Genomic DNA, 1,105,299 nt, shown 5'->3' with positions numbered 1-1,105,299 from the left:
TACTTCCAGCAGGATAATGCTCCATGTCACAAAGCTCAGATCATCTCCACCTGCTTTCTAGAACATGACAATGAGTTCACTGGACTCCAGTGGCCTCCACAGTCACCAGATCTCAGTCCAGTAGAGCAGCTTTGGGATGTGGTGGAACGGGAGATTCTCATCATGGATGCAGCCGACAAACCTGCAGAAACTGTGTGATGCTGGCATGTCAAAATGGAGCAAAACCTCTGAGGAATGTTTCCAACACCTCGTTCAATCTGTGACACCAAGAATAAAGGCTTATCTGAAGGTAAAAGGGGTCCAACTCAATACTAGAAGGTGGACCTGATAAAGTGGCAGGTGGGTGTGTAGAAAAAAGAAAAAAAATTTGCACATCAGATCTAATTAATGTGTATTCAGTCACAGAGGCTTCTAGTCTGGAGGTGAGTAGATGATGAACAGTATGTTTTCAGTCAGCTGGAAGAAGGAAGATTGCATGATTTTTCCTCATGACATTTTTTCATGGAGGTGTTTGCATCATTTTTTTTATATTTAAAAAAAACCTTAGTGAATAACATAAAGAGACTTTTACTCCATACAGCTTGATGGTGGAAATTTATTTGTCACGCTGTGGGGGGAAAAACCAGCAGGTGAAAGATGAAAGTGAATACTCATCAACTCCAGCATGGGAACATTGCATTGGAACTCAATTTGTCAGCCATTGCGGTCCTCGATATGCAGCAGGATGTCATATTAGGCACAGACATCATTTTATTTATTGTACTTTGGGGTTCTGAAAGGTTCCAGCAACGTCTTGCATGAATAAATTAACGTCAGGGAAAAGGCCAGCTGCCACTTTGTCTTTGACTTCGTGGTGTCTCTTGTGGTCGTCTTGATACCTTCCTTGTCAATACTTCACCTGCCTGAATCCTACACTGAGAATTAAAGTAGGAGTTCAGCAGCTTTAGATGACATTTAAATCAGAGGGTAAATCTACAAAGCTCCCAGGAGAGGGACATGATAAGCTGCCTTGCCTTTGATGTTCTCTGTTTTCCTTCACAGCCTTTAAATGGATCAGGTTTGTTCTGTTATTTTCAAGGACACATGCTAACATCAATGTTCTAAACTCATAGTTTGTAATAACAGCTACTGAGGAGAGATGCTTCCTGTAGTGTGCACAGCTTTTAACTCATGAAACATTGCTAGCTGTGGTTATGTGTGTGTGATGTGGTGTTACTCTCTACATAGCATCACTTTAATTACTTCATTTGTACGGTATCGTAGATGGGCCAACAGAATTTAAATCACTTTTAAAATTGCAACACCACTGTCTTACTTTGTTATGCAGCATTTGCTCACTGGATATTTTTTCTTTTTCAGACCATTTTCTGTAAACCCTAGATATGGTTGTGTGTGAAAATTCTAGGAGATCAACAGTTTCTGAAATATTCAGAACAACAACATTAAAACAGATAAAAAACAAACAAAAGACAATAAAAAAACAAACATGAAATTAATATTCAGCAATAAAAAGGCCAAAACTCAGTCTGGTTTAATTTCTAGAGAGTAAAAATGAGTCTTAAAACGAGATTTAAAAATGACCCTGGTTGGTGGGTTCTTAATATGGAGGGGGAGGCTGTTCCACAGTTTGGGGGTGACAACAGAAAAAGTTCTGTCCCTCTTAGTTTCAGGCTGGACCTCCAGGACAACAAGGAGCAACTGGTCAGAAGATCTCATTGATCTAGAGGGAGCATGTGGAGTTAATAGATCAAAGCAATAAGAGGGGGCCAACCTGTTTAAAGACTTAAAATTAAATAATAAAATCTTAACCCAGTGGTTCTCAAACTTTTTCTGTGCCCTTTGGAGGAATAAACATTCCCAGGTCCCGCCCTTATATACACAGCGCAAGGGGACCAGGTATGTATGTATGTTTATATATATATATATATATATATATATATATATATATATATATATATATATATATAAATAAAACTATATATACTATATACTATATAACTTGTAACTATGTAACTTACTATACTCATAACATCACAGACGTGAGGGAGATGTAAAACACATTTACTGTTAAACCAAGAGCAAGATATCTGCCCTGTTTCTTCCCAGTTGCCTGTTTCTCTAGATCTCTCTTTCTATACTCCCTTCAGTGCGTTCAGTAAACCCTGATCACTGTTCCGCAGGTCTTCTTCTTCTTTATATTTTTTGGCGGATTGGCAAAAACAAATTGGTGCATGATTGCCACCAAGTGGTCTGGATTGTGGACCAGAATGTTTCCAGTAGCTTAAATTGTCATAACATTAGTTTGTCTGCTACAGTTTCCCAATTCCATGCATCCCCCTGTCATGTTGCCTGCCACCCGAGTCAATGGTTCCGGATGTCCTGTGGGTGGGACAGGGCACATAAATATGTATTTTACTCTATTTTCCAAGTACCTCCACAAGTTACACCATTGGAAAACTAGTATTCTTGAGATTTTAATAATTTATACCAGGGATCACCAACTCTGGACCTCTTGAGTCAGTGTTCTGCAGGTTTTCACTGCATCCCTGCGGCAACACACCTGGTTCAAATGAAATAGTTCACCAACAGCTTGTTGTCAAGGTCTGTGCCAGCCTCTTAACGACCCATTATCTGAGTCAAAATGTGCTGTAGCATGGAGATAATGAAAACCTGCAAGACACTAGCTCAAGAGGTTCGGAGTTGGGGATCCCTAATTTATACCATTCCAGGTTACAATCACAGCTGTAGATTCACTTATTTCTGACCAGTCTAAATGGAATTTAACTTTGAAGCTATACTGTACTCAAGTATCAGATGATACTGCATCAAGAAAGGTCCTGTTACATCAGCAAGACTCCAGTAAAAGTAATCATTTGAAATAGTTGGTCCACAACAAGTCCTTTATCCATAAAGCCTGTTTTTGGCAACAATTGAAGGATTTTAATAAATCAATCCTAAACGAACAGGGAGTTATATAGGGGATGATAAAAGGGCTCAATGTTTAGAAAAATCAACCAAAAAAGCTGAAGATAATGTCTCTTATCTTTCGGTTTAAGGATATCATATAGGAGGTGTTTTATAAATAAAAGAACTGAACCTGACCGTGTTGACAGCTGCAGATCTACGACCACCTTCACATAATTTCAGACTCATAATTACCACTTGTAAATCTGGTTTGTGTCAACATCCAAGTTTTAATCACGACCAGGAAAATCACGTTTTTCTGAAGGCTTCTATAAATCTGACAAGGCTCTAAAATAGACATGCAAAATATGGCCTTAAAAATGATTAAATTCTGCCACGTACTTCCAGAATGCTGTTGCGTAAGCTGTATTTTTAATTTTTACACATGGCTACACGATAAACAGACTTTCTCTGCGTTATAACTCTGCTTATCTCACACTCCTGCTGTTTAGGAGCCATTAATGATGCTTGCTGGGTAGAAGCTGTTTGTCTCTTTGTTGATTAGTTTGTGACTGTTGCAGGTTTTAAAACAGCAGCTCCAAGCAACATGGAGTTAGTGGGTTGGCAGGCTTGTTTATGGCTGCTCAGATGCCTTCTCTGTGTGTGCTCCTAAAACTCATGTATGCTTGATATGTGTAGTTAATTATAGAACAAATTTTCTGTTTTTAAAGCTTAAATAAGTTTTGGTGTTTTTGTCTGATTCAACAAAGGGTGGGTCAGCTGTAGCTGGTGCACTGTTCACAGCATATAGTTACCACATTTTCCATTTTCAAAGTTAGGATGATGGGATGACCAACCGTTGAAAATAAAGCACAGATTGGGTAACTGGGGTCGATCAATCACTGGAAGCAGTAAAACCCTTATGCCATGCTTTGTTACGTTGTCTGGCTACCAATTTAAATTTCAGTAGGCGATTTATACAAACTTCTATTGACATCCTAATATCTCACTAATTCACTTGGTTGTCTGAATATAATGTTTATTTTTGGGAAACCGCAGGTTATAATGAAGCCTGACAACTTAACCATTAACTTTTGGGACTAAATCTCCAAAATGTTTATGTTTTGTTCCACATAGTAAAGTCCTCACACTTGGGTTATGAATAATTGGTGTGAATGCAGGCCTCCATCCATCCATCCATTTTCTGCTGGAGTCGGGTCGCGGGGGCAGCTGCCTAAGCAAGAAACCCAGGCTTCCCTCTCCCCGGCCATATTCACCAGCTCATCCGGAGGGATCCCGAGGCGTTCCCAGGCCAGCCGAGAGATGTAGTCCGTCCAGTGTGTCCTAGGTCTTCCCCGGGGCCTCTTTCCGGTGGGATGTGCCTGGAACACCTCACCAGGTAGGCGTCCAGGAGGCATCCTAACCAGATGCCTTAGCCACCTCATCTGGCTCCTCTCAATGTGGAGGAGCCCCTTCTGGATCACCAAGCTTCTCACCCTATCTCTAAGGGAGAGCCTGGCCACCCTGCGAAGAAAACTCATTTTGGCCGCTTGTATTCGCGATCTCGTTCTTTCGGTCACTACCCACAGCTTGTGACCATAGGTGAGGGTAGGAACATAGATTGACCGGTAAATTGAGAGCTTTGCCTTTTGGCTCAGCTCCTTCTTCACCACCACATACCGATGCAGAGTCCGCATCACTGCAGACGCCACACTGATCCGCCTGTCGATCTCCCGATCTGTTAGGACTTGTTCATATCCCCCACTCAACTATCTGCTGGTGGTACATCCCATGCAGAGGCTTGTCCTCCCATGATCCTTCCTCCATTTCATTCTCCTCCAGGTTCCATTGCCTGAGGCATTCACTCAGTGCTTCATCTCTTGGGGCCATCTTCCCGATGTATTCATGGAGCTTGGATATTATATCTTGGATAGTGGTCCTGATGCTCACTAGTCCTTGGGCTCTGGACACTGAATTTGGGGTGGGACCCTCCATGCATGGTGAACAACTTCTGTGTTTTAACATATGTGGTCTGAACTTCCTCCTTTGGCCAGCTTATTACCCCAGCAGGGTATTTGATCACTGGTAGGACATAGCTGTTAACTGGCTTTGAGTTTTAAGGGTTAAAAAAAGATCCTATTCTCTGTCAATTATATTTATAATTTATGAGCAATTACCAGTAACAGCATATGTAGAATAATTTGGTACACAAATTTGGCTGGGGTCATTTATCCTGAATGTAAATTACCATAAATATTCAGGAACATGGTGTTTTGGGATTTATCAAACAGCTCATGCTTATTAATTTGCATACAACTGGCCTGCACATGTCTGATAAATACAGATTTTTTTATACTTACACACATTTTCAATCCTGAAAACGTCAGGAAAACAAAAGAGAGGAGGCTAAAAACAAAGATGAAGCCCTTTTCACACAAAATATCAGCCAAAACCAAAAAAAGGAGTGTCATGTGTTTCCCATTGGCATACTTGGCCCTTGATGGTTGTGTTGACATTTCCAGGGCCCAGGTGGTTGCAGGTCGTGAGACCGACGGACTGGGACCAGGCAGCTTTATTTGATCATGTAGGCAGTTTGATTACAGACACTTTGATAAACAAGTAGGCAACAATTGAAGCAGAAAATTTTCCCCTTGACAGTCTGAGTCTCTCCTCTTTGTCCCCTCACACACACACGCTCACTTGCCATCTAGTAACGCCCTCACAGCGTTTCTGATAGAAGGCATTGTGCCGTGACTGCACCATAATAATAACCTCATCCACCTTTGCCTGCCTGCCAGAGGACCATCTGTGGTGTAGATTAAGTGGAACTCAATGAAAGTTCTCCCAAACACTTTTTAAATCAAGAAAATTGTTTTACAACAACACAGGAGTGCTGAATTGCATTGAATATTTATCTTAATTTCTTTCTCATGACTTTGCATTTATTTCCAGCTTGTCAAACACTGAAGCTTCTTCAGCCTTGTTTCTGTTCATGAAACCTGGTGTTGAATCTCTTGGTAATTTATTTTCTAGTAATTGTAGTAAAACTATAAAATGTCTCTAATTGAAAGTATTGTTGACTTATTTATCAAGCTACAATAAATAAAACGTACTTGGTAAATTTACTCAAGAGGGTTAAAAGCATGCATATAAGAATAATAATATAGAAGTTTGATTAAACTCTACAGGGAAATTCTGTCCATTGCGTGAAGCTTAATACGTTTTACTTGTAAACATAACAGCAGAACTCATAAATAAGTAGAAGTTGTGCTGCTCAGACTAGAGGATACTGATAATACTCAAGACGTAACTTTTTCCACTTTAATAAACAAGATAAGTAGCAGTGAGCTTCTGGTGTCAGCTGTCAGCACTGACTGTGTTGTGATTCACTTTGTGAGTAAGTGTAAACTCACAAGGTCAGACAGTAATTGACCTGCCAGGGACTCGCTGTCTTTGATTTAAGACCCCCTGATATGCAGCACATATTCCTCTGCTGGGATACAAAGGAGAAAATAAATAATGCTACTTCTACTGGAAAAAAAGAAACAACTCGAAGAAATATCTAAACAATATACACAACAATAACAAACATCCACTCTGCAAGAGGAACATTTGTGGCCAAACAAAAAATTAACAGAATGCACTGTATAAATGTGACAGTAAAAACATTATTATGCATGTCATGCAACACAGCTTGGTTGCCATTACAAATCATGCACACGTGCCTGTATGTAAAGCTGTTTTGTAAAGGAAAGCTTTATACCTGATAGTGATAGTATCATCCAAGAACACTATAGTATACATATTTATACATATATATATATATATATATATATATATATATATATATATATATATATATATATATATATATATATATATATATATATATATATCTTCCTTTGGCCAGCTTATGGCCTCAATGGACGAAGTGCTTGGTGAACGTCTCAGGCAGTGGAAAACAGATCATGTGGTGATGGAGGAACCATCATGGGAGGAAAAGCCCCTCCATGGGATGTACCACCCACAGATAACTGAAGTGGCTGATATGGAGAAATACTACGAATGGCTAGAAAGGGCTGGACTGAAAGACAGCACAGAGGCACTGACCATAGCTGCACAGGAGCAGGCCTTGAGCACCAGAACAATAGAGGCCCAGATCTACCATACAAGACAAGACCCCCGGTGTAGACTGTGCAAAGAGGCCTCTGAGACAATCCAGCACCTCACTGCAGGGTGTAAGATGCTGGCAGGGAAAGCTTACATGGAGCGTCATAACCAAGTGGCTGGTATAGTGTACAGGAACATCTGTGTGGAGTACAGACTGGAAGCCCCGAAGTCAAGGTGGGAAACACCTCCGAAGGTGGTAGAGAATAACCAAGCGGACTTCGGACTTCCAGATCCAGCCCGACAAAATGGTAATAGCAAACCAGCCGGACATTGTGGTGATGGACAAAGAGCAGAGGAAAGCCGTCGTGGTTGACATCGCAATACCAAGCGATTGCAACATCAGGAAAAAGGAACATGAGAAACTGGAGAAAAACCAAGGCCTGAAAGAAGAACTTGAGAAGGCCTGGAAAGTGAAGGCAACAGTGGTGCCCTTGGTCATCGGAGCACTTGCTGCAGTAACCCCCAAACTGGAAGAGTGGCTACAGCAGATCCCAGGACAAACCTCAGACATCTCAGTCAAGAAGAGCGCAGTCCTAGGAACAGTTAAGATACTGCGCAGAACCCTCAAGCTCCCAGGCCTCTGGTAGAGGACCCGAGCTTGGGTGGATGAGAGACCGCCCACGGAGGTCAAGGGGACAATTTATATATATATATATATATATATATATATATCAAGGGGTTCAGCAATTTGAGTAGGCTGCACAAGTAGAGTACCTGCACCATTCACACACACAGAAAATACCAACACATTAAGACACACAAGCAGACACACACACATCTTTCATGTATTTTCCAGTCACGGAGATGGACCAGACGGTGGAGGTTGGCAGTGCTGTTGATGTTTGTGTGTGTGTTTTGGCCCCCGTCTGAAGTCCATGCAGGCCCTGCAGGCGATGGGAACTCTGCCCTACCACAGGCCTGTCTGGATGTTTGTAGATGTGTTACATGGACATCACACACACACACACACACACACACACACACACACACACACACACACACACACACACACACACACACACACACACACACACATTAAAGCTCCAGAAAATCAATACACACACCAAATCTTAAACAAAAAGACAATACCACTTTAAAGAAAAGCTTGGTTTTAATTTTTAAAGTAAATTTTTACACCCAACAGCAGATTGGTGGTAACGGCAGATTTCAGTCTGTTTTTATTACTACTTAATTTATTTTTGGGCCTTAAACTTAAGCACCAACTCCACAACTTGTTACCAGTAGATTATGCTGTGGTGATTTGTGCTGTGTTACAATTATGTGATGGTTGCACCATCAAAGCAAAGAGCTTGTGCTAACCTCACAACAAGGATCTCAAACTCTGGTCCTCCAGGTCCCATTCCTGTAGGTTTTAAATGTGTCCTGCTTCAACACACCTGATTTAAATGCAATGAATCCAACAGTTTGTTGGCAAGTTCTCAATCACCCATTAATTAGAGTCAGGTGTGCTGAAGAAGGGAAATTTCTAAAAGCTGCATGACAGTGGTCTTTAAGGACTGGAGTTTGAAATCCCTGCCTTGCTATATCGTGTGGAGACGTTGTGGTCATGTATATCTACCAGACCAGTACTGAGGATTTCAGTCTAGTTGGGATGTACCGACAGCTGAAGTGGATATGAACAAGTCCTACCACTGGCTAGAGAGAGCTGGACAGAAAAGAATACATGGAACACCATAAATGGCTGCCTACACATTCACAATGGGTTGTAGAAATAATGCATCTTAATTTAGAGAAGATAGGACACATCCTACAAGGATCCACCCAGAAACTCAGTGTTACATGGCAGCCAGAGTTTTGTAAAAATGTGTCAGAATTTGAACACGCCACCACCTTTTTTTCTCTTTTTCCTCTTTATTTGTTTATTCATTCAATTTTTATTTTATTTTATCTTTTTTCTCTCTCTCCTCAACGGAGCCTCATTTATCAAACTGCATAGCAAAGCAAACTACAGGTAGCGTCTGCTGCGCAAAAAGGGAAATGCTGAGCACATCAACTTGCGCACACACATCCTACACCTGTTTCCATTTATAAATCAGAATCAACTCTAAAGCGGGTGCAGGTTAGGGAACGCCTTCCCAAGCCCACATGGTGGCTATAAATGGTCAGGTGGACGCCTGCAATACATATTTATCGCACATGATGGCTCGGGAGGGAAAAAGAGGGGAAAAGTGGACTTTTTCGGGGTGTGAGACAGAGATCCTGATGGACCACGCTGACAAACGTAAAAATGTTTAATTGGTGGGCACAACATGGGCATTACTTGTGTCAGAAAGGTAGAATAGTAGCAGCAGGTGGCAGATGCTGCCATCACAGTGTCAGAAGGGAAGACATGCCAGAGGTGTCGGAACATGTGGCTGGATATTTCAGTCAGTAGGACCAGGGCTGTTTCAAGGAATTTGGAGGCCCCACACACACACGTGTCTTACCAATCTAAGCACTACAGGAACCACTACAGGAACACTGTTTAAGTAAACTCAAACTTTATATCAATTTTATGTCAGTGCAAATGCTGCTTATATATATGGCATATACTGCACTGCATACTGAATGTTTGCATTTGAGCAAAAAAAAAAAAAAAAAAGAAACCATCACCATCAAACTTCAAACATCGACCTAACAAAAGTGCAATCTGCAAGTAATAATAATATGAAATAATAGTAACTATAGTATAAAAATATTAAGAAAAAATGTCAAAATATAAATATACTTTAAAAGAGTACTTTACACACACACACATATAAAATTAACCTTTAAGCTCATCATGTGCAAAATAACTAAAACTATTGTTTGCGAGCCTTGGCTTCAGCAAATGCAACCACAATGTCCTCCATGTCCAAAGATCGGTGAATATCTCTCTCAAATGACACAAGTGTCAATTCTGTGAGCCTGTCTTGGCTCATGGTGTTTTTATCCGATTCAAAACTGAAAAGCTCTTTTCACCTGAGGCCACTGACACAGGGAGAGACGAGTAGATGCAATGCAATGCTTAAATTACTGTACAGATCCTTAGGCTTCTCACTGTGTATGTAATTAAGCATGTCAAATGGGCAGGTGGCCACATGGTCTGGAAAAGTGTGGATAGGTGAATTGATTTCAAGCTCCAAGTCATCAATGTCATGGAGGGTTTGTTCTAGTTTCTTGCATCGCTCATGAAGTTTCCCATTCTTTATTGTCAGCTTTATGTTATCCTTTGAGGAGAGAAAGTCATACCAGTCATAAACACCCTTTAATCTTGAAAACCTGGCATCCAGGCTTCTGAGGGCTGTGTCAACCAAGGGCAGAAAAAAGTTTCTTCTGAAAGTCTCTTGTGGAGTAGGCCGAGTGTCCTCTGTACCTTCGTACAGAAACTGTCTTTTACTTTTACGCTGCCTTTTCTCAGGAAGGGTCATTTCCACATTCAGATTTTCTGCAATGTCTGATGCATCAGTTTGGCAGGAAGCCAGCCCGTTTTCCTGAAGTCTTCAAGGTACTCTTTTACTCCTTGTGTTTCTGCTTTAAATGTTTCCATGGAAACATTTGGACTTTGTAGCAGCTTGCTGACATGATTAATCCACCTCTTAATCTACCTCTTGTGTGTTTCATTAGCGTTTCTTCACTTCTAGACCTCCAGCCTCCAGTCTGCGTCCCGGTCTGAATGACCAAAGCTACTTTTCGCACTGACTGGTCCATGCTGGCAGCTGACTGTCCACCTTATTTAGCTGGATGGATTTTACAACATGTATGTTTTTTTTCACAATGACAGAACAATCTGTACGCATGTAAGTTTGGATGTTCACTTATCACTAAAACAAAACAAACAAAAAAAAAAAACACAATAAAAAGAAAAAAATAGAATCACTGCACATGAATTCCGCTGCAGGGATTTACACAGCACTGCAAAACTGGGTTAAAGGAGAAAAGGTCTGCACCCTCTTCAACTTAACAGCTAAATATTTTAACAGAGCATAACCTAACTTCATTAAAATAGCTTTGTTTAGTCATGCTGCTGCCTTTGTTTGGTCCACATCTCTTATAATCAGAAAACCCAGTGGCTTCTAGCCACAGTACTGGGCTCCATCTGGACCATGCGACTGTCCAAACAACAATCCATTTATCCTGCTCAGGAGCAGTGTCCCCGGGTGTCCCAGCAGCACGGCGGTACCTGACATCGAGCCATGCTAGTGCTACGACATATGGTCTGAAAACGATGAGGCTCAGCGGTTTGGAGCTGCAGCGGTGGCAGCAGTCGTGCAGTATTAATCAGCTGTGCATTTAGTGATGCTGCAGATCCTCAGAGCATGACAAACAGGACACACAGCTATGAGGAAATGCTCCACACAGGTGGAACACAGTGATAGAGAGGTGTGATTGACCCCACAAGAACCAGCAGGTGTTTTAATACAAACCTCCACAGGGCGGGAGCTTTGATGAGATCACACAACACACACATATAATGTTCATCAATAAAAGGAAACCAAAAGAGCGGCAGGTGGTTGGTGTCACAGTCCACCACCTGAGTCACTGCTGAGACCAGATGTTTCCTGCAGCAAGTGGGGGTCTTTAAGTATGTGTGTGTTTGTATGGGAGTGTGAGAGACAGCAGGAACTCCTCTCAGCTAGAAATAATCTTTTTATTAACATCCCCATGAGGTGTGGAAGTGTGAGTGCTCCTCCTCCCCTTATGGTAGGAGGTGTTTCATTACTGATAACTGGCCGAAACGCCACCAAGAAGCCAGAAAAAAACCCGATAACTTTGAGAGAAGCATCGCCAGCCTAATTTCCAAGAGCAGAAAAAATGACGTGGTCATGCAGCTCAAAGAGATGGAGGCTAAAGCTCCTTCACAAAAACAAAACTACAGGTGAGCTTAGATAGTCCCTGTCAAAAACTTACAAATGTTTCCAGACTTTTGCCTTGAATTGTGGAAGGGGAATAGTTTCCATAGTTTTCCAAGTACAATGTGAAATCTAAATTCATTGGCCACTTTATCAGGTCCACTTGTTCAGCTGCTTGTTGACCTTCTGTTGTTTTAAGTTAGAAGTGAGAATGAAAGACTGAACTTGAAACAGAGAATCAATTATAATGTTTCTTGGAATTAAATCAGTTACACTTGACCTTAAATCTGTCACACATGAGCTGCTGATCTCCTGTGATATACATAGTTTCCGTCAACCCAGTGAATAAATGCTCATAAATCCGTTGTTGACAGTCTACTGTTGTGCATATGTAGTCAATCTCAAGTTCAGCTTTTAGGTTAGTGATAATTTTAGGGCATCCGTTATTTAACCGCTCCTACACCTGCCTTCTTGAGGGTGCATGTCTGCCAGGCTGGAAACCAGTCACTAGTCTTTTGAAGAATGGTGTTTCAACCTTACTCAGAGGCTGTAAATCTCCAGTAATGTAGGCCATTATTAATCTGCCTGTTACTGGGAAGCCATACCCCTGAAGGCTGCAGTGTGATCTGGGTCGTTTGGGACTGTTGGCAGGAGTCTTAACTTTTCCTAATGACTTTTTTTATTGTTGAGGACTTGCAGATATCCTCTCAAACTGGATGGATGCTTCAACTCCACATGTCTCTTCAAATTAGAAGTTGATGAGACTAAAGTTCTAACTTGCTTTTTAAGTGCAGGCGGACGTAACTTGCATAGAAATGTTAGATTTTTACTGTTGGAATCTTATGTAGACAATACATAATATTCCCGTAAGTAATCATAAGCACACAAAGCATGTGTGCAGCCTCTCTCCTTTCACCTCCACTTGCCATTTCAGAGCAGGACTGCACCAGTCTTGTTTGTTATGCTAGAGTGCGCAATGCATGGTGGGTAACAGTGTGAAGTCGGTGTAGCGCAGGTGGAAAAAGTAGGCAGAGACTGTTACAGGACCTCACATAATCTCCATCAAGCTCCGTATATGTTGTGTTTAGTTTAACATTCACAGAAAAACGAATATGTTCATTTGAGTGTGTTCATGCACAACACTGTTGTTAACACAAATATCTAATCAGCCAATCACATGGCAGTAACTAAACACATTAATCGTGTAGACATGTTGAAGATAACATGATGAACATCAGAATGAGGAAGAAAAAGGATTTAAATGACTTTGAATGTGCAGAGAACGGTCTGAAGAAGAGAAAATATCCAGCGAGCAGCAGTTATCTGGACCAGAATATTTTGTTGATGTCAGAGGAGAATGGGCAGACTGGTTGGAGATGATAGAAAGGCAACAGGAAGTCAGATCAGCACTGGTTCCAACCAAAGTCTGCAGAATATCATCTCTGAACACAACACGTCCAACCTTGAAGCAGATGGGCTACAGCAGCAGAAGACCACACCAGGTTCCTCCTGTCGGCTAAGAACAGGAAACTGAGGCTACAATTCACACACACTCACCAACACTGGACAATAGAAGATGGAGAAACGTTGCTGGTCTGATGAGTCTCCATTTCAGCTCCACATTCAGATGCTAGGCTCAGATTTTGGTGGAAACATCATGAAAACATGGATCCATCCTGCCTTGGATCAACACTCCAGGCTGCTGGGGGTTTAATGGTATTGGGATATTTCTTGGCCCAACTTTGGGTCCCTTAGTACCAACACTTCCTGGTTAAACCACCGCAGCCTACCTGAGTATTGTTGCTCACCATTTCCATCCCTTTATGACCACAGTGTACCATCTTCTGATGACTACTTCAAATTTACTTCCAATATCTTGATTTTAAGCAAGGTTTTCTCATTATAAATTAAGTATAAGTGTTTTTGCGGCAGCATTTAAAGTCAGGAGCCTCCTAAGTAAGCAACTGTTCACACAAAATATATCACTGGCTGTTTGCTTTTACCCTCCGCCTGTGGACCACCTGTGGGAGGGGTCATAGGGGTCGGGTGTAGTGCAGAGACCCTGGCGGTCTTATCCTCGGCTGCAGAAGCTAGCTCTGAGGACATGGGACGTCACCTCTCTGATGGGAAAGGAGCCTGTGCTTGTGTGTGAGGTTGAGCGGTTCCAGCAAGATATAGCTGGACTCACCTAGACGCACAGCTTGGGCTCTGGAACCAGTGTCCTCAAGAAGGGCTGGACCCTCTTCCATTCTGGAGTTGCTCAGGTGAGAGGTGTCAAGCAGGAGTGGGTAAACTCATTGCCCCCTGACTTTGTGTTTGTATGTTGGGATTTATCCCAGTAGACAAGACGGTAGCCTCCCTCCGCCTTCGTTTAGGCATCAGAGCAGCAGTTTTTACAGGAGTTTTGTGAAAAAACAGATGCCCAATGGAAGGTTTCAGTAATGTGGGGTTGCCTGTATGTAGTTGAGTCTGGCTGTGTTGAAGGAATCCCTTTCAGGCATCAGGGCCTCAACGAAGGGTTGTGGCCTTTTCCTGGGGTGGTCCCTTGCTGGTTCCCCGAAGGCTGCTGGCCCACCCCATGGTGAAGTCAGATCCCTCTTCTGCTGCGTGACTCCCCACAGACACCATTATTATGCTGTTTTTGATACGTATGAGAATCCACTCATTTTAGTGGTAAATGTCAGATTGATGGAAATATTTATGGTCTGGAAAGGATGAACCTGGATCTTGCACTACAGTATGGTCTTGAGTTGACTTTACTGACATGACTCCTTTTATTCAGAATAGTTCAAATGTCTGTATATTTGGTTTATCTTGTGCAACATTTGTTCTTTCAGCCTCATCTTTTAAGCCCATGAGGCCTTAATTTATTTATTTTTTTTGCAGTTATATAAAAACTAAATACATATAGGAGAAAGATTCCAGGAAAAGAACAACATAAACAAAAAGACTGGAATGAAATAAAATGCAATTACATTTTATCAAATATTATTATTATTATTATTATTATTATTATTAATAATAATAATAATAATAATAATAATAATAATAATAATAATAATAATAATAATTCTCCAGATCATTCACTTCCTCCTAAATGAATTTAAACTAATTACTTTCTATAAATCCTGACTTGATTTTTAATTTGGATTTGTTCAACTATTAGTGACTCTTCTCAGTCACATATTTAAAATTTCTCCAGAAGTTTCCTGGGAGAATAATTAAATATTTATCTGGATTTAAATGGCAAGCAAACCTTATTTTTAGAGCATATTCTAAAACAACAAGACATTTGAAGTAAAAGGTCAAGGGAAATATAAAGAAACTCAGCTGTAGTAAAGAAAGGCTCATTTCATGTCACTCAGACCATCTTCAGATGTAGGAAAAGATCTGTTTGCATTCTTCAGGTTACAGTGGGCCCATGACAGGCAGTGATATTCCAAAACCTAGCAAACTCAGATTTGAATGCTTAAAGCTAAACTTCATTGTTTTGGTCTAAACATAATTTTAAAATGTGTCTGGAAACAGAACTAGGACACGTTATGAAGTGTGTGTAAAACATGATTTGCAAACTATGTAGACTAATTTGTGTATAACTTTGAGTAGTTTTATGTCTAACACATAGTCTATAAACCGTGTAAACCACCACTCTGTTAAGAGTCTCAAAACTCCTCAAGTACTTACAAACTAGTCTGTGTGTAAATGCAGTTTTGTCTGTGTGTACCAGGCGAGTCGTGGTCTTTAATGACTTGTATGGGTATAAGCTTTTTGAACACAAATAAGGTTTTTACATCTTTGTAATTTGTGCATGTGTAATAGTTTCTTTTGTGTGTAATTTCTAGACACTTGTGTATGAATTTGAATACACATTTGCAAGTACCCACGGTTGCACACGAACTTGTTCACACAGTTGGCTAATTATGTATTACACACACATAATGATACTGAGTTGATTTTCTCTCCATACACAGCTCTTAATCTCTTTTCATTAACCCAGAAAGTACCAAACCTAAGATGGCTTAAAATGTCATCACTCCTAACATTTCTGCTATATCTCTGATGGATTTCTTCTTTTTTTCCAGTCTAAGCATGGTCTGTTTCACATCTAGTGAGAGCTCCGTTGACTCCATGATGTGTGTTCACAGAAATAGCTTCCAAATGCAGATGTCACATCTGGAATCAGTTCCAGAACTTTTACCTTCTTGATTGATTGGGAACAGCCCACGATGCCAATGAAACAACTTTAGAGTTAAGTTTCCAATTACTTTTGGTAATTTGAAAAACAGGCAGCTACATATTAAAGAGCTGTTAGTGTTAGGGCCAGGGAGGAAGACATGCTGAACCCAGAAAGGAGGAGGCAGCAGATCGGTAAAGGAATAACAATGTTTATTTGAGGAACCAAGAATCCAGGGTTAACAAAAAATTCTAAGGCAGAGGTTGTGGCAGTGCAGCAGAAGCCAACACAGACTTAGAGAGAATATACCAGTCTGGAAATGGGATCCATCTGAAAAATGGACATTCACAAAAAACAGGAACATTAAAATGGATTTGTTCACAGTGATAGACAGCAGAAAGGGTTTCTTGATGAAAGTCTTGCAGTGTTAATGCTGCCTTTTAAATCTGCATTTGCTTGTATGTTTTAATTGCCTTGCATGCCAGTTGGAGCATCATTTGTGGACATCTTAAAAAAATTAATGGAACAAATTTTCAAGATTTAATATAAAATATCCTTCAAACCAGCAGAAGAAGCACAGCACATATTCCCTTCAGTTTCTTTTTTTTTTAACTCAACCTGCAGCTTGATTTAATTTAGAATAAAGAACAAACGTGTGTGTTTCGTACGAAAGACATAGGCACGTTTGTGTGTCTGGAGGTCATTGTTCCATCATACACATCATCAATTTAATTAATTTAGCCACCGTGGCAAAAAAGGTCTAATCTAAACAAGGTGAAATGGGAGATTTAAGGACACGCACGCAATAATCTGAGGGACAACCGATGAGTGTGTGTTTCCTCAAGACAGTCACTCATATTTGATGCTACTTTCCCATCTGTGATAACAAAAGGAGCAAAACGATGGCTCTGACTGGCCATCAGAGGGTAACAAATCCTCCATGGTCAAACAACAGAACTAAAGCAACACTTTGCTATTGAGGTCATTAAGTTATTCACCAGAGAACATCCAGCTGACTACGTCACATGTACGACAAGCATCAAAATAAATAAAAAGGCCCACATAGAAATTAAACACCCCATGGGAAGAGGACAGTTTCTTGGGTTAATTTCCTTCATACTGCAGCATTTCTACACACTCCATCTATGTCTGTGTTGGAAGAAGTCAATCTCTCCCAGGCCGGCTCTGTAATCGATAGGCAGCCTGATATTACTGTGGGCCGGTGGTGAGTTATTCCTCCACACCGAAGCAGGAGGCTGATGGAGGAGGGAGCGCGTCGCAGGTGGCTTGAGGATGAATCTGAGCACTGGAGCGTTGGCTCTGGATTAAATCTCAGGAGGCAAAGACTGAATGATATTATGAGAGATACATGTGTGGGACAATGTGTGAGTCAACCTGAGCTTCAGGGCCGATATAACACTGTTTAGAGGTTAAGGATAATCTTTTTCTTTTTTATCTCTAGCCATCAAACTGTACCAGGAGTGAAGGGTCCCACAGCAGATGGGCCGACCTAACGAACTCCTGATGTAAGATCCAAAGATCTCTGAGTGAGACTGTGATAATGTGTCAATGAAAAACTATCCAACCATGTCCAGCACAAGGTCTAAAGCCAAATTATAATAAGTTCAAGTCTAAACCAGACTGATGAAAGAAAATGTTAAAAGACTTTTAATAAAAAAAACGATAAAAAATGTATCAAATCATTGCAGATGTATTAAAAGAAATCAGTTCTCGGATCAAGTAGATTCTTTGCAACAGACTCCTTGTTCTTATCAAACTTAACCTCAGGGTCGAACATGGTTCCCAAGTAATTGTCTGAAATTTGCTGCCATGTGATTGGCTGGTTAGATATTTGTGATGGCGACTTTATGTAAGAAACTTTAAAAATGAGTGTTGTTGCCACATCTTCACACCTCTGCCTGGTTCTGTGTTGTACATCTTGTCAGGCTGAGATAAGCCTTCTGTCTTCCCCTCAGTGGTCCTCCTCTGCTTTGGAGGAGGCATTAGTCCCTAAATCACTGGAGCTTTTTGTCAGACACAAACGATCTTGTTCTCCCCTGTAAAGAAGCAGCTGGCAGCAGAGAGGGAGGACGGATATGCTGCAAACCACAGACACCAGATTAAGCTGAGGATTAGCTATTGATCCTTCATGCAAACACTTTCTTCTTCTGCCTGAGTTTAAGCTCTGCTGCCAGCTTGGTTTCACACCTGCATCTTTCAAGAAGGAAGTCTAAACAGAAAAAGGAAAAAGAGGGTCTGATTTGTTAATGAATCTGTACCAGCAGCAGCAGGGACCCAGCTCAAGGAGCTGATAAGAGGGAAAGGCTGTAATTGAAATTGACCAATCAGCCTTTCTCTAAGTTAAAAAAGATGCTGTTGTGGAGAAGCAGCATGTTGACCTGCCGCTTGACTGCAATTAGCCCTGGAGGGAGATGGACATCTGCATTCCTCCAGCATGCATTCATTTAGTGTCTGTGGACGGTTTCATTTTCACATGCATGTACAGCATCAGTTACATGCTGGAAAACAAAAACCAAAGCAACAGTTTATTTCTATCAGGCTCCACATATTTTATACCTTTCCTTTGAGAAACGTGTTTGAGAGTGTAACGTATTAAAGACACATTAAAGGAAGTAAACCCTTTCTCTCTTTCTTTCCTCTCGTCCTCTTGGGTTTCTTTAATGACTCTGCCATGATGCATTTTTAAAACATCCACTGTGTTGATATCCAGTTGCTAGCATGTGACATGGTGTGCAAAGCAAAGCCTGTAACATGTAGTGTGATGCTCCGGCTTGCTGGGCAGCGATGGTTCTAGAAATGTCCATAATAAATGTCATTGTGCCATATTTTTAAAAACATATTTTTAAAGTTAGAATGTTATATATCCCTACTCTAAAGCCCTGATTAAAGTCTTAAACAATAGTAATAGTGGTTTTAGGACAAAAATAAGGCTTTTATGAGACCACTAAGTAAAAATTAGCCACCAACACTAAATCAGGCTAAAACGAAGGTGCTAGAGATACAAATTGCAGATCTGTAAGTGCAAGCTTATTCATGCCCCATCTAATCTCAACTCACCTTTATTTGTAAATCACTTTAACACAACAAGAACTGAAACAAAGTGCTGAACGCAAAAAGTAAAATAATTTTAAAACAACTAAAGCTAAAGTGCTGTAGGGATACAAAAAACATTTAAAAGCCATCAAATAAATTTGATAACATCCTAAAACTATGTAAGATAAATAGTAAAATAATAGTAAAAATAAAAAAAAACTAAACAAGATCAAATTTATAAAAATGAAAAGTAATATTTAAAATAATAATAATAAAATCAACTCTCATGCTGGGTCAAAGGCCAAAAAAGAAAGAAAGAAAAAAAACAAAGGTTTTTAAGTAGAGATTTGTAAAATCTAATTATTCATCTAACTATAAAACTTTCCTGCAGAAATATTTTTCTTTGTTCAATCGACCAACTATAAAGTTGAGATTAACGATGTTGATCCGGAGCTTCTTTACTGGCCTGATGTTCAGGCAGCTGCCAGCTCATTGCAAACTTTTCCTGTCAGAACCGACTTTCTAACAGTTTTTCTTCTGCTGTGTGAACTGATGATCTAAGAACCAACAGATGTGTAGAAATTTCTCCCTTACCAGTACAAACCTTTCTCAGATTTGTATTAAGCTTCAGTGGCTTTTACTAAGCTGGTCAAACTCAATTTTGATGTTTCTTTTTTTTTCCTTTTTTTTCTTTTTTCTTTTTTTGCAGTTTGCAGATTAAAGGAAAAAAAAAAGAAAGGCTTTTCTTTACCTGTCATTTTAATCCTTGATGTCAAAGCTTGTAGAGTTGAACTCAAGCTGAGGGAGTAGATGCTTTGAATAAAACATCGACTCAACAAGCAGCTGGACCTGCACGACATGTATACACAACACCTTGCTCCCTAAAAGTGAGAATTTATGGTGGATCTTTTCCTTTTTACATCCCCCCTGACACTTTCATTACAAAGTAAAATATAAGGGAAATTGAACGTTTCCCTCTTCTGGGGATCAGGTAGTCGAATGTTGGCAGAGGCTGAGATGAGCGAGACGGGCAAGCTTTTCAATAACAAGGTCCAACTCAACGCCTGACTAATCCTGACATATGACAGACGGCCGTTCAGAAAAGAAGGATGCCTGAGGTTCTCGCTGGAGTCCCCAGAGGGAGGAGGAGGAGGAGGAGGAGGAGGAGGAGGGTCAGCACTCAGATTCTGGATGGCATGAGGCCTCCAGGCTGAGTGGTCCATGTGAATTTAAATTGAGGCTGAAAGGATTAGGAATGAGCTAAGATTTTCTTAGCTGAGGCTCCTCATCACTCAAACTTCCAGTTCAACTGATGCACAGCTTTTCAAGTTTGTGTTTTTGTACAAAAGCCAACATGTAAAATCTGCAATATGTACAGAAAATATTTTATTTTAAGAAAAATTGATATAGCATGAATGCTTTCCCCCCTTCTCTAGACATTGTGCTTTAGTGCCAGTCAAGAGAAAATGTGTATGAGGGACAGCAAAAGGCCATGGGCCCACTGTAAATTTAAGGATCTATAACTGCAAAGATGCTACAGCTCCTGTGTCACAATGAGAAGTTAAAGAGGAAAGAACCCAAATGTAGGACTCACAGGATGCAGGTGGGAAATATAAAGTCTTTAATTTCTTACAAAAGGTGCTGCTAGTTGGCCAAACTGACTTTCCTCCGCAGAACGGCTGGACTGTTCCTTAGAGATGGGGTGAGAACTTTGATCATCCAGGAGGAGCTCAGAGGAGAACTGTTGCTTCTCCACATTCAGAGGAGCCAGATGAGGTGGCTCAGGTATCTGGTTAGGATAGATGGAAAAAGTGGCCAGGGGGAGGGAATCTGTGCTGCCCTGCTCAGGCTGCAGCCCCCGTGACCCAACCTTGGATAAGCAGAAAAGAATGAATTGGATGGAGCAGAGCGAGCCCAAAGCATTAGCAAGCTAAGTGGCCGCTTGGGGCCCCCAAGCCATCAGGGAGCCCCCAGATGAACTTGAAATGTCAAAATATCTTGATTAAAAAAAAAAAATCTTTGAATAACTCAAACAAAAATGGTTATACACATAAAAACTGAATTTTATACAGTTTTCGTTATGCTTTATGCCTGATTAATACTGGTTGAGTCATTTCCTGTAGCAGGTTGTCATGCAGTGGCACGCACCACAGAGGGCTTGGCAGTCTCTAAGGTTCACTAAAGAGTCAAAGACAGATCTGCTACGGTTTTAAGCTACTTTGTAGTGGAAAATAGCATATTTTATAATAATATTATGGGCTTAATATAAAGCCACACATATTTTGCAGCTGTAAATGAATGTCAGCAAAAAACTTCAGATGTCGTAAATCAAATTTTTAATCACCCTGTAAAAAAAATCTGCCTGAGAAATTGAAGTTTGTGAATGTGTCGAAAAGAATTTGCATGGTTGTAAAATGATTTGTAATTGTAAAGAAAAGTAGAAATTCTTCTGCAAACAGCTGAAAATCTGAGAGCAAGACTCTAAAGTTACAGATGCAGTCTTTACACCTGTGTCTGATTGGATGATGACAAATTACACTGTCCAATCAGAGAGCAGATGTCTTGCTGTCCAGGAAGCAGATAAATCCTGAAGACTGGGAGCGACTTCCTCTGTGACTAAATGAATGTGATGACGTTTATCACATTACAAAATTAACAAAATTGAATTTGGTAAAATGTAAATGTAATTGAGGCAAAATATTGTTGATTATTTTTCTCATAAATTTCATGTTATTCATAATGTTTTCCAACAGGATAGTCCATTAGACATAATGTACTTCCTTGCGGCAAAACAAAGGGAAAATGGGAAGTTTTCATTATTTCTAGATTATCATCTTGTTATTTTACAGGTTCTGCCTGATTAGCATCAAGATGCACTGAATGCGGCTCCTGAACTAAGATAAGTCTGATATTCTTGATTTAGAAATTAAGAAAGAGGATTTAATCACTTTCTACCAAATTCTGGGTTTTTGCTTCCTCATAAGATAAAGCATCAGCTGTAAGTTAAGAGCTCTTGTTAGAATTAGAAATCTGAAGGTTCCCAGACTGAATTTTCTTTTTGCTATTCTCTTGTAAACTATGAGTGGGTGTAATTATAAACCTTGTAGGCTGCAGATGGATATTCTTACTTCTCTCTTGGGCATAAGTGGGTTCTGGTACTAAAACCAAAAAATGCTACACCCCTGTTTGTTTTTTCTTGTTAACCCTGCCAGTATTTTGATCCCAGCACTTTGTTTGCTTGCCTATTTATAACCTCGAACCTGCATGTTGAAGCCCTATAATTCTTGGTGTCACATTATCCACAAAGAGTATCAAAATGAAAATGTAACGGTGCGAGTTATTTCTCACACACACTGGAACAGCTAAGGATGTTTTCCCAACATTTTTATTCCAAACATACAGTCTGTGTGGTCTATTTACGCCCGGCAACAGAGCCATACTGCCGTTAACGGTCACAAATACTCTCCAAAGACATGTGCAGGCTGGAACCTGACATCTGGCTGGTTGTGGCTGTTCATGGCCTCAGCAGTTGACTGCAGATGTTGAGGGTGAGCTGATTAACGATGACCCACAGCTGTTTAAATCAGACCAACCTGGAACCGATCCCTGAAACATTGCCCCACCTTTCTGTCCTGCAGCTGAGCTAAACCCACATCCCCACAGAACCATTTCCCACATCTAGAAAAAAGGAAAGCTTTTCTCCCTTAAACTCCAAGCCTAAAATACATGTAGAAGCTGAACCCTTTTAACCCCAGTCAGCATGCAGACATGATGTTTTCAGGACAGCCTTGGTTGAGGCTCAATCAATAGATATAGCAGCATAAAGGCCAACCAGAAAAAGAAAACATGTTACATGGGCCCAGTCTGCTATTTTCTGATGATACTTGTGATATATCTTCAATTTACTGGAATTTACTTTGATTTAAATGAACGTATTTCCTGCAAAAGATGTCAAAGAAAACAAGTTCATGGTGACATGCAGCTGAGCATGATCAAACTCATAACAAACTTTGGCTGGGGAGGATTTTAATACAAAGTCTGTCAGGGCTCACATCTTTCAAGGGTGTATTTTCTGCATTTATTTTGTGTGCAATAAACACTTCAGACTATTTATATTTATATTGTTTATTTAAACATAAATGTCTCCAAGGTTAAATCAGCTCCTATTTGAATCTCTTTTATCAATCATCTTTAGGCTTGGTTAAGCAGCACCATGCAAGTATTGTTTTTAATTTATTCTACCCATTTATTTAATGTTTTGCTGCTGTTTTTCAGTCATATTTATTGCTGTCTTAGAGATTGTTAAGTGTATTTATACTTGTGCAGCCTGTGGTAGTTTTAAATGTGTTGTAGAAACAAACTTTCTGTAGTGTTGGAGATAAAGATTATTTCTGTTGTGACTGCTGTTTGTTGAGTTTTTGTCTCTGCAGAGGCAGAAAGTGAGATCAGAAGGATAATATATCCACCCCAGAGTTGGAGCTGTCCGTCACTTTGCCTGTCTCCCGCTCTGCCGAGCAGCAGCCATCAGTCACGTCTGCCTCGGCTGTAAAGGCTGACTTTCTGCGTGCACCACTGGGGGACTGCAGATTTACAACTTTAGCCTTTCTCTCCAAACTTTTTCTCTTTACCACTCACACAAATCAGTGAAGTAAAGTAAAAACAAGCATTGATGGTGTGGAAGCTGATCTTGCAGGAAGAACGGATTAAAACCTCTTTGCAACCAGATCAAAGTTCTGTTCTGGATTATAGCTGCTTGGACTACAGACAAACCAGCAGATCCAGCAGGGAAAGATGGTTTGACTTGGTCAGCCACATTTATTTGCTCAACACTGAGATAAAAAAAATAATTTATTATACAAACTGGTGAGGCAAAGGTGCAGTTTTATACTGAATCCCATTTCTACCCCTTTCCCTGTTTTACACGTTCACATTAGGGGAAGGCCTATCTCAATTATCTTTTGGATGAAGGGGAAGGGGAAAACTTGTGGGCCACGCAACTGAAACAATATGGCATCTTTGTTTTTTTTTTTGTTTGTTTTTTTGTCGTCATTTTGTGGCCATTCGGTTGTCATAGATACCCGCTGTGTTGCAGTGTAGCAATTAATGACGACTTCTGATGATGTATGACAGTAAAGTAGGGGTATCTCATTTCCTACGGGAATGTTTTCACCCCTTACCACTTCGTTAAGGGGTGAGGGATAGGAAAAGGAAGGGGAAGGGTAAAAAGAGAAATGAGCCTTAGTCCTGATATCTCACTTTGTGTACTGTCAGCTCTTTTAACCTTTCATGCAAAGTGTCAGTGGAGACCTGTTTAACCCATATTTAATACATATAGTTTCTGAGGCCTTTTGCTTCACTTTATTGTAAAAATGTGGCTTAAAACCCTGTTGTGTTCAACCTGATATCTTCTGCCCCCCTGGTGGACACCTTTTACACTACAATAATTTAGACTTATACTAAAATGATTTTTGTTAATTTCTCTTTTTTTTCCATTTTGTTAAAGGGCCAAATAAAGACTAATTAAAAAAATATAAATTTTCTCCCCATTTTAGTCAAGCATCCAAATGCAGGCACTGGAAATAAACCTCTAGGAAAATGCCCTCTAGGTTGATGATTTTCACATAATCCGTCCGTGTGCCGTTGACGTGTGGGCAGGATAGCTGGCATTTTTGGCTTTCAGTGTCAGATTGTGCATCACCATCTGTGTGGCTTGCAGTACAAAACACACCATCAACTTCTCTGTTTACATGGAAACAGCAGACATAGCCAAAAATGTGCTGGTATCTGTTTTTATATGAATAAACAGTTATTGATGACTGTGACACCAGAATAAAATGAGATTGTTTAACATGAATGTGATTGAGGGATATTTCATTCATACATTGGGAAATCAAGAACATACTCAGAGTTTTTTTTTTCTCCAGATTATACTCATTTTATTTAAAACCTTGTTTTTATTTTATATGTTTATTACTGAACTGTATGTTGATGCTGGACCTGGTTGGGGGAAAATATGAAGCTGGAGAATGAGGAAGAGAAATGACATAAAAATAAAATGGAAAACAACTTACAGCCTCTATAAGAAAAAGTGGAGAACCATCAGGAGCACCTACAGGAAAACAAGCTGAGAGAAACATTAACAACACCTAAACACTTTAAAAAGCTCATTTGGACTGTAGTTAATCTAAAGCATATTTTTCTTTTTTACACAAATTCCCCTTAATTCATTTGTTGGTTAAAAAAACTTACTTTTGTTTATTCAATTAAACTTCATTCACTTAAAATCATTTATTAAGTTTAAGCTCAACAGTCAGACTTAATTAAATAATTTAGTTTCTTTCTGATAAAGAATCAGACTCAGTTTAGTGGAAAATTAACTAGACGTGTGGAGCTTCGAGTGGGAGAAAATATCTGTTTATAAGATTTATACACTTTGCAGCATTTTTATTTTATTATTTGTGTATTTGCAGAAAAAAACATGGTGTTTTTAAAGGTCACTATGACTATCCAAGAAAAATAAAGGCAATTTAATTACTTTTAAATTAGACTGCCTTAGAGGGTATTTTTATTGAGATTCTTTACTAAAAAAGCCTAAATGATAAAAATTAAATGATGAATTCAAGAAAAAAAAAAAAAAAAAAATCAAGTTAAACTAAATTTAGTCAACCAGAATTAGCAGGTGTGACAGATTAGCTTAGTTTTATTTAGGTTGAGCCAGTGTTTGGGTTCTTTAGTGCACCAGCAACAAGAATATTAGATTAGATTCAACTTTATTGTCATTACACATGTACATGTACAGAGTAACTAAATGCAGTTTGGTGCAAATTTACAGTATTACAGAGCATATAGATACAGGTATGTCGGGAAATACTATGATATATGGAATGAATTGCTATAGATAAACTATAAATATACTCTACAGCTTGTGTTATAGAGATTAAGCTGCAGTAGACAAGTTAAATATATGGATATGAATGATATAGACATGATTTACAGATATGAGGAGATATAACCATACTAAAGGATTAAAATACTGTGGACATACAGTGAGAAGGAATAGTACACTTAGAGGGTGGGTAGAGAGGTGACATGTGTTGAATGATGAGCAGGGGCAGGGGGGTAAGTGGGGACAGAGTTCACTAAGAAAACAGCTCTGGGGAAAAAGCTTTTCATCAGTCTGGTGTTTTCTTGTTCAGAGCTTACTGAAGCGCCTGCCCGAGTCCTTGATGATGATGTGAGCTTGGCGTAAGCAGCATTTTCTCCTAATGTCCTCGGTGGCTGGAAGCGTAGTCTGTGCTGCATGGAGCAGTTTTCACCAGTATCATGTGATCTGTGACAGAACTGTTTCTGTACCTGTGTTACACAGCTGGTCAGGACATATCTGTTGCTATTGGTGATTAAACCTGCAGGACAATACAGCCGTTGTACAGCAGCTAGCAGAGGAAGTCCCCAGCCAGAGACCCCACAGCCATGGAGCACGAGCCTTAGAGAGCCTGGGATGCTGGCTCTGCTAGTCCTGCAGCTACCAACCACCCAATAATTATCTGAGTGCTCAATGCAGGAAATCACATGCCCATAAAACATGAATTACAATCTGCTTTGAGAGTTTTTGAGAGCTAGGTAAGTACAAGCCCCCTAGTTACACTGATTCATAATGATTTATTTTCACTTCAAATAGTAGAGCCTCCCACTTGGAGAATAATAAAAAAAAGAACTAGAAATATATTTGTTATTTGGATTACGCCTGGCAAGAAAAGATAATGAAAACACTAAAAATGATTTGAAGTCATTTTGGAGGAACCCTGTTGTGAATGGCTGCCAGACACAGATACACGAAGTTTTAGATGAAGGAGGGGAAGCATGAAGTGGAGGTTCAGCCAAGGGTATAATAAGCTGCAGGTCAGAACGCAGCCACAGCACTTTACCGGAGGGAAATCAGGAAAACGCAGGGATGAGCTGCTGTGTTACTGAGAACACACACACACACACACACACACACACACACACACACACACACACACACACACACACACACACACACACACACACACACACACACACACACACACACACACACACACACAGAGTCCTGTTGTTGTTTACCAACTGTTGGAAACACAGATAACAGCTGATTTTCTGTTTATGTTCAAACCCCTTGAATAAAAACTGTATAGGTGAAAATGGCATTACAGCCCATTTACAGGTTTTTATATAAAATATACTTTTAAGTGCTTATCAGGTTAATTTTTTAATACTATCACATACAGAAACGTCTCTTTCCACATGAACACAGAACCCGCCTCCTTTTTTAATTTTTCCCAGAGTCAAAATTTAAGTAAAGACATTAAACCCTGATGCCTGGTGTCTACGATTTTTTATTTTATTTCTTTTACTATTTGCTATTATTATTTTATTGTTATTTTTTAATTTACTGTTTATTGTAGTTTATATTATTCCAGTCTTTTTCTTGTCAGTAGTGTTTGTCCTGATTTTTTTTCTTGTATTTGTTTTCCTTTTATATAACTGTAAATAGATTCAGGCATTAAGGGGTTCATATAAAAAAAGGCTTATCTGGATTAAGTTAACTCTGAAACATTACAGGGAGGAGTTGCAAAATTCAAACGTCATAATTACAGCTTAATTATACCTCTAACCAGGACCAGCTTTTCACAGCCAAGCAGCTTACTGGGAACATCTGTCACATCACCATGCTTCCACTAAGCTCCTGTCTGAGGGAACTGGATTAAACTGGACTTTATCTTATCAAAATGAGAAACAATAGCTCATTTTCAGCTGGTGTTTTTAATTAACCTGCCTTCCCAAATATGATATAATATCCCAGATGTTCTCAGAGATCAGAGTATTTTTATTTTCTTTTTGTGGATGCCCACCTCAGGTGTTTTTTATACATTTATTTTTGTAATATACTCATAAGGGAATTAAACCAACCTCCAAATCTCCAAGATGGAACATCTGATCCTTCTTAGTTTGTAAAACACAGGCGGACCTTTGCCCTGAGACACTCCAGGTCATGAGCTGTGGACAAGAAGATTAGGAGTCCTGCAGAATTCAGACTGCAGCCGCTTGGTTGATTAATCCCACCACAATGCTGAGAAACAACACAATTGTTAATGCATCTGTAGCAACATGTCACACACACCACTGTCAGCAATCTATCCTGAGAACATTTGCATAAATGTCATTTACTGCCCAAAATAAAGCCCAACGCCTCATCGCCACCCCAACCTTCCCTCATCCAGACGTGTAATTGGGAAAAACACAAGCAGGTGAAATCTGCTGAGCGTGGAATTGATTCGCAGGTCATTTTAACTGCAAACTGCTGCTCTTTATTTTGAGCGTGTCAGAGCCCAACAAGGTGATACACTGAATTAAATCCAGGTATGAGAGGCTGCAGCAGGAAACGCCTCCAGTCCAGTGGTGACATTCTTAGTGATGCCTTGGCTGTCTGTATCTTCATGTTGTATTGTTATATTTACAATTTAAATCATCCTTGATGTGGAAGTATACTCTATGCCATGAATCTGTTATCATCTTAATCTTGAAATATCCATTCTAATCTATCCAACCAGGGACAAACTGGGCCCAAAAAATCTGCCCTGGCATTTTGGCCCAGACTGGCCCATATACAATCATGAACACCATTTAAATGTGAAAATCACCTGTGATGAACATTAGAGCAGCATTTATACTACTTTGTGTTTAAAGGGAGAAATGAAATAGAACAGACATGAGAAACAAGGGGTGAAAACTGTTTAGAAACAGTGTCTCTGTGTCGGCTGCTGCTTTTTCTCTTCTGTGTTAACTCAACAAGATTCTACTAAAGATTGAATGGAGATTGTTTTTCCTTAACATAATGAAGCAGCCAGGTTCAGAATATTGTCTCTTCATCAAAGAATCCAAACAGCTGCATCAGTATAACACATGGACAAAAAGTGTGGAAGTCATTTTAATGCATATGGTAATTTATGTAAAGCACTTTGAATTGTCCTGTATATGAAATGTGCTATACAAATAAACTGTCTTGCCTTGCCTAATCATATTAACTCATATAATAATCACAAGTGTAATCATTCTTTTATTCATATAATACATTTATTCATTTATTCCCCTTAATTACATTTCATAATGTGTGTTTTCCTTATATAGAACATTGAAGTTATTATTCTCCTGTTGGGTTATGATGCAGGCTTGTGTGAGGTCAGGCTGACCACTTTTCTTATAGACTCTTGATATGGGAAAAGTTGAGACTGGTGGGCACCTGCTGGATAGAAACAGTTGTTTAGAAATAACAGCCTATTTGGGTGAGACAGTAGGAGAGCGGCGCCTTCTAGTCTCCCTTCTCTTTTTATCAGTTTAGAGACTGGTCTTCAGCTAAAGTCGGGTTGAATAAAACTGTTTTCGAAGATGCAGCAAGTCATAGTATTCTGCTGGCTTTTTGGAGTCAGGATGACTGCTCTCGACTTGCAAGTAATGCCTGTACTTCTCTTGTAATAAACTTTCAAATACTTTTACTCACACCAGACTCTTGGTAATTTTTCTACAACAAAAGTAAATAAACAATCTGTGTTTTATTTCTGTATATTGTGGATAAACACCTACACAGAAGCTGCCTTTAACATATTCCCACTATTAGCCCACAAAAATAACAGATAAGCTAATAAAGAAAATCAGAAAGCTGCTGACTCACTGCTAATGAAAGATGGTTAAACTTTATAATGGTAATAAATTGTAAACAGGTAGCATCTTCACAGCTAACAGCCTGCATGTTCACCACTTTCAACCAAACAGTTCACCGATAACTGTTAGCATGATTGCTGCTGACAGCTAACGTGTTCACTGCTAACAGATGTAGCTGTCTCCGAATGTTCAAAGCTTCGGGGACCCCCTGTTCTCTTTTGGGGGTCTTTTTGGGGCTCTTTGGGGAACCCCAGTTCACTGCTAACTGGCTTGTATGGATCAGACTTACTGGGTTTAATGGGTTTCTGTATTCAGAACAGACAAAAGCAGTGCAGCTTCTACCACCACCATCATCATCATCATCTACAGCAGCTGATGAAGGTTTTGTTGAGACAAGCGTCAATTATTTTTGGACACTTAGCAGCTTCTTCTACAGTTTCTCTACACCTCTTCTCTGTTTCCCAGTGGTAGCCGGGTCACCAGTCTATTGAGTTTCATGTCAGTTAGACCAATAAAAAAACACAAACACATTGGCTCACTGGGAAAATGCTCGGTGACCAGTCTGTCCCTGTATTCAACTGTTGAGTTTTAATGTCTGCAGACTTTAAGCTCCAATTTCAATCCTTCCCTTGTCCTACCCTTCCATTATTCAGAGCAGTGGTTCCCAACCTTTTTTCCTCAGGGACCCTCATGCATATACTAAAAAGCCATGGACCCCCGGCCCTACCCTGTGCTGAAACAATGTTTGGTTTTATGCTTTCAAAAGTGAGATTCTGGCTGAGTCCTGTCCTTCAATAAATCCAAAGCTGAATTAAAAACATATCGCCTTACTTTTTTTTTCTCATACAATGACAATGTGTGGATATTCATCACAAAGGCTCTGAATGTTCAAAGCCTTGGGGACCCCCTGGGCTCTTTGGGGGACCCCAGGTTGGGAACCAGGGATTTAGAGGTTAAATGTCCCTTTTCTTTTATGAGTCAAGGAGCAGTGGTCATTTAGCCCTCCAAATGGCCTCCAAAGCCTAGTTGCAGGTCTAGCTGACCCCTTGTGGAGTAAATTTTAAACAAGCATATTTGATAAAGAAATTTAAGTATATGGTATAAAACATGGTCTACCTGTGCAGTGGTACCGACTTGGTAAAACTCCCAGTTTTCTTTTACTTTGAATAAAACTGTTATTTAGTTTGCAATGCAAACCACATTTTAAGAAGTAGTTCCTTAACATGTTCATGTTTTCATGTTGACAGCAGCATCTGTCATTGTTCATGTAATTTAATTTAATATGTCTTTACTTCAGTTGTGTTCTGAGACATTTGAGCCTCTGAAAAATGGACTAAAACCCAGGAGAACTGTGGCCATTTGATGCTTCCTTTAATTTCACCTGACAGTCAGGTAGATATCTATGTTCGTTGAGCAGCTGCCATCTTTAGAATCTTTTTTTTCTTCGTGCTTTAACTGAACCATTACCATTAGAGCCTGAAAAAGAACTAACATGTAGCCTTTAAATTAAGCAGAAACATGTTAAATATACCAGTCCAGATTTTCCTTTAGAAACTCCACAAAATCATGATCATTTGCTGTAAAAATGGCTGCATTTCTTCAAGGCTTCTTCCCACTTGTTTTCTAGCTGCTGATACAAGAGCACACATTTGAGATATTACACACCATGTTCTTCATAGCAGAACTAAAAACAACAGCTCATGCATCATTTAATAAAAAAAAATAAATAAAAAAAAGTCCAAACTTTATTAATACTACATTTTTGAAGGATGAATAATTGATAAACTACAAAATTTACTTAACCTAACTGGTGAACCACAGATGTCTGGAAAGATGTTCCTGTTGTCCTCTTAAAATGACCTGTCAATCGACTAAGGTGGCAACTGGGGTGTCCAGTCAGATTTCAGAGGTGGCCAGTCCCACCCAGGTCACCCCTCTAGCTCTGCCCCTGTTCATATGTGATTGGTCTGTGTTTAATTTTATGATTATAAAGGAACTCAAATCAGCTCACCTGTAACCTTTAAAGCACTCATCTATCCATTATCTATATCGCTTTGTCCAATGAAGGGTTGTGAGGAAGCTGAAGCCTAACCCAGCATTTAGCAGGTGAAAGGCAGGGTGCACCCTGTACAGGTCAGCGGCCTATCACAGGGCCAACTCAGAGAGACAAATAACCATTCACACTCACTCCTAGGGAGAATTTAGATTGATTAATGCATAATATGCATATCTTTGGATGGTGGGAGAACGGTACAGGAGAAAACCCATACATACACGGGTAGAACATGCAAGCTCCACACAGAAAGGCCAGTGTTCGAACCTCGAAGTTCGAAGGCTTGAACCAGCAACCATCTTGCTGTGAGGCTGCGGTGCTAGCATAAATGGTGAATGGTCTGTACTTATATAGCGCTTTCATCCAAAGCGCGTAACATTCATCCATAACACAAGGCATGCAAGGCACTCAACCACGATCCATCAGGACACCTCAACATGAGCTTGACTGGCCAGGATCAAACAGGCGACCCTTGAGCTACAGGATGATCAATCTACCCACTGAGCCATGCCGCCCCTGCTAGCAACACACCACCGTGCAACCCCTTTAGAGCACCCTGAACTGCTACAAAAATAGACATACATATAAAATTAGCCAGATTTTTAGGAGAATTATGATGCTGAAGTGTTTGTTTTGGTCAAATACGGCATCCACTTTGTTCAGAAGCCAGTTGGTTTTATTCAGGGTCACTTTGAGCTGCACATGATGCCCAAACATCACTTTCTCACAGCAAACAACAACCTGTTTCCTGCACACACCTGCTTCCTCAGCATGGGGTCCAGATGTTGATCATCCCTGCTGGTGGTGTTAATTTCAACTAAAGCATCTGGATAATTCCCATGAGCCACGTTCACCTCTGTGCACACCTTCAAACCTGTAATCAAAAATTTAAGCAGCAGGAGCTTCTGATGGCTCTTGTAGCTCATTTCATGAATCGCTGGACCTCTTTAATGCAGAAATAATGGAAGAGGAAAATCTGTCAACAGTCTGTAAAAATGACTCTTGTACACATCAAATTTTTCAAATGGAGTGGCAAAGTAGTGGCATGAGGTCGAGGCATGGTGGCATCAGACAAGAATATTTAGCTTTACTCCTCTGAGAAAAGAAAGACAATACTTAGGCTTAAAAAAATTCCTCAAAATAAGTACAGAAAAGCAATTAAATAACAGTACAGGACGGTAATCAGACATCTCTTTTAGAAAACCTCTGCACCCTGTTTCTTAATTCTGAGGACAACTAGGTTGTTCAGATGATTGACTTTGCTTTTCATATATATCTAGATATTATTGAGTAACAAATAGAATTGTCTAATACAGTTTCACAGTGTATATTATACAATATACATTATATTTAACATACACTGGCTATCTTCTTCCACATCTGACCATGAGACATTTCTCACGGCCAGAGCTGTCTATTGTCTGACACACATGTTTGTTTTGGCGTTGTTTACCCACAATGCCCTTGGCTTTGTAGTCTGCTTCCTGTTTTTGGTTTACTGGAAGCTAATCTGGAGCAACAATTGAGGGCAGACCAGATTTCGCCTCTTTGATCTACATCTGTTATGGATAATGCCGCCCTGCCACTACCGTCCTCTGCTGTTCTTGTTCTGACAGCAGTTTTTGGCTTCATTGGTGCCTTGCTCGCCCTGTTCTCCCTCTCCATCCAAAGCTGTGCTGATGGCTCAACAGGAACCATCACCTCATCAAACTTTACAGCTTAAAGCCCAGTTTTCTCCAGCCACTCCTCGTCCGTCTGATAACAGCTCTCCATGTGGTATTGAGCCACTCCTGTTGCTTGAGTTTTAATTCTTTTGAACCAAAATTTAATTATAATCTCTTGTCCTCAGATCCTGGTGCGTGAACCATCCTTTTGTCTTTCTGAAGACTTCATTCAGACTTCCTTTACACAGTCATGATAGCCTCACTCTTTATTTGTTCAACCACATCTCCCCAAACTTACTGGTATTTCCCGAGCAAACAAAGCCCCCCACAGAAGTTTAAGTACTTTCACATGCTAGCTTTTAATAGGGAGGTGCTGGCTGACTTTCATGCCCAGTCATTGTGTTTGTAATGTGCACGCCACAGACAGCACTTATGCTTATTCGAGTTCTTTTTCAAAGAGTTTTGCATTCCTTAACTTTGTGTTACCAATTAGCAGCAAATAAATAAATAAATAAATAAATAAAATAAAATAAAATAAAAAAATCAATATTTTGGTACTTGTACATTGATTTGTTGGGACGGCAGTGGCTCAGGCGGTAGAGCGAGTCGTCCAATGACAGGAAGGTCAAAGGTTCAATTTCCATCCCCCCAGTCATCTGTCATTGTGTCCTTGGGCAAGACACTTCACCCTCCTTGCCTCCAGTGTTGGTATCGCTGGTGTATGAATGGTCGGAGAGGCCGTAGGCACAGATTGGCTGCCATGTTTCCGTCAGTCTGCAGCTTGTGTGGCAGCTGTGGCCACACAAGCAGCTTACCATCAAAATGTATGAGTGAGGAGTGAATGAATAATGGATACAATGTAAAGCGCTTTGAGTGCCTTGAAAAAGCGCTAATCCTTTATTATTTAAAATCATCCACACCTGGATGCAGGAAGTCACATCTATTGAGAAAGAACGATATAAAAGATAAAACATGGTTTTTGTTTTTTCTTTAATGTTCTCATGTACCCCCGGAGTGTCGGCAAGTACTCCAATTGGTAGATGCACCCCGATTTTAGAGACATTGCTCAAAAACAGGAAGGGTAGTCCACCCCCCCCATAGCTCTGCCCCTGCTCGTACATGCTCAGCTCAAAAAGTAGACGTGATTGCTTCTGGACCTTTAAATGTCAGACTATGGCTGATGGAAAAGTAAAAGAAAAAGTGTTTTTCTCACAAACAGCTGCAGTAAAATGCTGTTATTGGTCCTCAGTTAGTCTTGTCCTCCAGCCAATGTGGTATTAGCATTACTGCTGAATTAAGATTAGGCTCATTTAAGACAACGCAAGTTGTGTTATGTAATGTCCCTGAAGGATCATCACAGTCCAGAGAACACTCTGAGCAACAGTCTGAACACTTCACTTTTCCACAACACTTGTAGGAAAATTCAAGGGAAAGCTTTGAATGATTTAAACATGGAGAGACTTTCATGTTGTCATGCCAACAGTGTTAAAGAGCTGTGGCACAGTTATTATTTAGCTTCTGAAATAACAGTGATGCGTGGATCAATATTGGCTCCAGATGTCCAATGTAAAATATGTATTTTACTCAGTCTTCCAAGTACCTACAAATGGAAATATTGGAAAGTTAGGAGAATTATGTATACCATTCCAGGCTACAATCACTACTGTAGATGCAGTAAACATTTATTTCAGTCACAATTATTAAAATATGTGCCACATACAGGGATCGAATTACGGGGGAGCTAAGGAGAACTCGGCTCCCTGGAAAAGCAGAGGAGCGTCCATAAAGACATTTAGCTGAAACTAGGAGAAGCCCTGAGACTGTCTACTTTCAGATTACATTTCATTTTTCCATAAGATTCCTGATGTTTTGTTATCTTATTTAAGAATAAATTAATTTGTTGGCATTGTGTGTTTAATAATTTAATTAATGTAGTGAAATAAAGCCTCCAAATGATGATCCGTTGGGCTTCCTTCAGGACCATGGACAGCAGCATTGTTTGTTTTGTGCTGTGTCCATCCATACAACAACCACCTGATATGCTTCTTTTTGTGGTTGTTAAAAGAACTTTCCGTCCCTGTTTCTGTTTAAACAAGCAGTAAAGAGCAGTAGCAGAAGGTTTTTGGCAGTAACCCTGTTTTTGACTGTGTTACGTGCATACATGAAAATAAGGCTCCTCCAAAAGTCCTGGTGTAATTCGAGGAAGAGTCCAGTAAAGGTAGTCTAGTAAAATAGTTGGTACACAACAACTCTTTTATTCATAAGAACAATTTTTAGGCAAAAACTGATTTTAAGGGGTTAAGTAAAGACTGATTACAGTAAAAGCATGATGTATATATCCTGTCAAAGAGATAAGATTATTACATTTAATGCAGATGTTTTATTAATTAAGGGATAAACATCCTTGAACAGTCTGGTTGGGATGGGGTCTAAAATGTTGAAGGTTTGTATAAAGCTGTTATTCTGGTTAACTCAGAGAGCTGTACATGACAGAAAAGGTCCAATCACTTATTAGGTTTGACAGACATGTCTAAAGTAGATGAAACATTATCAATACTAGGACGGATAACATGGATTTTCTTTCTAATAGAAACAATTTGTTTATGAAGAAACTCATGAAGTCATCACAGCTTAGAGTTAAATAAATAAATGCAAGAGAATATAACTGAAATTTAATTATAAGTGTACAATCATATGGCAAGTGCATGGTGTATATAAAATGCAAATACGTTTTCTGGGTATTTTTCACATTTATAGTGCAGTTAATAAACTGTAGTTCTAATGAGTTCAAGCTGAAACAGGACTGTCCTCAGCAAGTTTGTCCAGAACCTGTGAAACTAAAACAGAACTTGTAAAAGGTGAAGTTTAGTGTTTTTGGTGTTTACAATCTTGATTTCAGAGTAGAAGATGAGCTTGGAGAGGTGTGTGTATAACAGGGGTGTGTTGATGTTGTTGTTGCACCTTGGGGCGTATTGCGTTGCCTGCTGCTGCAGAGAGCTGTGTTAACTTGGACGTCGTGATCCACTTGCTGGTAGAATAATTTAATTCAGACTGCAAACAAAGCTGGGGCAAACCCACAGATGGTCCCATGCATCCAATGGGAAATCTTGTCAGGGGCATCTATCCAACACAGTGCAGGTGTGCAGTTGAAGCCAGGAAAGAGACTGCTCTATTCAGTGCTCTACTTCAGGAGCTCTAAAGAAAAGTATTTATATGGTGATGTGAAAAGCAAAAATATGTAAATACTTATGAATGAAAAAGGTTTTATTAAGTTAAATTTATGGGTTGCATGTTTGATTAACTAATTCTGAATATTACCAATAACATCAAATGATTTATGTGCTGTTGAAGCCAATCGCTTAAATGCATCTTGAAGCAAGATTAATTCTATCCTCTGTTTCCAGAAAGGGGTAGAAATTGTAAAAGTATCTGAAGGTACAGGAAAGTAAATTGTGTGAAAAAAACATAAGCACAATAAATTAAATACTAGTGGTTACAAAGGTGGGCTTGGGTCTGGAGAACCTGGGTTCAAATCCCCGGGCTGGTAACTAAGGTAAAAACCACTGTGGGTCCCTGAACAAGGCCCTCAACCCCTAACTGCTGCCCAGGTGCAGGAATCTGGCAGCCCACTGCTCCTAGGATGGGTTAAATGCAGAGAAAGAATTTCCCCACTGTGGGACTGATAAAGGATGATTATTATTAGATTTAGGATTTTCAGAAAGCTTTTTGTTAATGATGTGCTGGTCTTTTATTTTTGATCACATTGTATGAAACCTTGTTCAAAACTCTTAGAAAGCCTACATTTTGCCATACATAAATATGGATAAAAGTTGCATTTTTATTTATTTAACCTTCATTATATAGGCAGTACTTTTGAGACTCATTTACAAGAGAGACCTGTCTGTCTGGACAGAAAAAAATACATTTAGTTTCACTTACAAACAATTCTAAGTTCATTTAAAAGGCAAAAACAAATAAATGAAAAACACCGAAAACAAGAACAATTCAAAGATGCTTTCTCCAGTCTGATTTATTCAGTGGTGACAAATCAAACATTTAGGAACATGAGACCAAATCTGAAAAGTGCCAGAACTTCAAGTTTAAACTGAATGAATACATTAAACATCAAAATCCACAACAAGTGTGTTTTATTGAGAACATTTATAAATTGTGTATTGGAAGCGGACCAGCATTGATCCAGAGGGTTCAATGTGCTCTGAAAGTAAGATTTCTCAAATGAAACAACAGTATGAACGTTTTTTGATCTGTTGTTACTCTAATGAAATAATGAGACTGAGTGAACATTAATATTATAAGTGTTCAGTCTGTAAACTGCAGATAAATTCAACAGTAGTATCACGCATTTACCAACACACTAATTTCTGTTCTGTTTATTGACACCCAAGGTGCTTTGTCAATCTGAATCAGAGTGAGCTACAACACAAACACACACACACACACACACACAAACTGTAGATTGTATTGATCTGAAGGTGGGAGTCATAAAATGAGCAGTGATGGATCGGAGTAGTGGGTGGCTCGGCCTTGTCACTGGTGATTTTCATGCCTGGAAATGTGGATTCCCCATTGGCTGATCACAAAGAAGTCCATTATTTTTTATGTTGCTGGAGAGCTTTTGACTCTGAACAAAATGAGATGAGTACCTTGTCTGTTTAATCTTTGTCTTAATCTGACTTATTGGTTTTAAAATTTATTATTTTCCCTTTAGGGTCGTGTGATGAAAATGTTATCTCTCATATACATATATTAAAAAATTAAGTACATTATTAGTCTCAAACAGAACCTTCAGTCATTCTCACACACAAGTAAAAGTTATTAGACCTCTGATTTATTGTTATTAAGTGTTGTTGTATAGGCAATAGCTATTTTAGCCTCAAACATTAATGAGAATGCCCTCCCATAAAAAATGACCCTATAGGTTGTTTGTGAAAGCAGCTTTCCATGACCCCATATAGCTGTTTTATAGTGACATTGAAAATATGGCAGCTGCAAAGATATAAGTCAGGTAACGTATAGCGGTCCTCAGGTGGGATGTTGCTGTGGATGGATGGGCTGATGATCTTTCAAGTTCCACCACTGGTTATCTTCCATTTTAACAACAGAGCTGGTACCTTTCCAACAGTGGTACTAAGTACTAATATAAAGAAAAATACTGAAAGTACGATGACTTCTTGATAGATTACCAAATGTGAAATCACAAGCAGAGTTTTAGTGGCAGAGCTGCTGCTGAAGGAGCTCATTTCAGCTCATTTATATATAGATTTAAACAGAGAGATTTGAATTAAATTAAGGTCTCACCCTGACTGTGTTAAGTGCCCTGACGATGACTTATTAAATGGACCAGAATACTGAATTAATCAAAGTGAAATGACCTGTTTTCAGAGTAGAAAAAACTGTTAATTGTCATATATTTTTAGTAGGAGATAACACTGTTTGACATATGATGGTAACTTAAAATTGTACAAGAAGTTTTTAAAGAACAAAGAAATAATTTTCTACCTAAAGCTCCAAAGAAGTTAGGATGCTGTGTAAACGTAAATAAAATCAGATTGCAATGATTTACAAATCTCATCAACATTTATTTTTTTACCAGTAGAACATAAACAACAAATAAGATTGTAAAACTGAGACATTTGACCATTTCCTGGAAAATCTGAGCTGATTGTGAATCTGAGGGCAACAACATGTCTGTAAAATTTCTTCTCTTGGCCTTTGACCCAGCATGAGAGTTTATTTTTAATATTTAATATAATATAATATTATATATATATATATACACACACACACACAAATACACAAATACAGATTAAAGCTCCATCATGGAAAGAAGAAGCCAGATGTGAACGGGCTCCAGAAACAGCACTGTCTTCTCTGGATCAAAAAGCTAATTTAAAATGGTCTGAGGCAAAGTGGAAACCTGGATGAAAATATGAAATACTGTAGCTTTTGGAAAGCATGGACAGCGTGTCCTGCAGACTAAAGAGGAGAGAGGGAATCCAGCTTGTTATCAGTGGACAGGTGAAAAGCCTGCATCTCTGATGGGATGGGGCTGCATTAGTGCCAAAGGCATAGGCAGATTCCACATCTGTGAAGCTCCATCAAAGCTGAAAAGTACATGGAGGTTTTAGAGCAACATCTGCTCCCACCCAAATGATGTCTCTTTCAGGGAGGGTCTTGCAGATTTCAGCAGGATAATGCTGAACCACATCCTGCATCCATCACAAAAGCATGGCTTCACAGGAGAAGAATCCAGCTGCTGAACTGTCCTACCTGCAGAACAGACCTATTTTCAAATAGCAGGTAGAATCCTGCATCAGACCAGAATGGGACAACATTCCTCTCCTAAAACTCCAGCAACTGTTCTCCTCACTTCCCAGATATTTACAGACATTTGTTAGAAGAAGAGGAGATGCTACACCATACTGAACATCACTTTAAAAAATGTTTACCAAGATAAAAGTTTACATTTACTATTTGTTCAAATGAATAGGCCCCATCCCTCCCCTATCAGGCTACCCCGCCCCAACCCACGCAGTCCTGAATTATTAGTTTTTTTATTCAATTTATTTATTCATGATTTTGAAAACATTGACTCTATTACTGATAATTATTATGTATTTGTTATATTTATTGTCAAACTGGATATCATCGATTTTAAGACTTCTCATAAAATGTTACAACTTTTTCCAGATTATTTTAGAGCTTTTATTTCTCAGAAGATAAACGACATCCTTGTTGATTATCAGTGAAGGGCAGTAAAGGTGGAGGTGAGATTAGAACAAGTCTTGTGATGGTGATGACGCACATGAGCCGCACAGAGAGAGAGAGATGCTCCTAAAAATCACGTCCTCTCACTGGGCGTCCTGCTCTCTGTCGTTGAGCATCTCCCGTCTTGTCTCTTGGTCTGGACGGTGTCAGATGTGACGCTAAAGTAGATGGAAGAATATTTTTGTAATCTAAGTGTTTTTTCTGACGTCCAGACCACCTGTCACGTCCCTCCGCTCTGAGGACTAACAAGCAGGGCGAGGAGAAAACAAGCAAAGGAGACGCGCGTAAATCTTCTGTGCGTCTTCGACGGACCATGCATCCCCTCACCTTCCTCCTCCTCCTCCTCTGACTGCCTCTCTGTTTCTTGGATGAACTTTCTGGCCGTCTTTGGGGACGCAGTCGCTCGCTCCGAGATCATGAAAACAACACGGAAATGTCGCGCGCTGCTGTCGGTGGCTCTGAACCTTTTGGCTCTGTTCTTCTCCACCACTGCCTTCATCACGACGTACTGGTGCGAGGGCACCCAGCGCGTCCCCAAGCCTAACTGCAGCAAGCAGCGGCGCCACAACTGCATCGACTACGGCGTCAACGAGACGGATCAGAGTAAAGTGCACTACAGCTGGGAGACAGGGGACGACCGCTTCCTCTTTCGCCGGTTCCACACTGGCATCTGGTACTCCTGCGAGGAGAACATCCACGAAGCAGGTGGGTACGACAGTCCAGGAGACGGGGCGTGAAATGTAAAAGGATCAGCTGGATTAAGACAGTGAACATCACATAAAGTTGTTTTAGAAAATGAAAATCACACCTTTTAATTTTGAATAGTTGCACATCTTATTTCTCCAAAGTTTAGCTTTGCTCATGCTTGAGAGCACTTACTATTTAGTCCACACGCTCCTCTAAAAACTGACAGATTAGTCGTGTTTTTACGCACGTAAGACCAAAAAAGAAGACGAAGAAACTGCATTATTACTGTACGTGTCTCAGTCAAAATTTTCTTCTTGTTTATTTTTTAATGTGCCTTCTCAGTACATTCAGACTTGATGGGTTATGTCTAACTCATTTAATCAGAATAAATTGACTAAATTAAGACATAAAGCCCCAAGCCATTTTGATCCGCATGTTTTTTTTTTTGTTTTTTTTTAACCATTTTTTTTCCAGTCATGCACATATTATATTTCCAGGAAAGCTCCAATTGTCAGATTATGAGGCTAAAATTATGTAAAATGAATTTATCAATAGATTTAGCAGCATAATTGAAGTCATTATATCTAAAATTTTAATTTTTGTTTTCTCAATAAAATTTCGTGAAGTAATTTAGTTTTATAACATTTAAGCTTTTTCCCCTAAAGCAGCACTACTAAACTTTTGCAGATTTTCGTACTTTGACGCCTCCTAACGACAGCTAATTCAGCATTCGTCTTACATTCTGTTACTTCTCTAACCCCATTCCAGTCAGTAAAAGTTATTAACTCTTATCTTATCCCTTGCTCTATCACTTTCACTCTTATTCTTATCTTCTCATAATGTCCTCTTGCATGTCTCTGCAAACAGCCAGGATGTTGATAGCCAGTTGCTAGCATGTGACACGTTGCAGTGAAGCAAAATGTAGCTGTAGCTTCATGTCCCAGGCTGAGGAAAATGGAGGGAATTGTAGTTTCTCAGGCTCAGGATGCTGCAGGGCAACGACGGCTCCAGGAATGTACATAATGAAGGTCAGTGTGCCATCAAAATGAGCCACAAACCGAGTTTTAAGGTTGTAAACTTATGTAGTGTTGCTTTAAGATCACAGGTGAGCTTAAAAATAAGTGGCTTGTGTGGTAATTGACACAACTGGGAAGAATCACTAACAGTATGTTAAGGTTCGCATATTATTCTGTCATCCTGGGAATCGGTTTCCTGAACTCAAAAAAATGGAAAATCTTTGTTTTGTTGTAGCTTTTTAAACATTATTAGCAATTTATTTAGAAAAAAAATTGTTCTTATTTGAAAAGAATGAGATAATTGGAGCACTATCTCAACAGAATGAAGCTAAAATATTGTTCAAGCATCTCCTGGCTTCTGTAAACCCATGTGTGTGTTGGTTATATAATCTGCCTGATAAACAGACTTTACCCCCTAATATTCAAAATGAGGAAACACATCGCTCTTTGGAAGGTTTAAATTCTCATCAGCAGTGAAATAGCAGTGTTGAGTAGATAAGATTGTAAAGCAGGGGTGTCCAAAGTCGGTCCTCGAGGGCCGCTGTCCTGCAGGTTTTCAATGTTTCCTGCTTCAACACACCTGACTCAAATTAAATAGATACAACAGCCAATTCAGTTTTGCACAAATACTCATTAATTTGAGTCAGGTGGTTTTGGAGCAGGGACACATCGAAATCCTGCAGAATTGTGGTCCTCGAGGACCTGAGCTTGACAGCCCTGCTGTAAAGTCTTCACTTTATTGTGCTAAAAATGCAGTGAGTAAGACAGTGACGCTCATGGTTTGTCTGTCCAAGGTCCTGGCTCACAATACGGCCTCTCTGTGAATTCCACGGGAAAATGAACAATCTTCAGCATACTTGAGGAAAATTCTGAAAAAGTAAATAAAGACAGCATGTCTATGATATGTGTGAGAAACCACACATATCATAGAACACAGAGATTCCTTCATTTAAATGCTGCCGCCAGAGTATTTGGCCAGTTTACAAGCTACAGTTCAACACATTTAAATGTTAATATTTTAATAAAAAAGAAAAGTGCTTTCATCCTGTGCAGTTTTTTGACAAAAAAGTTCTGGCTTTTATTTATTTATTTATTTTTACCAATTTCTTTAATTTATTTGCTTATATTTACTCATATTTATTTTAATTTATTTGTTATATATTAAATGTTGTATTAAATGTATTAATTGTTAATTTATTTACTATTTAATTATATTTTATCTTACTCTAGTTTTCTTTTTTTTTTCTTTATTTTGTTTTTATATAATTGTAAATTATTTCAGGCATTGAAGGGTTAATGCAATGCTTAATGGGGAGGTTCAGCATGTGATTTATTTAAAGTAAATTGAGATTTAATGTGCTGTATCCTCATGCAGATAATTACATTAAGTAATATTTGTTCCCATGTTTAATGCGCTGGTGTGTTCTTCAGTTAAATCATGGAGCTGTGAATTTCACTTGAATTTTCATTTAGCATTAAATAGGGGAAGATAAATTAAGAGAAAGGGCAGGAACAGCTGTTGCAAAGAGGAGAATCTTTCATGTATGTGTGCAGTTTTGTGCTGCAGTGAGGACACCTGTAGGATGTCATTATTAATTAGCTGCTTCAGGTTATGTTTTCTTTCTCTGCATAATTGTACTGGAAAGATTTTGGTGCCATGTTCTCTGAAGCAATGGTGGGTCCACCTCTAAAATGGCCCACCCCTAAAACCTGACGGGCCGGCCAGGTGCCACGCTGCAATAAAAAGTTCATTCTAACAAATGTTTAGTGTAAAATTACCTTTACATGGGTAAACTTCAGATGTCCAAGAGCAAGTGAATGCAACATGTAAAGTACTTCTAAGTATTTACATTAACATAACAATGTTTTAGATCAGAGGTTCCCAACCTGGGGTACCTGATCCCCCCAAGGGGTCCTCTAATGAGCACAGGGGGTCCCCAAGGCTTTGACTATTTGGAGCCAGAGTGATTTAAATTAAGACCATGTCCACACAGAAACAAGTAAAGGTGTATTAGTTTTGTTTTTATTTTAATCTTTTATTTTGTTATTATTATTTGGCTGTTTAATTAATTTCAGGAACCCAAAAATACTAAGTTTTGAAAACCAGGTCCCAAAGCTAATAAATGATGGTCATATATATGTTTAAAAAAACAAATTTAAACATTTATTCTTTGTTAAAAATAAATGATTAAGCAACTTTAGGCTATGAATTTCATCACAAATAGACCTTCTTTGATCAAAAGAAGTACTGATGAAGAAATCCTGAACATGATGGAAACATTCTATCTCCCATCATCAGAAAACACCAGTTTGTTCCAGCTTTGTGTTAAATTTATGTTCACGCTGTGAGAAATAACTCAGGTTATTTATGCGTTTGTACAAACATCCTTTTTTTTCTGGATTCAGTGTCAGTATTCTGTGTTCATCATGCCATCACATTGACATATAGCTGATATTGGGCAAGATCTTGTGTAAATTTCACCCAAATTCAGCCCAGTTTATTTTGTTTGTTGGAAGCTTTGGGTGTCAGGATATCCCCATATTTTGACCTCCTTCGTCTCTGCTGGTGTTCTTGTCTGTTTGAGCGATGGTGAACTTCACAGGAAGCAGAAATTATGGCAGAATTTCTACTTAAAGTTTTATTGAGCAGATTTCCCAGAAATGGAAAAAAAAATTAATTATTTGATGGTGGCTGTGTGGACCGTGATAAAACAAGTGTATTATTATTTACTTGTTTACATGTCCGGGTGGAATCCTTGTGCATGATGCATGACTCCTGCCTCATTACTGCTTGCCCGCTGGATGTTCTGGGCGATCACACCATGATAAATTTAATGTTAGAACATGTGTTTACTGTTCGAGCTTTGATGATGTAATTGAATTTATGAATCAAAGGTTTGGCTTCAGTTTCCTAACAATCTAATGCGGCTGCAGTAAAACCAGCTCATTTGGGACGTGCAGCCTTTTAATTCTATGACATGACCACAGATAAAGTCCTACTTTATGGTCCTCATATATTAGATCATTCATGGTTTGCTGTATTTTTAAGAAAGCAAACAAGTGATTGTAAAAACTGTCATTATTTACTATCTTTTATTAAAGTAATGAATCAACTGGGCTTATTTTTTAAGGGGTACCTCCCTGAAAACTGCCATTGACTGACAATGATTAAAAAAGTTTGTGTAGTGAAGTAGTAAAGATGCACTGAAATGTTTGGTTTCTGGATAATAAATAGTTTTTTATGTTTTTATCTGATTTTATTTTTATTTATTAGTCTATTATGATGCTTATATTTTATTACCTTTATTATCAATTTTCTGTTCTGAGAAACGAAATTTTATCCTAATGTGTATGTAAACGCACAGTAAAATGAAAAATTCTAAATCATGCAGCGAGGAGGCGGTGTGTGAATGAAGTGCACATAGCATTGTCATGCTTCATTTCATTTTATCATAGCAGAGATCTTTTAGAAAAAAGCATTAAGGCCATCGGCTTGTCGTAGGTGTGAAGTTCATTATGTGGTTCAATGTTGTGACTAGTTTTGACTAGTGGCCTTGAAAAAGAAACTTTTTAATAATCCCAAGTTTCATTATGTCCAGATAATAACAAAAAAACTTCAAGGAGTTTCCATGTGGCCTTGGAGTTGTTAAATACATGCTGAATGAATTTGTGGATGTTTGTTCAGGCGAGTTGGAGCTCTTGTGGTTAAATTTCAGCTCAGTTATTTGGCATCATGATGCTGGTTTCGGGTTAAAAAGAAGTGAAATGACCAAGTACAAGGCAACACTTTGAGAGATAAAGAGCTCAGCTCAGCCTTGTATCTTCATTATAGTCCAGACTGGAGGATATGGAAGGTTTTAACGTCAGTTTTAATAAACCTTTAACAGTATTTATGACTCACACTTTTCATTCCTTCATTTTTCTTCTTTTCTGACTTAAATCTCCTCTTTATATCAGTTCTCCTTTAGAGAGCAATAAAATCTCATTTTTATATCAGATCAGATCTGAAGCTCCTTGTAGGAATGGAAGAAAAGATGATGGGGATGAAGAGCAAGCAGCCTTCAGTATGCAACATCCCTCATCCTTTACTTTTTCTACAACAGGAAATGACCAATCAATAATAAACTGATCAGATTTTTTCCTAAACCTGCTTGATTTTTAACAATATATTTATTTATTATTTGTTGAACAAGGCATCGGGTTGGACGGATCATTTCTGAGCTGTCACGTCGTCCGTCTTGATATTTACTGCGGTGAAGTGAACTTGCTGGTGTGGCAGCTTTGTTTACAACCTGTAATTCATCATTGTCTGGTTTAATCTGTGTGTTCTGCCTCAACCTGTTTCTCAACAACGTCCCTCAGAAAATACAAGGTGTTACGAGGCAGGAAACAACAGACATTTAGAACAAAAGAAACCCTGTAAAATACAGCAGGTTTGGTTTTGATAGATGTTTGCTTTAATAACAACTGCCCAGTTCACAGTGGTGGTTCTGGCTCAGAACCAGTTCTGTTTGGACTGAATCCAGCTGTGAAAAACTGGTGGACAGCAGCACCAATTTGCTAGTTCAGAGTAGTAACGTGATACCACTGATATTCCTTCCAGTCCAATACGAGGAAATATTCAAGCCAGTATCGGCAATACTATCCAGTACTTGTTCCAAAACGTGTTTGGAAGAAGCAGTCTGCTCTGATTATTACATTTTATAGAATATTATGTGACTCAAACTCAAATTACCAGTAAGATACACAATAATTACATAAATGCCACAATAATTGCATGTTTGTCAACACCTACATGTTAAAATATTCAGTTAACCGTGAGTCTAAACAAATGAGAATCATCAATGCTATTTATCCCACCTATGGAATATTTGTCAGCCGTATTTTATTCTTTAAAACCCCACAATGGCTGTTTTATTCCCGGTACTGACACCAGCCTCTGATGTGTCCATACCGACTGAATCTAGGCCTGTTGATTTGATGCGAGCTGATCTCAGGGACACATATCACTCCAAGCTGAATTCATACAGATATTTATTAACATCTACTCATAAGCATATTAAATACTGCACAAATGAACAAAACAGGAAGTCTTGGTTTTAAGAACGAGTTGTTTAAACATCAGCAGAAAAACCTACAGCTGGCAAACAGATGAAACTTTCCCAAAATTCTGCATCTGTGCTATGCAGCTGCACATTTCCTCCCTCTTTACCTAAAAGTACCTGGATAGCGCCTGATAGTACCTGAAAGTACCTGCCTGCAGCATCAAAGGACTCCAGGGGTGTCATCCTAGCCGCCCCTGTCTATCTCCTCTCCTCTTCTCCATCATGTCCTGGTCTGATTGATTCTCAGGTGTTTAAGGAGGTTTGTGATGTTGCTATTAAACTTCTCTGTCTTCCCAAACTCATCGTACAGCACCAACACTGTTAAGCTCCACATGTAACTGGGCTTCGGACTGGAGTGCTGAGCAAGCTGTGCTGCTGTGCATGTCTATGACAGGCGGAAGAAAAAGTAGTTCCTACCAACTTGGTATCATTTAGACAAGGTCCTGACAGTTCATTGACTTCCCACTGTATTCCAGTTAGTGATAAACTACATATTTACTCTAAATTACTTAAATACTTTGATATAAAAATCGAAAAAAAGCTGTATTGGATGTATCAATATTTCGGTGTTTCCTGTGGTATTTATACTTTTACAAAAAGAATCGGAATACTTTTACACCTGCTGTTCGTCGGCTTTCAAGTTTTTGTATCAAAGTTTTACCAAAATGAACATTATCGTGTACAGATCAGACGGGAGCTCCACATGTTCCTTCCTTTAAATATTAATTGCTCTTGCTTAAAGCTTCCCGTTCATCAGAAAAATAAGCGAATGCTGTAAAGCGGTTATTTATTAATCTGCTTCTTTTGGCGGTTAAATTTGTGGGGTTGGTGCGAAGGTCCAGAAGGTTGAATTAAAGGAGCTCAGCAGATGATTCAGCATCCCTGCTCATTCAGTCCTCTGAGAACTGTGTGGGATTTCAGAAATCAAAAAGAGAATAAGGTACTCCAGCCTCTTCTGCAAGTGTCCCAGTATCATCATCATCATCAAATTTTACTGCTTCTGCAGATCAGTCTGCTCCATATGAAAACACGTCGGTGTCTCTCTGAGATTTAAAGCATTAATTAAACATCTTGATGTGGAGAAATCTGATTACGTCTGTTCAGGTCAGTCCTGACCTCACAGATCTCTCTGTGAATGAATGTAATTATTCATCCAGCTGCTGTCACATCTGCACTGAGAGAGGCCACCACGGCAGCTAAATACAGTCCTGCTGTCCTGACCATGATGGTGAAGCTTACTTACTTCATTACATCATTACAATCTGGCCCGACGGTGAAGAGACGCGTAAGGAGCTCAGCTTGATAGTATTTTAACAGCAGTAATCAGAAAAGGGTCTGTTGATCCAAGAAGAGGCTTAAATTTGCAAAGAGGTAACACTGCAAAACCGGTCCATCTAACCAAGTCTTACAGTCTTATATTCAGCCAAACAGTTTATGATCTTGTTTTGGGAATCAAAAACTCAGCAAGAGCAGAAAGTGTGAGATTATTAATCATGTTTTGAGATTATATGTCTTCTATTTCTTACTTCAGTGGAGCTGAATAACAAACAGGCCATAAATAATCTTTTGTCTCAAAGTGAGAAAAATAACACTGAAAACAGGCATAACAGGCTGGTTTTGAAAGTTTTTTCACTTAATAAAGGACTTCAAACGAATGTTTCACAAATTGTTTCAAGATGTTTCTCACTTGTCTGAAGTCTAAATAATTTTTCTTGTGTCATTTTTTACTGCATGGACAGATAATTTCACTAATTATAATCTGAATCTTCTCAATTTAAGTGATTTTTTTACTTATTAAAAGAGCTCATTTTTTGCAGAGTTGAGGTTTGTGTCTTTCAGCCAGTTTAATCTTTTGCTGTCTTTAAAGTTTAAAAGGTGACATTTGTGTTTTTTTATTGTTCAGTTTTGCAAAATGAATGTCAAGCTCCATCTGAAGCAGCTCTGTCTGCTGCAGCTCTGTCTGCTGCAGCTCTGTCTGCTGCAGCTCTGTCTGCTGCATGGACGCATGCATCTACAGTTGGTTTTAGTGAAAAGAGAAAATTCATTGATCAAAAGTAAGATATGTCTAATGCAACTGCAGCTCACAAAAGTATTGGTCATTTAAAGATAAATTGTGCACACACATAATGGCATAAATGTGCATATGCATTACTTCTGATTCAAATTTAAATTCTGTGTGCTTGGATGGATCTCTTTATGAACCTGTGTGCAGAACCAGGTTTCCACCTTAGCCATGAATGGCTGCAGGACCTCCCCTACCTAGTCATATGCATGACATCATTGCAGCATAAATAAATACATGCGACAATGAAAGCTAAAGTTAAAATAAAGAAATGAATCCGAGAAGATTGATTTGGTTCCCTCAGTCCTGGAATCATAAACACAACAGATACTGCAAATATGGAAAAAACATAATATCTTAAATATTACTGTTTGGTTAAGTCAGAACTCACCGACCACCTCATCAGCTCCACCTGTTCACCTGCATGTTAACTCAAATGTCTAATCAGCCTATGGCAGCAACTCAACACATGTAGACGTGGTGAAACAACTTGCTGAAGTTCAAACTGAGCATCAAAATGAGGAAGAAAAGGGATTTAAGTGGCTGTGTGGTCAGAGGCATCACAACACCTCCCGTTGGTGTTCATGGTGGCACGTGATGTTCATCATATGATGCTATAGAACAGGGGTGCCCAAGTCCAGTCCTCGAGATCTACTATCCTAGAACTTTTAGATGCAACCCTTCTCCAATATACCTGAATCAAATGGCTCAGTTTCCTCACCCACATGTCATTAAGCTCTGCAGATGAGCCATTCATTTGATTCAGGTGTGTTGGGGAAGGGTTGCATCTGAGGACTGGACTTGGGAACCCCTTATAGAATATAAAACATGATAGGGTGCACATTAGAGAAGAGTATTTTACAGAAATTCCTGCTATGACCAAGCTCCCTGACAGTGACTGGTTTACACTAAATTTGTTTTTGATTCCACTTCATGTCAGAATGAATGTGCTATTAAATGTGTATGCATGTGTGTGTTGGGTGCACATTCAACACATTCCTTCTATAGATGGTGTAAGCAGAGATTTTGTTTGTATCCGTGGATTCTGCATCTGGCCCTGAGCTTTGATTAGAACATGAGCAATGATAAAAAAACATCTGTCTCGCTCTGCAGCAGGATCCAAGAATTACATCCAAACAGCCACAAATGCAGGTAGGTTTTATGTTGGGTAGGTTAATAAATGAGTCAGTGAAACATTCTGCAGGGACTGAATTTAATACTTGATCAACTCCATCTATTTTTGTTGTTTTTATTTTTTTTATTATTTTGATTGTTGATTATATTTTTATTTTTTGCTTAAAGTGAGATGTTGACTGATTTATTTATTTTGTGGATTATTATTTTATTGGTTTCTTGGACTCATATTACTTTATTGTTATATTATCTTGTTTTTTTTTGTGTTTTTTTTAGTTTGTTTGTTTTTACTTTATTTTTGTTCCTGACCTTTATTTTAATTTATTTATTTATTATTGTGCAGCACTTAGGTCAGCATTGTTGTTGTTTTGAAAGTTCTTTATAAAACAAAAAAAGTGGTATGTCATGGTACAAACTAGTTTGGTTCTGCATTTTATTTTATTTTATTTTTTAATGCTTCAGTGCCCTCTAGAATTTTTATAACTTAATGATCTTGCAAGTTTTTATTTGCTTGTATTGTTTCCTCACAAATATTCCTGGGATTTAAAAAAAATAATAACTATTATCCCACAAATGCAGTAGTATTTCCTCAGTTCTTCGCCCAATGATACTTTGAATGTTCAGAATACAACCCTAGTTGTTGTGGAAGAGGGTGGGATTGGTTGTTTTGTGCTTTGCTTTGTAAAGTGTTGTTCAGTTTTATATGAAAAGTCAACAACGTCTGATTAATTGAAAAATGAACAAAGCAGCCAAGTTCACCTGCAGCATCATGGCGGAGGAAAACTATATTTTGTTGATGGCCTCTTTTGTTTGTGCCGACGTTGATGGCCAACTGTAGTTATAGCATTTTTCATATTTTCAGCTAAAGATTTGCAGTAACACAAATGATGTTGATATATTTCTGGGATAAAGAACTTCACACTAACACATTTGCTGCTGTCTAAAGTGAACTTTTCCTATTAACTGAATAATTCAGACTGAGGCTCAGAGGGAAGATGTTTTAGCTGTTTAACGAAACCATTTATATTCATCAGAGTTGCAATTAACCCCCAAATGACATCGGATCACTGATTAAACACACTGCAGAGCTGTGGGACTGTAATGATGGTGGAAAGTGGGGGGTATGACTTCAGACTAAAAACACAAAAAAAGACATTTGAAACCACCTGAAGTCTGAAATGAATCAGTTTGATTCCAACTGGACAGACTGGAAATGTGATAACTGGGATTCCTCTTTTTTATTTTTAATATGATGAAGATTTCAGAGCCGTGTTGTGTTGCTGTGTCCATAGTAAGGTGTAAGCATGACTACTGATTGCGCTGTAAGTCCTGTTGGGTCGCAGATGAGCCCCCTCGCTCTTTAATTACATTTTAAATTCATGTCCTAATCAGGTGGTGAGCTGCTCCCCTTTTGTCTGTTGCACACTTTCACTGCAGCGCACCAAATTGCATTAGTTTTCCTTCAGTTGCTCTTCTTAACCTCAGAAATTATGATGGTAACGATCACAGAGTGGTTCCTCTTCTGTCAGCTACTTCTGCTGAGTTTATACCTGGAGCAACTTTCTGCTGCAGAAAGCAAGCCATGTTGGTTAAATGTGGATTATCTGCACACAGATGAGACCTACCTTGTGAATGGGGAGCCATCTTTTAATTCATTTAGGTCCAGACAACTGCTGATCACTGGATATTTTCTCTTTTTTGGACCATTCTCTGTAAACCCTGAAGATGGTTGTGTGTGAAAATCCCAGTAGATCAGCAGTTTCTTGGTGATTAGGCTCAGAATTTGGTAGAAGCATCATGAAAACATAGACCCATCCTGACTTGGATCAACGCTTCAGGCTGCTGGTGGTGGAATGGTGTGGGGGATATTTTCTTGGCCCACTTTGGGTCCCTTATGTCCTGGTCTGTATCAGATGGTAGGTTGGGTATCAGATAGCGATCGATGCATCATATCATAATAACAACTCAGAAACAAAAGAGGAGAATGGTGGACATCTAGCAGGCTGTGTTCTTATTTCTTGGCACCTGGCTTTAAACAACAAAAAATAAACTTTGTTCTTATTGCCAAGTCACACAGGAAGTGGTGATTCTTTCTACCAATCAATGGACTGCAGTGTGTCAAGCTGCACCCTTTAGAGTTGGATCGGTAAGACTGGGACCCCAACGGACAGGTCTCAAAAGGGTAGGACAGGCAGATCCGTTCACTGAACTCCAACGGCCTCCACAATCACCAGATCTCAGCCCTGTAGAGCAGCTGATCTGGTCATAGATGTGGTGAAACAGGGGATTCTCATCATGGAACTGTGTGTCACTATCATGTCAATTTGGAGCAAAACCTCTGAGTAAGGTTTCTAACACCTTGTTTAATCTATCACACCATGATTTAAGACAGATCTGCAGAAAAAGTGGTTCAACCCGGTGCTAGAAGCTCTATACTCTGGGGGCGGCATGGCTCAGCCAGGTAGAGCTGTCGTCTCGTAACCCGAGGGTTGCCGGTTCGATCCTCGGCCAAGTCGAGTTCATGTCGAGGTGTCCTTGGGCAAGACACCAAACCCCTAATTGCTGCTGATAGGTTGTGGTTGAGCGCCTTGCATGGCAGCTTCCGCCATCTGTGTGTGTGTAAATGGGTGAATGAGAAGTATGATGTAAAGCGCTTTGGGTATTGTTCCAGGTACAGTAAAGCATTTAGAAGGTGGATGTTGTTAGTTGGAGCTTCATAAATCAGGCAATATGGCGTACTTTTTATTCTTTGGCTTTCAGCCCAGTATGAGACTGTCCCTGTTTTAGTGTGCAGTGGTTTGTTTTACTTATTGGTTTTATTTGTTTATATTTGTTCTTTTAAAGTTTTAAAACCGTTTTTAAAACAATGAACTATTATTTTATTATATTTTATGATATTATTTATTTCCTGGTTGATTTTTGTACTTTATGTGTTGCTTTGTCCATTTATGTACAGCACTTTGTTTCAGCTGTGGTTGTTTTAAAGGGCTATATAAATAAAGTTGAGTTGAGTTTTGCTAACACAAACATAAGGCACTCTAAGCTGACATCTTGTCAAACTCAATATTTTTCTTCTTTCGGTATAAAAAACAGTCACGCTCTGTTATTTCAAAATAAAAGCGCTGTCTTTGCAGTCCTGCAGGTTTTGGTTGTTTCCCTGCTCCAACACACCTGATTCAAATTAAATGGCTCTCCCCAACAGCTTGTTGGCAAATGCATCCCAAGCATGCTGACCTGTTAATCTGATTCAGGTGTATTTGAGCAGGGAACATCCAAAACCTGCAGGACTGCAGCCCTCTAGGACTGGCTTTGGACACCCCTGCTGTATTTGAACATATGCTGTGTTCAGGTTATTAAACTCACTTTAAATACTGACTCGTTCTCCTAGAAATATCCGTGTTTTAAACTCCCTCAGTGCAAAACTTTATATGTAACTAGATGCAGTTTGGTTAAAAAGTCAGAAAATCTGTAAAACTTCTTTGTTTTTGTTTTCTCCAAGTAGTGTTTATCATTTCTTTTTCAGTCTTTAAATCGTCCCTCAGTGTCTGAGGCAAACAGAGTGTGTCTTCATCTGTTGTGTGTGGTGGTGGGTGTGGGGTTCAGTTAGCATGGTGGTGCGAGGGCGTTGATTCAGGCTGGTTATGGATGGTCCTGCCTGCTGTCCGTGACACCACAGAGGCTGAGTTATGGCTCATGTTGCAGCTGCTGATCTGTGACCCGCCGGGTCCCACTGAGCTCTGATGAACTCTCTGCAGCTGGAGCAGGCTGGAAAGAAATCCAATGAAGCAGAGAGGATGCTACTCTATTTCAAAATTTCCTGCATGAGCATCTGCTGGTACCACAGGAGGAAAATACTATTAGATCCCCACTTTTGTTACAGGTGTGACTATACGATTAAGTTTAATACTACTTGTGCAACTTATGTGAATACGTAAAAGTATTATAGTGGGGGAGGACTGACATTATTTCAAGAAGTGATTTCTTAAAAACAGTGAGAGCAAAAGCATTAATCACTCCTTTGACTCTGAGGAATTTTCAATAAGAAATATTCCCAAAGCATGATTCTGTCACCACCGTGCATGGCTCTGGGGATGATGATCTCAGGGTAATGAGTTTGTGCCTCACACAGTATTTTCCTCAATCTCCAAAAACTTTAGTGTTTTTCACTGTTAATCTATGACAGTGTAGTTTTTGTACTATTCCAGGTTATGAGGTCAGATTACTGGATAAATGTTAATACTGAGTGATAACATTTCTGATGGTCTCAAGCAGGTATGTTGTCTTCATTATCATGAGAAAAAAAACAAATTGTTTTAAATACAGTAAAATCATCCATTTGGTTACAACCCTGATTCCAAGCAAGCTGCTTAAAGGTTTTAGAGCAGCATCTGCTCTCATCCAGATAATGAGTTTTCAGGGAAGGTTTTTGCATATTCCTGGTGGACGACCAGGACGTCCAGCAGCTGGTCTCAGTTCTCTGACTGTTACATAGTGATACACATGGGACTTGCCACAATATTCACATACAATGTTTTAGTTCTACAAACATGGACAGTGATTTTTTAATTATTTTAATTTATGTGGCTTTTTACTAATTTTAGCTATTCTATAATAACTATGAATTAATACTATGTCATTTTTATATATCTATTTTATTAAATCATGTGTATTGAAGTGGTTTATTTGCAAATATACCATCTTAACCCATGCATATATTAGAAAACAACCTTTAAATAGGTGTCCACTGTAGTGGACACTACGCATGAAAGGGTTAAATCCATGCAGTCAGTGCAAGAAATTGTATTCATGGATATTATTTGAGTAAATTTTTCCTCTGAAAATACTGAAATTTTGTTTCTGCCATTTTGAGCTGCTAAAAGTTCAGTCCCGGATCCATATTTATAGCATATTGTTTGGCTTTACAAGCTAAACTGAAACATTTTTGAGCCTCTGGCATTGTGTGTTGTTAGTAAAGACCCATTTATGCGTCCATTTCTAACGTTCCCGCCCTCATGCATGCGTTCTTTACATTAGCATGGTTGTTACCCAATACATCCACCAGTGGGCAGTGTAGAGTTCAGCTCTGAGTTCTGATGTATGTTTCAGACAACAGCAAGCATGGAGATGGTGGAGGAGAACATGATTATGATCAGTCTCAGAAAGAGACATAAAAAGAGCAGTCAGTAGACGATGGCTGATGTGAAGCCATCAAATACGAGCAGCTTCTTCTTTTTTTTTTCCTGTTAGGGGTCACATGTCAGCGCCATGGTTTCTGGTGGTACTCTGTTTATCAGTGTGGGCCTAAACAATGATTAAATAATGATTAGTACTGAATTAACATCAGAGGGACGTTCTGGAGTCACCATGTCTTTGTTTACAAGTCTGACACCTTATTAGCTGATAACATTATAATGTTCTAACACTCCTATCGTTTTCTGTGCTTTCATTTTCATCCACACATCCTTCTCTCATCACCTCCTTCCCTGCTGTTGCACCTCTCCCATCCCCGTCCTCCCTTCTCTTCATTCCCAGCTCATTTCACCTTGCTCTCTGTACCTTTTCTTTCCTCCATCCCTCTCTCCTCTCCATGTCCCCCCCTCTGTCCTTTGTCCTCTCAGGTGAGAAGTGTCGGAGCTTCATTGATCTGGCCCCAGCGTCGGAGAGAGGTGAGTAATGATGGTCATTAGGCATTGCCGCCACTCCCTGCCGCTCCCACCTGTTCATAGAGCCGAGGGAAATCCACGGAGAAACACACAAACACGCACACACCTCCCTTCTGGGCTCCCTCAGCGTTTGTCAGGAGTTCTCAGATGAGCGAGCCTGCAGAGAACAAAATGGGATTTTTTGATTGGGTTCACATAAAGCTGGATTTTTTAATACATCTCATCTAACGGGTTCACTTCAAGAGTGTGTTCATGCTCCTGCGACAGAGTTGACATGAAGAATTACCAAAAAACTGTTTTCCTCTCAAAGTGAGTGCGACACAAGTCATGAGCTTGAGGTTTGACTGGAGGCTTTTTTTAACGTCCATAAAACACAGGACATGGTTAATGACTAAACTATTTTCCTTTCAGCCAGCAGGAAATATTTCTGGGACACTTTTCAGATCAGATGGTTTAAAAATTAACCTTAATCGTTTTAACCTTCTTCTGGATTTTTATAGAGATATGCATGTTTTTTCATTTGATGTTGTGTGCAGAAGTTGATTGGCTTTTTGTTGATTTCTAACCAGGTCGGAGCAGCAGATGTTACAGTATGTTCAGATTACAGGGGCAGAGCTAGAGGGGTGACCAGGGTGGCACTGGCCACCTCTGAAATCTGGCTGGACACTCCAGGTGCCACCTCAGGTGATAGACAGGTCACTAGTGGAAGACAGAAATATCTATACCAGACCTGCATAGATCACCAGTATCATTACAATAGTTTGAAGTCAATTTCAGTTTTCTAATTAGTTATCCTTTTGAAATATTGACATTTGACTGCTTGTTTCTAGAAGAGATTTTGTCCACAAGCAAGTGCAACTACTGTTGTGTGAGGCTATTAACCTGATCTTAGCATGAAGCTACGTAGCAGTGCTAAATCCAGTTATAGCGGAAGTATCAGGATCAAACTAAAATAGAGAGCAAAGAGTCTAAAGTCCACACTGTAACACAGAAAAAAAATCCCTCACTTGCATCCCCTCAGGTCACTTATGTTTAATAGATAAAAACATAATCAGACATGAATTGTACTTTTTTTTTTTATTGAAATCCAGCAATTGTTTAATTGAACCATTTAAAGACCATAATTTAACAGAATCATCACATCAAAATTATTTTATTAGTTATTTATCCACCTTTTAAGCTTCAGGTGTAATTTGAGGATGAATTGATGGATAATTGAGGATAATTTTCAGAAAGATAAAAATCTTTAAAGGTTAAAGTTAAAGGTAAGCAGAATTATTTTATATTATAAAGGTTTTTGTTTTATCAACAACTACATATCACATTAATCAACTTTACTGCAAAGATGAAAGGCTTTAAACTTTCTTTGTTTTTATTCTAGTTTTATAGTTGTTTTTTTTAGAATTTATTATTTCTATATTTATTAGTATTATTGTTATTGTTATAATTATCATTAGTCTAATAATTTCCATTTAATATTTAATCTAAATTTGATTATTGTTTAGTTTCAGAAACAAAATCACAGCAGCAGAAATTGTATTATTGTATTATATATATATATATATATATATATATATATATATATATATATATATATATATATATATATATATATATATATATATATATATAATTTATTTATTTATTTATTTATTTTTTATATTTATGAAAAGACAGCACTGATCATGGCTGCACAGGAGCAGGCCTTGAGCACCAGAACAATAGAGGCCCAGATCTACCATACAAGACAAGACCCCAGGTGTAGACTGTGCAAAGAGGCCTCTGAGACAATCCAACACATAACTGCAGGGTGTAAGATGCTGGCAGGCAAAGCTTACAAGGAGCGTCATAACCAAGTGGCTGGTATAGTGTACAGGAACATGCGGAGTACAGACTGGAAGCCCCGAGGTCAAGGTGGGAGACACCTCTGAAGGTGGTAGAGAATAACCGAGCTAAGATCCTGTGGGACTTCCAGATCCAGACCGACAAAAAGGTAATGGCAAACCAGCCGGACATTGTGGTGATGGACAAACAGCAGAGGAAAGTCGTTGTGGTTGACATCACAATACCAAGTGGTTGCAACATCAGAAAAAAGGAACAGGGGAATCTGGAGAAATACCAAGGCCTGAAAGAAGAACTTCAACAGTGGTGCCCTTGGTCATCAGAGCACTCGGAGCAGTAACCCCCAAACTGGAAGAGTGGCTACAGCAGATCTCAGGACAAACCTCAGACATCTCGGTCCAGAAGAGCGCAGTCCTAGGAACAGTTAAGATACTGCGCAGAACCCTCAAGCTCCCAGGCCTCTGGTAGAGGACCCGAGCTTGGATGGATTAGAGACCGCCCACGGAGGGCGAGGGGACAATTTATATATATATATATCTATATATATATATAGATATATATATATAAAAACACAATTTATAATATATTTATTCTTCAGTGAGTGGCTGTGTATTGTATAGTGGTTTATTTATACCATATATATATATATATATATATATATATGGTATATTTGCAAATAATATATATAATATATAAGGTCACTGGTCTCAATTTTGGCTTTACAGATGACAAAAGGTTGGTAAAATTGTGATTTTAAACTGAACAAAATCAAACATTTCCATTATTATCAGTGAAAGAACGAAGCCTGTAAAACACAGAAGAGCATTGTTTCTGTGCATATTATGGATTTACTGAAAATAAAACGACTTTTTAAAGGGTGAATCTACAAACAGCTGACTGATGTGTTTCTATCAAACCTGCAATGAGATGAAGTCCAGAGTCTCAACTATAAACTGCGAAAGTTAAATCTCCAAATACAAAAGAAACTCTGTTGTTATATTGATGGAAGAGGAAATCAAGGCAAGATGACGTGTCCTCATTGATATGAAACAAGCTCAGTTTTTTCTGCTGCGTTGTCAGTTTTGATTTATGGAAGTTGTTGCAGCTTGTAGCTCTGATAAGATGAGGTTTAAGTTTTATGTTCACATCTAAATTTAATGCATTTTTCTAACCAAAACCATTATATATGTGTTACATATACATATATATATATGTATATATATATATATATATATATATATATATATGGGGTCACTTTGCCATGGGATTCAATAGGGAAGTGACCCCAAACTTTTGAACCGTAGTGTATATATATTGTTTTTTGTTTTGTTAAATCCAAATGCAAATTCACCGTCTGATACAGAGCAGAGAGTTAATAATAAAAGTTCTCTGTTTTACTTGTTAATGCCGTCTGGAGGTGGGATAGCAGAGATGATAAATGATAGGATCTACAGAGCAGGTCGACCTTTTCGTCTCACACAAGGATGGAATATGTTAATTTACTGTCATCCGGGCCTGACAGGCTGGATGCTGTGTTTTATAAACACACAACTGATCTTGAGTCAGATCCAAAGCCCAATCTTTAAGGAGCTCTAAGAAAAAAAGCATTTGGATTTCAACCAGAAAGTCTCTTTAACCCTTTCAAGCCTGAAGCAGGAACACAGAGTTTTCCTGCAGCAAAACATCAACTTTAGATGATCACTGTCCACAAAACATCGTCCATCCTGCCTTCAATCAACACTTCAAGCTGCTGGTGGTGTAATAATGTGGGGAATATTTTCTTGGCCCACTTTGGGTCCCTTAGTACCAACATTTCCTGGTTTAACCACCACAGCCTACCTGAGTATTGTTGCTGACCATGTCCATCCCTTTATGACCACAGTGAAGCATCTTCTGATGCTACTTCCAGCAGGATAATGCACCATGTCACAAAGCTCAGATCGTCTCCACCTGCTTTCTAGAACATGACAATGAGTTCACTGGGCTCCAACGGCCTCCACAGTCACCAGATCTCAGTCCAGTAGAGTAGCTTTGGGATGTGGTGGAACGGGAGATTCTCATCATGGATGTGCGGCCAAGTATTTGGTATTTGGATGAATCATTGGTGGCAACCACAAAATTATTTCCCCAGTTAATAAGATTCTTTTTTATTAGGCCCAGTGGAAAATTATTTAAATGAATGAATGAAAGAATAATCTGCTGAGCAATGAGCTTCCCTGTGGGTCTGAATCTAATAAAACCTCCATTATTGACATGGAAAGGGTTTAAGAAACCCTGAAAAATGGTGTCAACCTCGTATCACACACAGAAACTGCAGACTTCACGCACCGCTGACAAACCCACACTGTAATTAAAGATGTAATTATACCCATTTGTGATGAGACTCGGTCTGATGAGCTGCTTCCCTCCTGTTATCAGTTGTGTGCCGACAGTCGCTCACTACACGTTTCATTTACCGTCTGCTGATACATATTCAGGAAGGCAGAAACAAGGGAGACAATTATTTTTGGCCAGTATTGCTGCATTGTGAACTTCCCTCACAGCCCTGGAAATTGTCTGGAAATAAAGCTTCAGAGAAGGAGTGAGAGGAGCTAGAGACGTGAAGCGTGCAACCTGCAGGGCTCTAGTTTCAGATCTGGAGATGTTTCTTTCATTTCAAGCTGAAATTGTTTGATTTAATAAGTTCCTTTCATAACCGTGTTGAATTAAATATGACAGATTGTATATATGAACAGGAAATGGTAGACCTAAAGATGAAGACACATTTGAACATAGCTTTGTTCTTGTGGTTTGCTCTGGTTTTGTGTTCCTGCTGCAGATTTACATTCACACTGTCACTAAAAGAATCAACAGCAGCCCAGCGTGAAGTGGGATGTGCTGCCTCAGCAGACTTTCTACTGAACCTATTTCTCCAACATTTCACCCACAGCGTGATTTTTTTCCACCCTCTCTGAAGCGTCGCATCACACTGAGAGCGTTTCAGACACTCAAGTCGCAGTCATTCGAACAGTTTACAGTTCATTTCCATTTATTTGTCCTCTCTGATGGAATCTGAGCTGCAGTCCTGTACAGGAGTTATAATAAGTAGACACAAGTGGCTGCAACTGGTTTATTTGATTACTTTTCCCCAAATTTCACAGTGAAAGCGGAAAAACAAAATATAGGGAAAAACCATGTCTTTTTAACATAAAAATAACATGCACGGCTTATAGAACGACCTTTTACCAAATTAAAATATAGACAAAATAAACAATTACCTCGCTGACTACATGTACTTGCAAGGGAAAACATCTGAGTCCTCAGAAAATGTCCAAATCTGAGCCACTCTGCAGCATCTCTTCTAGACCATCACAGGTGACAACAGGTCGATCAGATCTTTTGAGATCTGGGTTCTGAGGAGGACCTGTTTCCACTGATCTTCAGTCCAGTTCTTGTGTCATGTGACATACCTCAGCCCTTTTTCCCTGTTACCTTTCCTTAACAATAGCTTCTTTACAGCCACATTTCCATGGAGACCGTTTCTGATGAGGCTTCGGCCAACAGTAGATGGATCAGCTGAAGGTCCAGATGCATCTCTCAGGTCCTGGTTCAGGTCTTTGCTGGACTTCAGATCCTGTTCATCTGCTGTAAATTGTTTTTAGTCCTAATTCTTCTTCTTTTGTCCTCCATGTGCCCAGTTTCTGCCACCATGCTGAGATATGGGATGTAACGATTGTAGATTTCCTTAAGACCATTGTAAGAGAAATATTCTGTAATAATTTCCAAACACTAGAAAAAATCACATGAACACTTGAAAGGTTAAATACCTTAAAAGGTGTTAAAGTTTTATTTCTTTATATGTTTTTATGCCAAAATTACAAAATAATATAACAAAGTAAAGTAGCCACCAATCTCCTCTGCTGTGTGCAGAATAAATAAATCCTACATGATACTGTGATTTCTCTCAGAGAAAACAGATGAAAAGGCTACAGGACCTCTACCTGGACTGGGAGGCTTCTTTCTGGAAACTACATTATAAAAATGCTTTTGAACATTTCTTTAGAAAGCAGGGAAAACATCTAGTTTGCTTTGACTTTCAGGAGTTTGACACATAAATAATGCTGGAACAGTGGAAATAAAGAAACTAGACTACAAAAGGCATCAATTGTTAAAACAGTGAATATTCATCAAAAAGAAGCATTTCTATGAGGCAACGTTCAGTGATGCTGCTGCATGTGTCATGTTGCTACAAGTCTGACACGAGCCGCACATAATTACAAAATCACAAATTACACGATAAGACAGTAGCAGTAAGCGTCTGAAAGGAGTTTCCTCCTCAGGACTTTGGACTCTCCCTTAGAGATAGGATGATAAGCTTGATCATCCAGGAGGAGATCAGAGTAAAACTGCTGCTCCTCCACATCCAGAGCAGCCAGGTCAGGTGGCTCGAACATCTGGTTGAGATGGTGAGGTATTCCGGGAATGTCCTACTGGGAAGAGACCCCAGGGAAGACCCAGGACACGCTGGAGGCACTATGTCTTTCAGCTGGTCTGGAAACACCTTGGAATCCCCCTGGACGAGATGGAAGAAGCAACCAAGAAGAAGAATGCTGTGGTTTTCCTGCTTAGGCAGCTGCCCCTATGACCCGACCCTGGATAAGCAGAGGAAAATGGATGGAGGATAAAATTTCATTTCAATGTTAAACTAACATCAGTTATTGAACATTTACCTATACATTAGCAAATAAAGCTAAAGGATGTCCTGCAAATGTTAGATGTTTTTTCCTCTTTTATGTCCTGTTCTGCAGGCTGATGAGCCATCCTCCACACCAACACCTCTCAAACCAATAACAACAAACGATGTGTCTATGCAATGGACTGCTGGTAACAAAGAGCCTGAAGATCCAGTTTAAAGCAGCTTCTCTGCTCGCTTTTATGCATCAACACAACTCTGGATCATCCCTCGAGTTAGGAGCCTTTTTAACACCTTAATCATTCATTAGTCGGATTTAAGTGGCTTTATAAAAAACATTTCTCAGAAAATGATCAGGTATTATGGGCCTGGACTGAAACTGAGTAAAAAAAGCAACCAAAAGTCCAAAGAAAGACTCAGACTATCAGAAAGTCTGCAGAACTATTTATCAAGATCACACTGTGTGAAAGCTGAATCAATACTTTTCAGCATCGTATTTTCTGCATTTTCTTGTAGATTTTCTACATTTAATCATTTCCATGGCAGATATGTTGCAGCCTGGAGGACAAACTGAGGTTTCTCTCGCTGCTGCTCCATCGAGCTTCATGGAGGTGGTGTGAAATGAAATGAATGAGCAGCAGTCGCCTACTAATGTGGCACACACAACTATAAATATGCAGCAAACACACCAGCTGAAGTTAGACTTCATCAGCAAGAAGCAACGTTGGAATGAGGCTAACGACAGCTCAGAGCTGGAGGCAAAAAGTCTCCCTCATAAAACAAGAAGATGGATGTTAATGACGACTGCATGCTGATAAGCCATGAGAAGTTTTTAGCTTCAACAATCTGCAGTAAACCTCTAAAAAGATGTTAAATTTGCCTCAGGATGCAACATCTGTAATTTAGTAGTCATTTCAAAAAGTCTGTTATCAACTTCTGTGTTTTTTGCAAAACACTGAATCTGTAAAAAATGTGGTTGTCTCGCCTGGAGAGACGTGCGACACCAAACTGGTGATGAACATTGGCAGCTCAGGGATCCCATAGCTTCTCTAGCTCTGAAATCTCAGCCTGTGGATCATCCTTCTACCTCATCTGCATCACCAGCAGATAATCCAGTTTAATTGTTCATTTAGAGCTGCTGCTGATGCCAATGCACGTGGAGAAGATGTGAGTTCTGGTAGATGGTCGGTCCTGAGGGAAGCTTCTGCTACACATGCTCCAGAGTTGTAAGACATGCTCATCATCCTGTTTAATGTCTCTCAGCTTTGATGGGATTTCTTCTCTCTGTGTACAACCGGAGGGCTCAGCAGTAAAGAGCAGGGTGTCATATCAAACATCCTCCCTTCATCCTGCGGCCTGTTTAGAAACAAATATCTCACCTGGTGTTGAGATCTAAGCATCACAACCCGCCTGCAGAGATGTATCATCCTCAAAAGATCCATAAACCTTTCATCAGTAGTTTGTGGGTTACTAGACACCAGATAGATGAGAGAACATGAAAAACTGGAAGAATTAAATGTGTCTGCCCTCACGTGAGACAAAAATACAGTCGGTGTGTTGGATCTGGATGTTGCAGGAGTGAAAGTCAAGACAGGCATTTCATCCCTGAAAGCATTTATGAAAAAAAGAAGTGTTTTTCAGCACTTTGCTAAATGTAAAAAAAATTTATGAAAAAAAACAAAAACAAAACAGAAGGACATAAATATAAAATATTTATTCATATATATATACATATTATATATAGTATTATTATTTTATTTAATTCAATCATTATTGAATAAATATTTTAATATATTTTTGGAAATATCTTAGTTTAAATTTAGTTGTTAGTAAAACTCATCTTAAATAAGACCGACAGACTTTGGAGTGCAACAGGTTGAATAAATGAATGAACTTAAGTTGAAAAAATGTAAATGAGTTCATGAAAACTGGTGGTGGTTTCCCACAACTGGTCACTTCTATTTACAACAAATTCATTGTTTGCTACTTTGCACTTTTACTTTAAGATTTTAGTACTAGTTGAAATTATGCAATACTCATGTAAAAGTTTCTCTTGTTTAGTTTTCTTTTAGCTTCTTGTTTCTCTTTGTTACGGCAAATAACACGTTATTTAGGAAAAATTAAATAAAACATGTCACCCTTGATGATCTCTACCTCCAAATCTCCTCATATGAGGAAACCAGTTTGCAGCAAAAACAGGTGTAAAAAACTTTTCTGGTTTCATATCAGCAATAATTCACCTTCCACCACAGTTTCAGCCTATAGACGACATGTTCTAGATGTAAAAAATACAGTTTACCTGTTCACTGAAAGATTTAGAAATAATGTGGCTTCAGTTGCTACAAAATGTTGGCGCTAGACTCTAAAATTAGCTTCATTTCACTGGCTTGGCTTCCTGTTGCTTTTACAATTTATTTTAAAATAATGAATTCATTTTTAAGCCTCTAAATGTCTGGTTGAAGTCTGCAAAGTGGTTTAGAATATTTTTGCTTTCCTTTTTGTTGCTGTTTTCAATGTGCTTTATAAATAAAGTTGTGTGTATGTTGGTAGTGTCATACAACTGTTCTCCAGTTCCTGGTCATCCCTGTTTAAAACCAGTTATCCTGGCAGCTGCTGCAGTGGAACAGAGGTTGGTGGTCTTAACTACGTCCACCTCAACTTCCTGCTGCAAAGCAACAGCTATTTACACATCATCATTTTAAGGAAGCTGGACTAGAAATCACCATGTGTGTTGAAAAAGTGTCTCTTTCTATTTGTGTGGATTTTATCACATCAAGTATCATCTACAACCTCATGAACTTCTAGCAAGCTAAAATTGATCAAGTTCATAAAAACTCTACAAATTTAATTTCACTAAATTGTACAAGTCACTCAATTCAAAAACATTTTTTTTTACAAAAATATGCACATATTTTTTTAAGCAAAACCAACTTTTTTGCACGCAATTTGCCATTAAAACAGCTATTTTTAAAAAAGTGTTGCATCAGGGTTTTTCTTCTGCTAAAATGATAGGAATGATAATTGATTACTCTAGCATAGGACTTTGACAGAACAAAATGTTGACATATGTTTGGGACCAAGAACATTCCTAATAATAATATTATTACTATCACAGGAAAATTTGAAGGGGAGAAAGAATCGTCGTCGGGGTAATTCAACTTTTTCATCACATTTAAAGTGGGTTAAGACAAACTTTAAACATTTATAGAGAAAATACACATTCATTAATATTCTTATTTCAATAGTAGAGAGTAGACCTTGATATTATTTTATTCATGTGTAAACACAATATTGATGTCTCAATATTAAAGTAGCACAACTTTGATGAAAATTTTTTGCACTTTGGCGCCTCCTAACGAAGACTAACTCAGCCTCCATCTTCATCCTGTCTCTTCTTTGAGCCCTCTACAGTCAGTAAAAGTCATTCTGATGTTGACTCTTATCTTATCTGTCACATTCTCTCTCTTTTATATAAAACAGTTTAAATATTGACCAAATATGTTTCCATGCTAGGTTATTTGACCCGTTGTAAAGAATTCTAGATGCACATTGATGGAAAATTTATCACATTTTTCCTGGCAAAAATGAAAAAGATGTGACTCATCAGCTGTTTCTGGTCTAAATCAGGTTTCATGATTTTCACCATCCGATGGCTCACAAATCCTTTTACCTTGATGAGTTATCTCATCTGGAGCTAACCCAGGACTCTCTCTGTTGTCTGGGTAAAAACATCTTCACCACACAGAACTTTAATCATGGAGTCTGGTTAAAGGACTTCACAGGCAGGAATTAAACAGACGTCAGAGCCAATGAGGACTTTATTTTCTATCTCAGCAAAAGCAGTGTAGAGCAGGAAATCCAAACAATAGCTCAAAAAACAAAACTGGAGGAGTAAGACTGAAGGAGGATGATTACAAATGATGAGCAGGTGTAGCAACCAGTAGCTAAAGAGCAGGTGACCAGGTGAAAAACAAGGACAATGTCTAAGGCCGTGTTTACACAACAACATTTCCATGCAAAATCAAAATTTTCTCTTTGTATTTGCATTCACACAACAGCGGAGTGGAAACTACCTCCATGCAGACTGAAAAATCAAATAAGAAACTTTGCAATGACACGCCCATCATGTGCATGACATCCTCATCAGACCTGAAGACATAACTACTGCTTATATAGAGATGTGTTGGTTAACTAGCTTATGTAATGGCAAAAATGTTGCACAAAAAAAGCAGGTTTTGCTTTATCAGACCAAAAGAAGTTTAAAAGCTTCAGCAGCACAAACAGAACATGGAGGACCACCATTGCTGTTGTTGTCGTAACGTTTGCGGGTGTAAACAGGGCCCGAGTACGTGAATAGAAGATGATGTGACAGAAGTCGTCACCAAAAAACTGTAGTTCATGTTCACATGGACAGGATTCAGCTTGCGTTTTAAGAAAATTTAACTGTTACTGTGGAAAGGAGAGGCCAAAACATTTGCATTTTACTGTCTCAGCGTCTTGTGTAAACCAGGCCTCAGCGATATAAAGGGTCCACCTATACCCTAGACCCCAGTGGGTTAAATTTGGCAAGACTAACAGAAGCAAAGAGGACGGAGCATAAAAGCATGAAACTGAAAAACAAAATACAAACACCTTTTGGATTTTCAGACAAGAAAATGCTCAAATGAAACAAAGTGTGGAAGTGGTAACTGCAGCAAACCATCTGCTACACTACAGTATAATACTGAGCAGACAGACGTACGTCCGTGCATCTCAAGCTATTGTTGTTAAAGATGACATCCAGTCCAGTGGAATTTTCCTCCATGTTTTGCTTCATGTGCTGCTTGCTCCTTACTGTAAAGTAAAGAGGATAAATCTGTGTAACTGCGTGTGGTGTTTGCAGGAGTGCTGTGGTTGTCGGTGGTGTCAGAGGTCTTGTACATCCTGCTGCTGGTGGTCGGATTCAGCCTCATGTGTCTGGAGCTTTTCCACTCCAGTAACGTCATCGACGGGCTGAAACTCAACGCCTTCGCCGCCGTCTTCACCGTGCTGTCCGGTAAGAAGAAAACAAATGTGAGACACTTTAAAAAATGATTGAATGATGACACGGGTCACATGAGCAGTGTGACCCAGAGTTATCAGGACAGGCTGAAGTAGATTTGTGTAGAAGAACATCTAGGGTGAAGGGTCATCGCTGGATACCCTCGCAGCTTCTATGCCAGGAACTTTTCCTCCACAGTCGTGTTAAACCTCTTACACAAGAATGTAGCTTGTCCCCTCCCAGGACCTCTCTGAGGACAACAACACATTTTACAGGCTATATGCAGCTGTTTTTATCCGTCATGATAGGGCTGGCTGATACTGCAGATTTTGGTATCAATCCAGTTCAAGTATCGCCGATACCGATACTGATACCGATGCCAATACCAAAACTGATGCTGATACTGATACCAATACCGATACTTTTTGCTTGAAATTTCACAATTGTTTAATGATTTTGCGTTTAATTATTGATCACTGTTAATATCATCATCAAACACAGTACAAAGATTTTGGTCAAATAAAATATTTTTATTAACAAACTGAACGGTAGAATGTTTATGTTTGTAGAAAATATAAAATGATATAAAATAATGTAACAAAATAATAAAATAACTCAGTTATTCCCATATCAAAGTCAAAAGTGCATATTAGTTAAACAAAAGCAAAACCTACTATTGGTTTGTTTCATTCACATTCTTTGGCTTTTTGCCCCCAAAGCACTCTGTAAGAGAAATATTGATCTCATGATGCTGGTATCGATTGATACCAATTGCCTTGGTATCAATAATATCCATATTTGAATTAATTTTCTCAGCCCTACATCATGCTTACAAGTCACAGATCTAATCTGTATCACACTTATAAAAGATAAAAAATCCAGATCTACATTATTTATGAGGAAGATTTTAATTAGGTTTCAGAAAATCCAAATGTGGCCCTAAAGCACCTGCAGTAAGTAAATAAGCAATTATTAATGTGGGCAGATAAATGAAAACAAATCTGTAAAATGAGCAAATACCACAAAGATTAAACAATAAGGATGAAATTAGAGGAACAAAATTACATAAAATACAGGATTTCATTGAACATTATCTGCAGAACTTACTAATAATTATAACTGTGTTTATTTTTTGCTTACACTGAGGCCCTCTAGGAAGCAGGAAACCTGCAAAAAATCCTTCGAGATCTTCTTTATATGCACATGCTGTAAGACTAAGCTGTAAAATTGTGTCTCAGTCCATTTCTACTCAACATAACTAAACTTCCGGCAAAAATCTAAAACCATCCTTCATTTCTTTAATACTGCTGGAAACAGATGTGGAAATTTATTGAAACATGTAAAAATGAATGGAAGTACAGTATGTAAGATGAACAATAGATGAACTTAGTGCACTTGCTGGCATGTGACCCAGCTACACACACACAAACACAAACACACACACACACACAGAGAGAGAGAGAGAGAGAGAGAGAGAGAGAGAGAGAGAGAGAGACGTTTTCCAAGAAGTCTGTGTCATTATGCAGTCAAGGTTGAAGAGAACTGATGCTCGCTTTATGGAGAATTGTAAATCTTGTAAGTCTGAGTTTTATTTTGAGGCACAAAGCTACACTTCCCACACACCCACACACACACACACACACACACACACTTATTTCCTGTTACACAGTATGTCAACTTATGCCCACTGTGGCTTATGATTAATCATAATTTCATGACTGCCTCTGTTCCTTTCTCTAATTGATTGGATGTCTGATAACCACCACATTAAATTAATTGATACTGTCTAATTATGATAATTACATATGTTCTGATTTATTACTGATAAGACATTGAGCTGCAGCTCAGACGAGGAATGATTTACTGCTGCTTGTTTTCAATAATTATTCTGACAGAGACTCAGTCCAGAAAAGAAAAGAAAAACTGGTTTGTCAGGAATTTTGTCCTGGGTGAAAACGTACGACTGTTTTTCCTAATGTTGCCCTGCTGGATATCAGAGAGGCTTCAGATACAGATATATATATATATATATATGTATGTGTGTATATATATATATATATACATACATACATACATACATACTGATTTAATAAAATAGATATATAAATATGACACAATATTAATTCATAGTTATTATAGAATAGCTAAAATGAATAAAAAGCCACATTATTTTAAAAAATTACCTGTACCTGGTCTTTTAATTGTTTGATTTAATTGTCTTAACTGTTTGATGGTCGTAGAAATGGTTTTACTGAGCTGTTAGCTGAGATTCTGGACTTTCTTTGGATACCACACGTTTATACTTTCATTTACAGACCTGATGTTACACCTGTAAAACGAGATGTTAACCCCTTAACTCCTGGTAGCGTAGGGTGCAGGCACAAAAGGTTAGGCTAAACAGTCAAGCTAAGAATGAAAAGTTAAAAAACTTATAGGCCAGAAATCTAGATAATGAATCACAAAAGGTGCATGGATGGAAGTTATTGTGCATATTGTGAATATTTCTCTCTCCTCACCATCTAGAAGCTGTGAGATTTTAATCCTGCTTTCTGTCTGATGCTGATATTCATCAGATATTGTTCTTCCTGTGTTTAGAAGGAAGCAGCTTCACAGCTTTCAATTAATCCTGCAGCCTTTTTACTTTTTAGTTAGTAAATCCTGAAAATTTCATCCCTCTTTGTCATAAATATTTGATTTTATTACATTAATATTTAAGATAAGATTTACAAGAAATATTTTAACTGCTTCTGTGTAAAGAAAAAAACTGCTTAAAGCTGTTTATTTGTTTAGTGGTTGTAAACAAAAGTCACTGCATATTCATTATATAACTATACTTTTAAAGGAAAAGGATATTTTGCGCATTACAATAAGATTAATCATGATTAATTACAATAATTTCCTGCAATTTATTGTTATTAAAAATTTTTTATTGTTGCCCAACACTAATATGCTTCACATATTTGTAGAACTTGTAAGGTTGTTTTTTCTTTAGACTGAACAACACAGCAAACTTGTACATTACATCCCTGTAAAGTGATGTAGTAATGTAATGTGTGTGTGTGTGTGTATATATATATACAACACAGGTTTAGCTGTGTTGTATATATATGTGTTTAGTCCACACAAACTCCATCATTAGAAGTTCTACTTGGTTGTAAAGGTGACTAATCAGATTTGATTAATCAACCATGAATAACATAACACCAGTTGGCTTTTCAATAAAGAGGAAAAATAATCCACCAAAGACATTTTGCGCTAAGTTAATATTCTGCATCTGCCTGCATGAACATGGGTGTATTTTCGGGATGATGATAATCTCCCTAGTTGATGGTGTGTGTGTGTGCTTGTGTTGCAGGTCTTTTAGGTATGGTGGCCCACATGATGTACACTCAGGTGTTTCAGATCACAGTCAGTCTGGGTCCTGAAGACTGGAGGCCTCACAGCTGGGACTACGGTTGGTCCTTCTGGTCAGTCCACACACACACTCAACTTCTTTTGGTTCACCCTAGACATGAGTTATTCCCTAACTCCCTAACCCTGAAAGCCTGATCTAATCTCGCCTTAATTTAAACTTTGACCATAAAGCCAAGTTTTTAACCCTCTGAAGTCACTGGACACATAAATGTATCACCAAATCAGGACACAGTAATTTTATACTTGTGCTTTGGTATCGAATTATGTTAACATTCCCTCATGGTTGTTGAGGAATTCTGCTCTACTCTTCATTCCATTCCACCTCTCTCTCTCTCTCTCTCTCTCTCTCTCTCTCTCTCTCTCTCTCTCTCTCTCTCTCTCTCTCTCTCTCTCTCTCTCTCTCTCTCTCTCTCTCAAAAAATAAAAAAAAAAGGTTTTACAAACTCTAACTGTAAAAAGATAAGGCTAAAGCCGAGGTTTCTTTTTGCCAGTCCTGTGCCTCCCTGTTTGCAAAATTACCCAGAATATCTGTAACCTCCTTCCTACTCCAGCCTGAACCTTCTCAATTCGTCTAGGGGTATGACTGTGCTCCACAGTCATATGGAGTCCCGCAGGAATCCATTTTGGGCCCAATTCAGTTTTCCTTCTATCTGCTCCCCTGGGCTCAATTCTCAGGAGACATGGCATCGCCTTTCATTGTTATGCAGATGACTCCCACATCTATCTTCCACTTAAAAGAAGGTTGGGCTTTCTGTGAACTCTCTGCAAACATGTTTGATGGACATTAAATCTTTGATGGCACTAAACTTTTTTTTCATTTTGATGATTCCAAAACTGAGGTGATGGTGTTTGGACCCAGATCCTCCTGTAGATCTAGATAATTTGAAATCATTTTGCAAGCCAGCGATTGTAAACCTAAGTTTTAAAATGGGTTCTGAACTAAAGCTTGAAAGCCAGATTCCTTCAGTTGTTAGATCCAGTTTCTTTCACCTGAGGCAGCTGCGGCCAAAATTAAGCACCTTCTGGCATGACAGCAATTTGAAACAGTAATCCACACCGTTGTAACCACTCTTCTGGATTACTGCAATGCACTTTATTTTGGGGGAAATCAGTCCTTTATTTCTCGACTGCAGCCTGTACAAAATGCAGCTGGACATCTTTAACTGGCACACACAAGTATGAGCACATCACCCCGGTTTTATCTTCATTTCACTGGCTACCCGTGTACTTCAGGATCCACTTCACATTGCTTTTATGTGGTTTTAAGTGTTTGAATGGTGTTGCTCTGTTGTACTTCTTTGAGCTCCTCTGTCCCCATACACCTTCTCAGGCTCTCAGATCAGCTGACCAACTCCGCCTGAGTATGCCCAGGACTAGCCGGAAGCTCAGAGGGGACTGGGCCTTTGAATGAGATGCCTTTATCTACAGAAAGGCCTCTGCTATATCTGTTTTCAAATCTCTTCTTAAAACCCATCTATTTATTTTGGCCTTCAGCACAGATTGATAGGTTGACATTTTGATCTGATTTTAGTTTGATCTGATTTCACTTTGATCTGATTTTAGCTTCTGTTTCTTCTCCCAGATGGTAGCAAGGAGAAGATGTGGTGGGAGGGGAGAATTATTAAAGAGAGATTTATTAAAATTAATCACGTATTAATCACCAGCGCTGTTAAATGTCAGGTGATCAGTGTGCAGAAGCTTCAAATGTCATATTTTAAAACCATCTTTCATGGGAGCCTTTACAGAACCTGCAGGAGGAAACCTGCTTAACAAAGGCGGCTGATATCTGCTATCGTGGTTATGGCTTTGGTTTGCAATAGTTTTGTGACATATCTGGGATATCGTGTATGTTTGTTTTAGAAATAAAATAACTGAATGGATATTCTACTGGAGAGGTGATTCCTGGAGTTGTACCATAGAGAGATTCATCTTCTGGTCTCCTCTACTTTGTGTTTCCCTCTCTAACCAGCATGGCGTGGGGTTCCTTCACCTGCTGCATGGCCGCTTCTGTTACCACCCTCAACTCCTACACCAAGACGGTGATCGAGTTCAAACACAAACGGAAGCTGTTCGAGCAGGGCCTACGCGAGGAGCAGAGCTACCTGGACCAGGAAGCTTTCCACTACTTCCGGGACCATTCCCTCCAGTCCATCTCCAGCACCGTGGAGGTCTATCCCGGCCACAGCGCTGCCAGACCAGGACTTGTGGTTGGAGGTCCTGGTCTGGGACCAGGTCCTGGTCCTGGTCTCGGACGTGGGAAGATGAGAGCTACATCAGCCTCCATAGACCTGAGGGAAAACACAGACTCTCTGGGGGAAGAGCAGTGCTAAGTAGTGGAGGTGCCGTCACATTAGGTGGACTGAACGTTCTGGATGAAATCTCCAACACTGAAAGCACAGAAGTCATATTTTCTATTTAAAGAAAATAATTTACAGACTTCATCAGATGAGGAGGAGACATAAAACCTGACAAACGCAGTCCTATATGTTCTCTAAAATGTAAAAAACAGATGAGGTGATGGAGCTTGTGGGTGGAAAGTAGAATTTCTCCAGCATATTTCAAGGTGATTTTGTGTAGTATGTTAAGATTAATATATTATTGCTGCTTTGAAATACAAAAGCAAAGTTTGTATAACTCATCGGTGTCCCGTGGACAGTTTTATTATTGGATATCAATAACTGCTAAGTAGCTGAACAGAAACATATATTAAATATTAATTTCTTAAACCCAACAACTGCAAACGTGCAACTGTTGTCACATATTTGTTTTCTGTAAAAACCACAGAGGCCAATCCCTCTTAGAAAGCGCTGCTTTGATTGGTCTGCTCCTATGACCCTTGCAGATGACATACACTCACTGGATGGAAACTCAGGACATGTCCCCAAATACAGGATGAGTCATTAAAACATATTACTGTCCACTTTATCTGCTTCACCTGTTCATCTGCTTGTTAACACAAATATCTAATCAGCCAATCACATGGCAGCAACTCAACACATTTAATCATGTGATGTGGTGAAGCTGATTTGTTTACGTTCAAACTGAGCATCAGAATGACGAAGAAAGGGGATTTAATCATCTCTAGGGTTTACAGAGAATGGTCTGAAGAAAAGAAAATATCCAGTGAGCAGCAGTTGTCTGGACCAGGATGTCTGGCTGATGTCAGACGTCAGAGGAGAATGGGCAGACTGGTTGGAGATGATTGAAAGACAACAGGAAGTCAAAAAGCACCAGTAGAGACCAGGGCTGCTGAATTTGTAGGTTGTTAACAACACAAAAAACTTTGCGTTCTGCATATTAGCTTGTTGTTGCTGTATTTTGTAAAGTTGGTATAAGAAACAATTGGAAATACGCGATGATGAGACCCATATAAAATATCATTAGCCTCAAAGCACAACTGAGTCAATAAACCCCACGTGGTTCACGTGTGAATCACACGTTTTATAAATCTCAGTGATTAAATGCATCTAGTTGCAGTTATGAACTGCTTTTTTTCCTGGAAAACATTAGGCTTGTGGAAAATATGATTAACTTTACAAGTCTTCTAGCCTTATTTGCTGGTGATTAAAAACGTTAATGTAGATTATTGCTTATAGACGATGACTTTAGAGGTAAAAACAAAATAAGAAAGCACATTACTTTGTCATTTCGGACTAGTAAAAAAGTATATAAGTAATCAGAGATGTTTCACTCCATGATATGTGTATGAATCATTTAAGAGGTTTTTCGCTTTGGTTAAAATCTCTTTATCTGAGTAATGCTGAGTATTACTTTTTGTTTATGCTGGTGCTGCAAAGGTTTTAATAGCCTTTACCTGCCGAAAGTAGAACTGATTGCCTCTGACCTTTTTTCTACTCGTTTCTGTCAGAAAGACCTCACGCAGACAGATCAGAGTTAACAAGGATTTTAATGCAGGAGTTGGTCTCAAACAGGAAGCTTACGGAATAAGGCAAAGAGGATGAAAACATTGGAGTCCTGAAAACAGCCAGGTGAGTTGGAGCCAGGAAGGGGGGCGATAGATGGTCCAGTAATGCTGAAACAAGGTCCGACGAGGTGTGAGAGTGGAGCCGGAGTTTATAAAGCCTGGTGGTTAGATTGATTACAGGTGTAAATGATTAGTACTCTGGAGATTGACTGGGGTGATGATCAACAATCTTCATAATTGACGAAGCAATCCATGAAAGAAATCAGCTTCACTGATGATTCTACGGTCATGTTTCAGGCTTCTGCCAGAAATAAACTAGGTGTGTAATTCTAATGGAGCCACAAGCTACTTCTGGGATGGTTCTGAAAAGCTATATGGGATCACAAGCATTGTCTGGACCAGCCCCGGTGACGAGCCAATACACAACACTGGAATATAATCCAGGGATTTCACATGTAAACATGCAACCCTTTTTTGAAGTTCAGGATTCAACCATCAAATGTAGCCTAGTCTGTCCGAGTCTTGTGTGTTTGGGCTTGACAGAAACTAAATATGGGTTAGAGCAGTTGTTCCCTGGACTCCCCAGGCAGCCTCCCAAAGAGCACAGGGGGTCCCCATGGCTTTGACTTTTCAGAGCTAGTGTGATATAAGTTAAAGACATGTCTGAGACATACCACAGTGCAGATGATTTATCTTTATATTAAAAGAAAAACAGAGTAAGGTTAAATGTTGATAATTACCTTAAAGAAAAGGAAATGATTCAGTCAGAATGCATCATTTATGATGAGAAGCAGCTAATAAAAGCATAAAGCCAAGCATGGTTTAAACACAGGGCGAGCAAGGGGTCCACGGCTTTTTGGTAGTTGCGTGAAGGGGGTCCTTAGGGAAAATAATTTGGGAACCACTGGGTTAGAGCATTACATTTTTTGGTGATACTACCAACTTCTAACCCTCTATTCCTTCATGTTGCTCTCAGGCAACACGCACATGTTTGGCCTGGAACATAAAAAAGCATCCTATTAAATGATCCAATACTTTAAAAAAGAGGCAAGACCATAGGGAACCACTAACAATGCTTTAATGTGCCAATTGGCTTACGCAAACTACTGAAAATAAGTTTTGGCTAACTTTTTTTAAAGGAAACAGCTTTGCAAATTTGCTCCACAAAAGGGTCTAAAACATGATTTCCTGCCATTTTCTGTCTGAGAAAAAATTATATTCACATTACAAGGGGAATAAATCTTTATTTTTGAGAGTTTAATGCAAGTTATTTGCTAATTATAAAATGAAAACTTGTTAAAGTACAACTGTTTCCCTGGGGTAATCACATACTATTATGGATAATTGCATAATTGCCTTAGGACATGTTGCTGTCCTTGGGGACCACTGCCCTGCGTGTTTTAGTTCTTTTCAACTCAAGCTCACCTGATGCAAATGAATTTGACTGCTAATCAAGCAGTCATTTAAGTCAGGTGTGTTAAAGTACATACACCTCTAAAACATGCAGGACAGGGGGTCCCCGAGGACCAAGATTGAGAAACACTGAACCAGGGTGGAATCAACATGGCTGCATTAATGGTGGTATGGTGCATTTAGGTACACAAAGTGTTTAAAAGCAGATTATTCAACATCATAAATTTGATGTTGGTGCAGTAATGTCAAGTTCAGGATATTACTATGTTCCCCATTGACCAGGTAATAGTAACTCTAGAAGTCTGCTATTCTGAACTACAATTCTGTCTTATTTATTCATACTTTCCACACTTTTTCTTCCATTTACAAAATAAATTCAGCCACATTCTCTCATTTAAGAAGGAAGAGGGTAGAAAAAACTGTTTTATGGAGCAGCAACATCACAAATGAAGGCAACACATGTCAGGAAAGATCGTTAAAATTAAGCAATGATGATCAAACTCTGGAATTTGATCCCAGTTTCTGGCTTGGTGAATGGTTGTGATCTTAGTTTTGATATGTAGTTCATGTAAAGTTAGAAAAATTTGACTCTTCTAGACATTCACCATAATCTGTTTTCCACAATGGTCCAACGTTGCCTCCAGACAAAATGAGAAATAAACCCTTTAAAGATGCATCACGTAACTTTTGGACTTTATCTAAAATAAAGTGTACCTTATTGTAAAGTGTTGCCATTTTATGAAATAGTCATGGAACAACCCTTGAATTACATTTAAGATGTCAGAAGCAACACATCTGGAGGTTGGGGGGGCCGGAAGAAGAAGGAGCTACTCCGGTTTCGATCAGTGATGTTTTATACTTTAAACTTTTTCCTGAAATCTTATTTTGGGACACAGCAGCCATTTCTATGTATTTTTACTCCATGTTTTGCTGCCATTTTACACCATGCTGACTGAAAATGATCAATATTAGTTTGTAGTTTAACCTCAGTGTGTGGATGGACTGTTTATACAGTGCTAGTGACAGACGAGAGCAGTGACAGTAAAAAACAGCTGTTATGTTTGTGCCCTAAAACAAAATAAGGAACCTAAAACTCACAAGTGGACACAGTAGCTATAAAGAAATAATCTTACCATAACAAACAACAACAAATTTGAAATAATCACAACTAACAGTTGTGTCCATAAAATTTAAAAAAGTGGCACCTATATACAAGATATATCCATCCTCTTGGATGCTGACAGTGTGAGGACAGTGTGTGTATTATGTAATGTGCTGTGATTGAACAGCAGGGATTAAATTGGCTGAGAATCACTGTGGTAACGGGGAGTGTTTGGGGTCAACGTTAATCCAAACCAAGCTGGAAAGCCTTGTGCTGCCTGGCTGTAAACTGGTGGTTGGTGATGGATAATGACTCCTCTGTACACTGATGTAAACATGCTGGTGACAACTCATCATTCTGAATGTATTTAGTTACGTTTATTTATCTATGTACAGCACTTCCTGTTTCCAGACTGTTTCAGCTCAGGAATTCTCTAGTTCAGCTCTCTAAACACACTACACACACAACTACACTTTATTATTTAAGATAAACAACTCTATTAATTTTTAAAAGAACAATTTTTGTATTGTTTTTGTTTTGTACTATTTCAGAGTGACAATTAACAAAAAAAAGAGACACTCAATAAGATCCTTTTGGGGGTTCAGTGAATACAACGAATGATGCATTCACTGACCGCTGGGAATGAATATTTTTAGAAGTTTAACTTGAAAAAAAAAACAAAGAAAATTATTTGGGTGAAATATATAAATGCTGAAGGTTTTATTATTATTATTATGATTATTAAAGCTGCTTACCATGTACACAGAGAACATTCCATGTATGGTTCTTGATCTGGTAAGTAAGTCTATAATGTCAGAGCATTTACACTAATTTCTTTTTTCTTTTCATGAAATTAAAATGACTGACAAGTTTTATTTTCAGCAGCAAATAAAAAAATACAGTTAAATTATTTCCCCACTTTGCAAAAAAGAAATTAAATAATTGTGAAATTCCAAATTTCAACTTATGAGTAAATTTGAATGCAACACAAGAGCTGCATAGATCCACCAAGCCACCATTGAGTGAATTCATACTCTTGTTGCCGGTGTTGATGTTTTTCTAAATTTGTCTTCCTATCAGTGCTCCTTATGATTCTCTGCTTTGTTTTCTTACAGAAGCCATAGGATATTTTCTTTATTATTATTTTGCAGATTTAGCAGCTGATTGGCTGTTTTTTCTGCTTTGGTTGTGCAGTAGTTGCCATTTTTTTTTACTTTTTGTGTCTTTGGTCCCTTCTCTCTTCTCCTCACGCTCCAAATTCCTATTTTCCCCTGTTAGGTCCAGCATTAAAGATGCATTACGTAACTTTCCAATCTTAAAACTCCTTGTTCCGGACTCGTTTAGTTGCACAGTGACATCTGTTTTGTGTATTTTGGGAGCTATCGCTGCCCAGCAGAATCCCAAGGCTGAGGAACCAAACTACCCAGCCTTTTCTTCGCCGTGTGACGTTGCAGCTGAGATCCCGCTTTATGTAGCCCCTCACATGCTAACAAGCAGATATTGACACACCAGCCATTTTGAACATGCACCCTAGATGATTCATCAAAGAAATGCAAGAAGACTGTTGGAATGAGGAGAGGAAAAGAAAGAGAGAAAGGGACAGAGCAAGAGATAAGACAAGAGTCAAGATAAGACTGCTTACAATGCAGGTAGGATGTAAGATAGATGCCGAATTAGCCGTTAATAGGGGGGGGTGTCAATGAGAAAAGTTCTGTAGTGTGTCTTTAACATGCAACTCAGCAATAACTCAAATGAAGAGCTCCATTTCCTAAGTAAGTCTGCTCAACACAACACAATAGCTAGATAATCATTGTAGCAAATCTTTCTTTTGCATCTGTAAATAGCACACATTCAGTGCATTTGATGCTATTAAAAATAAGATTATATAGTTTGCAGTAACATACTGTTTTCAGTTGCATAACAAAAGGAACTATGACTTCGGCAATATTTGCAAAAACAAACATTACGAGTAAACGCCAACCTTAGTTTGTCAGTCAGCAAGCGACTGAGCCAGTCTGATACTGTGTTCCCTATATGTTATTCTGACTAATTTCAGACAAATTATTTATTTATAGGAGCAAATAAGAGTAATGTGAGGGCCATATTAATCATAGTAATATGTAAATTGGACCATGAATCATGGAAACCAAATCCTGCTTTTCCCTGAACATTTTAAAGATCTTTGAAAATGAAATTGAAGCAAACTCCTTAGTGACCTGCTCTTCTGCCCTTCCCCTCCCAAATCCCTCTACTGTGTCAACTTGACTCCCTTTGATCTGTAATATCTGCAAAGAGAGACATGATGAATCGACTCCATGAGCCATAACCTAGCCTAAAAGCCTAAAAGATATGAAGAAAGAGAAGATTAGCTGTGCAATTACTGTGCACGACCTGATGTAGTAAAGCATGCAGAGAATGTTTAACCTTCTCCACCATCTTGTGCAGAGCTACATGAAGACACCCAGTGATAAAGGAGCTACAGCAACTGGTAAAGGTAGTGTTTGCTATTAATGTCAAAAAAGTTTTCAAAAGTTACCTGTACACATTCTACAATCTAAATTCTTTGCATCCACATCTTCATGTGCCACAAAATCCTATTTCTAAAATAAGCCATAAAATGTGATTTATACTGTAGAGCAGTGATTTTCAAACATTTTGAGCCACGACCCCGAAGATAAGATGCATTGGTGTTTGCGACCCCCACCCCTACGCAATAACTTAGTGATTAATTGTGTAATGTATCAAATGGGTCAACTTGCTGCCATCCTCTAAATATAAAGCTAGAAAACTGTCAGAATCGTCATAAATAAGGAGGGTAAAGTGGTTTTTGGTGGTTCACCCTGACAAGGCACCTATAGACGTGGACAAAATTGTTGGTACCCTTCGGTTAATGAAAATAATAAATCACAATGGTGACAGAAATAACTTGAATCTGACAAAATTAATAAATAAACACACCATGTAACCAAACAGCACGGTGACTACCTGTAGCCTATATATAGGCCCACTGACTGATTACAAGACTGTAGACACCTGTGATGCTAATTAGAGGACACACCTTGGACTAACACGTGCCTTTGGTCACATTATTTTCAGTCTTTTCTAGGGGTACCATCATTTTTGTCCAGGCCTGTTTCGTGAGTTTTTTTTTTTAATAATTCTGTTGAAGCATGGTTGAAAAGCAATGTCTGATTTTCATTGGTTAAATTTCATAGAATTTTTATTTATTATTACTTTTGTCAGATTCAAGTTATTTCTGTGACCATTGTAAGTTTTTCTTTCATTACCTGAAGTGTACCAACAATTTTGTCCATGTCTGTACATGCCCAAAATCAGCTCCTTCCGCAAAGATAATGTCAAATTCAGATTTTAATTTTGGTATGTGTGCTAACTTTGTTGGTTGTGTTGAAAAAAAAAGAAAAAAAATTAATGTGCTAAATTGAATGATTTATCTCTTCAGCCCTGGTAAAAATAAATAAATGTATTTAGTAAATGTAGACTTTTTTTTTTTTTTTCAAAATTATCTGGTAACTCCCTGAAATAATCTTGTGTCCCCCATGGGGGTCCCAACCCCCAGTTTGAAAACCACTGGTGTAGAAGACTTAATAGTTGATAGGGCAGCTACGTAGCTTCTAATGCCATTTGGCCATGACCTGGATGCAGCAGTGTCTTGTGATCATGTGGCATGACGCTCACAGAGCTGGCTGGCTTGTCCAGGTGAGCCCAGACGCAGTTTAGCAGGTAGAGGACAACGTCCTCAGCTCCAAGCTGGGGCTAGTAGGCCAACTAAAGTGGATCCATGACTGGATCATGTGTCTCACAAGGGTCTTCATGATGTGACATCAGGGCCAGGGGTCTGTAGTTTTTAGGGTCTCTGGATCGTGATGTCTTTGGCACGAGGCATGACGCCCTCCACATCATGGGGACCCTCTGCTGTGATCTGTGATTCTTAAAGAGTCAGAAGCTAAAATGGAACTTTTCAATCGAACAGTGAGAAGAGTATAGTTCGTGCAACATACATTACATGAAAAAAAAAAGTATTTTTTGAATATTAAACCATGGAAACGCTCTTATAGACACCCAAAGAAAAAATTGTGAAACTGTGAAGGAACTTGAGATGGACTCTCTAATTTGTTTCATGACCACTTCTCATACCTTTGAAAGGCTGCTACAGGGAATATGTTTACTTTTCTCTTAGCTCTAATCTGAACTCCACAGATTTCTGAGAAAAATTAACTGTTTTCAGCAGCTAAATTGTTTTCCTTTCATAGCCTAAATTTCACCCAGATTCTACAAGAAAAATCTACTGAAGGAAGCAAGGATTTAGTGATTTACATACAGACATTTTGAGACATTTTTGAAGTAATAAAATTAATCTGTACAGCTTTAGATGTAATGAACATTTGCATGTAAAGATAAAAACTTTCATTTCACTTCAAGGCACCTCCACAAGTGATGTATGAGGCTGCATATGAAGCGTCTAAATGATGACATAAACCTCTTGGTTGGTACAGAATGAGGTACAACACATTCCCAGTCCTTGGAGAATACATTAGATGCATATTTGTGTGCTGTTTCTGGGCCTAATGGAGCTTGATAACAGTAATGCTTCATCTCAAGGTGGGCCGGCATTTTTCAGTCAGTACAAACAAGCTGACTATATGACCTTCCCTTTTAATGACTGCACAGTTTGAATAGGAACTGTAATGCGCTGAGGTGGGATATACATCAACAGATGCTGCTTCCAGTCTACCTGGCATTACTAACAAATAAATTGGTGACAGAAGGTCTTCAGCAGAGGGAAGAGGATGATTTTTGTCTTTTCAATCAGAAGGGGGTGTTTATAATAAAACAATTTATTTCCAATGAGACATCCCCCCCATTTGATGTCCTTTTTTCCTCATGAACTAAGCCTCCTAAGCTTGGACTCATCTTTTCTCTGGGGCCCCTACAGAATGATCCGTGCATGGTTGTTCTCATTTGCAGTGACAGTTTGAATGTTGTGTTTTCCATGTGAGACTTCTCGGTTTTAAAGTTCAGATCAGGTCATGCAGACTTCCCTTCCTGTGACCAAAGACACCAACATCTCTTCTTTGTACTTTGTGATTAACAGTGTCCTCCAGGGGATTTTTACAATAAAGGAAAATGTGGTGTTTTTCACTTATCCAGGCATTAAAGTTCAAGACTAAATATAAGCAGACAGGGTTTTATTTTTGTTTTACATGATTTATATGGATACACATTTAACCATTACAACCCCGACTCCAAACAAACTGGGGTGATGTGTAAAACAGTAAATAGAAGCAGAATGTAATCATTTATAAACATCATCAATCCATTTTTTTAAAGTAGAAGATAAATAACACATCAGTTGTCAGAACTGAGACATTTCACCACTTCATAGAAAATATGAGCTGATAGTGAATCTGATGGCAGCAACGAGTCTATAAAAAGTAGTTCCAGGGTGATGTTCAGCACGGTGCAAAAAGTAGTTCCAGGGTGATGTTCAGCATGGTGTAAAAAGTAGTTCCAGGGTGATGTTCAGCATAGTGTAGCATCTCCTCTTCTTCTAACAACTGTCTAGAAAAACATCAGGGAAGTGAGGAGACCAGTTGATGGAGCTTCAGGAGAAGAATGTTGTCCCATTCTGGTCTGATGCAGGATTCTAGCTGCTCTACAGTCCTGGACCTTGGTTGCTGGATTTCTGCTTCCATGATGCTTCAGATGTTTTGTATTGGTGAAAGGTCTAGACTGAAATCTGCAAGGCCTTCCCTGAAAGAGACGTTGTCTGGGTGGAGCAGATGTTGCTCTAAAACCTCTGTGTATTTTTCAGCATTGATGGAGCGTCACAGATGTGGAAGCTGCCCACACTGTAGGCACTAATGCAGCCCCATCCCATCAGAGATGCAGCTTTTCACCTGTCCACTGATAACAAGCTTATGAAAGGTTATCTTCTCATACACACACACACATATGTCTATATCTACATTGTTAATTGTGTATCTACATATTGGTAAATACAGGGGTGAAGGAGCTGAACCAGGATGAGATGTTAGAGATGAAAGTGGATTGTAAGAGTCATGTGCAGTGGAGATAAAAGCTCTGAAATATTTTGTTCAACACCCCTCTGAGCAACTGTTTGCTCAGACACGACGTCTTTGCAGCATAAGCCTAGACCAGCTGTCAAAGCCAGAAACACGAAAATAAAAAAATCAAGATTTCTGTTATTCAGCAGTAAAAATGTTTCACTGCCTCTCTGTACGTACAGTGAAGATGCTTGATCAAACACCCCAGAGAGAACACAGCAGCTCTGAGATGCTCTGTGAATCCTAAAGGATGCTCTCAGAGTTTTTACAGGGCTGCTCTTCGTGCTTATCAAGTATAACACATCCAATGGGGTACCTAACTTTTATTAAGGAGGAGACAGTTGTATATAAACCCAGAGACCTGCACAAGAGGTCATCACAGCCCCAAGAGACAGATCAGTAAATGTGATTGGTGTTGTGTCAGCAGACATGTGTTCACATCACAGCTCTGGTTTGATATTCTGTGTGTCGATCTTAAAGATGAGCATGACTTATTCCCCAAACATTATACTGAACGTCACACAAACAACTAAAGCTGGACAATGCAGAGCACACAGGGGGTGCTTGCATGCTTAACAGGGCTATTACTTAAGGGTTGCATCAGGAAGTAGCCCTTTCATGCTCTAAGTATTGTACTATTTAACCAGAGACAAGAAAAAAGGCTCATAAAGAAAAAATAATAGAGAAAGCAACTGCTTTAGATGCGACTAAATTGTAGTAAAAAGTAAATAGAGCCTCTCAAAAGATGGTAGAGGAAGTATTTTGATGCTGCAGTTATTTTATTAACCTAAAAAAACTAAATGAATGACAGACTGAGTCTCTGCAAAGTTTTTTCAGCTGTCTGCAAACATCGGAGATAACAGAGGGAATCCCTTTGCACCATAAGATATCACAATATCTCTGGCTGTACTCTAAAATTCCTAAAATATATATATGTTTAAGAAATTTGAGTTAACCAGAAAAGTTTGAGTTTGTAGAACTTAAATTAACTCCATAAATTTGTGTATGTTGTAAATACACTAGGTTGTGGAAGAAACTTGATAAGATCAAATCTGTGTCAGTTAGAGGAAATGCTTCACATGATGAGTTCAAGTTCAGCTCACTGGGATGAGAATCAGCGCCTCTCAATCTGAGAAAAATATGTGGATCTTTAGAAATACCCCTCCTTCCCCCAGCCCATTCCACATGTTCTGATTCATTTAATTTCTTCTAAAAGCTGCCATATGCTCTGCAGCATGTGCACCTCCTCATCCGTGGCATCTCTAGAGCCGACTATGAGCAGGTCTGTTCCCGACCGTCAATCCTCCTGAGGCGCTCTGTGAAATGTCAGGCAGACATCAGGGATATCACTTCCCACTGACCATAATACTCCCTCAGAGCTCGGCCTCTCATACGAGCAGTGACAAAGTGCAGCAAACAGAGCGAGCAACAGCTGGTGGACAGAAATTACGATGATCTGTTTCCACCGCTGCAGAAACTGCTGGGCCGAGACGACGGACAGCATCACATCAGAGCTGCTGGAGGGGATGAAGCATTTAGCTGCAGACAGTCAGAGAAAAGCTTCATTAAAGCTTTTTCCTCATGATCACACACACTCTGCAATATGACACAAACACAAGACCACGAATGAGCTTTTACTGACATCTTATGGAAAGTTTCATCACTACGCTGATTGATTTGAAAAGTGTCGGTGTTGTGGAATTTTTAGTTATCAAAGATCACACACTAAGTGAGAATCGAACAAAGTATTATTTATTAAGAGCTGATCAGCAATGAGAGTCCCACAGTCAAAGAAGTTTGTCTGCGTGAGTCTGGGGAGATACAAGTGAGCTTAGTTAATATACCAGGCATGAGCTGATAACATCACAGTAGGAGGTCATTGTTTTAAATTCCTCACATAGCTGTTAACAAATGTTACGGAGTGAAGGGTGCAAAGGAGGAAGCTCACTAAACTCTCAACATCTGTTGAGGGGATGAGAGAGGGGGGAAGGTGTGAGAAGGAGTTCTTATCTAAATACACAGACATACAAAGTGTAACCTACAAACTATAAGGGTATATGAATAAATTTTCCATTACAATCCACCCCTTTGATTAAAATGCAACATATTAATCACACATAAAGAGGTTAAATTTTCCAAAGAGATTGATAGATCTTCCACAGTCCATGCTAGTTCCCCAACCCCCCACCAGGGCAAAGCCATCATAAATCCTTTCATCTGTGGAGAGAAGATACCGCGTTTAACACGATGGGGGTGATGAAAGGGTTCAGGAAAAGGCCGCAATGTTTAAACACAACAACTCCTAAGTCTCACTCTGTAGAAAGAGAACAGTCAGGGAATAATCACAAGAATTTAAGGTGAACGAGTCAGAGCGTTTGGGGCAAGGTGAGGATATACATGAGACAGGAATAATACGCTGACAATCTAGAGTGTGTCCTAAAAAGAATAGTGCATCTGTCCCATTTCGCTGAAAACAAAGAGGTGGAGAAGAATATGGATTTGTACGATCCCTTAAGCGGAAGACAGTTCTGGATGAAACACAAGTGGAGTTTGTGTTGTTGGAAAACTCAGCTGGCCTCCTCCAGGAGAGGGGAAGGCGCTGGTGTGGCCAAGTAATGTTCCTAGGGTGTAATCTATTACCCATGATCAGAGTCCACAAAGTGGTATTCAAAGGGACTGGATATGGAATAAAAACTGATTGAGTGGGTGTGGCATGCGGCACCAGTCCACAAACATAGCAACTGTCATTTGTCAATTTATGAGCAGACATATTGGCAACTTGCCACCAAAGATTTTCAGTGTGATCATGATGCTGGAGGATGTGGTCATCTCGGCGGTGTCTCCTGAAGTAGGGTGTTTCTGTCCCCTGCAGTCGTCTGGCGGGTTGGGACGAAGCTGGGGTGCGTTGTGTTGGGTGAGGTCCGGTTGGATCCAGGTACCAGAGGAGGGAGGTGACAAGGATGAAGAGGATGACGCACGACCATCCCCTCACGGCAGTCTGGGTGTACTTCATGTTGTCACGTGGAGAATGGACTATCTCACACGGGGCTGACCTCAGGGATTATTCTGCCCTGTGGTTGAGAGGTCAGCTGGAGCTGGGGTACCCTGAAACCTTCTACAGTGGGACACGTGAATCCACGTGGACCTTTTAGCGACCTTCACGGCTGTATGAGTGACCAACAGGACCTGGAATGGACCCAGCCACCTTTCAAAACGCCAGTGCTTTCTTCTCGTCTCCCGGACCAAGATCCAGTCTCCCGGAACCAAGGAGTGGAGCAGATCTGATGCTGGTGTGGCAGGGCCTTCCTTACTCACACTGTGTACCTGTGAAAGAACTTTCTGTTCGAAAGGAATCAGAGATGTTATTGAGAATACCACCTCCCTTTTGTCACATGGTCCACCCCATGTGACAACCTAGCAAACCAAGGGAAGAATGATAAGAAAGGCAGGGTTGTCCATCAGTAGTGCGCACAATACCTGCAGAACCAGAGGTGCATGGTGGAATAGTCAATCTACCAAAAAACTGATATACTTTCCATCTTTGTTAATATGTCACATTATCCCAGATAAGAGTGAAATTGTACACAAAACATGAAATTGTACACAAAACATTAAAATTCTTGTATGCTTGAATACTGAAGTTGCCTGTTCCGGCATCCCCCTGTAAAAACAATCCTCATCAGCATAAGCACATGTGTACATGGTGATAATTTTCACTCCACCTGTAAAAGTTTATCCCAAAATGTCATGAGGGTCAAAATCATTTGTGATTTCAAAATGCACATACACATATTTTACAAAAAGAGATGTAGAGTAGACGTCTCCTCCTCCTGTAAACAGATTATCAGACCTGCTTTTCAATGACAATAAATGTGTGTAACTGTTAATGGCAGCAGAATTAACAGCGTTATAAAACAGCAATCAGCCTTCTGTGGAAACAATCCTGGATAAGAACCTGCTGGAAGAAAAGTTCATTCAATATCAGTCCATCAGTGGTTTGTCGTCAGGTCAGAGTCAGAAAACTTTGTCAAAGTCACGTCAGTTGTTCTGCGCAGAAAGGCCAAATCAGAGCAGGTCAATTTTCCTGCATTCATGAGGATCCTTAAAGTTCATTTTGAAATTGTTTGGAAAACATTAATTGTTTTGGAGATTTTTATTATTAATGCTTCCAACTCCAAGATGATATGGACGTAAACCCAATTAAAATTCTTTTAATGATGTGTCCATCATCAGCCAAATTTGCTCGAGCAGCGCTTTCCTCTTTTAGTCTTTTACAAAACCCTTTTTTTCATTATTATTATTTGTATAAGAGAATCAGTTTAAAATATCCATGGATATCAGACCAATATGAAACAAGTTTTAATTTTCTTCTGGTATCTCTGGTCATCTTATAGTGCATTTTCCTGTTTTAATGCAGAGCTAACAATGACCTAAAAGTAATTTTATCTGCCTCAACATTTGTTGTTTTAGTTTTTTAAGGTTTTCTTTGTTCTACTAAAAGTAATTTGCATACAGTTACATCTGATAACAGTTAATAGAGGAGCTCCTTAACGTAATTTAATTCATACATCAGCATTTTCTTTAGGTCTTAGGAAATTCCCTCTAAGCAATTTATTTATTGATTCATCTGTTTTCAGACAGATTTCAGATTTTTAGTTTGCTTGACTGAAAAATAAATCTATTATGTTTTCAGTTTGTATCTTTAAAACTGTTTCAGATTCAATTCTTGTTTAATATGGATTATAGATACCGTACCAAGAGTACTAAAACCCTAATCTAAGCCATTTGTGAAAGACAAAATAAAATAATTAGGACCCAGAGACACATGAACGGTTTTGGTGCAATTCACGCACACACTTAAGGTTTTCAGGAAATCAGGGGACTTGCAGTTTGCATCATCACACAGAACCAAGCAGGGAAACTGCCATTCAGTATTACAGAAATGTACATAAGGATCAGTATGTTGACATTTCCACCTCTGGCAGGAAGGTTTTACTCACTCTCACTACTTCAGCTGTAGTAATGAGAGAGATACCATCTTATCTGATCTTGGGTCAACGGTTAGACGGTAATCTGGAGAAAATATAACTTCATGTGTCAGTGAGTAACAATTAGAATGCATCTGAAGGGATAAAATAAACAAAACATTATTTTCATCCCGTTTTACTCATTTTCTTCTCCTCTATAAATGAGCCGATCAGTGTTGGATAACTGAGGAAAGGTTGTTGCCACCAGCTTGCTAAGCATGTTCTGTTCTTTCTAAATCATGAAAACAAACAAGACAGGGTTAGTAGCTCATCATTTCATGTTATGTGATGTCAGTAGCAAGCAAGTACTTCGTTGCAGTGAGCGTGCGTGTATTTGTGTATGTAAAGGTGTCTCTAGTTCCAGCTGTGAACTAGTCTTTTGTGTGTGAAATGTCTAGACGTGAAGCTTCTTCTGTTTACTCTTTAACACTTTCTTTCCATAAACGATGTAATCTGCTTAACTTCAATAAAGATTTTGAATTAAATCATTAATTATTTGTGGTAAGAAATCAGAACAATCTCACCATCATTGTGTTAACTGGTCACATGACTGCTTCCATCCCCGAGTCAGCTCTGCCATGGATCAGTCAGATGGCAAACTGCCTTTTCATTTTTATGACCAATGACCCTTCTCACCACATGGATGTTCTCTCTCTGGTCAGTAGAACCGGATGGTTTTCCAACCTCGGGTCTTCAGCACCCACCTCTCGGTTCGCCCCTCAAAGTCCAGCGGCCACGCCACCTCGGAGCTGGACTACAGAGCTCACAGTCAGTTTCTTGTCCCAGTTCAGTCTTCTTGTCCTCTGAACAAAACGCATGATCAGGAGCGTTGTGGAGGATGGTGTCCTACCATCCAAAAACAGATGTTTACGCGTCCATCAAACATCTGGTTTCAGTCTCTTTGAAACTAGAAGCAGAGGAATTCTGGTGGTAAATGTTGGATATCAGATGTCTTTGTTTCTTCTCTTGAATCTTGTAGAACATCGGGTGGTGTTGGTAGATATGGGCATCCGTATCAGTTCGTGGGACATGGTGGTGATAGAAATTTTATATATATATATATACATATATATATAATCAGTGGGTCTCTGCTGACTTTTATCCCGGTGGAAGAACTGAGTCGGGTCAGGGATGCAGCCTGTGAGCTTCAGGAGAGGGTGTCTCCGACGGAGACGGAGGAAGGAGGAAAAGAAGAAAAAGAAAATAGGGTCAATATTTATTCTACAGAGATTATGCATGTGTCTGAGGAAAGTTGCAAGTGTTTCCTCTCAGAGATTTGACAAAGCTAAAAATAAATCTTCAGTGTGTGTATCTAATTTCCTTTAAGGTAAAAATTGTTTATGTTTGACAAGGTTTTAAAAGAACACACAAATTAAGTAGAAAGAACACAATAAAATTAAAGCATTGTGATGAAGGTGTCCATAAGAAAGGACTGAAAGTCTTATAAAAATATTTTATAAATGCAAATACAAGTCAGCTGAGACTCAAAAACTATGGTTTTTCAAACAACCAGCTTTTACAACCCGAAAGTGTCCTTGTGTGTATTAAGTATTCTGGAGCAGAGCAAAACATTTCCTCAGCCTGATCAGATCATTTTTTCATTATCTGGATCTTTTCCAGATGTAATTTTAGCATCTCCTTCTAATTTAGTTTTTACTGTAAAAAGTACCCATTTTATTTCTTCATGAGATTTCTCAATCCTACTTAAACTGTTAGACAGAGCTTCATTATTACCGGCAACGTGTCCTCTCTGTCTGCTGCTTCGGAATGTGGGGTAAATCTCCACACACACACACACACACACACACACACACACACACACACACACACACACACACACACACACACACACACACACACACACACTCTTTGACTCTTTTTGTTATCTTCTTCTTATTTGGTTTCATCATTCTTCCCTTTTATGCTTCAGCAATACACTTATTTTATTTAATATATATATTTATTTCTTCTTCAGTTATTTTATGAGGTGCACCTATTTGACATTTTCATATATTTATTTTATTACTTATATATATCCTTAAATATTATTGTTTGGTCCTTTTATTTATTTATTTTTTTTTCTTTGTTACATATTGGGGGTCCCATTTACTCTCCTTCCCCGTCACAGCTGTGTTTCCCATTATGCAGCTAGGACGTCTCCTGCTGGATTTTCTCTCTGTTTTCGGGTTGTCCAAACCCAGGCACAAAAATTACTAAAACGCCTCTTATTACCACTGAAGTTTTCACTCCAGTGCCGGACTAACTCTACCCTACCGCAGTAGAATAGTGACCTACCTTGCCTCACAAGATAGTGGGACCCTGCGAAAAGGAGCAGTAAATGGGAGTCCGATATGAAAACTTCTCACCGTGTGTGATTCTGGATGCTGCTCCACATGCAGACTTCGTTCTGGATATCAGTGGTGCCTGAACGGAGTCCCTCCACCGTCCCCTGTCGGTTAAGGCTGACCCAGGGGCTGAAGTATCCTTCAGGATGCGCAATCACGGGTTCTGGTCCTCCGGTCAGTCACTCAAGATATCCTGCCGACAACGTCAAGAATTGTTGTGGAATTTTTAGTTATCAAAGATCACACACTAAGTGAGAATCGAACAAAGTATTATTTATTAAGAGCTGATCAGCAATGAGAGTCCCACAGTCAAAGAAGTTTGTCTGCGTGAGTCTGGGGAGATACAAGTGAGCTTAGTTAATATACCAGGCATGAGCTGATAACATCACAGTAGGAGGTCATTGTTTTAAATTCCTCACATAGCTGTTAACAAATGTTACGGAGTGAAGGGTGCAAAGGAGGAAGCTCACTAAACTCTCAACATCTGTTGAGGGGATGAGAGAGGGGGGAAGGTGTGAGAAGGAGTTCTTATCTAAATACACAGACATACAAAGTGTAACCTACAAACTATAAGGGTATATGAATAAATTTTCCATTACATCGGCCAGTTTTAATTCATGAGACAGGAAATTAAGCATGCAAGTTCAGGGATTTAATTAAAGTTTAAGATAGGATGATGCTGAGAATGAAGTAGACCTCATTTGTTATGATGACTATGATTGTACTTGGTCTATTTTCTGACCTTTAAGGTGACTCCATGCCTGTCTTGTTGTTATCTAACCTCAGTAACCATATCTTTTGTTGTAGATGTGTTAATTTGAAGGTTGAACTTCTCACACCACTGTACAAAGTCATCAACAACTGGACCATGACTGGTTTGTTCCTCTTTAAAAAAAACTGAGAGTAACAGAGTCATCTGCGTACTTAATGATGGCCTTGTTCTCATCTGCTCTGACACATAAAGAGTGAGTAATGAAACATGCTTGTGGAGAGGAGGGGAACACAGAACCCTGTTTATTCTCACTTTTTGTGACCTGTCAGTTAAAAAGTCTCAAACCAGCCCACCAGATTTTTGCTGAATTCAAATCAACGCGTACAATATAATTATGTTAATTATATATAATGGTATCAAACAAAATTATTAACTCAATCTGATCACAAACTGTTGCAAAAGATTCAGCGTAAAGCCAAGCTTTTATTTTCTAAAGAGTAAAATTTTAAGCCTAAACTTAAAAGCAGAGATGAAGTCTGCACTGACTGGAATCTGGTTCCACAAGAGAGGGGTCTGATAGCTGAAGGCTCTGGCTCCCCGTCTAGGTGTTTTTTTTTTTTAGGTATTACTGGAAAAGTTGAGTTATACAATCAGGAAGCCCAATGAGAGAAGCCAGGACTGAGGAAACATGGTCAAAACTCTGGATCAATTGGAAGCTGTTTAAAGCAGCAGGACAACCCACCAACCAAAAATTACAATAATCTGGAATAAGTCTGGAAATTCAGGAGTTCATTTCTCTGCATCACTGTGAGACTAAATCTTCCTGATCTTTACAATATTGCAGAAAGCAGTTCAATTTTTAGGAACTTGTTTGTATGTGAGTTAAAGGACGCTGATTAAAAACAACACCAACGTTTTTTCAGTTGTAGTCGAGGTCAAAGAGAGACCATCCACACAAACTAAACGACTTCATCTGTTTGTGAGATGTTCGGTTCCAAGTACAGCAATCTCAGTTTCATCTGAGTGTAATGACAGGAAGTTGTGGTCATTCAGTTCTTTATGTTATTAAAAGATTTTGATGAGCTTGCTGCTCTCATACACACACCATGATGCACACACCATTACATACACACAAGTTTTAAGTCCCAAGTGTTATTATTTTTCTTGGTATATATATATATAAACACTGTTAACATTTCGTATCTCAAGCTATTTCAAAAGGAATTACCCATGTTTAAGAGCTGAAAGCATGTGTCTGCTATGATATATTATTGTAGGTGTCTTCAGTATAACCAAATTAGCAAAAGTCAACAGGCCTCCTCTTATCCTATTATGGGCTTTCTCCCCTGGACATTTGGAATTTGAATTTCTGCACAGGCTTCACTTCATGCTGCTTTAAGCAAACTGGGGCCTAATTAAAACATTAAAACACACTCAGATATTTCATTTTGACCAGAAAATCATCATTTTATTGATAAAAAGTAAAAAAATATCCATCAATTCAGGGTTGTTTCACACTTACTAAAAACTATAAGAAAAACTTTTTCTGTGCCATCACACCCCTGTAAACATATCAAGGGGCAATATGGAGTTCAGTATCTTGCCCAATAACACTTCAATACATAGGCAAAGTAAGGATTTAACCACCTCCAGCTCAGAATCGGTTGCAAGTCATTTTTTCCAAGAAAAAAAAGAAAAAAAAGACCTAATGTTTCCCATCTGCTGCTTTTATTTTCTTTTTTTAAAAAACCCCGACATCCATATGTGAGGCCAACTTCATCCTGGTAGGATCTGAGGCTGATTACAGACTAAGGTGTTCAAGCATAGCATCAAAAGCATAGAGAAATACAAAATGATAAAGAAATGTATCACACATCGCGCTTTTATTTGTATTTTTTGGTAAAAAAAAAATATATATATATGGACATATTTACACACACACATATAGTATGTGTGTATATGTGTGTTTGGATGTGTGTAGTGTGTGCATGGCAGACATTTTAACAGTTAGTCCTCCAACCAGGACAGATCAGCTCCTTCACCACCAAAGGATTTTTTTCTCACCCTGTTGTCAATAAGGAGCTCCTCATTTACTTCCAGGTCCCTCATTGCTCGGAAAAAGATTACATGCTGTGGTCCTTCGGGAAACTGCATTAGGCAGTTTACAGGCCTTATGTTTGGGTGCCGTTTGGAGTGATTGATTAATCTCCCAAAAGTCTCCCTGTCGGGGTGGCACGAGCACGGGGCGTCATGGGCGTCGACACATAGCTCCTCAGAGCCAGCCTTGAAGAAGAAGGAGAAACTCATCCGGTCGCTTCTTCCAGCCATCCTCATTCTCCCCTCTTCACCAGTGATGAGCTCTCCATGATAATCACAGATGATGGAGTTCCTTGGGAAGCTTTTGGTAGTTACCACTCCTGTGGGTCAGAGGGGAGAACATCAGTTAGTTTTCTTTGTTTTTCTACATCGCTTCAACATAACTGGCTGGATTTTAAGATTGATTGTGGCATAAAAACAGAAGTGAAGGAGTTTTATGTTGCCAGAATAAAACATTGTTACCTTTCCCCTCGCCAGCCCTCGCCAGATGTTTCCACTTCTGTGTGTGAACCATCTTCATTAGCGCCCGGCTCGACTCCACCTCCTCTTTCTCCGGTGGACTCCACTTGGACATGATGGCCTGAGCTGTTGGGCAGTTTGAAAGCCACTGCTCTTTTTGGATGATTTTTTCGATTTTGGGGACAGTAGGGGGGCGCCTGGACCATTTTGCTGTGAAAAAGATCATATGCAAATTAAATAGGATTAATAATCTTTTAAAAAGTGTAGCTAATGATCATCACATACTGTATATAAATGACTTCACTGCACCTACCCAGAAGATGTTTCTCCCTCATCTTGAACTGCAGAGTTCTCCACCTGTCATACATAGCCCTGTCTCCTCTGAAGCCAGCTGCAGTTCTTTGGAATTTTTTGGGTGGCTTCCCATCCAGGGTGACCGGGAACGTCTCTTGAAACTGGTCAAAACTCTCTTCTTCTGGGGCCTCTCTTACTCTTTTTGATGCAGGACGACGCTGGTCATGTCCTGATTCATTAGAACTACAGAAAGAGGAGACTTTAGTGAAAAACTGAACACAAAGCAGATGGTGGAGACTGTAAATGTTTCACCTTACTTACTTTTGTGTTAAGAGGTGCATCAAGTTGGCAGTGTTCACTATGTTTTCTGGCTCTTGCATCCAGTAGTGGTCTCGTGGTCTAGTGATTGCAACCTTGTCCAGATAATGTGCCAATCCGGTCTTCTGCTCATCTGTCAGAACGCTGTTGCCTTGTTTTTCAACAGCCCGACAGATTTCCTGGCTGGTGATGTTTTTTAACTTGTAGCTGCAATGGAAGGGAAATTGAAATGTCTTCAGTTCATCTCATAAACTTTATACATCCTAAGCAAGGAAGAAATGCATTTAGATTCATAAACTCACTGTTCATGCAGACGTCGGAGGTCATTGGTGGCGCTATGAATCGGTCTGCCATTTCTCGCTATAAACAGCTGGTCATACCCATCAGCGTCTTCATCCACCCCGTCTCTAAAGCAGTTTGGTCGTACTGAAATGTAGTACTGGTTAATTATCTGTAGAGACGAGAATTTGAAGAAATGCTTGAAAAGGGAGGAATTGCAGGCATGGGCCATATATGGACAGTGATGTTCAAATCAAGTCAAATTTTATTTATAGAGCACTTTTCATGCACAAAGCAACAAAGTGCTGGACATATTAAAGACTAAATTTAAAAGCCTTTACACAGACCTCCCATCCCTAGCTACTGTCTCTGAACTGGATGAAAGTATAAAAATAATGATAGAAAGAAAAGATCTGGTCGACACTGCTGTGAGGAAACAGGATCTGAGGGATCCAGTCACACCGGAAGCCAGCCCATCCATGACCACAAAGGATGCCACCACAGGAACGTCCCAGGTGCGTCCTGCACCCAGACAAGGGCAGTCACCATGGCAACACCCCGCAGACGGGGTACACACAGCTACCGGTGTGAAGGATCCAGTTTAACAGTAAAAACAACATTAAATAAACCTAGAAACGGTAAGAACTGATCAGAGCCCCAAGAATAAAAATATAGATAAAGGAATTCAGGAAAATAATAAAATAAAATCATTTACTGTAATTTATTTGGGTAAACTGGAAAAATATATGACTAAATAAGTAAAAATATAAACAATAACAAATACAATTTAGCTATAAGCTGAGCTAAACAGGAAAGGCCTTTAATGTTACTTACAGCAGCTTCTTCTTGTGTCAGGGCAAACGAGGCCATCTGCCTGTTGGCTGTTCTGTTGTGCGACTTTACAGACACGACAACCCGTCCATTGCAGTCCTGCTTCTGCAGCCATTCTGTGACCTGAGAAACAACCATGAACACATTAACAGTCTGAACAAAGTGAATTCTTTTAAGATGTCCGTGGCATGCTGAGGAAAATTTGGCCTGGAGAAGCACTTACTGTCAGTCCATCCACTGCTCCAGGCCTCTGGAAATGACCCAGGAGGAGGATGGCTTCACAGTAATAGCGGTACAGGGTGTTTTGTTCTTCTGTAACCGGTTCATGTTTGAGAAGTTGCCCATAAATTTCAAGAACATCCTTCTTGGCCTCTCTGAGGACTTTCTGGCAGCTGTGTACCGTTGTCTTCGGACGAAACAAGTATTCATGCCTGGAAAGATAAGACACAGCAGAACAACAGTGAGAAGGAGAGGCTGAATTATTTTTAGAACTTTTAAAACAGCAGACAGAAAAGAAAGGATTGAGGATTTTATAAGCTCACCTTTTACTGCAGAGGTCTCTGCTGTGTGACTTTGAAATCGGTTTTCTAAGAACACTCAGAAACTCCAGGTAGTAAAAGCACCGGTTGACTAAGCTTAAATCAGACGACCCGTGCTCCAGCTTCAGGAATTTGATGAACTTAATCATGCTTTTGATGTAGTTGATCCTGGTGGCTGCAGACTGTCCCACTCTCTTCAGTGCATCAAAGTAGCCCCCCAGCATTGTGGTGTTCTGGAGGAAGTCAAAGTTGACCTCATTTCCAGTTGGTTGCATGTACCTCAGCATTCTAGACACATTGTCAACCTGAAAAAATACAGCAATTAAAAAACAAACAGGTTAGTGACTGAGTGACACCTCCATACATATTCTAATCATCATCAGAATCAGTTTTATTGTCAAGTAGGTTCACACGTACAATTGTTATGGTGCCAACAAGAGCAGATATATATACAAAAAACAAAGGGGGAAAAAACACTAAATGTGAAAGAACAGTAATAAAGTAAGAAAAAAATAAAAAGAAAAGCTGTGCAAGTGAGTGCATTATGCAATGTAAAGCTGAACTGAGGGTGTGCGACATTCAGATTGTGGTCCAATTAGGGTGGTGTTGTCCGCAAACTTCAGGAGCTTGACAGATTGATGACTGGAGGTGCAGCTGGATCCTTGCATAGGTTCCTGGGGAGTCTAGATGCTGCAAGATGAAATGGAGGGCCATGTTCATGGCATCGTCCACAGACCTGTTGGCTCTGTAGGCGAACTGCAGTGAGTCTAGGAGAGAATTTGTGATGTGGGAGAGCACAAGGCGCTCAAATGACTTCATTACCACGGAGGTCAAGGCAAGGTTTGTAGTCATTAAGTCCTGTGGTCCTTGGCTTTTTGGGGACGGGGATGATGGTGGAGTTTTTTAAGCAGGCTGGCATTTGGCATGTCTCCAGTGAGGTTTTGAAGATGTCAGTAAACACCAGAGACAGCTGATCAGCACAGTACTTCAGGGTGGAGGGAGAGGCCACGTCAGGTCCGGCTGCTTTGCTGGGGTTCTGCCTCTCTCCAGGGTGGAGAGAGCAGTCACTGTAGTGGAGGAGGAGGGGACCTACAGGGTGGGCAGTTTTGGGGGGACCCCGGCCCCTGATGTGGAGGGGGAAGTGGAGATGGAGGAGTGGGTGTAGTGGGAAATGTCATGGGGGATGGTGTCAGGACTGTCCCCTCTCCCTTTGTCTCCAAAGCAACAACGAGTCATCCAGGTCGTTGGCCATGCGCAAGTCGTTAGTAGAGAGGGAGGCTTTAGGCTTGTAGTTGGTAATATGCCTGAATCCATTAACATGCAGATGCAGAAATCAGTCTGGCCTGCAGGAAAGAAAATAATTAAACATAGACTCCTACCTCCTGCTGGCAGTTTGGGATCTGGAGCACAGAAACCAAATGATTCTTGAACTGCTGCAGCACTGATGCCTCAGGAGGAAACTTTGCATACAGGTTTTCTTCCTGCATCCGGATCCTCAAAGGCGTGGAGAAATGGAGATTTGACCTGAGAAAGCACAGAGAAATTTAGTTCATACATGCACACATAGTAGACTACTTATTCAGTCCTGTCTGTGTGGAAGTTGATGGACTTACTGTTGCCGGGTGGGGTTACTGGAACTGCCTTCCTCAGCTTCAGAGGCTTGAGTTGGACTGCCTACTGCAGAGGGGGGTGGGGCAGCAGAAGTTGATGGCTGCTCAGCTCTAGCTACCGCTGTCTTCTCCATTTCTGCAAGGTCAGTGTCTGTGGGGCAGTTGAGGACAAAAAAAACCTTTTTCTTCAGCTCTCTTACAAGTGCCCGCCTGGAAGGACCATGATGACACCATAGGAACATTTGATTGTAGTCCCAGGTCCTCCCCTCACGAGTCCAGGTCTTGGTGGACTTCTTGGCCTTCTGTAACTCCTGCTTCCGCTCCTCTGGTGTGTTGGTCTTCATGCAGACCCTGGAGAGGTGGGCAGTAAGGACCTCGGATGGTTTAAAGCACTTGAGGCAGTGAAGCACACGGCGGTCACAGTTCCTGTTACAAAGAGAAGAAGCACATTGTTCATGTACAGATAACTACACTGCTGTTTTCCAGAGGCATATGGCTATAAAATGTGTTTAACAATAAAATATGGGAAATAAAAGCAGTGAAAAAGCTTGTTCTGACTTACTTGTCTTGAGCCATGGCAAAAAGTCTTGAGGAGAGAAAAAGCAAAGTGAGGTAAAAAATCCAGCAATGTCCTCTTTGTCTCCCAGGAAACAATTTCCAAAGGAGGGAAAATCAGACCATTTTATGCAGAAGTCTGCCACTGTGATGTACCTGGGTAACGCCCCAACCATCAGATGCCCAATCAGACAAGTGGGCCATCTAGAGGTCATTGTCTCAGGGCAGAGCAGCAATCTGTGGGTAATCAGTGGGTGTGTCTGCCCTAAGTCAAGACTGAATGTGCATTTTAAAAGATTTTGTTTAGTTGTGCAGAATTTAAAGGTAATTTTGCTACTGAAATATATTTATATAAAAGATGCTTCAGTTTTATTTGGGTGATAAAATAATCAGTCATCCGCAGCAGAAACTATCATTTATTCTGTTAAGATTTCAGATTTGAAATGTTTCTGATGAAAAGTTTCTCACCATGTTGAGTTAATCTGAGGGAATTGGTTAATACAGGAAGCATTTACATGCTGGATGTGAAAAGGTTTGTTTTAACAGCAGCATCAGGCCAGATGTTGATCACTTTTTAGTATTTTATTCCTACATTCATTTTTGGAGACAGAAATTAGAGAGTCATGTTTGTACAGAATGGGGGGTTCTGCTTGGTGTGTATATATGTATACATGTGTGACTGTGTGAAAGATTTTAATGAATGTTTTTATTGTTATGTAATTGTTATGTAATTCAACTATGTAAAGGCTTGTATTATTTTTATATGCATAACATGTGGCATGAGAAGTGCTTTATAAATAAAGTTTGGTTTGACTTGATTTAACCATGCTTTTGAACTAAATTTATACTTTTTATTTTCTTTAATGTCAGTGTCTTGCCTGTGTGTTTTTGAAAAGGAGCTTGATGTACTATTTTCATCTCAGGCAGTGATTCACCTCATTCACCTGGTTTGGCATGAAAATATATATTTATATGTGAATATATTTATCTTAAGATGTGCACTTAGAACTAAAATCACACTCACTAGACATTATTGGAATTTAAGAAAATGCAATAAAGTAAAAATTTGAAAAGTAAACACAGAAATTGTAACTAAGGTAATGTTGTAAAATCTGGAAACACATTGAGTCTTCTTTGTATCAAAAACCTGTTTTTCAACACAGTTCCTATTGAGATGCACGTAGATTATTCTCCCCCATTAGAAGGGCCATCTAGAGGTCTTTGTCTCAGAGCAGAGAAAACATCTCTGTGGTGGGGGTGTCTAACTCAAGATTGAATGTCCGTTTTCATTGACTTTTTTAGTTGTATAGAATTTAAAGTTAATTTTGCTACTGATATATACTTCAGACTAAACAGGTCTAAAACACACTTGCAAGACATGCTGTGGTGCATCATATATGATGCTCTATCTCCCATGAACAGTGATTCTGACAATAGGTTTGCAATGGTTTTGCCTTTGCAATGAAATGTTGAGGTGTTGAATCATAAAACTTTGAACTAACTTTTAAATCCCGTAGACGGAACATTACGGTTACAGTGAGTAGGACATTAAAACTATAAATATAGTTCAGACCTTGTGGGGCAGTATCCAGTTTATTCAGTTCACACAACAGAACAGACTATGAGGAAATTAAAGCTTGTGTTTGGACTTTTTAATTCCTTATTTATATGATTATAATGATTTATAATCATAATATATGTTTTAAAAGAACAACAGGTTATATGTTCCCTGCTTTATATGAGCTGTTTAACCATTTCTTTTTCCATCTCACAGTCTGAATTTTCTTGTGGTTTCACTGTCCTGCTTCTGCAGACCTTCATCTTCGGCTTAAAGGCGGCAGACACCAGTTCCTTCTGGATCCTCTGCTGTCTCTGCCTCCCCAGCAGCGCCAAGATCTCCTTCCTCTGGTCGGCCATGGCCTTGTACCGCTGTCTCTCTTCTTGTCGCTGCCGGGGAGCGAAGACATCCGGCAGCTCCGGGGCGGAGGGTCTGGGACCGGGGGGAGCCGAGGCCGTGCTGCTGCTGCGCTGAGGCCGGAACACTTGCAGCCTCTGGCGGATATCTGCCGACATCAGCCTGGACTCAAGCGGTGGAAGCAGGGACAGGGAGCTCCACAGCTGCCTGGCATGGGAAACATCTTCCGGAGAGGAGCCGTCAAACACAGTGAAAAGTTGATCAAACTCCGCTTCCTCGGGAGCGTCCGTCTGCAGCGACATTTTTTTAACCAGCGTCTTTACAGTTTACAGTTGTTACCAAGGAAACAAGAGACCATCGAGCAGCGACGTCAGGAGCGTGATGACGTTTATTTCTAACGGATAAACGATCAGCTTCCCTCCACTTTATTTCCAAATGAAAAGTTAGAAAAACACGTTTGACATATCAGCATGTTTAGTCTCACCAACGTCTGTAAAATGTGATATTTAGTTAAACCACAGACCTTCTAAAAGCATTGAATTGCTGACACCAAAACATATCCCGACTGGTACCAATAATCCCCCAATTAAAGATAAACTTTTCTGATGTGTTGCTGTTCATTTAGAATAGCAGTAGCAATACTGAATATACTTTAAGCTTAAATAGCTAACATACTTTTGTCATGTTCCAAAACTATCAAGGCAATGACAAAATACTGAATTTGTAGTTTGTTCTATCTGAATATAGAAGTTAGAATTTTATTTTTGTCTGCAAATCCAATATGGTTGGCCTTTGCATAAAATGGTGGTAACTGCAGTTGATTAATAGATGTGTCTTGTTGTATGCATTAGAAAAAATAGTCCAATCCATCAGAGAACATGTTGCTAGTGTTAGTAAGCACAAAATAAATCATAATGTGTAGTTGTTTGCTTCTGTTGCTAATAACAGCTAGCCGGGTTTAGAGCAAATCCTTTTGGTTTTCGGACTTTAAACATAGTATTGAGGTTGTCACTGATGTGAAACATGCAGCAGACATGGGTTTACATAGATTCATAAAATCTAGATACACATTATCTTTTGATTGTTAATGTTTTTATTAAACTTTGGGCCAAAATTTGACCTCCTTACATAACTCATTACATAACTACATAGCAAAACTGCATAAGTTTTCAACCTTAAAACTCTGTGGTTTTGACTCATTTTAATGGCACACTGACATTCTTTATACACATTCTTGGAGTCATTGTTGCCCTGCAGCATCCCAAGGCTAAGAAATCACATTTTTCAACATTTTTCCTTTCAGCCCAGGGAATCTCGTGACAGCTGTGTTTTGCTTTACAGCATTAAATCACATGCCAGCAACTGGAAATCAACATATGAATGAATGAATGAATGAATGAAATGAAATGAATGAATGAATGAATGAATGAAAAATACTTTATTAATCCCAAAGGGAAATTCAATATTGTAGTAGTAGTAATTTTTTAGTAAAACAATCACATTAATTAATTAAGGGCTTTGTTCTTCAGCCTGATAGCTGCTGGAAGGAAGGATCTTCTGTATCTCTCTGTCTTGCATCGGACTTGAACAAGCCTCCCACTGAACACACTCTGTTGTTTCGTCACGGCGTTGTGTAGAGGGTGTGAAGGATCTTCCATTATCTTCGTCAGCTTGTACAGAATTCTTTTTTTGATGATCAACTCCAGCGGCTCCAGAGTTACTCCAAGCACAGAACCGGCTTTCTTGATCAGTTTGTTAATTCTTTTCAAGTCTCTGGTTCTGATGCCGCTGCCCCAGCAGATTGCTGCAAAGCTGATTGCACTTTCAACAACAGACCTGTAGAACATTTGCAACATTTTGGTGCAGACATTAAAAGATCTCAGCTTCCTTAAGAAGTAGAGTCTGCTCTGACCTTTCTTGTAAATGTACTCAGTGTTGCTTTTCCACTCAAGTCTGTTGTCCAGCTGAACTCCAAGGTACTTGTATTCCTCCACCACCTCCACCTCCTCTCCCATGATGGAAACACTTCTATGTGTGTTCTTGTTCCTCCTGAAGTCAACAATCATCTCCTTTGTTTTCTTGGTATTCAAGATGAGATGATTGTCACCGCACCATTTCACAAACTGACCAACCAGTTCTCTGTACTCTGCTTCTTGTCCATCACTGATACACCCAACAACTGCTGAGTCATCAGAGTATTTCTGCAGATGACAGAACTCAGAGTTGTATGAGTGTCTATGTGGGTAATCCAGCAAAGAAATGCAAGAGGTCATTATTGGAGCAACAGAGGAAAAGAAAGACAGAGCAAGAGATCAACATTAGACTAACTAACTGACTGGAGAGGGCTCAGAAAAGAGACAGGATGTAAGATAGATGCTGAATTAACCGTTGTAGGGGGCATTAAAGTGAGAACATCTGCCAAGTTCACTGGTGCACCTTGAAGATTAAAGTAAGATATTTGTGATAAGCTTACAACCATGTTTATGTAAGTCAACAGCATCTTTCTAAACAGCCATGCATAGCACCAGAAGTGGCTTTATTTGTGTCTCAAGTTGTGTGGATGAAGTCACTGAATGCTGTTCTCCACTAAAGTTTGATTAGCCTGTAAACATTTTATCAACAAACCAACCAAGTGGTTCGGGATAACTGGAGGAACTCATACAGGCTAAAAGAATTAATAAATGTTAGTAATAGATTTGGGCCCACACATAGTTGCCTTTTTAGTAGATCTACCTCAAAAGAGTTAATTTAATTACAAATATATTGAGCATGATACCCAAGTTTTTATTAAAACTGGTTAAGAATGAAATTAGTTTAAAATAAATGTGAAATTCTATGAAATTCCAGCATTATTAGGCTCGTTTTGTATTTATATCAAACATTTAACTGATATCCAGTGAAGGCTGAAGTGTGTATAAACTAGTAGTTTTTGTGTTACATAAACATTTCATTGCGCCTGCTGCAATGACAATAAAGTTTAATTCATTCACATCGGGGCAATTTAACCTTCAAAAAAGTTCTTTTTTCCTTATAATCAGTACAGGCTATGAGAGATCTCAAATAAATTTTTAATATAACTGTGTGCATATTAGTATATTTAATCAAATCATATTCTATTAGCAACACAATAATTTGACCATATTCACATATTTTCAACCCTTATTATGCACTGAATAGCAAATCCATTATTATTTCTACTATTAGTATATGCATGTGACATCAGACTATAATGTATTTTGATAATCCAGATGTTGGATACTGAGCTGATTTTAACTCTTGATGGGCTGTTGAATATACAAAGACTTTACATATTTTATATTTATGTGTAGCTTAAATTTTCTTTTTGAGCTAAAACATGTTGTACTGAAATTAATTAGAATAAGAAGGTAGTTTGCTCTGAGAACAGAGCTCGTCATTTGAAGCCAGACTAACGCAACCTCAACCATTTCAACCTCATCTGATTGGCTGGATGTAAATGTGCTGCTAGCTTTGGAAAGGAGGCGGGTTGTGCATGCTGCTCCACCCCAGGTGTTCCAGCTGGTTTAAATAGTGTGGAGGACGAAGGGCATCATCATCATAATCATCATCATCACCTTTGCTTCATACACCTTACATGATATTTTCACTTCCCTGGAGTTCAGCCGGCACCCTGAGTGGTGAGTATGAACACTTTTATTTCCAGCTGAAATCCAGCTACTTTAATAGAAATAAACAGGTTGTTATAGCTGCTTCATGCAGATAATTCAACTTAAATTACCTGCTTGAGTAATTAAAAAGTCTACTTATGTTCTTTAAATAACTATACATGCTGGAAAAAATATATATTTCTGGTATTCCTGCTAAATTAAAAAAAAATGTACCCATTATTTGAGTGTAATTAGAATTAACACATTGTTGCTTCGACCTGAATCCCTGATGGTACTGAACGCTGCATTTGCATATTGATCTGTGCCCATGTACCTGCTCCATGTGCCTACAGCCACAGATGGATGTGTCCCGTGACATGTCACCATTTTGGTGTAAACGGTAAGCTTGGCTGGACACATAAGCTGCTGCACCTTATAAGGTGATGTCCCAGCTAAGTCCTTAGCATCTCTCTTTGGGCTACCAAGCTACCAGGAGCACAGGGTTAGCCAAACATGGGCATCCCAGCATGGCAGCTTACCTGTTTGATTATAGGAGTTATCTGTGTGCTGCTTTTCATGTTTTATTGCCTGCTGTTCAATAAGAGGTCAATGCAGCCTTGTGACCCACAGGAAGAGCCACAGACCAGGATAAGTGAGTAAGTAGCTCGATGCAAAGTGAGGTAAATGTGCCCAGGTTGTTATCAGCAGTAACGATAGGGACAGTTCGCTTAAACTAAATGTAAATTATCTGTGTAGCATTTGGCAGCAGTTTGAGTCACAGAATGAGGAAGGTGGGTGGAGAAAGCATGAGCTGATGTGTCTGTTTTATTGATGCTCGTGAGGATATAATGTGACTGTTGAAACATCCGCACAGTTAGTTCAACAGGTTTTACCAAGCTGTTAGAAGTCGGGTGTTCACCATCAGGTTGATGTCTTGTATAGTCTTGCTCTTTACAAACAAAATTGTTATGGTGTTCAGATCAAAGCTTGCTGGTGGAAGTGTTAAAGTATATGATTCTACAGTCCAGAAGATGTTTGCACATGCTAGGAAACAGCAAACCTAACATATAGCATACCAAAATGATGGGGAAAAACTCAGCTAAAAGACTACCAAGCAATGGCATCCAAATCTAACACAGTTAAAACCCCAAGCAATTATATGGGAACAAAAAACATGAGAACAGCACGGTCCACTTTAAAGCTTCCTCTACTTTCCTTTAAGGATGATGTAACCATTTAAATTTACTACTGTGTTTAAAGTTAATTTACTCTGACATAGTAACACATATCTTGATTCAGACACTTCTGTAGTAATCTCATGTCGAGAGAGCTAGAGACCAGATTATAGAAGATATACTTCATTTATTTTGGTATGTCTTTTCAGACAGGAGACAGATTATAATTGCCTTGTGAAGGACCATATGTGAGGGTTAATCATAAAAAAATGCACAAATGCATCTGATATCTAGTCTGCAAACGTCCAACATTATGAGAAATTCAGTTTTATTTATTTATTTTATGGTAGCTTCCAAATTCACTTAAAATTATGTGTTGACCCATCACATAATGTTAAAATGGTTCCACTCCAAAGAAGGGTGTTAGTTTGAATACTTACATGAATCAATGGGATTTATTTATCACTGATTGCAAGTTATAAATACACAAAACTAGAAGCTTGAAGACATAAGTTTAATATTTTTATGCACAAAAGGCATGTTCTAATTGACTTTTTATGTCTGGCATCCTGTGTATGATATCCACAGACTAGAATCCAAACCGTGGTCAGCGGTCAGTTCAACCTCCACTGCTGCTCAACAGGAAGACGCAGTTGCCAACAACGACTCAAACACCAGCTCGCTTACTTCAGAACCACCTGAGATCCCACCTTCTGATCCAACTGACAGCCCTGATACTTCCAACATGGCTGACCAGGCTGCTGATGAGAGCAAGTACCTCTTCCTGGAAAATGACTTCCGCAACAGCGGGGTCGCCCAAGCCGACTGGGCGGCCAAGAAGATGGTATGGGTGTCATCAGAAAGGGAGGGCTTTGAGCCGGCCAGCATCACGGAGGAGAAGGGCGACCAGGTACTGATGATGTCACTAAATAAAGACAACTCAGGTTGCCAATGTAACTGTTTGTAGTTTTAATTAATAACTAAAAAATATCGCTTGTGATGTGTTTATTATATAATCTGTCAACTGGTTTAAAATCTAATTTGGGTGAAACTGATGTGTAAACATAAACAAGTACTTATATAGCAGTTTTCCTCTCTTTAGAGCCTCTCACAACTTCTGGTCATTAAAATCTCCAGAATATGATAATTTTCATCTTAAAGTCAACTCTTACAGAAAAAACACACCTGGAGCGTGTGTGTTCCCCATGTGCAAACATGTGGTCAACATGTGAAAACATTTGTAGCATATGTGGATCACATGTGAAGCACATTTGCATGCACATGCACTTCATATTTGGTCCACGTGTACAAACATATGGCTTTGGAACATTTTCTTGTGATCCACATGTTCAAACATGTGAAGCCCATGTGGATCACACCTGAAGAATATTTGCATGTACGTGTGCTTTCACATATGCAAACATGTGGATTTGGAACATGTTTTCAAATACACGTGCAAATGTGAAGCACATGTGGACCACATGTGGTTTAGGAACATTTTCTTGAGAAGAACATGTAAAGAACATGTCATCCATATGTGAGCTACATGTGATTTTTCTGTAATGGAAGTGACACTGCACAGAGCTGTAGGATGTGAACCAACATTGAACCGGTTGGAATTTCTCTTGCTGCTCTGCTGCAGGTGCTGGTGGAGCTCTCCAACGGTCAGAAGGTGACGGTGAACAAAGACGACGTCCAGAAAATGAACCCGCCCAAGTTCAGCAAAGTGGAAGACATGGCCGCCCTCACTTTCCTCAACGAAGCTTCAGTCCTGCACAACCTGCGTGAGAGATACTTCTCCAGCCTGATCTATGTGAGAAATATCCCTCATTTCAGCTTAGAAAGACATTTAAATTATATATTTTTTTCTGTAAACGGTAGCTCTTCCCCAATCCAACCAGAAGATATTTGGTCTTAGCTTACTGAATTGATATGAAACAGTGAGGTGAGACAGGAAAGAGAATCTGAGAGGCTAAATGAAACATCGCAGACAAAGTCTGAAAGGCAAATGCATTCAAACAGAAAGAGACAACCAGCTGCAAATCAACACAAAACAGTGTGTTTGGAGAAAAAAAAATAGCTAGACATTGAAATCTGTGTACACTTTAAGGTCTAACATAAAGAAAACTACATAAGCTAAAATCAGTGCATGACTAAACATCAGGATCTTTATAAACTCCGGAGGGCGAGATGGAGAAAACATTCAGGTGGAAAAGGCTTCTGATGAGACTGTGCTCTTCATATAGACTCAAGATGTTCTAGAAGGATCAACAGCTTATGGTTTAATTAGTCAGACTTAGAAAGTCAAATAAGGAGCTGGATGTAGAAATTGTAATCCATGTTTATGCATCTATTTTGACAGAAGGTGCAGAAATAACAACTTCAGCGTTATGTACATGTAAACTGTCTTTTTCTATGGTTCATTTAGGGCGATATGTATCCCAAACGTTGTGCTAGCACCTATCGAACAAAGCAGGTATTGAATCAAAGTTGGCTTCCCTGTCAGGATCCGTTCCAGCTCCACCCCATTCATGCAGGAAAGAAGTAAAATATCATTCCCGACGTACTGTGCTTGTACCATGGAACTACTACAGAAATACCAAAAATTATTTCTATTTCTTACTGGTTTAAAAGTTTACATTTCATAAACTCATAAAAAAAGATAAACATTTTGTTTTTTATTTTTTTATACATTATTTTTCTGTCATTGACTTTTGATTTTGTTACATGCTGCACCTTTAACCTTCTTCATCACACATATAAAATGAGTTTCCTGTTGGTCCTGGATCCTGGAAACTCATGGAGTTTAGAGATAATGTAAAGTAATGTCAGTTTCTTCATTTCCCAGACGTACTCAGGTCTGTTCTGCGTGGTGGTGAACCCCTACAAGATGCTGCCCATCTACTCGGAAAAGATCATTGAGATGTACAAGGGCAAGAAACGCCACGAGGTGCCGCCACACATCTACTCCATCACGGACAACGCCTACAGGAACATGTTACAGGGTAACTCAGCTTAAATAAACTCCAACACATAATATTTAGCCTGCTTTGGAGAAATACTGTATGTCACACTGTGTAGATCTACTTATTATAAACATGACAGACTTCAACATGCATGGTTATGCATCACACTCAGGTCCAAAAGCAACAGCTATTTTTCAACTATGATGATGAGGTATTAGTCACATCCATGTCTTCTTTACTAGGAAGTCTGCAGGTCATGAAACTGAGTTGTGGACAGATCAATAACTGCTTCATCAAATATAGAAAACACATGAATATTTTATGTATCAGACAGTATTACTTAGAGAAAACTAACAAAGACCACCAAAGTGATAAGACAAAACTTTAACTGATAAAGCAAATTTGCATTTCCATCTTCTACCTGCCTCTGAATTTGTTCGTACATTCATGTCTGGATAAAGTCGTCGGCCACTTTATTAGCTCCACCTGTTTAACTGCTTGTAACGCAAATATCTACGACCAACAATCACGCCACGTTCAAAGTCACTTAAATCCCCTTTATTCCTCATCCTGATGCTCAGTTTGAACTTCAGAAAGTCGTCTTCACCATGTCTTCATGACTACATGCTGCCATGTGATTGGCTGGTTAGACACTTGCATTAACAAGCAGCTGAACAGGTGGACCTGGTTGGAGTGCAGACCAGACAGTTTCTTTTATCTGTAGTTTGTCAAACAACGTTAGTCAGATTTTGTAGTTTTCCTGTCCTGAAACCACTAAGTCCCTCAAACATTTAAATCTGCTATTTAAACTCTTGGTGTTGATATATTGGTGCCTCAAATACAGGCGTGATCTGAAAGAATATCCTTTAATATCCTGTCACAGAGGTGTAAACATACTAATTCCAGCAAGATAATGCACCATGTCACAAAGCTCAGATCATCTCCAACTGCTTTCTAGAACATGACAATGAGTTCACTGGACCCCAACGGTTTCCACAGTCACCAGACCTCAGTCCAGTAAAGCAGCTTTGGGATGTGGTGGAACGGGAGATTCTCATCATGGATGCAGCCGACAAACCTGCAGCAAGTGTGCGATGCTGTCATGTCAATATGGAGCAAAACCTCTGCAGAATGTTTCCAACACCTTGTTCAATCTATGACACCAAGAATTAAGGCAGTTATGAAGGTGTACGGGGTCTGACCTGCTACTAGAAGATGGATCTGATTAATGAAGAAACAGTGAGTCAAACCCAGCTGCAGCTGTTTATCATATAAATCCTCCAGATGAGATGATTGGTGGGCGTGAGAAGCCCTGACCAAAGCCTCAGAGCGTGCCGTCTGGTACGTAGACGGTGACCTCTGAGCACCTCTGTTCTTTCCACTCAGCCTCAGAATGACCTTACATGGAGCCATGAGACCAGATTACAGCTACAGAGCTCAGCATCCACCTGCTAATTTTAGACCATCAGAGCAGTGGAGGCTAATCTTAGAGATGTTTGCTCTTGTGCCACCTCACACATAAACATCTCTCATTATTCTCTCTCCACAGACCGTGAGGATCAGTCTATTCTCTGCACGTGAGTCAAAACATACAAGTCCTTAACTTTTTCCATCACATTCCTCAGAGCATTTCAGCATGAATCGTCACTAAAGAGAGGCAGTGCACAAGAGATAGCACTTAAAATGAAACATTTTATCCATAAATCATCAGATTATAAAGAAAACATGCACTGACATATATGCTGTGTCACACAGAGGAGAGTCTGGAGCAGGGAAGACAGAAAACACCAAGAAGGTGATTCAGTACCTGGCGGTCGTCGCATCTTCACACAAGGGAAAGAAGGACATCAACCCTGTGAGTAGAGAAGCTTTTTGGAGAGGTGTGAAAGATTGAGGCTTCAAGCCAGAGAGTTGTATGAAAAATAAATTATTTCCTCTTTAAATTCTAAAGTTTACCATATAATAATAAAAAAAGGTAAATCCATCTTCAGATGAGCAACAAGACATCCCATTGAAGTTATTTAATGAAGTCCAGTCTATGGTTCAACAGCTTCTAGAAGCACCTTCACAGCAATAACCCTTTCATGCATGCATTAATAGAAAAAAGTGTCACATTTTACTTCTACAGACACGTGCAATGATTCTTTTTTGTTTTTAAATATATTTACTTTGTATTTATTTAAATGTATTTTATAAAATATTTGTTAAATATATTATCATAATTGTATAATATACTTTATAAAAATGATCACTGTATTTTCTTTTTTCTGTTTATCACTGAGGCAAACTTAATTCAAATTTAGCAATGAGACATCTCTGAGAAAACACAGCAGACAATCATCAAGAGCACCTGTGCGAAGAAAAACTGCAAAGAATTTGATGAGCAGTTAACTGAGGCTGGATCAGAAGTGCTGGAGTTAGAAACATCTAAAACATGCAGCGTAGGGACTGAGAAACACTGCTGTAGAGGAGCTACCACTGATGATGATCAATGAGTCACGTTCATTCTAGTAGCAGGATCTGGCTGCTACCTCCTTAATACCTCAGGAAGTAGTAGAAGAACTGTTTCTACTTTTGGCTCATCTGATGAAAACCTTTGAGCTGAAGTGTGGTTTCTTTCTTCCATGGTATTTGAAGCATGATCTTATAACAAAGTTAATGAAATTTTAAGAATTGTTGTGTCATGAAATAGTCAGAAAACCTGTGAATAGATAGAAAATAATAATTCTGCTGAACACGACAGGACTCAGTTGCTGCAGCTGGGGCCAAGGTGAGGACAGATTGTAGTTAGTGCTTCTGCTGCTGCTCAGGCTTTTGTTTTATTCATATCAATCTGAATAAAGATTAATAGTTCAAAACAAACATTTTATAGAAAATGCTGCCCTTGTATTTTTCCTATCTTCCAACAAATCCTCTGTAACACTGATTGAGAGTTACAGCTGCTCCTATTCAGCTCATTTCCTCCAGCGGTGAACTATCTGCTGTCTGTTTAGTCAGGATTTATAGCTGCTTGACCCCTGAACTCTGCTGCTCTGATGCATCGCAAGCTGTCAGATGGGGAGGCAATTTTATGGAAAATGTAAATGGACTGTCTTTTTCTGGGGAAGAAAGAAAAAAGAACCTGCAGAATCTGATGGAAAGCATTAAATTCTAATGATTTATAAGCTGTTTGTCTGCCTTATTCTCCTTCCAGCAGCAGTCAGGATCTCTGGCCTATGTGAGTACAAACCCCATGCAGACACATTTATACATTATTTTTAAACAGCTGCAGTTGTATGTATGTAATCTGTGTAGAGGTAGACACATAAACTAGTCTTGGGCTGCAGGGAGAGCTGGAAAAGCAGCTGCTGCAGGCTAATCCCATCTTGGAGGCCTTCGGCAACGCTAAGACCATCAAGAATGATAACTCCTCGCGGTTTGTAAGTGTTTTCATCCAATAAATGAAAGAAATCCAGCAGCGATGCTGAAGTTTCCACAGTGAGGTTTCATACAGCTGCTGTCATCCACAGGGAAAGTTCATCAAACTCAACTTTGACGTGACCGGCTTTCTTGTCGGAGCAACTATCGACACCTGTATCCTTTTCTTTTGTCCATTTTGAACAACATAAGGCACAATCAGAAATAACAAATCACCTGGTTTTCAGCTTAACTTCTTCCTGCCCTGATCAGACCTGCTGGAGAAGTCGCGCTGCATTCGTCAGGCCAACACTGAGAGAGCCTTTCACATCTTCTACTACATGGTGGCAGGAGCCAAAGACAAGATGAGGGGTGAGAAAATCTGGGAAAACTTACTTCTTTCTAAAGCGTCATCTAAGAATTAGCCTATTTACAGCTGTTTTCTAACAAGCTGACAGGAGACGGTCAGCTGACAGTTTCCTCAGGTCTTCATGAAATGCCTGAGACATGTTTGTTTTTCTAATACTTGTATTTTTTTTTTTTTTTTCAGGGAAGTGAAAAACAAATAGGCAACAGCTGACAGGACAGTGTAGAGAAAAAGAATAAATAATAATAATTTAAAATAAAAATAGTAATAATTAAAAATTCATTAATGTAATAAAACTTTTCACAACAAAACAGCAAAAGTAAGACATGATTTCTGATTCTGGCTGCTAGCTCCAGAGTTTCTGTCCTACAGTGATGAGACAGACATCTTTGGAATCAGCAGAGTCTCTGATTTCATATGACACCTTGTTTGTGTGGTTTGCTTGAAGCGGTGAAATTATCAGAAGCTCTACAGTGAACAGTGCTGTTCTCACGTTTTTCTTACATTCCCATATAATTGCTTCGGGTTTGAACTGTGTTTGGTTTGGATGCCAATGCTTGGTAGAGTCTTTTAGCTGAGCTTCTCCCCATCATGTTGCTATGCTACATGTTAGCATTGCTACTTCCTGCTGTCTACAAAGATCTTCGGGATCTCGTGCTTCCCCTGTACAGGTGGGTCTCATGAAGATGAGGTTAAAGTAAAAGTAAAAGCCCTGTGTGAGAGAAACACGAGGAAGAGATGTGAGGATGCTGAAGCAGAAATAATCAGTCAAAGATGGAAGATGGGAACTGATTTCCTGGTCACAGATGAGAGAAATCTAGTTCTCTGATGATGACTCTGCATTGTAGAGGAGCTGCTGCTGGAGGACTTCGGCAGTTATCGTTTCCTGATCGCGGGTCATGTTGAAATTCCCGGCCAGGAGGACGACGAGCTGTTTGAAGAGACTCTGGAGGCCATGGAGATCATGGGCTTCACCGAGGAGGAGAGATTAGGTACAGAGATCCTTTCAAATCCTGCTGAATTCCTTCACTTATCGCTTTATTAAGCCTTCAGTGTTTAGTGAGAACACATGTAGAAACTTTTCATCTTCAAACCTCTCCTTGGCTGCTCTTGTTCTCTGCAGGGATGTTGAAGGTGGTGTCCACTGTGCTCCAGCTGGGCAACATCAAGTTTGAGAAGGAGAGGAACAGTGAGCAGGCCACCATGCCCGACAACACCGGTAAACCATTCAGAAAAAAACACCTCCACAAGCTCTGTAAATTTATATCATACCTTCTCTGACATGTATCACAAATGCATCACAGCGGCCCAGAAGGTGTGCCACTTGCAGGGCATCAATGTGACCGACTTCACCCGAGCTATCCTCACGCCCAGGATCAAAGTGGGGAGGGAGGTGGTGCAGAAGGCTCAGACCAAGCAGCAGGTACTGGAAAACTAAGCAAACATCAATGAAGAAACACAGAAATCAAACAATATTCCTTTAATATTCCTTCACCATCTTCAGGTTGACTTTGCAGTGGAGGCTCTGGCTAAGGCCATGTACGAGCGTCTGTTTCTCTGGATCCTAGCCAGAGTCAACAAAACTCTGGACAAGAGTAAGAGACAGTCTGCATCCTTCCTGGGCATCCTGGACATCGCTGGCTTTGAGATTTTTGAGGTGAATTCTTCGTGACCGACGTGCGTTTTTGTTCAGTTATATTCCCATCGTTTTTGGCTCATCAACCTCTCGTTTCCAGGACAACTCGTTTGAGCAGCTCTGCATCAACTACACCAACGAGCGTCTGCAGCAGCTCTTCAACCACACCATGTTCATAATGGAGCAGGAGGAGTACAAGAGGGAGGGCATCGAGTGGAACTTCATCGACTTCGGCCTCGATCTGCAGCCCTGCATCGAGCTCATCGAGAGGCCGGTCAGCACAACCGCAAACACATGATGTGTTTCAATTGTTGCATGCACATCCTCGTAAAGAATCCCTCAGTGTTGTTCAGATGTGCATTTTTATGGCCAAAAATAATTAAGCTTTAAGTTTTTGTATCCTACTACTGCAGTTAGTAATCACCTATAAACTATTTGGTGCAACATTCTCCCAAGAAAAATAAATAAATTTTTATTTAAAAATATATTTGAATTAAAGTAAATTACATTTAGTTTATAAATAAAGTCAATTAAATGTAATTTAAGTTCATTTAAAACTTCTCACCCTAATTCAAAACAAACTTTAACAGTAAATCCGTACAGTGATAACTTTCCAGCAATGATCTTCTGTATTCTTCGATGCCCTGCAGAACAACCCTCCAGGCATCCTGGCCCTTCTGGATGAGGAGTGCTGGTTCCCCAAAGCCACCGACATGTCGTTCGTAGACAAGCTGCTGAACACCCACACAGGTCACGTGAAGTTCTCCAAACCAAAACAGCACAAAGACAAACTGATGTTCTCTGTGTTGCACTACGCCGGAAAGGTGAGGATCACTGGAAGCTTCAGGAAACTGACAACAATCTCAGTAACTGAAACACTGGTGTAAATACCAGCTGGAGAAGCAAATAAGGATTTATCCGCCTCTGATAATAGTCCTGAATAAAAAATTCCTTTCTGTTTGAGTAACACTTGTTAGTGACGGCATTGTCCAGCTGTTCTAAACCAGAACAACATAATTCTTCTATTTCCAGGTGGATTATAATGCAGCCAGCTGGCTGACGAAGAACATGGATCCTCTGAATGATAATGTTACGGCTCTGCTCAACAACTCCTCCAGCAACTTTATCCAGGACCTTTGGAAAGACGGTGTGTTCTTCACAACACACTTAAACACACATTAAATGTAAATCCATGGTTATAAGATATATAAATCTTTACTTTCAGTGGATCGAGTTGTGGGTTTGGATACAATCACCAAAATGTCTGAGAGCTCTGTGCCGAGCTCCACCAAGTCCAAAAAAGGCATGTTTCGCACGGTGGGTCAGCTGTACAAAGAGTCTCTGGGTAAACTGATGACCACGCTGCACAACACGCAGCCCAACTTCGTCCGCTGCATCATTCCCAACCACGAGAAGAGGGTGAGAGGTGGTCTTTATCTGCATCTGTCTGCAGGCTGGTGTCACAGTTGGTCTGTACATTCAGTTTGTTGCTGCTCTGCTGCAGGCTGGTAAGATGGACTCCCACCTGGTGCTGGAGCAGCTCAGGTGTAACGGGGTGCTGGAGGGCATTCGGATCTGCAGGCAGGGATTTCCAAACCGCATCGTGTTCCAAGAGTTCAGGCAGAGGTGAGGAGGATCATTGTTTAAGTTCAGAGGCATCAGTGATGAACAAAAGAAAACCAGGACAAGGAGCAGTTTTCACTTGAACAGGAAATAAATTTAACATTATACACAAGGGGAAAACTAGTAAACAAAAAAAATAAAGATGCAGTTGATTCAGAAATCAAGCAAAGACTAAACCAACACCCAGAGACCGTGGCAAAAACTACCACAGTTTCTAAACAGAATCTGCGACAAAGCCCACTCTGCTTTTCCAGTTTCCTCCAGTATCTCTGAGATGGTAAAGAGCTACTCCAGTGTCTGTGGCTATGAAGAAAGCTTCATTGTTCCTCATAAAATCTGAGGTTAGGTACTGAGATGAATTCTCCTCTTCGGTACCCACGGAGGCTGAGAAATGTGAAACTTTGGGACCTTCTTGTAAAGTCTGACAGTAATATCGTTCACAGCACTGTGATATAAAAACTGTATTTTAACATTTTTATAACCCCTAGTTTAGAGTAAGGCAAGACAAATTTATTTGTTTAGCACATTTCATTTATAAAACAACCCAATGTGCTGATGTCATCAGCAAAACTGTGATCATATTTTTGGTTTGTTTCCATGATAGGACCTAGTGGGAGCATGCTGAAGAATAGGAGGTCCAACATGGAGCCTTGGCAATTGCACACGAAATATTTGATTATATCTATAGTTACCATCTAATACAAAGTAATGTTATGCTCTCCTTTCTGGTCTATCCAAGAAAACCATAGCATCCCCTACAGCTCCTACAGATAGAGTTCTGACCGGGACCAGGAGGAGAGAACACATTACTCCAATTTTAAAGTCTCTGCACTATCTTCCTGTTTGTTTTTTGATTGATATTTGGTAAGAACCAAAATTTAGAGTGAGAGGGCTTATAGCCACCATGGTCCTATGGAAGAGCGTTCCTGAATACCTGATGGAAGCAAAGTCTTGGATTTTTTAATTCAGACTGAAAACTCACCTTTTCAGCTTAAGTTGATTTACCCTGTTATGCATTTTAATGCCCATAAATAATAAAAAAATAAAGAATTAAGTTTTTGTAGTCCTACTCCTGTTATTAGTAATGCCCTATCAATTTTATTTAATTTCTTTTTATTTATTTTCTGATGTGATTTATGCAATTTTTTTATTCACTATCTTTTGTTCTGCTTCTATCAACTTTATTTTGAATGTTTTATTTTTTTACTTTATTGAACTTACTAATTTACTTTATTTTACTTATTCCTTGTACTTATTTTTATGGTTTGGTTTTGATGTTCATTTTTAGGTCTCTGTTTTTTCTAAAGATAGTCCTTCCTTGTGTGTGTGGGTGGGTCAGGCTGACTTGACACAGAAACCTTTTTGTTTTATTTTTATTTTTGTACAGCACTAAGCAGCAAAATATATAAAAAGTGCTGTATAAATAAAGATTGATGTATCAGTTTGATTGAGTTCCTGACTTTCAAGTAGGATTCAAACTCATTCAGAACTGGGCCCATTCAATTTCCCTGTTGGTCTAATAGATCTAGCAGAAGTGCAGTGGATGTTTGTTTGAATTTAAAGGAAAGTGATGGAGGCTGATGTTTTGTTTGCAGGTACGAGATCCTGGCTGCCAACGCCATCCCTAAAGGCTTCATGGACGGGAAACAAGCATGCTGTCTGATGGTGAGCACGATGAAAATATGCACTTCAATTCTTATCAGACTCAACTAACAACAACAACAAACTCCTTCTCTTGTCTTCAGGTGAAGCATCTGGATCTGGACCCCAACCTGTATCGCATCGGTCAGAGTAAGATGTTCTTCAGGACGGGAGTTTTGGCTCAGCTAGAGGAAGAGCGAGACCTCAAAATGACGGTTGTCATCATCTCCTTCCAGGCTCAAGCGCGAGGCTTCCTGAGCCGCAAGTAAGACAGACACATCAGAGGAGGTTCATCTTGGATCCTCTAGCCGGCTTAAGAAGACTTACATTTCATTCTCCTTCTTATTTATCAGGGCTTTCAGTAAACGTCAGCAGCAGCTGAGTGCCATGAAGGTCATCCAAAGGAACTGCGCATGTTATCTCAAACTAAAGAACTGGCAGTGGTGGAGGCTTTTCACTAAGGTTATACAAAGCTTACTCTTACCTGCGGCTGCTTTCACCTTTCTTTACTCTAAAATTAAGCTTGTTTTTTTTTTCTTTTTTTTGATGGGGTTCAGGTAAAGCCACTACTGCAGGTGACCAGACAAGAAGAGGAAATGGGTCAGAAGGAAGAGGAGCTAAAGGCGGCCAAAGAGGTGGCGGTCAAGGCTGAGGCCCAACTGAAGGACATCACTCAGAAACACACACAGGTAAAACAAAAAAAAAATTCACATCTATTCACATTTTATTCAACAACCAGAGTGAACAGGATCATGAGAGACTCTCATCATCCTAACAACGGTCTGTTTGCCGGTGCCTAAGACTCATTAAGGCGAACACAGAGAGACTCAGGAGGAGCTGTGAACTCTACCCTGTAGTGACACTGGCCAGTGTCTTTTTAAGTTTACTACCGTGTTGTGGTTTTTGTGCTAGTGGTAAATGGGTGCGCACAGCCTCAGATGCATGTACGACTGCATTTCACTGCCATGTACATCTGACAAATAAACAACCTGAAACATCTTTTTACATTAAAAAGCAAACCATTGGAGGGATGATGGGCTTTTGTTTGCAGCTGATTGAGGAGCGGGCCCAGCTAGAGTCAAAGCTGCAGGCGGAGACGGAGCTGTACACTGAGGCAGAGGAGATGAGGGTGCGTCTGGAGGCCAAGAAGCAGGAGCTGGAGGAGGTTCTGCATGAGATGGAAGCCCGGCTGGAGGAAGAGGAGGAGCGGAGCATCTCCCTGCAGCAGGAGAAGAAGGACATGGAGCAGCAACTACAGGTCTTACTCATTTTTATTTATCTAGTACAATTATTTCTAATGTTTATTTTCCAGGAAAAACTTTAGAATTTATTGTTTAGTGAAATAATTTTTTTAAAAAAGAAAAATTATACAACAAATAATGGTTTAGAGCCAAATTTTCCCTCATCATTTCATTAATCTGCATCATCTGCAACCCTGAACATTTTCTGTTCAGGATTTTTATGAATCCTGAAAACTGGTGAAAAACTGTTATAATAAAGAAGCTACACATATAACACGTTTCCCTAAAGATCCCTGACTTTGTTTTACTAGGACTTTACATATTTGTATTTCATTCAGCTGATGGAGGCCCACATCGCAGTAGAGGAGGACGCTCGACAGAAGCTGCAGCTGGAGAAAGCTGCTGTGGAGGGGAAGGTGAAGAAACTGGACGAGAACATCCTGTTCATGGAAGACCAGAACAACAAACTGCAGAAGGTATCAAATGCGCAGCGTTGTCGACTGCTGTGGCAGAAGACTTTATGAACTTGTGCTTTCATGTCTTCATTTTCAGGAGCGAAAGCTTCTGGAGGAGCGGATGGCTGACATGAGCTCAAACCTGGCCGAGGAGGAGGAGAAGTCCAAGAATCTGACAAAGCTAAAGAGCAAACATGAGTCCATGATCTCCGACCTGGAAGGTCAGTACTTTAAATCATGTCTTTTGTAGCAATTTAATGAGATGATCTTTTTCTGAATTTTAAAATCTACTAGTTGAATCAGAAATTCAACATAAAGATGTAGCACAGACTCCTGTTAATACAGAAAGCAGATGCACAGAAGGTGTTTTTGAGAAAGAGTAGTATGACAATATTCACATAAACCCTCTATAAAAACTGAATGTCACCCTGCATGTTCAGTTCGTTTGAAGAAGGAGGAGAAGGTTCGCCAGGACATGGAGAAGGCGAAGAGGAAGGTGGAGGCGGAAGTGGCTGACCTACAGGAGCAGCATGCTGACCTGCAGGCACAACTAGCCGAGCTCAGAGCTCAGCTAGCTGCAAAGGAAGAGGAACTCCAGGCCACGCAAGCCCGGTGAGAGGGAATTTACTGCAAGTTGTAATCAGAAAGATAATGTTTATCCTCCAACCATATGTCTAGGGTCAGAACTAGAAGAAAGGAATTCCAGTCTTAATCTTATTCTTCCCAACAAACCTTTTCCGTGACCACACACTGTCTGTTACATGATCGCTGTTTTAAATCATGTTATTTTAGTATAACATGCATGCATGTTATGATGTTATGCTGAAAAAAAAAAAAAAACCCCGTATGTGAACTTAATAGAATTATGGAAATAATTTCCACCTAAATGAAATCCTTTAATTTAATTTGAAAGAATTAAGTTGAGTAAATTAATGTAAATATTCTGGGTCAACTTTATGTATTTGGGTTACTGCTAGTAAATTAGCTTGGTTAGTCCAACCACCGTATCCCCCTACCATATACCCTTCAGTCCTGAATGAACACTTTACTATGCACTTAACCAGGAGCAATATGATATATTGTGTGCAAAACAGGCCAGTGGCCAATCAGACTTCATCTCCTCTGCATTGCGTTTGCTATAGGTTTGTTGTTGTAGTACTCTATTTTTTATTTGAGTTTATACATAGGTCTTTTTATATTGTTAACTACTTATTGGGCTAAATCTGGGACCTTGAAATCTCTCCAATGACATTCTGACATGATTCAGGAGAATGTTCTGTTACTAATGTTAGTCTTAACCTCATCATTTTCTGTGGTTGCTATTAAATTCAGGTTCTCTGTGGTGTCGCACAAGCAATTTTGGGGCCTTTTCTGTTTCGTTTATATCTGCTCCATCTTTAGTATAATTTAACCTCTGTTAATGATGTCTCTTATCACTGCTATGCTAAAGATATTCGGTTGTATATTTCTTTTAAAGTCCATGATGATTTTAAGATTCACATCTTTCTCAGGTGCTTGGAAAATTTCAGCCATCCAGCTAGGTCTGGTCTGCTAGGCCACCCAGGAGCTTGATTTGAGTTTATCATTTCTTCTTTCTGATTTTTGTCTTGATAGGTGCTCTACAAATAAAAATTTGCTTACTTATGTTCACCTAACAAGTTAATATTTTGAGTGCAGTTTGGAGGAGGAGAGCAGTCAGCGAGGGGCAGCGGTGAAGAAGGTTCGGGAGTTGGAGGCGCTGATCTCGGAGCTGCAGGAGGATTTGGAAGCAGAGAGGTTGGCGAGGGGGAAGGTTGAGGCAGCTCGACGGGACCTCGGGGAGGAGCTTAACGCTCTGCGGACCGAGCTGGAAGATAGTCTGGACACCACTGCTGCCCAGCAGGAACTACGGTTTGTGAGAGACGACATATTCCATGTTTATGCCATTTAATTAACCTTTTTTTATGTATGATTGTCTTTGTTCTTAGCTGCCAACTTTAGAGCCAGTCTACAGAAAAAAGGCAGACATTAAATGGCACAAAGTTCCTTTCCAAGACTAAACTATAAAGAAGAGTGTCATCTGCATAAAAGTTTACGTGACTGCAAATGCTGTTGGCAGGGCAAAGCGAGAGCAAGAGGTGGCCATGTTGAAGAAAGCTATGGAAGATGAGGGCCGGAGCCATGAGACCCAAATCCAGGACCTGAGACAGAAACATAACCAGGCTGTGGAGGAGCTCACTGAGCAGCTGGAGCAGGCCAAGAGAGTCAGCTCACTTTCCATTTTCAGTGTAGTGGACTCTAAAATCTTAAATATTCATCTTTTTCACTCATTCAGCACCATCTCTCTCCATCCAGGTGAGGGCTGGTCTGGAGAAAGCCAAACAAGCTCTGGAAAAGGAGTCAGCAGATTTGAGTGCTGACCTGAGATCTCTTGCTAGTGCCAAACAGGATGTGGAACACAAGAAGAAGAAGGTAGAAGGTCAACTGAACGACCTAAATTCACGTTTTAATGAGAGCGAGAGGCAGAGGAACGAACTCGGGGAGCGAGTCTCCAAGATGAATGTGAGTCTTTAAAGTATGTCAGCACTGCATCTACTCACCAGCTACTTTATCAGGTCCACCTTGTAATACAGGGTTGGATCCCCTTTTTTCCTCCAGAACTGCCTCAATTCTTGCTGTTAGATTTAACAAGGTGTTGGAAACATTCCTCAGAGATTTTGCTCCATATTGACATGGCAGCATCACACAGTTGCTGCAGATTTGTCAGCTACACATCTATGATGAAAATCTCCTTCTCACTGGATATTTTCTCCTCTTTAGACCATCCTCTGTAAATCCTAGAGATGGCTGTGTGTAAAAATCCTAGTAAATACTCAGACTAAAAACCATACCACATTTAAAGGCACTACAATTCTTTTTTCTCCTCATTTCAATGCTCAGTTTGAACCTCATTAGGCCATCTCGACCATCTCTATATGACTAAACGTACTGAATTGCTGCCATGTGAATGGCTGATTAGATATTTGTGATAACAAGCAATTTAACAGATATATCTAATAAAATGGTTAATAAATATAGATTCCACCTGTGACAGTACAAACAAATAATACACTGTTTAAAACCAATAATTCTGCTTTGATCCAACTTCTTCATAATTAAACCTGAACATTTTCAATGTATGAGTAAGGAACTGTGAAGAAAAAGAGATGAGTTCCACCATCATGGATGGCCTACCAGTACCAGATGATGCTGAAAGGAATGTAGTGGTCCAGAAGTTATGATTTTAACACATCTAAAAAGGATATTCTGACATGGAAAGCAGGCTACTGGATTATAAATTGTCAAGTGGAACAATTCTCTTCTTCCCTTCCAGGTGGAACTGGATAGTGTGACAGGTCTGCTGAACGAAGCCGAGGGAAAGAACATCAAACTGAGTAAAGACTTTTCCAGTCTGTCCTCTCAACTTCAGGACACACAGGTGAGGGTCCACCCAAAGACACACCACTGCTAAATACTCTCATTTATCCATGGACAAAATTAAATTACCAGCTCTTTACTCGCTTAGGAGCTGCTGTCTGAGGAGACACGTCAGAAACTGAATCTGTCTGGACGTCTGCGTCAGATGGAAGAGGAGAGGAACAGTCTGATGGAACAGCTGGAGGAGGAGACGGAGGCCAAACGGGCCGTGGAGAGGCAGGTCTCCAGCCTCAACATGCAGGTTGGTAACTCAGACATGAGAAGACATGTAGAGTGTATAAAAACCTCTTGATGTTGTCGTTGTCCACCCTCTGTCAGCTGTCTGACCACAAGAAGAAGCTGGATGAGCTGTCGGGGACGGTGGAGTTGCTGGAGGAGGGGAAGAGGCGTCTGCAGCGTGAGCTGGAGGAGGCTAACAGCGAGTACGAGGAGAAGGCCTCAGCTTACGACAAGCTGGAGAAGAGCCGAAGCCGTCTGCAGCAGGAGCTGGAGGACATCCTGGTGGACCTGGACAGCCAACGGCAGCTCGTCTCCAACCTGGAAAAGAAGCAGAAAAAGTTTGATCAGGTCTGGACAAATCTGGCGGTCAAAGAGGAGATTAGAGAGAGATTCATGTTATTGATCATCTAGATTTGGTTGTAATCTTCTAAAGTGGTCTTCATCAAATGTTCCGCAGCTTTCTGAAGTTTTTATTTTAGCTGCTTTTTTTCACTCAGCCCAGTCCTTAAGCTATTTAACACCAGTCAGTCTATGGTTAAACTCTCTCCTGTGGTCATCATCTGCAGGTAGTGACCTTAAGATTGCGATCAGAAATACAAGCAGCTGAAATAAGCTTCCTCATTAAAGTAGAGCTACTACTCCTCTACATGGAGAGAATCCCACTGAGGTGGTTTGGGCATCAGTTCAAGATACCTTCTGGATGCCTCCTTGGGGAAGGTGTTTCCAGGACTCCTTGGCTTAGAAATGCCTTGGGGAAATGGAGTAGGTGACTAGACAGAAATGGTACATGGTCTGTATTATATAGTGCTTTTATCCAAAGCACTTTACATATACGTCACATTCACGCACTGATGGCGGAAGCTGAGTGTCTTGCTCAGGTACAACTCAACATGAGCTTGCCGAGCCAGGATCAAAACTGGCAACCCTTGAGCTACAGGATGACCACTCTACCCACTGAGCCATGCCGATCCAGTCTGAGATAATAGATGGATGACTGTCACTTAACTCTGACTATGAATCATTCAGGAGGAAAAAAGGCTCCTGAAGGCAGAAACATCCAAAGAAGGGCTTTGGAAAGTTCTTCAAGGATCCTGGAGAACTATTCCTGGAGACTACCTAAAGAAAGGTTCAAACTGTGTTGGAGAATAAAGCTGCTCAAATCAAATTTTCACTTTCAAGCTCCTTAGAACTGTGTTTTTGGCGTATGTGCTCTATTTACACTTATATTTGCACATTTCAATTAACAGCCGAGGCTCTTTTTTGTTTGTCTGGAAGACTATCATGCAGTGAAAGTAGATATTAACTTTAGATAAAGAAGAAAGTTTAAATGACAAGAGAGGAATGATAAAATTATCTTCAAGCCTTCATCTCTGATCTCCTTTCTTGCGGTCATCAGATGCTGGCAGAGGAACGAGGTGTGTCCTCTAAGTTTGCAGAGGAGCGGGATCGAGCAGAGGCAGAGGCGAGGGAGAAGGAGACGAAGGTGTTAGCTCTGACCCGAGCGCTGGAGGAGATCCAGGTATCTCGGGAGGAGGCAGAGAAGACCATGAAGGTGCTCCGAGCTGAGATGGAGGATCTCATCAGCTCCAAAGATGACGTAGGAAAGAATGTAAGCAACAGCATCTGAAAAATGAATGCAACCTTCTGAGATGAGCATTTTAGAGATAGCTGGATGTATTTTCTGATTATTGATCAGGTCCATGACCTGGAGAAGGCAAAACGTAGCCTGGAGGCCATCGTAGAGGAGATGAGGACACAGATGGAGGAGCTGGAGGATGAGCTGCAGGTTGCTGAGGATGCCAAGCTGCGTCTGGAGGTCAACAGTCAGGCTCTCAAAGTGCAGCATGAGCGGGAGCTGCAGGGGCGTGAGGAGCTGGGAGAGGAGAAGAGGAAGCAGCTCCTGAGACAGGTGGAGTCTGATCACACTTTCTGTCATGTCAGCTTCTTCTTAACAGCAATACAACCTGTTAAATGTAGCTAAAATGAAGAATATATATATAAGAGAAAATTAGATGAGCACAAGGTTTCAAAGGAGTTTTAAATGCACTAACCCACATTTGGTTACAATCTGAGTTTTCAGGTGGATTGTGGTTTCTTCCTCAGGTGCGTGAGCTGGAGGCAGAGCTAGAGGAGGAGAGGAAGCAGCGAAGTCAGGCATCAGCCGGGAAGAAGAAGCTGGAGGGGGAGCTAAAGGACATGGAGGACCAGCTGGAGACCAGCAGCAGGGGGCGCGATGAGGCGCTCAAGCAGCTTCGCAAAATCCAGGTATGAACACACGGTTACTGTTTTTTTTTGTTTATGTTTACAAAGAAGAGACATTTTTTAAATGTCTTCACAGGGGCAGATGAAGGAGCTTCAGAGGGACTTGGAGGACTCTCGTGCAGCCCAGAAGGAGGTCCTCGCCTCAGCCAGGGAGTCTGAGCGTAGATCCAAGACCATGGAGGCAGAAATCCTCCAGCTGCATGAGGTGATGCTTTTCCCAAAGAAATACTTTCAAGATGCATCTGTTTTCTGGAGCTTAAGACAGTTTACTGCCCACAAACCCCACCAATAACTCCAGATAATGGGGAAGAATTTTACTACAAGCAGCACTGAGTTTTACTTCAACGGGAGCTCCTTGAAACGATTTTGTTTCAGATAAAAAGATCCGTTCTTTAGATGTTTCTCACCTTCCTGATGTTATCACTCCTTCATCTGTCCAGATGTTGGCAGCAGCTGAGAGAGCTCGGAAGCAGGTGGAGACGGAGAGGGACGAGCTGTCCGAGGAGCTGGCCAGTAACTCTTCAGGAAGGTGGGTTTTATCGGGTTTCAGTATGTAAAGTTTAGGTGATGAGCTTGAGTTCCAGTGGACACGTTGCTTCCTGCGGATTCAGTGAATTGTAAATATTATCCATCAAGAACCAGCAGCATTCAAAAGTTTAATGGTTGCTCTTTAGATTAACAGTCCAATACATGTTTTCATCAGATGGTACCTGTAGAAAACAGAAAGCAGAATTAACAGAAAATGATTGAATTCAATTATTGAGATAATGAATCTTACAGGATGAAAACAAGACTTGTGGCTCTGTAATCTGAGTTTCTTTATTTCTCGATCCTCCTCTTCAGGTCACTGCTGTCTGATGAAAAGCGTCGTGTGGAGACGAAGATCAGCCAGCTGGAGGAGGAGCTGGAGGAGGAGCAGGCCAACGTGGAGAGCCTGAACGAGCGGCTGAGGAAGAGCCAGCAGCTGGTAGGTTCAACCTGATGTTGAACTTCATTTCCAACCAGCGAAGCAGCAGGAGCCTCCTTCCTCATATTCTGGTCCTTTTATATTTTATTGTTTCTAATAACAGTATTTGTGCAGCAAAAAACACGAAACTGCCCCCATCTTGAGCTCAGCATCATCCAAAACTGACTCACAATCATCAAAAGGTCAATCTGATCTTGCATTTTTGGGGTCCTGAGGGGGACATGGTACCAGAGTTTCTGTTGTGAAATGACCTGTGACCACGTCCCTAATGCACGTTTGAGCTTGTTTAAAGTTTGTATTGGACTCGTCCCACCACCACAGAGAGAGGGATGACCAGATGAGTTTGAATACCATTTCTCTCATCATTATTGTAAATGTATTGTTGTATTGACTTTAAATAAAGTAAATAAACTTACTTTTTACATTTTCTATTTTAACACATTTTACAATACATCGGGGGATTAATAAAATACTTGTAATTTAATTTAATATAAAAGCAAATATTGTATATTTTCCAAATATCTTGCACTAACTTTTTCTTTTCTTGTTCTGTCTTGTCTGTGGTGGTGAAGGTGGAGCAGCTGGGAGCAGAGCTGGCAGCAGAGAGATCTTCCTCTCAGAGCAGGGAGGGATCCAGGCAGCAGCTGGAGAGACAAAACCGAGAGCTGAAGGCCAAACTGCAGGAGTTGGAGGGCCAGGGCCGCTCCAAGCTCAAGTCCACCATCGCTGCTCTGGAGGCCAAACTCAGAGAGGTGGAGGAGCAGCTGGAGGTGGAGAGCAGGTAACCTTTAATTCCAGCTCTGACAAACAGAAAAGAAAAGAAAAAAAAACCCTGATACCAAACTGCACTGTGTGGCTTACAGAGAGCGGCAGGCCAACGCCAAGAATCTGCGTCAGAAGGAGAAGAAGCTGAAGGATCTGAGCATCCAGCTGGAGGACGAGAGGAAGCAGGCGCAGCAGTTCAAAGACCAGGTGACGGATAAAGATGGAGGACAGGAGGCACCCACCAAATCAAAAACAATGTTTTACTTTCTGATTCTGTCTGTTCAAGGCGGAGAAGAGCAATGTGAGGGTGAAGCAGCTGAAGCACCAGCTGGAGGAGGTGGAGGAGGAGGCGCAGCGAGCGGCCGCCGCCCGAAGGAAACTCCAGAGGGAGCTGGACGAGGCGACGGAGGCCAACGACACCCTCAACAGAGACGTGTCTTCACTCAGGAGCAAACTGAGGTAACAAAAGTCCAGTCAAGCTAACAGTTTTACTGGTCCCAGTTAAGCTCTGAATCATAGGTTTCATGTGTAAGTTCACAGATTTATGGGAACATTATTTACATGGAGACTAAACATGAGACTGTGGCTATACCAGTGAAATAACAGTTTAATAACTATAAAGACGGGCAAATCCTCATTTTTTCCTTTGTTTTAGTGCGAAGAAAAACAAGTACACACTCAAGATGTTAACATTTAATTAATTATCCCTTCAGAAAACATTAACCTAATATATACATACATACATATATACATACATACATACATACATACATACATATATACATACATACATACATACATATATATATATATATATATATATATATATATACATATATATACAAAATAAATCTAATCCAGCTTTTAGCCTTCACACTTAAACCTGCACATTTTTAGCTTCTGCGTAAGAAGGAAAAGAGAAAAGTTGTGATGTTATTTTTCATTTTTTTCCTTTCATGTCCTGCTTCACCTGTTTTCAGACACACCTGATGTGTCCTCAGAGCTTCCTCCTCTTCCTCAGCCGGGGTTTTATTTCTTTAAAATTTCAGGGGCTTTAACTTTTTCTGATTTAATCTTGCTTGGCAGCAAACCCTCCTCTTCCTCTACTTCCCTCTCTTCCTCCTGATGTGTGGGGTTTTCCTCAGGCGTGGCGGCGGGGAGGTGGCGTTCAGCAGTCCCCGGAGCGGCGGCGGCGGCAGCAGCGTCATGAGCTCAGTAATGGGAGGCAGCGTCAGCCGGAGGATCAGGGAGAACTCCATAGAGCTGCAGGATGACGAGCCTTCCTCCCCATCTCCTCCTGCCCACACCTCCCATCTGGAGGAGGAGGAGTACACCTACCCACCTGAAGAGTAGACTGACCGCACACTTTGTTCCAAACATACTCATTTATACACTTTTAATTCCTAATATTCAGACTATACTTCTGTTTTTGTCTGTCAATAAATTCAATAATTATTCTAAACAAACAGATAAGAATCACATAAAAACAAATAATTGTGATTTTATTTATTTAACTTATAACTTCAAAGCTTTTCTGACATGAAAATGATGCTTCCAGCTTCTTAAATGTGAGATTTTTTCTTTGGAAAATTATACTGAAACGCTCAGTTATTTAAGATAAATCAAGATTTACCAGTCAATCAGTAATAAATGATTTAAAGTCTTCTGCTGCAGCTTCACGTTTTTGCATTTATTGACTCGTGTTTTGTCTTGAGTATTCACCTTTCTCTCAAATTACTTGGATTTGTTTAGTTTAAGTAAATCCTAGTGAGTTATAAAGTTGGAAATGTTTCAGGTTTCTTCTTTTTTTATTAACTCTGCTTCCATAAATCCCAGATTTCAGTTTTCAATGGACAGGTTCATGCTGCATTCATGTCAGCTGGGAAAACAGAAGTTTGACTGGTATAATAAATACCTGGATGATCTAGTTCTAGCATTTAAAGCTACAATGCAGCAGCTTACACAGTGAAACCAAACTTCTTAATCTAATAAAACATTTGATGAAACACATTCTGACTTACAAGCCTGTTTGTTCCTTTAAATGAATTGATTACATCTACAAACCAGTTAATGAACATAATCAGCCTGTAATCAGATTGTCTCTCCCTGCTTATCCCAGTGCAGGGTCACTGGGGGCTATCCCAGCTGCTACGAGGTGAGATGCATGGTAAATCTGGACTAGTTATTCCTAAGCATCAAGTTTTCTGAATTACAGTGAACGCAACCCCATCACATATGCACACCTAGAAGAACTAGTGCTAGACGGCTACATTTTCCAGAATATGTCAGACTTGACTCCAAAAAGTCCAGTCATATTTAAATTATTTTAAAAATTAAAACAATTTTAACTCTGTGTTCATTCAAACTTCAATCCCATGATGCTAAATAAATCCAAAAACTAATAAATCTTAAGATTTTGTAGATTCCTGTGCGATTTATTTGAATCAGACATCAAACATCAGACATTTTCAGGTGTGTTAAAATCAGTGTGTTTCTGTGTGAGTCACAGAGCTGAGTCCAGTTTCCCTGTTGATGTTCTACCATCATCTCCTAATGTGGAACATCTGCACATGCTCAGTGACGTCTGTTTAGTTTGACATTAAATCCACTGCGATGCAAATAATTAAATTCTACTGGTTTCCACTTTGTCTCTTATAAATGTAGCTTTTAAAGGTGGTTGGGAGATTATTTTAAATCAACAAGACATATTTGTGTCTTATACAGTTTTGTATACAGTCTCGAGCCACTCCTCGTCTTCTTAAATATTTCCAGGAAAACAAAACATATCTGCAGTGATTAATTGAGACATGTACAAACAAACTGGAATACGGGAAGAGTTCTTTAGGATCCTTGAAGGATTTTCCAAAGTTCTTCTTTTGATATTTCTGCAAAGAAACTTTGAGCAGAGTGGCTCAAAGCTTGTGCACAGTGATGTACGTTGTCGCTTAGATTTAGTTTCTAAAGGTACACTGTGTAAGAATTACTGACATCTAGTGGTACAGATGTGAATAGCGCAGTAGTGAATTTACGGTGGCCATCAATGCATCAATGGCCAAAATACTTTCAAAGATATTTTCATCTGTGAGTGGATCCAGCAGCCTCAGATGCAGCAATGACTGCACTTCAGGAAACTACCTCAGCTTTGTGTACATGTCTACTGTCTTCTTCTGTGGTCCTTTTAAGGTGGTATTTATCTTGGTTCACTAGCTCCTGTCAAAGCCAGTGCTGCAGTTTTTTTAAGCTTCACAGACAGTTTGTCCATTCAGAGACTAAGGCACCATTTTTACTACGGTAAAAATGGTGCCACAAATATAGCAGCTGCCATGTATGTGGACCCACGACAAGTAGATATAAATGGCTCATTCTCAGAGAATAAAAATAAAACAGTTATTTTAGTAAAGTGATTACAGACTAACAGAAACACAGTTCTTAAAGATATATTACATATTTCTGTCATCTGATTTTGTCACATGCTGCAACTTTTAACATATTTGCAGAACTTTCTTTCTGAAAAATATTTAAATCCACATCTTTATCCCAGAGTTGCATCTCCTTCAATCTAGTGTATGAAACAGAAGACAAATGATCAACAAACATATAAACTACTGAAACAGCAACATGTGATGATACTTAACATTTCAGCTCATCAACCTTGTGATAAATGTAGTTAAATGAGTTCTTGTGTTCAGCATTTATTTATTATTCAGATATGTATCAACTGTGCGACCTGAACATAAAAGAGAGTCATTCCCACCAACTCGGCAAAGGCAGCTGCATGGGTATGCTTTCAGTACGTGTGTGAGTTTTTCTTTTCATAAAAAAAAAAATCAGTCAGACTTTGTGTGAAAGTTTTATTGCTTTTTGAGAAGCATGAAAAGCAGCACTGCAAGTAAAAACAAGACAGAAAGGGTCTCCAGCGCTACATAGTCGTGAAAAAAATACCTCACAGAGCCTCATTTTCCACCTTTGCTTCCACGCTGACACACATAAATCCTACCTTCAGGTGTACCAATCTATGTTAGTGACCCTACACTACAAGTTAACCTACCACACGCTTTTTAACATAAAACACAAGCAGCCTTCACTGAAGTATTCACATCTCCTATTTCACTCCTGGAAAGACAGAAGTAGAGCTCTGCAGATGATTTATCTCAAACATGCAAAGACTAAAAGATCCTTAACGTCACATCAGAAGAAATCACTGGACAGAGCAGAAACCATCCTGACAACTTTCCTACTCCTCCTCAGAGTTTTGGTCTGACGCTGAGCTTCATCCTCTGTGAAGTGATCAGACTACGCTGGCAGTTCTGGTGTAAAAGAAAAAACAAACAAACCTTTATGGAAAGAGACATTATCCAAAATTATGAAACAGTTATCCTCTAGGAGTAAAACATCCACAACTAATTTTACCACTAATAATAACAAAGCAAGTCATCCAAGTCTTTTCTACTCATTTGTTCTTTGCATGTTTCGCTCAACCTGACGTTAACAGGTTTTCTGACACAAGCTGAATCCTCTGAATATGGATACTAGCTGTAGTCATATAAATCGTCTTCATGTTATTTGGATGCGCTTGTCTGCATTTTCTTAAAAGAAAAAGAAAAGTCTGTAAGTGCTTCAGATCACAAGCTAAATGGACGGATGTAGTAGAACAGAAGTGTCAAACGTGCGGCCGCCACGGGGTCCAGTTTGCATGAATTTTAAAAAATAAAATAAAAGGCATTAACAGAAATATTTCAAAATAAAACTACAATTCCTAATTTGTCCACAAGGTTGCATTTTTATGTTAAATACACAACTCAGAAAAAGTTAGAGATATTCAGCTATTTATACGATGTCAGAATAAACCTAAAATGTACTACAAGCTTTACGGTTAACTTAATACCAACATATTTATTGCACAATGTTTTCTGTTAAGTTCACCTAAAAGCTAAATATCCCCAAGTTCATGTGAGTAGTGTAGAAAACATTTCCGAGGCAGAGGGATAACTCGTTCAATATCTTGTATCTTATTTAGTAGAAGTGACTTCAGTTTGTGTGAGGAGGTGAGTCCGTTCAGATAACTACACACACGTTGGTGAGTTAATCAGAATGTGAAATACTGGATTTTTAGTGTCAGACACCCATGACAAAATAAATGTGTTTTGATTTTGTACATCTATGATGGTCTGTAGGTTGTGTCTATGTGTAAATGATTAACTGAGGGAAAATATTGTTGAAATAAAATCTGAGGTTGTCCGTAATGACTTGTTGAACTATAGCTCATTAAATGTAAACATCCTCATAACGTACTTGTACTTTGCACTAAAACAAAGCTGTTATTATGCTGTTATTTTCCTGGTCCGACTCCACTTGAGATCAGATTGTGCTGAGTGTGGCCACTGAACTATAACGAGTTTGACCCCCTTGTTGTATAGAGCTGGTTATTAATAGTTTGCCTTGTGATCTACCACAGCTTGGCCTAAAGCATGTCCTGATAACTTATCATCGTGTCATATTTGCTAAGCTCTCTTCAAAAAGCTGTTTAATTCTATATCAACAAACCTGCTAGCTTGCCACGCAAGTAAGACAGTGAAGGCACCACACACATAAGCGAGTCAAAGTTGGGTCTTCAGCTCCCTGCCTGATATCCTGCACAGTCAGACATCTGAATACATTGTGTTCAAAACTGTGTTCATTTAAAGAAAAACAAGTCTCTTGTAAAAATGTGACTTTAACTTGGATCAGAATCAACAAAACATGAGGGCATCCTCTATGACAATTTCACCTCAAACTAATAAAAAAATGTTAGATGTGGGCTAAAATTCAGGGATTTACAAGGAGCTTAAAACACAGAGCTTCCTGTGAGACGTCTGTTGATAAGGTACACAAACAAAACAGGAACAGAATAAAAGTCTGCAGGGATGGTGTGAAATTCCCTCCTTGTTCCAACAAAAACACTTGACTCATGGTTATAAAAACATGAAGGCAGCTTTTCATGGTGCAGATCCCCTGATGGCCACTAGGTGTTGCAAGATTCTTCTAAATCTTCTCGTATAAATGCATCACTTTTGAGATTAAGCAGTATTTAAGTATTTAATTAAAACTTATAGGCTCATAAATGAGCCCCAGCTCCAACACCATCATTTCTTTAAGAACAGTAGTTTTCAGCAAGCAGAAAATCCTAATTCCACATTTCAATTCATCCCTTCAGTAAAGTACAGGTGTCAACATGTAGGCAAAGACCTGCTCCTCTGCAGTAAACGCTTTAGAAACGAGCTCATCTGTACAAATCTAAATACATGTAAACATTCATTTAATCTTTCTCTGGGCTACAACATGTGCTCACTAATGTCATCTACAATTATTTCCACTATCTAAAAACAGAGGCACTTTCCTGTTTGTTTCATCTGTAACATTTTATACCTTTTTTCAATAAAAGCACCTGTGCGTGTGTGTTTGCCATCAGATGACAGTGTATTACAAGGAAAAGACAAACTGGGTGAAATATTATACAAAGACATTCTCCAAAGTGGATAAAAGTGCCCTTCCAGTGTTCAGTCCTCAGACGCCTCCCATGGTGTGTTCAGAGAATAGTAAAGCAAATATTTACATATTTTAAAGGTGCAGGATTGACTAAGTAAGTAGTATTTTAACACCACAGGAGAAAATCCTTCTGCAGCTAACAAACACACAGATAAAAGACAACCATCAGCTTTAAGAAGGCAAGATGTTCTGCAACAGGTGGCACAGTGTCGACTAAATACTGCTTCAACAGCACAGACTCTTATAGACTGGATATATGGTCAGGTTACGTTCGGGGAGGGAATAGAATACCTGTATATAGTTATAATGTCTAGTCTTCTTAATCCAAAGAAAATATTTAAGAACTTCACTTCAACGTGGTTATCGTGGTCAAAATGACAACTATAAACGATGGAATTGCACTTATATAGCTAATTAATGCTTAAAGATGACCATCTGCTAGAAACTGTTATAAATCCTGTTTGTGTTGCGTTAAAAACAAGCTCGTATTGCAAACAACGACTACAGCTGGAGCAGGTTTTATAAATCAATACAATTATTTCAAAACGCTGCAATCTGTGGATATGCAGAATGAGCTAGAAGTAGCTTTGGACACTGCAGGAAATGACATTTTCAGTGTTAAAATAAAGTAGTCTTAGGAAAAGCCAACTGGTTCTACAGCGGGAACAAACTCAAGTCACCCAAGTTTGTTGAAGTTTGTCAGACAGAAGTAAAAAAAAAAAAAAAGAGTCACATGAAATTTGTTCCAGTGTGCCTGGGAGCAAAGGGTGTTCAGAGAAAGCATTTGTGTCATTTTAAACTTTTCTTTTTAGGGCACTGACTTTCACTCATATAAAGTCCTTAAATGTTGCTTTTAGGACATCCTCAGTTTAAGTAGCCTAAATACAAGACATAATTTCATGTATCCTACAGCTAATTCCAACATCAAAACAAATCTTTCTTTAAGTTTCTCCCAGACACACTGACCCAATTTACACTTAGTCATGTGTCGGGTCAAATGGGAATCTGAAGAACAATGTGGAACTGCATCCACTCAGCATTCCAGACCCAAATCATCCCAGAAAGTGGAATTTTTGGTCTGTTGCAGCTGGCAGATCATAAGTTTGACTCATTCAAGTGTGTTTGTTTATAGCAAAACACAACCTGCATTCAGCTGGATCAGTTCTGTGATCCATCATCCGAGGAAGTTAACGTGGCTAAAAGTAAAATAAATGTGTATAAAATCTAGACTTAAAAATGATCAGACTTTGCAAAACACAACCTGCATTCTGGTGCTCGAGCTTTCTAAAAACATTCATCAGGATGAGATTCATTTTAGCGTTAGCTCCCTGCATCTGTTTTCATAGACTTGCTTTGCGTTTGGTATGAACACACCGTTTGAAGGACAGAGACAAAAAGTGCTAACATGCAATCAGGAGAGGAGGTGTTGATGCAGCCTGAGTCCAGTAAGTTCATTAAAGCCAAGTGCAAGTGCTGAAAAGAAGTCCAGTTAATAAACAAAAACTTAAACATCCCAAGTATCCATGGCAACGCACCCATACATTTCATCTCTGCAGCTTCATATTAGTGTGTCCGTCGTGTCCTGTGTCCTGAAGAGGCAGGGATACCTGTATGAGGTGTGGCACATGGTACCGTTACATTTGAGACATCCAGGCTGGACGGAGAGGAAGGGCTGAGCAGCTCAGAAGAGGGTTCGGGATAGTTTTAGTTTCACAACAGCAGCTTGGATCCTGCACCAAAGTCTAACCTCTTGACCAGACTGTAAAACACACAGGAACATTTGCCATTAGGGTGAAAAATCTTTAACACCATCTGAACATGAAAGCTGCACTGAGCCCCTCACCCCTTGTTGCAGAGACCATTCGAAGGATGGTTCTCTGAGGAGCTGTTCTGGCCCGGGGCCGCCCCCTGTCCACCTCGGCGACCAACCGTCTGCTCGTGGACATACTCCCGACAGGACGCTAGCTTGGACTCCAGGCTCTGCAGAGAGTTATACACAGACCCCGACAATATATCACATTCACACACCACATATTACCCTGCTGTGAAGAGTTGCAGCAAATACAGTTTTTATTTCTCGGCAAAAGGCAGCTGCATGGGTACGCTTTCAGTACCGTGTGTTTATCTTTGTGTTAGAAAGACAATGCAAAAAACTAAACACAACACAGCTGAGCCTGATTTGACTGCAAACCACAGAACTGACCATATGGACCACATCAACGTTCCAGATAAACAGCATTTATATCAAGATATGACATTTATGGAGTCACATAATGCTCAAGAAAACTCAAAAGGTATCACACACAAAGATATCACAAAGTCTGAGGTATAAATAAAAACACTCAAGCACTAGAGAAGTATTCTGTTTGCAGTTCAACAAACAGGAGTGAGTACGACCAGAAGCCCCCTGAAGCATCACATGATGACAAACCATCAGTTCACAAAAAATGATCTAAAAGTGCTCAGTTCTTACCCCGACTTTCCTCAGCAGCTCTCCCACGATGTTTAAAGCAGAGATCCTCGCCGACGTGGTGAGAGGAGTCGCTGAAAGGCTTTCACCTGAAAGAAACAAAACAATGACGATATGCAGCTCAAAATAACTACAAACCGTACAACAGCAGTTTTCCTAGAAGAAGACCCAACTTCTTCTTTACTTTCAGTAACTAATCACGCCTGCATCCCTCTACCCGTACGTCCAAACTTTACACAAGTACCTAAATAAATACATTAACATAACCATATGGTAAATATCTTCTAGAAATAATAAAAAATTGTTGTCTTGATGGTTTTATCCAGAGATGGTGGCTGATTTTCACACAAAAGACTGAAAACCTTAAACGAGCCGACATTAAGGTTTTGTGAAAGGTTTCATAGTCTATCTGTATCACATGGGTTGGGTTCAAATATGATTCCAACACAGCAATGCATCTTACAGAGTTTTCTGTACTTAATTTTCATTAAAATTCTATAAAATTAAATGTATTCTTAAATAAATTAAATAAGATTGAATTCTATAGCATTTTTCACAGATACAATAAAGTGCTTTACAATAAAATCCATAAAAACATAAAAAACATAAAAACAGGGCATTAAATATTAAAAACAAATAAAATATATATAAAAGAATACAAGTCAGCAATACTGCCTTGACCATAAGCAATTTTAAATAATAAATAAGAGTAAATTAAGTTTAACTACTTTTCCATTCATTTTTAATAAACTATGACACCTTCAATGTGTACAAATTCTTAAAAAAGTGTGCTTTCATCCATGTTTTTAAATCAGAAACCCAACTCCACTCTCAAGAGTATAATTTATTTCCAAGTTCAACACTGACTGACATTTCTGAGATGGCTCATCTAGAAGCTAACTAAGAAAAAACACACCAGCCATTAAAGTTCTTTTTGTTTTTTGTTTCTGCATTTTCAGAATATCCAGTTAAAAAAAAAACTGCTGTAGAGGCGACCTCCCACCGATAAGCCCTACCTGCTCTGACTGGTCAGATCCACTGGCCTGAACAGGCTCCGCCCACAAATCAAAATCAGTTCTATTATAATGAATTTCACCGGATGCAAAACTATTAATGCAGAATGATTCACCCACACTTTCACATTTCATTTAACAGCAAATTATAAACAAACAAAAAAATAGTAAGAGGATTATAATTAATTTAATCAAAATTTAAGTTTAATTATTTTAATTAAAACCTGATATTTGCAAATAAAGTGTCATATTTTAATTTTTATTACAAAACAATGAAACTTTTTAGCTCCGTCTGCAATCTTTCTCTCACAAAGCACTAAAATAAATTCATATATATCTTTCCAATGAGTTTAACCACAACGCAAAGTTAATATTTCAGAGATTTCACTGAGTAATCATTAATGAAAGGTTTCAAGGCATTTTGGTGGTGTAGGGACAAAGATCAACTGACCTCTGCTGACGGAGGGAGATGGGGTGGTGAAGACCTCTGATGAGGCTGGAGGTCTTGACGGTGTGGCAGGAGATGAAGATGTGGTCTTGTCCTCTGTTCTTTTGTCTGGAGGGGTGAGAGGCGGTGTGGGCAACGCAGCCGAGGAGGATGATGATGAAGGCTCTTTGGCTGCACTGCTAAGGGAAGGCTTCCTGTCTTGTACCTGCTGTTTCTGCTGCACAGCAAGCTCTTGCCTCAGGTCTGTGTCACACACAGAAAAATAAAGACATAAAAGAAGATGCAAAGTAATAAGTCATGAAGCATGAAGACAGGAGATTAAACTGAGCTTCTGTTTTCTTTATTAAATCATTTTCCATTTATTTTAAAAGCTGTAAAAATCCATGAATCCTTCAGGAGCTTTATGAATAGGAACAGATTCCAGCTGTGCTCAGATTGTCCAGCAGCTCACAACTTTACACATATGTACATATTTACAACCAGATTAGAAACTGAAATGAATGGAATAAGTATAGTCGTCAATTAAATATCTTCAAATCAGGAACCTGTCAGTTTCTCCAAACAAACAAACAAACACACACACACACACACACACACACACACACACACACACACACACACACACACACACACACACTCTCTCTCTCTTTCTTAGGGAGAATTTAGTGTGACCAATTAACCTAACATGCATGTCTTTGGACGGTGGGAGGAAGCCAAGGGGAGCTTTATGGGTATGAGGCTCCTCTTGATAATCTGATTGGTAGTATAAAACATAACATACAACATCTAAACATGAGTTTAAAAAAAGCAGCTTACCAATACCAAAGCAAATATTTACAACAGAGTTCAATTTCTACTGACTCTACTGAGTCCAGTGAAGTGTTTGAGCAGTACACTGGTCTGTGCACAAACTCGGCAGTACAATGAGTTCTCAGAGCAGGTAAGCCATTTTCTCCCAAAACCATCTTTAGTTTGATAGATACCATCCCTTGTGTGGGGGGTTGTAGAGGTGGTAAGAAAAAAAAAACATTTAGAGGCTGGACATGCATAAAAACGAAAACCCTCATCTTCATATGGCTGTATCCCTGGCTCAGTTTCTCCTGTGCTAGACCTTGCCTTTACCTGGGCTTCCTGTACTGCTTTATCTGCATGAACAGAACATCATCAATAACAAAGATGAGCAATAACTCATTAACTCTGGAAAGAAAACAGATATCTAATTGAGAAACCCACTGACAGAACTGCAGGAGTGGACTGGCTGACTGTTTCTGAATGGAGTTGGAACAACAACATATGACATCTTAATTTAATTCTATGCAGCTTATTATCAACACAGCCCTGCACACCCCACCTGTACCTGGCACTTTTTTTTTTTTTTTTTTTGTGGTTCCTGCTCCTCTGTTCTCCACCTCCTCCTTCTGCTGATCCTTTTACATCTCCTTTTCCTGACCCTCCTCATCAATCACTTCCTCCTCACTCCTATAACTGACACTGGTCTTGTCAGCTAACAATAACAGCAACAATGATAACGTTATAGCACTTTTGAAAAGAATTCACAGTGTTAGCACACAAATACAATATAAAAATCAAACTAAGATGTTTTTAAGGAGCTTAGCTATCCGTCGCTTAACGCAGAAGATGGAGCAATACCACCAGGTAAGACCGCATGGTAACACCTGCAAAGTTGATGGATCTGAATGATATCAGGTAACTGATCTGCTGTAACTTGTTCTGCTACATTACATTCAAACACTGGTTTTTCTTGGCTTTTGAATTTATTCGTGATCAATAAACTGCTTAGTTTAGTTAGAAGAGGCAGAGAGACATGCCAGAAAGAAGAATAGCTCGCAACTCATTTTTTCGACTAAGAGAGTGGGAACTGGTTCATTTTAATCTGTACAAACAACTTCTAGCTCACTCTTGAAATAATAAGTTCATTATATTTTTCAACTTGTTGAACAAAAGTATCACAGGGTGAGTTTTCAGCCTTCTTTGATGGAGCAGTTTTGGAAAAGGTCATGCTGAGTTTTACCTCTGGCTTCGTCCTTCAGCCTCTGAACGGACTCCAAGAGATTCTCCTTTTCATCCAGCTCGCTTTCAAGGAAAGCGTTCCTCTCTATGACCTGGTTCATTCTCTGCTCAAAGTCCTCCAGCGACATGATGGTTGCTCTGAAAGACACCAGGAGATGTCATTACTTTACCTCTTAAGCCCTGGTCATATTATAAGAAAAAGCATCTAAAAAGATACACCCAAAGTAAATGAAACTGCCCCTCAATAATAATGTTGGTATTCATGTGCTTGGTATCTCAGGACATCTAAGGATTTTAGAGAATATATTCCCACGATCAAAAACGTTGCATCTGTTATAATGCCTGAGTTAGTTGCAATAAAACAGAGGAAAAATGTGATTGTTTTTTTTTTTGTATAACACCATGCCAACAATGACTGCACGCACACAGATACCATCAATCACCTTTGTTTGCACTAAAATACACCTTTGGTCTTGTTTTGTGAACATTAGAGTCTAAAATATCTAGGGTATCTCAGCAATAGTTGGAAATATGTATATATGTGCATGCCTATTATATATATATATATATATATATATATATATATATATATATATATATATATATATACTTGTCTTGGACACTCGGGTGAAGAGAGCTCAGCAGGCTAAGCAGAGCGCAGCTTCGGCGGTCCCTAGGGCAAAACCCTGGCATGGGAGGAGTTTGGAGAGACCATGGAGAAAGACTTCCGGACGGCCTTGAGGAGATTTTGGTCCACCATCCGGCGGCTCAGGACGGGAAAGCAGTGCTCCATCAACACTGTGTACAGTGGGGATGGGGGGCTGCTGACTTCAACTTGGAACGTTGTGAGGCGGTGGAAGGAATACTTCGAAGACCTTCTCAATCCCACCAACACGTCTTCTGATGAGGAAGCAGAGTCTGGGGTAGCTGGTGCTGGCTCTCCTATCTCTGGGGCTGAGGTCGCTGAGGTGGTTAAAAAGCTCCACCCCCCGGTGGCAGGGCCCCAGGGGTGGATGAGGTCTGCCCAGAGTTCCTTAAGGCTCTGGATGCTGTAGGGCTGTCTTGGCTGACACGCCTCTGCAGCATCGCGTGGACATCGGGGACAGTTCCCCTGGACTGGCAGACTGGGGTGATGGTCCCTCTCTTCAAAAAGGGGGAACGGAGGGTGTGCTCCAAATACAGGGGGATCACACTCCTCAGCCTCCCCGGTAAGGTCTATTCAGGGGTGCTGGATAGGAGGGTATGTCGGATAGTCGAACCTCGGATTGAGGAGGAGCAGTGTGGTTTTCATCCCCGTCGTTGAACAGTGGACCAGCTCTACACCCTCTTCAGGGTCTTGGAGGGGACATGGGAGTTTGCCCAACCAATCTACATGCGCTTTGTGGACCGAAGCAACAAGATCGCGAGTACAAGGGGCCGAAATGAGTTTTCTCCGCAGAATGGCCGGGCTCTGTGACGTAGCATACCGGAAGCAAAAGTTGTTAAGTGTAGTTTCTCAGCCTCAGAACACTGTAGGGCAACGACGGCTCCGGGAATGTACATAATGAATGTCAGTGTGCCATCAAAATCAGTCAGAAACATATTTTTTTTAAGGTCAGAAAGTTACATAGTTCTACTTTAAGAGTGACTATATTGATTGATTTAAATTTTATTTAAATCTTTTTTCACATCCCAGATTCTCTGATGAGTTAAAAGCCATTTCAAACATTTATATGCATGTGTGCCTTCTGACCTCTTGGCCCTCTCCAGGTCATCGTTGGCCTGCTCCAGCTCCCTGATGTACTTGTGAAGCTGGTCTCTGATGGCTGTGGTTTCAGCCAGGTCTCCCTCTAAGCTGGAGATTTGCCGGCAGGCCTCAGAGTGCTGTGTCTCGTACTTGTCCTAGCAGAAAGCAGAAGAAATCAGGAAAAACTGACGATGTGAACAAAGCAAAGACAGAATATTGAGGCTGGAAAAAACTAATATTAATACTCCACATTATCCAAGGAAGAAAAGCTCAAAGCATAGATCCTGAACAGCTGAAAATTTCCTGTAACAAATCATAGTCAAAGCAATAAAAAAATAATAGAAAAGTCAGCTGATGATGTTAAAAACATCTTTTCAGAATCAATATCCTGTGGTGCGCCAACAAAAAGAAAAAAATTAAACATCAAAAGAGGTAATTGGTAAAGAAAAGAAAAACCAGTCTACCACTGCACTGAGTCAAGCCACAGCATGTTTAACTATTAAGTTTCTTCATGCCTCACAGACATTCCTGCCAGATAAAAACCCATTCACTGCTCTGATAACATCGCAACTTCTGGCCTCATTTTCTGACTCTGAATTTCAACCTCAGGCATGAAAAGTTTTCTTCCAAGCACATCCAAAAACTAAATAGCAGATTTAATAAAAAAAGTGTCAAGGTTACTAGACATTCTTGTGTAGTAAACTGGTTCAAGACTGAAAATTAAAAATTGATTCTTTAGCTCAAGTATCCCTCAAGAATTATGAAACAAACATTTTGTTAGGCCTTATTTATTTAAATTTAGTTTAATAAAAGGGCTCCTTTGTGTCAAATCTGTTTAAAATAATGTAATTCATTAAAAACTCAAACTATAAGCTCTAAATGGACCATAAAAATTAAATCAACTCTTCAAAGCTTAACACAAACTGTAATTATAATTATTATAAAATGCAGAATTTAGAGCAAGACTGATGTTTTTACTACAGGACTGAACCATAAGGTTTCTACATTTTAAAAGGGTCCTTCCCACAGCTGTGAAATGAAATACACACATTAGTACCTTTATTAGGAGCACCTGTTTAGCTGCTTGTTAAACAAATATCTAACCAGCCAATCACATGGCAGCAACTCGGTGCATTTAGTCATGTAAGAATGGTGAAGATGGCTTGATGAAGTTCAAACTGAGCATCAGAATGAGGAAGAAAGAGGATTTAAGTGGCTTTGAATGTGACATGTTTGTTGGTCTGAGTATTTACTGGGATTTTCACACACAACCGTCTCTGTAAACCCTGGTTATGTTACCACATAAGGCTGGAAGTAAGTACTTGTATCATTCAGACTAGGTTTTGTTTTTAAAAAGTTGTATTTTTACTCAACAGTGACTGATCCATTAGCATATACTGATGGTGCGTTTAGTTAACATGATAAATATTTGAGTTACATGTTGCCAGCTGCAGAGGGATTTGGTGGATTCTCACACATTGGTGAGGACGATGGCATTTACGTCACACAAGCCTCATAGCACAAAACAGGCTTTAAATTGGCTGGTCTGTGCAGAACTTCAGACCTCAGCAGAAATACAGAAAACCGTGATCTGAAGGGACTTTTTTGATCGTTAAAAAAGTCCCTCAGACTTTGAGTATCATTAACTTTTGGAACAAAATTCTCTGTACTTTAGACTTAACATAATAAAAATTAAATGTATTATTTGCAGTATTATACTGGTTGATGCTGTAGGTTTTGCTTATTATTGTGAAAGGATTTATCGCATTAGGGGCTTGTTTTATTTTACTGCTGCTGCTTTCTTTACCATCAAACCGTATAGGTTTGTATAGGTAGATTTTTGTCTGTGCACCTCTGTTAGCTACTTGTTTCTGTGGTGTACTTATGATGCCTAATAAATGGGAGTAAATATTATTAAAACTTCTTAATTACAAAGATTAATACAAAGAGTTTCTTTGTATTAATCATTAAAGTTTGTTTATACTTAAAAAGGAGAAACTATACCAAATTTTTCTGCAGTATGATCCATTTTCTCTTGAAAATTTATTAAAAATGCATAACATGTAGGTTACAAAATGTGGACCTTGTGCATCCTGCACATATGACATGATGATCTCAGTCCCAGCCTGTACAGCCTGGCACTAGAAGCACTGCACCAAGTACAAACAAGGCAACCGATTCTTTTCACACTTTATTACCCTTTGTGAGTGTTTTTAAATATACTGTCAGCAGCTATTTTTCAGAATGATAGTGCATCCCTGCTATGCTCCGAACCTGGAGGAAAAACTAGTTTAAAATAAGAATGAGGACAACTGTGACTGAAATGGGTCTTATGTGAAGCACTGCCATCTCCTCCAGACACACAGTGAGAGCAGGAGTCATCAGCTGCCTTTTTCTGGCCTGAATCAATCCTCTGTGCAAGTGGCTGTGCATGTTTAGATAAGAGCGCCATAAAAACCCATGCACTTCAGGCAAACTAGAGCCACAAAACTCAACTTATCAGCCAACAAATATGGAAATTCCCACTTAAGTCAAATTTACTCAGTGGGTCAGTTGGTTATATGCATATTAAAACAACTTTGTAGCCTTGAACATCCTTGATACACCAGTTTAATGCTTAAATGTAGGTGGTAAAATCATGATGATGCAGTTTTACTACAGATGCAGGTTTGTTCAGCCACTGACTCACTACATCCAACTGTGTATATTTTCAAATTTCTCCCTCTTAAACGAAGTTTGATCAGTCAGGTAAATTGTCATGTTTTTTGTCTTTCATGCTAGCTTGGAGAGATGATATGTGGATCGTCCACGAAGAGATCATTTTCTCTCTACCTTGTAGTTTTCCAGCTCCATACGAAGACGGTTATTGGCAGCAAGCAGCTCACGATTTCGTGCCTCACACTGTTTCAGCTCCGTCTCCAGCTCAACCTCATAGTCCCGACTCATCTGCTGGAACTCCTGCAGCTCTTCTTGAGCTTCCTCAGCACTAAACACACAAGAAAATGTTGGAATACAACGTACATGTTTAAATCATTCTAATAATCAATTTGACATATTCTGAAGGATTTTGTAGGGTTACACAGCACAGTAGAAAAATCCTGAGGTGTAGCATTTTAAATATAGTATATCAAGCAGCTAGTCTCCAAGTATTCAGAAAATCCTGGAATACTATAGCTCAAAACCACTTTAAAAGATTACAAGCAAGTCTGGCTGCATGGGAGGAAAACACAAAGGAATGACGGACTGCTCAACAGATCTGTTTGTACAAGCAACATGACCGGAATGGTTTCCCATGCAATCACCACAACACTTGGATGTCATGGGTTAAACAGAAAAGTATAAACATAACAGAAATCGCCAAAAGGTTTGGAGTTTTGCAGAAGAGCTGTATCCACCCCTGCCCCAAGATTAAGGATTGGCAGATTATATATTTCTATTGCATAGGACTTATTTTTTTAGTGGCACAAGATTTTTAAACAGTTTCAAGTAATGTAATCATGGAGGGTGTGAAGTTACTATTGTTTTGTTACAGGTCAACAACAAAGCTGATTAAAGTGAGTAGGATGGGAACAATGAAAATGAAAAAAGCAGTACAAACATTTCAGGTATGTTAAAACAAGATAATGAGGGACCCACATCTGTTGGTGCCTGGCAGCCTCATCCTTCCAGTACTCCAGCTCTTCCTCCAGAGACCCAAACTGTGGTGGCTCCTGATCCCCCATCTCCAGCCCAGACCCGGTTTCACACCAACGATTTGCTAGTTTACAGAAAAATCATTATTAATATATAATATTATATTATATAACATTATTATATTATTAATATCAGATAAATATTTGTGATTGTAAAATGTGATCTTCCAGATTTTGTTCCTCTCGGTAGAGCTTGTTTAGCTAAAAATATATACATGAATGAGTCTAAAATTACAGAAATACATGTTTTAAATATTAAACTTGAATTTTAGTTAAATCCAAAAGGTGTGGTAAAAGTAAATAATGTAATAAAGGAGTTCACATAGAAATTTGAGTCTCTGGTCAAAGCAAGCTCAAGCCCAAAGAAAAAAACGGAACCTACAAAGGACTAAAAGATAACGGAAAGTCACACAGTCTCTTGTTTATCGTAACACCTGCTTTTATAAACATTACAAAAAGTAAATATCAACAACGAAACTTATAAAAAGACAGAAAAAGTAAATTAGACTATTACAACAAAGTTAACTCTAGCTAGCTCGGCTAACGGAGTCTAGCGTTAACCATTTAAATCCCAGCTGAGATAAACATTTCACTGCCACAAATTAAACTCAACGGTTGACTTCTTTCTAGTTACCAAATCTGCCTTTTCCTGAATCTTCTTCACGCGCTGTTGCTGATAAATTGTGAGTTTGTCGGTTAAGTTTAAGTTCAGACCGATCAAATATAACTATTAGAAGACTTGCCTTGAGTTAGAAACCACAAAGTTACTCGCCGCTTTGGGGAGACGTCGAACAATACATGTTGCCATTCATATTGTCCAATCCAATCCACCAATCACAAGTTAGACGACGTCCTCTTAGCCTCTCACTATTGGATAATAATCTGTCAATCAAAAAAAGTAGGCGAGCTAAAATCGTTGTCCAATCAAAGTTTTGATATCAGTGGTCGAGGGGTTTCTGCATTAATCCGCACAGTCCAGACGTTTTGATGGATTACCGCAGGGTGGTGCTGCCTTCCCGTACTGTGGGAAACAACACTTTCATAGTTGGGTTAAAACAGTAGAAATTCACTACGTGTGCAATACTGTGACTTTTAATTGTCAGTAGGTTGGTATATTCAAAGAGAACATAAACCTATCCAAAGAAATTTCAACTATTTAAAATGGAAGTAATAGGAAAATTGGATGCTATTCCAGTAGTGTTTAATTTGAAATAATACAAAGATAAACATATCAAATATTTAAACTGATAAGTTTTGATTATACGAACATATACAAAATATAACAACCAGGTTAATTATCAATAACATGCTTCTTCACCACTGCCACTTTGTCTATGTAAGAATATCTACTGGACAGTAATTTTGTTAATGTAAAGCAAAACAAAACAAAATATAAATTTTATATATTTTTTAGTTTATTTATCAGGGACAATGCCAAGAGACATATAGGGCATATTGAACCACTGATGTTTTGCATATAGAGTATATAACATTGGATAACACTTCAATAGATAACACTTTTTTTAAAAGTCAGTTCATTAGTGAATTTAAACATGAAAATAAAACAGCGTTATGGAAATAAAAACAAATAAACAAATCAAGAAACACTGCTGCCTTCTTCTTACAGATGCACTGAGGTGATGTGGAAACTGTCCTATTGGCAGCCTAATCCCAACAATTGGTTTGGAACACACTGATGGGTTGAAGAAGAGGTTGATCATCTAGTTTTTTTTACAAATATAAAGTTCAAAAGTCAGCATCACGGGACTGTATTAGCATGAGATACTTGCACATTATTGGAATAATGGAGTTGCCAATCATGCACAATATTAAGTGCATTGTTTATCATGTCCTACAAGGGTGTGAAATCAAATTTTCAGGCTGCAATTAAATCAACCAAGTCACTTTCTAGCACTATATGTTAACAGAAAATGAACAACATCATTATCCTTACTATCTGTTATCAGACTCAAATACAGTCGAGTTTGCTCAGACCCCTCCTCCTGATCTTCTTCTACTCTCTAACATGATGTGTGCAGTTATGTTTCTGACTGTTAGAGAAGGACGGTGTGTTAAAAGCCACCTGACAACATCCCAAACTATGATTGGACCCTTTAACTTCCGGATGGTGGGGTCAGAGGTGAAACTGTGTCAGCTCTGTGTCCTTTTTAGAGGGATTAAACTGGCCTAACTGATCCCAGTTAATCCACATGTACCATCACTGCACATGCAGACTCCAATCCACTCTGTCCTTGCTTCATATCTGGGCTACATGTTTTCAGTAAGTCTTGTTACATCTGCACAGACAGCAGATTTAAGACAAGAGTCTGTGAATTTCACTAATGTTGGGGGGAATTTGGTTAACGGGATTTTTCTTTGGTTTTTGAAAAATGCTTAGTGAAAATATATCTTTTTAAAAAAGTTGTACATACTTTTGTGTAGGGTACAGAGCTGGTGTTAGTGAGTGGTTAGCCTAGCTTAGCATAAAGCAGGGATAATCAGTTAGCCAGATTCTGTCCATGTTTACCACTCAGGAGTATAAATCCCATGTTATGATCAAATCAAACAGAAATGCCTGGCACTGATGTGCAGACGATCAGTTAGCAAGCCAAAAAAGAGGAGATCACTGACCAGGTTAGCTTCTGTTTGCAAGACATGCCATATCACAGCAGTATGTTTACAGACACAGGTTGGACAGCACTTTGTGTATAACTTATCAGACAAAAAATAAATGAACAATAAACATGAATAAGTATGTTATTAACTAATATATTACTGCAGATTTCCCTATGTACAAGCACAAAGTGGCCATATTAGATTTTAAGGTCGGGTTGCTGTAGCTCCCCCTACTATCTGGGATAGAAAATTGACTGACCTGTAAGTTATACTACAGTTGACATTTTCTACCACAGCCTCTTTCCAGATCAAAAAAACAAACAAACAAACAAACAAACAAAAAAAACAAAAAAAAACAAATGGAGTTTGCAGATTTAGCTATCCTGCCAGACAGGGTCGGTGAGTCCTTTTTTCATATAAGTCTGAAAATCAGTAGCCAGATGTGTTTCCTTTACTTATGAAATAATGTGCTTTAAAACAGCCATGATTTGGAAAGAACTTAGTTACCTTAAGAAAAACTTTTTCATAGGCTAAATTTATGCTTTAGTGTCTGAATATTGACAAGTCATTTACCACACACCCAAGATAAGTGAATCTGGTCCTCAAGGTCCTCTGTCCTGGAGGTTTTAGATATTTCCCTGCTCCAGCACACCTGATTTAATTCAAATGGATCTCTAGGAGCTTTTTGTCCAGTTCTGCACCAGCCTGTTAAAGAGCCATTAACCTGAATCAGGTGTGTTGAAGTAGAAAACATTTAAGCCTCCAGGACAGCAGACCTGCTGATCCCTGACCTACGTCACCTTCCCCTTAGGCTGATGTGTACCCTCTTAAAAATTAAACAACACAATGCAATCATGCAGACCATAAAAACATGGTACATGAAAATCAGAATACACTTTATTGGATAGTATGTTAATGCACACAAAGAATTAGGCTCCAACCACAAATGTTTACACAGCACAGTGTTTTACACAGATATGATACCTAAATGGAACGTTATTTAAAGCGATGTATTGTGAAATTTTGTATTAAATACATCTAACGACTGTTTTTGTGGCCATCGTTTGGCATTGTAATCTGGCTGTAGCATACATTCAAATCAAACTTGAAAACTTAAACATTTACAATTTTCCAGTCCCTACCTCTCTGCTGTGCTTCAGTTCTGCTTCCAAAGCCCATCCCAGCAGCAGAAAAGACTGTAACCATGGTAACTGTGCAAGTAACAATGACTGATCCTAATTAAAGACTCCTGGCTTTGGTAGCTCTAACTGAGTGCGGTCCAAGGCACGTTAGAAGCACAACAATGAACCAATATCTGATTACAAAACAGAATTTATGGAATTGATAGACTGTAGGAACATGGGCAAAGGTGAGTTATTTTAGTCTGAGCCAAAGTGGTGCTTCAACAGTCACTACAATGGCTTTAGTTTGGCTAGTACAGCACTGAGCAGTTAAAAACAAGAAAGGGATTGACACCAAAAATTATATAGCTTATTCCAGACAGTCATGGATTCCAGCTGGTAAAACCTTTAGTATAGTGACAAATGGTTGGCATTAACATTTCATTATACGCCTTCAGTGGGTCAAAATTTAAACTCATCCAGATATCAAAAACCCTAGTAACTAACTAACCCATCACACAGTTGCTGTAGGTTTGTCGGCTGCATCCATGATGAGAATCTCTCATTCCACCACATCCCAAAGCTGCTCTATTGCTTTGAGATCTGGTGACTGTGGAGGCCAATGGAGTCCAGTGAACTCATCGTCATGTTCTAGAAAGCAGTTGGAGATGATCTGAGCTTTGTGACATGGTGCATTATCCTGCTGGAAGTAGCATCAGAAGATGCTCCACTGTGGTCATAAAAGGATGGACATGGTCAGCAAAAGTACTCAGGTAGGCTGTGGTGGTTAAGCCAGGTCACACTGGTACTAAGGGACCCAAAGTGGGCCAAGAAAATATCCCCCACACCATTACACCACCAGCAGCCTGAAGTGTTGATCCAAGGCAGGATGGATCCATGTTTTCATGATGTTTCCACCAAATTCAGAGCCTAGCATCTGAATGTGGAGCTGAAATGGAGACTCATCAGACCAACAACGTTTCTCCATCTTCTATTGTCCAGTGTTGGTGAGTGTGTGTGAATTGTAGCCTCAGTTTCTTGTTCTTAGCTGACAGGAGGAACCCGGTGTGGTCTTCTGCTGCTGTAGCCCATCTGCTTCAAGGCTGGACGTGTTGTGTGTTCAGAGATGATATTCTGCATATCTTGGTTGGAACCAGTGCTGATCTGACTTCCTGTTTCCTTTCTATCATCACCAGCCAGTCTGCCCATTCTCCTCTGACCTCTGACATCAACAAGACATTCTGGTCCAGACAGCTGCTGCTCACTGGATATTTTCTCTTCTTCAGACCATTCTCAGTAAACCCTAGAGATGGTTGTGTGTGAAAATCCCAGTAAATACTCAGACCAACAACCATGCCACATTCAGAGTCACTTAAATCTCCTTTCTTCTTCATTTTGATGCTAAGTTTGAACTTCAAATTGTCTTCACCATGTCTACATGACTACATGCCCTGAGTTGCTGCCATGTGATTGGCTGATTAGATATTTGTGTTAATCAGTTGAACAGGTGAAGCTTATAAAGTGAACAGAATCTCACTGTGCTGATGTATCGTCACATTGAGACAACATGGCAGTGAATGCTCCTTAGTTACATGATGCCAACTTAATCTGCTAGAGGAGATTCAACACCTCAACGGTCTTAAAATCTCATTGTTAATGGCTTAACTCAGACACAATTTCCCCATCAAATCTCATTCTAGTTGTGGTCATGACATAATCCAATTCACTTAACAGAAGAGGAGACCAGTTTATTCATTTCAGGTTTACCATCTGGCCCCTTTTTCACAAGGTGTTCACATCACAAAAATATTTCTTATAACATCAAAGACTCTGAGCCACAGCAGAGGTTTTTCACCATTTGTTGTAAAGCAGTTATAACATTATAATATACTTTCATACATCATTTTGAAAAATGTTAACATTTATTGAATTTTTTTGTGCACATAAACAGGATTTCTAAGATGTTTTCAGGTAACATTTATCTTCAAAATGGCTTAGTTCAAATGAAATCCAGTATTACTGTATGTACAACACGGCCATAGGTTTTCAGCAAAGCTCTCTTTCATCAATAAGATGTGCTAAATCTCCACAAGAGTGAGTCCGGCTGAGGTGAGTAATGCATAACACAATAAGGTATCTGGGCTGATGGCAACCAATCAGATGGTTCAAGTAAGAGAACAGGGTGAAGATACTGCAGCTTCACATTTCTAGGAGATACAACACAAGTAGGTACACTGATACTGTAATGACAAAACACGACTTTCTGTGAATGGGAGAGCTGAGTACTCTATCTGCAATACAGAAAATGAGTTTTTCTTATGGGATTTTTGCAAGTTAGACAGAGGTAGTTCACTGATGTATAACCACAGTTAGAAGGCAGATTAGACATAGACATCATACTTATATCTGCAAATAACTAGAGTGTGCACATCTGTTTTATTTCTGTAAATATTTTATACCTTAGATCTTTTATTTATTATTTATTTCTATACTGCTCTCTCTGCACTGACACTGGGGATGGCTTAATCTCGTTGTACATGTGTATAATGACAATAAAAGGCATTCTATTCTATTCTAGACCAGAAGCAGGGAGTAAAACCTCCTCAGTCCCCCAGCTGAAGCTCAGTTATTGTATCACTGTTTTTCAACCTACACATATACAATTAAAAACGGTATATTTGTGTTTACAGGTGGGTGATTTGGGCTTTTCGGGAGCTAATAATGCCCCTGCTTCTAGTCTTTTCTCTGCTGGCTGTTTTTTGTGTGAAGTGCATTAACAGTGAAAAGTTTCACTCTTCATTTAACTCTTAAGAGATCCTTAAATAAATGTACACATTTTATCCTAATTTTAAAAAATGTCACCCTATCAAAAATGGGTGTAAAAATATTGTACATTAATATGTTGTTTCACTTTCAATAAGTCAGTGTTTTAAGACAACTTCATTTTGAAATATGCAAACAAAGTAAAACTTATAATTTGTAGTTTGTAATCCTTTAAAGGCCAGTTTGTTTACAATACACCAGTTTTTCATTATGAAAAAACTAAAATAGTTACCATAAAATATAAAAAGTTGGTATTAATATTGATTTTCAAGCAGTTATTTTTGATAGTGTCAGTGTTTTTTTTTTAAAGAGATTCACACATTTAATCCTAAGAACAAAAAAAAGCCAGCTTTGCAAAAAAATATTATATATATTATATTTTGCAGTTTAAATTAGTCAGTCTTTTAAAACAACTTCAGCATGAAATACACATATCAAATCATTATCATTATTTGTAGTTTTTAGTGCTTTAAAGGCCAGTTTGTTCACAAAATTCTTTTGTTTTTTTGGAAAAATCCTATAAAATGCTATGCATGCTTTGAAATATGAAAAATGTGGCATAATCTGATGTAAAGGATAAAAATAAAAAAAGAAGGGTAGTTGTCCAAAATTAAATCTTAACATAAACAAATGCATGTGTTTATATTAAGATAAATATGGCATCAAAAATTGCATTTATAATGGTTTTCAATTGCATATTTTTTGTACTTAGGATTGAATATGTTAGTTTCTGTGTGTCTTGGGCAGTTTAGGTTAATTCAAAGAACTGACATTAAAATTATAAGATCATCTAAAAATGAACATGCTATGGGAAATTTCAGCTATTTTTAAACAACAGAGCCAGAATGGCATGGAAATAAAAATGGTACAAAATGTTCCCAGGATCTCTTCAGGGTTAAAGGTAAATTACTGTAAATCATTAACTGAGTACATTTTAAAACATTTTAGTGATCTTCCTTCATCAAGCATCATCATAGCAGGCTGCATCCTCAGACACTTTCTTCTGTGACAAAGTGTTTTGAAGATGATTGAAAATCCGATGTTGACCACCATGACCCTGCTTGAGTTTCTGCTTCTTTTAGCACCACCATCAGGGATGTTTTTAAACTTCCTATATGGGGATACCTGATACATATGCAGACCACATTTATAATTCATTTTGGATGCTGACTGTAAAATATCAGCCTGATCTGCCAATGTGAACTTTATTTAAAACTACACACACACATTCAGAGAGAGAGAGAGAGAGCGAGAGAGAGAAAGAAAATAATATTTTATATTGATTACTGCAAAGGACCATCACCAGTCAGCCAAACACTGCAAACTCACAGACATGTTGGTGGGGGCGGACTTGTCACCAAGAAAAGGCACAACCGGTGTAAAGCAGACATATCCAGACCTTAATTCTGGTCCCAGGAGCACCCTGGACTCAGATTAAACCAACCAATGCCTCCAACCAGCCACAGGCCTCCATCACAGCTGAACCACCATCAATTGTAGCTGAAAAGTTTGAGAGTTTGAAGTCAACATCATCTGTGTTTCACTGCAGCTGTAAACAACATGTCAAGCTTTGAAAAGTCAATAATCTCTTAATAGTCACTCACTGGTAACGGATGATGTGTAGCAGCTTTGTTTTCAGGCCAAAATATCAATTTTACAAAACAGATGTTGAACTTTTCTTCCAGCTGCTTGCTCAGATGTAGATATTTTATCTGCTGCACTGATGAGGGCTTAGTGAAGACTGTATTTTCTTTGTGACTTTCTTACTGTTTTCCTAAAACACACTGGTTTGTCATAACATTTACTTATTTGCTAATTTCTTTGGTCTTTTTAGCTGCCTGTCATCAAGTGTATTTGAAACCACGTCTGCTGTGGTTGTGTCAGCACATAAATGGGTACTCCAACAGTTTATAACAGCTTCAAAGACTTTCATGTAAAAAAATTGTCAGTCTCCCTGCTGATTAAACACCCACATTTTTCACATTTCACATTTTCATTGTGGTCTCAGCCTTTGAAATTTACATCAAACAGCTGTGTGCGCATGTGACAGATAAAAACTCCTTGTCCAGTCTTCAGTTTGTGAATGCTGGTTTAGCAAAAGTAAAATGTCTGTTTTTGTTTCCTAATACCAAATCTCAAAAGGCCTAAATGACAAAAGTTGCTTTCTTTTGCCTGCCTTTAGTTCTCCCTCTGAATCTTTTGCCTCTTTCGGGCCAGCCGGGCCTCACGCATCTCCTCCAGAGTTTTACGGGGGTCCATAACAAACGCCAGAGCCACGGTGGCGGTTCCGTCGCCGCTTTGCCGTGAGAAGCACAGGAAGGTGGCCCAGAGGAAGGCGCAGCAGCCCATGAAGGCTGTTCGCATGTGCAACGGCATCAGGACGAAGTTAAGAAACTGCAGAGAGGAAGCGAAGAAGCAGACTGAATTTTTCATGGATCATTATGTGACCCTGTGCAGGCTTTAGCATCTAGAGCTCAAAGGTGCATTTATGAACACGGCCATGACAGAAGTCAATCTTTTCTTAGTTTAGCTCCTTGTTTTCTTTTTTTTTCTCATGTCATAATATGTACTATACCATAACAACTTTATTTAATTCAATTCAGTTCAGCTTTATTTGTATAGTATCAACTTTATTTAGAAAGCACTTTAAAACAACCACAGCTGCAAATAACTAAAATACTAAAAATGATATGAAACCATGAAACATATAAAACAGGTAAAAACATAAAATGGATAAAAACATCACACATGTATAAACATGACATAAGAACAACTAAAATAGTACATAATAAGACCAATTAAATAATTTATATATGTATTTGGCAAATGCCCTATTAAAGTACAACCTGGAGTCAACCTGACAGTAAATGTCCTTTAACATGAACCACATGAAGTGCTTTTTTTTTTTTTAATGAATATATCTGATATCAATGACAATGCCGTGATTTAAAAAATTTAATTACAATTCTGGATTGCTTATAGTTATTTCTTTTATCTGACCAAACTACCACTGAGCTAGTGTCATTCCACAGTAAATGCAATGGGAGTTAATACAGAAAAAGCAAAGTGTTTATAGGTTTTTACTTTTTCAAAGTTAGAGTTTCCATGACATTTAGATGTTTCAGTGGTTTTGCTTTGTGCACCAGCTTCTGCTACAAAAATGTGAAATAAAGAGTACTTTTTTAGACATTTAGAACTGCATCTTAATTTTGAAAGTTTTCTGGAAGAAAGATGTAAAAAGGTTTGACTCATCCTGCACACTCAGGTGTAACTTTGTGTTTACAGTGCATGTATTTCAGGTGGTAGTACAGCTGATGTTGAATGGTAGCTAAATATTCTATTTTATTTTAAATTATTTTATTATATCTACTTTTACAATTGAATATGTATTTTTCTTTTTTGTCTGGAAACTGGACATTTGCAGAAGCATGTAGTACTCTGCAAGTGATTTCATGGAAACCTTTCAATGAGCTTTGTTTTGGCAGACTGTAACAGACAGTTTCTCATACTACATATGAAAAAATAATAGCAGAAAATAATATTTACCTGCATGAATGGCCAGTACATCAGTCCAGTCTGGAAATAAAAACAAGACAAGCGTTTTTAAAAACAGAAAACAAATATCAAAATATGCAGATGTATTTCCCTCAAATGAAATAAAAAAAGACAATTATTTAAATGTATTTAAAGTGTTAGGTGTACTACAACAATAAGTTTAGTTTAACTTTAAAGAAAAGGGGCAACATCATATACAACATTTCATAAATTTCATGTTTTCATCTAATTTGCTTTTAACAACCTGGCACCAAAGCTGGGTTTAGTGAGTTTTGGATTTGCTGATACTCTTAGGATGATTGATGGTGTAGTGCAGTGTATCAGCATTTTTTGGTCAACCTTGAACATGCCCTCTTCAAATTCAAGCTCAGGTCTGCCCACATTTCTAGGAAATTACTTGTCATATTAGGTCTTTTCATATGTGAACCAAACATGCCACAGTTCTCTTAAATACAGCTAATAACACATGTTTTGGTCAGAAATTGATAAGAAATCCACTTCTCCAGGTACCATACACAACTTTTTGAGTAACTTGTGTTCCTTGATTGAACTTTCTGGGACATTTAACATTTAGACAAAATAAAGGGAGAGGGGTCTTGATGGAAAAGTACAGAGATTCAATACAACGACAAATTAATCCATTAAAAGTCCTACATTTACACCTTAAAGTGTTTAGCGTTGTGCAAATCACTTTTAATGTGATAAAATTCTGATTATTTGTGATTCAGTCCTCGTTTAGTAGCTAGTTGGTGATAAACTCAACAGAGAACATATTCATGAAAACAGAAATGTCCAGCTTACCAATATTTAATATATTAAATATTTTAAAATATTCTAAAAGATTTAAATATATAAATGCAAATTAATAATTAATGAGCAGCGTATAACTAGTAATGTTGGATTCATTAACGACCAGGCACATTAGGATTTCACCGCCTACACGACCTGGAACTCATTGACATTTTTATCCTCTGGCTGCAGTCACGACTCAATTACCCGCGTGTACCCGTGCGCGGCCCAATGCGCAAAAGCGGCACACAGCACAATCTAGGTTAATCTGGCTGAGAGCTGGCAGCGGCAGCTACCGGAAGGGAAGGTGACTCTCCCTCACTGGACGTTGAAGCCTTACCCTCCAGGTGTTAAAGAACTTCTCCCTCCAGTCTTCAAATATGTCCTCCTTCCCCTCCAAGAAGCTCACCCCTGCAGGACAGAGAGAGAGTTGAAGGAAATGACCTTCTGTGCGCCATTACGCACAAGGTCAAAATGACTCATCACCTTGGTTTACGTGACGTTTGACTGAGACAAGCTTGACAGGATTGTCCACTTCAAGGTCTTGTTAATTTTAGCCCCCGTTACACACCACTTCATGAATAGAGTTTCTTTCTTTGTCTCTCCTCTGGTGAGTTTAATGTATAGTTATATGACAAAACAATTACTTAAGTCTCCGACTTGAAGTTTCTGCCAGTTTAAAAAGAGAAAAAGACAGAATAGGTCTAAGCTCCATCCCATGACTTTTAAACTCATAGGTATTAGGTATCATGATCACCTGCTGGATGAATGGTTGGTCCTTGTACAAAAGTACACTACATCTAAGCGTGTTTGCAAATGTTAATAAATAAGAACTCAGTGTCTTTACTTTAAATTAAATGGATATTCTCAGATAATACAGTCTTACCTGTATAGAAGACACTGGTGGCCAACGGAGACGCGAAGCTTTGGTCCAGGAGCAGTTTGCGGAAAACCATCCCGGCGGACTTCCCAGGGAAACGTCTCTCCAGGGCGCGTAACCAAAAGTAATTAAAGTTTCCATGAAAACTGATTGCCACAATGGCAACATTGCGAGTGTGTTTCCAGTCCATGCGTTCTTTCTGAGCGATGAGCTGGTGGACAAAGTCACCGCCGGCAAATAAGCAGCCGTACAGAGTGACATTGGCCAACCAAGGGAACCGCTTGGCGGCTTCTTTAAGCACAGCTCTCCTCATTTTTTGGCACCAATGTAGAGAAAAGTGATGGTTACGAGATGGTTTGTCCTATATGGCTTCAATTCAGCAAACAAGACGCAAGCATAGCGGCAAAGTTCATCTGGCATGGCCTTGGTGTCACCCGGCTGGTTGACAGGACGCAATCCATCTGTGCGCGGTAATCAGGGAGGGATTATTGTCTACGTTTCCACCGGAAGCAGGAATATCATTCATTATTAGAGCTCAAAAGACTGAAGAGAGAAATCAAACTCCGCCAAAAAGTCTTAATAAAGAAAATAACCGCTATATCTGGGCTCTGCGTAAAAGCTGTCATGGCTACACTTTAGCCTATATGAAAGTATTGCGTCCTAGAGATGCGTAAATACCCACAGGCCTATATAATAACAATAAAAAAAAGCTTCTATTTAAAAAAAAGTCTCTTCAGGAACAAAGAAAAAAAAATCCAGATAATTTCAGCTCTGACGCGACTGGGGCTTGAGGTGAATCAGACGCATGTGCTGAAACAAATCCCGCAGATCAAGCGCTAATCTGACGGATTGTTCCGGTCTCCTCAAATGTGCATCACCGTCCCTGACATCATCAGCAGCAGTAGCTACACAAGAGTAGTAATGCGCGTTTACAGTCCACGCGCTGCTGGATCACTGGCACAAACCTGCGTATCCTGTCGATTTTGCTTCAGGTTGTTTTATTAGACTGATTTTTAAAAATAACAATAAAAATAAAGTATAAAATAATACAAACTAAATAAAACGAAGTAAATAATAATAATAATAAAAACTCTTAAGAAAATTATGTCGGTCGAAAGAATAAACACTGTTGTTTGAAAGAGCTGTACTACTTTGGTGATCCTCAAGAAAAACGTGCGTTTTGACGTTTATTCGATAAGATCAAAAATAAGTTATTGGAATGTTTAACTGTATTGATTGGATGGATAAAAAGAGCAAGAAATTGATAAGCAAATAAATAAATAACTGAATGAGAGAAGTCTGACTTTTACTGTCTTCTGCAAAAATGTCCTATGCATTCACCATGCACCACAAGAGGACGCCTTCTTTCCACATAAATGCTACTTTTCCAAATAGGGAAGGAGTTACTGTTCTTATTCTCACTGTCATTAGAGATGTTGATAAACTTGAAAACTTGGCATATCTCTGCATGGTGTGCAATGTGTCCTTAAAACATTTCAGTAAACTGCTGTTTCACTCAAAAGACTGAAGGAGATGGATTTAAATATAATTTTCATTATGAGGCAGACTGAATATGTTCTGTATTTCAGTGGATCTGCAATTTTTTGGATTTCTATAAATATCTTTGAACTGTAAATGTTGGTAATGTCTTTCTGTTGCAACTCCTGACATCTGGAAATGTTCATCTGCTCATGTAAAATCTGTAAAAGCTAAAATCTGTTAGATCTAAAAAAAAACAAAAAAAAACAATGAAAGCACTGTGCAGAAGTTTTGAGCCTCTTTATATTTTACTTCCAAGCAGCTGGACATTTTTTTTAATCTTATAAAATGGTCTTGATCAGTGGTTCTTCTGGTAATTCCTTGGACATACAGAAGGTCCTATATGGGATTTCCTAGTATATTAGAGAAAATATTAGTTAATTATGTGTACTCTGTAAAGTGACAGGTGGATATTTCAATACTAAGGCAGCTCAGCAAAATTGTCATTGTCTCCTGTCCATATCGGTCCATATCGGTCCACATCTGTCCTTGTCCTTGCTGGGACTGTTGTATTAAGTCTTTTGATGAGACTAGGATAGAGAACAGCTCTGGGCTGATGACTGATAGCTGTGTGTGAATGTTAGTCTATATAGAATATTTTGCATTTGTGATTACTTAGCCTATGTGTGCGTGCGCGCGTGCATGCATATGTGTGTATGCATGTGTGTGTGTATGTGTGTGTGTGTGTGTGTGTGTGTGTGTGTGCATGCATGTGAGCATAATGTGCAGTATGTGAATTAAGGCGACCTGGGTGAGCGTCTCAGCCTGACTTTTTGTCCCAGTCCGGCCCTGTTTAAGGCTTTTTGTTACCAGCAGCCTGTCACAAAGCTTGTTGAGAATTTGTTCCCATTTAGATAAGACAAATTATCTCAGTATGGTGTGCAGTGTGTCCTTAAACATGGGAGGAAACTGGACAAGTTGAGGACAAAAGAAGAAGAGTTAGGACTAAATTCTGTCTACAGCAGATGACCAGGATCTGAAAGTGATGTCATGAAGAAATAGGAACAAATCCAGCAAAGACCTGAACCAGGACCTGAGAGTTGTATCTGGACTGTAAACTGATCCATCTACTGTTGGTTGAATCCTCATCAGAAATAGTCTCCATGTAAACATGGCTGTTAGGAAGCCATTCTTAAGGAAAGGAAACAGGGAGAAAAGGCTGAGGTATGTCGCATGACACTAGAACTGGACTAAAGATCAGTGGCTACAGGTCTGATGGAGGGATGGATCCTCCCCAGAACCTGTACCTCAAACACCATTGAAGCACTGTGGGAAGCTGATTTTGCCCATTTGTCCTATTTAATTTAATTTAATCTTATTTTATTTTACATACCACTTGTTTTAATTCAGGTCGTGGGGAAGCTGGAGACTCTCCCAGCAATCAGCTGGCGAGAAGCAGGTACATCCTGGACAGGTTGTAAGTCAATAGGGCCAACACAGAGAGACAAACAACCATTCAGGCTCTTTGGAGGAAGCCAGAGTACCTGGAGAGAACTCATGCATACATGGGAAGAACATGCAAACTCCACATAGAAAGGCCACAATTCCGCTCCCAGCTGAGGCTCGAACCAACAACCTTCTTGCTGTGAAGCCGCAGTGCTAACCACCACACTAACATGTATTAAATCAAAAATTTAATTTTTTTAAATTGATTCAACTTTAATAATTTTATTTCATGTACCTTAAGTAATTTAATTTAGTTTTATCAATTTAATGCCAATTTTACTTTACTTTATTTTATTTTATTTTATTTTATTTTATTTTATTTTATTTTATTTTATTTTATTTTATGATTTATTGCAGTAGCTAAAGCTGTGAAACATTTACTAACATTGTGCCAATAGCTGGGCTTTAATTTGAATCTACATGTTAAAACCAAATTCTTAAAAGGGTTAGGATGTTTTGTAAAATGTAAATAAAAAATACTCAACTTAACCGTACTGCAACATTAGCTCTCTTTTTCTAAAAAGAAAGTTAAAGTTAAAGTTAAAGTTAGCGACATTAAACAAAAAATGAAAAAAGAAAAAGAAAGAATCTAGTCCAAATTTAGCTATTTGTCAGCCCATTTCATCATCTCACCCTCACTTAGAGGGAACTTGAAGGGGACGTTTTGTGTGGGGAGGGCAAAAAAGAGCATATCTTAATTTAATTGGTTGATTGTAACGTCACTCGGAACAATGTAGTCTGTGATTGGCTGCTGTCCTTAAAGCCTCGGAAGTGTCATTTTAGGACTTGAGCAAAACTTCGGCATATTTTGAGAGGTGGTTCGGCGGCTGGAGTCATAACTTTCGGACGACATGGCCATCAGAAAGCACTAAAACAGTTAAGTTTTTAAACCTCTACTCGTAAAACGGTAGTCTTTCTGTTTATTGGACAACAGTAGCTGTTTTCTGCCATAGTTAGTTAATGGTGTTGTGCTTGATCTCTCAAGCATGATCCGAGTTTCATTGTTTTGTTTTACCACAACTTGCTAACTCCAGCTTTCTTCCTGTCTTGTATTCTGAGAAGTTGGCGACAAACTTGTGGGAAATGTGGCTATAACGTCGGTATTACAAAACCCGACTCTTGAAATTGAAAGCTCTTTCAATCGCATGCATCAGATACTTTTTAATAGCTCGTCTGTTACTCTCATTACCTTCTAGCGTAGCGACCATTGCCAACTATTTATGGGTCAAACGGTCTTTGTTGAAAAACGTCAATTTAATCATATTTTACAATGAGGCACAAGGACTTGGTGACAGTACGACGAACTTTTAAAAAAGGAGTTTTCTAACGGGAATCAAGGAAGTTCTCAGTTAAATTGATATTATCAAGGGTGTAGCCAAATACCTGGCTTTTTCTAACAGACTAGCAAGAAAATATGACAAGTTACACCACATAAACTATGTAATTATGCATTTTATATGCTATGGATTTATTCTAGAAGATTTGCTTGCAGTAATGGTGGTGGTAAGGGGGTTAACTTTTTAAATGACTGCAAAATACGGAAGTTGTGAGCGAGTTAAGACATGTCTGATGTCTCCTGCTGTCTTGTTTCATCAGTGGTATGCTCTAATAATAATTGTGTTTGCCTTTCATAACTTTCCTGTTAGTCAGAGCATGTTTACGACGACGAATTTAAACTGAATTATTGAACACAATGGAGCATTCAAGGGCTTAATTACAAATAATTTAAGTGCAATGTGCTTTTCTTTTGTTTCAGACTAGTTTGACAGCTGAAACAGCTTATGTAGGAGCTCCCAGCTGATATAACAACACGAAACGATGAAAAAACAAGGACACACAAAAGCACTTTCTGTGGGACTGTGGGAATAAAATACTTAGGTTTTCGCTTCACACGAAGCTCCTGTGAGCCTTTTTCCTTCATGCAGGGCTGGCTTGTAACACATTTGTGGAAGCACATATTTTTCTGACACTGTAAACAGTCTGACAGACCTGTGAAAGCAGCAGCGACCCGTCCCTCCTTGCAGGTTGACCTAAATACTCAGTTTTTGGCAGCACATTTACACCAGAAGAAAGGCAAATGCACAACGATTTAGCCATTTGTTTCCAACCACACACATAAACATACACAGGAGATTTTGTGTTTTATGACAAGTGTGACTTTAACCTGGCAAAGAGCACAGTGATTGCTTTCAGACTTTTGTGGCTTTTGGGAAAGAAGAGGATTACAAACTACAGGATTAAACTCACAGGAAGAGGGTCAGCATGTTGTTCAGAGGATGTAAAATCTCGTTGTGGTTAGATGTTAGAAGCTGCTGTTCTGGAGGCATTTAGTTAGGAGAAAGAAAGGAGTGTAAGAGCCTCGAGGTGGGTGTTTATGTCAAAGTGACTGAATAAGTGCATGCCTGCATAACTGTGCAGCCCTACATTTGCATTCACGTGTGTATAAATACATATACTGGGGTTTATAATGGTTGTGTGTTTTGTGTCTGACCTAATCAGAATGTTATGGGACAATTAATGTAGATTTATTCAAGGACTTTTTGATGAGATGAATTTATAAAGCATGCTAAAACATTTGTTGATAAGTGATTTCTTGTTTTCAATCCCTCTTGAGTGAATTTGATTTTATCTAGTTGGGCTTTTACTCACTTTCTCTTTAAAGTACCCTAAGATGTCTGTCAGTTAGTACTTTATAACTCAATTAAAACCAATAGTAGTAAACAGTAAGGGCTTGAACCAGTAACTATTTTGAGAATGGAGAAAAGAGTAAAATTTTAGATGTAGCACAATGTGGAGATTTAAAATGATTATTAACTTGAATTTTGTTAAATGACATGGTCATGTTGATGGAAGGTAAAAGGAGAAAGTTTATAGCATGCGGAGTGAGAAATCTGCATTAAGAGCTAGCACATGGAAGCTTATTTTACTTTAAAGGTGATGGATGGAAAACCTCTGTCAGCAGATGCTGCCAACCAAAAACCATCAAACAAGTGATGCAAAATCTTTCCAACTCAGAAAAATTACAAACTAATCTTCAACTTTTGTTGCCAAGGATTTCCTCCTGCATTCAGTCTTAGAACCAGGACTGTGCGCTAAGAGACAACTTCCCATCTCAAAGATATTTTACTGACACCTTGATCCAACAAGCCAAAACCAAAGTCATGGAAAGATCTCAGAAAGCAGGTGTGACGCTGCCTCACCGTCTTATGTCCCTGGAACTGCAAACTGTATTACAGGTGATTGGCAGATCGCTTCTCATGTGATCCAAACTGAGCTTTAGAAGGATGATGGTTGTAATTCTGTTTCAGTTGTTTACTTATGTATTCATTCACTACAAAGAAGCTAGTACAGGCATGCTTTTTCAAAAGTCTGCTAGTAAATTTACCACAAACTGTAAAAGAAAAAAAAAGCCTTGAAAGTCTCACGGTGAGAAAAAAAAAAGTCCTGTGCAGACAGCACGTGCATGCACAGTCACAGGAGTAAATGCATCAGATTAGCACCATTTTGTTTGTTTATAATTTGCATATCATATGATTGCAATATTAAACCATGATATTTGCATTTTGCATTTTTTCCTACGGGTGAAAGAGACTGGTCGGGAAGAGGCACTGACACAGTTGCAGATTTAACAGAGTCCTTTCAGAGGATTTGGCTGCTGGTTCTAGTTGAGGATTTGGATTTTCTGTGGAGCAGAGGTTTTGCTCTGACTTGCACGTAGCATGGATGAACTTGCTATGGTTTTAATGTTTTAGATGCCAAATTTGCTATGCAGTTATGTAAGGTTCAGAAAACATGATGCCTTTCAGTGAGTTCCTCTTCAGATGCTCTAAAGGAAGTGTGGGCGACCACAGCGTCTCATGCACCTGCTTTATTAGAGTGAGACCAGAAACATCAAGATGTTAATAAAGATAAATACTTAGCAGTTTTTACTACCAGTCAATCATTTAAGCGGTCATAATGTAATTAAGTTTCTAGCCTGAAGTTGTTGACCTGAACTCTGATGAAAAGACAGATGAAACTGAGGGTGAAGTTGGGAAGTTTCTGATGTTCTTTTACAGGAAGACGTTTAGAGGAAACTCATCTTCGGTTTCACTCTGTCTACAGAGGTTTTTTTCTCATCAGTATTTCAGGCTATCAACTTAAAATACCATCGGTCTCTGCCGTATGATGTTTGGTAATGCTTGCTTTCAAATACTCTCTCTTGGAGATGCTGTTCCAGAGTATACACTGAGTCAGAAAACTCTCCTAAACATTTCAAACTAGGATCATGAAGTTGGATGTGAGACTGCGGTGACATTATGGCCGATGGAGCTGTTGTTGACTTTGACTTTGTTCCACAATTTATCTTTTTCCTGTAAAGTTGGTGGCTTTGACATTAACGCGCAGCCAAAATAACCAAATGCAGTCAGCAGTGGCATTCTCTTAGTGACCTTTGATACAGAAATATAAGACCACAGGACATTTTCACTGAACTGACTATATTAACTGATCACCAGTGTTTTTTTTACTAGATTTTTTTGCTACTGAAGTCGTGTTTTTGTCTGTCTGGTAGGTTTCTGGAAGTGGTTTTCTTGTTGCCACATATCCTGAATCATTTAAAATGCTCTGCAGGTTAAATTTGTCATTTTATTATGGATGGAGGCTGCTGATTTTTTAGATTTTGCCTGTTTTTAGGGTTGCAGTTTGTTAATGTTAAAATCTCCAAGTAAAGGGAAAACGTTGCTACATGTATGGAATGATCAGGTAAAGCTTCCTCATCTATGTTACAAAAACCAGAGCCAATGCTGTGGTTGCTGGATTTACACACAGACTAATTCCTGTTGGGAAAAAACAATCTCTGACTTAAAAAAAAAAAAAAATCTCCTCCATGTTGGTTCTGGTATCAACATTTTCCACTGTAGCAAGTTATTTGTGTTTACATGACAACATTGCAGCTGTTTTGTCCTTGTACCTGGGAGAAACCCCTAAATATGAAACTGGTTCTGCAGGCTATGACACCTGATGCCTGATAATTACATGCTCTGATCTTTCACGGTGTCTGGTTTGTGGTCACTCTGCCCCTTTGGTGTGTGTTTTATAAATATTCTTCTGTGCTGTGTCGTGTGTCAGGAGGCGGGAGGATGTCTGTGGAGGTGGATTTGTTGCTGCAGGAGGCGAAGGAAAGCATAGAGGCAGCCCAGAACTACCGCAGTGAACTCCAGCAGCGGCTGCATGGCCTCAACCAGGCCCGCAAACAGGTACTGCAGCCTTCTCACCTCTCTACAGGTTCACAGAGGCATCACTTTGTGTCTTTGTGTGTTTAAGCACATCCCTTCATTCAAATGAACTCCAGCAGGTCTAGCCAATGTGAACTCAAAGGAATCCCAGGAGACTGTTTCTGCTATCTCTTCCTTCCCCCTGCTGTCTAGATTTACGTGTCCAGCTGCTCACAGTAAACAATGCTGCTATTTCCTGTTTCTATGGAGCAACAAGCAATCCTTAGAGGAGGAATGGAAGAAAGAAGGATCCGCCAGATTTTAGTCCTTCCAAAAAAATGTCACACTGGCTGGGTAGTGGACTGAACTGATGGGAGACTCAAGTTAAGCATATTTATTCTCTTAAATTTAGGATTTTGTGTGGAGCTTCAAGCCTGGATCAACATGCTAAAGATTATTGAATGTCAAGCTCATTCATACATTTAGTCATACAAGTCATCAGCTACAACAGCAAGGATTCCTGTGGCAGATGGCCTGACCCCCCCACAGAGTCCTGATCTCAGCATATATGAGTCCAAGCGGTTTGGAACAACCTGCAGGCAAATTACCAAGAAAAACTCTGATTGAAAACATGTTGCTTAGTGTTTGGTGTTTAGATGGTCGCCAGCTGCTTGTAACACAAATATCTAACCAGCCAAACACATGGCAGCATCTAGTCATGTAGACATGGTGAAGGCAACTTGATGAAGTTGAAACTGAGCATCGGAATGAGGGAGAAAGAGGATTTAAGTGACTTTGAATGTGGTATGGTTGTTGGTCTGAGTATTTACTGGGATTTTCACACACAACCATCTCTAGGGTTTACAGAGAATGGTCTGAAGAGGAGAAAATAACCAGCAGACATATGGTAAATTAACTGTACTTATATAGTGTCACGTTGACTACTCAGAGTGCTTTACACTACATGTAACATTCACCCATTCACACACACATTCATACCCTGATAGATACATCGACAAGCAAAGTGAGGTTCAGTGTCTTGCTCAAGGACACTTCAGCATGGAGTCAGGGAAGCCTGGAATCGAACCACTGACTTTCTGTTCGGTGGACAACTGCTCTTCCTCCTGCAGATGGGCTACAGCAGCAGAAAACCACACCGGATGCCTCCTGTCAGCTAAGAACAGGAAGCTGAGGCTACAATTCACACACACGCACCAACACTGGACAATAGAAGATGGAGAAACGTTGTTGGTCTGATGAGTCTCCATTTCAGCTCCACATTCAGATGCTAGGCTCAGATTTTGGTGGAGACATCATGAAAACATGGAGCCATCCTGATTTGGATCAAAACTTCAGACTGCTGGTGGTGGTGTAATGGGGGGGGGGGGGGGGGGGGGGGGGGGTTGGGGGTTTCTTGGACCACTTTGGGTCCCTTAGTACCAACGTTTCCTGGTTTAACCACCACAGCCTACCTGAGTATTGTTGCTGACCATGTCCATCCCTTTATGACCACAGTGTAGCATCTTCTGATGCTACTTCCAGCAGGATAATGCTTCATGTCACAAAGCTCAGATCATCTCCACATGCTTTCTAGAACATGACGATGAGTTCACTGGACTCTATTGGCCTCCACAGTCACCAGATCTCAATCCAGTAGAGCAGCTTTGGGATGTGGTGGAATGAGAGATTCTCATCATGGATGCAGCCGACAAACCTGCAGCAACTGTGTGATGCTGTCATGTCAATGTGGAGCAAAATTTCAGAGGAATGTTTCCAACACCTTGTTCAATCTATGAGGCCAAGAATGAAGGCAGTTCTGGAGGAAAAAGGGGGTCCCACCAGTACTAGAAGGTGGACCTGATAAAGTGTCCAGTGAGAGTATTTCTGTCTGAATTGATTCTGGACAGGTTTTAAATTGTCTCCTCAGTCCTGCTTTTCGTGAGTCATGGTGTTGCTCCTGCATTTCCAGCCTGAAGCCTGTTGCTTCTGTCGGGTACACTCGAGTTGGCAAAGACCAGGTCTCTGTGCAGGCTGCAACTACACCTTCTAAGAAGCACCTCCAGATGTGGTTTAACTTGTATTAACATGCTCTTTTCATTTCTGAGACAAACTATCAGCAGATCTCGTTGACACCAGTTCATGTCACTGAGACTGCCTCCACCCAGTACCAGCTGTTCCATCGTACATTATCTTGGATCGAGACATGGTCTGGTTTTTCTTCCCATGACCCCCCACCCCTCCCTCGTTCCCACAGAAAGGATGGCTCACTACCAGATAATGGGAGTCCAGGAAGCTTTACACACAAACACACACACAGTGAGAATAAGAAAGGAGACAGCAGAAATCCCAGACAATGCTATCACTGCAGCATCTCGCCCTCGCAACAGAGGGAGTCCAAACATTTAGGAAAACCACTTCTCGGATCACCTCCTCCCTTACCACACCACTTGCTTGGTCATATTTTTAGTCCTAGTTATTATTTCACAAAACCAAAAATATTGATCATTGCTCGTCTGTGTTGTGCTGATAACCTACAGGAAGTGATGTGTGGCCTCCCCTGTGGAAAATCTGCACACACTCCCACAGAGATGAGTGTGTGCCCTGGAAAAAGCATGGCGTGTTTCCATTCTCACAGTCACGGTGTCCCTGCTTTATCAGTGCTGCAGCTGTCAATCAGCCTTCCACTTCCTATCTGTTTGTCTATGTACTGACAAATCCTTGGGCCTGTGTGTGTGTGTGTGTGTGTGTGTGTGTGTGTGTGTGTGTGTGTGTGTGTGTGTGTGCATGCGTGTGTGCGTGTGTTTTAAAAAGAGGAACTGAAACATGACCTTTACCACAGATGACTAACTAGCGAGCTTCCTGACTTGACATCAACTGGTGGAAGTTAGTGTAAGCTGGTGGTAATAAGATGACAGAAAGCATCAGCATCATCGTCGTCATTAGTCAGCTTCAGCTTGTTTATAGACATTATGCACCTGACGTAACCGTGGTTCTACTGTTTCCATCCACACTCACTAATAACATATGTAATAACATGTCTAACAACACGCTAGAGAGAAACATGCTTACCACGATGAGGAGGGAGGAGTCGTTACGATGCAGAAACGCTAATAACTTACAAACTGCAGAACAACCAAGTTCACATTTACATGTTTTGTATCTTTTTCTAATATAGATAGATAGATAGATAGATAGATAGATAGATAGATAGATAGATAGATAGATAGATAGATAGATAGATAGATAGATAGATAGATAGATAGATAGATAATAATAACCCCGTCCTCTTCCTCTGTTCCGCAGGTTCGGGGCAGCTCGGGTCAGGCCCGTGAGGCCCTCCGGAGGCACTTTGCAGAGCTGCAGGTGGCGTCCACTCGGTTGCTGACAGAGCGACTGGCCAGCCTCCTGGCTGAGGTGGACACGATCGAGGCCGACAGCATCAAGCCTCTGGATGACTGTCAGAGCCTCATCGAGCATGGCGTGGGCCAGGCCGACGAGCTGCTGAGAGAGGGTGCAGAATTTTCTCTTTTTTCCAGGGAGAACACAAATATTTTATTTGGCTTAAAACAGAGAGAAATAGTTGTAATCTGTCTGCAGGAGAAGCAGCTCTGCGATGTGGTCTTGGAGAGAAGGAGGACCAGCTGGGAAGTTTTACAAAGAAGGCCATGCACATCCAGCTGGACAGGTAGGACAGACGCATGACGCCTCACTGTAAAAGATGCTGCAGGAGGCTTCTTCAATTTTTATTTTTTTAATTCATGAAAACATATTGTACAAAAAAAATGAGAAATAAAGTTGTACATGAACAAACAAGGTGATACAATGTCATACAAATAAGACCGATGTGTGGACAAGGTCGATGTAACTAGATGTCCAGATGTAAATATATCATATTGATTAATTATTATTATTTTTCCCCTACTGTACACATACAGAATTACTGTCTTTGACTGTTTGTATACTTAACAAATTTCCCTGTCAACATTGTATTATTTACTTACTTGGGAAAATTTTAATAAAATATTCTTGAGAATAATTATAATTCCAAACAACAATAACAAATATACAGGGTGTAACTAAGTAAGGAAGAAAGAAAGGGATGAAAAAGGTAAATAAATTGGATAATTAATTTTATGATATCTACAAATATATAATCACTATTCTAGTTGCTATAATAATGGCAATAATAATAATAATACTATATGAATGAGTGGGAAAAATAAGTAAATAAGAAAGGCAAGTTTGTTTGTACAGCATATTTTATATACAAGACAATTAAAAGTGCTTTACATAAAACATTAAAAGCATTATAGATTATGCAAAGAAAGCATTAAAAGTAGTAAAAGGAAGCAACAACTAGAAAAATCACAATATAATATAATCACAATATACAGATGGTGAAATATTGCTTCCTTTAATGTTAACGCTGTGTTTTCCAGCCTGCCAGAGGTTCCAGCGCTGGTGGACGTGCCGTGTGTTTCGGCCCAGCTGGATGACTCCCTGCTGGGTCTGCTCAGGGACCGGGTGTCCCGCCATGGCTCCGTCTCCTCCCACCCGCCTGTACAGATAGAAGAGCTGCAGGAGAGACCGGGTGGCATCCTGGTCCGCTGGTGCAAGGTCAGCAGGAGATCCAAGAACCCTTAACAGTCCCAGGAGTTTAATTTCCTCCAGAATCCTCAAGAAAATTAATCAAACTTGTCTCATGTTCCTTCTGAATGTTAAAAATAGAGACGTTATTGGTTCGTCCTGATAATTCTCACCATGCAAGACCAAATGCCTTTTAAACCCTGGTGGGAATGCAGGAGGTGATGCTCTGTAGCTGTTTTTGTATGAATGAAAGACTTAAATCAACCTTTGCCTCAGGTGGATGAGGACTTCGCAGCATCAGATTACCGGCTGCAGTACCGGCGGTCCGGCAGCGGGGGGAGCCAGTATGAGGACACATACATCGGTCGGGACTGCGAGTTTTTGGTTCTCCATCTGGACCCCCACACTGATTATCTGTTCAGAGTCTGCGCCCGCGGGGAGGGTCGCACCGAGTGGAGCCCCTGGAGCATCCCTCAGACGGGATACACCACGTTGGCCCCACATGGTCAGTAAAGACGTCTCATAACCGGGTCAGCCCCAGCCTTAATGGGGCTTGGGCCCAACGATCATGTCATGCATTGTAAATTCTTTTGGGTAGTTTGTAGGTGGCTTCCATCATATTGGTGTCATTTTTACTGTGGTCTTCAACCTTAAAGGGGCATCAGATTCAGAAAATGCTTAAGCATTAATTTTCACTTTAAAGTGCTGCGTGATGTCTGCATGTGGCGTACTGAAACATCAGCAGACACATTTAACGTAAACAAGTTATCCGGTTTTGCTCTTAAAATTAGGAACTGTGGTACAAAAGAGGTCAAAACATGTACTATTGTACTAGCACATACCTTAAATCTGTAGCCCACTTGTCCTTGGCTTCTTACATTAGTGAACGTCAAAGATTCTACAACACTTCTACTGCACAAATAATAGCTGCTAAATGACTGTACTGTAACCAGTAGTCCAAACGGGGACAAATCATGATCCAGCTGCAGGATGTGCTGCAACAATCTGACCTTCTGCTTCTAACATCTCAGTGTCAGATACCACAGGACGGCATCAGAGGCCTCGCAGAGTTGGAGCCGTTTTAGTTGTAGGAGGCCCGCAGCTACATTTCTTCATGTTTGTTTTCTGATCTCCAGAGTGGCGTTCAGGAACCGAAGGTTACATCCTGAGCAGCAGGAAAAACATCGCCCTGCGCAATGACTCCTCCCAAACTCCCTGCCCCGTCCTCTACTCCAACGCCCCCACCTACTTCTGCGGCCAGACGCTGACCTTCAAGTAAGCACACACACCTTTACAAATGTGTCCTGTATTTTTAAGATCTGCAGTGTAACCACCGTTATATGTGTGTAGGATCTCTGCAGCTGGTCAGATGGATCGGCGGGACAGTCTGGGCGTGTGCATCGACAGTAAGGTGGGGGAGGAGTCCCTTCAGAGGGACCAGGCTGTCTGCATTTCTACCAATGGTACAAAGACGCAGGATAATTGCAGTAATCAGCAGAGAATATGCAGAAATCTGACTGTCCGGCTTCTCCTTTCAGGTGCTGTTTTTGTCAATGGTAAAGAGATGACCAACCAGCTGCCCGCTGTCACCGTTGGCTCCGCTGTGACCTTTGACATGGAGGTGGTGAGCCTGTTCCCCATCAGCAACAACAACCTGAGCGAGGGGGGCAACTTCAAGCTCAGGGTGACCATCGGTTCCGGGAACCGAGAGGTGGTGTTTGATTGGCTGGTGGACCAGGCGGTGGACTGCCTCTACTTCGGCTGCTCCTTCGTTCACTCCGGCTGGAAAGTTCTTGTGTTTTAGAGGAACGGATCGTCCGTTCAGCACTGTTATCACGTCTCTCATCCAAGGGGCTTTCAGGGTGGCTGCAAAGTCTGGAAAACAAAGAAAAAAAATAGCCATTTCTGCCCGCACCATCATCATCATCACGAGGATGGATCTATCTGATTAGGAAACCTCACCAGAGATTACCACACCAGTAAATGTGAAGAACCATTTCTCCTCTATCCTGTTACATGTCATCAGAAAATCAACAACATAGAACTTTTCAGTATCTGCAGCTTTATGACCTCTGAGCCAAAAACAGCTGATTCTGTTCAGATAAAAACATGTTGCCCGGAGGAAGTTACAGCAAATAGTTTAGCAGTTTTAATGAGCATGTGCAGCGATTCAGTTCTACTAATCTAAGAAATGGACCTTTTACATGCACCGAAGTTACGGGGCTGCATCACTTAACATCGGCTTATCTGAGATCTGAGACCCTAGAGATGGTGGATTGCTGAGATCAGCTGATAGAAGTAGTCCTATTGCTGCCACAGTTGTGGAAAGGGGTCAACAGGTTTTTCTTAACAAAACCGGCTAAAAATGCTCATCAGTAAAGTATCACCTGTTTTTTAGTGGAAATTAGATTTATCCTGGTTGGTCTGCAGTCTGTGATCCAACTCTTCATCAGTCTTAAGCGAGAAGACGTTTGTGTTTGTTACGCCCTCTTTGTTTTAGTTCAACTCCTGGGCCTTCATACGAGTTGGTCATTGTTTACAGCTTTATAGTTTTTGTTAGAAGAGGAAGAAAAAAGCTGAACGTGTAGGTCTTCAGTTTTTTTTAATCTCAGAGAATGATCACTGTGAAATTCATACCTTCCTTTTGGTTTTTCTTTGCTTCTTAAATGTAACTGAAAAAAGGCGTTTAAAAGGGACAGTTAGATAACAGTGTTTTCTGCTCTGAGGCAGTTGAGACAAACTTTTTCTTCAGATCAGAAGGAGGCGCTTTGAGGCAGTTTGGAGGTAAATGTGAAGATCTAATATGAAAGAAATGCTTGTTTTTCTCCATAAATGTTTATTTTCGCTGTCAGAAAGGCTTCAGCTTCTCTCTTCAGTCAGTGAAAACAGCTCGTCTGGTTCAGAGGAACAAACTTTGAGTTGTTTTTTGTCATTTTTTTAATTTGTGTTTTAACCAGGTTTCGCATATTTCATCATCTCAACATAAAACCAGTGTTTATTTATTTGAATTCGGGTTAGATGAGATGCTGGCTGCAGGCTGAAAGGAAGGATAAATCCAGCTTTAAACCTGAATGCACCACGGCCTCATCAGAGTATGTGTGGACTGAGGTTTGTAGCAGAATCTATAAAGCTGATTATTTCTGGCAATGAGGGTGAGCTTTGTTCTGGTTGAACTGTCATTAAAGCATCGTACTGTAGCTGACAATCCTGACAGTTTTTACATCATCTGACATGTTGAATGTTGAATGACGGCCATTTTCAGTCCAGTGCTCTCACCCTGACTCCTCATTGTCTCATTAGTTTGTTGTGACAGGATTGTATTTACATGGGAGACATTTCTTACCAGCATTGAACATTTAGATTTAAAAGCAAACAGGTGTCATTTCAAGTTTTGATGCGCAGCGTAGGAGCTGCCTCTGTTCAACCAGCAGGGGGCGCTGCAGCAATGAAAAAGTCATTTTAAGCCTTTTTTCCCCATTTTTGAGGACACAAAACTCCATCTGCTGCCTCATTACTGCTATTCTTTTGGTGTCAGAGCCTTAAATTCTGTTCCTGGATGAACATCGAGTCAAGAATGCAACAAATAATAAAACATTGTCCTCATGGGACGAAGTGTCTCTTAGTGTGTTTTCATGACATGCAGATGTTAAATTTGCAAACCTGAACAGAGGAAACATATCAGCAGATCCTGCACATAGTTGGCTGATGGTGAAAATATAGGAAGGCTTCAGTGTTGGAAGATCTACAGAATTCATTCAGCACCACTGACTTGTGTTTGGGCCAGATCCAGCTGCCCAGCATTGTAATTTAATAGCAGAGGTTTTCTTGTTTGCTCACCTGGGATGTCATTTCAGTGGAGGACGGTTTGGGCCTGGATCTGGTCTAGTTGATGGTACAAACTCCCACTGAAGCTGAACCTGCTGGTGAAGCCTCAGCAACGCATTTGTGTTCACTGTTGGCATCTTTCACATTTTGTTCAATAAAAAGTTGTGTTTTGATCCACTGAGAAAAAATGTTTCCTGCAGTTTTTTACTCTGGTAACGTTTAGCTGAACTTTCTGCACAAAACAAATAGAAACTTTAAAAAAAAAAAAAAAAAAAAATAAAGAAATTTGTGTTTGGTGGATTATTTCTTAGCATCTTGACAATAAATCTTATTTGGTTAAAAAATCTGTTTATTTTCCCTTTAAACTGTCATATTTGTGAGGAAAAAGCATTTTTGGGATAAGCAGCAGAACATGTGTGTTAAATCAATGAAAAGCTTCCCAAACCTTCTCTGTCAAACAACTGATTCTGCTTGTTTGGTGTCGTTTATTAGACTGGATGACTTAAGGCTGAAGAAACAAGACATGTTGGCAACTTAACTATTTTTCCATCGAACAAACAGAAGCCCCGGTAACCTGTGGATGACCCATGAACAGCTACAACAGCCTGGTACCTCCTCCACAAATTCTGGAGGTAGTCTATGATAAAGCCTACATGTATGGGTACAACCAGTGGTACTGGGAGAGAGGGTTAAACAGTATTATTTAGTATAGTCTATCTGCCAGTAGTTGATTAAGTATTTAGTACAGCAGTATAGGTTTTATGAACTTACGGAGGAAATTAATTTTATTCCACTTCAAATTTAGCTGAAAATGGCTTTTACTACTATCCATGAGGGACTTTGGCAATGAATTACTGAAAAACTACACCGTAAAAGTAATTCATGGTATTTGTGCAGGTCGTTGATGAAGTACTAGGTCCAAGAATACAACTATTATGAGCTACCTATGAAAGATACGGATTTTATTCCAGTTTAAAATGAGATGAAAATCCTTGTCATTACTATTCAGAAGGGACTAATTTAAAAACCAAACAGTAAAATTGCTATATTGTATTTGTACAAGTAGTATAGGGAGTACTAAATCCAGGAATACACATGTCTTGACATACCTATGGGAAAAAAAGGGTTTTTATTAAACTTTAAAAGTTAGATATAAATGGTTGTTATTGGTATCTATAAGGGACTTTGTCATTAAACATCTGGAAAACTACACAGTAGAAGTGTTTCATATTGTCCACGTCTTGGGCTACAAATGGAATAAACTGGTTTTATTTATTTTTAATATCACTAACTTTCAATAACAAAAATGCACTACATTTAGGTTTACCGAGGCTTTAACATCGTCCCTGCAGAACTTTGAACGGGCTCGTTGTTCTTTTGGTTTATAAACCTACATTTACTGTTAAAATAAGCCCATTAATTCTGCCCAAATCTGTGAGACTGAGTGAGGGGATCAAAAGTTTTCCAGAAAGTTTTCCAGAACCGTGTCTTTGCTTTTACCACAAAGTTGAGAGTAATCGCGCATTGGAAAAGTGAATTGCCCCACGTTTAAACTTGCTACCTCCCGTATCTGCCTCTCCACACCAAACCTTGCGGCTGTGTTTGCAGAGATGCAGGCTGAAGATGTCCTGAACAGGACCCACCGTGACCAGCACTTTGCTTTAGAAAGACTCACGCGAGGTTAGGGACCAGGAAGCATCTTGGGAAGAGATGGCATAGACGGCCGACCCGTTCCTGCTTGTTTTTATTTTGGCACTTGAAAAAGTTTAACATTTACTACTGATGACGATTTGTTATGCTGTTGTCATGATTTATATTTTGTGGGTGTTGCATCATGGGGGCCTTCCAGCCACCTTGCTGAGGAACCCATTGATGGGGTCTTCAATTGTGACGGAGGACGACCTGAACCGAGAAGGTTCTGGCAGAAAAGAGACTTTAGATAAATCCAATTTTGTTCATGCCAACTAAAACAGGCTATCCCTACCATCAACTTTGACATCGTCTTCTATTTGCAACAACTATTCTCCTTCCATTTGCTTTTATTTTAAAGAATCTGTCTGTAATTTTTTTTTGTGTGTGTGGTTAACCACTAACTGTACATCTGTACATGTGCTTTGTAAAGCTGAAATAAATGGACAACGTTCCTTGCAATATCACAAAACTGATCCTTTTTAATAGAAACCATTTTGACTCAACAGTAAATATGGTCAAGCTGGTTTTTACATCACTGAAATTAAATCCTGTATTCTTGACATTGCTCCCCCTGACTTGTGCAAAATGCTGCTGGTCTTGTGAATAAAGGAAAAATAAAATAAAAAATCCACATGTGGACTTCTGTAGCCCCCAGACATCACGTTTCCTGTCAGGAGGAGCTTCGTGCGGAGAAAAACTAAAAATCTGTAAGGCAGCATCAGCATCCGGACTCTATGATTTTGGTGTTGCTGTTGGTAAAAGTTCAGATCGCCTGGAGATTCTGGGTCATGACATGAAACAGCCAAAATCCAAAGCTGAAGTTTCCACCTGCTGCAGCCTCTTATGTACAGAGCAGAAGGGAAGAAACACAGAGAAAACAGGCAGCACCTTGTTGAATGTCCGGTTCATGTTTTCAAACATGCAGCATGTGGAAGAGTTGATCAGAAAAATGCAGGTTAGCCAAATCCTGAAAGATTCAGCTCATAAGCAGACATTCGTCACACTGACCTGGAACCAGCACCTGGATGAAAGGTGGTCCAGAGGAAAGAGTGAGGGTGGCTCCGTTAGAAACACCTGCAGTTCAACGTCAGTCTCACAAATCAAAACATTTTGAAGAGGGGCAGTAGAGTCGAGGTCTTTCTGTTTTTGAGGAATAAACATGTCAAGCACCAATAGTTATAACAGAAACCGTACTGGTTGTTTGTGGACACGATGCAGAGTCACAAACGGTTAAAAAACCAGGAAAAGGTCAGGTAGTCGATACAGGTTCAGCTGAAGAACAAGGGGCCTGTTCTACAGAGCAGGTTCAGCACATCCAGGGTTAGCTTCAGTTCTCTGGTGATCGAGTTGCTGGTGAAGGGTTTTTAACTGGATGTGGGTACAGCGTCAGCACCAGAAGACAAAATACATTCAGGGATCAGGAGCTGAGGCTTCTCTCGCAAGAAAACCTTTTTTTCCTTTTATAATGTCAGACGTTTTAGATGCTTTTTCCACTAAATAAAGACTAAACATGAAAACAAATTCATTTGTGTCTGAGTTCATCTTCTGTGACAACCAGGTGGAAATATTTAGAAAAAGTAAAATATGTTAACACTTCAAGATTTTAATTATTGTTAAAGCATTTTATAAACTGGATGTCTCAGAAAATCAACATACAGGCTTGTTTTGAGATATTTTGTCTTGAAGCTGCATGAAGTCTTTACATGAAAAAAAGCACTTTAATTCCAAATTTTAAAGAAAATGTTTTTCATGACGATGCCAGAACACCAGGACTTGCGCCCAGCATGTTGTCATGGCGATACAACTCAACTGAAAGTTAGAAACCTAAACCTGCTCCATAGCACCGACCCCGGACTGGTCACCTGTGACAGGTAAACACTGGAAAGCTTCAGAGGAGCTGAGCTGTCTGTGCTTCGCTGAGGAAGACTATCCTGTGGGTGAAAAACTAACAATGAAGGCTTGAGTGTTTGAGCCCAGAACAAAGGTAGCATCAGATGGAGCACCATGTGGATTAATCCGCAGCAGAAAATAGACCCAACCCCCCCGACAAAGCACAATTTCACCTGTTTTAACAACATTTAAAAACAGTTTCCAGAAAGAACCGAGCAACATGGAGCTGGTTTTGGTCCTTTATGGGACGTCTGCCTTTGTTCCTGATAGACTTGTACAACTGAAACAAAAGAAAGCAGCACCTTTGAATTCAGAGCTAGAACCCTGACACATCTACATAATCAGGTTAAAAAAGATGATCCAGAGCTTCAAGTTTCAACTTTACCAGGTTACGAAAACAGAAAACAAAAAAGGTCATCTGATGTGACATTTGAAAACATCCCTGCAGTGAGTCGTGTGTGTGTTTCACACTGTTTTTTTCTCTTCAGATTTTAAGACCTCTCGTCCAGTTTGGGGATCTTTGTGATTTGATGATTGAAAAAGTCACTTTAGAACTGAGTCAAAGAGTTTCTGCTTGGAGTTTAGTTTCTCCGTCTCGGCTTCATTCTGCTGGTTTCTGCTCTCCGGGCAGCTGCTGCTGGTCTCGTCGGCGCAGGCTTTAAACTCAGATATATCAGGATCGGGATCTGGGTCCAACTCCGGCTGGGACTCCACAGCTGTCTCCCAGTCCTCCTCCTCTTCTTCTTCTTCCTCCTCCATATCGTCCTCCTCGTGGTGGTGTTTGTCAATGCGAGCAGCCTGGCTCTGGAGGAGGCGGAGCCGGGCCATGGCCTGGTCGATGGTCAGGGTGCTGATCAGGTTGAAGTCGTGCATGCTGATCAGATGCAGCAAGAAGTTGCGACACAGGCTGCGTTTGACGATGAGGGGGCCATGGTGGTTGGCGAACAGCAGGCAGGCCTCGTTCATCTGGTTGTCAGCGATGAAACTGGACAGGAGAAAGAGGAGTTAACGTGTTAGCTTAGTAAAAACACTTCATCAGTCCAGGAAATTCTTCTTAATCTGGTTTGATTCATTATTTTTACACTAAACCGAAGTTTTGAGCTGTATAGTGTGACAGAAACATATGGAGTGAAATTAGTCTCATAATATATTCTAATGGGCATTATTATGATTTATAAATGTGCAAAACAAACTGCACCGTTGGGTAGCTGAATACCAAGTAATTTGCAAGTATTACAGAAAAATGTATGTCACACTAACACACACACACTTCACAGCTCCACCAATACATGCTGTGTTTAAATGCTGCCGGAAAGCTGGGTCATATGGATTGTAGTGTCATTTTGTTCCATGGTTTTTGGAGAGGGAAAGACATTTTTGTGGAGACAGAATAGAAAGATTCACCCCTTCAACACAGGTGCAGAGATGAATGATATAATAAATCGTTTTCAATGATATATGGACAAAATAACAAAAGTATTGGGAAAACTAAACATTACACTCCAAGTGGGATGTGTCTCTCATCAAAGTCTGTCCTCAGATGGAAAGTCTAGATGTTATAGGTGAAGCAAATTTATTTATATAGCACATTTTATACATAAGGCAGCCCATGTGCTTCCATCTAAGGACGAATTCGCACTGTTTGCTCTGCTGGTCCATTTCCACAGATAGTAGGACTTGCTTTGAGCAGGGTGAACGCTCATTCGCACTCTGCTGTGGACCAAATAAGGTGAACTGGTCCACATTAAAAACCAGTCTTAGTTCACTTGGTGCGGTTTGGTTGCAGTGTGAAAGCAAACGGCCCATCCAGTGAACCATGCTGGTTAGTCCGCTGCCTCTCCTGCTGCTCATAGAGGACAGATTCTGGTTTGAACACTAAAGTAAAAACAGAAACCAGACTTAATAAATCTGTTGTTCATACATTGTTTACTTGTGTTGAACGAGCCGTTTCATTCCTGGCCAATCAATGAACTGCTTTGCTGTTTCAAAGCGATGGCTTTGGGGAATATTGTCCCAAAGCCAGCAGTTATTGTGACTGTGCAACGTCGTCCAGGTGGTTTGATCCGCTTCACTTCCGATCAGTGTGAGAGCAAACCAAACCTAATGAAAGGAAAGGAAATTTCCCAGCATTCCTAGCACTACTGAACGAAGATACTGGAATCTCCTGGTGTAAATGCACCAGGGCTGAGTGATAGCCAGCTTTTAAATCAAAATGCAATTAGCAAAGCAAGATTAATTTTCACATTACACGGTACCTGATCCAGGTTTTACATCTGCAGCGTCCACGGTTTGAGACATCTATTCTTTTCAGTTGATTAAGAATTAAAAAAAAAAAAAAAAAAAAAAAAAAAAAAAAAAAAAAGAAGGATTTCTGTGGGATTTTCAGCTGGATGAAAACACGTCTGACATGCCTGTGCTTCCTGCATGTGCACGGACGTGTCTGTGTGTGTGCACATTGGGGTGATGTGCAGTACAGAAATCATGTAGAGAGAGATTAGGAGCTGTGGTGTAAATCAGATAAATAGCATCAGACTGTTTAGCCGCTCATATTTCAGCTTCACGTCCTTGTTAGAATATAAAGCAGTTCATGTGCTAATCCTCCATCTCATATAGAAAATAATTTTCTGCATGAACACCGAATTAAAGCTGGAAGTTCAAAGATTAAATCACAGTATTTGTCAGATAAAATGCAATTAGATTTTTCCCCTACCATTTAGGCCTAGAATGCTCCCTGATTCAAAATCAAGAATGATAGTCTTCCTCACCTTGAAATAACTGGAGGGAAATTATGCTAAATTCCAGACGACCCAGCTTTCCACAAGTGCTTTAACATGCATGATAGTCACATCTGTGAGGTTGAGGGTAGGAATCTGTCAGCAGAATCTTAGTGTTTGTGCCATCTACAATGTATGTATGTGTAAAGTTATTATGCATATGTATGTGGTTCCAATGTGCATTTTTATTAGCTTCATAGCATAATCAAATAAGTGATATTTCAAGGTTTTATAGGCAATGATGCACAGTCCAGCAGCAATATTGGGTGAGTACTTAGACAGATATCACATTTTAGCCTAAATATGACTTAGACAATTATGCTATGAGACCAACAATTTGCAAGAATCCAAAGTTTCTCATTAACTATGTAAAACATGTTTGTATTTTTTATGAGACAAATTTCCCTGCATAGAAACTGGAATCACAGGTGTGTTTCCATGGTTCCTCCTGAGTACTGACCCGTGTTTCATGACATGGAGGTTCCACAGCTTCATGATCTCCTTCTCCCCCTCGTTGACGTCGGTGAACTCCTCGATTTGCTGCAGTGAGAACAGATTAGTGAGACTCCACCCAGGTTCAAACTCTATTTAGACTGGACGCTTTCCGGATGCAGCGTCAGCATCCGGGACACAAGACTTTTTTTCCCTTTTAATTCAAATTCTGATGAACATGAGAGCAAAGTTTTACCCTCTGAAATAATTTACGGTCGCGTTTAAAGGATCTATACCCCAGAACTCCACCAGATGCAGGTTTTAAGTCTCATCTTGTGAATTTGAACTCTTTTCCAAGCGGCTTTACATAAAATCTGGAGCATTTCAGAAGAAATGTTGGGATCTAATTATTGTCTTTATCCTGCCCGGCTGCTCTTCTCTGAGCAGTTTTTTGCAGCTTCTGTCAATCATACGCTTAGTTTTTGCTTCTGAAACGCTCCGTGGCACATCTTCCGCAATCACGAGCGGAACTCGGTGGCCTAAACATGACGTGGCTCTAAGGGTGGAGTCCAGGGGTAAACCTGACGCCAACAGACCAGCAGCAGAAACGTCCACGCTGACATCTGTTATTCTGACCTCATTCTTGTCACAGCAATCTGGAAATGTTAGAACATGGACAACAAAAACAAAACTGTTCACAGGAGTAGAAAGCAGGTACAGGTCTTTTGTTTTCTCAGAAACTCTGACAGAGTTGTGGTTTTTCTGTTACAGCCAATAAGAATTTCTGAAAATCTCTGAGTTGTAAAAATAAAGACAGAGGGGTGAAAAACATCCCTTAACCTGAGATCAAACATAGAAGGAACAGCTTCAATCAGATCAACAACCTTAAACAACCTTAAACCCAAGCAAACCGAGTATAGAGAATGCACCAACGTCACAACATGGAGAACTGTGGGACTGATTCGTTATGTTGGGGGAACCGATGTTCTGGTCTTATTCATCTTTGTCTTATTCATAATTTCTGACTAGTGTTTCATCCTTTCTCTGAATCGTGTCCTCTGCTGCCGCAGCAGCTCTAAAAAAAGATATTAGCCAACAGATTTTCATCCTCCGTTTCAAGCACGGAGGCAATGCAGTGATAAACACGTCCCAGAGAACAGGGGACCCATGCAGGAACTTTTCCAGCTGATGTGCTTCTGGCTGAGCCTGGGTTGGATATAAAGAACAGTTTGGGCTTCATGTGAGCAGAAGTAAAGATGGCCGCATTTACAAGATGTCAGCTAGATGACCGGAGTCATGAGAGAACAGGTGAGGTGGTACACCTGAGGATTTATGGCTACAAGATTTTGCATTAAAAGCTACCGTCCTGGATGAAACTCCCACGTACACACTAGAACATCACTTTCCTCTGCTAAGTTTGTTCCCCAGTGTTATTCTGTCACACATTCATGACTGGTTACATCACATCCAATAAAGTTTATAATAAATAAATATACTCCACATAATTATGCTTGCTTTCATATTTTCACTCATTCTTTAGCCTAAAAAATTTGTATTAAATTATTTAATCCTGTATATTTACACATCTGTCTTTTCCTTTTATAAATCCCAGATTATATTTATTTTATGAGAGATGAATCTACAGATGAACAGATTACATGTTTGATTTCAGAATCTAAATATCAGAAGTATTTAATTAACATATAACTGACGAGTGTGATTGTGTTTTCTATCAGGTTGTAAACAGCTGCATGAACATTTAATGATCCATAGTTTATAAATTCATGGCAGGTGTAGGAACTTCGACCGAACACCAGGTAAACACCTACGTCTGAGACTGAAACAGGTGGAAACATCTGAATCTGAACTTCATTCATTGTTTAGCAAATTTTAACAATCTAACTTATAAACGAGAGTTTCTGCATCATAACCACTCGTCCCTTTTCCTGTCAGCTGATTGTGGTAAGAACATTTCTCTCTAGCAAGTTTTCAACAAAGTTTACTGCTGAGAAACCTGAAAGTGTGGATGGAAACAGAAGCCGGGTTTTATCAAGATGGCGGACAAAGTGATATCACGTGCACACTGTCTATACGGAGCAGCTCTCTGCAGTTTAGACAAACCTTTATGAAACGGAAACTGCCATCAACGTTTACTCCAGGAAACGTGCAGACACGCAGCAGAATCAAACAAAGAACAGCGATACTTGTAGCTGCAGCGAAATCACAGGCGATGCAGCTCCTGTGGATCTAATCATCCTCTGGGTCTCCATGACGACCGTCCCTGTGTTTGTTCGGCAGTAACTCACCTTCACCGTCTTTTCTTTGAGCCAGTCGGGGTCCCGCTCGTCCTCGCTGTCCACCTCCATCTCCTGAGGCCTCAGCGGCACGCAGCTGTCGCTGTGGAAGTAAAGCCGGTTGTGTCCGCTGATGTACGTCCTCTGATGCTGCTCCCGATCGCCGTCCTCCAACTCCAGAAACTCGGACAGACTTGGCTTCATCCTCTTGGGCCTGAACAGAGAGGATGGTAGGTGAATCCTGAGCTCGGTGATGTTTGCATGAATCCGAAGTAAAAGGGGGATGTCAGCGGTACCTGCAGACCAGGATGTGGGTGACTGCGGTCCTCTTGACCGGGCCATTCCTGCTGAAGGCGAAGCCCGGTTGGCTGTGGATGTCCTGCGGGTTTCCTGCATATGAGCCATCGTAACACTCGTTGATGGAGACCTCAATCTTCGCTCCTTTGGGATGGGGCTGCAGCAGAGACCACAGAGACATGAATAAATCATTTTAAACCCAACTTTTTATGGAGCGCAGCTAAAACCAGAACCATAACATAGTGCAGCACTAAAATATGCTGATAAAAACATGAAATGTTTTCTTTTCATCCTTCAGAATTTATTACATATTTTTACCAAAACTGCTTCATGTGAACAACACATTTAATTCTGATAATGATTTAAAACAGAGATTCACACCATTAGTGGGAGGAGCCATCTGGCATCACAAAGCAAACATCATATGGTGGACCAGGCATGAAAGTTCCTTTTACTTATGTTTTAAAAGATATCAAGTCTTTTTAATATGATATATTCATAACCAAAGACACAATTAACTCTTAAAACGCCACTACAGCGCCTGCATGATCCCTATTCCAGCTGAGGGCCATGAGACCCTCCAGTGAGAGTTGGAGATCATGGTCTGATGAAGCCAACAGAACCACATCATCTGCAAAGACCCAATCCTGAGGCCACCAAACCAGATCCCCTCAATACTTCGGTTGGTCCCAGAAATCCTGTCCATAAAAGCTATGAACAGAATCGATGACAAAGGGCAGCCTTGGCGGAGTCCAACCCTCACTGGAAACGAATCAACTTACTTAATTTTAACATAAACATTAAAAAATAAATAAAGTTCAGACTGCACACACATAATTCGTCAATCCTGCCATCTGATATTTTCAGCACACTCGCACCAACTCACCACGTAGCTGAAGATGAAGCGGGAGTGGGACAGTTTGAGGTGTTTGAGCAGACTGTACAGCTTCCTGCAGTTGAGCGTACACCAGGGGCAGTGGAGGTCGTCTCTGGCTTCGGTCTGCTGCCGCGTGTTGTTGTTGTACTGGAACTAAAGAGGCAAGAGCGAGGCCATGTTTTCACGTTTCGACCAGCTCCCGAGACAGCAACACAGTGCTGGATCGCAGGCAAGACTCACCTGGTAGAAGATTCGTAGCTTCTGTCGAGGCTCCGCTAAGATGTGTTCTCGTCTGGTTTGAACATCTGCACTGATGGATTCTTTAACAGCTGAAGGTTGGAGGAGAAACGGCGTAAATCAGCTGAACTTTCACCGACGGGTGGATCACAGCCACACACACCGCTTGTTTGCCTCACCTGGTGTGTGCGTGGCTCTCAAGTTGCTGGGTCTAGTGTCCTGGTTGGTCTCGGAGTTGCGGGTGGCCAGAGGTTTGGCCACGGGAGCAGTGGAGCGATCAGAGGGGTCGCTGGTCCAGCGCAGGTTGAACTGCAGGGTCGGACCCTGAGAAAAACTCTCGAACGGAGGTAAGCGCTGTAAACACAGAGCAGCTGGTTTTACTGCACTTTAATTTCAGTTCTTATCAATTCATGGAGCTTAAATGTGTTAAAAAAAAACATTTTTGCTCTGTGCGAACACATACATAAAATTATGTATCTCTCACCTATCACATTGGGGAAATAAAATAAAATAGTTAAATAATAAAGGTTCAATCAATCAAAGTTTATTTTCTATAGCACCTTACAACACTCAACTGACCAAGGTGCTGAACATCATAAAACACATACACATTAAAATAAAGTATATATATAACAGAAAGTGGTAAAAGCACAAATCTGATTAAAACTAATAGATAACACAGAAAGTACTAAAAGTACAAAACACATTCAGCAAAATACTACAAGCCAAAGGCCTTTTTAATAAATAGGTGTTAAGTTGGCCGTGAACAGAGGCAGATCAGTGTGGGTGCGTAGTTCGTGGGGAAGAGTATTCCAAAATGTTGGACATGCCACTGAAAAGGACTGATCCCCCCATTGCTTGCATCTCTAACAGATGTTGACCAGCAAAGCGTAAAGCTCTGCTGGGCTGGTGGATTTTTAACAGTTCTGATAAATAATGAGGTGTAAAGCCATCCAGTGCATTAAAAAGAAACAGCAACAACTTATACTGTATCCTGACCTGAACCGCTAACAGGATAGAAGTGATATGTTCGTGCTGGTTATGTTTGTTTCTTTTTCCTCCAAGTTTTCTTTCTGGTTAGCGAGCACTACTCTGTTTATTACAGCCACGCAGAACGTACTCTTTACCAACACCCATCAGCCATAAAACACACTTTAATCATCACAAACTGGGTGATGTGTTTTGTTGTTGTGCAGTATTTTCCTGTGATGATGAGTCACATTGTTTACTAAATAAGATACAGATGAAGCAGGTTGAAAACAGTTGAAAAAACTCAAAAGTTGTTCTTCATCACAAATGATGTTTCAGTAATCAGAGATGTAAGAAGTAACCCGGTCCACTCACCTTTCCGTCCAGGATGGTTTCCCACGTCGCCCTCTTCTTATTGACGGGACACTCCTCCATCTCTTGCATGGACACCTCATACTCCCCATCCAACAGCTGCAGACGTCTGCACACAAGCACACAGCAACCTTTTCTCACCTCCTGCTTCTGCTGCACAAGCACTGCAACACGTTTATCTTCTGTGATAGAAAGTATCAGGTGGTGTGAGCGAGTTTCACCTATTTTTATCAAAGACAGTCATCTGAGCCACAAACGTGGTTTCTCCCTCCTCCCTGAGAGAGACGCTCCTCCTCTTCCTGTTCACGGCTTCCTCTGAAAAATCTGAAACAGAATGACAAGCACCTCTTCATCACCACACTGCAGCACACAGCTAAACGTCCTAGTGGCTCTCATTAGGCTGTCAAATGATTAAAAACATAATGTAATGTACTTCTACATGTTGTTCAGCATAATCTCTACCAAGTTCTAGATCATAACGCAGAATTCATCCAGCATCATCTCACCAACCATCTACACATCATCACATGGTGATAATATCTGTCATAAAACCATTGATAAATGAAGTTAAACAGCTGAAACTGATAAAACTGATGATCTGGCTAAAAACCCAAAGGTCTCGGGTCTCGTGCCCTCTTCTCCTGGCCAGTATTGAGCTTGTTATGCTATGTAAGTTAAACAAATTAAATAAATTAAATTAAATTTAAATACTGTGCATCAAGAGATTATCCAATCAGAGGAGTCTGCAGACACTGTCCTGCATCCAAAGTCTCAAACATGATAATCATGTGTGTGTTTAGCATCTTCATCTTACATTGTCCATGTATCACCAAAACACCAAAAGCTATAAACTATGACAGATGTTCAAAAATTCAGACTTTGAGGCATAACTTCGATTATAAATTTAACGTGCATAAACTGTTTTGTGTTGTCCCAACGTGCTTCATTAAATAACACCAGTAACCTCTATGGTGAGGGCAGTGATGTTATTTCAGAGTTAGATGAGGATAAGAACCCGAGACAAGCCGTCACGAGGAGCCGACGCTCTCTGCTCACCTCTGTTGTGGTGATTCTCTCCGTTGGCCAGGCCATTCATCTGTGCTCGGGGGTATCCAGGTCTCCATACTCTGAAGAGTAAGGAGTAAGACTTGACCATGTGAGAGTTGCTGGGCTCAAACTCGCTGCTGGGAATCAGGAGGGAAGGAAGGGAGCCGGGTTTGGCCTGGACCCCGGAACTCATGTCCGGGTTCAGAGGAACCTGCTTCTTTCCTGTAGGGATCTGCTTCACCGGACAGCTGACGTCCTACATAGGACAAGAAATCTCTGTTACAACTGGAAATTACACTGCTTTGACCCCTAAAACTCCAAGCCTGCTTTTGCTTAATGCATGTAGAAGCTGAAGCTTTTAATCCAGTCAGCATGCAGACAATGTTTTGAGGACAGCCTCAGCTGTCAGATTATGAGGCTAAAATGATGTAAAATTAATGTTTCAATAGAAATAGCAGCATAAAGGCCGACCAGGACAAGAAAACAGAATTTATTACCAACAGAACTTTGTAGAAATAACACACAGATCAACAGTGACCAAGCCTTTTCTCATCTGCATCATTCTCTCAAGTCTTGGCTTTCAGGAGAAAAAATATTGGAACAATAATAAATATTGAAACATTGAACATTGGAAACATGGAACTCAGCTGCTTTTTGGCGCCACCGTACATCAGAAACGTCTTCTTGGCTTTATTCCAGTCATATAGGAGCATTATTTTTCTTCTTTTCAGACAAACACAGAACTTTCTGCTCACTGGTTGATCTTCGGCTGCTCCTTATTGGACATTACCGTCAATCTAAGCTCTCTGATTGGTGGAAAGTTCCAACCTCCCGGATGGGATATTAATGCCTGGGAAAATTCAGTAGATCACCTAAAGGGTAACTATCCCTCACAATTCACCCCACAGAGTTACACACTACCTGAAACACTGTTGGCAATATAAGTGACAGTGTCAGGGCCACCGGCAATGTAGCGGAGTTTTAAAGGTTAATGGATGAAAGTCTCATTTTCTCATTGGTGACAATGACACACACCTTCCTCTTCTTGTGGCAGACTTTGACCAGGAGGACCTCCAGAGATACAGAGTTCTGCTCATTCTCATCCTGCGAAGGTTTTACTGAAAAAGGAAAGAGGAAAGACTCTGTAAGTCACAACAAAAAAAGACTGATAGAGGTTTCCATGTCTGACGAATGCCCACTCTGAGTGGAACAAACCTACCAGCTTTATGAAAGAAGCCGGTGAAGGTGAGCTGCAGATTAGAGGTCAAACTAGGGAAGAAGAAAAACAGGAGAGCTTTAAAGTGGTTCCTTTCAATCTGGACCAGTGTGAGGTTAGCTCTGAGCATTTACCTGTGAGTCTCCTGCTCTCCTCTCATCCTTTCCACTTTAAACAGCAGATTGTCCACTTTGGAGCTTTTCCTGTCCATGCACACAAACAGCAGCAGTTAGAAATCACACAGGAGAACATTGTACAGGCAGAAGACTGATCACCATGCAGGAAACATGTCCACAAATTCACTTTTTCTGGAGACAAATTCCTTCACCAACAACCTCAGCACGGGCTTTTCCCAAACAGATCAACTGGATCATTCAAGTTCTTATATCTCCCTCAAAGTCAAGAACGTTTTAAACATTTTCTTGGAGAATACTTGAGATTTTCCAGCAGCTTCTGATGGTGATACTAGTGGATGGAATCCAACTACTGGTGGATGCAGGTGAGTAAATACTGCTGATCTGAGCTGCTGACATTCTGGTATATTATATTTTAAATTGTAATTTTTTTATTATTTTCTTGAATTAAACATCTGTTTTAACATATAAACCTGATATTATATATTAGAGCTTCGATTTAAGGTTAATCAGCCATCAAAAGGTTGGACTTGTTTGTGTTTGGCTGGTTAAATAGTTGCTCCTAAAGGTCAATCACTTGTTTTAATGTGCATTTCTCTACAAAAGACTTGAAACACTCATTTCTTTACAAATTTCCACGAAAACAGGAAATGGGTGCAGCAATTTAGTGAAATGTGTATAAACATGAAAGGAAATACATCACATGACAAAAACTGAATTTTTATTTTTTAATTCTAAGAAGCTTGCGTGTCCGTATTCGGTTTATTTCATCTCTCAGGTTCTGATTCAGCTCTTCGTTCCACTTTCTTTTCTTTATTTAAATATCTTTTTATTTGCATGTTTTAATTAGGTGATTTCATTGGAAAGCCATGTTATATGTATGTGACTAGAGATTTTATTGTTTGTTTGTAATGATCTCTATCGAGGATCTGTCTGGAAAATAAGCTTCCCATTCAGGGCAATAAATACATGACTGACTCTGACCCAAAACAACGATACGATCAATAACAGGGCGCTCCAGCCTCCTACAAATCTTTTCAGACATCAGCAGCACACACTTTCAGCTCATTAAATGTCATTTACACACTGAACACAGGCAGGCAGAGAAGAAAGGTCGTCCTTCATGACTACTCAGACTCGTCAATCAATGCACATCCTAAAAAGTCCACATGGATCCAGTGAGTTTGAACTGAGTGCCAAATTTAGATCAAGTCTTACATATTTCCATGCAAGAACAAAATCAATCTTTCCAGTTTATCTTCATCCCAGTACTCCAGTGTCTTGGAAGATCAATATTTGATATTTACTTTTTCTTGCAGCAGACAACAGTTTTAACATCAGCAACAATCTGCTTTAATGGTTTCAATGGTTTTGGAATTAAATGTCTTATGCAGCCCTTTCCTAATAACATCACTTTCTGACCCTGTTCATCAGCTGCAGATGTTTTTTTTTGTCCTGATTCTTCTTTTGTCTTTATGTTTTAAGGATGTGAGAAGTGCTGTGTTTTTATCCAACACATGAATCACCTTGTTGCTGCTAAAATCCTATTTTCTGTCTGTCAAAATGTGTTTTCTTTGCCGTTCGTCAAAGATGAAAGTAAAGAAATGGCTGACTGCTGCTAACAAATAGCCTAAAAATCCAATGTTAAAGTTGTTTTTTTCTCGAATGATTCATAATTTAGTGTTAAACATAAACCAGATTTCTCTGAAAATGTTAAGGAACAAGAACTGGATGGAAAATAATGGGGGGAAAAAAGCTGCCAACACTATTGATCAAAACCACTTTAAAAGATTAAAGCAAAGTCTGGCTGCTTGGAAGAGAAGTCTAGAGGAATCAGTACTGGATTAAGACTTTTGCATTGCAATGCAAATACCTGCAAAAGGCACTAAACAGTTTTACATTTGCTGGAAGCAACTTGCACATGAAGTTATTTGAAACTAAGGGGCAGCAGCTGAGAAATATGATTAAAAGAGGCAGCAATGTAATCAGTATCAGGTATTAGGTGAGCAGATGCAGCACATTTTCATTTTCCCTTCATGTGTCTGCTGAACGGACATCGGTACTCAGAGTATTTAGTTTAATTGGCGAAGCTGTCAGCTACCAACATGTGTTACATTTTGTGTTCTGAACTGAAATGAAAAAGAAAACGGCACACCTGGCTCTAATTGTTAGGTCTTGTGGTGCACCCGTTAGTCAAAAATCTAGTGGCCTCACATAAAAATCTGTCCAACGTAAACCTGTGCAGAAGTCTAACAAGCTAAAGTAACTGGAAACATCTGCAAGGCTCGGAAAACCACTTTAAACCGCTTTATACAGTCTGGCTGAATAAATGAATGCTTTCTTCGTGTTGGAGACTGAAGAGTGAGACTTTAACTTTATCTGCAGCACAATGCAATCTGAAATATGTAAAGGACATCAGGATATAAATGGGCTGTGGAAATAATTGATAGAAGCATTTTCAAAGAAGCAATATGGGGAAAATTAGCTTAGAATAGAGCTTTAGATAGAGACTGACAATTTGATAGGACAGCGGGCACACTAACAAGTTCACCTTGCACAAATACTAGTTTCTGACTGAATAACAGCAGAACATTAATATTTAATCTGTCCTGTAAAATCCACAACCGTTCTGTCTCTGCAGTTTGTTAATCCATGCTTTGTGGACAGGTAATAACTGTGGCCTGTGCAGAGCTTGTTCATTGCAAATCACAATCTGTGCCACATGTGACTGAAGCATGCACCAGTGCAGCAGAAACTGAAACTGATCTGAGCAACAGAATACGAGTCCATAACCTCTGGTTCAGTTCAGAAATACACAATTTCACGCTACGGGCTCCAAAAGACTGATAAGTGCATGTAAAAAAAAAACTAAATGGAAAAAGCTGCTTTAATTAAAAGAAAAAAAAAAGTATTTTCAATTCCTTTTGATATAACCAAAGTTAAAGCATCTGAAAATAAAGAATTCAATAAAAATGTTTTCTAAATCAGTGGCTTAATATGATCTTTAACTTGTGACAATGAACACGTGTGCCCAAGCTTAACAGCAACTTTAACATCTCAGATTCATTTCTTTTGTTTTGCACTTTCCTGTGTCAGATTTCTTTCCAACTGCAGCTGTCAACACAACATGTTGTCACTGGATATCTTTAAGTTTTGGCACCAAAACAATAATCATTTCAATACCTTAACTATGCCGCTGAAAGGAAGCTGCCCGAGACACTAATAATTATTCAAAAATCAACCTGCATCTATGTTGTTCAGCTGTAGCAATCAATACTGTCCTTTTCATCTATGCAGGGCATGCTTTTTGAACATAATAAATAACATATACTACAGTTCTGTATATTAACACATCCCTTCAGTGCAAGCTGAACCACAAGCAGCCACACGTGTATCTGTAGGATCTTTATTCTTTTGTGCGGCATCTGTATGCAAAGCAGCCCAACTGAAAAACGCTTCCCTATCTCAGCTGTAACTGATCTAACTGGCCCCCCACCTATGGCAGCCATCATGTCTGTCTACTTTCACTCACGATAACAGTTGACCTGCTTTCTAAGAGGTAAACTATGCAACATCAGGTTTTAATCAAGCAAGTTTAAAACAAAATGAAGGAAAAACAAGCCCAAAAGGTTGAATGAAAGCATGTGCTAAAGGAAAACCACTTCATCATTTATTAGCAAAACTGCGTTTACCTTTTAATGTTATTCCTTGAGTTTCTGTGGGACATGTATGTGAGCGTCCTGTGCAAGAATATAGGCTGAAATGTAACAAGAAGAGAAAAAGAAACACTGTTTAAATCTCATGTCAACTAGTCAACTAAATTAATTATGTGACTAAGAAAAGCAACACTCACAGCAATTAAGTTTCTTGTGCGGAGGAACCGGTATATTTGTGTTGGCTCTGGAAATAAATAGTTATTAAATCAGATTTAAATAAAAATCTGGAAGCTTAAACATCAAACCACCAAAACATAATCAATGACCAAGCTAAAGAACAAACAGTTGCAACTTTAATAATCAAGAACATGTTGTATTCGCTGCTTCTTACTGATTCTCCCCCAGGGGATAATTAGGTTTCTGGAACTTGTCTAAAGATGCATGAAGGCATAATTTTGTATTCTGGCAACTTTAGTTTCCCCCAATTTTTGGACAATAAAACGCACCTATTAAAAACAGGGAAAACGATCAGTGTTTGAGAGACAAACACCTGGGAAGCCGTAGCAGACATATTTTAAATCCTAAAATGCCCGTCTGCTTCTATTTTGTTATACCGCTTTGCTTGAAACAACCTGGCAGCTTGCAGATACAAATTATATGACAAGAATTTTTAACTACTATAGTGCTGCAGCGCATGAAATTAATAGTATATGCGGACTAAATGTGGCTTAAAATCCAAATATAGTTTTGACTTAACTTGTGGATGACAGTCCAAACTACTTACAGCTGCAAACTGATCTGTACTACTCATCTCTTCATTCACATGGCCATAGTCAAACTTCCTCTGATCATAAAAGTAAACCCGGACACTCATAAATTAGAAATGCAACTTGATAACAGTAGGGACTCACTCTCGAAGGCCTGCAGGAACAGCTCATGGTCGGCTTGAATAAGTTGCATGTTGGTCTTCTTGGATGCAGCCATCACGACGGAGGACGGTTGGTACAGCCCGTTGGCTTTTCCTCCAGAACCAAAACCTACCTGGTGGCCTCCAACTGAAGTGCTTTGCTTATGTGGAGCCATTGCCAAAACTACAATGACCAAATATATTTCTCCACAACCTAATATGAGGTGCGTTTTTTAAAAAGGAAGAAGAAATTCACCTCTCTTTCCCTTTGTCAAAACAAAAGGGTAGCGTTGGTGGAAAACCACCCGCTTACGAGAAACACAGCTGGCTCCTCATTTTAAATAATAGAATAACTATGATCTTTTATGTTCTACATCAGTAAAGCATCAGTCCAGTGTTTCAGTTTAGAAGCCAGTTTAACAGTTAAACATCGGAGAACAAGCTGGAAATGTGCGAAACAAGAAAACAGCCTCCGGCAAACTGACGCGGAATGCTAGCTAGCTGGCTAACTTCCTTAGCCAGCTAACCCGGGCTAACTGGTTAGCATCGTCCAGACCCTTGATTTTGCCAACTAAAAACCTGAAAGCCGCTACTATACGACAAATCTTTAAACATGACAACAATACACCCTCGGCAATTTTGGTGCAATTATTAACCAAAATTCACACTTCTCCTCGCCTTGCGCCTGTTAGTAAACGGGGATAAAGACAGTAGAAAGCAACACAACACAAAGCATATCCGCTCATATTTTTCTCAATAAATTCTAATGAAGGAATAAACATCTTTAATACACCTTGAACTAGATTTTTGTCTCATAAATACGCAAGTGTGACTATTATAAATGAAGTTAGATTGGAGAACACACCACGTTATTGACATTATCTGTAAAAAGATGGAAGAAAGCTTAATCATACACCTTAAGTTTGAAGGATAATTTCGCCCAACTTCCGCTCTATTCACCCTGACCTCACTACTTGGAAATTATTCGTTCTGGGCTGCAGGATGACTCGGATTGAAAGATCCCGCCTTCTAACTGCTCTAACCAATCATCGTGCTGACTGTTGACGGTCTGAGCTGTTATTGGTTGCCTCATGACTTGGAGGCAGACGGACACACGTTTGCCGCCTGCTGCATCGCGAACATATTCTCCTTCGATTCAACGAGTTTAACGAAGTACCCAGTAGTCCAATGGCATTATTATTAATGCCAATATTAAATGGAACCAGAAATGTATTTATAATTTCAAAGATACCAAACTCTAATATTGTTTTAATTTAAAATGATTCAAACAAGCAGTTAATCTAAAATAAAAAAGTTGTTGTGAATAATCAGTAATTCGTAGATTATTACTGATAAAGAGTACAGCCACTGATTAGTAGTTAATATATCAAATAATTACTTTTCATGAAAAATCAATTTATGATATACACTGCTACAGAAACAATCTAACTAAAATACACCAAACAAGACTTCTGACAATCAGACATCTTGTTTTATGCAGAATAAGCTGTGACATTTGCAGAGATTTGGCTAGTTTTTCGTGGACACAACCCGTATAATCAACTCTGCTGCTCATTTCACACTATCCTTACAAACGTGGCTCCATTTCCAAGGAGAAGAGGCAGGCTTTCCAATGGTTTTATATTTAATGCCAAGAATCTACCAAACAATAATTTACTTTAAATTGTGCGAAGGTTATATTGAACAGGCTGTCATGAATTCAATATAGAATAAATATGTGTGGTTGCCCTGAGATGTGAGTCAACTGAAGCAATACAATACCAAACAATATTTTAAAAAAATTAGCAGGATATTTAATAAAATACTAACCTTAAAGATGTTATTTCTTTGTCAAACATCTTTTCAGGTTTTTCTGAAATGTTGCATTTATGCTAGTTTCAATTTATCATCTGGTCTGCTAACTTGTAATTTATCACTTTAATCAGCACACCATGCTCCTAAATCACAGACTAAATATCAGATTTCTATCCTAAATTGCACTGCTTAAATATGGAGACATAAATACAACATCTTTATGGAAAAAAAGAGGTCAATTATAGGGCCATAATTTTCTCAGATGTAGCTGGGAATGAGAGCATGATTACTAAACCACTGACCCAAAAACATAATGAGGACTAAAATTAGGCCTGCAAGCGCACACTGACTTAGACACTGCTGATGTATTTTCACTGAGCCAGAATATTTAGCAGTGTCCCAAAAAAGCTCCGGCACTGCTGCAATTTGCAGACTTGACTTGAATGGTGCAGCCATTAACCGTTTACAGTTCACCTTATCGTCTGTAATGTTGTGACTAGTATATTTGCTCTTATCTCTTTTTGTTTGATAGTTGATAGTTAGAGCCGATGTCTGAGACAGGAAGCTTGAAAAGCTTAATTCACAGCCACATATTCTTGTACAATTCCAATCAAATGACCCAAAGTATATTTAAAATTTTAAAGTTTTGTGGCATCTCCATCCCATTAAAACCTACTAAACCTTCATACTATTTTATCCTGTTTATGTGTGAAGTTTAATTTCCAAAGAAAAGCATTGATGGGATTTCTATTCAGAAAAGTACAATTAATTATTTATGTTTGTTTTCAAGTCTAAGATCCCTTAAATATTCATTTAGAAACTTTATTTAGACAATAGAAGAATTTAATACTACAGAAGACCATTTTAACCTGGAAATAAAGTTAAAATCCTGATGTCATCTCTCTAAATTCTGACTTTTTGTTTCTAAATTCTGACAAAAAGGCCGGTTTTAACAATTTTGTCCTAAAAAAAAAAAGGAAAAAGAAAAGGGCAAAGATGAGAAGAATATTATTAGAGGAGACACTTTCTAGAAACATTGCTGCAATCCACACCTCTATGATGGGCAAAGGAGCAATTATACATGGAAATGCTCGAAACAGTTGACCAGAAAGGCATTTATGAAATGAAACATTAGGGCATCTGCAAATCCAAATCAGTTTAAATAAGTGAGCAGCCTAATTAACTTAAAATTCCCACTTAGTATCTCAAAAATCCTTTTTCTTTAAAGTACAATAGGACAGCGCAATCATTTCCATATCAAATAAGTCTCTTATTTAATCACTTCCTCTGCTTCATCTGTCCACACTCACTGTCAAGATTGTCAAAATTGATGACTGTTTTTGAACAGTCGTTCAAAGCAAAGTACGATTGTAAATGTGAACGACAGTCTCCAAGAGACAACCTGCAATGGAACAACATCCTGTGGGTGCTTGGCTTTAGATGGAGAGGTCCTGGTCGGTCGACGAACTTCTAGTGATTTCTCCATAATATGTACGTCAGGAGCAGGATGAAGCCAACCGTCAGGGCTGCAATCAGAAACTGATGGATAAAAAGGACTTTCTCAACAGTGTGGATCCTCTCCTCCATGGCACTGGTGTAGTAGTACTCATACACCCAAGTCCCAAAGCTCCACAAGGACTTACCAGCATCCACCAGGGACGTGGTGGAGTAGGGGAAGAGGTTCATCTGCAGATCACAAAGGCTCTGTAAGTGATTTAAAGAAAAACATTAAACTAATATTTCAACTTGTTTTTAACCCTTTAACAGCCATTGATAAAGCAAATTTCTCAGAGATAACAATGAATTTTATTGAGAATGTGTGGAAATAAACCTGCCCGAGCCATGGGCATGTTATCCCACCACTGTTTCAAATTTAGATTATTTCACTATTGTTACTTCATTAACTGTCATCTCAACCATTTGTTATAAAAAAACACTGTTTCTTATTATTTTTGTCAAAAAGAAAAGATAAAAAAATCCACTTTTCTCTTGCTTTTTTCCTCAGTGTGAGCTTTAAAGGGGTGAGTCTGGTAATTCCTGGAAAGCAACGAAAAACCATCAGTGACTTATTCTGAACTTGGGGGCGTGCACTAACACAGCATCCAATGAAAATTCAAAGTTTTAGAGGAGCTTACGAAGGGTGGGCGGAGCCTGACCTGCAGTTGACCAATCAGACAACGCTGGGCTTTTTTGGGAGGAATGCTTCTGATTTTGCTGGAATATCATAAATATTATATTTTCTACCGACTAATTCAACCAATACTAAATCGTGGAACTTTACACAAGAAGTGCTCTTTATAAGCGCCTAAAATAAAGCATAAGTTCAAACAAAATGAAAGAAATACAATGAACTCATTACTGACATTGAAAGAAATGAGTTGTTGGAAGCTGCTAACAATTTTCCAGATGACCTGGGAGAGAAAGTTTAAGAATACAGTCTGAGAATGATTCAGGCCTGTTTCTGAAGTCACGTAAAACATCCACTGATCTTATTGAAACAAGAAGTAATTAAATTGTGGATAAAATATTAAATTGATACAAATCAGTTATTTTTTGTGGCCCATTGAGGACAAGAGGCTCACTTACACAGACATGTTTTCTTTCTTTTCTTTTTTTTTTTTTAATTTTTATAAAAGTTTTGGAAAGTGTGTTTATGTTTGACACAAATTGTGTTTGGGGAGTCACAGAAAACACTCTGCTATCAAAACAAAACAAGTGAATAAATGGACATATACAATACATAGTCCAAACTAAACAAGCCCCAGTTACAGCTGCCTGTCATACTCAGTTGATGAAACATTGTTTTAGAGTCAAGCTTTATCAAGTTGTTTTCATTACTGAAAAATATGTCTATAAAATTGTCCATCAAATAAAATGTCTAGAGATTAAAGTCATGTTTTCAGCTACATTTTATTAACAGTTTCAAATACTTAGTTTACTGTCGAGTGTGAACAAATGTTATAAATTTAAACATCAGAGGCACATTAAATAACCTGTAAAACATGCTGGAGGTCAAGACCTTGTTGTCTGTGATCAAAAGCATTTTTGAAAAGATGTGAATCTTAAAACCTTGATGTTTAGAAACTAGATGTGAAAAAACACAGTGGTGGATTATAAGCAACATGATAATGTTGTAATGCAGACCTTAAAAACCTTGAAAAACCTGCCTGACTTGAGAGGCTCAAAGTTATAGAAAGGCAAAGCCCCATTTTTGCCTCATCGGCAAAACCAGTTTGAGCCATCCATACATTACAGGAAGTAGCAGGAAGCTGTTTTGACTGACTTTAAAGGTGGAGACGACACTCTGAATCTATGGTGTTGTTTCTCTAGATTTTTTGTCTGTATTTGAGCTCCAGAGAGATCAAGGTTTGAGCTTAAATAAGAAGCAAACACTGCAGAGGAGAAACAAGCAGCTAAATTCAGACTTACAGTTTGTTTAGTATAGAAGAAAACGTCTCTCCACCTGCCAGACTGCCACGCAGGTGAGCTGTTTCCTGGACTGAATCGGAGCTCCACCTGTGATGGAGGCAGGGCAGGTGGGAGGACAGAAGCATTTTCATTCATCTCTTTAACAGTTTACAGCCTCACTGGAACATGACTGACATGTTTTACCACGAGTTCACTCCGAAGTGTCAGATTTTTCTCATCACTCTTGTCCTTTTGACTTCTGGCTGCAGAAATTCTTTCATTGCCACTTATTGATAATTTGATGGTGTTTATTTGATGTTGTGGTTTAAAAATATCTTCTTCTGTTAAGTGTGATGTTGTTGATGTTTGTCGCTTATACAAATACATTTTAACACTGCTTTGAAGGCTGTTTCCTTTGTCTCAGTGAGCCACAAACATAAAAGTCTGAGCCCACAGGCTGATTATCAGTGATGGTGGAGCATGTCAGCTTACTTTGTTATCAGAAAGCAGACTAACTCATCCTAGTGTTGGACAATGACTAAAGTGGTCTAAAACTCGCAATTTAATTTCTATTATTTCTTTTAAAGTTTGTTTGCTTCCTGCACCCCGCTGCAATGCTTTTAATGTTTTATGTAAAGCAGTTTGAATTGTCTTGTACATGAAATGTGCTATTGTGGAAGAAATTATGCTGCTTATGCTTATATACTCATATAGTAATCACACTTGTAATCATTTCCTTTATTCATTTATTGTTAATAATCCATTTATATTACATTCACATATTGGGTGTTCCTATTTTCACATTGATTGCTTGTTCTCTTATTTCATTTTAGTACAGGCTGGTACATCTTGGGGTAGATTGCACCCCCTTTGAGATAGCATGGGTTGTTTATGATCCCAGCCTGCACCAGTTCTTAGATTAACGCTTCTCCTCTGAGGAACTGGGGGAGAGATGGCTCTGATTAGTCTCCTGTCCTGAGCTTATCAGCTCTGGGGCTGACCTTCACAGGAAACAGAGAAGCATAAAAACTTGTCTTTACTTTTTTCATCAGAGTCCTCTACTGACTTCACGTGAGTCAGACGACTGCTCTCATACTTGCATGTAATCCTGTCTTAAAATTTATTCTGCCTTAACAAATTTTGTTATACTTTTACTCACTCCAGATTCTTGGTAATTTTTCTACAATAGCTATACAAATTAATTTGCCTTGCATTGCAATGCTCAATGCTATGGTTTTCTTTTTCTGTTCAATAAACCTTATTTTATACAAAACTTTATGTAATTGGAGGCTAAAAAAAAAGCTGGATGTCAAATTAATATCATGATTATTATCCGGCACATTTTATAATAATTGTGTCTCACTGCTTCTATTTTGTTTCATTGATTGATGTGGTATGATTTACTAAATTCATCTACAGTCTAAAATATGAGCAGCACAATACCTGAGAAGTGAAGAGTGGGGCCTGTGCTCATATCGTATTTAATTAAAACATTTCACTGTATCTTTTTTTAAAGGTACAGTGTGTAAGAATTACTGACATCTAGTGGTAAAGATGGGTATAGCTCAGTTGTGAATGTACGGTGGCTCTCAGTGGCCAGAATTCTTCCAGATGTAAACATGTTTTCATGTGAGCGGATCCAGTGGCCTCAGATGCAGCGATGACTGCACTACAGGAAACTACTTCTTCTACGTCTTCTTCTATGGTGTGATGTATCTAGGATCAGGTGATGTGGAAAAATGTCCCTCATGTGTTACTTATCCCAAACTATGGTGGCTGAGAGGCAATAAACTTAAAATTTACATTAAGAAATTCATATACATATATATATATATATATATATATATATATATGCAAACTAATTCAGTCTTTATAAAAGACGTTTGGAAATTTGAAAATAAAATTTACATTTTAGGAAACAAATTTTTCAAAATATTAAAAAGAATGCAGAGACAAATCTAGAAGTGACAAAACACAAATATATATTCCGAAACAAATAAATAAAAGATTGCTCGTAAGGGAAAGGGATTGTCTTTAATACTGGAAGTGATGCAGCAATGACCTCATCCTGTAGTTCAAACAAATGATTTGTAGTTCAGTTACAGGCAGGAAGTCAGCAGCGGTTCTTGCACAGAATGTGTTTCATGAAGTTGTTGATGACTCCACAAAAAGGACAAAACATTGTTCTGTTTTTATTCAGCAACCTCCCCTCCACCAGTTACATAATTATCAAGTTTGATAGTCAGTTTGATTAGTCATACAAACTGGCTTTTCGACTAATTTAACCAGGTTAAAAGGGTCAGTTATCTCTTAATTTTTTTCCCTTTCTCTTTTATTGTCCCAGTGAATATTAAAATCACTCATTATGATTATTACCTCTTTACTAGGACTGCAAGACTTCAAAAGTAACTTCAACTTATCATAAAATTCACAGCTGAGGCTCTTTGATAGATGCAAATAACCTTGAAGCTCACTTTCATCTGAAGTTCTATATTCACTCCCACACATTCAAGTGCAATTTATTCCGGTTATATAATCTGTGAACATTTAAGATCGCCTCTTCCATCCCGCCCATATCTATGTGAGCCTCAGGTGAAGAACTCACCAACCAGGTTTCTGTAAATCCAATAACATCACTGGATTTTTTTCAACAAATGGTGCATTTGTTCTCTAGCTCAGTGGGAAGGTTGCTTTAGATGACATATCAGCCTGGACAGAAGGACAGATGGATGGATGGAACAGGTTATTATCTTGACTCCTGTTGACTTTTTGTAATCTGGCGTCATTTCAAATTATTCTTGAGTATTTTTATAATTCATTTTAATTATTTTTTATTGATTTATTCACTCGTGTTTTTACTAAAAACTCCACAAAGTCATATGTGTGGTAATTCTATGAAAACGACTTCCTGCTGTCAGACTGTGATGAAAAAAGGAAGAACTTTGTAATGTGGATGAAACACAAATTACTCTTTAATCATGTCAGAGAACAGAAGTAAAAGTCAGCAAAAATGAAGCTTTAACTTCAACAGTTATTAGTCAAACATATTCCCTTATTATTTCTGTAACAGTAGTGGTTCGGCAGAGTTAAACAGACAGTCCTGCACACAGTTCACTGGTTTTCACAGTTTAACCTGCAGGGAAGATGATGAACTAATGAAATTAGACCAACTTTAAACACAGACAGGAGAAGAGTTGGGGAAAAAAACTCTAATAAACACATTTTCTTCTTTTACACAAAACATCAGAGGACATTAAATAAATACATGAACCCGCGATCCTTCTCAGCATGAAGCATTAACATAAAACACAAAGAGATGATTAGTTGTCAGTGTTTGAGGTGTTTGTGCTTGTTAAACAGGCGTCTTTAAAACCTTCTTCATTGATCAGCTGATGTCAGACGGGAAGCTTAAAGATTAATTCCAGTCTGACCACAGCCACACATTCCCGCCCAACACAATCCACACTCACATGACCTAAAGAACATGTTAAATTTTAAAGTTCTGTGGCATCTCCATCCCTTTAAAACCTACTAAACCTTTATACCATTTTATCCTGTTCATATGTGAAGTTTAATTTCTGAAAGAAAGCATCGATGGGAATCCCAATCAGAGGAGCACAATTAATTATTCAGGTTTGTTTTCATGTCCAATAACCCCTAAAAATTCATTTTAGAAACTTTATTCAGATAATAGAAGAACTTAATACTACAGAAGACAATTTAAACCATTAAAACAAAAGGGAAAAATCCTAATGTAATATTTCTAATTTCTGATGAAAGGACCTGTTTTAACAATTCTCTCCTAAAAAACAAGAGAAAAGAAAAAAAGAGCAAAGATGAGTAGGACCAGAAGAACACGATGTGAGGAGACACTTCCTAGGAAAACAGCAGCAATCCACACCTCTTTGATGGGGAGACGAGCGATTACATACATATTCCTACTTGAAATGTTTTAGCAGGTGTGTGTTTTATGCTACTTTTGGTGTAAAATGGTGTAAGCCTGCATTTGGAGATGAAATAACCTGTTCTTCCATTATCAATGTAAAAATAGGCTTAAACTGTAACCCTAATTTATATTGGACTTTTTGGGTGATAAGTCAGTTATAATGGTGATACAAGTCAGCAGACACAGAGACATAAATGAGTTCTAGAAAAAAAAAAGATGATTAAATTGTTAGCATGAGAGAAAACTGACCTGGTAATAATTCTAATGTCTTGATATTTTAAAACATAAGTTAGTAATGAGCAGAGATGTACTTGCCGACGTTTTCTGCTTTTCAGAAAAACTCATCACACTTCCTCTCCTCCACCTGTCTAGATGTTAGAATTAATGGCATTGTTTCTGAACCGTCGTTCAAGTGTAGCAAAGCATTTAAAGTGCGAACAACGTGAACGGTTTAACAATGAAAACACAGCAACACACAGACAAAGCGCTCACTAGCCAAAGACAAGTTTTCAGGGATTCCATGTCCTCATGGTAAGGGTGGCCGCTGGTGATCCTGACTTCATCTGGTGCATCCCAATTGATGTTGTAGCATGAGGGACAATATCAGGAAGCTTCTCTGGAGTGCAAGAGACAACCTACAATGAAACAGCATCCTGTGGGTGTTTGGCCTTGGATGGAGGGGTCCAGTGAACTTTCAGTGTTTTCTCCAGAGTATGTAGGTCAGGAGCAGGAGGAGGCCAGCAGACAGTCCTGCAATCACAAACTGATGGATGGAGAGGACATTCTCCAGAGTGTGGATCCTCTCCTCCATAGCACTGGTGTGGAAGTAGTCATAGATGCCAGCCCCGATGCTCCACAAGGCCCACACAGCATCAACCACCAGAGGCATGATGAAGAGGGGAGGGAGGATCAGCTGTAGAAGATTTCAAGACAAACATCAGACTCATATTTCAACATGTTTTTAAGGTATTTTAAATGCTCTTTTAGAGGTTGTTCATTCCTGAAAAGCAATAAAAAGTGTTGATGACACATTCTGAACTTGGGGGCATGCACTTCCACGTTATAGTTTTAGAGGAGCTAAAGCAGGAGTGGAAGACAGAGCTTGATCAGGCCACTGAAGGTGACCAAGCAGTCCAAACTGGGCTTTTTGGGAGGAATATATATATATAAACATACAAATAGATGTATATCTTTATAGAAATGTTTGTATATATGAATTTTCATGAAATATTAACATGTGTTTGTTTTGTATATTAAGTGATAATTAGAATATCAAATAACATAAATAAAATAATGGGTAAAAACATGCAAATGTGCAAGTGAGGCAAAATATTGTTTAAACCTATGTTTCTCAAAGAAATTTTTGATAATTTATAATGTTTTTTAAAAGGATAGTTCATTAAATGTAAACATATTGATAATTAATTTCTTTGTACTATAACAAAATGTAAATTTTGGAGTTTTGTGTGAGTTTAGCACTCCTGATCAACAGCATGAGCTTGCTTTTGGACATGGATTGATTCAATCCTTAATTCAGTACATGGCCCAAACAGGACTTCTAATTATCGAGGTTTTGTTGTGTTTGATTAGGAACAACCTTTCAGGAATTAGCGGTAGAATTGGGTGCATCTTATCACACACTGTTTCAGCTTGTTATGTTTTCAAGAATTAATATGGAGAAAGCTGAAAAACTTTGGACTCCAAAGCGAATGACAATCTTACCTACCAGTCTAAAAAGTCTAACATGCTGAGCATTTATGCCACTTTTGAACTCCAGGCGTGACAACGTTAGATACTGTCTGTGACTACAGTGACTACATTATCCAGTAATGATTAGCATTAGCTACACGCTACACAAGCGGAACCCAATTGTATTGAAAGCTACTAACAGTGTAAAACATGCAGTTGCTTGAGCACAAAAACCAAATATGAAAATACATTAAATCGGGCGCGTTGTTAATAAACTTAATAACAGAAACCTCTGGCTAACCTCTGGCTAACAGGATTCAATTAGCTAGCTCTGATTTTCATGGAACGTCAAAACTTACAGCACGAGACACTTATGACATCAACAAGGACCGGGCAGTCCCTGCACCATCCCAAAATTGTACACTTCCCTATCACATCTTCAAATTACATTTACAGCTTTATGTCTCTGGGAAAGATTGAAATTCAATCTGCTGTGAACCATCTACTTCCGGGTGTTTCTCCATCAACGTTCCCCTCTCAACAGAGGAACGGATGGAAAACTTAGCATTTGAACATTGTTGCTAATTATCCATATTTTAGGCCATAAAATATTCCTCACGGTCATTTATTTTCAGTAATGACATCGGTGGAGAAATTCGGCTGCCCAAATTATTTTTGTCAAGATGGTTTTAATTTCATTGGTGTTATATCCGATCGTTTCCGACGTATGTACTTATGCCAAGAGTAAAACATGTTGAACTTCTTCTAAAGTTATCAGAATTTTGATATAGTATTGACATAGCAGGTGTCATTTAATTCTATTGCCCTTAAAATAGCTGGTACATGCCTTAACATGGGTTGGCCCATCTCACCGGGCACTGCAGAGAAAGAGAAAACAGGACATATTTACAGAAGAATTTTTAAATGTACTTCCCGGTGGAGATCAGACCAAATATGAAGACTGTTGTATGCATGCATAACATGTAAACACCATATATTCCTACAGGTCATGCCTTCATCTAAAAACAACATGTTGTGACATTGCCCGCGTTATCAGGCGCGGTGGCCAAGTGGTAAGGCGTCGGTCTCGTAAACCGAAGATCGCGGGTTCGAACCCCGTCCGTGCCTACAAATTGTGAAACGTACCTTTTTGTGTATCCAGACAAGTGTATTTGTATGGCACTGTTCAGCGACAGGGTGATTCAAATTAACGTTTTCTTGGCAGTTTCACCTATTTTTGAATATCAGATATTTAAACTCCATTTGTCATTTTTGAAGCCCACTTATGAATTCTATATTAATTTCCCCTTGAAAGGTAAAATCCTTGCACGTATTTTCTTGATGGGGCTTTTCATCCTCTGCAATTCTAATGTGCTGCTCAGTTTATTATTATTATTACAACTGTGGGTGCAGCGTGGCTGACTCACTAGCTTTGGACCTCAGGCTTCTTTGCACTCAACACACGCACGTCGGTACGGAAGCGTCCAGCTGCCACAGCCATGAAAAAAAATATCGAAGCAGTTTCTCGTTAAAACGAGATAGATTCTCGTTATAACGAGATATAAATCACGTTTTAACGAGATGTATTTATCTCGTTATAACGAGAATCTTTCTCGTTATAACGAGATAAGTTAAAAATGTATTTATCTCGTTATAACGTGATAAGTTTATTATAAGAACATAGCCTGTACTGTATGCAGATGTTGTTACGACCTATATTGGAGCAAAATACATTTCATGGAAAATATACTCATCAAGCAGAAACTTTTCAGTTCTTTTTGACAATGATTAATTGTTCTACTCTGGTTTATTGCTGTACAGAAATGTGGGACAGTTATGAGAAACACGTAGGTCACCTGCCTGCGCACAGTGAGACGGTGCGTGTGTGTGTCTGAATTGCCACAGAGCAGGCTTCCCCAACTTGGGACCTCTTGAGCCAGTGTCCTGCAGGTTTTCAGTATGTCCATACTGCAGCACACCTGACTCAAATAATGGGTCGTTAACAGGCTGGTGCAGACCTTATTCTTGCACACAAGACCGTTATAAGCAACACGGTGCGTCACCTGCCTGCACGCAGTGAGACGGTGCGTGCATGTGTCTGAGTGACAATAGGGTGTGCGCGCTGCTTTCAGTTAATAATATGTTGTCTCCTGACAATAAAAATGAAAATTATAAAGGCTTTATGCACCGCTGGGACTGGGAGAAATAAGTTGCCGACATAAAGACGTGGTCCTGTCTACTTAAAGGGTGCAACGTCAACAAGTCTCCTCCAAGCTTCATCAAATCTCTCCAATGAAGTAAAACTTAATCCCATGTAGTAAATTAGGAATTTCTCTGGAAATAATAAACCACACTGAAAACCTTCAGGACACTGGCTCAAGAGGTCCCAGGTTGGGGATGCCTGCTCTGTGGCAATTCAGACACACACAGGCACGCACCGTCTCACTGTGCGCAGGCAGGTGACCTACGTGTTTCTCATAACTGTCCCACATTTCTGTACAACAATAAACCAGAGTAGAACAATTAATCATTGTCACAAAGAACTGAAAAGTTTCTGCTTGATGAGTATATTTTCCATGAAATGTATTTTGCTCCAATATAGGTCGTAACAACATCTGCATACAGTACAGGCTGTGTTCTTATAATAAACTTATCACGTTATAACGAGATAAATACATTTTTAACTTATCTCGTTATAACGAGAAAGATTCTCGTTATAACGAGATAAATACATCTAGTTAAAACGTGATTTATATCTCGTTATAACGAGAATCTATCTCGTTATAACGAGAAACTTCTTCGATATTTTTTTCATGGCTGTGGCAGCTGGACGCTTCCGTACGTCGGAAAGCAAAGTCTTGAAGTCAAGTTCTTCGTTTTACCGTTTAATATCAAAATAAACTTGAACATATACATAAAAAAGGACTGAAATCTAGACTTTCTGTTAAACTAACTGAAATGCGGTATAGGTCAAAAGACTATGTTGCTTCAAGGTCCAGTGACTTCTTATCTACCTTTCTTGGCTGATTCTTTTTTCTTTTTTACTTCAGTCTAGCAGCCAATCAAAATCCACTAATAAAAGAAGATCATTTCAACTGCAACACAGAACTATAGAATAACTAGGATTAAGTCCTAATCATAAAAAAATGGCCTCAGCAACAACATTACAAATTCATGTATAAAAACTCCACTTATGAAAGAATGTCTTACTTATTTCACAGAATATTTTGTTAAAAAGTACACACCAGCTCTCTGATTGGAGAATGGAGAAGTCCACAAAAAGAAGCTAAATTAAAATGTGTTTTTTTATTTTTATTTGATTGTATTTTTTTATTTTATTTTACAGGCCCATTCACCTGCTTCCCAGCTCAGTCTTGCTGGAGCAGACATGCACATATTTATCCATGACTCAGAGATGGCACAGAGGATGAAAGAATGGTTGAAAAACATATTTTATCTGATCAAACCAGCAGAATATGAAGTTCCTCACTCAACATAACGTTCAGAAACATTAAATCAGGCTGGATATTTTACTGTTCTGCTGAGAAACTCCTGCTCTCAACAGCAGATTGGAACCTGTATAAACTTTTTTTTACACATAAAACAAACAGAAGCATTTGTTTATCTTTGAATTACCAGAAGTCCTGGATGTTGGAGACCTTGACTCTATGAAAGAAGTTCATTTCTGTGTTTAGAGTTCAAGTACAGAGAAGTTAACAGCTCAACTCATACAATTTATCAATGTACATCCATTTTTATTAAGAAAGAAAGAAAAGGAACTGTAAGTCTTTCTCACTTTGTAGTGTTCCCATTCCTTCTTCCAATAATTAAAAGATATTCTGACAGTGGGGACAGCAGGTGATGAGGAGATTCAGGTGTTATTTTGTCCCATTCTTCCTGCAAACGCGTCTTCATATATTCTAAAGATTGGGGTTGTGCATGTGGTCGGATCAGGGTTCTGTGATGGTAATGATACAGAAAAGTTCACCGAGCTTTAACAGCAACATCTTTTCCAGGGACATACATGAAGTTTCCATCAGGATGATTCAGCAAAAACCTGCTACATTACAGTGGCATGGCTGCGGAAGAAGAGGGAACGGGTACTGGCCTGCCTGCAGTCCTGACCTGAAACAACCATGAACCTGTTACGTGTTGGCAGAGGTGGGGACCCAAATGTAGGTATAATCAGGCAGGAGGCAGAATTGGTGCAGGTAAAAGGGTTTATTCATTTGGACACGTCCTTTTACTTGATGCAGGTTTTGGGGTTTTTGAGTCATCACTAGTAACGATCTTAAATTGAACATGACAAAAACCAGAACTAAACCAAAATCATAACTAAATAAATTACAAACACGATCACGACAGAACTTAAAAACACAAACACAGCCCATGATCATGACACAACCTGTTGTTTGCAAACTTTAAGACAGGTTTACAGGAAGAACAGGAATAAATAACACCTGAAACTCTCCATCATTCTGTTTTCTCAGTGTCAGAAACAATAAAGAACTTTACTGTCAAAGTCTTTTTGTCTTTCTTTTTATGTATTACAGAACAAAATAATAAAAATAAATGTAGTGTTGAGTTGATCTGTGAGCTTCAGTTTGCACTCTGGACACAGATATAATCTGTTTAGAGTTCTGCAACCTTACGGGAAATCAGGTTATGTATCGATTATTAAAGAAAAACACATGCTTCTGTTTGCTTTACGTGTTAAAATGGATTATAAATGTTCCCTCCTGTCATTGAGAGCAGGAGTTTCTCAACAGAACAGTAAGTATCCAGCTTCACTTTACTTTTATATCCTCATTTAATGTTTCTAAACATTAAGAAAAATAGAAAATAGAAATAAAATCTGCTTCTGAAAATCTTGAGTGAGGAACTTCTTTTTCTGCAGGTTGGATCAGATAAAATGAGACGTTTAGCCATCCTTTTATCCATCATCTCTGTGGCATGGACAGGTAAGTGCATGTCTGTTCATACATAACAGTAAACATTTCATTTTTTATTTCTGTTTTTAATTTAAAGGCAGTGACAATGACTGAAAACGTGAATGCCGTTTAAACAGGTTACATTAAATATAATTTATCTCTCTTTAAGTTTTCATTTATTTTTTGTTTCTGGAAAAACACTAAAAGTTCTGTTGCTTTAAACCAAATAATACAATGTTGGCTTAAAGCAACTGAAGGGAACAGATTGTGGGAATATTACTTTTTTGTTGTTCTTTAGAGCATCTAGGTGTCTGAAGTCACTATAAGCTGAAAACAAAACTGCTGAAATGTGCATCTTCGTGTTCATCTTCGTCAAGGCTGGAGAGCTGCCTCAGTCACATCCCAAACCAGGAATTATTTTACTTTCAGGAACCACAAAAATGAACTGAAGTTTTTGTACATTTCATGACTGAATCTTGTTGTCCCTCCGTAGATCCTCAGGGAACCCTCGGGAAGACCTTGATTTTCCCCGTAGAGACAGATACCAGTTATGCGGAGCTGACCCCTCGGAAACCAATGAACCTACTCGCGTTCACTCTGTGCATGCGTGTGGCCACAGAGCTCCCCGAAAATCGAGAGATCAGCTTGTTTACATATCGTACTCAAGATCATGATGAGCTGAATTTGTGGCAGGAAAGTGACGGCAGGTAGAACACACAAAGCTCCATAATCCATTCAACGTTTAAGCTTTAGTGCATTTATTTAGATGGATGTCTGTGTGTTTTAGATTGTCTCTCTACCTCAGGAGTTCTAAAGACGGTGTTTTCTTCCGAGTCCCTGTTCTGGGTGCCCTGCAGACCCACCTGTGTGTCACCTGGGAATCCATTTCAGGCGCAACGGCACTCTTCATGGACGGCAGGAAAAGTCTGACCAAAATCTACAGGAAGAACCACCAGGTGGCTGGTGGAGGCCGAGTTATCCTCGGGCAGGATGCAGACAGCTTCCTTGGAAAGTTTGACTCAAGTCAGAGTTTTGTTGGGGCGATCACTGATGTCAATATGTGGGATTCTGTTCTGTCAGACAGCACAATCAAAGATGTCTCCTCTGGGATTATTTCCCAAACAGGAAGCATCTTTGACTGGGACACAGAAAGCCCTACAGTCAACGGGAATGTCAAGATTGTCCAGTTTCAGCAGTAGCTGGAAGGTTCTCAGTCAATGGAAGATCTCCATCCTGCTGTATGACCTACATGAAGTTTAGGAGTGATCAATGATCCCACAGCAGCAATCAAAACTGAAAATATCAAATATCAATGCACTTTCCATCTGTAAGATGTCCGTAACCCTTAAGTCCTGTTAAAAGAAAGTTGTGTTGTGACTGATATGTAATTTGAAATTTAAACCTCAATAAAATGATGACGTTTAAGATCTTTTTTATGACTTTCAATGAAAGGTTTGTTTTTATTTATATTGAATGAATCACCAAAAAAGAAACCAGGAAACAAACACCAAGTTCATATTCTAAACTTCATTTTGATTATCATTGATTTTGTGGGACTATTACTTTTTTTAAATGTCAGAATGAACAATAAAGTTATGCCGGTACTGTTAGCTACAAGCTTTGTACCATAGACTTCCTTTATGATGACATTTTTTTTACCCCTACTTTAAATTAACATGAAAAAATGGCCTGTAATTTGTCGTTTCTTTACAAGAAACCTAGTAAAACTTCATAAAAAATAAAGTCAATCACAAAATTTCCCCTTCTTAGAGGACGCCCCACTGGCCTCTGTAGTGACCTTTTACGACAAACTGGCATCCTTTTATCATGGCTTTTTTTTTGTTGTTTTTAATAAATATAATTTTGAGGTGTAGTTGGTGATGGCCTCTTTTAGTCTGGATGGTGGAAGTAAAAAACATTTTCAAGGAGTGTTTCTGTGTGTTATAAAATTGCAAACATTCAAATCTGCATTAAACTCATAGAAAAGCCTTAATATCATTATGTTTTCATTCCTTGGCTATGGCAGGAGAAAATCAGGATTTTCATTTTTTACATTGCTGTTGAAGGTAAGGCTCCAAATTTGTCACGTAAATTGACGCTTGATTTGTGCATTTCATCTGGTTAAATATTATGGCTGCTATTGCTCCTATTAAGGTGAAGGTTGTCTCTGGAAGGAAAAAGTCTCCATGGAGAAATTCCACACTGGTAAAGCCTGGAAAAAGAGAGTGTCGGAAAGCCTAGCGCAGATGGAGAAAAACAAATCTACAGGTTCATTATGACATGTATAAAGAGAAACTTCACTCTTACAATTTACAACTGAGGAATGCAAGAAAGTCCTATTTCTCTGACATTATTAGCAAAAACTATCATGATGCTCAGGTCTTATTCGCTATTGTTGACAGGTTAACAAACCCTCCTGTATCAGTAGCACCTGAACTTTATTCCACCAAGGCTGCAATGACTTTGCCAAAGTTTTCATGGAAATTTTGAATACAGACGATAGAAAAATGTCAGTCTTAGTCTTATTGGACCTCAGTGCTGCATTTGATACAGCTGACCACAATATATTACTGAAACGACTGGAGAACTGGGTGGGCCTCTCTGGCACTACGCTACACTGGTTTAAATCCTATTTAGAGAATTGAAAGTACTTTGTGTTAATATGTAATTTTACATCTGAGCAGACAAAAATTACATGTGGAGTCCCCCAAGGTTCCATCCTGGGGCCTCTTCTGTTTAACATCTACATGCTCCCACTGGCACAGATCATAAAGAAAAACAAAATTAGTTACCATAGCTACGCAGATGACACACAGATATATATTACAATGTCACCAGGAGATCGAGGTGATGGTCTTTGGCACGAAAGAGAAACGATTAAAGGTCACTACAGAGCTTCAGTCTATACACCTAAAAACCACCAACCAGGCTAGAAATCTGGGTGTACTGATGGACTCAGACCTTAACTTTGAGAAACACATTAAGGGAGTCACAAAATCAGCCTACTGTCACCTTAAGAATATATCAAGGGTAAAAGTTCTGATGTCTCAGCAGGACCTGGAAAAACTAGTCCATGCTTCCATCTTTAGTCAGCTTAATTATTGTAACAGTGTTTTTACAGGTTCTACCTAAAAAAAATCAATTAGACACCTGCAGCTTATCCAGTACTCTGCTGCTAGAGTCCTCACTAAGACCAAGAAAGTGGACCACATCAGTCCAGCTCTGAGGTCTTTACAGTGGCTGCCTGTTCGTCAGAGAATATATTTTTAAGTTCTTCTGCTGGTCTATAAAGCCCTGAATGGTTTAGGACCAAAATACATCAGTGACCTCTTGACCCTGTATGAACCTTCCAGAAGCCTCAGGTCATCTGGTTCCAGTTTCTTATCGGTTCCCAGAGTCAGAACCAGCCATGGAGAAGCTGCATTCAGCTTCTATGCTCCACCTGTCTGGAACAAACTCCCAGAAAGCCTCAGATCAGCTGAAACACTCAGTTTATTTAAATCAAGGTTAAAGACCCACCTGTTCTCTGCTGCATTTTACTAGTTTTGATTTAGAAGTCAAAATCTACATCTGGTTCTTTTAAGCTGGAATCATGTTTTAATATTGTCTTTCCTCACACTGGAACTTAATTTCTTTCATTTTATCTATTTTATTTTAGCATCTTCCATTTCCATTTGTTTGCATTTTTTTAATCTTTGTTTTTTAATGCTCTTTTATTACTTTCTGCACCCTGCTGTAATGTTTTATGGAAAGCACTTTGAATTGTCTTGTATATGAAATGTGCTATACAAATAAATTTGCCTTGCCTTGCCTTGACAATGGTATAACAAATGAAAATTGTTATAATATACTGGAGTGGCATTATATAAACTTCTGCTTTAACCCACTCATTTTGAACTAGTGTGTTTTTATTTTATTTTTTTATCTCTTTTTGTTTTTATATTTTGACATTATGTTAAAAAAAAACTTTCTCAATCAATCAAGTACACAAATAACTGGAAACAACATGTGAAAGAAAAAGAAAAAGGGGGATAAATAAAGAGCGACTTTAGCGCCCTCTGCTGGTCATATGTGCAGCTGTTTGTTATACGTGATTTGACAGGCGTTAGGACCCAGAGGAGGACACCTTCAGCCAGTGGCTGTCATGGCGGACCAAAACAAGACGGACACCGAAACGAAGTTCTACAGTGAAATACTGAGGTTCGTCTCGGCTTTTATTTGCAATTATCAGATATTAAACTAAAAGGGTTGACAAAATTTATGTAGTATTTTTTCCCTGTGTCGTTGTTTCTCACGTGTTGTCAGCTGTTGGAACTCTCGGACTGTTTCCTTGTGCACATGGTAGAGACACAGTTTCATTTAACGCTGTCAGCTAAGTTCACTTACATTAAAACACAATTTAAATTGCCATTAAAACGCACTTGATCAGATTTGTAGCCATTGCTGCGATTATTTCCAGAGGAGATATTGTCACAGAAATAGTATGTTTATATGTTTTGACAGTATAGTCGTCTGTAGTAAATTTCGGCTCTCTGTAGTGTGTGTTGGAGGTGTACTGCTGAATGAGAACTTTCTCTGTAAGGTTAATTTCTCACGACCGATATCACTGACTGTTATTAAATGAATTAAAATTGGTCTGAGCAGGGTACCATAGCAGTGATTCATGATCTCATGACTCCAAATATACAAAGTGTGGGTTATTATTGTTGATACATGATTATTTGCCGCAAAAGCAATGGACAGATTAAGTAAAAGGGAAGCAATCTTCTAATTTTCTCTATTGATAATCAGACATCTGAATCAAATGTACATTATTGATCCCAAAAATTGCAGTGTTACAGCAACATTATAAAATAAAAACGAATGAGAGAAACATTTTATTTTAACATTATATAATGCAAAAATACTATATATATATATGTGTGTATATATATATATATATATAGAGAGAGAGAGAGAGAGAGAGCACACTTAACAACTATCTTGGTTAAAGAAAAGAAAGAAATCTTGCTAAAAATTGATATAATAATGATGATAATGAAACACACTCACTGTCCACTTTATCAGGTCCACCTTCTAGTACCTGGTTGGACCTCTTTTTCTTCCAGATCTGCCTTTATTCCTGGTGTCATAGATTAAACAAGGTGTTGGAAACATTCCTCAGATGTTTTGCTCCTTACTGACATGACAGTATCACACAGTTGCTGCAGGTTTGTCAGCTGCATCCATGATGAGAATTTCCCGTTCCACCACATCCCAAAGCTGCTCTACTGGACTGAGATCTGGTGACTGTGGAGTCCAGTGAACTCATTGTCATGTTCTAGAAATCAGCTGTGTATATGTACCAGCTCTAATCATCTGACCTGAGTGTTTCTTTTCTTTGAACCTGCAGCCCATGTGAGCTGTTTGCTGCTCGCTCCAGGAGTCATAAAATCCCCGTCAGAGGACAGAAGGACTTCTACCCCAACGATTCGGAGGAGCAAAGATGGCGGCTGCAGCAGAGCCTGGATGAACACTGGAGCCTCATATCAGAGGAGAGAGTGGAGAGGCTGTGAGTTGATGCAGCGTCCATCAGTCATCCCATAACCACTGATATTAACTGATGTGTAACCTGTCCCATTCCTTATATATTTGTCCTCAGTGATGCATTTAAGAGCTTTGAGCAGCTGAAGTGTTCAACAAAGACAAAGCAATGGCAAAGATAAATCCTGTACAAATAGCATTGGGGTTAAAGTTTCTGTTTGACCTTGCTGGCTGTCCTTGAATGCAACATCAGGGAATGTATTATAACACGATCATATCCTAACTTAAGTAAGGAAGTGACGTATTCATTGTGATTCTCAAGCTGTTTTATTTCTTGAAAATGGGTAGAAATGTAAATACGTTTCCATGACTGCAGCAGTCAGGTTTTGTTTCCAGACATGAGATGGATGCTGTCTGGTTTTATGTCATTGCAGAGGAAACCTTGTTAAAGCCACGTGGATTCCAAGTGACCAGATTGTGGAGCTTCAGTCTCCAGCTGTGAGTTCTGTCCTTTCTACCAGTCTGACTTGGCCTGTGCGATATCAGAAAAATGTGACCTTCAGCCTTTTTCTCTTGAAAATCCAATAAAATGAGACAATAATGCTGATAATAAAATGACAGAAAAACACAGGAATAGATTTTATTTTAAAATATATCTTAAAGAAATGTATTTAAATGTACATCCTGCAGTGTGACGTGATTCAGAAATGATTTTATGCAGATTTGGAGGCAGCTTAAAACATAGTCTCATTTCACCCTTTGCCTCGTCCACTTTGTTCTATCCCTCAATTTTCTAAATCCAAATTGTCCAGGTTTTTGATAGAGCTACCAGGCTCAATGAATCGGGGTGAAGTCTAAGCAGAATGTAATTAGATAATTTTACACACTCACTGAACACATCACTCATATTCAACAAAACAGGTTAAACCACATAAACTAAAGTCACTGACCTCTATGCTAACTTTTATAAACTTTATAAACTAAACTAATACCTGTAATTCAGCTTCAGAGGGCTTAGAATTAGGAAAAAAGGGCGGCATTAAAAAATATGGTGTTACATAGAAGCTGCGAAGGAAATCGTACATGAACATTAATGCTTCACTGTGAACAAGTCTGAGCTATAAGCCAGGTTTCCATTAACTAGCAAAGCTAATCTTCAGGGAACTGACAAAAAGCTGCAAAAATCTAAATCTGACAGGTCCCCTTTATTGGTTTAATGTCAAGGTTGTGTGTCACCACAGGGTGGCAGTATAGGCCAAATGCAACTGGAAACTAACATAAGGAGGAACATAAAACTGTGGTGGACATCTATCGCTAATGGTTTGGATATTTTGGTATCCTTCCCGGTTTTTGCCTCTGAAAATGCAAAAAAAATGTGTTTCAACCTGAACCCGTTGGTGGAAATGGAGCTGAATATCCAAAGTGACATTCAGAGGGTGAAAAACCAGGAAATGCTTTTGCATTGTGGGAAAAAAAATCCCAGGAATTTGTCTCAACAAACTCTAGAGCCGATAAAAAGCTTTATCAGCCTCTAGTGTTTATTCAGAACATTTCGAAAGGATTTTATATTACAGGATGCATCATAGAATTAAATCAGAAAAAATATAATAAAAATGCAATTTAGTGTAACAGTGAAATAAGACTAACAAGAAAAAGTTAACATTAAATCAAAAGTACTGTAAAGAAGAAATCTGTGGATAAAAATTAATAAAATATAATCAACCTCAGTTTAAAAATGGCTGCAAAGTTAAAACAATTTTTTCTTTGACTTTTTATTATGAGATATTTAGCATATTATTAGCCTGTAGTGTATAAGTCTGCCACCTCTTTTATTTCTTTTTAAAGGGAAAGTTTTGGCAGACGATGGGCTTTTCTGCAAACAACAAGCAGTACCTGCTGCCTGAGGAGGCGCTCTACCTGATGGAGTGTGTGAGTGACAGATAGGATGCAGTTTACCAACAAAAAGCACTTCATTATTTCTATTTATTCAGTTCTATTTAATTTAACATGTTAAATGTCATTATTAACAGGTAATATTGTGAGCTGGTGATGTCGCTGACTGAATGCTTATATGTGAACAGGGAAACCTGCAGGTGTTTTATCAGGACCTTCCACTTTCCATCCAGGACGGGTACGAGAGGTTTCTGTCTTCAGACACTGTGAGGCTGCAGCAATACCAGGTGCAGTTACTATTAATCTAACAATGCATTTTTTAAAGTCTTAATGCAACAAATAACCAGTCTAAACACTGTATTTTTATTTAAATTTATTTATTTTTTTATCTCAAAGGTGTTTGGGCATCTGAAGAGGCTCGGCTACGTGGTGCACAGATTTGATCCCAGGTAACAGAACCTTATTCAGTCCATTAAAAAAACCAATGTTGTAGTTATCTGTTTCACAGTATGTGGAAGTTAACAAAGAAAAGAAACAACAAGAAACAGGTTAGAAAAATAAGTAATTGTGCCAAAAGGGCATAGGAAATTGTATAAAATAAAGTAAAATATAATAAGTTTAATACACTAAACACTAACAATAACAACAGCGCTACATAATAGAAAATAAAATAAAGTATTATATAATATAATACAGTACAATGTTCCATGTTATGCTGAGCAGTGTTAGTGTCCCATTCAGACAGGACAGCATCCTTCTGTCTGCTCTTCAGTCTGAGCAACAACAGCTTGAATTAAGTTTATTTATTAATCTTTTCCATAAGCAGGACTCCACAATAACTTTCCACACTTTTAGCACTGATGCTCCAAACTGATCGTTTCAACGATGCTTTACCAAACTCAACGAGGTTTTGGAGTTAGACTTCCTGCAGGACACTGAAAGCATCAGCAAACAAACCCTTGATGCAGGCTGGGAACAGCCATCTGTGGTGGGCTTCTGAAAATAAATCATTGTCTTTGATTGCAATACATGATTAAAAAACAAATTCAAACACTCTTTGGGTCATTTATGGATCTGGGCAGCCGCCCAAAGGAAAGTGTGGAGACCAGCACTGACTTCTGTTGACTGGTCCATTAACTCGGGACAGGGAGGCAGCCTGCACAGCAACAAGACTGTGATACCAAATCAGCTAAATGGAATTAAAGGGAACAGTAGTCTGGTTAATTTTCCTGCTTTTACACGTCAGAAACAATCATCCTACGATTCAGAGATGATCCTGTTAAGACGGTTCTTCTGCTGCGGAGGTCCAGGTTCTAGCTGAACATGTGTGTTGTGTTTGGCTTCTTCTAGTTCAGAGGCATCGTCTTATGAGAAACAGCTGAACCTGACTTGGTCACGTGACAGAGGAAGACAGCTGAAGAGGAAGCGCAGTGCCAGCCCCACGCCAACATGCAGGTAAACGAAGGCTCTGCACTATTATGAGGTTTGATTTAAGCATCTGGCATGAAGGACTGGACAAGATACATCGTAGAAAACGAGTTGTAACTGAACTTCTCCATCTGCAGTCGCACTGAAACACAAGAAGAACCCACAACTGAGAAAATGGAGGTGGATAGCTGCAGCCGTAAAGATGAGGGGGGGTCGCACCTGGCGCCTCCTGCAGAGACTCCCGAGAACCAGACTGCCCCTGTTAGTTCTGCAGATGAAGGTGGTGGCAGGACCTGGTGGATGACGGATGTTTCCGGACCAGACTCAGACAGAAGTTCAGCTCATGTCTCCGCTTCGAGTTCCTCACGCTGGGACTTCAGTGCCATCCCTTTCCCGGATCTGGGCTCCAGGGAGTGCAGCCGGAGCTGCCTGGCCCCTCCAGACCCTTCGCTGCTACCTGGAGATCTGAGCGTGGGGGTCTGTAATGCCGCCTCCTGGATGCAGAAGATAAACCTGCGCAAGATCATCATGTCTGCAAAGGAGAAGAGGAGGGAAGAGGACAAACGTAGGCGGCGGTGGGACGTGAACAAGGACAAGGAGGTTTGTAGGGTCTGAAAACATAAAAACACATCATGTGAAAACATTGTTCGCATCCTGAGCTGCTTTCAGGTTCGACGGTGCAGAAACTGGGCGGAGTATCAGGAGCTCCTGGCGAGGCGGCAGGAAAAGCGTCAGGGCCGACCTGCTCACTTGTGGAAGAGGGAAGTTGCACCTTTACATGACCCGACACAGCCAAGCTCCACCGGTGAGTTCCTGGAGGATCTGAGTTTGAAGATGAAGCCACCTGAAAGTCGTCTAACAGAGATGTCTGTTTTATTCCAGCTGAGCTGCTGGATAAAATCAGAGTGATGAAGTCTACAGATCTGCTGGAGGGAGCATCCGGGTACGACTTGATACTGTTATGAAACAAACTTATTTCCTATATTTCCTGGCAGTAGATGAGTGGAGGGAAAGAGATTATAGTGATACATTCCAGTATTTAAAGTCCAGATGGTTTCCTACAGCTGAGAAGTCTGCTGAAACGCTCACTTTAAATAAATCACTGTGTGGAAAAGATCTGAAAATAAAGGCTTCATTCACTAAAACTATTTTGTAAATATGTGCCATAAACACATGAATCCAGTGTTAGCAGGAATAAAGAGAGGAGGAGTTTGGTCCAGGTTGTGTTAAACTGGGTGTGACCTTGGTCATGTTAACATTCAGTTTTAACACGTTCAGCTCTGATGTCTCAGGCTCCATTTGGAAATGTTCCAGGACACATTTGTCCACATTTGGTTAGTAGTTGGACATAAATATGTCCTGGACCACATTGAGGGACTAATGTGACCTGATGTGACTCCACACATGAAGCAGAGTTTCCACCAGGATTGCGCTCCAGGTTTCAGGAAGAGGACATTCTGTGGAAAAGCAGCATCAAAATTAGACACAGCTTCTCCTCATCTGTAGAAATTTAAGGCAACGCTAATTCTTTTGCATAGCGCGTTTCATGTACAAGACAATTCAAAGTGCTTTACATAAAACATTAAAAGCATTACAGCAGAAAGCAATAACAAGAAAAAACAGTATAAAAAAAACTGTATAATTTACAAATTTTTATCTTTTATCCAGCTGAACTAGACCAGAGTGCCCAACCCTGGTCCTCCCGCTATCCCGCAGGTCTTAGATGGCTCCCTGCTGCAACACACCTGATTCAAATTAAACGGCTCTATGACAAGCTCTGCTAATGAGCCATTAATTTGAATCAGGTGTGTTGCAGCAGGGAGACATCTAAGATCTGCAGGATAGTGGGCCTTGAGGACCAGGGATGGGAACTTCTGAACTAGACCTTTCACTCTGGAAAAAGACAAGAAAATATGAGCAGGAGACTTTTAGAAAAGTTGCCTTTAATTAATGTAATTATTGTAAATATTGTGTATGTATTTGCTTGTCTGTGTGTAATGTACAGGAGCTTATAGCCAGCTGTTAACCGAGGTGTGATCACAAATCATTATAATTTTACAGTGTGAACACACCTGCTATAAGTTGTCCACTCGTGATCGTAACACTCAGGGTGGATGTTAATACCAGATACGAACTGGCCATTAAATTGCATTTCACCTTCATGTAACCAGCTAAAGTGCAGCTGCAAGTTGTGTTTTTGGGTCAAATTGACCCATTTTAGCTTTTAAGAATCTAAAAATAATGACACACACATGCATGAACACTCACTCTCCCTATCCTGTTGCCTCCATCTAACCCATTCATCTTCTTCCTCTTCTCTCTCACCAACTAACTGCATCTCCACTACATCCATAAAGAGACCAGCCTGGTAGCTCCAACCTCCATCCTGCTACAGATATTTTTGCAAAACGGCGGCAAAGGACGTCAAAAGTTTGGGCCAAATTCACAATAAACTTACAAAATAAATTAAATACATGTGAGATTTGTAAAGTGGACCTTGTGTACCACGGAAGAACGTCTGCAATGCTCAAACATTTAAAGAGGAGGCACGTCGGACTTACGTAACCTCATGCAAGATTTAAAAGCTTAAAGTGAAATAAGAGCCATTTAATAATTATGAGATACATAATCCGATTAGTCGACTAGTCGTTTTAATCGTCGATCACTAATCATTAGTTGCAGCCCTAGTTCGTGCCAGGTTCTTGTTATCATGTAGTGTGTGTTATAATGCCAAACATGACCTGGTGCTGAGTCTCTGTTCATTGTAATTAGAGGCCATCGGCTCTGAGTCACCTGTGAATGAAGATGAATCAGTTGGGATTGTTGTCACTGTACCATCTTTCATATGCAAACCCACAAAGCCTCAGCTCTGTTCCTGTACACCAGGCGTGATGAGTTATGCTTTGATGGAGAGAGAACATCATTCAGGAAAACCTCATGTCCTTTGTCTACTCAGGTTAAACGGTTCAGAGGAGTGGAGGATTTGTTTTAATGTTTACCAGCCCGATTCGGTGGCTGACTTCAAGAAAAGCAAGCCGGGCAAACCGTACTCTCGCATGTGTGTGTGCAGGTAAGTAAACTCCGCCTGTGCTTGTTTACTCAGGATCAGCTTGCAGGAAAACAGCGTATGAGATGAAACAGGCTTTTATTCCTGTTCTGATAGGCAGCGATAAGATGATTTACTATCTTTGATTCGTTTATTGAGAACTGAGGTGATGTGAAACCCTTTCTGTTTTCTATCAGCTTCGATGGTCCCGTGCCCGACCTACGAGCCATCAAGTTGCTGGCTTTCCAGAGCGGAGACATCCCTGTCGTCTTTGCCGTCGTCGACCACGGAGACATTTCCTTTTACACCTTTAAAGGCTTCCAGCTGCCTACAGATGTGTACCCCTGACCCTGATGTATCCAGGAGTTTTAAGTCTGTCTTTTTTTCCTGGGCAAAAACTGTAAAGTTCTTTATGTGCTAACTTGATTTATATGAGGAGCAGGAGTTTTAATGCCAAAGCTCTGGCCTACGGGTTTAATCTGTCGGAAGATGAATTTTTTTACACTTTCACCAATGTGCTTCAAGGAAATATGCCAATATGTTATCATCTTTTGGAAAAAAAAGCTGTGTTAACAGCTTTATTATTTTTTGGAATAAATTGTGGGAAACAGGGGTTGCTGCTGCCTCTCTTGTTGCTAACAATGTCTGATAGAATAAAAGAATTTAAAATGAATCTCATCATCATCGTTTGGTACCTCTGGACACCATACCCCAGAAACGAGAGGATCTTGTCCATGTATCTGCCTCAAAACAGATTAAAACTATTTAATTCTGTTGTGATTCTGGATGGTATTTTAATGTGAAATCCGGTGTGTTTGTGATCTGTTCTACATTTTGAGGGAAGTTAATCCAAAGAAAAAGGAAGGACATGGAAAAGAAGTGGTGGCCGGAGCCTAATGTGGCTCCATTGAGCAGATCAATCAGCTTTTCTGAAAGGGGGAGTCGGGCTCCTAAGATTAAATTTACTTCGGTTCAGCTTTATTTGTACAGTAGTATACAGCAAAGTCATCTTAAGGCACTTTTAAAAATAGTCCAATTCTGTTAATTGCATTTTAGTTATCCAATTAAAACAATTATGATCCAGATTAGTCTAAAATAACTTCACATAAACCATTAAAACAATTGTCTAGCTGGGGAAACAGGGTTGCATAAAATCTTCGCTTTGATTCAATCCTCCATCCTGAGCTGTGAGAGGAGACTGGAGAGGAAAAGCTCCCTTTTAGAGATGCACTACGTAACTTTCCGACCTTTAAACTCTATGTTCTGGACTCGTTTGATGGCACAGTGACATCTATTATGTGCATTTCTGGAGTCGTCGCTGCATCATCCTAAGGCTGAGAAACCACGTCATATCTTTTTCTGCCGGGATGTTGCAGCTGAATATTACGTTGCTACATGCTAGCAAGCGGATATCAACACACTGGCCTTTCTGAATCCAATGACAAAAACAGAATTAAAATAGAAAATTAGAAAATTTTAACAAAAAATAAATCAATAAAAGTATTTGGAAAAAAATTAAACAAAAATGACTGAAAGATAAATAATAAGAATAACTGACGGTTAATAAAGCCAAGCAACACTTAAAAACAGTTTAAAATGAGTTACTTCTAGTAGTAGTTATAAATAAAAACTAACAAAAAGCAAAGTTTAAGCACAAAGGATCAGTGAATCAGATCAGAGGGAGAAAAAAAAATGTCTTTGCTTTGTCTCCAACACAGAAGATTTTAATGTTCTCCATCCGAGCCGGTTCCACCAGAACAGAACCTGCAAGCTGAAAGTTCTGTTTATTTGCTGTGGACGATTTTGGGAGTTTAGTAAGATCACAGTCTTTTTACCTGTAATGAATTTTTCTTTTTACTTTTTTTTTTATTTTGTCCCTAAAACTCACAACCAGAAAAATGTTTCTATCTGACAAATAAACTGTCTTTTTCCTGCTTACTGTTGAGCACAGGTGATGTAAACACACATAAAACCTCGCCTCTGCCACCTTCTGTTACACTGAAATATTGACGTTTGTGCCGCAGCTGCCGGTTGGCAATAGAAACCTTTAGATGATTTGTGACATGTCATTTGGCCACAGAGCTCAGGAACAAAGAGCAGCTGCTTTAAACTTTGGCAGAGCAATTTCGAAGATCAATCACCGTCTCATTGTTGCTTTGTAAATGTAAGCAGCTCTATGGTTTAAAAGGGATTACTCAGATTGAGCTGAAGGCAAACAGTCATGGCAGCTCTGAGGGCTCTCTTTTTTCTTGCTTTATTTGGTGAGTTAATATATTAAACTTTGATGATTACATGTAATGTGATGTTGAAAGTTAAAGTTAAGATCTTTCAGGTTTGTGACGTGAGTTTCTGACTCTCTTCTGTGCAGGTGTTTGCAGCAGTCAGATGTCAGAATGCTCATACTACGGTCTACTGGAATACCTAAACCTGACAGCATCAAATAAAGTTTTGGAAATCATGCGACCAGTAACAAACTGGACCAGAACCACTTCAGTCCAGATGGACGTGTTTGTGTATGGCATTTTAGATGTGGTAAGTGTCTTTTTTTAGAATTTGTGTAGATGGTTGAGCTTTCCCAGGGAGCTGCAATGTGATGGCTGATAAGATGCCAGTTTTAAATGGGATCTTTGGGCTCTTTGTTACCAGCAGCCTGTCATAAAGGTGACTGTCATTATTGCACCTTGCAAAGGTGTTGATCCACCCTCATTTCTTTATTTCCTTCTACATAGACTTTATTATCTTTTAAAGAGGTCTTGAGCAATAGTTTTCCAGTTTTCTTAAGTTCTTTCAAAGTTTGTCTCTGGAAATTGTTTTTTTCTTCACTTATCTTCAGAGGAATGTGGGGTTTCTTTTGTATGTGTCTGACCTGTGAATCATGCATGCATTAAAAAAGGTTCATTCCTTCCTAACTGAAGGAATGAACCAGTGAAAGATACATCTGGACCCTCAGATGATCCATCTACTGTTGGCCAAATCTTCATCAGAAATGGTCTCCATGGAAACGTGGCTGTCAAGAAGCCATAAGGGAAACGGGGGAGAAAAGGCTGAGGTATGTTACATGACACAAGACCTGGACTGAAGATCAGTGGCAACAGGTCTGATGGAAGGATGGATCCTCCCCAGAACCAGGACCTCAACATTATTGAAGAAGTGGGATCATCTGGACAGAGAACCAAACAAAAGGCAGAAACATCCAAAGAAGAGCTTTGGAAAGTCCTTCAAGGATCCTGGAGAACTATTCCTGGAGGCTAGTTAAAGAAATGTTCAAAATGTGTTGAAGAATAAAGCTGACTTTCACAGCTGGTAGAAATTTACACACATTTCCACTTTTTATGCACATTAATCACTGCATCTATTTAATATTTTCCTGACAATATAAAAAGATATGCAGGTTGAATTAGGATGATTGCACTGAAATGCACCTTTAACTCAACATGCATAGTGTCCTTTAAAAAAAGTCATTCTTTTTTATTTAATTTTGATTGCATTTTAATGCGTAGGGCCCACTATAGTGGACACCTATTTAAAGGCTGTTTTCTAGTATATGCATGAGTTATATAACATATTTATATTATATAAATGTGACAACATATTATTATATATTTTTATTGAATAGAGAAAAATAAATTAAATAAAAAGTCAAATGTAAAAAAAAAAGAAAAGTGGCACTATACATGTCTGTAGAAGTAAAATATTGTTTGTGAAAAAACATGATGCTGTTTATTAATTTATGAATCAGAGGGTTAAATATAAAGGTTTCCTGAAGTTTAATAATTTCATGTACAATAATTTTTGACCACATTGCTGCTTATTATCTGCAGGATGAAAAGTCTCAAACTGTCACAAGTCACACTTGGATGGAAACGGTAGGACTCTCGATGCAGACTGAACTCCTCCCAACGATCATTTTAAATTTTTATTTCATCATACACGAACCTCTGCAGCATCTTTAACTTGAAAGACATTCACGAGACTGTTTTTGATTTTTATGACCCTTTTCTCTGGTCAGCACTGGACGAATGAGTTCCTGACGTGGAATCCCTTGGACTTCTGTGGGATAGACAGGGTGACTGTTCCGAGATCCATGGTCTGGATCCCAGATATAATCATCGAAGAGGAGTATGTATACACCTGCAACGTGTGTGTGTGTGGTTTTAAAAGTGAAAGTCATTGATGAGATTAAAAAATTTATCTTCCAGTGCCGCAGAATCCCCAATATTTATCATAAAATTGTTGCTCTCTATCTTCCCTAAAAACGCTGTGAAGTGCTGCTGGTGGGCAAAATTTATTAGCATTCCGCAGTGTGATTTTCACATTCAGGTTATCAACACCCTTTCAAGGATTGGTAAAACTTAAAAAAGGGAGGGACTCTTTAGGTGTGCAAGACACAAACAACATGTATTAAACACCCCAGTTCCCTGCATTTAATGAACACTACCAATTAGTTCAGCCCAGTGAATGCATCCCCATTTACTGTCTCCAAAAATTTATTAAAACACAGCTAGTCAGCTTCAGTCTGCTCTGCTACCTGAACATTTACAACACGCCTCATCTGCAGCCGGCAGAAACCACACAACACCAATATGCTCTGCTCATAGAGCAGTTCTTCTGGAGTTTTGCTGGGTCCATGTGGACAGAACGTCCCTGTAATAAAAAGTAGAGAATACAACTAAACTTGTCATCATGTGGACATGACCTGAGTTTCTACAAGATGGTAAATTTATCATCTAGAGCAGGGGTATTCAACAAAAATTGAAATAGGTCCATATATATCTATATATATATCTATCTATGTATATATAGACACACACACACACACACACACACACACACACACACACACACACACACACACACACACACACACACACACACACACACACACACACACACACAGTATCTCACACAAGTGAATACACCCCTCACATTTTTACAAATATTTTAGTAAATCTTTTCAACACTATAGAAATGACATACAGAATATCAAAGTTTAGTTTCCATAGTTTGATATTCTGTTTAACAAAGTTTAATTTATATAGTGTTTTCACAAGAGATACTGTATGTAGATAGATAGATAGATAGATAGATAGATAGATAGATAGATAGATAGATAGATAGATAGATAGATAGATAGATAGATAGATAGGCTTTTTAAACAACTTTACATTAGTTTTGTTTACAAATGAAAACTCAGTTGTTGTTCTGTTGCATGACCACAAATGGCCTCACATTTGAGTCTAGAATACTTTGGTACACAGAGGAGTTCATGGTCCACTCAATAACTGCAAAACAAAGCCCAGATCATTAAACCTCCACCACCGTGCTTTACAGCTGATATGAGGTGTTTTTGCTGATATGCTGAGTTTTGGTGTTTTGTACATTCTGACCAAACATGTCCACTTTGGTCTGGTCTGTCTAATGGACATTATTCCAGATGTCTTGTGGCTCAGCTGCAGCTTTGCCAACTTAAGCCAATTGTTAATTGTTGTTTTTAGAGAGAAGTGGTTTTCTCCTGCAACCCTTCAAAATAAGATGTACCTTTCAGTCTTTTTCTAATTGTCCTGTTATAAACTTTTAACATTAATAATGAAGAGTCTGAGATGTAGCTCTTGTTTTCTGCAGGTCTATTATTAACAGACTAAATGTTCTTTTTCATGTGCTTCCTCTGTTTCCCTCAGTTCCTCTGATAGCGGGTGTGTTCAGAAGGATCCAGTGGTCCTCTTAGAACCGAATGGTGCGATGCACACGTCTGCACGCCAGCGCCTGACCTACACCTGTCAGCTCAACCTCACATTGTTCCCCTTTGATATGCAACGATGCAACATCACATTTAGATCCTTGAGCTCTGACGGTAAACAATAGCTGGTTGAGAGCAGCTGCTCATTCTGTTTTTCGCATCTAATGAGAGGAAATGATCTAACAACTGTCAACTTTTTATTAAACAGTGAGATCCATCAGACTAGGAACAGTCAATAATGACACAATCCTTACAAGAATCTCTGAGTGGTTCATGATTACTCAAGGAGAGTGGAGACTGATAAAAATGGAAACTGTTATTGATGATATACTTATTGGAGAGACATATTGGAGCAAAGTTTTGTTCATTGTAGGTAAATATTAATGAGGAAAGCTCTTACCCTGTTACTCCAAGTCTGTTAGTTTCTAATTTCACTCTTGTTACAGGTCACGTTGGAGAGGAAGCCTATGCTTTATGTTATCATTCTGATTGTGCCGCTGTTCTACTTACTGGTCCTGGATTTGGCTTCCTTCTTCATCTCTGAGGACAGTGGTGAAAAAATGGGCTTCAAAGTGACAATTCTCTTGTCCATCTCTGTCTTACTGCTGATTCTTAAGGACATTTTGCCCTCCACTGAAGACAACTTGCCAATGATTGGTATGCAGTCACACAAGATATTTTTACTATTATGGAGCTGGGCATCAGTGGTTACACTGATCAATAATGCCTCTGTACCTTTACTGTAGCCCAATTCTGCGCTTCAGTCTTCACCATGGTGTGGCTCAGCGTCCTCGAAGCCATGCTGATGAGCTTCCTAACTGATCTTGATAATTATTGTGGTAAGAAGGCTCAAAGCTCTGTAGCTATACAACTGGATATTCAACTGGAAGTCAAATGTCATAAAGGTATGTTTTTTTTATGGAAAAACATAAATATAGAAATGAAAAGGTATCAGAATTTATGCATTTTCTTATTACTTTAATAGTATTTTAATTATTGATTGATTTCTAGATACAAATAGAAACCAGTGAAAGTAAAGAGCAGCTTAAAATTTCCAATGAGCTTAATAACAGTTATTTGCTTTGTAGAGATATAGCACTGTTTCAATATTTTTAACACATATGGTCTTTAAAACGCTGCACACATGTCTTCATACATGCCATTCTCTGTACTTAACCAAATTTATCACTTCAAAACTCCCACACAAGGGCGGAGCTAGAGGGGTGATCTGAAATCTGATTGGACACCCCAGGTGCCGCCTCAGGTGATTGAGAGGTCACTAGAAGAGAGGGACAGAAGGGTCTTTCCAGATCTGTATAGATCACCAGTATCACCACACCAGTTAGAATTAAATTTTAAAGTAGTTTCCTAGTTAGTCATCCTTTAAAAACATTCTAACTTCTAGAAGAGATTTTGTCTCTGTGTAAATTCAACTACAAATGTTATGTCAGGCTATTAACCTGATGTTAGCATGACTACAAAACAATGCCAATCTAGTCATATGCTAGTACCAGATTAGTTTTAAAGTAAAGTGGGGAAACCGTGTCATATTTAGTTTTCAGTGAGTATATTTAGAGGCTTAGAGATAAAAGAATGAAGAGAAAGGGACACAGACGGACCCCAGCCTCATATCAGCAGCCTGACAGCTCCCAATGTGGAGCTAGCTACACAAAGATCCAGGCTACCACCACCACTAGACTGTAAACCAGAACTGATCCCACTACTACCACATCAGGATCCACATATTACACCCAAAACAACCAACTTACCTTTCTATGGGCCTTCGTAAAATTCTTAATGTAAAGATGTTTTATTTCCCATGTCTTATGTGAAATGAACACGACACTTTCCTTTCTTAGCATATGCCCCCATACTAAGAATACTATATGTATACTTTACTACCTACTCCCCCCAGATAAAGTCTGGCTCACCCCCTGGTCACCATATATATAAGTCTAGCTCGGCCACTGCTCCCACAGAGAGAAATATGAATGAGGTCAGAGACTGTAGAAAACAACAGGATTTTTCTAGGATTTCACCTTAAAATGTTGTTGGATCTCACAGTGCAGAATTCTCCTCTCATTTCCCACCAGAGAAAATATGCTTTCCACCAGATCAGCTCAGTGACCACGACCTGCTGAAACTAATCCTTGAAGAAGTGAAAGCAGCACAACAGGAAGTTGGAAGTCACAAGAAAGATGAGAGAGAGCCCGGATGCTACAGAAAACTGGCTAAAATCATTAACTATGTGTTCTTTGCTAGTTATTTTGTGACTGTGTTAGCATGCATAGTGTTCATGTGTACCAACTGGATTGAAAATGAGTCTTGACATGTGTTTTATAATCTGGATGTTATGTTTTATGTGTATGGAGTCAGTTTGTTTCAATATAATATCTTCTGATCTTCTGATAAATACCAAAAGAAGCTGATTTTGTGTATGTAGGTGCTGTGGGTGAAGCAAATCCACCAAAAACCACTTTATTATCCTTTTTAAGAAGATTGTTAATGTTTTCAAGCCTTACATTAAAGTGTCGATGTTATCACATTAGTATTGATTGATATCAATATCAGTGTTGGTATGTTGGCACACTATCAATATTTGGATTGATCTGCTAAAAACCGCTGGTCATTACCACCGCTTAATAGATGTACATGTACAGAAAACAAAATAAATTTAATCTCCTTGAATATTTTTTATCTCATATTAAATGTGACTTCTAGAGTTCTACCCTTTAAAGATAGATTTTGTTTAACTTAAATAATAAAAACCAATAAAGAAATGCAAACTGTTGCACGGAAGTTAAAAAAGAAAAGTGTCTTTTTATTACAGTAAAAAGGAAAAAAGAAATTGCAAAGAAACATCCCTTTCTTGCTTTTCTTAGATGCAACATGATGTTTTTAAGGTTCAGGTCTTTGGTGTAACAGCATTTTGTCAAGTAGGACTTGCATTCGTGCATATTTATCTAAAGTTGTGTGTGAATAAAAAATGTGTAGATTTCTGTCTGTGTAAATCACACACACATTGTTGATTTTGTATTTTGTCTGTGGGAATATCATTTAAAAAGTTCAAACTTTGAAAAATTACAAATAAAAAAATTAATTTATGACTGTCTTCTTCATGGACTCATGAACTAACGGCTGTGAAGCAACTGAGATCTCTCTATTTCTTGTTTCTTGTATCTTTGTGAAGCACTTTGTGATTTTTATCTTGATCAGTGCTCTATAAATACAATTTTACATACTTTTCAAACAAAGCTGGTGCTGCAGTTTTAAAGCTCAGAGGATTCTCTCTTAATACAGAGTTGTTTGTCCATTCAGAGACACTCTAGTAAAAATAATGGAAAAGATATAGCAGCTGCCATGTATGTGGACCCACTGTAAGTATATATAAATGATTCTTTCCAAGAGAATAAAAACATGACAGATATTTTAGCAAAGTGATTAGAGACCAATGGAAACAGGTTTTAATGATAGATTATTTTCTTCTGTCATTAATAGATTTTTATTTTATTACATGCTGCACCTTTGAGGCCAAAAACACAAAGCAAGATATGTTGTGAACTTAGGCTAGAAAAACTGGTTAACAACTGGTTAAGAAGGCCAGCTCTGTCCTGGGATGCCCCCTCGATCCGGTGGAGGTGGTGATGGAGAGGAGAATGATGGTTAAGCTTTCGTCTCTGATGGAGAAAACGTCCCACCCCATGCAGGACTTTTTAACAACACTGAGCAGCTCCTTCAGTGACAGGCTGCTTCACCTGCGGTGTGTGAAGGAGAAATACAGCAGGTCCTTCCTTCCTGCTGCTGTCGAACTCAACAGTTTGCACTGTACAGCCACAACAAAAACTAATAACGCACACAGATGTGTAATATCATTACTGTGCAAAAATGTAAATTCATCAAGTATATATGCTTTTATATAGACTTCTATATAGATTTTTATATAGACTTTTTATATAGTTTTTGTTCTGTACAGGTTTTCGTTCTTATCTCTATAATGCTGTTTTTTCCCACTGGTTTTACACTATCACTTTTGCTGCAGTAACACTGAAATTTCCCCACCGTGGGACAAATAAAGGATTATCTTATCTTATCTTATCTTATCTTATCTTATCTTATCTTGTCTTATCTTATCTTATCTTATCTTATCTTGTCTTATCTTATCTTATCTTATCTTATCTTATCTTATCTTATCTTATCTTATCTTGTCTTATCTTATCTTATCTTATCTTATCTTATCTTATCTTATCTTATCTTGTCTTATCTTATCTTATCTTGTCTTATCTTATCTTATCTTATCTTATCTTGTCTTATCTTATCTTATCTTATCTTATCTTATCTTATCTTATCTTATCTTATCTTATCTTATCTTATCTTATCTTATTTTAACTTAGAAATAAGATGGAAACAAAAGAAAAAGAAAAAAGAACAAACTTTGTTCTTATGAACTTTTTTTTTTTTTACAAGACACAAAGCACACTGCTCTCTTTTCTCTTTATATTCATCAGTGTTTCTTTAAATAATTTGTCCTTTTATGTGGTAATGATGATGAAAAATGAGCGTCTTTATATCGTAGTCCTGAAACAGCAGCCCAGCTCAGAATGACTCTTTAGATGATTTGAATGAATATTGAAAACATGTCAGCTGTGGTGTTGGTTTTAATGTCAAATATCAACATAGATTCAATAATGATGGCTAACGATGTGTCATTGTTGGTAATTATATTTTCCTTTCTGGGAATTTTGCAATGAGATGTTGACTTATTGCTGCAGCTGCAGGTCAACAATAGAAATGTGCAGGTGACAGGTGTTGTTAGCATTTACCAGATGAACATATGAACAAAGAGCAGTGTCTTGACACGTTGGCGGTGTGATATAAGAGATCAGTTGATGACTTTTGTCTTGCTGTGATTGTGCAAACAGCTCTGTGGTTTAAAAGGGATAACTCAACTTGAGATAAAGCCAAACAACCATGGCAACTCTCAGGACTCTGGCTTTTCTTGCTTTATTTGGTAAGTTTCTAAATGATCTAACCTTTTAATAGAGATTAAGAAAGGTGGCAAATTTTTAAAGGTTTGTTGTTTGACTTCAGGTGTTTCCAGCAGTCAGATGTCAGACTGCTCATACTCTGGTTTACTGAACTACTTAAACCTGACGGCCTCAAATAAAGTTCTGGAAATCATGCGACCAGTGAAAAACTGGAGCGACAGCACGGTTGTAAAGCTTGACATGGTGCTGCTCGGTATTTTAGGTGTGGTGAGTATCCTTGTAGCTGGATTGCTTTCATGGATGTTTTCATATGAGTTTCTGATATCAAACATGGGTTTTAAACTCATGAATTATATCAATTTACACCTGAGCAATAAAGTATATTCTGCATATTATACAGTAAATAATAGAAAAATAGTTAATAAAATCCCACTAATGCTACTGCTTTGTATATTGTATATTTTGCTCCAGCAATTTCTTTTTATCAAATTCCCTATATATATATATATATATATATATATATATATATATATATATATATATCATATAAATCAAAGAATCTTTGAAATGGCTTATTTAAGTCATAAAATAATAGATGAGTTAATAGATTTCTAAAATAATAAATAAAATAAAATAAAAAACTCTATTTTTTTTTTTTTTTAATTTCTTATCTGCAGAGATATTTAATTGGTCTACTGACTTCTGGTTAATTTTAAATATGTAATGACTTTTTATATACATATACTTTTTGGACTTTATAGTAACTGTTAATTTGTCTTTAATCTGTTGATTGATTTGTTATTTTTTGTTAAAAAAGAAATGTGAATGTATATATATATATATATATATGTGTGTGTGTCTGTGTGTGTGTGTGTGTGTTTGTGTATTAATACATGCACTGCAATATAAATTCCCTGCTTGTCAAAAGTTTAAGAATGCTCCAGTGTTTTCAGTTTAAAGAAAATTTAAACAAATCTAAGTCACACAAAAAAATATTAGAAACAAGTCAAGAAATCATGGAATCCATGTATAAATCTAAACTTCTGATACCATCAAAATAGCCACATTTGGCAGATATCAGCACACTCGTGGTGTTTTCCCAACGGAAACTAAAATGTTCTTGTGAGCTGCCTCATCATTAAAGCTGATTGTCAGAAACTTGTCCTCTGACCCTGTTGTGGCTTTAGGTCTACCAGTCCTCTTTCTCCCAGATTCTGGGAGGATTTTGATGCTGTAGGAGAATACTCACTGACACTCACTCCACCATTTCTCTGTAGAAAAGACCCACACTAGGGATTATGAAGGTCTGTTTCTCTTCCAGTACTATTCATCTTGCTATTATACACACTACTTTCTGCAGTACTATTAAAATAAAGCACCTGTGGGGATGGTGTGTTCCAACACTACTTTAGTTCAGACAGAAGAGTTGTAAGTATTCAAGAAAAGTTCGGACACTACAGATCCTAATTTGAAAATACTTAAGAATACCTACTTTTTGAAGACTATATATATCAAATATAAATATAAATATAAATATAAATATAAATATAAATATAAATATAAATATAAATATAAATATAAATATAAATATAAAGAAGTAATTAATTGCAGTAGGTATGGAAATTCTTTTGACCAATAGATGTAAATTGTAAATTTCCCACCTTGGAAAAACTGAATGCATGAATACCACCAGATGTATTTTACTTGAGAAAACTAGCTTTTTGTTGTTGTTGTTGTTGTTGTAAATAATAATGTTTACTACAATGATGCTCATTGTCTCCAGGATGAGAAGCTTCAAACTGTCTCCAATCAGATCTGGATCCAGATGGTAAACTCTGGCTTTAGGTTTACACTCGTGTTTCTTTTAATCTTTCACATTCATCTCCCTGTGTGTAAAGACCTTATAAATCCGTCTGTTTCTTTTCCCAGTATTGGACAAATGAATTCCTTACATGGAATTCTTCAGAGTTTTGTGGAATTGACACGCTGACCCTTCCGAGATCGATGGTCTGGATTCCAGATATAACCATCCAAGAAGAGTTAGTACCGTTCATTGAAACTGCAGTTTGTGGGTGTTACTTTAAGTTAACCTGGACCACTGAGCCATGATCGGTTCTACAGTAATGTTTTGGTTTCATAACATATGTCATATGTTGTTAACAGCTCAAAAACGTATTTTAGAGTGTACAACACCTTTAAAGTGGAATTATGTGACTTTCTGACCTAAAAAAGATGAGATCGTACTGATGGCACACTGACATTCATTAGTTATATTCCTGGAGCTGTTGTTGGGCTGCACACGGGCGTCGCACCCGTGGGGGATGTGAGTGTTTTGACACCCACACTTTTAAATCATTGGTGCTCTGCAGATGTTGGATGGGCAGATTTACCTTTTAGGAGTCATGAATGAGGTGAAGATTAACTTATGAACAGGCTCTGAAATCCAAATCAGAGCAAGACCCATTACTACCAGGTGACTGACAGGTAATAGAAAGGATATATATACAGGGACGGATATAAAAATGTTTTGATGAGGGGGCCAGGCAGGGGCACTGACCAGGAAAAGGGTAGCAAAAATGGGAATATTTACTTAAGGTCTAGATTTTAGTAAATAATTAGCTGCTTATTGGAACTTAAGGGGTCATCAAATGTTAAATTTAGAAAAAACATTCAACATTTTTCAGTGTTGATGTAGAACAATGCATTACATGCTGCATTTACTGACACTTGGAACATCGGAAGTTTACCTAAGTGAAGGTTAGTTTACACTTAGTATTTGTTAGCAATTCATTACCACCAGCCATGCCTTTCTATGCAGATACACAGCCCTCTGATGGTGTAATTGGTATTTTTCTCATCTATCATAAGCCACAGGTATGGTTCAGAAACAACCTTGCTGCACCCCTGGTCCTACAGAAACCACACCTCAGAACTGTTTTTTCTAGGATGGTGCATAACTTTACAGCAGCATCTTGCTTTAAAGGCCCACATCCTATGCTAGCCACTGGATATTAACACACTGGTCATTTTTTTAACACATATCTGGCTGATTTATCACAGAAACCCAAGTGGACATTATTGGAGGTAGAGAGGAAAAGAAAAAGAAAGGGATAGAGCAATTAATGAAAAAAGAGTCAAGATAACACTGACTTTTACTGGCTGGAGAGATTTCAGTGAAGAGACAGGATACAAACCAATTGCTAATTTAGCCGAAGATAGGGGGTGTGTCACTGAGAAAAGCTGCAAAAGTTTTGTAGTGCATCTTTACAACAAACCCAACAGACTTTTACAAAATATGGCAGCTTGCAGTATTTATAGAAACTATAAAAACAATGTTTGTTATCAATTAACCTCAGAAAAATAGAAACATCTGTCTCTCTTTAAAAACTAAGATACACATTCACACTGATGCGTTGACAGAAAGTGACTTAATGTTACATATTTTATCCCCTTTGCTCTGTGGTTCCTTCAGTGTGTCTGACACAGCGAGTGTTCAGGAGGACCCACTTCTCAGTTTGGATGCTGACGGCTCGCTGTTTGCTCAGGTACGCCAGCGGCTGTCCTACACCTGCCAGCTCGACCTCTCCATGTTTCCTTTCGATGTGCAACACTGCAGCATCACATTTTCATCCATGAGCTCGGATGGTAAATATGACTTTATTAACATCAAAATTGGGGTATATTTTTCATTATCCAGAAAGGTCTCAGTTTAACGATGGTTTATTATCTGTGTAGGGAGGATGATCACACTGGCAGCAGCCTACAATGACACAATCCTAACCTCCATTTCTGTGAAGTATTTAAAAACACAGGGTGAATGGAAACTCACAAACTTGAAAGTCGCCATATTTAATCAGAGCAATGAAAACACTTTTAGAAGCAAACTTTCATACACGGTAGGTAAAATAATGAGAAAAGTTCTCTCCCTGTTCTCCAGGTCTGTTGGTGTGTAATGCTGCTATCCTTACAGGTCACGCTGGAGAGGAAGCCGTTTCTTTACTTGATCAACTTAATCGTGCCGCTGTGTTTTTTACTGTTCCTGGATTTGACCTCCTTTTTCATCGATGAGGCCAGGGGTGAAAAGCTGGGCTTCAAAGTGACAATACTTCTGTCCATCTCCGTCTTACTGCTGATTCTTCAGGACATGTTGCCCTCCACTGAAGAAAACCTACCAATGATTGGTGAGCAGCCACACAGGCCTCAGGCCTTTTTACCTCACACTAACCACATCAGTATCGTCTCTGACTTTTCATTGTAGCACGATATGTTGTTGGAGTCTTTACAATGATGTGGATGAGCATCCTGGAGACCATGCTGGTGGGCTTCATAATAGATCTTGATGCTTGTTGCGGAAAACAGGCTCCAAGCTCTGTAGAGGTGGAGGTGGATGTTCAGCTGGAAGGTGCGTATATGACCAAGTCACTAATATAAAATATAAAAACCTGTCAAACAATTAAAATTTTTAATCTGATTAATAATAAAATAGCTGTGGATTAATTGCAATTAATCACATTTAAAATATAAACACCTATCTTGAGGTAAAAATCTGAATTTGGTATTATCTCAGCAAAAGAAGTTGATTTTAGGCATGTAGGTGCCTTGTCACAGCGGTGAACCAAATCATCAAAAATCATTTTATCCCACTTATTTGTGGGGATTCTGATAGTTTTCAATTCTTACATTAAATATTGATGTTGTAGCACCAGTAGCGATAGATATCAATACCAACATTGGTGTTAAAATGGTCAATGTTTGGACCAATCCACACACTACTAGCTAGCTGTCTGCCGAAAGCTGGGTGTTCAACCTGAAATTGCAGCCTCACCAAACGCATGCTTGACCTTGAGACAGAGGTGCTTCGGTGAAAAAATATCTACTTTCTGTTTTGTTTGCAAATGATAGAATTTTTATTGATTCGTTGGATTGGCTCATTTGACCAAATAATACTTTTATAGATGCCTGTTACTCTGGAAATATTTCCTAATATGTCCTATTCAATGGACAATAAAATGTCTTCTAACAGTTACCTCCAGGTTAAAACGGGGGGATTTCCAAACGGTTGGGATGATGTTTAGAACATTTTAATCTGTAATTGTTTTGTATTATGGAATCAGCATGAATTATTCCAGTTGTCCCTGTTCAGTTTAGTTTCCATAGTTTGAAATTCACTACAGATAGAAAAACAAAAACTTGTTTTCGGATAGGAAAACAAAAACATGTCTCTTTATTTCAAACCCAGAGCCTGCTGGAGATGAGGACAAAGACCAGGTTAAACCAGAGAAGGATCAGCCTGGTGAGCGCTTCCTGTTAAAACGAATCTTAGAAAAAGTGAAGGCAGTTCGAAAGCAAGCTGCACGTCAGAGTGAAGACAAGAGAAAGCCTGGATGCTACAGACGTTTGGCTAAAATCATTGACACCTTGTTTTTTGTCTTATATTTTTTTGCTGTTGCTGTTTTTGTCCTTTCTATTGTAACATTGTGGACTAAAAGGCAGAATTAATTATAAGCTGCGTGCATTATTACTTTCTAATTATCTTAATCACTTTATAGTACAAATAGAAAACTGCTTGATGTTCGGGTAAAGTTTTGTCCTCATATCAAATCTTTGTTAATTAAAAATGAATGTTTTGTAAATGTACACATATTAAGAAGTTTGTATGCACTATTTATCTGGTGGTCAGTGGTGTAATTAACCAGACAGCCAGGGCTAACCTTGATCTCCTAATTAAAACTAATTATCATAATAAAGATACACTGTTCTAGTAAATATTAATAATTAAAGCCTATATTTAGCGGCTGGATTTGGGACTTGTAGGCGACTTCAATATTTATGGAGTGATATTCTTGCAGCTGAGGTAACAAACCTGATTCTTTAAAATCCTACATTTTTGGCCTAAAATGACTTTTCATGGATAACAAATTTGTTGCAAACCAACTATTTTACTGGACTGCTTTTACTGGACCCTTGCTGATGTAGCAGGACCAGTTTGTTCCAGTATCATCTGCTACTGGAGTACAGTACGACCTCAAAGATAAATTCCATTTACAGCTAGCCTGAAATGAGCGTTTACTGAATCTACAGTTATGATTGCAGCCTGGAATGATATACAACCTAAAAAGCTTTGCGCTTCAATGATGTATGACATGTATATGTACTTAGAAGCAAGACTGAGTAAAATACATGTTTATTCTATTCTATTCTACAGTCATTTGCTTTAATCCAAAGCGACTTACATTTGAGAGTAAGAACAACACAAGCAAGTTTGTCATGTCCTGCCCACAGAATGTCTGGTACCATCAGGTTAATGCACACTTACAGCCTATTACACTGATGGTGTTAGGAAGAACCAGCTATAGAACAAATTTCATCTTGACTGCAACTTGTTCTTGAATGAATGAAATTTTGTTTTATTTTACTCTCAGAGAAATTATAATGTTGGGACACGATCTTCAGTATCTTGATATTTATTTCAAGAGATGAAATGCTTTGAAAATTATGAAAAGGTTAAACTAAAACCATTACTTTTATTAGTTTATTTAAATGAAGTGAACATTAGAGGACAAAACAAACACTGACTTTGTTCAACATTTGTTGGTAATAGTGCTCCCAAATGTTCATGAGTATTCATATAAATATTTTCATTAATGACACAAATTCGTAAAAAGTTCTTACGTAGGATTTGGAACAAATTTGTTCGTTAGATTAGTTGGTGAATGAGGCCCAGTATTTTAAAATACACAGTTTTCATCATGCTTTGTAGATTGCTGAACCTCTGTGCAGCTTTTATCTCTGAGAGACTCTGCATCTCCAAGGTGGTTGTTTTATACCTGCTGCTTTACTTCTCCAGCCTCTTGTTGTTCCAGCTTTTTAAAGAAAGTTACTGTCATCAGATTCATGATACCCTAAAGTCTTTTTTAAGTTCTTTTGTAGCTTAGATATTGACTTTTAAGATTTGCACATTGCATTCATTCATTTTTTGGAACTGGAGCTTCTATCATATAAATGCAAACCAATTAAACCTGTAGCTGTTTGAATCATGCTGTTTCAGATATGCTTCCACCCAATCATTATTATAACATTGTATTTCTCTTTCCTGTGTGCTTTATGAACATGACATCTGTTAAGTCTTGTTCCCTTTCTGTGCTAGCACTCGGTTTCCACAGAGTATCAGATTACTTGTAGTGGTGTTTTTCAAATATTATGAACCATACACTCCTGCGAACTAAGTCAAACCATTAAAACCACAAATTATAACTTTACTTTTGGTCTATAAATAAGGAAACGTTTTATTAGTCACTATTAATTTACAGGTAAAACTCAGCACATATACCATGCACATACATTTCATGCTCTAATCTTTGTTTACCATTTATTTATTTAAAATAAACTAAAATAATGAAGACTTCATAAGGTTATAACAGGTTTTTTGCATGCATTTAATAAAACTAATATCAAAGTCAGAGCTGCTGCTCACACCAGATGCATCATGCAAGTCCCACGCAGTGCACCAGAAAAATCAGGCTAGTGACTAATAATAATCACAGCATATTTATAGTTAAAAATAAAAAGTGTGATGAAGTGTTGTTGGTAACTTATTAATAAGATGGTGCAGGTTGCTGAGGAAAGACAGAAAAAAGCTCCACTAACAGCTGGAACATCAGCTCTTTACTTTGTTCTATTTCTACTCAAAAAGAAAACAAGAACAGAACCGCCCCCTTTTCTTCCAGCCAATCACAGAGCTTAAATGAGTTGCAATTTCTGAGTTTCTGATACGTTCAGTGACACCCTGTAAATGTCAAAATGGTTCTGGTTTATCATGGAGATGTTAAATTTTATTTATATATTATTTAATATTTGGTAGCATTGTTAATTTAAAAGTAGTTTTATTATTTTATTAAGATTTTACTCTCATTTTATTTCTCAATCAGGTCGTCATTGTATCTCTGTTAGCTAGCTCTAGCTGTGTTCCAAAGTCCCTTCACTAATTTCAGAATTAAGCTTTTATGTGTACTGACAGGCCTGTAATTTTAGCTGATTTTAGTGATGAATATTAAAATGAAAAGAATCTACTATTTATCTAGAAAATAAAACCCTAACATCACAGGATAAATAATTATATTTTGAAACAGCTACTAGACTAAAAAAAAAATATATAGGTTTAATGTGACTTAAAGGGACATTTCTGTCCAAGAAAAGAAATAAGTGACATAAAGTAACCAAAGTGCCATGTAAAGGGCTAAAATATTTAACATTCTTTGACTGGTAGTTTTCCAAGAAATTTACAATGAAAAAAAGCTGAAAAAATACGAATCAGTAGTTTACAGAAGTTCTTTGGAAGTGGAGATTTTTTCTTAATGACTTAATGAGAGAGTGGTGAATTTTACTGACTCCCGAGGGTCGAAAGTGAGACGTTACTTTAGAAATAAGACATCTGCATTGGCAGATAAGGAAAACTTTGTAAGAGAGAATGTAAATACAGAGCAGTTGGCTTTGGGCACCCAACTGGCTCGCAGCGGTCCTGACCTAAGTCATATTTTGTTAATAAAAACCAAATTGCTGTCAGATTTAAGAGCGTGTGCTGGCAGATCATACATTCATCTAATAATCTATAAACCATGTGCACGCAAGGCCTGCATCCATGTCACAAAACTACAGATTTGAAAAGTCACAACACTTAATAAATATAACACAAAAAAGACAATATCAAGGATTTTAGCCACTTTTTTGTAGCTTGTAGCTTTTCTCTTTTCTTTGTCCCCACTTTTAGCCTTCTGTGGACAGGTCTTCCCGTTGTCCAGGACTCCTTTCATCTTGTCACCAGGCTGATCCACATGAAGGTCACCGTTCTCTGGTTTTACCTGGCCTTCTCCAGCAGGTTCTGCATGTAAAACAGGGAGAAGCATTAAAATACAGTGAAGTTGTTCTCAGTTGAATCTCTACCAAACTGCAGATAAATTAGAGCCAATTAATGGAGACCAATCCAGAACTAAACAGGCGGTTTTAAATAGTCAGAAACACAACGTCCCATTGTGACTGTTGACTTCCAGCTCAATGTCCTCTTCAGCATCTGTAGACTGGCTCTTCTGTCCACAAGAACCATCAAGATTAGCTATGAAGCCTATCAACATGGTCTCAAGGACGCTTATCCAAACCAGGGTGAAGACTGAAAGACAGTAGATTGCTAGAAAAGAAAAGAAAGTGCAGAGACATTTCTAGTCAGTGTGGTGTTACTAGAAACACAGACTTAAATCTCTGGTCTTTCGTTTGTGTGGCTGCACACCCATTATTGGCATATTTTCTTCAGTGGAGGGCAAAATGTCCTTCAGAATCAGCAGTAAGACGAAGATGGACAGAAGTATTGTCACTTTGAAGCCCAGCCTTTCACCTCTGGCCTCACTGATGAAGAAGGAGGCCAAATCCAGGATCAGTAAAAACAGCAGAGGCATGATTAAGTTGATCACGTATAGAAACGGCTTCCTTTGCAGCATGACCTGTGAAAACAGTCAGATTCATCAGAAACAAACAAACAAGCAAACAAACAAAAATATTTCTTTACAAATGCTTCCATACCGTGTAAACGAGTTTGCTGCTCGATGAATTGTTTATGCAAACAGTGAATGTGGTAACTTTCGTGTTTATGAGTTTCCATTCTCCCTGCCTCCTAATGAACTCCTCAAACTGCATCGGAAAGGTGTCATTTTTTACTTTTATTACTTTGAGATCTTTCTCTGTGCATACAAAAAAAAAAAGTAATTGTTAACATGTATTAGTCTTAAGATATTTGGGACATTAAAATAAACATAAAACTGAATAAGAGCCAGGTGAGATATTTTATGGAGTTTACCATTGAAGCTCATGGATGAAAACGTGATGTTGCATTGTTGCAGATCGAAAGGGAATCTGAAGAGGTCCAGCTGACAGCTGTAGGACAGTTGCTGTTGTTCATTGACATGCACCCAACCGTTGGGATCCAAACTGGCATATGGACTCTCTTGAACAGATGCCCTATCAGAGATACTGAAGGAAACAAAAAAAAAAAAAAAAAAAAAAAAATTCAAAAATTCAGTAAAATTGCGTGCAAACTAGTTTAGATCGCTCCTGTGAGAAGAATTACCAGACCATACTTAGAAAACAATAAAAACACACATGATTTGTTCCTTGCCACGGATTAAAATCAGATCACCTCAGATGACCAACAGCACGTGACATATTACAGCACGTAAATTCCACAGATTCTTAACCACAATGGCACAGTGGCAGTGTGTGAAAATTAAGCCCACCCGGGTAAACAGTAGCAACCAGGTGCTAGGGCTTAACACAATGCCAAGGAGGAAAGACATCAGCAACGATCTTAGACAAGCAACTTTAGCTGCCCATCAGTCTGGGAGGGTTATAAGGTCTTTTCCAAACTATCTGGAGTCCATCATTCTACAGAGAGAAAGTTTGTGGACAGACCAAGATCAGACCGTGCGATGCTCCAACAGACAGAATCAGCTTTAATTGCCAGGTAGGTAAACACATAAAAGTAATAGTTTGCCAACAGATGTTATCACTCTAGTAGAAAGTAGTGCGATCAGTAAGAATAATAAAATAAGTAAACAGTAATGCATAAAAAATTGGTATCTACTGTATACAGAGCTATATGTAGAGCAGAGGGGGATGTCTCCTAAAGTCCTGGTAGAAAGTACAAACTACAAAAAATCATAGAGCTTCATCTTAGACATCTTAGACAACATGGCTGGTTGGCAAAGCTGCATCTGAACAAACCACAAGACTTCTGGAATGTTCTTTAGACAGACCAGAACAAAGTGGAGATGTTTGGTCAGAATGTACAAAACACCAAGCACAAACACCTCATACCAACTGCAAAGCACGGCGGTGGAAGGATGATGATGGGTTTGTTTTCCAGCTTTGCAGCTATTGTGTGGACCATGAACTCCTCTGTATACCAAAGTATTCTAGAGTCAAATAAGAGTCTGGCTGTCTGGCAGCTTGGCCCAAATGGGGTGATGCAGCAGGACAGGAGTCGGGTTTGAAACTCTGTGGTGGGACCTTCAGAGAGCTGAGCGTAAATAAAAACGACAAACTCTACAAACTGAAGCACCTTCAGCAGGAAAAGTGAAATGAAATAATGTCATCCAGAAAACCGCGGCTTCAACTTAAACTGTTAAAGGAGCTTCTAAATGCTGCTGAATCATGGGGTGGACACAGTTTCTCTTAAACTGATTCAACATTTTGTCTTATTTTTTGGTGAATTAATACAGTGTCAGTGTCACATGTTGTTTGTTAATTTTAATTCTAAGACCTGGTAGGACAAGATGATATTTTATTCTGGCTTTGTACCAAATATCATTGAACTGAGAGAAGATTAGCAGTTAAGGTATGCACACACACACACACACACATGCTTGTACAACGTGCAGTTTTAAAGAATAACACTTACTCCTCCTCGATGGTTATATCTGGGATCCAGAGCATCGATCTGGGAACGGTCAGCTCATCTATCCCACAAAACTGAGAGGAATTCCATTTCAGGAATTCATTTTCCCAAATCTGCAAAAAGATGAAGGTTGGATTTTAAAATGTTGACACAAGCAGATGAAGATGAAACCAACCATGACTCAGGCTTACCATGTGGATGGACACGAGCAAGGAGACAGTTTGAGACTTCTCATTCTGCAGATAATCAGCAGTAATGTGTTAATATTTGACAGCATTTATAACAAAAACAACTTGCTCACTTTAAAGGGTGACTTCAGTGTGGTAAATGTTTAGATTTTTGCCTTTAATAAAATAGAGATGAACAGATTTTAATGTTAAGGCTCATGGCATTGCGACATTAGGATGTCTTTCCAGTATAACTTAACCATTATCTGAACATGTTTTGCTGGAAAATTAGTCAAACTGGTGATAAACACACATTGTTTACAAAAATATTAGCAAAAAAAAAAAACAAACAAATTAACCCAAAACAAAAGAAAACAAACAAACAAACAAACAAAAACAAAATTACAAAGAAAGTCACAAAATCTATGACCATCAGAATCTGTGACTATATGGACGAGTGAAGTCTTGAAAACACTTTTATTGAAGTCTGAGTTCATGCTAATGCCGGTACAGTAAAGTAACATATTCTGATAGCTATCAGAAATGTGTTTTCAATAAAAATGTTCAAGACTTTGCTCGCGTTCTAAGACGTGCATGCAGAGAAATGTAGATTTTGGTTTAACACCTGTTGTGTTTAAGTAAACTTGTAAATGTGTTTAACTGGATGTAAATTTGTATCGCAAAATGTAAAATTTTTTTACTGGATGTAATGTTGTTTTGCACTTCCCGGCCACCATATATATATATGTATATATATATATATATATATATATATATATATATATATATGATATAGCTATAGCTATGTAATTGCTATATAATATTGCTCTCGCTGTCATCTTTGCAGTTACGCTTAATGTTTGTCCACATAGCGTATATTATGTTTATTTTTGAAAGGCGGTACAAGCTTTGTATAAAGGGTAATTTTATTTCTGTAATATGGGTTTCGTTTGCATTGGCTTATTTAAACAGATGCAGTAACGATATTTCGCCAGTAGGCGGCGCACAGCGACTGTGAGTTACTTGTTTGCCACCGATTTTATCATCAGCAGAGAGAGAGATTGGTGGAGCACAGACCACGTCTGCTGTGCTGTCATTTATCTTTTGTTTTCCGGGCGAGAAACTCCTCTAAAACCATTTGAAGTCATTTTTGCTTTGTTTTACCTACTGCAGTAAGATCTAAGAAAGTAAACTTACTGCAGATCCTGAGTTCTGGGTTTAATCAGGCTGCATGATTTAGTTGATTTGGGTTTATGAATATAATTGTGTGAAAAGTCGGGAAAGTTAGAAAGATATTCACAGATTCGGTTTTTCCGGATTAATAACTCATCAACGGAACATTGCTTCTACAAAACCGACACAACACCGCAATCACAGCAACGTAGACTTCAAGCTACAGTCGTATTTTCATCAAAACGAGCCGTCCTCCGAGCTGGGACGTGCATTGGGCTCTATGCAGAGCCTGCTGGTGCTTGACTGGGCAGGGACCGTCTGCAAACACCGAAAAAATATAAAAGGCAAATATTCAATAACTACAATATGACATGTTGTTGTGCTACCAAACTTACAGTACTAATAAACCATGTCATACACACTACAGCTCTTACTTTAGTAACATATGCTTACATGTATTTTTAAGAATTTCTTTCATAATTTAAATAAGTAATAAATGGACAATAACTACAATATGACATGTTGTAGTGCCACCAAACAGTGCTAATAAACCATCTCATACTGATCACACTACAGCTCTTACTTTGGTAAAATATAAACTGAAATTCTTAATGATATTATATTCTATATTGATTCTATATTGAGCTTCATATCAAAAGTTACAATCTTACAGGCATATAAAATCAAGCCCAAAATTATTCATACTTCTGGCAAATTCCGATTTAAACTTACTTTTATTCAACCAGCAACTTTTTTTTTTTTTTTTTTGATTGGAAATGACAGAAGCATCTCCCAGAAGATTATAAGATGATATCCAAGAGGCATCATTGTGGAAAAAAAAAATTCTCAGCTTTTATTTACATTTATACAAAAAGTGGCATGTCCAAAACTATTCATACCCTTTGCAATGCAGTCTTCGGGAAAATCCAAAGTTCTAGACCATTCCAAATATTCCAAGCTGTTCTAAAGCGTCCATGATTCATTGGGAACAGCTGTTTTAATTAACTCAACAGGTGAAAAACAGCAGCAGTTGGTTTGTAGACAGTCATGGTTAAGACAGAGGAGCTCACTGAGCACCATCGGCTGCTCACAAATCAGGAAAGTGCTATAAGGTCATATCTAAATGCTTTCAAGTTCCAGTGGCACTTCCAGTTCACACTGTGGGAAATCTCAGAGGATGTGGTCGGAAGCCAAAAGTGATACCTGTGCTGGCCAGGAGGATAGTGAAGGAGGTGTAAAAGAATCCAAGGATCACCACCAAGGCCATCCTGGTGAATCTGGGCTCTGCTGGTGTCAACATCTCAAGGCAGACAGCCCAACAGACACTGCACACTGCTGGGTTCCATGCACGCACACCAAGGAGGACGCCACTTCTCCAGATAAGGCACACAAAAGCCCGCTTGGCCTTTGCGAATGCTCATCTGGACAAAGAAGAAGACTTCTGGTCTTCTGTTTTACGGTCAGATGAAACAAAAATGGAATTGTTTGGCCACAATGATGTGTCCTTCATTTGGCGTCAAAAAGGAGCAGCCTTCAACCCTAAGAACACCGTCCCCACTGTCAAACAGGGCAGTGGGAACATGATGCTTTGGGGGTGTTTTTCAGCCAACGGACCAGAGAACCTAATCACAGTAAATGTTACCATGAAAAAAGAGAAATATGTCCAGATTCTCAACAACAGTCTGCAGAGAAATTTGGCCTTAGGCATCAGTGGACATTTCAGCACGACAATGACCCAAAACACACAGCAAAAGTGGTGAAGAAATGGTTAGTGGACAAAAACATTAATGTTTTGCAGCGGCCCAGCCAGAGTCCTGACTTAAATCCAATTAAAAAATCTGTGGAGGGAGCTAAAGATCATGGGGATGGCAAGAAGACCCTCCAACCTGAAAGAGTTGGAGCTCATTGTTAAAGATGACTAGGCAAAAATACCAGTGGAGACATGTGGAAAGCTAGTCATTAATTTAAAAAAAAGCGTTTGCTGTAATAGCCAATAAAGGCTTTTCTATTGATTATTGAGAAAGGTATGAATAATTTTGGACATGTCACTTTTTGTTCAAATTTAAATAAAAACTGAAAAATATTTTTTTTCCACAATGATGCCTCTTGTAAATCATCTTGCTGAATTAGCTCAAACAGCTGTTCCCAATGAACTACTGTAATTAAGATGCTTGACTGTCTTTGCCTGTAAGATTGTAACTTTTGATATGAAGATCAATATAGAATCAATCCATCCATCCATTATCTGCCTCTAGTCCGGAGTCGGGTCGCGGGGAGCAGCCGCCTACTCAGGGAAACCCAGACTTTCCTCTCGCCGGCCACATTCACCAGCTCATCCAGGGGGATCCCAGGAGTTCCCAGGCCAGCCGAGAGATGTAGTCTGTCCAGCGTGTCCTGGGTCTTTTAAAGTGCAGTAGTAGTAAAAACATTTAGTAAATGATGGCATTACGACAAAGAAATGAAGCTGGTTTGTAAGCCAGTGTTGTTATTTTTCCCATGATTGTGCACATTATAATATGGCTACAAAGACAAAGACATGAGCAGTGAGACACTGGACTGTGTCAACAGTTGATTTTGAGGGAGAGTGGAAGAACACAGACCACGTCTCCCATGCTATCATTTCTCCTTTGTTTTCCAACTTTATCTGCTGTCAACAGGTTGTGGACTCCGGTACCTGTTACATCTGCCTCATCCTAACGGCCTATCTTCATTACTGATTAGATATGCAGGTATATGTTCTAAAAGTTTCCATTAACATGCATGCTAATTACTCATGGGATTCAGTGGAGTCTTTTTCATCCAAAGGAGCTATTTTGTCAGTATTTTAAATGTTCAAATCTCTCTTTCGACTGATGCATCATCATAAAACCTGAGCAAGACATGCAGAAACCAGACAGACCCAGGTAGAAGAGTTAATCAGCTGTTATGACTGATTGTTATCTAAATAAGCATCTGTGATCAGAGTAAAGCAGTTTGCAAAATACATGTAACTCTTTCATTCAGGTGTCATTTGATGGTATAGCATCATGTCTGCTAGGGTTTAATGCATTAGTTTTTATTAATTTATCACCACAATATAATGTTTAATTGACGGGGAAAGTCTAGATTAATATACATGTGATATTTTTTTATTCTTTGTTGTATGATATTTGGCAAATATTTTCCTTTTCCTGTTTTTTTTCTTTAGGTGGACCTTCTGTGTTACACTTTGGCCCAACAATGAGTGAAAGTGGCACCTAAAAGCAGCGGCGGCATGAACCCACAACAACGTCCTGCAAGAGCTTGAAGGTAAATGTTAAAGCTTTCAGCTGAAATGAAAAATATCCTTTCAGAAGCTTGCACAAGAATTTGGAGAAAGACCAGCTAGTGAAAGACGCACTTCCTGGACTTGGGTACAGATGTCAGCGTGCTGTGGAAAAACACTCCTATGTTATCTTTTATAGATTATTTTTAAAAGTACATGTCATGGTACAGTTTGTCCTTAAAGAATGTTACTTTTTGATCTAAATGTTTCACAGCGAGGCTCTGAAGCATATTAATGCCTATGATGTACAGCTAAGGCAGGTTTATCTGTAGGCCACATTTCATTTACAAGACAAGTCAAAGTGCTTTACATGAAACATTAAAATCATTAGAACAGTATGCAAAATAAACATTAAGAATAGGAGAGTTGCAAAGAGAGAAATAAATAAAAAACCACACCCAGTCTGGTCCTCCAGTGTTTAACTGTCTCCCCTTTTGGGCCTTCTACTGTTTTATCAACATGTTTGCAGTTAGTGTTCCCCTTCTGATGAACGGTCTGAACTAGGCGGGACGAAAACCACACTGCACCTCCTCAATCCAATGGACCCTCCTCTCCAGCACCTCTGAACAGACCTTACCAGAAAGGCTGAGGAGTGTGATCCCCCTGTAGTTGGAGCACAACCTCAGATCCCCCTTTTTGAAGAGGGGGACCACCACCCCAGCTTGCCAGTCCTGGGGAACTGTCCCCAATGGCCCCGCAATGCTGCAGAGGTGTGTCAGCCAAGACAGCCTTACAGCATCCAGAGCTTTAAGGAATAACTAATAAAAACGTAATCAACACACAGAGTATGATGAAGGGACTTACCACATCCAGGATGCTGTACACCATCATTTCCACCTGGACAAGTGTGGTTGTGGCCCAGTGTTTAACTGGTCGCATGATTTGTAGAAGTTCATTTGATGCCGTCAGGTTCAAGTGGTTCAGTAGAGTGCTGCATGAGCAGTCTGACGTTTGACTGCTGGAAACACCTGCAAGAAATGATTTAGGTCTTTATGCTGAAGCAAAACACACAGTTGAAATCAAATTACATGTAATTAAAGTTTAGAGCAGTAATTCACCAATTAAAGCAAAAAAAGTAAAAACCCTCAGAGCTGTCATGACTGCCTTGAGCTCAATCTGACTCAACCTTTTTAAGCTTTAGAGTTGTTTGCACAAACAGCCATATGAAAGAGCAAATCAGGCATTGATAGGTTCACTTAATTAGACTGTCAAAGTGTAAAGAAGCTGCTCTTTGTTCCTGTGGTCTGGTTGTTTTGTCCATGCCTTCTGTTGGAAAGTGATATAAAACAAATCATCTGGGCATTTGTATTGTCCACCTGCAGCTGCAGCAAAAAGTCAACATATTAGTGAGACGTAAAGTGGAGACGTTTGCAGTGGACAAACTCAGCTTATGTCACCTGCGGTCGGTGAAACCAAACCCACGACTGTGAAGTTGTAATTTGAGAATACATACAAAAATGTAGAAATGAACAGACAACAGGTCTGTCAGAGGGATGTACAGCTGACAAACAATACTTTCATGCTTATTGCTTATTGCTGCATTTCAATACGTTTTGGTTTATTTCCCTTGAATTAGATATGAAGGCTTTTAGCATTTCTTTGTTTATACACATGAACGCACATACATTCAGATATCCTAATCATCAATCAGAAGTCTCAGGAATGCCTTAAAAAAAAAAAAAAACAATATTAAAGGTTAAACCTTCCCATCATGTCTACGCAACATGTAGACATGACAAATGTAAATGTATGAGGAAAGATTTTTATTTCTTCCTTTGCTTTTTTGAGTGCAAAATGCATTTAATACAACACACACACACACACACACACACACATATTTATACATTATATTTATATGTGTGTGTGTGTGTGTGTATGTGTATATATATATATATATATATATATATATATATATATATATATATATATATACATACATACACATGGAAGCAGTTTTGAAAAGTAATTGGTACAAATCAAAAACAACTGGAGCATGATTTAATGATTAATTAGGTTAAGGAAGGCAAGGCAAATTTAGCACAGGTCCTGTACAAGACCATTCAAAGTGCTTTACATAAAATACAGTTAACTAGAAACAGGTCAGTAACATGACTGGCCATAAGAGGAGCACTTCAGAGAGGCAGAGTCTCACCATTCAAACTGGGTCTAAAAATTGTGGAGCAATTTCAGAAAAGTCTTCAACCTAAAATTGTCAAGGCTTTTAAAATCTCACCATCAACAGTGTATAACACACAAAAAAATATCTGAGAATCGGGAGGAATACCTGTGTGCGTCGGACAAAACTTTCCCATCACATCTGTGAAGTGAACAGAGCTCTTACGCTGAAGGCAGTAACCGGAAATGTAATAGATGTACAGGAAGTCGTGGTCATGCGGAAGCTAGTCAGCTGGTTTTTAGTTTACTAGTGAGCTGAGTGTCAGTCAGAACCTTACTAGCCCACAGGAATGTTTTGTCATTTTCCCTTTCTTCCGGCTCTCTGACTACCAAACAGCCCATGCTGGCTGAAGGAAACTGGCTGCGGACTTTCGGCTAGCACCCTGGTTCTGATCCAACTGACAGCTTGAAACATCTTGCTAGCCTAGCACCTACTTTAGCAAGAGGACAGGGGAGAATAAGGTGAGAAGTGTTTACTTATGTGTCCACAAAGGCACTTTTGTCACAAACTGCAGGAAAACCAGACGAACAGATGTCTTTTATCAGTTTATAAGGAAACGTCACAACAAGCGTTATTTTGCTGTCATGCAGTTATGCTAGTCCGACGTACTGAAGTTCGTTGCTAGCAAGGAAATTAATCTGTGAAAGTAACAGTAAAGATAACTAAAAACACCCACAAAAAACAACAACACATCACTCTTTCAAAAGTTAAGGATATTTACCAATCGGGTGAATTTAAAGGTAAATATAAAATGTTGATGCTGGTGTTGTATCATGAATTTAGTACATTTAAGTAGCAGGGTAGTGGTAGTTCTTCCTCTCAAACAATTAATTGAACCAAAGGCTAACAACAGTGGTTATACCACAACATAAAATGTCAACGTCTCAATAGTTTTCTATGTTTAGATGTGAACAGAATGATGAAGAGGAAGGTTTAATACAAGCTGTCATTGAACCAGAACATTTACTGGTCATCTTGTTAGTGAACGGCACATGGTGGAATAATCACTTACACATTGAACATTTGTGCATTAAAGGTTTAGAAAAAGTCGAATTAAGTTAGCCTGTAATGGTTTTTGTACGTTTTAGGTACATTCTGATAAATTACAAAAGGTGAATAATTCTTACTTTTTGTGAGTAGTTTGCACTGAAAACGGAGCCATCTGCTGTTGTGCAAAACAGCTAACATACAATCCCAAATATCTCAATATATATAATAAATAATGTAACAATTCGATACAGGAATAGGTTTAAGTAACAAAGGTGTAAAAATAACTTATAATGAGCTATAATGAAAAGAAAAGGAATGAACTTAATAAATTATACTTTATTAATCCCATAGGGAAATTGGAAATAATATATAGACGCAATAAGTTAAATTGTTAAGCCCTTTCCATATAGCAAATGACCTTTGGCCCACATTCTGACCCTCATTGACATCACAGATGAAGTTTGACTGAGGCTTCTGAAATCCAGCTCCATCTTTAGGCCACATCCAGCCTGCACAAAACCTGACAGGGCCACTGCTGAGCTATAACTGTCAGAAGTGGCCCAAAAATGTATATAACCTGGAATATTTATTGAAGTCTTGATTGTTTATGTTTGCAGGTACATGCATATAATTGCACTCAAAGTAACTTTGGAAAAATTAACAGAATAAATACTGTTTTTTTTCTCCTGATGTAGTCTAGCATCTTTTGTTTTTCTTTTTTTTTATGATGCTTTCAAGACATGGTGCCTGACTGCTTCTGCCTCTTCATGTTGATGCTAATGTTATTTATTTATAAGCTCAAGACCCACATTAAGGCTTGCCAAGATTATTGTGGCTTGCTTAGGTGACACCTCTTCTTGGTATCGTTGCCATTTCTTGGTCTACAGTCTCTGGCACCAGACTATTGATAACAGAAATTAGTATACATAAGTTATGGTCTTAATAAAGTAAATAAAAAGTATAATTTTACTGTCTTGCTTTTTTTTCAGCTGAGGATTGCCATCACCAACCATGGCAGGTGGTATTACGGACACTGGAGAACCATACTCCCCATTTGTGAGTATCATGCTGAGGACTGGTTTAATAAAATCTATGTTAGGTTATTTAAGATCAGGCACTTGTTTAACTTTCTCATATTTAGAAAAGCTCTGTTAAAAATTCTGCTTAGCATCAAATTCTTGAATATACGTCTGAATTCAAAGTCCACCTGATAGGAGTTGCATACATCCCACATGTTTACGTTCAGACTCTTTAATCTTTCTTGCCACTTGTATTGAATGAAATACCAACTTTGGGCCAACATATAACATAACTTATGTTGATATATTACCAAGCGAGCAAAGTTGTTGTAATGAAAGCGCAGTGACAGATGAAGAGGAAGCTGAACATCCTCTTTTAATTTTCTGCACACGCCAGACCTCTGTGGTCTGGACTTTTGACAGCTCACCCAGTACATCTGTGTTTCTGCTTGCCTCAGCATGAGACTTGTTTCTGCAGGTCAGATGTTTTTTTCCAGGAAGTGAGAGCTTTGAATGATTAAAGCACTCTGCTACCTGATAGTGAAGTCCTACCTGAATTACTCCAGCTCTTCTTTGACACTTTGGTGTTTTACCCACCTGGTAGTTTGATCTTTATCGGGCAGAGTGCAGGAGAGAAACCAATATATTTCAGCCTGAGATTTTACACCTAATAAAGGCTACCTGAGGCAAATAATTCATATACAAAGAAAGATACTGGTTCATTAAGTAGCCATTAAAGCAGCACAATTAAAAGGTGGAGGAAAAGAGGATGAAGTATGAAAGAGGTCGTGTTTCTACCATTGTTTCCTCTCTAGGTGGGGCTGGTGTACATGTTTAACCTGATCGTGGGAACGGGAGCTCTAACGATGCCCAAAGCTTTCGCCACGGCCGGTTGGGTGGTCAGCTTATCGCTCCTCACCTTTTTGGGATTTATGAGGTGAGTTTAAAGTTTTCCTGATACTCTGTCATCACCACTTTCCTTGCTTGTTCTCACCGGTCTGATTTGTTTGAAAGACATTTTCTTTCTTTTTATAGTTTTTATTCCCTTTCATCATCTTTGTTTATGCAGGATGTTTGCTCTCCGCAGAACATATTATTTAGTTTTAATTGCATATGCAAGGCCACTGATGTTTTCAAGTATTTATTTTTTCTGGGTAATTTAACCCCTGCCCCCCAAATGAGGCTAGGTTCACACTGCTCAATTCGGATTTTTTTTGTGAAATCCGATTTTTTTGAGAGTCCGTTCACATTTCCAATTAAATGCGACTTGTATGTGATCTCCTGTATGAACCTTATGCGCACCAAAAGTGTCCCGTATGCGTAGAAGACATGATGACGTGACAGTGAGCGTGCGTGTGACGTCTTTGTGTTTGCGGAAGTAAATATGGACGGTAACAGCGGAGCTTATGTTGCAATATTTAATTTATTATCCAACCGTAGCCAGCACATTTTCGATGGCATCATTTTAAGGAGGAGATTACAAAGAAGAGAGCCAGCAACGTCTGTACAGAGAAACGTGTGGGTAAGGAGTCGCAGTCAGGAGTGGTGAGAGATTGATGTGAGCGCCTTTACAGATAAGTGTTTATAAACAATGATGTGTATGACGTGTAGGCCGGATTAATGCGACCTGGCTGTTCAGACTGAAGTCGCATGGCAAAAGATCAGATACGTATCGGATTTAGGACCACATATCCAAGTGGCCTGGGCCGCATTTGAAAAAATCGGATCTGTGTCGTTCAGACTGTCATGAAAAGAGAAGATACATGTCGTATAGGGGCCAAAAAATCGGATTTGGGTCACTTCAGCCTGCAGTGTGAACCTAGCCTAAGAGACTTTAAGCATTCATTAACCCTTTAAGTACTATAGTAATAAATGACAATGCATTTTGTGTCCCTGGCAGCGCAGCAGGGTTAATTTAAGGAGCAGCTGAAAATCATTTAGTTTTCACCTTGTTTATGAAAAAATAATTTAGTTAAGGATTGTGAAAAGGGGATTAAGTAAAAAAATGCAGTTCATCCAGCAGTTGAAGTGTAAAATGCAAAATTTCCAATGTATAAAACATGCTGTTTTGTCTTGGCTGAAATGCTGATGGAAATGATCCTTTATCTTCATCAACATGTGTTTCATCTTGACATCAGTGACTCTACAAAAGACTCATTAACCTGTCGCCCTCCTCCCATCAGCTACATGACCACCACCTTTGTGATCGAGGCGATGGCAGCGGCCAACGCTCAGCTGCGCTGGAAGAGAAGAGAGCAGGAGGAGGTGAGATCATAAACTCTTAGTGCTACTCTGAGTAAATATCTTTAACAGCATGTTGGTCAGATGGACGGTTCTCCTTCTGCTGTGTAAATGTGTCATACCAACAAAATATAGAGGTAAATGAAACACTGACTTTACCCTGCAGGCTGAAAAATGGAATAAGTGTTGGTATAAATATATTTCCATTTATTAGCTTTTAGGAGAAAGGAGCCCAGTGCATCATGGGATGTTTGCCAGCAGCTTTGGCAGATAGCAGCAGAACTAAAGGGGAGGATAAGGGTCGAAAGGCCAGACCTAACACTGAGTGCGTTTCATGAGAATCAAAATCAGAAATCTGGAAAACACGCTGTCTTTGTACTGACTGAAATGCTGATGGAAATGATCCTTTATCTTCATCCACACGTGCTTCTTCTTGAAACACATATTGATGTTGCACTTCTGAAAAATGATATTCTAAAAATATGTGTCTACATTACAGAGTTCATTATCAGATTTATTTCAAAGAAAGTGTGTGTGTGTGGTGGTGTCACCTACTGTTATTTTTAAAACTTTGTTTTTGTTGAACATGGCGGCACCAACTTTACTGCCACTACTTGTCCCAATGTGGGGTCTAATACGCCTGCAAGATAGACTGTGTGGGAATTGCAGTAGGTTTTGGGAATGTTATGCAGATAAAAGACTGTGGCTCTAGACTAAGGACAGATCCTGATACAAAATAACTCAAAGGATCCTCACATTAGTACCAGAAGCCAAGTTGATACCATCCAGAGTACTTCCATACCTACACACTGACTTCCTGAGGTGTTCAGGTCCAAAGACAACAACCTCAGTCTGTCTGAATTTAGAAGGAGAAAATTCTAAATCATCCAGGTCTGTGTGTCTTTAAGACATTTTTGTAATCTGTTTATCTGAGTGTCATCTACATCAACAATGATCCCAAGGCAGCTCTAACTGTTTTCCATTCAACCTCTGAAAATCAAATTCTGCCTCATTCTTAACAAGAAACACTTTACAGTTAATTATTCTTAACACGAATGGCTCCAATAGATCATTTCCCTAAACATTTATAAAACATGTTGGAAGTGCATTTACTATTAATTAAAACTGTTATTGTCCCCCCTTATTCCTTGTGTGTTCTATCCTCTGCCCTCTGCATTCTTGCCGATGTAAATTTCCCCCATTGAGGGATCAGTAGTAAGTCTTATCTTACCTCTATCTTATTTTTCTTAGAAATTGTAATTTAAAGTGGGACCATGTAACTTTCTGGCTTTAAAAATAACGTGTTTCTGACTCGTTTTGGTGCCACACTGACATTTAATATGCACTTTCCTGGAGTCCTTGTGACCCTGCAGCCTCATGAGGCTGAGAAACGGCACTTGACAGAACACTGCGCCTCTTTGCAGCAACATTTTGCTTTATGGCGCTGCATCACATGCTAGCAAATGGATATCAACACACTGGCTGCTGTGAATGCTCACCATGGCTGATTCAGCAAAGAAGGTGGCCCTCATTGTCCAGGTGGTGTTTAATTACTATTCCCATGGTTACCTCACTGGACAATTTCAGTTTTGATCGCGCTTCAATGAAAACTACTTTCTTTTTGCTCAGGCTTTGTGCTTTTTCTCCTTTGTGATGCAGCAATGGCGGCTGCGGATTGATACTCCTGTGTCCCACAAATCACTCGGTGATAGCCATATTTATCAAAATGTGGCACACACAAGCATTTCTTTATAAAAACTCCTGGTTGGCCTTCCACTTCACTGGCGTTTATCACCTCATATATATCTCTTCATTAACATTTGGACTTTGTTGTGAGAAAACAGTCAGCTTTTATTTCTAACCCAGTGAAAATCATTTGACTGTAAACTCTTCAAGTTTTAAAGGCTAAAAAAAAACCCTCTTTTAATAAAAAGATATATTTTTTATATTTGAAAGGCCATTGTTATTTTATTATCCAATCCTAATGTGCTTTTTTGCCTCCTGTCTATAAAAAAAAACATCAGTCTGAATGAAGTTGTCCGTATAGTTTTATGTGATTTTCAGGTTAAAGAGTTAGGTCTTAAATCTTTTTTATTTTGACTATGAAAAAGACTTTGCACACTCCAAATGGCTCACCCTTTGCTCTTTCCCCCCCCCTCTGGGTCCAGAAGCCATCTTAATCCTCCTGGGTTTGAAAACTTATGATGCTGTGGATAAATGCCTGGCTCTCACCGAGCCTCAAACACTCCACCTTGATTCATGGCTGCTTCCTCCCACGTAATGAAAAACAATAGGGGGATAATAGGAAGTGTTTGCTGCTGAATGCTCTTTTTTTCTATGAGCTTGAGTGAAACCTATTAACAGCAGTATAGACTTTTTCCTTTGACAGTGAGGCATTATTGGAAATGGTTCTGTATATTTGTATTAGTCAAAATCAGGAGTTATAAAACAATCCATCTGCATTTCTGTCTGTTGGGATTGTTTAAAACTTGTTAAAATGGCATATCTGTGTTGGCTGAAGTCTCCAGTCAGACATTTATTTATCTTAAATGTCCAGAAACGCTGCATCTCCAGCAAAATAATATTCTGATTAAATGAGGTGATGAAGTTTAACTGTTAGGAGTTTAGAAACCCTAATAAATGGATAAATGTAAACATGAGGCTACAAGCAGTCATAATTTGCTAAATTATGATGTTTGAAGCATGCCATGATTTTGTATCTTAAACTGGATTGCTGTGTTGTACAGTATATAAAACTCTGTACTTGGATCAGTGGTTCCCATCATGATATTTTAAAAGTGCATTCACACCAGCTCTCATTATTCCAAGTGGAATATGCAGTTTTTAGTCTCTAGATTTCAATATATCACTAACACTGGACCTTAACTCTCAAAAACGAAGCGGCGTGGCTCAGTAAGGTAGAGCGGTTGTCTTGTGACCTGAGGGTTGCCGGTTTGATCCTTGGCCAAGTTGAGTTCATGTCGAGGTGTCTTTGGGCAAGACACCGAACCCCTAATTGCTCCTGATAGGTCGTGGTTGAGCGCCTTGCATGGCAGCTTCCTCCATCAGTGTGTGAATGTGTGTGTGAATGGGTGAATGTGATGTATGATGTAAAGTGCATTGGGTATCATCCCAGGTACAGTAAAGCGCTATATAAATACGGACCATTTACCATTATATAATTGAAAATGGTTTTCTAGAACTTAAATAACCTCCTGAAACCTGAGTGTTCTTTAAAAACAGCGAACAGAACTGTCACCATCCACTAAATACGGTACGTCTACCTGTGTAATGAGACTTTGAATCTGAAATAAAAACCACAGGAAAGGACAGACTTTCAGCTTTTTTTTGTGAATTAATCATTTGACTTTTTTTTTGTTTTTTAACAATATGTTTCTGTGTTTTGAAACAAAATGAGACCAAACAGATTCTTGTATATGACACGTCTGGTCTGAACAGGTTTAGATGCCCTGTAGTTCAAATAAGTTTCCAGTTGGACTGTTTTCAGCTCTCAGACCAGGGTGAGGAGCACGGTCAAGAGCAAAAAGCCTGGAAAGGAGCTGTAAAGCACTTATATGAAAATGCATCAGCTGACTGATCTCAGTTTTCCCTAAAAGTACTACTTAATTTTTCCTTTCACTCGGAAACCTTCAAATAAACCTGTAGTTAGAGGAAATGATAGGAACCAAGACACTTAGAAAAGAAAGAATTGACCCATTCCCCATAAAAAGCCACCAGATATGTTTTTACCAGAAGTTATTTAGCTGTATATTAAATGTTTAACAGTTCCAAAATGGTATTGTCAGATGTCCTCTGTTGTCATGTCTCTCATCCAGTTAAGATCAGTTTATGTTGAAATTTCCATAACAACATGATTGCTTTTAAAGTCAAAGTCATGCTGTGAAATGCTGACACGTCCTAGTTGCGACATCATCTGACCTGCATGGTGCTGAGGTTAAACATTCACATGCTGCAGACTTTTCTTTGACTTTGAGTTTCACTGAGTGTTTACTGTCATCTGATTCTCTCCCATGTTAGTCTCTTATTCTGCCAGGATGCTCCTGTCTGTCGCAGAGTCATTACCGTCTGTCACTCCTCATCACTCCTGCATTAATTCAGATGATGACGCTCACAAAGTTGACCATCATTGGCTGTTAATTGTCATTAATCTGCAGACTGGGCTTGTGTATGGTGTGAATTGTCAGCTCTTCTATCCTCCAAAGTGCTCCCCAGCTGTTGCCTGTAATATCCAGATGTTGTCTCATACAGAGCAAATAAACGCTGTGATAATAGCTTGTTAACTGACTGTGGTTGATGTGGAGAAATGAAGAGAACTGGAACCTTAAACAGAGCTCCAATCCCTTCTCTCGTCCTCCACAGACTGATGACAGCGACTCTACCTCTGAGTATTCAGACGATGATGTTGTGGGTCGTGGACGATCAGAACCAGAAACAAAGCCCATCTTGTCTGTTCGTGAGTATCACTGTCTGATCACTGCTGGGGAGGTCTTTTTGATGCAGGCTTTGTTGACTTTTGAGTCACCTCTAATGTGGATTTAATGCACAAAAACAGCATCATGTTACTTATTTATTTCTGCCAGATCAAAGATATACTTACCTGTGTATCTACATCTAAACTACATATAAAGTCCTGTACACCTGTGTGTGCATGTAATTATCCACATAGTCATGTCAAAGCAGGGTCATAGATAAAATCCTGAAGATACAGACAGATCTAGATCTCTGTTGGATGATTTTTGGCTTAAGTGTATGTGAATTTCATAACAACAAGGTCTCCAACTTATTCAGAATAATATTTATTTATTATCTTTATTTTACCAAGGAGTCCCTTAAGACTACAGTCTCTTTTTCGAGAGACACCGGCCAGAAAGGCACGCGACAGCAGTCAACTCACACAAAGAAATAAAACAATAAAACAGAAGCAAAACACATAAAATAATATTAGGAGAAGCATTTGCAGACTTCAGTTACATTAATTCTTAATAAAGTTTTGAATTGAAATAAGTTTCTGAGCTTAACCCTTAAACCTCTGCTAGATCTCTGGCACCCCAAGTGTTATCGCATCTAAGTCTGTGGAGTAAATTGTGATGGCTAGCTTACCCTTTAGGTGATCTATGGAAGTTTTTAAGGCATTTATATCTCGTCTATGACGTTTACAATCAGCCACAAAATGTGGTGTTTATTCAGAGACTCTATTTTGTAAATCCACAATATGAGATGTGGAGAAATTAGGAAAACTAGAACCTTAAACAGAGCTTTAAACTCTACCATCCTCCACAGACTGATAACATGATAACACCATTAATTATCACATTTTTATTATAAGATCAATGTCACTACTATGTTGCTAAGAGACCTTTATTTAAACCTGAAAATGATAATAAAGCTACTTCCTGTACTATTTTCCACCAATCAGAGAGCTTAGATTGATGATAATGTCCAATCAGGAGCAGCCAAAGATAAATCAGTGAGCAGAAAGTTCTATGTGTGTCTGAAAAGAAGAAAAATAATGCTCCTCTGTGGCTGGAATGAAGCCAAGGAGACGTTTTTGGTGCAGGGTGGCGCCAAAAAGCAGCTGAGTTGGTTTAGTGAGGATAGCAGGTAAATAGTAGCAGGAATAACTGGAAATGAGGAAAAAGTGTAAATATGTAAATAGCTTTCCTAAAGATTCCTTAAAAATACTAGTTGTTTAATTTGAAACAAGCCAAAAAAGTGTATTCATTTAATTCTGAGCACTCTCTGCCTGCTGTTTACTGCTTCTTTCTGTTCCCACAGAGCGGTTGGGTCACGTTGATCACTTTGACATCGTGGAGCGCGTTGAGATGGGCCAAATGGCCTCCATGTTCTTCAACAAAGGTAATGTTCTTCTTGCCTGGAGCTTCTGCTCTCACTGCACTTTATTCAGTGAACTGCAGACACCATCATCATTAGCCATGTTTAACATTTATGGAGGAGTTGGAAGGTTGTGTGGGATAATTCATCAAAGATTTTTCTGTTCAGTCCTCATTTACAAAGGAAGGCTCCTGGCGGTTTAATTGGATGTAATTATATATGGATAAATTGCCTTTGGTTATAATTACCTATTTGATTCTCTGTCAAGGCGGCTCATTCCTCTGCTGAGCATGTGTGAGGGTGGGGGAATCACCTGTACTTTGTGGCACATACTTGAATGATTTAGGAGCTAATGAGGCTTCTGTTAACTATTGATGGTCACCTGAAGGCAGAATCACCTTGAACTGACAAGAGAAAGTCCTTCAGCTTTTGCCACTTGTCATTCATATTAGTCAGTTGTCTCCTCGCCTCCTCCCTCACCATATCTACTTGCAGTAATCCAGCTGGGTCTTTTTAAGCACATGCATGTGATCCAACAGGCTACGGCGTCCCTGTTTTTTATAGGAAGAAAGGAAAAAATAAGAAAAGAAAGCGACATACATCATTGATGCTGTCGTGTCCTTCAGCTTTTCAACAGTAGGTGGAGCACTTGGCACACACACAGTAACACACATCAACCCTCCTGATATTCACACCCACACGTGTGAAAGCGCTCATGCATGCCGTCATGCAGCTCGGTGCTGTTAAAGCTGCAGTGTGCTCCCATCCATCCAGTTTGTTGTCACTCACCTGATTGCCTGCCTGTTAAAGGTTCTCAAAAAAAAAAATCTTCTCATGACCTTTCCCACCATGACACACGGACCGTGTGCAGGTGAGACACGTGGTGGTATCGATTGGTAATAAGGAAAGGAGTTGTCTCTCTTCTTTTCTGCCTCCTCGTGTGGTAAGAAGGCTGCCCAGAGACCCTAATCAGAAATGAATTAGAAAAGCACGAGTCCCAGCACATGCTGAGCCAGGAGAGGAGGACCGCAGATTTTTAGTCTACCTGACCTGCCGTCCATTATCTCTGTGTCTGAGCTTTCTTTTTGGATACAGATATAACAGGTAGAGCAGGTTTATTTGTCTTATTTATAAGATACTTAAGGTTTATACAGTGTTTATAAAAAAGCAAACAATCACTGTTAGATTTTGTTTCAGATCTTTTTGCTGCAGGCAAAGTGTAAAGAAATCACAAGCCTCCTCTGTCTCCAAGCTTTTGTTATTAAAGGTTTTGATTACAAGAAACAGAAAATGGTATAAATGCTACAAAGTACAACTAGATATCTACCTTGTTTGATATTTTAAAGGAAATGTAAGTGTTGATTAAAAACACTCACGACTCTTGGATTTTTACCATGATCATGAGACTTGAGAGTAAGAGAGATTGGATGGTGAATAGAGCAGGTTAAATCACCTGAAGAACTTTGTATGGAGTAGCTTTAATAAAGAGTGATGTGTCTGCACGGCGGCTGTTGTACAGATAGCCGGATGATTGGAGAAAAAGTGTTAATGGTGTGTGATCCTCTGTTACAGACCAGCTGTGAAACATGAACACACCACAACTGAAACAGAAGTAGTAGGAACATTACAGCTGTTCAGTATAGGACTGAACTTGGAATTAATCAAATGCTCATTCTTTCATGGGGTGAAAGGATAACTGCTCGACACTGTGCAAGTGTTTGATGGTAATATAGAATAGTTAGGGACTACAAACAAGGTGTTACAGGCTGTTTTGGAGTCCAGTCCAAAATGTATCTAATGGGTTCCTTTATTAATGGGAAGAGCATGAGATCCGTGCAGTACAGAAGATGATTCAACACACTAGAAAGCAGCAATTCTAACATGCCAACATGTAGCATAGCAAAATGACGGGGAGAAGCTCAGCTAAAAGACTCTACCACTGCCAATTCTGCCAATTTCTTCATTTCAAGCAAACCACACAAACAAGGAGTCACACGAAATCAAAGACTCTGCTGAATACAAAGATGTCTGTCTCATCACTGTGGGACAGAAACTCTGGAAGCTAGCAGCCAGAGTCAGAAATCATGTCTTAGTTTTGCTGTTTTGTGGTGAAAAGTTTGATTCCAGCTCTAAAAACGCTGCTAATGTGTTCTTCTATGACTCTGCCTTTGTTTGAAATTAATCATGAAGGTCCTCCTGGTTTCCATGGAGATAAAGGAGGTTTTATAGTGAAGTATTCACTCTTCCTATCATAGACTGTCTTGGGCTTCACTTCTTTCTGGATCCTCATGATGTTTCTCAGGTGAATGTGGGGGCTATTCCTGGATTCTCCTGACTCCGACCATTGATAGAGGTGTCATCATCATCATCATCATCATCGACCGATGGCTTCCTGAGATATTTACAGATATTTATCTTTTTTTCTTTTTCTTTTTTTATTGTCTCCTATTTCTTTAGGAAGTCTTGATGATTGTCAGCTTAGTAAAAGCCGTAGGAAATTCTCTGTGGTGTTTCTGTACAGGTGTAGCAGTTGGTTGTGTGGATTGAAGGGTTGTTGCTTTCTATCTACTGTGTCTTTGTCTCCTTTCTTTTTTTTTTTCAACTTTCCTTCTTACTTCCTTTCACTATTATCATTTTTTTCTGTCCCCTGCTGTCAGGTCCAGCAAGATTACATAAATTCCATAAATCAAAATAAATAAATAAGAATTAAAAATAAAAAAAACATCAGATTATCGAGAGGAGCCTTAAACCCATAAAGCTCCCCTTGCCAAAGCAAATTTGTTCAGCACAACACAGCAGCCAGACCATCATTCTGCTGCTACCATGCTGGACAGGACAAGTTAAAAAAAATGTATAAAAACTTAAAAGTCATCAGATTTATTGTTAATGAGAACACTGTTGCTATATATTACTGTTTACTATGAATTTTCTGGCTCTGCCTCCTTATCCATGCCTAATGCGTGGATATGTCTGTATTATAAAGGATTAATGAGAGAGAAGAGAGAATTGAGTCTGAACTGATCAGCGTATTCAGCTCCTTCGTGTGTGTGTGTGTGTGTTTTTATACACATGAAGGAAGGGTAATTAAGAATGAATGAAAACAGATTAATCCCTGTTAAAGTTACAGAACATTACCAGCATCTCCCCATTATTCAAAGATAATAAACCTTAGGCGTTATTGAACACAGTCTCTTTGTCCAGCAGCTTTGCAGACAATTAAAAGGCATCTCTCTGCTGTTGAAGAGACACTCTTGGAGGACATTTGACTTCCTCTTAGGCTGAAATTGACGTGGCAGCAGCAGCAGTGGTAAGGGAAGCTTGGAAGGAGGCCATGGATATCGTATCAGCCTGACCTGCAGCCGCTGACAGGAATGTTGATGGGGGGGGGCTGGTTTATCTGCACCACTGTGGAAAGTGTTGCTATAACCTTCACATTGATGATTTGAAAGTTGATTAGAAGACGACTTTGGCTAAAGTCACAAAGGGAGACTAACAGAGTGCTGTCCTTGCATCAGCATCTTGTCTCTGCTTTTCTTACCTTTGCTATATGATGTCCTGGGTAACAGAGCCTCTGTGCAAACAGCAGGATTGTTTCTTCAGCATGAGCCTTCCTTCTCCTGAAGTGTGCAGGACCATGGTCATGAATACTAATTTACTCTGTTGTAACACAAGCCTCTTTGTTTAATGAGAGCCAAACATGGACACATCCATTTTTATTACTTGACTGACTTTTGCTTAAATGCCATACTTGAACATTGAGAGCAGTGACAAGATGAAAATCCTCAGTGCCTGAGAGACGTTGAAGATAAACAGTCATGTTTACTTTTGTTTGCGTCCTGATCATTTTCCATAAACCACTGCTACAACAGCTCCTTTAACCAGCAATGTTAAAGATGCTCTACATGTTATAATGGCTGACCGTGATCAGCTGGACAGATCAGCACTCAGCGTAATCCCAGGGAAGCATGTTGTTTCACGAAGGGTTCATTTGTTTCTCAAAGTGAAACAAAGCTCTGCTGGAGCTCAGAATTAGCTCTGCATGCTGCAGTGATGTAGAAAATGAATATGAACATAAAAGCCTTTATTCTTCTTTGAAATAGTCACTTCAGATAAATTAACATCATCAGAAAAATAAATATAATTAGATGTGTAATTGTTCTATGAAACGATTAAATATCCTTTAAACCAGAAGCACAAATCACCCCTATTTGCAGCAGTAACCTCTGTCCATCAGTCTCTGATATTAACTTGTTACAATGGTTCAATCCTGATGTTTTCTTGCATGTGGGATTCAAACCCAGGCTTTGACTTTAGCATGGCTTGCCCCTCAGTCTTGCTGGGATTGTTATTTGTGGTGGAAATAATTTGCCAATAATTTACTTGATGAGAAGTATCCACTCATGAGTTTATTAACAATCTTATGCATAAGGAGAGTCGCCGCACAGTCACAGGATGCAAACTCTGGCTAACAAAGATGTATTAAACATATTTATCCAGAGCACAGAGAAGACAAACAATGTTACACACAGGAGGGGAGAAACTGTGGTGTTGCTTTAAGGACATCTTTTTTATTTAATTTAATTTAATTTAATTTAATTTATTTTAATTTTATTTCAGTGCTACTTTTGCTTGCTTTTCTTGTCAAATTCTTCAAAAGAGACTGAGATATGCCAAGTTTTCATCCAACAGCTCTTTGGGAATCACCTTGTTGCTGCTAAAATACTATTTTCTGTCAAACTGTCTGACCTTTGCTGTTTTTCAGAGATGCAATGAAAGAAATGGGAACAAATGATGTCTTAGTGACAGCCTAAAGCTCAAATTTAAAATTGGTTATTTGCTAAGTTGTCTGCTTTGTATCTACACAACATTTGTTTATCCCATCAGTTAGTTTCTTTTTAATACACTGGACTGAAAATTAGTCAAAAAAGAAGCCAATGTCTGTGGCTGCTTGGCAGTAAAATATAAAGAAGAGATCTAAATGAAAAACCCCAAACTGAGTCCCTTTGCTAAGGAAAATAAAGTCACTTAACGAAAAAAAAACTGGCCCCTATTTTCTGCCTTTATGCTTGTGGTAATCTGTAAATTTGCTCTGATGTTTGTGGACATGTTCTATTGCCAGTGCAAATGTTTAATTACTACGCCTTTATTATCAGTCAGCGTTTCAAGGACGAGTTTACTTGTTGACATGTTTTAGTATCAGTTTCCACAGGGCTTCGCTTACTGTGGTTGTACACGGTATTGAATCCCTGACATCTACATCCCATCAGCACATGTGTAAGCATGGTCTGCAGCTCCTCCCGGACAGGCTGTCTTGTCTGCTGTCAGTTAGAGGTGCTTCTCACAGCTACGTGAAATGCCAAGCTCCTTCACAAAGACCTGTTTTGCAGTGTTTTTGCCTGTGGCTATGGGTAATTGGGAGATATTAGTTCCAGTGCTGGACGGGCCTGCATCTCTGTGGTCATGCAGGGCTCTCGCCATGCTATCGCTTACTGACAGTCGGAGAAGAGTAAAATGTGTCCCGCTCCTATCTGCAGTTGAACAACAGTGTGTTTGTGCAGCAATAAGAGAAAAAAGAGGGAGAATAAATAAATGAATGTGATGCTCCAGTTTGAACTGTTATAAAATGACTTACCCTGTACAAATGAAAATGATGCTTCACCTGTAAAATGTACACAACAGAATCTTTATGAAAGGTTTTAATGTTCAGTTGTAACTTATTTAAATATCTCTGGTCAATATTTAACCAGCCAATCACATGGCAGCATTTAGTCACGTAAACATGGTGAAGGCGACTTGCTGAAGTTCAAACTGAACATCAGAATGAGGAAGAAAAGGATTTAAATTACTTTGAATGTAGCATGGTTGTTGGTCTGAGTATTTACTGGGATTTTCACACAGAACCATCTCTAGGGTTTACTGAGACTGGTCGGAAGAAGAGAAAATATCCAGTGAGCAGCAGCTGTCTGGACCAGAATATTTTGTTGATGTCAGAGGTCAGAGGAGAATGGGCAGACTGGTTGGAGATGATAGAAAGGAAACAGGAAGTCAGATCAGCACTGGTTCCAACCAAGGTCTGCAGAATATCATCTCTGAACACACAACACGTCCAGCCTTGAAGCAGATGGGCTACAGCAGCAGAAGACCACACCGGGTGCCTCCTGTCAGCTAAGAACAGGAAGAACTGGACAATAGAAGATGGAGAAATGTTGTTGGTCTAATGAGTCTCCATTTCAGCTCCACATTCAGATGCTAGGCACAATTTGGTGGAAACATCATGAAAACATGGATCCATCCTGCCTTGGATCAACGCTTCAAGCTGCTGCTGGTGTAATGGTGTGGGGGATATTTTCTTGACCCACTTTGGGCCCCTTAGTACCAGTGTGACCTGGCTTAACCACCACAGCCTACCTGAGTACTTTTGCTGACCATGTCCATCCTTTTATGACCACAGTGGAGCATCTTCTGATGCTACTTCCAGCAGGATAATGCACCATGTTACAAAGCTCAGATCATCTCCACCTCCTTTCTAGAACATGACAGTGAGTTCACTGGACTCCAACGGCCTCCACAGTCACCAGATCTCAATCCAATAGAGCAGCTTTGGGATGTGGGGGAACGGGAGATTCAGGAAGAAACAAACTGTCAGCATCTGTTTTAAATCCGGATGAATGGTTGTTTATTATGCAGCTGCTTCCCTATGTTTCCAACTTCTATCACAGCTTGTTCTAATGTCATTATTGGCACCCTTAGGCCATGATTTGTAAAGAAAAAAAAACACAGTGTGGCCAGAAAAGCTTTAAATCTGTCACATTTTATTTCTCTTTAATGGACTCTATGCTCTAATTTCTTTGGCAGTAATGAATAATCCGGGCGGTCCGGTTGGACAGTTGAACCCCCGTCTGAGAATCCTATAGGATGATGGATGTGTAGGTCTCTGTGTTGATGTATCTGCTGGTTGAAGCTCTCAATCTTGGCTTGGCAGAGGAAACAGGGCCGGGGGTTAAGAGATGTGGAGAGTAAAGGCTGACGGGAAGATTCTCCCTCATGGAGTGATTAGTTTATTCATTAATGCCATTAATATTTCTCATTACAGCAGAAGATGTGCCTGTGGTGTGCAGGCGGCTGTCCCAGAAAACGGATGGAGGGCTGTAATGAGAGCTGCATAGATCAGGGTGCATTTTAATATAGATGCTGGAGTTTGACACTCTTGGTCCATCAGCGATATATTATGATAAAGTGTTGGGATGGCAGCTAAAAATGAAAAATGTGTTTGTCACTTATTGATCTCATGTTACTTTATGAATCTGCTTGTCACGCATCACCGAATCCTTCATGTCTTAATTGTGTTTGTCTTTCAGTTGGAGTCAATATGTTCTACATCTGCATCATCGTCTATCTCTATGGAGACCTGGCCATCTACGCTGCAGCTGTCCCGATATCACTGATGGAAGTTGCCTGGTAGGATCAAAGCATTGTTTGCTTTACTGTGAAATAAAATGTATATACATGGAGAAATGTTCAGAACCAGCGCTGCTCTCCTCATAGGCTCCTCTGTCCTCACATTTTGGTCTTTTTGTGACCTGCTGAACTCGGGATTAAGACAATAAAGCCATGCTGACAGGGGCCTTGAGGCCCTCTCACCTCTCACTGCTGCTCTTGGAGTCTGAATCGTGTTTACTTGCTTCCAGACAGGTTTTTATTGCAAGTCTGTTTACCAGGCTGGCTGAAAAATTTTATTTCGTTTTGGACTTATCCCTGCAGAGTCAAAATGACAGAAATGATTTTAACCCCCTCTGGTGTTGTTTTGGTGAGGTGATTTCTGACGCTTCAAGTTTTTGACTTTTATATTCTTGATAGTCTCCAGCAGCTTGAAAAGGTTTTCAAGGAACTAAAATATAATATTTGTTTTGAACTGCTCCAGGTTTATCCAATTTATCTGATCAGTTTTAAGTGGGATCTGGGGGAAACAGTTTTGGTTTATCTCTGAATAAGTTAATAGCTACACATAATAACCAGTATGAAAATGAAAAAAAGATATTGAACTAATAGTGGGCGGCATGGCTCAGTGGGTAGAGTGGTCGTCCTGCAGCCCTGCAGATAAAGCGCTATATAAATCTAATCTATTATTATTATTATTATTATTATTATTAACCCCCCCTTTTATCACCTTTCCTTATCATTCGCTTGACGCGGGACACGTCCCGCTACGTATTAGCATGTAGCTAGCATCACAATGGGTTTATTTTTAATCCATCCTCTTCAACGAGTTGATGGAAGCTCACCTTCCAGGTAAGACAGAAGAGAAACTGCTGGAATTATCCAGTGACAGGACATGGAAAACTTTTGTCCCTCCCTCTGTCAGAGTATCTTAAACTCAGTGCGAAGGCCTCTCTGAGCCGTTGTTTTCCATTTTGACTGCAACGAAAAATAAACACAGTGCTTGGTTACAAGTGTAGGATCTGAGAGTTTTTGTCACCCATCAGTAGATAAAACAGACTCACCCTTCCCACTGATTGAGTCATTGGTGTGAGTAATCAGTCTTTGATAAAGGTTATAGTGCAAATATATTGACAAGGCTTAATGAATAACTGTTCTTTTTATTTTGCTCACTTTTTGTCATTAATTTGCCAAAGGGCTAATAATGCCTTGATCTTAAAGTTGAATCACTGCAGTAAGCTTTACAATGTTCTTATTTCAGGGGTGCCCAAGTCCGGTCCTTGAGCTCTACCATCCTGCAACTTTTAGATGCAACTGTTCTCCAACACACCTGAATCAAATGACTGGCTCGTTACCAGGCCTCTGCAGCGCTGAATAACATGCAGATGACATTTGATTCAAACGTGTTGGAGAAGGGTTGCATCTAAAAGTTGCAGGATGGTAGATCTCGAGGACCGTCTTATTTTTTCCAGAACTGCAACTGATCATTTTCCTGAAAGTTTTAAAATCTGTATCACTAATTTGGATATATTTTAGTCTGGAAACATAAAAAAGCAAGACAGTAACTTGAAATGAAAAGCAAACACTCCTAAAGCGTTGAGCAGATGGGAAAACTGAAGGGATTCGCCCACAAAACAGTCGCTCCGCTTCATCGTTCCAGCCAGCCAGTCTTTATCTGGATAATTCTGGAAAAGTCTGCTAGCTAAAATGGTGCAATCCTGGTGACAATGCGACTTAATGACTGACATTATCGGAGACACAGAGGCGTGAAATAAAAATAACTTAATGCCAAAATAATGATGTGCAAAGCTGTACATGTTAACATATTTTTATAATTTTTTTTCTTTCGTTGTTTTTATTATCAGACAATTTTACTAAGGACCTATGTACTTGATTTTGAGTGTTAGATAGTTATAAAATGTCCTAAATGCCCAGTAAAGTTAGAGACTGGGATTTTATATCACCAGGATTTTGACTGAATCAGATTCCCACCAAATATTTCCTCAGTGCAACAGAATAAATGAAAACATGATTATGAGTTTAAACCATACTGAGGAGCAGCTCAGGAATTTAATATTAAAGCATTTCACTGCATCCAGGCATGCCAAAAATATCTCACCATGTTTTTATTTTGTTGTGCATCATGAATTGATTCATTGTTGAGAATAACTCATGAGAAAAGTGGTCAATTTATTGTGGCCGTTTAGGGAAAATCTTTCATTTTTTGAGTTTCTTTCACCTTCCTGCTTCACTGAATTAATAAGAATAAATAGAGGTGATACTGAAGATGCAAAATGAGTCAGGATAAACTCTAAATGAGCTTGTCTGGAGGCACTGCAGGTTGAATCTGTCTTATCGCATTAAGCTCTCGTCCACTTTGGTCCCGACATTGCTCAACTTCCAGCGAGAATAAGTGTGAAATTTAACTGAAGCATCAAAGCTGTTTATTTCACCTGAAGGTGCAAACAGCCACTTCCTACCAGTCTGCTGCAAGCTTGGTCTGCTGTGCTACGATATTGGTGTTAATGATGCTTTTAGCATCTGTAGCTGATTTATTGTTTTTATTGATTTCACCTTACAGCAGAGCTGTAATTGGCATCAGATATGATTGAGGTTTAACATCACACTTTGTTTCTGTTTACGTGTTTGCAGTGGAAACCACTCCTGCAGTGCTGGAGGTGTGAAGTACAACGATACAGACCCCTGCTGGGGCTCTGTTACGAGGAAGGATGCATATAGGATTTTCCTAGTAAGTCATGATTCCTTTTTCCAAACTTTGTACACTTTGTAATGAAAAGCCATGAAGTGGAACTTGGCCTAGACTCGAGTTGAAAAGGCCAGCCTCTGGTGGGTTAATATGCCTGTTTCACACAGCTGTTGCTGATCAATGGATTGGCCAAAGATGAACAGAAACAAGCTGTTCTTCCTTCTGCGAGAGAAACAAATACATTTTCAGAAACATGTTTTTGGAAATGAGAGCAGCGTTTTCAGTACTGCCTCAGGACATTCAGCCTCAGGCAGAGATGTTAAAAACAAACCATTCAGTCCTTCATCGTCTGCACACTCCTGGCTTCAGTCATGAATGAGTCATAGATACATTTCTCTGCAGCTCTTAGATCTTTGTGGTTGTGTAGCAGCTGTTGACCTCTGTGGGCAGTGAATCCAGCGCTGGTCTCACCTAAAAAAAAAAAAAAAATCCATGTTTGGGACATTTATGCTGCTGCACTTGTCGATTTAACTGGCTTCCATGTCATAAAACCACAATTAGTGTTTATTTTAAAATACTTATATCATGGTATTTGTTATGTTTGTTTGTGTTTTGTTTTTTTTTTGTTTTTTTTGGGTCAGTTGCATTCAGATAAAACGTGCTTACTATTCTGGGGAAAGGCCATATATATGGTGGTCGTAGTGCTCTACAAGCTTTTAGAAGGACCCCATCTAGAGGAGACAAAAACATATCTTTGTATTTATATAAGGACAGTCATAATCATGACATTGTAGCTCTTAATTTTTCTTTATTTATTTGTCATACAATTACAATTAGCAGTTTAGTTGTTTTCTGTTCACTTACTGCAGTTTAACCTTCTAAAACCAGCGATCCTTTAACTGGGAGACCTTTACTCCAACTCCACTTAATTTACATCCTGCTGTCTTTCCAGTTTCAGTAAATTGAGCAGGAAGGTAAATAAGTGGATTTTTGTGCCCTCATCCATTGACCACCTCAGAGTTATTGGACTCTAATGTTGCATTTGGGTGAGAGCCAAATTGTGCCACATCACCTCTCCAGTGCTGGATTGAGAACTCAGTCCACGAGACTGATGCCATTAGATGCTCATTATAATGCAGTGGATCAGAAGTTAGAAGCTCAACATCTCAGTATAAACAATTCAAGGAACTAACTCTTCATTTTTCAGTATTAGCAAAAGAGGATGCTAAATGAGAGCTAAAGTTTAAGGGATTATATAAGCTATACAAAATGCATATAATAACTTTGGAAGCCCTAAATGAGTCATATTTGGTTGTATGTTGTGTGTTTCTGGTCCATAACCGGTTGTTTTTTTTTTTAAGTTCCTTCACTAAACATGTTGAATTATATCAGAACATCATAAGTACAGTGTCACAATGGTGCCTCACACTCATGATCTACATGCACAGTTAATAATAAAACGGCTCCTTCTCGTCTTTAACTCGAACGTCTGCAGCCCACATGGAAGTTTTTCGTGTCCTTGAAATCATCAATGAGCCAGACTCTTATTTCCACTCGAGCTTTAACTTTGAACAGCGACAGTGATAGATGTGCTGATCTTCTGTGTAATTTCTAAGCCTCCCTCCTCTCTGCTGTATCTTACTCGTCCTTGCTTATAGTTAATAGAATTAGCAAAAAAAAAAAAGAAAAGGCCATAAATGAAATGTTCTCTCCTTTATCTCCCGTGGGATAACATCCCCCCCGTAGTGTGTGTGAAAATTTAAATAATGCTGATTTGTAATCTTCAGTTTGTTTACACTTGCAGTTTCACAGGCTAATTTTCAGCCTGTTTTTAATGCAGAAATTTTTAAACAAGCATGTACTGCTGTCTTTAAAGCTTTTCAAACAGCCTATTTCTTTTATGCTTGACCTGAATTCATGTCTGACGGGAAGCTGTGGTGATGTTTTGTGACCAAGTGAAGCACAAACTTCAGTTGATTGATGGACTGATTGAAGACATTTCTTGTTTTATATGAATTTTATATCTGATGGAGGTTTATTTTTACCCCCAGCTGACGTTTTGTTTAACTAAAATAACCATTTATAAACTCCTGTTAGCGTGCTGTACAGAGGCTACGCGTCATCTTTGCTCGTCCTCTGTGTGTGTGTGTGTGTGTGTGTGTGCGCGTTTTACAGAGTCATATCTGACCTAAAGACATTTTGCACACCATAATGATTACGTTAAATAATTGAACAGCTCTCATCAGCTGTTCTCTACTGTGAAACTGTCAAAACCTGCCCAGCCCTGCATCCACCAGGTCTCTGTGTAACTGTGCTGCAGGGTTTCAAGGTGCCCTTTTTCCAGAGTTGAACAAAGTGTTTTAAAAAGGGTTTCTTTGGGACCAACCGTTTCATTCAGGTCCTCCAGAGGAGCAGAGTTGAGGATGAGTCATCTGAGGAAGCCATGCTCAAAATTGTTGGCTAAAAGACAAACTTTTATGATATATTAATCTGACCTTTCTCTACCAGGAGACAGATCTTCTTGCAGCTCTGTTGAGAAAACTAATTCCCTCCTCACTTCAGTGACTCCTCGGAGTGATTTATGAATTAGTATAAGATAGATATTCAGTAACACTGACATTGTCACAAACACCATCAAATGACATGTTGAAGTATCAAAGCATCAAGTGAAATGAGTCCTTTATCTTTATAATTAATGTTGCACTAATTTACATTAATTTCAAAGTTGCATTGACATTCTTGCTCTGAAGTTTTTGTGGTCTTGGCTAAAACATAAAGCAACTGTATAATCCTGCAATCGAGAAAGAAGTTTAAATTTGATAACTTCTGGGTAGCGTTTAGCTCAACTGGTTGAAAGGCCTGACCCCAGGTACCGAGACTACAGCTCCTCGCTGCAGCTGGTTCAGGTTCGAGTCTCGGCCTGGTGTCCTTTGCTGTAGGTCATTCCCTGCTGCCCCTGACCCCCTTTGCTGGCCAGCTATTCTTAAAGGCCACTAGAGCTAAAAAAAAACAAAAAAAAAAAACCTTTTAATAAAAAAAAACAAAAAAAAAACAACTTGATAACTTTGAGAAAAATGTGGACTTCAAAAATTTGAACAAAAACAACCTGCATGCTGTGCTTCACCCTCCAAAACCTTTCCTGCAGAGGAGGCTGCTGTGCGCATGCAGATTCGTAACCATGACAACTCTAAGGCTAAAAATATACTTGCTTTTAATTGCATGTCCATGTGTTTATGATGGGTGCCTTCTGTATTTTTTTGTTTGAAGCATTTCTGGGCGTCCTCAGAACTTAACGCTATGTGTTCGAGTAACTGTTAGGGGGACAACGTTGGGACCAATATGACTGAACGTAGGGTAACGTGGTCGACAGCAGTAAAAATGATGGAAAGTTTTGAAAACAAGACACAGGAGGCTTGATTTAAGTTGTCTGTTGTTGGCATATTTATCGTGATGTTACGTCCTACAAATTCAGCAACTCTTGTCTGGTCTGAGTTTGCTAATGCGGCTCCTATACATATCCTCTAGTAACAATCAAAGTAATGGATCAATTTTACTTGTAAAGGAGCCATTTGCATATGAGAACATGAAGTAAACAGCAAGTTTAACCAAAACAGGTCCACGAGTGCCAGCTCCAGAGGTGTTTTTGGTCAGTGTTCTTGTTCCGAGCCTCTCAAGCCTGGAACACATTACTTGTTAAAATACGCAACTACTCGCAATTCCTTAACAAAAACAACTGAAATTATTGTGGTTAGAAAATCCACAGGATCCACAAGATCACGAAATCACAGATTTCCTGTCTGCCCCTATCTGAACTGCTGAAATTGATGCATTCTGGGTGCGTGCTCCCTTAAAATTTAGCGGAGAGCCGCGACAATGTGCTTCTGGGATGCTTTCCAACAGGTGCTGCGGTACACCTGTTGGAAAGCAAACCATTGACTAAAACGGCTGCGAATAGCAGCAAAGGCAGCGGCGCAGCCGCAATGTACCACGCACACATCCAGTGGAAGTCAGGGGTTACAAATGTTGCTCCTTCATTTGCTTTAGTTTGCTTTCACACTGCACTTCACTCAAAATGCCTGGACGATGTCACAAAGTTATAAAAGCTGCTTTATTTGGGGGCCAAGAAGAGAAAAAGGAGGTTGAAGAAAAATATGTATTTATTTAGCACATTTTAAAACAAATGGTTGCCTGTTTGCTACACATATGCAATTTAATTGTTGAGACACAGAGACATTCTGAAAGACATTAAAGGAAAAAATACACTAATTTATCTGAAATATACCAAAGAAATCTAAAAACTACAAAATACACTAAAGAACATTTAAAGGCTAAAATACAATAAAACAAGTAAAACATTAAATTTATTAGAATAAATTAACAGATTAGGACAGGCTACCATAGAGCAAAAAGAAAGATAGAAAACAGTAAAATAAATTAAAAGGCTAAAAACCATAAAAAAACATAGACACACAACTCTCATTCTGTGCTAAAAGCCAAGGAGTAAAAGTGTCTTTTAAATGTTTCCAGAGTGGGGTCTGGTTTGATCTGGGAGTGCAGCTCATCCCACAATTTGGGTCCCAGTACTGAAAAGGCTAGATCACCTCTGGTTTTCAGTCTGGATTTTGGAAGAACTAAGCGGCGCTCATCAGCAGACCTCAGTGCCACAGATGGAGTGTATAGTTCAAGCAGGTCTGATAAGTTGGTTCCAGTCCGTTTTGACTAATAAAAACACACGTTAAAATCTTAAAATGAATTCTAATATTGACAGGCAGCCAGTGTAGTGAAGCCGAGACGTGGGTGATGTATTTATTCTTTTTAGTGCCAATTAAAAGCCGAGCAGCCGCATGTTGGACTAACTATAGATGAGCCAGGGTCATGACCAGCCATCCTACCACACTATGCTTCAACCCAGCAGTTGTCTCTCGAAATACTCATACGTTAGATCACATTTAAGATCAGATGATTATGATCAGAGGACATTTGAAGCATTTGCACGTAGTTAATAGAATAGACTAGAATAGCACTTTATTGCTGCAAACAATGAAATGTGGTTTAGTAGCTCTGTACAGTGATAGTGGTAAAGATATACGTACCTAACATATCAATAAGATGTAGAAACTTTCACCTTTAAAGTAATAATATAAAATAATAGAAGTAAGAGTTTGTATAGGAAAAGTAAATAACAAACAACAATAGAAGTAAATAAGGCAGTAAGGCAATAAGCGGTAAGATAAATGTAAATTCAGCAGTGTCTGTTTACTGAGCCGTTAACTATGAAATTTACATTACTCAATGGTTTTTTGGGGGGAAGAACCAACACAGAATGAAGACAAGAAGTACGTCATGTAAGGTGTAAATGCCACTGATTTACTGGATCTGACATGTTCATTAAAAACGTCCTGAACAAGTTACTTTTGACTTGTTCAGTGAACCCGAAGCATCACATGTTTCTTTCTAAATGAGCTTCTGAAGCCACGTAAATCCCTGGCCTTTGGACAAGGATGTTTTTAATGAAACCCATGTGCTTCTTTCCAAAGTGACCTCCAGTGAGTCTGGGTTAAATCCTTGATGGAGCTTTCTTGATTACCACCTCACTGTCCTTTCTCCAGGGCCACACTAGGCCACCCTGTGAGGAAAGGGGACTGCGTGTTGGTGTTTGTAGGATCAGAAATGGTGATGCAAGAGATGTTTGCTGCAGCCAAAACATTTTTACAGTTGAAAAGATGACGAGAGATCAGAGACGAGTGATTATGGTGCTGCTTTAATCCCTGTGTGGGTGATTGGTGCTGCAATAGGCAGTGAGACAGGAGGGATTCATAATGGACTGAGTCCAGACTTCCAGACTAAGTCCAGAAGCCTTTACACACCTTCCTTTCTCTCTCCAGCTTCGCTTGACAGTTGTTTTCATTATCAAGTAATGTGTTGATTTTTAGTCGAATTAATTTTTTACCTTTATTTTATTATAATTTAAAGCAACCAGAAGAAGCTTCTGGAGTCTTGAACTATTTAGAGAAACAATCAAGAAGCTTGCAATTATTTTTTCATCAGAAAAAAATCATCTATATAACATAAACGGCTCAAACTCTGAATGGAAGATTAGAATAGTTGGTGATTAGTTTTCTCTTAACAAGACTATGTAATTTATAGACTGCTCTCCAAGGCATTTTAATCCTCAATAACAGTCGTACACTCAGGAGTTTATTCAGCTGTGGGCTGTCCGCATGGACACGCCGTTCTCAGACTTTTATGAGTCTCTTGAACAGTTTTGGCAGGTTTCCCCCAGATGGAACGTCTGCAGCACTCAGGGTGCTTTTTTAACACCGGACAACAGATTGTGGGATATTTTTAGGTATGAGAACAGCTGTCCCCGTACACATGACGAGACTTTTACCAGCAGCACTACGACTATGAGGCAGGATGAGAATAATGTGAAGTTGGTCAATGAGTTCAGATTATATTTGAGCTCTGACGCAGTTGTAATCCTCTGTTAATAACCCCAGCAGGTTAGTATTTAATCTGTTGTTTTTAGTCTGTTTAACTGTGGGATCACTTATCATTTGTAAAACTGAAAAACTAGGATAGCCATGATCTTATGCTGCACTGTTAAAACATTCTTCTACAACAACTGTTAGGGATTGTTTTAACCTTTTCTTGACTGCAGTCCCCTGTACATGAGGCAGCATGAGATCCGTGCAGTGCAGACCATCTTTTCACACACCAGGAAGCAGCAGTGTTAACAAGTAGCATTTCAAAATAACAGGGAAAAACTCAGCTAAAAGACTCTACCAAGCATTGGCATCCAAACCAAACACCGTTGACACGCCAAGCAATTATATGGAAATGTAAGAAAAGCATGAGAACAACACTGTCCACTTACGAGCACACAAACAAGGAGCCATATAAAATCAGAGACTCTGCTGATTACAAAGATGTCTCATCACCGTGGGACAGAAACTCTGGGAGCTAGCAGCCAGAATCAGAAATCCTGTTTTGTGGCGTAAAGTTTGATTCCAGCTCTAAAAACTCTGCTAATGTGTTCTCCTATGACTCTGCCTTTGTTTGAAATGAATCATGAAGGTCCTGCTAGTTTCCATGGAGATGAAGGAGGTTTTATAGTGAAGAATTCACTCTTCCTATCATAGACTATCTTGGGCTTCACGTCTTTTCTGGATCTTTATGGTGTTTCTAAGGTGAATATGGGGGCTATCCCCGGATTGTTCTGACTCTGACCATGGTGTCCATCGTCATCGGTTGATGGCTTCCAGGGATAATTACCTCCATAACACCTCAATGAAAACACCTGGAAGCTGCTCAAGTGCCCTTTTTTTTTTACCAGCTATTGTAGCACAGTTCCTCATCAGACATTGCTCCTTCCTAGATAAACTGAGCTGAAAATTTCACTAAAAGTAATGTGTTTTTTCTTTTAGGAGGAGATAACCTTTTACATATTCTACTGTGTTCCAGGTGAATTTACTCTGACACAGTAACACTAATCTTGAAGTAATCAAGAATCTTGTAGTAATCTCACACATCTCATCTTTCTGTCGAGACCAAGATTATACATACAGCTCTGGTAGTTGTGAAGACATACTTCATTTTTTGGGGGTATATCATTTCAGAAGGCAGAAAAAATAGGCTTTGCCAAAAAGAGGTTAATATGTTTTAAAAAATGAGCCTCCAGTTCATGTTTCAAAATCAATTTTTTATACAAAACTCAAAAAACAAAACCCATCAACATACTCTCAGTCACGTGATGCCAGCAGAAAGAAAAAACAAGCTATAAATGTCAATACAAGCTTGTCTCTGTGTCTTTTTATAGGTTAAGACTCAATATTTGCTTACAGGCATCAGCGTTTCTTTTAGGTACCACACCTGGGGCATATCTTCCATCACTGGTCAGTCACATAAACTGATTGTCAGTCTTGACAACGATTCCCAGCCCTGCAGAGAATTGGGTTGCATGTATAGTGTCAGACAAGTTAAATTAGCTTAAATCTGCTTGTGATCTCTGTCTCTTTTTGTCACACTCAGTTTGACTCAGCTTTTTCAGGCCACATGCCCCCACAGAGTCATGTTCATATAGTTTTAGACACAGATAGACAGGCTAATTACTCCATGATAATAATGCCTGAAATCCTTCTAGTTAATATTTCATCAGGTCAAATTTTTGACTTAATTAGTACTGACTTCACACATCAGCATTGACGAGTCATGTCAGCTATTGACATGTCCTGACAGACATTTTCCTCATTTGAAGTCCTGGAAGCTCATAACACAATTGATTTACTGGAATTTGTTCTGCAACTGGCTGGTTTTCATGTTATTCACTGAAATGGACTTAGAGGGCATCTCCTCCCCATATCCAGGATGTCTAGGGGGTCTCAGAAGGGAAAGTGCTTGGTGTTGAAGCATGGCCTTGATTGGGAAGATTAAGCAGCCATAAAACAGTTGGTTTCTTTCTGGGTTTTTGTTCAGCTTCAGCATAGTTTCCAGAGACCTCAATTAAACTTTTCTGTCCTTGATTGTCCCCTGCTGTGTCCCCTGGTGGGTCCATTCCACTCCACTGGGCAGCCAGTACAATTTAAATGTCTGATATATTGTTCTCCCTTGTATGTGAGAAGTGAAGGAAAAATCAATGCAGCCAATCAGCTGAAAAGCAGTTTTTTGCTTACGCTGCATTGTTCACTGCTTATCTTCATGCAAATATTTCAATTACACTGTTTCTATTAGGCCTGTTGGAATAAAGTAAATTCAGAGCGCAAAGTGCAGCAAAGTTGTTCCCGGTCCCCTGAAAGTTCAGAAAATGACTCACCCTGCCACTTCCCTCAATATAGGACTGATTGATTAATTAACTGACTAATAAAGATTTATTCCAGCAGGAGTTTCACTGATCTTGATGGTCCTTGAGGCCTCTTAGCATCTCTCAACTGTAATGTAGTGTTTAGGCCTGTTAAGTCAGAAGTACGCCTGTGGGACATACATGATTATAGTGAATCAGAACAGGTTGCATGTTGCAATAAAAACCATGTAAACTTCAGTTATGTGCCTACTTGTTAAAGTAATCAAAGTGCTTTGCCTCATTAACATTGCTAACTTTTAGATTTAAGAGGTAGTTGGAGCTCTGCAGGAATATGAAGCACAAAAGAGAGAAAAAATAGGTTTAATCATCAACTTACAATCAAACATGCCACAAAACACCAGCAGTGAGGTTGTGAGCAAGCTCAGAGTTTACTCTGATTACTTTTTTTTGGATGTATATGTAAAGTTAAACACACCAGGAGGCTGTTAAGCTTAAGATTAATACACTGAAAATTGCCATCACCTGTAGGGATGTCACAAGGATAGATTTTCTTGGTACAATTATATCAGTGAAATAACCAGAATACAATGATTCATTTTAAGTTTTAGTTATTTTTATATTTTGATAAAAATATAAAATTAATAGCAACAAAGTCAGCATGAATCTCCTCTGCTGTGTGCAGAATAAATCAATCCTACATATCAAGTGGGAATTTCTCTCAGAAAAAACAGATGAAAAGGTTACAGGACCTCTACCTGGTCCTGGGAGGCTTCTTCAGGAAAAACATCTGGCTAGCTTCGACCTCCAGCTGTCCTTTAGCAGAATAGCTGCTGTTTGACACAGATCATACTAACAGTGGAAATAAAGAAACAAGAGCACACATCTGGAACTAAATTCAGTTTATTTTACAGACCATTAAACACGGACGAATAAAAGGCTTTAACCTCACGCTGAGTTGATTGTTTGAACAGCGAAACTATGTCAAAAAAGTCTGAGAATTTTCCGAAGTCCAAACCTGAGTCGTACTTAATTAGAAAAATGCAGATAATGACATGGTAACATTTTATTTTAATGTTATGGGGGATAAAATTAACGCCTTTTAGTTAATGTGCATTTACCTTTGTCGTGCAAAGCTGGTGCTTATCCTGCAGGTGGTGAAACATCAGATGCTTTGCAGGCTGGTGGGCCGTCCTCCACAATGACATGTTGGTCATTTGTTTTTTCTGAAATCAAAGAAATGTGACGATGACTCGATCCACATTTGCTTAGCGTAAAGTTTCTTTCTGACATAGCTCTGTGTCCACCAAAAAACCGACCAATCAGAGGATAAAGAGGTGAAGATAGGTGGTATTACAGGTCCTTTACATGTCACCATAAATCCTAAATAAAAATCTATGATCCCAAATATTCAATTCCAGAAGTGGGTGGTTTGGGCAACATTTACATTTTAGCATCTGCATCACAGTGTTGTGAAGCCAAAGTGGGAAAAAAGATTGTTGTTTCTTACCCGATTTGTTTGCATTTGTTTTTAATTTAATCTCAGTTTGTTTTTTTGTTTTTTTTTGTTTTTTTTTTTTGTTCACTCTGAATATTATCTTTGTTTAACAAAATACAGCAGATGGATGAATAATAGACAAACAATAACCTTATTTTTGTACATGTGTATATAATAAATAATAAATTATATTATTTATTAAATGATTATATCAGTATATATGAGTGATTACCATATGCAGCAAAATTACTTCCACACATGACAGAAATCTTACTGCAGGTGCAGTAAAACTAGCAAGTACTGATGAATAATTTCAGAGGTTGATCTCAAACATCTGAAATCAGGTGTTGGAAATGACAAGAGGGGGTTAGGGTCAGTCTTATAATCCCCACTTTTCCTCATCTTGAGGTTTGCTGGTTTCTCAGGCTTCAGTCATTTCAATAAGATGGGCTTCAGTGAGCCATGGAGCGATACTTAGAAGCACCATGAACTCATCATCCTGCTGACCTGCCACACATGACTGAAGCAGTCTTGTTTTATTTGTACAGTAAGGAGGTGTATTATGTAGTGAAATGACAGAAGCCATCCCATTCAGGGTTGGAACAATTGGTAGAATGAGGTGCAGATGGTTTAATGGAGATTATCACAGCAGGAGGAGGAGTTTGAGCTACAATCCACAGGGGTGGGGGGGAGTCCACACAGCAGCAGGAAGTGGTGTCAGAGCAGCAGATCAGGACGGGGGAGGAGGCGCATTGATGATGCTGTTGGAGACTTTAGATGAGCAAGCAGTTGTCAAGGAGATACAGAGGTCACGGACAAATAAGTGATGGATTTCCATTATTTAGGCAATTTTGTTGTAGCCTGATAAACTGAATGATTCATTGTGGGGTCTTGTTTTTACCAGATAGCATGCACTGTACACTCATGCATCATGTTTTCATTATACTGCATGAAGGGCATCGTATGGGTATGTATGGTCCTCAGAAGATTTGCTTCCGCGATTGTTTCTTAACTTTAAATTCCAGGTTGTTGTTGCAACAATGATAACAAGAAACCTCAATGCTTACATACTGTAAGTTGTTTTGGGATTAAAATGTCAGCACTTATAGAAAGTGAGTTCAGTTACCCTACTGATGTGCACTTCTCAGATCAGAAAAGGGATATACTGTAAAATACTGTGCAAAAGTGTTTATGCAATTATAATCTGCTTTTTAAGGAACCAGATTTTTCTTGTTAATCTTTTAAAGTGGTCTTGAGCAATACTTCTCCAGCTTCTGAAAGTGTTTCGAAGATGTTAGCTGACCATTTTTAGGTGAGTGAATTTTTTTTTCTTTTGGACTTTTAAAGCTGGGCTTCTAAGTTTTGGCAGATTTTCTCAGTTTGGTGGTCACTAATGAAGATTAATTCCATTAACACCTGTCTTGCATCCTGTCTCTACTCCGAGCTCTCTCCAGCCAGTAAAAGTCAGTCTGATTTAGACTCTTGTCCTATTTCTTGCTTTGTCACTTTTTGTGTCTTAAAGCAAAACAAAGCTGTCATGTGATGCTGTGGGCTTGAAAAAACAATAGTAAAGTGTGGTTTCTCAGCCACAGGATGCTGCAGGGCAACAATGGCTCCAGGAAAGCGCACAATGAATGCCAGTGTGCCATCAAAATGAGTCGGAAGCACCAACTTTTAAGGCCAACTTTTGTTGTGTTACTTTAAGTCACATAAAAGCCCATTTATGGTCTAAGACCCTTCCTTCCATCTCCTGTGTCCTTTACGTCTGTAATTTGCCTGGTGCATCAAACAGAGCAGTACTACAGGAAATTGTGGAGGCAGCATTGAGCTTTTTTTTCAAAAGTTTTATTGAAAGGGACCGTGCACAGTAAAACAATGAACTCAGATTAGAGTTTAATGTCCATCTGCAGTCCCTGTGGCAGATAGAAGAGAAATTATGAGAGTTATAAGACAAAATAAATAAAAAAAAAAGCCCAAAAAAAAATCTTAATAAAAAAAATGATTAAAAACAGATACATAAAACACATTATAATATATAATTGTGTCCAGAAAGCTCATTCCAAACAAGACAGTATATACAGTGCCATGGTGCAAGTAAATGAAAAATCCATAAAAACATGTACCACCCCACTTTGCAAAGATGCTAAAGAGGAAATGAAGCATTATTTAAGATACATTAAAGTATTCAGTGCTGACATGACTGATTTCTTAAAAATCCATGTTTTTTGTTTATCTGGAGAAAATTCCTTAGTTTTTCCTGGTGGTAAAGTCTGTAGGAAGGTCGTTCCATTCCTGCATAGCTTTATAAGAAAATGCAGTTTTACATTTAGGAATGCTACAGCGCCATCTAGAGGTAGTTCTTGTTGCTCAGTTCATTTTTGCAAAGCTAACGTGCACAAACACTTTAAGGGGTGGTATAGCTGTCAGTATAGCTGATGTGTGACCAGCAAAAGAGAAGAGGAAACCGTGATGTATTAAATGACCACACAGACCACCACTGTTTGTGTGTCTTTCTGAGAATGAACAGTATGGTGGTCTCCTCCACCTTCACCATGTTTGCTAGTCTCTAAAATTGATGTCAAAACTCAGAGGTGAACTCTATAAACCAGGTTTTAGTCAACACATAACAGACAACTTAGCAAAGAACTGACCTTAAATTGGATGTTTTGGTTTTTATTTACTAGCAGTTTGTCACAAAGACAGAATTTGTTTAGCTGCTTCCATGAAAAGTACCAACAAGTTTGACAGAAAATTTCATTTTTGTAGCAATAATTCCCAAATTGGTTCCTAAAGATCTTGAATATTTCTGGATGGTGTGCATTGTATTTTGAGGAAACATTGGATGAATTTGAGGAAAACAAAAGAAGTGTACGGCCTAAAAATCTATCTACTGCAGATGAACATAAACTTAAAGCGATGTCCTTTGAAAGCATCTCTGGTAAGATTAAGAGTAAGATTAAATAAATGCATTTAATTTCTTCTTTATCAAGGAACATGGAACAAGGGAAGGGCAGAGAAGTTGTCTACGAGCTGAGTGAGAGTAGAAAAAAAACTGGTTATTTGGTACAAGGGCATTTCGGAGAGACATAACGGTCTTATTCACAGAAGGAAAATGAATGTGATTTCCATGAAAAAAACAGTTCATGGCCACATATAAAATGGAGACGGGGTAATAATAGCTCTCTACATTGGGACCTGATTCAACCTTGAGCTTGTTACACATCCTAATGTGTGTTTGTGGGTTTGTACGTTGTAGATTGCTGCTCGGGCAGCTGTTCACCTCTGTGTATTTCTAAATTGATTAGGTTGTTAAGTCACAGTGCTCTGTGCTAACTCTGTAGGGAAGATTTGCTTAAGTGCTGTCCACTGACCTATTACACCCCTTTCCTCAATAAAATACCCGATCTTGGTCTTTTTCAATTCCGTGTTGACATGTTATATCCTTTGTGGAATTCTTTACCCATTCTTATCATTAGCTTAATTTTTGGAGAAAAATGCCTTTTGCCATCTCAAAATCTTGGAAGTTGGGTGGAGTGTAGTCGTGTTATTAGACCATGAGCAAATTATTTCTCATTTCCTTCCTCAAATGTGTCCCAAACCTGTCATAAATCTTTACAGTGTGCTGTTGCTTGTCATTTTTAACCTGATGGGTGTGTAATGGGTTCTTTTCTGAGGAGCAGGGTTGCTTATTATAGGTTTTAATTAGGCATTTATCTTGGACACAGCAGCTTGTACAAAGTCCTGAATTCTGCAGCAAATGGATGGTGATCCACCTGGACTTTGACCAGGTCAGGTAGCCCAGTTGTTTTCTCTTTTTTTATGTTAATACATCACAGCTGTGCTGATGTGACAACCATCTCTAGGGTTTACAGAGAATGGTCTGAAGAAGAGAAAATATCCAGTGAGCAGCAGTTGTCTGGACCAGAATATCTTGTTGATGTCAGAGGTCTGAGGAGAATGGGCAGACTGGTTGGAGATGATGGAAAGGAAACATGAAGTTGAATAAGCACTGGTTCCAACCAAGGTCTGCAAAAAAGCATCTCTGAACACACAACACGTCTAACCTTGAAGCAGATGGGCTACAGCAGCAGAAGACCACACCGGGTGTCTCCTGTCAGCTAAGAACAGGAAACTGAGGCTACAAGTAAGAAAAGCTAATTAGAAAACTAACTGCCTTTCTTATTTTTTTCATTTTTCTAATTATCTTTGTTTAATTTTAATTTAAAGTTTGTCTAAAAGATTCCAGTCGAGTGTGACCTTATTACAGAAGATGATGAACTCTGTTGAAAGACCTTTTTGTTGTTATTAAAGTTATGGAAGTGGAACATCCTAATCACCTTCTAAATCACTCTGCAGATGACCAATGTGTGATTAACTTTTACACATGAGTTCTGCTGCAAACAGTCCAGCCAGCCCATTAACTGTGGATGCATATGGCAACAGTCCTGGGTTTGACAGTGATGAGATCTGTGTGATTTAGTGTTGCTGCAGAGAAATAAAGGTTTCTCTGCAGCATATTTTCTCCTCAGGTTGGCTCTGTGGTCCACAGTTGAATGCCACAAAGTTAATCTTCCCAGGCTCTTTGTGGTTGATGTACAAAATTCTGGTCACATTACACTTTCTGCACGGTGGTTGCAGCTGGAATGAAACTGCAAATCTGTATTTAGCATTTTCATTCACAGTTCAGATTATCTTATTGAACCAGTTGCAGTCATGTATTCTCCACCTCTCTTCTCTTTCTAAAACATCTTAGTAATCATATGATAGTAGTGATGATAGTGATTCTTTGCTCACTGAAAAAGTCAAACCATCTGTAATATTTTTCCACTATTTGCCCGACCTGTCACATGACTGTATACACGAATGCTATATGTTAACGTTATCGTGTTAACACATTAATAATCGAGGCTACAGCGGGTCTTACCTAAGGACCCAACTGGAAGGTGTTAAAAATCATCCCATGTGGGATTTGAACTCAGGTCTCCCACATGGGAGAAGTGTGCCCTGCCATCTGCCATCAATTTAACATTGTGGAGTGTTTTGGCCATTTGCTAGCATAAACATCCCTCAATATTTTTAATTGGTGACCTTGGGAACAGGGATGACATAGTTGAAAGTGTAGCTGTTAAGTCTTGGCTACAGAGGCCACGTTGAACAAAGGTTAAGGGGTTGCATGAAGATTCAGTGCAGAAGAAGATTTTTCTCATTTAACCTACTTTTCTGTTTCTATTTCTTTTCAAATACATCAGCCCAACCAGAACAGGTTTCTTACTACACACGCTCTGTTATCAATCCCAGTCAATGATGGAGCAATCTGCACTAATTTAGCCACAACCAACTCGACTGAATCAAGTACAGTGATTTCATTTAAATGCTTCTCTTTCTAGATATTGTACATTGATGTGAAATCTACCACATGCACATATAGAACAAGTCCAGCCTTTGAAATAAATTTCATATGACCCCGTTATTATCCACAGACTGCTTCACTGGGCTCCGCAAGCCCACTTGAGTTATGGTTTTTACACTTTATATGTTTATGTGTGTGTGTGTCTGTGTGTGTGTGTGTGTGTTGTATTGTAGCAGGGAAGTAAGAGTGTTTGTTAAAGTTGAATTTATGCAACTAAATGGTGACCCAAAAATCCAGAGTGGGGTGAGAGCAGCATGCAGAGCTAACAGAGATGGTCTCAGAAGAGATGGAGAGCCTTCTGCTGCCAGCAGATAAGCGCTCTGTCATATTCACACTATACGATTTCCCATTAAACACAAACGTGCACATAGACACTGAGAATGTAACATGACATCAACCCTGGATCTATCAGTGTTTAATCACATTAAAAATGAGATTTTCTGCCTTAGAAAAGTGAGTTTAGACACAGTTTCCATCTTTAGCTTTTAACATTGAGTCCCTCTTTTGAAGAGAAAAGTGGCAGAAGCAGCCAATTTCCTAAAAAAATCCTTTGTGCTGCTTTGATTTCCCTACAGTGCAACTTCAGGCCAGACTTCCCAAAATATCATCCAAGTTTTCAGTCACATATAGTGCTGTTCTTTATATAGTTCTTTAAAAACAGGAAATAAGTAGTTATTTTCTGGAAAATGCTAACTTAATCTTATTGGACCACTTAATGGAAATACAGTGTATGAAGCAAAAATAGTTAATAATCAACATGGCAACAATGGAGGAGATCATGAAAATGTCTGGTTTGTTTGAGAAAATGTTTGGTCTGTTTGGCCACTAAATACATCCTGGTGGCTTCTGCTTCTTCTTTGTTTGTTTTGCCAGTTGCTTATTTGTTATACTGCTCAGTGCTGCCCCCACAGTTTACAGTGCTGCTACTCCATTTGCTCTGTTTGAAAACAAATCCACAAGGGCCCAAAAAACGGACCAAATTAGACTTAAATGATGGACAAAATGAATTGTGTCCGTCTTTTGTGGAGAGCGTAAATGGGGCTCAAGAAAGGTTTCTGTCATTTCTTTAACTAGTCTTTAGGAATAGTTCTCCAGGATCCTTGAAGGGCTTTCGAAAGCTCTTCTTTGGATGTTTCTGCCTTTTATTAAGATTATCCGACACTGCTTCAATAATGTTGAGGTCCAGGTTTTGGGGAGGATCCATCCCTCCATTAGACCTGTTTCCACTGATCTTCAGTCCAGTTCTGGTGTCATATGAGATACCTCAGCCTTTTCTCCCTGTTTCCTTACCTTATGAATGGCTTCTTGACAACCACGTTTCCATGGAGACCATTTCTGTTGAGGCCTCGGTCAACAGTAGAAGATCCAGATGCATCTCTTAGGTCCTGGTTGAGGTCTTTGCTGGGTTTGTTTCTATTTCCTCAGGACATCACTTTCAGATCATGTTCATCTGATGTAGATATTTTTTTTTTAGTCCTGACTCTTTGTTTTCTTCTAATTCCTCAAATGTTTCTTCAAAACAGCTCATAGCTCGTTGGGAATCACCTTGCTATTGTTATTATAATGAACAACTTACTAAAATACTTTACTGTTTATCAGAACAATGATCTTTGTATCAGGCTGCTGGTAACAAACAGCCTAAAGATTTAATTTAAAATTATTGTATTCTAAGTTGTCTGTTATTTGCTGACACAACGCTGAATCATTACTTGAGTTAAGAGCTTTTTTTGAAGCTTCAGAAAATTGTAGATTACATTCCTCTGAAAAAGGCCAGGCCATTTTGAAAGAAGAAAAATCAGAAGGAAGATACAAAGAAATGAGGACTAGATCAAAACTTTTTTGCACTTCTGTACATCAGCTCTTTGAATTCTGCTGCTCCGTTGATCTTTTTTCATTGCAGATCAATCATATGCGGAAAGCGACGTTATTCTTCTGCCACGTCTTGAATTATGACGAGTCTCGTCGTGTTATTCATCCATTTTCTTATTTATGTTAATTGTATCTGCTGCACAGAGAAGTTTTCTGGTGAGTAATGATGCTGAGAGCAGACATTCTTTCATACTGACAAACATTTAGTCCCAGGATGGTTTTAAGTGCAGAGTGTTGCCTTCAGGGCTCCGTCTCTGCTCCCTTCTTTATTTCCTTCCTCTCCTCACTACACCACCACCTCTACAATCACATTCAGAGCGTCTTTGTATTACTTCCTTCCCCCTCCCAGTTGCTGGTGTGTGCTCAGTGAATCAGTTGACTTGTTATTGCTATCATAAGGGTTTGTACATATCTCCTGGGCTTTTATGGCCTATTTTTATGCCATTTCTATTCCATACCACCATGGTTGGGTTAGTCTAAGGTCTTTCATCATACATGTCAAATTCAAGGCAATGAATTGTCCCATGATGGCTCATATTCCTCTGCACTCTGTGCTTTCACCATCATTCAGTTACACATTGTTTTATTTCGTTTGGTATCATTATGATGAAATATTGTCTGCGAATATAAATCTATTTTTAGACTCTAATTCCTGTCATGCATTGGTGCGCTCTGAGCTATTTAAATGTATATTGATCCGATTCAACCAAAGTAACATGACTCATTCCCTCTGAATGAAAGCAATGGTGTAATTTCAGTCAAACAGTCAGAAGGTTGGAAGGAAAAAAACAAGTCAGATTTCTTTACTCTGTGCTTTACACTTTCAAGGTCTCAACTGAAGGTCTTAATTAAAGTTAAATGATGCATGGACTTGTAGAGGTCTTAAATGATTGCGGTTTTGCAGCTGTTCTCAGTAGAGAAGCAGCAGAGATTTATTTCAGTTAGCTGTCTGTCTCTGTTCTGATTATTGCTGCTGTTTTATAACAAAAATGTTTTTAGAAGGGCATTTTTATCAAGTTTCATTTAATAGACTTTTTTTTTTTGCTATCAATTGTGGGTATGATGAAGAGATGGCAGATTCATTTAACAGCTGATGATGTGAATGCAGTTTTAACAACATATTTATTTATTAGGGATGTCAAATAAAGTTTCTAATTTGAATAATTACAGGATAGCTGTGGCTTAATTACGATTAATCACATTCCAGCGCGTAAAACACCTAGCATGCGGTCTGCTGAAAGCTAGGTGTTAAACCTGAAACTGCAGCCTTAACAAAAGCAAGCTCGGTGTTGAGATAGAGGTGCTTCGGTTAAACTAAATCTCCTTTTTGCTTTGTCTGCAAACAACAGTCTTTTTATTGATTCTCCTCTCTCTTTTTTTATTTTATTTCCTAACTTCTATCTTGTCGATTGGGTTTTTGGATTTCTTCTGTCCCGCTCTGGTCACAATCAGGCATGACGTGGATGACATAACCCCTTCTTGTTGTTTTTTTGGCAGTGGCCACGCAGCGATCTGGTCCATTACCGCTGCCAGCTGGTAAGGGGTGTGGGCCAGAATGTCAAATGGCGACTGAGTGGTTAACTGTGTGATATATCAAATGTGTCATCCTGAGACCATCCTCCAATGTAAGGCTTGAAAACCATCAGAATCTTCATAAATAAGGAAGTTGAAGTGGTTTTTGGTAGATTTGGTTTTCAGCTGTGGCAAAACACCTACATGCCCAAAATCAGCTTCTCTCACCGAGACAGTGCCAAACTCAGATTTTTAATAAAGCATGAGCAATATAATATAACATAGCACACGTTAATTCCACAAATGAATCTCCTTGCCTTAACACGTTACTTTTGATGCCTCTATTATTTATTAAGTTTTGTCCAGCATCATGACAGCAGGAAGGTGTTCTGGCTGCCTTGTGCTGAAAAATTAGCTTTGCCAAGGGGAACTTAATGGAGGATTTAAGGTTCTCCTTCATACTTGATCATGTTCTTTATTTTGGAAATTTAATGCTGCACCTGACAAGGGGAAACAAGAGAAAGAGAAATGTCAGGAGAAGAAAAAGGAGATGAACACAAAAGGCTTAGGGCCTCTGTAAGAAAACTAAGCAGACAATCATCTGGAGCACCTATAAGATGTCGGATAGAAAAACATCATTAGTAACAACATGAATAACAGCACCAATGATATTACAAAACCATTACTGTATTCATTGTTTTTTTTGTTTTTGTTTTGTTTTTTTTGTATATTTTGTTTAGAATTAAATGTTTAGCACTAGCACATACCACACACTATAGCATTTTTTAGCCTAAGCTAATGTGCGGTAGCTTTCAGTTCCATCATATACATGAAGATCAGATTAAAAAACAGATTAAAGTAAAATAAATACATAGAAATGTTACACTATTCAAGGCAATACAAGCACAGCAGTGTGTTAAAATACAGTGTAGTGAAAATTATCATTTGTCAGTACATTTTTTACTTTACTGATCAAAATATGTTTTTTTTTTTCCACCTCAAGACAGAAACCTCCACATGGGAGAGTAGAAAATTATTCTCTTTTCTTTTGGATTTAACTCTTTCCATAAAGGTTTCATCATGCACAGCTTTAAAATGCACCATATACTGCATGTGTAAATGTTTTAGAGGAAACCAGTCGAAGTAAGCACCTGCTGGACAAACTCTTCCGAACCAACATGAACTTTGCGGCATCACATTTCTCTGATTTCTCTTTGCAGTATTTACTTTAAGGTGTCAGCAATTTTTGTTATAGCAGTGTTAACAGGATTTAGAGTCTCAATTCAGTGATTGTAATTCATTACATCAGTTTTAATGGGATTTGAGGTGGCTTGAATTGTTTTCCTTTCTAACAGCGTTATTAAAGATGCTCTATAAATTAAAATAGGTGCCATTTTCATTTTTCATGAATCTGATAACTTAGTGGTCCACATTAATTATGTAAGAGTAAATCAGCGGTGACTAATGTGAGTAGCATTTTCAGTTAGGAGTCTGTTTAGAATAAAGATTAGCATCACATACAAATGGTCTGGCAGCTTGGGACTGGTGGGATTGGGAATCATAATCCCTTCTTCTTCGTGTGATTGTGGGCTGGATTATTAGATTTCAGGCTGGACCACCATGAACCCACCAGGGTACTCTGGGTATTTTACCTTTAACCCTCTTTACATCTGATGTAACACCAGCCAAAATAATTGACTAAGCAAATTTCATTACTATCATGACTCTCCTGGGTATATTTTCAGCCACTGTGACTTTCACTTGATTTCAGCCATGTGTGCCAGGAGGATCTGGCTGACCCTACCAAAGGGAGCAGTTCTATTTGTTGATTAATTACTTAAATGGGGGTGAACGGTCAGAGGTTGCCTTCGCCCAACTGTTATGGATGAAAAGGCAACATAACTCGCTGCCTAGGAGAAACACACACATGGTGATTACAAAGACCGTTGAAATGGCTGGTGATGCAATCTAAAACCAGTTAAATGCCTTTAGATAGTTTCTGCTCTCTCTGAACTCCACAAATCCAAAACACTTTGGAGGTGATTGACAGCTGTAGTCTGCTTTGCCAGTTGGTGGCGGGTTTTCACTATTACTGAGATCATTCACCATATCTAAGCCCTGTTAATCTCTTACTTCTAAATTATAACTTTGTTCCAGGGATATTTTACTTTTAAAAGTTTTCTCCTTTATAAAAAAGAGCCGGGGAGGGAAGATGATGAAATTTAAATGGCCCATGTCATGTGGTCCTTTACATCCAGGCCACAAAGACTCTCAACTTTTAACTTATTCTTTTTTCTTTTTTTTGGGGGGGGGGGTTACATGGCTAGTTGTTTTTTAAGTGGACATTTACTGTAGATGCTGCCAATATATCCACTCTGAATAATCCTTCTGGAAGTAAAACAGATGGGTAACGGAACACTGATTGCCATGTAAAGTAGTGGGAATGTTTTAGTTGAGAGCAGGGAGACAGGAGGTTAGTTAACTCTGAATCTATAAAACACGGTATCTATTGAACCTAGACATGATTTAAGCATGGCTTCTACGTTTTTAAAACTCCATTTCTGAACTGAGACTGTTTTTCCACATTTTGCTGCCCCCTACGGAAGGCTAGTTGGGCATGCTGCTTGCATCCTGTCTTATCTCTGAGCCCTTCCCAGCCAGTAAAAGTCAGTCCGATGTTGACTCTTGTCTGTGTATGTTGATATCCAGTTGCTGGTGTGTAATGTGTTTGTTGATATCCAGCTGCTGGTGTGTAATGTGTGTGTTTATATCCAGTTGCTGGCATGTGATGTGTGTGTTGATATCCAGTTGCTGGTGTGTAATGTGCGTGTTGATATCCAGTTGCTGGTGTGTAATGTGTGTGTTGATATCCAGTTGCTGGTGCGTGATGTGTGTGTTGATATCCAGTTGCTGGTGTGTAATGTGCATGTTGATATCCAGTTGCTGGTGTGTAATGTGCATGTTGATATCCAGTTGCTGGTGTGTAATGTGCATGTTGATATCCAGTTGCTGGTGTGTAATGGGTGTGTTGATGTCCAGTTTATAGATCAAAATTTATTTCATTACTTATTAAAATGTAATTTTTTGCTAAAATTTAGTCAAGAAGCTTAAATATAACGAGGTTGGGGCAATGTACTCATTGCGTTTGTGTTAATTGCTCATGAATTAAACAGCTAATTTCAGTGAAAGGTAAAGACATTTTAATGCTTTTTATTGGCTAACAGATTTATTTCTATGAGTTCAGCATCACTAAATTGGGCTAAGATAGTATTAGGCCAGTTTTTTGATCCGTTTTTTTTCCCACCATTTATTGCTGCTTTTATGGTCTGGACATCAGAATAATTTATTATAAAATGGCTTCAAAGTGCTGACATTTGCATTTAAATTTCAATGTGCCTAATTCACACTACACCAACTGTTAAAATGAGAAAATTCAATGTATATTTTTAAGCAAGAATAGTTTTTATCCCCAGTATTTGCTGATACATCATCAGTCTGCAACCTACCAAAAGAGATGTAAGAGGACAAATCTCAGCGTTGGTATCCTTCATTGCCTTGGTCACCTTTGCAGTTTCTCATCTCAGACTTGCCTTTATTGCCTTTCACTGAAGTGTGTGATTGCAGCCAGCCAGGTAGCTGAAAGTGTTGTCTCAGGCCTGAAGAGGAGAAATGGGCGATTTTTAAGAACGTCTTTGTTGTCAAATGTGAAACGCTCATAGTTTATGAGTGTGCTGCTGTTCAGGAGCAAAAACCCATCAGGAAGCTTAGGAGGAGGTAAGGGAGGTGGGGAGGGCGCCTCAACCAAATGGATTCATGCCACTTTTCTCCTGACAGCATTTGTTTTTCTTTATTGCCAAATTTATTAAACTGAGCATGAAACATAAGCAATTTCTGTGCAGAGGAGGCAAAAAAAAATCAAGAGTTGGATGAAATTGCTAAAGCAGCTTAAACAAAGTATTAAATGAATAAATGCATTGGATCGCTGTGTCATTCAATTTGTCTTCATCATGAATTTCTAGTTATATTCATCTCCTGTGTGGCAGTTTGGTTTTTGTCGTTGACACAGCCAAAATGTTTCCAACTCAGCCCGCGGACGTATCCTGAAACAAAGGCTGTTATAATTTCTGCTGTTTTTCAAACAGACATCATCAAGCATCAAACTAAATCTAAGTCTGAGTGACTTACATCAATGTCCATCATCATTTTATATCCGGCACATCAAGTATGTGTTGAAACGTTTTCCACATGGTGGAGTCTGAATTGAAAAACAGAGCTGGTCGTGTAACAGCCACCCTGTAAAAATTCCCAGCGCAGCTCTACACGGAGTGGATCTAAAAGAGGATGTGTTAGTATTCCTCTGTTTATCTGCAGAGACTGTGTTCACACCCCCGGAGCTGCCAAATACTGCATTTATATTAATCCCAAGACTGCAGGCGACACTTCTGAACCTCTTGTCAACCTTTGTGAAGCAAGAAAAGACAAGAAAATAAGATTATCTGATGCTGCACATGGGAGCAGCCAGAGGTTGGAAGTTACAGATGTTCCTGCAGACAGTACCAGTGAAGTAGTTACAGCCAAAACTGGATTTGTGCTCGGTAAGAATATAAATGATCTAGAACAGCAAAGAGGAGCTGCTGCAGCTGAATTTATAAATTTATTGATTAAATTGTCATTTTTAAAAGTAATTTAACTCCAGCTGAAGTTTCTTACAGGCTGAGAATAACAAATTGTGTTTTTATTATCAGATAAGTTCATGCCTGCTTTGTTTCAGCTATTGTGAATTATCACAGCAGCAGAAAAAGATAAACTTTCTGTGGTGATAATGGAGTTAGTTTCTGTCTGGCTTTACACTTGTTTATTTATCCCCCCCATCACCCCCCATTGCTCATTTAATTTTTATCATAAAGATTACCTATGTTTGCAAAATAAACCTTAAATTCCATCTACCTACTGTTAAGCCTACTGTTAATATTACTTCCAAGCAGCTGCTGCTGGACCTGAAACACCATCTGATAAGAATGAAAGAAAAAGTACTTGATGAAAAAATATTTCAAAAAACAAGATTGTAAAGATGTAAAGATTAATAAACCTTTTTTTTTGTACAAAATAAATACTCTGTAGATGCAAAGTCAAGCAAAACAAAGTAAAAACGCAAATATATTTTACATTTGACATTATTTTTGTAAAATTCCAGTTAAAAAACAACCTGTAATACCTGCTGTCACAAAGTTGCATCAAACCACATCTGGTCTTTATTTTATTTTTTTATATGTAGTTGTTCTATTTAATGTATTTATTTGCTTTTATTCACTCCTATTCATGTATTTATTTCTATATTATTAATTTATTAATCTTTATTTATTATTATTAATCCATTTAATATGAAACAGTACTTTATTTTACTTCAGTCTTTATCTTTTGATTATTTGTGTATTTACAGATTTTTATTTTTTTTTTTTAACCAGTAATTTTTTTTCGTGTAATTTTACTGTAAATAAATTCAGGAATTAAGAGCTTAAAATGATCTTTATCCTGATATATACATTTACAGTGTGTGTATATATATATATATATATATATATATATATATATATATATATATATATATATATATATATATTTAAAGTATATATATATATATATTTAAAGTATATATATATATATATATAGAAAGAGAGAGAGATGTGCTGTACCTCAGTAGGGCGGCTGTAGCTGAGGAGAAAGAGCAGTTGTTTTCCATCCAGAAGGTAGGTTGGTGGATCGATTCCAGGCTTCCCTAAATACATGCCCAAGTGTCCTTGGGCAACACATTGAACATTTTGAACATTGCCTCTCAATGTCAATTGGGTATGAGTGTGTGTGTGTGAATGAGTGACTGTGACATGCAGTGTAAACCACTTTGATGATCAAGCTGACTAGAAAAGTGCTGTATAAGTACAAATGCATTTACCATGTGCGAACAGATGAGGAAAATCACCATGAAGAGTCTAGAACAGGGGGGTCCATCTCCAGTCCTCGGGGGCTGCAGCCAGATTGAGAAGACCCAGATCTGCTGTAAAAGCTGAAACAGAATATGTATAGCCTATATTGTACCTGTGCTGAATGGTGAAATCCTCCCTCACTGTGCTTATTCAACAATGTTAGAATAAACTGAATAGTATTTTAAATTAATTTCAAGTGTGTTTGCAAAAAAAAAAAAAAAAAAAAAAAAACGCTTTCCACAAAAGCTGCTGCAACATTTGGGCATTTTAAGTCACAGCAATCACACAAACACACAACAAAGTCCTGGAGGGACTGAGAACTTATGCCTAACAAGCTGCCAGACTGAACAGAAACCAAGACCAGGAAAACTGTTGAGATCTCAGTTTCACTCTGCGTAATCATTGATGATAATTGATAATAAACTGTGCAGTTTAAGCTGCCAGTTAATGTGAGCTGCATGAACATGCAGAAACAAAAAGTCCCGATTAGAACGTTTCAATTTTCTGCTGTTAATCTTAGTGAATTGGTTTAAAACAGACATAAAATACAAATATTTGCCTGTATATCAGTTGAAATTAGACACAAAAACACTTGAGATTAATTGAGATGTTTCCAAGAAAGAAAACTGGTGAGTATCATCCGCTCCGTGTAGTTTCTGAATCACTGTCGCAGCCACATTAATTTTAATGTTTTTTCCAAAGTGAAATGTGACTTCATGCTGTAACTGGAGTGACCCCACTGGTCTCTGTAGGTCCATGCCAGCTCTGCAGGTCTGAGTCACCAGACAACACATGGCATCTGATCTCTCTTCACACCCACTCACACACTCTCCCTCTCAAACTCATTCTCTGTATCTTCATCTTGATCTGATTCGTACCAAAGTCATGAACTCCTTTTAAAGCCTCTCTTCCTGCTGCAGGAGCACACACGTCTTCCTCTACCCACTTTATGTCCTCATTGTCCAGTTAATGGACTGTCTTGGTGGACTTACATGACGGAGCTCATTTAACTACAACATTAGTGCCAGCCATTTTCCTTCACATGCAAGGCTTTAGAAATGGAAAATAAGAATGATGTTTAGTTGTAGAAAATAATGGTCATTATGAGATGTTTTGGAGGTGAATTTACTGAAGAAAATGCATGAAAAGGCATTTTTGGGTTGAAACAGTGGACATCCCGTTTGATTAGTGTTACACTTCATTAACCAGCTTTCATTAGTGCTTCCTGAAGCACTATTATTTTCAGAATAGTATTTTTTTTTTTGTATAAAGCTCACTAATTTGACCTAATTATGTGATGACGTCCATTTGTGTAAGACTGTAGAGAGAAAAGAACATGACCAGACATAACAGTTATTTTCTTATGATGCTTTCTTTGTTGAGACACTGAAGTGTAGTCTTCTACCTTGGAATAATTTATGGTGAATATGGTGTTTTTAATGGGCTTTGTCTTTATTCTTTACCTGCTGATAGATTTGGATACTTGTTAAATCTCTTTTTTGATTTCAGAAGTGATCTTATTTACCTGATTTTGATGGGATATTTGTTCAATGTCTCACATGCAAGTGGGATCAAGTAGATCACATGTTTTGTCCCAACTGCCTCAGAAGTTTCCAAGTCCTAAACTTTTAATTATGCTTCCTAAACAAGTGATATTAATCTTTTTTTCTTTGTTTAATCTCATTCTTACAACAATGAAATATACTGAATTAAGCAGTGAAGCAGCTGACATTTGGCATATTTCGTGAACTTTAAGGGTTGTATTTGTATATTAACAGAATAAATTAATAAAACCATGCAGGACTTTGTTTTTGTGTCATACTAAATGTCAACACGGTTATTGGTACAGCGGAATAAACTCTAAAGAAAGGATTACATGTGAGTTTTAACTAATAAACATGCAAAGCCTCTTATAACTAATAATGCAGGTCCTTAGTTTGTGTCATTCGGAGTGAAACCAAGTAAAAACAAGAGACATGCTCACAATCTGCCTCACTGGTAACGAGTTTTTCATGAAGCATGACAAATAAAACTGACATCAATCTAGACGTAGGAGCAGGTTGATGTTGTGTTTTAAATCATAAAGTCATCTTTAGACAGAAGGCAGAGGTGCTTGACAGCAGCTGACCACTCACACATACAGGGCTGAAATACTGCTGTCTGTCTGCCAGATGCCATTAATTTCACTTCCTTCTTCAGACACATCTCTCTTCATAATGGTTCATTCATTACCTGCAATGGCTGCTGCAGATTTATGCTTTGGTTCTGCTTGAGCTTAGGCTGCGCTTTGCCAAGAGGACAGCTGGTAATATTTTAAAATATAGAAACATGAGCATCATCGACTTCACACGGCTGAATTAAAGGCTGTTGTGTTTTTTTCACCCCTTTTCTAAACCACATGTAGGCCAGATGTCCATTTGTACACATTTTAGACACCAGCTTTAGCTTAGCATCATTGTTAAACACTTGGTCTGGTTTAGCAGTTGGTGATATTTAGTCATAATAATTCCAGTAACTTCAATCCTCAAAAGATTCACAAATTTAATGGTGTTATTTATTTAACTGGAAATTGGTTCAGCTGTTCATTCAACTCCTGTTTGGAGTACAGTAGAGGAGGTGTTTCCTGCTTTGGCCTCTTGGCCTGTCGCACCTCTGCCAGCGCTATCAGGTCAGCTACAAGGTCATCAGCTGGGAGCCGCCATTCACAGACGTTTCGCCTCCTCACCAAGTATATCTCCCAGGAGGGAGGCGAGTGGCACATTGGGGATGTCCCCCCTGCCTTCAGCGTTGACCCACACCAGCTAATGTCTCCTCTTCGTAGTTGCCAGTAGTTTCTTTTATCCACTTCTCTCCCAGTGCCTTTGGGCTTCCTCAGTCTTGACCCTCCCACTCTTGCCCCTTGCAGCAGCTGGACTAATAACTGGCCCATGAAACTCCAGCAAAGAACCTCCACAGAGTAAAAACCTGGCTTCAAAGTTAAGCTCTTGGCACTCCACTGCCAGCTGGGGGTACTTATAAAATTCATGGGCCGCTGCCATACCCTCCTCCCAAAGGATGATTACCTCTATTAGCAGGACCCTCTTCTCCACCATGGACCACATGACGATATCTGACCAAAGAGCTTTTACCAATTGTTGGATGCTGTCAGTCCATGGTTTGCTGCTTTAATTCGTCTCTCGGAGATCTCAGCCAGCTTTGACAGGACTTGATCATGTCATGACCTACAGCTCCCCGGGTCAGTGCCTCTTTAATCCTTACAATATGCTGGAGGCTTGCCTTGGGCCTCCCACAGAGGAGACAGCCTACCTCCCCACAATGCCACTGGGCATGGAACGTGGCACGCCAGTCAGAGGCTGAGCCTGGATTGCCACGTCCTCCAAATGTTTGTCCTGGCTTGAAGACGCACTACAGAACTTTTTCAGATTTTCTCAGTGACATCCCCTATCGACGGCTGTTTCAGCATCCATCTTGTATCTTACCTGTACTGTGAGATCTCTCCAGCGTGTAAAAGACAGTCTTCTTTTTCCTTGTCTTATCTTGAGCTCTGTGCCTTTATCTGTTTCTTTTCCTCTTTTTCTCTGATATTGTCCTCCTGGGTTTCTTTGCTGAGCACTCTGCAAAAAGCACAGCCTCACGCATCTTCCAGAAAAAGAAAAGGTTGCATAGTGTGGTTTCTCAGCCTCGGGACGCTGCTGGGCAGCGATGGCTCCAGAAATGAACATAATACATGTCCCTGTGTCATCAAACAATTGAGGAACACAGAGCTCGAGATTTAAAAAGTTCTGTCTTTAATTTTACATATTTCTTTTTACGAGATTTTGTTTCTTTTCTAATTCTTGCTTTAGTTTCAGTGATTTTGTGTTAAACCACTCACTCCAGCAATACCAGTGATGCTTAGTTAAAGCCTAGTTAAGCTGTTGGTTACAGAAGTGGATACCAAACTTTTTCAGACAAGACCCCCAAGATAACGTACCTTGGTGAGCTCCCTCGTCCACGACGACTGAGTGGTTAATACTGTGACATATCAAAAGGGTCATCCTCTAAATTTAAGGCTTGGAAAATATCAGAAACATAGTTAATAAGGAGGATAAAGTGGTTTTTGGTGTGAAAAGGCACCAAAATCTTGTCTCACGAGAAAATGCCAAATTGGGTTTTTAATATGGCATGAGTAATTTTGTCGTTAATGCATTGTGTTAATTATTAACCCTTAAAAACCCTAAACTGATTTTAACAAAGTGCTAAAATAGCGATTCTTTTCTATTTTAAACATATTCCAGACTCAGGGGAGGTGACTCTGAGCTGTATAGTTTGTGATGAACTCCTGTAGTTTACGTCTCCTCTCTGCTGTCTTTTACATGTCAGACTGAGCTGAAGTCTTATTCTTTCTCCTCCCAGAAGAAGTGTGTGTGTATATATGAGTATGTATGTCCTTGTTTAAAGCCTGCAGGCTGCTCTCCAGAAGAAAATGGCACACAAGTGACTGCCTCTTGGATCACATGCCACTCAAACTGAGTGTCAGAGAACAGGGATGGTGGGAAGAAATGAGTAAAGTTTCCAGGTGTGGAGGAGAAGGAGTGAAGGGAACTAATGGGGTTGGAGCTACAGAAGCTGAGCCGCTGCCTCTGATTGCAACTCTTGATAAAGAAAGTATCTGATGGGCCATCAGGGCTGCAGTCTGGAAAGATTTGAAATTTCTGTACTATAGATTGGTCTACCTCTTGATCTCTTCAGCTGTATCTGAGAAGTGCTGAGGAGAATCTGACAGAGCTCTGGGAAGGACGGCTAATGTTTAATGGCTCAGAGTCTTTGTTCAAGGTAGAAAAACAAAAGAAAGAGAAACACCTGTCACGTTTAAGAAAAATAAGTTGTATTTACAATTTTTTTTTCCCCTCATTTAAGTGTTTAAGTGTTAACGGAAGTCACGTGAAACCCCAAAATTCAACTTGGCAAATCTCCATCAGCTTGAATTAAAACATACCCTGCAATGTGAGTTATCTTGAAGGTAATATGACATATATCAGTGTATATCCATCCCAGTAAATCAAACATAGTCAGTGTTTATTTCTACCATTAACAGCAGCATCAATGGTGGGTGACATGCTGCCCACCTGTCAGGTCTCATCAGTTGATAGTGAGACAAGTTTCTCACTTTAAGTCTGTTTTTTCCTGACTGTGACTTCGACTTCTGTCATCTTCCTCCAAGTTTAGAAAGTTATTTTTGGCCAATTTTTCTTTTTATAGTTTTGAAGATGTTTTAAAATGCTATTTTTTCCCTCCTTGCAGAGTGGCTTCACTCTTCTGTTGGGACCGTTCACCTTCTTTAACGCCCAGAAGACCAAATATCTTCAGATTCTCACATCATTCATGCGGTGGATCGGTAAGCAGAGACCTCAATATTTCCTAGCAAATTATTTAGATTTAGTCTTTGCAGCTGGCTTCACTTTCTTTGAGCCTTTCTTCCACCTCCTTTCCTACCCACTCACATTTCCATCTTATCACTCTCCCTGCCTCTGCCTTATGGCTGCTGTGGTCAGGTCCGTCCATCATGGTTTGGTCCTGCTCTGTGTCTTTGATTCCCATCTCCTCTCATTCCTCAGCTTGACAGCGCTGACAGCCTGTCCCAAGCTTGATTGGACCGTCACTCACACGACGTCGGGTGAAAATAAACCACCCGTCCTGGACCTGCTGTTAAAATCACAACACCGCTGAATCATGGCACCCCCGCCACCCCTGCACAGCCGCATGCCGGCTGGAATAAACATCACACAAACGCAGCAGCATCCATTCACTGTCCACTATCCGGCTGCTTCAGCTGCACCTTTCACTCTGACTGTAATTGCTCCGTGGTGTCACTTTACAGCGTGCTCCTTACAGCCCAGACTAATGATTCAAAATGGCCTCAGTGGGAGCTTTGTTTCTTCATGCTTGTGCAAAAACACCAGGAAATACTCCTTAAATTATCTGGCTTCTTGCACATAAACTGTTAATTGCTGCATATTTTATTTAATGAGTTTCTCTAAGAGAATGCTAATTATTGTGTTTAAACTATAGATGTCATAATTAACACATTATGCAGGGAGATTAATTTGTGGATTTCACACATAAATTTTTTAAACTCATTAAGCCTCTGCAGTCGATGGACACGCTAGCATGTTAAAATCCGATATCCGGTTTAAGATGATGTAGGAGCAAGACGCATTAGCAAAGAGAATTCTGTTTTGTCTTCATAACCCACAAAATCTGACATTATTGTCTTATTTCAGTCTTATTGACCTTCAGTCTGCTAACATGTTGTTCAAACAACTTTCCCTGAATTTTGACCAAACCACATTCATTTCTGTCTCATCAGGTTCAATTTAGCTTTTTTTCCCCAATACAAAGTGGGATTATTATCAGTATATGTCTGTCCTGCTCCCACATTATAGATAACTGCTTTTGTGAGCACAGTGTAATCATAATCAGAAATAATGCAAGGCATTAGAAAATTACACTTGATTTGTAATATTCAACATCATCCTTTAAAATAGGGACTGAAAAGAGCATCACTTGGGACGATAGTGCCCATTTATCATTTTTTAGACATCTTGGTCGAGTTCTAAAAAGGACGTTCTGGCCTACTTAGTCAATTAGACCATTTATCTTGACCAATGGCCTCGGTCCTTTTCTGTCTCTGGTTTTTCATGTTTGTTTTCAGTGGAGAGAACCAAACACACATTTCTAAGCCTGTGGAGACGAGTTGAGTTATAGATGGTTGAAGTGTTTAGAGCTTTTTCTTAAAGGCAACACACTGTATTACCCTATTAACACTGAGCCCCTTTTCAGAACCACTGCATTAAATTGCAAGGAGGACCTCGTCATTAATGGCATTAAAGGTGTGTTGTGATGATTACTGAAACTTTGGAGGATGTGTGGCCAATTATAGTTTAGTTGAATGCACATGCAGGAGTTATCTGACCTCCACCTGTATTATCTGGGTGTCTTAAGGCCCATTTATGCTTCCTTTACGTTTGTAATAAGGTACATCTGTTTCAAACATCATTGCCCTCATACTTCCATCCACTTGGCAGGGTTGTTAGGCAATACATCCACCAGAGGGCAGTGCAGAGTTCAGTGCTCACCTCTGAGGTTGGGCGTCAGTTTTAGTTGACCGTGAACATGGTGATGGTGGAGGAGATCACGATAATGCATATTTTCAGTAAGAGGAGACGGACGACATGCTTCATGTCCGTTTTTTGCGTAGAGCATAAATGGGCCTGAAGTCCAGTTTTGAGAGCCTCAGTTCTGTACAGTTTTTTTCGGACTACTGATGATCACGTCTTTATCTCCTCAGTCATACAGTACCCTACAAATATTAGGCCTAGTCTCCTCATGCACAGCCCAAGTTATTCCCAGGCCACACACATGACCATGCCTTCCCTTCTGGACAGTTACTTATCAGCCCTGTGGTTGCACCTGTAGTCCTCTACGTAGCCTTGAGTGAGGACGCTGTGTGCTGGATGTCAGGGGTAGCGGCTGGTTGGTGCATTTCAGCTCTGCTTCCTGTGCTTATTGTCGGCCTTGTCACAGTTGTTGCCTCTCAGCTGTTGTCACCTGCTCACTTGCTACTGTGCTGCCTGTTACATGCTATCAATGCTTTTAGCCTAAATTAGTGTGACAGCATTTTCTTCCTTTTTTAAAAAGCAGTCTTCCTTATTTGTGTGCTAAAATAAAATGTTAGGCATCAGAGCTCAGCCAAATATGTTTAGACACTGTAGACTAAAACCAGAATCAATTCATTTTGTTTAGTTCATGATGTAAACTATATGTTGTGCATTACTGCTTTAGTTTTTAATCTTTATTATCGGTTACTTTGACAGTTCACTCTGACAGCACCGAAAGAGTAAAGTTCTTCCTTTAAAACTATCATATCTGCAATATCATAGATAGAAATAATTATTTACATTCATCTTCAGTTCTATAAGTAGATTTTTGGTCACAAATCAGAAGTAAATTTGAATTAATAGTGTGGCGTCTCATATTTATGTTGATTAATTATGAAAGATTAATTATATTTCAACCTGTAACAGTCAGCCTCTTCACTTCTCACCTACTGCCCACTGTTATCACAGAACATTATATAATGATTGAAAAACTGCAAACCCCCAAAAACTCAAGCAGCAGCTTTCCTGGATTAATTGTAGTTGTAGTGATTTTTAGAGAGGTCTGAAAAACTTCATTACAATAGTCAAGGCTACTGAAAACTGGTGATGATGAAGTTTCTCTAAATCATGCTGAGCCATCAGTCCTCTTCTTCTAGATATGTTCTTCAGCTGGTAAAAGGCTGATTTGGGTCCTGCTTTAATATGGCTGTTAAAATTTAGGTCAGAGTCCAAAATTAAACAAAAGATTTCTGGTTTCTGGTCAGCAGACTGTCTGTAAAATAAAACCCCAATTTTTGGGATGTCAATTGGAACATCCAAAGGCACAGCACAGATGTACCTTTTTTTTTTAAATTTAATTTAATTTCATTTTATTTTCACACGAACGGCTTGCTGTAGCAGCCGAGCCAGTAGCAGTACGCCTGCTCTGTTTATCTTTTTGCCACCCATGAATGTCGCACGTGCAATCACGTGATCAGTGACGAAAGCAATTTAATGAACACTTAAAATTTAAAAAGACTAATGCCTTAGGATTTTTGCAAGTCTGTATCTATGAAACATAAACAGTGACTTTTGCTTTTCTCTACACAGAAACCAAAGTTAAGTTTCAGTGATCCATGAGTCTCACCATCCATCTAATGTGCTTAGGTTCCTATAACATATCATAAATGGATAAGAAATTGCCCTCAGGGATTTTCACAGCTGCTTGGTGCCATTTTCGATGTAAGGGAGGGGGCTGTTGTTTATGAAGGTTGGGGGGACTCTGGTGGCTTGTTGAGTGGGGAGTTGGGTTTGTCCACAGCAGGCAGCTCACAGGGGACAGTGAAATATGAGCCAGTCTTAATGAGCTGCACAGCAGAACCACAGTTCAGAGGTCCTAAAAAATGACATAAAAAACACAGTTATTCAGGCTTTCTGTGATGCTCCTGTTATCAGCCGAGGACTAAAGCATCACGCTCTGTGTGTTAAGGTGCTGCCCCCGCCTGCTGTTCTGGCCTAGACGTGATTAGGGGAATGTTTGGTGGTAGAGCACCATCATTTACACTCGTGACTACTAACTGAGCTTTTAATTATAGTCGTGACCTCTAGTATTTGTTTACCATAGAGTTTTTCCTGATTGCTTGGCTGGAGACATTTGATCTGAGGAATTGGAGCTTGTTTCAGTGAGAGGGAAAAAAATTAAGACTACTTAGAAGATGGAGGATTTATCTTAACCAAAGCCAGTTTCTGAACAGGCCAGTGATAACCCAACAGCTGTAACTGCTGCAATGGGAAAGGAGAATTTGACTACTCATCTCATCAAGATGCCCAACCTAGCAACCCACTGAAGCTACTGACTCTGCTTGGCTTTAGTACAGAATATAACTCTAATGATGTGTGCATGTATTCTCTGATTAAGTTAACTTAGAGTGAGTTGGTTTTGCAGATTTTAGATTAAATTTAATGATGGGGGCAATGATGGAAAATTATATTTAGTGTATATTTAGTATTTTGATAAGGCCAAGGGAGTACAGTGAACTCGTCATGTTCAAGAAAGCAGTTGGAGATGGTTTGAGCTTTCTGACATGGTGCAGAAATGTTTTATATCTGATTGGGGAGTGGTTCCCAAACTTTTTCTGCAGGGCCCCAGTGATGTCAAGACCCTACCCCCTACACTTAAAACGAAACTAATGAAGAAATGCATTGTGAAATAGTTTTGTTTGGCAGAGAAAAAGTCTGGTGTCTTTACTTTATTGGCAACTACCTCAGTTAAAACCATCTCAGTGGCGAATGGAAGTTTTAATTCCTCGGCTATAGATGAAGCTTTTTAGAGGGGAAACTCTGCACACTATTTAAGATGAGTTGAGCATTTGATAAGACAGATGCAGCTTTGGTGAATCAACTCTATTTACAACAGTTGAGTAGCTGATTTCTAAAGCAATCAACAGGCGTTTCTTCGTGTTCAGGATGAGAAGTTTCCAAGTGACTTCATAATGTCAGATGATAGTATTTTGAGGCATTCGACATACTGTAGTCTCCTCATTATCCACGATTGTTCTGGTCTGATCCAGGACAAGATGCTGTATGTCACGTCACATTTTCTTGTTGTTTTTTTTTTCTCTTCTTTTTATTCTTGGGTCGTTGAAATTTCTGTTGTTGATTCATTATTGTTTTCTATTGGTACTTTAACAATTTTTGTACTATCAGTGCAAAAGCTATACATTTTATTTAGTCTAGATGCCCCCCACTTTGGAATCCACTGGGTTACTGTGCATATTTACAGATTTGTGGCTCTGTAGTTATTGACGTTTTCATTAAACTGATGTCACGCAGATTTGCTGGCTCATCCGTGTGAACCTGAGCTGCACTGTAGACTGTTTAACAGTTCCCTCACTGCTCCGTGTTGTGTTCACTGACAGGCCTGTCTGAGATTACAGAGCTTGTTACGAAGCATTGCAGTCACTTATCACCGGTTCGCCCAGCAAACAACAGCAGCCTGCTGCTAGCTCTGGTCCTGATAGCTTTGAAGTGATAGAGCTTGAACACAGTAAGGAATCCAAAAGTCCTGATGAGAACAGACGCTGCTAATTACCACTGAGATTTTCCAAGAGTGCTCAAGGAGTGACTCTTAATTAATGAAGAGTTGATTGCTGTGCTCTTAAACCACTGGGGTGAGTCTAAATTAGCAAACCTGATTAGATAACATAGCAGTAGCACCACCAGAACTTTACGTTGCATTAGAGTAAAACCTGTTTTTGTAGAGTGTAAACTGCTGTCACAGCAGAGTGTCTCCTCTAAACATTAAAACACAGCTGAGAAGTCCTTGACCTTTTCAATATCCTCAACAAATTGCTCAGCTTTAAGCATCCAAGCCATTGTCAGTTTGGAACGAGACCTTCCATCTTACAGTTATGTGTGCTCTGTAGCACGAGATTGATCACCTTTCACCTTCTGCCATTTTCTGAGAATTAATTGAGTCCAGGATTCCCATCACTTCTAAGATAGTGGTTAAGAGTCTTTCTCTTGAGGCAGTCAATGACTCCTCTGAGCATTCAGAGCGCCTAGCAGCCTTGGTTTAGCTGCTACTGCTTTGTTTTCTACAGGAGACAATACGGCAATAAGAGCCTCCTACGGGGGTCGTAAAGTTGAAGCATCCCTCACAAGGTCATTGCCATTCCTACGCTGTTAATATAAATCACAGGCTGCGAGACGGACAGCCACTAGTTATGTTGATGTGATATGTGGCTGTTTGACACCTCTTCAATTTACTCACTTCCTATTGTGGCATGTCAAGTGCAGAAGAGTCGTGGCGGGTTCTGTGAAAGCACATCTAATCACCATATCTTGACAGGTATCTGCAGAGGTAAATGCATCGTTCTGTCTGAATGAATGAGTTTGCGGAGGGTCTGTGGATGACTTGAAGCGTTGTGAGAAGAGCTTTTATCAGGATGTCAGCAGCCTGTTTTAAGGTTTTTCTTTTTCTTACTGCTGATGACTGAAGACCATAAAGTAAGCCAGAGGGGTTAATTCCTTAAAGAATAACCTCCTTTAATTAGAACCTCCTTGGAAAATAGAGGGAAAAGTGGATATTTGTAAAAAGTACTTTTAGAATTCCAAAAAAGTTGAGAGGTTGTGTCTATAAAAATGAAATGCAGTGATTAGAGAATGTCATCAAACAAAATTTTATTTCTGTTAGAACATAAACATATCAGATGTTAAAACTGAGACATTTTACTATTTCATGGAAAATATGAGCTGATAGTGAATCTGATGGCAGCAACACGTCTATAAAAAGTTGGAACAGGAGCAACAAAAGGCTGGACAAGTACCTGGTACAAATCTAAAACAACTGTAGGAACATTTGACAACTAATTAGGTTAACTGGCATCAGGTCAGGAGCATGACTGAGTATAAAAGGAGCATTTCAGAGAGGCAGAGTCTCAGATGGACAGGTGGTCATCTGAGACCAACTAAATCTAAAAATTGTTAAATAACTTTAAAAAAATGTTCCTCAACGTTCCTCAAATTGTGAAGACTGTAGATCCCATCATCTACAGTGTATAATATCATCAGAAGATTCAGAGAATTGGGAGGAATCTCTGTGCTCATGGGACAAACTGTATGCTGGTGATCTTGGGGCCCTCAGGCAGCACTGCGTTAAAACCAGACATGATTCTCTACTGGAAATCACTGCATGGACTTGGAAACACTTTCAGAAATCACTGTCTCTGAACAAAGTTCACTATAGGTGCATTTCCATTACCGCTAGAGTTGTGCGAAAGCTAAATATCGCAATAAAAAAGCAGTAATGGAAACACCTACATTTCGAAAAAAAACTCTAAAATATTGCTAGAAAGTTTTTACGCTCTCATGAGGTGGCTTTTCAGACGTGGCGATCTAGAAGTATATCGCAAAAGTGTAATGGAAACACTTTCCTCACATTTATGCTTCACCGGATGTGACGTAGTGGGTCACGTGACCAGTTCATTTCAAATAGAGATGGCGCAATCTGAGTAGATGCAGGAGGAGACGGAAATCTTTTTACAAATAATTAAGAAAAATATATAATCGTCATCCCTGATAGCAAACAGCGGCGAAATGCAAGACTTTTACAAAGATTTAGAAATCTCTATCCTCCTCAAAGTGGAGTCTCGCGGGACAAGATTTTACGAGAATAACGGCTAAAGTGCTAAACGCCATTCAATGGAAACACCTGCAAATCGCAACTGCACTTTATGGAAATCTTAGAAATATCGCTTTTATTTTGCGAGATACTGTAATGGAAATGCAGCTTATGAAATCCACAGATGCAGTTTAAAGTTCTGTCATGCAAAGAAGAAGCCATACGTGAACACAAGCTAGAAACAGAAGTAGAATCCCCCATCAGACCAGAATGGGACAACATCCCTATCCTAAAACTCCTGCTCTCCTCACTTTCTAGACGTTTACAGACAGTTGTTAAAAGAAGAGGTGATGCTACACGATGCTAAACATCACCCTGGAACTACCCAGTGGCTATTCCAGTGGCTATTAGGAAAAAGGCAGGATGGTAATTAAACCTATATGCCACAATGGGGAGATTGCAAGTGGAGTTCAGGCTGGACTGAGCTCCATTTTCATGGCAAACTATTTACATGTTCTTGTGAGATAAAAGTAGTTTTATGTTTAATTTCTAAGCTGACTAAAAACTTACTTTTGCAACTTATTCAGGGTTTTTTTAAACTGCATCTTAAAGATCTTTTAGACTGATAGACCAGTTTTGAGTCTTTCATTGAAGGATATTACTTTTAGCAGGGGTGTCCAGCCACAATCCTGCAGGTTTTTGATGTGTCTCTGCTTCAGAACCACCTGACTCAAATTGATGAGTCATTGTGCAAAACTCAATAGGTTGTTGGATCTGTTTAATTTGAATCAGGTGTGTTGAAACAGGAAACATTAGAAAATCTGCAGGACAGCGGCCCTTGAGGACCGACTTTGGACACCCCTGACTTTCAGCCTTTAAAGAAGCAGAAGTGAACTAAATTTTCACATTAAGGCGCCTCCTAGCGATGGCTAATTCAGCATCTATCTCGCATTATGTGTCTTCTCTGAACTCTCTTCAGCCAGTAAAAGTCAGTCTAGTGTTGACTCTTGTCTCTATCTGTCCCTTTCTCTTTCTTTTCCTCAGTGAGGAACATACATGTCAAAATGACCAGTGTGTTGATATCCAGTTGCAAGCATGATGCATCGCCATAAAGAAAAACGCTGATGTAAAGGGCTAACTTTGAATAAAAAAAAAAGAAGTGTGGTTTCCCTGCCTTTGAACAACAACAACAGATCCAGGAATATGCATAATGAATGTCAGTGTGGCATCAAAACGAGTCAGAAGCACAGATGTTTAAGACCAGAAGGTTCCAGATGTGTTGCTTTGACTTGCTGTTGCAGAGTCTGACCAATTGCAATAATTAAGAGTCAAATTAGAAGCTAAACACTCATTTTCAGCTTCACATCAATCCTCTTGTTATCTTGGGGGAACAAACCTTGTTATTGCTTTGATAAACAGTTATAGTAGGCGGTCATCTGAAGAAAACAAAACACGAGTTATCTAGATTTAATTTATTTATTTATTTATTTTTTATTTTTTTAACCTGTCTTGTCCAGCATCGTTGCAAACAGAATGATTGTCTGGCTGCTGTCTGGTGCTGGGCAATTTTACTCTATCAAGCAGGGATTTATACTACATGTATAAAGTCCCTCTTGATGACATGAAAAACTTTATTAAATCAGACTCTTAATGCTGGACTCGACCGGAGGGGACAGAGAGAGAGAGAGATAGAAAAGAAAGTAGAGAGAAGAGGGAGGGGAGAGAGAGGGACAGAAAGGGTGTGGGGAGTGCGGGTGGGGACTTAAAACATTATACAGAAAACCATGTAATCCATACTACTTGCAACATATATAGCTAAGATCATCCTGACCAGTAGGTCATTACACAACTAGTTGATAATAGTAACAATAATAATAATCACAATAATAGTAATAATAATAATAGTAGTAGTAATAATAATAAGAGTAAGAGTAATAATAATAATAATAAGAACAGAAGTAATAAAAAAAAAAAGAAAAAAAATATGATAATAGATATAAGTGAAACTGCTGTATTCAAGAACACGCGCAGAGAAACCTGTGTGGATATGCTGGAGAACTCGGCCACACGGCGACGCAAAGACTGTGTGGAGACGTTCAGGGAGGAGTGACCATGCAGAGTGATCATGCAGATGCCACCTCACCTGAACAGAGGCCAGAGTCAGGCCAGCGGTCCCGAGACCCAGGCCACCAGCCCCCCCGCAGGCAACAGATCCCGACCGGTCCACAGAGACGACCACTCGCCCGCCCAGGAAGGCAGCAGCAGGAGACCCCAGCAGGATTAATTCTTTTTGTTAAGCATTGAACCACCTTTCCCGTGTCTGTAAGCACTGAAATCTGTTGCCGTAGTGTTAGCATGTTTGCAGGGGTTTAAATGATTTACAGGACATTGCATTGTGATTTATTCACCTTTTCCACATCGTCCTGGCTTTCTGGAAACATAATAAAACATAATGTCAGGTTAATATGTGCTGACGTCAACATGATTTGTGCTAATCACCGAGTGATAGATTTGAATACTGTTAGCTCACTCCGGAGGCCTGAGGTCACATTTAATTTTCTGTTCTCTGGTCATGCAGAGCAGTGAAGGTGATGGAAACTGATCAGGTTTTAGTAGGATTGAAGAGCTTTTTGCCTCCAAAATGGATACAAATTTTTTGAGTTGGAAGCTTAAAATAGATTTTGCAGCTTGTTTGGATTCTGCATATTACTTATTTATTAATCAGCCCTACTATCCTTTGGCTCTGCCTCGTTGCAGCATCTTAATCTTGGGCAGACTTACACAAAGGTGCCTTGGGTAATGTATTAGCACCCAGCTACCCTGAGGTACCCTTAATTAGAAGCCCCATGCTACTTCCCTTCCTGTGCAGCCTGCAAGTGATGGTGAGGAGGAGGACGAGAAAAGTTTCCTTCCTTATATCCTGCATCTCGTACAAGCTCTCTGAGGTCACCTCTCGTAGACAGTAAGGTGTGAGGAAACAGCAGGAGCAGGCAGATGGGATGTGGTGATGAGTCTTTCACACATTACAGATGTTTCGGGATGAAATTTACCCAAATACTGACAACATTCCCAGCTTAGCAGACCAGAGGCCACTGGTTTATGACACAGATATACTGGTACAATGAGAGAACCTATTCAGACGTGTCCTCGCCCTTGAAAGCTGGTCTGTTGCCCATCAATCCAACCTGTCTGTGTAAGGGGGTTAACGTTTAAATTGGGAGTAACAGAGCTTTCCCCACAGGCTAAGACTGCATTGGATTGAAGCCAAAGATGCATTAAATATTGAACACTGATGCAACAGGTTTTACGGAATCTGGCGACTCTGGTGAGTGTAGACATTTTCTCTGCATGGAGCTTCCAGATCAGTATATTCACATTTAGTTAAAGGTAAAAAAAAATGAATAAATAAATAAAATAAAGAAAATATATATATATATATATATATATACACACACACACACACACACACACACACATATATATATATATATATATATATATATATATATAATGTTTGTCTTTTATTATCTACAAATTACTCTTCTTTCTCCTCTTGTCTTTGGCTCTGTTGCTGTTCGCTGTCACTCCATTTTCAGCTCGGTAGTTTGTTTTCATACATTGCTGCTTTCACACTGAAACAACAGTGTTGTGACCCCGGCTCGGGCAGGGCATGCTCAGGTAATATAAAATCAAACAGTGAAGTTCAGCCAAAGTTAAATGGATTTAACTCTTAGAAACCCAAAAAGTTTTTGTCTGCTGCCACTGTAGGTGCCTGTTTGAATGCAGTCTGAAGCCCTTCAGTGCTGTAAAAACACGATAATCACAGCAAGAAGGCTCAGAAATGTCATTTATGCAATATGATACAGTTAAAATTAGATAAATCAAATAAAGAATTTCTTTGATCATTTACTGTACAAAAATAAAAGTATTTTCTCCGGTGTTGTATCCATGTTGGCAAAGATGATCATGAAGCATAGCAGCATCTGTGCAAATCTTTTAAATGGAATAATATAATTTTGAGTCACATTTTAAAACTTTTGATTCTTTGTTCCAAAAGAAACACTTCACACATGTTCACAGACCCTCAGAAAACGTAACATTAGCTATTATTTTAGTTATTTTTTCCCTGTTTTTGTGGTGTCTGGCTTTGCTAAGTATTGCATTGCATCAAAAATCAGCTCGATATATGGTGCAAGTTTAGCTATTACAAGTGAGCCTTCAAAACATGTTGGTGTTTGGATTCAGTTTATGGAAGATGCATATATGGAAAAAAGCAGAAACACAAGGTTTAGTTAGTAATTTAAATTAACCTGAAATATACTATGCATTTTATCGGCATGGCCTAATTTAGAAAACTAAAGATCCCAGAAAGAAAACAAACCTGTTAAACTGGTACTGATACCTAATTTATTTATTTATTATTTTTTTTACTTTACAAAAACCAAAGGAAAACCAGACGCGAGCAGCTCATCAAGTAAACAATGATGCATTTATGAGTGGTGGGCTTCTGGGGCACAGGTCCAGACAGTCAGGGTGGGAGACATGTTTAGAGGGAGATGTGATGGGTTGGATAGGATCTAAACAAAGGCACAGATCCAGGACAGAGACAGGAACAAAGGAGTTCAGTCCCCAGAGCCATAACTCCAAGAAGACAAATGTTTTCTTTTTTCTCTATTTTTGGTATCAGACTAGTCTGTCGGCAGCATATCTTTCCACCAAACTTTAAATTGCTGTATTTTCCAGACTATAAGTGGCTTCGGAGTATAAGACGCATCTGTCATAAAATGCATCATGAAGATTTAAAAGATTTATAAATAAATAACAAGGAAAAGTAAAAGAACATTTATAGGGCTGTCAACAGATTAAATTTTTAATCTGATTAATCACAGCTTACAAATTAATTAATCATAATTAATCATGATTAATCACCATTTACGACTGTGCCTGAAATCGGCCGTTTTTACTATATTTTATTAACAGAAAGAACAAACCAGTGCTCACTTAGATTTTTTTTTCTTTTTTTTTAAATAGATTATCACTTTAGTTGTAATAATCGGTTCATTACATAAAATCAAATCATAAAATTACAAAAAAATTAAAAAAATACCCTGATTTCTATCTCTGAACCTGTTCATAATTTCTCTCACAACCTTGCTTCCTTTTGCTGTTTTACTCTCACTAGATACAGAATCTGAACCTGATCTATCTCCATAGATGTGTGTCTTATAGCTAGTTCATTTTATAACTGTTTCACTAGCAAACCTCTTAATACTGAAAAGTTATATAAAATAAAGGCAAACCATATATAACTGACATATGGCTGTTATCAACATTTGTCATTTTTCAGCTTCACATAGTGACATGAAACTGAGAAGTTTAGCTTACTATTGCTAGCGCATCTAAAAACAATACTTTTGTGTAAATATGTGCCAGTGTGAACCATGAACCGCTACTTTCCTCCTTCTCAGCTGCAAGAGAGACGGTACTAGAAACAGGTGATCACTGACAGCCGTCATGATTCACAACCGGTGAAGGACGGGTCGAGGAGAAAGCTGCCATGCTGTGCTCAGACAATCAGAGCAGTGATGTTTGTGCTAACTAACATAACGGATGCTGCACATGGGCTAAAAATTTAAGTGCAATTAATTTAATAAATGAACACAATTAATTTAATAAATTTCTTACCGCTGTTAACATGTTAGTTTTGACAGTCTTAATATAGATATATACAAAACCATTTTTTTATGTTTTCAGGGCAGCCTCCATGCATCAGAAACGTCTTCTTGGCTTTATTCCAGCCATAGAGGAGCATTATTTTTCTTCGTTTCAGACACACATAGAACTTTCTGCTCAATGGTTGAAACTTTCGTAGATCATCTAAAGTGCATAGTAGTGATGGTGATCTTCTTTCTGATGAAAATGTGGTAAATAATGGTGTTTTCATGGATCATCATCAGTTTCATGGGGTGAATTGAGGTTAGACTTTACAGAACTGCAAAATAAACCCTCAGAGAGTTGAAGCAACAGAAAGTTTTTCTCAGTGCACACAGTCTCCAGACTCGGTGAAATATCCTCTCCTGGTTGTTAGAGGCTGGTGTAATTATTGACGATCATTGTTTCTTTTGGAAACTAATTTCCTTCTCCGGACATTTCTTAAGCGCACTGTAGCTAATCAATAAAGGTTAATTGAAACTTGAAGTTGCTGCTTTGCAGCTTCTGAGCATGCAGCTGCACCTCCCTTCCTACTTTAAAATATTTCTCAACGGCAGCAGGGATCTCATGGAGGTGTTACACATCAGTGTGTGGTAGCTTGTGATTGGGGCGGCACTTCCTAAATGTCACTTTGTGTTTAAAGGACCTCTTGTGATGAAAGCCGAGGAGCTGGCTGCCGGCCATCCCGAGGCTGTAACTAACTCCCGGTGTCACAGGCTCAATGTGTGAGTTGAAGAGAGATGGCCCATAACAGCCCTCCATGCCGCGCTCAGGAGTCTCGTTTAGACACGCTCACGCTGGTTTCCAGAGATTCACCTCCTGAAATCAATTGGAGGTGAAGAGCAGGAGGTGTGCTTCTCTTCCTTCACCTCATTTATACCGGGCCATGGCATGTTTTTTTTATTTATTTACACCACATGTTTCTGGGACAAACAGCTGGAAGAAAGCTCTTCACAGTGGGAATAAACTTTACCCACCACATGAGCTTGTCTACCTGCCATTAAAGACAAGTACAACATGAGTGTAGACAAAATCAGCAAATCTGGAGGCAAAGCAGAGCATTTTATTTAAAATACCATTGGTGGGGAAAAATTAAGCTTGAGCTGCTTTTCTGAAGTAAAAAGCTTCTTCCATCTCTTGATGGAGGGCTCCTTGAATACAAATAACGTGAGATTTTTTCCCCTTTTTTTATCCTCTTGGCTGTTCTTTCTTTGACTTCTCAAAAGCAACAAATAGCACATCAATTCCTGTCTGATTAGTACTGGAAAACTGCCACAATCAAGACTTGTAGTTTGTTTAGACGTGTAAAAAGGACATTAATCAGTAGCAGAGGTGGTTGGATAGAGGACCGGCAGGATAAATAGATCGTTTCAGGGTTTGGCCGTCAAACCAACTCATTATTTCACCACAAATAAGCTCGGCCTTGTTGACCTGCACACAACTTCAGCAGGAATAAAATGAAGTGGAATTTCATAAACCCAAAGATCATTGGAACGTTTGACTTCGTTTATATCATGGTTGCAAAATCCTGCAGTCATGTGGGAAATTCCTGTAAAGGAAAAACCACTTTATTTATTTAAAAGGGCTCATTTTCTCATGAAAGTGATTATTGGAACATTTTAATATGAAGACCAGCTTTTGACAAGCAGCTTATTTAAGAAGCGGAAATTACATCTTTTTAAGGAATTTTGTTTATAAAGCATAAAATTAATGACTTGTCTTCAGTTTTACATGAATAACTCTCTAACTCAGTTTTTTTAATGGAAGTTTATTAAAAAGTTTACTGAGTTTCTGGATCACGTTCACATTTGTCTTCTTCTTTGCGTGATAGAGCTTGGTCATGGAGCATGAGCTTCCAGTATCTTTGGCCTTGTCCCAGGCACACAGAGATTCCCCCAGATTCTCTGAATGTTTTGATGATAATATATGCTGAACCTGGTGGGATCTTCAGAGTCTTCACAATTGACATTTAAGAACCTTTTTTTTTTTTTTAAATGGTTGACAATTTTTAGATCCAGTTTGTCTCAGACTGGTGAACCTCTTTCCATCTGAGAGACTCTGCCTCTCTGAAATGCTCCTTTTATACCCAGTCGTGTTACTGGCCAGATGAAATGTCTCAGTTTCATCATCTCATATGTTTTTTTGTTCTACTGGTAATAAAAATATGGCTTGATGAGATTTGGAAATCATTGGTTCCTATTTTTTGTTTACATTTTACACAATGTCCCAGCCTCTTTTGAACAGTGATAATAAATCCAACTTTTGTCTGTAAAACTGTCTGTAACTTGATAAATATTCCCCGAGTGGATTTAGTAATTATGATTTCTCCATTATTTAGATGAATCTTTCAGTTGGAAAAAGTGTGGAAATAAATTCTGAATAATATGTCTCAATTTTAGGCCTTTTACAAATTAAATGTTAAAGCACTGAATTGATTTATGGGTTTGTCTTCTTTTCTACAGCTATTACACATTTTATACAGCTTGTGATTAAGTATTTATGACTTAAAAGTGTTGAGAAGTAACTTGTAATTACCAGTTGTGGCCACAGTAGGCACTGCTCAGCAACTGTCTAAAGCTTCAGTTTAAAACATCTTTAAGAATAAATACTGTTTTCAAAACCCCATACTACAAGCTAAGCATACTAAGTAGTTTGTAGTTGGTAGTGCATGCTATGTTCATCGCTAGCATGAGGTTTGCTGTAATTAGCAGATTATTTTGCAGCTTTGTACAGTAAATAATAGCCTAACTGAAAATATTTAAATACTAAAAATGTGCATCTTTACGCAACCTTAGTTACCACACAGAGAGGTGAAGCCTGGCTGAAGATGTAGAAGAGAAAGAGTGACTGGGGGTCGAATAGAAACCTGAATTGCCACTGTGCCACAAAGCATTATTGGATAGAGCATGCATGCTGGAGAAGTTTTATACCTGGGTACATCTGTGTACTTTTTGCATACTTTATACCAGGGATCACCAAACAAGACCTTATGAGCCAGTGTCCTGCAGGTTTTCATTACACCTGACTCAAGTAATGGGTCCTTAAGAGGCCGGGGGAGACCTTGACAATAAGCTGTTGGAGAACTATTTCATTTGAAGCAGGTGTGTTGCAGCAGGGTGAAAACCTGCAGGACCCTGGCTCAACAGGTCAGGAGTTGGTGATCCTGCTCTATATGAAGGATTATAAACTTTGGGGCTGTGGCCCATGGTTGGGCCTCAAGCGCCACACAGAGGGCCACAAAAAACGTTCATATTTGCAGCAAAGACTGCGGGACCGCATAAGTAATCAGTTAAAGACATGAAAGGTATTACTGTTATTGATAAAAGGTTAGTTGTAATAAACTTAATCTTTTTTAAATATTGACTGGTAAAGATTTTCTATGAGATTTATAAATAAGCTTTAAATTATGTTCATAATTTTTGTTTATTTCCTCCTTTCTCTCTTTTCTAGCGTTCACCATGATGATCATCTTGGCTCTAATCCGCATCGGTAAAGGCACTGGCGAAGGCCACCCCCCCATCGCCAGCTTCTCCGGGGTCCCCAACCTGTTCGGGGTGTGCGTGTACTCTTTCATGTGCCAGCACTCCCTGCCCTCGCTGGTGACGCCCATCTCTGACAAGAAACGCATGGGCACCCTGGTGTTTGCCGACTACATCCTGATCCTGGGCTTCTACTTGCTGCTGTCGTTCACCGCCATCTTCTGCTTCGACAGCTCGCTGCTGTACGACATGTACACCCTGAACTTCACTGACAACTGCAACGTGCTGGACATTCCCGTGCTGCGCTACTTCCTGGGCTTGTTCCCCGTTTTCACCATCAGCACCAACTTCCCCATTATCGCAGTGACGCTTCGCAACAACTGGAAGACGCTGTTCCACCGGGACGGAGGCACCTACCCATGGGTGGTGGACCGGGTCATATTCCCCCTTATAACCCTGGTGCCCCCAGTCGTGGTGGCTTTCTGTACCCACAACCTGGAGTCCCTGGTGGGCATTACAGGGTCTTACGCCGGCACAGGGATCCAGTACATCGTGCCGGCCTTCCTTGTATATTTCGCCAGGCGCCATCTTGAGCCTGTGATGGGCAGAGACGTCGTCAACAAGCACCAGTCGCCCTTCCGTCACGCCTTCTGGGTGTGGTTTGTTCTGGTGTGGGCGGCCTCCTGCCTCATGTTCGTCACGGCCAACATCATCCTGACTGACACCAAGACATGAGGACTCCTTTTATAAAAGCTCCCGTACACGAGGCCTTACTCCCAGCTGGTTGGACTGTGTGCCTTTTTAATCAAACTTTTACATGTAATTAAGAGTAATTTATCACATTTGTTGAAAGGGACCAAATGTTTTATGTTTTACTATGAAGGCTGTGGCAGTGCATGACCGTAATGAAAGGGAATTTATCAAAACCTTTGGGCAGCAAACAGCTGGAAGTTAAAACATTGCTGGAAAGTTGCAATGATTTATACCATAATTTAAACCCTGCTACCTCTAACATGCCTGACCTTGTTTTACGTGCGTAGTATCAGTGGATTACAGATTAGAACATTTATTTTCTCATTTCCAACGTTGAAAAGCTCATTCCCCAAACTACAGGATCTGCTGCATCTTAACAGAAAAATATTCTGAAACAACTATATAAAAGCAGAGCAGAGGCATGAAAAACAGCCTGTCACACACAGACTCGTGTTCTGTTGTGAAACTGCTTCACAGCTCGGTAATGAGATTGGAGGAGAAGCCGGCATCGGGAGAAAAATGAACGCAGAGGAAGATGATTCTTTCACAGCTGACGTGGATCCATCCCTCAGCGATGTCCTCGTGAACGGTGAAGCTGACACAGATCTGCACGGCGTGTCCATGTCTTCTTCTTCTTCTTTTTCAGCCTGACAGGACATATGTGATCTACAGGCCGCTAGTTTCCAACTTCACAGATGCATGGCAACCTCTCCGACCTCATTACCGCCCTTACATCTTTATCTGTAATCAATAACATCATCTCTTTGTGATTTTCATAACCGGTTCATTAAGTATCATGCAGATACTTGTGGAAGGCATCTCAGCTAAAGAACAAAACGTCTCCTTGTCTGGCTGCTGTATGCAGTAATCTGTCTGGTGTCTGGATTAATACACAGCAACACTTTATGGTGAGAAAATGCTGCTGATGAGATTTTTAGGATTTTTTCTGATCATTTATGAGCATTTGGAAGAAAGTTCACTTTAACTTGACTGGGCAGATGACTCAGAGAGACAGATATCTGTAAATGCTGACAGAGGAAATAAAATTTTTTATTTTTATTTAAATGTATTTCAATATTGAAATACTGAAACACAATATTTGAATGTTGATATTTTAATATATATTGATATTTAGATCCAAGTTAATAAGCCTCACGCTGTGATTCCCAGTTAGTCGTTACGGTTTTGTCATGAATTCAGTTTCCTATCAAACTTCACCTTCAACAATTGTTTAAATATGGTTTTAATTATAAATATTAACTATTACCATAAGGCACAAACATTGTGACTGTATTTTAGTGTCAGTTATCTTTCCTTCACACTCATTGGTTATTATTGTTTACATCTGTAATCAGGCTGCTTGGTTTTAAAAGTTAGATGAATAGGAGAAGGTTTCCAGAGTTGGTTTTGTGTAGAAACTATTCAGAGGCACAAAATATTTTAATGACAAGTTTAACATGGCAATAACAGCAAAGAAAAGCTGCTTCAGTTTGCAGCTGAAAGGCTCAGATTGATACAAACATCTGGGAGATGTTTGTGTTTATAGCTCTGTTGGCTTGTACTTCTCAGTAACTGAGTTAGCTGTGCAGGGAGTCTTGATCTGCTTCCAAAAGATGTCATTTTTAACATGTTAGGACTCACAGGCTCTCACATAAAGAAGACATGAGACATGTTAGGGATGCTTGGTCAGACAGCAGGTCGATTCACTTCCATCTTCTACCCAGAGATGATGTGGTGGTGTTTGACAGGCTGAAGTCATGCTAGTCAAGCTGTACATTTTAAATACGTCGAAACACAACTACTGCAGCGTTTTGAATCTTGTTTACTGCAACTACTTAAAGCTCTGTTTCTGACTGTTTTGGTCTTACGCTGACATTCATTATGTGATGTGCAGTTGTAGTTGCCCAGCAACGTCCTGAGGCTGAAAAACCAGCCTGGAGCATCATGATACAGTTGAGTTTTGCTTTACAACGCATCACACGCTAGCAACTGGATATCAACACACCAGCCGTTTAGAACGCTCACCGTGGCTGATTTGGCAAAGAAATCCTAGAGGACATTAACGAAGGAAGAGAGAAAAAGAAAGAGAAAAAGGGACAGAGGAAAAGAAAGACAGGAATCATAATGAGACTGACTTTTACTGGCTACGATGTTTTTAAACCAGACCACAATCTTTTCAAACCTTAACAGGTGATTTTGTTGCTGTGATTTAACCAAGAAGCATGAATATAATGATAAGACTGGGACACTTATTGTTTTTATGTTAATAGCTCATAAAGGTAAATAGACAAATCAATGACATCAGACTCGCCAGCCAGTAAAAGTCACTCTCATGTTGACTCTGTTATCTTTTGCTCTCCTTTCTCTTTTTCTGATAATTTCCTTTAACATTTTTTGCTGAATTAGCCACAGCTAGCATGTTGATAGCCAGTTGCTAGCATGTGACATGATGTAAAGCAAAAGTCAGCTGTACAATAATGCAGTTGTTTCAGCCTCCAGGAATGTACATAATAAATGTCAGTGTGACATCAAAACAAGTCAGAAACATACTTTTAAGGTCAGAAATTTGCATTTTACTATTATAAAAATAATTTGTTAGCATTATGTTTTTATGATCCAACTCTTGCTCCAGTTTTCTCACAGCAGCTGCCTCTGATTTCATTCTCATGGCAATTTCAGAGTTTGAATCATGTTTAGACTTCTTTTACCTTTCCTTTTCTTTAATGGCTTCATAATCTGTCTTCTCACTTCTTATAATGAAAATATCTCTGCCTATTAATGTTTAGCCCACCACTGATGACGAAGTCCTCTGTGTTTTTGTTAAAACGTGACCGTTTATGATCAGAAACCCAGTTCTTTCAGAGATGTCTGACTTCCTGCTGCTGTTATGTCACCCAATGTGAATAATATACAGACGTGGAGGTGGCACTCCGGTGTTTGCTCAATTAAAATGCGCGCTAGTTCAGTGGTTTGTGATTCAGTGTGAACGGCTGCGCGGCCTTTTCATCAACTGCTGTAATGCAGTCTAAATTGAAAGCTAATGTGCTGTGACTCCAGTGTTTTTAATGCGCTGCAGCTGGAAGTTTTCTGCCCCGACAATGCGGCTTGGCTGTGACTCGGAGGACAGGCTGCAGATGTGGAGGTGAATCTGATGGCGGTGACGATGAAAACAAGGGATAGGGAAATGCAGGGATAGTTTGTGATGGTACAGAAGATTGTCAGCTGGTTTTTTTGGGTGGAATTGGCCCAGCTGTCTTCCATCAGTGTGTGAGCTCTTGTTGTAAGCCATCTACCGCGTTTCCATGAATCATTTTCTTTAAAGACAAACATAAAAACCTTGAGTTAGTGATTATAATGTTACATATCTGAGTTGTGCCTTTTTTCTGGATCTTTGAATTTTACCCTTAACTCATCAATTCGGCTGATTCATTCATGTTTTAAGAAGCCGCTTCTCACATTTGGTGTGTGTGCTCTCTGTTTCATGTTTTTGACATCTTTGTGGCGCCAAAACCTCACTTTGTCATCTTTATTTTTCTTTTATTTTCCTATTTTTTTATTCTATGTTCTTTTTGTTGTGAGTTTTCCTTATTGTAATTTTCTTTGTTGCTTTTTTTTTTAATCTGTTTCAGGTGTTTGGCTGTGATTCCTTATTTTATATGGATGTTTACTGCTTTAATGGATGTTTTTTTTAATTAAAAGCTTTATGCCCATCAAACTCAATAATCTTCTGGGGAATTTTTTTGTTTAACCTCCTGCACTGGCCTCATTTGTGAGACACAACCACCTTAAAAAACTTAACTCATCAAAGTTTTGACAAAAGTTGCAGGTAAATGTTGATTCTTGACTTTACTTTTAAAGTAGCAGCACTTTGACAACAAAACCAAATCATAAAAACATTTTAAACATAAAGTTTAAAGATAAAACAACTTTTTTTCAAAATATAAAACAAGAAAAAAGGGTATTTATTTAAATTCTGATTTATTTTCATGGTACCAAAGTCATCTCAGATTGTTTTAATAGACAGTCCAGTACAAATATCCCTTTCAGTCTAGTTCAATGAATTATAGTGCAACTAAATCAAGTTAGTTATAGGATCCCATGTACCCATGTAAACAACGTAGGAGACGGGTTAACGTGTCCGTCCCTCTGCGTCCTCTGTGTCAAGCATAAATGAGCCTTTAGGCTGAGAATATATTAAATGTATATAATCTCGAATTTGTCTATTAAAGTGGCTCCATTGTGACATAATTGTTTGCATCCTTGCTTGTGTCTACCCTTTTTACCACCAGGGGTAACAACTCACCTGAATCACAAAGTGACTTAGCCCACAGATCACCAACTCCACACCTCTGGGCCACTGTCCTGCAGGTTTTAGATGTTTCCCTGCTTCAGGGAAACGGCACGTGGTTCAAATAAAATGGTTCTCGAACAGCTTGCTCTGCACAAGCCTGTTAAAGATCCATTAATTAGAGTCAAGTCTGAAGCAGGTAAACATGTAGTGTTTATCTTCTCCAACAAACCTGAATTTGACAGCATGCTGCTAAGGAAAGACATTTAATGTGCATCAGATGTGTTGGATCAGGAAACATCTAAAACTTGCAGGACTGCAGCCCTCCAGAGCTTGATCATTGCTCTAAAGTCTAAAAACAAGAGAAAACAGCATCTTATGAAACAATAATTAAAAGATTCTAAAAAAAAAAGTATGCATTGAGATTGTTCTTTTCTTTCTTTTTAGTTTAAAATGTTTTCAGTTTAGTTATTTTTGTTTTATTTATTAGCTTTTATTAAATAAAACTTTTATGGTTTTGTTGTTTGTTCATCAAGGCCACTGTACTCAGTCTTCTAATGAAACACATCAGTTTTATTGAGCAACAGCCACAAAAGAAGCAAACAGACATGTGACAGCATGAAAAAGGTTTAAATTAATAAAAGTGAAATTAAAGTAAATGAATATTTAGTATTTACCTGCTGGTTCAATGCAAGATGTATTAAAAAAAAGATAAAATAGAATTAAGCATTGGTGCCTGTACCTTCTGTTTTCTCTGTCTCTTGCTGTAATTCCTTTCAGACTTTATAATCATCAGGGTTTTTTTTGTCTTTGCTAAATGCTGCAAAATAAACATCTTTAACCTCCTGAAAATAAAACTCTGGCATTTTCCAAACAAATCCACCTGTTTTCCTGCAGCCGGTAGAGTCAGACTTTCTGCGACTGACTGCCTGAATCAGTGTGACTTTGTTGTTTCTTTAGTCGTTTTACATGCTGGTATTCAGCCATACTTTGACACAGTTTCACACACGTTTGGCTGCCGCTAGTTTTATCTGCTCTGCAGGTAATTGGCATCTTTTTCTTTTTTTTTTTTTTTACACTCCTGTTCACCTCAATCTTCCCCAAAGTACCTCGCTAGGTTTTTTTTATTTATACATGAGATTGCTGTTTTATTATCAAACCAAACCTCCCCCTCTGAATTTCAATTTCAACAGAGCTGCTGCAGCGTAATTTAATTTACCTTCTGCCCTTTTATGTATGAGGGGCGTGTTCACATGTTTAGGGCCGAAGCTTTAATTGCAAACTTGGCACGGCTTAATTTATTCATCGACTGTTTAATTGCTGTGTTTGTGTTGTTCTGTGTCCCGGAAGAAGGAATAAATATTTGATCACCTGAGGCGAAAATGCTGAATATATTTTCCATTTTGGAGCCATCGTCAACAGCCCTAAAAACTAATCAATTATCTGGAATCTGCTCCTATTAACAGTTAAATAAAACAGATTTTTATGCTCCTACGATGTGTTTCACAACTTTTTCTTAAGTCTCAAGTCAATTATTGTTTCTTTATATTTTGCCTTCAAGTAGCCAAACTCTTGAAATCTTTTAAGGTGGTCTTGATCAACATTTTCCAGTTTTCTGAAGGTCTTTCAGTGTTTTTCTTTGACATTTTTCTACTATTTTCTACAGTGAACTAATGCATGTTTACAGTATGCACATGTTTTAATGGAATAAATAATTTAAACGTGCAGAATTGTCCAACTTTCTAAAAACAGCAATAGAAGAAACAAGAATTTGTCATATAAACGAACACAGCTGTGTGTGCGTAGCTAATGCCGTTTTTTTTATTTCTGTTAATAATCTAAGCTCTTTATCAATCACAAGCAAATTTCTTTATATGACTTAGCAATCAGTTCTGCTTTGGTCCCATCATGTCTTCCACTAGCAGTGTGGAAGATGTGTGCGGGATTCCAATAGGCATGTTTACAGGAATAATTATTACTTCAAAAGGGATTTAAATCAGAACTTGTAACACAACTAGGATCAACAGGTCTGATGGAGGGATGGATCCACCTCAGAACTTGGACCTCAACGTTATTTAAGCAGTGTGGGATCATCTGGACAGAGAATGGAACAAAAAACATCCAAAGAAGAACTTTGGAAAGTCCTTCAAGGATCCTGGAACTATTCCTGGAGACTAGGTAAATAAATGGCAGAAAGCTTCTCTAAGAGGATTTAGACTGATAGAATAAAGATGTTCAGACCAAATCTTCACTTTTAGTTGTTTTTTGTCTCAGTATAGAAACAAGAAGTGTCTGAAAACTTCTTCACACTAATGTAAAGAAAGACAAACAGCTTCATCGAGTTTCACTCCAAAGGTTGTCCTTTTCAGGACTTGGTGACCATCTGCAGTCATGACTATCCTTTGTGGCCTACAGCTTTATTACCAGATTTATTTACTCTGGCCAGTTCAGGTGCTTCTCTGAGACCCTCTCACCCCCACAGGTGAGTCCGGGCGGTGGAGTGATTAAGACTCCATCAAGCTGCCTTATTAAGTGTCAGCAGCAGCAGACGGGACATTGTGTCCGCTGCAGGACCGACTCACACAAACAAAGTGTCCTGTTTCGGGACTGTCATTAACAGGTCACCCGTTGCCTCTGTATGCGGTCATGCCATCAGCCTCCATGGCCGAAAGCTCCGCTTCACCTTGCCTCACTAATGGGAGTCATCTCGGACAGCTGTAAACACAGTCCTGACAAGATAAGACATGACTGCATTACAGCAGAACCACGGCTTGTTTACAGACTGTTTATGTTATAATCACCGGATGAAAAGAGGCATTAAAAAGTAGAAATCCTCCTCATCTCCCAGGTCTCTTTGTTTCCACAGCATTCATATTTAACATTACCAGCCTGAGGTTTTCAGTGCATTTGGAAGTCATTAGCAGCCAGGTGTCTCATCTGTGATGACAGATGGTTTTCCTTTAATTCCAGACAGATGCTTCTCGTTTTTAACGACCTCTTTTTTTCCTCTTTCTCATGCCTCGCTGCTGTGAGGTTCATTAGCACCAACAGGGCTTAGCAGAAGTCCTGGGGAGAGATTAGGGTCATAGTAGTTCAGGGACGGTAGCCAAACTCCGGACTGAGCTGCTCTGAGAGGCTGATCCTCAGGCAGGACAGGGAGGACAGTCGGCCTGGTCCCAGAGGAGACAAACTTCTGGAAAATGTTCTCTACTGTTTGAGCAGCAGCTTCCAGAATGACACTGGAAGTTTCTTACTGGACAGAAAAGAGGTGAGCATGTAATGACATTGAAGTATGTTTTCCGCATCTTTTAAGCTTATTGAACATTAAATATTAGAAAACTTGATCTTTTACTTCATCTAATGCAGGGGTCACCATCTCCAGACTTCTTGGGCCTCATTAAAAGCATTTCCTCTTGATTAAATAACTTTTAGAATTAAACCATTTTGTTGGACTAACTTAAATAATATGGATTAACTACATCTCAAAAACATAACGTGTTATTGTAAAATTAGTTGCATCAACTCGAAGTTGGACCAGGTTTAGAGCATTAGTTGTAAAAACAATTACAAATTAAATTGGACCAAAACATTTCACAACTGGACCAACTAAGATGAAATAGACTGAATTAAGTGGCAGCAAATAAACTGAATTACAATAAATGAAGTTGGTTTAAATTAAGTATGTTAAGCTGTAGAAATGTTCATTCAAACATCAAACTGCAGTCACAAAATGTTAGAGAAAAGCAGCAATGGGGGTCATTCAGACACGATACCCACCCCATCCACACCCAGACTCACTGTTTTTATTTATTACCAATATTTATCCCTTATTACTCCATTGACTTATTTCTTGCTCTCACGTTTATATATATGTGTTAATAACTGTTCTACGTGTCTTTAAGGGGGTAAATAAAGTTGTTTGGTTTTAATTAAATAGATCCAGACGTGTTTAGTTGGTATCTGATTATTGGAAAACAGCACGCATGTCTGCAGCACACAAAGCTTCTTGGTTGCTGAGTTTCTGGTATAAAAACCAAATTAGAAACATGTCAAATTTACCTGTTATGGTGTATAATTATATAGTTATTCTTTCTTCCATCTGTGGGAATATCTGCTCTCACATAAGCTCCAGATTCTTCTTATTCTGATCTGATTTTCTCTAATTCTCTGTTCTCTGATGTGTTAGCAGGATAGTTGAATATTCTGCCGGTGTCGTGTCTGGGACGAGTGTCAGTGCATGATTTATAACCATTCCTCCCAGCATGCAGATGAACACTAACATGATATTTACATTCAGAAGGCACACGATCAATCCACCGGCCGTTCATCACTCAGCACTCTCTGCTGCAGCAGATCCAACTTCTTTTAAATTTTATTTTCTTATCCTTACTTGTTACTTATTCCATCAGAAAACTTTCATCAGACTTTCTTTTACATCTGACTGTTTCACTGCCACACCATGGTCTGAAAGCTGCTTTAGAGGCTTTTCCTCCCTGAGGGAAACACTAATCCCGGCCTCCTTGTACTTTTTGACAGAACAGCTTTCTGATAGGACGTTTTGTTAAAATAATTTAAATAAAAAACTTTAGCTTCAGTTTCTGTCTCCAAAACCCCATGTCGATCTAATCCTAATCCACTCAGTGTTGTATCGCTTGGCCCTCGGGGATCATGTGTGCTCACATACTGAATGGGAAAAAACAAACGTCCAGCACTGCAGCGAGCATGCTCCAAAGCCTGCGTTAGAGAAATGAAGATAAATGTTTCTCCTGGGCTGAGCAAAGTTACGACTTCTATTAAAGCAACAAAAGGGCATAAAGTTTGTTGATTCTCTGCAGGATGCACGTCTGCAGCTCAGCGCTCTGTTTTTGCAACACGTGGACCACAGTCAGCTGACAGCTTCACCGAAGATCAGCCTGACCTTCTGTACCAGGACTAAACACACTGTGTGACACCTGTACGGTTAACAGACCTCAGTCTATGATGCCTCCTGTAGAGCAGTTACAGATCTTTCATTCTGCATCATTCACCGTAGGATGCATTAAAAATGATCTTACAGCGAGGTAACAACGACCACCTGAATGATTCAGCAGCCTATAGAACCACGTTTAGCAGCGTTAAGTTGAAGTCATCGTTTTCTGGATGACGTTATCAGTCTCTCTCATGGTTGTGGAGGAATTTTGCTCCACTCTTTTTTCCAACGTTACTTCAGTTTGTTGAGGTTTGCAGCTCCCAGAACGTCCCCCTTAAGTCTGGACTTTGGCTGGATCATGTCAACATCCTGATTCTTTTCTGTTTCAGTCATTTTGTTGTAGATCTGCTGCTGTGTTTGGGATCATTGTCCAGTTGCATTAGACAGTTTCAGCCTCACATTTGTCTCTAGAACACTTTGGTATGCAGACAAGTTCATGGTCCACCTAATGACTGCAGAACAAACCCAGGTCATCATCCCTCCACCACCGTGCTGGACAGTTGGTATGATGTGTTTGTGCTGCTATGTTGTGGTTTTTTTTTTTTTTTTTTTGACCAAACATGTCTGCTTTGTTCCTAAGTCTCAGAACCTCAGTGCTTTCTGGCTGACCAGCCTAGATTAACTAGAACCAAAGAGGGAGGATGGAAGTGAACATCTTGGAGATTTGGTCCTAAAAGTTGATGGGTAAGTCGTCTGGCACCATTATAACCTACAGTTTTAAAAAAATAAACATTCAGATGTTTGAGCGAATTTCATGAGATTGACACAAGCCTATATAAATCTACTGAAATTTAAATCGGTTGCCAGGCAACATCACAACGCAGCAACATCCACATTTTATTCTTAGCTAATGATGATCTAAATGAGTTGATCTAAACTTTATTTTATTGTCACCACCGTCTTCATCAGTGGAGACCAGGCAGGGGAGGTGGTACTTGGTCGTCCTCTTCTTCTGTGGTGGCTGGAAGGATGTAATGTTTTCTGTTGCAGTGTTCATTCTTCCTTTCCTGAAGCTGATTGATCATTTGGTCTGAAGTTTGTTTCTTTTTTATTTAAGACTTTATTGAAACACAGTGCAACACAGCACTTGGTCTGTTTTTTCTTTTTTTTTTTTTTTAACTTTATCTTTACTTTAACTTTACGTGCAGATGGCGTTGTTTCGCAATTGAGGAACACAATGTTTTGGTGCCCATTGAGAACCAACTTTTCAGTTTCCAAACCAATTTCTTTTTCAGTGTTAATGTGACGGCTGGTTGCAGCATTAGGTTTGGTGAACCAGCCCTGTACCAGTGTGGAAGTCCTATTAGAGCCCTGCAGAACCTGAAACAATCATCACACGTTACGGTAAGAGTTACTGGATGGAGAAGATCATTTAGGAGTTGACTGAAGAGGAAAGGTCACACTCTCAAAAGGTTTGTTTTTGCAAGAGTAAAATTTTAAAGGTTCGGTCGTTTTTGATATGAGACCTGATTTTGGTCCAGAGCATCATCAATCCTGGAAGTCCATGGCTTTGGCCACATCTCCAAGGTGGAATAAAATAACAAAGCTCCTTTTACATTAACAATATTACCAAACACTGAATAAATTTAAAAAATATATTAAATTTACCCCCATAATTAAAAATTAAACCTGTGTGTAAGCTTGGGAAGATTATAAGGGAAGAAACTTCTCCTGAGGTCTTTATACTGTAGAACTAAAGTTGATGCAAAATCTCAGATATTTGGTAGTAAATTCAGATGTTAAGGGGTTAAAGACAAAGTAGCAAACTGTTGAAGGTTAGAAGTAAGAAATAAGACTGAAAAGGTGAGGAGATCGTGAGAAAACAGAATTCCTGTCAGAAAGTGACGCATGCAGCCGACTGTTTGTCTAGAGGACGACCCCCTGCCATCGCGATGGACAGAAAATGCCAGCAGCAGGAGTGTTTGCTCTTCCTGATCCTCTAACATAGAGGCCCGGGTGATTTCTGGGTACACACCAGCAGACAGAAGCTCTGCAAACAGGGTTGCTGGACCAGTAGGACCTGCACACAAACCGTGTATTTATACTGGTGTTTACTGGACTGCTGGAGCTGTGGTCTGTTTTTCATTATCGCATGGTTAATGTGAACTAGACACATGATCTGAAGGTATGTACACCTTCTTATCTTATTGTTATACAGAAGGATTTAGTAAAACTGCGGATCCGTGCAGTGTCTGCATTGGTCTGTCGTGGTGAAGAAGGAGCTGAGCCAAAAGGCAAAGCTCTTGATTTACCGGTCGATCTACGTTCCTACCCTCACCTATGGTCACGAGCTGTGGGTAGTGACCGAAAGAACGAGACTGCGAGTACAAGCGGCCGAAATGAGTTTTCTCCGCAGGGTGGCCGGGCTCTCCCTTAGAGATAGGGTGAGAAGCTCGGTGATCCGGGAGGGGCTCAGAGTAGAGCCGCTGCTCCTCCACATCCAGAGGAGCCAGATGAGGTGCATCTGGTCAGGATGACCCCTGGACGCCTCCCTGGTGAGGTGTTCCAGGCACGTCCCACCGGAAAGAGGCCCCGGGGAAGACCCAGGACAAGCTGGACAGACTACATCTCTCGGCTGGCCTGGGAACGCCTCGGGATCCTTCTGGATGAGCTGGTGAATGTGGCCGGGGAGAGGGAAGTCTGGGTTTCTTGCTTAGGCAGCTGCCCCCACGACCCAACTCCGGATAAGGGGAAGAAAATGGATGGATGGATTTTTAAAATGTATTTATTTATTTTTAGAGCAGGTAATGTTTACGCTTTGGTTGTATCTGTCTGTGCAAGGCAGGGGTGCAAAATAGCAATATTTTCTAAATGCTATGTGAACTTACAAAAAACCCTGCTATAAAAGAAATTATTATAAAAGATTATTTTAAATAATAATAGATAAATAATATAAAATATTAAGTTAAAATAATGCAGTTGGCATCAGAAAAAAAATACTCAAAGAAAAACAAAAATACATAAATAGTACAGGGGTCTGGATGAGTTTACTCATGTGACCGCTCAGAGAGGCTTGAAACCTGATTTAGACACTTTAATTCAACCTGGTCACCAGCACACACACAGAGGCTGCTGTGTGTCTTGTACACACTGTAAGATGATCCTGTTTGCAAGCTTCTTTTGTAAAAGAAGGCTCCATTTTCCAGGTGTATCAGTAGGATGAGGTGAAGGTTGTGAGGTGTGAAGCAGGCTGTGATTCGGATCTGAGCCATCAGACTTTGTTTCATCCCTCTGAGCTGTCTGAAGCCTCCTCATCCATCACCAGCGGATGCTGCGATTTGTGTGTTAGTGTGCACGCCTGCCTCCCCCTGTTACATCCCTAGAAATGCCTCTTACACACACACACACACACATGTGGATGAAAGTAGAAAATTTCTCCAGAAACAAAGAATCCAATTTATTTAAACTGGATTCAGTTGACTTCATACATAAAACCTCCTTCAACTTTGTGTTAGTCCAGCAGCACCAACTTCAAAGCACAACACACAAAAACCCCAACAAAGCAGAAAATGAGGTTTACTCCAACATGATTTAACCCTTAAAACCCCACAAGTCCTTTTTATTATTTCTGGTCCACCTGTTTTTTCTTTTGATTGTTTTTACATGAATATACATGTAGAATCTGAGGCTTTTAATCCCAGTCAGCATGCATGGACTGAACTTGCTTTGTTGTGTTTGTCCCTCTGGAAAAAAAAAACAGCTAACAGAATTCCTGAAATACCTCAGAAAACGTAGCTCAGCTCCATGATTGTTTTAGAAAATACAGCCATAAAACCAACAGCACATCCTTCACCTCATCATTAATGTTGCCATGATAAAAAGATGTGCATCCCTTCATGTACGGACAGTTTATTTATATGCTGATATTTACTGTTTTCCTATTTTTATATAAATACTGAAGTAATCGGAATGCAGTTAATGTTCAGTATGAGTTCATAATTACTGCTCATCACTCATAAAATACCAGAAGTCCAGGTTTGTTTCAGTCATTAAGTGCATCATGAATCAGCTTGTTAAAATTCTCATCCACGTCTCGGCCCGTTCACCTGGGTGAAATCTGTGGCACACCTGTGGGAAACCTGTGGGCAGGTTAACAAGGTTAATTATTTAATATTTAACGGCCCTCCTGAGGGCAGCAGAGGGGACTGCTAATCATCATTCACAATGTCCTGCTCGTAATGAGCGGGCAGAAAGTCCTGTGGCGGCAGAGAGGGCGAACGGCTCAGCGCGGACAGCTTCACAAATGAATTTTCTGACCTCCTAAAATTTTCTTTATTAAGTCAAATGTCTGTTTTCATTATGCAAAACTGTAATAATATATGACAGTTTATAGAATTTAATGAAACAAGATGCTTATAATGACATTTTCACTTTAAAACAGGAAAACCAACTTCTGCATGTGGATGGTGGAGGAGTTTATCATTCATCTGGTCCCGGGTGAAGCTACAAAACTGGTTAAAACTGAGTGTATGCACAAAGATAGACATGTAGATTCAGGGTTTTCTTCTCCAGAATATTAGGAGGGCTGCATTTGTACATATCCACTTTATAGATCTGAGTCATCAACTTTGTGTGTATATATGCATGTTTGTGTGTGCAACCGTATAAAAGACTGACTTTTTTTTTAATGTAGTCTCTTTTGATGTGGGCAAAGGCTCATTTTGTTTTTAATATGCTTAAATTGATTTTTCATGTAAAGCACTTTGTGTTGCCCCAGCATGAAAAGTGATTTATAAATAAAGTTTGATTTGATTTGATTTTATCATCAGGAACATGATGCAGATAAAGAATAACACATAGAAGTACATTACGTGCACTTTACAGACATAATCAATTCAAGCTAATTCACTGTGATCCTATTAAAACAAATCTACATTAGTCCAAATTATAATGACTGTCTTCATAAAAGCCAGTTCCTAAAAGTAATAGCCTAGCTAAGGAAACCAATTGCACTGAATCTTGACTGATTCAATCCCCTATCCTGTGTTGCATGGGGCGACAATGGAAAGGAAAGTGTGTTACAACAGGGAAACTTCTAAATCCTGCAGGACAACAGCCCTCGAGGACCAGGATAACGGATCCCTGTGTTATAGTGTCCAGTGCTTCTCTCAACTGCCTTGAATGTTTTCTCTATTAAATCCACACGTGCCACTTATGTTAAGTGACTGGTTCATTTGCATGTCTGCATTTATAACAGACGTAGTTATGGATCTGTGCTTTATGGTTTTAGTATAATACTGTATTTTATTCTGGGTGTCTGATGTTCATGCTGTTGTTTCTCTGTGGTGTAAAAAGTAATTTCCATCTTTTCAGCCGCTGTATAATTGCAGCCTCTTCTGTACATTTAAGGTCAGAGGTACCTGTGCTTCAACCGGGAGGACCAGCCCTCTGAGGATTAAGTGACAAAGTGAGGATTGATGTGGTTGGACAGCAGAGCATGGAGAGGGTCGCAGAGTCACCTCCACACTCCTCATTAGGACTCGCCATCAGAATGCAAAACGGTGGAAGTGACAGCAGCTTAAGCCCTGCAGAGCGATGATGCTGAAACAGCCGCAGTGGGACGGGTGGTGGGTTTGACATGAGGCCACTGTGGTCAATGCAAAACCTCAGCGTCCCACACCGACTTTCACTGCAGTGTCATTTACAGCAGCTGCTTACGCTGTACAACATCATGCTGTGCCTCAGTTTATGACAGTTTGCACATGATGCCACCTCATCACGTGTGATCTTTATATAACAGAGGTGACATCTCTGCTGGCATGTGGTAAATTGGATAGTAAATCCCATCTTTATTGATAAGTGAGGCTGTACTTTTTGACTATGAGACAAGATGTGCTGGCTAATTTAGTCCTTACAAGTTCTGTTGATTCATATTCATACAGCATGTCTTTATATAATCCTACATACAGTACAGTATTGCACAAACGTGAGTACACCCTTCACATTTCAGCAACATTTTTATTCTATCTCCTCAAAGGACAATCCTCTGGGCATGAAAGTTGGATATAACTTACGAATACTTTCAACCCCGCAGGTCTGGAGACATACTTGGCCACTCCATCACCCTCATCTTCAGCTTCATCAGCAGGGAAGTTGTCATCTTGCTGTGTTTGGGGTCAACAGTGTTAGAGAACTTTCATGTATATACTTTCTATATTCTGTATTTTATATTTACACCATGATGGACAAAAGCCAAGCACAGTTTCGATTCTCTGTGTATCTTGTATGTACAGCAGAACTGACAATAAAGCTGATCTGACTCTGAATCTCTGATGATGCCCCTTTTCCAAAAGGAGAGGATCAGATTCTGTTTCAGAACATCACAGTACATGTTGGAAGTAATGTTTCCCTCCGTGAAACCCATTTCCACAATGCTGGGAGCTCTCATGCAACTCCAGACCACGATGCTACCACTACAAAGCATAACTCATCCTCACCAGTGAGCCACACATGCTGATCATAATCTGAGCCAAACCGGTAAAAATAAGCCTGATCAGATTAGATGACATGGTTCTAGTGATTCATGGTCTTGAACTGGTGATCTTGAGCAAACTGTTTGCAGGCTTTCTTGTGATCCAGCTTCAGAAGAGGCTTCCTTCTGGGACGACCAACATGATGCCCCATGCTGCGTCTGGTCTAATCACTGACACTAACTTCCTGCTTCTTCATCCTCTGCAGCAATGCAGGCAGCCCTCAGGGGTCTGTTTTTTAAGTCAACTTCTGGATGCAATGCAGAGTACGAGGATTCGGCTTCTTTAGTCAACCCTGGAGAGGCCGGTTCTGACTAGAACCTTGGCTACTGTGCTGTAGCTCAGTTTGAGGCTTTTAACAATCTTATAAACTAGGCCATCTTTGTGGAGAGACATTATTCTATTTATAGAGATCTTTGTCATGAGGTGTCCTGGTGAACATCCAATGTTTACTATGAGAGAATTACTGTATACCCAAAGCACTAAATTTACCAGCTGTAATCCACTATAAACATGTTCAAATGCTCCAATCAAGCAGGTAAAAACTTAAACATGACAAATAAAACTGCTAGCACTAGGGGTGTACTCGTATTGACTGATAATTATACAAAAAAAAGTGTATTATACCTGGTAAACTTTTGTACCATCTGAAGGCACAACAGAAAAAGAGGCTGGAGAGACACTGAGGGAATTGAGTTCTAAGGACAGGCAAGGTTAACGAAACTCAGGTAAAAAGAATCAGGTATTGATGAGAGGAGGCAAAAACACAGGAGACACAGAATGAATGAAGCTCATTTAGAATGAAAGGAAAGAAAGTAAAGGGATTTAGAATAAAGTAGATATTGACAGGAAAACACGGGAGACAAGGAAGACAGTTAAACACTAAAGGTTCCTCTGTTTTCTGTCATGATTGTTGAGATTGATTTAGCCTGTGAGCTGAATCAATCTCAACACATCTTCAATTACCCCTAAAACAAGGGAAATTTAAGTGCTTGAGACTGTCTGTGATCTAAAGAAATTTTACAGGCATTTATATTCCATCCAGGAGGTTACAATCCAGCCAAAAAATGTAGTTTATTCAGAGACTCTTTATTTAGAGACACTTTATTCAGAGACATCCAGAATGAGTGATCCATGATAACACCATTATTTATCACAATTTCATCAAAAACATAACACTACTATACTGCTCTATTTAGACCTGGAAGTTATGTAGTTTCCATCTATTGAAAACAGAGAAAAGCTTTTCTGAGGTACTGATGTGAGTCTGTAGCCTAGGAAAAGTCAACCACAAGCTTCAGAATTCACCTCTGCAGAGGGATTTTAAATAACACCATTAATTTTAACTGCTGCTTAATTTTAAGGTTGAATTATTGTCTTTTTTCTCATTAGCTGAGATAAAATACAGATTAAAACTATTCTAGCTGTAGATGACGAACCTCCTTCAGCAGATAATCAATCAGCAGCTACTTGTGCAGATGATTTTATTATGCTTGAATTCATGTTTTAAGGTTTGTATGCGTTGGCAAAGATGCTAAAGAAAATTTTCTCACTTTTACTCAACATCCAAGGTCTAGTGATTGGTGCTTACACTGTTTGCTGTGGGACAGGTTTGTGGGTTACTACAAGATGGATCTGCCACATAAAGAGCAGTTCCTGAACACAGGCTGGTTCAGTGCAGGCATATCGACCACATCTGCACTTATTCCAGGACAGCTGTCTTCGACTGAAAGACAAAAACAAAGAGTTCATTAAGGGGGAGCTTGTCAGAGTTTCTGTTACTCTCAGCTGTTACTCTCAGACCCAAAATTTTGTTTGTTAACTTCATTAATAAAAAAGAAAAGAACTGATAACCAAAGTAGCCGCTCATAGTCACTGTGGTCTAAGTTATGATACATATGCTGATTTTTTTCAATTCTTCAAAATAATCAATCTGAGAATATTTTCACAGGAGATTTGCAAGGTCATGCATGTTGTCAGTTTACGCATTAACAACCATTGACAAAGAAGGCTGCATGGAAGGAAAAGGTCACCGACTGACTTCTAACCTGATGTCACTGGTAATGATGTCACATTTACATAATTCAGCCTAAGCTGTGACTGAGCTTGTGTTCAGATGAATATCCCCACTGTATACTGTTTTTGGTCTACTGAATTTGTGTTAAAAGAAAAAAAAAGTTCAGTGAAGTTCATAGTTTCATAGTTATAATTTGTTTTCTTCTTAAGACTATTGCAAGCATATTTTGTGAATCATATTCTGTCAATCTTACACTGTAGCTGTGACTGTGTGTGGTATAGTGGTATATTGTCAGGAGATACATAACTCATTTTTCTAATGGGAAAGCTGAATATGTTTATAATATAAACATATAATTTATATAATATAAATTTGATTCTACCAAAATTCTGGTCTCTCATTCCTGATTTAAAGTCTGAGATTATTTTTATCCAACAATTTGTGATTTCCTCCACTTAATCTAGTTATTTAGATCTACATCCATATTGACTTTCAGTGAGTAATTTATTTTTCTATGAATTTGTCCAGTCAGTTATTGAAAAGTTTCTGCACAGTTTTTTAGCTATAATAATAGTAATTAAGTAATAGTAATAGTAATTTGCATATTTAAACACACTGTCAGAAATCCTGCAATACAAAAAATGATAGTCTTAATGTGATTAATGAACCAGGAAAGTTTCAATGTGATAGCTGTTAGTTATAAATTTGACCCTATTTACATTTGTGCAATTAATAAACTGTGAATGTCTCTGATGAAGCGCATCTGGATTTCGATGCATGTTGCTGGTGTCACCATGGTGATACCTAATGTGATTAATTTTATATGGACATATATATTTATATGTGTACATATATATATGGCTGTTATTTAAAATTGTGTGTATGATTGACTATTCACTGAAAGAACTTTGTGCAGCGACAATCCAAACCAGATTCTGGTTCTGATTCCAGTATGTTCTGATGAACTTAATGCATTAACTCTTATGCACCTGTCAGCCAGTAGCAGCATTGCATCACACAACAAAATGGGGCGGAGTCAAAAGTGTTGATGTCATCACATGTTGCCAGAAAGAATAATGGTGACATCATCAAAACCATTTAGAATTCTCCATGCCTTTGATGTGTAAATATATCTGCCTGTAAGAACATTCCATTTTCAGTTTGTCTAAAACCCCAAGCAAGCAAATTGTTTTAGGACCTTATTCAATTCACTGATTACATACTTTTGGAACAATGCTTTTTCCCGAAGAACATAAAGAAATGCTTATTTTCCTTATAAGCTCAAATCTGCTCCATGCAGTTCTACAGAAAGCTAATGTAAGTATACCTACTGCCACTATGGAAAAAGTGACATGGTCTCTTCATAATAGGGTTTGGGAACACCTGGAAGACAGTTATTTCCGGATTGATTTTAGTATCACAGGCGATGTGGAAACAAGTTTGCTTAGGATTCTGATGAGGGAATTCAACGGTAAACTAGATAGATTATTACTGATGATGGTATCACAGAATCCCGCTGACGAAAGGCTTTTCAAAAGCTTTGAGATTTTTCTAAATATGTCATGGCTGGAAAGACGCAGGGATAGATTTTGGAGCGTCTGTAAAGGAAACTGGCACTGGGCAGTCTTGGCTGCAGTGGGGACATATTGTTTGTTTCAAATTGACAAAACATTGGAATCAACCTTGCTCATCCTGCCAGAATACGTTTAAGATAAAAAATTCGATCAGACGGATGGAGTTTGTCCAACGAAGAAAAAAAAAAGGTATTTACTAGACAGTTACAAAGCCTTTGCATGCAGCTTTTGGTGAAGCTAACGCTGTAAAATTAACAAGGTGACTTTACTTTAAAAACAAAGATATGTAAAGTCATTGCCTCAAAAAAAAAGTTTTGCTTACTTGAATAGCTGAACACAATTACCTGGACTGATTTAGTCACTGTTCGGTGTGGAAGTAGGACCCAGCTGGAGGAGATGGATGAAGGCACAGACCTTTTGCCAAGCCATAGGGTCACTCTTCTGAGAAAAAACCCAAAAGGCCCAACAGTCCACAAACCCCATGCCAAAACTTTTATGTGTAAGTCAAGCTAATATCACAATCTATTAGAATTTAGAATTAGATTCTAAATTAATTCTAATTCTAATTAGAATTCTCTAATGGCAGCAATCCAAGTTATCCAAAATCTGGATTAGCTTTTAGTGTATTTAACATCTACCATGATGTGAGGAAACGGTAGCATGAAACAAACCAAAAGAATAAACAGACACACTGGACTAAGGGAAAACCTACGAAGAAAACAGAAAGATAAAGGAATGATGATGGTCTGGCACGGAACAGAAGAAACCAATGGATAGTTATACACAGAGAAGGAAGTAACAGGAAGTAAAGAGAACATACAAGGTGTGTGGACTCTATAAAACAAGGCACGAAACCAAAACACAAGTCAAAAGACATAAGGAACAGAACTCAGACTGTAGCCAAACCCATAAACCATGACAGATTTGAGTTTGTAGAATTAAATCAACTTGATCAATCTTAGTATGCTGCAAGTACACAGTTATGGAAAAACTTGATGTGAATTCCACATAGATTAAAAAAGACAAAATCTATGTTTTATTTTCAAACAGTATTAATCACACAATAATTCTGAACTGTTTGTGCTTTGCTATATAAAAGACCTTTAAGGTTTAATTAATTACTGAACACATTAACGCACACTGTAAAACATTCAATGACATCCATAGTAAAAATAATCAAATAATTGTTAAACTGTCAGTATTTTTAAATGCCATAACAGTGCTTTCTGGCACTTGCCAGGCCACTTTTGTAAATAAGAATTTGTTTTATAATGTTTGCCTTGTAAAATAAAGTTTAAATAAATAGACTTTGTTAAAAAAAATAATAAAATAAAATAAAATATGTGACAATATTGCATTCAGGAAGACAGCATACAGCCATCCAAAGCAGAGAAAGTAAAAATTTTGTGTCAACATGTTGTTGAATATTAAAATACTAATTTAAGTTTTCTTTTACACAGGCAGGATGGCCAATCCCCCTCTGCAAACAAATTTTTCCACTTTGTTAACATTTTATAAAACCATTAATTAATCTGTGTGGCCATCTCTACCAATCATTCCAGTAACATGACTAGTGGTGGTGATGGAACCACAGGTCTATATCACGTAACTATAAACTATAGAGAGAACTATAAATCTCACACCTGCTACGTGTTTGTAAAATTATATATGATGTGTTAGCGGTAGCAGAATGTATATGTACAGGGGTTCAGGAATTCAAATAACTTACCACTTCTTCCGGGTACAGATCTGGGTCAGGTTAAAATTGTAAAATTGAGCCAATCATTAAGGATTTCCCATGCCTTAGTGTTTGGTTGATTCTTCCAACATAGTTTACAGACCAAAGAGTGCTCTGGTTATATTGTGTTAGAAATGAATACGCAACAATCTTGAGAACATAAAACACACACCACCTCTTTCAGCTAAAAGAAAATCAAAAGCTGCTCTGTTTTGATATGTCATCAACAATGTAGCAGCCAATTGTTCGTGTAGACCAGTAATTACGTCTTCAGACATGTTAAGTCTCTGGACATTAAAGTGAAAATAATTAATTCTGTCCACATTCTTGATGCCTGTCGCCTCACTTCTTGTGCTTATATCTCTGCTGGGATGCTAGGTAAGATGTGAGGAGAGGATTCGAGGATGTCCAAACAGGGATTAGAGGCTTGTCCTAAGCAGGTCTCTGAAAACAGATTGGTGGAAAGAATGGGCATTTTTCTTTGACATTTAGCCTCTAGTGAATCCTCTTTGTAAAATGGTGACCTGAATGAAGGAGGAGGATAAATCAAAGCCTAGATGATGGTGGAAAGTGGTGGCAGAGATCTGTAATGAGGTATCAGGAAGAGGTGGACATGGGGTGGAGGCAGGCTGCATGCTAATTAGCCTGGATGGCAAGAACAAAAGATAATTTAAAGAACAAAGAGTGGCTTAAAGCAGCAGGAAAAAAGACCATTTGACCGCCTCAATGATGACAGAATTAAGATAAATGTGAGTTTGACGGCATGGGAAGACTGAAGTAGCAAAGCGTAGCTGGGTGACAGCTCGAACAACATGATGATGGTAGACGTCAGGAAACTGACCTGCTTTATTTAATTTAAGCTAGAAAATAAGAGAAAAAAAGATTTCTTGAGAGACTGTGGTATACTTGCACCAAGTTATTGATGACAAAACACCAAACATCTCACAGAAACCTCTCCAGAAATATTGTTTTTAGCTTTATCTGTATCTGCTAGCTACAGTTATTTTTTTAGGCTTTTGTCTGATTTTGAAGGAGAAGCTAACAGGAAGACAAAATGCACAAAACCTTTATGTCTTCATCCTTAATCATCAGAGGTAAACATTTTGTCCATCATCTATACCAAATATTTCCTTTCAAGCTCCTTAGAACTGAATCAAGTCTGTTTTAGCTTTCTGTGCTGTGTCTCTGTTTGTTTGCAGATGTTGCGTTCAATTGCTGCACCTTTTTCCTGTTTTTTCCTTGCAGTGTACATAGAAATCTGGGTTACTTTTGAACTGTTAAACTCACAACTTTGTTATAAAATAGTGGAGTTTTATTGAGATGAAGTAAGAGGGCATGCTTGTAATGTAGCAGAGCATCACAGGAGACCAGCTTCTGTTTGTCTGCATGATGTTCACAGTGTCTGAAAAGCATGTTCTTTCTCCCTCTTCTTTCCATCCAGACCTTTTCGCTTAACCCACAAATGTGTTCATGATGAGTTGAATCAAACCTCCTGGATGGCTACGAGCTGGCAGAGAGCCACACTTAATTCACGCACACACTGACCCATGGAGGCCCTTATCATTAGCTCAGGCATTATGTGTGGACCTGAACTGGCCATCTGAGCAGGTGGCTGCAGAGACGGAGGCCTGCTGTCCGTTTGATGAATCCTTGAACTCCCCCTCCGCTGCAGGGACGACAGCTCTGTGGATTGAGCCACTACACCTCAGAAAAGGTGGACAAAATACCAGAAACAGCACGTAACAAAAGATGAGCAAACTTTTATCAAGACAAACTTCCAAAGTTGATAACATGACTATGTCACAAAATGTGTGGCAGGTTCATCTGAGCAACGTATCTTCAGATGTGACTTGGCCAGTGGAAAACGTTTAGTAGACTTCCAGCATGAGCACAGTCACGTCAAAGAAGTGCAGGAAGGTTCTCAGTGCATCATGGGACATCCACTTAGGCGTAGCTAAAGGGATGGCTGAGGGTCACCAAGCCAGCACCGATGAAAAGTTTAATCAAAAAGGAAATGTTGAAGCTTAATCTTAAAGGCTAAGAGGGTGTCTGCTTTCTGAACCCAAACTGGGATCTGGTTCCACAGAGAGGGCTCTGATAACTGAGAACTCGTTGAATCTATTATACAGAAATACAGGCATCAAGAAAAAAGCTAAGTATATGGTTTCAGAAAGTGTCATTACAGTTTTGATGGATGAACTGGATCCATTTCAATGGGATAAACTGGGTTGCTGTTATTAACTGTGTAAATCTTATGAAGGGGGGTGGGGACTGTTTACTGAGGTCACGGGTGGGAGCAGATTAGCTTGATGGAAGTACAAAATAATGCAGTAATACACCGAGGCTGCCAAGTCTAATCTGCAGAGTACTTATATACAGAGCTGATCCATCAATAGTCTGATATAAAGACTTTTTTAAACTATGCAGAATATTTTGGAAATGTTGGATAAAATCTTGTTTCTGTGATTTCATGTAAAACTGAATGAAGGAGGATTTCTCTTTACAATCACTTCATAGATGATAAAGTTCATCCATATATATGTGCTTATTGTTAATGGCTATTTGTTATTATTTTATTATAAAGTAATAAAAAGTAGCTGATTTTTGTAAACAAGAAACTAACCATTTAATTTTTTAAAAACTGTGATGCACAAAAATTTCACACATTCAAAACTCAGTTTGTAGCTGACAAGGTAAAAATATATAAGGTACAATTATAGCACACATTAGCAATGAATTTGATTTAGGGATAACTTTAGAAAGACATTTCAGATATTTGGTTACAGTTCAGCTGTAAGAATATAATTAATTCATAAATGTGCATCTCATGTAGAATATGTTGTTTTAATACTGACCAATCTATTTTTCCACATGAGACGTGTAGTTGCAAGTCCAATCAATTCTGCAAGGGACAAGCATATTCTGTAAAAAAAAAATTCTTTTGTTTCACCTGTTTTAATTGATTTTTCTATCACAGGATGATACTGCTTCAAAAGACTAAAGAAATAAGCAGAGACAGGTGATTTAGTTCCAATGTTCTTCAATGCTCATGCTCTGTCATCATAGTTTACTGCAAAGTAAATCTCATTCTTTTGAGGGTGTTTTAGCCAAAATCTTTGAATAAAAAGTGAAATTTTTCATTTCAACAAGCAGACCCATAAGAGGAGGATGGCAGAGAGGAAACCTCTGGTTCTGCTGATTCAAAGAGGTCTCCAAGGTGGATATGGCTTTTATACCCAATCCTGGCACCCTCACCGGACCCCTGTTCATCCATTTATTTGGAGAATCTTCTCAAATTCATGACTCTTAAAATAAATTAAAATTACTTTTGGAAGGAAAACATTTATATACAGTGTCCAGAAACCCTTACATTTGTTTCAATGAACTAATTTTTACGGAAAAAGCTGAACTCTTTTATTGTCTTTTTTCTTTTTTCTTTTGGTTTTATGATCTCTCTGTTAAGGACAGGAATATTGTATGGATTTGTTCAAAGATAATTGAAGTCAGACAGAAAGATTTGAGTTCACTCTGGGAGTTTAGGTTAAAAAGAAAGCAACCCTGTCACACATTATGGCTGATGATTTTGTGATGCTTCTGGTTACCGATACCATGCTGCCTTGTGTAAAACAAACCAGGTCTTTAATTTCTTCAGCCATCAGGCTGCTGAATTCTGACAGCAGACTTTTTCTTTAACTGAGATTTTAGCCTGGACTTTCTTTTTTTTTCACATCTTTACACATCTTTATAGTTATTTGAACCTTTATTTAACAGACCCAAGTCATGAGAAAGGCTTTCATCCTTACCTCTTTACAGACAAACTTGTATTTAGAAAATAGACACACATCTGAACTCAGCAGCACAGTAAAGGTTGGTATAGAGACAGAGAGAGAAAAATAAACATACAGTTATTAAAATGTTATTTTTGATCTGCTGTTGCAACTAAAAATAAGTTCTACGTCACTCAAAATTCACTATAGAGCAGCAATCACACTTATTGGTGATGAAGTCTCCTATTTTATTAATACAACAAAAAGAAAATATATATTATATGTGATATAACAACTTTGTAAGATTATGCGGTTGTACATAAAAACAGAAAACAATCATGCCATTCAGAAAATTCCTCAAATTTCAGTTTCAGTTCAGATCTGCTCATCTCAGTACCAATTTTCCAGGCACTAGGATTTTTTTGTGATCAGGTGCCCTGACATCTGGGTCAGAAAGCAACCAATCTGTTCTAACAACAGGCTACAGGTCCGGCCAGAACGCAGGGCCAGGACCCCTCTGAGGAGCAGATTGGAGGCCATGATGGAGCCTGGTTCCAGTTGCACATTATCTAAGACCCACAGATAAGTCAGGGTCCCTCAGTGGCGTCAATGGGAGCTGAGCTGTCAGGAAAAGATGGTGGACCACATGTGAGGGTTGGGGATGTCAGGACAGCAGGAGACCAAACCAAATGCAACCAAAACAGAAGCAGACGCAACTGGCTTAATGATTATGTCATTTTTGTTGTCTTTTGTGGAATTTGTTAACATAAAACTCCTGATGGATGCTACAACTGCAGGGAGATCATGTTTGTTTCTCCTGATGACAAAAACATTTGAGTCTTATGCAAATAGAAGCAGGATGTTCTTTATTTTATTATTTATAACAGCTACCTGACTCACCTTGCACCAATCAGGGATGCGTGATATCTCAAACTAAGAAGTATGTCCCTGAAAAATGAACGTGTCCATAATCAGGTAATTGGATTCTTTCTGGGACCTCACAAAACTAATCGAGATCCAGTCCGGCTTCCTACGTGGAATAGGCTTCAGGGATTACCATCGAGATGAGAGTCTGATGAAATATTTCAGCAGGATTTGTTTTTGGGAGAAAAATCAGCCTCAGAAATAAACAGTAGGGCTGGTAGAATATTATTTCCACTAAGCAATTGTAGAGGTGGAAGAAAAAAAAATCAGGCAAACAGCAAACCAGAAGAAAAAAGAAGAATTCAGTTGAGGAAAAGTCAGCGCTGAGTCCACGCAATGCATATTTAACAGGAATATATAGGATTGTTTTTGTTTTTTTAATTCAAATAAAGATTAATTTACTTCATTTCAAACTATTATGATTTATTAGAAGTACTGAAAAGTTAAATGCACCCAACTTTAGAATTTCTAAAGCATTGGAAAGGAGTAGAATAACAAATCCAGATTAATGCTTTTGGCTGGAATCAATATGAAATATCTAGATACATGACTGTCTTTTTTGGTCTCAGATTTATTGGGGTTGGAGTTTGTGTCTCTATTTTAGCTGTTATGTTCCTCCAGGTGCATCATCTGTGGGTAGTTTACCTTCAGATGGTGTTTTACGTGTATGTTTGGATGATGATTAATAGCACAAGTATTTTTCTTTCTTGCTGTGAGGGGTAGCATCGATCTTCAGACCTCCACATCATGACAGACGCTGCTGCATGTCCACAATCTACCAATGTAGCCTGAATGTTCAGCATGACAGAAAGATTTGTTTAAATTCATCACAATCATTTGCTGTTATTAGATGGTTTCACACCTTCTGCCAAAGAATGCAAAATAAGTGCAGTGCATGTAACAGACATGAAGGCTGAGCGTGAAATCTGTTAGCATTAAAGCTAGCATGTGGAAGTACTTCAGCTTCTATGGGTGGCTTTTCTTTCTTGCTAAGTTCAGTTTTTTGGGGGGAGGTGTCAACACAAACTCAGTTTTCTTCAAGTCAGCTAAATTTAGGAAGCGGACTATGATGTAAAAGGCATGTGTGTAGGACGATAGGTGGGATAAATGGACGTGGACAGCACTCTATCATTCCAGTCCCATTTAAATATCGTCCCTCGTTCAGCTTGCTTCCACCTACGTCACATCTCCAGTCTACGTCCATCTCTCAAACCCAGTAGTCTTGTTATTCTGGTCCACTCCCTGGTTACGTTCCGTCTTGATTATTGCTTCTTATTGGTTTCCTTGACATTTCCCTCAGTAAGCAGCAACTGGTTCAAAACTCTGCCGCCTGTATTATTTCCAGAAGCCCTCCTTCTGTTATATTGGACCTGTCCTGCAGCAACTCCACTGGCTTCTAGTTAAATTCTGTATCATCTATAAAAATCTTACTTCTCACACCCTTCTGTAGCTCACTGAGCTCCTCCACATTAACATGCCCAGTCGTACTCTCAGACCTGCTGGCTTGTCCACCATGGGGTCTACAGCCTTCAGCCACAAATCCTATCTCAAAACCCACTTTTTTAGACAATCATGTTCCCTTTAGTTCCTTTTATTGCTTGGGTTTAGACTGTTTTTTAATCTTATTTTGCACAGTGACCTTGAGTGTCCTGAAAGGTGCCTATAAATACAATATATTATTATTGTTATTTTTATTAAAAGTTCTGATAGAAATATGTTCAAACAAAGACCACAAGGATCTGATGCAGCTCCGCATTCCACTCTGATGGAAACAGAAGTTGTCCTGCATTAACCAATAGATCATGTGGAAAACCATGTTACATGTTTCCTCTGAGATAGTAGTTGTAGTCAAGTGGCCACACAGGATAAAAAAGATGCATCAATAATAGTTTAATAATTACATCGCGATCATCTGAATCGTGATCAAATTGAATCATGACCTCCCTAAAGATTCCCACCCCTACCCTCTAATAATACAGCTGGTGATACCACACAACCTTGTTTTTTCAATAATGGAGAAATCAGGGTGGTGATTAGATAAAGCATTATTTCAGAGGAAAGATGAGGAACACGTGGAGAAGGGAGATGACAGAAGACAAGACCAATTTAAAGAGCGGAGATCAGACTGATTGGTTGGAAAACAAGCAGGAAGACCTTTGGATCAGAGCTGTGAGGGCAGAAGTCAGAACAAAGTGAATTTGATAGCGTGGAAAAAGTGACACAGTGTGTCTGGATACAGAGTCCAAACGGCAGATAATGAGGGCAGATTGGTGGTTGCATTTCTTCTTTACTGAACTTACAAGTTTCAGTAAGGACATGTCTGACATGGCTTTTTGGGTATTTAAAAGATGGATTCAGATCAGCCTCGCTACTGGATGGAAACCTGACTACTATGTCTGAATAATCCCACAAAAAACATGTCCTGTAAACAATTACAAGTGAAGGATAAAGTTTAATTTTTTATAGTTCAGATTTATCTGCAAGCACGAAGAAATGATCTTTTCCTCCTACAGCTGCACCACAGTCACAGCTGGAAGAAAAATGGAACAAATTACTGTTGGAATAGTGTCAATATTTAATATTTACTTACGTAGTATGTCATATTTATCATATTAAGCTGCAGCTTCTATATCACATAACAACTATGTCTAAAACCCAGCTTCTTTAAGCCTGACCCTGCATATTTATTAGGTATTACTCACTGTTTTGCATTAAGTATGTACTGTAAGAAATGTATGTGTACATGCAAAAAGTTTAAGACCATATGGCTTTATCTCTGCCGTCACCCTTTTATCATTCACTCTCTAATCTCCAATCTCATTTGCCATCTGGATCAGGCATTGAGGCAGGAGACCTGCTGTTCACCAGCACCTCTCCACACTGTGAAGCTGGTGATGATGTTTGCCATCAGCTCAATGAGTCAAATTACTAAACCATCATTCTGTCCGATGGGAAAACAGAAAAATAGAAAAGAAAGATGTAATTTAATGTTATTTCCTGTAAAAGGGTTTATATATTAGGCTCCCTCTGCTGGGTCTGGTCTGTTTTAAAATAAAAATGTATAATAAAACCCCTCCTGAGAGCCCCTCCTGATCATCTTAATGTTTCTCTCATGGAGATGGCTCTGTGACCTTGTGGCATTGATGAGTATTTATTCCCCATTAAAGTGGCATACTATTAATTATGCTGCGGTTACATCAATTAACATTAAAAGGCAGTGAATCAGGCCCATTTAGAAACACAATTGGTTTAATGACCTCTGATGTTTCTCCTCCTTCACGACGCAGCTGATCACCTCAGCAGAAATCCTCGTACTTTCCATTTTATTGCATTCAAATCAGTGTGTATCTAACACACGTAGCAACAGGAAGATGACAGCCAAACACACCCTGTGGCTGCTTTTGTCCTACATCCTCCTGAGCCTCAGAGACGTCCACGTAACAGCTCAATATCTAAATTTTCAGGACATCTGAGTGCTGAATAAATTTCCTCACACTATAAATTTTCCCAGATGCTGAGAGTCACTTTGAGGATAAGGTTGAGGGTTGTAATCGGGTGTCACAGGGGTGAAAGTATGGCTGGGAATAAGAAGAACATGGGGCAGAAGAAGGAAAAAGAGTCATTAAAAAGCCACATTTTTCTGGATTAAAGCTCAGAATAGCAGTTTTTTTGTGTGTGTGTCTGTGCATTGTATTTAAAGAATCTTTAGTATATTTTTACTTTTAAGACAAGGAAAGTCACCCTTAAGAAGTTCTGACTTGCTATTAAAGCTCAGGATTATACAGGCAGATCAAACTGAAATATCAATACATTTAATATAAAGTTTAGGATGTAATGCATGAATGTAATAACATCCTAAAATGTGTCCCTAGATGGCAGCAGCTGTATGTCTGATTGTACTGTTTTATTATTTTTTAAATAAAGTTGACTTTTTTTTCTGGTGTGGTGGTAGAGCGGGTCGTCCAATGATCAGAAGGTTGGCAGTTCGAATCCCACTTCCCCAGGCAATCTGTTGTGTTTTTTAAGGAAGAAACCATCCTCCTTGCCTCCAGTGGTGGTCGGAGAGGCAAATTAGCTCCCACGTTTCCAACTGAATAATGGATACACTGTAAATAAATTTAATCCATTATTATTTATTATAGGGCTGCACGGCGGTGTGGTGGTTAGCACCGCAGTCTCACAGCAAGAAGGTCGCCGGTTCGAGCCTTGACTGGGGGGAGGTTTGAGCCTGGGGGGTGGTGGCCTTTTCTGTGTGGAGTTTGCATGTTCTCCCGTGTTCTCCCACCATCCAAAGACATGCATGATAGGTTAATTGGTTATTCTAAATTCTCCCTAGGAGAGAGTGTGTGTGTGAATGGTTGTTTGTCTATCTGTGTTGGCCCTGCGACAGACTGGTGACCTGTCCATGGTGTACCCTGCCTCTCACCTGTTAAAATGCTGGGATAGGCTCCAGCTCACCCGCGAATAAGCAGTCAAGATAATGAATGATTATTTAATATAATCCACTGGTTCGGTGGCCTTCCTGGTCTACTGGTTTCTCCACGTACATTGGACTCTTATGGACTGTATATGGCAATGGAAAAGTTATTTACCAGTTGGATCAACTGATTAAGGTCTCCAAAACAAAATTAATGAGTGAGGAAAAGGAAAAGCTAAGAGGATCCAGGGTAGAGAGAAAAGAGGAGGAAATTCAGACTACCCGAGACTAACAAGGACACAGAATGAATACAAAGAATGCCATATTATATGTTTGAGACATGGCTGCAGTAACATATTCCTGTCTAATAAGTTTATCTGCTGCTTTAAAACTCTACAAGAAGATTGTGATGATAAAGTTAGTGGAAAGCTAAAAGGAGGAGGTCTGCAATGGTTTTCAGCTTGTCATGGTGAATGAAAAGTTTTGCACAAGGTACATCAAACTGTTAGCAGAGAGGTTGTTTGTCCATATTATCTTTCAAGTATCAAGACAGAGGTTCTGCTTCTGTTTTGGGAACTGATCTGGAGCTGAGTCCATAGAAGAAGGCTGCAGAAGCTGCTGAACATAATGGACATAATGGACTATTCTTCACAACCTCTACAACAAAGTGTATTCAGTCAAGGCTTCTTCAAGCAGCTGCAAGAGAGAAAAACACACATCATTCCTGCTATCAGCCATCACCCTCTAGAACAGAATGATTGATAATTATTTCCAAAGAAACCTAAAAAATGACAACAACAACATAATAATAATAATGATAATAATAATAATAATAATAATAATAATAATAATAAGAAGAAGAAGAAGAACTTTATTTAAATAGCACTAAACGAATGTGACAAAGTGCTTAACACAACATCAATAAAATAAAATACCTTAAAACACAACAATATAATAAAATTGAAGAACAGCCAATATAATCAGTAGTATCAGATGAAATTACAACAGGCTCTCAGATAAGTTTGTTTTAAGCAGAGATTTAAAAGAGGACATGGACTCTGCAGACCTAATCTTTTCAGGTGTCTCATTTCAGATTTTAGGACAGTTTATTTAGTGAATGATATTTATTTAGTGGGTCATTCCTGAGCAGAATATGTTTTGGATTCTCAGATCCAAACTATTGTCTCTGTCTTTACTAAAACAGCTGATGTCCACTGAAAAATGTGAACATCAGCTGATCGGTGTCATCCAACTCTGAAGTCGTCTAGTTTTGACCTTCAAAACCTCATATCAGTCACACACCTCCTCTCACGTTTAATCCAGCATTGCATGTCTTTGGCGATAGCTGGTGCAAGGGCAATGGAAGTGCTTTAATGGGGTCCTCCTTTCCTCCTCCATTTCATTTTCCATGTCTGTGAGAGAGACACGTGAAAGAAGGACAGGCCGGATCATTACTGAGAGCCATTTCCTCTCTGGTAATGAGACACGGCCAAGGTTAAGCTAAAAAAAAAAACAAAAAAAAAAACAAGAGAGAAAGTCTGTTTTTCATTCATTCTTCACTTCTTCAGAGTCCATTTTTAAGAAAACAGCGGAGGCTGTATTTGTATGCACGCTGAGGAGCCTGTGAGTAATCAAGGTAAAATCAATACAAGCTTAATGTCCCTCGAAGAAACTCCAATGTCAACATGTTTGTACATTTTTAAACCCCCCTCACCACCATCGCTTCCTCCACCTTTGTTAAAGGAATGATTTTACAGAATCTATCAATCAGTGAAGCAAAGAGACCGAGCGGCATGAGACACCTCCTCTGTCTGCAAAATGATGACAAGGGCAGTTTTGACATAAAAGTCAAAGTCAAACAAAACAAACATGGCCGGCCTTATGCCTGGTCACCCATAATAAATCAGAGCTTGAATGTGACTGAGAACCACTTGAACCTTTGAATTAGGAAGCACAGATGGGCTTGTCATCCACAGCTACTCAGTGACTGGTGACTGTAGGAGGAGGACTGTGTTTGTTTGTGAACGTATCTCTGTTTGGTCTGCAAGTTTATGCAAAAAGACTCCAAATTTGTTGTAGAGTTGATGCATGGGTACATTTGGTTTGGTTCAAGATCTCTTATTAAAAGTGGGATATAATAAATTATGTTCGCCCTTATTTACTAAGATCCCTAATAAAGAGCGCAAAACTGCATGCACATGTAGATTGCACGAGTTGTTTGTTTATGATTTAAGGATGATCAATTAAGAATGTTGTTGCAATTGATAACAGGTGCAAACATCCGTATTCAGATGAGGATTTAGCATGCATTATGGATTCTCTATAGAGAGTTTAGAAGCACAGCAGGAAGGCCACAAACACAGAATGAGATTTGACCTGATGAAGATACAGATATTAGTGGACGAGGCAAATAAACATATTGCTGAGTTCCAGCAAAGAAATGTAAACATTTCCAGAATGACTACAATATGTAGGAGAATTTGCTAAACAGTAAATGCAGTTGGCAAAACCACAAGAACACCAGAACAGGTTAAGAGGAGGTGACAAGATATAAGACGAAGTTCCAAAACAAATTGCTTTTAATAAAATCGGGGTGGGGGCCGGCACAGGAGATGCCTTTAACCTCTGGGGCAGCTAACTTACTGGGAGGAGCTGATTACAGAGCAAGGTATGTGACAATACAATAGTTTTTATTGATGAATTTAAACTTTCAGCCCAAGACATATTGATCAAATAAACACGACTACTGTGGCACCTTTTATGAAGCAAACTGTGCTCGCTCTGAGCACTAATGAGGGCGCATTGCAGCACATATTCTGCAGCTGGTCAGTGCTGTATCTGGGCTGACAATGGTCATGAACGCCCTTAAGAGAGGGATCAAAGATGGAGAACGGGCAGTGGTGAAGGTTCTCAATGCAACAGCGCAGCAGCAACAGCCCATCCTGCGTAACATAGCATTCAACACAGCAACGTGTTTAAATAATCTTTACCTCTGGCATTCCAAAAACATTTACACGATCAGAAAAGATGTGGTCTCCGTCGGCTTTGGGGTGTATAGCCTCCTCCTTGCACCAATAACTTCAGCCATTTCTGCGTAAAGTTGTGCCAGTTAATACCTACCTTTCAAATGTGCCAAATATAGATGCAAAATTACGCAGTGCAACCAGTTTCATGTTTGGTAAATCACATTGCGTTTGCCATGTTGATATATTTGCATCTGCTCTTCCATCCTATTTTATGTGTTCCAGTAGAAACACCCATATTGCATAATCATCAAGTTCAAACACACTAAATTGATTACGTGCATTATTTTGTCCATTTAACACACGCAAGGTGCAGCATGTTATTGCATGAGCTATCAAGTTTGCACATGTTTTTACACATGCAAACCTTTAGTAGATCAGGCCCTATGTGTACTTTTATTTAACTAACTTTTAACATTATGCTCATGTAGACATCCAGCTCCATTGTGGATGCAATTACTCACACACATGCCTATTTACAATGCCTGCTACCAAAAGGTTCCACTAGAGAGCACCAAACAACCTAAGAACTTACAGAACTTACAGACGTTAATTAATGAAATAAGGTGTATCCCACTTTAGGGTCTGCACAGTTTGGAGTGTACAGACTATGTAGGCTACGGAGTGTCCTACGTAGTCTGCTCATTCCGAAGTCCATTTAACGTTCGTGAAATGGTACAGCCTACCTAGCCAACAAGATTTTCCCATAGCAGCGATTCAACGTAAAACGTTGAATCACTTAAACCTCTGAAATTACAAGGTTTGCATATCATATGACCCTTTACTGAACGTTAACACCAACCAGGTAAAATGTAAAAAAAAATAAAATAAAAATGTCTGACACTCTGTTGTTTTCCAGCCGGTACAACCGTACTCTTCTGAACTTGGTTGCTTTGAATCTTCGAAGTGTGTAGACCCTGAATTGGGACACACTATACCTTATTACAGCAAGCTGATCTCCCTAGCAACACAAAAAAAAAAAAACAGAAAAGCAGCTGGTTGTTTGGTTTCTCTGTATCGGTTGTACAGTTTCAGTCAGCTGTGTCTTGTCTTCTTTTTTCTCTATTTACTCTTTCCTCACACTCCAAATTCCCTTGTTTCCTGTTGCCAAGTACAGAATTAGCATGTAATTTAGCACAAAACCAAATAAAGGACTATACTCAATTATCAAGAAAAGCCTTCCATCCAAAAAGCTTAATTTGCTTTACTTCCATTAAGATTCTCTTACCAAAGCAAGTCTGTTCGGCACAGCAGCCAGACCATGATTCTGCCGGGCATGATGCTAAGGAAAAAGAAGCTCTTAAACCCAATCAAGCAAGCATTAGTAATAAATAAAAATAAATAAACCAGAAAAAGCTCAAATGGATTAAAAATTTGCAAACAAAAGCAACTTAAGAACCAAACCTGACATCAGTTCTGGAGAGAAAAAAGTTTACTAGAAGAAAATACAAGCCAGAACATGTTGTGCAGGTAAACAAATGGCCCAGAGGTGCTGTTGTTCAGGCTTAATAACACCAGCTGGTGGGTTTTAGTGGCTAAAGAGTCCCAGCCGTCAACTAAAAGGACAGGCGAGAGACACTCATAGAGAGGAGGGAAAAACTATAAGAGGAGGGTGGTGAGCCAAAAACCAAACATTAATTCACCTCCCCATAGCCTACTGTAACAGGTATAACAGCTGGGTTTCAATCAAGAGGCAAGGGTTTCAATCTTGGTCCTCTGGGACACCGCCCTGCATGTTTTAGAGGTGTCCATGCTTTAACACACTGGTCTCAAATAAATGGCTCGTTTGCAGGCTTGCATAGAACTTGATGAGCAGTTTAATTAATCTGCATCAGGTGTGCTGCAGTTGGAAAGAACTAAAACATGCATCACTGGTCCCTGAGAACTAAGATTGAGAAACACTGACCTAGACTATTTAATTTCTTTTTCTTTGTCTATCTGTTCTTCTTGCTGGTCCATATCAACCAGTGGTTTGTTTTTTAATTAATGTGTCGCTGGTCATTCTGGATTCTTGTTGATTCAACATGTACTTGAATGTTTTTCAGACCAGTGTGTGTGACTTCCTGGTCATACACTTTAAATTTGTTAATATTTTAATTCAAACGCTCTTCTGGTCTTTCAAATAACCCGAATCAATTCAAGTGTCTGTCTTCTTACCCTACAAACCCTGCATGTTGAACTAGATACTTTACCTTTAAAAGCACTATCACTTACATAATCTCAGGAACGGTAGTGTGTAACTCTGTGGGGTATATTGCTATGGATTACTTACCCTTTAGGTGATCTATGGAAATTTTCCAGGCATTTATTTTCCATCCAGGAGGTTTACAATCCAGCCACAAAATGAAGTGTTTATTCAGAGACTCTTTGTGGTATTTATCACATTTTCATCATAAAGAGATCACTATCACTACTAGGTTGCTAAGAGACCTCTATTTAGACCTGGACATGATGATGAAGCCACTTCCTGTTAAACTCTCCACCAATCAGAGAGCTTAGATTGACTGTAATGTCCAATCAGGAGCAGCCAAAGATCAACCAGTGAGCAGAAAGTTCTATGCGTTTGTGAAAAGAAGAAAAATAATGCTCCTCTATGGCAGGAATAAAGTCAAGAAGACGTTTCTGATGTACGGTGGTGCCAAAAAAACAGCTGAGCTGGAGTTTGTTTAGTGAGGATAGCAGGTAAATAGTAGCAGGAATAACTGGAAATGAGGAAAAAGTGGAAGCATGTAAATAGTTTCTGTTGTGTTTGTTTTCATGTCTATATTTTTTCTCCTGAAAGCCAAAACTTGAGAAAATGATGTGCAGATGAAAAAGGTCTTGGTCACTGTTGATCTGTGTGTTATTTCTACAAAGTTCTGATAGTAATAAATTCTGCTTTGCTTTTTTTCTTCTTTTTTTGTTCTGGTTGGCCTTTATGCTGCTATATCTATTATTACAGTCTCATAATCTGACAACTGAGGCTGTCCTGAAAACGTATTTGACATATCTGACATATTTAAGTATCTCTTTTGGAAGTCCAGACCAGCTTCTATTTATTCAAATACAGCTTTTCTTCCCTTTTTAACCCTTCAGTCGACATTTCATGTACGCCCTGGCTGTCAGCTGAAATACCTCCACCCATTTTAAGTTTGAGATCAAGCTGCTAGACTGCAAACGCTGCAACCACACGTGTGATTTTCTTTCTGTCACTTTGAACACTGCAAAAACAATGAGCTGTCTCAGTCTGGCTAAAAACATTTAATTGAGAAGATTCAGACAATAATCAAGCGAAATTATCTGTCCATGCAGGAAGATAATTACACTTGGTAAAATTTCCTGAAAAAATATGTAGACTTTAGACAAGAGAGAAACATGTTGCAAAACATTCATTTCAAGTCCCTGATTAAGAGAAAAAAATCCCCAAAACCAGTCTGTTATTGTTTGTTTCCAATTCCTCATTTAACAATTGCCATTAATGGCCATTTTTTAAAGCTCTGCTTCGACCTGAATATGATAGTTATACTTGGTTAGATAAACAGGTAAAGGTGTGTGTTTGTTAAAGAAAGGAAGTTCATGCTCAACAAATCTTTTCCAGATAAAGTGTAAAGAGAAATCAACAGCAGCTGTTTCTCCTCGTTTTAATCAGCTGCTGTGCATCAACATCATAAACTACCTGCAACATCTCAAAACCATCTCAAGGCCAGGAAATGTACTTACAGTATTAGTGTCATAAAGAATCTTCTCAGCTCCCTCTTCTTCCCGACAGCACCATCCATCAGAGCAGGTTGATCCATGAATTGTTTTTTTTTCTTTATAGTTAATGAGCTGGTGTCTGGGAACAAGTAATCGACTCATCCTGATACTCTCCTATGGATTTCACCATCACAGACATTATAGATGGTTGACTCCCGATCATTTTTGTCATTGATTTTTCCTCACAAGGCCAAATGTGGCCCAGTCAGGACTCAGGGGAAATGATCAATTAAATCTGTGATGATGCATGCAGCTAACACGAGGATACACTCTGCAAAACATGTAAAGCTCCTTCAGATAGTTTCAGGTGCTTTACATTTAAATGGCATTTCAAGTTGAGACACAGAAAAGGCAATTTAAGGGTTGAGAAAGGCTGGATTTGAATAAACTTATTGAAATAACTGGAGGTGGGCAGAATCAAAGACATGCCAACCAAAGACTGGAAGAAATGAATCAGACAGGAGGATCCATCAAAGAGAACAGACTGATGGGGATGAAATGAGATGAAGAACGAGTGAACATGCATCTGTGGAGTCTTTGGAAAGTTGCTGATTGGTGAACTGTCCTTGAGTAGGACATTAAAACTATCTATCTATCTATCTATCTATCTATCTATCTATCTATCTATCTATCTATCTATCTATCTATCTATCTATCTATCGATCTATCTATCTATCTATCTATCTATCTATCTATCTATCTATCTATCTATCTATCTATCTATCTATCTATCGATCGATCGATCGATCGATCGATCGATGTCTAAGCTTCTATTAATTTAAAATGTGCATGTTGTACCTTCTTTGGAACCGGTAGATGGGAACGGAGCATAAGTGGGATCTCATTTCTTGAGGTTGGCCAAACAATCCAAAGATATCCTGGGTGTGTTGAACCTGCTTCCTAGTACAAACAGCTTAGATTACATATTCGATTACAATATCTCATAAAGTAACAAGACATGGGCGAAAACAATCAGGAGAATCAGAATAGAGGGAACAGGAGAGAAACAGAAAGGAAAACATCAGTAAACACAAAAACATAAGATTTTAACAGAAATGAGAATACTACATATAAAAACATGGCAATAAAAATAGTGATTATCTACATATTTTACAGTGAGCTAAATTAAGCATTAAAAATATATATTTTGCATATTGGACACACATATTGTATTTACACATATATTGATGAGTTTAATTTAATGCCATAGTGTCTGATTCTGTTATTTCAATTGCAAAAACATCTATTTAATGTCATTGTATGTGGCCATAACAAGAACTCATGACTTACAGCCCAAAACAGAGCTTTTCCTTCTTTTTTCTTTTTAATTGTAACTATCCAAAGTCAATGCATGAAAGAAACTTGAGCTGAATCTGTAAACTGTTATAAGAGGACAAGCATTAACATAACAGCATGATTTATTTTTGAAGACTGAGGCATTAGTGTTTTTGTGACTTCTGGCTGAATTATTTTGCTGCTTAAAGGGTGTTTTTCATTTATTTACAGCCTCATTTTGAAGCAATATGTAAATAAAGTAACTTTTTTTTATCTTTATGGTTCATTTTGCTGTGAAAACATGAATAAATAAGCACATTAGCAGAAGGGCAAACCTTAATCATCTCTCCAGCAAATGGAAAGAATACAAGGACATTTTACTACGACAACTTTGTGTTCAACAAAAGGTACGGCCATATAAGAGCAGCCAAGCACACACAGGAAATACATCTGAAAAGCAGCGACAGCACAAAGAGAAGTTTAAGAGACACCCACACAGCACAGATGAGGACAGCAATAGTTTGTAAGAGAGGGAGGTGAGGAGTTGTCGTTTACAGCCACTCTTCTCTGAAGTGGAAATTTCCCAGGAGGAAATCAGCAAGGAAGCAGAAACCATTTATGTGCTTAGTCCTCCCTATTGCAAAGAAATTATCCCGTACAAGCCCCCGCATCTTTGGGAGCTGAGCTACCATGACCTTCAGCACGCTCCACCTGTAAAGACTTTCAATTTCCCCATGTTGTGAGAGACAGAAAACTGGAGCGAGCGCGAGCATCTGGGAACAGCCTGCACTGACATATCCACGGTGTTCAGGTTAAAAAAACAAGCTGACACAGGTGAGAGAAGCATCACTGGTGACAGGACATCTGTGGGTAGGAGGCTCTTTGTTTCCTTTACACAAACTCCAACTAATGAAGCCAAAAAGTACAAATTGAAAAATGTTTTTACAAATCTGTTTCTTCTGCCCTCTGCCCTCTGCCCTCTGCCTCGGTATGGCTGCCTCTGGGCTCTTGGGGCTTGGGGCCCTTTGCTTTGGCTGCCCTGGATGGCCGGAGCCCCGTGACCATGGGGGGCTCTGTCTGGAGCCTTTCTCTGCCACCCTCAGGATGTGTCCGGGGTAGTCTTAGTGGTGGGGTGGCTTGGGGTCGTGCTCTGGGATTGCCACTGACCTCCCGGGTCTCTGGACCGCCCTGGTCTGCCTCTGGCCTCTGTGGAGGCGTTGACATATCTGCATGATCACACTCATCTCTGCTCAATCCTGACTCCTCATACTCTGCTTGCTGACACAGTCACTGAGCTGTCCAGTGGATTTATACATAAGCTATGTTTGTTTAGGGTTCTTTATTTCTTTAGGTATTTATTTATTTATTTATTTTATTTTAGGTTGTTGTGATAGATCTTGCTGTTGTTGTCTTTGCTATTTTTAGGAACTCCTGATGATCAGCTTAGTTTTCTTGTAAAAGCTGTAAGAAATTTTCTGTTATGTTTCTGTACAGGTGTAGCAGCTGGTTGTCTGGAGTTAGGTTGGATTGGAAGTCGTTGCTTCTTTCCACTGTATCTTTGACTCTACTTTTTTTCCACTTTCCTTTTTACTTCTCTCCATTTCTGTCCTTTTTTTCCTGTCTTTTCTTTCTTCTGTTCCCTCTGGTCAGGTCCAGCGAGATTACACAAATTTCATAATACTAAATAAATAAGACAAAACAATATATTTATACAAATAAATAAACAAGAGATTATAAAGGGGAACCGTAAACCCATAAAGCTCTTCTCAAAGCAAATTTGTTCCACATAACACCAGTAAAAAAAAAAAAAAAAAAGTTAACCCTCAGTCTAAACAAATGAGAAGGATTGATGTCATTGTCTGTCTATCATATTAAATATATTTCATCTGTATTTTAATTTTTAAAACCCCACAATGGCTGTTTTACTTATTTAATGACACCAGCCTTGCAGCATCTTTACCGACTGAATCTAGGCCTGTTGAATTAATGTGAGCTGATCTCAGGGACACGTCACTCCAAGATGAACTCATACACATATTTATTGCAGCATTTTATTATTTCATAACCACATTTAATGCTGTACATAACAATGGAATGGTGTTTAGAACAAGGGGAAATCCTGTTGTTTGAAAATCAACATAAAAACCTAAACTTAGCAGACAGCTGAAAATCACTTCCCCAAAATGTAGCATCAGTGGTCCACAGCTCTACATTTACTTCCTATGAATAGTGGTTAGTATCCACCTGCAGTATCAAAGGACTCCAAGAGTGATGTGCCTCGCCCTTGCAGCGCCTGTCCCACTAATTTCCTCCTCTTCCTCATCCTAATTTAATTATATACTGTGTTATGATTGACTCTCAGATGTTTAAGGAGGTTTGTGGTGTTGCTACGACACCTCTGTGTCCTCCCACACACATCATACATCACGCTATTGCTGTTCGGCTCCACACGTGATGCTACGGACTGAGTGAGTGAGAGTTGTGCTGCTGCACCGCTACGCTGAGCCATTTCACATATGACCCTGGCAGGCGGAAGAAAAAGTAGTTCCTGCCAACTGGGTATAATTTAGAGAAGATCCTGGTATTCTAGTTACTTTCCAAGGTATTCCAGTTCGTGATAGATTGCATTTTTACCACAAATCAATGAAATATTGATTTTTTTAACATGAAAATCGATTCTAAAGCATGATCTGTTATTTCTATTTCTTATTTAGTGTGCTAAGCAGAGAGACTCTTCAAAATTTTGTTGCAGGTTCACTATGAGATCTATAAAGAGAGACTGAGGATTTATAATCTGGACTTGGGAAGACCATCATTCTTGTCTGACATCATTGCTAAGAACAGCAATAATGCTTGTGCCTTGTTTGTTACTGTTGACCGACTTTGCCCTATCCTCTTTCTCTTTACTGACTAAATTCAGAAAATCAGGCAGTCAGTGAGCGTTTCCAAGCCAGGAACAGGACGTGTTGTCACTCAGAAGAGACATAAACACCTTTTTTCCAATCAGTTTTAGCAAAGCAGTTTTTCAGGCTTCAACAAGGACAAAAATACATATTTACCAAAAATGTTGAATGTGCAGGTATTTTAATTTTGGGTAGTATTTATTGTAATGTGTGTGAACATGTATTCATCTGTCAAAACTTTGACTGAATCTGCAGCGATGTGTTTGGTGAACTCTGCGCCACAGTGATGATCTGATAGAAGGAGGCACCGCAGTCAGTGTTCCCATTTACCTCTCAGACCGGTCAACGCTTAGATAAGGCAAACAGACAGCTCAATGAGGGAAACAATAAGATCTCAAATAACAATTTCCCTCAGCAGAACGAGAAGGTGGAGGCTGAAAGACCCGTCAGCCCCTAGAATCTGAGAAGTCCTTTTTTTTATCAGGGAACAGAGGAGCTGCCGTTCAATCTCCATCTTGTGAGGCTGACACTTTAATAGATTTTAGGTGTGTGTGTGTGTGTTTGTGTGCTCCGTAACAACATCAGCTGAGTGTGTTGTGACTCTTTGGCCTCAGCTGCTGCACCTCCGGTCCCACAGGTCTTTCTCTGCACACAAATTTGTTCCTTCTTTGCTCGCCCTCTTGACTCTTTTCCACTCAGATTTTATTTAGTATTTATTTCTTGCAGAGAATGTGGAAACATCTCAAAGTCACCAGAGACAAGGTCAAGAGTTTTCTTACATCACATCCCAGCCCCTGAGAACTCTTTAAAAAATATGTAATGCTCAGGAAGCAGCCAGACTCCCTGCTGCTTCGTCATCCTTCCTCTCCTTTAAGGGACATTTAGTGCTTTTATTCTTGTTGCTGCATTATGTTCAAATAAACTGTCAAATCAAATCTAATTATTCTTTGTAAAGAATCATTGCATGGAAATACTTGGCGGAAAACAGGCTTTCTAATGTTTGTGAAAAAATAAGTTGTGCCATCTGAGACCTACATCAAAATGATGCTCATGATGTTAATCCAGTTAATTTCTCAACAACAAAGCGACTCTCTGGATCATTTGAAAAGTAAACTTTCTATTTTGCTTAATCAAATGCATGCAACAACTTCAAGTGCTCAGGATGAAAGAAAACTAATTAAATAACAATTGTAAGGAGGTTTAATTCACTCACATTCATTGGTGGTGCAATGAAATAGAACAATACTTCACTCTCCATGCACGACTGAGTCATGCTCAATAAACCTCATTATCATGTCAATACAAAAGCTAAATTATGGAAATCAAACAGCCCTTCATCTAATTTCCACACAAGGAAACTTGATTATTTTGCACAATGTGCCAGAAGAGGGAAACAACCTTTCAGAGTCCTTTTCATTAGACTCAGAGCTGCTGACTTTTGCTTTTAGATGTTGACTAGTGAGGAAATCTTCCATGTACAGCTTTGTTCTTGCGTTTTTACAACCTATGGCTGCACCTATAGCCACACAACTTAAGTTTAAGCTATCTAATTGTCTTTGATTAGCAAGGTTGAATTTCACTACTTCTATTTGTAAGTGTGCACACTTAAGGCCAATTTATGCTCAATTCAAAAGACAGCTACCCATCCATCAGCTACGCAGATGGACTGAAACTTTCTTCTGTCCGGTTACTTGCGTCGGTAATTTGGTCCATTTTTAGAGAGCTTAGCTATCTGTCGCTTGAAGCAGAAGGTGGAGCAATACCACTGGAAATCATGGGGGCAGTGCAGAGGAGAATAGCTGACATTCGCGACCAGTGAAAGAAACAAACCAGAGAAAAAGAAGAGGAACAGGAAGAAAACAAAAAAGCAGAAGACTAGGACAACTGTAGAAATTGCACAAGGATATGCGAGTGTTTTAGGATGGATGGTTGGATGGTTGGAAACAACTTCATACTGGTCCATTACCACCGCCAAACGGTGTCTGAAACTGAGATCAGATCATGGGAATGAACTCTGAACTCAGCACTGCCCCCTAGTGGAGGAATTGACGTTTGAAATGGACGTTGCTATTTACCTACATTAGGGAGCATAAATGGGCCTTTAGTCGTCTTTTCTAAATTCAGCTTTGTTCAGTTTTTCTGATCTGCTGTTAACCTTTTTACTGGTGTTGGGGAGCCATTTTAAAGGTGGGGGAGAAAGTATGCTGGCAAGCAGCCACATCTACAGTAAATTCTCAAGTCTGTGCCAAAGACAGCCCCATCAAGGGGAAAATCATTAGCTAATTTTCTTTAAATGTTAGATATGAGTAATTTATTTACTTAGATTTTTCTTAAAGTACACATTTGTTTGAGTGATTGTTAAAGTAATTATTAAGTTTTGCTTCTTCTTTTGTTAGTTTACTTGTTATTTGTTTCCCTTTGTGTGTTTGAGAGTGGTTTGATGAGTATTTCAATTTTCCTTTGTTTCCTGTTTTGTTCAGCAGATAGATTTAAGTTATTTTGCTGAAGACACATAACAGTACTTTTGCAGATTCTCTCAGAGTTATGCCCCCTATTGACGTCTAAATCAACGTCCATTTTGCATCCTACTTTCTGATGAGGCTTCAGCCAGGAGTAGATGGATCAGCTGAAGGTCCAGATGCAGCTCTCAGGTCCTGGTTCAGGTCTTTCCTTGATTTCAGATCCTGTTCATCTGCTGTAGATAGTTTTTAGTCCTGACTCTTCTTTTGTCGTCCACGTGTCCAGTTTCTGCCTCCATGCTAAGATATGCCAAGTTTCCAGCTAAAAGCCTGTTTTCTGTCAAACTGTCTGATCATTGCTGGTTTTCAGAGATGCAGCTAAAGAAATGGGAAGAAATGATGTGTCTTTATGACAGACTGCTGGTAACAAAGAGCCTGTTTAAAGTTTTTTCTTTGCTAAATTATCTGATATGTGTCGACACAACACTGGTGCATCCATTGAGCTAAATCACTCCATCATCACTCCATCAGACCAGTTACCACTGATTTTTAGTCCATAAAAACCATTTTAGGTAAAAATTGCAGGATTTTAAGGGTTAACTGAGGTAAGTTATAAAAAGACATAATCTAAGAAAGTAAAAAAATTAAGTGAAAACTCAAACTCATTCTGTAGATGCGGACAGAAAGTACAGACTCAGCCTCATAAACAAGGACCTGGAATGATCTTAAATGCAGCAGCGTTGCACTTGTACAGACAGGTGTTTGTTGATAAATGTTCATCACATTAAATATGGTCATTTACTCTAATGACTTGACTTCTTGTTCCTCTGCTCTGCCTCTATGACTCTTTGATGAGATTGTGTTTTCTTCTGTTTTGCTGCAGATGCTTTATTTGCTATTCATCAGTGTCCAAGATTGGAGAAACTTTTCTCTTTTCTGAACAGCTGCCAGCATCACACCATCTGTCTCCACCTGTCCAGTACTGAAGGAGGATCTGCTTAAGAATTTAATATCTGCAGCTCACCGGCAGGAAAACAAGAGAGGATGCAAACCAAGAAGGCAATGGTACATATATGTCTTCCTCATATGATGTGATTATTTGTAAGTATCTCATCTTTAGTTTAATTTTAATTTTTTAATTGCCACTAGGGTCATGAAATCTGTTCAGCGAGCTGGTGTGGGGTTGAATAAACAGGAAGATGATGCTTGAGAAAGAGTTTACCTTGATACATATTTCTTTGAGCAGCTGTTGTAAGCCACTGAAGTTTGTGCCCTGCTGAGCATCTGCCACTGCAAATTGATTACCCTGGGGGAGGCCAGACTCTGCCCCCTCCCCTCCTCACACTAACCACAGCTGCTGCTTTGATTAAAGCCTTTCGCTGTTTTCCCTCGCAAAAGTCCACCTGTAAAGCACAAGCAACATTCTCTGAAGAGGACAGACAAGGTGTGATCGGAGGCGATGAAAAGCCACAACATGAGCGAAATGAGAATTACTCATCACAGCTGGTGGGTTGAGTCTGCAAGCTATATTAATTTAAACAGAGTTTAATGAGTGAAATAAAACTTTTTATCATCACATGTGAGCATGCTTGCTAAGTTTTGACACTTTTTCTTTGTGTTTCTTCAGGATTTAGTGTTCTGTAATTATACTGATCTTTCAGTTAGGGATGTTACGATTTTCTTGGTATGATTACACCCCAGGAAATAATTAGAATTTTACGATTATCATGATTATTATGCTTCAATTAACCTCAACCTGTTGACCCTCTTCTCTTGGCTACCAAACAGAATAATCTCAGTTTTGTCTTCATTTAATTGTAGAAAATTCTCCTTCATCCAGGTGTTAATTTGCTCCAGACACTGACTCAATAAGTCTATTGGACTGCAGTCATCTGGTGACAGAGACACATAAAGTTGTGTATCATCTGCATAACTTTAATAATTAATGCTAAAGTTCTGTAATATTTGACCCAAAGGGAGCAAATACAAGTAGAACAGAAGAGGTCCAAGGACTGACCCCTGGGGGACTCCATAAGTCATGGCCACTCTCTCAGATTCATAGCTGCCGATCGTAACAAAATAACTCTGGCCTTCTAAATAGGACCTGAACCAGTTAAGGACCGATACAGAAAGTCCAACCCAGTTTTCCAGCCTGTGCAACAGGATTCTGTGATCTATAGTATCAAACGCAGCACTGCGATCCAGCAAAACCAGGAATGATACTTGACCAGAATCAGTATTCAACCTAATGTCATTTAACACTTTGACCAGAGCTGTTTCAGTGCTGTGATGAGGTCGGAAGCCGGACTGAAATTTATCAAGATTTCCACTTTCATTTAAAAAGTCATTAAGCTGGTGAAATACAACTTTCTCAGTAATCTTGGAAATAAAAGAGAGGTTAGAGACAGGTCTACAGTTGTTCATTATAGAGGCGTCTAGAGTCCTTTTCTTTAGGAGTGGCTTAATGTTGTTGAAGCACAACAACAAAACTAAAAACTCCAAAAGAAAACTAAAGACAAAACAAACAAAGAGAAAGCAGAAAACTGCTGAAGCCAAATAGAAAAACCAGTGTTTAAACTTTAGCCATGAGGTAGCCCTGTGCACTTTAAAGGCACGCTGGAGGAAATGATGCAAACAAAACAGAAAGGGTGAAGCTCTGAGCTCCACACGATCTGAAGTTTGCTAAAGAGGTAAACTCTATTTTTATTGCCATTTCTGTACACATGATAGAAAAAGCTTTCTGTTATATGGACATGTAAAATGTAGCATTTGCCAACAATTTAAACCAACGTTCACAGATTTGCAGGTGGAAGAGTTTCCATGAGAATAGCAGTTCAACCATAAAGCAGGCCCTCTGTTTTCTGGTGACGGTTCTTCATCTATGAAGTTTTCTGCAGAGCTGAAGAGAAAATAAAGTTCCACAGGAAATGAGTCTGTTGTTTATCCAACCTTCACAAAATTACATCTTCATGGACCAATGAGACGAACTTCAATATCTGTCTCAGCCTCCAACACCTAATTACTCCAGTCACGTTGATCGGAAACAAGCTGTGACCTTTAGGTATATGACATTTCTGGAATCCAGCATCAATCTTATTGACTCATAGAGTCCAGCTTCATTTTTTAACTTTCCTCTGGGAGTAAAAGTAACTTGTCTGATTCCTGATTTGCGCAGATATGCAGCTGCTTCCTGCTCTTTATACAAAACCAAATTAAATCTGCTCACGTAAATTATGATCTACACCATCTACCCAGGAACAGCTTTAGGATTTATAATAACCCAGGAGAAGTTCAGGTATGCAATAAAATTACCTTTATTTGTACCATCTTCACCTTCATTATTGCCACACAAGCAGTTTGTCTGACATATTTCCTTCTCGATGGTATCTCACTTGTGTTTGCAGATACTATAAACCAGGGCTGGTTCAACTAAGTGGCTGCTTGGGCCCCCCCTGCCATCAAGGGGGAAAAAAGCTGCAGTCTGTTCCACTGAATCTTCTCACCAGTTGTTCTTTTTAAACTACTTATGATGATACTCACCTCAAACCAAGTGGTGACAGGAGATGCAACACCTTGGTCTTCATTTAGCTTTTCTTGACCTGTTTGGTTTCCATCTCAAGGCCCATTTATGCTCCCATACATATGTAGCTGCAGCTTTCTCAGGCTCTTTACCACTTCTCACAGCTCAGCTTCTTCTTCAAAACAAAGTCCAACACTGAGTCACTGACAAAAATTACAAAGAAGTGACAAGGAAGTGTAAAACTGTAGGGTTGACGAGTGTCTGAAAAGGTGAGTAACTTAACATCATTGGAGCTATTTGTATTACTTGAATATAGTAATGAACACATTTTTCAGGGTTAGACTGATTTGGCTGATATGCATTGGTGCATTACCCATTTTAATTTAATCTCCTCTTTCTAAATAAGTCCATTTACTGCTCCTGAACTGGTTCACAAACTATTTTGATGTCAAATGCTTTTGATAGATGTCTCTAATTAAAGGTATCTCTAATCTCTCAAATCTGTCTCAGGCTGTAAATAGATGACAAGAGGATAAATAATCTAGAGATTGATGATTATGCCAGCCAGTTAACAAACTGAGCTACTCTGTATTTTCAGAGCAAATACAAGAGTGTCAGAACTCAAGATCTTGCTAATAACTTTTCTAGACAGGGCTAACATCAGATCTATTTCTTAAAACAGGGTGCACCAACTTCATCAATAATAGAGAAAATTTTCACTAATAATTAGCTGGAGTTAACTGGTTCCCACTACAACAAGTGATGTTGCTTTACACATATCCATTTCAACCATGGACTCAGAGCGCCAGAGGCGGTTTTTCCTATTGGCAAAGTGGGCAAGTACCCAGGATGCAATCTGTATAAGGGCGCATGACCTACAGGGGGAGGACAAATAAGTTAAAAAAAAAAAAAAAAACTCCAGATCTCAAAAGTGCAATTAATCTAATTACACCACAAATTGATTCCAAATAAAGTGTATTTTACTCATAAAGGTTTAGTTATTATTTTAGTCAATTATGTTAAATATGAAATAAATATATAAAATAATGCCCACCCAGGTGAATTAATTTACACAACATTGTCTTGACTTTAATTGAAAGGTGTTGGAGGTTGTTTTTATTCTTGAGCTGAGTAAAAAAAAAATACACAGACAACAGATGGACAATTATAAGGCTGAAGACTCAATCAACTAATCAGCTCAGAAAAAGAAGGAAGGAAAGAGGAAAGGGGGAAACGATCTCAAGATAAGATTGCCATGCATGTAATAAAATTACCTGACGTGAGTTCATATTTTTTAGCCTCTTGCTACGTTGCTACTGATTCTTAGAACAGTTGTTTTCAGTTTTCTGAACTGTTTTAAGACATCGTATCTTTTAATTAATTTCACCCATTTAGTTTCTCTTTGTGACATAAAGAGCTCAGCTCACATATCAGTCCAGATATTTGATACACTGATGTTTTGTAATCTATATACATAACTTTCTGAATAATTCGTAGTGTTGTTCTGTTAACTGTAGTGTTCACTGTTGTGTTGGGAATTCTTAGAATTTAGTAAAATATGCATGATAGCATTTTATTTCAGTTAGGTAACTGATGCATGTTCAGTGTGACTAACAAATTGTATTTTAATATAACTTTGAAAGCACTTCTGAATTATTTTGGAGCTCCTTCTGCCACCAACCAGAATAAGGGGTCCTTCATCTGGACCATTCATCTGTTTGCGGGCAAAATGGAGAATGCACATGCACATTTATGCAACAGTTTTTCTTGTGTGAGGCTCGTGGGGGTGCTTTTGCCCAGGGCGCAAAACTAGCCATTAAGCCTAACATCTATTCAAGAAAGTCAGCTGGAGCACAAGGGGTCAGGGAGTGAAACCGGTTGTATTTCTGGTGATTTTCCTTTAAAAAGAAAGAGAGAGAGAGAGAGAGAGAGAGAGAGAGAGAGAGAGAGAAAACAATGCAGACGCAATTCCTCAAGAGGCTGTAATGGAGTAAAGGTCAGAGGAAACAACTCCTACACTGAAAAACTTTAACCATGAAGACTCAACACTCTCCAGCTATGTGATGATTTATGAAGGAAAATTAATTCAGTCTTTGCACATTTCTCTAAATGAAGAGAAGAACTTTGATTATAGCTACAGCTTTTCCAAAGGAAGTGACATTATTATTGCACCACAGAGAAGATTCATCATAAGCCTGACAAGAACTAATAATAGACTTTAATAATTATTTATATTGGTGATTAAATGCAGTTAAATAACTTTCAGTGTAAGAGGTTTGCAATCAATCAGAGCAGTGCAGTCAGAGGTGGAGGAGATTTGAAAAGACATTATATAATAACTGTGAAGAATAAATACAGAAGCATTAATAACCTGAAGTAAAGGACATGACTCAGTGTATAATGACACAAGTAAGAGAAAGAATTAAAGATTTATAAACTTCACTCCCAGAAAAGTCAGAAAGTTTCTAAAATGCAACAAAACCTTAAATCTGACATTTTTTTTAAATTAGTTTGAACCTTTATTTATCAGACACAAGCCCAAGGAAGTTGCTTTTAGTGTCATTAGTGAACAACATAAAGAGAATGTTAACTAATATCTGAAGCAACAACACATTTATCAAATAAAGGTTAGAGACAAAGAGAAACAGAGAGGTTTACATCAACTGTGTTTTCAGTATATTAATTAGTGACAGGTTAGGGTGTCAGGGTTTGGTATAAAAGAACAACCCACCAAAGAATTAGTCTTTCCCAGCAAGTATAGGTCATGACATTTTGTGTCAAAATTTAAAAAATAGGCTATTTCTCAATGACAGTAATAAACTTAGTTGTTTCAGGATCTATTGAGAAGATTATGTGAAAAATATTCAGGGAGTCTGAGGAAATCTCAGCTTGTAAAAGCGAAAGACAAAACTGCTGTTAGATGTTTGGGACCTTCGAGAAATATTTATGATACCATGATCAGTGGGTAGAGTGGTCGTCTTGTATCCTTAGGGCTGCCGGTTCGATCCTTGGTCTGTCGAGCTCATGTTGAGGTGTCCCTGAGCAAGGCACCAAACCCCAAATTGCTCCAGATGGGTCGTGGTTGAGCGCCTTGCATGGCTGCTTCTTCCATCAGTGTGTGAATGTGATGTATAATGTAAAACGCTTTGTGTATCATTCCAGGTACAGTAAAGCGCTATATAAATTCAGACCATTTACCATTTACCAAAGTAAAGTAGAAAAAAGGAAGAGGAGACAAAGATACAGTAGATAAAGGCAACAACCTTCAGTCCAACTTAACACCAGACAACCAACTGCTACACCTGTACAGAAACACAACAGAGAATTTCCCACAGCTTTTACAGGTAAACTACGCTGACAGTCATTAGGAGCTCTTAAAAACTTAACTAAAACAACAACAAGAAGATGTATAATGACAACAACGTTTTTTGTGTGAATCAAAGACACACACACCAAAAAAACAAAAAAAAAAGTATCTCTTAATGTATAAACCCACTGGACAACTCGGTGACTGTGTCATCTGCATGCAGAGTATGAGGAGTGAGAAGAGATGAATGTGATCGTGTAAATGAGACCACGTCTCCGCAGAGGCTAGAGGCAGACTAGGGCAGCTCAGAAACCTAAGTTATCAGCAGCAATCCTGGAGCATGAACCCAAGCCACTCCACCACGAAGACGACCCTGGAACCACCCCGAGGGTGGCAGAGATCCCCTCGCAGCCATGGGGCACAAGCCTCGGCAGGCCAAGATCGGCAGTGGCCGAGTGGCCAGAACAAAGGGCCCAGAGCCCCAAGAGCCCAAAGGCAGCCACCCCCCAAGGCAGAGGGCCCTTACCATGCCCAGGAGGACCAGGCCCCCACAGACAGCCACCCAGCATGGGCCAGAACCCACCACAATATTCCAGCTGCACACCCCGGGAACCAGGGCACCATCATTTAATTTTCTACATTTGTGTAGTAATCCTGACCACCTCATCTGACTCACCTCATAATACAACCTGAAGTCAATTTTATTAAGTAAATTAAGATATAAAAGATAAATACATAATAAATTATCCTCCTGCCTTTAAAATGTTCGTTGTTTAAATAAAAAAAAATCAACCTAAAGTGGAAAAATTGGGATAATACTTTCATTAACGTTAATGTCTTCTATGTTATTTTCACATTTACCAAATTTTGCTGACCCTCTGGTGGACTGTTTTTGGCCCCTGGGCCATATGTTTGACATCCCTCTTCTTTGTGGTTTGTCCATATAACCTCACATTCCTGTAAAACTAAGCTACACCAGCAGCCTATGTAATGTTGTCACTCTTTCCTCCTCCTGTGGGATTTTCCAGCGTGTTCCCTCCATTGTGTTTCACTTCCACTGATGGGTTTCCTACAGCAAAACTTCAAACGTAAAGACCCCTGAAGGCATTACAATAACATGCCCAAGCCTCCTCGACTGGCTCCTTTTTAAGAGAAAGTATCTTGACTCTGAGCTCCCGCTGGGTGTCTGTCTGAGCTTATCTCCATGTGTGAGCCTATGCATCCTGCAGAAAAAAACTCACTGTGCATGCTGAAAACTCACAATCTTCTTCCGGTTTTAGCTCATGACCATAACGACTGACCTGTGCATGAAAAGCTTTTCTCATAACAATAAGCCTGTAGCAGAAGCAAATAGGCAAGAAAAATACTGGATATTGCTAGCTTTAACGCTAAATAACGATGTAAAATCATCAAACTAAAATGTATTTTTCACCATGAAAGCCAATATGGGAGAACTCAGTTAGCAAGTACTGTAGTTTTTCTGTAACACCGCCTCTTGCTGACCTTTAAAGAACTTGAACTGAGATGAAGTCTTCCTTACTTTACTCATGCAGTGAAATCACTAAATTTATGTTCATGTTCATGTCCACATCTGTCTTATAAAATGTTTTAAACTTTAACTAAAAACTAAAAGTCATCTGATGCCAGCTCCACCCATGAAGAGCTGCAAAACCTGGGCTGACTTTGTAATGAGAATATGTGTTAAAACTTCATAACAACAGATGTCCTTGTGCTTTTGAACTGTCGCTGGGTGCATCTGTGCAGGGACGATACTGTGGAAGATTTACTTTCTATGTTCGAGTTGTTCTCACGCAGTCTGTCCTTATATCGGGTCAAGTGACGAGATTGTTCTCATCAATGTGTATAAATGCATCTGCAGAGGAAGCCTTTGCTTCTGTAGATGATGTGTTTATCTGCAGATGTTTGACATCAGTGTAAAGAATAAAGTGTATAAAATGCTATTACCATTTAATGTTTTAATTCATTTCATGTTGTAGTACAAAATGATGTAGAACAGGGGTGTTCAAAGTCGGTCCTCGAGGGCCGCTGTCCTGCAGGTTTTCAGTGTTTCCTGCTTCAACACACCTGATTCAAATTAAATTGATCCAACAGCCTATTAAGTTTTGCACAATGACTTAGTAATTTGAGTCAGGTGGCTTTGGAGCAGGGACACATTGAAAACCTGCAGGATTGTGGCCCTCGAGGACCAGAACTGGACACCCCTGATGTAGAATGATGATGGTTACTGAAATATCTTAACGCCATTTTCCTTGTTATATGACCCAAGTCCCTGGCAAAAATATGCTAAGAGTCATTGCTAAAATCTTATTATTTAAAGGTGTATTTTCAAGTTCATTGTAAATATTAAATTACTTTTGCATTAATTGGATATTTAATTTGGAGCAAGTTGAGTCTTTTAACTTGACATTCCCTTAAATTGAGTCTATGTGATTCAGTATTTATTTGAAAAAACGAAAACATTTTTGTAAATCTGACTTATGGGGTTAGTTCAAACAACTTGGGGGTATAAAACTAATTGTCTCTTGATGGTACAACTTCACTTGTTACGTTTTAGCATTTGCAAAAACTAAAGTGGTTTAGAAGAACGGGTTTCCATGCAAATTTCTAGTAAACTCAACTAATCCAGGATTCCAGTGTGAGCTGGTTTTATTCCAGTCTAATAACACTACGTGGAAGAACAGATGTCTATATTATGGAGTTTACCATTGTTTAGGATTGCTGGATGTTCAGACTTCATAACATAAATTTGAACTTCAACACTAAATGTGCAAAAACAGATGTTTGTCTTTGTTTCGGTATGATAAGGTATATATCTACCAAAGCAGCTCAAATGTATATGCATGCAATGATATTATCACATATGTCGTACTGCTCTATCATCTGGGGCCAGGGCTCAAAATCTGTCATGAAGCCTTTAATGTCATTATATAAGCAAACTCTAAAAGTATTTGATCAGAAACCAGCAAAGTGGCATTATTGCCAAATTCTTAAAAAATACCACTTACTGAGTTTTGAAAATTTTCTTAATTTTTCTTTCGTGAAAACAATATTTAAGTGTATGAATGGTCTTGCCCCTGCACACAGCTGCAACTGGCCGCCTCAACAATAGAGGCATGGAACACAGCCCATTTGGACTCAATGGGAGTTGAAACTTTTTCTGACAGAGGACTCTGCCAGACGTTTCCAGCAGACCCTCACAACACGCTTGGGTCTGCCAGGCCTGACCGGCATCCTCCCCCACCATCTGAGCTGATTCACCACCAGGTGGTGATCAGTTGACAGCCCTGCCCCTCTCTTCACCCGAGTGTCCAAGAGTAGCGGCCACAAGTCCGACGATACGACTACAAAGTCAATCATCGAACTGCGGCCTAGAGTGTCCTGGTACCAAGTGGACATGTGGACACTCTTGTGCCTGAACAGGATGTTCGTTATGGACAATCCATCCGCTGGCACCCGCTCTGTAATTTTAGAGGGCAGGCTTTACTAGCTGGGGGGGGCAGCATCTACTACCAGGGTTATTGGTTATTTCCCTTCATGAGGTCACAAAAGGAAAGATGTCAGACTCGACTGTTTGAGCACACATTCACTAAAAAGTGGAGCAAGCCAGTGAGAGGAGACAGAATTTTCTCATTTTTGGGCTTCATACACAGGCTATGAGGACATTTGACTGTTAGAAAACATTTAGAAAGTCAATTTAGCACAATATGAGACCTTTAAAACAATGTAAATGCCAGTAAACAACCCACTACAATAAAACTAATCTTCAAATAAAACTCAAAAATTCAAATGAATTAACCTAGTCTCCTATTAAATTTCTTATCCAACACATTAATAACTATCAAAATCAAATGATTAATAGTAAAAAAAGACTATATATTTATTATTTTGTTCCCTCATGGAACATAAAATCAGCTCACAACCTAATTTCTTCATTGACAGTCACTCTTTTATGCAGCTCTGTCTGATTTAATCAATAAACATTTTATTATTTCGTGCCATGCGATTTAATTTTTGTTTTATTTTCTCAGAAACCGCTCACCTTCCCTGTGACCAAAAGCTACAGCAGCGTGACATGAATTATGAGGCTCTGTGAGATGAGACGGAGCTGATGGCCAGCTCCATTTCACTCCTCAGAAAACATGGACAGACAAATAACATAAAATCGATCCAGTGTAATTCCTGGAATGAGAGAGTCTTGGAGCAGAAGTAGTAAAGCCACAGCAGCAGCAGGAGGTGGAGAAATTATTTCTTGGATGAATGTATGAAAAATAAATTCAACGGGCAAAGTAACTGGGAGTAAAGTCTCAGTCCTCTTGTGAAAGCACATTTTTTGCTGCTTTATGTGATACAGTAAACAAGACAGCTGAGAGGAAGGGGAGAAATGGACGTTATATCAGCTGGAAATGAGTCTCTGAGCCCCAAAGACTCGTTTTAGTTTTATTCTTGACTCTGTGAACTTTCCAGAAGGTTTATACCCCATTTGTCTCTGTGTGTGTGTGTTTAGTCCTTTTTTCAGATTTAAACACTCAGACTTCTTTCTCACCACCAGAGGACTCCTTTTATTTATTTCTTTTTTATTGCAGGTCTCACTGAAATATGAAAAGTCAGAAGAATCAATGGTTGCTGATAAATCAACTTTTTCTCTACTTAGATTTGCAGTGATAGTGGAGAAACGGACTTTTAACACAATGACAAGCTGCACCAGGCAGGTTGAGATGCAGGACGTTTTGATTGTAAGAAATAATCGATCAAATTTGCAATAAGCCAGCTGTGATCTGCAATCAGTCATGTTGACACTGATGTCACACATCAGTTTCTTGTTCCTGTTTGCTGAATAATTAGGATGCAAAATCCCTGAAATCTGACCTCAGCAGTTTCTTCAATAAACTTGAAGAAACAGCCTCTGAAATTATGTTTCAGTTCACTTCTAAACTTGCAGAACATATCTGTCCACTACATGTAAAATCAACATGTTTTTAATTATTGTAAATATTAAAGCAACACTACATAATTTATGACCTTTAAAGTGTTTGACTCATTTTGATGCTAATCAGACACTTATTTTGTACATGCCTGGAGCTGCTGTTGCCCTGCAGCATCCCGAGGATGAGTAAGTTCACTTCACAACAGTTTTTTCCCAACCTGGAGCATCACGTGACACCTATATTTTGCTTTACAACGCCGGATCACACGCCAGCAGCTAGATATCAAAACACCCGCAGTTTTAAATGGATACATGTACAGATCTATGTTGTCACACTTAACTTTTATGGTATCAACGTAGTGCTTCAGATGAGCATCTAAACTTTGAAAAAACTTGGACATCTTATATTCTCCTGGCAAAGCATTAGCCAGATTGGTTTGTAAATTGGAGGTTTGTGAGCCAACCAGCCAACCAGGCTAAGTGTTGGACTAGCTAGACTGCAGAGCCACTAAGCAAAGCTCAACAAGCCTTAAACACATCAAATATGCAGAGTGCAATCACATACATTATGGTAATGTCCACCCTGAAGTCAGCAGCTCCCTCTGCAAAGATCTTCATCATGTATTGACCCCTCAGGGCCACCGACCTGCAGGATGAATTATTATTAACACACAGGGCTAAAATGCACTGTGCATTATTGACATACATGCACGGAGGAAGGATTTGTGGAAGCTAAAGTCTGACACTGTGGCTTAATGAGATTTTGTCATTAACGATGATCATCAATCTCAAATCCAATCTAAGAGGCAGTGATGAAATAATAATAACAATAAAAAGCACCAACAGAGATAACAGCCTTAGCAATAAGATCTGGAAATATATCAAGCTGCTAATATTGATGAGTCTGGCCACATTTAACATTTATACAAGGTTGATTTTTTTCATAATCAAAGCTGTAAAACCTCACACCCCTTCCAGCAAACCATGAGCTGGCCCAAAATGAGTGGAGAAACTCCCAATCTCCAGCAAGGGTACAGGGTTAACAAACAGATCCATCATTACAGCCAAAACAATCTTCTGCTTCCTACACAATTAGAGCCAAAGCTCCCAGCGGAGCCTCGACAGAACAGAGCTGCCGTCTGTCTGCTCCCTGCTCCATCCCGGATGACAAATACCGGCTCGCAGTGGTTTCTTCCTGCTGCTTTCTGCTGCCAGACAGCCTCCAAACAACGGTCAGTGTCTCCAGAACTAAGCAGCTGCAAATAAAAGACCCCTAAACACATGAAACGAGAACACAATACATCAAGATAACCAGATGTTCTGAGACACATGTGGGTCGACTCGAAAGTACTTCCAACTTCGAAAAGTAAAGTCTTCAACAGAGCTAAGATAGATAGATAGATAGATAGATAGATAGATAGATAGATAGATAGATAGATAGATAGATAGATAGATAGATAGATAGATAGATAGATAGATAGATAGATAGATAGTCGTCCTTTCAGGTCCTGCATTTTTATATACAGATTCTTCCGCTGTGATCACCTCCAAAAGCTGCTGCAGTTCCTCACCTGAACAAAAAACATTTGTGCCATCTGCAAACAACACAAACTTTAATATATTGAAAATATAATATATTCAAAACTTTGCAAATGTAATGTGTATGACAGAGTATTAGGGCCACATAAAGAAAAATAATGAAGTCGTAATTTACTGGGAAAAACTTGTAGTTGTACCATTTCCAACCATTTCCCCCTCCAAAAAAGCTGATTTCCTCCAAGTCCACCTACATCTTTCTGCAGGATAGATTCGTTTTCTTGCAGATTCTTTTCAAAGTCCTGATACTAAAGATAATGTGGTGCTAACCCTAACCCTTAAAAAATTATGACTTCTAATAAAGTTACGACTTTATTGTCATAATATGATGACGTTATTCTGGATGTCCCCTTAATACTCTGTCATTCAAAAGGGAATAATATACACAATAAACATTTTTGGATCTAAAACTGAACCTTGAGGTTCCTACATGTAATATTAATGAGTCTAGAATTGTGCTTGTACAAACTGTTGCCTCTTAGAGTAAATAGCTCTTTACCAGTCCAAAACAAAACCTCAGCAGCCATATTTCTCCATTTTTCTAATCAATATATCATGATTAGCAGAGGCAAATGCTTTTTTCAGGTCTGAAAAGCACATTCCAAGTTATTCACACATTCACTTATTTTTTTTCTATTTAAAGCTTCAATTCAAGTCCAGACTCAGCAGTGACACATTTTTTCTTTGTTTCTTGAGTTAAGGTTGTAAGAATATAGAAAACAAAGGCAGTATATGTGAGGATGTCAGAAGCCCCGCCTCCTCTGTCGCTACAGTAACTAATACTCACGCTAACTCCAGTTTCACAGCATGTGCTTAACAGACACAGAGCATGACAGCCAAAGAGCCCTTGATTTATTGTCACATTCAGTTTGTAGGACCAGTCTAAGCCAAGCGGCTTGTCTGGAAGAGATGGCACTTAACAGGGGGGTTAGTCCTCAGAGGCTGAGCATGGGCAACTTGGTCAGGGCATCGTCCATGCGTGAAGTTCTTGCAAGAGAATGGATGAGGAACGCAAACAAGACGAGCAATAATGTGCTCATCCATAACATGCTGTGCAAATATCACATAATTACTGCACACATCGGGGTCTGGACATAGATTAACATTGATCATTACAACACAAAGCTGCCTGTCTGAACCAGCTGATGATACCAATCAGAGTCTTAATGAATCCCACCAGTAGCTAGTTGCTGCAAAGTGATTACATTCCCACAGCATTAAAGGCCAAATCTGTGAGAAATCTGTCCTGCAGATGCTCTGTGTTCCTGCATATCAGATTTACATGCAATAAATGAGCTGCCTGCAGGTTGTCTGAAGGGGACCTTGCAGGTACAGCAGTTCTGTTTCAATCTGAAAACAACAGTTAAGCTTTTTCTTCACTCTGCTGGTTTTTTTAGCGTGCCCTTTAGCTAAAAGCAAATGAAAAGTAGTTAGGATTTTTTTTAAATGACTTTGGTCACTTAGTGGAGCGATGAGCCATTAAAAGCAACCCCAACTACTTTCCTCTTCCAGCTATCTGTGGAACAAGTCGGTGGATTTACAGCCTGTAGTGGGTGAGAATCTGATGATCTGTTTTATTATTCAGCTCAGAGGCAGATCAGGGAGGATGGAGCCTGAAACAAAAGGGATTTAATGTGTGGAGAGAGATGAGTTGGCAAGAGTGAATTATACAGTATGAGCACATCACAAGGACGACGAGCTCAACATTAATACTGTACAGATTCAAAAATGGAAATCATTTTAATTACATGCCAGGACAAAAAAAAAAAAAAAATATTTTGTATTATTCTGGAAGTCTGCAAACCACAAGTATGTATATATATATATATGTGTACTTATATATATATATATATATATATATAAGTACCAGTGATTCACCATTTGATGGAAAATAATATAAGTTGATGGTGAATCTGATGACAGCAACATGTCTGTAAAAAGTAGTTCCAGGGTGATGTTCAGCATGGTGTAAAAAGTAGTTCCAGGGTGATGTTCAGCATGGTGTAAAAAGTAGTTCCAGGGTGATGTTTAGCATGGTGTAGCATCTCCTCTTCTTCTAACAACTGTCTGGAAACGTTTAGGAAGTGTGGAGACCAGTTGCTGGAGTTTTAGGAGAGGAATGTTGTCCCATTCTGGTCTGATGCAGGATTCTAGCTGCTCTACAGTCCTGGACCTTGGTTGCTGGATTTCTGCTTCCATGATGCTTCAGATGTTATGCATTGGTAAAGGTCTGGACTGCAGGCAGGCCAGTTCAGCAGCTGGATTCTTCTCCTTGAAGCCATGCTGTTGTGATGGATGCAGGAAAAGGTTTAGCATTGTCTTGCTGAAACCTGCAAGGCCTTCCCTGAAAGAGACGTTGTCTGAATGGGATGTCGCTCTAAAACAGGGGTGCCCAAGTCCAGTCCTCAAGATCTACTATCCTGCAACTTTCAGATGCAACCCTTCCCCAACACACCTGAATCAAATGACTGACTCGGTACCAGGTCTGCAGAGTTGAATGACATGTGGGTGAGGGAACTGAGCCATCTGATTAAGGCGTATTGACGAAAGTTCCAAAAGTTCCAGGATAGTGTCCATGCTTTCCAGAAACTAGTTCACATTTTCATTCAGGTTTCCACTTTGCCTCAGACCATTTTAAATTAGCTTTGGTCCAGAGAAGACGGCGCTGTTCTGGATCCTGTTCACATCTGGCTTCTTCTTTGCATGACAGCACTTTAACCTGCATTTGTGGATTTCGGGATGAACTGTGTTGTCAGACAGTTGTTTTTGGAAGTCTTCCTGAGTCAGTGCAGTGGTTTCCAGTAGAGAATCATGTCTGCTTTTAATGTAGTGCTGCCTGAGGACCCCAAAACCACCAGCATACAGTTCTATCCCACAGAGAGTCCTTCCAGTTTCTCTGAATCTTTTGATATTATACATTGTAGATGATGGGATCATAAAAATCTTCTAAATTTTTTGTTGAGGAACATTTTTATGAAATTGTTCCACAACTTTTAGACCCAGTTTGTCTCAGACTGGTGAACCTCTGTCCATCTTTCCATCTGAGAGACTCTGCCTCCCTGAAATGCTCCTTTTTATATCTAGTCATGTTACTGACCTGTTTCCAGTTAACTTAATGTGTTTTTCAAATGGTCTGCTAGTTGTTTTTATTTTGTAAAACCAATTACTTTTCCAGCCTCTTGTTGCCCCTGTTCCAACTTTTTACAGATGTGTTGCTGCCATCAGATTCACTATCAGATCATATTTAAATGATAAAATGTCTCAATTTCATCATCTGATATGTTGTTTATGTTGGGGAAAAAATGTGGGTTGATGAGATGTGTAAATCATTGCATTCCATTTTTAATATTTATACAGTGTCCCAACTTTTCTATTTAAATTGATGCATAAAATATTTTTTGTTTACCTCAAACTCTTCTGTCATTGCTAAAAACAGCAAAGCTTTTGTGAGTTTAATTATTACTAATATATGTGTGCATAGAAATGATTTTAGGGATTACTTTCAGACAGAGTACACTGCAATATATAGAACCCACTTGGGTGTCATGTTCACATTACTGCTGATCAAAGCTGAAGCCAATAACAATGTCTGCAGAGTTATCTGACTCAGGACTGAATGCCAATAGTACAATTTATGATAGAAGTGAGTGTTGGTGGGGTGTTTGTCCAGAGGGAAAGGTTCTGTACCAATGCTTTGTCAGGAGCATGTGGGGTTTTGACAGGCTGTATTTTAGCCCAAAGCAAGAAGCAAGTAGTTTTGGTGCCGAACTGTCTGAACACAAGATGCACCAGAGAGTCTGACAGCAGATATGAAGTTCTGGCAAATTATTGCTCCAACTTCTTAATACAGTATGGACTGCATAACTTTTAAATAAGCCACAAACAGATTCTTATTTCGGAACATTTTGTCTCCACATGAAATATGTCATGGCAGGTCATGCTTCAAGTCATTTACACAAGAAGAGTAGAGTCTGTATGTAAAACTTATCATAAGCTGAGTTCAGTAGTCGTTCCTCTTCATCTTGACTATTTAGGGCAGAAAATAACTGGTATTTGTGTTGCAGGTGTGTTAAAGTATTTCTTTATATTTCACCAAAAATCCACCTTGTATGTCTATGTACACATTGTTCTATATTCCTTTTGTTTTTCCCTTTAAAGCACTTATTTTATTGGGGAGCCTTTATTTTCTTACCACAGTCCCTGTTTCCTTTTGTGATGTCACATCCTGTTCGCGCTCTGCTCCTAAGTTTGCTAGCAGCCCCACTGAGCAGTGATGGTGTGAGGAAACCCCATGAATGTGTCGAGGCTTTCTGGCCAATTGTTTCGGCAAAAGTTTAATTACTCAAAGTGCCGTTTAACAGCTCATTTGGGAATACTGCCACCTGCTGGTTATTTAATGTACAGCAGACTTGTGATATTACATGTGGGTAAAAACCATGTGCTGCACGGCAGCAGCTTTAGGAAGCCAAAGTCATTTGGAGCCAGCAGTTAGTGGCCATTTGTGGTATTGCATTATCAGACACCTAGGCATTGGTTTATTCTTTCAGTTTCTTCTTCTTGTTTCCATTTTTATATGCAGTCTATGTCTCACAAATTCAAAATAATTCACATTAGGAAGTTGTGAATTAAAAGATCCTGAAGTCCGTATACTCATGGAGATGATCTAGATGAGGTGGCTTGGGCATCTGGGATGGCCAGGATGCCTCCTGGATACCACCCAGGACGCAGTGGAAGGAGCAGTTTTAAAGTGCTTTATAAATAAAGTTGCTGTGGTATGGTATGGTTATGGATGGAATGGTATGGTTATGGTATGGTATGGTATGGTATGGTATGGTATGGTATGGAATGGTATGGTATGGTATGGTATGGTATGGTTATGGAATGGAATTGTATGATATGGTTATGGTAATGGGATGGAATGGTATGGTATGGCATGGTTATGGCATGGTATGGTATGGTATGGTTATGGTATGGAATGGTATGGTTATGGTATGGAATGGTATGGTTATGGTATGGTATGGAATGGTATGGTATGGTATGGTTATGGTATGGTATGGTATGGTATGGAATGGTATGGTATGGAATGGTATGGTATGGCATGGTTATGGTATGGTATGGTATGGTTATGGTATGGAATGGTATGGTATGGAATGGTATGGTTATGGTATGGTATGGTTATGGTATGGTATGGTATGGTATGGTAGTTTGTTTTTACCCTTCTTCCTAAAATTTTCAATAATTCCTCAAATCAACACAGGCATCTTGTAAAGCCCTTTAAAATAGTTATATGAGTGTTTCCACAGTGGAGCAGACCTCACTGTCAAGTGTCTTGTTTAATCTGATCGTGGGACAATAGATCAAGGCTAATATGAAAAACCAACTCATTGTTTTTACTTCGGATTTAGTCATTAACTATGAAAAAACTTTTGTTATTTCCTGTTTGGTTTAGGCACAAAATGCTAAATTGTATTCTTTTTTCAAACGTGACCTCATGGCACCACCTTACTGGATACTTTGGATGCATGTAAAAAAAACACACAACAAAAAATTATTGTCATTTTCTGGTTGGGTGATTATACCTCTAATGGATTATTTCTGAGCACAAATGCATATGTGAAGGAAAATAATGCCAATACACAGTTTTAACCTTGCTTACACATAAACACAACAGTTATGTTATTTCTGATTAGAGACTTCAGACTGTTTGTGTTAGGTTTACTTTGTTGGGACTGTTTACACTCCAAATGGAAGCAGACAGTGATGGTAAATGTTCCCACACTTCTCTGCCAACTATCACACCTTTGAGTGCCACTCTAACTCTTTTAATTGGCAAGAAAAGACAGCATCCAATACCAATTAGGAGTCAGCGTGCCCAAAAGGGAGTTAAGAAAGCTCAGGCTGAATCCAGAGGACATTCAACCTGCGGCTGATCTGCAGCGTTCTCACGGCCATGAGACAAAAAGACTGTTGCACATGCCAAGAAGCATTAGCAGAGATTTAACCACAGCGTTTCCAGATTCTCTCACAGGGGAGACCAGAGCGCTGGTCGCCCACGATAGAAACAAGGCAGACGGTCGCAGCCAGAAGAGAAGGACAAGTGTAAATCTCAGGACACTTTCAGAAGCAGGAACAACACTCAGGAGGACAAATGTTGTGTCATGTCTCCGTAAATACCAGCTATAAAACAACCATATCTTGGGGTCCTTGGAGAGCTTTCAGCCCATTACTGTGACAACAGGGGCAACACTGTTTATCAAATGGACAAACTTGTGGATTGCGGTGCTTTAGTAAGCTTTCTGGATGGAATATTAAAGTGATATTTCACTTTATTTTACTTTCAGCACACGATCCAGCATCATATTCCTGCAGGAGATGGAGTTCATGTCATCCTGTCACTGAATAACACAAAGACAGGGCCTGATTTGGGAGCAGATACAACCTAAAGTGAAAACTGTGAAATAAATGACTTAAATGAGTGTTACATTTCAACATTGCAGTTCAATTTCCAAGACTAGAGCTCTATTCTAAAATTTTAAAAGGTGCAGCTTTGCTTTATGCAGCGATAAAGCCAAGATTCAGCCTATAAATGGGATTCATGGTCCTGCGTAGTCCTTCATCTGCCGCTCTGAAAGTGCTTGACAGGTGGAGAGGTGACTCAATGCATCATGTTACAACAATATCAATAAACAGATGAATAAATCAAACTGACTGCTGGCTGAACTCCAAACTCTGACACACAACTTAACGTATGTCAAGCTTTGGATTTCTCTGGAGATGATAAAGCCATGGATGTAGTAAGAAAGCTGGACAAGGCTCTGTCAGTCAGCTTCTTTCACAGGTACAGGTGGTCAAAACAGAGCAGCCTTAATGACAAGCCATTTCTGTTGGAGCAAAGTGGAGGCCCAGAATGGCATTAATGGAGCACAGCCACAGAGAGATGATGCTGGGACAAGATGGGTGAGATGAGAAGCAAGACACCTGGAGACTAATTAAAAATGACATCTGAAGCCTGCTAACAATTTGTACCCTACACACACATGCTTTGGCAGGACTGACCTAGACCAAGGGCAAGATCGAGGTAAGAAAGAAGAAGCTCACTGAAGTGTGGAAGAGAAGAATTAATCAGAGCTGTGATATTGCTGGAATCTGGATAACCTGATGTTCAACAGGGAATAAATACAGCTGTTTAAATGATTAATCATTTAATTAGTTTAAAGAAAAAACAACCAAACTTCAAAACCAAATATTTAATCATCTGTGGTTTGTGGTCTCAGATAACAAATCATACTGTTAAGGCCCATTTATGCTGCCTTACATAGGTAAATAGTGACGTCTGTTTCAAACATTGTCATACGTCGTCGTCCTCATACCTCCATGCGTCTTTTTTGTTGCCATGGTTGCCAAGTCAAGTCCTTCACTAGTGGGTAGTGCAAAATTCAGTGTTCACTCCCACAACCCGACGTCAGTTTCAGACACCGTTTGGCAGCAGTAATGTGCCGGTATGAAGCTGTTTCCAACTACCCAACATGCCCTAAACACGTGCATATCCTTTCTTCAACAGCATGCACAATTTCTACAGTTGTTGTGTTAGTCTTCATTCTTCTTCTGCTTTTTTGATTACTTCCTGGTCCTCTTCTTCTTCTCTGGTTTGTTGCTTTCGCTGGTCGTAACTCAGCTATTCTGCTCAGCACTGCCCCCGCGATTTCCGGTGGTATTGCTCCATTTTCTGCATCAAGCTATGGATAGCTGAGCTCCATGAAAACTGACCTAATTACGCTCATAACTGACGCAGAAGACAGTCGAAGCTGTCCGTCTGTCTGCATCTTTTGCATCAAGCATAAATGGCCATTTAGTGGCTCAGCCTCATATGCTTATGGTAGCATGCTATTGCCAGAAAACATACAGATGCTAGCACAGTTAGGACTGAACGAATGCCCTTATTTCTATCTGCTGTCACATTGTTAAGGAGCTGCTAACAAGAAACACCGAGAACTTCACATAAACCACCAACAGACGTTTGTTATTGTATTTGCAACCAGACATTTCAAGGTAATTTTGGCATCTATACAAAAACACCAGAAGTTTGAAACAGTAATATCATTATAAATGTTTTAGTCACAGTCACAAAATGATCTGAACAAATGATCTAATTGCCAAGGCCGTCAGTATTAACATGCTCGATAGCTCCTAGCCAATTATCACGTCTTACTGGGATTTTGTGTCTTTTTGGTACCTTGAAGAAAATCTCTTGTTGTCTGTGAAACAACTATGTTTATGGCAGCCAGCCACACACAATGTTTGGGCATATTTAAAGGAAACTCTACAGAAAAAAAAAACTACTGAAAAATACTGAATATCTAATGGTGTTAGGCTTTGGGAACCTTTTGTTTTCACCAGCAAAAGACTCGGATGTCACAAAGTTCACAAATGGTACCAGAAGTTTGCACCTGCCCTGCACCTGTAAAGAATCCTTTAAAAAATGTCTTTATCAAAGCGATGATCTGGATCACCCCCAAAATCTAATCACTTGTTCCTCATTCCATTTAGGAGATTTCCTGAAAATTTAATAAAAATCCATCTATAACTTTTTGAGTTATGTTGCTAACAGACAGACAAACCAACAGCACCAAAAGGATATCTCCTGCCTTGGCGGAGGTAATAATTAGAACAAATATTTTGCATGCTGACAGGTTTTTTCCTTTTTTTAATACAAAAATCTACATCTGCAGGTCAGTATCTTGACATGCAGAATCTTAGATATCTTAGATATCACTATAGTTTTCTTTCTTTCTCCATTCTTTATCCACTTCTGCTTTCCTTTTTGCTTCTTTTGTGTCCTCCTTTTTCTGTCCCCTCCGGTCAGGTCCAGCAAGATTACATAGATTTCATAATTTAAAGTAAATAAATTAATAAATGGATCAGATTATCAAGAGGAGCCTTATAAAGCTTCCCTTGGTAAAGCAAATTTGTTCAGCACAACACAGCAGCCTGACCATTATTCTGCTGCTACCATGCTGGGAAGTTAAAAAAAAAAAAAAAAAGAAAAGTTCTACTGACTGAGCAATTTGAGTGTTCAACTGCAGTTCAGTTCTGGAGGAAATTACCTCAATTATACATAATCATACTGCAAATCTTCTCCCAAGGATTGAAATGCTGTGTAAAATGTAAATAAACACTTATGATAATGATTTAAAATGTTAAATCCCTCATTATATTCAAAATTATTACAAATTTTAAATGTATTAACTGAGAAATATTTACTTTTAGACAGTAATCTCATCTATTATTTACTTAATAAAGTCACAGTTTTAATCAAGGGTCTAAGCCACTAAAGTGACATTAATGGGGAGAAACACTTAACTGAGCGATACCTTCCTCCCATGTACATCATGAAGGAGTGATTCCTGTTCCTAAAACACAAACCAGAGAACAAACAAGCCAAAGTGTGGCTCCACATGTGCTCTGCTGGCCACAGTGCAGGAAGCAGCAGAAGAGGACGAGACAGGAGGGACAGATGGCTTTATGGCGTGTCATCAGTTCATTTGAACTGCAGCCTGAATCCAAAATGATGCTCCTGTAAAATTTCAAAGAAGTAGCAACAGCTTGAACATAGAAGCTGTGAGAAAATCCATGAAACATGAGTTTAATTGGGAGCAAAAACATGCAAATCCTCTATAGCATCAAAGGCAATTTCAGCTACTACAAACCTGAGTTGCTTTAAACATTGTGGAGAAAGTTGTTTACTGTTTACTGTTGCCTCTGTCATAGCAGCAATCTGTGATATCGCTATACCTTAAAGCTTAATAAGGTCCATTTTTACTCATTTAACCAGCTCAAACTTTGTGATGAATAAATGAAGGCAAAGAATAAGTCGTGACCATCCTCTGCTGTCCTTGTCAGAGCTGTGATTAAGACTGTTAATCAATTCATGCCCTGTCAGCAGGGCAGATGTGACCCGAGGCCGTGGATTTGCAGAATGGAGGAGATCGGTCACCAGACGACTGCTGGAAACTCAAAATTTGTGTGATTGATACAGTTACAGATCATCTTAATCTGCCCCGAGAACAGAAAGACACTGGATAAGCTGCGTGATCTCAAGGATCTTCTCAGCTCATTCAAGCATGCAGGAAAGCTCATGCATAAATCCAACCTTAATACACAAAATACACACCAACAGAATGTGAGTGGGACAACATGACAGAGTTTGATGATGCTGCTGAGTAAACAGCGGCAGTTAGGGTGCACAAACATGTAGTGAAGAAAAATTATCAATGATTCACAGTAAGGAATGAAAATGAGGAAGAATGCACGATGGGTTTGTGCATAAATCACACTGAGGCATGAAAAGATATGCAAACTAAACTCCAAGAAAGTTGAAACACTGTGCAAAATGTGAATAAAAATGGAGAGTAATTATTTGCTAATCTCATAAACCAATTTTTAACTCAAATCAGAACGCAGAATACATGCTCAGAATACATGTTCCTGCCATCAATTTGATGGGGCAACAAAAGGTAGGAAAAGAAAATGATACTAAAAAGGAACAGATGGAGGAGCATGTTGCAACTAATAAGGTTTTTAACAACAGGTCGGCTGCATGAAAAGGCATAAAAAGAGCACCTTAGAGAGGCAAAGTTTCTTGCAGTAAAGATGGGAAGAGGTTCAACAATTAGGTAAATACAGCAACAACATATTTGAGTCATAGCGATGTTCATTCTTCATTCTTCATTCTAAATTTTCAAAGAATTTAAGTATTCAATCATCTACCAGAATATAATACAATCAAATGATTCACAGAATTGGGAGAAATCTCTGTGTACAATAACATCCCACCAATACAAGTCTGTTAAAAATAAATGTAAGCATGACAAACATACAACAAAATTAGAAATAAGGTAAGTTATTAACTGTGCCTTGGGCCTGTGTCAGATGTCTGTGCCCAAAATTCAACATCTTTTAACCAGAGTGAGCTCATTCAGCCATGAGATAAAAGTCTGTGGACGCCTGGTGGAATGGCACAAAATCAGTGTTGCATGCCTATGCAGTGTTGGCAACTCAGCAGCTTTGTTATCAGACCTCTATTGCAACTTTAAAAAAAAAAAAAAAGAGCAATTAGCGACAAATGTAGTGACTTTTCCTTGTGTAATTGGAGACTTTTGGAGACTGACATGAAATTTCTCTGCTGCTGCAGGCCCTGTTCTGCTTCCAAAAGAGCTCATGAGAGGCTCAGCTACAGTCCCAGCTCACAGCTGCAGTCATATCTGGAGACTGTTTTTTTTTTTCTTTTAGATCAGAAAATGTTGCACCCAGGCTTACCATCAGATATTTATGCCTATTAAAGAAGAATGTGGACAAAAACATAAAAAGTTAAAATTACTAAATATTGCCAGAAGAAAAATATAAACATATTTAGGGTGTCTTTTCTTCCCACTTTGCTTCTCCCACGACATTATTACATTATTCCCCTGTAGTGCAGTGTCTATTTCAATATACCAGGTTGATTATGCAAATTAGATGATGTCATTTAGTGATGACAGTGTGAGAGCCTTTGGAGATGGATTTTATCCTGTTGGGAAACAGGACCTTTGCCGATCTAGGATCTCTTTAGGATATTGGTTGTTTACACCGAAGTTCGTTCCCTTCAGTTCGTGGCCCTGGTTCCTTACCTGCTCCCTTTGTTTGAAGCTGAAGAACTTGGCTACGATGGGTGTTGTCTGCTGGCCCTGGGTTTCCTCCCACCTAGACGATGGACTCTGTGAAACGAGATGTTTTTCATAGTTTCCTCTGGAAGCTTCAGGTGAGTTTGGATGAAGTTTTTTACCGTGGTCTCGGGGTCCTCCTCCGTCTACTGAGATCCCTGCAAACACCAGATTCTCTCTCATGCGCCGCACCTGCAGATCAACCTCTGCTCCTTTCATCAGAGTCAGGTCAACCCCTCTGTGAGGGATCTTACCGACTCTCTGAGGCTGGCGTTCTCTGCAGCCAGAGTTTCCACCTGCTTCTGGCTGAATTCCAGTGATTAATGTGAAGCCTGGAACTCTTTGTGGAGAATTTCTACCAGATTCAAACGCACATAAAAACTACTAAGTTTCTTATCTATAGAGATCAGAACATCCACTGAGTCGTTCCCCAGTGGTGAAATAGCTCCAGGTGAATCCTTGTTTTGCTGTCTCTTGGACTTGGATGAGCTAGATAGGGTTGATGTCTGTTTTGGCTTCCCCATGACGTATCTGTCATAGCACCGATCTATAAAATCTGTCAGGCTGGCCAGATCCTCCCCGCTGTGCTCCAGAGTGTACCAAGAATATTTTAATTAGAGTGGTGAAAATACAAATTAATGAATGTTTGAGTGTGCCAGGTTTAAATTTGCCGTCTCACTGGAACCGGCCACTTAGAGCAGCTGATTTAGAGCATCAGCGTCACTTACCTGCCTCCAGGTTCCAGCCCTTCTCAAGGACACTGGTCCTAGGGCCCAAGCCATGCATCGAGGAGAGTCCAACTATATCTAACCAGAACCGCTCAACCTCGCGCACCAGCTCAGGCTCCAGAGAGGTGATGTTCCACATCCCTAGAGCTAGCTTCTCCAGCCCAGGATCATACCGCCAGGGTCCCCGCCTTCGGCCGCCACCCAGCTCACACTGCACCCGACCCCAATAGCCCATCCTGCAGGTAGTGAGCCCACAGGAGAAAAGAGATATTAAAGATATTTTCTTTTAAATCTGCATTAGAAATCATAATTTGTGCTTTTATTTTGTTGATCCGAAGCCAGTAAAGTTGTGCAGATGCCACGAAAAAGCTCCACCATTGACTTAACATTGACCTGATTTCCGTGATCCCTGCATGTAGTTTTGAACAAACAAACGTCCTGCAAACACGTAAATAAGTGTTGAGGCCTCGTGGTTATTTCACGTATTTCTGGGAGATCAGGTTGTTCAGTGATGGGGGAATATGTGACGCAGAGCTAGCCTGACCAAGCGTCTACAAATGACGAGTAAAGAGTAAGAACGTGTTGTCCCAGTTTCTTAGGTATTTGAAGCTGCAGGTGAACCTCTCCATCAGGATCCTCCTGAAGCTGCAGGTGTGCATGAAGCAGATCACAGAGAAACATTTGCAGTGGGCTCAGAAATACATAAAGACTCATTTTCTAAGAGTTTTCTTCACTGATATCTGCCATGCTACTCTGGATGGTCCAGATGGATGGAGTTCTGGATGGTTGGTGGGTGGACACCATATCCCATAGAGGCTGCCACGTCAGCAGGTGGAGTGGTGTTCTGGGCTGGAATAATAATAATGGGGAGTGAGACAGTAGACAGTGAGACAGTAAGTTGAGTCACTGATGAACCTGTCCAGTGTCTAATGGAGCATTTCCTGCTGTGGTATAAATGGCAAATGGTCTGTACATATATAGCGATTTTATATAAAATTATATAGATTTTATCCAAAGCACTTCACATTAACATCATATTCACCCATTGATGGTGGAAGCTGCCATGCGAGGTGCTCAACCACGACCCATCAGGAGCAATAACGGGTATGGTGCCTTGCTCAGAGACACCTCGACATGAGGTTGACAGGCTGGGATCGAACCGACAACCCTTGGGTTACAGGTCGACCTCTCTACCCATGAGCCATGCTGCCCTATAAAAGGATGAAGCGTTCCTTCTGCACTATATCAATGTTTCATCCAATGATGCAGGAACACCTCAGGATTTTAGGCTGCTATAAAACTCACAGTGGGACCACCATCATCCCCTGACCTCAACCCATACTGAGAACCAGTGGAGCATCATTAAAAGGAAGATCTATGATGGGAGTAACAGCTGAGAGTAACAGAAACACTGACAAGCTCCCCCTTAATGAACTCTTTGTTTTTGTCTTTCAGTCGAAGACAGCTGTCCTGGAATAAGTGCAGATGTGGTCGATATGCCTGCACTGAACCAGCCTGTGTTCAGGAACTGCTCTTTATGTGGCAGATCCATCTCGTAGTAACCCACAAACCTGTCCCACAGCAAACAGTGTAAGCACCAATCACTAGACCTTGGATGTTGAGTAAAAGTGAGAAAATTTTCTTTAGCATCTTTGCCAACGCATACAAACCTTAAAACATGAATTCAAGCATAATAAAATCATCTGCACAAGTAGCTGCTGATTGACTTTCTGCTGACGGAGGTTCGTCATCTAGTTTTAATCTGTATTTTATGTCAACTAATGAGAAAAAAGACAATAATTCAACCTTAAAATTAAGCAGCAGTTAAATTAATGGTGTTATTTAAAATCCCTCTGCAGAGGTGAATTCTGAAGCTTGTGGTTGACTTTTCCTAGGCTACAGACTCACGTCAGTACCTCAGAAAAGCTTTTCTCTGTTTTCAATATGCTGAGGGAATCAAGAGTGAAATCATATTCATAAACTTACATCCTCCCCCGACACCAGATATGATCTCGTCCAGTATTTATGCTGTAAAATTGAGAAATGAATAATCTCACACGGCTTGTCTTTGTATCCACACCTTCTGTGAATTCATACATTTTAAAAAGGGTTGAAGAAGAATGAATGTGTCACATTACAGAGAGCACAGATCACAGATCAGTCATTAATTACCGACTGAAATTAATGGAGACTGGTCTGGTCAGTGAGCACAGTGAAAGAGTTCATATATTTGCCCGTGGAGATTTACTTTAATTCAGCCAAGAGTCAGTTCTCACACTTATTACATGCTCATAGCTTTAATCTCTCTTTGTCCAATTAGAAGTTTCTATGTGATAATAAGCTGCAGTGAAAAGTGTTCATCAGACGGGGAAATAAGTGAGAAGATTGCGGATGCATCAGGCTAAAATTAAGTTATGCAGAGGTTTAAAGCCACACAAGCTTTTAAGAAAAGTTACATAGGAACATGAATATCTACTGTAATTGCATGGTCCTTAAGAATATCCATGTTGCCCAGGGGTGTTGAAGTCATGTTAGTTCAGGGGTCACATACAACACAATTTGATAACAAGTGGGCTTGACCAGAAAAACAATAGCAAAATAACCAATAAATAATTAAAACTACAAATTTATCTCTTTGTTTTAGTGAAAAAAGTACAAGTGTGTTATGATAATGCACAACATCGTGAAGACAGTGTCTTTAGTTTGCTCCTTTTCATGTTTTTACATCCAGCAAGTCCACAGACATTGGGACTGGGGTCCCCCGGGTCCCAACGTCCCAAGGGGTATCGCAAGGAGCACAGGGGATCCCTGAGGCTTTGAACATTAGAGCCATTGTGATTAATGTCCACAAACTGTCCCTATTTTAAGGAAAAAAAGTAAGGCTGTATGTTGTTTATTTAACTTTGGCTTTATTAAAGGACAGGACTCAACCAGAAGTAATAATATATGGTGAGAATCTCACTTTTGAAAGCCTAAAATCAGCATGGTTTCAGCACATGATGGAGCAGGGGGTCCATGGCATTTTTTATGCTCAAAGGGGGTCCCCAAGGAAAAAAGGTTGGGAACCACTGCTCTAAATGGTTTTGGTTCCAAATATATATCTGATCTGCTGATGCCATATGAGCTACAGAGACTTCTAAGATCTCTTAGGTCCAGTTTGCTTTTTATCCTTAGAGTTCAAACTAAACGTAGTTTTTCAGGTTTCCTGATATCTGGAACAAAATAGCAGGAAACCCGAAGTCTGATCCAAACCTTACTGTGTTATTCTAGTTTCAGATTTATCAAAGAGTGCACACGCACGTCCTACACCTGTTTCTGTTCATAAATTAGAATCAACTCTAAAGCGGGCGCACGTGAGGGAACTCCTTCCCACGCCCCCATGGTAGCTATATATGGTCAGGTGGATGTCTGTAATACATATTCATCACATCTTTTGCATGATAGCTTGGGAGGGAAAAAAAGGGAAGAAATTGCTTTTTTTTCAGGGTGTGAGACAGAGATTCTGATGGACCACACGGACAAACGTAAAAATGTTTATTTGGTGGGCACGGCGTGGGCATTACTTGTGTCAGAAAGGCAGAATAGTGGTAGCAGGGGGCAGATGCTGCCATCACAGTGTCAGAATAAAAGACATGCCAGAGGAGTCGGAACACACGGCTGGATATCTCAGTCGGTAGAGCTTCCGTCTCCCGTGCGGGAGACCGAAGTTCGGTTGCCTGAGTGGTGAATCGCTTTGGAGAAAAGCGTCTACTAAATGACAGTACTGATGCTAGTGATTTAGTCATTTGTTTTATTTTATAAAATAAATATGTACAGATACATCTGAGATTAGAAGCAGTTTATTTAGTGTTAAATAATATTTCTTTCTAGTTGCTGGGTGCGCCAGCTGGGTGGGCGGTGCTGAAGGACACAATCACCGCTATTAACCAGGTGGTCAAGGAGTTGTGGGAAATAAAGACCATCTGGACAGAAATTAGGACAAAAATAAAAAAAATAATAAATTAAAAAACATTCTGACATGCTGGCAGCAGACTGTCCACCTTATTTGGCTGCATGTTATTTATAACATGTAAGATTTGTTTCACAAAGACAGAACATATTTTAGTGGTTGAGGTTCTTATTAATATCATCTCCCTTTTCCCTGAAAATCCTGTTCTTGTTTTTTTTTTTGTTTGTTGGTTTGTTTGTTTTCTTTTTCCCCCCGAGCATGCACTCTTAGGAGAATTATTCTCACATGTGTATCATTACTCATTTCTGCCAACAGCTTTAATATCTTACATGTAGTGTAAAAGATAATAGTGGATTGTGCAGAAATGTCTCACATTTCATTCCATTTCCTTGATTTTATTCTTTGTCGTTGGTGTCACCAACGACAAAGTGGTCCAACCTGGTCCTAGCAAGGTGGACCTGATAAAGTGGCTGGTGAGTGTAGTTTATAGTAGTGGGAAATTTAAACTCACAGCTCACTCCCTATACAACATTACTACTCATAAGCGAGGGTCCCCATGAACCTGATTTATGTTATTTATTAAAGCAGCTTACGCTGAGCCTCTAATGTAGTATGAGGAATCAATTATTGTATTTTCCAGTGTGGTGTAAAGAGTCCCAGAGAGCTCCAAATAAAATTATGATGTTTAAATAGGTTTAATTTCCCCAGCAGTCTGCAGCTGAGTAACAGTACAACCGTTGTGTGTTTGTGGATATTTTGGACATTGGACAGCAAATTGCTGTTCATATTTTATCTGCATGTGCAGAATCATTTATCATCTGCACGCAATCAGCCAGACCTCCCATCAATTCTGTAGGTCTTAGAGAGCAGAGCAGAATACATAACTACCTCACCATTACGCCCCTGTTTGTGTGTCTGAGCCAACCTATAACACAGGCCAAGGGATGAGGAGCAGAGATAAGAGTTTTAAAACATGAACTACAAACATTACTGCAGTCACAGCTCCAGAAAATGACTTTCTCTATCATGTGATGGTACATAAGAGCAAATACATGTCCTTTAAAATGTGTTGACATGGCAGGGATGATTAACCAAGCACTACAAGCAGTAATGTTACTACAAAATAGATGATTGTGGAGACAGGAGGCAGTTGTGAGCTTTTTCTGTTGCTCTATTACTCTGTGGTGACACCAAATCAAAATAAGTTGTAATGGTTAGAAAAAGATCGAAATTATCCACATTTCCTCAGTTGAGAACAGGTCAGGACTGCAGGCAGGTCAATCCAATAGCCGTAACCTCTTCTTCCTCAGCCATGCTGTGGGCAGAATGTGGTTTTGAATTGTCCTGTTGAAAACTGGTTTTGAAGGCAGCATATTTTGCTGTAAAATTTGAACTTTAATGCATTCATGCTGCCATTACAGAGGTGGTAATGAGCTTTACAGAGGGTGCTGATCCAATGCCATCACTGAACTGGTCTTTTAGACTTGTTAATGACAAAAGTCTGGATGATTCTTTTTGTCCTTGCTCCATTTCTTCCAACAAAGACCTGCAATACTGATTAGTCTGACCACAGCCCCAGTTTCCAGTGGCAGAAGATGAGCAGGACTTTATCAGGGGGGTTATATAAGAAAGTAAACGATTGTGTTCTTCTCCCTGATTAGGGCGACATGAAAATAAAATCATATTTACATTAATAATCTAATCATTAATCTATACATTAAGTAATAGTAGCTGCAGCTAGTACAACTGAATAAAATGTCATCATATTTGCTCACACAAATATGGTGACAGTGAGGTGAGTGTGAGCAGCTTTTGACATGTTTAACTTTGGTCCTTTCCTTTCTTAACCACCAACTTTGACATTAAAATAATAATTAATGTTATATTTTACATTCTGAAATTATATATAGTCTCTGTGTAAAACTCTGAGAAGAAGAAATTGTATATTTAATATCTAAAACACAATTCAGCATCTGTGGTTTTAGTGGCTCGGATTCAAATTGCAGGGATCACTTTTTCCTAAGTAGCCTTTCAGATATCTGTGTCCAAACCATGACGTTTTCCAACGAACTCAAATAATTAAATTAAATTAAATTAAATTAAATTAAATTAATTTTTGCCACAAGTTTTTCCATCTGGCTGCAGCGAGCACGGATTCAGCACGAGCGCCGCTGCGTGCATCTGGAGGTCGGTGCAGCTCAATTTGCTGCTTCGGTGTGTCAGGATTCACCTGCAATGCTTCTCACAGAAGTTACTTTTGAGGATAAAGGTAAGTTTTTCCTCATGTTTTTTGTAATGCATATGTGAAAATAACTGCCTTGCGGCCCGGAAAAACTGTTGTTTGAATAAATGCATTAATTGGTAAACAAACAGCGACGTATGCGACTAGCTGGCTAACGGCTAGGTTAGCTAAAATATGTCCGTACAGAATATGATTCATTTTCTGTACCAATAATTACCTGAAAGGACGTTTTTTTCTTGCCTATTACATCTGAATGGCTTTTGCTTTATGTAGGGAGAACAGAATGTATATTTCTGTAGTTTTAATGATTTGATGAGTTGGCATTTATTTATTATTTGCCGCAGCTTAACGTGATACACCTGTCGGGTAATAAGGCCACGCCACAAATTGTTGAGACTGTGACAACAAGTAATTAAGCTTAAATAAGATCAATAGCACGAGTGTTTTGGTGTTTACAAAACCAGTAGCTGTCCAAAATTTATTTTACTGTATTTTTTTTTTTTTTTTACCAAAATGCAAAAAGTATCATTTGCAAGTGAAACAGAACTTTTCTTAGTAAAATTTATAATAAGGTTTTATGTGGCATGTTTGAGGCTGTTCTTTAACAAAGTATGGACATTTTAAAAAGTTTCCAATTATATGTACAGTATGCTAATACTAATCATGGTGTGACAAAGCTTTGTGAAATGTGTCGAGTCTATTTAGTTAATTCCTTCGAAAGGTTGACTACATGAAGCCCAACTCAGGGTTCCTGCTGCATGTAAATACGGTTAAATAAAAGCCGCCATGCCTTTTAGAAAGGTTATTTTTTTAGAATATGTTACAAATATAAATTATATTGAATGAATGGATCCATATAACGTAAAGTCTATTTGCTAACATTTTTGAGGCTGCAAGAACAAGAAAAAAGTTTATGGTCCGTTCAAATTCATCCTCCACTAAACGCTCTGTGCGCGACGGCGGCGCGGATTACAGCAGGAGTCTGTGGGTGTGTCTCAAACCGCGCACTTACATGAGTGCACTGGAAGGTAGTGCGTAGTGCGCACTAAGCACTACCTTCTGTAGTGCACACTATCGTGAGTTAGTCCTGATCCAAATTGTGCACTAATGTTTTGCACTTACCGGTAGTGACGTACCAGCTTAGCAGCGCCGCTCTGTTAATATACTTTTTTTTTCTTCCAAAATCACGTTAACATACGTGTTTGCATGTCATCATACTTTTATGCTATTAAATGCCTTTTAAAAGGCCTCGTTAGTGAAACAAAGAACCGTGGCCTCCACTGTATTAATCTATCTCAGTTGATAATAGAAACCATCAGCACACGTTCATGTGTCTTTGCATGTCTTCCCCATACTTGTTAGTATAAAGTGCAATTTAAAACACTAAAAAACAGCTTTTAAATAAACAAAGATATCTTAACTGAATTAAAGTATGTTACATTATACATTTGTTTTCATTGGTGTTTACACCGATACCGTTCATGTCTGCAACAGAAAACTGATTATACTAGAAATCATCATTTAAAATATGAAATACAGTAATGAAGACGCTAAAACAGGGATGCAGAAAACATTTTATTTAAACTTTTTATTAAAACATTTCTCTCTTGCCGCTTCCTCTTCTCCACAGCAGCGTCCTGGCCCGCAGGTGGTAAATGCCTCAGTGCCACTGCTGGCTCGGTAGTTTGATGCCACATTGACCTATGGTGAACACAGAATGACAGGTTATATAAAAGCAAACATTATTATGTACTTTATGGGTACTTCGCAGATGCTTATCTAAAGTGATGTACAATCAGCTACGGCTTCGTCAGCGGTACCATCGAAACGGACCGGTTCTCTAACCAGCGGTGTTTCCTAATCAGTTTTCAGATCAAGGACCATTTCGTTTACGCCAGAGACCCCGCAGTGCTTAATCTGGAGGTTCAACAATCATGAATAAACATACAGAACCTATAGCATTAATCTTTTTTAACACTTATAGCCCATCTACATCCGCGAAATCGACTATAAAACTGCTAACATTTACGTTGCTAACTCTACTGCAGCCAACAACAAATGATCAGATCCATAACTGTCATCAGGGATAGAAGAGATAAGAAGCCTGCTGCAGTTTATATTAGAATTATGATCAAATATCTTCATACTTACAACAGTAGAAAACAGCCTCCACCTGCATCGGTACCGCTGAGTCGGTGGCTGCCAGCTCTGAAAAACTGGTTGAAAGTCCCTCCCCTTCCGCTACGTCAGCAAGATGGCGTCCATTTAGTGCGTGTAGTGTCCATCGTTTCGCACTAGATTTTTGGCCGAGTTTAGGGCAGCATCCGGGTACTTTCAGTGCACTTAGTTTTTACTGAAATTTCTGTGTCAGCGCACTAAGCACTTAAATGTAGTGTTCGAAGTATAGAAGTGTGCGCTTTGGGACACACCCTGTGTCTTTATGGGCATTCATGTTTAACCCGTTAAGGCTCAACCCATGACAGCATGGTAAGAAAAGCCTATTTTTAAAAATATGAGGTCTTTATTTGGCCCTTTAACAAAATGTAACAAAAAAAATTTACTTTTTTTTGGGTGGGGGAGGTCTACCATTTATTACCATGTGAAACATTAAAATATTATAATATGGTTTTCTGCCTCTGGGTATCTATTAGGGGACAGACAAGTATCAGATTGTGTTCAACAGGATTTGAGCAAAGTTTATACCATAAATTGAAGCAAAACGTCTCAGAAACTGTGTGTGACAAATATGTCACGTCGGGCTCTTATGGTTTAATGTGAAACTTCTGCGCGTGTCTTTTGTCAGCCCCTCGATCAGCTGTTAATTAAAAAAGACTCATAATGAGACATTATAATTTTCAAAGTTTGGAAAATTAATGGAAATTAACTTGAAATTTACCAAATTTAAGTTCATGCACTTAACAGGGAACTTAAATATAGTTAAGGAAAATATATTGTAGCATAATCTTGGCTAAACAACCAGATTTAAAGCAAGCACAGTTGAATATCTATGCCATTCAATCACATGCACACTGCTTAGTGCAGGGTTTTTTGAAGCCACGCCCCCTACATGCACTGTGCATTCGTCCATCACATGAACAGGTGATTTGTTCCACCCTGGAGTACTGAGGCCACACTTGAGCTTGCAACTACATAAAGTCAACTAGGTTTTCATAATATTATGGGGTAAATTTGTTTTATACATCAATTGTAAAATATTTTAAAGAAAACCCCAGTTGTTAGGTAGATGTCTGTTCATGCTGTTGCATTAGTGTTTATAAAAGCTTTATTTTCTTATTTTACAGAAAAATGTCACGTTTGCCATCCGGTGTGTGGAGGCATTTCACACAAACTAATGTTGAGGGAAAGTCTTTGTATGTGTGTAAATATTGTGCAAAGACATGCGTAAAGAATGCTACAAAAATGCAGCAGCATATTAAGTGCCAAAAATTGCCTGAAGACTCAAAACATATATTTCCAAAATCCCCCTGCTTAATATCCCATGGAATATTTCTGAAAATTTATCGATATTTATATATATGTATGTGTATATATAACATAAACTCAGGCTTGGGTTAAACCAGAAAGCAGGCAGCTGTTTATATCAAACTCGGGGCTTATTGTTTTGGTATGTTGAACAGGACACATGGAGCATTTTGAAGAATAATCCAGGTGGTACGTTCTGCTGGTGCCTGTCGCTCGTCTTGGGAAAACTACAACAAACTAGACCTTGTGTTTTATGTTTGTGTTTGTCATTTTCGTTTCTATTACTTTTCAGGAAGTGCAGTACTTGTATGTCTTGTTTTGGCCAGTTTTTATTAATAATGTTGATTTGTGCAGACATCACTACATTCTGCTGTAGTTTGTAAAAGTTTTAGGGGCTTGTTGGTTTTGCTTCCATTTAACTTTATATTGTCTGAGAGTTTTATTTCCTTTTTGCTGACTGGATCCCTCTCTAATGTTGTATGTTGCTTTATTGATATAATCTTCAGTATCTTTACATGATCATGTTTTAATACAGAAGTGTGACTGTTGATGTGTTTTCTGTCCTTGCAGCTTGGAACGGTGTCTTAGTTCCTGAACATCACGTCTTTGGAAAGGTAAGTGTCCTCTGCTAATGCTGAGAGGCTTATTGTTTGTCTTAGCTGAAAAGCTGATCACATTTACTCAAAACTGTAAAAACGACTTGAATTTTGTGTGAGAATTCTACATGCCATATGAAATGTTTCTCTTTTGTTTTTTCTCTTATGTTTCTGTTTTAAATTAATATCTAGAGAGCTTTTTTTTATGTTGTCATAGTTCTTTCACGCTGCTGATCTTTGCTTTGATCAGATAAATTGAGGACATACTGAGTTGCATTAGTTATGGGTATCAGGGCTGGACTATTAATCTAATTGTAATCTCAATTACGATTTGGGTTTTCATAGGGCTGGGTATCGTTAAAAAATGTTCAATACTGGTACCAATACTGATACCTTCACTTCAATACCAGTTCCTTAACAATACTTTTTTCAATATCAACTTTATAAAATCAGTTTTAACTAAATGAAAATGATATTACACATTATTAACAAATGTTTTAGTTTTAGCTTCCACTCGAAGCAGCTTTCTAACATAAATGTAATTAACATCCTTTTCAGTGCATAAGAATAATTAGAAACAACATAACAGTAAACGATAAATGAGCTCTTTAAACAGCCGACCCCATAGAAAACCACATTTAAACAAGCTAATATCAGTTACTGTCATTTATTTGTTAGCTTTTGTTTTAGCTAGCTACGTAGCCATAAACTAAAGCTAAAACAGTACAGTTAACGTTATATGGATCTCGTTTTACGTCACCGCGGTTGACCGAGTTTTGCTGGATGTAAACTTACCTGTTGAAATCCCAGACACAGTGCCGTCGACAGTACATTCGGATGAAACGGGTGCAGGTTTTGATGGAGGCCACTCGGGCTCGGCAACATCCACACGCAGGCTTGAATGCTGAGAGGACGACGGATGCAGATCACTCTTCTTGCAGCCAAACACGGAGCAACTTTCTGCTCTGAAATTGATTCCATGCACGTTCAGATGCTTCATCAAATTGGTCGCGTTGCCGGACTTAGTAACAATATTCTTTTTGCAAATATTGCACTGTGTACTATTGGCATCAATCTTGCTAAAATGGAGCCACACTTTCGACCTCTGAGGCATTTTTTAGCTGCTTTGAGGACACGTTGTGGCTCACAACACAGGTTCTCGCGCACCCTGTTTGTGGGCGTAACCACATAATCATTTTTCCTGCAAGCCTCAACCACGTGTAACGTTACAGCCAATCACCAGCAACATTATCAGCTCTTGATATTGCGTGATTAACTCTTACGGCACTGAAACTTGGCACCGGAAGACAAGTCATGTTTTGATACTGGATAGTATCGAAGCATTTTGGTCGGTGCCATAAGAGAACCAAAGTTCGGTACCCAGCCCTAGGTTTTCAACAATCATAAAAATGAAATGATCCATTTTTTTTGCTCCTTCGCAGTTTATTCTTGTGCTGTTTTTAGTTGCAAATCGAGTGTCACTGGCATTGTAGCGCTCTGCTGCTGCAGACTTTTCCTACAGCTCCAACTGCTTTGGTTTAATTTAACTGAAGAGTTGCCAACACCTCAAGTTAGACTGAAGAGTTGTGACTAAATAATCCACCAGCTCCCAGAAACACTAAGAGATAACAAACGTTATAAACAAACATAACTTTTTTTCTCGCCAAAGACCAGTGCTCAGTTAACACTGAACAACCCAGGATTTAAGAAACTCATCAACACTTTGGAGAGATGGTACCACTTGCCATCTCGTCACCATTTTAGTGGAGTGTCTCTCCCTGCCCTGCATGATGAGTGTGGTGAGGGTGTTGTGAATGACGTGGCTACAGTTCAATTACGCCACTGCTACTGGCCTGTGTTCAAGCCGCACCATAGAGCCGCATATTAATCTCACGCTACATTTAGTTGACGTGGATTTCAACGTGAAAAGAAAATGTCTCCAGACTCATTCTTTCCAGATCACACCAGGCAGAACATAGCTGCTAGTCTGAGAAAAAACAAAAGCTACGTGGGACCTGGAGGAAAGGAACTAGTCTGTGTTACCACAGACAAAATGGCTACCCAGCTAAATGGCTATATATATATATATATATATATATATATATAATATTAAAATGTATAATGAACAATTTTGGTAAATAATTGAGATCTTAGTTTAAATAAATAAATAATTTTTGCCATATTCGAGCAGCTTTCATGAGTAGTTTTGGTTTTGTGTTGTTTGCGTTCAGGTTTAAAGAGAACTGGGTGTTTTTATTGCTTGGAAGCATTAACAACTGTTTCCTGGTCATGCTAACAGGTATTTTGTGAGTTTGTTTTGGTTTGGCATATAGGATTTTGGTTTATTTGGTAAGTGAGAATGTGTTTGAAAAAATGTTTGGTTTTATTTGTCAGAAGTTTTTCTTGTGGCTAAGCTACAGCCAATTTTTTTTTCTTGCTTGGTATTCACCACTTTTACTGCAATAATTGTGTGCAGTTGATTTGTACAGTGATTGGATACAAATGCTGACTATGATGTTTATTTCTATGGGTTAAATTTGTTTAATCTTTTTTTTTGGGCTTCCTGGAAAATCAAAGATGCTAAGTCTTTAGACGTTGATTTGTTCCATTAGTATTTGCAGATTAATATTGATCAGATCATAACAGACATGATTCATACAGCTTCTCACCAGGTGGACTGGTTTGTTTGGATTTATACTGTTTAGTTTCAGTATAAAACTTTCCCTGAGATAAGTTTGGAGATAATTTGTTAAAACACAATGTCAGAAAATGGACATTATCATTCTGGAAGTGTAACGTGTTCTTATGGTGATTTATGTGAGCTGACACCGTAAAATGATTGATAGGTTGTCTATATAATGGAACACAAGTGGAGAAAAATATTCATGAATTATTCTACGTTAGAGCATGTAGATGAAGAGGACTAAGGGGTGATTCCAAAAGGCCCTTCAGATGGCCTTTTTCTTTATTAAAGGGTAGTGTAACAATGGAAATACACATCATACTTTATATGCGTTTCCCGTTTTTAAAAGTGCAATGAGATTACATTAATGATCAGAAAGTCTCAGAGCAATGGTTCACCCAAAGTCGGGGACTTTGAAAAAATTGCGGAAGACATCAGTGCTTTGATCACAAAATACTCTGAATAATTTAGTCAGTTGACATGGTAGGTACGGAAATGACTTCAGGGGAAAAAATAGTATTAAGTTGTAATCAGAATGAGAGGCTACAGTATATTGTCTCCCAGAATTCTTTCACAAACCAACACAGCATTAAAAATCCTTTAAATAACAACAGGTTAAATTCTTATGTATTAAATACTTATCATTTCCTTTTTTTATTATTTTTTTTAAGTAGTATTATAAGTTTGGCTTACAAAGTCCCAGCAGTAATTTGCTTTTGAGTGTCTTCTTCTTAAAATTTTGCTGGCCAGAATGTTATTGCACTGATAATTAAGAGTAAACACTCTCAAATACACTATTGGTGTAAAGTAAAATTTTTGCTTTGACCAGAGGCTGAGGGGAGAGCCTCCAGGCATTCCCCTCCTCACAGGGGCTCAGTCAGTGAAGTAAAGAGATTCAGACCTCAGACTCCAGGCTGGATACCCTGCCCCAGGGCTTTGGCACATAGGGACTGTTGACTCTTCGTGCAACCAACACCTGCCTCCGCTCTCTGCCCCCAGAAAGCAGGTTGTCCCTCTTTCCTAAACCATCATAAGCTCCAAACACACTGTTGTTGTAAACCACCGGCCTGTCACTCATACGAGGCAGCATTGCTGCATTATCTGGGCAGTGGCTGGTACAGGGAAACAGGTGGCACATGTCCTTTGAACCATTATAGAACTGGGATGGTCCTTGTGCCAGTGGCCCCACGTACACTGGTAAGTCTGTGTATGAGTTCAGGTAGGTGGAGTAATGTCTGTGCACCACTGTTGAGGAGGAGCGACGCAGGGCAGCAGCATTCTGCAGGATTGCCTCTCTGTAAGAGGGCAGCCGGGTGGACTCGGAGTATTTGAGCTTTTGCTTATAGGGATAGGAACCCATATGAGCTGGGTCCAAGTAGGCAGGCTCAGCCGCCATGGGGTAGCAGGTTAGGTTGTGCCCCAGACTGCCGTACAGCTTGTGAGGCTTTGGGTTGGGTCCCACCACCCGCGGAAACAGGTCAGGCATGTCTGCTCGGGTGGAGGGAGCTGTGGATGTGGAGGGCTTTGTCTCATCTACTTGATGGATTCTATCGTTGCCCCATGTGGCTTTGAGGAATGAGGCGCGACGGTTTAGTTTGTCCTTTCCCAGTAGTGGGATGTCATCCATTTCCGGCTCCAGGTAGGGCTTCATACAGGAGTTGCAGCTGGCGCTACCACCAGGGTAGTGTCCTGCAGTGCAGGCCACGGCAGCTGCATCAGGGCCGTGGTTGTTCAGGAGGTGGTTGGCCCTCAACTCAGCAAAGCAAGATCGAGGTTCATCGTAGTCACTTCTCACTCTGGGGTCTGCGGCATCAAACACGTAGCTGAAGGACCTCCTTCTCCGACTGACACAGTCAGGAGGGTAGCTGAACTTTCTCCTTAGGGGTCCTTTGTGCTCCACGTAGATGTCAGGTACCTGGAACTCCCTGTAAGGTACAAACGGGGATGAAGAGTGCCTGGCCGGGTTCTCCACGTAGAGCCTGCTGCTTGGGTGTGGATTTGAAGAACCAGAGGGTGTAGGGTCCCTGATGGCAATGTGTGGGCTGCTCAGGCTGGAGATGGGCAGAGTTCTCTCCAGCAGCTGCTGGCTGCTGCGGGTGGGCAGTGTGTATCGGAGTGGTGTGGGCCGGGTTACCACTCTGGGCTTTTCCAGGAGGGGTTGTGTAGAAGTGTCCCCATAATGAACTGGAAACGTAGGTGTAATGGCCCTCTGAGGGTACGGTGAGTGGTTGTCTGTGATGCTTGAGATGTAGGGCAGACGGCCATGGGTCATGTCTGTGGTTGTAACTCTGGGTGGCAGGCCAGCTCGCACATTGTCAGCTCCACGTCTACTCCAGTTCTCGATTGTTTTGGTGGCACTGTCAAGAGAGTTATCCACTCTGGCAGAGGACACCATGTCCTTGGCTGTCTTCAGCATCTTAAGCATATTGGCTTGTGAATAGTTGGTAGTGATGTCTGGACTTTGCATGCTTCCATTGCGGTCAGTTTGCTCTACTCCATTAAAGCAGCTGTAGATGCCCTGCAAAGAGATTGAAAAGTAGAGTCATAATCTATATGCTTCATCAGATACCAGAATTAACCAGCAATCTACTTAACGCTCAAAAATTACATTAATGTTTTGTAGCAGGGGTTTGGTAAATTCACATTCAGTTCTTACTTTACAAGCAAATGCGGTGAAAGCAGTCCTACAGAAATCAGCTTTTGTAGCGAGAGATGCTCTTCTGTCTCCGTGATGAAACTGCTGTTTTCACACAGCATGTAAAAAACCTCAGGCATATAAATGTGAGTTGCTGATCTTGCACATAACATATTATTTTCTCTATTTTTTACCCCCGCCAGCTTTATTTTACTTTCAAATTGTGAATGGCTTTGGAATGCGTAATCTCATCTTTTACCACTCTTGATGCAGAGATGGTTTTTAATGGAGCAATTTAAATTCAGTTTCTCAGGCATCATGACCATCACGTCATTTCAGGAAATATCCATGAAGTCGTTTGATTGCTGTAAGCTCATTTTATTTTATTTTTCTTGTTGCCTTGACCTATTGTAGCTGTCTTGTGATTTAACTGAATACATTTCCAGTCCTCAAAGGGAGCTTTACTACTACCCACACTGCTGCACTTACAGTTTAAATATTGCATTAAGTCCAGAAACTGTATATTGCAGTAAATAAACCCCTTTCATTTTTGAGGATTACTTACTCTACTGATAGCCAGGAGGAAGTCCAGTCGCTCTGATTTTCTGACTGAATGTCGAAGTTTCCAATAGAGTAGATGTTCCCAGGCAAAAACCAGCAGACTCAGGCCCATAGCAACAAGCAGCATGTAGAAAACTCCTGCCATGTTGTCGATGTCCAACTTGCTGCTCATGACCTCTTTCTTTTCGTTACGGCAGATGCCTGTTAGCCAGACAGTCTGTAGCTTTTGTGTGTCACCTAGGAGCAAGACAGAATAGAGATTTAAGCCCTATTTGTGTTGTATTAGTTTAATCTGGTCTTTGAGCAAGTAATAGAAAATCTTTCAATCAGTAAAGAGATTCATTTGGAGAGGATGCTGAAATTCTCTGAAATAACAGGTGCATCTCACTATGTCAGCTCTTCTGCTGTTGACTTTGAAAATTAAAAATCTTGTTCAAGCAGCAGTTTCGAGCCCTGTTATTAATTGTTGTGTTTAAAAAAAATAAATTAACATGCAAGACATACATGACAAGATGGGGTTTAAGTGACAAAGAAAAGGAACAAAACACAACATAGTGGAGCAAGATTCAAGTGTAAAGTGTGTGATGTGATGAGTGTGTCTAAATACAACTCATCCAGGAGGTGAAATACATAGATACATGAATAAATTATAATAATAGTGATTTAACAACAATTATCCCAATGATAATGCTTGAGTCTGCCCAAAACCTACCAGTTTTATTTTTAATGTTTAGTACGTATCAGCTCACGTATTTGTTCCACTACTCCTGTTTACGACTTAAAGGCACATTGTGTTAGAATTACTGATGTCAAGTGATAAAGATGCACATGGCAGTTGCTTCAAATGCCAAGCACACCTATGAATGTACGGTGGCTGTCAGTGGCCAAAATCCTTCCAGACATGTGAGTGGATTAAGTGGCCTCAGGTGTAGCAATGACTGCCCTACAGTCTTCTACTGACGTCTTCTGTGGTTCTTTTAAGGTGTTACTTATCCAAACTGTGCTCTGGCACAGACAAAGCCGGTACTGCAGTTTTAAACCTTCAGACACAAAATTGTTTGTCCATTCAGAGACAACATAGTAAAAATGATGGTACAAATATGGCAGCAGCCATCTATGGGGACCCATGAGAAGGGCCATTCTAAGAGAATAAAACACAAGTTATTTAAGCAACGTGATTACATACAAATAGAAACGTAGTTTTTAATAAAATTAAATCTTTCTGTCCTTTACCTTTGATTATTTTGTTACATGCCTCACCTTTAAATCAGTCATTTGTTGCATGATGTGCAATGAATGAGCATCATCAGTGACTTGTCTTCGGTTGCTTATTTTTGTTTTTGTCTGAACACGACATTACAAAAATAAATGGTACTCATTCTAAATCACATGACTTTCCTAGGGTCTAAGTAATGTGATAGCATTGTGTACGTCGTGATAATATTAATGTGCATTATTATCCCTCTTACCAACTATTGCATATTCTGCCAAAGGTGAGCAGGCTTTGTCATAAGGAGCTTAGTTTACCAGAATAATCTCTTCAGACTTGGGTGTTATTGACATGCCTTTATAGCAGATAGATGCTGCTATAATAATGTTTTCTAATCAATATTTACATCAGTTTCTGGTTGCTTTCTTTTTATGGGTCTGGTGGCTTTTATTGTGTCATAATACTACAATATATGTGTCATTTTCATTCCTGTTGTCATTGGTATTCAAGTGGATGGAAACACTTCAAATACTTTACCATCAGCCAGGAACTGCAGCAGGGCCAGGTCGATGGGTCGTTTCCAGCGTGAATCCTTCTGTAGGGCGATACCATAACCAGTAGTAGCAAACACTTTCCCACTGCCAATAGTCACTAGCTTGCAGCCTTCATCTTTGCCAGCCATGTAATTCAGCACAGCAGCATCATAGATAAAAGCATCCAGTTTCCTAGCAGGGCAAAGAAAGGAGTCTTTGTCAAATCACAGAACTGTTTCACTTGGCTTTTTGCTTCCACTGTGTGTGTGCACATACTGTATATGACTCTTGGCAGGCACGTACCCTGTTTTGAGGCTGTTAAGGGCATCCTCTACTCCCTTCTGGTTGTATTTGACCATGTGGGAGTGCATCTCGGGGTAGTTACTCCTTATGTTGCGCTCTGTGCTGCCATTTGGGACTGTACCAAAGCGGAACGGAGGATACTGCTCCTGTGGCTTTTGAAACTGTTGAGAGAGATGGAAGAAGAGTTACAGTAACAATCGTGATCTGTTATTGACATTCTGCTCATGTAACTGAATAAAAACCACCCTCCATCATTTAGATAAAAAATATTAGTGTGATAAGCCATGATGTATGTGCACATGATGAAATTCACTTTGCGTTGTTACCCTAATGATTTGTGATTTCACTACAGGACTCTTCTGTCATTTAGAAGTGCCATAGAAGCTGAAAGGCACAGATTAAAAGCTTTCAGACACTACTACAGTGACATGAACCATGTCAGCATTTGGTTTTTAGCCAGAGCTCAAATGAAAGCTATCCCGCAGGCTTCTTGTTCTGGTTTTTTAAACATCATACTCCACAAACATATATATTAAGCTGGTGTCCAGGACATAATGCCAAGAGCAATCCAAACTTTCTTTCATCCTTTTTTTTTTTTTTTTGCTTTTGGCAGTACTGTATGCATTTAATTATCTTCACGGAACTGAAGCAAGATGGGTGAGAATACAGTAACTAGATTTTTTTCATTTCCTAATGCAAAAACTTCAAATACATAAGGGACAATGTAAGCTCAAGTGTAAAAAGAACATGAGAAAGGAAAGCTCGAACCTCTACAGAACCAGAACGGGATCCTTACAGGGAAATGTCAGTGTTTCTCTTGGATAGAGAAAAACTTGAGGTCACTTTACTGGACAAACTGCAATGCTGTGATGCAGAATGATATTGAGTAACAGTAAAAATGCTCTTGTTTCTTTTACGACATTATAGAGCTGGTGTAATGAAAAGATCATTTAAAAATGACTTTTCTAGGATCATAATGAGCAGCAAACAGTTTGCTCTTGTCCTCAAATACCTCTTTTACTCCCTTCAGTTGCCTCAGAGCAAAGACTACATATCTTTTTTTCTACTAATAGTTTAACATGGCTTTCCTCATCAAATATGCCTATGTAACACATCCGCGGGGCAGGACAAATATGCATAAGATAATACCAGGATATTACATTCAGCATCTGCCCAGTTAATCCCTTGTATAAAATGTCATATACTTTCCACTGACATCCTATTCCAGAGTCTTTGTAATTCATTTTCACTATATGTTTTTAAAGCATAGTGTTAAGTCGAGGCAATGACTTTGCCATTTGTGAATTATTTGTAACTCTGCCACATATTGTTTACAAACCCAGAATAGTCCCAGAATGCTTTGTGTTTTCCTAAGCTGTACATTCAACAGGACACCGCACACAGCACCGTTAGTGATGAGGGTCTGCACCTTTTTGTCACTCAGTCCAGAGACTGTGTCGATGTATTGCTCCTGGATCATGAAGGCAGCCAGGTTTGCTGTGTAGGAAGCCAGGAAGATGACGGCAAAGAAAGCCCAGACTAGGACCATGATCTTACTGGTGGTGCCCTTTGGATTCTCTATGGGGACGGAGTTGTTGAAGACAATTCCCCACAGCAACCATACAGACTTCCCAATGGTGAAAGTGGGACCTCCTGGATCTAAAATGAATGAGGCCAAGAGTTGACAAGGCAGAGTTAGTATTTACATGGTCAACAATGTGGGATGGTTTACTTATTTATTTTTTTATTTCATTTTTTCGGTCAGGTGCCTCTAATCAAATTCTGCAGCAGGAAACTATTTTGATGATCTATAAGAATTTATTCCAGCATCAGGCCATTAATAAAAACGCACGACAGAATATTTGGAGATCAGTCTCCCCTTTTGTCAGCGAATTCTGCATCCATTTTTCTTTCTACCCGTACTGTAAGACCTCTCCAGCCAGTAAAAAACAGTCTTATCTTTACTATAGTCTAATCTCTTTCTCTGTCCCAAATTCCCTTTCTTTTAGTTTTCTTTTCCAATATTGTCTTCTTGCATGTCTTTGCTGAATCAGCCACGGTACGCGTTCAAAATGGCTGGTGCGTTTATATCCACGTGCTAGTGTATGAGGGGCCGTTTGAGACATTATTCAGAATTACCCTCTCACAGACACGAGAAATTTAAGTCATTCACACATTATACTGAAACCTCTCATATATTATACTGAAATCCTTCACACATTATAGTAAAACCTCACAATTTTTTTTCTGTAACAAATATTCACTTTGTTTTTTATTTTTAGTTCAAAATAAAATGTAAGAAAAAAAGAGTCAGGAGTGCAGAGCTTTAAGGTTGGAAAAGTGCGTAGTGCATCTTTAATTATATATTTTTTTAATTATTTTTTTTAGCCAGCAGTCAGAAACCTACTAATTTTACTAAGTTACTATTAAATTATTAAATATTTACTAATTTTATCTTCAAGGGCATTAAATAATTAATCAAATACTCAGTTATGATAGTGGATAAAATAGATTTTTGGCTTAAAAAAAATCACAAACCAATTTTTTATTACAACAAATGCTGAGTAAATATTTGTCAATAAATGAATGATTAATACCGGTTTTATTAATTCTGCCTCTTTATTTTGTTTATATCTGATATTTTCTTGCAGCTTGGATAAGTCAAATGTTTCTTCCATGTGCCTATCCCATATATTTTTTCAGTGTTGTGTATTGCTCATAGTTCCTGCAGTTTTTTCTTTTATTTCCCCCCTTTATCAGTCAGAGCTACTGGATATTTGGCACTGAAATTTGATTAGCTGGCAGGTTACCCATTTTGTCTATGTAATTTTTTTAAATAAAAATTGGAACATCTTCGGTTTGCTTTTTCCAATAAAGATCCTCAAACTAAAATCAAACTGCTGTGCAGAATACATCATGAAAGACAATAACAGACAATTACGGTAAAACAGCCGCCTGTCTGTCAGATTACTTGGTTCAGATAATACTCAGTTACATTCTAAAATCCAATTCAAGAGCATGTCCTTTTTTGACATTGTTCTAACTATTATATATGATAAAATATTGCACAAAATGACATTTAACAAAGATCGATAGGCAAGCCACGATCTTGCCCATTTGCTTCCTTCTTTGAAGGATTTTACAGACCACATGGCTCTGAAATGAAACCGCACTATCTCAGTTTAACAGCTATTGATCCAATATGTGACCAGTGTAAATGGGCTTGGATACCACATGCTCTCTAAAGTCCCCTAAAGATTGTGGTGTAAGAGGTACAGTATTGCACCTGCCTGTAAGTTTAACTCTGCAGGTATTTCAATTAATTTGATTTAAGTGCCTTTGTCAGCATGATAACACAATATCATGCAAACATAGTAATTATGTGCATATTAAAACCTAAAAAGAAATAATATATTAAGATTTTTAATGTTTATTTTAAGGTTGTAAGTGTATATCAAATTTTTGCTTGGGTAGCTTTGTACTTTATTTTATTATTTTATTTATATTCCAGTAACGCGTGTCCGTCCAGTGAATAACAGGTGTGCAGGCGGCTTTTCTTAGGTGACATGGTGTAATATAAATATTCATGTTTTTTATTTTAAACCTTGACAAACAAATTAAAAAGTTTACTTTAATTTGATTTAAACATTTGTTATGAACAAGAATACAGTATTGAGCATAACATTAGTTAGGCATGTCAAGTAGTCAGTTAAACCCACGTGTCACTAAAGCTCCGTGTTGGCTTACCTTTGGCACTGACCAGGCTGCGGTTATACCCAACGGGACTGCAGTATTCAAAGACAAAGACGGTGATGGCCACGACGGTCAGACACATGACGAACATCATCACCCAGACTGCTGGACTGTAAGGTTCTGCAGGGAGAGGGAGCACAATGTAAAATTGATTATAAAACACATTTGTATGAATTGTATTGATGAATACAAATTTAGCCTCTATTCTAACGAAAAGAGTGATAGGAAGAATTACTGAGGAGGGATATCTAACAAAAGGGAACCTTCAGAAACTGAATGAACCGCTGCACCGAGATGCTATCTCGGTGTGTCATTGAGCCACAAGGCCATCCCTTTGCACCGATAAGTTTTATGTTAAACTGAAGCAAAATGCATTCAGTAGACATTCTCACCTAAAAACGCAGATGGGGAAACAGTCCCGTTACTTCTCGCCACCATCACACTGATCCCAGTCTCCACAAATGGCACAGAAAAGTCAATAATCTCTGAACGCTCCTCATTGATGGTCAGTGAGCCGATGGCCATGTCTGCCCGTTTGTAGAACACCTGTGGAGGAAGGAAGTCAGAAGTTGGTTGTTGGATAAACGTTTGACCTTTTAAGATGATTTATCAGTGAAGTAAACGTACTCGACCTCTTTTCTTGGTGGTGATACACTTAAGAATGTTATATTTCCTCTTTATCCCAGAGCATAATGTTTTCAAGTGTTTTTTTTTGTTTGTTTGTTTTGTTTTTTCCATGTGTACGCCTGTGGTTCCCATTCCCCCACAGTATCTCCATATCTTAAAAAAGCCTAAAGGGAATTTAATTTAGAGAAATAATGTGAAAATTAGTAAAAATAAAAACATCTTCATCTTCCTTCCTACTTTGCAGAATTTCTGCAAATTCTATGTATATTAAAGTGTTCGTCATCTGAAACAACACATGCAGTGATGTTGATGTTTTTAAATGTAGTGAGTTCCTGTGACCCACAGGTGACAATTTGAGTGGGTCCCTGTGAAATGCAGTGGGTCACCAATTTAAAAAATGTATTTTCTATTTCTTCTGTTTTTTAAATTGTAGTGTTAAACTCCTGTGATGATGGTGTGGTATGACATGGTTATAATTAACAGACATATTCTTGTATATATATATATATGAAACTGAAGAAATAAAATTCCAAATCTGAAAAGGTCACATGCAAACAACAAACACCACTTTTCTTTATTATTATTAACACAGATCAAACACACCATATACCAATCTTACTGTCACTCTTCCTGTAACTGATGCCAGTGCTTTTTTTTATTATTGACATAAACTAATCAAACAGGCACCATAAACAACAACAAATTAGAATTCAACAATATGTACATCTATTAAGTTAAATATGTCATTTTATTGTATTCTACGCCACTCGTCTCCCCTGCTCCACCGGACTCTCCTGCTTTCTCTACCTCACCTGTGTCACACTGTTCTTCACCTGACTCTTGGCCTACTCCTGCCTGTCGCTCAGTTCGGATTTGAAGATGTCGTTTTTTTATCAGGAGCTGGTCTAATGTGGTCTAGATTCCCAAGGATTCAGTGGAATCGCCCCTTTACACATATGGCAAATCCCTGCGTTATTTACACGTGTTGACAACATTTTAGAGAAGTTCATTGTTGATGGGCAGAAACCGACCAATCAGAAGATAAGACACGTCACACGTCAGCCACAGTCTCCACCTCTGGAGTCTCAAAACTCCAGCAGTTGAGCGAGTGAGGACTGTTTAACCGAGCGTGCAGAGACAGAATTGAGAATTGATCGCCGTTGTGAGGACATCGGTCCACATATGTGCTCACAGTGTATTAATGGGCTCTCACCAGGGTGATTCTCAGCTTGCAAATACTGTGTTTTTCTCTTGCAATGCAGAAATGCCTCCTAATTTACTCATATCACCTATCATGTATCACTCACTCGTGTTTACCGTGCACATGCGCACTATTACGACATTTTGACGTTCATGTGAAACGACTTAATTCTTGGTATTTTGAAGGCGTGGCGCTAACAGTATAGCCGTGGCAGCTGAGTCAATGTAGGTGAAACGCTGAAATTCCTTTTGCTAGTTACTGTGATTTTAAATACTAGTTGTTTTTGCAGAGCACTGCCACATTTGCTCAGTACAGTTTCACTCTTGATATGGTCCGTAAATGTGTGCAAATCATGCAGTATAATTTACATTTATAACATCTGGGAAAAAATAAAATCTAAAGGCATGGCAGCTTTAATTTTGATGTTCCGATGCGCCATGTGTATTAACCCTGTATATTACACAAAACCCTGTAATGTTTGTTTTTTTGGAGCTTTTTGGAGTGAGTGAAAGTGACAGGTTAAGTATATGATCTATTAATTGATGGAAAATTTCAGTATTTAAATTATTCTCAGTTCTCAGTTAATCAAATAATTGCATAGGAAGAGTTTCCCACTCTGGACCCTTAGTGGAATATATCTCCTTGTACTATTTAACGAAGTGCATGTAATATTTGATGCAGTTTCTGAGATGTACTTTATGGTTAAACATTTGCTCAAAACCCTGTTAATAATTGTCTTCTGCCCCCTGGTGGGTGCCATTTGCACCACAGTAACAAAACTCATTTGCAAGCACATATATACAAATTAGTTTCTTTTTTCTTTTTTTAACGTTTTGTTAAAGGGCCAGGTGAAGACTTAATATAATTTTTTCCCGCCCATCATTTCTTGAGGTAGGCAGTAAGGGTTAAATGAAGCAACAAAGTAAATAATTTGCAACAAGAATTTTTTGTAATCAAGTTAAGTAAGTTACCTTCTTAGTTCTACACACAAATTTGTATGATTTGCTTGCTGTTTCGTTGAATATATGATAATTAAGATTTAAAAATAATTACACTGAAAAATTGGAGGCCATATTTCCAAGTTGCTTACACTTTAAATATTTAGTCACATGATTCATATCTCAAAAGAGGCGGTGTTATTTTTACTTGTGCTTGAACATCTTAGACTACCACAGTAAGTTTAAGCTCCACTGGGACTGGTTTTGAGCCTTCTCTGCCTTAACACACTCCTCTCTGTCATGCTGATGGAAAGCCTGTGGATTTACAGTCCAGACACCCTGCCTCATACAAGCCATTAGCGCTCCTACGGAAGCTGATGCCTCATTGAGCACAATGGCCTTGCTGTTTTTGAAAAGGAGTGTGTGGAGTGGAGGCCAGCTAATGTTGTTTCCCTCACCTCTGCAGGAGGAGGGCCAGCTAAAGGCAATCTGACTGTAGATTATTCACACTTTGTCCCCCTTCGTGTACATCCGTCACTCCTTTACACAACACCGCAACCTTGGTATTCGTTTGTTTACTCATTCATGGGGAAGCATCTTTTATCTTTATTTCTTCATTTTTACAAAGAGGCTTGTATTCTTATTTCAGTAATCGTTATTATGTACAGAGCCATTTAATTTGTATCACAGGGAAAGATCTGGTTTGTTGAGCATTGCAACCGTGTCATTAAATTGAATGAGAATAAAAACACTCCATATATTTTAGTTTTTTTTTCAGTTTGCTTCCATTTTTTTGTAATTAATATTATGCTACTTCTTTAGTTTCTGTTTTGAACCTTTTTTCTCTTTTAATGAGACAAAAGTTTAGAGGCTGGACCACAGTTTGTTACGATAGAACAGAAATGTTGGTGAACAGCTATAAAAGGTAAACTACGATCAAATTATGCTACGTCAGTTTTATTGGTGGGATGGAGGGTAAATAAGTGAAGCCTGGTTATTATTGGATATTTAAACCACAGATTTTCCCACATACGCTCTCTGCCTGTCAGCTGGTGGGAGTATGCTCACGTGCGTGTGCACATGTGGTTAAACTGGGAGGATGCAGCAAGGCTAAATAAAACAAAGTTTTTGCACTGCTAGCAAAAGTACCAATGGGAAAATGATGATAAATCAAGGACAGACATTGCAACTACCAAAATAGACAAGAAAATATGAGGTATGTTTTGCCCTAGACTTGACCAGGTTGTGGTCAAGTAATAGAAATGGTCAATGGGGGGTAAGGAAGAGAGAGACCACAGTGTGCTGTATGTCTCAAAGTATCAGCATCTCACAGTATAAAACCAAAGAAGTTACAACACCACTTGGGGAATTCTCATCCTGAACACAAAGAAAAGCATATTGATTACTTTGGAAATAAACTACTCAACTGGCGTATATAGCAGAGTTGTTTTTATTAAAGCTGCATCCGACTCATCAAAGTCTCTCCTGAAGTAGAATGCAGAGTTTCCTGGTTTAAAATGCCTCTTGGAATTGGCAATTCCTTCTGCCACTAATGTGGTTTTAGCTATAGTTAATGAAGAAGCAGCCAATAAGCTAAAGACTATTTCATGTGACATTTCTTTGTATGTTACTTTGTGAATATCAGGGTGCATGTGGTAGTGGGATCAGGGGGGCTTGACATTACTGTTGTCGATGAAAAGTTGGGCCCTGCAGAGGAAGTTTGGGAACTAGTGTTGTAGAGTCACAAAGGACGTGCTGTCATTTAAATAAGGTAAATAATGTCAGGCTGATAAGTTTTTAAATACTGGTGCTAAGCATGGATGAAGAAACAATAGAATAGATGTACTCCACCAGCTAATGGAGATAAAAATAAATACAAATATAATTAAATAATTGCACAATTGCACCAAAACCACTGTAAAGAGCTGATTTATTTTGAATATCTTCTACACAAGCTACTGGAGCTATTGTTTTAACGCTTGATCCGTTTATTGGATAGCAGCTGTTCCTTCACAATCTTTTAGAACAGTGATCCCCAACCCTGGTCCTCAGTGCCCACTATCCTGCAAGCATTAGATGTTTCCCTGCTGCAACACACCTGATTCAAATTAAATGGATCTCTGCGCAAGTCTTGCTATTGAGGTATTTATCAGGTGTGTTGAGGCAAGGAAAACATCAAAACTCTGCAGGATCTTGAGGACCGGAGTTGGGGATCTGGCATTTTCTCTCAGCGTCTTCCGCAGATGGATTAAAGTGTTGCTGGGAAACCTGCTGAAATACCATCAGTGCATCCTGTCCCTACAAATTTGCTGCTGTTGTGCTTCACAAGCGTTTCCTGTTTGAAGTTGGAGGTCAGGTTGGTAAACTAGGTTTCTGGCAATGCTGCACCACAACAAGAGCAGTGGATAAAATAACACAACGTTCCTTTATTCCTTAAATCACAGCCACACACACTGCATGAGTCTGTCCTGCTGGAAAGTGTCTTGATCCTCATAATTTTGAAACAAAAGGGTCTAAATTATCTTTGAAGTCTTTAAAATGAAATGTGAACATCGCGTTGCCTCTAAGTGCTTTCAGACTCTGTAGTCCTGGTCTCTAACATATCTCTGAATGCAGTAGAAAATTTAAAGAAGTGTCCTTTAAAATTTCAGATTTGTGGGATTATCAGTAGGAAGAGTGCATAATCACTTGTGTGTATTGAGCGCTGGGCGTACAGATACTGAAGTAGTTGTAATGGAGATGAATTAGGCCTGGTACACACATAACGATTTTTGGGCTGTTTATGTCCCGATTCTGCCTCTTCCCGACCTCGCACGGCAAACGCCCGATCATCGTGAGATTTCCCTGTCCAATCATTATTTGGTCTGTGGTGTGTTATGAGCCAATTTGTCCCGATAATCCGCTCCGAAACGGGTTGTGGCCGACAATTGGGAATATTGAACATGTTCTATATTACAGAGCTGATTTCTGAGGAACGCAGACGACTCGTGCATTGTGACTGTGTGGATGGTGAAGTAGTACGGAATGTAGCCAATCAGAAACAAGGAATTAAAGTCCATGTGCATGCCATCTCCAGTCTGTTATTTTTATCATTTCTGGCTTTTTCTGTTAACAATAGTCCCAAGACCACCACCATTCCCTCATCCTATATATCCTCTTCCAGGCTGGGTGTTTCTTCTTCTTCTTTGTTTTTTGCCGGTTGTTGCTATGGTTCTTCTTCTACGTTCTGACGTTTGTTCGGCTCGGAGGACTAGATTGTAGATGAGTTGCTAGACAGCATCGTAATGTCTGTGTTGTTCTGCGATTAGATTTTCGGAGCACACCACACACAGTACAATCAAAACTGATTTTTTTATCTTCATGTGTGAGGTCTCGACCAGACAAAAAATCTCATAGGATTGAAAAAAATCATTGTGTGTACCAGGCCTTAAACAGTCGGATTCCTGACCAAAATGATAAGCTGCAGTGATAACAGAGAACTGATGTTTCATGATCTTGACGGTAAAGCTGCCATGTCAGACTTGCTACTACATACCTCTCCAATCATTCCATTCCAAATTCCTCTGACCAGTTTTCCGTGCTTGCCGTTGGTCACCAGGTAGAGGTCATAGGAGAACTTTATGGTGCGGGACAGTTTCTTCAGGATGTCTATGCAGAAGCCTTTACAGCACAGTTTGGTGTACGGCTCAGTGTGACCTACAATCCTGAAATATAAACAGAGGAAAATAGAAGGTAGAAATTTTTTACATCTGCTCTGCATCAGGTGGCTTTTTTACATTGTACTGCAGATTTCTGTTAATTTAAAGTTCTCATAATTATCATAAAACCAAATGTAAATTAAAGAACTTGGTATGAAGTGAGACCAGAGGGACCAGCTGCGTCTTTGACATCAAAGCTGGGGGTGTGACATCAGAAAACAGGAGGGTTATAGGAGGGAGACATGGAGCTACTCCCCAGGCTTGTGTATTATGTCACAGTCCCAACAGATGGACAGACAGCTGGGTCCACCAAAACAAATCACAAACAATGATATAAGGAAGTGAAACTTTTTGCTGGATTATCTTGATTGGATGACAGCAACTTAACTATAAACAACAGTTTCTAAACAGTCATAGAGCTTCATATTTACACAAAATTGTGGGTACTGGACACAATTTCACATTATCCCAAAAAATTAAGTACATTTAATGCAGGACATTTCTAGACACATTTACAGCATTATTATTTCATAATGTTCATCTAACAAGAATTATTGAATGATCACAAGTACATTCTCAGTTCAGTCAAACAAAAGTAAATTTTGACTCAATCTGTCCTCTTCCACAAGGAAGATATTCACCATTAAATTTACTGTCAAAATGAACAACTATCTATAGTACGTCAGGTGTGGGCTGATGAGGTAAGGGACCTAGTGAGGCATGGGGTACAGTGCAGAGAGCTCTAATGACAGATCACCCCTAACCTCCTCCAAACCCTCAGTCTAATGGACACTGCACCCACACATCACGGACAAGGAGTCAACGAGACAAACAGGCAAGGCAGCAAGTAAGCAGAGCAGAACCACAACAAACAGAAAATAACACTTTAGAGGAAAATTAGGCTGCTACTGCAGACCGTAAGTAAACACAATGGCCCCAACATCCCCTGTCTCACCAGCTGCCAGGTTCAAGGCCATGCTACAACTCTGCTGCCAGTTGCATCAAAATGGATGTTTTGGGTATAATGCCAAATGTGTCTGTGGGAAGATGTCTGTATGTTTTTCTTGGGAAAACTGATAAATAAACCATGAAATCACAATTTAAACCAGTGGTTCCCAACTTATTTTCCTTGAGGACCCCCTTCATGCAACTTCCAAAAAGCTGTGGAGCCCCCGCCTGCCTTGTGTTGCAAACCTTGCTTGATTTTATGGTTTCATTAGCTGCTTCTCAGCTTCTCTTCTTAAATTATGCATTCTGGCTGAATCATCTCCTAAAACCAAAGTTAAGGTAATTGTCATCATATAAAGTCGTTTTATGAACTGTAACCCCAGCTTCTATGAGTATAGGTTTCGCCCTTTAAGGCTATTGCTAGTATTGCTAGTACTGAAAACTTTTAGTCCACGCCCACCTACTGGTGGGCCTCACCTCGGCCTCGAGTATAAATTGAGATGAGACCGGAGAAGCACATTTTTCACTCTAATAAAACAGTGGCTCAGAGAGACACTGGAGACATCTCGCAGATAAAAGCGAATAAACGAGCACGATGAAGACCATGAAGCTGGGTAACTAATTTCGTCCACTGTCATTCCTCCATTCAAAGCTGTGGAGGATGAAATCCCTCTGGTGGAGGATTGAGACCTTCTGGAGGATCCGATCCAGAGGAAACATAAGCCTGGAACATGCCTTCACACAGCCAGTGTGACAGGCGCTGGGCAGACAGGCTCACCCTGAGAGCTTTTCTGTAGTGTACAAACAGACTCTGAGAGCGATGAAATGCAGCCACGTAGCAAGACAGTGCGCACACTGCGCAGAGCAAATGAAAACATGCATCCTCCTCTGACCTGTGGGTAGGAGGATAAAATCCATCCAGTGTGATCACCCTGGATCTGAAAGAACTGGCGATATCTTTTAGGTTCCTGGGTTGGCACTGCTGAGCTGCCATCTCCTTGAATGCTAACACAGTAAGGAGCCACAGAGAGAGCTGATTGTCTGACTCTCTTGCAGATGTCAGAGCCAGCAGCAGTCTTCATGGAGAGAAACTTTAGTGGAACCCGATTTCAAGGCTCAATGTGTTCCAGAAGAGACTGCAGATGATGTCCAAACATCCGGCTCCTTCCTGAACTCCTTTTGAACAGGGGAGGACAGGTGCAGCCAGATGTTTCTGTGGATGAGGTACTGCCACGCTGCAATACGGCCATAGCCACCATGGTTGCTGCACACAAATTCAAAATAGCGCTGGCGGCGTCAGTGACATCTTCAGCGTGATCAGAGAGGAGGGCGGGCTGTGAAGAGCAATGTTGTTTGCTTGGAAGGCACACTGTTGTGAACAGAAGCCATCAGCTGGCCCTCAGATAAGGGGGGGCAGGGCTGTTGTCCGACTTGTCTTGCAGCCTTAACTCTGAAGACTGTGAACAGGCTGATGGTATGGGCTCGGCGAAACCTTCCACCTTGGTGATAAGAGTGTACATGGAAATAGGCGCCCTCAGCTTCCCGGGTTTGGCTACTGCTCCAGACTAGTAGGCTGTGATGGCCGGAAAACGGGGCCAGATGGTCACGCCAGACAGAGTGTTCCAAGTGCCATGTCATCCAGGGAGGGAGGAGCCTGCACAGGCGGAACAGCCAGATTTTTGAAGGCTGCAACTTCTGGATGATGTCAGGCAGCTCACACAGCAGCTCGCCTATAGCCAGGAGAGAGGTTGCTCCGGGGGTGGAAAATCTGGGTGTATTGGGGTGTTCACCTGACATGATGCCTGGCTCGGTCAGTCGGGAGCAGGCCTGGAGTCTTGAAAACCACAGAGAAGGACAGGGTTATCCGATCTCACGCCTAGCAAAAAAAAAGTCTTTGACTTTGTCCACCATGTAGTCCTCAGGGGCGGGAAAATGTCCCCTGTTGCAGTAGAAAAGTCCTCGGCTGTTAAGGTGAAGAGCTTCACTCAGCGCTGCTTCTCCTCCAGAGTGAGCAGCTCACAGAACAGACAGGTGGCCTGAAAAGTCAGGACCAACTGGACGCGCCGCTGGCTGAGACAGCCTTCACATTTATCATACAGGGCGAAGCTGAGGGTGTAGCCAGTCCGGGAGACCATGAACCCGCTGGACATTTTCTTCAATCTTGCTGGATGTAGTGACTAGTCTTCCAGGTGCTGTGCAGGCTGAAGACAAATGGGAGCCAATTGTCCAGTATCGTCTCAATTTATATTAGAGGCCGAGGTGGGGCACACCCAGTAGGTGGACGTGGACTAGTTTTCAGTGCTGCACATGCACACGAAAACAATAAAAAAAAAAAAAAAAAATATGGCCAAGCCTATACAAAATAGAACCTAATTTTTTACCTTTCAAAAAAAGGACAAATAAGGATCTGCACTGTGGCATATCTCAGAAATGTTTCATTAATGTGATGATGCAGGAAAAATCAAGGTTACAAGGAGAGACGTGAACTACTCCACTACCATGGCTCCACCAGCTCACTGACTTCACTGAAAGTGTAACTTCGCCCCTACTTTTTGCACGACTCTACCCACTACCAAATTTTACTTATTACAACTTATCTTATTGTTATTATTGTTATATTTATTGCATTTTATTTGCCTCTATTTTGCTTTGTACCTGTATATATTGTGTCTTGTGCTTGTCCTGCTTTACTGTTGGTGTTGTATTGCTACTGGTACCCAAATTTCCCTGAGGGCTCTCCGAAGGGATTAATAAAGTATTTCTATTCTATTCTATTCTATTTTGAAAAAGGGTTGGGGTTTGAGGGGTGGGGTGATCAGGGGGTGGAGAGTGGGATGGTTGGAAATACGTAGGCAGAATGAGTGACAGACAACAGCTCATTGCCCACTAGCAAGATGGAAAGATACAGATTCACAAAGCACCTACGCCACAGAGCGATCTTTGAGGTGGAAGACTTTCCCCTCCAGAATCTCCTCAGCTACAAAAGAACAAGGTAGTCCTGACCCGTATCCGTCTGAGTCGTTAGCGCTGGCCTACAGCAATAGCTCCGGCAGGCTCTGGCAAGCTGTGGCGACTCAGTCTGGTGTTACTTTCACATCCCTCAAAAGCACAAATCGTTCAAATTGCAGAAATTTTTTTTCAAAGGTTCTGCGAAAGAAGTCTGAAACTAGCAAATCTACACCATATAAATTCACATTCGTACATGTGCATTGTGGGCATGACCTCCATTCATTCTCTTTGGGACCTGGCTATTAAAATTAGGGTTTTCGGTTGCCTCCGTCCCAAATGAGCTTCTCTTGCCAAGATAATGTCAAGTTCAGATGTTTTCATTCACCAGTGTGGATTACATTCACCTACAAAGTCTTTTGCAGTGTATTACCACTCACATTAAGAACTAATGCTAAGACCACGGCACCCATTTTAGCAGCTAATGCTAACGGGCGCTGTCACATTCAACAACAGAAAGTAATGTCACTACGCACGTAGTTTAAATTAAATTCGTGGTGGTCATTTGAAGTCATATTTCCTCCAGAACAGGTTTACACTTCGTCCTTTCATCAAACAGTAAAAAGTCTGGTTTTTTTTATCTGATTTACATGACAGCATGTCACAGCTGCTCATTGTTTCCGGTGCAGGTGATGCACTGTTAAATCAAATTTGTTGGATTTCTTAGATTAATTTTTTTTCTGCGCAAGTTTAAATAAATAAAATTGGAAACTATTTATTAAACTGCTTTCCAACTGATTGGACCAGAAACATTTAAAAAAATAAATTTAAGGTGTATAGAAATGATTATAAGAAAAAATAAGAGGAACAATCATTTTTTATTCTATATTTCTGCCTTCAGTTACTAAATTGTTTTTGAATGCTTTAAGTTTAAACGCACTAATGCCAGATTACAGTCCAAGCACAGACTTTTAATACTTTCATATCAATACTTTTGGCATCATTGAATTTTCTTTATCCCTTCAAATTTTGCCACATCATTAGCGCCCACCAGTGCTATCGTTTATATTGTCAACAAGTTCCCAGGAACAGTAGTGTGTAACCCTGTGGGATAAACTCTGTGGGATAAATTGTGATCAGTAGCTTTCCCTTTAGGTGATTTATGGAAGTAGTGATCAATGACAAGATGATAATCACATTTACATAGTATGTTGCAAAGAGACCTCTATTTTGACCCAAAAATGGTAATGAAGCCACTTCTTGAAAAAATTTCCACCAAATTTAAATTGAGGGTAATGTCCAGTCAGGAGCAGCCAAATATCACAAAGTGAGCAGAAAGTTATATGCATGTTCCTCCATGGCTAGAATAAAGATGTTATTTTGGCCACATAACCTGACAACTAAAGCTGTCCTGAAAAACAAAATATTTGTTGACTGTGAAAAGGGTTGAGGTTCTACATGCATTTATTTATTTATAAATATATTAAAAAGGAAGACCAATAATAGCCAACAATAGTGAAAATTGCATGAAGTTTTAGTGTTTAACGCACTGCACTGACATCATGAATAAACTGTCCTGCATGGTTTTGGTGCAGAGTCTAAACCTGTCGGGCCCTTTAGGTCTGAGCTGAACAAGTAGTTGAAATTATTGGCCAATTACAGCATTTATGCAAATGTATGCTTTTCTTAAGTTTTTAGTCTTGGAAGGAGAAACATCGGCCTCTATGTATAATGTCTTTAATGAAGACAGGAGATGCCTCGGGGCCCTAAGGCCTGCCAGGTACAGGCCCTGAAGGTTTGGTTGTATTTTGCCAGCTACATGGATTGGGACTACCCTATCAAACTGTATTGACCTTCTTTTGATGTCTGAGGTTTGACAGACACTAGTTGGTGTTTGCCTGGAAAGCACCGCACCACTACACCCTCTTCTGTATCTGCAGGATGACATCTTATGACATCATTTAAAGTTAAGAGTCATATCTGAGGTTGATCAGTAAAGTTTTTAGATGCTGCGTGTCTTTATTTTTGTTCTGAGGCTGCTGGGCGCTCATCCACTGCTGCACTCAGTCTCAGCTTTGATTAAATCAGCTTATGATCTGACACTCATTCAAAACTGCTAATGTATGATGACATTATCTTCTCAGGTCACTGCCACCCTTCACCAAGGAATTACTTTTGAATTAATCTTCTCTAGAGTCCTGTGTGGGAAAATCAGCTTGTAGCTTCTCAGACAGCTTCATATATATATATATATATATATATATAGGTGGGGACTGTGTGGAGAGAGTGGCGGACTTCCCCTTCCTGGGGGTCCACATTGTTGAGGACCTGACTTGTGAGCACCTCTGAGCTGCTGACAAAAGGCACAGCAGAGACTGCACTTCCTGTGGGTATTAAGGAAGAAAAAATTTTACAGATAATGCTGGCATCCTTCTATCAGTGCTCCACTGAGAGCATCCTAATGTATTTGTGTGTGGTACAGCAGCTGCACAGTAGCTCAGAGGGAAAGTGCTCCAGAGGTTCATCAAAACGGCTCAGAAGATCGCCGGCTGCCCTCTCCAAACACTAGAAAAACTACACAGTTACCATAGCCTTAAAAAAACACAGACTATCATTAAGGACAACTCACACACTGGACACTCTGTTTGAACTGTCTCTGGGTTTCTGCTTATGCTGCTTTTTTGTTGCTTTTACTACTTTATGTGTACGTTTTATACTAATTTAATATATGAAGTATCTGATTGGATGGCACTTTGGTGGAAGAACTTGCTATAGGTTCTGATATATATATGTTCAACCCAAGCCCCCTAGGATCTGATGCAGCTCCATGTTTTACTGTTATGTGGTGGAAACATAAGTTGAATGCATTGCTTGAATCGTTGCTGCAATAACCAATAGATGAACGGGTTTTCTTCTTTGCTGTGTCTTGTTTTCTTCAGTAATTCTTGATGCAGTGCTGCCTCTGACGAGGAGGGGAATACATTATTTAAAAGGTCCAATTATTTTGAGTAGTGCAGCGTAAACACAAATTTGGTCCATAAGAATGTTGTAACCCCAACTGAACTGAGTTCCCAACCTTACTGGGTCTAGTAGGCTATCCTCGTGCAAATGCACCCTTACTGCTGCAAGACTGAGGAGTAGGACTAGTCCCAGTCCCCACAACTGGGACTGGGACACAGAAAGGGGACTCTTTTATCAGGGATTAGGGGACCTTTAAGTAGGATTGGAGAATATCAGATTTCTTTCTATCACTGATAAGAAACAGATTCTAACTTCATCTGTTTAAGTTATTGAAAACTGCACAAGGTTACAGGACCTTCTTTAATTTTTACTCTGATCTATGAATTTAATGTGTCAGTAGACAAAGAGCTTTTTCTATATATAAACGGGGGTCTAGAGTAGGACTGGGTGATATATTGGATATAAACTATGTATCTCAAAAAGTTTTACGTAGGATATATGAAATGTCTATGTTGCAAACTGACTCGGTAGCGTTTAAAGCGTTTACATGGGATTGTCTTTGTAGCGCTCAGAAGCTCACCGCATGCGACACGGCTTCTCTTACAGTAATTACACTCACTTAATTACAAGTTAACATGAGAATAAAATAAATAAAACCAGGGTGTTTAATTTTTATAATAAAATAACAAAATATAAAAAAAAATAAAGACTATCAGTTTTTGGCGTATCGCCCAGCCCTAGTCTAGATGAACTCCTAACATTTAAATTAGGTTTGGCTGCACCAGAAATGCTGTGAAATGCGTCATAGCATTAATTTTCTGTTGGGTTATTAGCCTCTGCAGAACTTCTGGGGGAGACAAATAAAAAAGGAGCATGATTAATTTTATTTTACACAGCCTCTGATCCAGATCTCACAGCTCCACAGTTTTTCAAATCCACACGCTTCAGCCATGATTCCTGTCATCTTTATTGTGCTACAGTCATTTAATCATCATGTGACAGCTACACTCAGCTGTGAAGTCACGCTGCATTTTCAAACCTCATGGTAATCTAATTTTGAAATGACAAAAACCGCAGAGGACAAAACCGTCCTAATTCTGAAATGTCCTGAAGTGAATAAAGACAGTTTTACTGAGTGGAGTCGCTCTAAATATTCTTAAAGTTCAGATCTCAGATAAAGTGAGGTTAATAAAACCTACAAAGAATACTGGATCGATTTTATGCCGTAATATGACGCAGGAATGACTGCAGTGACGGTAGACTCAGCTTGTTCTGCTGCTTCTTCGTGATGGACATGACTTTCAGCTTTTAAAGCTGTAGGTATCAATATTGGCTCAGATCAGTGCACTTTTACCTATTGTAATGAGTATTTCTTAAGACTTCTCACGGGTTAATGATAAATAAAGATTATCTATACATGCATTGTTAGTCTAACAGCTTTTAAAGATCTATCACAACCCAGCGCTCTACCCTTCATTGACCCTGTCATTCTCTCTGTATGCTTCATACTTGAATTTTTGTGCAGCGGTGTGAGAATTTTCCGTTATCTGACAATTAGAATTATTGTCTTTCTTTACCTAGTGGAAGAATTGGTGCGATGAGCGATTAAAGCACTACAGTGCGTCATAACACCAAAGGCATGTATCTTCATCTTCTGTTGCTTCACCTCGTTAAAGCCATTACCAGTAATAGATAATGGCCAGCACTTCTTTCCCCCTCTAATGAACACCTATATCAGTCTCTAGGTGTTCAGGATTGATGACATAGCCTAATCGTCCCATCTAATTGATACCCCTGCATGCAGCACATATATTTCCCTGAGTGGGTCACAGGGTGATCCCTGGGATATTGCACTCTGGCCAAGCAGCCTAATGAGTATCTCACCTCAATGAGTGATAAGAAGCCATGCATGTGCAAATGGCTGGGGAAGAGCCTCTTAATCTCACACCTAATGGCACTCTCAAGTTAGATACAAAATCAATTAAGCCGGGCATGTTAACAAGTCAAAGAGCTTGAGGCACTGTACAGTGATCGAAGGGATTGTAAATGAATTTGATGATTGAATTCTTGACACAATTTGGAAAGAAAAGAGAATACTGACCCAGATCAAGTGGATAGACTGTAGAAAATATCTACAACCTTTTTATTGTTAAACACTGAAGTAAAACAACAGACTGTAGAATTTAAAAGCTTGGTTGATTTTGGCAAACATGTCTGTACAGCATGCATTGATTCAATTTAAGAGTAGAGTTTCGTTTAATAAACTTTAATTAAATTGTGTTCAAGGCTGATACAACTATTGGATTAGCTTTCCCCAGGGACCATAGAGAATAAGTCTAAAATAAAAAATACTAGATATTTTATTAGCTCCTCTGTGTTTCTGTGCTCCTGTTAGCAACATAAAATAATACACAAGACAATTTTCTCAACAGGTGTAACTAAATTAATCTCAGATATGTAAGCTTTATGTCAGGGATAAAATACTAAAAGGCAAAGATGGATGTAGGTTAATTTGTGCACAATGGTAATGTGTGTATTCAGGTAGTGTGACATTGCTCTACAATGCTTGCTTTATCAACTCTTACGTGATCTGAACCATTACTGATTTAAGTTACTGTGTCAAACATTAAGAAGTATCTGAGAGAAAATGGAATATTTAATTTAAATCATTTCTGTGAAATTAAATATGTTTTCTGTTCCGTCAGTGTGAACCTTTTAGTGGTACTTCTACAGGGGAGAAAAAATGATTAAAGCCATGTAATTATCTGATTAAAAGGAATGTAGAAGAAGAGTACTGTTCAAAAAGAAAGAAAGAGAAGAAAAATGTGGAGGAACCAGTGGTTGTGGAAGCTGCTTTTTTTTAAAAAAGTATAAGATTGCACAGTTTGAGAAATGGAGGATCATACTGCCATACTATCTAATAGAAAAACAGGCAGCAGTGTTTGAATCGACCCTAGAAAAGGACTAAATACATAAAGTGAAAAAGCAAATCAAAGATGGGCAAAGGGGGTAAAGAACAATAAATACTGGTGTGGCTTTTCCTAATTAGAAGTGATTGATTAATAGGAGAAATCTTTGGAGTTAGGTGTAGGGGGTTAGGGTTGTGGTTGTTAGGGGTTAGGATTGTGGTTGGGGGGGTTAGGGTTGTGGTTGTTAGGGGTTAGGGTTGTGGTTGGGGGGGGCTAGGGTTGTGGTTGTTAGGGGTTAGGGTTGTGGTTGGGGGGGTTAGGGTTGTGGGTTGGGGGGGTTAGGGTTGTAAGGGTTGGTGGTGGATGATGTGAGATTACAGCTGTGTTTACCTTAACCTCTAAATGTCAGTAATTTTTACATAGTTATCAGGCCTCTGGATCTGACAAGTCAGAGAAAGCTGAACTTTTAGAGAGATGTTTGGACTCCCTATTGTAGGCTACAGATGATCCGTACAGAAGCCGATTTAACACAAGATGTTATTCTTATCTTTACAGCCTTTGAGCATTAATCTTACGCCTTCTCTGTCACAAAAAATATTCATTCAGTTAGAATCTGTTGTACTTTAGCCATTTTTGCTTTAGTTAACTTACACCTCTGTCTTGTTGGACTGTCGTCTGCACGGTACGGTGTTGCTAACACATGTACCAGTGACGGGGTCCACTGATTCCACAATGACGAAGGGCCTCTCCTCCAGCGTGGCCACCGTCAGATGCCTGTAGTCTGATACTGGCTCCAGGTAGGAGCCAAACCGTGGCCACACAGGGTATCTCATCTGCAGGATCCCCATCTCATAGGTCCCCACCTGAAGGAGTGAAGAGAGGAGGGGTCACTTAACATGAGGCAGTGAAAAATCTCTGCACCAAACACCAGATGGCTTACATGATGCTCATTTGTTACAGCAGTAGCTCACAGATAAGCAAAGACTCCTGTAAAAAAACCGCATACATCGACAGCAGAGGATTATAGAAACCTGTTCAGAATTCTATCTGTCTGTCTGTCTGCAAAAAAAAACATACATGAACCTATTAAGGACACACCAGCATATATAATCCCAATGTTTTCCTCAGTTCTCTAGCTGTATCTCTGACATGTTTTCAAGTTTGAGTGTGTTGATCCAGAGCTGCAAGCAGAATTTTAGTTTGCAGACTGTGAAAAGGAAATTGATTTTTGGCCATGAGGGATGTACAGAGTGTAATCATACATCTTAATGCAATAAAAGCAATCCCACCCCTTTCTATATTACCAGTAAGCTAAATTTTAATTAGGTGTTGTGTGGAAATGAGCATTCGTCTGCAACCTGAATACATAATCAAGATCTGGAATTAAACATTTCAAGCGTACTTATTTAAAGGCGCTGTGACATGTTCAGTCCCACGATCCATGGCTGCTAATTCCTCTGCTAATTAGGCTCAGAAATAAATGGAAGAAGGCTACAGAGGGCCGATTGGACCTTATCCACTGAAAACACTGATATATCCCACTGATTGATAACATTGCTCAGCTTCTTTTTCTCTTATAAATGTAATTCCTGCTGTTAGTTTGCTTAAGATACTTGACCTTGTACAAGCAATGACCTTTTAACATTTCTGTGAGAGTATAAGAGCTGTTTGACCACATACCAACAAAAAGGTTCAAAAGGAGATGCTCTCATAACAAAACACATACTTCAGATGTTGTATAATTAATGTGCTCATGAGCATACTTTGCAAAACCAGGCCTTCTAATTAGTATAAATAATGTTTGAATATGTTTGGACAATATTAAATTGAGGTAGGCTAGAATCTCAACTTTTATTTTTTATGTGATTATGTTTATTATCACAGTTTGTGGCATGATTTTTTTGCAAGAACTCCTTTCAGTAAAAGCTTTTAATATAGTGGCTTTTTTTGTCATATGCATTTTAAAGACCATTTTAACCTGAAATGAAGCAGAAAGACTCTACTCCGAGGATGTAAGCATAAACATCTTGGAGACTAGTAGGGCTGGGTTAAAGAAAATCAGTCAATCGATTTTTATACGATTCAAATTAAATAAATCCAACCTGGATTCATAAAACTTGGAGATAAATTTCTTTTAAAAATGTCCTCATTTCTGGTAATGTGACCCTACTCTCGACCAACTTACTGAGATCTTAGCTTATATGCACAACTAGTTTCCTGCGTTGTCTCCATCCAAAATTGGCTTCTCTTGCTGAGATAATGTCAAGTTCAGATGTTTTCATTCACCAGTGTAGATTACATTCACCTATAAAGTCTTTTGCAGCGTATTACCACTCACATTAGCAACTAACGCTAAGACCGCGGCACTCATATTAGCAGCTAATGCTAATGGACACTGTCACATTTAACAACAGGAAGTGATGTCATATATATTGATTGGAACAAAATCTGTAAAATCCACCTGTCTCAATTGTAAATTTTGATCTAAATGAGTGTGATCGGATCCGATTGGTGTGTGTACACAAAGTTTCACTCCTTTCAGACTTTTAATGTAAATACTTAAATTCATGTAAAATGGTTAATTTTTGGTAGATTTACCAAAGAAAAATATTGACAACCTTTGAAAGAACCTCTGCTATGCTATTTCAGTGTAAGGCGGTCCTTCTCTCCTGCTCTGCTTCCCTACAGTTTGCAGAAGAAGCAAAACAAATATCATTAAACGCTTCTGCTACAGGTTCGACTCTGCCTGTGCCCTCCCGCCACGTCCACCCAGCAGCTATTCCACTTCTGCTGCTGTTCCCTGTCCTGCTCCACCCAGCAGCTTTTCCAGACAGAGCAGGCTCTTTTTTTCACAAAGCTTAAATCCTTTATAGTCTACAGCGAAATGCTGTACCCCTTCAGCCAGTTGTTGTCAGTGCTGTATTTTTTGCTGTTGCGTGCTGGGGGAACTGCATGGCGGCCAGGGAGGGGAAACAGCTCGGCAAACTAGTCGAGAAGTGTGTTAGTGATGGGAAAGGAGGCAGACTCTGTTGGAGAACTTGTGGAGAAGTGCATCAGGAGCAAGACGCAGGCCATCCTCAGGAACAGTAGCCACCGCCTACCGCCTCCACTCAGGAATGAGAGGCTGTTTATCCTGGCTGCTACAAGACTCCACAATAGATTGTGTCAATGTGCTCTTCATTACTATTAATAGTAATAAACAATGTATGCTGCTGGACTCCTTAATTTTCCCCAATGGGAATTAATAAAGTATTTCTATCACAATTTGTTTTTCAAACTTGAAGTCAAATCGGATGTATTGAACAGTGATTGATGTTTCTCCATCTGACTCTTTTCCAACTTGCACCCATTGCTGGCTTGACTGAGGCGTCCCTGTACAGAACGACTGGTTACTTGAATTATGACCCAATTACTTTCATTGCTGTTTTTACTATATGTGTGAGTCTTGATTTAGACTGAACTGTTAATGTGGCAAACCATGCAGTCATACCGTATCTGGTGATGTTACCAAGAACAACATTATAGAAAAGCATGATCTCACCAACAGCCTCAGTAAGAAATGCAGCAGTTGAGCTGGTCTGCAGCACACATAACTAACATGGGCAATCCAGCACAGGGTGTAGTGGTATTCACTTTATCACTGTTAACTTGGAAAACTTAATTTTTGGATATTAAAAGCATTACACGTGTAAGGACCACATCGTAGTCACATGGAGTATTACTATTACCATCTTTTTTATATATATTGCTGTACCATAGCCACAAATCTGGCTCTGCCAAAGGACAGCTCAGTGGTTAACATGGTTATTTTTAAAATAATCTCTTTCACATTTTAAGTGTATGAAAAAAAAAAAACTTTTTTATTATAAATCAACTTTTTCATGATATTCGAATTTTATCACTAACACCTGTATATCTGTGTCCATTGAGGAACACCTTAAAAATGTTCAAGTGCAAGATTTCTTTTTATTTATTTTTTTCTTTTTATTTATTGTTTGCCATCACCCCTGTATATGTTTGACAATAGAAAATGTTCACATTTGTTTTGCTCTTGAAAAAACCAGTAACTCTGTATTAGCTCACACTTGCATAAGAACAGCTTCTTTTTTTCTATCATGTATATGAAAACATTTACTCCTTTTATTTTACCTTTGGAAGAAAGGTAGTTGCTGCTGCTGTGAGCTGATCAATATTTAAACAACAGACTTTCTAGTTCACTTGACTCTACTTCTGTAAATGTCAATAACTTCCAGGAGAGATAAAAAATAATAAAAATAAAAAAAGCCTCAGTCTGGACAAAATGTTATTCCTCCCACATAATCTCTGCTGTTTATGCAGGAAGGGGGCAATCCTTTTTCATCACAGCAGTCAGCACAGCTTTTCACAGTGAAATGAAAAAAAAGAACATGTGGGGGTGGGGTGCAAATATCTGTTCTCTCTGGACTTTGCAGTTAGTCCACTCTTCTGCTCGTCATATTGATTACTGCTGCTCTTTAACTCTGGCTCCACTCATGGGCATTTCTTCAGGTCAATTAGAATTTTAGATGGCATGACAATATTCTGAGAAGAGAAAACATTTCCCTGTAGCAGCTCAGGCTGAAGTGTTGATTATTCGTTCAACCTGGGAAATGAGTAAAACGCTTCTGTTTCAGGCAGGATGAAGTTCCCATTCCATTTTTTTCTGTCCAGTTCCAATACCTGGGGTTTAGGCATCTGTGTTATTTTATTAAAACATCTAATAAATTTATAATTTAAATAGATTATATCTATTAAAGACTTTGATGTATGATATTGTTGTTACTACCATTCAATGGCATAGTAAAGGTTAAATTTTAAAATATGAATTAACACATGAAAACAATAATTGCCTCTTTTACTTTAATTAACTTTGTAAATTATTGAGTAGATAAACTCAAGTCAAAGAATTTCTATTAAAACATGTTTAGGAATTGGACTTAAAGTGAAAGTTTTCCACACCTAACAGGTACTGGTCATCCAGGACATCCATTCATTTTATATACTTGCTGGAGCCAGCAATCAGCAGGCGAGAGGCTGGGTACTAGCTGCGCGGTGCTAACCACCACACCACGATGGCTTTCAGTTTTTAAAGTATTTGCCAGTGTTTGTTTTTGCTGCAGTTCGTTGTGTGTGTGTTTTTTTTAAGGTCAGCATTTAACAATTTACTACTCACAAAATATTTCCACAATTCTGGGTTCTTATAAATTAGAGGACATGGAGATTTTATTACCTAAATTTCAAACTACTTGTAAGCATTTTTGTGTCCGTATGTGGATGAAATATTGGAACACAAGCAAGGCCCAAATATCTGTAGATTTAAACTGCTCTATAAACGTATGATTTAGTTACAGCATGAGGATGGACCTGTCCTTTATAGTTTGGTGTTGTCATTTCTTACCTTAGTATGTAATTATTCAGTGTAAATAATGGCAGGATCGACTACTACTACTACTTCTGATGCTTTTTTTGGTATCAGCCCAAATGTACATACTTCAAAAAGTAGAGTTAGAGATTAGTTGGTGACCACAAAACGTGATCATGGACTGAGTACTCAACATCTGTACATCTGTACAATGGAACATACAGTGCCTGCAGTGGGGGTATATGTTACATATAATTTATTGTGAAAATAAAATTAGATTTCCTTTCCGCTATTCGCAAATCCATTTTCTGCAAGGAGACTGTAATTTCAGAGTTTGTGTGCATCACAGATGTACAGCAGTATAGTAGCAGCCTTTCAGTGCCTTACAGTATATCACCCAGACAGATAACAGCAGAGTCAGGACCACTTCTTGTCCTTCTCTGGGGCCTTTTTTTTCTGCCGCTTCACTCTTTTGTCATGGTCCTTCTCCATCCTTATAGACGAGTTTGACTTTTGGTTGTTGGAAAGTTGCCAATTATAGCAGCTGCATGTGATAAGAGCTTTGTAGTGATATAGGTTTAATAAAAGTCAGGCATGTAATGGAAATATATTCCTGCTTATATAGTGACAGACATCTGGTTGCACAGAACTTACACATGAACCTAAAAGACTGGCTGCGTTGGAACATGTACAATGAGAAAGCTGGTTAAAAGGCAATCCAGAGGTGGAATTGATTTTCAGCCTGCAGAGAAAATAGGCTGGACAGAAATTTAAGCACAGAAAATGGATTAACCTACACTTCTTGGCTTAGTGAAATGAACACCACATTGTTCTCTAAAGGAGTAAGAGAGGAAGATTTTTTTTCTCCTATCATAAAAAGTTTATGTAAAAGTCAGGATGGAGGAAGTCAGGAATGCAGGATTCTGCAAGGATGCGTAAACCTCCAGCTGTAGTTATAAGACCCTCTGAGTGCAGTAATTTATATTTTTGAATGATAGAATATCAACCCTTGAGCTTAAGTCTATTAGTATTAAAATAAGTGAAACTTTTAAATAACAACTTATCTAGTTTATGTTGCTTTCAGTGATTTGCTTGAGTTTGAAAGAGCCGAGTTAAAAAAAAACAACAATATGAATAAAATTAATCCAATATAGATTCATAAAACTTGGAGATCGATTAAAAATCGATTTCTTCTTTGCTTTTTTCTTTTCTTTCTTTTTTCATAATCTCAGAAAAATACAAATATTACATGAAATAAAAAAAGGTTCGGTTTGAACCCCTTTTGCGTGAATTATGATGGAATACGTTCATAACTGTGACAAGGCATCTATTTACCCAAAATCAGCTTCTCTCCCTGAGATAATGATAAATTTGGATTTTTTTTATTCACTATTGGATTACATTCCCCTGTAAACTATTTAGCAGCATATTACCGCTTACATTAGCAGCTAACACTAAGATTGTGGGTTCCACCATGCTCAGTAGGCATTGAATATTATGGAAATAACAGGAAGTGACATCAAGCACGGACGTGCTCCGAAATAATCTGATGATGGGCTGGTAAACATAGACAACCATCTCTGGAATATGGTATTTCAGAAGTGCACGTAGACGTGTCGTATCAGATTATTACAGTAATCTGATTACTCCCAGATATCTGATTTTGATGGTCATGTATACGGGCTGTTTTATTTATAGAAATGGTTATCTGAGAATGTCTTTAATATGCAAGAAAAGTTTGCGTTACATAAATATCTGTAAAAAAAATCGATAGTGAATCAGATTTAATCTAAACACCTACTGTTTGTTTGCAGGAAAAACCAAATTCCTTCAACTTGAAAGTCCAGCAGTGGGACAGTAAACAGTGGAGTTGAAAAGTGGAGTTGAGATTGTTTAGGTTGATGTTTTTTCCTTCCTCTGAAACCTGTTGCTATTAGCTATTTTAGTTAGCTGTTTATTTAGTTAGTTTTAAAGCAGCATCTGTAATGCTGATGTAACACAAATTGTTGAATTTTTGCAGTATCGTCCTGAAAAACCACCATATTTTTACCATTTAACCATTTATTATTCAGTTAATCTTTTATAGAAGTATAAAATCAATGAGTTATTGTACAGTATTTATCATCGATGGCCTTTACCGACCAGGATACAGAGGATTTCAGGTGTCAATAAGTAAACATATAGTATTTTTTAATTTGATTATACTTTGTTAGTATGTTTTTTTTTTTACTTTGATACTGACAATATTGAGAATGTTGATAGTCTAAGCAAAAGTATTGTTCACCAAAGAAAAACGTAATTTCTTAGCCTATCCTTGGTGGAGGTTCTGTATTGATTCATACACAGAAAGGCTTCCATTTCCTTTTCACAGACAAATAGTTTGTTTGCTTGTTTCTCATTAGCTTGTGGTCTTGGTAACATATTGGAAGTTAATAGAAAGTACCACAGCACCTGAGTTCATCACTATAACATAATTAGCTTCAAAATGCCTGCGGCTGTTCTCTTTGAGAGGGCTGTTAAACAAAGTTCCTGCTATTGGACTGTGGTAGAAAGTGAAAATCTTCCACTCTGACCGTGTTCACATCTCATTCTCTACTTGCTTGAAACGATTCTATGAGGCAAGTCAACCTGTTTTCTCCTTTCACGAGCTCAGTTACTGCTTGTTCATTTAGTAATGATCACAGAAAAAAAAGTAATTCTGCAAAGAAAATGTTGTGTGAAATGAGATATTCACTGTAAAGATCAGTTAATGAAGACCTTACCTTGTCCCACTGTCTCTCTCTGTCCAGAGTGATAATTATCATGGCCGGATTCACCAGGTAGCCATTACTGTTGAAGGAGAAGTCATTGTGCTCCCATGTTACATTCAGCATGTGCCTGAAGAGAAACAAAAGTCAAAGTGGAGGCGATGAGTGGCTTGAACACAAGTCCACATTAATCAAAAACTGTAGTGGGAATGTCCCACGGCAGAAAGTGACTATGCTGAAGTGAGTAAGCTGCAACGTGACGTACAAAATGTCTCTTAAAACGTTTGAAGTGGAGTGAACCCCAGTTATTGAGATATGATGATTTGCACCAATTTCATAATATGACTGCGAAACAAAAAGATAAAATAATTATGAAGAGATAACATAGATGTAGCAGCTGTTCCTGTGACAAGTTTTGTTTTCTTTGGATTCTTAATGACGACTTTCCGAACATTTTTAATCATTTTACATTCTGCTTTGTGTTCTGGACCACGGCCGTCCAGCGACAGATGGATGATTCGGTCTAGCTTTTTTCTGCTGTTGCTGTTCACACAAGCGCATCACTATAAAATGTTTTCAGATCGATGATCGACTGACTTTCCTAGTGTTTTTTTTTTGTTATATTTTGTATGTTCTTTTCTACGTTTTTTTTGTCTTTTGCTTCTTGTACTATGTGTGAAATCTTCTTTTGTAAACTGAGTATTTGTTATAGTGAGTCAGAGAATGTTCTTCACTGCCCATCATGTGCATATAAACCTGGTATAAAATATTTCTATTTATACCATAGTTTAGGTGAATACTCGATTCTGATTGGCTGTAGGGCGTTCATTAAAAAGTGATAATGGACACCTATAAAAGAAGTTCCGGTCAAATAGACTTATTGTTGTAAATTATTGCGCTGACTAAATAGTAGTTGGTAACCGTGGCAACGGAAACTTGCCAGGCTGGAGATGCGCCAGCAGCCTGCAGGCTTATTGGGCTCCTTCAGTCCAGGAGAGACGATAATGGAGCAACATTTTGTCATCCTGCAACCTCCCAACCAGCAGTGGTCAGGGTCCACAAACGTTAAATCTCCGTCCTTCAAACGCCACTATGGACATGCCAGTATCTTTATGAAATGTCGCGATCAACGGCAATGTTGCATTTAATCTTAAATAGGCCGTCGCCTGTCTTTCTTTCTTGATTACCTTACTTACATACTTGATACAGAGTGAATGGTGGATAATATTATAAAAGGTTTAGGATAGACTTACTTGCTTGATACATAGTGAATGGTTGATAATATTATGAAAACGATTTAGGATAGACTTACTTGCTGGATACACATTTAATGATCAGAGTAAATGGTGGATAATATTTCTTACAATAAAAACGATTTAGGAAACTATCTGTGGACTTTCACTGTTTGAAACAAAATGTTGCATCATCCTCTGAACACACACAAACTGTAAGAGCTGCACCCGCCCTCTGAAATGATTCTTTATGTCACGTAACATAATGTTAAGCGATCATCTCCCTTTCCTCCACTGATCAGGTCTAATACAACAGCTGCTGCCGACCCAGCTGCAGGTTCTGTGTCAGAGCCGGTTACCTTGGCAACGCATCACAATGAGAGATATTAAATAGTCCACTCAGCTGCTTCTTGTGAAAATCTTACAAGTTTAACAGTAAAAAAACAAGTGAGTAAGTGACCGAGGTATAAGCGGAATAATGCCTGACTAGGTGTCCATTATCAGAAATTAATGGACGACGTGGAGGCAACCGCCCTCCACCACGTCGTCCATTAATTTATGATGATGGACACCTCGTCGGCATGACTCCTTATGTAATTTAATGACATGCTACATTTGGCTCTTTTTGGTATATTGGGAATACAAAGCTCTGCTGGAAAAATACAAGCTTTTTATTTGACATATTTGTATATAGCATCTTTATTTCTATTCTACCATTTCTTTATTTATATTTGCAATCTGTTTAGTTAAGTTCCAAAACAATGTATTAAATATGCCTGTGGTTTTAATACAACAGTATTTTGTTAAATACTGAATTTAAGACCAGTTTGTAAAGTTAGTAAAGTAAAGAAATAATTATGAGAGGGCATACTTTTGCCCTTTTTTGTTATCTGTTGTTGCATCTTGTTGGCATGTAGTGATACATATTGATTTTAGGTCCAGGTTGTGTGGCAAGAAAATGGGAAAAATGTCCAGGATGGGTCAATAATGATGCAAGACCTTCTTTATGAATCCCAGTTATTGTGTGTGGGGAAATCATCAAACATTCTCTATGTGTTTGTCTTAAGGCATCATGACAGCTGCCTGACTGGGTAGGAAACTGCTGTTTGATCAGTCGCATTCTCAGTTACATTAGGCTTGTGGCGCTTCGCTCTCACCTCGGTCGCCTCTCCAGCAGAGGTGATGAAATCCTGGTGGGAGGAGAATAGCCCTCAGCCTGGTCTGTGTGAAAAGCCTATTTAATCTGGTGGTGTACGATAATCTCATTAACAGGTGAGCTGACTCATTTTCCAAAGCCTGTTTGCTCACTTGATAAATTCTTTTCACAAATCTGAGAACAGAGGAGGCTGCTCACGTTTGATCTGTCTGCAGAGAGGAGATCTGACTATAAAGCTAATTGAAAGGGCTTTGTTCCGTCTCGCTGACCTTCACGTAAATGCTGCTACTCAGATTGTGCCTACTGGGTTCAGCACGTCTAAATAAAAGGGTTTGTACTGTATCAAAGCTTGAGATTATGTTCACCTTTTCCTTTCTATATGGACATTTGGCTTTACAAAAGTAAAAATTGTGTCCCTGAAGGCCCTGCTGGCTCTGAAGTAAAAATGATTTCCAACGTCTAAAAGAGAGATGTTTCGTAATGTGGGACAGGTTTGTGATGATGCCTTCGGTACCTTCGGTTTACTCCTGACACTCTCCTAATCTCCTTGAATAACCTTGCCACATGTGAGTCAAAGCAAGTAGCAACGACTTTTTTTCTTCCTTTTTTTCTTTTTATTTGTTGTGCTAAACAAAACATTTTTCCCACAGAACATGATTTGCTGTTTTCCACTGCACAGATGGCATCAGATTGCTCTTTTGGGTACAGTTTAACTGATGAGAAACCACACCCTTATCCTTATCTGTCGCCACTAACACGCTACCCCTCCCAACTAAATTACCCCACAATCTCCAGGAGATACGGTGCTGAGGACATAGATGGCAGCGGGGCAGAGGACGCTTTAAAATGAGCTCCATGGCAACGAACAGATGGGAAGTCAGAGATAATTCTGTGACTTTTGACCAGTTCTTTGTCCGGTCTAGCAGATGTTAAGTCGAAATCATTACAGCCTTAACTTGATGTCAAAATTGAGATAAAATCTTCGTTGAGCTCAGATGTGCTGATTTCATCTCTGAGGAGCAATGGCAGAGAACAGTATGGGTGGAAAAGTAAAAGTAAATACAGCTTTTAATAGTTGGTTTAATTATTAAAGTTGGAAATAAATACATGAATAAATTATTATATACGAGTATTTAAAAAAAAAAAAACTATTTCATTTGACTTAAACGTATCCATGTTTTCCAGCATTTATTTATTTATTTATCTGTTAGACTCTTCCGTCAAACCTGGTGGGCAGCGTTAATGCTGAGCATTAGCCATGGCTTTAATTACTTTTAATTGTGAATTTGATCAAGTTTTCATGCATTAATTTGGTATTAAAGTGATTAATTATAAAAGTGAATCATTATGGATGCATTTTTTCTACTATTACTTAATGATACATTGATGTAGTTATTGAATAATTTATTCATTTAATGCATTTATTTCCAATGTTAATAACTTAAAGACACATTTAATTGATTATTCCAAGCTGTATTTATGTATTGTGTCACTTCCCTCCCTCCATATAACAAGGCTGGTCCATACAGACAAATTAAACCATATATCTATATAACTGGAGACTGACTATTAACATGATGTATTTTGGCATTTCAGACAGTGTTTTAGTATAATTGCTATAATGTATTATGTAATGCTGAGTATTTGCTCTCAGCCTGCTTGTTAACATCTGTTGTTCCTTTTTAAGCTGTTTACATTTTTCTTTGTTCCATCACAAAACAAGGGAATGAAATCTGACTTTTGTAGTTTAGAATGCAAAATACTAGAGATGTTTTTACCTTTTCAGTCCGGTTATATTTAAAAGTGATTCTGTTTATTTATTTTGTGTTATGTTGATTAACTTGAACCATTTAAGCCAGTTGTATATGGAGGCCGTGACTAAAAAGAGGAAATATTTGTGGGTGTATCAGTGCAGTTTAGCTGTTAGACCTAAAGGTGTCCTGTTGTTGTTCCAGCTCAGCTTCAGGAACAGCTGGTGCTTTTTCTGGTGCATTTCTGCTCAGAGGGGTTCAGTTAATAACAAACACACTGTAGTGTCCTCAGAGCTTTTCATATGATGATCTCAATTAGGTCAGCTGATGCCAAGTGGGAAAAACTTCCACTCTTAATCGTCGCATTAATAAACACTGCACTGTGCAGCTGAGAGGACATTGGGTTCATTATATGCAACATGCAGTCTGCAGAATCGCCACCTAATCGTGGTAGTGGATTTTGAGCCCCTTTATGTTCCTGATGGCTGTGTTGTCAGGGGTATTGGTCCCTGGTAGGTTCTGCCAAGGCAAACTGGTCTCAGTGAAGGGGTCAGACAAGGAGCGATCTATAGACCTTGATAAAAACAGCTCCAGAGTGTAAAGAACACCTTGCACAAAAGACGGAAACCAGGATAACGCTTTTGATTTACTGGTCTATCTATATTTCAGCATTTAGCTATGGTCACTAGATCTGGCAAGTGACCAAAAGAAAGAGATCGGGGATACAAGCAGCTGAAATGAGCTTCCTTCACCCTGAGAGATCGGGTGAGGAGCTCATACATCCTGAGGGAGCTTGGCCTAGAGACACTGCTCTTCGGTATGGAAAGGAATCAGCTCAGGTGGTTCGGGCATCTGATTAGGATGCCTCCTGGTTGCCTTCTCACTGAGGTTTGCAGTCCTACTGGAAGGAGACCCCAGGGCAAGCCCAGGACTTGCTGGAGGGGTTGTATATATCCTCTGTGGCCTGGGAATGCCTAAGGATCCCCCCAGAGGAGCTAGAGAAATATATTTTAGCTTATATTTATTGCTGTCTTATTATTGCATTTATACTGTAATAATGTTCAGTGTGTGAACTTTGGTGAGTTTTCTGAGCTATTAAAGACATCAGTGTTTATCTTTAATAACAGATCATGAAGGATTGCATGGTGAAAACGTGTACATGAATAAAATAAAATGTTGAAACATTAACATTGAAGCTAATTAGAGAAATTAGCTTATTTTCAAAATGTGAATAAATCCATTTAACAAGTGACATAAATGTTAGAGGGTAATAGAAGCATGTGACCAGCTCACCTGAACAGAGTATCATTATTAGCTGAAGGCTTGACAGGGTTAAGACAGTCACTCTGGCCCTCAGGAACGAAGCCTCTTTGTTTCCGAAAGCTCTGTACTCCTTTCACCACAATGGCCACCCCATCTCGTACCCTCTTCCTCAGGCTCATTCGCCACCGGTCAGTGATGATGCTGATGAGCCCTACAGGAAAGCTGTCAGGTGGAGGGATATCTGGGTTTCCCACAGCCAGGCTGGGGATAATCCAGATGTAGCCCGGCCCCAAAAGTCCAGCTTCAGCTGCCATAGAAAACAGGTACTGGGCCTCTTCATGGGAGCAGTAGACCAACAGCACCTGGGCGTCGATCTGCTGGAGCAGCCTCCGTGCTCGTATATCGTTGGTGCTGTCGGCAGACATGTCAAAGGTCAGCACATCCTGCAGATCCCACATGAAGTAGCTGGTGTCGGTGAAAGACTTGATGTAATCCACGTAGGTTTCATAACCTGGGTACAGGCTGGTAATGACCACAAAGCTGTCCCAGTTGTACTCCTCCATCACCTTGAACATGCCGTTGATCTGCTGCTCGATGGAGGAGCCCAGCTGGAGGAAGTTGGAGCCCTCACCCTGAAAGAAGTGGAAAACATGACATGATCATGAAGACTCAGGCATGTTTTTAAGAAATTGTATCACAGTTTGCTTCTGATAAGAAGGAAATTAAATATATAATAAAGAAGGAGATTTCTGGGGGACCCTTGAAGTAATAAGAATAGAATAGAAATACTTTATTAATCCCTTTGGAGAGTCCTCAGGGAAATTTGGGTAAGATAAGACCACAGATACACATAATTTGTACGCTGAGAGGTGAGTTGCCCAACCAGACGTTTGTGGTGCCGCTTTGACAGAAGCTAACCAGCTCAGCTTTTTTTTTTTTTTTTTTGCTCCTCCAGGAGATGCAGACTCATTCATCACTTAAACCCACATGTCTTACGTTTGCCGTGCAAACACTCATCCATACTTGCAAATTCAGAGGAATAGCACTATCACCATGGCCAGAGTCTTCTCTGCGTTTCCTGTCTTTTCTGAAAATGCACTGACCTTGAGAGGGACAAAGAAGGCTCTTCTGTTAAGTGAATTACCAAAAGATATAGAGAGGAGAGAAACTGTACTTACAGACACTCTTGGTGGGCTGATAGGTTTTATTCTTAAAGGTTTAAGGATTTAATCAAAACTATCCTGAAGTGTTTTGAGACGAGTGTGTCTCAGGCTGCTTTTTTAAATAAGATGCAGGGACACATTGGTTTAATGTTAATATGATTTATTGTTGAACATCTTTTAAGCTGCCACCTATAACATTTTAACATCAATGAGTCACTCTGCACTTATAAATTACATTTTGTATTAAAAAAAAAAGTTTTGAACTTTTTGTTTGGAAAGAAAACTCTTTTTTTTTTACACAAAAATTCACTGGAACACATTAAAATCTTTCCTTTTTAACATGTTGAGCTCTGGAGAGTGTAGTTATAGCCGAAGTTCGTTTCAGGACTTCGAGGGACTTTGACGAGGGGGTGGGAATGTTTAGCCACATCATGATTTGATTACAATTCAGATGGCTGCAAGGTGATTATAAAACGATTAATGATGCATCTTTTTTCTCTACGTGACTACCTGACTACTACTACTTTGAGTGGAAATATTGAACAATTTCTCAAATGTGTTCTGTTGAGTTGGTTTGTGCATTTACATCTTTTACTGCACTTTCTGAGCACATGCACTAGGATTCAGGACAGAAGGGCTGCTGTGAATATAGACCATACATCCTGAGGGGGCTTGGCCTAGAGAGACTACACCCATAGAAGCTGAAGTACTTCCACACACTAGCTTTGAATGCAGAGGTCAATGCAGTTTTTCCACATAATTACTGTTTGCTGTTTGGTTTGTGACCAAAACTATTTGGCTTGGGGAAAAGATCACAATCTGGGTTCAGATACACCTTTTGACATCGCTTCCTCCCTTTTTTTCTTTAATTTTTTTCTTTAATATACATTTTTTGCCTGTGGAATAAGTTAAAAAAAACAAAGTTAACATTTTTAAATGTAAATTAAAATAAATGACTAAGACCAGCAGCTGGAACAATTATCTTATTTCAGAGATGAAATTGTTTCAGATTTACAACAGCAACATTACTGCTCTCAAAAACACTTAACTCTGTCTGTCTACTGTGGAAATGTGGCTTTGGACTATAGTGTAATCTTATATAAAAGCCCTGAGAGGCTGATAGGCTGGTGGGCCCCCGCCTGACCCTCTTTCCCTCTGGGGAGAAGCCACTCCATCCCGAACATGGATCCCTAAGAGCTCCGAAAATGAAGGGGTCAGGTGTCCTGAGACTGCATGAAGGTCTGTGATCTCATTCATTCTTTCCCCTGTTGTCCTTGAGAGAAGTTCAGCGGTCTTGTGATGTATGAGCGTCTCACAGTTTCAGACGTTAAGGCTAAATCCACCGACTCTGCGTCTCTGACTGCTCCGCGCTCACACCCATGAAAACATTTTCTTTTTCTGTTCCCTTGCTTCATTCGTCACTGCTCTTCTCTTCAGACCTGTCCCCAAACAGCTACCGAGCTCTGTAAAACATACATCTCTGATGCAGGATGCATTTTATTTATTGAATAAAGAGCTGACCAGTAATATAACAAAACTAATCTAAAAGAAGGATTACTCTTCATTTTTAATTCATTAAATCAAAACCAAAAACTCATGTATTTCCCTTAAAAGCCTCTTCTTTAATGTCGCTGATTACAATGAGCATAAATGGCATTCAGATATCAACAGCTCCAGTAGGAGTTGGTTCTGCTCAGTGTAAGAACCTGCAGCGGGCTGAGATGGATTAGGCTGCACTGGAGGCTGGCTGGGAGCATACATCCTCTCTGGTTGCAGGGATCTTATGCAGGTCAGTCACGGAGGAGCTTTGCGAGATGATATAAATCTACTCATTTTCCCCTTCGCCTCACTGTCCCTCAGCAAATCTGTTGGTGTTATTGCTTCAATATTGTACGTGCAGCAGCCTGTTCATGTATAGGCAGTGTTGGACAATCGGCTAAGGTGGCCAGGTGTCGGTGAAGGGTGTTTATGTTTATGGATTTTTATAATTTGGTCTTGGTTTCTTTATGCTGTCAGATTACAGTGCTCTGAAAACCACAAATTCAACAGCTCAATTAGCAGAGCATAGACTGATAGCCCAGTCCAAATGAGCCTGGGGCTTTACTACAGACTCGGCTGCAGCTCAAAGCCTGAAGTCACGATTGCCTTGTCAGTGTGCAGAGCATGTAAAGAGCCGGCCAAGCCGTGTGCTTGGAGGGAAGGAAATTAAGCCAGCAATCATTTACACAAAATGCAAATTTAATTCTCCTCTGGTTGTGATCGCCAAGAGGCAAATGCAGATTTAAGAGTTCAGTGGGCCTGCAATGAAAATGTTTGTATACATTACAGGAGGACAATGTTTGGAAGACTGGACTAAAAAGTGTTTCTTTCCTCTTCTCTCTCAGAGAAATCTGTTAGGTTTGCTGAACTGAAAGCTGAAACACTGGTGAAAATTTTATGATGTTATATATTGTGAGACACTTGTACATTAGCATCACTGGATGAGGTGCAACACACATTTAACCACAGAAGATATTAAATGACATTAAAATGACTCCTCCTGCGTTTTAAATTCCACAGCAATTCTACAAACTGTGTGTGGTTTTATGCTTCCTACCACTAAAGATCACCTTCAGCAGTGTCCACAGATATCTGAAGCTTGTTTGACAAATTAGATGAGGTGCAAGCTCCAGCTGGCTGGCTCTGTGGAGTTGGCTTCAATGAATAATAATAAGCATTATAACCAGAGGTGCCAAGTATAAGAGAACTTGACTGGACAGTTATTCTCGTACTTAAAACTTGTGTATTTGGCCTGTAATCAGAGAGGACCTGCTGTTTGTACACGCTTCAATTTAACAAGCTGCCTTTACTTTAAAAAAAGTTTTTTTTCCTAAAATAAAATAAAGTTGCTGGTATAATTGCACGAAAATGACAGTAATAACCATAAAAATGCAGTTTTATGTTATCAGTTGTTGATATGACTTAAAAAGTAAAGACATAAAAGTTACCAAGCAGTAACTTGAGAGTAGTCACATAATACTAATGTACTTTAATTATAATGTATTTAAAAACATTCATTTTCATCAACAGGTAAACTGTATTTTTATATCTTTCACTCATACTCTGGTGATAGCTGAATTAGTACGAGGTCAACATGTTGATCGAAACATGTTTTCCTGTTTGTTTTGTTGAGGAATATTTTTCTTGAACGTGGTGCTTTAAAGGTGGAGATCATCAAAGATGACATGAGATGCATTCTTGCTTTTTATTTCTCCTAAATGAACTAGTTTGACGTAATAAAATATAACAGTAAGAAACAAGAAATAGAAAACTAAATTTCAGATACTTCTAGATATTTTAGTTTTTATGATTGTAAAATAGCCTTTTTTAATTTTTTTACCTCCTAATTTATTCCTTAGTTTTTTATTTGTCATGTAAAATATTGATCAACTAAGTAAAAAAAATGACTTAACACTTTTTTAAAAAGTTCAAAAGTTACTAAGCTCCCAAACTAAAAGTGAAAAAAGTGATGAATTGCCTCTAATTTATTTTCTTTAACTAGAAAAGGACAGCATCGTGTACAGGTGTAGCAGTTGGTTGTCTGGTGTTAGGTTGGATTGAAAGGTCGTTGCCTCCATCTTTGTTTCCTCTTCCTTTTTTCCACTTTCCTTTTCCACTGATACTGTCCTTTTTTTTCTCTTTCCCCTCTGGTCAGGTCCAGAAAGATGACATAAATCCCATAGTACCAAATAAACAAGATAAAACAATTTATTTAAACAAATAAAGAAATAAAGAGATTATCAAGAGGAGTCTTATACCCATAAAGCTCAAGAAATAGACAGCATTGTGCATATCTCCTCCGCAAAACATCCAACACCAATTCCATGTCGTTTATGTTGATTCAACTTAATTCTTTTAATTTATTCAACTCTTTCTTCTCCAAAGCACATAGTACCAATTTAATATAAGTGTTTACTACCAACTAGAATAAAATTGAGTTATTTAAGCCAAAAAATAAAAAAAATATTTTTACAATAACTAAAAAAAAGGCAAACATTTAAACTTGAAAGACGGTAAAATGAAATCCCTGCTGGTTAATAAACTATCTCATACATATTCTGATAACTCAGACCTCTGGATACTATATTCATTCAGCACTGAATATTCCTCAGTGTTTATTATCAACGTCTATTGTCTCTAAAAAGATTACAGCTAGTTAATAAAAAGCTTGAGTGTCTGAATGCTGAGATGACGTTCACCAACTCTTATCTGTCTACAGCCGCAGAAACATCTCGCTTATCTTTAACCTCCTAAAACATTCAACACTTTGTCTCAAAGTTGAGCTGAAATCCTCAAGCTGCTGAATGTATAGAAGCATCGCTCGTTCAGTTTGAACAAATTTAGTTTGAGTTTAGGTGATTTCTTTTGGAAAAGGAAGTGGAAATGTGTGTTTTCAGTGAGGGAAATAAGCACTGAAGATCTGGAACAATATGTCATGTATGGGTCTTCTGATCACGTGACTTATCTGCAGCTCTGTCTCTCTATGAAGAAGGGCTTCTGGCCACAGCTCTTTGCTGCGACATATGTCTGCCTCCGCCACGCAGCAGGACGTGCCCTGGCAATGGCTTCCTGTGCTGCTGACGTCACACCGATCCTGCACAGTGACCAGGGACACACACAACTTCCTGGAGGTTTGCCACTACTAATAAAATACAGACTGTAAACTGTATAGATTCAAATAGATGGAGCTGCTTGCAGTCTTTTTTTCTTGTTTCTTTATTACATTATGATAAAGGAGCCTGTTAGAACATATTTATAGTGATCAATATTTAGATTAAGTTATCATTTTTGTGATACTTTCAGAAACTTGACATATGTAAGTATTTTTCAAACTCAGTATTTGAAGTTTTTTGCCTTCGTGCATGACTGGGTTTTAACCGCATTTTCTTGATTGAACAAAGAATTACGTCAGGAGATTGGCAAAGAACATAATCTATTGTCATGAGGGCAGAAAAAAACATGCTTTTGTCCATAGTAGAGCTGGGTGATATGGCCTACGTTATTTCTTTCCATTTTGAGCTATTTTCAGCGTACGGGACTGATTTAACAAACGATGGTGGCGGAGTAATTCCTTTGCGTCTGTTTTTTTTTTTTTTTTTTTCTTCTGTGCTGATGGAGATGTAGCCATGCAGTTTGAGACATTCTTTGTGTAGTAGAGGATGGCATTTCAAGTAGCAAAAAACATTTGTGGTACTCCTTTTGTAGTAGTTTTGCAACATATTTAGCAGAAAACCACAAAAATGTTCCTTCCTCTCTGATTGATTATTGTAATCGTATCTGAACACATGCATTTTTGTCCTTTCTCAATAAACTTAGATTTGGCATATCATTAGGGGAGTGGTAGCCTAGTGGTTACAGAGGTGGGCTTGGATCTAGAGGAGTGCCAACAGAGGTAAACCAATGTAGGTCCCTTGAGCAAGACCTTTGATCCCCAGCTGCTCCCCAGACACAGAAACACCACCACAGCCCACTGTTCTCTAGTGCAGTGGTTCCCAACCTGGGGTCCGGGACCCCCCCCAGGAAAGACCCCCAAAGAACACAGAAGGTCCCTGAGGCTTTGAACATTAGAGCCATTGGTACAGTCAGTTAGGTGAGTTTACTGCTTGAGTTTCTGTCTTGGTTTCGGGTTATTGTTTACATTGCTGGTGTGGGGCTCTGTCGTTAGCACCTTCTCTCTTCAACCAGTTGAGGCCGTGACGCGGGTCACACCCACTGTGTACTGCTCAGGGCAAAGCAGATAGAGGCGGTGATTTTGAGGAAAATCCCGTATAAAAGAGAGAATTTGTTTAACTTCAGCAGAACAAGCACTGATTTCAGTCAGGGTTGGTACAGTCAGTTAGGTGAGTTTACTGCTTGAGTTTCTGTCTTGGTTTCGGGTTATTGTTTACATTGCTGGTGTGGGGCTCTGTCGTTAGCACCTTCTCTCTTCAACCAGTTGAGGCCGTGACGCGGGTCACACCCACTGTGTACTGCTCAGGGCAAAGCAGATAGAGGCGGTGATTTTGAGGAAAATCCCGTATAAAAGAGAGAATTTGTTTAACTTCAGCAGAACAAGCACTGATTTCAGTCAGGGTTGGTACAGTCAGTTAGGTGAGTTTACTGCTTGAGTTTCTGTCTTGGTTTCGGGTTATTGTTTACATTGCTGGTGTGGGGCTCTGTCGTTAGCACCTTCTCTCTTCAACCAGTTGAGGCCGTGACGCGGGTCACACCCACTGTGTACTGCTCAGGGCAAAGCAGATAGAGGCGGTTTCAGCCGGTTGCAGTCAAGCAAAGTGTGCTCAGCTGTGTCAGCTCCAGGTACTTTTCCACACATGGTGCGCTGAAGCGTCAGCGAGGCGTCAGCCTTTGTGTCAGCCCACGTCGGGTTAAGACCACAAAGGGTAAAGACCTGCGAGTCTACCTGCGCGAGTCCACCGAGCAAAGGCACGAGCTTAAACCTCCTCACAACTATATTAACGCACAATGTGCTTCAAACCCATCCCTGTCAGATATGGGTACAGACCAAGACGTGTCACCCATAGACACTGCAATCCGCAAAACCTGTCCTTTCCAATGGCATGCACATCAGTCACACCCTCTGTTACCTTTGGTCTCTGGAACTGTCAGTCCGCAGTTAACAAAACAGAATTTATCAGTTCATTGATAAATCTCTCTGACATTCAGGTCCTAGCCCTGACTGAAACCTGGATCCGTCCAGAAAACACAGCTACACCAGCTGCCCTTTCTGTCAATGCAGAATTTAGCCAAACACCTCGCTCAGCTGGACGAGGAGGTGGAAGGGGCATTCTTATTTCTAAAAAGTGGAACTTAACTTCTGTCCGTCCTATGGCTAACTGCTCATCACTTGAGTATCACTCAGTAAAGGTCTCTACACCCATCACTGCATACATTCTGGTCATTTACCGCCCTCCGGGTGGCAGTATAGCTGAGTTTGTCTCTGAAATGGACATGATTCTCTCTGACATTCCTGATGATGGCACACCACTAATTGTCATGGGAGACATGAACATTCACATTGACAAACCACAGGCAACTGACTTTCTGGCTCTTATCTACTCTTTCAATCTCAAACTGGTACAGACTCCTCCAACACACAAAGCTGGCAATACTCTTGACTTGGTGCTGACCAGAAACTGCTCCACAGCCGACCTGTCTGTCACCCCGCTGCACCTCTCTGACCACTTCCTGGTTAAATTCTCTGTCTTCCTTCCTCATGTCAATCAAGCGGCTCCAAAAATGGTGTCCTACCGCAGAAACTTGAGATCCCTCAGACCTACACAGCTGTCTGATGAGGTTTACTCTACCCTCCCTTCCCACTCAGACTTCTCCTTACTGTCTGTGAATGAGGCTACAGAAACACTCTGCTCCTCTCTCGCCTCCTCTCTGGACAAACTCTGTCCTCTGGTGTCAAAACCAGCCAGACAAAACCCTCCCAGTCCATGGCTCACAGAGGCTCTAAGGGATCACAGAGCCGGACTCAGGGCGGCTGAAAGAAAGTGGCGCAAATCAAAAGAGCACACTGACTTGTCTGAGTACCAGCAAAAACTCGTAACTTTCACATCCAGCCTAAAGGCGGCCAAGATAGCCTTTTATCAGAACAAGATCCGCAATGCTCCCAACTCACGACAACTGTTCATGGCGTTTAACTCTCTTCTATCTCCACCACCTGCTCAGCCTCCCACTGTGCTGACTGCAGAAATGTTTGCTTCCTACTTCACTGAAAAGGTTGCCACCATCAGTAACCAATTCACTGAGCCTGACCAACTCAGCCTTACCAAACCAGCTACTGGTGCCTCACTATGCTCCTTCCGCTCTCTAAATGAGGACGAAGTCTCTAAACTTCTAGTCAGCTCAAAACCCACAACCTGTCCTCTTGATCCTGTTCCCTCTGACATCCTGCAAAGCATTTTACCTACAGTCAAATCTGCAGTAACTCATATTATCAACTTCTCTCTTAAATCTGGTGTCTTTCCTTCTGCCTTCAAGCAAGCTCGGGTTACCCCACTGCTGAAGAAACCCACACTCAACCCAGCCCAGGTTGAAAACTACCGGCCGGTCTCACTGCTTCCATTCATGTCTAAATTACTAGAGCGTGCCGTCTTCAGTCAGGTCTCACAGTTCCTCCAAGACAGCAACCTGTTAGATCCATATCAATCTGGATATAGGCAAGGTCACTCTACTGAAACTGCTCTCCTGTCAGTTACTGATTCCCTACGGCTTGCCAGATCCACTGGTCAATCCTCAGTCCTTATACTGCTGGACCTGTCGGCTGCCTTTGACACTGTCAACCATCATATACTGTTCTCCAAACTCTTAGAGCTTGGCATCTCAGGATCCGTCCTCTCGTGGTTTACATCCTACCTCACAGGGAGATCATTCAAAGTATCTTGGCGAGGGGGCGTGTCCAGATCACATGGGCTGACAACAGGGGTGCCTCAGGGCTCGGTGCTCGGCCCTCTTCTCTTTTCCCTATACACCTCCTCACTCGGTGCAGTCATTAGCTCTCATGGTTTCTCCTACCACTGCTATGCAGATGACACTCAGCTTTTCCTTTCTTTCCCACCTGATGACACAACCGTCTCAATGCGAATATCAGCATGCCTTGCTGATATCTCTGCATGGATGAAGGACCGCCACCTTCAGCTAAATCTGTCCAAGACTGAGCTTATTGTCTTCCCAGCCAGTCCTTCTTTACCACCACAGATAAGTGTGCAGCTAGACTCAATCACACTAGTCCCTACATCTTTTACCAGGAATCTTGGTGTCATGGTAGACAACCAGCTGACCTTTAAGGATCATGTTGCCTCGGTTTCCCGGTCTTGCCGATTTGCTCTCTACAACATCAGAAGGATCAGACCCTACCTGACTGAACACACGACCCAGCTCCTGGTCCAGGCTCTGGTCATTTCACGCATTGACTACTGCAACTCCTTACTGGCTGGCCTGCCTGCATGCTCAGTTAAACCTCTGCAGATGATTCAGAACGCAGCAGCACGTCTGGTCTTCAACCAGCCCAAAAGAGCTCATGTCACTCCACTGCTAATTGCTCTTCACTGGCTTCCAGTTGCAGCACGCATCAAATTCAAAGCTCTGCTTCTGGCTTACAAAACAATAACCCAAACGGCTCCGGGCTACCTTCACTCCTTAATCCAGAGCTACACTCCCTCTCGAAACTTACGCTCTACCAGCGAAAGACGCCTAGTGCTCCCACCACAACGTGGCGCAAAATCAGTAGCTAGACTCTTCTCCTCTGTTGTTCCCCGGTGGTGGAACGATCTACCAAACTCCGTCCGATCCGCAGAGTCCGTATCCACTTTTAAGACCAAGCTAAAGACTCAGTTGTTTAAGGAGCATTTCCACATTTAGCTTAACTAAATGAGTCAGAAAGATTTGTCCAGCTTTTTGGCTCAACCAAGTACTGAAGAAGCTGTGTGCACTTATGCCCAAGATGATATTGTGTGATGAAATCATGCACTTATGCCCAAGTTGATATTATGTGATGAAATCATGCACTTATGACCTAGTTGATATTGTGTGATGAAATCGTGATCCTGTATTAAAAAAGAAAAAAAAAAAAAAAAAAAAAAACAATTATATGCACTGCACTAGCACTACATGACAGCACCTGGGTCCAACTGGACTCAAAAGCGGTCTGACTATCACTTAATTATGACGTCCCATCTTGTTTGAATTCATGCTTGTGTTGTTCTTCCTCTCAAATGTAAGTCTCTTTGGATAAAAGCGTCTGCTAAATGACTGTAGAATAGAATAGAATAGAATTGTAATTAATGTCCACAAAAAAAGTAAGGCTGTATGTTGTTCATTTAACTTTAGCTTTATCAAAGGACAGGACTCAACCAGAATACATTATATATGATGAGAATCTCACTTTTGAAAGCCTAAAACTAGCATGGTTCCAGCACAGGGTGGAACAAGGGGTCCATGGCATTTTAGTATATGCATGAAAGGGGTCCCCCGAGGAAAAAAAAGGTAGGGAACCACTGCTCTAGTGTATCTAGAGACAAAGCCAGATTTCTCAATCAAGCATCATCAACTAAAATGATAAAAAAAACTATCATTAAGATCATGCCTAAATACGCTCTGTAAACAAATGCAGGCTCATGCACTCGCTGCTGCATCTTGTATGACTGTAAGATGGCCTTCCCTGAACTAGAGAACAAAGTTGCACTTATTGATGCTTATTGCAGAGGCAATAAAAGTAGGAAAATGACCTACTTTAATGTCTTTTAAATGCTCCTCACTCAGTTGGGGAAAATTCCTTGAACTGGAAATGAGCTTCAAACGCTTTACAACTGGAATTTTTTTTCCTCTGTGTTGTTTTTATTATAATAACATTTAAAATAGTCTTTTTAATGGCAAATGTTTTTGTACCATGTTGACCAGGACTCGGTGAATGGAAAGGTCGTGTAAAAATGATGACATAAGATCACATTTGTGTAATTAATATGAAGCTACACTGTATAAACATCCTTTGACTCACTGTCAACGCCTGCCCGCTGGCTGCTTTATATGCCTGATCTGAACTTTGTCTTCCTCAGTCGACACGACTTACCCAATATACTGCTTTTAAAATCCAGGACGTGGAGACAAGTGAGTTCAAACAGCAGAGAAGGCAGACGGAGACAAAAGGAGCTGCTCTAGTTTTTGAGAAGAGCCTTAGGCTCTTGTTCTTACAAAGACAATCAGGGTTTTGTTCGTGTCTGGCTTAGATTTTGTTCACTTATGGAGGATGTGATCTGTCTCACAAGAAAGGATGCCTCATAGGATGCTTTGAATTTCAGGTCATGACATTGAACTCAATGCATAATAATAAGAGGAAGCGATTCCACTACACCTGTTCATCAATTATAAAACTACAATAACTCCTGCTTCTGTTTATTACTTTAGAAGTGGAGTGAGTGTATTTTTTGAGAAAATATAGATTTTTATGACCAGAAAACCAGTTTAAGCATCCCCACCTGTTTAAATGTGCCAGAGTTTGTGTCAAAGAAGAAGGTTTAAAGACACTAAACCCTATTATCTGAACCAAATGCTCAGTTTCCTGAATCCACAGGTTGAATCAGTCACTCATTTGACAAAACCATAATTTATGTAATTAATTGCGTTAAAAGTTTTAACACAATTAATGCATGGGCGGCATGACAGGCCCCATACATCTGGAAAAGACACTGCACTGTACAGAAAATGCGTTTTTTATCCATCTCATCAGTTTTATCAGTTTCTCCAACACTGTTGGCTGTTTAACTTCAGTCGTCAGTTCTGGTGGTTTTATGATAGAACTTATCACCATGGAGACGGTTGGTGAGATGATGATATATGAGGTGTGTCCCACTTCAGGGTCTGCACACTTAGAAGTGCGGATTTGTCGGCTACATAAGTAATCGTGGTGCGCCAAGCATTGTCCCAATTTGAAGGAGCCTCTAAATCCACCCTACAAATCCGCACTGCGTTTGGCCTCTAACGAAGGCGGCTGGTGATGCATCCTTCATGGACTCTTTTCTCCCAGAATTCATTGCACACAAGATGGTGACAATCAGCAACTGAGCTCAGAAGAGTACGCTTTTTTTTTCTTCTTTTTTTAAACTACACTTAAGTAGAAATGTGACAAAATCAAGAACATTATAAACATGTTTGTGAAATGGTGACATTAAAATTCTGTAATATTTGATATTTGTGGATTTTTGAGGGGATAATGAAGTGTCTACTGGCTGGAAAACAGCAGAGCCTCACAGTTATTTTTTACAGCGCTTTTTTTTTTTTTGTAAGGTGTGATTAATCTGATTAATAATTTTAATAATTTGACAGTTCTAGTATATATATATATATATATATATATATGTATATATATATATATATATATATGTGTATATATCTTGTTCATCTTAAACCAACATGTAGCATTTGGCCTGAATAAACATTTAAAGATCAGTTGTTCTAGTTCAGCCATTTTGGCTTAATACTATATGACCATTTTAGCATCTATTTTCTTTGATAAAACTAAAAGAGATAATATGTGTGCTCTGATGCTAATCAAGAACGTGAGATGCCCCATGGACAGAAATCGGTTTATCACCTAATTTTATGCTGTCACTTTTGGAGAGATCAAACTGTGATTTCAGTGATGTGTTTAGCTCCATCGCCTGTGGATGTACCCCTGACAGAGACTCATAAATCAATCAACAGGCAGCTTCCCTGATTATGAGGAGAGTCCGGTAAAAAACAGATTTGTGTGGTACGCTGAAGAGTAAAACTTTTCATACATCTCAATTTTGTATTAGATTCTGCAGTAAATCTGTTGCTATTTATATCCAATAAGCAGGTTTTACCATTTCATGTCTGATGTCAAAACTGAATATTACTGTCATAAAATCATGAATAAAGTGAATATTGTGTGGATCTTGATGGTTGTTTGGCAGTCCCTGAAGTTGGTCAGTCAGTACTGTACATTAGGTCTTGTAACTGATATCTCCATATTTATAGGCTTTATCATGATACACATTATATATCTTTGTTTTGAAATGTCCTCTAAAACAGTGTGTAAATGTTAAAATCAACATTATCCTGCATAAAAAGATGGTAGTAGGATTTATGTAAACCCTGTTCAAAGGAAAAAATCACAATGCAGTTATTACTGGTGCTGTTTTTTAAAAATTTCAATTCGGCATTATCTCGACATGGACATGTAGGTGCTTTGTCACAGCAGTGAACCGAATCCAACAAAGAAAAACACTTTATTTCCTTAAGGTTGGTTCACACATAAGGATTTTTAAAAATCAATCAGGCATTTAACAGTGTTAATCATACTGTGTGTGGTGTGCGGCAATAATTCAGCACAGAACAACAAACATAACGTTGCTGTCCCTCAACCGATCTAGTGTCTAGTCTTCCTGGCCGCACACCTCGCAAAATCAAACGTAATCTAAAACAAATGAAAAAGAAGAAACATAGCAACAACTGGAAAAACGAAGAAGAAGAAACATAGCAACAACTGGAAAAACGAAGAAGAAGAAACATAGCAACAACCGGAAAAACGAAGAAGAAGAAACATAGCAACAACCGGAAAAACGAAGAAGAAGAAACATAGCAACAACTGGAAAAACGAAGAAGAAGAAACATAGCAACAACCGGAAAAACGAAGAAGAAGAAACATAGCAACAACTGGAAAAACGAAGAAGAAGAAACATAGCAACAACCGGAAAAACAAAGAAGAAACATAGCAACAACTGGAAAAACGAAGAAGAAGAAACATAGCAACAACCGGAAAAACGAAGAAGAAGAAACATAGCAACAACCGGAAAAACGAAGAAGAAGAAACATAGCAACAAACGGAAAAACAAAGAAGAAACATAGCAACAACCGGAAAACACAAAACCCACCGTGGAAGAGGATATATTCAGGACGAGGGAATGATGGTGGTTTTGGGACTGTTGTTAACAGAAAAATCCAGGACTGAAAAAAGCAACAGACTGGAGACGGCGTGAACAAGGACTTTATATCTTTCCTTGCTCCCCAGTCAGCTCGCTCTCTGATTGGCTACAGTCTTTTCCACGTCACAATCCAGAGAGTCGCAACTCAGGAGTTGTCGGCTTTCCTCACTCGTGAAGATTTTTGGTCGTAAATATTAAACATGTTCAATACTTCTGATTGTCGGCCATGACTCGTTTTAGAGCCGATTGTCGGGACAAATTCGCTCTGAACAGACCACAGATCAAATGATAATTTTATAGGAAAACAGATAACCGCCCCAGATAATCGAGCGGTTGCCATCTTTGGTCGGGAAGGGGCAAAATCGGGAACAAAAAAAACAGCCCTTTAATCTTTATGTGTGCACCTAGCTTAAGCCACTTTTGCCCATTCCCAACCAAACCAGCTGTTTTTATCCTGTGCTGGTGTGGAATCAGAGGAGACATGAGCTGCTGTGTAGCGTGGCATTTAAAATACCTGTCTGATACTTCCCTTACACCATCTCCACAGTTTACCATGAGTAACAGAGTTATACCTGATGTAAATGTATCTGCCCGTCCTGCAGTAAAATACAGGCTTTTTTTCAAGCTGAAATGCTGCTCAGTCTGAATCTAAGCTGTAGTGTGGTGGAGACTAGGCTGCTTTAGGACACAGGGTTTTAAGAAGTTATCACATTTTTCTGTGGTGCTTGTCAGTCAGAGGGCTGGGACCTCAGTGGGTTGGAGAAGATTACGACTGGTTTCCAACAGGGACCATCCATATTAATAATGCATGCCCTTAGTGTTCTGAAAGGCAGCTTTAAAGCCTTCACAAAGCAACACATATTATAATGTCAACTTCTTTCACTGGCTAACTGCAGACGAAGATGAGTTATTTATTTTGAAATTTGCCAGCATATTTCTTACACTGTGTTTATTATTCAATTTGTTAATATGGATTTGCTTGCTTTGTCCTGAAGTTAGATTTGTTAGTGTGCAGTTTAGCAGCAGGAGGCGTTAACAACTGACTTATGTCTTGTTCATTACCCTGGAGAAACATTGCTGATGGCAAGATCACGCCGCATCTTCTCTAAAATGGCTGCAGCTGACAGGGGAGATATCTACCTAATGAAAATTGCCTTGATCTTACTGGTGTGTCATTGTTACTCACAAAGTAGAAAATGCCTCAAGACTTGATGCTGAAAGATGTTAGACTATAAAGGTTAATTTAATTCTAATCCATTATACATAGATTTAATTGGAGTTTTTGCCATGTCTGATCCTTTTTTGACATTATTACGTTGGATTAACAAAAACTATTTAGTTTGTTTTTTTAGGATTCTTTGTTGTGCTCTTTAGGCTTTTCTTCAAATCTCTTATCTGAATTTTCTGCACTTAAAGGTTCATTTCAGCAGTTTTTCCATAAAACATTTGTTCCTTTAGCTGCTGGTTATGATCTGGAGCAGTGTTTTAAAGACAAATTTATTTGTAAGGCACATTTTATATACAATACGATTCAAAGTGTTTTACATAAAACATTACAGCAGGGTTCAGAAAGCAATACATACATAAAGTACAAAAAAACAATCTGATGTGAACTCGATCAAGCATTTTAATAAGTGTACGCATTGATATATTTATATATATATATATATATTTAGATAGTAGAAAAGTTTATCTGAAACCTGAATTATATTATTTCAAACTGCTCCACTAAACAGTGTTTATTCACATCATCAGGACATGTCAGAAATTTACATTTTTCTGTCCTCTGTGTTTTTTGTTATTAATGAAAAATAACTAGTGATGAGGTTTAGAGATCCAACTTGACAACTTGAGAATTATCCTCATCCCAAATAACACCTGGAAGGGTCGCTACATATGTTTTTTTATTTTTTAAAGAGTCGCTCTAAGGGTCTGAATACCTGCTGAATACAAGTTGTTTCTAACTCACTGTTGCTAAGTTGGCAACAGTTGGTTTGAAGTCAACATAAAGCCCAGCCCTACTCATCACTGCTTTTCTCTACCTTTATTTATTTATTTATTTTGTGTTTACTTACTCAGCAGAGTTCACCTGTGCTGCATGGGTTGAGGCGCAGTTAAATTACTTCATCACGCCGGAAATATATGATTGTGTGACATCATGATACAACATTTTCTGCCAATGTTAAAACAGCTATACGATCAATACGATATCCTACCTGTGACATGATTCAACAGTGCTGATATTAAGATGGCATCCCCGTTTTCATTATGTATGAAACTCACTGTCTAAACAAACTAGTTATAATGTAGGAAACACAATTTCACCCTTGAGTGTCTGCATGTCAACACAAGGATGAGGATGCATTACTTTCCTGCATGTTGTTTCCCCGTCTTTCCTTTGAGTGTTTATCTAGGTGTCTGTCTGACCCTTAAAAGCGATAAACCTGGGGGAAAACACTAAAAATGCGATGGTTGTTAAAGATCCAGACGTGTGGATTAATTGTTAAAAACAGATTAACTATTGTTCCTCAGACTACTTTAAATAATAGATTTTTTATGATCTGATTTATGCAGTCATGGTGCTGTTGATTCCTTAATTTGTTGTTTGGGTGGGCCTGTCACACTTAATATTCATGAATACTTTGACATAATTGTGATCACGTCTGCATAATCATCACAGTCACCTTATTACACTTGTGTGGGGAGAGGAAAGTGGGGGAAATGAACATCAGCGTAATATTACCACATTTTTTGTTTGACAAAGCTGACTGAGTGTTTGCGCCTTTGGATGTGTTTTTATCTTTGTGCAGTTTTTATTAGAAAACCTAAAAGGCAAAAAGAGATATAAAGATATGTTTTTAATGATAAATTGCTGTTCATTTCTTCAGGGAAATTTTACTTTTTAAATCATTAGAAGGGTATCAGCTAAATCATTAGTTATTAACCAAAGTCCTGTGTTTGAGGTGCTCCAAGGGATCTGTCCTTATCTTGCTTTAAACTCCCGATATCAGCTTATTTTCACATGATCATACTTTATTTGGTATAATATTTTATGTCAATTGGACTTTTATTTTTTAATTTTTCACACCTTTCACACCAGTCTGTGAAAATTTCTTCTTGTAATTTCATGTCTCTGTTTGATAAATACTTATGAAAATTAGAAACATAGTGTATAGAATTTAATATACCACTATTATTATTAATCGTTGACAGTTATTGTCTTCACTTTTTCAACTTAGAATAATTTCTAGCTCCTCAAACTGTTTGTTTTAACATGTGATGTTATCCTCTGACATCCAGCTCTGCAACAGTAAACACTGAAATGTCACCAGAGGAAAAGCCATTTTGAAAGGATTATAGTCTGTCTGTGGCCGGGGCCTTTGCGGAGTGTATTCGTGACCTGTAGATGGATCATTACTGCTAAACCGTTCAGCTTTAACCTAAATGGAGTTTAACTGTTTGTTTCACAGCATATGCCACAAGACAGTTCTGATTTTGAAATCCACAAAATACAGGAAGTCTTGCAATAAAACCTGATTTACGGTTGCTTTTAGGATTAAAATTGAGCTTTTTAAGTTTTATATTTGACTTTTAAGTTCCTAGTTTATTTTATTGCTTTATTTCTTATGCATTCCAGAACAATTAGCCTCTTTCAATGGTCCAATATAATTAACAGCATTCAGAGACGTTCAAGTCCTTTTTTATAAGTCCAAATTAAGTCTCAAGTTTTTGACCTCAAGTCCAATTCAAGTCACACGTCACTTAGTTTTAAGAGTAATCTGCCATTCGGCGCCTGCCATCTGGTCTGCTTAGAAGACTGCATTATAATATTCAAGGAATTTAAAATCCTAACTCACCCTTTATCTACCAGCATTTTGTAACAGCACTGATCTTTAGCTTAAACTGACCAATACTTTGTCCCTCTCTGGACAATTTCTTTGTTTTACTAAATTCAGAAAAACTGTAGATTAACATGGAAATGTATTCAGATTTGTAAATATTCTCTTAACATACCTTCTCCAAGACTTTTTAATGTGTACAAAAATCCATCTGTCAAATTGTCTGAACTCATAGCATTTATTTTCCTGAAAGTTTTTAATACCCAAACGTTAGAACAGTGCTGTAGCAACAGATGTGTTCACTGGAGATGCAGTTGTTGTGATTGATTGTGTGTGCGCCTGTGTTTGTGTGATGTCAGTGTCACAGCAAAAAAAACAAAACAAAAAAAAAACATTCAAAATATTGTTTTACAAGTCTCAAGTCACGAGTCCTAGTCAAGTCTCAAGTTACTGGAAAAGAGACTTAAGTGTGACTCAAGTCCAAGTCCCAGACTCCAGTCACCAACTCTGGCAGCATTGCTGTACATGTTGGCCTCTTATTATTTAAACCTTAAAACTCCACTCGCTTGCTGGCTCTCCAGAGCACTATTTATAACTTACGTATGTATGTACAATTTCTATAGAAAACACCATTGGCGAGCTAGCGGTTGTATGCTGGCTAAAAGAATTTAAAAAACTTTGTCTATCAACAAATGTTCACCTCAACAATATCTTCTATGTTCAATTAAAAATTGACTAGTATGATTACAAGCAAATGTTTTCTGGCCAGAAAGGAGAACATGAAAAACATCTTAACTGTCATATTCTTGATTTTTCGGCAATGGAACAATAAAATTCAATAATGTAGTGGAAAATAACATCATGATATTAACATTTGTTAATATCAGGACATTCGGATTGATTTCTGAAACAATTAGAAATAAAGAGGGAGTTCAAAATTATCTGACTGCTTGTATTCATTGATGAAGAAAGTCGTAATGTGCACTAAAGAAATTTGAGAATGCAACACAGAATATATATATAGATATATAGAATCAAAGTAAATCATTGATTAGATAATCGTAATGGAATCATGAGACCAGTGAAGATGCAGGGCCTTATTAAATAGTAGCATAAATAACTAAATGAGGAAAAAGTGTAAATATGTAAATAGTTTCTGTTGTCTTTGTTTCATTGTGTTTACTTTTCTCTTGAAAGCCAAGACTTGAGAGAATTATATGCAGATGCGAAAAGGCTTGGTCACTGTTGATCTCTGTGTTATTTCTACTAGTAATAAATTCTGTTTTCTTCTTCAGGTCGGCCTTTATGCTGCTATATCTATTGATTCATTCATTTTACATCATTATAACCTCATAATCTGACAACTGAGACTGTCCTGAAAAAACGGTGTCTGGATGTGGACTGGGATTAAAAGGCCGTTTCAACAGGCATTTGTATGTATAATTAATCGTGATTAATCACATGAATGTCCTGAGTTAACTCGCGGCTAATCTCATATTAATTGCCGATTTTTCATCTGTTACTAAATGTACCATAACAGGATATCTATCATGTTTTAATACTCCTGCAAGCTGTTTTGTACCTGCAGTTGTAGAATAGGGTGCTTTGGTTGCATGGTATGTTTACTTATTTGAGGTTGAATGACTTCATATACATACAGACATGCTACCAATAGACTCACCTTCATTTTAAAACAAACATATGAACATGAGTAAATATCCTGCAGTGCTCTATCACAGTTTCCAACTTCTTTAGTTTATCCAAACCAGGTTGCTGCATGTCCACAGCAACTGGTATTTAAGAAGCAACGCACTTTGGTGGTAACTTAATTTACATCAAGTAGATAAAAAGACAAGTAGTTTTGTCCAGAGAGCCATCTTGCAGAAGTTTAAAGCTAAACTGTCCATGCGTGCATGTGTTAATTGCATGTAAAAAAAAAAAAAAGGAATTTGTGTTAACATGTCATAAATGTGTTAACTTTGACAGCCTACTTTGTACATGTACAAAAATAAAAAAATGGGCCAAAAATAACAAGAAATAAGAAATAATAAGAAATGGCTTTGAGTTTTAAGGTGCAAGAGCCTACAAAAACAAAAATCATTATTTTTAGAAGAATTATGGTGCAGATCATTTAACTTTTACATTTCCAAATGTAAAGTTTGAAACCTAGAGGACAAAGTTATTACCTTGCATGCTCTCAGCTATGAGCATTATGGGTAAATCTGACTAAAACCTCCTTAAAACTGCCCACAACTTACCTTATATGGCAGGACGACCGCCGAACCTCCACTGATGCCCACTATCGGCACGGCTGTCTGAGTGGAAATGAAGTCCAGAATCTGCGCCACAGCCTCGGAACCCACGTTGTCCTCAAAAACTACGCCATGGACACGGTTTGTGGAGAGGGTATCACAGATTCGGGTCAGCAGGGCCCGTGGGTTGGTGTTGTTGACCAGCACAGTGATGGGGTTCACTTCCAGAGGCAGGTCCATGAAGTTTTCCCGGCTCAGACGCCCCTTAATCTCCGTCTGGTAGGCTGGGCCGCTGAACACCACCGCCACGTTCACAGAGGGCGTGGGAAACCCAAAGGGCCGACCCGGACAGAAGGGGATGGTACAAAACAGCAGCAGCAGCGGCAGCCACCACGGGGAGTCGCTCCAGCGGCCTAGACGAACGCCCATCTCAGTCTACTGCCTGGAGGAGGGGTCAGAGAGGAGGGAAGTGTCAATGGAAAGGGTTGACATGTTAGATAGGAGGTCCAGCTCATGTCTTCTACTGAAATGTTGTGATACCACTCTGTAATCCCTGCTGGCTGGCCAAGCAGCCTTTTGCTTGGCGTTTTGGTTAAATGACCTTTAAGCTTCAACTCTGCTCAGTGTGCCGATCTGCATGTCATAGCTAAGGCAGTCTAAGAGCCCATTAACGGAGCCCAGAGTGGTATTTTTAGTGTGTCCGCGTGCAACGTGGGGCCATGGCCAGGCTGTTGCGTCTTAGGGCGGCAGCTGCCACCCTGCTGTTGTACTTTGCGATCCAACCCAACAGATGGTGTCCAGTGTTTAATGCAACAAATGGAGAACAAGAGGATTTAAAATTTCTCTCTCGTGACATTACTTCTGATGCTGTTACTTAATTTTGTCAGCAGTCCAAGGCACTCAGACACAATCTGCAGAGGGTCTTTATGCATGCTTTGCACTACGCCAACTGATTGACATCTATTGTGTTGCTGTTAGGAAAACTTTGTTCTTCTTGATATACAACAAACATTTTACACTTTATCTTTTCAGGATTTAGTTTCAGTCAGTAGGCTACATATTGACCATACTATATTAATTACTAAGAAAAATATCTTGCTTTGACCCTCTTGACGCTAATGGAAGACCTCCGTGGTGTCAGACCCTGTAATGTTAGTTTACTGTTCAGATTGTAGCCAGACAGCAGTTTGTGTTGAGCCTGTCAGACACACTTAGTCTCTTTGTCAAATCTGTCAGAGCAGTGTTCATGGCCCTGAGGGAGTGCTGCACACTGGTCCCCTGTCACAGAGATCTGATCCACCATGTGATGGAATCCCAAAGGGGTGAATATATTGTAATCCCTTGGTAATCCCTGCCAGGCGTCATGGCCTGAAGCTTGATTGTAGTGTATAAACTTATCAAGAGATTTGGGTGCTGCATAAGTGTAGCTGTCTGGTGTGGATCCATGTTCTCCTTCATGTGTGAACCTGAGCTTTGAATTCCTTCTGGAAAACATTGCAGGCAGGCAGGGTTGACTGGTGCGTCTCCAGAATACTTAATGATGCATTGTTTTTCTAGTCATGTCATAGCCTGGAATGCAAGTAACGGACATCAAACATGCTGGAGGCTGTTCAGGCTCTACCATGCCCTTATATCTTTATTTTTATTTACATTTGTGAGTCTCCATCATTTGAAGGGATGTGTTTTAGGTGCAACAGAAGTGACATAGTTTAGGTTTAAAAGCTCAGCCTTTCCATGTGTTTTTCTACACAACTTAACATCTGAGGCAGATACAAGAAATTTAAATTAAACTGTGTGAGTTGAAAAATGTTAAGTTTAAAGCACTAGGATGCAAGTTAGTTTCTCTTAAAGTTAGTTTTTAGAGTTAGAAGTGAAATTAATATGGAGCAAAAGATAATTAAGCTGCAATTATGGCCCTTTTTATTCAAGCCAAGCAATTTGGCCAACAATGAATTTTGCTGTGCTCTGGAGAAAAGAAATACATAGATGTAATTAATTTAATCACGCCCATCTCAAATACTATCACCAAATACTCGTATCTTGTTAAATAGCAATGCAGCTATTCAGTACATAAAAACAGGCCTGAAATCAACCACTAGTTTATTTTTATTTTTTATTTTTAATAAAAGATATTTTGGTATTTACTTTCATGTAAAACATACTGACCTATGAAATCTGTTTTACACTTTACTGGCATTTTAAAAAACAGAAAACAACAGCAGAAAAAAAACCAAAACAAAACCTTTTCACGTAGTCTGCACAAACGCCACTCTTCTGGTTGACTACACTCTGCACAGCGTGGCAGCCTCCTCCTCGCCCTCCCTCCCCTGTTGTGAATCATGACGGCTGTCGGTGATCAGCTGATCTGTTTTTCCGTCGCTAGTACCGTCTCTCTTTGCGTTTGTTTATCGTTATTCTTAGAAAAAGGAAACCAGCAGTCCATGGTTCACACTGGCACATATTTACCCAAAAGTATTATTGTTGGATGCGCTAGCATTAGTAAGCAACATTTATTAGTCTCTTGTCTCAGATCCATGTCATCGTCATGGAAACATGGGGATGTCTTCACTAAATCATTGATGCTCTGCAGATGTTGGAGACACAGGTTTGATCATTTAGAGGCCATTACTGTAGTGAGAGAAATTATAAACATGTTCTGAGATACAAATCAGGGGAGCTCTCCTCTCTAATAAAGTAGCTGGCAGGTGGCAGAGAGATTTATTCTTTAGATATGCAGGGGCGGGTCAAGAAAAGTTTAGATGGAGGCAAGGCAGGGGCACTGACCAGAAAAAACGATGACGGGCTGAATGGATAGCTGCTTCAAACGACATAACTGCAAACTATATTTATTTATTTTAAAATGAAGGCAATGCATTAATAAAATGCAGCAAACTTCAGTGGTTTAACGCTATTACGCCTCTCTCATTTAGAAACCTCGCCTCTTTCATTTGTTTAACTCTTGAACAGTTATTTTTGCTCATTCAATAACAAGTAAAAAACTTTCATGTGTAACTAATCTAAATCTGTCATCAGGACATCTCGTTATCTGCATCTGCTTTTTTCTTACTCATCTGCTGCGTTCATACTGCAGGCTGAAGCGACACAGATCCGATTTTTTTAAATGTGACCCAGGCCACTTGGATAAGTTGTCCTAAATCCGATACGTATCGGATCTTTTGGCATGTAACTTCAGCTTGAACGGCCAGGTCGCATTAATCTTACCTACACTATCACATAATTTTCCCACCACTCCTGGCTGTGACTCCGTACCCACACATTTCTCTGTACAGACGTTGCTGCCTCTGCCCACAAAATGCCATGGCCACAAATCTGACTCATCTTTTATAATCTCTTCCTTAAAACGATGCCTTTGAAAATATGCTGGTTGGGCGGTTGGACAATAACTTTAAAATTGTTACCTTCCGCAAACACGAAGACGTGACACGCACACTCACTGTCACGTTGTCGTCTCTTCTACGCATGTGGGACACTTTTGGTACGCATAAAGTTCATACAGGAGATCACATACTAGTCACATTTAATTGGAAATGTAAACGGATTTAAATTGAGCATTATGCCGTCTGCAGTCTGAACGTAGCCGTCTTTGACATGAAGAGGAAATACTTTGTTTGGGCCACTTTCCACAGCTGAAGGTCTGATACCCATCCTGCCACAAAATATTTCTAAGCCTCTAATCTGACTTGCAGGCTTTTAATCTTGTCTCTGTGAAGTGTGACTGTCGCTTGGCTAGGTAGTTGTAAATGTCAAGGTAAGGTGATTTGGGTAGCAATATCTGTCAGTTGTTTTTTTTTTACCAGGAATTTGGAAAATCATGGAACAATAAAAGGACTATTTTTTTTAAATATTGCTGCCTGACCTGACCACATAAATGCTGAACTGATTTGGAAAGTGTTGAGTCCGCTAGCGCCATCCCTGATGAGAAACTGTTAGTAGTCACTGTAGCAGAGCGGGTCCCAGCCAGCTTTTTGCCGCCCAATGTGGCGGCATAAACGAACAGCATGACGTCACTGAGAATGTTCCATATATATAGTTTCTCGTATCTTCTCCAGGACAGCCTCCAGCTGTGAGTCTAAATGAGGCTGTTCTCTCTTTGTCAGCGATTGTATTCTGAGCCTGATGCTTCATCACATACGGATGCTTCATTTTCATTATATCTCGGGCTGCATTGCGTTGAATTTCCTCAACTTTTTTGGATAACTTTGGTGTTTTTGTCGGCCTCTTAGCCACTGCTGAACTTCTGGAGGAGACTTGAGCCCCGTCAGTTCAGGTGACGTCACACGGACGAGGGGACGGAGAGTTTAAAATTCATTCAGCTCTCATCTAATCTTTTCACTTAACCCAGGCTCTGTAAAAAAAACTTTTAAATTGCTGGAGACAACAGATTACACAAATATGAGCAAATTCTACCAGATTCCATGTTTTGGATGGATCAGTGAATCGATAGGACTGCTTGGATTTTTGCTGTACCTAGCTTACGGTTCAGATGCCTTTTAAATGTTATTGTGGTTTTGTTTCATGTCTCCTGAATAAACGTGCCCACATTCATCAGTTGGTAAAAGTGGGAACCTCATTCTTTATTATGAGAGTAAACTATTTTCCACAGGAAGAAAAGTGACATTTTCCTCATTTCATTTAACATGAGATGTTATGTTCTTATTCAAGAACGTGAACTAGCAATGCTCGGGGAAATAAAATGGCAGCATCTAGTCCAAGCCTACTAATTCTAACGTTGTATGTATTATACTGTAGTCAGTGATTTAATTTTTGTCTTCCATAAACTTATTTACATTACCCTGTATCTAGGCTCATTCCTGCTTTTATGTCTGCCCCCTGAGCTCACTCCTCTCTTTGTACTAAATCCTCAATTGATTTGAAATTGAATCTCAACCTCCGAAGTTGAGATTAAATTAAATTTTGTGTTGTTTAAAGATTCTTGGCCCTACAGAGAATGAATCATCGGGAACTTTGAAAAAGGTTTTGTGGTAAAGATTCATTTAAATATTAAGGTAAGGAAAGCATAGAGATCTCCTCTGGCTTTTTTTGTCCCCCATGTCATTCGATGTTCAGACATGGACAACGTGGTGATTGAAGCTTCATGGTGCATCTGAATTCCAGGTTGGCTTTACAGATTTGCAGATCAGTCAGTTTAGTAAACCGCCCTGACTCGGCTCTGTCGTTTGTCCTTGAAAAAAGTCCTCCAGAAACATCTGTTTACATCGGCCGGACACTTCACTCTAACGTTGGGAGTCAGCCATCACTTTTTACATCTGTTGGTTTTAATGTTTTTATACAGGTGCATCCTCCTGCATTGTCTGGCTCTGAAACCTTTTACTCATACTGTAATCTGAGCAGGAGACACGCTGCTAGTGTCAGGACGCTGCCACAAACTGTTCAGAGTGAGTCACTGTGTACCTGATGACGCAGGAGCAGGAAACAATTACTCCCTGCTTTGCTACTTACATATAGACCTGCATTTTCATTAAGCTTCTTTTGGAAGTACGCCTTTATTACATGATTATGCAGTTACGCTCATTTCAGGACTTCCTAAACAAAATAACAAAGCTTTCTTTGTTTTCTCTTTCTTAAAGATAAATTTACTTCATGCCTGACATAAAAAGAAAAAAAAGTCAACCTGATATGTTTGAGCCTCCAATTAAAAACAAGCTTTTAATTAACTCCTGGAATAAGCTGTTTATCAATAATTAAACAGTCATGTAGGAAGAGTCTTCCTGTGGTCACAGAAAAGATTTTAGTCTCTTTCAGAAGCTCAAATTGCTGGTTTAGACTAATCAATAAAAAACTAAAAAACAAACCTCACTAAGAACCGTCCACTGATTTTGTTTTACTGGTGTGTCGTCAACTTCAATGAAGAAATGTGTGGCTGTGTTATCAGAAGTTTAAATGGTACCTTTTAAGGAATCATTTATTGAAACTGATCGACTGGTCTTTTTTTTTTTAAGGGAACATAAGCATTGGGCTCAGAAGTGAAGGAATGATGAGTCCACACTGCCTTTTTCCAGAGTAGGGACATCAGGATTATATATTTTCTTGATATGATCACTGTAGGAGAAATAATCATGACATAACAATTGTCACGATTATTTTGTGAGCACTAAATGGGTACAATCACATGAACAACCAAGAAGTCTGATTTGTACTAAATCCCCTTTACATTTTAAACAATAAATAAATTCAACGTATTAACTGTGGAATTCTCTCAGAAAAGAAATGGGAACGCTACAGGACCTCTACCTGGACTTGGGAGGCTTCTTTCTGGAAACCACATTATATATATATAAATATAAACTATATTATATTATTATTGAACATTTCTTCTTAACCTGAGAAGAGTATTTAGAAACACAAGACAAACATGTGGCTAGCTTTGACTTCCAGCTGTCCTTTAGTAGAATAGCTGCTGTTTGACACAACAGTGGAAATAAAGAAACACCACCAGAAAAAAGCAATAAAAAAAAGGCCTTTCCAGTTTTCTCATCCATAATGTAACATTAAGCAAACGCTGCTGAACTTGACATGTTGCGCTGTAAGCCCAACTTGAGTTGTACACAATTATAAAATTGCAGTTTTAATGTAACTTTAATTAAAGATTGATGTCATTTAACCAAATTATGGAGCATACCCGTCACTTGGTTGTATACAGCTGGTGGCTTTTTTCTGCAGCTTTTTTTATGTCATGCTTTACAGACCGGTGAGCCATCCCCAACACCATGCCATTACTTTTCTGTAATAAAATCACATGGGTAACTTATTCTGTTTGTTTGTAGGGAATAACTGAAATATTCCCCCACTCTAACACATCTCTTCTGCAACTGACATAGAATAAAAACAAAGCAACACAAATGCTAACATGCAGATATTTTATCATTTTGTTTTTGTTCCAAGTTGTGCTGATCTGCTGATATGTTTCAGACATAATCTTTCAATTTAATTTAATTTGAATGAGATGGGTTGGAGCAGGGAGACATCAAAAACCTACAGGACTGTGGTCCTCAAGGATCGGCGTAGGGCACCCCTGGTTGGCCCAGTGCCACCCAGGGTGATATTGGGCTGTAAATTTTTTATATTGAGAAAAATTTAATCAACCCTGGACAGAAATGAATTATGTGACGTCATAGGGTGATATTGGGCTGTAAATTTTTTATATTTAGGAAAATGCTAACGCTTCCTGTTTGTTCCATGTGACAAAAATTAAACCCCCAAAGTGAAGGCGATGAAGCAGAGTAGAACAAAAAAGAGAGCAATCAAAGCATGAAACGAGGACAGACCTTGTAGAAAACCTCCAGCACACACAAACTCACTTCACTCTCCTTCACACAGATCTTTGCTTAATATCACATATCACAGATAAATGTAGACATCTTCAGAAAGTAAAGCCGCTGGGTCTGCTCTCCTTGTAGGAAAGGGAAATATTGTGTGGTATTTCCTCAGAATGTAATATAGGAGTCCCTGAGCACATAAACCGGGAACAGGCCATTTCCACTGATATTCAAGTGTTGCAAGGCACGAAGATGAACCATTTCTGCACCTCGCTGCACCTGCTCAGCTGGATTAAGACTCTTTATACTCTGTTTATTGAGGAGCCCCAAAAAAGGGAAAACATTAAATTAAATCAAGAATTTCTTTTAGATTGATAAACAGTGTTATTTAAATAATGACAATGAAATAATAAATGAAATAATAAATTAAAGTGACATTGTGGGGCTACTCCAAATGTATCACAAAAATAATAATAAAACTAATAAATAGATGAAACTGATGCTGGCATGTCAGAAGTAGAAAATAGTCCAGTAAAGTGGAGGATTTTTCCTGAACAGAATTTACTGTAAACTAAATGCATATTAACATGATTTATTGTTAATGTTTAGGAGCTGGAGATTAACAAAATCTGTCACCACTAAGAGGGACAGGACTGAGGAAGTTACCTCTAGATGCACCAGCCTACTGATAAACAATAATCTGAGAAGCAGCTGCAGACCTTGTTCTCTGCGCGGTTAGTTAGTCTTTGACTAACAAGCATTTAAGATGAGCTTATCCCCCTCTAGTGGGTGACACGTGGTGGGAGCGATCCATTTCCACAATAAGCTTACAGTGAAATAAAACAGAAGGAAGATGGAGTGAGAAAGGCTGTGCAGCTTTATTATATATTATTTCCTCATCTTGTTTTTTATTTTTCCACCTGACATCTGGACATTTTGATAAGTTGGAGAGGAATAATCCTGAACAAGTATCGGGCTGGATAAATTATAAATGGTTGATAAGGTGAATTGAATTGTCTGCATGCATTGACATGATGAAAATATGAACTTATCTGATGGTAAATGTTGTATGCATTATGATTTCTCACCTTGGCTATTCTTCATACTAAAATTTACCTCTACTCTTGCTTTGATGTATGTAGTTACAATAAGTTAACTTTGATAATCATCTTCTTGTTTCTAAGCTATTTATTAGCTGTCATATCAATAGTTGCTGCTGAAGCAGCCATATTTTACTGCTGTACAAATTCAAACATATCTTCATCTATTCTGATTTTCCAGAATTGATCTTATGAGCTGTGAAGCCACATGATAACACAACGACCATCCATCAATAAGTTGCTGCTGAGGCATCAGCCCCTCCATGTGATCCCTGCCGCTTATTAATGCACAGCTGCAGCGGTGAATACATCTGGTTCAGAGGTGTGGTCTTAAACCACTGCTTTTATATTCTGGGCATGACACCTGTGCTGCAGCTCTTCCACAGGGTGCACCTGTCCCGTCCCCTACCACATGATCAATACACTCATCCATAGATCTGCAGCCGGCTGCATCTGAGGCTGATGTGCTGACAAACTTGTCCTCTGTGTCCTGCTAAGGGCTTCTTCCAGGACATCAGTTCAGTTCACTGTTATCCTGAAATCCATGACCTTTATGTGAATTATACACAGCTGATGTTATTTTTTATATCTATACCTACAGACAGTAAGTTTACTTACTGCTCTGGAATTAAAATGGGCTAGTTTGCACTCACTGCTCACAAGTATGATCAGAAGCTGTCTTATTTAAACACTGTTAATTAAATTAGAGCTTTCTGGTTGTCCTTTCCTCAACAAAGCACATTTGTGGAAATAATGTACGTAAACAATAAGAATGTTTGGAATTACACACCTACACAGTATATGTGTGTGTAATTGAAAATCTAGATTTAAATATAAAAGAAATCTTTGAAATAGTTAGCCTGTATTAAATATGAATATTGAACATCTGTTCCTACAGGACTGTGCAAAATGTAAACAACAAAGAGGGTTCCCTGTATGTAAATATAAAGCTGCTGATTTAATGTTGTCAGCAGTCACTGATTTAATGTTTGCAACGTTATCTGATGAATTCACCCGTGACATCATCGTGTTTGCATGTTTCTGAGAAGGTTCATTTACATGAATGACAGCTGCAGCTTTAACGTAAACATTTATGCCAAAAGTAGCACATTTGAATAGCTTGTTAGTTTGCAAAATTGTTTGTGACTTTTTAAGACTCTAAGGTTAGGTTCACACTGCAGGCTGAAGTGACCCAAATCCGATTTTTTTGCCCCTGATCTTTTCATAACAGTCTGAACGACACAGATCCAATTGGATCCAACTTGGATATGTGGTCGTAATGCGACTTCAGTCTAAACGACCAGGTCGCATTAATCTGACCTACACGTCATACACGACATTATTTATAAACTGTTATCTGTAAAGGCCTCACATCGTTCTCCCACCACTCCTGACTGCGACTCCTTACCCACACATTTCTCTGTACAGACGTTACTGCCACTGCTCCACAAAATGGCCAAAAATGTGGCTCTCTTCTTTTGTAATCTCCTCTCTAAAATGATGCTGTTGAAAATGTGCTGGCTACGGACAATAACTTTAAAATTACAACATATGCTCCGCTGTTACCGCAAACACGAAGACGTAACACACACGCTCTCTTTCACGTCGTCGTGTCTTGTACGCATGTGGGACACTTTTGGCGCGCATAAGTTTCATACAGGAGATCACATACAAGTTGCATTTAATTGGAAATGTGAACGTACTCTCAAAAAAATTGGATTTCACAAAAAAATCTGAATTGAGCATTATTCCCTGCAGTGTGAACCTAGCCTAACATGTCCAAACAGGTGCTGGGTGGTCTTCTGTAATTTTACCAAGTCAGAAACTGTCTTTGATAAAAGTAGCTTCATCTACATGGAGAAATTTTTTTTTCTATGGGAAAGAAATTAATCTTATCAGAGATTCCAGCTCACATGTTTGAATGGATGCTAGTAAAAATAATCTGATCAGTTGAGTTTAATTGGATAGATTTATGCACAATTCCTACTAGTTCAGAAGGGTTTTCTTTTATTTTGAATCTTTTGAACGTGAAATGCTCAATAATCCTCAACTCTTTCAGTTTCTAACAAAAACGTTGACTCCACAAATGTCCCATTTTGTTTTTTCGTGTCTTGCCTGAAACTCATTACGTCATTTATCCCCCTCAACATCCACCACAGAAACGATAGGAATGAGTGTAAACATGGTTATTATTATTCCTGCTGATCTGATCAGAAAAACATGTTAATATGACGCATTTTTATTCCGATTGGAAGTTCGATTGGAAATGCTCCATGTAAACGCAGCTCATGACAGACAAACAACAGGACTACAGAGAATACTGTGATCACTCTGTGGTGCTGTCTCTGGACACACCTCATTGATCTGCTGTATACATCCTGTAATCAGGTCATCTGAGCTGGAGACAGATTTAATTTATTTTAAACCTGTCTCCAGTTCAGATGGAGAAATGCTAGTGTTTCTCTGGAAGACATATTTGTCGACGTCCCACATGTTACTCATAATTTGACCTATACTATTGTAAAGTGTGAGGATTAATTTCCCACCTGGTCATGTCTTTTGTTTCTGCTTTCACCTGTATTGATGGGATTAACTAGGCTCTGATTGTACAATAAAGCCATGTTAATCTCCTTTAATACACAGCTATTTAACTAAGCTACAGATTAATCATCACAGATAAATTAATTATTTTAGAGGACAAAAGAAAACGTGCATAAATATTAAACTGGTGAAGTTAACAGTTGTTCAAGTTATACATTTACGTGTTTATGTGATTCCTGAGAAGTATCTTGTGATCTTTCTCTGATAAACTCAAGAATTTCTGAAGCTGAAATCCCAAATAAAAAGTATTTTTGAGTCTCTTAACTCCTCATAAAGTAAACAATCATTTAGCAAATGTTGAATCTGACTGTGTCCTCTGGACCTGAGCCCGATCATCACCAGACATAAAACTGCATCTCTGTCATCCGCCTGCTCATTGGCCGTTTGTTCAGAATTCAGGCAGGCTGAAACTACATCAGATTTAGCTTTAATTCTCAGAATTTCTTATTCAGTCTTACATATAATTCAGTCCAGAGTCGGAGCCTTTATCCCATGTTGTGCACTTCAGAGCTGACTTGTCTCAAAGATATTATATTGATTAAGTAATCCCCGCGATCCACGGCAAGACCAAACCTGAACTGTGACAATCGGTTTCAGATTTTGGCAGCTGAAGCTGAAGCAGTGGGACTGCTTTGACTAAAAAGGATCTTCTGAAACCAAACCTCAGAAGATTTTACAATCAGCACCTGCATTCATACCATGAAGTACCAGAACCACTCAAGTTTTCTTCATTCCCATCACATGCTGACATTCTGTACTTCAGTCCCCAAAAACACTGTTGAAGCTATACTCATGCCATTATCTGATCATAAAGTCTCTGGTTTTGTGTTTATCATCTTTTTTCCTGCCCTCAGGTGCAATTAATGAAATAAACTCAGTGTGTCTGGCTTCATTTAAATAATAAAAGTAGAACGTCACTTCAACTGCTTCAGTGCAGTTTAAGTCAGAGATCAGTCGACTCCCTAAAGAAATAAGTCAGTAAATTAAAGACAAACGGTTTACAAAAGAAGAAAAAATAAGTTTTTATTTGGAGATAAATTACCCTATTTCCTAAGGCAGGTGGTCTGCAGAGGCTGCAACAACAGTGACAAATGCTGGATGAAGGAGAAAATAACATGAGAACAAAGATGAGCAGCCAATCTGAGGCACATTATAAACCCTGTGATGAAAACATTGCGTAATGTTGCTGGGTTGATGTTCGATATAGTATGCTGTGCCAACATATGCTAAATGGTCACATCAAACCTCACATGAAGAGGCATCTAAGGGCTCAGAGGCAGACCATCCAACACCCTGGCACATCAGCTAAACTGTATCAGAGCTAAATCTGTGTTTTTTGGGCTCAAGGTCAGGATTCAGGACTGTAAGTTCCTGCAGCGACTGATTCTTCAACAGCTGGGTGGAGTCTCCCTTTCGGCCGTCTGTTGATTTACTGCTCTGGTCTTTATGGAGCAGTTCTCTGTAAGATAGCCGTGTGATAAATGGTAGCCCGCCCTAGGAAACAGAATCTGACTGGGTCTGTGTCTTCTGGTGAGGGGGAACCAACGTGAAACCACTATGGAGGCTTTGCAGTCCAAAGCAACAGTGATTTATTCGTCTCTGCTGACCCCTGAAGACAGAGTCACGTCAAGCAGATTCACTCAGCGATATTAGGTTCTGTCAGACCCTTTACCTTCATTTCTGCCGTTGGCAGTGTAGACATATTTAAGACAGGGACGCCTCTACCTCAACTATACATGTCAGATGATTGATCTGTTGTTGGATGAAAACCTGTCCAGGTGGAATCTCTAAATCCAATGTGAGCTTAACACTGAGTAAGGGTAGCATGGGAGGTGTAAAATAGGAGCTAGAAGGGAAAGAGGTCTTAATTTTTTTCTTACATTTTTCCATGCTGCAGGAAGAATCAATCAAAGGGCGTTCAGACTTTATGTTGTGTCTCTGTGCATTAAGGGATTTAAATATTCAGAAAGGGAGTGGAGCTGAATTGAGCAGCTGGATTTTCCAAGTCTATAGTATCAGAGGGGCCATGATCAGCAGGTTTTAAATGCCACGGCAGATGGAAAGCTATATAGTTGTGCTTTATTACAATTCTGTCTTTCAAATCCCATCAAGAGCTGAAGCAAAGCTTCCTCACCAACATACGTAGGTGACCCATGTTCATGTTACAGAGGTTGAGTCTTTTCTTCGGTTTTACATTAAGACAAAAAGACTTAGTAGATTAACGCAGTTTAAACAAGTGTAAAAACAAATGTAAATAAAAACAAGGCACATTCCATATGCGTGCTTATCTTTGGACAGATGTTTTGTACATTGTGAGCGTGACACTCCATCCCTTCGCTTGCTTTGTCAGCTTGTCGTGAAGTGAAATTAAACAGATTGTCTCTGCAAGTGTTTGGAGGGTAATAATCTTTGCAAGGCTGAAGATTACAATGGTGTTGCAGATGTAATCCATTTTGCTGTAACACATGTGTGGGTGTTTACCTGAGGCTTAGGGCCTTGGCATGATTCTCTGATATTAATATTCCTACTTTGACCCTGGGGCCTGACCTGAATGTAAACCCATGATGGCAGGTGACACCCGGAACAGCAAAGGAGTGTTCGGCGAGCCCTCCTCTCAGCCTCGTGCATGTTCGTATGTAGATCAGGGATCAGTGTAAGACCCTGGTTAAGCTGAAACCGTGGCTACCGGTGCAGAACCAGAACACCCCATCCACCCCCGCCACCAATCCAGCTGTCACTATCCTGCTGTCGCAGATGACTTCAGTGGTTGCACACACACACAGCTAACTTCCAACACACACACACACTCGCATACACATGCTCTAATCCACATATGAGCATACCACTTTGTCCATAATCTGTCCTCTGTGTGTTTGTGTGTGAGGTCTTTTACTTTAAATTGCACCGAAAAGTGTTTTCTCCCATTACTTTTTCCAGATGTGTTAAAAGCAGTAGTGAATACGATCAAACCATCAAAGTCTCACAACGTGCAAATCACATCCTCAGAAAATGAATTACTAATAAATATAACTGGGAAGATGGTACAGATTTTATGAGCAAAGGTGTTGACACCAGTTTGAACCAGTTTAGATTATTTTATGGTTTAAATTGGAAAATGAAGCTTTGGTTTAATTTAAGTTTGATGATAGCTCAAAATAATCCACAAACAGTTAGTTTTAACAGGACTTGTAGAGCAGAAACTCAGTCCAGTTAAAGAACATATTTAGGGATGGTTTTAATTTTTCAGATATACTTTTTTCATTATGAATTTGAAATTCATTAGACTAGGACGGTGTGAAGGAAGATGCACAGATAAATAAGTTACTGTAACTATTCTGCACTTTTTCCATACATAGTCCATTTCTAAGAAAGGTGTTCCTATTATGAACTTAAAAACAAGTTTATTTTTAATTAAAATAAACAGTGAAAAATCCAGAGTTTTTTGAAGGATTGTCCCATGTTACAGTATTTGTATGCAAACCTCAGGCTACCCAGCACCTCTTATACATCAAGTCATTTTGCAGTAATTCTTTAATCTGGGACTTCTTACATCCCTAAAGTGTTCCTCTTATGTGAAGCACTTTAAATAAAAGTGTTTACTAAATTATTAAATGTCACTGTGAATGTAAAAATATTGTATTCTGAGTTTCTGGATGAATTAATCTATTTGTCAGTAAGCAATAGATTTTTTATTGTCTTTTTCAGTCATACTGAAATATATTTAAATATGTATAAAAACTATGTATAAATCCCCTGTACAAAAATTATATATAATGGGTTGGACCCCTTTTTCCCTCCAGGTCTGCCTTAATTGTTTGTGTGATAGATTTAACAAGGCATTGGAAACCTTCCTCAGAGGTTTTGCTCCATGTTGACATGACAACATCACACAGTTGCTGCAGGTTTGTCGGCTGCATCCATGATGAGAATCTCCCGTTCCACCACATCCCAAAGCTGCTCTACTGGACTAAGATCTGGTGTCTGTGGAGACCGTTGGAGTCCAGTGAACTCTTTATGTTCAAGCAAAAGCAGTTGGAGATGATCTGAGCTTTGTGACATGAAGCATTATCCTGCTGGAAGTAGCATCAGAAGATGCTACACTGTGGTCATAAAGGGATGGACATATATCCCCCCACACCATTACACCAGCAGCAGCCTGAAGCATTGATCTAAGGCAGGATGGATCCATGTTTTCATGATATTTCCACCAAAATCTGAGCCTAGCATCTGAATATGGAGCTGAAATGGAGACTCATCAGACCAGCAACGTTTCTCCATCTTCTATTGTCCAGTGTTGGCGAGTGTGTGTGAATTGTAGCCTCAGTTTCCTGTTCTTAGCTGACAGGAGGAACCCGGTGTGGTCTTCTGCTGCTGTAGCCCATCTGCTTTAAGGCTGGACGTGTTGTATGTTCAGAGATGATATTCGGCAGACCTTGGTTGAAACCAGTGCTGATTTGACTTGCTGTTACCTTTCTATCATCTCCAGTCTGCCCATTCTCCTCTGGTCCAGACAACTGCTGCTTACTAGATATTTTCTCTTCTTCAGACCATTCTCTGTAAACCCTAGAGATGGTTGTGTGTAAAAATCTCAGTAAATACTCAGACCAATAACCATGCCACGTTCAAAGTCACTAAAATCCCCTTTCTTGCTCATTCTGATGCTCAGTTTGAACTTCAGCAAGTCGTCTTCACCATGTCTACATGAGTGAAAAGCGAACAAATAATGGTAATACATGACAGGGAGGAACTGATTATTTCAGTGTTGACTACAAAACTTTTCACCATAGTAAGCTTTAATTTGAGACAAACATCTGTTTGGAAAAGCATCACTAGAGGAAAAACAGAACCATAAGGAGTAAAATCACTGCTGAGTTTTGTGTTAGTCGCTGAATAAGTGTTGCTCTAAGAAATGAGAGCACATCATAAACATTTTTGGCTTTTAGTTTCTCTGGAGACAGTGTATTGATTTTTGCAGGAATAAACAATGTCCAGAAAAGTGACAGCCGTTCCTCATGTTTTTTTTTTCTGTGGAGCTGCTTTATGTGACTTTCTAGAAGCAGTGTGCTGCTACATGTTGTGCCTTTCTTCTACAGCATCTTTCTGGCTCAGCTGAGTATTTTGGCTGCGTTTGTGAGGTGGTGATGGAGTGTGACAAGGGGAAAAGGGAGTGAAAGTAGACGTGTGACAAAGAAAACTAAAATAAACCAAAACTATGTCATGATCACAAGTTGCCTCTTGTCACCTGGACTGCTCGAACAGTGTGTGTCACTTTTTATTAGCCTGCAGCAGAGAATTCAGCCTGATTTCTTTCTCCTTGTGTTTGGACTCTGTCACTTTCCATGCTTTGCCTCTAGGTATCACTGTCATCATCCTTTGCTGAGATGCTTCCCACCGCTCAGGGCTAATTGTGAAAAATTAAGCAGCACACATGCGACGGTGAATAGACAACGATTAAGCTAATCGATTTCCTGTGCTACAAATTGCATAATGCAACCACCCATTTCACACGTGCACAAGCGCTCAGGCTGGTGTCGTTATCCACAAAAGGTAGAGGAATGACAGCACCCTCACGTCCCACCCCCTTTTCCCAGCCTACAGCGTGTCAGTTTTCCTTCTCAACAGGAGCAGGACGGCAGACGAGGAGCTGCAGCATGAATTTAAATGGGCCCCGAGTGTCTGTTGTGTCTGAGAGAGCAGCTGTAAACTTGCAGAGAAAAAGCTACGATGTCTAAAATTCCTCCCCCATATGTCTAAAATCTCAAACACCAGTCTGAGAAGTGGTGTTATCTGGAACAGAAGGGTGAACTGTCTGGCCTCGATAAAACGGTGAGAAATGAATCATGTGGTAACGCAACTGATCACCTGATTCTGAGTGAAATTTACTACTCATCTCTCGTGACCTTGGGTAGATTGCTCTGATAGCCTGCAACTGTCCCTCCCCCTGCTGTAAACGTTTCACTGTCCTGGATGCTCCTATTCGTCCATCAGCACAGTATCTGTATGAAGCTGTGGTTTAACAAGTCTGATCATTTGTTTGTATTTTCCTTTTTCAGTCTTGACTGAATACAGTCACATAAACACACCTCCCTGTTCCCTCCTCCTTGTGATGAGGGACGTCTGCATCTCTGAGCCTTTACGTTCAAAGTGACCCAAAAACTGGAGACTGCAACATCATGTTCCTAAAAGATTTCAAAGATAATTAAACAAAGGAAATGCATCTTTTGTGGGAGTCCTTATTTCTTTTATTATAACTGGCTGTGTGAAACCCACTAACATGCCCTCCAGATTATTCAGCATGTTTTGAAGTACAGGTTGGAACTATAAATCCTCAAAATCCTCATCTTTAGGATGGATGTCATGATTCACAGCTTACATCCATGTGTTACCACTTGTGTTGCTTTGTTTTGCAGAAGAGGTGTGCAAACAGATTAAGTCATCCTTGTGGGATCTATTTATTTTTAGTTTTTGGTTTAAAAACATGACTGAGGTATTTCTGGAGAACGGCTCTTAGACTATAAAGCATGACATCACAAAGTTTCAGTGAAACTGAAATTGTTTAATCCTCTGCAGGATAAACACCAGATTTGTAGACATGGGAATATTTAGACATCACGATTTGATTAAAGTACGATTCAGATAGCTGTGATGTGATTATAAAATGATTATTGATGCATCTTTTTACCATGTCTGACTACTGCTACTGCGACAAACAATGAAGAAAAAACTTGCTCATCTATTGGTTAATGCAGGAAAACTTCTGTTTCCACCACATCAGAGTGAAACATCAGATCCCAGCGGTCTTGGGTTGATCATATTTCTATCAGAACTTTTACTGCGTTCTTCCATGTCTGATCGAGAGCCATTTCTCCCGGCTATCATCCTACACACGTATGTTTTAGTTGTGTTTACCCAAAATGTCCTTTGTATTGTAGTCCATTTTATGTATTTGGTTCACTTGGAGTCAACCGAGACCTACATTTATAGGTGACTGGAGTTTGCCTCCCTGATCTGCATCTCAGTTTGTTTGCGCATTCACATGTCCCCACATAAACTGGACTGTCTGACTAAACGAAATGAGTATTCTAATCAGGATTGGTGTGAATACAGCAATAGAAGCTGAAGTACTTTAACACACTAGCTTTTAAAGATGAACTACTTAACTTTTGCCATTTTCTCAGTCCCCCCTATCGACAGCCAATTCGACATCCATCTTGCATCCTACCTGCACTGTGAGCTTTCTCCCAAGAGTAGAAAAAGGTCTTATGTTGACTCTTGTCTTATTTTGTTCTATCTCTTTCTTTTGTTGCCTCTCTTCTTCTGAAAATGTCTCCTAACATTTCTTTTCTGAATAAGCCATGGTGCGCGTTCAAAACAGCCAGTTTGTCTACATCTATTTGCTAACGTGTGACGCATGAGCAAATTCAGCTGCAACAAAAGGTTGCATAGTGTGTTTTCTCAGCATTATTATCAGCTGTTATGTGCACACCAGGTGCTGCACATCTGCATTATCAGAATGCCTCTGACGGTCCTTGTACATTCAGGCAGTTCTTCCTTTTTTTAATTATTTCCAGTTGAAATAAAAAATAAATTAAAAAAATACTCATTTTCCCTTTTTTGTCTTCTAATCACAATTTTGCAAAGTAAACCCTGCGGGAAACTCCGCTAAAAGCTTCGAGGGAGTGCCGAGAGGCAGAGGCTGGGACAGACGGTAGCTCACCTCGTATCGGACCGTCAACTTGATCCCAAAATCCAAATAAATAGCATGAATAGCTTGACTGCTGAGGCTCGTCGTCCACACTTAAAGGCTGAATAATTAGGATTTTTACCTTAAAAAGTATTTAAAATGTTCTCATTTGCTGTGAGGAATAAAAGGAAGCTTCCCTATAAACAATCTGTCTCCTACATCAACAATGTCTTTGTCAAGTTTTTCTCCTTCAAAATAAGAGTTCCATGCTGGAATAACTTGGGTGCACTGTGTTTCTCTTTCCAACTTCCTGGTTCCTTAACCAATCATATGCGACCTCCACGGTTGCCTAACAACAACAAGGCAGCGTTTGGTATTTTATGTCAGAAAAAGAGCAGCAGCGTGCAGGTATGGAAGCTAGTAAAAGAAACGGACCAGAAATAGTTTCAGAAAAACCTAAAAAGCCTCGGCATCCTGCTAAAAAAGCAAACGACCAATAACGGAATAAAACGAGGATCAATATTAGAGAATCTTTTGAAAGGTGGAGAAGTCTGAGCTGGCAAAGTTACTCCTCGACAGGGAAGCACCGGAATTTTGCTTAAATTAACCGAAAAGTTTATCTTGATTTACAAAGATTTTAGTCTAATTTATTTCTTGGCACTCATTAAATTTGTGTGACTGTATGGATGTATTAGTGGAGTAAACTGGTGGCCTGTTAGTTTACAACAACAAATTTAATGATGTTTGGGCCAAGTGAATACTGTGTTTGTCCTTAAAAACTTATCAAATTACTATCGAATTAATTAAGTGAGAGTAAGGGAAAACTGCCGCTGCATGGCATTTGTTTACATTCTATGCTAACGTAAATTAGCGTGTAAAATTAGCGCTAGCATTGCAAAGCATAGCAACTTACTGTGTGTAAGTAAGTAAGTAAGTAAAGTTTATTTCTAGAGCACCTTTCACAGACAATGAACATCACAAGGTGCTTTACATCAATACAAATAAATTAAACACAACAAGTAATAAAATACAAATAAAATACGTTAAAATAAAAAGCAAAATACATTAAGATCTGAAAGACATAATAAGCATAACACAGCCCTCGCACGTCAATTATTAAAAGCCTGAGAAAACAGGTGAGTTTTAAGTTTACTCTTAAAAACATCTATAGAGTCGAGGGAACGCAGGGACGGCGGGAGGTCATTCCATAGCCTCGGCGCAAAGGCCTGGAAGGAGCGGTCACCCCGGGACTTATAGTGAGTACGAGGGATCATTAGAAGATTTTGGTCCGAAGACCTCAACTTCCGAGAGGGAGTGTAGGGACAAAATAAGTCTCTAATATAGGAAGGAGCCTGGCCATGTAGGGCTCTAAAAGTCAGCACCATGATTTTAAAAGCAAAACGAACGGAGACTGGAAGCCAGTGAAGAGACTTTAAAATTGGGGTAATATGTGCCCATCTGTTCGTGCGAGTCAGGAGCCTGGCTGCAGAATTTTGGACGTGCTGCAGACGGGACAATTCCTTTTTATTTAGGCAAGTAAATAGGCTGTTGCAGTAGTCCAAACGAGACGATACAAATGCATGAATTACCAATTCAAGGTCCTTATTTGAAACAACAGTGAAACAACTTACTGTGTGTGTGAATCATTTTCGCTCGACATCATGATGTTTGCTGGCACTATGTTCACCGTCCTTCATAGACTATATAAAAGAACCGTCCTCTCACAAACCGGCAACCTACGCGAAACTCTCCGAGGGGGAGGAGGGAAGAATGTTCTTTGTGTTTTTCTCTTTCGACTGCAGTTCTGATTTGAAACACTAGGTGTCATTGCTACTTATTTTGCCTTTACTATCAATATTAAAACTTCAAAACTTATCTTTTTGGATCAGTTTTGACAGATTCAGTCACTGCACTGCTGTTATGTCGTAGAAAATTTCCTAGTGCATGCAAGTAACATGCACAGTATGTTAGTACCTGTACTGTCATTCACATTCATTGTGCCAGTTACAACACTATGTTCAAATATGACACGATATTCAAACACTTTGTGAATGCAGCATATGATGACAGTAAAACACATGACTCAAATTAATGTAACAATTACATGAGGGTAAATTTCTGCCAAAGATGCACTTCCCATGAGTCTTTGCAGTTCTGCGCTGCCCCAAGTGACCACTGTAATTGCTGTTTTTGCCCACTAGGGGGCTACAGCTTTTATGGAATAAGGTGAATGTTTAGTAAAGTGTGATGGGCTTTTACTGCTGTTATATACTGATATTATATGGCTTGTTTATAGAATATATTTATATGATTTTATACTCTGTATTTCTTTGTAGAGTAACGCTTTCTTGCTCTTGATGCTGTTTTTGTTTGAACACCGAAGACCATGCTGGAAAAGTCTTATACTTAAGCATGCTATCCTTTGCAATGTCTATTATACTTTGATTCCAGAAATCAATCAATCAATCAATCAATCAATCAATCAATCAATCAATCAATCAATCAATCAATCAATCAAAACAGCACTTTGGTCTTGAGTTGCTTTTGCAGTGTCTGGCATACAGATTCAGACCCATCATGATGTAAAGTAATGCAGTGTTCTGTGATAGTTTTTCAGAAGACAAAAGTATCTCCACATGATAACTGATCCCCAGGATATTCGTGTGATTACTGAATTACTTAAACACTGTTTTACCCCTGTACACGGAGCAGAGGGAACGTCCGGGTCAAGCTGCTGCCTCAAATGAAAAATCCAAAACTCGATCTGAGCACCTGTTATCTGTTTGTTCCATTTTTGATTTGTACACACACACACACACACACAAAAAAAAAGCATAACTGTTTATCTAAGAAAATCCCTAAGTTACATCCCTGATCTTGAGTCTGTTGATTTAATCATTATTCTACGATTTTCATCACCACGTAGTGTTACCCTGACCTATTCCAAACAACAAGCTTATGTCACATCCCTTTTGGTGCAGTTGTTGTATAAAGTTATAAACTAGCAAACATGGATGCATTAGCAATGAATCATCTGTTGAAGACAATGAAAGCACGTTTTACTGACACACTGTACAGTTTCAATGCTCAAATCTGTACACCAGTGGATAAAAACACTCCCTCAGCCTGTTAGCGTCTCCCAAAGCATTGGTTCCCAACCTCTTAACCTGAGGACCCCCTTCATGCAACTACAAAAAGCCGTGGACCCCCCCACCTGCCCCGTGTTAAAACCATGCTTGGTTTTATGTTTTAATTAGCTGCTTCTCACCATAAATAAAATATTCTGGCTGATTCCTTTTCTTTCATAAAGCCAAAGTGAAGGTGATCATCAACATATAACCTTACCTTTTTGTTCTTTTAAAAGAAGGATTAATTATCTGAACTGTGGTACTTCTCAGATTTGTCTCATTAATGAAATGGTGCAGTGTTTTCAGGCTCCTAAAACACTGGTTCCATGTGAATAAACAACCAAAAAAAAACCTAAACCAGTAAACCTCAACTTTGTGTCTCTGTGTGGACAGCCTTAATTTAAATCACACTGGGTCTGAACAGTCAAAGTCTCCGTGATCCCGTGGCTATTTAGGGGGAGTCCAGGTTGGAAACCACGGTCGTAAATCATAATCAGGTTTTCAGTCGTTAATTTGCAACGTTTTTCTGACAGATCGTTTTCAGCAAGAACAAACTTTCAACAGCAGCAACAACATAGACTACCGATGAAGATGAGCAGTCCTGCCACCTGCAGGAACCCTTCCTGTGATGTTTCAGCTGGTGAAAAGATGAATAATCCTACCTGATAACCTCACGTTATTGCTCTTCTAATTAAGCCAGACATTTGCAGATTGCATGGTATTTGTTTTAAATGATCTGTGTAGAAAACCGGATAAGATCAGCCTTCAAACTGAGGACATTTTGTCCTGTCCTCACTTTGTCATTGCATAAATTAAGCCAGTCAGGCTCTCTATGTCTATGATCACAAACTGGTGTCATCACAGAACAAGTTTGGGGAAAAAATGTCTAATCACTGAATGTATCACTTATTGATTAGCCTCCCCTTCAGTCTGACAGCAAGTCCATCATAGCTGTTACTGTGTATTACTGTGTGTGAGATTACATTTTTTTTTATTGTGTTGCACTCTTTCTCTGCATCACAGACACATATATGCATGTACATATGGATGTTCAAATTACACTCTCACACATGCATCCAATTACTGAACCCGGGACATGGTTGGCATAACATAATGAAGAGCCATTTTTCACCTGCCTAACTGGTGCCGCACTGCTCACTGTCTCACCATACACTCCCATTTATTTCATAGTAAAATAAGTGGAAGGACACCTCGTTTGTCTTAAACATCTACTTGTGGAGTGAGAATAAATATAAAGAAGGGATATTTTGACACTGATTGAGAATTTCTGTTTGACAGGTCCAAATATATCCAAATATATATATATATATATATATTTAAAAGCTTTATAGTTGTGATTATCTGGCTAAACACAACTGGGGAGGCCAGAGAAGTGTCGGGACTCCTCCTGTATTTCAGCTACTCAAACACACAAACCTTTACCTTTCTCTGATATGTGACCTTGCTGTCAAAAAACCGAATATAAAATTAGTTTAGTCATAACAGTTCTGGGATAAAGAGTCAATAGTTTGCTCAGTTTGGAATCCATCCATTAGTTTTTTATGTGGATGAATTTCTCCCCGTTTTCAGCTTCTTATCACCTTCCTGAGATAAAAAATGACATTGATAAGCAGCTGAAAAACATCTAGATTTAGATGATCTACTGGTTGTATTTTGATAAAAAACGTCTTTGTCCTGCGTTAGTCTTTAATTTGTTCACTTTTTTTTCTTTTACACATCAGTGATGACATTTAGAGCATTCCTGTACTCTCAGAAGTGAGTTTCCTATTTGCTGCTCTGTATTCATGGAGCCAAACTGTCAGTAATCACAGGAACCTCTTTTTTTTCCCCCCCTGCCGTCTTGAAAAGTCACTCTTGGGTGGCAGTTTCCATTTCCCCTGCAGCCAGCGTCTCTGGTCCGGCGAGCAGGTATCAAAGCCCTCCTCGGCTGTTTACAATGACGCATCGATCCACTCTGTTTAATCTTCCCAGCAGCCGGGTGAGTTAGAGCAACAGTTAAAGCCAGCACACGCATCTACAACAAGCATAAAAGCCCAGCCCAGCGTGCCATCTGATCGCCCTGACAAGGACTCTGTCGGATCCTCTACGCTCTGATTATTCCTCTTTTGAAAGTGAGAGGAAAAAGGGACACTACTTTAAATAGCTAGCACAAAAATACCACACTTGGTTTTTGAAATAAAAATGTTCGATTGTACTCTACTATCACAAAAACTCTCATAAATGACAGACGGAAGCAGCACAAAGTGGGAGATGAAGGTGATCGTTTACCTGTGTTGGCAATCCACATCCAGCCCTGGCTCGTCACCACTCATCCCGTGTCTACAGCTTCAGCTCTCCTTTTCCAGTTTTTCTCTTTTTTTCTTCTTCCTCTCCTTTCTCTTCCCTCTTTTTTCCTCCCCTTTGGCCCTTCTTCTCTTCCTTTCCCTCCCCCCGTCCTCCTTCCTATCCCTGCACTTGTTTGAGTCTATTTCAGTAGCAGCAACAGTGGAGCCCGCTGTGACGGTGGCATGGTTTCCAGCACTTTGGCAGAAGGTCACATTATCACTCGCTGGTAAAAATGGGAGGAGGGGGGAAGAGGAGGGAAGGAATGATGGAGGTGAGCAGGTGCCAGAGGAGGAGGAGAAAGAGGAGGAACAAGACAAATTAACAAATGGTGGCTGTCCACAGTTGCACTTGTGCTCTTTGCTGTTGGTTCCAGGTTGAGGCAGCTTCCTCAGAAGACGTCCCAGAATGCTTTGAGGATGTTTTCACAACTGTGAGAAAAGCAGTTTCTCTTTAAAAGTCTTCACGTTTTGAGGGACGAGGTAATTCCTTTCTTCTGGAGAGTAAGACTTGAGGAAAAACTTGGAAAACTTAAATATTAACACAAGTCCCCAAGTGTCATTTCATCAGTCTCGTCCTTGATAGTCCCCGTCCAGTTCATGTCCACAAATTCTGCAGAATGACCCTTGTCGTTGTCTCCCAGCCTTCCTCCTTTGCCCCCCTCTGGTGCGAGCAGCGCTCTTGAAGCCACTCCATCAAAATGAGGTTGTGAGAAATGATCCGGCTGCCCAGGACGAGGCCGTCAGCGGCCAGCGACAGATGGCCGGAGCAGGGATGCACATCTGAGTCAGCTGCTGGAGTTTGGAAATTCTTGGATCTTCTTCCCGGCCTCCCATTAAACACACCTTGTTTTTTTCTTCTTCTTTTTTCCTCTCTCTTCCTACCTGCACCCCTCCTTCCAGGGTCCCTCTGGCTGCATTTGCCGGCTGTAATCCCGACTCCTACATTCCATGTTACAGGAAGGGCTTGTGAGCTCTAATCATTATGTAGTAAGGATTTATCCTCCCACACTCCCTCCCCTCCTCTATTCACCTCCCTCCACCCCTCCCGTTTATTTCCCTCTCCCTGTCGTCGGAGCACCGGCTGTCCTACAACTCTTCACGTATCACATCCCGGTTTCAACCTTCACAGTCTCGTGCATCATGTCTGTATTTTTCATGTTTATAGTTTCTTCCATTCGTGGTCTGCCTCGTCTTTCAAACCGCATCTCACGTCTCAACAGGTTTGTCCTTGAAAAATTCTCTGGGACAGTCAGTCAGGGATCACCTTGTCCTTCCTGCCTTTGTGTTTAAGTCATAAAGCACCAGTTTTTAATTTTCTGTATTTTATAAATGTCTTAAACAAGATTAAGATGTTTTCTGGTTCAGTTAAGTTTATTAATCTATTATAAAATGACACTGCTGTGTTGCCATGACGGGGTTTATCCACCAGAGAGCACTAACATGATTACCTGCACGGTGTGTATGTCGACACCCTAACATATCAGTGGAGAACCGTGGGCTATAATCTGCTGCACCAGCCTTCCCTCATCTGGTGTTTTCCAACAGATTTTGGAACCTGGCTGCAGGGATTAGTTTCCATTCAGCCACAAGAGCATTAGTGAGTTCCAGCACTGATCTTGGATAAAAGGTCTAGCTTAAAGTTTGCATTTACATCCATCCTAAATATGTCTGAGGTCAGAGCTTTATTCGGGCCTGTCCTGGTCTCCACACTAAACTGCAAAATCCATTGTTTTCCATGTGGGGATGCATGGTCGCACAGAAATTTAACTGTTGGAATGAAGCATGAGAGTCACAGTATTGGACCAGGTCTAAAACAGAATATCTGAAAACAAACAAAAAAGAAACTTTTTATTTAGTGCTTTTAAACATCATTAAACAGTCTTTAAATCCGAAGCTCTGTACACACTGTAAGGTGGGTTATTCTATTCTATTCTGTTCTATTCTATTCTATTCTAGGTTACAAAACAATTAGTCAAGGCATAAGTTACCAACTTACATGCAGTGGCTTCTGCAAAATTTGTTGATATATAAACTGATTTTGCAGCATGTTAAGTCTTGTAACAGCTGGTGAATGATGGAAATAATTCAGATTATCATGATTATTATGCATTCGTTTCACATCATTATTAATATGTAAAATTATATGAACACTCCTTTTAGGATTTTAACTTTGATCTATTTATATTTTTCGATGCTAGCTAAACAAATGAATAGAAACCAAGTGAAGTAACAGAGAAGTCCCATTCCAACTAAAGCCTCTCTGCTGTGTTAACCTCTGGCTGGGCTTGTGTGGCTTCTTTCTATAAACCAAACTTATTAAAATGTACTTGATCATTTTATTTTGAATCTCAGCAAAGAATATAGAAAGACAGGACAAACATCTAGCTAGCTTTGACTTCCAGCTGTCATTTGAAACAATAATAGTGTAACAGTGAGAATTAATAAAATACCATATTATCTTAAATATGGTTTCCACTGCAGACCATTGCACACCAACGACTAATAAATTGGGTTTCATCAGCAACCAGCCATCAAAAAGTTTGAACGTATTTTGTTGTTTTGCATCCAGATAATGTAACTTTATTTATGTTGGCAGATCTTCATGTCTGACTCAAACCCCCCAACCTCACCTTACGGGGGCTCCAAACTGAAAATTAGGTTTGTGTGTGGGTTTTTATGAGGCTGTGATGTGACTAAATAAAAGCTGAGGTATGAAAATATGGTGCAACTTTTCCAGTACAAAGTGGTCCGGGACCCATTCAAATACAAACAAATTGGTTTAATTGATCTCACTCTTGGTTTAATTTGTATTCAAGAACTAAATCATGTCACATGCATGTGATCTTGTATCTGCACATACAACAGGATGCCCAATAGGCTAATAATTTATGGAATAAAATCAGGTTCCTATAATAAACACAAAATCTACTAAATATTAGATTTGACTACAAAACTCCATCATTTTTCCCAGTTGTTTCCCGGATGTTTGGTTGGTAGTTCCTAGCTGCTTTTGTGTTGAGCTTCAGAGATGGTTAGCATTAGCTAACACTCCATATATACCTCTTTGCTCTACCTTGTTACCTCCATTTACATAACCATACTTAATGAATTGGATTGGTCTTGCCTTTTAGGAGGGGTTTGGGATTTTTTTTTCTCTTTATTTTGTCGTTTTAAATACTTCTTCATAGCTTTCACTACAGGCTAGCGGCTAGCTGTCTGCTTAGTGGAGTTTGCTGAAGAACTGGTGGAAGCTGCATTTCATCTGAACTTCTCATCGATTATGGTGATCTCGCTCTTGTCCTCAATTGTTAGGTTACGCAGTTCCACGGCCCACAGGTGCAAAACAAAGTTTTTTGCAGCCCTCTAGGTGGCGCTCAAGTCCCAAGCATGGGCTGCGGCTCCACGGTTAAGGATCACTGGTATAAATTATAGTTATTCATCCAGAATGGTAATTTCTTCTACAGCCATTTCACTGCTGCTAAATTTGACTACTGCTTTGACTGACCTTGACCATCCAGCCAGCATTTTCCCTCAGTGTTTTTGTGAGTCCTGCAGGATGTGTAACCCAGAAATCTTTGAAAGGTCAGGCCAGTATTGAGGACAGAGACAAATCTGAGTTTAACAGTGCAGACTGGTTGCAGGTAACTCAAACTCACCACATATTCACAAACTCAAGCTACTTTAGTGCCACTTTATTTGGGTCAGGACATGGACCACTCCCACACACACACACACACACACACACACACACCCCTCCTCCACCATGAGTTCAAACAGAAGAAAAAGCCTAACCAGACATGTTGAATTTACTATTCGTTGTTTATTAATGTTTTATTATTTCTGCATCCACTCATTTTTTTCTCTTAATGGATGATTTTCAGAAAGCTCAAAAGCATTTTGGGTGCACCTATTACTCACTTGCAGGCTACGTGTGCTTATTTTAGCTTAACAAAGCTAACTGCAAGTTGTAGCAGCACACAGAAGCCAGTATTCTTTACTTTTTCCCCTGTGGGTGAATCCCTTGAAAAATGAACCCTTTCTCCCGGGCAGGAGGACATCAGTGGGATTTTATGAGCCTGTCAGGACAGCACTGAGAGATGTGGCATAGAGGCCATATTTGTTTCTCTTTGGCTGCTGGTGGAGGATGTGGCTCATGACCCTGTCAGCTGCTGGACAATAAATGTTCACCAATCCTCCGCTTGATATCAACAATTTGTAGAGTTACCTTTCCGTATTCAATTGGTGATCGATTAGGTGAATGCATGTTGTTGAAATGCAAAGAGTAACAGTGTTTTGGTTTGTGTTGGGAGGATTGTTCATGTTTGTCCTGTTTGAAGAACTGAAAAGAGCTGAACTACCTGCAAATAATGGTTGTTAAAATAATCAGTGCTCGGATACAAACTGTTCTTAGAGTTTATTGTCTTAAGAGATATTCATCTGCAGCTGTATCAAAGTGGCAATGTTATCTTGGTGACAGAGCTCCTCCTTGCAAGATAATGATCCACACTGATCTGGAGTCAACAAAACTAACGAACTTAGCAATATTATTATTCTTGTAAAAGTTCAGATTCTGACCATTTTTTATACACTGTGGCACATTTCTGCAAGTTATTAATTGAACACATGAGAAAGGGTACAATTTAATTTAAACTGTAAGCACATGACATGAAACACTAAACAGGAGTAAATGAATAACTTGAGTCAAAATGCACCTCAACAAAATATATATTATTGCATCTTAAAAGCATTACAGGTAAATGATTTGGTAAAGAACAAGACGGCTAAACCTCCAGAAATATGTCACTGTTTTTATTTTAAAAGAAGTAAGTCACATTAAAGGATTTTTTTTTTAAGTGTTTACTATGGTAATGTCGACTAGTTTCTTTCCACCAGGTCCCCATAGCTATTGTTTGTCTCAGACCAGCAGCTATGTTCTGTATGGTGTGATCTGGAAAAAAATAGTCTGGAGACATTTCGTTTTCACGTTGAAATCCGCGTCAATAAAATGTAGCGCGACATTTCTATACGGCTCTGGTGCGGCTTTACCACAGGTCCGTAGCGGTGGTGAAACATCGGACTGCCACCACATCTTTCACAACATCCTCACTACACTCATCATACAGGGAAGAAAGAGACAGTCCACTAAAACGGTGGTGAGTTGGCAGTGATGCCGTTTGTCCAAAGTGTTGATGAGTTTCTTAAATCCCGGATTGTTCACTGTGTTAATTTAGAAAAAAGTTCTGTTTAAAACGTTTGTCTCTCTGTGACTCTGGGAGCTGGTGGATTATTTAGTTGCGACTCACAAAAATTGAACATTTTTCTATTTTTTTGTGTTGCGTTGCAAGCCCCCGTGTGCACGAACGCAACATTTTACATGCACGACTGTCGCCTGTCGCTTGGCTGGAGGAGGGCAGCGATTTTCGCTTCCTCGCGCAAGTTTACATAGAAAATTATGGAGAAGGAGCGACTCCGCCTCCAGTGTGTCCAGGTGTCTGCAACTCGTTCTGATTGAAACTAATGTGGTCAGGGCTGTGGGAGGAGTCTGCAGCAAAGCGCTGCAATGACAGCTGCGCTCGATTTGAAAACAGCACAAATCGAAGGACAAAAAATAATCGGACCATTTCATTTTTATGATCGTTGAAAACCCAGATCGTAATTCCGATTAAAATTCAATTAATTGCCCAGCCCTACTGTCCTGCACACTTTCTATGTTTCCCTGCTTCAACAAACTTGACTGAAATTAATGGTGATGCCTATGATTAAAGCAGCAGCATAGAAAATTAAAGCTCCCCACAAATAAAGTTTAAAGGTAATTTTTTTTTAATGAAAACCCAAGGAACGGAGTAGCAAGATAACTGGACTTCGTTTCTTGGTTTTTGAAGATGTTTCACTACTACTGTGGAAGACTTCGTGAATCCTAACCAGCTGGTGTTTCAGCTTTTGAAGTGTTGAAGTCATGTGTGCCACTGACTGACATCACCATCATGTATGTTGTTTACATCAACGCAAGCTGCCCGACCAGACATGTTTTAGTCACATGATCTGAGGTGGGTATGGTAAGCGCTACCTGAGACCACCTACTCTGGCTGACGTTGTTTTTCCTATGTAACAGAGATGGCTTCCTCAACTCCAAAAATGTATACAATGATATCCACAACAGTGTGGGTTATCTTGAAGGTTTGGTTCTCCTAGCGTTTTTAGTTTCCATGAAAATAGAGGTCTGTACACTCCTCGCAGCACTGGACAGCACTCAGTTTGTGCTGTTTGGTCCTTTGGGTGAAGCAGCTTCAGTATGAGGCTGCTGTCAGGTTTGAAGTACACTGGGATGTTATGTTTGGGGAATGTTTTAGACACTTCTGCCACACATGGAATGATAATATATTTGTGCCAGTTTTTTTCTGCTCTGTGGTTTGACAGAGGCCCAGTTTGTGTCGGCAGGTTTGACGTGATTTCATGATGTTTGCACTTTTCTTTTTCCTTCGCCCCAGTCGCTTCATTCTTAGCTGATGCTGTAGAGTGCTGATGGCACCCAGTTTGTTTCAGCATGTTCGAGCGAGTCAAAGAGCAGCTGTTGGTCTGTATTTACAATGGTAGGTGTAAATTTGAGTGCAAGCAATCCTTGCTTTAATTATATTTGTTTGGTTTAAAGAAACCACACACAGATTGTGAGTGCAGTTACTACACTTTTGAAGAGATTTTCAGAGGGGAAACAACCCCATAGTCCTGTCCTTTAGGCTTTATCCATGAGTCACCTTGTTATGATTGTTTATTGCTAGGGATGTCACCTGACATAACTAATTAATAGGTTTCTCAAATTGTGCCAAAATCTAAATAAACATGCAGCCCTTTAAATGTATTCAGATGTCCTCCTTGTTGTCATGTATACATCATGGCTCCAGATCCATCATAAGATCCAGAAACAATGACAGGCCACTTTTTTGCGTATACATCCAGTTATCTTAACAGAGATGCCAGTTTTATTAGTTTCAGCACAGTGACTATGGCTGATGTCAATGCTTGTGTGTGACATCTCGGCTACCTTCTTTGGGCATGTATCAAGTCAGGAGCTGAGTCGGCATAATTGTTGTCATGGAGTAAAATCTCTTCTTTGTGCAAAGTCAGCTTATTTATTTGTCTGTTTTTCAGATTATTTGCTGTTGTGATTATGTTTTTAGAATCGCTCTGCTTACTTGTTTCTACCAGTTTTGTAGCAACATTGCAAACATAACGCTTTTGTTGGGTATGCATTAAGCTAATCCGGTACTAGATAGCCCCGTGCTACATCCATCTGTACAATTTGTGGTCTGAAGCAGTTACAGGTCTTTGGGATGATGTTTAAAGTTTCATCACATTCAAATGGGTTTTTGAACAAAAGAGTAAATACCCCTGCAAAAAGACCCGGCCTTCCTTTGTACACAAAGATGACAATTTTTCTATCACGTTTTTAAGTTGGCTTTAAGTTACACAGTGTGCTCATTAAGTATTGAGAATCTACGTTGTTTTTTAGCCAATTAGCAAGTACATAAAAGTGCTTCCACTTGGATAAAAAAAAAGGTTACCTTTTTATTAAGGTTTTTGACAAAATAGGTTTAAGAACTTAAACTTAATATTGCATGCCTGTACCAAAATAATTAGGGACTGGTATAATGTAAACCAAAGTTTCATTATACTTTTCTTTTTCTACAATTATACATGAAAGTTTTGTTTATATCAACTAATTTGTGAAAAAGTATTTTTTTTCTACCATATACACAGACTCCGTATCTCTGCGATTTGCAGCATGACCTCATCTGAGATCCCTTTCCTTTGGGCACCTGTCTCATCATAGGAGATCGACTGTGAAAATCACAGGTTTACAAAGTCTGTCCTCATGGGGCGCTGTCCTGCAGGTTTTGGATGTTACTTGCTTTATCACACGTGAATCAGATTAATGGGTCGATATGATGGGCAGCACTTGACAACAAGCTGTTGAAGAAAGCCATTTAATTTGAATCAAGTGTGTTTCTGTAGTGCAACATCTAAAACCCGCAGCACTGCGGCCCTCGAGGACTGGAGCTGGTCACCCCTGGTGAAAATGGTTAGTCTGATGTTGGTTGTCCCTTCACAAGACTTTGTTGGTCTGCTGCTGTCTTCTGCATCCTGTAAAGAGCGACCCACACTATGGTTGAGTGCACGGCCACAAACAACAACTCGGCTGATCATAATCTGTTTCTGCTCACTTGACTGCAGTTACTTCATGCAAGCCTGTGATTGAGCTTTTGTGCCAAAAGCTTTGAAAGAAACAGGAATGGGTGTAGAATTGGGTAGGGATGGGAGGGACATGTCCCTACCAATGTCCAACAAGTTCTGAGTTGTTCTGCCATTTTCTGTCACACAAACAGCTGAGACATCAGTGCCATACTACTCTCTATCTGCAACAAGTGATCGCTGCTTTAAGTCCCGGCTTATAACCCAAAGTCTGTTATGATTGGAATGCTTATTCCTCCAAAGGGGGACACCATAGAAGAAGTCTGAGAACCACTCAGCCAGTTCTAGCTAGTTCCAGAGAGCAGCACTGGTTGTGTTTTCTTTAGAATTGCAGGAGCAAAGAAAAGAAAAGGTGGACATCAGGAGTTATTTTAGGGTCAATGCAAAAGTTTACGTTACAAAGAAAACTTTGATTTCAGCTGCTACTGAGTTACTGATTATGGTGATAGTACATACAAAGCCAAAATATTGTTTCCTTTTTATTTTTATAGGTGATGGCCACAAAGCAGCTGGGTGGTTCAGAGAGAAGAGATGCTGAGCCAGGTGTAGAGACAGGTGAGTTTTAGTACTGAGTTCTGACTTGGTCTATACAGGTAATTGAAATTCAGTTTTTTACCCTATCATTATTACCAAACTCTGCTACTCCCTATGATCCTTCCACCTAATTAGTATCTTGAGTTCTGTTTTAATGCTTTAAGTTTTAACGTTTTAGCACCCAGAAATAAAATTAAATAATAATAATAATAATAATAATATCAGGATGGTGTCTTTAACAGGTAGCCCACCCATTACGGCTTCATTACATTCTTAATTTTTACTGTAGAGAAATAAATAATCTGTAGTTTGTGAAGCCTTGTGTCACATTACTTTCTGGATTGTAGAAAGTTTTAGAAAAATATTTGCAAAGATTTCTTGTCAGAGTATTGGTAGTGTTTGTGTAAAGGAAGTATTTATGTTTTCTGAATTGGCAGGTTTTGGTGGTATTTGAGAGAATGAATGAAATTGTTCTCTTCACTTTAGTGGCGCAAACATAAATTTGACAAAGAAAGTCCTAAGTATCATTAGACAGTTAGACATTAGAGTCCTTCATTTGAACCCAGTTCAAACTCTTATCTGAACAAAATGTCTGTGACATTCAGCACACTGTTGCTGCTGGCTGGTGTTCACATGAAGCTATAAGACTTAAGCGGAGCAGGTGGGCTGAGTGAGGAGGATGTAACACATGTCAGGGTGGCGACCGAGGCATGTGCTCTCCCCTCTGTGCCCTGACCTTCCAGCTTCATCTGACAACATCGCAGAGAAGCACATCTGATGCAAAATAGTGTCACAGACAAAAATCCAGATGTTGTCTCAGCCGCTGCTGTGGCTCACACTCCATGTACTCGATTCACGCCGTCCTCTTGTCTGTTTGGTGTTGCTTAGAGCTGCTTTTAGAGATCAAGAGTTTCTGTGACATAGATGGAGAAAAACAGCAAGGTAGGAAGCTAAACCTGGCGGTTGTTTATCCCAAGAGGGAGGCCAAATTTATCCAACTCGTCTCCAAGTATTGACCACTGCCATCTCAGCTTACACTCTGAAACCTCTGTTTCTCTATTACAAACTGAGGCTCTCTACGCCTCCTATTTCTTAGTTCAGCCCTTCTGCTTCTCCTAAGACACAAGTTGTAACTAGATTTGTTGATGAATTCACATTTATTTATAACATACAGTTGTTATTTTTAGACATGACACCGCCCAGGGGATATGCAAAGTCAGCTAAAAGCTCTTTGGGAATCAACTTATTGCTACAAACTGTGCTATATTTGGTGTTTATCAGAGATGCAACTAAAAAAACAAAAACAAAACATTCCTTAGAACATGGTCAGGTACAATGACTGGACTGAAAATGAGTGACAGAGCAGCAAAAATCCAACGTTAATTTAAAGCAAAATGTGAACAAATATGATGAATAGTTCAAAATTTTGAACAGCACTGTATCTTAAGCTAGGTGGTGGTGAAGTCCTTGCCTATATTACCTCTCAAGGTGGAGAAAACTCGGGGTGGGCCGTCCTGTTTCTGATCAGTGAACTATTTCACCTTTTAACTGCTGGAACCAGACAAGAATTGATGATTCACTTTTGAAAAAGACAAAATCTTAACCCTTGTGACATGATTTAAATCACTTCATGTGGCTATTACTAAGAATTTGCCTTTTACTGTCTACATTTATACAGCCCTTTTCAAGCAGATTTCTCAACAGAGCAAATACAACACAAAGACAAATCAAATCGAAATGAATATGATACAATAAAAAAATAGAACACACAAATAAATATAATTATGAACTATAAAAAAATGATCATAAGAACGTGTTGGTAATATTAGTAAAATATTAATATATAAATTATAAATACATTCTCTTGGTTAATATGAGTTTTAAGCTTAGTCCTAAAGACAAAAGGATGTCAGTGTTTCACACTAAGATTAAGACATCATCCACACTGCAGGCCTTAATGCCATTCCAATTTTTCCAGAAAGCTGACTTTGTGTGTGTGTGGTTGTTAAACGATATTTTGATTTGACCTTAATCGCACTGCAGTATGAGCTGTACACGACCCATGCGTAGAGGAAGATGTGACATCATGCTGTGTTCACTGAAGTAAATACGGATGATACATACATTGGTGTATTAATCTGGAAGTTCTTGCGCAGTTGGAGGTGACGAATTTATGACCAACTGATAAGGAAAACAAGGAGACTGAGAAAAAATAGGGAACAAATCTTAGTAGTTGTGGTTGCTACTTCTGTACCTCTGTCATTACAGAGTTGGAACCCGTCACAGATTTCTGACTTGTCCCATGTGTCTCACTTCAGTAATGTAAAAGTCAGATGAATTGCGACATGACTGTTCAGACTGAGGTTGCCTTTAAAAAGATGGGATACGTATCTGATTAGTACCACATGTGAAAGGGACCTGCGTCAAATTTAGAAAAAATCAGATTTTTGCTGTTGAAATAAAACTGGTTGTCACTAGCGTAAAATTGTAATGGATTCTTGAGGATGTTACCCAGAGGAAGCATGGATGGAGTAAAGAGAATTAGTCCAAGACCAGGGGCCTCATTTATAAAGCTGGCGTAGGAACAAAAACCGGCGAACACCAATCATAGTCAACTTTTGGGATTTCTAAAAAACAAACTTGACAGGAAAACGTTCCTACCTCCACGGCAACTCTGACCCTCCCGTACGCACAAAATCCAGAAAAACAGAAAACAGCGACACCAACGGTCCAGAATAAAATCAAGGAAATGATGTGAAATGTGAGACATTTGTCCACAATCCACTATTACCTTTCACACCACATGTTAGATATTAAAGCTGTTTGCAGAAATGAATAAAGACGCACATTCGACATTAATTCCCCTAAGAGAGCAAGCTCAGGAAAAAACAAACAAAAAAAAGGGTTTACAAGAAAAAGATGATAAATAATAAGAACCTCACCCACTAAAATATGTTCTGTCATTGTGAAACAAAACGTACATGTTAAAAAATCCATCCAGCTAAATATGGTGTACAGTGCTGCCAGCATGTAGCGGTCAGTGTTTAAAGTAAGCTGTGGTCCTTCATTCCAGCAGAGTGCGACGCAGACTGGAGGCTGGAGGTCAACGAGAGATGCAACGCTTAAGAAACACTTCCGGTCTTTATTTCCCGCAACTCCTTCACCATCTTGTTAAAAGCTGTGATTGGGTCCTTCAGCACCGCCCACCCAGCTGGAGCACCCAGCAACTAGAAAGAAATTTTATTTAACACTAAATTAACTGCAACCAATCTCAGATGCATCTGTACATATTTATTTTATAAATTAACACAAATTACTAAATTACCGGCATCAGTACTGTCATTTAGCAGACGCTTTTCTACGAAGCAATTCAACCCTGTGGGATTTGAACTTTGGTCTCCCACATGGGAGATACCGATACCTCTGACACGGCGTTGACACCTGCTGCCACTATTCTGTCTTTCTGACACAAGTAATGCCCACGCCGTGCCCACCAATTAAACATTTTTATGTTTGTCAACGTGGCCCATCAGGATCTCAGTCTCTTTCCTCTTTTCCCCTCCTGAGCCCTCATGGAAATGATTTGGGTTTGATAAATGAGGCCCCAGAACCTCGAGGAACACCAAAATTAAATTAACTGTAGAGGATACGTTGTTTGCATGTATACTAAGTTAACACATGACCATGACGTTCCTTTCAAAGCTTAGTTAGGTTTAGCCTCTGTGGCTCTGTGAATTGGCTCTGTGTTGTTATTTAGATCTTCAGAGCAGTTTTTATCAGAATTGGCATCTGTCCCCGTCACTCCTCTGCTGTGATGAGATTCTGAGAGTCCACTCAGCAGCCAGCAGCATTTCGGTTGTGGCCTCCAAGCCTGGACACAAACTGTTCAGCCATTAAGCATCTGTGCTTTCTGGGAACTCATGCCAAACCTGTTGCCTGATGGATGGTTTGGTCTCTGTAAACAACTCAACATCACCGCTCAGACCACTGAACCATTTTCTTTGTTTACTGCCTTATGCAGCTTACAATCAGGAAAACAGAATGATGAAGTAAACACTGCTGAGCGCTTACATTTTTGTTACCATATACAGCAGATTAACTTGTCTTTCTACAGACAATGAGTACAGAGTGGATGTTTCATTGCCTTGGAGTCTGTTATTGATAAACTTCTCTAGTACATGTCCTGACAGCAGACCCATGTTAGTTTGGTTCTGTAACTCACAGATTTACAGCACCCAAGGGAACGATGTTTGCAACCCAATCCATTGAGCTGAAGCATCCTGTTGGCAATAAGGCTCCTGGTCTCATGCAGACATTTGTTTCTTATAGCGTGGCCCAGAACCAAGACCAGTTTAGTACTTGTTCCAGATACACGTGCCCCATAGTGACAAGAAAAGAGCAAAGCGGGGCTGAAATACTTAATTTACAATAGCATGAAGTACATCAACAGCAGATAGGAATGTAAAGAAGAGATGTTAGCATGCCATCAGAATGAGTTGTTGTAAACTTCTTTAGTGTTGCTTTAATGCGTTCAGTTTCAAACATATACTAATAATGACCACATGGGGCATCAGGAAAATAGGAAACTTTTGTTGTGATCCTTGCTTCATTTTTAATGTTTCTCATAAAAGTTAGCAGCCACAGTCTAGAAAGAAAGAGAGAGAGAGAGAGAAAGAAAGAAAGAAAGAAAGAAAGAAAGAAAGAAAGAACTTTGTCTATCTCAAATCATGACACATTCTTTTTTAACAGGTTCAAGAAAGCATGAAAATGCATCAATTTCATTCTTTCTGTGCATTCTTGCAGGGGTTATTAGTAATTCCTTTTTTTTAAAGCCTCACTACAATATCATAATTTCCCTCGGGATTAATATGGGCCATTCTACAGAATTCGTGCAAAGTCCAGAGTTGGAAACATATTTTAAAAAGATGTTTTTTTCCAAAAACCTCGTCCATATATATATTGCACCATATTTCTATGGTACATATCTAGTAAAGGTGCAGTCCAATTTCATATATTAATGTCTGTCTGTTCTTGAAATGTTTTTCCACTCCTGAAAGGTGTCACTACCGTAACATAGAAACACACTGCAATAAGAAATCATTACATTAATCTGTTAATATTGTGTGTCCATACATCCTCTAAAGAATATTTTTAGAAATTTTTCATGAAGGGTTTTACAACTAAATAAATTAAAACTATTTTTTAAACAAATTTTGAAGTTTATTTTCTAAGACTTCATTAAAATTTAAATGCAATCTTTTTTGTAAAATAAATTACACTGATCATAGAGATCTCAGAGTAAATTAGTTGTTAAATTGAAGTTACATTTAACCAGCAGTTATCATAAAATGTTATTTAATGACTCAGTTATTATTTTATTTTACAAAACATTCAGCGTTACGGTAGTGACTGCACTGTTTTGGTCATGATTACAGCATTATGTTTGCAAGGTTGCATTATTTCCCCTCAACCTTATTGCTTAATTTTAACTCATAACCAGCTTTTCAATGTGAATTTTACAAACACAAATGTTTCTAATCAATAAAATGAGGTTATTTACTATTGAAGAGTCATTTATTTTACATTACTTCAACCTCGTAGCGCATCTACTGCAACATGACAGTAAAACAACTAAAACAAATATGACTATGTCTTGGCTAGGTTTAAGGTTTTGTGTTGGGCAGTTTTCTGATCGATGAACTTTAGATGTGGGTTGTCTGTAGTCTTGTTGATCACTCTGTGGGAGCTGCCTAGTGTTATGAAAAAGAAGGGTCTTTCTGATATGCACAGGAACTGCTTCCTTACTTCCTTCTGAGTTTTTGATCTTGGGGAACATTTTGACTTCTCTCGATTCATACACAATCTATAGCACCGTTTTCTATATTTTTCTTTTTTCAGTTCAAGTTCTTTAATCTTCAGCTCAAGGGTCTTTATTTTTCTGTGGGCACGCATTACCGAATGTCTTTTATTAATCTCATAGGAAGTGCGTGGAGTAACAATCTCACTAGAAATGTGTGGAAGTTGAGGAGGTGTGGGTGAAGACATGGCAGAAGGCGTGGCAGAGGGTGTGGGAGGTGGCGTGGAAGTTGTGCACAATCTCTCCATCTCTCTTTGACTTTTCACCAATACCCTGTGATGCTGCTGTCGTTTTCGCCATGATCATCTGACCTTCCTTTGCTCCCTGTCAGATAAATCACTGATAGATTTGACTTTTACTTCTTCCTTTTCTTTCTTGTTTCGTTCTCTTCCCTTCTTTTAATATTCTTCGTACTTCTCTGGGTCTTCCCTCAATCTTTTTCTGTATTCTCCCACCCTCTCTGCTCCACTCTTTTTATGTTCTTTTGGCATTACTGCTTGCTTTCTCCCAGCTTAGCTGTATAACGTGAAATATAAGTCAGCATTATCATCATGTTTATCATATTAAACATTATGTAGCACTTTTAAGAATGAAATGTGTTTTACAAATCAAATATATTATTAATATTATTGTTTTGAGGAGTATATTGTAATAACAATGATCAAATATTGCCTTAATTATGTGGAACATTACAAGTTGTCACTACCGTAATGATTATGTCACAACCGTAACGTTACAATTTGTTACGGTTGTGACTGTTACGGTTGTGACATTTTTAGCTAATTCCTAGCATAACTCAAACATGCTAACAAGTAAATGGCTAGCAACAGATGTTTTGAACAGTTGTACACAAAACAAAAATTAACTTTTTGGTTTGAGCCCTCAAAAGTGTAATTATTTGCAGATAATATGTGTACGGTTGTGACAGTTATTAATGTAACATACTGATATTCAGACTTTGGAAAACATTTACTTAAAAATGATGAGAGGTAATCACTCACTATGCAACCATGAGGGACAGGGATGCAGTGTGACTTCCTGGTCAGAATTTCAGGTGTCTGACTAACACTAGGCTCCACCCATGAAGCAAAATGACTCGTGTTACGGTTGTGACATAAAAGTGTGGGACACCATTTTTTAAAGCATGCTTTTGTCATTTTAAAAAAATTTCAAAATGAATCTAAATATTTTACATTCTGTTTAAAATAAACCAAACATATGTTTTAAAATACACCATTGGAAAAAATTACAAAATTCTTTTAAGTATTATTTTCATGAGTTGAAATTTAGGGCTTAGAGATTGGGACAACTATTTCCCAATAGAAAGTACCTAGGAAGGTAGCATTAATGATGATTTTCTATATATTTGGCTTAATTATTATTGAGTTACAGTCTTGTGTTTAACTAGATAATACCATAATCTTAGTAAATGTTGAAGGTCTGAATTTTTAATTGTTTTGTTAAATAGTTTTTTTTATGTGGGACAGCAATTTGCACAAATTTGGTAGAATGGCCCATATAATATTTTTCATTTCATTGAATTTAATGTCATTATTTGGCATGGTAATAGAAATGAAAGAAATGGGAGGAACGAAACAAAAAAATGGTGTTAAGTGGGATGGTTACAAAACAAAATTAAAATGGTAAAAAATAAATAAGTAAAAGCAACGATAATAACGAGAAAAAAGAATTAATTGGTTAAAAAAACAAATATTAATAGTTTCAATTATTAATTTCATCAAAGCCAGCCAATGTATTAAACTGAAAAATAACAAATTTTTTGATGTCGTGTTTCTGTTCCGCTTCCATATAACTGATGGAGTTATTTTATTTATTTACTTTTAATTCTTGGACAGTCTGAAAAAATAATGTGGGTTTAGTTTTGATTGTAGTGTTTAATTACAATTTAATGTTGAGATCATTTTATCTTCCAGTCTTATCAGAAACCAACACCTACACTGATGGGCTGAAATTTAATCTACCACACTGACACCGATGGTCTAACCTGTTAGATTATGGGGTCCTCATCTTTGCCGTCATGTTCTGAAAACTGCACACTATTAGGTATTTGGTTTTTGGCTGTAATTTCTGCAAAGTTGTGAATAAATTAAATCCTTTTGAATATTTGGCATGAACTGTTTACATTATCACAGCACAGCGTGAACCACGTCTTTGACTACACATCATTTTTCATAGATTCAAAATATATATGAGAAAGAAAATACAGAGATTATAATGTGAAGTAAGATTTTTAAAATGATTGAAGAAAATAATCAAAAAGCAACTTAAAATTACCTTGTACAACTTTTTTAGTCTCTGGTTTTAAAACGCTGTGATTAAGATCTTATTCTGTATTCATTCTTTAAAGTCACCACCTCTGAAAAGTCTGCTTCATGCAAATAGTGTGAGGGCTTGAGGTACTTTACTCCAGTTAAATGTCATGGCAGCTTATCAGAGTTAAGTTCTTATTTTTAGGTTTGTCACAGAGCAGCATCTTCTTCTCCTTTTCTTTCCTTTCTCCTCCTATGCTCTTTGACAGACTCGGAGGGCTGATTCTCTGCAGGTGAGCATGACTTGTTAGCACCAGCCCCGAGCTTTCACACACATGCAGCGGCTGAGAAGTGCTTCCTCAGCACCCGTCCACACAGCTGCTGTCATCACCAGTGTGACAGCGCCCTCTAAAGGCTCTTTAAAAGCATCATCCAACACTTCCTGGTTTTGATTTTGCCTCCAAAGCCTTAAAATTAGTCCTGGGAAAAAGAAAAGAGAAATTATAAAGGGTAAAAGAACCTGAAAGGTGTCATCAGTTTTTTCACTTGTTTCTGTGCTCTACATTCACTGCAACCACCTGCATGCCTCTCTTTTGGCTTTAGTTCCACAAGAGCAGCCCTGCCAACCCGTCATATAATCCACAGGGTGAATAAAAATGGATTTGGCTGGAGCAGATGCACAGTAAGCTGCCTTAAACCAAACAGGCAGGACTGTCCACAGCACAGATTCTCTCATGTACATCCTCCTTTTTTCATTGCTTTTCCTTCTGATTACAGCGTAGCTTTACATACAGTTTCACCTCATAAAACTTCATCTGAGAACAAACAAAAACACAAATCCAGATTTAATGGAACAGGATGAAATTTTTACTGAAGAAAAGCAGAATATCTACATGAGCTGGTCATGGTGAGTGAGCGTTTCCTGGCACAATTTTTTCTCCTCCCTCCGTCTCCAGAGGCCTCACACGACAGACGGGTCACAGCGAAGCCACATTTTAAATCCGGTGTGCAGATGGACACCAGTAGTAGTTCTAAATCCTGAGCGCCTTGGCATCATGCAAACGCAGAGCGCTGAGAGAGCAGCGTTCCACCGATACATCATCAGGTCCGTGCTGCACTATGAATCACATGTGGGCTCGTAGGGACATTTTAACGTCATCAGTCAAGATGTTTGAGGATGGAAGGAGCTTTTCTCAGATCAAGTTTTACCACCTTTTTTCCACAGTATTGAATTATCAAGATTTTTTCAAATTTGACTTAAATCTGGAATATTCTGTCAAATTCTTGCCATTTAGTCATTTTGTTGCTTTTAGTTGTAATTTTTGCTTCTAATATGTTGTATTTTTAAATTCAGCCTCTTTATCATTTTGGTGGTTTGGCAAACAATGGTTATTTTCATGATTTTACAGATTATCTTTGTGGTTGAGTGTTTATTTTGCATCATTTTTGGGGACATAAGTTGTATTTCTGAACTCAGAGAAGGGCCTCCCTGGATGTGTGGAGTTAGGATATGGACAAAAGTTTTTTAACTTACATCTCCATATTTGTAGGTGTAACAACAAGTACAGGTACAAATAAAATATACAGTACATGTATTTATTAATTCTGCAAGTCTGAAAATACAAGTAAATATTACAAGTCATAAAATATGAATACATTTAATAATTTTCAAAATACAAGTTAGTTTTTTTTTATTTTTTATTTTTTATCTATTGCATGCAAGGATTAAGGTTAAAAGCAATCAGGCCTGACTCAGCAGGAACCTGCTCTGCAGAGACAGGCATACAACACATTTTCAAAGACAGTACTGTCTCACATGATATCTTGGAGGGAGAAAGCAGCGTTTGGAGAAGACTGTGGGACCACATCAGTCATCACAGCTGTGACTGTCTGCCCAGTAGTTCTTGTGAGTGGTTTGAAACAGTCCTGGTGATGTCATAGTCCTGATGTGATGTGGAATGTTGTTCCAGGCTTTGGTCAAAACATAAAAAAACATCTTTGTCCACAACACTCTTTCCTAAAGAATGGCAGTGACTGAAATCTGTTTGTTATTGATGTGGTTGAAATCAGATCTGAGGTTAAGTCTTGGCACTAAGGCGGCTAACCTTGGAGATGGGCATCTGTGGAGCAGGTGGAAATACAATTTAGTCCCGTGACTCAGTACAGAGCTCTGAAAGGTTAGTGCTTTGGACAGTGACAGAGCTATAATCTGATTAGGTTCCTACTTACTTCTCAATGAGCACGTCTCTATTTTCTCTTTTGTCAGTTTGTCAGACTGATGAGAAATAAAGTTTCTTTTGTTTTTTTTTTTTAACCTTGAGATGTTTTACATACATCTGTTGTCTTCCTCAGAAGGGTCACAGACAGAGCTATGGTGAGTAAACCAGGTAGCCTGTGTTGGATCTTATACACTCTGTTTTAGCCTTGCTACTGGCTCACGGATTTCATTGGTTGCGATTGTCCAAACAGGTAAACAATATGACAAAGTAGAGAGAATTATTGCATGCAAATACTTCTTAGAAATTAACAAACAGATGTGACCTAATTTTACTATAGACAAATAATTTTTAGTAAATTTTTTGGGTAATGTTTTGTACATGCTCACTATATGTGAGATGAGAATCCAGCGTGAATTCCAGTTACTGTATGCATTTACAATGGAGAGGTTTTGGTTTGCAATAGAAATAAGATTTGATATGACTAGCTCTCTCCTTGTAGAGTGGAAAAACATGCATTCGGTTTTTTGTCTTTTTTAAGTTGATTGTTAAATGATTATTTTGCAGGCACCCGTGTAAGGACTGCAGATCTTCACTGAGTTTATGATTAATTATGTCAGTATTTGGATCAGATACAAAAATAACAGTGTCATCTGCGTAAAATGAGTTTTACAAGTACAAAGAATTGTCCCACATTTTACATAACTCCTCAAGAGCAGATACAACACAGAGAGCTGACCAAGGTCAGCACTACTGTCATAGCTTTCTAAAGGTAAGTCAGTTTATGGATAAATACTGGCCTTGATTAGGGCTGCACAATTTATTGAAAATTTACCTTAGTTGCCACATAAGCTATCACAATATACATATTGCATTAACTGCCTAAACTGATAAATAGTTATGTGACGCTGTTCCAAACGCTGCTGTGCATTCATGCTCTGTGTGCGTCAGTGGCGGATCAAATGGATTCTTCCTGGGGGACTCCTCCATGTATATATTGATCACTGTGCCAATACAGGCGTGGACGAATCCAGCAGCTGATTTTTCTGTTGCCCCATCTTGCATCGCCCCCGCTACCATTATTCCTAATTACCAAATATCTGCCGACATGGACAGCAACACGAACATCTGGACTGACGACGTTAGAAAGTGGTTCAGTTACTGATAAGTGCATCTTATCTGGTGATCTTAGATGAGAAAACATCAAAGCGCCATCAAGTTTTATTTATCACAGATCATATTATCGTGACAACTGTTAACAGTGTTGTGTCATGTCACATGATTTCCAGATGTTGTGTAGCCCTAAGCTTGATCAGACAGTCTTAGCGGCACGTTTTCACTCAAAATAAAGTTTGGTTGTGGACATGGAGAATCTACTCTCCTCTCTTCGGGATTCGTTAGGGATTAGAGAAATCTGTTTGGCCAAATGTTTTTGTTCTGTTTACTTGTTTATTGCATAATTAATTCATACTTATAGATTCAGTTTCATATCTTTACTGCTTACAGTTTTAGAAAAGGAGATACAAGTTACAAAACTGGAGATATAAGTCAGAAACTTATTTCTCTATCCAGCTCCAAATCCTGGCACCTTGTACAATTTTCCATCCATGAATACTACCAGCACATTAAAAAATGTCAAGTAGTTTTGGTACTCTGCTGGCTTTCAAATGGACATATTGGTGTGTGGAGGACAGAGAGGGTTCAATCAAGACTAAATGATAAAAGGACATAGAGACCAAATATTCCTCTATCTACATGTACATGTACTCTGGTTTTCTTCCTTGTCTACATCTTTCTCTTCAGCTAATTTTTTCAGAGCTTTTTTGCTAAAACTTTGCAAAAGTATCGCTAATCCCCTGGGCCTGTAATTCCTTTGGCCATAACAGATTGAGTTAATTTGGGATGAGGGCAAAATAAATTGAACCCAGCAGGAAGCAAGTCTCAGAAAGCTTGGTTCTCTTTTTAGCCTCCTAATGAATACAGCCAAGAAAAGAACCACAAGGAGCGATGCCATGTTGTCCATCCCTTTCTTTTCTGGCAACCCTGCCCAGTCACATGCAGTGTTCTTCTGTGGTGGCTGGGGTAAAAACAAGAGGCCCAGGTGGCATTTGACATCCACATATTTTGGGATATCCCACATACTGGTGATAGACTAGCTGTAAAGTCTTTGGCATGATATATTCAAGCAGGCTGTGCTAAACTAAATATTGTTTTTACTGAGCATTTATTTAACATTCAGTACACGTACACTAAAATAAAAAAGAAAATAATGGACTAAGCGGCATTGGTGATTGTTTGGTTTCCCCTGCCGTTGGTCTATCATTACTGCAGAGTTACACATTAGCAGTTAGGGTGACCAGAACATAAATGGGGTTGCAATGGTTGCCAGTTTTTATTAAGAAGATAATTATTTTAGTAGAATTCAACATTCTTTGCTCATTTCTAACAGCAAGCACTTTTTACTTCTTTTTGAGAAGTCATTTTTAAAAATTATCTTTTTAACAGTTGTCTCTAGCCCTTAAAGGACTACGATCAGATCATTTTAGCCTTTCAAAGCACCTTAACAAGAAAAGTAGGTAATCTAGAGCACTACTGTCAACTTCACTTGAAAGAGAACATGTTAAACTCTTTGATACAGTAAATATTTTCTTTTTAGAGAGGAAAAGTGGGATGAGATGATCAGGTGCTGCATTTCTTTCCATATAAGCATAATTTTGTCACGTAAAAAAAACATACTCATCTATTTTATTTCAATTTGGATTTAATAATAATAAGAAAGCTTAGTTAGTCCCTCAGCGGGGAAATTGCTTTGTTGCAACAGTGCAGGTGCAGTAAGCAGAAACACACAGGTGATTTAAAAAAAGAACACACACAATAAGTAATATGTGTAGTATATGCTCTGACAGGGTGAGTATGTACAGTATATAAATATGTACATAAACATGTATATAAATATGTAAAGAGAGGAAGGACCTGCGGTATCTTCTTCACACAGTGAGGATGGATCAGTCTGTCCCTGAAGCTGCTCTGCAGAGCAGACAGGACGTCCTGCAGGGGGTGGGACTCATGGTCCAGCATGGATGTCAGTTTTGCCCTTTTGTCCAGAGAACAGCCCAGGACAGAGCTGATGCTGAAAATGCACCACCATCTTCTTGGTTTTCCCCACATTGATCAGGAGTTGGATTTGCGGACACCAGTCTAAAGTTCTGCATCAGTCCTCAGTACTCGTCGTCATCCTCAGTGATCAGTCCAACAATCACAAAGTCATATGAGAACTTCTGCAGAACGCAGCTGTCTGTGTTGTGTCTGAAGTCTGCAGTGTAGAGGGTGAAAAGAAATGGGGTCGCATCTGTCCTCTGAGGGACACCTACGCTGCAGGTCAGACACAGTCTCTGGCTCTCACAAACTGGGGCTGGTTTGTGAGATGGTGCAGAGTCCACTGTGCCAGATGAAGGTCCACCCCAGCCCTGTGGAGTGCTTTGATGGCAGAAAGAGCCAGAGGCGTGAAGGGCTGTGAGGGATAGTCCAGGTATCAAGGTCTTTGAATGCAGCTGCCTGGAGGGAGGAATGGGCGCTTGATCAAACCTATTAAAATGCAGATTCAGATCATTGATCCAATCAGGTCCCCCTCAGCCTGTGGGTGGGGCATTTTGAAGCCTGAAATAATTTTCAGGCTTCTCCACACCCCTCTAATGTTCTGCTGCTGCAGCTGCTCCTCCATCTTCCTCTTGTAATCAGCCTTCCCCTCTCTGATCTTCTCAGCTCTCTCTGTTCAGTCCTCAGCTCCTCCAAGTTCCCTGATCTGAAAGCGTCTTCTTCTCCTTCAGAAGAATCAAGGGAAATCCACGGCTTGTTGTTAGTGAAATGATTTCTCTGTTTTTTTTAACCCAATATGTTAATGAAGTAGGTTAAAATGAGGAAAAATTCTCATGCCAAACATGGATATGGTAAACATTTTTTATGTGGTATAAAAGTTTCACGACCAAAATAGGCTCAGAACCCTGAGGACTGTAGTGACTCATCAAAGCAGAGCCTTCTAAGAGCTGGTTAGTTTATCCACTGGGACAGAGTCCTCCCATCATTGTCACGGCAACTGCCTGTTTCAGCACCTGTTTTATGTTATTTTAACCACAGCCACTTTGTCGTCTTCATAGATCACAATTTCTCTCGTTTTAACTGCACCTATCTATAAACACACTCAGCATGTGTTTGTAGATGCTGCAGACCGACGGTTTGTGCAGGTGAATGCCCTTTGCAGAGCCAATCAGTGGCCTTCTGACAACTTCCTCAGTCTGAGACGCAGCGTTTATGCTGCTGAAATACACCGACTCATTCTAGACAAGACACAGTCTGTGGGTGTGCAGGAACTGCCTCTTTCCAAGCGTCATCTGGAGTTTTTGAGTAAGCAAATGAGTAAATTAGCTGTTTTTGTAAACAGATGCCTTGAATGCATTACTCTCTTAAGAGAAATATTAACGGAGTAATTCTGATGGTGATAAACTTAAAAGGGAATCATTCATTTTTTTATCTATTTTATATAGTATATTAGATATTTTGGGAACCTGAAACCTTTGTATTGAAGCGTAGGAATTTCAGTGTATTTTTGTGGCCTTTTTAACATTGCATTGCCATTGCATTTAAGAAAAGTGAGTAGTCAATAGTTATTTCTGCAGAACTTAAAAAAAACCTTCTAACTGAAGACTGTATTTCTTCAGTCTTCCTCCTCGCTTCACTCGGTTCTCAGGATTTTCTCTCTGCTGTCGTCAATTAGCTGCCAAAAGAATGGGTTTTTTAACACCCGTCTTCCAGATCACCCCATGCTCTAGCTGACCTTGCATTACCCTCAGGGTTGCAGGTCATCAGCAGTGTGCTCTCCTAATCCCACAAATTGTAGCTGGTGCTACTTTCTGCCAAGCCAAGCACTTTTGTTTCCATTTATAGCCGCCTCTTTTCAGGGTCCTTATCATTATAAGAAGGGAGGTGAGTTACCTCTCAGCTGAATTGCTAATGACAGCACCTTCGCATGGTTGTAATGGGTATTAAACCACAATGATATTAAGCGCACACACAGTGGAGAGAGAGCAGTATCTTGTCAGTGCATGCTGAGTTGCAGCACCTGGTGAAGGATGAAGAACACAACTTACCTGAATGTAGTTTGATTTGCAAACAAATGTGATCAAACAGTGTCCGAGACACCCTTTACTGTCATAAGTATTCATGTTTTGTTTTTGGTTTTTTTTCACCTTCTAAATTAAAAATCAACTGCCACCATAAAATCTTTTATTTCCTCTCTACTGGCTTTGAAGTTTTAGTTTGAAGATCTAAGGTCAGCCTCTGGATAAAAATGCTCGGTTATATTAGAACAGCTTGTTCTACGATGAAACAAGGTTATTTTTATATGATTCTCCACAAATGGGAAAAATCATAAGAAATATTCTTGATATTTCATCTTGGCCCATTAACCACGTTGCACAGGAATGTTTGTAGGAACCAACCAATCAAACGGGCTGGTGAAAAAGTTAATGTAGTCCTGGTTGCCACAAATTTCATAATACAATTCTTGAAAAGACATTAAAAATGAGTGTGGTTCAGCCATAAAAAAATAGATGTGTAAATCCATTTTTTTTTTATTGTAGACATCACACAGCTGACAAATATGCATACAAAATACAATAAAGGTATTATAAAAAAAATAGCTTTATGCTCAGATTTTAAGTTAGAGTTGAACAAAAAAGTAAATAATTAAAAAAAAAATTAGCTCCTGTAATAGTAGCTGTGTGCATAAAATATCTGACAGAAACGGAAACCAATTTCCAAAAGTTTGCATATTGGGACATGAGGATCAGGAAATTAATGCAAACAAAAGAGCTTGTAGTGTCCAGAGAAGGTGAAAGATGAGTGGAAACAAAGAAGATTCATCTCTCGTCAGCAAGTTTCTTCACTAAACGCTCAAACAAGCTTAAAAAAAACATCAAGTAAGACTAAAAAGAAAAAAACTGTCATATTGATGTTATTTTAGTCTAATTTATCAGTTTGAATCAGCCTTGACTAATGCAAGCCCCTAAAATGTACAGATCAATTGTATTAACACATAAGTGCTGCTGTAACAGCAAATTCTAAGAATTACTCCCCATACGCTGCTGATGGGACCCTGCAAAATGTTTTCCATTCCACAGCTCATCATCCTGCATAATGTATAACTTCAACCTTTAGGTAATGGTCCTACAGTTACAACTCTATCACTCCTGGCACACATTTATCCTCCTGCTCGGTGTACACTTGCACATAATTTTAGTTTTAAGAGGATGTATTATTATACAGCAGGAACGTTAGTTTGCTGGTCTTGAATTTACCCTGGTCAACTCTGTGATGTTTAGTCGTTTGTCTCCCTCGTCTGGTCAGACAGTTTAACTGCAGCTTGTAAAGATCGATCACTTAGTTTGACAGAATGCACATTCAAGCTAAATGCTGCATGAATAAGTGATGAGCTTTAAATATGAAGTTATGTGAGGATAAATTTAACGCTGTGGTGTGTTGGATGATTGATGCTCTGTGAAGAGCTTTCAGTGTGCAACCTTTTTTTTAATCCTTTCTCTGTAGCTGCTTTCTTAAATGACAAATAAGATCACCACTGTTTTATAGAGTAGCCCCTGTTCCACTCAGCACTTGAGTCCAAAGTAAAATTTCTGAGTGTTTAAATGAAGTTGGCTGCAGATGGCTCTTAGTTGGGCTGAGTACTGCAGTGTTTGCAGCAGATGGTGGAGTGCTGAGCTGATGGATGCACTGTCGAAAACTCCAGACAAGAAACCTGCTGCTCCCCCTCTGTCTAAGAAATTCAGAGTGGCTGAGGAGGATGAGTTTCTGTAGTTCTCAAACATCCAGACAATTCACATGGAGCACGCTGAAAAACGCTGTTAGGAGATTTATTAGAGCCATAATGTGGTTTGTATTCTACCCCGTTGATACTTGTAAAAAGTCTGCAGAGGACTGGAAATTTAATACTTTTTATAGGGACGTTAAATTAGTGAGATAATGTGCAGAAATAACTAAAAGCAACTTTTATGTTTGAGTAACATTTCATTAAAGCGTCTTCAGTTCAATTCAGATTTATTTGTGAAGCACTAATTCACAAAAACGTCATCTCAGGGCACTTTATGAACAAATCAGTTTGAGCAAATTCATTGTGATCCAATCAGTATTCGTACAAACCAATTCACAATAAATAATAGCCTAGCTAGGGAAAACCAGTCAGATAAGAGGTCTGAATAATTGGTCAGAAACTCTGAGTAAGGTCCAGATGGATGATACACTAGTGCTGGCAGAAGTGGCTTCTCTAATTTCCATTTTGGATGAGAGAGACTTAAAGCATTGAAAGGAATGAAAACTAATCTTAGGTCTAGAACTGATCAATAGCCCTGATTGGAAGATAGTTACCACACCTCCCCCTTGACCTGTAGTTCTATGAACATGGAAATTTTAGCAATTAGATGGAGTAGATTCATTAATACCAACATGATCCTCCTGCTGCAGCCACGATGATGATCACCATTCAGGTCATTGACTAACAGATGAGAGCGATCTGATATTCAGTAAACCACATTTAATGATTTTATTTTTATGTTCTGTTAAATTAATTGTTTTGATTTTATCAGGTTTTCATGATTAACCCCACATGTTGTTTCTTTCCTCATTCTGGGTGCTGGGGGCCAGCCACAGTCAGTATGAGGTTTTGGGAGGCTTTAGAGAAGCTTTTAAGACGGCAACTCTGCCTCCTGGTCTCAGCCCAGAGTTGTCAGTGGTTTAGATGTATAATAAAATTGTCCATATTCCAGAAAGGAGAGCTGCTCCATGTCCATCCCTTTATGACCTCAGTGTAGCATCTTCTGATGCTACTTCCAGCAGGATAATGCACCATGTCACAAAGCTCAGATCATCTCCACCTGCTTTTTAGAACATGACAATGAGTTCATTTAGCTGTAAATCTATACTGAATCGGATTTAATCAAAATCAAATTGAAATAGACTGTTGTGAATCAAATCGATTCTGGAAATTAGTGATGATATCCTGCCCTATTTGGGATACTAGCAAGGTGTTCCTAATTAAGTGGCCAGTCAGTTTATAATGATGTTTCTTGTCTGCACTATCTAACTGCTGACGTTGGTTGTTCGCCACAGTTTGTTTGACAGTCATCGTACAAAGAGAGTGAATCCATGAGTTTCCACCAGAGTTCATTTCATTTGTTTGGAAGCAGAGAAAAAAAAGCTTACAGTGCTAATACTTTTCACATGCTGTATTAAAATTATATATCTTACAATTAACACAAAAATGATTTACATGAGTCTACATGTAAGCAATAAGAAGGTAAAATAAGTTGTTAAGGTGTAACCGTTATCACATCGAAATAAGAAAAAGTCAATTCTGGGTCTGTTCCATAGACGACAACGAGAGTTTCATCAGATGATAAAATCTAAGGGATTATCACAGTGATCTGATGGAAATACTGGAACCACAAATTAAAAGCACCACCAGTCCATGATCCAGTTTACACAGTATTCTTTGCATATTTATATTGCTGTCAAAGAGTGCTTGATGCTGGGAACTGAAGTTAGTCAGTTTATCTGGAGCCGTTTGGAAGGATGGAGACACAACTACATCACTATCAACTAAGCCTTTGTTTCCACTTCTGAATATTAGGTATAAATTATTCTGGATCCGCTGCCATCATCATGTAAACACTTCACAGCAGATCATAAATAATCTCATCACATACACTCCTCAGCTCCTGTAGCTTGTGCTCTGCTACATCCCACTTTCTTCAAGTAATGTAAGATATACCCAGGTTACCCACAATGCCACATTCTCAAAGGTAAAGTATATATCCATTAACCCTTAAAACCCCAAGCCATGTTTTACTGTATTTGTTCTGACAATTTTTGATGTTTTATTGTATTTTTTTCCTCACATGCAGACATGTTGTTTTCAAGACAGCCTCAGTTGTCAGATTATGAGGTTAAAATTAATCTATCAATAGATATAGCAGCATTAAAGCCAACCAAAACAGATTATTATTTTTCTACTTTTCAGACAGACATTTAACTTTCTGCTCACTTCTTGATCTTTGGCTGCTCCTGATTGGACATTACTCTAAATTTAAACTCTCTGATTGGTGGAAAGTTTGATGGGAAGTTGCTTTACTATTATTTCCGTACAAAAATAGCTTTCTTATGAAGACAATGTGACGAAGTTATCATGGATCATTGGGGATTTACCACACAGAGTCTCTGAATAAACACTACATTTTGTGTCTGGATTGTAAACTTCCTGGGCGGGAAATAAATGTCTGGAAAACTTGTGTAGATCACCTGAAGAGTAAGTTATCCATCACAATTTACCCCACAGATTTACACCCTACTGTTTTAAGAGTTAAAAAATTAATGTAGGTGAAATTTTGACAGATGACAAAAATTACACAAAGTAATCTGTGTACATTTAGAAGTGCATATATCTGCATGAATATATTTACATTTAAAACATGACCACAAACCAGATCAAGGAAAAATGACCCTCTGTATTGTACAAAAACACAAGTGCTGCCCTTCTTTATGTTGGCATTTACTGAATTACACAGCATTTAGGGACACATAATATTTGATTTTGCATCTGCATACTTACACAGTCACAAAAAGAAAGAAAAACAAAACAACCAGTTATCTGACTCCCTGTTGTAATGTCATTTGAGATAATTATTGTTATATAAATACTGGAATAAAGACAAGTGATCTGTTTTACAAGCTGTTATTGACTCAGCCGTCGTTCTGCTCATGAATAACCTTTGCTAATTGCTTTTGCCACAAACTTACACAAGTAATCCTGTACCTACAAAATTGATAGCGCCTACAAATATTTAGGCCATGTATTTCTTTGACACCAACAGACTCCCCGTTTTGTCAGCCGCTCTGTGTTCCCCTCTGCTAGATGTGCCGTGACTTGATATATTGGGTCTTTTAGCTCCTGCTTTGGCTCAAATCCAAGGCCCATTTGTACAGATGGGGTTTTACGTGGGCCATTTTAGCAAAGCACCCTCCCCATAAAGCCAAAGTGTCTCATCACTTCATAATTGTGTGATTATGGTCAATTGCTGTGGTTGGGGTGACAGATTCTATTTGAGCCCAGCAGATGCTTTTATCATATTTTAGATCCTCATTTGACCTTAATCAAGTGTTGCATGTATGAATGAAACGGGGGAGATAATACTTCAGGGATAAGGTGGATCAGGTGTCAGAGCGGGGCCGGTGCAACGGAGGAGACACTGAGGCTGTGAGGAACGATGAAACACTTGAGTTAACACAAACAAGCGGTGGGCGAAGGTGACAGCTGGTACTGCTGAATGGATTATACTACTGCTGAGGCCTCTGTAGTTATGTGGAAGACTGATGAAGGATGCCACCATGTGGGAGACAGAATACACTGCATTTACAGCATTGGAGTTAGTCAAGTATAACCATTTGCACGCATATAAACAACAATAATGTCATGGAAATTCAAATAAAAGGCAGAAATTGATGTTACCTCAAGCTAATATTTGCTAACATATAATTTGAGTTTTTACTTTGGATAGTAAAGTACTTGGAGACGGCATTTACTAATTTTTTTTATTTATTATTTCTGCTTCTGGCACATAAAAGAAATGAAACGTGGTACATTTTCATGGATGAAAGCATCGATTTATTTCATGTTTGTGGTAAAATAGTTGTTCTTTCACCCTAGCAGCACCATACCAGTAGTACAACAATTATACTATAGTTATGATTAAGTTTTCTTGGACTTGAGTAACAGTTAAAAATCTTTCTGTTCATCTGTTACTCCGAACACTCCCTGGGATTTACCCAGATGTGATGTGTCCTAGTGTGTGGAGCAAGTAAACTTGGTCAGAAGTGGTTTTTCTCAAAGTTCTTGCTCACTGGCTTTGACCGTAGAGAAACCACTTGCAGAGGCTCGCAGTCTAATTCCTCTTCCTCCATGTCTGGTCCTGCTGCAGCGGTGCGTCTCATGTAATCAGGAGAGGGCGGGTTTATTAAAATAAAGAGCCGTTTTCTGTCTGGAACCTAAGAAAAAAAGAACCAACATTTGTCTTTGTCCATGAAAATCCATGCAAATGGGCCAGATAATTGAGATTTTTGGACAGGAAACTGCTGCCAAAATACAGTGAGAAACGTAGTTATTTATTTTTTTTTTAATAAATGCGGTTTTATCCTGGTGGATATGTTTTGAGGCAAGACAGCAAAGGTACGACATTTTATGACTGTTTTACAAACATGAATAAAATGGGCCTTCTTTTTCCTCTGTTTCACAAATCTTGGTCGTAGCGAGATGAAACTTACAGGTTGTAGAATCTGTGAGATGTGAGCTTTTAGTAGAGGAGTCGTTTGTTCGTGTTCATGCGTTGGGTGGACACAGGGAACCATAATTTGTGTTTATATACTTTTTTTAGACTTTGTGTACCTGGTCTTTTGTTTGTTGTCTTAACTGTGTTTGGTGGTCATAGAAATAATTTTACTGAGCTGGTAGCTGAGATTCTGGACTTTCTGTGAATACCACACATGTTTATAGTTTCATTTACAGACCTGACGTTACACCTGTAAAACGAGATGTTAACCCCTTAACTCCCGGTAGTGGAGGCTGCAGGTGCAGAGGTTCAGCTAAACAGTCAAGCTAAGAAAGAAAGTTTAGAGAATTTATAGGTCAGAAATGTGGATAATGAAGCAGTAAAGGTGCATGGATGGAAGTTATTGTTCATATTGTGAATATTTCTCTCTCCTCACCATCTAGAAGCTTAGAAAAGCTAAGGTGTCCAAATTGAAAATGTACATTAATATAAATTTTTAGGGGTTATAATCGACAGTAAATTATCATGGAAAATGTCAGATAATAAAACCCTAAATCTCCAAAAGTCATAAATAAAGTAAAACTATATGTTGATGCTCCTTGGCCTCCCATACTTCACATAGTGGTTGGGTTTCTAGAACCCACTCATAATCTGTTTATTCAGTCTAAACTTTTAAAAATCAGTGATCTTGTAAAGTATCATACATTAATGATTCTATTTAAACCCAGTAATATTCAAAATATTTTCACATTTTGAAAATGTGAATGTGAGGATTTCACATTACTTCAGTTTTCAAGCACTCGCGTTTTTGTGTGTCTGCATGTAGATTGAAATATTGGAACATCCTGGATATCCAACACAAGCAGTGCCAAATTTTCTAAACTGCTATATAAACGTATGATTTGGTCACATAAAGGTCGACTTGTTCTTTACTGTTAGTGGTATAGTCATTTCTTGCCTTGTTGGTATGTAGTTATCATTTAATGTAAAAAAAAATGTTGACTGCAACCCTTTGTTAACATTACAGTGAATGTAAGTGAACTTGATTCTATTTTTCACACATTTTGGTTAAGGCCATCATTTCTATTTTTTTTTTTTTACATATATTTTAGAAAATAATATAAATACTGTTGAATAAGTTAACTGTCATCTGGTGAAGGTTGAGCTCTTGGGAAAGACGTGTGAGTATTTGAAACTATTATGTTATTGATGAGATAAGGGGTGGGATTAAGTAGGTTTTCTTCTTTCCACTCCATTTCGAGCATTAAGGATTTTTTCTTTTTAAAATTGTGCTTGCATTTATTCTATTGTGTGAAATTGGATTGTCAGATGCTGTTGTATGGGGGTTATTTGTGCTCAGAATAAAAGTCAAAGCTAGTTTTATCTAATCACAACCCACCCAACAGATTGATCTGAAGACCTGCGAAGAGTTTTGCACGGACTTCAAGACAATCTGGCACCTAGTCTGCCACCTCACTCAAACTCGGACCCTCTGACAAGGACAGATCCCCTCTCATAGATTGCTATGAACCTGATTGGTGGTAGTGAATTAGTCTTCCTTAATTAGTCATTGATCAGCCCATCAAATTTGTTTTTTTTAGGAAATCATTTCTTCATTCTCTTGAATATTAACATGCTTAAACTAATTCATGCTTAATTTTTCCCACACTATATTGCCAAAAGTATTCACTCTCATCCAAATAATTGAAATCAGGTTTTTCAATCATTTCCATGGCAACAGGTGTATAAGAATCAATCCCTGAGGCATGCAGACTGTTTCTACAAATGTGTGAAGGAATGGGTCACTCTCAGGAGTTCACTGAATTCCAGCATGGTGCTGTGATAGGATGCCACCTGTGCAACAAGTTAGGTCGAGAAATTTCTTCACTCCTAAATATTCCACAGTCAACGGTCAATGGTATCATAACAAAGTGGAAGCGATTGGGAACAACAGCAACTCAGCCATGAAGTGGCTGTTAAAAGACTGAGCCGGGTCAGCAGATGCTGAGGTGCATAGCGCACAAAGGTCAGCAAGTTTCTGTAGAGTTGAAACTTCATGTGGCCTTCAGAACTGTGCAAAAACAGCCAAAAGCAATGCAAAACATTAAGTGCAGTAGTGTAGAGAACTTCCGCCACTGGACTCTGGATCAGTGGAGATGCTTCTCTGGAGTAACCAATCGCGTTTCATCATCCGGTGATCTGATGGATGAGTCTGGGTATGGCGGTTGCCAGGAGAACGGTACTTGTCTGACTGAATTGTGCCAAGTGTAAAGTTTGGTGAAGGGGGGGTTGTGGTTTGAGGTTGTTTTTCAGAAGCTAGGCTTGGCCCCTTAGTTCCAGTGAAAGGAACGCTGAATGCTTCAGCATACCAAGAGCTTTTAGACAATTCCATGCTCTGAACTTTTTGGAAACGGTTTGGGAATGAACCTTTTCTGTTCCAACATGACTGTGCACCACTGCAAAAAACAAGGTCCATAAAGACTTGGACGAACGAGTTTAGCTTGGATGAACTTAATTGGCCTGTACAAGTCCTGACCTCAACTCAATAGAACACCTTTGGGATGAGATAGAGCGGAGGCTGAGAGCCCGGCCTTCTCGTCCAACATCAGTGTCTGACCTCAAAAACGCACTTCTGGAGGAATGATCAAAAATTCCTATAAACACACTCCTAAACCTTGTGGAAAGCCTTCCCAGAAGAGTTGAAGCTGTTATAGCTGCAAAGGGTGGGCCAATGTCATAACGTTAATGTCATTGAACTTATTTGATTAAGAATGGGACGTCTGTTAAGTTCAAGGCAGGTGAGCCAACACTTTTGGTTGGATATAATGTATATCGTCACACCTCGTCACAATATAAACTTTGGTTGAACATCATATTTACATAATTTTTTTTTTATGCTTTAAAGGTTTAGATTTTATCTTGGTAGTTTGTAGAATAGTTAAATAGATAAATAACGCTGTAACTGGTCATTGTCTGTGCTTTCCGTGTGTTTCTAAGGTCAGTTCAAATAAGAACTCTATAGGTAGCGTTGTGAGACTGAATAATTTAATGACACATATAAATGTTTCCCTCTAAGGGGGATGCCCTGAGTTCTTATTCTGCTATAAGTGTTAACGCTACCCAATCCCTCCCTCTTTATGGATGTGAGGGACACAGAGTCTCACACAGAAAGTAATTGTTCAAAAGGTTGCTGCATTTTTCACCATCTGTCTTTTCTGCAAAGAAAAAGTGCTGAAAAGTTCTAAGAAAAGTTGCAAAGCCTGGTTGGCAGCAGAAGCCAGTTTGTGTTGATCCCGTGTGTTTGCATTTAGCAGAAAGGGGCTGATTTAATGTGTATGAGGATAGGGCAGCTGAATTAAATGGCTCCAAAGTCATAAATTCCACCACACTGGACTGTAAAAAACAAAAATATGACAGCGATTTTGTGGCCTGTCCAAGTGTTTTAACAACATTGATCAGCCAACAGTAACTAATATTTCATAGTAGACTTTTTTCCCTTTTTTTGACTAATTTTAGAATATTACATCGTTGTATAAGTAGTCACAGTCAAATAAAATATCTTAGTGAAATAAGTCATTTAAATCTGTTCTCAGAAGTTTACTAGATTTCAAAATATTTACATTGTCACTCCTCCGTAAGCGTTAAACCCACATGACAAATCCCAGTTTTAGCTTTGAAATGTCAGCATCGTGTTCATATTAATACAACCAACAGATTTTGAATCTGTCGATTGAATTATTTGCCTGATCGCCACAGTTTTTCAGCTGTGGTGAAAATAAACATAATCTGCCATTATCAAGACAAACAGGGATATTATCATCATGCACACACCAGACACAACCTGTTCACCCTGCTGCTGTCTGGCAACTGATGCACAAGTATCAACTGATTTACCACCTGAGATCAGATCAGCCTCTCTCCACAGAATGTGGGGAAAGATTTAATATTTATAGATATATTTAACCTTTTTTTAACAAGTGGAAGACATTTAAAATTTGGTTGTTTTGAGCGTATAAAAGCACCAACATTTCAAAAGGAAAACATGACCTACTACAGCCATTCACATACCTTATTGTGCAAATGTTGATGTGGCGTCGCAGGAACATAAATAACATTTTCAGGATTTTCAATTTCTCCTTGTTTGTTTTAGTTCAAAGGATTAAGCAAAGTCAACAATGATAGAGAGACACTGATCTTTTCAGGTATTTACATTTACAGTCTTCAGCTTCTTCTTCCCCATGAAGGTGTGCATTTACATTTTTCCTCTCACAGACTTAAGTCTTGGAGTTTGTCTTTCTCTGGTTAGGTAAATGGCGGCCTCGACGACAGACAGGGGCTCTCCATCTTGTAGCCCCACGGCGGGAGGGTGGGGGGGGGTTGCATAAGACAAATGAGTTGGTGAGAGTAGCCCCGCCCCTTTTCCACCTGGCTTATCTTGTGCAGCGTCGCAGTCCGGTTGTGCCGTGGGATTTGTAGCGTTACGACCGGTCCCAGTCGACCATGAGCACTCCGCAAACCATCAGTCACCACAAAACAGCACTGAGACTCCGCAGCTGAAGTAGACAAGTTTATTAATGATAATAATGAGGATGATGAGGATGATAATATTAATAATTAGTCATAATTATAATAACGTTAATGTCATAATAAATAGAACTCTTCATCTGAAGCACGTAAAGAGAAGCATACAGAAAGAGAAAAAACAAAAACACAAAGTTTAGAGTACAGAGCCAGAGGAGGGGGCAGGGACTTCTAGAGACATTTTTTTTTAACCTTTCAATATATCCATTTAATTTTTTAACATTTTTAAACTTTATTTAACTGGAACATTTACAAAAAGGAGAAAGAGATAGATTTTAAAAAATCCTTATAAATAAATTTTGTCATTATTAGAACAAAATACAAGATTTTGGGGAGCCAGAGGATGTTTTTTTTTTTTTTTTTTTTCTTTCTTCTTCTTTTCCCCCCTGAAAGGACAGCTTGGGGAGAGGAAGGGAGAGGTAATTAGAGGTGAGGGTTATTATGTACAGAACACCAGGAATACAAAAGGGGCCAGTCGACTCACATACTAGAAGGCCGGGGGATGGGGGAGTTGGTAGTAGGAGGGTGTTATATGGGTTATATTGAAAGCGGGGAAGGGCGTTTTTTTTGGGGGGGGGGGGGGGGGGGGGATATCCTGCTAGTGTCACAGCTCAAGCAGTTGTGCTCAGGAAGATCAGGACCAGTTCATTATACTGAAGGCATCTGTAGGGAGGAAGGGAGGGTCACTGTAACCCCGCCCCCCGCTCCATCCCACTGCTACGGTGCAGGCTGGAGTTTTAGACGGACCATTTCTTTTTCTTAAAGGCAGAACTCCTCCGGATGCAGCGAGCAGAGACAAACAACCACAGTCAAAACAAAAAAAAAAAAAACAGTGTTTTCTTACTCCATACATGACCACTGCTGCCGGTGCAGCTAACCGACACTAGTAACATCTAACTACAATTAGAACATTTAAAATGTATTTAGTATTTTTATATTAACAGTGGATAGAAAGACAGAAAACTCTAAGGCAATAAAATTTTATCTTTTTGATTTTTTTTTTCCCCTCGGTATTTAACTACAGCTCTCATGAGGCTTTGGGAGCTAAGCAGTATAAAAGGGGGCAGCCGTGTTCATGGAAGCTGCAGTTTAGTGAAAAAATATGACAAAATACCTTCATGCAATAAAAGCTATAGAACAGGAGCTAACCCGTAAGCAGGATGGGACTCTTCATTTACCACACATGTCAAAAAGCGCTCTGTTTTCTCTCTATTTTCACTTTTTTTCTGTTTCTAGGAAAACACCAGCACTTTATAGTTAGCTGTGAAGCTGCATACACATTTAAAACAAGTATAATAGAGGAAACATACTTGTCGTACATGTTTAGTATCAAACATCGTTGTTTCAACTGTGATCTGCAGATGAAAATGAGCTTCAGGCAAACATCAGTACAATACTTAAAATGGCAACATTGCACACAGCCCCTATTACTATTCCTACTACCACAACAATAAATAACACTAGAAACAATGAAAAACCGACTCTTCATTCGAACACTCATCTGAAATTGTTGCTATTGTATGTGCATCTAAATTGATAATAGTAATAATTTATCGACCTCTGACGTCCAGTTTAAAATTAAACAAACCAAGAAACTTTGCATAAACTAAAACAGAGGCAGCCTGATGTGACATTAATTTCTGCATCACTGTCCCATTGGAAATGCTACGTATTGACCCTTTGACATTAAACACAATAAAAAATTGAGCAGAGATGCAGCTCAAATCCCACGAACAGATCAAAACCAAACATAGCCGTGAACAAAGCGTTGTGTGTTTATCCAAAGCCAGATGCTTTTTATACCACTGAGCTTCGCTCTCGTCTGAAAACTATTAAAAATGCATCAGTGTGCCACACTGCTGCAGGTGGTGACATGTTCACGCTGTTACAAATCCTCACAGGAGCACCTTATGTGGATTCATCCGCTAAAAAATAGTCCCAGGAAATGCACTTTAGCTTGAGTAATGCGTATTAAGTTTTTAAAAATGTGTATTTACTTATATCAAGAGAAACAATCAGGGTAACTAAGTTGGAATATTAAGAGACAAACACACACTTTTTTTTTGGTTTTGTCTTTTCTTGAGATTTGTTGACAAAATTAAAACACATAATAACAATACCAGCTTTATCCTGTCAGATTAAATCTGTTAATAGCTAAGTAGAATAAGTAGATAAGTTTTTTTTTTTTGTTTTGTTTTGTTTTTTGTTTTTTTTTTCTCCCAAAAAATGTGCCTATCACACATGACATCAAGTGTTTCTGTTGCAAAATGCATAGATATTTCTGTGGACAAACTCCATCCATGTGACAACTTTTAAAGTCCATAAAAAATAAAGACAAAGAAGAAAAAGAGAAGAACTGTGGCTCTTTATCTCTGCCTCCCTGGAAGTTCTCGTCAGGCTAAAACTCCAACCTGCTCGTGAGTTGTTTCTGACCCACCACGAGTCTGTACGACCGCAAGTAGGCCAGAAGAATCATGTGACTCTCAGAAACAAACCTACAGGTATGAAGATGCTAAATCTGCATATGGTAGCTGCATGGGAGAACAAATGACCGACTTTACCCCAATTAGACTTCACAACAGTTAGTTGCCATGATATAGATACTCTATAATATATGAGAAGCTGTCTACAGATGAACAGAGGTCGCATGGGTAGGAGCCCTGATTCAGAACAAGATTTTTTTTTCTTTTAACCTGAAATAAGATGAAGTTAATCAAGAAGTGTGAGTTGGAATTACTGTACAGGATATTAACAGTACATATTGTAGTTTTTACAGGAAGTCAGGAGCTTAACCTTTTCTTATCCTCTTGGAATAACTCACACAGACCACTACTAACAAGTAGTGTACCCTGAACTGTCAAACAAAGTTGTGCTTCACCCAAACCTGCTCGCCTCTGATTTATAGAGGAAAAAACATAAAAAAAATTTTGAAAAAAGAAAGCGGAAAAGTTTCTTCTCAGGGCCAGCAGGTTATATCCAATATGCAATAAAGCCACCCGCCCACCAGGGTCAGCATGAGAAGCAGTGGACTCGTAAACTGCAAGAGGAGCTTCATCAACTCGTTATATCAGCCGAAGAGCGAGCTCTTCCTTAGCAGCGTTGAGCGAGTAAAATCTGGGTCACGTCAATACACATCCGGGCTCCGCCATCATCACAGAGTCCTGCTGTCTCCTGATCAAAGAGCACTGAGACTGTGTGTTCAAATCATACTTTGGTTCAAGTAAGAAAGAAAAAAATCAATATTCATCAACTTCTTTTTTTTTTTTGTATCCAACACCCACAAACACCTTATGCTAATTAGCAAGTCTTTGCAGCTCCGATGGAGGGCTAGAATTACTGTAGATGTAATCTTTCTCTTTAGGATGTGATGGTTTGCTCTGGACAGGGACGACAATGTTTAGGATCGTGTCTGTAATCCTGCAAGTGAGTATCTGTGTAGTACGTGTTGTGGTAAAGGTGGGTTTGGGGAGGGGAAGGGGGCGGGGATCAGTTCACACTATCACCGTCACACTTTCAATCATATAACACATGATCACATGTTACAGTAAATATCAGGGACATATTTAGTTGGAGGCGGTTATGATATCTATGCGTGGGGGGCCAGAGGCTTTCCTGCCACCCCCTCTATTCCCTGACATCACCACAGCCCATATAATAGATATGTATATATATTTATATACAGGAAAAGAATACATACTTATTGGACACCCTAGACATTAAAGTACATTCAAAAACTGAACCAACATTCTTGATTAAACACGTTTACAGTGACTCTCCTGATGTAAAGAATTAAGGTTCTGCTTCCACAAAAGTAAAACATTTTTTCCTGTTCAAAAGTTTTTAGTGCTGAAAAAAAGGAAAAAGAAAACACACAAATTTTTCTCAGAATACATTTGGAAAAAAAAGTCACATATTTCAGCCCTCGTTCCTTGATACCATTGGATGGGCACTACTGTATTTCTAGAATGTTTTATCTAGCGACATAGTCTGTATGCCTCAGGCTTGTGTTTTGGTTATGCACCTGCTGATGTAGTACAATGGGATTATTTGATTATAATTCAATTTGTTACATGGACGTTGATGAGTTATTCTCGTCAGATGGAAACGTGCATCCTTGGTAGTTTTACGCACCTTTTTATCGTGTTGATCGTCCATCGGTGCAGAGTGACACAAAGGCTTGGGCTCGGAGTCTGGCAGGTGAGTAAAGTCGGCGACTTTAGCGCCTTTTTTTTTTTTTTTTTTTTTTTTTTTTCCTTTTTCTAAATAGTCCTTTAGTCAGTGACCTCTGCTGGGGCGTGGAGAGGGGCAGACTGGGAGGCTCGGCTTTTTACCGTCTCACCGTCCCGCTGTGGCTCAACCCCCCCAAACTCCCCAACGCTGTAAACCATTTATGCTGCCCATTGGGGAGGGTGGGGATGCCCAATGGTGCTGCCAGGAGGAAGTGACATCACGACAGTATCCACGGGGGACGCTGCTAACAGTAGGCGCAGCAGGCCAGTGACGTCGCAACGAGGAGGGAGGCTGCGTCGTCACCGGCCCGGAAAGGAAGGAAAGTAGTGAAGGAAGGAGGTTGGAAGGAAGAAGGCGGAGCAGTGAGACCAGGAAGCTGACCTTTGACTCCACCCACAGGAAGTACAGCGTAGAAAGTGCTTCTGCCTGGATGCCGAGCTCTCCCTGCCACCTTTCTGTTTGTTCTTGCTTTTACTTTTCTTTTTTTGTTTGTTTTTACATGACCTCGGCGACAGAGCAGTGTGCCATAGAGAGAGGAGGGGGGTCGGGTCCTCCCTCCTCCTTCCTGCATACCACAGAATCAGCATCAAGGGCCAACTGTTCATCTCCCTTACCAAAAAACATAAAAACAGATTTGTACATATATACTGCTTTATACACACTTTTTGTTTTTGTTTGTTTTTTTTTTTCAACATTGTAAATCACAAAAGTATAGAAAAATAAAATGTTTTATAATAACGGGACACTTCTTTCTTTCTGTCTTTTTCTACCCGGCAAAAAGGTGGTCCCTGGTGGAAACTGGCTCACTCCATCTGTCAAGTTTGTGGCTGGTTTGACACCGCTGCCGCGGCGCCACTTTGTACGCCTCCCGTCTTCCCTCGCCAGCCTCAGTAGAGGGACTCCTTCTCGTCTTCTTCTTGTGTTATTTTCTTAAAGCTAGTTCTCCTCTCTTCGTTGTTTTCATGTGTGATGTCCATCAATACTGAGTACAGCTCTTCATTTTGTATTTACTGGAAACAGGGGAGAGAAGTGGGGAGACTGGTAAGTATGCAGAATGTTATGTTTATTTCTGATAGGTAGACATAGATGTGCTTTAAAAAGTCATGTGGAGAGAAGTTTATTTCTTTTTTGAATAAGTTTCTACTGTTGAGGAACTTCTAAAATATAGGCTAGAAATAGTTCTTTGAAAAACAAAAGATACATGTAAACATATGGAATAATGTATGCAATAAACACAGATTTACTTTAAAGTCCCCCATCCCTGCATTTTCCCCTCATATATGCAAACGGTTCAGTGAAAGGTTAGAGTCATAACACCCGAACAGAAACATTTTAACCTCAACTGCAAAAACTTTGGAAGCTGTAAGACAACAGCTTCGTTCGGTTTTCATCTCGCTCTTGTAATGTGGCATAAAAGAAGGCTGAGCAGAGGCCTTACGCCTGCCAAAACCGGCGCTGCTGCTCTCCCCAGAATAAAGATCAGAGCGAGCTGTAATCATATAACTGGAGTTCGGCTCTTTGGCAGAGTGAAAAGTCTCTGCGTAATGGGGCCGGATGGAAGCAGGGGAGAGTGGGTGTGGTGCGAGGGTGTTTGGGGGGAGGGGGGCAGGCAACGGAGCGTCCCAGGACCCTCGTCATGACAGACGCTCGCTAATTCGAAGCGATCTTCAGCAGCTCTGTGGAGCTTCTGATGAAAAAATAACGAAATGAAAGAAGATGAGGCTTTAATTTGGAAATGGCTTTGTAGTTCATTACTCCACCCCCTCCAACTTCCAACCCAGAGAGACAAACAGTCAAACAAGTGGTGCACTCAATCAGCATCCACCCTGCCTCCTCCTCCCTCCATCCATCTCTTCTTATAGAGGAACTGGCCTAAGCTTTTCACAACCTCTATCTATTCTCAGATTTACTGTGTGCTCGCCAGGGACCTGCCATACAAAAATATCCACATGCAGTCTTACAGCTTAGCAGGGAGGGAGCACAATAACGCTGGAGCTACATATAGTCCTCGCTGACAAGCAGCCTAGAACTGGAAGGACTGTGGACACAAATATTAATCACCCACAGACATGAAGGATTCAGGAGAGGGTTAGTTCGGGTGTTAGATAGAGCCTGTGCTTTTTTGTGAAGTCTACTTAAACCTGGCAGTTCTGAGCCATCCAGATAGTTTCAGATGTGTTTTCCCAGATTTCAAGATGCATTTCTGAGATATGTTCAGCCACCCTGTGACATTATCTCAGACAGTGATCCCTCAGCTTCAGCATTAATAATCTCTAATATTAATTAAAGCATGATTTGCAGTAGACTGTGCTACTGTTATGGCTCCTAACTCAATCTGAAAACAATTCTTGTTACACGGCTGCATGCATCATTGTCATTGGTTCCCTTAGATAGGTGATTTTTTTCATGAATTAATAATTGGACTAATGTGGATCACATAATGGATTTCTTTTAAATGGACTATAATTGAACTACAATTAATTTGATTTATTCTTAAAAATACATTAAAGTAAAACTTGTGTGTGCTGTACAAAAAAGCTGAATTTTGTCATACTTTATCCATGCATGTTTACTATTACTGTCAAAGGATGAATTGTAGTTTATCCTCATCAGTTTTAGTTTTGCTATTTGTAAAATTTTTACTCAAATGGCCCAAAAATTATCCACCCAGACATCTTGACTCTTTAATAAGAAATTGTGTATCCGCACAGAATGTTCGAATACGTCCGACTACATTTATGTTATCATTATGACCCCTTAAGACCTGACTAAAAAACTGTTGACAGAAAACTATATTTTTAAAAGTCTGAAGTTTTTATTTGGCAATTTAGCAAAATGTGAAAAGCAAAAAGCAAAGATAATTTGCATATACGTGCGAATTATTACTGTGTGATATGTCAGAATTGTAGTTAAGCGTATCCACCAGGGGGCAGAAGACGAGTATCAGATTGTATACAACAGGGTTCTTACCATAAAGGAATTCAAAAGGTCTTTATAAAATATAACACAGCAGACATCAAGGGGTTAATGTCAAATAAGACTGATTTTAACATGCGACAAGTATTTACTTGTATACATGAAGTTCAATTTTAAACCCAGCAAATAGTACAATTGTGCAAACTACTGACCCCTTACCTTTTTTTTTTTTTTTTAATTTATTATTTTAAAGTGGATTAAAAATGGACACTTACAATAGGAATTACAGCGTGATATTTCGGTTGTGGTGAAACACATACAGCGTATGCTAGATAACATGCTGCAGTGCTGGCCTTAGGAAACCCACTTCCTTGTTAACTTCGTGGTAATGACGTTGAGCAGAGCTACAGCAGAGAGAAAGATGCTGCTAATTCAGATAAAAAGGGCCGCAGTCCTGCAGGTTTTCAATGTATCTCTGCTCCAACACACCTGACTCAAATTAAATGGATCCAACAGCCTGTGAAATTCTGCACAACGACTCATTGATTTGAGTCTGGTGTGTTGGAGCAGGGAGACATTGAAAACCTCTAGTCTTAGAAGTGAAGGCAAAGGTGTAGTTGATGCAAAGTGTCAAGGTTATTTTTCTAGACTTCCTCATCACTGGAGAAATGGTCCAAACAGTACAAGTAATCAGGTTGGAGCCAGCCTGGGAGCTGTAATTTGTGGAAGATTACTGTACTTAGTCATCATCTAGTAACTAGAAAGTAACAGTTATTTCATTAGAGGATGATGTGTTTTTCTGAATGTCATCAGGAAAAGTGTTGGTGGAAGAATTCAGGATGAGAAGAAGATCCGCTCTGATTTGTGTTAGCAAACAAAGCTCTGGTGGTTGCAACTGTCACCAGATCAAAGATGTAATTAAACATATTCTGGCTTTAATGGCAAAAAGTTGCACAACAGCAATTTAGCAATGTTTCATTATTGTCCGATTTGACAGTACAATTTTTTATTTATTTTTTACAAGTTTTCAATGTTTTTAATTCTGCAGTTAAAAACCCAAAGACACTAAAGCAGACTTTGAAATACTAAAGCTTATCTGTTGAAAAAGCGGCAAAAATTAAACACAATATATATGTTTAAGCAAATTAAGCCAGTTATATTGTCCATATTTACCCACATATGTCTAAAAGTACGAGTTTTCTAAGGTTCTTTTTCTCTTGTGTTGATCTCTGCATTTATCTGTGTGGCCAGACACCAGCAGGAATAAGAGAGAATCTTTTTTTCTTTCTTATTTCCTCAGAAACAAATAACGCACATACACGAAGGGGGAAAAAAGAGACAGGAGAGGAAAAAAAAAAAGGGGGAGGGGGTTATAAAATCAGATTTTGCAACATGATCCATGTGTGAAGGCAGACATGATGTTCTTATAACTGCTTTATTCTGACACTCAGAAAACAATCAGGTTACTTATATGTCACATACTGACAACAAAAATATTTCAAGAATAAGGAAAAAGGCTTATAATAGTATACTTTTACCTATGAAATGAACCCAAAAGAAAATTACTTTACACCTTTCAGACAATATATTTTCATAGAAATTACATAGAATTCAAGAACAAGTTCAGCTGAATTGAAAATACACAGATGACCCCACTTCATATAGGAATACATATAAAACAGTTACTCAGAGAATCGTGATATAGTTTGTGTGTATATACATTTAAATGTATTTACAAGTGCTGTTACTTTTTTGCTTGGTTTTCTTTTGTACAAATATTTTAGGTGGATTAATAAATTCACCTGCCAGCTTATCAGGGCTTAGTGAATACTTGTAAATATAAATGATGCATAAAGAGTATTTTCTTCTCATATGTAAACATATCTCAATACTACTATTTATAAGTGTAAACAGATGGATCAAATTGAGGACTGGTTGCATATTAAGCTGGTTATGAGATACAACAAAGCCAGAAAAAAAACCTAAAAATTTAAAAGTGTTAGTACTATAAATTCACATTTGAGTTACTGTAAGCGTAATAAAATGCATCAGACCTCTACAGTACAGACTGCTAGTTAGTAATATATCTTTAACATTTAAGCCTTGATAAGCTGACACTGAAACAGTTAAACAATGCTAATTTGAACTTTTTCTGTAAACTGTTGACAAACCCGTGCAGACTGTTAGGAGTAATTCCTGATGACAATACTCAAACTTGTCCCAGTAATAACATGACAATAGAAAAAAGGAAAAGAAAAAACAGCTTAATGATGTAAAAGAAAGTCTTTCTAGTGGTGAGATGTTTGTTTGGGGAACTTCAATTCACAAACAGATCTCCATTTTCTCTTAATTGCATTGCATATGCTAATGCCTTAGCATTCAGTGTAATTACCAAAAGCAAATTAGTGTCTCACCACACTCGGATGACCGTAATGGATTAAAATGTCCATTTCAGCTGTATGAATCACAAATCATTTGGATGAACTATTATTAAAGCTGTAATCGATTTGCAGGGAAAAAAAATACAAGTTTTATGTGAAGAAAATATCTAAACTAATTATTTAAATGGATTTTAAACCATTAATGTGTCAAATTTTACAGCTTCTATCAGAATTCATGGACTCATTCTGTGATGTGGCTCCATCAAAGTACCAGTTTCACACCAAAAAATCTCAACATGGATTCTGAATTAATATGTCCAGAAAATCCTTAAACATTCCTGAAGCTTTTTCTTAATAATTTGATGTTATACCGTCTTAATATTTAAACACCAGTTAATAATTGATTTTAGATTTTTACTTGGTGATATATTATGTGGTCATTCAGATTAACTCATGAATGCTTGATAGATAACACAAATGACTTCCTTCTTTGATGAATTTGGCTGTATTTGATAGTTTATGGTCATGATGAATTTTTCTCCTCCACATAATCTTAATTTTCTTTTATGACAACTTTGCTGCCTCTCTGGTCATCAGATATGGACATGACACATTGTTCTGGCCCTAAGCTCACAATTAATTACATAAAGAGTAGATCTAATATCTGCAGCTGATCAGTGACTAACTTATCATTAGATGGCCCAGTATCACATTAAAATCTGACATATCTACGTTAATCCATGCAGCATCTTAACATTAAATGCTGTTAAATTTAGCCCGGTCATTTCCATAGCACCAGAAGATTAAAAACACAGCTAGATGTATCTGATCTCAAACCACCATCTTATGTTATTTTGCACATGCATAGCATCCCTTAAACTTCTACAAAAAGCTCTGGATGGGCTTCATGAACACAAACATCCACAACAATTTACTTCTAATTTTTTATTTTTATTTTTTTATACCAGATTAACCAATTAGCTACCTCTGGTACATTTTAGCATTTCATTCTGCTCCCTGCCCAAAACAACTGCGGAATATTTCCAGTTGTGAAAATGCATCCTAAGTGGACGCTCATGCATAATTTTCCAGTTGCTACCTGATGTTTAGCTTTGCTACCTAAAAGCAACCAAATCATGAATAAAAGTGAACAGCTTAGGAAGTAATGTTGTAATTAAAGAGGTTTTATATTATAATGGAAGCACAAAGTGACTGAAAACGAAGTAAGACTTGACTAAAAGCACGATTCTACGGGACAGAAGATCAGTCTGCTAGTCGAAGGTCCTGGGACTTTTCATCACGAGTTGCATAATTCTGAGGTTATGGGTTCTTTGAGTAATTATGTGAGATGAACGCTGGACTATATAAGCTTTATTGTGCTGTGGACTAATGTAGCGGCGTCCATATTTATTTTTCCACTGGTACTTCTCTTTTCATGAGGTTAAAGTTTTGATATTGCAATGTTATTACCAGGACTTGGAGTGAAGTCATGCAAAACTGTTAGCTTACTGCAAACTACAGTATGTTAGCAAACTGCATTCCCTTCCCTCCTTCCTCTGTCACACAGTCAAACATTCAGATGCATATTTATATATCTATTTTTATATATATATTTGTATGTATATAGCACATAGGCACACACATTCAGATCAAAAAATGAAAATCTATTTCATTCCAGTCTAGCTAACTACTGGTGGTCACTAACTGAACACCCACACATTTACTCTGCTGCAGAGTTTATATGAGAAACTCTCCTGTTCGCAAATGATAAAAATAATATTCAAAATTGTTTTTTCTTATAAAAACTCCAAATGGTGCGGAGCATACATACTAGCATAGAAAAGGAAGAACAATGTTTTGTTTTTTATCCCCCCAACCCTCACTCCCCCATAGAGTTTATCTTTGACTAATAAGATAGCGGGTTATCTTTTTTTTTTCTTTTGATATACAACATTACTCTATCATTTTTAACATCTTGACTAAACATAACTAGCCATATATGAGTTTTTTTTTATAAATATGTTACACTTCAGAAAGTATTGAAAAGCCAAAAACAAATAAAGTGCAACAAACAGTTTTTTTCTTTTTTTTTTTTTTCTTTTCGAGACCACAAACACTTCTGTGAGTACATGTAAATTAAATATTATTGGCAATAGCTTTGAGTTTCCATAGCTGCACTGAAATCTTGACAGCTAACAGTAGCTACACAGAGATTTTCTTTAAAATCCACCTCACGTAGCACAAATAGAAGCCAATGCGGTGACTGTATGTCGGCTAAGAGGCGAGCACTTGCTCTCTATACACACCTACACTGCGTCTCCTAACGCCTGGGTGCTTTTATATAATCCTGAACTTCAGTCTGTATACAGTGTAAAATGTGTTATACAGTATATGTCGTATGTGTGTGCCCATATATATATATATATATGTATATATATATATATATAATACAGCAATTTTAGTAAAGAACAACAGTACAGTCTTATTTTATCATCCTCTCTTGGGTCGCCACTTAAACAAAATTCATAAATCAGCTCTTCTTGGAGCTGAAAGAGGACAAACCTGCTGGTTGTTAGAAATAAAACTGTCCTGCCTGCTGAGAAGTGAGTAGCACTGTATCCTAGTTTCTGAAGTTCAGTTAGTTTATCCTGAGGTAAAACATCTTGTGCAATGCTTAAAGAAAACATACCAGTGACTTATAGGAGAGCCTTCTGCTGAGTTCATCCATCTCACTTGTGTGTGTGTTTGGCGTTAAAGGACACCGTGTGCAGATTATCTGCCACCGTGTATTAGTGAGAATAAGCGACCATGTCTTCTGCAAATTCAGTTCGTATGCGACTATTCTGAACTCAACCAGGCTGTTTTGGGCAAACTGCACAATACCAAATCCCTGCATACTGTAATGCTAATGTGATTAACCAGTTTACTCATTTAGTCAGTGAAGTGTGAAAAGAAATAGTTGAGTATGCTTATCATGAGGTCCCAGAGTCAAAGGTGATGTCTTCAGAATGCTTGATTTGTTCTAGTGTAAATCCAAAAACCAGAGAGGTTCAAGGCAGAATAAATAATAACAGGCAGCAAAAAGCAGCAAAGTCTTTACTTTCTAAGCTGGAAGCAGCCTGTCGATCGACTAATGTAATTGCACTAATCCATTACAACAGTCTTGTAATAAATCTTATTTATGGGCCGCAGTCTCTGCTGAATTTCAGTCTTTAATAGTTTCCCCTTATTGTTTAATAGGAATCTCATTCTGCTCCCCCACACTTCCTTACCATGAACTTAATGTGTACCACAGAACTAATCTTACAATGATAATCTTCTCTTTTCCTTACATTAGGGAATTCTTTGTTCTATTTTAGACCTAAAACTATTCAAAACACTTGTATAATGTCTAATGTGGTTGTGGGGGAGACTTAAAAAGCACAAGAACTTATTTCTTCAGGTTTTTTTTTGTTTTTTTTTTATTAGCTTAGAGAAAAGGCATTTACCAATAAGATGAAATAAAAGACCAACAACCCTTAGAGCAGTTTAAGGCAGCTTAAAGCGCATGCTTCATTTGGTTTGTGTTCACTTCCAATTGGTCTTATAAAATATTAAAAATACCACTGAGCATGAGATGAGACGTGAACCCAGGCTGCCAGTGGGAAAAGCAAATGCTCATCCACGATATTTACCTTTGGCTGTACTTATACGATGATACATTTCCCCCCAAAACAAAACCAGCACTGCAGAATAGTTGCAGTACGCAGTGATTTGCAGGAGACTGGGTCACCATGTGAGCATTGTGAGTTCAAAACAGAATTCTGCCTTCATGACCCTTTACTCTGCATGCTGTCATACAACATTGTACTGCTTGTAAGGCTCCACTTCAAGTGCACAACAGTAGGACACTCTCAACGTTAGAAAAACAAAGGAAAAGAAAAGAAAAAGCAGTCAGAGCAGAGCTGTCTTTGAGCTAAGAATTACCAGGCATGTTAGTCAGCATTAAGACTCGTACGTCTTTATTTCTACACGTTACATGGAAGATAAAGGTTAGAAAAGTACTTAAATGGGATGTTGATTAGCATCAACCTGTTTCCTGCTTGTTTGGTGTTTATGAACCGTAGAAATGTCTCAGTATATTCTTAGTCAGATGACAGCAGCTGCGTACACACACCTCTGAGCATGCATCATGCGTGCTGCAGTAGGCTCACATTGTTTATGGTGACACAGCACCCATATACAGCAATCAAGATAATGCACATGTGCATAAAACTTTCCAAAAGAAAACCAGAAGCACAAAATGAATACAAAACAAGAGCAGACCAATGATGACATCAAAGAGGTTGTTGTAGTAATATCTGCTTGAGAGGGTGTCAGGGGAGGGGCTCAGCATGTGGACCTGGAAGCTTTTTGTTTGATTTAGCTCTCCACCAAGGACCGGGTGTTCGCTTGTTTTGTGTTTGTCTATTTTTATTTATTTATTTTTTTTAAGATAGTTGTTTTTTCTGTTTGTTTGTTTGGGGTAATGTCTCTCTGTCTTTTCTCGCTTTTTTCTTTCTTTTAGTAGGGAGTGAAGCGACTGTACCCTCCTCTGTATAGGCTAGCCTGCAACATCAAAGATGAAAAAGTACCAATCAGTATTCAGGTGACAGCTTTAGTTGGTTTCTCTTTCTCTACAAATTTCCTTCCTTCAAAGTTGACTTTTCATGTTGGAATAACTTTTCATATCCAAATGGTCACAAGGCAAATTGATAGTTTGATATATTTAAGCCAATAATTGGTTTTACTGCATAAATTGCCTGACTGCGTGCACTGAGTGTGTGTTAGGAACAGGGTCACTAGGAGTTGAAGTGGATTGGTGGATTTGGAGCTTAGCTGGTGCAATTTATAATCCGTTAAATAAAAAAAGCACTTTATTGGATGAAAGTCATAGAAACACTGGCCCTCTTTTTTAATTACATGAAAAAGAAAAAAAAATGGTTTGGTTTTGTGTATTTCTTTTACTGGAGTAAAATCATTCCTTGCAGGGCCATAACAATATCAGACATTCAACAAAAAGCAGAATAAGTTCAGCGAGGTTTAATCACAGCTCCTTTTCATGTCTAGCAGAGGTGCCTGCACCTTTCTGAAGGGGCAAACCACCACAGGAAATTAGCCCTTAGATTTAGCACCATGCTCAAGATATCTAGGGCAGACACACATAAAGCATGCAAGTGGGCCTATGCATGCACACCTGCGCATGCACACACACACACACACACACACTCCCTCCTCTCATCTCTATGTGGCTCTGTTGCAATTAGGATTTCATACAAACTCCAAAGGCTACTGAATGTCTTCAAAGGCTAATTTTGCCTAATTTCAGGGAGTCCTCTTGCTTGTACAAAACTTTTATCCATATGAGATGCTTCTGTAAGCTGGAAATGAGTAAAGAGAATTTCCAACCTCAGAGGAACTAATTATTGTATAGCTTTTAAATGCAAAAATGACTGCACTCTGCTGGAGAAGCATTAATCAAATATGATTAAAGAATTAGGAACCAAACTGGTCTTTTCTGTAGCTCAGGAGTTTATTAGATGTTGGTCTTAGCACAGCACGTCTCCCAGTAGCCTCACTATTTGTTTAATACCATACACACACACTTTCTCGAGTCTGTGTTAGCTGCCCGAGCTCCCAACACACACAGCATTAGCTCTGATATTTTTAGGGGGCCAAATCCCATCCTCTAGTTTCATTGAGAGGACGACTTAAGTGTAGGAGAAATGGAAGGAAATTTGGAGGGAAAAGAATAATAATAATAAAAAAAAAAAAACATTCAAGCACATTTTTTTAATTAAGTAAATGAAGAGGGAGAAAGAAATGTCTTAATTAATGAAAGCTTTTAGCTAGCAGCTGCACCGGGGAACTGAATGCAGTTTTTTTTTTCTCTTTCTTTTTTTTATTGCTGTTGAAAAATCGCATGCATGCCGGAATGGTAAATTTAAGTCATTTCTCAAGCAGAGAGCACGCCTCCGATCAAGCTTGTGGGCAGAAGAGGAGGGTGAGACAACTCCCCTCCTCCATCTTGCTCTCTCATTTATGTCCCACGGCACACTGCTGCATGCGTTTGATGGTCCTTAATCTCTAGGTTTGGTCTGTGAGCCCGGTCCCATCCCCTCATCGCCAGAAAAAACAAAACCAAAGAGTAAAAAAAGATGTTCTTTTATTTATTATAACTTTTCATCTTTGATGTTACAGTAGCTGCAAAAGCTAGCTAAAAACAGACATTAACAATTCAACTTCATCCCTTCAAGTTTGGCTAAATGGGGGGGGAGAAAAAAAAAGATGATCCAACTCACAGTTGAGTTGAATGATGTAAAAATGAAGAGAAGGCTTGAAAAAGCAGTGTGTTAAACAACAACAAAAAACTGTAATGATCATTCTCATAGAAAAAACTTGTGTTAAATCAATAATGCATGAGGTGAGCTTGTGTGGCATAATATGTTTATTGCACTAAATGTCGGAGCCAACTTCCACATGCTGGGGGGTTCACAGTACTACTCAGCTCCACTTGGGTGTGCCAGATAGCATGACAAAAAAATTAATTAATGAGAAACTTGTGAATAAAAACCAGCAACCACTACGGTCTCTGGTCTTCATTCTGGAGTGTGTGCCAACTAGTGTCATGATGTTGGAGACAGGGGTGCAGACAGGATTGGGCGGCGCTCTCATGGACTTACCATGGTCCCCACACTGTATGTGGCTGCAGGGCCAATCGTGTGGTGATAGGGATCTGCTGTTGCATAGACTCTGCCATAGCTGCACAACAGGGGGCACAGAGAACATGGTCATTGATCTATCATTGACGAGGGGAGCAGAACATTTATGCATGCTTGTTTAATGCTCAGCCCCGCAAGTCAACTCTTTCAAGTCTCTAACACAATCAATTATTTTCCTCTTCGGCCTCCTGGGCTTCCTGCATTATACAAGGTGGCTCACAAAGGGGGAGTTCAAAGGTTGGAGAATTATACTTGTCTTTTCGTTGTCATCTTGATTAGGTGGATGGAATAGGTAATGAGCAGGGAAAGACAGCAGAAGAAAGATGCAAAGAGGGAACACAGTTTGTGCTGGAGGGCTTGGTCTCTCACCCTGTGCTTGTTTACCCAGGCTGCACACTGGGCTCACGCCCCTGTCTTTTCATTGTTGCTGGTTTGGAACTAATCCTTCCAATTTCCTTCTAAGACAGGACGAGATGTGTCTGCCTTATTTATTTATTTATTCAACTTCACATATTCGTCTATTTACCCCCCCTCCTTTTTTTTTTTCTTCAGTGGTTGCTTGCAAATGAGGGTCTGCACAGAGCAGATAAGGCACACCCAGCCAAGGACTGAGGGCACCAAATCAACCAGGAATAAAAAAAAAATCTCCCAAAGGAAACAACAAGACATGCAGCAGTCATGCCTTTTCCAAGAGCTACGTGGAGTTATATAAGATCTAAATATGGCTTGGCCTGTTTGAGCCAAGCAGCACCCAAGGTCAGCGAGCAGGAAAAGAAATCAGAAAGGCTCCCCAGGGACGAGGCCGGTGCCATGAGATGGTGAGGGGAAGTCTCCCCGGTTCTCTTATCTTCAACGAGCACTGAACCCCTACAGGCCCTTTAACTCCAATATGTCTACAAAATGGCTCTTACCAGAATGGCACTACTGATGACCGACAGGTCAAACCAACCCGTCCAATGTCACAGAGCCTCTGCGGTGCTGCCTGGAAGCTAACATGGCTCCTCACAGGGCCTCTCTTATCCATCACACTCACTGGTATGAACTCTGTTTAGTTACTTAAAGGGCTTTGGTAATGCAGCCTGTGAGCACTGTAGGCTTTTCAGATAATAAATGTTTCATATTTTACAGGAATTTCACACGCCTCCTGCAATCCCGGCGACCTCTTTTTCTATGATTGGCTGACGGCTCCACGGATAAGTCTGATAAGGTATTGCTGAGACAATACAGACAAACCCTTATTGATCCAATGGGCATGACTGCTTATTCAAAAGGAAACAAATAGACAAAGCAAAACAAACAACTTGGGGGCGAATTATATTAAATCTTAGAGAAAAGTATGGGCAAGAGAAACAGGAATTAAATCACTCTGCAGAAGAGAGAGAAAAAAACCCTGCTGTCCAATTTCTGCTCTTGCTGAGCACGGCTGCTCATAATTCGAGCCGCCGAGAGGCCTGATAAATCTTACATTATCGATATGATCTTCAGGCTCTCGGGCAGAGTGTACGTTATCACAAGTGACATGCTCAATCCTTTCCAGATTAGATTCCCAAACCAGCCCACATCCCAGCTGACAACAGCTTTCAGGGGTCGAAATGAATCAGCGACGCCTCCTCAAACAGAGCACACCTGAACCAGAGTGACATCACTCAGAAGTGATGGAGCTCCTTCTGGTCCATCTCCCCCTGCCTCCCCTCCGCAGACCTGAGGCCATTCATAAATACCGCAGTGATATACCCACTCTCCTATCACAAGCAGAGAGTCACGACATATATCACTGCTTTTCTCATAGAGTCCAACAAGGTTAGTCTTTTTTGTGTGTACGTTCTTTGGCTTGGAGCTAAAAAGAATATGGTGGCATGCCTAATGGAGAAGATAAAATGAGAGTAAGAAAACCTCAGGAAACCCTAAATAACCTTCACAGAATAAATTGTAAAACGCTGATGAAGCAGCCACCATTCATCACTTATACGTTTGGCCTGTAGATGTGTTCTTTATTGTTGGGAAAACACTAATTATGTAAAGCAAAAGTCCAGCCTGTGCTAGTCCTTCAGTCTCCTACGACTATTTCTGCTTCAGTCAGTAAAGTTCTCATTAGCGACGATAGCTTGTCGAACACAGTATAGATGTTTCTATCATTTTACGCTAAATTTAACGTGTCAGTTTTACATTTTGCTGATGGTTCGATCAGGTAATCTGTCTTTGCATTTGCATGGAAGGAAATAAGGAAAATAGACCCATAATACATGCATGAAATCCCCATGATGGTCTTTGTCTTTACCTACAAGATCTAGGACCATTTTCTTTGTTCACTAAGAAATCTCATTAATTCTCTTGGCTGAATGAGAGGGATTCTTACCTGTCACTGTAAGCAGCGGTAGTGGTGGGCTGGGCAAATCTGTATGCTGCATAGCCACCCTGTTAAAATACCAGAGTATTAATCAATGATTAAGCTGAACCTGCACAGAGAAAGGTTAGAACTCAGATACACGAGAAAACAACAACAGTAAAGACACAGAGCTTTAAATTGCCTTAATAGTTAAATGTCACTGCACAGTGTTTTGGTCATCAGCTCACACAGCTGAACTGCAGGCTCCCTCAGAGACACCAGAGGGTGCTGTTTGATATATGGTGTGTTAGGCAGGAGGTGGCAATAGGGGAATGAATGATGTTCTAAGAAGCAGCACATTCGGAGAGCGACTCATTGTCACACATTCGAGAAGCAGCAACAGCATAACAGAGGCCATGTGAGCCAACTCCCCAAATTCAGACCACTTTTAAATTGAGGAGTCTGCTGCTACATTATTGAACATCCCTTTTTTCCGTTGCGCGACCCCCCTGGCTCGCAAATGAAGTAAGAAGGCAAAAGACGGTTCAACCATTGGGGAGTCAGGACCGCTGTATTCATTTGCCAGAGTGGGGAAGGAATTAAAGACCTCATTGTGGAGTGCTGCTATTACTCTCTTTGAAAAATGAAGCTGTTCTCCTACTGTTTTTCTATTAAAGCCACTGGAGTGTGTGCCCATCTGTGTCCATACGGCAGATAGGTGGCTTTTAATAATGCATGTTTTCATTCATTTTTAAACTCGAGGGGGAAGTCGTCTGACGGAGAGCGCTGCAGAGAGGCAATGGTCGCAGCCGTGGCTGCACGCAAAATCAAGACGAAGACCGTGCCGATTGAATCCCACTCCCACCCCCCAGTTCATGTCAGGATTTTCCAGGGCGACAGGAAGTCACAGCACCTGAGGCAGATGACTTCCTGTGGGACAGGCATGTCTTGGGACTGTGCTGATTACACCAACAGCTCGAACAAACACAGACCAATAAATCACTCCACCACATTGTCAAATCCTGCACACAGTAGTGAAGCACATTTGTTATTTTGTCATGGAGAGTATGTGTTAGTGCAATCATGTATGTGAGCACTGGTGTGTTTCTACACGGAGATACATGCATATGTATTAGCACATGCAATCTTGGTAGTGTATATGTGCATGCGGACACTTTTTCAGTTTTGACAGCACTTGGGCTCTCCTGAATGATTGTTCAGGACACTGAGGGCCGTGGGACAGCTTCCTCCTGGTCACTTGAGACCTTCAGACACACTCAGCCAGTCTGAAGCAGTGCAGTGGCCATTGCCAAAACTAATGGCAGCGAAGCCCTGGAGGCCGGGCAGACAGGGTGAGTGATGGATCAACCTGGCCAGGCCTCAGTCAAGGGACGCTGGTGTACAGGACTTAGCTGGAGGTGTCTGAACGAGTGTGAGAGACAAACAACATCACTCAGAAGACAGGCCGGGTCTCTATGATGATGGTGGGTGTCTCTGCCATAAAAGCCGGTGAAATACCATCCTATCATGTGGGCTGGTGTGTAAGCCATATATCATGGGGTTTTAGCATTTCATTCCCAGACAGCGGTCTGCGTCAGGGTGAAAGTGAGAAGCAACTGTCATCCTGCTCTCTCAGCAGACGGTGGTGGAGAAAAAAAATGCAGCGAAATCAAAGGGACAAATTACATCTTCCCACAAACGTTTGGACTGATGTCAAAGTGGGGCAGCGTGGTAATTTAAGCATTATCTCCACAGCGTCCATGCTCTTCTCTGTCAAGGGCAACGTGCAGCAGGGCCAGCCCCTGATGTGACCCTGCCTACAACGGACAGCTCCAGAGGGAGAGCAAATCCCTTTATCTGCTGCTCCTCTTATCTCCCTCGTGGCGATGGCTGGGAGGAACCAGCTCCACTCAGACCTGTGCACAACCCCATGAGGCAGGCAGGGATATCCCAGCCAAGCCTTCTGAGTGAACACAACACAGGAGAGAGGAAGGAAGAGGGACAGGGCTCAAAAACCCAGACAAATCTAAAGGCGCAAATGACCTAACTTGACATGGGACACTGAGTCAGGGTACGCCTTTTTGCCAAAGTCTGAGATCATAGGAAGAGAGAGGAGGGAGGAGCTGAGGGGGTTTTAAATTTTGTTGTTGGATTTCTTGGCACAGTAGACAGAGGCCTAATCGACGCCGGCTTGGCAGAGTGGCTGGGTGAAAGCTGGGGGCTGAGGAGATCACATTTTTGTCTCCAGGGCTGGGCCTCTCATCTGCTTTACTTGTGTTTCATGTAAGCTGGCAGGAAGAAAAGCCAACTGTACTTACATAGATCTCTGCACCATAGAAGCCATCTTGGTACACCACCCTGTGAAATGGTAGAAGAGGAAAGGAGGGTTAGTTATAAGTCTGCTCTGCTAAATCTTAGCCTCAGCCATTCTTACTATTTTGACTATTTGTGTGTCTGTTGGGTCAGCTTCTGGCAGCTTTAGTGCACTATACCACAAATAATGAATGACACATTAAACTGAAAGGTGGAACCATTTCAGATCCCTGTCCAATTTTCTGCTCTGGTAAAGTTGTTTGTCTTTCCAGTTGCTGCAGTTGTCGTCAGGAGGGCTGGTGGTGGAGAGAGGAGGGGAGGACAATAGAAAGCATTGAAGGCAGCTTCGTCACATGACTTTGGTATATAAATCAACCAGCTGCCATCAGTAGCACAAGGCCCCAGAGTGGGAAGGAGGGGGACGTGGGATTTCTAGTCCTGGTTTCAGCAGCAAGTCCCTCTGCAGCAAGACGGATCCTGATCTAATCACAGATAGACAGCTATGCTGGGCCCTCAGCCTGCCTCCGTCAGACCTCTCCCACGGCCACACAGACTACTTTTGATAAGAGACGAGTGTGAGGCTACAAAGCCAGGAGATCAGCATAGGCCCTGGTCACAGTCCAGTGAGATCTGCCCAGTAATACACTATCTCAGCTCTCTACAGCCCTCATCCTGGCTTTGTCAACAAACAAAATACAAATAGGATGCACAAGGTCAGACAATACACAAATGAGCCACAATACCAGATTAATTATTCCAGCAACATCAGACCCATAAAACTGATGATTTGTGACCATCACACCAAGATGGAAAGTTCTTAACACCTGCATGTTTAAACAGAGGTTAGATATTCAGTACTCACGCTCCGTAAGCAGGGATTGGCGGTGGTGGCGGAGCCGTGCGGAACGTGTTGTACACAGCCCGTCCCCGTCCCCGCAAGTGGGCACCCCTATAGGCCACCGTAGCGCCTGTGGCAGGGTAGGGGAACCCTGTTACTGTGGAACAAACACACAAAGGAAGAGAAAATGACTTTCACAGAACATCCTCGACTTGGCATTGCTTACCTTATGACAGAATACATTAGAGAGAGACGTGTGGCACTGCTTTCCCTATGACAGAATGCATTATGTGGAAGACAAGGAAACAATAGATTTAATCTTTTCTAGGTGCGCCTCATCGAGCACTCTCCCCTTTTCCCAGCTCGCTGCTTTGTGCCGTACTCAGCAAGGATCCACATTTGCTGTACGCATCCTTCCCTGATGCCTGGTGAGGGGCAGCCTTGAAGCCCAGGCAGGTAATAGATGCAATACCACTAGTTTTGCACCATGGCTTTTGCATAGTTTAGATGCAATGGGCTAACAGCGAAGAAGGGTGGACAGGGTAGAGGTAGAGGGTGGAGACTAAATGTAGATTGTTGCTGTTGAACAACCTGGCTAGATGTTTAAGGAAACTGCAGCAGAAAGGCTGAACAACAGGAGGCCAAACCTCAGGCTGATCTCTATCAAATTCACCTGGGAACATCTCTGGCAACATGACACTGATGTTGGGGTGAAAGACTTCATAGTGAATAGCAAATGGCTGGTGTTAATAATGCAACCAAATAGTCACAATCAAATTTGGAGCAGCTGTTCCCAGCTTGTTTTCACTAAAGACCCCCTTAACTACCAAAAAGCTTTATTAGTATAGCACCAATTAACAACAAACTCATCTAAAGGCGATTCACAGACACAGTCCAATTCAGTACAATTCACTGTAGTCTAATTACAACCAAAATAGTCCACTTCATATATAAACAAATAAAAATAATAGCCTTGCTAAGGAAACAAATGGATTGCATTGTATCTTCTCTTCAATTCAGTCAATAAGTTTGAATGCTATGTTCTCGCCACAAATGATGCTTTGTGGCTGAGTCTTGTCCTGTGCTTCAAGAAGACTAAGTAACTATCAACATATAGCCTTACCCTTGTTTTGTTTTTTTTTTTTTAAATAGTGACAAATCGTGCATTGTGGTGTTTCTTAGACGTGTCACTAATGGTGCGGGAAAAATCCAGGTTACCAGGTTAGGTATGATCTACTCCACTCGGTACATTTACGAAAACTGATTGGACACATTAGGTGCGGCCTGTTAAATAGCTTTTTTAATTTTTTACTGTCAGTATGTATTTAAAAAATTCCAGTTCCATGTTAAAAAACAAAAAACAAAAAAAAAAACAACTCAACAGTCTCTGTGCAGCCCCGGACCCCCTATGGTATGGTAACCACTGGATTAGAGGACAGCTTATATGAACGTCAGGTCTGCATTTAACCTTCAATCAGTCCACTGGCTGTCTGATTACAGGCTGCTGAGGTGCATATAAACACACACTGATCTCCGGACATGATTAAGTTGGCCTCCACTCTTCCTGCAATTGTAATTCCCTCACAGGGCCCTTTTTTCTCTGGCCCTCCCCCTCTCTTTCTATCTGCCAACGCAGAGTCCATCAAAAAACAGTCAGCCCCATTATTCTTCATCCTCAGCAAACGCCCCTTTGTCACCCTCCCCTCACCTTACTCTTCTTTACTCATTTCCATGATATGCTTTGGGTGAATTCATCACAGACCGCTTGGGTTTCTCCAATCAGAGATGGCTCTGTGACGGCGAGTTCTCTGATCTGGTTGGGCGTGCGGTGCCTCGGTTGGGGTGAGTAGCGCAGGTTAATAACACAAGAAACTAGACTGCAATGAAGATTCATGTTGGCTGCGTTGCATAAGCTTCTGGCTGGTGTTACTGCGCCGAGTCCAGCGTTAACCCCGCAGTTGGTTGCGACCACTGAGCACCATAATGAACAATGCATAATCCAGCCCTGCTGCTTCAATAAAGCTGACAAGGAGACAGATTAGTGGTGCTTTTAAAAACAGAGAGAGCCAGGTTTAATGTCTTCTGCCATTAACATCACGCTCCATTAGTGGGTCCACACACATTCAAACTTTGCGTCTCATTTGGCCAGGTGACGCCCACATACCCCACTGCACCCACCCACTAACATGCAGGGCATTTTGTTTACTGCCAATATACCAACACAGTGCCTGGACTTGTAAGGTGCCCCCCCCTCCAACCCCTTCTTCCTTGAGAGATTTATAATGCTGACCTTGACATTTAAATTAGTCTCTTTTTTTGGAGCAATGGACATCTGAGAGTGCATTTGCTAAAGGGCAAAAACAATCCTCCTTGATAGTTTTTGAGGTCCCCCCCCCCCCCCCCTTTCTTCTTTACAAATATCTGCAGTTTGTTTACACCCCTCGAAAAAAAAAAAAAAAAGAGCTGCTTCCTTTCTTTTTTGGAAATTTGTATGCAATATGCATGCAGTGATGTATGTGAATGTAAACTCATAATGAGTTGGCGATAGGCTACACTGCTTCAATAATAACCCATAAATCAAAGGCACTGTCACACCTTGGTAAGCGCATGAAAAGCAACAACAGCAACGGCGTATGAGAGCACAAACCTGGTCTAGCCACCAAAGTCAAACACCTTTTCCGGGAGGGGGACTGGAGAAAATATGAGTTATGTGCTGGAGGGCGGCAGGGTCACACTGCACCTCATATGTCATATGTGTCAAGTTGAGAGAAGCTCAATACCTGCAGAGCCAGTTGGACCTGGGGTAATCCAGCTCTGTGCCAATGATGGGGTCATAACCGGCTCCCATAAAGAAAGATCTGATTTTCCACAAGGTTGATCTCTCTAATACTTCCTGCTCAAATACATCGGGCAATGAGCACTTAATCCACGCACTGGGGACCAAAAACAGCTTAATCTAATCAAGAGTCTCGAGCTTAATTATCCCCCTAAAGTACACTCCAACAATGAGAGGATCTGTCTACATATATTAAGATGGCAATTAGCCTTTCTTTTCTGTCATTTTTAGAGTCCTCCAGAAAACTCCACCTTAGAAAGAGGAAAAATGAAATGATGAGTGAAAAGCTACTCATCTGCTGTCTCCTCAGAATTAGTTGCAGAGAAGAGTTTCCGAGTGGTAGCCCGAGGGGGACGGCCATATGACGCGATTTTTAAGTGACAGCTGTCCACGATGCCGAACACCTCCAACAAGAGGAATGAAGAAAAGTTTGCCAATTATATCGGGAAGAGCTAAACAGTGTAATGTGCCTCCAAGGGTTTTTCTTAGTGTTTCAAACCTCTTTTTTCCCCTCTGTGTTATATGTTAATGACTGCAACTGTTTTCATTTTATTTTTAGATAATGAATTAAAATAAACACTGTTCAACTGTCATTAATTCTACATGCTATGTAATCAATGTCATTCTCACATCAGTGCATGTTAGAACAGGACAAAGATGAGCAAAGATGCTCAGTCCCAGTCCTCCTATTTTATCGGGAACCATCTTCCTTAGACCATCCTCTGCAAAGCGTGGCAGCAGAAGATGTGGACCTGGAGCTGGTACCACAGACCGCACCAGGTACTCCCCTCCTCCATCAGGAGGAGGAGCCAGTCTGCCCTGGAAGAGGTTAAGAGCATGGAGCCGGCATGAGGCTCTCATCCGTCATTCTCCTGAATGGGTTTTGAGGACAATAAACCTGTAGCGCCAGGACGAATGGAGACGAAGTGTGCTGTCACCAAGCCAGGATTTATGGCTCCCAATTTCACTGATCTCCTGCACAGAAATGAGGACTGATAAACAGTGATTAATCGCCTTTATATCCCATTTTACTCCCACCAAAAGTATATTAACTACAACTATGATAATTTTGGAATATGTCTGGAATTTCAGAACATCGTTTTTGTTTTGTTTTTTGTTTTGTTTTTTTAAAGAAGGGAGGAACATATCAGTCAAAATCCTGATCAAGATTTTTTTTTTCCTTGAGAGATAAAACAGCCCTTTTCTGCTCATTAGGGAGGTTTTGTTTCAAAAATGTATCTCTTATTTATGTTTCCCATCTTCCCAGCTGGCAAGCATATGTTGTCGTTTAGGCTTGGCAAACTCCAGCGCCATGTCAAGACGACTTGAAAAATTAGCAGCCAATAAATCACCCAACCCCTCCTGCTTCCCCTGCCTGGAGTGGTGGACCACACTCCCTCTGATTTATGAGATGATTTGGGAAGTGTGTGTGTGCGAGTGTAAAATGGAGAAAGCGTGCATGGAAGAAGGGACATGTATTAGTGTCTGTGTTCTACATAGGTTATCTATTTCTGTATGCTGGTGTGCTTTGGTCTGAGAAAAAGAAAAGAACGGAGCAGGTGAAAGTGTTGCATGTGCACATGTAGGTCAGAAAAATAATTGTTTGGGTAAGATTTTTGATTTGGAGGAATTTTTTACCTGAACACAAAATGTTAGAGCCACACAGAGACGTTTGGAGTTTTGTATGTGTAAATAATTATCAGGAGAAGATGTCGAAACTAAAGGAGTACTGTGGGGGAGGAGGAGGTGGTGAGTGGGAGGAGGTATGAAAGGGGCGAGGGGTTGGGGATGAAATAAAAATGATAGATGACTGCTTTCTGTCATGGACAGTTATTTAGAGGTTCGCCGTAAAGCTGTCCGGGGAACGAACAGATTTTAGTCTAATGAGCAGAAAGGAAAGCCGTTAAAGTGGCGCGATGTGCTCAGCACTTCTTCCAAATGAAATAGTACCATTTCCCCCTCATTAAAATGCAAAGGGTTCATATAACATACAGCAATAAAGCTGGCATGTCGAGGCAGAGAGAGATAGGGAAAACCCCACTGAGCTCATCTCATTCCTCCATTACTGAAACCAGAAGGAATAGCGGCCTTCGACAGGGTGGGTGCCAACAATATCGCTCACTCAATCTCCCTTATTCGGTTAGCTCTGTAAAAGTCAATCTGGCGCACTTGGCAAATCCATCCACAGCAGCAGCCTCCTCAATCTGATAACAGTCACAGGGGCGCTTGCTCTTGAAATCATTTTTTTTTCCAGCTTTACAGTTGCACACCGAGCAAACAATGGCTCAGGCTCCCTCTGCCACTCACAGAAGCTTGGATCATCCACTGCTTATCTGAACCGCTCTCAGATTCACTTTGATTTAAGAGGAATTTCATGTTCAGTAGGTTCAGGATGAACCCGATTGTAGAAATTCAGAGGTCAGATTGGGATTGGCTGCGTCTCAGGTGTGGTGCTGTGCTTGTAGGGAGAAAGAAAAAGTGCTTGAGTTGCTCTTACCGGCATACAGTTCAGGACCATAGACAGCTCCTACTACTGGGTTCAGCTTCCAGCCTGCAAACAATGGGAAAACTCAAATCACCGTGGCAACACAACACAAACTACTGGCATTACTTCTTTGTTTAGACTTTACAAAGTGAGTTTGGCTCTTACCATTTGTGTAGGGATTGGCCACTTTTTTGTTTGTCATCACCCGTGCCGTTGCATTGTTCACCTGTTCAAAGCAGCAAAAACACATCCTGTGATTACAGATGTTTCATTATGACATCATGAACACATCCAGGGTGAGCCACAAGCAAGCAGCAAACCAACAGAAAGGTTATTAATTCGTAAAATAATAAATACACAAGCTTGTAACTGCTCTCCAAACACTGAGTTTGGCTCAGTTTCATGATGTTTTATTTTTTTATTTTTCCAGATTGTTACTGGAAAGAAGAGGAGCGCATGCACCAATTATTCACAGGTATGAATAAAAAAAGAACAACCTCCAATTTCAGTAATTGGTTGGATAAACAAATAGATTCCAAAAGAAAAACACAGACAGTGCTTTGATTTTCTTCTATTGACCTGATGAGAATGACTGAGTGGGGGAGGGGAGGGAGGCTTGGCTCGTCGTAAACAAAAACAGAATTAGAGCAGGCAACATTAAACAATGGTGAAAGGGGAATGCAGATCTTCTCAAGTTTGATAGAAACCCAGAGGATGATGGCATGCACTCATTCTGCTTTGTCAGGTAATGATGGACAACTGCTGTGTCCAGGTTGACATGTATGGATCCCGCTTTCTACTGAGAGGGAGTTATACGCACCATTATGCATGCATGCATCCAGGAACACACACTCAGAGATGCAGATCTGCACACACACACACAGCAGCCACATGCTTATGCATGGGTTTATATGTAAGTCGAGAAGGCAGCAGGCAGGAAGGAGAAAAATGGGAAAAGGGAAAAATGAAAGCACCTCTATTTTGCGTCCCTCTACGATTGTACCGTTTAGTTTCTCCCGTGCACGATCAGCATCTGTGCTTGTTTCAAAAGTTACAAACCCAAAGCCCTGAGAGCACCACGTTAGCCACAGGTAGAGAAAAAAAGAAAGGGGAAGGGAAGAGAAAAGGGAGAAAGAGGTGAGAAGAAAGGAGTAGGTGAGCAGCAGTGACGGCAGAGTCGAGTTGTAAGCAGCCAGATTAATTAGAGGCAGTTAGTGAGGCGTCAGGAAACAGCAAACAGAGAGATTCGAGGAGGAGAGGAGAGAACGATGACACAACCTCACACAGCAACACCAACAAACCTGCCCGCTTTACCCAATTAAACGGCACAGCTGCGGTGGCATAGGTGAATGTCAGGAAGCAGCGAATGCAAAACACCGTTGGCTGCCATAATAGTGGTATAATTATCTAAACAACTTGGACAGCGTGGCCCCTCAGATGGCCCCTCTTCCCTTTGAAGATGTGGGCACCAGGAGCAGGAGTGAGGAAGAATCCACCTCAGAGATGTTAACTTCATCTCTGACAGGTTTAATTTACTGAACTAATAAGTAAGATGTTTAAACTAAAGCAAAAAAGTAAATGGTATTGGATACAGAAGAGCATCGATATTGACTTTAGACCTTCAGCAACATATAGCCAACCTCTCATTTCCATCCCATCCCCCCTCAACTCTCTCCCCTGGGGTGGTTTGTCACTTCCTTGAGTTATGTGGACTGGGATACTGGACCTGAGCTCTGTAGTGGAGGCATTAAGATATTCTGGCCAAACAAGCCCCATTCCTTTAGTTTCTATATATACTTATAGAGGTATGTGCAGGGGAACAGGGAGCATGGCCGGCACTGCCTGATAATTGCTTGAGGATGTAATACATGTGAGAGATGGCGAGCAGTGTGATCTTGCATGCATACACAGGATCCCTGGGCTGCTATTTCTAGCATAAATAACACGGGACCTGTCCTTGGGGAAAGAGAGATAAAGAAATAAATTCAAAAAAAGAATTGAGGGCAAAATTAATCCTTTGGACATTCACCCGACTGGTTACCCCCTTCTTTCTTTTTTTTTATCATGCACAAATAATTAGCTTACAAGAAGAGAGAGCGGAGCCACCATTTTTCAAAGGAGACAAACATATTGAATGCAAATTGCCAAAGCTTCATAGGAAATAGATTATTTATTAATGGGCTGATAGGTTCATTATATAGCACAGAGAATGCACGAGGGAGAGAGGCATCATGGGTAATGGCTTTGTGGGGCACAAACAATAAATGCTTGTTACGGCGGAGGAGGCAGGTTTATCCGGTGCTCAATCTTGTCTGGCAGAGGGGCTGAGTGCAGCAGCAGCAGCAGCAGCAGCACCGGCTGCTTCCAGGGCTCCCTGCATGCCTGTATACCAGCCCAAAAGCACTCCCAAGTATGAATGGGAATCAATAGTATTCATGCCTCAACACCCAGTCAGGGAGCCTGTCGCCTTTATGAATGGAAAGCTGTGGAGCTTAGTACACTCTATTAAATGAACAGCTGGATGAGTAGCACTCGGCTGTTCACACCGCCGCAGGCTTCACCTGTCCTGGTACGTGATTAGGAGACTGATACTGCTGCAGCGCCTCCACGCTGGGGCTGTTTTCTTATCACTGCGCCTGGTTTGCAGGTTCAAATTAGAAATACGAATGATCCAAGATTCATAGAATCCATACGTATTTTGAATGTAAGATTTGAGAGTAAAATCCGATTCATTTCTAGATGTTTTTAGGCTCTCTGTGCTACTGACTTTTAAAAGCAGAGAAATCAGCCAAACCTGAACTCTGTGTCTCAAAACTTCCACCACAAATTCATATTGCTGTTAACTTTGACTTGGAGCTGCAAATATTTACCAAACATGCATTAATCTGGCTGTGAAAATATTCTTAAACAGCTGCACTATTGTCTCCTGCTTGAACATTGTTTACTTTTAACTACAGAGGGCCCCCTGTTTCTGAAAAATGCTGAGTTTTGTTTATTTAAATAAATCTGCATATTTGTGACCTTTTTAGAAAGACTAACAACCTCAGTAGGAACCGGTGAGCTTGAGGCCGAGTGCCGCATAAGCGGGGAAGTCAGAAAGTGCTGATAGAGGGAGCAGCACATTGTTAGTTTTGGTCTTTTCATTGGATTTTCGTTGACAACAAGAATAAATGTGGGATAAGGCCAACCTCATTGTGTAAATGAGTATGTGCAAGCCTCAAAATCATTATCGTAACGTGTTTTTTTTTAAATGTGAGGTAAATGTAGTATCCACCTTCACGTTTCTATCATATTTATTAGCAGGTTGTCAAAAAGGATGATAGAGCAGAATAATGAAGGACCGTCTCAAAGAGGTCTGGATCCCTCAACAAGTAGTTTCAGTTCCATATGCTTCAGGACCTGCAGCCTTCTGGTGGATTAAGTGAAATGTGAAACAGCTCAATAAAAAATTGATTGACAGGGCTAATGATTCACAACTTGGTTGGGAGCTGCAACAAACAACAAAAACAATTGGGAGGGAGGGAGAAAAAAAAAAGAGAGAGAGGCTGGGTGGATGCAGCTCTCCAGGACCAGGCTTAGAGACCAATACTCTCAGCCAATGTACACACCACACTAATGCCATCATTAGGAAACAGAAGAAGTACATGGTAATGAAGCAGCTGGCGTTCTAGTTCACTTACCTTGGATCCTCGCTCATTAAAGATAATCTCCACATCTAAAATCTTTCCAAATTGCTGCAGAGAGAAGAGAAGAGAACAAGAGAAATGGAGTTAGAAAGCCTCACTGACTGCAAACTCATGAGAAGGAAGGCTGGAGAAAGAAAAACCATTAAGGCATTATGGAAATGTTACTTTTGTGAGGAAATGGTGGTCAATTTGCATTTGTTAGCTCAGCAAACAGTTGTTGAAGGTTGCTGGCAGGGTTTGGAAGGAGAGCTCATTGCTGCTGTTTTAATGTCTCTTTGTATTCCCATCAAGATCGCTGTGTTTGTAAAAATACTTGATCTGTGATTACGTACGATTGCCTGTTTCTGAAGCATCACTTGATATTTTGGTGTCGCCTCACCTGAAGAAAACTGAGCCCTGACTCAGGGAGAGTTTAGCGCCGCCTCGCTAGCTCACCTCTGTTCTTTATTCTCTTTGTTTGTGCACTCGCACAGTCAACAGGACCTAAGGGTCGGTCCCCGGGGGTTAACATGCTCCAGCCTTTCGATTTAACAGCCCTGCCTTTGGATCATTAGAAAACAGAAGAATGAAAGTAAACTGTAAGTTCCTCTAATGAGTGGAGCGAGTGCGACTTTTAATTGCTGTCTACAATGGCTGTATTATTTCATTAAAAGTAATTACCCTGTCAAGCGGTCCGCGTCGCCTTCATTTCAGCACAACAGGGAAGAAATGGGCCTTCCATGTGGTCGACGCTCAATGGGAATGGATGGATCGTTTGACTGAGCCACTAATAGGGGTTAGGAGGAGTTGGCTATTATCTGGCTGGAGTGAGTGGAGTGGGCTTGAAGAACTGAGGGTTAGAGGAAAAACTTATGTTTCCTTTTGCTTTTACGGGTAATGCAGCAACCTCACCACACTGAATTACCAAAAAAAAAAAAGGCTCAGTTGTTTAAAAGCATCTTCTTCCCACTCCTTATATATCTGTTCCTCTTGAACAGAGACTCCATAGATCCTATCCACACATCTGCCTCATATGGCGCTCAGCTCCAGTGATTCGAACAGGGAACGCGGGCATTTATATCCCAGCGTGATGCCCCCTTTCTCGCCTGAGAAGACAATGCATCCCCCACGCAACGTGCAGATGCTAATTGTTTTAACCGAGTGTAATGGGCTTGTGGCGTCGATTAATTAGTTTCAGAGGAAGTCGTCTTTGTGGATTTCCACATGGCGCTGGGGACTGCTCGCTGCTCACCACTGATCTCATGCACTTCAGTCCCCACCCACCTACTCACTCACACACATAGAGAAACAGCTGCATCAGCAGCACTGATAAACAATAGCTTCAATGGGAGGAGTCTCCAGAGGGAGGACAGGAGAGACTGATGTCATCTACAGTAAGAGGCTGCAGCTACATTCATCCAGAGTACAAAACAAACAAGTCTGTAAGTCCAGTGACCGCCATATTAGTTTTTAAGCAATGCTGCATTGACTTCTGAATTTTTTTAAATATGCACTTATAAAACATAAGAGACAGAAAAAGGATTAAAAATCCATGCACATGCTCAGAAACCTCTTGTAAAGGAAGATAAATTGAAAATATAAAAGTACTCAGCACACACGAGATGAAAGTTAGCACATATGATGGGTCAATCCAGATATCAATACCAGTTTAATAAGATCAATACTTTAGTTTCAGTTTCTTTCCTGTCAGCTTTGCTGCAGTAATAACATGAATGTATATAAACGAGAAAAACACAGAGCTACAGACCCGAGAGCAGATTATCAACATAAATAGTGGTGAAATGAATATTTTAGTCATCTTCAGCATTAGTTAAGATCATTTGTTACTTAAGCCAACTCAAAAAGCAGAAATTATACAAACACCTTGATATATTTATCCTATTTAATGTTATCTGAAACAAAAATACAGAATGTAATTATTATTTTGTACCCACTATGAAATGGATAATGTATGATTACTATATTTAATACAAACCTAATTTATGATTTCACCTGGGCTGCTACTCGAGGTTTAAGAAAAAAATGACATGATAGCATATGGGGATAAATTATTTAACACAAACTTTTATCAGGATAAAATATTTAAAGTTTGAACAACTTCTGTCATGGATTTTAACTAAAAAGTAATACAAAGGAGAAAAAAGGAATAAACATCCTTCCATATTTCACATGAACTATTTTAACCCTTTAACACCTGGTCTGTCATATTTGATAAATACAGTTTCTGAAACATTTTCATCACTTTATGGTAAAACTTTGCTCAAAACGTTCTTAATTTTTTAAAATGTAATATATTTATTTTATATATATTAAAGTATATTTTAGTGTTTTTTGCAGACACTACCTTTATTGTTTCCCTTTTGCACTGGGAAATTTGACATCACACAGTAATAAACCACACATATATGCAGATTATGTCTGCTTAGTAATATGTTTTTCAACATTTTATAAAAGAGCCAAATTAACACTTTAGATCTGTCCACTATTACTTGGCTCAGTGGTCCCGCTTTAACATTAGCAGTAGGAAAAATGCAAGAAAAAAAATGTCTCTTTCATTCTTTCTTTTCCTTTGGACTATAGTAGTAATAACAATGATCAATTTTTTAAACAAATGGTTAAGATAACAGTTAATATAGTCAAATGGTCAAAACTTGACACTGTAATGTAATAATAAACACTTACTTTTGGCGTAACAAACCTAAACTCACCCAGATTTATTTATATAAATATTTAAGAAAATTTATTCTAGCTTATAGTCACTGAAATCTTGCTCTACCAAACGGTAGAGGAGGCTATTATGTTAATCATTTAAAAAGTCTCAGTATTAGTATCAGTGCAGCCCTGTATTTACTTGTTATTGGATCACATATCACCAGTAAACACAGCAACATTTTACTGTGTACCATGTGGACTTGCAGCCTTTTTTCCCCCTTGAATAAAATTAAGACAGACTGCGTTTATTTGGCCTTAAGCTTGCGAGTGTGGAAGCAACAAACAAGATTGAGGCCCTTGTGCCTCCACCTTTGATTAGCCTGAATATCTTAAAGCTCTTCAGAAACCTATAATTACGCTGCAGTGCCCTGTGTGTTCATGCCGAGTGCTGGTGTAAAGCATGTTCGTGCACAGCAGACAGTGTGACAGTGGGATGGGGGAAAGGGGGGGTCCTGATTGCTCTGGGGAACGCTGTGAGAGCCCTTACATGCACCAAGAGAAGCACTGCTGAAGAATCCAGTCGCACAAATGAGGGCACCCTCAAGCAGCGCAGCATGGGCTCCGCACAGAGCTCACTCGCGCTTGGAGTGTTTTCATTTCCTGCATACTTACTAGCTCTCAGAGATCACAGTTTCTAATTACTGATTAACGTCCGCTGTGGATGCCCTAATGAGACCTTCATTCAGCGCCTCGTTAAAAGCTCACAGGTCTCTCTACACCCTCAACCCGGCCATGTGCGGGGTGCATCTCAGAATCCGGCTTTCAACGGAGCGGTTGTTGCCGGTTTCTCTGAGCTTCTGGCGGGGGACTTTTCTCTAGTGATCTGTGCACCACCTCCACTCTCTTTCTCCTCTGTCTTCCCGCCTGCATGTCTGTGGATTTCACTCAGGCGTAACAGTAATGGCGTATTGAGCCGGTGGCGCTCCAGAAGCCATTAGAGCTAGAGGGATGAGGCTTTGCACACACTGATCACACAAAGGCCCATTGTGGAGGCCATGTCAGAGGGCGGAGCAGACCAGCTATCTCCTTGCCAAGCTCTAACCAAGACAATCAATCCCACAACCCTCCGGTATGCCAACCACCGAGAGCGAAAAAGGAGGGTAACGGAAAAGAGCAGGCAACACATGAGCATGGAGGGTGATTGAGGGAGACTGGGTGGGCTGCAATCAATTTTCTATCATATATCTGCATGCACCGGCCAGGCACACAAAGCCTCCAAGCTAATTACGGAGGTGATTTGGATTCCACACGACCTGCACCAGAGCTGGGAACAATAAAGCCAACAATCAGAGAGAGAAAGCAGCCATGTTGTCTGCAATTTATAAAGCCACAGCTAGGGCTCACAAGTAATTAATATCATCAGCTGGATGTTGTCTTCATAACGACGAGAATTAACGCCTCTGGCTTCTAATGGTCCAATTAGTGCTTAACATTTGAAGTACATTTTTGGCATTCGTCTCTATTCAGATCCATTATCATTATTGAATCCAGTTCAATTCTTACCGAGGCTTTTGTGAGACACGGGGCGAGCTGTTGAACTATATATTGCTTCATTAATTTGTCAAGAGACAGAGAGAAGGAGAGAATTTCTGATGAGGACCCCTGGTATGCTGATATGTAAACTCATTTGTCTGCAGCTGACCACTCTGTATGTGCAACCTGTGAAAAATTATTTAAACTGACAGCTTCATTTCTTTGAAAACCCTCTTCATAACAAAAGAATTCTCTGATGTGAGCTGCTCAAAACAGAAGGAATTAAACAACAAAGTTTGTTAGAGGAGAAATCTCTTTGAGAGAGGATCTGCACCAGGCTTTATGGCTCGGCTAACTCCTCCCTGGTGTTCGACCTGCAGTGCAGCACCAACTTCACAGCTTGATTGTGACGGAGTGAGCAGTTTATCACTTGCAAAAACTCAGAAGCCACTCTTTTCTTCCCAGACAATGGCCATAATCAATGCATTAACTAGATAACAGCCATGGCAATGGCCTCAATCATTAAAATAGCAACAGATATGTGATATTTTCCCTGAAACCAAGTCTTCCATTTCATAAAACTGTAATCATTTCCTCTGACATTAGTGGAGGTGTAGCCCAAACTAAGCTAAATCACTACCATTTAACAGAAAGGAGAGAATCTGTAAACACCATTCACACTGTAACATCCAACAAGCTGGCTTTACTAAAAAAAAGAAAAAAAGGCTAACTCCTAACCTCAATAAATATAGTTTAACTTGAGCAACTGAATACAAATAACAGTATGCTTTAAGTACACCAGGTTGTGGATACATGATGTGATAAAGAGACACTTCACAAAGTCTTGGTTTAACTTTCAACACGACGATTTCAAGTTCACTATATTTAAACAAATAGATTAGCTCTAAATTGCTGCTTTGCAGCAGGAACTTGGTGTGGACGTGAGTTACGCTGCAGCAGCTGCCAGGATAACTGGTTTTAAACCCAGCGATGACCTGGAGAGGAGTCACATGACACTACCAAATTTAATAAAAAAATAATTCTTCATTCTTAACGGTAAACTGTGTTTTTATGTTTAGAACGTGTCGTCTATAGACTGAAACTGTGGTGAAAGGTGGATTATTGCTGATACGAGATCAATATGGAGACCAGAAAATGTATGGTTTTCCTCATATGAGGAGATTTAGAGCAAGAGATTGTAAATGTGACATGAGATAATGGTTTTTATTTTTGTTGTTTTTAACATTTTATTTATGCTAAATGGCTTTTTAATATTCATCACAACTGTGAGAAAACTAGAGAAACAGATATTTTAGTTTGGATGATTGGAAAATAGACATGACGTTATAGTTTATTTCTATTTTTTACTTCTTACTCAAATCATTACAAACTTTTTTTGTCATTTCAGTTATCAGCCAAAGAAATGAAATAAAGTATTCTCAAAGATGCATACAATGAATTATCTCTATAATATGTTGTGTATTTGCATTCCAGTGTCATGAGTTATTTTAGATGAGTATTAATAACAAATAGTTTACTCTGTTGAAGCCAGTGTTATATTTCACAGTGCAGGTCAGCAACGTCACCGAGTGTCTGTGTTTCCAGGTACTCACCCCAAACATTTGCCTTAAGTCGGGGTCCCGGAAACGGAAGGGAATGTTGGAGACATGTAACCTTTTGGGCTGCTGCTTCTCTGAAGAGTCTGAGTGCTGGAGCTGGAGCTGCTGAGAGCCCTCTGTTTGCGTCACATCATCTGTCTGCCAGAGGGAAACAAACACAGAGAAGACACAAGCTGCTCATTAGCTGCTACAGTATACTGTACCTCCTGGTCCTGCAGTATGAGAGGGTGGGGGGTGGGGTGGGAAGGCCTGGCTGACTAACTTACTCAGTGTCTGCCATTTTTCAATCTGGCGAGAAAGCCGAAGCGATAAACAGCCGATGACTTATAGTGTCAAACCTGAGGTTGTGCATTACAAATCCACTTATTAATCTCTTGCACTTAGCTCTTGAGCAACAGGGAAGATTGAAGGCGCTGACAAAAAGGCGTGGATATAGATCCCACAGAGCCCTGACATGTCTAGACTAAAGACACATTATTGGTGACGTTTGCACACAGCCATCAGAGTGCGGGGCCCGGAGCCCTCAGCGTTGTTGTTTCCATCATTATGCGAATGTGATGCTGACATTTCTATATAAATGACGCGTCTGATGTCAGTGACAAATTCTTCTTGTTTCACTGCATGACACCAGTGATGGATTTCTCCGAGCGTGCTGCTGGCTTGTCTGTTTAGATGGACCTTGTTTTTGAGGCAGTTTTATTTGCTGTGGACGAAAAGCTTGTTGGTCAAACGCATAGTTTATTTAGTCTTTTATGCACCGTTGTAACACAAGTCGGTTGTGTTTTTAACAGCGTGCGTTACGACTTTCTCTCTCTGCATTTAAAGATCTCACTTCCAGCAGCTAAACCTGAAAGATGAGATTGGATTATTTCAGAGAAGTAAATTACAAACTCTAATATCAATAAATGAACATTAAGGACGGAGTCGGAGCCAAGCAGCAATTAGCTTGGTATAAAAACCGAGAGCCCAACTCTGTGCTGAGGTAGAAAAACTGCCCTCTCACAGCTCCACTGCTCACTAATTAAATTGCAGCAGTTGAATGTAAAAATGTTCATATTCCACTACTTCAGTAAAATGTGAAGAAACTTCGAACTTAACTTGTATTTTTCTGTTTTATATAACTTGTACTTCCTCTGCTGTATTGACAGTTTTAATAACAGAGAGGTTTATAACCCCTGAAACTATGTTTAGCCAGCATCACATGTGAACTATGTCAGCTGTTCCTGTTCCACCAGATGGTTTATTTTCCTTTCCATGCCCATTAATTAGCTCATGACCCTTCAAATTTATCTGGTGATCATGTACATAAAGTTGTAAATAAAGTAGTTAATACAGGGGATACACCCACACATGTACTTGGCAGAGTTTCAGCATCAAAAAGCACAAAATGGCACTTGGTTTTAATTTCATGTACAGAAACCAAAACAGAAGAGTTGGAAAGTGGACACTTAGAAGAGACCCATGCTGCCTTGGTGAGGAGCTGAAAATAAACGGAAAAACATCAACTGGATTTCCTGTGAGGCACAGTTAAAAAAAAACAAAAAAAAAAAACTGCATGGCTTCTGTATTTTTTCTGACAGAGCAAAGTAATTACTTTTAATACCACAAGAGGTCACTCATCAGGAAACGATAAAGTTTGTTTTGGGCATTTGAACAAGCAGAAAATGCTGTGGTTTCCCTGATAGGGACTGTCTCCATTTCACAATAGCAAACAAATGAATAAAACCAACAGAAATTAACCCTGATTTAGTGGCAATGGCTGTGGAAGGGGACTAAATAAAGAAACAGCCAGAGGAGGGGAGGGAAATGAGAAATGAGAGAGTGGAAGTGGCAGATATTGAGCACAAAAACTGTTTGAATGTGATATGTAAACTGCAAGGTCTCCTGGGAAGTGCTCTCCGAGCACGACACACACACTATACACTAGCTGGGAAGTCACATACACAGACACAATCTTGTACTGATACAGACGTGAAAAGGGAGGAGGTTGTTGCCAGAGTACAAATGGTTCAAATGACGCACACACACACACACACACACACATTCATACACACTGATAACCCTCGCCTTGCTCCGAGGCTGTCGCATGGCTGCAGGCCTCTCTTAGTGATACATTTCCCACCATTTAGGAAATGGGGTAAGGATTTATTCATTATAATTCATCATCACATTATTATCATTATCATCATGATCGTAATGATGATCGCCTTTATTATTCTCATTATCATAATCACAATCTCCACTGTAATGGCCGTCATTTATTTGGTTTTTATGGCCCATTCGGAGACGGTGACATACATTGTTAGCAGTGACAGTTGTTTGATTCAAGGTCCCACTTTGTCTCCCCTGCAGCCATCCAGGTGGGAGCCAGCTTCCCCTTAGTCCCACCTGGACCCAAAGACGTACCGATCACAAGTTAAGAAGTGGTAAAGGACACGAGAGCTGGAAAACTCTCCAAGCCGGCCCAGCGACCAGTAAGGAGTGGATTTGTGACAGAGAGGGGCTCCTCACTCTGCCTTGTCCTCGTGTGCTGGAGGTTAATAGCCTGAGTGGCCATGTTGGGCCCCAGGGGTGACACGTTGGAGACAGATGCTGGGACCGTGGAGGGTTACAAGGTACCAGAGCCCCACGGGTCAATCTGTTTCATCGGTCACACATGACACTATCGACCTTTAGTGTATGTTGCCAGACTACTGAGCACCTCTGTCCCCCAGCTCAGTCTGTCTGACTTTTTATCACGGCAGGCGCAGTCGCGTGTTTGCAGACATCCAGATTAACTTTCACTCTGTGCTCAGACAGGCCAGCAGCCCCGCTGACATCAGGGGCAAATACACATACGGAGAACACAAATGCTGAATTGCTGACTCCAAGCACCCCAGACTGCATACTACTAACTCAATAACTTCGAGTGTCACTGAGATCCGGGACGCCTGCCTCTGCGAGCTGCTCCCGAGGCTCCAACCTGCCTGCCTGGTTGTGAAATGGTGCTGTAGCAGTGGAAAATAATTACCTCCGTATTACCATAGGAGGCCACCTTCAGTGGCACTTTACTGTCCCGACAGCTGCTGTCACAGGGAGGAGGAGGCGGGATGCAAAACACACCATCACCGCCAAAGCCAGCAAGCCTAAGAGTGAGAGAGCTGTCAACTCCAGCAACTCTCTGGCTTCCTGCTCAGTCATTTCTCTAAAAGACTCCCTTGCTGTTATTTGCAAATCGCCTGCAAAGTGCTCTGCTCAGCACTTTCCCCCTCCTCGCAGAGTGGCATTACAAGAGCATAATTGAAACTATCTGATTGGAATGCTGCCAAGCAGGTAGATTACATCCGATTAAATAGGAGTTGGGATGGGGGGTTTAGAGTCTTCGCTCACAAGAATTATAATGCCTAGCTTTAATTCATTACTTTTCTCTTCCGGTCCTCCTCTTGTTTGTTTTCTTTTTCTAAAGAAGCTGCAAATATAACTTGACCATCACCTGAGAGAGCAGGAAGCCAGTGAGATGAGGGTCTGAGCTCATTTGCCCAATTCCTGTAAAGAAGTCAAAACATTCAGGGAATGGTATTCCCCACCGACTGTCATACACATAAACCTCACTAAATGCAGCTATGTTAAACCAAATTAGTCCATATTTCCTGAAACAAAGCAGCTGAATCTTTTCCCATCACCGCAGACAGCATGGTTAGACTCTGGTACTGTATGTCCCAATTACTACTGCCAGGAATGACCCTGCAGACAACAGCATTTGACTTTCCTGAAGGCTGACAGACCACAGCTTCTGGTAAGCAAGTTTTTCTGTGAGAACTGGTTTATTATTTTTTCACTGGACAATTATAGCTCAACTACAGGACTGGTGGAGTGAGAGCCGAGAAAATGGATGGTGCTTCTGCTAGTTTTAGAGCCTCCACGTGAAATAAACAAAAAAACATAAAACTTTAGTTTGTAAAGTTATGGTTTAAAAACTTATTTTGGGGCCCTGCTCACTGTTGGAGCCCCAAGCACAGCACACACTCAGGTTGTCATGGTTACATCAGCACTGATTGGGGCAGATAAACCCACGTGACAACTGTCCCTCTTAACCGATGATAAAATAGAGATGCTTTTGTTTGTTTTGTTTTTGGTTGAAAAGCAACTGGCTGATTTTTTTTTTTTTTGTGTGTGAATTTACTGATTATATCCCCTCTGATCGGACATATCTCCATCAACACTGACTTTTAACATCTTAAATCTGCTATCATAAATCATATTGTTTGTTGTCGACCAAACAACCAAAGCAATCTTGCAGCCTCACTGTGGTCCATGGACTATTAATAATACACCAAGCCTGCAAACTGTATCACCAGGCTGCAAATATCTGAAAATAGTGCCACACAAATTCTATTTTGATGCCAGTTTTAGATTCTGTGGTTTGTGGACAGTAATTAGAAACAAAAAATAATTCAAACTATCCTTGAAGGAAAAAAAAACCAGAATACAAATTTCTGGGCCCAAATTTCCCGATTAATCAAGTTGTTTTTTGTTTGTTTTTGTCTTTTTTTTAAATAATAAAAAGCTAGTTTTCAGCTCCTGTTTTGGGAAACCTTTTCCACGTCTTTTGCATTTAAACAGCACTGTAAGCAGATAAACTGGTAGTAATAATAATAATGTAGCTCCTTTCTACAGATTTTTTTTCTTTCATTTGTAATAATCTGAACAGAGATGAAGCTAGAGGTGTTATTAGGGCTCTTTTCTCATATTTTGGGGTGAAAATATCTCATCTAATGTTTAAGTGAATTTACCGACTATGCTTAAGTGTTTTCCCCCCTCTGATCTGACACATCAGAGGGGACATATTATCGATTCTATTAAAATATCTATAAAATAATATGTTGTCATGTTTATATAATATAAATATTCCATAAGTATTTGGAGAATTTCCTTGTCTTGTTCATTACTGAGGCAAACCTGGTAATTACAGCGTTTGTATATAAAGGTTTATAATATATTTATTCATTCTCCAGTGAGTGGCCGTGTATTGGATGAATCATTCGTGTCCAATGAAGTGGATAATTTGCAAATATACTATCCACACCTATGCATAAACTAGAAAAAGCCTTTCAATAGGTGTCCAGTGTAGTGGCTGCTATGCATGAAAGGGTTAAATCTGCTAATATGCAGCTCCAAATGTGCAGCTGAAAATAGTTCCCAACACGTGGCATTTTAGTGCCAGTTTTAGCTTCAGTGGTTGGTGGACAATAATTAGAATAAAGAATAATTCAGCTGTATTTTTTTAAAGGAAAAACGAAGCAACTCCTCCCACCTACAGATTATACAGTCATCTCCATTTAACGGTGGCCTAAATGCTGCCATCAGCACCGTCTCTGAAAGCTACACCCTGTTGGTGCTTCAATCCCATAAACACAAACCCATGAGAGATGAGCGCGTGTAAGGGTATAAATGTTTGCATGTGCTCGTCCATGTTTTCTGCATGGTCCTGTGTGTTTGCGTGTGTGTGCGTCTATGTTATCACAGTCCCCCAGAATACCCTTTGGAAAGTCTTCATGCTGCTGACACGGGCTGTGAAAAATCTGGAAATGAGTGCTGCCCTAATGCCACTGCCTTAATTTGTTATCTGAAAAGAGAATGATTACTCATGAAATTCAACCAAACCTCAGACTATTTGAACTGAGCCAGATAACGAGCTTGAATTTTTTTTCTTTTTTTTTTATGTAGCAGAGCTCCCTGGCAGCCCTCTGCTACCCTCATCTCTAAGGATTTGGAGAAAAGTTGGGGGCTGCCTCTCTTCCTCAAGTCGCTTGCTTTCAAGTCAGCTTGTTTGAACACGACACAGAGTGAGGTCCCAGAGATCTGGCTGTGGACAGCGCCACCTTCCCAGTATAGACTGGAGACCGCCAGACAAGAGCAGAAACAGAGAGAAGCGGTGAAGACTCCCCGTGCCTCATTAAAACATACACACTCTCCACTCTCTGCAGGGAATTGACACAGAATCTATACGTTTCACTGAATTTTCACTCACTTGACTCTTTTTAAGTCTTTAAGTCAAGAAGATGTGCAGAGCAAAGCGTCGTCGTGGGGTGGAGGAGCTGAGCGCAGCAGAGTCGAGCCAGGAGAGGAGGGAGGTGAGGCGAGGGGGGAGATTTGCAGCGAGCTGATCTGCTCGCTCAATCTGTGTTTCTGCAGGGTGCCCTAATCAAAGGCACCCGGGCCCGTCTGTGGCACCCAGAGCAAACAAGCTGGGTCTGTCATTAAAGCCAGGGAACACAGCGGTGGGCGACACTACACCAGCGGCCCCAGAGGATTAGACTCTCTGTTTACACCCCACTAATCTCATCCCTCTGTCCTCCCTGAGAAGAGATGGGTGGATGTGGAGGGACAGTATGGATGCAAAAAGAAGGAGATGGAGGGAAGCAGGGAAGAGCATGAGGGAAAGCCAGGCGAACTCTCATCTCTCCACAGCCACCATCTCTGGGCTTTTTCTCACAGCGGGCGACCAGATGAAATGAAATCAAATGTGAAATGGAGAGAGAGGAGAGACGATGAGAGAAAGAGCGGAGGAGTGGTGCACAGAAAAGGAGAAGAAGGAGGAGACTAAACCTCCTGCCAATTCCCTTCTCGCTTTAACTCTCCTGCATGTCAGCCATTACTGTAAGTGCAGGATATAACCATGGAGCAGTTGGAGAGCGTCACACAAATCTTCAAATCAAACATTGCTACATTACAAGGCGATGATAATGCGCTGTTGCTCTGCTTGTGCTGCATAAGCACTTTTCTGCTGCCAAATATTCATAGCTGCACAGTAATTGTGAGGCTGGGAAAATGGAGGTATTAGCAGTGTTCTTTATGAGTGACCTAGATCCCTCTCAGGAGGGCTGTGGCCTCGCTGTGACCCCCCCACCCCCCACAGCAGGTGTTTTCATTCTACAGGAGAGAAGACAGTCTGAAGGTCCTATTTTTCCATCTCAAATAGGATTATCCACCTTTCTAGACATTTTTTTCTAATCTTAGCAGCCAAGTTGTCCTCCTTTTTTTATCTCCATCTTGTGACGTAAATCGCAGGTCAGGATGTTTAGAAAACGCCATTTCAGAGGGATGCTTGGCATGGTTAAACAGTTATTGCTTTGTCCATGTACAATCAGTGACAATGAGGGGCTGTCTGTCAAATCCACTACCCCTGTCCAAGGGTGTTCCTCAGGGATCAATACTAGGTCTGACCCTTTTCCAAATTCACATTAATGACATTGCTTATGCTGGAGATAATGTTCATGTTCATCTCTATGCAGATGATACCATTTTGTACACCTGCAGCCCATCCCTGAACACTGCTCTGAACACACTTTAAACAGCTTCCAGTTAACTTTCACAAACCTTAATTTTTCCACAGACAGAGAGTCCTCACAAAATCTTCTCTCTGGATGGTTTAGATATTCAGTTTAACACCTACAAATACCTGGGCACCTGGATTGCAGTTCCCTCTCCTTTCATGTTGTATGAAACTTTTTGAGCCATAACCCCAAAGATAAGATGCACTGGTGTTTGCGACCCCCACCCCCACATGACAACTAAGTGATTAATGGTGTGATGTATCAGATGGGTCATCCTGCAGCATCCTCTACATGTGAGGCTGTAAAACTATCAGAATCTTCATAAATAATGAGGATAAAGTGTTTCTTGTTGGTTCAGTGCTGTGATAAGGCACCTACATGCCCAAAATCAACTTCTTTCACAGAGATGTCAAATTCAGATTTTTAGATACGGCATGTGTGCTAACTTTGTTGTTTATTTATTAATTAATTAAAAAACTTGTGAAAAAATATTTGAAATGTGGACATTCATTAATGGTTTAATTTTGACAGACCTGGTTAAAAAAAATCCCAAATTTATTTGATAAATGTAGGCTACATATGTTTTTTTTTTTTAATTATCTGGCTACCCTCAGTTTGAAAACCACTGATCTATAGAAGTGCTTCTAAGAGCCTTGTCCATAAACTGGATGGCATCTATCATGCTTTCATCTGCTCTGTCACTAGCGCTCCTTTCAACACCATCAAATCGACCCTCATTCTCTTTTCAACTGGCCATCGCTTCACTCCTGTAGACTGATCCACTGGTACCAGTCTGTTTATAAAGCCTTAACTGGCAAACCCCTGCTAACCTCAGCTCCTTACTTATTATCCGCAACAGTGACTGTAAGTTATGCTCCAGTAGCTACATTAACTTAATCATCCAGAAAGTTCGTACATCCTTTGACAGCTTCTGATTGGATTTTGCAGCTTGTAGTAACTGGTACCAGTTACACTAGAATGACTGGAACCAGTTACACCAGAACCTACACCTTAGCTTGTTCATCCCATTTTCTTTTTTACAAACTTGTTGCTAAAACTTGTGATCGCTGCTCATGCTGTTAATTGTTTGTTAGACTTGTTGGAATCATTGTTTTACTAAACTCATTAAAATGTTTTACTTTTTATGAAATTGTGTACATTTTTTTAAACCTGTGTTACTGCCTTGTGTGTGAACCAATAGTATACACTTACTCTGGTTGTTTCTTAAACCGCATGGGGGTTAGATTTAAAAAAATGGTGTCAGCAACACAGAATTGGTTAATGGTGGCTTCATTTTTGTTGGAAGCTGAATCTAACTGAATGCAGCTAATGTATGTTTAAGTGTTGCCTCTGGTCCAGGTTGTCAGTAAATGAGAACTGGTTCTCGTTTGACCTTCCTGGTAAAAAAAAAAAAAAAAAAAAACATCAAATAAGAAAATATAAATGTAAGATGCATAAAATTAAATGTATAGATAAAAATTTTGCTTACAAGTCACTGTATAAGGCTTTGTAAACAAATTGTAAACAAATATGCTGCCATGACGAGGTGAAAACAAGCACAAACAGAGCTACCATATCCCTGCATGTGATAGCGTGTTGTGTAGTTACAGATAATAAAGTGATCTGACTGAGTAGCAGTTAGCTGGTGGAGGAAGAGGCATCTCTGAAATCTTGCCTCATGCAAATAAATTAAACAGCTCAGGTTGTTTTTGAGGGAGCCCCAAACGAATGTTCAGGCATTTACAGTCGAGCTTGCCTTAAATGTTATGCAGTCACATCAAAGTCTATCAGAGTCTACTGCTACTCATGAACATGAAGCTATTCTATTCTACTCTATTCTATAGTCATTTAGCAGATGCTTTTATCCACAGGGACTTACATTTGAGAGTAAGAACAACACAAGCAAGAATTCAAACAAGATGGGACGTCATAATTAAGTGAAGCTCCCACGGCAACCATCACCTTTCCAGAACCCACCCCAATCAAGGAGCTCATGTGATTGATACAGTTTGCTCCTTCATCATGGAGAAACATGATGAACATGATTGTCTGCAAGAATGTGCAAAAACCATCCATATGAATTTCATATTTGGTGGAGAGCTGGAGCATGTTGTTGAGGAGGGGGATACAGCGATGGCGCTGGTGGGCACTGCTCTCTCCGAGCACGCCTGATATGTTTGGGAGGTCGAAAAAAGTCAAGGTGAGAACGGAAAAGTCTAAAACTTCTAAATGCTCCTAATGTTAACATAATGGAGCGACAATATGGTGGGTAGTAAAACAATTAAAAATGCATACCACAGTAATACAGATGGGACCACATGTGCATGTTAAATTATGCATAAAATAATTTTCTAAAGTCTCTTGAAACAATCTGTTTACACACCTTGTTTAAAATCATGTATAAACACATTAAATTATGATTTATGTGACATTTAATTAAAGTTAATATTAAGGCTGAATATAGATTTTTAACACCTGAACTAATTTTAACGTTGTATGCAGCAGAGTAGGACAAATTAGAGCAAATATTCTGTGTTTTTGAACACCACACAGCAAAGGCAGAACTCTGGGGTTTTTAGACGGCTACAATGTGGGAATTTATCGACATAGTCCATATCATCTGGAGGAAAAATAAAAGCCATTAGAATAATGAGGATCTTGGCTAAAACGATCTGATTAATTAAGACGATTAAAAGAATAATAAAAAGAAAACAGAAAGCAGATTCTGTTTGGGAAAGCTGTTCCACATGTGTTGCATTTTTAAAGGGCTTAAATACAGGACTGAAAACCACACAGAGGAGGCAGAACTTGGGGTTTGCTAGCAACAATCTGGAAACTTGATTGATCTACACTACCAGTCAAAAGTTTTGACACACTTTCCCATTAAATCCAGCTGTAAAGTGTGCCCAAACCTTTGATTAGTATAGTGTAGATCATATCTGGAGGTCAAAAAAAAATCTGAGTTTGAGATTCCTGATCTAGTGAATTAAGATGACTTTTGTCTTTAGGCAAACAAAAAAATCTGGTTTTAAGATTCTGTTCTGAGAAACCTTTTCCACGTATTTTACATTTTTTAAAGGACTGTAACTAAAGGCCACCCGAATGTGACTGATCAGTCCTAAAACACACAACAAAAGCAAACTAGAAAGTTTCTCGTGTCTAATCTTGCCGTTGCCTACAGATTTTCTATTTTCATTTGTAATCATCTGTATATAGAGATGAAGGTAATGGCAGACAAGGGAAGAGTGGAGGAAAAACAACTATTTTGTCACAGTGGTATCAGAAACAGTCACAGTTTGTTAGTTACAAATTCATGTTAAAATAATACAAACACTTTCTTTGAAAAGTATAAAAATGATAATAAGAATATATTTTACTTGCTGACAGCGTGTTGAGAACAGTGTTTGCAGGTGATGAAGGACACTGACCGGTGCGGTCGTGGTGGCGGTGATGGCGGGCGTGCTGTTGTCAGTGCCGGCCGGCTCGCTGTGCGTCTGTGTGGGCGTGTACAGGGTCATGGCGTGCTCGGGAACCCGGCTCTGCCCAGTGTAGTCCTGTGTCGGAAGCGGGTGGGGTGCCGCAAACTCTGCGGGGATGCCATTCTGTGGGGGAGGCGGGTACTGGGCTGGGGTGTACGGCTGGGCCATCGCTTCTGGGGGGTTGGTGGCCTCTTGGTTACCCTGAGAGGAGAACACAGTAAGAAGGAAGAGTTACAGCTGGAGCTGAAATAAAAGTTAAAGCACATTGTTTGAGCTGCATGAAAGATGAGCAAGAGCTCCCTCCTGAGACTGAAAGCAACCAGGGAGAGTTGTCCTGCAAAGCAGCTAAGTCAGAGAGAAAAAAACTTCATATCACTTCTCAGCTCATATTAGAGAAATTCTTGATCACAGCTAATGAACACAGTTTATGTTGTAGAGCATGGCTTGCACTTGGAGGGGTAAGAGTCAGGGGGAATCTCAATTGCACTTGTGGCAAAGCACAAGAGGAAAGATCAATTAATTGATAAAATTTTGATTAAGGTCTTTGATTTCCTTGACAGGTCTGTTAAAACTAGCAGCTGCTCCCTCGCCGAGCTCCACTTTCATACTTCCAGCAGCAACCTGCACCTCGCTCCATGAGATCTGCCGGCTTTTCCACCTCAGGTTATCGTTAACTGCACCATTTCTTTTTTAGTCTGAGTAAAATTGTTTGTAGACAAAAATGATACAAAAAAGTTGATATATACTAAGTGAAGTCTGCAAAACTCAGTCCTAATGCTTCTCCATATGCTACCAGATCTCCCAGTGTGTCGTATCTGCACCACTTTTTTTTGGTTTTTTTTTTAAGTCTCTGCTCCTGACTTAAGTGATAGATGGGCCCTCGCAATGAAGCAGTTCCACAGACCCTTTGTCTCGTGTGGATGCTTGAGATGATGAGCTGCAGAAATAATGGACTTTTCTGGCTGGTGCACATTGTTAAACTCAGTAATGGTTGGACTACAGAAGTGCATGTCTTATTGTTGCAAAGCAGCGGTCTCTGTGAATCCAGCCTAATGAGCAGAACAGTGATATCAGTGCTGCTGGAGCGGATATCTATCCCAACATTAAAAACATACAGAGAAAAGGTGAAACAATAACACCACAATCCAATAACACCCCCTGCAAGTCCCCTCAATCAAATTTAAAGATACAGATCATGCGAGCTTAACGCATAACTCTTTCGATAAGAGTGGAGGAGGAAAAAGCACACACAATAGCAGCCAGAAGTAAGGGTTTATGAGTGGAGAAAAACAATAACAGTAAACAGAGTTTCTGTCTCTTCCTTTACAAGCTGGCTGGGGATGGTGAGATAGTAGATAAATGTGTTTTATTCCTCTTTTTTTATTTTATTTTGCTGCAGTGGTGTTTGGCCTCTTCCTGCAGATTTCCACAGAAAGCTGGATCTGGGCAGGAGGAGGCTGTGGTTTTAATGAGAGGGAGCAGAGCAACACTATGCTGTAAATGTAGTGGAAATAATTCTACTCTGACGTGTTGGCAAACAAACCTCAGCCTAAACTGTGTGCCGCCAATTAACAAAATGCTCCATTATCTAAATGAAAAAAGAGAGAAGCCTTGAGAGGCAAGAGAAGCTGACCAGCCTCCTGCAGCCTGCCAAGCCTCAAGGCTGGACCCTCACGTCTGCCTGACCTAATCCCCCCTTATATTTTTCATTATACTGTATTTCTGTCTCCCCTCAATTCTCCTCCCCCTCCTTCCCTTTTATGCTCATCTCTGCCTCCCTCCTCTCTTTTATGCAGAAACTTTTTTAATCTCTACCCCTGTGCTCCACTTTTTCTCTCCCTCCAGTCACGGCATTATATAACACACTTGCATTGCGGGGCATCCTAATTCAAGGAAGCTCTTGATGTTGGCAATTTTCAACTTCTAAGCACCCATTTTAAAAGGAGAATGGGGTTTGTTACCTAAAAAAAGATGCACCTCCCAGTACGACAGCTCGCTGTACCACCGGATCCCGTGTCCTCTTTTAAACCTGCCTTTGCAAACTGTCAACACATCAACAGTCCGTCTCAGAGCTCAGCTGCCCGGAAACGAGAAGGTGCTCTGTTTGTACATCAAACACTCCCCACGTCATTAAAGAGATCAAAGCTTCAGTTATATCTTTTATTTAGTCACTGACAAGACACCTGCTCATGAACTTGGTCAGGTTTTTTTTTTTGCTCAGGTTACAAAACACCATCATCACCATCAAATCCAGGTTTCAGATTCCAGTACAAACCTATACACCCCTGTTTTGGGAAGCCTCATTATTCTAGTTGGGTTACTTCAATTTAATCCTTGATTCAGTTGCACCTTAGGCTGTTGTAAAACACAGACTCCTCATTAGTCTTTGAATGAGATCCCTGCATTGGCTCAGGAGGCGTCCTGATGCAGGAGGCTGCTACAATATGCAGGGTCATGCAGCAAAAAAGGCTTTACCACAAAACATTGCAACGTCATCCTGCAACACACTGCTGCAGCCGATAGAAAACATGCAAGCAGAAAGAAGCATGCGTGTTCTGATGAAGACACCTCATATTTGTCTTCTGTGTCAGATGAACAGGTGAGCTCCCTGAACCTGCTATCAGCTGATCGATACAGCAAGAAAAATAATGATCTACTTGCTAGGGAGAAAATTGAGCATAAGAAATATTATAGTTCTTGTCTTCCATTAATAACAATTAGATGCCAATCGAGCAGAGTAGGACATGAGGCCTCCAGAAACCAAATTACACTCAGCTTAAACTGTTTAGGTAACCATGTTGGAAAAGGAATGACGGAGAGCCTAACATGTGGACAAACATGCCTTGGTAAACAGCATGATGGGAGAACCATGTTTGCAGAGAACGTATACAAATGTTGTTTGAATTTGTTTGAATTTTTGATTTTTTAGGGAATCCTGGAAATTAAACTCTTTCTTTAAGAACACAACCTTTCTTTCTGTTTTTCATCACATGGGATCTTCTAGCTTTGCTTTCCCGCTGCTACATTCTCATGTATTTGCTCGACTGTTCTTTAATTTAGGAAAATCTGTGATATAGTTTGTTCTTCTCGTGCCTCAGTTCTGCAAATGACATGTTCTACTAAACTCGTTAAACTATCATCTGCCTTCGAGTGTCTCTCCACGCGTGGGTTGGAATCTGACTCATTATAGTTACAGGACACAGTGCTTAGTGTTTCTGTGTCAGGTCTTCGGCTATTTGAGCCTTAAACAAGAGCAGAGGACTGATCAAGCCGAGTGACACACAAACAGGATCGCTGCCTGGAGCTTGGTATCAGAGAAAGAGAACTACTAAGTGCTGTAGCGCCATGTCGCTGCTGTTTCAAAGGGCAGCAAGGCAAAAGCAAGGAGGCGGAGAGTACAGGCCTCATTAGTGAAACACAAAGTAACACTGGCTCTCGTATGATCTTCGCCTTCCTCTGATGTATGTGACAAACGAGTTATTCAACTGGAAATGAACTGGGAGAAGGAAAAAAGGCCCATGCAAATCAGGCGAGCTGTGCTCGTCCCAGTGCGACCACGCGCCCTGTTTGCCAGGCCGAGTCAGCCCCAGAAAACATCCATGATGCTTAATGAAAAGCCCTCCATGACAAACCAGTCAGGTACGCAACGCATCTCATTCCTCTGAAGAGATTGCTGTTCATTACGGCTGCAAACGAGCGCTACGAGTCGTCGTTATATGGATAGCATTTCTCTACCTGAGAAAAGAGCAGGTCCCATTGCGACACTTTAATGCCCTCCTAACATGGCCTGCAGCCCTGAGCTGCCTAAACCTCATCTACACGGGCACAAAGACGAAGAGTAAAGCCAACCAGAGAAAGCAGCCCTTATCGATCTGTCGTCCTTTCCATTTCTCTTTCCCTCCTTCCCTCAATCTCTCCCTTCACCCCTTCTACTTCTATTACTGAAGAGCACAATAAAAAACACTATCTCTGATCTTAAGCACTCTCCTTGTGTAAAATTGGATTGGAAACCCTTACTTAAGGAGATCACTTCTGGAGCGGAGTTTTTTGTTTTTACAGTCTGTATCAGGAGCCAAAGAGGTCAGGGAGGCCTCGTGGCGATGCCCACTGCTGAGGCTGCCAGTCTCTGAGTCTCCCCGCCTCCAGCGCTCAGACACTTTCGCTGGTGTTAACCCTGCTGTAGATGGTCAAGGCTATATTCCATCTCAGCAGGTACAACGCATTGGCCGCTCGCCAGCAATCCGTGATCCTCTTTAGTAGAGCTTATGGGGGGGACGGTGTTGGGAGGCCAAGAGGAGATGGAACTGCACGAATCGAGGAGCTGTTAGGAGGAACTCATAACGGTAGAGTGCTGCACTGACTCATATGCGCGATGAAGGGTCAGAGAGCGATGCAAAGGCAAAATACGGCAGGCGACTAATTGCGTTGCATTGAATCCAGAGGGAAATCACTCAAATGGGAGCAGGCTGATCAATCTCAGCGATAGGAGCCGTGATGGAGTGGGCGGCTTTATGGCTTCGGCTCACTCACACAGAGCTTGGATCGTTTTTCAGCACGGTACAGCACTAAACATACATGAAGCAATTCTGCAGGGTTTGTTCATGATCCAAACACAAATGCTCCAACACGCAGCATCACTGTCTTTTTTGTTTACATGAAACACACACACAAGCAACTTGCTTTGTCAAATTACAGATGACACAACATCAAGTGAACCTTGAGCTGTTCTGTCCCTGGAAATTGTTTTCGTCTCATCCAAAGGCTCATGCACTAAGCACTCCTCTCTAGAACAACGCTCATTTGCTTTTAATGACCGGCTGACAGTGATGGTAGCAGACTTGTGACAAATCCTGCTGGGCCATTGCAGCACAAACCCGAAAAGAGTTTATCGTGAAAAGTGTAACGCAGCTCAGTGGAGGCCAACGCACGGAAGTCAGTTGATGCAACACAAACGAAACACTGGGTGGTTTTTCCAGCCAGCTACATGAAAGCCTCTTGTTGTCCCCGGTTCTGGTGCTGATGCTCGGTTAATTGTAGCCGCATCACAGACAGTCAGGCAAAGACGAAGGCCTGGGATGATTTCCAAAGGCAACTGGCATTCATTTTGTCTCGAAGGCGCATAAATAAAAGCTGTCTAGCTGGGTCCATTTTAATTAGGAGAGCCACATGATCTTACTCTAAGTCTCTCTGTTAACACTCACCAGAGGCTGCAGCATGTGTTAATTACAACCAAATGCCATACAGTGAGTCTAAGGTGTGCAGAAAAAAAAAGGAAAGAAGAGAGAATTAGAAGGTAAACAACAACAACAAAACAAAACACCTTCAGCAGAGCTTCATGATGAGCCACATATTTGGTGCAGTGGCTATTCCCCTCCCCCAAGTCAACCAATTACAGCATGCAAGTGAGAGCGGGGAGATGCAGAGGAGCAGCCCAATTTAATGCAGATTCACCCCCACCACCACAAAATCCCGCTCTTCCTTTCCACCACTGTAGGTTTATGATTTCAAATAGGCTGGGGAGCGGGGTTATTGTTTTGTCTCACATTTCCTCCCCTGCAAACTCTGATCTTTTCCATTTTTCCATCTCATTTGTGGAAAAATCAATTCATGAAAATAAACACTCAGTGTCTTCGCTTTGCGTCCGAGTCAATTTAGATTTCGTTCATGTTCCTCTGCTGCTCTTTTCTGAGAGGCTTAATCGTTTTCACGTGTCACATATGTTTCATCCCCTCTAACCTGATTTTTCCTCGTTATTGGGAGCACTTATTTGCTCCACGGCCTCGGATGGCGGTATTAGAAAGAGAGTTCATTTTCCTCAATCCCTTGCTGATTTCTTCATTACACTGCAGCCGAGTCGCCTCACACAGAACCTGGTATCGAAATGGGAATGCTCTTAGCGGTGCGACTGCAAGTGTTACTATACCTTAGAGACGCTGCAGCGCCTCTTAATAAACACAGTAGACAGAGGATCACTTTGAACTCCTGTGACATGTAATGAACCTGTCTGTCTCAGCCACATTGCTGTCTGGGCTCAGGAGCTGCATGGTAAAAAAAAAATGCAGATAAATAAATAAAAACACCACCAAATAAGCCTAGAGGCCCTGTGAAAAAGCCATCAGTTACACTTGGTTAGACTTGTAGCATTTTGCCAAAACCATAAGAGGAGATAATTGTCGGTTTCAGTGCTGCTGCCGCTTTTGTTTCATAACAGATATTTACATCTGGGACTAATTACTTCACACTGGGTGTCAAAATTTGGATTAACTTGTGGGAGGCATCCAGTTTGGTGTTTCGACTCGTTTACTGGAGTGAAGAGACTCTCCTCTGACCTCGTCAAAAACACACCACAGAACTTTTTCATCTACTTCTCTTCTCATTTCTTTTCCTAAAGTTGTCAGAACAAAGTGATATTGACGTATATTCTATTATCCTCCCAAACTGTATAACTTCTTTGAGATTGATATTGATCACCAAGATATAGACCTGAATAAAATGAGGACTGATGACTGAACAGTGGGATATTCTGTTATTCTGGTTATATAAACCCATCATGGCAGCTCCTCAGACTGGAGACAAGCCTTCCCAGGCCATGACAATGACAACTTCTGTTTTAGAATCAGCTGATTGTCCAGTAAATTCACTTTTCTTCTTCTTCTTCTCCTCAGGGTTACGATACATGGGACAGAGTTCCTCGTGGGGGCAAAATGTCATTACTTAAGCATGCAGGAATCTCAACATGACATTCCTTGACCGCTGTGACAAAGGCAAACATATGCAAATGTGGGAGAGTGCCACTCTCATTACGACCCCGTCACTGAGAGTCTGACACCTCCCACCGGACCCCCAAGCATGGTAAGAAGCGAAGAAAACTGAAAAAGGGAGATAAACTGAGAGGAAGGCCTGATCATGACTGAATTCTGGGAGGAGAACAGGTGTAATGCTGTGTTATCTCTTCATTCTCTCCAATGACTCCCTTTGTGTTAGCATCTATCTCTCTGGCTTCTGTTGGCCTATTTTTTTCCTTTGCGCTGCACTGGAAGGAGGGATAGGTTTACATGGGCAGGATTCTTTGAAGTAAAAAAGCTGACTACTCCCTACCGTAGCCAGAGCTCATCTAATCAGAGGCTAATTCCAGTTATTAAGATTTGAGAGATAAGTTTGATTCATCACAGTCCATCTACCCCAATCGGTTAATCACTGTCATGCTAAGCTCTTTTTTAGTCATCCTTTTGTTTCCACTCCCTCTGGCACGCAGAGAAGGGGAATAAGAGTGATAGAAGAGAAGGAAAGGGAGAAGATATTAACAATATTAATGACCCGTGATTCTCGTCTCCTTAATGAGAAGGGTTATTAACTGTGATTATCCATGATGAAATAGTGGTAATTCTTGAAAGCTTGAGAAAACTTGTACAATCGCTTGTCTGCTGATTTGCTCCTGTGATGTTTAAAGAAGAAAAAGGTGAGTATTGTGAGAAAGAGAACTGGGAGGATAAAGCGTCAGGCAGGGGTGGCGTGGGGCAACAAGAATGCTTGCAGCGGGAAGCCTGGAGGAAGGCTAAGGCAGCCGCTTCCAGCTCAGGGAGTTAAAATTTTCACAGATACTAATCCCAACTCTGAAATACTTCTCCCTCTTGATATCTGCAGCGCCGCATAGCTTCTCTGTCTCTCCTGGTGGCTAACGAGTGGGCCAACGTAAGCACCCGGTCGCCCATCTGCTGGTTGACACTGCTGAGTGGCTGTTTGAACACCTATGCCGCTCTCGCCAGATCCCTGATACAGCATTTTTCCCGCTCACCCTTTTTTTCATTCCAATTATAGGAAGTTGCATGCTTGTGGAGTCCCTGTCGACTCCATATGATTCCCACAACGGAGGAAAGGTGGAGGAGGAGGAGGGGGGACTGCTGTCTGGTGAATCATTGATGTGCAGTCATACTGTTTCACTGCAGATCTGTGTGTGTGCATGTGTGAGTGTGTATGGTGGAAGAAAGAGGTTAGCAGCAGACAGATAACAATCTTGAATTATGCATGTCTGTCCCTTGTGAGGAGTTTCGGGAGGGGGGGTACAGGAATGAGCCACTCTCTCTTATCCCCAGGGACAAATTTGGATAGAAAAGAGCTTGGTGCAGAAAAATCGGGACCACCCTGAGCGCTACCTGACCGATTCAGATGCCTCTCTTTAGCTCAATGAACTGCTCAAACTCTGATGACTGTCTCCTCACAGACGCCTTCAGGTGATCCACTTGCAGACGTAGGGAGTTCAGAAAACAGCCCCCACTCCACTGTAATAATGCTAACAGGCCACAGTGGCAGATTTACTAACTTATTTGTTAGAAACTCTTAAAAGCATCCCTGGGAATTTAAAGCTGGGCCATGTGCAACACTATCACTCTCCTGAAATTACACTGTATCACTGAAACACCTGCTGGGCCCATTTTAGATAATAATCCCATTTCTACATGCCAGTATGGCTCTCAGTCTGGAGAAATTGGATTGTTTGCATTACTGACCTGTGGAGCAAGGCAGTGTGGGAAAAGCAACAACCTGGAGGCTTTATTAGATTCAATCAGTCTTTCATAAACAAAAGCTTACTTTTCAAAAAGGTGAGAAAAAAAATCTTCTAAATGTAGGTAAGGCAGCACTTTGTGGACACACTCCATTTATTCTTCCCCAATTAAATCTCTTTAATTGGATTGAGGGCTGGCACCTGGTTTACACTCTGTCAACCACCCAATCCACAATAATTGATGCCAGAGCCAGCGTGTGTGCACATGTGGGATGTGTGGCAATGGGGGAGGGATTTAGAGCATGTCTCACTACTCCACAATTTCACTCTGATCAATTTATCAATGGCCCGCCTCGCCGTCCAGCAGCGTCCACTGCATCGAGATGGGAAATGCCTCTGCAGGCTGGCAAGCGAACCAACGTGCTGCCTAACAGAGGATGAAAGTAAATAAATATAGAAAAAAGCTTAACTGCAATGTTTAAACTCACATCATCTGGACTGATGTTGTCTGGAACATATAGTTTATGTAAAATAATGCATTTAGGGAAAAAGTGACTGTTTTATGATTTAACCATGGGTCTGAATTCATTATTTCAACTCTACAATGATATGTTATCGCAAGCTGATGATCTGTATTCTAAAAACTTGTCCCAAGTATAAAGTAATACCACAGTAAAGTCATGTACAGCTGCCATTCTCCTCTAAAATGGTGCATTAAATTAAAACATTGAAGTACAACTATCCTAAAATCACCCCTAAAGCCCAATACCTAAATGTACTCAGTTACTTTGAAGCCTTTTAAATGCACATACTAGATTCTAAACACATGCTAATGCAGCAGATTTCCATACACGGCTGTGAGCTCGGCACATATGTGAAGATGCACACCTACAGAGCTTGGATCCACATCTGAATGCAAATGCCGACACAGAATACAAATGGTGTGCGCCCACATGTGGAAACACACAGAGATACAAATCCGCGAGATGCATCACGGTGCTCTGACAGCACCTTTAAGACACTTTGAGAAACGCCCGGCTCCTGAATACCGAGCTTCGCCGCTGCTGCCGCCGCCGCCGTACAAATGGAGAGAGGTAGAGACAGAGCGAGAGGGAGGCCAAGGCAGACCCGACACAGTAAATAAAAATACAATTTCCTCCAGTGACATGCCCATTCTGTTGGAAGCCTGACTCTAATTATTCTAAGCACTTTGAGGGATGGCTTTCCACTGCATTAATCTACACATCCCACCAGCCCATCCACAGCCGATGCACTTTTAACTACCTACGGACGCCCTGAAACTCTACCTAAAACCTCAGGAGGAGGAGATTGACTTTGTACAGTTATCAGGTAAAGTGCTTTGCCTGACTGAATCTTTCTCTAAATCTCACAACACACAACACCATGCAACAATTTTCATTTTCAATTTCAAAACAGCACATCTTTCCCCTGAAGAAAAAGAGAGAGAAAAAAAGATCAAATCTGAAAAGGAAGGAACGCACGTGTTGCTGTGCAGCTCAAAACAAGTTGGTGAATTCTCATTACATGGCTTGCGTGGTTGTGTGGTGGTTTTCCTCTGGGCAGGAAAGCACTCTAAGCTCATCTGGAACCAAGGCGAATCGATAAATCACCAGGGACCATCAATCAATCAATGAGCTTATCGATACTCTCCAGACGAGGCTCCTCCCACTGTGAGAGGAGGCCATCTTTGGTAAGAACATGTCGGGCAAATAGGCTTTTAACATAATAGCTCTGTCCACTTGTGCTGAGTGCAAGATTGATGCTGCGCAATGTTTACATGTTGACACAAGCTTTTAATAGTGATACACAGCAGGTCCTGTTTACACGTAAAATAATCAACACACACACACACAGATAGTATGAAAGACTGGTCGTGTTCTGGTCATGTTTATCTAAATCTAAACATGATCAAACCACTTTGAAAGGGCTCTGGTCGATGATGGAGGCTGGATATTTGGCTATGCTGCACTACAACTCTTTATAAACATCTGCCCCCTTGGCAGTGAGAAGAAGGGAGGTGTTTATACAAGAATACAGAGGCAGAAGCAGAGATCTATCTTTCCTAATTAATTAACACTTGGTTTTAAGTCTTAAGTTTATAGGAACAGATGCCAAGCAAACACATTTATATTCTTCATTTCTGTCACTGAATAAATCCAGTAAATACATGCTGAAAGATCAATGGTGGAGCTAGGCTTATACAAGGGAGGGCAGAGGGTGGGCAAGACTTTATCAGGGAAATCGTACACTAAGAAAGGAAATGATTGTGTTGTTCTCTCCAACACTGCTGTGACATTAGAGACATTAGAGAGACATGAGAAATAAAATCATCTTTACATTAATAATCTGGATCACCAAGTTGAAATATATGCAAGCTCAAAAAAGTCCATAAATTAGATTAAATTAGATATTATTAATCACCTATATTTTCATATATACAAACCAAATATAATAGTGCAAAGAAGAAAAAGAGCAAAACACTGTGCATAATACCTTACAAAAGAATAAAAAACATGTATTAAAAGCACTCCAAGGTGACTGACCACATAAATAGGTATAAAGTGAATATGTACAGCTATTTTCCCTGCAGAAATTATAACTTTAACCATACTTTAATAATACTCTTAACCATATTGAAAAGTAAGTTGGTTGTTTTGGAGTGCACTATGTGGAGCTTGAAGTGGTAGTAGTGGGATCAGTTCAGGTATACTGTCTTGTGCTTGTGGTATACTGGATCCTCGTGTGGCTAGCTCCATGCTGAGAGCTGTCAGGCTGCTGAGACTGGGTCTGGGGTCTATCTCCCCTCATCTGTGTCCTTCCTTCTGACTAAAACGTCAGAAATATCTATCTTTCTCTTCATTCTTATATTTTCCTTTACAAAATCCGGCTGGTTACAGGATACTGTTCTCCACATTTTCATGCTGTGGCTACTTTAAAACCAAGTAGCAGGCTTGCTAGCCTCCTGTTTAAATGTAACTGGACCATGTAATGTGGATACTGAGATTCTCTTTGAGCATCTTTATAGTTCATTTTCAGCTTCAATGTGAAAATTCATTAACTGAGCTGATGTGCAATTCCTAAATACACTTACTGAAAACTAAATATGACATGATTTCCCCACATTATCTTAAAACTAACCTAGTGCTAGCATATAACTAGATTAGCATTGCTACGTAGCTTCATGCTAACATAGCCTCACATAACATTAGTAGTTGTACTTGCACAGGGGCAAAATCTCTTCCAGATATGTGCAGTGTTTTTAAAGGGTGACTAATTTGGAAACTACTTTAAAATTTACTACAACCGGAGTAGTGATACTGGTGATCCATACATGTCTGGAAGGATGTTTCTGTCTTCCTCCACCAGCAACCTGTCAATCACTTGAGGTGGCACCTGGGGTGTCCAATCAGGTTTCAGAGACTTTATCAGGGGGGGTACATTCCTCTAGCCACACCCCTCTATAAAACACTGCCACACTTCTTCTTCACTACCATAAAAAAAAAACACTTATTTGATTTTCACAGGCTTTCACACGACGTTGTACAGCTGAAAACACCGTTTCCTCCTGTTCAATTTAAACACTTTTATAACATGAAAACAGAGCAGCAGCTTTAACAGCCACAAGACTTTTTTTAAAAAAAAAAGAAGAGTCCAATATAGATTTGACACAAGCCTCGCGTGACACCTCATTGAAAACCTCTCACAACAGAACTGACTGAAAATCCAGCTTTCGCTGAGAGGGGACACATTCGTTATCAGCCGCAGCACAAACCTGAAATTTAGAGACATTTCACCTGCTGAATATAATTCCTCACACTGGCTGCAAGCACAAAGTGTTGGCAGGTAAATTAACTTTCACCGGCTCCAGCCCACGTGCCCTTCAGCAAAGCACTTCTCAACCCCCCCTCTTTCTAACTAACCGAGCTCCTTGGTGGCCATGGGCGGAAAAGCGAGACTGTGCCGAGAGTTAACATGCAAGACTGTGTGAGAGCACTGCAGGGCGATGCCTGAAAAAGAGGTTGCACACTCAGCAAACACACGTTGGGAAGAAGAAGAAAAAAAAATGTAATGAATGAATAAACAAGCAGCCCAAAAATAAATAAATAAGTAAAGTTATCATGTTTTTATTCAGAGAGAAATCACTACAGTTGAGTGCAGAGAATTTGTTTCTAAAACTAGTGACTTAAAAACATTGATTTGCATTATTGGAAGAAAAAAAGCAGCTGTAGTCTCTTTTATTCAGCCATATAATCTAGGATGAGACTTTTAAAGAATGCAATAAGGAAAATGAGCTGGTTGCAAAAGGAAAGAATACGACCCCCCCATCACAACACATAACAGCGTGTCCAAACAAACAGCCTGTTTTTGTGTTCAGCTTAGAAATGGTTTTGTCATTTCTTTTTTTCTATTATTTCTATACATATATTGTGTTTCTCTCAAGACAGGAGTGACTGTCCTGCTGTAGACACAATGATGGACAAGACAATAGATGCTTGTGCATGAGCTGCTCTGTGTTGTCGCTTATATGTGCAGCGTGTTTGAGTCAATAACACTGATGTTGGGTTTCAGTCACACAAAGAAGTTGTTGTCTGATACTAACGCCAGACAGTTTTAGTCTAAACGTCAAAATGACTTTTTCTCATCTCTTTAACAAAATGAAAACTAAAAAAAAATGCTGAGTCAGTGTATCTTTAAGTGTAAAAGTCTGTTTTGATATGATTGAATTGTGGTCAGATGTCTTGATTAGATGGTCAAATGAAAGCAATACTATTCAGAAAAATAATCTAAAGAAAGATGAGAAAAGGGAAAACATTTGCAAAGCTGAGATTTTTACCAACCCTATACATTCCAGTGCGACCCAAGTCAAAAACAAATTAGGTAAAATGCAATACCTTAAATTAAAATAATTAGTAAATATACCCAATGTTTTTTGTCCGTGTCACCAGTAAAAAGAAACATGATTTAGTGTCACTGAGTGCCAACATGCTGCAGGCCAGTTAGTGTTGATCTTTTCTGGGTGAGATTTTGTTTATCTTGTAAGGCAGCTGCATTCTTGTGAGATACAGATCAAGTAACTCCACCAATCAGACAGCAGATGCTGCCACCTGCTCCTGATGCAAGATTTCTGATCCTGTTTGAAAGCAGATGATTGGATAATCACTTAAATCCCACAGTTTGATCATCGTTCGTTTTTAAAAAAAGAAAATAAATAAGCAAGCAAAATAAAGGCTTGGGTGATATATATTCAGTATAATTAGTAGGTGTTAAGAAGGCAGTTATAATTCATTCATACATTATAATTAAAAATTAAAGTAATATGGAAAAAGTGATTAGTTACATTCAACAAATTCTAAGGTTTTGTTTTATAATACAAACACACACACACACACACACAAACTAAGTTTAATCTCAGACTAATACAGAGAAAATGATATGTAGGCCACATTACCAGATGCAAAGGCAGAAACACTAGCACTGTAATGTTGTTTGTGTACTAAGTTACAACCTGCAGCCATCCCAGATCTTGTCAGGTATCCAGTAATGATGGGGGCACACACGAAACACGAGCCTCCTTAATTGGAGTAAATCTGTACTCTGCATCTGGATCCAAACTGGCATGTTGTAAACAATGTGTACAAACACCACAGACTCATTACTTGGGCTTTTTGGGTCATTTCCCAACTTTCACCAAATTTCACTCTTTTTTTTTTACCCTTCATCCTTCTGGCTAATGACCAGAGCAGCAACAAAACTCCCACCTTTAACAAAGTTCATCATCCAGGCTGTTATTTGTGTTGCTGCAAAGCCAACATACCTGCAACACATCAGACCAGCCTGTCTGGTGACATCCAGTGGTTATTTAAAGACCAGAATCAGCAAGATATATTGGTGTAACCTGAGCACACAGACATGCATACGTGTGTGTGTGTGTGTGTGTGTGTGTGTATCTGGATACAGTGCTGCTATGTGGCAGCTGACACAATGGAAACAGATTGCCACGGTTGCTCTGCAGCTCTCCATCACATCTCAGCAGAACAAGGGAACGTGAGGCCTAAAGGGTCAGCGCAACAACTGCCTGCAGACACAAGGCACCGGGCCCAGCCATTACTGTTAGCTAATTGGAGTTTTCCTCAGGGTCAGGCTAGCCATCTGCGGTGCCTTTACCAGCAAAGACCCTCACTCAAATAGCCCTGTATTGTTTAACTGTGTGTCACCGCTTGCTGAGACTCTTTCTTTCTCTCCCCACCTTTACAGACAGGGAGATGGTGGAGCTGGTTAATAGGAAAAGTCTCTGTCTCCTCTGCGTGCCATTCATCATGTCAAATGTTAATATCTTTAAAGGTCACCGTGAGTCATAAAGAAAAAAGAGCCTTGGCTAAACTTTGCCTGGGATTTCCAGAGGTCTAATCACCAATCGCCAAATCTGAATTGTCTCTTTTGATTGGCTTTTGATTGCCTTCTTTCATTGTGATTCATAAAACAAAAAAAAAAGAAGGGACAATAAGAAGAAAACAGAGGGGTCATTTTAACATGATACAGAGGGAATTAACCAACTGGAGAAAAGAAAGGGGAAAAATAGAGAAAAAAAACTGTAGTGGCATGATTTATTCAGCTGACTTCGAGCTGAAAAGCACCAGGCTGCACAAAAAAGGTGCGTAAAAACCAGATAAAATAAAGGAAGAAAAGGTTGTGGGAAATAAAAGAGAGGCAGAGGAGCTAAAGACTGCTACTGTCTGACAAGTGTCACACTTGCGCTTCGATCCAGCCTTCCTCCTGCGCTAATGACTGTCAACACGACAAGCAGGGCCGTCTGAAGGGGGAGAAAATTACTCGCTGAAAAGCAATTGACTGACCCCCATCATTTCTCAGGGAACCAGTGACCTGTGAATATTTCATTATGGGGAAAGTCGTGAGTCCCATAGAAATGGGGGGCAGGGGCTGTTGATCCGCCAAGCTGTGCTGTCCCCAGTCTGAGAGGGAAACCGGGGGGCAGAGCTGCCTGTCGTGTAGCCTTTTCACCGCTTTACTCCAACAATGCTTTATTTATTTTTATTTTATTTTTTAGTATATCTCGCTCAGAGTCAGATCTGAAGAAGAAGAGAGCTATAAAATAAAAATCAAATGTTTGCAAGGTGTGGGTCAAAGTGTGCCATTCTTCCACCCTCCACGCAACATTCGTCTTACACCAAGAAACGTCGGAGGCCTCGGTTTCATGAGGGTCAGGAAGAGAAAGAGAAGACGAGGAAGATGAAAGAAAATCAATACCCCGGCAAGCCTGATTGATCGGTGGAGTTTTGGACAATTTCATCAGGAGACTCCACTAACCAGAGATGACACGACCCATATTGGAGGGAGAACGCGTTGTGGAGATTGATACTTGCATTAGAGGCATGAGGTTGGATAAACGCAGACTCTGGCAGTAAATACACCGAGCCCGCGTGCCCCCTCAATGACGACTTAATGCCAGAAAAATCCTCACAGCCCACACTTTACTTTTCAAACTTTGGCTGGACGAGGTAATTGAGTCAATTAGGAGCACCGTAATCCATAGAAGGGATCTTCAAAAGAAAAATATACAGTCAAGGTTTGGGTTTGGTCTTAAGGATATAAATAAAGAGAGCTTGGAGATTGTCTCTGTTTATCCTACGATGGAGGGAAAGAGCAAAAGGATTATGTCTGATCTCTTCCAGGAACCTCATGTTACATATTAAGTTCTTCTCCACACTGTTTAACTCAAACTTTAATTTCACCATTTTTTGGGTGGAATAACAGCAAATTTATAAAGAACTATGTGACAGTTAAGTAGAAGAAATTGTCCCATCTGCGCTGCGACATGCTCTGCAGTAACATCAGGAATGAAATTATTCAGATAAGAGCAGCAGAATCAAGTAGAATATCGTTTTCTGGTCATTCTGACATTTCTCCTTATTCCTCATTACTCTAAGACAAGCTCCAAAGATGGGAGGCGAAGGAAAGTCAATAAGCGCATCATGATCCAAACTTCCAGTGAATCTACCTCGGCGAGAAGCAAATTCTTTGCTCTTTACCGTGTGTGTCAGACCAATGGAGGGAGGAAATGGACGGGGTGAACGAGGGGGAGGTGCAGAGGGACAGAGGGAATACTGCTGATCGAGCAGATCAGCCAAGAAAGCATGAAATACTACATTACAGAGGGAAAAGGACAAAAGCAGCCACAAGGGCCTGATCATGTTGGCCTGACAGGGAGGCAAGAGGTGGAAGTAATCGCAGGTCACACAGGCCACATGACTGATCGAGGTGCATCGGGCAAAGTGACAATTTTTGCGGATGGTAAATATTTCAGCAGTCCTCGGTCGGGCAGTGGAGGTCGAAAAAGCTCCATTTGAAACGGAACGGACAGACGCCTTTAATAAAACATCCCACATAAACAGAACAGAGCTGCTTCCACACACACAGGAAACACTGCGTGCGTTCTCTTTCCGGTTTGAGCTTGATTTATGGTTCTGCGTTAAATCTCCACCTAGAAATGTAACTGCACGGGTCTGATTGGTCCGCCTGCCGTGGCACGTTTTAGCGGGTGACACATAAGCCTTTCATGGCTGATTATTTGTAGAGCAGGACAGCCAATCGCTGGTAAATAGTTATGATTGTTTTGCATCTGATAAAATATAATTCAACAAATTTGACCAAAAATAGCTGATTTTCAGCTATTAACCTGAACATCATTTTTCTGAGGGTAAAAGAACCCATAAAACCTCCTAGAGTGTGAGAGGTGATTATTGTTATAAACAATATATCTAAGATTTGCAGAGTTAAAGTCTGGCCTACGTGGTCGTATGTAGACAAATATGGCTGGATAGCTTAGTTGGCAGGACATCTGTCTCCAACGCGGGAGACCTGAGGTTGAATCCCACAGGGAACGAATATTAACACCTACTAGTTGGGTCCTTAGGCAAGACCCTTAACGGTACTGACGAACCACCTACAGATGTAATTCGCTTTGGAAAAAAGCGTCTGCTAAATTAATGTAGAATAGAATAAATCTGGCAGCTGTTTTGTGTGTAGCACCATCTCGCTTTGCCGCCATTGTTGAGGTTGCTTTACTTCGTATCTGGGACTGCATGCCAATATGGACAGCTGGGCTGATGACGTTAGAACATGGTCCACAGTTTCAGATTATCTGCGATTCTGTTTTTCATTCATTTATTTTGCATTTCATCCGACTTTTACGTCACTTAAGTGAGACAGACGTCACAATTTTACACCAGGAAACAGGATACAGTAAAACTGAATGTAAACAATGGACGGAACAATGATATATTTTTGGGGGGGTTCTGATTGGACAAATTTGAAACCGATACACACTCGCTGACATGTAACGTCCATTTTTATATCAGTAAACAGCATGCCGCGTGTGATGTCACGTCTGCCTCTGTGCACTGGGTACAGTTTACACTAAAGGGTGATGGAAATTACATTTAAATGACGACGTGAACAACTATGCAAAAAAAAAAAAAAAAAGATTTTAGCAAAAAATTAAATTTGACCAATAAGATCTGCAGTGTGAGCATAGACCATAGATCAGTCCACTGGGATTCTCTCTATCCTGTAAATGTCCATCCATGAGCTCAAAGTTGGAATTTAATTTTTTTTTTTTTTGTGAGGGTATTTCTGTTCAAATATTTGTCATTTTTTGGCTATTCGTTGGGCATGAGTTAAAAAAAATGAAAGTTTACATTCCAGAAGTAGATGACTTCAAAATATCTCAATATTACATCATGTATCCTTTCCAGTAACTGTTATTACATGACAGTCCAAAAAACATATTAATAATGTGTATTTCCACAGTTCTCCAGCAGGTCAGAAAATTTCCTTTATAGTAACATCTATTGCAGGGTGTAATAAAATATCTTTTTTCCAGCCAAATTTCCTCCAACTCTGAACTGCTACATTTCCATTGTTACATCTATATCTTTGTCCACTTTTCTTCTCTCATAGCTGCTCTTTTCATCTTTTCCCATTTTGTTTTAATACATAGAATAAAATGTGTTTACATGTTTATAAGCCCTTTATATAGTCCTGAGATAATCCCTCTATCGCTGCGTGCCCTTTTAAAGAAGTCTAACAGCTATTTGCCTGAATCTGATATACATTTTATCTTGTCTCTGACAAAATGTCTCATCTGTAATGATAAAACCACTGTGCTTCTAGTCAAGATTTTTCTTTAAGCCTTTCAAAACTAAGCATTGTACCTTCCTTCATTATGTATATCACTGTGTGTTTCACATTGTTCCATCTCTTCTTCTTTCCATCTGCAGTCGACCCATAAACCAGTAACAACTGCAGAAATGTCCACAGATGAATTAAAAACCACAGCGGTCATAGTGAAAAGGCTGCAGTTGTGAATGCATTTAAGTTTGTTATTAAGTATTTGGTCCAGTTAATCAGTTTTTTAAGCCAAGTCCTAATGCAAATGCAATAATTGGCCTAAAACATGCTGCAAGTCATGTTTTCTTTGCTGTCTGAACACTGTCTCCTCTCACATTGATGCTGTTGTCTGTGCGGACATAATTCAGTTCATCTGCACCTAGCTGAAGCTTAAAAATCTGGTGGTGCAGAGTTACCGGTCAGTGCCTTCAGTTCAGCTTTATTTGTATAGCACCACTTCACAACAATGTCATATCAGGGAACTTTACATATAAATCAGTTCGAGCCAATTCATAATAAAAGCCTAGTTAAGGAAAACCAAGGGATTGCATCTAATCTTGACTTCGATCCAACCCCCATCCTGAGCATGCAATAGGCGACAGTGGAAAGGAAAAACTTTTAACATGAAGGAAAAACCTCTGGCAGAACCCGGTGCAGGGAGGGTGGTCATCTGCCTTGACCAGGTGGGGAGGAGAGGATGTTTTCACATTTTTTCAATCATGTATAAAGTTGTGTTTTGGGTCTACTGAGTTGCCATTTCCTAGCCTTCATGAAAAAGCTCAACACCAGAGTTTACAAACACTGTAGTTAACAAATGTTTTTTGTAGTGTGACTACAGAGTGGTGCAGTAATGCCAACACACAGATGCACAGATGTTACAAGTCTTTAGGGATGCAGCAGCATTTAAGGAAGGATGTTTAAGCTCCAGTGTTCAGGCCCCACTGTCCTGCAGGTTTTAGATGTTTCCCTGCTCAAACATACCTGAGTAGCATGAAACTGATCACAAGTTCTTCACAAGCCAGTTAAGTTAAAGGTGAGTCAGGGAAACATCTAAAACCTGCAGATCCCTGAGGACTAAAACTGATGAAACACTGATTCATGACACGGAATTTATTTAATTCTAATCAAATAAAGTAAGTGCAACTTGCACAAACAACCACCAGATGGCACATTTGAGCAATCAGTATGAAATAACGACAGTGCTAATGATAGCTTGAGTTAATCTTATGTCAGTGTTTAAACCATACTACTATAATAATTATTACATCTACATCTATTACATCTAAATAAATAACTCAAAGTCCTGCTGTATTTGGGTCAGAGAATCACATTCTCTAAACAAAACATGTTCAAATTTAAAATTTTACTTTCAGGAAGTCGCCATGTCGTTTCTCAAACAACAGTCCTTCACACATTTTTATATAAAAGATCCAAATACTGTCTCATTATCCGTAGCAAAGTGATCAAATCTTTTTTCAACAACACCTTAAATATCAGCATGGCAGTGTCCAACTGTGACTGATAAACTAATACAAACAATTCACACACTTCAGCTTCATATGAACAAGATTATAATGGACTGAACTTGACTGTAGTTGTAAATTGGTGCCATATAAATAAACTTTGATTGTCATATCTGAGAGCAGAGCCTTGAAGGACATGATGGAGTCTGTGTATCTAAGTGTGATGTCTATGAAGGTAGAGGGAAAAAGTAAAAAAAAAAAAAAAAAAAAAAAAAAAATCTGCCAAGTTCCCAGCTCATCAGACTGGCATCCCTCCAGCAGAGAACTGGAGTGTCTTGCTGATACACAACACCAGCGCCAGTGTGACAGTGCACATGGATCTCATCCATGTATCGCTGGCTGAACATCACTTGCAGCAGCTCCTGGCGACACATCCAGCTCAAACCCTTTGTTGACTACCCAGACTGCCCCTGCTCGCTTTGTCCGTCAGCACAGGTAGCTCAGTCAAAGCATCGAGACAAAAAGCCTGAGTCTGGTCCGGAGGCTTTCTGCTGGGTCCCTCCCCCATCTCCTGCAAAACTTGGCAGCTCATGTCAGAAGCTGCTGAGTGGGGTTGGAGAAGCGATGTTCTTCCCTTTTTGCTCCCTGTTCTCACTTAGTAATAAGGCAGCTAAAGGCGTGGAAAACAGGGCCTTGTTATAGTGTCAGAGGCAGGATTGGCTTCTTATCCTCTGTTTTACATTACTGCATGTCTGCAGGAAAGTTGATTAAAGCCTGAGTGGAGATGTGAACTCCTCACCTGCTCTGCCTTTCATTATTGTTGAGGTGGGGAGGTAAGGGTGGCGCCTCCTGCTCTGCACTGCTGTGTATGCACCTAGATTATGGCCATGAAGGCTGCATGACGGTGCCCTCAAAGGGTAATCAGAGGCTCATGGTGGGTGGGGATAGGGTGGTGTAGATGTGGGTGGCTGCAAAGAGCTGGAGAGTGGGTGCTCATTTATCAAACTCCTCGAGGATAACCTCCATCCCCCTCCCTTCTCCTCCATCAAAAATGTGCCATGCATTAAAAAGAAGCCTCTCGACCAGCTTCACTTTGAGCTTGAACCTGTTCTCTCTGGTGTACTGTCCTCGTGGCAAATTAGCAGTTATAATGAGCTGAAATCTAGTCCTCAATGCCACCATTAAAAAGCACTCTTGGGTCCTGGTAGACTCAGTGACAAGACCATTGGTGTGTTAAATCAATGAAATGCACACCCTAGACCTGGAGCATGTACTTGCTGAACTCTTGACCCAATCCTCCACATCTCCCTCCTCACATTGGTCTCCTCTGACACGGTTCCTCAGAGCTGTGTTTCCTGATCCCAGAACCCATTCACCCATTTACCCATTTTGAAACAATGAAATGGTCACAATGACTTCTTGGACCGGATTCAATAGGTACTTGAAGAAAAGCGAAACCTGCTGGGATTGGCTTAAATGATGAAAACTATTGTGCTCCGAAAGAATCAATTGGTGCTTTTCAGCGTAATTCGATTCTTTTCACAAAGGGACTTGGGAGGCAATCTTAAAATGGAAATGCCACTTTGCTCAGAGTGGTTGGGGAAGAGATGGAGAAAAAGAGGGATAGTTTGCATGGTAAGATCTCCTGCAGACAGTACACCTTTCAATCATGTCGCTATGTGTCTCGCAAGCCACAGTGGGGTTTGTGCTGAGTGCAACAAAACTCCACTAAAGCAGGTTATCGTTTCCATCCACATAATTACAACGATGAGAGTGGGATGCGCCACACCTCTTCCCTTACATGTACCACAAAAAAGCCCTTCAGCACCTAAAATTTCAAATTGGTCTTTGTTTACAATTTCTCAAATCACAGTCCTTATAAATGTGCAGTATTAGTGTAATTTAAACACTTGGAAATAAGTGAGGGCTGCAAATCAGTTCCTGAAGCACAAAAAAGCAGCTTTATCTGCTTTTTTGAAGTAACATGCGATTTCAGGTAGTCACTTGCAGCCAGAGAGCCTTGCAGGAATTCACTGCTGGGGATTGTGTTTCATATGGTTGCATAAGATTAAGAGTATGATACCCTCAGAATAACAGCATCTTGTTATCTAATAAAAGCAGAGCAACAAATTGGTCCATTTATCTGTTTAGATAAAAGAAGACCAGAGGGCAATGATGGCACAAAATTCAAGGAGCTTCAGAGGCTGATTTTAATCAAACCGGGCACTTTTTCCAGGATTCAAAACGTTTGTCTGCACCTTGGGTCAAGCTGCTGGATAAAAACGGCATCAGGTAAAAACAACTGGACAAGTTGATCCTGCAGAAGTGGAGCTATGATGCGTGAAAGAAAAGAGATGAATGGCGATGCAGAATGGGAAGCACAGGAGGCCAAGTCCCCTCTCTCTCAAGCCCCAATCCAGCAGGATGTCGCTTATCTCTCTGGCTGGCAAAGTGCGGTTGAGGCTCCGGTCAGCATCCTTAACCGCTATCTGTCACTCCTCCTCCTTCCATTTCACCCTCACCTGCCTGCCTCCTCCTCAGCTGCTCTGGGACCGGCTCACTTTCAACCTGGCTGTGGTCGGAAGCTAACAGGATGAGCTAGACGGGGAGTTGGACTGAGTTTGCAGGCAGTCAGGGCATTGGGAGGGTTGTTACAGACTAACCCATGGGGCTGTTCAGTTCAGGGGCCCCTTCTCCTCTCCCTCTGTCTGTCTTGGCAAGAGAAGAGGCAATGTCTGCTGCATCATTAATGAAGGCGGTTGACGCCCGGCGCAGCAGTGCCCAGCAGCCACACTCTCTCCTGCCTGCCACCAGCCTGCGAGCTTGAAAGAGAACTGAGGTTGTGTATATCCACACTATGGTAATGACACAGGTAAAGCCAGGCCTCACTCTACATTGGCAGGTCATGCTGTATAATCAGCCATGACAGATAGAAACACCTCAGGAAATGGAGAGGTCTGTAACTCCGGGCTGGCACACGCTGGACTCCATTGTGAAGTTTCTGAGTAATAACAGAGGCCCATTCACTGAACATCCCTCGTATGAAACTTCTGAACATGAAAGCTGCTGTCTGCGTCTGAAACTTAATCTTAACTGAGCGCACAGAACAATGAACTAATTAAGAGACTTTTTTTCCCCCTCTTCAGAATTCAATTTTGATTGAATCCTGGATGACTTGCATTTCAAAGGGAGATGGAGTTTCTGTCAGAGACTGTTTACTGTAAAATGCACAATGAAGACAGACAGTAAGCAAGCCAGAAAAAAAAAAAAAACTACTCTCCTTTCATCTACAGTGAAGACAACCATGTCACAATTGTTGCCTCCTCAGATTTCCTGATCAAAGTGCCTTAGTTCAGTTCCAAGCCTTCAAATCACATCCATACCTCATTTTGGGAGTTGAACTCTGCAACGTGCAATCGATACCGCTTTTTGATTTCAGCTGAAAAATTACCACTTCTCAGAAATCTCTGCAAGCAGATGACAACAACATATAAAGCGTATTTAGAGGCCCAACCTGTAATTCAGAGATAAACACAGGGTAGCCCCCCTCCCCTCTGAAGCATTGGAAACGAGGGGGGACAGGAGGCCATAAATCTGCAGCTGAATATGAAACATCCTGGTGACAAAAAGCAGGACTACAAGGTCTGACTGTTAAGCTGCAGTTTGTCAACAGCGACTAAATTAGCTTTGTTCCTGACGGCCAGCGGTGCTCAAAGTTACAGCTAACTGAATCTTTATTGGTTAAAAAGTTTACATGCCAATGGAGGCAGACAGAACCAGCGTGATATCTGGTGTCGCAGGAAGTGGAGAGGTTATATTAGGCCACAGCTCATACATGCTTTAATGCAGAAGCAGTACATTCATTAATGCAACAACAAAGGTTTTTCTTTTGTTTTTTCTTTCCTTGTTATAATTCATGAGTTATTAATCATGTTCATGTCTTCTTGGTGAAGTCTGCAGTTTGGGGAAACGTTAAGCAGTGATGACAGCGAGGGTGGATCCAGCTGAACTAAACATCTCCTCCCTCTCTCCTTTGGTTTATTTTTTCTGCAAATATATAAGTTTCATTTTGATTTGAGTCATTTAAATGGGGGAAAAAAGACAATGATACTAGAAATTTACATTTACATATTTTTTAACTAGTGCTGGGCAACAATTGAAATTTTTAATCAGGATTATTTGCATTGTTATGAGTTAAATTCAGTAATGACTCTCGTGAGTCTCTTGGTTTAAGCTGCTTTTTAACAGCGGCAGTTAAAATATTTCCTCTTAATCTCGCCTTATTAATGTAATAAAATCAAATATGTTCGATGAAGAAAGATGAAAATTTCAGGATTTATTTATAAGTCAGCAGGATGGGGATGAAGCTGCCTGGTTCCCTGAGAGGGAACCATGTCCAATATTTCCAGCCATCAGGCGTGTTTACAGTCTCAGTACTTGTTTTTTAAACATTTCCATGGATGTGACTGGACAACGACAGATGTCAGTCATACTGCATCACAGATATTTCCCTCTTTGCTGATGACGATTGGTACGATGGATGTAAACATGGTGACATCAGGGTAATTCTACTGGGTCACACCATTAAAAAAAAAGTTAAATCCTGCAAATCGTCCGGTTGAAACTGGAGGTATGAGGTGTACCAGACTGTTTATGACATTAGTATTATGCATGGATCCACCTGCTTGTAGTGTTTTTATCCACTTTTTCTTTACCTACTTGTGGATAAAATAGCTTCACAAAGAAACACTCCACCACAGAAGAAGTGCTGGAGATGATTTTAAAGACAGTGGGGCAGAGTTGTGTGTCCCAGTTTCCTCATCAGATTAAGAAGACTTCACTCAATACCAGAATGTGCCAAACTAAAAACTGCCCATCTATCTGTTAACTACAATTTCTAACTTTCCTCTGTTTCTTTTCAGCACCATGAATCTTTGACCAGATAATATCCACATGTTGAGTCGTGCTTTTCTGGAGGTTTTTTTTTTTTTTTTTTTTTTGTCTACTGCAGCAGATTTTCAAAGAGGTTATACGAGTTTAGGCAAGGAGAAAATTCTTCATTTTTTCTTACGTTAATTTAAGACAGTGACATATGTGGTGATGCTTCCACCTCTGATGAAATCTCACAAGTCTTTGTTTTGATGTGTTTGGATTTGTAGAGAAATAATCGATTACTTTTGGGTTGGTCATTTTTGATCAGAAACCCCAAAAGACCCTTGGCGGCAAGAGAGGTTAGAGAGAAAAAAAATGCTGCAAAAACAAAGAATAGTTTTTTTTTTTTGTTTGTTTTGTTTTTACTTTTCAATTTCTGTAGTAACTAAATAATAAAACAAATGTGGATGAAATGGCGATGGAACAAACCGTGGAATGGTTGAAGTGCATGATGATGCCCATCTCAAACCGTCATTCCCCTGCCTGCAACCTGTGGTTTATTTGGTTGTGTTTTCAGTCAATGAGCAATAAATTTAGAAAGAACTGCATCAATGTGCAATCAAATAAGTGTCTGTGTTAACTGATTAATGCGGCGATGCAATAATATTCCATTAAGGTTCCCAGCAAAGCAAAGCAGTTTCCAGTTTCATCGGAGGAGTCAGAAACATGTTGAAGTCATGAAGTTTTCCTCCAGAATCCATCCTCGCTGCTCAGTGATCCACCTCATTACATGAGCTGCAGACTTCAGTATGAAGAAGACATGAACATGCCGAAAAACTCATAAATCATGCTGACTGAAAAACATTAGCAGTTGCATTAATTAATGCGTTGTTTTTTCATCATGTCACAGGATTCTGTTTATTCGTGTGTGTTTCTGATAGTTTACATGAAATAATTAATACTTCATGCATGAAGTCACAAGAGCTGATGTTACTGATTGAACTGTAATTCTTTTACCTGTACCGTTCACTTTTAATATATTTTAACTCTGATATTTTGAGTTTGAAAACATGAAGAGAAAGACATCCAAAAAGGAGGTCAGAGAACAAGCAGGGGTTAATTCTGGCTACAAATATTTCTGTTGCCATCTGCTCTGCAACATAAAGCTTGTTTCACATTTGCAGATGCAGCATTTTTTGCAGATGAAAGGTAATTAATAATATAAGTAGTAAACCCAGCTTCAAAGCCTTCATTGTTGATGTTGACAATCTCCCCGAACACGCTCAGTGTTTCAGTTGGCCACTTCATGAATACATATATTATGGCCCTGCGTGTGGAGCCGGTGGGCAGCGTGCGTGCAGTTCGGTGAAATTAAGGAATGTGTTTACTTGTGTGACATATGGACTGGTGCTGCACAGGATACTAAACGCTGCGTGTAGATTCAGAGAATGCTATTAAATATTTTATTCCACACCACCTGTTTTTTAGAGGAGAGCGGGCTGGGCAGTCAACCTGAGAATGTTGCCCAGAATCTCAGACATCCTCCTGCATCGTCGGCAGGGCCAACAGAGGAGATTAAAAACAACTTATGAAAGTAAGTTAAGGGGAAAAAAATAATACAACTCCCTTCCTGAAGATACAACATGCATACCATTAACAGCAAAGAACATAAAGAGTAGGATATTTGTGTAAAATGCTAAACATATTTAAGAAAAACACATGCACTCAGGCTTCAGTGTTGGTGGAGAGTTTCAACAAAAACTCTTTGAACAGGCCGACTGAAGACGTGTCAACAAAGTGCTTGTCAGTTCCAGTCGAATGTGAGCTTTTACAAAAATGGACTCAATGCTAATCGACACATGAATGAAGCAGAGACGCAGGATTATTCAGGAAGTGTACGGCGGCAGCCCCCTCCACTCCCAGAATAGCCTCCAGCTTCACTGGATCTTTGGCTCTTTGTTAGCACTTCGCCTGCAGCCTCAGCCGACTGCATTTGTGCAAAAGCGACAACAAAACACTTGTTTTTTGGTGGGAAAAGCCCGAATCTGATTCAACTTTAGAGGATTAGAGCAACAATGGAGAGCTCGTGCACTTTGCACGCACATTCTCACACACTGATACACACACCCATGCAGCAGCGGCTTCTTCCCAAGTGGGAATGAACTGCTCCAGAAAGGCCAAGGCCTTGGCAAGGTAATTAACCGAGGGCGCTTGTTTCACATGGCAGAGTCCATTAAGTGCCATGTCACACTGATGTCAGGGTAAAGGTAGCACGCACATACACACACACACACACCTTTTTTTCTCTCTCTTTTTTTTTCAAATGGGGGCAATAGTGTCCAAGGTGAGGAGAGAGTGAAGTGAGAATGACTGAGGGAAAATGAACAGAGAGAAGTGGCTGTGGCTTCTCTGGGGCTCTCTAACCGATCCCTCCCTAATCAGCAAGCTCACTCCCCCGTCCAGCTCCAGCCATCGATCGGCAGCTCTACCACCCCAGCGCTGTGATGAGGAGGCAGGGGGAGAAGTTGATGTGATACCCCTCCATATACCCTCTAATTGCCCTGCCTGTGTTACCACCACCCAGCTATCCCAGCAAAATGGCCCCCACAGTAACTGATGGAGCAACAATTCTGCTGGCAAAGCTTGAAAACGGGCCGCACTGTAAGCCCATTAGGCATGGATGACCACACCAGATGCTCCAGGAGTGGAGGGCAGTGGAATGAGTGGGAGGGGTCGAATTAGCCGAGGGAGGAAGTGGGCGCGCTAAAATGCAACGGTGAACAAAGCGCAAGTTTATATTCCTTCTCCAAGTTTGAACACGCTGAGGCGTATACCTTTCTGCTTCAGATCATGTAACAAGTCCCCCCCCCCCCTCAATGAAGAGACTTCCACACAAGCTTACTGTGGTTTATCTCCCACTTAACAGATGAGCCAAAGAAACAGGAGAGTCCTTCAGGGACTGAAGGAGGAGAGTCGAGGAGGGGACAAAGAAGAGGTAGGGACCCAGAGAGGCAAAGCAACAAAGCACCACAACAACTGTCAGAACAATAAAGAGGCAGTTCATTCATTCACCACCAACACACCCGTACGGCAGCTTCAGGTGAAGCCACTGAAAGGGAGTATTCAAAGACTCACAGACGTGTTTCTCTGATTGCTTTTAAAATGATGATTTCGCCTTTAACCTGATTACATGCAGTGTGTGCAGGCGCAAGCACGTACAAGCACGGTGCAGCACGTTGATGGATAGATGTGCACCCGCAGCCCCACGAGCTGCCGTTAAGCTGCCCAGAGCAGCACCGCAATTAAACGAGTAAAAAGGCCTGGATGCCGGGACCGGAGGAGAAGGGAGCCGGAGAGGCTTTGGACGGCGAGTGCTGAACCGAACACTGTGCTGATTTGTGCACCAACTGTCCTCGAGAATAAGGCCATGTATTTTTAATCAATGTCAAAGTGATGAATTGTGTGTTTGCCATGAAAAAATCCCCTGACAAACACAAATAGAGAAAGACAAACTCCCCAAGGGGCCCCTTTGTGCACATAGACACCGAGAGATATAGAGCGCCACGGTGCAAAGACCTCCTTCATCTACATCCTTACATAAAACCTTCCTCCATCATCAGTGTAACATTCAGCAAACATGAAAAGCAGCTTCATTCGCAATGCAATTAAGATTTTAATAACAATAAATACTGTCCAGATAAGTGGTCGGCTGGCCGATAATTAGAAATTGGCGGATCATGGCCATCCCTCAAGACAGACACATGCTGACGTTACTGCAGGTTATCTGGTATTGGGAATCATTCCTGAAGCATAAACAAGCCAGGGAGATAGGCTGGCTGCCCTCCAACAGCCTGTCTCCTCAATTTTACAGGCCTCTTTTCCCCTTTCAGCCAATTCAGCCCCAAATATCGATCAGCAGAGAGACAGAGAGGGAGAGAGAGGAGGGAGGGAGAAATTGAAAGAAAGAGATGGGAGGAAAAAAAACAGAGAAGGAGGGTGGGGGATTGGAGAGATGGAATGGCGAGGGAGAGGGAAAACGGAAATGGAGGCCAAAGAGGTGAGGTATGTGGGTGAGTTGTAGAAAAGTTTTGTAGTGAATTTGGTGCACACACCGCCACGTTTGGGGGCTTGTCGCGGGATGAAAGCAACGAAAACAGAGGTGTGAAAAGGATGAGAGATGATGTGTCTCAATCCCTTACAAAAAGACATCTGATACTGAATACTGATACATGGCAGTGTACTTAGATCATTAACCCAAAGAGCACTGACCTAAAGAAGAATGCTCTCTGATCCCTGACTGAAACGCAGAGCATTAAGACGACTTCTGGATGATTGCTCCAGAATTATGGGACCGCAGAACATTGGCAGGCAGGCTTGTGGGCATAAATGAAGCCACAACCAAGATTCTGTGATGCATTATTCTCATAAGTTCTCTCTGCTTTTATTGGACTCTTTACAGTCCTGCCTCCTCCCATTTGGACTCCACTGTACTGCATGTAATCTGACAAGGGACTTCAAGGGCTTGATTCGATTACATGAAATGAAATTACAACACATTCAATGCACCAAAGCACTCCGCCTTATCAAAGGAAGCAATTGGAGCACTGCTTAGAGAAGCAATGTTATGTCGTGGAAGACGAGGGGTGAACTTTGACCCTCTGGAGGAGATGCTTGGCATCCCAGGGCCACTAGCTGCACAAAGAGGTGGAGCAGCGGAAAAAAGGGGCCAGTCAAAAGGGAGGCCGTACATAGTTTTACACACTATAAAATATTCATTTGCTAAGTGGTACAGCATTTTGCCCTTTGAGAGGTTCATGCATTGTTTAGGCAGCAAAGCAGAGGAGAAGGAGGCCGGATGGAGGCGAAGGAAGTGCTCGGTAATGGGGCCAAACTGGAGTGCTGATTTATGTGCACAGTCACCTAGGTAAAAGTGGAAAAAAAAGAAAAAAATAGGAAGGAGTGTTTTTGCTAATGCTCCATCTTCAAAAATCAGTTCACCTCATCTGCACTGTGCCATGTTTGGCTCAGCTATCAGCAGACCTAAAAAAAAGTGTTCGTGACATACCGAGAGCTTCTGCCATGCGATGGTTAAACTTCCAAATTGTATCTGCTGCATTTTTAATTGCGAGTGTTCTCATCTGTCGACTGGGTCGAAGATTAAAAGCTGCCTGTGGGACTGCCCTTTTTTTGGTTGCACCACCTTGCAGCTCTGACTGATCTGTGGCATGTGGTGCTGACAGCTTCTCTGTCTGCTGCACAACACAATGCCTGTGCTACTGTCATGAGGGCATCATGAAATAAATGGCCTGTCCACTCTTTTACACCCTTCTGTCTTATTTACACTAATGTTGCAGCAGGGATCAGGCCACATAAAACCAAAAAACACAGGCCGAAATGACACAGTCGGTGGGCTGAGATATTGTCAGCAGGGTTACTTCAAGCTGTCTGTATACCAGAACCCCCCCCCCCCCCCCCCCCCCCCCCCCCCAGGCCTCCTGTCCTGTACTGCAGCGGCCCCTCCCTTCAATCCACATTTCACAACAATAGCATACACTATTGCTCGGGCCAGGAGTGGTCGCCACATTCCCGGCAAACATAACCCAATCTTTAACCTCTTTACAGTGCGCATGATATACTTTGCAAGCAGGGGCCAAGGGTTTATCCATTATGAATGAGACCCATATTACTCCAGGCATTAGCAATGTATGAGCTGGGCTTTAGAAACACAAGGTCTGGGTTTTTTCTGCCTACCTCCCTGCCACTCCTTCCTCCCCTCCTCACCATTTTCTTTCCCTCCTATCCACGTGCTACTGCTCTCACACCGCCTCCCGTCGATGCCCTGACTTCTGCCTGACAGCTCATCTAGCTGAGCCCCGCCTGTCTGATCGGCTGCTCCACGAAACGCAGGGAGTCTGAAGAGGCAGGACTGCGCCTATGGCTAAAGCCCTCCACTGATCTCAGCTTTGCTCGGCTCTCCCAACTCTCCACTTGTAACCTGGGCGACCCTTGACTCAGCTCTGTCGCTCACATTTCGCCATCTTCCTCGGTCTTATCTACCGCCTTTCTGATGGTATCTGATCTCCCAGAGCTAGCTAACTGAAACTTTAATGAAATGCAAGCAAGAAGACAAAAGTAAAACATCAAGACAGAATATACTATCGTGTTATTCTTACCATCCACATAGCTCCCAGCTTTCAATCCATTTTTCATATATCTCTCTCTTCACATCGGCTTAATATGGATTGTTTACATGCAAATGTAACTTTTGGAGACGTTTTGAGACCACAGTAGTATGTCAAAAGATCATCAACACATACCAGAGAGAATGGATGACTCAATTTCATCAGGCACAATTCCTTTCTCTTTGGATCTAACAAACAAATCAATGAGGGCAGAGCCTGTGAGGGGGGGATTGTGATGACTTGTGCACCTTTACTGCTTACTTATAGAATTTTGGCAGTGCAGAGTTAGTTGGGGAAGATGGTGCAGAATGTTCCAAGCGAGGCCTGGAGCTTCTCAGGGTTGCAGCCCTCATTTCTACCTCCTCCCTGCATTCCCTGCTGTGGGACAACAAGATTACAAAAGCCCCCAGGGAGAAGCCAGCTCCCGGCAGGCGCCACGGTCTCCTGCTGGTTCCCTGAGAAAGAGAGCACACTTCAGCATCCTCCTCTGGTTTTAGCACGGGTTAGCCTAATAAAGATTCTCATTTTTAAACCAAAAAAAAAAAAAAAAAAAAGGAAATAAGTATGTGCTCAAGCCATTAACCTCCAGTGTAGTCTTGCATCACATTACTAGACAACTGCAATGTAATTACTGGCTAACAGAGCTCAGGCAATGTGGATGTATGTGGTTTCAAATCCCATTAAAGACTCAAAATGTACAGAATGTTATTAAGTACAAGGTAATATATGAGTGCTTGTCCCATGTTGTCCCCATGTAAAAAGGAAATTAACATAGTTTCAGCCGGGTTTCAGCCACAACAAATAGCGGAGGACAGGAAGGAGTGCGGTGAGCAGCAGAGCGGCAAGAGGCCTGGACAAGGCCTATTATGACAGGAAGCTCGACTCATCAGCCATTCAGGGCGCTGTAAGAGGAGACATAAATCAATGGTGTGCCAATTATGACACCACACTGAGCTGTGTGAGTGCAGGGAATTAGCTGCACAAATCTCAGTATCAGGTTCAGTTAGATGGGCTGCTCTGCAACTGGGGAGGGAAAGCCAATGAAGCACCACAGGGAGGATAGAAGGGAAAAGAGGGAAGAACAGAAGTAAACACTGAAATGAGATGAAACTCATTACAGCTGATGGGATATGAGTGAAATGCATTTATCTCTTTTGTTCTTTTCCACATCAGAAAACCAAAGCATATATAGAAGAATGGAGCTGAAAAAAAAAAATAGAGAGAAAGAGCTCTGCAAGCCCTGTCGTCAAACATTCACAGCACCTGACAGAAGTGTCTGAGGTGAGTGCTGTAAGACTGCAGCCGCCACACATCAAGCAGAGTTCTCATATTTCATCCTCTCAAACCAAGATTTCTCTCTTACGAACATTAAACTTCACCCGACACCTCTCCTTCTACACACACTTGCTGAGTGCAATCAAGCAGGCGTCTGAGTCTAGTCTCTGGGATGCTGGGAGCACAGGTTTGAAGAAGGCAGCAGCGGCTTTCAGCTGGGCCTGAACACGATTCCTTGACACCACTGAGCACACAGCTGTATCCCAGAACTTAGATTCTGATTAAATGGAAACAGAACAGCCCATTAAAGTCATTAACATACATCTCGAGTATGCATGGGGGATGTGCACCAAAGGGTGTGCATGCACAGTAATGTAGCGCATATATTAAGAAAAGATCTGCAGATAGGACTTGAAAGAGCATATCTTGCAAAAGCTTATATATATTATTTATCACTCAGACATCAAAAAGGAGACTTTGTAATGACCTTTTTAATTCATATGCAAAGGTAATGCAGATTCTGAAAATGGAAATCCACCCAAAAGCACAAGCACTAGAGGCTGCAGCCTGACTGTGTTGGCCTGGCATAGCATGGCTTTCCATTTCACAGCTGCCAGTATCCTTAATTTAATGTCACACTGGATATGCTGCTGCTTTATCTCGTAGGCTATCGTGAAGCACATGTGCTTCTTTTAATTTCTGAGATTAAGATGTGGTAGTTATCCTGCCTGTGTGGAAAAAAAAGGGTAACAAAAGAGAGTATGAGAATAATTTCAAGTCAAATTTAGACTCAAAGTCGCTGAGGAGATCACTTTGAAATTCATTTCTGTGAGATAATGGAATTAGTGTTGTGATTTATTCAATTAGCTTTCTAAAGAAATATAACCAATGCATTTTAAATAATTATTATGATTTTTTTATTATGTTTAACATTTAAGGTTATGCTTTGGTAGAAACAGATTATAATATCTCTACCGGATCTGAGTTGTGCATGCTAATCTGCTAATCTCAGCTGCATTAACAAGAGCTGAATTCCACCCATGTACTTTTGCATGCTAGTTTATTAAAGAACATGCACCAAATCAGCTCCTCCTCTAAATGAAATTAAGCTGTCTCTTTACAGTTATTTGAAATATTGATATTGCACAGGTTATGGCGATATAACGATATATATTATGTTTTTTTTTTTTTTTCTTGTGAAGCCTAACTGATCATTATTTGGAGTTAACTGTCTGTTTTGTGATTTACTGACATTTATTTCCTTTCTAGTCTTGGATTTCTTTCAAATATTAAACTTTAAAAAAAACATGCTCACAAATTTCTCCCAAAATTTATCTTCACTTCAAGCAGTTATTGCTGTCAAAAAGTTTAAGGTTTAATTAAGGAGGTGATCAGAAATGTTGGTTGTAACCCAGTTTACTACATTACCAGTACCTGGCCAGCATTTAGATTTATTAGAGCTACAGTTCCTCTCAGAACTTGCCCTGTTCACTCCAGGTGCCAACAGCCATCTTACCCCTCTGCTATGATGGACAACATTAGTCCAGAAGACACTTAGCAGTCAGTGTAGTTTGAGCGTGGGTCAGGTGTTTTTAGCTGGTCACAATTTGTCATTTTTGCCACTAGATGTTGCTACATCCTGCAGACTGTACCTTCGGATAACTGACAGGGTTCAGATGCAGCACTAAGAGGAAAAAAAAAAAAAAGAAGAAGGGGGAGAAAATTCATTTTTTGGGGCAAGTTGGAGCTGGTAGTCAAAATGTTTAACCCAGTGCTAGAGAACTGAGAGTCGGACTGAGTTTGACATAAAGGCAGGAAGGATGATGTGTGACAGATTATTGCCTCTACACTTTGTCATCACAGCACATCTGCAACCGGATCAGAAAATGTCTCAATATTTTCAAACTGCACACATTCAAAGCATCACAAATAACCAGCGTTAAGCTTGAACATATGAATTATGTAACACATTAGTGTTCATAGTTGTTTCCATGGATACTGTGAACAAGGCTGCAAAGACAACATGGAAATTAATTCATTTTACTGTTGTCATAAAAATTTCAGCTATTTATGAAAGAGGAGGAGCCATGATGTCACATTACTGAAGATGTTCAAATTAAATAATGAGCACAGGTGGCAGCAGCTACTTGACTTCCTGTTTGCATTTTAAAAAATTGATGTGCAATTTAACCTGATTCCCACCAGATATTTACTCCATGATTGTCTGCAATCTGTAGATCATATTACTAAATTTCAGTCACATTTATGTCTTAATTAATTTTTCTGGCAAATCTCAGTCAGAATATGAGGCGGAATCATTAATACTCAAATTTTGTCAACTGATGAAGAAAAATGTACAGAGAAGTCCTGAAACTTGAGCCTGGAAAAATAAACAGAAACCCCGAGCTAATGTCAGCCACAAACATTAGCATATATTGAAATGTGGAACGGCTGGGAAAGACGTGCGACAGGGACGAGCGCTGTATGTCTGACAACTTGTCAAGTCCACACAGCCGGGAGCAGCCGGGCCAGCACATCCCTGGTGAGCTGCTCAGGTCAAACCCTACATCACCGCTACATGTTCGAGTCATCACACATCAAGCTTTGTTGCCCACGATCCCCGCAGATTTTGGTTTCTGCTCATCGTCTGTGAAATGGTGAAAGTTTTAATTGTACGCTGACCTTGATGAAATGAATGGACATCATTTATCAATTAGAAGAGCAATGGGCTGATGTGAGGAGAAAGTGTCTGCTGACAGAATTATTTTTCATCTCATCTTCAGCTCAGTCAGCTCTTCACTGTACACCTCTAAAAGGCTTAGGTTGAAACAGTTTTCATCTTGCAGCAATGACTTTTTTTTTGTATTACCATGTCAGGTTTTGTTGCTTATAAAATCCCTCCCCTCACTACAGTCCTCAGCTGTTTACCAAGCATAATTCAAAAGGAAAAAAAAATAGAGGAAGAAATGTAAAAATTAAGAGGGAGCTGGTATGACCAGCCTAATCTGTGCGTGGGCGCTTCAGTGTGCTTGCACAGTATGGCTTTTCATGACATGAACATCAAATCCCCAGAGAATACAGCTGCCATGATGAGATGTGTTTTTATGGGGATTTAGGCTCTGGAAGAGAGATTTGAGTATTACCTATTGTCAAAAATGTGCAATGTTAGGAGAGCTGCAGCGGTGGAGGATGGGGATATTAAACCGGCCTGTTAATGTTTTACACAGTGTTGTTGATGCTCCTGTAGACCCGTAAAGTCTTGACAATAACTCTTGGTGTTGAGTGGTACGGGACACTTATTGAAAGGTGGCGAGTGGGAGGTGCATAAAGGAAGATAATTCTGCTCCTCAGAGGTTCGGAGGCGCTGCAACCCCCACCACCACCACCCTCATCAGACGTTTCTTACTGAGAGTAGCGTAGCATACAGGAGGACATCATTTTTCATCCCCTACAAAAGGCTCAGTGAGCCCTGTCTTTAACCAGCTAACAGCAGACCGGCCTACCCTTTGGTTCCTCAGACATCTAAATGCTGGCAGCGCTTGGTACAGTCGAGCTGGTTTTTTTAACCTGGAGTGCAATCTAGCTACACGCCCAGAAAGACGTGTGACCACGAGCCAGAGAGGCCCAGCGCCGACCTTTTGAATAGTGGAGTGCCATTCTCCTACACCGGGCCCCAGATTGACTTCGCCCCTCAGCCAGATGAGAGAGCCTGCTCATGTGTGAACAGCCCTGACTGCTTGCATGGGCTCGCAGGATCCAAATGCCCCCCAGGTCTGAGGGAGCATTTTACAGCCTGTTTAACAGTAACTTCAAAAATCCCCCTGTCCCATTTTTTTCCACAAAGAGATTTCTCAGACATCAGGCCTTGGTTGCTGATTGCCTCTGAACGTAGTGTTGATTAAAAAGGCAGCAATGTTCAGGCTTTCTTGTTTTCTCTTTCTTGTGGATCCTGGGAGTACAAACAGCTCGATAGGCTGCGTGTGAAAGTCTTCGGGCCTTGTGTCTGACGAGGGACCCACAGTGAGAGAGAAAGGGGCCTGCCTGCCCAGCTTTTGGAATCCAATAAAGTGCTTTATTCCAGGGCTGGGGCCGACGTGAGGGTAATCTTTGATCTGAACTGGAAGCTGAGGGCTCGGGAGTGGGCCACGCTGCCCGATTATTTATAGGAACTTCAAAGGTTCCGCTGATCACACTTGTGTCTCTTATCTAGCGAGCGAGAAACAGCCACAACAACAAAAAGTGACTTTGTGAGAAAAGAGGAAATTCAGAGCACGGAGAGAAAGGTGGGGATAAAGGAGTGAGCGTTTGATATCGAAGGGGGAAGGGTTTGGTGGGGTTCTGTGGGGAGATCTGCAGATTAGACTGATCAGACCCATGTATATGGGCCATCTGCCTGGGAATGTGCTTCCAAATCCGTCCGAAAGACAACTGGGCCTGAGGAGGAAGAGCGTTGCTCCTCCTTCCTGCTCTGTTTTCATGGAGGAGAGGAAATGCCGCTAGTGTCAGGGAACTCGCTCCCGCCTCCCGCCATTCTCCCTCACTTCCTCTCCAGTTCCCCTCCTTCCACTATCACCACCGCCACCTCCACATCACATCAGAAATGTGACTGGCCTCAAACTGCTGACTTGCTCACAGTCCATTGAGTTTCCTCTCCTTATCAAATTACAGCCACCTCAATAACCCACTCGCTGCAGCACGCCGGAAGAAATGAGGTTTTCTCCACCGCCCGCCCCTGGCACTGCACTCTTTCCCCAGCTTTTTTTTTTTCCTCTTTCACATTTTTCTTTCAAAAACAGCAGACAGGGTGGAGAAGGGGGGGTAAAGAGGACGGGCCTGGCTGATGCAAACGTTAGTGTATATTTTCACATGGGTGTTGGTTCCTGATGTTTGGTACAACGCATGAGAAGCGAAGAGGCGGCTCGTCTCATGTACGTTGCTGATTTGCAGGCCAATGTCCAGATGGCAGCGGCCTTATGGGAGTGCATTTTTTACTTCCACTCCAACAACCGCTCCATCGCAGAGGCCCACCAAGACCACATTTACCTCCTAGCATCAGCTATCTTTGGTCACTTTTCTGTTTTTGGCCACCGGTTGTGACGCCAACGTCTCTGCTGTCCTTCTCTAGAGAGAGAGAGAACTACTGCCATGTCCCAGTGGAGAAAATGACATGGTCTCATCACCTGTTATACACCTGTGATGAGGGAGCTTTGGGGGAGCCTACGAAATGGACCAAGCAAGGTCATCCGTCTCATTTTGTGAGCGAAGCTGCCGTTATTACAAAGTCAGAATGAAAAGCCTCATCCCCGGGTCAGCTGTCTGACAGATGATGGATGTCATTTAACCTTCCTAACAGCTGGTTACTGGTTTAGACACCAAAGCAAATAAGGCTGAGGGAGGAAAGTTGAAAACACCTCTGCAGGCCCGGATTCATTTTCTCCTCCTATGTCATAGTTGCCTTGGAAAAGTAATTGATTTATTTTCAACATCAGCAGCATTGATGCTCTTTTTTTTTTTTTTTTTTTTTTTTTTTTTTTGAGGTCGTAATTGCTCCCGTGCTAATGTATGCAAATGAGAGTTCGGGATAAATTTACGTGAACTTGTGCTCCTCACCCACACATATACATACACACACACACGCACATTTTCTCCAATGTGAATTAACATCAATATTTATCTTAGTTCTATTATCCAGTTCTTACCTCATTCACATGCTAATTGCTACAATTACCATTAAATAAGGGCCCCAGTTCAGAGGAAATAACCTGCTACTGAGCACTTGAATCACTGACTCGTCACCTGTGTGCACAAACACACACACACACACACACACTTACTCAGGCAGCGAGTTAGAAAAAAAAAAAAGAAACAGAAAGTATGTTAACATCTGCCTTGTGCTGGATTTTTAAGTCTCAAAACACCCAACAAAACTCCACTGCAGCCATGAGCGGTGTACATATTTTTGGAAGTCTCTCCTGTCAGTGGCATCATGGCTGCTTCTCTGAAACAAGGCGACAGCAAAAATAACTGATTTGAAGAGTATCCCAAATTGAGAATGAACGCTCATGTATAATGATTGGATGGAACCAGGGGAGGGTTAACATGAAAGCCCAGCAGAGTGCCAGCCCCAGTTACCTGCAGAGCCGCAGCCGACGTGCTCTGCCTTCACCTGTTTTATTGAAGACGACGTAGGCATGTCAGTGACAGCGAATGTCCAAGTTGAGTGCGAGTAGATTAGATTAACTCCCCTGTGAAAGAGCCTTGTCTGCTTCCATTGTGCATCCTGTCTAGTTAAAACGACACAGGTATGCCAGAGCAAGAAGCAGGTGTGCTGACATCAGAGTCGTGTTGGGAATACTGCCGCTGATTGGAAACTCTACAGAGTATTCTACAAACACAAACACACCACTCACGTACAGCCTCAACCCCCCCTGAGTGACCAGTTTACATGAAGATCAAGTGAGTGATTCCACAGTGTCGTGTAGGTTCAAACTGTACCGCTCTACACCCACGAACTCTATGCGCCATCCCCGAAGGTGTGTTTCTGCCTACAAACACATCCATTCTGTAAATCGACATGGTGCAAGACAGCAGGACGGTGCTACTGAAAAAGGCCATGTGAGCCTAGACTAGAGGGGGTGCTGCCATATAACGGCCAAACACCTAAACTGGGCAGACACGCAGAGAGAGGCCAGCACTAACTGAGTTGTAAACTTCTATTGCCCAAAGGGCTGCAGTCATATTCTGCTCATCAGATCAGCCTGTAATTGAGGCGAGGAAACTCAGACTGTCAAGAAAACAACATAAAAACAACAAGAGGTGGAGTAGGGAGGGGCAACATTTTTCCTCTTGATATGATACCATTACTTTTTGGTACTTTACATCAACACAATACTGATTTTTGCCCCTTAAAGGAAAACTACACCATTGCACAGTGTGCATTGATATCTTTACTGCAAGGGAAATATCAGATATGAATAAAACTCATGACAAAATTTATTATAAAAATGCATTTAAAGCCAGTAGTAAGTCAGTGAAATAATAAAACACATCATCTTCATGACATCTGATAGGCTGCCATAATCATGTGACATGTAAGGAATACATCAGCTGGTTTTAATATGTAATTTTACTGCCTAAAACGCTCAGAAATAAAAAAACAAATAGCATGTTTTGTATTAGCACTGCGGCATCCAGATACTAAAAAAGGTATTGAATCCTATATTTTGACTGGCAGATTTCGGCGTATCGATTTTAGAGTATTGATATGCCCATCTCTGGTATGGAGCCTGAGAGTGGCTGTAGATATATAAAACATATAAATATATACTGCCACATTCCACTTAATCTGTGTAGGAAGAAACAGTGCATGCTCATCTAAAAAAAAAAACAATTTATTTTTTTGTCTCTTTACAGTAAATTTCTACTTTTTATGAATCCTACATAAATCTGATTTACAGTCGTCTTTTTCTGTCGTACACTACACACAATGCTACGACGTTCAATCTTTTTCATTTAAAAAATGGTTTAGATTTATTTGTATTTCACATTCATAGGCTGTATAAGGCCGTATTTATAGTCTCACTCAGAGCCTGAAGTGTAAATCAGGAGGTCCCACGACTCAGATGGGGTTCTATTGTTACAGATATGAAGAGAGAGAACGTCAAGGAAAGGAACCAAGAAATCAACTAAGTCTGGACCACATTGGACAAGGAACTGGTGCTGGCTGCTAAGATAAACAAAATTAAACTTTCACCACAAACGGAGCATTATTTACTCAGTCCTACATCTGATAATCATTTGCTAAAGGTGCCGTTTCTGCTTGGAATTTGTATTTATGTAAATGAGAGAATCAGATGAAGACAAAACCCGCCAGGAACAGTGATGTCCCCAAAGATTCATAAGTTTGTCTTCTAAAGATGGGCCAAGCCTCCTGTCGTGCATGCTGGGGTAAAAAGCTGTTCTGCTTTAAGTGCTGCAACAAAATTAAAGTAGCTATGTGTAATTAGCAGGCATGGTGTAGCCAAATCAAACATGAAAAGAAAATAGTAACAAAAGTCAGTTAAAGCTCCTCCAGCACAGGATGATGTTTTCAGGGGGAAAACTGGAAGTTTCAGAGCGAAAAAGGGAAAAATAAGATGAGTAAAAGTGACCTCGCTCACTGATCTCGGCTGGAGAATGGGCTAAAAGTCTCAAACAGAAATATGCATGAAGAATGATTTCTAATCTCAGAGCCCTCTTGCCTTTTGGCCTCCCCTCATCCACGTAGCTCACAATCAGGGGAGCTGATGACCTTTGCTGATAGCAGAATACCTCACAGTGAAGGCCTCTCAATCGTAAAGAAGTGCACTGCATGCAAGATCTATTAGTTTGCTCTTTTATCTGTAATAGTCCTGACAGAACAAATAATACCCGGGCATATTCAGAGGAAAAAAAATTAAAGGTGAGGGAAAAAAAATGATGATAATCATTCAAAGTGATGCTTTGGGAACGAAAGGAATGAATGTGGAAATAAATTCGATAAATCGACTGCACTTGCAGGATTGAAGTGAATAGAGGCTGTGGAGCGGATGGATACCGTGCAGCACTGTCTGTCTTACGCACACAAACCTCCCTCGTAAATTATCTTGAGCAATGTAGAATTTATGAGGCAGAGATATCTCACTGCCGGCCTATCATTTCCATGGCTCTGTCACCGTAATTCTCTCCCGAACTGCCCAAACCCATAGATAAAAACGGCCACTGCAGCTACAGATGAAAAAGTGCAAAGAGGCGAAAACGGACAACGAGTCTAGATGAGGAGGCTGCGGTCTTTTTTCTGACTCCAGCACCAGCTAAATATATATGCAAAAAAAAAAAAAAAAAAAGGGAGTAAAGGAGAGGGCAAGTGTGGCAATTAGAATTTCCTCTGTTTACGTTGTGTGAAATCAAGTGTCGGGGGAATTTTGGTGAAATGAAAGATGAGTCAAATTGCCAGGCGTACGCCGCTTACATCTTTACCTCAGCTGGCACGGCTCCTCCTCGGCCTGACAATAGCTTTTACCTGTTTTGAAATATGTGTTTGTGTTTCTGTGTGTTAGTGGGAGTGCATGTGAGTGTGTGTGAAGAGATTTGGGGGAGCTTTTAGAGCACTATCATAGAGTAGGTGGAGGACGGTGGAGTGTATCAGAGAGGGCAGTCCGCACATGCTGTCCTGTGAGATTGGATTCTCACCCATGAAATGTAAGCACACAGAAAAACGCTCTGCAGCAACAACCTCCAATTTACACAGCAATTTTCCACTCGCTCACGACAGAACTAAATCGCATTTGTCTCCCTGCCGTTGATACCATGCTGCCCCAGAATTTCATTCATATCCAGTTAATTAGCACTTTGTCGCCCAGCCCCAGAAAGAGCAATCATTGGACAAAATGTGCAGAATAATTTATTACAGTTCATTGAGGAAGCCAGAATGTGTTGGATATTAGAATGATTACTTGTGTTTACGCTGATAGCAGAAGAAGAAGAAGAAGAGAAAAAAAAAAAGTTATTTACCAAAAACAGCTGGATGGATAAATTAGGCCCTTTCTCTACATGACAGTATCTCCCCCGACTGCGCTGTTTCAACATTTCTGGGTGAAAAGCGACGTCTCTCAAGCTTTACTCTCTCCTTTGAAAACGTTAATTGCTATTCATTACTCGCTATTGCTGAATGATAACAATGCTGGAGTTACAATTCTGAGTCATTAAATTAGAAGGAAGGGGATGAATAGGAGGGGTGGGCAATGGAAAATCCTCTTCCCTGTAGAGCCTTGACTGTGTGTAATGGTTTAAAGGGTTCACCTCATCCAAAATGCAATTAATATTATTTTTATTATTATTATTATTTTTACTGATCTTTTCTTGTATCTAACCATGCAGTTGTGTGGTAATGATGGTAAATAGATTCATATATTGTTAAAAGAATCTGCACAGAATATTAAGTCAATGCAGATCCATCAACATGCATCTCAAAAACTCAGGAAAATTCATTACTATACATAACAAATATTATAAAAATGTCTTCCTGCTTCTCTATAAACCGCAGTAAAGTAAGTTCACAATGACTCTTTGTGATCTTACGGTACTGATTCAGCCTTCATTTCTTTATATTTTTTCCAAGCAGCCAGATCTTGTAAAAGAAATTGTTTTCCAGGTTTCTAAAGTTCTTCTTTCTCAGTCATTTTCAGTCCAGTCCTTGAACTTAGACCATTTCCAGAGGGCTGAGAAAAGCTGTAATAATAATGGTGTGCAGTGTCTGAGGAAACTGGACAAAAGAAGTGTCTGGTGTGATGTCCTGAAGAAATAGGAACAAATCCAGCAAAGGCCTGAACCAGACTTGAGAGATGCATCTGGACCTTCAGTTGATCCATCTACTGTTGGCTAAAGCCTCATCAGAAATGGTCTCCATGGAAACGTGGCTGTCAAGAAGCCATTCTTAAGGAAGGGAAACAGAGAAAAGGTTGAGGTATGTTACATGACACAAAAACTGGACTGAAGACCAGTGGAGACGGGTCTGATGGAGGGATGGATCCTCCCCAGAACCAGGACCTCAACATTATTGAAGCAGTGTGGGATCATTTGGACAGAGAACGGAACAAAAGGCAGAAACATCCAAAGAAGAGCTTTGGAAAGTCCTTCAAGGATCCTGGAGAACTATTCCTGGAGACTAGTTAAAGAAAGGTTTAGAGTGTGTTGAAGAATAAAGCTGCTCAGACCAAATATTTACTTTTATATTTTTATGTTTCTATAAATCTATGTAGTAATTTACTGGCTGGATTAAGACTATTTCAATATTTTATGTGGTGTAATGTCAAACCTGTCAAATTAAACTCACTCCCTGCACTGGTAGCCAGATTAGCTTGTTTTAAGCCCTGGTTTGGATATATCCAGGGAAGATCACCTCACATTTCAAGGTGGAGTTTTGCAGTGCGACTTTATAAAACAAATTTCTAAATATAAGTTTGTGAATCACTACTTTGAGATTTTCTTCTTTCTGAGTTTTCCCTCAGAATTCTTGACTGTCATAAAAACAAAATTTATTCAGCACCAAAGGGTGAGACCAAGTTTAATTTTAAACACACAAGCCAGTTTCACAGAGCCTGCATTTTTTAATTAATATTTTATACTTATCAACTGTTAATAGACTTCACCTTTCCTAAACTGCATCAAAAAAACTGAGTGGGTGCTAAATTTCTTAAGAACTCTTAGTTTTTTTTCTTTTTATATATATTTTTTCATTCTATTTAAACAGATTTAGTGGTATTTTGCTGCTCTGGTGTCGATATCGTCACCGGTTTCAGTTTTACCTTTGCACCATCCTGAATTATAAACGCTGAACTCGCAGAGCCAATCACCTCCTTCCGTTTGTTTGCTCTGAATCTTCTCCTCCTCTGGAGTGAGGGTCTCAGCATTCATGACTAAGTCTCATTCTATTTTTTTCATGTAACTCATTACTTATTAGGAGTGTCAGCATCCCGCACAGCTAAAGATGGAAGCGGAAATGGGGCGTCTGCTCCTGTCCACAGTTAGAGCTGCAAGCAGGATCACGTGGACGCACAGTGGAATCAATTTAATGAAGAGATGCACACTTCTGTGCAAACACTTGTTTAAGCTGCAAGTAATTCAGCAGATTTGTGGTTATTTTTAAACTTGTTTGAAATATTATATAAAGAAACTGACCCACTGAGCCTGAACGTCCCGACAGCTGACGCCCCCCCCCCCTCTCCTGCTGCAACTGCAGCCATTGAGGCACTCACACCGAGCTGCTTGCGCCACCCCTCTCTTATAAACATATTCCTTCATTTACTGGCCACACTTGTTTTGTACACACACACACACAAAAAAAAAAAAAACAACAACAAAAAAAAAAAACAAAAAAAAAAAACACATGCACAGTGGAAGGTGGATGCATGCGGCTGTGGAGGCTGTAATGTGTAATTTGTAAGTTCCATTTGTTTTTAACACACACCAAAGCAGTGGTCCTGTGGGACCTAATAAAACCTCATAAGCACACGGAGAGGAAGCCCGAGGCGCTGCTCTTTCCCACAGATCTCACCTTGATAGATGATTTTAGAAAAACACAGAGGCGTGCTCCACTAACAAACTGCTGCGAGAGAAAGCAGTGATATTTAGACTCTCCATCTGAGCAGAGGGAAAGTGAGGAGGAGGAGGGGGAGGACTCTGATTTGAGCTAAATTACATGAGCTTCTCTCCTTTCTTACCCATTACACAAAGAGAAGCAGAGTAATCAGAAGGATACCTGTTTGACTGCCCGCGAGGACAAAGAGAAAACAAAGTGTGAGCTTTCACTGTTTTTTTTGTTGTTTTTTGTTCCATCTCCTATTGTTCATGCAACACGGAGCTGAGATTAACTACAACCGAGGTCCCTTTTTTTGTTGTTGTTGTTGAAGTCCATCCCAGAGTCATTTGTTTCACAGTTTTAAAGGGAGCAGCCAGTAGAGATGTGCAGGGGAATCACAGCCATTACTTTATATCCCTTCAGCTCTCTAAAAGTGAATGTGCCATAACTGGCCATTTCAGACCCCCAACTCTGCAATTTGAAATAATAATAAAAATAATAACAATAATAAAAGGGCTCATTTAATTTGGAGAAACAAAAACAATTATGAAGCTGCTTTGGTGGAGGTCATCTCCTCTCTGCGGCAAGACTGCCCCTCTCGGTTTCATTTCAGGATACCTGTAGACTTTTTCAAGGAGAATTTGAAATCAATTTCAAGCCCCATTTAATTTTATATACCAGTACATGCTGACCCACAACAGCATAGTTCAAATATTGATCTTCTTCAGCGGGTGACCCAGGGTGCCTCTTAGTAGTCAAACACACAGTTCAGTTGCATCCCTTTTAAAATAAAAAAACTAAATGAAATGCTAAGATCAACAGAAGGTGGAAGAAAGAAACTTCCTTGATATGAGAAACTATTTCCTCAAACTTAGTTCCCATGCTACGCGCCTGCTGCTCTGATGAAGACAGATAATGACCTTTTGAAAAACAAAACTTCAGTGTTAGCCTGAAGATCTATTTGTCAGCAGCAGCAGGAGCAGCGTGCCTTCTGGTGGTGGAGAAAACGGGCTTGCACGAGCACAACTGTAATAATGCTTTGCTGTTCACCACTGCCATTAAGCTGCTGGTGATAAAAAGGTGCAGTGCTTTTAATGGCTTGCGATGGCTTTTTTCTGCTTTCACTTGTACGGCCACTCTGTTAACTCAGCACACAGGGTAATACGTCTCATTTGAGAGGATCCCGCCGCGAGGAGAATGCTTGAAGGACAGTATGAGAGTGACACTACATTATAAACATAATAATCACAGCTGGCTAAGATACCGCAGTAAAGAAATAATTGGACTCAAGCTGGTCTACCTGCTTAAGCATTTTAGCATGCCATTTGTAGAAACAGAAAATCTCAGGTCAGATTAAAGTCTCAGAGGAGGGAGGAAAAGGATGGTACAAACAATTTGTAGCATGAGGTTATCTCTCCTGTCATTATTCTGCTGCATGTGTGTGCGTGAGTGATGCAGCGAGAGCTCCTGCAGCTACCAGATGGGGATGTGTCGTGCCACTCTGTCCTGGCCTTAAGGAGCGGTCGTGAGAAGCAAAGATTTCAAAACCAAAACAGATGTTCCTGAGCTGTGATTAACAGCCAGGGTGGGAGATAAGGTCAGAATGGACAACAGCGAAAGCCGACTACCCTCTGAAACCTGCAGCCTTTCATCCAAACCTTTGAACTTTTGAGATGATAGCAAAAATAAAAAGCTCTTACAGAGTTTGGGTTAAAAAACTTAACCTGTTTCCAATAAAAATTTGATTCCATGCCACAACAAATTTGCATGTAAATATCTCCTGTGGTGTCATATTTTCTCCTCCCTGTGAAGTAATGTTCAACACCAATGTTAATTAAAAGCTTCATTAGATATTTGTCACCTACAAAAAAAAATAAAATAAATAAAATCTTGGTAATTATTGCAATGTAAGGCCATCTGCAACTGCAGCATTGTTTTCCAGAAGTGAAGTACATTAGCATGAGCAGCACTGTGAATGCTAATTCACTGACACTACAGGTTCAGAAAAATAGACAGGAGCTCTCCAAGCTAACGCTCACCATTAATGACCAGGGGATATTTAGCATTATTGGCAAAATGTAAACATACATCTATTGATGCAGCACACAGCAGCGTGCACGCAGAAACTCTCTGCAAGCATCCACCTACAGACCATCAGAATTCCTCACAGGTAGACACACAAATATAGAGACGTCAGCTCAAATATGTAGGCACACATTAAAAATACAGTCACCCTCCCTCCATCAACCCCACCCCTAACCCCCTCTTCAATGGAAAAAGCTTTGTTGGTGAGTAAACCTATTGCACAGTTTGTGCCATTCTTCTATACAGGGAACAAATTTAATTTTGTTCCATTTACAAAGGTCTAGTGGAGTAAGACGGTGGGTAGCCTTAAGAAAAATGCACACACACGCACACACACATACCCAAGTCAGCCTGACTGTGAAGTCTCTGTGAAGAACAAGACGGCATTCGCTCACACACCAAATGAAATTTCTAAATAAACGACTGAGCTGTGATTTACAATTCTCCTCCAGGGCAGAGAAAAGTGAGAAAACATTTCAATCAGTCCCTCCGCCTTTGTTATGCTGCTATGAATCAGCTGTTTAAGGGACAAAACAGCTGAACAGCGGGTGAGAGAAAGACTGAATGATTTCACACCAAAACATAGAACATATTGAGAGGTATATTCCAGAAGCCATGAAATTGGGTTTAAAGTTTTTTTTTATTTGTGCCTCATTGAATCAGAGTGAATTTCACTCAACTAAACTGACTGGAAAAAACAAAACAAACAAACAAAAAAAAAAAAAACAAAAAAAAACCCAAAAACAACAAAGCTTGTGTTTGCTTTGTGATATAATGGGAATATTTCAAACACAACATTTATCTGTGAAAACAGCAAAAAAAAAAAAAAAAAAGAGGAGATGTAAGAAATACCTAATCATAAGATCTGGGTTTGATGTGCAACATGCTGAAATATGAGGATGGTGTTTTTTTCTTTTTTATTGTCAACAATTCTCCCAAAAGATCAAAACCATGTTTGTTTATTTTCCTGAACTTATCTGTGGGATGTTGGCCTGCAGGCCCATTTTCTACACCTGAGCATCTTCAGAAATAAAAATAAACTACAAACTAAATCACTCACAGACTTGAAAGTTGTAGGCGTTTCGGGCCTTTTCCATTATTTTTCCAGCACTGAAAGTAAACCACCTTTATGGCACTGAAGGAACATGTCAACCAGTGATTTAAAATGACATTTTAATAATGACTGTGACTCGGAGCAATACAAAGCTTTGGATACATGCTACTCTTATGACTAGGATCGCTTGCTAAATTACGTCTTTTGTTGACAAAATGCAGAACATTACTTCTGTAACCCGTGCTTTAACCGAGTTTAATCAAGAGCCAGAAGCACAGAATCAGACCTATTGATCAGGAGTGATGCAGTGTTGTGGAGACGATAGTCTCTCTGAGTCCCATTTGAGATCCAGTGAGCTTGTGACTCATTTCTCAAACTCAAGTGCACCCACATGGGCCTAACAAGAGCCCATGTAGGGCCTGAAACCTATTAGGCCTTCCAGTTACAGAAAGCATCTCCATTTACTGCTGTCAATAGTGCAGCTTGGCCCACAATAATTATCCCCCAGGAAGGAGCCATCTCTGCAGGGTTCGCATTAGTCGGTCCCCAGGAGGCCGCCAACCTGAATCCTTCGATATCTAAAGTCCCTGTGAATAGTGGCGCTTTGGGAGGCAGGATCAAGGCTCAAACCGAAGGGGAAGCATGTCACGACTATTCCCAGTTCTCCCCTCTCTGCAAGCCCTCGCCTTTAACCAGATCTATCAGGGAGTGTGTGTGTGTGTGTGTTTGAGAGAGAAAGAGAGATGGAAGGGACAGGGAATCGGTACCAGTGCAGTCGTGGAAAAGAGATCATCAAGAATAGGAAGAAGAGAAGGAGAGGGAGGCTACTGAAACCAGAGAGCCAGGGCAATTCCTCCCAGGATCGGCCGACATGAGAGGATCGCCCCTTCTCGGTGACCTAACCACTGAGACTGACACTGAAGCCGTGTACAGTCGAGGAGAAGGCAGAGGGGACGTGTATTCAAAACAGCCCCACCAAAAAAGCCACAAAAAGAAATCAATTGATGCAACAATAACAATACACATCAGCAGAGTGGAATGCCACGATAGAAAATCCAATTACAAATCAAAGGAAGGCAATTTTAGAAAACGGGAGATCTCGAGATAAGTCTGAGGCAAAGACAGAGAGAGAGGGATGTGGCATCGAGACAATAACAACTGCTGCTTTCTCCTCTTTAGACATAAGTAACACCACGCTTCCCACCCAACAGCAGCGTCTTAGATAATAGAGTTACATTTACGAGCATTGCCATATGCCCACCCAGTGCCTGGTAAATAGAAAATCCATGAGATGCCATGTTTTTATGACTCTGAAGACAGCTACTAACTACCATGAGCAAACCTGAGTTACCCTGTCAGCTTCAGCTTCTACCATAAATAAATTTATACTTTAATACAGGCCTACAGCGGTAAGCATTGCATCCCATAAAAGTCTCACCACACTGTAATTCATAACTCCTTCAATATCCAGCATCATAACTCACCAAAGAGCCACTACAATACAAATTGAGGGTAGAAGAAAAGTGACATCATCCTGCGGAAGGATGAAGCCGGCACCCCATGTGGAGAAACACTCCCCCCCCCCCAGTCAAAGGGAGCAGTGGCCCTTCAGCGGTGGCATGATACCGCCACTTTTTTGCAATCAGAAGCCCACAGTTCTCCCACCACACTGCAGGGAGTCTCTCCTTGTGTTAATGAAAACAAACATTTAGTTGGGATTTATAAGCTCGCTGCAGCCGACTACAAAGAGCATCAAAGCAAAGTGCCTGCGAACACACACCCAAACACTGCCGCTCACAAATAAAGGCAAAGGTATGCTTTGCTAATCTTTTATGTAATAAACTCCTGTCTCACTGTGATATCATGCCGCGCCATGTTCGCACATAATAAGCAAAGCCGCTCGCAGCCCAACTTAATACAGTGTCTTATTTGAAATGCAAACAAACTGTGAGGCAGAGGCTATCACCTCAATCTATTCCCCTTCTGTTCACTGGCTGTCATCTTACATGAGCCGATGCTGCAGTCCTGCACTGTGGTGAGGGGAGAAAAGCGGCGGCGGTCGGGGGGGAGGCGGGGAACACAGGCAGCATGCTACGAAGGATGGGCGATGTGGGAGGAAAGGGAAAGTAGGGGGGTGGGGGGGAGGCGCTGGCCACAGTGTGATTCAGAGGGTTGTTTCCCCTCGCAGCGCTGCGGGGCGAGGATTTACCGGAAAGAAGAAAAAAAGATCCAGAAGAGGAAAAGAACAAAAGCTGCTGAGACATTAAAGGGGTTTGAAACAGAAAAGGATGTTTCATGAAAATAGCACACAGGAAGTTTCAATTTCAGCTGTCTTGGACTTTTAAAGGGCTGTGGATGTAAACACACACACACACACACACACACACACACACACACACACACACACACACACAGACTGAGTCTAGAGGTTTGCTGCTCATCCTGAGGATTTAGAAGTAACAGGGATGTAGTGGAAGGTAAACCCACTCAGTTTTACAGATGGGAAGGAGCTCAGGAAGCTTTTGGTCAGAAGATTTATATAAAAACAGAACTGAGGTGAAATATCTCCTAATGAAGTTCTGTTGGCTGAGATCGTTGCATCCACACACAAGAAACATCTGAAATCTGCAGAGAGAAATAACAAATCTTGAAGCATCATTCTATGAAATTATGAGTTTGTGGAGATAGCTTTGGCTCCTCTACAGTTGGTAGCACCTGGTCGTCCAAATGCCCCTCTGTCCAAATCCTTGCCAGGCCAGTGGGGTGTGCCTGCTCTGGACAGATGGGTGGGAGGGGGGTGAAGGCCATTACCATGATGTTGGAGGGGGGTAGAGGAGGGTTCAAAATGATGAGTGCAGGAGTTCCATTATTTCCCCCCTCAATCACTGCAGTAACACACTATTTACTGCCTCACATGCGGCCGGTAGTAAAAACAGAATTGGACGTTCGACCCCCATCCAGCCGTCCACCCATCATCCCACCACTAACGGCGCTCCTGTCCCCTCCTCTCTGAATTAAAACATGTGAATAATTCAGCAGACGGACAAGCACATGGGCTCTGAAGAGTCACCTTGCTAATTTTTTTCACCTGCCTTCAGAAAATTGCAGCCTTTGGGTTTCACAAAACAAGAGGATCAGTGACAGAATCAATTCCCAAAGAAGGGGACAAGAAAAAGAAGAGGGAGGGAGGGGGGAAATCAATGTTAATTTGCAGAGATAGATATAATTATGCAAAGGACTTCATGTGATGGGGATCACCACTCTGTGGGCCTTCATTCTCAAAACAAGACATGAGTGTGTGTTCATGTTTCTTTACAGTTCACCTTGTAAACTCTCTTAAAATAAAAAATCACAGGCATAAAAAAATGAAGAAATGACATTTAAAAACACAAAACCAAGAACACAGTGAAACAATTCAAATGCCAGCAAGACTCGTGTGTTAACTTTTACAAAATAGGGATTAAATTTGAACTTTATGTTTTCAAATAATCTGGTGAATGCAAATGCTGGGGTTCATCTTAGGTAACCAAACAGGAAGTACCGCACGGAGACACAGAAGAAAAAGTTGGCTGGCTTCCGGATAAAAAGTCAACATGAAGAAGCATTTTTTAAAAAAAATGTTGGATGATAAAAACACAGCAAGTCCCCTTGATCTGAGCGACAGACAAGTGACAGACGAAAACAGACTGACCGAGAAAAGATTTTCCAGCACAATGAGTCATGAAACGGCTGATGTACACAAACACGGCGTGATCCCACGTCACAGTAATTGACTGCTTTCATTTCACTCTAAAAATGAGGGCAGCGAGGAAGAGCTGGATGCAACGAGCGGGATGATTTGGAGGATAAAATTAAGCACCCACCATCTCCCCTCCTTTCTTTTTTCTTCCATAAAGGCAGGGTGAGGGTCAAGGGTTAGGTGGGAGAGGGGGAGGGGGTGTGTAGCACTCTGAGTAACAACACAAAGCGAGTGATACTATCACGTGCCGCCAAGGAGCGCACAGAGAATTGAAAGGGACGGATAGAGAGTGAGAGGATGGGAGAGGATGGGAAGAGGAGGGGGGGACAAAGCGAGCTTCATTCATTCTTACCTCGGGCAGGTAGAGGAAGGCAGGGGGACACTGGAGCGAGTGAGGCAGCATCCCGGAGCTGGAGAGCAGCAGACAGCCGGAGTTGGCCATGGAGCTCAGCGTGGGGTGACGGGACGCTTTGCGCATTTAGCAGGGAGATCCTTTCGCTCTTCGCTCTTTCTTCCTCTGGATCTGCGCTCCCACTCTCTGACACTCTCTCCCTCTGTCTCTCCTCGGATCTCTTCCTTTCCTCTGCCTCCGTTCGTCTTTTTTAAATTTCCTTTTTTTTTTGTTGGCTTTTTGTGTCTCTACTGAAGATGTAGCAGGGAGGCGAGCGGCGCGCAGACAATGTGCATGTTCCACCTTTATCGCTATTGCACTCTCTCTCTCTCTTTCTCTGTCTCTCTCTCGCTCTCTCTCTCCCTTGCTCGCTCGCTCTGCCTCTCTTTCTCACTATCCCTGCCGCGACTCTGTTTACTTTGTGTGCGATAAAAGCCAACATAAGCATTCAGACACAGAAGGGGAGGTTCTGTGCAAGCTGAGGAGGAGGAGGAGGGGTTGTAGAGCCAACAAGGGGTTGGGTAGGTTAGGGTGGGGGTATAAAAGAGGTGACGGTGGTGGTAGCATGAAGGGGTGGGGGGTGGGGGGGTGATGGAGTCCCCAGTGGATTCATACATCAAACGGGCCAGCTGAATAACAGAGGGGATGTGAATGACATTAGAACAGCTGATCCTGGGCATTAGCACCTCGTGGGACACTGCATGCTGCCTTTTAATTGCACCCCCCCCACCCCCATAAACACACGCACCCCCCTCGGTGGCCGACACCACCTCCCGCTCCTCCGCCTGTGTGTGCACACTCAAGGACACATACTGTACAGCGTGCGTGGCAGATATATGTGAAGCCAGAGGAAAATGTGCTCAAACACAAACAGGCTGTTTTCAGGCCCAGTCGTGACATCCCTCTTCATCAGCTCTTGCATCTTCTGAGCGTAAACATGCATCCAGCCAAGCATGTACTGTAGAGCACGCTAAACTGTACAAGAAAAACAACTCAGAGTTTCCTTTTAATATATTTTCTGATTAATTCTGTTTGATACGGCTTTAAAGGAGGCAGACAAAGAGAATGCAGAAGATGGGTTCATTACGTCACAAGTATCGGTTGCGTATGGGGATACAAGTCAGGGGAAGAGACGCATGAAATCTATCTTGATTCTGATCCAGGGTGGTTTCATAACCATGATGTCTCAGCAGAGACTGGAGGAACATGGGTCATGACCGGGGTATAACAAAGTATGGTTACTCTTCAGCTTGTAATTCTTGTTAATACAGTCAAGACATGTTTTATTCATCAAGGCCAAAATCACAAATTTGTCCCTGAGGGCTTTTGGATCTGCACAATGTACAACTCTCTCTCTATCTTTAGTTCCAAAAACCAGCAGGAGGAATTAACGGAGTGGATGCAGAGTGAGCCAGTCAGATGATCAAACTCCATCCTTACAGGATGATTTCCATCTTTTAGGTGGCATATTTTGAGTCTGGTTCCAGGCCTCTGAATCACTGTCCACATTTTCCTTCTTCTTTCCCCCAATCATTCAAACAGGTCTGGTGTTGTGCTCATTCATGGACGTTTCCCTGGTTGAAAAACACAACAAAGACAATGCAAGCTCTGTAGGCAGGATTAAGAACAGGGATGTTATCTTCCGATGCCAGAGCCAGAATAACTGCATCGTGAGAAATACCACAAAATAGGCGATGAGTGTGGATGAGATTGATGCGGCTGAACAGGCTTTGTGAGTCAACTTGAACATGCCTCTGTGCACTGGATGTTGTGTGAATGCTTCCATGGGCCTGTCAGAATCATTTGTGTGGCTGGTTCTGTTACAGCTGCAGCTTCTACTCACATATTTGGAGAACCCAGATTCCAGACGCTCCCGTCTTTTCCACATTACCTAAACTTCTATGTTGTGTGTTCGGTAATAATGTGGGAGATGCACCATGACCACAGAGGATGACACTCCCTCTGCAGATTAACACAGCAGGCAGCAGGGAAGATGGTCAGCCTGTAATTACACATTCATTCTTGTGCTCATGATCTCCAAAGAGAGAAGAAAAAGCAAATAAAACATTATTATTTTAAATCGACGCTCACCTCACCGGCAGCCATCTTGCAAGTGTACATTCTCGCAGAGAATAATTGGCCTGCAAAAGATCAGTCGTCACAGATATGTGATGTGGTTTAGGCTGAGCACTTCGCCTGCTAAAGATGGGAATCCATCTCCCTGTCTGTCCGTCTGTGTGTTTTTCCGTCTCTCGCTCATTTGCTCTCTCTTTTCCACCAAGTCCGTCTGTCTCACCCAGTTAATAATTCAAATGAGCACTGCCAGATCACTCCCTTCAAAGGGAGTTGCTGGAATTTTCTCAACGGTGCCTTTTCTTTTTGTCATGTGAAATCAAAGCCCTCAAACACAGCAGAGACATCCTCGGTTAACTCCCTCACTGCGGCTCTGCCAATTAATGAAAGATCAACAACTGCTGCGAACAGCTCACAGCTGATCACCAAAAGAAAAAAAAAAGTGATCTTAATCATCATCATCATCATCTTTTTTTGTCACTGTCGTCCTTTTGTCTTCCTCTTTTTCTTCTTGCCGTGCAATCACCACATCCCTGTGGCAGGCCCGTAATAATCAGCATAATCATTATTACCACAATCACCATCATCATCGCTGTCACTGGCGACAGTCACGTCTGTCTTCTGAGCCTGCTTCAGAACAGGATTTACCCCCTGAGGCCGGACTTGTGTACATGCGTGCACATGCGTGTGTTTGTGCGTGTTTGTCTTGAGCCTCTGCTGGTTTGAGGCATTACAAGCTTTTAAATCTGGGTTTAATCTCCCCCTCCAAAACACATCCACTAACACATCCATCTCTGTATACAAGACGCAAGAGTCGGTGTTATTTTAATGCGCTCCTCAAAAAAAAAAAAAAAAAGAGAGGAAAAAACGAAGGTTGAAAGCAGCAGTTCCAGCGGTAAAAAGCCATCACATGCACATGGAGCTCAGTCAGCAATAATCAAAGGCAATACAAGCGGCGACTAATGGGGCCCAAACGATTGGCGGCACATTCCAGTTCTCCACTGTTTATCATATGACCGCTGATCAATACAGCACACTCGCACTAATCATCTTAAGAGATGACTGTTTATTTCCCTTAACTCCCATCACTGTGACCGAACATTCAGATCCTTCAACTACTGCACTTAACTGCATCAATATATGTAAAATAATCCTTTACATATAAACCCCAGTTTTTAAAAATATGTGCAAGTTTCACCAGCAGCATCTTTTAAATGCGCCAATTATGTAAAATAGAGGGTTACATCATAAATGGATGAAATGTACAACTACTATGTTGCTGGTTTAATATATGTGATTAAAACACTCGTATTATTTACCAACCTTCAATGAAACCACAGGGTAAACGTGATTCCAACAGATGTGACTGTCTGTAACTTTTTGTCATGTTTTTTTCCTGCTGAAACATTGAGGTTGCAGATCAATATCCGCTCAACACAAGCAGATAACCTAAATTGTTTGGTTTGTTTTTAAGATGAAATCAGTCCTCAACCTCACCAGAAGGATGAGTTGCTGCTGTTGTTTTTTGTATAATTAACAGAACAGTGTCTTTTAAAGGCTATTTTAAATAATTTATAGCAAGGCTTTAATAATGGCTTGTTTCTTAGTCACATAATTACTGGTTTTATCCTCATTGTTGGGTTCCTTAGGCAGCAGCACCTATGGGGCTGTTATCTTATTTATACAATTTTTTTTTATGTTTATGTGTCTACCAAGGCGCATAGTGTCATAGTGAGATAAAAATAAATACATTTAAATAAACAATTAAAGCAAAATACTAACAATAAAGCTGAGTTAGTGCCTTGTGCCTGCTTTTCAGGCCTCTGCTGTAAGTTTGCATCCCCATAATTGAGTATATCTGCAATCACAAGGTCTGTTTTAAATACTTTTTGAGTCATAGTAAAGGAAACACTTGTGATATTTAATGATATGTAAATACTAGTATATGTGTTACTGGTGAAGAATAAATGAAGACGGCACAGAGCACAAATGAATAAAGTTTCAGACTTGCCTAAATAAATAAACACTTTCAGGATGAGCGTCTCTTTGGAATGATGAAGCTGTGGCTCTAAACCTCGATCAGATCATAGAACGATATGAGAAGATAATCTCTGGGATAGAACTAGAGATGTTTAGGTACAAATGCCTCAGGTGAGGTGAGGAAAGATTTGTTGCAGTTTAGCCATCTGTTCTCAACATCTCCCAATAAGGAGAAGCTCTGGTCTCCAAAGGTTGACTCTGCTTCCCCTTAGCTGTGTGCATGTTGTTTATGAAGTAGTAAACTGAAGGCTGCCATCCACACAACACTGCAAATGAAATGGAAATGCTAAATGGACTGCTCTTTTAAGTACATGTCCACCAATTTTGTCTTCTTATATAATTAAACCATCACTACAGAAGCATCACACAGCTCCAGCTTATCACGAGAATCTAAATACAGCAGCATGTTGGCATCGTCATGATCAAACAACTTGATCAGCTGTGTTACTTTACCGTGTGGAAGAGTAGATCCTCTCTACTGCCGGCAGCTGTAACCATTAACATCTGTTTCCAAGTTTGTGTCGTTTCTCCTTCAGATTTCTTTTAAAATTAAAAAAGTTTTAATCCTTACTACAGCTCTGTGTTAATGTGCTAAAAGAGAAAGAATTCCCCTGATACTAAAACCTATTCTGTAATAAAATTTTTAGGATTCACATTTGTCTGTTACTGTGACACATTCAAGCTGCTTAAACTGTCGACCAAAAATGTTTTTCTAGGAATATAAAGAAAGGTTTATTTCTTTTCTGTCTAGGTCCTTTTCTTCAAACTGCTCCCCAACTGTTTCCTGTTACTTGAAAATGTAAATAATACTTCATATTTTTTGCTTGGTTTATAAACATTTAGCAAAGCTTCATCACATGATATGATTTTACCCTGCAGTATGGGTTTTCACCATATCCTTGTTTCCATCCCTGAAAACAAAACATGACCTCATAATCTAATGATCAGCTGTGTCAAAATGTGTAATATTTCCATCTTAATCGTCATAAAGTAGAAGCAGATATGTTGCAAGCATCTGAAGGTTGCTCTACATTTCCCACCCCTGCACTTTCTACTTCAACATGGGCAGAGCTCCCCCATCAGGATGACCACCAGAGTTTGAACAACAAAAACAGGTCAGACTGGAGATTATGCAACATAATGCACACATCTAAACTTTGTGCATATACATAAATACAGCACACTTTTTCCCCATTATCCTTAGTGCAGCGTGCACATAATAAAACCCACTGGAGCCACTGATGTGATCAGTGTTGCTGAACATTGTAGAAGCTGAAGGGGGGGTACTCCACCCTGCAGGACACAGAGTTCAGATCTCTGCAGAGGCACTCTAAAGAAAACAAAGCAGTACTGTCTGGTGATGGTGGATTTTTTTAAAGAAGCATAGAGGCCTTTGGAGGGGCACCCTTGAAGTGCCCCTCTGACAGGCTTCCTCATTATCTGGCATTGCCCGAGTGCCAGCCAACCTCGTTGTAGGAGGGGGCATTAGGACGCCTCAATCAGCCTGCCCTGAGGGTACCCAGAGAGCCGAGGGTTGTGCTCTCGCTAAAGGTCCACTGATTATATCTCAGGCCCAGAGCTGCAGGGATCCCTGCTAATTAAAGGTTGTGTCATATCTGTTAGAGATAACAAACCTATGTTGCTCATCTATTTCCTTTTTTTTAAACTAATTCTCTCCTCCAATATCTGCACTTCACAGCATCATGTCAGGTTGTGGACTCGGTCTGCATTCAAGGCTGACCAGCTCTCTGCACCCAGAGGAGCGGGTTCCTGTTTAACCTGCCCTCACCCATCTCAGCGTGCCAGCGGTGTTGTGGAGGCATCAGGGATCCTTTGTCTGGAGGCATAATTAAAGCTCTCGTTCATTATTTCTTCACTTTGAGCGCAGATCTGAGTAATTAGAAGGCAGTCCACAGGGGGAGGCTGAAGCTTTCATGGAAGCACGTACAAACACAACGAGAAAGTAGCACACAATCACACATGTGATCTACAGGAATGTGTGTGCTCTTCTTCAGTCTTTGCACCAAATGAGCTGCATTCATCTCCCACCTATCGTCGGATGCCAATACCTGCCAGCCAGTGAAGTATGCTTTTTCTGCCCCCGAACCTGTCATGTGCTAATATATTGATTAAAATTTTTGATTAAATGGACAGTTAAGGGAGGAACCGCAAGAGTGATCGGCGATCCATGCTTCAATTGGATGCAAGGAGAGGATGTAGGGCCCAGGCTTTTGCTGCAGTTGGAGCTGAGGCACTTGCCTCTCTAATGGATTTTGAAACAGAGCTTGGCTTTTATATGGTGTCATTCATCCTCATATGTTTTCGCCTGCTGCGTCTCACAATCACGGCTTCTTTATGGCAAACTAATGCACCCGGTGCTAAGATCAGCAGGTTGGCTCTGGCCATCGCTCACCGAGCTCTGGCCAGATATTAGGACATTTCGAAAGCTTCTATTGGAGAAGGCAGAGTGGAAGCCGAGGGGTACTGACTCTGCCTCCCACACAGTCATATATCAACCCTCTATGCCACACCGTCTACACCCAAAACACTGGCACGCACACACACTGAGGCACTGCTGCTGCAGCTGCTTTTACTAGGCAGGGAAGGAGGGGGTTGATGGAGCTTTATGGCAGTGGACAGTCAGTGTCAATACATTAAGCATTTTACCACCCTCTTTTCCAAAGGTCTGGCATGCTTGTGGCTACACAGCAGCCAAGTCCAGGCGCGTGTGATAGCCTGAGGTGGTGGGTGGAAGACAGGGAAGAGTTCTGTTGAGTCTCGGTGGGAAGACAAGGAACGGGGGCGACGGCTCACGCCCCGTTAGCGCTCTAGGCCAGCAGAGCCTATGATCGAGAGAGAGCTGACAGGGCAGAGAGACGGCCAAGCATGGAAATCACATCAGATCAATGATGAAAAATTTAGTGGCGGCAAGACTTGCTCTTAGGGACAATGTCACATGGTGCATGTAAGCGTAAGACTCCAGGATGTATACGTAGAGGCTAATGTGTCAGCCTGCAAACATGCATTCGCCCATTTTGTCTTTAAGGGAGCGGAGCTGTCTGTGAGCTTAATAGAAAAGAGGAAATGAAGACAAGTGAAACAAAAGGGCATGCTTAAAGAGATGTACTCGCATATGTATAATTCTGTTGGAATTTAAAATAACAAGATTGTCAGTGGTTCTTTAGTCTGTACAAAATGTCTCATGCTGCATCTTTAAACTCTATTACACTTATAGACAATATATAAAAGATGGATGCAGCCAGTGTGACGTTGCCCACTGATTTGTGGGTTGTTGGTTTGGTCTTTTGGAAGAAGCAACAATATTAGGAGAAGAGCGTGGAGCTACAGAGTGATAATTAAAACCTTACTGATCTAAAATACACATGTTTGAGGCCTGATGTCTATTTAATTATGTATTTATTTTAAGAAGCATCAAAAGGACCTCAGATCAGTAGTGAATCTAACAGATGACACCATAATTAATTTTTGGGAAAGAAATGTATTGACTTAGTTTTTCTTAATAACAATAAAAAATGTTTTGAATGGACAACCACCTACTGGTGAACGGTGGTTGTGCACTTTAGAGAACTGATGATAATACCCATTTAGATTTTAGATTCAGTCTATCAGGACATCCTTTACCAAGAATAAAATGTTGGAAGTGATGATTACATAGTTTGTGAATTTTCTTCATTTTTCTTTTAAATAACACTACTGGTACCAATTTATATATATAAAAAAATCATAGAATATATACTACAATCTCTTTATGCTTTCTTCTAATCCCACTATGAGGTTGGGAATTAGGTTTTCATGTTTAATATCCTTGATTGGACAGAATTAGACAGTTTGTGGCCCGATAATCTTGGATTAAAGGAGGAGTGGTTAACAAATGTCGGTCCAAAAACTGGATTTACAAGATTTTTTCCCTTAATATGAGGTACCTTTATTTTAGTGAACCAACACAGAATACTTCTACTTTAATTTTATTATGGTCTTATATCGATAAATTCAAGAATCTGATTGGAAGAGTAAATATGGCTATATAACTACATTTTGGAGCATTTTGCTTATTTATCTAACCCAGAGATGCAGAACCACACACACCACCCCAGAAGTACTGTAATCATGCCACTGCTAAGTTTAGTACCAATCAATAAGTCAGACCAATGTTCTCAAATCCAATCCTCAGGGTCCCGAGAGCTGCTGCTTCCCTCTTCTGCCACCTAGTTAATTGCATTCACCTGTTGTCCCGCGCCTAAATCAGCCCCCGATTCAGCAACTAGATTGAATACTCCTGGGAAGACGTGCACACCAGCAGTGCTTTGGATCCAGAGGATGTGCTGCTTGTCAAGCACGTTGCACGTATCAGGTGCTCTTTATGACCAAAATGTCCCACAATTCAAATCTGTCCAAAGCAATCATTTTCAGAATCTTCCATCCTCGTGCATTTCAGTTTTCATTGACTTTCTGTTAAAAAAAAAAAAAAAAAAAAAAAAAGCTCCTTTAACCATAATGGCTTCAGCCCAACGCCAAGTCAATTACATAGATTGGTGCAGTGACATAAAGTGTATTCCATTTGGGAGCAGATTGGTCATGCCCAGTAATGTTCCCTTCCAGCAGGCATACCTTTGACCATTACTCTAAACAGGCATTTAGGGAACCAGAGACCTATTTCCCACAACTGTGAATGCCGGTGTGTCTCCCAGAGGGGTCAGGGGTTCACACTGCAGCTACCATGCTCTCATATTTAGCGGCGGCAGGTGAGAAATGGTACATCAATACTGTCAGACGCACTGGGCCACAGCGGCCTCCTGCACACATATCATATTAGAATGGAGCGTAACAAACCACAGCAGGGCCGGGAGGTGTTAGGCAATGTGTGAACATGTGCGTGTCTGTAACTGTGCAACTCGCAGCATCTGACATGCCTCGACTGCTCATGTTAAATGTTGGAATTTCTAAACATATTGGCTTGTCTGCCTCACCTATCGATGCTTTGTACCCTGAACCAAAGTGCAGTTAACAATCATTGGAGGGGATCATTGTAGAGACGATTTGAGATGTTATTGTTTATGGAAAAAAAAAAAAAACTTACTGCTGATCTTAAATCTTAAGTCATACTTAGCAATTTGCTGTACATGTGTTTTACCTTTGATGTACGAATGCAGATAAAAATATTTTGAAGCAATGACTGACTTTTACTTTTTTATAGGAATTTAATATTTGGGGGTTTGAATTATTCCTCTGATGTGATACTAAAGCTCTGCTGGATTTAGCAGTTTTTCACATTTTATTAAATAAAAAAACGGGTGATTTACATGAAATATAGCGTTCAGCATAACTGATGGTGAAAGCTGATGTCATAAACTAAACACGTCACCCTACATCACTGAAATGAAATGAATAACGCACATTCTGATCAGCATTTGCAGGAGCCAGATTCAAACATATCTGAGAAAATCAGTTATATATATATATATATATATATATGTATAGAGAGAGAGAGATAGGAGTTTAATGATTTACTGTGTACATTTAATTGTGTTCGCACAGGCATTGCATGGAAATATTATGACTGAATCTTGCAACTTCAGCATCACATGGCAGAAATGCGTACAAGCATGCACACAGAAGAAAATGAAAAAGAGCAAACAAGCTTGCTGCAAGAGAAAGACTATATGTAGGATCTGACCAGTGTATTGAGACTACTACAAAATATGCAGTTCACACTTCACCTCTACGTATTTATACATCATACTTTTTTGTGGACAAAAAACTTTTTTTTTTAAATCCTGAGAACTGGATGAGTCATCACAAAAGTTAAGACTGTACCTGACCTCTAAAATTACCCACAAACTTTTTACTCCATTGTTGGATAACTGTCCAGTTCATGCATCATGAAAGAAAGAGGGAATAAAAAAGTAAAACACACACAGTTTGATGGAGCCTTAAAAAGTTTTACTTTTAGTTTTTTCCTTTTCCTTTGGTGTATTGTAGCATCCTGTGCTTGTAAAAACTCTGTTAAGCTAAGGGACATTGCTACTGAACTGGCTAAAATACCAAATTTTTAGTCCAGGTTTATCTTCTCCTTCTTCATAACATCACTGTGTAACACATCTGCAAAAATACTGCAAGCTTGGTACGACTCAAACAGCTAAACAACATTCTTAGACTCCGCCCCTTTTTACTGAAAAGTAAACTAACCAATCAGAGGAGAGTGGGGGAATCTTAAAGACACAGGCTCTAAAACTGAGTGTAGCTGAATGGAGGTGATGAGGTGTTCTGCAGAAATGAGCTCTAGGAAGAAAAATTCCATCCCTGAAACTTGTGAACCGTATTCAGTCAACCATTTGGACTAAATCATACAGTAGTAAATCACTGCTATGTGCTGCCTTTCATCTAATCTGGTCTAAGATTTTCCATCAGGGCCTGCAGGCTGTGGATGGTGCAGTGGTTGAATCAATGCTTTCCTTTAAATTCCCTCCCAAATATAATCAGCAGCAAAAAACCTTTTCATAAATCTGACTGTTGAACGTATTATGAAGCATTTTTTTCCTTTTTTCCTCTCTTTTTTTGTGTTTGGTAAGCTCCCGTGTTTTGAGAAGTGCAACTTAAATAGAGGCTCTAAATATAAAGTTTGTGTGGGTGTGTGCCTCTGCCTCAGTCCCAATGTGTTTCCCTCAGCGTTTGTATCTGTTGGCGTGTCTCTGGCTGTTGATGTATTTTGTATGAAGATACCTGCCAGGCTGTTAAACCCTCCTGTGTGGAATGTGGTGCCTGCTGTTGTTACCTAAGATCCAACTGTGCCCTCTGACCACATCAGGAACAGCACACATAAACCGACCCCGCCACCTCCTGCATTCCTGCCATTCCACCACCATCACAACCTAGCTACGGGGAGTCTTAACATTCACACCGATTTTCCTCGGACATCTGCCTGGGAATGGCAGCAGCTGGAAGAGAAAGGGTTGCAGAAAATCTGCCCAAAGGAGGTGGAAGAAATGTGACCGTAATATCTGAGTGGGACTCATGAATGTAATATTACACCGAACCATAATACTGTTATCTTTGCTCAATATTTTAAAAGCTGTCTGATTTTAATGCTGCCCTGTTGAGGCTGTAATATCAATAGTTCAATGGAAGATGTTATAAAAGTCAAAATCTGCAAGGCACATAGCTAAGGGGGAGAAAATTACAAACATACACACACACACACATATATATATATATATATGTGTGTGTGTGTGTATACATATAGACACATGAATGTGTCATACAGGTAGATGTTAAGGCACAGAACCCTTGGTGAGAGGGATTGTTTTTCCTGGTCAAGCATGCCTGCTGCGATCAGTCATGCTCATGTTTCTGTATTACTTCCTGTGATGCTCACTCACTCTTTTTTCCCTAATGCTTCTCTTTCTCCAGTCTCCAAACGCTATCCGTCAGTAGGTGTTGCAGGACTGATAGAGGCTTGTCTTTTGCCTTTCTCATTACAGCAGGGGAGACTAAACCCAGTGAGCGCAGTAACCTTTCACAGAGACAGAAGGAGGGAGGCATCCACACAGAGCCAGCACCTCCGTCTACTTGACATAACCCTATTACCGCTTCCTTAATTTGTCCCGCCGTGACAACTCGCAGCCAAAGAAACGGTTAAAAGAATGAGTGAACAAAAGCTGCGCTGCATTATGGGGAAGTGGAAGCAAAAGAGGAGGAGGAGGGGGGTTGTTGAGGGTGGAAGACAATGGGGAGGCTGAGCTGATGCATCAGCCATATTGGATCATTTCTAAACCGCCACACATTATCTGGAGGTGGGCCTCGATATACTCCACTTAACTGATAGCTCTCTGTTTCAACTCAGGAGCTTATTATTCATTATTTTCCTTCTTCAGCTCAACTGTACAAACATAAAAAGTCATCCAAGCTCATCAACTCCCTCTTAATAATGAGGTTCTCCACAGTTTACATGAGGAAAAAAGTCTAACAAGCTAAAAAAAAAGTGATATATTCCGAAATGTTTGGCCCACGTTTACCTTCAACCGTAGCTTAATGTAATAATGTTTCCTACCTCGTTTAATATTTACAAACAGCTCAGTCTTAAAGAAACCTGCAGCACCTTTTTTCCTAAGTCTGTTTATACAAAGATCAAAGCTCCACGCAGACTGAGGGTACCTCTACATGGAAATGACAATGCCTCAAAAATAACTAAATGACTGGCAAAATGAGTAACAGCCTCAAAATGTCTGATGATAAGAGCAGCTGAAGTGCGAGCTCAGTGAAAGTGCCAGACACTCAGACAAATGTGACACTAAATCCTGCATTTGGCACATCCCAAGTAAACAAAAGTGTTGATAAAAGGAAGCCAAAGCAATCTTCTTTTGTATGTAAAATGTTTTAGGGGGAGAAAGGGGGGGGCTTTCTTTCTGTTCTGCTTTATGAGAATCTCAACTTAAAGACAATAACACAGGAAGCAGCAACAATCTGCATCACAAACTGATCTAACAAAAGACTGAATTAACCTAAATTCAGCTCCACAAGAAGCTGCTTTACAGCTCCATGTTTTTAGAAGTGAAAACTTATTACAATAACTACTTAAGCACTACTTATGAGTATAGTTAGACCCATTGTGTTCTAGTTCTACTCAACTGTATTGGTAATATTTTATGTATAACATTTCCACCTCAATTCAAACACCAATATAAATATGCCAGGTAACCCGACTAATCAAAACAAATGGGACTTTTTTTTATTGATATACAATAAAATAACAATGCAAAACTTTCTCATCTATCTTAAATAACCAGAGCAATCAAAGTGTTGTAAAAAGTTAAGGAGGAAGGTGGGAGTGATAAAAATGAAAATGTCAGTTTATTCATTAGATGACACAGCAGTTAACTGTAGCAGCTTCTCCTGGACCAGCTCCAATATTAATGTTTCTTTTTATTAAAAATAAAAAATCCGGCACATTTATAGGTTTAGAGAAAACAAAAGGTAGGGGAAGTTGCACCCAGTCAACCCGGATTGGTCGAGACCTCTAGCCACATTAGGCTCCACCTACCATTCATTGGAAACACCCACAGGTACAGGATGAGTCAACACTTTTAACTGCTTGTTAGGAAGTTAAAGAAAGTTTTTATGGGATAATATGGGATAGATGTAACAATGAAATGAAAGCATAAACAGGAAATAATCTAAATTTAATGGGAACAAGATTGTTCACTTGGACTACAAGTCACTGTTGTGAGATTAGCAAACACTATACAAAGAGAAATGGTGCATTCACTGGGGACTATTTTAAGCTGCGGATTAATACATATTTTGTGCTGAACTGAGGATTCAAGTGAACAGGTTGGATCTAAGAGGTCGAGTCATAATTTTGAAGAGGCTTTAGACACATGATACTTGCTAGTCATACTAGTTTATATTGATGATTTTTTAAATTTTATTTTCATGTCATTAATTGATAATAAGTAAACTATGAAGACTTGTTTACGGTCGAATGTCACTGCAGTATGTTATTAAATCCTGGAGTGTGACTAATTCTACATTGTGTTTTCTTAAATAAGAGGATCATAACAGTGTGTTGGCTAGTAGCAGCAACAGTCTCTACAGTATTTGAGAGCAAAAGAAACACATATGGCAGCAGAACAAGTGATAATGGCCTCCAACAGACAGAAAAGGTTTCTTCCCACCACTTTTTTCTCCCTTGTAAGCACCTGTTTTGCAAGTAGTCTCAAATGTTTGGTGGAAGCACTAAGCCGGGAGATGCTCTGCACTTTATAGGATGGTGCAGAGTTTGTTTTTCCCACTGTCAAAATGTGCACATCAGGGGCCAGAGACCCCCAGGTGGCTGGAGCTGATGGCTCTGCCTCTTCCTGGCTTCTGATCTGGGCTGCAGCAGTGGCAGGCATGGGTGTGGGTTCAACGCCTGAGCGCGGGAGCTGTCTATGTAGAGAGATTAAAGGGCCTGTATCGATCCACAAGCGCTCATGCATTTTGCATGAGGGAGACATTGTCAAAGAGGCATCTCAGATTAAAAAAAAAAAAAAAAAAAAAAGAACTAGTGGAGGGAGAGTTCTGGAAAATCTGCTGAACTCTGAAAAATCTTAATGTTGAAGTGTTATGCATGTAAACTTGCTTTTATATATTGGATTGTCCATGAACTCTCATCGACCCAAGATAATACTCATTTTTCATTTCTTCCCCTCCTCAAAACTTGTTTCACTGTCTTCTTCTTTTCCTCCATGATCAGGATGTAAGTCAAAATGTGAAAAACAAGCCCCCCCCCTCCGAAAAAAGAAAAGAAAAACTGGCAGCCAGAGAGTGTCTAATGGCGGCAGTGAGTCCGTTGGAGAATTCTCAAGTAGAGTGTGAATTATTTAGGATGTGTGGCTAGTGTGCAGAGCATGAAGCCACCCCGCCCGGCAACCGCCAAGCAGAGTGGCCGAGAAAATTCAGTGTGCAGCAAACATTAGCCCGCCTGAGATCTCTATTTCTTCTTCTCTGCTTCAAATCGGTGGAATGGAAGTCTGAGGTTGAGCTTCTAGTTAACAAACACAGGGGTGGATTCAGGGAGTGCAACATTTAGAGGATTTCTCTTCTTTTTCTTTCTTTCTTTTTCTTTCTTTCTTTCTCTCTGTCTTTCTTTCTTTCTTTCTTTCTCCTTTTTTATGCACAAGAAAAATAATTTGCCTTTCTGTGTATTTGCCAAAACAAAGTGAGGCACAGAGAAGTCGTTTTGACCTATTTACAGTCCCCATGATGATGCTGATTATTCATCATCAACAATTCATGCAGGTCATCATGCATGTTTAAAGGCACGCCACTGTACGGTAGCAAGGAGCCCCCCCTCTCCTGCACACACACACAAACACACACACACTCAGTTTGAGAGCCCTTCAGAGCCTCCTTATCCTGTGAGCATGTGTCAATCTCACCTAAACGACCCCGATAACAAGACAAAAGCAATCAATCTCTGATATTGGCCGGGTGGGAGAGTCAGGGATAACACACCGACGCTATCAGCAAATGCCAACAAAGACGGTGATTTTCTGCGTGAGGATGATTAGAAACACGGTGGCTGTGACATGCTGATCTGCAGCGGTTAAACCGAGGCGGCTGTCATCACCGGCAAATGATGACGCCGAGCACCGATAGAGGAGATCGGATCTTTTAAGTGTGTGTTTGTGTGTGAACTAATCGGAGGTGCTGTGTTTATGCAAAACAAACACACACACCAAGCAGCAGGTCCACACGTGGAAACAAAAACTGACCTCCGCATGTGCACACAACTGATTTGTTTAGTTTAAACTCATTTAACTATACTAAAAGTTAATTATAACAATAATAAAACATATCCAAGAGGATTTTTCTGCCGCTATAACAGATATTCAGCTTTTTCCCTTTAAATAAATTCTTTATTACTATAAAAAAAAACTCTTGAATGTAAAGTCATAAAATAAAATGAACAACAAGCCAGATTCAGGGTTATTTTATTTTATTTTTTTGTGCATTTAGAAAGTGAGAAAGCTGCAGGCCACAGTACAGAAGTTGAAGTTTCATCTGCAGATTTTCCCGAGTTTGTGCTTAATTTTACTCTCACTGCAGAAAACTTGAAACAAGGTTTTGAATCAAGAGCTTTACATGGATGTTTTCTTCATTGTGTGTGAGTGCAACCATCCATCCACTAGTTTAGTTTTAAAGTGAACATATTTTGCTTTAGTTTAATCAGAGCTGCTAAAAGTTAAAACCAATCTTCTTTACAAACAACTTGTCTCTTTTATGCATTTGTCAGGTAAATGAGAGGAGGGAGTGATGATAGATTGTCTGAGGTTCTGCAGTCAACAACTTCATGTAAGTCAACATTTTAACTGTGAATCAAATCAGCCCCAAATGGTTTAGTCAGGCCTGTCACAGAGATACTTCTGACTGAGGAAATAGGAAAATATTTACTAAAGCGCTCAGCCGAGGAGAACCACGTTCCTGCCAGGTCGTTCGCCTGCAGGTCCAGATGTAATCTGCCCTGTGAGATTACTATGTGTGTGCATCAGGAGGTACTGATAAGCTTGTTTAAGAATAGAGCTTTTAATGTCGGGATAATCGGACCACCTGATGGTGCAGCAGGAAGCCCCCTCCGCTTTTATTACTGGAGCCATTTAAAGCCTCAAAAAGTGTCTATTACATGTTTTTACCTTGATCATATCATTATTTAGTTTCTTTCTACGCTTCAAAGAAGCATTAAAGACGTTCAGCCTGCATTAGAAACACAAACAAAACAGATTGTTAAAGGATTAAAAACGGTTATCTGTTTAATGTGGTCATTTATAACACTAAAGTATCACGTTTCCACTCTACCATGCAAACACTGAGGACAACTTGGGGTTCAAGCGTCTCAATCAATAGAACTTTTACACAATTCGTCAAGAAAAGCAAAGATTGGAGCTTAATGAACAACCTGTTCTCGTATAAGATCCACACCACTCTGCGACCCTAAATGAGACTGCATTTAAAACTAATTCTGGAAACAGTGACAGCATTGTAGAGCAAAAAAGGCAGAACACAATTAAAACCAGTACTGCTGGAGCTGAGATGAGATGAGCCTGCTGCCCTGGTGCATGCTGGGTGATTTTCCAGCAACACCAAACATATAAAGGAGGAGAAAATGGACAGATTTAAACAGCTAAAAATGGGGCCGTTATAATGAAATGTGTATAGCGAAGCTGAGGGGAATCAGCAGATCTGCCACATGTGAGCAGCCAGGATCAGAGCGAGCTCTGCAGCCTGAATTATGATACTGTCAATCAAAAAACCGCTATTGATTAATTCCCCATGCTTCATTTAATCAACTAATCATTTCAGCAGTAATCCAAAATATAATGAAATAATATCAGAGGAGCCCCTAACGGCTATGGATGCACGCTCACATGCACGGCTGCACCCTCACTGTGTTTGCAGCGAGTGCGAGGCAAGTTTTCTAACATCAAAAATCAAAGCATTTAAGTAGATTGTACACAAGCATGTCTTGGAAGCTTGATCTTACTAATCTACAAATGGCTTCTTGTTATTAAACTGCTAATTCAGAGGATTAAAGGATCCATGAGAACACAATCCCCTTTACTTCGTTTCCAGGGTGTGCTGAAGGTGGCTTAAATATTAATTAAGCACGCACACACATGTTGGCCCATATGCACACACGTACAGCCTATATGGAAGACTTTCAGGGACTTCCCTCCTTCACTTCTTTGCTTCTTTTTTTCTTCGTAGAAGTCACAAACACACTCCCGGAGAGCTTGACACTCACAAGCCTATTTTCATATAGCTGACAACCATCTCTCACTGATTAATGCCTTTGAGTTTTTTTTTTCTAGGATACCCACTGCTGTCATCCTGCCTCTCCTCTCCTTCACAAACCTCTGTCTGTGGAAGAGAAGTCAGAGTGTATCGGGGAGGGAAACACACCTGTATGTTTGGGGCTGGGTGTCGTTTACGGCTTGTTTGGGTTGTGTTTTCTTCTTGGAAAAAAAAAAAAAGTTGTATTCAGATTATAGCTGGTTGAAATTCATGAATGCATCTATTTTTCTCCATCTCTAAAATTTCTATTTACAGAAAAATACCATTTAAAATCTTTTCTTATTGCTCTTTACCCCCTGATAACAAACCTTTCCTTAAAAAAAAGTAGCACTCTAAACTGTTTAAGTTTCTTTTCTTTCTGATTATTATCTTGTTTCCACATTCTTCAAACAGCAGAGACCTCATTTCTGATTGAATCTCTTATATATAGCTCATTATGCATTATATATAGAACATTAAGACTGACACTGATAATACATTTTGACATGCTTCCCTTGCTGAAGCGGCACAAACTGCTGATAATGTGGATTTACAAGGTGTATCACAGCACCCACATTAAATGAAAAGTTAAATTATGAACCAATCTATTTCTGATTTTAACAACATCCTCCAACGACACATTATTTTAAGTGTTCCTGTAAAAAAGCCATTATGCATATAAAACACCTCAAATTATTGTAATATCCTGATGAAAAGGAAAAGTTCAGCTCGCTCGGTCGCTGCCGGTCCTAAAACCAGACAGTAAATTGACATCAAGTGTCAAGCATGTAAAAGTCAAAGAGTCAAATCTGCGCCATAAGCCAGGCGAATATACTGGGGCCAGCATGAAAAACTACTCACAGCGGATCACATTACCTGCCTTTTTCACTGAAATAAGCAGTGTAATTTATCCTGACCTTTTTAGATTACTATGAATGTGCTGTCTGTGTAATTTTAACTGAAGCCCTCAGCAGCTTTGCTGGTCTGGAAACAGTGGCTATGAAACCCGAGGAGGCGGTCGCTGATGGGATCAGTGGTCTAATACAGCAGTGATACAATACCAAACAAATACTGAGGGACTGCCTGACATTCACTGCTATTAACACACATCAAGGAGAATTACTTCATTTCATCATCACCAGAGATTCACCTTCAGACTGTACTCCAGCTGAGACTGATGCCTTCCACTGACGGCTAATAACAAAAGCAGGAGCCTATTTTAGCTGTGACAAGTGTTTCAGGATTAGAATTTCATTCCTAATGAGTTCTCTGGTAACGCTTTAATTCACTACCTATGCGATATCAATTCCATTATAATCTCATTAAGCTATTGCACACTGAGGTGATTTCAAATGAATGTGAGACAGCCAACCGTACGCTCCCCTCTAATTGAGCAATACTTTTTATTCATTATTATTGCCCATTATTAAATTAATGAACTTAATGGACTTATTTTCCAAATTGCAAAGACCCCTGGCAACATGTTTCTTAATTCCATTAGCAGACATAATGCACAAAAAAGGGGGGAAAAGGGAGGAAAGAGAGATACATAGGTGTGTGGGCAATTAGCCTACTGCTGTGACAGATCATCAGTGGCACAGTTTCTCTTCTCTAACAGGAGTTTGTCCATCTTGTCCTGAATCTGTGGTGGCAGCACTCACCTTCACACTCCTCTTTTCAGCCTTACACACATCATCTCTGCGCTTTGTTTCCGATCTGCTCCGCTAATCCGTCACTGCGCCGTAACACCACAACTCATTTAAATATTGTATTGTAAGCCCAACTAAACATAAGCCGAATAATATATAACATAGATTTTCTGAAATAAGGTCTTTTCAGTTACCAGAGGCTGCCAAGCAAAATTGCCCAGAAGATGAAAGCAGCAGATCTGCATAACTGAACGGTTGATCAATACTTCTCAAACTAAAATGGCAAGTCTTGATAAGGTTATTGAATTTTCTTTTTAATTAAAAAGCAAACCACTGGGCCCTCCGTCAAATACTGCAGCGCTGCTGATGATGATGAGAGGAGGAGAGGAGAGGGCTGTCCATGTTTATATGTTCATCACTAAATAAAAAAAAAACACTGGCAAGGCTGTCGGCACATCATCAATCAGATGAAATTTATTTTCTGTTTGTTGTTTCTCGGGATTAAGCTGTCACAGAAGCCCTCAGATCCCAAACGATGACATTCATGTAGATATTAATTCTTATTATGCGTCATTCATCAGCTCATCAGGCATCATTTTTACCCACATTCATACTGAAAAACAGACTCAATCCTGCTGCATTTATTTATATGACCCCTGATAATGCAACATGCAAAACACTGCATCTGTTTTGTTTGATGTAAACGTCCAGAAGTGGCACACTCTTCTCCCATATTCCAGTCATAAAAATGCATAATTTAAAAGAGCTGAGGCCAAGCTGTTCCTCAGCGGTGCAGAGCGAGTGCTGCAACGTATCGCTGCGAACATCAGTGGATAGAAAACTCTGCTCCCTGGAGAGAGTGCCATTACATTCAATCGTCAACCACTGGATAAAACTCATTTCACTCTGCACACTGTCTGAATGGCTCTATACATTCTGCAGAGGCCACGATGTGATAGCACAGCATGTCACAAGCACACTAAAGGGCTTTTAAAGCAGGTTAGAGCGCGGCACAAAAGCCACTGCACAAAGCCACAGAGCGCTGGGGCAGAACGGTGCAGGCAGTGTCGCCACAGCTGACCGTCCTCACACAGCCCGAAGGACCCCGGTAAACAAACAGCACAGAGTCACCACTCTTTGGGAGGTCCACAGCCAAGTTGTTAACAACAAGATAATGTCAGCTTCTATTTTTAGATGAATGAAAGCGTCTTCGGGTGAAGAGAGTCTTTTTTTTAAGCATTAATTCTCTCTCTCTGCACCTGAAGAGAAGACTAAAGGAAACGTTTTGCTGTTATCTTCTCTCATGAACATTAACACTCGCTGCTTTTGCTCAGTTTGTATTCCATTTATTTACAAGCATAGCGACCACATGTCTGAGCCAGACGTCAAATATTATCAGCGTTTGTTTGAGGTTCTCTGAATCCTGTGGGTCTCCTTCTTTTAAAAATATCTTTTACGGTTTGACTCCAAAAATGTTCCACCTATAACAAACACAAGGAGTGTATGAGTCATTAAAAGGTACTAATGTATGTTTTAAAGTTCTGACATGATGTGTGTTGAATGGCGTCATCTCCTGCATTTATAGGCCTATAATTTTGCATAAATAATAATTGAGCAGAGCCTTCGCAGAATGGTGGGCGGTGGTTGACCAGCTCACTGGTGCTGACCAATCAGATGCAGGCTGTGCTCGCGAACTTGTGTTTTTAATATATCTGAGGCAAATAAAATTCAAAAAGTCCCTTCATTAGAGTATCGCGTCTGTAGCACGAGTAATGGAAAGATCCGGCTCTTTTGGTTCTGCTCCTTAGAAGAGCCGTATGGCTCCAAAATGGTTCTATATTTAATATCACCCAAAGCTTCTGTTTTAGCCTAATTAAGGAATTATGGGATGTTTTGTACATCAAGTCTTTGTTTTTACTTAGTGTTTTTCCATAAAGCCTTACTTTTATGCATTTAGTCATAAAAAATACAAATACTATTTAATATTTTATTCAAAGTTTAAAATAAACAACTAAATACAAAACCACAAAAAATAAATCAAATAAATAAAAGCCTAATTCTGAACATTATGAATATATATGACTTTAGATTCATCAATTTCCTCACTTTTACCCAACAAACTTGTCATTTAAATCCATCTCCTAATGTCTCAGTTTCTCTGTCTCCTTGGCCTGTACCACCACGCTGTCTTCTAAGAGTCTCCCCCCCTTCTGTCCTTCACATAATGGTATGATCTTAGTCTTTCCTTGCCTGTGATTGGTTGCATGGTGTGCCAATCAAAATATAGCCAATTTACAGTCAGCTAAACTCTCTTTACTATTGCAACCTCCAAGGAAAAGTCAGGTTTTGTAGTCGAACAGGATTTCATACATGGAAGTGTTCAGTTGGCTGTGAATCTCATTATAGGACAGGAGTCACAAACATATGGATTGAGCTAAGAATCATTCAGCTTGAAAACACACAGCGGTTCTCTCGGCTTACAGAAAACAAGAAGATCCTGCTGCATCACTTCCTGTTGACTCACTATGAGCTGAGGCGGCTGTACTGCATGGAAAAAGCAATGCACAAAAGAGCTGCGCCCCCAAGAGGCCTGGACACATTCAAAACAAACTAACTGTTCCAATACATTAAGATTAGGCTATCCCCAAACACTTCAACCACATCAGCTCTTAGAGCCGGCTTGATCTTAAACACCACACCACTAACTGTGGGCTAGCTTGAACACATCTGTACATTTAGAGGAAGCTCTTATAAATCACACTGCATGTGATTGGTTTATTGAGAATAACTCACTAGGAGTTATAACTGTAACAAAATTCTACTTTGGGCTGCTTTGCTGTTCAACTTCATGTACTTATTTCAGTTCGATGATTCAGCTTGGGGAATCAACTTTCTATTGGCTGTTTTGGGTTAAAATATCAACCAAACTCCACAAAAAAAACAAAAACAAAAAAAAAACAAAAAGAGGTCCAGCAGAGTTTGGACTCTGACCACCTGCTTTATTATCCTTTCACCTCTATTCACCGGTGCATACATATATATTTTTTGGAATAAAATGACACCCCTGTCACATTATACAGCTTTTTCACTGAGAATTATTTATCAGCAAGAGTTCAGTCATCTTTATGGGCTGGCCGTTTGCACGCTGCTGAATATTTCTGTTTCTAGTCGAAGCTTAAACAGGAGCTCTGACCAGCACTCCCAGGCATGGAAACAGACACCGGTAGCTACAAATATACTGTACAGCAGGTTATATAATGATCATGAAAACTGCATGAGAACCAACACCTCCCCCTCCATCACAAACAAACACACTCGAACATCACACTGACAGGTGTGTGCTTATGTGGACAGATGCTCGCACACACAGGCGGCTGACACGGCGAGAGGCCGACCCCGACACGAGGTGAGATGAAGTAGCGTTTCTCATCATCTGCCGAGCCTGGCTGTGTCTGACCTGGAGGATGGAGGTAGGCCCGGGGCATGGCCTCAGGACCCGGGCACAGAGAGCGAAAGGGGTCTCCACAGAGACTTATAAAGTCCCAGCTACAATTTACTGGGAAGGCTCAAATTGTGGTGTCCAGTGGCCGGCCCTGCTGTCAGCACCACTCTTATTTGCTTCACTCCCTTTGACACTGCCTCTCGATTAGGGTCATAAATTCCATGAAATCGGTCAATAACCTATAACACTAATGTCACTCTCCTGCCATTAATTTTACAGCAAGTGTGCCACACTGTTTCTTACCCCCTTTTATGTGACAGGGGGGTTTATACTGGCTGGGATTGATTGAGAAGAGTATATAACAAGCTCTGAATAGAGCCTTTGCACCCGTAAAAATAAACACATGTATGTAAAACACCAGAGAAAAAAAAAAACATAGTTTAAAGCACATTTTTTTGGGTTTGGTGACAAAGGATTCACGCTGATGTCAACTGTTACAGTTTAGCTCCGACATGTCCACTGTGCAGTAGGAAATGCTTGTTTAAACCTTCCCATACAGCTCACATTCGTATACATTAACCCTGTGATCCTCGAACTGTTTCTGGCTGCTCTCCTGTTACGTTTCTACTCTCTATGGGCTCATTTTTCACTGCGGTATAAAGTCCTGCACCTCTATGGAAACAGCAGCTTCTCAGGTGTGCTGAGCTGAGCAGATTTTTTTTCTTAGCATCTTGTTAGTGCAAAAAGTTTATTTTAATAAACCTGCAAGTTGAGGAAAAAAAATAATCACCTTTATCAGGTTTATTTTTATTTAAACAGCCAAATATGGCAAATGATTAATTTAAGGATTGTTGGAAAATTAAAATTAAATGGATGGAAAATGTAGTATTTGTTGATAAATATCACATTTTCAGTGATTTAAACATTGAAAATGGTGGATGCTTGTGTGTTAAGAGGTCTCTAGTTATGCACAGGACCTTTCGTCCTTGTTCTTTTGCTGAACTGGTAGATTCCTTTTTTTTTTTTTTTGTTTCGGTTCAGTTTAATTCAGTTTTCTGGACATTTTATTTGCCTATAAAATCTCTAAATGCAGTGAGGGCTTAAGCTCTGGCGATAAAGTCACATGGTGTGTAAAAATAGTGGGATCAGCAAATCAAGTGCTCTCCATGTTTAAGCATCACGTTTCAGCGTGCTCCGTGAAGACTCCCCCAGGTTACAAAACCCCTTCAAATTACCCCCAAAAAGGAGCAGCGCTTATTTTATTTGTGTTTCTTGAAAGATTGGGCGCTGGTATTAAATCTAATTTGTCCTCACTCAGCTCCCGCTAATATATGCTAATATGTGCAAATGGTTATGCTTGTATGTAGATAGGAGTTCTATAGAAAGGCGGCTGTATACAGCGCAACAGTGAGAACTCCAATGAGATTTCTATGAAGGTAACTGAGGACGTGTTTCTGAACAGAGAAGAAAAACTGGTACACCTGCTGACAACTGAGAGACATGCAGTGGATTTTACAAGAATATGAGTTCCAAAAGTCTGAATTTTTCCACTCACATCTTCAACATTTGCAGCCACGAAACCTTCCACCGACAACATTCATTCCTGAATTCACAAGTTGGAGATGCTGTTTGAACAACTGGGTCTAAAATAGTGGAAAGCACACAAATTGCATTTGTTGCTGTGAGAGAGAGAGGGCAGAGGAGGTTTTCTTATCATGCGTGGCAGGTTGCCAGTGGATATGTTGCTGCCATTCTCACAGGAGCTTCTTCTCCAATCTTTTCCGTATGTGAGAGTTGACACTTCAGGGCATATCTATGGCACAGGCGTGTTAGTGGTGCACACGCCTTCTGCTGCAACGCAGCCAAGGAGGATGAAGGACTGCCATGAGAGACTTCTGCAGCTACTGACAGCGCAACAGGCCAACCGCAAAAAGTAAAATATATAAATAAGTCGTTTAATTACCAGCATGTGACGTTTGGTTTTTGGAAAAGCTCATTTAAACAGACGCTTGCGTCGAAGTACATTTTGAACCAAAAGACGAGAGGGAACTTGTGAAAATGAATCAGTGCTGAGAGAAGCCATTTCTTCCCTTAGATCAGCTGAATGCGGACATTTTTAGGCCAAGAAAAATGTTTTTGTGTTCCTCTAAGCTAAGTGACATGTGCTATGATCCTGAAACTCGCTCGCTGTCCTTCTGTGAGAACACAAATGATGCCGTCGCCTATTTTTAGCTTTAACACTTGGAATTTGGGGCAAAAATCTTTGAACTTTTGCTCCAGTTTTCTTTGGCTGATTCTTTTGTTGGAAAAGCCGTGAGCTTAATAATTAATTTTCAGAATCATTACGATGTAAAATATCGACTTTGCTTTAGTTCTTAATGCATGTGATGAACTCATGCAGGATTGTTCTCTCAGTCAGTAGACAAAAACAGACCAGATATAACCTAGTGTTTTGGCAACTTTCCATCATTCTCCTCCTCCAGCTCCTTTCACCCCTCCTCACTGTGCTGTTCAGGCTGCACTGCTTGGCTCTTTAAACAATGTGGCTGCAGTTAATCAAGAAATCTGATTTTTATTTCTTTTTTTTTTTTTGCCTCCTCTGGACCGCTCGGAGTCGAATTGACATGGAGCCTCGACGGCGGTGAGGCAAAATGGCCGCTCCTAGTAACAGCTCACAAGCCCCTGGACAACCTGAGGCATGGCCATCCAATCCCACATCATTAAGGCTAGAGTCCTTTATTGTGTTGGAGGCATTAAATGGTGCGCTGGCTATAGCCCTGAAGTCACACTCCACTAGGAGAAAACAGCAGAAAAATAACGGCACAGCTGGATAATGACTTTTCCCTGGGAGGCTGACCATGTGTACAAAAGTGCTAATGATAGCAGGTGCAATAAGCGAGCGCAAGGCTTTTACTGCGGCCGGATTTATTTTCCTCTGCTAAACTCACCAGTGATTTCCCCCGTGTAGGTGTCTTTCTGTAGTTTAAGAACACCTACCACCTCCCTCTCTTTCTCCCTCCCTCTCCTGTATCTAATCTCTTTATCAGCTGTGCAGCTAATATCAAAGAGGACTGTGGTGTGAAAATCCTGCAAGTAAAACCTGCTGTCAGGGCCCTAATCACAATTAGCTGGGCTCTAGACCCATTAGCCCCAAGGGGAAGAGACCAGAAGCTGATGGAATTATGGTTAAAGCTACTGATTGCAAATGATCCCACAGAGAACAAAGAGTGGTGTTCTGGATTCTCCCTAAAATTGAATGAATGGACATTTTTCCTCTATGAACTGACTTTCTATGAAGTCAGCATTGCACTTGGAAAAATACACAATTTCACAACTCAATGAAGTTGCAAGAATCTCATCGGTATTAGCTGTTAAAGAGATAACAGGTTTCCTGGATGTACTGACTCTGCTGCTTCCTCGGCTCGGCTTTGTAGCAGAGCTGTTACATCAGCTCTGCTACAAAGGCATGCGCGCCTTCCAGATTATAAAACATTAAGCTGGAAGTTAATGACTGATTGCAACAGCCGTTACTCAAACTTGTAAGAAAAAAGGAGAGCAAGCACTCGCAGACAAAACAAGGCCACGTGACAGCCCGGAGTGAATCACCTGCAGTTCAAAGCCTTTCAAAGAAGCTCCTCACATTTGATGTTAAGCCCCCAAACTGTTCAGGCTGTCGGAGGTCTTGCCGGGAGATAGAAATGTCTGAAGTTATTACAGCAGTCAGGTAAAGTGTGTGGCAGCGTGGTCCTGTAATGGGGGTGGAGAGCCGGCCAGCAGCAGCTAATGAAGGCGTCTCGGGGAGTACTAAAGAGTCTACGTGACACTACTCCTGATTCGCCCGTCTGAGGACACAGATCAATTAATACATTAACAAACGATCGCGAGCACTTCATCTTGCAATATGAAACCGACGGCCTGGACTCGCTGCCCTGCCATCCAGAATGGCTGATCAGCTCTGCCTCTTCACGCCGTTCGTCATGAATTCCAACATCCTTTGCCAGAGAGGCTGCAAGCCTTTCTGAAGACTTTTATTTTTTTATCTTCAGCCCCAACTCAGAACACGCTGTACATATATGCAGTGTGAAATACTCTAACCTACAGTCTGATGCACCACAGATGACCCAATCACAAGAGCTTCGACTGAACGTCTGCCTCCATCCGTTCTAATGGCTTCAGCTTCAGAGCCTCATTTGTAAGCCACCACGTCTATATGACTGTCTGTCGTTATATTCTTTCCTGATAAATAAAAACAAAGCTTTAATGCAGGCAAGAGCACACCATGTGAGCAGCCTGCGGCACACTTGAGTGCGCTGGTTGGGGAAGTCTAACGTAAAGCATTGCTCCTTGCCATGCCATATATATCCAGTCTCCCCATTACCACCATCTCTACTCGACAGCAAGGGCCCTGCACTGCTAAATTATTCATCACACTGAGGGGAGGACAGAAGCATGCATGGTTTCTCCACTCCATGCCTCTTCCCTTTTTCTCTCTGTCTCTAATTCAAAGGAACAGCCGGGTGGAGAGAATGATATACAAGCCATCTTTCCATCACTGTGTGGCCATTGCAGGAGATGTCACCTCCACTTCCTCCAATTACCACAGTGGAGCTGAGGCTGGTTTTTAGGTGGAGCACAGTGGCAGACCAGACGGGAGCTGGCTTGCCCGCCGTGCATATGTGGAAGGGGAAAGGTGGGTGGCACCCAGGGGTCCCATGCATAACCTGGGACGTCTTTGTATACACATTCATCTATATCAGTGGGCAACAGGGAAATGTAAGCCAAAGGTAATTGCCCTGGATAAGAACATCTGCTTGGTGAATAAATATTCTAATGAGGGGAGCTTGCAGGTTCCCCAGACTGATGCACGGCTGACAGGCCTCCGGAGGGACGGCAGGTAATGCTCACCACCTGCAGCTCAAACGGGAGGCCGTCGAACCTTCCTCTTGCAGATAAACACGGGCCGGCTAACACACACATCTAACCCAGGTGACGGGAAACGATAAAACAAATCACTCACCGCTCGCTTGTCTTTAAACATCTGTGATTCTACATAAACTGTTTTATTAATTTACTTTAAAGTTGGCAAACTGCTGCCCTCCTCGCCAACTCCTGACTTAGCAGTTGATCTACAGATACATTCATCTATTATTTGATATGTGGGAAAATCCCATCACAGATGCCTGGAGATTAGTGGAAAAGTCACTTTTGCTTAGCGAGCTTCTTTACAGAGTGAAAAGCTGGTGGAGCTCCCAGGGCTTTCTTTCTTATTATCAGCTTTAGCTAAACTAAAAGCAGACTTGTCACAACCACTTGTGTGTCTTTGCTGGTTTATGGCAATGTCAATTATATACACATGCAGTGGATACAGTTAACCACGGAGCACCAAACTTCACCGAAAACCTGAAAACCCTCACACACTCAGGTGTGTTGGTCAGCTTCGGCAGCCCAAGTTTTGTTATTCTTGACCTCATCTCATCTGCAGATCTACATCCTTCTGAAATACTTTCATCTGAATATTTGCTCCCTTTTTTGCATTTTTAGCTCTGACATTGCTATTTACTGATGTTTATGTACAGAGATCCTGTCTTGACCAGGAAATATCCATCTGTCCTTATTCTTCCTTCACAATTTTTAACAAAATATAGAATAGATGGGAACTAAAGGAAGATCCAGTCCTCCACCCTTCATGTTAAAAAAGAGCAGCATTAAAGAAAGTGTGGCGTATATTTCACTTTTGTGGTTTTGTTACTTTTTTGTTTTAAATGACTAGTTCTGATAATAAAAACAGATTCTTCCTGGTTTGTCTATTTTTATGTGGCCTGCTTTAAAAAAAAAAAAAGAAAGAACACTAAGGCCGCATTGGCTGAAGCATGTGAGGTGTGTTTCTAGTCCATCTTTGAAGCAGTTATAGCTTGCAGCGTGCAGACGTTCATCTAAGCCGACTGTTTCTTAGCAGCACAGCCGCATCCTTAAGAATCCCCCGCCACATATTTTCACACATATTTCAGAGTTTTGTTTTGACTATTAAGATCACCCCTCAGAGCAAATCCCCACATGTAAGACGCTGATGGCGTTTCTCACTGTAGAAATATTGATTGTGTTTTCTATTTTGGGCAAAATTTTTTAAGCATCACATCAGGATGGTGAGATCATGCAGGTCCCACAAAGAACAATAATAATTAGTTATGCATGGACTTCAAAAAGAAAGGCTCATCAAGACTTTAATTTACAACAACATTAATGAATTCATCGCTCAACTTTTGCAAACAATCTCAGATGCAAATGCTCCTTCGTTAATGCGATGAGAATAAACCAACTCCAGCAAAGAGAGCCCACCATTGCAGTGATGGAGCTGCAGGGCTGTAAACTGTCTTCTTCACTCCTCTCAGCCTGCATCTGTGTGTGGTCATCACTCTGACTGGCTGGAGGGGGAATTTGTGATGAAACTGGAGGTGGAGAAAGGTGAGTTGCATCCTTCGCTTCATGCCTTCAAAGAGTCTAGAAGACAGTGATGAGCCTCCCTCAATAAGCATCAACACCCAGGAGACACTCAAAGAGAAGCGCTTTGAGTAATAAAGAGGCCTCCCCGTTGGAGTTAGGCCGCAGAAACTGCAACACTACTACTTATTATTTTCTTTTAGTTATGACATAATTTGGAAATAGTAGCCCTTCCTGTCACTTCCAGTTTACTTGGAAACAAAAAGAAAACTTTACAAATGGTTCAAATGAGAGCTCGTTTCTCCACTTAGAGTAACTTTGGCCCCAACACATCCTCTCCACCCAGATATCTGAGCTTTGAATCAATACCCAGTGTTGTTTCATTCTTAGCGTGCATAGCATACTTTAGTTATTCATGCTTTGTTTTTCACATCCAAGTACAAGAAAGTGGTTCAAGTAGAAAGTCATTTATAATAGATTCATCCACGTGAAGTAACTTCCCCCCCAAAAAAGATGCTCTCTCCCCAGAAATCTGAACTCACGATCAATAGCTGCACACACACACAAAAAAAGTCTGCAGGAGACACATCTATAACTGCATTACAGCTAAAACAGTGTACAGTGGCAACGCTGGAAATATTCATTTACTTGGTGTTTTTGTGAAGGTGCAAAAAAATCCAAGTTATCAAAACAGCAGAGGATTAAAATGATCTGCATTGGTGAGAAATGAAAAAGAAAGAGTGCAAATGCAAAAAGAGCAGCGAGCACTGGGCGGGTATTGTTGTGGTGAGAATACAAACCACAGAGGAGACAAAACCAATCTGACTAATCACACATGATCTCAAAGAGAATTAATCAGCAGCTCTGGTTAACAATCTGTAATCATCCTCATTCTGCGCTTAATGCCGTTTAATTTATGAAATTCTGCCCGACTCGGATATATGGGCAACGAAAACAACAACATCAGGAAAAGCATCTGAAAACCCAACGCTGATGAGTAAATCCTAATGTGTCCCCGAAAGACCCCGAGCAGCAGCTCATTGTGGACGGATGCTGGCTCAGACGGCCGACATGCTGCATGCTGGGTAGTTTGACTGTCACTGGAAGTTGAATGACAATACTTATAAAGGTATTAGTGTTGGTAATTGTCACACCCCGACATCCTCTTTCATTTAAAGGCTGAATAAATCTGACACGTAAACACAGGCCTCCATAGCTTCGGCTGCAGCATCAATAAAACACATGGAAGTGGAAAAACCATCAGCTCTGCTCATGCATGTGGGAGGTGCAGCACCACACACACGCCATCAAACTCACACTGCATATACACACATTTATATATATATATATATATATATGTATAGGGCTAAAACACGCTCTGACACATACGTCACACCCATTATACACATCAGCTCCCTGCCCAAGCCGGATATCCACACTACTCACCCAAAAGTACATCATCATGTTGGAAGCGGGACAGGTGTGGGCAGGCGGGCACAGGAGAGCGGGGCCGAGCACTGGGACCAGTCCAGCCAGTGTGGGTGTCACGAGGAGTCCGAGCGTTTGGACAGAGAGCTTTACTGGTCCCTGTTCCTCCTTCTCAACTGTTCAATGGGGCTTGACTTGAGGTTTTCCCCCTTTTTCTTCTTCCTTTTCTTCTTCTACTTGCAGCTTGTTCTTCAGTTAATTTTTAAAAACCCCCTTTCTTTTCTCTTCTTCCTCTTCTGAACCAACACAAGAAAGAGGGGGAGAAAGCAAGACGGGAGAAAGGAAAGAGAGCTGGGGAGGTGTTGTAACCTCTTTTTTCTTTTGACACTCTTCCACTCCACTTGCCTCTCCACACCACTCACTTCGAGACTCTCCCTCCCTTCCTTTCTCTCTCTCTCTCGCTCTCTCTCTCTGTCTCTCTCTCTCTCCCCCTTGTGCCGTCTCTTATTGGTGAATGTGAAATCAGTCGGTACGGCGCCGAGGCTCAACTAGAGCAGCAGGAGCAGCAGCCTGCGCTTGACAGCTGCCTCCAGCGTTCCTCCACCGGAGCCGTGTTGCTCTGCATAGAGGAGTGCGCCCAACAATCCGGGATCCTGCAGACGGTACTGTAAAATTCAGCGTCCCGGAGAGGAGGAGGAGGAGGAGAAGGGGGGTAAGAGAGGGAGGGGGGGAGGCAGGAAGCTGGGAGTCGTGGTGGAAAAGCTCTGCAGGGAGGGGGTGGAGGTGGGGGGAGACTTGTGTTGGGGATGATGCTGGTGATAGTGGAGGACTAACAGATCGCTGCTTTCTTCTTTTCTCTGTTTGAGACTGAGACGAGTTGCATTGAAGTTGTGGCAGTTTCAGTTCAAGAGAAGACGACGGCGATTCTGAGGGAGAATTTAAAAAAAAAAAGAAAAAAATTAAATAAAAATAAAGACCAGGGAGATCTCAGAAAAACCCTGAAAGTGTTTCAGAGGCATCAGAGAAGCCTTGTTCTCTACTTTTTCATTACGTGTGTTCGCCTTTGCATTTTCCTTATTTTCCTCGCTGCGACCAGACGGGTTAGTGACCGGGAGCCTTTTGGTTGAAAACCCCTTTTTCCAGGTGATGTGTTGTGGCAGATCAGAGGCCAGATGAAGTTGGTGTGAAATACCTTTGTGTGCCAAGCTATATTACATTACATGCTTTAGTGTGTTTTCCATCTGTCGGCTATAAAGGTGGAGGAGGAGGAGAGGAGGGTGGAGGCTTGGCTATCTTCTAGACAGCACTGTAACAATGAGCCTGCCTCAGCAATTTTCAAAACCTATCATCAATACACGACTGGGAGCTCACGCTTTTAAATATTAACCCTGTGGCAACCGGGGCAGGCTGCGGAGAGCTCGAGTGGTTTTGCGGCATCCTCTGGTGCAGGATCATCCAATAAAAGACGTCCTGGGGGATGAGCTAATTTGCTGTAGGATCCCAAAGAACATTTGCCTGCTATAGAGACCGTTGCCGTAATGAACAGAGCAGATATATTCAGGTTATGTTACCCATTCGTAATTGCCACATAAGGAGGCAGAGTTAGATTTGCAGCTGGCTTTGAGCGAATTGATACACAAGGGGCCTCATTCATATGGCGTAACTGTCATCTTAAATTTATCACCCATTTTATTTTTTTCTCCTTCCTCAGAAAAGCAAAACCCAACAGTGAAATATGAAATGGCAATAAAAGAACTGCAATGAGTAATTTTGCAAAAATTCACATGTTTTAGAAACAATAGTGAATTATGTTCATATAATTCTAACCCGCTCTCTTCTGGCTTGCAGTCACATCACAACCCAGGCTTCCACTGCTTTCCACACACACATGCAATCTCTTGCTGGTGGCACAACATGCACATACAAGCCCTTCATATCCTTATACATGTCCACCACAACACCATGGATTTACATTAGCAATCACAGAGTGGATAACCTCCCTACTCCTCCATCAATCTCTGATGGGAAATAAAAATGAAATGCACTTCTCAGGCAACTCAGATTAAAGATCACGCTTTTATCAAATACTGAAGTCTATTTCAAGTCCTGCTCATAAATAACTGAGGGGAAAGACGGAGGAAAAGAAACGAGGGTGGAGGCTAAAAAAAAAAAAAGAAAAACAGGGAGACCCGAGGGTAGGAGGCAGGCGGGGGTGTAGACAGAGCAGCGTGGTCTGGAGCTGAGGGCACTTGAGGTTGGAGGGATCAGGGGAAAAAAAAGGTAGAAAATACAAATCAGAGAGCATTTATGCATCAGATAATTCCCTCATCGATGTCCCAGAAATTTTATTCCAATGCAGATGAAGCTGGAATTTGGGTGGAGGACAGTTTAGAACGAGATGAGGACCTGATGTTCCTGCTTCCTGTCACCTCTCTGACTTGCACTTCTCCCATGCTTCACTACTTACCAATGATGCGAGTGGCTTTCCCAAGCATTTAGATTTCCCACCATAGTCTAGACACTCCCCAGAGACGCTGCCATCCATTATAAAGATGAAGCTTTCAAAGAGTAGAGGAAGTGAAGGCCTCACACAGAGTGTGTTCGGCCTAAAATGTCCGTCTGTCTCCAACTCGCACCGTCTCCAGATCTGTTGTCTTAATATTTTATGATGATCTCACCTCTCTTCTGTAGTGTGCTCCTACTTACAGAGCAACTTCTGTCAAACTACACTCAGATCTTGTCATTAGATACTCCAGAGGAGACAATGAGCTGCACCTCCTCTCAGGTTCTCACTCTCATCTCCTCAAACTCCCCACGGGGCGCCGGGCCGCGGATATGGCGAGTTCGGCCTTTTGTCCTCATTCATCAAACGCTCGGCCCCGGTCTCAGCTGGTGTGAGCCCCGGTGGGTGGACTGAAACACAGAGAGGGATGTGGCTCCATCCCGAGTCCAGCTTGCTTTTCTCTAATCACATACTTCACTTTATGGAGTGACCTGCTTTACAGCTCTGTGACAAGGATCTGCAGCTATACTCGTTTTATCTCTTTATGTGTCTTCATCAGCTCCACAGGTGGGTATTGATGTTTCTATACTACATACATCACATCAGGAGAGCACATCATGAAAGGCTTCACAGAGGGAAACAACAAGGAAAATTATGGTTGGGTTTCACCCTTTCTCTCTCTGCACCCTTTAAAATTCCAGCGTGTAACATTCAGGGCAGATACACATCCTAATATTCCAGGATGTAATTGTCTTTTTTTATGTAAAACTTTGTGAAAATAACAATATTATTTAATCAAAACAAGCAGTTCATCAAAATATCACTCATCCACCATCTTCCCTCATTCAGAAGCTTATGATGTCTTTAATGAAAAATTTAATTACATGAAAAAATATTTATATGTTAAAGAAGGGGGATTTGATATTTATTTTGTTAGATGTCTTTACGTTCTGCATACCACTTAGCGTATCAAGGTTGCAGGTTATCGATGCTTCTAGAAAATTATATTTAACATTCAAGTCGCATAACATAAAATAAAGCAAGATAAACTCTACATCATTGTCCAATAAAATTATTTTTTTTGTTGGTAGTCTAAATAATGTTTTCTTGTTTTACCTTAACAACCATATAAACTTAATAGAAAAAGTAAGGATGATTTTGATTAATCCTCTCCCTTAATAAAACCGGGGTTGTATTATACATGGTTGGACAGCCTGTTTACTCACCTTTACAAGCAGGTAGAACCTGTTAAGACAGCTAAACATGTTGGTAGTGCACCCAAAAATGTGCTAAAATCCCTGTAATGTTCCCTTGCTGGTATTTTACTCTTGTTTTGACATTCATGACTGGTACCCGATAGATAGACAGACATATCTAAATTAGATTCTCAGTTGCCCACACCAGAGCACAGCCTTGTGGGAAGGTGCCATGTTGCTTAATTGTGCACAAATGCAGCAGATGCACACCTCCTCCTTATTACTGTTTGTGTGGTGTGGTCAACTCTGCAGCCTTGACACAACAGTAAGAATAGCTTCAAAAGTCAAATTTATCTTACTCCAGAACTAAAGACAAAAAGCTTAAAATTCAGGTCTAGAGGAAGTGGTTTTAAAAAATTATTTGAACAAAAACACCAGCAGAGAAGATGTCTTTAGGAGGATGGGACGGGTTAATGCAGGTGAAGCTGACCAGTAACAGGAAACATGCACAGTTTGGGCTGTGACTTACTGCAAAGACAAAGGAGAAATTGTACGATGCCATCAAGACATTCTGACAGCCTATAACCATGCATAACATAACTGAGTTTGGTGGGGAGGAGGTGTTACTTAATTCTGAATCTGCAGCTTTCTCACACAGCCTGCATATTTAGCCTTGAAGGTGGGAATGTTTTTCTTCCATCCCTGGAAGATATCATTAAACATCATTTGTAAGCATACATTACACTATACGCAGCAAATCGCCCATCTGGTGATTTTAGAACTCACTGTTGAGGAGACAATAAATTCATTGTATGCCTCTGCACATAAAGAATCCCACTAAAGTAATGCCTCCATGCAGATATACAAAGAGTTTATTAAACATGGGCGTGTGTGCAGACTGTATGTAGTGTTAATAATGCAGTGTTTACATCTTGGGATTGAGCAGTCAGTACTGGCCTAGGGGTACAAACTGGCAGGGCTGTGCAGTAATTAGGGGCTGTGTGTTGGGGATGTGAAGGCTTGCAGCATGTCATGCTGATGCCACTGCTGGGCTGGCCTGGTGTGGCAGTGGCAGGAGTGCTACATGAGGCCCCACCTTTCTGTCGCAGCAGGAAGTCGCACCCTTCATTTGAACAAGAGCTCCCGCGGACTCAGAGCTCAGTCATAACTCAACAGTCAGAGAGGGGACACGGAGGATGTTAACTCTGTGACAGCGGGTGGGTTGTGTCCTCACAACATGAGGAACATGTGTGGTCTGTATTCATGCATATGTTCATATACTCTGTCCTCAACTCTCTGCATTTTGGCATCAAGATGCAGCAATTTCAAAACAAGTCATTAACTTTCAGTGTTGTTCCTCTTTGTCAAACCCAATTTTTCGTACCTTGTTTGTACCTTGTTTGTGTAAGATGCTAATTATGGTTATTTTTGTCTTTGCATGCTGAGGTCTGAGTTAGATTCCTGCTGCTGCTCCACAGCAATGGCTGTAGAGACACTAATAACCAGAATTACAGCACTGTGCAAAAGTCTTGAGGCACTCCTCATTTCTTTATATTTTGCTTCTAAGGAGTCAGACTTTCTTGTAATCTTTTAAAGTGGTGTTCAGCAACAGCTCCCCGGGCTTTTTGAAGGCCTTCATAGTTCTTCTGTAGCTGATTTTTTTCACTCGTTTTCAGGTCAGTCCATATACCTGACCATTTTTAGAGAGTGGTTACTCAACACCGACCTACGATTTACTGAAGCATCCAAACAGCTTCTAACTCAACTTGATAACGGTCAACTTTAAACTAGATCTTTGTTATTAGCAGCCTGTTATGAAGACATATGATTTGTTCCCATTTCTTTAGTTGCATGTATTTATGTTAGATTACAAAAAACAGGATTTTAGCAGCAACAAGGTGATTCCTAAAGAGTTGTTACATGAAAACTTGCATGTGCAGAAAATGGACACGTTGAGGACAAAAGAAGAAGAGTCAGGACAAAAAAAAACTATCCACAACAGATAAACGTGACCTGAAAGTGATGTCCTGAAGAAATAGGAACAAATCCAGCAAAGACATGAACCAGGACCTGCAAGATGCATCTGGACCTTCAGTTGATCCATCTACTGTTGGCCTAAGCCTCAACAGATATAGTCTCCATGGAAACGTGGCTGTCAAGAAGCCATTCTTAAGGAAAGGAAACAAGGAGAAGGTATCTCACATGACACACAGGTGGAAACAGGTCTGATAGAGGCATGGATCCTCCCCAAAACCCGGACCTAAACATCATTGAAGCAGACTGGGATCATCTTAATAAAAGGCAGAAACATCCAAAGAGGAGCTTTGGAAAGTCTGCAAAAATATTCCTTAAGACTACTTAAAGGAAGCTTTTCTCAGAGGGTTCAGACTGATGAAGAATAAAGTTGCTCAGACTAAATATTCACTTTCAAACTCATTAAAATATACAAAAGGCTTCACGGTGGTGTGGTGGTTAGCACCGCAGCCTCACAGCAACAAGGTTGCTGGTTCGAATCTCGGCTGGAGGGGAGGTTCGAACCTTGAGGGCAGTGGCCTTTCTGTGTGGAGTTTGCATGTTCTCCCCAAATACGCGTGGGTTCTCTCCGGGTACTCCGGCTTCCTCCCACCATCCAAAGACATGCATGTTAGAGTAACTGATTACTCTAAATTCTCCCTAGGAGCGTGTGTGAATGGTTGTTTGTCCCCTATGTGTTGGCCCTGCGATGGACTGGTGACCTGTCCAGGGTGAACCCTGCCTCTCACCTGTTAATGCTGGGATAGGCTCCAGCTTACCAGTGACCCGTAATGGACCAAGCGGTACAGAGAATGAATGAATAAAATATACAAACAATTTTTGTTTTATAAAGTGTTGATTTTTCTAATTTGCACAATTTTTTAAACATTTTTCTCAATTTTCTGATAACAGGACAGTACAAAACTTTCATTGTCTGCAGAAACCTTTTTAGTCTCATTTAATTTTTCCAAAGTGAACACCTAAGATAAGGTAACTGCACATTACAAGAGGATAAGCCTGACACCTCTGGTTTGACTACTTTATGGCTATGAGAAGATGGTGTGAATCTTATGCAAAATGCATAATTCATGAGAAAAAAAAGTTTAAAGACAGGCCTGTAATTTAGTAGTGAGTTCCAATAAAATTGTGTGACTTGCAAGAGACAGATTAACAAGAGAGCAGTTAAAGTGGAAGCAGCTAGCTCTGAGAAGTCTGGAGTTTCACTACTCAATGTGGGCCAGAGAAACTCCGTTGTACATTTCCCATTGTGCGCCACACTCGTTTTCATGCACTGGATATTTTCCATCTCATAAATTCTTCTGTGCATTTCTCACATGAAAAGGGGAACTTGCTATTATTTAGCATAACATCTGCGAGAAGCAGGATGGGGATGCTGGATGAAGACTTGTCCAAAATACCATTATCTTCTGACACCAATCCAATGTAGGAAGTAGTGTGAGCAAATTCTGACATATTTTGTCCCATACATACATACATACTTACATACATGCAACACAACTGCACATCTAACCAACATCCAGACACTGGAGTGGAATTTTCAGACAAATAAATCCGGAGAAAATTAACTTTCTTATGGCCTGAGTCTCAAAAACATGTCATGTAACAAAGAAGTTTCTATATTTCATCATTATCTTTCTTATTTTTACAAATAAAATATTAAGCAAACTTCCAAGTAAACATACATCCTCACAACATTTTCACTTCTTTTGGACTAAAAGCCTGATCCACTTTATACCAATAATACTGTGTTATTTCGTTAGAGGAGAGGATCTTTGTTCAAAGTAAATGTGTTGAAACTGACGTAAAAACAACAACTCTGAGATGTATAATCTACATGCACAAAAAGCAGAAAAATCTGTCTCAGTTATTACACAGTATTTGAGATAAAGGCTGTAAAATTTTCCAGTAATTTTATCTAAATTGCTGGATTAAACAGACAGAAACATGTTTTCTTTGGTATTCTACTTCTTTAACATTGAGATTTTCTCTAATATGTTATCACCTCGGTGGCACCTGAGTGGACAAGCTGCACCAACAAGTGTTTAAATGCTTAACTTCTAACATCCAAGCAGCTGCAGAACAGCACAGACACTATGAAGGCATTGCTTTGTTTTAAGCTTAGATCAAACAAAGAACCTTAGAGAAAGATTCGACATCCCACTAAACTAGTTCGGCTAGTGCTCCACTTACGTTTTTTAGCCTTAATAAACGCGACGACTACAATCACTTCTGTTCACTTAGAAACCTGTGTTACCTGATGTCTTCATCATTGTTGCATCCACTGGTTTCTTGTTTCTTGGTTGCAGTGTGTGTTGTGTGTGTGTGTGTGTTTGCATGCTATAGCTTTTTTTCTATACTGCATGGGTGATATCAAGTACACATTCCCCTTGCACAGGCTGCAGGCTCGTACAGCCATGAAGAGAGAGATTCACAAGCTTTGCCTACGCACCACACAAGCAAACCCAACTGGAATCCAAACAGACTCTTTGCATCTCTGTTTGACATTAATTGATAATCAAACAAGCCTTCACATCAGACATTTATGAGATCAGCTGAATTATCTATTTAATGTAACCCAATTATATGCAACCCTTGTGCACCAATCAACACTAATTCCTGACTCATAAATGACAGCTACAACGACAGATTGAATCAATAATAAGCATTGATGAAAACTTGCGACCCGCTTAGAAACGGGGTAGTAAACAGGAGGAAAAAGAGCTGTGCTGAATTTTTTTTCTTAGCGAAAAATGCTCTGTGATTCTCATTGTTAATGCCATTTACAAGAATCCCCTCGCGCTCCAGCGCTGGTAAGAATGAGTGTAAAACAAACATTCAGTTTCCCTTTAACAATCAGCTATAGACATTTATCATTAATTCTTAACACAAGCTTCAGCTGCTCCAGCTCTTAATTAAAGCCTCACAATTTTTTGACTAAATATCTTAAATTATTCACTCAGTCCTATTCAGAGCTACCAAGCTTCAGCTGGAGAAGACAGATTCTTGATGCGGTTACAAAAGAATCATGGTTATGCCTCAGATGGGATTTCTTCCTGCTTGAAGAAAACCTTTCTACAACATAAGATTCTCAGATGAGGGTTTAAATCTACAGCAGAGGTCGGGCTGTCACATCCTGCACGCTGAGTCTAACTTTCGCTATCACATGTCAGCAAAGCAACCTTCACAAGCAGCCCCTCTATGGGCTTTGGGGGATTCCACACCTGATGCTTGTTGGATTCTGCACAACTGCGTGAAAATCTTTCGACAAAACGAAGGTAAGTGTGCACAGAGGGGCCCAGCTGCTCTTACCAGTCTTGTAAAGAGGGGCACTCCCAAATGCCAGAGGTGATCGTTCAGCAGTCCGCTGTACACCACGTTCCCGAAGACAGCAATGCTTCCTGACTTACACAACGTGTTTCCTGCAGGGACACAAAGAAACACAGGCAGGCGTCATTGAAATGGACAAGAAGCAGCAAAGGGGCAACTGCATGCACTCCAGCAACACTCTGCTCAGAGAGAGGGGGAAAAAAAGGCAAATTCAATCAAAGGAAATCATTGTGCAGGAAGCAAAATAATAGAGAATGCAGCATCGATTGTTATAAATATTGATTTCAGCTGTTTATTGACCTTACATGTAATGACACATACACATAGATAGCTTGTGTAAAATCAATGAAGTAGTACAACCAAGGCAGGCTGAGCTACGCCATCAACTCAGTGAACAACAGCAAATCAGGTGAACAAAGAACAAGCATCATCACACTAAAGCATTGATGCTCTTAAAGCCTTTTTTTCTTTTCAGTTTTAGATCTGATTTCTGAGAGGGAAGACTTCAGAGCCTTTCATCAATGTTGATGGTGAGCGCACTTTGCTGCTGAATCATTCACACCAGTAAAACCTTGAAGCTTCCAGTTTTATACGATGAGTAACCTCTGGAGTTTGAGTAAAAGATTCAAACACATGGGTGAAAAAAATAATCCAACAAATTATCCTGCCCTTTATTCAGACAGACGCTGTATTCTAACTCACATGAGTCTTTTGAGTCTTCAGGATATTGTTAACGTCAACAGAAAGCTGCCGACCGCTCTTCGTCTCTTTTTATTCTCATTATTATTAAATGTGTTACTGGAATTTACCATCAGCTGTCGAAAAATAAATAATCGTCTAGTCCAGCACCTGATATAAAAATCTGCTCCGTTATAGACTCGACGTTAAATAACAGTTAATTCTTTTCATTCCCAAGACAACTGTTCCCATTAAGTTTTACCATGTGTAATACATCAGCCGCTAGTGCCACGTCCAAGTTAGAAGTCACCAGGTCTCCCATGTTTACACATACTGAATATATCTTATTGTCGGTGCCTTTCTGGGTCTCCCATGAGGCAGATGCTGATTGCATTTTTAGCAGGTACTTTATGATATCCGCCCTATCTTTCTAACATTTAAGTTGGGATTTCTAAAGCCATCAGTCTTCAAGCGCTTTTTATCTGGATGCAGTTTTTACAGCTTTTCATCTGACCGTGCTGTATTATTAAGTAACAGGATTGTGTGGATGCTGTTTATCATCAGCAGAAAACATGCATTTCCAATAAAAAGTAATCTTCTGTATATTAAGTTAGGTTTGCTGATATTAAACTTACCTTTAAATGCCTAAATAACCAACAGCTCCCAAAGCTTCCATCTAATAAAAGTTACATCCACTGGGGAGTGTGAAGGACTATTTAGTGAATATCCATGAAGAGACAGAAGTTTTTGTTTAGGTTTGGGGCCTAAATATGACCACAGATGTTAGAAAGAGACTGACAGGAATAATTGTAAGCAGTTTCTGAAGACAGATTTTTATTACACAGCTGTGAACTAACTGTTTTATGTCTTATGGGGTTTTTTTATGCATTTTCTAGCTCAAGTGTATGTATAGGATTATGATTTTGGTGCATTTTGCCCATTTTTTTCAATGGAAATCTGTTCCTGCTGTTAAGCAACAGTCTGAGAACCACCGGTCAAATTTTCCATTAAAGTCAACTAGTCAGAAATGACATATCTAAATAATTATTATTTACCCAATTATAATGTTTCATGAGTAAAAACATCTGGGATTTTGAACAAACTAAATGGCTTGAAAACAGGCAATTATAAAGATGTGGATGTGGATCAATCAGATTTTTGTATGAAAGACATGCTTTCCTTAAGAAAAAAAAATACAAAAACTGAGTAATGAAGATTATTTTCATCTTTTATTCCATTTAGCTGTTAGGAGAAAGCATAGAGCCCATCGAGTAACAAGTATAGATAATCTAATAATGTTGAGACGGCCAACTCAGATCCTTGAGAGCCACTGTCCTGCAGGTTTCAGCTTTTTATCAAGTTCTACACAATAACCTCGTCATTTTAATCAGGTGTTGAAACAAGGAAAGATCTAAAACCTGCAGGACAGCTGCCCTCAAGGAGCAGAGTTGCCCATCCTTGTCAAAATCCATGGCTACACGTTACCAAGTTGTGGCCACGGATAAGGTTGCGGACAAGTGTGAGTTACATGTTGGAATTTATGGCTAAAACATAGATAATTTTGATTCAGTTTAATTTTGTTTTAATCACTGAATGATTTATAATGATGTAGCAGAACTTATTGAACAGACGAGAAACCATTGAACTGTGACTCTACCTCTTCACTGTTCCCCAAAATAGAACAAGGTATATTACAACAAAATCAAAGGTAGGAAACACTTAATTCAGGAGCTACAGGTGCACAGTTTCAAACTAAAACAATATGTGGACAGTCGGTAAGTTGGATGCATCAGTAACGAGTGGCCACTACTTTATCATGTTAACACACATTAGTACCAGGGCTTAAATTATTCCAGCACCGTGCTGGATCTCCGGCATGCAGACGTTTTGCAACCCAAAAAAAAAAATAGTTCAGGTTCGGGAAATTTTTTTGTTTTGACCCCTGTAGTACTTCATGGCCACAGATGAAAATGTCACCAGACAGCGTTAAGTGTCTGATACAAGTTTTTATTGTACAGCTGATACACTCTGAGAGGTGATAGGAGATGTGTATGAGCAGACAGTCGACTGAACCAATGTGAGGATTGAAAAAAGGAGATCACAATTCATACATTATTGTAGGAAAAAAAACACATTTTAATAACTAAAGTTGGTCCAAATAATGACATTTTTTTGCAGGGTAAATAAAAATTTTTCTTCTTGTTTTTTTGTTTTGTATAGAATTTTTGTATATAATATAATTGCTCTGTCACTCTTTAATCAGTTGCACACTTCAAACTTGACTTTTACAATTACCCTGCTAGGTGCCAGAACCTGAAAGTTAAAAACTGACCTGCTAACCCTTACCATCTTCTCATGGCTTTCTGTGCTTCACTTGTTTGAATTTTCAAGGTGTGCTGCAGTTTCTTAGAGGAGTTTGTGGCTGCTGCTGGTTGTTTAGTTTGTGGAGTCAGAGGTTTTTATAAAGCTTTAAGATCAGCATCACCTGGCCTTTCCTAATAACCACTATAAACATGCTGCAGCCAAAACAACCTAATTACGGTACGAGACCTTTGCAAATGTTACATGAGCTCAAATTTTCAGGGGTCCATATTTTTGCTGGACACAGTGTTTTTTTTTTTGTTCCTCTTTTACTCTAAATTTATGCTACCAAAAAAAAAAAAAAAAAAAAAAAAAAAAGAAACAGATTTTTAAGGTGCTACCTGAATTCATGGATAAAGCTCAATATAGCTTTGATCCTTATACTTGCTACCATAAGATGACCACAAAATGAAGCATTTCTGTCTATAGGAGAGATACTGTTGTGCAACTTCACCTGTTAACTAGAATGGAACATATATGTAAATCTGAGCACCCTCAGTCTGATGGATCCAAAACCACCATGGCATCTGAAGCTTATTGTCACTTGTACACCATCAACCCTACTTTATTAGTCATGTTTGCTGCCACTGAGCCTCGCAGTTCACCCTCGCAAAGACACTCCAAATTAGCTCAGTGCCAATGAGGGAGTCTTTCACAAACAAAAACACACACACATGCATGCTTCAGCTTACACACATGTCCCCAAGAGTGTGATGTACTGCACACTGATGTCCCCATGTATGTGATGAATGCAGCTTATGGAGCAGGCAGCACAGAAAACACAGGTCTCCATTGTAATTTCTGCACAAAGGAATGCTGCAAAGGCACACCAGGGGTGGAGTGAAGCAGTGCTGACAAGCAGCACATGCATTATTTAAAAACAAAAGTAAAAAATGCCCATTAAAGTGTCAGTGGTGCTTTCGGCAGTGCTGGCTTGGGTGCGGTGTGCGTATTACTGTTATTAATGGGCCAGGCGTGGGGGGCATTGCTTCGGTGTGATTGCTCTGCTGCTGTTGCTATCTGCAGTTGAACCCCCCCCCCACACACACACCTCTCTTTTCTCTCACTTTTTCACCCCCCATTTTCTTCAATGTGTGTGTGTGAGAGGAAGAAGAAACAGATAAGGAGCATGATACAGACAGAGAAAGAGACACGGCAAGACCCCGAGTGCACACTCAATGAGCTCCTACAGCTAATATCATTTCACATTATTGAATGCATATTAAGGCAGAGAGACCTTGTCAGACGAATAGGAGCACCGGTGCTTATATCAAATTCTGATCTGGCTTCATGGCCACGTCTAAAAAATGCCGAGAATGTAGTCAGCATATTGAAAATAAGTGCATACCATTTTTCTTTGCAGTTTAACATCAAGGGCTATACATTACCACGACTGACACAGCAGAATGAGGTCATTGTGCATGTTGTAATTACAGCTGGGTAAACACTCTGCTTTCTGCTGCAACACAGAGAGATACAGAGAGGACTGAAAGAGGATGGAAGCCCATCACCTCTAAGCTGTATTGGAAAATATTTAATACATCACTGGGAATAAATAAGCTGAACAAAATGATCAGGGGTGTTTTGATCAATCCCAGAGTGGTGTAATACATTGAAATCAATCACTGCAGTGGGTGTAACACAGAGCACAAATAGTAAAGACTCATCCCTGACCTATTCTTCTATAACCAGTTTGTTATGGTATTATAAATGGTGTTTACATGCAGCGAATAGAGCACATAATCAAATTTTCCATATTTGCATGTAGAAAATGTCACATAAAAGAGACAGCTTAATTTTCCCCCTCACAAACTCTGCAGAACTGTAGAGCCAGTGGGGTTTTATTTATTTATTTATTTACTCTTGGTTATTAAAAATGCATCCAGCTCTGCGTGTTTGTACCGCTGGAGCATCTGTATTTTTCTCCCATTTAATAAAATCGAGTGCAAGCGGTGACATGTTGCTTAGTGGTTCACGATGAGCGGTTGATAACGCTTCTTTTGGCTGTTAATCCTGCTTTTTTATGGCCCTTCTCAGCAGTTGGGTGTTCTCTCATCTGCAGACTTGACAGCATTGAGCCCAGCCTCTGATTAATTATTAATTGTGTGATTAAAGTGTGTGTTGCTGTGAGAGTGTGTCTTGGAAGGGAGGAAGGGGGTAGAGGAATGCAACCTGCAGTGTATACTTTGCATTATCTACAACTTAGAGTTTTTATTTTTCACATTTTAAAGCAGGATGTTTAACTGCAGGCATCAAATTATTTACTCCCCAAAGGACCCGGCATGTACGATAACTGCCAGAGCAGGAGAAGGGAAGGAGAACGTATTGTTTTATTAAGTGAATGATGTCTAGTCGAGTCTGGTTCAATTTTCTTCTGGCTGCAAGTCAAGACTTTTTTTTGTATGGGGAGTTGGGTCCACACATACTTCAAGGCTGTTGCTGCTACCTATGTTTCAGGATTGAATCCGCTTATGAATTATTCCAAATGCCGATTTTTAAGCCTTTCTAAAGAAGGCAGCTCCAACGCGCACATGGATGAAATGGGATGAACTTGCGAAAAGTGGAGTCGAGCAAGTATTTATTACGTCTGCATCACGTATGCAATCAAGAAAATGCATCGCATCCAATACATCAGACATGGCGCATCGATTGCTGCAAAAGTCTTGATCTTACAGAGTCTGCATCTGAGTCTGAAAAATATTCTCCAGTTTGTTTCAAGTAAATGTTGGTGCACCATCAGAACTTTCTGCAGTGGTGATAAAATACATTCAGAGATACTCTAATGTGCAGCATAAAAGATTTTTTTTTTCTTTTACTGAGCTGCAGAGCAAAAGCTCCAACCTTTACCAGTTATTGTTTACCAGTTAGATTTAATTTATCTGAACAGGCTCAGAGCCTTTGGGTGCATTTACTTAAAAAGAGAATTGATTTGTGTGGAAATCCAAAATATTAGAGGCGAGATAATGACTGGATATTTATGATGATTCATTACTACTTTATTACTGTCTTTGGAACGTGAGGGCTTGTTTTAGCTCCTGTTTGTTATCTGTAGAAGTTTCAGTATTTACTGTGATGATATAACCGTGGGGTTTGGAGAATTATTACAGCCATTTTTTACCTGTCTTTAACAAATTTAAGCCATACGATTAGGCAATAACGGAAGTAGCCATTAACAGCAGGCCTCAATGGTTCAGTCTGAGAAAGGAAAATGAAGAAAACCACCTGAGTGTGGTGTTAAGGTTGGTTGTGACTGTGGTCATTTAAAGGTGTGTTTCTGTGTGTGTGTGTTTGTGTTGTGCCCCCAGCTGCCTGCTCCCCTGGCTTTGCTGTTGGAGATTTAAGCATTCCTGCTCCACAACACGCTGCTCATTTCTAGCAAAGAGGCACATTGCTGCAATGCAATAAGGGAAAACAACACTTTTAATAATTCAGGCCCTGAGACCGTGAGGGGGGGGTGAGGTGGAGGGTGGTGGTAGGGGGTGGGTGGAGGGAAGACGTCTTAAAGTACCGCAGAATGGCTCATTTAGCTCCTGCTACGCATTATTAAAGTTGTATCGAAGCCCCCAGCCCCCTTTCCTCCTCCTCCTGGGTCTTTCCCAAAGTTTTTTTTTCCCCATTTTCCTTTCCTCTTTCCCCTAAAGCCTGCGAGGTAACCAATAACAGCTACCAACATTTATAAACGACAGAGTGTCCTGCACCTTAGAGGGGAGGTAAACAATGGTGTAGCTCTTAATCTCTCTTTCTCCCTGTCCTCCCCGTTCACTAGTCCTCCGGACGGAAATTTGTCAGTGCTTTATCCTGTTTGAGCCGTAATACAGAGCCCTCACTGTCCAGATTATTTTCTGCCTGAGCTAAGCCCACAATGCATAAAAAATGTGGGGAATGAACCTTGTATGGAATCAAATTGAGTAATAAAATCATGCTCACTGTGGCACTGATGGACGCGTGATGGTACCGTTAAGGACATGTTCAGAGGTACTGTAAATTGCCTTTGACCCTGATGGCAGTTTCCAGAGGAAAGACAGTGAATATGAATAAAACACACAAGGACAAGAAAAATGGGAACAAAAGTGCAGATGTGCTTTTTTTTTTCTTTTTCCTGGGATGATATCAACTCTTTAACATCTATCTTCCTCCTGCATGTCCAGAAATGTAGATTTAAGGCTAAAAACATCATCTTTATCCTCCCTGACTGACTGATATCATCATTCTATTTCAGTCTCTTTCAGCCTTTAACAGCTTTATGATGTTTATTCAGAGTAAATTATTCAAGGCTGCCTCTCATTGTTTTATTCCTGCATCACTCCATCAAATGGAAATATTTCTTATGTTTTGTGCATTTTTAGAAGAAATACTTTTTAAATTCAGCTTGGCACATGCAGTCTATTTGTAAGCTTGAGCACATTTGGAAAAATGGACGCTCATCAAACTCAACAGCAGCGTTTAATAAATCCTCTCAGATCTTTGGCCTCTAAACCGAGCTGTGTTTCTTTGTGAAAACTTGACATTTCGGAGAAACTGTGCAACATTTTCAGCCGGCAGCAACAAATTATAATTATTATAATTTAAGATTACTGCTTACATTGCACAATACAAGGAAAAAAAGTAAAAGCCTATTAAAATGTCCATTTAGGATATATACACCATAAACTGCTGCAGAGACCTTAAATCAAAGGCCACATAGCTGGAGGAGAGTGGCGGCAGGAGGTCAGGAGATGGAGGAAGCCTGTGGATGTCAGGTGTGTTATGACTGGCTGCTATATTGGCCTTTTATGTGACATCACTGCTGTAAAACTGTTGTTCATGTCATGTGACTTCCCACAATACTGTATCTGCTTACAAAGCTTATAAAGGCTAACAGGTGGATTTGGGTCTGTCCATTTTGGGTGGTTGGATTATAAATTAAGGGTGCCTCCAAGTTGAGTCGTCCTCAGGATAAAAATCAACTCTTTCCTTGTGTTTAGAAAAGACATAATGCAACAATCCTAACAAGCGAATACAGGTAACAGCATCCCTTCATTAATTACACCTGACACACGACTGAAACACAGACATGGCTGTTAGCCGACTACATAAAGGTAATTTAAACACATAGTGATGCTAACAACATCACAGCAGCAATAAATACAGTAAAAACCATTTTTAAAATTTGCAAATTGCATCATCTTCTATCTGCATCGTCTTTGAAGCTTGCAGAGATGAGGAAGCTTTGAAATGAGGAGGATACACAGAAGCATCCTTAAAATTCAATTGAACAAAGGAGCAAGTCTTTCAAAAGATCCTCGATATCGGAGCAGTCTTTCAGTGAGACTCTCTGATGAGGTATCCTGGAAGTGTAGCTTGACTTTGAGATGCACCTCATATTTACACTAAAGTAGCAGCTAACAGCAGCCCTGTAATTCACTCCATGGACATTGAAATATATTATAACTTTAAGGCTAAGTACCCCCAGTTTTAGCTCACATTTTACTTTCCTTGTGCTAAAATTATCTACACAGTTAATTCAGAGACCAGTGGACGAAACATTAACCCACCCATTAATAAAGTTAACAATAAACATTTTAAATCAAATTAATGCAACCACACTTTGGAAAATGTGGGTTCTGACAAATGTCACACCCCCAAATCCAAATCTGTAAGAATATTTCTATTCAAGCAAAAGGGGCGGGGGGGGGGGGGGGGGGGGGGGGATAGATAAATAGCTTAATTTTTTATGTGAGTAGTTGTCACTTCGTAAAGTTTATTGGAGGACAAATATTAGTGTTAGAGGACTGTAACACACTTATGCTTTGGTTTCCAATTCTTCCACCATATAACTTCATTATGCTAACTTATGCTTCCTGGGGTCCGTTCTCCAGGACATTTTCCAGTCCTTCAATGTACACTGAGGATTTGAGGAAGCAGGAAGCCTCAGGAGAAGCTGTGAGCAACAAAACACAGGAAATGTAGCTTTTCTGGTGTTTTCATTGCATCCGCTGCATCTTCTCTGGGAGGAGCTTAGATCCTCTGCTTCACCCACTTGTGCACAAGTAGAAATAGCAAAGAAACACAACAAAGAATCAAACTGAGTAGAGACCTTCGCTGAGCATCCTCTCTGTTCATTAACAAAACCTAATGCCTAAATACTGGATATTATTACTTGTGAGCTTAACTATAGATCTTAGTGTCCTACTCTGTCATCAGATTAATATGCAGCTTTAATTTGTCGTCTCTTAGTTATCATCTTTGCTCTTGTCTTGTCTCCACCCTCTTTACCTGCTCACATGTAATTTGTTGACTCTCTGAGCTGCATCAGTGTAATAATTTGTTTTGGTGGCTCTTTCTTCCATGTTTTATTCTTTCCTGTCTCTTCAACTTCATCTGTTTCCATTTGATAAAAGTTCTGTAGAAATCAAACTGCTCCTGGGAAGGGCCAAACTCTGAAATAAGAATCAGACTGATGAAGAACTGGGTTCTGTACGCTGAATCCATGTTCACATGATTTCAGACATCCTGAACCATTTTGTTTCTATCTCGTTATCATTTTTGTGTCCTAATGAGTCACTTGGTGTAATTTGCGGTGGATTCATCTGTTATGATGGAAAACAGAGAACTTTTAGCACACATTGTCAACATCTTTAACACGTGTACTTGTATTAGCTCAGTGCATTTCTGACAGAACTTTTTTGTTCATGTAGCTACCATAGTTTGGTGTTTCTCTGTTGAGCTCTTTGATACAACATCTCTTTGATACAACATCTCTTTAATGAACGCCGTCTGAAGGGTGAAGCAGAGTTGATGGTAGAAGGCATTTGATTGAGCAGCTAATGCCACCACTGTTGTGTTTAAGCCACGGATGTATTCTGAAACTTTTCTTTGGGCTGCTTGGTAACCTTACAGGCACTATCTGAGGATCCACAGGATTTGGGTTTTTACCGACATTCCTGACACCAGCACTGCTACTAGCGCAGATATTTTCTTCTGCTGTTTTTCGGAGCAGTTTTCCTTCGGATGTTGTAAGGTTAGATTTATGTTTTCACCAGCAGTCCATGAATGGATCGTCTTACCGGCATTGGCATTACCATCCATCCATTCTCCGCTTATCTGGGTTAGGTTTATGGGGGCAGCAGCGTGAGCAGAGAGATTCAGACCTCCCTCTCCCTAGCCACTTCTTCACGTTCCCTTGGGAAACCTAACCATTCCCAACCCAGCTGAGAGACAAAGTCCCTCCAGCCTGTCGTGGATCTTCCCTGGAGCCTCCTCCCGGTGGGATGTGCCCAGTGGGATGTGCCCAGGGAGGCATCCTATCCAGATGCCTGAACCACCTCATCTGGACCCTCTGGATGTGGAGAAGCAGTGGCTCTACTCTGAGCCCCTTCCAGATGACCAGTCTCCTCTCCCTATCTCTACGACAGAGTCCAGCCAACCTGGGGGGGAAACTCATTCCGGCCACTTGTTTTTACAATCGGACTCTTTCGGCCACTACACAGAACTGGCGACCAGAAACTGATTATTTCCACACATCGCTGTGATTGGATGCAGGAATTTCCAGCATTATAAGAGCAAGGTTTGTGGAAATCAATAATAATAAGGTGTGATACATGCAACCATGTAGCATGTTTCCTGTAACAAAAGAAGGTAGAAAAATATATATTTTAAGTTTTAAAGGAAGCAAAACCTACATGAGTGATATGAAAGATACTAAGAATATCAGGAAGGAAACAATACAAGGTTTATTCTGGTTGTTTTAGCTAAGGAACATGGACAATGTCCTCTAACTGAAGACCAACATGCACGCAGGGGGGTGTGACTTCATCATGACCTTTGTACATGTTCAAAATCATGTATATGTACATTTTGAGGTGGCCAAACTAAATTAAACAAATAAATCAAGTCATGTGTTTAGAGGATGAGGATGGAGAGTCTGAAATGAAGGAAGGACAATGTTGTGTGGCTGCAAAGTTCAGGTGGATTTTAAAGTAATGCTGTTTATTAATAATTCATCTCCAACATGTAATCTTATTTTCAAGTAGCAAACAATAAAAATGGAAAATGAAACATTTAAACACTCTGGAGGATTTTGTCACACAGATGACCTATATTTTATTTTTACTAACTTGTCATACTTAATGGCCTAAAAGCCATTTCAGATATTTCCCCTTCCTGACAGAATTGCAATAAGAAGCAGACACTTTTTTTTCTTCTTTTTAAATTCACAAAATCTGACAGCTCCTGCTTCAGTGGGTTCAACCTCCAAAGTATATCTGTGCACCTTCATAAACACAGTTTGATGAGGTGCCTTGTACATCAAAGCAATACCAGTGCAGCCGGCTAGTCATCCAGCCAGCCTGAACATCAGACAAACCAGTCAGTCAGCTGCTTTGTCTCCCACCGAGTGTCAGACTCTGACGTTCTGCTGCCATCTAAGCTGACTAAACACAGACCCCATTTTCTTCAAAGCTATGCAAATTAGCCACGTTGCTAAGTGGATTCCTCTCCTTTTTTTGTTGCGGAGCCTCAGGCCCGATTAGGCCTAATTTCTATCTACAGAATGTATACACACACGCATACAGTAAAGCCCTGCGCTGCATTACTGCCCGTGGGGGATTCTTGGTGGTCGTCTCATAACACAGCCCTGCTTTAATAGATCAGTTGTTGAATTTAAAGTGAAAGTAATGATCTTTTTTTTTGTTCTGCTGTAAGGAAATTAAAACAGGCTAAAAATAGAGGTAGGAGGAAGCTAATAAAGATCAAACACAGCTCAGATACACAGTGGCTGTAATCTTTGACCGTGAAGAACATGACTGCTCTTTGATTGTATTATGTACACTACATGGCTCAAACTATGGCGTGAGTTGGTTACATGGTCGAGGTCCTAATGAAGGGGTAGCCTGATACTTCAGCTCTTAACTGTCCCCATAAGTCAACAGAGGGTCGTAAGTGACACGTGATCGGTTATGCCATCATCAATAGAGCCAGATTTACTAACTCCGAACCCTGTTTTGGTGTTTAAAACTTCTTTTTACTCCAACTTTTTTCTCTCATCTGTCCCTGCAGGCCATTCTGAACGGGTGATAAAATATTCTGCTGCCTGAGTCTTGGTGAGCTGTTTGCTTTAAAATAATCAAATAAGTTTTTAATAACTTAGATAGAGGGACAAACATCTAGCTGTAGATAGCTACTTTTTATTATTACTGACCCACTACGAAGTGTCCTGATCAATCTTCCTGATTTCTTTTGTCTCTGAAGTTATTCTTCTACATGTTAGTAAATGTTCTGTTGGAGCTGCTGCCTGTACGAAGCAGGACACTGTTAAAATTCCTCTTTAAATACAATAATAAATAACTTGATCTTGAAGTTTGGGTCCATATAGATGTTTGTATTTAGCTGCATAGGTTTTATTTATTTTTTATTGCAAAAGTTTTATTGGAGTTTTTGTTCTAAATTGCTAAATTTGTTGGCAGTCAGCACCTTCTTGCTGAGATTATTATTTACTGCTGAATAAGAGCACACCTTAATGTTGTGTTTTTGACATAACTGCGCAACCTCTGCTGAAAGAAGGCACAGCAGGAAACAAAGGTTTTATTTTTATTTATTTTAAACACTATAGGAAGATATCAGGAAAATATTCATGGCTAGATATGATATTTTGTTTAATAAAAATAATGATAATAAAATAATAAGAAGGAGAACGAAGGAAGAAGTGCAGAATGGGTAAGAAGAGAAGAACAAGAATAAAAAGGAAAACAACAAAAAAAACAAGAAGACCACATTTTTAGGTGACTAAAGATGAACCGAAGACGTAGTTTGTTTCTGTAATAAAATCTGTCTGATAAGGTTTTACCTGCAGAGTCACTGTGAGGTTTCTGTGTCAGAGAAGGTTTGCATCGTAACAGCAGCGCTGAAACGAATGAGTTGAGCCTGTTCACAGTTTCACCAGCGAATCAGCTCGCCCCTCGTGCTGGGGCTCCAATCTAAAGGCGAAAGGCAGCATATACAGCTGTTGGTTGTGAATTAATAACAAATACAATTTCCTACGGTCAATGCAGACGTGGTTAAAGAGATTTAACAGTTTCATGGTCAAATCTAACCTCTGGAAGTGGAATGGATTTTATCATAGAAGCAACATTGGACAAAATTCTGCAGGGCTTTGATTAAGTAGAGCTGCAGCATTTTATCCTGTGATACGAGCTACAATAATACTTTTGATTTACTGCTCTTGTATCTGAAAGTGGCTAATCAATGACACCGTTACAGAAAAGGATTTACTTCTATTTTCTCCCTAAAAGTACAAACAAAAAGAAAGTGAATGAAAATTGCCTTGGTTAAAAATATAAAGAACTATTTTAGATCAAATCTAATTAAATGTAATTAAAGATTTTTGTTAGTCATTTATTTTACCTGGAAGTCTCTCTCTCTCTCTCACTCTCTCTCTCTCTCTCTCTCTCTCTCTATATATATATATAGAGAGAGAGAGAGAGATAAAGTGGAAAAGATGAAGCTAGAGTAAGTTAAGAGATTTTTCTTTATCCTTGTTATTAAAACGTTTATACTCAAATTGCCTGACTGTATGCGCTGTCCATGGTGCTGAACTCAAAACACAATGAGATATTTCAACGTAATAAAGCTGAGTTCATTTCAGTTTAGCTTGATTTGTATAGCACCAATTCACAACAGTCATCTCAGAGCTCTTTACAAACATGATCAATTCAAGCCGATTCATCGTGATCCAGTGTAAACAAATCTACACTAGTTCATTTCATAATCACTGTGTTCATACAAGCCAGTTCATGTAATACCTGCTTAGCTAAGGGAAATAATAATAAAGCTTCATAATAGTTGCATAAAAGGAGGAGTTTAATTAATGAAGCAGGCCAAATAATAATAGAAAAACAGACAGTCTGAATGTTTTCTGCTGGGTCACATCATGTCTGTAGTGGGATATGTTTGCATAAGACACAAACAGCAGCAGCAAATGACCTGATTATTTGCATGCCTTTGTGTTTGCAACCAGAATCTTCATAAGAATAAATAAAAAAGATCTTTTTTCTATTGTCTGTGTTCAGCTACCACCTCCAGAAATGACCACTCATCAGCACTTGGTCCAGATTGCTCAGTTTATAGTTAGTTATCTGCGCTATGTGGTATAGCTTTAGGCAATCTGGTGCTCATATTAAAGAAAACCAGTACACAGCGATGCACTGCACATGTGTGTCAACAAAGCTCGGGGTCTGGTGGAGCATAGAGAGGAAAACCAGCAAAATAACTGGAAGTGGTGCTGTGACCCCTTCTTTTCCTAATGAGGAGCAGCACAGACGAAGAGCGGGAAGATTACAAGGGGGGGTGATTAATTTTGGACTTGTCATTATCATTATAATAATTATTGGTATTACTGGTGTAAGAAAAGTGTGTTGTTGGTGCTGTGGAGTCCTGCTAAAAACAGAAACCCTATTTGCCAGAGTCATTTCCAAGCCTTTCTTATCATTATCTCTTCATTATCATTATCACCATTATGATTGGTCACGGCATTTTTATCTTAATTGTCCCCAGCATCATCAGAACACACTGGGGCTAATGACAACCTCAAGACGTGGAACGAAGGGGGTTAGTTAATGCAAGAATAAATAATGCAACTAAAAAACAACCCATAAAGCGCCTGAACTGCCCATCTGGCTTGAAATGTTCTGGAGACACAAGCGAGAGGATAGAAACCAATAGCTGTTTTGATGTCTCAGTCTGGATGAGTGTTGCCAACAAGCAAGGGCCTCGGGATTCCATCAGACTATTGATTGTACCAGCACTCCAGTCCTGCTTTACCACCCTTATAAACAAGCTCTCTGTCAAGCACACTATAGGGCAACAAATGATTTTATTTCATAGATTTTTGGATTTGACTGATGAATTATTCACTGATGTTCTACCCTTGGTGTAGAAGGGGGAGGAGGGGGGCATGTGTAAAAGGAAAAGACAAAGAAATTTCAGCATGTATCACACACAAGTCTGTGTGCATGAACAGTTTATCTTCCAAAAGGGGTTTTATTTATTTATTTATTCTTTTCTACTAACTCACATCAGCTCTGCTTTGTCAACATCAGCTGAGTGAGAACCCCCAGAGGCTGAAAAATATCCTGTAATCTACCAGGCCTCCCCTCCATGTCCGCTGCTGCTCTTCTCCTGCATCCTTCGCAGTGCTATTGAGTCGGCAAACTCTGAATAAATTGTTATCAATTTGGATCCAGTCCAGCACCTGTGAAACACACAGGATGGCTGATTTTTTTTTGTTTGATTTTTTTTGCCAGTGTTGTTTGAATTACTCAGGCTTTAGTGCCACACACTCCTGGCCCAGATGTTCAGGATAATGTGACAGTAAAACTGCAAAGAAAAATGGTTACAGGCGGTAAAAATTTCACTGTTTATATTTTGTGATGTTTTCCCCTTTGTAAGATGTTTTACTGCAGAGGTCAATTGCCGTTTCCTCATTTGTTAGGAGGAGCAAGGATGTGTGTTTGTGTTGCAGTCCCTCGAAGGCGGCTGATGACGTTTATTTCTTCCATATCTCGGGAGGCAGAGAGCAGATCACATCATTAATCCTGCACTGGGGAAATACTGGGCAGCGGCCGCTCATACTGGTGGAACCTGAGCAGGGTGTATAAAATATCAAAGCAGATCGATTGGTGACCTCATAGCATATCCACGCTCGGCAGCTGAGCAGGGTTAAACCCAGCCAAGAGAGAAAAACAAACATAACGGCGATTTGCATCTTTTCAAACCTTTTGCTGCTTCTCCTCTTACAAAATAATAATTTTGAAGCATCAGAGTGCAGAAGTCTTAAGCCTTTCTGCCTTTCTTTAAATTTTACCTCTAATTATTTAGACTTTCCTGAAGGTCTTGACCAACGTTTCAATGACTGTCTCAAGATCTTTCAAAGTTTTTTTTTGGACATTCTTATTAAATCATAATAAGTCCAATCCTTGTACCTCATAATTTTTCAAGGACTGTTAAAGTCACTTAACTCCAACCTATAAATCATTAAAGCATTAAAAGTGATGAATCAGTCTGTGTTGACACATAACTTGGCAAAGAAGCTGTTTTAAACTAGATGGAGGAGGTAGAAACTGGACATGTGGACAAAAGAAGGGTCAAGACCAAAAGAATCTCTCTACAGCAGACCTGAACCGGAACCTGAGACATGCATCTGGACCTTAAACTGATCCATCTACTGTCAGCTGAGGCCTCATCAGAAATGGTCTCCATGGAAACGTGGATGTCAACAAGCCATTCATAAGGAAGGGAAACCGGGAGAAAAGGCTGAGGTGTGTCACATGACACAAGAACTCGACTGAAGATCAGTGGCAACAGGTCTGAGGGAGGAATGAATCCTCCCCAGAACCAGGATCTCAACAGATCCGATGGAGGGAGGGATCCTCCTCAAAACCAGGATCATCTGGATAGAGAACGGAACAAAAAGGCAGAAACATTCAAAGAGTAGCCTTGGAAGGTTCTTCAAGGATCCTGGAGAACTGTTCTTGAAGACTAGTTTAAGAAATAACAGATAGCTTGACTAAAAAATCTTTCAGATTTTCTAGAATAGTACAAACTGCTTCAGCCTCAAACGATGTGTTTCCATTCATGTTTGTACAGACAATATAAAATCTCTGCTCTACTAAAGAAATGAGGGGTGGCTCAAGACTTTTGCACAGAACTCTATGTGGTGTGTTTTTAGTGTGCTGGAGCACCAGCTGGAGCCACACGAAATTAACTTTAATACCATTCTCTCTTGTGTGTGAGACCCAGGCTGAATAATGTAGCAGTGGTAGCTCACCTCCTGAAAAATCGCCAAAATCACAGGGGATGATGATTGTTGCATTGCACTTGGCATTTGTGTTGTATCCAGTATCGGACCAAGGCGCTCTCAATTGCACCCTAGAGGCTAGAGCTTGCTAACTGAAGAGAAACCAGGTCAACTGATAGGGGAATTGTGTTGTTATCTTTATATGTGTGTGCTGCAGATACAGTGGCACAGCTCTTGCTCACAGCTTGCAACATTTTACAAAGCAATCAGGGCCTGTTATCGATGCGCGGGTAGCAGGGCTAAACTATAGTAATCCACTCCATGTTTACTAATGAATCGCCATTTAGGGATGGAGCTCGACTCTGTACCAGGCTGAGGGCGGGGCCAACAGTTTGGTAAATTCACATCTGAGGAAGGAAGCATGAGGGGCAAGTGGCAGCCTCCCAGACTTGACATCCCATCATGAAGGAGGGAGAAGAGGGGTGGGGGGTTGGTGGGTGGGTGGCTTGCTGGCAATGCAGAGTCTGTTTGTTGTGCATCCATCAACCCCGGTGTCCTGCCCAGGAGCCGATCGATAGCCAACACAAAAGCTCATTGATGACAGACAGCTCTTGACAAACATATAGCATTTTTTCTGTCTAGTATAGCAATAATCTCCAAGGTCACCGTGAGTCATTCAACAGCAGCCAGGATGCAAGGAGCTCAAACCAAGTCTTCTGTGTTTTTTCACACGCGGGGAACAAAAAGCTCTGATGCATTTTAAGTCAGCGCTGAAAGCTCTTGGCACATTGTTAGGCAGCTGTACACAAGGAGAATGAAAGCCCACACACTTGACAAGTGGTGAAGCTGTAGTGACATGTCACTGACGGACAGAAAACCCCCCCAAGGACACATAACTAACCAGATACTAAATACTGCAATGGAAGGACCAATTAGTGGACAACATGGGTCAACGTGAGTGCAAACAGAACGTTTTAGCCCCAGTTTCATGGAGAAATATAAATGTTCTGTTTATTTATTAATAAAAGTTAGCTTGCGTGACAGCTCAGCCACACATTTAAGCACACACTCAAACTACAGGTGTGTTAGGGCACAGGCTTGGAGTTATAATAGGAGGGCCAGGCTCGCCCCCCAGGCCATCCTGCCAGCTGGCCGGACCGAGTGTGAGTGATGCCCAAGCGAGGCAGCCCCATTAGGGAAGTGCTGGTGGTGAGTGCAGGATAGCTCAGGTAATTAAAGCCAAACCAATGCAGGCAGGCGAGGTGGGGGCTCCCAGATTTATGTGGCTGAGTAATGCACATAGTGAAGTCAGCTCACCATCCAAAGGCCTCCCTCCCTCACATACAGTCTCAAGAGGCATTAGCTTCCTCACCACTCTGATGCAGCCTATTACTCTCAGCCTCTCCATCTTGTTCCTCATTGCTCCACAGCGAGTCTCAGTCAGATAAAACCTCAACATCTTTGACATTTGAGACTGGATTTTATGTTTTCTAAATCCATTGATATTATTGGTCAGCCACATTTTAAAGAAACACCATCCACTGGGTGGCTCAGAATACCACAAAACAGCATGAATCTGCTAAAGAAAAAAGAAAGTTGAGGATATAATGAGATTCATTTTATTTCATTTAACTGTTTTCATTCCTTCAATTCTTCCCTTATTTCTTTTACTTTTCTTACATGTCTTCCAAAGGTTAGGAGGAGATGCAGGCAGCTGGAATCGAACCAGCGACTAGTTCAGCTTCTCCGACCCCTGAGCCACTTCAACGTCACCACTTCCATACTGTGAAGGTTGTAGTCAACATTTCCAGCGTCTGGATTTCATTTTAACACCTTTTTTTTTTTTTTAAATAAAATGGATTTATTTTATTTTTATTATAAAAGAATAATAAAAAAGCTGGCCATACATTTATTTCAAATATAAGTACAGAATTTATTTAATGTTTAAATTTAATATATAATTTAAATTAAAAAATGTTTATATATTAATTTAATTCTCTTTTTATTTTATACACTTATTTTACGTTATCCACATATTTTTATTAAATTTTTTTACATTTTTTATTACTTTACTGATTTTTTATTACATTTTTTGTGGTCCTTCTCTTGTTCCAAGAAAAACATCCACATGTACCCAACCTTCAGTGCATTAAGGACCTGTTAATAATAAATACAAGATTAATGTTATATGAGCTGAGAAGGCAGTCCAGGGAAGTTACGTGGCATCATACCAGCTACTGCTCCCTAATTTGTGTTATTTATTGTCTGAAAAAAAATCAAGAAGCAAACTTTTGGTAATTGTGTGACGTTATTATCCATTTTAAACCACTTGTTGATTTATTTTATATTTTAACCCTCTGATGCATGAATTATTTATATAAAAAAATGTCATATACAGTATTTTACTTCTACAGACATGCAGTGATGTTTTTCTTCATTTTTAATTTCATATTTTAAAATATATATTTTTTTTCTTCAGTGAATGGAAATGTATTAGATGAATGAATGGGCTAATTTGTAAATTCACCATCCTCACCCATGAATATACTAGAAAACAGCCTTTAAATAGGACACGTTGCGTCACAGGGTTGAAGTTATCCAACCATCAGTCTCTTCTGAACATAGTGATATTAAATGGCCATCGAACAGCCCTTACTGTCTGTTCTGTGAACTTCTTGACATTCAGCTCCATCTTTGCTCTGCATTGTCACCACAAAATTGAAAGTTAAGCCACTTTTAGAGCAGCTATGATGTTTGCAGCACCTTGTCACATTCTCCTGACACCCATTAACATGACGGCGAACATTTTAGAAATGTTCACCAGCATGTTTGAGTGGTAGATAAAGTTCTGAAGTGGACGCTGTCAAGAAACTGTCAGAATGAAATCTCAAATATGAAGCTCTCAGAGGAAAGGAACCACACTCTGCGTTGAGGTTTTGGGTCGATCACACCTGTCAGGCTACAAATCAGTTACTGATGTAGGGAACTTGTTAGTTGACTGATGATGTGAATAGCTGTGGATTGCCTGCTGATGTGCATCGGCTCATTTCTGACCAGAACCCAACCAGGCCTCGCCGATCAGATATGCCGGAGAACGGATCAGATGCTCAAACAGAGAGCTGAGATCAGGGGTGCATGTAAGGTAGAATACAGTAAATCCAACCTCCTGTCAGATCATATTTCATTCTCATCTCCACAGATAGAAAGATAGCGGTAGACACACAGACGTATCAGACGGACAATGCTTAGATTGTCAAACAGAAAAACAGATCAGTGAGGGAGAATGAAAGACAGGCAGGCAAGTCCTCTGGAGGGAGAACCAATGGGGGAAAAAAGGAGCCAGATGGGCAGACAAGCATAAAGTAAATCACGGAGATGCTCTTCAATAGCAGAGCAGTATGGAGCATGGCAGCGCAGGTTGGGAAGAGTTAGCCGCAGTGTGCATCAGCTAGCATTATCAATGCTGACAGGCAGACAACCCGTTTATAGGGAAAGGAAAAAAAGCATCAAGGAAACCCTGCTCTTGTCTATCCCCAATTGAATTACTGCTGTGATCCAAAGATGGGAGGAGTGAGGTGGGGTGAGGTGAGGGGGGGGATAATATTCTTTGACGAGAAGGACCGCTCCAAATGTGCACAGAAAATGTATATCCGTACAGTGCGTCCCTTAGGGCTCACATCTCACAACTTTGCCCATCTATTTTTATTTGTTCCCCGTGCTTCTTGTAAAGCAGTGCTGCAGCCCACAAAATGGAGAAAGAGGAGGGCTGGGAGGGGGGGCAATGAGACGCACTGCTGGGAGGGAGCCGGCGTAGATCGCATGACCCCTGCAATGCTGATGGAATACTAATGTCACACAAAGTTCTCTGGCAAAAGATACAGAGGAACAAAGTGCACAGAGGAGTGTGGCAAACACACACAAAACACTTGTGCACTACATCCACCTCGCCCCCGAACTCGTGGGGAAGGGGGGCTTACAGGGATCATGTTTACCAACGACATGAATTCAGAGAGGATGTCTGGTCTAATCTGTGATTAAAGGTTGCCTCACGCTGATTCAGCAACAAAAAGAAAAAGAAGTCTCAACAAATGACTCAGATCCTTAAAAGTTGTAGTTGAGGCCATAAATTCCTTCTAACAGTTTTACGTTAAAGTCATACAGGGCGAGAACCTTCTTCATATGGAGGTGAAACAATGTTGAGTTAAAGTTAGTCTCGAAAAACTGGACCAGCAGGAAAAGCTGCAGGACACTGGTGGAACTAATATATTAGAACAACAACAACGACTAAGTTTCTACTGATTTGCATTTAGAAGATGTGATTAAAATGACTTGAATCAAGCTGTTACGGGTCTTCCCAGTGATCCCAGAGTTCATACCATTTTCCTCATGTGTGTCCACCGCTGTTTACCTTCCCACTGCTCAAAGTTTGTTTCCAGCGTGGAAAAGAACATTGTGGCGTGCACCACCTCCCTGCAACTGTAAAAAACATTTAGTCACTTAGAAAATCTATTAAAAAAGTTTCTGATTTCCTTTTTTTGCATTTATTTTTCGACATGACATCCAATGTCATCACATCTGAGGTGATGGAGGGTACAAGTTAGATGTTTTTGGCTGTGAATGAGCACAAAGCAGTGCATGCCAATAATTCCTTTTGTTTACGCTGTATCCATGTATCATCGATCAATTTCAGTACATCAGAATTCAGATTAACAAAAATTAATAAAATCACACAGAAAAAAAAAAGACTTTACATCCAACTTTGCTCCATCTTTTAGTTCATGTCCAAATATTTTAAAGTTGAGCTAAATTAGAGAATCTTACAGACGTGCTTATAATTTTTAATGAAAATTTATAATCTATAATATGATTTATACAAACTGTAATTTATAGAAATTAAATAAATGTGTTGCAGTGGGTTGTTTGTTTTATATAAATATTTTTTATAAATTAAAGAATGTTATTAAAAACTAAAGGAAAAATTTAGTGTTAATGTTATTTACAAAAATAATTACTAAAAATTTAAGAATTCCAGCAGCTCAGACAGATGTCTTCACAGCTGATGCATCTTAGTGGTGACGTTTATTCTACAATTATTCATGGGTAAGAAAAATCTGAAAAAGGAATTTTGGATGTCGTCAGCTTCCAAACAGCAACACATGATGGTTTGTTTTGACCCCTTTCTTCTGCTTTTCCAGTACTATCTGATAAGTTTGTGGTGGTTTATAGTCAGTGATTGCACTATAAATCTGTAATGCAAACTACATGTAAACTGGACTGAGTGAGTCAGGAGTGAAGCCAGTGAAGGAAGTGTAATACCACCGATGGCTACAAATATCTGTTTCCATTTTCCTCTCATTCCAAATGAATTTCATGTTAAATAACTTATATAAACAACTTGCCTGGTTTGATAAAGGCTAAATAAGAATATAAAAGAAAAAAAAAGTGCTGCTCTAACGGCTGCTTTTTTACTGCATCCATATATGGTTTTTACTGTGCATGTGCATGGAAACAAAGCGTGGAGCAATCTGTGTTAATCAGCATCCATTACTGCATCGTGACAAGATCTGGCCTGTTGTCTCCTACAGGAATGAGTTAATAAAACCTAAACTCGACCCAAGAGCTTAATCAGAACCCTAACTTTCCACTTCATCACTCTCTGCACTGACGTTGGCCAACGTGGGGAACTTCAGACTCCTTCAGATGCAGCGTCATCCATGAATATTTGGGTTTGACTAAAACTCAAACTGTCCGAACTCAGTGCTGCTGTACTGCTTGCACTCCTGTTGTGATGCAGCAGTCAGCCACAGTTCTAGTGTTTTAGCTTTCATAGAGACGGATGCCCTGATAGAAGTTGTTGTATTACCTCTGATAGTTTCCCCTCAGTCGTCAGTGAGCAGGAAATAGGAAATGATGCATAAGTATCAAGGATTTACTGTCACATACAGTACGGCTGTCATCACACTGAGGTGCACCCTGATGATGTACGCCTCCAATCCTCCATTTCTACTCAGTGTGTTTCTAACTCTGCATTAACCCAAATCCCCGGCTAGCACTGGGAGGTGTCAGTGGGAGTTTAAAGGTGGGGGTATTTCTTCAGTCACACCTGCATATTATCCTTGCTACTCAACTTAATGGCACTTGGAAGCGCCACGAGTGTCTTCGTGAAGATCATTTTCTTGACAAAAAGCTCAACTCAGGAAGCTATTCTGCAATATTTTCAGCTCACCTGCACCGTGCATGTACATGCTTGGTTGGAAATTGATGCAAGCAAAAAGAATCCACACAACGACTCTCATTATTATCTATTTTGTCTCACTCAAAGCCTCTGCAACCATCAGTATGAGGCACAGCTTGAAGTATATAACAACCAGGTTTTAAATCGTAATAAAGCCACGTTGAAACTGGGAGAAATACAGTAAAACATGGTCAAATTAATTTATATTTCACATTTTCTTTAATGAGATAAAAGCATGCAACCACCCCGAAGATGTGACAATAGCCATTAACACAAAGTGACTAACTAATTAATCGGGACAGACCATTTGGAATGAGCCAATTGAGCACATGCTGCTTAGCCAATCCCACACATTCCTGTATGCCATTGATTTCATTTGACCATTATCATCTGAGGTTGTGACCAAAATTAGATGCAGCCTGGCTAATTATCTGACAGTCGGCAGCTAATTATCTGGCTATAGTGAGACACAGAGTAGAGGGAGGGAGGGAGAAACCTCCTGCCTCCACCTTGCAAACTAGTCATCTGCGAGGCTCCTGATAGAGACCACAGCGAGCGTGGAGATCAGGCTGAGTGAGTCCACTTAAGATCTGAGGCAGGTTGCTTGAATGAAACCAAGCGAAATGAAGATGAATAGAAAAACGCAGTCAGACTCCACGAAAACCCCTGTCCACAGAAAACACTGAGGAAAAAACGAAACATGAAGCGTGATGCTTGGCCTGATTTTTATCTGATGAAAATTATTTCCATCATTCACTTAACAGCAGGAGGACTCTGCAGACAGAGCCAGCAGACCATAACACACACTGTGTAGTCAGTCAGCCAAACAAATGAGTGGAAGATCCCGCATAATAGCAAATTAGCGCTGGTGCTTCAACCCAGGGATTAATCGCTGTTTGGTCTTTTGTTTGGCAGAGATTCATGAGGAGATGCCAGTGTTGGTGTCAGGGAGGGAGGGGAGAGGGAGGGGAAGTATAGTGTTGGAGGACAGCTCTCCAGGTCAGAGGTCAGATAGATGGACTTTCCTCCGATACACTAATTACCCAGGAGGCTAAGCCCAGGCTGCTGCTCACACACGGGGATAAGCTCTGCTGAACAAATGACTAAAGCATACATCAGGACATGGCGCCATACTGCACCCCGCAGGGGACACGCTTACATTTAGCATCGTGTTAAACATCATAAAAACCAAAATCAGGAAAAGTTTTCTCAAACTGCAAAAGAGGATTTGCACGATTAAAAGTTTAATTTTCTATTCTGTGTCAAATTTAAAACATGTTTCATGCACTGCTTCATTTTAGACAATTTTAGCCTCCAAACCTGTTTTCTGCCTGACTAGTGGAGGAAAAAACAAATTAAATACACATTTTTTATGATAATCTTACAACACTTTGTCACTTTATGCAAAAAAGAGCATGTTTAATTACAAAGTGGCTAATTTGCATATAAAACATATAATTTTAGAACATTTAAAATGCAAAAATAATTATCTTAATACAAGTAATCGACAGCAGTATTTGTTTATTAGTTAAATATTTCAGCTGGTCGGTAATGGCCTCTCAACTGCATCATTTTCCTCTTGTGTTCCCCACAAACAGAAATGAGCAAGTGCCTTTTATACTTTTTGATGGGAACATTTTAAAACTTTTTTATCCAAATCTGATCAAGTCTTTGCAGATTTAGTACAAATTGTCCCCATAAGAAAAACAGCTGCTGTATAACATTTCTAAAAAAAAAAACGTAGCTGCAACCTGATACGTGATATTTGATATGAGATTTTTCCATCAACTTTGACTAAAAAACATAAACAGTGTGCAAACATTAAATATGCAACCTCCTGTTGAGCTGATGTGGAACAACTCACACATTCAATATTATATTTTCCCATCTGTTTTGATGCACAAGGAATCTTTTAAACTTGTTTTCTAAGCTTAACTTTTAAAATATTGCATCAGCACCTAAAGATGTATAACATAAGATATGGATAACATAATGAATGGATGAAGTCAAATCTGGATTTAAAAACAGGAGAAATCCAGAATCATAACATTAGGGTGGAAGACCAAAGAGCTTGTCGGCGTAACAACGCAGTGGTTTTGGCAGCCAGAATGTAAAAAGAATAAAAGAGTGCATGGCTGACATGAAAGCCTGCTGCTGCCTATCACACTGACAACGTCGCTTTCTTTTAACCGTGACTGCAAACGCTTCCCGAGGCTAAACAAAACTTCACCAAACCAGAGCGGCCGTAAACGCCGGTGCTGTGATTTTTCTTTTATGTTATCTATAAATAATCATTTGTAACAGTTTTGATGGCACTGATAAACAAAGTCCTGCTGATGGGGGGCAGTGAGCTTAAAAATGCTTAGCTCCATAGAGCTGTAATGCATCAATGAATAATTAATGGCATGCTGCATACTTTACATTTTATTTCTGCTATCTTATATAAATTTCATTTGAGACCTCTCTGAGGATTCATCCTCATGTACTTTTTCTCACACCCATTTTTACTGCTATGGAAGCAATACTTTGTCTTCCAACTCTTTTGCCTGCAGTAAACATCCATCTATCTGAGACGGGCCTTTTTCCTTGCCTCACCCTCGTCCGTGACCCCGGAAGTGAATGGACAGGAAGCCTCCAGCCGGCACGAGAGCCGACGGCCTCGTCCGCCTGGCTCTCGGTAAACAATCCGCGTGTTTGTGTGAGCGATGGGCACGTCGTTTGTTTTGCTAATGGCTGTTTTTCTCCTTCACACTCTGTGGGGAGCGCTATCTAATGAGCCGCCCACCCGCGCTTTCCCTCCTGCACCCCCTTTGCCCCAAATGTGCCGCTTTAACCCCAGTGCAGAGGAGGATGCATCACATGGGCCGGGGCCACACACACTCACATAAAAACAAGAAAAAAAGATAACGTATCTCTGCCTGAACTCATCGCATGCAGCTCTACACGTAAACTGATTGAAAGATATGCGTTTTGGCAAAAGTTACAGAGATTTAAATATTAATAAACATGGTTTACCATGTAGTTTATTCCCAGGCTAATGCACAAAATCTTTGCTAACACATGTGGACATTTGTGAACCGACAGGAATGTGGTAGCTCAGCTGTACGGCTCCCTAATGCACCAGAGAGGATGTTAAATATACATGTGAACCTATGCAGCCAGGGCATCAGCTCCTTAGTAACATATCACACAGGGGATGTCATGCCAAGCTGTTGCTGATGAAGGAAGCGCAGTGATCAAAGCTCTGGCTCATGTGTACTCTGAGTATACATGTTTCTGTGCTGCCATTAATGTTGCCTGACTACGCATCACGCTTTAGTCTGGATGTGGTTTGAAACACTTTATAGGTTAAAAGACAGTAAATTTACAGCTATTATCTGTCAGCCATCTTTCAGAGTCTATGTTTCTGTGGTGAAGCTGCTTCTTTCTAAGTAGATATTATGTCTACGTCATGAAATCTCCGCAGTGATTCTGTCCTTCCACTGAAACGGCATCTTATTCATAGACCAGCTGCTGCAAATCTAACATTAGAAGACCATTAGAAAGACACACTGGCGTTATCTGGTAGGAATAAAAGTTGTGAAGCTGCATGAAAAGTTAAAATAAATCTAAGATTTCCTTTTTGGAAAATATGTTCATTTGAGTTAAAAGCTGTGGAAAAAGTTGGAGTCATGTGTTGCAACGCACTGTAAGCGTTTGTAAAGAGCTGCTGTGGTTCTTGCTGACAGGTGTGGACTGCAGGCAGGTCAGTTCAGCACCTGGACGCTGTTACTACAGACAGTTGTCTGAATCCTGAAGATGGACAACAGTCATCATTTCCCTGCATCCAAAAATTCACTTAATAGTTAGAATATGTTTATAACCTGAAATTTGTGAGTTTTCATTTGTTTTTTAATGGCCATCCCAGTTGAGATGCGCAACAACTGCAGCATCAGCAGCATTTTATGCATCACAACAAGCTAAATGAAGTAAAACATGTACATATTGTAGAGAAAAAACTGCAGACACATCAAGAATCATACTCATCAAACTGAAACACATGAACATCAGAATGACTCATCGTTTCAGTCATCGCAGGTTAAAACAGCAACAAAAATCTGTCACAACATTTACAGTCAGACGTGTCGGCTTCCAACTCTCTTCAGATTCACAGGAAACAGCTTCATGAGAGCAGAAATGATGATAAACTTCTTTGTCATTTAATGTTAGGAAAAGCTTATTATTAGAAATCTGAGCCTCTCTTGGATGATCTTTGTATGCCAATTAATCTAATTAATTACTTAGTTGTCAAAGTGTGGTTTTTATTTATTTTTGCTTGAAAAAAACATCTCTAACATAAAATTGTACATTTTTTATTTTCTTGGATTGTCATGGTTTCTTTTTTATTATATTTTTGTTCAATTTAAAGATAAATCTTTGGGGAAATTACGGTATTTAAGTATTTATTTAATAGCAAAAACCAAAAATGCAAAGAAACACCAAAGTCTCAGATATCATAATAAGTAGAAAAGTTTTCACATTTTACAACAGAGCAGCTATAAGTAACCTACTGCTAATAAATACTTAGAAAAATTCTGATTAAAAGTGTGATGAGTCCTATGAAGAGGAAACCAGAGTCCTAGTGTTGCCATTTACCAGCCTTTAGCCTGGTGGATGTATTCTTGCCCACCTGTAACCTGTATGGTTGAATCTCACAGTGTTATGAATCACTGCAAGCTCAACTTTTGGCTCCAGAGAGATCTTAAAAGCAGCCTCCATAAAGGTCTGTAAAATGTTCACAGCACTAAACATCATAACGGCAAATAGTGGTGAAATATAGCTGTAAACAACACTCCAGTCACACTGTCATGATGCTGGAAATGACTGAAGCTACAAGGAATCAGAAAAAAAAAAAAAAAAAATGCAAACGTGGCGATGAGTGATGAAGAGCACCTCTGTGTAACAGGCCAAATATTGCAATAAAACAACATTATTGTAAACATGTTTCATGCATGACGACATATGGACGCTGCCATCTCCACCTAAGGCTTCGGTTTTGATGTGCACGCCGTGCAATATTCAGATTAGTGTGACATCATATAAAATGCATTTAGATTTGCTAACCATCTGGAGGCAGGCTGAAACAGGTGTTCTCCAGAGTGGAGGTGCTCCTTCAACCCAAATCTCTGCATCGATGAGAAAACACATCAATAGTGAACGGCAGATAGAAATGCAACAATCCTAAGAAATAATCTGTCCGCTGCCTCTTCTTTAACACACCATGGAGGGAAATCCTCTCTGAATGGGAATACCACAAAGCATGTACTCTGTCCTTATTTTAGAGCAGCTTGGATAAAAAGGAAGAAAAAAAAAAAGGCACCAACGAGTTTGAGATGAATTATTAATTCAAGCCACAGAGTTATTTTAACTGAGTGAAGATGGTTCATCCAGCTCAGTTTGCCTCCCAGGGTGTCTCGATATTCATACGTCAGATGATGAACGCTGCCAAAGCTATGGGATGGATGAGACGGCGGAGACAGACAGGGGCAAAGTGCTGCGGGTAAGAATAATAAGGAACAGCTTTCCTGGGAGTGCTGAGGGTATATGAGCCTCTGTAAAACAGTGGCACAAAGCAAGGAAGAACTCTTTTTTTACACCATATGCTCCTGTTCCGCACAGGAGCTCGCCTGAATGGGATACGAGGTCCAGAGACACTGCCTGTCCAAGCCGAGCAGGTGTGCTGCCGATGCTTTCAATCTCACACACACACACACACACACACACACACACACACACACACACACACACACACACACACACACACACACACACACACACATATACTGCTGTTTACACTCTGCAGAGCCATAATGCAACAACTCTTAATGTAGCAGCTGCCCAGATTGGCCATCTCGAGCTGGGATGCAGCATACTTACACTGTTAAGCATTTTTCAGTCAGTAAAATTAAAGTTTTATGACTATGAGAGAACATCACAGGAGAAATATAAGGTGGCTGTCAGTTCTGCTGATTTTATCCGCAATGGTAAGCAAAACGGTCCAGCCTATAAGTGAGGCCTGACGGCAGTAATGTATGTTGGTCGTTGAGTCCAGCGCTTCGGTTCTAGCCAATCCCGAGCCTTCAGAGCTCTCCGTTACATCTCCATCAAAAGGGCTGTAGATACTTTTTAAATGATGACATTTGGACAAGCATCAGCAGTGCAAAATCTGCAGCCCTGGACAATAAATGTTATCTTAAAGATGGAATTTCATGAATCTGCAGTGTTGGTCACAAAAGGATATAAACCACATCGCTGTCACACAAGCTTTCCTTTAGCATGTTCAAATGAAATCAAGATGTGTCTCTATGTACAGAAAGTGTTCATGATGAGTTGTTTAATGTTCCTACAAGAATAATCCTGCAGATTTCATTAAATAACCACCTGATCTTGGATTTGCTGCCGCAGTCAGGAGATTTTTCTTTGAGGACACCCTTTATGGAATTTTTTTTGTGTCTGCAAGCCTTAGGGAGAAGTTGGTATTTGTGGTAATTTTAGATGTGAAATAAAGCCTTTTCCTAGGTGAAAAAGTCAGATCCCAGTCTGATCCTGTTCAATGAAACTCGTAAAATGTAAATAAACGTAGAAAGAAGAAGATGGTAGAGAATCAATGAGAATGTTTCATGCTCAGTAGCTTCTGCAGCATGAATGCAACACTTGAATTTGCCATTGTTGTAGCTGTTAGCAGGGTTTGCACATGGGGGCTAAAGGAGAGGTGGTGCTATGGAGTCACTGGTTCACAAAAGATGCGTTTTGATTATAAACATGAAAACAAAACAGTGGCGTTTGAGATTTATTCACTTTGGGACTTGGTTTGAAACATTGACACTTTCAGGCTCCCAAAGTGTAAGTTACAAGCTCAGGTCCTCTACCAAAGTCCTGGGTGCTTGAGGGTCCTACTCAGTATCTTAGCTGTTCCTAGGACGGCACTCTTTCGGGATGGAGATGTCTGATGTTTCTCCAGGTATCTGTCGAAGCCACTTCTCCAGTGTGGGGGACACGGCACCCAGTGCTCCGATGATCACTGGTACTACTGTTGTCTTCATCTTCCAGGCTTTCTCCAGTTCTTCCTTGAGTCCTTGGTATTTCTCCAGTTTCTCATGTTCCTTTTGTCTGATATTTTCATCATCAGGGATGGCTACATCGATCACTACAGCTATCCTTTGCTGCTTATCCATGATCACAATGTCCGATTGCACAGCATCCGTCATATATTACAGTGAAACATGGAGGTGTCTAGTGTCAAGATGAACAGAATTAGCTGGATTGGATGGATTTAAGGGTAGATTGGGGGATGACAGTGTTTCAAAACACATATTTCAGGCATAGTTATGAATGGTGATCTTTATATATATATATATATATATATATATATATATATGTGTGTGTGTGTGTGTAGAGAGAGAGAGAGAGAAAGAGATACACATATCTATATATCTATCTCTCTCTCTCTCTCTCTCTCTCTCTCTCTACATATATATATATATATATATATATATATATATATATATATATATATATATATATATATATAGATTAATCACAGCTTACAAATGAATCATGATTAATCACCATTTGCAGCTGTCTGAAATCTGGCCTTTTTACTGTATTGTATCAACAGAAAGAGCAAACCAATGCTTGCTTGGGTTTTTCTTCGTTGTTTTAGATTAAATGATCACCAGTAGTAATAATCAGTTCAATATTACATAAAATCAAGACCTTAAAATGTATATCTCATTTGTGTCCCCCTTTTTCTGGTCAGTGCCCCTTCCTTGCCTCCATCTAAACTTTTTCTAGACCCACCCCTGCATATCTAAAGAATAAATCTTTCTGCCACCTGCCAGCTACTTTATTAGAGAGGAGAGCTCCCCTGATTTGTATCTCAGAACATGTTTATAATTTCTCTCACTACAGTAATGGCCTCTAAATGATCAGACCTGTGTCTCTAACATCTGCAGAGCATCAATGATTTAGTGAAGACATCCCCATGTTTCCATGACGATGACATGGATCTGAGACAAGAGACTAATAAATGTTGCTTACTATTGCTAGCGCATCCAACAATAATACTTTTGGGTAAATATGTGACAGTGTGAACTGCTAGTTTCCTTTTTCTAAGATGAAGGATAAACAAACGCAACAAGAGAGACGGTAGTAGGGAAAAAAAGTCGATCTGCGAGAAGGAGGCTGCCACGCTGTGCAGAGCGTGGTCAACCAGAGCAGTGACGTTTGTGCAAACTACGTGAAAAGTTTTTTTTTTTTGTTTTTTAATGCGGTAAAAGTGTAGGTGTTGAACACTCTCACCAGTGAAGTGTGAGTGTTAAAGCATCCTCATCTCCCACAGGTTTGATGCCCTCACATCCGTGCACCTCCATGTCTCGCCATCATTTCTGACGGTGCTGAGCATTTGTTAAATGTGTTAAAAATCTTAACACAATTAATTACATTAATTAGTTACCGCTTTAAATGTGCTATTTTTTACAGCCTTAATAAATCTATCTATCTATCTATCTATCTATCTATCTATCTATCTATCTATCTATCTATCTATCTATCTATCTATCAGAAATAAATGCAAAAAATTTCATTTTCTTTTTTTTTTTTATTAATTTAATGATAAATGTTTTTAGGCAATAACTTAAAGACCGTGTTAGTTCCTGGTTCAATATGTGCAATATGGTAGTTTCAATAAGTTTTTAATAAGAATTTAACTAGTCCAGCCCTCAGTTTGTTCCAGTCTTTTCATTTTGGCTTACTGTGTATTTGAATTTGAACTTTAAACAAAAGTTAAATATGTGAGGCAGAGCTAAGTCCTCTCTTCTTTTTTCATATCAAGTGGTAATTCCCCCGCCCCCAAAAAGACCCAGCTGAAGGACTCTATGACCACTATTACCTCCCAGTAGGATAAATTTAACAATGCAGGATCAAAGTGGTCATTTAGCACTGCTTATCTTGTCATTTCCCTACAAATGCCAGATGTATTTATGTTTCAACAAACTTGGTTCTCAATTGAGGACCAAACAAAATAAAGCAGTTTTGTTTCACATCAGCATCTTTTTGGTCATATTTAGACTCTAAACTGAATTAAACACCACATTATGACCGAACATTAATGTCACAGGTGTCTTATGTCATAACATAGACATATCCAAGTTATGTTACTGAGAGCGTTGAGGAAACGTATCCCTGCTTCAAAGAAACAACATGGCAGTGCATTCTTCTGGCTACCAGGCTGGTTTTAACCTACACATGCATTCATTTATATGGACCACTGTAATATTTATAGAAACATATTTTTAGTCAAACCTAAAAAGCTGGAAGTGAAACTCCAAGAACTTTGCTTTTATAATCAGCCTCAGAAACGTTCTAGAGCTCTGCATGTTCAGAAAAAAATGTAGTTCATCTGTTAAGAAGTGGACAAAACTCACCAAAGTATGTCCCATTTGCTTAATATCAAACTTCACACCAAGATATTACAGCTCTAACACACCAAACTGAAACCCAGAACTGAGCTGAATGAAGCCATTTTATCAACCCCATTGACTTTTATGAGAAATTAACACAATATTAAGCAGTGAAGATTCACCCAGCTGCAGCTACATTTAGTTTCAGTGAAATAGCTAAGGCCAAAGGCACGCATTTAACTTGAACATGCAGGTACACACTCACACAGCCATTAATACATCCCTTCCTCATTTCTACAGAGGCTCCAGTATTAGTGAAACCCCAGTCTGCTGGCAGCCCTATCCATCATCGCACCGCGGCAGACAGACAACAGAGCACACCCTCACACATCCCAGTCTCACATTTGCATTTGCCCACCTTCTTAAATTCAGCAAAGGTAAGACTAATTCACAGGCTGGAAGGCAACTCGATCTATCCATCAAAACTTTTTTTCAGAGACTGCCCTCTAATAGAAGTTAAGTTAAAGGTCACGAGTGGTATATTAGTTTGGTAATTGAGTTAGTTACTTCATTTCTGTTGCTCTACAATAGCTCGACGCCCTCATAGTGAGGAAATATATTTTTTCTGCCATCACTCTGAACCAGTGTGTGGTTCTGTGTGGAAAACACACCGGAGTATTTGTGTGTTGGCTAAAAATATGTTGAGAATTAGCTGGAAAATTTCAGTCAGCACGATGGTCAGCAGTGGCTTTTCCTTCTATCCAGATCTAATGTAGTTTCATAGAAGACATAAAATGATGACTGTGTTTTTACATACATACATTCACACACACACACATATATATATATATATATATATATATATATATATATATATATATATATATTTGGCACCGAGGAACAGTTGGGAGGGGTTAATGGGTTATTTTAGAAAGCTGTAAGGTTGATTTTAGTAATATTTACTGAAGGTTCTGACTCTATGAAAACCCTGGAATTGTTCAGGATGAATCTCAAATGAAAAAAGACAAAAAAAAAATATTTACAGATAAAAACTGGTGGAAGCAACTAGAGCCTTGAGTTAAGATTGCTTATGTTATAGTCATAACTGGACTACTGTAGGTATGAAAAATATATATTTTTATTCAGTTTAATTTACAAGCCATGTTTATTTAATCTTAATTACGCTTTATAATTTTGTTGTATTTTAAACTGAATGGCACATGTTTCCTATAACATTAGCACTGACGTGTCATCTCACACATTGCCTGTGAAACAGAGTTTCAGTAGATCTGATAGGTCAGCTCGGCTGGCCATTCCCCATCAGCTCTGCTGAAATAAGAAACAGTTTTCATTTTGATGGATGTTTGTTTATGCCTCACAGTGCAGAACAAGTCAACAAAACTTCTGTTGTTTTCCAGGAAAAATCTAAATATAAAAGACATTAACACAAAATGACTTAAAGAGTTTAAAGAGTGGTGTAGCAGTGATGAACGCTGCAACATTTTTCACTTAAACCTTCAATAACAATCTGTTTCCATGAGTGTTTACTTATAGCTTCTTCTCATGAACACTGGACCTGTTTTAGTAACTCGCACCAGCCGTCACTGTCCATCACATTCCTCAACTGTTCCACACATGATTGGCCTGACACCTCTCTTTTTAAACATACTGAATTTGCCAGTGAGTTTTTCTGGTTTTCATAAGGTGAATAAAAACTTCTTGGACTGAAGAGCAGCCTTTGTTGGTTTTATTAGATCCTATCTTGCATCTGGACTGTCAGATGATCTGCACCAGCTCTGTGCTCAACAGTGTCCTGCATTTCTTGTTTGTAGTAGAAGGTGGTGAACGGTTGCAGCTTGCAGTGTTACTGTGCAACTCGGACCTGGTTCTCCACAGAGAGTCTGAGCTGCTGCAACAAATAAGATTTCCTTTCACAATAAACAACATTATTTATTAATTCATAGAGATCCTGAGTGTCAAAGTCTTTCTATACGTGCAAAATGTACATTGTAATGAGATGCATCATTACCAAAAACATGTAAAAATGAGGAAAAAGAGGCAAAGGATAATAAAAGTAGTAAGATATATTTTAATATTCAGTGGGCAAAAGAGATTAAAAACTAAGTTGAATTAAATATATTATTGTCATAAAAGTAAAAGACTGTGAAAATAAAAGAAAGTTTCTCTCCTGGCCATAATAAAGCATCAAAGAAACAGGAAACATGTGCATACTATAGGCTGTGTCAATCACACAGCTTACTGAGCGCAAAAATAATTTCATTTCCAATCCTCAGGGAAACAGAAATCAAGTTGCTTGCTGACAGTGAGCACTGACTCAAGCTGTTCAATAACTGTGCACGGACTCGACAAGCTGTGAGCTTTTCACAGTGACTTCTGCGGACTCAAAAAGCCACTAGAGGCAGTTAAAAATGACAATCAGATAAAAAAAAAGAGGAAGCCAAACTTCCTTTGAGTAGTAAAAGTCAGTGTTACATTTAGATGTCCTCATCAGGAGTGTGTCGTTAAAGTGCTGCTGCGGAGGCTCCTTCTTCTATTGATTTTGTCCCCTCATTGGTGATAAGAGGTCATTTCTGTAGTGATTTTACACCGAGAGATGCGCAATCAGACTGTGTTTGTTGTGATGCTGTTTTACAGAGAAATGTTAACTTTCTCTTCCTGATGTACTTGGATGTTATCGCTGTTGAGCTTAACTATTGCATTTCCTCCTGTTTACAACAGAGGTACAAAGTTGGAGCTGCTTCCTTTAGGATTTACTATTTCAAAATCAATCTGAAGTTGCTTCATGAATCCTCACATGAGCTCCATCTGAGTCCTTCATTAAGCATCTACTGTGAGCAGAACCTTATCGACAACACTGTTGGACCCATCTGATTCATTTGTGACTTAACAGGAATCCATCCTTGCAGTCAAATCCCAACATGTGGAAAACCTAACACAAATCATGTGATGACTTAACAGTTTGGCTAAACTGCCACAGAGTGCAGCACACCTGAGATGGGCTGTAGCTGGAGGAAAGACAAGTCTCAGATCACTTCAAGTCATTTTAATGTATCTGACAATTAGAGACCAATTAGGTACAAAATACAGACCAGTAAGCTTGCAGAGGCTATGTCCTTGCAGCAGCCAGCGACTGATCTGGTCAAAGATAAGCCAGTGCTGCTATCGCAGGGGTCTGATCATATATCTATATGCTTCCCAGCAGTTCAAAAACAAACAAGTTGTTTTATTTACATTTACTTGTGATAAAAAACTTTGATACAGCTTTGATACTCCCTGTCAACATTTACCAGGTTTACCTCCAGGACTGCCCTGATTCTTGGTATGATAGATTGAACGAGGTGTTGGAAACATTCCTCAGAGGTTTTGCTTCATATTGACATGATAACATCACAGTTGCTGCAGGTTTGTCGGCTGCATCCATGATGAGAATCTCCCGTTTCACCACAGCCCAAAGCTGCTCTATTGGATTGAGATCTGGTGACTGTGGAGACCGTTGGAGTCCAGTAAACTCATTCTCATGTTCAAGAAAGCAGCTGGAGATGATCTGAGCTTTGTGACATGGAGCATTATCCTGCTGGAAGTAGCATCAGAAGATGCTACACTGTGGTCATAAAGGGATGGACATGGTCAGCAACAATACTCAGGTAGGCTGTGGTGGTTAAACCAGGAAACGTTGGTACTAAGGGACCCAAAGTGGGCCAAGAAAATATCCCCCACATTATTACATCACCAGCAGCCTGAAGTGTTGATCCAAGGCTGGATGGATCCATGTTTTCATGATGTTGCCACCAAATTCAGAGCCTAGCATCTGAATGTGGAGCTGAAATGGAGACTCATCAGACCAGCAACGTTTCTCCATCTTAGATTGTCCAGTGTTGGTGAGTGCGTGTGAATTGTAGCCTGAGTTTCCTGTTCTTAGCTGACAGGAGGCACCCGGTGTGGTCTTCTGCTGCTGTAGCCCATCTGCTTCAAGGCTGGACGTGTTGTGTGTTCAGAGATGATATTCTGCAGACCTTGGTTGGAACCAGTGCTGATTTGACTTCCTGTTTCCTTTCTATCATCTCCAACCAGTCTACCCATTCTCCTCTGACCTCGAGAAATTTTGGTCCAGACAACTGCTGCTCACTGAATATTTTCTCTTCTTCAGACCATTCTCAGTAAACCCTAGAGATGGTTGTGTGTGAAAATCCCAGTAAATACTCAGACCAACAACAATTTAAAGTCACTTAAATGATTTTCTTCCGCATTCTCATGCTTAGTTTCAACTTCATCAGGTCATCTTCACCATTACATGACTAAATGTAAGTTTCAGCCTTTCCTAAAAAAAAACAATTCCCTGCATTTGTGTTTTCTTTTAATGCACCTCAGTGCATCACTCAAAGATTGTGGGTTATATATATTCATTTTCTCACTAACCATCCATGCAACTTCACTCATGGTACAATCAAAACTCCGTCTCATTATAACAGTTATCTTTGTTTGGAGGGAAGATGACTGACTGCTCTGTTTCAGTGCATTTAATCTGTAAATGGAAGAACATGCGGCTGCTGGTTTGACCACAGAGATCTAAACACAGGCGGATTCATTTATTTATTCTGTTCAAGTCCCATTCGGGTGCCACAAATGTCCAGCAGCAGTCTGCTGCTGGGTGAGAAACATGAATAGCCACTTTCTTACTTCCCACCACCAGCCTATCAGTTACCAGCTCCAGTTTATCAGTGGCCACATCAGTAGCTGGCTTCAGCAAGAATAAAGCCTCCGTCAGCTCCTCGGTAGTCTTCATTTTGTCCCTTTTACTGCACATCAACAAAGCTCCAACTATTCCAACTAGCTTCCTCATCAAAGTGTCCTAGAAATCCTTTAGAGTTGTGGGCCTCTCTGAGAGATGTAAGAAAATATGATGTTAAGATTACAAAATGTTTGTGTTGTTGTTTAAGATAGATATATATTTTTTGGGGAAATTCAGAAATAAATACTTCATCAGTAGTCTTTAGGTATTTAGGACCATTTTCTTGTTCCAAGTAGTATCTTGGCTCTTCTGTAGACATTTTACAGTTAAAAAACTAAAAGAAAAATTAAAGGAGTGTGTTTGATCTGTGGGAGGTTTAATGTCTCTGACTATTTTAGAGCAAAATTGAAGGATTTGATTCGGAATTTTATTTCTTAACTATATTCTCCTGAATAATAAGTGTCTTTGGGGGGTCTCTTCCTTTCTACACTTTCCTTTTTTATCTCATTTTGCAGTTTGCGTGTCTTTTGTTTGACTTTACCTGTGCTAAAAGAATTTAATTAATTTATCTAATTAGTGTTCTCTCAGTTGGACAATTCAGTAATTATTTAATTGTTTCAGCACCTCAGTCCAGCTGTTTCTCAGTTTTTTGTTTCAGGCTGAGATGAAAACATAACTGGCACAGTTAGGTGTGCGCATACAGTACATATCTCTTATTTAAATGGGAGCGACAAAGCAAAGGGAATAAGACAAGGTCGCTGGCTGACTTATCACTTGTCTCATTACTTGAAACAGCAACTGTCAGCATCCGAGCCTCTTCCTCCTGGTCCACTACATATCCATACTCCAGCAGAGAGGAAATCAGCGGAACAGTGACTCAGATTGCTCGTGGTTACTCCTTACAATAGTGATACGTCTGCTGTTGAGCTCAATTAAGGAGGAGAAATCAGAAAGTGGATGACTAGGTTTATGCAATTATAAATATAATAGCAATGAAGACTTTTACAGAGAGTTTTTTTTGATGATTCTGAGGACGCAGAGTGCATTAACACGTAGCAAACCCCCAATGATGAGTTATAAGTGAAAGCCAATTATTACACTGTGGTGCATATTACTGCAGCGATGAGCAATTTGGCCTCGAAAAGTTCTGTCAAGGTTAAAAAACAATGTTTCAACCCCTAGTTGTGAAAGAACCAGACAAAAAACAAAAGGAGTTCAAGAGGGACATGCACAATGCCAAAGACGGAGGAAAAAAATGTGTGGAACAAATAATAAAAAAGATGAGGGAGAGAGAAAGACAGGAGAAAGAGTGGGAGAGTGAGAAGGAGAAAGCACAAAAGTGTGGCCCTCCTGGGTTGGATACTGACACCGGTGAGGGATTACTGAGGGGAGGAGCAGGGCCATATGGCTGCATGGCAAAGTGGAACCCACGGGGAGGCAGCGGGCACATTAGCTTGCATGGGGCCCTCCATCGCTTCCTCTGCACTGCGGTTTACGGGACGCACAGGAACATTGACAATGACATCAGGCTCTCCCACCTCTGTGATGCCTCCTGGATCCCAGATGACACAGCTGGCGAAAGGCCAGGAGGAGAAAAATCACCTGCTCCACCCTGCAAGCAAAGAGTTACTTACGCCACTCGATAATGACCCGGGGACCGCGGCAAAAAAAACACAAACGAAAAAAAAAAACAAAAAAAACAAGCGCAATGGTGATGGGGAAAAGGCTCGGAAATGGAGGGTGCTCGGCCGGCGCTTGCCACCGCCGGCTCCCTTTTCAAACAACAGAGGAGAGAGTCATAATAGCACCACGTTTCACACCAAAAGCACCACTGTCGTTAAATCAATAAGTCATTACCTTTAATGGGATAAGCACTTTGAAAACTAATTGAAAACAGCTCCATTTACTCCAGCCAGGCCCTTAATGCAAACAATACTGTTGTTGCAGCGGAAAAAAAAAAACAAAGGGGAAAAAAAAAAAAAACCCAGAAGGAAAAGATGGAGAGAAACATGTGTGCCTCAGCTGGGGGATCCTGTGTTTGATCATTTGGTCAAACCTTCTTTCTAAAGCCATAAATATGACTGGAAATGTAACAAACAAAAAGACCATCCACACACTCAGCTTCAGGAGATATGTAATAACTTTAAGGAAGAAAAAAAACAAAACAAAAAAAAAAAACTGAACCACACACACACACACACACACACACACACACAAAACAGATCTGGCTTCTTACTCTGCAGAGTAATTTGATTAAATCTGAGTGGTTTCCTTAGATTTCACAAACAGACTAATCCCAGTGCAAAAAAAAAAAAAAGGGACAACCATTTGACCATTTGTGCTTTGAGCTGCACAAGAGCAATAGTGAGCATCAAAACTGTGTTGTGGCAGGTTTGGAGAGTATTGATTTATATTAGAGAAAATGACTGTGCATTCAATTCCAATCAAAAGCCTCTATGGCAGGCAGCCAGTTCTGTTACTGGGTGAAAGACACTGTATTAAATGTAAGGCAAATTGAATGCGCAAAGCCAAATATAAACCTTGGCACATGTGGCTTAATCAGAAATGGGTTCTTATCAACATGGCTACTAAGTGGGATACGTCACAGGGGTTTTTATCATATGTTAAAAAGGCAGGGGGAGACTATACTCATGTCTCTTGTTTGTACTGTGTAGCGTATCTAAAAATTGTTAGTGGAAGTAGTTATCGATTAGAAATACAAGAAACCATCAAATCTACTAAATACCTCAGGAATTTAGATGTATTATTAAAGGTGTGCAACCTAAACCAAAACCACAAAGCTGGATTCATTCTCTCAGAGCTGTGTACAGTTTGTCTGATAACTAGGTTAGCCATTAGGCACCGGGGGAGGGGAGGAGGTGATCGTGCTGATACACCAAGCCTAAAGATTAGTTAACAGGTGGGAGTCTGAGGGGTCTCACAGTTATCTGTGGACACACAAGTAGACACATGCAAACATATACTCCATCTTATGTTTTTTTTTTTGTTTTTTTTTCCCCGCAACACTTGGAAAAATGACATGCCCACATAAATGGGTGACTAAAAGAACAGGGGCACCATCTGGTTGATCCCCCGTGCTAATGGAGCAGCTCAATTATGCTTTGACTTTCAGTGGACTGACCAGGACGGCACGCTAATGTTGCTGTTTGTGTTTAACTCCAGACTCTAAGTGGACTCTGGGTTGCTGCTGGAATGTTAGAAACAAAAAAAAAGGTGCCAAAATGTTTTAACCATCGACCTCCACTTCAGGTACAACTTCCTGTACTCCTAATGCTCCTCAGGAAGCCACACAAAATGAAGGGAAGGTGGTTTGCGGATGGGTAGCGGTGGTCGACACTTGTTCTATCCTTGAACGAGGTGCTCAAGTTAAATTGGCTGCGCAAATGGCTAATGTGTATAATGGAATTGAGAGTTGCCCTGCATAAGGGCGTCTGCTAAGCAAATAAATAATTTAATGCAAATCCCAGCATCGTGCCTCCTGCCAATTAAGCTAACCTGTTTTAGCTGTAAGTGATTTTATTACATTAGCATGCCGTAGCTTTGACTGCATTAGGGAGGGTTTAATCAGTCTGTAATCAAATTAGAGCACAAGACAGAAGGAGGAAGTGCCACACTTCCACAAAGCACCTTGCTGGCACACCTGCAGGTCTCATCTGAGAAATCTGTATTTAAAATGCTTTTATACAAATGTAGCATGCAGCATCATGAAGCATGCATGCAGATATTTAGCTGCTTTGGCCTTTTAAGCCAACTAGCTGGGCAGTGAATGCAGCACAAGCTTTGTAAACACACTTGTTTTGGCTCCACCAAAGCTGGATTGTAGTGTTTGCTAAAATGTAAATATTTTGCTGTTCTGGTGGTAAATAAAAAGAAATCAATGTGCAGGATGCTTCTTTTGTTTTCCAACTCAACGCATATGGTTAACTACGTGTCATCTTGTCCCTGTTGATGTTAGCTGTCACATTCAATAAAGCATCACCAACACACAAACCGCATTACCAGCGTGATTAACATACTCATGCAATCACACATGCTGCTTAATCAAGCTGACCGGAAAAAAAGGAAAAAAAGAGGGGGGGTTCAGAGATGATCTATGGCTACTTTGCACACAATGTTTTAGGAAATTCACAGGGAGGTAGCTGCTGTGCTTAAGCTGTCAAGGAGCAGCCCCTCAAAGCCTGACAAATCTGCCTCCGTGAGAGTGAACGCTCCAAAGGCGCTGCCAAAACTGATACCCTCATTGCCTTGTTTTCCAGCTTTTGTTTTTCTTTTGCTCTATGGAAAATTGGGTTGTGTGCTGTTGAGTTGGGGTGGAGGGGTAACAACATGAGGAATGTGTTTGCCCTGAAGGCAAAGTACAGAGAAGAGTCTTTACAGATTCTTTTTGCTGACAGATGGTGGTGATGGCTGACAGACAATGTCTCACATGAGGCAGATCAGCTGGAGACGCGTTCAGTTGTGATCGCCTTTCTTTTGCATCATTCTCTGATCAACACAAATAAATAAATCAACACACTGTGTATTCCCGGCCAATTAAAAGTAAAAAAAATAAATAAAATAAAATAGATAAAATACATACATGAAAACATATACGAACACTTGTCCACCTCCTTGTGCTTTTCCATGGAGTTGAAAAGAAGGCAAATGCTGTGAGTGCAGAGAACAGAAATAGGCTTTAAGTGGCCCTCCTCCTCCTCTTATTGTTAGGGCTGATCTTTTCAGGGAGGGAGTGTGTGTGTGAGGTGGTGGTGGGGTGGGGGGGGGGTGACGACTCGCACATCTTGATGTGCTTATCATCTGGTGCCAGGGATGTGTGAGTAAAGTTCATCCTTTTGGCCTAATTAACTGATGCCTCTTCTGTCAGCTTGCAACAGAACGGCCACTAATGAGGATCGTTACAGGTGGGACAATAGAGAGATTTCCTCACCCTGACGTATCTCATGACATTTACCATATATTGGTATATGTTTAAGTAATGGATAAGAGGTAATAGGGAATATGCATATGAATGAATAAGGACAAATTAGCTTGAAGTCCAGTTTAATAATAATAAAAAAAAGACTAATGTTAAATAGAAGCTCTCCAGAAGATAGTTGTCTCCATCCGTTGGACAAAGTCAACATCTTTGTAGTTTGTGTTCAGTAATGTAACATGATGTCATACATTTTTAACCATGCAATAAGCCCAGACCTTACTCCACCCCTGCAGACCTCCCTCATGAGTTATGGTCTTGCAGTTTGAGAAGTCATTGATAGGAAGGCTGGGCAGGAGTAGAAGAGGAGGAGGGAAGTGAGAGGAGGGGGAAAAAAAAAGGAAAAGAAAATCAATCGGAAGCATCTCAATTAATCTGGCGAGTGGCGGATTGATTGCAGCCCTAAACTGGGTAAACAGGATTGTCTATTTAAGGGCCATGATCCCTTAATCATCACTTTAGCTCAAATAGACCAGGATCGCCACATCTGCTAGCCTGGCCGGATGCAGATGCCAGGACCTCGCCTTTCAACTTCACCCTCCTCCTCCTCACCTGTGATGGACGGGCAACGCGCATGTGGCCTGGAGAGCTTTTCGCCCAATTGCCGACTTGGGACATCAGTGAATGGTCCAAGCTGAACCCTGACCAGCAAGCAAGCAAGCTGGAGCCCCCCCCAATTTTTGGCCTTGGGAATGAATACAAAACACAGCATTATGGCTCACTCAACTCGCCATGAGGACTGTATTATAAGGCTGCAAGTGGGGGGGAGGGCGGAGGAGGGTGTATTCACTTGTAAGTCTGTACCAAAGCCCAGGCTTTTGTGGCATAACATGAATTACAATGTGGGATGTTTTACTGCGAGATGCAGAGCGTAAGTGGACCTGAGGGCACTGAGATGCAGCTCTGAGAAGATGGCTGGGTCCAGATGAATGGTATACCTCATTCTGAGCATAGTCATCACCATACAGGAATATCACTGTATTCCCCTCCACCCCTTCCTGCTTCTCTTATTGTCTGGAGTGCCAGAGTTGCCCAGGCTCCATTCTCTAGAGCCTGATTGAAGAGGCTCTCCTCTCCTCCTCACCGGTTTGATTTACTTAGGCTATCTGTGGGAATTGGGCTGGAAGCTTCCTTATTAAGAGGAGACTGTCTGAAGGGTTCCACTGACTGATTGGGCAATTGAAAGCAAGGCACGTGAGCAGAGATACAACAGCTATTGCTATCTCCAACAACACATACACACAAACGCATACAAACACCCCAGTGGTTTATGTATGAGGTCTAGTAGGCACATGTCTGTCACAATTCTTGGTAGCCAGCTTCAGCCCAGTAAAGCGGATGGATCCATCTCTATAAAAGGCCCTTAAATCGCTCCCCAGTGGTGACTAGCTCGCATTCAGTGGCTGTTCCCACACTCTGAACATGCACCGGCACACTTGAGAGGAATAGCAAAAGAAAGAAGAAAAGAAAGCTAAGATCAGATCCTGTAACTGAGAAAAGAAAAAAAAATGCCTCAGACTGCTTTGATAGCTCATAATTTACATGTTAGACACTGCTACACACATGCATGCACATACATTACACCACCCCTCCCATATTTTCCTTCCTAAACACTCCCTAAATGGTGAGTAACGGAAGTAGGAATATTACTGGAGAGATTCCGGTTTTCTGTGATCATGCATGATTTCAGCACGACGACTTCATCTGGGAGGAAAAAAATGAAGTCGGAGAGCAAGAAATCTGTTTATGAAGGAGTGTCGGGGTGGGGTGGGGAGTGGGAACAAATGCATTCATCAAATTATCCCTTCCCATTGATGGCTGTCTGTGCCCAGAGGCCTCTCCTCTCCCATATGCACCAAATACATTTGCGCCCTGCAAAGAAAACACCTCTTTAAACAAAACTTCCTCTTCTACAGTGATGCTCAACGTCTCCAACACAGGATTCACAAGACCTGCTTGATGACCTCAATTTGCTTCAGTCTCTGTGTCTGTAATAGCCCATCTGTTTCGTCCACCTCATAAGCAAAGCGCCATCGTGGCAATCTAATATCACAGTGCTTATTTTAGACACTACAGATAGATATGGATTGCAGCGGTAACTATGATTGCGTTTTCGATGATTCTAGAAAAGCAATGGAGTCATAAATAAAAATTCAAAGTGGTTCAGAGTTGATACTCTCCGGGGATAACGAAATGAAGCTGACATATCGTCGGATGCATGAGAGTGAGCAGTGTTTATGGACACTGCTGCAGAATTCCAGACTTCCTCTGATGCTTTCATGACGTTTCGCTCACGGAAACAACGCCTCGTCATCCATCTACCAAATGACGGAGCAGCACTTGGGCGCATTCATATTCTGCCATATGTGCCTCGTAAAGATTAGCCTTCATCTTAATCAATTCTGTAAATTATTTCATCATTCTGGGGAAATCACATCAATACAGCCTGGATATATGTTTTTTCTACACGTAGCGTGCGACTCTGCATAAAGAATGTGTGTGTGTGCAATGAATATTTATACTATCTGTTGATGAATAATGTCTGTTTATCCCAATGAAAGGACAGTAATGATCAAACAAAATTACCATTTATGACAGTTATGGTTCCCTCCTAAGACTGTGTGAATTATTAATGAGCGCCATTGATTGCTCAGTCCAAAGAGGGTGAACTGGGTAATTCCATAAGTGCCATAGTGTAGATTGGTCTGTTAGCTCTGGCTCTGCCTCTCCTCCTCACTCCATCTCATCCTCCATTTATGCTTTTTGTCAGTGCGACCAGGGCAGGGTCTTTCCTGTAATTCCATTACTGCTGCTACTATGGCATCCCATCATCCCGCAGGACAACTTAGGGACCACTTAGAGACTTGTGCACGTTTAGCTGCGTTATAGTAATGCTGCCAACTGGGCAACAAGCACTATCTATCACTATCTAACAAACAGCAGCTTCTGCTTCACAGTGTAGATGGATCAGTTTAAAAGACACTAGCGCGACGAAATGGAAAGAAAAATACATCAATACAGAGGAGAGCGGCATTAAAAAAAAGAACACAAACCAACTTCATGCCACATGATGACACATTAAAAAAACAAATCACAACAGATGTGGAAGCATACTGAATGAGCAGTTTCCATTACAGACAAACATTTGGGGGAAAAGAAAAGGAGATTAAGATTAATTTTCTTTGTTATAATAATTGAAACTTTTTCTGAAATAAATATCCAGTGTTATCTTTTTATAAACAGGATGGGAAAATAAAATATAAAGAATTGTTCCTGGAAAATCCTGAAAGAATCTGGGGCTACACTGACCAATCAATATGAAGACTTACTGTCATAACAACAGATAAAGAGATGAAAACATTACTACATGTTGGAGCTGAAACAATTGGATTAATTGATCACTAAGATGATGACTAAGATGACTCTGCCATCCATGTTTCAACCAGAATCTGTAACTAATCTCATTAAGAAGAAGGAAGTAATAAGATTCAAATGAATAAGAGATAGAAAACTATACATTTTGACTGAACTAGACCTTCTTTGCTCCATGCACACATGAAAATGAAATCTCTCACTTAGTAAGGCTGTGGATCAGTGGTCTTGCGTGGAAGAAGCCGATTGGCTGCTCCATAACAAAAAAACAATTTTTAAATGATCTTTTATTTTTATTATTATTAATTAGGTCTGAGTCTGTTCTGACTGGTTTTTAATACTTCTGATTTTGTCTTTATAGAATGTACACAACTTTGCTTATACAGTGATTATTTTTTTCACTTTAACCTACTTTGTTGACAGATTGTGCCCCAAAAAATACACAAAAATGATAAAAAATGCAAAGTATAAAATTCCTATTCCTGTACGAATGGTTGTTAGTCTCTATTTGTGTTGGCCCTGCGATGGACTGGTGATGGCGTACGCTGCCTCTCACCTATTAAAATGCTGGGATAGGCTCCAGCTTACCTGCAACCCGTAATGGTCTAGAGAATTAATGGATGAATGATTGGCAAACTAAATCTGTAACCAATCATAATTGTTTGTTTCTAAAATTAACAAAACACCCTAAACAGGACATTTAGGCAACATAATAGCCAATAATATATATACACTATATTGCCTAAAGTATTCACTCATAATTGAAATCAGGTGTTTCAATCATTTCCATGGCCACAGGTGTAAAACAATCAAGCCCCGAGGCATGCAGACTATTTCTACATACATTTGTGAAGGAATGGGTCGCTCTCAGGAGATCAGTGAATTCCAGCATGGTTCTGTGATAGGATGCCACCTGTGCAACAAGTCCAGTCGAGAAATTTCCTCACTCCTAAATATTCCACAGTCAACTGTCAGTGGTATAATAACCGAGTGGAAGTGATTGGGAATGACAGCAACTCAGCCACGAAGTGGTAGGCCCCGTAAAATGACTGAGAGGTGTCGGTGGATGCCGAGACGCATGGTGCACAAAGGTTCGCAACTTTCTGCAGAGTCGATTGCTACAGACCTCCAAACCTCATGTGGTCTTCAGATCAGCATAAGAACAGTGTGAAGAGAGCTTCATGGATCAGGTTTCCACGGCCAAGCAGCTGCATCCAAGGCAGACATCACCAAAAGCAATGCAAAGCTTCAGATGCGGTTGTGTAGAGAACGCTACCACTGGACTCTGGATCAGTGAAGATGCTTCTCTGGAGTGACGAATCGTGCTTCACCATCCGGCGATCTGATGGATGAGTCTCGGTATGGCGGTTGCCAGGAGAACGGTACTTGTCTGACTGTATTGTGCCAAGTGTAAAGTTTGGTGAAGGTAGGCTAGGCTTGGCCCCTTAGTTCCAGTGAAAGGAACTCTGAATGCTTCAGCATACCAAGAGCTTTTGGACAATTCATTCTCCCAACATTTTGGGAACTGTTTGGGAATGACCCTTTTCTGTTCCAACATGACTGTGCACCAGTGCACAAAGCAAGGTCCATAAAGACTTGGACGAACAAGTTTGGTGTGGATGAACTTGATTGGCCTGCACAAGTCCTGACCTCAATTCAATAGAACACCTTTGGGATGAATTAGAGCGGAGGCTGAGAGCCAGGCCTTCTCGTCCAAAATCAGTGTCTGACCTCAAAAATGCGCATCTGGAGGTATGGTCAAAAATTTCTATAAACACACTCCTAAACCTTGTGGAAAGCCTTCCCAGAAGAGCTGAAGCTGTTGTAGCTCCAAAGCGTGGGTCAACGTCATATTGCACTTATTTGATTAAGAATGGGATGTCTATTAAGTTCATATGAGAGTCAAGGCAGGTGAACCAATAGTTTTGGCAATATAGTGTATGTCCTACACCAGTGATCCCCCACCCTGGTCCTCATGGCCCACCATCCTGCAGGTATTAGATGTCTCCCTGCTGCAATACACTGCATTCAAATTAAACAGATCTCTGACAAGCTCTGCACAAGTCTGCTATTGAGCCATTATTTTGAGTTAGTTGTGTTGACGCAGGAAAACATTTGCAGGACAGTTGGCCTCGAGGGCTGTAGTTGGAGATCTCTGTCCTACATGACACCACTTAATATAATGTGCTATATAAAAACAGTGGACAAATATTAATGTTTAAGCAACGCTATGCAAGTTTCTGAACATAAACACAGTGAAAAAAATCTTACAAAGTTCAGTAGTGAAGCTTTAAAGCACCAGAATAAGAAAGAAAATATGTTCTAACTTTTAAATATTGACACATTTCTAAATTAAATTTAACTGCACACCAGTTCTTTGGACATAACAAAGCCAGATGAACATGATGTAAAACACTAACTGACAACCTCCAGATCCTGGAACCAAACAGATGTCTGAAATTATGTCTCGTTTGAACAACATTGAAAACCAAACAGCTATTTTTTTCATCTTTTTCAATATTAGATTTGAACACACGACTCTTTTAACCTGTTTTTTTTTTTTTTTTTCTTTTTGTTGCTCCATAACAGCGAGGCGCTGCAGAGCAGAGCAGCAGCCCTATCTGAGCATAATGGTTTATTTTAGTGCTGTGATGGCTCGGTGGATTAGAGTGTGACCACAGCGGACTCTGTGATGGGCTGGGGAAGTGCTTTTCCCCCCACACTGGGCTCACTGCTGTACTCAACAGATTAGCAGCCTTTGTTACACAAGTGGTGTTTTCTGAGAAAGGACAGGGTGTCTGAGAGGCTGGCTGAGAGGAGTGTGTGTGAACAGCAGAAAAATAACACACATACTCTCTCTCTCCCTCAACAAAGCTCAAAGGAGCAGTCGCAGATCTCATCACCAACCCACTTTAAAGCTCTCGTTTCTCCCTCCATCTTGAACCAAGTCCTCCTGAGCCGGTCTAGTTTCAGTACTTCTTGTCTCTACCCGCAGCAGCAGAGAGGGTGATCTGGGGTTGGACGAAGGGTCAAGCGTGAGCTACCCCAATAAACCAGCCTCTCCCGCTAATCACCCCTCTTTCACTCCCCCACTTTCATCCCTCCATCTCCAAGCCAGAGTGCATAAATCTGCCCTTCTTGACAGTTGCAATCAACAAGGGCCGTAGTGAACCATGCGTAATGGGCGGTTAAGACAGGGGCGTTGGGGAGCGGCAGAATTTACAGCAACAATTATAGCCCCCATACAACGAGATGCCTGGGGGCGGGGAGCGGTTCAGGAAAGGGAGGGAAATGGGGTGGCTGGGGGAGCGAGATGCAGGTATGCACCCCCCCCCCCCATACAACCAGCCACTCACAGCCGGCAGCCTCATAGTAATACATTTGGATCTCTAGCAGAGCAGAGCAATAAATTCCCCTGCTATGCATGAGAGCAATTGCCTTGCAGCAAAGCCAGAATCTGCTATAGCCAGAGCAGCGCAAAAATAATATGTAAGAGATAAATGATGACAAGTGAGAGGAGAATACATGGATAATCCTTTACAGCATGTGTTACGGCTGCACGTCTCTCTCCATCTGCTTGTGTTCTAGCTTTAGTTTTTAAACAAAGTGTTGAAAACGCCCTCACAAACAGGCACGTCGACAAAAAAGAAAAAACAGTGACAAAATTTTTAAAAAGTGTGCCACAGACTCCATTAGTCCATGCACCCGTGGTCCCCTCTGCACCATACACCACTGGACATGCCCTGCAAATGTGTGTGCCAGTGGATTCAATTCAGTTCAATTCAATTTAGTGGATGCGTTTAATGATCAGTCATTTTAATCAACACATGTGACCTTTTAAAAGCCATTATGACAAACAGATCAGCCATGAAAGGCAGTGACCTGGTGTGTGGCCCCAGGACAGTGTGCACCCCCCCCCCCGCGCACACACACAGAAACCCCACAATAAAACCACAACCCTGGAATTTACTGATAAAAACCGATGACCACGTCCCAGTGACAGGGTTTTTCTTTTATTGAACCTGTTCACATATTACAAAGGATGTAATTGGACTTCCCACAATAATATCTTTTATTGCTCGGGCGTCAACTTGAGGTAAAGTGAAATAAAATACCTTCTAATTAGAGATTCAACGTGCAAATTCATTTAGTTTCAATGAGTGGAGAAACTAACAATATCAGGGCTCAATTTCAAATCTAATTTTTCTGCGCTGCAGATTGAATTACTGCACTGAATGGCAGGGGGGATTAGATGGTGGAGGTGATGATGGTGGGGAGATAAACACTTGGCCATTAGTTCTAAACAAGGACTTAGGTTCATTAGGATTCATTGAAGGAAAAAAAAAGAAAGTTTAGATAAACTTTGGAGAGAAAAGAGAAATTGTAATTAGACATGAAAAATATTCCCAATAATCAAATCACATTTTGTACTCGGGGCTTTGAAATTAAATTAACTGAGTTCATATACTGGTATATCTCTCAGCCACTTTCTTCAGTCTAAAATGTGTTGCCGGAACACCAGTCCCCAGAGACCAGATAGGAATCTAATTAACTAAGATCAATATTACTCAGAATTTTCTCTGTCTTTCCAGCTCTCCAGCTACTTGTGTCTCTTTCGTCTGCTGGTCTGAGGCTTGGATCATTTTCTTTATTTCTGTAAACGTGTTCAGTATGAAAAGGTCAACACACGAGGCAACATCTCCATCTGGGACAAGCATGCTAGCACAACTCACCCCCCATTTCCTCACAAAACAACAAAAAGACATTTCAAATTTAATCCAGAAAGTGCATTTTGTTCGTCTTCTCTGCACAGACACAGCAGATGGAGCAGCTGCTGAATGTTTTGGGGATCATGCCTATTTAAGCAGATGTCTAAAGAGGCATATATGATAAAGAGTGATGACTGGATGACTGGAATCTGGCAGAGCAGCCTTGCATAGAGAAGCCAAACATGCTGATTCAGGTGGAAGGGGTGTGATTTGGTGCAGGGAGAATAAGATCCCTCAGCCATATGCCGTGTATAGATCAGTGGTTGGCCTTTTCCTCTCACAACGGTTCAGATTAATTACGATCATCACGTCTTGAGTCTGGCCCTCATAAATCATGCTGACTTTAAAATAATGTAGTAAAAAAATGCTCCATATATGGCATCGCAAGAAAATTCAACACCATTATCGCCTATCTTCAGAGACGAGCGAAAATTAGATAAAACGTGTGACTCCTTATAAAATCTTTCTCTATGCTGGAGCATAAATAATTACATTCCTAGTAAATGGCTGCAGGTGGAGAGCCACTCAGAGCAGGGAGACAAAGCTGTGTGGAAATGTAAAGTTCAAACAAAGTGTAAAATGGGGACACATGGGGCGCAGAATGCTACCCCTGACAACACCAGCTCCCACAGAACATAAATCCACTGAGGAAATCTACAAGGCTGTCTATCAGCAAGATAAGTTTGAGCTGCCTGCACCCCAACTGGACACAAATCCTCTCAATCATAAATCTGCAAAGGGAGAGAGGGACAGCCCCTCCATCAAGAGTCAGCTCGCGTCAACACCCCCCAGGTGAATGCAGGACTTACATTTGTGTGTATGAATATTACTGCCTCTGCAAATACAAGCAGGACAGCGGCTGTTTTAGCCTGCAGCCGGTGTTCAGGCAGGTCAGATGCTGTGATGTGGGGGTCAATCTACAGGTACAGGTCATTTTATTGATTTTTTTTTTTTTTTTTTTTAATAAAGACTCTAAAGAAAATGAGGATGTATGAAAAAAGAAAAAAAAAGGCGAGTCTTTTCTCTTTCAGATATTTCCAAGAGTTAATATCCTCATAATATATATTTTTTATAATTTAGTGGTAGAAACAAGCATAATATAGTGAATGAGCATTGGAGCCCAATAAGATATTATTTCAGCATGTATGATTTTTCTTCTATCACATGAACTAGTTTTGGATCAGATGTTTACCCATTTCTTCTTATTATTTACTTGTTTCTTACATTATTTTAGTCAGAAGCTAATTTATTCCATTTCCTTGCATTGGGTTTCCACCAGTAAATGCTAACTTTCTGATCAAAGCTGATAGTAAATGTTTTGTCCACTGTAAGGATTTAATATCTATTGAATTTTTAGATTATACTGATTCTTTTTCAAAATCTTATTTGAAAAAATATATAAATATTTTTATTCTTTATTATTGTTTCTAATTATTTCATTTAAGTTTTGGCAATTTTTTCGTATTTGTGTCAAATTATTATATGTTTTTAGGGGATGTAGGAAAGAAAAAGTCACATTCAAAGATTTTGAATTAGTTCCATTTTGCAGCCATTATTTTATATAAAAAAATTCAGTTTCCAGTTGGTTGTAAGTCTTGTGTGAGACTACTTTATATTTATTTATTTATATTAATACTATGGAAACAAAACTGTCGAGGTTATGGCAGCATCAAAGCTAATTGGTCATGGTTGGGAAAAGATTAGTATAAAAAGACTTTTACATGTTATCACTAAGGGAAAAACACGGCTACTGCTTTAAACTGGTTCATGTAATATTTGCATAATAGATTCCAGTTTGTACATAATGTGTCCTGTAAATTTAAAAGGAATGGTTTTGGTTTTCCACAGGGCTCTGGCTCTGTCCCATTCAGTTCTCTTTATCCATGGTTCCATTTGGCCATATTATCAGGGAAAAAACAAAAACAAAACTAACATTTTTCCATGAACCCCACAGGAAACTAGTCAGCTAATGAAGCTTCAGGTTTAAAATGAAGACTTTAAAGGCTAAATACTTTTTTTTCTGTAAAAATAAGGTAAAATGTTCTCATTTGCTGCGAGGGATAAAAGGAAGCTTCCCTTTAAACAATCTGTCTCCTACATCAACAACGTCTTCGTCAAGCTTTTCTCCTTTCAAAATAAGAGTTAGGTGGCGGAATAACTTCGGTGCACTGTGTAGCTCTTTCCTACTTCCTGGTCTCTTAACCAATCATATGCGACTCCCCAAGGTTGTCAAACAACAGCAGCATTTGGTATTTTATGTCGGCAAAAGAGCAGCAGCGTGCAGGTATGGAAGCTAATAAAAGAAGTGGACCAGAAATAGTTTCAGAAAAATCTAAAATTGAATTCAATTCTGGGGAGAACACTCTCCATGTTTTTCTCTTTCGACTGCAGCTCTGATTAGAAACGACAGGTGTCAATGCTACTTATTTCACCTTTAAGGCCTAGATGACCTGTAAGTTTCTGCTTTTGAATTGGAACAAAATTGTCAATATTATTTTTAGTCCTGAGAGACTCTCTATCCCAGGGCTACTGAATTCAGTCCCACGAGGACTTCAATCCTCCAAGTTTCCCTGCTCCAACACACCTGGCTCAAATTAATGAGTCATTTTTGATCGAGACTAGTCCTAAAATTCCTTTTTTTGCGATGAATTTCTAGGTCTATGCTTTTTATCTGCAGAATATTACCAGAATATGAAGCATCCTGCACCAAAGGGATGCTGAACAACTGGTTCATCCATTCATCACATCTAGGCTAGAATAATGCACTGTCACCACATTTCTCCTGTTTTAGCCTCCTTATTGGCTTCCCATTAAATTTAGAATAGAATTTAAAGTGGTTTTGATAAAATACACTCTTCAATGAAAAGACAAGGAGGCAAGTCTTTTAGCTGTCAGATTCCTCTTCTGTGGAACCAGATCCCAGTTTGTGTACGAGATGCTGACCTTCCATGTTTGTAAGATACATTTTATAACCTACTTATTTGAAAAAGCTTAAACCAATTTATAGATTTGTTTTCTTTACCTGTTCTCTAATATTCTCCTATGTTTGTTTTTAAAGTGTTATTGTTTATCCTTCTTGATAAAGTAGAGCTCAGAAACATAAAACAAAAGTCCATCTTTGGTTTATGTTGCTTTGATGATGAGAGAGCAGAGCAGGGCTGTTCTAGCTCTGAAACAATGAGATTTTCTACAGATTTGTTGTTTTGAGAAACATGACTAGCAACTAAGCTTCTCAAATACAGATCAACCCCCTTCCGCACCCGAGCTGCAGTCTGATGTCTCACATTTCTGACAATACAGACACTGACTGAATCATGGGACATTTTTGAGTATTATTTAGCAGATCTGAATAATGTGAGAGAAAGTAATCAGGCTTGAAGCAGTCATTTGGATTACAGCATTGTGTGTCTGTTGTGCCTATAGTGGTGGTTGAGGCGCCTGCTCCAGTTCAGACAGCGTAATACCGACAACGTAACAAACAGGAAATGTTTACTGTCTGCTTCATTTCAGAGACAACAATGTCACCTGGGGAAAACAAAATGCAAGCCATGTCTGTTTGTATTTGTCTATGTGGTGTACACAGGTCTAACACAATATTGTATAATGTCTTCCTTGCAAATAACTCCATTTGAAATGTGATCCACTGCAATGCACACGTCACAGCGTGCATAAAATCACACTGATGGGGGGTGACTGCAAGGAGGTTGTTTTATATCTCTGTCCACTGTAAAACGGCACAGTGGCTCACAAAGTTGTAATTGCTCTTTGTTGGTTGTCATTTTTAGGAGGAAAAGGATAAAAAAACAAAACAAAACAGGGGGTGCTTCACTGATTCATGCCTCCACATTCCTTCACAAAAGCACCATTCATAACTGTGATTTGTTTGTGTCACTTTAAACAGCCCACAAACTCCTGCAGGAACAAGTGAAATGAGAGGCTCTTCCATGTCCTGGGCTGCTGCACCAGAGGGGCTGTAAAAAATTGATTAGTCATCGTTTCCTTCCTGATGAGATTCCAACACTTCATTTGAAGGGAGAAGTGGAAAAAGTAAAGGGAAAAAAGGTGAGGATGATTCCTGCCTTCTTTTCTGCAGCTACTGAGATCACAGTTTGGAATCCCAATCTTAAATAGAAAAAAATGTAATTCTGGCTAAACATAACACCCACATTTTTCTCACTGTCTGTAATTCTCCTAAGCATCTCAAACAACAGATAAAAGCACAGAGGCATCAAACATCCTGTCAGGAAGCCCATGGCCATGCAGGGTTTGTTTGAGGCCATTGTTCTAAGAGAGAAACACTATTTCTGGAGAACAATCCTCATCCCTCCCACCACCTCCTAACCAACTCTCCCTCTTCACAGGGAGTCTGAGCAGTTCTGTGCGTTCAGCACATTTCAGCACAGTGGATATTTGAAATGTCAGGACATTTACTCTGCTTATGTGTGGTAGATCTGAACTTCCATACCACTAGGCACATTCTTGAAACGGCCGCATGTATTATTCATCCTGGGATGTATACAGTGCCTGTGCACTTGACTTTGTCAACGTTCTGTAAACACATGCACTAAATTACTGAAGTGTCCAGTGGAAGGCCGGTTTCTCGAGCTGGTTGGGCCCATTGCCATGACAGGTTGGACGGGCAGTAACGAGGAGCTGTGTAAGCACCCACCGACGGCCATTAAAAATGCACAAATCACTGTGTCACCGTAGCTGGGCACAGGATCGTCCAGCCACACGAAATACCTGCCGTTTCACACATCTCACCTGTCTGCGTTACATCAGCATCACCACGGCAACAGACGGAGAAAGGTGACCATCACTCTTTCATTATGAGCTGGTAGAATCTGGTGCTGCTGGGTCAAGTGGTAATCACTGTAACTCAGGGGCTCATAAAGATATAAAGATGATATCCACAAGTTTAAACTCTCACGGTGAGTCACCTAAATGCTATTTTCCTGTCAAGTGTTTGTGGAAACGCTCCTCAGTATGATTTTTCTAATGGGACACAATCCAATAGATAGTAATTTCCTGATGGTCTAATTGGTCCCGGGGGGAGTTTTGTCTTCATCTGTTATGAGGAGACCCACAAGACCTTAGCTTTATTAGATTTATGACAGCAGAGAGAAAAGATACTAAAGGTATAATTTATTAACAGGTTTTTTAATTGAGCTGTGTACCCAAGCTGCTTTCTTGAGGTTTCTTATTTCTGTTGAGAGGCGAGCAGAGCCAATCTGAAGTGGGTCTCAACTGAAACAACCACAAGAAATATCCAAAATGACAGTTAACCAATTATGTTGATGAATTACAGGCTCTTCGTCTATCACTTCTTTGTTCGCTTTTATGTTTCTTTGGTCTCACTGTCATAAAATCCTGGTTGGAATCCAGTGTAAATAATCTGAGTAAAAGTATCATGGCTGTGTTTTATATCGGGGACAAGATTAGCTGTACACTCTGATTAATCACAAAATAATTTAAAGTTATTTAACTATCAAAACTTAAAACAAATGGATGGTCTTTAAAGGCTCCTAATCTACACACATATGAACTAGTACTGGCCGAGTGTTTTACTTTAAGAAGGTGAAGTCCAGAGATGGGGACTCAAGTCTGGGACTTGGACCCAAGTCCCATTTAGGTTCCATAAACAGTCACTTAACTCTGACTCACAATTTGAGACTCGCAAACAGTCTTATTTTTGATGTTGCCTTCCCAATCTCCTCTCTTTCTGATCCCTTGTCTACCGCATGTGATTAATTTCCCCAGACATAACACTGACACACTGTTCCATAAACACAGGTGTGTCTGGATGCACAAAAAATAAAACAATGACAAGCACATTTCCTTCTTTTGTATCTTTCATTAGAACTTTTGGCTCTAAAAACTAAAAATGCAGCAAAACACAACGTCTGTGGTACAAAAATCTAGGACCTTGGATCCATCACATCCACCTTAAAACACACCTGGAGAGGTTAATCACTGTAATATTAAAGCTAATGTTAGCATCAATGTTAGCAACTAGCTTAGCACAACAGCAGTGAAAATATTAGCTTGTTCCAACCTTTGTACTAAAATAATGTTAACTATCAGATTGGCTCCACTGAATGATTTTAGAAGAATGAGACTTTTACTGAACACTTTGAGGTGTTTACATGAACTGCTTGCTTTGCCGTGACCTGCCTGGATAATGTTAAACTAAAACCAATAAACCATCAGACCCACTGGAAACAGCTGGTTTTACTGGGTCTGTTTATCAGGTTAGAAATGTAGCAGCTTTAGTAATGTCAGAAATATTTATTGGACCTGAAAGTATTAGATCTAAGTTAATTAAAAGATTGTTAATGTTTACATGCAGTTTTGTGTTTTTGCTTTGATGTTAAACCTGATGTGGTTTTTACCAGAATCAGCATTTGTCTGTTAGATAATGGGCTAGGATGGAGTTTAAATTTCTTGGATATTTATAATGTAGTGTTGTGAGTAGACCAGACACCAGGTGTTGCATGGATGACTACTCATTACAACTAAAAGTCACTTGTGGCTTGACTTGGACCTGCTAAAAAATGATTTGTGAACATCTCTGGTGAACTCTTAAATGTATGGCAGGCTATTTCTCAGTGGTGGGAGGCATCATCACAATCAAGGTTTATTATGTCTGTAATCACTGATGAGATAAAGATGCCAGTGTGTAAAATGAATATATACCAGGTGGTTAATATACAGCCCACTATGAGTTTTTTTTTCTTTTGTTTTGTTTTTTAAGCATGTTTAGACTGAGCACTATAAAACTGAACATTAGAAAAATATGTTTTTCTATGATTATATGGTTAGAAATGGAAAGATTTCCAGAAACCTTCTCAGTTTGGCTTGAAAATGTCCCTCTGCACACTTGATGTGAAAAAGTAAGGGAGGATGGAAATGTGTGGATCCAGTTTGACGGAGTAAACATTTCACTCATGATCAGTTGTTTCTGTTTCTAGAAAATAAACCAGTGACCACTGATATGAAAGAATAAACACATCAGTCTCACTCAGCTAGTTTTAGTTGTCCTCTTTTTCTTTCCAGCTAGCGATGACTTCTTTTTATCATATTATGTAGCCTTTACTGCAGCCTGCTATGTCCCTATGCAGCATCAGACAGAAATATGTCTGATGCATATCTATTATTAGGCAACATCTCAAAAAAATATGCTTCAAATTCACTTGACAATTGGATGAAAACTGGAGAGATGCAGCAGAGCAGAACATGACTGGAGCTGAGAAATGCATGCCAACAAAGGCGATTAGATTACTCATAATCAGCCATTAAGTGTCTAGATAGACTCAGGTTGTTGGATAACTGTTATCTCAATGTTGTACATCTTGTCAAGTGTCTTAGAAGTGGAAATAAAGTTATCAGCTATGAGCCAGAATCCAGTAAAAAAAAAAAAAAACACCTTTACAATTCAGAGTAACAGTTTCTGGAGCGATAACGCCACTTATCTCCATCAGGTAACCATGACGTTGCTGTCAGTTTACATGAGGCTGCTGTGTCGCCTCTCTTCGCTGATACAGCTGTTGGTTTTAGTCTTGCATGCAAAATCAAAGGATGGCTATACAAGTGAGGAAAATATATTTGCAGATTCAAAGAGTAAAGAAGAGATTTCTCCTTCCTGGTTTGTACAGCGTCTGCCAAACAAAGCTGTGGTGCATCACCACCATCTGATTTTGTTGATTTTCTAGGTTTGACAGCTTTCAACATGCGTATGTTGTAAATTTAGGCTGCCAGAAAAAGAAAATACTGGAAAATTTTGGATAATTTTGAAACTGACATACATGATTTTGTCGTACAGGCTTATAATATTTAAATAATTATGTATGTGAAATTGCCATATATGTGTAAAAAGACATTACAGTAGAGTTAGTCAAACATGTAGCAGGTTTAAAGTCCTCTCTTAGAGATCAATAAGTGATAAGCCAACAAATCACAACAAATTACCATACTTCAAAAAATTAAACGTCAATTGTGATCTGGATCCATCAATACTCCTCACCTTTGAGAGACAAAGCATATTATACATATGGTACATGATATTCCCTCTATGAATCTCAGCCTCGTGTTAAACCTTATAAATAAAACAACAGCACAACCGCAGCCTCAGACTCAACCTCTCCCATTGACAATATTTGCAACTCAAGCCCAACTCATCCCCCAGAAGACCTATCCCTCCTCAACCTCTCACCGGCTCCTGGTATACATGCCGGAGGACCAACAGTCAAAAGGCAGAAGCCAAAGCAATTAGAAAAGCATCTCCTCCCCTGAAGAGTGAGTTGATCTGCAATGCTGTGGCGGGTCCCCGAGGGGTGCCATTTAAAGCTGAAATGCCATACGAGCCAACACCGTCAGGCTCCTGCCATTAGGGCGATCTGTTGTACAAAGAGACGGCCATCATTATTTATCTGTTTTTAAGCTGCAGTTGAGTATTTTTCCACACCCGTCTTGCACACATTAGAATTTCAAAAGCCTATGAGAATCAGGGCTGCAGACTGGCTGAGATGATTGCAGTGGTTTTCTATAGTCTCCTGTGGCGCTCTCCCTGACCCCAAGTCTGTAATCTATATTTTTAGAATAATACAGAGAACCAGGGATATTCAAGGGCATAACCCTCTAATCTACTCCACTTGCCATGTACTTTGAATGTCCACAGCCACTCTTGCCGAGCCATTATAACAGGCTTCCGTTTATTTCACCACTTCACGTATCAAATTAGAATTATAACACAGCAGGTGTGAAAATAGGCCCCAAATAACGCTCATGCATGTGACGGGAGCAAATACAAGCCTAGAGACAGACAAACACAAAGCATATGCTCCTTCCACAATGATCAGTGACCTCCCAGGCTCGCAACACAGTGCTAAATGAGCAACTTTCCTCTGCGGAGTAGTCAATAACCACACAGCCACAACGATCGTGTCAGCGTCCAGCCTGGCCAACATCCCCCGTAATTAATTAGTTCATGTCTCCTCCGCTCAGAGAGAGGGAGACAGCACAAGGCATATGTACTCATCCATTACATGTGCTATCCAGGGGTCAGTGGCCCTGGCAGGAGCAGTCGGCAAGAATGCCTGCAGACTTCAACCCAGGTCCATTTTAGAAAATTGCCTTTTGGGTTAAGAAATCGTGGCTCTTGGCTGCTGTGTCAGTCAAAGACAATTTGATTAATATCAATCAGCATTAGAAGACAGCAGATCTATACACCAGAGGACAGCTTGTCCAGAAGCAACACCAGCCGGCCCGAGTGGAGTCTCCAGGTGTAGGAATGGTTGAAATGAGGCAGCGGTCCAATCCCTTCAGTCTAGGGGAGTGGGGCCTCTGCTTTTCCATCTCTGTCTCAGTTTTTCACTTCTTTCTCAACTCCAATCAGCCCTGCCTATCCCCACATCACCGCGCTGTCATCTCCACCAATACCAATCCCCCCCCCCCCCCATCCCAACCACCAGACTCTTTCTGAGTCTCATATCAGCCTATGTGAAAAACAAGCCCTATATCTCTGGGTGGGAGAGAATCAATCTCTGCTCGCTCTGTGGAATCCCTGACGGTCAAATAGGGAGGGAGGAGGAGGATGAGGAGGGGTGTTCAGCACATCAGTCTTCCCTTCGGTCACATGCTGCCTTTTTGACTTTGTGCTGAGTCAGGATAAACACTAAAGACAAAAGCCGACCCCCCCGATCACAGAGCATTCCCTTTATCGATTTCCCACTGCAGCCACCCTCTGCGTCCGAACGAGGTGGAGGAGCGCATCACATCTGTATCAATCTGTAGATTCCTATAAGTCTGCACTTTGAGCATCTGCGTTGTCTGTGTGGGGTAGCATTTTAATCAAGGCCTGCACATCAGATTAATGGAGAAATTTGATAAACGTTTTCTATTCACCAGCGGAATTTTGCCAACTAAGGACTTCGAGCTCCGAGCGATGGGGAAATGAAGAATTAAAGCAGAGATTAGAGAAGTGAGATGTTTGAGGTCATCTCTTTAAAAAATTACTTTTAATCAGAATTAAAACCGTCTGCAATATCCCAGTGATGATTTTATTACCGGAGAATCAAGATGTCATCCATTTCTCAGGACGGGACGTCAGAAGTTTTTTGGGAGTCGGATCGAAGGCAGAATCACACAAAAAATAGAAGAAAAAAAAAGAGAGAAATTCAGAGCTTCAGCAGCGAGTAGAACTAGTCACAGTCATCAAGACAGACAAGAAAGGTCTCATAAAATATTCATGTTTTAATTTTTTTTTTCCTCCGCAAAGTGAGCCATCATTCATTTAATTTTTAATGAGGATTAAATATCCTCAACTAAAACTAACTGGCACCCCTTTAACTGTCAGGGCTGAATTTATACACAGCAGTCCAGCTCACCTGTGATATCCATCTTGTGTCTGTATAAACCTGTGAAAAATTCTGACGAGCATCCACGAGCAGAGAAAGCAAAGTAAAAAATCTGCACTATGCAAAAAATAAATAAAATGAAATCAGTAACAAACGTTTCCTCTGTGTACAAAAACATATCTCCATTTTTCATTAAGGTCTAAATGGCTGCACACAAGAGCACTGAGAGGATGGCAAACTTTCATAACAAATATAAATTGGATGTTTTCGTGTTCTCTTTTGACATTGTCACAAAGCTGGTATTATATTGATGGTGAAATTATTCTATTTATTAAGTAATCTTTGCAAGGCACGGTTTCAATCGCACGCTGGTTTCACAGGCTACCACAGTGGCACTTTGCGGGCACATTGAACCGTGTCACCGCTAAGCAAGGCTGACACATTGGGAGATGAAAGTCTTGTCATTCATTTACCACTGACAACCTGTGTATGCTAATGTCCAAGCATCTTTAGCTCAAGAGGGAGGACAGTTCTGCTCGTGTCGGCACACAACCAGGCCTGCAGGGAGATCTGCAGGGACGTACAGTGCAGCCCTGCGGCGTGCCGAGGAACAATGGAAGACGCTGATGCAGCTTATGGGTCATAATAGTAATGTATGTTGTATTGCTAAACTGCACCGCATCAGGATTTTTACACCCAGAGCTGAGCTCATACTCGCTGATGCTGCGTGCATTTAATTTTTTTCCTTTAGTTTTACTTTCTTTGTTTTTCTTTGTCTTCTTTTCTCTCTTTTGTTTGTTTAAGATTTTCCAGAAGAGAAAAAAAAATGTTCCAAAAAAGTGCAAATTCAACAACTGCATCCCGTGGAGTTTTTGACCTCCAGTAGTGTTATGGATCTGTTTTCTGTGGTACATGAGATAAAGTTTTACGCATTGTATCTTAAAGCTTTTCTCCAGGTATTGATTAAACTCTTAAAAACCTTAAGCCCTTCATGCCTAAGAGCTGGTTTAACTTTATACTTTTGCCTTATTAAATCATGTGGTGTGTAAATATGCAAATCAGACCCACCTTTTACCTCAGCCACTTTTTCTTGCTGCAAGACATGTGAGCGTTTAGGAGAGTAAACACAGTCTGTTTGGGTTTCATTTCTCTGCTTGTAACACGAAGAAGAAGCAGAATCACCGAGAAAGATGAACAGAGTCAGGGTCAGCTGGGCTTCACCTGAACTTTATGAGCTCAAAAACACAACATGCATAAAAATTACACAGAAAATTAACCAGAAAGAGGAGCAAAGCAACAGTGGAGACTCACGCCAAGCTGAAGGGAAGTTAAGACACAGCTAATAAAGTCCAAACTGATAAAAATCTTGCTCTTCTTGGTCATCAAAGCAAAGTTGACATCACACTGAAAGTTAATGTAATTTGTTTGGATTTTACTACTTTCCACCAGGTGGAAATCCTCACTCATGTTTAACTCACATATGCAGTCTTTTAGCAAACTTTCACGGTTGCTTTTGGTGAAAAAAAAACACAAAATACTCACACACACTTACACACACACAACAACCAAACCAGTAATGATATCTTCTTGACATCTTCCTGTTACTAAGGTCACTAAGCTGACATGTATTTTCTTGACGTTAGTTTAAGGAGTCCACTTTATTCCTCTTCATTTGGTTGTTTTCATTGTTAATTAGAAACTGATTCTTTTCATCGTGTGTGCATACCCTGCTAAGTAACCTGACATCACATCCTGTAAAGGCCAAACAACAGTGTAATGTTCCCAGGCTGATTTACAGGTATTAATAATCAGGAGCTTAGAAAAATTAAATTGATATTATGCAACGTTGATGATTCACATGATAATGAGATCATAATCTGATCTCAGCAGATGAAATTAAAAGTTTTTTTTTCTTTGTTTTTTGCAAATTTTGTCAAGTTTCTTATCTTTTAATCAGATTTTTTATTTAATGACAAAAAAAGAAGAAACTTAAAACACAAACAAATAATATGATAGCAGCAGTTTTCTATTGACAGGTGACAATTTTGTCATTGTTTATTTTATTGAACATTATAACTGCGCAGGTCTGAGCAGGCTGTAACAGGTCCATGTTATAGCCTCTGCTGTCAGACTGTATATGGATAATTTAGCTGTTTTGCTCCTTTTTTTTCTTTTTTTTTTAACCTGTTTTGCTTCTATGTGTTGCATTTAATATGATCATTAGCTGCTAAGTGAGCCACACATTAAGAATTGGTGAGCTGCAGGGGGTTCGTGAGCAGCAACACCATTACATCCGTTTTTTGAAAATTTAGAAATGTGATTTTCACTGAAGATAGACTTTAGGAAACCATCCTTTTTTGTGGAGTCCACTTTTCAGGAAAATGAACAAGAAGTAGTTATTGTGACAAAATATTAAATTACATTCAGATAATATTGCAGGCATGAGTTTATGTCATCTCTGTCATTTGATTTTTTTTTCCAGACAAATCCAATAATCAGTCAAAATCGTCCATGCGTGAAGTTTAATTCATCTGCACTTGATTATGATGTATCTTGCCCAATTGGTCTGTCACTTCACTGTGTACCTGGTTGCAGTCTGCTTGTTGGATGCCGTTTAAAGCTAATTTCTGTGTTTATGCTGCTTGACGGGATTTTTTTGCTGCTGAATGTTGCATGTGTTGTCTCCATTTGCATCACAGGTGTTGTCAAATTGATGAAGATGTTTTCTTTATTTGCAGCATGATCATTTATTTGAATGGTTACGTCAGTTGCAGTGCTTCAAGCTCTTTTGGCCGCTCCATTTCCCTGTGGGTTTATATGAGCAGCACCGACTATAAACCTCGCATTCACAGCAACAAGGCTAACATTAATCCACAGCTATTATGATTTAATGTTTTGTGCATGCAACATCCCTGCTGTAAACATCCTAGTGTTGCACAACGCTACTAGGCGATGCAGATGCTGCAAAGACTGTAGAGACGCTGCCATTTGACGAGTCTAACATCAAACAAAAGCTGCATGTAAGGATTTATTTAGTGTAAAATGTGCATGCTGTTATTGTTTGTGATCAGTGTATTCTGTGCCGGCTTTACATTAACAAGACAATGCTGAAATCCTTGTGTACTGTTAAAGTCTAGATGATGAGAAACATTCAATAGAGGCGCCTGCAGCCAAGGTCTAGTGCCCGTCACCTGGCAACCAAGTCAAATACTAAATTCTTCAAATGCCGCATGTCAATAGAATTTGCCTTTGAGCAGTATTGACATACAGTTAGCTTTTCAAGTATTCACAGGGGCTATTTAGGGGGCAATAATTACATAGTATGGATCTCTTTTGGTTCAATGAATTCATTGAGTGGATTGATACATTCAATGGCTGGATGGTGTATTTAGTGATTAATGTAAAATCTATTACATCTGCTCTCCAGGAGTCTGGGGACTCTTTTTTTTTTGTACTAAGCAAAAATGGACTTCGTTTTCTTTCATTACAACTCCTGTTGCACAAATGTCTCATTTCCCACCATGTGGCACCTTCAACAGGCAAACTGAGGGAGTAAAAAACATGCAGCCTGAGTTGTATTGATTGTACATATCTGTTAAGGTTACAGAGGAATGAGTTAAAGCCAGTGCAGATGACTAATTCAGCTGAAAATTATGGCCATCACTGCTTCCTCATCCCTTTTACTCAGCTATGTAATATCTCTTGATTTGGCTGCTGATCATCCTGAAACAAACTCTCTAGTGGCCCATAGGTTTGTATCCATGGATTGCTTTTCCCTCTAGTACTCGCGGGAAAGGCCTAAATGTCACCAAAGAGGTGAATTTGTAGATATGAACGTTTTCCTTTCGGCCACCTCAAGCGTTACCAGCTCAGATTGACTCAGTTAATAAAACAGTCCATTTGATCTGGTGATGCCGTCCATGTTTTTTGGCTCTGAGCAACAGTGCGTGTTGATGTTGTGATCAGATGTATGGAGGCAGACACCTGACATGCTGGTGTTACTTTCACAGCAGCTGTCACTGCGGTCTGTCAGTGATTGACTCACACCAGATTTGCTTTCAGATTAATATTTCATCTCTCACTTAATAGAAAAACAGATGTTCTGCAGCCGAGTACACTGGGAAATAAGCTGGTGGTAATGTATGCATTACTTACAGCCGGCTAACTAAATTTAGAATGAAATATGCATCTGACAGATGCCTCACAATCAAGTTCCAAAAGCCTATAATGGGATATCGACAGATTTCATTTATGCAGGGCATACTGACCTCATTGGGGGAACTAATAAAACTTTTGGTACATTCAACCGGAAAGATGCCCTGGCTGTATTTCAGTCTTAGGCAGCTCTCTGGGTGCCCTTTAAAGCATTGACCTCTTCACAGAGAGAGGGCTCCTATGTGATTAATACTGCTAGGCATTTATTGGCACGCAAGGCACTTTTACCAATAGGTCACCTGTTTGACCTCAGTGTGAGCGTAGAGATCGAAACCAAGTGGACAGGAAACTATATGGCTTAAGGTGGTAACAAGCAGCAAAATACTAAAAAGGAATCTCAAACTCATAACCATCCCACTCATATGAAGCTATTTGGACACACACAAACACACAAATGCACATACACATCCTTAGTCTCTATCACATTCTCCAAGACCCACCCACACAACACACACAGCCCGGGGCATAAAAGGTTTCTGCGGCCAGAACACAAACAAACTCATTTGTAACCTGCCACGACACACTCCAGCACACACACGCACACACACAACAAAAAAGCCAAGTAACATTATCCCTCTGTGCAGCTAGATGGATCAGACTGTTTATCAGAGGCTCTCCACCAGCACACTGTGAGAAGGATCATAATGTCAGCAATCGATTCCATCACAATCAATACAGATACCTATTCAGATATCTATTGATGCAATTTAACGGGGATATTAGTCTGCGCTCAGGTAAATGTCAGGAGTTCTGCTAAACAGTGTTTCTGGGTCAAAATTGAACCGAGCGGTGCCATAACAACATCAAGCAGTTACATATGAGTAAGTGAGCTAAAATGTTGCTCCATGAAAGATTTTTTTTTTCTTTTTTTTCCTGCATCAGGTCAACAAGCTTCTTAAAATAGAGTACAATTTGTCTAACATAAAGCAGGATAGATGGAGCATCCGAATAAAAGAATAACAAGCAAGCAGGAAATGGCGATGCAACACAACAACAAATGCACACTCTGGTTTATCAGGAGTAAATAGCCAGTGCCATGTTTCCATGCTCCTTAATCATACTGATGCATGTACACAAACACAATGTAACGCGCAGGCACACACACGTATCCCTCCCCTCTATCTTCCATGAGCAGTCCAGAGCGTGCATGCGCAAACACACACGCTCTCATTCACACATATTTTCCGAGACCAAAGGAAGAGCTGACTGCAACATTTTTCTCCACTTCAAAAAAGTAGCCAGTGTCAAAATGATAAATGAGGGATCATGAGGGAGAGCGTGCATACTTACATTAGACTGCACAAGAGCTTCAAGAGCTGTGTGAAACGCCACTGGTTTCACTGCTGCTTTCAGGCTGTTGTTATTACACACAGGGAGTCAACATGCAAATTACAAGCCACGACAGTGATTAGCAATGTGAAATTACTATCAACATAACAAAAAGATCTTCAACACAACGCTGCACAGGGTGTGTGACCTGACATTACGAGCGGCTAGATGGGGGGAAATGTTGTTTTCCTTATACAGGTGTTGGCTGGTAAAAGGTTGATTGCTAATTTCCCGGAGGTGAGTACAGCTTACAGATGTGTGCGCAGATCCTCTGAAAGGCCTTCAGAATGCTGATGCAGGGCAGCGTGGGGATATTTTCAAACATCATTTATAACATCATTTCAGCATCAGTTACAAAATGGTGGCGGGGAAGATTGATGGGTGGCGGTGGGCTGGTTAATATGCGTGATTGGAATGATACGCAAAGAGTGCCGCGTGTTGTTGCGAGGGTGACGGCACAGAAAATGAACAAACAAGCTTTCAGATTAGAAGGATCAACAGTGATTATAATAAAGAAGATCTGGACACAGAGGTGTATTGGTTCTCATTCGTTTCAGAATCAGGAGGTTTGTTTTTTTTTTTTTTTTTTTTTTTTTTTTACAAAACTGAAATAACAGAGAGCTTTTGCAAAGTTACTGCCTAGCACAGACCTCAGATCAATTACAATGTAATTACAATGGCAGACAGAAATACAGCCTGGGCCTGTGCTCTGTCTGCACTGATAACTGATAGATAAGCACCTGAGGGATGGCTGAGAGAAGCACCTGACCAGAGACACATCTCAATGCTGTCAATAAATTGCTCTGCTGGGACCCTTCTTTCCTGGGTGAGGCCGCACGATTGGGATGGACATCAGCCACATCCCGACCTTCCTGCACAGTCCATCTAGCTGTCCGCCAGGAAGCACACATAAGAGCAGAAAAGCATCGGTTTTGGATACTGCGGTAAGTAAAAAAAAAAAAAAAACTTACTTTCTGTCATTCGCTTTAGACTTTCTGCAAGCAAGTCGGAGCAATTTCAAAACTCTGATCAACTCTTCTTAGCTTATCGAGAAGCACCCAGAGCTAAAGTGTGTGACACTGATGCAGATGTGCCAGTGATCCGCAGTCAAAAGGATGAGTGGGAGAGCAAATTTCACTGCAGAGAGCGTACAAAGACAAAGAGATCAGCGATAAGACAGAGAAGTGCACCCATATCGACTGCTGTCAGTTAGGAGCATGTTAAGGAGTGTATTAAGGATTAGAGGGGATTAGTCATATCAGATCACTAGAGGGTTATCAGTGGTCGCAGCTCCACAATGAGGAGCTCCCGGCCACTTGGAAACAAGCACCTCACCAACCTCGTATAAGTCTTAATATTAACCCATTAAGCCGGACGATTTATGAGTTTGGAAAAACAATTAAGCCTGTGATTTTTATTAGGAGCTTGATTGAGTGCCTCCTCCCCGGTGTCTCGACACCACCAAAGTTTACCCCCTCCAGAGAGCAGAGGGGCTGCTCCAAATATTACTGTGATTTAAGATGCAAAACCAACACACATTTAAACAGCTCAGAGCTTATTCCATGCGCGCTTCCACACAAAACCAATTTAGTTTCCATTGATCGTTTTTCAAGCAATTAGATTTCCATTGATGGAAAAAGTAGAGGCTGCTTGTATGAGACGGGGAGGGTCAGTGGTTGGGCACAGTGATTTGCACGTTTATTCAGGCCGTTTGACCACCTCCTCTAACCTCTGACAGAACCCTGGCTCCCTCCCTCCCTCCTTCCTTTCTACCCCTTCAACGTCCCCACCTTCCGCACAACAAATAATTCACAGAGCATGAAAAAATGCCTGCCGTCAGATTATATATCCGTCTTTATTTCCGATATTGCCTCTTTGTTTCTGCAAACTTGGCTGATTTTCTAAATTGTGGAGTATTGACTGTTTCAGAGCCTGACCAAGCGAGTCTGATGTAACACATTGGAGGTAATGATATCCCAGCGATGGGAGAGGCAGTGGGCCCGGGCAGCACTGGACGATGGCCAGACCCTGTAACCATTAGTCTCCCCAGGAGCTGGAGCCTGTTTTGCTCTGGCGTTGCAGGGGGGCTCACCATCAGCACAAATGGTAACCCAACTCAACCAGAGCCACTCCCACCAACAACAGACAAGCCTTTAGGAATCCAAGGTCGTTCCTCAGCGTACCGCGAAAACCTACAACATGTTTAATCCCAAACTGTCAGCCTTTAAAAAGTGAACGATTACATATTCAAAATCCATTGCAAAGGTGAAAGGGTGAAAAGTAGATTCAAGGTGTAAAACAGGAACACTGAATGGCATTAAAGTAAAAGTAGGGAGTAATTCCCAGCGTGCTCCCAGAGGAAATCCACCTTTCGCCGAAGCCCAGGGATTTTGACAAATGCCTTTCTCAACACCAGCAAAGGAGACAAATGTTACATTTAAACAGAAATACTTAATTTCCGCTTTTGGTGACTTGCAGCAGATATCATTAATCAACAGAGGCCTACCACGCTCAGTGAGCCTGCTAAGAACCAGATGATCGCCTTCCTCCACTCAATCCATCAAGTATGATTGGAGAAAGAAAAGGTTCAAAAATTTTGAGTTGCACCCACGCAGGAAGAGTAATTACCCTTGTGCCAGGCGCTGAGGTGTTCCTGTGACACCGCGACCCTCTGTTTATCATGCACCAGATTACTCATGTGGGTGTCAGTACAATGTGACAGAACCAACGCCTCCACCTATGTTCCCCTCACTCACCGCACCAGAGGGGGACACATATGACATACGAGCGGCCAGAACTTTTAACTAAACTTATTTTAGGATCCAGGAAACACGTTGAGAGGAAATCTAAGGTCAGCAGGGTCCAGAGTTTGAAGGATGGCGTCTCTGCTTTAGCTTTAAAGACCAATCTGTTGATTTTTGTCTCATCAACCAATTGTTGGACTTCTGGGATATTAATCACTGTCTCCTTCATGATGATATGCATTGAAACTGATCTTTAAAGGTGCAATACACAGCATTTTGAACATTAATACATCATTGTCAAAATAATTGTGATACATTTGTTTACCACACCTGTAAACAAATGAGACCATTACAGCCGTGTAAAGTGTTCTGAAAGTTAGAGCCACAGTACTCTCTGCTGTTGTTCAGAGGAAGTGTGTCTTCTTTTGAATGAAAATGAGGAGTAAAATGTAGGTGGTAACAAAATTTTTGGATTAGGAATGCAAGGAGGAGGAAACATATGGCCAAAGAATTACAATAAGCTCCCAAAGGAAGATAAGAGGGTCTCTGTGTTGAGCAAAAACTAAATATCTTATTCAATTAAATTTTATTTGTATTCATAACAAAGTGATCTCAAGACCCTTCACAGACACAGGCCATTTCAATACAATTCATTGCATTTTAATCCAGTTAAATTCACATTTGTCCAGTTTATAACTATAACTATATAAGACTATAGATAAAAAAAATATTAGCTAGCTAAGCAAATTAGTGGGCTGTGACAAATCCTTTCTTTGATTTAATTCCCAATGAATTGAAGAGAAAAACCAGTTGCATGAAAACTTGTTTCAATAATGGTCAAAAAGAATTACAAAAAACAAACAGAAAATGTACTGAATTCAAATTGGCATGAAATGAAAGCTTGCTATTGTCTAAAAATGAATTTTACTAAAATTTCAGGCCATAGCACGTTTAGCTAGCTAAGCTAGCTAAGGCTAGCCTTTCTTGCTAAGTCTAAACAAGCTTCAAGCTAAATTTCTTCTGCTGGCTGTTTGTCAACCAGCTCAGTTAACAGGAAAGATGGAGGTCTGATCCATTCAGAAGAGCTGCTACAAAGTGAAGCCAAAATCAAAACCTCTAAAAGATTTAACTAAGTATTCTACTGTGCTTAGAATCCCCTCCAGCTAAACTCAAAAACTGCATCAGAAGTTTGCAAGTGATGATGTAAAAATGTCTGCTACATTCTGGAAATTAGTCTGCAATGGTCTGATTAGTTAAAAAAAAGACCATTTGAGCTGTTGTTATCAAACATATACACATCTTCAGCTTTTCCGCACAGTGGTGCATCAGTCATGCTTTGGGTTACTGTTAGTGATATAAATGGCAGGAATATATGGGTTTAGTTGACAGACAATTCAGGAAGAAAACATCACAGCTTGAATGAATCAGCTATGAAAGAAAACAGAACATCTGATGACTGAGAGTAATGATTATCAGTACATTTTAAAAACCATGACTGTCTACCTATAGCCTTCAAAGTCCCCTGGCATAAACATCATCAAAAATACATGGACAGCCTGCAGAAGAGCAGCGTTGGTTAAAACAAAACCAAGAATCTCACAAAAAACCTACCAAAAGAAATGAGAGCAGCTAAAATTAGTTTAAAAGCTGTGATACAAGACAAAAAAAAAAAAAAAAAAAAAAAAAAAAAAAAAAAAACTTTAAAAGATGGAGATTTAACTTAACATAATCTTGGTTAAAATATTCCAAAACAGTGTTATTCGCATAAACAACATAAATAAACAACATAGCGCAGCGGAAATGCACAATGCGGAATTTATCAGTAAACATGAGTGTTTCATGCTCACATGAGAGTCTTAAACAGATGAAAATCAGACTAACTGCATGTCTCCGAAGGCCTGGTTTTCTCTGCTTGAGGTAAATAAATGAAGTTATTATTATTATTACTAGAATTTATGATGTGCAAACCCACCCACCAATCTAAACCCATAATACATACAAATTCCATGTTAAAGAACATTGTTTATGCATATGTTAATTTCACTGAATGCATTTAATGTAAAACCAATGAATCCAATATTTACTGTAGAGTCAATGAAATTCTCAGAAAACCACAACAGCTTCCTGTATTCACTCACTGGCAACTGTACAAGGTCCACCTGTTCATCTGCTTGTTAACACAAATATCTAACTGGTCAATCACAAGGCAGCAACGCAACACATTTAGTCATGCAGACGTGTTGAAGACGACTTGCTGAAGTTCAAACTGAGCATCAGAATGAGGAGAAAAGGAGATTTTAGTGACTTTGAACGTGGCATGGTTGTTGGTCTGAGTATTTACTGGGATTTTCTCACACACAACCATCTCTAGGGTTTACAGAGAATGGTCTGAAGAAGAGAAAATATCCAGTGAGCAGCAGCTGTCTAGACCAGAATGTCTTGTTGATGTCAGGGGTCAGAGGAGAATGGGCAGACTGGTTGGAGATGATGGAAAGGAAACATGAAGTCGAATAAGCACTGGCTCCAACCAAGGAGAACGCAGAATGGCATCTCTGAACACACAACACTTCCAGCCTTGAAGCAGATGGGCTACAGCAGCAGAAGACCACACCGGGTGCCTCCTGTCAGCTAATAACAGAAAACTGAGGCTACAATTCACACACACTCACCAACACTGGACAATCTAAGATGGAGAAACGTTGCTGGTCTGATGAGTCTCCATTTCAGCTCCACATTCAGATGCTAGGCTCTGAATTTGGTGGCAACATCATGAAAACATGGATCCATCCAGCCTTGGATCAACACTTCAGGCTGCTGGTGATGTAATAATGTGAGGGATATTTTCTTGGCCCACTTTGGGTCCTTTAGTACCAACGTGGCCTGGTTTAATCACCACAGCCTACCTGAGTATTGTTGCTGACCATGTCCATCCCTTTATGACCACAGTGTAGCATCTTCTGATGCTACTTCCAGCAGGATATTGCTCCATGTCACAAAGTTTAGATCATCTCCACCTGCTCTCTTGAAAATGACAATGATTTCACTGGACTCATGGACCTGCAGCAGCAACTGTGTGATGCTGTCATCTCAATATGAAGCAAAACCTCAGAGGAATGTTTCCAACACCTTGTTGAATCTATCACACCAAGAATTAAAAAAGTTCTGAAGAAAAAAAAAGGAGGTCTAACCTGGTACTAGAAGGTGGACCTGATAAAGTGGTCATTGAATGTGTATGCTCATTTTAAAAAAAGTTAAAGACTAAATATCAATAAGCTCCTTATTATACACTCAAATCCCTCCAAGCAGCGTTAAACATATTTTATCAATTCAAATATTCTTTTTCTGGTTGTGAAATAAAACCCAAACCCATTCTCACCCAGCTCTGATTAATCTACCAACTCCCCCCAGTGATGGTCCTGTGTGCTTCTGGTGATTATAACTTCCAAGACATGAAGGACACAGTTTACGCTGATATCAAAGCATTTCATGCTGCGCTGTTTTTAGGGTTGAAATATTTTCTTTAAAAACAGGAAGGATGATTTCTAAACATAAAACGTTGAGGGAACGCAGTGTTGCATTTAAAATGTCGGAAACATGAGGAGAGTCAGATGAGGATGGACACGCTGAGGCAATAACAGTAAAGCAAACAGGCTACTGCCTCTGCTCCGCTGCTTCTTGCCTCCCTGGTGATACATGCGAGAGATAACAGCTTAATTTCAACCTCAGCACTTTTACTGCACTGTCCAAGGCATTCACTGCATCAATGTATCAATGTACCGCCATGCTAGTCACTCTCCACTGCGACAACTCACAATTTTTCTATGATGGAGGCTTTCAGAAAGGTGCCACGATTTGGCTCACACACAAGCTGCCCTCCTCTGATGGCTTTGGTCTTTGGAGACTCTGCTGGCTGTTTGTTTCTCGGAGAACAGGTCACAGGGCAGACTTTTGATTGAATCCCTCACACTGTGATGAGTGAAGGGGGGTGGAATAGTTCTTGATTTTGCTGCAGAAGCTCTTCCCTCTGCAAAACATTTCCTCCTTCACTTTGAAAGCAGGTGCTGGAGCTACTTCAACACCCGGAGAAAAAGAAAAAACAAAAAGAAAAAAAAAACAAAAACAAAAACATTAAGAGAGGGGAGGGAAAATAAACAAAGACCCAATGAGACTGATATTCTTCATCTGAAGAGCTTAAATGAATCAGCTAAATCTAGCCAAAAGACTTATTTTCACATTTAATGAGCAAGACCACACTTACAAAACGATCCACTGTGTACTTCAAGCTGAAAGTAATGAATAATATCTTAAAAAATGTAAAATATGTCCATTACTTGCTTTAAAATAGCATATATAGAAATCAGAAACTTTAAAGGGATGGACTTCTGGGTTTCTTTTTTTAAAATTGCATTCAGGATTGTTAAAAAGAATAAATAAATAAAAAAAAGAAGAAAAAGAAGAAAGTTGAAAACTAATACTTGTGTTTACCAGCCTTGCTGTTGTTTTTCATTTGCAGCTCCTAGCAGCAATAAGCCATGATTTATAGAGACTAAACCAACATGACTCTGCAGAGAGCTAACATGACAGCTCCCAACTGCATGCATCATAACCATGACTTTTTTTTTTTTTTTTTTTTTTTGCTAAATTTAATTGCTCAAGCATTTACGTTGTAAGCTGCAGCTTTACAAAATGACGCTTGAACCAAGCTCATTCCCAAAGCAAATAATGGTTAAATTTAAAATGTGCAAAAATAGATTTCATTCATCGCAAATCCTTTGAAAATTCTCGTTCATTGCAATGCACCCGGTGTATCAGGAGACTCTGCAGCAAGCCGGCTGGGATTTCCTCACAAAGCTCGAATCTGCAGAGCGTTGACCCCGAGTGGCAGCGGTGATGTGGCGAGCATGCCAGGTTGTTATAAACACTGACGTAAAGGAGGCTGGTCCGTGGTCGCCAGGGGTGCCGGGGGCCACTGAGGAATGTGGGCTCTGGAGGAGATCCACCTTGCTGGGGGGCGTCATGGTGAGAATATGGCCACGTTGCACATCGCTCCCCATCTGTAGGGGGTCGTGAGTTCATTGTTTAAAAGGGCAAACATGAACTGAATAAAGAGTACGCTTTGTGGCGTGTTTCTCTGGTCTCCTTTAAAAAACTAATAAATATTTGCTTACAGCTGCTGCTTTGTTGAAAATTGAAACCACAGAGCTGCAGTTCAAACAAGAGGTTTTTTTTCTGCTGAGCAGAACTGACACGCTCTTTTCGGCTCTCCCCACGCTCGCCGTCCGCTGTTATGACAGCAGATCCTCTCACTCATGCATCTTCACATGAGTAATGATCTCGCAGCTTAAAAATAACACAGCTATCCTCCACCTTCGCAGAGAGAAGCTCCACACGTGCATGTCTCCTGTTATCCATGGGGAAGGCAAAATGAAATGTGCTTTTTATCATGTGCCATCAAAACTCCTCTTGCCCCCTCCCTCCCCTCCCCTGTTTCATTCATATCCATGTTGAACCTCCCTTCAAAAAAATATTGGCAAATGTTGTAATTACGTGCAGAGTATCTGAGCCTTACATGGCTGGAGGCTTGGATCAGTCCGGGGCCTGATATTTCAGCTTTATCATATTTTAGTTTTATTTGAGGACGGTGGCAGCACTGCGCCTCCAGTCAGCCATAATTGAAATGAGGGAAGGAAGATGTAGAGGCTGTGTGCCCCACTCCTTGTAATCAAACCCTTAGTCCTGTGTGCTTCACCATTTTTCAAAGTGAAATATCCTTACAATCTTTATAATACGCAGCGGGTCCTCCTCATGCCTTAGCCTGTGGGTAATTAGGCATGAGAGAGTGTAGTTTTTACATACAGAAGCCATGCATTAGGAATGTTGAAGTCACAAACCGGGCCTCTGATGCTCCAAGTCCAATGAAAGCATTCAATTAACTTCATGATCACATATATAACAACGCCAGGCTGCTTTGTGACTAATTTATTATTCTGGTTGGAGCAGGCGTGACATCAGTATTCAACAAGCAATGCTATCTGTTTTCCACATTCGCCGTGTGGGTTGTATGTGAGACTCGTGCGTCTGGAGCCGAATAGTGAAAAAGTGAAGCCGGGGGGACTGATGGAGAAGTTGATGTATGATCCCTGGTGGCTGAGCTTGTTTGAAGCATGGAGCTGGGCAGGTGATTCGGAGGCGCCGGCTCTTTAAACAGCGTAATGAGCCAGAGAGGACGCCACCCCACCCCTCCAAACCCTCCCCAGCTTCTCTCACATATCCCTCCCTTCTTCTTTTCCTACCATCGCCACCATAACCAGGCCTCCTTCCCATCAACTTGGGAATAAGGCTGCCCAACATTCACTGAAATTATGTTGGAAATGAAAAAAAGTAAAAGAAGCACCATATGAGCAACTGGAATCCAACACATGATACTAACATGGGCACCAACAACCTTCATCAGCTCTGCATCCTCATTTTTCACTGTTACCTTAAACATTTAGCATTCGGTTCGCCTTTTTAGTCGTAATGATCTTATAAGTTGGTAAAAGCTTTGTTTCAGATGAGGCAGCATCGATCAGCTGCTGGTGACAATCGTAAAAACTTGATCCGTCATTCAGACATTTAGCCGACATCAAGCTGTGCTTTTGGGAGTCAGGCTGATTGATTAAGATGTTCATTTATCCAGATGTTTTGAAGAAACGTTTTCATTTAATATGTCAGATTGTTAAAGTTCATTAAGGTTTACAAATTAAATTGTATGTGGTTTATAACTGTTTAGTCAAACTACAGATTAGAGATGCCGCTCTATGAGCGAGCACATTGTTAACTCAGTGAACTGTTGTATTGTTTACGTTTATTCCAAAGTAGTTCTTTAATAAATTTTATAATTTTTTTATAATTTTGGTCTTTGTCTTCCATTAAACTTCTTTGTGTTTCTTATTTGATTGAATGATTGAATATACCGGTAATAACTGATATTAATAAATATTAATATTGTGCTAATAGTACACAATATCATGATTTAATCACAGCTAATAAAACATGACATTAGAAATTAAGATGAAATCCCAAAGGGAAATTATGATGGATAATAATGTTTTAAAGTGAATAAATTCATAAGATGAAAAAACTATAAAAAATTTAATTAAAATTCAAACTAAAAGAAATTAAAAGTATAAAATAGATTAATGAAACCAGACTAAATCAAATGCAAAAAATATATTTGGAAATATATTAATATTTAAAACATTAAACTGATTAAACTGTTTGTGAATTATTTTGACCACAATAATTAGTAAAAGAATAAAAAGCTTGTAAAATGTAAAAATCAGATAACATGTCACCTCTATTGGATATGATTAAGTGCCATGTTGTCAATTTATTCATGCAGTTTATAGACAAAGTTATACATAAGCGTGTTATAAATATTACAGAGTTCATATTTGTACACGTACAGACTAATATGATGCTGAATTACATCAAAATTATTGTATAATGGAGGGTGAACATGAATAGGCGGATCCCAAACTACCTGGACAGAATTTAAATACTAGATAGAGCAAATAAAACTGATATATAGGTTTGGGAATATTTCATTAAATTGCAAGAAAATTCAACATGATGTGAGTTTTCAAGCACTCTGCTTCTCTCTCTTTTTGTTCACTTTCCAGATGAGGTGGCACCAGTTTGGTTGGATTTTTCTAAGTTTTTCTCCTCAATGACAGAAAATAAGAAATGTTTTGGTCAAAAGTAAAGTCAAATTTGTGATATGTTATTAAAAAAATTACTCAAATATGCTGAGCATCATCTTCTAATGCAGTCAGAGGGCCAAGCAGTGTAATAAATCCATGACATCTTACAATCCAAATTCATTACATAGGTCTAATGATCGAAAGTAGCCCTTAATTTAGGCGTGTCAGAGTTCAATGCTAATGTGATTATTTTCTCATAACAGTTTTGTATAATAATTAGCAAAATGATATTCATTGCAGCTTTCCTGCAGGCACCTTGCGTACCACTTGCACTGCAAGGCCTTAAAGAGTTTTGTAACACCTCTACAACAGCAGCAGCACTCCAGCTCCACCAGCACGTCGTCTGATGACACTCCAACAGGTCCGTGCACGGAGGGATGCCGAGACATGAAGTAAGACAAAAATCAAACTTTGTACACATCATAAATGTGTTTGCATAAAGACAAGGGATGACACACCGACGCTGGTCCTCATGCACAATTTACAGTGTGTCTGTTTTACAGACTTTTTTTTTTCTTTTGCAAAGCTGAACATAACAGCAGCCGCAGCTCGAGGAGGAAACAAAGACGAGGAGGAGAAAGATGGGCTACAAGCCCTCTATGCAGCGTTTCATTGCTGCTGATAATATATAAATGCATGCACACATGGATGCTGCTCGTAAATGAATAAACACATACATCAATTTCAAAATCCAACACATTTGAATTTCAAATGCAGCTGCGCCTTTTTCCCTTTTTTTTTATGATATGTCTCATTTCTCTTGTGGAGATATATATATATATATATCTATAAAAAAAAAAGAGGGCTGAGAGGAAAAATTAGAGGGGTGGGAGAACAAATGCTGTATGGAATTTGAGATTATGTATTTGGTTTGTGTGTTTCCCTCCTGTTTAAATCAAACGCGTGGGGGCCATGTAGCCCTGGGCTTGGTGCTGGTGACAGTTTCAGTGTTTCTTGACTTCTCTCCTCCCCCTTTTCAACGACAGTCCTGAATTGAGAAGCAGGGTGGAACGGGGTGTGGGCTTCTGGCGGAGGGTGAATTAAATAGTCACTCTCCCTCCCTTTTCTCCCTCTCTCTCTCTTGCACTTTCTCTTTTTTTCAGTGGCGTTTAAAATCAATTCATTCAGTGGACTGCTGACACAGCCCGGCCCAGAGAGCCCAGGATTTATGGCTCCCTCTAATGGGCATGCTCTGAACCAAAGCCCTGCCGTCAGCACAATCCTGCCAGCTACCCGGCCGCCCCGCTCCCTCACTCCATCTAGCTTTTAAAGACGCAGGCATCCTTACTCTTCCTCACCCCTCTCCACCCCCTCTCTGTGCTGGCAGCAGCGAGGCCCTAGAAAAGCTCTCACAACCCAACAATGTGAAGCTTTTGAACACAAATGAAAATGAAAATAACCATGTGGTTATTTTCATTTTGATGTTTAACTCTTGCTTTCCTTAAATGATTCCTTTTGTGCTGCTGCAGAGATATCCCAGGATATCCCATTATATCCCAGGAATTTATTTAATCTTATCCACATAAATCATTTGGAACAAGGTGTACATGTCAGGGAAGTGAAACGTATTCTGTGATATCCACCATAAATCATATTTACAGGAAATGCCCCATCTTATTTACTCTTTAAACACAATTTAAGCATGTTTTTGTTTAAAACTGTGCACAGACATGTAGCTCTGTTATGACTCGATGTCAGAAAAATTATATAATAGTGTAAAACAGCATGAAGAGTTTAGATCAGGCTTTTTATCTCTACAGATGCTGCAGGTCCTTCTTCTTTGCAGTACAGCATGCTGCACTGCCATCTATCAGCAGCCTAGAAAGAGCAAAGCAAACACTGCTTCTGGAGAGGGGAGGGTTATTTTGCAGCCACACTTAAGACACTTGAAAATGTAAGAGGAGACTGGGGGGACTTACTTGGCTGCTATCTAAAGCTTCACCACTAGATGTCGCTCTGCACACTGCTCTTTGAGCGCTAGATTTTGTGTTTGAAACTATTTTTTCGAAGAAAATGCTAAATTTTGGTGTGAAATTTTCAAAACGCACTAGCTTGGAAGTGGTTTGAGATAAAAGTATACATTAAATGGCAAAAATGTTGAAAATGAACCTGAGTTTATGAAGGAAGTAAATTTACTCATCTCTTTTGCATGTTGAATGAGAATTGGCAAACAGCAGAATAAGTACTTAATTAACAGTGAAATAGTGATTTATGCTGCTTTCTCTGTAATCTGCTCTGTATCACTGACAACAAAGCATCCTCATCAGATCAGTGGGCTGTTTTTTAAACTCAATTTTACTCAATCTTTGAACAGACACAAGCCCCCAAAGTCGTCTTGTGGTATAAAGTGGTAACAGGTTTAGGCTCTTTCTGGAGATATGGCCTGTTTCATTCAATTATGTTGCTTGGTGCAACACTGCTAATGATTAATAATCTAGATAAATGGGCAGACTCAATTCAAGAGTACTCCAGTTCAGTTAGATTTGATGTGACAGTTTTCTTTTCTTTAATGTTGATTCTATATGAAAACAAGCCATTTCTTTAACTATAACATTACTCAGCATCCTTCATAAACAGATGAAGACCTGCACAGGGAAAAAATGTATTTCAAAGTTTTTGTTGTACAGTAGGGCTGCACGATTATGACCAAAATAATAATCACGATTATTTTGATCAATATTGTAATCACGATTATTAATCGCGATTATTCACTGTGTTTGGAAAAACATGTATTTTTATTGCACCAATTATAAACAAACTACTTTGCAACAATTTTTTGTGAAAAAGTAAACTTTAAATTAGAATAGATGATAAATAATGCAATAAATACATTTACCATTCATTTTTGAGAAGTTAATGTAAATTTTGGGGCTACAAAAGATGCTAAATCAAGAGCCGTTTGGGAGCCAAAAGAACCGGTTCTCTGAAAAGAGCCGAACATCCATCACTAGTAATGGATGCTAGTGTGGGAGGGATGTTGTGAGAAAGGCAAACATTGAAGAAAAGACAACATAAAAATGTTTAGAACAGTAAAGAAATAATAAAAATTTAATTCTTCAGTCAATATTTTCTTTGTTTTTTAAGTTTAATTTTATTAAGTGTAATGTTTTTTTAATTAGGAGTCTGCAACATGTCACAACACTTTTTAAATGTTAATGTCGACACTCTTCATTAATAAACATTAATATCTGACGGTAAGCCAGCGCGGGACCAGCCAGCAGCAGTTATGTACGTTTCATTTTCAGCCTGGTCATGAAACAGATCTTCTCCTGCTCTGAGTCCAGCTGCTGCGTGAGGACCGAGCCTCTTCTGAGTGCTTCTGGACGGGGGAGGGGTCGGAGCCCCCCCCCCCCCCCCCCTTGTTGAAGAGTGAACTATACGCTCTTTCACGTCATCTCCAAAAGTCTCCAATATCACCAGAAAAAGTCGTTAGATTAGTCGCTAGTCGTTTTTTGAAAATAAGTCGCTAGAGGTGAGTGAAAACTAGCAACACTGAGTACAACTAGCTGCCGACTGTAAAAGGTGCACGCCCTTGTTCTTTAGGCAGCTTAATGAAGCTTTGGCCTCGCGTTCGCCCCCTGGTGGTTGGCCGACTGCAGGTTGAGAATGTGTGTGATCAGAGAAGCAGCAGAGCTGCGTTTTTAATGTAAATATCGCTGACGATCAGGTTCATTTAATTGTGGCCACCAAAATCGTGATCACGATCAAAATCCGATTAATTGTGCAGCCCTATTGTACAGTATCATTGGCAGGATCCCAGCATATTCATCTTGAGTTTTGTTGTTGTTCGTGCTAGCTACATTAGCATCCAATAATCCACTGAAACATTTCATCCGATAACTGTGATGCTCCTGCTGCTCTTTTTTCCTTTGTTCCAGTGTTTCTACTTTCTCATAAAATCCAAATGATTTCCTGATATTAGATTTCATATTGGACTGTAAATCATGTCAGCGTTGGCCAATTTATGACACATTTGATTCAGGGTTTCATGTACCAATTTCCTCAAATCTATAAGGGTTTTTGATTCATACTGGTGATGAAAAACTACTGATCAAAGTTAAAAAAAAAATGACTGGATTAGACACAGAGCATCTAGCCTTACTAACAGAACACTAGTAGCCAGATAAAACTTACTTCACCTAGGTAGCGTGCATTTATAAAATCACATACCCGTAATGAAATGAGTATATCTCTGCAACCATGAGGTATATTTGAATACTTCTAGAGTCATAGTAAAGACAACACTAGCTTAAGATGTGTAAATAAATATCAGCATATGTGTTATTGGTGAAGAATAAATAGAAATAGCACAAATAAAAAATATGTATATATATTTATATATATATATATATACACACACACACGTACCCACACAAACACACATCCATTCGTGTATTCAGAACCAAGTCTAGTGTCTCAGGATCTGAAACAATTTCTGGAAGAAGGAAAAAAAGATGTGATTGAAAAGACTCGCCTGTGAAGCCAGCCAGCGTAAAGACATATATATAAAAAGAAAAAGGATCATGGCCTGAATTGCAATGACAACATGAAGTCAGTCCTGCGCAACACTTGCTTTGAGTGAGTTAGCAAGTCTCCCCGTCTGAGTGAGTGTGTTTCAGGACTGTATTTATATCTGCTACAGTGTCTGTGAACACAAAATATGCTATGCTACACTTGACCCTGTTATATCCTCAGGCAACCTGGCAATTTGCAGACAAATATGGACCTTTACTGCAGCCCCAAAGACTCTAACTTACATCCTTCTCCATATTCCAGCTGTGCTCTGCAGCCTGTCAAAGCAGTATGGGCCCTGAATTAGCCTTCCATTACAGCTAGGCTCCAGCTCCCCCTAAAGTTAACCATTACTGACCATTTGGCATGGCTTCATTATAAAGCCATGCATGTAAAATCAAGTCATGGTCCCTGGCCGTCACATTCAATTTCAAAATACAATCCTCCCCCACCCCCCTTCAGAATCTCTATCTTTCTCTCTTACTTAAGTTCAACCTTCTCCTTGTTTCATAAAATATGATCTGATTAGAAATAGATTACACACCTTGTTAACAGAGTGTTTCATATTTGATGCAGAGCTGCTTTAAGACATGCAACCTCCTTCATGATTCAAAGCGATTGTGGCCTTGTTCTCTGGCCTATTTGTTTAATAAGCTCTGCTACATCAGTGGGCCTTTTAAGTGAACACACTCCCCTGCAGCAAAGGCAAAAGATCAATACTCACACCTGTAAAAAATAAATAAATAAATAAAAAATCACGGTCAAGGATTTTCTCCTTCTACGGAATAACAGGCGAGGTAATCAGTAACAATTGCAGTGTTTGAGTGGAAATCCAAAACAGGAAGAAGCTTTTATGTGGTGACCTGTAGGGAAAGCCACAGGTCAGCCGTGAAATATTCAGAGCCGATTAGTCCGGCACAAAGCTTTTTACATTTCCTCATCATTTGAGACTCTGCTATGCAAATCGGACATTATAAACAGAGAGAAGAAAGGCAGAGTCTTTGAGGGTAAATGAATTCATTATAATCTTCACCCTCATCTGCTCGCTGATGGAGGACTTCTCATGTAATCGCTGATGGGTGGGGGCCTTCTACTGTACCGACGGAGCTCAGATGTGGAAATAATACCGGGTCCTATCATCTTAAAATGAAAATAATACTCCCTCATTTACTGTGAACAAAGTCCATGTACGGGGGTAAAATGTAATAGTGGGCTTGAGGAATGTAATTATCGTTTAGTGAGTCCGTGAGCTGTGTTTGACAAGGCCTGAACTGCGTGAAAAACTTCCAATTTTTCTTATTACATCAATATTATATAAACATTCTTAACCAGTGGCCACAGCAGCATCAAATTATTGCAAATTAGCCCCATATTGCCTTTGTTTTGTATTCGAGGCAAATGAGCGAGCAGCAAGTCAGAGTTTATTCCATAAATAAGCCGAACGCTGCACCTGTTGAGAATGTAAATATTCAAGCCCGTTTGATTGAAGGAGCGCTGCATTTTTCCTTTGGCTGTTTATCCTTCTGTTTTCTCCTCTGTGTGTTAACTTCGATCTTTTCGCCTACACCCACCACGGTTTCAATGGCTGGTGACGGGGGAGACATAACACCCACCAGCTTTACATGGGGTCATGGGAGGTCCATCATTATCAAGCCACAGTGGTGATCACGGCAATAATATAGAACTATAACTGAGCAATTAGACTAATGGAAAAAGTCCCCATTTCTGCTGGTGTTCTGCATTGAGACACGCCACATGCCCCGCGGGCCCCCCGTCTTGGAGACGAGGCTGGAGATGTGAAGTAGAGAGGAGGTGATGGTGGAGGCCCATTGATCCTCACTGCCACCTGCTATATGGCTCCACAGAGGATGGGCTGGGAAGCAGAGGGCTTCATCTGGGGAGAGATCACGCCGACACCCAGCCCTCAGGCATATGGATAAGAGTCTTTTTCTGGTCTTGAGCTACTTAACCAGCACACATTAGCACAATATGGCTGGATGGGGGAGAGTAAAGCGCGCATACATGCAACCTTCATCACAGCGAAAGTGCTTCCACACTGAGAGGGTGTGAAGCTGTGAACTCACTCTGGAGAAGGGAAAGTGAGAAAAAAAAGAGCAAAAACGCTGAAAATGTGTTAAAAAAACATCACAAATCTGACCGCAGCAATCCAACATCCATCTTCAAGACCTGTTTAATAAAACTCAGAATCACAAGGGGGGTAGAGGTCTGTCCCATGGTTCTAACACTGTGGGACTGGAGCTGCTGCGGGATTACACAGCAGCCCAAAAACAACTTCCCTTGCAGCTAACAAAGACACGTGAGTTAAGCTTTAAAGATAATTCGGGTTTATTTTAACCAGACAACTTTATACTTTCCGCCTCTATAAATGGAATAAATGGAAAGCTACACACAGCCTTGCATTTAAAGATAGGCTACGTTGCAGCAAATCTATTTTAGGTCCCAATGCAGCTAAACACAATATCAGTTTAGGCTCTTTCTGTTTACTTTCGCTTGAATTCAGAGAGAATGCGATTCATGTAAAATTCATGTTTCTATGAAAGCTCATGCTTCTTTTCCACATATAGCTTATTGTTGTTTTGCAGAAGTTTTGATAAATCTCTGAGGCTGAAGTGGCGAGTGCAGCGCTAGAATGACCCGTGGGGTCACACTGAGGAGAAATGCTGGAGGTTTGAATTCAGAAAAATCATCCTTTAAAACAGGATCACAGTGCATTTCACTGACCCTGGTGGGTTTTGAGTACCCCAACACGAGTGAAACTACACCTATGACCCATCTGCATCTTCGGTACATCTAACTGCAGCGGTGTGAAAAAGCAAGAGCAAAGGTTCACTTTATCATGTTGTTCACTTCCTGTTCAGTGCTACCTGCTAACACAGGTCAATGTTCATCAGCTTTTCTAATTACCTTCTTAAACCTAAACCACTATTCTTTAAGGATTTTTGGCCGTAGTAGCCCTTACTTAACAGGAAAGGGGTCAGAGGAATGAAGTAAGGGGCAGAGGCCAGTACTTTAACATTGATTTGCTTCATTTAGGGGATGAGCCTCTGTAGATGGGGTGGCTACTATTTTCTATTTTGTAATGTAAACCTGACAAACTGAACCACGAGTGGTTCAAAATTAAACATTTATTTTATATGCTGGAACAGTTGCTGAGATCCTACAGAAGAGACAACTGTATGGAGGTATTTCATCATTTAGGTTCCAGACAAGCTAGACATATTAATGACAGAAGCTACAAAGAGTAGTTTTTTTTTTTTTGTTTTTTTTTTAAACCATGGCCACAACCCAAAAGAAAAAAACAACTCTCCCATCACGGTTCTGTTAGAAGTGGGATTTGTTGCAGAGAGAAAAAGAGGTTGCATCATGACAACATGAAGGGGTTTTCTGAGCCTAACCTGCCCAGCTGGGGGTCTCCATGTACAGGTGAAGCCGGTCGGCCTGGAGCTGGTCACTCGACTCGCTGCTGCTGCCACAGGTGCTGAAGAACCCTGCAGGAGGAGGAAAAGCAGAGGTCCAGTTAGAACTACAAGAGAGAGGACAAGCAGGACGGCTCCTGAGCGTGATGCAGGTGTGAAAATGCTGATCATAGAGACCGACTGCTGCTTGGATCCTGTATGACAGAAGTAGCTGGTTAGCTTAAACCACAACAAACACACTCATAACTTCAACCTCATTATTGTTTTTTTTCTTTTACTTTGTTTATACCCGTCCTGTCCAGCATCATGACATGTAGATTGGTGGTCTGTTGTGTTAAATTGTGCTGGACAGATTTGCTCTACCAAAGGAGGCACCTTCTATATATGGCTGTCCTTGATACTTTAGATCCTTTTTATTATCATTTAATTTGTATTTTTATTTGCTCTGCCATTAACTGACATATTAATAGGAACCTGACGGGAAACGAAGAACAACCTGACATTTGTAATAAATGGGGGAGGAAGTTATTTCTCCTTTTTGTGTGCATTATGAGAATTCTGAACAATCTTAGTTTGTAGAACTGTTTCTAGGGACTTTTTAGCTCCTAGGAAGAGCAGGAACTTTACCAGCATCTGTATTTAAAACAGGTTATACAACATGACTTTTCAAACTTGACCCTCCCTCTTCTTCGCTACCCAACAAAACTGCTTCTACAATACCTGGGAGCTGGGACAACAGGACTAATTATTTCCATGGACATGGAGTTAAGCCAAAAGCAAAGAAGCTTTTTATGACATGTAAGCTGGTTTTCTGGGTAATGTATATAAATCATCAGCTAGGAAATCCAAGTTGTGTTTTTTTCTAGATTTTGTTGGAGACTGAAAATTCCTAGCTCTAAGTTGCAACTGAATGCAGCATGACAGCAGAACAATGTGAGGAAATGAGACAGAGACTGAGAAATCAGAGAAATAAAGTGGATTTTTATGTAAATGTCCCCCATTCTGCTGAGCAAGCGTGTACTGCAATTTAATCTGCATGTTTTTATTTAGTGGTTATGCAGTCAGTCTGTCATTGGTCGGTCTACATACTCCCAAAGGTTGCAGCCTAGAAGTATTCTGCACAGCAAAGCGAGAAAAATGAGGCAAACATCAGCAGATGACTTTGGAGAAACAGACTAAAGCCCAATCCCAACTACTTCCCTTTGTATACACCTCCATTTTGCATGAACAAGATGCATTTTTTCTTTTAGAAATGAACACGTAGTGGTCCTCCTGATGCTCCAGTTAAAAGGTTAGATGACCACTACCCATAGATCCCAAAAAATAATGGGCACCTTATTCCTGTAAAACACAGGGGTATGGTCAGGTCAGGTTTACTTATGTAGCGCAACAGGTCATGTTGCCCAATACATCTAAAATAAAATAATGTAAATATAATGGAGCAAAAAACATTAAAAAAAGAAAGCAATATATGGTCAAGGGGTGGAGAGAAGGAGTAATTGTAGTACATATGATCCGAGTCTAGTTATTTTCACGTTCTGGAGCTCTTGCTAGTGAGACGGCTAACTGCAACAGCAGCTCTGCACTGCTTACCAAGATTTTCCACCACTACAATCTCCAGACCACCAGCAGATGAGAAGATATATGAATGTGACCAGAGCATTTGCTGCACGTTAATAAGAGATGCTGCAAATTTACTCATGTCTGTTGGCCTGCGCACTGCTTTTAACCTAATTCTTGCTATTGTGTGTATATTTCAACACACATGAGAGCAGGTTTACAAATTTCCTTCTGGATTATTAAATCTTATCTTAACTGTGTATTAAAGTATATTGTACTTTTAAAGACAAGAACAGAAGTAAATGAGGTACTCTTGTTACTGTTTTTTACGTGTAGCAAAGAAAACAGTGATTTCCACCTCTGCATTGACAGACACTGTCCTACAGCCCTTCGCTAAAATTTTAAGCTTCTCCATCATGAAATCTGTTTTGACTGGACACTGCAGGTATATAAAGTATGCATTGTACAGCCGAATTAAAACACAGATAGTTCGAGTGACAGTAAAACTTTACTATATTAAGTCTGCAAGTAATTTGATTAAGGCATATGTCCACACGGCAGCCGAGCCGGTTCAGGTGTGAAAATGTTGTGGAAAACGGTGGCGAAAACTTGGAGAAAGGCATCAACATCCCCAGTAAACCGTTGTAGTACACACTACAAGGCTATAGGGTGCTAAAGAGTAACACGCCAAAGCTAGAACAAAACAACGCATGCACAGATAAAGGCTCACTGCGTGTTGCAGTAAGCACACATTGGAAGAAGAAAAGAGAAGGTGGCTGAAGATTCACTGCGATGCAAAAGAGAAATACTTGTTTGGACTGATGAAGAAGTGGAGCTTCTTCTTCAAGTAACGCTAGAGCAAAAAAGCAATAGTACTTGAGGAAGGGTGGATTGGGAACTGGCACATGTTCGCCCAGAAAGCCCCGCTGTCCCTTAGTGGTCTACATTAACCTCATCAAACCCACAGATTGCTTTTTAACAGTTCTAAATTCATAACTATTTTGTTTTTTTTAGGAACATGTACAGTTTTTGGAACACTTACACATACCCTCAGCTGGTTATGTTTATATACTTGTTATGAAAAACTCATTATGTAAAGCCTGAAAAGAGAAGGAAACATTTGCACACAGGTTAACAAAATGGATCTAATTACTAACGAGCTCACCAACCGATGTGATGCCTCGTATTAAATCTTTTCACACTAAAACAGGCTGTGATTCCAGATGAATCATCATGCAGGAACAGAAACATTTTCTTCAGAAGCTTCAAACAGTTTCACAGCAACAGCTCATTGTGCAGCCGCTCCTCCAGCACAGCAGATATGATTCAAATTCTGCTGTTAAGATTCAGAGATCTAAAAAGGCTTTTAGAGGATTTCTTACATGTTTACTGAGCTGTTGTTGTAATTCATTAGTAGCTGAATGTGCAATGAATCTGTTGCGTTTGTATTTTAACATGAGAGCAAGCATTACAGCCCACGAACGGCAGCTTTGCAGCCTTTATATGAAGCACAAATATCTGAGTGTTGGAGCATGTTTTTGCTTCAGTGTGTGACTGTTCCCATAAAGCAGGAGCTTTTCTGCTGACTAGTGTATCTTCGCAGGCCTCAGGTTGGCTGTTGCCCAGAAGCCCAGCCGGTGAACCGCAGAGAGAGCGCATTGATTTCATCCCAGCAGAAATCCCTTCTCCTGGTTCCCGCCTCCCTACCCCGCCCAGCACCTGATTAAGCATTTGCAGGGAGCCATGCCAACACAATTTGTCATTTATCAAAAGTAATTAAAAGCAATTTCTTTTCTCTTGTTGATTGGGAATTGACTAATTGTTGAGTCGGTGAAAACGGGGGAATAAATAAAACAGGGAAGGATGAATTTTACATAAACTCAGAGGAAAACATAAATGCTGTAAAACGAGGGCCAGACATCTGGCTCTGTGATTTTCCTCTACATGATTATGACTGCAAAACCAAAACAGTTGTTGAGCACATTCTGATATACAGCCCATAGGCGGTAAATAATATATTAGAAACAGCATATTGACTAGCCGAGTTAAAAGGGTGTTTTCACTACATGTTGTGTGAACACAAGAGTGGGAGGAAAATACAAACACTGGTCGGTTACTTGTTAGGAGAGAATAAAAAACCTTGTTTTCTCTCTCGAACCAAAAGAGATATTTGAGCTGAGAGGAAAACACAACAGTAAAGAAGAAGAAAAGTGAGGAAGAGGAACGGAAGCCATCCTCCAGCAGAGGTTACAGTACGTCTATCCAATGAAACCAAGCAATACCATTTCAACATTATCGGTAACAACCTCTGAATGCACCATTACCTTCTATAAGGGCAGAATGAAATGTCAGAATTGATTCGAAAGGGAAGGGTTGAGGTATAAGTGGGCAGCCGAGGTGGCCATTTTGTTTCAGCGGCCCTTCATTTGGCGTCCCTGGATCATTAGCAGACGGCAAACAGAGAACTGGAGGAACATGAAGGAGGTGTGGGCGGCCGTCCCACGTGTCTCTGGTGACAACATGTGAAACAAACATGAACAAACAAATAAAACCCACACACAAACACAAAAGCAGGAATCAAAGATAATAAAAGATGAAATTTTCCACCACTTTGCGCAGAACTTTAGCTGAACAAATACCTGGCTTTGCTCTGAGTGGATTAAAAAACTGTATATAAATATATATTTATCCCATTCTGTGCCAACAGTTGGAGTCGTAGCTTCAGTGCGACGATTTGAATATCCTTTTGAAGGCTGCAGATGGACAAGCGGTGCTATCATTGCCCGGAAATGCAGAAATAATTGGGCAACAGTGGAAGAAGCCTGCACTCACGTCTCTGCTGAGACAGCTTGGAATATCTAATTGAACCTCTTATTTTCCTGCCTTTGTTTACATTCCCATTTGTCATAAAAAAAAACTCACTTATGCTCTCCAACATGTATGGTTATTAATGTTCTAATTATGATTTTCTCCTCCAATCTTTCGCCTTGCAATTTGGGTGATGTATGTTTGAGCAACACAGTGAGCCCCCCCCCCCGCCTTCTCCTGGAAACAAATGCAATAGCACACCTTCTCCTGGGAGCTGTCTGACGGAGAGGGAAAGCTTGTCACAGTTTGTCTATACACGGGGATTTATGCCAGCTCAATGAGCACGTGCGATTATCTACTGTCTTTATTCGACATGCATTTTGAAGCAGGAACATCTCACTTCCTAGCCAAACGGATGCAGATCCAGCAATGGGAGAGGATTGCCAAAATATATATCTACATGTCCACAAAAACCAGAGCAAACTACCTTTGGCCAGCTCTTTTGATCCATTTTGTGAGAGGCTATAGGTACAACAGCTTTAGAAGTATGAAATAATATCAGTGAGAGCCTTGAGGAGCTCCTGCAGAGAGGCTGAGAGGGTCCTGTACTGCCGCGAGCAATAAGTGTTCTTCAAGGCTTTTCCTCTGAGCACTTTTACAAGAGCACAAATTAGGTGTGAGGAACGCCTGCGTTAGGGGCGCACCCAGTCGGCACATGATGAAAAGCAGGAAAAAATGAATTAAAAAAAAAAGAGAAGAAAAAAAAGAGAACAGGAGGGAGAAACTTTGATGACAGTGAGGAAATGGAGGGCGTCATAAAGTGCGGAAAATAAGCTCTCACTTTCAACCGTTTACGGCAGCTCAAATATCTGATGATACCTCTCATAGCTTTTAATCTTTAATGTGAAAAATTAATCATCCCATTCATTATTTTAATAGCTGTCATTTTTCTCTCCCCAAAGTGATGATTTATAACCATTAAGCCCTGCGTAGGCTTGTGTGAGAGGGATTTATCGTAATGTTTGCACCAGGTAGCCTCCAACCATATTTCATTACTCTGACAAGCCATTAAAATGCCCTGGTGATTAAACAACAGCTCTGAGGTCAGTGTGTAAAGCTGTTTCTTTACCCATGCAGGAGCGCAGCAGTGGAGCCGGGGACCAGCAGCCTAACAAAGCCCTTTTACCCCCCCGGTTCCCTTCTGACTGGCAATTGTAGTTATAGATCTCTATCTGTTGTTGAGTGTGAGGGCGACAGGGGCAGAAGAGAATAATGTAGATGCACAGAGGCTACGATGAAATAAAGTTAAGAATGGGGCTATTATGGCTGTTTTCCTCTGTGGTTTCAGACTGTGATAACTATGCACTTACAGGAAAAAGTCTACTCTCAAATACTCTCATATCCATCCATCTGTGGAGCTCCCCATGTTCCAGGACTTGTTGTAGAGCAGCCTTTATTCCTCTGCTCCACTCACTTGTTTCTTGTACTACTGTTTCAGCTGCTGTTTTCCTACTGATCCCAACATGCAGCAGTTTATCTGCAGCTTCTGAGGGGCTGAGTGGCAGCATGATAACTGGAGGAGCATCCAGAGCTCTTTAACAAACCCAAACATGTTTTTACACCAAAACCTGAATGCAGAACCTAAATAAACCTGAGGTGCATAGGTTTGATTTTCACATCAGTACGGACACAAAAGTGTCCCACAGTGGAGTGTTTTTATTCACCCTATGATAGACATTCATTTGTAATAGCAAGAAATTGAGAGCTGAATGAAAATCTACAGCAAAAGTTGTTACGACCCCCTCTGATGTTAAGAGAGGTGACGGGGTCGGTAACAAAACGAGCCGGACCAACAAGTTGATATACAATAATAATTTATTACACAAATCTCTGGTTCAAACAAAGAAATAAACTCAATAACCAACAAAAGGTGTCTTACCACAGGTAAAATATCAAGTCCGGAAAGCTAAAAATAATACTCAACAAAAGGTGTCCTTGATCAGGTATAACTGGCGAATACAATTAATAGTTACCTTAAAAAAACAAAAGAGATAACAACTCCGATTACTCAAACAAAAACAGGTTAACCTTACGGTTTCAACAAAACGCCTCCTAACGAGAACGTCAATTAGGTAATCAAAGAAACGTAAAATGAAATGACTCCTAATGAGTAAACCAAAAATCCAATAAACCAAACTCAAAACCACTACTCGAAGTTGAGAGTGTCTCTTCTTTTAGTCAAACACAATCACGTCACGGCGTCGACCACTCACCGAAGAGGAGGTGGGAGTGTAGGGAGTTCACTGCCACATCTCGGAGTGATCCATACAGCAGAATGAAACACATCATCAGGCAGAAGGCCGGGGATGTGACAAAGTTCATAATCCAAAATATTTTATTCAGGTTTACATCTATGTTTTTATATGTCTGTACTGAATACAAAATTATTTTTATGAATGTCTGTAATGTTTTGAGTTAAAGACAACTGTGAGTATATTAGTTATATCATCAACACTGTCTAGACAAGAAGACAGTTAGACTTGACTATGACAAAAAATAAATAACGTATACACACAAGCTGAGGCCTCAGCTGCGACCCTGCCTCTGTTCCCTCTCTCTCTCTGACAAGATACTAATGTCACACAAGACAAAAGTCCTACTTGCAAACACATTGTTAAACTATTGCAACACAGTGCGTCATCATCCTTTATATGTAATTTTTTTTTTTTTTTTACAAAAAGTTGCTGTAGCCATTTCACAACTGCATAAAATTAGTGATGTTAGAGGGAATTTTCATTTTTACATCAATATTTCTAGTTTAATTGAAAAACATGTTCAAATTATTATGGTTCAATCTTTGCAGGTAACACCAAGCTCACCTGCCTAGCTTTGGCTCTTTCAACAAAGGAAGCAACAGCAAGGTCAGCCAATCACATTACCAAGACAAAGAGCAGAGCCAATCATATCAGTTGAAATCGGTTAGAGGGCGGGGCTTATAGTAGCCATCATTTGTTGCAGGTCAAGTACAGAGAGTCGTGGGGCCTCATTTGTAAAGCTGGCGTAGGAACAAAAACCGGCGTACGCCAATTATACTCAACTTTTGGGATTTATATAAACCAAACTTGGTGGGAGAATGTCCCTACCTCCACTGCAACTCTGACCCTCCCGTACGCACAAAATCCAGAAAAACAGGAAATGGGCACACCAACGGTACAGAATAAGATCAAGGAAATGATGTGAAATGTTATGTCACACCACATGTTATATATTAAAGCTGTTTGAAACAATGAATAAAGACGCACATTCGATATTTATACTCCCAAGATTGCAGGCTCCAAACAAAAAAAAACAAAAAAAAAAAAAAACAGGATTTACAAGTAAAAGAGAAATTGTACTAATAAGAACTTTAACGACAAAAATATGTTCTGTCATTGTGAAACAAAACTTCCATGTTATAAAATCCATCCAGCTAAATAATTTGGACAGTCTGCTGCCAGCATGGACCAGTTAGTAAGAAAATGGGAGAAGCAGAGCAGGACACAGACTGGAGGTCTAGAAGTGATGCAACGCTAATGAAACACACAAGAGGTGGATTTCCTTTAATTTGTTTATTTATTCTCACACAATGCTTTTTTAATTTTGGCCCTAAATTCTGTCCAGACGATCTTTATTTCCCACAACTCCTTGTCCACCTGGTTAATAGCAGTGATTGTGTCCCTCTGCACCGCCCACCCAGCTGGAGCACCCAGCAACTAGAAAGAAATATTATTTAACACTAAATAAACTGCTACCAGTCTCAGATGTATTTGTAGATATTTATTTTATACATTAAAACAAAGGACTAAATTAGTGGCATCAGTACTGTCATTTAGCAGACACTTTTCTCCAAAGCGCTTCACCCCTGTGGGATTTGAACTTCGGTCTCCCGCATGACAGACAGATGCTCTATTGACTGAGATATCCAGCCACAAAATCCGATGCCTCTGGCATGTCTTGCCTTCTGACACGGCATTGACAGCGTCTGCCGCCTGCTGCCCTCCTCTGCCTTTTTGACACTGGTAATGCCCACATCGTGCCCACCAAATAAAACCTTTTTTACATTTTTCAACATGGTCCATCAGGAACTCTGTCTCACATTCCTCCCTCACGTGCGCCCGCTTTAGAGTTGATTCAGATTGATACACAAAAAAACAGGCATGGGACGTGCATGTGCACGCTTTTATAAATCTGAAAGTTTTTGTGCACCGCATTTCCACTTTTCCCTACGAACATCACCTGTAGTTTGCTGTGCTACTCAGTTTTATAAATGAGGTCCCTGATCTCTTTGGTGCAATGGAAAATGATGTGGACAATTCAGGTCTTGCGGGGCTTTGATGGAGACATGTGCCTACTGTCCCTAACCCCTTCTACACCCATGTCCAAAGTCATTGATATGGGTGTAGAAGTTAAACCTGTATGAGCATGCACCACTAATTCAATTAACTGCAGGTATTGTTTTGGTTTAGCAAACGTCTGATTTAGATCATCTTCCTTTACCCTCCCTTTGCTTCTCCCTCTCCATTCTGCAATTTTTGGGGGCTTTTAGAATGACTAGATGACCACTGCTCTTCCCAAAAAGGGAAGTGTTTACCTTAGTCTGGAAAAGGAAGGAATATGGCCAAATTAGCCTCCAAATAGTGGCGGCAAATTGAGTTTAATTATGAAGCACATTGTAAAAGATTGCTCAGAACGCATGGAAAGACTAATAACTATATTTTACTAAAATGCAATGCTTGATTATTAAACGTTTTCACAATGTATGTTCAGGTGTGAAATTAACACCCAAAGAAGCCGCAAAGCTTGTGGGCATATGTATGCGCCCCTCCAGCACATGTAACAAGGTAAGCTGTGTATTTTCATCTTTCCAGATGCCTGAATTTACAAAACATCCCAAGGTTTTGGTTTGAACTTTTTAAGCATTATTAAATGGAAAAAGAAGCACATTGATTTGGTGGAGAGAGTCTGTGCTGTCAGTGTGAGGACACTCACTCCTAAGACAGAGCCATGCTGGGAGGTTTGCTTCTGTGAAGAACCAGAATACAACACCAGCAGCCACTCATGCAGGGACAATTTTACACTGAGCAGTTTTATAAACTTTCTTTGTGGCCAACTGTTGTCGGCAGATAAAGCACTGCTGCAAGTAAACAAGACCAAACTGACTTTCTCTGGCCTTCATCTTCTCATCCTGACGATATCTAGGGTTGCATTATAGGAAGTATGTGCTCACCAATGAGCCAAAATTGCCTCATATGCTTGAATTATTTAGGTTAGAGTTACTGTCACATGTAACCTGGGTCTGTCACCAAGATTCCCTAGTGGCAAAGTTTACATACTAGTGATTTAATAATCTTTGTTTGGCTGAAAGGTTAACACAATCTGAGTTGGTACGGTACACTGAAAGCTTGAGATACGCTGCTTCTCGGGTTATTTAATCTTTTTTGTAACATAATTGGCTGGTAAAGTTGTCCCAGGGTAAAATCTTTGAGGCGCTCTTTAGAAGCAAGACTAAAAGTACTGATGCTCAGGAAGTAAAATATAACAATAATCGGTGTGATTGTAACTTTTTGTCCACATGAGAAAAAAATAAAATGCCCGTGCTCCCTTGGGTTTCCTGTAAGTGTGACAAACGGTGTAAAAAATGTGCAGCTACTGCCCGGGTCCAGACCTGCGAGTGTTTGTTTATGAGCTGCATCTCTGAGATGTCTTTCTTTGGTGATGCTGATAGGCATTTATTCTGCTGTTAATTACATAAAAGTGGCTGGTTGCTGATTTATATGCCTTAAAATTACTACATTAAGTCCACGGACACCCACCGTTGTGGCTTTGTTATTTTTTCTTGTTGATGGTTGTGAGGCTGTACCATGGAGGGAGGTTCCATATTCATAATTGATAATCAGTTATTTGCACAGGCAGCACAGAGCTTGTCTACAGAGAAGGGATTTATTGTTGTTTGGGATGTATTAGCTGACTGTGGCTCATCAAGAATGAAGACGATGTTCTATAAGAATACGCATATTTATTATTTTACTGCATTTCATGTTGACCAACAGCGTTCTTTAATTTGCTACTCATCTCGTACGCCATTATCATAATTATGCTGTTTTTTCTTTTTTAAATGTGAGTGCAGTAATATCTATTCAGAGCTTGTTTTCTCTGATTTACTTTTTAAATTTCAGCTCAGTAAAATTTTATCATATTAAAAAAAGTACCCTTTACATTTTCAAAGGTTTATCTTGACAATGAGGAAAAGCAGTGGGAGAAAAACTGAGGCTACTTCATGAATCAGCAGCTTGGAGAATCACAGTTAGCAGAAATAAGTTGACTGTAATTATTGTCTGTATGATGTTATGAGTCATAATCTAGTCAATTCTTCTTCACTTTGTTGCTTCAGTATATTGAGGTTCTGCACAGCTCCCTGAAGGTCCCACTACAGCATTTCAACCAGGATGAGGTCTGGACTTGGACGGGATCATCTGCTGCTGAGTTCTGGATCATCGTCCTGTTGTGTGACCCGGTTTTAACAAAGGTTGGCAGACAGATGGCCTCACATTTTACTCTAAAATACTTTGGAATCCAGTGGAGTTCATGGTCCACTCAATAAACAAGCACAGACCATCATCCCTCCACCACCGTGCTTGACAGTTGCTATGAGGTTGGATTTGGTTTTTGTGGATTCTGACCAAACATCTCCTCTTTGGTTTGGTTTGTCCAAAGGACATTTTTGCAGAAGTCTTGTGATTTGTTCAGATGTAGCTTTGCCAACCTAAGCTGTACTGCCATGTTCTTTTTTTCTTCTGCAACCCTTCCTAGCAAGTTACACTGGTTCGATCACTGCTGTGACTAAATTGGCCTAAACCTGATGAGACATTCCCTCCTGCGAAGATTTTTAATGCTAAATGTTTTCCATTTGTAAATTATTTTGTGGTCACACTTGCTAATGATAACAAAATCAAGTACATTTGATTAGCAGCTGCTAGCTTCTACTTTGCCTCTTAACATCTATAAATGTTGTAAGGGCTGTAAGGGTAAGACTTCTTTTCACAGAATGCATTTGAATTTTGGCTTAGGTTTTGCTAAATAAATAAAACACAGTTGAGTGATGGTGTTTGTCTGAGCTTTAAGACCTAATGGGGACCAGATGACTCGTTTTTTTATTTACTTAATTTTTCCACCCATTTCGCCCACTCGTGAAAGGTGGGTTTACTTTCTTGTTGTCATGAATTTCACCAAACTTTAGCTTGATTACAGTTTCCCGTGACTTCCCATCCCTTTCCAACAAATGTTTCATTAACAGCAGCACAAATAAGCTCTGATAACTTACTGTGAGCATTGTCAAAAAGTGATGGAAGTGTACATTTAGTGTGGCAGATGTAAAAATTTAGTCATTGTGGCCTGCAGAGCTCACCATCTGGAGACGGTGCTGATGCCTCTTTCACCCTGATTTCTCCGTTTGATGTTTTAATGGATTAAAAAATAAAAATGACCCAGTGTTTGTGTAAAAACAGGACATCACAGCAATGGGCCAATTATCTGAAAATGCAATGATGACCAAGAACAAAAGAAGTAGTTGTTGTTGTTTTTTTCATATAATAAATGTGAACAGTGAAGTATTTTTTATGCATGAAGAGGAAAATTCTCTGTTTAAGTGCACAGATGCCACTTGAGAAGAAGCAGCAGCCTGCAGCACACAATGGAGCCTCCTTCAATCCCAGTAAAGGAGGCTGAATGAACAGCAGGCCGGGGAGCTGGGGGAGGGTTTAACTCCCTTCATATATGTTTGTGTCTAATGTCCTGAGCCCAATGAGCTGGATTGATCACTGATGCCACATCTGACAGTGACTGACAGTGCCTGTAATTGCTGTGTTTGCTTTGGGAGAAGAGCAAACAACCGAGGTGGGACCGTGTGTTTGAAACATGTTGGCATTTCTCAATTACCTGGAAATCCAACTCTGGATATTGCATTATCTTACACAATGGTCACGGTCTGCCTGAATGCCTGAGTGCTGCCTCTCGACTAATGGGAGAGATCAGTTCCGTTTGCGGCGCGACGGTGAAAAATACCCGCCTCGATTCGTGTTGTTGAAGCACAAGCACTCGTAACTGATCTTCACCACTTAGCTCAGCATTGGTTTCATTACTCAACAAGCTAATTATCCCATTATCTCACATCTCCACTTTATACTTTTAATTATTTACCTTGTGTTCTTTCTCCAGCATTTAGAAGTTTGGCATAAATATAACGAAAGCAGCACAATACAACTGGGTGAAAATGCTATACAAGCAAGTCTCATTTTAATAAATATTTTGTTAAAGGTTCATTTGAATCAGCAGAAAAATACGTGGTATCAAGACTGAAAATACTAATTGTGCTAACTCATGGTATTATTTTTCATGATATCAATAATGAATAATTACTGATCCATCGTTTTGTAGAAGAATTTTTCTCTCTATAGGTTCTATCTTTATTTATTCATTTGCAAGTCTACAAATGCCTTTAGGGGACTTTATTAACCAAAAATGAATTATGATAATTAAATTCCACAAAAAGTATTACATCATCCGTATGATAATGGATCATTAAGGAAATTTTACAAAAAAGAAAAAAAAAAGAAGCAATTTTTAAAGCAATGCATGAAGCATTTTAAAGTAATGAGCTGTTTGACACATGGTCAGCAGCCATTGGAAACATTCCTCAGAGGTTTTGCTCCATATTGACATGACAGCATCATACAGTTGCTGCAGGTTTGTCGGCTGCATCCATGATGAGAATCTCCCGTTCCACCACATCCCAAAGCTGCTCTACTGGACTGAGATTTGGTGACTGTGGAGGCCGTTGGAGTCCAGTGAATTCATTGTCATGTTCTAGAAAGCAGGTGGAGATGATCTGAGCTTTGTGACATGGTGCATTATCCTGCTGGAAGTAGCATCAGAAGATGCTACACTGTGGTCATAAAGGGATGGACATGGTCAGCAACAATACTCGGGTAGGCTGTGGTGGTTAAACCAGGAAACGTTGGTACTAAGGGACCCAAAGTGGGCCAAGAACCTATCAGCCCCACCATTACATCACCAGCAGCCTGAAGTGTTGATCCAAGGCTGGATGGATCCATGTTTTCATGATGTTGCCACCAAATTCAGAGCCTAGCATCTGAATGTGGAGCTGAAATGGAGACTCATCAGACCAGCAATGTTTCTCCATCTTAGATTGTCCAGTGTTGGTGAGTGTGTGTGAATTGTAGCCTCAGTTTTCTGTTATTAGCTGACAGGAGGCACCCGGTGTGGTCTTCTGCTGCTGTAGACCATCTGCTTCAAGGCTGGACGTGTTGTGTGTTCAGAGATGATATTCTGCAGACCTTGGTTGGAACCAGTGCTGATTTGACTTCCTGTTTCCTTTCTATCATCTCCAACCAGTCTGCCCATTCTCCTCTGACCTCTGACATCAACCAGACATTTTGGTCCAGACAACTGCTGCTCACTGGATATTTTCTCTTCTTCAGACCATTCTCTGTAAACCCTAGAGATGGTTGTGTGTGAAAATCCCAGTAAATACTTAGACCAACAACCATGCCACGTTCAAAGTCACTTAAATCCTTTTGTTATCCTTTTCTTTTTTTTATTCTTGACTTATTCTTATGCTCAGTTTGAACTTCAGCAAGTGGACTTCATCATGTCTACATGACTAAATGTGTTAACATGCAGACGGGTGGAGCAGATAAAGTCGCTCATGAGTGTGTATTAATAGTTTGTAGGGTTTTTTTTCATGATTTTCCAGTTCGGAGGCCTGTCTCTGGTAGATGTTCTTACTAGTTACTTTATTAAAAATATATTCAAAGTAGTACGGGGAAAAAAAACCCTAAGATACACTTTCCCTGGTGTTGGGCACATTAAGGATTAACCACAAACTTTAATGTCAGATTATTAATAGACTATAAGTAGATCTAATTAATAATTTAGTGCCAGTACTCAGAACTGACTAATCATGCAGTGATGGTATAGAATATGAAAAGCGTGTCAAAGTTAAAGAGCAATATTCACATATAAAATTTACATTCTTATCGTTTGGTGTCAAAAAGTGTGAAAATAAAACGTTCTTTCTTGATGAGGAAAAAAGGACAGACTTCAGTCTTCTCCATATTTTTTGTATAATGTCATGTGTACATCAACTGCTATTCACCCTGCTGCTCATGTTGGATTTCAGTGTTTTCCCCCCAAAAAAGCAGGTGAAACCTTTAAAAACAACATAAACCGTCATTCTTACACACAAATTGTTAAAGTATCATTTTATTCATGACTTAAATATATATTTAAAATTAGCTTACACTTTATATATGTAATTTTCTTATCAAAATCTGACATTTTAATATTATGTGATGCAAAATGGTCGAGAATGAACATTTTCTTTAATATTTCAGTGATAATTTTGCAGCATAAATGCTATTTTACAATCACAACTGTGCTTTTATTGGTGTGGAATTGAAATCGTTATTACAGTCTAAATCACCCTGGCAACAGGGATGAACAATACATCCTTCTACATCCATATGAGAGTTTAATGATCAATAAAATCTGATGGCATTAATTCAAACTGAGGATATGGATCAAATATTGATACAGTCATGTGTAAGATGTGGAACTGTTTCCATTTTCTTTGTTCCAACAACCAAAATGTCTTTAATCTGATGATGAAAATGTTGATATCCAAAAGATGTGTGTAACTATGATAAACTCAGACTGTACTACCTTAATTATTAAAACCAAAGGGAAAATCATTTGGTTTGCAACTTTAAATAAGAGGAGGGTTTGTACTAAATCCATGTCTAGAAATAGAAATTTATTCTTTCACTTTTCTTTCCATGATATAAACATCTTAAAGCTCAACATCGAGAATGTGGTTCAGTCTGTTGATTCTTTTACATTTAAATCTGATCGAGTTCATAATATTTAGATATTTTAGTTGTTTTTTGTGATTTAATATAACTGGACGAGATCATGTGAAATCAGCTGTGATATCTCATATTGATCGCTGGATTCTAAATCAAATCGAACCAACATCGTTTCATGGCAGAAACACTGAATTGTTATCAACTGAATCAATATCGTGTCAGGATCAAACTTGTGATTTAGGTTGGGTTATTCTGCCCATTAATATTTCAGCATCAGGCTGTATCTGATACAAAATTCAGCAGCCAGACTTCCAACTGATAACAGAAAAATAAAAAAATTTACTTCATCTCTTCAGCGGCTTGAGGCTAGATATAGAACTGATTTAAAATGAATCTGTATGTTTTGAAATCTTAAAATATGTCTCTCTAAACGCCTTGACTAACTTCTGAACAAACACGTAGCGGTTCCCTACTCGAGGTTAGTTAGTAGCAGATCATGCCTTTGCAGTAAGGCTTAATGATTAAAGGCGGAATAAGTAACAATGACACCTTGTGGTTCAAACAAGAACCACCCTCAGCTTCCATACCAGCACGCTGCTGCTCTTTTGCCGATAAAATACCAAACTCTGCGTTGTTTGGCAACCTGGGGGAGTCGCATATGATTGGTTAAGGAACCAGGAAGTAGGAAAGAGCTACACAGTGCACCAAAGTTATTCCGGGACATAACTCTTATTTTGAAAGGAGAAAAGCTTGACAAAGACATTGTTGATGTAGAGACAGATAGGAGAAGCTTCCTTTTATCCCTCGCAACAAATGAGAACATTTTAAAATCCTAATTATTTAGCCTTTAATCTTTTTTAGTATGTTTTTGGTTATTAGTTTGATTGTCATTGTCACTTTGATTGGCTGTACTTGTTTTAATCGTGCTTTATCATTTTTTTAATCTATTTTTTGATCACAAAACAAATCAAATGCAGGTAATTTTCTTAATTTACATTTAAATTAACTAATGTAAAAATATTAAAAATGAGAAACTATTTTTTCAATATGTTTATGGATAAAAATATTCCCAACTTTTCCAATAAATGTGATTAAAAAAAAAGAAAACTACTATCTTTCTTAAATGTAATTAAACATAAGAGTGTAATAAGTACTTTGGAGTTTACTTAAGGAAAGAAGATGCTCTAACGTCCCATCCTTCCCAGTCCTTATAGGATAAAGCCCATTAAAAACAGGAACGTATATAGACAGATAGATGGGATTTCAGCCTGTGTTGTTAACATTTACAGCTCCTGTTCCTGAGGGAGAGAAGTGATCATCAGTGAAATCACCCTCAGAGATTCGAAAGCTAGAAAGAAAAAAAAAAAAAGGAACATATACCACAGGCAGTGATTCTTGCAATTTTATTTCTCCTCAGCGCTGGTGCTCGGATCTACCGTGCATGAATGTTAGAACATCCTGTTTCTGCTCGCTACAACAATCCAACACTTGTGACGGAGACGCTGCAGAGGGAAATTAGCATTCTAATGTGTCGAACGTCTCATGTTTGTTGTGTCCCTGATGAGAAGCACAAAAAAATAGTGCTAATTTGTAATAGATATCAAAATTCCAAGCATTAAAAAGTTAATTACCACAGCAAATACAGCAGTGATAAACAGCACATGAAGGCATTTCTGCAGATGACTGTCGTTTCCACCAACCAGAAAAATGATATTTAGTATCCAGCTGTACTTCTGGATGCATGAGGAGGAGGAGGAGGAGGAAGGGGGGAAAGTACTTGTAATTCTAAAAAAAAATTCTGCAACTTAGCAAGTTTTCATCTATCAGCAAGGCACATTAAATCCCAGCTGGTCAGATGCTAGATTCCTGATGCTCTGCTTTAGACATGAAACAAACTACTGCTGAAATGAAAGCAGTTCTCAGAGCTGTGGAAATTCCACTCCTACAAGAGTCCATAAAAAATACATGTTCAAATGAATCTTGGTGGTGATGACAAGTTTTACCATATTCTTCTTGAACTTTTAATGTACCCAGCTCCGACTTCAAAGAGAAAATTAAATATTAAGGCTATTATCTAAGCTGTGCCCAATATTATTCAAGCTTTGGTTATTTATATTGTACAGTAATAATTAGGTTATATAAGCCAGTTTTTCCTTTTTGAGCCAACATTATGATCAAGAGGTGGCTGGTTTGTAGTTTTGCAACCTAAAATGAGCAACCTAATTCATATATTTGCTGCAGTAAACCCAACAAGATCTTGCAGATTTATTACAGCAGTCCTAGCTGGAAATGTAAATATATTTATGATTTATGACTGCAGAGAAATAGATCATGTTTAATACAGTGAATGTATAGAGTAGCTCAACTTTTGGCAGAGAACTGTGCATACTCAACATAATTTGGTGCATTTGTGTAAAAAAAAAACAAACAAACAGTAAGTTTTTATCTGCCCTGATTGAGAAGAATCACAGTAAATCTGGTCTACCTAATGTGGATCACCACTGTTTACCCACCAGTGAGATGGTAAATACTCTGGCTGACATTTCAGGGAGGTTAGTGTGCTCAGAGAGCAAAACGGAAGTGGAGGCTCAGATGAATTTGTCTGACAAATGCTCCTGGAGTATGTGTTGTCAACTGTGCTTCGGCAAGGCCCTGGACTGGGATTTGAGTGTGACTGAAGCCAAGCAAAGCATGCCAGATCACTAATTGCACAATTTAAAACCAAAGTCCCTGGCAGCTTGTCGTTTGAAATGGAGAGAAGAGCCACTGCTTAATCACTGAGCTCAACATAGATCTGCAAGTCTCTCCACCAAGGAGCCCCTGAAGCACATGGCTGAAGTTCAGTGTCAACAGCCAAAGCAGAAGCAGCCGTGATTGGCCGGCTCTTGCCGCAGCTGTAATTGAGAGGGTTTTATGGCGAGACACGTGCACACGATTGGACGATCGAATTGCTTCAAATATTGGTGCATTGGCAGTGACTTTACTTTCATTTAATTGTTCATATGAGCAACTGTTGCTCACAGTTGGTGGCGCGCAGTAGTTTGTCTGGTGAATTGGACGCGTCTCAAAAGCTCCGGACCACTGTGGCTATAAAGCAATTAAACTTTACATTCATTTGGCTCTTGGCAACTTTATCTAAAACTTACACACTGTTTTCCCCTTTCTTACTTATATTAAATGTTCATGGATTCAGTGCAAGGCCATCCATCTGCAGCCTGCGCGATTTTAAATTACACCCACTTCAGGTCACGGCTTCTGCAGAAAATATGAGGAGAGGGAGAATCAAGTCACACCATCCCAGTTCTGCAACAGCTACTAACAAACTGGGCTGACAGAAGCTGCAAGTTTTCTCAGGTTCACATCCACAAAAACAATAAGAAAAACAAAATCATAATTATACATTATTGCACACAACTAAACATATCATTATGCCCTGAAAGCTTTGTTGTACAGTGTAGCTCAGCTACCCATAGGTACGTTAACCAGAGTGATACAACTTCTGTTATAAGCTGCAAGAAAAAAACTGCTGAAGATTGGCTGGTGGAAAAGAATTAGGTTAGATGAACCATAAAAAACCCACCCTGTAATGGATGTCTTTGTCAATTAATTTATTTGACTGCAAAATGCCGCAATACAGTTTATTATTTTTTGTGTTTAAGTTTTGCACATTTTTTAATAAAGCTTACCATCATGTTTCTGTCTCTCTCTGGGTTGCAGCTACGTTTTTTGTGTAGGAGTCACGCCGTCGACCATCCAAAAAGTGCTCTCTGGTGTGGGTCTCAGTCCAGTAATCTTAACATTTATTCTTTGTCTTAACTGAGGTGCTCAGAGATCGACCCCCTGCCACTAAACCACACAATGTGTAGAGCAGTGGTTCCCAACCTGGGGTCTGGCACCCCCAAATAGCACAGGGGTCTCTGAACATTTAGAGCCATTGTGACTAATATTCACACATTGTCCCTATTTTAAGATGTTGTTAATTTAACTTTGTCTTTATCGAAGGACAGGACAGTATTTATGGTGAGGATATTTTGAAAGAATGAAACAAAGCATGGTTTCAGTACGGGTTGGGCAGAGGGTCCGTGGCTTTTTAGAATCTACATGAAGGGGGTCCTCATGGAAAATAAGTTGGGAACCACTGTTGGAGAGGGCCCCATCTCTCTCCACCACTGCTGTTTATTTGTTCACAAGCCCTGGAGCAGTGGGAGGATTTTCTAATTTTACATCAACGTGTGGAACTGCCTCATATTACAATGCTCTGGAAGTTTCTTGTCAACAGCTTTCAACCCAGTGGTGACATAGATGTAGCATCACACTGGATCTTAAGATCACACGTTATATTGTTTCTAACATATGACAAAATCAGGTAACAGATTGCAGCTGATAACTGTATTTTTATACAAACAGAACCCACCCACTATCACTCGCCGACACCATGAGTGAAGCAGGCCGCTGAACTGATGACATTCCCACCGTCAAACAGGAGACCACTGACCATCATTTATAGAAGGAAAGAAATTTTTACAGCTGCATCTGTAAAAGTGACGCTTATTTAATCTCATACAATCAGAAAACTGAGAAGCCTGCAGCTCTTTTTTTCCCTTTTTCAATTTTGTTTTACCAAACCTTAAAGAAAGAAAAACTGATGTTTTGATCAGGTGAAGGAAAAGCTTGAATAGTTAAAATAATGCATTCACTTTAATGACATCAACAGTGATGTTGAACTGAAATTACATTAAATTACTCATCATTGTGGTGTAGAACAACTTTTATCAATTTCACTAATGTGGGTTGTGTAATCAATCTAATTAAATTTGATTATAATTTAAATAGACTATGTCTTTAAAGTTTTGTTTGAGAATTGGTGCTGTACAAATAAAAGAAGACGAGATGACTAGAAACCCATCAGCTTATAATGTTCTTTGTTTTGTACTTTTACTTATAAATAAGCAGATATTTAAAAACTGCATGTGAAAAAGCCGCGTTATAAAATGACGTATAACCCACTGTTACACTACTGTCAGACTGCAAGCCAAAGGACGGGAAAATGCTGTTAAAATAAATCAGATTTTTACAGTGTAATTCCTCAGAGGACTGATGGAGGATGAATCAGTTTCATCCATCTTTCAACCTACAATTAAACAAATTATGTCAATGACTTTTTCATTTTAGAGACACACTCTTGGAAAAAATCTCTTGAAATCGTGGCTTAAATCCCAGTTGGCGCTCCTCTCTTCCTGTCCTGACACCCCCCTGCAACGGCTCGTGTTGTTTCCATGTGATCTGCAGCTTCATGTTATCCCTCCCTAAGAGTCCACTCAGCATCCTGCTCATGTTGAGTGCAGAAACTTGATACTGAACTACGTGTCTTATCATTAATAACATTAAACATTAAATCTTTGAGATTGAAATCCTCATAAAATCCTGTAATATAACTGAGAAATGGACTTCATGTGCATATCTGAATTCCATTCTATTAATTTTCCATGACTTTCAAAGAAAGTCCGACTTCAACACGTTGCCTCCTGTAGGTTCCAACTCTGCTTTATGTCTTTAATCGAATGTTTACAGAATGTTTTCTTCGAGGGAATGAAACATGCAAGAACAACCATTTAACCCTCCAAGAAACAGACATGTAAAACCAAAAGAGCTACAATAAGGAGACATCATTCTGTCTTCATAATATATAATAAAATACATGTTTTACTGCTGGTAGAACGTAACTCTACGGGGCATTAAACTCTCATTTCCTGTTATAGCAGTGTTACAGGTTCAGGCAATTCTCCACTGGCTATTGGGAGGAGTCGTAAACATTATTACTATTGAGGCCAGATTGTATTTTGGTGAGAACATTAGCAAAGAGGCAACTTACTCATTGCCCCTGTGAAATGAAACTGGAGTTGTGTTTTGGTTTTTTTTTTTTTTTTTTTCTTGTCTTTCGACTTGGGCTTAACATGAGAATGTAAACACCATCAGGGACATGGGGGCTGAGAGAGGAAGGAGGTGGAGTTGGAATCACACATGCACATCAAGAAAGAGAGTCACGCAGTGCCACAAAGTAAGACGAAAGAAAAAAAGAAAAGAAAAAACACTGCCCTGAAGTCAATTCCACACTCAAGCAACATCCGTCTCTGATCTGGGAGCGTTCTTGCAGTGCCGGCATAACAAGAGTGATGCAGCACTGAGGGCCATGAATTAAAAAGTCAATATGTAAAACCATAGAGGGATGCCATTTTGAAAAAGCGTTCCATCAATGGAAATCATATTAACATGATAAAGGGCAGATTGGGAGACAAGGGCATTGATTCAAAAGCTGCTCCGCGGCCCGCCATGTCCACCTCAAACATGTTAATGAATCGCACCGCAAAAGCAGAGGTGGGGCGGGCAGACGGAGGTGAAGTATGTCTGTGTAGAGGAGGGGAAAGTGGGGGTCAGATGAGAGGAGTGAAGCTGGCTTTAATGCAGCACCCTGGTGAGCTTTCACTTCTGATGTTGCATCAGGTGGCAGCAACGTGTCACCAGGAGTTTTTGTATACGCAAGGATAGGTGCACAACATGTAGAGAAGTTTTTCTTATTTTTTTGTGGATCGGGAGTGGGTTCAATTAGATGGAAGCTTCGGAGAGGGACATGAAGGACTAAAATGCCACCCAGAGACCCAAAGTACAAGAGCCGAGACAGCCCCACCCCCCCGTTGACCATGACTACAGACACACAGCCTGAGGGAGGGAGCATCCAAGGCCTCACATATGTACACGCACACACACACACACACACACACACACACACACACAGAGTGACATGAAAGCAGCAAGGCATTGCTGCCAGGCCAAACAGATGAATTACTTATCAAAGACGTGCACAGCAGACTGGCTATGAGGCTGCAACACACAGACAGCTGGGGCATTATCAATTCACCTTCAATTAGCCGTCCTTGGCACTGCCTGCTAACGGGACCTCGAATACAAGTGCATCCACAACACATAAGCTCATTCAACAACCCCCCCCCAAAAAAAGAAAACATACAAAAAAGTGCGAAAGGATCAGGTGGTTTCTTTTGAGGAATTCAATTAAAACAAAGTTGAAAATAAAAAAAAAAAAAAAGAAAAACGTACAAGACAGACAATTTCTACAGCAGGATAAAAGCAAAGGGATTATTTTCAATGCCAAAGGAGGCAAAAAAGAAATGGGGTGGGGGTGCAGAAAAGAAAAAGCACTTCCTTGGAGTCTGATGGCACAGCACCTTTGTTAAATATGAACTAATTAAGTGGAAAAATGAAAGTGTTTCATCTTCATTAGTATCAGACAATAGGAGTATGAAACATAATTGAGAGTAGTTCCACTTTAATAGAATGAACAGAACTCATTTGGTATTGAAATGTGCAGGGCGATTTAGCCAAAAGAAAGTGTATTATTAGATTTAATAGAATACCTACACATGATCAATGCTCAGAGCACAGGTGGTAGTTTGTCTCTGGTTCTTCAAATGATTAGGCTGACGAAATAATGGCCAGCTGGATTCATGTTGCTCCTACATTGATTACGAGCAACAGCCCATTTTTCATGAATTGGAGCTCCGCAAACGATTTATTAAGCCTTTACATGCGTGACATAACAACCGAATACACAGACCACGACTGGATTCGGAGGAAACAGGATGCTGCTGAGACAAATGTTGATGATGATGACAAATGGGTCAAGTGAAGACAGGAAACTAAAATGTATGGACTTGGAAATCCCCAACTGTACGGGATTGCTGTAGTTTCATGTTTTCCAAAACAGAGATTATGAGGTTTAACACTGATAAGTACACAAAAGAAAAATAAACAATTATGCCTCCACAAAACAATCAAATAACGCCATGAAGAATATAACTGTACATAAAGTCCAGGCTCACCACAAAACGACAATCCCAATTCCAGAAAAGTTGGGATACAATTAAAAATAAAACTAGAATGAAATTATATGCAAATCTCAAACATATCAGATGTTGAAAAGGAGACATTTTACCATTTCATGGAAAATATTAGCCATTTTGAATTTGATGGCAACACATCTTAGAAAAGTTGGAACAGGTTCAACAAAAGTCACTTTTATCTTGCTGTAGAAATAACATTTCACAACTAACTAGGTTAATTGGCAACACGCAAGTAACATGACTGGGTATAAAAAAGCATTTCAGAGAGGGAGAGTCCCTTTGGTGTAAAGATGGGCAAAGCTTCACCAATCTGAGACAAACCGTGTCCAAAATGTCTGAAAAATCTGAAGGATTGAAGATCACACCCTCTATAGTATTATCACAAGACTGAGTGAATCAGAAGGAATCTCTGTATGCAGGGAGCAAACTGGATGCTCATGATCTCCAGGCAGCACTGGATTAAAAACAGACATGATTCTCTACTGAAAAAATCTTGCATGAGCTCAGAAAGATTTCCAAATGAGAAAATTCAAAATGAGTTAATATTTCTCATGAAATGATTAAATGTCTCAGTTTCAACATCTGATATGTTGTTTCTGTTCTCCTGGGAATAAAAAAATGGGTTGATGACATTTGCAAATCATTTCATTGTGTTTTTAATTTACATTTTAGACTGCATCTGAACTTTTTGAACTGCGGCTGCACAAGCAAATTAAGATACAGGTAAAATAAATAAATAAAATGCACAGATAAACCTAAATCATACAAGCCCTGATGTTGATGTTCAAATCAGAACAACTCACCCAGCTCTATTTATTATCAATTAAATAACATTAATATGGAAAACCTTCCCAAATTATGTCCAGAATTATGTTGTTTTGTTTTCAGAAACAGACATTAAAGGGAAATAAAAGGGAAGAAAACAGAATTCTGATTTTAGGTTATTCTAAAACAAATCATTTTCCTCAAACTGTGTTTATTTCCTTCAGTAGTTCAGATTTGATAGATAGCAGTAAGAGTGCAGACAGTCACTTCTGTCATGGCTGTCCTCAGATTATTTTTATTTTTTTAAGGTTAAAGAATTTATGACTCAAAGTTGGCAGCAGTGCAGGTAAACGTCTACTGCACTTATTGTGTTTCAACACAGCGTGATGGGCTTACTGTACTGCATTATTCTGGGATATCTGATGGTGAAGGGAGGATACTTAACCCCAAAAGCAATTCTTCATCTTTAAACAAAAATTTGTGAAATTAAAAACAATTTTGTGGTAATTGCATCTCCTGCAGTAGACTAGTTAACTGAGCTACAGCGTTTGTGAGCAGCTGGAGAGTGGCAACATGCATGTTTTACATCTGGTATCATTTCAATGTGGAATTAAGTTCTCACTTTTTAAAACCATCTTATTTTCATCTGTCAACGTCAGAATCATAAGCTCAAAATTTATAAGTAAACATTTCTGAGATAAAAAAAAAAAAAAAAAAATCAGTGACCAGTATAACCACCTTTCTCTCAATAATGGTCATAAGCCTTCCATCATGGAGTCTATCAGTTTCTTGATCTGTTGACGATCAACCTGTTGCCCAGCAACCACAGCCTCCTTACACTGTTCAAACTGCTGGACTGTTTTCCTTCATTGTAAATCTCCCATTTAAGAAGCACCCACAAGTTCTCAATAGTGTTTAGGTCAGGTGAGGAAGGGGACAGTATCATTCTTTTTTATCTTTGAGGCCTTTACTGGCTAGCCACGCAGTGCATGTGATGGAGCGTTGTCCTGCAGAAGTATCATGGACCTCTTAAATGATGCAGACTTTTCCCTGTACCACTGCTTGAAGAAAGTGTCTTCTTAAAAACTGGCAGTAGGTTTGGGAGTTATTTTGAGTCCATCTTCAACCCGAAGAAGTCCAACTAGCTCATCTTTAAGAATACCAGCCCATGCCTGTGTACCCATTCTCCACCTTGCTGTCATCTGAGTCGAAACGGAGCTCTCTGCCCATTACAGATCCAGCCACAGGCCCATCCATGTGGCAGCCCTGGTTTAGGGGGGTACAACGTTGAAAAAAATAGAACTGATCGAAATAATCTGCTTCTCCAACCAAATTTCTATTGCAGATCGTCTGTAGTCTAGTGTAATGATAAATTTCTGGGGAGGACCACTGTGTTTCACCAAAAGTTCAAACTTTACTCACAAAACTTCAAAATGAAATTAAGTATAACAAATTAATTCTCATGTAGAGCACCCCCACAATGCATTTGATGTGGAGTGTGAGGCAGTGGAGTATGCACAAAGTATGTGTGGGTGGGGGCCTCAGCAGGGCCCTGACTGCAGATTCTTTTGCCTCAGGTAACTTGAAGAGGTAAATCCATCTGTAGTTAAAAAGTTCTTCTGTTCCAATCTGGAAAAAACATTTCTAAACAGTTTATGGAGCTGGGTTTGTATGGGGCAGGGGGGATTGAAAGCTCACACCCAGCCAGAGTTCCCTCCTTACCTCCTACAAACAATAAAAAGTATCCACATGCTTATGGGCTATAAAGCGAACGGCATCAGAACACCAGAACCCTTGACTTCACAGAAATTGTTTAGAGTTAAACTCATGCAGCATGTGACCCCCACCCTCCATCCCCATCCCTCCGTCCCTTCAAAGAAAGCTGTAGTGCACAAAAGCAACATGGTCATTTTTTTAAAAAACATGAGAGCATCACAGAGCTCGGCCACATTGAGACGGCTGTCTTGAGAAACAGTGGGTCTTTATCACTTCAAAGGCCGACATCCCCCCGGCGTCTCGGGGAAGCCGTGACTGGCACCCGTACAGCCCTCTTTCTGCTGCATTTGTCCAATCTTAGAAAGCCCAGAGTCAGGAAACACAAGGTCTTTTCAAAGTTAGTCAACAGGCCTTTGAAGCGCAGCCAACGGAGTCAGCAACCCAGCGACAAGGTGCCGAGCCATTATCATTCAATAGACAGCCGGGATTTTGCATATTTAACAGGAAATTTCACTTTGCTTTTTTGACACGGGGCATTATGCATCCTCTGTACATAAAATCCATCAGCACCTTGCCAATTTTGTTTGTGCTTTTCCCATTTCGCTGGAGAAATGTGTTTCTCTCGCCATGCACGCTTCATCCAAAACATGCAACAGAATTAAATTATATGTCTGTTTGGGCAAACAAATTGGACAATAGGTTGAAGGTAAAGTGTTTCACTCATGTATTTATTTCATTAGTTTGTTTGTTTTACTGTTGATATAACCTTGTGGGCTGAAAACGACTTAAATTGTGACATTTGTTGTCTTTGCTTGTTTGTCACATGGATGCTGATAAAAATTAAATGTACAGATTCATTTCCTGACAAAGTAGGAGCCAATATAATGCTGTATTCTGCATGCAAACAGCAAGGACTCGAATAAAGAACATCCAAAGCATGCCTTATTTGTTTTGACACATTAATATTTGGTTTCATGTTAAACTGCGCAGTCTATTCAGCTGTTAAGACAATGCTTTGAAAGAAAGAATGGTTCACGTTGCACTGCATTTGCACATTAAGGCTTAAAAAAGGCACAATGACCGAAGTTTCTGGGCTGGAAAACTGTTGCATCCCAACGTATGTGGTTTAAAATCAAGTCTCTCTGTTTTGCATCACAAAAACTGTCAGGCATGACAAAAGTAAAATTATAATACATGATTACATTTTGCGTTCAATAATCCTGTTAAAGAAAGTATTGGCCTACTGAGACCTGAGCTTTGGTTCGGCTGGTCTTTGTACAACAGGTTCCAGTTAAGGAGAATTAAGTATTTTGGTGCAGACAACCAAAAATGGGATGTCCGTGTATGCGGATAGCAGGTTGTAGGAGGATTAAGACGTAGATGAGGATGGAAGGTTGTATGAAAAATGGTCAAGGAAGTCAAGTGATTATGTGTCGAATTCAACCCAGTTTTTCCCTGTGCACATTTTTTTTAGAGTTTCCCATTAAATATAATATTTGGCTTTAACATTTAATGACATAACAATAATCAGGGCTCTAAATTAACGCCAGGCAAACCCAAATTTAACATAGGACAACATTTCCTTCATTCACATATAGCTGATGGTAAATCCATTTTGCTCCATGTTAAAGCTGTGATTCTTCTAGTCTGCTGCATGGTGTCGTTTACGTTTTACCGCCTGAACAACGTACAGCTTTAAAGAAAAAAGAAAAAGAAAAAAAAGAAAGTAGAGGAGAATGAGGACAACAAAAGAGGAGCCTTTTAGATCTGGCATACAGATAGTTTGTACTGATACAGACCAAAGTTTGTATGCAAACACAAACACCAACTGAGGAAAGAGTATCCAGAGTGGTACAGATTCAGATGTGGAATCTGGAAATCTTTTTATGCGTTAATTAAATGAGGAGTTAGGATGATCAATTAGGTAAAATGATTGTGTATTTTCTCACTTTTATACATATTGACTTATGTTTAAATATCCCAAAATGTTGGACGGACAAAATGATTGAGTAATGTTAAAAAAAAAACCAAAAAAAACCCAAACAAACAAAAACACGTTAAAAGTCAATCATTTAAAATGGGCAAAATTTACTTTGTTGGAAAACATTGAGAGTTGTTGTTGAAAAAATAAATAAATAAAGAAATATGTCAAATTAAAAGCATTCAGTTGCAAAGAAAAAAAATTTAATTGCTAGTAACTTTTACAATCTACCAGCCAGCATACCATGAGGTGCTCCTGATGATTGTTGTGTTTATTGCTTCTTTACAGGTATAACAGCTGCTTGTTTGTGTTTTTCTGTTTAGATTTGATTGCAGTTCTTGTGGTTTGTTTTCTACCTTTTGTTTTATTCTCCCCTTTTCCATCCTCTCTTCCCATTTCTCGTCTATCCACCTTTTCCCACTCGCTATGTGTGTGTTGGATCACCATGTGTTGGATTTGCAGACACCTGCAGCTTTTACATGTTTTCTATGAGGTTGAGGTAATTATGAGGATGTTGATAATTTAGGCCTGTTGATTACAAATCACATGCAGATGTTTCACTATTTCTTTTAAGCAATAAAACTGATCGTTTTGTTTCAAATGCATTAAGTAAAAATGAAAAAATTAAATAAGATTACAATTAGAAAAAAAAAGACACTGTTCATGTGTAGGAACGTTTATTTTACCAAAACATTTCATGTGTAGTTTGGATCTGTTAAGTTTCTTTTTTTTATGTAAAATCTACTGTTATATTGTAATTTAGTTTATTCACACCAATTCAAGATAGAATAAAGCATTAAACTTAGCCTTCAAATTTAAACGTGTACTGTTGTCAGAGACCCAGTTTAATGGAAAATGTATGTGGATTTTAAATCCTGAAGTTAACTTCTCCATTTAAAAAATGTTAAAAGTTGCTTATAATGAGTTTTCAGTTCTTTGTAAACACAGAGCAAAAAGCTTATTTCTAGACTCAACATTTCACACTGCGTGCCACAACACATGTGACCTAGTTAGGTAGCTAGCTGCGTGGATTTTAATTAGCAGGGCTTTATATAAGTCGACAAAAACCTCTGTAATGCTATCATTACTTCTTATAGAGGGCAACCACCCCATGGAAACAAGGGTTAAAGGATGACAGTAATTACAGGGCATGCAGAACATCCTCTGTCCACTGACCAGGAGGTTTGGACATCAGTCCACCAGAATCAAACAGCTGAACCTTGTGGCTGGACACATTTTCTCTGATGTATAACAGTATTAAGGAAAGTCGATGGAACATACAAAAAGGCCGGAACGCGAGCCATCGCTTTGAGGGGGCGATAAACTGAGCTGTGGATGAGCCTCGGTTCTTTGTGGACGAGTCTTTGTGACCAGCCACATGCCAGAGCCACATGAAGAAGTTGATGTCTCTCCTGTGGGATGTCTAAAAGCTGTGAAATGCACTCAACACCACTGATTGAACCGCATCTATGTAAGAGTGAAAAATCCTCTTTTATGAGCAATTTGTCATTTTAACTCTTGAGTTTAAACCCAACAGCAGAAACCCGTCCACAAAGACACTCTTGGCATTTATTATTTGGACTTGAGGGCAGCATCTTGTCTCTCTGGAGTCTTTGTGAGCTTTGGTGTCTCTCAGCAGTCAAACAGTTACAGTAATAGCTGTGTTTTCACCCGCCGGGAGTTGCTCAGACAAACCAGCTCCAGCACATTCATTCCTAATGAGCAGCAGTCAGTGACCGCCATCTCTTGTGGGCTGTCAGCTGTCTGTCCCCTGGTAGACGGGAGGAGGGAAGAGCACCCAGTGAACCCCCTAGCCCCCCGGTAGGGCAACTTCACAGGATGGGGTCCCAACAGTGAGCTGCTAATGATCCATATGATGGTGCAGGCCAGCCATTGTTTGGGCTACATTACCCAGAGAGGGACAAACAATCGTTCGAAGTGTCACTTGATAATGGCCAAAAAAGCAAATCTCACAGACCTTCATTCTTCAAAAGGGTAATTAATTCGCTGCTGTGCTGGGATGCTTCGTCTCCTCCAGCTCCTCTTATGCTGCACCCACTATACTCTCCCAAAGATTTCCAATTGTTTTGCAGACAATGGTTTCAGAAGGCAGTAAAAGACCATTGATCTGAGGACTATTTGCAAATACCCATCTCTATACAGAGAAATGCATCTTACTGTGTTACGTTAAGCAATTCCACATTTTAATGGGTGGACTATTGATGGTTGATGCCAAAAGAGTATGGTATTGATGCACTCGAAGACATCCACAATGAGGTCTGGAGGGGATAACACCAGCTCAGCACAATAAATAAAGGAAGGGGCATCAAACTGAGGGGGAGGGATTGCATACGGTTGCAGAGTCCTCATAAAAAAGTTACTATAATGTGTGTCATGATTGAATTTTATGATCAATGCTGCGGTACATCTAAAAGTCCACGGCAGCAGAACTTCCAATGAGCAAGTCAGATCTATACTTCTCAGGCTGGACTACGTAGTAATTACAATTGCCGATTAGCTACATGGGCATTATTGGATGTAATTAGGTGTTGATTAAAATTGGAACATTACTTCCAACAGCTCAAATGAGAGTGATAATAGCAAGGCCAAAGATTGAACCTGTATCTCTATTTATCATGAAAAAATACAAAAAAAAGACATGTTTTCCCCATTTCTGTATTACCAATAAATCCCACGCACTGAGAGAAATGAATGATCTTTCGACGAAACAGAGACAGCACAAGACAAGACAAATGTCTGTGCTTACATCAAATGTTCCCAGATACGAAACAATCCAACCACACCAATAAAGCAATCAATGCTAACTTAATCTCTGCAGCCTCAGCGGCACTTGCTTGCCATTTCTTAGCCCCAAAATGAAGAGGAAAAGAGAGCCTGAAAGGCATAAATAAATAAACCTCAATCCACTTGTGTTGTGTTGCTGCCACTGAGCACAAACAACCATTGCACATCTACAGTATATAAAGCTCATTTTGGATAAGAGCGTGGCTTTATTCAAGCGCAGAGGTGAATTACAAACAGTCACTTTCAAATTTGGTTAAAGGAGGAAGATTGGGGGGGGACAGACGAAGGGAAGGGAGGATGAGGATGAGTCATCCCTGCCAGTGGGGTTGCCCACACGCCTCCTGCAGGGGCCAAAAGGGTGGGAAGAGCACTTTTTTTCCCCCTGACAATTTGGGGGGAGAAGAAGCAGAGGCTGGCCTAGTCAAAGGTGCTTTGGGGGATAAGCTGGGCACTGTGTCTCAAATGGGGACACTCGAGTGGGTAAAGCCTGCCTTAAAGAGAGCTGCGCCTTTTTCCTCCCACTGTGACTCTTCATACCTCCATCCAAGCAGAACTAAGGGCGCCGCTCGCCGAGATACAAAAGGGGACAAAATCACTCTTTCATACCTCCACACTCCATCTCTGCATACCCGGCATGTGCACAAGCATATGTACTATATGGTGTGGAACTCACAAACACACACTGGGAAAAACACACACAGTCCCAGGCACAAGACTGCTCCCTTCTGGCCACACCGTGCGGCTACATCTTCACATCGAAGGTAAAAAAAAAAAAAAAAAAAAACTAAGTGTCTGGATTTATTCCAGATGTAGTTATAATTTCACTAATGCTCACTCAAATGTCAATGGGGTCCGGTGACAAAGCATTCTTAATCCCTCATATAAATTTAGCGCCCAAAGGCAGAGAAGAGGCACATATGAGGGAGCTGCATGAGGGGGCATACATTACACACGACTTTCTCTGGCCTTAATGGGAGCGTTCACCCAATTCAGCTGAAATTTAAATCAGCCAGCAGAGATGGCGAGAAGGGACGCGCATGTCAAACTATTGAACGCCATCCCCCTTCGTGCAGACATCCACCGCAAGTAAACACAGACGAGCCACACAAACACACCCACCCCATCAGCCTAAATCACTTAAAGTCAGGAACACAAGACCCCCCCCCCCCTCACTCCTTAAGTGAGATGATGTAGTTTCACTCTATTTGCCCAAATTATACCGTGCTGTCACATGGGCTGCCTCATGCTCTGGAAGTGATGAATTAAAAGTGAAAGGCAAAAACTGCAGCAATTGGACTTTTTTTTTTCTGTTCTCCTTCTTTCTTGCTGCCATTAAAACCTGGGAAAAGTCGAAACCTGTGCTGTGCGACAGTCTGTTTCACTGCAGGTTTGCTTCTGTGCCCATTGTTCTCAAAATCCATTACAAAAAAAGAAAAAAAAGCAGCTTGCAGAGCCATACTTCTGCCTCCACAAATGTAATATACATCGGGCTGAGCAGCGCTGGGGCTTTATTGTTTTCTCTATATGTGTAGCAGTTTTCTCCCTTTTTTTTCTGAAACATAACTTCATCTCGCAGCCGATTATCAGCCTAATTGGCGCTATTTCCTAAAGAATTTTTTCTTAGCATAGTTTATTACATAGAGGATATGAGAGATGATAGATAAGAAATATAATCTACGGGATTTCTGCTTGTTCTTGTGAATATTTTACAGAAAATGAACAATAAGCAGACCACCGCATTTGTAGTCAAATCCAAGAGGATGACTTGGAGAAAATGAGGATATATTGAAGGACTAATGAGGCTGATTTTCTTTTTCTTTAATTTCTTTTGAAGACAAAATACCTTCATGCTCACACTCATCTTAAATCCTGCACACACACACACACTCTCACAGGGACCATTGTTTCCCTCTAGCAGTGGCCCTCATCAGAAGGGACAGCTCCTGCAGTTTCGGCACCAATAATTACTTGACTTCATGTCATAATCAAATCCCTTTAATAATGGGAACAATTCAGCGATTGCCTGGTGTAATCAAATTAGCCTGAGTCTTTTTGGATTTTCAATTATCTCCAGTCGGCGGAGCACTTTATCCGGGGCGCTGGCTTCAGCTCTGACTCGAAGCTCTGTGCTTGCACCGGGGCTGACAGCAGCAGCCTCACAATTACAAAGAGGCCAGGCTAATGTGATGACAAGATCGCCTGCCTGCCTTACTTAGCCTTTCATTTGTGCTGGGTCTCCTCAGCATACCCCGGCCTTATCATCGAGTCCACGTACCTGCTCTGCACCGAGTGGCCCCAGAACACTCTGAAGCTTCTGTTTACCCACTCTTTATGTGGAAGGGCGAACAGCTTTAAGGGTTTGGGGTCCCTGCATTTGCTCGTCTGCAGTTTCCACAGAAAAGGGTTTGTTGAACATGTTTGCAGCTTCCTCTTATTCATAGAGCTCAACAAATGTACACACAGAGGCTGCGCAGTACAAATACAGCAATACAGCCTTTGAAGCAAAGTCAAGTCTTTGACACTGGAAGCCACCAGAGGGGCAAACAGAACCAGTGAGAGGTGGAGACTTGGCGTGAACAGCTGGCAGAAATACGGCAGCTGGGTTCAGTTGTTCTTTTGTGAAGGGGGGAGATGAAGCGTCCATACAGGAGTTGTATTCATGTATTTATTGCTGCATTTCCCATGAAGCTCAGTCACAGTATGAGTCAAGTTTATTCACTTTATTTTTCTTTTCAGGACTTTGCAGAATAGAACAGCCTTCACATTTTAATCTTAATTACACTTGTTTAATTTCATGAGGTATATAGAAGGCAAAAACAAAAACAATGTAATTAGGTTTGTGCACTTCATAAAAGTGGTTTTATTATATTTTACTTCTCTGTGCTAAATATATTGATATGAGCAAATACAGAAATGGCTTTAATGGCTCGATTTGGGAAGGTTTAATCACTTTAGAGAAATCTTGACTTATTGTGTTTTGGAGGTTTCAAAACATTAAAAACTTCCTTTTTTTTTGTCTTTTTTAGTTTTCACTGGGAACAGGTGAACGCTGTGACGGGTGTCCTGATGTGTCTGTGGGGAATTAATTAGAGTTCGTATAAATGTACCTTATCTAATGTTTTATTAGATCACAAGTAAGACATTCCTTTGAGTTGTTCTCGTCAAAAGTTCTGAAAATCTGAGTTCCCAATGGTAGTGAATGCAGCCCAATATAAAGCAGCAGCTCCCTGCTTGTGAGAGGCTACCGAGCTTTAACAAGTAGCTACTTTGGAACGATTAAGGTACAACAAACAACATATCAGACATGTAACTTTACTCAGAATTTGTATTTAAACCAGATCCTGTTCACGCCGCTATCACCAGTTGGATTCAGAGCTACAAACAGCATGGTTTGTTAAAAATGCTGTTTTTAACCAGTAAAACTAAAGTTGGGTTCCTGCACCAATACCAATTTTGTTTTATGTTATATTACTAAAAAATGCACAAGAAAGGCTAAAAATCAAACTCTGAATTTATGTTTTGTCTTTGTACACACCTGCACAAAAGAAGAAAGAAATTAAATCATAGACTCTTTACTTTTATTTCACTTGTGTTCCTTCCTTTTCTGCAAAACTCCTAACCTCAAATGTAAGACTAAGGATTTAAAGGGACAAAGTGAGGGTTAAAATAAAGCACATGGTTAGAAAACTAAAGTTAGACCATTTACATGCAATCATGGGTTGCTGTTCCCATCATGTCCTCTGGATGCTGCATCTTTTACATATCTTTATTTGTCTAAGGGACCATGCACATTCTGAAATCTGACCATTGCACATGTGAACGCCACAAACTATAGAAACTGAAACCATACATGATGCAACTCTTTGTATAGATTTTACAGATATTATCTGTCTGCAGGTACGGATGCAGAGTCCTTCTAAATGTGAGGACATTTAAATCTGTTAAAAATTCAGGGTTGCATGTCTATAACACTTCCTGTTGCCTGACCCTCTCAGACAGCTGAAAAAGCTTGTGCTGATTCATAAAAACAACGGCATCACACTGCACGCTCTCTGCCTCAGCGTGCTACACAACTCCCACCTGATCCCTGTTTGATTGTCTTAATTAAGAGAAACAGACTGCAACCGTACCTTCTGAGAAGTCTGAAATCAAGCCAATTAGCTTGCGTTCTCACAAAGTCATGTTTGATGTGACCTCTGACCTCCTTACTGATTTGTCATTAACTGTTAAACTTGAAGCACTGAGAGGAAAACATTAAATCTTCCACATGTTGGAGGCAAACCACAGGCTGCATGTTTCTCTGTGCTCCTAACCTGAATACGAATGGAGACGGATCCACTTTCTTCTGACGCCTGCTAAAGCATTCACACTCACCTGTAAAAGATTCTGCACCAGGACTCCTGCATGTTCAATTACTTTAACCCTGGATGATGGATTAAAAGAGACGCCCTTGAAAATAACATATTGATGAGCTTAATCTAAAGAAGTAATCAGAGAATAAATCCCTTAATCATCTCATTTTTGAGGGAGAGCTCAAATAAATAACTGCTATAAATAAAGTCTGATCATTCATCTCACAGCCTTTGAGGTGATTTACAAGTTTTTCAAGTTTTGTCGATTAAACAATTATTTTCCTGCAATATGTGGGCTTTTTGCTAAATGAATCACTTCAAAATCTCATTAACTTTTCACAGCTTAATTCATATTCCTGACAGACAAGTTGTGCATTTGCCTTCATGAAAAGTGACACTAACAGATTACGATGTGTGCAAATATTTTTTAAAATGTATCGTTGAAATCAACTGAAACAAAACAGATCAAAGCAGGCCAAACACACACTAAAGCTGTGTTTATACCCGCGAAGCGTCTGCGTACCGTAGCAAGAAGCTACAGAAATCCAGAAGCATATAATCACAAACCGACCAATCACAAGGGAATACTTCTGCATAACCGCTCTGCAGGTGGGGGTGCACATCAGGTCTGGAAGAGGTGCACGTCATGCCTCCGTGAAGCTTACGGCAATGACGCCGTAACCGACCTTACGCAGACGCCGTGCGAAGATAAATCCAACTTGACACTCTACGTCATGTTGTAGTGTTAAGACTAATTCCATGTAATTCCATGTTGTGGAATAAAAATACTGTTTTATTTCGCAGATTCTTTGGCATGTTGGCATGTTGGCAGATGTAAGAAAAAGCTGAATGATGTAATATTCACTCCTTGTGTAAAATTGCATTATGTACGTTAATTTGAATCTTGACAATTATTGTCAAGATATGTGCATCCTAGCCTACTTAAAACAGGCTTGGATTGTGTTCTCCCAGTGCCTGTCATTTTATTGGTTAATTATAATGGTGGAATGGTCGATATCCGATATTTAATTTTGAAGCCGATATCGGCCGATGCCAATATTATTCTGATTATATCATGAATTGCTAGTTTACAAAAGTTTAACAAAAAAAACTGAAAGTCAAACTGCCTTGTTATTTATGTTTCAATAAAGTTAAAAAAAATAAAAACAAATAAAAAATGCAAAGCCAGAAATGTTGGCTAATTGAACGCCAGCCAAATAATTACTGAGCTTCAGAAGAAGAAGAAAAAAGGACAAAAGCTGGTGGTGGTCTTACATGTCCATCCTTCCAGCTGCTGGACAGCCAGCGCAGCTGCCACAACTGAAGAAGCCGACTGGGACCAACCTCGTCCCCCACTTGGTCTTCCACAGATAAAGACGGCCAGGAAGGCAACAACCGTTGAAATTAAGTTCCGATGGGCTAACTCGGACTAATTAACCACTGGAATAATTAATAAAGACTAAAACCTGTATGCTGATGCTTTGTTATGTGACAACCAATCTAAATTTCTGTAAGTTCTAACATCTTTCTAAATTCACTTAGTTATCTAATAATAATAATATTTATTTTGGGAAAAAAATGGAGCCTGATGACTTAAGCGCCAACTTTCAGGATCAAATTTGACCACTTTCGTTCTGGTTCAACTAGTGCAGAAGTGGGCTGGTTCACCTGAAAGCACCAAGGTTCTGAGACTTGCACTTTAATTGTAACGTAATCAAAATGGCATAGCAGTCAAATTATCTAAATAGATTCAGAAATCAATGTCTTTTCTTTCTGCGAAAATTCGTCCAGTCATATGTTCATTTCCTAAAATATGACTAGTTATGGCATCCTCCAAATAAAAAACATAATTCCATAATTTCATGATTTTACTAAACGAATTCTGTCACTTCGTTTGATTTCTGAAACATCAGCACTTGCTTCCAGTTAATAATATAAAAATGAAAAATAAAATATCTTTAGTTAAGGCTAATAAACATCATCATAAAGACTAAAGTTTATTACTTGCATTACATCATCGTCTTCATTTTGGCTTCACCGGTGCTACAGCCTGCAAATCCTCTCACAACCACTAGAGTTCCCATTTTATTAAACACTAAATATACGTCATCATAACCTGCAGGAAAAAAATACCTACAGGGTAGTTTATGGTGAAGATAGTTTTTTCTATCTTAAAATTCCACTTATTTTTGAAAGAACTGTTAAATCCCTAAAAAAGCAGGACTTCACCAAAACAGAAAAGAAATGATGCCCTTTCTTGAGTTTAACTTCCAGCTTCATATTTGATGCTCTAGTGCAGAGGTCCCCAACCCTGGTCCTCAAGGCCCACTATCCTGCAGGTCTTAGATGTCTCCCTGCTGCAACACACCTGATTCAAATGAATGGCTCAGTTGCAGACTTGTGCAGAGCCTGTCAGAGAGCCGTTTAATTTGAATCAGGTGTGTTGCAGCAGGGAGACATCTAAGACCTGCAGGATAGTGGGCCTTGAGGACCAGGGTTGGGGACCTCTGCTCTAGTGAGTCTTTCTGGTAGCAGGGCAGATTCAATGAGATTAAACTATAATGTGTGCTCATGGTAATAAAGGAACATGTCAGCTGGTGCAACAGTGTGGCTCACTGATGTATTTTTAATAGTTTTTGGACAATAATGGATCTCTGTGGAACAGAGGAATAAGATGCATTAAACACATATAATAATAATAAGGGATCCAAGCAGACGAGCCTCTGGGACTCTTTCTTTACTATTATCATTATTATTATTATGAATATTCTAATAATTAATATTATCATGGGTCCAAGCGGTGAAGGTGCAGTAAACCTATTGTTTGGTTCAGATTATGTTTCTTGTTTATCTTTCTCCCTTAAAAGTGTTTGTGCAGCAAAAACCAGAAGAGCGCTGAGAGGGCGATTCCGCCTCCAAGGACAATGGTGGGTTTTGCTATTTTAACAAAAGTGGTCCCGATCTGCACTAAAATCTGATGGGTCCTTTCTTTGTTTGTGCTTCATTAATTTGCCTGTTTAGTTTTTGCTGTAATGTTGTTACCAAACAGCCAATCACTTATCTTCCATAACATTTTTGCAGTGGTAGATGTATCTATATCTGTACATCCCCCCTAAAATACTCAACGCTTTTTTTTTTTCTTAAAAAGAAAAAAGAGCAACATAAGAACCAAGTTCCGGTAATTATTTGATTACTTCAATCTGCATCTTTTCTCCGTTGGTCTTGGGGTTTTAGAAAACCACTTTTCAACATTTTGGTGGAAAATGGAGCATAAAAAGACTTGAGGTGATGTATGAAGTTGGAATGACTTAAACCCATTTAAGGGCTTTTTAAAAAAGATTTTTTTTATTAGCATTATATGTACAAAAATCCGAGTTTTCTTTAAACCCATACAGAATCTCTGTAGAAAAATTAGATTGAAACCCCATCTAGGAGGTTAAATCTTCACTTTCTATTAAAAATAAATGGCTTTACCGTCATGTTCACCAAAAATGAGGCAAACATCACATCAGGGTTGTTAATCCAATTAATAGGCCAATATTATGGGCTAAATGGTCATTTTAAATAAATTACCAGACATAGTAACATGCTGAAAAATTAATCTGTAGTTTAACCCATGAAGAGTAAAGGCACCTATAAACATGCACAAACAACTTAAGGTTTTCTTTTAAGAGGAAAAAATTATTTGGGTTAACCAAAACCTCAATTTCTCTGCATCTGAGTCAAAAACAAACATGAAAAAAATGACCATTTGACAGTTAAAGCATTTGGTTTCTGAAGTTAATGATCGGCTTTCCCCTTATTTTCATCCATATCTTAAAAGAGTCATTGATCATGTGTCTTGCAAACAAGAGAATCCTATAAAACACATCCTGAACACTCAGTTTTAATGGGTTGAGATATGCAGTACATTCTCAACTGTTCACTAAACACTGATGATCGATTAGATGTGGACTGGCAGGAACATGAAGCGGTGATGGTAAAGGTAAAATGGACCGTCCTCATCACCCCCTCCTTTGTTCCTGTTATGAAGGTACTGTGTTCACATGAGGTGACCAGTCTGAATTTGGCTTGTTACTTTCAGGGAGACGTTACAGAACCTATAAAAGTAAAACCAAGCACCTCAAGCTTTCCTTTACTTCTACGTTCATCGCACTCACTAAATAAAGAAGAAAGCTGACTGCTTTCCTTCTGTTTTATAAAAACCCTGAAAGTTGTTCGGCATGGTTAGCACTTTCACTTTAAAAACCAAGTCTTAGCTTTTTCTCTTTCTCTCTTTCCTTTAAAAAATATGTTATCTTTGAGTTTTAATCAAGATTTTTGTGGCAAGATTTAATATTTATGTCACTTTATATCGAGTGCCTATTATTTTTCCTATTATTCTTGTTTGATTATTACAGTTTAATGTTTTTGGCCCAAGAAAAATGTCCTCACACATTGACAAAAAAAAATAAAAAATACAAAAAGCCAATCAAAATATCAAGCATATATTCCTACTTATTATCCTGCAATATGCAATATTTTTGTATCCCTTTTCTTGCAAAGACAAATAAAACTTTGTCCATATCTTGTTTAACTTGTAGGTTTCCTGTTTCCTTGTAACACTACCCACGAGTCGAGTCTCAGGCATCTTCACATCTGTTTTCGGCTGCAGCAGCTCGTCGTTTTCATCAGTAGTCCTTCCATTCTTATCTATATTTTCCTTGCTTAATCAATTTTTTGAGCATATCATAAATAGCCAAACAAGAGTCAGATGTTGTGGCAGCCAAATGCTCAAACTATGCTACTAAGCAGAGTTTACCCACTTTACCAATTAAAAATGCTTAATGATGCAAATGCTACAAGTATTAAATGTCTTTATTAAATGTCTAGAACACATAAATCTTGTTTTTAATTACATCAACCTGCTATTTATTAACCTGTAAAAAAGCACAATTGCTGTGGTTCTCCAAAGAATCAGTCAACTTTGAGCAAGTTGTTACAGGAACTTATCCCGCCAGCCTGCATTTGGACAACTTTGTTTTTCAAATTTTTAGGCAAGGCAAGGCATTTAATTTGTACAACTAATGTACAGGACAAATCAAAGTGCTTTACATAAAACATTAAAAGCATTATAGATATTAAGAAATAGTTAAAGGCAGCAACAGATAGCAAGAATCACAACAAAATCATAAATTACATTTAAATGATTAAAAGCAAGATGAGTTAAAAAGTTAGCGTGCCGATTTCATGCATGTGCAAATGTTTTTAACCTGGATTTAAAAGTATCTACGTTTGGTGAACGTTTAATCTCCAATGGCAGTTTGTTCCACTCGTTTGCAGCGTAACAGCTAAATGCTGCTTCTCCAGGTTTAGTCTGGACTCTGGCTTAAAACCTAAGCTGCAGGAGGCCTTGTGCAATGAGTAACACTACTGCTGCTGGAGCAGGAAAATCTGGAAAACCTGCCGGATTGGTGCCCTCGAGGACCGACGTTGGCTACCCCTGCTTTAAAGGCTGAATAATTTCCTTAAAAATGATTTAAAATGTTCTCATTTGCTGCGAGGGATAAAAGGAAGCTTCCCTATAAACAATCTGTCTCCTACATCAACAATGTCTTTGTCAAGTTTTTCTCCTTCAAAATGAGAGTTCCGTGCCGAAATAACTTGGGAACGCTCTCCGTGTTTTTCTCTTTCGACTGCAGGTCTGATTTGAAACGCTAGGTGTCAATGCTACTTATTTTGCCTTTAACTGTGGGATGTATTATATGTAATACCGACATATAGCACCTGTTATTTCTGCTTTTTAAATGACACAGTACTTATAAAACACATCTGTCACTTCTTGGTTCAGATTAAAAAAGCTCATTACTAACCAAACCTTCGTTCCCATAATGGGCGCCAATTTTCCACTTCTTATGCAGTTACTCTGACAACCACTAGAGGGCAGATAATGCATGTTGTTACAGGTCATAAAACCAAAAGGCTCGCCAGGTCGTCTCAAAACCTGCCTGTGTGGAGATTTAAAGCAACTGTTTGAAGTCACTGGCCTGCCACAAAAACACAATCCGAGATCAAACATTTCCATAATTTAAACATTACATTTTAATCATGCAGCCTTGTGAGAGGACAAGTGGATAAGTACAGTCATTTTCCTGTTAGCTGTAAATGTGCCTCCTCTCTTTTTACTCATTGACAGTTTCACTGAAGTGATTATTCAGCCTGGATTTTTTTCTCCTCTTGAATATCCTCTATTTGAATATTATTCCATAATCAACAAAACATGTTGCTGCTCGTCTGTGTTTACATCACTGATTTGCATTCAAATCATATTTCCTTTTCCTCTCCCAGCATGCTCAAGTGCAGATGCTCCAGAGGTAGCTGGGAAAAGGTTGTGTGTGCCAAATATATTGTAGGAATAAATAAACACTTTATCAAGCCATGGAAGAGAGGAAAACCTATGTCGGGGGGAGGAGCGGGACCGAAAAAAGGAGGGAAAAGACTCCATTGTCCTCTTTTGAACGAGCAGTGTGAGAAGTGATAATTAACCGGTAATTAATTTGGTGGTCTTTATCTCAGAGCAATGTGTGCTCTGCAGAAGATTAGGAAAGCTTTTTAATAAGCAGCATAGAGTTTGATTCTGCCTCTATTTCCGCCTGCAACAAATAAGCCTGTGTTTGTTTATTTCAGACAGGCAGCTGGCAGAGAGCTGCTGATACTTTCACAGGGAGGCTTTCCCAGTTTATTCTCAGGCTGTTGTTGCTGGTGCAGGCCTGGAACCCTGCATGTGCTGTGTACCTGACATCAGAACAACACAGATAATTACACATGAATGGCTTTCCCTTTTTCTCCTGATGCATTGTGTTGGAAGTGGCAGCGACACATCTGAAGCTCCAGCAGTTATTTTGGTTTTAAATGCCAAAAAATGACAGAAAATTCATGTTGAGAATATTTTTTCTTCCTTTTAGAAAAAGCTGTACTGAAATTCACCCCTTTTTGGGGGGTGGGATGGAGGGGTGGGGGGATTGGACAACTACAATCCATGTCAAGATGCAACCTGTCTTAATTGAAAAACAGACATCTTCAATTCATTCATGAATGCACATGGGAACAATTATTACAACATGTATTACTTCTGTTTTATGGACATGAAAAAAAAAATCTGGTTAAAGGACATGTTTGTAAAATCTCTTGTCCAAATAATTTAATTGGGTAAATAATATGTGTTAGTATGACCTACATCTCTGTATGTCAACTAATGTAAGTCATTTCCTGCTGAAAATCTTCTGTTTATGCTCATTATTAATATACAAGGAAGATAAATAACAGAGGATATGAGATAATCTCATCAGAAGCATTATTTCCTTTTCTGTATGCTATTACACAGATTGTATCATGATGAATTATTTAGAGAAAAAAAAATCCAACTGGTGCATGGAAGTAAAGGCATCTGTAAATGTTTCATTCCAGCACACAAGAACAGGAGTTTATGGGAGTCTGTTTTCCTGAAAATCAAACCCAGAGCACTGCTGCCATCTACTGGCTGAGAAAGGCAACAGGGTGGCACTGTGATGGAGGTGGAGAGACGATTAGAGAAAGCTTGGTGTTACACAACAGCAGCCTCACAAAGATCTGTGCACAGCAGATTATTCAATGAAAACATCTTTGATGGCGGGGAAAATTCAGCATGCCAGGTGGTGAGGCGACTGGGGGGGGGGGGGGGGTATGGCTCAAAACACGTCGGATATTTTCTTAGTGGCGCAAAATAAACCCTAATACTTTTTTAAAGACTATTTAAATTCTAAACATCTGTTAAAAGGGAGTAAAATCAAAAGAAAAAAAAACAAAGATCATTGTGTTCCAACACTGCTGCAGTCCCATCTGTGTCCACCAGATGTCCCTGAAATGCCACACACTGCCGCCCCTCTGTCCTCATCCGACCCTGTCCCAAAACTGCAGCCCCCACCCTATATATTAAAAATAAATAAAAAAATAAACCCCAATGCCCCTCAAAAGCCCCCAAACCCACCCTTTCCTTCCCTGTACCCATCAGCCCCTGCCTCCTCTGTGGAACAGAGCCATCCTGTCACCTCCCCGACCCCACCAAGGAGACACATTCAGCCGGTTAAACAGGAGTAAAATCCCCCCTGAGAAGAACAAAACTGCCTCCCAGCTTTATATTTAGCTTCCGCATGCTCAGAGGAGGTGGACTCGGCGAGAAGCCGTGTCCGAAATGTCACACAAAGCCACACCAATTCCTACTGTACGTCCTTCACCAGATGACCTAAATCAATTGTCAGCCCGCACGACGGGGTGAGCGAGCCCCCTACTGGAGCTTGACCTTAACACTCCTGTATGCTGCTCAAAAGGCCCGATAACAGAAAAAAAATAAATAAAAAGATCAAATTAGACTGCTCGCAAAACACAGCCAGACTGTGAATGATGAATAGGAGATGAACAGTGCTCTAAACAATGGAGGCCCCGGCGGCCGTTCTGCAGCTGTTCGGATGGCTCCCAGCAAGCTCTTCTCTCCTGGGCAGTTCGCGCCTTTTTACCTTCCACTACAGAGGCAATGCGGAGGACACACCTGCTGTCCCTGTGGTCGCCGCCGGCCCTCCAACACCAACGCCACAAAGCCAATAAAAGAAATATGAGCAGGATGTAGCAGGAGGGCAAACACACACAACACACACACCGCTCCCACTCTCTCTGTGAAGAATGAGGATATACGAGCACACAAAACCTGACTATTTGTCTCTACTCCCTCCATTTCCATCCTTTCCCCCCCCACACCCCCTTCATCTCCCCACGGCAGAAGCGACTAAAAGTAATTATACATGTTTAATAACTTCAAGGACTATAAAAACTGCTGTCGGGGGGCGAGGAGGTCCGGTTTAACGACAGCGATAAAAATGAGGGTAAGAAAGAGGGAACAGAGGAGGGGGGTGATGGTAAGAGAATGAGCTTGTGAGAGGAATAGAGGGCTCAGAAATACCCAGGGAATCACACTGCATGAGAAGTAGTTTAGGCCCATTTCAACGGTGAATGCAAACTGTATTGGCTGAGCAGTCAGAGGCCGGCGTCTGCTGTGTTACCCACAATCCTCCTCTTTCTCTGCGCACCGGCAAAGCCTGGAATATGCCATGCCCATATTCCTTGGGAGTATGGTCTTTAAAAGTCAAACCGACAACTGCGTTGAGGGAAAACCTGTTTCAAAGGCGCTGAAGTGAAGCAAATCTCTTGTAGCTCGCATCCTGACGGAGTGAGACACTCGTGGGCCAGGCTTGTATTAGTTTGAATTCTGGGAGTGTGGGATTGACGAGACAAAGCTATGCTGGCTTCTGTGTGAGAACACAGGGCGGTGAAGGAGAAATCAGGCTTTTTTTTTTCCTATAGACACTGAGTGATCTGGGGGTTAGTTTTGAATTTCTTTGCCTGCTCTGACTGACTGTGGTTCTGCCTATTTGGTGTGCAGCTCAGCATGAAAATCCCTCGAATAACCTCTGGTTCACTCATTCCCACCGCAGCCGGAACACAGAAGAATCGCCATGTTTTGGGCGAAGGAAACACATATCAGAACATGCAGCTCATCTACTTCTACTGACCTTGGCTAAGTTACATTTTTTGCTTTCATTTTGTTTTCACTGTAACCTCTTGATCACTGAGTTATTGGGAGAAGTGAAGGTTTTTTCTCCAAGCGTGCAATGGAATTTCTTTGCAGTTGATTGTGAAAAGGAACAGAAGGTCTGCTGGGTTCATGGTGCCTCTACTCTTCCTTGCCCCAGGCTTGAGCATGTTGCAGTTATGTATTCTTTTCCAACTTTCTGACCTTGTCCAGATCCAGGTGAGCGTAGATGGGTTCATTCGACCCAGATGCCCGGCAGGTTTGTTTGGCCTGGGCTGTGCGGAGGTGCCCGCTGCCCCGTAGAGGGCGTGGGCGAGGAGTGTGAGGGACGCTGGGAAGAAAAATAGGAGGAGGGAGGTGGAGAGGACATTCCTTGGCCTCAGGTGAAGCCGGGCTCAGTGCCGCAGTGCCGGGCTCACACTGTGAGCAGGAATATATAAACACACTGAGCTGCAAGCTGCACCCGCTGGCAGGAAACACATGCACAGCCATGCATATGCACAAGGATGTACACATTTAAATCATAACAAGAGTGGATGTATGCAAACAATACAAAGCAAAGTGCTTGTCTAGCATAAATATACACAGCCCAACATGAGTATTTATTCTGTGTTTATGTGACAAACAAAACACCAACACACTGTTGGGTATTACAGCACTCTACCATCCTCCTGCTGTTACTTCCGGTACCGACAGCCAAGGCCCAGCTCTAAAGAAAGAATGAAGCCAGGGATCGGGGCTGCACGCCTGCCAACACAAACCACCAGCACCCCCCCCACACCCTCCAGGACCATACTGCCCCTCACATAAACCCACTCAGCTCCAGCAGCACAACACAAAAGGATGTGGGAAGATGGTGGCAGTTGTCCCAAAGCAGAGTGGAGATGCATGCATGACAAAATATTCTGCTGATCCAAACACAAGGAGAAGATGTGGGTGCAGAGCTGAACATCGATATCCAATACATGACCCCCCCACCCTAAAGAAAGAAGAGCGTTCAATACTTCCTCCAGGTTTTTATTTTTGCCTCTGAGACAACAGTTTCACCATCTCAGGACACGAAACCCTGACTCAAAGTAATGAAACTTCATATGAATCAAATGAATATTTGTTGGCACTGCAGCAGGAGGAGCAGACCCATGAGGATTTACACAAACTGTGGAGCTTCTTAGCCTTTTCCTGGCTCATGGAACTTACAGAACATATACTGTAGGCACTGCCAAACCGTGTTGATAAACCCACACCAACTTCACAGCACAGAACAGCAAAGACGATACGACTGACTGGTGAAGAAAGTTAAACATGCAACTCCTGAAGGGCTGGACTTCAGTCTCAGGAGTTGGTAGAAATAAAAACAACTTGAAGACGAGTGAATCCGAACAGTGAAAATGAGGGGTTGCCATGATGCCGCAGTGTGTAGGAGGGGGTGACATGCAGGGCCAACACATCCCCTTCATAACCTGCAGGATAAACTATAAAAGTGGTAAAAAAAAAAAAAAAAAGGCAGAACAGCTGGTTTGTCCTTTTCAACAAGGCAGAGGGTAACGGTAGCTTCAACTAATATAATTAGGGCTAAATTTAAGTAAGTCTGCATCAAACTTAAATTTGACAAATACTGACCAATAAAAATAAAAAAAAAGGGAAGAAAAAGAAAGAAAAAGAAAAAAAAAAGAAATGCATTTCCCTGAATACAACCAAAACAGAATACTTCCACGTCACCTAAACCAGAACGTCAGGAAAGTGAAACATACAACAGCGCAAATTTTGGCTTGGTTAAAATAAAATAGGTAGTAATGATCATATTCCCATTTTCCAAACTAAATATTAAACTACCTGCACTGAAAATTCACATAGTTTTAGGAAAAGCCAGGGACCAAGTAAGGCTTCGTGATTCTGCTTGACAAAGTTACTGTAAACCTAATTTCAAAACAATCAAAACGACCATTTTGGCTGCTTTAGTGTTAAAGCAGAACTCTGCTCCCTCTCTGCTGTGCTTCAGCTTTGCCTCCAAAGCCCTACCCTGCAGAGGAGGCAAGTAACCATAGCAACTGTAGAAATGGAAGCAACTAACACCAGTTAGAGACTTCTCCTGGCTCTGATTGGTTGTTATTGCACAAGGAACTGTGTGTTCTTGCAAGTGAGAAGGAGGAGGCTCATTTATTCACAGATTGTTTTCTGTATTACTTCCAGAGTGCAGAGATGGTTTCAGTCAATATGACAAGAAGTTATTTAAATTCCAGTTACTGAGATTCAGTTTTAGTAAGATTAATTACAGGTATTGAATTTGCGTCAGAGGGAAAGGCAGTTAATAAACAAACCATTCCACAAACGGATGTTTTAAAAGTCAAACTAAGTGTGGACCACGCTGACTAAATCAGATGTGACATCTCATAAAAGGCCAGCACCGAGGCGCTGCAGACACAGACACACTCTGACACAAACACACTTGTGCCTGCAGAGTGACAGAGGAGAGGAATCTGTCGAGGAGACGCTGCCTTGGCCTCAGTAGATGGCTTCCCCTCCAGAACTGCAGGAGACAGGAGACTCAGCGCTGGCTGGCTTCGGGCTAGCTCCATTTGGCAACTGGCGGGCTGAGTTGGCCTCGGCCGGTTCACAAATGAGCGCGGAAAGGAAAGGTGATGATGTGTGTGTGGCGGCAAAGCCAGAGGAGTCATTATGAGATCCATCATGACTTATTATCACCACAACTGATCATATCGTACACACACTTGGTTGTACTGTTCTTGGATGACAGCCTCTTATTTTCTCTGTACAAATGCTGATAGAAATGAGAGGCTTGTTGTTGCCACCGCCCCCGCAGTACCCAACCCTGGCCCGATCATCAGATACATGCAGTAAAACTGCACGCCTGCTCGTTTGATGACAATGACCTCTCCGACTTCAGCGCCTGTTTTCAAGGAGCTTTCAGGAAGTGTCTTTTGACAGGCTGACACGCCGCTGCGCCTCGTCGGGTAAGACAATTTCAATCAGAGCTTCATTCAGATAGCGCCATTCAGAAAACAGGAACAATAGAATAACTCAAGTCTATCATGTTCTGCCATGTAAAACAACCTTTGGGCTAATTGTTCCCAATTAGGTGGCTGACACAAAGGGAGGCTGACAAGCACACAGGTGCCTGTCTGGCTGACTGTCTCTCACAGGGGGTCTAGCCTCGATGCTTTAGCTTTGTTAGCTTCATGCAGAACTCCCTGCATCAAATCACATCCCAAGACACAAGACAGAAGTGGTGTGATTTATAATAAAACAAAAAGGGAGGAGGAGGGAGAGAGGCAGCAAGTTCTTCTCCTTACACTGTTTTTTTTTTCTCCAAAACATGTTGATGGAGCTGAGTGAATTATTCAGGGTGTTAGTCGTGTTCTCGGTGGGATGCAGCTATAATGTACAGTAGATTTGCTTCAGGGCTGAGTAAAAGTTTGTGGGGTTTTGGACAAGAAATGGAAAAGTCTGCTGGAAAAAAAAACAAAAAACAAAACTGCAGAGTATTCCCTGATTGATTCATCAGCTTGTAGACTTTTATTTAGCATCAGAAACTAACTGGAAACCATGCAGTGGTTTGTGGTCATCCACACTAACGTTATACTTTGTAATACCAGTGTGATATTTACTCACACCTTTTAACATTTAGAGGTCACGTTTTCGAGATTTTGCTCAGTCTGTGGTTTTGTTCATCAGTTAACAAGTTCCAGCACGAAATGTGATCCTTTGATTCATGACTGGTTGTAGCTGAAATGTTGCACATGCACTGTTGTGTACAAAAGACAGATGAGGAGAGAATATGCCATACTAAGAGAGCAAGCTTCAGTAAAGGAGCCCAGAAATGTATGGAAAAATAGTTGTGCCAAAAAAGGAGATCTAAAAAGAAATAAATCAAATCAATTTTTTTTTATAAAGCACTTTTTCTACCAAAGGCAACACAAAGTGTTTTACATGATAAAAAACAAACAAAAAACGTATGCATATTAAATAAAACAAGCCTTCACACAGACACAAAAACACACAGAAATCTCCCTCACAGTCAGACATCCACCACACATATGTACAAACAGAGAAGTAAACCCCCACATTCTACACAAACATGAACCCCTTAATTTCTGTCTCTTATAATAAAATAAATACATAAATAAATAGATAATAAATGAAAAAAAATAAAAGACAAATAAAAGTAATAAGTTAAAAGTGAAAAATATTAAAAGTAATAAAAATGAAAAATAACAAATATCTGGCTTGACGCTGCTGTGAGTAGCCAGCCCACCTATATCCACAGATGCCTGCCACCACAACCATCCAGACAAGGGTAGGCCAGAGTCCACACCACAGCCGTAGGGCTGCAGTGCAGGATCCCCAGCCGCCCGGTCAAGGGTAATCATCATGGGAACAACCTCCAGACCGAGCAGGAAAGGATCCCCATGAGGAAAACACTGGAGTTAAATTAATAAATTAATTAATAAATACATATAAAGGACTTCATAAAATAATGTGGTAAAAGATTATGAAACTGAATAAAATGAAAAAAAAAAAAATTATAAAATATAATTAAGATCAGGTAAAATTTAGTTAAAGGCTAAGCTAAAAAGGTCCTGAGCCTCTTTTTAAAAACATCAACAGTCTCTGCACCCCTGAGGTTCTCTGGCCGGCTGCTCCACAGACGAGGGCTGTAATAATGGAAAGAGGTCTCCCTGTAGGTTTTGGTCCTCACTCTTGGAACAAGAGGCCAGTAGCAGAGAACCATTGAGACATTTATAAGCCAATAAAAAACTCCTTAAAATCAATACTGATCCAGATGGGGAGCCAATGCAGCGATTTTTAAAACTGTGTTCACGTTTTGGGAAGTTTAGAGAGCAGGGCATTACAGTAATCTAATCTAACAAAAATAAAAGTATGCATCAACATCTCCGTGCTGGCAAGAGAGAGAAATGGGCGGACTCTGGTGATGTTTTTAAGATGAAAAAAATCCAGTTTGTGACATTTTTGATATTTGGAATAAAATCCAGCTCAGAGTCAAAACAAACACCCAGGTTTCTCACACACTGAGAAAGATTCAAATTATAAAATTTTGGTAAAATGATGTCTCTCTTGTCTTCATGACCAATAATTAAAACTTCAGTTTTGTCCTGGTTAAGCTGTAAGAAGTTCTCTGTCATCCATGACCTAATATCTAAAATACATATTGAAGAATATGAGTAAATATTTCATATTGATACATTAAATAAAGTGTTGTATTGACTTAAAGTAAAAGGAAGTAAAATGCAAATGTGGAAAGAGGACAAATATATGGCATACAAAAAAGTAATTACAGCTATTTTCAAGTTAGCAAAGGCATAATGCTTGTTGGCATTGGCTAAATACCCAGAATGCTTCACTCTGTGTGAAGCGAGAGCAACCCTGAGATACATCCCTGCCAACACGAATCCCAATTTATCAGCAGAAGGTTGCTGGTTAAACACAGAATGTTGGATTCTTGTCTTTGCATTTAACAAACAACTTCAGAAAAATGAGAAAAATAAAAATACAAAAAATAGAAATAAAAGGTAAAATCAAAAGTATGTTAAATATAAAAAGGAATTGTGAAAAGAAACAAAAAAAGTGATTCTCTGCATTGGGGTGTGGGAGTTACAGCTTTTACAAAAGTAAAAATAAATCATGCCAATGTCTCAATGTGGGAAAGATGATGAATAAAGTAGCTTAAAAAAGTTATAAAATTTGATACAGTTGTATAAACCTTGAATTGAATTAATAAAAACAAAGTTATTACGACAAATAATTTATTTAATATTGAAAATGATTAATTTAAAATAAATTCTTAAAAGTGCAATCATATTTCTACATTTTCTAATTTTTCCATTTACTTATTTTTTTTTAAAATAAGGTAGTTCTTTTAGGTTTTTCTGCCATTTGTCTGTAATATTTTCCATTTGAAACACAAACTAAAACACTCTAGAAGATATATGTGGAGGTTTTTCTTACAGCTCTCAGTTTGTTTACAAGAAGAAAAAAAAAAGACATTTAATATTGGGTATTTAAGTTTCCACCAACTCAGATGGTAAAACTTTCCTCCTCAGTCTCCTCTGAAGGATTTCCATCTCCAGCATCTCCTGATTTGAATATTGACTTGACATGATGAGACCTTCCCCTTGAGTCGGCTCAGGAGACACAAACTGGTGCCATTCATCACCAAAGTGAAGATATAAAATGAAGGCTGACATCTAAATGATTCTACCCAATTCCCCATATTTCACAGGAGGCCCGCTAATATGAGTGCTGACATTTAAATGAACATTCTCATCTATCGGAAGGTCTAATTTGATCAGGGCAAAAATCCAAGAAAAAAAAAAAAAAAAAAAGAGGACCTCCATGACACACACACTCATGCTTATATGCATCTCCCTGTACATCTGTCACCTCCTTGAAAGGAGACCTCCGAGTGACCTGGCCCCCATAAAGACAAGGCTCTGCTCATAGATTCACTGCAGGCTGCCCACATTTGAGTTACATCCACCACCAACGCTGCTTTCATCCAGCATGGCTGCAGGCAGTGGGGAACAAACAATACAGCGGCTTCACAGAGACGTGTGACGGCAGACAGAGACGCGCACACACACATACGAACAAAACGCTTTCCGTGGCGGCATAATCTCAGATAAAGATCCTGCCATTCTGCAATAAATCTCCTCAAAACCTGCAACACAATCTATACCTTTTCTCCAGCCCAACACAGTGTCAAGTTTTATTAAACAAGGCCGGAGTGTTGCACTATTTCCTTCTGGTTCCAAGATAACTTTTCACCTACATTCCCAAATGAGCCACCACAGAGGAAATGACGAAATCTCTCGACAGTGTCGTTCATGATGCACAGAGAAGAAGAAACCCTCCAGAGAACGCTGGCAGGGATAAATCATCAGTAACATTTCATGCTGAGATACTTTTCAAAACGTTTCACATACTTTACCCTTTTTTAATTTACATTTCCACATGATTTGGTCCCTTAAGTCTACAACGTTGAGGTTTGTGATCACGCTGTCCTGCTAAACTGCAGGGAACTATAAATATACACGTCCTGAAGAAGTGCAAACAGCGTGCAGCTTGCCATCCAACGTTTCTGACACGTTCAATTTTGAGGCCTTAATGTTTAAACCAAAAGGGAAAAGTGTGTGAATGATGCTTTAAAGAATTTAATCAAAATCTCCATTGGAACTTCCTGTAAAGTTAAAACCGGTCAGCGTTCCCAGCAGCAGTTTTTTCCTTCAGCCAACATGCTGCTAGCAGCCAGGACAGCTGCAGGGTACAGATGTCAACATCACAGGCAAACAACATGAGCAACGGCAAAGAGGAAAAACTTGGTCTTTTCTTTTATATCAAAGCTAATTAAGGTGGAAAAGTTGGCTGCTAGCTCTCTGATGGTTTGATGATTTATGTCATTGTAATTCAACCCAAGAAGGTTGTATAACAGCTGAACTGCTGCCTGCAAGTATAATAGATCATTTTCAGGCTAAATTAAGCTTTTTGTTTTTTTATTACCTCCATCAAGGAAGAAACGCTGGAACAATTTACCGAATACACTGGAACTATGATATACAGCCTTGGCCTTAGAAAACACAATCTTTGATGTTTAATTTTCTCCTCAGTAGTTTCAAATACCAGCATTAGATTCAGGGTTTTTTATTTATTTTTTAAGCCTGATAGTTTCTCATTTTAATCCGGTCCATCTGTCAACATTATGCATGGTGCAAATGACAAGTTGACCAAACATCCTATAAGAAATTTGTTAATATTAAAAACAGAATATATGTAAAGTCACTTGTAATTGTATCCTTTAAAGTACTAAAATATAAATTTCAATTAGGATAAAAAAAAAAAACACTACATTTTTAGCACCATCTAGACATGTCTTTGTTTAACTTTACTGTTAGATCAACAGGATTCACACATTTAACTTAAGTAAGAGCGCACATTGTTTACTTTGAACAAAATGAACTCACAGCCAAAACACTAGTAATGTTATGCATTTTTTAATACATGGAAAAAAAGTTAATCCTTTAACCTGTTTTTTACAATACTGAGGGGAAAAAAACTGGGAAAAAAATAAGACTACAAAATATAAATAAATAAATAATAGATAATAGAGATAATAAATAATCAATGTGAAAATAAATACATTAATAAGGGTGAGTAAAGGCAAATAGATAAATAAGTTTAACAGATAGATATATAAATAAAGGCCAGAAGGATCTGATGTTTTGATCACCTAATATAAGAAAGTGTTTATTTTCATCTGATGCTCAAAGTTTAGACCCTAATGTTCACAAAACAAGCCGAAGTGTATTTTGCTGCTTAAGGCAATCAATGAAATCTCTGTGCGTTGAGTTACTGTTAGCAAGATGTTAGCATGTCTGTCAGAGAGGGTTAGGAATCTAACATTTCTCGTTTTATTATTTAGTTAGGTTTAGTAACACATACAAACTTTTGACAGTAGGAATACGTTTACGCAGATCCTTACATGACCTTAAATTTAAGGAATTTGAATAAGAACCTTGTTGTGGAGCAATAAGGCCAGAGCTAAAAGGGCTAATGTCTCATATCTGCTCAATAACTGCACTGGTTTATTAGTTATGTTTTGTCCTATTTATCAGTGTGCATTAAAGCCTTTTGTTTTTTTGGGCGTGCTGCGATGAGGTTTCCTCTTCAGCTACTGGGAGTTTTACTATCAGAAGAAAAAGAATTTCTGTTTGGGATTTTTCTGAACTCAGTTTTAACCCACATGATAATCAAATTAAAGTTTTTCCAGAGGAAGGTTTCACACATCCAGCTGTTTCTGAGCACAGATGTGTTGGAGGGTTTCGGTAAGCCTCAAAAAGGAAAAGCGTGCATACCCCTTTTTCTCAGCATTACAATTTATTGATCACCCCCCACCCCCCCAGGCCTTCGTCAGGAGTGCTGTTCCAGCTCGCTTGATGAATGAATTAAATTATGATGCTGAGCAGGAGCAGTGTGCTGGCTTAATCAAATTAAACATGAATCCTGAAACAAACAAACAAAAATGATAGCCCTGAAAAATACTTATAAAAGCACACAGTCACACATTTCTGCTCACACCACAGACTCAGAGGCTTCGTCTAACACACAACTACAGGAGAAGGACCCACACTGCTGAGCTAGATACACACAAACTAACCCACACCCACTCAGACACACACATCAGACATCATATCAACACTCGCTGTGGCCTCACGCCTGCTTATGAGGATGTGTCACCTCTCCTGGCTCCCGGAGCAGATAGCAGGAGGCCGAACCAGAGCGTTTAACTCGGGTTCCAGTCAATGGCTGTAGGTCACCACTGTATCATCTCACATCCACATCCACACAGGAGCTGCCAGGTGGCTTTTATTTGACTTTAATGTGGAGAAATATTAGATTTTTCCTGGGCAGGCTAAATCCCTCCCCTGGGCTTCCTGATAGCCTCTGCAAAACCGAACACAGAAGACGGGTCAATAAGAGCCCTGATGCCAAATCTCCTTAAACTCGCTCTTTATTCATGAATATGTGCTGAAACAATCTTTGGGAGGCATTAGGGAGTTTGTGAACAAAATACAGAGAACAGGCCTTTCTAATCCACTTTGGTTAACAGAAATTTAAACATGCTTACAATTGCACTCTCAGCACAGGAGGATGAACTGAAGACATATCCTCCCAACCTTTGGCTGGATCCAGCTGTGGAGGCGACAGTTTTACTTTTTTTTATTTTTTTTTTAAACTCATCAGCGGGTTATTGTTGAAGTAATTAGCCTACCTACTGTATAATTACTGCAAACAAATGAGAGCACGGACTGAAAGCCTCCACAGCATGCTGGTAAAACTGTTTTTTCTCCCCTCTCTTTAATTCACTCCACATTTTCCATAAACCTTTTTAATAATAAAAATGATACGGCTATTCCAGGCTTTAATCAAAATCATTAATTCTAAAGAGGTGAGTTTTTTTTCCTTTTAACTTATAAGTATACAATAAAGGCTGATTACACTACGTAATGGTTATAGGATAATGGCACCTTCAGCATCGGGGTCAGTTCCAGATCAGTCTCATTTTCTCTCATCCATCCATCCATTATCTTGACCGCTTATTCCATTTCGGGTCGCGGGTGAGCTGGAGCCTATCCCAGCATTTTAACAGGTGAGAGGCAGGGTACACCCTGGACAGGTCACCAGTCTGTCGCAGGGCCAACACAGATAGAGACAAACAACCATTCATTTTCTCTCAGCAATTAGAAAAACGTCCCTGGAAAATAAAAAATAACTAAATAAAAAATGCTTGATTCTAAACATAAAAGAAGTCCTTACACAATCAAACAATTAAACATGAATTTTCTGTCTTCTGCATCTGCTGTTGCCGCCTCCTCAGACAGGTTTTAGAAAAACAGTAAATAATACAAGTTAGTTTCTTTGATGCCAACCTCTCCAATCAATCATGATTGTGTGTGTATTTAATGTAGGATGTAGTTTTTTTTTTTTTAGCCGATAAATGCATTTCTAATAATTTTGTTTAGCTTTTCAGAACTTGCATAGCGGGTGGTCTCCACCTCCAGTTTTCATGAGATACTGCCCAGTGGGTTTTAGATGTTTCCTGCTTCGACACGCCTGACTGGAACTAAAGGGTCATAAACAGGGATGAAAATCACCAGTTTATCACAATACTATATTACATCGATTTAATGGATAGTGAATAGATGTTTGCCAATATCTTAAATTCAGTCACGAACTGATTTCGATTTAATTTGATTTATAATCGACCGACTGATATAAAACAATACCACAGGTAACTGAAAACAGTCATTTACATTCATATCAAAATCACAAAAACAACCAGAATAAAATTTTACATTTTTATTCCTGAGCTCAGGTATTTAAATTAAACAAATAGATCAAAAACAGTCTGATCTTACAACGAAGACAGACTGATAATAAATGGAAAACGACGTGCCATGGGAACTCAAAATACAGCCATTTTTTTAAAAAAGTACGTTTAATAAAGGGTTATTATAATAATTTTTGCACGATGTCAGTGCATCGATGGATTAATGTCAGTGGCTCACTGTAGCTCAGAGTGGCTGTGAAATGGCTCAGAGTACCGGAGTTTGAGATCCCTGCAGTGTGGGATGGGTTAGAACAATGCTGAGGCTCATTTGGGAACTGAACCCAGACCTCTTCAGCCCAAAGCTACCCTATTACCAAAAATACGGAGAGCAGAAACATCCAGCTGAAAGCCGGAGGGTGTGATTCCCCACCAAAGTGCTTCCAGTGCTGGTTTGGAAGCAGAGCCGAACTTGGAACTGGGTTCTGTATGGGTTCATTCACACCAGCCCTTCCGAATCTAATCCTGGTTTGTGCGTTTGTTTGTTCACAAAGTCCGGCTTGTTTGGAGAGTTGTGAATGTGCAACTGACTAGTCAGTGTATGTTTTGGTCATTGGATTTTCCATTCAATGGTGGGTATTAAAAACCAAAAACAATCGTTATTTGATTTTTGTTTTAAAACAAAAAGAAACTTCAACAAATTAAATATAAAACTTTTATAACTGTTACACTGGAATTAAATATTTGAAAAATCCTTGACTTTGTTTTTAAAGTCTGCAGAACTAAATTAAAATAACTAACAAAATAACTAGTTAAGAAATCAATGGATTTGCATCCTGAGCATGCACCAGGGTGGTGGGTTACAGGCCAGAGGAAAAACCTCCAGAAGAGCCAGACAGAGTTTATGTTTACGAAAAGCAAAAAAGGGGAACTTGGACAGTGGAAGTGAAGCACCTGGACCAGAAATCCAACCGGCATCGAATACTTTGAAAAGCAGCCTGCAGAAGCTGTTTGGCTTCAATGAAGTTGAACTTTATATTATAATATTAATGTTACACGTCCCCAGATAGAAAAGGATATAACCAGACGGCCATAAAGCATTCAGCTCAAAGCGTCATCCTAAGGAAGGATGAAATGAATTACAATCATACTTTTATAGCCAAGGATTCGTATTTTTTTTATTTTGCAAAAAGAAAAGTGGTTTTTACTGCTCCTGCTTCACGGGCGCTAGAGGCTAGACACTGAATATTTATCCATTTCCCCTGCAGATCAGCTTTAAAATGCATCCTCTGTTTACTGACTGGTCAAATTTCCTATTGCTCTCAAATCAATTCTTTGCTGCTGTTTTCTACCCTAACCTTACGGTTACGGTTGAAAAATAAAACTCAAAATATTGGTTAGAAAACACTCTTTCCACAATTTTGCATACAAAAGAGGCTGCTGAGCTATTTTCTTGTTATCCCTTTTTTAATTACACCAATGTGTCAAAACTTGTGTATTTATGTCAAAGTACAGCATAAATCATTCTTCCCGCTACATTTTTACAGGTTATTAAGACCTGAAAGCCTAAAGCAAGCTTTTTTTTTTTTTATTACGGTACCATTACCGCTAATAAATCACACCAATAAACCTTAAAACTGCCAGAACTACATGAGTTAAGTCTAGAAAATGCAAAGAAACTCTACTTCTACGCTTTAGTATCAGACACATTAACAAGAAGCAACCATTTCATTAAAGCTGCAGGAATCAAAATTCTCCCACTAAAAAGAACAACAACCTGACTGAATGTATAATGTGAGAGGGGTCACTCAGTCATGAACTCACATATACAGTCTAATCACCTGACTCTGCAGCTCCTCTAAGCTTCAGGGAACATTTTACCATCATTCAGTTCATTGTTTTACTTTCAGGACTCAGAAAATCCTCTTATTATGCCATCTCCAACAGTAGTTTACAGCTGAAACTGAACTGTGATGCACCCACAATGCATCACCTGCAGCACTGGCAAGAAGACCACTTACAGTTGCAGATTCATACCAGCCAAAAAAAAAAAAAAAAAAAAAGAGAGAGAGAAGAAAGTGTACAGGAAACGCATCAGAAGATGTGAGGGTTCAGACGGTGTAAAGTGCTCCAAACAGTTTGAGAGGAGTGAATGGAAAAGAATAATTACGTTCATTATAGAAGTTGTCTAAAGCGTGTATATGTGTTCAGCTTTTATTAAAACTAGCTCAAATGAAAATAAACTGGCCCACTGAGCTCAAAGTCCAATAATAAATGAATTTATGTTAATTTCTCATTTTCTTTTATGTAAACGACTCTGAACTCTCCTCCTCCCTGAAGGCGTCACGTCTGGACGACTGCAAACCAGTAAATAATTTGGCTGCACATTTCAAATGTAGTCAAGTTGAACTGTTTCTACTGTTTGTTGGGGATCAGAGACATTTTGGGAAGGAGTTTAGTGACTGTTAGAGCACATACATTCACACGAGGATAGTCCCGGGAACTCAGATGTTGCACCTTTCACACTGCACTTTACTCAAGCGGACCAAACCCCTTGAACAATGTCACACAGTTACAAGAACTGATCCTTTGGGGGTGGTACTCCCAGAAACCAAGAAGACAAAAAGCAAAAAGAAGTGGAAGAAAAAAAAAATCCCACTTATTGGCCATGACCGAAAATGACTTGCTCAAAGATAGTAAACAATGGAGCAACAACCAGTTGAAGCAGTTTTAGGGTTTCTGTCCTTTTTTCCCCCCAGTTTTAAAACTGCTTTAAATGTTAATGTCTGGCCTCAGCAGCGTCCTCCACACTAGCCCACCTTGCTGCCTAAAGAAAACTTAACTTTTAAAAACAAATATTTTTGATGTCTCAAATCGTCAAACTTTACATTTATTATTACCATTACCCTTTAAAGCCCAACCAAAGAAAAGTCTAGCTTTAGTATCATATTGTGTACAACAGGGTTTTGAAAAAGGTTTTCTACCGTAAAGTGATGCAAAATGTCTCAAAAGCTGTTGGTATCAAATATGGTACATATGACATTATAGAGTTAAAGAAATTCACAGAAATTTTAACATTGTCCACTAACTTGATGATACACTAGTTATGTGATTACTTGGATCAGAGGACAGAAATAGATTTATGTCTTGGTTCAGTCCCTCTTGGATAAAATAATTTACCAAGGGTTATAATTATTTCCCTGCTGGCTTATCTTCCAAAACATTCAGGCCTGTATGTTCAGAAAGCCCTGTTCATTTGTAGAGATTCCAACAATGACAACAGTGACCCTACTCTTGCATGGCTTACCAATGCTCAGTGGGATCTTTTTGCGTTGTTTCGGTCTAAAATAATGCCTTTTTGAGAGCTTATTACCTCTCAGCAGCTAGCACTAAGATTGTGGACTCAACAAATACCAAATGTACATTTTACAACTGAAAAAAATCTGATAATGGACTGGTAGGTCCTTTGAAACTTATATTTTAAAAGTGAACACAGATGTGTTGTATCAGATCATTACAGTAATCTGATCACTCCCAGAGACCTGATTTTTACACAGACTCCATGTTTTATGAAAAAATCTCTTTATTATGCAAAAAAAATTGTGTTACATAAATATCTGTAAATTAATCTAATAGGATTTAATCAAAATCTAATCGATTTGGGCTGTTGTGAATTGAATCAATTGAGGAAATAAGTGGTGATACTCAGTCCTAATAACCAATCACTGCAGTGTGTAACCGTGTCATCCAATGATGGGTCATCCTCTCCTCATTTATTAGCTCAGGAGTTTTCTTTCAAAATTTCATACAGCAGTTTTGCGAGCAGCCCTCGGGATGAAAAGCTTATTTAGGAGCCCTTTCTTTTGGACTGCTTGTGGTAAGAAAAGCTGCTTTTAAGTCAAGAATACCATGACGCCACGGCAGTCAGAGTATTGATCCCTTTTTTTTTGTAGTAAACTCATGGTTTGATTTGTTTCACTTATTCTTTAGTAATGCTGCATTAAGTATTGTTGCTATGGTTACCCATGATTTTACACCAACGTGTTTGGTTTATCTCGCCGGTCTCCTGCCAGCCAATCAGAGATAAATATTTCCCTTGGCTGTGGCATAAAACAGATAAATTATCACAGAACAAAAACATGAGCAGCACTGCAAAATAGCAGCATATGTCATCTTACTAATGGCCTGCTCAGAAGACTGTCAACCCGTCACACACACAAACACACAGAGTCTATAAGGCAGCATGAAGATAAGCAAATCAGCACTGAGCATTAATTAGGTCTGTGCATGTGCCATGATCAATGTAAATGTGCAGCATGTCAGAGGTTTGTGGGCATGAGGTGCACATGTGTGAGCGGGTTTGTTAAATTCACCCCACACAGTGACCCACTTAAATGCATGCATTCTATCATACCCACACATATGCACACAAATCCAAAAGACGAGTGAGTGCACTCCGTGACCGCATGACTCGCATGCTCCGCCCCCTTTTCCTCTCTCCCCCTGTCAGCCAGCTCAGAGCATCTTTCCCTGTGTTTTACACTCATAATAAAATGCTCCATCCTGCTCCTACACACTCCTCCTCCCCCTCCAACACGTTCCCCTAATGAGATAAATTAGCGCCTTGCAACAGATGCATGGAATATACACTAATGGCCACCATCTGTCACTCATCTCTGCGAAACAGAGTGAGAACGTGGCGCTAAATCCGATCACAAGCCCCTGGCAGAGCCCCTCCGTGGTGAGGAGGAGGGAGGAAGACAAAGACGGCGAGAAAAAGAAGAGTACACTACAGAGCCGGGAGGGGGTGGACATGTGGAGGTTTAGGTGCAGACTGGACTGAGTTGCAGTACAGTAAGTGGTGGAGAGGCGTTGGAGCTGCGGTACAGCAGGTTAGACCTTATGGTGATTCAGCGAGCAAAACAAGATCTTTAAACATGGCCAAGAGGGTTAGTTTAACTCCCTCTGGTCACTGGTAGAAATTACAAAATACTTATTCTATATTGTGCTACTGAGTGCCTGTTATAGCTCTGATATTTTGTAAGTAAACACAGGAGAGCGAAGTCGTGCCTTCATAAAATACAAGATGGTAAATATAGTGAAGACCCTCATGGAGGCCAATAAGGGCATCTTTGTATCTGAAGTCTGTGGAAGTCTTTTTTGTATTTGGAATTTTCATGGCTGTACATTTGGTTTTGTATGTGCTCGAAATAAACTTACTTACTAAAGAAGTATCTTACTCTTATTTGTGTAAATTGCTACTTGTTTTTTTAAATTAATTTGTTTATTTACAGTCTATTTTTGGCCACAGTAAATAGCATTTGTGTGTGTTGCAATTAGAAATTAACACACTTTCAACTTTTAATCTAGAAATATTAAGCAACTCTTTTTTTTAATTATAAAAATGAGCTTGGAAAGTTGAGGCACTAAACAAATAAAACAAACATCTATGTCAGCCTGAATAATTATACTGTAAAGAATTTGACTGCAGAATTACAGTAAAAAATGACCTGCTACAAATTTACAATGTGTTACTGCTGAATAAGTCAACATTTTATGTTATAAAATGGAAGCCATGAAATAGTTTATTTTTTTATTACAAAAATAATAAAAATGCCACAATAGATAAGCAAATATATATATATATATATATATATATATATATATATATATATATATATATATATATATATATTTCCTTAAAATTTAAAATTAAATAAAATACAACACTAAAAAATCTAAGAAAACAAAACAGGACTAAATTGTACCAGCACTACTTTTCTTCCAACCTAATATTCCACCTGATCACATGTCATCACTGCATTAATACAGATGATGGAGCAGACTTTCTCCGCCACTAATTTTTGCTTTTTGTACCGACTCCACCTCAGGAGCAGCACATGCCTGCACATTTACATTTTCTCCTCCACGCTGATACAATGGCAGACATCAGTTCTGTAAGTCACGACAGTGCTGCTGTCTGAGAGTCACTGATTTACATTTTACACTGAGTTACAGTTTTTTGTCCTTCATTATAAAACGCAGCAAGATCGTGCTGGAAGTCCGAAGTACATTTACAGCAGCTCCCAACAGGAAGTCCAAGCTTTCTTTGTGAGGAACATTAAAAGATGAGCATTAACAATAAGGGTCATGTTTTATTATATTTTATAAAAAAAAATGCTTACATTTTTTTATCAGTGATTAATTGGTGCATATCTGAATTAATTTGCTCTCATGTTTATTGCTAAAGTGTTTGTGGTTGGTAAATAATCCAGGAAAAATAGAAAGGCATGATAAAAACAATGTATTAAAACTTCAGGGAACCAAAGAATTCCCTGCATTATGTTTTAACTTGGATTTGTGTCTTAAAGTTAGGAAAAAGAGTAAAGAAATCCATCATGTGTTCTTTTATCTTGTGCATACAAATTAATCAAAAATATGGAAATAATTTTAACCTTTTTATACATTACAGCATTTAATGCACATACTGTAGTGTTCAATGTCCACATTTAAGCAGAGATTTGGTTAAAGAAACTAAACTTTTATTCCAGGATGAAGATTATCCCCAACTCTGTAATATTTGTGTAAATAAAAGGAAATCAGGAGTTAGGACTTGACATGTGAGACCATGTCCTAGCCAACTCCAGAAAACAAAAATTAAGGTCATATTAACACCTTATTGTCCACTAAAGAGTAGGATTAGGAACTCTGTTCAATCAATGGTTGCAACACTTAGCCAGACACACAATATATTTGCCAATGTGCCAATATATTACATTATCTTTTTAATTTAGTTTTCCTATCTTTTTTTTAATCCCAGTCGTCTCAGGCAGGAAAAGTTATGACTGCAGCACACTTTTGGAAATTGGAAAACTTTTCAGATTTATTTCACAGGGACCAGGAGTGGCCAGCGGAGATCCATCATGATAACGGACATGCATCGACACAACAGAAAGAAAAAGCGCAGAGGTTGTCGAGGCAGTATTCAAAACAGGCTAAGATGCCAGGTCCATCACCCACCTCTGCCCAGAAACCTACTTGCTAATGTCCAGTCGCTGGAAAATAAGCTGGATGAACTCAAGGTATCTCGTTGGTATCTCATCAACGTCCCATTGACATGAGGAAGTGAAATATTTTCTGCCTGACCGAAACATGGCTCACTCCTCTGGTGTCAGACCGGGCCCCATCACCGTCAGAATCCTTTTCTGTTTTCCGCAAGGCCAAAACAGAGGAATCAGGCAATATTATGGTGAACAACAACTGGTGTAACCCCCAAAACACCAAAACTCTCTCCTTGTACAAACAAAGGATAGCACAGGAGGGGGTCTCCAAGAGGCAGGTGAGGCGCTGGAATGACCAAGTGGAGGCTAAGCTACAGGTAGCTCTGTCGGACGTCGACTGGGTAATTTTCCAGTCCATCTCATGGGATCTCCGCGAGTTTCATGCGAGGTGATGACGGACTTCACTGCTAAGCTGGTAGATGATGTTGTTCCCATAACGACTGTCCGGGTTTTCCGGAACCAGAAGTCATGGGTGGACAAATCTATCCGCAAAGCACTGAGGGACCATGCTGCCGCCTACATCTCGGGACATCCCATCAGCAAGATGGAGGAATACAAAATGACGTCACACAGACTGTGACGCACGGTGAGGAACACTAAGTGGAAGTACAGAGACAGAGTCAGTTTTTCCACCATCACGACTCCAGGAGCTTGTGGCAGGGACTGCAAACTATAACGGACTACAGGAGGAGAGCCCCCGCTCTGGTGAGTGCAGACGCTGCTCTGGCTAAGGTAGTTTTTATGCACAGTTTGAGGCTAGCGTTAGCTCTGCTCGGCATTAGCATAGTAATTGCTGCAGCCATCGGGACTCCTTCTGCCAGAGCTGTACATGCACTCATCCTGAAAGAACAAGAGGTGAAGAGAACACTGAGGACAGTGAGCTGCAGGAAGGCAACAGGACCTGACAGCATTCCTGGTGGGGTGCTTAAGTCCTGTACTGACCCGCTCGCTCCTGTCTTCCCCACTGTGTTCAACCTCTCTTTGAGCCAGTCTTTGGTCCCTGCCTGCTTTAAAAAAGCCATCATCATCATCCCTGTGCTGAAGAATGCCTCTCCAGCCAGCCTTAATGCCCGCCTGTTGTCCTCACCTATGAGCTCATGAAGTGCTTCGAGAGACTGGTCAGGGAACACATCTGCACCTCCCTCCCTGAGCCTCCAACCCTCTTTAGTTCGCTTAACAGCCAAACAGACTGACGGATGATGCCATCTCTCTGGTACTGCAAACCACCCTCACCCACCTGGAAAAGCACAAAGGGGACTCTGTAAAGATGCTGTTTATTGACTTTAGTTCAACACTTTAGTCTCCACCACTCTCCACTCCAAGCTACTCAGCCTGGGGCTGACCTCCACCCTGTTTCCTGGATCCTGGACTTCCTGTCAAACAGAACTCAGGTGGTGTGGGTAGGCAGGCACACCTCCAGCCCCCTCCACAGGGCTGCATCCTCAGCCCTCTGTTCTTCTACCTGTACACCTACGACTGCACAGCCATGGACAGCTCCAACACCATAGTGAAGTTCACGGACGGTGCTGTGGTGGCTACAACAATGATGAGCAGACGTATACAGGTGAGGTGGAGTACGGGCAGTGGTGCCATGCCAACAAGCTCATGCTAAATGTAGACAAAACTAAGGGGATGATAACTGACTATGGGAGGAGGCAGCAGAGGAACTACACCCTTCTGAGGATTAATGGGACGAGAAGAAGTACCTGGGTGTGCACATCACCAAGGATCTATCCTGGACTCTGCACATAAGACAGCCAGGTGAAGAAGGTGAGGCATTGCCTTTTTTTCACCTGAGACAACTGAGGAAGCTCAGAGTCTCTCTGAAAATCATAATGACATTCTACAATGGAATGATGGAGAGTGTTATGAATTGGTAACCTCACCGGTGGTATGGGAACAGTACTGGTGGTGATCAAAAGGCCTTGCAAAAGTTGCTGAGGTCAGCAGAGCGTACCATGGGTACAACACTCTCCACCTTCCAGGACATCCTCATGAGGAGAACAACAGCCAGAGCAAACAGGATCATGAAAGACCCTCATCTTAACAACTGTCTGTTTGAGTGGCTGCTCTCTGGAGGGCACATAAGGCTCATTAAGGCAGAGGAGGAGGAGGAGCTTCTTCCCTCAGGCTGTCAGAACTGTGAACTCTGCCCTGTAGTGACACTGGCCAGTGTCCTATCCCCTGCTGAAAAACTCATGTCACTTTAGCAAGGTTTATATTTTGCACTACCATTTACGTTGTAAATATTGTCTACACACACATTATATATATATATATATATATATATATATATATAAGGGATAATGCCCGACGAGGTGTCCATTATCATATTATTGGACGATGCGGAGGCGTGAACCGTCCGACGCAAAGTCCATTAATTTATGATAATGGACACCTCGGAGGGCATTATCCCACTTATACCATGGTCACTTACAAAAGAAAAAATATTAAATAAATTATTAATGCGTTAATGTTGTTTTTTACAGTTAAAATCGTCACTAATGTGACGCGTTGCCAAGGTAACCGGCTCTAACACAGAATCTGCAGCTCGGTCGGCAGCAGCTGTTGTATTAGACCTGATCAGTGGAGGAAAGGGAGATGATCGCTTAACATTATGTTACGTGACATAAAGAATAATTGCAGAGGGCGGGTGCAGCTCTTACAGTTTGTGTGTGTTCAGAGGATGATGCGACATTTTGTTTCAAACAGTGAAAGTCCAGATAGTTTCCTAAATCGTTTTTATTGTAAGAAATATTATCCACCATTTACTCTGATCATTAAATGTGTATCACGCAAGTAAGTCTATCCTAAATCGTTTTCATAATGTTATCCACCATTCACTATGTATCAAGTATGTAAGTAAGGTAATCAAGAAAGAAAGACAGGCGACGACCTATTTAAGATTAAATGCAACATTGCCGTTGATCGTGACATTTCATAAAGATACTGGCATGTCCATAGTGGCGTTTGAAGGACGGAGATTTAACGTTTGTGGACCCTGACCACTGCTGGTTGGGACGTTGCAGGATGACAAAATGTTGCTCCATTATCGTCTCTCCTGGACTGAAGGAGCCCAATAAACATGCACCTGCTTTCACAGCAATGTGCGTCACAGACATGACCTGGCGTGTCTGCAGCCCAGTCGGAGTTTCTGTTACCATGGTTACTAACATTTTAGTCAGCACAATTTACAGCAATAAGTCTATTTGACCGGAATGTCTTTCATAGGTGTCCATTATCACTTTTTAATGGACACCTTCCAGCCAATCAGAATCGAGTATTCATTATTATTATTATTGTGTTTTTGTTCTTTTACTAGTGGTAAATGGCCGTGCAAAGCCTCGGATGCATGTACAACTGCATTTCACTGCCATCTTGCATGTGACAAATAAACAACTTGAAACTTGAGAAACATACTCTCCTCCTCGCCTGAGGTGGCCTTCATTATAAATTACTAAAGGACAAAAGGTAAATAAAAATGAAAGAAAACTTGCATGAACTAAAACAGAATATCATCAGGATATTTAGCACATCACAAACCATTATATACAATGATAATTAAACCCTCTCATGATCAACCATAATACACTATACATTGTTTTCAATATGCCTCTTTGATTGTTTCATCTTTTAAATATATAATTTCTCATCATTTGTTTGGATCTATCTATTTGACATGTTTTCATGTCTTCGCTGCAGCTATTTTTATTGATTGAACCCCTCTTCCTGGATTTGGTTTGCTTTCAATCAACAGAGTTTGCTTTTTTGATGCTCAGAGTTGAGCTGAGCATTTACATCTACCCAAAAGAACCGGACTGTTCAAGCAAACGAACTAGGGTTTGACTCAGAAGGACTGTTGTGAATGCACACAAAAAAATGAAACAAATGCCAAACCAAAGACAGGTTTACGGATGCAACATTATCAGTGTTATCCAAATAATTTATTTACAGCAGAATTTCGCGAAGTATGTATGATAAAAGAAGCATGATAAAAGAGCTTAAGTCCTGTAAATTATCCATTTCTCTGTCAGTTCTCCATTTCCTCATTTAAGACAAAAACATTCAATATTTTACTACGTCTTCCACATTCTTAGATAAAAACTTGTCAAATTGTATTGCGATACAATCCAAGTTTTTTCTGTTTAGGTGGCTTCTGCACCTCTCTGACCTTTGTTTCCATAGTAACGAGACCTCAGCCTGTTAAATGTACGGTTACAAACCGACTATATAAAGAAACTGACATGTCAGAATAGATGAGTTGTTCCCATCAAAAAAAGTTGCATTAACATTTATTCTGTGAGAATTCAAAGAAAATAACTCATTTATTGTTATAAAATATTTTAATAACAAAAGTAAAAATGACCTCTGACTTCAATAAATTTACAGTTGAATGTGTGTGGAAAGGCTTTAATTTTTAGTTTGATAACTAGACTTAAACAGGAGCTGGATTGTGAGATTTGTTTTTACCAAACAGAGCCGCTGCTAAACTGTTCAGAAGCTTCTTGCTAAATCCACATGAATAGAGTCTAAAAACTGTGTGTAAAATGTGCCGGAATGTAAGCAGAGGAAGTGTGTATCAGGGTCAGTAATCCGGTGGAGTGTATCGACCTGTATGTATGAGTAATGTTGATCTTGTTTGTCAAATTTCATTACTCCCTCTGCATCTCTTTGTCTTTCCTTCCATCCACTGGATTTTAATGTTATGATTTTATGTTATGAAATTCTGAGCCAAACAAAAGGCACCGGTCACATGATGCCAACACCCAACACTGCATGATGCACCATCACTCTTCACATTTCAGTCTTTAAATAAGACAACATCTCCCTCTGTGGTGTAGTGTGCGGCCCTTCTGTGACAGATATGCAGTAAATGGTGACTTTCCACAACAACAATTGAATATTTCATTAACAAGCAGATATATTTTCCATTTCCCTTGTCTGTGTGATTACAGGATTATCTCATCAGGTGAGTGCTCTAAAAAAAGAGATCTTGACTTCAAAATTCACTAAATAAATGTGTAGGTGTAACTAATGAAGTAACCTACAGCGCCTCCAGTTAAAGTGTCAGGAAGACGGTCTCGGAAGCTTTAAATAATGCAAATGACCATTTTGAGCATCTTGCTGGGAGCCGCACGGCTTTGCACTTCAGTTCAATGTCAGAGAGAGCGGGGAGGAAACTGTGTGAGAGGAGGCTTAAGCACCTCTGCCAAAGGGCTTAAGTAGCAGCCTGAATTGAACCATTTATGCATAAGGTAGCAAAGGAAAAAAAAAAAAAAAAAAAAAAATCAGTTGGAAAAAAAGCCTCAACGTCAACTCTCACTCTGGGATCCATCACAGATATTCTAATAGAGCCTCCCCCTTGACGGCTGATAATTCCCTCAGCAGTTTTTACCGGCAGAAGGGCAAGTTGCTGCAGAGCACACGGATGCCTTGACAACCTGAACTCCAGCTCCACCTGCACCAGAAAGTTAGCTTCAGGTTTGCAACGTCGCCGGGCAAATAACCACAAATCCACTTACAATGTAATCAGACAGTGACATATTCCTGCCTGTACCTTCCCTGCACAGTACATTAGCATGAGGCTTATGATGAAAGCAAAGGGAACAATGAGAAACAAAAAAGGTGATGAAAAGGTGGAGGAGCTACGTATGTGTGAAACCAGGAGAAATGAATCACCCGGGGGAGCTGCCCCGTGAAGCCTCCATGAGAACAAATGGACTAAAGCCAGCTACAATTAATCACTATTTGCATGGAGTTGACCATAATTCCTTTTTTTTAACAGGATCAACTAATGACAACAAGTGGAAATTAATGGCTTGATGCAAGAAATTAAAGAGTAAGTGGAAATGGAGAAATAAAACTTTGCAGCAGACTTTGTAAAAAGATATAAGGCCAAAGAAAAAAAATTATTAATAATAATATTTTTTCCCAGTTAACCCTTAAAATTTTGCTAAATTGCCAGTGTCCCTGAGCCCCATCACTGAGGAATGGTAGTGTGCAACTCTGAGGTCAGTTGTGATGGATAGCTTAACCTTTAAGTGATCTACAAAGGTTTTCCAGGAATTTATATCCCATCCAGGTTTAAAATGAGTGATCTATCATAACATGATTATCACATTTTTGTAATAAAAAAAAAAAAAATCACTATCACTACTATGTTGCTAAGAGACGTCTATTTTGACCTGGAAATGATGATGAAGTTACTTCCTGTTAAACTTTCCACCAATCAGAGCTTAGATTGACGGTAATGTCCAATCTGGAGCAGCCATAGATCAACCAGTGAGCAGAAAGTTCTATATGTGTCTGAAGCTAAGAAAAATGGTCCTCTATGGCTGGAATAAAGCCAAGAAGATGTTCTTGATGCACGGTGGTGCCAAAAAGCAGCTGAATTGGAGTTGGTTTTTGAGGACAGCAGCTAAATAGTAGCATAAATAACTGGAAATATGTAAATAGCTTCTGTTGTGCGTTTGTTTCAATGCCAATATTTTTTCTCCTGAAAGCTGAAACTTGAGAGAATGATGTGCAGATGAGAAAAGGCTTGGTCACTGTTGATCTTTGTGTTATTTCTACCAAGTTAGTAATAAATTCCATATTAAGTTCCATATATTCCCAACAGAGCACTTCGCTCTCAGACTGCAGGTTTACTTGTGGTTCCCAGGTCTCTAATGGTGGAATGGGAGGCCTAGCCTTTTGACCATCACGCCCCTCTCTTTTGAAATCAGCTCCCAGTTTAGGTTCGGGAGGCAGACACCCACTCTGCCTTTAAGATCAGGCTTCTGTGTATAAATTTATGACAGCATAGGCATAATTAAATTGTATTTCTCTTCTCTCTCAGCAGGTCTCCCTGGCTAAAAGTGGTGGTCCCGGCAGATGGCCGCCTTCTCTGGTTTTGGTTCTACTGGTGGTTCTTCCTTGCTGTTACAACAGAGTTTTTCCTTTTCACTGTCACGGCTGGGTTTGTTAGATTTAAATGTGTTCAGGTTCTACATGAATTTTTACATGAAAAGAAACCAGGTGAACCAAAAGTAGCAAAAATAGCTTTTTTTTAAAGGGTTAAGCTCTAAGTTAAGATTAGAAAACCTTTTTTAAGGGTTGTTTTCCTTTTGTTAAACAGAAGCTGTGCATTTTGGACCAAACCGCCATACCCCTTGTAAAATTCACAAGGCAGTCATCATACCGCATCAACATTTCCACTGAAGGCTTCACATAAAAAGTAACTGGCCTCATAAAAAGGGTGTCAAATACAGCCAACCTCTCATAAAGAGACTGATCACATTCTCAGACAAAACTATAACTGGCATCTGTACAGAAAAACTCAAATACTGCTCTTTAAGGAGACGAGCTGGACTGCTGTAGTGAGTTTTTATAGTCGGATATGCAGACCCTGTGACACATATTTTACTGCCAACACAAATCCGCAGCAGCCTCGAACATCAGAGACATCCACACACTGAAATCACACTTTCGCTTTATAATTTCACACCATTATACTTTTTTTTTTTTTTTTGGATGGTCTGGAGACTGAACTCCTCAGACCTGAATTAACCTCCTTTAATACATCTCACTTTAACTAGTTTCTATAAACAGTTTACCAAACTGGTTTGGTATATTAAAACTTCAGTGGTGTCAGAGAAACATGGCAGATGGGATTTAAGGTGGAATTTTTTCACTGCTGTTGTAAATCTGTTTATGTTTAAGAGCTACCTGGCTTTGGAAATTGAGAAAATATGGAATATAAACAAGATTTATTTGTAGGCATAAAACTTAAAGGGCTTATTATGTGCTTCTTGTAGCAAATGACACTGGATGGAAAATCCTGCAGAGGAAAACTTCTTAGTCCTGGGCTGATAATTTCATATAAGACTGGACAAAAAAAGAAGAAAACCAGCCAAAATTTGGACATTAGTAAGTATATAAATCATATATAAGCACTATTAATGTAATTAACAGATATTTTCTCACCAATTTGTGCACAAGTATATAAAAACAGCCAAAACATTAAAACCACTGAAAGATGAACTGAGTAACTCATCTTGTTGGAATGCAACTTTCTCCTGGAAAATCCTGAACCTTGCACATGGATGCCAACTGACATTTCTGCAGAACAGTCAACATTCCTGTCTCATATGGTTACAGCACTTTCCGACAGCAGGACAGCAGCAGGCTCAGCTAAAACTGCTTGGGTAAGGCTTAAAGAACACGCCAAAGAGTCTGAGGGGTTCACCTGTCCTCCAAATCCCCAGATGCAAACTCAATAAGGTCTACGGGAAGTATTCTGCCTTCATTAAAATGGCGTGTATTAAAATGGTGTAGCGTAACTAGAAACATTACATATTTTTTTTTTAGTGAGTCACAGTAATGACACATGGTTTCTAAAACTGCTTCTAGCAATGCTTGGGGTATGGACATTATTTGCCTGTTTTTGTCATAAATGACTAATGTTTACAAATTTCCCCTTTAACACTCAAATCTGTATCAGATTTGACACCTACATACAGTTTCTGAGACCTTTTGCATCACTTTATGGTAAACAACTTGACCCAAAACCCTTTTTTACACAATCTGATATGTGTCTTCTGCCCCCTGATGGATACAATAGTGCACTATAATAATTTATCACATAGTAATAAACGCCAAGTTTTTGTAAATTTTTAAGTTTTCTTAAAGGGGACAAATAAAGACTTCAGGTTAAAAAAATGTGAGTTTTCACTCCATTTTTTTTCTTGGATTGAGCTTTAAAAGTTTTGTAATTCTTTTCTCTCTGTGTAGATTTTATTTTACGATGCTAGCTCTTCATCTGCATGTGCATTGTGGGCAAACTGGTGTGCAGTTTGTATCAGATGGTGTTTTTCCTTACATATCTTATTGAAAGATTATGTGTTACACATACTTAAATTTTAGGTAAAGCTAATGCATCATTTTATTTCTGCATGGTGTAACAGTTTCACAGATTCTCAGTAAAGTTCACAAGAAGGATTCTTTGTTGTTAGCTGTCAAACTCTGTTTAGTAATGCGTTTCAAGGGAAGCATAGGAAGCAAGCAGAATCCACAAACATCCTAAGACAAAACGCAAAGGTAAACAAGATCTATTTTTGACCACTTATTCTCTGTCCATGTCCAAACGGGTTAAAGAAAAAGGTAAACCTAATCAATATTGGATATAACAGCTAATCACTGTGTCAAAATGCGTAACTCTTTTTTTTTTTTTTTTTTACCTAAAGAAACATGTGAAATTGTTGGAGTATAAATGGCTGAGGAAAGTTTTTTTTTTAACATTTCTTGTGGAATTAGAGGTCATGCTTGGAACAAAGACAAGCAAAACAAGGGAAAAGCTGTTCTGGTAATTGTATGTAACGATGGAGGGTAAAACCCAGAGAAAAGACTCCTCAGTACATTAAAGCAACAGTACTGAACAGATTTTCGTCCTTTAGTGCTACCTAACTAAGACTAATTCAGCATCCGCCCTGCATCCTGTACGTTTGTAAAATCCATAATTGTTGTGAACTTCTTAGGCTTTCATATTTAGTTGTACTTCTACCCTTTTTTGTCTTGCTCATGGTCTGTTAAGCTTTTTGGTTATTGTTGTGTTTAAAGCACGGTTTACATAAATAATGTTGATGCAGGCTAAAGCTAAGGTGCGCTGTTAGCTGGTTAAAACCGCGGCTGTGCTGCACTCTCCCTTCTTGCCGTGGATATTGGATACCTGTCAATCAAAAGGACACACCCCTAATTATGGCAAATTTCAAGATTAAATAACATCCAAACGCATGAGTTAGAAAAAAATTCTGCCCCTCACAGTTGTCACTTTGCTCCATCCCTTCCACTTTTATTTTCCTGATAATGTCTTCTTGCTTTTCTTTGCTGAATCAGCTATGGTGCACGTTCAAAATAGCAAGTGTGTTTATATACACTTATCAGCCAAATGCAGCTCATGATGCTGCACATATATTCTGCATCTCCTCAGAAAAACACACGTTGTTATAATTTTCATAACCTCACCTATTTACGGTGTTGTAGTTGGGATTTTGAGATTACACCAGCAAAGATGCAAAAAGCTGATCAGCATCAGCAACGTTGTTTATTCAAATAGTAGCTTGGTTCATCTGTAAGATTTCCTCTCTGTTCCTCCAACTTGAGGGCAGATATTTACAGGTGAGCCTATCCCTTCCTGGTACATTTTACACAGCCATGACTTCCTCATCTTCAACAGATCCTTGACATCAGCTGTGTGCAGGACACTGAACAGTGAGCTTAATAAAATATCAGACAATGCTGTTAAATTCTAATGATGTTATACCTGACTTGATGTACTGTCCAATCTCATGCAAACAGCTGATATTAAGCAGCATAACTGTTTCACATCATGTGTAGAAACAAAGCCTTGATGAAGATTATAAAAGCATGAATAAATCAAAAGAATTGTGTCACTTGAAGAGAAAAAATTGAGGTTGCACATCTAATGTTTGCAAAGAGCTTTACATTGTATTTGTAAACGTAGCTTCATTATATTCTGCTTCCTCAACAGAAGAAGCAGATGTAGTTGAACATTCTTCCCGATGTTGGTTAATTAAGGTTACTGTTAAGTAATAATAATTAAAAAGCAAGTGTCAAATAACTCAATTAAATCGCACACTGCCTTCTATACTCTCTTCTCTAAACATGCGATATTCAGCAGGCTTCTGTTGTGAGTGGGTTTGCTGTGTGAGGAAAGCATCAGTAGGCGTGAATATTTAAATTTAGTAATACATAAAGTAAATCTACATTTCTAGTAAAAGCTTCCTCACTATCTAGGTGTTAGCTCACAGCTGAAGGTGGGTGAACAATCTGTTAGTGCGTATTAATGAAGTAAACTGACCCTGAAGAGCAGCGTGGGGCTATGTTATTGAGCAGACTCTCCCGAGCTTAATAAAGCATCGGCCTGTCTTTTTCTCAGGCTGATTAGAAGGTTTGGTACACAGCCACGTCCTTTCAGCGCACCGTTTCATTTGGTTTTGTGACTGGTTGCTGATTAGTTGGATGTAATTGGATTTTTTCCTTTTTTCTGTGTGTGTCTCTTTTCTTTTTTTTTGTTTCTGTCTCTTTAAAGTCCGCTGAGTGTTGCATGTGATAAATGGCCACGAAGATGAAGGACCTTGAACTTTAACTTGAACTTTGTCAGCCGCTCTGTCTATTTTCTGCCTTCTTTTTCCTCCATCTTCACTCCATTTACATGGCCCGGGCTGCAGAGCTCTAACAATCCATTAAGCTTGGCGAGGATGTTGAGGAGATCCATGCAAATAAGTGTGAAATTACACTGTAATCAGTCATGTAAATCGCAGCGGTTCTCAATCTGGGCATCGTCGTCTCTTTGTACTTGTTCAGAAAACAGTGTATGTGTGTGGGTGACGGGTGAGGTGTAGAGAGAGGGCACGAGGGGGGGTTGACAAGGAGGAGGATATGAAAAACGTTAAAAGAAAAAAAAAAGAAGCTTTGATTCCTTATTCAGGACTGAACTCATTTTTCCTGTTGGACTCAAATTTAAAAATTTATATCCTGATCAAAATTGTTCAGCAACGCGAGTCTTCAGGCACAGAGGCTTTCTGTCTGTTCTTTGATGGGAGGATGGAGAGAAGAAGTCTGATGAGACGGAGGGATGAACAAGTAGGTTTGAGCTTTGTTCACCAAACAGCAGCCACTGTGCTGCAGAGTGATGCATAGCGGGAAAAAAAGAAAGAAAAAAAAAAATCACTGACGATGTCTTCAAAAGAGTGTGGCACAGAAAGAAAAGTGGTGGAGAAGAACTAGGCCATAATAAAGACTGGAGTAGGTGCGTTTACTTTGGAGAAAATATTTAATTGGAGAACATTTAAATCCTACTATAAAGCAAATAGGAGCAGAGCCATGAGTTGATACTGAAAAGAAAAAAAGGAGCAGTGAGTTATAATTCTCGCTCTTCTGCAGAGATGTAAAATCTCAGTAATATACAGTAATCAGTTCGCTATTAAAATCAGGGATGCAAAACTCACTGGCACGTCATTTAAAAGCCACAGAATACAGGAGACGTCTAGTTGAGTGTTTTATTGGTGTAAATGTGCATTTACGAGGTTTATAAAAGTTTATCTGTGCATGTCATAAGTGAGAAACTTAATTTAATATTGATGCTTTTTTTTTAAGTCTGACATAGTTTTAAGAAAAATTTCTTCCTCAAACGTTTGTTGCTGAGGGGATCCTTGCTTCTGTGAACAGGAAGATTTATTTAGATTTTTTTTTCCTTCATTGCTAAGGTGAGATGAAAATATCTTCTTCGTAGAATTTAATGTAGCTTCATTATTTTTTTTTATTATTCCTTTTTTCCCCCAAAAAAGAATTTCTTATTTGTATAAAGGAAAAATTAAAAATGATAAAGGAAAAATACCAAAGATGAGAAGAAATGAGGTAGAAAATAAAAAGCTTTTTGGTCCTCTGTCCAAAAACAAAAGTCAATTTTAGTAATGCTCAAGTCAGCTACCAGCAGATTTTATCTTCTATTCTATTATATGCACCCTTATTCCCTTGTCCTTCCTAACAATAATAAAAAAAGAAGAAAAAAATAAAGTTATTAACTAGTTATTTTTCCCTATTTTGAAGCTGAACTGCAGTTTCACTGGGGATCAGAACCCAAAGAGAAATAATATACTTGGAACACAGCTTTAAAGACAGCATTGTAGTTAATAAGTAAAGCACAAATTAGCTCAGTAACAGTCCAGTCATCTACCTGCGGTCCCTATAATACGTTTCCAAAAAAATATAGACAACAGAATAAAATTAAGTTAGAATAAATGAAGAAATTTGACCTCACAAGAGAAAAATATTAATTCCTTCAGTTTCTGATCTCTTATAAAACTGTGCTGTCAGATGATAACAGTGGTACATTCAGCCCCTCGTGGTTGAAGTGAGTACAACAAAAACAAATACTAAAATGAGTTTCATAAAAAAACACAATTGTAATATAATAGCAGCAGCTTTTGTTCTTTGCAGAAGAAAAAAAAAATTTAGACTCAAATGCCTTTCTCTTGCTTCCACCACTAACACTACTCTTCTATCCATCTGTCACAGATCAGGTCTACATTCTTTCTGCTGCATGACAATAAGTCATAAAGTAATCATCTCCAGTCACAAGAAGAACAAGGAGTCCTGCAACAGATGGACGGACCCCCACAGAGCCCTGATCTTAACATCATGGAGTCCGTCTGGGATTACTCAGAGACAGAAGCCACTGTGGCAACTTAAATACGCTTCTCTTGGGTTATTGATATGCAGACTTGCACATGACAGTATCAGACTGGCCGATTTTCTCATCACCCTACAGCATCCAACACTCACCAGCTGCAGCCTGATGCTACTTCAGGATATGTTAAAACATAATTTGTTAACATTCACAGCTGAGGTGTACTTCCATTTTCATTCCCACACAGTCACCCGGGTGTCCTCCTAAACGTCACAAGCTGTAACACAACACATCTAACCTCCCCCCGTCTCCCCTGCCATGTGGGAGCGCTTGTATATACTGTACATGTGTCAACATATGCATGTCGACGAGGCGGGAGGAGTGAGAAAGCAAAGCGCGACAGTAGCAGCGAGATGAGGGATCAGGATTTTTGGCTCAAATACAATCTGTGGAGAAGTCACTCAATGAACTGACAGCCGTTGGTGAATCCTGGGGGGGGTGGGGGGCTGAGCCACTGTGGTCAAACACACACATAAACAAACACAAGCAGACTCCAAAAGCACCGGGAAGCTCAAACAGACAGATGGGCTAATTCGTGACTGACTGTGTGTTATGAAACATTATCTCTGTGTCAGGGAAATCAAAATAACATTTTGGGTGTAAACGGCGAGCTTGTAGCTGCCAACAGAGCGCCACATGGCTGCGATAGATGCATATGGACCTCAGAAAGAAATGCTTTGTAGCTAAACTGCTGTTTATCGTGTCATCTGGGGGTGAGAAGCGTGCGGCTGTATACCGCATCCCACCTGCCAGCCCCCCCGCCAAATTAAGCCATCGAATCAATTTCAAGGGTCTGGAGGAAAATGAAGGCCATTATAAGCATTGAATTTTACTTGCTCTCTGTTCAAAATTAAAGGCTATTGACAGACGGCTTTGTTTTGTTCTCTTTAAACCACTCCAGCAGTGAGAGTGTGGATAGGTGGTGGTGGCTGCATTTTAATGGTCTGCCCCTTTAACAGGCGGCTACTGAGCCACTTTATAATCCCCTTCGCTGGGGATTTGTGTATGCAGGGAGTGTATTGTAGCTAACTGAACCTGGCTCACTGCTCTCCGCGGATGTTTTGTTGTCAAATAATGGGAGAGTGATGGGGTCCTACCCCGCTGTGAGCCACCGCAAAGATTAGACAGATCTTCACACTGGACGATTGGTGAAATTTATCACTGTCACAGGGTGCCAATCTAGCCTGTTTTCTTTTTTTTCCCCCTTCCTTCTTTCTCCTCATCTCTCTTGCCGCCCCCCCCGGTTTGTGATGGTTTCTCATTTGGAACCTGCAAACCAGTTGTCATGTGTACTTTCCACTCCGATAGTGATAGCTTTAAGCAGCGCCTCAAAAATCACCCTCTGCTTCATGCTCTCTGCACAAATGCTCATCGCATGCTGTCTGCCGTGCATGGGAAAAATTTAGGCGATGGCAGTGATTTGTGTTGGGGTTGGATATGCGTGTCGTGACATCACTGAGCAAGTGATAAATCTAGGAGGGGGGAATGTAACAGCTAGGCTTATGTAATCCCTGTTTCCCTAAATTGCAATTAATAAGGGAGAATTTATTCTTTAAAAGATAGATATCTTTTTAATGTGTGCACCTAAAACTGCAGGTGCAGAGCCAGCTGATGTACAATAACACTCTAGAAACACTCAGTTTGCAGCTGTGTGTTATTATGCATATGTGTGCAAGAAAAGCATCGAGGAGGAGGGAGGATTTTTCCATCCCTTAGTCAGTTGAGGAGCTACATTTCTCAGCCAGCAGATTTTGATCCCTTTGGAAGCGCCAGTTGAATTAGCATGCAGAAGGGAGTGCAGAAAGGTGCTCTGGCCCTTAACTCAATCTCTCCCTCTCCTCCTCCACAGGTAAAAGTAATGGATTGTAGCTAGCTCTGGCCTCAGTCCTGTCGCGTCACGCCTCCTAGCACAGCCAGCTAGCCAGCCAGGCAGGAGAGGCAGAGCTGTAGGCTCTGTTATTTAGCATCCATTCCTCCACAGTCACACTTGCTAACTCTGAGGCCAGCTGTCCAAGCACACCAAGCCTGCAGGACGGCAGCGCTGGCTTAACTGAGAGGTGACACCCCTATCCACGTTTTTTAACTGACCGCCACCTCGAGCCAGCGTGTATGAATACCAATGAATTAAGATAACAATAATAAACTTCTTTCAGCTGTGATAAAGAGTTAGAGTCAGGTGAAATAAAAACAACTTCAAACTCAAACAATGAGGAAAAATGGAAAAACTTTAGGGTGAATTTGCTTTTTTTCCCCGGCTTTGTCTGGGTTAAAAAATACACAACACACCAAGTTCAAACAAAAACATCTGAAAAGGTCTCATATTATTAACCTGTTGTTTCAAGAGGATGCTAAAAATGGAATATTGCAGTTCTAGAAAGATCTTTTATTATCAGATTTCAGATTTTCAACACCTAGTAAGTTAAAGAAAACCATTAACTTCCAGCGAGGAACTCAGCAACTACTAAAGCAAACTCTGCAGGATTTCAGCTTCTATTATCCCAACAGCTTGGTTTTCTTCTTCATCTACTTTGCTTCTAGCTGCAGAAAGCATCAATTTAATGTGACTGAGATCAAGTTCTCATCACTGTGAAGCCATGTGAAAAGACACAGACAAGACTGGATTTCCAGTGTTAGCACACATCTTCCAACTGTGAACAGACAGAAAATCCCATCTTAGACTTTTACAATTTTTTTTTACTACTATTTACAAAACAATCAGGTGTCATCCTAAAGTGTCACATGAATTTTGTTCCACTCCAAAAAAAAAAGAACAGTTCCTATCAACCACAAGACAGGGAGGACATCACAGGTCTTACAATTTCCAGGGTGTGTAAGTCCTCCTGTCCACCAGGAGGCAGCACTTCAATCTACTTTTGGTCACTCCAACAATTTTCCTTCTTCTTTAGCAGCCAAATGTGTCATGCTTTCATGTAATTTTTTGATTGGTTGATGATTTTCACACCAATAGTAAAGGAGCTAAGGTCTTCTTGGCTTTTTTTCTTGCCTGCAAGCATTTTCCTTGGACCTGGCCATTTTTAACTGTTTCTTCCTGCACCAAATGCTAAGGTAGTATACACAAAGAGCATGTTGTATTTGTCTTTATTAAAACTCTGACTTTACTTGGTCTATCAACACAATTTTAAAACTAGTATGTAGCTGACATAAGTTGAAATGAAGATTTTGTGGCTGTCTTGCTACTACATAATCTTAAATATGTTATACAATGTGCATCCACTGACCCTCAGAAGGTTAAATGGAGAGTCTTAGTAGTGAATGAGAAGCGTTGACTACTATCGGGATGAACCGAATCTTCAGAAAGGGCAGGACATTATTTTAATGGGCAATCCATTATGTGGCCAATTGCATTCAAGGAAAAACTAGGATGATACCATTATGTAAAAGAGGGAAGGGTAGGGGCCAGCCTGGTACAGGCCATGTTCAGAGTGACAGAGACTAAATAAATAGGCTACATGATTTAAAAAAAAAAAACAAACAAAAAACAGATTTAAAAATTAAATAGTAACAATTCTTTTTCAACAAAACATTAAAAAATTAAAGCTTTATGAAAATATACATTATTTTATGTATATTGCTTATACACTTGCTTATTCAGAATTGCTAAATTTAGGTTGTCATAGTCGGTGCCACTAAATGAAATTAAATGAAAAATACTGTATATATCCCAGAGGGAAATTGCAATGTTCTTAGATTATTTATACAATTTTTAAAAATACAATAATAATTCTTAAAAATGAATTAGCACTTCTGAACAGTGATGGTTTCTATCACTAATGATCTTCTGTAGTTGAAGGAGCCTCTCACTGAACACTCTGATGTTTCTTCTCTGTGTTGTGTAAAGGGTTGTGAAGAAACGAATAGCCATTTGGGAGCCAGAACCAGAAGAGTCAAATCTCTGAAAAGACCTGGGGCCTCATTATCAAGAAAGCGTAGAAACAAAAACCGGCCTTACGCCATAGTCAACTTTTAGGATTTATGAAAACCAAACTTGGTGGGAGAATGTTCCTACCTCCATGGCAACTCTGATCAAGGCGCACATAATTTAGAAAAACGTGAAACGGCGACACCAACGGTACAGAATAAAATCAGGAAAATGGAGTGAAATGTGAGACATTTATGAACAATCCACTATTACCTTTCCTTTCACACCACATTCGATATTAATACTCTTAAGAGTGCATGCCTGGGAAAAAAATAAACAACAAAAAACAAGATTTTCAAGAAAAAGGTGATATTAATAAGAACCTCAACCACTGAAATATGTTCTGTCATTGTGAAACAAATCTTACATGTTATAAAATCCATCCAGCTAAATAAAGCGGACAGTCTGCTGCCAGCATGGACCAGTCGGTGAAAGAAAATGCGAGAAGTAGCTTCAGTCATTCATTCTAAGACCCAGCAGAGCGGGACGCAGACTGGAGGCTGGAGGTCTAGAAGTGATGCAAGGCTAATGAAACACACAAGAGGTGGATTTCCTTTTATTTATTTATTCTTACACAATGCTTTTTTTATTTTTCTCCTAACTTCTGTCCAGACGGTTTTTATTTCCCGCATCTCCTTGGCCACCTTGTTAAAAGCAGTGATTGTGTCCTTCAGCACCACCCACCCAGCTGGAGCACCCAGCAACTAGAAAAAATATTATTTAACACTAAATAAACTGCTACTAATCTCAGATATATATGTACATATTTATTTTATAATTTAAAACAAATGACTAAATTACCGTCATCATTACTGTCATTTAGCAAACGCTTTTCTCCAAAGCAATTCACCTCTGTGGGATTTGAACTTCGGTCTCCTGCATGGCAGACGGATGTCCTACCGACTGAGATATCCAGCCACATGTTCCGATACCTCTGGCATGTCTTGCCTTCTGACACTGTGATGGCAGCATCTGCCACCTGCTGCCACTGACACGAGTAATGCCCATGCCGTGCCCACCTATTAAACATTTTTACATTTTTCAACGTGGCCCATCAGGATCTCAGTCTCACACCCCAAAGAAATCCACTTCTTCCCTCTTTTTCCCTGCCAAGCTATCATGGAAATGATATGATGAATATTCATTACAGGCGTTCACTTGAGCATTTATAGCCACCATGTGGGCGTGGGAAGGCGTTCGCTCATGTGAGCCCACTTTAGAGTTGATTCTGATTTATAAACAGAAACAGGCATGGGATGTGCGTGTTCACGCTTTTATAAATCTGAAAGTTGAAGTGCGCTGCATTTCCTTTTTGCACCGCAGACACCACCTGTAGTTTGCTTTGCTACGCAGAGTTTGATAAATGAGACCCCAGAAATTCCCGTTACGAGCAAACACGACCTTAAAACAAACCAGTTAGAGCCATGTAGTTGTTTTAATTTCCACTTGGGGACTCATTACTAAAAGGACTCAGTTGCTACAGCAACAATTTTTGTTCTCCATAGATTGTTAAATAAAATAATAGCTAAACACAATTTCAATTATTATACCAGATTCTTTGTAGAAGGTGCAATAGTTGCTAGCATATCAATGTTTGACTCCACAGTGGCTCCATCCTCATATTATTTTCACACCGCATTTTTTGCATAGGTTAGACTTTTATCAGCCTCATTTCCAGCAGCGACAGGCAACTGTTTTCTTCACACAAACTCAGATAAACTCACCGCAATGTCCTATCTGTTTAGCAGAAAGCAGACAGATCAGCTAAGCGTTGCTGGTAAAGAAAGAAGAAAACTAAAGAACCATATATTTCTGCTTACAGTAAGTGTCGAGTCCAAAATGATACATAGACCAAAAAGAAAAAAATAAATAAAAGAAGAACAAAGGAAAAATCAGTCCTTAATCCAGCTATGACTATATACTCTTGTACTGATATGCTCCTAGTTCCATTTGCACATGTAGATAGATGCAGAACGAAGGGCTGGAACTGCATAATGTGTCCTGACAGTCAGCCAGTCCTCACACTGCATCAGTCCTATGTGTTGATGGGCATGTAAATGTCAAAGTAAGTGGATGTGCAAATGAATGTGCAAGACGAGGAAATGTTGATGCTCAATCAGTGCAGGACAGCCACACTGAACTGACAGCTGTCTGTGAATCTTGGTGGGGGAGACGCCTGAGCCTTTTAATGAATGTGTGCTGCCATCAACTCAATCTCCACCAAAACAGATGAGCCATGCACACACCAACATGAAATGTGCAGCAGAATTAGCTCAAATGTGATGGAACACCTGATGGAGAATGTAATAAATGAAGACAAATATGTAAAAGGAGGTCATGCAATCGGCATTTATAAGCCTTTTCAAACCACGTTATACGCGCATTAGTCGAGCAAACTGATAAATGACTGAAGATCTCAAGAGGAAGAAGTTTGCAAAAGGAAGACAACATCTGCCAAAATCTAAGCAAATCAACAAAAAGAAGCAGACAAACTCACCAACAGAGATGTGATGTTATTTACTGTGCATCAGTTGACTGTCAAACTCTGCTAACTGGGATGACAGTTATAATTCACCCACAAACCTCAAGCAGTTTGCAGCAATGTTTGTGATAGTCCTATTCCATGAAGCAAATAATGTCCCACAGGCTGGTCATCTGATCCGTCAGAGGGAAGGTCTGAAAAGGACAGCACCGCTCAGGGCACACTTGGTGTCTATTAAAGTGAGTGAAGCAATTTGAATATGTTTCACACCTAGAAAGAATTAAGAAAATGGAAATATAGCCTGTGTGGAAGTTTTTTTTTTTTTTTCTACAAGTTTTTCTATCATGCTGTGTTTCCCATAGTGTTTTCTTTAGCATCAGGAGAAGAGTGTCAGTCTGGATCTGTTATGCCAGGGAGCTTTGGATGGGTTTTGACAGCTTCTGCATGGACACAATGCTCAAAATTCAAATGCATTTAGCTGTGGCATTTTAAGAGGTGTGGTTCTCTTATGAGATCTTGCTGAAATTGGTACTATATGGCTCTGGTTCCATTGCTCATTAACTGTAACAGTTGGCAGCCATCTAGTTTGTGCTTTCCAAGATTCACTTTTTCTTCTCTCATACATTTACCATCTAAAATGGAGCTTTATGACTACTTTGACTATTTTATGTACTTTATGTCTACTGTTCAGCACTTTGGTCAGTACCTACTGTTTCTGAAGTGCTTTATAAATAAAACTGGCTTGGCTTAGGGAGCCCATACTGTCCTTATTTATATAGTTACATAATTTTAGTTTTTGGCTCTATTACAATAAACCTGCATGTTTTAATGAAGACAGAAAAGGAGAAGTGTTTTTGGAGTGTTGTTTATGTCTGAAATGATCACTTTTAGCTCCTGAATCTTAAAAATAAAACTACTTCTTGTTACTGTGAAACAAGATCTCCTGAAAACATGCGTCCTAATTCACTTACTAAATGAATTATGGGGAATTTGGGTTAAAGTAGAAGCACAAATACACTAGACTTGAGTCTTGACATCGTGTTTACTTTTTTTTCCTGATTTCTGTGCAACACAGCAGCTTCTGGGATCAGTTTGTTTCCTTTACATTTTTTTAAACGCTCTGTGTGACAGCTTTGCTGGTAAGATTTTATTACCTTTGGCTTTTATTAGCTGAAAAGTTAAATTAAATTTTTATTGCGTATTAATGATGAATGACAGTAAATTTACCAACCAAGCCATAACACCATATATAGATTACTTGATAAGAGCATATAGTCCACCTTGTAAGGTGCTTTTCATGGTTTACTAACAAAATGCATGAAAATCCATCCAATTAGTATAAGACTTTATCCAGTAGTTATCAGGCTGATTAAAAAAGAAAAGTGCCAGAAAAAGTAGAATAGAATAATAGAATATTTTTTAAAAAATAGTTTGGTTTGTTTGGAGAAGTCAATGCTCATTTGTATTCTGGTCCACCTGAAAAGTGAGGGTATCTGTTCACTTGCTAGTGAACCCTGGCGCGGTTTGCTTGCGGTGTAAAGGCAAACGGGCCATCCAGTGAACCAAAAAGAAGAAGTTGTAGAGTAGCAAGCAAGATAACTTGCTGCCTCTCCTGCTGCTGATACATTTTCTGGTGAAAATGAGCTTTTAACACCACTACAGTTTACATGAACATTATTCCATGACATACAAATCTGTTGGCTGCATGCTAACTTTAATAAGTAAGTAAGAAAAGTTTATTTATAAAGCACTTTTCACGAATAAAAATCAGCAAGTGCTGTACATAAAAGCCAGGTCTCCTTTTCGGTCTTTGGAACCTTCAGGAGGCTCTGGCCTGAAGACCGAAGGGTGTGTCCTGAGGAGTAGGGAAACAGCAAGTCGGCAATATACTGGGGGGCCTGACCATGTAATGTCCAGAAAGTCAACATTAAAATTTCAAAGTTACCATTTCATTGACTGGAAACCAATTAAGTGGTGATAAAATAGGTGTGATGTTCTGGGCGTAACTGTCAATAGTTGGGCAGCAGAGTTCTGCAGTAACTGAAATCTGTTGAGTTGCCTTATTGAAACAAGTGAAAACAAAATTACAATAATCAATACGAGATGAGATAAAAGCAAGAATGATCATTTTAAGATCTGATTTTAACAACATTCTCCTAACTCTCAAATGACAAAAATAATTTTTGCTCAGCAGTTGGGAATGACCCTCTAAAGACATAGCTTGATCAAACACCACTCCAAGGTTTCTTTAGCCTGTGTGGTGTTGTTTCCAAGCTACTGGCTGAACAAAGTGCAGCTGAATGAGGAGCGAAATTTAACCAAATAAGAGATGTGTAAAAGAAAAATATAAAATGTGATGGTGGTTGGACTGTTTTAAAGAAGACTTTTTTAAAGGTATTTTTATGAAAAACATCAATAAAAGCAACACATATGATTAAATGCATTCAGTTGCACTGAAAATCGGGTTAATTTTCCTTTATAGGGATAGCCTGATTTGCTAGGAACTTTTGGAATTTACCAGCCACATTAGCTGCCAATCAAAAAGTCCATTTAGAGACCTAATTGCCAACAAAACACACCCCATAACCTTCACTTTCAGATGCTCAGGGAGCTCATGTGCAACTGCATGAGGCCAGGTGTCCCCCTGCATTTAAATATATTTTCTTCCAGAAAGGTTTGACAACAATTTCCATGTTTTAATGCCATTGCACTTAACCAGGTTGAATAAAGCTGCACGTCTACAGTGACCCGCTGCATTTAATATCAACACAGCATTCTCCTGATTATACAACAGTATGTGGTGTTATATTGTAGTATCATTAAGCAAAGGGACAAATGAGGACTTCTAACATGCAGAGCTTTTAAATCAAGACATCGACCACACTGATTGTGGGTTTTTGTCATACTGATGCTTGATGTATATTAAATCTTAAAGAATACAAAAACAACCTTTTCTTCAACAACACAGACTCATCCCACTTTCCCTAAATTCATCTCTGGTGTAGTGAAGTGAAACAAGAAATGTCGCTGCTCACTTAAGGTGACAAACAAAAGCACAGTCCATTAGTAACAGAACGCTGAGACACACTGCAACATTAACAAATACAATCATGTTGAGAAGCACATGTATTTTTCATTTTTCCTGCCATTGCTTCATAAAGCCAGAGTCACGCCGCTGCAATCATACTGCAAGACAAAATGAATTTGAAGAGCTCGCTGTGTGTGTCTGCCTTCCACGCTGCCTTAACTTCTGCTCTACCACCTCACCTTCTGAAGATTTAAACCACACACCAACCACAAAAATCCCCATTAAAGGTGATAACAAGCTGTTTGATAAAACCATGTTTGCAAAATTTGCAATGTGTGTCATTTAACATGATGTATTAGTATTAGTGTAATGGGTTTTGGAGCTTTTGACATCCAGAGGCAAGTGTGCATTACAGCAGGCTGTATGGGCTCTGATCTAGGACCTAAGTGGGTTTTGATGTTTCCTGGCCAATAATGGCAAGAGAAAAACAGAAATACATTATCTTATGAGCAAAAAGGAAATGAGTATTAGATCTGGAAAAAAGCATCTTTAGCTTCACTCGTCTAATTTGTTGTGTTAGGAAGAGATTGTAAAATCTTACGTTCTGTGACCGCCCCTCCATCTGTAACCGGGTGCAAGAGCTTAAACTTTTCCATCAACCAAAATCTGTCACACAGCAACCTTCGATGTCTATTTTTTGTCCAAGTGCCCGATACGCAAGCAGTGATGACAGTCATCTCAGAATGTCATCTGAGCGAACAATTAACAGAGCAGCAAAAATGTGAGGTCAGATATAATTAACATATGTGCTGCTCAGCTATAATTGCTCAAGTCTAAAGCAAGTAATTAAATCATTCAAAGTGAGCCATGCAAACAATGAGTGGTTGAGTTTTTCTGCAAAAGGGGGGGTTTAAAGGAGCTGGTGTGCTTTGCTCTTCTCCGTCACACCACCCCTGAGACCATCTCCGCATATTTGCTACACAGACACACAAAATGAAGTAGTAATGGCTGCTCTGCTTGTAATCATCAAGCAGAAATGGCCAGCACTGAGGAGGATGCACTCGAGGGGGGAAATGGTGTTCCCTCCCATGAGGCGGGAGAGATCCCTCATCTCTTCCTTTTTTTTTTCCTCAGGAGTCAAAGAAGTTCAGTCACAAGCTTAAGGTGCTCCTAACTGACAGTGTGGAGATACGTTCATTATGATACATGCATCAGGCCTGCCTGTCAGACCCAAGGAGGTGGAGGGGAGCGGCATTAAGCAAGTGGCAGGAGCATTATCAGTCTATATTTCACAGGTGTCAGTGGGGACTTGTCCCCATTTTGTCCTCTGGGTGTCATTTATTAAATGAAGGAATGAAAGGGATGTTTAAGGTAGAAATACAAGCCTGCTTGGACAAGGGATTATACGTTGTCACAGGAAGAAAAATTGCATTTGAACCTCAGATGCAAAGTCGAGGCTCCGGGGAATTTCATTAATGTATTGTCCTAACAGCTATTCAAAGTCATATATAGCGAGCATGCAGACGGAGCAGTGTTCTGGGCGGACGGCTCATTCACACCACGCTGCACAACAGTTACATTTTTGAATACATTAAATTCATTTTCATTAGGAAATGCTGCTGTCAGTGGATTTGCTTGCCTCGCTCTGCTTTCACATTGAGGTCAGCTCTTGACATGAATCCGAGTGGTTCACCAGTTGCAAACCATTTGACACTTCCGACCTTTGAGGGGAAGCGAGAGAACAAGAGAGTCCAAAACAGAGAAAGCTACTATTTCAGCTGCTTGGATATCAAAGAGCTAAACTAAACAGTGAAATGCATTTTATAGCGATTTCTAGGATGACAAAAATGCATGTTTTCTGATCTGAAACAGCTGTGTTTAAAGGGGACAATCTTTGTTGTTGTTTAACTCCTTTCCTTTGTATTTAAATACTTGTTCATTTGAAGTTTGCAAAGTCACTCTAAATCCACATGGAAGTAAATCTCCTCCTTAACTTCCTAAAATGTCTTGTTTGTAGTCTAGGCTGTTCTTCCTTTACTTGATGACATCACTATGCAACTCATTTGCATACAGCTTGCACATTGGCTAGTTTGGCATACCTGAAACAATTAATGAACAGCAGCTTCATACGCCCCCATCTTTGACTCATCGACCAGTCAGACTAGACCAAGCTGTCTGGAGGATGGCGTCAAGAGTCAGAGGTTATAAGTGAATGTGTAGCAGTAATGGACATTAGAAGAATAACAAATCATGTAAACATATTTTACTACACACACACAAAAAAATGCTTTATGTTTAGACTGAAGCATTTTAAAAATTGTAAAACAAATTACAAAACACACACACACACACCTATACAAAAAGACAAAACTGAGATTATTCTGTTTGGTAGCAAAGAGAAGAGGGTCAGCACTGGTAAACATCTGGAGACTCGGGCTCTTAAAATCACCGATCAAGTTCATAACCTTGGAGTGTTGATAGACTCAGACCCGACTTTCAGCAGCTTTTTACCAGCTCAGAAATATCAACAGAATTAAAAGTTTAGTCTCCCAGAAAGACCAAGAGAAACTCATCCATGCATTCATCTCCAGTAGGCTGGATTACTGTAATGGTCTTTTAACAGGACTTCCTAAAAAGAGCATTAAACATCTGCAGCTCATCCAGAACACTGCTGCTAGAGTTTTAACCAGGACTAAGAGATCTGAACACATCACACTAGGGCTGCTCGACTATGGGAAAAATGATAATCACGATTATTTTGATTGAAATTGAGATGTCGATTATTTAACACAATTATAGATAAGAGGTTTGAGGGGGGGGACATTTGAAGTGTTTACTGTGGTAATGTCGACTAGTTTCTTTCCACCAGGTCCCCATAGCTATTGTTTGTCTCAGACCGGCAGCTTTGTTCCGCCTGGTGTGATCTGGAAAAAATAGTCTGGAGACATTTCGTTTTCACGTTGAAATCCGCGTCAATAAAAAGTAGCACGACATTTCTATACGGCTCTGGTGCGGCTTTACCACAGGTCCGTAGCGGTGGCGAAACATCGGACTGTCACCACGTCTTTCACAACACCCTCACTACACTCATCATACAGGGAAGAAAGAGACAGTCCACTAAAACGGTGGTGAGTTGGTAGTGATGCCGTTTGTCCAAAGTGTTGATGAGTTTCTGAAATCCCAGATTGTTCACTGTGTTAATTGAGAAAAAAGTTCTGTTTATAACGTTTGTCTCTCTGTGACTCTGGGAGCTGGTGGATTATTTAGTTGCGACTCACAAAAATTGAACATTTTTCTATTTTTTTTGTGTTGCGTTGCAAGCCCCCGTGTGCACGTCTGTGTGCATGAACGCAACATTTTACATGCACGACTGTCGCCTGTCGCTGGCTGGAGGAGGGCAGCGATTTTCACGTAGAAAATGATGGAGAAGGAGCTACGCCGCCGTGTGTCCAGGTGTCTGCAACTCGTTCTGATTGAAACTAATGTGGTCAGGGCTGTGGGAGGAGTCTGCAGCAGTGGGAGGAGTCTGCAGCAAAGAGCTGCAATGACAGCTGCGCTCGATTTGAAAACAGCACAAATCGAAGGACAAAAAATAATCGGACCATTTCATTTTTATGATCGTTCAAAACCCAGATCGTAATTGCGATTAAAATTCGATTAATTGCCCAGCCCTAAGTCACACCAGTTTTAAAGTCTTTACACTGGCTTCCAGTCAGTCACAGAATAGATTTTAAAACCCTTCTGATTGTTTACAAATCCCAGAATGGTTTAGAACCAGAATACATCTGTGATATGTTCAGAGAATATAAACCTAGCAGAGCTCTGGTCAACTAGTCCAGACCAGAGTCCAGACTAAACATGGAGAAGCAGCATTTAGCTGTTATGCTGCAAACAAATGGAACAAACTGCCAGTGGAGATTAAACTTTCACCAAATGTAGACATTTTTAAATCCAGGTTAAAAACATTTCTTTTCTCATGCGCCTATGCATGAAATCTGCACGGTAACTTTTTTACTTATCTTGCTTTTAATCATTTTAATATAATTTATTATTTTATTGTGATTATGTGTTGATGCCTTTTACTATTTCTAAATATTTGTAATGCCTTTGTTTTATGTAAAGCACTTTGAATTGTCCTGTACATGAAATGTGCTATACAAATAAACTGCCTTGCCTTGCCTACACACACACACACACACACGCACACACACACACACACACAAATAAACAAAATAGATCACTGATTTACTGGACAGTTAGCTTTTTTGATCTCATAGTTTTCCAGTTCTTGTTTTGTTGTTTTCTTTTTTGTTGTTGTTTAATTAATTAATCCAGTAGAGTTAAAGATAATTGCTAATCAAGAGAGGACCACCAGAATAGCACATTCATTTAAAACAATTCAACAAAAGGTTTCATGGTGGGAGATACCAAAGCTATATTGTAGATATTGAAACCATCACACAGTTACTGGGTTGTTTATGATAGTCTGTCTGATCTTAATGCTAGAAGATGTTTTGCAGTTCAAAAAAAGTCCATTTAAAGTGACAGGGTCCTAATATCCATCTTATTACTGTCACTAAATGTTTAAATGTATGGATCTATGAATGTTTTTAGGTCTGATGAGTTTTAGATGGTAGGAAATTCCCTCCTTTGGTGGCCTGCTTACTGAGTAGCTTTTAGCGTTAGCTAACATGTCAGCAAAGCTTATCCTGTTCTAAACTAAGTGTGTTCTTAACACTCTCCACTGCTCTACTCATTTATACACTACCGTTCAAAAGTCTGGGGTCACTTCCCTATTGAATTCCATGGAAAAGTGACCCCAAACTTTTGAACGGTAGTGTACTTCATACAACACCCAATAAAAATACAGCTGAGACAAAAAAAAAAAAAGCAGCCAATCTTCAAAATTACAAAAATGACTAAAGCAATTCATTAGCCTTTGACTAGCCAACCATGCCAACTAGCTGTGTAACAGACATCTAGCCAGCCAACACAATCTTTATCACGAAATACATGTTCCCTGGATGCCAGACTTTGGAGAACTTTGCTTACTTAAATTGCAGAGATATAATGAGATAAAGAAGAAATGGATTGATTTTTGTGAGAGAAAAGCTGAATCACCAGATGTTGCAATAGCTACATCAGAGTCAGATTTACGCTCAGTGTTACGAGGGGCCAAGTTAACAGTCATGCATATGTTCTTTACTGAAAAAGAGAAACTCAGAATCAAAGTTAAAGTAGATACTGTGTTCAGTGTATGCTCAGCGGCCACTGGGATTGATTTGGTGCAGTAGTTTTAGAAACTTTCACCAGCTGGAATGACTGTCACTGGCATGCTCACACCAAATGCATCATCAAGAAGACATGCCCACAAGTAGCTGCAAATTACAAAGTTAATCAACTTCACTAACTCAGTTCACAGCTGGAATGAAACATTTACTATTTGAAGTGTGCATTTGTGATTTCACATGTAAGCAGCTTGGTTAAAGCCAACTCGGCTCTGTTTGCCCCGTTAGCACGGCCCATTTAAGCCGATCGGAGACCTGTCAATCAGCATACTCAGCAGACACACCCCCGGTATCTCAGAGCAGAAAGCACTGCTCCTTCTGTTATGACTCTCAAACCCAATATTACACACTTGCTGGCTGTTTTAATCATTCCTGTTTGGCTGACTGCTTAACAACAAGTCCTTCTGTGATGTGACAAACTCTCAACATATATTTCTGTGGTCACATGGCTGACTGTTAAAGTCTGAAAACTGAATGAACAAAAGGAGAAGCTTGGACCACATAAAAAAGCTTATTTTCCAGTGTATAGGCAAAAGAAGAACCTGATTGAGATTCAGTCATCTTGTACCAATTTTAGTAGGGTTTCACAGGAGAACAATGCCTCCTATGCTTAAAAAATGCATTTGAACTTGTAGTATTGTGTTCATGCAGAGGTTGTCAAAGCCTATCCAAAACTCCCCAGCATAACAGATCCACACTGACATCAATCTCTGGATGCTATAGAACGCTAAGGAAAACCCAGCATGGAAGAAAACTTATGGAGAAACTTTTAAGCAGGCTATTCTGGAACAAAGTACAGTAGGAGAAAAATAGTTTTTTTTCCAAAGGTTTTGCCGTTTGAGATTCTTTTGCAGTTCATAAAAAATTTTTGGAAAATTGACCAAAATATAAACAAAACAGAAAAATAATCTCAATTTTTCTGTTTCCATTTGTAGCATGTGAAAATCTGATATTTTCAACCTAAGGCAACAACTTCAGGATGTATGGCAATGCTTGGATAAACTCTGCTGTTAATATCTGCCCAAGCAGTACATAAAATATATACGTAAAAAACATCTCCATTCATAAATTTGCGGAACTGGGAGTCTGGACTCTTCCTCTTTGGACAGTGAAAGGAAGCACAAGCATCAGGAGAGTGTAAATCCTCTACAGGCGGAGGAATGCGTCCTTCCTGAGGATTTGTTTCTGTCAGATGGAGAAAGGCGCAGGCAACTTCTGACATTATGTTCCCAGTGGAGCAAGGATGAGGTCAAAAGCAGTACATCTTTTTTTTTTTTTTTACTTTTCTAACTTGGCTTCAGAATAAAGCAGCTTCTTACATGTCTTTTTATAACAAACCAATATGCTTTCAACCTGTGTGAGCCAGGGACAGAGGCCTTCCTGAGCAAACTCAAAACACTCTGCGTCTGCTCTGTTCTTGACATTTAAAACCATATGAAATGAAAATGGATCCCAATTAGAGCTGTAGAAAGCAAGAGGCCCTCTTGGTTTTCTTTATAACTAGCTGGTTTTAACATTTCCCCCCTACAAAACGCCTTGAAAATTGACCTTCTCATTCAGCTAGCGGTGATAAAAGCAGCTTTGAGTGCCCTCAGATCAAGTTATTTTGATTGGTGTCTGAGAGAAATAGAGAAAAAAAATAACGAAGAGCAAAAGAGGGAATAATGGCTGCAGAGGCAACACGTTGAATTTAATGTCCCACATTCTCTCAATAAAGAAACATGACATTAACTACCAGGTATTAATGTAAATCACAGCAGTGGAAGACAGTAATAGCCACTTTACGACAGCTGATTATTACTGAGGCGATTGTCAGAGGATTGACACTGTGCTGAATTAAGTCTAAAAATATGAAATAATGTCAGTACATCCTGGAGAGTTAGTGACAAACACACAGCAGTTCCTTAACAGGATGATGTAAAGAGAGGGAGGATGAAAAAAGAAAGAAAACTAAGCTATATTTAAACTTCAGAGTGCCAAGGCAAGGGTGTCGCCGGATCACCTGTTGAAGAGCATTCATTTCAGCAGGGGGACAAAGGTCAGCATCCTTGCTGGAGCTTTGATTGGCAGGCGGGGGAGCTTGATGCCCACAGCAGCGGCCCAGCGGAGCAGCCAACGATGGCGTGTGGCTTGGCTGGGCCACATTTCTGACTCGATGCTGACTAACTGAGTGTGTCTGCTGACAGTGTGTCTGACTGATAGGATCACCCCGGGAGACTCTTTCAGGGCCTTTACAAAGTGTCTCTGATAGGCCAGGCCTGTAGCACCGCCGCGAAGACCCGCCAACAAATTAAATTTGAGCCCCGCTAATGCATAGCGTAATCACAGAGCGAGGTGGTGATAAATTTTTCAACGAGGTTACTGTGGGCGCAGCAGAGGAAGAAGTAGTCGGTGCAGAATCCGAGATGCCGTAAAGTGGCGGCGGAGGGGGTGGGGGGGGGGGGGGGGGGGGGTAAAAAAAGAAAAAGAAAAAATAGTCGAGCGCGACCTCAGCTCAGTGCTGAAAAATCCTCTGCTCAGAAGCCAAGGACTCGTATGAAAGAACAACAATAACACGCCATTATGAGATGTAACATTTTGCGACGACCTGCGTTTCCAGGGGGAAATTTGAAAGAAAAGCAATTTCACATTAAACTATCTGACACAATGCAGGTCTGTGGAGTGGAGGAGGAGGAGGGGGGGAGGAGCAAGATAGCAAGGAGTGTGTGCATTTGTGTGAATGGTTAGAGGGGTGGTGGTTGTGGGGATATTCAGGAGCTTCCTAACAGCCATTGGCCAACTGGAGTGAGACACACACATCCCCTCCGCCAAGTTAAAAGGGATGGAGAGGATGAAATTTCAAAGCCTCCCCTGCAGACACACATTCTGCTTTGCACACATCAGCACTGAGATGTTTAAATATGCCACTCTGCTGCTCCAGCTTGGTTTCCCCTCCTCTATGCTAGTATCAAGACATTCTTGTGTGATTAATGAGAAAAAAACCCAAAGAAAACGACTGCACGCATGTGTGTGTGCGTGCACGAGAAGAGTCTTTAAGCATATTCAAATGCAACCCCCTCCCTTTTTTTCCCTTTCCCCCCATGATGCTTAAAACTGTCCTTAATTAAAAACGGTGGCTCTGAGTCATATTTCTCATGATTACTTGCTGCAGGCGGTGCAAGTGAAAGTCACTGTGAGATAAGAAGGGAAGTGGCACACATTCACCTATTAAACTCCATTCACTTATTATGACCAACAATGCCGCTCTGATTAGCTGGAACATTGACAGTGTTAGAAGACACATTCCAGAAACGGCAACACAAAGAGTAACTCTGCTGCCCTTGTACAGACAATACAGTACAGAGCCCTCAGAGCTGCAGCTTGCTCAGCCTCCAAAACCCCCCCTTCCTCCTTTTTCATATCCCTGACTTGACACGTTTGATTTGACCATTCATCTCTTCCTCTTTACGAGCATGTCCTACGCCGGGACCCCCCCCGTCGGAGGTTGACGTCCCTGGCAGTTTGTGCAATAAAACAAATCCACCGTAATTATTTACTGACACAGGGAGCGATGATTCTGTTATCTCCATTTTCTTGTTGTGTTTTCTTTGTTTTCTTTTCTGCTTCTGATGGCATCGTTTTTGTTGCTAAGCAGTCGTTGCTGTGGTGATTTGTTCACTGCACTTATCAGAGATCGGAAGTCAGTCAAAGAGTGATGTCACCTTCAAATAATTGAGAGGAAACTTTGAGTTCTAACTTCCACCAAAAGTAATTTAACAGAAATGCAGGTTTCAGCTGTTTAACAAAAACACCTCCAGACTAGGTCTGCTATGTTAATACACTCGGTCAGTCGTCTCTTTGACATGGTTATGAGCAGGGCTCACTTTGGGATTTGCTATGTGGGGAGGGGAGCCACCCCAAGAACATAAGATCATATCTAACAAATATTCCTTATAAACTGACCTTTACCTGGGTAAACCGCAGTGCAAGTGGATGCAGCATGTAATATACGTCTCTATGATGTCTTACATCAACATTACGATATTCCTGATCATAATGCAGCATTCATACCAACAACCTACATGCTGGTTTTAATATTTCCCCCCTACAAATCGCCTTGTCATGTATTTGTCAGTCCAAACTGTTTATATTTCATGAAGAGATTATAAAAGTCATTAAACCACCAGATGCAACAACTTTGCAGACTGAAACAGCCAATAATGCAGAAGAAACATAAAGGAATTGGTTTATCATGAGTTTTTCTCTTTATCAGTAAGGTATAACGGCTTGTGAAGCAGTGATTATAGCCATACATTACTGTTCCCTTTTACAAAATTTGCTTTACTTTTTAAATTAGATAACCACTTTAGTTTCAACAATAAGTTTAAATCTTTTACAATTTACATGTGCCACCTTTATTCCACAAGTTTGTGCCCCTGCATGGCCACCCCAATAAAAATTCTATACCCAGAGGCAGAAAAAGACAAAAGCTAGTTAGTTTTCAGCGTTAGTAGAGTTTAATGTAAACTTTAACATATGAGACATTAAAGTTAGCATCATTGCTGCTAGCTAGCTCATAGCTACCCTGCCCCACTATGAAGAGAACTTCTACTTTCTACGCTCCACTTTTAAACGTCGCATACCTGCTGTTATTTCCCAGTCACACCTGTTACTGACTCAGAGCGGCACCATTAAATGAGACCTTAAAAATAACTAAATAAGCAAATAAAAAAATAAATAAGATGTATTTTAGTAAATAATGATTTGAATTTTAAAACTAAAGTGATCACTGGGTGCAAAAAGGAAAGCATTTTTTTTTTAAAAATCAAACATCCAATAATATTTTTTTAACATCTTATTTATACGTGGCCAGTGCTTGAATTACACAGTAGTTTTTGGAGGAGCCTTATTTTCAGGTGTGCACCACAACTTTGCACATGCATATATATATTAATGCACAGCAATGCAGTCAAAATGGTTTCTGTCAAAAACAAACATTCTGCTACTACCAGAATCATTTCACATATGGATGGAAACTTCTTTTTTACAATCACAAAAAGAAGCAAATTAAGTTGTCTGTGTTTGAGCAGCATACAACAAACAATGCTGCTGTCCACAGTGATGAAGTAAACGGAACGGATCACCCACGTCGTTCGGAAAATTTTGCATATTAAACAAACACAACACTGACAGATTAAAGCTATTCTGTTAATTTAAGAAACATCAAGAATCTAATGGGAAAAAATTTTATATAACCAGAAAGTATACTACTTTAAGCCTTAGTGTCTCGAACCTTGCATATGCCACCGCTTTTCCAGTCTGTGCCCCCCTGCATTGCTCCCTCCCATCAAAAAGTTTTAGACCTGCCCCTGCTTTCAGCTGATAAATACGAAAACTGGTGTGTTTTCCATGTTAGCGATACAGTCTAATGTAAAATTAACTCTGTACACTTGTAAGACTTTAGCACCTGGCAGATTAGCATTGTCATCTTTATTTAGCTCAGATCTCCCCTGCCCCACTTTGGAACAAGGAAAGTTAACTCATCCAAAAGCTAAAAGACATTTATTACAGATCTGACGCAGTTACTCTTTAAGCTCCACTTTTAATCACGTCATAGACCTGTTGTTATTTTCCTGTCACCCTTGTAACTGACTCAGACTGACCCTGACCCCCCAAAAAAGCTAAATCAGTTCTCTAAAGTCTTTGATAAGTTATAATCAGTTCTGATAAGGACAAGTTCTAGGTATCCAGTATTCCACAGCAGAAGAAGAACGAAAAAGGAGTTTCATTATCTTAATTTTATAAATATTCTCTTAATTATTCCGAACTGAAAACCATGACAGCGACCATACAAAGGTGCTTAAGATCACACGATGCAGAGCCGGCTTATGTGCCCCTGGTTATGAGGACATTGCTGGACTTGCTGACAAATCTTGAAGCCATCTATTCATTACTTCCTGACCAGACATCTTAGACGAAGTCATATTCGCCTATTGACTGGTCCACCACCGCCCGACCCCAGTCCTCCACTGGTATATGTACTCAGACACACCTCCAGAATCACTGTCACCCTCGCTGAGTAATTATAGCGATTAATGCACAGACTGTGCTCGCCTCTGGCTGTGGACACTCTATCAAGACGCGCGTGGTAATGGATGAGCGTACATTCTTAATAGAGAATCCATAGTGTCTAAACCAAGAGGGGGGATAAAAACAAACATAAAAACACACATACCTTTTTTATTAAGACTTACTTTACCCACAATCCTCTTGGGGGAGATCGTTTACCAGCCTAGAAACAAGAGAGAAAGCGGTCAGATTCTTCTGCCCTTGTCATTGCGCTCACGCTGACCTCTAAAAATGGACAACAAAGATCATATCACGAAACCAATACTAGCACCAACGGCCTCTGCACAAATTGATTTACCCACCCAGAACTCACTCTCTTCTCAATGAGGTGCCAGGATGCTCACAGCATATATCACTGTCACACAAGCACCCTCTAGTGAAATGTGATTTTTATCTTTATGAGCTTTTTTCCTCTTTTCGGTACAGCATGTAGCGGCTTGTGATAAGTGATGAGAAATAAAGGGGCTGGCACATTTTGTTAATACAGGTGCTCCCCTGCACATATGGGTGCTATCACACACAGAGAATGACACTGCTGTGGTCCTGTGCGCTTGAAAAAGCGGCTGGCGAGGCAGCAGGGGGTCTGTGCTATATGGCTCATAGATCACTAATGTGTGGGTGAGAGTTGTCACCAGCCAGCGCCTGGCTGCGAAGCACAACATACTTTATGGCACAAAATCTCCAGACATAAGCATGAATCGTGGCCCAGGCAACAACGAGGAAAAGCACACTAAAAATAGATAAGCCTTTTCCGCTCGCCCCAGAAACAATGGCTCCTTTTGATTTTTCATGTGTTCAAAACTGTTGTACAAAGGAGAAACGAAGCAGTGGATAATGTCAGAGTGGGCCTGTAGTAAAGGATCTGAATAAATACGGCCAAGAGGGCCCATGCTAACCTGGAATGCACCCTCGGTGAAAGCTGGAAAGACACGATAAATGTTGCACTTTCAAGTGTGTTAAATGCACTGAGATAGTCGGGGCTTTCTCTCTCTTTCCAACTGACAACCTCTGTTACACAGTTAATTACAGCCAACTGCAACACAGTGCAGTGTCAATTATCATGTGCTTTAGCTCTCTCCCAATGGATATTTTTACTGCCTGGGTTTCACTGCTAAACTTTCTACCTTCTTTTATTGCTATTCTGCCCAGGTCTCAAGGCTGAATTACATTTGCCAGGCAGAGCTGTAAAAACAGAAGGGATTTAAGGATTCAGATTGGTGGAGGGTAACCTAATCTTCCGTAATTGGGGGAATGGTTCTCATTTATTTCAGCCTACTTTAGAAAGCATGCGCATCGGCAGGCTGCTATCATCCCGATTTATTTTCATAAAGGCCGTGGAAAAGCGAGGTTGGCCGCCACAGCAAGTAACGCACATATTAAACCTAATCATCATTAATCAAAGCGCTGCTCTAACTTAACAGGTAGAGGAAATTAATAAATATATATATAAAAAAAAAAGCTGCACAACGATGCCTGTCGTTAGGTTTGTTTTTTTTGTGTGTTTTTTTTTGCGTGAGCTGCAGTTGCCGTGGAGTGCTGAGAAATAACACATTCTGGGCTGAAAATGGAACTAAAATGGTAATCCTCTGCCAGGCGAAGCGTTCTCGCCTCGCCAGATGCTTAGTTCTGAAATTTGCCTAATTGCCATGCTCAGATCAATCCTTTTTACTCTGCCAAATGAATCTGCCAAAGTGTGTTTGTGAGCGTTTTGTTGGCCCAATATGTTTTATTTTTTTCTTCTTCTTCTTTCTCCTGTAAAGATTTGTGTCCCCCCCCCAGTGAAGGTCTCAGAAGCATTTTAGGTCTGGGTGACATAGCTACACAACCGGATGCACGTCCACCCCTGCTGACCTGTGTGCCCATTAGCCACGGCGTTGCAGTCAGGGCAGAAGGCCTATCCATCTCAGCTTCCCCCCACCAACACACACATAAAGTACACCCACTCCCTCATATGGCTCAGACACATGCCGTGGGCGGACTAAATGAGGCTCTTTGATCAAAGGGCAGCGAGTAGGAATGGACACTGACTTTCTGACCCCCCTTTACATGCACATACACACAAAAACACAATAAATATATAAAAAAATACCCACACAGTGCACTCATTACTGAGATGCACATGTGATTACAAATGTTGAATGGAAAAGAAAAAATGTTATTTGTGCAGCTGCTGCTGGAGTCATTAAAACTACGCTGCATGCATATTATGAATGGCACGCGCATATGCTCAGCACATATTGGGCAAAAGGATGCACCGAGAGAAACATCAATCTATGATTCATCTCCCATCTGCACAAGCGGTACATCTCACATCATCATGAGAAATAGCTGCGCGGTACAAAAGTCCCCTTTCCAATATGATGAAATAAGAGCAATGTCATAAAAAAAAAAAAAATAAAAAAAGCAAGGAGGTAGGGGAGGAGAGGTGACGGATGAATCAGAAGTTTAGTCAACAGAGAGAACCCCGGTTCCAGCTGCCCGGCTGTCTGATGAGCCACTCTGTGCTTGTCAACAACATCCCCTATCATTCTCGCACAACTATCTACTCACAAAACCAAGACCCGCCCCCCTACATCCCATCGGCAATTCCACCATCCTCCAAGAGAAACACCTCCGAAAGCAGAACGGGTTTGCTCGTAGCGGCAAGCAGCTATCATCTTTTTCCCCTCCCCTCTTCTCTCTTCTCTCCATTTCAGTGCATGCTCTCTCATTCCTTTTTGTCTTCACTTCTTTCCCTGCGTTCCCGCGCTACTGCTGCTGCGTTCGGAGCGTCGGATGAGAACATAAAAGAGGCAAAGAATGAAAAAAAGAAAGGAGGAGGAGGAGGAGGAGGAAGAGGGGGTGTGGGGATAGACTAACCGATGTTAGGGGAAGGCTGGAGAAGCCAAATTAGCATGAGAATACTCACAGTGTTGTTGTTGAAGGAGCGCGGGGATGGGAGCGCGGCACCGGTCCCTCCGTCAGATACAACCTGCACAAGATTGAAGAGGAAAAAAAAGAAAACTAGGCTGTGAGAGCGGCAAAGCGAGAGCAGAGAGGAGGAGGAGAGAAGAGCAGGACAAGGAGGAGGAGGAGAAGAAGAAAAGGGAGGAGGAGGGAGCTGAGCATCTAATGCACGCACCAACAGGAGCCCAAATAAAGAAATAAAGGATTCCTCGAGCAATGTGTTTGGGCACTGGTGGTGTGTGTGTGTGTGTGTTACTACGAAGGGGATGGGGAGGTGGGCTGTTTTTGGGAAATTTTAAAAACCGCACTCACATGCGGGGCTGCACTTGGACACAGAGTCACATCTGACAAGGATGATCTGTGGTCCACCTACCTCCTTACCGCTACACCTCTCTCTCTCTCTCTCTCTCTCTCTGCTGTTCACACTGATGCCAGAGATTCAGGCACTACAGGGGTGCCATCGCCCCCATCGCTGTATGTTACTGGAAGAGAGGGAGGACACCGTCGGATCCCCCCCCCCCTCTTTCCATCTCCACCTCCATCTCCACCTCCAATGTACAGTGAAAGAGAATGCTTCAATTGAATGAAAGCAATCCCAGTGGCATTGAGGCAATTACAGAGGCTGCTGCCACTGTTTTCTGCTTTTCTTTTTTTCCCACCTCCCCTCCTCTTCCTCATTCCCTCCATCCCCTCTCGAGCTGATGAAGGGTCTGTTTTCTCACTCTTTAAGTTTCTCCTTGCTCCAGACATATGCCACTATCGCTGTGGCTTTAGTCACTCCTGCCTTTTTGGTCCGAGCAGAGTTTGGAGTTTGGTGACTACTGCGAGGTAAAATTTATCATTCCTCTTGACCTTATCGGGTCCTGCAGACAGCATCCCGAGGAGGAACCTTAACCTCTTCTTGACGAGGTCCATTTTTTATGCCTCCTGTCCAAAATGACATACCCAAAATTAATGAAGTATATTTTCACAGCTACAAGAGCTCTATGTTTAATCTTGGTGTCAAAAGAAAGCTAAGACATCTTAGATTACTACAGAAGCATCAAAATCGAGATATATGTTTCTTTGTCAGAGTATATTCCCCTGGAAAACAGTGGAAACTGTACATATTTATCTCCTAAAAGAAAAACACATAAGTTTCAGAGGGTAGCAGCCCAATTAATTTAGAAATGAGTAATGTCAGATAAAAACGCACAAAAGTAGAAGCTAAAAAAAATTGAAGCTGAGCAGTTTGTTGCTGCTTGATGTTGATGGACACCTCAATCAATGGTCAGGGGAATCCAGGGGTAGCCCCCAAATTCACCTTACCATAAGGATCCGGAGGAAGTGAAGCCCAACAGGAAGAGAGAATACTTCACTATAAAACCCCCTTCATCTCCATGGAAACTGGCAGGACCTTCACAATTAATTTCAAACAAAGGCAGAGTCATAGGACAACACTTTAGCAGGTTTTTAGTGCTGGAATAAAACTTTTCACCACAAAACAGCAAACGTAAGACATGATTTATGATACTGACTGCTATTGCCCAGAGTTTTTGTCCCACCGTGATGCTTTCATATGACACCTTGTTTGCTTGAAGTGGATAAATTAGCAGAAGCTCTAAAGTGTACAATGCTGTTCTCATGTTTTTGTTAAATTAACATAACTGCTTGAGGTTTGAATTTTGTTTCAGTTGGAAATCAGTGCTTGGTAGAGTCTTTTAGCTTAGTTTCTCTCTGTCATTTTGGTATGCTACGTATTAGGATCAGTGCTTCCTAGTATGTGCTACGATTTTCTTTATTGCATGTATCTCAATGCTGCCCCCCCTACAGGGGGTCTCGTCAACAAGAGGTTAATAACTGTCTTAGATGTCTGTTTGTTATTTTTTATGCATGCTCCAATTTCTGCTTTAGAATCTTACCGTGTGTTCGTCAGATGGAGAGCTGTAAGTCAAACACCTCAGCCTCTAATCAGGTACTCCCCTCCCCTTCTCCCTCCACCCCCGCACGCTGCATCCCTGCAGCCACTTCTGCACTTTATCTCCCCTCAATTAACATCTTCTGAGCGAGCCTCTATTATCTTAACCACACAGAGCAGAGAGGTCCTCCGAGGAGGTGCCGTGGAGGACGGCTGAGCTGTGGACAGAGGGCTCCCGGCCCTGCTGCTGCCGCTTCAATTCGCAGGCCTAATTAAAGCCCAAGTCAGACATGACAAACCGCAAGCAGAGGTACTACAGAAACAAACACAGTCTGAAGCGTTGCCTTGCACGGGTGCTTGTAGCCCCGAGGATTCTCTTTGTGGGGATTATCTGCCAGAAAACAGCCACGTTCATGTCAGCGTCATGACAACATCATCTAAATCTCTTTTGACAGTTTGCTCAGTTTGATTGTGTTTATTTTCTTTGCTGTATAGGCATCCCTGTGTCACAACATCCCAGATAAAATCAGGATAGGCGCAGTGAGACAATGCAACACCTCACGGATCCCAGTAAAATATACAAGTGTTACAGGCTTATACAGTATACAGTTAATTTCTGTTGCCATATGATGCCCCCCCCCAATCTCCTAGCTTTCATGTGTTTAGTTGCCCTCAACAACTTCAATTTCACCCTATGAAGCCATCAAACCACCCATTAAGCCATCAAGTTGCCCTCTTTGTCCTTGCTCCTGCCTGACAACAGCAGTGAGAGCTGGTGCTGCACCCCCCCCCCCCATCCACAGCACTCTCACCATGGCGGGAGCCAGGCTATTTGGCCGACCCTGCATGCCGTGGACTTTGGCTCCGGCCAGACTATTAAGAGTATTCTATTACTGTTAGGTTAACCTGTCACGCTTGGATGTGGCTCTGTTTATTGTCTGGCTGTTGTGAAAGGGCAGGGGATAAAACTCAATCAGCAGGACAAACGACCACACACGTTTCCATTTGTCAGGACTCGGGGGTCCCCCCCCATAAGGATGCTGGCTGCTACAACTCCTCAGAGGCTCCTCTTTTAAATGTGAGCTCCCTGGAGCCAATCACATGGACCAAAGTCTTTGGTCATCTGAGTTTTACCCCACTTTAATTCTCATGGAGGAGCAGTTCTACCAAGGATGAAGGAACTAATGCATCGACTAAGATCAGGCAATCCCACAGACGATGAGGGGAAGTGATTAGGAAAGCAGACTAGTGATCAGCGGATGACAGGGGTCAATCCTCTGTTGGGTGATCCTGGTACTTAACACCCAACACATCCGCAAGACACTCAACTGTGTCAGAGCATAAAAATATCAACTTCAACTTCACCCTTTTGCCAAAGTTCAAAGCAAGATGATGACAGTGAATGCTTTGGTTATTAAAAAACTCATATCGTAATGAAACACCCGTGTTCCATCTTCACACATCCCCCTCCAGCAAACACGCCACTCCTTTTTTCATGGGATCCATCAAGGGAGGACCACAATTAAGTGACTAATTTGATTAGGAGATAATGTGAGTCCCACTTAATGGAAAGGACAGACTTCACAACACAGGCAGATTAGTTTGGTGGATGCCTGCTTATTAATTAAGACAGCCCTCTGTGCCCATATTAAGTCAAATGCACAGATGCAGTTATAGTGGGTCAGGGTAAGCACACGTAAGACAAATGAAAATTAGTGTGTGTTAAGAAGAAGAGGAAGAAGAAAAAAAAAAGAAGTGAAAAGGTTGATGATGGAAACTGAAAATGACCATGAAATGCTTTAATTAAACTTCTCAAAAAAGTTTGGGTATGCATTTGCATTAATTACTCGTTCATAATGTAAAAGGTGGCTGGGCTTGTTGTTACATGTCATAGGACTTCTCATCTTGAATTTCACTTTGCACTGTGCTGGATCTGTTTCCACTATGTCTCATCGCGTACCATAGCAACAGAAAGTCTTTACACCCGTTCAAATTACCTCCCTACATGTTGGTTTTTGGCTCTCATTCTTCATACTTTAACCCTTTAGATATACTCTTGCTTTTCTTTTCTGCCTAATGATCTCATTTTATATGAATTACTGAGTAAATTGCAAACAAATAATTTTTTTTTTTTTTAATAAAAACTTGTCAAAGTGGCTTTAAAAATGACATTATATAGACACCAGGGTCCCTTTTCTTTAGTGGCATCTCCAGTGACATTTCCATTCGAAATATGTCCAGCAGAGTTGTTTGTAACTCGTGTCCCACATGGACCAACACTGCCCGCTACACAATGACAATCAGCTAGATGGATCTGCACCACGACGATTTCTGAGTCCCTGCAGGGAAACGTAAAAACCACAAACGAAAGCATGAGAGATTACTGTATTTGCAGCAGTCCTTGAGTTTGTACTCTGTGTCTGGCTGCTGTGTTCAGCCCGCTGCAGTGCTCTGTCATTCCGGGCACACAGCACACTCCCAAGCGCTCTATTTACGGTGGCCGAATCCCCGCTGTGTGGAGCAGGAAGAGTATAATCTCCCAGCGGTATTCCAGGTGGTGGATCTACCAGTGTTGTCTGTGCATACCAATGGCAACCTCACCTCTGTTTGACAAGATGTAATGTCTAAAGAAAAGAAAACAAACGGAAAAACAGTGAAAGAATGTTGGAAGAGAAATAACGGCGTCTTATAACACTCATTGCCATATCCACTACTCCTGCTACCGTTACTACTTTGGTGTCTGCTGCTCGTACCTCCTGCCTCTGTGCAGTCACACTGTGCTGAATTCAATCAAGCGGTCGTGTAAAGCAGCTACATCTATGTGGTGTTTCTGCACGCCGCCACCTGCAGACACATAGCTTTTTCTTTGGGTTGTGATCATCTCAGTTAATCTCTTCTTGACAGAGGGCAGCAAGAGATATGTGCAGTGCAGATGTTTGTACGCACTAAGAAGCAGGAATCGGGGGAGACGAGGAGGAAGTTAGCTAAAAGAGACTCTACCAAGCATTGGTATCCAAACCAAACAGTTCAAACCACAAGCAATTATATAGTAACAAAACCATGAAATCCATGGAGCTCCACTGTCCAATTTACAGCTTCTGCTAATTTCTCCACTTTAAGCAAACCACACAAACAAGGGGACATATAAAAACAGAGACTGCTGATTACAAAGATGTCTGTCTCATCACTGTGGGACAAAGATTCTGGGAGCTAGCAGCCAGAATCAGAAATCATGTCTTACTTTTGATGTTTTGTGGTAAAATGTTTGATTCCAGCTCTTAAAAAAAACAATACTCAAGAAGGTCCTGCTGGTTTCCATGTTTATAGTAAAGAATTCACTCTTCCTATCATAAATTATCTTGGGCTTCACTTTCTCCTGGATCCTCATGGTGTTTCTAAGGTGAACATAAGGCATTGATAGAGGTGTCCACCTTCAACGTCAAGCAGTAACAAACTGCTCAGCTTCACTCAGAAATTACTGACTAGACTGCCATCACCTGGTTTTCAATGAAAATAATGTTTTTTTTTTTAGGAGATAATTATTTACACTTTCTACTGTGTTCCAGGTAAATTTACTATGAAACAGTAAAACAAATCTTGACTCTGACACTTCTGTAGTAATCTAGATTATGTGTATACATTATACATGCAACACTTGTAGTTAAAATATATTTAATTTATTTTTGGGTATGTCATTTTGGACAAGAGGCAGAAAAAAATAGACCTTTTCAAGACGTGATAGGATTTTTTTCTGAGAAGAGGAACTTTTCTGCAAACAGACATTTTTTTAGAAAGACTTAGGTGAAACTGCTGTCTTTATTGTCTTTAGATTACATAAAAAAAGATACACTCTTCAGGACAGTCTTTAAACACCTATAATAAAGCCCTAGAGTGATGAAGTAAGAGCTGGAATCTGCAAAGTCAGGTGCCAGGTGACTTCTCTCTTGGGTATATCAGGTCTCATTGGTATGTGTGGTACAATGAAGCCGTGGCTCCTTTCTGATTATGTCTGCTGAGAGCAGGGCTAGCCCAGGGTGAGAGCCAAACCGACGAGCCTGCGATGGAGGGAAGATTCACAAAGCCTCTGTTCTCACACCAGGGGATCCCCCACATCATTTAGCGCCTCATGCAGATCGCTGCTAGTGGCAACACAGCCCTCTGGGCCCGGGGAATTAATGTAGCAAGCAATGGCAGAAGTGATTTATTAAAATAACACAGCCTGATGAGAGAGGAGCCAGGGTTGCTCCTCTCCAGCTCATTCCCATATGCCACGAAGGGAGGAAATGGAACCATATAGATGCTACACCGAAGAGCAAGAGAGAAGAAGAGACTGAGGGAAAGTGGACAGGCACTACACAAATTGTGCAACAGTCCTCGCTGTCATTGCTCATTTATTTACCCTCTTTCCATTTGAGTCAGGCCTTGTATTAAATTGATCCCTCCTGCCGCGTTTTGCCTTGTTGAACAAGCGCAAAGCTCCGTTAAGTGTCTGTGAAAGGCTGGTGATTGTGTTTGTGGCGCCCCGGGTGTGCTGCGGCTGTCCGCTCCCCTCTATCTCCTCTGGACAGACGGGATTAGAGGCTGAGAGAGGGGCTGAATGACCCTCTTGGGGGGGCAGGAGACAAGCCGGCAGTGAGCAGCAAATACTCACATGCAAATACACAGTGACAAATACAAACCTATACACACATTCTCCCAATCACACATGCACAAAGAATTTAAACTGAGCTTGCCCTCCAACAGATGCATGACCATCCACAGGCATGACCACAGGCAAAGCATGCAGTGGACCATGAGCTACTGTATGTGCAGAGAGTTACTGCATGAATCCTCACACTGTGGCTAACTGCAGCCATGTTCTTGCATTTTATCTTCTTCTATTGTAGCTTTATCTGTCTTCATCTAATTTTTTATTTCTTTTTAAAAAGTTTGTTTTATTGTACTTTTTAATGCTTATTATGCACCCTGTTATGCTTTTAATGCTTTATGTACAGTTCTTTGAATTGTCTTGTACATGAAATGTGATTTCCTTTCTTATTCTTAATGGGTCCCAGTTTCAATCATATTACATGAAAGCTGCACTGCAGAAAAAAAATCTGCATAGGTATTTGTTGGTATCTCACAAGGACACGTTCCTTGTGACCAGAAGACTCTGATCAGCTGGTGCTCATTATGATGGAAGTGCAGAATTTGCTGTCACATTTTAGGGTAGGTAACGGGTCAGAAAGCTGGATTCAGACTTGTCTCAGAGAGAACAGGCGATGGCAAATTAGTGGCAACGTTCTCAGTAGCTAAATTTTCATTCATCGTTACTGTGGTTCAGGTGGTTGCGGTTTATTACACTACGTACAGAAACGCAACTGATTCTGAACAGGTTATATTCGTCGTCATCAGAATGCTGGTCAAGCTAACTGCACAGCTGTTAGCTTGACCAGCATTAGCTTGAAGTTGCAATTTTTTTTTTATTTGGTTTGGTATGAATGGAAGTGATTGTGCAAAATCAACTCGATGCATCCTGAATCCTATCAAAACCATTTTATGGCAGCATGTGTTTTTGGCCAACGTTGGATCGCTATCCAGTGAATCAATACTGTATCATGATGGAACTTGGGATTTATACCGTTTGACATTTCTTGGTTACATCACAAGTTTGGCTCACAGCTTTTCAGCTAATCTGTGAAAGACTGATGGCTGTGTTTGCAGCGCCCCAGGTGTGCTCTTTTCGCTCCCCTCCATCTCCTCCACACAGACTGACTTGTTTTCAGTATTTATATTTGGGTTACAAGATTCTAAACCCATGTGTCACACAATGTCTCCTTCTATCCTAACTTGCTAGGCTGATGCAAAGGTTAGCCTATAATGCTAACCCAACAATCAAGCTTTTACCTCTGTAACCAGATTCTGTTTACTAATTGCAATTCATTGTATTGATTTAGTTCATTTCACCATCTCATCCACCTCTGGGTTCACACAAAACAAAAGCATAGAAACCAACCTCTAAGATGTGCTAAGTTGCATTTTGCTCCTATTACCACAAAAAGACACAGACATGGGAAGGTCTCAATTTTTGTCTTCAATTATTTCTAATTTCCTTCTTGTAAAAATTTGATCTTTTTTCCTGTTTTAAATACGTATTTCTTAATTGTTAATGGATTTTTCTGTATGTGAAACCTAGCCAACGAGGTATAGACACTCATAATGGATGGATCCCCAACTTGGGCTAAGCCATAGGCACTGTGTAGAACCAGTGAGGAAGCATAGCTAATTAAGCTTTAGCAATTCAGTGTATATTTAATCTTTTGAAATGATGCATTTAAGGCAAGATCATAATCCCTTCCTAATTCTAACCAAGTCATTTTTGATTCCTAAATATAAGTAACAATGGTGCCCAAATCTTATCAAGCAGAGATTGAAAAACAAAAAGAAAACTCTAATAAACATCATGATCACAGGGTTGGTCTTTTTGTCTAACCTCCAAGTCTCCAATCTCCATCTGTAGATTTGTTTATAAAAACAACTGCAGCTCTCTGAAAAAAAAAAAAAAAAAAAACACTAAAAGATGCCTTGAGCGTATGTCTGAGATGCCCCCAGATTTTCTTCTTATTGCACACTGCAATAACAACAGGTTGATTGCTCATGGGAGTTTAAACATTTACATATATTTACATCTTAGACTTTGGGCTGACACTCTTATCCAGAGTGGCTTATGATACATGGAGTGGAGTAATTTCAAATAAGTGAATTGCAAACACTTCAAGCAGTCAAGTGCAAAGGTTGGATTAAAAAAAATCCCATCTGAAACCTTTGTCTCTTTTATTGTGGATTTTCGTTATTTGGGGAGATGCTGGTGAACTCGGGTATAAATTTAGCATGACTAAAGTTAAAATCTACGATTTGAAGGGGGAAAAAAATGGAGGCCCAGAAAAATGACTTTACACCTCAGCTCCCTGAGAGGTGGCGGAGCACATCTCCCAGTCTGCTCTATCTGATCCACGGAGCCCCCGGGGGATGTTACTGTACGGCTCCCCCGTCAAAGCAATGGAGCAGCACTCATTCACATCAAGGAGCACACTCTGAATCCATTCAGATGGGATGATTGCGATGCTGGGCACCTTCCTCGGCAGGGCAGATAAGTGGGGAGGCTCCAGTCGACATTTACATCTCATACACCTTATCAAACACCAGGTCTTTGTCATCATATGTTACATTTGAATAAAGCAAAGCTGGAATTTTTAAGCAGCGTGAAAATTCATCAGACCTTCCGTCCAGCGAGGCCCCTTGTCTCTCCGAGCAAATAACTCCTGGTTACCTTATTCAAACTGAAACTGGCAGGGCTCAAATCAAATCAAGTCAAATCAAATTGTGCTTGAATGGAAAAAAGTGAAGAATCGGGGGAGAGAGCAAAAGGGCTCAAAAACAGTCATGTTTTCTCAGACTTCTAGTTCTTATTAACAGCTCGGAGCGGCTATTTACCAAATAACGATTCGAACAAAGCTTGCTTTAAAGCAGAAACTGCTTTATTAGATTCAAAGTCAAACAGGGAGAAAGGTAAGGAGGTCAGTGCAGAGAATATAAAGATCAGTGAAAGGTCTGAGTTTTATACATGTTGCAGTCAATATTTTGACTTTTCATTGCACAGCTGAGTTCACAGACGTCCGATAAGAGAAAACGTTGGGAAAACGCGTGTGTTTATCCAAAGACTTTAAGAGAAGAAGTGAGAAAGAGGAAATGCATGCTACACAAAACACAGTAAGCAGAGATAGAAAAGATCTGAACACATTCCTCAGAAAGATGAATGGATCCAGACAGAAAAAAAAGTGGTGAATGGAGACAAAAAGACAGAGGAGGCAGACTAAGAGAAACGGAGTGAGAGGAGACCTCGAATTGTGCCAGGTTTCTCTGCCTTCAGTTTGAACCTTTATGGCAAAGATTAAATAAAATAACAATGGGTTACCATAGCAATAACAGTGGAGCACATAACTAAGTATTATGAGAGATGGGGAGCATCTGAAGGGAGGGGAGGAGGGGATCCAGCTTCTATCTGTCAGCCGCAATGCTCCATCATCAAAGCTCTTCTCTACTTTCAGGGCCAAGACTGAGACACACCAGTGGATCATTAGTCTCCAGTGAAGAAGACAGTCATTTATCCAACTTCCTTTCTTCTTCTCTCACAAAAGTTAAGAGTAGTGAGAGAAGGTTTGTGAGGAGAAGAAAAAAGAAAGATAGAGGAAGTAATCTTTTTGCAGGAAGTCAATTTCTCTGGGCGCCAACGCGGCTCCCTTTGGGCTACCTGTGCAGGTATCAAGCCTGCGGTCTGTCTGTGAAGCACCGGCCCTTTGCAGCACATCAATACGCTGAACTTTTCCTGCCGAGTACCTGAGCTCTCCTGCATGACCCGCTCCTCCTTTATCTATTCTGTTTAAAGATACCGGTTGCAGGAGGAGCTTGATTACCTCCTGGGACAACCCCCCTCCACCCCCCACGCCTCTTTAAGTTTGCCAAGTGAGAAAGTCCTCAGAAGTTTGTTGACAGATCTCTGCTGCGGCAGGAGGGAGCGATGGACATGGTAACCTTGGCTCTCAAAAGGACAAATGGAGGGGTTTGAAAAGATCAAGCGGGAGGGATTTTGTTTATAGAAGAGATGAGCAGGAACAGGACAGGTGCACGTAGGGAATATAAATAAATATATAGGTATAAGTACAAGGTGCCATATGAAGAGCCTTTTTAGGATTCCTATTCTACATATTGAGGTGTGATCAAGATGAAGCACCATCACGAGAATCTCTTTCATGTGATGAGGAATACAAATGAGAGCCTGAAGGAAAGAAAGTGTGGGAAGCGCAACTAAAGAAATTTAAATGCATTAAAATGGCTGGCTTTTATTGCTTTGCTGTTTTCATATATGAATACAAGACGTGCTGATGTGCAGTCCAACAAGGTTGTTTAAAAATACAGAAAAAAAAATCAAGGCAAAGGTGTTATGCAACCGCTTGTTACATACTGCATTACTGCAAGTGGCTTTTGGGTGGTATGAAGGCTTCTCTGTTCTCTTCGTCTTAACTGGCTCGACCTACAGAGATAAAAGGCTTACCTGCTGAGGTTTGCAAGTTCATTTTTTTGCTGTTGCAGCTCATGTTTGCCACACTCCCTACATTTAACACCATTGTGTTTTTAAAAGTCCAATTAAACCCGTTTTACAGATTCATGTGCAGTCTCCATTTTTATGTTGCAGCTTTTGAGCCACAACAGATGGTAAAAGTTGGAGAAGATCTCAGATGCTTTGCTTTATGCTGTACATAAATGGAGCTCAAGTATGTGACGATATGTCATTGTTTTGTATCTGTAAGTGAGCTGCAAACGTCTTATTAGTGTTTGTTTGCCCACTAATATAACAGATGTAAGGTTGAAGATAGAAATCTTTTTGATATCCCTTTTCCTTGGTAATGTTTTTCTGGTTACCCGCTGGTACCCAGGCCAGGCTGCTTTTAGATCACTGAAAACACTGAAATTATTCCTCCTGTGTGATGTAGATACAAACTAGGCTTGCTGTATTGATGAGTCTGAGAATAAGTCCAGAGACTGTCTTTGTTTGCTTTTATGACCTTTTTTTTTTTAATCAGGCATAAGGAAGTTGCTCCAGTGTGGCAGCTAGAACAATTAAAAAAAAATCTGTGTTTTTGTTTTAAAGGTGCTAATACAAATGTTTTATATCTAGAAACAGGAAATGACATCAGTAAGCTGCAAGTGACTTGATTTCCATCCAGTCGTATCCAAAAACGATGACTAGCATACTAATCATACTAGTTAAATAGGAATGTAAGTCTTTGAGGAAAAAGCCAGCTGCACAAGCAGAAGTTAAATGAGTAACAAACTTGATGTTGAAGCAGTTTAGCTTTCTGTTTATTATCAAACTGTAACCCATTAAGGCCTGACCCCTTACCAATGGTAAGAAAAGTCCAATTTTTGTATATGAGGTTTTTATTTGGCCCTTTAACAAAATGTAACAAAAAAATTACCATTTTTTTTTTGGGAGGAATATCTACCATTTATTACCATTAAAAATATTATAATGTGGTTTTCTGCTTCTGGGTATCTATTAGGGGACAGAAGACAAGGATTTTGAGCAAAGTTTATACCATAAATTGAAGCAAAATGTCTCAGAAACTGTATGTAACCTATATGTCACGTCGGGCTGTTATGGGTTAACAGAATAAAATGTTAAATAAAAAAGTATTGCTCTCTGGTGTCTTTACAGTTCTGCACTGCAGCTGAGACTTCAGCTCATCTCAGTCAGACTGACTCAACACTTGTGCCACTTCATACTTTTATAGTTTTTCATAACCCATAGCATGGCTCCACGTAACACAAACTATGTAGCAGGATGATAAGATACGAAGCCAACAGCAACATGTAACAACAACGTTATTAGGTTTGCAAGTAGCCATATTTACATGCACAAAATTTCCTCAATCGGGTTACAATTTAGCTTAGATTTGCACTGAAAAAGTTATTCTGATTATGGTGCATTTACATGCATCATGTTGGAACTAAATTAATTGCTTTTTAATGCACAGAATTGTCTGATTTTCTGCAAACAGCAGGAGGAACAGTGGTTTCCATCACTGTGTGCATATTTTTTGCCATCTTACAGATTTTAGTTTTTCCTTCCTTAGTAAGTTCCTATAAAATCTCAAGCAATACTTTTACTTAGATTTGTTTCAGTGATAGTATGTATTTGTCCCGTCATGTCTTCAATCAAGTGAATTTTTTTTCTTTCTTTCTTTCTTTCTTTCTTTCTTTCTTTCTTTCTTTCTTTCTTTCTTTCTTTCTTTCAATAAAATTAAAATTGAGTAAAGATAACAGTGTAATACAAGTGGTAAAGTGTGGCATTATCCAGTGAGGATCATTTCTACCTAAATTTTGGAATATGTTTTCATGCACACTGATATGAACAAAAATCAGCCTAACAATCTGTCTGGATTAGATATTTTGATCAGTACAAGTCTGATCATATCAGAATAATCTGATTGCTGTGTTTACATGAGGCATTTTTATTCTGATCAGGCTTTTAATCTGAATAGTTGTATCCGTGAAAATGGCTAACAAGAGCAGCTAACTTGCTAATCAGGAACAAGGGATGTTGAGCGGGGAAGCAGCTCCTTCATCCTGCAGTGAATCACCCATCCTTCACTCACTCCTGTATCCACTCCTGAAGATAAATCAGTTTATTTTCTTGCATTTAATTCTATTGTTGGGGTGTTTTTCAGCCACCTGATGCCAACAGCTAAAGCAGATCCAGTGCATTCCTTTAAAACGCTTCACTGGATCCACTTAGTTGTCAGGAATTAATGGACATCCTGCAGCCGTAGTCTGTACCGTAAAGACAATATGTCAGGCTATGACTGATTCCACCAGGGACATTTATAATGCTGGGATTCTTCTCATAATCTGTACACAATGATGTTTTTCAAAGCCTTTGCAAAAAATGCACAAAGGAAGTGTGAATTCAGGTGATTCAGCAGTGAGACGCAGTTTATTTGGACAAGATGATGAATATGCCATACATCTAGTCAAGCCTGTATAATGGATCTCTGTGTCAGGGCGAGACTTCGAGGTGTTTCCTGAGGAGTGCTTGGTGTATAAGAGTGTGTTTATGTATGTGTGTGTCTGGCTTTGAAGCTGCTGGGCTCCACAGGTACACAGGCCATCGATCACATGGTGGGACCATTACACACAGGCAGGGGTGGAGGTGGATAATGCTCCCACCGCTGCCACCGCCTGGGCCTAGACCGCTTGAGGGTCAAGCGTTTGGCTGGCCAACGGTAATCAAGCCGACAGCGGGATGCCTGTCTGCATGACAGATAACGTCACTGACACTCATCTGTACACACCAGCACGCAAATACACCCACCTCTGCACACACATACGCCCAGTCTGCAGGCTGTCCTCTGTAATGCAATAAGAGGTGTGCATGCGGGAGGTAATAGGTTCAACAATTTACACTGAAAGTTAAAAAATTTATCAGAAATAGTTATGCAAATGCTTGTTTGTGTATTTAAATAGCTATTGGACTAAAACTCAACACAAAGCAGAAAATAAATGTTGGTTTTGGTCTCATGACGGCATTTTTATGAACTAATCATGTTAAAATAACTAGCGTTATCCCTTGACCCTTAAAACTGTTAAAAATGTTGTTTCCTCTGAGCGCTATCGCTTACATTGTCAAATGTTTCACAGGAACAGTAGTGTGTAACTCTGTGGTGTAAACAGTGATGATCGCTTACCCTTTAGGTGATCTATCGAAGTCTTCCAGGCATTTATATCCCGTCCAGGAGGTTTAAAATCCAGCTGCAAAATGTAAAGTTTAATCAGAGACTATATGGTAAATCCACAATAATCCACAATAACACCATTATTTATCACATTTTCCTCATCCAAAAAAAGATCACCATCACTTCTATGTTGCTCTATTTTGATCCAGAAGTTATGATGAACTTCCTGTCAAACTTTTCACCAATCACATTGACGGTAACGTCCAATCAGGAGCAGCCAAAGATCAACAAGTGAGCAGGAAGTTCTATGTGTGTCTGAAAAGAAGAAAAACAATGCTCCTCTATGGCTGGAATAAAGCCAAAAAGATGTTTCTGATGCACGGTGGCACCAAAAAACAGCTGACCAGAAATAACTGGAAATGAGGAAAAAAGTGTAAATATGTAAATCGTTGTGTGTTTGTTTCAATACCAATATTTTTTTCTCCTGAAAGTTAACGCTTCAGAGAATGATGTGCAGATGAGAAAAGGCTTGGTCACTGTTGATCTGTGTTTTATTTCTACAAAGTTTTGTTAGTAATAAATTCTGTTTTCTTGCTCTGTTTGGCCTTTATGCTGCTAAATCTATTATTACATTCATTTTACATCTTTTTAGCCTCATAATCTGACAACTGACAACATAATGTCTGGATGTTTACTAGGATTAAAAGAGTTCAGCTTCTACAGGCATTTTTACAAAAAAAAAAAAAAACAGGCTGTCCAAAAAGGAGAACAAAAAAACAAATAAATAAATGAACAAAACAAACAGCTTGAAGTTTGAAGGGTTAAAGCTCCTTGTGAACCATTTGGACAATAATACAGTAAAATAAGCTCCAAACTCAGAAAATAAAGTAGGAAACTGAGTATCAAAACCATAGTTGCATAACTAGCTAAGGGGTGAAGACTCAAAATGGGTGAGTTAAATATAAAACTGCTCATGTGAGCTGCGGGCCCCTAGAGAATCAGTGCTGGGCTCATCAGTGACAGCTCCACCTGTTCAACACCTCCACCTCCACCACTCAAAAAGACCCCTCAATACCAAGAGGTGTGCATAAACGCTGAGCAAACACTCCCACGTCATTCTGATGCATAAATCTAAATCCAGCTGCTTCCTGTTGCTGTCTATATGTAAAACAGACCCCAGGAAGGGATGGACAGACCAATTAAGCAAAGGTAAAAGACACCTTTGATTTAAGGCAGACTATAAAGACAACATTTTTCAATTTAGTAACATACTCTACATACATGCAAACTGTCAACTTCAAGCCAAAACAGCTGCTTTTTGAGCTTCCAAATGGCAGGTGGAAGACCATGTGAAAAGGAGGCGGTGGAGACACAGATGGGGAAGGAGACGGAAAGAAAGGAAGACAGAAATAGAGGAGAGCAGATAAAGAGGGGAGAGGATATGGTGAGGAAGCAGAGCGTAGTAGAGCCGGCCGCTGGGACTGTGAGGAATGAGCTGGCTGTGCTATAGGAGGCCTTAATGAGCATTCCCTGTAAACCCTGGAGAGTTTCTCTACAGCTCTCGGCCAATCTCTGTCTTTTCTCACAGCTAGCGACGTACAGACACACAAAGCCGGGTTGCACGGTGCTGTATGCATAGATGCATGCGGGACGTAACGAAAGGCAAACATGCACACAATCTCCACTCACCGGAGAGTGGGAATTTGTCCAGATATAATTCACTGTCACCTCTGCAGGGCACACAGTCGTTTAAATCCTCTCATAATGAAACAACATTAACAGGCTACGTGACACAATTCTCACTGCTCCTGCAGACGGCGTTAATATCTTGCTCCATTTCAATTCCATTGCATTAAATTGGTACAGTGAAGTCAGCGTGGATCCTAATAAACCAATAAACACCTCGGAACCAAAGAGAAAAGTGTGGCAGCCGTGCTCAGATAATAGCCACTTTATGCATTAGCAAAACACCTGTGGTAATAATGACTTCCTACTATAGGTCTGGTTTTTTTCTCTGCAGACTAATGTGCCCTTGATTCCCTCTTGACTTATCACTCCTTGCAGGTGTATTTATGGATGGTGGGGCACAACAGATGCACCCTTGTCTGTGTGCAGAAGCCTCAGGTTTTTATCCCCCCTCCGCTTGCTTAAAAAACAGCACCTTTATTTTTTCCCCTCAGGAAATGGCTGAATGACAAGGTATCCTGCAATCCTGAATTATGGCTTGACGCATGCAGGCCTGAAAAATGGAAAAATGATGAACAACGGAACAAAAAAAAGGAAAAAAAAAAAAATCAGAGGGAACAAGTTGCAGAGGTGACAGTAACGGCTGTAAATCCGGTAGTGGGACAGGGGTGGGAGATTAAGCAGGGACACGATCACAGAAGCGTGTAGGTGTATCTTTTGTGTTTATTTTCTGCCTTATTGTGTGCATAGCTATCTGCAGAAGATGAAGAGGAGGGAAGCTTTATTTAACAAAATAATTAGACCTCTCTGTTGCCTCTCAATTCCAGCCTTCGGTGGCTACGAGGCGGCTGCCCCCTGAGCTGGCCGGAACTTGGAAACCATCCAGAGCCGCTGAACGACTCGCTCTCATTAACTATTAACCAGTGACTCGGGCCTTAAATCATCTTGGTGGTCCCCAGCCTGCTGACCCTGCTGTGGCTGGTGGAGGCAGCTGCTGAGCGCCGTTTCATCAGAGCTGGCCCACCGGACACCCTGCTGATTTAATGGGCTACAATTACGCTGCTTCTGACACAATATACGGCAGCATTTATAGATTTCCTTCCCTTCAGCTCCACAACCAGCAGAGCCAATACTTTTTTTTTCTTCTTCTTCTTTTCTTTCCTCCCTCGTCCAACCTGCCTGACATACAAGTGCTCATGTGACTAAATTACATGTTGTGAATTGGGTGACCTAGAGGCTGGTGTATATGGTGAACGCTGCATCGCCTCAGGCTGTTGCACCATGTATGAACCACATACGGTATGATCAGGCTATACAGTAGGCCGGCTCTACCTTTACTGTATAATGCAGCTGTTAATTATTTATTTTAAACCCCGTAGGAGGAGGAAGAGGACTGAAGATGGTTTCTAGCAAGTAGCTGAAGCTACGAGTAAGTGGTGGAACCATATGGCTGACGTGCTATTTATGTATAACTGGTCTGATTAAGTCAGGTCTTGAGGCCCCAGAGTACAACACTTAGTTGATGGTGACTGGAATGGGCCAGTAGGACGCCACCACGCCCAACCATGCACAATGGAAAAGAATTAGACAACACTCCCCAGAGAGGCCTGCCTTGTTTTCTTTCTTGCGTTAAAGAAGATGCGCTAAAGTGTGTCTTACTATAAGTGGATCAGAAAGTGAGGTCCTCCAGGCAGCTCCGGGTCTTCATCAATCATACTGTGGAAGTTTATCGATTGTGTCCGGACTCGTTATGACACCCGAGAGGTGCCATGCTTCCAATGTGCATCCTTCCATTGGAGTTGTTGAGAACAAGAGTGTAGGTTTAATTCCGATATTGGTAGTGGCATATAAGTGTCCAATAGAGGCCCGTGGATGACGGGATATATTTTTTAACTCATGACAGACGTTTATTTGCAATATCATGTTATTGAGCTGATAGGAAAACTGAATAAAGAGACTTTTATAATGCAAAATATTCTATTCAGGGACCAAAATTCCACTACTTATACTCAGCTTAATGAAGCTTTGAAGGAAAATGTTCCAATTAACAGAACAGCAAATAGTGATAAACACAGATCATCATCATCATCCTTATAGTCGTAATTGTTTAGGAAAAGAAAATGTGGGATCAATTTGACTTGTTGCAGTTGCATAGAATTTGTGATACAAGAGATGTTCATTTTTACATCATTATTATTTTAATTTTAATTAAACATGTTAAATTAATATGGTCCATTTTTTAAGGATCTGCACCAAATAAAAATGTCTTTTCTAGTTTGTACAATATTATGCGAAGGTCAGGTAAAGACTTCAGAATGTCAAATTATGGTTTTGATTAAATTTTAATGACTTATATAGTCACAACTCTGTCTCCACTTCATTTTCTCTTCTTCATGAACTACTTGGCAGCTTTGATTCTGTCACCTGACAAAATAACGCAAAAGCCCCTTTTTCCCACCAGGGGAAATTTTTCCATTTTTCAAAAACCTCGACACATTTCCACCGACACTACCCTGATAAAAAAAATAATAATACTTTCCTTCACCTCCAAACTTGCCCTAAAAGAGCACCTTATAGCGAGGTAGGACTTTCATATGTCCCAAAATACATGGGGGCTCTGCATATAAACTGGTTTGTGGCTACAAGCATGTTTATTTTCCTCTGTGTTTTGATGGTTTGACAAATGGAGCTACGAGAAGTGGACTGATGAGGTCCATGCGAGGACGACATTCACCGGGACATTAAGCCGGAAAATCGAAACAACACAGTGTCTCGAAAAATAGCCCACGTAGTTGGCAGAGCTGAATATAGGCTGGAACGTAGGAAAAAGTTAAAGAAGCACGATTTTAAGGAGCTGAGCGCCACAGTGGGTCTGACCACCGTGTCAACAAGTGGTATCAACCTGATTACACATTTTTCACAACATTGCGTTGGGAATGCACAGTAAATAAATACCAGTTGATTTAAATTCCTGGAAATGTCCGCGAAAAACCTCGTATTGATGCATGCTAATGAAACTTAGCTTAGTGATCATCATTATTATTAATAAGTCAATAGCAGCTGAGAAAATTATTTCTCTGTGGAAGATGTTGACTCACTCTAAAATCCACTACTTTCCTTTTTCCCCTCCATTCAGTCTGAATGAATGCAGTCGTTAGTCCTGTTCTCGGCAACTAGCTAGGACTAGCTAGAAGCGCTAGCTGTTTGAACACAGTGAGTGACAGCAGAGACAGCTGATCACGTCAGCAAGAAACATGTGTAAAGAGCCAGTCATAACTGTTTAACTGGTGAGATTTAAAAAGGTACTAATCTCTTGTACGATGGAAAATGATAGTGACAACAGGACTAGCAGGATATTAGTAGGAAATATGTCCATACCGTCCCTTCCCGGTTCTATGCTAATGGTTGAGAAGATGCACAGAAAGACGTGATAAAAAGTTGATTTTTTTCATTTTTATTTATTTATTTTAGTCAATGAGTAACAATTGATCAACTTAATTTGAAAATTAAAGGAATTTGTTCAAAAGAAAATCATAAAAAGCTAAACTTTTGCTCTTACTGAATACTTCCAGCTACTGATGCTCCTTGAACCGACTCTGAACCCTGACACAACAACCCACTGTCCTCTAATTACGCTAATCTTGGCATGCCACCAGCTTTTCTTTGAAGGTCAGTTGAGTAAAATGAAAGTCTCGGGGGGGCAAGGCAGCAGACGGGAGTTTGGCTCATCAGTGGAGGGAAGAAAAGCAGATGGAGAAAATAATCGACTCAATAACACCAGTTTTGTTTTGGACTTTGCCTTTAAACTTGATTTTTTTAATTGGGGGGGTGTTGAAGTTGCTGCGGTCCTTTTGAGGAACATTTATCTTAAAGACAATAATAAATGTGCTTTTCCTTCCATGACAAGTCAGAGTGTGTTGTGAGGAAGGCCTGTGGGCACAACAGCAGACCTATTTCAATTACTGGAAAAAAGCAGAGACGTGGATGATGGTTCAGAGGTCAAAACCAGGCTATGAAATAATCCCATTAGTTTTTTTTTTTTTTTTTTTTTTTTGGCGGGGGGGGGGTGCAGGAATCGGAAGCAGAAGCTAGAAACCTCATTTACGAAAATACCCCTAAGCCCAGATGAGAATATAGGAAGAGAAATCAAGAAGTCTTATTTCTTTAGAACCTTAGAAAAATGCTCTCAATTAAAAGAAAAATTAAGGTAGGTTCTGCCCATTAAAGTTCATCTAAAGTATTGTTATTCTTATTATTCTTTTATGAAGAGCAGGCTTGACTTTGAGAAAACTATATTTTTGCAAGCAATCTGCAACATGAGCAGAGCAAAATTCAGGGAAAAAAGTGACATCGACCTCAGTGTTCTCCGTTGGCCAGATTTATCTCTGACACTGGAAAAGCCTCAGTAAGAGCTAATGATTCAGACCTGCATCCTGGTGGGAGGAAACCTGCTGGGTAAGAACCGGCCTGTAGGAGATGGCTCCCAGGCATGTAGGAGGCCTTTGTGCCAAACACAAGGCCTGAATCCACCACGCCAGCGCACAGTGACAGGAAGAGGCAAGCAGATGAAATGCCGGGGCCTGTCCTCCTACTCTGTACTTCCTGAGATGAGTATGCACTCACACATCCTATGAGAAAATATATGCTGTATATGTCGACTGTAAACAGAATGCCCCCCCCCTGTGCAAGCATGCCATGTTTATGTGTTGTGTAATGTTACTTTTAGGTTTTGTTTGGTGGGCAGAGTGGATGTTTTGGGAGGTGTGGAGGCAAGCATTGGAGCAGGCATGGCCTTTGGACCAGACGTGCTGTGGGGGCCTGAAGCGCTTCACAGCCCACCCCTCCATCACTCAAAGCAGAAGTGAGCTCGACCCGGCCCTTGATTTAGCACTGTGGGTGGCAGAAGCCAGAAGATGGGAATCTTAAAGGAACAGAAAATGCTCTGACCTGTCTCATTTTCAGCCTTACAGATTTTCTTCTTTTCTCCACAAACCCTTGAGCCTCACCGAGTACGAAACTGTTGCATTACTTCCTGTAAACCCGCAACAAGTTACCATACCCAGCTCGTCACATAGGACAATCGATTGGGAGCCCCTTGGCATCAAATTATCATCAAGGTATCCGTTTAGCGGTTTTCAGTGTGCAGGGAGGTAATCTACATTAGTACCATACTGGGTGTATAAAATAAAGTTTGTGTCTTGTATGGGACCTTTTTGTTTCACAAGCCCTTGTCAACCACATTAGCAAGAAAACCTTGATTTCTACGTCTGGGTTGCCATAGCAATGTGTCCCACAGTAGTACAATAACAGCTGAGAAAATTTGGATGTTGCTTCCTGACAGATTTCAGACTTTGAAGAACTCCTATTATTGAAGACTCTGAGGCGACCCTGGGCTTTGCAAGATGACACTAAAAGGCGTCTCCATGGCGCCCACGGCTCCTAACAAAGCGAGTATGTGCGAGTAGCGCGAATGTGCTGAAAGGGTTTCAAAAATTTTGACGTTGGTGTCAATGTGATAATTAGGTTTTAACAGAAAATCAAAAAGCTGGACTCAAATACATCAGCTCCTCATTCTTCTTAAGATATGAAGAAATGAGAAATTTCACAAACAAAATAATAAAACTGAAGACATCTGTTACATGATGATCATTTATGCTGGGTCCATTTTTGAAGAGTAAACATTTCCTTTTTTGAAGGCTTTGTAAATTTTAATGAGCAGACCTATAATTTACTGACTCAAAAAGCTGTGCAGAGACTCTGCAGCGAAGATGCAAATTTTAAGGATTACCCTTAATCTCTTTGTTTTTATCAGTTAGAGCTTGATGTGTCAGCAAACGGCAGAAGCTGTGTTGGAATGAGATGACTGGCATCGTTTCATATCTCAGACATGTCAACTTTGTGTACATTCGAGCTGTTCTGAAGGTTACAAAAATACAACAAACTCTCCATAAATTATTAGAGGATGTCTCATAACACAACTCAAATAAGTGTTTCTAAAACATTTCCACTTTCAAATAGATTAATATGCGTAAAGAGGCTGGATGGGGCCTGGAGGGAGTCAAAGATTTTAGAATCAAAAACGCAGCCGAATGTAGTAACGTCTAGAAATTTACCAAGATGATCAACCTGGAAACTGCAAAATACCACAAAGAAAATAGATTTCCAGACACAACTGTTGTTGAGGATTATAATGTCTGGCAATAGATCAGTTAAAGTCATTTTATCTTTAATTATCGCTGAGTTTGAGTTTAGATACCAAACTTGGTTTGGGAAATAAAATAAAACAAAATAAAAATTAATAAATTCAATAAAATCATTAGTATAACGCAGCTTAGGTTTTGTTGATGTTAACTGAGTAGTTTAAGAAGTTCAGATGCACTTGGTGAAAATAATCTGCTTGCACAGCTAAACAGAAATAACCTACAGTATGTTTCTGTCAAGTTCAAAACTTTTTGACTGGTTTAAACTTTCAGTATTTTTTTTGTTGGAGACTTTTTTTTCCTCACAAAATTCCTCCTCCATCTTCACCTCCCTAGGAAAGTAAAAAAAAAAACAAAAAGAAAAAACAACAAAACAGGATATTTGTCTGATTTTTAGGTGTATGAAGCCATAAATTGTCCGGCATGTATTCTCCGCTGGGTGGAGCGTGCTTATCTGAGCGTGCATGCATGTGTCTGCATGTGCACATGAGGGTGACACTCTGCTTTGTGCAAACAGAAATCATGTAGAGAGAGATGAGGAGCCATGGTGGAAATAGGATAAATTACATCAGACTGTTCAGTTTTTACTACAAGGACAAAGTAGAAACTGTTCTAGAGGAAACTTCAGTGTTTTGGCTGCAGGTTGGATCTTATAGTTGGCAAATGAAGCCGTTCATATCTCAGCTTTACGTCCTTGTTAGAATATTGTGCAGTTTATATATAGATGCCATGTCATGCAAGCTCATCAAACTCTTTTAAAAATATATTTCTGTGTGAACGGAAGCTGGAATTTAGAAGATAAAAGTCACAATATTTGTAAGAAAAATTACAATGAGATTTTTGACCTGGTTAAATCCAATTTTGATGTGTTATGAAGATGATTTGGGCATTTAATATTTCACGTTACTTAAATAGTTCCTTAAATAACCACCAACTGTTAAGTTTTCCTTTTCATTTAATTCATTTCTTTAATTTGATTTTTCTCTTATGAAATCTAACGAAACCAAAACTGTTTGGGATGAACAACTCTATAAAATTTAATACTGATTATCAACACAGGTGTGTTATCACACCTCAAACCTCACACACATCACATCAACCATGACTGTGGTGATGCTGTGGGATTCTGACACTTCAGAATAACAACTAGTTGGACTCTTGTTTCCAATCTCAAAATGTTCACTGACCTTTTGAACAGCTGAGAAAATAGAAACAGCACATCTTCTATTAAGAATGCATCAACTTTCTCCATCACCTGGCATACTGCAGAGGTGTAGCCGTGACAACACACACACACCACCTGGAGGAACTGCTTGAACCGCCTCCCTTCCCTTCTCCTCCCCCTGACAGCTGGCCTGAAATGACAATTTCAAAGCCTGAATATTAAAGGTTTGGAAAGTCACTTTAATCTGATTACCTATCGGCTGCAAATCACCACACGGGAAACTTTATCGACCCATGAGGGTGAAAAAAGAGGTAAAAATACATCTAGCACACATATTTTGACAAATGTGATGATAAATGGAAGTTAACTGGTGGACAGAAAATAAGTGTTGCTGTCTTTTTTAGATGGAAAAAAATGTTTCCATGGGTTATATTAACACTATCCATCACTTATGTGTCATCATTGCTCATGCATGATCCATCAGTCAGATTAGTTATCATGCAGCTTCTATAATAATGTTTACTGATGGCGCTCCCGACAGAAGGAACATATTACTATACTTTATCAAAGACGATAAAAAAGTACAGATGCTGCCAGAAAGAAAAACAAAAAAAAAAAAAGATGGTGACCAGCTTGGTTTGCATTGGTTTACACTTATTCGACCAAAGTCACAATTATCTGCAAATGCATCTGCAAATAGATATTTGAGCTTATCTCATTTACTTTGATCTATCTATCTATATATATATATATAATATATATATATATATATATATATATATATATATATATATACTAATTTCCACCATGCCATAACATCAGCTATGTACCATTGCATACATTTTCCAGTAAATACTTCTATGATAATAATTTAATCTGAATTTTACTATTTGCTTGTGAGATATATTAAACTATATTATTCACCATTATTAAACCATTATTACACCATAAAGTCTGCCCATACCCAGCCGTCTCACCAGGAGCAACTCAGAGGTCTAGAACTCAAGCTGTGCATCAAGGTGAGCCCAATTGTATCTAGACCGTACCTCACAAGGCTCTTTCCCCATCAAAGAAAGATTCCACATCCCTAAAAACCAGCTTCAGTAGTCGAGGATCACACAGTCTGTAGCTTTTTCAGGCTGTGGACCACAAGCCACAGGCACCAAGGCTCGACCATCAGGCACTCACCAGTATAAACCAAACCATAAACCATTTTAGTTGCCTACCGATGAATGGATCCAACTTAACATTTACCTCATTAACCATATCTTCAGTCTTATTATAAATCAGTTAACATGCAGTTTAATTTAAAGTTCTATTAAATGGAACTTTTTAAGTAATGCATATAATTACTTTTCTTTGTAACTAGTTAGTTTTATAATACTGCAACCCCGTTACTAACTCGATTAGCCTACTCTTTGAGAAGAGTAACCAGTATAACTTAAAACTTTTTTAAAAGTTGCCCAACATGTAATAAATGAGCAATGTCCAACCCCACGCTCAGAATGCATCTTATTCTCAGCGTGTCTGACTACACGAACGTTTCCACGAAGTACACACCTGTAGCTACACTTGAGCTCGACGATAATTAACGAACTGCTAATACAGACAAACGAAAAACGGGGATTATTTTCACAAGGAGGAGGCAAACTTACAGTTCGTTAGTGTCGCACTCTCGTCCACAGAAAGCTGGAAGTTACTCCATCGATTTAAGACTGGAATTATCTTTTAAAATAAAATGAAAAAGATCGCGGCTGCGCAGTCACCTCGGCAACTTCTTTCCTCTACGTAATGAACACGGAGCAAAGTAGTGATTAGGCTGTGGCCTCCTCCGCGTAAGGATATAGGTCTAGCATTTCATAGGTCTTTACAGATAGTACAGTTTGCACCATTGTCATGTTTCTTCGTGAAAAGTTGCCATCGTCTTAACCGGGTGTTCCCGTAACTCGCAGGCGCGTGTGTATGACTTTTTTTTTCTTTTTTTGTGGTCAGTGTCCATCTGTACTTTCATCTGTACTTTTATCTTATGCCATCCTTGATGATCTCTTCCTCCAAAGCTCCTCCTCTGATACCTGTTCTCTGCTAAATATTTATTGGTCAACATCCTAACCTCATATCAGCAATAAACCACTTTTCACCATAGTTCCAGTGTACAAACCACATATTATAGAATTAAAAGTACAGTTTCCATGATGGAATGTGGATTGATGATGAAAATTTATAATTTCTAAATTCATTGTGACAGTGTGTGACTGTTCTCAAGTTAACGTTCATGTCTTCATTATCATAGCAACACATCCACAACAAGTTTAAGTTAATCAGCTCATCTCAGTGAGGTGAACTTAAAATTATCTTGTGAAGCATCACTTCCAATTTACATGAATTTGATCAAATTAAGTTTCCTGAACAATTTCATGTACTCATTCTCAGATTTATTAATTTATTTAAGTTCTACAAACTCAGATTGTTTCAGTTTACTGTGACCAGTTAGTTTCTAAAACTTTTTTTTTATTTGAGTAAAGTCCGTTTGGATTTTCCATTAAACAGCAAGGCTCTCCGTCTCATCTGCCTCCATCTGCACTGAATGCTGCCCTCCACCGAGGCTTTAGTCACCACAGCAACCAGTGCTGAATCAGGCTCTTTTTTCTCATGGCTATTCCATCATGACTGCCCCTGTGTGACATGAAAAATCCCAGACAATCTTTAAGTGCCAACAGGAAGAACTTGTTAGTCAGATTTGGCCTCAAACTAAATGGAAATAACCAGAATAAATCAATCTTGCAATAAAAAAAATATATTTACATATATTTCTTCAACCCATGGGTGTTGTGTTGTTTTGGCTAAATCATCTTCTATTTCTTCCTTCAGCTTGAAAACTGCTGTGTGAAGTAAACATGGCAGACTAGATGCGTAGCGAGTGATTTCAGGTAGAGAAATCCTGGCGACTGGTGGCGGTCTGATGAAAAGTTGAATCTGCATACAGAGCCGTTGCCGTCCACATGTTGGGAAGGCAGCTGTTTGTAGCAACAGCTGAGCGGGGCAGGTGGTATTTTAGTCGGAAAACACTTTGAAACAGTCGACTGGTCGGAGTGAGGATGTCACCGACTGGCGAGATATCAGCCTGTTCCACAACTCATTAGTCAAGGTACAGAGACCAGCCAAACAGCTGTGGAACAAATCAGCAGCTTGGACCTGAGCTGCTGATTTCAATGACCTCCTACTTGTTTCAGCGGCCGAAAAATAACACTCATGAAAACCCAACTGTAGTGAACAATTCTACTGTCCCTTAACGCCCTCCCCAGCTACATTCCAGCAGCTATACTTCCACAGCCCAAGGCCACAGCGTTGATATTGCTTACCCAAGTCTCAATGAGCTAATTAAGGGGGCTGTTTCTGAAGTGCTCTTGCATTTTGTTTATTTGTGTATCACCGAAGCCTCGCAAATTACACAGACCAAAGGCTTGTCTGAACTTTTAATCTAATCACGCCTACCGCGAGTCCCTGTTTCCTGGTGTCAGTTCGCCCTAATGAGGCCCGGTCTGAGCCTTGGCCATTAGTGGAGCTCAGCGGTGGAACAGTACCGCGACGAGACAGGCTCGGCGCATCGTTGCCACAGAGCCTAATCCCTGGTCGTTCCCTGTGGACCCGCAGCCATGAAACGAGTTGTAAAACCTCCAGCTGTGCAGAACATGGGTGACATTTGAAAACATACAGGATCTGGTTGGCAAATTAAGAGATGAATGCATTAAAAGCAGCACTTAAACGACATAAAAAGGAGTGCCGGGTGGGCCGTGAATAGATTATTAAACCATTCTCTGTCACATAAACACCAAGGCAGCGCTCTGGGTTCAGACAATGTCAGTTGTTAAGTGCACAAACTTTCATGTATAATGGGCATATTAATGCAGGGCTGTTTATTATCACTAACAGCATGATGGTTTAATGCCACTTACCTTTTATATCAGCTTGCATTCTATGAACTTGCAATATTTTGCCTTGGACAGTTGCACTAATATCCCCATTAGTACAATAATCATACAGAGAAGGTCCCTACACTATTCATTTGCCATGTAACTTTCATTAATTCAAATTCAGAGAGAATTTAGTGCACTTTCCCCATTTCCAATCTGAAGTGCTTTGAATTCTGCTCACTGCACCCGTTTCTGTGTCATCAGCCCACTCAGAGCCTGAATAATTCATAACAATATTTATTAGCACTCTGAGGTACAATTAGATGAATTGGGATTAAGAATTGGCTCGTCTGTGGAGGAGAAAGTAGAGCAGCTCTGCCGATGGATTTGGGCAGGCGTAGCTCTAAAACATTATCAAAATAAAGCCAAGCGGATTAATTCCCTTTCTTTACAGTTTTTTCCCCCACTTGTGTTTAAAAGAACATACTTAATATTCCATCTGCACGAGTAAATCAGAGATGACAAGTTAAAACAAGGGCTGTGCAGAGGACTCATGTTTTTACTTAATCTCCATTTCTGTCAAACATACTCTTTTTTTCCCCTCAAACCTTTAAAGGAGGTAGGGATTTTTTCTATATTTACCACCTGATCAGTAGGATACTTGTATTTTTAAAAATATTTTATAGTAAACTCTTAATTTGGGTTCATAACAGATTACTTTTGTTGGCATGTCATAGCAGGAGGAAGCATCGAAGTGTTATGAATGGCTGCATTCCATACGGAGAGTTCAGCTGTTTTGAATGCTGGTTCATCCTGCAGCACTTAATGCAACTGAGTTATTCATATGTTTTTATGCCATGCTTTTGCTCAGCACCATTTTGCTTCACACATTAGTTTCAGTCGTAATATCTAGTTTTTATTGTATAAATTTTTTGATTGACTGCTGCTGGTGTAATGGTGTGGGGGATATTTTCCTGGCCCACTTTGGGCCTCTTAGCACCAGCGTTTCCTGGTTTAACCACCACAGCCTACCTGAGTATTGTAGCTGACCATGTCCATCCCTTCATGACCACAGTGTAACATCTTCTGATGCTACTTCCAGCAGGATAATGATCCATGTCACAAAGCTCAGATCATCTCCAACATGACAATGAGTTCACTGGACTCCAACGGTCTCCACAGTCACCAGATCTCAATCCAACAGAGCAGCTTTGGGATGTGGTGGAACGGGAGATTCTCATCATGGATGCAGCCGACAAACCTGCAGCAACTGTGTGATGCTGTCATGTCAATATGGAGCAAAATCCCAGCTGGAACTAGCAAGGTGGACCTGATAAAGTGGTCTGAGAGTGTATGTTGATATTTATTCAGTTTAAAAGGCAGAAACTCAATTCTGGAGGTAAAAAAATTTAATTCAATGCAGGCAAAAACTAAGTAAAGAAAACAATGCAAGAGTGAGTTTTGCAGCATATAAAGAGCCAAGCAGAAGACCAGAGTGGTGGATGATTTCAGGAACCTTCCAATGATTAATGAAAAAACAAACCCTTAAACCCTTCACAACGTCCAGCTGCATGAAGAATACTCTCTAGGAGGAAAACCTCTAAATCCAAGTGTACCATGGAGAGAAGGTTTAAAGGAAATCCAGCAAGTTCATCACAATATCCAAACTGCTCACAAGCCACTATAAACCAAAAGTCCAGATTAGACGTAAATATATTAAAAAGCTAGAACAGTTGAAGCACTTTGGACGATGAAACCAGGATCGACTTGTACCAGAATGATGGGGAGAAAAAACATCTGTAGTTAGTTTGAATTGGCCCATGTTCTGCAGCCACATCATCACCTGTAAAGCACATGCAGGGGGTGTGATGACATGGACATGCAGCTTTCCAACAGCACTGGGTCAATAGTGTTTATTGATGATGTGACAGAAAGACAGAAGCAGCTGGATGGATTCTGCAGTGTGCAGGGATGTATTGTCTGCTCAGATTCAGCCAAATACAGCAAACCTGATTGGACTTAACAGAACAAGAAGGACAATGACCTAAAACATGCTGCGAAAGCAACACGACAGCTTTTGGATGTAAAGAGGTCAAACCTTTCATGATGGCGGAGTCAAGACAAAACTAAAGACAGAAAGATCCACAAACAAGCAACAGCTATAGACAGTCACAGTCACGGCCTTCGTCCTCCAAGACAACTTATGGATGTGAAGATACTTTGAAAGCACATGATGCAGTCGGGAAAATACAGGAAGCAGTTTCATGCAGCTGCTGTTCTAATGTTAAATTTCCTGTAAAACCACTTAAAGCATCTGACAAATTAACACTGATAGATGTTTAGATAAATAACAGCAATCTATAGAAGGAAATGTAAGCGTTGGGGTCAAATAAACTGATGCCAGCATCAATCTGTATTAATGCAGATTGGCTCTGGCTCTGTGGCAGCATAATGCTAAGAAACACTCTGAGAGGACTATAAATTCACAACAGCTCTCTGATTACCTGAGTAACCTCGTCCATCCTCTGGTCACATCAATGTCCAAATTCTTGGCCTGAGTAATTTTCAGCGTTAACAGATTGCGACAATATCTTGTTTTGAACTGAAGCGGAAATTAAGAAAATGTGAGTAATAGCTTCAACTCTAAAACTCATTATCTCATCCTGCACGAATGGAAAATGAAGCTGTGACAAAGTTAATCATGCTGTACGGGCAAGAGGATCGGAGGTTTCTATGAAAAATGTTGACCTTAATGCATGACCCATCTATTCAGCTCAATTGTATTTTTCCCCCCCTTTCTCTTCTCTTATCCCCAATTAAAGGAGCTTCCGTCTGCCCGTCTGTGTAACGGATGAAGCCTGCAGTTCTTGAACTCAGCGTTAATTAAACATAAGTGCATGTCTCACAATGACTTATGGTGGTTCGCAGTCCCTCCCTTATCCAGATAATATCCCCAACTCCTCTGGGTCATCACGTATCCACATGTCATACAAACAAGGACTAATCCCCAACTGTTTATCTGAAAAAAAAATGTTTTAAGAATGTACCTGGAAGCTCTTATACAACACTCAAAGCTCTACGGAGGCATAGGCCAATTTATTTGATGCGTCTGTGCCTCTGCGCGTGTGTCTGTTTGTGTGTGTGTCTGTTTGTGTGTGTGTGTGTGCAAGCAACAAGCTGACTGTGCTGTCAATTAAATATTCGTGAGTTCATCTTGGGAGTCCAGCTCATTAGGATTTGTGCAGAGCTAACTTTTATCCCTTATTTTAAAGACTGTAGGCATAACCTGTGTATGTATCCTAAATCTGCTTTGTATTGCCATGTAATGCATCCACATGGGCTTATAATTTCTGTTATTTTGTACATGCTAGTTTGATTCTATTGTTAAATAGGCACATGTACAATGTAGGCCATATTTAAATGTTTAATCCTTATTTATGTTGAATAGCAGCAGCATGCCAAAGGGTGCGCCGGTCTTCCTGATTGCCCTGCAGGGCATTGTAGAACTAAAGAGCTTTTTGTTATCACAAAAAGATATAGATGAAATGGAAATGCTATCTTTAAATCTTTAAATATGCCCTCATTCTTATGTGGAATACTTGTCGTACGTGAGGATGATTTAATGACTTGTAGTAATCTCTGTAAGAAATGCAGTAATCTTGTGTGTTCTTCAACAACCGTTCATCAAATCTACTTTAAACCTTGCAGGGGAATGATAGGCCTGGTGGAAGTTTTCCTGCACGTAAGGCTGACTTCTAGAAACCCGAGTTGTGCCATTGATGATGGAAAGCAAGCAGTTATCTAAAAATGAAAGGATCCTCATATTATACAACTTGTGATTCTGTAATAGTGACTAGTTAGTTTTATTGTTGCTCCTCTAGCTAAATTCATGTGTTGTGTGTGCACATAACACCACACATACATTATCAGCTCAGTGTGTGTGATTACAACTACACTGGTGTATTTTCCCACTCTCTCAACAACAAACAGCTTGCATGCGAACAGCTTAGGGAGTTTTTTTTTTTCTTCAACATTTTTCTGTTAATAATTAGAATGCTGGCTAAGCTTCCAGATATAGCTGATGTACATGATACATACTGTTATTATAATTTCCCTTCAGATATTTATGTATTCATTTTTCATTGTATTTTATTTAATTTCATATATCAAGGTAATTTCTGCAAATATTTGCAATTATCAGAGTACTCACTGGGGCCTTTTCGTCTCCGTAGTAACAAATATAATTCATATGAGACGTCCGTATAGGGAATAAAAATGAAATGTATTTCAAAGCCAAACAGAAATTACATTTTGCTCCTAAAACAACAGCTGTGGTAATTTAAATATAGATTTAAAAAATACATGGTGTATTTAACCCCTCCATGAATCACCATTTTCCTGTGGTGGAGGGGTTTAAGTACTTGAGGGCTCTGTTGACTAGGACTTTAGTCCCTGATAGAGTTTCCCAAGGAAAAGTGATCTCAGGTGTGGGGTCAGACTAAGAGTGATTCAAAGACCTTGCTGGACTGGCACCCGAATGTATTAGCTCCCTTGTCCAGTATAGGAAAAACTGGTGCACCCTCTTGGATCCAGGTCTGGGGGAGGAGGTCACTGGTGAGTGCCTGATGGTCGAGCCTTGGTGCCTGTGGCTTGTGGTCCACAGCCTGAAAAGGCTACAGACTGTGATCCTCGACTACTGAAGCTGGTTTTAGGGACGTGGAATAGCACATCTTTGATGGGAAAAGAGCCTGTGCTGGTGCACAAGGTTACGGTCTAGATACAATTGGGCTCACCTTGATGCACAGCTTGAGTTCTAGACCTCTGAGTTGCTCCTGGTGAGACGGCTGGGTATGGGCAGACTTTATGGTGTAATAATGGTTTAATAATGGTGAATAATATAGTTTAATATATCTCACAAGCAAATAGTAAAATTCAGATTAAATTATTATCATAGAAGTATTTACTGGAAAATGTATGCAATGGTACATAGCTGATGTTATGGCATGGTGGAAATTAGTACATACATATATATATGTGTGTGTGTATCATCGTTTTTTTTTAACCTTACCTTACCTGCCCATTATCATGACAGCAGAATGATGGTATGGCTGCCGTATTGTGGATATGGGGCTAAATTTGACTATTATTTACTGTTATATTGATCCAGTGAAGATGAAGAAATTTATGAATTGTAATTGTAATTGTTGAGAGTATCATTGTTGCCTTTGGTGGACTGGTTTAGATTACTTATTTAGTAGTATTTATTATAAATCTGGACTAAAACTCATGATTCAGATCAATGAATTGTACGATGAACTAAAACTGAATCTAAATTTACTGTGAAAATGAACAATGTAAATTTGCCTGCTGTTCATTTCTATTATTGTGTCTGCTTACACAAGCTGGCCACATGTGTCAATGTGTTGTTTGAAAGCCCAGAAGACCTCGTCAGCTTAGTCGGGGCTTTTGTAGGCCATTGAGGTATGGGGGCTCTTTGTTATCGGTGGAACAGTGGTGGGTAAACACAAGATAAAGAGGCTGAAAGAGACTCTGCCATGTCTGTTTTCCCATCTTGTCAGTTAAAATGACTCAAGCCATTAAGGTAGTTACCACAACATGCTGACAACATGTACGGATGCCACCTGGACCCAGATGTGCCTCAGTGGTGGGTAAATGGAGAGAATGATGGAGAGGAAGTTTAGGGCCATGTCTGTGCCAGCATATGCCCCAACCTGTATGTCATATTACTCTTCCTCTTAGACTCCCAGCTTGTGAGACAGACACAATAAACCATTGTTATGCTTTATAAGGAAGGACACAAAAGCCACAACAAAAAAAGAAAAAAAGAAAAAGTGAAATTGGTGTGAAGTCCCTGGCAACTACGCTGCATTTTTTTTTTTTAAAAATACATTGTCTTTTGATATGTGCAAGGAATGGAAAAAGGCAAAGGTATTGTTGATGGTTGCCCTTTCCCATGCCTGAATACAGGAGTACATATTTTCACAGTGTCCATGGTTCAATGAAAGCCATCGCTTGGGAGCAAGGTTTTGTTTCCACAGACAATCGCTCTGTTTGGAACAGACTTGGGACATCGGGATCATAAAGAACAGACCAGCGATGAGTGTGGAGAAAACAAAAGCCTCTTGCACTCTCATCCCTGCTATTTCAAAGCAAAAACAATGGGGAATCAGCTTGATTGGTGCATCTGGCAGCATCATCTGGAATATTCAACTCCATGTCAGTCAATCTCATCAGCAAATATCGCAGATGAGACTCTTACCGTCTGAGCCTTGGTGTCTCTCTTTCTTTCTCTTGTATGAAGCAGACGGGTATCAAGCATTTATAGAGCAAGGTCTCCTCTCAGTTGGGATTTCTTCATCCCATAAAGTTTTACAACAAAGACAGACAATGACCTTCACGAGGTCAGAATTGGCCTATTTAAATGGCAAACACTCTTTATGGAGTCTTCACAAAAGATTTAGAGGAATAACACGATGTAGATAGTGATGTTGATGAGATATGGGAGGTATTTTACATGCCCCTGTTCATCACAAATTTACCCTCTCTCTGTAAGACAAGAATCAATAATATTCATGCAAATATTCAATAAAACATGGTTATAATATGGGTGGAATTTCTTTACAAAGCAATTAATTCAAAAGACATGAGCTTGACAGAGGGCATGTAAAATGACTGCTCTTAGAAATGATCTGCTCATGAATTCAATAATGAAGGGCCTAATCATTTCATTACTTAATATTAGTGTGAATATGAAAATGGTGCAGATGTGAGCCCCCTCTGGATCTCCACCTTAGAGTTCTTGATGTCATTGCCAGAGACACAGCCCTTCGTGACCACTATGATGCTACTACACTTAAAAAGGCTTTAGAGCACAAATCAATCACCATACTCTGACAAATGAAAAGTATCACAATCTTAGACTTTTAATCTGGCAAACAATCTGGGCTAGGTCACCTCCCTTATTTGGGGAAGATTTTCTCACTTTTTCAATCAACCCCACAGGCTATCTTCATCTTCCCCCCTTTCCACAACATGAGGCCAGTGGGGGCTTGTTTCCCAGTGCTAGGCCACCCAGGGGAAATGTAATTCCCTTCCTCTGGTCGGTCAGGGGAGCGAGGACTTGGAGGAGGAGGAGGAGTGATGCTGCCGGGCTCCCTGATTAGGACCCGAGGATGCGACTGGCTTCTTGCCAGCGTGGTTTCACACACCAGCGTGCATGTTTAAGGTGATCAGAAAGGCTGCCGCAGCACTCGTGACGTGCAACATAAAGCAAAACAAATGAGCAGCTGTGACTCATGAGGAAGGTGGGGCGGGCATCAAATGCTTGCAGCCGCTGGCGTGGCCCACCCACTCTCTCCAGAGCCCTCCTGCTGGGCAGTCACTGTGTATGATGAAGAAAGCAGGTTAAGGAAGAGGGACCCTTCCCTTTCCATTCCTCATAAAGGTCCTGGTGTTTCCAATCCGTATTCACAATAGGGTTTTTGAGTGATCACACACCAGATGTCATGATCACATACCGACCTGATTATAGTGCACTGTGAGGGGGGCCTGGCTGGGGGCACAATCCACTGCTGCAACCTCACACTGCCGCTGGACAACACTATTAGCGAGTTACTTGTGAATCTTTATTTGCGCCTTCAGGTGAAAATACTTATTTTTCTCTATTTGTCTTCAGTTGTTCTCCATTTCCTTCTCACCTAATTGCATTCTTTAACAGCTTGGGTCTTACTTTTCTTGCTACGGCCATCATTCCTGCTAATACCAGAGAGCAAACTACAATGTTTCATTGCTTTGCACGCATTGAGCTTTGCAGGTGAAAATAAAAAATGAGATGGGTGAAAATGAGCTTATCTTACAAGTTGGTTGGGGTTGAGAACAGGGGTAGAAACTCTGACTTTGACTTAATCTAATGTAGACCTGGGCATCTGACTAGGACACCTTCAAGAAATTCTGGCCACATTCAAACAGGACGACACCCAAGGCAGATGCCTAGAACTCCAGATATAGAAATATCTTATTTGGCCTTGGAACATCTTAGAATCCCATTGGAGGAGACAGATAATGTGGCTGCAAAGGATACAAATTGGATTGATGCCTGATTGTGCAAGTTTCACTTACAAATCTGGAAACATTCCTTTCATCCCCAATGAAGTGGCTCAGAGAACTGTTTACAAACCTTACTCAAAAACTTTTACACCAAAGTTACATTTTAAAAACCTGATCAATCTTTTTCCTGAGAGAGGATGTCATTTGTTGTGCAGTACCTATGCTGACAAGTGGTTGTGTGAATTACCAGCATTTTCTGTCAGGAGCAAAAGTTGCAAACCAAAGCTCTAGATGGATGGTTCAAAAGTGTCTTTTTGACTCTTCAGGAGGCAGTTCTTTTGTCATTTCCTCACAAGATTCAACCTGGCTTTTACTTTTTTTTTTTTTTTGCCTCAAGCAAAAACCTCCAAACTCTAACCGCTGCAGTGTCGACTGAAAATCACATCCAGGGTGGAAATATAAAAGTGACATGCATGAGGTTTGTTGCAGTAATAATTTTTCAAGTACATCAATACAACTGTTAGAAATTTTGGTGGAGGATTGAGTCTGGATTTTAGGGAGAAACTACACCCAAAGTGTAAGAAACTGGGGTTTTAAGAAATATTTCTGCACCTCAGATAAACCCTCAGATCTAACATGCCCTGTTTTCTAAACGATGTGTTTTCAAATGTGTAGCAGTCTGTCTTGTAAGTGAGTGCGCATCTCTAGAAGACGATCCCTTGGCGAGCCCCTCGCTGATTAATCCAGCAGATTCTCTTTTAATATCCAATGGCACCAATACATTTCAATGCAACCTGAGATCAGGAGATGAGACCTGTCCTTAAAAACTCCCTCTCCCTCCAGGCTTAGAGGAATGCCTGTCCTCTCTCAGCGTAATTGAAAAAGATGGATCTCACCAAGTGTTTCACCAACGCAGCGGGCAGGAATTGGATTGGGAAATGTGTTCTGTATCATATTGCTATGTATGTGTTCGCCAGAGGCTCGCACACAGTTGGTGAGTGCGACGTGTTCTGCTGCCCATACTGAAAGGCAGGAAAACAGAGAAGGGAGGCATTTGCAATTTTATTACTACTTTAATGGGTTTCTCTGTCATTCAGGAATTGCACTTTCTAATGCATTGGGCCCATAAATACAAGGTTCAATAGACAGCCGCTCTGCTCTCCTCATTACTCATACATTCATACAAATTAGAACAGAAGGTTGAATAAAAAATTCTGTCCATTTCCAACGTGACACCATCACAACTTGATCATGCATACAATCTAATCGGGGGTATAATATTAAATGTAATATCTAAAACTTGCATGTGGCATCACTACATATGTATCTACAAATACTAATCATGGGAAATGTCATCCAAACAGTGTTGAGTGATTGACTGTGTGTCTCAGGTGAAAATTGAACCAGCTGCTTCTGATTCACTCTTCTGATAAAAAAAGTGTTGAGATGGCATGAGAACTACAGAGCCAAGTAGGATATGAATGACAAGTTTTGTTAATATATCACCAGGTTCCCTGGTGTGTTTGATTTCTTTTTATTTGTCTTCTCACAAGGTCTTATTAACTCCAGACATCATAATGACGACTGTGTATAAAAAAAACAACGCTACACCAGGAAGGTTTAACTTTGTTCTTCTATAGAGGTGGGGATATATGATCAATTGTAAGTTTGCGTCTTAGATAGACCCTGTAAGATCTAACAAGCCAAATTTCATGAAACTAGATGTAAGAGTTGAAGCATGAAGAAAGAGAGGATACATTAAAATTTGGTACAGATGGGGGATTTATTTTTTAAAAAACTGAAAACTACATCAATGGATTGGACGTAGTATACTTAATCTTGTTTATTAACTACTGCAGAGGTTTTTATTGCTATAGTTATTTGTAGAGCAATAGCATTAAAGCAATGACCAACAGTTATTAAAGAAGTTGTAAGTCCAAGCACTAAGATAAGACACATGTGTGTTGGACTTAGTGACACCTAGAGGTGAAGTTTTAGATTGGGACCAATTAATTGTGCCCCTTCCTTCATCAACTAAATACTAAATATGCATTTAGACAGTTTTTTTTTTTTTTTGGGGTCAATCTTATTCTTATTCTTCTACCATCTCAGTGTTTGTTATTCTCTGAAACTAATGTCAGAACCTGGAGGTGAACTCTGCCCTGTAGTAGATGTACTAGCTAACAACCATTCCAGCATAAAGGATGCATGGGCGTATGGGGGCTGTGACGTTTGGCATTGATGTACCTTTAACGTACATAAAGGGAGCATAAATGGGGCTAAAGTGTACCGAAGGACATTGGATGGGAAATAAAAATGCAAGGCTGGGTCTACAACCAGAGTTTGATTTATCCAACCTGTGCCATTTTAGAGCTGCAAAGAGAACAGATGCTGTCTCTGAACAGAAATTGTTCTATTTAAAGCAACACTACATATGTTTCAGACCTTAAAACTCTGTGCTTCTGACCTGCTTTGATGACACACTGATATTTATTATATATATTCCTGGAGCCTTTGCTGCCCTGAAGAGTCCCAAGGCTGAAAAAATACACTTCACAACATTCATTTCCTGCCCAAAACTGCATCAAGCTTTACAGCACCATGTCACATGCTAGCAAACGGATATCAACACACTGGCTGTTTTGAATGCACAGAATGTCTGACTCAGCTAAGAAACCCAATGAGGTTATTATCAGGGGAGGAGATTTAAAGAAAGAAACTTTTATAACAAAAGATAAGACAAGAATCAACATAGATCTGACTTTTACTGACAGGAGAGAGCTCAGAGTAGCGAGAGGATGCAAAACGGATGCTAAATTAGCCGTTGTTAGGGGGTGGCACAATATGAAAGTTTGCCAGTTCAGGGGTGTTTCTTTAAAGTAATAAAACCAAAATTCTGCAGTCTTTATAAGATAATGTTGAATATTTACTTGAATATCAGACACAGTTTTGGTTCTCATTTCCTCAACTAGACAGATATTTCTTTAAATATTGGCTTATATCAAGGACCACCACCCTTGCATGTTTTAGATGCTTCTGAACTTTAATGCACCAGAAGAAAATTAATGGCCCATTATCAGACTTGCAAAGCAATTTATGATGTGTTCCATTAATCCGAATCAGGTGTGTTGGAGTAGGAAAACATCTAAAACATAGATGATGACCAAAATTGATAAATATATGAACAGTTATCATCAATTAGAATAATGTGGATCACGCAACGGATTGGTTTTAACTGGATCATGAACCATGAATTGTATTGAATTGGACTGTCTGTGCCTTGACATGACTTTGTTGTGTACTGGTGCAATACTAATAAAGTTTAATTAAACTGGAGCTTTGATTTTTATTATAATTATTCAAAACACCAATAAAGGGTTCCAAATTCTTCACTAAAGACCAGTTTTACCACCTAAAATGATCCACTATTGATCAAACTAGCAAATTGTCAAACTGTTTTGACTAAAAACAACTCATGATAGCCAGTTGGAGGACATTTCTACTGATAGTTTAAACAATGAGTCTGAAAAAGAAATTAATTCTGTTACCATCAATGAAAAAAGAACCTGAAGTATGTCCTTACTCTTAGATTAAAGTCACTTTAGAGAAAAGTGTGCGCTAAAAGACTGTAGAGTAGTATGAAAAGATTAAACCAGCAATGTGGCAGACATTTCCTTCAGTCCCGTCTGACTTCCCTGCCTCATCTGTGGCAAACAACATCAAGACCATAGAGTCATCTTAAAGAAACTTGATACCTTACAAATATAAAGCTTCATCTTTCTCAAATGCTAACTGATTTTAAAGTTGTAGACTTAAGCAAATGTTACTCAGACTGGTTACAATTGTTAATATTTTGGGGAACAATTTAGAGACTCAAATATATCCATATCAGTGGTAAAGTACAGCTGCATAATCAATCTGATAATTGTCAGAATGTAGAGCCAAAAACGGAGGATATTGTGTGCATTTTCTACAGATTCTCAGCTATTAAACCAATTACAATCTGTCCATGTGTGGAACTGATACCAAAGGTCTTCATGCTTTAATATAATGACATGGTTTGAGTTCTTTTGTTGTGCAAAGTAAAAAATGATCTGACTTTGAACTGCAGGGCTGGCAGGGTCCATACTTTGTAAAGTACAGTATGCCTGCATGGCTATGCTCTTCTTCCTCTCACTGCTTCATTAGAGGTTTTTAAACTGGCTGTTGGTGTGGATATGAGCATGAATGGTTGACTCTCTCAACTGAAAAGTGACCTGTAGGCTGTACCCCACCTCTCGTCCAATGCCAGCCAGCTCTCTAAAAGGATTAGTGGGTGTAGCTAATGCTATGGTAAGCATGCCCTACTTTGAGGCACATGTGTATTTCAGTATGGAGAAACTCTGCAAAGGCTGAAATATTATTCAGTTAACAAAGCCCAAACAGATATAGCAAATAGTAAATATTACATGATGGACTAGAATTGATTGTAAATAAGGTTTACATATGCAAAGGCTTACAAAAAATGTGACATTTCATAGACTAAACCATTAAACTGTTTATCCAAAATACTTGTAATATTAATGTGAATAACCAGTTGTAAGACATTAGCTTGTGAAGGCTGTGTTGCAGTCTCACCCATTAGCAGTGAAGCAGCTAATGAGTGAAGCAGGACGCAATGGAAACTATAATGATTTCCACTGGCTTTATTTTCACCATTGCATCCTTCTGGGAGGAAAGACCTACTTTGGCTTGTAAGCAAGTCTAAATTTAAGCCTTTAGCTGGTATCTATGTGAAGCAGACAATTAGTAGCTTTTCCGAAGCCAAACACTGATGCCTGGCTTGCACAGTGACAAGCAATATAAAAAGGAAGTCTGACCTATGGGCTAGCGGAACCTCCATACCAACCCCCCTCCCTATTGCCACCTCGATCTTGCCTTTCAAGTCTAAACTGTTTTCATAAACCAAAGCTCTATGGCCAGCCAACTGGAAGGAAGTGGGATGTCATGGGGAAAGGGGGAAAAAAATCAAGACGTGGTGATAAAAGAGAGAAAGATCAAGTGTGGATAAAAGAGACCAGTTCATCCTTCTGACTAAAATCAAGTGACAGCCAAAGACAGAGGAAAGACAGAGGAAATGAGAAGGGAAAGCAACAAAATGACTCTGAACTTAAAAAAAAGAAAGAAAAGCTTCAAATTGAAGGTGTACAACGTATGACAGGTGGCAACTTAACTAACGCATCTGTGTTGTAGGAAAATAACAAGATGACGTTGGTTTTCATCTCAGTTTTCACGTTATCACTTCTAAATTTGAAGGGTAGTCCATGCAGTTTTGTATATACTGTATATGATTGTTTTTTTGTTTTTCCTTAACTTCACAGCCTTATTAGTATGACTGATGAGTCTTGAGGCCAGAGAAGCGTGTCACTCCCAAAAGAATCTGTCGCACAACAGAAGCATTCAGAGAGCCAATACAGCACCCGCTCTTTCCAGTAAAACATAAAGCTGCAGGTATACAGCTACAGCAGCCGCTATCATTAGACAGTAGGTGTCATGGGGAGCTTGGAAATGGAGTGCATCTAATCAGGGCAAAGGAAAGAGTCCCTTCCTCCAGCCTCCCAGAGGAGGCAGCTGTTCCCAGGCCCTCCACCACTTGTTCATTAATTACTGTGAATTAATGCTTTTCTGCCACCGAGAATAAATAAAAAGATTGCAGTAAGGCCTCACTAATCAAAAGTGGCTTTTATTAAATACTGTGAAAATGTCAGCTGTTTGTGGCTCAATAGGAAGGAGGACAATCTGATCCAGCTCCTCTCCAATCAAACATCATGTCTTGCAGGTCGGGACTAGATTGCCAGCACCTGTTTCATGAGGCTCTGAGATGTGCTGTCTTTGCCCAGAGAAAGTGAAAACGGGGAGGGGGCAGCAGTTTATATCCACAGCCAACCTTCACTGAGGCTGTGAGTTAGTTCAGCCTCAAAGGAATCTACATCAAATAAGACTATTGACTTCTAGCACTTGCAATGTTCCACTAGAGGAGCCTTTTGTTTGGCCAGTTTTGTCTGTCTCTGTCTGTTCTGAGATGCTGGTGACTCCATCAACCTGAGGCTCAGCCTATCAATATACAGCTACGTGATTCTCCAAATAGTGGTGATCTGAGCTATTGATTCATCTGTCGATTACGCTTGCAATTATGTTTTGTCTGCAAAATGTGGAGGAAAAAATAGGTCAGGAAATACAGCACTGAAATAAAAGGGACATATTATTAATTATTTTAAATATTATTAATAGTCCAAAAGCCCAACTTTACTTAATTTACATTAATAATGCAAACTGAAAGCATCAAATCTTCCTAATGCAGATGTTATTTGTCTTAACACCATATAAAACTTATACATGCATTATTTAACTGGAAAACACAATCTACTAATTGCTTCAGTGCTTATGAGGAGAGAAATTAGCGTATTTTGAGATAATTAATACGGCAGCCTGTAAATTCTGGTATAATGTTTGGATTACTTTAATGTTTACCCATTAAAGCAAGAAGAGTCGTCTTTGTTGTGTTCAGGGCACCCACAGATAATGTTACTGAATTTATATTCATTTTGCACATCTTCTGTTAAATAAATTGATCTGAGGACACGATGTAAAACACAAAATGTGGTGAGGTTTATTCTGTGCTGAGTTAAACCAACTCAAGTATATGCATGTTCAACTACTTCTCAGTTTTTATTTTAAGAGTCCCATTAGTATCAGAGGTACAACAACGTTGTTTTCAAAGTGTAGTATACCGAATTCAGCCTTGGTTCTTAGTTTCTGTCAGCCGAGAACGGGCTGTTTCTGTGTCTGAACCATAGACTGTATATAAAAGATGGACGGAGCCTTCGTGACATCACCCGTAAGTTTCTGAAGAGCTGAACTGAAGCTCATTGGGCGGTTACCACCATCGCCATCTTGGCAGCGTCACGCGTGTTGTCTTTCCCGGAAAATCCAAAATTGAGCAAAGAGGTGGAGCTGAGAGGGAGACTGTGAAGGTGGAGGTGGATGATTGACACCCATCAAACTCTGAGCTGCCTTTAGCTAAGAGCTAACAGAGCTAACCCGGAGCTAACGGCAGCTAATGGAAGTAGGCAGGCTAAGCTAAGGCGTGCTGTTAACCGGCTAAAAACCACGGTTGTGCTGCAATTTCCCTTCTTGACACGGATTTTGGATACATGTCAATCAAAAGGAAGCTCCCCTAATTATGCCGAATTTCAAGATTAAATAACATCCAAACAGATGAGTTAGAAAAAAAATTCACCCTGTTCACAGCTGTCATGAATATTAAACTTTACCTATTAATCCTAAAATGTTTTTTTGTACCAGGCTTGTTAATTTCTGCTGTGAAGTTGGTCTTTTTAACATGGCAGTCTATGGGGATTGATTCTGTTTTGGGGCCAGCCCCTAGCGAATGAGGGGTGAACTGCAATTCTTTGCACTTTCACATAGGCTTCACATTTTACCGCTTGGTCTGAACCTTTAAATGTTCACGAGTGGTGCCTTTCCACCCCTCTCTGCGAGAGGATCTGGCTTTTGCAGGTGAACTCTCTGTGATCTTTGAGAGCAGGCTCAGCTAGCCAGGGGGTGGGTAATGACAGTATCCACTATTTGGGGAAGTGGTTATTTACCTTCATGAGGTCACAAAAGGAAAGATCTCAGACTCACCTGTTTGAGCACACATTCACTAAAAAGTGGAGCAAGCAAGTAAGAGAGGAGACAGAATTTTCTCATTTTTGGGCCTCATACACAGGCTATGAGGACACATATGACTGTTAGAAAACCTTTAGAAAGTGAATTTAGAATAATATAGGACCTTTAATCTTCAGGACCATGTTTTATGGAACTCAAACACCAGTTCCCAGGGTGGAAGTTCTGTGTTTGAAACACACTGCCACTTACAACCGGGGAATTTGTCACATAACACCACACTTTAAAATAAAAGCGAGTTTTGAAACCTAAAATCTAATTAATTATAGATTTTAAAAACAGATTGCACTATTTAGAAGGTATGATCCCATTTAATCCCACAGAGACTGAAAAACGTTTTGGCTCTGCTTTGATCATTATTGATTATTAAAGTGACTGTAAATGGTGTAAATGAAGCAGCAGCATGTAGCCCATTTTGCAGCATGTTAGCTCCCACATTAGGACAGCTAAAGCTAAGACTGTAGGCATCACTATGCAAAGCAAAATAAGATCAGATGTTTTAAAAATAAGCGGAAGTTTGATTCTCATGTCGCTTTGTACGTATATCAAAATCCAGTAACTGAAAATCCAGGCTGAAAAACGTTCTTTTGATGATCATATTTCTGCAGAGCATGTAAATGCATCAGATCAGATTAATACATTTTTACTTACAACTATTTAATTGTTTCTTTAAATATTTCAATAACAGGAAAGTTTTAGTGGAATAGCTAGCATAAATTCAAGAAACAGCTTCATTAGTGCATGTTGAAAAATACTTTGGTATATTTCACCATAACTATAATAAAACAGGAAATTATTAGCTGATATTCACTAAATGTTGTCTGCAATTATGATATAAATTTTTGATTAAATAATAAATAACATATTTATAAAAATTATTAAAAATCAATAAATATTTTGTGAAACTAACATTAGCACCAAATATATAGATACAACTTAATAACAAAATGTTGATTTATCATCAGCTGTGTTAATTATATTATCTATTATTATGAACTATAATTTCTCTCTGGGATTAATAAAACATTTTTTCATTTTTAATTTAATTTTGAACTGCATCTAAAACTACTGAGAATATTCTCAGAAGCAGGAATTCTTAATATAACACTTCCATGGTGTTATGTGCTGCATGTCAGTAACTCATGAAGGAAATAACTACACAGTAACAACTGTTCCACAGGTTTCCTCTAACTTTCTTTATTATTCGTATCCTTATATTACATTTATAAAATAAGCTTAATGAAATGACTAATGGGCGATTTTAAGTTTGGGCTAATGAATATGTGGTGCACTACGGTGGGAACGGTCCGGTCTGGTTGCACAGATAAACATGAAACAGTAACAAAATGAAAACTGTTAAATTCATGCTGCATTACCCAGGAAGAGTTGGTTTGTTTGTGTTTGATAAGAGTCAAAAAAGGACGATTTCTAACCCCAAACAAATATCTAAATGTTATTTTTAAACCTTTTATCCTGATCAAACAATGACAGAGAGGGAATAGACAGCAAATTAATGCAAAAGAGGAGTTTAGGTATAAACGGTTTACTACTTTTTTGTCTGTTAAAACAGTTACACAGCAAACAAAAATGTCTTTCTAAAGACTTATTTTATTCTTTTAATTGTCTAAGTTAAGACAGAAAACAAAAAGAACATGAGGACAGAAGATGGATGAGGATGAATCCGATAGCAACTCAGCTGATGAGAACAAATGAGGGGCTTGGTGATTCAATGTTAGAATGACACATCCCAACCAAACACAGCCTGTAATACAGAGCTGCTTCAAACAGATGGAAACAAAAACAGCTGTGCCTTTTAATTGGTCACACATGCCATATCAAGCAAGCAGCCCATCTAAAACAACACTGTTTTCTCTTTGGTTTCTTCTGAGATAACTTGGAAGGATTGTTTGACACAAGGACACAGACACTGACTTGGCTTTCTTATATCTGATATTCACTCTGACTGTGAGAATAATACTCGCTTCTGCTTTTGTGCCATAAAACAATACAGCATCACCTGAAGTGACAGCAAAAGCTACGATAAAGGATGCAGAGCTTTCAATATAAGCAACAAGTGAAAGCAGTGACTTCAGGCTTATGATGTAACTTATTTTTCCTGATTTAAAGTGATACATTTAAGTATTTGTCGTATCTTTAATGTGTAGGATTGATGGTACTGCAATAGCTATGAAAGCATTTCTTTTTTAAAATTTAGAAGCTCAGACACTCACTGCTACACTCTGCCTTCTCTTTAAAAAACTCCTTGCTTGCCTACAAATGGGTTCTGCTTCACCTTCAGAGGGTTCGTCTGCATTCAGATGCACCTTTGTTCATACAAATGTGCTTTTGTCAAGCAAGCAGCTGTCCTTGCACTCTTCAACTTCTCTTCTTGTTGCCGTCTTTACTTCAGGATTGCTGTGAGAATGATCCCAAACCAAGAAAAAAACATAAGCCATGATGTTGTCCAGTCAAATCCAAGCGCTTCTTTGGTCCTACAACTACTATGCTTTATTTTAGCTGGCATTCATTTATATAAATAAATTAATGTTTTTTAATATGTTTATTTATGTTTTGTTAAAGGAAAGATAAAAAAAATCAATTAAAATCTTAATTTGGATTAGGTTATAAAAAATGGTTATAAAAATTTTATTTTTAGGCCATATCGCCCAGCCCTAATATATATATGTATATATATAGAATAGAAATACTTTATTAATCCCTTCGGAGAGCCCTCAGGGAAATTTGGGAAACCTAAAATCTAATTAATTATAGATTTTATATATATATATATATATGTATACACACACACGCATATATAAAGAGCTTCAGCTGTTCTGAGAAGGCTTTTTACAAGGTTTAGGAGTTTGTTTATGGAAATTTAGGGCCATTCCTTCAGATACCCTGATGGTGGACAAGACCTTGTATGTCGTCCCGACTCTAATTCATCCCAAAAGTCTTCTATCAGGAAGTCAAGTTCTTCCACACCAAACTCATTCAATGTCTTGAATAACCGTTTTTTGTAATGTTCATTTAATCTTTATACTTCCCAAGAAATATAAAATAAAAGAGGTGTAGTCCAGGGCTCTAAACGGACCAAAAATAAAATTTCTCTCACGTCTGCACAATATCACGTCTGACTGAACCACAGAGAACAGAGAAATTGGCCCATGAAGAGGAAACGTCTCACCAGGCAAGAGAATGTCAGTCATTCTTTGATTGTGTGTTTTTAGCAATAGTATTAAAGAAAATGAACAAGTCAGCCGGTGGCGGCTGCTGCACCTTTTTAGTGCTGCTACTATTATCTAGAACAGGTTGGAAGGTTTACTTTTACTGTTCCTGTAAGCACAACAAAACTCTCAAAATGATCATTTTTACATGTCACATGAAAAGAAAATAAATCCTTACCATTTACTTTGGCTGTTTAGCGTTGGCACAATTTGTGGAGACAATTTGCTTTCAAGGTAGGTTCACTCATATATTTCTTCTTTTCCAATAAAACTAAAATTTTGACAAACTGAACAAACTTTTTCCAGTTATGAACTCTAATGCATATGTCTGGGTAAAAAAAAAAAAGAAAAAAATCTCACAGTATAGCGGAAGATGAGGTGATCCATCTGTTCTATGTAAAAATGAAATGCTGAATAAATTAATATGAATGATCCAGTTAACAAACTGTCCTCGGCCAAGCCAGCAGGAAGTGTAGAAGTTGCCAAGCCACCAGGTTTATTTGGCCAACATTTGGCAGATCATTTTTACCCTCTTATTAAGTCAAGGCAGTCGCAGACAAATCCATATCATGAAAATTAAGACTAAATATTAAAGCAAACTCAGGAGTGCTGTGGGGGGGGGGGATCAGTTTATGCCAACAGGTTTTAAATAAAGTGATGGATCAGGTGTGTTTGCAGCTCTTCTGTTCAAAACTTTTTAAAATATTTATTTTCCTTCATTGAAACCACTTGAACACCATTTTATGTTTGATATGTGAACAGAAATGAAAGTGTCAATTTACCTTAAGTTTCTTTTTAAAGAATCAACCCTTTTAGTAATATTTACTTTTACTGATGCACTGTTTTGGACTCAGTATCAGCCATGGACCTTCTTTCAGCCTTTATGGACTAACTGCAGATACCTGGACAAGAATCACTTTGAAGTAGCCTTGGTTACTTTGACAGTTTTCTTGGCGGATAGTAAATTGCTTAAAGCTCACCGCAAACAAAGCATTATGCAAAACACGTGCAATTAATCACCAAGAGGGCGGTTCGTATTTTTATGATTATTAATGGCCTTTGCCACGCAGGGGGGTCATCTCACCTGGTTGAAATATTTACATCATAAACAGCATGAATTATGGGGGTTGCAAGAAGGGCGCTGCTTTAAAATACAGTTTCCTTTATTTTCATCAGCTGGGGCGGCCAGGAACTAGCCAACCGCAGAGCTCTGTATGGAAATGAGATGCTCACTCTGGTCATGTGATGCCTGAAGGACATTGTTAGGATTCAAATCTCCCGTTGGTCAGTCACTGTGCTGGGAGAAGTAAAGGAAGTAGCTTCCAGCTCATTAGCCACAGTGTGAAATCAATATGGAAGTGCTGCAAAAAGTGATTGAAATGTAATTCAAATGAAAGAATTATGTGTTTACACAACTCTGAATAATAGGATGATTTCACATTGCTGGTCACTTCTGACCTTTTGCAGCTTCTAAGTTTCAAAATGTGAAACCTAAACAAGAGAGCACATTCGGAGAACTGCAGGAAAACTTTTAAATTGATGTCAGTAGTTTTTATCCCTTCAGGCAGGAAAAAAAAATCAAAACAAAAACAGTAAGATTATCTACATTTGATTTGACATTTTGTCCAAAAAGTTTAATAAGAGAACAGATGTAAACTCAAAAGCTGATGCATAAAGTTTGGGAGGACTTGACTACATAAACAGTTCATGCAAAGTCTGCTCACATGCTTATCCAGCTGCTACATGATTGCAATATCTAAATGTGAAAAATTGAATTATTAATATTTCTGAATCATAGAAATAATATACCAATAGAAGCTGTAAAAATCTTGCATTTCAAAGTGCACTTGGTTAGTATTAATGATTCAGTAGCTGCCACTTCCACTCCTGATACTTCATAGATTTAATTTTGGCCACTAATTACAAGATTAAATATGCAACATGTTAATGTTTTAAAAATGAAGGAAAGCTGTGAATTATTTCAAAAGTATATTTTTCCAACTTACAATTTTCTGTAATCTATCTGGCAAACTTCTCATTGGCTGGATGATTTAAAGTCTACCAGTACAGAATCATTGGATGTATGTTTGTTATCAATAACTTTGCTGAAGATACAGTAGTTGTAATGAATGATTTTTTCTAGCTATTTTCTCAAAAACACCAAAATTACAAGGTGCTAAGCAATATTTATATGAACTTTATACTTGCATGTCATTCTACAAACTTCTGAATAAATAAACTGTATTTCTATTCATTGCAGTAACAAGTCAACAATAGCACAACAGAAACAAAATAATTTAAAGCAAAGTGAAACAAACTGACAATTAAATGGAAAATTGACTCAATTTTATACAAAATCCCATTTTGTCCCGGCTACTTCCTGTATTTAATATACATTACAACTGAATTGTGGGAAATTGCGTAGTTTCTTTTGTTTGTAAATTATATTTTCCCTGAAACATAATGGGCTTTTTCTATTCATGAATAAAAAATGTTGTTTTATTATCTATATCGACCACATGTACTGAATTTGATTTCTATCTCACTTGTTTTTTATTTTTGTGTTTTCTACTCAGTGTTTATTTTACCAAACCTCAAAAATTGGGTATCAAATATATAATGATTAATCTTCATGCGAGAGCCAAAAACAACCAAAAACCAAACAAAACAAAACGTAAAGTAAAATCACTGTTGAAAAAAAAAAAGAACTGACGAAATACTGCTAACAGCTGACATGCTAACACGACCACAAATTACTGCTTACCGCTGCAAACTATTGCCACTGTGCAACTACTTCTGTTAATTACTGCTAACCACTGATTCTACTAAGTAGCTACTATCAACCACTACTGTGCTACCCCCTACTGCAGCTAACCACTGCTTCTTCTAACTACCAAAAACCACTGCTACTGTGCTAGCCACTGCTACTACTAATAATTGATAACAATGGCTATAGCACTCTTTCTGTTAATTACTGCTATGAAAGGAACAGCTATGAAAGCTAAGCCATGCTATTAAGCTAACCACTGCCTTCAGTGACAGCCAAAACCCAGTGCAGATGTGCTAACCACAATGACTACAGCACTGCTAAAGCTAGTTTCTGCTACAGTGTAAAGATACTGACAGCTAAGCCCTGATGTTGGCTAACTGCTGATTCTACAAAAAATCCACTGCTAACCTTTGTTACTGCTAACAATGGCTACAGCATGGCTGTTGCTAGTTGCTATCATAAAAAACAGCTACTTATACTAATGATAGCCAAGCCTTTCTATTGAACTAAGCACTGGTGCCACTAATTTCTGCTGAATACAATGCTAACTGAAGAATTACTAGGCTGAAACATAGTAGCTGTTTCATCTGAGCACAACCCCACTACCCTTACATAAATAAACAATTTGAATGAAGATTTCAGCTTTAAAAACCCAGTGAAGCAAAGTAGCTCAATAGGTTTATTCAATCCGATTACTCTTGTAGTGCCATTTCCACTGGGATAAACCAGTTCTCAGTGTATATTTAATTTTTAACAATTACAAAGACAAACTACTCCATTTCCATCTTTAAGCATAGGGGTCAAGACTCTATCAATGATTCAAATGCATAATGCCTCCATTTTGTACATGTTAGTGTACCCGCATCTACACAGAAATACAATTTAATTAGCCTGGATGCGATTCTATACAATATGAGTCAAGCAAACCTATTCCCTCAGTTCCTTTTTGTTCTATTCTCTTCCTTTGGATGGTCTGTAAATGCTGCTGTTGTTGTGTGCAAAACAGCAGCCAGTTTTGAGAGAAGGAAATCGTCCTTGGAGCAGATCATCAGGAGAGAGAAAGAGCGAGGATGCCTCCACCCCCTGTTGTTTGTCCGGGATGCCAAGCTCACGCTCAGCATGCCAGGCCCCATGCGGGTGCCCAGGCCGGCCGGAAAAGACAGAGCTCTTGGAAGACTCTGGTCTGGTCGGAGCCAACACGATGCTCATGCCAGGCAGAGCAACTGTGGCCAGCGTCTGCTAGTGCATCTCTCTCTTGTACCCATCGGCACACGGCAGACCTCAGGAGAAAGGATGCAACCATCAGGGGACCGCTAGTCCATCCGGGCTGAGCTAGAGGACAGACCCCATGTGGTGGTGAGTAGGAGGCTTAGAGCTTTTCTGAAACAGCTATCAGCCTGGTATCTTGTTTCAGTTTTTCAGTGTTGATGTCTAATTTAAGCCAAAGTATCCCACCGGCCTGTAAAAATGCTATGCTGAGCATTTTAGACACAAATATGCAGCAACAAAGTCCAATTAATAGTAAATTTATTGCAGCTGGAGGTGATGTTGGTGGTGGGAAATTAAGGTCACATGTCCTACAAATCCCAGAGCTTCCTGTCAAATGAAGGATATTGGTTGGGATGGATGCAGTGTTTGCTTTTTTGCTCTCATTGACTAAAGGAGATGCATCAGATTTGGCACTATCTGCCAATTTCAGGTCAATACTATAACCTTTAGGCATGTCCTGACAATTGATAGCCTCAAGTACACTCAGCTTTATAGGACCTTTACCCATAAATCAGCACTTGCCTTCAAGGAAATATTTTTATGTGTTTTGTAAACAAATTTCAAATGAATAATTTGCTCAGTATGGTGACATTTTTAAGTGTAAATAAATTATTTTTTGAGAAATGATCTTTTTAGTGCTGCCTAAATTATAAATAAACCATTTATTTATATATGTAATTTTTATTTATTTAAGTATATGTAAATGTTTCAGTTTAATGATTGATTTAATTAATTTATTAACTGCAACTTTTAAGAAATTTTAAAAACTTATGTGAAATATTCTTAAATCTTGATTCTGTTGGATAATTCTTAATTTCAGACTTTTACAAAACAAACAAACAAATAGAACAGTAACTTAAGAAAATAATAATAAAAACCAATATGTACAAAAACGTGTGAACAAAAGAAATCCTGTCAAATATTTAAGAAAGGGTTATATATAAGAAAAGCTTTGTTTTTCCATATCTCACACATAATGTCTGAAAGGGAGTAGGGTGAAGTATATACCCTCACACTCAGTTTTCAATCAACCTTATTTTTTTCTTTCAGTTGATCAAATGTCTACACAATCCTCTACAAACTGTTCTGGAAATCACAAACCAGACAAGGCAAATATGATTGTTTTATACAGATAGATTAGTCTTTTCTCTACATTTTTAGTCAAAAGTCATTTTGTGTTCCTACCGATACATCAAAAAGTTTCTTTGAACCTGATTATGCTTGTACATTGTTGTATTTAAATTGAAAAACTATTCTAAAGTTTGGAAATGCAGAAAGTTTTAACAGATGCCTGTGCAGTTAGTGATTGGAAGTTATATTTCCCTCTTTATCTCCTTCTTTATTGGTAGCATGTTATGACTGGCTTTACACATCATTTGCGTAGTTTTATATTAAGGTCTGTAAACTTCAAAGCTTTTGATCGGCAAAACAGAATAGTCTCTAAATCCTGCAGGATCAATGATCGTCACACCAAGAAATAGTAATTTGCTCTAATTCAGTCTAATTTATTTTGCACTCATCTTTTTAAACATTCCCAAATGCCATAAATTTAGTTTTATTCAACATTAATGACAGCTTGTTTATATCAAGCCATGTTTCAATGTATTGATTTCTTGTTTAAAGCTGTTGTAAATCTTCTCATATAACATAATAGTGTGAATAAACTAATACATTTTAATCAGAATCCGAATAACTTTTATTGTCATAACTATGAAATTTGAGCAGCTGCTACTAAAAAAAATTTTGCCTTTTACAATATTTACAAGACATTAAATACATATCATAAAAAAGAGAAATATGAGTGCAAAAACGTATACACAATACAATGGAATAGTGCAAATAAACAGAATGTAAACAGTAAATAGTGCAGATGGAGAGAATGTAGACAGTAGTCTTAGACAATATTACACAGAAGGACCGGTTTTATTGCACATTTTGTTGTTTAAATTGTTTAATGTGGTTATTGCTCTGGGAAAGGAACTGTCTCTTTTTCTACTAGTCCGGGCTCTGTGTGCCTGTAACGCCGTCCTGAGGGTAACAGCTCAAACAGGTGGTAACTGGGGTTAGAGGAGTCTTTGATGATGTGCTGAGCTCTGCTGAGGTAGTGAGAACTGGTGATGTCTTCCAGGCTGGACAGAGAGCAGCTTGTGATCCTCTGGGCTGTGTTGATTACTCTGCAGCGCTTTCCTATCCGCTGCCGAGCTCCCTGTGTACCATGCTGTGATGCAGTATGTCAGGGTGCTCTCAGTGGTGGCTCTGTAGAATGACACCAGCAGCTTCTCCTCCAGGTTGTTCCTCCTGAGCACCCTCAAGAAATGGCGTTGTTGTTGGGCTTTCTTCACAGTGGCTGTGGCATTGATAGTCCAGGAGAGGTCATTGGAGATTTGCACGCCTAAGAATCAGATGGAGTGGACCCTTTCCACGCAGTCCCCGTTGATGTAGAGAGGGGCCAGATCAGTTCTGCCCTTCCTGAAGTCCCGGAAGATTTCTTTAGTTTTTGTAGTGTTCAGTGGGAGATTGTTCTCTGAACACCACACTGATAGTCTGTAGACCTCATCTCCCCTGAGATGAGCCCGACCACGATGGTGTCATCTGCAAATTTTATAATGGTGTTTGAGAGATGGGTCGGAGTGCAGTCATATGTGTAAAGAGTGAAAAGGAGGTGACTCAGTAGTCATTGAAACTGTCCACCTCTGTCTTTTTGGGAACGGGGATAATGGTCAAGGTTTTAAGGCAGTCTGGGATGCTACTTTGTGACAGGGACTGAAAACTCATGCTCTTGTAGTGTCAGTGTGCTGGTGGTAGGGAGTTGTGATAGTGGTGTGGTGCTGATGGCCTGTTTGACTCAAACTGAGCAAAGAAGCAGTTCAGATCCTCTGCGAGCTAGGCATCAGTCCTAGCAATCACCTGATTACGGCTTCTATAGTTGGTGATTGGATTTAATCCCTGCCATGTGCCCCGGAGTCATTCTAAGTGGAGTAGTCCTCTATCCCCCCTTTGAGGCCACCTTGCCCAACCTGATGCTTCTTTTGAGGGCCGACCTGGCTGCACTGCACAGGGGCCAATCCCTGTCCCTCAACTTGAAGGCGGTGTTGCAGCTCTTCGGGAGTGATTGTACTTCACTATTGATCCAGGATATCTGTATTATCTATACAGTCCTAATGAAGGAGAGAACAGTGTCAGCATGAGGACGTGGCTGAAAAATAAATCCCAGAAAGTTCTTGCAGCTGTGAGAGGTTTGTTTCAGGCTAAGTTTTTATTGTTTTTGTTACTAGTTTTGTTTGGGATGTAGATGGGGGTAAGGGACAAGTGCTGAGCAGAATACCTGACATGCGACCAGCAAAAGAAACAAACCAGAGAAGAAGAAAAGGATCTGGAAGGAAACAAAAAAACAGAAGAAGAATGAAGACGATGACAACATCTGTAAAAATTGCACCAGCTTTTGAATAAAGACTGTATGTGAGTGTTTAGGGTGTGTTGGGTGGTTGGAAATGGTTGGTTATTGCTTCCTGCACCCTGCTGTAATGCTTTTAATGTTTTATGTAAAGCACTTTGAATTGTCGTGTACATGAAATGTGCTATACAAATAAATTGACCTTATCTTGCCTTGGAAATAACTTTTAAACAATGCATTACTGCTGCCAAATGGTGTCTGAAACTGGTGTTGACTCGCAGCAGTGTACTCTGAACTCAGCTCTGCCCACTAGTGCAAGCATTGACTCAACAACCATGGTAATGCAAAAGACACATAGAAGTATGAGGATGGCGACGTATGATGCGTGCTAATGGTACCATCTGGTGGGCAGTAAACAGCTATCACAATAACTACTGTAAACTCCCTCGGAAGAAAAAAAAAGTCTGCACGAGACAGCCACAACCTCTAAATCAGGGGTACAGATTGTATCAATGATCCTGTTGTTACTGCACCGGTTGTTCTGCATGTAAATACACGCAAACACAGAGTTGTGTTTACGTGTGAAGCCCGTTAGCTCCACTACAGTGTCGGGAATCGGCGGGGGAAGCTACGTCTCTGTGATGAAAAAACACTGCAATTCTAATACGAAGTTGTTTTTGGCCAGTAGTTACTTCTCCTCGTGCATTTAATGGGGATGAATCTGGCATTTGAGAAGACAATGCTCGTCAGTGCTGGCCTTTACGGTTGTTTATGTAGCCTAGCATCTGTGCCGGACCAGCATCCACATGTCTGCTTCCTCTCTCTCCGCTGCCTCCGTCGCTTGCTGGGTGGGCTGACCATCCATGGAGATCTGAGATCAGTGATGTTGAATTTCTGGTTAAATACACCGGTAACAGACGACTTTAAGTGATTTTTGGTTTTGCAATAGTCCAGAAACAAACAAATGAAAACAAAAAAAAACAAGCACCAGACTGGATGTATCCCTCCAAATTAGCTATCAAATGCATGCATTTTCTCTATAGCGTGAGAAGAGAAATTGCCACCAAAGGTGGTCTTACAGCTATTCAGATCTCCCACATCAGGAACAGAGAACAATACACTACCAGAGTTTGTCTTTTAGGAAAGCTCACTCCAAGGTCAGGTCAGGGAGAAAACACTTTTCAAAGGGGAGTTGACAACCACTAGAATTCAGATTATTTTCAATGAGATGCAAAAGGGCAAGGTGGTTCTGAGTGGGTGGGCTGGGTTACAACATGGCAGGTGAGCCATCCCTTGAGATTCACATCCAATATATAACACATTCAGTGTGGACATGAAACAGGATTTTTTGTTCTGTTACAATAAAAAATATGGAAAAGACTAATCATGGCAGTGGCAGTGTACTCAGAGCTGGCAAACAATGCCAAAAATGACCACCTGGGTTTAACTACGCAAACTGATAAGAGCCTCTCATTGGAAAAGCACTGAAGTAATTAATGTGTTTCAGTCAGTAACAATTTATTTAACCCTAACTGATTAAAGCAGTAAATAGCTTGTCATTTTCTAACCAAGCACAGCAGATGAAAAGATATAACATATAATTACAAGTCTAAATGATGCAAACAAAATAACTGAGGAAAAATGACAAAATTTGGTGTATAGCTGTCGGAACCAGAGTAAAAACCTGAAAGGATGAGTGACCATCATCTCTGAAGAAGAAATGGTGTAATTGGAGATCACATCAATGTTTGGTTACACAAAATAGAAGAAATTTTGCAGTAAAGTTCAAAGCAGAAATATTACACTTTTATCTCATCTAACTGTTCCCTCTGATAATGCTGCAATAATAATAATAATAACAAACAGTACAGATATATGGGTCAAATATATATATGACAAGGACGAAATTATTAGGATTCATTTGTTATAAGGTAACCAATCAATACGAATTTTAACATGAAGAATATCTGATGGTGAATTTCCTGCTATAAGGTGTCCCCTGCTGGAACCTCTAGATTGTGAAGGAGAATAAAAACAATGACCTGAAACTTGTGCAAGTATTAATCTACAATTCAACATTTTCTCTTATTATGACATATAAGCAGAAGGAGAAAAAGTTCCATACGATCAGAAGCATCGTACTGACATGTTTATCCTTAGAAAAGTTATTTGAATTAAACATTTTCACATAAAATCTGCATTTAAAGTGAAAAATTAAATCATCATAAAAGTTTTGTGCATTGCAGTATTTGTTACTTTTAAAGACAAAAGTTTAAGTCAGATTTTTAATTACATATTAAAACTTAAAACCATGAAACAAAAAGAAACAGAATTTTGGCCTTTATAGTTTATGTAGTGATACTTCACTGGTCCATCAGTCTGCTCCAGGGCAGCTGTGGCTACACAAGTAGCTTAGCATCACGTATTAGCATCAAGTATGAATGAGGAGTGAATAAATAATGGATACAATGTAAAGCACTTTGGATACCTTGAAAAGCAAAATTAATCTAGACCAGTATTATTAATATTATTATTATTATTATTATTATTATTATTATTATTATTAATATTATTATTATTATTATTATTATTATTAATATTATTATTATTATTATTATTATTATTATTATTATATGTCTCTGGTTGATAAGACATGTGAATACCAAGTAAATACCGCCCTCCCTGATACCCATGGTTTGTCCGTACCATACAAACCATGTACCATAAAATAATAGTTGGTGTCAATCAATGCATCAATGCATTAACACAATAACTTCTTATCTTGGCCAGTACTTAAAAAAATATAGATTTTATACATACTTACTATCATTCAACAAGCTTATTGAACTGACACAATTAAAAAAAGACTCAGGTCTGCAGGAAAAAAAAAAGACTCAAATCCGACATTTTCTTTCACACGTTTGACCCATATTGGATCTTTTTATGACACAAATCAGATTTTTTAAAATCCAATGCAGGTCATGTGGTGCTAAATAGGACACATATCTGATCTTAACTGTCATGTTGCATTTAATCTGACTTTTACATTACTGGACAGAGACAGACGTCACAATCCTGTGCTGTACCAGGACATGGTAAGCAATGTTTTTTTTTAAATATTATATTTATTAATTTTTTAGCTTACAATACAAGAAATAAAACCATCACAAGAACAAAAACAAAAACAAAAGCTGCCAGACAATGAAATAGACAAGCAACAGACAATGCATACATTGATACAGCGCAGAATGGTTGATCAGTATGACCATTGGTCCAGATCATGTAGTAATGTGGCACTGGGCCAAGAATGGTCCCCATATAGTCTCATGCCTATTTTGTTTGTCCACTTTATCTAAACGAAGCCGCTCCATCTGTATCACAGACACCATTTCCTTAAGCCAGTGGTCAAAGGTTGGAGGAGTGGTGGATTTCCAGGCCAGTAACACAAGCTTCTTAGCAACCACCATTCCAAGGTGCAGGGCCGCTTGCATATCCAACGTGTAGCATAGCGTCTCTGTCGAACATCCAAATATTGCCAGATTTTGATTAGGTAAAATGTCTCTAGAGTAACATTTGGAAAACCAGTGGAAGATTGCAGACCAGAAACCAAACAGTTGGGGGCAGAACCAGAAAAGATGTGCCAAAGACCCCTCAGCAGAACAGCACTTATCACACTGGGGGGATATTGACGGGAAAATTTTGTTCAATTTAGTCTTTGAATAATGCAATCTATGGATCACCTTGTACTGTATCAGTCGATAGCGGGTGTTAATAGAACAGGAGTGAACCAGTGCTAAGGCTTTTTCCCAGAGCTGTGCTGGTACATCAGAGTGAAGGTCTTTAGCCCAGGCATGCCTCAAGAATTCTGAGGAGACAGAGGAAGCGAAACACTCTACAAATTTAGTTATTAAATGTTTTGAGTCTGGAGCAAGCAGTAGACTGTCATAAAAAGGATGAGAATTTGGGATAGTCTCAAAGTGGTCAAACCTTTGTTTGACATAGTGCCTAATTTGGAGGTAACGGAAAAAATGTGAGTTAGGTATATCATATTTATTGCGTAGTTGAGCAAATGAGGCAAAGCAACCATCAATGTACAGGTCAGCCAAAGTTGCAATACCTTTTCTTTTCCAAATAGCGAAGGTTCCATCCAGCTGCCCAGGTTTAAAAGAAGGATTTTGACAAATGGGAGCATAGACAGAATCTTTGGGGAGTTTATTGGCTATTTTAATCTGACGTAATATGCGCAGGGAGTTGTTTAGGACAAAGCCTTTCTGTGTTGATTTATCTAATGTAGGATTGGAAAATAACCATGCACAAAGCAATATATCATTATTACCAGTAACAGGAGTTTCAAGTTGTAACCAGGAGGGGGTACCTTCCTGCGCCTCCTCTGTAAGACTGTGTTTCCAATACGTGAGAGCCCTGGAGTTAGCTGCCCAATAATAGTGCTTGATGTTTGGAAGGCCAAGACCACCTTCATTTGTTGATTTATACAGGTGGGCTTTAGAAATCCTGGGTGACTTATAGCCCCACACAAAGGGTAGTATAATAGAGTCCAATTTTTTAAAAAAACTCGTGCTTAAATAGATGGGTAAGTTCTGAAACAAATACAAGAATCTAGGTAAACTAACCATTTTGATTGCATTAACTCGTCCAATCATGGTTAGAGGTAATGTCCTCCAGGCGTTGATATTGGCCTTAAGTTTGTCCACCAAATCGGCAAAATTAGCTTTAAAGAGGTGTGCAGAGTTATTTGTCAGTTTCAGCCCAAGGTAGTTAAAATACTCATATGCTACTTTGAAAGGCAAGGCGTCCAGAAATTCCTGAGGCAAGTTGTCCCCCAGAGGCATAAATTCACTCTTTCCCCAATTTATTGTATAACCAGAGATGATGCTGAATGAATTAACATAATCCAGAAGAGCAGGGATGGAGGCTTTAGGGTTGGCTAGGCAGATAAGGAGATCATCAGCATATAGTGTCACACGGGTCTCTGTTTTGCCCAGTTTGATGCCCTTGATGTTTGGGTGCGCTCGGATCCCTATCGCAAGTGGTTCCAATGCGATGTCAAATAGCAAGGGGGACAAAGGGTCTCCCTGTCGCACACCTCTTTGCAATGAAAACGGTTTGGATTTATTCCCGTTTGTGAGTATGGAGGACTTGGGACTCTTATACAAAATTCTGACCCAATCAATGAAACTGTTGCTAAAACCGAATTTTTCTAGTGTTGTAAAAAGGTATGGCCACTCTATCGTATCGAAGGCCTTATGAGCATCTAAAGACAGTATTGCCCCCCCTTCTTGATTGTTATGGTCTGCATAAAGAATGTTTAGAGTTTTGCGGACGTTGCAGAAAGAATATCTACCTGGGATGAAACCCGTTTGATCTGAATGTATAATGCTTGCTATACTCTTCCCTAATCGTGTAGCTAGGATCTTTGTGATTATTTTCTGATCATAGTTTAGTAAGGCAATGGGCCTATAATTGCCAGGATCTGTTTCATCTTTTCCCTTTTTTAAGAGAACACAAACATTGGCATCATTTAGGGAAGGTGGGAGTGATTTGCTTGAGTGAGTATGGTGAATCATTCGCAATAATAGAGGTGCTAACATATTTCCAAAAGCCTTGTAAAATTCAGGGCCATATCCATCTGGGCCAGGAGCTTTTCCGGTAGGGAATGCCTTTATGGCTTCTTGTATCTCCGAGACAATAAATTCTGAGTCCAAATATTCATGGTAAGCAATGTTATATCACACTTTTGTTTGGCTCTGGTAACTTTTAAACTGATGCACATGCTAAGAAGTGTAGCATCCATATTTCCCTCTGTAAACACAGAGCGCTGTGTTTGACGTCACGTCTTACTCTGTACACTTTACACTGAAGCGTGATGGAAGATGCATTTAAATGATGTGAACAACAATGAAAAGAAAAAAAAAATAGAGAAAAAAAAAATCAGATTTCTGCAAAGAATCATATTTGAGAATTAGGACCTGCAGTATAAATGTAGTCTTACTAGCTTAAAAACTGGGAACATTTTATTGCATTTCTAGCAAGTGTAATAAAAGAATGCTCTTTTGTTCATTGTTTCTCCTTTCGTTGGCTTGTTTGCTAAAATTACATAAAAAAAACCACAAAGAAAGAAAGTTTGCTGCTGATGTGCATTTGTTTGGAGATTACGTCATCTCTCTGTATATGTGACTGCAAACATTTAGATGCGACACATTCACATTCATGAAAAGGAATTCAAACCCCCTCCAGTCTTGTGATTGTTTAGTACAAATATTAAAAAGTGCCAGCCGTCTACTGAGGAGAGCTTTAAAATATGCAAGCATTTATATTTCTATCATGTAGTTTATCATGTTGATGATTACAATGCTGCACTTGTGGTTTTTGCTGCAGTTCTGAATTCTGAATGAGTGTTTTTGAGGAAATCCTGATGAGAACAGAAGTTAACAGAGCTTGCACGCAATCATTCTTTTCTGCAGCCGGTTGATGCAGCAGGAATTACATGATATCTCAGCTATGACCTGCCTGCACCCGACTGGGGAGGCCAGAGGACTGCAAAGCAACAGGCAACAGTCATCCGGCACAGGAATTAAGTTCCTGGTTGGCACGCACCACAAGTTTTATCTGTTTCAGTGAGTTCTTTTTGCTGTTTGTTTTATTTTATGCCTCCATGCTGCCAGTCAGATAAGACCTTTGCACATCTCACACAGATCAGGTTGCCACACTGCTTTTGAATGATAATACTGCAGCATCATGTTTCACACTGATTCATTTTCAAAAGCGGTATTATTTTTTATTGATCCTTTTCTCTTTATAAACAAAGATGATATATAGTCCTGGTAATCGGAGTGTTAAATTACATGCCCTGAAAATAAGCTGGATCAATAAGAAAAAAAAGAGTAATTTAGTACAATTCAGTTCAATTTGTTTGAGGAATCCTGGACTGTCCGTGCTCGTGAGGTGGCAGGTGAGGCCGCATGCAACCAAACTTGTCGCTGCAGACTTCACTTTTTCTTCACAATGCAACAGTGAAAGTTTGTCAAGTTTAACCAGCCCACTGAAAAATACCTTTACTGCAGTAAAGTCAGATCGCTCGATGGACGTTGGCAGCTGTTGACCAAACCCTCACATCATCAACTTCCAAGTGTGGGAGGGCTGGAATTACACATAAAGGAGGAAACAGATTCTGCACTGCGTCTAAACACATACTAACCAGGTGTATATGAATGCTGCAGGAATGAAGTGCCCCCTCCCCACCCTCATCAGCACCGCTCAACCAAATGCTGCGACTCTCATTTGGGGTGTTTGTTTGCCTGTGTGAAAAATAATGGCTGCTGGAGCAGGTGGAATATTGCTTCAGCGGCTAACCCATATGGATCAGAAAAGCTGCTTGCCAAGTCCAAACTCCACTTTTACAGGCACATCTGGAGGAGAATCTCCATATTAATTGCCAGTTGATGTGTTTACACGCAACAAGGATTAATCCCTGAGAGAAGTTGGTTGACCCGGGTCAAACAGTCAGTAGGAGGGTTGTGTTTTTTGGGTTGAAGAGCAGTGGGGGTGTGGACAAAGGCACACACAAAAGATAATTATATTCCAGCTGAAAGCCATCTGTGATGTAGAATTTCAGGTATGCTTAGAGCATTGAAGTCAATGTTTGATGGCGGCAAACAGCTGAATGGCAGCAAAGGTTTACTGTGCCGTCATCACATGAGCTTGTTTTGTTAAACACACCTGAATTTTTATTGTTTATTTTGGATGTTTGGTCACAGCAGACAGGGGTGTGGGGGTGTTATAGGATTTAGAGGCCCCAGAGCTGAAGAGAGCCTGGAACATGGCAAGGATGATGGATATTTATTGTGTCAGAGCTCCTGTTGAGCTGTTTTCAGGAACATCTACGTGTTTCTTTTTAACTACATGAACTGGAGGCAGGAAAAGGCCCAAAACTTTGAAACAAACACAGAAAAGCTTTGCAGTGGCATCAAAATTCAATCCTGTAGATGGTATAAAGGTTACTGGAACAAACTAATTTCTGCCTGTAAAGATTCTTTTGGTAAGGGTAAAGGGGTGTCAAGGTGAGAGTGCATCACGCTGTGCACATGCATTCCTGTTCCTGACCTAAATCTAAATAAGACATTTTCTAGATTATAGTGTTTACATGATTTGCATATAGAATAATTCACTAATATTTTTCTTTACATGTTTCAGAGCCAAGGGTGAGCAATGACTCATGGTCACATTATGTTCCCATGACCCTCTAACATCTGACCCAAGAAATAATGGACAGAAAAGCCTCTTTAAATCTGAAGTCTTTTACTGGCTCTTTACAAAATGTAAAAAATGAATGAAAAAATAAATAATGAAAAACCAAAACAAAAAGAAAACTGTATGGTGATGCAATAGGTTTTAGAGACTTTATATATGAGGAGACCTGGAGATTCGCCCAATACAGGTTTAACCCCTTCACCTCTGGTGACACAAATTAGTGAAACCACCTCTAGCCCTTGTTTATTTTTTATTTAACACATTTATTATATGTTTGCTTTTGTTCATTCAGATCTATGTATTCATTTTTATATTATTTGTTATTAATTTATTATATTTAATTTATTGTTATTAATTGTATTTTATTTGTTTCCAGTTATTTTTTATTCCTTTTTTCTTTTTATTACTATATTCATTCTGTTTTCATATAATTATAAATAAATTCAGGCTATAATAGATTTTAAAAATCATTTGTTCCTGTTTAAGGTAAACCTTCAAACACAAAGAGATAAAGTCACAGTTCAGATGTTCCTGTTTTTATTGACCACTGTTTATTTCTATTGTTTTTTTTTTCTTTTACAGTTTTGTTTTTAGAATTGATTTATATTATTTAGGAAGTGACTTCATTTATTTTCTTATCACCATTTTTATGGTTTAATTATTTTTGTGTATTAAATTTATTGCACTATTGAATCTGTTGTTTACCTGTTGAGTTTTTGTTTGTTTTGTTTGTGCATGTGAATTTTTAATTTGCATGACTTATTGCATGCAGCTGGAATGAAAGCCCAAAACACATTTTTCCTAGTGGGACAATAGAGTCAATCCTGAATCTTACATATGACACATTAGGTGTTTGTGTGTTTTATTATACCCACATACCTGAAACATACAGTATTGGGTTACACTGGTTTTCCCTCCTACCCAAAGTGTGATGTTTTTAAATTCCATTGTGTCCAAAAATGACTCCAAGACTAAGATTGGTACATTCCACATTAGTCAAAATGTGATTATATTTCAGCTGAAAGCCATCAGTGATGTAGAATTTCCCCAGGAATAACAATATTACTCATTTCATTTCCATTTAATAGAAGTGAGAATAATCGACAGACTAAGAAAATGTTTTAGTAAAGTGAATCAGCTGAAGACAGTTCAGTCAACTTCTAAATATAGAAAGCTAAGAAAAGTAAGAAATATTAAATCTCTTTCATGTGAATTAATGAACTCATCACTTATTCCTTAAAGGTCAGTTAAAAAGCTTTCTGCTGGATATTGCACTAAAGAACTGGAGCTCAAACCAAGTAAAAAAAAAGGTATAAACCAAACTTGAAGTGCCTCTAGTAGTATTTTAAATCTTTTATTTCATAATTTTCCACTGCATGATATTTTGCTCACACACTGAAAAACATTTTGATACGTTCACATTAAACACACGTAAATAAATAAATAAATAAATAAATAAATAATTGTAGAGACAGCTGCCAACAAATGGGGCTCCAATTCCCCTCCCTGCAGGACTCCACCCAAAACCAGGAAGAAGGCAAGGACAACTGTTGCTGACTTCTCACACTCTGGACCTTCACTCCTTCCCTCCAGCATGGACAACGAGCCTTGTGCACCCAAACCAGACAGAATCAGCTTCTTCGTTTTCACATAACTAACATCAATTACTGCATGATGAAAATCATCATGTCATGGGATATTTTACACATTATTATTATTTCACTGAATTTATTCCACTTTTTGGGACCGCTCTGCATAAATGTTCAATGTATATGATTGGCAGGAGGCAGGATGCCCCCCTGCCCGTTGGTTTTTCACTTATCTGAATACAGCTATCATTATATTAATCACTATTTCAATAAATTCTATATTTTAGTGCTTTTTTCTCTAAAAGTAAAGTTCCCCACACCTGATCGAATGAAGACAGTTATGACTCCAGTGCTCACCCTATAAAGCCCTACTCTTTCTGATAGCAGCATCAAGCAACACCTGAGCCATCATCCCTCCCTCCTCCTCCTCCTCCTTCAGATAGTCCCATGTCTCCTCGGGTTTGCGTTAGAGCGACCTCCTAATGAGAGATTTACTGTATGGAGATAATTACGGGGGAAGGCGACATCTCGCCCAGGCCTAATGAGTAAGATAAGAGCCCTTCAGTGGATTTTCAAGCGGCGCCCTCCTCCTCCCGACCTGTCACTACACTGGGGTTCTAGTGGTTGCAGACAATCAGCTAGAAAAACACAGAGGATGTGCCTATATGCATGGCAAGTGCAGACACTTGTCAACAGAGCGAGCCATGCGTATACATTAGTGCCCAGCTCAGAGATGACAAATGGAAGCAGAAAGGACAAAAACAAAGCGCTGCGCTCCCTGATATCTCTGCTGTTTTATAAATCAGCCACCTGGGCGATTAAGGGGAAAATGACTGAACAGAATCAGAATCGTGTGCTCTTGTTTATTGCTTTAGAGAGTAAAGCTGGCAAGGAGGCAGCCATCGTGTGATGATGAGAGTGGCCCCTCTGGAGACGGGCGCTCGCACTGGCAGAGGAGCTAATACAGACTTTCATTAGGATGCACACTTCAACACACTGTCATAGTATTTACAGTCTCACACTGGGGAAACAAATAAACTGCGTGATTAACAAGTTTTCCTGATGCCTGGTGCTTCGCTGTGCGCGCATTGGAGTGCCACCTCGCCGACTTAATGATTCTTAATGGTTTCTTAATGACTTCTTAATGACTTCATCAGGAAGATCCTGCAACAGCACATTCTGACAAGCGGGAGCCTCCCCTTGAGACCCCAGATCACACCACAGCAGTAACCCCTCTTCAGTTTTCTGCTCAAATAACACACACTTTAAATCTGCTTATCTGAGACAGCATCTTTGACTTAGATGACACAAGCTTTTGATCCACAGTTAACTATGGGGATATGTGATGTAATGTGATGTGAAAGCACGCAGGCTGATGTGTGGAAACGCACTAAAGGCGAATGGGGATGTCCACCTAGTTTCGTGGGCAAATGCAGTCACATCAAACTAATCTCAGAACATTGGAGTGACATCTAGTGTTGTGTAACCAGAATTAAACTGTGAGGCTATCCAGGAAATTCATTTGGTGGCATTCAGTGCAGAGCTGGGACTGTGATGCAACACCGGATGAGCCAAAACAAAGACAAATACTGGAGGTCTGAGCAGATGACATGCAAAAGTCCAGTGACAAAGACAAGCAGGGGCGTTGCTAGACATAGGGCTCTACTGGGGTACAGACCCCACATCAGAGAAGACCCGAGTGTATAAAATGAGCAACGTTATGTTCCATATTCTTCCTTACACTAAGAAGACTGTCACTGCTGCTTCCAAATAACTGCTGTGAAACACCAAATAACATAAATAAAATAGTAATTTGAAAAAAATATCCTCCTCTCACTTTGTTGTCAATCAAAAGTAAAACATACAAAAAAAGATTTTATCATCTAATCAGATGTATAAATTAATCTGCATTCAAGTTCATGTCAGGTGATTTCATTTGGATCTCAGCTGAATTTGGAGACTCACTTAGAAAAACCAGCTTAATAAAAGACAAATGTTCAGATTTAATTCGTCTTTATTTTAACTGGCAGAAAAAAGATCATCATTAGCTGGAAGTGTGTTGAAATAATATGTTAATAAATGGTGCTAAAATGTATTCTCCAGTAAATGGCCACCAAGTCATGTTCTGTGTTGAACCTCCTGTTTTACTGTGAACGTCTTCTGCTTTAGAGCCAATAACATGAAGGCTGAGGAGCTTTTTGCTGGATGGTACTCTAGTTTTTCTAGTTTATACAATGAAGTAAGTAATTAAGTAATAACTATAAGACAAGACCATATCGTCTTTGTAAGTGATTAAATTAGTCTCAAATGCACAAATAGTAGGTCAGATAATAATTAGCCTCTGTCTTATTCATCATTTTTTATGGCCTTGAAGTTGAAATATTCTCTGGTTCATTCTAAGCCTCTGTAAAATCCTGGTAGATCAGCTGGTGTTAACATGAACATTCATTCAGCTTCCCAGACAGAGCCAAGGCAGTAACGTCTTTATAAACTTGAAGTTATAAGGAATCAATTGATACCAAATGTGTCTTTATTGATCACTGTGTAATTGATAAAATACTGATACAAAGTTTACCTGCTTTTTGGCACGAGGTCCGAATACTTTTAAATTCCTGATATTTATTAATCTGCGTTGTCTCGGCATGAATCCCAACTTCTCTTCTGCTCACCTCTCTTCTCAAGAACACAGAAAGAAGCTGCTTCACCTCACTTCGTTTTATCTCTCACTCCTTTCTTTTCTTCTTTGGCAGCCTACTTTTGCTTTCTTTAGGAGAGATTTAACTTTTTCCTTTCTCTGGCTGTCCCATCACTCCATCCATCACTCAGCTCAAACCCTGAGTGCACTGAGACTAAACCATTTTGTGCTTTTCTAAAGGGGTGAGGGGGATTCAGAGAACATCCAGAATTGGTATTAGTTTAAAATACCGAGCAAATTTAATCTAACTGGAGCTTGTATTTTCATTAAACTGCTTTATTAGACTTTACAGACAGACAACTATCTTCTGTCCCAGTTAATATTAGGTCTATATCACTATGGACATGAGCAGCGTGTTGCTGAACTGGAAACAAAGATTTTAATGACTGAGAATTCTCTCATTCACCTCAAGGTCACAGAGCCGAAAGCTGAGCAAGAATGAAAAGTTGTAATTGTATTTTTAAAGAAATTCTGAGTTATTTGAATAAAAACAAAAGGTACTTGGCTATCAAGCCTCTACTGAAGAAAACTAAAGCTTTCAATCCAAGACATTTAAGAAATTGTGAAAGCGAACTAGAAGTAAAGCTCAGTTCATTGACCATAAAGCAAAAACAACTCCCTGGACAGCTGCAGTGGACATTCAGAAACACACACGTGCATGTAACAACTGCTTAACTAATTGTGTTAGCAAAGAAGCGTGACTGCATGGCAAATTACACCTGTCCTAATGGATGTCCTCTTTACAGGTTGTGGAAGCAGACTGAGGGGCCGTGGAGAGAGGACGTGGCTTCAGCCAAACACTCATAAAATGATGCATAGCCGGCCATGTGTCACCTCCTGGCAGAGCCGGGTGGGAGGGGGGTGCAACGCCCAGAGAGCAATGCCCAAAACACAGAGACACGTGTTCCACTTAATCCCTGGCAATCAGGAAGGAATGGGATTCAAAAGCCACTTTTCTTCATCAGCTGCGTTTTAACACTTTAAACCCTGTTTATGTTCAGTCCTGAAACCTCAAATGTTCCGGAGAAGTCCGTAAAAAGAAACATGTCTCATTCAATAAAGGTACTGAAGAGAAAAAGGGAATGTAATTTCCAATAAAAGTTGTATGAATAAAAGGATGATGTTGTCCATTATTATAAATATTTATTATTTATTTTTATAAGCAGATGATACAAAAATACTTTAAACTCATTTTGACATTTTTATATTTAGTTTATTATTCTTTTTATTTATTCATTTATTTATCTGTTTAAGTAAAATATTTTTATTCATATATTTAATTTTATTTTCATTCATTCATTTATTTATCTGTATTTACTTTTTGCATTTCCACAAATTTGCACAGCCCGAAGATGTGATTACTGAGCTCAGTCTGGAAGAAAACATGTCACATATCACACACAAGCATTGTTCATATCTGTATGTTTTAGTTTTGAAATAAAGTGTATTCTTATCTGAACTTTGGTTTTGTTGAAAGATGTCTTTTTTTTTATTAATTAGCATTAGCAATTTGACCACATTTATAACCAACTGGACTAATTTTAGTTATTAATAATTTCATTTCATGTTGGAGATGATTTGAGCTTTGTAACATGGTGCATTATCCTGCTGTAAGTAGCATCAGAAGATGCTACACTGTGGTCATAAAGGGATGGACATGGTCAGCAACAATACTCAGGTAGGCTGTGGTGGTTAAAACAGGAAACGTTGGTACTAAGGGACCCAAAGTGTGTCAAGAAAATATCTCCTACACCATTACACCACCAGCAGCCTGAACTGTTAGTACAAGTCAGGATGGATCCATGTTTTCATGTTTCCACCAAATTCAGAGCCTAGCATCTGAATGTGGAGCTGAAATGGAGACTCATCAGATCAGCAACGTTTCTCCATCTTCTATTGTCCAGTGTTGGTGAGTGTGTGTGAATTGTAGCCTCAGTTTCCTGTTCTTAGCTGACAGGAGGCACCCGGTGTGGTCTTCTGCTGCTGTAGCCCATCTGCTTCAAGGCTGGACGTGTTGTGTGTTCAGAGATGATATTCTACATGGTTGAAACTAGTGCTGATTTGACTTCCTGTTTCCTTTCTATCATCTCCAGTCTGCCCATTCTCCTCTGACCTCTGACATCAACCAGACATTTTGTTTCCAGACAACTGCTGCCCACTGGATATTTTTTCTTTTTCAGACCATTTTCTGTAAACCCTAGAGATGGTTGTGTGTGAAAATCCCAGTAAATACCAACAACCATGCCACATTCAAAGTGACTTAAATCCTCTTTCTTCCTCATTCTGATGCTCAGTTTGAACTTCAGCACGTCATCTTCACCATGTTTACGTGACTAAATGTGTTGAGTTGCTGTCATGTGACTGGTTGGTAAGATATTTCAGTTCAGGTGGATCTGATCAAGTCTACCTTATCAAACCAAACTCAGGCTACCTATCAGCTGATAAATAAAGTAGAATTTGGTAACTGAGAGCTTCCATATGAAAAGCAAAAGCAAATAGCAGCTCTTCATCTCAGTAGCCATTTGTGGTAAATGAGTGTGTCTCACATCCGTCATCATTCAGACCACCGTGGAGCTCGTCAGGCTGTGGACAGCACAGGGAAGAAAGCTTCCACCGAGATGATCGACCACTTCCTCTAAAACGTATTTAAAAAGGGAAAAGAGCCATAAAAACAGTGGCAGATTTACTGCTGGCGGGATTTACTCCTTGTTCCAGTTTGCATGGGGCTTACTCACTTTTTCATCATCGCATTATTTATTCCATTTCCAAATTCATTTCCACGTCACCTGAAGGAAAACAAAATATCAAGCAAAATGCATAAATAGTGTCAAAGTGAATAGATAATGACAGCAGGTCAAGTTGTGAGTGAGTCATGTCTTTGCTCCTGGTAGAAAGTGATTACTGTAACACAGAGCTAACAGTCATTACCAAGATAATCCCATTTCTCACATGGAGCTCAAATTGCATTATGTCACATTGTATTTCGCATATGCTATCAAAAACTGGATTTAGATATACAAACTATCTGGGGAAAAAAGTGAAATTCAAGAAAAGAAAAGAAAGGGAGGATAAGGAAAACATGCAGCCACAGGGTTGGCATGCAGGCGTGTCACTTTGTCAAACTTCTGAGAGTGCTTGATGGTCTCTAAGGGAGGTGGGGAAAATGTTGCAAAGGCATCCTCTTCTCCAAAATGAACAGATGGCAAAGCCTAAGTGTGGAGATTTGTTTTATGTCTCCATCCCATGTTGTGGCGCAGTAGATGTAGGCTTCCATTTAATTTCTTTTTTTTTTTCCTCCTTCTTCAAATGTTATCTTACAGGATAACGGACACACGCAATGTTTAAGCTAATGAGGAGTGGGTGTTGCTTTGTTTTCCTCTTCATTTCTTCCCCTCTCTTCCACCAACACATCCTCTTGCTTTCCATTCTCCCTCAAACCCACGCTTGGAGCAGAAACCTATATGCCATACAATTATGCAACACAATTGGGGGTGCTGCTTTTGCAGCCTGGGTGGCTTTCTAAAAAAGATAGAGCTGACTGCAGAGTTCCCGGCAGCCACTGACATGCAGTAACAACAGTCAAAAGAACATAATGCTCATGGAGCTGCAGGTGATATCAGGTCAGTGCACTGCAGCTTCCTGAGCAAACTGAAGATGAAGAGTGAGCTTCAGTGGCAGGATTTTTTTCTTTTTTTTTTGTTTTTAGCCCAGCTGTCTTGCGGATGCTGGGGATTATGGTCAGTCGGCTCAGCAGTGTGAGAAATGTCTCAATAAATATTGGATGGATTTCTCAGAAATGTTTGACATACACACACACACACTGTGATGAGTAAGACTCCCACAGATGGAAAAATTCCACCTGACTTCTAATCTACCGTCACTTCTGGTTCAAAGATCCAGTTCATCTTGACCTAACTGTTAAACTTACTGAATTATCACAAACACAGTGGAAACTGTTTTCACTGCAGCTCTAAATGAAAAGAGGCAATGTAAGCTAAAACAGGAACGACTTAACAGATACTGACTGAAACTACAAATATACTGCAGCAGCCTGCCATCAGAAACCTCTGGAATGGACAGAAAAAATGCATTCAATGTGCAAAGAGGAAAAATTTCACTTTCTTCTACTCTAATGATTAATTATTGGTTTTTAAACTTTTTTAATTCATTGGATTCAGGATTGACTGGCGCAGTTTTGCTTGATTCATTCATTCAGAACCATTGTTGATCTGTCATTTTGATGCATTGTGAAATATAATATACGGTACGGTGCAAAAAGGGTTTAAATGTCATTTTATTGTTTATTTTATAGCCTCCTTTTTTATTTCCCCTAAAAAGCCATGCCTTTTGCCAGGTCATAAATAGAAGAATTTGTTCTTAATCTGTATTGCCTGGTTAAATAAAGGCTAAATGAGAGAAAAAATAAGAAATAAAAAAATTAGGATTTTTTTTTTTTTTTGCTACTTCACACACAATTGTTCAATGTTTCCAATAATAAGTTCCAAAAACAATCCAAATAATCCATTCCAACCTTATTTATAAAGCAACAAAAACAACACAAAAACAAAAACACAGTACTGTACAGAAGAATAAAAGCACAGTGAATAAAGAAAGCATTGAGAAACCTAAAATCAAATAAGTAAAAAAGGTTAAAATATACAAAAACAACAAAATGTCAACATCTCAAAAGTGTCAAAAAGCCTTTATGAAGAGATTTAGAGGTGGCCTGTCTGGTATGCAGAAGCAGATGCTTCACAATCTGGGATAAGCAACAGCAAAAATATTTTATTAAATATGTGATATTAAAAAACAAACCAATAAAAACAAAAACAAAAAAACAACAACATATGTTTGCACATCTACTCAATTACTGAGATTCCAATAATAATAATGAACAAACAAACAAGTAAATGTATTTGTGTTCTGTTTTGAGGCATCAGTATAAAGCCTTCCTGACTCAGAGGACTGTAGTTTGAAATCTCTGCGTTACTGTCTTAGAGCAGGGGTTCTCAAAGTAGGGCCTGTGGGCCAAATTTGGCCTGCCAGCCTATTAGATCTGGTCCGCCAATTAGATTTCAAAACTATTTTGAGTATGCCACGCCTGAAAGATTGACTCACACCTCAATGACACACTCAAGTTGTGAGTCATGCGCAGCCTAACACTGACATGCTAGTAACATGCTAGCCAAAGACCAGCTTTATGTGTTCCACCCGTGTTAGCAATTAGCCTTGTTGAACATTCTTTGTTTGTTGTTGACATTTTGATGACATATTTGGTTACAATTTAGTACCTGCAGTTATGTTTTGCGTGCATGAACAATAATTAAAAATACTATGATTTACATTTATTAGTGCCTCACCCTTAAAACTGCTGTGATAGGCAGCAGTAATAGTGCACGTGTGCTCTGTGTGTTCTGTATTTTTTAGTGTTCATTATTGCCACCCCTTCACCAACGTGTGTGCGGTAGGACCTCAGCTTGTCAGACCACAACGTTAATTTGGTTTTGTCCTGCAGAATTTTCCTGAGGAAACATAAGCCGAAATAATGTTTAGTTCCGGTTTGCTCTGAGTCTGTCCACTGCCTTCAGGACTGCTTTAGCTGTACTGGGAAATGTTTAGAAATATATGGATTTTGAATTTAATTGTAAATCTGACTGGAAGCCTGTGTGGAGGCCAGAATAGGAATTTTGCAGAACCCAAGATATAAAATTTGAAATCAAATAATTAAAACCAAAAAGGCCTTACAAAAATACTCACTGAGGTGAGATGGAAATTAGCAAGAACGCTAACTCTGGTACAGAGCATCTTTACTCTGTTTATATCTTTGTACGTGGACTCTGACAAATAAACAAGAAAAAAGAAAAAAAAAAAAAAAAAAAAACTCTAAACTGTTGTTATGAAATAAACATACAGGACATACATTACAGAACATTTTTGTCTCTGAGAGCATCTGGTTTAGTCTAATTATATCGGAGCATGTATTTTCTGTATGTATAGTAAAAAAAATCTTTTAAAGCAATAACTAACATCCGATGAGGATTTAGTTTTTTTTCCTTTTTTTTTTATTCTTTTTTTTATAATAATAATAATAATAATAATAATAAATATTCAATAATAATAACAATAATAATAATAATAATAATAAATATTTAATAATAAAAAGGATGAGGATTTAGTTTAATTCATTAGCTTTTTAAGAATACCGTAGACAGTTGCATCAGGATAAAATGGCACACTTCCTTTGGACATCCTGCTGTGTGCTGTGATAGCCCAGAGATATTACCTATTTAGTTATGACACTAATGGTGAGGGCTTTAAGCAAAGTTCTGGTGCTCAGTCAATGACATCATTTTGCAGGCTACAGATTTATAAATTAGAGGAAAAGCTGAAAATACGAGTGTAAAATACAAAACACATCAGGAGCATTGCAAGGCTGACAGTCGGGGAGATCACAGTACGGCACAATGCCCCTCTGTAAACGATGATTTGAATCTACACAGACCAGGAAGCCAGCATGTCCAATCTGTCAAGACCGGGTCAAAGGATCCCAGGAGTGATGGGCTAGAAAGTGTGATAGATAACATAATTACATTGTGTCTGAGCCATCAAACATGAAAACAAGAATCATTCATTTTGTGACAACTGAACCTTTTCCATCGTCCGAGTTTGACAGAATAATTAAGCAATGAATTGTTTGATTGAACAATTAAGTGCAACCCCCCCCCCCCCCCCCCCCCCCCCGACACTGGTAACGTTAACATAACCGCAACATGAAACCTGTCAAACGTCATTTGTACGCAGATCAACAGCGTCAGCTGGAAAATATCAATTTATTCTCACCAGTGCTGGTGATGCTGAACATGTCACAAACATTTTGGCCAATTATCATGTATGTTTCCATTAAAATCTGATGTGTAGTATAAAGCATACCAAAGAGGCATTTTATATTAAAATATCTTTAAAAGGATATTTTACGGTGGCCACAAAACTACACAATTACCTACAACACAAATGCTGCAATGGAAGTTACACCATTTTTTTTTCTAGAACTTATACAGCACAAAGTGGACAACAGCAAAAGTTACACCACAGGAAGTAGGCAACAGTTAAAGTTTTTACTCCTAATGGATGGAAAGCAAGAGTAATTTGGAAAAAGCTGGAGAAGTGGATAAAACTCTAATGGTAAATAAAGTTTATTCATTTTGGTATGAGCTATTAGAAATGTTGTTAACTCTGATGTGTAAATAAAGAGTTATTGCCTGTTCGAGGTAGTAACTTCTATTTCCTGTCACTTCCTGTGGCATAACTTTTGCTGTTGCTAACTCTGTGCAGTGTAACTTCTGAAGAAAGTAAAAAAAGAATAGGTGTTTCAGCTAATTGTGGAGCATTGTGGCTTACTGTGTTGTGTTGTGGCTAATGGTGTAGTGTGGTTAAATATTTGTGTTGTGTTGTGGCTAATTGTGCAGTGTTGTGGCTTACTGTGTCGTCTTGTGGCTAATTGTGTAGTGTTATAGCTTACTGTGTTGTGTTGGGGCTAATTGTGTAGTGTTATGGCTTACTGTGTTGTGTTGGGGCTAATTGTGTTGTGTTGGGGCTAATTGTGTTGTGTTGGGGCTAATTGTGTTGTGTTGTGGCTAATTGTGTAGTGTTATGGCTTACTGTGTCGTCTTGTGGCTAATTGTGTAGTGTTATAGCTTACTGTGTTGTGTTGGGGCTAATTGTGTTGTGTTGTGGCTAATTGTGCAGTGTTGTGGCTTACTGTGTCGTCTTGTGGCTAATTGTGTAGTGTTATAGCTTACTGTGTTGTGTTGTGGCTAATTGTGTAGTGTTATAGCTTACTGTGTCGTCTTGTGGCTAATTGTGTAGTGTTATAGCTTACTGTGTTGTGTTGGGGCTAATTGTGTTGTGTTGTGGCTAATTGTGCAGTGTTGTGGCTTACTGTGTCGTCTTGTGGCTAATTGTGTAGTGTTATAACTTACTGTGTTGTGTTGGGGCTAATTGTGTTGTGTTGTGGCTAATTGTGCAGTGTTGTGGCTTACTGTGTCGTCTTGTGGCTAATTGTGTAGTGTTATAGCTTACTGTGTTGTGTTGTGGCTAATTGTGTAGTGTTATAGCTTACTGTGTCGTCTTGTGGCTAATTGTGTAGTGTTATAGCTTACTGTGTTGTGTTGTGGCTAATTGTGTAGTGTTATAGCTTACTGTGTCGTCTTGTGGCTAATTGTGTAGTGTTATAGCTTACTGTGTTGTGTTGGGGCTAATTGTGTTGTGGCTAATTGTGTAGTGTTATGGCTTACTGTGTTGTGTTGTGGCTAATTGTGTAGTGTTATAGCTTACTGTGTTGTGTTGTGGCTAATTGTGTAGTGTTATGGCTTACTGTGTTGTGTTGTGGCTAATTGTGTAGTGTTATGGCTTACTGTGTTGTGTTGTGGCTAATTGTGTAGTGTTATAGCTTACTGTGTTGTGTTGTGGCTAATTGTGTAGTGGTTTAGCTTACTGTGTCGTCTTGTGGCTAATTGTGTAGTGTTATAGCTTACTGTGTCGTCTTGTGGCTAATTGTGTAGTGTTATAGCTTACTGTGTCGTCTTGTGGCTAATTGTGTAGTGTTATAGCTTACTGTGTCATCTTGTGGCTAATTGTGTAGTGTTATGGCTTACTGTGTTGTGTTGTGGCTAATTGTGTAGTGTTATAGCTTACTGTGTCGTCTTGTGGCTAATTGTGTAGTGTTATAGCTTACTGTGTCATCTTGTGGCTAATTGTGTAGTGTTATAGCTTACTGTGTTGTGTTGTGGCTAATTGTGTAGTGTTATAGCTTACTGTGTTGTGTTGTGGCTAATTGTGTAGTGTTATAGCTTACTGTGTTGTGTTGTGGCTAATTGTGTAGTGTTATAGCTTACTGTGTCGTCTTGTGGCTAATTGTGTAGTGTTATGGCTTACTGTGTTGTGTTGTGGCTAATTGTGTAGTGTTATAGCTTACTGTGTTGTGTTGGGGCTAATTGTGTTGTGTTGTGGCTAATTGTGTTGTGGCTAATTGTGTAGTGTTATAGCTTACTGTGTTGTGTTGTGGCTAATTGTGTAGTGTTATGGCTTACTGTGTCGTCTTGTGGCTAATTGTGTAGTGTTATGGCTTACTGTGTCGTGTTTTAGCTAGTTATGTAGTGTTAGTGCTTACTGTGCAGTGTTGTGGCTTGTTGTGTCGTCTTGTGGCTAATTGTGTAGTGTTATAGCTTACTGTGTCGTCTTGTGGCTAATTGTGTAGTGTTATGGCTTACTGTGTTGTGTTGTGGCTAATTGTGTAGTGTTATAGCTTACTGTGTTGTGTTGTGGCTAATTGTGTAGTGTTATAGCTTACTGTGTTGTGTTGTGGCTAATTGTGTAGTGTTATAGCTTACTGTGTCGTCTTGTGGCTAATTGTGTAGTGTTATAGCTTACTGTGTCGTCTTGTGGCTAATTGTGTAGTGTTATAGCTTACTGTGTTGTGTTGGGGCTAATTGTGTAGTGTTATGGCTTACTGTGTCGGTTCTGGCTAATTGTGTAGTGTTATAGCTTACTGTGTCGTCTTGTGGCTAATTGTGTAGTGTTATAGCTTACTGTGTTGTGTTGTGGCTAACTGTGTAGTGTTATGGCTTACTGTGTCGTCTTGTGGCTAATTGTGTAGTGTTATGGCTTACTGTGTCGTGTTTTAGCTAGTTATGTAGTGTTAGTGCTTACTGTGCAGTGTTGCGGCTTGTTGTGTTGTGTTGTGGCTTTTGTGTTCCTGTGACACTTCTGGGCCACTGTAATATTTGACTCAAAATGCAAAGTTAACTATCAATGATATTTCAACTATAGTGGATATCAGATGACTGAATACCTCAAAAAGACCTTTAATAAGATCAAATTATTTACAGCAGTTTTAAAATTCTTATGTTAAAAGTAAGAAAAAACAGTTTTTGAACACTATTTTCTCTCAGCATGAAAAATATTAATGTAAATAAGCCTGGCACTTTGAGCTCTGGGATTATACATCTGCACATTGCTGTAGTGCACTAAAGTAGACTCAACACAAATGACTCAATACACCTTCTTGACAGGGGTCTGTGCTCTGCTGAGCGCAATTTCTACAGTGCTATTTAGTCAAATTAGATTTAAAAAATGAGAATTAATGAGACACATCAAAAGTTGCTTGGAGTATGCATAGGCTATGATATTCACAGATGAATTTTACACTTAAAAAATAAAGAATTCCATGTTTTATGTTTCGGTTTCAGGTTTTTATATCAATATTGGAAATTACTCAATGTCACTGCTGCTAACTGAAACAAGAAGCATGGTTTAAATAACAGTATTGTGGATAAAGCGTGCCAGAATGCAAAATGCTTAATGTTAGGAAAAGATTGAATAATAAATGTGCACTTTAAATGTCAGCGCCCCTCATGGTTGCATTTGTTTCATGGTAAAGCTTAGCTTGATGAAAGTTCAGGCAATTCTGACAATCCAGAGCTAAGCCTGGCAAGCCGAGTCTGACAGGCGGTAAATGCCCCTCAGACAGAAGATAAACCCTTTTGATTTAGGTAACCGTGCCTTTTTTACTCTTCAACTCACTATTAATAAGGATCACAGGATTTTAATCCAACCAATAATTTGGTTTAATAATGTGTTCTGAGTGAAGTAAAATGGAAGCAAACATGACCTGTTTCTCAGAAAACAAAAAAACAAGCCTTTCATAGTCTTTACTTTAATCTGGTGGAAAAACAACCTGAACATCATCAAAATGCAACCAAATTTCTGCCTTGGATGCATTTACACCTCATGTTTTGGAGCAATCTAGTCAAAATTAAAGTGTTGAATTCTTTAGTCTGGCTCATTTGACCAAACAAAGGTAATACAATTGAAATTAACTAATGGCTGTTTCACTACCTTTTCAGGAAAAAGAACGATTCATAACACTAAGCTCTCACAGTCCAGAGAGCATCCAAAGTAGCATGAATAGCATAGATCAGCCTTTTTGTGTGTGTTGAAGCAACAGATTGTGGATGAGACAGCGTTGAGCAGAGATGATGTGAGTCCTCTGCTACAGCAGAATGACTTCACACAAAACCTTACATTTTCATGGGTGATAAACAAAAAAGTTTTGGACATAATGCACAAAGCTTTATGATTTACATCTAAGTCCAAAGACATCAAGCTATCAAATAATCATGGAAACAAGCCAAATGAATTCTCAACATCCTGCAGCTTGGAAGACCGGTCATTGCACCTGTGACCAGGTAAACGTTCCACACAGTCATTAGCGGACACTGCGGCTGTTGTTTACTGAAGACTCCCCGCAGAGGAGACTACCTGACCCATGTCTGCAACCAGTGAGTGGTACAAATAGCTAACATCTCTTGGAGTCATTATTTATGCAGGAATGCCCTTGGGAGTCTTTGCACTTGTTTACACAGTCACGGCACAGTCCATTCATGACGGCTCCGAGTAAATGAGCCGCTTGCTACCAATTTGTCCTGGACGACGATGCTGCTACCCGCGGTTACTTTGAGGTATGTGTGTGCGCAGGGATATGGGAAAGAGGTTAACGCAGAACCACTGCACTGTTGGGAACCGACCTGGAACTACGGACACAGAAGTCCCAAGGGTGTAAGGAAGCACAGTGTCACATTCGGAAATAAATGAGCACTTTTTTTTCTGAAAGGGAAAGCCATGGACTTTCTGCTTTGAAATGGGCTGTTTGTTTGCCCGAGGACGAGAACATGGGTCAAAGTTAGTGAGCGCTGCTTTTCACATAAAACCAAAACCAAGACAGGAGTTTTATAGAGGTGGAAGTGAAAGGCAAAGTAAAGAAAAAGTACATCAGGAGTGAGCTGAAGAGAGTCAGGATAACTTCTGTTACATAAAGACAGTGACAATAGCAGTGTGCTGTCTGCAGGCTGAAATAGAACTCAACTCTGCCAACAGCAAAAAAACAAAACAAAACAAAACAAAACAAAAAAACAAACAACAAAAACAATAGTTTTGCAGGGTGGTTGCATCTCTTTAGGTCACAATATAAAAAAATAGCATTTTATAAATTGATGAAGAATTAAAGAAGGGTTTCATTATTAATAATCAATAGGGGTTTTCAAGTGCAGTAGTGAGAAAATTAAATATTTCCACATGAAATGCAATAACTCAAACTGACATGTACAAGAAGATAACATAACTGTAGTTAAAGTGAACCAGCCAACTCATTAATGATTACTTTATGTTTGGCTTTGAAGCCATCTTAACTCCTAATAGGTTGGAAATAATTCAGGACAGGGAACAATTTGTTTTTCTGTCTCCTGAAGATGAAATGAGTATTTTGAGTAAGTTTCCTCTGATTGGCCAAATTGCCAAGTGGGCCAGTAAAGGGTGTGGAAAAATCACAAGACGTTTTTAAAAAGAGCAAAAATTTAGAAAAATGTGAATGACATTGCTCTAAATCCTGCCATAATCTGACTCAGAATATGAAGGTGATATGTGCAGATGTGGAAAGTTGTTAAATGGCAAAAAAACCAAACAAACAAACATCTGCATTCAACATCTAGAAAAGCAATAATGTGCACACACACTCTCCATTGTTACCCGAAGCTAAGATGCTAATGACTTCTGCTTGTACTGAATGTGAGAAGTGCGTGGGGGTTGATAAATACAAACTACAAATGGTTGCTTGTAGAATAACTTCATGCACGAAAGGTTTGTAGAAGCACATATTCAGTTACTCAGTGAGCAAACGTATTAACAAAGTACTGTTACACCTTTAGCTGCCTTTAAACTGCTCAAATTGCTGCTCAGCATGAAGTGAGAGGCTACTACAAGCTGCAGAGTGAGGCTGACTGGGGCTTCCACAGCTGCATGGGTGGGTGGTAGCAGCATTGTAAACAGCTACTATTGGTTACTCACTCGCTCTGCCCAAGTAAATGGATGTAAATTGCCAGTACTTGCATGTAGGTACTATCTGGACTGGACCAAGTGGTTGATCTGCTGGTGGTTGGAAAACAACTTGAAAACCAATGACTGTTGTCACCTGCTTGCTTGTTTGGCCTTGTGCACATGGATGGCATCTGCTCACTTAGCAGTACATGGTGGCTAACTGCTAGCAGCTGCTTGTTTAGCCTTGTGCATATGGGTGGCGTCCGCTCACTTAGCAGTACATGGTGGCTAACTGCTAGCAGCTGCTTGCTTAGTCTTGTGCATATGGATGGCGTCCGCTCACTTAGCAGTACATGGTGGCTAACTGCTAGCAGCTGCTTGCTTAGTCTTGTGCATATGGATGGCGTCCGCTCACTTAGCAGTACATGGTGGCTAACTGCTAGCAGCTGCTTGCTTAGTCTTGTGCATATGGATGGCGTCCGCTCACTTAGCAGTACATGGTGGCTAACTGCTAGCAGCTGCATGTTTAGCCTTGTGCATATGGATGGCGTCCGCTCACTTACCAGTACAAGGCACTAACTGCTAGCAGCTGCTTGTTTAGCCTTGTGCACATGGATGGCGTCCGCTCACTTAGCAGTACATGGCGCTTAACTGCTAGCAGCTGCATGTTTGGCCTTGTGCACATGGATGGCATCCGATCACTTAGCAGTACATGGCAGCTAACTGCTAGTGGATGCTTGTTTAGCCTTGTGCACATGGATGGCGTCCGCTCACTTAGCAGTACATGGCGCTTAACTGCTAGCAGCTGCATGTTTGGCCTTGTGCACATGGATGGCATCCGCTCACTTAGCAGTACATGGCAGCTAACTGCTAGTGGATGCTTGTTTAGCCTTGTGCACATGGATGGCGTCCGCTCACTTAGCAGTACATGGCGCTTAACTGCTAGCAGCTGCATGTTTGGCCTTGTGCACATGGATGGCATCCGCTCACTTAGCAGTACATGGCAGCTAACTGCTAGTGGATGCTTGTTTAGCCTTGTGCACATGGATGGCGTCCGCTCACTTAGCAGTACATGGCGCTTAACTGCTAGCAGCTGCATGTTTGGCCTTGTGCACATGGATGGCATCCGCTCACTTAGCAGTACATGGTGGCTAACTGCTAGTGGATGCTTGTTTAGCCTTGTGCACGTGGATGGCATCCGCTCACTTAGCAGTACATGGTGGCTAACTGCTAGTGGATGCTTGTTTAGCCTTGTCCACATGGATGGCATCCGATCACTTACCAGTACATGGCGCTTAACTGCTAGTGGCTGCTTGTTTAGCCTTGTGCACGTGGATGGCATCCGCTCACTTAGCAGTACATGGCAGCTAACTGCTAATGGCTGCTTGTTTGGTCTAGAAATAGACCCTAGCCTTGTGACTTGTCTTTTTTTGGCTTGTGCTACTCATTTCAATTAATTACTTGTACAATCCTACTGTGCAAGGGTCAGAAAAAATAAGAAGCCTTTATTAGTCCCTCAGTGGGGAAATTGCTTTGTTGCAGCGGTACAAGTGCAGTAAGCAAAAGCATGCAGATGATATAAAAAAGAACACACACAAATAATAAGTAATAATATGTATAGTATATGGTTGGACAGGGTGAGTATGTACAGTATACACAGTTTACATGTGTTCATTATCACACACACATTACATATCACATTATCATGGCTGCACACAACTTATGCTTATACAACAGGCATGGTGGATAACGTGCATGCATTAGCACGCTGTCTTGAGAGTTTGACAATACAAGGAAAGCCAGAAACTATGACAGGATGGTTGCCGGGCTGCTGAAAAATGTCACATGAGTGAGAAAGGCAAGCAGAAGAATAGTACTGTTCAGAGGGTGAAGAACCTGAAGAAATCAGTGTTTGGTGTTTTGTGAGAGGTTTGAGGAGAAAATTAAAAAACAAAACAAAACAAAAAAAATAAAAAATGGAGGATTGTATATTATGTGCTCTGCACAAACAGACAGCTTGTAAATCAACCTCAATAAAGTTAAAACATAAAGAGGCAAAGCAAATGCTGAACAGACATAGTCAAAAATAACAAACAGAAATCAATCTCAGCAATGACATTGAAACTACTTAGTTTCTCCTTAAGTGATAATTTAGCCCACAGATGTAATTTATTGCTGCATTGTGAGTGGATGAAGATGGGTGGTATCTCCACTCGATGTAAGTAGTTTGGGTTAAAGTGGGACTTTAAAGTCCACATGAAATCAAATTTAATGATAAAATATCTTTTTAAGACATGTCCTGCTCTATACATCACTAAAAATACAGTTATATGGCCCAAAAATAGGTATTAAAAACAAACAAACAAGCAAACAAACAAAAACCTTGAGATTATTTAATCTCATGGAAAACTATTAACGCTGATGACTACCTCTGCACTTGGGGGTGTAAGTATATTTATTTTAAATGAAATGCTTTCTTTGTAGTTTGATTTGAGTACACTTAATTTTGAATGGTGGGTGGGGATTGTTGAGCCCCACCCATCATTCAAATGCTCATAGGGCAGCCCTATGTGTGTCTCCTAGAACCACAGTCATGCAGAAGATTACAGCACTTTGCTGACTTTTTAACTTGGAAAAAGAAAACATGCTACAGCAAACCTGACAAAAGTTATGCAATATAAAATGAACTAAGAAAAGATTACAATTAAAAGCATGAACCAATCATTTCTCTAAGTAACATGTTTTAATACTGTGGGCTGACATGAAAACAAATAAGTGGAGTATAAACAAAAAACTTCCTTGAGAGCTCTTTAAACTAAAATGAATCAAACAGAAGGCATTTATGTTATATGATAACCTCCAGAGAATCCTGCATTTCCAATTAATCCTTCACCTTCCACCTGACATCTACATTCTGCAGCTAAACTGAAAAGTGTCATTACAAAGTGACATCCAGACATCAGAAAGAACATTTCTGACTTTCATCGTCTTCTTATACTTTAAGGTTTTCGTTCTTAATTCAAAGCTGCCATCATCTGGCAGCTTTTGGCATTTTTTTGAAGCATCCCTCCACCTCAGACTGAGATTGTGCATGCAGTTTCCTTTTAAGTCTAAATTTGTGTGCATTTGATATATTGTTTAAAAGGACCTGAAAAACCAATAGGAAGGAATTCAATTAAGTAGCAAAGTACTGCAGGCAAATGACTTCCCCCATAGTTTTCAGGGCTTCATTGAACGAGACAATAAAAAGGGCAGAATGTGGTTAAAAGAAGCAGGGAGAGACAAGAGAAAAATAGGGGTGGGGAGGGAGTGATGAGATAATTTAACAAGCTTCTTCCTAAACCACTCCAAAACCTCCAGAGTTTAATTGCTGGGAGGCAACATTATCCCTAGCAACACTGTGTCTGTCTCTTGGCCAGGATTCGGTGGGTACCTGCTGTATCCACTCCCCACACAATACAGCGCCCACTGAGCCATATAATCCTCTCAGGCCCTCCTCTTCTGGAGAACCACATTCAATCCCTTTGTGACATGGGAAAATCTCCTCTTCTCCATTTTTTTTTGGGTTGGGGTACGTGCTTCAAATAAGGCCAATCAGTAGGTGTTGTTATGTGTGAACAATGCTACAGGGAGCCATAGAAGAAAGGGGGAAACGAAAGGTAGAGTTAAATGAAAAGACGTTTGATTTGCTGCTGTGAAATTTGGGGCTACTTTCCATTCCTCCGCGGGGCTCCCTGGAGCGGCCATATTTCTGTTTATGTTTAAATGCGAATCAGTCACATGGGCGGCTGGGTTCTTGCTGAATCATCCCACACTCCCCACAGAAAGCGTGAGGTTACTTTTGAAGCTGGTGCCTTGTAGGAGAAAACAAGGAACTAATGCAACTTTCTTCCAACTCCTCTTTCAAGTTGCCCTTGAAAAGAAAATTACAACAGCGGCTTTGATGCAAGTCTGACATGCTTGGAGATATTCTCTATAAGTGCAGACACATACTAGATTATCATTCCAATGAGTCTGTTCGGATGTCTTTTAACTGTGTTGCACAAGCTGGAGTGGGGAAGCATTTTCAGCTCTGTGCAGAGGGACGTGGAGACAGTGGCTCATTGCACAAAATGGCAAAAGAAGAAAAATGATGATTTCTTTGTTGTCCAGTGGTTTGTAACTTAAGCCAATATAGCATTTAGAAACCTGCTGAGACGTCTTTTAATTAAAAGATGAGCTAAATAATGAGAAGTTACAGAGGCGATGTGCTGTAGAAGATTACTTTGTTTGTATAGTTCTTATACTGGGCTTCCTATGCGTTGCTGAACTTTTATTTATTTATTTTTTGTATTTCTTTCCCCTCATGTACATGATAATAAGTACAAAATGTAATGATTTTTCTTAACTTGCCAATGATTCTCCAGGATATTTTCACTTTTTTTGCATTTTTTTTCTTTTCCTGTGTTGGTTTTATCTTCAAAGTCAAAAAGTCTCTTTTATGTAATTATCTTTAACTTACTTGAATCCACTCCGCATACACTTTAAAGTTTAAGATCAATACTACTCCATAAGTGACCCATCCTACCTGTGCAAGAAGTTGCAGGAGTTGGAAATCACTTGTTGCTACTGCAGAGGGTGGAATCCAATGTGTGCGCAGGACAACAGCAGGCGACTGGAACTACACAAACAAACAAACAAACAAAAAATAAGACATTTTGTTAGATGGTTATAACCATAAATGGCATGCTTCTGTCCGTTGGTGGTATAAATAATACATAGACACAGACAAAGACGCCTTACTATGTGAGCTAATGCAGGGATGGATCTAGAGAATTTTTGACCAGGGGGCCGGGCACAGACTGGGAAAAGGGTGGCACATGTAAGTGATAGCTTAAAAAAGATTTAGATTTTAGGAAGTAGTTAACTATTTATTACACTTTTTACAGTGGTTATCTATAAAATGGAAGGGGGAATTTATAAAAGCAAATAATAAATGGTACTTTTCCAATCAACAATCAATTTAGGATTTTCCTGCATGCCTTTGATCACTAGAGATTTGACATAAATCATGGATGATGGGAAAAACAAAAGCTTTGAACCTTGGCCAATGTGGCTGTTTTAACGTAGAAATAAAGCTAAAATTCCTCATAAAATGTAGCCGAATGGTGAAATCACCTGCAACCACATGTTCAGCTGATTACAGATGTATCCTCTCAAACAAGCCTTTTCATCACTTTAGCTTCCTGATTTTAAACGACTCTAGCAACATCACTTTCATAAGGCTGCTGAGCCCAAATATAATATTCTATATCAGGGGTGTCAAACTCTGGTCCTCAATGACTGCTATCCTGCAGTTTTTGGTTATTTCCTTGCTCCAACACACCCAAATAAAATCAAATGGATCCAACAGCTTCTTGTCGACTTCTTCACAATAATTCATTAATTTCAGTCAGGTGTGTTAGATCAGGGAAACAATGAAAACCTGCAGGATACCGGCCCTCGAGGACCAGAGTTTGACACCCCTGTTCTTTATGATTAATTCATGAACTCAAATCAAACTTAATTTCATATATATTTTTACTTTCATGCTGAAAGGATGTTTTCCACCATGTTTTATGTACCTGGCAACAGAAAGTTAGCATGTTCTCCATCATATGCTTCACTTGGAGTTATTTTTAGGGCAAAGTTAGAGTAGCTGTTCATTTATTGTCACTGTCAGAGCTGCTGGTCACCATTCATGGCTGAGTGGATTTCCTCTATGTTTAACCGGTGAAAGGTTTTAACCACAGCTTTGAACTTGTAATTTATAATCAAACTTTCACCATTTTCTGAGAAGTAACACTTTTGGGATGTCCTGAATATTATTTTCATCATGCAGCAGAAATAATAGGCAGCTATCTATGCAGATATAAAAGACAACAAACACAAAAGGTCTGCAGCTATATGACTAAATGCAGGGAATATTGAGTGAGTCGTAATCAGGCAGCTTTTCCACATACATCATGTTTATTTTTCTTGGGATGCAGCAACCTGTCATCAAGCCTCAATATATCAGAAAAGAATGACTGTTGGGAGACGTTTGCTTTGAGGGCTTCCTGGCAGAGTTGTTCCTGGGTTCAAGATTCAGGAAAGGTGAAATGCAAGAAACTGACTGTAGTGACCAGATGCAGTAAAAAATGGATGCAAGACTCTTTTTTTTTTTTTTTTTTTTTTTTTTTGCTGAGGTGGTAATTAATATCTCCATATTTCCTTTTAATATTACACGGTGTAGCTGTAATGCACTGCTGGGAACCTATGGCAGTCTCTTACTGTATTTCATACCTAAATTAGCCATTCATGTATCATTTACAGTCAAAACAGGCTCCTCACACACCATGACAGCAGTGGAGTTATCAGAGATGGTTGGAGGTAAAATGAAGCTCTGCTGCTGATGAGATGCAGAAAATAATCTGCTGAGCAAACTTTATTTTTTATAGTGGAGTGGAAAACTGTTTTTTTATGGGTCTCTGTAACAATGCAGAGGAATACATATTTATTTCCAGGTTTCAGGTCCAGGTTTATTCAGTCATGTAAACAATGAAGCTGATTTTATGTCAACCAACTATGAATTCTACTGAGACTGAAAAGGCCGAGGAAGCTAAATGCTTATATATGACTCACCTATATTCACATGAAAACCATGAAAAAGTTATATTTTACCACTCAAAGGAATAAAAGATAGAAAAAAATTCTGCTTGTTTCCTTTAGAAATATTTACACATTTCATTACATCTGTTGTTTTAATAAAACATGTTCAGCAGATATAACTAAATCATAATAATTTTTATTGACACTAATCTTAAGAAAAAAAAAATTTTTGCACTTAAGCTGAATCAATGTGGGATATGAGGATGTAAATATGCTAATGGTGCACAAAGTTGTTGACTTCAAATTAAAGAGAACCAATGAGATGTAATTCATTGTATGAAACTGTGTAGTTTTAGTTGAGTAGCTTCATAATAGTTTAAATTACCCAGCAGTTTTAAAGTTGGTTGATCAATAATTTCTTTTACTCTAAAAGTATACAAGAATGTCAATGAGTTTAAATAAACTATATATTTCCTGCCCGTTTTTCAATAATAAAACCTAAATGTCTTTAAAATTATCTTCCTTTGAGTTTTAGTTTTTACTATTTGCTTCTTATTGTTATATTTTAAACAAATAAAAGTTACTTAGGAAGAATAAAATGCAAAAAAGGATCTTGTCACCTTTAATCTTTACCTCTAAAGTTCCTCATAAAAAAAAAAGAATTCTCAGCAAACTAGAGCCAAAGTAGAAAAAAAAAAAACATTTACTGGTCTCCAAATTGATCTCAGATCTGCAACAATCCACCTTTCACCTTAGTTTCAGTGCATAGACGACATGTTCTAGACATTAAAACACACAGTTTACCTCTGAGAATATTCATTTATGATGAATATTAATGATCTCTAAATACATTTTTGCAGCGTCATGTGACTGTTCTCAAGTTACAGATCATGTTCATGTCTTCACTGTTCAAGCCATATTAATAATTGATTAAGTAAAAGTGTTTATTTCCATTATTGCCATCCCTGTGTTTAAAAACAATAGTACAGGCAGCTGCGGCACCAGAGAGGTCATTGTCTAACATCAGTTTCATAAAAAAACAAACAAAAAAAACATACCTACATTAAATTCCTGCTGCATGACAGCCGAAAGAACATTTTAAGTTAATTAATCTAAGTAATGTAAACTTGAAACTATCATACAAAGCATGACCTCTAATTATTCTTACAGCCATTCCATTAAAGTTAATTTTCTCAAACTATTTTTTAAGGCACTAAGTTTTCTTTAATTGTTTGTAAAACCAATGTGTTTGATTTTACAGTGTTGGTACAGTTAAATAACCTAAACCGTTATTTGCCTGTCAAAAATCATTGTAGTTATTTAACAATACTACATGTAAATGTTGAATGATCTGAGAAGATTTCTGCTCTCAAAGTGCATATATGCAGCTAAAAATCAAAGTCTCAAATCCAGATTTATATGAGAGACCTCTCATGTTTTGTTCTTTGAGACAAGAAATGTCAGAAATTTGGGGTATGACTACTAATTTTGTGTTAAAATAAGTGGAGTAACTTTGTCTGAGGATGAACATTTTCAAAAACTGCTGACAAATTCAGAGTTTCTCACTTTCATTTTAATTACATCTTAAAATAGCTGAGAAGTGTGGGTTTTTTGGAAACCTTACTGAGAGAGGGGAATATCCACAGCTGCGTATTAATCCACACTCGTTGCCTCAGTAAGAGCTGCATATGTGGGACCGAGTTAAAATAAACAAAAATGTGGAATTAATAGTTTTTGGATAACAATAGAGCTCTGTGACACAAAAGAAACAGGACATATCAGGCTGGTTGTTGGTGGTTTGTTTTGGTCTTTTAACAGGATTTTTTAAAACATTATTTAAAGGACAAAATCCGAATTTCACCAGACTTATCGAATAAAAAATTCACCAATTTTCCCAACTAAATGATGCATTGCAAAGAAAGTGTTCAGTGTGGAAAACCTTTGCAGCAGCAGCAGAAGAGGTCGTTAATGATGTGGCAGAGTTAATGCGGATGCTCAGATTCTTAAAAAGATCTTTCGCAGCCAGCACTGCTGTAGCAGAGAAGATGGTCTGGTGGAGGGTTTGCTCGTAATCGATAACATAGCTGAGATTTACCACATTGGCACTGAAACCTTATAAAAATTGCAACGTGCCTTGGCACCAGACTTTAGCACTTTGCAGTCGGGCCACAAAGGTCATTTCTCAAAATTTTCTTCCTTTATTTGGTCAGATTGTGCTGAACTGCTCGGCTCCCACCTGCTGCTTTATTTTTCAGTAAAAATCTGTAGCATGAAGACGTAGCGAGCAATTCCGGTACATGAGATTATATAAATTGCCAGTAATGAGGCAGCGGGGACGGCAACTGCGATCCAGAGAGGTCGACGGTAACGTCCTGCCTCACTGCTGAATAAAATGCATCTTGAGTACAATTTTACAGTCTTAACATGAGCAGGTACATGCAAAGAGACAAGCAGAGGTCTGAGAGGGCACTGCTCTCAACGTAGAGGCCACACACACACACACACATATCAAGCATGACGATGATACACAAACACTGCTGACATGGGGAAAATATGAGGACTTCAGGAACACTGTAAAATGTATGAAGAAATGGATGCAAGGGTCATTTTACTGAGCAGGACCATTAACATCACTGCCCTTGTCTGGAATGAAGCTCGGATCAGTCTCTCACACACACACACACTCACACACAAAGAGCAGGATTTTCGCCTCTTTTTACATTTCTCCTCTTTTTCGCCCTCAGAGAAAGAGAGGTCGACATTTTAACTGCAGCGGTGAGGAGATGGCTTCCTTTCACCTTGACGGGCATATAATGAACATTTTTCATTTTGAGCTTAGCTTCACTTACAGAGTCAGTCAGCTATTTTCTCTTTGAACCTTTTTTTTCTCTCTCCCCCCGTTCTGACATTTCCCTCTGTGGTTTTGCCAGGATGATCTTCACAGTAAATTTGTGCCCCTTTTAAAGAAATAGGTTACATTTCTGTTGATTTTTTCCCTTTCTTTCAAAGCGCTCATTTCCATAAAGGTCCCCGTATAACACAAATAGGCCTACGGTGCAGCATGAAACACAAACAATATGCTAATCACACCTGTTTCAATTAGAGCCTGGGTATCCATGAAATCCATATCATTACTTACGTATTGTTTTGCATTTTTCCTCAGAAAAAGAAAAGGTTGCACTTTGAAGCAATGGGACAAAATATTTAACAGATGGGTGAATGAATGCACATCAAGGTAGCTTGGAAATGAGGAATATGTAAGCTGTGGAGAACATAAGCACACATGCAGAGACTAATAAAGGTAAATAAAAACACATGATGCAACAAAAATAGCTGAAAATCCTTTCTTTTGTCTTAACAACTGATTGCCCTTGACAACATTTAGAGCAGGAACACATCCAGAGATTGTCCTTTTCAAAAGAGAACTGGAGTTAATATATATATATATATATATATATATATATATATATATATATATATATATACATACATATATGCAATAGTTAATTAGTTTTGTTAATTATTTCCTAATATCTATATTCTTGTATTTACATGTGCCACCCTTTTCCCAGTTTGTGCCTCTGCCTGGACCACATATCAAATATGAAAGATTCAACGTATCACACTCGCTGCATTAAGAGTTACTGAAAGAGAAGATGAGACAAACAATGAAGAAGAAAACTCGTTCATCTGTTGGTTAATGTAGGACAACTTCTATTTCCACCACATAACACTAAAACTGCATCAGATCCTAGTGGTCTTCGGTGCCTCCAAGTACAACTGTGTGGCTTTTTTCCAGACCAGAGTTACCTATTGTCCCATACGTCTGCATCTTGGTTTAGTTTTCCCACAATGCTGTGCACAGAACCCACAATGCACTTTGCTTTGTAGTCTACTTCCTATATTTCCTCCACTTGGAGCAGACTTTTCTTTGAAGGGTGGACCGAGTCCACTTCTTTGATCCGATCCGAGTTCGATTGCGCATTCATGATTCCCCAAACGAAGCTGACTTTTCGAGCAAATGCACTAGGATTTTAATATAAAAAACACTGGTGTGAATGAAACCTTAGTGTATTGAAACGTTAACAGTGGTAGGCTTAGATATCACCCGGTAAGAAAACTAGCAGCAGCATGTCAGCTGGTCCTCTCTCATACCAAAGATGGTAAATACAGCAAACAAAGCTGCATGTTTAACCAAAACTATGACAAAAGCTGTCAAAATTTCACATTCTGTTCCATCAAATTAGTCAAAGTTGCCTCACCACAAGTTAAAGCTGTGAAAATATTTCACGGCTTTCACAAAAAAAAAAAAAAAAAAGAAAAAAGAAAAAAAAAAAGAAAGTATTTTTGGTGATTGAAAAAACATTCTCCTGCCGACTCTGTCCAAACACTGCTTCACAATGATTTGCTGCTAGTGAGGGTATGCGAACCCTTTAACCCTCACAGCCTGAACATAATAAGCTGGCTTTCAACTAAAATAGATGTTGACCATCTATTTCAGTTGAAAGTCCACAACAAAAAAAAAGCAAACACCAAATGTTTACAGACAACACAGCTTATATTTTTACTGACTGCTGATGAGGATTATGGTTGTCGAGGTTGAGATAAGCATTGTAGGTAGTCTGCCCACTACTGGCAGAGAAAATACTTCTACGTGGGTTTTCTGTCACTCCTGGGATTCGGAAATGTTTTGGTTCAGTGAAAACTCATTGTATGCGTTTTATAAGAGTGCACCCCTCCATATCCAACAGAACACAGTTTACAGTAGTGATTAATCATCCTTTAAGCCCAAAGCTTAACTGTAAACTAACCCCTAACTAACATCAAAATGCTTCAAACTCCGAATCATGACACGTATTTAAAATGCAAACCAAGAACACACACATGTACACTCGCAAATATGCTTGTGCCCATATTTGGCCACACAAGTGGGGGGCTGGCAGGGTGCGTTCCCAGACAGCTGGTGAAAACCGGGTGCACTCTGGCTTGTAGAAGGAGCAGATTCAGGTGGCATCTGTGCCTCCTGTTGCAGAGCAATAGTAGAAACACTAAAAGTGAATTACAACATTAATGATAGTGCTCTGCAAGCTGTCGTTCCACATTACGCATCCATTATTCCTTGCATGGGTACTCAGAGGCATCGTGAAGGAACAGGAGCACCTCCTCCACCTCTTCACCACCACCCCTGCAAAAAAAAAAAAAAAAAAAAAAGCCACCTAGCTGTGAAAAGGAGGGCTGGTTTATGGAGAAACACCTTCCACCACTACACCATGTCAGCACATGGCACAGGGCTGACTGGATGACTGATTCCCTTTTACTCCATTTCCATCGCTCACTTCATCTTTCAAGCAACCAACCTCCCACCTCTGACCCCCCCAACTCCCTTCTCCTTGCACTACTGCTGCTATTTCCAACAACATTTGTTTGATCTCGCCGCCCTCTACAGCTGAATGAAATCAATCTGGGAGAGATGTCATATGTGAGCAAAAATGATTGGCCACAAGAATAACATGTATTTGAGAGCGTGGAGCCGGCGCCCTCTGTCTCACACAGCATATAAACACACAGCAGATTGGCCGGCGCATGCCTGATAGACATCAACCCACCATCTCCGAGCTGTCACCCATCCCCACACTTTCAATAACTTCAAATCCCCCGAAAACTTGAAGAATAAAGGCAGAGTCGATCACTCATAGCTCTCTCCACTTGGCTCTTCTCTACAGGGAAATAACAGCCGAAGGAGAAAAACAAAGTCAGGATCTCGTCCTCTTCCGCAGAAAAGCTCTAGCATCCCCGGAGGACGTGAGGAGAACACTTCTTTCATCACTCTGGTTAAAACACAATAACAAAAAGATTCATTTATGAAGCCGTGACATAAATAGAAAGCAGGTATAAACCAAGTCTGAGAGAGGATCAATGCTAATCAAGGAGAGGATTTTTAGGAATAAGCAAGGTGTACGGTGGCCCTGAGGGGGCAAAACACAACAATGTTGGACAAAATGCAAGAACAAAAACCAGAAATTCTGTGTTTTATAAAAGAAAAGACTCAGTGTAACAGAAAACAACATGAATTAAAGAGAACAGAAAAGCAAAAACAGAATTTAGGACAACAAAACAGATAGAAAAAAATAACAGCTCAGAAAATAAAAGACATCAGGACAGCATAACAAAGCATAAAAACACAATCATAAAACAAAACAAAAAGAAAACAGAAATAATGAATCCCAAAACATCATAGCAGAAAAACAAAAAAACAAACATGTCACAAGAAACTTAAAACTCAAACAGAAACCCAACTAAACTTAATATTTCAGTAAACAACCTAAAAAAATAAAATGGGGATTAATGCCGTTACTAACGGTGTTAATGTTTTCAGTATTCAATCAGTTTACACTGTTATTGATAATAAAATGTTGTGCCTTACTATAATCAACCCTTACATACCGTTCATAATTCATGCCTTTGCAGTTTAATGTAGTATATATCGAGAAAATATTTGAATGATAAGAAAATGTAACTTTATTAAAGAAAATGGAATAATTACCTTGCAATTTTCAGATAACCATATTAAAAAATATATTATTACAGGAATGGCAGATCTTGGACTCCATATTTTTTAGTTTTATTTATCTTAATTTATTTTATTTATTTACTTTTTGCTTTGCTGCTTTATTGATTTTGTTTTTGGACTGTTTTTTTTGGAATTTTTGTGTCAATTTATTTTTTTATATTTTGTACATTTATATTATTTTAACTTCCTACAACCTGAATTCCACATATGTGGACATCATATTTTTGGTTGTCTGCAGCATAATACTAAATTCTGTGTAACTGAAACCCGGAAGACACCCATCAGTAAATTATTGACAGTGCTTTAATTTTAGGTTGTTTGTACCTGGCATGGACAATAAATGTCGAAACAGAGGGTTGTTGATGGAAAAGCACAGGGGCGGAGTCAGTAATGTCATGAACAAGTGCACCTGAGTAACAGAATGTTACCAAGGACCTGTTGATTCAGACATGCCTGACCATAGATGGTCCCACGATAATGATTCCCACTTGCAGAGGGGGGGGGGGGGGGGGGGGGGGGGGGGCGCAGCAGAGGACACAGCCTTCGTCAGGGATGTTCCTGCTGTAGGCACCATGGGAATGGAGCCGGCGTACCTCATGGAGGATATCTTAAAGTTCTATTTATTGATTCCTCCTAACGCCAAATAGGTAGAAGAATTTAAAATGCAAACCAAACTAAGACAAGGGTCTTAAAAGGTTAATTGTTTTAGTTCTTTTTCTTTTGCTTTGTTGTACATAAAATCTTAAAAAGTTTAATTAGTTTGTTTAGATTTTGTTTTCTATTGTAACTTTACAATTGATTAAAAAACAATATGTAGTATTTTTGGTTTTGTTGCCTTTTGTTGCTATTTGGCTTCCATAATTTAGAAACTGATGCCAGCCAACAGTTTTCTATAGGAATCTTTGCGATGTCACGTTGATCAGTGGGCGCTTCCCATCACCAGCTCTTCCAGCTGCATCCTGTGCTGCCAACTGCCTGTGATTTCTTCATTCAGGAGACAGTGCCATGAAATGTGTTGTACTTGAGTGTTTCACAATTACCAGCTGATTATATCTGCAGCATTAGCATATTAAAAGGAAGACTACTTGAACACACTGATAATGTCTGAGTGTTGAAAATAATTTCCCCACTCATTATCAACGGCAGGCACTGAGATGTGGGAAAGGGAATGTCGATAAATACCCGTAAACCTTTACTGTGTAAATAACAACAATTATGGAGAAATTAGATCAGGCTGTGCCGGTGAAAAGGGAGATAATTCTAATTAAAAACGTGAAGATATCTGAGCAAGAAAGCATAAAGCACATCAAATTTGTCTATAGAATAGAATAGTTATTTACTCGTGTGTTAAAGTCTTTTGTGTTGCTTAGAAGCTGCCACTAAACCCACATCACTATTTTCCCATCAGAGCAAAAAGCATGGCTAGAGAAACATCAATATTTAATTAGAAAATGAGTCTGAAGTCATTTGCGTTGTGATATATGTCCATAATCTCACTGAAGCTTCAACTTTTGACCTTTGTTTGTATTCACTGAGGCAGATCATCTGCACATGAGAAACCATGATTGTTTGTTTTAATGTGGAAATTGAACTTTTTGACTTGTGTGGATGTCACATTTTCAAGTTGTGTATTCTTTTCTTTCAGGTTTAAAATGTTTTCATTTGTTTTTATTTGCTTCTATTATTAGATAGCTTTGCTCTACATTGCTTGGCTTTACTGTATCAGTCTGTTTCCAAATATTTGAAATTTTCATGACAGAGTACAAACAGCTAAAGCTGTTTCTCCTTTCTGTATTTTTGCCTCCAATAAGTCAGACTTTCTTGTTACCTTTTTAAAGGACATCATTTGTACCTATTTCTTTGGTTGCATCTATAAATAATAATAATAATAATAATAATAATAATAATAATAATAATAATAATAATAATAATGATAATAATAATAATAATAATGTACTAAATAGATATATAAACCATGATGAGTAGAAAGGGGTGGGATTTCCAAAAAACAAAAACCAAAAAAAAACATCCTTTTCAAACTTCTTTGTATCAGGATTGGATGAGGTAACATTATTATTATTCTCTTTTCTTTTTCATTATCTTCTTTTTGTACATAGATTTCTCTTTCATTTATTTGAAATAAATAAATCCATTCATTCATAAAAAAAAACAGCAAAGATAAGAAAGTTTGACAGAAAATAGTATTTTTGCAGCAACAAGGTGATTCCTAAAGAATGTCCCTGCAGGGTCCAGAAAACTGAAAAAAAAAAAGATAAAAAATGAAGTCTCAGGCTTAATTTACTATCTACAGCAGATGAAGTGTTATTCTGAAGAAATAGGAACAAATCCAGAACAGACCTGACACAGGACTGTGTCTTTTAGGGTCTATTCACATCAGGACATCTTTAAGACTCCGTACGATTGGGGACTCGGTCAGTTAGGGGAGTTACAACATTCCTCCAGACCGAGTTTGTGTTCACGCTGCACTACTTAAACAAATCTGACCTTTTTAATAATGTATTCCAGGCAGCACTGCATCAGGAATTACTGAATGGGAAGATGAGACAAACAATGAAGAAGAAAACTTGTTCATTTATTGGTTAATGCAAGATAATTTCTGTTTCCACCACATTACAGTAAAACATGGAGCTGCAGCAGATCCTGGTGGTCTTGAGCTGATCATATTTCTACTAGAACCTTTAGAAAAATCTTCTATGTCTGACCGAGAACCTTTTCTCCTGACCAAAACCGCCTTTTGCCCTACATGTGTATGTGTTTTGGTTGTGTTTACCCATAATGCCTTGTGCTTAACCCACAATGTACTTCGCTTAGTCTGCTTTCTGTATTTGTTACATTTTAAGTGAACCAAGAATCGCGGCTTATAGGCGGACCGAGTCCTCTTTGATTCGAATCAGAGCTCATTTGCACATTCACAATGCCCAAAGTGAAGCGGACTTTCCAAGCAAACGGACTAGTATTTGAATCAAAAAGGCTGGTGTAAAGGCGCTCTTAGTTGATCAATCGACTGTTGGCTGAAGCCTCATTAGAAAAGGTCTCCGTGGAAACGTGGCTGTCAAGAAGCCATTCTTAAGGAAGGGAAACAGGACTGAAAATCAGTGGAAACAGGTCTGAGGGATGGATCCTCCCCAGAGTCCAGACTTCAGCATTATTGAGGCAGCATGGGACCATCTGGACAGAGAATGGAACAAAAGGCATAAACATCCAAAGAAGAGCTTTGGAAAGTCCTTCAAGAAGTCTGGAGAACTATTCTTGAAGACTACTGAAGGAAATGACAGACAGCTTGTCTAAGAGAGCCCAGACTATAAAGAAAAAAGCTGCTCAGACCAGATATAAAGTTTAGCTCTTCTCAAAATTGTACAAATTCAGTTTTTGTCTTGAATAATGAATTTCCATTTATATTGCTCCCATGTCCCTAAAAATCTAAAGAAATGAGGTGTGTCTCTGGGATTTTGCACATTAAAAAGACAGAATTTAATTATCTTGAAAAGCTTTGATGAGCTTGATATTCAACTGTTCCAGTGCTAAAAATGGTAGGGTTGGCATCCAGAATGACTCACTGGGAGAACATAAATGACATCCATAACCATGAATTATTTAAATACTTTAAACAAAGTCCATATAGTTTGAATATTAGTATGACAAACACAGTTCAGTGGTTCTCATTTCAGACAATATGTGAAAAGATTTAATAATTTGTGAAGTATTACAGTGTTTATCTATCACGAGTAACAGATCCCGGGCAACCAATACAGCACTTATTTATTGTGTGCAGATTTCTACATGAACACAATCTGTGAAATGTTTTCGGAGCTCTGTCCTTCATTGTAGAGCAGCTGAAGCAGCAATGGACGTGAAGGAGGACTGAATGTCATGAAATTCATCAGAGTGCTGGTTTTTGTTCATAACGCCGTCAAAGTGAGTTTTCACCGTGAGAAACCTCAGCATCAAGCCAAGAAATCATTAAATAATAAACGTGTATAATCCGTTACCACAGCCTCCCTGCAGATATGTAATGGTCATTTTGTGATTTTTGCCCCTTTGAAGAGTTGTGACGCCTTCAAGTGCTGTGAAATAATTTGTTTGACAACGATAGGTAGATTTCACCCTTCTTTTCTTTCACTTTCCTGTATTTCACCACCAGCACTGTTAATCAATACACACTTTTCTTGCCCTTTTCCTCCTCCGTACACATATCTCCCTGTCTGACCAAACTGGCAAATTTGTGCTCTTAATCAGCTTGCCTGCCTTGTCTCTTCACTCCAGGCTGGCGACACGCTTCCCTTCCCCCTTAATTCCCCGGCTCTCAACAGACAGGCGCACTGATTAACATGCACGCCCAGGTAGGAGCTCCCTCCAACACAACCCCACTGCCCACCAGGTCCACACACCATTATCCCCGCTACTCAATAGCACCCATCTCGGTGCACATCTGTCGAGTTGCTGCATCCACACTCCTTAATTAGCTTTACAACTTTCCCCCACTTCTGGGTGGAAAATAAGGGATAAATTTGTGGTCGGCTCACAGAAAAAAAAAAAAAAAAAAAAGAGGGAGGGAGGGAGACAAAGAAGGAGAAGGACATAGGCTGAATGCTGAGCTGGAAGATGAAATAGACTGCGTTTATGTGTGTGCTTGAGGAGGTGGCAGCAGTGGACAAGGTTCACATTAATTCCTAACATGTTCAGGCCCGGCATCATCAGGAAAGCCCATCCTCCTGGCCATCTCGTAGCTTACCGCTCCACCAGCTTCCCCCCACCCCTCCCCGTCATCAGCTTCCCTCAAAGCTGCCTGGACTCCCTTTTGATCTCCATCCTCCCCCTTTCTCTCTGCGCCACCATCAACGAAGGTGTCGTTGCTTACGCTGGAAAGTCGTAGCTGCAGCTAATGCTAATCTGGCTCACTGTTATTTCACTGCGGCGCATTTGTCAGCAGCTTCAAAACAAACCAAGGAGGAAGACAGTGGGGAAGAAGAGGCATCCAATTAATATGAAATTGTCTCCAGAAGTCAATAAGGTTTTAGTTCCACTTCAGTGTGTCTAAATGCGCAGAGTAAGGCTAATTATAATCCCATGGAGTATTTATACTATTTATGCTTTGCTCCTGTCATTACTACAAGCTGTAATCCTCCGACCCCTGTTGTGTGCATGCGCTGATGAGTCTTATGCCAGTTGCCAAAAATACTTGTTTTCCCTATTCCTGAAGGCTCTGGCGACTATTTTATGTGCAAACAGAATAAAATTAATCACAGTTTCTATGGCAATGAGCATCGAACAATATCATAATCAGCTCTGCCATCATGATTGAAGTTTTAATCCATAAGGGCAAAGGTTGCTGTGCAAAGAAGAACAATGAGCTATTTTAGTCAAACTGCTCTTATAAATACATGGCAGCTTCATTAGAACTACCCACTGCGTGCATAACCTTCTGCAGGCCTCCAACCAATCGTCTTCCATATTAGAAATACTAATCTCCTATGTGTATTTCATCCTCCATCTTTCCTTCCATCCAGCAATTATGCCCCCTGCCATCAAAAGCCATCAAAACAGTAATTTCACTTTCTCACAGCCAGGCTTTTCATATTTCCTTCCGTGAAAGGCCTGAATCATCCCCTTATCTCCATGGCTATTACACAGTGTGCATGAGAGTGAAAACAATGGGCTCAGCGTGATGAGATCATGGCACTTCATTTCTCCGAGGCCACTCCGGTAGACACAAAGACAATCTACCAGCAGCAAGGAGGATGGGGACGACGAGGGGCTGGAGGTTTTCTCGGTCACTGAGCCCAGGGCTGTGAGGCGGGTCATCCCCGGTAATAAGAGAGAGGGAAGAAGGAGGGAAGGATGTAACGGCAGCGGTGGTGAAGGGTCTCACAGCCTCAGTGGAGGCTTCTGAGGAAACTGAGGTCAGTGACTGGAACTCAAAACTTGGATCCTTTATTCCTGCTTGTGTACTGAAGCCCTGGGAGAGTTAAGCAGAGCCGCGGCTGTACGAGCGCTGTGCTGCTTTGTGAGGCAGTTTGGTCAGTGTCTTGCAGAGACAGAGAGAGAAGGAGGCAGTGCTTGACTGAAGAGGATATGGCAGTGTGAAGTGACAGGCCTTGGGAGAAAGAGGCAGGAGCTGCAGGAAGAGACAAGCTCACTAGTGACTGAAACAGCAGGTCTGGGATCCAAAGTGTCTTCACTTCAGTCGTTTCCTCTGGCTGCAGCTATCTCAATTTCTCCCTTTTCTTGCAGTCACTCAGCATTCCAAAGAGGATCTTTTCTTTCTTTTTTTCCCTGTTGAGGACTTGTCTGTCAAGAAGACCATGGAAAAGGTTTCCTTTTTTCTTGATAGAAAGCACCTTCCTCTTATATTGTCGGGGAGTGGTACTCAATGAAAACAAAGGTATGATCAAACAGAAAAATCAATAAAAATAAAAGCATTTATCTTGTTTTTATGCATCACTCTGAGACTTAAATTACTCCACTTTCAAATGAATTCCGTAATTTTTTATAAAACATAATGCAGTGATGTGCAGATCGATCACTTCTAGCAGAATTAAAATTAGCCGTGCAGCTGGACTGTTTTGTAAAATATATTCTTATTCAAATGTGATGCCTGCAACATATTCAAACAAAGTTGAGCTCTTTTCTTTAACTCTAAATCTATTTTTCATTCTCACAAGAACAAGAATTTCAGCTGCTCATCATTTCAAAGCCTCCTTGGTCCTATATTTCCTTCTGCACCGCAGGCAGGTCATTCTTTTAATGACCTGCTAAACTCACCTCAACAGAAATGGTCTCCATGGAAGGGTGGCTGTCAGGAAGCCATTCTTAAGGAAGGGAAGCAGGGAGAAAAGGCTGAGGTATGCCACATGACACAAGAACTGGACTAAAAATCAACAGGTCTGATGGAGGGATGAATCCTCCCTAGAGCCCAGACCTCAACATTATGGAAGCAGTGTGGGATCATAAAGAACGGAACAAAAGGGAGAAAACATCCAAAGAAGAGCTTTGGAAAGTCCTTCAACAAGCCTGCAGAACTATTCCTGAAAATACTTAAAGAAATGAGAACAAGCTTTTCTAAAAGGGTTCAGAATGTGTTGCAGAATAAAACTCTTCAGACCAGATATTCACTTTTAAGCTTGTTAGAATTTGACACTTTGTCTCATATACTGTAATTCCATTTATGTTCGCAGACATTTCCCATTTCCCTAAAAATCTAAAGAAGTGAGGGATGTCTCAGGGACTTTGCACAGTAAAAACTTTTTTGCACACTTTAAAAGGCTTGGAAGACCTTGATATTGAACCATTACAAGGCAAGAAATTGGAATGAAACATTGGGAGAATCCCCGTGACATCTATAACTATGAAATAATTTAATTTATTAAACCAGGTCCATATATATTGAAATTTGAATCAACCTTAACTGATTGAAGTCCTTCAAGAAGTCTAGAAAACTTTTTGAAGACTATTTAAAGAAATGTCAGGGAGATTGTTGAGACTGTGATGAAATCATCTGCTTACACAGAATATTCACTTTCAAGCTGATTAAAAGTGTACAAACTAACTTTTTGCCTCATATACTTTATTCACATTTGCACGTTTTACATTTTCCTAAAATATGAAGTAGGAGGTGGCATACCAATTTTACACTGTACAGGACAAGTAAAAGTAGGAGATATAAATCATTTAACCCTGTATCAGACACTCACTGAAACACTTCCAAAAATATTTCAAATGTCAACAACAGAGAAGAGTGTTATTGTGATAATGCCAAATATTACAAAACTTGGTTAGTTGTTAGTAAAATAACAGTTCTCCTATAATTAGTAGTCAATACTAATAATTTAGTCTCATTTTTATGTTGAAAGCCAGTCTCAGTTAAATATCTGGATGGTAGCCTGGTCTTTAAAGATTGGTGGAAGAAATCTATGTTGTTTCTCTGATTTCATGGAGTAACATGCAGAGACATTTTATATGTCCAGTGATGTAAATATGGTTGTTCGCCTAATAAAAGGTTAAAAACAACCAACAGTTTAAATGTTTTCCAATGTAAAAACTGCTCTGTTGGTTGCTTTCATGTATAAATGCAGCCATTTACCAATTTTCTGTCAATCGAAAACAAATTGATGACTTTTGCACAGACAGGTGGTTTAGATCGGGGTCACCTACGCTGGTCCTCCAGGGCCAGCATCCTGCCGGTTTTAGACCACAGGTGTCAAGCTCTAGTCCTCGAGAGCTGCTATCTTCCGAGTTTTTGTTATTTCCTTCCTCAGCTATATATTCTGAAATTAATAGGTCAATATGAGGAAGCTATTAGATTCATTTTACTGGAATCATAAGTGTTGGAACATGGGAAACAACAAAAACCTGCAGGATAGTGGCCCTCAAGGGCCAGAGTTTAACTCCCTTGTTTTAGATGTTGCAACACATTGGATTCAAATCAAATGGTTTTCCAACAGCTTGTGAGCACTTGCTTGTTCACGTCTAATGAGTCTAGTGTTGCAGACTAAAACATCTAAAACCTGCAGTATAGTGACCCTCGAGGTCCAGAGTCGGTGATTTGGAAGTTGTTACATTTTTTTTTTTTTTTTGCACAAAAAAAGTTAAATTCTTCTAATTGCATTTTATCCTTAATGTCCATATTCTGAGTTTACCTCCTACATACAAATGTTTCAATGTTGTCTTTATAAACAAATATTTAGTGGAAACATATTGAGTATTTTTTCATATTCCCTCTTTTACCAGTGCAGCTGAGAGATTATTGGCATGTGGCGTGCCAAAACACCTTGCATAAAAGTATTGATACTGAGTGAATCCTCCCAGGGAACGCTCCGGGAACTCATTGGCTTTTCCATTAACGACCATGCAATATTAAAATCTATGAGAAACTTGTTGGAGTTGTTAAATGATCACAGCGTAGATCAACTCTTTACTCACTGTCATGTGAGCTACTGCTGTTGTGAGGTCAGCGAGGTAATGTGATGCAGAATTTTTAAATGATTACCATATGATGATTCTATATGCATGAATGAATATGATATAGTATATTCAGGTTTCAAGGCTTTGCTGCTTGATATTCATAAAATGTGGGAAGTAGATGGAAGGGAGAAAAAATAAACATTGCAAAATGTTAAACGGTTCAGCACACATTTAAAAAAAAACAAGTGAATAAAAAAAAATAGAGAGGATGTATTGATTATATAAAGAGTTTTTAGTGAAATTCTGTACACATGCTGTTGCTGTCCTGTAAGATTTAAACCAAGTGGTTCCTCCTCTTAAACTTCCAAGTACTCATGAGGCACAATCTGATTTACAGACGCATCTTCCAGCTCCCACTTTCATTACTGAGCCCTGTTTCTGTGTCTTTAACTCTGCATTTGTCTGTCGAGTGCTGCGCATGCACACACACACACACAAAACACACACGTGCACACTTCTTCTATCTCTCACTCCATCTCTCTTCCTCTTTTTCTCATTGGAAAGGGGGAATCGGGTGGGGTGGAATGATCGTGTTAGGGGGTTCACAGAAGACTGACTGTTTATTATTGTCTTCGGCCCACTTAACTCTGACAGTAACAGAATGAGATGGGGAGAGAAGCGAGTGCCATTAATCACGGTGTCGGGAGGGCCTGAGCTGAGCGGAGACGCATCCATATCGCATGTGCCTGGGAGAGGAACACAAAGTGATTTTCAGGCCAGCCGGCCTTGTAGCACTGCTGTGCAGCTTCCAAGCTGAGGCTGCTGGCGGATGAGGAGTGGAGGGTGGGGTGGGGGGAGGGAAGAGGTGGGCAGCTATTCACACTCGATCTTCTTCAAATCTTCTGACATGCTGCACCTACAGCCAACCCTGTTACCAGCAAACCTAAACAAGAATCAGTGCTATTTAAAAACCAAAAATGTCTCCAGAATGAAGTCAGAGCATCACAGAGAAGAAAGTTCATGATGGCAACTTTTCTACTTTCTGGTACAGCCAGTAAACATTTTTACAGAATCATTATGTCATTTCCTTTGTATGAAACTTTATTTAACAGATGCGCATTCAAATAAACTTTAAGTATTTTATTATTTAACAATTTAAGTAATGTGTCTATTTTTAAATTTCTCCTTGAACCTTGCATAACCATAAAAAAATGAGCATCTCTCTGCAATGTGAGATTTATTTGAATACTTTTGGAGTCACAGTAAAAGGAGATTTGCTAAGATGTACATGAAAATGGCACATAGCACAAATGAAAAATATTTCAGGCTTGCCTAAAAAAAGCACACACTTTATGATATAAATATCTCTTTGGAATAATGCAGTTGTAGCTCTAAATATCTATCAGACCATAGTACAACATGTGAACTTTGTCTGTGCAGAGGCCTTGATAAAGTGAAGTGAATAAAATGAGTTGATATGTGACCATCTCCTTGTGCAAACCAGTTTCATTTGTGGATGCAGTGGTGGACTGTGTTTTGTAAAAATGGTATTCCAAGGTTCTTCTGAGCCCATGTGGCTATCTCCATTATGATGGTTTGACGGGTTCCCAGACTCCATGATTTTTTTTTTTTCCTGAATATTGTAGACTGTAGATGCCAAATAACCTAAAATTCTTTACTATCTGTCACTATGGAAAAATAGTTAAGTTTTGATTTCTTTTGATTGTTTGATTCTTTGATGGACATTGGGACAAAGTGGTAAGTTACAACGCATCCTTGCTTGGAAAGACTAAACTTTTGACAGATGCTCCTTTTATACCCAATCCTGACACCCTCACCGGTCACTGATTAGCCAGATGGTTGCATTTTTTAGAACGACGTTACTGCTGCAAATGTTTCCCTTTCCAGCCTCTTTCCCAACATATTTTCATGAACTGCTGCATCGAATTCTAAATTTGTTCAAACTCAACGAAATCAAGGTAATCAAGAATTAAAGTTTTTTTTGAATTTTAGATAATTTCTCAACTTTTCAACAAAAGATATCACTATTTTTTAACACATAGTGTGGTTAGCGGCAGCATCATGCGTCAGTCTTCACAAAAAAAAAAAGTGCATTCAGTTCAGACATCAGTGGCGGCCTCAGTCTGTCAGGCGTCAGTCGGCCCACCATAGAGGACGACAGCATGACGCCTCGGCGCTTGAGCCACCCAGCTGATTGACAGCTGTGTCTCTTAAGTCTTCTCCCTCCAAAGCAACACCAGCCGCACACCTTCCCATGCTATCAGTGACACCCAGATGTGCTACAGCAGCTGTCTCCCGGATAATTCCTCTGCGTCTCCGAGCCACCATCTACATAGGCAGCAGTCTAAATATTTAATCGTGCCAGAAGGCGCTGCTGCATTGCACACTCCAGCTGAAGAAATACAGTATCTCCAACTGAAAAGACACAGTGAGAGATGAAAGGCGAGGATAGAGGAAAGAGGTGAAAGGCTGGAGAGGGGTGGTGGGAGAGGGGGGGGGGTCACGGCTCGGCCTGGCTGAGCTGAGTTACAGGTAAAAACCGAAGATGACAGTATATGCCACAATTTTTGGGACAAATGACAGCAGTGCAGGAAGAGATGACAGGTTGTGTTTTGGATATACCCTGAGGACAACCTCGGCTGACATCAAATGTCTAACAAGCCAGACAAGACCATTCTGATTTTGTGCCATACCTTCAGGGAGAGACACAGGCCCTCTTGAATGTGACATTGCTAACCATGATGCAAAAATTACATTGTGTATATGTGGATATCTGTCTTCCTGGCTGCTTTATTTCAGTGTGCATGTTCATCAGAGTGTGTCATCACTGACAGCTGATCAGGATATACACAGCACCCGAGGTACTTTCTATAATTTTGACTTTTTTTTTCCCTCCCCCTTCTCTCTCAAACCTTGGCTCATTCCCAAGCAACAGATTGCTGCTGTCGCTGGAGTTGCGCCTCACAGATGGAGCAGCATCACTTCCTGAGGAGCCTGACAGGATCAATCCAGGAGCTCATTCGCTCACAGTCAATTAAGCCATGTTAGTTTTGACAGGAGCCACGGGCAAAATAACAGCCGTCACTGTCTAGAAGGAAAATATTGTGACCACACACACAAAAAAGATGCACTTGTTTACTGGAAGGAGGGAGGGGGGCTGACTTTGCAGAGGAGAAAGAGCTGCTGGCTGCACGGAGTCTCAGCAGGAGCTCCGGCTGACATGACGGAGAGCAACGGCTGAATCTCAGCGACAGTCAGAGAGTTTAATTTGCTTGAAAACATAAAGCACCCTGGGTGATTTAATGAATTCCAAAATGGGGACTAATCATGACCTTCATCGATTCTGACGGCATATGCAGTCCATCTGTCCGTGTCATACCTTCGCCTTTCTTATTCAGCCAAGGCTTCCTCCTCTGCGTCCTGTGCATGCATTTTTATTCTTATGTGTGATGTCGGTCATTTGAATTGCAGAAAAATGTTCTTAAAATACTTCCTCTGATTCCTTAATAATCCTGATTATGCTGTGGTGAATAATACAATAATGCAGGAAAATGAAACAACCCAGAAATCTCTGTGCACCACCCACTGAGAGAAGAGGTGGAGCTGGTCTCTTTGAACCTATTGGAAGGAGAGTGAAACTCTTTGATTAGGACATGTAGGTAGGTAGCTGTGGGCGATGGACTGAAAACACTTGGCATCTGCTTGCAAGTCTCCACACACCCGAGGTGAGGGACACACACACACACACACACACACACACACACACACACACACACACACACACACACACACACACACACACACACACACACACACACTTTTCCCTGGCTGAGCTTGGCTTTACCCTGGGCATCATTACAGACACTACACATCCCTCCTTTGAAGGGTTATCAAGGCTCCTCATTAAAGATGTCCCTGGCTTTCTTAGTGATGTGGGCCTCCACAGGGCGTAATATACCCCCTTTAATTAGTTTGCAAACTCATTAGTGTGTGCCGGGCAATTAAATGTCCTTCCTTCAGAATAGTTTACAACAGGACAAAGGGATCCCAGGGGCTGTCAAGGAAGTAGGACTTATAGCTGAGACAACTGTCCCCTCTGCAGGGGACCGTCATTAGGGAGCTGCAGCCCCTCGATCATTCCCAGTCCACTCCGCCAAGCTTAGAGACAACCTGCTTCCTCTATCTGTCTAATGGTTTCATACATCGGTGTCAGTTACTGAAATGAACATTTTTACACCCTCTAATCAAATGCTCCTCTTCCACCATCATTAAAGAGCACCTTAACTCACAGTTTTAGTTAAAAACTTATGGGTTTTTTATGCACATGCATTTTTAACAGGTGTGAAACTTACACTGAGAAATACTGCTGAATTTGCAGAATGGCTGCACAGCAGCGTTTTCAACTCAGATGACTTTTTCAATTCGATTTCAAGCCCGTTGGTTGATTTTTTTTTTTTTTTTTTGTAGTCTGGTGCTTTTTATTGTGGTGCACACATGCTAGTTTTTGGTCAACCAGCTGCAGTAGAGGTGGTTTGTATTGATGTGGGAAGTCTGCGATACATGCTAAAACCTGGGCCTTTTGTTTTTGTTTATAGATTATATACATATATTCATCCAGAACAGCAGCTGTACGGACATCACAGTTTGATGTGAGCAGTTACACTAAGAATACTCAGCACAGATGCGGAAACAACTTTTTATTCTGTCTGCTGTAATGAAATGGCATGCATTATGAATTAATGCATTACTTCTAACCACACAGACGCCATGTTTTCTTATTCACGATCCCTAAAACAAATCATCCAAATATTGACATGTTGAGTCATCCATTTTTATTTTAATTAATAATTATGATTTTGCTCATTCATTTCAGTCAGAAGGAATATTTGTATCTGCTGTAGGCCATTTTGGCTTCATTTTGACCCATTGACTAAATAATATTTATAATAGATATGGTGTTGCATAAGCTGTTAGGTATTTTATTTATACTCTGGTTTCATAGTTAAAGAAAACAGTCATATTATTGACTCATGCATGCAACATCAATTAACAACACTAAAAAGTTCACATAGTAATAGAGCATTACTTCTGTTTCTTAAAAAGTGTTCCATCCTGTTCTGTACCGACTCTACTTCACCAGACAAGTGTGTGTAACCATTAAAACTGTGTGCATCTGAATAGTTTTAATAGTTATGCACAATCTCAGCAGCACAATTTTCTTTTTTTTACTGTACCACGTTTCACTCCAAGAACCGGATGAAACCCACTTTCACCATAATAAAGTCAAAGTTAATACTCCTGGAGAAAAATCGGATAAAGAGATAAAGTGTAAGAGTGGTACACAGGACAAAAATAAATAGACTGGATTTTACTGCTCAGAAAGTTTAGAGGAAACAAAACAAAATAAAATATGATGATGGACGTATAGTTAGCTTTGTTGCTATTTAAAAGTAATAACCGAGTAGCACATTTAATCTGTGTTGTGTCACGTCTGCTTTGAGTGGTTCTCTCAGTAAAGCTACAGGTTTATCTCAAGCAAGCAATACTCAGGACTCAAGCAATACAATTATGACCATTTTCCCCTTTGCTCTGTGTAGCTTTTAAATAAGAAGCCTTAGTTAACCATTACGGTCACATTTCTGATTCTAGCAAAATCTTTGCAAATGTAACACCAAAGTTTTGGAAATTTGACAGGACACAATACTGAGATGAAGGTGCCTCTGATCTTAAAAATCTGTGCCCCCAACTTGTTTGATGGCCACTGGCATTATTATGTACATTCCCAGAGCCACTGTTGGCCTGCAGCGTCTCGAGGTTACGAAACCACACTTTACCATTTTTTCCCCAGCCTGAAGCATCACCTGATCGATAGCTGTGTTTTGCTTTACGGCAACACATTACATGCCAGCAACTGGATATCAACACACTGGTTGTTTTGAACGTTGACCATCTCTGATTCAGCAAAGAAACACAAGAGGACATTATCCAAGGTAGCGAGGAAAAAAAAGGGGGGCTAAACAAGAGATAAGACAAGAATTAAAATCAAACTGACTTTTGCTGGTTGGAAAGATCTCAGAGAAGAGACAGGATGCATGACAGATGTTGAACTGGCCATCGTTAGGGGGCGTCACAGTTCAGTAGTGCTGCTTTAACATCTAAATGCAAGAAACTCTGCATGTTTCACATAGTTTACACTAAAATTATCTTAATCAATGATCAGAAAATTATTTTTATGAAATATTATGTTTTTGATTTCAGACACATAAACTGACCTTTTAAATTCAATTTACAGTGCAGGACTAACATTTGGTGTCCCTTCAGATGTCAAAAAAGATGAAAAAAACTCCTTGATCCTCCATCCTCCAGTTGCATTATGGGAATCGGTACATATAAAACATCGGACTGTGAACGGTTTCCAGGTAACAGGCAGAAGAACAAGAGGAGGGAGGAGACAAGAAGGCTGAAAATCAGACAAATAAGATCAGTCCCAGCACATCTGAAAAAACAATAAATCCAAAAAGAACAAAAAAAACAAAAAAAACAAAACAAAACAAACAAAAACTAAAAAACAACTACAGCAGCACCCAAAACCAACAAGGAACAAAATTTCCCAAAACATACCAACAAAAAGGGAAAACATCTCATGAACAAAAACAACCATGAAAAAAAAACCAAACTTTTCATTTCACAAAAAGTCAAATTTTTTAATAAACTCTGTTTAGTTTTCTTCCATTTCAACAAACATTGTTGTGTTTGTTGTTTTCTGCGTCATCTTTGGAGGCTTGGACTTGTTTTTATGTTTTGTCTAATGTTTTTGTGTTTTTGCACCTCAGGGCCACCGTATGACGCAAGCCAAAATGTTTAATAATTAAGCAGATAACTGGAACATTACTGCATGCAGTGGATAAACTGTCTGAGGAGAAAAGTCATTTTCAAACTATTAAACAATCAGATCTGATATAGCAAACGCACTGAACATGAAGGCAGAGGAGGTGGAGAACTCCCATGTGAAAGCCACATTAAAACAATCATTTAAGGCTGTAAAATATATCATTTTCTCTCTGTTTTTTTTTTTTTTTTATAGATTTATACTTGGTTTATCATCTGAGGTTCACAGCTCTGCAGCCTCTCCGAGACTGGCCCCGGAGGAGCCCGAGGCACATTCCAGTGCACTGTGACTCTATAAATCCAGCTAGCATGAAATCTCAAGGAGCCAACACTGTGCAGAGAGCCAATCTGCCTGTTTACACCATCTCATCTTACACAGAAGCCTTGGCGTCTGCCCTGCAGAAGCGCCCCCCCACTCTCTCTCTCTAACCCCCCCAACATGTTTGCAGAAGTGCTCATGCTGAACAAAGTGATTGTATCATCTGGGCCTACTCTTCCATTTGTGTTGCTGCTTCTCCTGAAACCCGTTTCAAGCTGTGTCACCCCCAACTCAGACGAAGTTTGAAAAATGGGAGAAGGGAACCATGCAAAGTGGACATATTCTCCAGCCTGCCGTAAAATAACCGGGGGATGGACCATTAGCCATTTGCTGCTACCGACCGAGCTGCAGATCTCGCATCTGCACAAACAGAAGGTCACAGGAAACTTAAAAGAACAGAAAAAAGGAAGACATGTTCATGTTTTTTTTAAATACAGATAAATAACACAGAAGGAGAACAAAAATCAAGAACAATTTTTGCCTTTTTTTGCAGTAAAATAAGAACAACAACTCTGACAAAAGACATAAATTTAGCTAAAAAGCTTCAATACCACAGCAGATTGTCTGACCTTGCTCGGTGATGACTCGACTAAAATGCCACCTCCACTCGCTCTCCCCCGACGCAAGCCCACCGTCAGGGAAGAGCAGGGTGGACTAGACATGTTCCTCCACTTTTCCAAGGCACAAACCAGTCAATTTGTCATCCAGTGAAGAGGTTGAACCTTTAATTAAAGTGGAGAGCTGCCGCCATCAGGGCCCAGCTAAATGTCACATGATAAATAACGGCAGAAGATCTGGAAAGCTTCCTTGGAGTTTGTTTCACTCGAGGGGATAAAAGGCCACACACATTACAGGGTAACTGCATATCAATATGTTAAATAGGTTCAATTGTATAAATTGATTAAATGACCTAGTTGCAAACTAACCATGCTTCAAAGACCCTGTTGTTTGAGCGGCGAATGTTGACGACGTCACGCAGGCCGGGTGGAAATGGAAACCAAGCAGAGAGAATGTGGTGGTGAGTGACATTATTAAAGTAGATGATGGGTTTCTGAGAAGATCATTCACCAAATGCAATCAATAGCTCCGTCTCTAAACGCTCAGGCAGAAATTACACTTCAAGGCATATTGCTCAGGGTAAAATGACACTGCCATGAAAATGCATTGCTATGGACACTATTAGATATGACTGGCTAATTACATCCACGATTTTTTCATTGGTTTTTCCACATTTACCGTGAAGAAACCGAACGCAGCCTTGGCTTGTATCGGTGCAGAAATACAGAGCGTCTGTTGTCTGATACCAAGTCATTTGTGGAAGCCCTGACAACCCTCCATTGCCACCCCCAGTCACCACCCGACACTTCATCAGCACATATTTTCAAAATTGCTTCATTTCACTCTGCTTATTATCAGGCAGCTTAATCTTGACCCTTCAAATCTCTAAAATTATCGCCCTGTCTCTTGTCTTTCCTTCCTCTCGGAAGCTCTTGAATGTGCTGTCAATTCCACTAAATTCCTCTCTCATCTTTCGGCACTTGATCCCCTAATCTTGCTTTTGTGTCACTCACTCGATGGAAACTCTTTTCTCTGTAACTCAGTTCTTAAACACAGCTGCACCTCCCTGTTTTAATACCCCATCTTTTCACTGTTCTGTACACGATTGATTCTGAACTACAGCTTATTGTGCTTCTCTGTAATTTAAAATGTCATTTCTTACACTGTGCTGTGGAGGCCATTATTCATTTTGACCAGTTTCAATAACAATCACTGCCGGGTTTGCTCAAATAACACATTTATTATACCCTCCTGTTGTATGTTCACTGATTCCCCTTAATTTTCTTTTAGTAATATATTCATTTACCTAAACCCTGACATACAGTGCATGTATTTAACTTCATGTTTGTTATGCAAATGCATCTGCAAAAGTTTCTAAGTATGCACGCTCGGAGTGCCTGAAAAATGTTAACGAACGGCACATTCATTTAATTCTCAGCGCAACATCTGCTCATGAAAACTGGAGCATCGTTCTTCACTCATTTTTAATGTCTCATGGCTGTCAGTTTGGGGAAGTCAAAGCACTTCGTTATGATTAAGGAAAGATTTTAATCTTGATTAAATATTTCAAAAGTTAGTGATAGCACAGGATGGTTTGTGTCAACTACATCAAAAATAACAAAACTCTTTGAAAAGGTTGTTTTGGGAGCATAAAATAAACCAGTCGGGGTGCGGCGTTGGTGGGGAGGGGTTTGGATACCAGTCTCTGGAGTCAAAGTCTCAACCACCTCTCTGTGACTTTGGTACTGCCTGAGAATTAAATACCTGGATAGGGAAATACAAACACGTACCTCCACAACAGAATAGATCAATTTGCCAATGACTCCGGGTGTTTGCAGATATGAGGCAGTACAAAAGCAGCAGCAAAGTCAACATTTAGAGGTTTGAGTCAAACACACGTCTCTCACTCAGGACACTGAGGCTCATGCGCTGCCTGGTCTCAAGTTTAGACAAATACGTCTTCTTAACGCTGCATTATGTGGTGGAGCCTTGTCATGTTATCACCACATGTTTTGCATGCAGCTCAATTGGATGACGAAAAAAAATAATAATAATAAAAAAAAAAGTAAAAATCAAGAGGTAGTGCAAATCTTCTGGGGTTTGGCTGCCAGAACCAGAATCGTTAACTGAACATTTCCAAGTAGTTCTGATCTGAAAACTCAATACAACAGAAACTGGTTCTGCTTGGATCTGGTTCAGCTGGAGGTTTTTCTTCCAGTTTAAAGGGATGACTTCCTTTCTACTGCCGCCCACCGCCCTGTGCACGGTCGGGGTGGAGGACTGAATCACAGAGAAGATTCACTATAATTTGCTGGTTTCCTCATATAGGCAACTTTTTCTTTCTTTTTTTTTATGAATCAGTATTATATTAACCCCTTAAAATCCTGCAGTTTTGTTACAGACAAACTATTTGACTGGACTACTTTTACCAGACTCTTGCTGGCTGTTTTTGTTGCTATGTCACCTGCTGACAGAGTACACTATGGCTTCAAAGGTACATTGTAAATACTTTTGCATTTGAGGCTGATCAAAAATAAGTGCTTACTGAATCCAAGGTAATAGTTGTAGTTTGTATTCATCATCATTTAAATCTCAAGAATCTTAGCTTTCCAACGGTGTATAACATGTGTAGTTACTTTGAGTGGAGACTGAGGGGTTAGGTCCATAAACTAAGAAAGGAAATTATTGTGCTCTCTGTAACACTGCTGTAATAACTGTGCTCACATTAGAGAGTCATGAGAAATAAAACAGCTTCACTTTAATAATGTGGATCACTAAGTGGGATTATTTTGCAACAACTTCATAAAGGTCCTCTAATGAAAGTAGTAAAGCATAATTTGTAAATAGTCTTTCATAACATTAGTAGTTTTACTTGCGCAGGGACAAAATGTTTTCTAGAAATGTGCAGCCAGATGTCAATGTTTTTAAAGGATAACCAGTTAGGAAACTGCATTAAATTTGACCTCAAACTGGTGTAGTGATACTGGTCATCCATGCAGGTCTGGAAAGATGTCTCTCTCTGGGAACACAGGTTATATCAAGAGAAGACCGTCTCGTGCTTTGGGTTATCTCAGCACTTGCTGCAGCTGGGTCTGAGGAAACAGATTCAGTATCTAATACTTGCCTTTAAATCCGCACCAACAACTCTGGCTGCACAAAATAACTTGGCAGGAAGGTCGATCCAAACATCTGCTGCAGTTTTTCTGTGGATTTAGTGGCGGTTCCATGTGATTCATAAGAATCTAAGTGTCTGGAATTAATAGAAAACTCCATGAAAGTAAAATGCATGTAAATGAAAGTTATGGGTGAAAATAAGTAAATAAGAGAATAAACATTGGTGCTAAAAGGCCACAGTTTTTAGTTATTTTTATTCATTTAGCTGCATGAACTTCCCCATGCATCATGTATGAAAACCTCCAACTTTAATGACTTTGTCATCTGTTACCAGAATGTGCTCTCTTCATACAACCTCTTAATCAAGCGATACAAATGTTGTTAATAATTCAAGCCTCATTGGTGTACTTAATCTACCTCATTTTCTAATCTTCCTAATAATTCATTTGTTCAGTGATTAATTACACTCATTTATGTCATGTGGAAACAACATTTGTTTTTAATTGTGCATGTCAAAGGAATTTTCCAGTCATCCCATTTGTGCTGGGTGCAGAGGGTTTGGCGCTTTGGTCACCGCAGGGTTCCCGCAGCTGACTCTTCTGCATCCGCCAGCGATCAGACTTTCCACCATTGCACCATATGTGGCACCACAGTTAATTACTCAAGAGAAATTGGCTGAAGACGAGGCGTAACAGCAGGTGAGGCGCTCCAGCCCAGAGCTAAACCAACACTAACTGGTCAAGCTCAGCTGCCCTCGCTCCTCCACTGCCTGAGACGCGCAGGATGGGCTCATTCACGCTGTTTGGCCTTCATTACAGATCAGGGAAGGTGCAATTAGTAGCAACCCCCCCACCAGTTTATAATTACCTTAAGACACCCACTTAAACAGAGAACCTTATAAATCAGTTCCTGTTGGCTATTGCAGCCCCGAACGCTACATTATGCCAACAGATGTCTGCTGCAGCCGTGGACAGGCCCCTCGGTGGCAGCGACAGCCAACAACACGGCGAGCTGGTGTAATGAATAAGAATGGCCTTTAGGTTCGGCTTCGCAGGGTTTTTGCCTCAGGATTATGACTTTATTTCTGCTGGATTGAGAAATAAAAGTGAAAAGCAAAAGGGGGCAGAGAACTAAAGGTCAGTTAAGAGCAGTGCAACAGATTACAGCTTGTCTCAAGTCCCCCACATCCATGACATTTGTGGCTTTAAGGCTGAAATAATATTCCCCCATTTACAAATCCAAAAAGAGGTAGGTAGGCTGGTGGAAGTTGGAGGGTTTTGTCTTTGTTTTGGGGTTGACGTGGATGCATTTGTATGCTGAGAATTTAACAATGTGGTGAGAAAAAGATGGTTTCCAGACGGGGTATCTTCATCGGACACCTGCTGTTTTGCAATTATGTGGAAGTATTTTGGGTTTAGGGGGTTTGGGGAAATGAAACAGAACAAAAGTATCATGCAGACAAATCCTCCAGAAGACACCCACAAACAAAAGCACAGATTTGGCATGTTTTATAAGGGTGAGGCTTTTGTTTATCATCAGCTTTTCTAAACGAGGAAAAAAGATCCTTTACAACTAAAACAGTTGGCTCAGACGATCAGCTCTCTTTGGTACCTGCTCCTCTGTCTTAGTTCATTTTGCTAAATCTGTCCATTAGTTTTGCAATTTCAAAACTGTTTGGGAAAAATAATAAAATACCAATTAATTTAGATGTGAACACAGTCGACTGGGTAGAGAAAAACACAACTAGTATTTATTTTTAAGTGCTTGTGTAGACAAAAGAAAGCCTGACCTTCACGTGCCTCGTGTTGTCAGGAGCCAGAAAACAAGGTTGGATGTATGAATACCAACAATCCATTTAAAATGTGTCTGACAAAGAAATACCAGTTGTGTCGAGATGACATTCCTGTCCCCATCTCTGAATTTTTAAAAACCTACTGAATGCCACTATTGAGGAGATCACCTCTAACCTTATCTAACTCGTGTTTTCTCCAAGGAAACATATTGCCTGAGTACCGGCGGCAGCAGCAGAATAAAACCCTTTAGACTGTGTGGAAAATCAACACAGCTATAACGATGAATCTCTCACTCCAAAAATAAACCTGAATGAATCTCAGAGGTTTAATGAACAACGTGTGCGCAGAGGGGATTTATCTTAGTGGAGAGAAGATGGATAGACTTTCGAGAGAGGCATACTGACAAGAAATAAATGTCTTTTCGAGCTGAAAAAGAAGCTTCATATCTTCCATTCAGATAAATTCATTAAGAAAAAAAATAGCTTTGGTGTTTGGTGTAAAGTTTCGCCACAAGAAATGCATTAAATAGCAAAAGAAGCAGCAGTGCCGGCATGAGGAGGCAGAATTCATCTCTCTCTGTGAGAATCAAAAAACTTTATTTAAATGTATTTTAGTCAATTGCACCACAAATGCCTTGAAAATGAAAAGTAATATGCTAATAATCTTTATCTTGCATTTAGCTAAGGTTTTAAAATGAAGGAACCTTGTAATACCGTTACTGATGCTAACATGTTATGTTGTGCACCCTAAAGAAGTTTACTGAGTCATAATCCACCTGTGGTGATGACAGAACCACAGATGTTTGCTCACTTGAGGCTCATTGTCTTCCATTTTTGCACAACCACATGAGAGATGTGAGACCAGACACATGAGACGTGTCTTCCCAAGAAAAACAAGAAATATTCCACAGAGAAAAGGATGGATGGGTCAAAAAAAAAAAAAAAAAAAGAAAGCGCTGGTAGACGTCTGTCTTGGTCCTGGTTCTCCTGAACATTAACATGATTGTTCCGTCTTCAAGCATATGGCTGTCATTGTAACCATGACAACAGGTGTCCTTTACTTTCATTCTTAAACATATTTTCCAGGTGCATGCTTGAATGATGTTGCTGCATTTTTTTCTAGAAGCTGTTTATTGAATAGTTCACCTTTTCTCTGCATGTTCTTATAAAATAGTTAAAGTAATTTCATGCTTTTCTGCAGCAACTTGATGAGCAAAATTAATTATTTTAGAATCAGTAGAACCTTAAAATAGAGAAAACTCCTCATTAAAATATAAAAAACAAACATTCCACATAATTCAAAAACACAATATGAAAAGTAAAAATAACAACAATATTCTGAGAACACGCTTTTGTTCTTTTCTGATTATTCGTATTTATGAGTGTTGTGTGTTTGCTTGTAGTTCCATTTTAAATGTTAGCTTTTCAAACAGTCATATTCTCTGTTGGGTTTACTTTTGTAAACTGATCAGGGTTTGACTCGTTTAATATGCAAATACTCAGTCCAAAACCTACATTTTCCTACAGCACATAGTTGCAAACATATTGAAGTTATTTAAAATAACTTTGCTAAATATTTTTAACAATTCTACAAAATACAACATAACTTTTCAGTTACTGTTTAACTAAATTATTCGAACAAAATTAAACGATAAAAAATAAAATGAGTTTATTAAATCCGTATTATACTTAGTACTGTTAAGAATAAAATAATAATACAAATATAATAATAAATGTATATATTTATTTGTATGTATTTATGTATCTAATCTAAATATATTTATATAATCTATAAATAAAGTATATAACAAACTTTAAATGTGGCACATTGACATTGAAGACAGTATTTTGTGCTGTATGACACTTATGATATGACTCTGCTTGCTGGGCTTTTACTTTCTAAAGTAACTGGATGAATGGTTTTAAGCTGGGTGAAGGTGTATGGTGCTCAAATCTCAAAAAAAGTTCAACTTAACTCAGATATTGTATTTTTTGTGGGCTGAGAAGCTTTTAGCCTTACTTGACCATCAGGAAAGCTTCTGATTCTTCACTCTGAAAGATTCTTACTGCAACCAAAACTGCTCACAAGAACTGCATCCCACACTAAATAATGATGATGATGACGATGACAGTAAAGAAAACGACAAAAATGTAGAAGATGAAGATGATGTAGAAGAAAAAAATGAAGGTAAGAAAAAGATGTAGAAGAAGTAGACGAAGATGAAGAAAAACAAGATGTAAAAGTAAAATTAGGATGAACAAGATGAAGATGACAAAGATGTAGATGAAGAAGGAGATGAAGTTTAAGATAAAGTAGAAAAATAATTTAGAAAAATTAGAAAAGGCAGAAAAACAATAGACGAAAAGAAAAAGAAGATGCAGATAAAGAAGATGAAGATAGAATAAAGATGAAGATGAAAAAGGAGATGACGATGAAGAAGATAAATAATAGAAAAAAAGACAATGAATGTGTAGAACAAGACAAAAGGAGAAGTGGAAGAAGATAAAGATTAAGAAGAAGAACATGAAGATACAGAAGAAGATGAAGAAAGTGATGAAGATGAAGAAGAACATAAGAAGATGATTAAAACATAAAAGATGAAGAAAGTGAAAAAATGAAGATGAAGATGATAGAAAAGAAGATGATGAAAAACAGGAAGATGTGGGGAAAAAAGGATTTCCAGTGAGATGTGATGTCAACTTCCTTTTGGTGGAGCCTCAAGTGGCCATGAAAGGAACTGCAGTGTTTCAGCATTTCTGATGTTTTTTTTTTTTCTTCTTCCTCAGAAGTTTCCAGTTTGTTGAACCATGCAAAGCTTCCATAGGTGTAAAAAATGCAGAAACACTGACAGATTCATCAACAGCTTTTACATGTAGAGTTCCTAATATTCAAAGCAGAACGACACCAGTTAATTCTGAAATGGCAGTTTTTATTGTCAAGAAGAATGATGAGAAAAGTCGTCCAGAAAAGAAAAGAAAATCTTTCATGTCAAAGATTTCATAAAGAAGCAAACCATCAGAGCCAGTTATAGCTGCAGTAAAGGCCTAACATTGAAAAGACTGTCTTAAATATTACCGTAGCATGCCTGAATTAACCAGGCAGACCATGAGGGAGCTCCAAAAATGTTTCCTAATAATTTCATCTTTTCAAACATCTACCATCTCTGACAACATTTACTGTCAATGCAATATCATTTATAATGATTTGACCCTCTCATTGTACGCCGTACAAATCCATCAGGGTATCGCTGCAGAAGGAGCGGAGCGTACCGTCTGTTGAGCGGTGTGAAGTTTACCGTTCTGACCAAAGATGTTTCTGATCCTGGCACTTTTCTTTTCTTTGAGAGGCTGCGAGTTGAGATTTCTTTCAAATATGCTGCTATTCACCCTGAAAGTAATGACACAGCCATAAACAGACTGCTTGCTATTCATGGTCTGGCCTTCCTGTATGGCTCTTATTTGGCCTTGGCGGCCAATATCTTGAAGATAAGCGCCTCAACAAGAGGACGAGTGGTCAGCTCAGTTCAGATGCCGACTGGAAGCGTCTACTTGTGCTTTCAGCTGAATGATTTAAAAGGCTTGTTTTTGTTGGGGTGATTTTGAAAACTTAGTTTAATTTTTCTGCATGTTTTGTGCTCATCGGAAAAGAAATCCTCCCCATTCAAGCATTCATCTCTGGAGCGCTGCATGTGTGTTATGATTCTGGTTCATCTGTCACAGTTACTACAGCTGGACACATTTGGAGGTCAGTGAGAGGTAAAGGCCTGACCCTCTCACTGATTCCTGGTGACACGCCGTGTTGCACTCCGTGTCCCTCTGACAGAGGCTAAAGCAATCCATTTCCAACACATCCTCAAGCCTTTTATCTGAAATGTCCCCCCAAAATACCAATTTGCACTCTCTCCCAATCAGCTGTCATTGTGTAATTATTCAGGGCTGACATGAAGCGCTCACCTCCCATTAGAAGATAGAATTTAAAAAAAAATTGACAGGTTAAGATCTGGTGGCATTCAGCAACATTACCGTCAGACTTAACAACCCTTCAGCCAGTTATTAAGCTCCAATGTTTGCACCTGATCTGAAATATGGAATATTTCTATGTGCTTTTCTCCATTCTGATGAGTTCAGCTTTACTCAAGCCTCACTTCCACACCGAATCAACATCATTTGTCATCTTTCGCTCTTTTTTATTTAAAAAGAAAAAGAAAAATATAATTCGCTCAATATTAGCAAATTAAATAATTTTTTTCTCTGCTTTTTCCTTCGCAAACTTTTGTGAGAAATTATAGGTTTCTATGCTTGACGAGACAAAGCAGGACAAATAAATCAATACCAAGCAAATGAAAGCAAATTGAATCTATTAAAGCAAAATTACTGGGAGAAAAGAACCAAACAACGTTACCCCGAGTCATGGCCGCAGACAATTAATGACAGCGGGAGCAAAAAGGTGCTGGCTCATTAAGCCTGGCCGGGTCTGTGTGTGCAGACAAGGCCAGCGGCCAGACCAGAACAAACCAGTCTGAGCTGCAGGTCTGCTGCGATGCCGGCTTTCCATCTGCAAACGATGGTGCTGAAGACGAGCTTCCCCTCAGAACCTCCCACGTACCTGTACACCCTCCCCCACCCCAATCCTCCTGTACCTGAGGAATGCCAAGCAGCAAGGTGCCACAGAGGACCTTCAGATCAGTGTGAGCCAGTGAGGGGGGCTCTCCCGGGCAGCCATGAGTAATTAGCACTAATTAGTGGCAGTGATTAACCGCACAGGGGAACGTGGGGGCCGGAAGGGAGCAGATTGATAGAGCTGGCCCTCCTAACCCATAGAGGCTCCACTGCATCCTAAGCAGGGGTGGTGTTAAAGGGGGTGTGGCTGGTAGTGGCTTCCAGCCAGATGCTACAATGGCCATAAATAAAGGTGGAATGTGCATTGAGAATCTCTTAAAGACATTTCAACAACATAGTGGTGAGAGCTGATGTTGCAAATCAAAGGTTGTCAATTCTTTTTTGCCCCCAAGCAGGGTTATTCAAATGATGGTCCTTGGGTGGAGTTGGGCCCCTTAAGTCATTTCAGAGAGGTAATTTGGCTGATTCTGAGCAGCTAATTGAAAACAGTATCGATCCGGTTATTCAATTAAATGTGTCCATCTTGTGCAAATTTCCACCAATAACAGAATAAATTATTGGTTATTAGCAATCAGCCGTCTGCTTTCTAATGAGAAGCTGAAGTCACAACAACAAAATTATAGAAAACAGACAAAAAAATAAATAAATAAGTAAATTAATTAATTAAATAAAAATAAGACTTTACAGGCAAAGAAGTAACCTTAATGAAAAAACACAAAAAGGCATATGCAGCTGAGACTCAAAGCAAACTGAATTTATTTGTTCTGCTTTGAAAACTTTGCATATCTATATCCTCACCGGATTTAAAAACACTCCACTTTTCTTTGTTAACTTAAGGAAATATTGTCTTTTTTTCCCCTTTCAGCAGAAGTTTACTTGACTTGCTCATTCAAAGAAAGTCAGAAACTGAATGGTAATTTCTCCTGTTCGGCTCTGCTTCACTGGCTTGCAACAGAAACGAGCTCCATTGTTGTTGAAAAATCTATTAAATCTAATCAGTGAACCACAGAGTCCCAAAGCTGAGCTACACCCAGTCCCTCAAGCGAGCTGACCAACCCTTTGACCATTTCTTTAAAAAAAAAATTTCAGGACAGTAAAAGAAGCAAAGTGAAATCTTTCTCTTATGCATGTACGACTCCACGGCTGAGTGAGCTGCAGAGGAGAGCGCTGGCCACAGAAGAAGAAATGGAGCTAGGTGAGTGAATGCCACTCATTCTGTTATTGTACACCTGCAGCAGTGGTTTCAAAGAAAGTGAGACTGCTCCTGGATGACCACATCCTGGTCAGCAAAACCACAACCAACAAGTACACCCAGTCCCTCCCTCCCTTCCTCAAGATTAAAGTCTTCAGATTTGTTTTAATTGATTAAAGACTGACGCTAAAGTTCTGTCCATATAAAGGCTTTAATGCTCCTTTTTTTCCACCACATTGTTTTTAAAAAGTTTTTACCATACATAATATTTAATCAAAATATTAAAAATGGCTAGAAAAAATGATCTGAATTCCTCTTGAAACTTAGTGTTGCCTTACTCTGAATCAGTTTGGAGAAAACTTTTTGTCCAGTGCAGAGCAGTGGAAATTTGTCTTTGATGAAATGGCTCACAGAAAAAAAACGCACACATTAAATGACCCACAAAAACACAAAAGACATACCAACAAGCAAAGAAAACTCCATTTAAGGCTTATATTCAGATGGAAAACATACAAACCAAAATGAAATTTTATTACCAGACAGAAGATCTGATTTGTTAATTAAGTGATTTCAAATGGATGAAAATATTGTTGGATGGGGGAAAAATGTATATAAAGGAAGACCAAAGGAAAATGTACTCAATTTAAAATTAAAATACACAGGTTTTAATCGACTCCTTTCTGACTACAGCTTGCACTGGAAATGCCAAACAGAGTCAGGAACATTTCTGCGTGTATTTTGGAAATGCAAACCAGAAAAACCATTTTGGGGAAAAGCTGTTTTACATATAGAGAAGTGTCTGGGTAGAATGATACCTAAAACCCCCATGTTGTATCTACTGGGATATTATACAGAGGTAGCAACGTGATCTTAGAGTAATAAATGTTGCAAGCGACACTGCTGCCAGAGTGATCCTCAAATTACGGAAAAGTACGTCTCCTCCAGAACTCAGAAAAGGTGTCTAATGAGCAAATGTTGATGAGGATGAAAATTTTAAGAGGTCTTGGAATAGCTTCCTTGTAGCACATGTGGACCGATGGGTGGATGGTGAAATATCTTTTATGTAATTTTGTGGGACACCTATCACTTGACATTGAACACGTAACAGTGTAACACTGGTAATGTCAATTGTGTTTTGTAAATGTATTTGTTTTATGAAATGTAATGAAATATTTAATTTCCCAAAATAAGACGTTGTTGGTCCCAAATCCTACGGTATTCTGAAGTGAGAGATGTTAAGGTAGCTTTCCTGCCTGGATGCTCTCTGTGCAGGCGAAGAGAGACATTATTTCACCAGTGCAGCTGCAATAAGAAAAACGGACCATTTGAGGCTCCTTTTAGAAGAGTAGATACCTGGGCAGATAGCAGTTGTTTATCTGTGTTTCCGCTGGCATCAGGCTGCCAGGACATCGGTGAAAGGCAAGGCAAGTTTAACGACAGGGTGATTCAAAGTCCTCTACAAGAAGCATAATTTACATTTAAAACAGGAGAAAATGGAAAAAGAAAGGGGCCAATATGATCAGAGCACTGAGATACAGTTCGATAAAGAGGCAACTGCTCACTACTATGTCTTCTCTTTTAAATTAAGTGGTTTGCATAATAATGATAGCAAACATTCCACTACTATGAAACACCAGCAATTATTAGCTAACATTTCTAATTCAGCTGTTCTTGTTAGTATTTCTTCTTATAATAGGTGTGTAGTCTGTAATTGTGAATTTACATATTTAGTCTTAGCATCAAAACTCCTGTGAGGAGTGATGTTAAACTTGATTTCTTTTTTAAAACTTGCTGTAGTTTTGCTGCTATCCCTGCTATGTCATTGCCGAGCTGCAAGTTTGTTTCATCTGCAAAACTATGGAGTTCTTTGTTTCCTCAGTTTTTTCCTGTAAATGTAAACATTTCAGGGGTTAAAATGTTGACAAACTATGTAAGCTTAGCCTCCCTTGCTCACGAGCTCAGTCTCAAAAAGGGATATTTGTGGTTTCATAGCACATCTGCATATAAATTTGATGCAGAGTCTTGAGTTCAGCTGCTTTAGTGCATTAAGGAGAATACAGCATATATATGAGTCTCTTCTAGGTCAGATAGCTTTAATAAATGAAGAATTCTGAATATATATTTTATATTTTCATTATGATTTATGCTTAGATTTTGTACCACTGCAACATGTTCAGTGTGTTGAAGTTTTGTTGTATGTAAGTTTTGTTTTAAGTTGCATGATGCACTGTTTTCAGCACTACAAGCTCAGGTTTTTGATCAAACCAAAGACATCAAAGTCCTCATCTTCTACATATTATATTTTTATTCTCTCTACTTGCAGGTGCCTTTTTTTCAAGAACATTTCATGTGCAAATGTCTTGAACACCAAGTCCTGCGTCTGACTATTGACTAGTTGGAACAAATGCTTCTTTATTGTTTTTTATCAAGGAAAATTTAGATATGCCTGCAAAAAAAAAAAAAAAAAAACTAAATCCAACTTGTGAAACATACTTGAAAATATGCAAACTTTTCATTTGTAGGTAACTCCTTCAGCCAGCTGATAAACTGAAACTTTTTCTTGCCAAGATCATTATGTGGCCTTCTGCACTTGATTAGATGCTAGTCACTGCCTGTCCTCCCTCTGCAAACCAAAAATACCAGACACAGCAGCTTCTGTGGCAAATATGTCAAGATTCTCCAAACTTATGTGGCAAAACGTGTTTCTGATTAAATCTGCAAGGCTGACAAGCTGGAGGAGAGCCATCTTCTAGTGTTGCCTGATTTGTCCAGAGCTCAGTCAGTGCAGCAGAATGATTCAGGATGTGAGTATTTCCAGTATCAGACCACATATTTAAAGAGACATTTTTATTTGTTTATGTGCAGCTGCTCAGATGACTAAATTTGTTGTATCATGATTGTAGAAAATCAGCGTAACTGGGATGAAATTTTCCTATGAAGCTTGGTTTTAGTATCTGAGGTATGAAATACGACAATATAGTGGAAAATATCTATAGGGACAGTATTTGTTATTTCCCTTTGGGATTAATAAAGTATTTTTAATTTAATTTAATTTAATTAATTTTATTCAATTTTGATTAATAAAAAACTAAAGGTTTATAAAATGTCTTATTTTCTGATATGCGTTATTTTCAGAAAAAGCAAAAGGGTGTTTTGCTGCAGTGTCTCATTACAGCTGAAGTTGTGAGACGTTTTACTCTAAGGAATGTTGAGTATAATTTATTGTGTTTTTGGTTGTTTTGTTCTGAAATGCAGCTGCGCGTGTGGTTTATGCTTTGTACGTTTTAGTTTACCATTTGAAACATTACTATGTGTATTTAGCCACCCAATCCTAAGTAGGCTTTGTATAAAATGTTCTTTTTAAAAGGTGCCACATTTGTAAGGAAAATACATTTGTGTCATGAGCAGTAGAGATGCCTTCATGAAAAACTTGCCAAATCATCCCTACCAACGCTTTGCTGATTGCTACACTTTTAGGGCAACAGCTTGTGGTGGAGGTGTGATGGTGTAGGGCGTCATCTCCCTCACTGGAAAAACAAAGCTTGTCATTATTGGAGGAAATGTTAATGTAGAGAGATGGAGATTCTGCAACAAGTGGTAATCGCATATCTTCACAGCTTGGGACTAAACTCTGTCCTCTAGGATGACAGTTTCCCCCACAGAATTGTCTTATTGCCACTATGTCTCGTTTCTTCTGACTTCAATTATCCAATCAAATAAACAACATCAAATAAAAGTCAGAAAACAGAATAAACTGTTTGGCATTAGCACAGAAGATTTAGTTTTTATGGGCACAACCCACATACCCAGGGATGGGAAGATGGGATTTTTTTTAACTAGAGGGGAAGAAGCTGTCAGCAAATGATTTCAACTCAATGGGCCAAGTTGTTCAAAAAATTTAATCCGGATAAAAGCTATCCAGATTTAGGAATCCCATTTTTTGGGATAGTGGATCACGTAATCCGGCTTACATTTACCCCGGGTGTTCAAAGAAAAATATGATTGGATCACCCTGATCCAAAATCCTGTTTTTCAGGATCACCAAATCTGGATTTCCAGCATGTAGATCAGTGTGTGCTGCCGGCCGTGTGAAGAACAACAGTTAGAAGAGACGGTCTGCATGCCTTAACTACTTACGTGTGGAACCACCAGCAGCATGCAACATAATACGTGCATGTAATGTCCTGCAAAACATTGTGACCAGGCACCTCTCTGTAACAATATTGATGACGCACCTGAGTCCCATGTGAAGGTTCAAAACCTCTGGCATTCGGTAAGAGTGAGGGACAAATGGGATGTGTAGTGAGTTGTTAGAAATTTATTTTTTGACAAGTTCTTTTCTGATTATGTAGTGATGAATAACAGGAAAATTGAATATTTTATTTGTGTTTGTTGCTGGATTTTTTAGGGGCTTTATTTTGTGGGGACATGATATCGTCACGTTTTTATTTTTGCTTTATTATGCTACAAAGGTAAATAGGTGGCCTATTACCCCGTAAACCACTTTATTACTGTAACGGTTAAACAAGTCTGGTGCAAAATACAAATATAAGCATATGCACCGAATACCGCAGTTTCTTCCTGCAATCCGTATTGTAATCCTGCCCTCTGTTGGGATCAGGATAATCCTGATTTTTTTGGATCAAAGTTATCCAGATCCTACTCAAAAGGTTTGAACAACCCAAACTGAGGGTTTTATCCGGATAACAACCAGGTTTGGTTTAAGTGATCCAAGCCAATGTTGGAATCTGGATTTCCCTTTTCTTTTGAACAACCCATTTCTAAGATTTGATTTTATCCAATAACCGAAATCCAATCAGAATTTCTTTTAAAGAATGCACAGCTTGTGTTGGGGGGGGTCGGCTTAGTGTCAGTCTGAATCTGGGGGGGGGGGACACATCCCCCCTGTCCCTAGTGCCATCTGCGCTCATGCACATACCCAACTCTGCTGCTCATCCCACAAATACATGTTTCTTACAAATGTGCCACCATTTGAAAGAGAAATAATCTTTCCAGTGGTGTAAGTTTAATAGTCAAGAACCATAAAATAATCCACCAAACACAAATTTCTTAATTTTTACTTTGCAAAAAAGTTTAAATAATTATTCACAATACCAATAACAAATTATAAAGTTTAACTAGATATTTAATGATTTGGAAACTATTAATGAAAATAATGACTTTTTTGAGAATCTGAATATCACAAGTAACTTTTCAAAGTAACAGCTCAGAAGTCTTGTGTATTGCAGCATTTTAAATAATGAATCTAGAATAATTTATGTAATTAAAGTCAGCTGAGAGGGAGGGAAGATGATTTATAAATAGTGTTTGCTTTCTCATTTTGCTCCATTATAATAAAAATATGATTAAATACAGACTCAGTGAGCTTCAGCATTACAACCTGCCATATGCGAATAAAAGCTGAAATTGAAATGTAAATATCTCAAGCAGAGCTTTCTTACATTCAGAGGTGTGTGGTTTTTAATAAAGTGGCACACACATGCTAGTCTCTCCACATGGCTTGAAAACAAATGACATGATAACTACATGACAGGCCCAGGCTTAGTACATCTCTGAGCTTTTGTGAGAAAACAAGCGGGACGCTTGATTTTAAACATCAATGACTTTAATTAGTGTCATTCCACAATCACCAATAATACTCGTGAAATGTGTGGGCTCTGTCTCTGACAGCCACAAAGATCTGTGGCAAAGCAGGGGGCTCTTAACAAGATAAGCCCTGAAATCAGCAAGCCTGAAGAAACATCACCTGAACAAGAGTGCTGATGAAAATGACTGTAGTGTCTGCCTGCTTGGAAACAACTCAAGTGTTGTTCACACATCTTATCATGATACAAGCCAGCTACACAAAAAGCACTACAGCGGATAATTCCCATAACTTGTAGGGCTGAGAAAGAGGGATCATCCTTTTGTATGTAAATGATCCGTTTGAATCTTTGCATCTCTGGTAAAGACTAGGAAAAGAGTAAAAAAGAAAAAAAAACATTTGTAGTTATACAAGAAAACGGATTAAACAGATGACTCAAAGAGGATTTAAATAAAGATAAAAAAAAAAAAAAATCATCCATCTGGAAACAAATTTTATTAACTGGTTTCCACTTTTGGAGCAATTGCTGCTAAAGAAACGCATCACTGTAATTTCACATGTTTCTCTGCTTACAGCAATTGCCACTTGAGTACAATGCTATAATTTACAAATTATGTTTTAAAGATTATTCTTGGCTCTGAAAACTGCAGGTTTAACACAAATGCTTGTTATTTACTCAACTGTTAGCATCTGTTAAACTGAACTGTTAAACTGAAAAATAATCTTCAAAAGAACAATAATTTCCAAGTATTTAATGGCTGCCTATGTATAAAAGAGCTAACAGGAAATTGGATTACCTAACAGCTAGTGTCTGGCTTGAAACAACTATTGAAAAATAGTCATAAACTAGCTAATGGCTAATGTTACCTGCTGTTTTCAAAGAATTTTCTAAACAAAATTTAATTCCTACTCGCTAATAAGAAGTTAGGCAGTTGAAAACTGGCTAATAGGAAATTAGCTAGTACTTGCTAACAGCTAATTTTTAGTATTTGGCTAATCGTTTGTATTTGGCTAGAAACAATTGAAAAATAGTCACAAGCTAGCTAATGGTCAATTATTCACCTTCTGTTTTCAATGTCAAGAATAATCTCTGAAACAAAAAATAATATCCAACAGGGTGGTGTGTAGCTCAACTTTTTAAGCAGCTGCCCCATGTATAGAGGCTACAGCTCCTAGGTGCAGCCGGCCCAGTTCTCGGCTTGGGGTCCTTTTGCTGCAGTTCATTTGCTGCTCTCTACGACCCATTTTTACCATCCAGCTACAGTTAAAAGAAAGGCCATTAGAGACTAAAATAATGATGATAATAATAATAATAATAATAATAATAATAATACCTGGGTAGCTAACACATGCTAACAGGCACCCTGACAGCGATGCTGCTTAATGCTTCTGACACAAGAACAAAACTCAGTTCAATGTCAGTCAGTCATATGACAGGTGGGGCTAAATCCTAAACAAATAATATTTTCCAGTTGTTGAAGATTATCAGCAGGAAAAACTGTTATTCACACTTGCTGCACTATGCATAGCTATTGTATGTGAAAATGAACAATTCCTTGTTCATAGGAATGAGGAGAAACACCATTCATGTAAATAAGGAAACATGTCTCCCAATAAAAGTAAAACAAGCGAGGAGAGAGTTATTTGCTCAGTTGTTGCAAAACAGAGAACAGGCCCCTCTTGGTCAGTTCCAGTGGTCTTAGCATTGCCATTTGCCATTTCAAATAAGGTCTGTTGATACTCAACATAACAGAACGTATCAAACTGGATGCAAAGTGAGTATTTTCTAATATTTTATGCTGCTTTTACCTTATAAAAACCATACAACATAAGAATATCAGATCACACCGAAAGTTATTTGAGATTCCCAATGTGAATTGACAGTAGGAAAAACAGACATCCTCTGAACAGATGCAGGGACCTGCTTCTATCCAAGAATTGGAATGACCTTGGTTGAAAACACACTTTGTTGTGGCTCTCCCTTTTGTGATGTGTTTCACTACAGGAAGACAGCAGATTACTAAAAGTATTGATATACAGAAGTGTTTGTTTGGTGTTTGGGTTTGACTGCTTTTGGAAACAGATTATTGTGTTTCCATAGCGTATGAGAGACTGGTTTCAATTTCCTCTATCCTGACAGCCATACAACTTTGAATGAATGCGGCTATTACGCAGAGGTACACGTTGCTTGAGGAATGACTGTTACCCAAAAGTCAAGATCTCAAGAATAACCCATTGTGTAAGAAAAATTAAGATGAGGCAATGAACTGCTATGTAATTAAATACAACAGCACAAAAGTGGCCATAAGACATTTAAACACAACAGAAGTTCTTTGGTGTAGCACTGTTGGCAAGAGATGAAGAAAACCTTCAAGCGTAGTGGTGACACTCATTGAATTACATGTTGACAGCTCTGTGTTAGTGAAGAGATGAAAGCAAAATGAGATTTTCAAAAGTGAATATGGGGAGTGATGGTATTGCTTTCTCCACATTGTCAAACTTGACAGTGCCATTACCATCACTATAACATCAGGTGCTGGCATATGGTATTCAGTTAGCAAAAATCAGCTACCTCTTTTGAATATTGATTGGGTTTCAGGCCAGATTAGACTTTAAACAACTGTTCTTACAAAGGACATAAAGAACTGGATTTATAACATTTAAAAAATGAAATATAAATTAATTGAGAAAGTTGTTTAATGAGCAGTTTAGAAAGGAAAAATTAAAACGATTCTTGCAAATTTAGAAGAGAATCTCATATTTCTGTAAAGAAACAACTTTGCACAGCCACTTTATCAAGTCAACCTGTTTACCTGCTTGGTACAAAAAATATCTAATCAGCCAATCACAAGGCAGCAATGCAACACATTCAGTCATGTAGACATGGTGAAGATGACTTGCTGAAGTTCAAACTAAGCATCAGAATGAGGAAGAAAGAGGATTTAAGTGACTTTGAATGCAGCATGGTTGTTGGTCTGAGTATTTACTGGGATTTTCACACACAACCATCTCCAGGGTTTACAGAGAATGGTCTGAAAAAGAGAAAATATCCAGTGAGCAGCAGTTGTCTGGACCAAAATGTCGTGTTGATATCATTGGTCAGAGGAGAATGGGCAGACTGGTTGGAGATGATAGAAAGGCAACACAAAGTCAAATAAGTACTGGTTACAACCAATATGCAAAATAGCATCTCTGAACACACAACACGTCCAGCCTTAAAGCAGATGGTCTACAGCAGCAGAAGACCACACCGGGTGCCTCCTGTCAGCTAAGAACAGGAAACTGAGGCTACAGTTCACGCAGACTCACCAACACTGGACAATAGAAGATGGAGAAACGTTGCTGGTCTAATGAATCTCCATTTCAGCTCCACATTCAGATGCTAGGCTCTGAATTTGGTGGAAACATCATGAAAACATGGATACATCCTGTCTTGAATCAATGCTTCAGGCTGCTGGTGGTGTAATGGTGTGGGGGATATGTTCTTGGACCACTTTGGGTCCATTAGTACCAACGTTTCCTGGTTTAACCACCACAGCCTACCTGAGTATTGTTGCTGACCATGTCCATCCCGTTATGACCACAGTGTAGCATCTTCTGATGTTACTTCCAGCAGGATAATGTACCATGTCACAAAGCTCAGATCATCTCCAACTGCTTTCTAGAACAAGACAATGAGTTCACTGGACTCCAACGGTCTCCACAGTCACCAAATCTCAATCCTATAGATCAGCTTTGGGATATGCTGACATTATTATTATTATTATTAAAGCCTTGCTGACCATTCATAGCAAAGAGAAATCAGAGTTATTTTAATAAACAGCTACAGATTAAAAGGTCTGATTATAAATTCCATTACTGGAACTTTTGCAATATTTAAATGGTTAGGGTTATACAGTTACTGAAGGCCTAAATACCACACCAGCCTTAGAAATTAGCAAAAAAATAAAAACTAAAAAAAACTATTTGATATGATTTTCATTTCTGTTACATTTTGAATAAATACTTAAAGTGGAGATTTAAAATGTGTTTGTCAGTTGCTGACATTTGGAACCGATGTAGGATATGTGAGACACATGCAGTGGTGTTTTTGAAATATGCATAAATATAAAATAACAGAAAAACCAAACGCAAGAGGCCAAGTGTTTGCTTAATGGCAGAATAATCGTTAGAAGATGCAGGGGAAGCCAAAGGCAGCAAATGAGTTTAATGTGCCTTAAAATTGATTCATCGTCTATAACCAACTAAAAAGCCAAGGGAAGGGTACTTCATCATGAAAGCATGCAAAGAATAGTAAGTAAAAAGAAAGAAAAAAAAATTAAAACTTGCACTAAAACTTTCATAAGTGAATCAATACTTTAAAGCATGAGTCATTCTGGAGAGAAAAAGACAAATGACAGAGTAGTCCTATTACGCCAGGATTGTGGTGATATATTATCTCTTCATTAAACATTTGTGTTGGATTTCTGCTGTAATTAGTTAGCTTACTCGTCACTTTGCTCTGAAATTTGTGCCACTTTCTGGTAGATCTGTCAACATGACTTAAAGGATGAATCTGTCGGCGCATTCAGTTAGACATTTTTCTCTTCGGTCATTCAAAACAAGGAATACAGCGGCGGTTCTGATGTTTGGATTGCAAGGACGACTCACAAGCTGTAAAGCCTGCCACCCTGACAATCATCAGCCCACTCAGCCAATGAAAGAACAGAAGAACAGCCTGGCTCTCCTGTCATCTGCCTGACAAATCAGCATATTGAGTGTTTCCTCCACTGTCTTCAACAAGCAGGCAAGGGGGAGATTATTCCAGATCAACCATGCACATCACTTTCCTACAACTGGTTCAGGAAGGGTTTTCATTTTATTAATTAATTCATTCAAATGAGTATAATAAGGGGGTTTCAATACAACTAGAGTTATCTACCAAAATATTGTTTAGGTCCCACTTTAGTACCAACACAGCCATGATGCTGTGGGGTATGGAAGCAGGACCTCATTGGCTGACTTGACCGTAAATCCTTTGGGTTGCAGAGTGAGGCATCAAGGAACAAGGTGCATCCCATGGATGAGGTAATGTTCTGTATTCAGGGAGTTGGGAGGCTGTCTAGATGCTGCAGGCTTCTTTATCCACATAGAATACAAGTGTCTGTATATATCCCTACATCGTTCTATACAGGGTTCTCTGTGCACTGTAATCCCTATTAGTTGAGTTTACTGGAAATTTGAGTGGAAATCCATTCTGAAGGTTTCAACCCATATTCTTATCGATCCAAATATAATAATAATATTATAATATTGATAATATCGATACCAACGGCAGTATTGATATCGGTCAGTACTAATGTGATAACTTCAATACTTTACTATCTTGCAGTATTGCACAAACCTACCTTTAAAATAAAGGATGCTAAAGTAACTTAACATTTACATTGAACCTGGTAATACATATTTAAAAGCTAACATTTTAATGGTGAATGTTCACAGATTTTAGCTGTAGACTTAGAGTGTAAACTTACAACTTGCAGTGATGAGACGAAATAAAGAAATGTGACTTTTCTGCATCAGATCCACCCACTACTGGAACTGACCATTGTCAGTCGTGGTGGTGGGTGTCTCCCTGTACTGTCCTTCATGCTAACAGCACAGACTTTAATACTCAAACAGAGCTGAATATTCCAACAACATAGTCTAAACAAGTAGGTAAGTAACGTTTATTTATATAGCTCTTTTCACAAATAAAATCACAAAGTGCTTTACAGTAAAAAAAAAAAAAACAAACAAAAAGATAGAAACATTAAAACACAGGCAGTGAAAATATAACGCAGGAAGTAAAAGGTCATCACTCAAATTTATAGCGTAGCAATCACAAAAGGTTAAATTCCTTTAGAATATGCATTTCCCACAAAGCTTTGTGGTCCAAATACGTTGACTTTTTAAAACTTGCCCCACCCCCTTTGCAAATCATTATTATCACACTGCATAACGTTGAATACTATCAGAAACAACTTATTTGGTTTAGGAGTCAGACACTTTATACAAAACAAATAATATAAGTAATCACATCTAATCACTTCACCTATAAATTAATTTTTAAAACACATCCCTGACTGTGGTACCCAGGTTACCAAGGAAGGGGGGCATTGTGGTACCATCTAGACCAGGGCAACTCAGTTCAGTTCCATAAGGGCTGCAGGATTTTAATGTTTCCTGCTCCAGCACACTTGACTGCAGGGAAACATTGAAACCCTGCAGGACTGAACCCTTCGTAGAACCAACTTGAGTAGCCCTTTTTTGGACCTACTGTATTTAGAAAGGCTATACTATCAGTAAATGGAAGCGTATTCTGGAATAGTCAAATAAATTGTTCTACATACTCTTCAAGGCTAATATATATATATATATATATATTTTTATATATATATATTTATACATATATATATACTACCGTTCAAAAGTTTGGGGTCACTTCCCTATTGAATCCCATGGCAAAGTGACCCCAAACTTTTGAACGGTAGTGTATATATATATATAATTTGTTAAAAGAACATCACGCCTGTGACTTTTTGAATTGTGTTGACGATATCTGTCTGTTGTATGTTATTTCATCCTTTTATCATTTGTATGGTCTTTTTCTTATTGTGTCTTCTTGGGCTACAGATGCACATATTCTCCTCCTCACTACTTAAAAGGGTCCGCTTTGTTACGTAATGAAAATATCCGTAACTAGATAAATAAAACATTCAGGACTGTTTACTGAAAAAATCTTATAACCGAATAAAAGATTAAATCAAAATAGTATGAATTTGGTATTTAAAAGACAGATGTCGAGCTAATTTTTAAATTTGTTTTTACAGATTATTGTACCTACCATTTTCTTAACTGACCAAAGTTACTCACTTTCATTTATAAGTGGATTTAATGTTATTCAACATGTAGAATTTAGGTTTAAAGATGTCTTCATCCAGCCACTGATGGAACCTAAACATACCGGCAGGAATAAAAAAAATTTATAATTAAATAAATAAAACACTACCATTGTAATAATAAATTAATAGTTGCAAGGAAAAAAAAAACTGAAATATTCACTAATATCAGCTTCTGTATTGCGACGAGTTGCTGATATTCCAGTTTAATGCCAACAATAAATTAATCAATAAAAAATTAAATTAAGTTTTGGATTTGAAGAGACAAAACTATTTTCTTTTATCATTCATTCAGTTTTTATTTTTGTATTTATAGAAAAAGCAACAAAGTAACTTAAAACTGTGATCATTAAAACCATTTATGTTCCAACCCCTCCTGCAGCGAGTCCAATAAAGTAAAAAATTAAACTTCTGGGTTATAAAATGTCTGGATTATAAAATGGACTCCAGCCAGCAGATAGTATGGTCATGTTCGGGGGTTATCCAGTCTACCCAGTGAGTCCAGTTTTAGATGTTTCACAGCAGGGTTTTCAACTGGAGGGTGACGTTGCTGACAGATCAGACACATTGGCTGATCCGAGTCCCTTTTTGGCACCTCTACATGCAGTCTGTTGCCAAGTATTTATCCAGACTCATTGGAATACATGCAACTGTTACTGGAAATTATGCATCAAGCTACAATAATTAAACTCTTAGTCTTCCTGATAAAGATCCGCCACAGTGAAAACAGTGATCAGCTGAAACAGACGTTTGTGTGCAAGCATGCAAGGTTAATAGTGGCTAATCTTGCAAGTATTTGGTCCACATGACTGTGGACTGCAGAGGCATACAGTTCTGTACTCGCACTGAGGAGGTAAACAGTCAAATTGCCTACATTAGCACAAGAATATCCGCAACAAATTGCTTCTGGCAAGAAGCTCAGCCCCATTATCTGATCAGATTTGACCACACATTTTTCAGCCCATCCAGCTGACAAAAACAGCACAAGTGGGTAATGTGCCAGCCTCGCTGACCTCTGACTGTCAGACTGGGAGGGGAGGTTTCCAGCACTCAGCGACTCCTCTTTTCCTCCTACTTTGGAGTTCTTAAGTCAGGTTCACAGTGGAGACTTCATGAATAAGCCTTAATGTGACAGAGAAATTGGGGATCACTTTCTCTGTCTGGCTCTGCCAACAGTGTGATGATATCGACGACTAGATGCCGTGAACGCGGGAGACTCCAAAGAGCGGATTAGAGAGGGGAGATAAGGCTATCCACTGTAATTAAGCCCTATCTCTGTACAGCCACTGAAGAAAATAAATCACCCTTCAGAGCTCGCCAGTGTTGAAATGCATGAACAATTATTCAGTAATTAATCGTTATACATACAGGCTCCAAACACTAATAGGACGTATTTTAACTACAGCATTATAGTACTGTTAAATTGAATTAAATCTGAATGCATTTAAGATCAATGTAATAGATCACCTATTTAACCTTTTTTAATCACTCAAATGTAATTGCATTAGCTCAGTTATCAAGCATTTTATGATCAGGACCCTATGTTAATTTCCAATTCCAGTCATGTATAATTGAGAATGAAGATTCATAGGGTCAGCACCAGACATACAAATAGAGGAAGATGCCAGCAATTAAATTCACCTGCCGTAGCTAATAAAAAATATATAAATAAAAATAAAAAAAATAAGAGGCAACAGTGAACAACTATAAATACAAGGTGTTAAATTAGCTTTTCTTTTTTAGAGAACATTGTCAGGTTTGCAAAGCATTGCTGCTGAAAATGATTAGTTTGTCTCAAATGAATGCTTTAAACATGGCTATAGTGTAGAAAGGTGAGATTTGATGAAAATAAAATTTAAAAAATAAATAAAAAGGAAGTTATTTGCATGACACGCATGCATGAAGCTTAGACAGTTGATGGATAATCTTAAATACTTTAAACTATGCAAGCTGCGACCATTTATCATCCTGTAATTGATTATCATGTGCTATTATTGCTCATATCACACTGGTCAAACATTCACCAATTACTTTATCAGGTCCACCTTTAGTTCCAGGTTGGACCCTTTTTTCCTTCAGAACTGCCTTAATTGCTGGTGGCATAGACTCAACAAGGTGTTGGAAACATCCCTCAGAGGTTTTGCTCCATATTGACATGACAGCATCACACAGTTGCTGCAGGTTTGTCGGCTGCATCCATGATGAGAATCTCCCGTTCCATCACATCCCAAAGCTGATCTACTGGACGGAAATCTGGTGACTGTGGAGGCCGTTGGAGTCCAGTGAACTCATTGTCATGTTCTAGGAAGCAGTTGGAGATGATCTGAGCTTTGTGACATGGTGCATTATCCTGCTGGAAGTAGCATCAGAAGATGCTGCACTGTGGTCATAAAGGGATGGACATGGTCAGCAACAATACTCAGGTAGGCTGTGGTGGTTAAACCAGGAAACGTTGGTACTAATGGACCCAAAGTGTGCCAAGAACATATCCTCTGCACCATTACACAACCAGAAACCTCTGTAAACTCTAGAGATAGTTGTGTGTGAAAATCCCAGTAGATCGACAGATGAACTCTCCAAGACGAGAGCCCACTGCCTTAGTTGTAGATACTCCAAGCATCTCCATTACTCTCCCTCTCCAAAATAAAGGAAACTGCTTAGCAGGTGTATGTTGCCAGTTATACTTCTGCAACAGCAAGAGACATTTCAGCTGGGTCAGTCTCAGAAAATGAGACTTCTTTGTTGGGCTATCAAAAGTTAAGACAAAATACATAACAATCAGCTCCCACTCATGGGACTCTGAGCTGTTTATTATTGCGTTTTATTCTAACTTTGTTACCACATTATTCACACATTAAAAATATTTGGTAAAGGTTATGTGGACAACATGGTTACAGGTTCAAATATATAATAAAATAACAAATTTTAGGCACCACAGTGTCTCAGGAACTAATACTAGTAAGTAAGTAAATAAACTGTGTTCATGTAGTATTCAACAGAATCAAGGTGGAGTGCCACAGCTTTAAAAGCCATGTCATCCTCTAAAAGATTAGCAATGTATGCTGCAGCTTGACCAGATAGGGCTATAAATGTGAAAACTAAAATGTATTCTAAAAATGTAGCGTCAGCCAGTGCAGTCATTACGAACCAGACGACTCTGAATGCATGTTGGTCCTAAACCATTCAGTGCTTTGTAAACTAACAGCAGGATTACAAAGTTAATTCTTTGACTTTGTAAAGTACTCTTCAACAGTGTAAAGATCTGAGGACTGGGGTTATATGATCCACTTTCTTGGTCTTAGTTAAGACTGGAGCAGAAGTTCAAACTGAGCCGTTGATCTGAGTATTTTAGAAACTGTTGATCTACTGGGATTTTCACACACAACCATCCCTTGGGTTTACAGAGAATGGTGTGGAGAAGAGAAAACATCCAGTGAGCAGCAGTTCTTTGGACCAGAATGTCTTGATGTCAGAGGGGAATGGGCAGACTGGTTGGAGATGTTAGAAAGGCAACAGGATGTAAAAAAAAAAAAACAAAAAAACTTCCAACCAAGGTATGCAGATTATCTTCTCTGAATACACATGTTGAATGTTGCCTGGTCTGATGAGTTCATCTCAGCTCCACTTTCAGATAGTAGGGTCATAATTTGGTAGAAACATCATGAAAACATGGATCCATCCTGCATTTTACTAGCTATTTAGGCTCTTGGTAGTGTAATGGTGTTCTTGGCACACTTTGGTTGCCTTAGTACCAAAGCTTCCTGGTTTAACCACCACAGTCTACCTGAGTATTGTTGCTGACCATGTCCATCCCTTTATGACCACAGTGTAGCATCTTCTGATGCTACTTCAAGCAGGATAATGCACCATGTCACAAAGCTCAGATCATCTCCAACTGCTTTCTAGAACAAGACAATGAGTTCACTGGACTCCAACAGTCTCCACAGTCACCAGATCTTAGTCCAGTCCAGCTTTGGGATGTGGTGGAACAGGAGATTCTCATCATGGATGCAGCCGACAAACCTGCAGCAACTGTGTGATGCTGTCATGTCGACATGGAGCAAAACATCTGAAGAATGTTTCCAACACCTTGTTCAATCTATGACAACAAGATTTAAGGCAGTGATGAAGGGAAAAGGAGGCTAACCTGGACAGGGTTAATATTTCAATTAAATAAAAGTGCAAATTAAATAATAAAGTTGCAGATGTGAAAATACTTTACACATTTGGCACTATTAACTTCTAGCCTTCTGATAACATGCAGAAACTAATAACAGCACTACCATCATTATTCAAAAAGAATCTATGTTTTTAATTTCAGCTGGCAGAAATCACACTTTATTCCACTAAAGCATGCAGACTTGGCCTCATCAGATACTTCAGGGCTGAGTTAGGAAATTAAATATTCCCTCATTACAGCTGTTAAAAATATTTTTATCACAAGTGAATGTCAGCAAGCCTTATCCCAGTGATAGAAAGATCAGAAGATATCAACTTTGCTCTGGAAAAGATAAAAATCGGATTTGCTTTTATCTTCAAAACAAAGTGAACGACTACATCCTTATCAATTTCCCCATTATTTCCCCATCATCGCTTCAAACTGCAAGGCCCCATTTTATAACCAAAACAACAATATTTCTCTCAGAGCTGCTGCAGATGAATCCCCCTTAATCATAAATTGCCTCTGTTTAGAAACAGGTTCTATATACCCTTTGAAGTATTTTTTCATAATCAAGATTCAACATTTTCTGCAGCGTGTGCACCGTTTCTCTACAGTTGCTGCTCTTTTGCTTGATGACAAAGCTCTTTCAGGCTTGTACCGAGCAGTCAAACTAAAAAAGGATATTAAACATGAACAAAAACAAGTTCACTTTGAAAATAAGTGACATTTCCACATCAGCTGGAATGAAAACACTGCAGTTGATCTTTTTGTGTGAAACTGAGATACTCCGATGTTTGATGTGACCAGCTGCTGCTCTTCTTCTGACTGGCCAGCAGCATAAAGACACATCTGACGCAACGCACAAAAGTTAATAGATCTTGGAAAATATTCCTATTTTGCCTTAAAGATGTGTCATTTTATCATCATAGATGGCCAATATGGATGTTTTCATAACAAATGTGTTATATGACTTAATGCATCAAAAGCGTAATTAATGTCAACGTCAAAATTATTATTATTATTATTATTGTTATTATTATTGTTAAAAAAATGAGTAGCAAAAAAAACAAAAAAATAAATAAAAACAATAAATAAATAATTTAAAATATCTATCTATTTGCATTTATTCAGTCTTATTAATGTATTTTTTTTTTTTTAATTTACATATTATTTACATCTGTAATAACTTTTATTAATTTATTTAATATTTTATTTAATTTTATTATATTCCTCATTTTATTTTGTATTGTGTAGATTTTTTCCTCAATTCAGTTTGTTTTTTATAATTGTAAATAAATTTAGGCATTAGGGGGTTATATTTGGAACACAGTCAGGTAATGGATTAAAATATTAAAATGTCTAAACCAACAGATGTTGCTATAAAGATCCCTATACTTACATTCATTATTTATAACAGAACAATGATCCAAGAATGTTTCAGAAGATGTGCTTAAATTTGCCAATGAGCTATTTTTTTTTAATACAATGAACAGATTTTGATATATTATTTAGAATTTGTGTTCATTTGCCAGCTGCCCCTTTGTTATCCAAAAATGTTTTTTTTTTTATTTATTCATTTACTTTTTTGTTTATTACACATGGGATTTTCTTTGATTACAGAAGTTGTTCCCTGCAAAATATATAGAAATTCCTCAGTATTCTGCTGAGATGCAGCTCCCATCATGCTACGGATGACAATGCTAAAGTCTTAGATCGAACTGGTTGCTTTTCAAGATCAAATTAAAGTTTATTTATAGGGCACATTTTCTGCAACAGCAGTTGCCTAAAGCACTGAACAATAAAACAACAAACACTCCACTGCTGAAAATAAAACATCTATTGTATTAATGCGCAACATTACAATTATCATCTAAATTATTTCACAACCCCAATTCCTAAAAAAGTCCATGTGTAAAATGTAAAAAACATACTGAGCAGTCACTGATCATCTTATGTGGTGTGTACATTCAAACTCAGGACTCCAGTTCAACCAGCTAATTGTTACATGGTGGGAGGAGTGGATGGCTTGGTGGATGGTGGACTTAGTTTTAAATAACTGGATGCATGAAAACAAAGTAAATATAACAACAGAATAAAAAAAACGTTCTGCAATAACAAATAAAAATAACATGAATGCAGGTAACTTAAATCATTAATGCATCTACTCAGCTGGGTTTCACACCATCTTCAGTGGGAGCAAACATTGGCTAAATATTTAACAAACACCATGAAGTATTCAAAGAAATTCAAATTAAACCCATTTCTCAACTCACATAGGTTTCCTTTGTTCAGGTGGTTTTGTAGGGAAAAGGGCTGTGGAGGCCTGAATAGTTGGGTTATATAACTTCCTGGGCGTGTCAGTGAGGTAACAGGTAATGGTGTCCACAGCAATAATGATAATGTGTGATAATACCAGGTGGGAAGTAATTTAATGGCATCCATGTTTTCCATAAAGAAATTCAAAGTTTGATCTGACTGCAGAACAGTTTTCCACTTCACCTCAGTCCATTTTATTTCAGCTTTTCTCCAGACAAGACGCTGCTGTTTATGGCTTCTTCGATATAGCCATAGTAACCAAGGAAACAGCGCTGTTGAAACTACTCTTAAAACAAAAGGACTGCTGTGTTCACGTTTCCCGTTGGGTTATTGCTTTATTGGAGGAAATCAGGGGGGCTTCATAAGAGAAGCAGGGCAAGGAAAATAAGCTCAAAAACTCACAACCCGCGACATGCCTAAAGTCGCTTATATCAGGTGAACCAACACTGGTGCCTTTCTCTAGTGCAGCCGTGTGTATATTGCCCTTTGTTTTATCTAGCCAGCTTTCTTTTCTCCTTCTACCATCTTGTTTCCTGCCTCCTAAACTCTCTAGTCTGCACGATAGTGCCGTAAAGTTTACTGCTGGGAGCCTCAGACTTAATTGGCTGAGTGTATAATGTGGGATGGCTTAACTCACATGGAATTGGTCTGCATGTTTCTTGACCACTATTGTGGAAAAAACCCGTAAAACCTGTTAGATTTTATATTCTAGGTCCGGGTCCATGTGGGACAGGTTCTGGGTCCAGATCTGGACCACAGTCCACTTGTTAGTGACCTCTGCTGTAGATGGTGGGACCTTCAAAGTCTTCACAATTTTACATCGAGGAGCATTAATCTGACATTTTTCTACAATTTAAAGATGATTTGTCTTAGACTGGTGAACCTCTGGGCAATCTGAGACCATCTGAGAGACTCTGCCTCTCTGAAATGCTCTTTTTATACTCAGTCATGATACTGAACTGTTGCTAAGTAACCTAATAAGATGTCAAAAGCCACTTCAGTTAGTTTTTATTATTATTTGTATCAATTACATTTGCAGCCTTTCCTTGCGACTGTGCCAACTTTTTACAAACATGTTGCTGCCCTCAGATTCACAATCAGCTCATATTTTCCATGAAATGGTAAAAATGTTTTAGTTTCAACATGTGATAAGTTGTTTATGGTGTACTGGGAATAAAATATGTGTTGACGACTTTTGTAAATCATTGCATTCTGTTGCCATGTACACTTTACACAGCATCCAAGCTTCTTTGGATTTGTGTCATATTTATTGAGGGATATCTCTTTGACTTTAACAGCAAACATTCTCTGTTATTCGGCTTTAACAGGGAAATTTCTTGAAGGTTAGAAATGTTAAGGTGAACTGAGAAAAAAAGAAAGAAAGGAAGTATTTAACTGATGGCCTTGATTACATTCTCCTTGCACCTTTCCCAAACTTTTCTTATATTTTTTATTTTCACCTTCTTTCCACCTTACCCTGAGGCGGCTGCTGAGCTCGGTGAAAAGAAGGACAGACAAGCATTTTGCCAGGAGCACAGAATCACTAGATCTAAGTCAGTGGCTGCTTGACTCCTCTAGAGAATGACAACCACACGGAAACAAAGACTGCATGATGGTTTGACTGACAGCCTTTTATGTCTGCTCACTACAAGGTCAGATGCACCCCAAATAGAAAATAGATGTGAGTGATCTTGGATTTCTTAAAAGAACGTGCTCAGAGTGGGATTGAACACTGTATGTTTTCGGAAAAATGAAGAATCTGACTTGTGAGTGGCAGCGAAAAAACCTCGACGCTGGCGACATCAGAAAAGAAGCCAAACGGCATCAAAGTCAAATAATCTAAATATAATTGTAAGACTGCAGCCACGTCAACTTCAACCTTGTCTCATAAATGTCATAAGGAGGAAATGTTCAGAGGTTAATTTCATTATATTATCAAGAGAATAAGGCAATTACCAACAAATGACAAAAGAGGGCAATTCAGAAGCAATTCGGTGGATAACTGACCGTGCCATGTCCTCTCGGCAGGTGGCTATTCATAATACAGCAGGTGATTCATATGAATTATTTCCTACCTGTCATTCACTTTGCTCTGCAGCTGAAGTCTGTCCAAGTAATTGTAGTCCTGTAGATTTCACTTTGGCACCTACAGCAGGATTCTTGGCTGACCTTCCTGGGTGCTTCCTTCTGAGCAATTATCTGTGGGTATTTTAGAGAGAAAAAGAGCGTAAATAGCCCACAAGGAACATCATAACAAATACCGTTTAATACAAAAAGGCTGGTCTAAAAAAAAAAAAAAGAAAAAAGAAAAACCAAATATGGATCCATAATGCTGCAAAACATGTAAACCATCAAATACCTGTGGTGTTTAACTTCAACTCGCTGCTTCTACCTGATAAAATTGTGCTGCATCTCTAGCGTTACACTTGTTGCTACCCCACCAAAAAAAAAAGAAACACATCAATCTCTTCATACCGAGCGTTTGCAGCACCGCGCTTTGGTATTTTCTACATATGCTTATTCAATATCCCAGAGATAAAACCAGCAGGACCTCAATTTGCCTCCAAAATGTTTAATCTCCAAAAGAAAGACACTTCCTCACAAAGCAGAGAGAAGCTAAGTAGCAACACAGGGTCATTTGGCACAGATGAAGTATTGGTTAAAATGGGTTTCCATGGAGACTAATATGCTCACAACTGAGGACAGAGTGGAGTTCTGGTATGAGCGAAGCAAGCTGTGGTGCACAAAGATAACAGGTCTCTCTCAGAGGGCTCAACCTGTAATCAACATAGATATTTTGACGTTATTTTTAGCTGCATAACAAATGCTTAGTAAATGAATCAAAACAAAACTTCAATAAGCCCACATCAAAAGTTGGATTTGGTCATGGATTTAGTTTTTATATTATTTAAAAAGGACAATTTAGATGAAGTCTTCAAAGCTCCTTGCATTGTTTAGCTTGTGCACAAATAAAAACAGGGAACAGGATTTAAAGATGCCTATCGGGGTTTAGATGTTAAACACTGTTGTTCACAATGTGAACCTGGAGATTTGAAAGGTTTTGAAGAACTAAAATTTGCTCAAAAACGTTTTTTAAAAGCTACTTTTTCTCAGCTTAAAACTTAGACAAGCGGGAGTTGGTTGCAGACAAAACCAGCAAATCACTTTAACAGCAGCTTTAAACACAACCTGGTTAAACAACTTTGCCTATAGGAAGGGTGAAATAAAATGGACAATTAAATCCATTTTATCTGGACCCATCTTTAGGTCGATAAGGCCTTAAAACTACACAATAACTCCACATCAAACAGTTAATGCTAGAGTTAATTATATTTATGATGTTCTACATCTGTAATTGCAAAATGCACGGTCCAAATTGCCAGGACCTGAAGAAGCAAGGGGCATTCAAGGGCATTTGTTTGAGACCACCTTCCTCAACCAGGAAGACATGAACCAGAGAAAACCCGAAAATAATAAATCAAAAAAATTAACACATAAAAAACATAACAACTAATAATGAATTCAGCTAAACTTATAACTAAAGAAGCAGATCACCTGACAGGCGAGGGCGAGAATGGAGCTTTCACATTTCAGACCTTAAAGGTCATAAAATGGACTTTATGGTCAGAAAGCACCAGCTGAAAAATGTAAGTTTTTCCTATAGAGTGTGCTTTCCTGAAAATATTTGTTAAAAAAAGTTAATTCCACTCTAAAGGGTGCTATCCTCACCAGACACTTGCATTTTGCTTGTCTGGTGTTCAGTTTGGTGCATCTAAAAGCTGTTAATTAGAACTGTTTGATGGAAATATTTTTACAAGCCTTTTGAGGTATTTTCTTTCATTTTTAGTTAAAAAAGTGATGCACCCTCCTCACGTGCATCACTTTTTGTAAATATCTTATAGGAGTGAGTTCGGAGTTCTAACAGAGTAAACTTGTAATGAGAAATCATTTAAAGCAGAAAAAACCTACACATGTTTATCACAGGAATTTGTGAAAGAAGCACATTTTCAATCCTTTTTTCTCAACATTTGCTTCTTTTTTGTTTTATTTTTATTTATTTATTCATTTTTTGTCAAATTGATGGGAGGAAAACCAAATTAAAATGGTGCCTGATTCAGCAAAGAAACCATTATTAAAGGTGAAGAGGAAAAGAAAGAGAGCAAGTGATGGAGCAAGAAATCATATGATGCACAAGCTTATTTGAGAAGACAAAAAAAATATACTAAGGATTCACACTTTTTTTTTATCATGTTCATATAATGAACAGATGGGAAAATAAGGCTGACTTAAAGGGGAGAAATAAGTAAAAAAGAAAGAAAAAAAATGTTGACTTTACAGCTGGACTAAGTTCTTAATTATAAAACTGTACCAGCATATATAATGTGTACTCAAATAGTAGCCAGAGTTCCAGCAACAGAAGATTCTGCATATTGAAGATGTGTTAATCATGTCAGCCTTTTTAAAAAGAAGAAGAAGAAGAAGAAGAAAAAAAAGGATTACTCTCTAATTTAGTGTTTTCCAGTCTTGGTCCCGGGAACCTCTTGCCCTGCATATTTCTGATGTTTCTCCCGCTCCAGCAGAACTGATTCAAATGAATGGGTCATTATCTGACTTTTGCAGAGCAGATGAAAAGCTGAGGAGCTGACCCATTTATCTGAATTAGGTGTGCTGGAGCAGGGAAACATGTAAAACATGCAGGGAGGGTGTTTGGGAATCAGTATTCTAATTAAAGCTGAGACACATTTTTAGATCCTATTCATCACACACTGCCTGGCCACAAAGAGAGTCACCAATATTTCACTGGACCATCTTTAGCTTTGGTAGCACACATTTGCCCTGACATTGTTTCCATGTCATTGTGCAATGTCAATATTTTCCCATACAGAGTGTTTCTTCAAAATTTTGTTGTGGACTACCGCCTGATGTCTTCTCCAGCACAAACATCCCAAAGACTCTTTGGTGGATAATTCATGTGTGTAAATGATGTCCAGTGAATTCTGGCCACCTTAGAACAGGGATCACCTACTCCGGCTCTCTTGGGCTCTTGAGTCCTGCAGGCTTTAGAAGTTTTCCTACTGCAACACACCTGACTCAAATCAGTAGATCATGAACAGGCTTGTGCAGAACTTTTCATTTAAGTGAGGTGTGTTGTAGTAGGAAAGCATCTAAAACCTGCAGAGCAGTAGCTCACAAGGACTTGTGGTATGTAGAGGTTTGTAAACCAAGCTCTCCACCCCGTGACCTTATGTAAACAATTAAGTGAGTTGCTACACTGCTCGTACTGCTTCAAACAAACACAAAATATGTGAGGTAGCCATAATATAAACACCTGTATGCTAAATCAAAAGAAAGTCTGCCCTCACCTTGACAAGATGTGTCTTAGAGATCCAGTCCGTTTAGTTGTCCGGGTGTTCTTTTAGCAAACACTCAAAACTGAAGTTACCATCCTCAAGTTTGTTGTTTATTTTTTTTCTTTCTCTCAAGTTAAAAATAAATATAAAACCCGGCAAAGTTGATGCAGAAAATGTCCTGCCGTTAATCTGCACAGTTGCCTGTAAAAACAGACATAAAGCCATTAAGTGCTGCTTAGAGGTGACCTTTAGTTTGAAGAACAGGTATGTGACAAGCTGTGAATTAGCCAGCATCAAGGCTAAAAAAAAGTATGCCTTTGTGCAGCATGACCTGTGGACCAACAGTGTGTCGAGAGCAACAGGAATGACTGAGAGGAAAACAGACAGCAATAAATGTATGACGAAGCACGCTCGGTGGAAAACCTCCGTTTATGTGCCAGTGAGACACTGCAGCCACTATCATTGGTTACAAGGTGAGGCACCTCTGTGCACCCGGGTAAAGTATTGATGCGATTGAGTTGGGATTTTTGCTTATCACCACAATATCAAGTCACCTTGTTCTTTTATTTTTTCTAATCAAATGTCAACACTGGTGCTATCTAACCCCGATATGAAGCCAATTAAATCCTTGTCTCAATCCATGCTGCTGCAGACTGCATCCTAATTTGTTGTCAATTCAGCTTTTGCCCCCACAAGTCTTCCATCATGGTGGAAGTGAAACTTTTTGAGGACTAAGCTACAAATCGACAACATCAGATGAAAACAGGAACATAGAGGTGGGTTCAAAGGTTTGCACGAGGCTGCGATTCAGTACTACGAACCTCTGTTTTATCACAGGGTTGAGGAAGAGGGTGAAGCTATTGACACACAGAGGCACGGCTAAGCCACTTCTCATCCCAATCGATCACAGGTCCACTCCACTACAAGTGGCATTTCCCTTATAAACCCACAGCGTCCTGCCGCTGCTGACTTTCAGAATCCAGACACCTGGCTGGATTCTGGTCCAACCGTGTGTTTGGTTACAGTACTTCAGCCCTGCTCTGTTCTTTGATCAAAACTCAGTTTGAGAATATTTTGTAGCTCAGTGTCTGGCTGCAGCAAAAGCAGGAAACAGATGGCAGGCTATTTATGGACAGTGCTGCTGAGTCCAGCTCAAATGAAGTGTTTTTTCAAAAGGATTTTAGTGTTTTTAATGCCTGCAAAGGGAACTTCATAAAACCCTGGACCAAGAACTTGCAAATGGCCCGTGACAATGAGACGATTAAAGACGGATTTTTAAAGCATTTGACTTTATCAGACTGAATTTGAAAGCTTCTCTCCTTACTTTTCTTTAACTCTAGCTAATCTCTGTCAGGAGGATGCCTATTAACCTGGACCAACACTCTGGACCTCCTGACGAGGCTGCAGACAGACCTCCTCTATTTGCTCTCCTGATCTCTGTCACTCAAACGGTCACATAATTATTGCACATCTTCACAGGTTACATTGCGGATATTTGCTGCATTAATTACACCAGGAACTGGACCGAGTTAATAAGGCTGTTTAAAATACTTTCAGGGATTCATCTCTAAGGATGGTTACCATGGAGTCATGCTTATGGAAAGGACATGAATTAACTGGGCTGTTTTTCTTTTTTGTTGTTGTTGTTGTATGTAAAAAAATAAATAAATTAAATAAAAACCAGGAAACAACGATAAGCCATTTATGACAAGCCATCTGGCAGGAGGTGACAGTTTGAAATTGCATTAATTCTTATCTATTCATTATGAAATTTGTGAGTCCACATGTAGGTGTTGCAATAGCTTATCGCTCCAAGGTGCCTTGGCTGAATTCAAATTGATTTCCATCTTTCTGGAATCCATTGCACATTCATCTCATGGCCAGCAATGCAGAAGGCAGTGACTGCTGCTCACAGGTCAAGTCAGATTAATCTCAGGCTATCTGATCAGGCCCATCCCAGAGCCGCGCTATGTGTGAGAAATAGCACATTTTAGATTACAGCACTCCCTCTAAAAGCCTTTAGCTGTAGTGCACGTCTCTCAATAGTTTGGAACAGAGCATTCATTTCATCTCTGGGCACTTCTTTTAAAGGCTATCCCACAAGGTCCTATCACTTGGAGGTTCAAGGGCAAAATAAATCAGCGATGACACATCACATCGTTGTTATGTAGGGTGCAGAGGTCTCCTGTCTGCAGCAGGAGCTCAGGTTGAGAGATCCCCTTTGTGTCTGAGGCTGGATCACATTAACAGCCTGACTCATTACATTAATAGTGGTGCCACCACCGCAACATGAATAATGCCATTCCTTCTGTGAAGGGGTTACAAACCAGTCTGACAGCAGGAAAACGCATCAGTCTATTATTAACCATAAATCCATAAATGACACACACTGTACATAGAGAAGAAGGGGGGAATATATTTAGAGCTGTAGCGGGCACTCAGTTGAATCCATTAACTGTGGATACAGCATGACATGAGTAAAAACCCACTGTTTACAGTTAAATGGATGTCTGGGAGAGAGTATCAAGTAAAAAGTGCCTGAACCAGGACTTCCTGGTTTTCTAAAGCGCACATTCATGTTGTCAAATAAAGCAGAATATGTGCTGAAAAAAACGCTGTCTCTGCCACAAATGTTTTGCATCTTCCTCTCCGACCTCATTGTTATGAATGGTAGTAAAGTGGAGCTCTCCTTGATCAGCTCAATTTGGAAAGCACTTCTTCAAAAGCTGAATCTCCTCTAACCTTCCTCACCTACTCCAGCACCAGGGGATCTGTCACAAATCAAGGCTGGGAAGGTCAATAAAAGCAAACCATGCCAGATTCTCTGACTGACACATCAAAAGTTCCCTCAGCAGTGCCCAACGCCCTGCCTTCCTTCCCATCCGACCAATTTAGTGGAGTCCGAGGGGAGTACCCTAATCCATGCCTCTGAAAGCGCGCTTAATCAACCTCTGATTAAGAGGGAGCATGCCGAGGTGTCCAGCAACATCCTTGCTGCCCCCATCTACCCCCGAAGTCAATCAAAACACAAGGAAATGGGATTTATTTATCTTCACAGCTTCTCAAATGCCTCAAGTCTCCTTGTTTCAGGCCTTCATTTATTACACTCGCCAACAGCAAACGCAGAGCAAACATTTAGTTCCTTCTAATTTCTTTCTTCTTCTCTCCCTCTCTTTCTCTTTTTTTTTTTTTTTTTTTTGTTGTTGTTGTTTTGAGTGTCCCCCGGGCGTCTGGGAATGAATTAAACATGTTGGTAGGAAGGGCACAGCTTCTCTTGAAAAGGATTGAATGCAGAAAACGAAACTGCGGTGGCGTTTGAGGGGAGAGCATCAGTGGAGGTGACAGGGGAGGCTTCGCTCAGCACGAGGACGACGAGCCATCAGGGAACCTCTCTGACCTCTAACATCAAACTGCCTTCATGCATAGTCATTTTTTTTTAACTCCTCAAGCATCTCTGTAATTGGGGTTGTCCTAAACTTATATAAAAGGAAAGCAACGCTTAGCTTGTGTGTGACTGCTGAATGTTTACAGACAATTCACTGACTTGGGATGTAACTTGGATCATTTAAGGCCTAATGTAACCCAAGTTTATTTACTCACTTATTATTTTTTAAAAATATCTTATTAACATTCTTAAAAATTATTCATATATACTGCCTGGCCAAAAAAGAAAAAGAATGGACAGACTAATATTTGGCTGGACTGCATTTAGATTTTATTACAGCAGCATTTGCTGTGTTACTGTTTCAGTAAGCTCCTGCAATGTCACAAGATTCATTTTTTTTTACCAAGATCTTGTGTTGATAATGGGAGAGCCAACCACTGCACAAAGCCTTCTCCAGCACATCCCAAAGATTCTCAATGGGGTTCAAGTCTGGACTGTGTCGTGGAAATGGTGTCTCCTGTTCCCTGAACCACTCTTTCACAATCTGAGCCCCATGAATCCTGCGTTCTTATCTTGGAATATTGATGTGCCATCAGGGAAGATGGAATAACCTTCTTATTCAGTATATTCAAGTATCAGCTGACCTCATTCTTTTCTCATAGAATATTGCTGAACCTAGACCTGACCAACTGCAGCAACCCCATCATAGACTGCCCCCACAGGCTTGTACAGTAGGCACTAAGCATGGTGGCTGCATCACTTCATCCTCCTCTCTTCTTACCATGATGTTCCCATCACTCTGGAACATCTGGAGTCATCAGATCACATGACCTTTTTTCCATTGCTCCAGAGTCCAATCTTTATGCTCTCTACCAAACTGAAACATTTTTCAGCCTCACCGATTAATGGTTTTCTTATACAGCTGTTCAGTCCCAATCCTTTCAGTTCTCTTCACATTTTATATGTGGAAATGTTCTTACTTTCATCATTAAACACAGCTCTGAGTTCTACCGGTGTTTTTCTTCCATTTTATTTCACTAAACGTTGAAGTGATCACTGATCACAAGCATTTAAGATGCTTTTCCAACCATATTTCTTCCTGGAAGATGGTGGTTCCTCACTATTCGTCCAGTTTAAATTATGCGTTGGACCGTTTTTAACCCAGTTTCAGTAGTTGACAGCCAATGATCTGACCCTTCTTAAACAGACTAACATAATTTCCATGACCATGGAATGTGTCTTTCCACATGTTTAAGAAATGAGAAGCTACTCATTGTATCAGTTGGGGTTAAAAAACCTTTTGCAACTGAAAAATAATCACCCATGCAGTAACAACCCAATAAGAGGCTCCTATCTATTTGCTCATTTAAATCCAGGTGGCGACTTTTGTTATGGCCCTAAATAAATAAATGGCAGATAAAAACATTCAATGTCAAGTCTGCATGAACAAAGGATCATTTGTTCAGAACCTATTTTACACCATCATATCCTGCCAAAAAAATAAATAAAATAAAATGAGCCTGTTGCTTATAATGATGCCATGACAACACTGAAGCGATAAAGATGGTGAAGTTCAGATAAAAGACTTCATCAGAGAGAACGCCTCAAAATTTCTCCAGTTTAAATTTGTTTGCTGACTCAGAGTTTAAAATGAAAGCATCTTGTGACGTAGCAAGTTCAATTTCAGGCTAAATTTATATCAGTCCCAGCTGTGGGGACAATTATCCACTATACATCATCATGACTCCTCAGTAGACTGATTAAACACACTGTTTGATTTTAAAAGTTAATGTTTTGTTTGGTTAATTGTAGAGTTTTCTAGTGATGTTATGCTCGAACGCGCCTGCAAGACTTCGTTTTGATCTTAGGAACTGGCAGTGTTTCGAGCCTCATTTCAGTACAATGCTCCAGCTTGCTAAATGTCACATGACTGCACCAACTGAGGCCTCATGATGTCGTCCATACGTGTCGAGCTGCTCCCGGGAATTTCGAGGGGGTTGAGATTGAATCTCACTGTAAACCAAAGGTTTTCAAGAGAAGATTTTGCTTGCAATCAATCATCATTTTGTTTTGCAAACCGACTTAAAGAAAGCATCACATCTTCAGTTAGCTTCTGGGAATCAAAGACGTTGTTGCCAGGGCAACTGCTGAACATGCTGCAGTATAAGAACGGAGCGAATAACATTGTTGATAACATTCTTTATTAAATACTATGCCAAATATTATACAGGGAGCTGAGACTAATGAGATGACTATTGACATTTTCCCTCAAATGCATCACACACAGACAGCCAGCAGATGGAGCTCTATTTGAATTGATCACTGTTTCAACGCATTGAGTCGATCTCGCGGCAGCTGTGTCAAAGTGACCTGGTGTGTCATGAGGCTTTGTTTTCACCATCCCTAGAGTTTGCGTGTTGTTCACGTGTATGTGCACTTTAATCTGGCCTGGAGACCCGTTCAGGTTGCACTCTGCTTCTTACTTTATCGTAACAACCCTGATTTGGATCAAACAGGTTTAGAAATTGGATGCATTTTTCTTTCATTTTTAAAATACTTGAAAGGCCATGAGTTGTTTCATTAATAAAGAAAAACTAAGCGGACAGGTAGCTGCAGGTGAATTAAGTAGACCATAACTGACATTATTTTGCCTGTTAGTGCTTTAACCCAAGTGTAACCGACCATCATTGGTTGAATATGCTTTTTTTTTTGTGCCTAGACCACGGTTTCCTATTATAAGAGCTTCATTATTATTTCTCTTAGCAGAGGATATACTGGGTCGTGTTTTATGAAAGGAAAGGAGATAATGCCATCCCACAATTCCTTACAGCTGCAGCATTAAAGCAACACAATTATTTTCCTCCAGCCTCACTAATTGGCATTCATGTGAATAAACATGATGGCAGGAGGGTGACGGAGCAACTGTTTTTTAATGCAGCAACATATTTAAATTCAGTTCACTTTTTTTTTTAAACCCTGCTTTTTATTTTTATCGTTTCAAATTTCCAACCTCAGTAATAAAGTGCCATTTTCGCCTGGTTGTCCCTATTTTTACAACTTGCATGAGATGACATGATGGGCAGGCACAGGATGAAGAGTCTAGTTTCACAAAAACTACTTTTTTGGTTAATGACTATTCTGTACCCCATGCCTGAAGCCTAAACAGATCATTGCCTGAAGAAAGATTAACTAGATGACCCATTAGAAAAAAAAAGTAATATTTGCTGCACACAACTGAATACGATGAAAGTGAAAGGAGCTCACTGAATATACTGAGTAAAAAACCTGCCACAGTTCATATTACACGATAAACCTAAAGAAAGAGGTAAACCAAGGAGAAACAAGTGTTCAATTTGGTGTATTTTTCTCCAAGATAAAAAAAAAGGATAATTTCCCTGGAATGAAAGCTCAGTGAGCAGAGATAAAAGAGGAAAAGACTGGATGTCTGCACAATTAATGGCTAAAACTGTCCTTTTGTGTTCAGCAGAATGTTTCTGTGTTGAAACTCAGCATCTGACAAGTGGCTCTTTTACATAAAAGTGTGAAACTAAAAAAAGACTGAACAAATAAGCAACACTCAAAAGAAAGAATACTGCAACCCTGACATTTTCCTTTAAGCTAATGGGAATAGCTGCTTATTCCCTTACTTTAAACATGCTCGACATTTTATAAGGAGTCCCTTTCATAACATTAATGCAGAAAAATCCTTCAAGAGAAGCATCTACTGTAAAATACAACATTGGTTTTAACAGAATATATCCAGTGGCTAAAACTTATTTTAATCTAGTTGTTAATAATACTAATCTTTAATAGGTCATATGAATTTTGGAGGGCAAAATGTTGAATAAATTAATATACTTTTGTTGAATCAGTGTAATTATGAGTAGATGGAAAATGGTGATGGTGGGGGAGCAGGGTTACCCACAATGCTGTTCACTTCCATTAACAATTTAGAAAGAATACTCTGTAAAAAAAACTTTGCACACTTTAGCAGCTTAGTAATAGTTGACATTACACAGTACTTTGTTAAGTACTTTTTTTAAATTTTATTTAGTTAATCAAAAATTCAAATGACAAAAAAAAGTTTATTTCAGAAAGATCAAAAATAAATCCCATAAACCAAGCTAAAACGTCTAAAATTTTCTCATTTAGTTTTTGTTTCTCTTCGTGTTTTGTATTTTTTAGAAATAATAAAATGTAAAAGATCCAACTGCAAACTAGAATAATTTTCCGTCTATTTTTTCTTTATGTAAGGTGAATTTAAAATCAAGTTCACCAAAATCTTCATTTATTTATGTTAAATTTATCACATCAAAATTCTGTCATAAGCTCATTTGTTAATAGAATCATATTTATCAAGCACATTTTAGTGAAGCCAACTAGTTAGATTTTACAGTGTAAACTTGGGAGTTTAAATGAAAGGGAAAGTCATGTTTATAGTTATAAATACACATAAACTTTCTGAGAAGCTGCAGTAGTGACTTACTAATGTTCTCAAAAAAGATGGTCTGTTAGCAAGAAAACTGGCCAAAACAAAACAAAAATAATCCATCTGTTTTCAACTCCAAAAGCAGGAAAACTACATTTTAATTAATATAAGCTTATATGCAAATTTATTCATTTTCTTCTTGGCATGCATGTGTGGAGAAGGTAGTGCATGCTGCAGACTCCACAGCTTTGATTTCATTTGTTTGCTTTTGGTCTAGCATAATCAGGCATGAGCATGGTGAGTTTAAAAATCCCGCAGGCAAGTTATGAAGCATTTCAAGGTGAAATATTGTATTTTTTTCTCCTCTCTTTAAGTTGATTATCCACGAGAAATGAGAAATGAGGTCTCATATTTCAAGGCAGAGTTCAGTGAACTGTGGTCATGTGATTAATACCCTTCTGCAAGTCTTTACCAAGGAGCTAATGCAGAGTTGTTGTTTTTTTTTTGGTTTACAATAACAAAAGATTTGTTTTGCACATATGGTCAAAATAGGAAGAGAAAGTCAAAGGATTTTCCAGAGCGAGAACAGACTTGGTAGGAGTGTGGGTTAAAAGGAATTGTCCATCTCCTCAGTCCAACTCCTCTATCAGATAAATCTGCTATTTCTGAGTGACTTTGATCAACAAAGTACTGCTTGTCCGAGGCAACACCCACATAAAAACACACAGCAGAGGTTGCATAATCACTTTTTCATTACATATAACAAGAGAGGACTCTTCTACATTTTTGGTACTTAGCAACAGAGGAAAAAACAAAAGGAAAAAAAGAGAAAAGATGCCTAGTGATGGGGCTCCCTGCAAGATGATACACCACCATTGTAGCTGGTGTGTAATGTGTTGTATGCCGCCTTGCATGTCCCAATTTAGTGAGGCGGGCGCTACAAACAAAAGATTCAGTGAGATGTCAGCTGCAGTGTGTACACACCCACTCACACAGAGGAAAAAGCCTAATTAGCCAAAAAAGTGAAAACACCTGTGTGGGTTGGGTACTGCGGTGTAAACAGGATTAAAGGGTTAGTTCATCTATAGCACAAGTCCAGTTATGCCAATTATTTTGCTTTGTGCAGTGAGATTTGGGGAAATATGGAAAAACTAAACAAAACAAAACTAAAAAAACTAAACAAATAAATAAAAAACATAATAATAATAATAATAATAATAAAACAGAACAAATTTAAATGTAATAGCCACAAGTATTTTGTGAACAATCTGCTCTACTAAGCAAGTTCTGCACCCAAGACAACTATGATGTGTCACATTTCTGGTTATCAACCCCAGTCATGATCACTGAATATTAACTATGGTTAACTAAAACCCAAATCTTTAATGAGCAAGATGAATAAATGCAGCTGAAAGCAAACTGAAGTCTAAACAGTCACTGCAGCCAAAGCCAGGACTGTGTGAATGTGTAAATTAATAGGCTGATCAATATCACTGCCACATCATTACAGCACAAGTAGATTCCACTATAATTACAACTGTGTATTTCATTAAATGAATGTGTTGTCTGGGTATTAATGTGGAATGTAATACAGTTTTAGCCCTATTCTCTTAAATACAACCCACGCCGTTTTAAATGCTGTGTGAAAAAAATTAAGCACACAAATCAAAACAATATGCACCAGTTATTTAGACAATAGTACTAGTCAGATGTTTTTACACACTTATTCCAGTTTTAATTTTTACAATCAGTTAACTGGCAAAAGGTGAGGGCGCCAGGATTGGGTGTAAAAAAGCATCCATCAAAATCTTTAATTTGTTTATTCTTTTCAAAGGTTAATTTAACAAAATCCAGATTTTGACACAGCAACACACACACACACACACACAAAAATAGGGATACATGCAAAAACAGGAAAGCTGATTGAATATACAATAACAGCACTGAAGTATTTTATAACTTGTGACATGTGAGGATGCCAAGATTGGGTATAAAATGAGCATCCACTAAAGTTCCCTAGTTAGGGTGGGTTATTCTGTAGCTCACCAATTTGTGCCAAACTCAGTCATAGGTCAGTTGATTGCCTTAATTGCTTCATTAAAAGCATTTCAATGACAGATTGTTTAGAACTTTGGTTTTTAAGCATTTGCATTTCTTCGTTTTACAAGCTGTATGTTTTAAAAATTACATATTTGATAGTGAGTTGGCTAAAAAGGGGCCAATAATTTTACAATTTCCAAAACAGCTGATTGGTCAGGAGGAAGTGGTGCATTTATGTGTTATCTGGAACCAACCCGCAGAATTTTTAGCATGGGTTACCATGATAATGATACCCTAATAATTAGACACTGAACCTCTAATGCATTGTAAACCATGAAGTTGCTTCACTAAACCACTAATCCCGCCTGACAATGCAGCACCCTGTGACATCGTTCAACAAAAATAAAGCTTTTGAGTAATAAATGCAAAAAATAGCAGCAAAAATAACTTTCAATTTCGATTCACAGATTCAGATTTACTTTATTGTCATTGCAACTAGGACAACAAAAAGTAAGGTGCAGACCTTTCAGTGCACTTGTAAAACTATAAATATTATACAAAAAAAAAATCATAAAACACAGTATAAGAAAATCAAAAATATAAAAATATTAAAACTCTGATACATACTGTATATAAAAAAGAGGAAGGAAGTGGGTGCAACAATGGCAACATTCTCATTCTATTTATATCCCAAGCCTTGTAGTGGGTGTACAAGTTTAAGAGGCGAGCAACAAAAAAATTTAAACCTGAATGTGCATGGTTGAATATCATTACAGGAGCACCACAGACCCTTTGGCAGTTTCACCAATCAATTTGGTCCAGTTAGCATTTTCCAATATTTGTAGTCCATGTGGGTGGTGAAGAGGGTTAAACTTGCATGAAACCTTTATTTAAACTAGCTTCTAGCATTTGCTGAAAGTAATTGTGGAAAGTTATGAATTATGATACGGCTCCTGCACAAGCAAAATTACACCTTGTGCTTTATTTAAACAGAAAAAAAAAAAAAAAAATCCATGGAGTTTAATTAATGAATGCTGGCAACCCTTTTGTCCTGTAGTCCCACTTCTTATTGCAGGTGTGTGCAGCATTTGAATCCTGCATTATGCAATGTTAAAAGTGAAGCAAGACATCACCTCTCACATCTGTTCAGCCCTCATTCCTCTCAATCCCTCCTTCTTCGCCTTGTATCAATTTGTTTTTTAGCATGTCGAGTCAAAAGGAGGTTGTCAGAGGAGACAGCTTTCTTGTCTCTTGCACATGATTGAGGTAGCTGCAATTTATAACACACCAGCCAGAGCGACAGACTTCACTTATCTCAGGCCAGCTCCTCTGCAAGTGCCCTTTCACTCAGCCAATGAGGATGAAGGTTGCAGCTTGGGTTATTTTGTCAAAAGAAGAGGAACCATTACAAATCTACACTATCCATCCTTCTGTAGGGCATAGAGCTTTTCCCCTGGCACAAAGCTGCTGCAGACCTGACTCTCCTCAAAGCTGTCTGTCTATCTTTCACGCCCGGGAAGCACACAGGGGGGTTGTTATCACAAAGGACCAATTTGTTATCCGGGTTTCACTCCATCACAGAAGGCATTATTTGGGACTTTTATCTATCAAGAAAAAGCTGTTAATGTGAGCAAGAAAGTGTGTACTCTGTCATTATGCCAGTGAGGCTATTGACTTCATCTTATACTGACCCAAGCTGAATGAACCTGAGGCAATTACTCCAGCAAAAGAAGATTGACACAACTGCAGCGGTGTGAACTACCTTGAACTTTTGAGTTGCACCCTGCTAGAAACGCCACGCCTTATCCCTATGTTAATATTTTGTGTACTAATTGCACTGCAGCACAAAGCCCCTGATGGAGTGGGCACTTCCACCGTGGGCGGCTCTTCTTGTTAACTTGCAGCACAGTGCTGCCCACATGCTCTGACACCAACACCTTAGACCATGAATATACTGAATACTGGATAATGCATCACACCTGCAGGATGGACGATATTTCATAAACCTGAGTGCAAAGCCATAATTAATCACGCTTATTATTGGAAACACTCAGAATGATCAACTGGTCCTATGTGTCCAATGACGCTATGTGTACACGTATACTCATATACTTTATATGTATACACTGTATCTAATAGATAGATAGATAGATAGATAGATAGATAGATAGATAGATAGATAGATAGATATGAGGGCTGTAAGAAAATAATGTGTTAAAATTTATGTAATTAATTGTGTTGATATTTTATCCAATTAACGTATGCACAGCATAACAAGACCAATCTATCTGTCATTTCTCCGTTATGTCGGCCGGACGTGGAGGTGCCTAGAGGCAAGATAGAAAAGATGAGCTGGATGACTCCATGGATGGAATTAAAAATAAAAAGAACATGGAACAACACATGGGCGTCGGCCCCTGTGGAGGATGATGGTGTTTTAACACCCATACTTTTCACGTTAAGAAGGTTCCACACCCGCACTTTGTTTTTTTTTTTTTTTGTTTTTTGTTTTTCCTGTGTTGCGCACAAACATGGCTGGTCTAGTGGCTCTCTGGTCTTCTCTGTGTCCTCTACTCCTCTCTGTCTCCTGTTGTTCCATGAATCATGATGGCTGACGGTCATCAGCTGATCGGCTTTCCTGTCTCTAGTACTGTCTCTCATGTAGCGTTTGTTTATCGTTCAGGTGAGAAGGAGGAAACTAGTGGTTCATGCTTCATACCAGCACATATTTACCCTTCTCTAACACAGTAGCTGACAGGTGGTAGAAAGGAGTCTAGGGGCGGGTCTAGAAAAGTTTTGAAAGTGGACCAGGCAGAAGCACTGGCCATGAAAAGGGGGGCACAAATAAGATTTTTGTGTTTTTAGCCAGATCATCAGTTTTATCAGTTTCTTCATCAATATCAGCTGTTTAATTTGTCAACATCTGGTGCTTTTATGACAGACATCATCACCATGTGATAATGTGCAGATGGTTGGTGAGAAGATGCTGTATGAATTCTGCATTATGATCTAAAACATGGTAGAGATTAAGCAAAACAACATATAGAAGTACATCAACATGTAGAACAACATATAGAAGTACATTACATGCTACATATACTGACCCTTGGACATCCGATGTTTACCCAAAGGAAGGTCAGTTAACACTAAATATTTGTAGCATTGGTGTAGAGCAGGGGTCTCCAACTCCGGTCCTTGTGAGCTACTGTCCTGCAGGTTTTAGATGTCTCCTACTACAACACACACCTATGCACAAGTCTGTTATTGACCCAGTGATTTGAGTCAGGTGTGTTGAATCAGGGTAGAATCCAAAACCTGCAGGACAGCAGCTCACAAGAACCGGAGTTGGAGATCCCTGGTTTACAGGAAAAACGGGCAAATTTCAGGCATGGTCACAAATGGTGATTACTTTAAGTTGTGATATATATAGGATATATATGTATATATATGTAAACACATTGGGATCTCTACCCTCTGTGTTTGCATCATGATATTGACTTTCACCATTAACAGATTATTCACTCACTGAACACTTCATCAGGTCAACCTTATGATAACATCTCAGTTGCTGCAATATCCCATTCCACCACATCCTAAAGCTGCTCTACTGGACTGAGATCTGGTGACTGTGGAGACCGTTGGAGTCCAGTGAACTCATTGTCATGTTCTCGAAAGCAGTTGGAGATGATCTGAGCTTTGTAACATGGTGCATTATCCTGCTGGAAGTAGCATCAGAAGATGCTACATTGTGGTCATAAAGGGATGGACATGGTCAGCAACAATACTCAGGTAGGCTGTGGTGGTTAAACCAGGAAACGTTGGTACTAAGGGACCCAAAATGTGCCAAGAAAATATCCCCCACACCATTACACCACCAGAAGCTCGAAGCATTGATTTCAAGGCAGGAAGGATCCATGTTTTCCACCAAATTCTGGGCCAACCAACTGAATGTGAAGCTGAAATGTACACTCATCAGACCAGCAACGCTTTCTATCTACTAGTGTCCAGTTTTGGTGAGTCTGCATGAATTGCAACCTTTAGCTCATCTGCTTCAAGGCTGGACATGTTGTGTGTTCAGAGATGCTATTCTGCAGACCTTGTTTGGAACCAGTGCTTATTGGACTTCCTGTAGCCTTTCTATCATCCCCAACCAGTCTGCCCATTCTCATTTGACCTCTGAAATCAACAAGACATTCTGGTGGAGACAACTGCTGCTCAATGGATATTTTCTCTCCTTCAGAACATTCTCTGTAAACCCTGGAGATGGTTGTGTGTGAAAATCCCAGTAAATACTCAGACCAACAACCATGCCACGTTCAAAGTCACTTAAATCCCCTTTCTTCCATCTTCACCATGTCTACATGACTAAATGCTGCCATGTGATTAGCCAGTTAACTTCAACTTCTACATAAAAATGTTTTGGATGGTGGATGGAGTGTCTTCATAAAACAGAACCAAGCATGCAACCACAACCTATTTCAGTACTGTTTAGGTAGAAAGTGTCATGCAGGTATATATATATATATATATATATATATATATATATATATACACACACACACATACATACCTTTCTTTTACAAAGTCGCTAAATGAAGCACCATTGGCATTTACAATTCAGGGCAGATTTTTTTCCCCCCTCTGGATTCTGTTAAACATCTATTTGCCTTTCTGACATCAAGTCTTGACATCCAAAAACCATTCTCAGTCCGGTCGAATCACCTGTCACAGTCTAAGTGTGGGCCGCTTGCCCCTCTACCCTCATCACAACTCATCATCGCACCACAAGCTGTCAAATTAAAACTTTTAAACTGCGTGAATGCCTCCTCGGAACTTTCCCTTTTTCCCAGCAACATATTGCAGAGATAATTGAGGATATTAGCAGCCAGACTGTTACCAAGAGATGAAAGGCGAGGAGGGAGCGTTGACAGCTCCTCTCGCTTGTGGCGGTAACGAGGGACTGTCAAAAGTCTCTCTGTGTTTATCTCGGATCATCTAGGGGGATTTAAAACCCTTACCTTCACAATTCCATTCTTTATGGCGCGTCCTTTATCCACAGTGATTTACGGAGGCTCAAGCCCTGCGCCGCGTGATGAATGAGCACTCTTCACAAGGTGTCAGGGCCAGGCAGTGGTGGGCGGCATGACTCCCCCCTCACTCCCTCTCTCCCTTCCACTCCCTCCAACTGCTTCATTTTTCTTTGGCTTTCGTTTTCTCACCTCATCCTTCCCCCATTCCATTTTCAAATTGGACTGATTAGATGTTGACACATCATGTGGATTTACACAGGAAATTGGGATTTGGACAGGGCAGGAGAAATGGCTTTCAATCGGCGATGGTTTGGATACGGTGACGTTTGGACATTCAAAAATTTAAAGTAGTTAGTTTGGAAATTAAAGTGACACATATCTTGTCAGCTGACAGTCTGACAACTATTTGAGTCACCTGAGCTCCAGATGTTGTCCTGCCTTTACATAACTTTGATCATAATTAAGAGCAGGAGCTATGAAACTGCATTCCCACGGTTTCTGATAATGTGGAATTTCTGACATGCTTCGGTTTCTTTACATATCCCAGAATTCTTCACAGAGAAAGATAGATTATCATATTTACTGAAAATAAAAATGAATTTGAAATTTTTGGCCCAATCAAACAACAGTGGCCCTTTGAGTACTAATACTGATTCATTTAACTCTTTCATGCATGAATTACTGGAAAATAGAGCCACATGTTTTTTACATAATTCTTTTTAATTTCCTGTTTTTTTCCTTTTTATTTATGTAATGTATGTTGATATAATACTTAATATATTTAGAAAATATCGTTAACATGTTATGATAATATGAATATTCTATAATAATATAAGTATCATTTTCCTTTGGTGTTTATCGCTAAAACAATTTGGCAATTACACAGTAATTATACACAGTATATATGTGTACTACAGGGAGTGGCAGTGTATGGAAGAACTCACTGATGCCCACTGAAGTGGCAAATTTACAAATATACTATCATCACGCATGAATATACTAGAAAACACCTGTAAAATAGTTTGCATGAAAAGGTTAACTGCATGCAAAATGTTAAAAAGTCCAGGCCCCACAAAGACGATAACCTGTCCTCCAAGTCCTGTCCACTCATTCACTCAGCCACTGTACAGTGTTCACTATATCGAGGAAACTCGAGGGGATGAGAGTTGCCAACTGCTGATGCATTTCAGATGCTACTACTTAAATGCAGCGGTGCTTTATAGTTATGCAGCGGATGTTTACAGTGATGTGCTGTGTAAGCTCCTGATGTGATGGACAGCACAAGTGTACTGTTTTAGGTTTCCATCAAGTTTTGACATCTCTCCACGACTGACATAAAACTTTATTACACAAATCTGTGTGCTCCCATAACTCTTTTCATTTGGACACCATCCACCTTAACAAGCTAAAACTGCAGCTTCAACTATGTTATAATCCATAATAAATTAATGTTACCCATGAAAAGAAAAAAACTATGAACAACTCTAAATCTGTTTTTAGTCACTGCTGCAGCTTACATGCGTTTCGATAGCCAGCTGTGTTAGTTAAGCTATGTGACTTCATTGTTAGATAAGGTTATGGTGCATAATATCCAATTTCTGCTGAATTTAAAATCTAGCAGCTCAGGCAGAAAAAGAAATGAACCACTATATGGTTAAGACATTATGAGGAATTTCATCACCTGGTATTCTCAACATGTAAGAAAATCCCAATAACAAGCTGCAAACATCAATGGTAGCTAATGCTAGCTAGCATTAGCATGCACAGTCAGCTGATAATTACAGGCTGCAATGCATATTGGTTTTGACTGACAGTGAACAGCATCTGAACCTCTGATGTTCAAGCTGACAAGTTTTAGGGAGCTATACAGTGAAAAAACAGTTTGAACATAGCTTTATTATTTTGCCTTTAGCATTAGTATCCAGTAGCTTGATGAGTTTCTGTTGCAACGCAACAGGCAGAAAACAAAATTCAGATCTTTTTTTCTGTTTCTTAATTTGGATGATAGGATTGTATTTAACTTAGAAATTCATTCAACCCTTTCGGGTGTAATCATAAAACACACTCTCTGCTGATTAACATCGTGTAAGAAGAGCAAGCTTCTTCAGAATTAGATTTACTTGGCTGTCCACTTGAATGACAGTCTAATCAGGAAGACCAAAGTCAGTGCTGTGTACCAAAGGTAGATGAGCAGACTATCTTTTGAGGAAACTTCTGTGTGCAGCATGATACTGAATATTGTCTACCAGTCTGTGCTGGCAAGTGCCATCAACTGTGCTGTGGTCTGCTGAGGGAGCAGCATCAGTGTCAGAGATGGCAGCAGGATTAATGAACTCATTCGCAAGGCCTGAACGGTCATTGGCCAGGAAGCTGAAGACGTTTGAGTGAGTGAGGAAGAGGAGGTCACCGAATAGACCACCACTGATCATGGAAATCATGGATAATCCATCACACCCCCACAAAAAGACAGAGGAGCTCATTCTCCAGCAGACTCAGTCAGCTCAGCTGTCATATAGATCGTTTTAGGAAATCATTCCCTCACAATACCTCTCCTGAACCTCTCACCTCTGAATAACAGGTGAATACCGCACACACCTGTACGTACTGTTCTTATTACTGCAAACTCCTGCTGCCATTTATTGCTCTACTTTCTGTGCGTATCATTTTTTAAAAATTGCTCTGCCATCTGTGCATACTGTTCTTTTTGCTCTTTTGTCTGAATTTGCTGTTTAACACTGCCCAGCCATCTGTACATAACATTTTTATCTCATAGCCATCTGTAGACACGGTTTCTGTTTTTTATTTTCTATTATTATTTTTTAATAATATAGCACTGAACACACTGCTTTCCATCATGGGTAATCCATCACACCCTAAAAGAAGCAGCAGAGCTTATTCGCCGACAGGCTCATTTTATTTTTCTTGATTTATTTTTTCATAACGACATTGTGTGTAGATATAAAGTGTAGCGTGCATTTCGGAGCTATACTTTTTTTTTTTTTTTAATCCAGCTACACCAATACAAAAAATAAGACAAAAGACAAGAGATTAAGGTGTACCAGAACAAAAACAAACAAACAACAAAAAACAAAACAAAACAAATAAACAAACCGTGTAACATTGAAAAGGTCTTATTCCTGTGTGTGTAATGAATGGAATACTGGAAATTTCACCAGGCTTACGGCAATAACAATATAAGAGATTATATATCAGCAATAATAATAATAATAATAATAATAATGATACTGATAGTAATGGCAATATTAATATTAAGTCTATGTACTATAATGGTAGTGTTTATTATAATTCAAACCTCTATAATTAAATCTATGTAGCCATCCAAATTAGCTATATTAGAGCCAAACCTGATGTCTATAATAATAAAGATATTAGCAGTTTTGTAATAATAAGGATGGTTATTAGAAATGATGGTAATATTGGTAGAAGTGGCTGCAATTGTTAAAAATATACGCAAACTGGCACACTTTCACTTCTCAATTACTTTACTGCAAAGAGATACCATCACTACTCCTCTTCTTTTTTCCTTTCCCTTCTTTTCCTTTCTTCCCTTCTTCCCTTCCTCTCCCCTCCCAGAATATATCAATATTTCAGTTTTAAAAAATAACTCTTCCCTCATCCACCCTCCCATCTTCCCTGGGTGGGCTGGGTGACTGTTCATTTCAAGCTCTGGTCCTCTACCAGAGTCCTGGGAGCTTGAGGGTCCTACTCCGTATCTTAGCTGTTCCTAGGACTGCACTTTTCTGGATGGAGATGTCTGATGTTTCTCCAGGTATCTGTTGGAGCTACTTCTCCATTGTGGGGGAGACGGCCCCCAGTGCTCCAATGACCACTGGTGCTATTGTTGCCTTCACCTTCCAGGCTTTCTCCAGCTCTTCCTTAAGCCATTGGTATTTCTCCAGGTTCTTGTGTTCCTTTTTCCTAATATTTCCATAGTTGGGGATGGCTACATGCTGCTTATCCATGATCACAATGCCCGGTTGGTTGACCACCACCATTTAGTTGGTCTATATCTGAACGTTCCATAGGATCTTAGCCCTCTCATTCTCCACCACCTTGGGAGGTGTTTCCCATTCTGACCTAGAGGTCTCTAGTTCATATTCTGCACAGATGTTTTTGTAAACCATGCCAACTACTTGGTTGACGTTCTATGTATTCTTTGCCTGCCAGTATCTTGCACCCTGCTGTGAGATGCTGGATTGTTTCAGGGTCCTCTTTGCACAGCCTGCACCTGGGGTCCTGCCTGGTGTGGTAGACCTGGGCCTCGATTGCCCTGGTACTCAAGGCTTGTTCTCATGCTGCCATGATTAGTGCCTATGCTGTCTTTTAGTCCAGCCCTCTCTAGCCATCGGTAGGACTTGTTCATAACGGCCACTTCAGCTATCTGTTGGTGGTACATCCCATGCAGGGGCTTGTCCTCCCATGATGGTTCCTCCATTTCATTCTCCTCCAGGTTCAATTGCCTGAGACTTTGCCTTGTAGATTTAATCTGTACTTCTAGATTTGATTTGTACCTGTACTTGTTGTTACACGTACAATTATAGTGATACAACCTACAAAATGTGTACAAATTACAAAACTTATGTCTGTGTCCTAGCACCGTACAGCTGCAGCTTGCTTTCACTGTATCGTGCATAAGCAAATAATATGGAGACTCCGTGACCCAAGCAGACAAGTTCTTCATGTTTGTTTTCAATAAAAAAAACCAATGTGACGACTCCTCTGTGCATCAGGAGAAATTTATCACATACGTGTAAAACGCAGCAGTGCAAGTTTTGTTGGATGATCTGCAGTGTCCTGTAGTTTTACTTAACTGCAGCTGTGGCTCATTCCAGCACCTCGCCTGTATTAATTTCATGGTCCACAGCTCCTGACAACCACCAGGCTGCTGGGAAATCATGTGATTCAGCAAAATCATGATTCAATTATGTTATTTGCCATTGAGGGGTGCAGTAATTAACTTGATCTTGCCACCCTGGCAATTGATTTTTTTAACTGGGTCATCAGCATGCAAGTAACTATAATAACCTCCCGTCTCAGTTTCAGCAAATCACAAGTAAGTTACAAACAAACCCGAGGAAGAAAAGCAATTACCAACCGATACAAAAGTAAGGCGCCCAACTTTATAAAGATGACTTTTATGATCAAAACTTGTAAGTCAGAAACTTGCCAATGAAAGTGGAGCCTAAATATTAATAAATGACGCCTCTGGGCTTGCCCTACACAGCATGAACAATGATTCCAGCAAACATTTAAACAGAGAACTTTTTTTAAATGAGTTGGACTGCATTTGCATTTTCAGTTCATACATTTTAATTTGTTTTAGGGCAGCTGTCAGGCTGATTCTTGAAACTGTGTCACAGGTTTTGATAATGTGAGATGATGAGATGAGGGGGATCTGAAAGATCTTAGACTCTTTCCTGTTGGGGGAATGAAAAAAAATGCCATAGTGACACAAAGTGAAGTGTCATGTTATTGACATTGTTATGTTGACAACATGCTAAGATTTGTTTTAAGAGTTTGGAAATCCAGCCTAAGATCCTTCGGGAGTGTGTACGTGACTCTGCATAAACATCATGTAATTAGCATTCAAGGGCGAAAGTAGATTCTTGCTGACAAGTCATGGCTCAATCATTTTAAAAACAGCAGGTCCTTTGTGTTTGTGTTGCTGCAAGTTTGGCAGGTTAGTCCATTAAGCAGAGATCAGCTATGTATAAACTGAGCATACAATACAACACAAACAGTAAAACGCATTGCAGCGAGGCAAGGAGAAGACTGGCGTCAAGGTTACTTTAGTTCCACATTTTCTGATCGGTTCTACTTTACCTCCAGAATTTAATTTTACCTTCAGGTCGGACTTAGTTATTTAAATTAATGTCTATTTACAGTTTTATTTCAATTTAGAGGCAAAATGGTGATGATAAACCACACTGGGATGCATGCTCTGGCACTTTTCCAAGGCTAGATTATTTCAGATAATGTAATGAACAGAACTGATTCAAAGAGGCACCTCTCTCTTCTCTTGCAGATCCACCAACAGCAGCTTTACTGAAGCATGATGTTACAGTCTGATGGCTAAGTTCTGCGGCTAACTCCTGCATCGTTACCTATGTGTTGCACATCTCACTCTGTGAACACGGCTCTGCTGAAGGTGTTCACAAGTTGCACATGTTTTTAAATTAGATTTCTTTCTTTTTTTTTTTGTCCTCTAACTTTTCCTCTAACTGTTAGAAGACTCAAACAAACAATCCACAATACTGCTCTCTCTTATTGATCTACGTAGCAGAGAAAACAGAATAATAGAAATAGACAGCAGAACCATTTTGAAGTGGGTTGACATTGCAGTGCTGCTAATGAATCATAATGTAATTGCACAGCCTGTCTCAAGGGCAGCTGTTATGTATTTCTGTATATGTGCGGCATGCTGTCTGATGACTCTGAGGGAATGAAATTCATTAAGTTGTTTGGTTTAAGCTCTGCAGGTTATAAGTGAATCAACCTTGTAACAAAAAATTAAAGATAAATATGAATTCTTTCTAAAGAAAAAATATTGTGCAAAACTATTTTTAATAAACATATTTCCAGAACTCCAGGTATCCTAAAGGTCTTTTAACGTTTTTCTTAAGACATTAGCAGCTTTTTCATTCTACAAGTCCTTGTACCAAACCAGTGTTGACCTTTTAAAAATTATCTATGTATAATTCAAGCATAAAATGGCTCCTAACTGAAGGGATGAGCCTTTTTTCTGTTGACACGTGACATGTCATTTGTTCCCATTTCTTTAGCTTAGAAGAAATAGGAACAAATCCAGCAAAGACCTGAACCAGGACTTGAGAAATGCATCTGGACCTTCAGCTTATCCATCTACCACTGGCCGAAGCCTCATCAGTAATGGTCTCCATAGAAACGAGGCTGTCAAGAAGCCATTTTTAAGGAAGGAAACAGGGAGAAAAGGATGAAGTATGTCACGTGACACAAGAACTGGACTGAAAATCAGTGGAAACAGGTCTGGTGGAGGGATGGATCCTCCCCAGAACCCAGACCTCAACATTACTGAAGCAAAGTGGAATCAACTAGACAGAGAATGAAACAAAAGGAAGAAATAGCCCTGAAAGAGCTTTGGAAAATCCTTTAAGGATCCTAGAAAACTATATGAGAAGAGAGCATTTCTAGATGGTTTAGACTGTGTTGAAGAATAAAGCGGCTCAGACCAGATATTCACAACATTTACTGATTAAAACTGTACAAAACCTGTTTTTTTCCATTAATACTAAGATTAGTTTTAAATTAGCAAAAGCAGCTCTCTGTTTTCCTGAAAGAAATGAGGAGTGGTTCAACACATTTGCACTGTTCTCACCATGCAGTCAAATACTCTGAAGTTTTCAACCCCAAACATGATGAAAGATGTTAGACATGTCAGTGTTGGTGTGAATATAATGTACATGCACCAGTTTAAATATTCTTACTATTACGGAGGCAAAAGTTATGTGTCAACATACCTGCACATTGACTTTCTGTCTGCTCTGCTCCACTTTGTCTTCTCCATAGACTTCCTCTCTGGTTTACTAACTGTGAATGTTTCCAAGCCGTCACTCTGATTGAAACTGACCAACAGACGTGTCTTACATCCGTCAGCATGTGTCCCAACCATGAGATTTAACTAAAACATGAAAAACTCCTGCACTTTTGCATGCTTGTTTATGGTTTTTTAATGTTAGATTTGCAGTTTTAAGATTTCTTGTCAACTATCTTTACTTGCTATAAAACTTTTTTGTGTGCCATGCACAGTCTAGAATTCATTTAAAAGTCTTTTAGTTTTTGCACGTCATTACATAATATGGCCACAAAAGTAACTCTTGCAACCTTCAACTACAAGAGTCACTTTTGTAGTCGAGAACACAAATCTACAGAAATGTTTGGAAACACAAATCTGCAGAAATCTTGGAGTAAATTCACAGTTGTACCTAGCTTCAAATTGGGTCAGAGCGCATAGACTGTCCGATGTTATTAGGAGTCACTCAGCCCCGGGAGATTCGGCTTTGGACACTGCATGTTTTCTGACGAGGAAAATTCATTGATGTATTGATAGCAAGCGGCAGGACTCTGTTAGTTTCTATGCACAGCACTTTCCAGAAGTGCATCACTCCCTAGTGAGAGAAAAACGTGCATGACAGTTTAGCTGACGTCCATAAACTTTGCTGTAACAACATTAATGTCTGGATCCATATTAAGTCTGGAGAATGTAAATCAATTCCCTCCTAACGCAATTTTAAAAGAAAAAAATGGCAGTTCATGCATACTACATCCATTGAGTGGTGTCATGCTCTGCCCACGTTTCAGTGCAAATTAGAAAGGTTTTTGTTGGTATAAACACAATCCCTAGTGGGTTTTATTTCATCTTGTGAAGAATTTATGAAAAATAATCTTCATTTTATCCCCTCGTAGAACATACTCGTGTTCATGGGTTGCTTCAATCTCAGACCTGAACAGATGGGTGTTTGTGCCCTAGAGTCACAAAATAACACAAATGAACCCATCCAGGCAGAGGAAGACCAAATTACTGATAAAAACAAAGCAGGAAAAACTGTGCAGCTAGAGCAGACCCTGAAAGTGTTTATATTTTTAGTTGGACCTCATTCAAAGGAGTATTTTAATGCACTAAGTTTTCTGTGTCTGCTTCTCCAAACTGAGGGTCTCTCCAGCATCTCTTGTAGGCAAATTTAGAAACCGTTTATCCCTTTAAGCCTGCACTGTCATTGGTAGCAAAGTGCTGTAATTAATGGAAGTCGATTGAAGGTGCCACGCAACAAAACAAAGTACAAACATATGGTGTTGGTATACTCTGAAGCTAGCTGCACAGCATGTTCTCATGGATAAACAACATCATACACGCCCACTTCAAAGACGCATCATGTGATGGCTTCTGCAGGTTCCTTCTCTGCTCTATTTCCCACAGATGAAGTGCAGGAGCAGTGAGAAATGTTATGCAGCCTTCACATCTAAAATCATGGATCTGTGGCGTGGTCGGATGGCCGTCTGTGCAGATCAGATCTTTTGGGACTATCTGCAGTCTATGAAATTATACCAATCACATGTTTTAACATTTGTTATTTTGATTTCAATGCATCATGCTTGGATCTATAATGATCATTGCTGCAGTAAGTGTTCATGTTAACATCTTTTTTCTGCTGCGCTGAAGAAGGCACAACCTGTGTGCAAAGAAAAGTTTGACTTGTGGAGGACAAATTTATGGACAATAGGAGAAAAAGGAACTCACACTTCAGTTGCATGGTGTTAAATCCTGTTTTTAACCCCTCAATATTTTTTATAAGGGCACAACAAATTAGATTTTATGTTTAGACTTTATTGCCCCCTAGAGGAAAATTCCTTTCCACAGACCAAACCCCTGCACTCCACATGATAAAAATCACCAAACTTTGGTGATCTTTATCATGCAGAACAAATAAAAGACTGCCTTGGTGGCAACATATATCTAGCAAGCCTATTAAGTCATAAATATGTATTTTAATATTACCATAAATTTAATGTCTGTAAAGAATTGACACTTATTACATTCACTTGATAAGCTACCTTCTTCTTTTGCTGCTACTTCATCTACAGTAGAAAATTATTTAAAAAAAACAAAAACAAAACAAAACATAAAACTGTCTCAGTAGTGGAGCACAAACACTTAAAGTATCTCTTGCCTTCATATCTATGTCAATGGCAGCCTCATGTGGCTACAAATGGAACATTTGCCTCAAAAATGCCTTTGAGAAAATGAATATAACCAACACAGTCCCTTACAAATTTCATCACTGTGCTTAGTAGGCACAGTTTTAGACAATGAGGTCAAATTCTACACCTGTTTGTGTATAGCCACCCCTGCACCCACACAGGTCTAACACAGCTTACAGGGGTATTTTGATGAAGGCAGATTTTTCTGTAAATTTACGCTAATCGTGCAAACATAATCCAGTTTTGAGCACAGAAGTCAAACATTTAGGGGTAAGATTTTTATTGCTTCTGACTGAAAAACTGTGGCTTTTTGGCTTGGGACCTCAGACTGTGTGCTGGCATCTCCTTGGCTTGACATCAGAATAGAATAGAATATGTTTCCTCGGCAACAGCTAAAATAGCACTGGTGCTAACCTTGCTAACATAAATATACAGGGTTGGCCATTTAGGGTGGGTCCCATCTGGAAGCATCTGGTTCATTTGTACATGTAAGTATTCATGGAGCAAAGTTAGAGTAGTTTCTTTAGCTAATAGGTATCATGTCAGGTCCTGGTGCAGTCCAACAGAATCTGACGCAGTCCAACAGGACCTGGCCTGGTCCAATAGGATGTGGCGCAGTCCAACAGGACCTGGCCTGGTCCAATAGGATGTGGTGCAGTCCAACAGGACCTGGCCTGGTCCAATAGGATGTGGTGCAGACTAACAGGACCTGGCCAGTCATATATCCATTAGCCATGACACACTGGTATTACGTGACGTTTCTCTCTCCCATAAACTCTTCCAGTGTTAGTCTCAGCTCTATGTGGGTCTCTTCTCATCGTATTACCCTGACACTGAGAGTAAACTTTGGATGGTTCAATGAAGAACATCGTTGCCTCCTGGTTTCTGCCTCTTTGGTGTATCTCCTCAAGTGGGTGGCCAGAACTGTGCTGACAGCTAGCTAACTTCTCTCCACGTCATCTTGATCTTAGCCTCTAACTTTCATTGCAGCCCCTTAATGCTCCTTGTGTTGTTAAGCATCTTATAGACAAGCAGCTGTATGATATCTGTGGTGTACATCAGCTTACTGGTCTCTGTGATGGCCCCAGTAGGTATGTAGAGTTACATTCACATCTAACAGATCTTAAGTAGGCTTCTGGCTCATGGCAGGATGGTACACATTTTATTTGCAGTTTCCACAGGCAAAAACTGGGATGGGTCCCAAAATATCCAATGCTGAGCTGTAGTATTGTTTTTCAACAACACTTCTGTTAAGGTCCCATTACTGATTAGACCTTAAAAGGTGGAGCTTGACACACTCCAATCCCACTGATTGGTTGAGGAAATAATCACTTGCCGTGTGACTCTGCAATTAGCCCAAGAAGGAAGAACACAAACTGCTGGATGTCCGCCACTGTCATCCATGGTGTCTGTGTCACCTATTGCTGTTTGACTTAAAACCCACCTACTAGGTAGAGTTGGCTGTGCAGTTTAGCAAACCAAACTGCACCAAACCGTCCTGTTCCCAGTCGAACCCCTTGGTGGAAACAATGCTTTTGTTAAGGTTAGAAAAAAGGCTCAGCCTTGGCAAAGGATCCATGCAGGCTCAAAGTGTCCAGTTTATCTATGATTGTCCATCTCAGGTCAGCTGCCCTTGCATTCAGGTTATCAGTACATTCTAATGGGGCTTGATACCCACTCTAAACTGCTGAGGATGATGATGTCTCCCCCCTGACCTGTAATCCTGGTTCCTACACTGTATATGATAACCAGTTTCTTTTAAAGACTTCCAAGGGTCCTATAACTCATTAACTAATATTTCTTGCAAAGGTACTTTTTGACTTTCACTGCATGAGGCTGATGGCTGGTCAGTTTGGCTAAATGACAACTAATTTCCTCTGAGACTGGAAGTTATGATCAGGCTGTGGCATGGCTGTACTTAATCTAAATTTAACAGCAATAGAAGAAGGATCTATATTGGAAAGAGTGCAGAAGGACAAACTTCCTAATGACATATCTTGTCATTAGGAAGCAATGATCCCTGAATACAAAATGGTACTTTTTATGCTAATAGGTGGAAAAGCTTTGATATCCTTGGTATTTTGACTCAATTATCTTCCTTGCTCAGTTAAATCAGTTCTTGAACAGTTAGGGTTAATATTAGGAAGTTGATATCTTCGCCTCATTTCCAATAATCAGCAAACATTACAGGAACAATCTCCCACCAAGACCATTTTAACCCAACGTGATGGTATGTGGCGCGACATAATGTGATGTAATTTTACATGAAATCTGTGAAAAAATAAAGTGCATCACACTTGATTTTTGTCATTTCCTGTTGACGTCGCTTTGTTCCTGAACATTGTCCGTCACTCTCCCCTGTCCATAGAGAAAGAGAGAGAGAGAGAGAGAGAGACATATGAGTCCCTCTGCCAATCCATCTTCCTGTTTTACTGTTTGTCTTGCCAGGTGTCATTGTCGCATGTTGGGGCATTAACTGTGAAGACATCACAGGATGAGGTCAGCGCTGACACTCCACTCCTCTATTAAATCAGTGGCCTCTTAAAGTGTGAGAACATGCCTCACTGCCACGTTGGGTCCGAGCACGCTCAGAGTTGAGGGTGACAGACGTTTCATCCTCGCTGTCGTAGATGGTGGGGTGGGGGGCTTGTGTTGCCGAGGCTTTACTTCCACACCTGCCCCTCACAGCAAAAGCTGACAGCAGCCATATGCCACTCCGCTCCCGTCAGGAAGGGAAAAAAATGTAAATAAGCAATCTAACTTCCATGCCATCCTTTTTAAAGCTGAAACTCTTTTTTGTAGAGTATTTTACAGCTAAACCAGCCAGCAGATGGTTAAAGTGACAACAGTCTGTTATCTGGCAGATAAAGCCCTCTCCAAAACAGTAAACACACTCAGTAGGATATTATGGTTTAAACTGGGATAATGATGCAAAGAATTAGTGTTATATTAAAAGATATACAAAGAGTCCATTTAACAAAATGAACTGAATGAGCAATGAGAATCACAAAGCCATCTGCCCTTGAGTGGTTAGGTTGGTGCTAAGTTTCTGTCTAAATAAGTTTTTGCTTAAATGCATGCAGCTTCTCTCTCTGTACAATAATCATGCCTTCAAAGCTACAGAGTGTTGCAGTGCATTAAGATAAAAGCGCTAAAACAGTGTTTGTGCTGCATCCCAAATGGAGGCTGCTAAGTGAAGTAGCATGCTGTTATCGGAGTCGAGGGATGATGCTAGCATGAGAGCTTCTCTGAGTGGGAGCACTTCACACTGCAGGGGTTTGCACTGCTGCTGCACCATCAGTCATATATCTTTTCCCTTTTACTTATTATTATTTCTTCTCTCTCTCTCTTTACTAAATGTATGCTAAGTTAATTTATTAAATTTGCTCATTTAGCTCATATTTGGGACCCCCAGCCGCATTACTATTCATGACATGAGTTTTACATTTTGGACTGATTTGAGTTTTTTTTTTTTTTTTCAGACAAATGACTTTGAAGAGTGTGAATCAAAGACTTTGTGAGCACCAATGGCACAAAGGAGAAGGGGGAACTTGTGATTTAGAGATTCATAGTCAGAATGTGTCAATGCGCTCTAGATACAGGAGTATAAAAGGCACATCGGAGAACTTGAAGGGTTGGAGAAGAAACTACTGTTCCCATAATTCAGAAAGTCACACCTCTAGCTGGAAAGAATGCTGAGAAAGACTATCAGCTTTACTCTCTAATTCATCTTCCATACACTCGTTTTCATACCCAGAAGCTTAAAATGGATTAGCCTCATAGGCTCCGAGATGAAAAATAACATAAAGGTGTATTTCGCCACACGGCCATCAATCTGCTTCGTGTTAAATGACAGAGCTAATCACCTTGAGAGCTTGTTTGCTGGCAACACTCAAAGATAAACACAGTGATGGAGGTGGATGCCAGGAGATGGAGTCCGGCTCGCTTAACACTGAACCTGCAGAGAAAGCCAGGCAGAGGTCTGTGGGAGTGTTAAACCTCTGAGCAGGCCCTCCAAACACTCAGACAATTCTGAAAAACATTTTTTTTAAACTGTGCGGGGTGAGGAAAATAAATTTGTTGTGATGTTTACAAGTCGGCGCGGTTGAGGGCATTGGAGCATTGCATAATGTCGTCCCACAGCAGGGGATGGGAAGGGGACCTTGGCCCTTCCTCTTTCCCACAAATGCATGCATGCAGTGAGCCCGATAATGAGAATCCACCTCACCAAATCTTTCAATTCAAGGACTTGCTTAGATTGACTGTAATGCCTAAGTAATCAGCCCGTTCTGACCCACCTTGTCCTCGGCCGGGATTTATAGCAACCAATTACTGATCTCTATTACCCGGCGTGCCAAGGGGATGGAAATGAGGCGAGTGGACCTACGGCCGGCGCTGTCTGTTGAACTGGGCGACCAGATGTAAGGACGCCAGCCTCCACTTGTCCCCGCTTTCCGCCCATGTCTCATATTGCATTACAAGGCCAGAGGCTGGGAGGGGAAATTTTAATGTTCCCGCAGGTGTTAAAACTTTTTCATTGCTTCGATTTGACTTACGCTGTGATTACAGTCCTGTATTTTATCTGTTGCTCCAACTATGTGCCAACAAACAGAACTTTTATTTATTTGTGTTTAATTTATTTCACCACCCAGCAGCTGAAACAGCACATTTCCATTTGTTTGGTGTGTATTTTCCTGCAAAAATATTCCAATTCAACCACCTTAAAAGCAAAATTAAGTCAAACTCATTCTTCGATTTAACAAGCCAGCAGGGGTTTTTTTTTTCTGTGCAACCTGGCCTCCAGCTGTTTTTCTCCCAGTACATTTCTGTCTTGTACTATTTGATAAATTACAAAAAAATGGACCGCACTCCAACCCCAAAAACAAAAGTGTAGCTTACAGAGCATTTTAACACTGCTACAAATCAGGGTAAGAGGTATTACAGTAACCTTACTGAATCAATTCAAGGCTAAACATTTACATTGTCCTAGCCTTAATCTGTTTTTAGCACATTTTAGGGGACAAATACTCTAAAAAGTCCTTGAAGTAATTACAAATGAAGGAGGAGAACCGCTTTTAGTGGTTTCCAAGTATCATGTATTCTCCGTTCAAAACAAGTGCGTTGGTTCTTCTCAACTCTGAAAGAATAAACCAACATGGACTGCACGCTTGTCCTCGATTACTCCTCTGCAGAAAAATATGAAACAGCCACAACCAGTTGCGTTCAGTGTAGAACAGAAGATTTGCTGTTGCTGCATTTTCTTTTCTATTCAGAAAAAGAAGCACTGTTGATCTGTATTGTTTCAGTGTTTTAGATGCCTCTGTACTTGTTTATTGTGCTCAAAGAAAAATAGCTGCCTTCCTGACATGTGATAAATGAACGCCGACACTCACAATAAGGAAGAGTCACAAAGAGAGACTGTAGCTTTGACAGGAGCTTCGGTTTGTTACATCTCATAAGTTTCAGATTGGATTACAGGTTTTATTAAACAGTGCAGTGGCGCAGCCAGCGGTGGGAATTAACCAAGTAAAATTCTTTATTACTTGAGTAAATGTCTTTTTTTACTTTATGTGGCAGCGAGAGCATATAAACCGGTCGGCGCTGATAGTCAACATCTGCAAAACAAAAGTACCACCTGTCATTGTAGATAATCAACAACTATCACCGGATGATTGCTTAGGTTTGTGAGGATTATTCCCTCTCAACATGACAGTATTGATTATAAGGTCTAAAAATCTGCCAAGCATCAGCTGCATTTGAGATCCTACAGAGCATTTTCTTTCTTTTCTTTTCTTTTTTTAACCATCTTTAACTCCATGGCTGGGAACTTTAGCTAACCTACAACTGTCACACCAAATTCCTGGGGCATATCCACATCCTGGGAATTGTCTGTGTGACTGTGGGCCTCATTTTAAAACACTCAGGAAGACAAGCTGCAAAAATACTGAAGCTGTGCTCACCTGCCAGCTATGCCGGTTAGGAGACAAGGTGAGGATTCCCCCATAATCGACTACAGAGAGTGCTACAAAGCTGGAAAAATAAATCTAACTAAAAAAAGAAACAGCTGGAGGAACATGTTGTAACTAATACGATTTACTGCTAACAGGTCAGTAACATGACCGGGCAGAAAAGAAGGAGAACAATTGTGCTGTGATGCCAGAATAATGTTTATCTATGTAAAACTGTGAAGACTGAATATTCCATCATGTGTAGTACATTATGTCATCAAAGTTTTCAAAAAACATTTAAAAATACAAAAATTGGATGTACTTGAATTACTGCATGAGCTCAGGAACATTTCCAGAAATCATTGTGTAATCCAGAAATGTAGGTTAAAGCTCTATTATGTCAAGAACAGGCCATGCATGACCAAAAAAGCTACAGCCTTCTGGGGAAATAATGGACACGATGACCTGCAGACTAAAGGGAAAAGGGACAATTCAGCTTGTTATCAGCTCTCAGTTCAAGGGCATGAAACTCTGGTAGTATTAGGGTGTATTAATGCCAACAGAACTGGCAGCCTACACATCTGGAAAGGCTCCATCAATGCTACAAGGTACAGAGAGGATATCCAGACAACATGTTTTCAGGGAAGGTTTTGCATATTTCAGCAAGACAATGCTAAACTGCACACTGCATATGTCATAACAGCATTGCTTTGTGGTAGAACAACCTGTCTGCAGACCCAGAACTGATGAGCAGGTGGAACCTCAAGATTTTTCCTCTCCAAGTTCTAGAAACTAGTCTCCTCAGTTCCCAGATGTTTATGGACTGTTAAAAGAACAGGGGGTGCTACACAATGGTAAACATGGATCTGTCCCAGAGCTACAATTAGTCATGAATTAATAATAAATGTCCCAGTTTTAACATTCAATCTGTTCTCTATGTTTGGATTAAAGTATTTGCGAGATTAGCTAATCAGTACATCCTGGTTTGAATTTAAATTTTACACAAGATCACAACTTTTCTTTGAACTGGGGTTGTATGTACAAGTCAGAGTGCAACTGAGGGGGAGAAAAATGGTTTCAAGGAACAGCTGACGATTGCAGGTACAGACATCCAGAATCTAACACGGGGATGTGGAAGATGCTAGAGAACTGTATGTTTGAGGAGTAATGTTGATATGTAACTTAAGGACAGAGCTGTAGTTGTTTATTCTAAACATTCACTCAGCTTCTGAGAAAATGACATAACTACACTGCAGGAAAAATCTTAAACTAAGTTGTACAGAAACTGCATAATTTAGGTTTAAGGTTTAACTTTTCTGCAGCATTTGCTACCTTTTGCAGACACTGACCTGCTTGCACTCTTCCCTGCAGCTCTTTCTGGTTTTTCAAACATTCTTCCTTTGCAGCTTAAAAGAACACCACCAAAGCCCTGGATGCACCAGGTATTGCAACTTCCATTCTGACTTGCAAGAACAGACAGCATGAATTTTGCATAAAGGATAGACAGGAAAGATCACAATACTTTTCACAACTTCTACTAAAGTTCTCATAACTACTGCACCATCACCTGTACGACAGCGGATGTCCGCTCTAAACCTCATGCACAAACACACATTTTATTCTGTTTCAAACTTCCATTTGAATTTTTAGAAGGAAATATTTCACTTTCTGCATCATCATATTTATTTGACAGTTTTCATTGAAGTAGATTTCACTCAGAGACAGGCCTTTTGAAATAGTACACAATGAACTTGACATTTCATTCCGATAAGTGATCCACAATCTTACCAAAAGTAGAAGATTAAGGATCAATGTGATCACTTGACAGCGTGTCATACTTATCTGGAGTATTTTATGTGAACTGCATAAAAATAATTAATTTAACTCCACATCCTAGAGAAACGGCTAATATTTTTAATTCTTTTTTATGTACTTTTCTGATACTTATTTTTTTAGAAAAAAAAGACAAGAAATAAAAACCGAGCTGCTACAGAATGTTTATCTAAATTCATTTCTCAATGCATTGACACTGTTTTGATTTGTGGCATCAAAGCTTCTAGCAGTTCCTGTAAATATAAATAAACTGGATTGGATTGTTTGACAGGGTGTGCGTGCCGATTTTGAACATATTTAAGCGCAGTCGTCCCCCATCTCCCTGTTCATTCACGGATGGCGTTTCAGTCCAATTTCCAAGAGTCTGAATTAATGAGAAAAACATTTCAGGGAGGCTTGTGTAACATATTCATCAGCAAGTTTAAAGGGAACTGAAGCTCGGAAAGATTATTCAGAGGTGCTCTGTTTAAAAAAAAAAAGGTGCAAAATATTAATCATCTTCTGTAAATGTGCTCCAGATGCAACGGTTCTACTTTTTTAACTTGAGACTTTTTCACCTGAAGTCACGAATCTGTCATTTGTTGTCAAGGTAAAACTAGATAAAAATTTGTTTTTCTAACTAAGTTTCCATTTGTCGGTTCTTTCGTTTATTAAAGTTTAGATGAATTCCAAGACAAAAATGAAATTATTGTTGGATCTGAGGCATCTAAAAGGCTGCTAGATGTGACCTAGACCTGAACTCAGTGGCATTTAACATACTTCAACACTGAATCTACTGCAGACTTTCAGCCAGAGGCATCTTTCATACCAGATTTATTGTCTTCTCCAGCATTTATAGAACTCTTCTCCTTTTTCTCTCAGAGTCTAAGACTGTGAAAAATACCACAAAATGAACAATGAATGCTAACTCCAGGAAAATGAAAGGTTTCTAAGGGTTTTTACACCAAGAGAGTTTTTATAAAGCAGGTTTGCAGTACATGTTGGAATCAAAGACGTGTAAAATTTACTATAAAATTGACAGTCTGAAAATACTTTTTGTTAAAAGAATGCTGTTCTCCATGAACATCTCTATAACATCATTAACCTCTTCTTCACTAGGCCTGTTTTTTCTGCCTCCTGTCTAAAATGGCCTCCCCAAAATAAATGAAGAATATCTTTACAACTACAAGCGCTGTATGTATAATCTTGGTCTCAAAGGAAAGCTGAGACATGTGAGATTACTACAGAAGTGTCAGAATCTAGAAATGTGATACTGTGTCAGAGTAAATTTACCTGGAACACACATTACTTTCAGCGAAAGCCAGATGATAGCGGCCCAGTTCATCTGGGAATGAGTGAAGTCATGACTGATGAGGAACTGTGCAAAAGTAGAAACTAAAAAAGTGAAACTGAGCAGTATTCCAGATGTTTTAATTGGGGTGTTACGCAGGTAAATATCTCAGGAAGCCATCGTCTGATGATGATGATGGACACCCCTATCAATGGTCAGATTGAGGAGAATTCAGGGATATTCCCCACATTCACCTTAGAAACACCATGAAGATCCAGAAAGAATTGAAGCCCAAGATAGTCTATGACAGGAAGAGTGAATACTTCACTATAAATCCTCCCTCATCTCCATGGAAACCAGCAGGACGTCCATGATTCATTTCAAACAAAGGCAGAGTCATAGTAGAACACATTAGCAGAGTTTTTAGAGCTGGAATCAAACTTTTCACCACAAAACAGCAAAACTAAGACATGATTTATGACTTGGTAATTTTTGTTTGTTTGCTACTCTTCGGTTGCTAGCTCATAGAGTGATGAGACAGACATCTCTGTAATCAGCAGATTCATCCAAAACCATTTCAGCTCTTAAATATATACAGATAGATGAATAAAAAGAAAAAAAAATGACAGAAGAACAATAAAAAGCTTCATGTATTCTTTTCCATTACATGTTGGAAACAAAAAGCCCTTTTCAGACACAAGATAGACATTAATGGCATCATCATCCTGCTAAAGCAACAACATTCAGTCATTCAGACGTGCATCTCATTTGCTGTTAATGTTTTTCATGCACACCCACGACATTGATGAACAGAGTCCTTAAAGAGTCCGATTTTACTTAAACCAACATGCCACATCGATATAATCAGTCATATTTGAGTGATGTGGATGTGTAAAACATGGACAGGAGCAAAGATCAGTGTTCTAAAGAATATTGAATAGTAAGGGTTGGACAGGCTGTTAAGGCTGCTGGTGTAAACTGCTACAGCAAAGCAGCAGGGGTGCTCATTCACACTTAATGTGTTCAGATCAGTGGAAAGCACAGCATATAAAACATGGCAGACGTTTACCATCCACCTTCCCTTTTCCTGCCTTCCATCATCAGAAAGCAGCTCTACTCGTCTCCACTGCCACAAACAGTTAAGTCCACTTGCCACATGCATTCATCACCACAACTATTAATATACACCTTAGGCATCCATAACTGTCAGAAAGCAATTTCAGCCTTTGTAATTATGCCCAATTCCTTCTCATTTAAGCAGAAGGTCAAACAGACATTGTTTGAATGTAAATGCAGGCAGGCTGATTGGATTAAACATTAATGGCACAGAACAGACAGAGGAAACATATTGACACAACAGGAGAGCTGCAGCTTCCCTGCCAGATAGTGTGGAGGTGTTATAATCACTTGCAAGACTGAACTAATAAGAAAATGTTCATAATATCCTCCATAAACTCAACACTGGTTGGGAGCGGCTTTTTGTCAACAATGCAGTCCAACATGGGTTCTTGGGTGAGGTTAATGTAGCGCTGCAAGTACTCCCACCTCACAGAGAAAAGCTTCAGGGAGGGTGGGAGCTGGTGAGAAATATAAGTATGTGAGAAGAAGCAACACCTGTGTTGTCCTGAGGAAGACAGAAGTGGCCGACATGGCTGCTACTGTCACACCCGCAACCCGTCAAAAACAATTTCATTGACAGCGAAGCAGAAGACAAAGACTGAACATTTTACTTTAGACATCAAATAAAATCTGCAATATTTCAACAGAATGAAGAAACTCGTCTATTTTTGACTACTTGAGTTCTTCTGTGGACTCTTTAAGCATCTATCAGGGTAACGACTCTAAAATGACAGATTGTATTTGAGGTGCAGAATCAAATAAACAATCTTGATGCTCAAGTGTGGATTATTTTTGCAAGAAAGCAGACTACTAGGAAGTCTGTGTACTACTATATATATATATATATATATATATATATATATATATATATATATATATATATATATATATATATTCATTTTCTATACAGCTTATTCCACTTCAGTGTCAAGCAGAAGCTTAACAGATGATTGGGGGGGGAATTCGGAGGTAAACCCTGGATGGGTTGTCAGTCCATTAAAGACCAGCAACCACTCACAGTCACCACTAAGGAGAATTTAGAGTAACCAGTCATGTTAACATGCATGTCTTTGGACTGTGGGAGGAACCCGGAGAACCCGAAAATAACCCACACATGCAAACTCCTTGTTTCCTGCTTGTTTTTATTTATTACAATTTGACCCCTTCTTTTTTCTTCTATCTTACGTTCTATCTATGATGGCCACATTTTTTTTATATTGGCATTTATTCTTTTATTTATTCTTCTTTTAATAGTTTTTTTTTTTTATGCATTTATGCCCTTTGAATTGTGTTGTATATGAAATTTGTTATATCAATAAATTTTCCTTGCCTTGCCTTGATGTTTCTCCAGGTATCTGTTGGAGCCACTTCTCCAGCGTGGGGGACACGGCCCCCAGCACTCCGATAACCACTGGTACTACTGTTGCCTTCACCTTCCAGGCTTTCTCCAGCTCTTCCTTGAGTCCTTGGTATTTCTCCAGTTTCTTGTGTTCCTTTTTCCTGATATTTCCATCTTTGGGGATAGCTACATCACTATTTTGTCAGTCTGTATCTGGAAGTCCCACAGGATCTTAGTCCTCTCATTCTCCACCACCTTGGGTGGTGTTTCCTATTGTGAACTAGGGGTCTCTCGTCCACATTCTGCACAGATGTTTCTGAACACTATGCGGCTACTTGGTTAGGATGTTCCATGTAATTTTTCCTGCCAGTATCTTACACCCTGTATAAATTTGTTTTAAGTGGAGAAGTGGAAGAATAGAGTTGGTCTGGCTTCAGAAATTTATCCATTCAGGCAGTTTTTCAGTTGCCTAGAGGGTTTTCCCTCCAGCACTCTATTTATATGGTGGCCTTCACACACCTTATTAAATCTGCAGACCTTCAGTGTTCAACTGATTCAATTAAGTCTTGCCCAACTCTGTTTTTATTATGTTTTCTGGCATATAAAAACACCTGCCAATATTTTGATTTATTGACCTCTGTATTACCTCCTCAGTGAGGAGAATTGGTGCTTTAACTATCATGTTTATGATTATTAATGTGAAGAACTACAGGTCATGGACAGGCATCGAGATGAAAAGTGTTGTTGCTGCAGCAACCCATGAAGATTGAACGCAAATCTGATCTGATCACTAGATAAAAACTGACTGTTAAGATTTGTCAAGAATCTGAATAAACAAGTCCCAAAAGTATCTGTAACATATCCGAAACAGCCCAATACATCTCAGCCGATTGGAGATCTATTCATTGAGAGGAGTTCTGTTGGCATTTTCCATGTAATGTTGGGCTGTGAAAATCAGATATTTAATCAAATAGTCAAAAGAAAGGTTGATCTAGGATTTTATGTAAATATTTGAAAAAAAAGTGGCTTGCATTGGGATAAAGGGAGCTGAGATAAAGTATTCTTGTTACCTTCTGCTATGTTTTAGGTAAATTAAAGAGCATGGGGTGATGAAAGCCCTGGCTTCGTTCTTAATTTACTCAAGAAAATTGTGGTTGCCAAGTAAGAACATTTGCATTGAGCAGATGTTCTTGCAATCTTTCTGATGAAGATGACATAGACTGGGGTCCTATGAAGAAACTAGGCCATCAATAGTCGGATTTACAGGAGCAGAAACAATGCAGGATTTCTCATGAAGGGTCTTAATCTCAAATGCTTTCACCAATCCACACACGTAGAAGTTCTAGACTTCCAAGATTATCCATGATTTCACCTGATTCACCAGAAGCAGCAGACTGTTTGAGATACTGGGGAACCAAACTGACTGGTATTTATTCAATTCAGAGCTTAAATCTTTCTTGGATACCTTGTAAGGATATATGTCAACAAATAACATTTAAAATGATCCTATGCATGAACTCACAACCAAACTTTGGAAATACTCTCATACGTCCTAGTACAACATTCACTATTTTGGTCTGTTTGACCACCACTTTGTTCTTACATGACATGACATCCAAGTGGACATACTGCGAAGTGTTCATTGAGCTGAGAGGTGCACAAATAAGCAAAACCCATAAACAAGTTTTAAGCCACATCAACAGAACAATGCATCTTTAACCAACCTACCAACCTGCAACAGAACAATTTTATCAATTTGCAAGATTTTTGTGTCAAAAAAAGGCTACAGCATTAGCATAGTCTTGTTTTTTGTGTCAGAAACCTTTAATTTGGAAACAATGGATTAGAAAGGAGATATGAGATGAAACACGACAAAGTCATACTGGAAATGAGGATGTGTATTCACAACAATTAATTCTATTCAAATCTATTTTCTTTTTAATAGAGAAGCCTCACAATGACTACATCTAGATACCAGATATAACACCGCAACTGCTTCATGGTAAGACTGTGTAAACATGTGTTCTCCATCAGTTGGACCATGAAGGAAAAATGGTTAATACTGTCACTTGCAGCCCATTAGATGTTTGTATAGTTTGTAGTGTGACAGAGGGCAAACGCACCTGCCCCTTTAACAAGCCTTCCTGACAAGCATCTGTGTTTATGCAGTGTGAGAAATGTTATAAATAATTGGGGAGTTGACGCAGTGAATTCCTCCAGCATTAATCAAGCCTCTGAAATCTACTATATTAGCTCCGCATGAATCATTGTTAATTCCCACGAATACATTACTGTTCCATGTGCAACTAAAAATAGAGTCCTGATAAATCAATGGGGACACTCGAGAGTGAAGACGGAGGGGGGAGTTGGTGCTGCTCGCTTCTGAAGCTTCTCTTCTCAGTCCAGCATAATGCCCTTGGCTCTCATCAATAATTATTCTCCATAATTCACTCATGGATTTCTGTGTTACAACGGATGGGGAGAAAACAACAGACCTTGAACAGAATGTTTCAGCCCAATCTCTCCTAAATAAATCCCGGAGTTTAGGCTTCATCAAGACCATCTGATGGTTCACAAATGCTTTTTTTTCTCCTCTAAACTAGCACTATCCTTGACTTGAATATTTTTGTAATGACTGCAACCTATTTTCCTGTGTAAGCCAACAATGGCAGAAGCTTTTTGCCAATTTTCCACAATCCATGTTAAGAGGAAGTCTAATCCATCTGAAAATGGCGTGGCGATCTTCAGTACTGATTGCATTCGTCACAGCCCAGCGACTATGCTGCCTCGTGTGGAGACAGAGGCCCCTGGGCCTGCCCTCGTGTCTCCTGCACTGAAAGCCTTCGCAGCCGATGGGCGTCGCATGGCCTCACTCATGCGTTGGGTGCAAGGCCAGACAGGTTCATCTGCACACAATCACAACGGACGGCCGCATCCCATTCCAATTGCATTTCCGCTCACGGGGGAAAAAGTCCCGTGGTGCATATTACTGTGGCTGAGACAAATTTAGCTGAAATGGAAGGGGAAGATGGAAAAGGCTCACCTCTTACACTAATCTGGGCAAACGACACAGTGCCGGCTTCCTGCAACAACACCCCGAGGAAAAACGTTTTTTAGATGACAGAGCCGCCCTGTCTGTCTCTGACAGAAGACAGTGAATTAATTAAGATAATAAATTGCACATGTCATATTTGTCATCTTTTCAATCTTTACTTAATGAGGTGGAACACATGCCGGGGTGTGTTTGTGAGTCTTTGCTAAGGATGATGCACCTTAAGAAGAAAAACTCCCGACACTAAAAACTGTGTGATACCCGATGCTGACTGATATTTAATATATGTCATGTATACATTCATGCTTCCCAGTCCTGTGTGGATACACACAGACGGCCATGAATGCAAATGAGACTAAGAAGAAGCAACGGGAGTGAGAGAACGAGCAAGAGACTCAGAAGTCTGCATATCTGATAGGAAAGCGCCCTGATTAAAATTTTGTCATGCCACAATTTACAAATTAAAATGAATTAGATCTTCCATGCCCTGACCTCCATTAAAACACTTCTTTGTTGACGAGCCATGATAGCATCTGCTATTGATTGGAGGAGAATCAGTATGGCCAATCCCGTCTCTTCACGAGGAGGTCATCCAAAGCAATTTAGGCATATTGAAAGATTGATCAGGGCTACGGAGCTGCCACTTGGGCCCACTCAAAGCATAGAAGTGTGAGGTGTGACGCAGCCACTCCCTGCTGCTCTGTGGGGGGAAGAGTCTCAAATCTAAATGCTAATGGTTTCTTTAAGAGCCTGGCTGCCCTTTAACCACTACAGTCAGACGTGAGGGATGGCTCTCAGTGTTTCGACAGCCCCATCTTGTTTTGACCCCTCCTTCCAGCACCAGCGACAGCACAAAGCCATTCTTTGGACCCAACAATGAATCGGAGGAAAATAGGTGTGCACTAGTGAGGTAATGCAATAAGTTCTATTTGATGCATTACAGGATGATCTAGTGGCTGCCTCATGCCAAATTCTACCTCAGCTATAACGGACTGTGACAAGAATATTACTACTAACTCCAGTTTTAATAAAAAATAGAAAAAAGTTATGTTTCCATTACGTAAAAAAAAAAACGAGAAAACAATATTTATTAAACAATATTTATAGCAACTAAATGTTGGGTTTTTATAGATAAAGATGTATTTATCGTAGGAAACTGACACAAATTAAGGTATTGTTATGCATGTTACGTTTAGATGGGAAAACAAGGAATGTAATTACTTTGTGTGCACACAAACTGAGGGGGCAGTTAGCTGAGTCATGAAAACATTAACTAACATTTGTTTTGCCCCACAACCACAGGAAGGCCTGGCAGACTCTAGAGGGCGGACTGTTAAACTCCTTCATGCTAACAGCAGATTTTGGGTTTGTGTCTTTACCTTCACATATCATGTCACCAGATTTTCTGCACACGGCCGTATGGAAGGACTTCTAGAAACAAACTGTATCGGCCGTTCGGGATAATTGCAACTAAATCAGTATCTGCTTTTCTTTTATCAGCCCTCATTAGATCACTTCATTTTAAGGTTTTCTAAAAGCAACTTCAGTGAAATAGTTTTCGGGTGAACCACAGATCATGTTGTTTACTTTGTAGATTAAACAGGCAGTGGTGGGATTGTGTTGGTGGTGGAGAGAATATATCCTTTTTTTAAGTAGCTCCACATCGTCCCAACATCGTCTGGATGTAAACAAAGCACAGAAAGTAACACACATGACTCAAATTTAGAGGGCAACAATCACAAAAGGTGATACTCCTGTTGAATATGCTTTTTTTATGACTTTTTGTAGCCTTTACCCACTCTGTGCTGTGGATCTGTGACTCTGGAGAAAAGTGTGTCAGTATGAGACAGAAGCAATGTCAACTTTAATTGAACTTGGAAAATAGAAAACTAATCTCAGATAAAAAAAAAAAAAATTAAAAATTTCAATGGAAAATTCCTTGAAACAGTTTCGGTTCATTTGACAAAATTTTTACAGACTCTTTTCTTAGAGTGCAGTGTCCAGCATGAAGGTGGAGGTAAACGGTTTTGTACTGTATGCAACAATGTGATGGAAACATTTTTCCACAGCTAAGGACCACCAGAGAACTTCTGACATATGCAAACAAACAAGAAGAATTACCAGGATGAAGCTTATCTAGATCTGCAACTACAAGTTGCAGCTTCTGCCGAATGCTGGAAAACTCTTCCAGTGTGCTTATCTCAGTAAAAAATGTTGGAATATTACAGTTTGGATTTTATTTTATTTAAACTTTTATATTAAATAATATTTTAAATAAATTTTCTGTGCTTTTGCAAGAAAAGAAAAATTAAAAACACAAAAAAAAACCCACTTTTGTTGCAACTTTTCTTAAAAGTTACTGCGAAATCAGGCATTTGAGGTCACAGCAATCACAAAAAATGCTGAGAAATCCAGGAAAAACTGTCCTTTACTGTCTTACTGTCACGAGCCATAAAGAGACGAGGAAGAAGAACCCAAACGCTGGACTGCGAGGCTGGAGGTAGGGGTGTGCAATGCTGCGTGATTTTGTTTTGATATGATGCCAAATAAATAAAGGGCTATTATTGTCGATACCATGTCGATACTGATCCCTTTTAATAGGGCTGACAAAATTAACTGCAAAGAATGAACACTTTTTTTTAACACCTAAATGCACAAAAGACAAAGTCATTACTCACACCATAAAAATCCAAATTATCTCAGCAAGAGAAGCTGATTTTGTGCATCTAGGTGCCTTGTCATAGAGGTGAACCGGATCCACCAAAAACCACTTTATCCTCCTTATTTATGAAGTTTCTGATAGTTGCCAGCCTTACATTTAGAAGATGCTGCAGGAGGACTCTTTTGATATATCCCACAATTAACCACTCATCACATCTAATGACTTTTCGTGCTCATTTACCTGCTCACCTGAGTCACGTGACGGTACAACAATCAAAACATAAGAGGGGGGAGGAGGAGCAAAGTGTGGCTGCTCTGCGGTGTGATGGAGAAGTACATTAGACAGGCACAGATAGACAGTCACTTCTTTTATTAAATGCAGAAGCACAGACTGCATATCAGAGAGGAACTGAAACTAAAGTATCAATGTTATTGCTAGTATCGATCTATATTGATAGCAACGTTGGTATCGATTTTTGGATATTACGCCCGCCACTAACTGGAGGCAGGCTGATGTAGGAACTAAGATTAATTTAGAGAAACTAAAAGAGTTGCAATGGGAAGAAACTTGATACAAAACTAAAGAATTAAAAATAAAACTAGGAAGACATACACGCAAACTGGGACGAGATGGATGAGAATATATCAGCAAAAGAAACCAAATTAAACCAAGGGAGAAAATAAAATTAGCAATAGGAAGTTAGCTTAACTGAATGAAAGACACAGGATTTAATTTTTTTTTTTGCTCGTGAATCCCAAACTGAGATCAGCAAATCAAACATTTTAGTTTTCCCCATCACCGATTAGTGTGTCAGTTTCTCGTACAGTAAACCAGTGGTTCCCAACCTATTTTCCTGGAGGACCCCCTTTATGCAAATACTAAAAAGCCATGGACCCCTGTTCCATGCACTTAAAACACAGACAATGTGTGGACATAAATCATAATGGCTATGAATGTTCAAAATCTCTGGGACACATTGTGCTTTTTGGGGTCTCGGTCCCTAGGTTGGGAACCACTGCAGTAAATTACGTCCATTCACGGCTATAGATGGGAGTGGAAATCTGGCTCCTGCACCTGTGTGCACCCTTAAAGTAACTGACGTGTTTTTAATAAAAGCCGCTTTTGTGCATACAAAATTTCAAATCATGAAGCTAAAGTTTTATGCTTCTGGCTGCTTTTCACCTGCATTGTCTTTAGGACTAATTAAACGGCATCTTTTAGAGCAGCTTTTTAGAAAATATATCACTGGTGGTAGCATGTATAATTAAAAGGAAATGGTGTTTTAAGAGAAGGAAATAGGGGAAGAATCCTTTTAGCATTAGGCGTTAGCTTCATCAGCAGTTTGTTGTGTAACATATTCAGGTTTTTTTTTTTTTTTCTGTTCACTTATGCAGGTTTCATAGAAACGATGATCCTGCAGCCGGCAGCAGATGAATAAACGACTGCATCAGACAGTGATGAATTCAGTATACACTCTGCAATCATCCTGCCAGTGGTGGCCACAGAATGATACTAAAAGTTGTTCAAGCATGAGCAGCTACAGAGGGTTCACATATGTCATGAGGGACCATAAAAACTTACAATGAACACATAGTAACCAGTGCAGAGACTGATTCAAATTTTCATCTCACTTTCCCTTTTATCTTCCATCTTCTCCTCCACCATCACTCATGCTGCACCTGCCAAAAGTACATTAAAGTCGCACCACTACAGTGATCAGATGTAAGCCTGTTGTGCCTGAATTCGCAGCATTGTCTGCTTCACCATGGTAACAGAGATCAGGTGGCAAAGGTTGAGCAAAGCGTCAGCGGTGCTCCTTGGTAAGGGCTGGATGGAGGCGGAAAAACCTCCAACTGGCCTTTTTCCTTACACTGAGCACGCTCATCATCTCCTGTCCTCCAGCAGCTCCCTGCAAGGTTAGTGGGAGTCAATAAGCCTTCCGCAAAGGTTAAGGAGACCTATAAGAAAGATATCATGCAAAGCGTGAACTCTTCGGATCCACAAGAACCACAAATAGAGTGGCATAACTGTCTTTGTCTGTTTTACCTCTGAAAGTGAATCACAGAAAGGTGTTTCGCTTTCCTGTTTGACAGGGCTCATGAATTCAAAATGAGCCATCTCTACACAAAGTACTCAGTGAATACAAAAGCTGAAAGAGCATATCAAATGGCTTGAACTGCCAGTTCCTTTACAAAGAACAATCATTACGCGGAGATCCATCCTGAAGGAAATCTTGATCTTCCCTCTGATTTTACATTTCTCTTTTCGTTAAGCGGGGACTCATTGGTTAGTTGATCTGCCACCGTCAGCTCTGTCTTCAAAACGCTCTTTGATTTATTTTTAATTTACAAAGCATGCAGCTGTATACTTTAAATTTGCACATTTGATTTGTGTTTTATGTCTTGTGGTGACAATAAAGATGCAAAAAAAATGTCTGCGATTAAATAAATAATTAGTCAGAGACTAGAAAATTTTACAAAAACAAGAGCTCTTAAATAAACTTGGCTGCTGTGTTTTGCACAAACAGAAGAGTGAACAGCTAAGAGTGTGATAAATATGATAGGAATAATTCAAATAACTTGGAGACAACTGGACTTGAGACAAAAATACAGCTTTTCCCTCCTAAATAGTTCCTAAATGGTCATGTTGCACTGGTGGGCAAAAAAAGTCATAAATATGGAAACATACTGTATACAGTGTGCTGCCAACAAGCTTCCTGATAGAGGCAACGGCTGTATACATTAATATAAAGACATGAACTCCCTTCTTTAAAATATTTCTTCAGCTTCTCCAATAGCAGAATGTGCCCTCTGCTTTTCCACTAACAGCAAAATACATTCATGTTATAACTTATGTTTTAAACATTGAAATAGTGGACTAAAAGTGGTGAAATTCAGACAACTGATGTACCTGTCGAAGTAAAAGAAAAGGGGGTGGTGTGTGTGTCTGTGTGCCTCTGAAGACAAGGTGTGAGGTGATACAGGCCAGGCACAGAAAGTAACAGAGCCAGTGAATAGATTAGTGAATCTATAGCAGGGATCTTTAATTCTGGTCCCTGAGAGCTGGTGTCCTGCAGGTTTTACAAGTTTCCCTGCTGCAAAACATCTGATTCAGACTCAGACTTGTGCAAAGCTTGATGTCAAGAGGGTTGCAAAGAACTGGGATTACATACAGTAATGACTAGTACCTGACAGGTGAGAAGGCTGTAAAACACAACATAAAAGGATGGTATTACATCAAATCCTGCAGGCTGTTAGGGGATGGCCAACCAGCTGTCTTGCAGATGTAAAAGTGATCAGTTTCATCTCTTTTTGTCCAATTGTTAGTATTTTACAGCTTCTATGTGAGATGTTACAGTCAGAAAAAAGTGCTTCTATTAAAATAAAAGTTGCTTCTTTTAAAAGTTGAGCTGTTTAAACTTTCAACCATGAATTTAATCCCCTCAGTGTAAATCAATGTGCACCCAGGTATTATATTCCCATCAATGCCAATCCCACCAAGTTATCTGATGCTGGCCAGAATGACGACTCAACAATTTCCCTTTTCACCTCAAACCACATGTTATTAGAGGATTTTTTTTTTAGCAGAATCAACAGAATTTAGTTTCCTTTCTGCTAATCTTAGTGAAAAGTCTAAATGAGGATGTTTAATAACTGTTTCTTAAAAAGCCGATGAAGACATTTTAACTCTTTATGTCATTTTGAAGACCGATGTGCCCACAGTCATTTGTTAAATCTAAACCCTCTTACTCGAAGGCAAAGGGAAGAACTGATGGCTCTTGAATTAAATATGAACTTTCATAAATTTGAACTCAAATTACTTTGTGAATACAAAAATTTGAAATAATGGCATATTAAATAAGTTAAACCAGCAGTTTCTTTTGCTCAGAACAATCATAATTTCTGGATTCATTCCTCAGGATGAAGAATGTTTCTTCAGATTTATGTCATTAACCAGTGGCTCTTTATCTTTTTCTGTTATAAAGGGTGGAGAAAAAAAATCAGTTATTTGAACATTAAATTATACAAATACATACCAGCAGAGGTCCAAAATAAAACTGTGACATCCTCTTATGCACAGGCAGAGGCGATTCTTGGGTCTCTAGGGGCCCCAAGCAAAATTTCAGAGGGGGGCCCTCCAACCAGTGTAATCACCCTTTTATTATGACATTGTATATTTATAACAATGACAATAAGATCTTAACAATATTATCTTTTAAGGTGTTGTTGTTACAACCTTAAATTCTTCAAGTGAAACTTTAAGATGTTCTTTTACGGCTTTCACTGACTTCTACTTCATTATTTACTATTTTCATTGAATTAAACCGTGAATATGATTTAATGTTGAGGAGAATACAGAAGATTAAACTATGTGCTGAAACCTGTATTATGACTCTTTAGGATTACATTTACAGCTAAATACAGCACAAAGTTTTCAGAAGCAGAAAGCGTACTGGAAATGTAAAACAAAACATTAACACCACTTGCACACAGTTACTTTCATCCAGTAGTAAACATCAGATTTCTGGCCCATGAATTCTGTAATTTAACATTCTTAGCTTCACAGTTATGAACTAGACAGCTTTAATTTGATGTGATCCAAGTTAACTGTTGTTATTTTCAGCCTCCTGACACCCAAGTAGTCATCAGTAGGACAGACTGAGCGGTGCTGAGCTAGATTAGCTTCTGGATTAAATGCACTACTTACCACTGTCTTTGTGTCTTAACTCCTCCTGTTTTGTATGTCTGTTGTTTTTCAGTGCCAGATAGAAAACTTCTCGTTTTTGTAAACCTGATCTCCTGTTTGTTTACATAAGACGCACCACTACTTGCAGCAGGCGTGCCCAAGTCTGGTCCTCGAGATTTACCATCCTGCAACTTTTAGATGCAACCCTTCTCCAACACACCTGAAATGTTTCATTTTTTCCAGCAATCCTAAAAATTCCTTTATTTGTGCTGTGTGCCATCTTCATTTACTGTTCACCAGTAACACATATGCTGATTAGAGCTGTACAAATAATTAATTAAGGCTCCCAATTATTTTATTAAATGTTAATGCAGGTTTTATTTTAAGTCTGTTTCTCACTGCTCTTGGCTCTAAAGGCAAACCATGGGTCACAGGATGGGGTACTGGCTTGGGCGCCATTGTGCGCCTTCAGCTTGTTACATAAGTACATAATCTGCGAGAACTTTGTTCTCGTTTTCAACATCACAAGATGTATTTTTAAAATAGAGGTGTGCAATACACCACAATTTTGCACATAATATGATTAACTGAATAAAAATTGTACAATTATTAGTGATTAATACTTTAAATTGTTGCCCAGCACTACTACAAGTATTCAAATAGACTGTGGTTGCAGTGATTTACACAAAGGGTTAATTTTCTCTTCATCTCCCAAGACAACAAAAGAAGGCAGCTGCAGTTTGAGGTGGGAAGAAAATTTCTACCCTTGATGACTGATTAGAACAATGTCTTCTCTGTGAGATCAACGGCTTAACTGGAAGCCTCATTACAGGTTTGCGTGTCGGTGAGTTCACATGTTGATCCCTCTGATGAATCTGGAGACCTCCTGGGTGCTGTCAGCCATCAGTTTAGGAGCTGCAGTCCCGGAACATGCAGTACTCTGGCCCATTTAAATCAGTTTGTTGAGAAAACTAAGCTACGCAAGAAAAAACCCTCTGGAATTCTCTGAAACCTCCAGCAACCATATAAAAAACAAACAATTTCTTACAAATTGCACATGTACCTCAGCTGTTGAGACAATGGAGGTAATGTGAGAAACTTTTTTGTTTGTTTCTTTTAGTGCTAAAGCCTTTTTTTGGTCTCCATATTTCTGTAATGAAATTATATGTACTGAAATTAGAGTGCAAATTTGAATCAAACCTCTAAGCGAGATCTGTGGGTTCTTGGCAGTGAAGGAGGAACACAACAGTATTCTCGCACATATGCCATGCACATCGGCGAGAGGCTCAGCAGGCTGCCAGCACCAAAGTGTTCATCACTCTCCTCCCACTCCTTTTCATAACACAGAATAGAAATATATATATATATATATATATATATATATATATAACTAAAGTATATAATGAGCCCAACCAGTCAGTGGTGAAGATCAAAAAGCAGATGTTCAAGGAGAATGAAATGCCCCCATTGATTGGCCGTAGTGCTTTGGTCCCCCCTAGCGAAGTCCACTAATCAATACCTGAGAGATAAGCAGCAGTCAGCTACTGACATTGGTGATGTATAACTGCCATGGATGAACAGTAACAGATGACTTCTTCCTGTCTTGGTCAAGACTCACCAGAGCAACCAATACACCAAGGACACGCTAGAACCAACCAACCAAGATCTACAGAGATGTGAAAAAAGGGGAAAAAAAAAATATATATATATATATATATATATATATACATACATACATATTAGGAGAAGATAATGAAACAAAAACTCATGTGATCCTTAGCAGATCTTAAAATTGGGTAAATAAAACCTCTAACAGCAATACCTCTTAAAAAAAGGGCCTAAATGTTGAAGCAGAGTATAAAAACTTCATCCACTCCATGATCCATCAGAATCACTGTTAACAGCAATTACTTGAAAGTCTGTTTCATGGTTGTGGAGGAATTTTGGTCCACTCTTCTTTACAATGTTGTTTCAGTTCATTGAGGTTTGCAGCATTTGTTTCTGTAAGGCTCTCTGAAGGCTCAACCACAGCATTTACACCCGGTTGAGGTCTGGATTTTGACTGGATTGTGTCAACACCTTGATAAATTTCTTTTTCATACATTAAGTTATAGATCTGCTGCTGTGTTTGGGGTCATTGTCCTGCTGCAAGGGACAATTTCAGCCTCTTCAATGACTCTAGAGCACTTTTGAATACAGAATACCAGGGTTCAGGTCCTGTGGCTACAGAACAAGCCCATATCACCAACCCTCCACCACCATGCTTGATAGCTGGTATGAGGTGTTTGTGCTGGCGTGCTGCATTTGTTTTTGTTTTTTTTGTGCATTCTGACCAAAAATGTCCACTTTGGTCTGGTCTGTCTAAAGGACATTGTTCCAGAAGTCTTGTTTACTTTTACTGTTAAGTAAAAAAAAAAAAAAAAAAAAAAGTTTTATTGTTTATCTTTTGCTTCCAAAAATTGTTCAGCTCCTTGGTTGTTTTTAAATGTGCTATATAAATAAATTTTATTTAATTTACGTTTTTTTTTTTTACTTAAATGCAGCTTTGCCAGCCTAAGCTGTGCTACTATGTTCTTTTTTAGAGAGAAGAGACTTTCTCCTGCAATCCTTCCAAACTTCCATACTGTCTGTTTCTAACTGGACTGTCATGAACTTTCACATTTAACCTGCTAACAGAGGCTTGGAGAGTCTGAGATGTACCTCTTGTGTTTTTTACAGATTCTCTGAGCATTGAACGGTCTGAATGTGGGCTGAACTTGCTGGAACACACACACCTGGAAAGACTGGCAGCTGTCTAATGAATAATCTTTCTCTCTGTAGAACGTTGGACTCCAGATGGTTAGGAAATGACCTTATAACCTTTGCCAGATTAACAGGTTTTCTCCTCAATATACCTGAATGCTGCAAACCAGCAAACTGACAAAACTTCTGGTTTTTTTTGTTTTTTTTTTTTAAATTATCACTAATAATGATCAATTAATCAAGTATATTTGATCAACAGCACCTATAGAAGCAATCAGGGTGAAATTAGTTTTCCACACACTGATTCTGCATTTTGTCTTAATTTTTGTTAATTAAACAACAACACATTATGTGTTGTATATGTAAAGTTGAAATAAGGCTTCCTGTATTTAAGACCTTTTAAAGACTATATTTATTATTATTATTATTATCATTATTATTTTTATTATCATTATTATTATTATTATTATCATTATTATTATTGAAGGAGGATGTACTTTATTTTCCACATCTTGCTCATGAAAATGGAAATGAGCCATCGGATGATAAATCAAAGCACTCTTTTATTCACTGTAGTCAACTCACACATAATATGACCATCCCCTTCTGATTGGGTGACATCCCACCTATGTACCTATTAATCAGCCGGGGTTAAATCTTTAGAAGGTTAGAGTGAACCCCTGACAAGGCAACAAGGATAAATAACCTGAAAAGGAACCACTGTTATCGCCCTGTTTGTTTTTCAAAAGACAATAATGAAATAAATAAATGAAAAAAAAATGGCTGAGAGAAAATGAAATGATGGCGTGGCTGTGTTTTGTGAAATTGTGCTGTCAAACGTTTCTCCTTTCTAATTTCCTGGAGCGCAGATGATGGAGCATGTGTGCTGACAGCTGAATCAGATAAAAAAAAGAAAAAAAGTCTTTTCTCCTTTTCCACCTCACAAGCATTTTTTACGCGACATTTATAAATATAATAATGAAACAATTAATTTGTGGCAAACAACGTTTGACAGATACCATGACCTTGTGTGCTCTGTAATTTTTTTAATATGGTCATTCATTAAAATGTCGAGGCTGACAGGAACAGATTAAAATACAGAAACTCAGCAAAATGTTTATTTACCAGAAACTATTTAAACCGCACTTATCTAAACTTATGGAAGCAGGTGGACGATGCTCAAATTAAACAGAAGACCAAAAATTGATTCAGCTTCTTTTTCCAACTTTTCAATAACTGTTGAGGCTGTTGCTGCGTTTGGAAAACCTACAAAGGTTTTAGAGCAAGTAATCCTTTCAGAGTGTGTATTTGTGTGTGTGTTTGATGGGACCGTCCCAACACAACTGTCACTTTGCTCCCCTGTTACAGGTGCTCCACACAGGGGAGCTGGCAGCTCTGACGGACGCCTCCGCCGACGGATTTATGGGAAATGACAGCTCTCGCTACATAAAGCCGAAGTGGTCGGGGGAAGGGGAGACAACGGAAGTTCCAAACCAAGACTGCATGGTGCTGACACAAGCTGAAATTTATTTCCTGTGCTCTGCCAGGCAGTTTTGGTTGAAAATGTGATGCTCATACTTTTTGGGCCTGGAGACTTGAGTCAGTGTGGAGAGACGGAGCCCCACCCTTCATCTACTCCCTCTGTTTGTGGTAATGGTCTACAAGCCTTTCTGCGGGCGAAAATCACATTTCGTACATGGCTGACTCTTGATGAATTATTTCACATTTCACTTACTTACTGTACCTTAGCAAAAAGTTAATCTACATCAGTGATGTTGAAGGAAAATTCCACAGCTTGAAAATGAACAGCTCCCCTTGTTCAAACTCAAAAGGTGTGGAGCGTGTGGCTCCTTAAAAAGTCCATTTCAGACTCCATCATTTAACCGTTTGACAGCACATCTGAATGCACACGGGCCAGGCCAGCCCTCTGATTTTCTATGTATTTAAATATGGACCATCTTTAATTGAGCAGAAACCGCTGTGGAGAACAGTGCTGAACTAATACTGAGGCTGAAATATCATTACGCTGATGGAAACCGGGCTCTCTGACTTTTATTGGCAGCTTGCGAGCTAAATGTGTGGTTCAATTCAGAGGCGGCCATAGCTGCAGCAGCAAAGTAATCGACTTTGGGACAAAATGGTGTGGAAAATGACGTGTAGGCCTTTGCCTAAAGCCAACCTTGCGCATGCAGAAATCTATCAGTCAGGTGCACACTAACATTGGCATTTACACAAATGTGATTTAGTCGACGATACTGGAGAGCTGATGTGCCGGACCAGTGCTTTTAGTGAAAGAAAACTACTATTTCATGCCATGCAATCTGCTGCTCCTGCTGCTGAAAATGTCTGCGCATTTGGTTTTAGTTTGAACTCACTTATGTCCTGATAAAACAGTGTTTTACATATAAAACCCTGCAGCGTATTTGGGTCAAAGTATCCTGAACCTTGTAAGCATTTGACTCAGAATTTTAAATCTCTAACCTCATTCAAGTCAGCTCTTTTTGTCTCTCTCTCTCTCTCTCTCTCTCTCTCAGCCAGTAGGAAATCAGCTCTTTGTTTTGAGATCAACACAAGATTCTCTGCTGTTCCACACTACTGTGCTGTGAGTATTTTTGGCTCTGTGCTGCCAAAGTTTGGACACAGCCATTTATAATTCTCTTGCAAGGAAAGCAGCTTGCTTCTTTTTCCAAACAGACTCCATGGGATGCAAACGGGTCCAGGCTGTCATGTGGTCTGCACCCAGATTCACATTATTTCTAAGCGGCACCAGCTTAAGCCAAAAAGGGCTTGACCAGTAAACCAAACATTAATCATGACAATAAGACACAATTAAACTGCAATTATATAAAAGACCTTTTCTTCTTCTTCCTCTTCTTTTTTCTGTTTTGGGAGTGCCTTGACTACCGGTCTTACATCAGCTGCTAAACCTCAGATTCAGAGTCTCTCTCCCAGCAGCAAGCCTGGAGGAGCTACAGTCACACCCACTCACTTGCGCGCACACACATACACTTGCTGAACCACAAAGCAGATCAAGTGTGCCTGGAGAGCTCTATAGAGAGGCCAGTTTTCCTCATTAGACCGCATGTGCACCACTCTCCAAAAAACCCCTCACTCTAATCACTGTCACCAGACCTCGGCTGAAAAACAGATAATTAATGCTGGGCCCTGCCTCAATCAGCTTCCATGCTAAACAGCCTCGTGTACATATGTGCGCGCATGTGTGTGGGTGTCCACGTTTGTCTATTTGGAGTCTGTCGATGTAGGAGGCCCCCCCTCCCCTGGGGGGGACCGTGGATGCTCGAGCCATCAACAACAACGATTTCTCTCAGGCTCGCATTAGCTCTCAGAACAAATGAAAGGCAGATAATGCACGTTTACAGAATTTACAGAGGGAATGTGCAGCTTTTCTGACAAAAGCTGTTTGTGTGTTTCTGTTTCGTGGCATCTCCTCATTCACGACTCTAATGTCTTGCCCCCTTCTGCTCCCCGACTGCCCTTTTATTTCCCCTTCACCCATTTATTACATGGAATGGACTTCTTAATCGAATGCTTTGCAGAGCAGATTTATTTATGTTCTCTTTTTCCTTCCTAAAGGCAGTTATTAATATTATAAATATTTGATGATACTTTGTGTGACCCTGCAGAGAATGACAGAGAGGAATTGAAGGTTAATGCTGGGCGTACAGACTGATTAAATGGTGACCGCGTGGCGAAAGCCCATGCAGGGCTGCTATAAACTTTCTAATAAAACGGACTAAATAAACACTGTTCGCTGCAGTTTTGCTGTGGGACTTTGACAAGGTAATTTACAAAAAACACATTTCCTTTCTTGCCCTTTGGTGATGAATAAACATGGTTTTTATGTTATTTGCAATCATTTTCAGATATCTTTCTCCAAAAATACATAAAGGGAAAAGGAATTTCATGTATGACACCATTCAAATTTGGCTTCCAAGGTTTATGAAAAAGAAAAATATCCTTCAAAAGTCCACTATCTGATCACACATAGTACTACTAAACAAATAATTAGCAGTCAAAGTATTTGTTATTCATTTATTGTTGCAAAACAAATCCACATTTTTTTTAAAGATGAAGATTTTGTAGTAATTTTAATTTACATGATGTTGAATATATTTGCGTTTTAAGCTGCAATGATCTCAAATAAAGACATTTATTAGTCAGCTGGTCAATAAGGATTATTTCTTATCCAACTGAGTCATGAAAATAGTACTGTCTGCATAAATTAAGTACCTAATTCATGTTCCTCCACCACAAATTTCCCCTTTTCTTGGGTTACTCTTATACATGAAAGCCAATTAGCAAGCTCTAGAAAATTAAATGTGTGGTAAGGATCGATGGAAACAACCTCTCTGCGTACTTGTGAGTCTCTATTAACGCATGAGCCAGCAGATGTGTTGGGTTAATTTACATTGAAGGATGCTCCCACTCATCAAATTCAAATAGAAACCTTGTAGCTCCATATTTGAACATTTATATTTATTTATTCATTTATTTTCATAAATCAAATCTATTGCTCACCCATTGCATCTGTTTGTGGCTCTAATGAAAAAAATAGTTTGTGTCTAAAGGTTTCTGTTTACCTCCACCAGTAGGGTGCAGTATGGAGCAGTAGTGTTCAGCAGAGGCTATATTCAACTGCAGAAGAAGCCCCCTATGCAAGACAAACAATGCTTTCTTAAATAAAGGAGATGATCATTTGAAAGAGTAAAACTTTATCCTAACACAAAAGAAAGATGGCATCTATAAATAATAATATGTTAAGACCTGAGACATTTAAGACTGGAGTGCAAGAGGCAATACAGTCTTAAGCTGCCTCATGAAAGCGTCACAATACTTATAACAGTAGTTCTCAAACTTTTTGAGCAGGGCCCCCTTTTCATCCACAATAATAATGTCAAGCCGCCCTCACCCCCCCATCTTACTACCACATGCACCCCAACACTTACAATGAAATGTAGAAAGAAAATACTGTGAAATAGTCTTCAGTTTCTTTGCTACTTCTTCATTAATTATAGTTAAAACTATATCAGTGATGGGGGAAGTATTAATTCCTCTGCTATGCTGTGAAGCTTTTTAGATGGGAATCTCTGCACGCTACTTTATACGAGGTAAGTTGAGCAGTTAATGAGACAATACAACTCTGTTATTTATGTCAGTTTAGTAGTTTATTTCTAAAATAATCAGTGGGTTTTTCTTGTGTTCAGGATGAGAAGTTCCTTAAAGGCTTCATACTATCAGATGCAAACACTTTGAGACATATGACACACAATGGCCACGTTTACATGAGTTTTAAATCCTCTTTAATTCAGAATAAAAATTCATTCCTCTTTAAAAGGATTAAAAATGATCTTATAAACACCTAATTCCAGTTGAAAATAACCATTCTGAATAAAACTTCAATTGGAAGTAAGTGGCTGGTTTATTCTGATTTTAAATGCGAATTGAATAATTTCTGGATCATGTTCATTCTGCTTTAAAAGAATTCTGGTCTTTTTCAGCATGCTCGTTCTTTGTCCTGTCATGATGACAGCATGGTACTCTGTCTCCTGTCTCCTCCTAAGCTGATGGACATTAAATAGTATGCTGGTGTTGAGCTGCTGCTTCAAAACTAGAATCAAAATGGTTCTTATATTGTGGTCTTCCATGTTGTAGCCGAAAAGGAAAGAAGCAGGAACTGGAGTTTGCTTTCTTCTGGTACGCGTAAATTCGTCACGTCCGCCTCTTGTCCAATAAGAACCTTTCCCAACCCTTAGATCTTAACCAGAATTGAATAAAGGAGATTAAACGTGTTTTCCATATTTTGAATAAACCTCAATTTTGAATTACTATTTCCATGTAAATGCGAAAGAGAATACTATAATTCTGAAATACTTAATTCTGAATAATTAATTTCAAATTAAAAATCATGTAACCGTGGCCTATGGTCTCTCTTCCTTACCATTACCTGACCACTGCCTGGTCAAGACAAGGCCCAGATATGCCTTGTCATACTTTCTTGTGGTTGTTCACCTGTTTGTTGATTCACCATTAGGGAAGCACAGATACCAGTACTGGGTATCGGTCTGATACTGTGTGTGTGTGTACTCATTCTCAGTATTCATAAAAGTCTTCCGAAACTACAGAACCTGACATCAATGTGAATATTAACACGTTAATGGAAAAATGTAAAGATAAAAGATGTAAAAAAAATGGTCAAAATTAACCTACTAATGGAAAGATATTACTCTGTGGAATTAACACGTTAATTTGTTATTGCATTAACAGATAAACAACAAAGTTATTACTCATGCCAGATTAAAAAATTAAATTTGCATTATCTCGGTGAGAAGAGCTTATTTTTAGCATGTAATTGCTTTGTCACAGAGAATAACCAAATCCACCAAAAAACACTTTATCCCCAGTATTTATGAAGATTCTGATAGCCTTACAGTTAGGATTTTTCAACATCAGGCATCCAGAAACAAAGTTATTACAGATGCTATTTTAAAAGTCTGAATTTGGCTTTATCGCAGCAAGAAAAGCTAATTTTAGATATTGTCACAGCTGTGAACATAATCCAGCAAAAGCCATTGTATCCTCCTTATTGATGAAGATTCTGGCAGTTCTTAAGCCTTACATTAAGAGGAGGGCACATTGGTGCCCATTACCCCCCCAAAAAACCTAACACACACACTGGTCCAATAAACAGTGTGCCCTTTAAGGTGATGATTTAGTGATGCTTTGCATAGACAGCCCCGTACCCTCGGACTCAAGGACAAAATCATTTTAACTACATTTCAGCTTGACTATAATGACATGTCACTAAAATACTAATAACAAACAAACATACTTGATATTTATTAGATTAAAAGAAAAAGACTTTTAATCTCCTAATAAGTTGCACTAAAGTTGGACATAAAAGCTTTCTGGCTGACAGCGGTGAAATATTTTACAGTTTTGGTTTCTAAAAACAACAAACAGCAAAATATTTAACTAGAGACTGAGATGCTTGATCATTTGTTAAATTAAAAGCTTCTTTTGTGAGTTATGTTTCAGGAAAAGTTGTTGGGCATATTCTCAGAAAAAAAAAACATACCCAAATAAATGAAGAATTACTCTACTAAGTGTCATATTCATGTTCCTGGTGTCTAGAGATATCTATGGACCTCAGAGAATGTATGAAAAATGTTGTGTCTGTTACTATGCTTAAATAAATTGCAGTAAAACGGAGGAGAAATGTCTTTTTGCCCCATATCTGACAGCGGTCTACGCCATATTACTCCACACACACAGATGCCATTAAACACCCTCAAGTAAAGGATCATTTCTAAATATTGTTTTTTTTTTTCATAGTAGGTGATTAAGTTTTGTCATTTCTTCAGCCTTTTTAAGGACCAACCACTTAAGTATTTAATGTCAGTTTATAATTAGTCTGTTCCAAAGTTATCTTCACAGGAGTTTGTGAACTAATTCATCAAGTGCAACACAACTAACCCAATTATATAAATAACATGTTTACATATGGATTTCTTACATCCTTAACGAAAAACAAATGAAAAATAAACCATTATTATCCCTAAGAAGAAAAGCATCCAGTATCTATTTAACTCTAGTCCATTTGGTATGTTTCTGTGTGCTGGAAGATTTATTATGAGAGACAAGCAGTCAGCTGCATGGATCAGCATTTCCATAACCTGTCAATGATGGATGCATTTTCACCAATCCCACCAAGCAGCAGGAAGAGTCATGTCTAAAAAACAAGAGGAACCACTGAGCTCAGCTACAAGTTACTAAAACTTCATTCAGGAGTCAGTTTTGTGCCTAAACTGCAAGATACCTTTAAAAACTAAACTCTAGAGCTACCCAGACAGTGGAAAATGGATTTAAATTACTAAGTTAATTTAAAATTAATAAATTTTAAATGACTTAAAATTGCTAACAAATGCTAATCCAGTTTGTTTATGTTGCTAAACCAAACTCAGAGGATTTAAATGTTAAATATCCACCATGCTATCCACAGTGATCTTTCAGCCAAAATGAAGGTTGGAGAGCTACTTCTCCACTTTTGGATAAAAGGTTAACCTAACATTAGCATCACATTTTTAGCTGTTAGCAAAGATTTTGAGGCCAACAATACAAGAAACTGAGCAAATGAAGTTCCTTTAAGGGAACAGATATGACACCATGAATATGTATATATTTTTAAGTAAAGAAACAATAATGGAGACAGGAAAAAGCTTTATGAGTCAAAGGTGAAAAATCTGCTCTATTTTCTCACTCATGTATGTAAAAGATAGAAGCCAACTTGTTTTGTTTATTTTCTTCTTTTTATGCTGTTCTTTACCTAATGCCAAATGATCTGGGTCTCTCAAAGGATCTGGAGTTCTCATCACTAAACACAGCAGAGCGATGTGGTTTGTCCCTCTGAGGGAAGTCAGGAAGACATTATCCTCAGGTTCTGCTGCTAAAGTAATAATGCAAATTCATTATAAGGAACTTGATGCAGCTACAGGAGTTAAATGCAACAGCTTTTTACCTCGATTTGTCCTTGTAGCTAACAAGTAAAACAGCTAAGTTATGTTAGCTTGGTAGTACTCAGTAGAAGTGAAGTTGCGCTGAGTGGAAACAATCCTCAAAGAAGAAGACAATAAATGAAGAACTGCAGGGACATCCAGAAGAAGAAAATGGGTGAGCTATTGCAAAAAAAAGACTTTAAACAGTGAGAATATCCAGGATATTTTCTTTGTTAAACTAGTTAATCATACATATAAACTTTTTTTTTTTTGCATATAAAGTTTTTTCTCCTTATCTGTGTTATTTTTTAATGATTATCTTTTCTACCATTTCTATTTACCTTTTTAAATTCACATTTTCTAAATGTGACTTAAAATGCAGTCAGTGAGGTGGAAAGATAACAAAATAAGTGCTAAATTGAACAGGCTGTGTAGAAAGGCCTGGACTGAGCAGTGACCAGAAGAGCCATAGGATGGTAAGAAGAAGGGTTATCTATTTATCTATTTATTTATTTATTTATTTATCTATTTATTTATTTATTTATTTAACAATGCATTTTGGGTCAGGCAGAAATGTAGTGTTACATACAGTCCTTTTAAACCACAAAGAGATTATTTACATGGAATAAGGCAAAGCTAAATGCGTTCATGAACACATATTTTGTTTTTTAAGGTTTTTTTTTTGTTTTTGTTTTCTTGTTTGTTCGTTTTCTTGGGAGTGAAGGCTGTGTTAATAAAATCAAGTAGACATCGTTGCCATTGGGTCAAAAGCAAAATAATAACTAAATAATTAATCAACTAATTAAAAAATATATTATTTGAATAATTGCTTCTCATATAAACTATAATGTTGGTGGATAGGGCACAACAACAGTAATTAAAATCAAACTGAGTCCTGTTTGCTTCCGTTAAAGGCAGGAAATGTCCAACACAACCAACACTGTGTGCATGAACTGAAAAAAGCTAGCAGAAAATGCGCTGTGAGCTAATCATAAAATCTAGCTAGGAAACTGTTTCTTAGACATAAAACTATTTTTTAAACATGTAGATGTGTATCTCTACAAAACTCACAACTGTAAACACACAGTATTCCATTGCAGCACTTTCACTCTGCAATTACCATCTTCCTCACAAGGCAAGGCAACACTTCCCACACTCACTCTTCAAATCAATTATTTCTGGCTTTCTGTCAACAGGAAACAAAAAATAAAGAAACAAAAAAAAGTATCCTCGATGTTTACAACACATGTCCTCCATCAGTGAATTGTGCATTTGCGAGTTTTTGAATATGCTTTGTCAAAGAAGGATGGAAAACGGAAACAGCACAAATTACAGCATCAAGTTTCAGCCCTGCATCTGTGGCTGGAGTGGGAAACATATGATGGGATGTGCAGTTGTAATTAGAAGTCAGCAAATTAGCAAATTCAATCACTTGCTATTTGAAATGTGCAATTACTGGAATCCGATATCACAAAGTTAGGTGGAGAAATTGTGAAAAAAGAAACTGAAAAGTAGGAGAAAACACCCCGCTTCCTCTACAGCACATAATTTAATCAGCAATGTATCTGATTAAAATGTTTAAAAGGCGGTGGCATGCAACATTTATTGACTTCCGAAATGTGTCTTTCTTTATACATTCAGACACGGCTGAATAACTGATTTGAAGCTGACATATATAATTCGACCTTGTCAGAAGCTGATCTCCATCCCCCCACATTTCCTTGCGCATGCTGTGTAATTGAGCCTTCAGGGAGAGTGGAAAGACTATCTGGTCCTCACTTTGTAAGGATCTGTATTGATGATCAAGACTGGTTACCAACCACCTGATCGATAGGTGCATGCACAAGCGCACACATGGTAATAAATATGGCGTCGCAGTGACTTATCTCGCTTTCACCAGCCGTTTAATAATTGCAAAGATCATAGACTTACGTTAACAGCACCTCTGGGGTACACGCTTCACTCTGAAAGATATGTGTAATTAAATATGTTTCTTTGCATAAAAGGCTATTAACTTCTCTTCTGCATATTTCTCCACAATGACACGTATAATGTGGAAAAGCTCCATTTAAATTGGTCAGCTTTTCCACATTTAAATTACATAAATTTCACATGAAAGCCAAAGGCAACTCTAAAATGAAAGTTGCATTAATTGAGGGAGTTTAAATTACTTTTTTGTGATGTAGCTTTTGTAATCTCCCTCATGTGTGGTGGTTATAGTAGATCAGTCAAGTCAAAGTTTTGCTTCAACCTGTTTTTTTCCCAGTATGCCATGTCTGGGAGAACTGGTAGTGTGGAGGGAAAACAGAAAAGGAAAGGATGCATAATTGTCTTGTTTACCTTGATTTAATAGCGTGTCTGTGTGTGTTGAACCACAAGGGCTGAGAAAATTTGCCAAGGCCGGGTAGACGAGGATGTCAATCTCTGGCTTTTCATTCACTTTTGCTGACACGTGCAACCGGAGCCTCAGCCGGTCCCGAGAGCCACTCCACATTTCTAACAGTCAAAATCAATCCCTCATTTAGATTCAGCAACTTGGAAAACATGAAAAATATCACCTATGGCAGCAGAACATGCCAGAAAATCACTAGAATTGTAAATGAACATCAAAGTTTCAAGTACAAACTAAAAGCAAGCAGGAATTTAATTTGAAGCATCAGTGGATGATTCGTGTCAAACCACATCGTAAAAATGCAAATACTTTATTTCTCACTCCAGGAGTTTATAGTCCAACAACAAATCTAATATATGGCGGGGTCTTTAACATATATATGTTTTCATTTTCTGCATTTGCTCATCAGATTGTCAAAGCAAGTGAGGCGCCAACACAATATCCTGGGCTTCAACAAATGTAATATAACCGGGAATGGAATGGGCCAGTGTGATGCAGCTGCAGCGTTGGGGCCAATGGGAGCTCTTTAAATGAGAGCGTGGCTGTAAACACCACGTCTACTGTCTCCCCCCCTTGCCGGCATTACTAGTGAAGCTGATGACAAGTGCCGAGCAGCCCCTCTAGTGCCTTTTAATACAGCAAGAGCATTCTCCAGGGGAAATGCAATCTGTGTCCTCTGCACAGATCCACTGTCTGCACTTCCCCGCATGTGAGCGGCTATCATATTATACTCCCCGCTCTCGAAATGGGAGAAGGAAATAGGAAATTGCCTCGGCCAGAGATGAACTAGGAACATAATCAAAAAATAGTGTGGCGCAAACGGTGCAGATCAGCCTGGCAAGAGTCCCCCCCTCCTGGTTGAGCGCTAAATAATAAGCAGCGGGGTTGCTCGGGATGGCTTGTGCCATTAAGAAGAAAGTATGGTCCCTTTTTTTTTTTTTCTTTCTTTTTAACCCCTCGGGCATCTATTGGCTTATAGCAGCTTATATGTTTGAGATGGGAGATAAGAACAGGGATGCTTCCCTCATGTGGTGATCCCACATTCCTTTATAGCCAATAACTGCACAGACAAAAGAAGTGTGTAAAACATTTTCCTCTGACATGGCTCATAACTGGGGTGGGATTTTTTCATCAAGAACAATAAAACAATGGCAATTTTCTGTTATTAGAAATAACATGAAAGCGCTGAAAGTGTCAGAAAGTACAGAAAGAATCGCACTTTTGCAGGATTGGTTTTGTTTTTGTTGTAAAGACGAGACGAAGCAAAATCGAAGCGGCAAAAAACAGACACAGCAATTCTTTGATTTCTATTTTTACCTCCTGAAAAAGACAAAGACACTTCAGCTTGAGGAAGATTGGTGAGTGTATGACTGTGTGAGTGTGTATGTGTGAAGTCAGAGTGTGTTTGAAGTAAATTTGCTGGACACGTGTGTTTGTGTGTGTGACACAAAGTGTGTGTGACAGCGTTAAGCCTGAGTGAGAGGTGAAAGGACTGCTGTACTCACAGTTGTGCTCTTGTTTCCCTGTGGTCTGCCGGCGTGTCAGAGTTTCATCCTCTCAGCGTCTCTCCCTGGGCTGGGCTTCCTCTTCCTCTTCTGACCAAAAGGTGTGAGGAGGAGGAGGAGGAGGAGGAGGAGGGGATACACGGTTTGAGCGTTAAGGAATGAAAACCGAAGAGAGAGAGAAGAAGAAGAGGAGGAGGGAGTCAGAGCAAGCTGGAGACAGAAACAGAATCAGAGAGAGATAGAGAGAGAGAAGACATATAGTGTGGATGGAGGGAGGGCGAGCGGTGGCTTGCGATTGGCCGGTCAGCCCGAGAGAGGGAGCGTCGGTCTCGGCGGTGTAAGGGCGGCGGGCTGCCTGCACCCCAGTCCGTCTGCCGGCTTCTCCGATTTAAACACCTCTAGAGCCACTTGAGCCAAATTCCTGCAGCAACACAACTCGCCAGCTAGCTGACGGCTCACACACTCACATCACACACACACACTAGGAAAAGGAGGAGGGAGCGAGGCAGACATATTCAGAGGGCCGATGACAGCTTCAAGCTGAAGCTTCTCCTTGGCTCCTCATCAATGACAGGTACTGAGGAAAAAGAGACGAAGGAAGGCTCCCCCTCCCATTCACACAGCTCTACACACACATATACACACACACACGTGCACACACAAATCACTCCCCCACATCCAAACCGCCCTCCTCCCCTCCCCATCTCAATTACCATAGCTGCAGCAGATGTATTGGGCTTGTCAGCTCTCAAGCAAGGCTGAGGAGGAGATGTGGGCTAACTTATCTCATCTAATTTAACCCAGCTATAATCAGACAACACTGTGGAGCTCATTTATGGTCAGACTGGACACAGGGCTTCTGGAGGTGAGGGGTGCAGGAGGCAAGATATGGAGACAGACAGACAAACTCCAATTAGCTCATCCTAGGTCAGAGAGCAGAAGCTAAAGGTTTAGGCTGCAGCCAAGAAAACACAAAGAAAAGAACAGTTCAAGGTGCTGCAGCCTGGTTGCTGTAATCTAACTGTGATTCATGATGCTGCCAATACAATCTGACTAATATCAGTGAACCCACACCCTAAACATTTCAAAAACCAGATTCAGTCCAAACAAGAAGGACTGTCATGGATATTAAGCCTGACATTTCTGCAGTTGACGCCCAGTTTGCAGCCGAATGTCAAGCGGAGGTATTTTTTCCCCCTCATTAAATGTTGTGCCCGGTCAACAGCAGACCAATTCCAATCGGCTCCACACAATGTCCCATGAATCCCATCTCCGTCCTCTTCACTCCACCAAATTCAATTAAAAAGAGAAATTGGCAATTAGATCCCTGTTATGATCCTGTAACAATGATCTAATCTGTAATTCATTGGCTGATGTTCCCCTGGGGTTGAGAGGGGGTGCTGCTTGATGGAGTGGCTCGGAGACTTCTTGGCATTCACTTTGGCTCGGGTGGAGCCTTGCGGGACCCCCCCTGTCTCTAAACAGAGGGTCTCTGTGCCATCAACTCCAGGGGTCGCTCAGTTTGCCTGCGGCAAGAACGCAAACCTGTGACATGCACTCGTTTGTTTCGCTCTCGTATGCACAGGGGCTCGTTTTGCAGGTTGCATGTGTAATATGTGTGCACGTGTGAGGACACAGGAGTCACCGCCCGGCATGCAAAAGCCAGAGATCTACACAAACTGCCGTCTCCTCTCATGGGAAGAGAAGTTTTTACTCCTTAATTGAATTATGTCAATTCCATTTGCTTAATGAAGGGGAGGGGGCAGTTTTCCCTTTCTGGGGCTTCAGGCTAACAATCACATTGAGACTCGGCGGGTGGAGGTTGCTAGAGGGGCGTGGGGTTGCAATATCCAGACTGGAACCCGCGCCTTGTTATCACCTCTCTAACTGGAGTCGTGTTACTGGGGCAGCACTACAGCTCCACCACATGTGGACTGTCTGCAGCACTTAGCATCACCGCTTTGACCTGCAGCAGCAGCCATGTTGGTATGTGTTTAAAAGACTTGTTACCTGGCAACGTTTAATATGTTTACAAACCTTTTGTTAATCTTATCACCCATCTCATGGAACTTATATTTAGTCCAGGGATAAAAGCAGTGTCCTTTATAGGAGGCATACACACCTACTCAGAGTCAGTGTCAACAGAAAAGCAAACTGACTATCATATAGGAGTGTGTGGGATGCGACGCACACACACACACACACACGCATGTTCGCGCAGGAACAGTGTGATTGCTCTGCTTCACTCGTTTAGCACTTCTAAGGCAGAGATCCCCAGAGGCCACCCATCACATCCAGTTACTGTAGCGCACAGACACGACCGAGACCCACCTGGCTGCTTTCACCTCAATCTGTAGGAGGCACTAGCACCACGACCGCTCTCCTTCTCACTTACTCACACACATCAGTCACCAGAGATCAAAGATGTGGACACACACACAAGACAGACACACTAAAATCTCACACCAAAGACCAAGACCACTTCCGGGTATGCAGACTTTTACAAACTTGCTTTAATTTGTTACAAATTTCCTCAGTGTGGTTACTTTCTGCATCACCACCATATTAACTTTTCCTAGAAGGTATGAAAAAAACCCTGAATTCCCAACTAGAAGTCCTACAAGAACAGAGAGAAAATTATTTTCACCCCCCACCCCTGCACTAACTTTAAAAAAATTGCTGTAATTAACATAAAATGAGTAAAATGTGTCCTCTAACAGAGCGCCGGTGAGAATAACAGATGTTATACATGGGAAATTAGTTCATTAACAGATACTCTTTAAGAAGAGGACTAATGAGACAGCTCTGCTTTGACTGTCGAGTCATGCTGATGGTGTCAGGTGCTGAGAAGAGGGTGAAATGGGCTTGCTCTGGGGTGCTACCCCAACAGATGCAAACAACAGATAGCTTGATTGGGAGTGTGAAAGTGTGGAAGGGGTGGGAAACGAGGGGATAAAGGATATGGAGGAGGTCTGGCCGGTGATTAGTGAGCTCCCTTGCTGGTTGAGCCTGACTTGTCACAGGTTGACATGGGATGCAATTATAGAAGGGAAGTTTCCCAGCCCCTCAGGCATGTGCCAGGCATGCTGTCAGCACCGGCTGATGTGTGGGCTCTTGGCACTGCCAAAGGTGTCACAGGCGCTTATGTGTGCACAAAACTGCTTCACCCCCATAAAAATTGACCTTAGCTTTTCCACATGCACCAGATGATGACTCTCTGTTCATGAAACACTGCACACAGTAACCTTCTGTTGGAGTATTAGTTGAACCCCCCACTCCACTCCCAGCTTTGGCTCCGTCTCATCTGAAGCCACAAGGAAAAGCCAAAACACTAGTGATTCTGCTGCTTCCTCACGCTGTTCCCACATCTTCTCCTTTTCCTTTCAGAGTTGCCTGCATGCAACTCTGCCAGCAGTGCGAGTAAGCTCTATAAGACCCAAGGCAAATTACCACAGTGGGACACTACATTTCTGTTCCACTTGCTTCTTCTTCCTCATCGTCCCCCTCCCCCCTTCCCATTTCTCTGCATGTCACAAATCAAAGTGTGTACCACAGCGAGTGCAGCTTAAAATGAATCCAATGTCCTCCACTGGCAGATTCACATTGATCCTACAGTGTAGGGGGGTGAGGGGTGGGGGGGGTGCTCCACTATGTTGTTTTTTTCTTTTTTTTTGCAACTTTTGTTCAACCTTTCTCTTTATTTTATCAAAACTGGCTCTTTTTTTTTATTTCCTTCAGAAAATTGATTTGTACAAAGTCTTCCACACCACCATCTAGTGGCTTGAAAGCCATACTAGTGGCCCATCAGGTGTGATTTTCCACTTCAGACAATTTTTTTAGGGGGGAAATGGCCTGAAATTGGATTCTTTGGCAGCTCACAGTTCCTTTAAAGTAGCCTCGGGCAACATAATACTTAGAGGCACCGCTATCATTTCCAGAAAGTTCTAAAGATGCTGGGGCTAATCCTGAGAGAGGGGGTGGAGCGACAGTTCTGGCTCTGATGCTTGGTGACCAACAAACATCCAGCCCCAGTCACATACAAAGATATTGTATAACATGTTTAGAGGGCAGGAAATAGGATGAAGCCACGAAGAAGTGTTGGAGCAGGTGTTAGCAGGCCTATAAAGTCACCAAGGTCTGCAGCCGTGTCCTGCTGCTGTTGTTAGTAATAGCTGCAGTCAGCCAACAGGACGTGTCCCTATGTCCTCTACCTGGGGCCCTGCTGTGATCGCACAGCAGGCGAACATATGACGCCTCCTTGCCCCTAACAGTTCAGAGCCCGCCACCCTGCCCGAGAGGGCCTGATTATATCGGTGGAACAAGAGCTAATTAAACTGAGTCTGATCAGGGAGTAAATTATTTAACACTGCCCACAAGTACCAATGACTCCTCTTTAGATCCTGAATCAGTGCCTGCTTTTTGTTGCTTTTGTTGCATCCCGCCACTTAGCTCGGTCTTTTCATCTGTTTTACAACATTTGCACAACTGCTCTTTCATCTCTTAAATGGTGCCATTCAATAGCAGCGCCGCAGTCGTGAAACAGTCACAGGGACAAATGCAGGGCCGCGGCTTGTGGGAGATAACATTGTGTGCTAGCAGAAGACGAGGAGAGGGACGAAGACGTCCTTTCAGATCAATGCAGAATGGATGAAAGAAATATCAGCAATGAGGTGATGTTAACTTTAAGGTCTTTAAAAATATATGAAAGCATAAAGAAAATCATCGCTACATGGTGAATTTTTTAAATGCTTCTTTTTGCTGATGCTCCTATTCGAACTGTATGACCAAAACTGTATGAGTGAAACTCGTGTATTCTTTCACACAGCAGGGGATAGCATTTCCCATTTCTTTTCTTCAGTGTTGTGGTCTTTTTTTCTGACAGCAGTGCTCTCACTGGACCAATTTCAGACTTTCTGATCACCCACTGCACCATGCACATCTTTCAATGGCTACAGGGCACTAACAGCAAAACAAACCCACAGAAAATCACTGATCCCTGACAGAGCAAACCACACACAGAATAATAATAATAAAAAAAACAGATCAGTTGCCTTATAAAAATAAAATTATGTATTTATAATCTGTTTATCACCAAACAATTAACCTTAAAAACATCCCAAACTACAGCAGCCTGGTGGCATCTGGATGATACACAACATGTTTGACATCATTTTCAACCTTCCAAACAAGATGAATAAATCAGTTTTTCCAAGATTCCAAGACTTTAAGGAGAAACATAAAAATATATTCATTTTTTAAAAAAAAGTATCACCATGGTAAGAGGAGGGGTTTGTTGTTGAGATGTGTTACATAAAATGTGGAAGCTGTAAAAAATGGGTGTGTGCTTTTTTTTTTTTTTTTTTTTTTTTTTTAATTGCTAAATGTTGTACCTATAGGTTGAACAGTTACTGAACAGCGGAATATGAAGTAAACTGGAAGTTAAACTAGAGATGCACCGATACCGGTATTGGGTATCAGCCTGAAACTATGTGTGTGTTCTTGTACACACACACACACACACACACACACACACACACACACACACACACACACACACACACACACATATATATATATATATTGGAAATAAATTTTTTTACTTCCACAGTTCTATGTCCTTTTGCATTCACCAACATGTCTGTCAATCCTAAAAAAAAATATAATAATAAAAAAATAAAAAAAATCTGTACTTCCATAGCTCTGTTATATTCATGGAAGAATTATACGTTGAACTTCAACATCCAAACGGACCTCAACACCCCAACAACATTGTCTAGATGTAAACATAACACAGGGAGAAAAGCACATAACGCAAATTTAGAGGGTAATAATCACAAAAGGTTAAATTTCTGTTTAACATTTCCTTTTGTAGTGTCTTTCCATACCTGAAGATCTGTGAACCTGGAGAAAGGTGTGTCGTGGTTAACCCAGAATGTGTGAAGCAGAAAGTTGACCGCTGATGCATGGTTGAACGGATAGTTTTAATAAACAGTCGGTTGAGGTGATGAGAAAGTATGAAAATGTAAACAAATATAACACATTTAAAGACATGGTCTCCACCACGTCTGTACAGCTCTGTTAATAGCAGCCTGTTTGAATGAGCTGAAGTGAATCCTTCACTCCAGGGTGTGCCTCTTGAAACTTGTAGAACCTAATCACTGCTAAAACAGGCTGCAAACGCATTATTATGGGATGAGAAAGTATACAGTAGCTCGCCTGGGAGCTCAAACTGATTATTTATTTTATCCTGAAGTACTTAATGTAGTTTTGCCACAAAAATTTGCTCTGTCTTTTACACACATTTTATTGAACCTGAACCTCATTAAGGCAAAAACATCCATCCATCCATCCATTATCTACGCCTGCTTATTCTTATACAGGGGGACTGGAAAATACACCCAATCCACCGCAGGTGAGGAAAAACAAAACAAACAAATAAAAAAAAAAAAAATTAAAAAGACACAGCTGAATGTCCAGTGCAGGTATGATAGTTAAATAAAGTTATTCTAGAGTGAAAATATTGCATCTGTGTCAATAAAAACAAACAAAAAAGTCTATAATAAACAAACTGTGAAATAACCCAACACATTTCAGAAGAATATCCATCCCCATGGTGGCATATTGCTGTATTGAAACTCTTACCCTATCAGGACTTTAGTATCATAATCATCTTTTTGATGCTGTCCAATCATGCTAAAGTGACAAAAATGTGCACACAGACAGCAGCATTGTCCTTCACTGTGTGTAGGAAAGACTGAATGAAGCTGGTAGAAGCGTAAAGAAAACAGCAGCATGCCGACCCTTTAAGAGATTGTTGAAGCCATTAATCTCCTGTTTACCATGTCTGTAAAGGGCTTATAGTATAGTTCTACAACAGGCCAGTTTTATTTTTAACACAAATCTCCTGGCTCGAAGTTTTGTGACTTAATCCATCACCATTCCTCCAACATTCAAACATGGACTTCCCTGGTCCTTAAACATCCTTTACCTGAAAGAAGCAGATGTGCGTGGTAAAATGATGCTTCGTAAGTCTATCATTAGATGAAATGTGATGGAAAATACCAACAGTTCAACGGTTTGTAACCAGTTAATAATGTGACTGCGTGCCTTTGTTGTCTAAGTGAAAATACCAGTTACATTACCCTGATCACTAAATGCACAAAATTGACGGTTTATCCTTTGCCAAAGCAGTGGACTTTACACCCTTTAATTCAAAGTTATCACAGCCTCAGCTGCTTCATCCTCAGCAGCAACAATTGTGAGGTCAAAGGTAAAGCCGCTGCTGTTAAACTCAAGCAGCAATATAGCAATACTGTATGCTTTAATTAACCGAGACACTGCACTGCCAAATGACAACAAGCCGTGATGCAGCAAAAAAAGCTGCACGTTTAAACTGGAGCTGTGTGCACTGGTGTCAGTGCAGCAGTCTGATTGAATGTCTTAACCTGCCTTGTATAATTTACCATCGCTGTCTGTTTTCTCTCTCCAAAAAATGGACTGAGATGAGGCCTGGAAGAACATTGAGATTTCTCAAGTGTCTTTAGAAAATAGCTTTGTAGGCAAACTAGTGGGGGAGGGTGCAGCGTTCAGCATCATCTACTCCAGGCATTTTCTAATTATTGAAGTTAATGGTTTCAGTGTGGCTGAGCTCTATGGGTGGGGGTTCTTCTGCACAGAAACAACGGCCGCTGCTCTGCAGAGAAGTAATTTTGTAAGATTCATGCAAAAAAAAAGGACTGTGGAACCCAGGAGTGGTCTGTCACTGCAATCACTTTTGCAGGGATGCCATGGAGACGCGGGGCTTATTTTGCATGCTTTCACTTGACAGCGTACATGCTCCTGTACAAAGGGTACCGAGCTTCTCGCTACTTTAAATTCTTCATTCATGTCTGAATAGTTGAGGCCACTGAAACATGCATATCTTATAGCTGTCAGGTTCAAAGTAAACATGACACAATCACTTAATTTTAGACAATGATCACCTGAATTAATAACATTTGTAGGCTTGCTTTTAGATACAACTGTAGGAAATTTCTGGATTTCATTAATGATGTTGAAGGTTTGCATTAACCAGCATTCCCAAGAAAATTAATGAGTGTGAACTCAGAGAAATTGTCTTCTTTTATCATCTTATTTTCATCCTGGTCAAAAACCAACCCAAAAATCCCTGGACTGTGACACTCAAAATTAGAACTGGAGTATTGTTGTCATGGAAACACAAGTCAGCAACACATGTGGAGCACTGACATATCACTATGTAAAGAAGTCCGGGGACATGTAAGGCATCTTTTAACAGCCTCTCCAACTCAGCATCTCTTTAATTATTTATGTGTTTTAGAGCTGCCAAATCAGTGGACGAATGTAATTTGGTGCTTTTAATCCACTTTCTTTACTTCTTTGCCACTGAATTCCAGAGTGAAATCTTGTACCTTTTTCTTCATTACATTTATCTGACAGCTTTACTTATTTCTTACATCGTACATTTTGCACAAAAAAGACTTCATGAATAAATTAATTTTCTTCAAAATGAATTGACCCCACAGGTTGTACAAGTACAGCTGATATACTTAGGCTATTTGTCGTCATATTAGGAAATTCAAAAACTGATTCATAAAAAATATTAATTTTAATTATAAATTGATTAAAAGTATGTAAGAATGAGCTCCAATTCACCACAACTAAAAGATCTAATTTTGCATTAAAGGGCTTATATTATACAAAACACTATTCCCAAACTTTTCCCACAAAGTTGGGAGCATGGAATTGTCCAAAATATCTTGGTATGCCGAAGCATTTAGAGTTCCATTTGTTGGAACTAAGAGGCCAAGCCCAGCTCCTGAAAAACAACCCAAAACCATAATCTCCCCCTCTATCAGGCACAATGCAGTCAGACAAGTACCGTTCTCCTGGCAGCGTTCATACTCAGACTATTCCATCAGATCGCCAGATGATCCAGAGTCCATTGGTAGTGTTTTCTTCACCACTGCCTCGGACGCTTTGCATTGCTTTTGGTGATGTATGGCTTGGATGCAGCTTCTCGGCCATGGAAACCTAATCCATGAAGCTCTCTTCCACTGTTCTTGAGCTGATCTGAAGGCCACATGAAGTTTGGAGGTTTGTAGTGATCGATTCTGCAGAAAGTTGCTGACCTTTGCACACTATGAACCTCAGCATTCGCCAACCCCGCTCAGTCATTTTACAAGGCCTACCACTTTGTGTCTGAGTTGCTGTCATTTCCAATTGCTTCCACTTTGTTATGATACCACTGACAGTTGTCTGTGGAATATTTAGGAGTGAGGACATTTCACGACTGGACTTGTACAGGTGGCATCCTATCACAGTACAACGCTGGAATTCCTTCACAAATATTTGTAGAAGCAGTCTGCATGACTCAGTGCTTTATTTTTATACACCCGTGGCATGGAAGTGATTGGAACACCTGATTTTAATTATTTGGATAGATGAATAGATAGATGAACTTTTGGCAATATCGTGTATTATATAGTTCTTTTCATGACACTCAAAGCACTTCTCATCGACTCCATTATTCACACAATGGGGATGGTAAGCTACATGTGGAACAAATAATTTGAGTCAATGGCCTCTCCAACCACCAAACAAAAATTCATATGCCAGTAATGCCGACACTGGAGGCAAGTGGCTAAAGGTTTTTACGAAAAGGACATAACAGCAGATTAGGGGAAAAAGTGGAGTTCGAACCACCAACCAGTTATCGGACAATCCGCTCTATCTCATGAGCCACAGCTGACAATTCTACATATGTGTCTGGGATCTACTGGATCACCATACTGTAAAACAAACTTTATTCAAAACTCAGTTGTTTACAATGTGATACTTGTCTTCTGCCTCCTAGTGGACATGTTGTGCACTTCAATAATTCTTACATATCACATGGGGCCGGTTGTTCAAACATAATCCTAGCGGATTTCGGTTATTGGATAGGATCAAATCTTGAAAATGGGTTGTTAAAAACGGAAATCCGGATTCCGAAATCCACTTGGATCACGTAATCCAATGCTGGTGGTTATCCAGATAAAACCCTCAGTTTGGGTTGTTCAAAACTTTTGAGTAGAGTCCAGATAACTTTGATCCAAAAAAACAGGATTATCTTGATCCCAACAGAGGGCAGGATTACAAGGCGGATTTCAGAAAGAAACTGTGGTACAACCTAACAGCTGATCAAATAATAGAACTCTTTATTCGGTAAATGTGCTTATATTTGTATTTTACGCCTGACTTAACCGTTACAGTGATAAAGTAGTTAACACAGGAACAGGCTGTTATTAAGTCTTTCAGCGTAGTAAAATAAAACGGTAAAAAAGCACAATCTAAAAATAAAAACGTGACATTATCATATCCCTACGAAAAAAAACGACCAAACAGATCCAATAACAAACACTAATATAATATTCCATTTTCCTGTTATTCATCACTGCATAATTTGAGGAGAACCTGTCAAAAAAATTAATTTCTAACGACCGCATCCCTCACTACACGTTCCGCCCGTCCCTCACTCTGCAGAATGACAGAAGTTGGTCCGATACCTCCACACGGTGCATCATCAACATTGTCACAGAGAGGGAGATTTCGCCTGGTCGCTATGTTATGCAGGGCAATACATGCACGTATTATGTTACATGCTCCCGGTGGTTCCACTCGCAAAGCCTGCAAACCGTCTCTTCTACCTGCTGTTCTTCACATGGCCAGCGGCGAACACAGATCTACATGCTGGAAATCTGGATTACGTGATCCTGAAAAACAGGATTTTGGATCAGGGTGGTCCAATCCTGTTTTGCTTTGAACAACCGGGATAAAAGTAACCTGGATTACCTGATCCGCCATTCTGAAAAAATGGATTATGAAATCCGGATAGCTTTTATCCAGATTAAGTTTTTTGAACAACCGGCCCAAGGAGATATATCGTATGTACATACCAATTGTTTTTATTTTTACATTTTATTAAAGGGCAATATAAAGACTTCAGATAAAAAAACAAAAGACAAAGAAAACTTTCTGTGAAACTCTTATCTTTTGCTTTCTCTTGAAGGGCAACACCCACATGGCAGGGCCTGTTCTGATTGGTCAGCTTACTGGTCAAAACACTGAAAAATGTGAACTAGATTATTTCTTATTTATTTATGACATCATGCATTTGTTTTTCTTGTGATGTCATTAAATATGGACTATAAAAGAAGCATTTCAGATAATGGAGAAAAAGTTAAGATTTGTTGCTCTCCATAACAACAACATGCACACGTCAAATAATACTGCATGAAAGGAACAAGCTAAAAAAATATGACATGAGCTCTTTCATAAACTAATATGCTTTTTCTGCAATAGGTAAGTTTACTCCCAGAAGTCTGTAATATTTTTTTTGTAATAAACACTTCCTAAATTTCAAATATAATGGAATACTTTTACAGAGTGTTATTTGTACGTAGGTAAAGCATATAGTAGAATGACTAAAGTAGCGCATACAAAAATAGATCTATTTGGACTATTAACAAAGAAATCTCATTGGTTTTCGTGAGCTTTAGCTCTCTGCACTTTCATGCACTGAGCCTGTACAGTCTATGTTGTGTCTGCATAATCTAGGGCATATTCATTATGAAAACAACACTTTACTCCAGTGGCAAAATGATGTTGACCTTTACGAAATCGAATACTAGCAAACCGTGTCTCATTGTTCAAAGATAATAGCTGGGCAGCATCCCTTGTAAGGCAGATGATGTTGCTGGCAAGCTGAGTGCCAGCCTTGCAACTGGGTGGGTGTTGGACCGGTGATGACTCATTCCTCATCTGTTTTAGAAGGACCTGGGTGACAGGCTTCTGTTTTAGCTGTTGTTACAAAGTGTTTCCTGTTGTTGGTCATTTTTACCTCAGTTAGATAAATGACTGGGCTAAATCTCCTGTCTCTGCAACACCTACCTGAGGTTTACTCAGCATGCATTGTGATGGAGGAGGAGGTGGAAGTGGTGTGTAAAAGAAAGGGAAGAACAAGAATGAGAGGGTGAAAAGAGGGGGCGACAGCAGCCAGCCACCCTAAAGAAGCTTTGTTCATTCTCCAGGGAAATTGCATCACATATTGATCCGTGCTCCCTGCGTCTAATGGACACAGAGGGGGGAATTGCTGGTGGCAATTGGGAAATAGGTTTGAGAATAACAAGGAGTCATTAAGGCATAAAAACCCAGGTTAGTCACCTCAGGACCTTTCACCTGCCTTCACACATAGCTCTCAGAGCCGACTACCACAACAGCCACATATACTGAAGAGCCAGATTACCAAAGCACTGGGTTCACAGACTCAGACAAGCATTTGTCTCCATTACAGCTCTTGCACTGGCAAATAAACAGGGGAGACAGACAATCATTCTACATTACATCCATGACTATAGCACTTTACATTTTCTATCAGCGTAACAGACTCCCTGGGCCATCTCACAATCCTCACATTCATTTTTTACTGCCTTGCACACATCCTGCTACTCCAGTGCACAGATGGAACATTTACAGGGAGGGATTTCCACTACTGCTATAACATTTATGGCCCTTTCTCCAAGGCAAAAACAGGCAAGATCAAAACAAGGTCTGGATTCTAACCCAAATCTGTCATGCCATCATTGTCGAATTGCTTCAAAACAAAACTCGATGCAAAGCACAGCCCTCGGTACCAGATTGCACCATATTATGTCTCCTTCAACCCCACTGCTGGATCTGTCCACTGAAGAGGCAGCAGCCACTTTCCAACCCAGTGCAGCTCCATCTTCTGCATGAATACAAGCATTCAAATCAAGTTTTTCAGCCCTGTGCAAAAGCAAAATTGAAGGCCGGAGCAAGACAAAAGCAAGAGAGAGGGAATCTATGATTATCATTAAAGTAGAAGAGAGTGGGAGGATCAGGCTCACAGTGATTTAAGCCTGTGGATTTCACAGTTGGATGTAATGCAGAACGTTTGAGCTGCACAAAAGGTTGAATATTCATTTGGTGTCTGGTATTCTCTGGGTTTTTTCACGACTAAACAGGCAAAACTAATTACAATAACAATATATTTTTTCTAAATATAATTACGCTCCTTTTAGCTGTAAATTCACAACTAAAGAGCTGCATGATTTCAATTTGATTTCAATCAGTTTTTATGGATCTTTTCATTCAATAACGAACAATCTGCCCTGCAATTCAAATACCTCTCCATTATTCTTAAAGGCATGCAGACAATTTCACACATATCAGGCACTTATGTGCATGTAAATTATTGATCACCTTTCAACCTCCCTTAAAAACTGAATTGACTTTCTGCATGTAAATAAGGTGCTACACTTTGCTGAGGTGTTTCCAGCATCAGACTGCCTGGGATTTTGATTTGGTGCCATTTGGATATTAAGTGCAGTGGAGGCTGAGTGCTATTACAGCCAGGGAAAGGCAGCACATCAATCTCTGTCAGGGAAGTGGAAATCGGTCTCCAGACAGGAGAAGCAGGCGAGTAGCTGTGGTAGCTAACAGCAGCTGCATAAAAAAACTAAAACCCCATGAGTGCTGGGGAAACTAGTTTTGTATAATGAACTGTATACAAGTTAAGCTTCAGCATGTCATCTTGACTCTGTATAATAACCTGTAAACAAGTTAATATATGGTATGTTTACTCAGCCCTTGGGCAGTCACAACATGTCAGTTATGATAGCATGTTGCACACAGATTGAGCTCATTTCTAACATACTGCCACTTTCTGATCCAGCAGCGTGACTGCCACATATACATATTTCAGCATCATCTTTTCAAGTCTGGAATGCTCGCCTCCAGTGCTGGGCAGCAGAGCCTGACATGAGAAGCTAAAGCTGTTTTTTGTGCATATTTCTTGCAGTTTTGCAATGCTCTGGCATTCTACTTGCAGTGCTGCTTTCAGCTTTGACTTGCCTCTCATGGGATGCTCCCCTAAAAAGTTACCTGATGAGCCACCGTTCTCACAGGAGGGATGAGGCGGTGGGGTGTAGAGGGGGGGTAGAAAGAGAGACAGAGAGAAAGAGAAAGCTCTCATTATTTCTCTCTAATTGCCCACGAGCGACCCTCCTGATCCCCCCTCCCCCTCTGCAACCAGGTACAGTGCCTCATTACAGGCAGCCTCCTCAGTTTTCCCAGGAGAAACCCATGAAAAGGCCATGAAAGGCCTCGTCTGACAGGGGCCAGCCAGACTGGACCAATTAACAGGGTTTTTCTGTGCTCTGACTTGCCACACTGCAGTTTGCAACTCATCTACAGTGTGAGACTTGCAGATGTCCTAGGTCAGGTTGGGATGGTTTGTTCAGAGGTTAGATGGGCTAAAACCTGATTTATGCTTCAACGTCAGTCCAACGCAGAGTGTACGACATAGCAGTTTACCCGACACCAATGTGTTTTTTTCCCCCATGCAGCCATATTGACTTACTTTGATTAATCTTAATCAAAGGTCCTCTCCTTGCCTGCTTTTTGAAATGTTTACCACCAGTGAAAGTTTCCCTTAGGTTTCTATGACTTCATGCTGCTCTCCATTTTCTGTTATATGTGATTTATTTTTATATTATATTATATTATATTATATTATATTATATTATATTATATTATATTATATTATATTATATTAATTTTATTATTATAAACCTGTGTTTTACCTGTTGTGCAGCACTTTGGTGAACTGCTTTTTTTTTTTAAGTACTCCATAACTAACATGGTATATTCTGTTAGCTTGGTTGGACTCTAACAAAGCTAAACTCTCTGCAAATCAAACAAACCCAGACTTGCAACAAAAATCTTTAGCTACCCACTCATGATCCAATCACCAGCAGGCAGCACTAAATACAACTCTGACAACACTCAGGATGGATTGAGGACACATCTACTGACAGTGACTCAGGTCGTACATTGTCCTCTGGTGTCTTCATTCTTATGAAACTCTGAAATCAATCTGTCCTGGGAGCACATTTCAGGACCACCTACTACCCTGAAATGACTCCACACAAGAAGCTAAGTTTCCGTTGAGATATTTTCTCACTCTTCTGATTTCTGGAAAAAATAGCATTGTACAAAAAAAGCAGCATCAAAACGCACAGAATGAATTATTCACAGAAAATCTCCTGCTCGTCTTTGATGTTTATTTTTGCAGAGACAGTGAACAAAGCAGCTGTGAGACCAGCTCCAAAGCTCCAGATATGTCCTGTCAGTTCAAGGAGTCGCATTTTAATGGGCCTCGACTCGAACAAGCTTGCTTCCAGCTGGCTGGGTGCATCCGTGACGGAAGAAGGCCGTGCACTTTGGTGCTTTGCACTTGGCTACTGCAGCTGTCCTACACAGCACGGGAGCTCCTGTAGTCTCAAGTGAGGTATTAGTCAAAAGCTAACAACACTGGTTGTATATTAAAATCAGTGTATCAGCAATGTTTACATGCAACCTGGACTTATAAGACAGAAAGGTGATGGACTGCTGCAAGCTCACTGGAAATGATGCAACAGCAGTCTATGGGAACATTTAGAATCAGCTATTATCGAGGGGCTAAAAGTTTAACTCACTGTATTATTGTGATCCAATCAGTGGATTACTAGGAGGATTTATACTCAGGTAAATCACCTGTAATATATCTTTTGGTGTTGATTGTAGCAGCTGAGGAATCAATCAAATTAATCTGAATTTTCCAACTGGTTCTCACACTAATGCAACACTTACTCACACATCTAAGTTGAGAAGAAACAGCTGATTGCTCACCAATGAGCTGTTCAAAATTCAGAGGTTATAAGTGTGTCAGATGATTGCTGACACAAGACTCTGTAGTGTCTGTAATGTCAAACATTCTTTAGTGATTCTTCTCTCAAACTGAGTCTATTATTTAACTGAGCTTAGTAAAATACTCAAATAATTCTACAATATTGTACATATAAACCAAATCTCACATTACCTTAAATGTGTTCATGTTTCAATAATCTTAGACGGGGTTATAACATGTCTTCAAAAACAGCATTCAATAATTTTACAAATCTAAAATATAACCAATCTTTTTTACACAATAGTTACACATTAACTGATTAAAAGGGGATATTTTGGGTAGTCAGTATATGTTGCCTCGAGGGCCGTACCTCAAAAAGTTTTTTTGCGATGTTTTTCTGATGTGCTTTGGTGACTTGCTTCATGTTCATCATTTTATGTGTCTGGGAACGATCACTGTTTACATTGTTCCCTCAGTAGTTTACTTGATGTTTTTCTTTATCTTGTTCTGCTGCTGCTGTGTGAGCCATGTTCACATGTTCATCTGCATTTTTTGGCATCCCTCTAGAACAGGGGTGGCCAACGTGGGTCCCCGAGAGCCACAATCCTGCAGGTTTTCCATGCATCCCTGCACCGACACACCTGACTTAAACTAATGAGTCATTGTGCAGATCCTTATAGGCTGTCGGATCCATTTAATTTGAGTCAGGTGTGTTGGTGCAGGGATGCATGGAAAACCTGCAGGATTGTGGCTCTCGAGGACCGACTTTGGCCACCCCTGCTCTAGAAATATCATATATATTTTTGTAAATATAAAAGAAAATATTTTCACACCTGTGGTTCTTTACCTGATTTGCATTTGGTTGCATATATATGTCACTTCACATCTGAAGAAGGGCAGGCACCGAAACACATTAAACTTTTTAAGGAACAGCTTCTGGTGTGTGGACTATACTTATTTATCAAAAATTTTGGAAACCACTGCTATAGAGAAACAGCTGGAGGAACATTTTGCAACTATTTAAGCAACTTACAACAGGACGGTAACATGACTGGGTAAAACAAGAGCACCTTAGAGAGGTAGAGTCTCTAAGATGTAAAGATGGGCCGATGTGGATTGTGGAGCAAAAATAATGTTCCTCAATGTAGAATTGTGAATGCTGTAAATTCCAACATCTTCACATCCAGAGAATCTGAGATGGAGACATCTCTGTGCACAAGGGACACAGCGGAAATATTAATATTAGATGGTTGTGCACCTCAGGCTTTTTGGCAGTACTGCTTTAAAAACAGACATGATTTTGTATTAGTACATATGGAACTGGCAACTTGCACGTCTGGAAAGGCTCCATCATTGCTTCCAGGTATATAAAGGTTTAAGAGCAACATCTGCTCCCATTAAGAAATATTTTATTCAGGGAACATCTTGCATATTTTAGCAAGACAATGCTAAACTACATCTGCTAATAATGAAACATAAAATACAACAAAGACTTGTGACTATTAAGCAGCAAGAATCGTCTATCAGACACGTATGGGACAAAAATCCTCTCCCAAAAGTCCAGAAACTGGTTTCCTCAGTTCCCAGATGTTTGCAGACTATTGTTAGAAAAAAAAGGAATGCTACACAGTGGTAAACATGGACCTGTTCCAACTCTGTGTTGCCACCATGGAATTTATGATGAACATTTGCTTCCTGTGTTCTATTGTAAATAAAATAATTGTTCATGGGATTTGCAAATCATTGCATTCAGTTTTACTTATGGGACAAATACATCGCAAACATGCTGACATCCTGTTTGTTGCTCAGTGTTTGATCACGACATAGGCGATGTATTCACTTATATGCACAACAGGTATCTACTGGGGACGAATTTTAAGCCACATGTGAACATAGGTTACTCAGGAACCATGATAACACCAAACAGGAAAAGATATTGGTTATCTCCTGGGGGACAAAATGTTGCTTAAACATAGAAAAACATTTTTATCCTTCAGCTTTTAACCTCAGTGAGACTCAGTTTCTTTATTTAATCTCATTTGTTGGTAATTGGTAATTGTTGGTAATAACTGGTCTTATTTTGTTGGATAGCTGTTCTTATGTCATGTTAATACATACTGTTTATCTGATGTTTTTCTGTTTTATGCTTCTTATAGTTTTTAATATTTAGTTATGTGCAGCATTTTGTTTCAGCTGTGGTTCTTTTAAACTGCTGTATAAATAAAGCTGCCATAAAATGGTATGGCATAAAGCAGGGATCACCAAATCCGTACTTCTTGGGCCAGTGTCTTGCATGTTTTCAAAGTCTCCCTGCTCCAACATATCTGACCCAAATTAATGAGTCATTTTGCAGAACTTTGCGGGAGGTTGGATCCATTTGAGTCAGATGTTTTGCAGTAGGGACACACTAAAAACCTGCAAGACACTGGCCCAAGAGGTCTGGATTTGGTGAGTCCTGCTTTAAGTGACATACCATTTCATGCCAGCTTTGTTTATACAGCAGTTTGGTATAAGGGCTTACACACTGGTAGTCATTGATGATGGTGCAATGAAGGTTTTAAGATGTTTCCCACTATTTTATCACAGACTGACTCAAAGGACTTTTCTGAAATTTGGATTGGTCTTCAGAGGGAGAATTAACAGTGAGTTAATTAAAACTGAGCTCAAAGTCAATTTTAATTTTTTATTCTGAAGTAAAAGAAAATATATATTTATTTTGGAAACCTGCTCAAACTGTGACAAATCATCGAAAGTTGAAAATATGGATGTTTCCTGGTGCCCTGGCATCACTGCTCTATGAAGGCTGAAAGTAATTGTCTCTTAGCCTCAAAGTGCCAGGTGACTTAGTGTGCGTCTGAATAAATGACCCAGTCAAGGTGAGCTCCCCGTGTCAAGCCAGGAGCATCAAAGACAAACCACGCAACCTTGCCAGAGGGCCCGTTTTCCTTTTACCTGGAGAACTTCATTTTCACTCTCCAAGGCTTGATGCATTCAAGCCCATCCTGATTTTTGTAATGACTGGTCAAAAAAAGAAGAAAAAAAATGTTCAACCAACACCCCCCCGTCCTGTCTAGTGGCTTGAAAGACAAGACTTTCAAAGAGTGTTCTCCTTCCTCTCCAGGTTTAAAAGACGCAGCCATTCTCTTCAAGGTCACATCAGTTTCTGCTCGAGCGATTCAAAGCAAAAAAATCTCCTGAATGTAAACAGCATTGACTGATAGAGTGGAGGAAAATGATGGGGCCCATGACAACGATACCACTCAGCAAAACAGACTGTCAGTTGCAGCCACAGTGTATTTGGGCAGAGGGAAAACAGAACGAGACAAAGAGGAAGGGTTATAAGAGGTTGGGCTGGATGGAAAGGGGTACTGATTGGTTTGCCGTCTCATGGGGTGCATGTTTGCCTGCAGGGAAAGGTCACAGGAGGGAACAGGAGTAACGAGGTGTGAAGGGAAGGCACTGTCCTCGGCTCCTGGGCCCTGGGAGACAGCCCCAGCAAGGTGTTAATGCAGATGCTGCAGCCTCCCAGGTTCTGTTTATTACACCTTTTGAGGAAAACCAGCCTGGAGTCGCACCATCAGTCAATACAGCTGGAAACATGCTAATCAGAAGCACAAACTGGCAGCAAACTCAACTCCCAGGGCCACAAATGGATAAAAAGGAGAAAAGCTTGGTTGTTGATTCTATCATGAACACAGTGAACTTTAGACATCTTTTACTCTGGAAGGAGCTAAAAGCGATGTTGACTTGATGTTTACTAACTCAGATCATTACCAAACATTATTCTTGCTATATTAAATCTGAAATATTGTTAATACTTAACAATATAAGATAAGTGGGTGGGTTTTAGCTCCCACTAGTCAACTCTTAGTTGTTACTCATAATCTGGACTACAATTCCCATCTAACTTCATTCTCAACATAAGGAGGATGTTAGCCGTTGAGCTCTGTGAGTGTTTGCTTTAACATCTTTGTTTTGGTGTTTTCACACAACCCCAAGTAAATCTGAAAATTGTGGTTGTATTTGAACAGCGAGAACAGAATGCTGCTTTCAAGATTAAATGTATACTTTATCACACAAGAAGGTATTATGGTATTAGAAACGTAGTCCCTCAAGTTAGTGAGAAAAGAAGCATTTAAACAAAAACTGCACCCTTTTGTCAGCATGGTTGGATAAATGAGGATGTCATGGGTTTTATTTTTTTTCTTTAAAAATTTTCCATTTTTAAAATATATGTAAACCATTTAATGAATAAAATTAAATGCAGAAAAGCGAGTTTTTTAAAAGGCTGCTCTTCCATTTGGTGGAGCAAATTTAACGGTGACTATAAATATTATTTAAAAAAAAAGTGATAATAAAGCTGGCTGAGCCATCTCTACCACCAGGTTTGGGTAATACCAAAAGTGTCTGTTATACTGATTCAAATTTGGACTATTTTAATTTTGTTTCAATATTATTTATTAATTGTCATCAGAACCATTACTTTAAAAAAATATATGTCTTATTATTATTGTCCAAAGGTAAAAAAAAAAAAATGTAAATAAAGATTTTTCTCTTACTTTTGTCTTACTTTATAGAGTTAACACACAAACCTCAGATATGTATAAAGACTTATAAAATATAGACCCAGATACTGCATCTATGACTTGGACGTAACGATTTGCTTTAAAATATAAAACAAATGAGAAAGTCTCATAAAGTGGAATTTCTTCTTTGGTCCTGTTCAGGTCTGGTGCGGACATACAGTAACTATGTCTGTTCTATGTGATCCGGTTGAAGTGGACAGCTCTAAATTCATGTTTTGGGGGCTTCAGATTAAAAACTGATTCAGATATGATCACTAAGACCACATCCAGTGCTGGTCCAGAACTTCTAGTCCACATTAATCCAATAGTCTGAAATGTGTCCTGGGACACATTTAATACATTTCCGACCTTAAAGACCTTCATTCCTGACTTGTTTATTTGGGACTGTGACATCTATTATGCACATTTCTGGAGCCAGAGTTTTGCTTTACACATGCTAGCAAGCGGATATACAGTAAACACAATGGCTGTTTTGAACGCTCAACATGGCTGATTCAGCAAAGAAATGTAAGAAGACATTACTGGAGGAAGAGAGGACAAGAAAGGTAAGATCAAAAGATTACACAAAAGTCAAGAGAAGATTCTTTTACTGGCTGGAAGGAGCTCACAGTACAGGTAGGATGCAGATAGATGCCAATTAACTGTTGATAGGGGGTGCAGCACTGAGAAAATCTGCAGTGCTTCTTTAATGGCTAAACTTTAATAGTAGAAGCCTTTATAAGAATTTTGTACAAATGAAAGACTATTTAAAATCATTAAAATATATATTTCAGGTCATTGCCATAAGTGAGACTTGGTTAACAAATGAAAAGGGTGCTGATTTTGTGTTAGAAGGGTATGACATTTTTAATGTAAACCAGATAAATGACAGGGTGTTGCTTTTTATGTACAGAAAGATTTTCAGTGTAAGGTAATTGACAGTATAATTCATTCATTTCATTCATTCATTTTCTGAACCGCTTAGTCCATTAAGGGTCGCGGAAAGTGCCACACTTATTGATAATGTTTTTACAAATGTTAAACCACCAAGTAACAAGTGGATTGCTTTTCAGTGATATAAGTAATCATCTTCCTATTTTTGTGATTTCACATAATTTAAAGGTTAAATGTTCAATTGGTGTGAGTGAGCCTTCTTGTAAATTAATAAGAATAAGGACACCAGAAAGAATTAAGGACTTAAAGAGGGACCTTATAAATTACAAATGGGATAAGGTGTATGTTGATGATCCAAATCAAGCCTATGACGCATTTTTGTTTACATTCATAGAGCTATATAACAAACATTGTCCTATTAGAAAGTGCTGGATGAAGGATAAATACAAAGGAAAGCCATGGATGACAAAAAGTTTGCAAAGGGTATGCAAAAAGAAAAATTTACTCTATAAGAATTATTTACAATTGAGAACCAGTGAAAGTGAAGGAAAAAATAAGCTGTATAAGAATAAATTGATTTCCATTATGAGATTACAGAAGAAGCGTAACTACAATAAAATATTAGAGGAGAGTAAAAACAACATTCAAAGGATGTGGAAAGTAATTAATCATATTATTCGGAATAGATCTTAAAAGTTAGAATTTCCAAGTTATTTTTAAACAGCTCTGATGCTACAGTGGACAACATAAAAAGTATTGTGGATGAGTTCAATGACTATTTTTGTTTGATAATATGATCAAAGGTAATATCAGTTCTATGTTCCCTTATGGGGTACATGAAACTGATATAATTGAAATTGTAAGAAAATTCCAAAACAAAACATCGATACGATGAAACAAACAACGGATATAAATTCCATTGACATGATAATTATTAAAGAAGTAATTGATTTTATTGTAAAACCTTTGACCTATATATGTAATTTGTCTTTTCAAAGAGGTGTTTTTCCTAATAATATAAAATTAGTAAAGGCAATACCAATATTTAAAAATGGAGATAAGCACTACATGGATAATTATAGACCAGTGTCCCTTCTTCCTCAATTTTAAAAAAAAATTAGAGAAATTATTTGTGAAAAACTTGGATCTCTTTATTAATAAATATGAGTTATTGAGTGAATACCGGTATGGATTTAGGAAAAACAGAACTACTACATATGCAGTAATGGAGATGGTAGAAGAAGTAACAAAGGCAATTAAAAATGATGAGTGTTCTATTGTTGTTTTTATTGATCTACAGAAGGCTTTTGATACTATAGATCACAGCCAATTATTGAGAAAATTACTGAAAGTTACTTGGAAAATAGACAGCAATGTGTGCAAATTAATGAGACTGTTTTAGAATGAACTGTTAGACCTGTTTTAATGAGACTGGATTTAGGAAGGTTACCTGTGGGGTACCCCAGGGATCGGTGATTGGTCCAAAATTTTTCTTACTATATATTAACGATGTCTGCAATGTTGCTGAAAGGTTAAAATTTGTTATGTTTGCAGATGATACAAATCTATTCTGCTCTGGGAAAAATTTAAAGGAACTTTTGTATGCTATTGAAAGGGAGCTAGACATTCTCAAAACTTGGTTTGATGTAAATAAATTGTCTCTCAATATTAAGAAAACTAAATTCGTGGTTTTTGGTAATCAAAAAGGAATTGATGGGGATATTAAATTAAAAATCTGTGATGTTGAAATTGAAAGAGTTTTTGAGACAAAATTTTTAGGGGTTGTGATTGATCAGAAATTAACATGGAAACGACATATTGTTTAGATTAAAGGAAAGATTTCAAAGTCAGTAGCAATCCTGTATAAATCTAGGGATATATTAAACTATAAGGCCTTGTATATAATATATTGTTCACTTATACTTCCTTATATATCTTACTATCCAATTATCCAAAAATAAATGTCATTTTTTTTTTTTTAACAAATGTCTGAGGTGGTAATTGATTATATAATAATTGTTATATTGTCAAAATTGGAAATAGTAACTTGATAACAAACACCTACTTTTAGCATTACATACCCAAACCAAATGGTAGAGATGGCTCGGACAGGTTTATTCTCATAAATTCTTAATAAGAGTCATTAGAGTCACTGGGCAGGCAGTTAACCCGTTGGTACCAGACATCCCATGGGCAGGTCTCCCTTCCAATTACCTACACATGTTATACACCACTGGAAAGCTAAGATTCTTGAGAAGTGAAAGACATTGACTGTAGACTTTTCAGGCTACAGTCATACATGCAGACTCAGTTAACACTTTTTCTAAACAGTGTTAAATGCAATTTATCTTTAAAAACGATTCTGTGCTCCAGTAGCAGATGATACTGCAATAGAAACAGTCCTGTTACATCCACAAGGGTCCAGTAAAAGTAGTCCATAGTTAGTTCACAACAAGTCTTTTATCCTTAAAAACATGTTAAATTGAAAACCTGAAAATTACAGAATTTTAAGTGGTTATAATGTTAAGGACCACCTACTGACCTGATGTGAGTTTCCTCTTAGTCCCTGAAGTAATTTTTATGGTTGTTTTCCCTTTTCTGCTGTACATGTTCTTGCAACCTGATTTTCACCGGCTATTGTAGCTTATGGACACAACATTGAAGCCCCTGTAGTCTCAAAAGACGTGGCAATAAAAAGTCAACAATGATGGTAATATTTGAAAATCACCACACAAACAGGACTTAAAGAAGATGCCTGAATGAGGAACTATTTCTAGCTCATTTAAAAATAAACACAGCAATCTGTGATAATAAATTAAAGAAACAAGCCTTTGGTTGTTTGAAAAGTTTTATTGAACTAAACACTCATCAATAAAAAGATTTTTTTTTATTTTAACAAAAACTACTAAATGTGAAAGAAACAACACATAACTAAACTAATAGACAGGCCAGGATGATGTATGGCCACTGTAACAAGACAGCGAGGCAAACTGAGAATCTGGTGAACATGACTAGTTTACGACATCAGGTTATGATGTGGTGAGGTCGTGTTATTGCTTTGTGGTAATAAAATGGTTTAAGAAGGTTATAAATGGGTTCCAGTTTTCTTTAAAGACTGACACGTTTCTTGTTGTAAGCATAATTTCTTCCACTGCAATGTGTTCTGAAACAAAGTTAGTCCAGTGAGTGATGTGGCATCAGCTCCTTGATTTCCAGTTCCAGGGGAACTCATTAGTTAGAGACATTACTAAAGGATGTTTGAATTTTAATGGGATACTTTGGAGATACAGCCAGGAAGACAGTGGTGCTGATGCTGGGGAAGATGGTGGATAAGCTGTAAATTGGTGTAACTGGTCATGGAGGAGTGTTTGACAGATTTCCTAGAAATCAGGGTTGGGGAAGCTTTTCTTTTTTTTTTTTTTTTTTTTTTTTTTGAGAAAATGCAATCAATGAATTACCTGGAGGCTTTACATGTGAGTTGTGTGCAACTTCTGTATTGATTGTTGTTGGAGCTGATTTCCCCTGCTATTGTCACCATGCGGTAAAATGCTTTGGCTGAACCACAAGAACCTCAGTTTTTTTTCAACTTTATGTTGTCAAGGTAGTCACTTATACACAGAAAACTGACAGACAGAGGATCCTCTGGTGAAAACTGCATCTACAACAATCAAAGTCCAAATGATTACATACTCAAGCATCTGTCTGATTACAAAAAAAAAAAAAAAAAAAAAATTGTACAAGAAACTCACACAACACATGCCTTCTTTATTTTAGGTCGTGGAGAAATTTGGACGTTTGAAAGAATAGGACGTTTGTAATCCTGTTTCTAACACAGGACTGAGGTAAAGACCTTTGATTCTCCACAGAAGTCTGTCAGATGCCAAGGGCGGTGGTGTACTTCACCCTCTTGTGGGTAAAATGAGAGCTACAAAAATAAATATCCTCCTCTAAAATAAAAAAGACTAGAGACAGATCACCAGAAATGATTTCTCTCTCTGAACCAGTCAGCATGCATCCTGTGATGCATCCTGTTTTAACATAATTTATCCCTGCAATATGACAGTTCCCAGCCACCAGCCTACAAACCTTTAATCATCGAGCATATTTTAAAAAGACAAAGTCATTTAAAAAGATGACCTGAACACAAATGCGTGTGTTAAAGCTATTATTTTGTTTCCAGAAAGGTCCCTGCAGCAGCAGTAAAACTGCTGTCTCTTCATGAACTCAACCCGGGAGAGAACCACATGGGAGACTGACCCTCATTATGTATAAAATATCATTAATTAACTTTATTGAATGAGTCACAGTATGGTTTCCACCACATGGTTCCCTCAGGGTCCTTTGCCCAAGACCCAACCTTGCCCCGTTCGAAGCCAGTGAGCCAGCATCCTTCACATGAGCCCACTCTCTGAGCTGAAACTGGCTCTGGGTGACTTTCTCCCCTCTTGTCATTGCTTAGAAAGCTGCCAGTAATTTATAATGTTGTGACAGTCAAATAAACAGGGCTGCTGCTTGCTGGAGTGAAAAGTCCTGTATTAAAGGGAATCAAAACAGCTCCAAATGGTGCCTTGAATGGAAATAATCTTGGTGTAAGATCTGTTCGGGGCTGGCTAATTTAAATTTGTTCAGGGTGACAGCTTACTGGAAGAGGGACATAATGAAGTCCATTATCATCAGTGGTGCAAATTCTAAAGAACGATAACTCATTATCAGCGCTTTTTCTGTATACGAAGGAAATATGTTCATCCATTATGAAATGTGCTGAGAATGACAACATGGAGCAAACATAAGACGATGTAAGCTTTGGCTTGCCTCTAAAAAAAAAAAAAAAAAAAAAGAAAAAAATGGAGAAACTGGACAAGACTTTTTATTTATTTTTTTTTTTACAATGCCTTCACTTGCTTTATTTATGAAGGAGGTGATGGTGATTTCCACTGCACACAAGAAGGCCATGGTCTGGATTTTAATACTGTCAAGACTGTAATAGGTTGATAATTTTGATATCTCACAATTTTGTATGCAGTGCTATGCAACAGCAAGACAGCTTGGGCTTTTTATTTACAGTGCCTTTTCTTGTGTTAATCTGACATCTGCTAGACCATGCCAGACCTTGAGCAGTGTCTTCCCAGGCATTATCTCATAAAAACAGGGCCTTGATAATGCTGTTCCATTAAACAAGTAGTGAAAATAACAGCAAGTCATTCTGAACAGAATTAACTGATAAACAGGGAAATGAGGTAAGTCTCTAGATCTGTTGCCCATGATAACCACAGCTCCACTAAACTTAGGAAGCGAGGACTTCAAGCTGTTTCTAAAATATATTCACTTCAAAGTGTATAAAAAATATGTTTGGTGCCAGAATAATCATCAAAAGTAAGTTTGATGCCAACAAAATGTGTTGCAGAATGAGCTAGAGTGGAAAGAGATAGAAAAGCCAGGTGTGGCAGGTGTCGTACACACATACTAATGTGCCATAAAAGTCAAGAACACACATTCAGAGACTAGAAACTAAATTACAAACAAAGCAGTGCACTGTGGATGACAAAAATACCAATTTAAACATGATTTATTGAATCAAATATTTGTAATTTATGTTTTTATTGCAATGCAATTCAGTACAACTTCATCCTGTAACTCGGTGGAGCATTTTAAACAGATGGCTTTTTCTTGATCTTGAAACTGTCAGGACCCACTACCTCTTTGTAAAGCTGTTTTATTTTGAAATGGTTGTCATCCCCACGTCCTGTTTGATTCACCAATGTGTCATTCCCTCCTTGCCTCATTGTCTTCACCTGTGTCCCATTGTCCCTCCCAGCTTTGTTTTAAGCTATGTTACCCTCCCCTTCAGGGCCAGATTGTCTTCTCTGTGTTCCAGCTGTTTTAGTTTTACTTTCTCTGCCCTAAGCTTTCTTTTTGAAACCCCAATTTTTTTCACCAATCCAGTTTACTGTGCAGGTTTCATGCATAGGCTCATGAGAAAATAAATGTTTTTAATCTGGATTTACAAGATTCTACATTTAATGAAAGTTCAATGTCCACTGGCAATTTGTTTCACATTTTTTGCAGTGTAATAGCTAAATTCTGATTCTCCATGTTTATCCTGGACTCTGGTCTGGATTCTGGTCTGGACTAGCTGACCTGAGTCTTTGGATCTAAGAGCTCTGCTAGGTTTATATTCTCTCACCTTATCATAACATAGCAGCAGCATCTGGATGAGCTGCAGATGTTTAATGCTCTTTTTGGGATGTCCTGTCTACTGGTCTATTTTCTTTTTTTTTTTTTTTACTCAGAAGTCTTTTTAACAGCAGTAAGTAGCTCTATGGCATATTGTTTCTTCATAACACTGAATTCTAAGTTTAAGTTTTACGTGTACATTCAGTATTATTGTTGTGACTTCAGTGTTACACCATTCGTGAAATACACAGAAGTCCACCTTGGTAGTACCAGATTGGACCCCATGTTTCATTAAAATCTGTTTAATTTCATTTAAATTTTGGTGAAAATTCAACAAGGTGTTGGAAACATTCTTCAGAGGTTTTGCTCCATATTGACATGACAGCATCACACAGTTGCTGCAGGTTTGTCGGCTGCATCCATGATGAGAATCTCCCGTTCCACCACATCCCAAAGCTGCTCTACTGGACTGAGATCTGGTGACTGTGGAGACCGTTGGAGTCCAGTGACTCATTGTTATGTTCTAGAAAGCAGCTGGAGATAATCTGAGCTTTGTGACATGGTGCATTATCCTGCTGGAAGTAGCATCAGAAGATGCTCCACTGTGGTCATAAAGGGATGGACATGGTCAGCAACAATACTCAGGTAGACTGTGGTGGTTAAACCAGGAAACGTTGGTACTAAGGCGACCAAAGTGGGCCAAGAAAATATCCCCCACACCATTACACAACCGGCAGCCGGAAGCATTGATCCAAGGCAGGATGGATCCATGTTTTCATGATGTTTCCACCAAATCCTAAAACCTACCATCTGAATGTGGAGCTGAAATAGAGACTCATAAGGCCAGCAATGTTTCTCCACCTTCTATTTTCCAATTCTGTTGAGTCTGTGTGAATTATAGCCTCAGTTTCCTGTTCTTAGCTGACAGGAGGCACGCGGTGTGGTCTTCTGCTGCTGTAGCCCATCTGCTTTAAGGTTGGTTGTTCAGAAAAGCTACTCTGGTTGGAGCCAGTGCTTACTTGACTTCCTGTTGCCTTTCTATTATCATACAACCAGTCTGCCCATTCTCCTCTGACCTCTGATAACAACACGAAATTCTGGTCCAGAGAACTGCTGCTCACTGGATATTTTCTCTTTTTCAGACCATTCTCTGAAAACCCCTAGAGATGGTTGTGTATGAAAATCCCAGTAGATCAGCAGTTTCTGAAATACTCCAACCAACAACCATGCCACATTCAAAGTCGCTTAATCCTCTTTCTTCCGCATTCTAATGCTCAGTTTGAACTTCAGCAAGTCGTCTCCATGATGTCTACATGACTAGATGCACTGAGTTGCTGCCATGTGATTGGCTGATTAGATATTTGTGTTACCAAGCTACAAACAAGTGGACCTGATAACGAGGCTGATGAGTGAATGTAGTTCTGGATCCATGCCCATCATTGTAGCATTTCATATCCTAAAAACTTTGAGAAATGGCAATGCCAACATTCACTGTCATGAGTTTAATGAAGAGGTGAAATTTCTACATTCTGGGGGCTTGAAGTGGTCTACTGATATTACTGTTTTTATTCGTTTTGCTGATCTAAAACAACAATGAAAACATTAATATTTACTATCCGTTTCATCTGTTGCAGCATTGTCTTTAAAAATGCAGAGACATGAATCTCTGCTTCACAAAAAAAGTTTAATGTAAAGTCTGCAACAGGTCCGTCTGACAGCTTCAAAGCACTGTTGAGCGAACTTCGTCTTCATTATGAAAATCAGATGCAAAGCAAAAGTCTTGGACACAAGTGACTTTCAAAGCAGGAAAGACAAAGGACACATATCAAACATGCTCATCCTCTAACAATCTCTGCATTTTGGCTTCTGCTCCATCTCGGAGGATTCTTCATATCCCATACTTTCTTTTCACCCACTCCTTTTGGTCAATATTAGCACAATGAGCTCCAGCTACTTAATGTACCACATTCAAATTTACCAAACACTGTTTGACTCGTGCTATTAAATCTGAAGATGAAAGAATCACCAAGGGCAAACAGCTCCCAAGGCTATACACCAAATATCCAGACTCACATAACACTGAGGCACAATTACGAATTTAAATGAACCCTGCTTAAATGTGCTTCTACAGCGAATATGACTGACTTTGAAAATATCATAATTAACGTCCAACCCAGCTTACATTGTGCAATGTGTAAAGTCCAGCGGCAGTTTATTCACTGATCTACTGCACTGATAAGTTCATCTGTGTGACTGCAGGATAAAACTTGGAAACATAATGCAAAATGTACCCAAGAAAGAACAATATCATTAAGTGAGCAGCTGTAAATGTGTCCTCCAGGAGAAGACAGACTGAAACCTACATCTATTTTACCTCAACACTATTTACTTTCAACATATAATTCCAACTCTATTACAGCAGATAGAGAAGGACAAACATAACAGACAAATGGAAAGGAGGAGTGAGAAAGGTGCAGGGAGGAAAAGAGAAGGACGGGGCAGCTGTGAGAGATAGAGCGAGAAGAGGATGATAAGGAATCACAGATAGATTCTCTCGGGTGCAGACGTGTTCCAGAGAGGAGTGACCAATCAAGATAGAGTGAAAGAGGGGGTAAAATTGTGATAAGAGTGATGACAGAGTGTAAAATGACTCAGTCAGCCCTGGCAATGGCATTGGCGCTGACCTCCCATCCCTCATCCCAGCTCAGTGGAGGACTGCGGTTCAAGACTCTGCCAGCTGCTTGCTGGACACCATGAGCACCTGCTGATTTTCACACAAGTGAAAAAGCTGAAGAGTGCCCAACACATAGGCCTCTAAAGGCTCATTTGTCATTTACATCCAAGTTTCTGATCCGACAAGCCAACAGGCAGCTCAGCGCTGTCTGCGACTTCCAAAACTCTTAAGGTGCTGTTAGACTGGGGAAGATGCAACAGGAATGTTCCCAAAAGTTGATGCAAACACAAGTCTTCAATGTTAACTTTATATAACATTGTTTACAACCACATGACAAAAAGAAAGATCACAAACTGCTGGATGTCCACCATTCTCCTCATTTGTTTCTGTTGAAATTCATGAAAGGTGTGCTGCTCTTATGTAGCTGACACATCTATTGCTATCCAGCTGAAATGCAACCTACTGGATAGAATAGAATAGAATAGAATAGAATAGAATAGAATAGAATAGAAATACTTTATTAATCCCTTTGGAGAGTCCTCAGGGAAATTTGGGTACCAGCAGCAATACAACACCAACAGTAAAGCAGGACAAGCACAAGACACAATATATACAGGTACAAAGCAAAATAGAGGCAACAAGGTGCAAGAAAAGCACAAATAGAATGCAATAAATAACAATAAGATAAGTTAAATAAAACAATATAAACCAGCATTGCACACAGTAGAGGTGGTACAGATTCCCAGTTCACTATTGCACATATAAGTTATTGCAACTGTTTGTATGGGTTATTGTGCATGTGTTGTATCAGGCGGACTGCACAAAAAAAAATAAAGGTACGGCTGGGTGAGGAAACAATCGAAATCCACATTTATCAAAGCATCCTGTACTGACCTGTACCTACTAAGGAAAATAGGGATTTAATGGTATGATGAGGACCCAACCGATTCCCTCTGCCCTTGTCAAGCTACGCTCAACACATCATACCAGGCTGTAAGACCAGCCTCACACAGGGGCAATGCACATGGAGATCCAATCCGGTCCTCAATGATCTCGCCTTGGGAGGGTCCAAGGATCAAAAAAAGAATCATTCAGCAATCTTCAAATAAGGCACAGTCAGGACAGCTATACAAGGCCAGAGACTGGAAGATACAAGCAGACCTTAGCAAGCAACTAGTCTTCCAACAAGAAATTACATGGACCAATCTTTGGAATCTTGGACCAACCATGGAAAACCACGGAGGAAACTGGAGCTGGCAGCAGATGCAGCACTGAATGGCTGGCATATTGACATCCACCCAGAAGAAGTGGGATACAGATGGTTTGTGTCCTCCACTATCATCAAGAAGACCCCTCATGGGCTGTGTGTTCTACAACTTCAACCTAATTAGGGATAGGGCACAAGCTCAGGCTCACCCTCATTATTGGTAGCAGCAAATTGATCAAAGAAAAATTGTTGGCGCTGTTTTCCTAGATTTTAGTAAAGCTTTCAATGTGATAGATCATAAACCTTTATTAGAAAAAGTCAGCTTATGGTTTTTGTGCAAAGGCCATCCGGTGTATAGAAAGTTAATTAATAGAGCACAGTTAGCATATTTTCAATGGCAGTTTTTCAGGCTCGTAGAAATTAATGTGGTGTTCCTCAAGTCAGCTACTTAGGCCCTCTCCTCTTCTCAACTTTTATTAATGTTTTACTTCTGGTGTTAATTAAATCATAAAAATGAATGTATGATGATGTTTCAACAATATAAACATCTGCTAAAAGCTTCATTCAGTTAAAAGATTTAGTACAAGGTGACCAGCTGTGTGTCTAACTGGGTTGATAAGAATAAGGTGTTTCTAAATATTGTCAAAACAAAGTGCATAACCTTCTGTTCTAATCAGACTTTAAAGGACAAGCTGCCTTTGTCTATCACTATGAAAAATGTATTAACTGTCATTAGTATTGATTTTTGGGGGGAAATGAACAAAAATGGCATATGAAGAATAATTTAGAACAGACTAAAGATAGAGGCGGATCAGACTGGCCCAACTTTAATCACTATTTCTAAGCTAACAAGCCACAATATTTCTACAAATGGCTTAAACCTAGTGGGCTAGATGAACCATGATAAGATGTAGAGTAAGCATTGTGTGAGGATCTCGTTATCTCTGACCTGCCATTTATCAGCTCAGCTATCCACATAAGTGTTTTAAAAGCATTAACATCAGTTCCTGTTTAATGGCTTGGTTAAAAATAACCAAGTCTTCACTTATTCCATGTAAGCTTATACTCATCTGGAAAAACCCTGACATCCTGTAAAACAAAAAGATGATTAACTTCACTCAATGAAAAAAAAAAGGAATAACACAGAACAATTAAAAGAAAAAGGAAACTTTTTTCTCATTTGATATACTCAGTTCACAATATGGAATCAATAGCGCTACATTTTTAGAATACTATCAGCTTAAATCTATTATGTGTAAAAAAAATATACCATTAACCAACAAACTTGCAGCTATGGAAGCCCATTTCCGTCACTCTGATGAAAAAAAAAAACATAGTATCTCATAATTATGACTTAAGTATCTCATAATAATGAGATACTATCTCATTATTATGAGATACTATCTCATAATAATGAGATACTTAAGTCATAATTATGAGATAGTATCTCATTATTATGAGATACTATCTCATAATAATGAGATAGTATCTCATAATTGTCCTAACAAGATGGCGCCGCGCGAGTGGCAGCCTGCAACAGCAGCTCCTGCTCACCGTTGAGCTTTTTCTTACTTTTCCTACTTTTAAATTATTTCTTTCTCTTTGCTCTTATTTTTGCTCTTGTGTGCTTTTAACTCCTCTTCGTCATGCACACAAAACTTGCGGAGTTAGCGCTGGTGGCTCTTCTGGTTTTTGCCCTTTTCACGGCTGTGTCCGGAGACCGCACGCGGAGTCATGGCTCCATTGTTTACAGCAGGGATCAGCTGTTAGCCCTGCGCAGCGCGCCGGGGCTATCTGTGGAGCGGCCCGATGTTCCCCCCGAACTGAAGAGGAGGAGACGGGGACGCCGGGCCGGAGCCGAGCGCCGCGCTAGGAGGAGACGTTACCGGCCCGTTCTCCCGTCCATCATCATGGGGAACGTAAGATCTCTAACCAACAAGATGGACGAGCTGGCGGCGCTGACCCGGCACCGGCGTGAGTACCGGGAGAGCAGCCTCCTGCTGTTTACTGAGACGTGGCTAACTGCGCTGGCTCCGGACACGGCTGTGGAATTGGACGGATTCACGCTACTACGGGCAGACAGAAGCAAGGAGAGCGGTAAGAGGAAAGGAGGAGGGCTGGCAGTGTTTGCAAATGATAGATGGTGTAACCCTGGGCACATCACTGTTAAGGAGCAGCACTGCTGTAAGGACATTGAACTGTTGGCTGTGAGCATGAGGCCCCACTACCTGCCGAGGGAGTTCACTCATGCCCTCGCTGTGGTGGTGTACATCCCCCCCTCTGCTAACGCAGATGCAGCCTGTGATGTCCTGCTCTCAGCAGTGAGCAGGCTGCAGACACAGCACCCTGATGCCCTCCTTCTCATCTCTGGAGATTTCAATCATGTTACTCCACCCTCCTCCTCACTGCCCAAATTCACCCAGTATGTCACATGCTGCACCAGAGACAATAAAACACTGGACCTGTTTTACGCCAACACCAAGGAGGCATATCATTCACTCCCTCTTCCTCCCCTGGGCCGTGCCGATCACAACCTTGTGCACCTCCTGCCTGTGTATAAACCTTTTGTGCACAGGCAGCCTGCTGTCACCCGCACCGTTAAGAAATGGTCCGAAGAAGCCGAGGAGGCCCTGAAGGACTGTTTTCACACAACACTGTGGGGTGTCTTCAGTGATGCCCATGGGGAAGACATCGACAGCCTCACCGACTGCCTGACAGACTATATTAATTTCTGTGTAGAAAACACCGTACCAACCAGGACTGTACGGAGCTTCTCCAACAGTAAGCCCTGGATCACCCCAGACATCAAGGCTCTCCTGAAGGAGAAGAAGAGAGCCTTTCAGTCCAGGAACAAAGAGGAGCTGAAATTTGTGCAGAGGGAGTTGAGGAGGACGATCAGGAGGGGGAAGGACAGTTACAGGAGGAAGATGGAGTACCAGCTGCAGCACAACAACATCTGTGATGTCTGGAAGGGACTGAAGACCATCTCGGGCTACAAGGAGCCAAAGTCCCAACGGGTGGGAGACCAGGGCAGGGCAAATGACCTGAACTTATTTTTCAATAGGTTTGATCAGGCACCCGCTCTTCCATCGACCCAGTCTCCTCTGCTGCAAACCCCATCAGCTTCTACTGCCTGCAGCTCCGCCTTACCCCCCTCTCCCTCTCTTACAATCTTTGGCTCACACACCTTCACTTCACACTCTGTCCCGTGTGCCCCTCCCCCATCAACACCCCCCTGCTCTGGTCTGTCCTTCACTACATACCAGGTGAGGGAGGCCCTTAAGAAGACCAGGGCTAGGAAAGCTGCAGGTCCGGACGGCATCAGCTCCAGGCTCCTGAAGTCCTGCACAGACCAGCTGTGTGGGATCTTTGGGTACATGTTCAACCTGAGCCTGAAACTGGGGAAAGTGCCAAAGTTGTGGAAGACATCCTGCATCGTGCCCGTGCCAAAAACATCGCACTCAAAGGAGCTCAACGGCTACAGGCCAGTAGCTCTGACGTCACCTGATGAAGGCGCTGGAGAGACTGGTCCTCGCACATCTGCGTCCGATGGTGAGCTCCTTCATGGACCCGCTGCAGTTCGCCTACCAACCTGACATCGGGGTGGATGATGCCATCCTCTACCTCCTCCACACCTCTCTCTCTCACCTGGAGAAGGCTGGAAGCACTGTGAGGATGATGTTCTTTGATTTCTCCAGTGCATTCAACACCATCCAGCCCAGGTTGTTGGTGGACAAGCTGCAGCTGGCTGGGGTGGACCATCACCTCACCTCCTGGATTCTGGACTACCTTACCCACAGACCACAATTTGTGAGGGTGCAGGGCTCTGAGTCGGACCGGCTTCTCTGCAGCACGGGTGCACCGCAGGGAACGGTTCTGGCTCCTTTCCTGTTCACCCTCTACACCGCGGACTTCGCACATAACACACCATCATGCCATCTGCAAAAGTACTCTGATGACTCTGCTGTTGTTGGCCTCATTACAGATGGAGACGACAGGGAGTACAGAGGACTTATTCAGGACTTTGTGGACTGGAGCCTGCGGAATAACCTCCAGATCAATACCAGCAAAACCAAGGAGCTGGTGGTGGATTTCCGCAGGCATAACAACTCTCCACCTGTACCAGTGAACATCCAGGGAATGGACATCGACCTGGTGAGGTCCTACAAGTACCTGGGTGTTCACCTGAATGACCGTCTGGACTGGTCGGACAACACCAACGCCCTGGTCAAGAAGGGCAACAGCAGACTGTTCCTGCTCAAGAGGCTGAGGTCCTTCGGAGTGCAGCGCCCACTCCTCAGGACCTTTTATGACTCTGTGGTGGCCTCAGCCATCTTCTATGGGATAGTCTGCTGGACCAGCAGCATAATGGACAGAGACAGGAGGAAAATGGACAGACTGGTGAGGAGGGCCAGTTCTGTCCTGGGATGCCCCCTGGACTCAGTAGAGGTAGTGGGAAATGAGAGGATGACTGCTAAGCTGTCATCCATGTTGAACAGCCCATCCCACCCCCTCCAGCACACCCTGACAGCTCTGAGCAGTTCCTTCAGTGAGCGGCTGCTTCATCCTCGCTGCGTGAAGGAGAGGTACCGCAGATCTTTCCTGCCTGCTGCTGTCAGGCTTCACAACAAACTTAATGCCCGCTAGACTGAAGAATATAACGAACTATACGGACTTGTGCAATAACATATCATTTATCTTACTGTCCATTTTTCACTGCTGTTTTTGCACTACCCATTACCTTGTATATACATCCCCAGACACACCCCCTGTACTGTGTACAGGTTTTTTATTACATTTAGTCATTTATTTAACTATTTCACTTAGTTTTATTATGTTTAAGTACTTACATTTCTTTTTATTATCCTCTTAAATTGTACCATTTGTTGTCTATTGCGTGTCTTCTGCTGCTGTTGCGCTGCAATTTCCCCGCTGTGGGACAAATAAAGGTTATCTGAATCTGAATCTGAATCTGATAATAATGAGATAGTATCTCATAATTATGACTTAACTATCTCATTATTATGAGATACCATCTCATAATAATGAGATACTATCTCATAATTATGACTTAACTATCTCATTATTATGAGATAGTATCTCATAATAATGAGATACTATCTCATAATAATGAGATAGTATCTCATAATTATGACTTAACTATCTCATTATTATGAGATAGTATCTCATAATAATGAGATACTATCTCATAATTATGACTTAACTATCTCAATATTATGAGATAGTATCTCATAATAATGAGATAGTATCTCATAATTATGACTTAAGTATCTCATTATTTTGAGATACTATCTCATAATAATGAGATACAATGGTTTTTTTTTTTCGTCAGAGTGACGGAAATGGGCTTCCATATGCAGCTACCTATCAGGGTAATAGAATTCTTAAATCTCCATGCCTCAAAGCTATTATCAAAAATATATGGACTATTAACTAAGCTAGAAGATTTAATCTCTCTTCCAACCTCAAAATGGGATGCTGACTTATCCAGTAACTTTAATCAAAGTGAATGGTTAAACAACTAAGAAGATACAATTCAAAATTCTTAATGGAACTCCTACAGGACAAAGGATGTTCAGGATAGGTCTGTCACAATCAAATATTTGCTCAAATTGCACTGACAACACAGCTGACAACTACTTCCATGCCCTGTGATCACACCTGCCTGCAGGTTCTGGCTTCAGGTATGTGAAGACATGTCAACATGGTTTAAATGTGATATTCCTGCAAACCACACATTGTGTCTACTAGGTGACTTGGGTGAAATTAACATAGTAATTAACTCTGCACACATGATCCTCATGGTCTTATGCATTGCAAAGAAAACTATCCTTGTGAACTGGAAAACCAAAAATATATAAAATATATAAATAAATAATATTGAGACAGTATCTGCCTCCTCAAAGGATCAGTTAGCTGAATTTCATTCCCTCTGGTCCCCTGTGATTAGCTCCATCACTTAGTGTAGGTGGAGGATTGTGACCTCGTCGCTTTGGGGGCTGGGCAAGTGTTTGTGGGTCCTTGTTGGTTTCCCGTGGTGGGGATCTGGGCTGCTCAGCAGTACAGGCTGTTCTGTGTCCGGCCCTGTGGGGGCTGTAGGGGAGTCTGCAGTTGGAGTTGCCTTGTGGCGGTGGGGCGTGGCCACTGATGGGGCCTGGGTTGGTGGGCGTTGGTCCTGAGCCAGGTGGCTGGGCTGTTCTGGGGTGGGCTGGGTGGGGGTTCTGGGCTCTGGTGCCAGGGGGTGGCCCCCCTCTCTTGGGGGTGGAGGGGTTGGTTGGTGCCAGGGGTCTGGCCCTGCCTGGGTGTGCTGCCATGGGGTAGGTTTTTGCATGCCCTGGTGTCTGGTTGCAGACCCCGGGACCCAGGGTATGGCCCAAGGGCAAGAGGGGTGTAGGGGTTTGAAGGGGGGCTGAGTAGGGTTCGGGGGATTGTAGGGGGAGGTGCTGGGGTGTGTTTAGGGGATGACTAACTGCTAACTGGGGATGCCAGTCTGCCGCATCTGGGTGGGATGTGGTGGAGGGGTGGCTGGGGGTGGATTTGGGGCTTGCTATCCTCTGGTCCACCGGAGATGTCTCCCACAGGGCATGGTGGAAGGGTTGAGTGTGATGTCGATATGTGAAAGAGTATTCATGGGTACAGCGGAGGGGATGCTGTGAGTGACGGGTTATCAGTTGGATAGATGGGGGTAATTGTTATTGATTTGGTTATTATTTACAAACTCTTCATGATTGTCAGCTATGTTTTTTCTGTAAAGGCTATGGGATATTCTCTGCTGTGCTTTTGTAAAGGTGTAGCAGTTGGTTCTCTGGTGATAGTTTGGATTGAAGGGTTATTGCCTTCTATCTGTTGTGTGCATTGAATGTTAAAAGGAGAAGCTCATTTTACAGTTTTCATCAAACTACCAACACTGCTGCTCTTCTGATCAGGACACACCTCTGCACACCCCTAAACACATCACCCAGCTTACTCTCAACTTTGTTTTGATTGGTGCTGGGAAAGGGAAGAGAAATCTAGGTTACCACGGAACTAAATGTAGCTGAAAACCAATATTTTTATTGTACATAAAGGTTGCAGGAAGCCACCGGTTCATTAACTTTAATTTAAGGTGCTGTTAGGGCCTGCCTTGTATGAGAATATGGAATGAGCTTTAATTCCTTCAGCACACCTTTAAGTGGGTTAGATCCTCGCTGAGGTGGAAGGTTTTTATTGCAAGTTTCAGACACATCCATCACTGTAGCTGTAAAATCAGACCCTTAGCCGTGTCATCTAAAATGAAAGTGTAGCAGGACCCTGTCAAATGCACATCTCTGCACAGCTATAAATGTTGTCAGATAGCAACAAGAAACAGGAAAAAAAAAAAGTTGGTTTTAACAGTTGTCATCTTTGCACTGTGGAAATTGTCTGGACACTAATCTCGAAATAAACACACAGAGGAACACACAGTACAGGGATGTATGGACTCCACTGTGGCGTTGAGTGGTCGGGGTGTCAGCGGTTGTATTTTGCAGCATCTACAGGGTGACATCTGGAAGATTCTTAAATAGATCCTGGAGACAAACTGCAAATGAGAAGTTGTTTTGTCTCTATCTCTAGCCCCAGTTGGCACAATGAAGATAAGTCAACCAGTAAAAAAAAGATATTGGTTGTTCAAGCTGTTTCGCTTTCAGCTGCCTTTACTGAGCTTTCAGTAGGAAAACACTGTGTAAATGTTAAACATATGTTTATAATACATTTTAATGCAGCAATAACCTGGTGTGAATATCTTTTTATGTTTTTATATGTATCTGTTGCATCATGATACTTTAAATCTCCTTATTTTTATATCCAGACAACAGTGTGTCATAAACCATACATTTAATATTTATACTGAAAACAAGGGGCATAAAGTAAAGCAACAACAGTGCAATACTTTAATGCATTTAATTGGCATCTTTAACTAGATTAAAAAGAAAAAGAAATATTACAACTTTGGAAGAAGCCCTAAATTAAATTTCAAATAATCTAAGAACAATTCCCATTTAAACTAAGAGAAGTCGCACTTTAATATTCTGAAAACTCCTCATTTTCTACCCACATCATAAATTTTCATAGGCAGTTGATGCAAAGGTGCATTTTGTTTTGTGAACAGTTGACAGTTGCAGAGTGCACGCATATTGACAGTGATTAGAATCCATGAGGGCTGGTTGCAGATGAATATTCAAGAGCACCTGTGTGCAGCTGAACCCGCGACTCAGCAATGCGTAGTTGGAGCGTTCGGTTGCAGACTCTAAGATGGACTCCTGTTACATTCTGTGAAATGAGAAACTGTGAGTATGTGTTGGTTTATGTCTTGATAGACACCAGAATAAGAAAAATAATAATAATTAGAGGAAGTAAGGCATGTTGTCACACTTTTCACTGTTTCTGACAATGACAGAGCAAAATTAATCCCAACAGTGTAAATGTCATATTTTGTTTCATTACACAATATGTGTTTTTAGCACAAAACTGTCAACAGATTAATACACAACACCCACCACAGTAGTTTAGCTGTCACATTATCTACAAACATAACTCTGCCTACTTAAGTTTTAATTCTTAGGGTGATATATTCAACAAGGTGTTGGAAACATTCCTCAGAGATTTTGCTCCATCATTGACATGATAACATCACACAGTTGCTGCAGGTTTGTCGGCTGCACATCCATGATGAGAATCTCCCGTTCCACCACATGCCAAAGCTGATCTGCTGAATTGAGATCTGGGGCCTCACGCATGAAACTGTGAGTAGCAAAACAAACTACTGTGGCGCAAAAAGGAAATGCGGCACACTTCAACTTTCAGATTTATAAAAGCGTGCTAACGCATGTCCTATGCCTGTTTCTGTTTATGAATCAGAATGAACTTTAAAGCAAGTGCATGTGAGGGAGTGCCTTCCCACGCCCACATGGTGGCTATAAAAGTTCAGTTCATGAGGTTTGTGCCTTATTTGGAACAAATTCTGAACTTTTAATTTAATTAAATTGTCATTGAACAGTGCATGATGAATTATGCTACTCTACTATAAAAGACATAAAAGCCACAAAACCAACACCAGAAACAGGAAATAACAACAAATACCATGAGGTGATGAAAGTGATTAGACCACCACAGTAACCATATGCAGAGCAGAGCTGTTTTCATATTGCACATACAAATGTACAGTACATTGCACATGTTCTGAGGCAAATGTTAATACATAGAACTGATGTTAGACTATTCTTTTTAATTCAAAATTGTTTCAGGTCATTACCACAACACAGACTGGTGTCATCTGCAAATAGTATTATTTGTAGTGTTTTGGAAATTACACACTTCATTAACTTACAGCAGAGATGTCCAGCTCCAGTCCTTGAGGACCGCAGTCCTGAAGGCTTTAGATGTTCCCCTGATCCATCACACCTAATTCAAATAAAATGGCTCTCCTCAACAGCTTGTTGTCAAGTTATGCCCAATCATCGTTGACCCATTAATCTGATTCAGGTACTGCAGCAAGAAACATCCAAAAACTGATGGACGGGACCTTCCAGGTCCAACTTTGGACACCCATGATGTAAAGCAGGGGTAGCCAACGTTGGTCCTCGAGGGCACCAATCCGGCAGGTTTTCCAGATTTCCCTGCTCCAGCACACCTGACTCAAATTAAATGGATCCAACAGCCTATAAGGATCTCCACAATGACTCGTTAGTTTAAGTCAGGTGTGTTGGGGCACCGAAATCTGGAAAACCTGCCGGATTGGGGCCCTCGAGGACCAACGTTGGCTTCCCCTGATGTAAAGTATAAACAGCAAAGGTCCCAAGAAAATTTATTTTTTTTTTGTCAATTTGTTTGTTTCCTTTTGGTTTACCCAGCTTCTACTACTGTTCTCTCTAAAAAATACTTTATGCAATACATCTTTTTTTCCTAAATGTTATTTGTATGATCTTATTTAGTTAAATTAACTGGCATCACAGGTCTTGTATACCTTGAATCGTTCTTTGCTAACTTTTAAAAGTAGTGTATGCAGGACAATTTTTATTTGCAGGGTGAATATTATTCCAGTATTTACTTCTAATTACAGCCAGCAGAGTGCACCCAAATGTTATACGGCACCTCATGATTCCCTCTTGTAGTGGCCCTGGTGCTAACATCACCATAAGCCTTCTGTTTGATGAATTATTTAAAGAAGCTGGAGTAAAGGTCGATTGAAAAAACTACACACAACACAATTCATGGTTGTTTTTTTTTTTCTTTTCATGCTTTTCTTCCCCTCAGAACTCAGTAAATGAAATTTTTTCCGAATGTTTCAGTGATGAAATGAGAGCCGTTAATCACCACAGGTTTTCCTCAGAAGTGATGGTAACACAGCTCACCTACACATGCTGCAGCTTTCTGTTTTTCTAAATGAGACTCCATTGTTCAATTACACTCCGGGTTTGTTGCCCACACAAATGACGAGTCAGTGAAGCGAAATGTTTCTTTCCTTATGCTACAGTGTTTCCTTGAATTTCATACTGAGAGCTGCAGCCAAAGAAACAAAACTTAACTGTGTGTGGATAGAAAGCTGGGCCAGGACCCTTGAAGCTCAAAACACATCATAAATAAACACCAGAATGGGGATTGTTTTGGAACTGCCTGTTCACACATGCACCCAACAGGAGGAGATACTGGGCATGAGATACAGTTTCTATGAAAAGTTTGGGTAGGTATTCATTCATTTTAAATAAGCAGGTGGTCCCCCCCTCAAACTAGAGATACCTGGACGGAGCCCAAGGCACACAGACAACGATGGACAAGGGTCTTTGATTATCCATACGCCAGCCTGATGTGTTTGTTCTTTCTTTACCTGCCTAGGGACTATGAATGCAAATCGGCTCTTTAGCTATAATCCACCATGTTTATATCTGTTGCTATATATGTTCATTAATATGCACTGTCCCTATCAAATAAACCAATAATTGAAATTAATGATTTTTCAGCTGCATGTACATGAAACCACCACCATGACAAGCAGGTGGAAAGTACCACATAGTGTCAACAGAAAAGAGCATAAAGCAGCTGAAAATTATCAGTGAAATAACAACTGTATTCACACATGGGTTCATGCAGAGATTTTCTGAACCTAGTAGAGCTCACCAGATAAACCCATCCACATGTAGACTCTGGTACATGTTTAGAAAAACTTCAAAGCTGCAGTGCATCCATTAAAGCTGCTATTGTTAGTTAACTTTGTGCTGCAGTTAGCAGAAGCCATGTTTCTGCTCTACTTCAACACATTTTCATAAAATAGTCAAGCCAGTTTGAATCACACTCTTAGAATCCTGCTGAGAATAAGTTTAATAGCTCGTTTGAAAATGGTGAAATAGGGTAGTTGGTGTCGCGAAAAGGTGGCTGTAAAAACAAGGTTACTTGTAGCTGTAATTAACGAGTAGAAGGGAATTCTCTGTTAACCAGAAATAAATCTTAGAATAAGGAAATGAAATAGTAGCAATTTGTTCTTTCATGCACAGAACTTTGCAAAAGTTTTTTTATTCATTAAATAAGTGCAGTGATTTATTAAAACTGAGCAATCAAAAATGTAAAAATTAAAATTTAAAAACAGACAGTACAGTTCTTAGGAGCTTAAAAGTGAGTAATTGGTCTGAGTAGCTTTATTTTTCATCAGTCTGAACCCTCTTAGAGAAGCTGTCTTTAAGTAGTCTTCAGGAATAGTTCTCCAGACTTCTTGAAAGTCTTTCCAAAACTCTTCTTTTGATGTTTCAGCTTTTTGTTCCATTCTCTGTCCATACAATCCCACACTGCTTCACTAATGCTGAGGTCCAGGTTCTGGGGAGGATCCATCTTTCCACCAGATCCATTGCCACTGATTTTCAGTCCAGTTCTTGTGTCATCTGAAAAACCTCACATGCTTCTCCCTGTTTCCCTTCCTTAAGAATGGCTTCTTGACAGCCACGTTTCCATAGAGACTATTTCTGATGAGGCTTCGGCCAACAGTAGGTGGATCAACTGAAGGTCCAGATATATCTCTCAGGTCATGGTTCAGGTCTTTGCTGGATTGTTCCCATTTCTTCCATCATTTTCAGATTCTGTTCATCTGCTGTAGATAGTTTTTTTTAGTCCCAACACATGCTGCAAAAATCCTCTTTTTTGTCAAAACCTGTTATCTTTGGTGGGTTTTTTTTTTATAGATAAAATGAAAGAAATGGGAAGAAATTATGTGTTTTTGTGACATGCTGCTAGTAACAAAGAGCCTAAAGATCCAATTTAGTTGTTATTTGTCGACAGAACACTGGTTCATCCCTTGAGTTTGGACCAGTTTTATGCTTTAATGATCCATAGTTCAGCGTTAAGTGACTTGAACAAAAAACCTTCCCTCTAAAAATGGTCTGAAAATGGAACAAAGACTGGACTTTAAAACGAGTGAAAAAGCTGCAGATGTCAAAAAGAAAAACGTTGAAGGACTTTCAGAAAGCCTGGAGAACTGCTGCTCAGAACCACAAGAAACATTACAAAAAATCCAGCGGCTTGAAAGCAAAACAGAATAAATGGAGGATGTTTCAAGACTCACACAGTGCTGTATAAAGACATTTTCTCAGGTTTAATGCTGTGAAGTTTTACTTTACTACTCAAAGCTCTGAACTCCAGTCCAGCAGTTGAGACGTGAACTGGAACACTGGAGGCTAAATGGATGTAAATTTCTGCATGATGGTTATATGGGGTATAACCCCTCACAGCATTATCACAGGCCATTTCAAATGCAGATGTAACACAGTTACAGAAAATCCTGCTGCTTTGTCAAACAATTACCTAAAAAAAAAGAGAGAGAGAAGCAGACAAAAAAGCTAACTTTTTTCCCTAAAAATATTCTTGGCATGAATCTGTCAACGCTCTGCTGACACATCCCTTGCTGTGAATCTCCTCTGCCTTTGGTGCAGCTAAGTTTACCGTTAGTCTACCGAGACAAAAAATGGGAACAAGAAAAGACCTTTGAAAAAAAGCCATCGCACTGCCAACTCCCCTTATATGCAAAAATACCCCATGCAGAAATAAAATGTAATCTTTTAAACATATAGAAAAAAAAAGACTCACTCATCTACAGTCACTGTTACAGTCCTTGGAGGTCTTCTTTTAATACACAAGCTTCATGTTTTAGTTGACTCATGTACAGTGATATAAGCTTACAAATATAGATTCATATTCTGGATCCCTGCCTGAAAAAGCCAGCTGGTTCACTTTAAAGTGCGATGCTTTCCCTGGCACCCAGAGTGAAATAGGTAGGTGGGCGGCTGTGAAGCTGTTTCAGGGTCTGGAACTGATATTATTGTTTGTGCAATTCAAATGATATCATCAATGATAAAATTTGATAAAAAAAATAAATAAACAAGCAAACACTGATGTAAAGCCTCATCAAAAAGCACCATGCCATGATGTATATCAAATATTCAGCTTATGAGAGCAGTTGTTGCAGAATTTGATCAGAGTAAACCAACCTTACACAATATTACCAATAAATCTGATAACTATAAGCTCAGCTGTTTTTCTTTTTTTTTTTTTTTTTTAAACAATTTAGCTGTTAACCACCATCATCTGTCAAAACACAGTATTTTGTGTGAAGTGAATGCTGCTATAGATAGGAGCTGTAACCCTGCTATTCTGTAACTATGGAAACAATAATGAGGTCACTGTGCTATTTTAGCTGAGTTTACTTGGAGATCATTACTGACATTACCACACTTTCAGCTCAAGTTTGTGGAAGTTCAGTACGACCGAGTCTTGATGGAAACTGAGAGAAACTGTGACACTCCAAGTCACATTAAGCTGTGAAGCTGCCGGCTATAACCCTGAGTGATCTCACATGGAGCTCATTAGTCACTGCAAACAGTTCAATGCTATTATCAGCCATGTCAAAACCTGAAAAAAAGCCTAAATTACCACTCATTTTACTCACAGTAATTACATTTTGTTGGGCCTTCAATCTGTGGAGAAATTCCTCTTCTCCAATCTAAATTCCTCTCTGAATTAAATGTTTGTTTGGGGAAAGACAAGCTGTTCTGAGGAAGTGAAGGGTCTGACCGAGGGAAGGTATTTTCTAATAAAAGATTCTCTTTCCTGGTTAATTGAACTGCTTGTGCTGCAACTAAGAAGTTTGAAACTGAAATGAAAAGCTGCAGTCATTTCTTGGCAGGTTCAACACCATTCTAGTAACCTCTGACAAAGTAACCATAATTTTTAAAGGTAACTTAAAGAAAACTTGACGTCATCATTTTCACTCATTTAAGTCTTAATCTCGGATAAGTAGCTTTGCACACGTCATGATTTATAATCGATTGTTATTGTTTCAAAGCAAAGGAGAGCTTTCTCGTTGGTGAAGCATCCTCCTGAAGATGAGAAGATTTAGAGCAGGGGTGCCTATGCTCAGTCCTCGAGAGCTATTATTCAGCAACTTTTTAGATCAGGGGTGTCAAACTGCCACTCTTGATGGCCGCTATTCTGCAGGTTTTTGTTGTTTCTCCTGCTCCAACACACCTGATGAAAATTAAATGGATCCAACAGCTTGTTGTCAAGTTCTTTACAATGACCAATTAATTTCAGTCAAGTGTGTTGCAGCAGGCAAACAAAAAACCTGCAGGATAGCAGCCCTCAAGGAGTAGTACATCTGTATTTTAGAAGCGTTACTTCTCCAACACACCTGAATCAAATGACTGGCTCATTACCAGGCCTCTGCAGAGCTGAATAACACGCGGATGAGGGAATCCAGCCATCTGATTCAGGTGTGTTGGAGAGGGTATACACCTAAAAGTTGCAAGATAGTAGCTCTCGAGGACGGGACATCGGCACTCATTATTCAGGGTATGAACTGAATGAGGCTCACAAAAAGGGTGGACAAAGAGCTGACAGACAACTAGTCTAGAAGTTACAGCAGCTAATAAACCATAGAGTACGTTTGACAAGCACCTTATGTCTTTAAGCATGATATCACCTCAGATCCAGTTGTACACATTCTTTACTTTTTGTCACTTTTCAAGGTGCCCAAAGAGCATTACATTGAGTCCAATATTCATTTATACAACATTCACAAAACAGAGGTGGTAAACTGCATGTGTAGCCGCGGCTGCCCTGAGGCAAACTGATGGAAACGTGGCAGCCAATCCATGCCAATGGCCTCTCCAATAACCAAACATTCACATTCATTCAAAAAGCAGCAATGCCAGCACTGGAGGCAAGATGGGTGAAATGTCTTGACTGAGAGACAAACCGCCAACCTTACGGCTACTCTACTGCCCAAGGCACTGAAGTTAGGTGGTACTAACAGTGACTAGCAACCACTTCCCCATCTAAACAAGCAGCTGATAGCAGCTAGTGGCCTTAGGGCCAGTTCCTATATACTACTCACTCGCTCAGCCCTGTCACAGTGGATGGTGGCTAGAACCTATTCACTCAGTAATAAAAGGATGAAGAATTAATACATAATGCTAAATATATTACCATATTCCACGGTGCATGCATGCTAATGTTCTATTTTCATTTGTCAAAACTTTATAGTTGAAAGCAAAAATCTGTAAAATTTAGAGTCCATTTGTTGGACTTAAGATTTAAACTAAAATGAGCTTCTTGTTCACCTGACAAGGGCGTCTTGTGGGTATGCAAATTATGACAGATGTCACTCAGATGAAAGAGCCAAAGTAATGTGACATGCAATATAAAAGGAGAAGTTATGGGTGAATGGCTGTGTCAACAAAGTGTGACCTAACCATTTGACATGGGAGACTGCTGCTCACATCCTATTTACTGGCAGGTTTTGCACAATCAGTGCTGGTGGAACAGAAAATTATTTTTGGAAGGTATTGGCAGGGTTTTTCTAAAGGCATCCTCATCTAACAAAACATTTCTTTCTGTCATTTCAATTCTTTCTAGAGAGGTCGCCTGTGGATAACATTAAGGACAGGAGATGGAGGGTAATTGCATGAACCATCTGTTTATTGTAAATCTCAAAGGAATACATGAAATAAACACAAACTGTAATATTGTGGCGGCATTTAAAGTTTTGCTATTACATGCTGGGGCTATGGAAACAATGCTAATGAGAAACAGTAGTAAACATACAAATTCTCAGACACATGGATTACAGCATCTATGTGAGGTTCTGTTTGGACAGTCAAACCATTTGGTTTGGTTTAGGAACCAAAACTCCTTTTATATCAGAAAACGTATGACTCTGCAGCCTAATGTTACCTGAAAAATGACTTTCTAAACTGACTACTGCTTTCCTATGAATAAATACATTTCTGGCCTTAGGTGGTGTTATCAGAGGTGTCAGAAGCACAGCCGAAACTCAAAAAATTAGAAAATGATACAAAACAAAAGTTATTTCAGTAATTCAACTCAAAAGGGGAAACTAATACATTATATAGACCCAAAACATGCAAAGTGAGATATTTCCAGCATTCATTTGTTATAATTTTAATGATTATGACTTACAGTTTATGAAAAATCTTTGAAAATTAGAATATTAAATGAAATCTATAAAAAAAGGATTTCAATACAGAAATGTTGACCATCTGAAGAGTAGTCAGGAACTTGGTTTGAGCCCCTTTTGTATGAATTACTGTCTCAGTGCAGCATGGATGTTCAGACTGTGGTCCTGCTGGGGTGGAATAGAAGACCAGGATGCTTCAATAGAGGCCTTCCACTCTTCTGCATTGCTCCGTCTCATGTCTCTTGGCAATGATTCATAGACTGTCTATGGGGTTCAGCTCAGGAGAGACACTGAACCAGGTTTTGGTTCTTGTGGCAGTGTGGGCAGGTGCCAAGTCCTGCTGGAAAATTAAGTCAGCATCTCCAAAAAGCTTTTCTGCTGAAAAAAGCACCAAATCTCCTGGTAGACGCTACGTGGATTCGGGACTTAATAAAGCCCAGTGGACAAACACCAGCAGATGACATGGCTCCCACATCAACACAGACTGTGGAAACTTCACGCTGCACTTTAAGTGTCTTGGATTGTTGCCTCTCCGTTCTTCCTCCAGACTCTGGGACCTTGATTTCCAAATATGATGCAAAATCAGCCTCGTCAGAAAAGAGCACTTTGGACCACTGCTCAACAGAGCAGTTCATTTTTCTTCAGTCCAGGTGACTAAATCTGGTTATTATCCCCATCTTCTGACATAGGAATTCATCCCTCTGGTAACTACATTAGTTGGGGAGAAGCTTGTTTCTTTTTTTCACAAACCTCCACCATGTAATGTAATGTCATGTGGTGTTAAGTAGTCTTATTTCACATATTTCTGTGAGATCAGTCTGGTCTAGCTGTGTCTTCTTCCAGAGAAAACCACTTGTTAGATCAGACTGTTGGATAACTCAGTCGGGAACAGAGAGAAATGACTAAATTAAGAAAAAACTGTCAGTGTTCCTCTTCTTTTAGAGAAGAAAAACTCCCCAGTTCTGACATGTGTGATGCTGCAAGTTCAACAAAAAACTTTGTAGGAGTCTAACAGATAAAATCCAGCTGCCAGAGTAAAATAATAATCTATCAGAGCCAGACTGGCTTAGGGCCTAATACAGGGCTGCAAAAATGCAGCTGATTTAATCAATTCCCTCATGTTCTCATTGCTTGTATGCAATGAATTTTTCAGGATCACACACAGTCAAACAAACCAAAATGGCTCATGTAGCGCAAAGAAGATGTGAGATGTCTGACTATTTCTGAACTTCAAATGCGAGTTCACGCAAGAAAAACTTTAATAAGTTGAACTATGTAATGACACCAGAGAAAGATTTAAGCTCTAAATCAGAAGAATATACATCGGTTCGGTTCTCAAATATCTTAAAGGTCCCATATTATGCAAAATTAACATTCTAAAGGTTTTCTAACAGTCATATGTGTCGTCATAGCCTGTATATGAGGCCCCAAAATGAGAAAATTCTTTCTCCTCTCTCACTTGCTTGCTCCACTTTTTAGTGAATGTGTGCTTAAACGGGTGAGTCTGAGATTTTTCCCTTTGTGACCTCATGAAGGGAAATAACCCCTACCAGTAGCGTTATTGTCATTGGACCAGCTTCTACATGGCAAAACACATGAAACATGGAAAAACTTGGAGGTCTAGAGCTTCATTAAGTGTAGATGGGTGAAAGCAGTTGGGATTAATCCCTTTCATGACAAATACGGCATTGTTCCTGCTCCTGTAAGTACATATTTATTTTTGCAGCACTGTGGCTATGCGTGTTTGATGTAAACAAACCATGACCGGTGGTTTCACTCTATCTTGGCATAGATTCTTTGTAAGAGCCCAGTCTATGTTATTATCATCATAAAGGTTGAAAAGGCATCCTGGTGGATAAAACTAAAACACCAGCTCAAGATAAAATTAGCTCAACTCATGTATTGTTGCTCCATGAGCTTTACTTAACCCACGACAGCAGTAGCCAAGGGCCGTAACTCACTGAAGTAAAGTGATTAACAAACCTTTTACAAAGTGACCACTTTGACTCGGCTTCTTTTGATCCAAAATAAAAGGTCTGAAGGACACTTTTGTTCAACATTTTTTGTAAAATATTTGGTTCCCTCTAGTATATTTATTATGTTATAAAGAACTCTGAAGGTAACAGTCAATTAGTTTCACAATCTGGATACCTGGATCAGCCAAAACCAAATCAACCAAGGCATTTCCCAGCAATCAAGAGAATGTTCACCACACACTCTTTTCTACGAGCTAGGTTGACACCACTTCATTTTACACATAGTAAGGCAAATGTGACCAGACGTGGGTAGTAATGCATTACATTTACTTGAGTAAATTTTTTACACAAATTGTGCTTTTAAGAGTGATTTTAATATGACATACTTTTTACTTCTTGTTACGGACTACGATCATTGCTGACACTTGGGGCTCGTCACTCATGCAAATGCCCCTGATTCCCTGTTTGGAGTGGCTAGAGCAGTCACACCTTCGTCTCCTCCCCTCTGGTTGGCTCATCACTTGGCCATTCACAATTCCAGCCACTGCCCACCAGGAAATAAAGGACTGCTGCTGTGATCATTCGGGAGGGTGAAGCTGTTTGACACAGACGGTTTCTCCCTCAGCTTGGCAGACTTGTGGTGGCTAGCGATTGTGTGTTTTCTGTGTCTAGTTCTGGCAACTTCTGTAGATCTGAATTAGTGATTTTAGCAGGGTTAAACCTGCCTGTGTTCTTTTTGTTCTAGATTAAGGAGTAGTCTCGGTTTTGGTTTTGGTTATTCTCAGCTCGTTTGGCTGCTCTTTAAGTTAGTTTTGTTTTCCGGTTTTGGTTGAGCTTTGTGTGTAAAAACAGAGTAAAAGTTAGAACGTGTTGGGCTAGAGTAGACATCTGTTTTGGGTCTAAGAATACCTTTTTGTTTTGTAGCTATTGGAACTGCTGCATGTTTGTTAGCTAAGTGTAATACGCCAGTTTAAGTTCACCTTTTCCTACCGTTTTTGTGTTTTATCTGGCGGCATTTTGGGTTAGAACTAACTCTTTTGCATTTTCTTTCAGCAGTTTCGAAAACCCCAACACCCGTTGTGTTGCCTCTTGAGCCAGTCTTTGTTTTTGTTCAGTATAATAAACACCCATTTACTTATTTTACCATCTGTCCACCATATATTTTGTTACACCTCTCCTGGGTCGTAACACTTCTACTTGACTATTTATGAAAAAGAAACACTACTTCTACTCTGTTACAATGGCATAAATCCTGCTTGTTACTTTTTTCATGGGTCATGTGTTAATGCATGAACCATTAGTTTTGTTTTCTTTTGTTTTGTTAGAAAGACTTGGCTATGTCAAACGTAACTAGCTTACTAAGATGTCCTTGTCCAGCTCAGAAACAGCTGTAAACTGGGCCAACGAAGAACATTTTATTCGTCCAGGTTAAAAGCTGATGAGAAAACTTTGTGGCTTCATCAGAGTGTTTATCTGGTTGTAAATGATGTGGTTGCATCGTTTTATGCTTGTTGGCTTATTTTAATGCGTGAGATATTTGGTGGGTCCCACTGGACCAAACATACTTCCAAAGGTGGGCTGCTGCATGATAAAGTTTGGGAACCCCTCCAACTCCGATCAACTGCATTGATCGAATTAAAAATTGGATGTGCCAGAACTCCGTTCAGTTAAATGAAGACAAAGCTGAAATAATAGTTTTGGAGCCGAGTAAGAAAGATTAAAAATCAGTACTTAGCTTAAAATAGCAAAGGGGAAGCTAACAACCAAGGCAGAAATCTGGATGTAGTCATGGACTCAGACCTGAATTTTAGCAGTTATATTAAGACAGTTGTGAAGTTGGCCTATTATCACTTAAAGAATATATCGAAGATTAAAGGACTGATGACTCAGCAGGATTTAGAAAAGCTTGTCCATGGATTTATCTTTAGTAGACTTGACTACTGTAATGCTGTCCTCACAGGTCTTCCTAAAAAGTCCATCAGCAGGTGCAGTTAGAACGCTGCTGCTCGAGTCCTCACTAAGAGCAAGAAAGTGGATCATATAACTCCAGTCCTCCGATCTTTACACTGGCTTCCTGTCTGTCAAATAACTGACTTGAAAATCCTGCTGTTAGTTTACAAAGACTTGGTTTAGGACCAAATTACATTCAGGATCTTCTGGTTTATTATGAACCAACCAGATCCCTCAGGTCATCAGGGTCAGGTCTACTTTCTGTTCCCAGAGTCAGAACTAAACATGAAGAGGCAGCGTTCAGCTTCTATGCTCCTCACATGTGGAACAAACTCCCAAAAAACTGCAGGTCTGCTGAAACTCTCAGCAGTTTTAAAGCAGGGTTACAAACTTTTCTATTTGCTGTCTTTTATAAAAAATAACTTTCAATTCCTCCCACTGGAACTTTATTTCATGCATTTTATCTATTTAATTTTAACTTTTTTCTTTCCGTTTTTATTTAATTTCTTTTAAAGTTAGTTTTTAATGCACTTATTGCTTCCTGCACCCTGCTGTAATGCTTTTAATGTTTTATGTGAAGCACTTTGAATTGTCTTGCACATGAAATGTGCGATACAAATATATTTGCCTGGCCTTGCCTTAAGGTTAGACAGTCTCTTATCTGTTTAAGTTGACTTTTTCATTTTCTAATGTCAGTTGAATCACATCAGGTGAAGTTGCTGTTGACCACTTCTTGCTTTTACTGTTGCAGAGAATATTGATGTTAACACATTATTTTTATGGTAAACTGGCATCTAAATTATTTGTTGACAAAATGACTCAATCATGTCACTTTAGTTTAATATAATATCCCGAGATGAATAATGGAGTCCTGCTGTGACAGGTGTTTTGAGTCTTTTGATGAAACTAGGAGAGAAAAAAAGGTTTAGACTGGTGGCTGATAGCTGTGTGTGAATGTTAGTCTATACAGAATTTTGAGCTTTGGTGATTACTTAGCCTAAGTGTATGTGTGTGCATATGCATGTGGGCATATGTGTGCAATATATGAATTGGGGCAGCCTGGGTGACTGTATGTCATGCCCTGTAATCTGTGTCAACCTGTGGACATTTTCAGCCTAAAAAAACTCAGCTTCGAATTGGAGAAAACACGTTGTGATATATGGCAAACAGGTATAACAGACAGAATGTTACTCAGGAAGACGTTTAGTCAAAAGCTGCTCATGTGTCCTTCACTCTTGTCTCAAAAGTTTTGTTATGAAACACAAGACAGCCAGACAAAAAACAATGTTCTGAAAAAAAGAGTATTTTACTGGTGTGATGGATGCCTTCATTTATGTTTTCTTTCTTTTTTTATTATTAATATTTCATTTATTAATATTTCATTTAGAAGAACACTAAGTCTGACGTTACTCAGTACTTTTTTACTTTTAGTTGAGTAATTATTTAGATGGCTGCTTTTTACTTGTACTTGAGTCCTATTTTTCTAAGGCAACAGTACTTCTGTGTATAATTTATGGCTATGCTACCCATCTGTGAATGTGACGGCACATGAACACAACCGATCATAATTTGAAGATGCACCATGTAACTTTCTAACCTTAAAACTCTGTAATCCTGACTCGTTTGACAGCAGTGAAATTTATTATGTGCATTTCTGGAGCCGTTCCTGCCCAGTGGCGTCGCGGTGCTCAGAAACCATATGATACAACTTTTTCCTCCAAGAAGCCACGTGACGTTGCAGCTGAGTTTCGCTTTACACACCTCATGGTAAAAAAGTGGTCTGACGAGCAGCTGCTAGCCAAAAAAAAAAAAAGTGCAAATCAAAGAACTACCCCAAATATGCAACTGGAATTTTTCCCAACTAGTTCACATTTTAAATCAATGATTTAAAAATTTACAAATCCATTATCACTGTAATGAGTCCAGTCTGTTTAGTTGCATTTGCTTTGAGATTGTTGTCTGCTAATCTGGAAGCTTCATCAAAACAAATCAGCTACAACAAGTGTAATTTTGCTATTTAACTGTTAGTCAACACTATGCACTAAACATGAGAAGGAAGGAAATATTACACCAGATGTTGTGGACATTTTTAAGTGAGACAGAGATGAGTGTTGTTTTACTTCACAGGGTTTATTAAGCCTGAACAATACTGTGCAGAGTTTTTGGCAAAGCAAACAAACAGCATTACTACAGCTTCTAAAGTTACCAAGTGAGGCTCTTTGGCCTCAATCCTCAGCTCTTTCTATGCTATCTGAACACAATGTAGTCTGCTCAAGGCAGAAAACAATACTTTCTTTCAATGGTTGTGCTATGAGATCTCACCTAAAATTCCTCATTAGCAAGGTACACGCAGCTAAATGAATGGAAACAAGTCAGGTCAAGTCTGGAATCTTTACCAAAAACAAGAGGAAGGTTCCCAGGTTCACAGGTTCCCAGCCTGGCTCATCAAGAACCGGACGACCAATCTGAATCAGTCATTTCAGGAACGGCAGCTTGGATCAACCACAACTGGGCATAAAATAGCAACACCACACATTTAGATGAGTTTAAATTCAATCCGTTTTGTTGTTGTGATCAGTTTTCTTGGTTATTGCGTCTCGGCTTGGTCGTATCACTGAATTGATTTGATTTATGCTTCAAAAAGAAAAGAAAAATGTGGTAGTTTAAATATAGACTTCAAAACTGTTCAGTTAAATGGGTTGTGCACCAAAAAATGACAACACATAATTACTTACTTACATTCTATTTTTTATTATTATTATTTTTAAAAAATGGGATTTTGTTTGTAAAAAAAATGGCTCATAACATTCCCTACAGGGTAAAACAAAGTTTTGTTTTTAGTGATGTAGAGCTGTACTGGTGCTTCTCTACATCACAAGAAAATTTTAAAGACCCCACAGCCCCTCCCTCCAGATGCAAACAGATCAGTCTTTGCCTTGCAGGCATAGAAAGCCACGTCCACCAACAAATATGAAGAGATGTGAACTTATATGGTGTAGATTTGCTAGTTTCAGACTTCTTTTCTTTCACAGAGTTTCTGATGAAATATCCGTGCAATGTGATGGATTTGTTCTTTTGAGGGGTGTAAAAGTAACACCAGACTTTATTCTTTACCTTCTGATCCTCATCTGGCAACAGACAGCATCTCAAATCGTAGCAGTTGCAACTTAAAGCGGCACTTCCTGCAGCTGCCACAACCTGCAGCAAGTCTCCACAGCTTTCCAGAGCTCAGACTGATACGGTTAAGGACCACCACTCTGTGGCGTAGGTGCTTTGTGAATCTTGCTTTCCATCATGCCAGAGAGCTGAGCTGCTGTCTGTCAATCATTTCTGCCTGTGTGTCCCGACCTGCCTACTCTCCATCCTCTGATCACCCCACACCTGTCACCCTAGCCCTTGCAGTTTCTGGCATTTTTCAAATTCGGCAGTGGCTGGAGTTACACAAAAAGTAGGGGGTGGAGTTACACTTGAGTTTGAATTTGAGAGCACATAATTCTGTTCTTAAACGATGATGTCTACTTTACACATCTTACTAGTGTTGACATCACCACAAAGTCTAATGGGAAGAAGAAATGGATGGTGGAAGGTGCTAAATCATGAGCCTTTATGTTTTACAGTTTTTGCCCTTTTTCTTCCCACCTGCCTTCATCATTTACATGTTAATGGTTGAAATTATTTAACATACATGCTAACATGATAGGCTGTCATGGCTATCTTTCTCTCTATTGAAACAGCTAGCACTAGCTAGCAGCAGAGAGCAGGGCTAACGGTAGTTGTGTCTTCATTCCCAATGTTAAAAGCAAAGAAAAGAAAAGTGGACATCAGGAGTTAAAGTTTAGGTCACCTAGAAATTCTTTTCTCGACTGATTTAATAATGGTGATAATAAAAAGCCTACTACAAACCTTCCTTACCACATGAATCGCAGTGTAATTTTGTAATTTTATTTTTTTAATTAAATTAAATTGCAATAAATCACACAGATGTTTTGTTCTTGTTTTTCACTTACAAAGAGAGTAATAATGATGTAAAACTTTATATATATATATATATATATATATATATATATATATATAAAGTTTATGGTTGGTGAGGCACTAATTTACAATTTTAAGAACTGAAAAGAGCATCTTATTTCAATATTCATTCAACAGCATGCAACTACTGGTAATGCTTCATATCCTATCAGCATTCCTCTTTCAATTACACTCACACACCCACTGTTACTAACTCTTCAGTGAGAAAAGTAGCTACTGGCCATCCTAAAATTTGCTATAAGTTTCTAAATGCGCAGCAGCACTCCTCATTGAAAAGAATAAACTACTTTCATATACGTCAGTCTACAAAAGTCTCCAATACTGAAAAAGTCGCTAGATTTGTCGCTAGTCTCTTTAAAAAAACAAACAAAAAAAAGGTCGCTAAGTTGGCAACACTCACACACCGTGTTGGTGTGTGAGTGCGCCCCCTTGAGGTGAGGCAGAGTACTGTTTGCCTCACCTGCTGACTTTTCTCTGACTTTATTGTACGATAAACGGGAATATTCCTCTCTCAAATACATTAAATACATTACACAGACTGTAGAGAATCATGGTGTATAACAAATATTCCTGTAAAGTTCATATTGACGATATGCTGAGGAACAGAAAACAGCACGTGTCATGCAACCCAGTTTGTATTGGATGGCACAGTCAGAGTTGAGGCACAGCTCGCCCGTGCCTCCACCGGGGTTTCTGCACTGGATTTGATCGGGAAATACTCAAATTTGGCAATTTTTACTTAATAAACTGTCAAAAATGTATTAGAGTCAAACTGACAATGCATTTTTAACACAGATCAGTGAAAAATATTAATATTTATTGTATATTTCTTTCTTTATCATGACAGGTGAGGCACTACATCCCCTGACCGTACGTCACTGATATATATATATATATATATATATATATATATATATATATATATATATATATATATATATATATATATATATATATATATATATATATATATATATATATTATATATGGGGCAAAACTACTTTTTTGTCTGGACAATAATTCAAATTATGTCATTAGCATTTTTTATGTCATTACTTACATAATTTAAATAATCCTATATACAGTAATGGTGAAAAAAAAAGAAAAGGCAATTAACATGAAACATAGGTTTACAAAGGGACACATGAAGTTCTTTTTTCTCTGTCTTATAACTAATATGACCCCTCACAGAATATGATATTTTGGATTGGAAACTATTGCTTGTTTACATTTTCTATCAGTTCTAAGTTAAAATATATTACAAATAAACTTCTATCATAAGTGAAAAAAAAATTAAAACTAGTCTTCCATGGACCTCTGAGGGGCACTTTTATGTCCCTCCTAATTTCAAAATCAAACTCATGTCCTTGGTTATGGTTTAGAAATTTTACTCCTGATGCATCACAATCACCGTGTAAAATGTTTTGGACACTTGGACAAATTGACCTATTGTACATTTTCTTGTGTGCCTGAGCGGTTTTTCTTCTTCTTGCACCAGCACAATCTTTTTAAACAGCCTTAAAAACAGAACCAAAGGCAGCTTCTTGTCTGCTTGGGCTCTTTTCTTTTTTTAAAATCAAATCTTGTTTTTCTTTTACAAATCTACCACATGTGCTGAAACATGCACAAAAACACACATTCAGTTAGCAGAAAGAATCACAGGCATCATCACACACACACACACACACTTCTCAGATCATTCATATGAACCTTTCTTTTTGCTTTTATTATTCTTTTCAATCATTGCTTTGAGCAATTTCAACACAAGCACTGCCCGACTCTAACATCTTTCAACCTTTGCTCGCCATCAGTGTGGATTTTTTAGTTTAGTTAATTCAATTATTAATCAAAGTTCCAAACACTGACTTCCATATAAATCTATTTTCTTTCAGATGAAGGTGGCATTTTGATCCAGATTTCTCATTTATTTGGATAATTTTAATCATTCATTCAAATACCAGAATTGTAATTAATCATTTATCAGAGGGATTCTGTAAGGCTGATCAGAATATCCTGGTAATCCTTACATCAATGAGGCCTCATCCCATTGTTATTCCTTCCAAATTATATCCAAGGATTTTACAACAATCTATCACTTAAAACAGTTTCACCATTGTTTGTGACATCAGTGTACTACAACTACACACAGAGATGAGCATCAAGTGTAAGAATGAATCACATAAATGGAACAGAAAAACTGAACAATCCTCTGTCTGGGAAAAATTGTGGCTCCAAAAAAGCAACTTAACAGTTTGCACACATCCTCTATGCATCTGACTGAATGTTGTCGCCCCTGTGTTAGCTCTGTCTTTAACCATTTGTACTCTGGTAATGACTGCAACATGCTGTGTTCACTAGATCGAAAAGGAAGAGGAGATGGGGGAGAGGTAAGAGAGGAGGCTTATCGCACAGTTAAGCTGCAGCTGCAGTTTCCATAACAACTACCTGCTAAAACCCAGCTCCCTCGACCATCATTAGAATAACATTTTTACTCGTAAAATAAGCATTAGTGAAATCTACATGAGCAATGAGATGGGAGTGACACACACACACACACACACATAAAGAAAAAAAAGTGTCAGTATCTGTTGAGGTATCATCTGAAAGCCAAAGCAGAGAGCCTTCTTCCTCTGAACAGTATATCTAAAGGTCTAATTACAGGATGTAGTAGCAGAATATTTCTCTGGAAAATGTAAGTAAAGTGTGAGACATCTAAGGGCTTGTTTTGCTGCAGTTCGGCATAGCAAATTATTTATACCCAGGCTTGGTTCGAAGTAAAATACAAAAACATCCTGTGCATAGCTCAAGGCTTAAGAGGCAGCTCCTTGATCATAACCTCTTCTTTTTTTCCTCCCAGCAGGAACTCCAGCGACCGACTCAAGGAGAAATGCGTCTTTCCCGTTCAGCCCCTCTTCTGATCATGCTGCACACTATCAACTTGAAAAGACGATAATCAAGAGTTTAAAGAAAAAGTAAAAGGAGAGGGAACACATTAAGTGGTGGCTAGTCCAGGGTATCATTTAAAATCAGCGCTGATGGCTTCATCGCTGCCAGGCTGTAACCTTGAGCGAGGGCTGGTGGGGCCCTGGTGACCAGGGAGGGGATGGAGAGAGGGATTGGCTCTTTTTGCATTCACATTCTGCTCAGCAGGCACCCGGGGGCTATAACCCTGAGAATCCGTATTAGGTGAGCCAAAGTCACCATTAATATAGAGCACTGGGCCATACTATAACCTTACACTTCACATCTCTGGGGTGTCCTGAACTGAGAAAAAATGGTACTTTCGAACAATCACTTGGGAGGACTTTCAAAAGTGACCCCTCGCCAAAGTCAATCCCTTTGCTTTTTCTCTTTTTTATTCATTTTTATCTGTGTTTGCTGTTCCCGCTCAATCTCTCCATCTCTGTCTGGCGGCTCCGGCCTTGTGCTCCTCGGCCGGTCACGTAACAGAGCCTGTTCCTCCTTTACTGGATGCAATTACAGATTAGAGCTAAAACACAGGTTGAGACCATGCTGCTACCACATCTTCCACTCCTCCGGCCTCCACTGCCATGCAGCAGTTTGGAGAGGACCGAATATAACGAGAGTAGGAGAAATATTACGTCCAATGCAAACTAGTTAAGTAAATGGAATAAACTACGTGACCTAAACCCACAGGAGTCACTTTTAAGAAACAGATTGTTCTCACAGTGTTTAAGACTCTTGGCTCAGTACACGTAAAAAATAAGCTGACAAATCCTGCCACTACTGACCTTTGTAAAGGTTATTAAATTCCTAATATCACATAGAAACACAAGCAGTGCACTTTTTTAAATTGAGTTGAAAGTCCAAAATAGCTTTCAAAGTCTTGTGTTACACAAAGAAAAGAAATCAACCAAATAAAACATAATAACAAAGATCTATGCTCAGAGTTTAAATGCTGTTAAAATTTCAAGTGGAACATTAGAGAAACATGTAAAAAAAAGTTCTCTTTATTCTCACCTTCAGTGACTTTTCTGCCTGATGTGTTCAATAACTGCTGCTCTTTTCCTTGCTGTTCAGCTGGAGGTGTAACAATGACGTTAAAATACTCTGACAAAAAGGTATGCTCAGGTATTGTGCCG

The 1,105,299-nt window shown here is 39.7% G+C and overlaps 16 protein-coding genes, 4 long non-coding RNA genes and 1 other non-coding gene across 37 annotated transcripts; 9 read left to right on the top strand and 12 right to left on the bottom strand.

Annotated features, from left to right (window-relative positions):
* Positions 1–40,439: 40,439 nt before the first annotated feature.
* gsg1l (gsg1-like) lies at positions 40,440–73,878 on the top strand. Its single transcript, XM_041976511.1, has 5 exons — positions 40,440–41,043; positions 55,961–56,008; positions 67,402–67,554; positions 70,895–71,006; positions 72,923–73,878. Exons 1-5 carry the CDS (start codon positions 40,707–40,709, stop codon positions 73,281–73,283), a joined length of 1,011 nt encoding a protein of 336 aa, XP_041832445.1. The 5' UTR covers positions 40,440–40,706; the 3' UTR covers positions 73,284–73,878.
* A 13,782-nt stretch (positions 73,879–87,660) lies between these two features.
* On the bottom strand, positions 87,661–107,925 carry LOC121634094. Its single transcript, XR_006009173.1, has 3 exons — positions 107,912–107,925; positions 101,059–101,062; positions 87,661–88,939 (listed from the first exon to the last, which is right to left on the bottom strand). It is a non-coding gene; the product is annotated as an uncharacterized LOC121634094 (long non-coding RNA).
* Positions 93,551–99,229, bottom strand: LOC121634055. Its single transcript, XM_041976460.1, has 11 exons — positions 98,553–99,229; positions 97,994–98,416; positions 97,760–97,904; positions 96,384–96,685; positions 96,065–96,272; positions 95,845–95,964; positions 95,034–95,182; positions 94,735–94,938; positions 94,433–94,656; positions 94,123–94,329; positions 93,551–93,980 (listed from the first exon to the last, which is right to left on the bottom strand). The coding sequence occupies exons 1-11, from the start codon at positions 98,564–98,566 to the stop codon at positions 93,571–93,573; spliced, it is 2,406 nt and encodes an 801-aa protein (XP_041832394.1). The 5' UTR covers positions 98,567–99,229; the 3' UTR covers positions 93,551–93,570.
* hoatz (HOATZ cilia and flagella associated protein) lies at positions 99,538–101,051 on the bottom strand. Its single transcript, XM_041976524.1, has 2 exons — positions 100,154–101,051; positions 99,538–100,118 (listed from the first exon to the last, which is right to left on the bottom strand). The coding sequence occupies exon 1, from the start codon at positions 100,760–100,762 to the stop codon at positions 100,280–100,282; it is 483 nt and encodes a 160-aa protein (XP_041832458.1). The 5' UTR covers positions 100,763–101,051; the 3' UTR covers positions 99,538–100,118; positions 100,154–100,279.
* On the top strand, positions 104,590–128,265 carry LOC121634041 (myosin-11-like). 2 transcript variants are annotated; one of them, XM_041976440.1, is made up of 44 exons: positions 104,590–104,742; positions 105,850–106,171; positions 106,904–107,074; positions 108,110–108,266; positions 109,777–109,804; positions 109,983–110,082; positions 110,971–110,997; positions 111,421–111,444; positions 111,554–111,646; positions 111,737–111,800; positions 111,897–111,995; positions 112,839–112,982; positions 113,114–113,209; positions 113,295–113,413; positions 113,495–113,647; positions 113,727–113,900; positions 114,277–114,450; positions 114,659–114,773; positions 114,852–115,045; positions 115,131–115,252; positions 116,845–116,914; positions 116,995–117,155; positions 117,244–117,352; positions 117,448–117,579; positions 117,942–118,148; positions 118,470–118,607; positions 118,684–118,807; positions 119,027–119,198; positions 120,264–120,476; positions 120,685–120,829; positions 120,921–121,127; positions 121,939–122,043; positions 122,131–122,283; positions 122,361–122,609; positions 123,658–123,870; positions 123,958–124,170; positions 124,365–124,526; positions 124,600–124,728; positions 124,964–125,052; positions 125,367–125,490; positions 126,063–126,271; positions 126,354–126,462; positions 126,542–126,714; positions 127,401–128,265. In XM_041976440.1, the coding sequence occupies exons 1-44, from the start codon at positions 104,600–104,602 to the stop codon at positions 127,606–127,608; spliced, it is 6,333 nt and encodes a 2,110-aa protein (XP_041832374.1). In that variant the 5' UTR covers positions 104,590–104,599; the 3' UTR covers positions 127,609–128,265. The 2 variants fall into 2 exon arrangements, with proteins under 2 accessions (XP_041832374.1, XP_041832381.1); XM_041976447.1 differs by lacking the exon at positions 110,971–110,997.
* LOC121634098 lies at positions 108,829–121,604 on the bottom strand. The gene is made up of 3 exons (XR_006009176.1): positions 121,555–121,604; positions 120,453–120,454; positions 108,829–108,854 (listed from the first exon to the last, which is right to left on the bottom strand). It is a non-coding gene; the product is annotated as an uncharacterized LOC121634098 (long non-coding RNA).
* Positions 128,266–133,513: 5,248 nt separating the features above from the next.
* On the bottom strand, positions 133,514–146,662 carry LOC121634062 (nuclear distribution protein nudE homolog 1-like). 4 transcript variants are annotated; one of them, XM_041976500.1, is made up of 9 exons: positions 146,593–146,662; positions 144,105–144,225; positions 143,301–143,454; positions 140,475–140,623; positions 138,744–138,880; positions 136,715–136,954; positions 135,254–135,339; positions 134,624–134,760; positions 133,514–134,539 (listed from the first exon to the last, which is right to left on the bottom strand). In XM_041976500.1, exons 2-9 carry the CDS (start codon positions 144,188–144,190, stop codon positions 134,491–134,493), a joined length of 1,038 nt encoding a protein of 345 aa, XP_041832434.1. In that variant the 5' UTR covers positions 144,191–144,225; positions 146,593–146,662; the 3' UTR covers positions 133,514–134,490. The 4 variants fall into 4 exon arrangements, with proteins under 4 accessions (XP_041832434.1, XP_041832415.1, XP_041832406.1 ...); XM_041976481.1 differs by lacking the exon at positions 146,593–146,662 and adding an exon at positions 144,904–145,001; XM_041976472.1 differs by lacking the exon at positions 146,593–146,662 and adding an exon at positions 144,795–144,974.
* A 2,575-nt stretch (positions 146,663–149,237) lies between these two features.
* LOC121647693 (mpv17-like protein) lies at positions 149,238–156,396 on the bottom strand. Of its 2 annotated transcripts, XM_041997347.1 has the most exons (5): positions 155,951–156,396; positions 155,405–155,475; positions 154,267–154,296; positions 152,897–153,114; positions 149,238–152,220 (listed from the first exon to the last, which is right to left on the bottom strand). In XM_041997347.1, the coding sequence occupies exons 1-4, from the start codon at positions 156,255–156,257 to the stop codon at positions 152,899–152,901; spliced, it is 624 nt and encodes a 207-aa protein (XP_041853281.1). In that variant the 5' UTR covers positions 156,258–156,396; the 3' UTR covers positions 149,238–152,220; positions 152,897–152,898. The 2 variants fall into 2 exon arrangements, with proteins under 2 accessions (XP_041853281.1, XP_041853288.1); XM_041997354.1 differs by having other exon boundaries at positions 149,238–153,114.
* A 3,325-nt stretch (positions 156,397–159,721) lies between these two features.
* crlf3 (cytokine receptor-like factor 3) lies at positions 159,722–172,827 on the top strand. Its single transcript, XM_041998960.1, has 9 exons — positions 159,722–159,806; positions 164,039–164,166; positions 167,428–167,635; positions 167,722–167,809; positions 168,564–168,741; positions 168,988–169,216; positions 169,848–169,986; positions 170,062–170,174; positions 170,250–172,827. The coding sequence occupies exons 2-9, from the start codon at positions 164,050–164,052 to the stop codon at positions 170,513–170,515; spliced, it is 1,338 nt and encodes a 445-aa protein (XP_041854894.1). The 5' UTR covers positions 159,722–159,806; positions 164,039–164,049; the 3' UTR covers positions 170,516–172,827.
* Positions 172,828–174,689: 1,862 nt separating this feature from the next.
* Positions 174,690–192,068, bottom strand: LOC121648685 (polycomb protein suz12-B-like). The gene is made up of 16 exons (XM_041998955.1): positions 191,335–192,068; positions 190,621–190,667; positions 190,460–190,524; positions 186,768–186,836; positions 186,637–186,686; positions 186,453–186,535; positions 185,427–185,673; positions 184,592–184,694; positions 184,374–184,479; positions 183,209–183,383; positions 183,033–183,121; positions 182,802–182,945; positions 181,915–182,072; positions 181,631–181,832; positions 179,353–179,432; positions 174,690–177,103 (listed from the first exon to the last, which is right to left on the bottom strand). The coding sequence occupies exons 1-16, from the start codon at positions 191,504–191,506 to the stop codon at positions 176,662–176,664; spliced, it is 2,232 nt and encodes a 743-aa protein (XP_041854889.1). The 5' UTR covers positions 191,507–192,068; the 3' UTR covers positions 174,690–176,661.
* A 7,435-nt stretch (positions 192,069–199,503) lies between these two features.
* Positions 199,504–202,722, bottom strand: LOC121633908. The gene is made up of 2 exons (XR_006009139.1): positions 202,548–202,722; positions 199,504–201,412 (listed from the first exon to the last, which is right to left on the bottom strand). It is a non-coding gene; the product is annotated as an uncharacterized LOC121633908 (long non-coding RNA).
* A 522-nt stretch (positions 202,723–203,244) lies between these two features.
* Positions 203,245–203,316, top strand: trnat-cgu. Its single transcript has one exon. It is a non-coding gene; the product is annotated as a tRNA-Thr (tRNA).
* A 2,993-nt stretch (positions 203,317–206,309) lies between these two features.
* On the top strand, positions 206,310–208,544 carry LOC121629234 (pentraxin fusion protein-like). 3 transcript variants are annotated; one of them, XM_041968869.1, is made up of 5 exons: positions 206,310–206,363; positions 207,086–207,149; positions 207,217–207,219; positions 207,613–207,826; positions 207,907–208,544. In XM_041968869.1, exons 1-5 carry the CDS (start codon positions 206,325–206,327, stop codon positions 208,316–208,318), a joined length of 732 nt encoding a protein of 243 aa, XP_041824803.1. In that variant the 5' UTR covers positions 206,310–206,324; the 3' UTR covers positions 208,319–208,544. The 3 variants fall into 3 exon arrangements, with proteins under 3 accessions (XP_041824803.1, XP_041824812.1, XP_041824816.1); XM_041968882.1 differs by lacking the exon at positions 206,310–206,363 and adding an exon at positions 206,943–206,961; XM_041968878.1 differs by lacking the exon at positions 207,217–207,219.
* On the bottom strand, positions 206,370–227,411 carry LOC121629254. The gene is made up of 3 exons (XR_006008352.1): positions 227,399–227,411; positions 223,555–223,556; positions 206,370–206,478 (listed from the first exon to the last, which is right to left on the bottom strand). It is a non-coding gene; the product is annotated as an uncharacterized LOC121629254 (long non-coding RNA).
* tsen54 (TSEN54 tRNA splicing endonuclease subunit) lies at positions 211,247–219,682 on the top strand. The gene is made up of 12 exons (XM_041968842.1): positions 211,247–211,319; positions 212,512–212,670; positions 213,077–213,140; positions 214,488–214,571; positions 214,724–214,822; positions 214,932–214,984; positions 215,886–215,990; positions 216,101–216,563; positions 216,633–216,768; positions 216,846–216,906; positions 218,920–219,033; positions 219,207–219,682. Exons 1-12 carry the CDS (start codon positions 211,264–211,266, stop codon positions 219,355–219,357), a joined length of 1,545 nt encoding a protein of 514 aa, XP_041824776.1. The 5' UTR covers positions 211,247–211,263; the 3' UTR covers positions 219,358–219,682.
* On the top strand, positions 221,184–227,695 carry LOC121629228 (5-hydroxytryptamine receptor 3A-like). The gene is made up of 9 exons (XM_041968856.1): positions 221,184–221,270; positions 221,378–221,541; positions 222,831–222,875; positions 223,019–223,128; positions 224,688–224,860; positions 224,955–225,115; positions 225,193–225,403; positions 225,493–225,651; positions 226,840–227,695. The coding sequence occupies exons 1-9, from the start codon at positions 221,231–221,233 to the stop codon at positions 227,073–227,075; spliced, it is 1,299 nt and encodes a 432-aa protein (XP_041824790.1). The 5' UTR covers positions 221,184–221,230; the 3' UTR covers positions 227,076–227,695.
* Positions 227,696–229,724: 2,029 nt separating this feature from the next.
* On the top strand, positions 229,725–236,819 carry LOC121631711 (5-hydroxytryptamine receptor 3A-like). Its single transcript, XM_041972740.1, has 9 exons — positions 229,725–229,754; positions 229,835–229,998; positions 231,515–231,559; positions 231,661–231,770; positions 233,204–233,376; positions 233,467–233,627; positions 233,702–233,912; positions 233,990–234,133; positions 234,971–236,819. Exons 2-9 carry the CDS (start codon positions 229,852–229,854, stop codon positions 235,228–235,230), a joined length of 1,251 nt encoding a protein of 416 aa, XP_041828674.1. The 5' UTR covers positions 229,725–229,754; positions 229,835–229,851; the 3' UTR covers positions 235,231–236,819.
* Positions 236,820–237,029: 210 nt separating this feature from the next.
* On the bottom strand, positions 237,030–248,127 carry LOC121630735 (5-hydroxytryptamine receptor 3A-like). 2 transcript variants are annotated; one of them, XM_041971176.1, is made up of 9 exons: positions 248,100–248,127; positions 246,620–246,783; positions 241,363–241,407; positions 241,175–241,284; positions 239,576–239,748; positions 239,302–239,459; positions 239,012–239,222; positions 238,757–238,912; positions 237,030–238,609 (listed from the first exon to the last, which is right to left on the bottom strand). In XM_041971176.1, the coding sequence occupies exons 1-9, from the start codon at positions 248,125–248,127 to the stop codon at positions 238,338–238,340; spliced, it is 1,317 nt and encodes a 438-aa protein (XP_041827110.1). In that variant the 3' UTR covers positions 237,030–238,337. The 2 variants fall into 2 exon arrangements, with proteins under 2 accessions (XP_041827110.1, XP_041827120.1); XM_041971186.1 differs by lacking the exon at positions 248,100–248,127 and adding an exon at positions 246,874–246,905.
* A 70-nt stretch (positions 248,128–248,197) lies between these two features.
* tmem104 (transmembrane protein 104) lies at positions 248,198–319,170 on the top strand. The gene is made up of 10 exons (XM_041969381.1): positions 248,198–248,452; positions 249,971–250,037; positions 250,816–250,937; positions 252,184–252,265; positions 256,622–256,715; positions 258,038–258,118; positions 265,453–265,552; positions 268,184–268,280; positions 298,589–298,682; positions 315,209–319,170. The coding sequence occupies exons 2-10, from the start codon at positions 249,993–249,995 to the stop codon at positions 315,970–315,972; spliced, it is 1,479 nt and encodes a 492-aa protein (XP_041825315.1). The 5' UTR covers positions 248,198–248,452; positions 249,971–249,992; the 3' UTR covers positions 315,973–319,170.
* Positions 319,171–398,545: 79,375 nt separating this feature from the next.
* grin2ca (glutamate receptor, ionotropic, N-methyl D-aspartate 2Ca) lies at positions 398,546–482,889 on the bottom strand. The gene is made up of 13 exons (XM_041975721.1): positions 481,891–482,889; positions 457,797–458,232; positions 437,080–437,681; positions 431,663–431,777; positions 424,172–424,383; positions 413,594–413,762; positions 407,685–407,838; positions 407,287–407,412; positions 404,969–405,198; positions 403,540–403,700; positions 403,241–403,428; positions 401,498–401,730; positions 398,546–400,815 (listed from the first exon to the last, which is right to left on the bottom strand). The coding sequence occupies exons 2-13, from the start codon at positions 458,217–458,219 to the stop codon at positions 399,193–399,195; spliced, it is 4,236 nt and encodes a 1,411-aa protein (XP_041831655.1). The 5' UTR covers positions 458,220–458,232; positions 481,891–482,889; the 3' UTR covers positions 398,546–399,192.
* Positions 482,890–517,614: 34,725 nt separating this feature from the next.
* rbfox3a (RNA binding fox-1 homolog 3a) lies at positions 517,615–1,045,663 on the bottom strand. Of its 9 annotated transcripts, none has more exons than XM_041975771.1 (18): positions 1,045,479–1,045,662; positions 980,502–980,625; positions 923,385–923,477; positions 839,775–839,837; positions 836,973–837,029; positions 740,403–740,495; positions 655,700–655,809; positions 564,287–564,589; positions 553,588–553,731; positions 547,784–547,837; positions 545,078–545,170; positions 544,269–544,329; positions 544,116–544,169; positions 538,807–538,939; positions 537,950–537,989; positions 535,662–535,720; positions 533,267–533,345; positions 517,615–522,278 (listed from the first exon to the last, which is right to left on the bottom strand). In XM_041975771.1, the coding sequence occupies exons 6-18, from the start codon at positions 740,422–740,424 to the stop codon at positions 522,276–522,278; spliced, it is 1,155 nt and encodes a 384-aa protein (XP_041831705.1). In that variant the 5' UTR covers positions 740,425–740,495; positions 836,973–837,029; positions 839,775–839,837; positions 923,385–923,477; positions 980,502–980,625; positions 1,045,479–1,045,662; the 3' UTR covers positions 517,615–522,275. The 9 variants fall into 9 exon arrangements, with proteins under 9 accessions (XP_041831705.1, XP_041831668.1, XP_041831689.1 ...); XM_041975734.1 differs by lacking the exon at positions 517,615–522,278 and adding an exon at positions 529,023–531,152 and having other exon boundaries at positions 1,045,479–1,045,663; XM_041975755.1 differs by lacking the exon at positions 517,615–522,278 and adding an exon at positions 529,023–531,152 and having other exon boundaries at positions 836,992–837,029; positions 1,045,479–1,045,663.
* Between the last annotated feature and the right edge of the window lie 59,636 nt (positions 1,045,664–1,105,299).

The sequence above is a fragment of the Melanotaenia boesemani genome, chromosome 2, assembly GCF_017639745.1.
Source record: "Melanotaenia boesemani isolate fMelBoe1 chromosome 2, fMelBoe1.pri, whole genome shotgun sequence".
In the NCBI taxonomy this organism is placed as follows: domain Eukaryota; kingdom Metazoa; phylum Chordata; class Actinopteri; order Atheriniformes; family Melanotaeniidae; genus Melanotaenia; species Melanotaenia boesemani.
Note: the sequence above shows the minus strand (reverse complement) of the source record. Positions and strands in the feature narration are given on the sequence as shown.

Bases quoted from the DNA above. Each gene is read 5' to 3' on its own strand.
- crlf3 (XM_041998960.1), top strand. From the start codon at position 164,050: ATGTCTGTGGAGGTGGATTTGTTGCTGCAGGAGGCGAAGGAAAGCATA. The intron at 164,167-167,427 runs GTACTGCAGCCT...TCTGTTCCGCAG, and splicing joins TCAACCAGGCCCGCAAACAG to GTTCGGGGCAGCTCGGGTCA. The intron at 167,810-168,563 runs GTAGGACAGACG...TGTGTTTTCCAG, and splicing joins ATGCACATCCAGCTGGACAG to CCTGCCAGAGGTTCCAGCGC.
- LOC121631711 (XM_041972740.1), top strand. From the start codon at position 229,852: ATGTCAGACTGCTCATACTCTGGTTTACTGAACTACTTAAACCTGACG. The intron at 231,560-231,660 runs GTAAACTCTGGC...TTCTTTTCCCAG, and splicing joins ATCAGATCTGGATCCAGATG to TATTGGACAAATGAATTCCT. The intron at 234,134-234,970 runs GTGCGTATATGA...TTTCAAACCCAG, and splicing joins GGTGGATGTTCAGCTGGAAG to AGCCTGCTGGAGATGAGGAC.
- tmem104 (XM_041969381.1), top strand. From the start codon at position 249,993: ATGGCAGGTGGTATTACGGACACTGGAGAACCATACTCCCCATTT. The intron at 258,119-265,452 runs GTAATGTTCTTC...TTTGTCTTTCAG, and splicing joins CTCCATGTTCTTCAACAAAG to TTGGAGTCAATATGTTCTAC. The intron at 265,553-268,183 runs GTAGGATCAAAG...ACGTGTTTGCAG, and splicing joins TCACTGATGGAAGTTGCCTG to TGGAAACCACTCCTGCAGTG.
- rbfox3a (XM_041975734.1), bottom strand. From the start codon at position 740,424: ATGGAGACCCCCAGCTGGGCAG. The intron at 545,171-547,783 runs GTAAGTGAACTA...TGGTGCTCTCAG, and splicing joins TTAATGAGCGAGGATCCAAG to GGCTTTGGGTTTGTAACTTT. The intron at 544,330-545,077 runs GTGCTTTCATTT...TGCTTTGAACAG, and splicing joins TAGAGGGACGCAAAATAGAG to GTGAACAATGCAACGGCACG.
- LOC121648685 (XM_041998955.1), bottom strand. From the start codon at position 191,506: ATGGCTCCACATAAGCAAAGCACTTCAGTTGGAGGCCACCAGGTAGGT. The intron at 186,536-186,636 runs GTAGGTTTGTTC...TTCCTTTTTCAG, and splicing joins CGGCTTCTTTCATAAAGCTG to TAAAACCTTCGCAGGATGAG. The intron at 184,480-184,591 runs GTGAAACTCGCT...GCTTGTGTGCAG, and splicing joins ACTGTCTTTGATAAAAATAG to ACGTCTGCAGCTGTTGGATG.
- tsen54 (XM_041968842.1), top strand. From the start codon at position 211,264: ATGGCGGACCAAAACAAGACGGACACCGAAACGAAGTTCTACAGTGAA. The intron at 212,671-213,076 runs GTGAGTTGATGC...ATGTCATTGCAG, and splicing joins GAGGAGAGAGTGGAGAGGCT to AGGAAACCTTGTTAAAGCCA. The intron at 214,823-214,931 runs GTGCAGTTACTA...TTTATCTCAAAG, and splicing joins TGAGGCTGCAGCAATACCAG to GTGTTTGGGCATCTGAAGAG.
- LOC121634062 (XM_041976500.1), bottom strand. From the start codon at position 144,190: ATGGGGGATCAGGAGCCACCACAGTTTGGGTCTCTGGAGGAAGAGCTG. The intron at 140,624-143,300 runs GTAGAGAGAAAA...GCTTTCTGCTAG, and splicing joins TGGAGCTGGAAAACTACAAG to GACAAGTACGAGACACAGCA. The intron at 134,540-134,623 runs GTGAGGGGCTCA...TGTGTTTTACAG, and splicing joins AATGGTCTCTGCAACAAGGG to TCTGGTCAAGAGGTTAGACT.
- grin2ca (XM_041975721.1), bottom strand. From the start codon at position 458,219: ATGGGCGTTCGTCTAGGCCGCTGGAGCGACTCCCCGTGGTGGCTGCCG. The intron at 413,763-424,171 runs GTAAGTTAACTA...TTTATATTTCAG, and splicing joins CAGTCCAACAAGACAGAGGT to GATTGTAGGTCACACTGAGC. The intron at 403,429-403,539 runs GTACGTGCCTGC...TTGCCCTGCTAG, and splicing joins CTTAACAGCCTCAAAACAGG to GAAACTGGATGCTTTTATCT.
- LOC121647693 (XM_041997354.1), bottom strand. From the start codon at position 156,257: ATGAGGAGAGCTGTGCTTAAAGAAGCCGCCAAGCGGTTCCCTTGGTTG. The intron at 155,476-155,950 runs GTAAGACTGTAT...TCTGTCCTGCAG, and splicing joins CACCAGTGTCTTCTATACAG to GGGTGAGCTTCTTGGAGGGG. The intron at 153,115-154,266 runs GTAAATATTATT...TCCTCTCTGCAG, and splicing joins TGTACTGGCCATTCATGCAG to TTTCTTAACTTCGTCCTGAT.
- LOC121629228 (XM_041968856.1), top strand. From the start codon at position 221,231: ATGGCAGCTCTGAGGGCTCTCTTTTTTCTTGCTTTATTTG. The intron at 221,271-221,377 runs GTGAGTTAATAT...TCTTCTGTGCAG, and splicing joins CTTTTTTCTTGCTTTATTTG to GTGTTTGCAGCAGTCAGATG. The intron at 225,652-226,839 runs GTATGTTTTTTT...ATTTCCCACCAG, and splicing joins GGAAGTCAAATGTCATAAAG to AGAAAATATGCTTTCCACCA.
- hoatz (XM_041976524.1), bottom strand. From the start codon at position 100,762: ATGTCGCTGCAGACGGACGCTCCCGAGGAAGCGGAGTTTGATCAACTT.
- gsg1l (XM_041976511.1), top strand. From the start codon at position 40,707: ATGAACTTTCTGGCCGTCTTTGGGGACGCAGTCGCTCGCTCCGAGATC. The intron at 67,555-70,894 runs GTAAGAAGAAAA...CTTGTGTTGCAG, and splicing joins CGTCTTCACCGTGCTGTCCG to GTCTTTTAGGTATGGTGGCC. The intron at 71,007-72,922 runs GTCAGTCCACAC...CTCTCTAACCAG, and splicing joins GACTACGGTTGGTCCTTCTG to CATGGCGTGGGGTTCCTTCA.
- LOC121630735 (XM_041971176.1), bottom strand. From the start codon at position 248,127: ATGGGAAAGTTTTGTCCGACGCACACAG. The intron at 246,784-248,099 runs GTATTCCTCCCG...CATTTCTTGCAG, and splicing joins GTTTTGTCCGACGCACACAG to GTGTTTCCAGCAGTCAAACG. The intron at 239,749-241,174 runs GTAAGTGTTATT...TGTTTCCTTCAG, and splicing joins GATATAACCATCGAGGAGGA to TATCTCTGATAGGGCATCTG.
- LOC121634041 (XM_041976440.1), top strand. From the start codon at position 104,600: ATGGGCATCCCAGCATGGCAGCTTACCTGTTTGATTATAGGAGTTATC. The intron at 120,477-120,684 runs GTTTGTGAGAGA...TGCTGTTGGCAG, and splicing joins GCTGCCCAGCAGGAACTACG to GGCAAAGCGAGAGCAAGAGG. The intron at 123,871-123,957 runs GTAAGCAACAGC...ATTATTGATCAG, and splicing joins AAGATGACGTAGGAAAGAAT to GTCCATGACCTGGAGAAGGC.
- LOC121634055 (XM_041976460.1), bottom strand. The intron at 96,273-96,383 runs GTGAGCTTATAA...TTATCTTTCCAG, and splicing joins AGAGACCTCTGCAGTAAAAG to GCATGAATACTTGTTTCGTC. The intron at 93,981-94,122 runs GTAACAATGTTT...TCTGACCCACAG, and splicing joins GAGGGCTGGCGAGGGGAAAG to GAGTGGTAACTACCAAAAGC.
- LOC121629234 (XM_041968869.1), top strand. From the start codon at position 206,325: ATGAACCTGTTACGTGTTGGCAGAGGTGGGGACCCAAAT. The intron at 206,364-207,085 runs GTAGGTATAATC...CTTTTTCTGCAG, and splicing joins GCAGAGGTGGGGACCCAAAT to GTTGGATCAGATAAAATGAG. The intron at 207,827-207,906 runs GTAGAACACACA...TGTGTGTTTTAG, and splicing joins TGGCAGGAAAGTGACGGCAG to ATTGTCTCTCTACCTCAGGA.